Below are 1,153,433 nucleotides of genomic sequence, written 5' to 3'. Positions count from 1 at the left end.
AATGTTTGCCCTGACTTCTCAAGACAGACTGAAGGGTTCCTTTTCCTATGCTTCTACAGTTTGTGGTCGAGTCCTCCATTATAATATTTATTTTAGCTTCCCAAACCTGTTCCTTCATCTGTCTGTACCTCCACAAGAATTAAGGTTCTCAGGGGACTCTACAACTTTCTGTCATTTCCATGCCAAGCAATGTCTGGCACATTGTCAAAACATGATCTATCAGTGGTTTTCAATCTTGATTGCACATTAGAATCACCTAGGGAGTATCCTTTTTAAAAATCTTGATGCCGAGGCACCTGGGTGGCTCAGTTGGTTAAGTGTCCAACTCTTGATTTCTGCTAATGTTATGATCTCAGGTTGTGAGATGGAGCCCCACGTCCAGCTCCGCACTCACTGGTTCTGGGATTTGGGCAAAAGTACTAAACCAGAGAGCAAAACATCCTAACAGTAACAACAAAGTTTCATCTGCATTTAGACCACAGAAAACTACAAGTATCACTTTCCTCTAATCTGAGCAAGAGGAGAGACATAGGAAGAGGTGCTGAGGGAGGAAGGCTGCTGTGCCTTCGTGGGATCAGGATGGCCGGTCTTTGTACCATGGCCTGGGTAGAGTTGCTGCCCAGCGTCTGGAGGAGGGGTATGGTCTGGTTCACAGAGCCCACTCTTTGGATACAGGATACAGCTGTAGAATGCAGGGCCACCGTTCACTTTCTTAAATCTGCCTGCATTTGTAGGGCTATAGTGTGTCTTAGCTTCTTTTTTGATTGGGATCAACTTAGAGGTTATGGTGATAAGTAGCAAGGATGGATTTAGCAAAACATCTTCTCTGAGTTCTGTTCATAGATTGTTTAGTTTGAAGAGAAGCCTAGACGGATCCTTTCCCTTTTTTTTTTTTTTAAGATTTTATTTATTTGAGAGAGAGACAAGGTGAGACAGAGAGAGAGAGAGAGAGAGAGAGAGCACGAGCAAGGGGAGGAGCAGAGGGAGAAGCAGACTCCCTACTGAGCAGGGGGCCTGATATGGGGCTTGATCCCAGTACCCAGGAATCTTGACCTGAGCTGAAGGCAGACGCTTAGCCATCTGAGCCACCCAGGTGCCCCAAATCTTTTTGTTTTTATGTATCATGAAATAGTGGCCCTCAAAAAGGCAGCCAACATCTGGAGGTGACCTGGTACGTTTGTGGCAGTATTCTGGGTGCCGAAGTGCTAGACCAGGCTGTCTCAACACCACTAACATTTTTCCCAGGCAGGAAGTGATCCCACTGGGGGGTCACACGCCCCTTGTGATGCCATGGCACGTACACAGGTGGTGAATGGCCACACGCCCTGTCACTCAGTGACCTGTGTAAGGAAGGAAGACATCCGCTGAGACTCTATAGGTTCCTTCCCCGGGGCAGGGATTCACTTAACAATAACCCCTTCTCCGCTTTCAAGTTTACATCTTTAAGAATATAACCTTCAATGGGGGACCATCTTAGAGCTTAAAAAAGAGTCAAACTGAGGCCTCAGGCCACTGGTGAGAGCACGTGTGAGGCCTTCCCTTCCACAGTTGTGGACTATGTGTGCCCTGGTCTGTGGATGGAGGAGCAAACAAAATGAATAACAAAGCTGTGAAATCTTAACCTCAAGTATTTAAGGATTCCTACAAGCTGGGCCAGATAATCTACAGCAGAATGAAGGTCTACACACTTGTACTGAACAAACTTATTTTTCTCTGTAATTAAGAAACATGTAGAGGATGCCTATGACTGTACCTACAACAGATCAGACGTGCATAATGGTAGCTACTCCCAGTATTTTACAATTAATCAGTTGCCTTCTGACGACTGACAAGAGTGGCAGTGAACTGGTTTCTCTAATAAGGTGCAACTTGGCAATATAATGACTCGTAGGCCTTCACAGAATCCAGAAAATCGGGGGTGGGGGGGACAACTGAATGACTGGACATCAATAAAGGAAAACTGTAGTAAAGGGCTTTGCCAGAAGGTGTATACAAAGTACTTAAAGTTCCAAGACAAAAGGTCAACTAGACTCCCTCAGGGATCAAAAATTCAAGGATGGACCTGGGACCACATCAAAGACAATAGTTTTTTCTAGAGCTCTGAGTTGAACATGTTGGTTGAACAGTTTTATTTTTCCTCTAGAACCTTAGGTAATCGTGGTTGCATTTTTTTCATATTACCTTTTTAACTGATCAGAACTAGACAAATCAACAATTTTTTCTCCCCCTGTGCTTGTTACCTTTCTCAAAGGTTTTGAATGCTTTATGAGTAAAAGGATATGTTGCCCCAAATCAAATACGCAGGCAAAAACTGAAATGAACTTTACCATGCACCTGGCCAACTAAAAAGAGTGCAATTCCCCACCCCATCCCCCGAGGACATGTTCCACATTTTGTTCACATTTTAAGACTTACTTTAATCTCAAAACCACATATCCTACACCTATTTCCTTTGTGTTGATTTCACATAAATGCATGGTTTGTCAAATGAAGACAGTAAACCATTATTTACCCTGTTTCCTGTAACACAAAGGAATGGCTTTTAACAGAAATTCATCAATCTCCCCACATTTTTTTCTTATAGAATATAGGCATCAAAACAATCCTGAACATATTTATGCTGCTAGTAGTCAGCACTCATACTGCTTCAAACATTCACAACTTGTGACAATATTCATTGTACCTGCTACTTTAGACAATTTCAACTGAAGCTCTTTCACGAAGCCAGATGGATAAAGCATGCCTGCTTTTCCTTCTTGAGATTTTTTTTTTTTTTTTTTTTTTTTACTTTTCAGAAATACACGTGCTTTCATAGCATCTGACTCTTTTCCCCAGGCTTTCATCTTGTAAACCTGAATTCTATTTTGAGTGCTCCGTGTTTACGCTTAAGTGACAGTGCCTTAACACGAGGAAAGAGAATTGTGCTGCATTTTTCCTCCTGTAACCTGGAAACATAATAGTGTATAGATATTAAGTATATTCTTACAATGTCCAGGTCATGTTTACCAGATGGAATAATCTTACTTAACGTGTGGGTATTTTGCGTTGTGATATTTAATCAAGACATTAACATGAGCAGAAGATTGTTGATTTAAGACAAGTGCGAGATCCACTAAAATTAGTTGTTCTATGTTTGTCTTTCTGGTGGCTGTAGAAACTCGTATTTCCTTTGGACATCACTTGATGTCTTAGCTCTTGAAGTACAACTTTAATGCTACACAAATTTTGCCATTTTGCTAACACTGGCATGCTCTGTGCCTCCACTGGAATTATTAATTCCATTCGTATTAATTTTGGTTACAAACCTAATGGAGGAGTTCTGGGTATTTAGGTCCACATTCTACTTTCAGGCTATGTATTCTGTTTTCATAATTTGTCTGTGGAGACCGCCATCTTCTCCTGCACCCTGACGCCAAGATGGCAATTTTTAAAAAATAATTTGAACCAAGAACCTTGATTACTGTAACTAACGTTAAAAAATGGCTGGATTCCAAGGGTGGAAACGAACTAGAAAGTGCTTTTATATATTCAGAATATTTTCATAATAATGGTTTTGAAGGAAATGATGCATATGTATGGGTCTTCGTTAAAGCACACAAAAGCTACAAAGGGCTAGAAAATCATGAGAGGTCACCGCATGAGTGAGATACTTTTTTAACAGAGATAAAGAAGCTGACAGTCAGTCTCTTCTGTTGTTATATGTATAGCAACTTAGCTGATTATATGGGATAGTAAGGACAAGCAGGGCAGTTAGAGAAACTGTAATCATTGGGGCCTTTCTTACCAGGATTTACACTAAATTGTCAAGAAGAAAAAGCCTGTTTTTTGTACCTACATCTGTTCACATTCTGAATTCAGGTTTCAGTGATATGAACTATGAAGAATAAAGAGGTGAATAAGAACCAGTCCCAGATCTTAAGTTGTTTACAGTTTACAAGGAAAGATAAAGCATGATTATGCCATCAATATATCCTGCGACTAGCGTACTTAGAAAATAAGGTTACATTTCTTTTAAACGTCTAATAACTGCCTTGCATTCGTTAACCTCCGTGGCAGTGTTAGGCTTTGAGTAAATGATAAAGCATTTGTGATGCAGTTATTATCTGCTTATCTGATATTGTAACTGGCCATATATGACTAGGTTTTCTCAGATGTGATGAATTGACTTTAAAGGTCTAGCCCTTTCCTTCTAATATATTACAGTGTTTATTCTTCTTGAGTAAAGCAATGGTAGTGAAATATTTAAGGGAAAGTTTCTTAATTTAAAAAGAATCAGATTCGGGTGCCTGGGTGGCTCAGTTGGTTAAGGTCTGCCTTCGGCTCAGGTCATGACCCTGTGGTCCTAGGATTGAGCCCCACATTGGATTCCCAGCTCAGTGGAGAGCCTGCTTTTCCCTCTCTCTCTGCCTCTCCCCCACAACTCGTGTTCTCACTCACTCTGCTCTCTCTCTCTCTCAAATAAATAAATAAATAATCTTTAAAAAGAGTCAGACCAAGATATGGAAACAACCTAAATGCCCACCAATGGATAAATGGATAAACAAGATGTGGTATCTATACATGATGGAATATTACTCAGCCATGAGAAAGGAGGATACCTTGCCATTTGTGACAACATGGATAGACACTGAGCCCATTATGCTAAATGAGGTAAGTCAGACAGAGAAAAACAAATACTGTATGATATCCCTTATACGTGGAATCTAAAAAACTCAAACTTGTAAAAAACAGAGTAAAATGGTAGTTGCCCTGGGGATAGGGGTGGGGGGATATGACTGATGTTGTTTAAGTGTACAAACATGGAATGCAGAGTAAATAAGCTTCATAGATCTGATGCACACTATCATGAACATAGACAACAATATTGTACTAGAATTATATAATATGATAAATATCACTACAACAGAATCCTATTACAATATATAAATGTATCAAAGTAACACATATACCTTAAATTCAGTGTTACACGTCAAACATATTCAATAAAAATATAAAGAATCAGAAGTTACTCACATGCAGCTGAAAAACAGAGAAAACGAGCTCTCACTGTGACATCTCTTCAAGAAAACCTGACAAGACAAAAGCTATTTATTATCTTTTCATTGTCTGAAAATATAATTTCAATTATATTAAAAGATTATCTTTTACATTTTAGAACTTTTCCAAGCATTGCTCCTTTCCAAATGTTCTAACATTTTCCCGTGTTATGGTTAATACTTTATTCTACTTAAGGCAGCTTATTTGTGAACAGTCTATGTGATCTTAATTGAATTTTGAACCTAATTTTATTTATTATTTTTTTAAAGACTTTATTTCTTTGAGACAGAGAGAGAGCACACAAGCGGGTGGGGGGGGGAGCAGCGGGAGAGGAAGCAGCAGACTCCCAAATGAGCCAAAGGCCGTTGCTTAACCAAATGAGCCACCGAGGTGCCCCTTGAATCTAGTTTTAAAAAAACCAAAGGGTTAGGTGATGATATAAAACTCCATGTCTTTTGACTGCCCTTTTAGAATTTCATTAACATAAGCAAGACGAAACAAACTATAAATAAGCAGGGAAAAAACAGTTTAAATGGGGGAAACACTAAGGAAGTTATTTTTACCTAGACAAACCTGAATATGCAACTATGAAAAAATGCAGCTAATCCTTTGTCTTTTAGCTTTTTATTCTGTTGATTCTATTTTCAAACTCTACATCGTTTGCAGTGATTTCAACAAAGTATTTCTTTTTGCCAGCTTTACTGCGATGCAATTGGCATACAGCATTGTGTAAGTTTAGGGTAGACAATGTATTGATTTGATACTTGTATATTGCAAAGTGATTACTACCATGGCATCAGCTAGCACCTCCATCATGTCGCATAATTCCTATTTTGTTTTTTGTGGTAAGAACATTTAAGATTTATTCTCTTAGCAACTTTCAAGTACATAATACAGGATTATTAGCTACAAAATATTTCTTAAGAGGTATTATGACATAAAGCAACCTCCAACTTCTAATCTTACACTGTTCATTATTTATCATAAAGTGCCATGCAAATTGGTATTCTTATAATCATGAATACAGAAATGGGGTATTTACTAATATTGAATTTTCAATGACAAGGTTTTCTGCAGTAAGCAAAACATTCATTTGTTTTTCAACACATTCAAATCAACTACAACATAATTGGATGTTAATAATCTAGTACAAAATATGCATATGGTGGTTAATTTCCTACTCTTCAAAGGTTAGATTGCCACAGGGAAATAATAAAAATTAGCTTTAATAAAGCAAACTTTAAATGGAAAGTTACACAAGTAAATAAATCACTGAATTAACTGTAGTGCTTAGTTTAGCATTTTAACTATTACAGGTAGGTAATAAATATTTGCTAAATTGAAAAGAGTACTATCACTTTAAAGAAAATATTTTATTCTGAGTCATTTTATTAAGCCCTTTGATGAATTCAATATGAACTTGATATAATTGGCAAGGTCCAGAAATAATTTTTTAATAGAATCTAAATAAATAAGGTCAAGTCTAAGGATACCTGAAGAATCACTAAACTGAAAGTAAATAAATTTAAAAAATTTCTTTAAAGTAGTCTCAACCCAGCGTGGTGCCTGAACTCACAACCCCAAGGTCAAGAGTCGCATGTTCTACCGACTGGGCCAGCCAGATGCCCCTGAAAGTAAATAAATTTCAGAGCTCCCAAGAACTATCTAATCTCCAAGAACTTGAAGAATTTTAGAAGAAGGAGGAATTCACCACCAACAAATATTAGCGCTTGATTTGTAGGGGAGGGTTTGCAAATGGTTGAACACTACCATGATTTTAGATACCGGCATTTTCTTGGATCAGATTTATTATATGTAAGTTATCTCAAATGTTTCTTAAGTATACATTGTTAAACAGAGAGATCATCTGCTGTCAGTGTGTTTGATTTTAATATTTAATATATCCCCTCAAATTTACATTTATCTTAATTTACTATTAATTTGGGTTATTTGGAAAAAACTAACTCTCAGCACTGTATGTTTTTCCCTTTCAATCAGCGCCGTGTATAAATTTGGCAAGTAGCTGATTCTTAGACATGCTTGGTAGCACACCTACCTTCCCACTGTAATGATGGGTTATAAGAGGAGTACACCGGATTCCTGGCTACAACTTCTCATTCTTAACATGAGGGCAGAAAATCCTGCTTCTCTCCTGTGAGTTTATACACTGTCATTAATGACAAAAAGGCAAAAAGACTGTCCATTTCTATCCTTTATCCCCATTACATCCTCTTTGCCTTGATTTACACCAGGAATACTGCCGTGGGGCTGTCCGGGTAAATGAAAGGATGTCCTCTCTTTTGAGCGCCATTTGGATGACAATACAGAGTCTGACTCTGACTGAGTAACTGGCCCAGAGGGCAAATGCATGGCTTAACGCCGGCAGCAACGAAGATATCTGAATTGTACTACTATGTTATTTTAAAAACAGAATAAATTGTACCTGAGCGGAAGGAAACTGCAGCAAAAAGCTCCTTAAAAAAAAAACCCAAAAAATAAAATTGTAACAGATTCATTCAAGTAACCATTGTTCTTTTGGGGAAAAAGACAAGTTTGAGGTTAATGTGACATTATCTGTGAAATACTGAAAAATCTGTTGGCCTTGAAAGGGATATCAACATGCTGCCAGCTTTGGGTTACCTTAGTAACTAATAGACTAAGGCCTTGCGAGTATTTAGTGACCAAGGAAAGTGGAAAGCCATTTAGATGTTCTAAGGGAACCTGAATTTTTTTTTCATTGCATTAAACTGGTTTGTGTTCTTTCCTTTTCTCATTTCTGAGCTTTCAGAACAGGTAAATGAAAACGGTCTGAAATTAATTTAGTTGGAGAGTAAGAACAAAATTGGGATAAGGAAAACCAAGGCAAATCATTGTGCTTCAGATACAAATGGTAGTTTGTATGAAATCCTGACCTTATATTAGCATTAAAATCAAGACTAAGTAAGACAGAAGAGGTACCATGAAATGCTTGAGGTCATTCTTGGTTACACCTTTGGATTTAAATAAATTCTTTCACTTAAAGAAGATGGGAACATTTTTCAGTGATATCTTGGCATATTTGGATACTTCAAATGTCATTTTAGTGATTATCTTGTATTAATCATTAGGCTGAATAGAACATTTAGAATTGTGAGTGACTGGGAATTTATCCAGTCCAATCCCTCCTTTTGCCAGCCAGGCAATAGGAAGGCTCAGAAGGTTCCCGAGCTAGTGACGGAGTGAGCAAATGTAAGCAAGCTCACTGCTCTGTGACTGTTGCTTCTCCTTCTGCCTTGCTGCCTTTCCAACACCATCAGAAAGCATATCAGAGCTGGTCATTGACTTACGCCTATCAGGGGACTGACATTTTTCTTTTTTTTGTCTCATTATTGCTCTCCTAGCACAGCCCCAGCAAAACAAAGGAGAAGCTAGCCTTAAAAAAAAAAAACAGCTTAGAGAAATATAATGTAAATACCATAAAATTCATTCAAGTGTACAGTTAACAGTTTTTACTCTATCTACAGAGTCGAGCAATCATCACTACAATCTAATTTTAGAATATTTCCATTTTTCTCTAAGGAATCCCTATACTATCAAGTCATGTCCCTTTCCCATCCTCCACCCCAACGAAACACTAATGTATTTTCTATTTATACAGATTTGCCTATTCTGGACTTTTCATATAAATAGTATCATACAGTATGTGGTCTTCTCTGTTTTTTACTTTTTTTAAAAGTAGGCTCCAGGCCCAGTGTGGAGCCCAACATGGGGCTCAAACACATGACCCTGAGATCAAGACCTGAGCTGGGATCAAGAGGCAGACGTTTAACAGACTGAGCCACCCAAGTGCCCCAATATGTGATTTTTTTTTTTTAGATAGAGTGCAAGCAGGGTGGGGGGGACATGGGGTGGGGAAGGGGCAGAGGGAGAGACTCTTAAGCAGGCTCCATGCCCAGGGCAGAGCCCCACGCGGGGCTTGATCCCACGACCCTGAGATCATGGCCTGAGCTGAAACCAAGAGTCTGCTATTTAACTGACTGAGCCACACAGGCACCCTAGTATATGGTCTTTTCTGATAGTCTTCTTTCACTTTGCATGTTGTAGCAGGCAGCAGTACTTCTTCATTCCTTTCTACTGTTAAATAATAGTTCATTGTATGGATAGAACACAATTTACTCATCAGTTGATGGACCTTTGGGCTGTTTCTCCTTTTTGCTGTGAATAATAGTGCTATGAACATGCACATACTAGTTTTCGTGTGGACAGGTTTTCATTTGTCTTGCATAGATTCCTACTGGTGGGGTTGGTGTGGGCCTGCCAGACTGTTTAGCAACATGGCTGCAACATTTTACATGTCCACCAGCAATACAGGAGGGCTCGGATTTCTTTACATCCTCTTTTGATTATAGCTCTCCCAGCAGATACGAAGTGAAGTCTCATTGTGTTTTTGATTTGCATCTTCCTGATGATTAAAAACGTTGAGCAGGATTTCGACTACTTACTGGCCAGCTATCTATCTTTTTGGAGTACCATCTATTCAGACACTGCACATTTTTTTACTGGGTTACTGGTCTTGTTATTGAATTTTTTTAGAGTTCTTTAAATCTTTTGAGTACAAGTCCCTTTTAGTCATATGATTTGCAAATATTGTTTCCCAGTTTGTAGGTTGTCTTTTCATTCTCTTGATGGTGTCTTCCAAGGTGCAAAAAAAATTTATGCAGGGGATTACAGACCTTTAATTGAATAGACTGATCCTGGTAATCAATTTCCAAGGAAATATTGTATATTGGTTATATATTGCTGCTTAACAAATGATCTCAAACTTGGCAGTTTAAAGCAGCACAAATTTATTGTCTCATAGTTTCCACAGGTCTGGAGTTTGGCACATTTTAGCTGGGGTCCTCTGCTCAGGGTCTCAAAAGGCTGAAACCAGGATGTCGGCCAGCTATGTCCATACATGGAAGCCTGACCAGGGAAAGTTTCCCTTTGAAGCATCCCCAGGTTGTTGGAAAAACCTATTTCCTGAAGAATATAGGACTGAGATCTCTGTTTTCTTGTTTTCTGTCAGCTGGGGACGGCTCTTAGCTCCTACAGGCCTCTCAGGTTCTTATCATGCTGCCTCCTCCACAGACCTCTTCACGACATGACTATTAGCCCTGTCAAGGGCAGACTTACAATCTCTCTCACCCTTTAAATCTCTAGGACTTCAGGAAGGGCCAAATATCCCTTGTAAGGACTCACCTGATTAGGCCAGGCCCACCAGGGATACTCTCCCTTTTCATTAATTTGAAGTTAACCAAACCATGGGAGTTCAGTCTCCCAACTAGGGGACTATCCTATTGTATTTACAGATTCCACCCACACCCAAGAATTATAAAGAGGTATACATCAACGGGTGGGAACCTTGGAGGCCATTTTAGGGTTCTGCCTACCACATCTTGAAAAGGTAACTTTTCTACTTCATTTCTATATGGACAGATTTATATGGGGGGCAGCTTAGCTAGTTCATTTGTGATTTTCATTTCTATTTAGAGATTAAAAATAACACAGAGTTTTTGTACCTAAATTATATTTGCCTGATTTTTCATTTTTGAAGAAAGGTTAAGAGTGAACAAGTAAATGAAAGACTTTCAAATCAACCATGTTTCAAATAATTATACCATAATGAAAACTACCAGGGCTAAGGGGATTGAAAGAGTAGTTTTCTCATGAAATGTCTTTATTGGAAAATCCATTTTAAAGGTAAAATACTTTTCATTTTCAAATATTTCTGTTAAAATCAAACTTCTCTCACTCCCTCAACCCCTTTCTCATGCCCACTAAGCAAGGAAGGAACAGCAAAGTCTACTTATATGGTGTCAGAATAAATAGTTAAGAGAAAAGTATTAGTGGAAATGATAATTTTGGATAATGACTATTTCTATCATTGCTGCTTCGACAGTACATTACGTTCACTTCTATGCTCTGGGGCTTTGAACAACTGTAGAAGATCCCAATAACTGAATCATCATGGCAAACTAAAAATCCCTTTGCTATTTCTTGCTTAAAGCAGTCTGATTGATAACACTATCGTGTGAGTGAAATTTGCTAAGAGAGTAGAACTTCAATATTTTCTTTGAAATGAAAACATAAATCTGCAAGGCATGGAGGAGCTACTTAAAGAGATGGGGGGTAATCCTTTCATGATATTTACATCTATCAAATCACCACGACATGCACTTTAAATACTTTCCAATTTTGTTGGTCAGTTATATTTCAATAAAGCCAAAATTTAATAAAATGCGAATTGGGGGGGGGTGCCTGGGTGGCTCGGTTGGTTAAGCATCTGCCTTCAGCTCAGGTCATGATCCTGGAGTCCCAAGACAGAGCCCCGCATTGGGCTCCCTGCTCAGCGGGGAGTCTGCTTCTCCCTCTACCCCTCACCCTGCTCATGTACTCTCTCTCTCACTCTCTCTCTCTCTCAAATAAATACATAAAATCTTAAAAAAAAAAGTGATTTGGGCCACGGTCTGCATACAGGAGTAGGAGTTACAGCTTGATTCAGGGAAGAATTCAATCCTGACTGGTGGATGGGTGGGGTCGTCCTGCCATCAAAGTGTCTGGGAAGGAACTCAGCGTGTACCAACTGCTGTGGCACAGACATATGTGAGTGCTTCTAATGAGCATGTGGCATGACCAACTGAGTCGTCTATTTGTAGGAGTTGCTAGAAACTTCTTGAAAGAGACTTTATTTGAAGATGCTTGTCTCGGTGCTTTTTCCAGATTCAGGACCTAAGGCAGGGATTCAAATTCAAGGAGCTTACTTGGGAGGCACAGATAATGCTGGTAGAAGAGCGGGGTCATGAGAAAGGGTGCAGAAGGTAGCCAATATCTTAAGCCAAGTATAACAGGGAGTACCTGAAGCAGAATTCCTCTGGCAAATAGTACACAGCACATCCCCAGAGCTGCTCGAGCAGTGTGAGAGCTTGGAAGTGTATACACCCCTCTGGAGAATCAAGGGTCGAGGGCTGCTCCCAGGAGGTGTTCATTCCTCAGCACTGGGCAGCTGCTTGGGCACAGGGATATGGATTTGGGTAGCTGGAAGTCTACAGCAACACCCATCAAGTTCCAGGGACACCAAGAGATGGGCCACCAGTATCTGCTACAGGCTGAGTCTAGTCCTATGCCCTCCGAAAGAAGGGAAACATTCTGCCTTTTGCTTGAATCCACTTCTCCACTCACCGGGACACTTAGGTAAATGCTGAAATGAAAGAACACTCTAAGAAAAAGCTGATAAAGCTATTTCATTAAACTCAAAACCTATGGACCGGGAATAACGCTGCTGCAGAACCGAACTCAGCAGAGGGGAAGGAGCCCCGCGCTCTTCTCCACCCAGAAGATCGCATTCCTGGCAAAGCTTTGGGGTAGCCTGCGAGTGAACTTGCTCTTGAGCCCAGTACTCTCTTGGGTTTTCCTAAACACCCTGGAAAAGTGGGTCAGGGCTAGAAAATCCATTATTATTGTCAAGGCAACCACATTTCCAGAGACTAGGGAGGCCTGGAAAGATGATGTAGGCCATGAAATTCACAGCAGCCTCACTCCTCACCTAGATCTCTCCCACATTCATTGTGCTCTGTTTATCACCTTTCATCTCCTGTGGATTGGATCAGAAATAATTAAGAAGCAACTCTCAAGTTGTACTGTAAGATCTGTGATCAGAAACCATCCAAGAGTAAAGAAACCGTCTGTCTGAACACGTACGGACTCATCGAGTTGCCTTTTCAAAACACAAAGTCCTGGGTTTAACCATGCTCCATTTTTTTGTTTCTTTGGAGTTTTTGGCTTCACGGGGCTCAACTGGAGAGAACCAGGCAGGTCTCAGTCTTGTTGTCTGTTTGTCTGCAACAGTCTATCGGGTTGTACTTAATGTACTAATAAATAGGCCGTCTCCCTGTGTACTTACTCCCACCTTGGAGAAGTTCTTTTTCAACTGGTCCTTTGTCCTTTATTCCCACATTTTCCATTATCAGAGGCTTTCAATCAGATCACAGCTTTTCTACCGCAATGTCCCTCACGACAGGCTCTGCCACTCAAGGCCCTTGATGATGCTCATGTCCTTGGCATTTACTGTCTAGCTTCCATAGATTCTGAGAGTCATCTTTTCTAGCGGGGCCACTGTGGAGAACACCCCAGGTGACTAGCGTTCTGAAGATCAGTGCCTGCTACTCTCAGCTGGGTGACGAGAACCCAAACTTCCAGGAGCTCAGACTCCACTGCTGTCTTTAGGGTGGGGGTAGACTGCAAAAGGAAAAACCCTGCTTGTTTATCCACGATGACGCCACTGTGGAAATTAGATTCACGTTATTCTTCAGCCTTGCAGGCTCCATGTCACTGGATTTTCACCGAGGCAAGTTTTCATCTTTCCCTTTTACAGATTAGGCAATGAGGCCAAGAGAGGTGAGACAGGGACCCCAGTGTGCCCATCTAGGAAGTAGCAGAGCTCAGCTGAGAAACAGAGACTGAGACCAGAGTACACATTCTCTGCACTGCTGCACCCCATCTCTCCCAGACCAAGAGCTAGCCATCGCTTTAAAAAGTTTGTTTTTTTCCCCTTGAAACAAGTGTATACAGTGTACTGTGAAGCATTTTACTGTTTCTGAGTTGGATATATTACGAACTTAAGAAAATAATGCAAAAACTATTCAGAACTAATTTTAGGGAGAAATATATAAAAAAATGACCTGTATAAGAGATAAAGGAAAGAAACGAGGTGATACAAAACCCGAATAAATATTTTTACCTCTCTGAGTAGGAAACAGATTCAATAAGCAGCCACAACCATGAGTTTTTGGATCTGAGACATTGCTGGTCAATTGCAATTGAAAGTCAGATCATTTGTTGATGATACCCTTCAGCCCACAAGAAAGATTACATTGACAATGACTGCTTTTGGGACACAGAGTAAAATTAACTTCTAGGTTATCCCCGTCAAGGACCATTAAGTCCTGAACTATGAGGGACACTGTGAACAAGTCATATTTTAACCTCCCATGAGCACGCGGCCGGCAGGTTTCGCCCCCTCTCCTTCCTTCAACAAATCTGACCTTCAGTGAAATTTATGTGAAAATGAAAAGGGAAAGGAAAGCTGTGGCCCTGCCAAATTCTGACGATGTTACTCATTTTAATTACTGGTATTTGGAAATTAAATGGCCTAGGGCTTGTCCGGCAATTTGTTTCTGGAAAAAAATGATTTAAGCAAGCCACAGAGTCCCAGCATCTTTTTACAGCAGGTGTTGAACAAGGCGTTCATTTTTCTTTTTACAGAGTGTCCTTGTAAGCATAATAACAATTAGGAAGCAAGGCCTTCACATGGAAACCTCAGGCTCGTTCTGACATTCTTCCTCCGGCTACTTCATTGCCTATAGTTCTCTCCGCCAGCTTTGCAAATGCCCACACTTGAAAATTCCCTTTAAATAACATTCCACTTTGAAGACTTTTTTTTTCTTTCTTGTAGAAGTAAAGATTTTAAAGGATAATATGAAGAGGACTTTAAAGTTAATTCAACTGCTTTTCTTGTCTTCCAGTTCTATTCTTTAGCTTTGGCTTTAGTTACAATGCCATTAATAGAATAAATTAAGGCAGTTTTTAAAAGAAAAGGAGATGCTATAAATGAAGTTGGATTTGAATATAAGTTTCCAGCTATTGAAGTTGGCTATCAGCTCATAGTTTCATGAGCTGGCCTAGACTTAAAAATCTGGTTTTTTAACAACTCGGAAAGCTGTATGTGAAACCACCCCCCCAAACACAAATTGGTTTTAGGTCCTTTTTTTTTTAACCTTTCAATCAATTTTTCTCATTCACTCTAAAAAGGTGCTCAATCAAACTGAAAATACTGGGTTTGTCGCTGTCCTGTTTGCTTTAAGATCCACTAATAAACAACTGTGTATTTCTGAAATTAAACATGAACATGAGCTAAAACAGAATCTCATCTTTTAATACCAGCATATATTTGCTCACAGAAATTCCCCAGGTAACATGAAAATACTTTACTTTTGTGCACACAGTGTATATGGCACAGTGGAACTATTAGATATTATACTCTAACTCATGTTATGTAGTCTAATATAAAATTATGATGACTGGTGGTAGCTGATGAGAACCAGCCAGGAAAAAGTATTAAAATAATATTGCATCCAATCAGATGATAAGAAACTAGCTGAACTAAAATGGAAAAGAAACTCAACATAAAACTCTAAGAGGGGGCTCCTATGTTCTGGCATTGACTTTTCTGACCACAAACTGAAATTATGGTGCCATGCCTTAGATCCTATAGTTTTATCTCTGCAACTCTAAAAAGGAGAAACAATAATTAAAATCAAAACCAGAATAATATTACTTTGTGTTAAGTTCAGGGTTACCTTTTGCCAGTTCAGTTATCATCTCTGTAGGTTTTCTTTTTAAGACACGTAACACATTTAAAAGCAGCTGATGTATTGGAGAATCTGACATGTAAAATGATTTGATTTAAAATGGTTAATCAACATCAGACTTGTGACTTTGACCTGAAAGTTATAAGAGAATCTTAAAGTTGATAACAGTATTTAAATGTGTAAGTGGTCCTGATTTACTTTATTAATGTTTCTGCTCTATTATATTCACAAGAGTTGCTTCAGTGAAGAAGATCATGTCGTGCTGGGAGCCTTGTGAAGAACTGTAAGAATCAGATATATTAAATTGGTAGATGTAAATTGAAATTCTTAAGGAAACTTAAGTAAATTTGAGGTTAATTGTTTACGAGAATTTAACCTGCTAAATGTGAGCTAATGAACAGCAATCAAAGAGTAAGTGTAAGTGATTATTTATAATTTTAGAAATATAAGCAGTATGAGATTAGCAATTGAACTTAAATACTTGGGAAAATCTGGGTTTTAAATTTTTTAACTTTACCAAAATATTTGTTAAATATGTAGCAAAAATTTTCTTCTGGGAACAAAAAAATAACACCCTTAGATATTTAAAAAACTCAAGTAAGATTGCTTGTTTGATGAGCACTGATTTTATATGCATAACTGTATTGCAAGTTTTATTAAGGACACGGGCTATAATCTAAACTTTTTCAGCTCTCTCTCCTATTACTCTCAGTACCTACCACATAGGTACATAAGAGCTGTTTTGTGTATATGTTGAGACTTGAAATTGGTCAAATAATCAAATGACAATTGTCATTTTTTGTAGTGTATGATAGAGAAAATCAGTTCAGTTGAAGAGCTGTATTTACTGAAAAGCAGATGTGAGGTGAAATTAAGATCACTGAAACCTTCCATGTAGGAGTCTCATAAAAAAAGACATACATGGGATGGCGAAAAACTCTGAAGTTGATTCTTCCTCCTCACCATTCTGAGATTGAGTAATAAGAAACAGATAAAATTGAGAGAGAAGAGGGGATGCAAGATGGAAGAGAGAAACAAATATTATTGCCTTTGACAGAAAGTTGGAGTCAATATTCTCCAAAGTTTTAAGTCATACATATCTTAATGCCAAGGAGGAAGGTGGGACAGCAGCATTTTAAAGTAGAGACACTGAAAAGTTAAGCAATGGCCGAAGGTCACCAGTTAGTAGGGCACAGCCCTGGGACTCAACGCTGGGTAGCCTACCCTTAGCCATCTCAAGATGTCATTGATAAAGAATTTACTTTGGAACAAATGGCAGGCAGCAGTAAGCTCTCTGAAGAGAAGTGAAGCCGGTGAAAGCCTAGAGAGAATCACAGAATGGGGACGAGGGAAAAAACATGTGTAGATACGTTGGTCTTGGAAGCCCTCTCTGAGGAGATGACTCAAGATCTGAAAGAAGTAAAGGAGAGGGCCATGTGGAGATCAGGAAGGACACGTCCTGGTAGATGGAGCTGCCAGGGCAGGGTCCCTTGAGGGAGCAGGCAGACTGTCAGGCATTACAAGGCAGCCAGGGCAGAGAAGGGAAAGTGAAGAGCTAAGGAGGAGGAAACAGTCTCAGAGCTGGCTAGGGACCAAGTCACCCTGAACCTATAGTACGTAATACAGATTTTACGTCAAAAGAGTGATGGCATTTGTAGCTATTAGTTCGTGACTGTGTATTTTAAGGAAAGGGTAGGACATTTATTACCCAGTCTTTAAATATCTGGAGAAGAATCCAACAGGAAACTTCGTGGGGTCAATGCCATGTGAAGACAGGGTGTTGTGTATTAGGAGCTGAGGCAGCAGAGCTGGGGCCCTTTGGGGAATTTGAACAAATTATATTTACTGAGAAAATTAAAGTCAATGATAGAAAACTGTCAATTTATAAATACAATTGATGATTGCTTTGTATAGTAAAGTGCATTTTATCATAAATAACTGAAAGTGACAGAGCAATTAGGAAGAATTACTCAAAGGTTGGTTTCAACAAAAGTTACTCATCTGTAAGTAATAAAGTACTATTAAAATTGCTTTCTTCACTACTGTTAACCAAAATTATCTTCAAAATTTCATTTGCCTGCTATCTGTTATTATTCTTTCTCTGGGTTTCTAGGCTCCGCTCTCTGACAAAAGTCTAGATTTCTGTCTCTCCAACCTTAACATGTAGAATTCTCTTTCCAGTGGTTCTCAATAGTGAGATATTTCTCTTCCCAATGGCCATTTGTCACCATGACTATGGGTAGGGTCATTACAGGGCAAGAGCCCGACTGCTAAATATCCTGCCCTCTGAGGGACAGTCCCCCTCAATGAATTGTTCTTCCCCCAATGACAATATTACCCTGGTTGAAAGCAATGCACATATTTGGGATTCTTTTTAATTTACTAAGGAATATGGATTTTTCTCACCTAACGAATTCCTAGAGATGAAGATTTCCTGCCCAACATTTTAATAATTTTAATAATTTCCCCACAGTCCATTTTAAGTGGCCTCACATCAGTAGCTTCTTTTAGTTCTCTATCTTATCGGTAAGAAAACAGAGTGGTTTTTCTAGACCAGATTATAGGGATAATATTATTGGAAATATTTGACCTCATTGAACAGCCATTTTTATGTCTGCATGTATTATACAGCTCCATACAGAAAGGGAAATCCATTCTACATTAAAAGGTCAAGTAAATATTCACAATGTGGTTTCATTACAGGCAATAGGTTTTCATCAAAAATGAAGGATTCAGGCACATGGGTGAATACATATGTGTGGCCATTTGTTTTCTAATGGCTGGAGTTCTGTGCTTTCTGTCTGATTGATTAGTAGTCAGAACAGATTGGCAGGTAAGAAATGGATGATTAGACAAATTCTATATAGGAATTAATATTCAACATCCTCCAGCATCTAACCATTAACATAATTAGCCAACATGGCTCCCCCAGGTTTTACAACTTATAGGGCCATAATGGGTACCATTTTCACTTATTAACATGCAGAAGAATAACTCATGGGCATATTTTCTTGACCTTGATTCTTTTTTTCTTTCCCAAGTTGCCAATGGCAGACAAAGTAATTTATAGAGAGACATTTCATGCCAAGGAAAGTAGCAAGGCTGAACTGCAGCTATGTTCCCATTTGGTATATGAGATTTGTTTGGGGTTTTAGATTTTAGGAAGCACTTTCACCCACATTGCCTTCATTGCTTCTCACTACAGCCCTGTAAGCTAGGCAGGGCAAATATCATTGCTACTAGACAGTGTTTCGAGGAGGTGATATATAACTAATATACTATCAGGTTAAGCGATTTTGCAGAGGTCACCTGGCTGGTAAGGGTGAGCTCAAAAGAAAGTGTTTTGATTCCAAATTTATTCCCTCTGTACTTTTTAATTCCATTATTGAAAGAAAGAAAACAGGAGGTCCTGACCCTGTATTTGGATACAATGTGGATGAGATTTTATGCACCCAAGTCTAGAGATTACTGGTAGTTCCCCAAGTGTGTGAAAAATATTTAAATAGACTTTCTCACTTTTTTGGACCTTTTAAGACCTTTATCTCTGTCTTAAATAAAAATCAAAGCCCATTTGGACCTATTTCAGAAAATACAAAGGACCCTTTTAAGTTCTGTGATCTGAAGAGATTTAAAAATTAAAAGCCATACAAAGAATTAATGATTTCAGAGGGGGGTGACAAATTAAACTAAAAGGCTGGTAATAGTCCACAGAAGGTTTCTTTGGATGAAAAAGGAAGGTCTGCAGGAAAGATGGCCTTATAGTCAGCCTGGCTCAGCCAATTCATTAAACACCACAGAAACAAAGAATTTATGTTATCTTTTCCCAATTGATAATGACTGTCTTTTTTTTTTCCTTTTTTCCTATTTTTCAGCTGGACTTGGCAACCTAGAAATCCTAGTAAACCTACCATTTATAAATATATGGTTTGACTAAAGTTATTAGTTACAGACACTCCATTTCAGAAAACCAAGCTTGATTTCTTTAGTTAAGGGTATTATATAAATGTGTCCCTTTAAAATGAGTATTAGTTTTTTAAGTGTGGGACTCAATTTATAAAAAGAAAATAAAACTTAAGTTTTAAAGAAATATATAAAAAGAGTATACCTTCATATCTGAGGAATGAAGACACAGCAAAAAGACAAGGACAGGTTTAATTTTAAGAATGAGCAACTTACAATGATGTTTAATTTTTCTGAACATTAAAACATGGGTTTTATTAGCAATAAAATCTCAGAAGAGGGCATTACCCAGGGAAATTATTGACCATGTGAAGTTAATGGACCTCTCCCTTGCCTTGGGCTATGAAACCTTTTAGCTAGTCGTCCATCAATCTTGGAAAATGCCTATACCAGGATCATTAATGCGCAAGAAAGTTGAGAAAAGGGTGATGTAGGAAGAAAAAAGATACAAAAAGGATACAAACTTTGCATCTAAAGAATCATCAGTAGGAACATTTATAGAAATGGGCTACCAAGCTAGTATGGGGGAATTCTTTGTCCCACTCTCTCCATACACACACATGTACACACACATGTATGTATATATGTATATGTATAACTTTCTTCTTTTATACCCTTGATATACATATATGTCACTTAGGTACTTACTTACCAAGCTAGTATGGTGATATTCTCTCTGTCTCTCTCTCTCTCTCTCCACACACACACACACACACACACACACACACGTACATGTATATATATACATATATATGACTTTCTTCTTTGATATCTTTGAGACCTATACCAATTAAGAGGCAAAGAACAATAACTTCTGAATGTCACTTTCCCAAAATTCAAATGAAATCATTTAGACTCAGTTAGTCCTACAAAATGTTTTGACACTTGGCCGGGCAGGGAGAAGGGAGGGAGGGAGGGGTTTAAGGCAGAGGTGAAAGACCTGGGAGAGAAATACAGTGCTCCATAAGGAAAGAAGCAGCAAGCTGCGGCGAATGCGCTAGCCAGCGCTGGATTAGAGTGGTCTTGCCACCTGTATGGTGTTTAGACAGCATGATGTGACATTAGCAACTAAAGAGGTTACATTTTCCTGGGTCTAAATGATCTGTGTTTGTTTTTCATAAAGGATTAAGTATTTCACTTCACAGACCATTTTAGAAGCATAAAAATGCAGGACACACCAGCATTTTCAAAGTATTCATTCAGGTCAGCCTGAAAACTCCAAATGGTGTTCAGAATACTTCCTAAAGTAATTTGTTGTTTCCCATGTTTTACATTTACTATTTTATGTTGACTGGAAAAAACCAAACCTAATAAGAATTACTGTTATTACATAACAAAACTAAAATGCAGACTGACTGATAGCTAAAGTTCAATTACAGTCTTTGAACAAATCCTTTTTATTCTCATTGAGAAAAGGCCAAAAAAGGAGAGGCTCATTTAAAGCAAAATAACAGTTAAACAGCCAGCATTTATTATCATTTACAATGGGCTTATGACTATGCCAAGAAATACCAAAGGCATATAAAACATGGTCTTGCCCTCGGGCAGCTCACATTATGTTTTGGTAGGGATGATTAATGTTCACAAAATAATGATGACAGCATGCTAATACTGGGAATTTTTAGAAAGTGAAAGGAGGGGAGCCTGGGTGGTTCAATCAATTGAGTGGCTGGCTCTTGATGTCGGCTCAGGTCATGATCTCAGGGTCCCGGGATTAAGCCCCGCATTGGGCTCTGCACTGAGCCCAGGAGTCTGCTTGTCCCTCTCCCTCTGCTCCTCCCCCTGCATGCTCTCTCTCTTTCTCTAAAAGGGGTAAGTAAAATCTTAAAAAAAAAAAAGTGAAAGGAGAGGGAAGTCAATGAAGACAGAGGAGCTGGGGCTTGTGTTGCCCTGGAAGATGGGTAGTATTTGAATCTCTAAAGGGAAGAGAATGGGCACTCCAATAAAGGACCAGGACGAACAAAAGTACAAGTGTGCTGTATTTGTGGAGATCGTGTGGACACCAGAATGACCACGGCTAATGGTATGTGTAGTAAAACAAGGAGGAATAATGTTAGAAAGGTAAATTGAGGCAATAGGACTCAGCTGAAGTCACACCTAGACTCTGCCAAATACAGGTTGGTTGTGATTATTTTCAAGTCATCGCCCACTCCGAGCCTCAGTTTCCCTGTCTGGAAAATGACATGTTTGCCAGGGATTATATATAAATATGTGAGCATGTTAGCACAATAATGATGATTACAGAAAACTGGTATTAGAGCAGAAGAACTGAGACTCTAGGGGATAAGACATGTTGAACAAGAAAGTAGCATAATTACAATAGCCTCTAAGAAAAACTACTCCTTTTTTATTTTATTTTTTTAATGACTCTATTAATGACAGTCAAGGCAAACTGACTGGCTGAAGACCAGACTCAAGAAAGCTAGCCATGCAACTACTGTAGAAGTCTCAGGCTGACATAGTGAATTGTAGATTATGGCAAAAGCAAAGGAATGGCGAAGAAGGGTTGGACTCTAAGTTCTAGAATATTTGCCATCATTTTGGATTTCTTCATTATGGATGCTTTAATACCACAAGATACCTACCTTGTGCAAAGAGTGTATGCCTGAAACATAATATTGTATGTTCATTATACTTCAGTAAAAATAAAGACTATACTTAAAAAGAGATGGATAGGTACCCTCTCTGGTGCTATAAACTGATGATACTATTTTATTCTTAAATTGTCAATAATAATTCAAATTAAATAAGTGTATTTCATTGGGTCTGTATATATGATATAGGTACTAACTTGCACAGAACACAGGGAAGATAATATTTTCCAATCTCAGAGTACACATGCACCCTCCCCCACCACACACAGTATATAATAGTATTGACAGTTCCAAAGCCTAGTAGTAAATATGAAATGCAGAATTCTCACTCAGATGGGAAACAACTAATACTGTGCTATAAAACATATTAGTATTAGCCGTGGATAATTTTCCTTTGTTTTTGTGGAACCAACAGCTGAAATCATTTCACTAATTATCAATGGTCAACCAGTAAATCAATTACTGCCCAATGAAATAACAGAATGTGGCGATCATCTGCCTTCTTGGACGTACACAATTGTGAAGAATGCTGAAAGCAACATCCAATTTTATACTGAATAATGAAATCGCTTTAGATGTATAAAAACAACTAGCTACACTGGAGAATATTTATGTTATAATTCCCCTTTAGCACTCCCAATTTAGGTCACTAGTAGTAAAGTGCAATGGATAATTATGGTACATTTTGGGATTCTGAGTCTTAGAAAAACATTAGACTTGGAAACCTAAGACTTATGTTCAAGTCCTTCCTCCACCATTTATTGGCTCTGTGACTGCTCTCTACATTTGAGAGTTTTGTGTTTGCCACAAAGCAAGTATTATTATGTTTAAAAGCTCTGTGTCTACTTCATGAAGATTATCCATACACATGAAATATCCTCATTTTCCTTATTCTAAGCTTATAGGTATTTCCTGCCAAAGCAGATTCCATAGATGAATGGGGTAGGAATAACCTCAAGGAGGAATACAGTGGTCTTTTAAGAAATTTGCTTCGGTGACTATCACCAGTGACCCACAGCCCTTTTTAGATAAAGCATCTCAGAATAGACATTTTTCCAAAGAAGACATACAAACGGCCGAAAAATAAATGAAAAGGTTCTTAACACCACTAGTCGTCAGGGAAATGCAAATCAAAACCACAAAGAGATATGACGTCACCCATGTTAGGATGACCACCACCAAAAAGACAAGAAATAACAAGTGCTGGTGAGGGGGGAGAGAAAAGGGAACCTTGTGCACTTTTGGTGGGAATGCAAACTGGTGCAACCACTATGGAAAACAGTATGGAGTTTCCTCAAAAAATTAAAAATGGAAATACCATGTGATACAGCAGTTTCACCTCTGGGTCTATGACCAAAGGAAATAAAATCAGTATCTCAAAGAGGTATCTGCATTTCCATGCTCAGTGCAGCATTATTCACAATAGCCAAGATATGAAAACAACCTAAGTGAATGGATAAAGTAAAAATGTGGTGTATATATACAATGGAATATTTTTCAGCCATGAGAAAGAAGGAAATTCTGCCATTTGTGACAACATGGACAGACCTGCAGGACATTATGTTAAGTGATGTAGGACAAATACTGTATGATCTCACTCATATGTGGAATCTAAAAAAAAAAATCAAACTCAACAGAAGCAGAGTGTGGAATGGTGGTTGCCAGGGGCTGGCAGCAGAGTGGAAGAAATGGGGAGCTGTTGCTCAATGGGTAGAAACTTTTAGTTGTAAGATGTGTAAGTTCTGAGAATGTAATGTATGGCATGATGACCATAGTTAATACTGTCTTGTATACCTGAAATGTCCTGGAAGTAGATCTCAAGTGTTCTCACCACACACAAAAGTGGTAAGTATGTGGGGTGATGGATGTGTTTATCACCTTGATTGTAAAGAGCTTGGGAAGATGGTGGAGCAGGAGGACACTGAGCTCACCCCATCCCAATTTATAACCAGATATCATCTACACCCAAGTCAGTAACCAGGAGAGCGATCAGAAGACTGGCAGAACAAACTCCACAACTAAATATAGAGAAGAAGCTACATCTGGAAGGTTGGGAAGGTCAGAAAGGCGGAGGGAGGTTGCCTCCAGGAGTGAGGGAGCTGTATGCACAGAGAGGGCAGAGAAACAGGCCCTCACTCTAGGGAATTCACACCGGGAAGACTAATCCCCAGAACATTTGGCTTTAAAAACCAGAGGGGATGAATTCCATGAATTTGTAAAATCAGTGGGACTTGGAACCTGGAGCTTTAAAAGTCAGCTCACTCAGCACTGGGCCAGCCAGGAAGGCAAGGGATAGCTGGGTTGCCACCCTTAAAGACACAGCAGCCTGAATGGAGAGGCAACATACAAATGGCAGTTTACACAAGACATGGGACAAACAGGAGACAGATCTGTTCATACTGATTTCAGAACGTGTTGGAGGACTTCTTTGAAAACGAGGGAGCTGGCAGGCACCATTTTCCTCTCCCACCCCCAGCATAAACACAGAGCCACCTGTGGGAGGGGCTGCAAAGACATTTGCTACCTAACCCTCTGGCAGTGTGCCATGCCACAAGTTCTCCTGAGGACCCATCTGCTCCAAAACTGCTGGCCTTAGCCCTGGGCTCAGGGCAAATTTTCTTAAAGCCCCATGCGTGCTCCACTCAGCCACCATGAGCCCTGAGCCCCCACCCCTATGCTGTGCCCGGCCACCAGGGGCACAGCTGCCACCATGTGCTGTGCACAGCTGTGCATCCCTGGCCACCATCACGTGCTGGTTCCCGCCACACCCAGCCATCACCTGTGCTGTGTCCAGCCATGTGCCCCAGCTGCTCTGGGGCACAGCCCCAGCCACCACCATACTTTGTGGGATCTGACACAGGACTAGTGGCCCAGTGCACATTTGGTAACACCCCGACCCACTCCCAAGTTCCCTGGCAGGCATGCCCCCTCAGAGCTGACCTGCCTGGGTCCCACTAACACCACAGAGAGCAAGGATAGCCCACAACAGGCAGAGAGTCAGTAGACACAACTCTAATGAAAGGAAAAGTGACTCAGATACAACAGTAGAGCATAAGCAGCACACACAGGAGTCTCTCCTGAGGTGCCAGTTTCCAGTGAACGGGGGACACTGCACTGCAGGGCACTCTAGGAGCTCTTCATAAACTCACTACTTTCAAGAGCAGAAGACACAGCTGACTCTCTTAACACAGAAGCAGACGTAGAGAGGCAGACAAAATGAGGAGACAGAGAAATTTACTCCAAATGAAAGACCAGGACAAGGTTATGACCAGAAAACTAAGCAAAACAGATATAAGTAACATGCCTGACAAAGAATTTAAAGCAATAATCATAAGGATACACATTACCTTGAGAAAAGAGTGGAACCTTTAACAAAGAGGTAAGGAACAACATAGCAGAGATAACGGGCACAATAAATGAAATGAGCAACACACTTGATGGAATGAACAGCAGGATGGAAGAAGCAGAGGAAGGAATTAATGACCTCGAAGACAGAGTAATGGAAAGCAATTAAGCTGAACAGAAGAGAGAAAAAAGAATTATGGAAAACAAGAATAGACTTAGGGAACTCAGTGACTACATTAAACATAGTAGGAGTCCCAGAAGAAGATTAGAAAGAAAAGGGGGCAGAAAATTTATTGAAGAAATAATAACTGAAAACTTCCCTAATCTGGGAAAGGAAACAGACAACCCAATCCAGGAGGCACTGAGAACTCCCGTCAAAATCAACAAAAGCAGACCCACACCAAGATATTATAATTAAATTTGTAAAATATAGTGATGAATAAAAAATCTTAAAAGCATCAAGACAAAAGAAGTCATTAACTTACAAGGGAAGACCCATAAGGCTACCAAAAGATTTTTCAACAGAAACTTGGCAAGCCAGAAGAGAGTGGCATGATATATTCAATGTGCTGAATGGGAAAAATCTGCAGCCAAGAATACTCTATCCAGCAAGGCTATCATTCAGAATGGAAGGAGAGATACTTTCCCAGACATACAAAAACTAAAGGAATTTGTGACCACTAAGCCAGCAGGAAATATTAAAGGGGACTCTGAGGGGAATGGAGAGACCAAAAGTGACAGTATAAAGATAGGAAACACAAAAGTAGTAAAATGAGTACTTCTGTGAAAAACCAGTGAAGAACTCACAAAATGAAAGAATGTAAAATATATAACATATACCTAAAATGTGGGGAGGAGAGGAGGAAAGAATGGGTTCAAACTTAAATGAACATCAACTTAATATAGACAGCTATATGCAGAAAAGGTTATATACAAGCTGAATGGCAACCATATATGAAAAACCACTAATAAATATGCAGAGAAGAAAGAGAAAGAAATCTACAGAACTCTAGCAAACCATGAAAGAGACTCACTTTAGACCTAAAGACACCTGCAGATTCAAAGTGAGGGTATGGAGAAACATATATCATTCGAGTGAATGTCAAAAGAGAGCTGGAGTAGCAATACTTAATATCAGACAAAATAGACCTGAAAACAAAGACTGTAACAAGAGACAAAGACACTATATCATACTAAAGAGAACAATCCAGCAGTAAGATATAACAATTTTAAATATTTATGCATTTGACATGGGGGCACTCAAATACAGAAAACAATTAATGACAAGCATAAAGGAACTAATCAATAATAATACAATAGTAATAGGGGACTTTAACACCTGACTTACATCAATGGACAGATCATCTAAACAGATAATCAACATGAAACAATGGCTTTGAATGACACACTGGACCAGATGGACGTAACAGATATACTCAGAACATTCCATCCTAGAACAGCAGAATACACATTCTTTTCAAGTGCACAAAAAACATTCTTCAGAACAGATCATGTATCAGCCCACAAAAACAGCCTCAACAAATTCAAGATCAAAGTCATACCATGTAACTTTTCTTTTTTTATTATTATTATGTTATGTTAGTCACCATACGGTATTTTTTTGTGACCACAACATTATGAAACCTGAAGTCAACCACAACAAAAAGTCTAGAAAGATCACAAACACATGGAGGTTAAATAACATGCTACCAAACAACAAATGGGTCAACCAGGAAATCAAAGAAGAAATTTAAAAAGTACATAGAAACAAATGAAAATGAATACACAACAGTCCAAAACCTCCGGGATGCAGCAAAAGCAGTTCTAAGAGTGAGGTTTATAGCAATACAGGCCTACCTCAAGAAGCAAGGAAAATCTCATATTAGCAACTTAACTTTGCTAAAAAGAACAACAAACAACACCTAAAACCATCAGAAGGAAGGAAATAATAACGATGAGAACACAAATAAATGATACAGAAATTTTAAAAAACAATAGAATAGATTAATGAAACCAAGAGCAGTTTTTCTTTTTTCTTCTTTTTAAATATTTATTTATTCATGGGGCACCAGGGTGGCTCAGTTGGTTAAGTGTCTTCCTTTGGCACAGGTCATGATCCCAGAGTCCTGGGATCGAGCCCCACATGGGGCTCCCTGCTCAGCAGGGAGCCTGCTTCTCCCTCTGCCACTCCCCCTACTTGTGCTGTCTTGCTCTCTGTCAAATAAATACATAAAATCTTTTTAAAAATTAGGGGGGAAAAAGATTTACTTATTTATTTATTTGAGAGAGAGAGAGAGACAGACAGACAGAGAGCATGAGTGCAAGTCAGGGGGCAGAGGGAGAGAGAGAATCCTCAAGAAGACTCCCCACTGAGTGCAGAGCCCAACACAGGGCTCGATCCCAGGACCGTGAGATCATGACATGAGCAGTAATCAACAGTTGGATGCTCAACCGAAAGAGCCACCCAGGCACCAGTTCTTTGAAAAAAATGAAATTCATAAACTTTAAGCCAGACTTTTCAAGAAAAAAAGAGAAAGGACTCAAATAAATGAATTAACTACAGAAATACAAATAATTATGAGAGAATATTATGAAAAACCATGTGCCAGCAAATTGGACAACCTAGAAGAAATAGATAAATTTTTAACATTAATTACCAAAACTGAAACAGGAATAGAAAATTTGAACAAGCTGATAACCAGCAAAGAAATTGAACCCTTAATTAAACAAAACAAAACAAAACAAAACAAAACAAAACTCCCATCAAACAGAAGTCCAGAGCCAGAAGGCTTCACAGGCAAATTATACCAAACATTTAAAGAAGAGTTAACACCTATTCTCCTCAAACTATTCCAAAAAATAGGAGAGAAAGGAAAACTTCCAGATTCATTCTATGAGGCCAACATTACCCTGATGCCAAAACCAGATAAAGACACCACAAAAAAAGAGAACTGTAGGCCAAAATCCCTGAAGAACATGGATACAAAAATCCTCAAGAAAACACTAGCAAACCAAATTCAAGAATACATTAAAAAAACCATTCACCACAATCAACTGGGACTTGCTCCTAGGATGCAATTGTGTTTCAATACTCACAAATCTATCAGCGTGGTACATCACACCCATAAGAGAAAGAATAAGAACCATACGATCGTTTCAGTAGACAAAGAAAAAGAATTTGACAAAGTACAACATCCATTCATGATAAAACAGCTCAACAAGGTAGGTTTAGAAGGAACATACTTCAGCATGATAAAGGGAAGGGCACAGAGTATATCAAACTCATAAGTTATTTAAAATAAAGTCTGGTGATGGGTAGTAAGGAGGGCATGTATTGCATGGTGCACTGGGTGCTATACGCAACTAATGAATCATCGAACTTTATATCAAAAACCAGGGATGTACTGTATGGTGACTAACATAATATAATTAAAAAATATTATTAAATAAAAAAAATAAAATAAAAAATAAAGTCTTCTTTTATTAACAGGAATTCCTAACCTGCTATCTTTTTCCTTTAGTCTTTTAAACATTTCCTTTTATTTTATTTAGCTGCAATTCTCATTTTACCAGTTCTTACTTTTTTCAGACTAATTGTGGCATCACATATTACTTATATAATTCATAATTCCTACCAGTGTCTTCGAACTGCATTTAAAACATGGATGTCCAGCTTTATCTGATCTTTAGTTTAGACACAAACACAGACACAAAACAACAGTGACAAAAGAGCAAACTTTCCATCACAGCAGTTTGTCCATTGGCCATGAGCGAATGTAAAGGCAGGACTACAGATAAAATTGTCCCCCTCCTATAAGAGTTGCCCGACTTGTGAGAAAATACCACGAAAGTCACATTAGAATAGGTGTGAGTTCAAAATTTATCTCATTAAAGGGAAGACACTGCAGTCTGATGCCTTGACTGGCTCATTTATAAAGAGTGTGACTGAGTGAGAGAGAGAGGAATCCTGTCACACTTGTCTCCTATATTACACATTGCCATTCTGTCAAGTTGAATCTAATATAAATGAATCACATTAATCAGAAAATGTGAATTTTTACATGACAAGCTAAAGGGGCATGCCATTTCCAATTAGAATAGTGATCTAAAATTAGCTACTGACACAAGCAAGTATACATGGTCAATTTGCCTGCCTGAAACTGAAAATTAAATAAGACATACTGGATAATAGATAGCCCTAGAGGGGACATGCAGCTGTAATTCACTCATGTTGCTCAGCTGATGTCACAAGCTACTGAAGGATACTCAATCTTGTGCTCATTTTGAGATGGCTGGATTTAACTCAAGAAAATACTTGGATCAATTGTCCATTGATTTGGTTATTGAATACTAGGGGTTGGCGAGCACAAGAGAGGATATTCGCTATTGTTCCAAAAGAGAAGTAAATTGAGATGGCAAAGGAGAATGGCATGTTGGAAGATTAGTATCTCATTATTGATATGTATCAGTACTTTTGAAATGGAGAAACCTGCCTTCATACAAACACACTTAAGCTTTCCATCCATTACTTAGCTGAATTTCACACGTAAATAACATACCCTTCACCCTTTTCACAAGTCATTGCCAGTCTTGATGAAAACAATGTACATAAATGGGTTTGAAGAATTAGAAGTGTTTTTCCTGCTGCTACTAGCATTATTGTTACTTTGCAATGTAACTAAGATTCATTTTTGTAAAGTTTGCTTTGTAAATTGTGTATATTTCTATCTTCTATACATCTGGTCAGGCAAGTTCTTCATCAGATTTTTTTAAGTGGCACACATTCTCTCTTTCATGTTATTATCTCACACATACACATAGAAATACTTTATAAAAGAAATTGAGGTAGTTGAGCACATTTGCCATAAAGTGAATGTATTGCAAATTTATTTTGTTTTCCAATTGACCCCTACTCTTTTGAGGTAAGCCTACTGGATCACAAGTGCAATAAAGCACAGTAAGAAAGCATCAAGTCAGAAAATGGGCAACAGGTTTGAACTATTGCTTCACACAAAGGAGATACCCAGCAGGCAATAAGCATATATAAATATTCTCAACATTACTACTCAGAGAAATGTAAATTAAAACCTCAGTGAGATACTATTGAACACCTACCTAAAATTAAAGACACTAACAACACCCAGCACTGGTGAAGGTACAGAACTGGAACTCTCACACATTGCTGCCAGGAATGTAAAATGATACGAGTACTTTGGAAAAATGCTGGTCAGTATCTACTGGAGCTAAGCATAATGCTGACCCTATAACCTAGCCATCACCCAAAAGAATGAGTGCAGAAGTCAGGTACAAGAATGTTCTTACCAGTTTTTTAAAGATTTATTTATTTGGGGGGGGGGAGGGGCAGACTTAAGAAGTCTTAAGCAGGCTCTACGCTGAACATGGAGCCCCACATGGGGCTCAATCTCACCACCCTAAGATCATGACCTGAGCTGAAACCAAGAGTTGGATGCTTAACTGAGTCACCCAGGTGCCCCCGAGCAGCTTTATAATAGTTGCAAACTAAAACCAACTCAAAAGCCCATCAACAGTACAATGAATAAACAAATTATGGTACAGTCAGTGGAATATTACTCTGCTATAAAAAAGAATCAGCTACTGCTACACTCAACAATGTGGCTTTCTGTCATAGATGTCATGAAAAGCCAAAAAGTTCTGTCACAAAAGACTAGATTCCATTTATGTGAGCTCCATTAATAGTATATGATTCCACTTACATGAATTTCGATAATGGGCAAACAAAATGTATTGTGATTGATGAGTGAAGAGCGGTTCCCTCTGGCTGTATGGGATAAGTGGCAAGGTCGTGAGGGAACCCTCTGGGGCATTGGAGATGTTCTCTATCTTGATCTGAGTGCTAGTTACCCTGGTATGTATGTGCACACGCACACAAGTTCATAGAGTTGTAGATTCAAGATTTGTGTACTTGACTGTATGTATCATACACCTCAATACAACTTTTTAAATGAATGAACAAATCCTTAAAACCATGTAAAGAAGAAAGTCCTTTTTTGACAAAGTGCCAATATTAACAAATAACTGAAATTATGAGCAGTATCACTGAGCCACACTTAAAAATGTCAAAGGAATACTGAAAATAATAAGGTAGCATAGTTTTTAAAATTCTGCCAGTGTGACTGTTCCATCGAGGCATGTATTTTCCCACAAAAGCTTCATCTATTAAAACAGACTTGCCAACTGCTTTTTAAAAAATATTTTTACTTTTTTATTTGAAAGAGAGAGCGAGCGCATGCACAAGCAGGGGAAGGGGCAGAGGGAGAGGGAGAAGCAGACTCCCTATGGAGCATGGAGCCCCATGCAGGGCTCCATCCCAGGACCCTGAGATCAAGACCTGAGCAGAAGGCAGAGGCTTAACCAAGTGAGCCACCCAGGAACCCCTTGCCAACTGCTTTGATGTCCTTCAAATATTTCAGTTCCCATTCAACATCATTTAAAAAATATCTTCCTGTATATTATATTGATGAGTATACTGATTTCTCTCCAAACATATTTTCATGTGTGTGCACGCTGTACTCGCTTAAACCTATGTGACTACTTTCAGAATTGGTCAATGGACAAAGAGAGGTATAAACAGATCTACAAGGTGGAGAATTCTCTTGGTACTCAGGGGCCTGATCCAATTAGGGCACAGAGTTATGTAACAACTAGTCAATGCTTAATGCTCAATAAGGATGATTAATTTGTAGATGGTGTTGTTTGCCTCCATATATATTGTTGTATCACAAAAAAATCAAAATAATGCATACTGAGCTTTCCAAAGTATAGGCCATTCCTTGAGTTTTATAATAAAATGTGTGGTCAAGAGATTAACTCTGGCTCTGATAGCACCAGGCACTGAATGTCAGGACAAAATAAAGGCAAGAGTCCTTCCAAATACTGATTGTTTACGGGCAGGTTCCTTATTTCACTCAGTCCATTCATTCATTACGTTTAGAATTCTGTTAAGGAATTTCTCCAAAGAAGGGATTCCTATGCTTTATATAACTTACTCATTTTCATTACCAGCATATGAAGGTCCCACTGTCCAGTCTCTAAATGTTTTAAAATTTGGTCACACACAAAATTTTAAGTCTAAGGCTGCACACCTTGAAAGTAGCAGAGGCTCTTCAAATTGTGGGTAACTGGTGTTTTTGAGGTCCAGAATGAGGAGGGATGAGACATGGAAAATCAGGGGATACATTTAATTAGGAAGGGAGGGAAAGAAAGGGACAAGAGAGTCATGTTCTAGTGATAATGCCACAAGAGTGGCTAATCATAAAAATAAAACTGTAGCTTTTCTACTCACCTATGATGCCATTGAAGGAGCTAAGACATATCTTCCAGAAGTGCCAAGGAGGTAAGACATATCTTAACTTCATTGTAAGACAAGAACCTGAAACACAAGGAAAATAAGGGTTCACCCAAATTGAACACATCAATGGAGTCCCCAAAAATCCTGAATTCTTCACCTCTACACGCTGCTCATTTGATACCGTGGGGAGATCCACTTTTGGTTGCAGGTAGAATTAAGACTTGAAATGTATTTTAAAATATGCGACACATTCCCGTTTCAAAATTTTAATGATTTAAAGGATCTCTTTAAAATGTTCTCTTCTGGGGCGCCTGGGTGGCTCAGTCGTTAAGCGTCTGCCTTCGGCTCAGGGTGTGATCCTGGCGTTCTGGGATCGAGCCCTACATCAGGCTCCTCTGCTGGGAGCCTGCTTCTTCCTCTCCCACTCCCCCTGCTTGTGTTCCCCCTCTCGCTGGCTGTCTCTCTCTCTGTCAAATAAATAAATAAATAAATAAATAAATAAATAAATAAATCTTTAAAAAGAAAAATGTTCTTTTCTATCTCTGTCCCTTAGCCAAGCTGTTCACTTTCCTAGAAGCATTCAGTGTTACCAGTTTCTTGGGGATACTTCCAGAAATATTTAATACTTAAGAGAAACCACACAAATGCTCACACATGTGTGCACAGACAGATTTTCAACTTTTTACACAAATGGTAGCATACCACACATATGAATCTGTACCCTGGGTGTTTGCTTTCATGTGAGTATATGATGGATACCATTTCCTATCAGCAGCAGAGAAAGCTTTTATACACGCTATTTGCATGCCACCAGTAGGATCCATCTTTCCACTTTTAGGAGAACCATGCAGTGAACTGAACACACGTAGAAATTGGGTTTATAGACATTATGGCTCCATCACCTACAGACTAGCTTTGACAATTGGGCAAGGTGCCTCAATCTCTGAACTTCACATATTCACTCAACGATGCTTGTAAGGTCTTCCTACAGAGGCTGTTGGGGGCAATTGGAAGAGTTTGGCAGTGGGAGTCAGGCAGCCTGGTTAACGGACTATTTCTATGATCTTGGGCAGTTATTTGATCTCTCCCAGCCTCAGTTTTGCCTGCTCACTGATAACCACAAAGAGCAAAGTTCACTGATCTTCAGAGTACGGCATGAATTACCAAAAAGGAAGCCCATTCACAAAGTGATCACGCATGTCAAGTGCTACAACGTGACCCGAGACCCAGAAGTCACCCCTTTGGGCCCCTTCCTAGTTAATTTTTCCTCTACAAAGGTAACATGACTCTGACCTGTAATATCATAATGTTATCTGGCCAGTTTTTGCATTCCTCATAAATGGAATTAAGAGGTATGTATTTTTTGTTGTCTGGCTTCTTTTGCTCAGCGTTTGGTTTGAGATTCATCTCTGTTGTTGAAATAGCAGTTCACTATTGTCATTGCTGGATTCTAAGTATTGGCCACTATTTATGTATTCATTTTACATCATGAACAAATGTTGATGCACTTTTGCATTGCTCCTAGGTTTTGTCTTTTATTATAATGTGGATCCAGACATTCTAGTGCATGTTTGCATTTCTGTGTGGTTTAAACCCGTGAGTAGAATTGCTGGGTCACAGGGAAGTTTATGTTCAGAATTCTCAGGAACTGATGCGAACTCTACCAAGTGGTCTCCAAGTTTCAGTCAGGGTTTACAGTTGCAAGCACCAGAAACCAACTCTGGCAGATTTAAGAAAAAAGGAATTTACTGAAAGACCATTTAGTAGGTCATAAAATCACCGGGAGGATTTGAGAAATAGGCTCAGGAAAGGCGAGGAGCAAGGGGGGCCCCACAGGCTGGACCACAGCCAATGCCACACCACGGTACCAGCGTCAGGAGAACTGCGTTTCAGTCATGCTGTATTCCAGATCTCAGAGCTGGCATCGTCAGTATCGAACTCTTGCCACTAATACTGCATTCCTCCGGCTCTTACAGCCAGGAAAAAAAAAATCCCTCTGTCCCAGCTTCTTTGCCTCCCTAGTCACTGATTCAAAGTCTGGTGTGTGCACAGCTGACGGGTCAGGCCCGGGCCGCACGTCCAGGCCATAGATACAAGGCTGCTCGGAAAAGCGATACATCACGTAGGCACTTTCCTAACAGAGGAATAGACGAGCATTCAGATATTGGGCATAAAAAATCTGTTTCCAAGATTGACTGTTTCTTCCCAAGTGAAATAACTGGGGGGAAAAACACATACGGATCTCCTTCTACAAGGAAATAAAACAAAACAACCTAAGTCGAGCTCTTCAAAAATCAGAGTTCTCCCCTCAACTACATATTCAGTCAATGTGACAGGCCTGTTAGTTCTAAACACAAATCGGAGGTTCCTCAATTTAAAAAGATTTCACAGCTTTTAGAAAGTAGAAATACAGTAATCAAACATACCAGAGTTTTTTTGTAATGAAGAAAAAAATGCTGTCTTCTTCCATATTTTATCATGGTTTTTGAATATGTGCATACGAGGCCTTCCTCATACCTTGTTAGGGCACAAACTGCCTCGGAGGCCCCTTGTTCTGGTCCCAAAACCATCTGGTCCAAATTTAGGCATCTAAGGCCCCCCTGTGTTCCTTGGTTAACTTCTGAACAATAAGCCCGTTTTATTCTCTTACATCTTTACCCTCTTAATACTCTATGTTTTCTTTTCCTGATTCCTCTAACTACTGGCCCCATTCAACTGTGGATCCTGTTGAAAACTTTCATCCGGTGTTAACAAACTCCTATCCATCTTAAGTTTCGAGGGCAGAAAGCTCTCTGTCTTCTTGCCTTAACTGACCTTAACTTGCCTTAACTAGCTCCTTCCTCAGTACCCCTCTTCCTTCCCTTTAGTCCGTTTCATAGAAGCTGAGGTCTCCCAGTCAGCGAGCCATGAACCCAATAGGCGAAGTGGCATTTATCAGTGTTGCTTCTGGACAGGGTTTCACCATCCTCTCGTGAGATCGCATTCTCCTGGCAGATTCGCCATAGTTACTATCCCAAGCTCTGTCCCTCCTCATGGTGGCCAATCTGCTGGCTGCCTGGTTACCCGTCCCCTCACCAAAAAAGGCCAGCTCCCAGTCTGCCGCTCCTGCAGTCATTCTAGATTTTAACATTCATGGAGATACCTTATCCAACTTAATGGCCCTGTCATTCCTTTCACTCCCTATTCAAAAACTCACACCCTAACCCTTGTCATGCCTTACACACTGCCCCACTTCAGCGTCCCTCTTGCTGCTCAAAAACTTCCTATTTTTCTTTTTCTCACCACTTGATTCCCACCTGGTAGCTTCACTCTGTTAAAGGACTCTAAAAAATTCACGTGTGACGGTTCCACACACATGTGTCGTGTCCCAATTTGGTTAGCCTCCCAGTACAAGCTCATTGTCATTTTACTTGGTCTTGACCATCTCTCTTTTCCATTCCCCTCAACTGACGGGCCCGGAACTTAAAAACTTACCCCAAGTCCTTCCTCCAAACAACTGCTGATTTCATTCTCAGCAGATGACCTTGCCTTTACATCAGTGAAAAAATTGAGGTCATCGGGGAGGTCTCGCTCAATTTCTCTGTAAACATATCTATATTCATTGGTTTTTCCTTTCTTTGCTTCACTCCACAAGTCTGTATTGTCCCTTCCCAGTTCAAGGCCAAGCCACACTGGTGGTCCAACTCAATCTCCTGTACCTGCCCTGACCTTGCTCTGTCAGTCATCTCTTTCTCAAACTCTTTATTGGATCCTCCCCTCGGTCTATAAACACCTGAAGACCTTTTCATTGACAAAGGCCCTTACACCTGCATCCTATTCCACCACCATCTCGCTGCACTCTGTTCCTCCACTTCAGATCTTTCGAAAGCACAGAAAAACTGCCTTGGGCTTTCGCTTCCATTTTCCTCCCTGAGCTCTGAACCTGGCCTTCTTCCTTCCTCTCCTCAAAGTGTTTTCCCTAAGATCCATAATGACCTCATTGCGAAATCTAATATACATTTTCCAGCCTTACGTAACCAGACTTCACTGTCTTTGACACTGCTAATTGCGTTCTCCTTTCAAAGTGTAATCTTTTCTTTCCTGATTACAAAATAAGCACTTGCTGTTCATTACCGCCTGAGGCCATTCACTCAGACTGCTCTAACAGAATACTATGGCCTGGGGAGCTTAAAACAACAGAACTTGATTGCTTACTGCTCTGGAGACTGGAGTTCGGGACGCAGGTGTCAGCATGGTCAGTGAAGGCCCTCTTCCAGCCTGCAGCCTTCTCATTGGATCCTCACGTAGCAGAAGGGGGAGGGGGCTCTTGGAAGCCTCTTTTCTAAAGCACGGATCCCATGCGCGAGGGCTCCACCCTAAGGACGGAGGCACGTCCCAGAGGCTCCACCTTCTAATACCGTCATCTCTGGGGGTTAGAATTTAGGTAATGAATTTTGGAGGGACACCACGTTCAGACCATAGCAATTAGATGATATTTGGAAAATAAAGGAAAATACAAACAAGAAAATTAACTTCACTTGTAATAACACTAAACGGTGATAACCATTATTAACATTTTGACGTTATACACATAGACCTTGATAAATACTTACAAGCTTCTTCAAAAAATATTTAAAGATACGGGGACATATTCACGATATCCATCTATCTGCAATGAGTTTGAGTACCTGGTTTCTTTTCCTTTTTGTCTTAAAACTTTCTACTCCATTTCCATTATAATACCTTCTGCTCTGTTTCTATATTGATACCCTCTTATAGTTCTTCCATTTCTCTGGGTTTTTTGTCCCCCTTTTGGGAGTTTATCTCTCTGTAGCTACCCCTTACAGCTGATGCTTCCCATACTTTTATCCTTAGCCCACTATCCCTCTCACTCTCTTATTCCCTAGGATTCTTTCTTCGACTCCAATACTTTGAACTACTCCCACTGGCCTGAAGATTCCTAGATGCAAGACACCAGACCACGCCTCCCTCCTGAATTTTAGACTCAGTGTGTAGAACCCTCTGTGGGGCGTCTCCTTTTTGTTATCCTACAAATAACCAAAACCTCAACCTGTCAAAAAGTGAGTTGATAGTACAACTAGCCAAGCTGTCACCCAACTTAAAACCTGAGAGACATATTTGCCTCTTCCTTCTTGGTCAACCACCCTCCCCAACACAGCACCACTCCCCATCAGAGGGAAAGAAGACTCTCAGTTCAATTGCTACCTACCTGAGTAGAGAACCCATTCAAGATGAGAATATCCCCAAATTTCTGACTCTTTTTCTTGTTTGAGAGACAAACATTTAGTATATTTTCTTATTGGTAGAAGTTAGGGCCAAAAGCAGGCATAAAACTTTTATTTCTGACTTTCAGCCTAGAGTAAATACACTTTCGCTCAGAATTTATGTTCTAACCTATGTGTGTAAACTTAAAAAAATCAGTGAGCCAAGCAAGGATGTTCAAAATATGAAATAATATTAATTATATTAAATAATATAAGCTGGAAAGCATATTTTAAGACACCCAGTTGAGCACCATCATTTTTCTTAACAATCTGGGGGCCAGGAATGCTGCATGGCTTACTCTAAGATGCGTGGTTAGTTCGGAGCAGATATCACTAAGATCCAATTCTTATAACTCTTGTTCCAGTGTTCATCTCAATATATAAATATTTCCAAATGTTCTTAACCTTGGTCCTCTGAGAAACTGTACAAAAAGATACTCATGCACAAGTAACTTCTGAAAAATCCTGCATATCATACTTTTCAGAGAATTATAACCAGGGCTACATTATGATATTCAGGCCTCTAGACACTTGCCTGTGTGGTCTGCTTCCTCCATAAAAAACTATGAAAATATGTTTTATGACTACCTTGGTATAAAGATTAATATAATCCGGCTGGATTATTATATATTCATTATTATATTTTCATTTTTTCTTCTTATTTTAAAAGAAATGAAAATATTTTTGTGCCTTCCTAAAAGTATTATGGGCCCTGGCACCGTGCCAACTGGATAAATCAGTCCTATTCACAAGGCACGGGAAAGACTCACAGAAGACCTACAAAGAGAAAACTTATTTACTTTTGTTTTACCTAGCAATTCCAAAATTTGTGCTCACAGGGTCCTATGAACATCTCAAAGCTTACCAGTGTTCTATAAAACACAGTTTGGATAAAATGTTCTCTGCTCTTAAACTGCAATGATAATCACTTTGCAGAAAGGTAGATAGCAACGCAAAATCAAGTTACTCTGATTTGGCCATGGTTGAGATCTCTGAATTAGCTGTAAAATACCCATAAAAGCCTCTTCGAGATGTTTTATAGAGCAAGCAAGCATATCAAATTCTCACATGTAGTTCCCATTAACATATGGGATAGTTGACAATTATATTTCATTAACACATCTTTCTAGTACATGGGAATGGTAATACACCATTAACTCGTGCTTTTGCTTCTTAAACTAATCAAATAAAATTAGGATGTCTATAAAACTAGATTCCCAACTCATTTTCAGAAGATAGATGATAAAAATTTCATGAATTAGAAATCAGCCAGTATTCACTGCATGTGGTGACTCCTTTAAAGAGTGGCCACATCCTCTGTGCCTTTATGGTTCTTTTGACACATCAATATGGAACAATCAGCTAGTATTTTGTGTCTTTAATAACTGTTGATATTACTTTTAAGCCTAAGGGTTTCTTAGGAGTATCACCAGAGAAAGTTGGGGCATTATCTGAGATCTGGAAGAAGAGCCACTCCTGAGAATCTATCCCGCCATCTGCAGAGCCACACTTAGCCTTGACATACGTGACTCAAGTGGTCAGGTTCAATACAACAACATTCACTGAGTGCCTTCGATGTTCTAGGAACTAGGTACAAGCGAGATACAGTCCCTGTGGGTAAAGAGCTCAAGCCTACTACGGAAACAGCAAATTTTAATATCATGTGGTGAGAGGGATGCACAGGATATTACAGAAGCACAGGGGGGGCAGCAAAGGGAGATGCTGGGTAGGCACCCAGCCTGGCCTGGGTAAAAAGGAAAATGAAAAAGGTGAGCTGGTGAACAGGCTTATTGAAGGGTAGGGGAAGAGCAAAGGACAGGAAACAATTCCTAAAGGAAGCAGTGTGTGAAAAATGGGATGCACTCTGTTTCAGTTTCCTAACATAAATATCAATACAGTAGAATAATCTGGAACACGCAGGCAGCAAAGTTTCATGTTACATTTAGCAAAAAATTTCAAACTGTAGACATAAGAGAGACCAAGAGCTGTTATGTGAGAGGTGATCTGATTGTTTTTATAGCAAGGAAAGCATTTCAATAAGTGGTATGAAGTCTGAAAATCAGTTATAAACTTACATTGATCAAATCTCTTCCAGATCGATACTTTTATAGACATGTTATGATATATTGGCAGGTGATGAGTCAGGATAGGACAGGCTTATGCCACAGTAACAAACAAATAAAAATTTCAGTGCTTTAACACAAAATGTATTTTTCACTCACAAAGTCTGCTGTGAACCCAGAGATGCTCCACAGTAAACACCGCCATCAGATGACCAAAGATACAGACTGCTTGGGTCTTCCATATCCATCGGCTCAGCAGGAGACCTCCTCTGGAGCTGCTGCGGCAAAGGAAGAAACAACTGGAAGGTCAAACATGGACTCTGAAATACTTTGGTCTGGAAGTGACATCCAATATTTCGGCTGACAATCCACTGACCAGAACTAATGACGTGGCCCTCCCAAGGTGTAATACTCCTCTATATCCGGGAAGAGAGCAAGACTGGATATGGGGGAATCGCGGATGTCCCTATCACACCAGTCTTTAGATAGGAATGCCTTTTTGCATGCCCAGAATCTAAGTTTCTGCATCAATAATAGATGATTGGTACTCTTTCCGAGAAATTAAAAAAAAAAAAAGAGTAGGAGTGTTTGTTTTCTAAATGTATTTTCAAGCAGTTATTAAACTGATAATATAGGATTTTAAGCTTCAAATCTATGACAGCTTTTAGGAAGTAACTACATTATCATTAGAAAGCTAAGGTCAATAGCCACTATGAATACTTAAACTTACATTTCTAGAATAATAAAATACTTAGTACTTTCTAAGGTGATCTAGCTTTCTCAAAGTGGAGCACCCTCATCAAGACTAGCCAGGGTGCTTGCTGAGAATGAAGACTTCTAGCCCCACCTACAGAATGAGACTTTCTGGAAGGAGGAAACTACCCACCCTCCTGGGGATTATTAAGCACATTGATACTTGAAAACCACCCACCTAGAGGAAACAGAGGTCAAAGCTGGACGAAAGGAATTAATAGGCTTTCTTGAAACCCAGCTGTGGAGTGGAGCTTGCCTTGAGGCTTGCCTGATCGAAGGCAGGAGAAAGATCTGATTTGACTCATGTTAGTCCTGCTTAAGAGAAACTGCGACAAACAGAACCCTCCTGGGAGCACCCCAGCCATCTATTCAGCAGGAGATCCCTATCATGCTACTAGAAATTGGACCTAGTTTGAGCACAGAGCTGATTCAAGAATCATGCATTTGACTCTGATGTTTTTATTTTCACCTCTTGTCTTTTCTGGGTACCTTCATCCCCTAGGTGATCTCATCCAGTCTTACTGCTTAAAATGCTGACTACATGCTAAGTCCTTGCACATATTTCTCTCTAGACCGAACCTCTTTTCTAATTCCAGACTATTCCCTGTTCAACATCTGCATTCAGATGTCTAAAGAGGCTTCTCAAAGTTAACATGTTGAAAACTGATCCCCTGATATTCTTCCCAGAAATGTGCTCCTCCCACGCCGACTCTCCCATTTCACGTTATGGCAACTTCATTCTTTGTTGGTCCAGGCCAAAGTCCTTGGAGTCATACATGATTTCCCTTTCTGCCACATATCCTATCCAATCACCCAATGGATCCTCTCAGCTTTGCTTTCAAAATATACCCAGGATTTCATCGCTTCCCACTCACCCCCACTGTTACTACTCTAGTTGGAGTGCCCAGCATCTCTTATCTGGCTTATGGCAGTGGCCACATAAATGGTGTGTCTCATTCTATCTCCTCAAGTTCCTCTTAGTTTGCTCTCTCATCGTGGCAGCCAACATGACCCTGTTAACATATTACAGCACATCATGGCCACTCCTGTGCCCAAGTTCTCCAAGAGGCTCCCACATCACTCTCAGGAAAGATCAAAGTTCTAACAATGGTCTGCAGGGCCTTGTATGATCTGACCCCCCCTTTTCTGACTTAATTTCCTTCTACACTTTCCCTTATTCATTCATTTCAGACACATTGTACTTTTAAATTTCCTGTCACACATTGGTCCTGGTATCTCCTTTGTACCTGTTATTTCACCTGCCCAGATGATTTCCCCCAGATATCTGCAGGTCATCCATCAGGTCTTTGTTCAAAGAGCATCCTCTCCACGAGGATATAGTACTAAGTGCTAAGGAGAATGAGAGGGGATATAAGGTGCTGGATAGGGTGGAGGGTGATCTCCTGCAGCTAAAATGTCACCCCCCTCCCAGTCTGGCACCTTATACCCCCTCTTATTCTCCGTAGCCCTAACACACTGTGTATTTTTATTTATATCTTGTTTATTATCTGCCTTCTACACCAGTTTATAAAGGTTCATGAAAGCAAGCTTTATTTTTCCAGTTTCGTACATTGATGTATCTCAGCATCTAGAACAGTGTCTAGCACATAGTCATTCAATAAATATTTCTTGAAAGAATGAATGAATATTTGTCCGCTAATGATACCAGCCTTTGGTACGTACAATTCTGATACCCATATATTATTGGAGTTTTGTGACCTGCTGTTTGTCTCAGCTTCCTATAGATCTTAAACTGAAACTTCCACTAAAAATGGCTAAGCTGTCAAGAATAACAGGCAAGTGACAGGAAGGGGACATGATGCCCAGAGCTTTGGCCCTCAACAGTAGAAAATTCCAAGAAAACAAGACAGAGTGAGAGGAGGGACAAAACTTTATGCAAATACGGAGGTATTTGCTGTGATAGGTGGCTTCTGAAATGGCTTCCAGTGATCCCTGCTTCCCTGTACTCAAGAGAAATCTCCTTCTCTTCAATTTGTGCTGGCCCTAGTGACTCAATTCCAACAAATAGGATACTGCAAAAGTCGTGGTATGTCATATCCAAGAGGTGGCTACTAAATGATTTTGTTTCTGTGTGGCTTAGGGTCTCTTGCTCTCTCTCACTTTCTCACTCTGCCAAAGCAAGATTCCAAGTGTTGAGTGGCTGTATGGGAAGGCCCACACGGCAAGGAACTGAAGAAAGCCTCTGCCCACAGCCCGTCTGATTCAGCCTTCCGTCAGACCTCCTGTGAGAAGCTGAATCCTTCCAACAGCCACAGTGAGTTCAAAAGCATACACTTCCCTTTGGGAGCTGTGAGACGATTTCTGCCCCGACCAACTCCTTGACTGCAGCCTGAGAGACCCTGAGCCCAGAGGACTTGGTTATACCATTCCTAGTTTCCTGACCCACAGAAATTATGAGGTAATTAATATTTACTGTTTTCAGCCACTAAGTTTTGGGGATAATTTGTTACTCAGCCATAAGTAATGAATACACTAATCATAGGGTAAAATATATAATTACATACAAGGGTATCTTTTTAAGGGAATATGAATTATTGGTGACAAATGAGGGGTAATTTTGAGCGAGGACCTATGTTCATCGTGGCATTTATCAAAATGGTTATAGTTATTCATTCATTCCACAAATATTTCATTAAGAACTATTTCAGGGACAGGCAGAACTCAAGATGGAAAAGGTCTCCACTTTAATTGAGTTAATAATCGAGTTTAGGGTGAAAATAATGGGGACAAACAGCAAGTCCACCAATAAATGTTTAATAATTTCAGAAAAAAAAGAAAAAGGGGTTATGCTATATAGACAGACTGGCCATAGGCATGGGGCACCTCTTTTGAAAGCTCCTTGGGATTTGTGACCCCTAAGTTCAATTCTGACTGATGAGAAACATCCAGCAATGGGAAAATCTGTAGGCAGAACACTGCAGGCAGAAGGAATGGCAAATGCTGATCTGCGAATAAGAATAGTATGTAGACAGGGGTTGGATCATGTAGTGTGTTTGGGTTTTATTCTAAAGGTAGTAGAAAGCCCTTAGAGAGTTTTGCTAGAGAGTAGAACATTTCATTTAAATGTTTAAATGGTCATTATGGCTTCTGTATAAAAAATGAGTTGTGGTAGATGGAAGGTTAGGGAAAAGTTTGGAGACAATCTGGGGTTAGTCCACTCCACAAGGCTTACCCATAACCCAGGTACTTTCAGTGGCAGTGTAGCACTGAGCTGCCATGTTCTTGCATGAGGGAAGATTGTTAGACTGTGGCAGACCCCCGAGTGGGTCTTACTCCCTTGTCAGTATAAGCTGAATGACTGGCAGATTGGTTTGTGTATGGTGGAGGGGATTCGGGGAAATCAAAAGACATCATATTTGCAGTCAACTCATTTGTTCTTAAAACAGGGTCAAGTTTACTTCTTCTCTTACTCAAAAGAACATTTAAAGATAGACTAAACTTGGTGTTTTGTGCAAGGAACAATTCCTCATTGCTCAAGAAGAAAATGCAACTTTGATGTTTTTAAAACAGCTGTTAGCATTTTTTTGGTGTGTTCATAAGTAAGATTTTTATGACCTTGAAGACTAGCTTCACAGCACTATAAACCAATTAAATGCTAAGCATAGTGTCTCTTAACCTTGGTAATAAGTATTCCACATAGAAATTACTCTTCAACTCCCTTTATGCTAATTAGGACTCCAAGTAAAAAACAAATTACAAGAAGAGATATACTCTGTTTTTTTGGCCTTATCAACTGCCATGAAGAAGAAAATGATGAAATGTATCATGGGATGGGAAAGTTGAAATGCTTACAGCTGTTACTTTAACAAACCGCTAGCTTAACGCTGACTCATAGTCCATAGGGCTATGGAACACTGGGACCACAAAGACGTGATGAAGGAAGTGGGTACAAACTTTCCCAATCACCATAGGTTCTAGTATGAGAAAAACAATAAAAGTCTGGTAACATGACTTCATGGCAAGTTTAGCATTCAAGTGGCGCCATTACTCTAAGTGTACCTTTGTCTGAATGTGTGTACGAGGAGGGATGGTGTATTAGTTTCCCAAGGCTGCTCAAACAAATTACCACAAACTTGGTGGTTAAAGCAACAGAAATTGATTCATAGTAGTAGAGGTCCAAAGTCAGAAATCAAAGTGTCAACAAGGTTGGCTCCTTCTGGAGGCTCTGAAGGAGAGTCTGTTCCAGGTCTCTCTCATAGTTACTGGTGGTACTGACAATCCTTGGTGTTCTCCACCTTCTAGAAACATCACTCCCATCTCTGCCTCTGTCTACACATGGCTTTCTTCCCAATGTCTCTCTAAGTCTCAGATCTCTCTCTCCTGTTCAAATAAAGGCAACCACTGACTAGATTTAGATCTGGCTCTACCTCCAGGATGGCCTCATTTTGAGATCCTTAATTATATCTGCAAAGACTCTATTTCCAGTTAAGGTCACACTCACAGGTACTGCAGACTAGGGCAGATACATCTTTTGGGGGATATAATGCAATCCACTACAAATTGCATATAAAAATGGTTTGAGTTTGAGAAGCATGATATGGACTCATAATTTTTTTGGAATTGACAAACTAACCTTTTATAAAAAGATAAGTTAATTTTCAAGTCAGAAAACTCAGAAAAGAAATACAAAGACAAAATAAAATGTGGGATTTAATTTTTAAAAATTATTTCTTGTTAAAAATAGAACTGGGGGAGATAATGCTAAGTGAAATAAGTCAAGCAGAGAAAGACAATTATCATATGGTTCCTCTCATCTATGGAACATAAGAACTAGGAAGATTGTAGAAGAAAGGGATAAAGAAAGGGGGGGTAATCAGAAGGGGGAATGAAGCATGAGAGACTATGGACTCTGAGAAACAAACTGATGGCTTCAGAGGGGAAGGAGGGTGGGGGAATGGGATAGGCTGGTGATGGGTAGTAAGGAGGGCACATATTGCATGGTGCACTGGGTGTTATACGCAACTAATGAATCATCAAACTTTACATCAAAAACCAGGGATGTACTGTATAGTGACTAACATAATATAATAAAAAATATTATTACAAAAAAAATAGAACTACTCTATGATTCAGCAATTGCACTAGTAGGTATTTACCCAAAGGATACAAAAATACAGATTTGAAGGGATACATGCACCCCAATGTGTATAGCGGCATTATCAACAATATCCAAACAATAGCCAAACCATGGAGAGAGCCCAAATGTCCATCAACTGATGAATGGATAAAGTAGATGTGATATCTATAATAGAATATTACTCAGCCATCAAAAAGAATGAAATCTTGCCTTTTGCAACAATGTGGATGGAGCTACAGCATATTATGCTAAGTGAGAGAAGTCAGAGAAAGACAAATACCATATGTTCTCACTCATATGTGGGATTTAAGAAAGAAAACAGATGAACATAGGGGAAGGGGGAAAAGAAATAAAAAAGGAAAGAGGAAAACAAGCCATCAGAGATTCTTAACAATAGAGAACAAACTGAGTGTTGAGGGAGGGAAGTGGGGGATGGGCTAGATGGGTGATAGGTATTAAGGAGGGCACTTGTTATGATGAGCACTGGGTGTTGTATGTAAGTGATGAATCACTGAATTCTACTCCAGGAACCATTATTGCACTGTATGTTAACTACCTAAAATTTAAATTAGAAAAATGTTATTTCTGAGCCCAACAGAAAACAAGCCATTTTTACTTGACCACTAAAAGAACCATTTTAAGGTTAATTTTTACAATAAATTATAACATGCATAACAAAAGTCCATAATTTGTAAATGTACTGCTTGATGGATTTTCGCAAAGTGAACACATCCACATAAATACCATCCATATCAAGAAATTGAATATTCTTAGCACCCCAACATCATTCTTGTGACTCTAGTTACTACCTGCATCCCTGAGGGTAACCACAATCCTGACTTCTAACAGTCTATAGAATATTTCTTCTTGTCCTTTGATTCTATACAAATTAGTCATAGTATATCGCTCTTTTGGGTCTGGCTTCTTTTATTCAGTATCATAATTCATGTGTTGCACATGGGCAACGTGTTCTCACTGCTGTATAGTATTTTACTGTGTGAATTTGTTAATCTCTTCTACTGTTGATAGGTATTTGAATTACTTTCAGATATAGCTAATATGAATAGTGCTGCTATAGTCATTCTCATTTGTGTCTGTGGTACATATATGTTCACATTTCTCTGGGGTGTATACGTGCAGGTGGAGTTGGATCATAGGGTATGTCTATGTTCAGTTTGAATAGATATTGCTAAACTGTTCTCCAAAGCAGTTGTACCAATTAATGCTCTCACCAGCATTGTTTGAGAGTTCTAGTTACTTTATATCCTTTATGGCACTTGGTATTGTTAGGCTTTTTAATTTTAGCCATTCTAGTAGGAAGCTCAAGAAAATTTTGATATGATTTGAAGCAGTTGATGAATTGTAAGAAATGAGTCTAGAATTTACTCTAAATATAGGAACATTCCCTTTTAAGAGGTCCAGGGTTGATGGCATTCATGGGAAAGTAAATACTAGTTGACACGAGTAAATAATATTTTCATCATTATAATAATGTTTTTGGTGTTTATCCTTGATAATCTTTGTATAAGCATGAAATACTTAAATTTGACTGCGGATTGGAAAGAAAACTTTAGGAGCCTTGTCAATGTGAAATAAAGGGAAAGGGATGACAGGTGAGATGTGGAAGGAAGAGACAGAAAAAAGGGGATCTCTTCACCTCACATGGTGGACAGTAGAGAGGTAACAGTTAAAAGTTGATAGGATGTGGGGTGCCTGGGTGGCTCAGTCAGTTAAGCAACTATCTGCCTTTGGTTCAGGTGGTGATCTCAGGGTCCTGGGATCGAGCCCTGCAGGGAGTCTGCTTCTCCCTCTCCCTTTGCTCCTCCCCCCCTCATGCTCTCTCTCTCTCTCTCTCTCTCTCCTCTCTCAAATGAATAAATAAAATCTTTTTAAAAAGTTGATAGGATGTGAAAGAGTTTCATATGCATTATTTAAAGCTATAGAAGTGATAGAAAATACTATAATTTAGATAAATTAGAAGATATGAGGAAGGTGGAGTTTTATGTATATTATTTAAAGTTATAAAAGCAATCAATAGGAAATCCTAGAGTTAGCATAATTAAGAAAAAATAGAAGTAAGAGGTAAGGAATTGGGGTTAATTTTTTTTAATTTACGTTTTTCATATATGGTAGTAAACAGACGTAATTTAAAGTTGATAAAGCAAGAAGTTGATGCATAAGCATGTTAAGCTATTTGCAGTTACTAAGATAAATTCCCAAAGAACTAAAAAAGGCTAAAGAGGTGGTCCCTGGAGAATGCCCGTGAAGGTGTGACTGGCTAGGCCTAGAGATGGTTGCTTTTCATTATAATCTTTTCTGTAGTAACTATTTGCCATGTGTATGTAGTCCTTTGATATAAAAGAGTGAAGTTTTAAAAGTATCAATTATTGGGGAAACGATCAACTGTAGAGCTCTTGCTGTGAGTGATTTCAGCTCCTACTTTGAAGGGAGGGAAAAAGAAAGGAAAGAAGTATAAGTGAGCATGAAGATGCATTATGGGATCCTCCAGGAATTGGGACACCAGAAAAGAAAATTGGGGAAGATAAGAAAAAAAGGATTGCTGTCAGGTTGAAAATAAACAGAAAATAAGAATTTTATTTACCCAGATTGTTTCCTTCAGAATTCTATCTGGTTTGAAATAGGTCATGGTTTGAGAACTTCGACAGGTGACACACCCAGAAATTCTTGTGGAGTATGTTGGCTTCCCAATTTCTCATCTTTCTAGGTCAATTCATGGTTTGCTCTGTTTCTAGATAAATCTCACTGTGAATCTGATCTTATCACTCCCTGCTCGAAATCTCCAATGACTCCTATTCAATTAAGTATTAAATCCTCACCTTGGTATTCTGAATAATATGGCTCCAATACACAGATTGACAATGATTATGGTACTGCTAAGTACTAAGGTGGAAATGTGAACCAAGGCAGTGCTATTGTTGAGGTCTGTGCTCTTTTATTCTACACTGTAACAACTCAGGTGAAACTCACATGTGCACATAGAGACACATATAAGAACGGTCACTTCAGCATCGCCTGTAAGAGTAAAAACCCAGAAGCAACCTAGATGTCCATTAAGAGGAGAACGGACTAGCAAAGTGGGTAAGATCACAGAATACCCAGAATCAGGAATAGTTAAAACACATGAACCAGATCTGCATGTTTCAACATGAATAAATCACCAAAGCAAGATGTTGATTGAGAATAGCAACCTGTAGAAAGTTCCATACGATATGATTCTGTTTATGTAATATCTAATAGCATGCATTTGTTATTTAAAAAAAGAACAAAATAATATAAGGAAAAATACAGATTAAAATCTGGATGATGGTTATGTCTATGGAGAGAAAAGAATTGAGAAGTGTGCAAACAAGGTATCAACTCTTATTACACTGTACTTCTTTAAAAGAAAAGACCCAGAAAACAATGGAGCAAACAATGAACAAGGGTAAATGGTAATGATAGTATTCTCTGTCTTCTCTGTATGTTTAAAATATGACATAAAACAAATACCCAGATAGAAAAAATATTCTAACTTTGCATCTCAGGGTGAAGAGATTATGCATGACTTTGTTCTTCTTTTTGCTTATTTTTCTTAATTTTCAAGAATAAACATTTTTTATTTCTGGTATTTAGTCAAACATATCAAGAGCTTAGATGCCCTTCCATCTTCACAACAAGAAAAATGCTTGTAAGCAAACTAAAACTCTACAACTCTTCCTAGATCCATTAGAGGATTGAGGTTACAGGGCCAACCGTTGCCCTGGAAACCAGAAACACACAGGATACAGAGAATCACAATTTACCCTAAACAGAAGCTGCTCCAGGAGCTTGGTAGGTTGCAAGTGTTCCTACTGAAAGACTATCTAATGGCTAGAGACTGACTGTGGGCTAGCTTGAGAGATAAAGTGCCTGCGGTGCAATCGAATAGGGACCTCCATGATTTTTTGAGTATTACCTCGAGGAGCCTGATAGGTTCTCAGGGTGAAGACTAGAGAAGAATCCCCTTTTGTTACAGGTGGTGGTCAGGGTGTGGGAATAATTACTTTAAATTGAACCCAGAGCATTCTATTCTCATTAATAACAGCCTGCCCTCAAGGGAAACTATTTTACCAGAGCCTAACCCACTTAGACTTTACCACAGCCTACCTGGTCTAGGGGAAGGGAGATACCCAATTTCAGGTCCCTCTAGGCTTCCTGTCTCACCTAATGAGAGAGAGAAGGCTAAGAAGCACTTTTGAAGGTCATAGGCTCACGGACGACTGAACCCTAATCATAACATTATAGAATGTCTAGCCCCCCCCCCATTTTAACACCACATCAATTTGGCCCCTGTATAATAACAGGGGCTTACAGCTCAAAGAACTACAAGCCTTGCACCCACTTGAAGAAGGAATCTCTAGGAAAGTCCAAAGATAATGGTGGTGGGGGGGAACAAAACCCAGAACACTAGATGATATTTTAGTCCCTGACTGCACAGCTATAGCAAACAGTAAATGGCCTAACTCCTAGCCAGATACACATGAAAGCTCACACTAAAGGCATATTTATCTCAGTTTCTTTTACTCAACACATCATGTCTACCTTTCACTAAAAAATTACGAGCCTGCTAAAAAGCAAAATCAAGATCTGCATAGCACAGCAAGCCTCAGAAACAGATTCATGGTAAGAATTTTCCAAAATTAAGGACAGACACCGAACCACAGATCCAGAAAGCTCAAAGAACATGAAGCAGAAAAAAATACCAAAAATCTACACCTACACACATGTGTTGGTTTCTTAGGACTGCCATAACGAAGTACCACAAACGGGGTGGCTCGAAACAGTTATTTTCTCACAGTTCTGGGGACTAGAAGTTTGAAATGAAGGTGTCAGCAAGGCCATGCTCTCTCTGAAATCCGTAGGAGAACCATTCCTTGCCTCTTCCTGGCTTCTGGTGGTTTGTTGGCCATCTTTGACATTCCTTGGCCTGCAGCTATGCAACTCCAATACGTGCCTTCATAATCACATGGCCTTCTACTTGTGTGTCTCTGTGTCTTCACAGTTGTCTTCTTATAAGGACACCAGTCATGGTGGGGTGGTGCCTCAGCCTACTCCAGTATGACCTCATCATAACTAATTACATCTGCTATGACCCTATTTCCAAATAAGGTCACATTCTGAGGTTCTGGGAGTTAGGATTTCAACATATCTTTTTCTGGGGCAGGGGGATAAAATTCAACTCTTAATTGTATATTATAGTTGAACTGCAAAAATCAAAGACAAGGAGAAAACTTTGACCAGTCAGAGGGGAGATGAAAGGACCACCTTACATACATAGGAACAAGAATTAGAATTATACCAGGCTTTTATTCAGAAACCATGCAAGCAAGAAGAGAGTGGAGTGAAATATTTACAGTTTTGAAAGAAAGAAACAAACAAACCAATCTCAAGTTTGGTACTCTGCAAAATTATCCTTCAGAAGTGAAGAAGTGAAGACTTTCTCAGACAAATAAAAACTGAGGGAATTTGTCACCAGGAAACCTTCCTTGCACGAAATGTTAAAAGAAATTATTCATAGAGAAGGAAAATCATATAGGTCAGAAACAGATCTATATACAGAAAGGAATATATGAAGGCAAAATAAAATCTTCTATTTTTCTTAGTCTAATTTATATAACAGTTAACAGTGTGTTCAAAATAATAATAGCAACAATGTATTTGGTGACTATAGCTTATGCATAATTGAATGAACAACAGCAGTGTAATAAGGGACAGGATATAGACATTGAGTAGACTCTGTTATAAGGTATCCCCACTATCCATGAAGTGATATAGTGTTATTTGAAAGTGATTAGTTGTAAATGTATACTGTAAACTCTAGGGCAACCATAAAAAAATTATAAAGATGTACAGTAACATGCTAAGAGAAGAGAGAAATGGAATCATATAAAATACTCAACTAAAACCCAAGAATGCAGGGGGAAAAAGGAGGAACACACACACACACACACACACACACACACACAGAGAAACAAAAAAACAAGGACAATAACAAACAGATAAAATATGGTAGATATTATACTAACTATATCAAAAATCACTTTAAATGTCAGTGATCTAAATATACCAGTTAAAACACAGAGACTGTCAGAATGGATTAGAAAAGCAAGGCCCAACTAGATGCTGTCTCCAAGAAACCCACTACAAATATAAAGACACAGATAGATTAAAAGCAAAGGGATGGAGAAAGATGTACAATGCCAACACTAATCAAAAGAAATCTGGAGTAGCTACATTAATTCCAAACAAAGCAGACTTCAGAGCAAGAATATTTATCAGAGATAAACAGGGGCATTATGTAACTGTAAAGGGGTCAATTCTTCATACTTATGTACCTAACAACAGAGCATCAAAATACTTGAGGCGAAAACTGATCAGACTGCAAGGAACAATTAACAAATTCATAATTATAGTTACAAACTTCGACACTCCTCTATCAGTAACCGACAGATCCAGCAGATTGAAAATTAGTAAGGATATAATTGAACTGAACAGCACCTTCAATCAACTGAATTTTATTGACATTTATAGAACACTTGACCGAACAACAGCAGAATACCTGTCCTCAAGCTCACTTGGAAACTTCACCAAGATATATCACCCTCTTGGCCATAAAAGAAGCTTAACAAATTTTAAAAGATAGAAATCTTTTCAATCTGCTGCTTTTGAACTAGATCCTGGGGTGAGCGAGTCTGTGTATGAGCCCTTTGTCAGTGGAGTATCGGTTTTCTATAGCCTTTTGGGTTTCCTGCTCATAGGCCCCATTGGTTTTCAAAGCCAGATATCTTGGGGGCTCTTTTCTTTGGGGCAGGCCCCAGTGATTGAGGTGCCTAATGTGGGGCTCAAACTCCTCATTCCTGAGGGACATGCTCCATATTTGTAAGATCCCTCCCACTCGTGGGTCATCACGCCAGGGTTGGGGTTTGTGGCAAGACTGTGTCTCTGTCCCTCCTTCCTGTCTCAATGTGTCCTTTTCATCCTTCATTGTGGAGGAGCTGTTCAGCTAATTTTCAGGTCTTCTTCAGAGAGAGTTGTTGTATATATAGCTGTAGATCTGGTGTGCCCGTGTGAGGAAGTGAGTTCAGCATCTCCCTGTGCCACCATCTTGAACTACCACTCCAGCCTCATTTATCTAATCGTGGATGTCATTATTGCCAAAGTTAGCTTTTCTAGTAACATAGACCTAAAATTGTTTAAGATAACTTAAAACTGGAACAAAATAGTAATATTATTTGCCACAAGATGGTAGAACTGGAAAGGACTGTAGAGTTCTCTCATGCCAATCCCTCAATTTATACATATATACATTCATTCAACAAAACTGTAACGCCTCCCGTGTATCGAGCACTGCTGTAGATGCTCAAGATAAAGTCAGGAACACAATAAAGCAAAACTGCTGCTCTCATGGGGTTTATATTAAAAATAAGGGAGTGAACATATACTAAACGAAGAAATAAAATAAATAGCATGGCAGATGGTGACAAGTAATCTAGAGAGCCAGGGAAGAAAAGGTTTCTAAGTAGGTGTTCTGGGAAGTCCTCATGGAAAAGTCTTTAGTAAAAATTTGAAGGATGTAAGAGAGTGAGCCATGTAGATTGGGGGAAAAGCATTTTAGGGAGAAAGAATTCAATACCAAAGAAGTTAAATAATTCTATTGAGGTCAAAGAGTGTTGAGGCTAGGGGCGCCTGGGTGGCACAGTGGTTAAGCGTCTGCCTTCGGCTCAGGGCGTGATCCCGGCATTATGGGATCAAGCCCCACATCAGGCTCCTCTGCTGGGAGCCTGCTTCTTTCTCTCCCACTCCCCCTGCTTGTGTTCCCTCTCTCGCTGGCTGTCTCTATCTCTGTCAAATAAATAAATAAAATCTTAAAAAAAAAAAAGAGTGTTGAGGCTAGAATCCGGATATCCTAAATCCTGGTTTGATTTTCTTCTATGGTATTGATGCCAAATTAGCTATCATCACACAACCATGTATTTTATTACTTAGCTCATATTTATGTATCCCCATCTGCAGAGCATACTATAGATGCTTTGGCAAAGGAAGGAGAACTTTCCTCTTTTTATGAATTTTCACATATAGATTCTGATATAATCTCTATGGTGGCCCATTGAGGTAGCTATAATTATCACTTACAGACAATAAAATGGGCTCCATTAGGTTAACTAGCCTGCCCAAAAAGCCGATAGCTGTTAAAGATACAATTAGGGTTTAAACCCAGTTGACTCACCCCCTCAAATCACATGGTTTCCATCATATCACAGTGCTTAAATTGAATTGTAAGTTCTCTGTGTATTTTATTTTTGTTGTTCTTGTTTGTCTCATACCAGAAAAAAGAGAATAATTGCAAGTAATTTCATATTCACATCTCTTGTAAAATCTAACTAAATCCATCAGTTATTCATTGATTTATATAAACAAATGGAATTTAGAATCAGTAAATTCAGCATTAAAAATTCAATGCAGAATTCTAAAAGGTAGCTCAGTCTGGTTCATCCTGGGTACTTCCTTCTTCCTAGCTTCTTTTCTGTTTTTGGTTATTTAATTTAAATTGTATTATTAATTTGTGAATTGATAATACATTCACATTGTTCAAAATTCACAAGTTCCAAAATGGCATGTGATTAACTACTTCCCTGCCATTTTGCTCTCCAACCATCCAGTTCTTCTCTTCAGAGGAAATATTTCATTTCTCCCAATTTGTCATATTTCCTTCCAGTGACATATTATGCAAACACAACCAGCTTCTAGAATGTAACTGGAATTCAAAGATGAGATCAGAGTGAGGTCAAGAGAAACTGGGTGTGACTAATATTCCTGTCAACCCACTAAACAAAGTCACCCAAAGAAAAATAAATTCATATTTCATCTAATTTGGGACTTCTCTGTTCTCCTACATTCTACATGCTACCCTCAGACTAATCTTCCTAAAGTGAATCTCCAATATTGTCAACAACCACTCAGTCTTCCAATGATCTCCCACTTGTGCACTCTGTAGAATCTAGACATCTCAGTTTGGAATTCATTGCCCTATCTATATTACTTATCTATCTGTAGATTTTTTTTTCTCTTTTACTCTACCTTCTCGTAGCTAAAGTTTTATTGGCGTTTAACATGAGTTAGTATTACAATACCTAAAGGATTCCAGATTTTTAACACAATCAATTGACTTTTTCACCTTAGAGACCATCTAGGGGATGAAAATCCTCCCCCTTGCTAACAAATCAGTTGTTGAAATTCTGGGAACTGGATTGACCGATGGCACTGGCTTACCTAGGATGGAAGGGTTTTCCAGGATGTGGGACCATCTTTGTTAAAACCAGGAAACTCCCAAGCAAGCCAGAACGAGTTGGCCAAGCTATTGGGGACATGGGTGCTGTTCCAGGGTTTTCCATGACACTGGGAGAACATCATGAACTCTTCTTTTTCCCGTTCTTAGATAGTGGAGACAAGTAGAGACACTGCAGTTGTAGAGTAGAGAGTTATGGGCTTGGAGGAGATGACATCACCATGCTTTCTGCATGAAAGGATATGGGGGCTTTGCTGTCATGAATGGTGTTCTTACTCCTGAACTGATCCCCAAGGATCAGCTGCTTTTCCAAAACTTTCTTTCTCTTTGGCATTAAGTGATGTGAATACTGTGTTATCCTCTATCACGCTCCCTGGAGTCAGAGTTGGGCAAACAGTGTAGGTGTGAATAACAGGTTATAGTGGATGCTGGGCCCCACACATATTGCTTTCACTGGACTGCTGGACCCATTCCCCAGCTACTCTGCAAATGGCCCATAGCTGCCCCCTTCTCTGTAGAATTGTCCTCACTGCTCTTTGCCTAAGGGGGGCTGCCTCACTCAGGAAGTTACATATCCTTCTCCCCCAGGGACAGCCACTGGCCAACGACTGCCTGACAAAGGTTAAAGAAATTGGCTTTCTTGCCTCAAGATGGAACCAACCGGTTCATCCCTCAGAGTTCCCCATAGACCAGGCTGAAACAATTCCCCAGCTGAGACTACTTGCTTTCTTAGCTTTCTTCCCTAGCCTTATCCTGCTCCCCTCACTTCCTTTTGCCTAAAAATACTCCCTCAATATGTCACTTGATAGGGTGATCAAATCAGTCTGATGTGCCCAGGATTTTCCCAGTTTCAGCACTGAAAGTCCCACATTTCAGGCAATCCCTTGGTTCAGGGTGAAGAGGGACAGGTGGTCACTATGTCTCAGGCTCTGACTCTAAGGAATCTGAAAGAAGACATCATCTTACATCAACGTATAAGCTAGGATCGTGTGTGTGCTGTAACCTCCTAGACAGTGGGATTGCTGCTTTGGTGTAAAGACCTGGACGGGATCCCAGTAGTCTATTCGTACTCTTTGGTGAGTTGGAAAAAGGCATCCCCCACCACCCGGTCTGAAACAATCCCACTGGCATCTGGCTTAGTAAACTGTAGTTGCCTTTTTGTGGAAAAGAGGCCCCTTTCCCCTTGGGGAATATAACTCCATGGTAAAGTATGGCTTGGCAAGAGAAGTATCTGCTGGATTTCTGGGCTTGGTGCCTTTGTGTAACACATGCGCTGACTGGCCGGCCATATACGCAGCCCTGGAGTAAAGTAAGGAGGATGGCCCTGACCCATGTTCCATTTTCTCTACATCTTCCCTCCCCCTGCCAAGTAAATGATATCAGGGTGGCACAGATATGCAAGAATATTAAACTTTGCATCAACTCAACTCTCCATAAAAGGTAAAAGAGAGATGCAGGCAATTCAGTAAGTCAGGAGAAAGCTAGTCTAGGAAAGTCAAGGTAACAGCCTGCTTTCTATAGATTAAAGCATGGATTATATTCCGGACTTTTCCAGGGAAGCTCCAAACTTATAAACTCTCTGTGCACCATCTTCTAGAAAGGAATGTAGTTAGAACCACTTCTTTGGCAAATGATTACTCTGATTTGAATTGCTACCATCACTTGGAAGGGAGGCTTTTAAAAACCATAATGAACTTGAATACATTTGACATGAAATTGATACACAGAGCTACAGTCAATCTCAAACAATGTTTGGTTAGTGAGGAGAAATAAGAGATGTACCAAGTACCAAGCAACCCTAACCCAGTTAGGTCTATAGATCACCCCTGGACTGGAATCAGTGAAAGAACCATTTCACTGTCACATAACTACCTGTCTCAATAAATCTTTCCCTTCTCCACAGATTACAGCATAGGGCTCTAAATTATGGGGGCGAAAAGTGAATTTTTTTCTTATAGTTTTTGGTATGCCGCCTATAGGAATAGAACGAACGAACAAACAAAAGACATCCTTTAACGTAACAGAATGTTTAGTGACCTAGGAGTGAATGAGGCCATGGGAGGAGTGAACTTTGCTTATTTCCAGTTGAGCTTTACAGAAAGAGTTAGTCTCTGCCAACTGTCTTTCAAAAGCTTTGTGTTAAAACCACATCCAATGATACTATAACTGGGTCATTACCCACACACTGCCAGGCCAGTGTTTCAAAGAGGCCTGATACAATCTCATGGATAGTTAAAGTTGGAACTCCTCGCCTGACATCTCAAAAATCCATAGTGTCTGACAGGAGTTACTGAACTTGTGGAGGTGGAGGGAAGAGGCCTGACTTGAGTAATCACTGTCCTCTGTGTCCAGAAACAGTGGAAAAATTAGACCTGTTGGAGAAATCTACACAAACTACAAAGGGAGGGTGTTCTTGGCCCCTGAACTTGGCAAACAGGGCACGGGAAGTCATAGGAAGTGCAGATCCTGCTTACACAATATCCAGGTGAATACTGGAACAGAGCATTTCTCCCTATCTCTTGAGGCTTTAATATTCCAAAATCTCAGCCAGGAAAATAAGTGACAGGGAAAAGCTGAAAGCCAAGCAGAGCTGGAGTCCTTTTCACTTCTGACCTTGCTTTCTTATTCCCAAAGAGAGTTACTCATCCTTGCTGTCCCCTTCCCTAGAAGAGGACCCTGTCCCTTTCACTGAGACTTTCCACTTCAGAAATGTCTTCCAGAGTGATTTTGCTTGAGGTCACTTTTTGATGAGAATGTACAAGCTGAGGCTGACTGTCATCTCAATCCCACTGCCTCGAGGAGCAGAGAACACTCACTCGCTTGCCTCCCCACACCACCCCATTGCTTGTCCCAGGAGCAGTGCCTCTTCCCAGCAGGCCAGTCATACTGTGGTCTACTTCAGCCAGCCAGATATACCCAATCCACGGCGCCCTCATTCAGGCCATAGCACCAGCTACGGCAGAGGCAAGGATCTCCAACGCTCAGTCTGCCATAGTTCCAAGGATTCTAAATCTGCTTCTGGGCTCCTAGAGGATAGGGCCTGAAACCAGAAACGTGCTTCTGCTTTTATAGGTTATCATTGTTTTTTTAAATTCTGAAGTTCTTTCACAGAGAAAGGCCTACAGCTATAATGTCCCAGGGCTTCTGAAGTCAAAACATCTGGATATGAATCCTCGCTCTGTCACTTTGGGCAATTCTACAATTTCTTTGCACTTCAGCTTCTTCAAATGTAAAATGGAATAGCTCATGTAAAATGCTTACCAATATGGCTGACTTGCAGCAAGTGCCTCAGGCATATTTCCCAAGAAGATCTTAATCATCATCTTTTATTGGCCAAGTTCTACTGATCCTTTTTAAAGAAGCTCAGGCAAAGCATCTCTGATGTCCCTAGTATGGTTAGTTCTTTTCCTGCCATGTCCATATTGCATTATGTGCTTAATTAATTAAGCACATATTTAAATATTGTATTTATTTATTTGAGAGAAAATGAGAGAAAGAGAGAGAGAGGAGGGGGAGGAGCAGAGGGAGAGGGAGAGATTCTGAAGCAGACTCTGCACTGAGTGCAAAAGCCGCCACGGAGCTTGATCTCACAACCCTGAGATCACAACCTGTGCCAAAACTCAGAGTTGGATGCTTAACCAACTGAGGCACCCAGGTGTCCCTAATTAAGCACATATTTATTGAGTACCTTCCTTGTGCCAGACACAAACTAGGCACTAGGAAGAGAGCAGTCAACAAATAGGCCTTTTCTCTGTTCTCACAGAGCATATGGTCTAACAGGGGAGGCCACAATTAAATAACGAATTATAACGATATATTTAATTACAATTATAAGTTACTGTGTAAGAAGAAGGAAAGGAACCTGATATACAGCAGAAGGGCAGGGCCAGATTCCCTTGGGTATTATGTTTATGCTGACATAGAACAGAACGTGGAGAGCATTCCAGGTGAGAGAACACCTTGCTATGGCAGGAAGCATGGCCCACATTTGAGAAATGGACAGGGTAATGGGCCATGAAGAGAGATCAGTGTGAGATGGCAGTAGTCAGGTAGATGGAGGCCAGAAAATTCAAGGATAGTGGAATTGCTAAGGATTCTCTTTTCCCCTATGGAAAATAGGATGTCATCAAAGGGCATTCAATTAAGAGAATACATAATCATATTTCTATTTTTAAAATGTCATTCCAGTTGCACTATGGGTAATGGGTAAAAGATGGATTGGAATATATATGGTGCAGCTAGTTTGGTAGAATTCGCTATGTGCTTAGAATAAAACAGAGGCCAAGACAGAGAGGACTGAGAGGATTGGGGACATACTGAGAAGGTAAAATTGACAGGACTCCATGGTTGAGACGAGATAAGGAACGAGGAAAAGGAGGGTGTCAGGAATGGCTCACGAACTTGGGGCTTGCACAACTGTGGAGGGGGGATGGTGGTAGCACTTTGTGTGTTGAGAACGGCAGAGGAGAAGCAGGTTTGGTGAGGGCCAATTCCAAGTGCACTATTGGACATGGTGACTTTGAGATGTTGGTGATACATCCAATTGAGATGTCAGATAAGCAGTGAGTATATCTCCATGGATCTCAGAGGAAGTGTTCTGGGGTAGGGACAATACACTGAAAGCTGTCAACATACAGATGATAAAGCCACAGACAGGACTGTCTGGGAGAAGGCATGGAAAGAAGAGAGAGAATTGCTTGAGGAATCATAAGACAGAGTTGTAAGTTTCTACTAACCTTCCTCTCCTCCTCACCAGAATGCAAGTTCCCTGAGGGCATGAATTTTGTCTTTTATTTTCATACCCTTTGGGATTGGCTTATCTTACACACGTGGAGGCCAATGATTTTCAGATTCCCATTAGAACACTCCCACATAGTTTCTCTGAGCACATTTTATGCAACTGTCATAAAAATATCTTTCATCTTTTTCAACTACCCAGTGATTCCTAAAAACCTCTTCAAATAGGAAAGAGAAAGATATTTCCAAAGCTGAAAAATTAATCTGAGAACCCCTTGGTGACAGGCATGCTCCTTCATTCCTCTGTATTAGTTAAGGTAAATAAGCCCAGCTTCTGAAACATATAAACCTGGAAAATTCTCGCGTAACACAACAAAAAATTCTTTTTTTTCTCCCTTTCCACTCCAGTGAGGGTTGATGAGAGGAAGAGGTGGCTGTGTTCCATTCAAGGACCAAAGCTCTTTCCATGTTATAGGTAGGCTTTCCCTGACGTCTTCAGAGTCCTCTACATTTAGCTTACAGATGGAGAAAGAGAAAGGATCATGAGTGGTAGGTTTCTATGGGTCAGTCCTGGAAGAGTCACCCAGTCTGTTGCCTCACATTCCATCGACCATCACTCAGACACACGTTCACACCTACCTACAATGGAGATAGGAAGAAGTGGGTCTAGCTGTGTACTCAGGTGCCAGATATTCTCTTAGGCACTTGGGACTGTCTACTGAACATAGTAGATGTGCTTCCTGCTCTCATGGTGTCTAGTGGGAAATCAGACAAATCATCAGAAAATTTAAAATACAGTTTGGGGAAAGTCTAATGGTTTTGGGGAGTAGTTAAGAGGAGCAATTAACCAAAAACTGATAGGTCTTAGTGCTTAGCACTTCATCTGGTATTCAGTGGGCACCCCACAAATGTTTGGGGGAATGAGAAAAATGTTTTTGTTAAGACTGCTTAAACATTTCTCCTCACAGAATTTACAGTCTCCTCATGCAAGCCACTTAACCTCAGCCCCATATATTGAAATGTTGCCTGCTAGAAAAGACAGACTTAACTATTTTTCAGTTTTTGACATCATAAACATCTTTTTCATTAACAATCTCAGACAACTAAAAAGAAAGGCATAATCAAAATTGCATCAAAGTTCTAAATTTTATCATACAGGAAAGATAGCACCAATTTTTAAAACATTAAGGAAGGAAATGAAAAATTATTTTCAATCAAGTTATCACTTTTTATAACACTCTCCAGCCTTTTTATGTTTTATGTCCTCAAATGATTGAGAAGCTCCCAAAGGTACCTCTCTAAAACAGTCCTCTATGTACACAGGATGTATAACCAGGGAATGTATGGCATGGAGGATAATGATTTTTGTTGTGTATCAGTAATGACGGGGATAGGAGGCTGTGAAGTCCACCGCCCAAACACCCAGCTTCTGGAATTGAATGGCCTGACCTTGATTTGTGAAGCCACTGCCAGCTACATGCTTGATCCTAAAAGAATTAAAGGAGATAATGCGAGCAAAGTGTCAGTGCCCTGTCCAGCGTGCAGTAAACACGTGTTAATGTTGGATACCATCATTATTATTAGCCACGTGACTTGGGAAGAAAGTAAGCGGGACAATTTTGACCACTAGGTGATTTCACCTATGATAAGAGCATCAAATCTTGAAGGCTAATTTTGATTTCCAGGCATGTTAGGATCCTTTGAGAAGCCACAGATTGTGCCGTAATAAAACAACAGGCATTGTGTAAAGCAAGCCCAGATAATTCATAATCTAAGCAATTACTACTTTCCACCTGTCTTTTTATTTTCATTTCCAGCTAAGTGCTGTTTTCTTTCCATGCCAGGATCTGAATAAACACTTAAATTAAAATAAATGAAAGAGAAATTCTCGGGGCAGAAACCATGTCCGTGATTAATGCAGGTTTGTGCTCACGCTTTAACATAGGTGAAGACATCTCTGCAAGCCAGGATTGATGGCTGCAAGGAACAGAAGATGCACGTCAACTGTACACACTTCCCAAATGATCAGCTTTCCATGACCTTCATATAAAACCCAAAGGTGTTTATCGGCCTTGTGCATGAGCCCATCACAAGCTGAGGCCGCTGCCTTTCCTCACAGTACCAGTGAAAGGTTTTAGATTAGGAAGCACATGAGGTTAAATTGCTTCATTATTTACTCATTGGGGGAAAAATCAATTTCTGGAATATAATCCTATTGACCTGACTGGCACCGACCAGGAGCATAAGTAATCACAACCCTAAAATAAATATTCATTCATACTCAAAAAGACACCTATACTCACCATTCTCCTTTATGCATTAAGGGGATCAAATAACCATGCAAGCCAGACTCAAGGCTAATGCGCCTCTTTTTTGAATATGTCACTAAAACGGGATGGTGAAAATTCTGCTTATTTGGTTTTGACCTTGTAAAATTTGCACGTTATATGATCAAGGCTGTGTCTTGATACTGAATACTGAAATGTTAATACTGAAATGATTATGTTGCCACCCAAGAGTGAAACAGGCAAACACCACTGGAACAAAAAAGTAACACGACGTCCAGCGGGGAACAAATTAGGGTGCAGTCGAGAATGCACGAGAAATGGGAACCCTCTCTCCAGAGCCAGGCTTCATCATGACCCAATCCTACTTTCTTTCTTAGAGAAATTTGAAGATACTTTGCCTTCCAGGTTTGTCCTTTAGCAAGGATGTCCTAAGCTTCCATCATGTTGAATTTAGCCTTGCAAGGATTTTTAATTAACAGCGATGATCCACAAGCCATGATTTATATGCAAGAAAGATGCCCTATTTTATCTTCTTTCCCCAGGCTATGATATATGGATGCTTCTAATAAGCCAAAGATAAAAGTGGTTTGGACCAAAAAGCACCTATTTTCTCAAAGATGCACATTAAGACTGCAGCTGTCAGCACGGGGATAAAGTAGAGCCCAGGTGACAGAAAATACAAAGGAAGTAGAAAATGATCAAGGTTTAATTTATGTTTTTATGACTAGATCCTAATTTTTTTCTGGGCACACTTAATTTTTACTCCAAGTAAAGCACTCACTATATTTAAAAACTATAGTTCGGCGAGGGGTTATATGATGTATTTCTAAAGTTATGTGACTATTTTATTACTTTTATAGGACTATTTTAAGGGAAGACTCCTAAATTTAAGCATTCAAGTTCAGGCTGCTGATGAGGACACCCACTTATTGCAGTGGTGCTGCTGTAGGCAAAAATATGTTAGCCCCTCTCTTCTGGTATAACTCTCAGTGGCATATTCTTTTGAGTATACTCAGCACTGGAAAATCCCAATTTGTAGATGGATTAAGAATCTGTAGTCCTACAGCTCTGCTCTAAATTAGCTGGTTGGCCTTGTGCTGTCACTTCATCTCTCTGGGTCACGGTTTACTTATAAACATGAAGGTGTGATTGGGCTACATTATTGCCAAGGACCTTTTCAACTATAAAATTATACAATTTTGTGACTTGACATCTGGAAATGGCTAGAAACCAGTGTTGAAACTGGGAGGAATTTTATGTTTAGGAAGAGGAATTCTTATGATGTCATTTATTCATTCAACAAATATTTCTTTAGTGCCTACTGTGTGCCAGGCACTCTCCTTAGTGCTGGAGATAACGTCAGTAAACAGAAGAAAGAACTCTATGTTTGTGGAAGTTAAATTGTAGATGGGGAAGATAGATAACAGACAGTGAATGTAAGAAATAAATCAATTACATAGCACTATAATATATTACAGGGTAAGTGCAGTGGGAAAAAAAAGTAGAGTGAGGGATGGAGCCTGGGGAGTACAATGGTTGGGGGGGGGCTGTGCAGGGGTGGGCAGGTGGTGGCACTGAATAGAGATAACCTCATTAAGAAGGTGAGGCTTATACGAAGACTTGAAGGAGACGAGGGAATTAACCAAGTGATGTCTTATGGAAGAATGGCTCAGGCAACATACACAGCCAAAGCAAAGGCCCTGAGGTAGGATCATGTGTGTCATGTTTGAAAAAGAACAGAGATGCCAGGGTGGCTGGAGCTGACTGAACCCAGAGTGAGTGGTAGGACAGGAGGAAAGAGAGGAAGAAGGATGATTGTGGAGGGCATGGTGGGCCATTAGAGGGATTTTGGCGTTTATTCCAAGTGAGGTGGGAGCCATCACAATGCTTTGAATGCAGGAGTGTTATGGTCTTGATATACATTTATAGAGGATCACCTTGGTTGCTATGTTGAGAATATTTATAAGACAACAAAAGTAGAAGCAATGAGACCGTGCCATTTTTGCTTAAGTATTTTGTAAAATAGGTACAATGCTGATACCAAAAGGACTGCAACAATATTTTGTGGAAAGCATGCTGGACAAAGTAAATAATTTCAAGTATTATCTAAGCTTATAAATTTTGATGAGTTTGTAATAAAATCAGTTGCAATAGATCTCCAGATTCTGTATTTCTGGTATTCTAAGATATTCTGCTTAGGTCGATGCTAAAACTTCTAGAAGTGAGAATAATGATCACTGTTTAAAACTATTAATAGGTATATAGTCAATACCTCAAGCTCATAGCATTTTGAGGGATAGGTGGGTACAGATTCATGACAGAAAGATAATTGTTCTTTGTATTCTCATGTCTCTGAGCAACTGTAGAGTACCTTCTCCAATTCTTTAAACTGTTTCCTATTGTGTCATCTTGTCCTTTTTATTACTATAAACTGCCTTTCTCCAGACTTGTTCAATAAGCATTAAGCCCACTACCATTCATTTCTGCCCCAGGAGGAAATTAGTAAGACCTGTGCATTATTTATTAAAGCTATGGTTCTAGCTTTAACAAACAATGTGCAATTGTTGCCCTATTTGTGCTTATAAGAGCATAACCTTGAACTCACAATTGCTCATTGACTATCACAAGTTTAGCTGCGACAAGCTTGCCTGAAAAATATTCAGCACGTTCTTTTTTATCAGCATTGTCCAATAGAACTTTCTACAATGATGGTAATATTTTTTATCTGTGCTGTCCAACATTGTAGGATCAGGCAAAAACGGCCACTGAGAACTTGAAATGTGGCTCATATAACTGAGGAACTGAGTTTTTAATTGCCTTTAATTTTATTAAATTAACTATAATAAGTAGCCTCACATGGCTAATGGCTACTGTACCGGACAGCACGGTTAAAATCCTTTTTCTGTATTGTGTCAGGCTAAGCACGAGACATTCCTGCCCCGTGTTGTTTAAGTATCTCTTAGAAATGCTTCTCTTGAATGTTCTTTGATATTATGTCACAGTCACTCAATAAGGAAACTTAAAAGAAGCAGCCCTATGAAATCCACTGCTATATTCACTGAAAGGAGATTGTTGAGGGCATTAATAATCGTGTAACATAGCACCCTATTTCTCTGGCCTCAATACTAGGAAACGGTATGGCTGTTATAAAAAAAACATGTCGGTATGATGTAATTTACTGTTATATCTTCGCCTTTGCTGCAGGTAGATGTAGAGCCAAATGGGTTGTCTATCTCCTGCTAGAACATACTACACAGAGCCTCTTGGGCTATGTTCCATGTGCTTATTTTACTCTTAACCTCTTTGTCTTATTTTTTTCTGCCATTACACACCTTTTGCTGATTTGCTTGCTTATTTTCAATGTTATTTGGTGGTATTATATTCATTTTTGTATTCCACAAACAAGCATAATAAAATAAAATTCAAACCCTGCCTTTTTTGGGGGGAGAACACACTCAATTCTTTCTTCCAGGTACTGACTTCCCAAGAACTCATTCTGATCATTATTTTTGCTTGTCTCTGACTTATATACAAATTCTCCCTATTTCCTCTCATTTGTTGACCTCTTAGTCATCCTCTGCCACTCAAAACATCTTAGAGAAGAAAGTGAGAATAAAAAAAAAATTTTTGTACATACTTTAAGTTAGGTTACAGTTTATTCATTTCAATATCATGCTTGCTATGTTACTAAGAATTTTGATATTATAAGAGTTTCATATAAATTGACATTTATGAAGACTTTGAGTTATACTAGAGAAGTTAGCATGCCCCCCTCCCCAGGATTGAGATCATGGCTGTTTGTTTTAGAAAAGGAACCATTTCAGAAAATGTGTAAGACTGGTTTAAAAAACTATGCACATCTATGAGTCTGTGACTTACTGATCATTAATTAGTTAACTGTCATTTGCCTGTCCTGGGTTGAGTTTATTTCAAGATTCCTCTGTTTCTTAAAAAACACATCTCTACTTGGCTTTGTCTTCAGAGCCAAACTGAAAACAACTTGATAAAGTTTATTATGTGGTTTCTGTCAGGGTGCCTGGGTGGTTCAGTCTGTTAAGCACCTGCCTTCAGCTCAGGTCATGATCTCAGGCTCCCCTGATCGAGCCCCGTGTCGAGTCTGCTTCTCCCTCTCCCTCTGTGATCTCTCTTGCTCTCTCTCAAATAAATAAATAAAATCCTTTAAAAAAATAAATGTATGCTTTCTGTTACCAGAGTTCCTGATGGCTCGCAAAAGTTTGAATCAGTTATTCTATTCCTGGGCTTTATGAAACTACTCTTTATCACTTGGAAAAATATCTAATTTATAAGAGACGATTACGCTAATTTACAAGAGATTGAGTCAGTGCTGGGCAAGGGAGAGACAGTGCTTGCTGTTCTGGTGGAATTCTTGCTCGAGTCCCAGTTGGGCAGTTTTGGCAATGTTTTGTCATTACCCACCAGTCAATCAAGAGGTAGGTAATCTTGAGTGGAAGGGGAAAGAAATCAGGCTTTTAAATACAAAAATCATAATGTCTAATATCATACAGTAGAGTTGGTATATTTGGGCAGGTAACACAGCCTTGCGTTGATGGGAAGGTGACCGTCTTTTCACCCCAGCCACAGAAACACTTTGCATTATATTTACTGAGGGAACATAAAATAGGAGACATTTCAATCTTCACAATTGCATGCACTAGATGTAAATTACTACTCAAGTACATAACTTGGAAGTCAATTTTTCTAACATCAAAAAATTGGGAACAAATGGTAATCAAATGGTAATCTAAATTTTTCATGCTGGAAAACCAATGTTTTTTAAAAATGAGTTCGGTATCTAGTGATTTATTTTACATTTATTTGCAACAGATCCTTTTGTTATAGGAAGTCTATAATTTTACCTAAAAAATGTACAAGTTACAGTCCTTTTCCTCACATCACAAGGACAAAATTCAACTGAACAGCTAACTCTTAAATAATTAAAGAGGAAAGTAGGTCAATGCCACGTATTAAATGACTAGCTCTGAAGATAGCTATATCAGCCACTGTGATTTTAGAGATGCCTCTCAAAGATGTAAAGTTATTAAGCTATCTTTGGAGCTAGTCTTTTGCTTCATTTAAATGTATGGAATTGACCTCAAAGATTATCCTCATATTGAATTAAATATTAACTTGGTTCTGCTTCATCATTTAATACACGACATTTATATTTCAAGATAGAAAATAACTTTTATTGATTTTAAAACTCTAATTACAATAGAGCTCCTTAACAATGTGTCCTTGGAACATGGTAATTATCCCGACACTCTTATCCACTGTGAACTATGTTACATTTGGACCCACTTTAAAAATCATCCATGTGAAGTCATGCCCCTCCTTATTCCACCCCTTATGAAAGAGGAGTAGCATAAAAGAGTTAGTCTCCACATTCTCACCTCCTACTCTCAGACTTTTATTCCCTCTACTCTGAACAGGTTTTTATTAAAGTCACCAGTAACCAACCTCCTCAATACCAAGTCCTATGATCAATTTTCAGTCCCTACCTTACTTGACCTCTTGCAACATTTGACACACTTGAGGATACTCTTCCTTGAAACTCTTCCTTCACTTGGGCTTCCAAATTTTCCCCGGGGGCTTGCTCCTTGCCAATTTCATTTGAAAACCTACTCTCATCTTCCTGACCTCTAAATAATAGTGCCTAAGAGCACAGTCTCTGTCCCTCTTCTTTACCCACACCTTATCCCTAGGAGATCTCGTCCAGTCCTGTGACTTTTAAAGACTATCTAGATGGTGACTACCCCCAAATTTATATATTCTGCCCTGATAGCTTTCCTGAACACCAGATTCATATACGCAACCCCCTGCTTGATATTTCCACTTGGATTAAGAAATATAACTTTTAATTCCCCTCCCAAATCTACCGCTTCCTCAGTGTTTCCTACACGTTATTATGCAGTAATTCTATTTGCCCATCTGTTTACACTTAAAACTTAGGGGTCATCTTTAATTCTTCCCTTTTCTTTCCACCTTTCTTCCGGTCTATTATCAAGCCCTATTGTTTTTTTTTTCCTTCAAAATACATTCTCACTCTGAGCACTTCTTATTTCTGTCACTGCATTGAGATCAGACTTTTACAGTGCTTAGCACAACACTTTGAAAACCATCTCTTCTCTTAGACTCCTTATCTAATCCATCAGCAAATCCTGCCAAGCTGACTTCAGACTATATCATGAATCTCACTGCTTCTCATAAGTCACAGTTACCACCCTACCCTAGGTCATCCTCCTCTCCAGCCGAGGATATGGCCATAACCTCCTAACTGCCCCCCCCCCGCCCCCCTTTCACACTTGCTCCCCTACAGTGCAGAGTGATATTTCAAAAACATAAGCCAGAAGAATCACTTCCCTATTTAGAATTCTTCCTTGGTTTTCCAATATACCCAACTTAAAATCTAAAGTCCCCACCATGACTTGCAAAGCTCTACATGACCTGGGCACAGTCTCCTTCTCTGAGTGTTTATCTTACGACCCTCTCTGTCTCTCTGAGTCACACTGACCTTTTTACCACTTGGTAAACACACAGATCTGATCCTGCCTCAAATGTTGCACAAATCCTATAGCAATACTGCACATTACCACTGATATTCACATGGTTCACTTTCTCCTTTCACTTAGGCCTGAAATGTTAACTCCTCAGAGAGGTCCTCCTGGCTCAACTTACCTCAGAACTCAATGATCAGTTTCACCCAAAAGGATGCCCTGATGTAATCAGACCAACTGCATGAAGGCAGCTGATTCAGGCCACAGCCACCTGATGGGAGGCCAGATAGCCTGACAGCTGAAGCTCAAGCTTTCCATTCGGTTATCACGGGTTCAGCCCTTAGCATAACCATCCTACAATCGCATAACTGTGGACCTCAGCTTGCTCATCTGTAAGTGAGGAACAAGATTAGCAAGGGACACCATTGTTGCAAAAGAGCTGATAAAGGGACTGACCAAATAATTGATCACCCAAACTGGGACACTTTAAGGGAGAAAGGGGAGACTTTTTATTTTATCTGTGCTGTATTTTTGAAATTATCATAAAGTAAAATGAGCTTTTTTCATTGGTGTAAAATTTTAACATGAGAAAATTCTGCGATTTTTAACATATGCATAAATGCATGTTAGCAGCACCATAATCAGTATAGGGAACATCTCAATAAACTCCCTGTGCTATGTCTTTATAGCTACATTGTCCCACACACCTACCCCCTGGCAGTACCTGATCTGTTCTTCATCACTATAACTTTGTTTTTTTGGAATGTCATATAAATGGAATCATACAGTACGTAACCTTGATATTGGCTTTCTATATTCAGCATATTTCCCTTGAGATCCATCCAAGTTTTTTGTTTATCAATAGCTAGTTCTTTTATTACTGAGTAGTATTCCATTGAATGACTGACTATACCACAGTGTGTTTTTCCATTCACCCACTGAAGGACATTTAGATTCTTTCCGGTGTTTGGCAATTATGAATCAAGCTGTTTTAAACAGTCATGTGCAGGTTTTTGTGTGAACATGAGTTTTCATTTCTTTAGGGCAGGAGTTAGCAAACTACGGATAGCACTCATGTCAAATCTGGTTTATGACCAGTGTTTATAAATCATGTTCCATTGGAATACAGCCACACTCCTTCATTTACATCTCACCTCTGGCTGCTTTTGCATTATTACAACAGAACTGAATAGCTGTGACAGAGACCACATGACTTGCAACGGCCAAAATAATGATGATTCAGGTTTTTACAGAAATAGATTGCCAATTTTTGCCCTGGGGTAAATACCCAGGAGTGGTATAACTCGGTCATATGGTAAGTGTTTAACTTTTTGAGAAACTGTCAAACCATTTTACAGAGTGGCTGTACCGTTTTGTATTCTCACCGGTAGTGTGAGAGTTCCAGTTGCTTTACATCTTCATCAACACTTGATAGCGTTAGTATTTTTTATTTCAGCCATTCTAATGGTTACGTAGTGTTATCTCATCGAGACGATCGTTTGCATTTCTCTAATGACTAATGACTAATGACATTGAACATCTTTTCAAAGAAAAATTTTTTGCTACCCTTACATTCTCTTGGGTAAAATGTCTGCTCAAGGCCTTTGCCCATTTTGTAATTTGATTGTCGGTTTTCTTATTGCCGAGTTTTGAGAATTCTTTATATATTCTGGATATGTACCCTTTGTCAGATGTAAGATTTGAGAATATGTTCTCCCAGTCTATAACTTGACTTGTTTTTTCTCTTAACGGTGTCTTTCACAGAGCAAAACACTTTTTAATTTTGATAAACTTCAATTTTTCAATTTGTTCTTTTGCAAACTGTATTTTTGGTGTCATGTCTAAGAACTCTTCACCTAAACTTATGTCACAAAGATGTTCTCCTATGTTTTCTTCTAAAGGTTTTACAATTTGATATTTATATTTAAATCTATGATCCATTAAAAAACTGTATTTGAGTATATGTGACACAGAGCAGGACATTAGTTTCAGGCGTACAACACAGTGATTCACCAACTCTACACGTTATGATCTGCTCACCACAAGAGTAGCTCCCTTCTGTCACCACACAACACTATTAAAATATCATTGAATGTATTTCCAATGCTTTGCCTTTTATTTCCCATGACTTCTTCATTCCGTAACTGGATGCGTGTGTCTCCTACTCCCCTTCACCCGTTTTGCCCAATCCTTCTTCCCCCTCCCCTTTGGCAACCACCAGCTTCTCTGTATTTATATGTCTGATTCTGCATTTTGTTTGTTTATTCATTTGTTTTTTTAGCTTCCATGTAAGAATGAAATCTAGGATCTCTTTTGAAATAAGCCTTGTAGGAAGTGTGAGGTAGGTTAAAGTAAACTTTTTTGCATGTTGATGATGAATTGTTCCAAAATCATTCATTGAAAAGACTATCTTTACTCCATTGTATTCTTTTTACACTTTTGTCAAAACTAAACAGCCATTATTTGTCTTTTTCTGGACTAATAGTCTATTGCTCTATATGTCTATCTACCCTCCAATACCACACTGTCTTATTTATTGTAGCTATATAGTAAGCTTTAACATCAATTAGAATTATTCCTCCTACTTTCTTCTTCTTTTTTAAAGTTTTTATTTAAATTCCAGTTCATTAACATATAGTATTAGTTTCAGGTGTACAGTATAGTGATTCACACTTCCATACACCACCCAGTGTTCATCACAACAAGTGCCCTCCTTAATCCCCCATCACCTGTTTCACCCATCCCCCTGCCCACCTCCCCCTCTGATAACCATCTCTATAGTTAAGAGTCTGTTTCTTGTTTTGCCTCCCTCTCTCTTTTTTCTTCCCTTTGCTCTTTTCTTTTGTTCTTAAATTCCACATATGAGTAAAATCGTATTTATTCTTCTTTTTCAAAGTTGTTTTAGCTATTCTACTTCATTTTCCCTTCATACAAATTTTAGAATCAGTTTGCCTATTTTTACAAAAAAAAATACTGCTGGCTTTTTTTGTTAGTATTGTTTTAAAATGACTGAGCAATTTGGGGAAGATTAAGATCCCTAATTTGTTGTGTCTTCCAATCCAGGAACACACAGTATGTCTTTCCATGTATTTAGGTCTTTTTTTATTTCTTTCTCAGCTTCTTGTAGTTTTCAAGATATAGGTTATGTATAATCAAGATACAGATTATGTATAATTAAGATACAGATTGTGTTTTGTTATATATATTTAGTAGTTATAGGGCCATTCAAATTATATAGTTCACCTGGGGTGAGTTTTGATGATTTGTTGTTTTCAGGGAATTGGTGCACTTCATCTAAATTGTTCACAGAGTTGTTTATAATGTTCTCTTATCCTTTCCATGTCTGTGGGGTTTTTAGTGATAGCTTCTCTTTCATTTCAGATACTGGTAATTTCTATCTTCTCTCTCTGTTTCTCCTATATTCACAAATGCTGGTGTTCTTCCTTCATTCCTAATGTTCCAGCTTTCCCCCTTGGTATCACTTCCTTTCTATCTGAAGAACTTGCATCAGCAACTTTTTAAAGAATTTTCCTTCAACCAAGAATGTCTTTATTTTGCCTGTATTCTTGAAGGTTATTTTCTCTGAATAAAGAATTCTGAATTGACAGTTCTTTTCTTCCAGCATTTAAAAAACATTTCACCCCTATTTTTCTGGCCATCATGGTTTTTAATGAGAAACTGTCTTCTATTTATTTTTATTTTATGTTTTTTATATTCACTGAAGTATAATTAACATACAGTATTATGTTAGTTTCAAGTCTAAGTATAATTATCCAACAGTTGTATATATTACTCAGTGATCATCATCATAAGTGTACTCTTAATTCTCTTTATCTTTTTCACCCATCGCCCCACCTGCCTCCTCTCTGACAACCACATTTGTTCTCTGTATTTAGAGTGTTTTTTTTCTGTGTGTGTCTCTTTTTCTTTGTTCGTTTGTTTCTTAAATTTCATGTATGAGTGAAATCATATGGTACTTGTCTTTCTCTGTTTGACTTATTTCACTTAACATTAGACCTTCTAGGTCCATACATGTTGTTGCAAATGGCAACGTTTCATTTTTTTATGGCTGAATAGTAGTCCATTGTATAAATATGTGCATCTTCTTTATCCATTCATCTATGGATGGACATGGGCTGCTTCCATATCTTGGCTATTGTAAATCCTGCCGCAATAAACATAGGGATGCACATATCTTTTTGAATTTGTGTTTTTGTTTTAAGTAAATACCCAGTAGCAGAATTACTGGATCATACAATAATTCTATTTTCCGTTTTTTGAGGAACATCCATACTTTTTTTCCACAGTGGCTGCACTAATTAGCATTCGCGTCAACAGTGCATGAGGGCTCCTTTTTCTACACATCCTTGCTAAAACTTGTAATTTCTTATCTTTTTTATTCTAGTTATTCTGACATGTGTGAGGTGATACCTCATTATGGTTTTGATTTGCCCTTCCCTGGTAGAGAAATCCACTGTCATTTAAATAATTGTTCTATTATAGGCAATGCCTCATTTTTCTCTGGCTCCTTTCAAGATTTTCTTTGTCTTTAGTTTTGAGCTGTTTGATTTTTTATTATAATGTTTCTACACTTGAATTTTGGGGGTTTATCCTGTTTGGGATTTATTCAGTTTCTTAAATTTCTAGATCTTTTGTTGGACTGGGGAAGTTTTAAACTATTGTTTCTTCATGTATGTTTCAACACCATACTCTATTTTCTTTTAGAACTCCAATGACATGAATGTTAGACATTTTAGTGTAAACTCACAGGTCCATTTGGCTTCTTTTATTCTTTTAATCTTTTTTCCTATGCATTGTTCAGACTTGACAATTTCTATTAATATATCTTCAAGTTCACTAACTCATTCCTCTGTCTCTTCTATTCTGCTATTAAGTATATCAAGTGAGGTTTTTAAATTTCAGTTCTGTTTTTCAGTCCTAATATTTCCATTTGGTTCTTCTTTACATACTCTATTTCTTTGCAGATACTTTTAAGGTACATTTCAAGAGTGTTTGTGATTGGTCTTTCTAGCACTTTTCCTACAGCTCCTTTAAAGTCTGTCAGAAAATTCCATTATATGTATCATCTTGTTGGCACATGTTGAATGTCTTTTTCCATGTGAGTTGAGATTTCTAGGGTTTTTCAAATAGCTGAGTAATTTTGGATCGTTTCTTGGACATTTTGAATATCATATTATGAGAGTAGGTCTTGTTTAAATTCTATAAAGGATGTTGATTTTTTTTAGTAGGTGCTTGAATGCACAAGGAATTTTTTCCAGATTCACAATTTATTGTATAAATTGAGTATCACATGATGAGCTGACATTAGCTTCTCCAGCCATGAGAATTTAACAGATGAGGTACAGTTTAAAATTCGTTGATGTTGCTCTCACAGCTGGTGTTTTTTTTTCTGACCTTAACTTAAATTACAAGAACATCAAAGCAATGCCTCTGTATGTGTCCAATACGCAATTCATTCTGCCTGTGAGAGTATAGAGTTGAAATATTTTTTGATACCAGTGAAATGGAATTGGGCATCAGTTCTTGACCTGCCATGATTTAAATCTTGCAAAAGGCACCAATTCCGCCGGTTTGTGTCCTTCAATGTATGCAGCTACCCCTCCTGGGCTAGGATATTTTTGTGATAGCATGTACCTGACCTCATTTGATTCAGGCTGCAAGTTTCAACCTACCTTCTGTGGGCTGTGGTAACAAAGTCAGGGTGGTAGCAGATTATTTAGACCTATCCCTCAAGGGCACCATCCAGTGGTTAGTTTGGGACCTGGGTGGAGGTCTATCTGTTAGGTCAGTCCATAAAGCCTTTGGTACCTAACATCAAATCTATGTATGCCCAGGTGGAGGGTAAACCTAGGAGTTCAAAAACAACTTTCTCAGGTCTCTTTATCAAGTTCCTTCCTCTATGCTATGGCACTAGGACTTTTTGGTTCCTTTGGGCTCCAGAAAGGAGGCAGTTTTAATACTTATACCAGGAGAACAGGCATAAACTGGGACTATCTCAGCAAATTGAGTCATAGGGTTACTATATTAATAAAGAACAAGGGAATGGGAAGCAGCAATGCTACACTATGGCTAACAGGGAGAAAAGACTTCCAGGTGTAAAGCAGCTAAAATTTCTATTGCCTTAATAGTACAGGATCATGAATTACAGCCAAACATTTCTGGGACATGACTAAAATGTTCAGACCAACATGACATTCAGAAAGGGGAGGACAGTAATGGAGTAAAAAACATTGCTGAACCCCAGAGGAGAAAAATAACTAGAAAGGGGTACAAATAGATCAACAAAGGTTGGCTTTATCCTGACCCATTCAGAATTGGGGTAGATTTACCATGAAGATAATGAAACTTCAGTTTTAGGGCTCCTTGTGTTATAGGCCCCTCCCAAACCCTATTCCAATTTTTGTGCATGTAATTTTGTATTTCATGTCTTAAAGGGCCCCAACCCCACCCCATATTTTAAAGTTTTAGGTGTGACAAAACCTGGATCTCCCCTGACCTGGTAGCAGTTTCTCACTGACTAATGTACAGGGAAATATTCCACCTTCACACTCTTCCTCTCAAAACTTACCCTATTCTCAGCTCTAAATACAAATTATACATCCGGAGAATAAGATACATCGATGATTGCTGGTTCCTATCCAGAGTGAAAAGGCCACAATGATGGTCATTTAAGTTTATTCTAAAGCACAGACAATTTGTTGGTGTATAATTGTTTGTAGTAGTCTTTCATGATTCTTTGTATTTCTGTGATATGAGTTGTTAAGTCTCCTCCTTCATTTCTAATTCTATTTATTTGGGCCTTCTCTTTTTCTTGATGGGTCCTGCTAAAAACTTATTAATTTTGTTCATGTTTTCAAATAACTAGCTCTTAGTTTCATTAATCTTTTCTATTAATTTTTTGTCTCTATTTTATTTATTTATACTCAAATTTTTATTATTTCCTTCCTTCTACTAATTTTGGACTTTGTTTCTTTTTCTTTTTCTAGTTCCTTTAGGTGTAAGGTTAGATTGTTTATTTGAGATTTTTCTTGTTTCTTGCAGTAGGCCTGTATCAGTATGAACTTCTTAGAACTACTTTTGCTGTATCCCATAGATTTTGAAGAATTGTGTTTTCATTTTCATTTGTCTCAAGGTATTTTTTTACTTCCTCTTTGATTTCTTCATTGACAAGCAGCATGTTGTTTAGTCTCCATGTGTTTGTGTTTCCTCCAGCTTTTTCTTATAATTGATTTCTAGTTTTATATCATTGTGGTCAGAAAAGATGCTTGATATGATTTCAATCTTCTTTAATTTATTGAGATTTGTTTTTTGGCCTGACATGTGATCTATCCTAGAGAATGTACCACGTGCACCTAAGAGGAATGTGTATTTTGCTATTTCTGGACGGAATGTTCTGTATTTATCTATTAAGTCCATCTGGTCTACTGTGTTGTTCAAGGCCAATGTTTCCTTTTTCATTTTATGTCTGGATGATCTACCCATTGATGTAAGTGAAGTGTTAAAGTCCACTACTATTATTGTATTATTGTCAATTTCTCCCTTGCGTCTGTTAATATTTGCTTTATATATTTAGGTGCTCCTATGCTGGGTACATAAATATTTACAAGTGTTATCTCTTCTTGGTGAAATGATCCCTTTATCATTATGTAATGCCCTTGTCTCTTGTTACAACCTTGATCAACTATATGCCAAAAAATTGGACAAATTAGAAGAAATGCATAAATTCCTAGAAACATATGATTTTCCAAGACTGGATCAGGAAGAAATAGAAAACAGACTGATTACTAGTAATGATACTGAAGCATTAATCAAAAAGCTCCTAGCAAACAAAAATCCATGACCAGAAAGCTCTACACGTGAATTCTACCAAACATTTAAAAAAGAGTTAAAACCTAACCTTCTGCACCACTTTCAAAAAACTGAAGAGGAAAAAATGCTTTCAAGTTCATTCTGTGAGGCCAGCATTACCCTGATACCTAAACCAGACAGAGACATTATCAAAAAACAAAAACAAAATTACAGACCACTATCTCTGATAAAGATAGATACAAAAATCCTCAACAAAATATTAGTAAACTGAATTCAATAATACATTAGAAGGATCATATACCAAAAAAGAAGAAGAAGGAGGGGAGAGAGAAGAAGAAGGAGGGGAGAGAGAAGAAGAAGGAGGGGAGAGATAAGAAGAAGGAGGGGAGAGAGAAGAAGAAGGAGGGGGGGAGGAGGAGGAGGAGAATCATACACCATGATCAAGTGGATTAACTCCAGGGATGCAAGGGTGGTACAACATCCACAAGAGTATCAATGTGACCCACTAAATTAATAAAATGAAGAATAAAAATCATACAAACACCTCAATAAATGCAGAACAAACATTTGACAAAATTCAACATCAATTTATGATAAAAACTCAGAACAAAGTGGGTATAGAGAAAACATACCTTAACATAATAAAGGTCGTATGTGACAAGCCCTCGGCTAACATCATACTCAATGGTGACAGGCTGTAAGCTTGTTCTCTAAGATCAAAAATAAGACAAGGATGTCCACTCCCACCACCTTTGTCCAACATATGTAGCAATTAGGCAAGAAAAAGAAAAAAAGTTATCCAAATTGGAAAGGAAGAAGTAAAATTGTCACTATTCACAGATAACATGATACTATATTATGGAAACCCTTAAAGACTCCACCCCAAAACTCTTAGAACTAATGAATTCAGTAAAGATGCAGGATACAAAATCGAGATACAGAAAACTGTTGCATTTCTATACACTAATAATGAACTATCAGAAAGAAAAGTAAAGAAAACAATTCTATTTATAAATGCATCCAAAAAAGTACCTAGGAAGAAATTTAATCAAGGAAGTGAAAGACTTGTTTTCTGAAAGCTACAAGACTGATGAAAGAAACTGAAGATGACACAAGCAAATGAAAGGATATTCTATGCTCATGGATTGGACAACTTAATACTGTTAAAATGTCCATATTATGAAAAGCAATCTACAGATTCAATGCAATTCCAGTCAAAATACTAACAGCATTTTTCACAGAACTAGAAGAAATAATCCTAATATTTGTATGCAAGCACAAAAGACCCCAAATAGTCAAAGCAATCTTGAGAAAGAAGAACAAAACTGAAGGTACATGCTCCCAGATTTCAAACTGTACTATAAAGCTATAGTAATCAAAACATTATAGTACTGGCACAAAAATAGACACAAACATCAAGAGAACAGGATAGAGTCCAGAACTCATACTTACATGGTCCATTAGTCTATGACAAAAAAAGGTAAGAACACGCAATGAGGAAAAGACAGTCTCTTCAACTGATGATGTTGGAATAACTGGACAGCCACATGCCAAAGAATGAAATTGGACCACTTTCTTATGCCATACACAAAAATAAACTCAAAATGGATTATAGACCAAAATGTTAGATCTGAAACCATAAACATTCTAGAAGAGAGCGCAGACAGTAATTTCTCTGACATTAGCCATACCAACATTTTTCTACATATGAGGCAAGAGGAAAAAAAGCAAAAAATAACTATTGGGATTACATCAAACTAAAAAGCTTTTGCACAGTCAAGGAAACCACCAACAAAATAAAAAGGCAACATACTGAATAGGAAAAGATAATCTCAAATGATATATCCTATAAAGGGTAACCATCAAAAATATACAAAGAACTCATAAAACTCCACATAAAAAATAACACAATATCATTTAAAAAGGGGTAGAGGAAAAGGAACCCAAGACATGAACAGACATTTCTCCAAAGAAGACATACAGATGACCACTGACATATGAAAGGAGGCTCACCATCACTCATCAGTGAAATACAAATCAAAACCACAGTGAGTTATCACCTAGGGGCGCCTGGATGGCTCAGTCCGTTAAGTGTTTGCCTTCAGCTCAGATCATGATCCTGAGGTCCTGGGATTGGTCCCTGCGTTGCACTCCCTGCTCAGCTGGGAGTCTGCTTCTCCCTCTCCCTCTGCTGCTTCCCCTGCTTATGTTCTCTCTCTCTCAAATAAATAAATAAAATCTTAAAAAAAAAAACAATGAGCTATCACCTGTAATATATTGAAGGAGTGAATTCACTGAGTGTAGACTACAATTTTAACTCATTTTTGCAGTCAAGGTTAGGAGAAAGGGTAATATTGCTTTGAGGAAAATTTAAGACCAAAGAAGAGATTGTTTGTTCTTCGTCTGTTTGTTTTAAAGATGCAAGATACAAACAGCCTTTTAAAGATCTAAGTAATTGGAGGGAGACACAAATTAATGAAGTAAGCTCACTAAAAAAATTAACGAAAGTATGACTCCAAGGCACGAGGGCTGGGACTGGATGGGGGAAGGAGAGTAACATCTCCCAAACTGAAGCTGGAGGGAAGAGGCTCTGCTGACAGAGTTGTGGGATAAGTGGCTACATGTATTGAGGAAGCTGTGAAAGACCCTACCTTTTGGGTTCAGCATCTTGGGTGGTAGTGAGGGGAGCAGGTTAGAAGAGGTGGGGTCTGTCTTGTCAACTTGCTTCAATTTCTTGACAGCAAGTGTTCCACACAGTGTAATTTCACATTTCCAAAAAATCTAAACTAAAGCTTCATTCAGCTCTTCCAGAAAAGGAAAACATAATGGATTCTTATTACATAATAGAAAAAAATGATAAAAAAAATAATCAGGAGCAACAAACCTTACTTTAGCTGTGAACTTGGGAAGAACTGAGCTGTATTGAGCCTAGAGGCTTCCTGTGGCTCGGGATGGGACACGAGGCTGTGATGAACACCTTCAGGCTGGCAAGCTACCGACATCAGAAATGCCTGCCAACAAAGCTCTAACCTTAGAACTGAAGTTCAGAGATTGGTCAAGGCTGGCGAGGCTTGGCAAAAAGAGAGGATTTGGGTGCTGGGAATGTTATCAAGGCAGCAGGAAGCAGTTACCATAGCGGTTGAATTAGAAAGATAATTTTTTTTCAGGAAAAAGCAAAAACCCAGTTACTGGGACAAAGCCAGAATTAGAACTGATGACTGAATGCTGAATATTAAAGTAGAACTTATTAAATACTTTATGAATATAACCCAGTTATTCTCGAACATGGCTGTACCTTGGAATCATCCAGGGAGCTTTAAAAACCACTGAAGCCTGGATGTCACGCCTAGAGAGTCTGATTTAATTGGACTGGGGAGAGGCCTAGACATCAGGATTTTTACAAGCCTCCTCAGATAATTCTAATAGGTAGCAAAATTGAGAACCATGACTCAAACCAGAATCTGTCCCAGAGGTGGAAATGAGACTGGAGGGAATCAGAGAGGTCTTAATGTCCCTATAATTTTGAACTGACTGGACAAAAACTGATTTCATAATTTCTCTGCACCCCTCCCCCCAAGCTGTGTACTGTCTGGCTTGCGATGAATCTCCAAATGATTTAGGCTCAAAAAAAGTTAAGTTACCTACTTTTAATAGAACGTTTGTAACTTCCTATTACTTCCCAACCCCCTATCATACGACCTCACAAATGATCATTTAACACATTTTCTTGAAACATTACCTAGAACATTTCTTCTCTCCATTCCCGCCGTGACCCACTCTACCTACACCACAGATAATTCAAAACCTGAAGTATATCTATAGCTCCATAGCTGGTTGCCCTGCCTTCCGGTATTTAATCTCCAAGCAATTCTATATGCATCTTCCTGATACACCTGTCTTCATATTACTCAATTTCTCAGCTGGCCTCAAGAGTTCCATCAACTACTGAAAAATCCTCACCTTGGCTTACAAGGCTTTCATAGTAGACTCTTTTGATGTCCCTTCCCGTATACTCAGCTTGCCTGAGTTCACCTGAAACTGCACATGGAGACAGTTCCCAACCTGCCATCACATTTTCATCTTGAGCTTCTGTGTTTCTCCTTCTCTGTCTGAGGGATTTCCCCAGACCTGGGAGTTTGACTCGCTGCCTGTGGTAGCAACCTACAAGTGTGGTGGTGTCATAACCCGGATTTTTCAACTCTCAACCATAGGGAATGAGATTTCAAAGATAAATACCCCATCTTCCCCCTCTGCCAGTGGAGTAATTCTGCACTATGTTCCACATGGTTTACCAGGAAATTCCCCAAAGGGATCGGGCCCAAGTTGCCCACAGAGGTAACTTGCTCATCGATGAATGATTTTTTTGGAGGAGGGGGAGACACTTTTCTCCCTTTACCATCTCACTGCCTCATTTACTCTTCTTGAAAATAATTCCCAAATATAAACCACTTGCATTCACCCAAATCCTTTGCTCAGAAGCAACTCTGAGAAGAACCCAAATCAAAATTGCATTTCACTATAGCTGACCTAAGTTAACCTTAAAATTTCTCCACCCTAAACTGGAAAACTTGAAGTTCCCAGAGGATTTTCTCATCTCCATCTAGTATTCACCCCATTCCCTTCCTTAGGAAACCCTTGCTGCCCATTGAAAGAGTATCCCCTTCCTCAGTACCCAGCTCACATTCAGCCTCCATGAAATTATGTCCAGTGTTCCCACAACCAGAAAGATCTCTGAATTGCCTGAGCTCTCACAGCTCTTTGAACGTTCCTCTCTTATTGAACACACCCCTGGGAAACTGTCTAATCTCCTATACACACACACACACACACAAATCATACATGGAATCATAAAATAAATGTGCTGTTCAAACTATGGCTATAGGCTCAATTCACAACAAAGCTTTTCCCCACTGCTTAAATAAACAGGTTTGAAAAAAAAAAGGGTTTTCTTTTTTAAATAAAACAAAAGAAATACAAACTATTACCTAATGTTCTACAGATCAGGGACATAGCTTCTCAAAAGAGACAAAATAACAAAGGATACCATTATTACCAAAAGACTTTATTGTGTTCAGGAATACTTGATGTTCCCAAAATAAATACCAAGTCATAGGCTGAATAGAGTCATTGTAACTGTAATGGTTAATACGCTAACTAGTAAGGATGAATGCCATTATTATGATTCTACATTTTTATAGATATTTATGTATTTCATAAACTTTAGAAAGACTGGTGGAAAAACAAAACATGACTAAGAACATGATTTTAAGGCACTCAATAAAGGTTAGGCCATTATTTCTCTAAATCTACGTGGAAGCTCACTTTTTTTTAATTGAAAAAAAGAGCATGGTTTTGTCTCTCAAGATTGATTATCTCCTAGCCTTTCAGAAAGCATTAAAATGACATACACACTTCCAGGTACAGTTAAGATCAACATTTCTCTCTTTCTCGTCTCATAATATACTCCATCTTTTATGGAGTGCTCTCAAAGTTCTTTTCCAAATAGGATTCAACCCAACAAATATTTATTGAGAGTCATATATACAAGGCCTTGTGTTAAGCTGCAAGGGGGCACAAATGTGAATAAAACAAGATCCTTGCCCTCAAGCAGTTTGCAGATACCCTGGGCCAGTTTATTTATGACCCAGCTTTGCATGAAACTAGCTCCTCACTAGTGTGAAGGATTTAAAAAACCATAGCAGAGCTGCTGGAGGCCAAACTTGATTAACTCTCTTGTTTTATGTCCCCTAAGAGTCAATGATCAAGACAGAGAAAAGGAGATCCTAGAGACTTTGACTTCCTAGTCCATTTTTAAAAGAGACTTTAAATTTAACCAAAAGAATAGAAATTACTTTGTCATTGTGCTTTTGTACTAAAGATTACCCTTAAAGACATAATGTCATTTAAAACTAAACAAGCTTTTAATTATATATGACACTTAAGAGATGGCTAGAATATATACCCTGAAGGAGTGGAAATCTGTCTGAGACTGAAAAAAAACTGTCTTGGAATAAAATAGAGAAAAGCAGCTCTGTTGTTGCAAAATTAATAGGAAATACTAGTTCACTCAAGGCTACACAACTACCCTCCCCACTGATGTGGGAAACAAAGGCAGAAGAAAAATTATTAAATTTCCTTACTACCTACAGCCCACTGACAAGTCCTTAAAACAGGCAGAGTGACATTCCTCTAGGGACTCAACTCCCTCGATGTTGACACTCTGCTAAGGGCAACAGGTAATCTTAGCCCAACCCCCAGGACTCCGTAAGTCTACTTTAATATAAAAAATTCCTTTGGAAACTTCCTTTATCTCTACCCCCTCCCCCAAGATACATGTTGGCAATCATCCCCCAAGCATATGGCCCACTGATATATATCCAGAGGGTCTCATGACTCAGGTTTTATTCAACAGTAATAAATGATCCTTTCCCAACAAAATCTAGTCCCCTCAAGGTCCTGGAAACCTTGCTTCCAAAATTCCTTAGAGACTTATGCTATCCCTAACCCCCTCCCAACCTGGAAGTATATAATAGGCCACTCTTCATGACCCAGTGCAGCTCTTTCTGCCCAAGTGTTCTGTCCCCATGCTTAAATAAAACCACCTCTTTGCACCAAAGATGTCTCAAGAATTCTTTCTTGGCTGTCGGCTTCGAACCCTAACATCTTTCCTGCATCACCAACTTCAACCCTGTTTTGAGCATTTACTACCTTCTTACCAATGATGCTCCCTGCTCTTCCTAACTATTACTGGGGATACCGACTCGCTAAACTTCCCCTGAATCATGACAATTCAAGATCCGGAGTCAAGCCCTGATTCCCCTGATCCTGCCTCAGGAACACTAACTAGTTTGGAAATGCCCCCACTTTGCTAAGACCCTCCACAGACTCAACAGAAGTCTGAACCTTACAAAACATGCCTCCGTCATTCTTGTTGACAGCAGCAATCCACAGTCCCTCTGGGCTACACCCCTCCCACTTTGTAGATGCGATAAGTATGATTCTGTCAGATTATAGGCCTGTCTCTGGTAATCTTTGGCTCATTAGGCTTTACCAGCACACATGTACATACAGAATAACAAATATTTAAATAATAACACCAAAAACACACCTCAACATACTCTTCATAGTTGACCTGGGAGGTAAAATCCTTATTTATTTATTTTTTTTTATTAATAATGATTTTTTATTATATTATGTTAGTCACCATACAGTACATCCCCGGTTTTCGATGTAATCCTTTGATTTAGAATTACTTTTCACCAGATTGCCTGGGCACTGTTTGGAATTTGTCTCTTCACACTACTCCCTGCTTTTTCTGAGTTTATCCTCATCTGGAAAGCATCCTTAAGTTACCCTGTTCCCCCATGCCCTAAAACCATGAGCCATCTCTCTATATTCTTGAATTTCTTGAGTTTAAGTTAGTATTAATGTGAACTAGATTGTTGTAAATTAAGATGTTAATTGTAATCCCCAAGGCAATCATGAGAAAATAATTTAACAATATATTGAAAAGGAAGTAAGAAGGGAACCAAAAGAGTACTAGAAAAATCCTATTAAACACAGTAGAAGTCAGTAATGGATGAACTGAGGAACAAAAATGTATGAATATAGAAAAAGAAGCAGAATGGCTGAGGTAAATCCTTCTTTATCAGTGATTACATTAAACATAACTGGATTAATCTATTAGGATTAGTGGGTTACTAATCCATCAAGAAAAATGTAGCAATTATAAACAGACACATTCAATAACAGAGCTCTAATATATATTTGGCAAAAACTGACAGAATTGAAGGGGGAAACAGTTCAACAATAACAGCTGGAGACTTCAATACTCCACTTTTTTTTGTACCCTTGTAAGACTTTTGTTTTTATTTATTTTTTAATTTAAATTCAATTAACATATAGTATATTATGTTTCATAAGTAGAGTTTATACTGATTCATCAGTTACATTTAACACCCAGTACTCATTCCATCCAGTGCTCTTCTGAATGCCCATCACCCAGTTACCCCATCCCCCATCCCCCTCCCCTCCAGCAACCCTCAGTTTGTTTCCTAGAGTTAAGAGTCTTACTCCATTTTTTAAAAAGTAAAGAACAGAACAGCTAGACAGACTGAAGCTGCCTGGGCCCCTCTGGCCAATCAAGTCTTTTAAGCTTTAGCCAGCACCCTTAACCTGAGTGATTAAGTGACCTTTCTCTGTGTATCTATAGATCCTGCATTCTTCCCTAGAAAGAACACACTACTCTTGCACAACTCCAAGCACTAAGGAACCAGACCCCCTTGTACAGCCTCTGAGCACTGAGATAACGTCAGTAGCTGGCACCATCGAGTCTGCACATAATCAAAAAATGATAGAGACCACTGTACTTCCTTTATTAACTACCCTCAACTCTTTAAAAAACCACTGGGCCAGGTAGGAACCTTGGAGTTGGCTTTGGGACAAGAATTCATCTTCTCCTCAGGGGCCAGGCTCTTGAATCAAATTCATATTCCTTCCCAGTCAAAACTCAGCTCTTGAGTATTGGCCTTTGGAGCAATGGGCAAACTTGGGTAATCTCTACACCCAGCATGGGGCTCGAACTCACAACTCTGAGATCAAGAGTCACATGCAGGGGCACCTGGATGGCTCAGTCAGTTGAGCGTCTGCCTTTGGCTCAGGTCGTGATCCGGGGGTCCTGGGATGGAGGCCCGCCCCCCCCCCCCCCCCGCCCCGTCTGTCCAGCTTCCTGCTCAGCGGGGAGTCTGCTTCTCTCTCCCTTTGCCCCCCACCCCACCCATGTTCTCCTGCTCTCTCTCTCTCTCAGATCAGTAAATAAATAAATCTTAAAAAAAAAAAAAAGAGTCGCAAGCTCCACCAACCGAGCCAGCCAGCCACCCTGAAATGAATGGGTTTTAAAAATACACTGGTATAAGATTAAAATTCTGCTTTTTTCTCTGTTAAAAAACAAAGTTTTCTTGGATTGTTGGTCTGATCTTAATAAGAAATATGTAAACAAAGTTTTTTTTCCTTTTCTTTATCCACCCAGAAAACCAAAGCTTCTATATTTTATCTTTATCTTGATTATTTAAAGTTAAAACTTCTCAATATTAATGGAGCTAAATTTTGCTAACAACTATATAACTTCCTATAGAACCCCTTATTGTCACCTTGGTTATTTATAAATATTGAGTTGTGTAATGATCTGTAGTACCATTAAGGCATGTGCTTTAAAACCTTCTGAGATTCTTTTTAAAGATTTATTTATTTGAGAGAGAGAGAGAAAGAGAGCGAGAGCAAGAGAGCGAGAGTGAGCTTGCACGCTAGTGGGGGAGGGGCTGAGGCAGAAGGAGAGAGAGAATCTCCAGCAGACTCCCCACTCCCCTGAGCACAAAGCCTGACTTGGGGCCTGACCCCACAACCCTGAGATCATGACCTGAGCTGAAATCAAGAGTCAGATGCTCAACTGACTGAGCCACCCAGGCGCCCCAAAACCTTCTCAGATTTTTTAACAAAATTCCCAAGATTCAAATTCTGAATGAATGCCTCTTGACTAATTAGGCTTGTTTATTTGGTATGTTAAGTTACATGGGATGCATTGTCAAAGAAATGATAATAAGCCTTAGGCTGTGTTATATAGGAAAATGCCATAAGCATTCTAGAAAGTACATAAAATTCCTGAAGATTTAATATGTCTTGGTATAAGGTCATCACTTGATATTCTGATTATTGAAATGGTGTGTGTTACAAAAATAACTGGATTTCCTTGTCAACTGCACTATAATGAACTCTCATCAGATATCCAACCATGTCTATTTTTGAGTCTTTTGTCATCTATAGTTATTGTTCTTATCCTCTTGCAAAATGTGTTTCATCTTCAAGGAGATTCCTTAGAAGGACTTTTGACAAACACAGTTTTCTGATATCTTTAAGATAGTAAAACCAAGTGAAATAGCAATTTCCAGAACTAACGGGAAAGCTGCTTTCGAACAGAACCAGAGTGACATGGGACTAAATGAATTGAGAAAGAGGATTATAATTTTTATGACTCTTTTTTTAAAACACTGCTGGTTCTCTAATGTGCTCTTCCAGATTAAGTATGTTTTTTCTTAAGATATCTATGACTTACAGAAATATGACAAAATATTCCTTTGGGAACAAACAAACGTTCAACTTTTCTCTCGATCTGAACCCTACAGAGTTCAGAACCTCTCAATTGGGCATACTTTCTTTTGTGGTAATTACAGTTGTTTGCATAAGTTCAGTAAGAATCTGTTCTCCTTGTAATAGGACATCATTGGAAACATTGGTTATATTACCCAGGCTTTGACTGGAATGTCATATTTGAGAGAGACTCGCATAAACTCAGATACGACCACATAGCTTAAAGGAATTAAGGTTGACTTCATGAAGCTAATATAGCCTCTTGAAAATGCTGGCCTGAGTTCCCAGCAGCCCTACCAGGTGAGTGAAGAATGTCACTTCCTGGCAGGTGCAGGAACCTCAAGATATTTGGGGGACCTCAAAAAGAGGAACTCACTCAAATCTACAGGTATTGCAGGCAAGTCTGGTAGCAGGTATTTGGCTTGTCTTCTGGCCTTGAGAGGCTATTAAAGGTTCAGTCGAGAGATTCCTTATGAAAAGTTCCAGCAGAGCATGTTTCAAAGCATCTGTATGGTCAATCACTATTCTTGCTGAGCTTATGTAAATCCTAAGGCCAAATTTATTAAAGCTGGGTTTGTTTTTCAAATGAATTAGTCTCGATTTGGCTATCTTTGGAAATGAGGTTGAAAAATTATATTTCAATAACACACTGTGAGGATGTTCAATTCTAGTTCAGATTAATTGTTGAATGTTTGTTGTTTGCTGAAGCTAGACACCTTGAAATAAACCTCAGAGATATTGCCACAGTAGTTCATGTCTGGACATTCTGCATGCTTGTCTTCATTACTCTGTGGGGCTAATAGTAGGACCCCATGGGCATATGATTATTTGAACAGCTGAACAATAGCGTAGACACCATGACAACTGTGTAACTCAGCTATCTCCTTGACCAATTCTGTGTGGCTGGGATGACAAAACCATTCCTTAAAAGCCAGAACATACCCCACTCCATGGGATTAGCTATAGACTTGTGGAAATAGTAGATGGTCCCACTTTCCTGACAGAATATGCAATTATAAGAAACCACAAACAAACAAAACAATCTGGAGATACAGGCTTCCAGTTATGGAATAGGTAAATCACAGTAATAAAAGGTATGGCCAATGATATTATAATAGCAATGTATCAGGTCATTTTGATTGTATGACTGAGTGCTGCAAACAGACAAACCTAACCTTATCCAACTAGACCTTTAGTAAGAGACATGGTAGAGACATTGATATGACTTGAACATTCCAAAAGTTTTCAATAAAAATCTGAAAGTGAAAGAAAATTCGTTTTTCAGAGAAGATATACCCAAGGAAGTAACATGAGGCAAGATCCTGATAGATATTCAGTAATTGCCAAGAGAAGTAGCAAAAAATATCAAATGCTGTATTTTTCATTTAAGTTCTAATTAACATACACTGTAATATTAGCTTCAGGTGTACAATAGAGTGATTCAACACCTGCCTACAACACCCAGTGCTCATCACAAGTGTCCTCCTCAATCCCCATCATCTATTTCGCCCGTCCCCCACCCACCTTCCCTCTGGCAACCCTCAGTTTGTTCTCTATAGTTAAGAATCTGTTTCTTGGTTTGGTCCTCTCTCTCTTTCCCCCCCCCCCTTTGCTCATTTGTTTTGTTTCTTAAATTCTACATATGAGTGAAATCATGAGTGAAATGGACACATAGTTTGCTTCCACTTCTTGGCTGCACAGACCTTTTCATTTAGTGTTTTCCTTTTCTTTGAGTAAATACTCAGTAGAGGAATTACTGGATCATATGGCATTTCTAGTTTTAATTTTTTGAGGAAACTCCATACTGTTTTCCTTAGTGCCTGTACCAATTTACATTCCCGCCATCAGTGCAGAGGATTACTTTCTTTCCACACCCTTGCCAACACTTGGTATTTCTCAACTTTTTGATACACCATTCTGACAGATGTGAGGTGATAGCTCATTGTGGTTTTGATTTGCATTTCCCTGATGATAAGTGATGCTGAGCATCTTTTCATGTGTCGGTTGGCCCTCTATACGCTACAAAGCTAGAGTACTCAAAATAGTATAGCACTGGCACAAAATGACCTATAGATCAAAGCAACAGGATAGAATGCCCAGAGATAAACCCATGTCTATGTGGTCAAATAATCTACAACAGAGGAGACAAGAATATACAATGGGGAAGAGACAGTCTATTCAACAAATGGTGTTGGGAAAATTGGAGCGCTCCATGAAAAAGAATGCAACTGGACATACACAAATGTATGTGTATATGTGAGAACTAATGCCAAAAAACTCCTAAAAGAAAACACAAGCAGTAATCTCTTGGAAATCAGACTTATCAATGTATTTATGGATATGTCTCCTGAGGCAAGAGAAACAAAAGCAAAAATTGAGACTCTTGAGACTACACCAAAATAGAAAGTTTTTATACAGCAAAATTTTTCAACAAAACAACAACAAACAAACATCAACAAAACAAAAATACAACCTACTGAATAGGAAAGAATATTTGCAAATGATATATCTGATATGGGGTTAATATCCAAAACATATTAACAACTTATACAATTCAACACCAAAAACGTAAATAATTCAAGCGAAAAATGGGCACAGGACTTGAATAGATGCATTTCCAAAGGGAATATTTTCTTTTGAAAGTGATATTTAAGTCAGGCCCTGAAGGGTGACTGGGATTTACCAGAGGAAGGGAGAGCCTTTCAGGTGGAAGGAACAGGTGGACCAAAGCCCTGAGGTGAGAAATATCTTGGCATGGTCAAGGAACTGAAAAGAAACAAATATGGCTGGACAGAGTATGAGAGGTAACAAGTGGACAAGTTGATAATACCATCACAATTTTTGGAGATGTTGAGTTGAGAGAGAAAGAGAGAGAATGCAAGTGGAGGGGTGCAGAGGGAGAGAGAGACAATCTTAAGCAGGCTCCACGCTCAGCATGGAGGCCAACTCAGGGCATGATCTCATGACCCTGAGATCATGACCTGAAGCTGAAATCAAGAGTCGGACACTTAACTGGTGGAGCCAACCAAGGGCCCCTAATGCACATTTTCTGTATCTAAGTTGTAAGTGTGAATGTTTGTATTTCTTTAAAAAGAACCCTTGTTCCCCCTTTTCCTACATTTGCAGACATAAAAGAAAAGTTCATAGTGAATATCCTGGAACAGCCTGGTAGAACAGAATTACAGAATGGGCCATGTTTTCCACATTTTTATCAGTCAGACTCAGGAACACATTCTGTAGGCATGTGATTTTGGGGTGTGTGTGTGATTCTTTCTGTGCTTTATCTTAATACCAATATCATGATGCTTGAGGGTTTCTATTTGTTGGCAGTAGTCCCACATACATTTTGAAAGGCAATAAATCCAATCTGTGTAAAGTGGATTTCTGTCAGTTGGAGTACTCTACTATCACAATATTGTTTGACACAATTTAAAATTCTCATTAACTTCAGTGAGAATGTGTACTTAAGAAAGCAGCCAAATAGTGTCTTATGTTTAAATATAGCATTTGAACAATCAACAAAACTAAAAGGTGACCTATGGAATGGGAGAAGATATTTGCAAATGACATATCTGATAAAGTATTAGTATCCAAAATCTATAAAGAACGTATCAAACTCAACACCCCAAAACCCAATCATCCAATTAAAAAATGGGCAGAAGACATGAATAGACATCTTCCCAAAGAGATCCAGATGGCCAACAGACACATGAAAAGATGCTCAACATCACTCATCATCAGGGAAATACAAATCAAAACTACAATGAGACATCACTCACACCTCTCAGAATGGCTAAAATCAACAACACAAGAAACAACAGGTGTTGGCAAGGATGTGGAGAAAGGGGAACCCTCTTGCACCGTTGGTGGGAATGCAAACTAATGCAGCCACTCTGGAGAACAATTTGGAGGTTCCTCAAAAGGTTAAAAATAGAACTACCCTATGATTAAGCAATTGCACTACTAAATATTTACCCAAAGAACATAAAAATACTAATTCAGAGGGATACATGCACCCTGATGTTTATAGTAGCATTATCTACAATAGCCAAATTATGGAAATGGCCCAAATGTCTACTGTCTGATAGAATGGATAAAGAAGATGTGGTACATATATACAATGGAATATTACTCGGCCATCAAAAGAATGAGATCTTGTCATTTGTGACAACATAGATGAACTCAGAGGGTATTATGCTAAGTGAAAAAAGTCAGACCGAGAAAGACAAATACCATATGATTTCACTTATATATGGCATCTAAAATACAAAACAAATGAACAAACAAACAGAAACAGACTGACAAATACAGAGAACTGGTGGTTGCCAAGAGGGAGGGGAGATAGGTGAAACAGGTGAAGGATTAAGAAGTATAAAACTTCTAGTTATAGAATAAATAAATCCCAAAGACGAAAAGGACAGTACAGGGAATCAGTCACTGATAACGTAGTAACACTGTATGGTAACATGATGACTCCACTTACTGCAAGGAGCGCTGCGTCATGTACAGAACAGTGGAATCACTGCGTCGTACACCTGAAACTAATGGAACAGTGTATGTCTACTATACTTCCGTAAGAAAACATTTTTAAAAGAATTTCCTGAGATTCTTACACTCAATGAAAGAATCCACAGAAAGAGCTCATTAGCACAGTTCCTGGACCCTAACAGGTGTTCCATAAAAATCCACTGAATGAAGAGTGTCACTGTTCAAAAATGCAAAACAGGAAAACATGCAGGACACATTGATAAATTCACTTGTTGACAGAGTCTGAACTTTTCAGTCTCAGTGACTTCAGCAAAGATTTCAATATTTAGGTATAAAATGTATTTTAATGATCTTATTTGAGTTAATTGTTCATATTTGGGCAAAAAGCCTTTTTCTAATGTATCCTTGGAATGACTGTTACAGAGAATTGCATGTCATCAGTGCATGTTTCGAAAGCACATCACGCTATCTGTAGGAGTCCCATGGCATGTGTGGATGTGCATGGAACACTTGGAGCAGGAGTGAGAGAAGGTTACAGCTTAACTAAACACACCTGCGTTGCCACATATAGACTCTGGGGTGAATGTCTCCATGATATTGGTATGTTAAATATAAAAGGTCTATGTTTGACAGGAAAAATATCCCCCCCTTCTTTTTGGTACCACCTGTTAGGCAGAGTTTAACCTTCCCGAACCAAGTTTTTACTTGGGCAATATTGACAAAGAAAGAAAAAGTTTCTGAGCATACTTCATTGGTTTTTTAATTGCCTGGATAAAGGAAAAGAGAACCAGGACTTTAGTGTTCTTCTGCATTAACCAGGAGAATGCTACAGATCCTGATTATATAATCTGATGTTGTGACCCATCTAATCTACAAAACAGACTCTGGGTCTTAGCATTATGTTTACATTCCTTACATGAATGAGGAGGAGAAGCAATCTGACTTGCTTTGAAGTCTGTGGGGAAGTGGTTAGTGGTCATGTCAGGGATGAAAGTGGGAATTACATGTTTAATAGTGCAAGAGTCGTGAATGGGATTGAAATATGTATGGTTTGCCTGTAATGGGTGAAATTCTATATAAGAAATGTGTTCCTCCCTGATACCTCCTATAATAAAGACTAGTACTAACAAAGGATGATGGTGTTTCATGTGCCAGCTAAAATAGTGTTACCACTTGCCAACAGAGCAGACTTTTCAATTCACCTGGCCCTCTGGTTTTTATGATTTGGGGGTGAATATTGCAATGTCAGAAATTGGAGTTATTTCAAATTTTATGTTTAATGTAAGATTTTATTGATATTTTGACAGCTTAATATTTAAAATGAACACACAACAAGTTTGTGCAAAATGCAACATCACTGTGTGAGAAACAGAAAGAGTTCCTGAGGTGTAGGTGGCCCTGTGGTAGATGGTATGATTCACTGCCTCTTCTCACTGGAGAGGGGCTTACATACCCCTGTCTCATTGACATCAGTGATGCTCATTTACTGCTCATTCTTACGGCAAAATTTTATATCACAGCACTGCTGAAATTAGGAGTAACCATATGACTTGCTTAGGCCAATGAAATATGGGTAGAAGTGATGTGTGTCACTTCTAAGCAGAAAATTTATTTATAATCTCATGAATCACACTATCTCTTTTCCTTCGGTCACAAAACCAGACATGCTCCAGATGGAATTTGCTCTATCAGCCCAGGTCTTGGAGTTAAAATAGCATGAAACAGAGCCACAACCTACCCATGATATCGCAAGCAAGAAACACACCTTTGCTGTTTGTAGGCCATTGAGTTTTGGGGGGTTAACTGTTATACAGTATAACTTAGCCCGAATTGACTGAGAGAGATCCCAAGATCAAGGAGATGCTGCTTATAAAAGTGAATAAGACATGATTTGCTTCCTCAGGAACATCATTTTATATTAGGGAAAGAAATACATCAGAATAATTACAAAACAATACATCAAAAGCTAATAAAACATGTGGAAAATACTATGATTACACTGGAGATGGAGAGGCAAACCCTATATGAAAAGTTCTAGGAATAGTTCATGCAGGACCTCAGTGATTTTGAATTTGGAAGGCTATATGAGAGTTCCCTTTTTAAAAGGAGGACATTCTAGAAACAAATACCATCTTCAAAAGTATAGAGGTGTGAAAGAATAAATTTTTAAATGAGCAATGAGAAGCATGATGTGGATGGGGATGTATAATGTCCGTGTAATGTGGGGGGGAGAACAGTGATGAATCCAGAAATCTTATTAGATTATGAAGGGTCTTGTATACCATGCTAGGGAGGTAGCAAAGATACAGGCAAATCAGGATTCTGATTTTGTTTCTGCCACTAAATATTCTCCCCTTGAAAAAGAATATTAGTTTCTTTATCTGTAAAATGGGATTGATAACACCTACCTCACAGATTTGGTGTGAAGAACAAAAGAAGTATCTAATGCTCGATAAATCTTAGTTCCTTCCCATTATGGTAAGGAGGTGAGCTTTCATGTAATGATTGTGTTGGGTGTATATTTAAAGCAAAGGGTTGACGGGGTCAGAATCATACTTTAGAAAGATCACTCTGGAAGCATTTGAAAGATGAATGGGGTAGTGGGATGATGAGAGGCAGGGAGACCAGTTAGGAGCTCAGTGCTATAAAACAATCAATCAAGAGTATGTGAGGATCCGTTCTAAGGCAATGCTAAGACCTGACCTTTCCCCTTTTGTCCTATGAATTCCTTAGATGTCAGGTGTATGAGTACCATCAACAGGGCAGGGAAACCACTTGTGATTTTCTGGGGTCTCAGTTTTGCAAAGGTAAATTTGGTGCTGACCACACTCATTTATGTACTGAACCTTTCCTATTGAAGGCCCTGTATTCTGGTGCTTTCTAATGTCTAGCCTATGATGCCTCACCCCATGTTTCAAGTCCTATCACTTCTTTCCCATCCCCTCATCATTCTGCTCATCTGATAAACTCATCACCATTCATGTGAAAATGGGACAAAATATCTTCCATAATTACAGTTTCCATGTTTTCTTTCATCTGCTTTCTGATGACTTTATTATCTCAAAATATTACTCCTCCCCTACTTGTTATTATTACTGTTACTGTTATTTTTGCATAGTGAATATGATGTTGGGTTTTATTTTTAAGAGCAATGATTCTCAAACTTAGCTGTTCATTAGAATTCCCTGGCGAGTTTTTCAAACTCTCTATGCCCAGGTCACAGCCCATACAAATTAAATCAGAATCTCTGGGGGGTGGAATCCTGTCATCAGTAATTTTTCAAACTCCCAAGTTTTATACAAAAGAGCTGCCAAATTTGAGAGGCAGAGATTTATGGAGTGATTTTCAAGGTTTCATGTGCAAATTGGGGATCTTGCTCAAATGCAGATTCTGGTTCAGCAGGTCTAGGGCAAGGCCTGAAATTCTGCATTCCTGACAAGCTCCCAGATGACACTGATGCTGCTGGTCTGAAGACCACGCATTGTGTAGCCAGCACTTACTGAACCATTAATATCCCTGTTATAAAACCATCTGAGGATATTCTTTAAAGATGTTATTTAATTATTTATTTGAGAAAGAGTGAGCAAACACAAGCCAGGGAAAAGGCAGAGGGAAGGAGAAGCAGACCCCTGCTGAACAGGGAGCCCAAACTGGGGCTCGATCCCAGGACCCTGAGATCATGACCTGAGCCAAAGGCAGACGCTTAACCGACTGAGCCACCCAGGCGCCCTCATTTGAGGCCATTATAAAGAAAACATCATTATGATTACCCCAGAACAATTTTCTTCCTCCCTCTTGCAGCCAAGGCCACGTTTGGAATTCTGACTAAGCATGTGTCCACTGTTTAGCTGTCCCTTTTCCCTTACAAGTAATGGATGGAGTGTTAACCAAAAGTCAAATGTAGTGAAACACTGCATAATACGATTGACCCTTTTAAAAGGGCTCCATGGTCCTGATATGTGAAAGCTAGGCTGTGTTGACCCTTCATCAAAGAACTTTAAAAAGATACCAAACAAATCAATGTATAATTATAATTAATAATGTTACATTAACATTTAACATATGCCAAACAAGGTAAATCCATTTAGAACGGCTGCAGAGGGGCTTAATATTTAGAGGCCATTTAGAATGGCCTTTTCTGTCTGAAAAGGAGATTATAATGAGATTTAAGTTCATCTAGAAAATTAAAAGATGCCAGTAACACAAAAGTCACCTCTCTCATACCACATAACAGTTCTAAATAGAATGGAAATGTCAAATTCTATTTTTATGACATTACATTACAGTACTTCCAGTTTTGGTATATGTTAGCAGAATTGTTATGAAAGCTTAATTTCTTATGTGTGTGTGTCCTTTCTTATATGTGGAATGTCCAGCTCAAATGTTGCTGAGTGGTTATTGAATGAACGTTTAGGGTCTGGTCCTTAACGGCACCTTTTACTTCTACCCATTAGACTCCAGCTGGACAGGGGGTCACAGGAGTGGCACTGGACAGTTTCCCTTTTCCAGCCTATAAACCAAATTCCACCATCCCGAACCTTGTGGGCTCCAGACCATCTTTGGCTAAGTCCCACATGAAACAATTTCTAAGGAACACACATACACACAAGTACACACAGTCCTAACAGTTTCATGCCTAATAAGCTATTAATCAAGAGCCTAAAAAACTGGCTCAAGGCATTAGGTGGAACACATAACATTTATCTCTTTTCATAGAATCCTATTGAAATGACAACATAAATGATATAGATGAGATAGATCCATTAAAGCTTTGAGAAGAAAACAATCTATGGAACAGAGATTTGGATAGATTTTTGGAAGACGGAAGGAAGGTATAGCTATGAGAGATAAACCAGGGCAGAGGAAAACATGACCAGAAAACACAAGAGAAAGCTATGGAGGAGGTTGGCATTTTCCTCCTGGCAGAGAACAGGACCAGGCTGCTGAGTAGGGCAGGTGATTAAGGAGCTGATCATGTAGTAGCTTGCTCAGTCAACGGGAGAATGAAAAGAAATTCCAGACAGGCAGTCAGGTCCGGGAAACGTGGAGAATGACCAGTCCACATTATTCATCACTTGCCATGTTCCAGGCACTGCTCCTGGTGCATGGACAGAACAGTGAATGCCTCAGTCTCTACTCTCAAAGAATGTATATTCTCAGGAGAGGTGAACAGTAAACAAACAATCCAATAACTACATGTGTTTAATGATAAGGGCCAAGAAGAAGAGTAAAGCAGGTAACAAGGATAAAGAGTGGCAGAGCTGCTGTCTTAGAGTGAGAATTCAGGCAGGGAGGGCCTCTCTGAGGACATGACATTTGAGCAAAGCCTAACAGAAGTTAAAAGAATGAACCAAGTGTTTTTCTGAAGGAGGAAGTTGAACAATCCGAATTAGGGAGGCTGTAGGTTTGAACCCTGTCAAGGAAGCCTTGTAGGTAGAGTGCCATGGGTGACACATATGCAGTGGAGCAAGGGCCAGGGCCAGATCCTGTAAGATCTGAAAAGCAAGGGCCCCTACCACTAGACTTTTTAAAAGTGTGATGGAATGGTACACAATTTCACTCATCCTTAAGCATCAGTCTTTATTTGGACAACCAGCTATAGGCAGAGAATGAATGGAAGCAGGAGACCCATGAGGAGGTTAATTCTAAGAGTTGATGTGAGACAAGATGGTGGCTTGAGGCAGGGTGTAGTGATGACAGTGATGGCCAAGTGTTAAATCTGAGGTGGGTTGCAGGATATGAGTCAAGGATAACTCACCTTGAATAAGAGATCAGAAAGCTTCAAGAAACATGCCCCAGCAATGTAGCTTGAGTAGCCGTGTCCAGCCAGGCCTCAAGCCTCAACAGGAGGCCTGTGAGAAGGTTCTGGTTTTGCTTAAACCTCTTATAGACTGAAAAATCTTAAGAGCCCGTGGCTAATGTCAAAGAATTTAGAAATACTCAAAAGATTTTATATATGTGTACTTATATGTGAAATGAATGCTACAACCTCTACTTTTACAAAAAAAAGTTGTCCCTATCTGGTGAAATTTTGTTGTTATGCTGATAAATAGTGAGGTTTTTCCACCAGTCTGTCTATGAGAGAATGGCTGGTAATGACACTGACCAAAGGCTCAGTCAAGACAAATTATTATTCAACGATGAGTAAATGTTCCTGCCTGCTTCCCCACTCAAGCCTTACCTACCTAAAGAATGGAACATCCTGGGACAAAATGATAATATGGTTTTCAGAGATGAACAGCTCAGCAGAAGAGTGCTGAGACAGATGCTTTACCTCAGTCAGTTGCCGTGTTGGCTGGCATTGACCACAGGGCAGCGAGTTAAGGATGACAGGACATGAACTTCTCTTCAGCTATCTCTGATTCCCCGCCTTGTATGTTCTTGTCCATACCTCTGATCCAGATCCAAGCACAGGTGGGTGGACAGTTAGTTCCATGCAGGCTGTGGTTTTTCTCATGCTAACTGTGCTTTGCAACACCATAGACACCGGCAGAAACGTGGTGGCAACGTTTAACATGGGGGGGGGGGGGCTGGAAACTAATGGATAAATGATGCTGCCTCCTCCTTTGGGTAGGAGATTCTGGGAGGCCCTGGGACAGTCACTTCTGTTGTTCATAGCAGTGACTTCACTAATGCACCTTGACATTGGCCTTCCCTTGATTCTAGTTTCACTTTTCCTACACCCTCACCAGTAAATCACGTCCCCAAGACAAACACGGTCTTTGTCTGGTGCCTGCTCCAGAGAAATCAAGCTAAGGCAGCTTCTTTTTAGTAACTCAGCCACAACTGTCATGGCAAAAACATCAGTTTGGAAATAAAAGTTCTGATTTTCTTCATGACCAGCATTTGGCTCTGCTGCAAAGAAATTCGCCTACATCCATTCACAAATATTTTGTTCTTTGTATGTTTGTCATTGTAACCTCAGACAAAGCAGTTAGGTTTATGGCACTATGAATGTTAAATGCATTTAACTGCAAACTTGAACAACTTACCATCAACTGCAGGATCCCTTATTTCAAATGTATTTAATATGTACATGTACAGAGAATTTCCTCACACAAATTTGATTTAGTTGGGCACTATATCACTTATTGTGATGTAAGTGGGCAATAATTATACAGTCTGAGGTTTCTAACCTAAAGAAATTGTAATCTAACTGTAATAACACATTGTTGAGCTATTGCTAGTCATTTCCTACCTTCCACAACATTGTAAAGTAAACACAGATTATATATTTACTCTCATTTTTGAGATGATCAAACTAGTCATCAGAGTGGTTAAAATAGGGAGCTCGTATTTGGCAGAAGAGACCTACAGTATTTCCCCCAGAACTGCAAGACTGTTAAAACCCACGCAATCACAGCAAAGGAGAGCAGGTTGGGCAACCTGGTGAAGTTAAGAGAGCTGTGTTTGTGAAAGAAACTCTTCACTCACTGTTTCATTTAACAGGTATTTGCTGAGTACTTTTAATATGCCAGGCACTGCACAAGGCACTCTAGCCTGGTCTTGGGGTGGAACCTGCTAAGAGAAGTCAGGAAAGAGGGAAAAAGAAAGCAATTTCTTGGGAGGGCAATATTACAACAGTTCCAGACCTGATAGAGACAGGAGTATGTAATAAACTTACCATCACCATTAGGGGATGTAGCTATGTGGATGGGCCAGTGGAGCAATAATTCACAAACTGATCGGTCCAATCAATTTTAATGGCCTGTCAACCAAAGGGGCAATCATTTTTAAACCTGCCAGTCAACTGAACTTATTAATTAGATAATTTGATCAACATCCAGTATTTGAATAAATGCAAAATCGGGAGATGCAGTAAAATTAATTGATTCGCGGAACATTTTTTCCTCAAATGGAGTGGTCATTTGATGTGGAAAGTTGCTTTTAGAACATTCGACAATTATTTTGAGTATAAGTGTCATTACTCCACCTCGGCATCTAGGTGACCCCTAAAGTAGCAGATTACCTTCTTTGTAGCTCATCTGGAGGAAATAAATAATGATAACTTGATCTTCTTTAGGGGTTTCATGAGTCAGCACCTAAAGACAATTCCTTCTTCCACACACAGAGCTTTAAACATTCTGGGTCTTAGGAAGGAAAATAAGGAGGCTATCTCTTGGATTTTATCAGCCACTCTTCTTCTACAATAGTTTCCCAACATTTTCCTTGAAGAATAAGAAAAACGCTACTGTTCCTCCCTGCCACCTATTTACTGAAGGAACTGAATTCTGAGGCATTTCAGCTCTTTTAAGCCTGGTTTGAAAATTCCTATCAGGTTTCAGATCGTCACACCTTCCTAGGTCAAGAGCAGCTTGCTATGAAAAGGTCAGTTTTACAGTTTTACCCGGCTTTATCCCCACCTGTACTACACTCCTACATCCTTTAGTGAAAAGTGCATTACTTTGAAGTTGAAGGTTGCATTCAAGCAGGCAGGGCAGCTTTACTCCCACCCTGAGTTGAAACAGATAATGGATTCAACAGAGCAGGTGTCCAACTGACCAAGGTCACCGAACAATGACTCAGTGTAAATATCCAAATTGCGGTTGTGGACAAACTCGGCACATGACAGGTGCAGTTGATGAGTGTCCTTTTGTCTAGCTGTCACAGTGGTCTGAGGACACAGAACAAATCAAATGAAGACGCTCGTGCCTGCTTTAGAGGGTTATGTCTTCACTAATCCCGTAGAACCAGCAGGCTGGCATTACTTGGTGCAAATTTGTGCACTGGTGTGTTTGGATGATTTTGTTTCTCAGGAGCTATTTGTTCGGGGGGTGGGGATGGAAAGCAGAATGGTGAAGTCAGTTTTCTCCTAACATTTCTAAGGATGAATACTTGTGGAGGACAAGCAGACAATCTCTACTTAGAAACAGTCAATCCAAAGAACCTAGAAAGTCCTTCAGAGTTGCAAATAGAAGATCGCAACTTCAAGAAAAACATGAGGAAGAAAATCAGAAGACTCTGTTCCTGGGAAAGAACAGAAATTATAACCAATATGCTACAAGTTCATGGTTCTCAGCAGTGTACTGAAGCTTCAATTTGAGACAATGCCTGAAAGTCAAAGCCAAAGGCATCAAATACGTGCAAGGTGTGAATGATTAAAGTAACAAAAAGTGGGTTGAACTAGGATTTTTTAAAATATAGTTGATAAGATGAAGAGTTTTAGAAATACCCTTGAACTACAGAGGGCTAGCGTACATATATTAAAATAGTTTATAGCACTTTTTCTGGTTTCATAGATGAAAAGTCTAACGTAAGGTTAAATGCTCTGAAAGTAAATGAATATAATCTTAAATTGCTTTGTATTTTCAATGTAATGAAGAGGTCAGCAAACATTTCTCTCAAGAGCTATATTGAGAAAAAAAATAATAACCCTTGAATGACTAAGAACCCGGTGCACCTGTTAACATAGGTTTATAGAATCTTCCCCATTTCACGAGTGTGAAGGCTAAAGTTACGTGACTTGTTTTATCTTTAGAGTGCAAGAGCCCAGATTCAAAGCCTCTTTTGACTGTTAACTCAGTCCTCTTGCTACTTTCCCACAGTGGCTGTAACACTTTGAGTATCAAAAAAAGGCCTCCAAGAAAGCTCAGTTCTCCAGAGCTTGCTAATTTCTCCTCCCTCCAGGGTCAGTACAGCAATAATTGTGTGGGAACACTTGTCCTCTGTGCTGAAAGAACAAGCTATAGCCTTCTCCTCTTTTTCTAAAGGTACAGTTGGCCAACAAATATGTTTGAGCACCTACTGTATGCCAGACATTGTTCTAGTTGCTGGGACACAGAGTGACTGAGTCCTTGCCTTCTCGGGACTTCTATACTAGTAGGGGGATACAATTGACAAGCATCAAATAATGAAATCAATCAATCATATCAGATTCTGATAAAAGTTAGGAAGAAAATAATATAGGATGACATAATAAAAAGTAACTCTCTCTGGCAACTTAATGTGGGGACTGAGGTAGGCCAGGTTTTTTCAGCAAGGCTCATAGCATGGTTTCATTAAGCAGGAAGATCACTGAAATACCAATCACAATACCCCAAATAGTAGCTTGAATATGGGAAATGGCAAATGACGACATGGACAATGAGATAACATTTCCAAGATATATTATTGTTGTGGATGAGATTACCCACACCGTGCTTTGAGTCTGGGCCAAGACACGTGGAAATACAGAAGAAAAAGAGCTTCTGGGTGGAGATTGAGGGTGGGCTTCCCTAGGAGAGATGGAATAATGGCAGTGCTGGTCTAATATCACCTCCTAGCCCTAAAGTTATCCCACATGATATTAAAAGGTGGGGGAAATAATGGCTGATACATCCCTCACTTGACATGTACCAGGCAAACGTTTTACAGGAGTAACTCATGTATGAGGATTATCTCACAAACACTATTGTCCACACTTTACAAGTAAGGAAAGTGAGAAACAGGTGGCTTAAGGAACTGTCCTGTGAAAAGCTAAATGATGTCCCCCCAATGATGTCCATATTCTAATACTCAGAACCTGTGAATATATTATCTCACATGGTAAGAGACTTTGCAGACGGGGGCGCCTGGGTAGCGCAGTGGTTAAGTGTCTGCCTTCAGCTCAGGGCGTGATCCCAGCGTTCTGGGTTCAAGCCCCACATCAGGCTCCTCCACTAAGAGCCTGCTTCTTCCTCTCCCACTCCCCCTGCTTGTGTTCCCTCTCTCGCTGGCTGTCTCTATCTCTGTCACATAAATAAATAAAATCTTTAAAAAAAAAGAGAGAGACTTTGCAGATGTAATTTAACTACAGATTTTGAGATGGGGAGATGATTCTGGATTATATGGTTATGGCCAATGTAATTATAGGGTCCTTAAAAGAGTGGGAAAGAAGATGGAAACAGACGTAAGAGTGATGTGGCCAGGAGCCAAGGAACACAGGCAGCTTGTAGATGCTGGAAAAGGCAAGAAAAAAGATCCTCCCCTGGAGCTTCCAGAAGGAATGTCACCTTGATTTTAGCCCAGTGAAACTGATGTCAGACCGCTGGCCTCCAGAACTGTAACATAATAAATTTGTGTTGCCTTAAGCCACTACATTTGTGGTAATTTGTTACAGCACCAATAGGAAACCAATACATTGCCCAAGGCCACGGACTTACAAAGTGTCAGGGCCAGAATTAAAATTGAGGCAATCTGGTGCCAGTGCTGGAGATTTAACCTCTGTGTTGTAGGGACTCTCACACACAGAATAAAATGTCAGGTTGAATGCAAAGCAGTGTCTCCTAGGTATTCCTCTTATGCTCAAAATTTGAGACACCAGAGAAACTGCAAAAGGAGAATGATAATCTTAGACCAGCTGGTATACAATAGTCTTCACTCCTGGACCCGTGAAATCACTAAGCAAGCCTCCCATTTTAGAGATGAGGAAATTGAGGACTACAGCGTTGTGATTCTTGAAGTTAAGCAGCTGGTTGGTGAAACAGTTACACAAGGGGGGCAGGTGGTGATGTGGAAAGACCCAGTGATCTCATTGCCTATATAGAACTCAAAAAAGGAGGCTGTGTGGCAAGTGAGAATCAAAGGAGCCAGGCTTCCTGAAACCTGTGTTTCTCATTATTCAATTAGGAGGAATGGGAGAAGAAATGTTAATTATGCAACTACCCAAGGTAATACCTCTAGAAGAATCCAAAGTTCTCACTGCACCAACCTCTCAGCCCCTGTGATTATTATATCCCCAGATATTAGCCACTTTTACATCCTGGTTGCTCATGCTCTTTAATACATAAAGTGGGTGCTCATGAATATCAATTGAATTAAACAAAACGCTTATGACAGCATCCTTAAAACCCATGCTTTTCAAAATGTAAAGTGCATGCAAATCCCCTGGGGACTGCATTAAAATGCAGATTCTGAGTCAGAAGTTCTGGCTGGGGACCGAGATTGGGCATTTCTAGCAAGTTATCATGTAATGCTGATACCGCTGGTCCATGGTCTGTACTTTTAAAGTTCTCTGAAAATGAGACTTCCGTATCCATATGCAAAATATAAATCATAAAAAGTTTGATCACTTAATGAAAGTATCCAGAGATGGCACAAAGAGATTTCCCCCCTTTTGTCGCCCCCCCTGCCCTTCCAATAAAGGGAGTAAACTAGACGCCAGGTTTCAACGGAAAGAGTTGGAACACTGCCCCCAAATACCTGCTACCTGCTCTCTGCTCTGTCTTCCAGAGGCAGGAAAGGGTGTAACGAGAGGAAAGAAAGAAGTGTTCAGGAGCTCCCGTGCCTCCGTTCCTCCTTCATTCTCAGCCTTTAAGGAGCATCTGCCCCTTTGGACCCGCTGAGGTCAAGGGCGAACACACCGGAGCACAGCGCCGCGCTCCCCCCTCGGCGCCCTTGCCCTGGCGGAGACGGCCGACGCGCGTGCGTGAGCGCTTGGTATAAATAGATCCCAGGCGGCAGCCACCGGACAGAGCCGGGTTCCGGGCACCGCGGGCCATGGCGGGCGAGGACCACCAGTGGCAGGGCAGCATCCTCTACAACATGCTCATGAGCGCGAAACAGATGCACGCGGCCCCGGAGGCTCCCGAGGCGCGGCTGGGGGGCACATGCTGGGGCTGCTCGTGCGGCTCGGAGCCCCCGGTGGGCAGAGAGGGGCTGCCGGGTGGGCGGGCAGTGACGCTCCTGTACCGCTGCTGCTTTTGCGGCGAAGACCACCCGCGGCAGGGCAGCATCCTCTACAACATGCTCACAAGCGCAAAGCAGACGCACGCGGCCCCGGAGGCGCCCGAGGCGCGGCTGGGGGGCGCGTGCTGGGGCTGCTCCTGCGGCTCGGAGCCTCCGGTGAGCAGAGAGGGACTGCCTGCGGGGCGGACCACAGCGCTCCTGTACCGCTGCTGCTTTTGCGGTGAAGACCACCCTCGCCAAGGCAGCATCCTTTACAGCTTGCTCACGAGCGCAAAGCAGACGCACGTGGCGCCGGAAGCGCCCGAGGCGCGGCCTGGGGGCGTGTGGTGGGACCGCTCCTACAGCGCGCAGGGCCTGGGGGGCAGAGGGGAGCTGCCGGGCGGGCAGGCAGTGGCGCTCCTGTACCGCTGCTGCTTTTGCGGGGAGGACCACCCAGGCCAGGGCAGCATCCTCCACCACTTGCCCACCAGCGCAAAGCAGACGCACGGGGCTCCTGAGACGCAGCCCGCGGCCCCTTGGTGGGACCCCCAGTGCGGTGCGCAGCGGCCGGTGGCCCTCAAGAATCCACAGGTGGTCTGCGAGGCAGCCTCGGCCGGCCTGCTGAAGACGCTGCGCTTTGTCAAGTACTTACCCTGCTTCCAGGTGCTCCCTCTGGACCAGCAGCTGGTGCTGGTGCGCAACTGCTGGGCGCCGCTGCTCATGCTCGAGCTGGCCCAGGACCGCTTGAACTTTGAGACGGTAGAGACCTCGGAGCCCAGCCTGCTGCAGAGGATCCTCACCACCAGGCGGCGGGAGACCGCGGGCGACGAGCCGCCGCCTCTGTCCCCGCTGCAGCCGCCGTCGGCACCGCCGCCGGAGGCCGGGCATTTGCCTTCGGCCGCTGAAGTCCAAGCCATCAAGTGTTTCCTTGCCAAGTGCTGGAGCCTGGACATCAGTACCAAGGAGTACGCCTACCTCAAGGGGACCGTGCTCTTTAACCCGGGTAAGGGCGCGGCCTCGGGCGCAGGCTTTTCTCTGTTCAGAAAAAAAACCCTGGGCAGTGCCTAACGGAGGCGCAGACACGGAAGAGTTTTCGGTGGTCAGGGGAGTGTCAGGGCACCAGCAAAGAATCACGAGTAATTCCGCAGAGTTGGGGGAACTCCAGAACGCACTCCTTGTGGGTGGGCTGCTGCGAGACACTCAGCAGAGCGGGGGTGGTTGTTTGATGAGGTTTATTACTTCTGTCTCTATCTCTTTCTGCTACTAAGGAAAAGTTTTTGCCATCGAAGCACAGGGATGGTCCTTCTCCTCTAGTCTTTTAAATCCAGTAGTATCGCTATAGAAAGAAAAGTTTGTGTTCACTGCAAATTCTGCAACATGTCTTTCCGAAACCCAGTTCTGAAATTTACTAGAACCTTTCTGTTAGAGGAAATCTATTCAGGCTAGTAAGAAAGGAGACATTTGTTAAGGAGTCCTAGACCCCCCCCCCCCCGTCATGAAGGACACTGGACTTAGCCTTTCATGGGTCTGCCTCTGAATGATAATTTTTATGGTCCTAAGCAGCTGGACTATGTCATCCTCCAAGTGTCTGTATCAGGGTACCAAGGGGGCAGGGAAAAAACACTAGGGACTGCCAGCAGGAGCACTGTCTGTTAACAGTTTGCAGAGACCCTAGGGACCTCCTAATCAAGCCCCTCTGCCCTTCACCCTTACTCCACCCTGTGTGCAGATTAGGTAGCCTAGTTCCAGATTACTTTACTCCACAGAAATGGCCAGTGAGTCATGGGGCATGGGCCTCCTGGCCCCCGTGGAATGTCTGCTGCACCATACTTTCAGGTTGTCTTTTAGGTGCTGGACACTGCCCCACAGAGTCCAACCAAATCATTAGAGAACATCTCCATGGACCACCTAGCACCTTTTCTTGAGTTTGTCCCATTACGAGAGTCGTCTTTGACCACAATCCCTCCAAAAGGGTCACAAGCGGGCACGAAGTTTCCAGGCAGCTTGAGTTGTTTTTATAATGCTCCCTCCACACCTTTTTTTCCCCCTAACACCAGAAGTCTCGGGTTATGTCCCTGCCTGCTGCCTAACATTTTTTGAAAGGGTATAGAGCAATATTTAATAGGATAATATTTCATTCAGAACTCACATTTCAAGACCTAGAGCCTTCAGCTCATCCCAGAGATGATTGTAGGTCACCTTTTGCTTATATCATTGTTTTCCAAACTTGCCTGTGCATAGAAGGGGGGGACACTCCTTCGAAGTCTTACCAGGCTCCTCCCTGGAGGTTCTGATTTGGTAGCTCTGGTCCAGGGTCTGCAGATCTCCATTTGTATTAGTGCCCAAGGCAGTTCTTAAGATCATTTAGAAAACAATGTTTTCTTGCTCCTTCAGCCAGTGTTCTCAAACATCTCCCATGGGCCTTGTTCTGTTGGAATACAAAAGAAAGGCAGGGGCTCAGCTTCCAGAACTTTACATTCCACTAGTTTCTCTCTTTCCCTCCACCCTGCTTGGCATACTTTGGTCACACACATGCATCTCCCTTATTCTATCTGCTCCTCTGAATCCTCTCTCACTGTGAATTTAATTGGCTAAACTGAGTGTGTTTTAAACACAAATGCACCTGCTAGTGTGTGGCCTTTCTTTGATGTTTATCCTTTTGTTGTGTATCCTCTGATCTTTATGTGTAAATATATATATTTTTATTGTGGAGTCCATCTCTCTACATTTTCTCTTTCCCAAATTTACTTTATGGGCGTGTCTTTTGCGGGGGGGGGGAGGGCGGGGCGGGGGGTGGCATTGGAAAAGGAAGGTGTGCTATGAAAGCCAAAGAAAGGGACCAGTAGTTCACAAGATGACGTTTTAAGGAGCCATGAATCCAAACCTAGAGGAGCTTCAAATTCCTGGTGGATATTGATGCCAGCCTCCTCTTCCCCTCATCAATGGAATTCAAACAATAAAATGGGGTCTCAAGTCTGGATAATGAGTGTTCGGTAGTAGGGGGTTGTTAATGTGTGGAGCGGGGTAATCAGAAATGGAATATGGGGCACAGATGTGGCCTAATTTCAGTCTCCTTTTATCAGACCTATTTGCCTATGATAGGAATGACTTGCCTGTTACTATTTCTTAAAGAACGGAGGCTGGTCCTGCTACTCTGTTGGTCACCATGGTGTTTCTGAAATACTTTACTGCTGGATTCTGTAGGAAAGGGAAGGAAAACGATTGCCGTCATCACTGACATCCCTTAAACAGCACAGTAAATTGGTAATTATTTAAATACAAGTTAAAGAACTTTACAGTATTATTACTGTCATGCAGGATCAGAGAACTTTTAAAAGCAACCTCCTCTTACCACCATCTTTATAAAACGTACAGGCATATTATCTTTTCCACATTGTATTTCATTCACGTTTACCAGCGTTATCACATAATACTGCAAGAAGATCAAGCATTCCCTGTTTGAAAAGTTACTTTCGAACCATGTTGAAATTGATGATGTTTGCATGTTTACTTTTTAACGCCTGTAAGACAATGCTATCAAAGACCCCTTTCTTTAGTACTTTTAAAAGATGCTTTTACAATATTCATTAAAATCAGTTTTTTAAAAAATCTTCCCCAATACAGAAATCATGGTACAATGAGCTAAAGGGCCAGTGTTATCTCTTAAATTACTTATGGGACTCAAGACTAACATCAGCCTGTTGGCAAACAATTAGAATGAGACTCATGAGTCACTGTGGCTATGCAGTTGACCCCCGTCAGCTGGGTAATCATGGTATTAGTGGGAAATTCAAGGGAGGATGGTGAAATATTTGTCATCTGGCAAAACCTGTAGTCATTCTACAATGGCCTATTTCCCATAGGTAAAAGGTCAAGTGCTCACTTCTTGAAATAATCTTAATATCTTCCCATTTGTACAGTGAACTGGAGCCATAATTCATGAAATGATATTCTACTGTCACAGTGAATACATGTGCATGTGCTGGCTCAGGGCCAACAGTTCTTACATGTGAGGTTACAAACACTGACTATAAAATAACTAGATGATATTTCATTCTCAGAAGCACTGCTTTTGAAAACTTAGCACTGGTTTGGCATTTTCTCCTTGTTCTAGAAAGCCCTTTTAAGCAGGAAGCTTGAACTCTTGTTTAATGTGGGAAGGGGCAGAAATGGATATATGTAAATGAGCTAAGGATGCCAAGTGAGCTTTTCACAATAAAGAGACTCTTCTCCCTTTTTCTCCTCCAGACCTGCCAGGCCTTCAGTGTGTGAAGTACATTCAGGGACTTCAGTGGGGAACTCAGCAGATCCTCAGCGACCACATCAGGATGACACACAGGCGGTACCAAGCCAGATTCGCCGAACTGAATAGTGCCCTCTTCCTGCTGAGATTCATCAATGCCAATGTCATCGTGGAACTGTTCTTCAGGCCCATCATTGGTTCAGTCAGCATGGATGATATGATGCTGGAGATGCTCTGTGCGAAGTTATGAAGGCGTAGGGGTCACACAGGTGCAGTTTGCTATGTAAGAATAAGGAGCCAGAGGCAGAAGAGTGTAAAAAAAAAATGACCAATAAACTTTCTTATTTTTATATGCATATTTTTGTATTCAATTAAAGAAAAACTTTAGTTGTAGACAATTAGCAAATCCTCTGATCCACACTGTTTCACGGTGGAGAAACACATGTGCCAACAGGTAACACATCTCTGTACATCTCCAAGGAAAGAACAGACTACTGCTCTAATAAGCTATTATCATACCTTTAGTGACTCTCTCCACTGAACCAGCTAAAATCACATTTGTAATATCAAATTATAATAAATATTACAATGTTGACCATAAACTTGATGGTAAAAACATTTCGGAGTTTAAGCAAGGCTTCAAAAAATATCAAAAACCTAGCCAACATAAACAGAAATTAAGTTATCTTTGTAGGTGGCATCACGACATTTAATATTGTTGCATGCCAGGATTGGCGAGGGTTGACTCGGCTCTACCTTCACTCCCACTTCCATTGGCTGGGTGGAAGACTGTCCTTGGACCAACTGGAGTTAAGTGGCCATCTGTGATCATAGAAACACCTGAAAGTGAAGTCAGATTTTCCAGAAATTTAGTCTGAGACTTTATACAATAAATAAAGTTCAACAAGAAACTTATATTCTATAAAGGGGCACTGTAGTTGTAGAAAGCTCAACATTGTTATAAACCCCTAATAGTATCTCACCCTTAAGATACATATGTAACTATCACATTGAAGAAGCATCACATAAAATCATAAAGTGACTTATTGTTGACTCTTGCTGCCCCAGTACATGTAATCTGTAGAACCAGTTCTTCCTTTTCCCTGGATAAAGCTTAGGGCACTAAATGCTTATTTACTTATAGGTAATAAATTGCCCATTAGTGATTAATACATCTAAGCCCAGGGTACTAACCCAATGCAGGCAGTCTTAAACTTATGTGCAGACCCCTTTGGCAGCGTGGTGAATGTCTGGACATCTCAGAACCAGGCTTTCAGAATAATGCAGCAAATAAAATTCTAAGGATTACAAAGGAAATGAATTATGTCAAAATATAATAGTAAAAATGTCAAATTTTAAAAATAGTTTAAAATGTATAATGTATATGCTTCCTTATCAATACATTAAGTAACAAACTGGTGGCAGTTCTAATATCTACCTTCATTTCAAAGCAGTCATCAATATAATTGAAATTTCAAAATAATCTACAACATCTACAATATGATAAGAAAAGACATTTCCATTGGTGACTGTATTGGGAGACCCCAAGATCACCACCCCATTCAGATTTGCTAGAAGCTCTCGTGGGACACAGCATGCAGTTGTGTTCAGGGCTAAGACTTACTATACCGATGTGGTAAGGCTATACAGCCTGATCTTAAGGGGGATAGGCACAGGCAGCTTCTGGACAAATCCATGTGTCCATGCATCCTTGCACAGGCTGCTCTCTGCTCTCCCCCTCCCATGAGGGGTCACCCAGAGCACACTCTTCCTCAGCAATGAAAATTCAACAACATGTATGTGATATTTCTGCCCAGGGAGGCTCTTTGAGACTCAGAGTACAGGCTTTTTACTGGGGCTGTTCACATAGACACCTTTCACCTAGCACGTACCAAAATTCCAAATACACAGAAAGAAAGCAAATGCTCGGTATAAACCCCACTGTTTGCACATTCTAGGCCCAGTGAGTCACAGTTATGAGTTAGGGAAGGGCTGGGACACTCCCCAAACTAAGGTTCCCAGATGTCAGCCAAGGGTCAACCTTGCAAGGAGCCCGTTCTAAGGATAGCTGTCCCACTCTTGCTATGCTGACTCGTTTGCAGAACCCACTCCCTTGGCCCATGGCCAAGGTGTCTTTACAGAATTATCATCAGTAGGACTCCATACAACAGGCTGAGGCCAACCTACAGTATTGATCTCACACATGCCTTTGGGGGTTCTAGACTTAGCCAGTTAAAACACAGACCATGAGCCATAAAGCTCTTAGAAAGCCAGGTGGTTTTCTTCATAACTTCCTGTATGAACCTTTTGTTTTGTTTTGTTTTGTTTTTTGTTTTGTTTTGTTTTGTTTTGTTTTGTTTTGTTTTGTTTTTAACCTGGCCTGAGGGATCAGTTCAGGCCCAGCACAGCCTGGCGAGTAAGATGAAGCTGTCCCCACGCCTTCCAGGGCTGAGGCAGTGTCATGATGGTCAGGGCACACATCCAAGAAATACAGTCCCCGAGGGTACATGTGTCCCTGGAAACAAAGAGTTTACAAAGTTCAGGCACCCCGTGCAAGCCAGGCTGTACACGCTAACAGGGCCCCCAGTGTAGCTTCCCTGTGTGGTTCCTCCCACCCCAGGCTTCTCAGTGGTGCCTTTCAGAGGAAGTGCCTGAGGTGGTCAGTGCCGGAGAGGTCTGTCAGCACTAGTCCATGGCCTGCTGAGTGGGGAGGGACCGTGCAGGACCCCGCAGCTCAGTGTCACATGGTCACATGCAGCCTGGGCTTGGCGGTCCTGTGGAATGTGAAGCGCTCAGGGCAGCTGGCACAGGCAGCACGGTTTTCCTTCAGTAAGAGTGGAAAGCTTCTGGGAGCAGTTCTGGAAAACCAAGATCACTCATGCCCCACCTCCACCCCTGGGCCTCCCCATGGCCCAAGGTTTTGTTGTTGCAACATCAGTATGTCCCACTTAATAATCCTAGCTTTCCAATTTCTCCTATCATTTCTCTCCTTCTCTTTTTTTTTCCCCCAGACATCTTGTCTGGACAGGTTGTGTACGAGAGGGACACAAGCATTTTCACAGAATAACATTTTTATAGTACTTAACCAAAAAGACACATCATATTCAAGAACTGGCCAGGGCAAAGAAATGGTCAGGGTGAAATCCTGATTTTTCAGTATTTTCTAAAAATGGGTTTACATAACCCCTTCTCTCCCCAGACGTCTTGTCCTGATCATTTTTCTGGTGAGCAGCCTAGAAAAGATCAATCCGTTTCTGGAGACAGCTGCACTGAACGATCTCACGGCCTTACTAAGATGTGTACAGCAGGAGAAAGGTGATGGGGTGGAGTCGGGCTGTCTGTTTACTGCAAATCACAACTCATCTGGAAAGCAGAACACAGCCAACAGCAGTGACACATCCCGCCCCCCTAGGGGTTCCAGAGTGTGATCTGTCAGGAAGGGCAGAGGGTTATGCTCCCCCGGCAGCGTGCAGCTTTCAATGGGAATCACAGGTTAGGAACACAGGCTCCTCATCAGAAACCTAGAGCCCGGGGCGCCTGGGTGGCACAACGGTTAAAGCGTCTGCCTTCGGCTCAGGGCGTGATCCCGGCGTTCCAGGTTCGAGCCCCACGTCAGGCTCCTCCTCTATGAGCCTGCTTCTTCCTCTCCCACTCCCCCTGCTTGTGTTCCTTCTCTCACTGGCTGTCTCTATCTCTGTCAAATAAATAAATAAAAAATCTTAAAAAAAAAAAAAAAAAGAAACCTAGAGCCCTTCTGCAACGTCATTTCCTATGGTCTCATTCGAGAATAAGCCCTTTCCTTAGACAGCCACAAATGACCCAGCTGGTCTAGCCAGCATCTACCACATTCTCATAACTACGACCCCATAGAAGGGTGTCCTAAATTTCCAGCAGTCCCAGGGTCTGACTTCTGTTCCTGGAGCCTGTGACTGCTATCAGCTGAGCACAGCTCACGGCTGGCAGGGAAACAGCCCAGGGCAGGAAGTATCAGGTTTCAACTTGGAATCAGGTCCAGAAAAATAGCATCTGGGAAGTCAGGACATCAAAAATGCCACAGCTTTTCCTCAGCAGCAGCAGCAAAGCTGAGCCACTGTAGGGCCAGGCACCTGTGTTCCAAGTTCAAGTGACAAGCAAGGCTTTTCCACGCATTTATTACCTCGTCAGTCTTAGGGTCCAAATTGCCCCATGCAAAAATGTGCACACCAGGGGCCAGAAAATCATGAGCTCCCAGGGGTCTGAAATCTTATTTTCCAAGAACTCATTAGCAAAATTAAAAAATGCTTTCTAAAATCTCCAAAGTGTATCTTCATCTGGACATTGGCTCCTTTTCTCTTGAGACTCCAACAAGCAAAACCCTAGCAAAGATTCATCAATTATAGAGACCTGTTTCCAATATTATGAGTTTAAATTTCAATCCGCCCACCTGTGACGACAAGCAAGGGAGCTGTGTCCCATTTGCACTTTTTTTTTTTTGCAGCTTTCCCTAGTTGAGATGACCCCTCTAGCATTTATGAAATTGAAAGCATGTAATATTCTACATTATTTTTGTATCCTATATCCAGGTGCAATAGCCACAAAATGAAAACTGTGATTTAAAATTCCTTTTTTTTTTCCATTACAAGTTTAGGCAAACCCCTAGCAGTGAATTCCCCATTTCCAGGGCTCACATCACAGCTGCCAGGAGAACGAACCCAGCAGGACTGTGGGGCCTGGGATGACTGCAGTAGCAGCTAGGCTGAAAAAATGGCTAGGGTGGTTTTTTTCTCTTTCTTTTTCCCTCTGGTTTATCTAAAGCCTTGCTCCAGCCTTTTTTTCCTCCCACTTAGAGGAGAGAGTAGCCACAAACCAATGTTTATATTTGGGCCCTTTCTCCCCCTGCCCAGAGGAAGGAGAGAGACAAACAGATCACCGGGGCTATGGCGGCTTTTCCCTCACTGCATGGGCCATAGCCTGCGTGGCCCCAAATAGCTGGGGGTCCAGCCAGCCACCTCTCCCAGGAATGGATTCTTTTGCCATTGCATAGGTAAATTTGCCTCAGATCACAAACAGCCGCTCAGCTGCTGCTTCATACCTACTCCCACCTCTCGTCATTCCCTGCCCCCCCTTGCTCCCCAAAATAACACTGTGGCTGTATTTCAGTGAGTTACGTCAGTAAGTTCCACCATTGTGCTGGAAGTCCCCAAAACCACCCCACATTCAAATATTTCACTAGATGGTCTCACAGCACTTACCTGTATCTGTGATCACAGCTAAGATGATTTATGGTGATGCAGTGAAGATATACAGCCAGAACAGAAAGGAAAAAGACACAGGTGGAGTCTAGGGGAATCCTCCAGCAGGTTTCCTTATGATTGCTCCCTCCCCTGAGAGGTCATCCAGGGTGCACTCTTCCCCCTTCCCCCGCTCCCCGACACCAAACAAAAATTAGCAACAAGCATGCAATGTTTCTTCCCAGGGGAGCCCATGGGAAGACTCAGTGCCTAGGGTTTTTACTAGGAGCTGGTCACACAAGCACCATCTACCTAGCCCATACCAGAACTCCAGACTCCCAGCAGGAAAGCAGGTGCTCCCCATAAGCCACAATGTCAGCACAAACAATCTAGGCCCAGTGAACCACCCTTATCACTCAGCGCAGGGTGGGAAGACTCCTGAAATTGTAGTTCCCAGGTTTAGCCAGGGGTCAACCTTGCTGGCAGGCCTTTCTAAGGATAATGATCCCAGGCTTGCTATGTTAATTCGTTTCTGCACATACACTGCTAATACTTCTGTGTGGGGTTACATGCATTCATAATTAAAGGAGAGGCTACGTTTCAGTGAGAAAATAGCTATGTAACTATTTTTTCCCCTTCAAGTTCACCGAACCCCCAATTTCCATCCACTGGCTCCTTGAAGAGAGGGAAAGTCCACCGATGACTGATTCAGAACCAGTGAAAGTTGATGGCTCATTTTTTCCCAGTCTGAGACTTTGCAAAGTTAACTGCCTGCAGTGGTGAAGCAGGGGCTTCTAATATTCCCTCCACTTTGTAGTGTTAGTTGTACTCCCATATTTGCTGAGGACCACAGGGTTGGAAGACCTCAAGGAGGAAGAGGAAGAGGAAAGAGAAGAGTTCTTACCTGGCTGATGCCAATCTTCCAGTTTTCTATGGCTACAGCAGATGTTTCAAGTTGACTCTCCTGTGGGTATTTACAGAGATTATTTGGAAAACTTTCTCCATATTTCCCTCAATGCTGAGCTCTCGGATCCCTTTCCTACAGCTACTTCTGTATTCCTTCCAGTTTTGCTTCTCCTTCTTCAGTCCCCAGATAGCTAGATCTCTCTACAGCTCCTTCTACTAAGTCTTTCCACCCCACTAGGCAACTCTTTGGGACAGGACGTAAGATAAACCTACGGCAGCATGCCTGCCCTCCCTCCCTCCCTCCCCCTCCAGAAGGGAAACACTTTTTGCTTTGGCGAGCTTGGAGCGTGTGGCTGCTCAACCCAGTCACCTGTTCTGTCCTCTGCTCTTCTGTCTTCTCTGTAGCCCGTCTGTTGCCCTTAGATTTCCTGGTGAGAGTCAGACACTGATCCATGATGTTCCCAAACTTCAGTGGACACCGATTAGCTCTACAAGTCACCTCCTTAAAGTCTTTTGTTGACTTGAGTCACTCCACCTTTGGGGCTCCCTCAAATATTCCTTTCGCCGTCCCAATTTCCATACTTTGATATGGGCGAGGGAATAAGAATCAGGTAAACCTGACGCTTCCTGCATCGTGATTTTAAACCTCACTCAGCTTCTTGTTCTCTTTGTGCCTCCCCAGAAACTGGCACTAGAGCCTGCTTTTAACACCCAGCTACTAATGTGCATTCATTCATTCATGTTCTTTTCCTCAGCAGTTGAACCTATGATCAGCAGGTGAGTCCACTGAGGGTCTTTTCTTGGCATAAAGGATAATTTCAATCTTTGTCTCGACTGCATTAGATTTGACCTTCACCACCTTCGCTTTCGTTTTCTCCTTTTAAAATTCTTTTTCCTATAAAATTATAGGGGCAAAGTGCAAGAAACTATTTAAATGTTTCACAAACACTGCTATGGGTACAAAACCGGAGAAATGCGACCGTTGGCTGGCAGGCAGCACTGTCCTGAGAAAGCTCCAAACGTTCTCTCATCAGGTGATGGATGAAAGTCCATATTCAGCACAAGAAAAGCAGTTTTGGGGTTCCAGGGTATCCTTCACAGAGGTGCTGATACTACCTGTAAAGATTGGTTTGGTTTACAATATTCTGCTTGCAACTGCTAATACATCCGAGAGGTTCACACCGTAGACACAATTACTAAGTGACCTTTCCTTCCTTTTGAATAATACTGATCGCTAAGAAGAGGTGCACTGAATAAATGGGAGTTTGTCTCTACTGAGGGAGAAGAGAATTTTTGGATTGATCTTAGGGAATTTCCATCTGGATATAAGAGGTTGGTGGAATGATGGCGGGGGCAAGTGAGAGGGTCTGACAATAGGTAGAAGAAGGTCTTTGGATAGAAGCCATCAGCACTTAACTGTCTACTTAGAAATTATGCCCGGTGGCTGCAGTGACCCCACCCTTTTACTGCCCTCTTTTCCCATCATTGGCTGGTGGTGCCCCCATTTTGACTCAGTTTTGTATTGCGGTTAGGTAATGTATGATGAAACAGGGACATTGACATGAGGGGGAGTGACAGACTACTCTGAAGAGAAAAAAAATTCATATATATTTTCTCCAGAAAACAGAATGTAAAAGCAAGGAGAACCGAAGTAGGAAGGTAATAAATAGCAGAGGATGGGAGACAAAATAAGCAGGCAAAAGGGAAATCCGCAATATAACATGAATGTGAGATTCACCTAAAATAGTCTATAGTGTTATATTATTTGTTTCACTCCTACTATATGGATACAAATGACCGCTGTATATTTCAAATAAGAGAGCCAAAATGTATCGTACCAAGCTCTGCTCTGAGTACTTTGCAGGGAGTATATCTTTCAATCCTTAGAATAGCTCTAGAAGCTAACTACTATCCCAGGTAATTCAGGGCTCAGCAATTGGGTCTCTGCCCCGAACCCGGTCACTAGCGGGAGGCACGGCTGGAATGGGAAGGTCATCCTGGAGGGTGAGTGCATCTCACCGCCTATCACTAGAGCGTACTGCCTCCAGTTTGGCTTCAGAAGTGAAACACAGGGAAGTCTATCTGCCACACTTTGTGGAATACATCGAACACACCTTACTTTAAAATCCGGTTAACTAAGACTACTTACGGTTTTTGACTGTTGGCAAATCTGATGGTTCTTCTGTTGTTGTTATATAGTTCTAATGGACAGATTTTCTGAAACAGAAATTGGGACCCAAGGTTTGACAAAGAGAGTTTCGTGTTTATGTGAAAAATCTTATGAAGATATAAAATGCCCAATGCATTTAATTATATGTTTAACATATCACCTTCATTGAAAAGAAAAATAAAGTCACATGAAATATGGTCCATGCAGAAAATACCAAACATATGCTTCTGGAAAACATACTTTTCTCCTCTACAGCCACATCTTTTTGGTGCTCTCAGGTCCAGCCTTTACCCTTACTCATTTTGTCTCAATCCTTATTTAGCTAAGGACTTTGAAGCCATTTCATGCTTCAGTGCAGAAAGGTAATTAATGTTGGGATTTTGACATTTAAAAACACACGTAGAGGATTTAATAACGTTGATGTAATTACGATGCATTAAGTGGTTATTTTTTTCTTACCTCCACAAAGTAATTGTAATAGAGTGTGATGCTACTATTATCATTGCTCTTTAAATTATAAACAAGGGAATTGCCAATGTGGAAAATGTATCCTAATTCAAATTAGGCATAACATGTAGAATAGTAAAATACAGGGAACCTTGCTTCCCCCATTTCCTTTCTTTCCAATATAAAACAAAAATGATTACTTTTAATTAGCCCCAAACCCACTCATACATATATCTGGTTAAATACTGTGAATTGTTTATTTGGCGGTCTTATAGCAGACAACATTTAAATAGTGGATGAATGATAAAGCCTGTCTAATCAATCAGATGATTGGTTGCATCTGTGGGTTCCATGACTAACTTGACAATGGCATTTCTCATTCGCCATACCGAAACAAAAAAGACAACCAAAAAAACCCCACCAAAATGAAACTAAATCCTCTGGTTTATAGACAGACAGTTTCATTATTTAGTTTTATAATTGCTAACACAGTATTATGGGGTCTGTATGCAGACTACAGGTACTCGGGTATGAATTGGATCACTTTTAGAGGCAAGGCACATTCACTTACTGCCGCGCACACCACTCCCTGTGGTTGTGTGTGTGTGTGTGTGTGTGTGTGTGTGTATCCTATTTTCACTCATTTGGGTTATCTGCTGGGCTTCTAGGATCATGTGAGTTTATTACTCTTGACTGAGATAATGAAAGAAACCACCTAAATGTTATATCGGCCATTATATTAAAAAATAAAACCTAAGCATATGTGTGAATGCCCCAATTATTCATTTCCTCTCAGCCCCAAATCCTCCATTTTTTGCCTCGCTTTGTGATATCAGAGGCACGCCCTATAAACTTGCGTCTTTGCCAATGGTGCACTGTTGCTTTCAGCAACAGAGAAAGATGAAGGGACACTGCCAGGCAATAGCACAGAAGACATTTTCCTTCCAGGTACTGGTCCCTCTTCCTTATTACTCAGCACAGGAGCCTAGCAGCCCACCAGATCAGCACCAGCCAGCCACAACCTCAGTGTGCCACCAGCTGTGATCTGTGTCCTCCCACAAGTTTCTTCCATCCTGGAGGGTGCCTGTTCCTGCCCTCTTTGCAGAGGTCTGAACCTCAGTCTTAGTGGGGTTGGACGCTCCGCTAAGTTATTGTGCTTATTTTGTCAATTCTTCTCAGGCTAGATACTGTAGGTGTGTCAGAACTTGCTATCCCTAGACCCCTTGGAGTCTTCTTTTACCCCATTTAGTGTTCAACTCCTTTTTATTAATTATTAATTCTTTATGCTAATCTTCTCTGTGCAAATTACGATGATGTTTCTGTTTCCTCACTAGACCCCAACTGATAGAGTGAGCAACTGAGGTCTATAGAATTTTATTCTAGATAAAATGCACCAAAAATTCTTACAGACAAGGTTAACAAAGTGTTCCAGGAAATATAAGTTGAAGCATGGGGACACCTGGGTGGCTCAGTCGGTTAAGCATCTGCCTTCGGCTCAGGTCATGATCCCGGGGTCCTGGGATTGAGTCCCACATCGGGCTCCCTACTCAGCAGGAAATCTGCTTCTCCCTCTCCCTCTGCCTGCCACTCCCCCTGCTTGTGCTCTCTCTCTCTCTCTGTCAAATAAATAAATAAATAAAATCTTAAAAAAATAATTTGAAGCATGATCTATTGTATGCCAAGTTTTATTTCTATGTATGTAAATTAAAGTCTACTTCTTCGAATGTTATTTAGTATCAGTATACTTTAATGAATGCTAATGGCAATAGCTGTCTTATAAACAGGAAGCTGAAAATTCAAAGGGGTAAATGAACCCCAATGTTTATAGCAGCATTATCAACAATAGCCAAACTATGGGTAGAGCCCAAATGTCCATCGACTGATGAATGGATAAAGAAGTAGTGGTGTATATATGCTATGGAATATTACTCAGCCATCGAAAAGAATGAAATCTTGCCATTTGCAATGACATGGATGGAGCGAGAGTGCGTTATGCTCAACAAAATAAGTCAGTCAAAGAAAGACAAATACCATATGATCTCACTCATGTGTGGAATTTAAGAAAGAAAACAGATGAACATATGGGAAGGGGGAAAGAAAAAAAGGAGAGAGGGAAACAAGCCATCAGAAGCTCTAAACGATAGAGAACAAACTGAGAGTTGATGGAGGGAGGGCATGGGGGATGGACTAGATGAGTGATGGGGATTAAAGTGGGCACTTGTGATGAGCACTGGGTGTTGTATGTAAGTGATGAATCACTGAATTCTGCTCCAGAAACCATTATTGCACCGTAAGTTAACTAAGTAAAATTAAAAAGAAAAAAAAGCAGAAGCTGAAAACCAGGAACATGAATTTTCAGCCTAAGATATCTGAAGTTGTGTTAAGTAAGACTCTGAAGAAAAATCCATCTCCGGGACTACACATGCAGAGCATACCACATAGGTGGGGCCTTGCCCTCAGTGATCATTTTATCCACTTGCCAACAAAATGTCAGGAAATTACACTTAGATGCATTGAGTGTCCTTTTTTCTCAGAACATTTTTTTCTCTTTGTATTATATACAAAGAGAGGTGAGGATCTGCCAATCAATAATCATTTGGATTTCTGCATGCAATTCCATTCTCTGCTTGAGATCCTCCGAGTTATGCACCAGGCTTTGGTTTCTGATGCTGCTGTGTATTTGTTTTTCTGCTCTGGTTTCAACGCGTGCTGATGGCAAGTTAAATTATGAAAACCCTCAGTCTTTAATTCCATCAAGATGTGAATGTCGAAGAAAGGTAAAGATACAGAGGAAACTTGAGCCTGGCTCTACAGGAGAGTACTCCTATTCTTCTCCTTTGGGGAGGGTGTCTAGGTGTAAGTTGAACGTGTGATACAAGGATGCGTGCGAGACAGCCCCGTAAACTCATCTGCTGACAGTGCACATGAAGACTTGACTAGGAAATTTCCATTAAGAAGACCAGAGACATAAACACATTTTAACAACTAGTAAAACTCCTCTCCATATTAAAACAGCCAGGTATACTAATTATTTCCTCCCCCAAAATGGTAGGGGTTGTATATGTTCAGGCAAAGGTTTTCAGTCAGCAAGTAATTAAAGCAAGTAACTTCAGAGTTCATTCGATGCAAGTCATACATACACTACCGAACCTCTATAACGTGCAACCTCCTGTGCTCTGAAGAAGCTTAATGTTTGATGGGTGGGCAGATAGTGGGCACTGAAGTATTCCACAATTAATTGTTCACAGCTAAACCCTAACCCACAGCTACTGCATTTTGACTGTGGTTGAAATAGAAATCAACCCTTTCTCTCATATGTTCATTTTTCTTCCCTCTGCGGTGCACCTCCAGTTTGTATCAATGGTTTTACTCTAGCTCGAGGCAAGGTAAAGCAAGAAGTGGGATAATTCTGAAATGGTATAAAAAAAGAGTTTGACTCTTTGTTTGAAAATATTTAGATAATTGACTTGCAACCATGTTTGTTGCACCAGGAGATGCCCTTCATTAACTCTGAACTGGCAAATCTGTGACACACACCTTAGTGCGAGCCATTTAGACGGAATAACTTTGACCATGCTGCGTTGATGGCATTCATACCATGATCAGCTCCTTCTTCACAGAGGCCATTTAACACTTACTTTGCATATATGCCAGACATACATTAGTATACCCAAAGCTAGATTATTTGCCCAAATCTGAGAAGGCAAAATCCTATGAGAGACCTTTTACTGGTTAATATCTCTCTCCCTCAAAATACAGATTTGTACCATGTTAAGTGAAAGTTGTCTGTCTCCTGTAAGTACCCTGGACTGCCCCCACATTATTCCAGAGGTATTCATTTCATTTAACAGATTAAAATATAAATTAGAGGCCTGTAAGTACTTTTTAAGGGACTTTAGCAATGGCAGGGCATTAAGGTCTCTTATCCTGGAAATGTACAAGTCACCAATTCAGATCAGCAGAAAAAAGTCTGCCTTAACTTTGGGATACCTGAGCCCAATTTTTAAAAAATTAGTCAAGTCTCTATCTACTGAGCTAGCCAGGTGACTGTCCATCAGCAGATGAATGGATAAAGAACATACAGTATATACATACAATGGAATCTTACTCGGCCTTAAAAAAGAAGGAAATCCTGCCATTTGTGACAACGTGGATAAACCTGGAGGACCTTATGCTAAGTGAAATAAACCAGTCACAGGACAAATACTGGGTGGTTCTACTTATAGGACGTACCTAAAATATTCAAACTCATAGGAGCAGAGAGGAGAATAGTGGCTACCAGGAATTAGGGAGAGGAGGTAAGGAGTTGTTTAATTTGTATAAACATTCGGTTATGCAAGACGAATTCGTTCTGGAAGTCGGCTATATAGCACAGTGCCTACAGCCAAGAATACTGTATGGTGCACTTAAAAATGCATCAAGAGGGTATATCTTGTGCTAACTGATCTTACCACAAAAACAAAAACAGAACAACAACAACAAAAAACCCAAAAGGCCACAGGGAAACTTTTGGAGGTGATGGATTTGTCTCTTACCTTGATTTTGATGACGGTTTCACAGCTGCATGCACATGTCTGGACTCATCAAACTGTATGTGTTAGAAATGTGCAGTTTTGAAGGAGGAGAAAAGATGGCGGAGGAGTAGGGGACCCCTTTTTCAGCTGGTCCCCTGAGTCGAGCTGGATATCTACCAGACCATCCTGAACACCCACACAATCAGCCTGAGACACAGGAAGATACATCTGGATCTCTACAAATGAACATCTCCAGTGCTGAATATTGAGGTACGAAGTGGGGAGCCATGAATCCATGCACAGATATCAGAAGATAAACGGAAGGGGGAGGGAGCTGCCGTGCTCCGGCACCGGGAAGCAGTAGCCACTTGTACTGGGGAGCATGCCGGACTTGCTGACGGGCACCCGCAAGAGAGCGGACCGAGACCGTGAGCCTGGGAACACGCGTGGGAACAGACTGAAAACCGGAGCTCCGGAGTGCTCACTGGAACTGGACTGATACAGGGAGCTCGGGAGCGCATGCGTGACCAGACTGAAAACCGGCACTCCGGAGCATGCGCAAACCACACTGAAACAGGGAGCTCGGGAGCGCGTGCGGGAACCGGGGGCAGCTGGTGGTGTTAGAAGCACAGAGGACAGAGACGTGCCGGCCCTGGGAGGGAGGGCTGCGAGAGCAGCTGTGGGGCGCACAACCCGGGACGCTGTGGGGTTTTTAGCAGCACCAACAGAAACAGAGTTAAAGTGGCCAAGAGAGCTCAGTGGAGAGCAGACTGCGATCTCTCTGTTCTGAGACAGAGGCTGGGATATGGCCACTGCTGCTCTGACTCTTAGAAGAGGCACAGAAAACCAACAGGGAAAGCTGCCAGAGAACAAAAGCCCAGAAATACCGGCTCACATTGTGCCCAACCCCATCCCCCCTCGCAGGGGACAGGGCAACTCTGCCCAACCAGGGTTGCCTGAGTATCAGCGTGGCAGGCCCCTCCCCCAGAAGGCAGGCTGAGAAATCAAGAAGCCCACGTCCCTAAGGTCCCTATAAAACAAGTGCACACTGCCTGGGTCCTGGTCAATAATTTGGGCTCTGGGCATCCCCGCAACCTCTCCTCATCACAATGATGAGGAGGAAAAATCCCCCCCTGCAAAGAAAAGATAATGAGTCTGTGACCTCTGCCACAGAACTGATGGATATGGATATAACCAAATTGTCAGAAATGGAGTTCAAAGTAACAATGGTCAAGATGATGTGTAGGCTTGAAAAAAATATTAACGAAAATATTAACGAGAATATAGAATCTCTAAGGGCGGAAATGAGAGTGAATCTGGCAGAAATTAAAAATACTATGAGTCAAATGCAGTCTAAACTAGACGCTCTGATGGCCAGGGTAAATGAGGCAGAAGAACGAATTAGTGAATTGGAGGATAGGATGGTAGAAGAGAAAGTTAAAACAGAAACTTGGCTCAAAAAAAATCCAATCTCAAGAATGTAGATTACGGGAGATTACTGACTCAATGAAACGTTCCAATGTCAGAATCATCTGCATCCCTGAGGGGGTGGAGAAAGAGAGAGTTCTAGAAGAGATAGTTGAACAAATTGTAGTGGAGAACTTCCCTAATCTGGCAAAGGAAACAAGCATTCTGCTTCCAAGAAGCAGAGAGGACCCCTCCCAAAGTCAATGAGAACATACCTACACCATGTCACATCATAGTGCAATTTGCAAATATTAGATCCAAGGATACAGTATTGAAACCAGCCAGGGGGAAGAAAATCTTTACGTACAGAGGGGAAAATATCAGAATAACGTCAGACCTGTCTACAGAGACCTGGGCAGGCTAGGAAGGGTTGGCAGGGTATTTTCAAAGCTCTATCTGAGAAGAACATGCAGCCAAGGATCCTTTATCCAGCAAGGCTGTCATTCAGAATTGATGGAGAAATAAGGACCTTCCAGGATCAGCAGAAACTGAAGGAATTTGTAACCACCAAACCAGCCCTACGGGAAATATTAGGGGGGTTCTATAAAAGTAAAAAGGCCCCAAGAGTGATACAGAACAGAAATTTACAATCTATAGAAACAACGACTTCACAGGCAACATGACATCATTAAAATCATATCTCTCAATAATCACTCTCAATGTGAATTACCTAAATGCTCCCATAAAATGCCACAGGGTTGCAGATTGGATAAAAAGACATGACCCATTCATTTCCTGTCTACAAGAGACTCATTTTGAACCTAAAGATACATCCAGACTGAAAGTGAAGGGATGGAAAACCATTTTTCATGCCAATGGTCCTCAAAAGAAAGCTGGGGTAGCAATTCTCATATCAGACAGATTAGATTTTAAACTAAAGACTGTTTTTAGAGATACAGAAGGACACTATATTATTCTTAAAGGATGTATCCATCAAGTGGATATGACAATTATAAATATCTATGCCCCCAACAGGGGAGCAGCTAGATACACAAGCCAACTCTTCACCAGAATAAAGAGACATATAGATAATAATACGTTAATAGTAGGGGACCTCAACACTCCACTCTCAGCAATAGACAAATCACCTAAGCAGAAAATCAACAAAGAAACAAGAGCTTTGAATGACATACTGGACCAGATGGACCTCACAGATATATATAGAACACTACAGCCCAGAACAACAGAATACTCATTCTTTTCGAATGCACATGGAACTTTCTCCAGAATAGACCATATACTGGGTCACAAACCAGGTCTCAACCGATACCAAAAGACTGAGATTATTCCCTGCATATTCTCAGACCACAATGCTTTGAAATTGGAACTTAGTCACAAGGAAAAATTTGGAAGAAACTCAAACAGTTGGAAACTAAGAACCATCCTGCTCAAGAATGATTGGGTAAACCAGGAAATTAAAAATCAGTTTAAACAATTTCTGGAGACCAATGAGAATGAAAACACATTGGCACAAAACCTATGGGACACTGCAAAGGCGGTCCTAAGGGGAAAATACATAGCCATCCAAGCCTCACTCAAGAGAACAGAAAAATCTAAAATGCAGTTTTTGTATTCTCACCTCAAGATGCTGGAGCTGGAACAGAAGAACAGGCCTAACCCACGCAAAAGAAGGCAGGTGATCAAGATTAGAGCAGAGATCAACGAATTAGAAACCAGGAGCACAGTAGAGCAGATCAACAGAAATAGAAGCTGGTTCTTTGAAAGAAGAAATAAGATCGATAAACCACTGGCAAGACTTATTCAAAAGAATAGAGAAAGGACCCAAATTAATAAAATTATGAATGAAAAGGGAGAGGTCACAATCAACACCAATGAAATAGGAAGGATCATTCGAAACTTTTATCAACAGCTTTATGCCAATAAATTAAACAACCTGGAAGAAATGGTTGCCTTCCTGGAAACCTATAAACTACCAAGACTGAAACAGGAAGAAATTGATTATTTAAACAGACTGATTAATTATGAAGAGATTGAAGCAGTGATCAAAAACCTCCCCAAAAACAAGAGTCCAGGGCCTGACGGATTCCCTGGGGAATTCTACCAAACATTCAAAGAAGAAATAATACCTATTCTCCTGAAGCTGCTTCAAAAAATAGAAACAGAAGGTAAACTACCAAACTCATTCCATGAGGCCCATATTACCTTGATCCCCAAACCAGGCAAAGACCCCATCAAAAAGGAGAATTACAGACCAATTTCCCTGATGAATTCTCAACAAGATCCTAGGTAATAGGATCCGACAGTGCATTAAAAGGATTATCCATCAAGACCAAGTGGGATTCATCCCTGGGATGCAAGGGTGGTTCAACATTCGCAAATCGATCAGTGTGATAGATCATATAAACAAGAAAAGAGTCAAGAACCATAAGATCCTCTCAATTGATGCAGAAAAAGCATTTGACAAAATACAGCATCCTTTCCTGATTAAAACCCTTCAGGGTGTAGGGATAGAGGGTACATTCCTCAATTTCATAAAAACCATCTATGAAAAGCCTACAGCGAATATCATTCTCAATGGGGGAAAGCTGAAAGCCTTTCCCTTAAGATCAGGAACATGACAAGGATGCCCACTCTCGCCATTATTATTCAACATAGTACTAGAAGTCCTTGCAACAGCAATCAGACAACAAAAAGGGATAAAAGGTATCCAGATCGGCAAAGAAGAAGTCAAACTGTCTCTCTTCACAGATGACATGACACTCTATATAGAAAACCCAAAAGACTCCACCCCCAAACTACTAGAACTTATAGGCAATTCAGTAATGTGGTGGGATACAAAATCAATGCTCAGAAATCAGTTGCATTTCTATACACGAACAATGAGACTGAAGAAAGAGAAATTAGGGAATCCATTCCATTTACAATAGCACCAAAGATCATACATTATCTCGGAATTAACTTAACCAGAGACGTAAAGGATCTATATTCTAGAAACTACAAACCACTCTTGAAAGACATTGAAGAAGACACAAAAAGATGGAAAAATATTCCATGCTCATGGATTGGAAGAATTAACATAGTTAAAATGTCTATGCTACCCAGAACAATCTACACTTTCAATGCCATCCCAATCAAAATACCGATGACATTTTTCAAAGAACTGGAACAAATAGCCCTTAAATTTGTGTGGAACCAGAAAAGGCCCTGAATTGCCAAGGAATTGTTGAAAAGGAAAAACAAAGCTGGCGGCATCACGTTGCCAGATTTCAAGCTGTAGTACAAAGCTGTGATCACAAAGACAGCATGGGACTGGCACAAAAACAGACACATAGACCAATGGAATAGAATAGAGAACCCAGAAATGGACCCTCGGCTCTTTGGGCAACTAATATTTGATAAAGCAGGAAAAAACATCCAGTGGAAAAAAAGACAGTCTCTTCAATAAATGGTGCTGGGAAAATTGGACAGCTCTATGCAAAAGAATGAAACTTGACCACTCTCTCACACCATACACAAAGATAAACTCCAAATGGATGAAAGACCTCGATGTGAGACAGGAATCCATTAAAATCCTAGAGGAGAACATAGGCTGAAACCTCTTTGACATCAGCCACAGCAACTTTTTTCATGACGCATCTCCAAAGGCAAGGGAAACAAAAGAAAAAATGAACTTGTGGGACTTCGTCAAGATAAAAAGCTTCTGCACAGCCAAGGAAACAGTCAAAAAAACTAAGAGGCAGCCCACGGAATGAGAGAAGATATTTGCAAATGACACTACAGATAAAAGACTAGTATCCAAGATCTACAAAGAACTTCTCAAACTCAATACATGTGAAACAAAAAACCAAATCAAAAAATGGCAGAAGATATGAACAGACACTTTTCCAATGAAGACATACAAATGGCTAACAGACACATGGAAAAATGTTCAAAACCATTAGCCATCAGGGAAATTCAAATCAAAACCACACTGAGATACCACCTTATGCCAGTTAGAATGGCAAAAATTGACAAGGCAGGAAACAACAAATGTTGGAGAGGATGTGAAGAAAGGGGATCCCTCTTACACTGTTGGTGGGAATGCAAGTTGGTACAGCCACTTTGGAAAACAGTGTGGAGGTCCCTTAAAAAGTTAACAATTGAGCTACCCTATGATCCAGCAATTGTACTACTGGGTACTTACCCCAAAGATACAGACGTAGTGAAGAGAAGGGCCCTATGCACCCCAATGTTCATAGCAGCATTGTCCACAATAGCTTAATTGTGGAAGGAGCCGAGATGCCCTTCAATAGATGACTGGATTAAGAAGCTGTGGTCCATATATACAATGGAATATTACTCAGCCATCAGAAAGAACGATTACACAACACTTGCAGCAACCTGGACAGGTCTGGAGGAGATTATGCTAAGTGAAATAAGTCAAGCAAAGAAAGACAATTATCATATGGTTTCACTCATTTATGGAACATAAGAAATAGCAGGAAGATCAGTAGGAGAAGGAAGGGAAGAATGAAGGGGGGTAAACAGAAGGGGGAATGAACCATGAGAGACTGTGGACTCTGGAAAAAAAACTGAGGGCTTCGGAGGGGATGGGGGTGGGGGAATGGAATAGGCCGGTGATGGGTAGTAAGGAGGGCACGTATTACATGGTGCACTGGGTGTCATATGCAAATAATGAATCATGGAACATTGCATCAAAAACTAATTATATACTGTATGGTGACTAACATAATAAAAATTATTTTAAAAAAGTGAAAAAAGAGAAATGTACAGTTTTTTGTACATAAAAAAACAAAAAACAAGTCAAAACACAAGCCAACGAACATCTCCAACCATGTGCCATCTGTTGCAGTTGGGTTCATTCTAATATTTTAAAAGGTCTAACACTTTTCTAAAGAACCATGAGACTTGAGTCTTTTCTCAGGTTGTCTCCGTCTTCCCAATGTTCCATCTGAGAGTTCAAATTCTGGCCACTTTTCAAAGCCATTTCAAATAATCCTTTCTCCAGGAAACGATTTTATCTGTCAAACCAATATAATCTCTTCTCCTCCTCAGTACTTCCTATTTTTTTTTTAAGTTTTGTAACGTCAAAGAGTACCATAAGAGTGAAAAACCACCTTCCTCTGTAATGTTTTGTTTTGTTTTTATTAATGTATTGGGAAGATAGATTGCTCTGTTTTCATTAATGTGAGGGGGCAGGAAGATTGCTCGAATGATGCTTCCTAAAAGACAAATATAATTTTTCTGTTAAATCACTCCAGTGATGAGGCCCAAACTCACTTCAACATTGGAAAATTATAAATGGAAAGTGAAAATCCTCAAAGATTTATGTGCAAAATTACGCCCTGCCTCCAGCTATGCCTCCACACCTGTGTCAGGAACCCTTCCTTACTTAGAATGTGGACAGGTCCTCCTGCAATCCTCTCCCCTTCTGAATAGTGTCAGCTGCAGGGCACCTCAGTGGAAATCTCTTTGCAAGTCTTTTCAGAACTCAGAAAGCAGGCAGCAGCTGAAAGCGGATGGGGGTGGGGAAGCTTTCCTTGCCTTGCAGGCAGACAGGGAGGGCTGCTTCACAGGCTGCAACGCTGCGCTGTGGCTGGCACACAGAGGTTCCCTGATGTCCTCCTTCAAGTTCAAGATGACATTTGGGGAGGTGGGGGTGGTTTTCCTCCTCTCCAGGGCCCCTGCAATAACTCCTCTTAGCTTCCCATTGAAACTCAAGTGCCTGAGTGACGTTTTCCACCTCCCAGATCTACTTTATATCATTTTCTTTTCTCTAAGTATGAGGATTTAACATCAGGTAAGGGTTAAACTACCTAATGGAGAACAGAAGGAAACTTTCAGCCTGTTAGAACGTTGACACTGGGGAGGGGAGGAGGAATTAAGTAAATGACAAGTTACTAAAATTCCTTCTGTGAAAAAAAAAAGTTCTATATTTGCAGCAGTAATGTGTTGGGTTTGGCAGGCCAGCATCCATTTGCTTTTCCTCAAAGCGCTCGAGAATTACTTCTTCCTCATTGAATGCAGTCTGAGGCCTGTGAACATGGGCTCTGTCCTACTCCACCTAAGGGGTGGGCAAGTGACCCAATCCAAATCAGTGTAAATCTTGGCCAGAGAAATAAAGATTAACAATGGCTGGAATTTCATTCCTCGCTGGGGTGGGAGGTTGAGGGAGGGATTTTCTGACTGTCCCAGCTGCTGATTCCTGCTTGGCAGCTTGAAAGACAGACATCCTTGGTCCTGGCCCATATAAAAACCTAGCCCCTGATAGTGTTCCACATACACTCTGCTTAACTTCAGCAAAATGAGATTACTTGTATTGCTTAAAACCAAAGAACCTTCATTATTTAATGCTATAACTCAGAAAAATAAGCCATGGAAAGATTACTAATATCTTAAGGGTATTAGGCCCTTACTACCTGGTCGATGGTTTGCCCAACAATGTAACAAGAATAGCACCAAGTATTGCACTGGGTGTTATACACAACTAATGAATCATCGAGCCTTACATCGGAAACCGGGGATGTACTGTATGGTGACTAACATAATAAAAAATCATTAAAAAAAAAAAGAATAGCACCAAGTATATCAACATTAAGTATGTAAGGGGAGCCATATGATTTGGTACGCTTCACAGACAATTATGGGTAGCCTTTGAAAATATTTTGGACACTTCACAGAGAGCTGACAAACAGTGCTTTGGAATGGTTCTAAACCTCAGGCATCAACAAACTAAATGATGAAAGCATGAATTCCTCCTCTTCTTTTTTACATAAGATTGCTTGCAGTAATAAACACTGGTATAGTCGGAGATGTCAACCATACGCTGTCTGAACGGAAAGCCAGAACAATTTGTTCCCATGTAAAATTTATATCATTAGTTGGAGAATTTGTAGTCCTGTGGAAAGATAATTTCTTTTAAAACATTTATAGGTGATAAAAAAAATAAGCCAGCAATTTTGGACTGATTCACTTATTAATGTACTTTGTCATGCAGAAGTTTCAATGCCAGTGTGCTTTTCTATAAAGGGCTCAAGTGCTTTAGGACTGAAGTTTCTTTGCTGTTTCAGCAAAGGTAAAAACACCACCATCGCCACAATAAATAAACCATGTTGAGGGTATGGTGACATCACAACATAAGGCCATACACTGAAAATCAACTGTACCGAATGCTTTCTTTAAAGATTCCTGAGGGAAGGCACCCCTTTGGAGATCATCACGGCGTTGCCTGTGACTACAGTAAGTGCGACACCACTTTGTCCTGCACTATTAAAATAGATTGCTCTTTCATAGGTGAGCACCAGATTAAACAGTTTTCTCATGCTTCAGGCTTATGTTTGGCCAAAAAATGAAAAAGAGCTTTTATAAAACAATAGAACCAGATCCACGGAGGCGAGATGCTCCCACTGTCAGAGCTACTGGGACACAGACCATGAGAAAGATGCTACCTCCCAGGGCTAACGTAGCCAGAACTGTGTATGCATTGAAATTTTGGCAAGCGGACTTCTCAAAAGTCACATCTGTGGTTGACATGGCTCCGCTGTAGACTAGTAACTGATCCTTAAGGCAGATCTTAACTCAACCGAAGCTTGCTTTATTGTACTTTACTTTGGTTTATAACTCCATCTTGTGGTTTATTTTATTAGCTGGTAATCGGCTGGTAATTTGACTGCCATCCAAAGTTAGTTGATTAAACAATAATAGCTACCACCGTAGATAATGTGAAAGATTCTTAACAAACTTTACCAAATTTAACCCTGAAAGGTAGGCATTATTATCTCTGTTGCATGGACTTTTAAAAAGAAATCTGAGCTTTTGTTTTCCCAGACAGTATTGTGTTGATGGTGCCAACATTTGCCCCCCGCTTACCTAAAACTTTTGTTGCCAATCATATTTCCTCAAAATTAGACGTATTTAACAACATCAATATGATACCCATTATGTTTTGCTGTCCTGGGGTCTCTTTAACATGCCTTTCCAACTCTTTGTGGTTGGAGGACAGTCCTTCCTGTGTAACAGGTATGAACCTCAACCTAAAATTTAGAAGAAATATCCAGTTGTTTATTTCTTTAAATCGAATCAAAACTGACCCGAAGCATAAACCCACAGGGCCAGTGAGATATTCAACCCCAATCATTCTTCAGACTTCCCGTCTCCCAGTATTGGCCCCCAAGCCTGGGTCTAATGGTGATCTCTTAGCTGCTTGCAGTCTTAATGCCCCTCCCTGTTACTCCCTTGCCAAGTTTGAAACACAGAAATCTTCAGCAAGGCTGGAAACCATGTAGTTCAAGTCTGGCATCATCTGTGATCTTGCCAAATCCCTGTAAAATTGCTGCGAAAGAGTGTCCTGATCTTACATGCCAGCAAGACAACTCTGAAAGTCTGAAAAAGTCAAAAATAGATTCTGCACTCCAGCTACTCTCCAAATATCAGCAATTTCTCACTCCTTTTTATAGAGACAAGAAACGTCTTGGACCCCAGCAGGATTTGACAATTTCTATAGATCAGTGACTGCTGGGTGGTTTTCATTCTTCTCTGTTCTGAATGAAAGCTTTAATGGTATTTATCCTGTTCCTGATTTACCATTGCTTATCCAACGTATATCTTGAACCACAAAAGGAACATCTGGATCTTGTGGAGAAGAGTGCAGATCACCCGAGATCCTGGATATTCAGTTGTATTCAGGGACTGGATTGCACTTGGGTTATCTTGCTTGAGGAGGGGGGTTAATGTGTTCTGTATGTGGAAGAGGGAAATGGATATATAGTGAGAAGAATAAACACTGGAAGAGGCTGGCTCTCTGTTCTAAATTGAGGGCTTTTTCTTCCTGGACACACAGCTAGAATATACCACTGAGTGTAACTTCTCACTTTGTCGTTAGGTGTGGGCATATGATGGCATTCTCACCAACGAGATACAAGCAGAAGTGGTATGTGCCACTTCCAAGCTGTTGCCTCCATACCGTATCATTGATATCCTCTGTGCTTTTTCTTCTTCTTGATGCAGATGAGCACAGTTGTCTTGGAAGCCACTTTTGGAAGACAGAGATTATAATCAGTCCAGGATGCAGATATGTGCAACATGAGGATTCCGAGCAGTTTCAGATTAATCTCCATGTGTAGTAGGTAAGAATCTTATTCAACAAGATTAGATGTGTAAGAAATATTCACATGTTATCTGAGTTAAATAAAATTAAACCTGAATCCAAATCTAAGCTCCATCCCACCAGGCTGCTTTTATTAAGGCTTCTAGATAGTGTGTTCAGGTGGCAATTCTGCTTCCCAGGCACGTTTGTGACTCACCTGGTGAGTCTGAAAGCCCATGCGCATGAGACCCAGACTCCTCGAGCCTATCCCAAGCCACACCTCTAAGGCTGTCATGTGACTGTGGGACTGCCTCTGAATTATGTGTACATCCTTGCTCTCCACTTCTGTCCAATCCCAGCACTGATCTCAATTTTTCTCTCTCACCTTCCTTCCCTTCTTCAAAAGCCATGTCTGTCTCTCCTCTCATGAGTTGTGGGACAGGCAAAATGTCACTTAATGGCCAGGGACAGCCAATGACTTTAGCCATCCTATCTCTACATGTTCTGTAAAAATCCATATGGCGAATTACAAAACCTGACCAACTGTTCGAAATGAGGGAAGGGAAAAGTATGCAGGAAACATTACTATTTCAAAAGAACCGTCATGGTACATCTTTATCAAACACTCTGGATTGTTTCCTCAAGGTGTAGCTGGGCTAGTCTTCATAGGCACACTCCAGCTAATGCTCACTAAATGATCACATAAAACATTGACCTCTAATTTATAAATGTTTCTACTAGCCCAGGACTGATTGGTTCTGACTATCGACATGAATTGAATACACTTCTGTATATTAACTTGATCAAACAATTTATACGGGTTCTTGGATGTTTGTTTATTTGTCCGAAGGTTGACAAGTTTTAAGAAGTGTAATAGCGACTGGACTTTGTGTAAGAATTCTGTGAAGCCTAAAGAAAAATGTTAAATGACATATGAAAAGAGAAATCCAATAAACTATGAACTCGAAATCAACTCTGAAAATAGAGGTGGGCAAAGAGCGCTAAAGAAGAAAAAAGGCCACTAGGAATCAGAAAAAATAAGAGGGATGAGTCCAACAAATGCCAATAATCAATAGTCTATAATCCCTGTGGGTGAGCAGATGGTGACTATGTGACAGCTGTGAGCAGGGAAATGCAGAATCCTGGGGACGGGACTGACACACGAAGAGGAAACACTCAGAACCCTGTAAGGAAGGAAAAGGCCTCACCTCACTCCATCTCAGAGACACCTGCTCCGTAACGAAAGCTGCTGCCTGGGAGACATGAGAAACGCCAACTCCACAAAGAAGATAAACGATCGTATCGTTCAGCAATGGCACTTGTCTCAGTGGGTCCCTAGATCAAATCTCTGCCTGGAAATGGTTTCTCATTCTTTGAATGCTCAGTCGGAGAAATAAAGTGTGCTGCTGTTTCATTATTAATTCTTAAAACATGCTGAAATGCATGTTGACACAGAACACCTAGGTTTTCTTGTAAGTTAGTCTTCTATAACCCATCCCACCCTCATGCACTGATGAGATAAAGGAAACACTAAGAGAATAACACAGTACACTGTGCAGTTTGGCTAGAGTACAAGGTGTTATTTATTAATAATTTTTATTTAATTTTGATTAAATAATTAGTAATTGTTCGTTGTGCAAGAACTATCAAAGCAGTAGATATTGGAGTGGGATCTTCAGACATGAGAAGTGGGCCCACCAGGGATGGCTTTACAGGAAAAGGAGACCTTGGTGGGGGTCTGGAAGATTCAGCAGAATATAGGGCTATGGGAAGGAAAGGAGGACATACTAAGACCCCAGTGAGCATTCTGAGTGTGATTTGGATTTGGCATTCTACACACACCATTCATAAACTTGTAAATTGTTATTACTACTGGAAAGGAGGAGAGTTTTCTGGAGCATGCTGAGGGCCTCTTTTAATCCTCATGCAATTTAAGAATGTATCTGAGATACTACAACCATTATGTTTCCCTGGAACTCCTTATTTGGTGCATCTGCTTTTGGACAAAAACAAATATTAGCCAAGGTTTGATATTAAATTTATGTAGATTTTGATGCAATACTTGCTAAATATAAATACAATGTACTGTATCTCAATGTCTTCGAAGTAATGCATCAAGTATGTGAATCCTCGAGAGTGAAAAGTGGCAGCAAAAAAAAAAAAAAGTAATGCTGAAATCAGTACAAGAGGAAATGAAATGGCTATACTAATTTGGTAGAAACCTACAAAATGCAATAGCCCATAGAGACCATGTTTACCATTTTGATGCACTGGTAGAAACTGAGTGTGAGGCAAATATTCAGAAAGCAGACTTAGTTCAAAGTATTTTTTTCTCATATCCTAAATATTTTTCTCCAAGTTCTTATTTTAATTCACTAGTTAACATACAGTGTAATAGCAGTTTCAGGAGAATTCAGTGATTCATCAGTTGCATATAACACCCAGTGCTCATCACAACAAGTGCCCTCCTTAACGCCCATCACACATTTAGCCCATCCCCCCCACCTCCCCTCCAGCAACCCTCAATTTGTTCCCTAGAGTTAAGAGTTTCTTAGGTTTGCCTCTCTCAAGACACATATAATACCACTGTTTTGGAGACCTAATAATTATGAGATGAGGAAAATGAGTAGGTTTCCATGACTAAGGGCATATGATCAAAATTGTAGCATTGTACTTGGAAAATTACAAATACAATCTTAACTTTGAATAACATATAAGACCTATGACAATGACAACCAACCAAACTTATTTATACTAAAAAATATAACCAGAGTACACATAAAATAACTAAAGCATCTTAGAACTAATGGAGTGAAATATTTATGGCTTACGCCCTATCTCCATCCACCGTAGGATTGTTTTTGCTGTATCACTCACAGATGGCCAGCACCTTCTGCTTGAACAGGTGTAGTATCTCTCACTGTTCCTCTAGGAAGTCTGTTTTGTACAGCTGTAATTCATGGGAAGCTTTGCCTTCTGCTTAGCTAGAGTTTACCTCCCTGTGACTTATTTTTTGATCTAAGTTTTGCTCTCTGAAGCTTCAAAGGAATAGTTTAATTCAAATCAGTTCAATTAGTGAGTATCATAGAGTAGCTCTGTCAGGGACTGAGGTAGATGCTGGCATACAAAGACGAATAAGCCACATTTCTTTACCTCTCTACTCAGACTTGACAGCTATTCAAACTCCAGAAGACAAATTTTACATCCTCGAGTCTTCCCTCTAAATCAAAGATCTCCAGGTCTCTGAACCACATTAAGATACTTTACATTCCCAATCACTCAATTTCTACATTTGCATGATTAAATTACTAATCCAATTAAAATTTTAATATACCACTAAGATGGGGGCTTTTCCTGCTCTAATAATTTGCTTCTGAAAACACACCCTCTATATAGGATTCGCTGGGGAAGTGGGTACAAAAAAAGAGTCTAACGGTCCCTTAGCTGATCTCTTCCTACTCCCAGGATATAGAAGAAGTGAGAGAAGACAGTCAATGGGGCTCAGGCACCATAAATCTCAAATTGCAAAGAATATACACCCTGAAGTTCAGGGATGAGACACTTGGCTTTAGTAGTTTTTACCTAACATATTTTGAGACAAAAGCTAGCTTTTTCAAGTTAATACTTTTAAGAGACATTGAAACTTCTAAATAGGATAAAAAGCCAGGGCTTAACTCCAAAGAAAAAGTATACTTTTAATTATAACTGTCTTTAGAGTAAGTGGGTAAAATTAATTTCATCACTTCAAGATTTCTATGTGAACTTAATGCAACTGGTAGGATGGTATTCAGTTATTGAAGCACATTATTTCATTTCCGGGGTGGTTTGTATAATACTGCTTGTCATAACGGCATAGAGTTTTTGCAAATTGCTCCAGTATGTAGTTATTTTTCCCTCCTTTAGTATCAGATATACTTAAATGTAGAATAGAATGACCTCCAACCATCAATTACTTTACACTATCTTCTCTCCACAATTGAGTGCTTAATAGAGAGAAAAATCAAGAATAAACATATATTAACTTTCTAAAAGGGTTATTAAATGTAAAGTATAGCCAACATTTAAATATCTAACTTCACTAAGCTAATGTTGTTATAGGGAAAAATATCAGTTCGTTCATTGTAAAAATGATCATTTCTTAAGCCTCATTATGGTTATCACATTTATTTGTAATTTTTCTCCCTTCATACATTAACCCTACCATTGTGAAAGTAAATGTATTCTCCTAAAGGCCTCCTTCTTTTCTACATTCTTTTTCCTCTTTGAAATGGATGCAATAGAAGTATCTGTAATGGAATACATGGTTCCTTTCCCAGGAAGACGAAGGTTTAAATTAATATTTAAATTAAATTACATTCAATTTGACTCCATCTCATTTTATAACTTTATTACATTCCCTAAACCTGGCTACCTTCCCAATTCTGTGGGTTATCATCAACAGCCAGAAGGTGATACATTGGTTTCTTGATCCTTTATTTCTTGGGCCAAAGATAGAGAAACATAAAATTATATCCTAAATTTTTTTTAATATTTTTTATTATATTACGTTAGTCACCCTACAGTACATCCCTGGTTTTTGATGTAAAGTTCCATGATTCATTAGTTGCGTATAACACCCAGTGCACCATGCAATACGTGCCCTCCTTACTACCCATCACCAGCTTATCCCATTCCCCCACCCCCCTCCCCTCTGAAGCCCTCAGTTTGTTTATACAGTGTTTAAACCGAGTTAATCTTTTTTTAAATTTTTTTAAAGATTTTATTTATTTATTTGACAGAGAGACAGCCAGAGAGAGAGGGAACACAAGCAGGGGGAGTGGGAGAGGAAGAAGCAGGCTCACAGGGGAAGAGCCTGATGCGGGGCTCGATCCCATAACGCTGGGATCACGCCCTGAGCCGAAGGCAGACGCTTAACGACTGAGCCACCCAGGTGCCCCCGAGTTAATCTTCTCTTATTTGGTTTTATATAGAGAAGCTGCAAGAATTGGAGACAGCATAAGTGGGCACTATTATTTGCAAATGGTGGGCAGTGGCTGGTGGTGACCCATCCAGAGGGGCAGATCCCCCTGCATGGGATTGCCGATTCCCATATTGACTCAAAACTCTAATTCATGTTGCCATCAATAGCCATAGCATCGTGGTTGGCTCAAAGAATAATAAAAGTTGCTAAGAATTAAGTCCCCCTTTTATAATAAAATATGTTGAAGAGTGAGGTATTATTTGGGCACACATAATAGGGAAGAACATGTATTAAATGAGGGTAGAGTGTCAGTGTTAAGTGCTTGGCCTGAAATGGACAGGGTCCAAATCCTAGCCCTGCTACCTGTTAGATGTGTCACGTTCAGCAGTTCCCTGAAGCTCTGTAACCCTTACTTTTCTTTAATCATTAAAATGGAGTTACTAATTGTACTGCCAGGTAAGCCTATTGGGAGAATTAGAAGTGATAATACATGTCAAGGGCTTAGCATAGGGCCTGGTGCACAGGAAGTAGTCAACAAATATTTGCTATTATCATCATTTTTACAAAGAATCCATAGATCTATAGAGACTCTGCATTGAGGTTTACATGGAGTCTAAATTCTGATGTTTAATTTCCCCTAATGCGGTCCTAAGCTGTCTTTGTTTCCCATGTCATCTCTTACATCTTTTGTCTATGTGGCTTGCTAATCACTATCTCTGCATGTGTTGGTCCTCCATCTATTTTGATGAGAAGTCTTTATTTTATGTATATTTATTTTTAAAAGATTTATCCATCTATTTTAGACAGAGCAAGTGGAGAGAAGGAGAGAGAGAGAGAGAGAGAGAGAATCCTCAAGCAGACCCCCTCCAAGCACAGATCCCAACACAGAATCTGATCCCACGACTCACAAGATCACGACCTGAGCTGAAACCAAGAGTTGGACGTTCAACCAAGTGAGCCACTCAGGTGCCCCTCTGCCTATTTAAATACTGCAGGGTTCAGCTCAACCTTCACTTCTTCCACAGAGCTTTCCCTTAACATGGAATCATAGAATGTTAACAGAAACCCCAGGACTGAGGGATTTCCTGGGACATGGAACTTTCAGTGCTGAAACTGGGACAATCCCAGGCAAAATGAGACAAGTCAGTCACTCAAGAGCTAGACGAGATCCCGGAAATTATCTAGATCAACCTTCTCAATTTACTGATCTGGAAACAGAGCATCTAAGGAACTAAACAAAGTAAGTGAAATAGATAAGTGGTTTCCTGATAGAGCTGGAATTGGAATGTAGGCTTTCTGATTGCCCATGACTTCTAGTTTCCCCCAAACTGCTATGATAATGACTACACACACACACACACACACACACACACACACACACAGTTGAAGTACAATTAACATGCAGTGTTACATTAGTTTCAGGTGTACTGAATAGCCAAAGTAATTGTGAGAAAGAAAAACAAAATGAAGTTGGAGGTATCACAACTGCAGATTTCAAGATAAACTACAAAGCTATAGTAATCAAAACAATATGGTAATGACACAAAAACAGATGCATACATCAATGAAAGAGAATACAGAGCCTAGAAATAAACCTATACTAATACAGTTAGTTCATCTATGACAAATGAGACAAGAATATACAATGGGGAAAAGGCAGTCTCTTCCATAAATGGTGTTGGGAAGACTGGAGAGCTACATGCAAAAGAATGAAATTGGTCCACTCTCTCACAGCACACACAAAAATAAACTCAAAATGGATTATAGACCTAAATGCGAGACCTGAAACCATAAAAGTCCTAGAAGAAAAAATAGGTGGTAATTTCTTTGACATTAGCTGTAGAAATATTTTTCTAGATATGTCTTCTTAGGCAAGGGGAGCAAAAGCAAAATTAAACTATTGAGACTACACCAAACTAAAAAGCTTTTGCACGGTGAAGGAAACCATCAACAAAACAAAAAGACAAGCTACTGAATGGGAGAAGATCTCTGCAAATGATATATCAGATAGGGGGTTAATATCCAAAATATATAAATAACTTAACAGAGGCTAACACCCAAAAAACAAATAATCCAATTAAAAATGGGCACAGGACCTGAAGAGACATTTTTCCAAGGAAGACATCCAGGTGGCCAACAGACACATGAAAAGATGCTCAACATTACTCACCATCAGGGAAATGCAAATCAAAACCACAATGAGTTACCACCTCACATCTGTCAGAATGGCTAAAACCAAAACAAGAAACAAGTGATGGTGAAGATGTGGAGAGAAAGGTAGTCTTGTGCACTGTTGATGGGAATGCAAGCTGATGTGGCCACTGTGGAAAACAGTACAGGGGTTCCTCAGAAAATTAAAAATAGAATTAAATAGGATCTAATAATTATAGTATGTTTTAAAGGGAAGCATAAGAAAGCATAGAAACTTGCAAGTTAAAATGTCTTAGTTTGAATACAGGCCCTACTATTTACTAGTACGTAAATTTGGACAACTGATTAAACCTCTTTATTTTTATTTTATTTATTTTTTTAGAGAGGAAGCGGGGAGTGGCAGAGGGAGAGAGAGAATCTTAAGCAGGCTCCATGCCCATCATGGAGCCCAACATGGGGCTTGAACTCACAACCCTGAGATCATGACCCAAGCTGAAATCAAGAGTTGGATGCCAAACCAACCAAGCCATGCATTAAGCCTGATTAAACCTCTTTAAACCTCACTTTTCTCCAGTTTTCTCCAACTGTAAAATGGAATACTACTACTTGAAAAGTTCTTATGGAGATTAACTATAATTGTATATATTTCTATATTATATATCATAATGTTATGTAAAAGTATATGCATTTATATATTTACATAGAAAAGCATAAAATATAGAAAGTGATATATACATATTACTGATCACAGCTCTTGGAAATAGTAAGCAATTAATGCATATTTATTGTCGCTATTATCATTTCATCTACCGTTTCTTTTCATACTTTTTCATTCTTTCTTCCCTTTTAATGTCATGTATTTATATAGAACTTTATTCTTTCTAAAGCCTATCTGTATACATTTGATGTGAACCTCTGAGCAACACTTTGAAGCAAGCTGTTGCCTAGTGTTACGAATGAAAAAATAGGGTCCCAAGAAGTCAAGTAACTTTTCTAGATTCACTTGTAATCAGCATCAGGGCACAAATTAGAATCTTCTGATTCATACCTAAGTGACTTAATTTTACTCCCTCCCTATAGCCATGTGTATGACTTACGTTTTTGCCATGTGTATGACTTATGTTTCCACCCCTACTGGGGCAAGGGCCTTTGATGGCAGAACCATCCACTGAACATCATTGTGGCTGAGCGGGTCTTTGACTTTGACAGTATGTTCAGGGCTCTCAACCATAAAGTGCCAGAGTGATCTCTGCCCCACTTATCTGTGCAGAGAAATTATGAGGATGCATGGAAAATATAAACATGCATGTGTTTTTGTCATTTCTTTTTTTAAAGATTAAAAATATATATTTTTAGAGGGGGGAGGGGCAGAGAAGGAGGGAGGGAGAGGGATAAGTAGACTCCTTGCTGAGTGCGGAGCCTGACGTGGGACTCCACCTCAAGACCCTGAGATCATGACCTGAGCTGAAACCAAGAGTCAGACGCCCAACCAACTGAGCCACCTAAGCACCTCTATTTTTGTCATTTCTTAAATGCTACACAAATACAGGGCATCTCACCCATGACTGGCATTCAATTAATTCTTGCTGATTGAATGATGTGGTTTATAGCTAAGAATGGAGAAATGAGAGGGGAGTCAGATTATTTTTTATCTTTGTTTTGGTTTTAAGAAATAAATAACACCTGTTACCTTTCATCTATCCCCTTCTGAAATATTAAGTTCTAACCACAGAAAAATTCCCCCATGCCCCCAAATCTTACAAGATAAACATAAAGGAAACAAAAGAAGAAAACCTTCTCTTTTGTCACCAGACTCAAGCCCTTCACTCTGACATCAGTCATTTCACAAGTGTGGTGCACTGCCTTGGACAGTTGGGTGTGGTTTTATATGCACACATGTTATTTCTCAAGGTAAACTGGAAACTCTCTGAGGTTAGGGCAATGTTTTCTTTATTTCTGTCCTTCCTATTATCCACCATAGAGCCTTGCAATTCCTAAGGAACCAGTTTTATTATTGCTGTTGTTGTTGATTGTTTTCTACTTGCTAATTCCTCACAGGGAAATTGAACTAGACTCTGTATAGGTTTCAGTCTCAAACCCTAGAAATTTGCTTTCTGTCCCTTTGCCTCTCCTTTTGCCAAACGTCCCACACGGTCATGTGGTCTGGCATACCCATACTGTGCTCTAAGGGCAGTGCCATCTACCTCTGGCACCATGTCTGCTCTCCCACCTGGGAGAATGGCAAGAGTGGGGCTAGAGATCTATTTTAATTGTATCAGGGTAGGGCAAGAAGCCATTCAGATGCTTCCTGAATCTTGCCACACAGGCAGACACCTATTTTTCTCATGCCTAGGGCTAACTTTTCTTGTTAGGTGAAGCTTCTCAGTTTTAATAAGCAGTGGATGCTGTTTGCACTTATTTATCTCGAGAACTTCACCTGGACAGAAATGTGCTCATGTCACCTGTGAAGCTGATGATTTGTCCAATAATGTGTGCATCTAGTTTTCCACTCTGTCTGAGAAAAGTCACAGAGGATTTTTCAGCTGCAGCCTGGCTACGGGTGCCTGGCAACTCCCAGAGGCATCACTAATGAAAGAAAACTTGTGTTTATGTGCTTTTGGTAACCATATTCAAATCTAGCATTTCACATCTTGCAACCTCAAGTTCATTGCCAATGAAAAAATGAGAGCGGTAACTGTTATTCCTCCTTGAGACAGGGTTTCTTTTTTATGAGAGTCAGATACGATGATGTGTGACAAAGCCGTAGAGTAACACAGAACACATCCTCCACCTTGGATGACATATCAGATTAAACCTGAAAAGAATTTATTAAAATATTTCCCTCTCTAAAGTTGCCCTTCAATGCTTGGTCCAGGGGGGCATGAAGCAGAGTCAGATGGGAAAGATACAGTATTTCCAGTTTTGAAGATCTCTTGTCCACAAGATACAGCATCTGTCTGAATAATGGATTTCTGTACAATCCCAGGAGCAATCTTGCACATTATAGTCAGATCCACTTCATTACCCAGTTATTTTCTACCTTTGCAGGCTGTTAGTCAAATCACCCTGCTGCCTAGCAAGTTTCTGATTAATCTGGATTTCACTAATTACCCTACAGCCACATGGATCGGACTGAAGGGCTGTATGGTTTTTTGCTGTAAGTTTCAAATCAGTTTTCGTAAGTCTGTGGCATTGCTTCCCTGAAAATGAGTCTTTTTCTAGGAAGGACAACCAGGAATTGGATTTGAATTCTTCCCCATCTCATCTTTCTCTCAGGCAAACATTTTCCATCCAGGGAATCAGAGTTGTGTTAAAAAAAAAAAAAAAGAAGAAGTACTTGAAAAAAGTAAGAAATCAAGCTTGTGTTGCTGCTCCAGTGACATGACTGAGGAGAAATAAGTTGGAGGTAGATTAGCTCCACCAGAATAAAATAAATGCCCAGGGTCAAGCCCCAAACCCAGTTCCAAACCTACAAACCGCCGATGACTATCTTCCAAGAAGCAACACTGCCACCTGGCTGTGTAAGATCGAGAAACGACGCTGATGCTTTCTTTCCTTTTCTAACCAAATCCTTCAGACCTTCAATCTACTCCTGGATTTCAGGATTCTCTAAGTAGATTTCTGGAATTCTGAAGATTCCTATAGTATCCTCAACAATACAGAGCACTAGGGCACAAAATAAGAATGGGATAATCGGAAAATATCTCAAGGACCATCCAAACCACCATGAAAATTCATGCAAATGAAGCTCAAAATTGCATCATAAAAGTGGTGCTGTAATGCAGGTTGTAAAGCTTAAGGAAAAAAGAACTGGAAAGGATGCATGAAAGCAGATGCAGGGCGATTAGTAGTTAGAAGACAAATGAAGAAATCAAAGGTGGATGAGGGTGAGGAAGTTGAATGAAACTGAAGAGAATTTGGAAGGTTGTAGCTAATATTTAATGGTAGAATCAATGGGGCTTGATTCTTGGTTATAGTTTGGGAGGGTGATGAGGAAGAGAAACAATGCTTAGGTTTCTGACATTAGCAATGGGGTAAATACTAGGAACGTCTACTGAAATGAGACCTGAAGGCCCCTGGTTTCAGGAAGAGCCCATACGATCTTTTTGACATATTGGGCTTGAAGTGCCTGTAGTGTGTATGGTGGTGTATTACTCAGGGTTCTTGAAGAAACAGAACCAACAGGAGGGATATATATATAGTAGGGCAAGCCAGTAGAATGTATGTATTTCTGTTCCTGGCCAGTCAGAAATCCATAGGGCAAACTAGTAGGCTAGAAACTCAGATGTTACAGTCTTGAGTCTGAAATCTGCAGAGCAGGGCAGGCAGACTGGAAACTCAGAAAGGGTTTCTGTGTTGTACTCTCGAAGCTGGATTCATTTGGGAAGACACAGTCTTTGCACTTGGGGCCCTCAAGTGATTGGATGAGGCCCACCCACACTATAGATGGTAATCTGCTTCACTCAAAGCTTGTGGATTTAAATATTAGTCATATCTAAAAAATACCTTCACAGTGACATCTAGATTGATGTTTGACCAAACAACTGGACACCATAGTCTAGCCAAGTTGGCACATAAAATTAAGGGATAGGAATGATAGGGAGGAATCTAGACTTGGTAATCTGGTGCTGCCACTGCCTGGGACAAAGAATACAGGAGGAGGAGTTTTGGGAGAAAATAATGAGTTTATATTTTGCCACACTGAATTTGAGATAGCTATGAACCAATCATAGTTAGATCTGTGGTTAAGGCTTTGTGGGTAGGTCAGAATGTGGGATAATAGATACGGAAGTTAGCATCACATAGCTGGTAGTTAGAATTGCTAGAGTAAATGAAATTACCTGGGGTAGTTGTGGAGAGAAAGAATTGTGGACTGGAAATGGTAACTTGAGGAACACCAATGTATAAGGGGTGATGTAAAGAAGAAGTCCATTGAGGAGATGGAGGAAAAAAAGTCTGAGAGGTAGAAGAAGAACAGGACAGGGTAGTGTCTTGAAAGCTCTAGGAGAGAGAGTGCTATGCTCACCAAATCCAATTCCATATTTCTACTTAGGCACATGGAAAGCTCCATTTTTCAGACTCCCTTAAGCTAATCAAGGACATGTGACTAGTTTTAGCCAATGGAATAGGAAAGGAAGTAATAGGCTTCCCTGAATCAGAGAAAAGCCCCTTAGAGACTTTCTGGCCACTCTCCCCTGCCTCAGTGAGTAGGCAAGTCCCAGAACAAGCCCTAATATGCTTCCCTCACCCATATCCACTGAACATGTAGCATCCTCAAGAAATATACCTCGACTGTATCACACTGAGATTTCAGGATTAATTTGACCCTAGCCAATCATGACTAATACAAAAGCCAAAGCAGTAGCACATTAAGCAGAGAACAGTCACAACAGTATCATCTACACTGTTCCAAAGTTCCAGAAAAGAGAACTTGCTGTAGATTTCCAGATGTGGAATTAAGCCAATAAGTCCAAACACTTTAGGGGGTTTCAGTTACAACAGTCTGACAAGATCCTGCAATGTCTTTGGGGTTTAGCTAACAAATGTGTTTGTCAGATTAATAAAGCCAGTAGAGTTAACTTGAACTGGAAATTGACATCACAACACATATACACATTACAGTATATTATACTCATAGTTTGACTCGAAATCTTGAGATGATACAAATACTGATTGTCTTTGCCTGAGTTCTCCATTTGTCTTGCAAGAAGAGGACTATTAATATTTTTCCCTTAATGCAAGAGATCTCAATTTCTAAACAACTTTTATCCTATATATTTAGTTCTAAAGTTGATCGTTTAGAATTCTGGCTGCCCTTTCCTGACTGGAAAGAAATAACAAAGGATGATTAGTTTTCCAGGCTGGATCCTACAGTCTATTTAACCTACAATGTGGCTAGACAAGAAATACATATTATTTCAGGACATAAATACGACTGACATTATTTTTTTTAAAGATTTTATTTATTTATTTGACAGAGATAGAGACAGCCAGCGAGAGAGGGAACACAAGCAGGGGGAGTGGGAGAGGAAGAAGCAGGCTCATAGCGGAAGAGCCTGATATGGGGCTCGATCCCATAACGCCGGGAACACGCCCTGAGCGGAAGGCAGACGCTTAACCGCTGTGCCACCCAGGCGCCCCACGACTGACATTATTGATTCTAACCAAGGAGAAGCAAACTAAATGTAATTTTACATAAGGCACAATAGTAGAGTCAAGTAGGAAGCTGTGCCAGATATATGTGCATTTTATTTGAAAAAGGAGAATGCCAAATTCCAAAAGTGCATGGACGCATAATAGTGGTAGTCCAACTGACCCAAATGCACACATTTAGTCATAGATTCCAAATATTTGTATAAATAAAAATGAAACATCTTATGAGGGTAATAATTATAAAATGTTCCAGCTTGGAAAAATTCAGTTTAAAAATCACTTAAAATACAAAATATGCATGAAAACAAGGCTCTGAATATTAGCATTTCCAATGTGCTTCAGTCCTTCTTCCATATTACTCTCAAAATAGATAACCAGAACTTTCTCAGATTTATAAAAAACAAATTCAGAGGTATCCTTGGATACTAAACTCTTCTTAAGTCTTACTTAGTCCAAGATGTGGTAAAAGCCAAGTTCCTCAGTTCTTCTTAGCTATTTACTAATGACAGAAAATAAAATGTCTCTCTATTGAAGCACCTCATTTACCCTTTTTTTTTAAAAAAAGGTTTTATTTATTTGAGAGAGAGAGAGAGAGAGAGAATGGGGGGGGGGATAGGGAGGGGCGGAGGGAAAGGGAGAAGCAGACTTCCTGCTGAGCAGGGAGCCTGATGCGGGGCTCAATTGCAGGACCCTGGGATCATGACCCGAGCCGAAGGCAGATGCTTAACTGACTGAGCCACCCAGGCACCCTGCACCTCAGTTATCCTACACAAATGGGGAATGAAGTACCTGATAACCACAGCCAGTACTTAAACAGTATGTAACTATTTTTAATGACATTAATGAGAATACTCTTATAGTGTTTTAGGGACTCCAGATGTGAGATAATTCTCAGAGATTATATTTCTACATTTTGGTTTTTAAGTGTTAAGGTTATCTATAGGGTTCATATTCTCACTGTATTAAAGGTTAATTAACTCAACATAAAAAATGAAAACTCAGCAAAATGTTTTGATAATAAAATAATAGTTAATATATACATAATGCTCGTGAATTTGTGGGCTCTGTTCTGAATGCCTTATATTTAATCCTCAAAATAATCCTTGAAATAGTGAGGTGCTATTATCATCCCAATTTTACAGATGAGAAAAGATGCTCAGAGTGGTCAAGTAATTTATTCAAGATCACACAGCTAGTAAATGGTACAGCTGGGATTCGAACACCAACTGTCTAGCTCTAGAACCCCATGCTCCTGTGTACTGCATAATGCTTTTCTAGATGGTGTGAGATAAATATGCTCCATGAACTATGTAGAAAGCCATGAACTAGCAGGACTTTGATATAAATTTTCTCTTTGTTAATCTGCCATCTTGAGAGAGAACAGTCTATGAGTAATGCAATTTTTTTTGGTATTTTATAGGTGGAATTATTATGTCATTTAACTCTTGTTTTATAAATTATTTTTCCCATTTTAAATGTTTCCCTAACATCTATAATTGGAATTTCTCATGCCTTTTAAAGTTTTTCTAAACCTTTAAAATATTTTTAAGGACAATATGTGATACCTGTAGAAAAAAAGATTAAAAATTCAAATATGAATGATTTGTAACCACTGCTAATCCTTCACATACCTATTAGTAAACTTCTTGTGCCTAATGAACAGCCACAAAACTCAGCATCTTAACAGAGCAGCCACTTGTCCCCACGGATCTACAGGCTGCCTAACATGGTTCTGCTTCCTGCTGTCGGTTGCCAGGACCGGAGAGAGGGAGGCTGGGAGTTTTTCTAATGGTGATAGAGCAGTTTTAGAAAGTGAGGCAGGCCTTATATGAGCTGTCATGGAAAGATCCTGTATTTACTTCATTAAGTTGTAAGATCATTTACAGAACAATATACACATTGTTGCCTATGTATGCAAAAAAAACTCTATATTTTTACAGTACATCTGTGTATGAAAAAGCCTCAAATCAGCTTTAAAATGACACACACCAGTTCATTGTGGTTACTTTTGAAAATGGGTTGATTTGAATTTCCCTGATGGCTGATGATTTTGAACATTGACAAGGCAGGAAACAACAAATGTTGGAGAGGATGTGGAGAAAGGGGATCCCTCCTACATTGTTGGTGGGAATGCAAGTTGGTATAGCCACTTTGGAAAACAGTGTGGAGGTCCCTTAAAAAGTTAACAATTGAGCTACCCTATGATCCAGCAATTGCACTACTGGGTACTTACCCCAAAGATACAGACGTAGTGAAGAGAAGGGCCCTATGCACCCCAATGTTCATAGCAGCATTGTCCACAATAGCTAAATTGTGGAAGGAGCCGAGATGCCCTTCAACAGATGACTGGATTAAGAAGCTGTGGTCCATATATACAATGGAATATTACTCAGCCATCAAAAAGAACAATTTCTCAACATTTGCTGCAACATGGACGGGACTGGAGGAGATAATGCTAAGCAAAATAAGTCAAGCAGAGAAAGACAATTATCATATGGTTTCACTCACTTATGGAACATAAGAAGTAGGAAGATCAGTAGAAGAAAGGGAAGAAGAAAGGGGGGATAAACAGAAGAGGGAACAAACCACGAGAGACTATGGACTCTGGGAAACAAACTGAGGGCTTCAGAGGGGAGGGGGGTAGAGGATTGGGATAGGCCGGTGATGGGTATTAAGGAGGGCACATACTGCATGGTGCACTGGGTATTATACGCAAGTAATGAATTATGGAACTTTACATCAAAAACTAGGGATGTACTGTATGGTGACTAACATAATATAATAAAAAATTATTATAAATTAAAAAAAGAAAACGGGGTTGAAATTTGGAAGAATGCTATAATGGGGGGGGGGAGACTGTAATTGACCGGTGTTAGAACTTTGTATAATAAGACTATACACACTACTATTAGCTTTGTCTAATGACAAATGTTTAAAAGAGCCTAACAACAGAAAAAGCAGTTGCGTATTACTCAAAGTTACTACCACCTGGTGCAACAGAGAAAACCTGAAATCTGAATGGCTTAACACAAGAACTTTCTTACGTACATAAAACCTGATGGGGGTTGGCAGACTCACGCTGTCAGGTGACCCAGAGATCCAGGCTGTCTCCATCATGTGGTTCCACATCTCAACATAGGCTTCCCATGTTTGCCGCTGAATGGAAGAGAGAGCATGGAAGTGGCATACTGGCTGTCACGTGCCTTGGCCTGGAGGTGAAAAACATGCTTCTACTCATATATCAGTGGTAGGGGTTAGTCATACGACCCTTCCCAACTTTAAGTGGACTGGGGATGGAATCACTCCTACGTTGTAGGTGCTCAGTCAAGAGCAACTGTAGTAATTAGTTCTAACAACAACCTGTTTCCTTCTTGGAGGAGTTTCTGAGAAGGCTAAATTTACCCTGAAATTCATCAATTATTTTTCTACTGCATACAATGAAACAGAGTTTTCGAATATAAGACTATATCTAATTTTCAAAAGGACCCTGCAAATCTTAGCAGAGAAAGCTCACCCCTTGTCCCTCAACAGCACCTTTCTGCATGGTCATTTGCAATAACCTGTATAATCTCAGTAGGCTGAGAATTTTCTCCTACCTTTTGGCGCACAGTCAAAATTATGGCTACCCACCACCTGACTGAGCTCGCCTGAATACCTGAACAGGTGCCATTAAGCACACTGTAAAAACAGCATTTCCCTGGGGCAGATACAGACAAGATTCACTGGAAGAATGGGGAATTCTTTTTCCTTTTTATTGAAAGTCTGCATGTCTAAGGACTCCAAGATGGGCTTTTAGAAATTCAGCCTCAGTAGACATTTGGTTGCACAGTGATTTCCTCGGTCCTTCCTCATCTACCACTTAGGAGGGAGACTTTGGTCCTTGACCACTTAGTTAAGTTCACTCATCAGTGTGTGGATTCAGTGGCCACATTCAAGTAGGATACTCCATTAAAATCCTACTGCAAATATCAGGTCGTTTCCAAAGAAAGGCCTCTCCAGCCTCAGAGTTATAAACAAAGGCCCTGTAGATTCCATGCCAAATCAGTTTACCTACTAGCTGATTTGGCAAAATACATGCGCACGCGCGCGCGCGCACACACACACACACACACACACACACACACACACACACACAAACTTTGAGAGTGAGGTGGAAGCACCCGGGGGAGATGAGGTGTCTAAACCTCGCTGTCAGAAGGGTGCCTGGGTGGCTCAGTCGTTGAGTGTCTGCCTTCAGCTCAGGGCATGATCCCGGAGTTCTGGGATCGAGCCCACGTTGGGCTCTTCTGCTGGGAGCCTGCTTCTTCCTCTCCCACCCCCCCTGCTTGTGTTCCCTCTCTCGCTGGCTGTCTCTCTCTCTCTGTCAAATAAATAAATAAATAAATAATCTTTAAACAAACAAACAAACAAACCCTCACTGTCAGAATCAGTTGCGGTGGGGGGGGGGTCAGGGGGAGGGATGGGAGCTGCAAAGCTCTAAGTCAGGAGAGAGTAGGGGATATGGGCTGTCTGTTCCACCAGGAGCAGGTGCAGCCTCCAGAGGAGCACACAGAGGAGAGCTGGCCAGCAGGTCAGGTCCCAGTTTGGACAAAAATGCCCAGTGGGGAAGTCCCAGGGGAGGGAGCTGTCATGCAGGGAAGTGCTGGGACTGGAGACTGGACACAAGTGCTGAGACCAGAGCAGAGCCAGCTCTCAAGGGACCCTGGGGCGAGGGGCAGGAGGACCCTAGGAAAATGAACCCCATGAACAATCCCCAAATTGTGCTTTTCATTTGCACCTTCCTTCTTCAGACCTGCTTTTAGTACGTCGGCCACAGGGTCCTTCTTTCATTGCCTGAGAGCCATCATGGAATAGTGAAAAGAGAAAGTAATTAAGAGACTCGAGGTTGGCCTCAGGCCAGGAGGAGTGGAACAGCGTGGGCTCCAGAGGAATCAGACCAGACTCTACCCCTGGTTCTGTCACTTTACCAGCTATGCGAACTTGAGAATATTTCAAGTTCTTCATCTGCCAAGTGGGTTGGAGAAGTCCTGTCCTGTAGGACTGTTGGAACATATGTAATGTATACAAAGCACCTGGCACAGTGACCGGCAAATAGTGGGTTTTTAATAAATGGTAGTTATTATTATGCTTTTTTTCACACCAGAAGAAACTACCCTCATTTCTGGGAATTTTTTTTTTTTTTTTTTTGGGTCCAGGAGATGTCAGAGACTGCAGTGCTGTCTTCTTGAATGGCAACTATGCCACAGAGAAGACCCCTAAATGTCCTGCTTCAGAGAATTTATACGTCACTGCTCTCACATGCCCCCTTTTCTCATTGCTTTTTTTCAAACTTGTCTTACATGTTAGAGTTCATCACACCATCGTCCTTATGTAATAACTGCTCTTAAACTCTAAAAATCTACAAGCAGGGTCTTCCTTATCCTTAGCATCATCACCACTAACATACAACCTTCCAAAGACCAGATGCTCAATTAATGATAAGAATAAATGGGGCACAGAGCAAGGAATGTAATTTATTACTATTTAATTTTATCTGCATTCTTGAATAAGTTAAGGACATCCAGGTATATATCCTTGAATTTTACAAAGAGAAAGACAAAAATGAAGAGAACAAACCAAGATTTACCTACATTTTACTTTGTTTCTATTTTTAAACCACAGCTATATTTTTGCTAGTTCTTTCATATTTCCAAGAAAAATCCCCATTCTAAGCCATATTATCTTGTTCTGGAACCCAAAGAAGATGCAAGGATTTTCAAGTTTTATTACACAACACCAAAACTCTTACTCTTAAGAAAACCCCCATTCCAAAGCCATATTATCTTGTTCTGGAACTCAAAGAAGATATAAGGATTATCAAGCTTTATTACACAACAACAAAACTCTTACTCTTAAATCTGATAAACGACAATGTGTGATCCGTGTCATTTATAAACATGGATCCTGAATCTAAATAAACATTCTATTGAAAGGAACTACATTTGTAAGCTACCAGTGTAAAACAGGAAAACAAAGAAGATATGTTATGGCCTCTCCAACCCCACCTTAGCCTCTACTTAAAAGTTGGCAGCCCTCATCAACTACAAAGCAAAGAATCTGCCTCTGCCCTCTCTAGGGAGGAGACGAATGGCTGGACTTGGCCTGGGAACGCGCACCGGCCTTGGAAGTAGAGGCAGCCCCAGCTGCAGCTCGGGCTCGGGCTCGCTCTTCCTCATCTCGCAGAGCCTCTTCATAATGGAATGGGAAGGCACTGGGGACGGTATCATGAACCTTGGCCAAAAACTCCAGGACTCTCATCTTGCTGGTCTCAGCATGGGCTCTCGGGCCCCACAGGAACTCGTAGCGTGGAGGATCACTGTTGGCCACCTGGCGGTACTCCAGGTACTTTTCCTGAACCAAATCTTGGGTGATGAGCTTCCTGGGATCCCCGAAGACTAAATGCCTCCTTCCATCAGAGATGCCCAAGATATTCAGGAATTCCCAAATATCCTCCTCAGAGGCTCGGTTGCCGCTCAAGAAGATCACACTCAGGAGAGGCATGAGAAGCCCATTCTTAGGGAAGCCCCTGCCACTGCTCACGCTGCCATCACTGGTGAGGTCCAGGCTGCTGATGAGGATATAGGAGTGACCGCCTGGCTTGACTTCCTTCAATTCTAGGCCAAAGACCAGCTCCATGCACTCGGAGGCTCTCCTGAGGATCTCAGGGAAGTGCTCCCTGTACCTTTTGTTGACGATCTTCAGCATGTCTGCCCTCATAATGGGTGCCCTCATGGTATGCTTTTCTAGCAGGAACTGCATCAACATCCCCACCTTCCTGGTTAGAAGATCTTTGCGAGCACTCTCAGGGGAAGTTGAGGCCCGAGAGGAATTTTTACTTTTCTCAACTTGGCCCTTGGCACCTACATTAGATCTCCGGCGTGAAACACCTGCAGCAGGAGAGCTAGTGGCTGGGGATCCCTGAGGCTCCTGGGAAGTGCCAGCAGCAGGGGAACTCAGGGGAGTATCCCCAGAAACAGGAGAGTCGGGGGACTCTTCGACCTTTGCTGCAGTGGACTGAGTACCCACAAGGCCCTGGGGCTCACCTCGAGCCTGGTGGCGTTTCTCACGGGCACGGAGCTTACTCTTCTGGCCCCGAGGCATGACTGGGTCAGGGACATCAGGCACAAGAGTGGGCAGGAAGGCGGGAGATGCTGGCACCTGGAGAAGGGAAGATGAAAGTTTGAGCACCTCAGCAGGGAGAAACCACCTTGGCTTTTAAGAAGCCACCTTTGCAGGTTTCCATGAGGGCACCGCTCTAGGACCCAACAGCGCTCTTGCTCTTGGTCAGCCAGGCTCCTGAGAACTTAATGGAGGAAGTCAGAGATCCTAGCACTCCCAGGACTAACAGCAGGGGTGGCATCATGGGCCACTCTTTCTTTTCTTCTCTTTAAAGATTATTTATTTATTTATTTGAGAGAGAGAGAGTGAGTGAGAACACGAGTTGGGGGGGGGGGAGGCAGAAAGACAGGGAGAAGCGGACTACCTGCTGAGCAGGGAGCCTGATTAGGAACTTGATCCCAGGACCCTGAGATCATATCCTGAGTGGAAAGCAGACGCTTAACAGACTGAGCCACCCAGGTGCCCTCGGCTACTTATTCAATTGGGTATAGAGTGGTCTCCATTTCCTTACACAGGATCTTCAGCTTGACTCCAAATTCTTCCTTGGGCTCTGCCCTCTGCTGATCTGAGGCCATGACCCTTAGACAAAGATCCTCATATTTCTGGGACCCGAGTTGACAGCCAGACTGAGCTGACTGGGGCCTATGCCTGCTAACAGCAGGGGCCAGACCCTTCAACCCCACTGTTCTGGAAGCAGTGGCTCCCTGAGACCTCATTCAGGACTTTGACCTTGACTCCAGGTAGGATTTGGGATTCCTCCATCTACCTGAGTCTACAAGCCTTAAAGCAAAGGCCTCACCTCCCTGAGTAGCTAGAAGAGAAGTCACTGTGCTGCACATCTGGGTACCTCACCTGGGGACTCCCAGATAAGAGAGCCGGGTGCCGTTCTGTGCAGCTCCCTATTTTGAGGAGAGGGGCCCTTATGAGCACTGACGGTCCTACCTACACTGCTTTAAGGCCAAAACTCCTCCTCCGCGCATGGGGCTGCCTCCTTTAGATAAAGGCCTCTCTCCACTTGAATCACCCCCTAGGCAAAAACGAGGGGTTATCTCAGCCCGAATTACTCCAGGGCATTCGAGGGCCGCCAGCGGAAGTGGAGCGGCGCCCTTTAGACAAGGCCCTCGCCTCCCTGAGGCAGCCCAGGTGGCAACGAGCACGATGGGATTGCTCGGCACGCCAGGCTGCTGGGAACTCCCAGAGCCGGACCGAAGGGGCAGGTTCGGGCCAACTTCGTTTTGAGGGGGGGGGATAGTCTCTTCAGTTCCCACTCAGGGTCCTCACCTTGACTTTAGGCCAGTCCCGGGAAACCAGCCTCCTCCCGACAAACCGCCGCGCCCAGTGGTCGAGGTCCCGCCCAGAACGGAAGTCGGGTGAGCCGCATCCGGGGGCGGGGACACCGGGGTTTCCGAGGGCTGAAAGCAGGGGCGGGGCTCTGTGGGACCCCAGCGCTTGCAGCTCCTCCATCTGCCGGCCCAGGCCTGCCAGCCCCCAGGGGAATTTCTGGCCATCCCGCTGGGGTCTACTCCTTCCTGGGCCACAAGCCTGATAAGGGGAGGGGACTCTGTGAGCCTCCCCCTTTCAGGAGAGATTCACTTGCATTGAGGGTCCACACCTTGATTCTAGCTATGGCCAAAACTTCTCCCTCTGCAGAGCTGGGACCCATCCTGTTAGCTACGGCCATTCCTTCCCTGAGACTCACCAGGCAGAATGAGGGGACTCCTCAGAGCTCTTCTGGGTCCCTCAGGGCTCAGAATGGTACAGGATTCTATTTAGCCCGCTCTGTTTGGGGGGGGGGTCCACTTATAACACTCATGGTCTTCATGAATTCTTGTTAGGGCCCAGGTCCCTCCTTATGGAAAACTGAGGCAGCTTCCATTAAACAGAAGCCCTCACCTTCCTGAGACTTTCCAGGCTGAAATCAGCCTGATATCTCTGCCCTGGGCTTCCCAGGGATGACAGCAGAGCGGATGTTGTGGGGCCTCCTTTTATGCTGTGGGTGCTGCTCTTAGTCCACATTTGGGTCCTCACCTTGACAAATAACCAATCCTGTAACTTCACTCTGTGCTCATCTTACATGTAGGTCTTCCTTTCCTGAGAATTCCAAGTTGGAAGTGAGGGTGATCCTCGTCTGATCATGGCCCTTGGGTGCCTCCAAGAACAGACAGCAGGGATGACATGCTATAAGACCTCACTGTTCTGGCTGGGTCTTCCATCATTTCTCATTCATGGTCCTCACCATATCTTTCAGAGCCTGGGACTCCTTCTACTGAGCTAAGGTCACCATCCTTAGGTCTTTGGATGACCCCAATATGTTGGGATAGTTGTCTTCTCAGTACTCATTCATGGGGATCCTCATCTTGGCCTGTCTCTTGATTAAAGGCTTCCTGGGAAACAACATGTACCTGCAACCATTTGGCCAGATTCTCTACTGCAAATCTTGCAGAAAATAAGTCCATGTGCCAAGAGTGATGTAAGATTAGGAAAGCACAGCATACATCAGGGAGCCCAGGACAGGTGTTGTGGTGTCTGAGGAAAAAAAAAAAGCTGATATATTCCTCCTCTTCACCAGTCACACTTAGGTTAGCTCTAAAAGATTTACTTTTTACAGAGAAGGATGGAGCCAGATCATTTTTTGAACCCCTGATCTTTGGAGGATATCTGATTTTGCACATGTAGATGACCATATTGTCACTTTCTCTCCTTTATTCATATCTCTTATTTATTTTGGTATTTTTATTGTGCTGGCTATGTATTCCGATCCAGTGTTTTGGTCACAGAATCCTTCTTTTTATCGCTTGAGATACATTTTGAAGGTAGAAGAAAGTGAATTAAGTGATCCCTGGTCAGCTTCAGGCTGGGAGGAGTGGAAAACTGTGAGCTCTGGACAGATTCAGACCAAGGGTCTAGGCCTAGCGCTATCACTTATTAGCTCTGTGAACTGGGTGCATTAGCAAGTTCTGTGGGCCTCAGGCTCTGCATCTATGAAGTGGATTTGTTAAATCCTGTCTTGCAGGCCTGGTAGACCATGGTTAATGTACATAAAGCACCTGGAAAGATGCCTAGAATGCACTAAGACTTTACACAATGCCTGTAATTACTATGGTTATGATTATTTTGACCCCAGAGGATATCACCCATCTGGATGGAATAGTTGTTTTAATCTAGGAGATATCAGAGAGTATATGCCACTCTAGGACATGGAACACCAAATCAGTCCAAAGTGCTGCTTACAGAGACACTAATGTAAATTTCCTCCTAATAAATCATATTTCGAGCATGGGAGGGTTTTTTCTAGCTGAATGCAACTCAAATCCTCTAGAATTGGATTCAAAGACTAGTTCTTTCCGCTCAGCTGCCCTTTTACCCAAAGCACCCCTATCTTCATCAATTTCACCATCACCTAAAATCTATACCTCCCTTAGAGTTTGCAAAATTGCAAGCCAAATAAACAAAACAAAACAAAAACAGTAACATGGAATTTGAATGCTCTTTTAATAAAATGGGTTCTGACTCCCCAGCTTACAGGAAAGACTACCTGCCCAGAGACTTCTGAGTTTCCAACGTCAAAAGAGTACCGTCCTTATGTCTCAGAAACTCCCTGGAGATGGTTTGCGTAAAACACCTAGTTTGTGCTGTGTTCACCTGCACTGGGGACAGAAGCATGGGACATGTTCCATCCGTGCCATGGGTGGAGATCCTCTCTGATTTATTCACAATCCCAAAGTAACCATTAAAGGTAGTTTTCCATTCCAGACTTATATCTCTCAATCAGAGACCCACCACCTGGCTTCCACAGCCACTTTTAGCCCACCATACAGCTAACTTAAAATTACTTCCCATCATGGGCACCTGGGTGGCTCAGTTGGTTAAGCATCTGCCTTTGGCTCAGGTCATAATCCCAGCATCCTGGGATTGAGCCTCGCATCAGGCTCCTTGCTCAGCAGGGAGCCTACTTTTCCCTCTGCCTGCAGCTCCCCCTCCTTGTGCACTCTCTCTCTCTCTGTAACAAATAAATTAAAAAATTACTTTCCATTCCAGGGCTTTCAGCTGCCCAAAGGCTCAAGCTGCCTTACCTCAGGGCATTTTACACTAGAATTCCTCATCTGGAGGCCCCATCCCTCCTTTTTACCCCGTATTTTTACTAGTCCTTTCCATCTTAGGGAGTGTCTCCCTAAGTATCACCACATACTTTATATGAGAGCTGCTGTTAGACTCCACAGTTTCGTAAGCAGGGGGTGGGCCTATTTTTCTTATCATCTCCAGTACTAGCCAGGAGCCTTCCAAAAGCAGGTCCTAAATTAATATTTGGGCAATTAAAGAATATTAAATTAAACATTACCTAGTTCTGAATGACAAGAAATGATTCAAGGGTTTCAATTTGTTTTACAAAATACTAAAATTCTTATTTTTCAACTTGATAAACTCCAAGAAATGTATGACCCATGTCATTCATCAACTTGGATTCTGAAGCTAAGTAAACCTTTAATTGAAAGGGAAGAAGATATGGTCCATATATACAATGGAATAGTACTCAGCCATCAGAAAGGGTGATTATCCAACATTTGCAGCAACATGGACGGGACTGGAGGGGATTATGCTAAGTGAAATAAGTCAAGCAGAGAAAGACAATTATCATATGGTTTCACTTATTTGTGGAACATAAAGAATAGCATGTAGGACGTTAGGAGAAGGAAGGGAAAAATGAAGGGGGGGGAATCAGAGGGGGAGATGAACCATGAGAGCCTGTGGACTCAGGGAAACAAATTGAGGGTTTCAGAGGGGAGGAGGGTAGGGGGATGGGCTAGCCCAGTGATGGGTATTAAGGAGGGCACGTATTGCATGGAGCACTGGGTATTATATGCAAACAATGAATCACGGAACACAACATCAAAAACTAATGATGTACTGTACGGTGACATATCATAATAAAAAAAATTTTTTTAACTTAAAAAAATAAAAGCATTTCATATTTTATCCAAAATAAATAAATAAAATGGTAATGGGATAAATCCATTAAAAAAAAGGAAAGGCATTTAAAATAGGAAGAAAAAGATACACCTCTAATTTATACATTGTACAGAAATACAAGTATGTTACACATTGTGTTCCTTTGAACCCCACCTGGGCCCTCCACTAGTTAGCCGATTAACTGCCTTTGTTAACCACAAAGCGAAGAATGTGCCTCAGCCCTCTCTGGGGAAGAAAGGAGCAGCTGGACTGTGTAGGTGCACCGGCCTTGGTAGTAGAGGCAGCCCCAGCTGCGGCTCTGGCTTGGGCTCTCTCCTCATCTCGCAGAGCCTCTTCATAATGGCACGGGAAGGCCATGACCTTAGCAAAAGCTCTAGGACTCTCATCTTGCTGGTCTCAGCGTGGGCTCTTGGGCTCCACAGGAAGTCGTAGCGTGGAGGATCACTGTTGGCCACCTGGCGGTACTGCAGGTACCTTTCCTGTTCCAAGTCTTCCGTGATGAAATTCCTGGGTTCTCCAAAGATTAAATGCCTCATCTCAACACAGATTCCCAAACACGTTTAGGAATTCCCAGATGTCCTCCTCAGATGCAGTTGCCATTCAAGATCACACCCAGGAGAGGCATGAGAAGCTCATTCTTAGGAAATCCCCAGCCACTGCTCACACTGCCATCACTGGTGAAGCCTAGGCCACTGATGAGGGTATAGGAGTGACCAGCGGGCTTGACTTCCTTTAATTCTAGGCCAAAGACCAGCTCCATGCACTCAAAGTTCCTCCTGAGGATCTCAGGGAAGTGCTCCCTGTACCTTTTGTTGACGACCGTCAGCAGTGCTGCCTGTATAATGGCGCCCTCACTGCATGCTTCTCCAGCAGGAACTGTGCTGACACGCTCACCATCCTGGTTAGGGAATGTTTCAGTGAGCTCTCAGCGGAGGTTGGGGCTTCAGAGCAACTTGCACTTTCTCATCTTGGCTCCTGACACCTTGTTCAGACCAGATGCATGAAACAGCTGCAGAAGTAATGATCGTGGGTGGGGATCTCTGAGGCTCCTAGCAATGCCAACAATAAGGCAATCTGAGGGAGCATCCCTGAAACAGAGGAGGAGAGGGGGGACTCTTTGCTGCAGTGGCCTAAGCCCCCTCGAGATCTTGGGTCTTACCTCAGGCCTAGTGGCATTTCTTGTGTTGTTGAACTTACTCTTCTGAGACTGAGGAATGATGACTCCATGGTCATGAACAGCAGACCGGACAGTGGATGATGAGGTCACCTGGGGAAGGGACAATGAGATGGTGTGTGAACCTACAGCAGGGACATTCCACCTTTGCTTTAACCTCTGCAGGTTTTCTTGAGGACATTCTCTAGGAACCTACAAGGCTCTTGTTCTAGTCAGCCTGCTCTGAGAAGCTACTGGAGACAGAGTGAGTCATAGGCTACAGCTTGCCAGCTCTGTCCTTTACTGACTAGTGTGACAGCATGGCTGGCAGTGGGGCCATATGTGTTCTAAGGTGGCAAGGGATCCTCTATGTTTACCTTCAAAATTATAATAACTTTTGGCAAGGCTTCTAACCTTATCTCTCTGCTACACTAAAATTGATATCTTAAAGCTCCCTGGGACCTTAGCCCACCACCCTTACCAGGAGACACTCAGTGCTTGTAGCTCTCTGTGGGGACCTCTCTGTATTAGGCATGCTGGGTCTTAAGTATCCATTCAGGGTCCTCATTTGGACACCACACAGGGTTGTGGACTGCTGCCCCCCACACCTTCTGCTGACTGGTGACTGGACCCTCAGACTAAGGATCTCACCTCCTAGATCTGATATAAAAAGTGATGAAAGAAATACTTGATAAGCAAGACTTCATTAGAATTAAAGCTTCTTCCCTCCAAAAAATCACCAAGAAAATAAGAAGATCAGCCACAGACTGGGAGAAAATGTTTGCAAAGGACATATCTGATGAAGGCCATTGGCCAAAATAAACAAAGAACACTTAAAAGTCAACAAGAAGAAAACCAACAACCCAATCAAAAAATGGGCAAAATATATGAACAGACACCTCATCAAGGAGGATATATAGATGGCAAATAAGCATATGAAAAGATGCTAAGCATCATACATCACGAGAAAGTTGCAAATTAAAATAAAAATGAAATGCCACTGCATGCCTTTTAGAATGCCAAAATTCAAAGCACTGACAACAGCAAATACTGGTGAGGATATGGAGCAATAAGAACTCTCATTCATTGCTGGTGGGGATGCAAAATGGTACAGTCACTTTGCAAACACAGTTTGGCAATTTCTTATTACACTAAACATATTCTACACCATTGGCGGGAATATAAATTGGTATAGCCACTTGGAAAACAGTATGGAGGTTCCTCAAAAAATTAAAAATAGAACTACCATATGATTCAGCAAACCTACTTCTGGGTATATATCCAGAGGAATTGAAATCGGGATTTTGAAGATATATCTGCACTCTCATGTCCGTTGCAGTGTTATTCACAATAGCTAAGACATATAGCTAAGCAGCCTAAATGTCTATTGATGGACAGATGGATAAAGAAAGGGTGAAACATACATACAATGGAATATCATTCACCTTTAACAAGGAGGAAACCTTGCCAGTTGCAACAGTATAGAGGACATTATGCTAAGTGAAATAGAGCTGACAGAGAAGGGCGAATCATGATACCATTTATATGAGGAATCTAAAATAGACTCACAGCAGCAGAGAGTGGAATGGTGGTTGCCAGGGGCTAGGAGGAGGGGGAAATGGAGGGGTATTAATTAACGTTTACAAAGTTTCAGTTATACAAGACAAATCCTAGAGGTCTACTGGACAGCATAGAGCCTATAGTTAACAATACTGTATTGTATACTTAAAATTTTGCTAAAAAGATAGATCTTATAGGGAATGTACTTATAACACATAAATAAATAAGGCAGGAGGAAACTTCTGGAGGTGATGGATATTTTCATAACATAAACTGTGGTGACAGTTTCATGGGTGCATACTTATCTACAAACTCATCAATTTATGTACATCGACTATGTACAGCTTTTGGTCTGCCAATTGTACCTCAATAAAGTGGATTTAAAAAAAGCCTGACTAAACATACTATATGAGCTGGTGATGATGCTTCTTGGTATTTACCCGAATGAGTTGAAAACTTATATCCTCAAAAAACCTTCACATGGATGTTTCTAGCATCTTTATTCATAGCTGAACTTGAAAGCAACCAAGATGTCCTTCAGCAGGTACATGGATAAATAAACTATGACATCCCAACCTTGTTTTACTGTGCTTCACTTTACTGCACTTTGCACATATTGCATTTATTACAAATTGAAGGTTCGTGGCAGCCCGGCACCAAGAAAGTCTCTTGGTGCCATTTTTCCAAAACCATGTGCCCACTTTGTGTCTCTGTGTTACATTTTGGTAATTCTTACAATATTTCAAACTTTTGCGCTATTATTGTATTGGTTATGGTGATCCGTAACCAGTGATCTGTGATGTTACTATTGTAATTGTTTTGGGGCATCACAAATTGCACCCATATAAGATGGTGAGCTTAGCTGATAATGCTGTGTGTGTTCTGACTGCTCCACTGACCAGCTGTTCCCCAGCTCTTTCCCTCTTTTAGGCCTCCCTATTCCGAGACACAAAAATGTTGAAACGAGGCCACTTAATAACCCTGCAGTGGCCTCTAAGTGTTCAAGTGATAGGAAGAGTCCTACATCTCTCAGTTTAAATCAAAAGCTAGAAATGATTAAGCATACTGAGAAAGGCATGTCCAAAGCCGGGAAGGCCAAAAGCTAGGCCTCTTGCACCAAACAGTTATCCAGGTTGTGAATGCAAAGGAAGAGTTCTTGAAGGAAATTGAAAGTGCTCCTCCAGTGAACACATGGATGATAAGAAAGCAAAACAGCCTTCTTGCTGATACGGAGAAAGTATTAGTGGTCTGGATAGAAATGAAACCAGTTACAACATTCCCTTAAGCTGAAGTCTAATCCAGAGCAAGACCCTGACTCTCAATTCTATGAAGGCTGAGAGGCGAGGAAGCCACGTAAGAAAAGTTTGAAGCCAGCAGAGGCTGTTTCGTGAGGTTTAAGGGAAAAGTTCTTTCCACAACATCATCGTGTACAGTGAGGCAGCAAGTGCTGATGGAGAAGCTGCCACAAGGTATCCGGAAGATCCAGCTAGGATCATTAATGAAGGGGGCTGCACTAAACTACATTTTCAGTGTAGACAAACAGCCTTCTTTTGGAAGAAGATGCCATCTAGGGCTTTTGTAGCTAGATAAGAGAAGTCAATGCCTGGCTTCAAAGCTCCAAAGAACAGGCTGACTCTCTTGTGAGGGGCTAATGCAGCTGGTGGCTGGAGGTTGAAACCAGTGCTCATTTCCCATCCCCCAAATCCAGGGCCCTGAAGAATGATGCTAAATCTACTCTGCCTGTGGTCTATAGAAGGAGCAACGAAGCTTGTAGGACAGGACATCTGTTTACAACATGGTTTTCTGAATATTTTATTTTATTATTTTTTTAAAGATTTTATTTAATTTATTTGACGGATAGAGAGACAGCCAGCGAGAGAGGGAACACAAGCAGGGGGAGTGGGAGAGGAAGAAGCAGGCTCCCAGCGGAGGAGCCCGATGTGGGGCTCGATCCGAGAAGGCCAGGATCATGCCCTGAGCCGAAGGCAGACGCTTAACGACTGAGCCACCCAGGCGCCCCTTCTGAATGTTTTAAACCCACTCTTGAGACCTGCTCAGAAGAAAAGTTTCCTCTCAAACTATGACCACTCATTGACAGTGCGCCTGCTCGCCCAAGAGCTCTGATGCAGATGGACAATGAGGTGAGTGTTGTTTTCATGCCTGCTAACACAACATCCACTTGGCAGCCCATAAATCAAGGAGTCCTTTTGACTTCCAATTCTTATGGATTAAGAAATATATTTGGTAAGGCTATAGCTGCTATAGATAGTGATTTCTTGGATGGATCTGGGCAAAGTCGATTGAAAACCTTCTCGAAAGGATTCACCATTCTAAACGCCATGAAGAACATTCATGAGTCATAGGAATAGATCAAAATATCAGTATGAATACGAGCTTGAAAAAAGTTGATGCCAACCCTCGTTGGTGACTTTGAGGGATTCAGGCCTTCAGGAGAGGAAGTAATGGCAGATATGGCAGAGAGAGCAAGAGAACTAGACTTATGAGTGGAGCCTAAAGATGGGACTGCATCATTGCAATCTCACGATCAAACTTTAGTGGATCAGGAGTTTTTTCTAACGGATAGGCAAAAAAAAAAAAAAAAAAAAAAAAAAAAAGTAGTTCCTTGAGGAAAAACTACTCTTGGTGAAAATGCTTTAAAGGTAGCTGAAATGACAACCAAGGATTTAGAATATTACATAAACCCAGCTGATTAAGCAGCAGCAGAGTTTGAGAGGATTGACTCCAACTTGAAAGAAATTCTACTGTGGGTAAAAACTATCAAACAGCGTCACATGCCATAAAGAAATCATTTGTGTGAGGAAAAGTCAATCAATGAGGCAAACTGCAGTGTTCTCTTATTTTAAGGAATTGCCACACCACCCCAACCTTCAGCAACACGACCCTGATCAGTGGGCAGCCATCAACATCGAGGTAAGACCCTCCACCAGCAAAGAGATTATGATTCACTCAAAGCTCAGAGGATGACTAGCATTTTCTAGCAATAAAGTATTTTTTAATTAAGGTATGTATGGGGCTCAGACATTTAAGTGTCCGACTCTTGATCTGATCTCAGGGTTGTGAGATTGAGCCCCATGTCAGGCTCTGCACTGGGCATGGAGCCTGCCTGAGATTCTCTCTCTCCCTTTGCCCCTCCCCATTCTCTTCCTCTCTTAAAAAATTAAGGTATGTACATTGCTTTTTAGGCATAATACTATAACACACTTAATAGACTATAGTAGGGTATAAACAGAACTTTAATATGTACTGGAAACCAAAAAAAAAAAAAAAGAATTCCTCTGACTCACTTTATTGTGATATTCACTTTATTGCTGTGGTCTGAAACCAAACCCACAGTATGTCTGAGGTATGCCTGTATTGCTCAGTGCTAAAAAGAAATGAGCTAATCAAGCCATGGAAAGGCATGGAGGAACCCTAGATGCATATTACTAAGTGAAATAAGCCAATCTGAAAAGGCTACATACTGCATGAGTCCAACTCTCTGATATTCAGGAAAAGGCAAAACTACAGGAAAAGTAAAAAGATCGGTGGTTGCCAGGCGTTGGGGGAAGAGTGGGATGAACAGGCAGAGCATAGAGAATTTTAGGGCAGTGAAATTACTTTGCATACTGTGACAGCGGATACAAGTCATCAAAGGTTTGTCAAACCCAACAGAATGTAGCAACACCAAGAATCAACCTCATGTTAACTATGAGCTTTATGACGTGTGGATATAAGTTGAGAGACCGTAGCACACTGACCACTCTGCCAAAAGGTGCCGAAAGCGGGGAGGCTGTGTGTGTGTGTGACAGGGAAGAGGGTGGATGGGAACTCTCTGTACTTTCTGCTCAGTTTTGCTGTGAACCTAAAATTGCGCCAAAGCATGAAGTCAGTTTTTTTAAACAAGTGATGCTGGGGGCACTCAGCCTCATACCCTGCCCCTGGGGCTTTCAGTCTTGAGTGCAAGAGCAGGGCCAGACTGTTTTCCCATCTATTCAGGGACAGGTTGTGCCCTTGGTCCTCACTTGGTTTCCTTGATTTGACTCCTGGCAGGGCCTGAGGTTCCTCTCTTTCTTGGTCTGAGGACATTTCCCCAGAAAAAGGCTTATACCTCCCTGAGATCGAAAAGGAAGGGGTGAGGGTGGCCTTATTTGGCCACACCTGCCAAGGTCTCCCACAAGTGACAGCTGTGGCAGGCAGCCTGAGGCCCTATGATGGTGATCCCACTTAGGGTTCTAACTCAGTACCCTAAATCTGACTCATGTGAAGGCCCAAGACTCCTCTCTCTGCTGACCTGGGACCTCCCCACTTTTCTGTTACCACTGAGGAGGATATGAGGCCAGCCCTGCCTGACATTTATGCCTGGATCTCTCATAACAGTGTGAAGGATTCTGGGAGGCTCCACTGGTGTGGGTTAGCTGGTCCCTGAGTACTCACCTTCCTCCTGGCACACCTTAGAAATCCTACCTCTACTGACCCGAGTCAATCAACCTCAGACCAAGATCTTTCACCTTTTTGACTTGTTAAGTGGAATTCAGCTTCAGTCACATCCTTCTCTGAGAGCTGACAGAGGGTCAGGAGCCTATGGGCCACACAGTTCTGGGCGGCTGCTGTCTTCATGCCTCATTCAGAGTCCTCGCCTTTGTATGTCAGAGACTGTGAGTCCTCCCTCTAGTGACTGAGGCTGCCTTCTAAGACTCCCCTGTCCTTGAGAACCCCGAAGAATAAGTGAGGGGATGCTCAGACTGAGAAATTTGCCTGGCATGTTGCTCTTCCCAGTCCTACTATAGAGGGATCTTCATTATGGCTCCTGTTTCTTGATCAAAGGCTTCCTAGGAAAGGCTATGTCCCTGCAAACTCTTGACCATTTTCCCTAGGGCAAACCCTTCAGAGACTGGGTCCCCATCCCAGGAGTGATGTGAGATAGGAGAGCTGTAACACAAGGCAGAGACCCAGAACACATGTACCATCAAAGGAAAAAAAAATAATCCATTTCTTCTCTTTAGCAACCAGACTTAGCTTTTTCTGTAACTTCTGTTTGAGCAGATGTAACTTTCTTTATGGAAGGGCCTATCCAAAATGATTTTGTGAGTCCCTGATCTTTTGAGGTTATCTGACTGCGGATATATCACTGAATATTATCTCTTTCTTTCCTTTATTCACACTTCTCAATTATTTTGATATGGTAATCGCTCTGGTTATGTATTCTAATCCAGTGTCTTGGGCCCAGAGTCCTTTTTAGTACCTGAGACAATTTTTGTAGTAGTGAGAAGAAAGGGGAATTAAGGAACATGAAGTTGGCCTCAGGCTGGTAGAGCAGAAGAGTGTGGGCTTCAGACTGATTCAGGCCAGGGGTGTGGTTCCAAGCCTATCACTTAGCAGCTATGTGAAATTGGGCAGAACACCAAACCCTGTGAGGCTGTCTTTTCATCTGTGAAATGGGTTTGATGGGTTCTGTCCTGGGGACTGGTAGAATGTCCATAATGCACGTAGAAGCATGTGGCACATTGCCTGGCCTCTCCTGAGCTTCAAAGGATGCCAGTTCTTACTCTGATTAATTGGTCCCCTAGAGTTTCAACTCACTATAATGAAATTTAATTTTTAATCCAGGGGATGTCAGGAACTATTCAGTGCTCTAGAACAAAGAAAACTCCATCAGACAAAATGGTGCTTAGCAAGGAACACTAAGTTAGTATTTCCCCATTCAAGGATGTCATCCAATGTCAGCATAAGGTGGACTTCCTTAGTGGATGACACAAAGCTCCTAAAACATATTTCAAGGCCCCAAAACTTACGTTCCTCTCAGCTGCCCTTCTCTCTAAACCACTGTGACTTTCATTCAACCACCAACAAAAATCTAGACCTTGCCTGGAGTTTGCGAAATGACATACGAGATAACCGAATTTGAATGATGTTTTAGTGGAGTGGGCTCGGGCTCCCCCCCCCCCCAGGGCCAAGGGTGCCAGTCCAGCGGATTCTGGGCAGCCACTCCAAGAGAGTATACCCTTTTTTCTCAGAAGCTCTCTGGAGATGATGTAAATAAAACCTCAAATTTGCACACTGTGTTCACCTGCACCGGAACAAGAGCACAGGACACGTTCCATCTCTGCCCCGGGTGACTGCTCTCTGGTTTCCCCACCATCCCAAAGTAACTGATAAGGGCGGTTTGCCACTCTGGACTTAGTCTTTCAACTCTGAAGCCCACCATGTGAGGGTCTGGCTCCTGCTCCCTATGATCACAGCCTCCTGGAGCACCCCTCCCCCAGCCCCATGCAGCCAACTTAGAATTACCTCCCATTGAGGGACCTGCCGTCTCCGAAGGCCCAATGCTGCCTTGCTTCAGGGCACTGACACTTAACTGCTCTCATCTGGAACCACCTCTCTCCTGTTTTATCTCCTCTTTCCATGTGTCCTTTCGGTCTGTATATCGCCATTCTTCCTTATATGATAGATGTTTCTTGACTCTATAATTTTATGGTCAATGTCTCGGTCTTTTCCTCAGCTTTCCCAGTGCTAGCATGAAACCTTCTAAGAGCAGATGCTCAGGCAATGTTTGGGGAATAAATGAGCCTGTGAGCATGGGATCTAATTCAGTAAGGTTTAATTCTACATTCTTCAATTAGACAAGCACGTACTGTTATTCAGAATTTTATAAAACACAGAGCAAAAGCGATTAGGAAGCCAAATACCGACCATCTTATTTGTTACCTCTGTATCGATTCTATATATATTTTGCTGCTTTTTCATGTTTTTAAGGAAATGCATACACCAATGCCATGTTACGTTGTACCAGATTACCAAATAAGATGGAAATTTTCCCAATTTGTTTTTTTAAACAGCAACACTCTTAACTCTTAAACCCGATAAACAGTAAGTGAGACCAATGTAACTCATAAATTTAGATTATAATGCTAGGTAAGCCTTCATTTCGAAGTAACAACATTTGAAAAAGAGCAAAAAAATAAAAATGCTGATATATGTCCAAATTACCCATACAGAGCAGGAGCACAAAGGTATCATACACTGTGTTCCCTCAGTTACACCCCGCCCTCCACTGCTCGGAACATGGACTGCTCTCTTCAGCCACAATGTGAAGAATCCACCTCAACTTCATTGGGTGTGGGAGGTGCTGCTGGACACTCCTTGGAACATTCACTGGCCATGGCATCTGTCTCAGCTCGGAGTGTAAACGTGGCTTTGACTCGCTCTTCCTCATCTCGCAGAGCCTCGTCATACCAAGAGTGGAAGGCACTGGGGACTGTATGATTAATCTTGGCCCAAAACTCTAGCACTTTCATCTTGCTGGTCTCTGCGTGGGCTCTCGAGCCCCACAGGAACTCATAGCGTGCTGGATCACTGTTGGCCACCTGGCGGTACTCCAGGTACTTAAGCTTCACCAAATCTTGGGTGATGAGCTTCTTGGGTTCCCCAAATATGAAGTGCCTCTTCCCCGCATAGACTCTCATCTTATTCAGGAACTCCCAGATGTTCTCTTCGGTGGCACAGTTGCCCTTCATGAAGATCACACCCAGGAGATTCATCAGGAGACCGGTCTTGGGAAATCCTCTGCCACGGCTTACAGTCCCATTGTTGGGGAGGTCCATCTTGCTGACGAGGATATAGGAATGCTTGGTAGAATCGACTTCCTTCAAGTCAACACCAAAAACTACTTCCAAGCTGAAAGAGACTCTTCTGAGGATCTCAAGAAAGCGATTTTTATACTTCTTATTGACAATCTTCAGCATATCGGCTTTCGTGATGGGCTTTTTCCTTTTGTACATGTGTATCAGGAACTGCACCAAAATACCCGTTGTTTTGGTTAGAGGGTCTCCTCGAGACTGCACAATGGTGAGTGAGGCTTGGGAGGAACTTGGCTTTTTCTCAGTTTTGCAGTTGGCACCTTGGTATGATCTTGTGCAAGAAACACCTGCAGACTTGGTGGCTAGGGCTCTACATGACCTAGCAGCAGGCTTCCTGTGAGTCAGAACACCAAAGGGAGATGGGGCCAAAGAGGGGAATGTTTTCTCCTTGGCTGCAGTGGCCTGAGCACTCCTCTGATGCTGGATCCCACCTCGGGCTTGGTGGCGTTTCTCACAGGTGTAGAGCTTACTCTTCTGTCCCCGAGGCATGATGACTGTGATCAGGGACAGCAGGTAGGAGTGTGGGTAAGACAGCAGGTGATCTGGGCATGAGAGAAGAGAGGATGAGAGGGAGCACCTTCCACAGGGAGAGACCACCTTGGCTTTAACCAAGGCTGCCTCTGCAGATTTCCTTGAGGGCACGGCTCTAGGAAACCACCAGGCTCCTGTTATGATCAACCTGTACTCTGAGAATCCTGTGGAAATAATTAAAGTAAGCCTCAGGCTGCAGCCTGCCAGCCCTGCGTGGTGCTTACTGGGGCTGAGAGCAGCGGTGGCAGGTTTAGTCCTTGCGGAATCCTCTCTACTCTGGAGTATGCGGATCCTTTCAGTTCACATTCAGGACTATCATATCAACTTTTGGCAAGGCCTGGGCTCCCTCCTCTGTGCTGCTCTAAATTTACATCTCAAACTCAGGTCCTCATCTTCTTGGGACCCCTGAAGAGGAACTAAAGGGGGCACTGAGGCCCATTACTGCTGCCTTGGCCCACTACTGCCACCAACTGCTGACAGTTCTGTGGGACTCTCTGTTTAGAGTCATTGGAGTTCTCAGTCCTCATTCAGTGTCCTCACCTTGGCTCTGGGTAGGGCCTGGGACACCTTCCTCTGTTGATCTGATGTCTCTCCCTTCATACAAAGGCTCTCACCAACCTGATGCCATCAAAAATAAAGTAGGGTTCACACACCCCTGACTTCAGTGCCTGGGCTCCTTAGGGCTGCAGACAAGGGGGAGCTCTCTGTTGTCTCTATTTGGGGGTGAGTACCATCACCCTTCATTCAGGGTCCTCACTCTGACTCCTGTGAAGCCCTGGGTCTCCTCTCTCTGCAGAATTGAGGCCACTCAATTAATCCAACAGCCTCACCTCTCTGGGACTCTGCAGACAGAAATGAGGGGGGGTGCCTCAGTCTAAAAAATATTCAGGGTTTTCCCAAGGCTGAGAGAAGGGTCAGGATTTATGAGACACACTTTTTAGAGCTGATGCTCTTTTAGAGTTGATGCTCTCCTCACTCAGGTCTCTGACCTTAACTACAGGTAGGACTTAGGACTCCTGTCTCCAACACACTGGTAGGACTTAGGCCTCCTGCCTCAGAGCAAATCCCTCAATTCCAAGTCCCTAGAGGGGAAAATCAGGGTCCTCCACATAGGACTACTCCCACCTAGAGCCTCCAGAAATAAGTACAGGGATGCTGCTTTCCTTAACCGGGGAGAGGTCCCTCATTAGCACTCAGGGACCTCACCTTCACTGCAGACAGGGCCTAGGTCTCCTCCATCTGTAGGACCCAGGCTATTCCCTTAGACCAAGGCCCTCCCTACCTGAGACTTTCCAGGCAGAAAGTCTGATAGCTCTCCTGGGGCCTCCCGGGGCCAACAGCCGTAGTGAGACTTAGTGGGGCCCCGTGTTTTATGGATCCGGATGGTCCGTTCAGTGCCCACGCAAGGTTCTCACCTTGCCTCCAGACTAGTCCTAAGAATTCACTCTCGGGGGGCCAGAGACCTCACCCACAGACAAATGTCCTCACTTCCTGGAAACTGAATCGGAAGTAAGGATGAGTCATATCCGGCCACAACTGCCCAGGGTCTCTAAGGGCTGAAAGCAGGGGCAGGGTTCTGTGAGACCCCACTGTTCTGGAGTCGGTGGTCCCTAGGTCCTCACTCAGGGTCTTCGTTTTGGTATCTATCAGAGGCTGGGACTCCTCCCTCCAGTAAATTCAGTTCACCAAGCTCCAAACACAGCCTTCACTTCCAGGAGCTCCTGGGGAGTTGGCGGGGGGTGGTGGTTGTCAGCGCCTGCCAAATAAAACTATCCCCGCCTGGAGCCTCCCTGAACCAAATGCCTGGGTACTGCTTTCTGTCGCCATCTCTACTGGGAAAAGATCCCCTCTTTAGCACCAAGGACCCTCCCCCGGCTCTAGTTAGGGCCTATGTTTCCTTCATCTGCAGAATCAGGGCTACTCTCTTAGACCAAGGCCTTCCTCCCTAAGACTTCCCAGGCAGAACTCAGCCTAACAGCTGTGCCAGCACCTTCCACTGCCGACCCCAGGGGCAGTACTTTGTGGGGCCACCTTTGTTATAGGAGGGGGAGTGGTCCCTTCACTTCACATTCAGGTCCTCACCTTGACTTCAGAGAAGTCCAGGGAACCCACCCTCGGCGGAACAAACGCTACGCCCAGTGGTCGAAGTCCTGGTCTCCAAAGCGGAAGTTCAGGTGAATCATATCCGGCCATGGCTGCCGGGGGCTTATGAGGGCTGACAGCAAGGACGAAGCTCTGTGGGATCACAGTGTTCTGAATTTGGTGGTCTCTAGGTCCTCACTCAGGGTCCTTACCTATCAGGCTTTGATAGATACCAAGATGAGGACCCTGAGTGAAGACCTAGGGAGTACCAAATTCAGAAGACTGCGATCCCACGAACTTCGGACTCCTCCCCCTACTGAACCAAGTCAGCCAGTCCGCAAGGCAAGCCCTCACCTTCCCGAGTCCCTAGTGAGGAGTCACGGTGCACTGCTTCCAACTACCTTTGCCTGGGGCCCCAGAGGCTTGAAAAGAGGTACAGGACTCTGTAAGCCTCCCTCTTTTACGAAGAGATTCTATCATTAGCACTGAGGGTCCTCACCTTGACTCTGGTTATGGCCAAGACTTCCCCCTCGGCAGAAATGGGGCCCATCCTGTTAGACAAGACCCTTCCCTCCCTGAGACTCACCAGGCAGAAATGAAAAGGCTTCTCAGGCTTATAGCTCTGCCTGAAGCCTCCCACAGTTAAGAATGGGGTCAGGGGTTTGTAAAGCCCCGTCATTTATGGGTCTAGCAATGTCCTCTTTACTCACTCAGGCACCTGACCTTGCTCCTGGCTGGTCATGTGACTCCATCCTCCCTGACATGAGGTTACTCTGCTGAGATCAAGGGCCACTCCTTCCTGAGACCTCCCAGGTGGAAGAGTGAGTCACATTAGACCAGGGATGTTTGGGTCCTGAGAGGTGGACAACAGAGTCAAGTCTCTCTGGAAAACCATTGTTGTGGAGTCGATGGTCCCCACATTCATCACCCAGGAACCTCGACTTGATACCTACCCAAACCAGGATCTCCCTCTACTGAAGTGTGACCATTCTCCTTTGGCTAAGACTTAGACCTTGCTGAGAACTCTGAGGAGTAGAAGAGGGGATGCCCACTCTGATTTCCCTGCCTGGGCATTCTAGGCCTGAGAGCAGGTTTGGCAGGTCTCTGAATGAGCCCCTATCATTTGGGGTGGTTCTCTCTCCAGTCTTCATCCATGGGGGTCCTATCTCTCAGATTAAAGAATTCCTGGGAAACTCCACATCCACGCAAACTGAAGCAGCGTCCCTAATGCAAACCTTGCAGGTTCCTGTCCCTGACTTGATGTGAGATAGGAAAACTGCAACATATGACAGGGGACCCAAGAGAAAGGTGGGCTGTCAAAGAAAAATGATGCTGATCTATCCTTTTTTTTTTCAGTAGTCAGAGTGAGCCTCTTGAGTGATTTCTGTTTTAGATGATTTACTTCCTAAGAGGAAGGAGTCGTCCAGGATGGTTTTGTGATTCCCCAATCTTGAGGGTATCTGACACTGCATATATAGATCATCATATTGTCACTGAAGAGTATCTGTTTCTCCTCTTTGTTCATGCCTTTGATTTAGTGTGCTATTCTTTACTGCTTCGGCTATGTATTCCAATCCAGTTCTCTGCACACAGAATCCTTATCCTCCCCCCACCCCGCCCCCAAGGTACATTTTGGAGTATTAAGGAACACAAGGCTTGCTTTAGGCAGAGAAGAGTGGAATGATCATCGTGTTCTAGAGGAAGTCAGACCAGGAGTCTAGTCCCAGCCCTGTCACTTACTAGCCCTGTAAACTTGAGCATATTACCAAACTCCAAGACAAAGAAATCACCATCAACCAATGCTGTTTAGCGATGCCAATTATGTACTATATCCTCATTAGAGGATATAATATACAGTGTGTTTGTGGGAGAGAATTTCCCAGTTGGATACAACTTAAAGTTCTCAGAATTTTTGTCAATGACCAATATTTTCCCTAATTTTAGGCTGCCCTTCCATCTAAATCACCATTATTTTCATTCATTTAACCATTAGCAAAAATCTAGACCTTGCCAAATTACACGCAAGATAAAGTGACTGAGTGCTCTTTCGATAGAGTGGTCTATGGCTCCCCCAAACCAGGGAAAAGAGTGCCAGTCCAGTGGATTCTGGACACCCCACCTCAAAGAAGTATAACCCTTATTGCTCAGAAACTCCCTGGTGACTATGTACATAGAACATCTAGTCTGTGCACTGTGTTCAGATGCACTGGGCAAGAGCACAGACACCTACCACTCCTCCACCACGTGGAGATTTTCTCTGGTTTAGCCACAATCCCAAAGGACAAGCTTCCATTGTAGGCTTAGTTTTTCATCTCTGAGGCCCTCCATCTGAGGGTCTGGCCCCTGCTCACCACTCCCATAGCCTCTTCTAGCCCACCATGCAATCTCACTTGAAATTGCCCCTTGCTGAAGGGCATACAGCTTCCTAAAGCTCCATGCTGCCTTGCCCCAGGATTTTGGTACTTGACTGCTTTCAGTTCAGGTCTCCTCCCCTCTTCAAACCCCTCCCCCCTTTTTACTTGCTCCTTAGGTTACAGAGAATATATCACCATCTCTTTTTATATAATAGCAGCATCCCGACTCTAAAATTCAACGAGCAGGGGGCTAGTACTTGTTTTTGCGTTTTGAAGTTGTTGTTGTTTTTTAAATCATTCCCAGTGCTAGCCTGAAGCCTTCCAGAGAGCTCATTCCCACTTAAGGATTGGAAATAAATGAGAGTGAGCATGAGGTCTAACTCACCAACATTTCATTTCTCTTATACACCTGAATAATCTAAGCAAGTCCAGATATATAACTTCTTCTTTTATGGGAAGAAACACTAGAAAGAATTAGGCAAACCAAGAATTGACAATCTTTTCCTTACTTATACTTTCTTTTTTCTTCTCTTAATGATTAAATATTTATGAAGTGCCTACCGTATACTAGGCACTGTGCTAGGCTACAACCCCAAATAAGACAAAATATCTGCTTCTTTAAAAACTACTTTGTTGAGGCATGATTGACATACCAAAAGCAGTACACACTTAATGTATACACCTTGATGAGCTTGGAGATAAGTATACACCTGCGAACCATCACCACAATCAATGCCATAAACATACCCATTACCTCCAAAAGTTTTCTCCTGCCCTCTTTATTATTTTTCAGGAGTACAGTAACAATTAACATAATACCTACCCTCTCAGCAAATGCTTAAATATCCAGTATGACATTGTTATCTACAGATGCTATGCAGTATATTTCTAGGACTTACTCACCTTATAGAACTGAAACTCTGTATCCCTTGCCCAATACCTCTCCAATACCCCACCTCTCAGCACCTGGCAGCCACCATACTATTCTGCTTCTAGCAGTTTGACTATTTTAAATTCCTTACATAACATGTATTTGTCCTTTTGTGTCTGGCTTATTTCACTTAGCATAATGTCTTCCAGGTTCATCTCTGTTGTTGCAAATAGCAAGGTTTCCTTCTTTTTAAGGTTGAATAATACTCCATTGTGTATATATGGCATATTTTCTTTATACAGTCATCCAACAATGAACATTTAGGTTGCATCCACGTCTTGGCTATTGTGAACAGTGCTGCAATGAACATGGGGTGCAGGTATCTCTTCAAGATCCTAATTTCAATTCCTTTCGATATAGACCAAGAAATAGAATTGCTGGACCATATGATAGCTCTATTTTTAATTTTTGGAGGGACCCCCATACTGCTCTATAGTGGCTGCACCAATTTACATTCCCATCGAGAGTGTCACAGAGTTGTCTTGCCCAAATACTTGCACTTAATCAGCTTATTCTCTACTTGGGGAGAGAGCAAGACAACAAACTTTTTAATTGTTGTTATGCTAAGAACACTTAATGTGAGAACTACACTCTTAACAAAATTTTAAGTGCACAATAAAATACTGTTAAATATAGGCACAATGTTTTTTTTTGCTAAGCACACGGATTTTTCTTTAAAATTTTTTTAATTTAATTTAAAATGAATTAATTAACATAGAGTGTATTATTAGTTTCAGAGGTAGAGTTTAGTGATTCATCAGTTAGGCACAATGTTTTACATAGATCTCTAGAACCTATTCATCTTTCAGAACTGAAACTATACCTGTCCAACAACAACTTCTCATTTCTCCCTGACCCCCAACCCCTGGCCGCCACCATTCTACTCTGTGTTTCTATGTGTTTAACTATTTTGTATACTTTATATAAATGGAACCATGCAGTATTTATACTTATATGACTGGCTTATTTCATTTAAAATAATGTCACCCAGATTCATCCATGTTGTCCTATGTAAGAGGACTTCCTTTATTTTTAAAGCCAAATAATATTCCACTGTATGTATATACCACATTTTATTTATCCATTTATCTACTGATGGAGATTTGGGTTGTTTCCATATCTTGGCTATTGTGAGTAATGGTGTAATGAACGTAGGAGTGCTGATAACTCTTTAAGATACTGATTTTATTTCCTTTGGGTATATACTCAGAGGTGGGATCACTGAATCACGTGGTAGCTCTAATTTTAATTTTCTAAGGAACATCCAAACTGTTTCTTCATAATGGCTGTACCAATTTACATTCCCACCAATGGTGCATAAGGTTCCCTTTTCTCCACATTCTCACCAACACTTGTTATTTCTTGTCTTTTTGATAATAGCCATCCTACCTAACATGTTTGAGGTGATATCATTTGAGCTGATACCTTTTTTATTGTTTGTTTGCTATTGAGTTATAGTAGTTCCTTACATAATTTCGATATTAGTCCCTTAGATATATGGTTGGCTAATATTTCCTCTCACTCCACAGACTGCCTTTTTGTTGATTGTTTCCACTGCTGTACAGATGCCTTTTGGTTTGATGTAGTCCCACTTGTTTGTTTTTGCTTTTCTTGCCTGTGTTTCTGTTGTCATATTCAAAAAACCTCTGCCAAGACCAATGTCAAAGAGATTTTTCCCTGTTTTTTTCTTAGGAATTTTATGGTTTCGAGTCTCATTTTTAAGTCTTTAATCCATTTTTCATTAATCTTTGAGCATGACATAAGTAGCTTTCAATTTAATTCTTTTGCATGTGGATATTCAGTTTCCCAATAGCATTTAATTGAAGAGACTATCCTTTCAACCATTGTATATTCTTGGTGGCCTTGTTATTGATTACTTGACCATTTATGCATGGGTTTATTTCTGGGCTTTATTCTGTTCCATTGGTCTATGTGTCTGATTTTATACTAGCATAACACTGTTTTGTTTTTGTTTTTGTTTTGTTTTGAGAGAGAGAGAGGGAGTGTGTGTGTGTGTGTATGTGTGTGAGCAGGGAGTGGGGTACAGACAGAGGAAGAGGTAGAGAGAGCATCTGAAGCAGGCTCCATGCCCAGGGTGGAGCCCAATGAGGGGTTTGATCTCATGATTCTGAGATCATGACCTGAGCCATAATCAAGAGTCAGACGCCTAACTGACTGAGCCACTCTGTTTTCATTAATATAGTTTTGTAATACAGTTCAAACTCAAGAAGTATGATGCCTCCATCTTTGTTCCTTTTTCTCAACGTTACTTTGGTATTCAGGGCCTCTTGTGATTTCATATGAAATTCAGGGTTTTTTTTTTTTTACTGTGAAAAATTCCAGAATTATGATAGCTATTGCACTTAATCTGTAGATCACTCTGAGTAGCATGAATTTTTAAAAAAATATTCTTTCCATCAATGAACACAGGATATCTTTCATTTTATTTATGTATTTTTCAATTTCTTCCATCAATGTCTTATTGTTTTCAGTGTATAGATCTTTTACCTCCTTAGTTAAATTTATTCCTATTTTATTTTTTGACACTATTTTTTTTAAAGATTTTATTTATTCGACAGAGATAGAGACAGCCAGCGAGAGAGGGAACACAAGCAGGGGGAGTGGGAGAGGAAGAAGCAGGCTCATAGCGGAACAGGGAGCCCGATGCGGGGCTCAATCCCAGGACTCTGAGATCATGCCCTGAGCCGAAGGCAGACGCTTAATGACTGAGCCACCCAGGTGCCCCTTAATTTCTTTTTCAAATAGTTTGTTGTTAATATATAGAGACATAACTGATTTCTGTGTTTTGATTTTGTATCCTGCAACTGAATACACTGTTAGTTCTAACAGTATTTTGGGTACATGGCATCACCTCAATCTCTTCCACCACATAGAGAGAAGTCACATTCTCTCTCGGGGATCAGCTGTGCCAACTTGAGGGAGGGGCTGATGCCAGTGATGTCTAATTACTGTTCCTACCCATTTCAAGTATAGTTGATCTCAGTTTTATGCTCACATGTAGTATCACATTTTCTTAAATAGATTCTGGACCTTTCATAAACGTATTTGTTACTTACAGTTAACTCTGTGCTTCTGTGGGCAAATAAGGGCTGGAAATTCTTATTCAACCATCTCGCTGATACCAAAACCTTTTCTTTATTTCTTGATACCAACAATTCTACTACAGGGTTCCTTCACATTTGCAAGAAAACCCCTATTCATATGACATTTTATTTTGCTCTAGACCACAAAAAGGGATGCAAGGTGGGGCACCTGGGTGGCTCAGTTAAGCATCTGACCTTTGATTTCAGCTCAGGTCCAGATCTCAGGGTCCTGAGATTGAGCCCTGCCTTGGGCCCTGCGCTGGGTATGGAGCCTGCTTAAAGATTCTTTCACCCTTTCGCCCTACCCCCAAACCCCAGCTCATGGGCACTCTCTCTCTCTCAAAACAGAAAGAGAGAAAGAAAGAGATGCAAGGATTTTTAATTTGTTGTACAAGATGCCAGAACATTTATACTTATACTGATCAACAGTAATACATCTGTGATACACATTATTCATAAACACAGATACTGAAGTCATATAAACCTTCGATTTCAAGGAACAGTATTTTTTAAAGTACCAAAAAGAAACCCCAAAATAAAAACCGATAAATCTCCTACTTAACTCAAGTAAAGCAAGAACAAAAAGACATACAATGTGTTCCTTTCAGCCCCACCTAGATGCTTAACTACTTAGAATGCTGACCACTCTTTTTACAAGACGAAAAATCCCCCACCCCTGACTTCACTAGATGTGGGAGTTGCTACTGGTCTCGGCCCTGGCACATACCCTGGCCATGGCGGCAATGCCAGGCCTGGCTGCGACTCTGGCTTGGGTCTCAAAGCCTCTTTATACTTCATCACATGATGGAATTCAGGCCCTCCAAGGGCTGACAGCAGGAACTGGACTCTCTGGACCACCAGCATTCTGAGTGGGTGCTTCCTTCACTCTTTTTAAGGGAACTCACATTTATATCTGACAACTCCCTCTTCTGACCTGAGATTGCCTTCCTTAGACCAAAGCTCTCAAGACCCTGACAACTGTGATGAAAAAGCGAGGAGATTCTCAGCCTGACAGCTCTGCCTGGAGCCTTTTAGCTTTGAGAGAAGGCAGGGGCTGCTCTCTCTGTAACACCCAATATTCTGGGATGTTGCTTTTTCCTTTCCCCAGTTCTGGTTCATGGGTATTTTCCTAAAGGCTCTTGTCATTTCCGTTAAAGGCTTCTTGGGAAATGCCACATACCTGAAAATTCTTGAGCGGTTTCCCTACTCCGAAGCTTGCAGAGAAGGGGTCCTTGTCGTGGAGTGATATGAGATGGGAAATCCACAACAGCACAAATCAGGGAGCCCAGGTAAGTGGGCTGTAAGAGAAATAAAATGTGTTGGTCTATTCCTTCTCTTTCCCGGCCAGGCTTTAGGTCTCATGTAACCTCTATTACATTTACTTTTTATAAGGAAGTGGCTGAGTAAGATAATTTTTTTGAGTCCCTGATCTTTTAAGGTTATCTCAAATCACATATGTAGACAATCCTATAGCCTGCAAATATTATCTCTTTTTTCCCTTTATTCATACCTCACATTTATTTTAGTACTATTATTGCTCTGGCATATCATAATATATCTGGTATGGAGTAGTTGGTTGCCTCATTCCTCATACAGGATTCTTTCTTTAAAATATTTATTTACTTAGACAGAGTGTGTGTGTGTGAGTGGGGAGAGGGCAGAGGGAAAGAATCTTCAAGCTGACTGCCTGCTGAGCATTGAAGCCTGACACAGGGCTCAGTCCCACGACCCATGAGATCATGACCTGAGCCAAAACCAAGAGTCAGATGCTTAACTGACTGAGCCACCCAAGTGCCCCCTCATATAGGACTCTTACCTTCACATTGTCATGGCTGGGATTCCACTTCTAAATAGCCAGCATGTAAACCAAGGCCTTCATTTCCATGAAAGCCTCCAGGCAGAAGTCAGGGGGGCACTTGAGCCTGCCAACTCTTGCCTGTGCCTCCCAGGCTAATAGTAGGGAAGGTGTTAGGTATAGCCGTGTCAGCTGTGGGTTGGGTGATTCCCATATCCACACACGGTGTCTTCATTTGGACCCTGTGCCCTTCCTGGGACTCTACCCTCTCTGCTGATCTGAAGATAAGGCCTTCGGACAAAGGCCACACCTTCCCAGGACCTGAGTTGAAAGTCAGTGTTGGTCACAAGCAGCCAAGACTCTTCTGAACTCACAGAGCTGACAACTGGGACAGGATTTTTATGGGATCCTACTGTTCTGGCTGGGCCCTTTCATCGTCCTCATTCAGGTCTATCTTCATGATTTCTGAGAGACTGATACTCACTCCTTTCTCTAGTGACCTGAGAACTCTGCCCATAGGTGAAGGCTCTTATGCCAGTGAGAATAAGTGAGGGTATGCTCAGCCTGACAACGGTGTCTGAGACTGTCTGTGCTTAAGAACAGGTGGGACTGAAGTCCCTGGCATCCCCTATATTCTGCAGTGTGGGTCTCCCCAATCCTCCTCCATGGGGCCCTCGTCTTGGTTTCTATCTCTAGGACGAAAGGCTTCCTGGGAAATTCCACAGCTCTGCAACCCTGGAGCAGATTCTGCTTTGCAAACCTTGCAGAGAATGCATCTCTGTCCTGGGAGTGAGGGGAAGTGGGGAAGCTGTAGCACCAGGCAGGAGTCCCAGGCCATGTGGTGGGCTGTCTCGGGACAAAATACACTGATCCATCCCTTCCGTTCATCAGCCGGGTGCAGTCTCACGTAACTTCTATTCTGCACGATTTACTTTCTACAGGTAACGGATTGGGCTGATTTTGAGAGCCCCTGATCTTTTGAGGTTCTTTAACATTGCAGATATAGATGGTCCTACTGTCACCTAATCCTGTCATTTCTTTATTTACACCTCTCAATTATTTTGGTATTCTTTTTGCTCTGGCTGTATATTCCAATCCAGCAGTTTGGACACAAAGCCACTCTCTTTATCACCTAAGACAAATTTTGAAGTACTGAGAAAAAACTGAAATAAGAAACACAGGGTGTGTCTCAGGGTGGGAGGAGTAAAACAGTGTGGGCTCTATAATTACTTAGACCAGGAGTCGAGTCCCAGCCTTGTCATTTACTAGGCCTGTGAATTTTGGCACATGGCTGAACTCTAACTCTATGAGCCTCAGGCTCTTCTCTATGAAGTAAGTTTGATAAGCCCTATCTCGTAGGACCGGTGGAGTGTAGGTAACGTACAGAAAGCATCTGTTGCTGGGTCTGTCTTGTACTGTGACATTAGGGAATGGCAGTTATTACTATGATTATCTTGACCTCAGACATTACCATCTATGCAGCTGAGTTTTGTTTTGTTTTTACAACTAAGACATGTCAGAGAATATGCAGTGCTCTGGCCAAGAAAAACCTCCCAATCAGCCAAAATTCTGCTTAGGAATGAAAACTAAGTAATATGTTCTCTCCGCCCCCTCTTTACCATGCTTTTCACTCGTTCTTTATGAAGTACTCGCTCTTCCATAAGGACAGCTGCTCCTAGAATCTATAACTGCATGGGTAGCGGCTGGGTCTTCTCTGACTAAACATCCTCAGTTAAAGCATGAAGACTTCCCAAGAACAGATGCTCAGTGTGTGGAAAATAAGAGACACAAATAAAGAGGTCTGATTCACTATGATTTATATTCTCAAACATTCTTGACAAACAAACAAATTGAGGTATACATCTTTTAAATTTACAAAAAGACACACCAAGAATTAAACAATTTTTACTCTATTTATCCATCTATCCATCTACTTTGGTGGGTCCCAACTATCTTAGTATGGAACTCTATCACATTTCCAAGGATATGCCTGTCCTAAAGCCATGTTAGCTTGTTCTGGATCACAAAAGTGATTTAAGAATTTCCAATTTGTATTTCAAAAAAACAAAGAAAACTCTTACTCCTAAACCTGATAAACAGCAATAAATAAACGTGTGATCCATGTTATTCATAAACTTATACTCTAAATCTAAATAAACTTTCTGTTGAAAGGAACACTGCTTGAAAAATGTAAGGAAAAAAAACCAAATTATTTGTGCATATCAGGAACACTAGTTAACAGGCCTTTCCAAAGACAAAGCAAAGAATCTGCCTCTGCCCTCTCTAGGGAAGAGAGGAGCGGCTGGACTTGGCCCGGGAACGCGCACCGGCCTTGGAAGTAGAGGCAGCCCCAGCTGCAGCTCGGGCTCGGGCTCGCTCTTCCTCATTTCGCAGAGCCTCTTCATAATGGAATGGGAAGGCACTGGGGACGGTATCATGAACCTTGGCCAAAAACTCCAGGACTCTCATCTTGCTGGTCTCAGCATGGGCTCTCGGGCCCCACAGGAACTCGTAGCGTGGAGGATCACTGTTGGCCACCTGGCGGTACTCCAGGTACTTTTCCTGAACCAAATCTTGGGTGATGAGCTTCCTGGGCTCCCCGAAGACTAAATGCCTCCTTCCATCAGAGATGCCCAAGATATTCAGGAATTCCCAGATATCCTCCTCAGAGGCTCGGTTGCCGCTCAAGAAGATCACACTCAGGAGAGGCATGAGAAGCCCATTCTTAGAGAAGCCCCTGCCACTGCTCACGCTGCCATCACTGGTGAGGTCCAGGCCGCTGACGAGGATATAGGAGCGACCGCCTGGCTTGACTTCCTTCAATTCTAGGCCAAAGACCAGCTCCATGCACTCGGAGGCTCTCCTGAGGATCTCAGGGAAGTGCTCCCTGTACCTTTTGTTGACGATCTTCAGCATGTCTGCCCTCATAATGGGCTCCCTCAATTTATACTTATACAGCAGGAACTGCACCAACATCCCCACCTTCCTGGTTAGAGGATCTTTGCGAGCACTCTCAGGGGAAGTTGAGGCCCAAGAGGAATTTTTACTTTTCTCAACTTGGCCCTTGGCACCTACATTAGATCTCGGGCGCAAAACACCTGCGGCGGCACTGGTGGTGGCCAAGGCTTCCTGAGGCTCCTGGGAAGTGCCAGGAACAGGGGAGCTTGAGGGAGCATCCCCAAAAACAGGAGAGGAAGAAGGAGTGGTCTCTTCCTCCTCTGCCGTGGTGGCCTGAGCACTCGTAAGACCTTGGGTCTCACCTCTGTTTTGGCGGCGTTTCTCACGAGCACGGAGCTTACTCTTCTGACCACGAGGCATAATGGCTGTGATCAGGGATAGCAGGTAAGGGTGTGAGCCAGTGAACAGGTGACTTGGGCCCCTGCAGGAGGGAGAGTAAGATGGTTTTATCACCTTCAACAGGTGGATTCCACTTTGGCTTTATCAAAGGCCACCTCTGCAGGGTCCTTGAGGGTACTGTTCTAGGACCTCACAATGGCTCCTGTTCCCTTGGTCAGCCTGTCCCCTAAGAATCCCAGAGAGGAACCATGGAACCCTTAGAGTGTGTCTTATTTGCATGCTGCTAGCCTTGCCTTGCGTTTACTCAGGTGAGAGCACGTGTTTGCCGTGAGGCCCCTGTGTTCTGTCATGTTGGGGCCTCTCGGTTTATCTTTAGTATTATCATGTCAATTCTTGGCAAAGCTGGGGCACCTTCTCCTCTGCTACTTTGAAAGTGACACCTCAAAGCTCCCTGGGACCCAGGAGAAGGAACTGAAAGGGTGCCTCGCTCTACCTCCCTGCTAGGGAATACCCTGTGCTGAGAGCTCAGTAAGGTCCTCTCTGTTCCAAGTTCATTGGGATCCTCAGCCTTCCTTTAACATCCTCATCTTGGCTCCTTGAAAGGCTCGGCACCACTTCCGTTTGTTGACTGGTGGCTGCACCTTCAGACTAAGAATATCACTGCCTTTAGACCTGATATAAAGAAGTGAGGGGGATGCTCAACCTGACAGCCCTTCCCTGTTATTTCTTGGGCTGAAATCAAAGGGTTAAGATGGATGTTTGATGTTCCCTCTATTCAGGATTGGATCACCCCCTGATTCCCTGAGTCCCAATAGGAAAACATGAAGACAACCTTATCTGAAAAAACGTGGTCCCCTCAAGAGTAAAAGCTATTGCAGGCAGGTTGATATTCTATGGTAGGTTGTCCCCCACAGGATTCCAACTCAAGGTCTAAATCTGACTCACAATAGGGTCTAAGATTTCTTCCTCTGCTGACCTAGAACCGCTCCCCTCAGACCAAGACCTTCACTGTCCTGCTACCGTGGAGTGGGAACTGATGAACACTTCTGCCTGACATCTCCCTGTGAGGTCTCCCAGGGCTGGTAATAGGCAGGATTCTTTGGGGCCCCACTGATCGGGCATGTCCACAGTTCTCAAGGTTTTCACTATGACACCTGGCATAATCTCAAATCTTCCCTCTGCTGGGTTGAGGCTGCCCACTTTGACCTGGTCCCTCACCTCCCTGAGATGTCCTGGGAAGAAGTGAGTATGTAGCATCATGTCACCATGCCCAAGTTTCCCAGGCATGAAAACAGGGATAGGGCTTTATGCGGCCCCCTTCTTTATGGCAGGTGTCCTCCATCCTCACTGGGCATCATAACCTCCACTCCTGTTAGGGACTGGGTCCAATTTGCTGAAAGGAGCTTGCTCCATTAGACCAAGGCCCTCCCCTTCCTGACATCACCTCCAGAGAAAATGAGGGGGCACCTCAGCCTGCCAGCTGTGCCCAGGGCCTCCTTTGCTGAGTTTGGGAGTTGTCAGGTAGAGCCCTCAATTCCCTTAGTTGCTAGAGGGAAAAGCAGCTCTCGCAACATCCGTCTACCTTTCCTGAAGCCTCCTAGAGCAGAGTACGGGGGGGAGGGGGGGTGTTGCCAGTGTGGCCCCCCTCTGTTGGGTAAAGGCCTGCTCATAATACTCGGGGCCCTCATCATGAATCCAGTTAGGGCCTAGCTCCTCCACCCACAGAATCGGGCCTACTCCCGTAGACGAAGGCCTTCCCGGTGAGACTTTCTAGGCCAAATTTGGCCCGCCAGTCCTCTAGGACCTCCCAGAGCCAGACCAAAGGGGCAGATTCGGGCCACCTTCGTTATGGCGCGGTTTGGGGGGTTGTAGTCTCTTCAATTGCCACTCAGGGTCCTCACCTTGACGTTAGACCGGTCCTAGGAAACCGGCGGCCTCCGAACAAAAGCTGCACCCAGTTGTCGAGGTCCCGCCCAGAAAGGAAGTCGAGTGACCTGCATCCGGGGGCGGGGGCACCGGGGTTTCCGAGGGCTGAAAGCAGGGGCGGGGCTCTGTGGGACCCCAGCGCTTGCGGCTCCTCCCTCTGCCGGCCCAGGCCTGCCAGCTCCCAGGGGCCCCCAGCCTCCTGAGTCCCTAGAGGGGAATCTCTGGCCATGCCGCTCGGGGCTACTCCTACTGGGCCGCACAAGCCTGAATGCAGAAACAGGGCTCTGGGAGGCATTTTTTTTTTATAAGAAAGGGAGGTGGGTAAGAAGGGGGAGAGGGAGAGAGAGCATCCTAAGCAGGCACTGTTCCCAGGGCAGAGCCACATCTCACAACCCTGAGATCATGACCTGAGCTAAAATCAAGAGGCCTAGGCTTAAAGGATTGAGCTACCCAGGTGCCCCCTGGAAGGCCTTTTTTTTTTTTTAAGGGAATTGTAGGCTCATCAGCACTCAGGGTCCTCATCGTCAATTAAGGCCAGACTCCACCCTTGGCAGAACTGGGGCTGCCCCCTTCAGATCAAGGGCTTTTCCTCCCTGAGATCGCACAGGTGGAATCAGTGATAGCTCTTCTGTGGCCTCCCGGGGCTCAGAATAGGATGGGGCTTTGTTTGACTCCCTGTGCTGGTAGGGTGATCCCTATCGAACAGTCAGGGTTCTTATTATGACTCCTGTTAAGGCCTGGGTTTTCTCTCTTTGCACATGTGGGACACTCCAGGGAGACTGAGGGGGGTTCTTCCACCTCACAACTCTGTCCTGGGCATCCCAGGGCCAACAGCATTGGTGTGTGGGGGGGGAGATTTGTGTGGATCCTCTGTTCTGGGGTGAGGGATTCCCTCATTCTTATTCAGAGTTCTCACCCTGACATCTGACCAGTCTTGGGACTCCACTGTCTGCTGACCTGAGGCTGCCCCCATCAAATCAAAGTACACACCTTCTGGGACCGAATTGGAACTCAGAATGAGCCACATCCAGAGTAGTATGTCTGTTCTCCTATAGTAGAGGACCGGAGCCAGACTCTGTGGAACCCCACTGTTCTGACAGGGTTCTTCCATCATTCCTCATTTAGGGTCCTTCGTGTCTCACAGAGGCTGGGACTCCTTCTACTGACCTGAGATTGTCCTTCTTTGGCTGAAACTCTGAACTCCTCGAGAGGCCTCAAGAATAAGTGAGGGAGGGCATGCTTAGCCTGACAGCTCTGTCTGAGGTCAGTCTGAGCTCTGTCTCTGTCTCTAAGTATGAAAGCAGGTAGAAGCCTATGTGCGATCCCCTATATTCTGGGATATTTGTCACCCAAGGCCTCTAACATTAGGCTTTTTATCTTGGCTGCTGTCTCTTGGATTAAAGGCTTTCTGGGAAATGCCACATCCTTGCCAAGAGCTGAGCAGTTTCCCCTCTGCAAACCTCAGTCCGTGTCCTAGGAGTGATGTGAGATGGGGAAGCAAAGCACAAGGCAGGGGTCCCAGGAAGGTGATGGGCTGTTGGCGGGAAATGGGCTGATATTTTCCTTCTCTTCATCAGCCAGACTTAGTCTCATGTAAATTTTATTGTGATAGATTTATACTGTATGAGGAAGGCCTGTCCAGGATGACTTTGTGAGCCCCTCATCTTTCAAGGTTATCTGATATTTCATGTGTAGACGATCATACTGCCACCATGTTTCTTTTTTCATGCCTCTCATTTATTTTGGTATTCATACTGCTCTAGGAATGTATTCCAACCCAGTAGTAGGAGCATACAATCCTTCTTTTGATTGCCTGAGATACACTTTTAAGAAAAAAGGGGGAAATTGAATTAAAAGACATAAAGTGGGCCTCAGGCTAGGGGAACTGTAACAGTGTGGGCTCTAGGCTAGTCCAGACTAGCGGCTAGTCTCAACCTTGTCCCTTAACAGCTGTGCGAATTCAGACACATTATTAAACTTTGTGAGCATCAGGCTCTGCATCTGTGAAGTGGGTGTGATAAGCTCTGTCTTACAGGATGGTGGACCGTAGTTAATATGTGTTAAGTGCCTGGTATAATACCTGGCCTATTGACAATTCAACATGGCATTTATTAGTATGATTAATTTGAACCACGATGATAACACCCACCCTGCCGGAATTTTTTTTTTAATCCAGCAGCTGTGAGCAACTATGTAGCATTTTACAACAAAGAAAATCCAATTAGCCAAAATACTGATTAGCAAGGAAAACTAAGTAGTATTTCCCTATTACATGATACATCATTCAATACGATTATAAGGTACAGTTCCCCAGTTAGATGCAATACAAAGCTCCTAAAATTTCTGTCAAGGATCAACTTCCTGCCCTCACAAGGGCCTTTCCATCCAAACCACCCTTCTTTTCATTAATTTAACCTGCACTGAAAAACCTAGAATTCGCCTAGAATTTGCCAAACTACACACGGTAACTTAATTTGAATGCCCTTTTGATGGAGTGGCCTCTGACCACCCCAGCCAGGTACAAAGAGTACCTAGTGGCTTCTTAACATCTCACCTCAAGGGAGAATCACCTTTATTTCTCAGAAACTCTCTGGAGACAATGTGATTAAAACATCTAATTTGCACAGTGCATTCAGCTGCACCAGGACAAGACCACAGGGCATGTTCCATCTCAGCCCCAGGTGATTTCTCTCTGGTTTCCCCACCATCCCAAAATAACTTTAAGGGCAGTCTGCCATTCCAGGCCTCACTCGGGGCCCTCACCATGACTCTTGGCAGCTTCTCCCACACACACTCTACTTAACTGAGGCCGTCTCCCTTCACATCAAGGCCTTCACCTCTCTGAGAACCTTATGAGCAAGTCAGAGGACATCTCATATGACCATCCTTGTGTGGGTTCTCCTAGAGTTGACAGCAGGACCTCTCTCTCCTGGGGTGGTTTCCTCACCCCTCATTCTGATTCCTCACCTTGACTCCTAGCAGAGTATGCAGTTCCTCCCTCTGCCAAACTGGGATCACCTCCTTCAGACCAAGAATCTCGCCTCCCTGAGTCTCCTGAGGAGAAAATAAAACAAGACAAAGAAATACAGGACTTGTTTTGTTTGTTTGCTTTTATATACAGGATGCTTGGCAAACCTACTTGAGGGGGAAGTAAAGTGCTTCCACTTGAAATTCTGCCCGAACCTCCCAGATCTCACAGCAGGGGTGGGTCAGGGTTCTGAGGTCCCTCTCTTCTGGAGTTATATTATTCTCAGTTCACATGGGAGGTACTCTGCAAAATCATTGCACTCAGAGAAAAGCAAGTGTGAGGGCCTGCAAGGGACCTCCTGGGAGGGAGTGACAGCAATGAAGGGGGAACAGCAGATTGCACCTGCCAGTCTTACAAAGACTTTGTTACAGGGAATCAAATATACCTCCCAAATCAATCAGTGCTGCAGTGGTGTTTACAACAGCATTTCCAAAAACAGGGCCTGTGAGGTAATAGTAGGTGTTATTTAAAAAAGTTAAATCATTTTAGAGTAAGCTGGCTTAAACAAAGTTGAATAGGTTTCAGTTTCTGGTTTTGTTTTCACCACAAGACTTCCCAGAACCCTCAATATACCAGTATGTACTGAGAGACTCCAAGGGGGATAATAAAGCATAATGAGTTTTCTTAACATATTTGACCATGGAAAGCATGTCCTCCTGCCATTTTTTTCACACCGAATCTCAAGATTTCAACACAGAATATTTTGGAGATGCCATCTATGATGTTCCTTGGAGACCCTCGGCTTGTTTTCCTGAATGTTTTCGGTCAAAGTACAGTGGTCCTTGGATGAGACAAGAACATAGGCCAGGGAGATTTTCAAAATATCTGCTTTAGTGCCTATAAAGATGATATCTAAAGTGCAAGGACATCTCTTTTAGTAAGTGACACAAAATATTAGCTCTTCAGCTATTTTTCCAAAATTTCAACTCAGAGTTGACATTCACAACTTGCTTGAGATGCCTGATCACTGAGAGACAGTCTAAGGGTTGTGTTAAATATAGGTCACCCCTGAATTTCCCAGGGAGTGATACTGTATTAGGGCTACTCCAAGACGAGTGGATGCATATTTTCTCTGCCCCCAAACCTCCAAGGAGGGAAATAGGCTAGAGCCAGACAACTGTAAAGAACTTAATCAAAAAAGGTATAAGTACAGGGTACACGTTCAGCCTCAGTGGTGAATGGGAATGTCTGGAAAGCATACGCGAGAATCCCATCTGATGAAATGGCTTTACACAGTGTGAGTGGAATAGGAGTGTGGTAATGTGGAAGCTATGCAAGTGCCTAAAATTCATCCAAGTGGTACAGGATCCTGCATCTTTCAAAAGACCTAATTCTGGGCCCTTCTGGAGCTTGGGACTGAGGTTATTGATATTCTTTCTGCCACTCTGATAACGATCCGTTCAGAAACCAGAGCAAGCCGTGTTCCTGCAGAGGACAGACATAGACGCATCTGGGAAAAACAAAGGCACGGAATGGAGACGGGGGCTCAGAGCAGTGGCCCGGAGACGCCCGCAGAAGTCTAGATGGCTGCTGCCGAAAACACACCTCCACTTTCCTCTTCACATTTCAAATAAATTTTAAAACCAAAGCAATTTCCTGGGCAAAATTGGAACACAAACCCAGCCTTTATCTTGTGATTTGGACTTAATATACACAGGTAATTTAGAAGTGCACTGATTTGATCGAGTTACTTTCTGAAATGCTGTATTTCAAAGCATTTTCAAGTAAAAGAGACACGAGGTAGTGGCTCAAGAAAACTGGCATTTAAAAAACAGCATATGAGTAACATATTTAGAGCCATATTTATGGCTTCTCCCGGGTAATTTTAGTATTCATTAGTGCCTTCATCTTCCAGCAGAACAAAACTCATGAATGTCATTAATATATTTAGTCACGTACTAGTTAATTAATAAAGATGTGAAATAGAACCATTTCTGAAACCGGTGCCTTTGGCGTACACTTGAGCAACGCCTCTTCAATGGGATTTTAGTATTTCACCATTTCCCTCTATGATATGTGGGTAGGTGTATGATTTTAAAATATAAAATTCTTCATCAGGGAATTGGAGGAGAGCTTTGTGACTTTACGAAAAATCTTTTCAGTTGAAAATATCCTTTGAGCAGCCATCGATATTGAAAGACAACTTCAAGTTTTATAATCATGTGCTACCACATACCATTCTCTCATTGCAGAGCAAGAAAGCCAGGACAAAATAAAATCATCTTAATATTCAAGCGGGTTATCAGACTTTCAACGTGCCAGTCTTGTTTTAGAGAATCATTCTTATGTTTCTTCTAACTGGTTTGTACATTCTATTATAAAAGCCTACTCAAAAATTTTAATGTTTAATCTTTAAAATCATTATAGAGAGGTAGGAAAATAGGAAAAGCACAGGGAAAACAACTACAGCAATAATATGATCTCCACTACTCAGGGACATCTGCTGTTGTCAAACTATTTTTTTATTTGTTATTAGGCAATTTTGAAGGACTCTGAAAAAAGAATCTCTGCTTGGCATACACAAACCACCTAGTGAACAATGGCAGAATCCTACCACCTAGTTAGTTCTTTTCAGTTTGCAGATGGGTAAAGAAACTCAGCCCCAAGAAAAGAATACTGCTCTTTAAATTATTCTTCCTTACTTTTCTTCATCCAGTGAGTATATACTGCTTTGATTACTGCAGGGCTTTGCTTGAGCTGTTGACAATGATTTTTCTTTTAAAAAAGAACCCTACGGAGAAAATAGCTTAAACATTGCATAGGATATTCAGAGAACAAGAATAAAGGGAAAAAAAGATCCATCATTAGGATTTCAACTTGAGCCTTTGTCAGTGATTGATGGAGAACACCTAATATAGAATGTCATTTTTCTCCAAATGTTACTCCACTAAACATTCAATGACCAAGTGGCCTACATACCTTATATATATTTAGTGAGCTGGATTTGATGGGATATTTGGGACTGAAAGCTAGAGGTCTACATAAAGTGTCTGTGATCTAGAGAGATAGGGCCTTAGGTTCTGAATTATACCAAGTGTTTCCAAGTCCAAATGGGTGGAACTAGGACTTCTCTAGCTTTCAGTTCCTGACTGAAGATGACCTAGTTATGCTATCCAGAGAACAAAATGGACTCCCCACTAAGAGTAATCAAGACCATCTTTCTTTAATGACAAAAACCACTAAGTATTCGAAATCCAGAACAATATCAAACAACCAACAAAAGGTACAAAAGATATTACAATGTAAATTAAGAACTAAATGTGGCTGAACTTAAAAGAGCTCTGTTTAAATCAGAGGAGATCCTTGTGAAATTCCGAGTCCATTCACGTGTCTGGAGAACACAAGTGGATTTGTGTATGATAGGAGGGAATGAGATGGGAAATGAAAACCCTAGAATTGGAAAACATGACTCAGCCCTGGGGAAATGGTGGGTTCTTTCCAGCCTCACAGTACTAGCTGAGGGAAAGCAATGGGCAAAAGAACTTGTGAATCCTTAAAAAGCAGTGGGTTCCATTCCCCCTGGGGACTTTATGGAGAATACAGATTTCCAAGCCCACCCCAAACCCCGAATCAAGAGGAGCCTTGTAATCTAGATTTTAAAACAAGAAGCCTCAAGTGATTCTGATGAGGAGCCGAATTTGGAACCACAGTGTTACCCGCACTGATGGCTTGTTAGCACTTCATTAACAAGTGTTAAACTCTTGGAAAATAAGGCTTTCTCAGAAGATAAAAAAAAAAAAAGTGTTTTCCATTTAAATTCAAATATACAAATCGGAAGTCCACTGATACCCTGGAACTTCTATGAAAAGGTTTGGTGATCGTTTTTCAGCTGCTGAGTTTTCTCTTGGTAATGAATATTTTTAGCTGGCTGTGGACATTTATTCAAATACAGGCCTCAAACTGTCCAGATTGTGTCAGGATGAATAAAGTAAGAACAGCTCAAGATGTTACTTGAAACCTTGCTAAGGCACTATTAATATTTCAATTTTTTTTGGTAGGTAAGAATAAAAACAGAGTTTAGGTCACATATAATTTTCTTTTTTCCGTGCCTTTTAAACACTTCTCCGCATATTTGTTAACTTCTTTTCATTTCTATAGTCACAATTTTCTTGATTGCCTTACACTTGCAGTTGAAAGCAGCCTTACTTACAGTTTCAAGTCGTGTCTATAGGTTACGTGTAGAGGTTACATTTCAGCTGTTAATTAATCGTTCAATAGGCATTTTTCTTCTCTGCCAAATGAATTTCCAAGAGGAGGAGCACAGATTCTATTTTTTAAATGTAGTGGACTCTCAATAAGGACTTACTCAACAGATTTTTTAAAAACCACTGAATTTTCTTAATTGAAAAAAAAGTCTGTCTACCTGTGCTATTCAAATACAGGCGCCACCAGCCACACTTGGCTATTCAAATTCAAATCCAAAGGACTCAAAATTAAACAAAATGAACAATCTAGTTCTTTTGCTGCACTATGCACTATTTCAAGTGTTCAGCAGTCATATGTGGCTCCCACACTGGACACCACAGACACAACACATTTCTGCCAATGTAAAAAATTCTACTGGACAGTGGTGATCTATATAAATCCTTTCACCTTCCTTCCTTCTTTCCTCCCTCCCTCCCTCCCTTCCTCCAATTATTCACCATTTTTAAAAAAGATTTTATCTATTTGAGAGAGCGAGTGAGAGCAAGAGAGCATGAGCAGAGGAAGAGGGAGAAGCAGTCTCCCCACTGAGCAGGGAGGCCCATGTGGGGATCGATCCCAGAACCCTGGGATCTTGACCTGAGACGAAGGCAGACGCTTAACTGACTGAGCCACCCAGGCGCCCCTCACCATTCTTTTAATAAGTATATTTTAGACACCTTCTATTGGGCCAGACCATTTATATTAGAGCTCTACTGGTGTCAAGAGCATAATGATCCCTGCTCTTAAGGAGTCGATGGTATAGCTAATAAGCTATTTGGTGTGAACATAATGCAATGACTGCACAGCATATTTTTATTAGAAAAACTCATTCAATAAATGCTTTGAATATATGGAGAATTCATATATGTTAACTATTCTAATCTTTTCGATGAACTATCCAATTACATAAATCCTCAGTTTATAGATGACAGTACTAAGTTACAGAAAAGTTATGCCACACTGGTGAATATTCAGGATATCACCCTTAAAAAGGTTTTTGTTTATCCATAACACAGAGCACATGCAGTTAGGTTTTCTTGTTGTTGCTCTTGTTCATACAAACTTTCATCCAAACATTTATTAAGTTAACACGATGTTAAAATACATGAACGTATTTTTTAAAAAATCCAAGTCCTGTCACCAAGAAGTTCATAGAGTACTGGGGAAATAGAGGTTCAGATAATAACAACACAACATAATAAATGCTTCATTGCAATTAAGTGGAAGAACGAATGGAACCATGGAGGTATCTTAGACTGTTCTGAGAAGTTTCAATGAGAAGGTGGCACTTAATCTTGGAAACCACTATAAGAAGGCCCTTCTGAGAGAAAAGGAGAGCAAAGGTAGAAAGATAGGAAACACCCTGGCATATTCTGGAACACGCCATAAGTCAAAGATGGATCCTCTTTGCTGGTTACAACGAAGGAGAGGAGTCAGCTACCAAATCACTGACCCTCGTTTGCAGCTCCAGTGACTACTTCAGGTGTGCACCCCCCCCCAACATGGAAGCTATCCTGTATGGATGTATGGATTTATTTTAAGTTGAACAGAAAGTACAGAGAGTTTCCATATATCCCATCCCTGCAAAAGTTTCCTTTATTACTGACATCTTGCATTGATGTGCCACATTTATTACAACTGATGAATACCGATACTTTTCTTAAAATTTAAATTCAATTTAAATAACATATATTGTATTATTAGTTTCAGAGGTAGAATTTAGTGATTCATCAGTTGCATACAACACCCAGTGCTCATTCCATCAAGTGCCCTCCTTAATGTGCATCACCCAGTTACCCCACCCCCCACCCATCTCCCTTCCAGCAACCCTCAGTTTGTTTCCTAGAGTTAAGGGTCTCTTATGGTTTGTCTCCCTCCCTGTTTTTATCTTATTTTATTTTTCCTTCCCTTCCCCTATGTTCATCTGTTCCACATATGAGTGAGATCATATGGTATATGTCTTTCTCTGACTGACTTATTTCGTTTAACATAATACCCTCTAGTTCCATCCACACCATTGTAAATGGCAAGATTTCATTTTCTGATGACTGAGTAATATTTCATTGTATATATATACCACATCTGCTTTATCCGTTCATCTGTTGATGGACATCTGGGCTCCTTCATATTTTGGCTATTGTGGACATTGCTCCTATAAACATTGGTGTGCATATGCCCTTTGAAATGCCCTGGTTAGTACTTAGATGGGAGATAACATTCTTCTTAAGTAAAGTTCATAGTTTACATTAAGGAAATGTTCTGTGTTATAGTTTCATGGGGCTTGCCAAATGGAAAATGTCATATAGTCACAATTACAGTATTGGACAGCATAACTTCACTGCTCTAAAAAATCTCCTATGCTCCACCTATTCATCCCTCCCCTTTCCCTCAATCCCTGGCAACCACTGATTTTTGTTTTTTTACTGTTTCCATAGTTTTGCCTATTCCAAAATATCATATAGTTGGAATCATAGAGAATGTAGCCTTATTCAGATTGACTTCTTTGATGTAGCACTATGCATTTAAATTTCCTCTGTGTCTTTTCACGGCTTGGTACCCCATGTCTTGCTATCTCTGAATAATATTCCATTGTATGATTATATCACAATTTGTTTATCCATTCACCTATTGAAAGACATATTGATTGCTTCTAGATTTTGACAATTATAAATAAATCTGCTATAAACATCCCTGTTCAGGTTTTGGTGTGGACGTTAAGTGTTCAACTCATCTGAATAAACACCAAAGAGCACAAATGCTACATTGTATGGTAAGACTATGTTTAGTTTTATAAGAAACTTGCAACTTGTCTTCCAAAGTGGTCATACAATTTTGCATCACCACCAGCAGTGAATGAGAGTTCCTGTCGCTCCACATCCTCACCAGCATTTGGTGTTTCAGATTTTGTCCAAACTAATAGCTGGCCAATCGAATAGTGGCGATATCTCCTTGTTTTCATTTGCAATTCCTTAATGACATATATGTGGAGCATCTTTTCCTGTGTTTATTTGCCATTTGTATCTTCTTTGCTGAGGTATCTGCTCAGATCTTTTGCCAACATCTTCATTGGGTTGTTCATTTTGTTGTTGTTGAGGTTTAAAGGTTCTTTCCATATTTTGGATAACAACCCTTTATCAGATGAACAAAAACGGTTTTATTCCCTTCTTCCTAATCTGTATCAGTTTTCTTGTCTTGCCTTTTCTCGTGTTATCTTTACTGCATTAGATAGGTGTTCCAGTAAAATTTGGATAGGGAGTGGTGAGAAGGGATATCCTTGCCTTGTTCCCCATGAAAGCATCTAGTTTCCCACCATTAAGAAGGATATTAGTTGTAGTATTTTTGTAGATGTTCTTAATCAAGTTGACGAAACTTCCCCTCTATTCCTAGTTCACTGAGAGTTTATTATGAATAGTGTTGGATCCTGTCAGATGATTTTTCTGTGTCTATTGATATGATCATGTGATTATTTTCTTCTTTAGCCTGTCGATATAATGGGTTACATTAATTGATTTTCATAGCTTGAACTGCCCTTGCATACCTGAAATAAATCACATTTGGTTGTGGTATATAATCCTTTGCATACATTGTTGGATTTGATTTGCAAATATTTTGCTGAGAATTTTCATATCTATGGTCCTGAGATATGCTGGATGGTAGTTTTCCTTTCTTGTAATGTCTACCTATTTGGGTACGAGAGTAATACTGGCCTCAGAGAATGAGTTAGTAGGTATCTATTTTACTTCTACTTTTTGGAACAGACTATAGAGAATTGGTGTCATATGTTCCTTAGATTCTTAGTAAAAATGACTAATGAAACCATCTGGGCCTGGTGCTTTCTGCTTTAGAAGGTTAAGAATTACTGGTTTCAATTTCCTTAATAGTTATAGGCCCATTCACATTATTTCTCCCTGTGTGAGTTTTAGTAGATGCGTCTTTCAAAGAATTGGTCCATTTCATCTAAGTTATCAACTTTGTGGGCATGAAGTTACTCAAAATAGCCTTTTATTATCCTTTTAATATCTGTGGCATCAGTAGTGATAGCTCTTTTTTCATGTCTGAAATGATTAATTTGTGTCTTATCTTTTTTTCTTGGTCAGCCTGACTAGATGTTTTGATATTTCCAAAGTGCCAGCTTTTGTTTTCATTGACTTTTTGCTATTGATTTCCTTTTTTCAATTTCAATGATTTTTGCTCTTATTTTTATAATTTTTTTCTGCTTACATTTAATTTGCCCTTATTTTTCTAGTTTTCCTAAGGTGAAAGATACATTAGTGATTTTAGATCATTCTCCTTTTCTAATACATGCATTCAATGCTATAAATTTCCCTCTAACACTGGGTTTGTCACATCTCATTAATTTTGACAAGCTTTATTTTCATTTTCGTTTAGTCAAATACTTTAAATTTTTTTCTTGAGTTCTTTATGTGTTTAGAATTGTATTGTTTAATCTCTAAATATTTTGCAATTTCCCAGTTATCTATTATTGATTTCTATTTTAATTCCACTGTGGTCTGAGAGCATACTTTTATGGTGTCTATTCTTTCATACTTGTTAAAGTGTGTTTTATGGCCCAGAATGTGGTCTACCTTGGTGAATGTTTCATGTGCACTTGAGAAGAATGTATATTCTACCATTGTTGGACCAAATGTTCTATAAATGTCAATTAGATCCAGTTGATTGATGGTACTATTTAGTTCAACTATGTCCTTACTGATTTTCTGCCTGTTGGATCGGTCAACTACTGATAGGGGTTGAAGCCTTCAATTATAGTAGTGGATTTATCTATTTTTCCCTGCATTTTATCAGTTTCTGCCTCACGTATTTTGATGCTCTGTTATTAAGTACATACACATTAAAGATTGTTATGTTTTATTGGAAAATCAACCCTTTTATCATTACGTAATGCACCTCTTCATCAGTGGTAACTTTCCTTGCTATGGAGGCTACTTTGCCTCAAATTACTATAGCTACTCCTGCTTTCTTTTGATGAGTGCCTGCCAGGTGTATCTTTCTCCACCCCTTTAAATTCATCTGTCTTTATGTTTAATGTGGGGTTCTTGCATACAACATCTAGTTTGGCTTTGTTTTTATTCACTCTTAGAGTCTCCTTTATCTATTTATTGATTAAATATATTTTTAAAGATTTTATTTATTCATTTGAGAGAAAGACAGAGAGACAACAAGCAGGGGGAGAGGCAGAGGGAGAGGAAGAAGCAGACTCCTGCTGAACTGGGAGCCTGACGTGGGGCTGGATCCCAGGACCTGGAGATCATGACCTGAGCCAAAGGCAGATGCTCAACCATCTAAGCCATCCAGGTGCCCCTTAAAGTCTCTTTTAGTTAGTGTATTTAGACCATTCACATTGAAAATGATTATTGATATATTTGGATTAATATCTACTATATTTGTAACTGTTTTCTATTCATAGCCCTTTTTTGTTTGCTTCCATTTTTGTTTTCCACTCTTTTTCTTCCTTCTCTGGTTTTAACTGAACATTTTACATGATTGCATTTTCTCTCCTATCTTAACGTTATCTGTTATACCTAAAAAAATGTAAAACTTTTTAGTAGTTGCCCTCAAGTTTGACATATACATTTATAACTAATCCAAGTCCACATTCAAATAATATTATATGGCTTCACAGGTAGTGCATGTGCCTTATTAACAGAGTATTCCCAATTCCTTCTTCCATCTCTTATTACATAGCTGTCATTCATGTCACTTAGGCTCACTGAAAACACTGTTGCTAGTATTATCTGGAACAAATTATCTGTTAGATCAAAAATAAGAAAAATAAAAGACTTTATTTTACTTTTATTTATTCCTTCTCTAACATTCCTTCTTTCTTTGTATAGTTCCAAGTTTCTGACCCCCATTGTTTTCCTTCTCTCTGAAAAACTTCCAACATTTCTTGCAAGCAGGTCAACTGGTGACAAATTTCCTCAATTTTTGTTTGTCTGAGAAAGTCTTATTTCTCCTTCACTTTTGAAGGATTTTTGCTAGATATGGAATTCTAGGCTAGTGGTTTGTTTTTTTCAATACTCTAAATATTTCACTTCATTCTTTTTGTTTGCATGGTTTCTGAAGAGAAGTTCAATTTAATTCTTATCCTCGATCTTCTACAGGTAAGCATTTTTTTCACTGGCTTACTTTAGAATTCTCTCTCTCTCTTTATTTATTTATTTTTGAGTTTTCTACAGTTCGGATATGCCTAGATGTCGATTTTTCTGGTATTTATCCTGTTTCTGCTCTGAGCTTCATGGACCTGTGGTTTGGTGTCTGTGTTTAATTTTGGAAAATTATCAGCCATTAAAACTTCACATATTTCTTCTGTTTCTCTTTCCTCTACTTCTGATAGTGATATTACATATATGTTACACCTTTTATAATTGTCTTACGATTCTTGAATATCGTATTCAGTCCTTTTCATTCTTTTTTTCTCTTTGTATTTCAGTTTGGGAAGTTTCTATTGATATAACTTCAAGCTTATTGCTTCTTTCCTTGGCTGGGTACAGTCTACAAATAAATCCATGAAGGACATTTTTCATTTCTGTTGGTGTTTTTGATTTCTAGAATTTTCTTTTGACTCTTTCTTAGAGTTTCCATCCTTCTGCTTGCATTACCTATCTTTTCTTGCACGTTGTTCACTTTCTCATCAGAGACCTTAGCATGTTAATCATATTTATTTTAAACTCCCAGTCTGATAATTCCACAATTATTATGCAATGCTCTAACCTTGGCACGGAGCATTTATAGCCTGCTTTTCTCCACCTTATTATGTCTCTAAACAGTTGTGCCACATGTCAAGAGGTCCTAACTATGGACTGAAATGTGCCCCCCCGAAAATTCATGTCTTGAAGCCCTAATCCCCATGTGACTGTATTGGAGATAAATCCCCTAAGAGGGTAATTAAGGTCAAATGAGGTCATAAGGTGGAGCTCTCATCTGACAGAATTGGTGTCCTTATAAAAGAGGGAGAAACACCAGAGATCCCTTCCCCCACCCCCTTTCCCTTTCTTTTCAGTATATGAGGACTCGGGAATTCCTGAGATTCTCAGCATTATCTGAACCCTACTAGAACCTCAATCTTGGACTTTCCAGCCTCTAAAACTGTGAGAAAATAAATTTCTGTTATTTAAGCGACCCAATCTTTGGTATTTTGTTATGGCAGCCCTAGCAGACAACAACAGTACTTTGTTGAATAATGTGACTTGGTTAATGGAAAAGTTTGAGTTTGGTGCTATCTAAAGTGGCTGTAGTGTTTTCATTTACTGTCTTCTCTCCTACACTGTTGTATTTCCCTTTTCAGTACAGCAATATGATCTTATGAAGATTCCATAGCCTTGTGGCCACGTTTAGTTACTAAAATTTGGTTCAAGCTAAAGTATCGATTTCAAAATTGTTTTAAATCTCATCTTTTTCCCTTATCCTCAGATCAGGTTTGAGTAGAAGTCCTGACTGTGGGATTTGAGCTGGAAGGTGTGGGCAAGGTCTGGCTCTGAGACACCTCTTTCCTCTATATCTCTTTAAAGCTTAACCTCTCTGAGGTTATCCTTGTTTCTCTAATGTTGACAGCCTGAAGATGCAATCTCTGTGGCAGTGCCCAAATTACTGATCTTTTCATTGGATACACACGGATCTCCAAGAAGCCTCTCTACTATGTTGTTCCCTGACAGGACAGGTCCCCACGCAGCAGAACATCCTACAGCCTCTTGTTGATGAGGTGTCTCACCTAGTAGCCAGCCTCCTTGATTGGGCTATTAGCGAAAATGCTCTAGCCAGGTAATCTTGGCAGTGATCGATAGAAATTAATACATTTTTCCCATGTCAAAAGGAGGGAATTTGGACTGTTCTACTGCTTCCTTCTCTCTCCAGTCTCTGTGTGTTTAGCCTTATTCATACTTCTCAGATAAGCACACAGGTGAAATCCTAAACTGTGTTTAAGTTTTTAATTTATGTCAAAAGAGGAGGTCTTTAGGAATAAAATGGACTCCTTAGCACAAAGACAAACTAAGGACCTTGTGAATTCACGTTTGGAAATATTATCTTCTCCTCTAATTCTTGAATTGTTATTCAACTTCCATGGGATGAATCTTTTACTTCATTAATTCAACAAATATTTAGTGAGCACCCAAAGTATACAAGGCACATAAAGTTGTCCAGAATTCTCCCTGTCCTCAGATATTTAAGGAGAGCTAAAATAGATACATAAATATTTTTAATATCAAGGTAAAAGATGATAAGTGACATAAGAGAGTGTTCCGAGAATTCAAAAAGGAAGAAATAACTCTGTTTTTTCACTCACCCATGAAAGACTTAGAGAACGGGGCACTTGGGCTGGGTAGGATTTATATATCAGAGAAAGAAAAGATATTCTAGATTATAAAACAACAGCACAGAAATGGAAAAATTCTTGAAATTGTTGGGGAAAAGATATCTTTTTAAGGTATCCCTCCTTTGATGTTAATATTGGAAGTAGGAAGATATAGAGAAAAGAAGACAGGAAGGAGTAGTAAGAACTAATTAAGCAGTTGGGTTTTTCTACCTTTAAGAAGGTCTGTGTAGCACTTTGCACAAACTGGATACTGATAAATCTGGTAAACCCAATTATGCTTTAACTTCTCATTCTTTTCTACTTAATTAATAGACATTAGAGTAACAGGTCTTGTAAAGCAAATGTACATCTTTATAATTTTTTCTTAGTTGGTCATTCACTATGTATATCTAGCCACCATAAGAAATACAAAAGTTAAAACAATCTCACCCCAGCAGGAACTTAAAATTTACCTCCATTTCCCTGATTTGTTGTTTTTACCCAGATAAGAAAATAACTGATGCCTGAGAGCCTGATTTCATTATAGTTTATTATTCAACCCCAACCCCCAACACACTGTTACTGTTCTTTCCACTCCTATCATTAAGAAAATGTAGGAATGAACCATGAGAGACTAAACCGAGGGCTTCAGAGGGGAGGGGGTAGGAGGAATGGGATAGGCTGGTGATGGGTATAAAGGAGGGCATGTATTGCACGGTGCACTGGGTGTTACACGCAAGTAATGAATCATGGAACTTTACATCGAAAACTAGGGATGTACTGTATGGTGACTAACATAATATAATAAAAATAAATTAATTAATCAAAAAAAGAAAATGTAGGAATAACTTCTGACATAATGTTAACTTAAGCTACTACTGGTTACTACTGGAATAGAATGGCTGTATTTTGGCTTTTTATCACTGAGTGCCAAAATGAATTTTTGAATTTCTAATTGGCATATTCTTTCTCTGGGGTTTCCATGAATTTGCAGTGACTACTTTTATCAAGTATATATGTATTCCTTACACAGATTTTCCAAATGAACTGCCAATCAAACTGCTATTCCCATTTCAAAAATGAAGATAATGTAGGTATAAAAAACTAGGTAAAGCGAAGTTCCTTTATTACAGGGATTTTAATTTTAGCAAGATCTCTTAAATCAGCCGTTCCAGTATGATTCATCTAATCTTTTCTGCTGATTACCAGAGGCAAGGTGTATTTGAATGAATGTAAGGCAGAGAGGCTTGTTAGAACAGTCCATTGCTCCTCAACTGATCGTCACTACATCCTATTTAACAATATACATGCTACCTGTAGATGTCACTATACCCTTATAATTCTTCTCAGTGACCTACACTCCGCACCACACCCCCACAACTGTCAGTTACAGGAAGGAATATTTGAAGGAATGTTGAATTTCTGTTTTCTAAACAGAGAAACGAAAGGCAAGATTTCCCAGAATATAGAATATAAAATCGCAAATCAGACAGTAACACACAGACCAGAAGGAGTGCTTTCAAATGTAGATAAGTATATTTATCACCTATGTTTCATTAGTCAATTTGATAACCCTCCAGGTTAAAAAAAGATCCAACCAAGAATGTGGCTATTACCTCTCTTTTGTTGTATATTTATACATGATCTGTAAAATCTTAGCCTAAAATAAACAAAACACATTTCAACAACTGTTTTCTCATATTAGAGGAGTTGAATAAAATATATTTCTTGTTTTAAAAAAAAAGTGTGTGAAAATGATGCTTTCATGGATTAATATAAACAAATATGCCTGGTTTTAAGGATAGGTTTTTGCTTTGGCAGCCTTTTGCCTGAGAACTGGAATTGGCAAAAGCTCAAAAACGAGGCATGAGTGATTTGTTGTCCTCTCTCCACTCAATTGCGTGACACAGCAGTTAGCACGTAGGATTTGATGCTGTATAAAACATTCATGATAGTAGTATAGGAATTTCAGGCAAGCCAAGCGTTCAATGACAATTCCTGAAGTAGACCATGGATGTTGCTAGAGCAAGGAATCACTGGGCATGGGTGCTAAGGTTTTGACAGTTTTCCTTCTTGCACTGGGCTACCAAACACTCGGCCCAGTTTTTTGTACATTGCAGTCATGTCACTTTCATTAATTGGGACGTAGGGATTACTTTATCACAGTTTGTAGCATACCAAAGTGTTCCAGGCAGGAAGAGAAGGATACCCAGAACTGACTTAGGTGTCTTACGAGGCCTAGAAGGTCATACTTAGTCTAAGTAGAAAAGACAGACCTCCCCCAGGGAGAGAAACACAGCCAAAGTTGAAGCAGTAAATGATCTCAGCATTTCAAAGGCAAAGAGGGTTGGAGAAAAGGAGCTCCAGTTAATTAAACACAGCTTTTCAAGAAGGAAAGTGCACGTCCAGGTTATCCTCTGGTTGATGCTGATTGCCAAAGGGCAGGGCTCCCCCCAAACTCCAATGGATCAACAGAAGGATTATGGAGTCAGATCCTTCTACACAATAGGCCCCAAAGAGAGAAAAAAAATCAAGTAAGTCATGTAGCTGGAAGGACCATGAGTGGAAAAGTAAGAAAATAAAGATAAAAATAAAGTAAGGTGTGTAGGATGGAAGATTCTGAAATAAATCCTATCTCAGGGTATGGATTTGGGCAGCGTCGATAATGGAAAGGTTTAACTGAGGCATCCTGAAGCCAGGGGTAGCCACTGCCAATGCTCTTAAGGCCTAGCATTGTGGCTATTTGTAAATGTTCTTCATACTCCTTGTTAGACAGCGACTTATTAGGGGGCTAAAACAGAGTCTCATTCATCTTGGTCCCCCCCATAGCATTCAGAAAATCATCTGGCACCTAGTGGATTCTCAAAAATCATTTGTTTATTAAATAAACCAATGAAAATAGATGATATAGAGTGGGGAAAAAAAGGTTCTTGGGTGCTGCCAATGAAACAAAACGGGAGGTCAAAAAACAGTTCAAACGTCTGAATTTGGAGACTGGAAAAGTTGGTGCTACTGTTAGACCCTGGGACATAGAAGGAAGATTCAATTTGTAAACAAGAGATTCAATTCCTTGAGGATAAATGGAGATGGTCCGCATTTAATGCAGGAGTTTACAATAAGCGGGGCTTAAATCTGACTGGTTGGACATATAACACATTAGGAAAGGGGCTAGAAAGGCAGATTTGGAATTCCTTGGTGGAGAGAACTCATTTAAATTTTCAGAATGGGGGCACCTGGGTGGCTCAGTCGGTTAAGCATCTGCCTTTGGCTCAGGTCATGAACCCAGGGCCTAGGGAACAGTCCCGCATCAGGTTCCCTGCTCAGCGGGGAGTCTGCTTCTCCCTCTTGGTCTGCCTCTCTCCCCCCACCCCCGTTCATGCTCACTCTCTCCCCCTCTCTTTTTCTCTCTCAAAATAAATAAATAAATAAATAAATTTTTAAATAAAATTTCAGAATGGATGAACCCCCTGAGAGAATGTGTATAATGTATTACGTATATGAAGAAGGTCGAGAACTTAAGATTTTGGGATATCTGGAATTAACAGGTGGGAGAAGAAAGAGAAGTCAGAGCCTGCTGAAGACAGAATAGTGTTAGCTGAGAAAACAAAACTGTGGGGAAAAAAGGCAACCATGCTACAAAAATGAACATATAATAAAGGAATTTAGGTGGATGAATAAAAATAGCAAACAAACAAAAAAAACCACCTTTTACTATTTTTTTCCAAGAGGTCTTTAGTTGCCTAGGAGAACTGCCTTACTCTGACACAGTACATTTGTAAATTAGACTTCTGACTGTTCAGGTAGGAGTTGGGGGGGGCAGTGAGTGGGATACGTGGTGAGCATACAGAAACTACATATATGGGCAGAGTATGTAAAAGAAAATGTCTTAACAGATCAATTATGTAGGCTCAAGGTGTAGGAAATAATTTTTTTTCACTCCATGGTCCTTTGCCTTCTCCATGGATGGCTGAACTAGAACTAACGCTAGACAACACACGTGGAGAGATGAGAGAAAAAAGGAGGATACAGCACTGAAACATTCATCCATGATTTTTGTATTAAGAGAAAACAAGTATTTATTTAGTTTAAAAGTTTTTTTTTTTTTAAAGATTTTATTTATTAGACAGAGATAGAGACAGCCAGTGAGAGAGGGAACACAAGCAGGGGGAGTGGGAGAAGAAGAAGCAGGCTCATAGCAGAAGAGCCTGATGTGGGGCTCGATCCCAGAACGCCGGGATCACGCCCTGAGCCGAAGGCAGACGCTTAACCGCTGTGCCACCCAGGCGCCCCTAGTTTAAAAGTTTTTATACCTCGTTTTTTGGGGTGGAGGGTGTATGGGCTATTCTGAGTCTTTTGAAAGTTACATTTCCCCCAGAGGAAGAGGCACATTCACACTGAAAGTTATCTGAAATTACAAGAAGATCTACAAGTCTCTTCCAAGGATCCCAGGGTAGGAAACCCTCATTTAGCAAATAGCCTGCAAATTCATTGATTTGACTCTTAAAGGGGAAGAGCACAGTAGGAATCAGGAGTCCTGAGTCCCAGTTTCACTTCTCCCAGTTCAGCTGTGTCACCATGAAAAGATACTATCATCTCTTGGAAGACGATTTGCTTCTTTACAAAATAAGGACATGACTAAATTATCTCTTAGGTCCCTTTTAGTGAAACATGTTACATGTTAGGTTTCTACTCAAAAAGACAATAGAGAATATTATCAGTGAGCAATTCATCTCCATTTCCAGGATCATATTTCTTCTTGCAAAAAGCAGCAGGCCGCCTTACAGATTATAAAATACACATAGCAACATATGTTTAGTGGATACTTAAAAGACAGGTGTTAATTGTATTTCAAACCCCTGTGTGAATGCTAACTGTTCCTAAATAACTCTTAGTTTCAGTACAACTTTTGGGTCTTTTCTTATTGTTATTGTTACTCACTTTACTAACTTTGAATTCTCTTCTACATGAGATATCCTAGCAGCTTAGAATACTCTCATAGCAGGTCACTTTCACCAGGGGAATGACCAAATTTAACTTCTTAGGAACGTTAGACCGCTGTTACTTTTGAACATTTTGAAGTGAATTGAGGAAGTCAAACAAGCTTCTTCACAGCAAGCAAGGGCCTAGTAACAGAAAGAGTGGCAGGCTCCAATGGAGGTGCTCAAGACTACAGAGGAGAGAAGAGATGAAGGAAGCAGAAGTGGAAGGAGGCGGCGAGCACTGAGTAATGCACAGACTTGTTGAATACTGTGTTGTACGCCTGAAACTAATGTAACATTGTATGTCAACTACAGTCATCAAAATATTTTTTAGAAAATTTTTAAGAAGTGAAAGGAGAATGAGGAGAGGACAAGCTAGCTGAATTTCTACTCCATGTGCTATATCGTACCACATGAGTTTAGCAGGAGTGGCTTCTTAAGAATGAAGTCAAGGCAGGTAGGTCTCCAGCTGAGAGTACTGAACCTCCACACTTCGGGAACCCACATTCTGACTATACTGGAAGAAAAGGAAAGAAGAGTTATCTATCTGGTTGTTCTCAACCTAAGTGACCCCTTTAGAGTCATTAAGAAAAGTTTCAGGAAAGCATCTGTCTTCCAAACTAACACTTTTCTAGAACCTTGTGAAGAGGCATTTGGGGCAAATATAGTTTATGGAACTTAGCAGGATAGGATGATTATCTGTATAGCTAACCTCTGTGATGGGAATACTTAGGTTATTAGAGTTAATTCTAACATGCAGCCAGAATTTTTAGCCTCTATTTCAAAAAAGGGAAAAATATTTGAATACTTAACAGTCGACAGCAGAACACTCCTAATCCTAAACGCTCCTTAGGAAGCCCAGGAGCATCACGTAACAATGTATCCAACAATACTAAGGCATGAACTCAAACTGCGTAGAGAACCAGGAGAATTGCACCCCTGCACGCTCTGCTACTTGAATTCTAAACTTGCCATAATTGCTTGCAAAGAGCTGAGGCAGCAATCATATAACAGCACTGCGGGGACAGCAAATAACAACCTTCCAGATGATTTTTTAAAAACCAAACATAACCAAAATTGGATCCAACCAGTGTTTAAAAGCCCAAGTTCTTGATGCAGGAAATATTCCGTTCCTTCCAGTACATCTTACAAAATGCTTTGGAAGGTATATCTATTTTCTGACCCCAAAGACCTTTAATTTAACATGGTGGGTGTAGACAGGTTTGCCAAATTTGTGAAGTCAGGAGCTTAGCACAAGGAAACACAACTGGGGCCCACGACATGAGGTGATTCTCTCAACTGCACTTAGAGTTGCAGAATTTTAGCTGGACAGTATGTGATCCTTAGTAGTTTAAATATAAATATATATATAAAGGTCTCAAAGAAATTCTTCCCTCTCTGTTCATTGTTCAGTTTATTGATTAATTCAGTTAACAACCATGTACTGAGGAGCAACCGTATATGCCAAAAATTAAAATGGACACTTTGGATATAAAGACAGTTCGACAAAACCGCACATTCAAAAAGCTCACACTTGAGTCAAGGAGATAGATAAGTAAAGAAATACAGGATTATGTGAGGAATTCTAAGGCAGTCACAAGCAGAAAGAATCTGACTCGGGCTGGGTGGGCTGAGCTGAGTCAAGATCAATGATTAGTTTACTAATTGAACAGAGCATGATGCAAATTCAAGACAAAGTCACTGCAGAAGTTTGGTGGTTTTACTTCTCGCCCTTGCTTTGTTTATGGTAACTTCAGTATTGTATTAGAATTATTTCTTCTGTCTCTCTTCCCCACTAGATTATGATGCCTTAAAGGCAGTTCTGATTTCTTTATCATCTTTTATTCCCAGGGCCCACTTCGGTAGTAAGGGCTCAATAAATACTATAGAATAAATGGCCAACAAAGTAGAAAGAGATTATTATAACCGATGCTATAAATTATCTACCTACCTACCTACTACTTATCTATCTATGGAAACCTGTTTCTGACTAGACAGTCTTGGTTTTTCCTTTGAGCGTTTTTTAAATTATGCAACAAATTTCCATCATGGAACAGTTCTTTTCTTCCCATATACTATTAGGGAAGGTCTCTAATTTTATAAGAGAGAATGATGTATAATGGAAAAATTGTCACTGGATCCCGTGTAGTAGTATATGCCAAAACTCTTTTAAAAATGGATATATTTTATATGAAAATCATGAATTTCAAACACAATTTTTTCAATTCTGGGATGTTTTCTAACAATAGAAATATTCTATTTATAAGACAGATTCCAACTGTGAAACAGAAGGCATGGGTGGCAGATTTTGTTACGCTGAGATATTGATGACGCAACTGCATGCAGAATGGCAGGAGCATCAGAAAAGGAGACAGAGCTTTTAAAATGTCCATGAGAAAGGACAAAGGCAATTTCGCTTCCCTGAGTGGAACGGATATTGTGATTTAGGCGGAAGTCCTGGGCAGCGGGTCTTCTAATAAAAGGTGAGGCAAGTGGCCATCTAGGTGTATGTGGTTACTAGGGTCGAAAGAAGCCAGATTTACAACCCGGTGTCAGCTACTACAGATCAGAAGAGACAGTGGGTACCATAAAATCAGGCATCGAGGTTGGAAAGGGGCTGGAGTGCGGCAGGAGTCACTCCGCACCACCCTAAGGCCGTGGCGCTGGCTGGCAAGAAGCGTGGCCTGGAGCAGCTGCCCTGGCAGCAGCGGCAGCAGCGAAGTCGGCCATCAGAGGCTCGTGCAGGGTGTGGCAACAGTGTTCCCGGCTCGGACCAGAAGGCACTCCGGTTACTGCCATACGTTAGAATGCTATGTACTACAGAAAGGGACTTCGGAGGCCAACCTCCTTTGGTACTGAGCCAGGAACCAGGAAGCACTACGGCAGTGTAGGGGAGCGGGGAATAAAGTCGCTAAAATAGTAGGAGTTCCAGCAGCCCGTCACGGAGACACTGTGGAAGTCCTGGATGGCAGCGTCTCATGTCCGTCAATAATCGGCAAACCATGCCTTGGGGCTGTACGACCGTGTCTCTTTGCAAAGGAATGGCTTATTTGTAAATGGTGGCTACTGTTCCCTTACAGGCATTCAGCTCATAAACACTATCGACCCTGACGATATGACAAAAAAATAATAATTGTAGGAGTTCATTAAGGACTGTTGGTCAGACACGGTGGGTGCTACACCCAGATTCCTCACCCAGCCCTCGATTTGTGTGCCCCTATGGCCCATCTTCTGGGTGCTTTTGTTTTTAATGGCTTTCATTGATCTTCAAAGCACTGCCTGTAGAGAGCTGGAAGTTCCTGCGTGTTGACGCCACATGCCACCCCCTGAGCCAGTAACTGACTGACTGGTAGTATGAAAGCCCACCTTCCTCACCTTACAGAACGACTAAATTGGAGTTACGAAATATGCTCCAGAGCTCCCTGTAGGATCGGCCTGAGAGGGGGCCTTCACCTGACATCATACCTTTGTTTACCTTTGTTTGGCTTTGTCTGTTCTGGTCCCCCTATTGTCCCTCCCAGTTTCTCTCAGGAGCACTTCCTAAATAAATCAGTTGCACCTTAATCTTTATCTTAGGGTATGCATTCAGGAAACTTCCCTTAAGACCAATGACTTAGTCACTGGAGAGAGAGTTACTTGTACCTCTTTATGATGCTTTTTTCCCTTCCAAGAACTATTTATTTATTTTTAATTTTTAAATTTTTTTCATTAAAAAAATTCTTAGTTAACATTATGTTATATTAGTTTCAGGTGTACAATATAGTGATTCAGCACTTTCATACATCACCTGGTGCTCATCACAAGTGTACTCCTTAATCCTCATCACCTGTTTCACCCATCCCCTGTCCCCTCCCCTCTGGTAACCATCAGTTTGTTCTCTACAGTTAAGAGTCTGTTCCTTGATTTCTCTCTTTTTCCCTTTGTTCGTTTGTTTTGTTTCCTTAATTCTACATGAGTGAAATCATAGGGTATGTCTTTCTCTGACTTATTTCACTTAGCATAATACACTCTAGCTCCACCCATGTTGCTGCAAATGGCAAGATTTTGTTCTTTTTTATGGCTGAGTAATATTCCTGTGTGTGTGTGTGTGTGTGTGTGTGTGTATGTGTGTATCACTTCTTTGTGCATTCATCAGTTGATGGACACTTGGGTTGCTTCCATATCTTTTTTTTTCCTTCACAATTCTAACATAGAATTAGGAACAGAGTGTTATGGGCACAAGAAAAGGGCACCTAAATTTTCCTGAAGAATCACAGAAACATAGGAAAGGTGATGTTAAAGGTGAGTTTTAAAATTTACAAAGGAGTTTTCCAGATGAAATTGGAATGATATCTTGTCTTTAAACCTATCTGTTCATTAATGGTGAAAATGTTAACTAATATCTATCTGTAGGGTGTTATTAAATTCTTAGTGCTGTACCAATAGTATGTTTCTATCTTATTCTTTAAAATGAACATACAAGAGCACCTGCATGGCTCAGTCGGTTAAGGGTCTGCTATTAGCTCAGATGATGATTCCAGGGTCCTGGGATCAAGTCCCATGTTGGGCTCCCTGCTCAGAGGGGAGTCTGCTTCTCCCTCTCCCTTTGTCTCTGCCCCCTGCTTCTGTGTTTGCTCTCTCTCTCTCAAATAAATAATCTTAAAAAAACTATTTAGAAAAAATAAAATGAACATACGAGGCATGTACAATCTTGATGCCCTTTCACATGAGAAATTCCCAAATCCAAAAGGTCTCGTAATCTGCTCAAATCCTACAGCAAGTCACCAGCAGATTAGGGATTTGAACACAGGTATTTTGACTCTAGAACTCACTTGACTTTTGATCACTTTGCTATATTGCCTTCCTGGTAAACAACATTAAAATAAGAATTGTCTTCAATCTCATTTCCTCTACGGTGTCAAGGTTGTGTTTTTCTTTTTCTGGCTGATCCCTTTTAAACCCAGTCATGATGAAAATAATGTTTAATTCATGTATGCTTCACTGTGTTAATATTTAGAATGTTATGGAAAGAAAAAAGGAAAATAAAAATGTGTCTGACTTTTTGGGAGTCTGTTGTTTGTAACAGAAGTAGAAAGAAAGTGTCTTTAAATCTTTTAAAGGGAATCATATTGTAGGACAGGATCAATGGGAAAGACAGCTGTAAAGTTGGAAAGTGAAGCTCTCTGAACTTCGAAGGCCAGAGTTCCTACACTTAAATATGATCTAAGATGATACTGGAGGCAGAATACTGACAGATCAATACAAGTCTTAGAAGACATTATTATTATTATTATTATTATTATTATTATTGCCCTGAAATCTTATTCTTTTCCTGTCTTTCTCAATGATTATTTCATAGTAATACCAATTAATTCCTGTTTTAAAGCCAGTAAGCACTGATAAGTGAACAGTTTGGAACATCCTTTTTTATCTTAGTTCTCTATAACTGAGGAAGCTTGATATTTGACCTGTATTGATATTTATAGGTACCTCCATCACCCCTTCTTAATTATAAAGCCCAATTTGACCCCTAACCTCCATCGCCTTTTATCCCTTAATCCTGAGACATTTTTCTTTAGTTACCTGATACCATATTCTATTTTTTCTTTCTGTGTTTATATCTGTCTCCCCCCTCCCAAATGGAAGCTCAATGTGAAGAGGGAGTTTGTCTTGCTCATCATTATATCTCTAGCATCTTGAGAAATGACTCGTATATATTAGGTACTCAATAAATATTTGTTGAATCAAAGAATGGATGAATAATGACTGTGCCTGATGACAGTACAAAACACCTGGAAAGGAACTGCTATGCCTCTCTAAAATTTACTCTAAATCCTGAAAGCACTGTACAGTAATGGTGGATTGGGAAACATGAAGACATAATGGAGTAAAAGCTTTGCCATTTTTAACTCATTAAACTCCTAAAGTAAAATCTTGGCTTTGAAATTTATTAACTGTTTAGTCTTAAGGAGATATTTAATATTTCTGACCTAAATGTTCTCATCAGTAAATGGGAATAAGACTGCTTCATAACCTATATGTGTTACATAGTTGTCACTCATTCAATTTTTTTTCCCAATGCAGAGACAAAACTTTTTTTTTCAGAGACAAAACTTTTAGAAAAAAAGTTTACTTGTAAAGAATTCTGAAAAGTCTCCAGGGGGTTAGAAGGACAGATCTATCAAATTAAAAATACAACAGGCTTTTAGAGAAACAAAAAAAAAGATTCCATGGTTACCAAGGTTATAGTTTATTCATAGTAAAATAACATTTTTCTCATATGATTATCATATCTTTTAAAATTTTCACATACCTTAAGATACTGACATAAATCAAGGATCAAGTGTTTTGTTGTTTTTAATTTTTCTTTTTTTTTTTTTTTGTAAGAAATCAATAGCATATAGCAAAAGCTAAAGTTACTCAAATTCTGGGGACAATTAGTGGGGCATGACATGCATCTTACCCAAAATGGCAGCAAGGCAAGGTGCTGATTCTGCTTCCATAAGAATCAGAATAAGTTTACTTTGGATGCTTACTCTTAAAGCCTCTCTATGAAGGATGCAGTTCTACATAGAGTTGGTGTTGTTTCCTGCTTTGGCTATTAACCATTTGTTTATAGACAGGTATAAGCTATCAATTACAATGCCTTGGTATGGTCATGTAGTGATAGTCTGGAGCTTACAACAGGCCAAAACATGGCTGAAAAAGAGGACCTAGCATTGAATTAATGTCAAGAGATGTAGTGATGAAGAAAATTGCAGACAGAGATAGGTCGGCAGTATTTATCTTCAGTTAGTTCTGTGCTACTGGATTCTGAAATATGTACAGAAATGAAGAAAACTAAATAAAAATTGGTATTTAACTAGGAAATCATCATTTTTGTTTTTATAATTTAATTAAAGCTTGTTTTAAGAATATTTTTCTCGTGTATATGCAGAAAAGTGGTGACTAAGTTATACCTAACTAAATAGTAAGTCATCAAATGAAATAACCTCTATAAACACAGTTTGTAAATTTGAAAGTTCTACATATATGATAAAATTTTGATAGGCTTAAATATATTAACCTCATCCTGAAGGGATGAGGCTATGTAAGGTACATTAAATATTTGTTTTTGAAAACAAGAGATTCTTCTTATTACTTTGTTATATGAGCAAATATTTGGTACTTACATTGTACTGTCTGATGGTGTTAGACATCTTTTCCTATTCATTCATGTGTTCATTCATTCATTTGTTCATCATTCAATAAAAATCTGTGAGTCCCTATTACGTGTCAGGTATTGCATGAAGCATAAGAGATATATTACAAGTAAGATGTGGTCCAGGCCCTCCAGAAGCACATATTCTAGGGGCAGAGGCAGGCACTTTAAGAACTGACCAAAGTGAGATAAGTATTCTTAAAAGCTGTGGTGTATTGGTGTTTTATCAACCTAGCCAAGTTAAAACCGTATTTCCCAGAATTTCCTCCTCTGCACAGGTCCGGGTTAATGTGGATTACAAGAGATAATATGTGAGATTTAGAAGGCAGAACTAAAGCAGCTGCCATCTTTGTTTTACGCTTTAAAGGTCGGTGTAGAGCATGAGACTCTGTTGCAGCTCAAGTAAACTTCTGTGAGCTGCCAGGATTGGTGTGGGGCACCAGGTGGGACCAGAGCTCTTCTAGCTTTTCCTTCAACTTCTCTGGCTCTCAGGCCAGATGAATAGTTAGCTGCATGATGATGAGGACGAGCTTCTCCTGCAAGATACTCCCATTGTCAAAGGGGAACCTGGAGGTAGTGAGAGATCAACCTAGGTTCTGGTGAGTTCTCATTGGTTCAAGCTCAGTTTCACAGATGCCACTTTGTCCTTATTTCCCCAATATCCTCCCTTCTGACTGTTTCTCTACAGACTTCAGGCTCCAGACACAGAAATAACTGCTTTACACAGACTGTTTAACCTGCTCCCCCAACAATCATGGAAAGTCAAATCCCTTTATGAAATCCCATGTCAGTCTGTCTATCATCTATCTATACTTGAGTGTGGGGAGCTGGGAGGCAGAGATGTCACATCAGAAAGAGACAGGGGATGAGCTGGAACAAGAAGGAGGAGCCAAACTGTGAAGCACTCTACAGCAGAGAAATAGGGGAGATAGTGAGAAAACGATATAATCAGATCACATACGTATAAACTACTTAGTCAAATACAATAAACTTCTTGAGGAACATATAATTCTGTTTGCCTCCCTCATCACCCTTTACATTCAATAAAGTCCCAATAAATATTTTATGATGATGTAACTCCTTCCATTTACTTATTCAAATACCATCATCAAGGCTCCTGTTCAGTAAGAGCACTCCTAAAAGTAGAAAGTGGTATTTAGATCTATACAGCAATCTGTCCTTAATAAACAGATGCTTGAAATAACTTCAAATTTATAGGAAGTAGTACAGGGCTGTGGTTCCCAAACTGTGTGCCAAGGTGTCATGGGCACCACAGCAAATTTATGGGAACATCACAGCAAAGTTTAAATTTTTGAGGTAAAACTCAGTGACACCTGTGGGATACGGGGTAGATTACATTCCTTTTGATCATGTCATGTCTTTGCAAAGTTGGCATTCTGGTGGCTGTGATGAAAAGCAGATGCTCTGTAAAACTCAATGTGGAACAGGAAATGAGAGTGCCAGTGTCCAATCTGATTCCAAGGTTTGAGATGTACAGCACCCAACAGGTACATATATGCCGTTGGTAAATAACTGTGATTACTTAAAGTTATTACATGTGTAAGTATTACAAAGTATAAATATAGATACCATTTCAAACAGCTATTAAGCTGTTAACATATAAATACTTATTAAATTGTTTGGACGTAACTACTTAAAAAACAGTTTTATTAACTATTTGTTTTGGCCCAGGGAATCATGAAAGAATTACTGACAAACTAAGGGTTCCATGAACCAAGAAAATTTGAGCCCCTGTTAGAAAAGCTACAAAACTGCAAAATATATGTGGTATTTTGGGGCAAAGTTGGGGCAAACATTTCAAACTGATCCTTGTAGGATTCAACATTTGGTCTAAAGTTGCTATTGGATTCCATAATTGCAGCTTCCCAGAGGAGCATGAATATTTCTCTGCTTGCCTAGCTCTTGATAGTAACTCTAGCTGTGAGCCCCTTATGCCACATTTTCCTTGGAGCAGAAGCCATGTGGAGAAAGAATATAGAGGATTTCAACAATTCAATGCACCAAATTTTTACACTGGCAAAGTGAAGTGCTTTACTGAAAAACTGCAAGAAACTAAAGCAGCTGCTCCACTTTCCACCTGATGAAAGAGGAAATGATTAAGGTAGTTTCCACTCTTCGACATGGCCATATCCTACATTAACAAATCATTTTTACTTTTATAATCTTTTGCCGTCTTATAAGTATGAACCTTTTGTCCATCATGATTGGAATTGCAGATGTCTGTTCTTTTCTATAATGTTATTGGCTTCTAGGTGAATAATGATTCTCATTTGCATTAGTCTTGCTTCTGCTTGCATTTCTTGATTGTGTCCACTTGAAGAGGGTGGAGGGAAGCTGTTAATTTGTAATGATATCCTGCCACGTACCAGGCACTTTTCTAAGCATTTTATAAATATAGGTATTTAATCCTTATTGCAACACCACAGTGTGGGTTTTAATCCCTGTTTCGTGGATGAGGAAACTGAGTCACAGAAATTTTAGGGAATTTTACCAAGTTAACTTTTTTTTTTTTTAAGATTTTATTTATTTACTCGACAGAGAGAGAGACAGCCAGCGAGAGAGGGAACACAAGCAGGGGGAGTGGGAGAGGAAGAAGCAGGCTCATAGCGGAGGAGCCTGACGTGGGGCTCGATCCCATAACGCCGGGATCACGCCCTGAGCTGAAGGCAGACGCTTAACCGCTGTGCCACCCAGGCGCCCCTACCAAGTTAACTTATCTAGCAGATGATAGAACGAGAGTTTGATCTCACAGCTGACTGCTGCCTGGGCCACCTTCTTAAGTCTTGTGCTCAAGTGATTTCCTGCCATGCCAGAATTTGGTAATCATCTTAGGAAAGTCATGTTGTTTAAATCTCACAATATTCCAGAGGTTCAGAGGTGCAAAGTAATACCTCAAAAGCTCCAATGATAGCTAAATTGTGGAATCAAAGTTCTGTTTCCCAACTGTATGCTTTTTTGGCTATATCAATAGCCTCTGGAATGGGAAGAATTAAGTCAAATCACATGAAATTGCCAATATTTGATCATGTTTACACCAAAATTACAATCTCATGTGGTTCAACTTTCAACAACATAATCCAATGAAATCAGCAGAAAATATTAGAAATCCTATTAATACTTAATTTTACCTTAAAAAGCTTTACAAAGTTTTTATTTATTTATTTTTTTTAATTTATAATGAATGGTGCCTTCCCCACATGTCAAACTGTTCTGCCCAAGCAAAGTTGGGGAGGTCCTTGAGGGAAGAGTTGTAGTTCCAAATTTCAGAAGAATAGAGAGGGGCAATTACATTACTTGGTTTGCTTCCCACATACCGTCACTTTTAATGATGTATTCAACTTCCCACGGTACTGGATATTAACAGCATGATTAATTATTTAAACTATGACCTTTAAAAATAAAATGTTTGAAGTATTTTCTAATGAGATGGAGAATGACCATGAAAATTACTAACTCCTCTTCCATAAATATGGAGAGGTGAGGTTATTCAGATCACCCTCCCACTGAAAACAAACTATAGAAACCAAAGTGCTGTTAAGAGGATACAACATTATCACACAAAAATCACACAAAAATCGCCTTACCAACGTTTTTCTAGATATGTCTCCTTAGGCAAGGGAAAAAAAGCAAAAATATTGAGACTACACCAAAATAAAAAGTTTTCCACAGTGAAGGAAACCAGCCACAAACGAAAAGGTAACTGACTGAATGGGAGAAGATATTTGCAAATCTGATAAGGAATTAACATTCAAAATATGTAAAGAACTTACACAACTCAACACCAAAAAAACAAACAATCCCATTAAAAAATGGGCAAAGGACCTAATAGACATTTTTCTAAAGAAAACATACAGATGGCCAATAGATACATCAAAAGACACTCAACATCAGTAATCATCAGGCAAATGTAAATCAAAACCACAATGAGATATCACCTCACACCTGCCAGAAGGGCTAGTATCAAAAAGACAAGAAATAACAAGTGTTGGTGAGGATGTGGAGAAAAGGGAACTTTTATGCACTATTAGTGGGAATGTAAATGGTTGCAGCCACTGTGGAAAATAATATGGAAGTTCCTCAAAAAATTCAAAATAGAAATACTATACAAGCCAGTAATTCCACTACTGGGTATTTATCGAAAGAATACAAAAACACTAATTCAACAAAATATATGCACCCCTATGTTTATTGCAGCATTATTTAGATTAGCCAAGATATGGAAGCAGCCCAAGTGTCCACTGATTGATGAGTGGTTAAAGAAGATAGCACGCATGTGTGTATGTGTGCAATGGAATATTATGTAGCCATAAAAAAGAATGATATTTGTGACAACATGGATGGAGCTAGAGCTTAATGCTAAGTGAAATAAGTCAGAGAAAGACAAACACTGCTTGGTTTCACTTATATGTGGAATCTAAAAAACAAAACAAATGAACAAACAAAAGAGTAGAAATAAATCCTTAAATGCAGAGAACAAACTGATGACTGTCAGAGGTGAAGGGGAAGGGAAGATGAACAAAATGGGTGAAGGGGTGAAGAGGAGTGGGAGGCACCAGCAAAAAAAAAAAAATCTAAGGGGACATGGAAATCCAGAGAGACAAGCACAGCATTAAATTTTTTTTTGATCTAGACACTTATCAGTCTAGGCTAACCTGAGCTTTTCTTTTAATCACTAAATAGGGAAAAGAGGATAAAAACCACAAAATTTGGTGCCCACCTTAGTTGGGAATTATAATAGACATTCTCTCTATATTGAAATGAGACGATTATACTCAGGGTAAGAGTCAGCCTGTTCCCATCATACCAATCCCACAATGGTTGACCTTTTTAAAGTTTTTTCTTCTGCAGTATTTTAAGGACATAGATACACTATATTCTGGCTTGCACTGTTTTATGAACAATCAGCTATCATTATCTTTGTTCATCTGTACTTTCTTCTGTGGCTGCTTTAAGATTTTTCATTTCTAGTTTTGAATAATGTAACTATGATGTACCTTGGCATTTTAATAATTCTTATCTCTAGGGTTCATAGAGAATTTTGGATCTGTGGTGTTTAGTTCTTTATTTTAATCAAATTTGGAAAAATTTCGGTCATTAGTTTCTAAAATATTTCTCCCACCCACTTTCCCCTTCTTTGGGTAATCCAATTACACATATATTTGACGACTTGAAGTTGTCTATAGCTCACTGATGCTCTGTTAATTTTTATCAGTCTTTTTTCTCTCTGTGTTTAATTTTGAATAATTTCTATTGCTACATCTTCAAGATTATTAACCTTTACTTTTGCATTCAATGCCTAATCTGCTGTTCATTCCATTTACTGTATTCTTCACCTCAAAAGCTTTTTTTTTTTATCTAGAGATGTTCAATTTTGGCCTTTTAAAAATAAATTTCATTGTGGTTTTGATTTGCATTTCCCTGATGGTAAGTGATGGTGAGCATCTTTTCATGTGTCTGTTGGCCATCTGGATGTCTGCTTTGGGGAAACTGTCTTTTCATGTCTTCTGCCCATTTTTAAATTGGATTGTCTTTTTAGGTATTGAAGTTTTATAAGTTCTTTATATATCTTGGGTAATAACCCTTTATCAGGTATCACCTCACACCTGTCTTACCAGCTAAAATCAACAACACAAGAAAAAACAGGTATTGGTGAGGATGTGGAGAAAAAGGAACACTCAGGCACTGTTGGTAGGAATGCCAACTGGTGCAGCCCCTGTGGAAGACAGTATGGAGGTTCCTCAAAAGTTAAAAATAGAAATACCCTATGATCTAGTAACTCCACCACTGGGTATATACCTAAAGAATACAAAAGCACTAATTCAAAGGGATACTGCACCCTGATGTTTATAGCACCATTATCTACAATAGCCAAACTACAGAAACAACCCAAGCGTCCCACAATTGATGAATGGATAAATAAGATATGGTATAGAATATTATTCAGCTATAAAAAGGAAAGAAATCTTGCCATTTGCAATGACATGGACGGAGCTAGAGAGTGTAATGCTAAGTGAAATAAGTCAGTCAGAGAAAGGCAAATACCATATGATTTCACTCATATGTGGAATTTAAGAAACAAATGAACAAAGGGAAAAAGAGAGACAGAGAGACAGACAGACAAAGAAAAAGACTCTTAATTACAGATGGTTACCAGAGGGGAGGGGACTGAGGGGATGAGTGAACTAGGTGATGGGGATGAAGGAGGGCACTTGTTGGGATAAGCACCAGTGTTGTATGGAAGTGCTGAATCACTATATTGTACATCTGAAACTAATATAACAGTACAGGTTAACTAACTGGAATTAAAATAAAAACTTAAAAATATATATATATATATATTTGATTTCTCTCAACATGCTAGTGCTTTGCTCAACCTTCTAAAATAAACAGGATATAGTTATCCTAACCATTTTACTGTCCTCATCTGCTAATTCTATCATCAGAGTCATTTCTGCTTCTGTTTCTATCAGATAATTTTTCTCCTCATTATGAGTCATATTTTTCTGATTCTTTGCATTCCTAATAATTTTTTACTGAATACAGACTGTGTGATTTTATTTTCAAGCAAGCTGGAGATCTATAATATACATATTATAGATCCACCCCAAGAAGGTAACAAAATATATCTATATACATATACATATAGATATAAATATATATGCAATATATATTTCGTGTGTGTGTGTAAATATATATATATATATATATATTGTGTGTGTGTGTTGCGTGTATATATATATATATATATATATATATTATTCCTAGAAGTATTCTTCAGGTTTGCTTTTTCTGGGGCACAGTTAAATTATTTGAAACGAGTTTGACTCTCTTAAGGCTTGTTTTATAACTTTGCTAGATAGAACCAGACAAATATTTAGTCTGGAGCTAATATTTTTCCACTAATAAGGTAATAAGTTACCTTGACAACTCTACCTGATGCCCTGGGAATAATGACATTTTCTACTCTTTTGGTGGGCACATGAACTATTCCAAGCCCTGATGGTTCTTTCCCTGGCCTTTAGTAGTTCTTCGTACCAGTGTTCAGATGAAGAATGGAGGGGAAGCCTCGTAGACCTCTGGACCTCTCTATTTAGCAGTTATCTCCTCCTTGTTTCCCTGTCCTGCAAATTCTAGCCACCTTCACCTCCCCCTGATTTTTAACACCATCTCCTCAAAAGAAGAGAGGCCTTGTTTGGATTTTCCCTCCCTGCATTGTGGCCTTGAAATTCTCACCAGGCCGTGAGTTTGAACTACCTCATTTACTTCTCTTCTCTCAGAGATCACTGCTGTGCTGCCTGTTGTACAGTGTCTAAACAACTGTTGTTTCATATATTTTGTTCAGTAATTTAGTTGTTTAAGTTGGGAGGATAAATTTGCCATGAACAAAAGCTTGACTATGCTTACTGTATTTTTTAAAACCCCTCTAATTTTGAAAATATATATAATAATAGGAGGAGGAGTTAAGATGGCGGAGGAGTAGGGGACCCCTTTTTCAGCCGGTCCCCTGAGTCGAGCTGGATAGGTACCAGACCAGCCTAAATAACCATGGAATCAGCCTGAGACGCAGGATGATGCATCTGGATCTCTACAAATGAACATCTCCAGCGCTGAGTATTGAGGTACGAAGAGGGGAGCTGTAAACCGTGCACGGATATCGGAAGATAAACGGAAGGGGGAGGGAGCCGCCGCGTTTGGGCTCCGGGAAGCGGCAGCCACCTGCACGGGGCAGCGGGCGGACTCACAGAGGGCACCCGCGAGAGAGCGGACTGAGACCGGTGAGCCGTGAACGCGCCACCAGGCATCTCCCGGAACACCGGAATCCCGGTGTGCTCACGGGATCCAGACTGAGACCGGGAACTCCCGGAGCGCGCGCGGGGCGGCTGGCGGCTGGCGGGCTACCTGCACGGGGGAGCGGGCGGACTCGCGGTCGGCACCCGCGAAACAGCAGACTGAGACCCTGAACCGGGTGCGCGCGCCACCAGGCTTCTCCCGAAACTCGAAACTCCGGAATCGAGGTGTGCTCACCGGGCATAGACTGAGACCGGGAGACCCGGGAGCGCGCGGGGCGGCCGGAGGCAGCTGGCGGCTGGCGGCGTTAGAAACACAAAGGACAGAGACGCGCCGGCCCTGGAAGTGAGGGCAGGGACGCCGGGTTGGTGCGCACACCCCGGGACGCTGCAGGGTTGAGCAGCACCAACAGAAACAGAGTTAAAGTGGCCAGAACATCAGTGGAGAACGGGCCGCAATCCCTCTGTTCTGCGACAATGCAGCCTCTGCTGCTCTGACTCTCAGAAGAGGCACAGCAAACCGCCAGGGAAAGCCGCCAGAGAACAAAAGCCCGGAAATACCGGCTCAGGGAGTGCCCATCCCCATCCTCCCTCACAGGGGACACGGAGACTCTACCCAAACAGGGTTGCCTGAGTATCGGCGCGGCAGGCCCCTCCCCCAGAACACAGAAGGCAGGCTGAAAAATCAAGAAGCCCACAACCGGAGGCGCCTGGGTGGCACAGTCATTGAGCTCCTGTCTCCGGCTTAGGGCGTGATCCCAGCGTTCCGGAAAGGAGTCCCTCATCGGGCTCCTCCGCTGGGAGCCTGCTTCTTCCTCTCCCACTCCCCTGCTTCTGTTTCGTTCTTGCTGTCTGTCTCCCTCTCTCAGATAAGTAAATAAATAAAATCTTTAAAGAAGAAGCCCACATCTCTAAGATCCCTATAAAACAAGGGGCACGGCCTGGGACCCAGTCAATAATTTTGGGCTCTGGAAACCCCGCAACCTCTCTTCATCAGAATGACAAGAAGGAGAAGCCCCCCCCAGCAAAGAAAAGACAGTGAGTCAGTGGCCTCTGCCACAGAAGTAACGGATATGGATGTAACCAAATTATCAGAAATGGAATTCAGAGTAACAATGGTCAAGATAATGAGTAGACTTGAAAAAAGTATTCAGGAAAATATTACTGAGAATATACAATCCCTAAGGGCGGAAATGAGAGTGAATTTGACAGAAATTAAAAATTCTATGAGCCAAATGCAGGCAAAACTAGAGGCTCTGACGGCCAGGGTCACGGAAGCGGAGGAAAGGGTTAGTGAATTGGAGGATGGGTTAATAGAGGAAAAAATAAAAATAGAAGATGGTCTTAAAAAAATCCACGCCCACGAATGTTGGCTACGGGAGATTACTGACTCAACGAAACGATCCAATGTTAGAATCATCAGCATCCCCGAGGGGGTGGAGAAAAACAGAGGTCTAGAAGAGATATTTGAACAAATTGTAGCTGAAAACTTCCCTAATCTAGCAAGGGAAACAAAAATTCGTGTCCAAGAGGCAGAGAGGACCCCTCCCAAGCTCAACCATGACAGACCTACACCACGTCACGTCATAGTGCATTTCGCAAATATGAGATCCAAGGAAACAGTATTGAAAGCGGCCAGGGCAAAGAAATTTCTCACGTACCAAGGCAAAGGCATCAGAATTACATCAGACCTGTCTACACAGACCTGGAATGAGAGAAAGGGTTGGGGGAGCATTTTTAAAGCTCTTTCAGAGAAAAACATGCAGCCAAGGATCCTTTATCCAGCAAGGCTGTCATTCAGAATTGATGGAGAAATAAAGACATTTCAGAATCGACAGTCACTAGCCAATTTCGTAACCACAAAACCAGCCCTACAGGAGGTATTACGGGGGGTTCTATAAAAGTAAAAAGGCCCCAAGAGTGATACAAAACAGAAAGTCACAGCCAATACAAACAAAGACTTTACTGACAACATGGCAGAATTAAAAGCATATCTCTCAGTACTCAGCCTGAACATTAATGGTTTAAATTCTGGCTTCAAACGCCACAGGGTTGCAGATTGGATAAAAAGAAATGACCCATCCATTTGCTGTCTACAAGAGACTCATTTCGAACCCAAAGATGCATTCAGACTGAGAGTAAGGGGATGGAGTACCATCTTTCACGCAAATGGACCTCAAAAGAAAGCTGGGGTAGCAATTCTCATATCAGATAAATTGGATTTTAAACTACAGACTATAGTTAGAGATGCAGAAGGGCACTATATTATTCTTAAAGGAAGTATTCAACAAGTGGATATGACAATTATAAATATATATGCCCCCAACAGGGGAGCAGCAAGATACACAAGCCAACTCTTAACCAGAATAAAGAGACATATAGATAAAAATACATTAATAGTAGGGGACCTCAACACTCCACTCTCAGAAATAGACAGAACACCCTGGCAAAAACTAAGCAAAGAATCAAAGGCTTTGAATGCCATACTCGACGAGTTGGACCTCTTAGATATATATAGAACACTACACCCCAGAACTAAAGAATACTCATTCTATTCTAATGCCCATGGAACATTTTCAAGAATAGACCATGTTCTGGGACACAAAACAGGTCTCAGCCGATACCAAAAGATTGAAATTATCCCCTGCATATTCTCAGACCACAACGCTCTGAAATTGGAACTCAACCACAAGGAAAAATTTGGAAGAAACTCAAACACTTGGAGACTAAGAACCATCCTGCTCAGGAATGACTCGATAAACCAGGAAATCAAAAATCAAATTAAACAATTTATGGAGACCAATGAGAATGAAAATACAACAGTCCAAAACCTATGGGATACTGCAAAGGCAGTCCTAAGGGGGGAATACATAGCCATCCAAGCCTCACTCAAAAGAATAGAAAAATCTAAAATGCAGTTTTTATATTCTCACCTCAAGAAGCTGGAACAGCAACAGAGGGACAGGCCTAATCCACGCACAAGGAAGCAGTTGACCAAAATTAAAGCTGAAATCAATCAAGCAGAAACCAGAAGTACAGTAGAGCAGATCAACAGGACTAGAAGCTGGTTCTTGGAGAGAATCAATAAAATTGACAGACCACTGGCAAGACTTATCCAAAAGAAAAGAGAAAGGACCCAGATTATTAAAATTATGAATGAAAAAGGAGAGGTCACGACGAACACCATTGAAATTGGAAGGATTATTAGAAATTTTTATCAACAGCTATATGCCAATAAACTAAGCAATCTGGAAGAGATGGAATCCTTCCTGGAAACCTATAAACTACCAAGATTGAAAAAGGAAGAAATTGATTTCTTAAACAGGCCAATTAATTATGAAGAAATTGAGTCAGTGATAAACAACCTTCCAAATAACAAAACTCCAGGCCCGGACGGTTTTCCTGGGGAATTCTACCAAACATTCAAAGAAGAAATAATACCTATTCTCCTAAAGCTATTTCAAAAAATAGAAACAGAAGGAAAGCTACCAAACTCATTCTATGAGGCCAATATTACCTTGATCCCCAAACCAGGCAAAGACCCCCTCAAAAAGGAGAATTACAGACCGATTTCCCTAATGAATATGGACGCCAAAATCCTCAACAAGATACTTGCTAATAGAATCCAACAGTTCATTAAAAGGATTATCCACCACGATCAAGTGGGATTCATACCTGGGATGCAAGCGTGGTTCAATATTCGCAAATCAATCAGCGTGATACATCATATCAACAAGAAAAGACTCAAGAACCATATGATCCTCTCAATCGATGCCGAAAAAGCATTTGACAAAATACAGCATCCTTTCCTGATTAAAACCCTTCAGAGTGTAGGAATAGAAGGTACATTTCTCAATCTCATAAAAGCCATCTATGAAAAGCCTACTGCAAATATTATTCTCAATGGGGAAAAGCTGGAAGCCTTTCCCTTAAGATCAGGAACACGACAAGGATGCCCACTCTCGCCACTATTATTCAACATAGTACTAGAAGTCCTTGCAACAGCAATCAGACAACAAAAAGGGATCAAAGGTATTCAAATCGGCAAAGAAGAAGTCAAAATGTCTCTCTTCGCAGACGACATGATACTCTATATGGAAAACCCAAAAGAAGCCACTCCCAAACTATTAGAAGTTATAGAGCAATTCAGTAACGTGGCGGGATACAAAATCAATGCTCAGAAATCAGTTGCATTTCTGTACACGAATAACGAGAACGGAGAAAGAGAAATCAGGGAATCCATCCCATTTACAATAGCACCAAAAACCATACGTTACCTTGGAATTAACTTAACCAGAGACGTAAAGGACCTTTATTCTAGAAACTATAAATCACTCTTAAAAGACATTGAGGAAGACATAAAAAGATGGAAAGATATTCCATGCTCATGGATCGGAAGAATTAACATAGTTAAAATGTCCATGCTACCCAGAGCAATCTACACTTTCAATGCTATCCCGATCAAAATACCGAGAACGTTTTTCAAAGAACTGGAACAAATAGTCCTTAAATTTGTATGGAACCAGAAAAGACCCCGAATCTCCAAGGAAATGTTGAAAAGGAAAAACAAAGCTGGGGGCATCACAATGCCGGATTTCGAGCTGTACTACAAAGCTGTGATCACAAAGACAGCATGGTACTGGCACAAAAACAGACACATAGACCAATGGAACAGAATAGAGAGCCCAGAAATGGACCCTCAGCTCTTTGGGCAACTAATATTTGATAAAGCAGGAAAAAACATCCGGTGGGAAAAAGACAGTCTCTTCAATAAATGGTGCTGGGAAAATTGGACAGCTACATGCAAAAGAATGAAACTTGACCACTATCTCACACCATACACAAAAATAAACTCCAAATGGATGAAAGACCTCGATGTGAGACAGGAATCCATCAAAATTCTAGAGGAGAACATAGGCATCAACCTCTACGACATCAGCCAAAGCAACCTTTTTCATGACACATCCCCAAAGGCAAGAGAAACAAAAGATAAAATGAATTTATGGGACTTCATCAAGATTAAAAGTTTCTGCACATCCAAGGAAACAGTCAGAAAAACTAAGAGGCAGCCCACGGAATGGGAGAATATATTTGCAAATGACACTACAGATAAAGGACTGGTATCCAAGATCTACAAAGAACTTCTCAAACTCAATACACGAGAAACAAATAAACAAATCAAAAAATGGGCAGAAGATATGAACAGACACTTTACCAATGAAGACATACAAATGGCTAACAGACACATGAAAAAATGTTCAAAATCATTAGCCATCAAGGAAATTCAAATCAAAACCACACTGAGATACCACCTTACGCCAGTTAGAATGGCAAAAATAGACAAGGCAAGAAACAACAATTGTTGGAGAGGATGTGGAGAAAGGGGATCCCTCCTACATTGTTGGTGGGAATGCAAGTTGGTACAGCCACTCTGGAAAACCGTGTGGAGGTCCCTTAAAAAGTTAAAAATTGAGCTACCCTATGATCCAGCCATTGCACTACTGGGTGTTTACCCCAAAGATACAGACGTAGTGAAGAGAAGGGCCATATGCACCCCAATGTTCATAGCAGCAATGTCCACAATAGCTAAATCGTGGAAGGAGCCGAGATGCCCTGCAACAGATGACTGGATTAAGAAGTTGTGGTCCATATATACAATGGAATATTACTCAGCAATCAGAAAGAATGAGTTCTCAACATTTGCTACAACATGGACGGCACTGGAGGAGATAATGCTTAGTGAAATAAGTCAAGCAGAGAAAGACAACTATCATATGATTTCTCTCATCTATGGAACATAAGAACTAGAATGATCAGTAGGGGAAGAAAGGGATAAAGAAAGGGGGGGTAATCAGAAGGGGGAATGAAACATGAGAGACTATGGACTATGAGAAACAAACTGAGGGCTACAGAGGGGAGGGGGGTGGGAGAATGGGATAGACCGGTGATGGGTAGTAAGGAGGGCACATATTGCATGGTGCACGGGGTGTTATACACAACTAATGAATCATCGAGCCTTACATCGAAAACCGGGGATGTACTGTATGGTGACTAACATAATATAATAAAAAATCATTATTAATAAAAAAAAAGAAAATATATATAATAATAGACTTAAAAAAGAGCTAACAGATTTTAAAAAATAATCAAGTATAACTTCTAGAGAAGAAAAAGTATTATAACCAAGTTTAAGAGCTTTCTGAACAAGTTCATCGGTAGACATGATTGAGGAGAAAATTAGTAAATTGTAGAGAATTCAGAAGAAATTATATAGATACAGGATTCATTTGCAGGACATACTTTTCTATTTAGGTATAAAATATGAAAGAGAGGTTGAAAGGCATGCAAGGTTGTATGTGAAGGTTTAACATACATTTGATCACATTATCAAGAAGAGAATGAAGAGAATGTGTCAGGGGCAATATGTGAAAGATTTAAAGACAAAAAAAAATTCCAGGACAGAATAAAAACATCATTCCACAAACTTAGGAAGATTGATGAATTCCTCATAGGATAAATATTGGAATCCACCAATGGACACATTAGAGTAGAAATGCAGAACACTAAAAACAAAGGGAAAATAATACTAAGAGCAACATATAAAAAAGACCATCAAAGACCTAACAGAATGACTTCTATAAAGAAAACAAAAAAGACAGAGAAAGTAGAATGCTATTTTCAATGCGTTAAAAGAAATTACTGCTAACCCTGTATCCAGGAAAAACAACTTTAAGAATGAGATTAGGAGTTCCACGGTGGCTCAGCTGGTTGGGCATCTGACTTGATTTCAGCTCAGGTCATGATTTCAGGGTCATGAGATTTGGCCCTAAGTCAGGTTCTATGCTGAGTGCATATCTGCTTGAGATTCTCTCTCTCCCTCTGCCCCTTCCCCGCTCACACACACACACTCTCTCTCTAAATAAATAAATAAAATATAAGGGAAAAAAAAGAATGAGACTAAAAAAAAGACATTTTCAAACCAAAACAATGAAACAAATAAATAAGCATGGAAAGTTTACCAACACCAGATCCTAATTTTCTAGTTAAATTTTTAGAAAGTTACATCAAGGAGAAGGAACATAATCTCAGAACAGAAGTTTCAAGATACAAAATAATGAAACTTACAATAAAAAAGTGGTAAATGTGAGGGTAAATCAAAGTGAATGGTGACTAAATAAAGTCATAATAATTATGCAATTATCACATATGCAATTACAAATGAGGATAAAAATAAAGGTCAGTAATAATGTGTTATGAAGGGTGTTAGTGGAATTAAGGTGTTTAGATTACTCAAATTTTCCAGGAAGAAGATATAAATATTGATCAATTTTATAATTTGATGCATTTGGTATATCATTGTCATTTGCAGGGCAACAAATAACAGACCAGAAATACACTGGTAATTTTCAAGTGAGTCAATGAAAAAACAAGGAAAAGTAAGGATATTAATACACACCACCCCCCAAAAGAAGATAAGAGAGAAACAAATGAAAAAACGGGGAGAAAGTTATAAGGTACAAAATGCACAGGTGTATCCAATCCCACCTATCAAAAATTACATTAATTACATATATTAACTGTGCCACTAAAAAGGCAAAGATTGTTAGACTGGAAAAATAACAAAACCTAACTAAATACTGTCTTTAATAAATTATTTTAAAATATAAAGATACTGAAAGGTTAAAAATATTATAAAAGATAAATTAGCATGTAAACACCACATTTAAGAAAGTCTATGTGCCTGTCTTAATAATGCATTAAACAGACTTTTAGTGAAAAGGTTTTTTTCACTAACAAAGGGTCACATCATTACAATAAATGATGTAGTCATGACAAATTTATAAAAAGAATTTTGTATACATTTAATAATATAGGTTCAAAAATATATAGCAATAATTAACGAGGAAAAAACAAGCAAACATACAATCACAGTGAAAAAATGCAAAATACAATTGTCAAAAATTGGCAAAACAAGAAGCACTAAGAATGTAGAAGATTGCACTATGATAAACAAATTTTGCCTAATGGAAATATATAGCACTTGTACCCAATAGCTGCAGAACAGTCATTCTTTTCAAACACAAAGAAAATATTTTTAAAAAACTGACCACTTGTGTCATAGTTTTTTTTTCAAGCAATTTCAAAGATCTGACACCATACAGGACATGCACTTAAACACGAGCTCTTTAACAACAGTGACAACAACAACAATGAAACAAAAATACTCCCTTATGTTTGGCAGTTGACAAAAGGATTTCTAAATCCCCTAGCCCCCAAAAATAAAACATAATAGAATTTAGAAAATATTTTCAGGTAACAGTAATAAACAGCTTAAACCAAAACGGGTAAGATGGAGTTAAAGAATACACCTGGAAAGGTATAGTTTCAAATGTGTATATTATAAAAGAAGATAATTAACAAACAAGACATGTACCCAAAAAGTTAAAAAAAAAAAGGACAGCAAAATAAACTCAAAGAAAGCATAAAAAAAGAAAAATAGAAGAAAATGATGGAACAGAAAACACACATACAATATGGTATCAATGAAACTGAAGGTTGGTTTGACCAAGGAAATAAGAGATTAAGGCAAAAATAACCATACCTATCTAAAGCACACTTTACCCCTTCAAGATAAAAGTAAGATATTAACAAAAGTGAGACAGTAACTGCTTTTTGAGAAAAGAAAGGTGCTATAGAGAGATTATGTTGATAATGAATATTTTGAAAATATTCCAATATTCCTGTGACAATGTGGGGTTTTTTGCTCAAAATTATGTTACCTATAAAAACATACCTATGTTCATGCTTTAAAATTTTTCAAAAGAAGGACTACCCAAAAAATGGCAGAGTAGAAACATCCTAAGTTCATCTTGTCCAACAGACACATGTAGATAACAGCCCCATCAGTGCAACTAACCCAGAAGACTACCCATAAGGCTGGCAGAACAGAATTTTCACAGTTAATTATAGAGAAGAGGCCTCGTCAAAGAGGAGGAGCAGATACATGGCGAAAACCCCCCGTAAGACTAACCACAAACAGGAGGGACACCATAAGCATAGAGAAGGGAGGGGAGCAGACACCATACCAGGTACCTCAGACACAGAGGACCTGAATTGGGAAGACTAGTACCATATCATTGTACTGTGAAAACCAGTGGGGCTTCTCAACTTTTTATCACTGAGATACAGCACAGAAGCACCAGTTTGAAAAACACCTGTGGTATATGTGAAGGAGATTTACTTACTAATCTCAAGGCATGCAGTGGAAGGGCAGGGATCTTTAGGAGACTTCTCCAAGAACAAAAGAGCTGGCAGGTACCATTTCTCCCTATCCTCCCACCCTAAGCCTAGATGAGTGGACACCTGTGGAAACCAGCTCCAACACCCTCCACCTACCTTGCTAATACCATGCACCCTGCTCGAGTTCTCTTGCAGATCTGCCCCATACAACAAGATCTACTTAGGAGGATTCCATCTAAAGTGACTCCTGCCATATCACATCTTGCAGGCAGCCCTGGCAGGGACCAGCACCCTCCAAAGGGACTCCTGCCCTAAGGAGAGGGGAAGATAACCACACACACCAGTTTGACTGCAGCCCCAGCAGTTAGATGGGGGCACACATCTGATCTGACTGTTGGCCCTACCAACCAACAAAAACTTCTCAAGGGACAGCAACTGTGAGGGAGCCCCACAGTTCCAGGTACTGCAGCCTGGGCAAACTGCAGGCAGGCATCTGGTTTGACTGCAGGCCCCGCCTATCAATGACAGTCTCAGTGTACAATGCAATGAGAGTGCCCTACAATTCAATGCCATCATGGCCCCAGCAAACAGACATCTGACTGTTGACAATGCCCAACTACAAACCCATAGCAGCCCCTAAATGGCCCCCTAAGAGCACAGGGACAAAACCATGCCCACAAGAGGCAAAGTGGGCCACTGCAACCAATTGGACTGATGGCAGTGATGCTCAGCCAGTACAGTAGGGGGCACACAACCCACATTGGAGACAGCCCTGAAGTGGCTGGCTCTAATAAATAGGGGACATTGTGCTACAGGTCACCACAGGACCTCTTTTTTTTAAAGGTCACAACTTTGAAGATTAGGAGATGTAGCTGATTTTCCTAATACATAGAAAAAACACAGAGAGTTGGACAGAATGAGGAGACAGAATATGTCATAAAAGAAAGAATAGAACCACAGCAAAAGAACTAAAAGAAACAGAAATAAGCAATATGTCTGACAAAGAATTCAAAGTAATGATCATTAACATACTCACTGTATTTGACAAAAGAATGGAAGATCTCAGTGAGACCTTCAACAAAGAGAGAAAATGTAAAAAAGAACCAATCAGAGATGAATAACTCAATAACTAAAATTATAAATACAAAAGAGGGAATCAATAGCAGACTAGAGGAAGCAGAACAGACTAGTAAGCTCAAAGACTGAGTAATAGAAAACAATCAAGCTGAACAGCAAAAAGAGAAAAGAATAATAAAAAATGAGAATAGGTTAAGGGAGCTCAGCAATACCATCAAGTGTAATAACATTCACATTACAGGTTTCCCAGGAGAAGAAAGAAAAAGGGAGGCAGAACATTTATTTGAAGAAATATTAGGTGAAAACTTCCCTAATGTGGAGAATAAAACAGACATCCAGATCTAGGAGTCAGAGAATTCAAAACAAAATCAACACAAGGAGGTCCACACCAAGACACATAATAATTAAAATGGCAGAAAGTAGTGATAAAGAGAGAATTTTAAAGCACCAAGAGAAAAGGAAACAGTTACATACAAAGGAAACTCCATAAAGCTTTCAGGATTTTTCAGCAGAAACTTTGCAGGCCAGAAGAAAGTGGCATGATATGTTCAAAGTGCTGAAAGGAAAAAACCTGCAACCAAGAATATTCTATCCAGTAAGACTATCATCAGAATAGGAGAGATAACGATTTTCCTAGACAAATAGAAGTTAAAGGAATTCATCACAACTAAACCAGACTTACAAGAAACCTTAAGGAAAATTCTTTGATTAGAAAGACAAGGCCATAAACGAGAAATAAGAAAATAAGGAAGGTAAAATTTCACAGGTAAATACAAACATAGGAAGAGTAGATTAATCACTTATAAAGCCAGTACAGAAGTTAAAACATAAAAGTAGTAAAATCAATTATATCTATAAAAAGCAGTCAAGGGATTCACAAATATAAGAATATAAAGTATATACCTAAAACATGGAAGAAGGAGAGTCAAAATTTAGTGCTTTTAGAATGGGTTCAAACTTAAGTGACCATCAATTTAATATAGACTGCTATACGCATAAGGTATTATATATGAGACTAATAGTAACCACAAATCAAATACCTGTAATATCTATGCAAAAAACAAAGAGAAAAAATCCAAATGTATCACTAAAGAAAGCTATCAAACCACAAGTGAAGGGAACAAGATAAGAAAGGAACAGAAAAGAACTACAAAAACAGCCATAATATAAGTAACAAAATGGCAATAAGCACATAACTATCAATAATTACTTCGAAAGTAAGCAGATTAAATGTTCTAATCAAAAGACATAGGTTGAATGAGTAGATAAAAAAGCAAGATGCATCTATATGCTGCCTCAAAGAGACTCATTATGCTGCCTCAAAGAGACTCATTTCAGACCTAAAGACACATGCAGACTGAAAGTAAACGGACGGGAAAACACTTACTATAAAATAGAAGCAACAAGAAAGCTGCGGTAGAAATCAATACTTTATCAGACAAAACAGACTTTATTTTTTTTAAAGATTTTATTTATTAATTTGACATAGAGAGACAGCCAACGAGAGAGGGAACACAAGCAGGGGGAGTGGGAGAGGAAGAAGCAGGCTCCTAGCGGAGGAGCCTGATGTGGGGCTCGATCTCAGAATGCTGGGATCACGCCCTGAGCCGAAGGCAGACGCTTAACAACTGCGCCACCCAGGCGCCCCAAAACAGACTTTAAAACAAAGACTGTAACAAGAGACAAAGACACTATATAATCATAAGGGAACAAACCAACAAGAAGATATAACGATTGTAAATATTTATGCACCAAATAAGGAGCATCTAAATACATAAGGCAGCTATTAAGAGACGTAAAGGAAGAAATTGACAATAACACAATAATAGTAGGAACTTTAATGCCCTAATTATATCACAGAATAGATCATCCAGATAGAAAAATCAACAAGGAAACAGTGGCTTTGAATGACAGTGAACCAGATGGATGTAACAGATATATTCACAACATTCCATCCCAAAACAATAGAATACACATTCTTTTCAAGTGCACATGGAACATTCTCCAGAGTAGATCACATGTTAGGCCACAAAACAAGTCTCAATAAATTCAGAAAGACTGAAATTGTATCATGCAACTTTTCCAAACACAGTGGTACAAAAATAGAATTCAATCACAAGAAAAAAATCTGGAAAGAACACAAATACATGGAGACTACATAACATGCTACTAAACAACGAAAGGATCAACCAAGAAATCAAAGAGAAAATTTAAAAAATATATGGAAATATATAAAACTGAAAACACAATGGTCCAAAATCTTTGGGACTCAGCAAAAGCTGTTCTAAGAGGGAAGAGTATAGCAGTACAGCCCTACCTCAATAAATAAGTAAAAGTTCAAATAAACAAACTAACCTTACATCTAAAGGAGCTAGAAAAAAAAGAGAACAAAGTCCAAAGCCTATAGAAGGAAGGAAATCATAGAGATTAGAGCAGAAATACATGAAAGAGGAGCTGGTTCTTTGAAAAGAGCAACAAAATTGATAAACCTTTAGCCAGATTCATCAACAAAAAAAAGACATGACCCAAATAAATCAAATCAGAATGGAAGAGGGAGTGATAACAACACAGAAACACACAGGATTATAATATTATGAAATAATACATGCCAATGAATTGGACAACCTAGAAGAAATGAATAAATTCCTAGAAACCTATAACTCTCCAAAACTGAATCAGGAAGAAACAGAAAATCTGTACAGACATATTATTAGCAATGAAATTAAATCAGTAATAAAAAAAACACACAACAAACAGAAGTCCAGGACCAGATAACTTCACAGGTGAATTCTACCAAATAAAGAAGAATTAATACCTATCCTCCTCAAACTATTCAAAAAAATAGAAGAGGAAGGAAAACTTCCAAATTCATTGTATGAAGCCAACAATACCCTGATACCAGAGCCAGATAAAGACGCTACAAAAAAAGAAAACTATAAGTCAATGTCTCTGATGAACACAGATGCAAAAATTCTCAATGAAACACTAGGAAGCCAAATCCAACAATACATTAAAAAGACCATTCACCATGATCAAGTGTGATTTACTCTGGGGAAGAAAAGATGGTTCAATATTCAAAAATCAATCAACATGATACATCATATTAACAAGAGAAAGGATAATAACCGTATGATCATTTTTCAGTAGATGCAGGAAAAGCATTTGACGAAGTACAACAACCTTTCCTGATCAAACTCTCAACAAAGTACAGTTACAGGGAACATACCTCAATATAATAGAGGCCATATATGAAAAACTCACAGTGAAAATCATGCTTAATGGCAAAAAACATGAAAACTTTTCCTCTAAGATCAGCAAGGAGACAAGGATGTCCACTCTCACCACTTTCATTCAGCATAGTACAGCATATATCAAAACCATAGCAATCAGACAAGAAAAAAGAAAAAAAGGCATCCAAAGTGATAAGGAAGAGATAAAACTTCAACTATTTGCAGATGACCTGATACGATATATAGAAAACCCTAAAGACTCAAGCTAATAACTACTAGAATAAAGAAATTTAGTAAAGTCACAGTATACAAAATTAATACCCAGAAATGTGTTGCATTTCTATGTATTAATAATTAAGTAGCAGAGAAATTAAGAAAACAATCCTACTTATAATTGCACCAAGAAAATACCTAGGAATAAACTTTGCCAAGGAGGTGAAAGATCTGTACTCTGATTAAAAAAAAAAAAAACTGATGAAAGAAATGGAAAATGACACAAACAAATGGAAAGATAGTCCATGCTCATGGATTAGATAAACCAATATTGTTAATATGTCCATACTACCCAAAGCAATCTATAGGTTCAGTGCAATCCCTATCAAAATAGCAACATCATTTTCCACAGGGAACCACAAAAGGCCCCAAATAGCCAAAGCAAACTAGAAAAAGAAAAACAAAGCTGGAGGTTATCAAAATCTCAGATTTCGAAGCATACTGCAATGCTGTAGTAATGAAAAACAGTATGGTCCCATCCAAAAATAGACACATAGATCAATGCAACAGGACAGAGAGCTCAGAAATAAAACCATAATTTTATAGTGAACTAATCTATGACAAAACTGGCAAGAATATACAATGGGGAGGGGCGCCTGGGTGGCACAGCGGTTAAGCGTCTGCCTTCGGCTCAGGGCGTGATCCCGGCGTTATGGGATCGAGCCCCACATCAGGCTCCTCCACTATGAGCCTGCTTCTTCCTCTCCCACTTCCCCTGCTTGTGTTCCCTCTCTCGCTGGCTGTCTCTCTCTCTGTCGAATAAATAAAATCTTAAAAAAAAAAAAAGAATATACAATGGGGAAGAGTCTCTTCAACAAATGGTGTTGGGAAAACGACATATACATGCAAAAGAATGGAACTGGACCATTTTCTGACGCCATACGCACACAAAAAAACCTCTAAACATGTTAAAGACTTAAATGTGAGACCTGAAACAATAAAATTCCTAGAAGAAAATATAAGTAGTAATTAGTAGTAATTTTTTTAAAGATTTTAGTTATTCGCTTGAGAGAGTGATAGAGAGCAAGAGAGAGCACAGAAGGACAAGAAGAAACAGACTCCCCACTGAGAAGAGAGCCCGACACAGGGATGGATCCCAGGGCTCCAAATTCATGGCCTGGGCTGAAGACAGATGCTTAACCTACTGAGCCACCCAGGTGCCCCTATAAGACATAATTTTTTTGACACCAGCCATAGAAACATTTTTCTATATATGTCTCCTCCAGTAAGGGGAGAAAAATCAAAATTTAACTATTGGGGCTACTGTAAAATAAAAAACTTTTGCACAGTGAAGGAAACTATCAACAAAACAAAAAGACAACCTACCAAATGGGAGAAGATATTTGCAAATGATATACCTGATAAAGGGTTAATATCCAAAATATATAAAGAACTTATACAACTCAACACCAAAAAACCCATAAGAATAGAACAATCCAACTTAAAAAATGGGTGGAGGACCCAAATAGACATTTTTCCAAAGAAGATATATAGATGGCCAACAGACTCAGGAAAAGTTGCTCAGTATCATGAATCATCAGGGAAATGCAAATCAAATCCACAATGAGATAGTATCTTAAATCTGTCAGAATGGCTGAGATCAAAACACAAGAAATAAGTGTTGGCAAGGATGTAGAGAAGAATCAACCCTCATGCCCTGCTGGTGAGAATGCAAATTGGTGCAGCCACTGTGTAAAACAGTATGGAAGTTCCGCAAAAAATTAAAAAAAGAATTACCGTAAGATTCAGTACTGGCATTACTAGGTATTCACCTAAAGAAAACAAAAACACGAATTTGAAAAGATAACACCTCTACGTTTACTGCAGCATTGTTTGTAGTAGCCATGATATGGTAGCAACCCAAGTGTCCACCCATAGATGAATGGATAAAGGATACTGGTAATATATACAATGGAATATTAGCCATAAAAAAGAATGAAATATTGCTATTTACAACAACATGGATGGACTTAGAGGATATAATGCTGAGTGAAATAAGTCAGTCAGAGAAAGAGAAATACCATATGATTTCACTCATGTGGAATTTATGAAACAACACAAATGAACAAAGAAAAAAAAACCCCAAAAAAACAGACTCTTAAATACAGAGAACTGGAGGTTGCCAGAGAGGAGGTGGATGTAGGGTTGATGAAATAGGTAAAAGGGGTTAAGAGTACATTTAACTTGATGAGCACTGAGAAACGTATAGAAATGTTGAATCATTACACTGTATACCTGAAACTAATATAACACTATGTTAATTATACTTGAATACAAAAATGAAATTATAAAACATTTTTTTCAACAGAAACTTTGAACTTTTTGGTAGATAAAAGTATTATCATTAATAAGTGGAAATTAAGATCTTAATTTTATAAGCAAATCTAGGGACCTCATTCAGGTTTCAATAATTTTGTGAAATATATTTTTCTACTCACTAGATGGCAATGACATCTTCCCCTTCCTCTCCATTAAGACAACCAAAAATATCTACAGATATTGCCAGATGTCCAGTTGGGGGCAAAATCACCTCTGGCTGAAAATCATTGAGCAACAATAATGTTGATTTCAGTACTGTTTTTAAAAAGAGAAAAAATTAGAAATAATATAAACATTCCCAAATAGGTGTCGATTAACAAATTATTACAAATTCACAAGGTGGAATACTATTCAATCTTTTAAAAATTAGGTTATAGAAGAATATACAGTGTTCAGGAAGATCTTTCCCATATATTGTTAAAGGAAACTGTTACATTACAAAACATTATTTTTTATAATTTGTGTGTATGTACTAAAGAAAAATGGACAAATGTAAATGGTAGCTCTCTCTTTAGGTGGTGAAATCAGAACTCTTTGTTCTGCTTTGTTTATATTTTAAAATGTTCTGCAATAACAGTACGTTACTTTTAAATAAGAATACAAATAGATATACTTTGTTGTTGCCTTTTAAAACAATAATGTGAAAAATAATTTCCCAAAGATTTGAGACAGGAAGTGCTACTTTGAACTGAAAGAAAATGAAAACACTAATTAAAAAGATATATGCACCCCTATATTTATTGCAGCACTATTTACAATAGCCAAGATACAGAAGCAAGTCAAGTGTACATTGACAGATAAATGAATAAAGAAGATGTGGGGTGTGTATCTCTGTGTGTACACCCATACACAAACATATACATACAATGCAATATTACTCAGTCATGAAAAAGGATGAGCTCTTGCCATTTGCGACAATGTGGACAGACCTAGAGGGTATCATGGTAAGTGAAGTAAGTCATATGGAGAAAGACAAATACCATATGATTTCATTCATATGTGGAATCTAAAAAACAAATGAATAAACAAAGAAAAAGCAGAATCAGACCTGTAAATACAGAGAACAAACTGGTGGTTGCCAGAGGGGAGAGGGGTAGAGAGGTGGGCAAAACAGGCAAAGAGGAGTGGGAGATAACAGGCTTCTAGTTATGGAATGAATAAGTTACGGGGATGAAAGGTACAGCACAGGGAATATAGTCAAAGGTATTGTAATAGTGCTGTATGATGACAGATGATGGTATACTCGTGAGCACAGCATGATGTATAGATTTACTGAATCACTATATCGTACACCTGAAACTAATGTAATACTGTACGTCAACTATACTCAAATACAACAACAAAAAAGTTACTTTGTGGTAGGATTTCAATTTGCAGATCCAATCAAAACATGTTACCAAGATAGCTGCCCACATTGTCTAATCATAAACTGATCTTAATTGGAAATGATACTCTGGAAGGTATGGGCTGAATTTTTAATGAACCACATCAGGTCATGCAAGTTGTTTGTCTGTCTGTCTGTCTGCCTGCCTTCTTCCCTCCTTTTCTTCCTTTTAACAGCAAAGTGCTTAATATCTTCTTGTTTCTTTTAATTTTCTTCTTGTTTCTGAAGGGTGTAAAGCACAAAAGAATCTTACTCATTGGGATTTTGCTCTCCCAACAGCCAGAAGTGAAAAGGTTAGCAAAATGAGAACTTAAAAAATCATTAATAGGTCTATTTTACCTTGAACCTGAACACATGGGTAGAACAAGACCATATCTAACATGAGATGTGAATCATATAATATCCAAGCTAATGTTATTTACAGCAAACTTGCTTGTTTGAAATTCTATTTTTTCCCCTGCCTTTCAGACATTTTGCAGATTCATTCGTACATTTCCTTTTCTAAATTTTGCACCGAGATCGTAAGAGCAGAATCCATTATTCAACCTTGATTTTATTTAGCAATGACTGGATCTGTGTTTGTTTCAAATGCTCACAATCACTGCTAACTGCATTCTGAGAGTCCTGGTGGGTCTGACTATTTAATCATCTTGATTTCTCAGGCGATCATCTTCTTAGCCTTTATTTGCCATAACTTCCTCAAGCTTTGCTTGAGTAGCACCAATTCTAGCAGCCCCTCAAGATGACTATGGGCTATTCAATTACGAATTGAAAAATTGAGCCTGTTAGCATGAAATAAAGAGCAACAATTCCCTCACCTATACCTCCAAGGGAGGCCTCCACATAAACGCAATATATACTGCTTCTAAAATCATAGCGACCCCTAAAGACATTTAAATCAAATTGCACTAACATCTGGTTTCCCATAAATCAAAATTTAGATGCTATGTTTAAAGGAAGAATTTTAATGAAGGAAATAATTTTAAAAATTGAGGGCATCAACTGGAAGCACTCCCCTGATAACCTCACCGTACATTTATTCTCACGACGCATCTTTTCATCCCAGGAGATGCTAACCTATTTTGGATAACTTGTAAATCCCTTTCCTCTGGAGCACTGACACGATCACTCTCTTGATATTTAGCAAAAAGCTATAGATCTTGGATTGAACTAAAGTAGACTTACTTTACCTTCATCAGCAATGTGCTTAGTATGTTGCTGAAACATCATCAGTGTAAACAGTAACAAGCTTTCCCAGTATTCCAATGGGTCATTTCACAAAGTAAAATAAATTTTAAAAACAAACAATGCAATTTTTACTCACGATAGACTCAGACCATGCAGTTTGATTGTTACTGAAATTTACTGCAACAGACTCAACTTTATTTTCTGCCTACTTTTTGAAAACTGACGTATCTCTAAATGTCTATTCAAAAGTCAAACTCAGTGCTTAAATATTTTCTACATTTCACCTTCACCTGTGAGGAACAACCAGGAGAATCTATAGAACTAAAGCTACCTTGGTTGTTAATAAGCAGGAACTTGGACACTCTCCTTAGCACAGAGCATTTTGATAATGTCTTTGACAGTGGTGGCAAATTAAAGAACAGATGGGCACAGAGGACAAGAAGGGCCCTACTTTGACAGTGTTATTCCAGGCAGAGACATCTAATGAGTAACAAATAGAAAGGCACAGGACCGTTCTGAAGCTAACTCTTGCCCTAGTGTAAAACCACTTCACAAACATATTTGAAGCTTCTTCAACTTCTCGCTCTTTTTTTCCTCATCTTTGGTTCATTTCATTTTCATAGTAAAACAGAGCTGGGGAACTGAAGACAAAGATAACGAAGGGGAGGAAATGGCATCATAGGTTATAGTATTTATACTGTGCTCTTTGAACCCACTTCTCACAACCAGATGGCTTGTTAAACAGTGATTTCCAAAATTAATTGTGTAAATATCATCTGGGGATCTTGTTAAAATGTGTATTCTCATTATGTCTGGAGTGGGGCCTGAGATTCTGTATTCCTAATAAGCTCCCAAGTGCCGCTGCTGCTGCTGGCCTGGGGACCACCCCTCAAATAGCAAAGGTGTAAAAAACTTTAATCCATTAGACCCCAAATCCTATCTAATGTCAAACCATTCAAGAAGAGTCATGTCCCCCCACACTGAAAATAAAAGAACAAAATCATAGGCCAAATAAACCTCACATCAAGGCACACTTAACAGGTATGCTCTCTCATTTTATTCACAACACATTTAATCTTAATAAAAATTTCCAGAACTAGGGAATATTACCCCCACTTCCTGGGTGAGGGGGCTGAGGAATAAAAGTGTTAAGGAGCCTGTCCAAAGTCACATGCCTGGAAAGGGATGAGGCAAGATTTTGCACTGAGGTTTCGTTTCTTCTTGTCCAGCTCCTATGAATAGTATTTTATATGAATAAAAAGGCTTTCATACACATGAACACATTTGATCCTCATAATATATGCCTTGTGAGAAAAGTATGAATGACCTTATTATGCTCATTTTGTAGATGGGGAAAGTAAGGCTGGAAAGATTAAAGAGGATGGCAATGTCCCAGAGCTAATTAGCAACAGAGCTAGAGCTGTCGTTGACTACTTCTGATCCCCAGTCCTCTTCTCTTTTGTATCATTATCATGCTACTCGACAGTAATCAATTTGTAAACTAGAATAAAACAACAACAACAACTAGGAATGTGCTTCAGAAATTTCCAACAGAATTAGCATTATTTATAAACTAAGCCTATTAAAATAACTTTGAAAAAGAAAATACTGGTATGTAGGTTTCATTTCATTTTCAATGGTCTTAAAATGTAAATTCCTAATAATTGCTCAGTCTTACGTGACATCCTGGGTGGGAGGGTGGCAAGGGGGTACAGATCATACTCTGTTAGCCATAACAGTCTTTGTAATCACCTTATTTCATTTTCATACTTTATACTAAAATTTGAATTACTTTTCTTGATTTTAAAGGTCTATCTTGGGCAGACGGAAGTTAAATCCATTTCAAGGGAATCTCCTTCATTTTATTTAACAAAAACAGTATTCGTTTTGCTCTACAGATACTTAAATTCTGTATCTTCACCCTTTCTCTCAGCTGGCTCTTTTCTATCGGTATTTAAATGTAAGCATCTTCCTCCCATTGTAAAATAAAAGACTTTTCTTTTAACCCATGTGCTGTTACAGATACCACTCTATTTACCTCCTTTTCTCCAAAGACAAGTATGTTTAAAGATGTGTTTATATACATTATCTCCCCTTCTCTATGTTATTCCTCAACCTGCTATAGTTCGGATTCTGCCCTCCTAACTCCACTGAAATCACTATCCCTAAAGTCATCTATTTAGCCACATATTGGTTAATTCCATGGGCCCAACTGAATTTCCAGCAGCATTTGATGGGTTTATTACTCCTTTCCTTTGTGAAATGCACTCCTCCACTCCCAACTTCTGAAGCTAAAGGCTCTACTGAGTTTCTTCTAACTTCCATGCTTTTTTTCCTCAGCTTCTGCTGTATATAAATTTCTTTTCCAGTGTTCAGACCTCATTAATTTATTCAGTCCTCAGATACTTGTTGAGGCATACTCTGTTCTTTGAGTTATGCTAGGTGCTGGGGAAAACTGACTAAAAAACAACTGACATTCGGAATTCCACTTCAAGATGGCAACATAGGAAGACTCTGAACTCACCTCATCTGAGAACATACCAAATTACACCTATTAACGGAACAGTTGCTCCTGAAGAACTGAGGGCTGAGTGAACAACTACTAAACAACCAAAGATAGAACAGCAAGAGAAATGGAGACATAATAACAAAGGGAACCCCCACCCCTATGCTGCAAAAAGCAATGAGGAGGGATAATGCTGAGGGTCCACAAACAGATTCCCTGGACCATAGGCACAGAAAAAATGACGTGGTTTAAAAGAGCAACTAGCATATAAAAGAGACGACACTAGAACTCTGCCAAGCAGCAGAGGAGTTGTGGGAATGCTCTCCAGGTCAGAGAGGCTGGAGAATGACATGGTTTACATTTCCACCCCACCTTAAAAGCCTAGACTCGAGCAGGGTCTGGACACCATAACTGGCAAGTCTGGTGATCTCAGTGAGAGTACAACCTCAGCAAGAACAGAAGCCATTGGGACACAGAGAAAAAGCCACAGTTTACAAGGGGTGAGGGGCTGCAAGAACTTCTCTCCCCCCTCCACCTTAAAAGAGTAACTAGCATATATACCCACTCTAGCCAGCCAGCCAGCCAAAGTCAGCAATCACACAGTCTACATGGGGAACAACATACACAAAACCATTCCTTCAAGTTTAGGAGAAGTAGCCATTTCACCTAATCCACAGAAACAAACACAGAAAGACAAGCAAAATGGGGAGACAGAGGAATATGCTGCAAAAGAAAGAACAAGAAAAATCTCAGAAAAAAAGAATTAAATGAAACAAAAATAAGTGATATGCCTTATAGAGAATTTAAAATAATGACCATTAAGATACTCACTGGGCTAGAGAAAAGAGTGGAAGAACTCAGTAAGACCTTCAATAAATAGATAGAAAATATTAAAAAGAACCAATCAGAGTTGAAGAATACAAAAACTGAAATAAAAAAAAACACTAGAGGAAACTAACAGTAGATTAGAGGATACAGAAGAATGTATCAGCAATCTGGAAGATAAGGTAATGGAAATCACCCAAGCTGAAAAGCAAAAAGAGAAAAAAAATTATGAAAAAATGAGAATAGACGGGATATCCTGGACAATATCAAGCAAATATTTGCATTAAAGGGGTCTCAGAAGAGAGTAAAAGGTGTAGAAAATTTATTTGAAGAAATAATAATTGAAAACTTCCCTAACAAAGGGAAGGAAACAGACATCCAAGCCCAAGAAGTACAGACAATTCCAAACAAGATGAACCCAAAGAGGTCCACACCATGACATATAATAATTAAAATGTAAGAGGTTAAAGATGAAGAGAGAATTTTAAAAACAGCAAGAGAGAAACAAGAAGTTACCTATAATGGAAACTTACTAGGCCATCAGCTGATTTTTCAACAGAAGTGTTGCAGGCCAGAAGAGAGTGGAATGATATATTCAAAGTGCTGAAAGGAAAAAAACCTACAAGCAAAAATACTCTACTGGCAAGATTATCATTCAGATTTGAAAAAGAGATGAAGAGATTCCCAAGCAGAAGTTAAAGGAGTTTATCACCACTAAGCCAGTCTCACAAGAAATGTTAAAGGGATTTCTTTAAGTGGAAAAGAATGGCCATAATCAGACATAAGAAAATTATGAATAAAAAGATGTAAAATATGACAACATATACACAAAATGTGGAGAAGGGAGTAAAAACAGAAGAGAAGGGGAAAAACAAAGATTTCTTTTTTAGAATGTGTTTGAACTGAAATGGCCATCAAATTAATATAGATTGCTATTTACTTAGGATGTTATACATAAACCTCAGAGTAATCACAAACACAAAACCTAGGACAAATACACAAAAAATAAAGTGAAAGAAAGCCAAACATAACACTGCAGATACTCATCTATCACAAAGAATGAGATGAAGAGAAGAACGGGACAAAGGAGAACTACAAAAACAACTAGAAAACAAATTTTTAAAATGGAAATAAGTACATACCTATCAATAATTACTTTAAATATAAATGGCCTAAATGATCCAATCAAAAGACACAGTGTGGTGGAATGGATAAAAAAACAAAACCCATCTATACACTGCTTACAGGAGACTCACCTCAGACCTAAAGATCCGTACAGTCTGAAAGTAAAGGGATGGAAAAACATTCATTGTGCTTCCATGAAGCAAAAAAAAAAAATAGCCAGGGTAGCAATACTCTTATCAGACAAAAAAGACCTTAAAACAAAGACAGTAACAAGAGACAAGGAAGGGCACTGCATAATGATAAAGGAATCAATCCAACAAGATATAACAATTGTAAATATCCATGCATCCAACACTGGAGCACCTAAACACATAAAACAAATATTAATGGACAGAAAGAGAAATTGATAATAATATATAAATAGTAAGGAACTTTAACACTCGACTTACATTAGTGGATAGATCATTTGGACAGAAAATCAATAAGGACACCATGTCTTTGAATGACACATCGGACCAGATGGGCATAACAAAGATATACAGAACATTCCATCAAAAACCAACAGAATACACATTATTTTCAAGTACATATGGAACATTCCCCAGAATAGATCACATATTAGGCCATAAAACAAGCGTCAATAAATTTAAGATGACTGAAATACTGCCATGCATTTCTGATCACAATGATATAAAACTAGAAATAAATCACAAGAACACTGGAAAAACACAAAAACATAGGCGACTAAACAACATGAGACTAATCAACCAATGGGTCAAGGAAACAATCAAAGAAGAAGTTAGTGGCACCTGGGTGGCTCAGTCGGTTAAGCATCCAACTCTTTTTTTTTTTTTTGACAGAGATAGAGATAGCCAGCGAGAGAGGAAACACAAGCAGGGGGAGTGGGAGAGGAAGAAGCAGACTCATAGCGGAGGAGCCTGATGTGGGGCCCGATCCCATAACGCCGGGATCACGCCCTGAGCGGAAGGCAGACGCTTAACCGCTGTGTCACCCAGGCGCCCCAAGCATCCAACTCTTGATTTCAGCTTGGGTCATGATCTCAGGGTCATGAGATTGAGTCCTGTGTCAGGCTCTGCACTCAATGGCGAGTCTGCCTGAGATTCTCTCTCTCCCTCCCTCCCCTTCTGCACACCCTCCCAGCTCATGCGTCAGCTCGTTCTCAAATAAATAAAACTTTAATAAAGGAAGAAATTTAAAAATATATGTAGAAAAATGAAAATGAAAACACAACGGTCCAAAAGTCTTTGGAACAGAGTAAAAGCAATTCTAAGAGGGAAGTATATAATGATACAGGCCTACCTCAAGAAACAAGAAAAAAGTTCAACTAAACAATATAATCTTACATCTAAAGGAACTAGAAAAAGAAGAACGAAGCTCAAGGGGAGGAGAACAAAGGAAATAATAAAGATCAGAGCAGAAAAAAATGCCATAGAGACTTGAAAAAACAAGAGAAAAAAAATCAATGAACTCAACAGCTGGTCTTTTGAAAAGATAAAATTGACAAAGCTTTAGTCAGACTCACAGTGAAAAAAAAGAGAGCGAGAAAGGACCCAAATAAATAAAAACAAAAATGAGAGAGGATAAGTAACAACTGACACCATAGAAATACAAAGATTATAAGAGAATACTATGAAAAATTACACACCAACCAACTGGATAACCTAGAAGAGATGGTTAAATTCCTAGAAACATATAACTTCTCAAAACCGAATCTCTAGGAAGAAAGAGAAATTTGAACAGACTTATTACTAGTACAAAATCAAATCAGTAATCAAAAAACTACCAAAAAATAAAAACCCAAGAAGACCACATTGATTTACGGGTGAATTCTACCAAACATCCTCAAAATATTCCAAAAAGCAGAAGAGGAAGGAAAGTTTCCAAATACATTCTATGAGGCTAGCATTACCCTGATACTAAAAGTAGACAAAGACACCACAAATAAAGAAAACTACAGGCTAATATCTCTGATGAACAGAGATGCAAAAATCCTCAGCAAAATATCTGTAAAATAAATCCAACAATACATTAAAAAGATCATTCACCTCAATCAAGTGGGACTTATTCCTGGGATACAAAGATAATACAATATTTGCAAATCAATCATCATCGAAGACCACATCAACAAAATGAAGGGTAAAAATCATATATTTATCTCAATAGATGCAGAAAAATCATCTGGCAAAATTCAGCATGGATTCATGATAAAAACTCTCAATAGAGTAGGTTTAGAGGGAACATACTTCAACATAGTAAAGGATATATGAAAAAAACCCACAGCTAACATCATATTCAAAGGTGAAACACTGAGAGCTTTCTTCTAAGATCAGGAACAAGACAAGGATGTCCACTTTCACCACTTTTACTCAACATAGTATTGGAAGTCTTGGCAACAGCAATCAACACAAAGAAAATGGAGGTATCCATATTGGTAAAGAAGAAGTTTCTGGCATTATTTCCAGATGAAATAATACTATATATAGAAAATCCCAAAGATTCCAACAAAAAACTACTAGCAGTAATAAATGAATTCAGTAAAGTGACAGGATACAAAATTAATACCCAGAAACTGGTAGCATTTCTATATCCTAACAGTGAAGTTACAGAAATAAAAATATTAAAAATCAACACTATTTACAATTGCACCAAAAAGAACAAAATAACTAGGAATAACGAAAGAGGTGAAAGACCAGCCCTCCAAACCTATAAAATACTGATGAAAGAAATTGACGATGACACAAATGGAGAGATATTCCATGCTCATGAACTGGAAGAACAATATTGTTTAAATGTCCATACTACCCAAAGCAATACAGAGATTTAATGCAATCCCTATCAAAATATCAATAGCATTTTTCACAAAACTAGAGCAAATAATATTAAAATTTGTATGGAACCACAAAAGACCCCAGATAGCCAAAGCATTCCTGCGAAAGAACAAGGCTGGAAGTATCACAGTCCCTGATTTCAAGATATAACGGAAAGCTGTAGCAATAAAAACAATATGGTACTGGCACAAAAATGAGTCACATAGGTGAATGGAACAGAACAGAGACCCCAGAGATAAACCCACACTTTTAGGGCCAATTAAACTATGAGAAATGAGGCAAGAATATACAATGGGGAACAGACAGTCTTTTCAATAAATGATGCTGGGAAAACAGGACAGCTACATGTAAAAGAGATGAGGGGAGTGGGGGGTGGGCTAGCCTGGTGAAGGGTATTAAGGAGGGCACATATTGCATGGAATACTGGGTGTTATACACAAACAATGAATCATGGAACACTACATCAAAAACTAATGATGTACTGTATGGTGACTAACATATTTTTTTAAAAAGAATAAAACCAGACTATTTTCTAACACCATACACAAAAATAAACTCAAGTTGGATTAAAGTCCTAAATGTGAGACCTGAAACCATAAAAACCCTAGAAGAGAACACAAGCAATAATGTCTCTGACATCAGCCATAGAAACATTTTTCCAGATATATCTCTTATAGCAAGGGAAACATAAGCAAAAATAAACTATCAGGACTATAGCAAAATAAAAAATTTTTGCAGAGCAAAGGAAACCATAACAACCTACTAAAAGGGAGAAGATATTTGCAAATGTTACATTCAATAAGGGGTTAATATCCAAAATATATAAAGAACTTATATAACTTTACCCCCCCCCCAAAAAAATCCCATTAAAAAATGGGCAGAGGGGGGCGCCTGGGTGGCACAGCGGTTAAGGTTAAGCGTCTGCCTTCGGCTCAGGGCGTGATCCCGGCGTTACGGGATCGAGCCCCACATCAGGCTCCTCAGCTGGGAGCCTGCTTCTTCCTCTCCCACTCCCCCTGCTTGTGTTCCCTCTCTCGCTGGCTGTCTCTATCTCTGTCGAATAAAATAAAATAAAATCTTTAAAAAAAAAAAAGAAATCATAGCAAACATTTATAAAAGTATATTTAAAAAAAAAAATGGGCAGAGGACCTGAATAGACATTTGTCCAAAGAAGACATCCAGATGGCTAACAGACACATGAAAAGATGCTCACCATCACTCATCAGGGAAATGCATTTCAAAACCACAATGAGATATCATCTCATACCTGTTAGAATGGCTAAAATAAAAAACACAGGAAATAAAGAGTGTTGATGAAGATGTGGAAAAAAGGGAACTTCCGTGCAGTGTTGGTGGGAATGTAAATTGGTATGGCTACTATAAAAATAGTATGGAGGTTCCTTAAAAAATTCAAATTGGAGGCCCCAGTCACTGAGCCACCACCTCCCCCTTGAGTCCCCTTGCTTCCTGATGCTCCATTCCCCCCTACCCCCTGCCTTCTCCCACCACTGCCTTCCACAGGCAGTTTCCACTAAGGAAGAGGAATCATATTGTATGTCCGCTATCGAGAACCCCTAATCTTTTGACCCCTTTGCTGATGCAAGTAAGGGTGATATCTGCTTCCTGCTGGCACTGAGGATCATGTCCATATAAGAATTCAACAGAGAAATGGAAGGAACACCCTTACTACCATCCAAGGGATTGCTGATGATTATGATAAAAAGAAACCAGTGAAGAACATGTTTAAGAAGAAATTTGCCGGCATGGTACTGTAACTGAGCATCCAGAATATGGAGAAGTAAGTCAGCTACAGGGTAACCAGTGCAAGAACATATCCTAGTTCCTGGTAGAGACTGGACTGGCTAAGGAAGACCAGCTGAAGTTTCATGGGTTTTAAGTGCTTTTGGCTGAAGCTTAAGTGAGGATTACCTTGCAATGAATAGAATTTTCCTTCTTTTTTTTCTAAATTTTTTATTATGTTATTTATTCACCATACAGTACATTATTAGTTTCCGATATAATGTGCCATGATTCATTGATTGCGTATAACACCCAGTGCTCCATGCAGTACGTGCCCTCCTTAATACCCATCACTGGGCTAGCCCATCCCCTTTGAAACCCTCAGTTTGTTTCCCAGAGTCCATAGTCTGTCATGGTTCATTCCCCCTTCTGGTTGCCCCCCCTTCATTCTTCCCTTCCTTCTCCTACCGATCTTAGAATTTCCCTTCTGTCCCTTGTCACAAGTTTAAAAACCTCACAGCTTGTATAATGTAACCATTTGAGCTCTGCTTTTAACTTGTACTAGTTTAACTTCATGCAATAAACTGAAAAGAGCCAAAAACATTTAAAATAGAAATACCCTATGATCCAATAATTCCACTATTGGCTATTTACACAAAGAAAATGAAAACACTAACTGAAAAAGATATATGCACCCCTATGCATATTGCAGTGTTATTTACAACAGCCAAGACATGAAAACAGCCTAAGTGTTCATGAAGACATGAACGGATAAGGAAAATGTGATATACATACACACAACAGAATATTATACAATCATAAAAAGGATGACTTCATGCTAGTTGCAACAACATTAATGGACCTAGAGGGTATTATGCTAAGTGAAATAAGTAAGGCTGAGAAAGACAAATATCATATGATTCCATTTATGAAGAATAAACAAAACAAAAAGCAGAATCAGACCTATAAATGCAGAGAACAAGCTGCTGGTTGCCAGAGGACAAGAAAGTAGACGGTTGGACAAAATGGATGCAGGGAGAAGGTAATACAGGTTTCCAGTTATAGTAAGAGTAAGTCATGGGAATAAAAGGCAAAGCATAAGGGACAGTCAACGATATTGTAATAGTGATGTAACAGAACAGATGGTACCGACATATGTGGTGAACATAGCATAATGAATAAACTTGTAAAATCACTAAGTTGCAAACCTGAAACTAATGTGACATTGTATTTCAGCTCTATTCAAAATAAAAATTTTAAGTGTAAAAAAATCAATTGACGTCACAGAAATACAAAGGATCACAAGAGAATACTACAAAAAATTACATACCAACAAAATGGACAACCTAAAAGAAATGTAAATACCTAGTAGCATACAGCCTTCCAAAACAGATTCAGGAGGAAATAGAAAATGTGAAAAGACTAATATGAAACTGAACTGGTAATTTACAAAGTACCAAAAAATAAAAGTTTATGACCATATTGATTCACATGTGAATTGTACCAAACATTTTATTTATTTATATGACACACAGACACACATTTTATTTATTTATATGACACACAGAGAGAGAAAGAGAGGGAGAGGACAAGCAGGGGGAACAGCAGGCGGAGGGAGAGGGAGAAATAGGAAAACTTACAAATACATTCTATAAGGTTAGCCTTTCCCTGATACTGAAAGTAGACAAAGACACTACACACACACACACACATGCACAAACTACAGGCCAATATCCCTGATGAACACAGATGCAAAAATCCTCAACAAAATATTAGCAAGCCAAATTCAACAATACATTAAAGGATCATCCACCACAATCAAGTGGGATTTATTCTAGGGATGCAAGCATCGTCTAACATTTGCAAATCAATCGATATCATATACATATCAACAAAATCAAGGATAAAAATCATATAACCATCTCAATAGATGTAGAAAAAGAATCTGATAAAATTCAGTAACATTCATGATAAAAACTCTCAACAAAGTGGATTTAGAGGGAACATACATCAACATAGTAAAGGCCATATATAAAAGCCCACAGCTAACATCATACTCAATTTCTTCTAAGAAAAGGAACAGAGATGTTCACTCTTACCACTTTTATTTAACAGAGTACTGGAAGTGCTAGCCTAGCCATGGCAATCAGACAAGACAAAGAAATAAGAAAAATCTGTATTGGTAAAGAGGAAGTTAACTATTACAATTTGCAGACGACATGATACTATACAGAGAAAGCATTAAAAAAACCTATGAAAAAGCTTCTAGAAGTAATTACTGAATTCAATAATTGCAAAACACAAAATTAATACCAAGAAATCGACAGCATTTCTATTTCTACTGGTAATGAAATAGCAGAGAGAAATTAAGAAAACAGTTCCATTTACAAGTGCACCAAAAAGAATAAATTTAACCAAAAAGTTGAAAGACCTGTTCTCTAAAAACTATAAAACACTGATAAAAGGAATTAAAGATGACACAAAAAAGTGGAAAGAGAGTCCATGTTCATGAATTGCAAGAAACAGCATTGTTGAAATGTCCATAATACCAAAAGCAATACAGATATTTAATGCAATCCCTATCAAAACACCAACAGCATCTTTCACAAAACTAAAACAAATAATGCTAAAAGTTGTATGGAAGCACAAAGGACCCCAAGTAGCCAAAGAAATTTTGAGAAAGCAAAACAATGCTGTAAGTATCACAATCCCAGATTTCATGATATACTACAAAGCTATAGTAATCAAAGCACTACAGTACTGGCAGAAAAATGGACACACAGACCAAGGGAACAGAATAAAGAGCCCAGAAATAAATCCATATGTTTATGGTCAAGTAATCGACAACAATGGAGGGAAGAGTACACAATGGTGAAAAGGCAGTCTCTTCAACTAATGGTGTTGGGAAAACTGGACAAAAACTGCAAAAAAAACCCCAAAACTGGACCACTTTCTTACACCATACACAAAAATAAATCAAAATGGATTAAAGACCTCAATGTGAGATCTGAAACCATAAAATTACTATAAGAAAGCACAGGCAGGAATTTTTTGAGATCAGGTGTAGAAACATATTTCTAGATATGTCTCCTCTGCCAAGAGAAACAAAATGAAAAATTATTGGGACTGTACCAGGGTAAAAAGCTTTTGCAATGTGAAGGAAACTATCAACAAACAAAAAGGCAGCCTATTGAAGAGGAGAAGATAATTACAAACAATATATCTGATAAGGGGTTAATATCCAAAGTGTATAAAGAATGTATACAACATCAACACCAAAAAACCTCTCTAGAATCCAATTTAAAAAATGGGTAGAAGACCTGAATAGACGTTTTTCCAAAGATAACATACAGATGGCTAATGGACACATGAAAAGATGCTCACCATCACTAGACATTAGAGAAATGCAAATCCAAACCACAATGATATATCACTTCACACCTCAGAATAGCTAAAATCAAAAAGACAAGAAATAACAAGTGTTCATGAGAATGTGGAGAAAAAAACCCTTGTGTTCTGGTGGTGGGAATGTAAATTGGCATAGCCACTGTAGAAAACAGTACAGAGGTTCCTCAAAAAACTAAAAATACAAATACCATGTGATCCAGTAATTTCATTACTGGGTATTTACCCAGTGAAAATAAAAACACTAATTCAAAAAGATGTAGGCACCCTATGTTTACTGCAGTATTATTTACAATAGCCAAGACATGGATGCAACCTAAGTGTCCACAGATACACAAATAGATAAGGAAAATGTGGTATATATACTAATCAAGGATTACATAGCCACAAAAAAGGATGAGATCATACCAGTTGTGATGACATGGATGGACCTATAAGGTATTATGATACGTGAAATAAGTCTAAATGAGAAAGACAAATACCATATGATTTCATTCATATGTGAAATCTAAAGAAAAACAAATGAATAAACAAATAAACAAAAAGAATCAGGCCTATAAATACAGAGAACAAACTGATGGTTGCTAGAGGGGAAGGGTGGTGGGCAAAAATGGGTGAATGTGAGTGGGAGATGTGGGCTTCCAGCTATGGAATGAGTAAGTCACAGGAATAAAAGGACAGCATAAGGAATACAGTCAATGATTATAATAGCTTAGTAGGGTGACAGATGGTAGCTCCACTTGCAGTGAGCATAACATAAGGCAGAAATTTATCAAATCACTATGTTGTACACCTGAAACTAATATAATATTGTGTGTCAACTACATTCAAATAAAATTTTTTTTAAAATTCTGATTAAAAAATACACTGTTGCTACTCTCCTAGAACTTACATTCTTTTTTCTCTTATGACTGTTTCTTTTATTTTTTTAAATTTTTATTTTATTTTTTGATGTAAAGTTCGATGATTCATTAGTTGCGTATAACACCCAGTGCACCATGCAATACGTGCCCTCCTTACTACCCATCACCGGTCTATCCCATTCCCCCACCCCCCTCCCCTCTGAAGCCCGCAGTTTGTTTCTCAGAGTCCATAGTCTCTAACAGGAAATAGGCTCCTTGAGTCAGGAAGTCAGGAAAGGCTTCTCCAATGGGATGATGGCTTGACTAAAATCTTTAGTGAGTAGGTATTGATGAGGTGACAAGAGAAGGCAAGAATATTCTATGCATAGGGAATTCATGCAAAACGGCCTTGGGTGAGCAAGCGTCATAGGATTAGGCTCAAGAGGTTGGTAGAGACACATGTTAAGGACCTTGCTTTCTCCTATAGGAAGCAATGAAATGTTTTATGTGATAGAGGGACAAGATCGGATCTGCATTTCTATAAGATCTGAAAGGTCACTTTAGTATAATATAATGAAAAACTAGAGGATACATTAGAAGATCAGGGTAGATCATTAAGAGGCAATTGCAGTGGTTCAGGCTGTAGATGATGGTTGTTTCATACAGGCTGATAGCAGCAGACTGAGAAAACAAAGTATTCGATTTGATATAAGGAAAGAGGAAGAGAAATATTCAAAGATGGTTCATGGGATAAATTATTGTTGAATTATTTGTATGGCAATGGGTTCAGGGGTTCTACACAGCTTAGGAGACAAATCTTTGTGATGAAAAATGGAGACTATTTCCATTATCATGGGAAAAGACAAAGGACAGGTAAAAGAACTGGTAAACGTGTAAGTTCGGAGGCAGGAAGGTGGATGGATTTCCACCCAGTTAATTTTGTTCACCATGAAGAGAGAGATAAATTTAACTCCCGAGAATGAAGATGATCATGGTGAGGTGGTTAGTTTAGCAAAGTGAGAAAAGTTTGAAATGACAGCTGAATATCAGACTAGACAAACTTAGAAAAATTTCTGGCCAACGGGCTTCTGATTTCAAATCAAATTTGATTTCATCAAATAAAAAGCCTCTTGCATCATGCAGAAAACTATCACTCTCTCCATTCTTTTGGAAATTTCAACTAGATTTTAGAAGAAACACTGGGATAAATAGAAATAGGATAACATTTCTCTTTCTCTGCTATACTGAGTCTGGCACCTAGGAAAGAAAGGCATACATGTGCCAAACATGAAAATATTTATGCTGACTCAGTGCCATGGGGCCACATAAAAGGAAGTCACAAAATGTTTGCTTAAAATGAATTTTCCTAGAAGGGCAGATGAGCACTGGCAGAAGTAAGTAGATGAGATCTGGCAGAAACTCACAAATACCTCCTGAATAATGAAAGGTAAGGTTTGGAGGTGAGGGTGAGCTCTGGGAATGATTTTTGTTACTGAATTCAATAGCAGTAAAAACACTCGTAGTCAAATCCTGGAAGTCACCCAGTGAAAGCATCAAGGAGGGGACTAGAGGTGACCACATCAGTTATTTGGTACAATGGCAGGGATATTTGCTATAGAAAGCTTAGGGATCTCAGAAATCGTCACATATAGAGAAGAATCTAAACAGGGACAACATTCCTCACAACTCTCAATTTCTCCATCTCTCTGGCGCCCAAAGCTTTGAAATGTCTCTCATCTCATCTTCTAATGTGCTACCTGGGTTCCAACTGCATCTAAGGCAATACACTGTTCTCTGGGGGTCAAAGAGGTGGTGCAGGGAGTCTGCCTGAGGATTCTCTCTCTCCCTCTCCCTCTGCCCCTCCCCCCTCAGATGTACTTGCGTTCTCTCAAATAAATAAATACTAAAAGAAAGAAACATGAGGGGTGCCTGGGTGGCTCAGCGGTTAAGCGTCTGCCTTCGGTTCAGGGCGTGATCCCGGCGTTACCGGATCGAGCCCCACATCAGGCTCCTCCGCTATGAGCCTGCTTCTTCCTCTCCCACTCCCCCTGCCTGTGTTCCCTCTCTCGTTGGCTGTCTCTATCTCTGTCAAATAAATAAATAAATAAAATCCTAAAAAAAAAAAAGAAACATGAGATAGGATATAAGATAGGGTAAGAGAGAAGGAAGTAGAAATTAAAAGAATGTGTGCTCATGGTGTGAGATGCAAAACTAACCTAATACACATCCCATGTATACTAGATGTATCTAGAGAGGAACATCCAGATGTTAAAAATACTCTGCTCAGCCACAAGATCAGGGGAAATTCACCATTTGGGTCACTTTCTTTCTTGCCTCTACCCCTAACAAAGAGGCCTTGGGATCACTGTGGAAGTGACTCTGTTCAATTAGGCTGGTCTGTGAATGGGTCAGAAAATAATACAATAAATACTAGTTTAATTTGTCTGGTTAAATTAGGAGTGTCTGGATACAGGTGTTTTGTTTTGTTTTTTAGAGAGAGAGAGGGAGGGTGAGGGGGAAAGGGAGAGAGAGAATCTTAAAGAGGTTCCATGCCCAGTGTTTTCCCAGACTCTTAACTCTAGAGAATACACTGATGGTTACCAGAGGGGAGGCCAGGGGATGAGGGGTGAACTAGGTGATGGGAATAAAGGAGTGCATTGACATGTTGGTTTTCCTCTCTTTTTTTCCTATGTTTGTCTGTTTTGTTTCTTAAATTCCACATGAGTGAGATTATATGGTATATGTCTTTTCCTGACTGACTTATTTCGCTTAGCATAATACTCTCTAGCTCTATCTATGTTGTTGAAAATGGCAGGATTTCATTCTTTTTTATGGCTAAGTAATATTCCTCTGTGTGTGTGTGTGTGTGTGTGTGTAGACACACACACACACACACACACACACACACCACTTTTTTATCCATTCATCAGTCAATGGACACTTGGGCTTAGCATTATCTCCTCTAGTCCCATTCATGTTGCAGCAAATGTTGAGAAATCGTTCTTTTTGATGGCTGAGTAATATTCCATTGTGTATATACACCACCTCTTCTTTATCCATTCATCAGTTGATGGTCATTTGGGCTCTCTCCATAATTTGGTTATTGTTGATAATGATGCTATAAACATCGGGGTGCATGTACCTCTATGAATTATTATTTTTTGTATCCTTTGGGTAAATACTTGGTAATGAAATTACTGAATAATAGGGTAGTTTTGGCTGTGGTGGCTCAGGCTCTGCTCCAGGTGTCTTTTCATCCCAGGACCCCTTCTGAAGGATCAATCCCTATACAGAACATGTATTTCTCAGGGCACCTGGGTGGCTCAGTCGGTTAAACATCTGCCTTTGGCTCCGGTCATGATTCCAGGGTCCTGGGATCGTGCCCTGAGTCACAGTCCTGGGATCGAGCCCTGAGTCGGGCTCCCTGCTGGTCAGGGAGACTGCTTCTCCCTCTTCTTCTGCCTGCCTCTCCCCCTTCTTGTGTTCTCTCTCTCGCTGACAAAGAAGTAAAATCTTTTTTAAGAAAAGAACATATATTTCTCATTTCACAGGGAAAAAGACAAGAATGAAAAACACACAAAGGCTTTCTTTCTGTTTCTGCTCAGTTATAATGTATAACTAGCCCACTGTCATTATATTGGCCAAACCAAGACATGTATCCAAACCTTCCACCAATGGGGAAGGGACATACACTCTTCTTATGGGGCATTTCTGAAAATCTCAAGATAATGGGCAGGGATGTATAATTCTCTTATAAAAGGGGATAAATGTGAAATCAACCACCCATGACAAAATTAAATGCAAGAAAGCTTGAAAATCATAATGTATGAAACAAGAAGAGAAAGATCAAACTCTACTGAAAAATACTACACTGGATAAAAAAACACAACTATGCATTTTCTACAGAATTGCAGGGAAAACAGTAAAGTCAGAAAGATTAAAGGAATTGGTAAATCTCTGCCATACAAATGTTAGCCAGAATAAACCAGAGAGTCATACCGATTAGTCACTAGACAGAAAAACCAAATGATCAACTCACTAGATGTTCAAAAGACAGGCAATTAAACCCAATATCTGTTTTTAATAATAATTCTTTGTAAACTAGGAATAGAAAGATACTACCACAGCATGATAAAGTGTATATGTCCCAAACAAGGAGCTAACACCATATTAAATACTGAACAGAGAGGCAATCCCACAAACTTCAGGAATGCGGTAAGAATGCCTTCTAGCCCTATTGCATTGCAGTTTTCTTCTGGAGTATCTATCCAATGCTATACATTAAGGGGGAAAAATGAAGTGTAAACACTAGAAAGGTAGAGGAAAATCACTGGTTGAAGAAAATATCTACATAGAAATTTAAGAAAAGAAACTTGGAAAACCCTTAGACTAAAAATAAATTTTGGGGCACCTGGGTGGCTCAGTCAGTTAAGTGTCTGCCTTCGGCTCAGGTTACGATCCCAGGGTCCTGAGATCGAGTACTGTGTTGGGCTCGCTACTCCACAAGGAGTCTGCTTCTCCTTCCGCCCTTCCTCCCACTCATTCTCTCAATCTCTCTCTCTCATAAATAAATCAAATTAAAAAAATCTTAACAAAGCATCCGGTTACAAAATAATAATATAAAATTAATACTATTTCTATAAAATAATAATTAGTACAAATATAATAAAACAAGATCCTTTATTAATGACATTGAGTACATCCTGTGTCCACAGCCACCCTCAAAGCATAATTATCCATGCTTTATACTACACGCATTCATTTCCCAGCCATAGAAAATTGATCACAATTTGGCTTCTGACCCAGAAGTAGCTATGCAAAGGGCAACCAGGAGCCTGTGGCCTGCCTAAATAAGGTGATCTTTCTTTCTTATCTCTGAACTAATCAGATCCTCTTCATTGATAAGAACACACTTAGGGACATAACCACTGGAACATCTCAGAGGCTGAGACACAAAACAGAGAGAAGGGAATTAGTATGAGCCAAAAACAGCAGTGGCTTTGATCAGGAGAGGAGAAGCAGAGAAGGCAATGAGAGAGGAAGAGTAAGATTTAGGCAGAGAAGCCGAGGGGGAGGAGCTGAGTCACAGATGTAGTGCACCAGTAGAGTTGTTCTGTCATTCTCCCTAGCCTCTATTCTTGTTACATAAAGCCTGACTAGAAAAACTGTGAAAATGTAAAAATGGAAGTAAAAACAGAAGGCATTCTGAATGTAGAACTGTGTCTTACAACCTAATCATGCCAAACACAGATGCCATTTGCAATAGCAACACAAAATATTAAAAACCAAGTACAATATCTATCAATAAGAGACAAAGAAAAATTTAAATATTTTAAAGCAAAAAAAATATACAAATGGAGAATCACATATCAAAGCAAAAAATTCAATGTTTAATGATGTCAACTGGGCAAAAACCAATTTATGAATTTAAAATGCAATTTTTAAAAATCTAAATATAGTTGACATACAATGTTACATTATTTTCAGGTATACAACTTAGTAATTTGACAAGTTTACTCATTATGCTATGCTCACCATGAGTGTAGCTATGATCTGTCCTATTACATCACTATTACAGTATCAATGATTATATTCCTTATGTTCTGTTTTTTATTCCCATAAGTTACTCATTCCATAATGAGACTTGCTCCTTTTGCCCAACCACCCATTCTTCTCCCCTCTGGCAACCATTAGTTTGCTCTCTGTATTTATATTTCTGATTTTGCTTTTTGTTTATTTATTATTTTAGATTACACTTAGAGGTGGAATCATGTGGTATTTGTCTTTCTCAATCTGACTTATTTCATTTAGCATAATACCCCCTAGGTCCATTCATGTTGTCTCAAATGGCATGATCTCATCCTTTACATGGCTGTGTAATATTCCACTGTGTTTATATAACACATTTGTGTATTGATGAGACACATTGCTTCTATGTCTTGACTATTGTAAATAATGTTGCAATAAACATAGGGCTACATTTATCTTTTTCAGTTAGTGTTTTCATTTTCCCTGAGTAAATACCCAATAATGGAATTGTTGGATAATATGATATTTCTATTTTTTTAAGATTTATTTATTTATTTGGCAGACAGAGAGAGAGCACGCACACACAGGGAGGAGGGGCAGGGAGAGGAGCAGGCAGACTTCATGCTCAGTGAGGAGCATGATGTGGGGCTTGATCTTATGACCCTGAGATCATAACCTGAGCTGAAACCAAAAGTTGGCTGCCCAAACAACTGAGCAATTCAGACGCCCCTCTATTTTTAATATTTTGAGGAACTTAAACTGAAATACCAATGAGGTGTTTCGAAACTTGACAAAACTTTTTAAAATTCTGTCTGTAAAACCAAACAGATGAGCTATTTCCAGGAATATATGTTAAAAAAAAACCTCAGATACAAGACATATGTATGAGGAAATTAATCATGGTATACTTTATAATAGCAGAATCTGAAAACATCTAATGCATATAAATAGATTATGGTAGATCTATTAAATTGCAATCATTAAATGGCTACCAAAAATATTGTTACATTTGAATATGTTGATATATTTTAAATGAAAATTAAAGAGGTCTATATATTAAGCACACATTTATTAAAAAAAACTATCCACTTTAGTGAATAGATATCACGCTTAAATTTGTAGTCCAAAGCATCAAGACTAGTAATTAGATTGTAGGTATTTTTATTTTCTAATTTGCATATTTTGTATTTTCTAAAATGTCTCCAGTGAAAATGTATTTTTATAATAAAACAATAAATGCTATTATGTTATAAAAAGAATAAATCAGCAACAAGAGCCTGAAACAGAACAACGCAAATAGTACAGCCAAATAAGTGTTTGTAGAATGAATGAATGAATAGGTGGCCAAAATAATTAAAAAAAAAAAAAAAGACAGTTGTGTTGACAGACGACGTTCATTTACCAATAAAATAACATCTTTAAATAACAATAATTTATTGTTATTTGAATGAACGCAACAACAGTTAAGTGAAATAAAATAAAAAGCTCAGCAATAAACCCAAGTACATAAAATAATTTAGTATATGATACATGTAAAATTTGCAGTGAAAATATTCACCGAAGAAAGAGCCCACTATTCCATAAGTTGTTTTCAGACAAGTGGTTAAAATTTGGGGTGAGGGGATAAAAAAGAACTCTACATCCCATGTCATAAAGCATCTGAAAGAAATTCAGCAGGAAAAGACAGATAAAGAATATTTTTAACAGTTTTAAGTACCTTAACTCATACAGGTTTGATTTTTTTGGGAAAAAATACTTATGAAAATTGGTTATTGGTTTTAGGACATGAATAAACAACACGGTGGAAAAATACAGGTAGATAATAATTATATGTTATTAAATGTAACTAAACCAAAGGGACATAAATTGTAGCAGTGATACTTAATTTGTGTCTCTGAAAAGATTTTTTTTAATGTTTTTTAATTATATTATGTTAGTCACCATACAGTACATCCTGGTTTCCGATGTAAAGCTCGATGCTTCATTAGTTGCGTATAACACCCAGTGCACCATGCAACATGTGCCCTCCTCACTACCCATCACCAGTCCATCCCATTCCCCCACCCCTCTCCCCTCTGAAGCCCTCAGTTTATTTCTCAGAGCCCATAGTCTCTCATGCTTCATTCCCCCTTCTGATTACCCTCCCTTTCTTTATCCCTTTCTTCCCCTACCGGTCTTCCTAGTTCTTATGTTCCATAGATGAGAGGTATCATATGATAATTGTCTTTCTCTGCTTGACTTATTTCACTTAGCATTATCTACTGCAGTACCGTCCATGTTGCAGCAATTGTTGAGAACTCATTCTTTCTGATAGCTGAGTAATATTCCATTGTATATATGGACCACAACTTAATCCATTCATCTGTTGAAAGGCATCTCGGTTCTTTCCACGATTTGGCTATTGTGGACAATGCTGCTATGAACATTGGGGTGCATGGGGCCCTTCTCTTCACTACGTCTGTATCTTTGGGGTAAATACCCAGTAGTGCAATGGCTGGGTCATAGGGTAGCTCAACTTTTAACTTTTTAAGGGACCTCACACTGTTTTCCAGTGTGGCTGTACCAACTTGCATTCCCACCAACAATGTAGGAGGGATCCCCTTTCTCCACATCCTCTCCAGCAATTGTTGTTTCTTGCCTTGTCAATTTTTGCCATTCTAACTGGCATAAGGTGGTATCTTAGTGTGGTTTTGATTTGAATTTCCCTGATGGCTAAGGATGTTGAACATTTTTTCATGTGTCTGTTAGCCATTTGTATGTCATCATTGGAAAAGTGTCTGTTCATATCTTTGGCCCATTTTATGATTTGCTTATTTGTTTCTCGCGTATTGAGTTTGAGAAGTTCTTTGTAGATCTTGGATACCAGTCTTTTATCTGTAGCATCATTTGCAAATATATTCTCCCATTCCGTGGGCTGCCTCTTAGTTTTTTTGACTGTTTCCTTGGCTGTGCAGAAGCTTTTTATCTTGACGAAGTCCCACAAGTTCATTTTATCTTTCGTTTCTCTTGCCTTTGGAGATGTGTCATGAAAAAGGTTGCTTTGGCCGATGTCGTAGAGGTTGCTGCCTATCTTCTCTAGGATTTTGATGGATTCCTGTCTCACATCAAGGTCTTTCGTCCATTTGGAGTTTATCTTTGTGTATGGTGTGAGAGAGTGGTCAAGTTTCATTCTTTTGCATAGAGCTGTCCAATTTTCCCAGCACCATTTATTGAAGAGACTGTCTTTTTTCCACTGGATGTTTTTTCCTGCTTTATCAAAGATTAGTTGCCCAAAGAGCCGAGGGTCCATTTCTGGGTTCTCTATTCTGTTCCATTGGTCTGTGTCTGCTTTTGTGCCAGTACCATGCTGTCTTTGTGATCACAGCTTTGTAGTACAGCTCGAAATCCAGCATTGTGATGCCCCCAGCATTGTTTTTCCTTTTCAACAGTTCCTTGGCGATTCGGGGCCTTTTCTGGTTCCATACAAATTTAAGGACTATTTGTTCCAGTTCTTTGAAAAATGTCATCGGTATTTTGATTGGGATGGCATTGAAAGTGTAGATTGCTCTGGGTAGCATGGACATTTTAACTATGTTTATTCTTCCGATCCATGAGCATGGAATATCTTTCCATCTTTTTGTGTCTTCCTCAATGTCTTTCAAGAGTGATTTGTAGTTTCTAGAATATAGGTCCTTTATGTCTCTGGTTAAGTTAATTCCAAGGTAACGTATGGTTTTTGGTGCTATTGTAAATGGGATGGATTCCCTAATTTCTCTTTCTTCAGTCTCATTATTCGTGTATAGAAATGCAACTGATTTCTGGGCATTGATTTTGTATCCCTCCACATTACTGAATTGCTCTATGACTTCTAATAGTTTGGGAGTGGATTCTTTTGGGTTTTCCATATAGAGTATCATGTCATCTGTGAAGAGAGACAGTTTGACTTCTTCTTTGCCAATCTGGATACCTTTGATCCCTTTTTGTCATCTGATTGCTGTTGCAAGGACTTCTAGTACTATGTTGAATAATAGTGGCGAGAGTGGGCATCCTTGTCGTGTTCCTGATCTTAAGGGAAAGGCTTCCAGCTTTTCCCTGTTGAGAATGATATTTGCTGTAGGCTTTTCATAGATGGTTTTTATGAGATTGAGGAATGTACCCTCCATCCCTACACTCCGAAGGGTTTTAATCAGGAAAGGATGCTGTACTCTGTCAAATGCTTTTTCTGAAAAGATTTTTTAAAAGTAGTAATGTTATTATCTAGGGTGAATCATTTATGGGATTAAAACAGCTATACTTTCCTGAGAGGTGACTGGTCTGTGTGTATCAAAGCTTAAAGTGTGACCTAATGACTCAAGTTCTAGGATTTCTAAAGAATCAAACATTCAAACCAAGATTTATGTACAAGTGTGTTCATTATGGTGCTACTTATAATAGCAAAATACTGGAAACAGCCTGCATAATGAACATATGAATTGATTTAATAAATTATTTATATGATATGCACTACTTCAAGATCACATTTTAGAAGAGAATTAAATAAAGTAAAAAGTTTAGAATGGCTGAAGTCAAAAACACAAGAAATAACAAATGTTGGCAAGAAGATGTGGAGAAAAAAGAACCGTTGTGCACTGTTGGTAGGAATTCAATTTGATGCAGCCACGGCAGAAAACAGTATGGAGGTTCCTTGAAAATTTAAAAACAGAAGTACCATAGGATCCAGCAATACCACTACTGGGTACTTATCCAAAGAAAATGAAAACATTAATTCAAAAAGACACATGTTTATTGCAGCATTATTTACAATAGCCAAGATATGGAAGCAGCCCAAGTGTCCACTGATAGATGAATGGATAAAGGAAGATATGGTATACGATCTCACTCATAGGCGGAATTTAAGAAAGAAAACAGATGAACATATGGGAAGGGGGAAAGAAAAAAACTGAGAGGGAAACAAACCATAAGAGACTCTTAATGACAGAGAACAAACTGAGGGTTGATGGAGGGAGGTGGGTGGGGGATGGGCTAGATGGGTGACAGGTATTTAGGAGGGCACTTGTTGTGATGAGCACTGGGTGTTGTATGTAAATGATGAATCACTAAATTCTACTCCAGAAACTAATATTGTATGTTAAAGAACTAAAATTTAAATTAAAAAAAAAAAAGATATGATGGGGCGCCTAGGTGGCAGTCGGTTAAGCTACCAACTCTGTGTTTTGGCACAGGTCATGACCTCAGGGTCCTGAGACTGAGCCCAGTGTCGGGCTCCATGCTCAGTGTGTGGAGTCTGCCTAATACTCTCCCTCCCTCTGGGGTGCCTGAGTGGCTCAGTCAGTTAAGCGTCTGGCTCTTGATTTCAGCTCAGGTCATTATCTCAGGGTCCTGGGATCGAGCCCCAAGTAGGACTCTGCTTTGGGCAGGGAGTCTGCTTGGGGATTTCTCTCCCTCCGCCCCTCTCCCCACTTGTTTGTTCTCGCTCACTCTCCCTCCTTTCCCTCCCTCAAAAACTAAATAAATCTTTAAAAAAAAAAAAGACTCTCCCTCTGCCCCACCCCCACACATTCTCTGTCTCTAAAATAAATAAATCATCTGTATAAAAAAAGACATGGTATATCTTTATAATGGAATATTACTCAGGGATTTAAAAAAAAAAGAATGAAATCTTGCCATTTGCAGTACCATGGATAGCCCTAGAAGGTATTATTCTAAGTGAAATAAGTCAGACAGAGAAAGACAAATGTCATATGATTTCACTCATAAGCAGAATTTAAGAAACAAAAAATCAGAAGGGGGAATGAAGCATGAGAGACTATGGACTCTGAGAAACAAACTGAGGGCTTCAGAGGGGAGGGGGTGGGGGAATGGGATAGACTGGTGATGGGTAGTAAGGAGGACACGTATTGCATGGTGCACTGGGTATTATACTCAACTAATGAATCATCGAACTTTACATCAGAAACCAGGGATGTACTGTATGGTGACTAACATAATATAATAAAAAAACATTAAAAAAAAAGAAACAAAACAAATGAACAAAGAAAAAAGAGATAAACAAAAGACCAGACTCTTAAATATAGAGAACAAACTGGTGGTTGCCAGAAGGGAAGTGGGTGGAGAGATGGGTGAAACAGATAAAGTGAATTAAGAGTACACTTACAGGAATTAAGAGTACAATTAAGAGCACTGAAAACTATATAGAATGTTGAATCACTATATTGTCCTCCTAAAACTAATATAACACTGTGTTAATAGTAATTGAATTTTTTAAAAATTAAAAATTTTTAAAAATTAAAAAAAATAAATGGAGTAAAAAGTGTCAACAGTATACTATCAGGTATAATCTTTGGATTACAAAATAGTATCTACAATATGAACTCAATTCTGTAAGAAAAAAAATTGTGCTTGTTTGTACCTAAGAAAAATCCATGAAAAAACTGGATACCAAAATGTTAATGATTAGCTCTAGATGGCAGGGTTACAGGGGTTTTTATTTTCTCTTTCATTCAATTATATATCCCAAATTTTCTTCACATAATGTATTTACATTTATAACATGAACTACTTGGTATATTTCTTCAATTCAGAGAATTTCTACTGTGTTCACTTTTTCTAGAAACATTTGTATTTATAACACTTCTCTTACTTCCAACCCACCTTTTCCTTCATGCCCTACTTTATTTGGCTATGTTTCTTACAGATTCTATTATGGTACACTGGAGTCTACCTTCTTATCAGTTGTAAGCTGCTTAAAGGTAAAGACTGCAAATTCCATGTCTTACATTCCATCACTTCAAGTATAACCTGTACATACTTAGTAAATAAAGGATGAACATATGACGATGACAAAGTATAAGAACTACATAGATCATTCAGGCACCAAATAAACCAAACAAATGTTCTTCATGGCTAAAACGAGTCACTGTGAGGAAAACTGTATCATCCACGAATCCAGGAAGAATGTGTTATCCCTTCATTTATGTTCCCACAACACCTGGCATATTGTTTTATCAAGATTATCACATTAGTTTTGTGACTGACTTTCTCAAGACTGACTTCTCATCTATCTTATATATCCTCATATGTGCAGCATCTAGGGATGTTTGCCCCTCATAGGTGCTCGGTAAATGCTTTTGTTTTTAAGCCATTTTACTGAGGTTGATAAAAAGCTGTATATAGTTAATGTATGCAACTTGATGAGTTTGGACATACTATATACCCTTAAAACAGTTGCCACAGTCTATGCCATAAACGTATCTATCACCTGCAAAACTTTCCTCCTGCCCTATTATAGATAAGAACACTTCCCATAAAATCTACTCTGTCAGTAAGTGTTTAAGTATATACCACAGTATTGTTGACTATAGGCTCTACGCTGTACAGTAGATCTCTAGGACTTATTCATCTTGCTGAACTGAAACTCTGTACCCTTTGACTAATACGTCCCCATTATCCCCTTTCCCCAGCTCCTGGTAACCACCACTCTGCTCTCTGATACCATGAGTTTGACTATTTTAGATTCCTCATATAAGTGGACTCATGTAGAGTCTGGCTCATTTCACTTAGCTTAATGTCCTCCAGGTTGATCCATGTTGTTACAAACGGCAGGATTTCCTTCTTTTTACAGGCTGAGTAATATTCTATTGTATAAATGTACCACATTTTCCTTATTCATTCATCTGCTGATAGACAGGTAGGTTGCTTCCTTGTCTTGGTTGTTGTAAAGAGTGCTACAGTGAATATAGGGATGCAGGTATCTCTTTGAGATCCTAATTTCAATTTCTTTGGATATATACCCAAAACTAGGATTGCTGGATCGTACGGTAGGTTTTTTTTAATTTTTTTGAAAAGACTTTATTTATTTGACAGAGGGAGAGCGAGAGAGAGAGCACAAGCAGAGGGAGTGTTAGGCAGAGGGAGAAGCAGGCTCCTCGCCGAGCAAGAAGCCCGATACAGGACTCGATCTCAGAACCCTGGGATCATGACCTGAGCCAAAGGCAGATGCCTAACCGACTGAGCCACCCAAGTGTCCCTATTTTTAATTTTTTTGAGGAAACTCCACACTGTTTTCCATAGTAGCTGCACCAGTTGACATTCCCACCAACAGTGCACAAGTTTGTATTTTCATCCTTGCAAACACTTTTTTTTATGATAGTTACCCTAACGTGGGTGAGGTGATGTCTCACTGCAGTAAATGCTTTTTAAAAGAATGAACAGATTTAACCATGGAAAGAAAAATGTGGAAAATGGGAGTAGTGTTACAGCAAGGTGGAATTCAAGCCTTTAAGACTTGAATCTGTTCTCTTTTGACAAATGAGTCATGGGGCCTTATACAAGTCACAACAGCACTGACTGAGTATTAAGATGGACCCAGAACTTAGGGTTAGATTTTTCAATTTATTTTTTAAGTTTTTCTTACTGAGAGTGGAATTTTTCCCTAGTCTCGGGATCCAAACATTTCATCTATCCAACCTGTAACAAATGAAATTGATATTTGAGAAAGGGAACAGCAAAATGATCAGATATGTAGTTCTTAAATATTGAAGGAATGAGGCTGGAGGGGATGCAAATATATAGAGACTCGGTGAAGCTGCTCTGCGAGCTCATTGGCTCTTTAGGGAAGCAGCGCAGAAAGACAGTACATTCTTTCCAAAGATACAGAGAAACATGTTTTTCCAGTAACGGGCTAACTGAAAATAAAAGTGTTATCGTCAAATGTAACTTTCAGGACTATCCCCATATCAGAAAGAATCAACACTGTCTCAAGGTAAAATGCAAAGGGTAATAAGCTCTCACATTATGAAGTATTTTTCCCACCCCGTCATCCAAGTGAAATGTCAAGGATACATTGGCTGAAGTTCTCCACCATCCAGATGTCCTTGAAAACCTCATATGTAGCTGACTGCAGAGAGCCAACCAAAGCAAAGCAAACAATGACTGAAGTTCATGACATTATTGAAAGCGTCCTAAACTCGGTGATCTCTGTTTCAGTAAGATTTTCCTCCATCAAGACATATGTATTTCCAAAAATGATCTCTCTGAATCAAGAGAGGAAACAGGATCATTCTATATGCTCAGATCATAGGTGAGGATGTTCTAATTCTTTGAATCAATCTAGTCTTCTGCTTAGTTAGACCAAGTTCCTAGGATAACCTCTATTAAAATTACATGTTATATGTTAAACTTTAAAAATGGCATTCCAAGTTTTTTTGGCAGACGTCTTATAGGTGATAAGAAATAGATACTATTTGAAAATACCATTACTTTCTATAAAATAAAATGCAACTTCCCCTTTTTTAGAAGAGGGAATTGAATTTTTTTAAAGTGAAAATGAGGCAAAGAGAGGATTTCCATATATTCATATGTAAAAATATGTAAAAATATATAAATACAACTAAAGAATAGGATCTGCACATTGACCTTTGTTTACCTCTATCATCTTTTCTACTGCTGCTCTCTGTGTATACTCAGGTATATACCTGCAGTCATTCCTTGAGTACACTGTTTCATGACATTGTTTCTTTCTTGCTTTTTAAAAATATATTTCTTTTTTTTTTTTAAGATTTTATTTATTTATTTGACAGAGAGAGAGACAGCCAGCGAGAGAGGGAACACAAGCAGTGGGAGTGGGAGAGGAAGAAGCAGGCTCCCAGCGGAGGAGCCTGATGCGGGGCTCGATCCCAGGACTCTGGGATCATGCCCTGAGCAAAGGCAGACGCTTAACGACTGAGCCACCCAGGCGCCCCTAAAAATATATTTCTGAAACTAATAATAAACTGTATGTTAATTAATTGAATTTCAATAAAAAATAAATTTAAAAACATATTTATCCCTTTGAGTATGTATATTTATCTCTGTCTCCTAGAGTTTTTCTTCTCTTTTCCTACCGCCCATTTCTATCTTTCTCCCTTATTGGTCATAATATAAATCAGACAAATGATGGCCTATGGGCCAAATTCAGCCCACCTCTTGCTTTTGTAAATACAGTTTTATTGGAACACTGCTATTCCAAATTTGTTTATACACTGTCTATGTTTGCATTTGTACTACAAAGAGAGTTGAGGATTTGCGACAGATACTATACAATACAGCCCTCAAAACCTGAAATATTTACTTTCTAGTCCTTTACAGAACAAGTTGAACAACTCCTAATGTAAGTGATAAGTCTATCTTTCAAAGGCCTTTGTTGTTGGAGATGTAATGCAGGGCTGTGGGCATCAGAGAAGTTTCCAAAGAGAAGCTGCCTGCCAGCATTTTCTAAAAGGAAGAACTGTTTCCATATGGTAGAAGAGGTTGCCCTAAGCAATTCCTTGTTAAGTTCCTGGTCAGATACCTGAGAGTTGTGTTTGTTCTTATAAGAAGCATATTCCATCAACTAAATTGCATGTGGTGTGAGAGCTGGGATCTCTGTTGTTGTTTCCCTTCCATTCTCCCCTGTACCCAGTAGCCTAGCAGTAGTCCCATTGTTAGAATGAGACAGGAAGAGATCCTGCCTTATTTCCTGTACTTTTAAGGACCTGCTTTGGTCCTCTACCAACTCTGTCCCTACCTAGGGGTGAGAGGTTTACTTGGAACTCAGGTCTCCTCCAACTCATCCTAGAACATATTTCAGCTTCCAAGGTATGTGCAACTCTTTTTCTTGGTTCCATACATTTGAGGGGGGACACTCTACTGTTGTGTGCAGCCCTGGGTCTGAGAATTGGCTAAGGAGCAGCTGTTTGCAGAGGAGGTAGGCGGATGGAGGTTGGACATGTGGGTTGAGTGTTACAAGTGTCTATGTATGTGACCCCTATTGGAACAGAGCCAAGGTAAGGGGAGGAAAAGGGGGTCAGACTGGAGACCAGTCCTTTTTTTTTTTTTTTGCAACTATTATTTTTATTCTTTCTTCAAGTATAATTAACATACAGTGTTATATTAGTTTCAAGTGCACAATATGATTCAACAATTCTATACATTTCTTAGTGCTCATCTAGATCAATGTACTCTTTATCCCTGTATCTGTTTTACCCTTCCTCACACCCACCTCCGCTCTGGCAAACACGAGTTTGTTTTCTGTATTTAAGAGTCTGGTTTTTATTTGTATCTTTTTTTCTTTGTTGCTCATTTGTTTTGTTTCTTAAATTCCACATATGAGTGAAATCATATGAGACCAGCCCTTTCTTTACTGCTCAAGATAGGAGGACAGAACATATACTATTTCTCTGCTAACTTGATTTATAACCTTCTCTGGGACCCACAAATTTTAGATTTTGCGTGGCCTAGCAGACTGCCTTATGTAATAAAGGCAATAAAAATAAATTTGTCAATTGTTTTATAATTTGAAAACAATAGGAAGTTCTAAAGATATAATATTTTTTATGATTTTTCATAACTAAGGAGTTTTTTAGTTGCTGCAAAAATATTTGCTTATATATTACATAATTCACTTATTTAAATGTTAATATATAATAAATACATAATATGTTATAAATCTAGATAACTGAGTGCAACGATTACCAGACTTTAGTTTTCATTAAAATTAATGAAAGTACTAATTTAAAATGCTACTGGAAATAAGTCAAGGGTCTTAACACTTAGCTCAGATGCCTAAATACCAAAAAAATTATTTTTTCTGTTGCACAGCACGTGGCATTGGCTGAACTATTCTCCTATTTATGTATTATGTCTGTTGGCACTGGAACCACATGCTTACACCTATATTCAGTTGCTTCTCCAACTCAGCAGTGGCTCTAGTTGGATTCTTTTTTTTTTTCTCTGAAGGAGAGATAAAGGTGTTTGGAGGCTTTTCCTGGGAAAATATGAACCCAACATAGCTTCAGGTAGAAGCCCTATACCCAAAGGCCAACCAATATTCCCCCAGGATGCACATCCATAGCTGGGGTTCTCCCAGATTAAAGTCTGAGGGAAGTCTGAGGCCTTTCCCACATGTCCACCATGGCTGAGCAGCAATCAAGATCACTTGGCGCTTTAAGTTTTTTTTTTTAAATTGTCTCAGACGTAGGCCTGTGATCACTTTTGACAACATTTCACCTTTGGTAAATTAACTCCTCCAGAGCACATGGGGCTTTTCTCTTAAAGTCTGACATATGACCACTGGGGTACTGCGCATACACAGAACCCCAAAGTTCCACGAAGAGGTTATCTGATTTTGCTTCAAAGTGTAACTTCGGCACTTCAGCATGCTTGCAAAAAAGGAACATTTATAGAGAAAGCAATCTTCTTTATACTAATTTTCTGTGTGGTCATGTTACCCAGGTGGCTCAAAAGAGTTAATGCACCTCCCTAAGTATCCAACTTACTAGTAGCAAGTAACTGAGAAACTGAAGAGTAAAGAGCCTAACATCAGTTAAGTCAGAAAATTCTGCAGCAAATCATACATCCTTGCTTATGTAAGTCCTACGATTCCAATGAATCTTTATGTTCAGAGAATTTACAGCTTAGAGGATGAACAGACCGACTTACAACTTAGATATTTGGTTTTTAAGCATTATGTTTAATAGACGGAATTATTTAGTCCTGACAAAACAGAAGCATTAGATGACAAGATCTTTCAGATCTGGAATGATTCCCAAATAATGCCTCTTGTCCTACAATTGTACATAACAGTTATCATCTCAACTGTTGTTAATGTAGCATCGGCACTGCAAAAAAAAAACAAAAACAAAAACAAAACCCACCTCCTGGGGGTGCCTGGATGGCTAAGTCAGTTAAGTGTCTGACTCAATTTTGTCTCAGGGCATGATCTCAGGGTCATGGGATCAAGCCTGGTGTTGGGCTCCCCATTCAGCGAGGAGTCTGCTTGGGATTCTCTCTCCCTCTCCCTCTGCCCCTCCCCCCCATGATCTCTCTCACTCTCCCTAAAATAAATGGATAAATCTTAAAAAAAAAAAAAAAAACCTCCTGGGTTGTTCAAAGTGGGGCCACTGTCCTGACGTTTTGCTAATTTCATGGAAAACTTGTCTCACATTTAAATAGGAGCACCCTCATAAAGAAGCCCTGAAAGCACAGGAAAATAATAAAATTATAAAACTAATAAACTAATAAAAATGCATAAAAAGTAGTTCCTTGTGGGAAAGGGAGAAGTGGGACCAGGCTGAACACGGGACAAAGTGGGGAGGAATACATTTTGCTATCTCCTTCAAAAATATTTTTGGTTTTGGACTTGATTATATTATATATTCAAAAACAAAATTCAAAAATTAAGTAAGGAAAAGTAGATGATCCAGATGAAAACTAGGCAAAGGTCTTGGACAGATATTCTACAAACAAAAACAGATATCCAAATGGCTGATAAAGATAAAAAAGGGTACAGAACTCAATTCATCATTAGGGAAACACAAATTAAGACCACAATGAAGTGCCACATGTCAACTAGAGTAGTAAAAAAAAAAAAAGAAGAAAAGAAAAGAAAAGAAAAGAAAAGAACATGTTTGTGAGGACGTAGAGCAACTAGAATTCCCATACACTGTCGATGGGAGTGTGAAATGGTTCAATCATTTTATAAAACTGGCAGGATCTCCTAAAGTGAATATCTGCATACCCAATGTATTTGTGTGCCAAAGGCATGACTAGGATGGTCATAGAAGTACTTTCTATAATTGTTCCAAACTTTAGGAACCACACAAATATTAATCTAGCATTGTCAATAAACATTCATACAATGGAATGCCTTATGTTAATGATAATGCACACTCTAGAACTATGTACAGCAAAAGAGATTGATGAATCTTATAAATGAAATAATCTAGATATTGAGTATACTTGATTGATTTATGTAAACTGAAAAAAAAAAAACAAAAAAATAACCCATACTGCTAAAAGCAAGGACGGTACTTCCCACCTTGGTGGGAATGATGTGCATAATGGTTGCATGGCTGTGCTGAGCTGGTGAATATGCATCAAGTTTCCATGTGTGTGCTTTCTTATTCATAAATTGTGAAAAAACACAGCAGCACATTAGAACTGTGTGATCCAGGACGTAAAGAGTTACCTCGGCTTTAGCCGAGTGAATTTGTCAAAGCAATGCACAGTATTCCAAAGCTGTAGGACATACAGTTATAGAATGTGACAAATATTACTTTCTGTTTGGAGCATCAACTATAATTCAAGATCCAGTCAGAACTCAATGAACTGTGAGCGAGATTTCACAGGATTGTGGCAAAGTTGCTTCTAGAAACCCATAAGCATAAATCCACAGGTTTATTGCTCAATAAGTGCCTACTTCATCACACACTGAAATGATCCCTGTTAGGTTGGTTTTGAAAAGCAAACTTTAAAAAGGAGAAGGGGGGTGGAAACTCAGCTTGCCAAAATTGAGTCATCAACTGCTAAAAGGTCAGAACTTCGGAGCTGACGGTGCTAGTAAAGAGGAAGAGCTTATTGAGAAAGAAAACCGAAGCCCTAACCTTGATGAGTCTTGTCCTAGTATCCAAGACCACCTGAAGATGTCTGAATTATTGGTAGAGACACTGCAGCTCATGAACTATATGCCTGAGAGCTTTACTCATGCCTTAGCGTGCCCAGGAAGAAATAATGGCTTGTCTCCTCTTTATGTATCATGTTCAGCCAACCGCACCAAAAGCAAGAGGGAAGCTGGCAGGTTCACTGGGAAGACAGAGCATATGCTGTTCTCACTTTCATTGTTTTGATCATTGTATTTCCCAAAGAAGCAGTTGGGGCAGAAATGTTGATAAAATATGATTAAGTGGTCTGGGCTTTGCCAGGATTGGAAAACAATACCATGCAGTGCCCAATATGTTAGTCACTGGCCACATGTGCCTATTTTCATGTAAATAAAATACATAAATTCATATGCTCAGTAGTGCTAGCCATACATTGGTTACCAAACTGGTTATTTTCGATTATTAGATATTTTCATCTTGCAGAAAGTTCTACTTGACAACACTACCTTAGGCCAGAGGTCAGAAAACCAAGTCGCATGGGCTAAATCCAGCCAGGAGCGTTTGCAAATATTTCATTGGAACATTCATTTATGTATTGTCTCTGGTTGTTTCTGCACTAGAAAGGCAAAGTTGGGTAGTTGCAATGGAGACTTCTTGCCACAAAGCCTAAAATGTTTAGTATCTGGTCCCCTTCAGAAAACGTTTTTTGATCCCTGCTTTAGACTATTTCTGATCATGTCAGTTTACAGATTTTGCACAGAAATGCCCAAAGACTTCATAAAAATACTGGAGACATTCAATTTTTCCCCTCAAGAGACCACATTCACCATTCCTTCAGGCTCTAAATAAGAACTAGAAATGTGAATTAAGAGACCTATTTGGCTGCTTAGTTACAAGCAGGGACCAACTCCCTGGGGAAGAAATTCAGGTCCACCACTGAGCACCTAACTTGGTGCCTAACATTATACTTCGTGCTGACGGAAGAAGAAATAACACGAACCTGCCCTCAGTGGGCTTACGGTCGGTTAGGAAGAAAAGCAAATTAGTTGCTTGCTGTTTTCAGCCATATGTCAATCAAAGTGCTTAGAGATCTGCTACTCTATAAAGCACACACATTTATCAGTAAGGACCCAGAGATGGGGGCTTTCCTGCATACATGGTGCTGGGGTGCACACGGTAATGGCCATGGTGTCCCTTCCCCCTAGGCTGAAGCAAGTCCGAAGGTGGTGGGAATTTCAGCTAGGTTCCCAGGAAATAGATGCCAAGATGAGGATTTAAGTAGTTTATCTGCAAGGTGATTCTGGAAGTCACTGGAACAGGAGTGGGAAAATGAGGCAGGGAAAGGAAGGAAGCCAAGATAGACTGCAGTAATGAGCACATTATTGGTGTGGGTGACTGTGGCTGAATCCCACTGGGGATCTCTGGGAGTCAGTGTAGAGCTTATCTCAGAGTTTTCCTACCCAACAGGCAAGCAAGCAGGGTTGTTTATTTACCAACTCCCATCCCCAATGGTTGAGGACTTCTTCCCAATACATCAATTCCACACCATACCCACAACACATCACACACACATACATACCCCTCAGGCCTGTCCTGCACATGTGCTGAGCATGTTCACGCAGCTAGAGAAGCCCCCAAGTAGAGAGTCCAGGTGCTGGCAGCAAGAGAAGCCTGTGAGGTGCTCTATCTGCACTGAAGTGAATTGGAGTCTCTCAGGAAGTGACAGGAGGCTGCACCGACCCCTTCAATCTCTGAAGGCCCTGTCAGATTCCTGTGATTCCAGCTGCCTGGCCCTGAGACACTGTTGGCAGCAGCAGAAGAAAAAGTGGCTGTAAACTTCCTGCTGACCATATGTACCTTATTCATCACTCTGTGGCCAGGAGAATGCCAGGGAGGTGGTAGATGCTTAATATATATTTGTGAAATCAAAACGTGATTAGACCTTCACTGTTGATTTTCTCAAAACTCACTGAATTTACTTGTCAGAAACTACTTTTAAAGGGATGTAAATGCAGTAGATTGGCTTTTACTCCATAACTAGGCTATGCAAGATAAATCACATTACTGTGCTTTTTGAAGCTTAAATTCGATGTGATTCTCAGCTCCCATCCTGTTCATGATCCAAGCCTACATACATGTTCTCTTGAAGAGGTCCCATGGGCCCAGGAATTTTGCTGGCATCAGTACCCCAATTTGTCAGTTCCAGACTCTCTGAGTGACATAATTCTGCCTGCCCCCTCTGAGGTCTTCTTGGGATGTTATGGACACGCAGTGGGCAGGTCTTGATACTTATAGAACACAGACCCCAAATCACTGATTCCTTCCTAGTCCAGAGTAATTCCATTCCCTCTGAGTCAGCCTCTTACCTCTCAAGCCATCTCTCTACCTACACCTTTAAAACCCAAGCACATTTTTACCACAGATTCTGGCCAGAAAGGGGAACCGTGCTCAAAGAATATAAATAGCTTCAAGGCAAGGCTATGTTCTTGAAATGGACAAAGGAGATACACACACACACACACACACACACACACACACACACCCACACACACACACACACACACACACACCACAGTAGTATCTCAGTAAATTATCCTTGTTGCAGGTTGTGTTCTCCAGAATCACACCCCACGATGGACATTAGAGTACAAGATATTTACTAAGGATCAACTCATGAAGGGAAGGGAGAGGAAGCATGATTGAGAAGAAGGAGAAGTTGAACCGACATGCAGGTCATTCATAGCCTTGGCCAATCTGGTGCAGAGCTCTACAATGAGTATTGCTTATCAAGTTGAGGCTGAAATGCCTGAACCTGTATACTTCCGTTGTGCTCAGTCACTATGGCTGCCGTGCATGAGGCAGCTCTCAACAGCTGAGGCTGACCATGAAGGAGCTGACAGCTGGAGGCTGCCTGCTGAGCACACACCCCACAGCTAGGCAGCAAGGCTTCCCTTGAAGGGAGATCCATATGGCACCTTTCCGCGCCTATCACAATCTTGCTGCAGAAAGAGGAACAGTTCTGTTCTCTAAATATTTGACAAGCTAATAATGTATTTTAAGTATACAGTGCTTCATATATTAAAAGGTTTTCCACATAACAATATCCTGTTTTAATCCTTACACATAAAGCAAGTATTATTATCACCATTTTATAGATGAGAATTGCAAAACGAGAGATGGTCATTGGCTTGTGATCAAATGGCAAAAATGGGCCTCAAACTTTGCACTAGTCCTCTGGACTAAATCCTGTCTACCACCTGTTTTTTGTAAATAAAATTTTATTGGGTTTGTTTCTGGGCTTTCTATCCTGTTCCACTGGCCTATCAGTCTATTTTTGTGCCAGTACCATACGATTTTGATTACTATAGCTTTGTAGTGTATCTTGAAATCTGGGACTGTGGTATCTTCAGCTTTGTTCTTCTTTCTCAAGGTTGCTTTGGCAATTCAGAGTCTTTCATGGTTCCATACAAACTAGAATTATGTGTTCTAGTTCTGTAAAAAATACTATTGATATTTTGATAGGGACTGCACTGACAGAAGAGACAAGAATACACAATAGGGGAAAACACAGTTTCTTCAACTAATGGTGTTGGGAAAAGTGGACAGCTACATGCACGAGAGTGAAACTGGACCACATTCTTACACCATACACAAAAATAAACTTAAAATTGTTTAAAGACCTAACTATAACACCTGAAACCATAAAACTCCTAAAAGATAACACAGGCAGTAATTTTTTGACACTGGCCTTAGCAACAGTTTTCTGAATATGTCTTCCCAGGCAAGAGAAACAAAGGCAAAAACGAAGTATTAGGACTATACCAAAATAAAAAGCTTTTGCAGAGTGAAGGAAACCATCAACAAAATGAAAAAGCAACCTACTGAAGGAGAGAAGATATTTGCAAATGATTTATATCCAAAGGGAGATTAATAACCCAAATACATAAAGAACTTCTACAACTCAACACCAAAAAATACAAATAATCCAATTTAAAAAGGACAGAAGGCCTGAATAGACGTTCTTCCAAAGAAGACATACAGATGGCCAACTGACACATGAAAAGATGCTCAACATCACTAATCACTGGGGAAATGCAAATCAAAATCACAATGAGAAATCATTTCCTACCACCCAGATTGGCTATTATCAAAAAGATAAGAAATAACAAGTGTTGGCAAGGATGTGGAGAAAAAGGAACTCTTATGCACTATTGGTGAGAATGCAAGTTGGTTACAGCTACTGTGGAAAACAGCATGGAAGTTCCTCAAAAAATTAAAAATAGAAATATTGTATGATCGAGTAACGCCACTACTAGGTATTTACCAAAAGAAAACAAAAACACTAATTAAAAAGGATATATTCAACCCTAGGCTTATTGCAGCATTATTTACAAGCAACCCAAGTGTCCACTGATAAATGCATGAATGAATAAAGAAGATGTGGTGTACACACACACACACAGAGAGAGAGAGAGAAATAATACTCAGTGATGAAAAAGAATGAAATCTTATTTATGACAGCATGGATGGACCTGCTAAATGAAATAAATCAGAGAAAGACAAATACTGTATCATTTCCTTTATATGTAGAATCTAAAAAACAAAGCAAATGAACAAACAAAAACAGCAACAGGTTCATAAATACAAAGAACAAACTGGTGGCTGTAGGGTGAGGGAATGGGCAGAATGGTTGGAGGGGATTAAGAGGTACAAACTTTCATTTATAAATAAGACACAGAGATGAAAAGTACAGCATAGGGAATATGGTCAATAATATGGTGACAGATAATAACTATACTTATCATGGTAAACACTATATAATATGTAAATTGTCAAACTGCTATGTCATACCCCCACAACTAATATAACATTGTATATCAGCTGTACTTCAATAATAAAAAAAGATTTATTGGAACTCAGATTATTTATATGTTGTCTCTGACTACCTTCTTTCTATAATGCCAGAGTTGAGTAGTTTTAATGGAGACAGTCTGGCCCACAAAGCCTAATGTTTAATATCTGGTTGTTTACAGGTCATTGTTTCATCTTCCTACAGCATTCTATACAGTCCCTTATTTCACCCTAAAACACAGTAAATAGAGATCACAGTCCCAGACATCCCTAGTGGCCAGCAGGTGATGAATATGAGTCCAATGTAAGTGGACAAGCCTAAATTGTATGAGTGGCCAAGACTGTGGTCAACTGGAGAAAGCACTGCTTTAATGATGCTGCCTCTTAATAAAAGTTCTCAAGATATCCAATCACCAAGTGAGTCCTGCTTCCTGACAGCACCCAATCCGGAAGTGACCCTTGCCTCCTTAAACCCTCCTCAGAATCATCTGGCAGAAGTTCAAATATTCACATTTTCCCAATAGGTGTTCTTCCAAGCCACAGCAAGTTAAATAAACCTTAACTATACTTGCATTTCAGGTGTCTGTGGCTGGTGCATTTCAGCAAAAAATAAGGAAAGGCTTCATGAATTACCATTTGAGGCTGGTCTTGAAAAATGGATTATTTAGCCAGTGAGGATATATGGAAGAGGTGAGTATGGGTGGGGGGTGGGAAGCATAAGCAGACAAGAAGGCAGCAGAGGACAGGATTAATTAGGACAGTTTGTTAAGAATTCAGGCTACAAGTAGATAGAGTAACATGGAAAGCTAGAAAGGTGTAGTATGTATGTGGGGGGTTCATATTACAAAAGGTTTTGTCTACCAAATCAAGGATATTGACAAGCCATGGGGAACCCTGAACGTTTTTGAAAAGAGGAGTGAGGAGCTCAGAGCTATGCATTAGGCCATTAGGATTTCTTTGAATATCCCTGTGGGCAAATCCACAATGAAGTACTTTTGGAGATTGAAAAATTGGTTGGCCCTCTGGGAAGCAGCAGCAAGAGGGGAGACTTGGCTTAACTAAAAAAACTTTCACAAAAATCCAGCTGCTACTAATAATTGAATATTTCCTCTTTTGATTTGTGTTGTTTTGGTGAGCCCCAGAATAGCAGGTTGAAGTGTTTAATTGGTTTTCCTCTGTTCAATTTTATTAAGCTGTCCTGGGCTCTTGAGTCGGCAAACTTAGCATTTTTTTTAAGCTGAGCTTGCTTTCTCTAGAAGGTTTTCCTCCAGTTCATTCAGCTTAACTTCTCATATCTGATGCTGAACACTCACCAGCTGCTAGGCATGCAGGAAAAAAGAAAAAATGTCTCAGTAATGGTATCTGAAGTTTTCTATTTTGCCTCAGAATATGTGCAGCTCAAAGGAAAACAGTGTGAACAAGTTTCCCTCTGCTGTTGGACAATATGCCCAATAATTAACTTGTTGTGAATGCCTGAGGGTATCACCCTCTCCCACAGATGCAATAAGAGAAAAAACATAGGCAGGGGCTCAGGAGAACTAGTCAATATCATCTCTTTGCCACTGACCAGCTATGTGATCATGCGTGTAATGACTTTGATGATTGACACCCCAACATCCATTCCTTTTCAATGATTACTCCCAATCAAATGATTACTCCCAACCCTGGATGCATACAAGAATCACCTCCGCCACTTGCTAGTGCTTCACATACATTTCATGAGACATAGCCAGGGTGAAAGTTTCTGGTTTAAACAAATAATTGTTACCATCATTTGAATAATCATCTCATTGTTGGTGATTGACTCATGAGACCTAAAGGCAAAGGATAGCTAATTCTTATTGAGCGCTTACTGTATCAGCTAGCCTTTGCTCAATAATAAACCATCCTAAAACTTAGTGACTTTAATCTACAATTTATCACATGATTCTGTGGGTTGGTTGCCAGGTTCTTCAGGTCTGGGCTGACACTGCTGATCCATCCTGAGCTTACACAGGAGTCTGGAGTCAGCTGGAGGGATGAGTGGTGACTAACTGATCTAGGAGGGCCTCATTCATAGCCTGAGCTGTTGGCCAGGGCAACCGAAGCAATGTGTTTCTTCTCTCCAGCAGACTGCCCTGGGTTGCTAGTATGATAGCAATGTTCAAGAGCAACAAGGGGGAGTGTCTGGGTGGCTCAGTCGGTTAAACGTCCAACTCTTGATTTCAGCGCAGGTCATGATCTCAGGGTTGTGAGATCGAGCCCCGCATTGGGCTCCACACTCAGCACAGAGTCTGTTTGTCCCTCTCTCTCTGCTCTTCCCCATCCCCCTCTCAATAAATAAATAAATAAATAAATAAGTAAATAAATAAATAAATAAATAAATAAATAAATAAAAATCTTAAAGGAACAACAAGGAACGGCAAGCCCTAATATGCAAGTGCATTTCAAGACTCTGCTTGGGTCATGCTCAGTATCATTTCGTTGACCAAAGTAAGTTACACGGCTGAGTCCAGAGTACTAGGAGGCTTGAACAAATTGGTGGCTGCTATATTCACCACATGCCAGATAATGTTCTAAGCTCTCTACAGTAACACATTTGATCCTCTGCAAACTCAATGAGGCAGGCAAAATGTACTAATTCCATTTTGCAATTGAGGAAAACGAGACACAGAGAAGTTAAATAACTCGTCCAAGGAAGGTTACATAGTTACTAAGTGGCAGCATTATTATTTGAACCCAGTCAATCTGGTTCTAGATTTCACGTTCAGAATCATGACATATATATCTAAAGCGTATAAGGGAAACTATTCCTCACTGTTAAGAAGAGATACAGGAAGAAACACTTCCATTCTTTCCCTGGACACTGTAATATGTGGATGTGTGGCTGGTGCTGGAGCAGTCATCTTGCCAATAGCCAGAGCCAAGAAAATTGCCAAAAACCAGAGTTCTGATAACCTGTGGAAAAGACCACCCTGTTTTTTGTTATGTGAAATAATAAAACTCTTTATTGAAAAATCAGAGTGAGTTAAACTTCCCTGAGACCTGCAACTTAAAGGATTTTAATTTTCAACAGCTAAGTCACACACCTCTCCAGGCCTTGATTTCTTCATGTTTAAAATATAAGTCTTGAATTAGATGATTGCTGAAGTTGTTTCCACTACTAACATTTATAATTTTAATGACACAGTAGATAAGGAAAGCAATTTGGTTGTTGATTATGGCAGAGGGTCTATATACTAGCAAAAAGCTTAAACACTGGCAAATATTTAGCTTTGTTTTTGTGTTAGTTTTCTGTAGCTGCTGTGACAAATGACTGCAAACTTAGCAGCTTAAAACAACACAAATCTGCTATCTTTCAGTTCTTCAGTTTAGGAGTTCACCCCAGATCTCACTGGGCTAAGACAGAGGTGAGACAGGAACTGTGCTCTTCTTTGGAGCCTCTAAGGGAAAATCTGTTCCCTCGTCTTTTCCAACTTTAGAGACCATCAGCATTCTTTGTCTTGTGTCTCATTATTCCATTTTCAGAGTCAGCAAAGGCTGAGTTCTCACATCACATCTCTCGAACCCTCTGTCAACACATTTCTCTCTCATCACAGCCCACCAATTTTCTCTGCAGTTAAGAACTCACTTGATTAGACTAGGTTCACTGGAGAATCCAGAATAATCTTTCCATACCAAGTCTCCAACAAACCCTTAATTGCATATTCAAAGTCCCTTTTGCCATGTAGGGTAACATATTCAGTTTCTGGGGATTAGAATGTGGGCATCTTGTGGGCGGCTTTATGCTGCCTACCACAGTTTTCTCAGCAAATGTGCTTAAGCACTGAAGTACATACATACTGACTTTTTAAATTCTAAGAATATCCTATTTAAAAAATTCCTAACCATGGAAAGCACACAGAACATTATAAAATTATCTATCATCTACCATCCAGAGCTAAGAACAGTAGCATTTTAGCTAATATCCTTTAGCCTCTTTGAACATAATATTTTTGACAAAAATGGATTCGAAGTGTACATATCTTCACTATCTTTTCACTTACCACTAAATAATAAACTTGCGAAAACCTGTCTTAATTTTAACGGCTACATAGCATTCTATCAGATAAATAGAACTGATATGATCTGTTTAATGAATCCCTTCTTTTTGGACATTTACACTGCCGCTAAACGTTCACTCTTAACAGCAAACATTCTCGCACATACATTTGAACGTAAATAGTTCAGCACATTCTTTTTTTTCTTAATTTTTTATTGTGTTATGTTAGTCACCATACATTACATCCTTAGTTTTTGATGTAGTGTTCCATGATTCATTATTTGTATATAACACCCAGTGCACCATGCAATATGTGCCCTCCTTACTACCCATCACTGGCCTATCCCAATCCCCCCACCCCTCCCCTCTGAACTCCTCAGTTTGTTTCCCAGAGTCCATAGTCTCTCGTGGTTCATTCCCCCTTCTGTTTACCCCCCCCTTCATTCTTCCCTTCCTTCTACTGATCTCCCTGTTATTTCTTATGTTCCATAAATGAGTGAAACCATATGATAATTGTCTTTCTCTGCTTGACTTATTTCACTTAGCATAATCTCCTCCAGTCCCGTCCATGTTGCTGCAAATGTTGGGTAATCGTTCTTTTTGACGGTTGAGTAATATTCCATTGTATATATGGACCACATCTTCTTTATCCATTCAGCTGTTGAAGGGTATCTGGGCTCCTTCCACACTTTAGCTATTGTGGACAATGCTGCTATGAACATTGGGGTGCATATGGCCCTTCTCTTCACTACATCTGTACCTTTGGGGTAAATACCCAGTAGTGCAATTGCTGGGTCAGAGGGTAGCTCTATTTTTAACTTTTTGAGGGACCTCCATACTGTTTTCCAAAGTGGCTGTACCAACTTGCATTCCCACCAACAGTGTAAGAGGGATCCCCTTTCTCCACATCCTCTCCAACATTTGTTGTTTCTTTCCCTGTCAATTTTTGCCATTCTAACTGGTGTAAGGTGGTATCTCAATGTGGTTTTGATTTGAATTTCCCTGATGGCTAATGATCTTGAACATTTTTTCATGTGTCTGTTAGCCATTTGTATGTCTTCATTGGAAAAGTGTCTGTTCATATCTTCTGCCCATTTTTTTAGATTTGATTATTTGTTTCTCATGTATTGAGTTTCAGAAGTTCTCTATAGATCTTGGATACCAGCCCTTTATCTGTAGTGTCATTTGCAAATATCTTCTCCCATTCTGTGGGTTGCCTCTTTGTTTTGATGACTGTTTCCTTTGCTGTGCAGAAACTTTTTATCTTGATGAAGTCCCACAAGTTCATTTTATCTTTTGTTTATCTTGCCTTTGGAGATGTGTCATGAAAGAAGTTGCTGTGGCCGATGTCAAAGAGGTTACAGCCTATGTTCTCCTCTCTGATTTTGATAGATTCCTGTCTCACATCGAGGTCTTTCATCCATTTGGAGTATATCTTTGTGTATGGTGTGAGAGAGTGGTCAAGTTTCATTCTTTTGCATGTAGCTGCCAGTATTACCTTGATCCCCAAACCAGGCAAAGACCCCATCAAAAAGAAGAATTACAGACTGACATCCCTGATGAATATGGATGCCAAAATTCTCAACAAGATCCTAGCTAATAGGATCCAACAGTACATTAAAAGGATTATCCATCACGACCAAGTGGGATTCATCCCTGGGATGCAAGGTGGTTCAACATTCGCAAATCGATCAATGTGATAGATCACATCAACAAGAAAAGGGTCAAGAACCATATGATCCTTTCAATTGATGCAGAAAAAGGATTTGACAAAATACAGCATCCTTTCCTGATTAAAACCCTTCAGAGTGTAGGGATAGAGGGTACATTCCTCAATCTCATAAAAACCATTTATGAAAAGCCTACAGCGAATATCATTTTCAATGGGGAAACACTGAAAGCCTTTCCCTTAAGATCAGGAACACAACATGGATGCCCACTCTTGCCATTATTGTTCAACATAGTACTAGAAGTCCTTGCAACAGCAATCAGACAACAAAAAGGGATAAAAGGTATCCAAATAGGCAAAGAAGAAGTCAAACTGTCTCTCTTCACAGATGACATGATACTCTATATGGAAAACCCAAAAGAATCTACTCCCAAACTATTAGAAGTTATAGAGCAATTCAGTAATGTGGCGGGATACAAAATCAATACTAAGAAATCAGTTGCATTTCTATACACGAACAATGAGACTGAAGAAAGAGAAATTAGGGAATCGATTCCATTTACAATAGCATCGGCACATTCTTTAAGACCAGAATAATATAGTGATTGAAATCTTGGGGTTTAGAGTCAGATTTTCTAGAAATGGAATTTTATCCTGTTTAGGGGCTCTTACTCTCATGATTCTCAAAGTGGGATAACAGAATCACCCGGAGTACTGGTGAAAATGCCAGGCCTTGGGCACAACCTAGATTTACTTAGTCAAACCCTCTGTGAGGAAAGTAGAGACTTTGCATTTTTAAACAAACTCTCATAGTTGTGGCACACACTCAGGACTCTCTGGTGCCACTCCCAACTTTTCCTCTTCCTGAAATTTGTTGATATTTAAATGCCATAGCTCTTCCTTAAATACTGTACCCCCTATAATAACCTTCTGGTAGGAGAGAAAGGAAAAGCAAGGTGGAAAAGATGTGTACGAAAGATACGGGAGCCACTCTTTCTGTCCTGCCCCCAAAATTTGTCCAGTTTGTTGCTTAAAGCAAATTCTTCATAGCCTGTCATCCTAAATCAGAATGGATAGCCCTCAAGTTTTTCTAACAAATATTAAGAATGCGTGAATTAAAACTATGTATGTTGCTCATTCTGAAGGGTAATTAGATAGGAGCTAAATTTTATTGTGCATTTATGATGCACTAGGCCCTCTATAATATATATATATATTTTTTCTCATAATGGCCCTAAGTAGTAGCTATTCTCCCCATTCTGCAGATGAGAAGACAAAGGCATAGGGGGTTAAGGGTTAAACAACTTGCTCAAGGTCTCACCATTCATAAGCCATGATGCCAGATAAAAACACGAGATGTGAGTCCAGACTCCATGCTTTAAATCCATTCCTATCAGGTACCATTATAACTTTACTTCTGTATACACAATAATAAAATAATAAAATAAACAATAAGATTATAAATAACAAAAACAGTAAGACCTACCATTTATGGCATGCTCTCTCGGTGCTCATCACTGTATCCACTCATATTTCATTTGATCCTTGCAGTGAGTCTCTGAGGTACTATTTGTATTTTATCATTTAGGAAACCAAGCTCAGAGACATGTACTAATTTTCCTGGGCTGCACAGCCAAAAAGTGCCATAGCTAAAACTCAGCCTACATCTCCCTAACTCTAGAGCCCCAAGGTCTGAAAAGCCAGGGCAAGATGGTGGAGGAGTAGGGGACTCCATTTCAGCTGGTCCCCTGATTTAGCTGGATACCTACCAAACCATTCTGAACACCCACAAAATCAGCCTGAGATATAAGAATATATATCTGGATCTCTACAAGCAGAAATCTCCAGCGGTGTGGAGGTATAAAGGGCGGAGTGGTGATTCTGTGGGCAGATATTGGAAGATAACAGAAGGGGGAGGGAGCCACCATAAGCTGGCCCCTGCCAGTGATCTAACACCAGAGCGCAAATCGTCCTGCTCCAGGGACCCAGGATGACCTGCAGAGCGCTAGTGGTGAGCTGGAAAGGGCTTGATGACAGTGCTCAAACAGGACCCAGGAGCAGCGGGGATGCGTGTGCGAACCGGGACCACTCCTTGTTCTAAAAGCACAAGGGGCAGAGCCCAGCGGGGCTCTTGACTTGACCACTGAGACGGTCGCTGCGGTTTTAGAGGTGCTTAAACAAATGGACACTGTGTGTTCTGGAGGGTTCAGAGAAGAGCAGACTGTGATTTCTCTGCTCTGGGTCAGAGATCTGGGTGCGGACACTTTCCTTTGCTCAGAAAAGGTGCGGAAAGCCACCAGAGAACAAAAGCTCAAAAAATCGGTTTCCATGGAGCTGGCCTCCTGACAGGGGCAGGGCAACTCTGCCCAAGCAGGGTTGCCTGAGAAACAGTGCAGCAGGTCCCACCCCCAGAAGACAGGCTGGAAGAACAAGAGGACGACAACCCTAGGGTCCCCATAAAACTGTAAAACCCCAACACCAGGGGAAAATAGTATATTGAGCTCCAGGCATTGCCAACTTGTGTATGTTTCAGATACAACTTTTTTTTTTATTCTTTCTCATTTTTCTTCTGTTTTTTTTTTTACCTTTTCCTCATTTCAACCAAATGTTTAATATAACATATTTCATAGTAGCTTTTTAAATTGTACTTTTTCACACCTATTTTTTATGTAGATATAAGCTTCAGCATAGTCCTTTTTTCCCTATTCAATATTACCTTTATATATATACCAGTTTTATTTTCCCTGTAACTCTGGGAAGTAGTGTCCTCTAACAAACAGAACAAAATACACCCAGGAAGAACTGAAACACATTATCATGCCCACACTGAGAGATTATAGCCCCCCCTCCCCTAACCGCCCCGTTTTTTCTCTTTTTTACTTTTTTCTTTTTTTCTTTTTTAAAATTTTTATCTTTTCATTTTTAAAAATTTTTAATTTTATAAATTTTATTCTTGGGTTTCATTTTGGCTTTGCTTTTTCGGTGGTGGCTTCCGAGCACTGTGGATTTTCCCAGGGTGCATCTTGCCTGGATTGTGATCGAAATTTTGGACTCTGTACATTCCCTCAACCACCACTCAACCGAATGAATGGAAGGAGGAACTCCCAACAAAGAAACACAGACCTAACGGATATGGAGATAAACAAGATGTCAGAGATAGACTTCCGGGTAGCAATTATGAAGTCAATAGCTAGGCTTGAGAAAACCATTAGTGGCAATATAGAATCTCTAAGGGCAGAAATGAGAGCTAATCAGGCCAAACTTAAAAAATGTTATGAATGAGATGCAGTCTAAACTGGATACTTTAATAGCTAGGGTAAATGAGGCCGAAGAATGAATTAGTGATCTAAAACATAAGCTGATAGAAAGGAAGGAAGAGGAGGAAGCCTGGGACAAACAGCTTAAAGTCCATGAGAACAGACTTAGAGAGATTAACGATGCCATGAAACATTCCAATGTCAAAATTATTCGGATCCCTGAGGGGGTGGAGAGAGAGAGAGGGCTAGAAGGTATATTTGAGCAAATTGTAGCTGAGAACTTCCCTAATCTGGGAACAGAAACAAGCATTCATGTTCAAGAAGCAGAGAGGACCCCTCCCAAGATCAAGGAGAACAGATGAATACCCTGGCATAGAATACTAAAACTTGCAAATCTTAGAACCAAGGAAGCTATCCTGAGAGCAGCTGGGGGAAGAGATTTCTTACGTATGAGGGAGGAACATCAGAATAATGTCAGACCTGTCCACAGAGACCTGGAAAGCCAGAAAGGACTGGCAAGACATATTCAGGGTACTAAATGAGAAGAACATGCAGCCAAGAATACTTTATCCAGCAAGGCTGTCATTCAGAATGGATGGAGAGATAAAGAGCTTCCAGGACTTGTAGAAACTGAAAGAATATGTGACCACCAAGCCATCCCTGGAAGAAACACTAAGGGGGATTCTATAGAAGAAGAAAGACCCCAAAGTAATATAGACCAGAAATGTACAGAGACAATCCATAGAAACAGGGACTGTACAGACAATAGGATGGCAATAAATACATATCTTTCAGTAGTTACTCTCAACGTGAACGGCCTAAATGCTCCCATGAAATGGCACAGGGTTGCAGATTGAATACAAAGACAGGACCCATCCATATGCTACGTACAAGAGACTCATTTTGAACCTAAAGACACCTCTAGACTTAAAGTGAAGGCATGGAGAACCATTTTTCATTCTAATGGACCTCAAAAGAAAGCTGGGGTAGCAATTCTTATATCAGACAAATTAGAATTTAAACCTAAGACTGTATTAAGAGATCCAGAGGGACACTATATCATTCTTAAAGGGTCTATCCAACAAGAAAATCTAACAATTGTAAATATCTATACCCTCAACATGGGAACAGACAACTACATAAGCCAGGTGTTAACCAAAATAAAGAATTGGATCAACAATAATACATTAATAGTAAGAGATTTTAACACTCCACTCTCAGCATTGGACAGACCATCTAAACAGAAGATCAGTAAAGAAACGAGCTTTGAAAGACACATTGGACCAGATGGACTTCGTAGATATATACAGAGCATTCCACCCTAAAACAACAGAACACTCATTCTTCTTGAATGCACATGGAACTTTCTCCAAAATAGACCACATACTGGGTGACAAATCAGATCTCAGCCAATATCAAAAGATTGAGATTATTCCATTCATGTTATCAGACCACAATGCTTTGAAACTGGAACTCAAGAAAAAAAAATTAGAAGGAATTCCAACACTTGGAAGTTAAAGAGCATTCTGCTAAAGAATGACTGGGTCAACCAGGAAATTAAAGAAGAATTTAAACAATTCATGGAAACTAATGAGAATGAAAACACTTCAGTCCAAAACCTATGAGATACTGCAAAGGCAGTCCTAAGAGGGAAATACATAGCCACCCAAGCCTCTCTCAGAAAATCAGCAAAATCCCAAATGCACAAGCTAACCTTACACCTAAAGGAGCTGGAGAAAGAACAGCAAATAAAACCTAAATCCAGCAGGAGAAGAGAAATAATAAAGATTAGAGCAGAGATCAATGAAATAGAAACCAGAAAAATAGTAGAACAGATCAACAAAACTAGAAACTAGTTCTTTGAAAGAATCAAAAAGATAGAAAAACCACTGGCCAAACTTATCTAAAAGAAAAGAGAAAGGACTCAAATTAATAAAATCATGAATGAAAGGGGAGAGATCACAACTAACACCAAGGAAATAGAAACAATTATTAGAAATTATTACCAGCAACTATATGCCAACAAATTAAGCAACCTGGAAGAAATGGATGCCTTCCTGGAAAGTTATAAACTACCAAGACTGAAGCAGAAAGAAATATACAATCTGAATAGACCAATAACCAGTAACGAAATTGAAGCAGTAATCAAAAACCTCCCAAAAAACAAAAGTCCAGGGACAGATGGCTTCCCAGGGGAATTCTACCAAACATTAAAGAAGAAATACCTATGCTACTGAAGCTGTTTCAAAACATAGAAACAGAAGGAAAACTTCCAAACTCCTTCCATGAGGCCAGCATTACCCTGATCCCAAAACCAGGCAAAGACACCATCAAAAAGGAGAATTACAGACCAATATCCCTGATGAACATGATGCCAAAATATTCAACAAGATTCTAGCCAATAGGATCCAACAGTACATTATAAAAGGATTATTCATCACAACCCAGTGGGATTTATTCCTGGGTTGCAAGGATGGTTTACCATTAGCAAATCAATCAACATGATAGAGCACATTAATAAAAGAAAAGAACCATATGATCCTCTCAATTGATGCAGAAAAAGCATTTGACAAAATACAACATAAATTCCTGATTAAAACTCTTCAGAGTATAGGGATAGAGGGAACATTCCTCAATATCATAAAAACCATCTATGAAAAGCCCACAGCGAATATCATTATCAGTGGGGAAAAGCTAAGAGCTTTTCCCTTAAGGTCAGGAACACGACAGGGATGCCCACACTTTCCACTATTGTTCAACATAGGGCTACAAGTCCTCACCTCAGCAATCAGACAACAAAAAGAAATAAAAGGCATCCAAATTGGCAAAGAAGAAGTCAAAATCTCTCTTTTCGCAGATGACATGATGCTTTATGTGGAAAACCCAAAAGACTCCATCCGCAAATTACTAGAACTCATACAGCAATTCAGAAATGTGACAGGATACAAAACCAATATACAGAAATCAGTTGCTTTTCTATACACTAACAATGTAACTGTAGAAAGAGAAATTAGGGAATCGATTCCATTTACAATAGCAACAAAAACTGTAAGATACCTAGGAATAAACCTAACCAAAGAGGTAAAGGATCTATACTCTAGAAACTACAGAACACTTATGAAAGAAATTGAGAAAGACACAAAAAGATGGAAAAAAATTCCATGCTCATGGATCAGAAGGATAAACATTGTTAAAATGTCTATCTTGCCCAGAGCAATTTACACTTTCAATGCCATCCATATTAAAATACCATTGGCATTTTTCAAGGAGCTGGAACAAACAATCCCAAAATTTGTATGGAACCACAAAAGACCCCAAATTGCCAAGGGAATGATGAAAAAGAAAAACAAAGCTGGGGACATCACGTTGCCTGACTTCAAGCTATACTACAAAGCTGTGATCATGAAGACAGCATGGTATTGGCACAGAAACAGACACATAGACCAATGGAACAGAATAGAGACTCCAGAAATGGACCCTCAACTCTGTAGTCAACTAATCTTTGACAAATCAGGAAAAAAATACCAATGGAAAAAAGACAGTCTCTTCAATAAGTGGTGCTGGGAAAATTGGACAGCTACATATAGAAGAATGAAATTGGACCATTCCCTTACACCACACACAAACATAAACTCAAAATGGATGAAAGACCTCAATGTGAGACAGGAATCCATCAAAATCCTAGAGGCAAACATAGGCAGTAACCTCTTCGACATCAGCCGTAACAACTTCTTTCAAGACACACATCCAAAAGCAAGGGAAACAAAAGCGAAAATGAACTTTTGGGATTTCATCAAGATGAAAACTTCTGCACAGCAAAGGAAACAGTCAACAAAATAAAGAGGCAACCCACGGAATGGGAGAAGATATTCGCAAATAACATTACAGATAAAGGGCTGATATTCAAGATCTATAGAGAACTTCTCAAACACAACACTCAAAAACCAAATAACCCAGTCAAAAAACGGGCAGAAGACATGAACAGACACTTCTCCAAAGAAGACATACGAATGGCTAACAGACACATGAAAAAAATGCTCAATGTCACTAGCCATCAGGGAAAAATACAAATCAAAACCACAATGAGATACCACCCTGCACCAGTTAGAATGGCAAAAATTAATAAGGCAGGAAATGACAAATGTTGGTGAGGGTATGGATAAAGGGGAACACTCTTACACTGTTGGTGGGAATGCAAGCTGGTACAGCCACTCTGGAAAACAGTATGGAGGTTCCTCAAGATGTTAAAAATAGAGCTACTCTACAACCCAGCAATTGCACTACTAAGTGTTTACCCCAAAGATACAGATGTAGTGAAAAGAAGGGCCACATGCACCCCAATGTTCATAGCAGCAATGTCCACAGTAGCCAAACTGTGGAAGGAGCAGAGATGCCCTTCAACAGATGAATGGATAAAGAAGATGTGGTCCATATATACAATGGAACATTACTCAGCGATCAGAAAAGATGACTACCCACCATTTGCATCAACATGGATGGAACTGGAGGGGATTATACTAAATGAAGTAAGTCAAGCAGAGAAAGACAATTATATGGTTTCACTCATATGTGGAACATAAGCAATAGCATGGAGGACCATAAGGGAAGGGAGGGAAATCTGAAGGGGGAGAAATCAGAGAGGGAGAACAACCATGAGAGATTATGGACTCCAGGAAACAAACTGAGGGTTTCAGAGAGGAGGGGGTGGAGAGAGGGGGAACAGGGTGATGGGTATTAAGGTCATGTGCTGTGATGAGCACTGGGTGTTATACTTAACTATTGAATCACTGAACGCTACATCAAAAACTGATGATGTACTATACAGTGGCTAACTGAACATAATAAAAAAAAACCCCAAGGTCTGACATACTGCTTTATTCTGACATTAAAGAACATCTTACTAGATGAAAATGTCTTTGAGGAATTTGGTCTGTTAGACTACCATCAGTAAATATCCTCGTTTCACTTAATAGCATAGAGGGAATTAGCAAGAATAGCAGGCAGTTGTAATCCCAGAAGGAAAGGAAAAAAAAAAAACAGCTACAGGGGAGGAGGTGAGCTGAGATTTGCATAAACATTCGTGACACTGGCCTCTATACCCAAAGTCCTCACTTTGAAGATACTGCTGAACTCTGGCTCTCCAATTCAAAAAAGCCACTGCCCTCAAACTCTGAAGAAAGCTTTCATCCTTAAAATGTATTTTCTGACATCTCAGTCAAGGCCCTGAAAACCCAGCTGTTTCCCAAGATGAACATACCTTGTGAGTCAGCCCTGCCTGTGCCATGGCGAGCCTGGTGTACATAATCGAAGCCCTTTAAGTGAAGGTTCAGCCACAGAAATGAAGGGACAAGATTCTGGGACTCTTCCATTTATCGTGGGGAAAAATATGGTCCCAGGCACATTTTACTCTCCTCCTCAAAGCAAATGACAACTAAAAAATCAGGATAATTGAAAGATGCCTTATATAGTATATATACTATAGAGTATTATGAGACTTTACTAACTCATGTTTTTGAGTTAAAACATCTACAAGAAAGGCAAAACAAGAGCTGTGGCAAGAACTGAAGAAATGTTTTCAAAACAGAGCACTTTAAAAAGTTATGGTTAGGGGCGCCTGGGTGGCTCAGTCAGTTAAGTGCCTGCCTTCGGCTCAGGTCATGATCCCAGGGTCCTGGGATAGAGTCTTGCATTGGGTTCCCTGCTCAGCAGGGAGTCTGCTTCTCCCTCTGCCCCACCCCCTGCTCATGAAATAAATAAATAAAATCTTTTTTCAAAAAAGTCATGATTAAGGTAAAATGGAATTGAAAGGGGGAAGGGGATATAGCTTGTCATAAAGTAATAAAGTTAATAATTATCACAAAGTGTGCTAGCTTCTATGAGAGTAGACATCTTAGATAAGAACCCAAAGATGTCAGAGCAGAAACAGAGCTCTGGGGCCACCTAGAGGAGGTTCTTTGAAAGTCACACCTTCAGTTGAGTGTTCTGTTCAGTCTATTTTTCATATAGTTTTTTGAGCAACATGTAATTAGTTCAATGAAGCTGCTTAAACCAAAGTTTTCACAGAAATTCAGATTCTCCTACAGGTAAAATTTCCCTTGCTACTATGTTTAGAGGAAGAGTTTTCACAAAATCAGACAAACAGTGGCCATGTGGCTACTTGTGGTTTTGTGGTCTTCAATTAGGCCATCTCTGGGAAACCAAAGACCTCTGTGGTATTTGGTTTGTGTGATTTTAACCAAAACTGAATGATTCAGAATTTCCTCATAAACATCAGAACTTTGCAAGCCACCTTCTCCATTTTGCCAAGAAATGGAATATTCTATAGATCAGTGTTAAGCCAAATTTTTCCAACATGGATGTCATATTGAATAAGAAAGTTGGGCCTAAATGATCTCACAGACCATTTGATACTACAAAATAAAATTTTATAAGAATTACTGGAAAGTCTGGCATTGCCTGTGATAGAAATCCAGTGATTTGAAGTCTATTTTCAAAAATTTAATTATCTTTCCAAAGTAAAATATATGTTCTTTGACTTGCAATTGATACTATTACAGATAGAAGAGTATCTAAGGAAAAGAACATTGGGTTCTGGGGCCAGTTCTTACTTGATGTGGCAGATTTAAGCTATTACAGTTTATCTGACCTGGAACTGCACTTCCAATAATTCATTTCTCCAGGTTAGGGCTGGTCACAGGAGAAATTTACCTGAGATTTAGAAGGTGAAAGGTAAGCAGCAGCCCCTATGCTCTCAAGGGCACCACAGGCCCAATGCACTGCTGGTGCTAATACACATTACTGCCTGTCTGCTGACTCACCTTGTTGGTACCAGCAGCCACCTCAGCTCCTCTAGCTCCTGCCACACCTTAATCTTCAGTTCCTCCAAGTCTCAGACAAGGCACGTGTACAGCTTACAGCAATGTCTCTTTTTTCAGATCACCTGTATCATCAAAGTTGGAGGCAGCGGGAGATAAACAGGAGTTCCAGTTTGTCCAGCTGTTTATGAAGGTTCCAGTTTGTCTTCATGCCCGTCTACCTCAGGTCCAGCTTTACTTCCAGACTGCTGGTTCTGCTGATCTGCTGACTTCAGATTCACCACTGGACATGAAAGCAATGGCTTTACATAGACTTCCCCACTAGCTTTCACAGTTGTCCATGGTCTAATCCATATAATAAATCCCCCATTCCGTATCACTCAAAAGACTTCCGTCCCTTTGATCAAACCGTAAATGATACAGTTGATGTTACAGAGCCTCAATTACTTCAACTGCAAAGCAGAGCAAGGGTACTAGAAGATATTTAATTTCCTTTCTCTACTAAATAACACAAATTTTACCTCCTGTTAAGAGTTCCTCTGATAGGGGCGCCTGGGTGGCACAGCGGTTAAGCGTCTGCCTTCGGCTCAGGGCGTGATCCCGGCGTTCTGGGATCGAGCCCCACATCAGGCTCCTCCGCTATGAGCCTGCTTCTTCCTCTCCCACTCCCCCTGCTTGTGTTCCCTCTCTCGCTGGCTGTCTCTATCTCTGTCGAATAAATAAATTTAAAAAAAATCTTAAAAAAAAAAAAGGAGTTCCTCTGATAGGTGCAACAAAGGTGGAAGTCCTTCAAAACTTTACTAATTGAAGACAACACAAACAAATGAAAAGATATATCATGCTCATGGAATGGAAGAATTAACACTGCTAAAATATCTATACTACCCAAAGCATTCTACTGATTCAAAGCAATCCCCATCAAAATACCTATGGTATTTTTTCACAGAGCTAGAATAATCTTAAAATTTGTGTACAACCACAAAAGACCCTGAATAGCCAAAGCAATCTTGAGAAAGAAAAAGTCATATTTCACACTATATTATATTATACCATATATCATATCATATATCATATCAAGCTATACTAATCAAACCAGTATGGAACTGGCACAAAAACAAATCAATGGAAAAGACTTGAGAGCACAGATATAAACCCACACATACACGATTAATCCACAACAAAGCAGGCAACAATATACAATGGGGAAAAGATCATCTCTTCAATCAACGGTGCTGGGAAAACTGTACAGCTACATGTGAAAGAAGGAAGAAGGAAGGAAAGAAAGAAAGAAATTATGAAAGAAAGAAAGAAACTGCACCACTTTCTTACATCATACACAAAAATAAACTCAAAATGGATTAAAGACCTAAATGTGAGACCTGAAACCATAAAGTTTCTAAAAGAAAACAGGCAGTAATCTCTTGGACATTGGCCTCAGCAGCATTTCTCTGGATATATCTCCTCAGGCAAGGGAAACAAAAGCAAAATAAACCATTGGGACTACACCAAAATAAAAAGCTTTTGTACAATGAAGGAAACCATCAACAAAATGGAAAGGCAACCTACTGAATGGGAGAGGATATTTGCAAATGATATCTCTAATAAAGTGCTAATATCCAAAATATATAAAGAGCTTAACACAGTTCAACACCAAAAAAAAGAGAAAAACAAAAAAACAAACCCCAAATAATCCAATTTAAAAAATGGGTGGAGAACCTGAAAAGATTTTTTTTTCCAAAGACCACATACATATGGCAAACAGACATATGAAAAGATGCTAAACATCAGTCATCATAAGGGAAATGCAAACCAAAACTACCATGAGATATCACCTCAAACCTGTTAGGATAACTATTATCAAAAAGACAACAAATAACGAGTGCTCATGAGGATGTGGAAAAAAAGGAACACTTGTGCCCTGTTTGGTGAGAATGTCAATTGGTGTAACCACTAGGGAAAATAGTATGGCAGTTCCTCAAAAATTTAAAAAAAGAAATAACCATATGATCCAGTAATTCCGCTACTGAGTATTTATCCCAAGAAAATGAAAACACTAAATTGAAAAGATATATGAACCCTTATGTCTATTGCAGCATTATTTATAATAGCCAAGATATGGAAGCAACCTAAGTGTCTGTTAATAGATGAATGGATAAGATACATATTCATTGTGTGTATATACAATGGAGTATTACCCATAACAAAGAATGAGATCTTTATTTTTATTATTATATTATGTTAGTCACCACACAGTATATACTTAGTTTTTGATGTAGTGTTCCATGATTCACTGTTTGTGTATAACACCCAGTGCTCCTTGCAATATGTGCCCTCCTTACTACCCATCACGAGGCTAACCTATCCCCCTCCCCCCTCCCCTCTGAAAGGAGGGGGAAATAAACCATGAGAGACTATGGACTCCGGGAAACAAAGAACGAGATCTTGTCATTTGCAACAACATGAATGGACCTAGAGGGTATTATATAAAGTGAAATAAGTCATACAGAGAAAGACAAATACTACTTCATTTCACTTGTATGTGGAATGTGAAAAACAAAACAAATGAACAAACAAACAGACTCATAAACACAGAGAGCAAACTGGTAGTAGCCGGAGGTGAGGTGGGGGGGATGGGCAAAATAGGTGAAGGAGATTAAGAGGTGCAATCTTCCAGTTATAAATAACTAAGTCACAGAAATAAAAAGTAGAGCATAAGGAATATAATCAATAATATTATAATAGAGATTAAGGAGTGTATTTGTTGTGATGAGCACATCGTGATATATGAAAGTGCTGAATCACAATATTGTACAATTGAAACTAATATAACACTAAGTTAACTACACTGGAATTTAAAATTAAATTAATTCTAAAAAATCATATTGTAATAACACTGTATGGTAACAGATGGTGACCACATTTATTGTGGTGAACATTGAGGAATGTATAGAATTGTCAAATCACTATGTTGTATACCTGAAATAATATAACATTGTACGTCAACTACACTTCAATAACAAGAAAAGAACTTGTACAGCATACTTCGCTTGCAAAAAAAACTATCAAATGGTTATTGAATTTCTAATTATTATACATTAAGAATGATCATTAATTAGTTACTGTTCTTCTCATCATAGTAATAACTAACATTTATTGAGTATAGAACATATGGCAGACACTGCACTTTCAGACACAGGCTAACTTCACTTATCCTAACAATAACCCCACAAAGTGAGTTATTGCTCCATTTCACAGATGAGAAAAGTGAGGCTTAGAAGGGAGAAGCGAGTCAGTCAGTAAGTGGCAGAGCCCATACATGATAAAGAGCCCATGCTCTCATGCTATGTACAGAGAAAAACATGCCTGAAACTGTAGTCCCTGTCCTCATGAAAGTTTACCACGTAATGGGAAATACAATCAAATTACTGTAATTCAGTAATGTTATTCTATTATACTGGAATACACAGCAGCCCATAAAAATCAGACACTGGCGTCTAATGGTTGCAGCCGAACTGTGAAAGACAAAGTTGGATTTACTCAGGAGAAAAAGGAAGGAAGGATATTTCAGGCAGATAAAACTGCATGAACAAAGGCTTGCAGATAGGAAGCAGCTTGTCACATTATTTGAGGATGATCAGAGAGAAAGATGTGAGGGTGTAGGGGGAGAATGGGAGAGGCAAGGCCAGTGAAGGAAGAAGGGCCCCATTCCTGTATGCTAATCTAAGAAGTTGATACGTTATCATTATTCTATGGGGATTCAAGCATTTTTCAAAGGAGAGTGATATAGTCAGATATGCATTTTGTGAACCTCAAGATCTCTGGAAGCAGCTTAGAGGATAGTTTGGAGTTGGAGGAGACTGGATAGAGGAAAAACAGCAAATCAGGAGCAAGGAATAAGGAAATATGGATGTAGACTGTTCTAAATTGAGGGTCAGTGTCAGCCTGGAGACAATGAACTACAGCAGTCTTGACCCTTCTTAGTAGCTTGACCTTGGCTGCCATGTAGCCTGTAGCTGCTGGCTGAGCCTTCCTTGTCCTGGGACTGATAAGTGGAAGGTGGTAGGCATCTTTTGAGATTTCTCAAAAAAAAACTGCCAGTATCAAAACTAGTATGAGACATAATGACCTTGAATGTGGAGAAACGCTTGGTGCACTGGCAGTTTAGCCATGAGCATTTTCATTTCAAGCTTCCCCATAGAACATTAAGGATCTTAACTATGGAGAATCAATCCTTAAAATGAAAAGGCCGAGTACTGTAGTGGAAAAGTACTGGGGGAAAGTAGGTATGGCTCTGATTCATAAGTCCACCATTCACTAGAGAGTAACATTGGTCAAGATACTTAACCTCGCTGAGTCTCAACTTTCTAATCCACAGAAAGCTTAATAAATCATATCCTGTAGCATTACTGAAAGGATTAAATCAGCAACCACATACAAAACAGTGAGCTGCTTATCTCACACATTAGAAGCCATCAATAAGTATTAGTCCTCTTCCACCTATCCTTCCTTTTCCTCCCATTTCTATGGCCCCACCCATATGTGGCAAATGATGGTTATATGTCAATATCACACAAACATATGCTAGAAGGAACCTAACCTTATTGAATTCCAAATGTGTAATGATGGCACTAAGTATTTCACATTTATTATTTCAATTTTTAGAAGCATTTGTGGCTGTTCTGATTTTCATGAGAAATGAGAATACAAATGCCATATCACCTGAATAACCCCCCCCCATGCTTAGTCACATAAACACTGAAATTGTAGCAAGGTAAAAATCAGGACTTTTGGTCTAAACTAAAAATGACTTTGAATTTGAAGGTTAAAATTTCAGGATAATATATTGACATATGGAATCTATATTTTAGTTATAGGAATTATACTTAATCTTCTTTTCCTTTAAATATTCCTATAATGTTAAAATTATGAGCTAGTTTTATAAAGTTGTATTAAAAATGTTTAGCTCACTCTGCCCTTGATGTAACAAATCCAAAACCCTCTGGCCATATTGGTGGTCTCCAAGCTACTCAGGACTAAAATTGACAGCTGAACTCTGCTCAAAAGAGCAGTGGGGAGGTTAATGTTACTTTGCATTTTGCCTAATCACAGCATTTCTATTAGACTCATAATAATTGACCCTTGTGTGTGTATCCTCCACTTGGGATTCACTAAAGAATTAGTAGCTCATAAAATGGCACCTGCTCAATTGTCCCTTAACAACAAGTGTGATAAAAATTGCCCAAATTCATAAATGTGATTGGAAATGCTGCCATAATGATGATAATGGATCTCCTTAGGTCTATGGTATTTTATCTGTTTCCCTATGAGGTTTTTTTTTCATCTTCCTTTCATTTCCTTAACTGAAAATATTTCAAAAGTCTGATGTAAAGCCATAAAATGAAGCCATTTGGTACTAAGTCAATCTTCCCTCTTAACCCATTCTACAGTGACTAGGCATTTTAATTAGTGCAAATCTCTTTTGTCCATGAGTAATTTTAATGAGTGTTTTTGGCTGTGCTGTTCTATATGGCTTTAAGTTTGCATATGTTTATCCTAAACTTTGCTTTCATCCCTAACTGAAATCTGGTTGATTTTCAAATGAGAACAGGAGTATCTTGGGGTCATTTTGCTAAGGACTCAATGAGTTTGGGTTCCTCTGCTGAAGCAGAGGGAGTTGTTTATGTTCAACATACAATTAGTCACATAGCAAGTCCCAAATAACAGTAACACCACGAGCTTATCTTTTAAGTGGGTACTTATACTTTAGTTCATAATTTTTCTTCTAATTACAGCAAGGAGGAGACAGGTCAAAAGGCATGTGCACCCAAAGACACGGACAAGAATGTACATGGTAGCACTATTTGTAACAGCCCCCAAGTGGAAACTGCCCAATTGTCGTCAATGGTAAATGGATAAATATATCACAGTACATTCATGCAATGGAATACTAGCGAGCAGTGAGGATAAACAAATTGTAACTACTCACAAGTGCAAGAATAAATATTGCTAACAAAGTTAGGAGTAAGTGAAGCCTGACATGAAAAAATACGTACTGAAATTTTTTTTTCCTCATTTCCACAAAGTTCAAATTGAGAGAAACTAATTTATGGTGTTAGAAGTCATGACAGTGACTATACCAGGAAAGGTGATCATGGCTACATGGGCACAAGTGAGGCTTCTAGGTAGTATTCTGTATCTTGCTATGGAATACTGGTTACACAGATACATTCACTTTATGGACATTCACTGTGATATACAATTAGATTTGTCTACTTCTTTAAACATAATTTTCATCAATAAAAATTGAAAGCTGACAGTGCAGGAGTTGCTCATCCACTGGTTCACTTGTTTCTTGTTAATGTCACATATGAGAACGCCTAAGAAATTTCCAGCTGAGAAAAATGACTAATGAATATGGAAGCTGTCTGGGTTTGCATTCAGGTACCAGAAAACTCATCAACGAGAGTATAAAAGTGAGTTTAGTCATAAAAGTGAAAATTCCCCTGGCTCAATGAACCAACAATTACACACGAATTGCCAAGTTCATACTGCCCAAATCTGGTACCTCCCAGGGCTCTATGGTGGCAAATAAGCATGTTAGAAAGGAATAAACTGTTGTCAGTTGGGCAGGGACCTTTACACACATTCCTTCAAAGAGGTGTCTGCCATCTGGATAGAAGGTTTACAGCCTCATCACTGTGTGAATGTCTATTAAAAGGACATATGAACATGAGACAATGAGGAAGAATAAATACGAGAATCCTATACTCACCTCGCCAGAGTGTGAACCTCCCCAGCAAGTCCAGACCCTGCAGCCGTCCTCAGCCCATCAGGTAGAAGTCCTAATGAAGATGAGTCCTGAGCAGAATGCACATGGCAAGGAGTAGAGTAATGCTTGCTGCTCAAAGGATGTGCAGTTTCATATAAACTAGGATAATAATCACCCTGTTCTTAGATTATCTGTTAGAGGATTTTTCTCTATGTGGATTTAAAACAAAACACTTTAAACAGTGATTCTTAATTTAAAAATTAAATCCGAATCAGTTGATTCACTTGAAAGCTACAACTATACCTGTAGCTCCAAGGATGGAAAAAACAACAACAACAACAACAACAACAACAATTCAAGACCTTCATTTTACCGAAGTGTCCTCTAATTATTTACACACATTTCTCCCCACAGATTCCATGGGTGAAGTGAGACTCTGCATAAAATACCATGCCCTGCCAGTGAGACACTTTATCGGTATCTACACCTGTTACCTGCAGTGAGCTGGCTCGCCTATTATTCTTTCTGGTGCGGGAAAGGCTTTTGTAATACATGATACTGCCCGAGCTTATCACAGCCCCCTCATGATGCTGCCACAGACTCCTAAGTGGTCATTCCCCGACGATATTTCTCAAGAAATTTCTTCTGTTACTTCCAGACTTTTTGGTGCTTCAAGGAGAACTTGTATGCTCTCATCCCAGGTGTGCTATCATACTTTAAATTTCTTTTAATCATGTGGTCAACAGTGAAGGATACTGGGCAAAACATTATGGCAAGTTATACACTGTATCCTGTAAATACATCATTTATGTAAGTGTTTAAAGAGAAATGTAAAATGAAAACCCCCACTGCCATCTTCTTAAATGAAACTACTAATGCCATCGGGAACCACTCCAAAATAAGGTACAAGCAACCTTATAATGCACCTACTCAGCGAAGCATGTGGAAGGGGGTTGAAGACACTTAGCTTGATAAAAAGTTCCAAGTTCTTCATTTTCTTATAGCTTTCAAATATTTAGGGTTTCTCAATTGTTATCATATTTTTTCTTCCCCAAAACACAACTTCTTAAAAGCTACTTAAATGCACAGTACTTCACATATGGTAGAATCTCATTAAATATTGGGTGAATTAATGAATTGTTAAATGCAAAAACGGGATACAAAGATGGATGGATAGATGGATGGATCAATGGATGAACTACCTACACACTGATAATTAAGTTCTTTCTGCAGGATTCAATTCATTTTATACTATCTTCACAAGCATGCTTTTGTGATTTACAGTAACAGAAAAAGTCTGGAAGTTCATATCCTCTGACCAACATAACCCCATTTCCCTTTCCTCCAAACCCCTAGCAACCACCATTCTATTCTCTGCTTTTATAAATTCGACTATTTTAGATTCTATATATAATTGAGATCATGCAGTATTTGTGTCAAACTAACTTCACTTAGTATAATGTCTGCCATGTTCATCCATGTTGTTGCAAATGGCAGTATGTCCTTATTCTTAAAGGCTGAATAATATTCACGTGTGTGAAAATACAGTGTTATGTGTGTACTTTTTCTTTATCCATTCATCCACTGATATATATTTAGATTGTGTTGATGTCTTGACTATTATGAATAATGCTGCAATGAACATGGGAGTGCATATTTGAGATACCAATTTCAATTCCTTTGGATATATACATAGAAGTGGTGGCTGGCTCATACATTAGTTCTATTTTTAATTTTTTTTAAAACCTCCATATTGTTTTCTATAGTGGTTGCACCATTTTACATTCCCATCAATAGTTTACAAGGATTCCAATTTCTTGGTATCTTGGCCAAACCTTTTATCTCTTGCTTTTTGATAATAGCCACCCTAAAAGGTATGAGATGATATCTCATTGCACTCTTCATTTGCACTTCCCTTATGAGTAGTGATGTTGAACATTTGTTCATATATTTGTTGACCCTTTGAGCTCTTTTTAAAAAAACAATTATTTCTGAGGTCTAAAACCTCTTGAAACGACATGACTTCAGTTATGTTATCTATAACACTTACATTTTTAGGAAAAGGAATCTGCCTAGTATTCATTAGAACAATCTTGAACGAGTAAGCCAACCGTATCATCACTCATCTTAAAAACAGTTTTTAAAAGGAACGCATGCTTGCTGTTGTGTATCTTTTCTGGCTGTTAACACTTTTATGTAATTAAATCAGCCATCGAAAATGGGTACATCATATAAGTACAGGTTAGCAAGGCTAGAATGTGAGGATCGTGGAAACGAATACCAATACATCAGAATCCCATTTAGTTCGCCAAAATAAGCATTTCTTTCTCATGCCTGTGTTTAACTCAGTAGGATTGTCTTTTATTTTATAAATGTGGGGGGCTGTACCATTGATTCTGAGGAAGTGCTGTCATAAAGTTAGTTAAGAAGGATTTTGTGATTGGTGTTTTATCTCCAGATAAACAAGTCCATCTTCTGAAATGTCATATCTAATTGCTTTAGATTTTTCCCTTTGTTCTCTTGCTGCTTCACAAACATTTCTGTAGTTCTAAGAAAAATCAATTACAATAGGCCTCTAAGGTTTTCTGTTTTTGCTTTCACTAGGGAAAAGTTGATTATTTACGACTTCAGAAAGTAGGTTCAACATTGATCTTCAAACCTTAATATAGTTATTTGTATCAATAAAAAAGTAAATGCAAAGCAATTCCAGGAGCCATAGAATACTTTTGCCACAAGGAATTCTTTTACAAAGACGTGGAGGCCCAAGTATAGAAAGCATATGCGTGATAACAATTACTAGGGATGCTTAGTTCCAGTATATAATGCTTTCATTAAAAAACCCAATCCCTCAATGGCCATCCTTTAACTTCAACGTGCTAAGTAGGTTGGGAAATAAATGATATGTAATAAGGTAAGAAAGATGTTGGCTACCATTAGTGAGCAAACCAGAGTGAACGACTGACTACAATGAGACAAAAACCTGGCAAATAAAAGTAGTCATGTTTAATTCTGTTCTTTAAAAATTATCCAGTCTTTAAGAAAATTCGCAAGAAATGCAAATTCAGAGAACCCAGGGATTATATCAGTTCTTAATACTGTTCAGGTCCAGAGCTAGAAAGAATGCAGCACAGTGTTTATATCCATAGGGCCTTGATCAGTAAATTGATGATGCAGGAAGTAATTTCATATTATTTTCTTTGAGACGGCCTGCCAAACTGCAATTTCGAGCAATACATCTCCTGCCAGTTGAAAAAACAGACAGGTTTTTTGCTCTGATTGTAGTTTGTTTTTTTATTATGAGCTCCATTCTGCTGCTGTTCACCCATTATTAGTGTATGATGGGTACTATTACCTAGTTGATATGTGTGCACACATTTTCAGCAAGGACCAGCTCATAGATAGCAACCTGACACACCAGTTCGATCAGGGTACTATTTGTTGTTGGTCAATATCTGCAGGATAGGAGAAGAAAGAGCAGATGCATCCTGAGAGATATTAAGTACACTGCCTCATTATCTCATGTATTAAAATAGATATGATATAGATCATGCAAAGACCTTATCTGTAAGATATTTGGGGGTACAGGTATTAAACATATTAGGAGGAAATGTTTACTGATTGTTTATTGAATACAGTGTCTGCTGAGCACCTTCATAAATGCCAGTTGACTTAGTCCACACGTTAAACCTAAGAGGTAAATATTAACCTAATTTTTAAATGTTCTATGAGATAAAATAAAAATACACGTAAACAAATATATTTTAATTACACATCACTATGATTTTTCACAAAGTAAACACAGACCAAGAAGAGAATGTGTCCAGCACTACAGAGGCCACCCTCCTCACAAACCCTTCCCCTTCAAAGTCACCAATACCCTTACTTCCAACAGTGTACATTAGTTTTGCCAGTTTCAGTATTTTACGTTAATAGAATCATAGAATATGTACCCTTTGTTTCTCTTTACTCGACACCATGACTGCCAGATTCATCTATGTTATTGAGAGTAGCTGTAAACAGTTTGCCTCATTGCTATATAGTTTTCCATTGTATGAATATGCCATGATGCAGAGATAAGATTTCAATATAAATCTAATTATGAAATCCACTTCTCTACATATTATAAACTCTAACAATAGAAGAAATGTAAGAGGCATTAAGCATTTGCCAGTTGGAGTAGAATGCTCCCTACATGGCATTTTCTAAAGCCTCGTCCAGTTTTTGCCTTCTCTTTTAAATGTAGCAAGTAATGAATCAGTATGACAATTCATCAATAAAATAGACACAGAAAAATGGGTGGGTAGTGTTTAATTTTTAGGACAAATACTTTATATAACCTTATTTACACTAAAAATGAGGAACTGTTATACAAAGAGCTCTTGTACACACTTCAAACTCTGTGTTGATAGCAATGTGTTTATGTATATATACATGTATTTTTCAGGTAATATATCCCAATTACCACAATCCACTTCCAAGTCATATCTACCTACAGTAGCTAAATTAACTGTTTCCCCATTACTTGCACATGTAAAGCTCTTTATTGGCTGACTGATTAAACTGATAATAAAGCAATGAAAAGTGGCTGATGATTCCATTTAACAGTTGGCTGGATTTTCATCAAAATATTGTGGTGTGCCTACTATCTGCCAGGCACTTTAGTAGATGCAAATATGCCATGGCCAGTCATTTTGTTCCTTCGATCAACAACTTCAATTTGGTGGGTACGTGGAGGACCATATACTAATACAATGAAAGACATGATAGGAAAAAAACAAACAAACTGTGTCTGCCCTACACAAACTGAAAAGAACATGGAAGTTATATGTATATATATATGACAAAAAGGACAATATAAACTCAGTGTACTAAAAATACAGTGCTGTGAAATAGGGAGCCAAAGAGACTCAAATGAGACTGAGTTAATCAAAAGGAGGTCAAGAAGAAAACCCAATTTTGTGATAAATTATAAGAGCAAGCATTTTGAGAAGTCTGGCATATGCCCAACTTAGAGCTGAAAAGAGGTCATAAGCAGGAACTAGTGCCCTGCAAAGCCTTTCCCTTCCCCAGTTTCCCTAGTCTGCAGCAATTTTCCTTGCTCTTATTTCCTACAGCATGTGAATTCTGTACCACATAATTTTGTGCAGTTCTGCATTGCTTGCTAATTGTGTTGAATATCTTGATTCCTTAAAATAGATCATTATCTCCTTGAAGGCAGAAAACTTTCCACAGCATTCTTTGGTATTTTTCAATATCTCACACTATGCTGTGACTCATCTGTTTGAGTAACCAGAACTGTGATTTGGTCTTTAAGAGGCAGCTACTCTGGTTTTGCAGAGCAAAGGAAACCATCAACAAAATGAAAAGGCAACCTATTGAATGGGAGGAGGTATTTGCAAATGATATATCTGGTAACAGGTTTATATCCAAAATATATGAAGAACTTACATAAATCAACACAAAAAAAACCCCAAATAATCTGATTAAAGTGGGCAGAAGACTTGAACAAACTTCTCCTCCAAAGAAAACCTACAGATGGCCAACGGGCACATGAAAAGGTGCTCAATATCACTTATCATCAGGAAAATGCAAATAAAAGCCACAATGAGATATCACTGCACACCTGTCAGAATGGATAAAATCAAAAACACAAAAAATTACAAGTGTTGGCAAGGATGTAGAGAAAAAGGAACCCTTGTACACTGTTGGTAAGAACGCTAACTGGTGTAGCCACTGTGGAAAACAGTATAGAGAGGTTCCTCGAAAAAATTAAATACAGAACTACCCTATAATCCAGTAATTGTGCTATTGGGTATTTACCCAAAGAAAATAGAAACACTAATTCAAAAAGATATATGCATCCCTATGTTTACTGCAGCATTATTTACAATAGCCAAGATATAGAAGCAACTCAAGTGTCCACCCACCGATGAATAAATAAATATGTGGTGTGTATATATATATATATATATATATATATATTACATATTACATATAAATATGTGGCGTATATATATCTATATCTATATATATATCTAATGGAATATTACACAGCCATAAAAAGAGTGAGATCTTGCCATTTACAGCAACATGGATGGATCTAGAGGGCATAATGCTAGATGAAATAAGTCTGAGAAAGACAAATACCACAGAATTTCCCTCATATGTGAAATTTAAGAAACAAAACGAAGAATAAAAGAGACAAACAAAAAAAGAGACTCTTAAATATAGAGAATTGGTGGTTGCCAGAGGGGAGGTGGGGGGGGATGGGTGGACTAGGTGGAGGGGATTAAGAGTACACTTACAGTGATGAGCCCTGAATCATGTATAGAATTGTTGAATCACTATATTCTATACCTGAAATTAATATAAGACTGTGTGTTAATTATACTGGAATTAAAAAAATAAACGAAATAATAAAAAGAAATAGTTGTTTAAAAAAAAAGATGCAGCTTCTTTCCCAGAAATGTGCCTGCTGAAATTTTACTCTCTGTGATGTAAATGTGGAGATATACAAAAGGTCTTAATCTCAACCATGCTAAAATGATGTTAATGACCTAATTTAAAGTGTCTTTGGGGGGCCACTTAACAAGGAAGAGTAATGAATCTAACCTTAGATGCAATATTTTATCCCATGTGCTTGATCATGAATCATTAGAAAAATGCAAATCAAAACCACAATGAGATAGCACCTCACACCTGTCACAATGGCTAATATAAAAAAGATAAGAAAAACAAATGTTTATGAAGTTACACAGAAAGGAAAGCCTCATGCGCTCTTGGTGGAAATGTAAACTGGTGCACCCACTGTGGAAAACAGTATGGAGGTTCCTCAAAAAACTAAAAATAAAAGTACAATAGGATCCAGCAACTCCACTTCTGGGTATTTGCCCCAGGGGGGAAAAACACAAAAAAATAACCTAATCTAAGTATCTGTTGATAGATGAACAGCTAGAGAAGATGTATAGTCATTGTATATATACACAATGAAATATTACTCAGCCATAAAAAAGAATGAGATCTTGCCATTCATGACAACATGAATGGACCTAGAAGGTACTATGTGCTAAGGGAAATAAGTCAGACAAAGAAACACAAATATCACATGATATCACCTGTAGATGGAATCTTTTAACAAAACAAACAAACACAACAAAAAACAGAAACAGACCCTAAAATATAGAAAACTGATAGTTGCCAGAAGAGAGGGACTTTGGGGGATAGGTGAAGTAGGTGAAGGAGAGTAAGAGGTACAAACTTCCAGTTATAAAATAAATAAGTCAAGGGGATGAAAGGTACAGCATAGGAAAAATATAGTCAATAATATTATAATGACTTTATATGGTGACAGATGGTAACTACACTTATTATGAGCATTTCGTAACATCTAATTGTTGGAACAGTACATTATATACTTGAAACTAATACTTCAATTAAAAATCTTTTAAAATAGGGGTGCCTGGGTGGCTCAGTTGGTTAGTGTCTGACTCTTGGTTTCAGCTCAGGTCATGATCTCAGGGTTGTAAGATCAAGCCCTATGGTGGGCTCCCTGCTCATCAGGGAGCCTGCTTCCCCTATCCCTCTGCACCTCCTATGCTCATGCTCTCTCTCTTTCTCTCTAAGACAAATAAATAAATCTTTAAAAATTCTTAAAAAATAAAGCCATAGGTTAAGCTTTTCAAGAGAAGAGCATTGAAAATTGGGTCATGAGTTGAGTTTTAACTCTATCCCTCTCATGTGCATTTAGACCTTGAGCAAATTATTTAACTTTTCTAAGATTCAGGTTTTTAAATGGAAGAACGTAACTGCTGCTGTTATTGCTTTAGGATAATTATGAAAAACCACAAGAAATAATGTATTTGAAACTTTTTTGGAAATCTTAAACCACTATAAAAATACGAGGTTTTTAAAAAAGTTTGGTTTTGGTCTTTTTCCTGCCTTTAGACTTTTCCAGCCAGGCATAAATCTGTTAACAATATTCTATTTTTTAGAGGATACATTTATTTATAGGTTATAGGGAATCAACTTCCCATAGTGAGAAAGATGCATTAATTAACCCAAGTATAGAAATCATTCCAAATATTCTAGCCTTTTATTAGTAACCAGTCATTCTATATCTGTAATGTGGTTTTAAAATGTTACACTGAGAAAAAGTTGCATCTTTCTTCACTGCTTTTATTTCAGTTGTACACATCATTTTATACTTTTAACTTGTTTACCAAGAAAAAATGCAGCTTCACCATTTTAATGAAGTAGACAAAGCCAAGTGACCTTGATTTTTCAGTTGCTGCCAGTAGTCTCTAAAAGGTGACTTTGAAAAACATCAGTAGATCTGACTCTATTTAATGTATTATCCTTAATTGGTAATGACATTCTATAAAATAATTTTATGCTTCCATGTTTTCCTGTGATTCTCTGAAAATGAAAATAAGAAGTTTCAATTGCTGCTCACAAAAGGAGAGACAGAGTTTGGGGTTCTAATCCAGACGAGTTAATTGCATACTAAGTTAAAAACTAATACTCTTTGAAGGAACATAACAGAATCCAGAGTCTGCATATCCTATTAGTGGGGTACTAGACATGAAGAAACAGAAAAACATGACCCAAAATCAAGAAGGGAAAAGGCAGTCAACACAGTGAGCACAAGATCAAATATTGCACTTATCAGGGATTTTAATTGGCTCTCTTATTTAAAATCTGATTGAATAGGGGCACCTGTGTAGCTGAGTAGGTTAAGCGTCTGACTCGATTTGGGCTCAGGTCATGATCTCAGAATCATGACGTTGAGTTGTAAGTTGGGCTCTATGCTCAGCGGGGAGTCTGCTTGAGATTCTCTCTTTCCTCTCCCTCTGCCCCTCCATCCCACCCACTCTCTGTCTAAAATAAATAAATCTTAAAAAAATAAGTAAATAAATGAAATAAAATCTGATTCAGTAATTCATCAGAATCTCCAAGCATTTTTGTTGTTCTCTTGTTTCCCAGGCTCTTTCAGTCCATTATGCAGCTTCTTGGGAAAGCATTTTAGGTTCTCCTAAAAATATGTAATTTTTGACCATACAGTATTTCACTCTGAACTTGGTTTACATCCTTCTGGGATGCTTTTAAGATATTTTTGGTCTCAGCAACTTGGAACTGCAGGAATTTTGATGATTCTTTGACTAACTGTGTCTGTACTTGAAGGCAAGCCATCATCTCTCTATGAAAGCAAAGTTTAGAGAGCTTACACACATGTGAAAGTCCCCGAGTGAAGAGGTGAACTTGCTCATATTTTTATGAAGTGCTACCAGAGCTTGTAACTTCAGAGGACTAGCTTCCTCTGCAGGTGACCTGCAGGCTTCACAGGTTTGTGTAAACAGTTTAATCTTTAGAGTGAATTTATGATATTCTTCAACCCAGGCCGAAAAATCTCTTGGCTGCCTCTTTTTACTTCCTTAAAGTATCTTCTCTTTATCATAAAAACATTATGGCAGCATATACAAGAATCTCCTAGGAAAACCTAAAGATACAATGGAGCTTAACTCAAATATTTGGAAAACACCACGAAAGTACCATACAGTTGCTCCAGGACCAGCTAGAAAGACATTTTTATGGACATCAGCAGACCATCCACAGCCCCAAAGGGCACTGCAGTTCTGCCTTTGATTGCCAGTATACTGTGAGCCACATCTTACCACACGGAATCTTGTGGAATGTTCTGATTCTAAGCCAAATAGGTACCTGGCAAAGAGGACAGAGTATCAGAGGGGCTTGAGGAAAGGGGAAGCCAGCTAGATTCTGTAAAACAGTACTCATACTCTCTAATTTTGCTCTGTTTGCTGCACAAATAGAAAGTGATATTAGTTGTACAATGCATTTGGAGATGTGGAAAGGACTGATTATAGCCAGAGGAGGTCAGCCAATGAGCTCTGGCCAGACTCTAGGCTTCACCTGTCCTTACAACTAACCCGGGTCAAATCAGTCCCATACCAAAATGCCTTTGCTCACAAGTATGTCAGAGCATAACGGTGAGGCCCACTGCAGCAGAGGATTAGTGTGACCACATGACAGGGTGAGACTCATTCTCCTGATTTTTAGTCTCCTTCTGCAACATGGAAGACTGACCCTGCTTACCAAGGTCACGGGGATCATCTCCTTCACTAAAGGCTCCGTCCCCATTTGTCCTTGGTTAGTGCAGGGAGGCAGGGCAGAGTAATGGAGAAAACAGTAACTCGCCAAAAGTAGTAACTAAGAGACCTGGTTTTCAATTGTAAGAATTTAGATGTCAGTTGGAACTGGCAATATCTTAAAATTTCAAGGATTTTCTGTGGAGCCAGTCTGTCCCTGTTCAGTCCAATTGTCCTAAAGGGGATGACTCTTCTCTCATACTGATGCAGTAATCCAGGCCCCATGCCTCATGGGGCCCTGCTATCTGCAGCATGTTGGCAAGGTTGCCCTAGGGACAATCTCCAATCCACTGAGTCATCTTCAGGAGTGTGGCCCTCTTCTGAACAAGGAGATGGTCCTTCTTTCAGCTAAATTTGCCACCTATATTTCTTTAAACTACATTTCACTCTCTTAGTATCTCTCTGGCAAACTTAGACTCAGAGCCTCCTTGTCCAACACTCAGGACTACCATGGGTGACTCACCCTTAATGCTTTTACCATGAGGAAACAAAAGGTTTGTCAGCCAAATCCCATCTGGGGGTGTATTAGAGGGTACCAAGGTTTGGGCTGCATGTCCCCCCATGGATGTGGAGAATACAGGCCTCTGACCAGGAGAGGAGGCCAAATACCTGACGAAGTTGTATTTTTTCTCCTTTTAATATTTAGTTTTTTATTGAAAAAGGAAACTGTTATTTTAGAGTTTGTAACCTGTTTCAGAAGATAAAGAATTTAGTGACTGTGGGGATTTAAAAGAAAAAACAACAGAGAATGGAAAGGGTTTTAGACAGAACTCGTTAGGTTGCAAGTCACAGATACACAACTGGAAGCAGCTTAAGTCAAAATAAGGACCTGGGGTACAAACACTGGGGGGGGGGGGCACAGAATGGGAGAACTGCCAAGAGTCATGGCATCCCTTGGAACCTTGAGTCAAAGAACTTCTCAAACTCAATACACAAGAAACAAATAATCAAATCAAAAAATGGGCAGAAGATATGAACAGACACTTTTCCAATGAAGACATACAAATGGCTAACAGACACATGAAAAAATGTTCAAAAATCATTAGCCATCAGGGAAATTCAAATCAAAACCACATTGAGATACCACCTTACGCCAGTTAGAATGGCAAAAATGGACAAGGCAAGAAACAACAAATGTTAGAGAGGATGTGGAGAAAGGGGATCCCTCTTGCACTGCTGGTGGGAATGAAAGTTGGTACAGCCACTCTGGAAAACAGTGTGGAGGTCCCTTAAAAAGTTAAAAATTGAGCTACCCTATGATCCAGCCACTGCACTACTGGTTATTTACCCCAAAGATACAGATGTAGTGAAAAGAAGGGCCATATGCACCCCAGTGTTCACAGCAGCATTGTCCACAATAGCTAAATTGTGGAAGGAGCCGAGATGCCCTTCAACAGATGACTGGATTAAGTAGATGTGGTCCATATATACAATGACATCTTACTCAGCCATCAAAAAGAACGATTACCCAACATTTGCAGCAATACAGACGGGACTGGAGGAGATTATGCTAAGCAAAATAAGTCAAGCAGAGAAAGACAATTATCATATGGTTTCACTCATTTATGGAACATAAGAAATAACAGGGAGATCAGTAGGAGAAGGAAGGGAAGAATGAAGGGGGGGTAATCAGATGGGGGGTTGAACCATGAGAGACTGTGGACTCTGGGAAACAAACTGAGGGCTTCAGAGGGGAGGGGAGTAGAGGATTGGGATAGGTCGGTGATGGGTATTAAGGAGGGCACATACTGCATGGTGCACTGGGTGTTGTACGCAAATAATGAATCATGGAACATTACATCAAAAACTAAGGCTATACTGTACAGTGACTAACATAATAAAAAATTATTATTTAAAAAAAAAGAAGCGGGGACTCACCACTCCTAAAAGTCCCTCTATCTGTCTCTTGTTACTGTTTCTAAAAGAAAAAAAAGCCTCTGTGTATCTGTGGGCTGGCTCCACTTTTCGGGTTTCTCTATGTGGCAGGAACATGGCTGCCAACAACTCCAGTAGGCAAGGAATTTAAATCAGCTATTATAGCTACGGTAAAGGTCATAAAAAATGCATTTGTGGAGGTTCTCCTAAGGAGGCCACCACATCTATGGGAAGATGTCAAGCAGCTCCACAATTGCTTCTGTCTGCCTGAGTTACGCCTTATTTGAGAATCTGAGGCACTCATAGGACTGTACCACAGTAGAAGCTACAGAATTTACCAAAGGATTCTGCTGAAGCCACCAACATGTACACTTCTATTTCCTGGAAGGGGTTAGGCCAATGGAAATCTACAGTAGCTCCCCATGCAGTGACCTCTCAGCCAGAGTATGTCGACCTGGTAAGTCAGGAGCACGGGTTCTCTGGAACACAGAGGGACTCCTCAGGCCATCTTGGGGTCAGCGAGTGTGAGGTAACCTTGCCTCACATTTCTAGATTGCTTATCCCCGTATCTGCGGCAAGCCCGTGTGGTGATTCTGTGGTCATGGATAGAGAGACGCACATATACAAAGTCCAAAGGAGAACCAATGTGGCTCAGTGATAAGGCACTGGAATAAGGAGCCTGCCTGAGCAGATATTATTAATATGTCAACGAAAGCAGTTGCAGCCAGCCCATGGATTTGCTCTTGGAGATAAGAACAATTACTTCAGACTTAAAGCAGGTTACTGACCTGCCATGGCCTCCATACCACTGAATCGGGCATCTATCAGTCACCTGGTCAGATCTGGGTTCAATGCAAACCTGTTAAATTTTCAGTAAAGATTCAAAGAGTGTCTTTGATAACCTAGTGTTTAAGACAGTGCCTGGTGAATGGTAGACACTGAATGTCTGTGGAATGAGGAAACAAATACTCTAGGGAATGCTATGTCAGAGTGAAGACATAATAATGGTGACAGTAATGCTATTCATATTTACTGAGTGCTTACTCTGTGCCAAGCACTGAGCTAAACAATTGCATGAATTATCTCATTTAATTCTCCCAACACACCTATGAGCTAGCGTCTATTTTTGTCCCCATTTAACATGAGGAAAGTGAGGCAGAGAGAATTTAAAGAGATGTACAATACGTAAGTATGCCTACATCTGACAACTCGGTCAGCAAGAGTTGAATCAAAATCGAAGACATGCATTGTAATCACTGTGCCAAGAGTATGCAAGGACACACACTCAAGACGGGACTTCCCAGATAACCACTCCACTAGGTAACACTGGCATCCCCTCAAACTATGCGCAGTGACTGAAAATGAAACACCCATGAAGAAAATGCATGAACACACCAACATTCTCCCTCTCTCTCCCCTAAATGCTAAACCAGAGGACAAGTTAATATTACATAGCAGAGCTGAGAGCTACTGGGGGATGGGGTGCTAGTGAGATGCAAGGAACTTTTTTTTTTAATGCCAGTAGAAACTCCCATAAAGAATGCTTCTGAAGCAGAAATGAAATGACACGTTCCCACAAACGCATTGGCAAGAACATAAACCAAATGGCTGAGTCACACACTGCAAATTCCAGCTGCAGCTTTGATTCAAAAGGCAGCTTTCTGGTGGAAAAACCAACAAAATGTTGGGAAAATACAGGTCTTTTCTGTCACATCCAATGGCAACTTCAATCAGCAATAATGTCACAATTAGCCATGGAATTGAGTATAGAAGGTTAAATTGTCGCTGCGTGAGCACCCAAGGTCCTTATGGGCACATTTTATAAACAGAATGCAAACACTGAAAATGAGCTCAGTGACAGAGAAGAGAGAGGAGAGAACTGCAGTTGCTTATGTGACTTGAACAGTCTGCACTACCAAGAGAAGACAGAGGGTCGCACACCTGCACACAGAACTGACACAGGAAACTTCCTGAAGGAATACAAATACAACTTTGGTACACCTTTCTGCCTCTCATACAGGAAGGGCTTTGAAGGCCAGTGCAGTACAAATAGGAGGTAATCTTTATTCAAGTTTTCTCTGCTGTGGCTAGAGATTATCAGAACTTGTTCTCACACTAATTCCAGAGAATTCTGGTCTCCCTAATATAACAAAACTTCCTAGTTTCATAGGTTAGTCTAAATCAAGGGCCAACGAGTTTTTTCTGTAAAGGGCCAGAGAGTGAATATTGCAGGCTTTGTGGGACACATACTGTACATCTTGCATATTCTTTGCTTCTATTTTTTTATAATCCTTTAAAAATATTTTTAAAACATTCTTAGCCCAAGGACCATACAAAAACAGGCTGCTGGCTGGATCTAGCTCTTGGCCCATACATACTTTGCCATTCCTCTACAAAATCAATGAAAAAGTGGATATGTGGGTAAGAAATGTACAATGAGGTATGTACCTAATTTAATACACACACACTTTCACATGCATGCTAGGTACATGAAATTACATGAAATTCTTTCTCCCATTAGAAGATAAATTCTTCCTGGGCAGACACTTCACTACTATGTCTCAGAATTCTCCAAAACAGCAAGAAATGAATTCTGCACGCAGTGGATCTCAATAAATATGGACTGAAAGACTATTATAAAGAATACAGTCCACAATAGCTAAATTGTGGAAGAATGAAATAAGTCAAGCAGAGAAAGACAACTATCATATGGTTTCACTCATTTATGGAACATAAGAAATAGGAAGATCGATAGGAGAAGGAAGGGAAGAATGAAGGGGGGTAATCAGAAGGGGGAATGAACCATGGGAGACTGTGGACTATGGGAAACAAACTGAGGGCTTCAGAGGGGAGGGGGGGTGGGGAATTGGGATAGGCCGGTGATGAGTATTAAGGAGGGCACATATTGCATGGTGCACCGGGTGTTATACGCAAATAACGAATCATGGAACATTGCATCAAAAACCGGGGATGTACTGTATGGTGACTAATATAACAAAACATAAATTATTAAAAAAAAAAAAGAATATAGCCTATGTTAAAAGACCATGGCCAGGGAAAATCTCGGTTTTCCTTTTTCAATAGAAGAAATGACAATTTTTCTTTCTATTAAACACCTGGGAATATGTGACTTTTAATATACAAGTCTATATGTACCTGATAAAGCTATTATCATCAATGACATAAACACTATTCTTTTTCAACACAACTATTTTAATGTCATAAGTTATGGCTTTCAAAACACTTTCTATACATTATACCATATGAGTACTGACATCAGAAACTGTGCATTTTCAGAAATACTAATATTTTCATATTAAAAGAAAGAAAGCGAACAGATTTCCGAAACTCCAGATTTTCCTGATGCTAAAAATCAGCTAAAAAGACAGCTCAGAATCTACCCTTTATACATGAATCTACTATTTAGCACAACAAAGCAAAGAAATATTAAAATATGTTTCTTTTTTTCTACATCGGTATTGAGGTACTAATTTGATCAAGGAAAAGGACTGAAGATTTCAGAGGAGGAAATAGATATACAACCTAGAGTCTAACTTTCCGTTCTATGAATCATTATTTTTGGTCCTATGTTTTTTTTTTAAAGATTTTTATTTATTTATTTGACAGAGACAGCCAGCAAGAGAGGGAACACAAGCAGGAGGAGTGGGAGAGGAAGAAGCAGGCTCCTAGCGGAGGAGCCTGATGTGGGGCTCGATCCCAAAACGCCAGGATCACGCCCTGAGCCGAAGGCAGACGCTTAACGACTGCGCCACCCAGGTGCCTCTATTTTTGGTCCTATCTTGACTACAGAATCCAGTTGGGCTTTTCTGCCTCTGGGCTTAATTTATTTATTTATTATCAGTGCACTGAAGGGCCATGCATTCTCATCATGCATTTTTTAGAACTACTGCTGAGGCATTTTCACATTCGGTGCTATAATAAACATTTTATTATTGAACTCCAGTATGTTCTCCTTTCCTCTAAAGATACCTGAAGTTATGTATCACTAAGAATAAAAATACAGTCTTCTTGGTTCAGAAAGTTTTTATTTACCGTAGTTCAAAATGCCAGCATTCTGAGATACGCTATCATACACAATGTTGACAACGGAAGTCAATATGCACCATCTAGTGTGTGCTGCACAATTTCTTGTGCTATTATTCACAGTTGGGGCATGCAGTTATCATACACTTTCCTTCAAATCACCATCTCTTTCCATTTACGGCTTCAAAGGCAATTTTCAAGGTTGAGAAATGAAAGGGATGGGACACAGTGAAACAACAACTTTGTCCTATCATCATTGTCTCTTTATGCTGTTCTTGACCTTACTCTGGTACCCACTTCACCCATGCATCCTTTTACCCACTTCTACAGTTCAGAAACCCATCTGTATTTTTTTTTCCTTCCTTCCCTCGCCTAAGGTGTATAGGAATTATGTTTACAGTATGTACTTACAAGCCCTTCAACAAACTAGAAGCTCTCATTTGCTTCCAAAATTACATCTCCACACCTGTTCCATGGTTTCAAGGTCTTTCATAATTTGATGCTTCTTACTTGCTAACTTAATACATCTCTGTAAAGAAACTCAGTAAATCTTGGACAGCCCCTAGGTAAAGCTTATTTCCAGAGAGGAGTCTCACTATTAACTGCTGATAATGGATATACACTGAGTTCAGAAGCTATTAGCGGAATAAAAATAAATGAAAGTCTTTTCCCATGGAGTCACCCATTTAATACATACCAGGTATAGCTCAGATAAACATCTAGGAGGTCCTACTCTCTCCTGTCTCTCCTTTTTCCCTTTCTAAAGGTGGCCTCGATCAGGGCTTTGGGTCCATCCCAGGAGTTGTAGCTTCAGGTTCGTCAGAGCGAAACATCCATAAGTTCTACCATATTTTTTAAAGATTTATTTATCGATTTGAGAGAGGAGGAGGAACACGGCGGTGGGGGGGAGAGCAGAGGCAGAGGCAGTGAAAATTTCAAGCAGACTCTGTTGTGAGCATAGAGCCCAATGCAGGGCTCCATCTCACGACTGAGATCATGACGTGAGCTGAAACCAAGAGTCAGACATTGAACCAACTACGCTACCCAGGCGGCCCCTATCATATTTTTCTCACCATGATAGACAACTATCATAGCTTCATTTTAATGTGCTACTATGCTAACACAGTCGCTCTTTGTTTCTCTTTCTAGCTAGTAAAGGGTGAAGAAGATCTCACCACACTTATGCCAAAATGATCTTTCCGCTTTGTTGCTATCATCACCTAACTGACACTGAAAGACTCTGGGTTTACCTTTCATTCACCAACTTGGTTCCTGCATTTTTCTCTCCCAGAACCCTTCTTCTCCTGCACTTATTCCAGTCCTTTAGAGGCTTGCTGCATATCAGTCCCCATGGAACCTTCTGTTCCAATTATCTGTCATTGCCTAACAACTCATTCCAAACTTAGTGGCATCAGACAACATTTATCATGCCTGAGATCTTATGGGTCAGGAATTCGGGCAGGGACAAGTAGTTTTCATTCTACAATGACTGGGATCATAGCTAGGTGGTCTGAATGGCTAGAGACGCCAGCAATGGCTCATTTTAGGCCCTGTGTCTGAGGTCTCTGTTGGGGCTGTGGGCTGTGTTCCCTTATTCTGGTTCACATCACATCTGCTGGAGCTGGTATGTCTAAGATGGCTTCTTCATTCACATGTTTGCTGTCTGCACTGGGATGGCTGGAGTGCTGAGGCTAGTCAAACATCTGTCCATGCAGCCTTTTCATGGGGTTACTTGGACTCCTTCACAACACGGAAGTCTTGGGACACTCAGATGTCTTTCATGGTGGCTAGGTTCCCCCAGAGCATTAAAACAGTAGAAAGGCAAGCAAAGTAGTGGTAGAAAATATTTCCACTACATATAACGGACAAAAACTCTTATGTTGAATATATTTTAAAAGCCACTACAAATCATTAAGAAAAAGAGAGACAACGCAATAGAAAAATGAGTGAGATAATTGAATGGGTCCTTTACAAAACAGGATTACATAATAGCCAATAAAAATATAAAAGAAATTAAGACTCATTAATCATCAGGGAAATGCAATGGAAACATAATATGGTATCACTGGTCACCCACCAGAATGGCTAAAATGAAAAAGACTGGTATCACCAAGAGAAGATGAGGATGTCCAGAAGCTGGAACTCTCAAATACTGCTGGGGATAAATGGACCACAGGCACCACAGAAAACAGTCTGGCATTATCTACTAAAAGTGAGGATGTACCTTTGCACATCCTATGACCCAGCAATTCAACTCCTTGAAAATAAAAAAACTACAGCTACACACCCCAATGTGCATGACTCTCACAGACATAATGCTGAGCATGAAACAACTAATGCCATATAATTCCAGTGGAAAAAAATCCCTTCAAACTATGCTACAGTGTTTAGGAACTCATTAACAGACTGCAAAACTATGATGGAATACAAGGGAGTAATTACCATACAGGGCAGGATAATAGTTCTCTCTGGGAGAAAGCAAGCCAGCCATAGGGAACGAGAATGAGGGTGATTTCTGGGATCCAGCAATGTTCCATTTCTTGGACTAGGGAGGTGGTGACATGGATGTTTGTTTTGTGATCAGCCATTGGGCAGCATCCTCATTTTGTGCCCTTTTCAGTGAGTATGCTATACCCTATAACTAAGAAAGATTTAAAATAGAATGAAAAATTATTCTTATTTTTCTTATGTTGTTTTTGTCTTGATGTTGTGCTATTTTTCCCTCTTTATTTTTATTGGCTTATGAGTATGGTTACTCTCGTCACCTAATTGCAAGGGTCCCTGGAGGCAAGGAGGGAAGAGACAGCATTCACATACAGCTGGTTTTCACTGTGCCGTCACTCTCACCAGTTGCCATAAAGCCAGGTTGCATCCTGAAAATGTGTCTTGTTTCCACGATTCTCCATGTAGCCTTAACTGCCTGGTTTCTCCGAACTAACTGAATCTGGCAAGCAGCAGGGCCTGGGGAGGGGCGTGGGAGAGAATCCTGCCACCACCTAGACCTCCCTTATTGTGCGTTCTATTTTATATGAAAAAGTAGCTTTTGCCCCTCAGCATGTGTTCCTCACCCTCAGTAAGTATATTTTTCCTGCCTGTGATTTCTGAGAAGTGCACTATATACAGTTACACTCATATCGGAACATGCGTCTTACACAAAAAATAGACCTGGTGGTAGATTTCGTCTTAGTTGTTCCTAGCTGAGGTATGTGTAATCCTTATCACAAGTCCTTCCCTGACCACTGAAAATGTATTTTACGTTTTCATTTGGTTAATTCTGTCACAGAGAAAATTTTTAACCTACTTTGATAAATTTTCATCTAAGAAGAACACAATCCAACATCAACTAATTATGAGCATATTAACAGTCAACCAAACAGATATCCCGTTTTCCCTTGCTTCGTATTGGCTTGCAGGATTTCTTGTTGAAAAGAAGCTAAACTGAGACATGGAAGAATTACATTGAGAACATTCGGGGTTTTTTCTTTACAAAGAAAAACACATTCTTTAAATCCTGGTGACACTAAAATATCAGGTGCTAAAAAGGAGGAGTGATGAATATTAAGATCTTGCTCTGGTTGGAGGATTTCTGGTTGCACATTTTTGCCTATTTCATCTAATAGGCTTCTAGGTAGACCCTAAGACAGAAAGAAATTTCAATGTAAATACTAGACTTCTGGACCATACCATCCCTTCAATTAAAATACTCTAGGGTCTAATAAGAAGCTGTTAGAGATGACTATTTCTACAACCGGACATTTTTCACAACCAATGTCTTGTGGGCGAGCAGACACCTACATGCTGGTAGGAGCGCTGGTTTCTTTCACAGCAAAGCTGTGATGCTTCCACAAATGGTTTTAACCCAGAATTTCTTCTGAACTTGCCTGTTTGTAAAGATTTTAACCTCAGTTTCCTCATCTAAAAACCAAATAAAAAGAAAACCTATTTCCTGGACTGTTGAGAGCAACGTATCAATGCATGTATGCAATCTTTAACCATGGTGTCTCCACATAGTATGTGCTCAGTAAACATAACTCGTTATTTTGCCCGATACAGTTGTTACGACAAGTAATTGATTTGTTGTGATGATCAGGCCCACAGAACATAGTGACACTACGAAATGATGGCAACTTAACCTGACATGGGCTGCTGGGCTAGAGGAGGGTCAAGGACTTTGAAGCGACTGAGATTTTACCCTCCGTGTGAACTAACAGGACAGCCGGCTGCAGTTTTGCGCATGTTGGCAAAAGATAGGAGACTCCTGAATCAGAAACAAAGAACTCCGTCACAGCACAGCAGGCGGCATGAGCGTGATCTTTGTGTCAGGTCCCCCTGCTTCCTCCCAAGTCTCCTGAGGGCAATGTGGAGCAGGGCAGGTGGACGCTATGTTTGTAGTGGGCTTGTACCGCAGAGGCACCCTGGGCTTAGGAACTCCCAAGCTTTTAAAGACGGTAGTAAGGAGGGCACGTGTTGTGATGAGTACTGGGTGTTATACGCAACTAATAAATCGTTGAACAGTGCATCAAAAACTAATGATGAACTATATGTTGGCTAACTGAACATACATACATACATACATACATACATACATAAATAAATAAATAAACAAATAAATAAATAAATAAAAAAGATGGTTGAGAGCAAGCCTGCCCAAATTTTGCCCTGAAGAAGACCTTATCTTTACTATTCTTAACAGCCAGAGGGAGATACCATCTCTCTTGTCTGACACTGTTGGCTACACAAACACCCTTGAAAAGAGAGTCCAGAAGAAAGTCCACCAATGCCTTACTCACAAGATGTACAGAAACGTGAGAGAAACAGGAATTGTCCCCGAAATAGAGGAAAACAGAATGGCTTTGGGGAAGAAATAGGTAAGAAGGACAGATGATGAATAGTGTAGAATGAAGTTTTTTTCTTTTATATCCTTTTTAACTCTTTGATCCATAATATGCACACAGGAGAAAGTGCATGTATCAGAATTACACAATTTGATCAACTTTCAAAACTGAGTGCAACCATGTCAACTGCGCCCAGATCTACAAAAGGCTGATTTCCAGCTCCCAGAAGACTCCTTTGTGCTCTCCTCCTTCCAGTCACTACCTCACTTCCCAAGGGTAACCACTACTGAAGGGTAACCACTAGCCACAGATTGGATGTGTCTGTTTTTGAAATTAATTTCAATGGCACCATAAAACATATACTCTTTTGTGACTGGTTTCCTTCATGACTGGTTTCTTCTACTCAACATTATGGTGGTAAGATTTACCTGTACCGTCACATGTATTTTCCACGGTTTGTTATAATTGCCATGTGATACCGCATTACATGACAGTACTACATTTCTGTATTCTGCTGATGAGCACTTGGACAGGTCCTGGCTTTGGATTATAACAAATATTGCTACTCTGAACATTCTAGTACACGTCTTTTGGTGAATACATGTTTGCATTTCTGTTGGGTATATACCTACAAGGAAAAATTCTGGGCTTGAAAAGCAGTTTTGAGAGGGTTAAAACATGCTAATGCAAAGCTCTGCTTTAAAATAATAAGTTCTCTTGGTTCTTTATTATTTGCCTCCAAAGAGTACATCTGCAGCAGCTTGAAACAACATGCCACTCTACATCCATGATTAAAATAAAAGAGTTTGTAGAAGCCAGTCTAAATTAGACGTTCTCATCAGCCTACACATGAGGTCTTAATTAAAATACATTCACATTAAGACTCCATCACTTTAGGGTTGTTATTCACTTTTGCTGCAAAACAAGCAAGGAGGCATTTGCAGCATACATACCAAAAAGTAGAACAGACAAAACAAAAATGAAAGCTAATATGGAAAGAAAATACCTGTGACAGAAAGTTCCAGTCATGCTAGAAGAGAAGCTTAGGAAGAAATTGGTATGAATATATTCCATATACTTGGAATACTCAATTGCCTATGTAAGCAAATAAAATTGTGTGAAAAGAGTGAGTTTACTGGTTAGATTCACTGAGCCAAGAGAAAATAGCAGGTAAAAGCATTAATCCACAGAAGCAATTCCCCCCAAAAGAAGATTCTATCTGCCAAAATATTAAAAAAACAAGAAGTTCAAGAGTCATAGCCAAATCCAGCACTGTACAGAGACACAAAAGGCAGATGAGAAAGTCATAAAAGGTAGAAACCAGGCCAGGTCTCTAAGGAGAACTTTTCAAAAAAAAAAAAAAACCCACAAACTACACACATTACTTTATAGGACAAATGCAGGATACTAAAATTTGAGGCACAAAAGTATTGCCACTTGCAAAAGACACTGGAAAGTTCTAGAAAAACATTCTATAGTTATATCAGCTACGAGGAGACTCAAGTCTCCCTCCCTTCCCACCTCCGAAAAGGAGAGAAAACTGGTAAGTATTCATGAAATATCCAGAGCAAATGGATCATACTGATGGACTTGACCAGGGAATGCAAGGAATCTATCTATTTAGATATTTTCTTTTTTAAGTTTTAAAGACTCACTGCCTCACCACATTTTTGTTTCTCTTTTGAAAAGACAGGGGGAGGAAATTTTTTAAAAAATAGAAAAGAAATAATTTAAGCAGAATGAATTTCAATCACCATAGCCAGTGATGAGAAGGCTCTTCCAGATGGGGGAGGATCATTTAAGCTTATACATGGCTGCTGTGGAGGACAGAGGCAGCACACATGACCATTCCCTCTGCAACATGGGTACAATTACAGTAGTCCCCTGCTATCCATGGTGAACCCATTGTGGGTGCCTGAAACCGCAGATAGTACCAAACCCTGTATGTACTCGGTTTTTCCCTTCCCACGCATACCTATGACAAGGTTTAATTGATAAATTAGGCACAATATGAGATTAGCAACTAATAATAAAATAGAACAATTATAACATAATGTAATAAAAGTTATGTTAATGTGTTTCTTTCTCTCAAAATATCCTAATGTACTCTACTCACCTTTCTTATTCTTGTGATGTGAGATGATAAAATGCCGATGTGGTGGGATGAAGTGCGCCCAATGATGCAGGCATTGTGACATTAGGCTACTGATGACCTTCTGATGATTCATTAGAAGGAGGATCACTTGCTTCAGGACCCTGCTTGAGCCCAGGCACCTGAAAAATCAAGAAGAGAAACTCTGGATAAGTGGGAGACTACGGTACTGCATTAGGGAGCGGGGCATTCCTTAGTGCAGTCTCAATGAGAACTCTTAAAGAATCACAGACATTACTTTTTTCATTTTTATATAATTTATAATTACTAAAAATACTTTATGGGGCACCTGGGTGGCTCAGTGGGCTAAGCACCGACTCTTGATTTCAGCTCAAGTCATGATCTCAGGGCTGTGAGATGGAGCCCTGCATTGGGCTTCACATTGGGCATGGAGCCTTTTTAAGATTCCCTGTCTTCCTCTCTGCCCCTCCCCCACCAAATAATTTAAAAATAAAAGTACTTTAAAGTATGCTCTAAAGCAATGGTTTTCAAAGTGTGGTCCCCAGACCAGCAGTATTGGCATAACCTGGGAATTTGTTAGAAATGCAAATTACTGGTTGGGGCCCAGCAATCAGACTTTCAACAAGACCTCCAAGTGATTCTGATTCAGGCTAAAAGTTGAGACTCACTGATCTAAAGCATTTAAAGAATTCAGAAGAATGAGTAAAAACAAAAGTCTCCATTCATCAATAACTCCTTCTCCGGAAAGGAACTTGTTGCCTGATTTGGTGTACAACACAAAGCTTTTTCGAGACATTACAAATACCCACATTCAAAACAGGATGAGATACAAATATATTACAAATAGATATATTAACAGATCTTTTTTGGTCATGTCAGCCTAAAATCGTCAGAAGGCAATAATTAAGCAAAATATTTCTTTTGGGTCAAAAATTGCAATTTGGGGTACACAGAATTGGGCAACAACCCACTAAGAGTCCCACTTGGGAGCAAAGTTCAGGGGTTTTTGAAGATAAAAAGGGAATGTTCGCCTATGTTGGTTACAAAGAATTTTGATTGTGGCAGCAGAAAACTAATCTTGGCTAAACGAACTGGTTGCGAAGGCCATCACTAAACGAATGTCTCTTACTGTAGTAAGTTGCAGGTGTTTGTACAGAGTCCTTGGAGTATTTGCAGCTTGGCCCAGGTCAAAAGTTCGTGGATCCACCTGGTGAGGACGTACATAAGGCCCACCTCCATTTTAAAACCCATTGACCTAAGTGACCCCATTTCATTCCACCTTTCATGTTCTTGGTATCTCTGGTTGGCCCCACCTTTCCTTTCATTCTGCCAGATATACTGTCTCATAAAAGGTAAGATTCTTTAAGAAAAGCCTCAGGGGTTTTTTTCTTCAAATTTCAGAAGGCTAATTCTAGCATAAACTAAAGATGATAACTCAGAGCAAATCTTCTTTTGACTCAAGCAGAGATTAGACTGTCTAGGCTGAGGGCAGAGCAGAGCCACAGGGGAAGTGATAAAAGCTTATATGCTTGTGAGACATGAGAAAGGGTCCTGAGCCCTCCTCTCCCACCCCAGCCCTCCACCAAGCTACTGACTCAGAGGGAGTAGTGTGTAGAAGCCCCTGTTTTTTAGGTGAGGGTTAGGTGGGTTTGCAGGACTAAAGAGCTATCTCCATTCTTTGTCCATTCACTGGGCTTATGACAGTTTCATAGGATTCCCTGTGCCATTCTGTGGTACTGTGACAGAGTAGCCCATGGTCTTGAGTGGAGTACAGAAGCTGATTTCCCTAGAGTGGTATAGGATCTCAGAATATTCCCTGTATGTAAGACAGTGGCACAAACATGGGCGGATGCAAAGAGGAATCACTGTCAGGAAGGAGGCGGGATACACCAGGAACATGTAAAGCCCAGGGAAGGTGTGTGGTGATTTCATGTGGTAAGAACACCTGACATGTGATATATCCTCTGAAAAATAGGATCCAGCAATCCCACTTCTGGGTATTTATCCAAAAGAACTGATATCAGGATCTCAAAGAGATATCTGCACTCCCACGTTCATTGCAGCATTATTCACAATAGCCAACATATGCAAACAAACTAAATGTCCACTGACAGATGAATGGATAAAGAAACTGTGGTAAGTAGAATGAATATAGACAAAAACATTGTATTGTAATTATGTAATGTGATAAATATTGCAACAATGGCAATCATATTACAATATAAAATGTGTCAGAGGAACAAACTGTACACCTTAAATGTACACAGTGTTATAAGTCAAAGATATTCCAAAAAAAGAGAAGTCAATTCATTTAAAAATTAACAAATATTTTTGTGACACACCAAAATGACCTAATATCTCATTATGTTCATTATTGTGATTAATGAGTGGACAACTGTGGAATATTAAAGGCCTGGGAAAATGTGATATGAACATACAATAGAATATTACTCAGTCTTATAAAATATGGAAATTCTGCAATGTGTGACACCATGGATGATCCTTGAGGACATTATGGTAAGTGAAATAAGCCAGTCACAGAAGGACAAATACTACATAATTCCACTTATATGGGGTATCTAAAATAGTTAAATTCATAGACTCATAGAGTGGGAGGGTGGTTGCCAGGATCTGGGGGAAGGGGAAGTCGGAAGTAGAATATTTTTAAATCTGGTAAGATAAATTCTGCCCTCATTTTTTCCCCCAAATATCCTTTGGCCATGATGTTTTCAACTATTCAAACAAACACAAAATTCAGCTTCTCGTACATTATTAAATATCTTATTAAGATTTTTGTTTGGTATTGAATCCATGAATTAATTTCATATATTTTGGATGTTTGAAAATTATTTTTAATTGACATATAACATTATATTAGTTTCAGGTATACAACATAATGATTGACATTTGTATATATGGTGAAATGCTCACCACAATAAGTCTACTTAACATCCAACACCACACACAGTTACAATTTTTTCTTGTGATGAGAACTTTTAAGATCTACTCTTCAAGCAACTTTCAAATATACAATACGGAATTATTAGCTAGAGTCACCATGCTGAACATCACATTCCCAGGACTTATTTATAACTGGAAGTTTGTACCTTTTGACAACTTTTACCCATTTCTCCCACCCTCTACCCTCTACCTATGGCAACCACCAATCCGTTCTCTATACAATTTGATATATTTTTAATATTCACTCTTAAATCCATCATTACAGTATGACTGCTTAAGATTTATTTATTTGACAGAGAAAGAGAGATGGTGCCTGTGAGTGGGGGAGGGGCAGAGGGTGAGAGAGAGGGAGAGAAGCCGACTCCCTGCTGAGAGTAGAGTCTGATGCTCGATCTCAGGACCCTGAGATCATGACCTGAGCCTAAATCAAGAGTCAGACGCTTAACCAACTGAGCCACCCAGCTGCCCCAGTGTGACTCTTAGATTTTCTTTTAGGGTCTTCAGTATTCTTTCCTAAACTAGATCTTCCTTACATATTTCTTTTTAAGCATTTTCACAGGAGACTTTTTAAAAATCAGTTTTGTTGCTATTCTGAGTGGGGTATTCTTTTCAAAGCAATTTCTGTTGTTCATACAAGAAATATTTATTGATAGGTAGTATGGGTCCCTTGCATTTTAAGGTGGTTATTTCTGACGTATAGCAAAGCTTCAAGGATTTAGGTATTGTTACTGTGTATGCGGCTACCTTTATGAGTTTCCTAATTAGTTTTATAATTTTTGTGGTTGGTTCTCTTGGATTCATATTGTCTGTAAATTGTAATTTTTTTCTTTTCCTCTCTAATATTTTTTAGGTGTTCTTACATTTTAATGTCCTATTACATTGGCTAAGCTTTCCAGAACATTGTTGTACAGATAATGAAAATTCTTGTCTTGTTCCTACCAATAATGAGAATGTTGTCCAACTGTCCCTGTTAACTACTATACATTTCTGGAAGGTACTCTCAAGTTAAGAAATTTATATTATTAGGATTACAAAGTGTTTTTCTTAGGAAAAGTTTTTGAATTTTGTCAAATAATTTAGTGTCCAATAGAAGCAATATGATTTTCTCTCTATTCTGTTAATGTGATTAATTATATTAATATAGTTCTTAATATGAATTATCTTTGCATTCCTGGGATGACTCTTTATATCTTTTTTTTTAAGATTTATCTATTTATTTATTTCAGAGAGGGAGAGAGCACGAGAGAGAAAGAGAGAGAGCACGAGCAGGGTGAGGGACAGAAGGAGAAGCAGGCTCCCTGCTGAGCAGGGAGTCCAATGTGGGGGGCCGATCCCCAGACTCCAGGATCATGACCTGAGCTGAAGGCAGACACTTAACAGACTGAGCCACCCAGGTGCCCTGAATCTTTAAATCTAATATTCCTATTCTTTAGTATGCTAAAATTTTATTTAGGACTTCCACATTTATTTTCATGAGATTAGCTTATAAGGTTTTATAAGATTTGGATATCAGGGTTGTGCTAGCCTAATAGAATATATTGACAAGATTTTCATCATTTTTTTATGCTCTCAAAAATTTAAGTAGAAAAGAAACTTTGTTTTTGATGAGTTTTGTAGAACGGACCCATGAAACTAACTGGGCCTGTTATTTTTAGAAGGGTGGCTATTTGCATTATTTTCTTAATATTTCACAGTTATTTATCCATTCTATCTTTGTCTTCTTCAGTCAGGGTTGGTAATTTACATTTCTCTAGGAAATCACCCATTTTACCTGAAGGGAGCAGGAAGCTTAGCTGAGACTCCTCATGATTTCCAGTATAATTTCTGGGGCTAAAACACTTTCCAGTGTTTTAGTCTTGGAGGGAAGTGACTTTCATTTTCTTTCTTTCTCCACCTCACATTTTTCCTTGGTTGTTTTTTTTTTTTTGTTTTTTTGTTTGTTTGGGTTTTTATGGTTCAGAAGTTTGCCAGGTTCTGCTCTACTCCTTTCTCAAGTCACACCTCACTCTGTAGCAATTCTCTCCTCAACTGCTTGGGATTGCCTTTACTCTTCTTTTCCTCTACCAGTCATTGTTCCAGAAATTCCTCCACATTCAGACCACTTTTATCATTCCTTTTTTTTTTTAAACCAGCACTGGAAACCAGTGCTCCTCAAACTCTAAGGTGCATACAAGCACCTGAGGTCTTGTTAAAATGCAGATTTTGACTGAGAGGAGTGGGGGTGGACTTGAGATTCTGCATTTCTAACAACTCCCAAATGCTGCTGGTGGTCCTCAGACCACACTTTGAGGGGCTAGGCTGTAGACCACGCTGATTGAGGGAACTGGAAGAAGGCCTGGAGGTTGACTGGTGCAACTATCTCAATTAAGAATTGAACAAACAGGGGCACCTGGGTCGCTCAATTGCTTAAGTATCCACCTTTTGGTTTCAGTTCAGGTCGTGATCTGAGGGTCACGAGATTGAGCCCCGCATCCGGCTCCCCTGCTCAGCGCGAAGTCTGCTTGAGAATCTCTCTCTGCCCTTGCCCCCAACCTTCTCTCTCAAATAAATACATAAATCTTAAAAAAAAAAAAAGAATTGAACAGATTCATAGGGGATTAAAGCCACATCTCTTTAGTTGTGGTTAAGTCCGGGTCCTTACTTCATCTATCACATTGCTTCCTGGGCCGTCTTTTAGGTCCTTGTAAACAAAGTCAGTGAAATGACAGTATAGCCCATTCAGATATAAGGCCTTTTTTGTTCAACCATACAATATGTATCTCAACAAAGGGAACAGTTTCATTCAGCCTGCATCTCCAAAGAAAACAGCAAGTTTGGTCTTTGTGCTTCTGCAAAGTTGAGAGGTCAGCCCACAGCAGAAGAAAGCAGTCTAGCTGAAAAGACCAACACTACCGTCACTATCCTCCAGTCTCTGCCACCATTTTCAGGCTAAGTCATGCGGGCCCCTCCCCCCCAACAATCCCTGTCTGTTTCTGTGCCACGGTACAGTGCCTGCACCATCACGTGTCTGCACATGCTGCAGCGCCTACCAAAGAGTAGGGGCCAAATATTTGTTGAAAATTTAAGGGGTAATTTAAAAATGAAATTTTCCCTGTTGCCAAAAGGGAAAGAGACCTCTTTCCCCTCCCTCTTTGAGCATTTCCGTGAGAAACCTGAGAAACCGAGTTATTTGTGAATCCTTCCTCTAACTCTTTGGTATGTATTCAAGTCTTTGCAAAGGCTAGGTAAGCCCACGGTCAGTTTTGCAACTCAGGAATGTTTTTCTTAAGGGTCTGAGAACCATCTCTTTGAAATGTAAACATTAAGGAAAATAGTGCCCTTATTTTTCTGTCACCTTGGGAGTCTAGCCTAGTTGCCTTTCTTTGAGCTGTAAACTATTTGCTTCTCATAGAGATAAGAAAAAATTTTGTATTCTTTTGGATAGAATACATAGCAAGGGTGCTGTCAAGTCCTCTTACAAGAAGATAAGTTACCACTAATGTAGAGAATCTGTACCAAATGAATTTTAACTACTTGGCTTTATAAAAAGGGTGGGATGTCTTTCAGTCTTTCTATTTTTATCTGATTTCCCAGGATGTACATTGTAATCTGCTTTAATGCTTTTTCAGTAAATCTGTTTTCTTTCAATTCTACATTTTGTGAAGAGGATTTATGGGGTTGGCAGGATTTTAAATTTTCCACAAGAAAAAAAAAAAAGGAAGAAAACGAAGGAGGGGAAACAAAAATAAACCAGAATAGGAAGTCAGCAAAGAAAGAAGAAAGGGAAGAAGAAGGGGACATCTACATGGAAAAAAAAATTTTTTTAATCTAGACACAGACCTTATACCCTTTAGAAAAATAACTCAAAATGGATCACAGACCTAAATGTAAAATGCAAACTATAAAACTCCTAGAAGATAACATAGGAGAAAATGTAGGTACCTTGGTAGGTGATGATTTTTTAGATACAACACCAAAAGCATGATCCACGAAAGAAATAATTGATGAGCTGGACTTCATTAAAATTGAAAACTTCTACTCTGTGAAAGATAATGTCAAGAGAATAAGACAAGGCACAGACTGCGGAAAATAATTATAAAAGATACGTCTAAAAAAGGGCTGTTATTTGAAATATGAAAGAAGTCCTAAAACTCAACAATAAGAAAACAAACATCCCAAATTAATAAATGGTCAAAAGACCTGAACAGGCACCTCACCAAAGAAGATACACAAATGGAAAGTAAGCATATGGAAAGTTGTTCAACGTGATATGTCATTAGGGAAATGCAAATTAAAGCAAAGAGATAGTACTACGCACCTATTAGAATGACCAAAATCCAGAACACTGACAACACCAAATTCTGGTGAGAATGGAGACCATCAGGAACTCTCATTCACTGCAGGAAGGAATGTGAAATGGTGCATCCACTTTGGAAGACAGTTTGACAGTTTCTTGAAAGAGTAAACACACTTTTACCACATGATCCAGCAATCATTCTCCTCGGTATTTACCCAAATGAATGGAAAACATGTCTACACAAAAGCCTGCACATGACTGTTTACGGCAGCTTTATTTTTAACTGCTAAAACTTGGAAGGAACCAAGATGTCCTTCAGTAGGTGAATGAATAAATAAATTGCAGTACATCCAGACAATAGAATATTACTCCGTGCTAAAAAGAAATGAGCTCTGAAGCCATGTAAAGACAAGGAGAACCCTAAATGCATATTCCTAAGTGAAAGAAGCCAATTGGACAAGGCTACATACTATGTGATTCCAACTATGTAACATTCTAGAAAAAGGCAAAACTATGGAGACAGCAAAAATATTAGTGGTTACCAGAGATTGAGGAAGGGATGAACAGGCAAAGAGGATTCTTATGGTGGAGAAACTATTCTGTATGATACTGCAACAGTAGATACACGTCATTTCACATTTGTTAAAAATCCTAGAATGTACAACACCAAGGGGGAACCCTAGTGTAAACTATGAACTTCAGGTGATTGTGATGTGTCAGTGTAGGTTTGTAAATTGTAACTACTTTAATGTGTTGCAAAAGAATAATAATAAAGCTTTGTGCTTTTCCTTTTCTCTTTTCCTGATAACAAATAGGAATACAACAGCCTAATAGTCTATATGTATTATTGACCTTGATTTCTTTATTAAGAGATAGAGCATGTATGTTTCATGAGAATTTCACTAAAATGCTTTAAGAAGAAATGCATCATGAACTGAAATAACCTTCCACGTCAGGAATTATTTTGCTATTTGGAATACAAGTTCCATACGGAACTCTCTAATTTGAGGAGTTTGGGAGATAAGTAGAAAGAATAGCCCATAATCTCCATTTTTTTTTAGTAGTCAATTACCTAGTTGTAAGTAGAAATTTTTTTTTAAAGATTTTATTTATTTATTTGACAGAGATAGAGACAGCCAGTGAGAGAGGGAACACAAGCAGGGGGAGTGGGAGAGGAAGAAGCAGGGTCATAGCGGAGGAGCCTGACGTGGGACTTGATCCCAGAACGCCGGGATCACACCCTGAGCCAAAGGCAGACGCTTAACCACTGTGCCACCCAGGCACCCTTAGAAATATTTTTATTATTACACAAAGTGTTAAATTCTCAATCATGTCTTTAATGTTTTCTACAAATTTATGTTTCAGGGGTATAAAGGAAACTCTTCCCTTGCTCATAAAAGACAAATGGCCATCCATAATTATGCCTTCTCTTGAAAGTATAGGGAAGAAAACGCCTACTGTTCTCTCTATATCATACTTGGTCCTCTCCATTGGATCAGAAATCTGATTAGAGGGGCGCCTGGGTGGCTCAGTTGTTAAGCATCTGCCTTCGGCTCAGGGCGTGCTCCCAGCGTTCTGGGATCAAGCCCGCATCAGGCTCCTCTGCTGGGAGCCTGCTTCTTCCTCTCCCACTCCCCCTGCTTGTGTTCCCTCTCTCAGTGGCTGTCTGTCTCTCTGTCAAATAAATAAATAAAATCTTAAAAAAAAAAAAAAAGAAGAAGAAGAAATCTGATTAGAGAGATTTTGGATAAAGACCACAGCTCATATTTGGCCCTTCCTCTTGATCTCCCTAGAAGGTGCATGCTCGTAAGCAAAACACACTGTCCTCAAAGCCAAGGCGTATCCATTTGTCATTTTTTATTCCCATCCTTCGTGCCATGCAAGACATTTACAATTTAACTAGATATTTGTTTATTGCCTTTCCCTGCCCTTTAAGAATGCAGGCTCCCTGAAGGCAAAGATTGTGTCATTCTTATTGACTGTTTACCACAGACACTAGGAGAATTCTTTTTTCATACTACACAGACGTAGTACATTATCTGTTGGATGCTGAATATAATCCTCTTATCCTATGCTTAGTTAATCCACACTTTTGGCTATCCCTTAAATATTCTCTAGGTTTTCCCACTGTCATGTCTTTGTTACGCTATTTCTCCTTGTAAGGCTCTTGCCCTTTACTTCCCACCCTCAATCTCATTACTTTATTTCTGAAACCTTATTGATCCCTCCAGGTCTAGTTCCTTCTCAAATATCCTCAGTGATTCCCCTCCTGATAAACTCAACCAAATATGATCTACTCCTATAAACACTCGTAACATTTTTCTTCTATTTCTCTGAAGGACTTTATCATGTTTTGTCTTAAATTTTATTCAATCTCATGCATGTTTTCTCCCTTCCTTTGGATTACAATTTTTTAAAAGATTTTATTTATTTATTTGACACAGAGAGAGAGAACACAAGCAGGGGTAGTAGGAGAGGGAGAAGCAGGCTTCCTGCCGAGCAGGGAGCCCAATGCGGGGCTCAATCCCAGGACCCTGGGATCATGACCCAAGTTGAAGGCAGATGATTAACGACTGAGCCACCCACGTGCCCCTTGATTACAATTGTTCTGAGGATAAGGACTGTGTTTTAGTTATCTATCTCCAGAAACATCTGGAACCTAGTGGGTGCTTTATAAATATCTGCTGTGCTGGCATTGCCAGCATAACTCTATTATTTAAACTTATTGAATCCACGGAGTCAATAGCAAATATAACTGGATACTTAAATCATAATTTGATTTACTTACATTACTAAACAATTTGTATTGATTTTCACTAATTATGAGACTTGTGTATTTAATAATTTACAAAATGTGACTTCTAGCATGGTACATGTATGTTCAGTTTCCCAATTAAGGAAGTTGTCTAACAATTTTGTTATGACTACAGAGTGGCTGGGCCGTTACCCTAATTATAAGAATCTTTACATAGGCAGGTTTACTCTTCCACATTATTGAGAGTTATAGTTGATCTGTTATGTCTTTTTTTAATTTCAAAAACTTCTTAAAAAGATGTATTCTAATATTAAAATGTGAGAGAATTATGAAGGAAAAGACTTTCTTTTCTCATTTACGAGAACTTGGACTCTATAAGGCATCTGGTAAATATAAAAATGACACTTTCAAAAGCTATAAGAAGATGAAGATTCCTAATTGCCAAGGATTTTATTTTATTAAAACACATAGCACCAGATAACGTAAGGAGAGTCTTTATCCTGCTTAAAGCTGGGGACATTTGATTTACTGCTCCCTGTCAGGGGAGAAGCTGGCATCCTCCACTCACATAGGTATGTTTCACCAATACTGTAAAACTGCTCAAATGGGCTATGCTTGTCAAATCGTTCTGCAGTCTTATTGTTTGGTGATTTATGACAATTATAGCCAGTCATTCAATGTTAAGTCAATTTAAAATGCCAAAAATACAATGAATATTTGTGCACATGCCTTTCTACTTAGATATGGGGTACTTATTTCCACTGCGAACTATTCATCCAGAAAATGATCAAGATGATGTAATAATTTTACAATTATATTGTAAAATTTCAATTGCATTTAGGATCTGTGCAGTGTTTGGGGCTGCTCTTTCTGAGAACTAACATCCTACAATCTGGTAAAGCAGCATTCATCTAAGCTGCCTGCATGTTCTCTTACTCACCTTTTCCTACTTACAAATGGCGATCTATTTTCTCTTTTGAGGCTGGCACATATTTTATGCTCTATCTTCTGACCTTCATTAAAGGAAGTTTGTTTTCCGTATCACATAATGACATTTGTATACCCAGCTCCTAGTGTGCTGTGGGAGGATACTCTATTCAACAAAGCTTTGCTGTTCTCCGTTTTATCTTGCCATGTCAGGAAACATATGTCATATTAAAATTAAAATAATTCATAAAAGGTGGAGAGAGTTACTTAGTACAAAGGATTAGTTTGGGTGTAGGGGAACCACAAGAGATAGGGCAATAGCCTAAGCTTAGCAACAGTGGAGCTGTCACCACCACTAGGTCCTAAGAAACAAGGGAGAAGTTACTAAAAGCCAGAACAGGAGAAAGGTGTATAGAGTTGGGTACCTCAAGAAGATAATTTGAGGGACAGAGCCAATCCAGAGCAACACTGTAAGAAAAGATCTTGAGAAATAAATACCCTGTTTGCTCTCTCCTTCTTCCCTTCAGGCTCCCAAGCTCCCTATAGGTCAAATCCAATCAGAAGCCAGAAAGTGGATGAGCCCAGCTAATGTGATCTATAGGAGCACCACAGCAAGGAGTAGGGAAGAGAAAGGATGAGAGTATATCTAGAGAGGAAAACAGCAGAAATCCAATATGGCTCCTTACTACATGGGACACAGTAAACATCACATGTCCCTGACCTTTCAACCTTTCTTACAGGCAAAGCCTCAATGAGATGTATCCGTATAATAATGGGTAGGTGTGTACAATATTTTTCAAGACCTGGCCAACAACTTTTGTTGATGAACTGGCATAATTTTGTAGTGTTTAATTATTCCCATCTGTGCTCATTTGTTACTGGGTGCTACTTAACTACCTAAGAATTTCTGTTGAGGATTTTTCGTCTTTGAGTCCATAGCTTTGGAAAATTTTGGTTTTCACATTAATACTGGACTATCATTTTTTTCAAGTGGGGCTCAACTACATCTTGAATTCCAAGTCAAAGTCAAAAACAAAGTCTGGGAACTAAAATTTTTAACACCCTCAGTTTAGCATTTTCACCTATAATATCTCCTCTGTGTAAATTCATGCCCACAAAGCTGAATAGAACATTAGCACTCACTCTTGTGGATTGCTGGAGGAACATGATGAGACCCAGCAATCTGTGCAATATTCTTATATTTTTAACACCACTTTGTGCATGGAGCCTTTCAAGACCTGCTTTCCCTCATTCCCTGGCAATCTCCTTATAACCTTTTCCTTTTAGCCAAAAAATAGAAGGAAGTGCCAAGGTGATTAGCATGCCAGCGTCAGTCGAGGCTCTGCTGCCAAACACTTCTTCATTTGAATTAATGAAAACATTGTCAGCTGTGTCAGCAATGGAGTTCTCAGCACTGAGAGGACACAGCCCAAGAAGAAAGGTCAAAAGGCTGGAAGAAAATGGCCTAATACCACTTTTAAGGGTGTGTCACTGAAAAGCAACCTTCCTTAAGAAATGGACAGGGTTTGCTTCCTCATACCCTTCAGGTTCCTTGGGGATTGGAGGGGGGCAAAGTCTTTTCTGATCACTCTGTTATAATATTCTCCACAGACATGTGACATGCCCTCAAGCTATTTCACTCAAGTCAATGTGATTTACACTAATGGAGCATTTAATATGTGCCAGGCTCTGTGCTAGGTGCTAGTGGAAACAAGACGAATATCCCACTGCTAATAAGGAGCCTGATGCATAAATAGACAAACACAAATGACTGGTGCTTGTGGAGCTCAGAAGAGGGAAAATAGAGTCTTCACTGGAGACAGAGGAGTTGTTTCGGCTGGATACTGAGCAACGAATGAATATGGCATGATCCCACAGATGGAGAAGAGAGGAGAGGAACTTCCAAGCAGAAGGAATAACTACTACAAAGACTACAGTTACTAATAGAGTAAAGACAGAACAAACATCACAAACCCAGTAACTTCAGTAGGTAATGAATTACCATGAAAATATATTGATACAGAAACCATATATATAGCATATATATGGTATATATATATAGTATATATATATATAGTATATATATATATAGTATATATATATATACTATATATATATATAGTATATATATATATAGTATATATATATATAGTATATATATAGTGTGTATATATATATAGTATATATATATAGTGTGTATATATATATATATATACACCATTTTTTATAAAGTGTCAGTGTCTAGCACAGAGTCAGCACTTAATAAATGTTGATATAAATGAGTGGTCATTTAGCATCCTATAAAAAATGTTTTTATTTCTCTTAAGATTGAAGCACACCATAAATGTTTTTAATTTAAATTCAGTTAACTTTTTTTAAAGATTTTATTTATTTATTTGACAGAGACAGCCAGCAAGAGAGGGAACACAAGCAGGGGGAGCGGGAGAGGAAGAAGCAGGCTCCTAGCGGAGTAGCCTGATATGTGACTTGATCCCAGAGCACCGGGATCACGCCCTGAGCCGAAGGCAGACGCTTAATGACTGAGCCACACAGGCGCCCCATAAATTCAGTTAATTAACATAGAGTATATTATTAGTTTCAGAGGTAGAGTTCACAATTCATTGGTTGCATATAACACCCAGTGCTCATTATATCACGTGCCCAGCTTAATGCCCATCACCCAGTTACCCCATTCCCCCACCCATCTCCCAACAACCCTCAATTTCTTTCCCAGAGTTAAGAGTCTCTTATGGTTTTTCTCCCCCTCTGATTTCATCTTATTTTATTTTTCCCTCCCTTCCCCTATGATCCTCTGTTTTGTCTCTTAAATTCCACATATAAGTGAAATCATATGATATTTGTCTTTCTCTGAGTGACTTATTTTGCTTAGCATAATAGCCTCTAGCTCCAAACACATCATTGCAAATGGTTAAGATTTCATTGTTTTTGATGGCTGAGTAATATTCCATTGTGTATATATACCACAACTTCTTTATCCATTCATCAACTGATGAACACTTGGGCTCTTTCCATAGTTTGGCTATTGTGGACACTGCTGCTATAAATGTTGGGGTGTGGATGCCCCTTCGGGTCACTATGTTTGTATCCTTTGGGTAAATACCTAGTAGTGCAATTGCTGGGTTGTAGGGTAGCTCTATTTTCAACTTTTTGAGGAACCTCCATACGTTTTCCAAAGTGACTGTACCAGCTTCCATTCCCACCAGCAGTGTAAGATGGTTCCCCTTTCCCCGCATCCTTGCTAACATCTGTCATTTCCTGACTTATTAACTTTAGCCATTCTGACCGGTGTGAGGTGGTATCTCATTGTGGTTTTGATTTGTATTTCCCTGATGATGAATGATGTTGAGTATTTTTTCATGTGTCTGCTGGCCATTTAGATGTTTTGTATTTCCCTGATGATGAATGATGTTGAGTATTTTTTCATGTGTCTGCTGGCCATTTAGATGTCTTCTTTGGAGAAATGTCTGTGCATGTCTTTTGCCCATTTCTTAACTGGATTATTTGTTTTTGGGGTGGTTAGTTTGATAAGTTATTTATATATCTTGGATACTAGCCCTTTTTCTGATAAGACATTTGCAAATATCTTCTCCCACTCTATAGGTTGTCTTTTGGTTTTGCCGACTGTTTCCTCTGCTGGAAACACACCATAAATTCTGAAGTGACCAGTATACTTTGCAATCTTTACTGAGTTGGACTAAATAAGAAACATGATAATTTACTTGATAGTGAAAGAATACTGAAGAAATGTAAGTGAGGATTTTTGATGTGAGACTCTCACATCTTAAGTCTAAACATTTGGGATTAGGAAACATCAAGTAAACTTTACATCCCTATACATTTTATATTCAACCATCTCTTTCATATTAATCCACAAGTGTTCTATGGGGCCAGGCAGACCTTACTCTGGGACGACCCTGAGTTCTCTCTACTGTACCTGAGGCCGGCAAAGGGAGAAATTATGAGAGCCCCTTGGCAACTGTGCCTGAGCTGCACTGTCCTTGTCAGAGAGTGTGCTGCGTATTTGAAGAATATACCTGATATCTCTTGATATACACAAGCTTCCACCACGGAAACACTAGTCTGTGCACATACAGTGTTATATTAGGTGGCTCTGCTTCTTCCTCTTGGGAGAGATGTCTTTTGGAACCACAGATGCTGAAGCTTAAGAGAAAGGCTAAAATGCTTCTCCATCTGACACAAATCTACCTTCCTGGCTGACAGTGCCATCAATAAAACCTAAGACTCCGCTACAAAGGGAAAGAGGAGTGGCATATACAAAAAGAATATGCTATCAGCAATGCACTAAGAAAAGCAACAAGCTTGGTATGTTTTAGAGACTGAGTAATGAGAAGGCCACAGGAGCAAAATGAAAAGTGAACTGTTGGAAGAATGTTCAATAATGCATTTGCTCAGATCCACAGATTGGAAGCTCTCAAACACTATGGTGTGAATTAAAGATATGCCAAGCAAAGGAAATTAATTATTAACAAAGTCAAGGCAATACAGGAATCATAAGATTAGTGACTTCAATTTTAAAGTAAAAAATTACAAATAAACTATCTATAATGTAAGGAGAAGAAGTTGTAATTTCATAGCTCCTACAATGCCACCCCACTGAGCACCCAAATTCCTCCAAATTGTCCTCCCACTTTCCTTCAAAAATCAAAAAGACTTTGTTGTCATTGTTTCTAAATCATAAGTTTTTAACAGTAACTTTTATATTTCAAAGTCCAAGGAAAACTCTTTATGTGGACATACAGTAAACTCCCTTATAATCTGATAGCTTTAAAAAAAAGAACACAGAAGAACTCAGTTTATCATAGAAGCAATTCAGCAACATGATGTGGTTTGAACAAGAATTTTAGGAATTACAGCACAGGTTCTTTAGGCACTAAGGCATGGGAAATGTGTACTCCCAATGGGAACTGGAACCAAAAAGGAGGTACATCAACTGCTCAAGACTTTGCCTGAAGCAGAACAAGAAGAAATAACGATCTTGGCTTCCTCCGTTATATTATCTCCCAATCTCTTCTCTACGCTGCCCCTAACCAGAAGCCAGGAGGCAAGGGGTCCTGATGGGTGTAGTGTGCAGAACTAAGTTCCCTAGAATATAGATGAGAGGAGACAAAGAGCAAGGGTTGGATCTGAACAAACAAGCAAATGACTAGAGGAGGGAAACTATAGTTGTTTTAAAACATGTTCATAAATTCTTTGGCACTCTTGCTACAAAAAGTGGAATCTAATTCCCCTCTTCTTGAATATGGCTGGCCCTAATGACTTTCTTCTAAGGAACAGAATGTAGCAACAAAGTGACTACATGAATTCATAAAATATACAGCTTCCACCTTGTTCCTTCCACCTTGCTCCTCTCTCTCTCTCTCTCTCTTTCTCTCTCTCTCTCTCTCTCTCTCTCCATCTTTGGAATCCAAGTTCTTTGAGGTATAACCCAACAGAGTGAATTTAATACAGGGAAATAATTCCAAACTGTAGTTTGTTAAAGACCTGAAAAATTAAATACAGGTTAGACTGGGGATTAGCAACAGCCAAGCAGAGATGAATAAAGGACCCATATAGATATTCTGATCACAGCCCCAGGTGACACTCCAGCTAACAAATGAAGGAGTGGACCTTTAGATGATTCCAACCTCAGCTTTCAAGTCACCCCTGCTAATGCCACATGGAGCAGGAACATGCTGTCTCCACTGAGTTCCTGCCCAAATTGCAGGTCCATGAACAAAATAAATATTACCATTGTTTAAACCACTAAGTGTTGTGGTGGGCCATTCCACAGCAATAGATAACCCCAACAGGATCTGAGAACAAACAAGCCAATGACTCGCACAACATCATTCTCATTTTCTCATTTCTGCTTCAGCTAACATTTGAAGGTCTGAGTCAGAGCCAACCACACTCAAATTTTATGGCCATTTTAGATATTTATTGGCCAGTGTTACTGGCAGTAAAAACAATTTTTCAACTCATTAATTCTGATTATACTTCCAAAGGATGAATGATTGTTCATGGATTTATTTATTCCTCCATTTAGAAGCATTTCCATATGAAGTTGTTAACAGAGCTTGGTCTCCTCATATGAAATAAGACTCTGAAACTTTAATTATACACATGAAATTCAAGTTAATTTACAATTATTTACTATTAATCCAAAATGAAGGCCAATTCAATGACTAAAGGAATACTTATCTATCTGAAGGGTATTATTGTATAAAAGATTAATTCGATAATTTGATAATTGTGGCATTTATTTTGTATGCTACCCTTTTATGGTCATGGGGAAAGGCAGTGCAAAGGGAGATGGATGAGAGGGAGAAGAAATAGGGAACAGAGTGGAAGAACGAGGAGGAAGCAAAGAGCGAGGAAAAAGTGGAAAGTGAGAGCCAAGGAGAGAAGCATGGTAGTGAAGAGTAATTTGAAGACAGATCTACTTTCCCAAGCGTGCTGATTCAATGACCCTTTCACACAATGGAAATGTTTTGTCAATGAAAGAGAAGAAAACAAACATAATTGATACATTTCTCAGCGTGTTTTTGAAGACAAAAGATTCAGGGTGGTTTGCTGGAAAACAGAGCAGATGGAGGGAGGGGACCGGGATGTGCCACTAACAAGTCATGACAGTAAGATCACTGTCTTTGTGGCTTAATTTCTTCATGCATAAAATGCATGGATTATACCAGATGATTTCTAAAGTTTCTATGTTACAGCATAAAATTCTAAGACTATTATTTATTTCCTCTTGCCAGATTCTGATGCTATGTTTAATTCTAGAGCAAAAGAAATGTGAGACTGAGAAAAGTGATACATAACAGTTTGTCCCAGCCTCATAACTTGCCACACACCTCACTGTAAGGTCTAGAGTAGTAATTCTGACATTGTTTCTATTGCATTTGTTTTGGTAGGTATTCACATAAGAAGAGAAGGAAAGCTGTCTTCCATGTTTTTGTCCTGAATATTTAAAAAAAGAGAGAGAGAGAGAAATGAAGAACCTAATTAACCATGCCCTGCTTCCATCCTATAATATTCTCACATATTTACCTATGAATAAAAATTAGTAAAATTATCTCATACAGGTTGGAATTCTCTGAAAGGAGTTCCTTGTCTTGACACAGAGCTGCTGCACAGATGGAAGGAAACACCAAGAAGAAGTCTTATAATTTATCTTCATTCTTCTCCATTTCATCTATGGAGAACTGAATCATGTCCGGGCACCATTTTCTTCTAGTGTCCCACTGTTTCTGATAAGAAGTAATTTATCATTATCATCTTTCCCTTTTATGTATGGAGTCTACTTTCCTTCAGCTGATTTTAAGTTTTTCACATTATCTTTTGTTTTGAGCAGTTTGTCTGTGATATCTGTAACTATGGTTTTGTTTTCATTCATCTCGTTTGGGATTTACTGAACTTCTTGAAATTTGTATATTGGTATTTACTCTTCAACTTTGGAAAGTATGGAGCCATTCACTTTTAATATATTTTTCCTGCCCAGTCCTTTCTCTCATCTCCTTCTCAAGATCCAACTACATATATGTTAGTACACTTAATATTGTTCCGACTCACTGATGTTCTATTTTCTCATGATGGATGACTTTGGATCAGTTTTCTACTAAGAAGTGTCAAATTTGCTGTTCCTTTCCTCTACTGTGTCCAATCATTTTTTTCACTTCATATATTTTGTTTTTATAGTTCAAGGATTTTTCATTATGCTATTTTTAGAATTTTAAACTTTCTCTTGTATTCTCCCACCTCATCATCCTTTTTTTCTACCTTTTCTTGGAAATTATTTAACATTTTATGGTTATTTAAAGTATTTATCTGCTAACACCAAAATATTTGTCATCTGTGTGTCTGTTTCCATTAACTGTTGTTTTTCTATTTCCTAACTATGGATCACATTTTTCTACTTAATTTTTTATTGCATGCCAAACTTCACATATAAAAGAATATAGAAGACTGATTTATAATATTTTTCATGTTTCATGTAGTCTTTTTCCTAGAAAGGGGAACTCATCTCATCTAAAAGGCAGATAGGATCAAGGGCTTATAATTCAGATTCCACCAAGTATTGAGTTGAGCTAGGGTAGGATGCAACTTTGATTTGATTTTACCTCTAGCTTCAAAATAAAGAGATTTCTTTTTGTTTCAGCTCCACCCTCAAAGATTAATATCCTTGATATCATTAAGACCTGAGCTGCAGGGGGGCACTGGCTTGCAACTTTGATTTTTTTCTTGACCTTTAATTTTTTATTGACCTCCACGAGGTCCCTAATATCTGAACACCAAAACACTACACAAACTCTCTCTGCTTTCTGGTCTTATCTCCACTGCAAACTCTACTACATTCTCTGCTGCTTACTCAGCAAAATGCTTAGGGCATGAAATGGAAATTCTTATAAGACCAAGTGATTTATTTTTCCATTTGGGGCTCTTCCAAATTCCAATCCATCATGCTAGCCAACTGTGTCACTAAAGTTCAGACATATTTTCTTTGTCCTTCAAAGTGTCTCGTCTCTATCAGGCCTACTCCTCTGACCACTTACACTCTTCATGGACACTTGCTTCCAAGGATGGAAGTGTCTGTGGCTCTTCATTCATCAGTGAAGAGGTCACCCCTCCCTGGAATTTAGTTAAGATTTCTCAGCATCCACTGTTATTCAACAGACTTACAGGTGTGTACAAGTATGATTATTTTATTGCATCCACTTTGTAATAGTTTTTAACACGTGGTTGTTCACATCCTTCTACATTCTGAATAGGATTAGCATACCAAAATAAATGTTTGAACTTTTAGAAGAGGCTATAGGTTGAGGAAAAAAAAGCAGTTGCAGGCTTACAAAAATCTGAAAATATAGTGCTTTTTTAAAATAATAATTTTTTATTGTTATGTTAGTCACCATACAGTACATCCTTAGTTTTTGATGTAGTGTTCCATGATTAAAATATAGTGCTTTTGAGCATCAAAGTCAAAATACGTTCTGTAAGGGGTAAATTTAAAAAGAATGCATCATGATGACTTAAAGAACTACTATTCCTGACTTAAAATTTAGGATTCCAAATGACGTTGAGAAAGAGGAAAGTCAGAAGGGAAGCTAAAGAGTTTGACTCTAAGAGTGTCCCTAAATAAGGTCTAAGTCTGCTCTAACACAATCTTCTAGAATCCCAGATGGGATGATAAATTCTCTAGACTATATGGAAACCTGAATACCAAGGAGACTAATCCATAGTTCTCATGGAAAATTTCACAGATATTTGCCAAGGCCAGAAGAGGATTGCAGTCTTTGAGAAGAAATGGCAGTGAGCTGTATCTAGGCAGTTAGGACCTAAGACAGGCAACATGAGTCTCACACAGACCTTGTAAGTTACATTTTTTTAAAATTTTATGTTATGTTAGTCACCATACAGTACATCATTAGCTTTTGATGTAGTGTTCCATGATTCATTGTTTGCGTATAACACCCAGTGCCCCATGCAATACATGCCCTCCTTAATACCCATCACCGGGCTAACCCATCCCCCCAACCCCTCCCCTCTGAAAGCCTCAGTTTGTTTCCCGGAGTCCACAGTCTCTCATGGCTCATCTCCCCCCCTCTGATTCCCCCCTTCATTTTCCCCTTCCTTCTCCTAAGTCCTCCATGCTATTCCTTATGTTCCACATATAAGTGAAACCATATGATAACTGTCTTTCTCTGCTTGACTTATTTCGCTTAGCATAATCTCCTCCAGTTCCAACCATGTTGATGCAAATGGTGGGTAGTCATCCTTTCTGATGGCTGAGTGATATTCCATTGTATATATGGACCACATCTTTTTTTTATAATTTTTTTTATTATATTGTTAGTCACCATACAGTACATCCCTGGTTTTTGATGTAAAGTTTTGATGATTCATTAGTTGCATATAACACCCAGTGCACCATGCAATACGTGCCCTCCTTACTACCCATCACCAGCCTATCCCATTACCCCACCCCTCTCCCCTCTGAAGCCCTCAGTTTGTTTCTCACAGTCCATAGTCTCTCATGCTTCATTCCCCCTTCTGATTACCCCCCCTTTCTTTATCCCTTTCTTCTCCTACCGATCTTCCTAGTTCTTATGTTCCATAGATGAGAGAAACCATATGATAATTGTCTTTCTCTGCTTATTTCACTTAGCATTATCTCCTCCAGTGCCATCCATGTTGCTGCAAATGTTGGGTAATCGTTCTTTCTGATGGCTGAGTAATGTTCCATTGTATATATGGACCACATCTTCTTTATCCATTTGTCTGTTGAAGGGCATCTCGGCTCCTTCCACAGTTTGGCTATTGTGGACATTGCTGCTATGAACATTGGGGTGCATGTGGCCCTTCTTTTCACTACATCTGTATCTTTGGGGTAAATACCCAGTAGTGCAATTGCCGGGTCATAGGGTAGCTTTATTTTTAACTTTTTGAGGAACCTCCACACTGTTTTCCAAAGTGGCTGTACCAACTTGCATTCCCACCAACAGTATAAGAGGATTCCCCTTTCTCCATATCCTCTCCAACATTGGTTGTTTCTTGTCTTGTTGATTTTTGCCATTCTGACTGGTGTAAGGTGGTATCTCAATGTGGTTTTGATTTGAATTTCCCTGATGGCTAATGATGTTGAGCATTTTTTTCATGTGTCTGTTAGCCATTCAGATGTCTTCTCTGGAGAAGTGTCTGTTCATGTCTTCCACCATTTTCTGACTTGATTATTTGTTTTTTGGATGTTGAGTTTCAGAAGTTCTTTATAGATCTTGGACACCAGCCCTTTATCTGTAGTGTCATTTGCAAATATGTTCTCCCATTCCGTGGGTTGCCTCTTTGTTTTGTTGACTGCTTCCTTTGCTGTGCAGAAGCATTTTATCTTGATGAAGTCCCAAAAGTTCATTTTTGCTTTTGTTTCCCTTGCCTTTGGAGACGTGTCTTGAAAGAAGCTGCTGTGGCCGATGTTGAAGAGGTTACAGCCTATGTTCTCCTCTATGATTTTGATGGATTCCTGTCTTACACTGAGGTCTTTCATCCATTTTGGGTTTATCTTTGTGTGTGGTGTAAGAGAATGGTCAAGTTTCATTCTTTTGTATGTAGCTGTCCAATTTTCCCAGCACCATTTATTGAAGAGACTTTTTTCCATTGGATATTTTTTCCTGCTTTGTTGAAGATTAGTTGACCATAGAGTTGAGGGTCCATTTCTGGAGTCTCTATTCTGTTCCACTGATCTATGTGTCTGTGTTTGTGCCATTACCATGCTGTCTTGGTGATCATAGCTTTGTAATATAGCTTAAAGTCAGGCAATGTGAAGCCCCCAGCTTTGTTTCTCTTTTTCAACATTTCCTTGGCAATTTGGGGTCTTTTCTGGTTCCATACAAATTTTGAGATTGTTTGTTCCAGCACTTTGAAAAATGCCATTGGTATTTTGATCGGGATGGCGTTGTCTATGCTCTGGGCAGCACAGACATTTTAACAATGTTTATTCTTCCGATCCATGAGCATGGAATGTTTTTCCATCTTTTTGTGTCTTCTTCAATTTCTTTCATAAGTGTTCTGTAGTCTCTATAGAATATAGATCCTTTACCTCTTTTGTTAGGTTTATTCCAAGGTATCTTATGGTTTGGGTGCTATTGTAAATGGAATCGATTCCCTAATTTCTCTTTCTACAGTCACATTGTTAGTGTATGGGAAAGCAACTGATTTCTGTATATTGATTTTGTATCCTGCCACATTACTGAATTGCTGTAAGAGTTCTAGTATTTTGGGGGTGGAGCCTTTTGGGTTTTCCACATAAAGTATCATGTCATCTGTGAAGAGAGAGAGTTTAACTTCTTCTTTGCCAATTTGAATACCTTTTATTTCTTTTTGTTGTCTGACTGCTGTTGCTAGGACTTCTAGTACTATGTTGAACAACAGTGGCAAGAGTGGGCATCCTTGTCATGTTCCTGATCTTAAGGGAAAGGCTCTCAGCTTTTCCCCGCTGAGAAGTTACATTTTAAATACCAAGAGAACATTTGAAAATTGTGCATACTGTGAGATGGGTATGGAAATGGGAACAAGGAGATCACAGAATATATGAAGTTACGTATGTGAGAGACTGCTAGAGTTCATCAATCAATACTTGTGTGCTCCTTTACATTTCCCAGACTCTCTTGCAGTTAGTTTGGTCATGTGACTAGTTCTGGCAAGAGGATATGAGCTGAAGTGGTGACAATCACTTCAGGACCAGGTGACTTAGTGTTAGGTGTGCCTACCCACATTCTCCTTCTGGTAGGACTTTAAAGACTACATAGTAAAGCAGAAGAGGGAAGGGAAAAGGATTCTTCCATCACTATTTGAAAGAGAGCTTCCAAGCAGAGTCCAGGCCAGGAATAATCACAATAGACTTTACACAAGCAAAATATAAATTTCTATTCTTGTAGGCCACTGAGATTTCATGTTTTATTTATTAATGAAGCATAGCTTAGCCCAGTGTTAATCAAAATGTGGTCCATGCTAGTAAGTTCTAGTCTGCATATTGTTTGATATCTATGATGAAATTAAGTACAGAAATTGAAAGTTTTTAGAAATTTTACAGCAATTTGAAAGAGAAATTTTCTATCTGTTGGATTGAATAAAAAACAAATCTAGGCTTTCTTGCCTTTATTTTTTTAAATTTTCACTCTTTTGGTAATTTATCTGTATTGTATTTTCCAAAAGTACTGGTCTGTGACAGATTGAAAATAATAGAAACTGGTTCTTTACCACTGAGAGTTTGTTAAATACTGGCTATCCTACCCTAATACACCAAAGCAAAAACAAGACTATCTTAGAAGGATACAAAAATAAATTGAGGACTAAACATCAGAAATTTTGCTCTGAAGGAAGGACACTAGGTAGAGCCTTTGCAAATTAGATGCCTCCTACAGAGAGAGAGAGAGAAGGAAACTATGAAATAACTATTTTTAATCATGAAATAATTGTGTAGCCAGCATTTTTGAAAATTCTGTGTTCTGCTTTAAAAGAAAATAACTCTGTAAGATAGAAAATAAGTTCGGTCATAGATAAAACAAATAAAATGTCCACATCTCATCCCACCATTTGGCTTTAATATTGGAATTGTGGTAGAGACAGTGAGATATGACTTTCCTGAGGGGTATTTCTTCATTAATAAGTTATTCAAGCCTCTCTTTCTCTCCCTTCTCCCAAAAGGCACCTCTCATTGTTTGAGTGCAAGAAGGAGGACAATGATCTTCCCCTGTTCATTTTCATTACTGACGACTTCTTATGATAAGGCACTTACAACACTGTGAAATCTCCTGAGATTTTAAGCTGTGCATCCCCACCCACATTCCCTTATGATCAGGCAGTTATAACACTGTGATTTCTGAGGATTTAGATACCCATCCTCAGCTATCTTTATGAAAATACAGTTATAACACTGTGTAATCTTGTGAAACTTTAAGCTGCCCATCCTCACCTACCCTCAACGATGAGTGTGATTCATCAAGGAGGAGATTCTCGTTGTGTTAGACTGGTGGTGGTCACCCTGACGTCACCGCTTCCAGTCCCTTTTATGGCTGGAAATATATTTCTTTCACTCTACAGACCCAGGCTACAATATACTATTGAAAGGAACTCTTGTGAAATTTGGAAGGTGGAAATGAAACAGAAGTTATTATTGCTCAATACATTATCACAATCAGAGGAGCAGGTGTCTAGCTTCAGACTACTCTGCAAAATCCCACACTTTGTTGTAGAAGTTTGTTGGACTTCCCCAGGACTGGCAGCTTCTTCACCCACTCCAGGGCTTCAGACTGATGTTATAGTGACTCTTCGCTGATCCTTCAGCAGCATACTTCCAGACCTTCAGTCTCCCAATGGCTATCTTAAACCTCTTATTTCCTTAATTCTGAGACTTTATTTTATTCCAAAACCAAACTGATAGAGATACTCTCAAAATTTCTAAGCAATATCAGTAGAAGAGTGAAACTGGACCCTTTTGTTATACCACACATAAAAATAAACTCAAAATGCATTAAAGACCTAAATGTGAGATCTGAAACCATAAAATCCCTAGAAGGAAACACAGCCAGTAATCCCTTTGACACCAGTCATAAAAACATTTTTCTAGATATGCCTCCTTTGGCAAGGAAAACAAAATCAAAATTAAACTTTTGGGACTATACCAAAACAAAAACCTTTTGCAAAGCAAAGGAAACCATCAACAAAACAAAAGGACAACCTACCAAATGGGAGAAGACATTTGCAAATGATATATCAAATAAAAGGTTAATTAGCAAAACATATAAAGAACTTACACAACTCAACACCAAAAAAACAAACAATCCAATTTAAAAATGGGCAGAAGACATGAATAGACATTTCTCCAAAGAAGACATACAGATGGCCAAAAAACACATGAAAAGACACTCAACATCACTCATCATCAGGGAAATGCAAATCAAAACCACAATGAGATATCACCTCATACCTGTCAGAACGGGTAAAATCAACAACACAAGGAATAGCAAGTACTGGTGAGGATGTAGAAAAAAACAGTCATGCACTGTTGGTGGGATGCCAGCTGGTGCACCCACTATGGAAAACAGTATGGAAGTTCCTCAGAAAGTCAAAAACAGAACTACCATAAGACCCAGTAATTCCACTGGGTATTTACCTGAAGAAAATGAAAACACTAATTTAAAAAGATATATGTATCCCTATGCTTACTACAGCATTGTTTACAGTAGCCAAGATATGGAAGCAAGCCAAGCGTCCAACAATAGATGAATGAATGCTGAAGATATGTTATATATGTACAATGGAATGTTACTCTGCCATCAAAAAGAATGAAATCTTGCCTTGTACAATGATGTGGATGGAGCTAGAGTGTATTATGCTAAGTGAAATAAGCCAGTCAGAGAAACATAAACACCATATGATTTCACTTAAATGCAGAATTTAAGAAACAAAAGTAAGAAAAAGAGAAACAGGGGTGCCTGGGTGGCTCAGTCGTTAAGCGTCTATGTTCAGCTCAGGGCGTGATCCCAGCATTCTGGGATCGAGCCCCGCATTAGGCTCCTCTGCTGGGAGCCTGCTTCTTCCTCTCCCACTCCCACTGCTTGTGTTCCCTCTCTTGCTGGCTGTCTCTCTGTCAAATAAATAATAAATAAAATCTTTACAAAAAAAGAAAAAAGAAAAAGAAGAAGAGAAACAAAATGCCAGACTCTTAAATGTAGAGAAATGGTGTTTGCCAGAGGGGAAGTGAGTGGGAGGATGGGTGGACTAGGTGAATGAGCACTGAGCAATGTATGGAATTGGTGAACCATTATATTGTACATGTGAAACTAATATAACACTGTATGTTAACTATACTGGAATTTTAAAAAATTTTTTAAAATTCCAAGCATTATCAACCGTCATCTCTGTAGTTCTGAAAAAAATTATGTCAACCAACCTAAAGGATTTTGTTAAAAGTCCTTGCAAAAATGCATTCTGAACACTGTGTGTTCAGATATCACACAGATATCTTAATTATTAAGATATCACGAATGTATTCGGAGTTCCACCACAGATGTTACAATAGGTCAAAACACAAGTGAGGCACACGAAGGAGGCATCCTAACATCTCTCTCCCAAATGGGAACTTCTGTCAGATCAAGATCATCTGACAACAGATTACACAGTAGAGTTGAACCATATGGTATCACTGACATGTGACAATTTCGACCTACAGAATCAATAATGTCTTCTGGTTTAACATAAGGCTATGATAACCCCTTCATTCCAATGTTTTTGTTTTTGTTTGTGCAAAGTATACATTTTTTCCCATCTCTCTTCATAGAATCTGTATTGTATAAGCAGAGAGTATTTGCTAAGGGTATGCATGAAGTTATAACTCCCTGAATTCAGATGAGAAGTCTATATATTTGAACTCAAAGCAGCAGTGCCTATAAACATAGATGAGTGCGTTCCTGAAATATATATTAGGGCTCAAGAACTGATGATGCTAAGAAAAGCTATTCCTCAAAAACCGTTGGATTTCATCAGATGTCTTTGTCCTAGGTCAGGGTTTCTATACCTTGGCACCATGGACATCTTGGCCCACAACTTTCTTCTTGTGAATGGGGGGAGGCGGCGGGGGGTAAGGGTGGGGGGAGCTGTCCTCTGCGCCGTAGGATGTTGAGCAGCATCCAGGCTTCTACCCACTAGATGGCAGTAGCACCTCCCACTTGTGACAACCAGGATTCCCCAGACATTGCCAAATGTTCCCTGGGGGGCAAAGTCATTCCTGGTGGAGAACCACTTACTCAGATAAAACAGAAATATGATGTTGGCAAGAGTTTAAGGCCTCTTTGCTATCAGCTTGTATTTCAACCTTCTACCTGACATTTGATTTTCCCTCAAGATACAGTGAAATTCTCTCTCGACATCTCAGTAAGGAGACTGAATGGTATCAAACTGTGCAGGGTATGCCAAAGACACTAGTTTAAGTGCATTGGCTATTAAGAATCCAAGGCAAGGCCATGTTTAATTGCTGATGAGTAGCAATTTAGAGTGAGTTCACACTATATGCTGATGATGTGTGTTTATTCTTCTTTTAAATTAGTCTTCATCACCAGAAGATATTAGATTGGGTATTGATAAAATAGACTATACAACAAATGAGCATATAATCAACAAAACATCCCTTTTTTTCAAATTCACCTATTAACTATTTTCACCGTGATTCACTGAAGCATAATTTACAGTCATTCAAATCAAACAAAATGCCTAATATTGAATCACTGTGCTCCTAAAACAGAATAAACTTCAACTTCTTTTTTCTCTCTCCTCTCCTCCTAAACTTTGTCTTATTTTGGATGAATTTCAGACTCACGACACACAACACATAGCACAAACGAACAGGGAGAGTAATTACTGACCAAGCAAGCGGACAGCAACACAGTCCTAAACTGACCCTTGTATGTAGGGCAGTTCCCCAGGCCGGAGAAAGCAGGCTTCTGACAGGCCGGCTAATCCTCTCACTACAGCTATCTCAAAAATGAATACTACTACCATAGCAGAACACACTGTCAGTGGTTCTTCTGGAATGTACTTCAGTCTTTACATTTCACAAAGACCATATGTACTGTCCTTAAATAAATATAATCTGTATTCTAATATTTCTTAGACCTATGTCTTTCTAAAATACTATGAAAATACAAAACAACACGAAAATCTAGCAAATCCAAGAGTTCAGACTACTTTACCTAGAGGATATAATCCTTCTCATCAACTCATTGTCCTGATCACCCTGAAATCTGATCACTATTATACAATGCCATTATCATCATGAATTTGGCTCACCTGACTGGCTGATGAGGCTGAATGTCATTACACCGATCAACAAAAACAGTTTCCTTTATATGCAAGTAAATCTATGGAGGTTAGGCCTCCGTGGATTTGGCAATTTTGTTTCTTTAGGAATTCAGCCACAGGCATTTCCTTGACCTTTCTCTTGAACTTCAGTGCCATGATGCTGACTTCCCTCCACACTTGCCAAAACAAAAACAAAAACAAAAACAAAAAAACCACAAAACTTTCCTATGGAAATGTCTGGGTTGACAGGAACTTCAGGGAGATCATAGTCAACTAGAGAGTCTTTGCCATACTATGTATTATCCTAGTATAAGTAAACCTCTGAATCAATGATGAGAGAACAGTATTTCTAATTTACAGATGGAAAGAATAAGTAACTATTTGAGGTAAAAGATTTAGCAATAACAACAAATGTGCAAAAGCCCTATGAGATGGGGTAGAAGATACTATTATTCCTATTTTAACGATGAGAAAAATTAGTTTGTGAATGTTGTAAATATGAACACAATCACATAGCTAATGGGTAGGTGATGGAACTGGGGACATACACTTAGAAATTCTGGAAATGAGTCTAGTGCTATTTCCTCCATATTAAGCAGCATAAAAATGAATGGAGAAGTATGGTGCCACTGTAAAATAAATAAAGACTGTGTATAGCAATAAGTGTTCATACAACTCACTTACCACAAAAGAGAAAGAAATATAACCTGTTTGGATTTCCAAGGGGCAGTATCTGAAAGAAAACATCAATTATGCTTGTTTTTGTAGAGAAGAAAAAACTGCATTCATGTAAGTTTAATTCTTTAGAGTCTGACAGGGTATGAAGGTCATGAACAGACCAAGAAGTCAAAAACACAGTGATAAGTGAGTCATCAGGGGTGTACACACACACACACACACACACACACACACACACACACACATCATTTTCCTAGTCTGTAAGGCAAATAAAATATCAGAGAATATTTTACTTTGGAAAGAAAGACTGAGAATAAAAACAATTTCTAAATAAAGTTGTTGCTGCTCGCCTTTGGAACGTTCTAAAAATCTAAACTCCAATAAACCTATGAACCTTTAATACTGCCCTCCTCCATCAAAAGATGATGAAACCTACAGGAAATGGGGACACAAATAAGCACACACCCCTACGGCCCTCTGTGAAAATATAAAGTACCTGTTATTTGAACGGGATCTCTCTCAAAAACACTGAGATTCTTTCAAGAGCCAGACAAAACTGGTTTGTTGCTTTACTTGAGGTGTGAATGCACTCATTAATAAGCCTTAAAAGCACTAAAAATATGTTAACATAAGGCCTTATGCTATTATTCAATGACATATTCAGTTATCTGTGATCCTTGGTGATCCTTGCCCTACTCAGGAAGCTAGAAAATGGAGCATCTGTATCTCAAAAATTGGATGCTACAAAAGGAGCTGAGAAAATTTTTTGGTTAAGAGAATTCATGGCAGAAAGATTACATAATGGGGCAGAGCAAGGCTATCCATGCCAAGACTATAAAAGATACCCCAGATTAATGGGATTGCCAGCTCTCTGGAAAGTGTTGACTAAATAGTGTGGAACCCTCAGAGAGGTCAGACTTGAGTCTCACACTTCTACCGAGCACAGCCTCATAGTGAAAGTGGATAGTGAAGGGAAACCCTGATAGACTGCAGATCCGAGAATACGGGAACCTGGACTCCCTTTCCCAGGTTACTCAAGAGAGGCAGCAAGCCTAAAGAGATTTAGAAACATCTTCACTGGGTGTCTAAACAAATGGGACTCAGAGAGCCTTACCAAGTAACTACACCAGAGAGTGGAAAAGAACAAGAGTATCTCCCTGTATCCACAAATGGCAGAGAAAGAGCCAAACTGAAAGTGGGTTGTAGTTCGGAGTGTAACTTGGCTATGACTCCTGGGGACCAATGAACAGATGAGAACAAGGACAACTTGGAAGATGCCAACGTGCACAGATTACTCAGGCCAAAGTCCCTTTCCTGTGCCTTACTGGTATGTAATCTCCCTGTAATTAGATTGAACTCTGAAGGAAAAGCAAGGATGGGAAAAAAACTGAATGGATTAAGATTAATTTCCACTACCCACTAGAGACAAATAAATAGAAATAAGAAGGTATTTTACCTTTCTAGCACACCTGAATATGTGGATTCAGATTTTTACCTGCCACACCAGCTTTATCACAAAATTGATTAGTTGTGTGCAAACCGCAAAGCTGCAAAATAACAATCATCAGCGGCAAATACAGTCACATCCTTATTTCTAAGCCCAGAAAAAAGGTCTTCAGACTGACATCAAATTAGGGAAACTTTAGGGAAAAAGTCTTTAACAATAATTTCGAAAGTTAAGAATTTTACAGTTATTTGTGTGTATTAATAGTGCTGAAGTATGCATAATTATAACTTATAAAGTCTCCATCTCTAAAATTATGTTGTAGCATATCTTAAAGAAATGTACTATACTTGTTCGGTTTCTTAGTCACAGATCCAAATTTTCACAGAGAATGAGAATTTTGCAGTAGTTAATGTGAAAACAGACTTGCAGCTTCAGAAACAGGGTTATTATAAAACCTTTTGGCAGGTATGATTAACTGAGAGACTGATTTAGGTAAGCATTCATTCTAATTTGGAGTCGGATTTAGTATAGCCATATTCCAAACACTAAATTACTTCGCTGACCCCCAGTCCACATCTGCTTTCTTCATGACACATGGCCGTAAAACTCTGCTTCTTTCCATCAGAGTAATTATTTGGTGAAGGTCTGCACCCCATCCTAGGCTGTCATTCTGTTAAAGCAGAGGTTTTATCTGATTGTGCTCACCCTAATAACCCCAAGCCTAAATTAGTTAGTATTTGCTACATCACTTAATATGTTCATGAACTATTCATCTTACCAGTTTGCTTTTCAAATACAGACAGTCCCCAACTTAAACTTACGATTTTTCAGCTTCACGATGGTGCAAAAGCACATTCAGCAGAACCCGTGCTTTGATTTTTGAATTCTGATCTTTCCCCAGGCTCATGAGATACAATATGAATGATACTCTTGTGATGCTGAGCAGTGGTAGCGAGCAGCTCTCGGTCAGCCACCAATGACACGGGTAAACAACCAATCCACTTAGAACCATTCTGTACCCATACGACCATTCTGTTTTTCACTTTCAGTATAGTATTCAATAAACTGCATGAAATCGTCAACACTGCATTATAAAAGAGGCTTTGTGTTAGATGATTTTGCCCAAGTATAAGCTAATGGAAGTGTTCTGAGCACTTTTAAGGTAGGCTAGGCTAAGCTGTGATATTCGGTAGGTTAGGTGTACTAAATGCCTTTTCAAACTTATGATATTTTGAAATTACGAAGGGTCTATCAGGACACAACTCCATCACCAGTCGAGGAAGATCTGTATAGTAACTTGGCAAGAGATTATTCTACCTCCACTTCTTCCCCCATTTTGTGCTCTTTGGTTCCTATTGGGGGAATAGATGTAATGATAGCAAAGTAATTCCACAAACCTTTTGCTTTCTGACTCATTTCCTTTCCTTTGGGCTAAGAAGCCAGAACAATCAGAGTAAGAGGAATGTCTTGTGTCCCTGTCAATGCCAGTTCTAAGTCTCCGCAAGCGTTCTCAGCTCGGATTGCTCTTTCAGGTGTCTTATTAATATGGCCATTTGGTGAAGGCACCTATGATGGAGTTCTGAACTTTAACGGTCATCTCAAGGTTGTGGGGCAGGATACACACTCTACAGCTTGTCTTAGAAAAGGACAAGAGTTCCCTCAGGGTCCAGATCTGATATTAAAAATTACTCCTGTCTGGCTGGCTAATGAGGTAAGAACAAATCCATCCGTACTGATACACCATAACCTCTTTATGGTGGTATAGCTACAGAAATTGCTCCCAGAGTGAACTCCTTACGATAATGCAGTGAAAGAGGCTGTGACAGCACCTATGTAATGCTATGTGAGAAACACACGGCAATGCTCAGAAGAACCAAAGATGCGGTCATCTGATTTCCTAAATGTAGTAATAGCATGGAACTATCCGAGGGCCTGGATCAAGCTGGTCAGTTCAGGCATAAAACAAAGCAAAGCAAAACAAAAAAAACTCATTTGGCCACTTCGTTTTTCTTACTGAATTGCCTGAATGCACCAGAGGCACTGGTTATATGACAATGTATATTCTACAAGGTTTGCAATTGTATTCTAAGCTTTCTTTGTCCTTTTTCTTTTAATGGAGTTGTTCAAATGTTGACTGAAATGATCAAAATGACTAGGTATTATAGAAATGAAATGGACATACCTGTCCATATCAATTTCTATCTCATCCATTCAGTGATACATCTTTCTCTATGTGTATCTATGTATGATCTCCCCAGAAAAGATATGTGATTTAATTACTAGTCCCATGCCTTCCTTCCAATTACCTCCAGGCTGCTAAAGATTTCATCAGGGATTTTTATGATCCCTGTGTGGACCATTTAGGGCACAAGACTGTGGCCTTTTAAATAGCTCACTTCACTGCTCTCTAGCAACGTTAGGCCTGAGTAAGATGAAGCTTTGAAAAGCAGCTAGGCAACACCATCTTCATTCCAAGTGTTAATTTGGTATCTGCATAATTTAATCTCCTGCATTCTAAATACCAAACCGTGTTTCCAGAAGTTAATTGGTTTTCTTTCTTTTTTGTTTTTATTTTTTTTTAATTTAGATATATTAACAGATTTTCCTTGCATTTTAATTTTCTCAGTTTTGGCAAGGTCCACATTTCAATTATAATTATTTGGGTTCACCACGGGATTTATATATTTTAAAGATTACATTAATTAGCTCTCAAGCAAAAAATAAATTTTATTCCTCATCAAGAGTATTATCAGCAAGCATATCCAAATGACTTTCAGACAGTTTCAGGGCATTAGTAATTCAGAGAGCAGCCAAGACCATTGTGTGTTTTATTAAAAAGCCATTGCATTGGTGTTAATTTACTTAATTTGTAAGATCAAAGATGATTTAGACCTAAGTATACACATATACAGCCTTTTCCTCCCTCCCTTCTAACACACACACACACACACACACACACACACACACTCTCTCTCTCTCTCTCTCTCTGTCTCTCTCTCTCTTTTACTCAGGGGGTAACATTGGCCCTAGTGCTATAATGGCTATAAGCCATTATTTTGATACTAAGCAGTTATTGAGATAAAAATGGGATAACTATAACCTGCTACCATAAAAAAAAAACACTTTAACACTATACAAAGTCCTCCTGACCCAATTATTTGGGGCCTTCTGGAGTGTCTCAGGAATACTCACAGGCATCAATATGGCCCTCTCCATGACAACATAGGAATATATTTTTTCCCTGTGGTAACACCTGCTACTGAGACCTCCCAGAATGCCTTTCACTCCCTCAGCTGCAGCTGTTCGGACCATCCACCGCCCTCCTGCTGCAAACACTGACAGTCATGTCTTATTGCCCATGTTCTATGTTGCCTGTCACACATGATAATAATATACCCCTGGCCCTGGAGAAACACTGATGGCTGTGGATACCAGCAGTATTGAGGGGTAACCTCTCTGCTGGTGCAATAGGGATCCCTCCCAACCTCTACCTCTTTGTCATGCGCTATTACCAAGTAGTGCTCCCTGTGCTCCTGACGTCTGAAATTTCTGTGAGAAAATTACCCTTTCATACATTTTCAATAGAAGCCTCTCTCTGCTAGGGTTCAGATGTCTGTTCACAGGAAGCAATATACATTGTGCTCTAAGCAATACCAATACCATCTCTCTCTCTAATGGTAGGAACACCTATAGTGCAGGAAGCTTCTTTTCCAACTTTCTCTTTCCTTATGATCTGCCGTTTCCCATTAGGCATCCCAGGGTCTCATAGCGATATGCCTCTAAGGACTTGTGCCGTGAATAGCCCAGTGTCATTTCAGAATGGCAAAGCCAAGAGACCTAAGCTCAAAGTATAACCTGTTTTACAACAGAGAAGTTGTGTAATATGCAAACTATGTGTGTGTGCATACGTGTGTGTGCATGCGCGTGTTTATGCAACACATCAGTGTGAGAGATAGCTATAGTGTAGTACGGATTCTGGAGTCAGACCGCATGGACTCAAATCCTAGCTCCGTCACTTGCTAGCTCTGTGGTCCTACACAAGCCACTTAGCCTCATGGTTCTCAACTTTTAAAGTGTGAATAACAGCACCCTCCTCCCAGGGTTGTAATGAGATTAGACACGCTAATCCATGGAAAGTGCTTACAATAGTCCCTGGCACAGAATAAGCGCTACGTAAGTGTTGGCTATGATGATAGTAATGGCACTCTCTGAGTGGTGCAATTATCCATTCTGGTTCTCTAGGTGATGAGGATATAGCTGTGACTAAAGTAGATGATGACCTTGACCTACGGGGAGGGCATGACAATAAACAAATACACACACACACACACACACGCACACACACACATATATATAATCTCAGGAAGTAATAAATGCAGCAAAACAAAGGTGAAAAGAACCAAAGAAGAAAAAAGAACAATATGGGCTAAAGGGATAATTCTGAAGCTATACTCAGCAAGAGAAACATATTTTTAAGAGAAACAATTATTTTTGTTGCACATTATCATTTTTTAAAATTATATGAGCTTGAAAATATAGATAACACACAGCAAAAGTGTAGTTTTAGTTTCAGCAGGTCATCCCAGAAAACTACTGGTCTGGTAATCAAATCATTGTTTCGGTATATTTTAGATAGCTCAGAAAATAAACTCCATAGAAATGCTGATGGTGTTCTTCAAGTCTGGGATTTTCATATTTATTTGCTCTTTTACCTGTTTTCTTGAAAATGGTTTTGCTTCTATTGAAGATTCAAAGTACAGTGCTAAGACCAGAAAACACCTACTCACACACTTAAACACTGGGAACTGGGAGCACCCACGCCATATGGCGTACTGTCTCCCTTAGGGGTCAGAAAACGACAGCCCACAGGCCAAATCTTGTTCCCTGCTGGTTTTTCCTGCTTGTTTTTGTATCTAAAGTTTGGAACACAGCCATGCCCATCCATCCATACTCTCTGTGACTCCTTTTGCACTACCACAGAGTTGAGTAGTTCCAACAAAGATTGTATGGCGCAAAGCTATCTGGCTTTTTACAGACCTCTTGTCTACACTGGGATTTCTCACCCTGAGCACTCCTGACCTACTGGGCTAGATGATTCTTCCTTGTGAAGGTTGCCTTCTGCACTGCAGGGTGTTAAGCAGCATCCCTGGCTGATGCCCGTGACCACCTAGAAGTAGCACGACAGTCCCCACTCCCCTTGAAACAATTGAAAACATCTGCAAACTTTGCCAAAAGCCCCATGGGAGGCAAAACAGCCACAGGTGAGAACCACTGACATGACTTCACTATTCAATTGTCCACATTAGTCTAAATTTATTATTCTAGAAGACTCTTGCCCAGGCAAATAATTGTATCGTTCATTACAGGACTTCCCCAAAACACTAACAACTCTCCAGTAGAAAACATAAACAATTTGTACCCTCACTTTGCTGTGTCCCCAATCCTAAACTAATAAGCCATGATCCTTAATCATAATCAAGCTTCCACAATGAAAGACCGTCTTAAACCAAACTGAAAATTCTTAACAAAAACACAACCTTGCCCTTCTCCGAGACAAGAGCAAACACCGTCAAGGTGGTCATCTCCCTTAAAATAGTTAGCAGTACGCGTACGTCTGACTTATCAACAGGCCGTATGTCTGATATTTGGGGTGCCAGCATTCAATATTATATAATAAGCACTAAAATTTCAATGCTTTGTATATATAAAAAGGACTTCTCTTAAAATACTTGATTTCACGGGGCGCCTGGGTGGCTCAGCCGTTAAGCATCTGGCTTTGGCTCAGGGCGTGATCCCAGAGTCCTGGGATCGAGCCCCACATTGGGCTCCTCCACTGGGAGCCTGCTTCTTCCTCTCCCACTCCCCCTGCTTGTGTTCCCTCTCTCGCTGGCTGTCTCTCTGTCAAATAAATAAAAAAAAATCTTTTTAAAGATTTTATACTTGAGGCATCCTTTTCACTTACTAAACACTGTGCTGTGTCTAAACTATTTTTTACATTTTAGATTTGTAATTACCTCTGGTCTCACTGCTTTTAGAAGATCTAGAATGAATTTAGAAAAAATACAGATGCCATATTTCCAAATGGAGTATTTTAATGTTATTGGGATTTCCCCAACTAAGTATAATTAAACATATTATGGAGTAAGTTATCTGCATATTGAATTGGCATCCACCCTAACAAAGAGGGAATTGCTGAGATCTAGTCAGGAAAGTTGTCTTCCCCTAAAGTACACAAAAAGGCAAGGAATCCTTTCAGTAAAAAATGCAGTTTGACTGAATAAAAAAATAATGACTCGAACTGGACATACTGGGTTAAAATAAAGGGATTTTTCTTTTTTTTAAGATTTTATTTATTTATTTGACAGAGAGAGAGAGAGAGACAGCCAGCGAGAGAGGGAACACAAGCAGGGGGGAGTGGGAGAGGAAGAAGCAGGCTCCCAGCGGAGGAGCCTGATGTGGGGCTCGATCCCAGAATGCTGGGATCATGCCCTGAGCCGAAGGCAGACGCTTAACGACTGAGCCACCCAGGCGCCCCAAAATAAAGGGATTTTTCATCTACCTGAAGCCAAATAATCAGCATGTTTGTGTTTCTAAGCTTTCCATTGGCTGTTGTAGATGCAGCTTTATGAAAAGCATTCCTTGTTTTATTCACTGTTCAACCCTCAGAGTCAAGAAGTTTCTGGCACATAATAGGTGTTCAATAAATATTGGACAAATAAAATAATAAGGTAACTAATTTACTTTATATGTAAAAAGGAATATATGAAATCATATCTGAGAAGCTGTGTAAAGGGTACAGCTCTTATCTCAGTTTCAACTGTATTAACATCTAAAATCAGGCTCTCCATGAAGAAAGCCCGTGGTAATGGGATATTGTCTCAATTTCTTACTTTTTTTTCTTAGGCAGAAGGTGTCATACACTTCTGTAGAGCCATCTTAGGATGTAGTGAGTATTTTTTCCATGAATAGCTATTGAATTTTGTCAAGTGATTTTTCATATGGTATACATTTGAGTCTGTTAATATGAGAAAATACACTGGTTTTGAACGTTGAACCAACTGCATTCTTAGGATAAAGCCCACTTGGTCATGATGTAAAAAGCACTTTGTATGTTGTGTAAATTGATTTTCTAATATTGTATTAATAATTTTTTTGCATTTATGTGTGAATTCTTACATTGCAAGCAGTTTTCCTCTTCCTCTCCCAGTGACAGATAGCGTTTCAATAGTGTAACTTCCTCAACCTAATGAAGGGACTCTATAAACATATAGCTAACATCATACTTAATAGTAAATACTGAATTATTTTTCCCTACAATTTGAAAAAAGTCAAGAGCGTCTGTTCTCACCTCTTCGATTCAACATTAACTGGGTATTCTAGCCAGCACAATAAGGCAAAGAAAAAAAGAAGGGTACAGATTAGAAAGGAAAAAGTATAACTGCCTTTATTATCATATGTCATGAGTATCTCTGAAGAATATCCTTAGAAATCTACAAAAAAAGTGATTAGAGTGAGTTCACCAAAGTCACAGGATAAAAGGTCAATTTACAAAAATCAAATGTTTATTTATGAAAACCAAAGTTTTAAAATACTACTTTCATAACATCAAAAATATGAAACTCTTGGGGCACCTGGGTGGCTCAGTGGGTTGAGTGCCCAACTCTTGATTTCGGCTCAGGTCATTATCTCAGGATTTTGAGATGGAGTCCTGAGTCGGGCTCCGAGCTCAGTATAGAGTCTGCTTGAGATTCTCTCTCTCCCTCTGCCCCTCCCCCATGCTCCCACTCATGTGCACGTGCGCACTCTCACTCTCTCAAATAAAATCTAAAAAAAAACCTCTTAAGGATACAACTGTGTAAAATACATGAAAGATGCACATTGAAAATGAAGTACTGCCGACAGAAATTAAAGCAGACCTAAATAGATGGAGATACATACTGTATTCATGGATCAGAAAATTCATTACTGGCAAAGAGTCAGTTCTTTCCATCTGATCTCAAAATTCAGGGTAATCCTACCAAAATCATAATGGCATTTTTAGGGAAACTGACCGACAATTTGAAAATTTATATTGAAATGCATAAGACCTAGAACAGCCAAAACATTTTTGGGAAAGAAAACAAAATTTGAGTATGTATGCTACCTATAAAGCTATGCATCAAACAGAGTTGTACAGACATAAGGATAAACACATAGATCAGTGGAACAGAACAGATAGTACAGAAACATACTCTCACATAAATGGCCAGTTAATTTTCAGCAGAGGTACAAAAGTAATGCAACGGGGAAAGTAATTTTAAAAATTGTGCTTGCTACACTTAAAATGTATCACGGATCCACAAATAAGAGCTTAAACTATAAATCTTTTATAAGAAACATAGGAGACAATCTTTGTGACCTTGGGTTATCAAATATTCTTTAGACAAGACAAAGAAATATGAACTATAAAGGGAAAAATGATAACAGGATTTATCAGTTTTTTTTAATTCTGCACTTCAAAGGCAAGACACAGCCTGGGGGAAAATATTTGCAAACATATATCTGATAAATGTCTTGCATCCAGGATATATAAAGAATCCTTGAGCTCAATAATAAAAGACAATGCATTCAATAAAAAAATAAGCAAACTATTTGACCAAAACCTTCGGTAAATAAGACATCTGAATGGCCAATAGGCAAATGCAAGAATGCTCAACATACTTAATCAAAATGGAAATGGGAATTAAAAACACAGTGATGGGTATTAAGGAGGGCACTATTGCATGGAGCACTGGGTGTTATACGCAAACAATGAATCATGGAACACTACATCAAAAACTAAGGATGTACTGTATGGTGACTAACATAATAAAAAATTTTTAAAAAAACACAGTGAGGGGCGCCTGGGTGGCTCAGTCGTTAAGCATCTGCCTTCGGCTTAGGGCGTGATCCCAATGTTCTGGGATCGAGCCCCACATCAGGCTCCTTCACTGGGAGCCTACTTCTTCCTCTCCCACTCCCCCTGCTTGTGTTCCCTCTCTCGCTGGCTGTCTCTCTCTCTCTCTGTGTCAAATAAATAAATAAAATCTTTAAAAAACAAAACAAAAACAAAAAAAACACAGTGAGACACTACATATTTACTAGAATGGCTAAAATTGTTTTAAAGGAAATAAAAGAAAAAAAGCATGGATAACATGGAAAAATTGTAACACTGCTAATTGGAATGCAAAATGATTCAGTCACTATGATCATTTCCTATAAAGTTAAAAATATATTTATCCAAAGACTCAACAATCCTCTTCCTAGGTACTTACCCAAGAGAAATGGAAAAAAAAAATCTATGGGGGAATGTTCCTTGAAGTTTTATTAATGATAGAACAAAAAACTGGAAACAACACAAATTTCATCAATTGGTGACCTAAAAAGCACACTGTTTTAAATCCATACAACGCTACAGTACTCAATACTAAAAAGGAACAATCTATACTGATCCATGTAAGAACATGGGCAACTTTCACATCATTAAGCTAAGTAGAAAAAGCCAGCCACGTAAGACTACATTCTCTCTGATTCCATTTAAATGACCTTCTAATAAAGGAAAAAACACAAGGACAGAAAACATAGCTGTGGTTTCCAGAGAACTGGAGGTAAGAGGAGGCATAAGGAAACTTTGGGGGAATTATGAAAATGCTCTATGTTTTGACTGCAGTCATGACTATACAAGTATATACTTTAAAAGGGTAAATTTTATCATATAAAGTCATACTTCCATGAAAGTTGAAAAAATGTGACAGCACCCACTGTGGAGTACAGCCAGTTTAGTTCCACTTGACTTTGTGGGTACCGACAGTGAAATTATGAATTCCAGGATAAAGAGTTACTTTAAGAAATTTTTTTCTTTCCAAGTTACAAAGAACTCTTAGATAATACCACAAAATGTTACATTTTATACTGGAAGTGAATTTAGAGATTATCCGGGGTGAATGAATACCTCATTTTACAAGTAAGGAAACTAGGACCTAAAGAAGCTGAATGACTCGCCCAAGAAATGTCAAATCTAAAAGCTGGGGTAGACTGGCCCTCAAAATAATCCTACTAGATTTACCCCAGAGTCGATGTTAAAACTTTAATCTCACTAAGAAACAAAAAGACCACAAAAGGCCTTTGAAACAACGTACGAAAATATGACTACAATTCTGCAGCTTGGGGAGAGAAACAGTTGTATTTCCAAGAAAGGTGCCCTTAACAGGTCAGAGAAATTAAGAACTGGAACTTTTCTTATCTCTCATTGATATGTGTTCAAATGGCTGACTTGATCTGTCAATGCATTTTGCCTGATCATTATAATATTCTCATAATAACAAAATGGGGAAAGGTGAGGTCAATGGCTATTGCACTGTCCATCTTGATGGGTCAAGAGATTCCAAACTTTTAGATTCAAACCCTTTGAAGTCTACAAGGTGAACATCAGCAGATGTGAACAGAAGCTAAAATGATGCTAGCAGCTAAGAGACTATTTATTAATCTATGTCCTCCCCTCCCCCATTCTTACTCCTGCTCATTCTCCATTTTTACCACCTAGAACTATTCATGTTCCCAGGTATATCTTTCCCTTGCCAATAATAATTAACAGGTTTTGTACTGGTGTTTGCAATAGAACCCAACTAACCAGGGATTCAAACAATTGAGAAGGGTGATGGTTAATTTATGTGCCAACTTATCTAGTTCATGGCGACCAGTTGTTCAACAGTAGTCTAGATGTTGCTGTGAAGGTATTTTTTTATATGTGACTAGCATTTACAATGAGTAGACTTTAAATAAAGTAGATTGCCCTGCATAAAGTAGGTGTGGTCTCATCTAATCCATTAATGGCCTGAAGAGCTATGTTTCCCGAAGAAGAAATTCTGCCTCAAGAATGCAACATAGAGGGCGCCTGGGTAGCGCAGTCGTTAAAGCGTCTGCCTTCGGCTCAGGGCGTGATCCTGGCGATCCCGGATCGAGTCCCACATCAGGCTCTTCCGCTATGAGCCTGCTTCTTCCTCTCCCACTCCCCCTGCTGTGTTCCCTCTCTCGCTGGCTGTCTCTCTGTCACATAAATAAATAAAATCTTAAAAAAAAAAAAAAAAAAAAGAATGCAACATAGAAACCCTGCCTGAGTTTCCAGCTGTCCGCCTGCCCCGAAAATTTCAAACTTTTCATCCCCCACAAGCACGAGAGTCGATTCCTTAAAATAAATCTCAACCTGTGTCTTTCTCAAAATCTGCATCTCTGTATCTCTCTCTCTCTTTCTCTCTGCCTCAGTGTGTGTGTGTGTGTTCGTTCGAGTTCTCTGGAGAATAAAAACTAATACAGAGGGTTCTTATTTTCATAAAACAAGAAGTCCAGAAGTCATCATCATTCATGGCATCAGGCTCTCTAGCTTCTTCTAGCTTTCTACTCCTCTAATCTTACCTAGCAACTTTTGTCCTTATGATCATGGTTGCAAGGTAGTAATTCCACCATCGATATCATAACTCTGTTCCAGAAAAGAGAAAAAGTTTAAGACAGATGATGTAAGTCAGTTGAGTCAATCCTTTTAACGAAATTTCCCAGAGGCGCCATCCAGCAACTTTCACTTATATTTTATTAGCCTTTACTATGTCACATGGTTATCCTTAGCTGAACAGACATCTGGGAAATGTAGTTCTTTAGCTGGGCACATTGTCTGAACACAGTTGGGGTTCTATTCTGATAGAAAAGATGAGAATAGATATCAGATAAGCTACCAGCAGTGTCTGCTACATCTCCTTAGCTCTGTGGATTGGTCCTTGAACATACTCTGGTTCTTAGGTTCACAGATCTTAATTTTAGTACTGTGTTAGCTCCTCTTCCTCTTAGATACTGTTTTGGTTTTTCTCTGTTCAATGATTATTCATTTTCCGAAGTTCACCATCACATCTTCCCACTCCCTACATTCCCTCTATCCCACAACTCATCTCATAGAAGTGACCCTTTATTCAAAATGACTGGAAACATGGCAGGTAACTAGTATGTCATGGTTGATGGGTCTACTAGAAAACAGATGCTCTTTTAACAGTAAAGATTCAGGGTTGCAGCTAACAATAATAATTAACTTGGTTGGGAAACATATTTTCCAAAGACAGAGGATGTCTAACTTTAGAGGACATATGATTAGCTAGGAAATTCATTTCCCAAAAGACCAACATGATGAGTTAGCTCAAGTCTATTAAGTGCTTGAGATCACAAGAAATTAATACATAAGGCACAGCTGCTTATCTCTGGGTTATGGTACTACTGGGACTGATTCCTATCTGTCAGAAATAATCAATAATTAGGAAGTCAACACAAAACCAAACAAAGAAACTTTTAAAAACTGCCCTAAAGGGACATATGTAAGAGATGTAATTGACTATTTTTTTACTATAAATGAAAGCCCATGTGGCAGAAGATTGCTGTTAAATCTATTATGTAAATTCTCTATCCTCAATATTTTAGTATCCATCTTCTTCTCTGAATCTCATTGCCACTCCTTCAGACCAGAACCTTCCCTATGCCTACCAATAATCCTCATTTTGATCTTATTCTATCCTCCACTACTGTGGCGATCTTCCTAAGTGTGAATGTGATCATGTCACTCCAGTGCCTTAATTCTTCTATACGTCCCTTTGGCTTTCAAAAATAAAGTAAAATGCTTCAGCTTAATTTACAATGATGCTTGTGCTCTATCTCCTATCAGCCTCTCTAGGCTTATCTACTATTAACCCTACCTTTCTTGCTCTCTAAACATATAAAAATAATCTATTCATTTGCTCATTCACCGAATAGCTATAAATTGAACATATACCATGTGCCAACCATTGTACTGGGTACAGGGGATGCAACAATTATGATAGGCCTGGGCCCTGCCATCCTGGAAATTACGGACTAGTAAAGGATTCGGTCAAGTCAACAGAATGTTAGAAAACAGTCCTAAGGCAGACATGAGGCAGGAGGATAACCAAGAAAGTTGTATTAGCTACTTATTGTTAGATAACAAACCATCCCCAACAATAGGTTAAAACATTAGCTATCATTTAATACTATTATCTCCCATGGCTCTGAGTATGGACTGACCCAGCTAGCTGGTTCTTCAGAACTGCTCATCCACTTACAGTCATTTCAGTGCCTAAGGTTTCGTATCATCTCAAAGATGTCCCCACCCATATGTTTGGTTTGGGAAGTACTGAGTAGCTGGGAGCTGGAACAGCTAGAACTCCTCACGCATCTCACCCTGTGTGTTTGCTTCAGCATAGTACCTTCAGGGAGCCTGGACTTCTTACACGATGGCTCAGGACTTCAAAGGCACATTTTCACGACAGAAGTGGAGGGAGCTGCATCATCTTTTAGGACCTACCGTTGGAAGTCACAAAGTGTCATGTCCACCACACTTTATAACTGAGGCAGTTCTCCAAAGCCTGCCAAGGTTCAAGAGGAAGGGATATAGACTCTACCTTTTAATGGAAGAAAGGCAAGGTTCTGGAAAGCATGTGGGTCTGGAAACATTGTTACAGATATTTTGAAAAACACAATCTGCCACAGAAATCTTTCCAGAAGAAGCATCTTGTTTCTTCACACTCCTGTGCTTTCATAAATGCTGTTCACACTTTCTCAAATGTCTCCTTCCCTCTTACTGATTTAACTTACTAATACTCATTTGGTAAAACTTATCCCATTTCTTCTCCTTTGAGAACACTTCTTTGACCACTCCTCCTCATGTCATTAGATATCCAGTGTCACCTCCATGCTCCTCTCCATATCCTGTTTCTTTTATAGGCTGTACATGATCTTAGTCTTCTTTTCATAGTACATAGTGGTAGGGATTTCTTGACTCCCATCACTGAACCCAAACCTTCTGAAAGGCATAAATCTCTGCTCAATTTTCCATCCTCAGAAGCTGACGTGGTAATTGTTACATAGTAGGTACTTAAATGAATTAATATGAAGGCAAATCAGTTTGTCTATGAGAATCTATGGCTATGTAAAGAAACGTTTGTTATAAATTTTGCCCGAATTTTAGGTATTCTAGATAGGTAGTGGGAATAACAAATATAAAGGAAGGAAAGAAAGAAAGAGACAAAGGGAGGGAGGGGGAAAATGAAGGGAGGGAGGAATGAAAGAAGAAATCTAAGTTCTATGTCAAAATTAGATGTACTTATTCTAAGTTATGAATAGATCATTTTACATGGAATCTACAGCTAGAACAAATGGGCATGTATTGGTCAAGTGTTATCAATTTCTTAGCCAGAAGGAGAAGAAAACAAACTTTATTGAATCTTTACTGTATGTCTGGCAGTTTATGTACATTCACATCAAAGATATGAGTTGGTATTACTTCTGTTTTGCAGATGAGGAAACTAAGACTCAGAGATTCAAGTTATCAAGTTCTAAGACACAATAAACAATTAATGCTAATTATTATAGTCGTACTACCTGTAAAGGATGAAACCAGGATACAAACTCATAGCTGTCTGAGAGCAAAATTCATATTTTCTCCCATATTACGAAGTTTCCATAACCATTAATATCTAGTCTCAAATGAGGCTGGATCTTCATGGTGCCAAATGTCTACCTATTTGTAGGTGCCCTTAGAGAACTTGTAAATTCTTTGAGAAAATGTAACTTCCATAGAGGTACAGACCATAGACTCTATCTCTTCTCTTTTTGTTCATTTGTTTGTTTCTTACTCTTTCTCCTAGATTTTTAGGTGCTAGAGTGGAAGACAAAATGCCTGGGTGGAAATGCTGAGAAAGATTCTAGAACCTTCATTACAGATGAAGGACTCTGACAATTAGATGTGCAGTTCCACTATTTATCTAAAGTATTACCAGAGGCATTCTGGTTTAGTCTCACTGTTTTTCAACCATTTCTAATATCTCATACTTTTCAACTGGAATTGTAGTAATAACATATAAAGAACCATTATCTTGGTTTTACTGATTCCTTGAAGATAACACTACTAGGATAATTAAAGAACACTTCTACACAGAAAATGTTAGAGAATTTATCATTAGGATGCAGCTACCTTAGTGTATGTGAAATTCAATTACCATCTTCTCTCCAACTTCCACTCTTTCTAAATTCTGCAAGATGAGACCACAAAATGATTTGAGTGGAATGATTCATATTTTACAATGGTTATAATCAAAACACTAAATAACCAATCCAAGTTGATGTCTCTAAATCATTAACATTGCTTATTAACAATTTCTATATTTAGAAGAAAAATGTGGAAAAGGAAGTAACTTTTTAGTTTTGTTGCTCTTTGCTGGCTGATGCCTAAGGAATTAAATTTTTTCACCATATAAGTCAAATCTAACTAGCCACATATAGTTGATGCAAAAGATCATATGAATAATTCCTAAGATGAAAAATATGTTTTTATTATCATCTATTTAAGGTAATCTTTGTATTCATTTCCATACACTAACAAAGGTAATTGAAAGCAACTATATTAAACCTCTTTCATCCTGCCATCCTACCATCTTTTCTGGTGGAAAGATCATACTTAGTTGACATCCTCCCATAGGAATAAATTATTTCAAGACCAAGAGATGTCATAAACCCTGAACACATTCAGTGAACTTATTTGGGAAAGGACAACAAATTTATTCCAAAACTTTTGAGAGGATATGAGGCTTGACTTTCATAAATTAGAATCATACTTAATAGCCAGTTATGTAGAAGAATTTGGTGATCATCCATTGAGAACATGAAGGGTCCTCTTAACCACTCCCTACTTTTAAATTAAGTACAGATATTCCTGTTCTGAAATTTCCTAAATCATGAACTAGCCATTTTTAATTTTTTTTCTTTTTTATTGAAGTACATTTAACACACAGTGTCATATTAGTTTCAGGCGTACAATATAATGACTCAAAAATTCTATATATTACTCAGTGCTCATCAAGGTAAGTGTACTCTTAATCCCCTTTATGTCACCCATCCGTGGAATTAGCAATTCTTTTTTAAAGAGCACCAGTGTCATTTGTTTTTAAACAGTATGAAGAATTCAACCTGCCTCATGAATAAAGCAATTGCCTGAATTTCTTTCCTATTGTGAGTTTCTATTTCTTTATTTTTTCTTAAAGACAACCATGAAATCAATGTACTAATTACCTTTCCAATACCCTTGTCTCTGAATTTTGTTCCACAAATGTAGCTACATAAAAGACCAAAACAGCCAGTCAATGAACTGATTACTGTTGAATGCCACACTTCCTAGCTACTTGATCATAATTCAACGTCTATTAAAATGAAATGTTTTTCTGGTTGAAAACATGATTCTTGACTCCATAATTTCATATTTACTGCTATATTTACACATTAAGTTACCTTCAGGTAACTTTGCAATTATTTAAAAACGAGCAATATTATTGAGAAACACCAATTAAGCTGAGTGTATAGTAAAGACTTACTTGGATGCAGTCCCAGATAATGTCCTTGGCTAATGGGAAGAAGGAAAATGAAGCGTATTTCCAGTAAATATGATTCGGTCCTGTAAAGTTCCCTCAGCCAAAAAGACTCCCTGAATATATAGTAATCCAAAGCCAGTGTCAGTGTTCAAAATGCACAAAAAGGTGTATGAGTGAGCACGTGTGAGTGTATGTGTCTGTCGGAAAATGCACAGAAAATTAAATGTCAGGTAAGATAAAGAAATTCTTTTTGGGGGCCATAAACATCCAATTATCTATAGAAGCTAACGACTTTAAAAAACTAAGAAGTGTGGTTCTCACAACTAAACAAAAGTATCTGTTTTGTTAATAACATCAAACCTTCATTCAGTGTTCAAATCAGAAACTTTTTTTTAATGTTTTTTTATTATGTTAGTCACCATACAGTACATCCCTGGTTTCTGATGTAAAGTTCGATGATCATTAGTTGCGTATAACACCCAGTGCACCATGCAATACGTGCCCTCCTTACTACCCATCACCAGCCTATCCCAATCCTCCACCCCCCCCTCCCCTCTGAAGCCTCAGTTTGTTTCTCAGAAATCAGAAACTCTTACGATAGTTGCCATTGGGGAAGGGGCCATTATTTTCATTTAGATAATTTTTTTACTATTTAAACTTTTATACGAGATGCATATATTACTTTTCAACAAATTTTTAAATCTAATTTGAAAGTAATTCTACAACATTTTTTTTTAAGTAGGCTCCACACCCAGAGCAGAGCCCAACTTGGGGCTCGAACTCACAACTGTGAGATCAAGACTTGAGCCGAGATCAAGACGCTCAACTGACTGAGCCACCCAGGTGCCCCTAAAATTCAACATTTTTAAACATAATTTTAAGGTAATTTTTTTGTTATAATGACTACTCTTTTAAAAAGGAAGGCTTGGTGGATTCTAGGAAAAAATGATTAGATCTAAAGCCATCTCTGCAGGATGTGAAACTGGAATAGATATGCCAGTTGCTTCAGCTCCATGACCAGTTTACTCACTGAGGAAATTATGCATATACAAATTTCACATTTTAGGGTTTTCTGTGGCCCACAGAGCCAAAGTGGGATGATCTGGAATTTGTGAAGAATCAAGCAAGAAAGCTTTCTCAAAACATCTCCTCCAGTGCCTGTTTGGGTTAATCTATTTTAAAGTGCTTTCCAGGTTTTGAGTCTTCTAATAGGATGTAAATATGAAGGAGAAGTCTGCAGCTCAAACAGACCAGTGCCAAGGACAGATGCCCTAAGGAGCACCAACAAGGACAGAGAGACGCTGAAAGTGTAAAAGCAAGACAACTAAGACATCAGACTAAGTAGGCAAGTCTGCTGTGAACGGCCTTATTTCTCTTTACAGCAACATCTCCTCTTTGTACCCATGATCTCATCTTTCCTTTCTGTTTCAGAGGGAGATTTACCCCCTCCCGGCTCTTGAGAATTTATGATCCATGAATTCTTCCTTTCTGAAATCTATCTTGCCTTTTTCATCAACAACATGTGCATCAATGGTCACAGTGATTACCTTCCTTTTATCGAAGCCTTGGGCTCTGCCTACCCACACTGACTCTTGACCCGGCCATAGTTCTTGCTGTGTTCAATAACAGCAGATATAATGCACAGAAACTTGAAAAGGGCTTCATTATTGGGGTTTGCCCTCTCTTGCTGCGCTTAAGAAAGTCTGTGACCAAGCCCACTCTAATTTGCTAGATGACGACAGACACATGAGCGAAATATCCCCTCTGCCCTGCTGAAAGACATCCCACCATTAGACATCTGAGTAAGACCATGGACCATCAGCTGAGCATAAAATCATGAGTGAGCCCAGAAAACACTACATGCAAAGATGCGCCATCCAGCTGAACCCAAAGAATAAAGAAAGAATTTGTAGTTGTTAATAAATCTTTACTTAACTATATAACCATTCTAGCTATTTCTCTAATTATTTTCTTCCATTTATTGTCAAGTATTCTATTTGCTATCAAAAGTTCACGTATTACATGATAGTCACATAATAATATAAACATGTTATGTGATAGGGAGTGTGTTAAACAACAATGCAGAGAATAACAAGCAATACCAGACAAGGGACTACCTATATGGGATGATAAAAATGATAGGTAACATTTATTAAATGGTTTCTTTACCACTTATCATGCTAATCTTATATATTAGCTCATACATTATTATTGACCACATTTTACAGATAAGAAATGGAAGCCTGGAGAATTTTTAAATATTTGCTTAAAGTCACAGTAAGTGGTAGAATTCCACTTTCTCCAGAGCCTGTGCTCTAAGCCATTATACTTTATTCAAGGTCAGTTATCAAGAGACCCGGGATTTAGTCTTAATTCTGCCAGTAACTTCGGCATCAACAAGAAGGCAAGTCACCTTTCTTTACCTTAATTCATTACCCCTTTACCATGATCCAAAATCGTCTTTAACCTGACTCCAGTCCCTTGCTGTCTACACTTTGTTTAATGCCTTGTCCATCAGTATTTGTCCGTCTCTATGTGGAAACTGAACTCTTGAAGGTCACCACTGTCTTCCTTGCCAAATCAAACAGTATATCAAACTCATTCATTCTGAATTCTAGCTTGACTCAACTGGCCATTCCTTTATTTTTAATTAGTCCTTCCACTTTCCCAATTTTAAAAATTACTTTCATCACTTTTCTACTTCTCCAATTCTTTAGTTTTTAAGTGGAGCTATACATATATGCATTTAGGGGTGTCCATACCCTTCATCAATTCTCAAAGGGTCTGTAACCTAAAACAGGTTTCTCACTCACTCATTTACACTTATGGGACACATTCTATGTGCTAGGCCCTGTTCTGGGCACAGGCAGGAGCTCAATGATTAAAACAGATAAAATCTTTTACTTCAAGAAACTTAAGTCTACCTCGGGAGGCAGAAAATAAAAACATACATAATTATAGGCCATATTGTCTGATAGACAAAAATGCTATGAAGAAAAAATAAGGCCAATTGAGGGGATAGAAAAGGGACAGGATTAGTATTTTTACATAGGGTGGTCAGGCAGTCTTCCATGGTGAACCAGTATATGAACAGAAACCTGCATGAAATGACAAAGTAAGCCAAGGGCATATCCTGGCAATGAGGATTTCTGCAAGAGATGTTGGCAGTAATTGACTGACAAAGGAACGTGCTCTGTGCCTCCACATGACACCCGGGAGTCATTATGGTTGACCAGAGTGAATAACAGGTGAGTGTTGGGGAGTGAGATTAGAAGGGGCCACGTTAGGGGCCACGTTAGAGGCCACGTTAGGCAGTCCCGGTAGGTGCCATGGTTAGACCCTCAAGAGCACCCAGACAGTATCCCTTGCTCCTCTGAAATTCAGCACAGAAATCCTGCCAGCTTTTCAGCTGGATAGGATTGGGCTTTAGAGTATCACACACCTGGATAACTATTGTGACATCTCAGGTGAAATTACTGGTTCTAGTTGTAGAACACTGAGCAACCTACTTTACCTTTCTGAGTTCCAATTTTCTGATCTTTACAACTGGAATTCAATTACCTAGCTGATAGGATTGTTACAATGTTCTAAGTTAAGACAGCATACCAATGTACCCACCTTAGTGCTGGCATGAAGGGGGTGCTCGATCATTATCAGTTTTCATACCTTTTTCCATATCTCTTTGCTAACAGTATGTATACATCTTCTTGATTTCAACTACTACCTCTATGAATTCTTGGATGTCTCATGTTCTATCAGTCACTTTTCAATAATGTGTTTTCTTTGATCATTTTCCTATATCTACCTAGATGTTCCGATAACACTTGAAACTAAAAATCATTACCTTTCCACTAACACTGCAATCAAAATCTCAAATTTCTCCAGAGTAATGTAAGTGAATAAGAAGACATGAGCTGCTGGAAACTGCTCAGGGTTGGCTCTCTGGTAATGCTGTGCCCAGCCTTTCAGATCTTCCCCCTACATACCTGCACAGTACTCAGCCAAAGGTCCAAGAGAAGCCATAGGAAGTTTTCTAGAGCTCTTTCTCCATATAGCTTCCCCCTTTCTGATACTCTGCCCTGAAATTCTAGCTACCTCAGCCTCTCTAAACTCAACTCAAAGAAACCACCATGCTCAGCTTGCATTTTCCTTCCAGCATCGCATCCGAGAAAGGGGCTCCCGGCAGAAAGGTGAGACAATCTAGGGGTTCACTTCATTCATCTTTCTTCTCTTGGGGATCACTGTAATATACTGGGTTGTCCAGCATCTGAAAGCTGCTGTTTCATATATTTTATGCAGTTTTCTGGTTGTTTACAGCAGGAAGACAAGAAGGTCTCCAGTAACTTCACAAGACAGAAGCCCATTGCTATTAACTTAGTGGTAACCCACTATAGTACATATAGCAATCAAACATTTTACACATGGATTTCTTGCAGGGTTCTCAAAAGAAAAATTTTGTGTTTGGAGACAGGACCGCAGGGAGAGCAATTTATTCCAGCTTCTGACCACCTTTATAGAGACCATACATTGTATTCTGACAAATCTGCCTGCCTGACCCTTATGCCCATGTCTTGTTCATCCAGCACTGGGGTACGCGGAAGATGCCTACAAAGTATGCAAACGATAAGTCTCCACTTCTTTGTTCTCTCTTCTATTTTCTTCCTTTGGGCTTATGAGTACGTGTCTGCCATTATACAATGCTTTCCCACCTTTAGAAGCCCACGACATTTATGTTTTCCATCCATTTCATTGTATTTTGTAGTATTATGATTCAAGGATGGCTGGCTATCATTTTCTATTAAGTGGATAAAGCTTATTCAAGTCTTACCTATAATTTTGAAACGTAAGTTTGATTTTTTGAAATCCTGTCAAATTCTACTCACCCAACTCTACCTGTATGACTAAGAATGCAACTCCAGTAAAGGGACATTTTTCAGGCTTAGAAAAGCAAGCATGAATGTGAGGGCCCATGTTTTATATTCCTCATGTCAACCTGCCTGCATCTTTAGAATGAGTTTATTCCCTTCACATTGTTACATATAGTCCGGTGCTTGACAAATATGCTTCAAAAGCTTATTTCTCTTATTATTTTTCAGGTCTTAAATCAGGGTCTTGTGAAAAGGAAAAAAACGTGCCTACGATAGACTCAGGTGCTGATTTTCACGTTGTTCACAGAATGCTGGTAGTATTAGAGTCCTTTCAAAGAGCAGCCTGAGACACAGTCATCACGAACAATAGCTCTGAAGAGCCTCTCTACTGCTAATGCAATTGTTAAGTGTATTGTCTTGAAAATGAAAATTTACGATTTGCACAAAGTTCTCCAATCTGCACTCATGCCACTTTTGAATTGCATAAAATAACAGAAAAATGATAGCATGAGTCTTTCGTATGTGAAGTTGTTATTTTCCTTCCTGGAATGCAGTATGTGTGTCTTTTTATTCACACTGAAGTGCCTCATTCAAAACACAGAGGCAAGGGTATAATAATTCTCACCCAGGATGAGGTTTCATACAATTGAGTAATAGCTCTGCTTCTCAGCACGAAGTTAATTTATGTAATTTGTTACACTTTAAGATAAAACGATGTATGCACATATCTACCATACCCACACTCTTCTTAAAAACAAAATGTTACTCCTCGGCAGAACAATGTCCAATCACTTTAATTTCCCAGGGATACACATGCCAGCAGTGCAGCGCCATCAGCGCAGACCGTGGCCTCCTGCGGTGCAGGACGGAAAAGACAGAGCAATTGTGTCTTTTTTGTCCTCAGAAAGTCTCAGAGACTTTTAAAAAATTCCGGAGACATTTTACAGACGTAGGAGTTAAAGGAAAGAAATAAAGACAAACTCAAAGGCAAATAAGATCCTTAATGCTTTCACTTTTTAGTTTCTTTTTATAATCTGTAGATCTTGCAGATCAAAGGAAATGATTTCTTTTTGGTTTTGCTGAAATAATTCTCCATTGTTTCAGCACCTGAGCTACCCTATATTGTGTTTCCTCTTGAAATGGGGTATTTCAATAGAGTAAGTAAAGAACATATTTTGTTTTTAAAGTTAGTCATAAAACCCTGTTAAACAACGACCAGAGTGCACCTCACCCAGACAAGCATGATCCCCATTTCTCACAAGGCCTTGAAGACTAGAGAGAGATCCATTCAAAAGCTTCTTACAAATATTTAAGCAGCCAGTCTGTATTTTTTCATACTTGTATTTAGCATTATTTAAAAATTATCAATTTAGTATTTTTTTAAAAAGGAAACAATTTATCTCGTCTATTACTTCTTTCAAATATATGCCATCTTTACTATTTTGTTTTCTGTTCTGTTTCCTCTAATGTTCTGGAAAGATTAAAAACCAAGATATGACCCTACTCTCCAGCTTTAAAGACCCAAGAAAGCCAAACAACATGAACTTAATATTAATTGTTCCCAAAAGATTGCTTTTCTAAATATATCTTTACTATAAGAGTGAATTTTTAAAAACTTACCAGTGGGGTTTTGTCTCATGCCATTATTCATATGTTTACTTAGCCTATAAGAAATCTTGAATGTTATTTCCTCACAGATTGCTTCCTGCGCCCCTTTGATAACTCTATAAAAATGCTTATCATATTACATTATTGGTAATTGAGTGACTGATTGCTTTTCTGCTCAATGATGGACATCCTGAAGTTCAGGCCACTGTCTCACGATCACTGTAAACAGGTCCTAAATCACACCTTCTGCACAGTCAAGCATCTCCAAGTATGTGTTAAATAAATGAGTATTACCTAATCAAATCCATCCACAATTATTGCTGCCTTTTGATGCATTCCACCATCTATCCTAACACATGAAAGCAGCCCCATTCCTTCCCAGTCTTAGAAATTCTGTGATTCTTTTGAAGTTTCCTTTGAAAAGTTCTTGCTAACATTTTTCCTGTAAAGAGAGAAGTCAATGAGAAAATATGTCACCTTTCTGGAGCACTGAAAATAGTGAAGAATTTAATGATAGTTTTCACTTTCTTTAGCCTCATAGAGTAGCTTTCTATCATGGAGGAGGTAAGAGAGTATACAAGAGAGAAGCTATGCATCAGACCTGATATTTAAAAATCCTTTTCTGAGAAAGATGCATCATCGTTATCCATACCACAGGAGTATTAATCATATAACTTTGAGGAGCCACGAAGTCTATGTAATTATCTTGAAAGCCACTGCCTGCCACGGGGAAATACATTATCAAGGGAGTTATATTCAACTGGAAGTTAGGAGGCTATGATGATAATACTCATCCTCTCTCATACCTCCCATTTTCTTCACTCTCCATCTCTTGACTCCACAGTGGGAACCAGAAATGGTCCAAGTGGAAAGTAAGTTTTAAATAACAGTGGCAAAGAATTCACATGCTCTCAATCCTGTCTACCAAAAATGTGACTCACGGTTTCCAATTAACTTTTAGCCCTGTGTATTAGTCAGGGTTCTGCAGAGAATCAGAACCCATAGAAGGTATAGGATGTTAATAGATAAAGAAAGGGGGGAGAGGGGAGTGAGGGACTGACTGACTTGAAGGAACTGGATCATACCACTATGGGGGCTGACAATTCCCAAATCTGGAGGGTGAACCAGCAGGCTGGAGACCCAGGGAAGAGACAGGTTGTAGTTCAAATCAGAAGGCAATCTGCTGGCAGAATTACTTGTTGCTCAAGCTGGGTGAGACTTTTGTTCTATTTAAGCCTTCAGCCGACTGAATAAGACCCATGTACATTAGAGAAGGCAATCTGTTTTTCTCAAAATCCATCAATTTAAATGTCAATTTCAGGGGCGCCTGGGTGGCACAGCGGTTAAGCGTCTGCCTTCGGCTCAGGGCGTGATCCCGCCGTTGTGGGATCGAGCCCCACATGAGGCTCCTCCGCTATGAGCCTGCTTCTTCCTCTCCCACTCCCCCTGCTTGTGTTCCCTCTCTCGCTGGCTGTCTCTATCTCGGTCGAATAAATAAATAAATAAATCTTTAAAATAAATAAATAAATAAATAAATAAATAAATAAATAAATGCCAATTTCATCCAGAAAATACCTTCACAGAAACACACAAAATAATGTTTGACCAAATAGCTGGGCATGGCCCAGCGACGTTGACACATAGAATCAACCATCACACCACATACTATCTACTGGGCCTTGGGCCTCTTAAGTTCCCCACTTCAAGTATGCACGGAGCGGGGCATGCTGCAACCACAGGCCAAAGTGCAGCTGGTCGAAGCAGGGCAAAGGGAGGCCTGATGTGCGGGACTACGCTGCCCTGGCATTGTGCCTCTAGTCCTGTCGTTTATAGTTCTGTTCACTTTTTGTATTTACGAGCAAAAATGTCATGTTGGTTCAGAGTCTCCTACCTCTTCCCATCTCCAGTCAAAAAGAGAGAATAGTACAAAAAATATTGAAGGACAACAGTCGTTGGACTAAATCATCTCTAAGATTTCTCAAAACTCCAAAATTCTAGGAAAGCAAAGGAAAACATCGAGCCAGGGCAATCTGTCTCCAAAGTCTGGGTTTGGAGGTACTAGTTCTTGTGATGGTGCCTGGAGGGTGAACGCGTGTGTGGAGCTGGGCAGGCAGGCAGGGTTGGAAAAAAGGTAAGTAGAGAATAAAAAGATCAGCAGTTGCCAAAGGTTCAGGGGGCAGGATCGGGGGATGAACAGGTGAAGCACGGGGGATCTATGAGCAGTGAATCCGTTCTGTACGATACCGTAATGGCAGAAACGCGACACTATGCGTTTGTGAAAACCCGGGGTCCTATCCAATGCTAACAGTGAACTCTAATGTAAATAATGGACTTTAGTTAACATTGATTTATCAATATTGGTTCATCAATTGTAGTAAGTGTGCCACAATAATGCAAGATCCTAGTAACAGGGGAAACTGTGAGGAGAGGGAATATAGGTGAACTCTGAATTTTTGCTCATTTTTCTGTCAACCTGAAATTGCTCTAAAAACAGTCTATTAATTTTTTGAACAGTAGGAACAATTTAAATGATCTGAAACAAGAAAATAGTTAAAATATGTATAACTCTAAGATAAAATGTTTTGCAAAAAACAACCCAGCCCCAGCCTACACCTGGAGGAGCACACTCAGGAAAGAGAGGGAGACAGCATCTGGAACTAACTGTTCTGTGAGGAGATCCACTCACTTGGGACAGAAAAAGAATCTCGGCAAAGAGCTAATGAATGTGTTCTTAACAACAGTCTAATGAGAGATGGACCTGTGTCAGACCAGTGGCAACGGATGAGAAAGAAGTACACAGACTCCAAACACTGTGGAAGTCGAACGGCCCAGACTTGGTGAATAACTGGATGCAGGGGTGCTGAGAAAGAACGGTGTCCGGAACGACTGTGAAGTTCTTCCTCATCTCATTTTCTGAAGATGTTAGAAATCCGTTCTTTCTTTTTTTTTTTTTTAAAGATTTTATTTATTTATTTGACAGAGATAGAGACAGCCAGCGAGAGAGGGAACACAAGCAGGGGGAGTGGGAGAGGAAGAAGCAGGCTCCCAGTGGAGGAGCCTGATGTGGGGCTCGATCCCAGAATGCCAGGATCACGCCCTGAGCCGAAGGCAGACGCTTAACGACTGAGCCACCCAGGCGCCCTAGAAATCCATTCTTTTAACAGCCTAACTGTGACCTGCCTATGAAGCACTGATGTAGGAATTCCAAATATACTTACAGCATCTCATAAGCGTAGCCTGGACTAGAGAGAAAAATGTCATGGTCCTCTGGATACAGATGGCACTGAAAGACCATGAGGATAGATGAGAGTACCGACAGAAAGGGTGGAATGATGACAAGAGATATAATAAGCCATTACTGTGCTAGGCAAGCAGGAGCTAGTACAGGAAACTAGGAATGAATGATAGAAAAGGAAGGGAAAGACCCCGAAATTGTGGTGTCACAGAAGCTCAGAGTTTTCAGAGAAAGAGGTCAGCCATGCCACACGTCGCATGGAGGCCTGGTACGAGAGGTTGTGTAGTGGACTAAGTAGGAGTTCTGACTCCAGTATTTGGTGTCTTGGAATCATATACCAATTGTACTCCTTACTCTTTATGGGACCTTGAGAAAATAATTTGTCCTCACCATGCCTCAGATTCTACATGAGTAAATTTGATAAGAATATTACTTATTCCATTGGGTTTTTACAAGAATCAAATACAAGACCTAAATTGCATGGAATAGTACCTGGTAAACAGCACTCGACAAATATTAAAATGTATTTTTTTTTTATTTAGCAAGAGGGAGGGTATTAGTGACATAGTAAGGGCAGGGTTAGCTGAAGAGTAGAGGCAGGAAGTGGATCGGAGTGGATTAAAGATCAACTGCTCTGTTGATACAATTGTTCTGTTGGACAAACCCAGTGACAAAAAGATATGCATTACCACCAGAAACCACTATTCCACTGTATATGTCCATATATGTAATAACAATTTGCCCCCCACACTTATCACCCTATCGATCGATCATCATCCTTCCTTTTTCACTGGTTTTCTGAACTCCAAATTTAGAGGGTTCCTCCTTGTGTTGGGACAGTATAGGCCTTCTAAGAACTTCAATTCAGTGACCTTATGTCATCTGGGACCAAAGTACTACATAACCCTAAAACATAATGAATATTTTGCTTCTTAAACATCTGTCTTTCAATTCTTTATATAAACTGTAGGCCTCCTTTCAGGTCATCTATTTTCAAGGTTCTCAAAACTGCCCATCAGAATCACCTGGGGTTAAAAAAAAAATAGATTCTGGGGGCGCCTGGGTGGCACAGCGGTTAAGCATCTGCCTTCGGCTCAGGGCGTGATCCCAGCGTTCTGGGATCGAGCCCCACATCAGGCTCCTCTGCTATGAGCCTGCTTCTTCCTCTCCCACTCCCCCTGCTTGTGTTCCCTCTCTCGCTGGCTGTCTCTATCTCTGTCGAATAAATAAATAAAATCTTTAAAAAAAAAAACAGATTCTGAATCTCGGGCCTAGCAATCCAGAAATGTCAAGAGGTAGGACCCAGGAATCTGTAATATAAACGTTTCTTTGGCAAACTCAATGTACAGGCAAGTAAAGGAACCACTCATCTATTGTCTACGTGACACAAACACCTTCCATGACCCATTTTTTTCTTTTTTTCTTTTTTAACTTGGAGACTCCGAAGTTACCAAATGTCACTTTAACTGGCACCTTCACTTTAATATTTGACATTTCCAAGTCGCAAACATATTACATTCTGCAGAGATACCAGTTACTCCCAATCTCTGAACCTGTAACGGCAAACTGCAATACACAAGCTCTGGCTCTCAGCGGTCACGTGGCCGGGCATGCCCACTTAGCTACAAACCCTCTCGGCCACTGCATCTCTCCGCCAGATAGACGCGGCGTCTGTTTGGCGCAGGGTACTGCGCAGGTAGTGGCCACTGTGCCTTGGCAAGGTATGCAGCGTTCACAGTGACATGCATTTTACCTCCCTACCACCACCAACTCCTAGTTTTTGCAGTGGGCTTTGAATCAGCTATACCTGGCTCTTTCTCACCAGCGGCAAGGTGGTGGCGGAAGCTGGCAGTTGGCGGCGGAAGCTGGCAGTTGGCGGAAAACCAAAGTCGGAGCTGAGTTCACACTTTGAAATTGGCTTCCTGCTTTTCTTGATATAAGAAGGGAACTGCGGTCGGCTCCCTAGTCCAATTCTTGCTGCTCGGGATATCTTCTCCATGGATATTCTGACAGTTTGGGCATGATCCCCAGCATCACAAAATAACACTGGAAACAAGGGAACCAACCCATTTCTCCTCCTACTGTGACTGGCTTTGACTTTTATTTATGATTGAACATATACCACCACTGTCCCTTGCATCCTTACTTCTCGTAGCCTAGACCAGCTTTAAGTGCTCATTTTTTTCTGTCTTTGCACACTCTCCTCTTTCCCAGGCATGTTTTCCCTCTTAGCTACTGCTGTTTTGGTTCCAGTATTTGCTTGTAACTTGCACCTTCATATGTTCTTTTCAGCAGGGCTCAGCATCTGGAACTCGACCTTTTCAGTGTCCTTTCGCTAGAACAATATTCACACTTGCAACCTCATACACGACTCTAGAAAACATCTCAGGATGATCCAGGATCCATCAATTGTCTACAAGAAGGTAGCTTATGCACTGGGACAATTAAAACTACCATACGGCACCAGGCCTTAGGTCAAGTCAAAATTAATGATTTCCTTTCACCTCTCAGCCTCTGGGGAAAGGGGACCCTGAAACCACTGCTCTTGAAATGACTTATTTTCCGTCTTTGTTTTGAGACGGTTTTAAACTTCCAAGGGCTTGTCTTCACTCAAACACTAACCCTAGCTGCCCTGGTTTTAATTTGTACTTTCTGATGCCTCCTTTAAATTGTTCCAGATTGAGTTTGATTTTAAATGTCTTTTTGCTCCAAAATCTTCATTGTCAGGCTCAAGTTTCTGTATTCACCTAGCAAACTCTTTCACAGCGGAAACCATTCAGGTCCCCAGAGTAATTGGCACTACCTTTTACACGTGGTAGGTGCTCAGTTAATGTTTATGCAGGCATTCGCTCATTTACTTAGCAACTATTTATGGAGTTCCAATAAATGGCTAAGCACTGTTTTAGGTTTGGGGATTTCAACAGTGAATAAAACAAGGGGCCTACTCTGACAGAGCTTACACTGAAGGGGAAGGCACAGCAATGAACAAAGTAGTAAATATATGTATCAAATGTGTGTAAGAGTTACTGAGAAAAATGCAATGAGATAGTCAATTCCAGGGCCCAAGATTGGATGGGTCTTTTTTAAAGATTTTATTTGTTTGAGAGAGAGAGAGCACGAGCAGGGAGAGGGCCCAGGGGAGAGGGAGAAGCAGATTCCCCACTAGGCAGGGAGCCTGACAACAGGCTGATCCCAGGATCCTTAGATCATGACCTGAGCGAAAGGCAGACCCTTAACCCACTGAGCCACCCAGGTTCCCCAAGATTGGCTGTTTTAAACAGGCTGGTTGAGGGAATCCCTCACTAATGAAGTGCCGTTAGAGCAGAAACCTGAAGAAAGGCAGAGGACGAGGTGTACAAATTTCTGGGGAGGTGTCCCAGGTAGAGAGAAGAGTAAAGGCCAAGGTGCTAGTGAATGGACGGATGGATGGATGAATGGATTAAACAATGAATACTGAATAAGTGAAACCCGGGGGGACAGATCCTCAGGTGATCCCAATGTTCATACCCTGCATAATCTCCTTCCCTTGAGTAGGGTAGGCAAACCATGTTAACTTGCTAACAATATGGCAAAGGTGAGGGACGTCACTCCCTGATTACATTATTATATGTGTAATTATGCATATTAGAGAGCGAGAGAAAGAGAGTTGACCATTGAAGAATGGCAGGGTAAGGGGTGTGCCCCATGCAGTCAAAAAATCCCCTCCCACCTTTGACTCCCCCAGAACTGTAAATACTAATACCACCTGTAGACTAAAAGCCTTACCGGTAACATAAATGCTGATTAACACATATTTTATATGTCATATGTATTACATACTATATTCTCGCAAGGAAGGTAAGAAAAAACATAATTTTAAAAACCATAAGGAAGAGCAAATACATCGAGAGCACGGTAAAAACTGTGTACAGGCAATTAGCCTGCCGTCCCACTGACTTGCCCCTTGCTTCAACAGTACTTGCACGGAACACACCAGGGACTCCCCTTTATCCGGCCTCCCACCATTCCCCCCCCCCCCCCGGCAACCTCTTGTCCAGTCACAAGTTCCAGAACCATCTTCTCAGCCACCCTGTGCCTTCCAGAGAAGCCAACACCATTTTGTGAGCTTAGTCCCTTACTGCCAACCAACCATACGCTCCCAGGTTGGTCAGAATTATTTCCCCCACCCCGGCCGGTGGCCTCGTCAACCGCCTGGTCAACATGCAGCCGGGGGCCTCCCGCACCTACCTCTCTCCGGGCTTCCATTTCCCCCGCAGGAGGTGGCTCCAGAGGCGTGGGCCGCTTGCGGGCAGGCTGAGCAGAAGCACGAGGGCTCCCAGCGTCCCCAGAAGATGCAAAGCCGAGGGGGCGCGCCCTCTCCCAGGCCCCGCAGCAGCCGGCCCAAGACCAACAAGTAACACCCGCTACACCACCGGCGCCGCCAAGAAGTTACCGACGCCCCTGAACTGCGCCCTTTTGGACCTGCCCACGTGGGCCCCAGCGCCGCGACTTCCTGGGGAGACACTTCCTGGAGCAGCAGGTGCACGGCATCAGCAAGCTGAGGACCACTGACGCCCGTCGCAGGCTCGCCTACCCCCGGCTGGACTGGCAACTAGCTCTTCCCAAGGCTCACCCTCTAGACCCGCCAGCAGCCTCTCCCGCCCAGCAGCCCTTGAGGGGGCCCTCTGGCACCCCCTGGTGGCAGGGCTTCTGCGTGAGCCTCTCCCTGCAGCCACTACGCAGCTTTTTAACCACTCCGCGGTCTTTTTTTTTTTTTTTAAGGAAAAAAAATCCACATACAGGTGGATATCTATATATATCTCTCTCCATATATATATAGATATAAATATGTATGTGTGTACACATATATATACATGTACATGTACACATTATTATACATATATAATGTGGTAGTGGGAGACATATGTATATATGTCTGTACTGCTAGCATGCATTAGAGAGACTCTTCTGGCCTTGAAGAAGCAAGCTCCTGGGATGTGAACTGCCTGTGGAGAGAGCCGTGTGCCAGGGAAGTGGCGATGACCCGTAGGAGATGAGGGCCACAGCCCTCTAGCCACAAAGAACTGAATTGTGCCAACAACTATGTGAGCTAGGAAGAGGACCTCAAGCTCCAGATGAGAATACAGTCCGGCCAACACTATGACTGTAGCCTTGCAAGACTCTGACTAGGGGATCCGGTGAAGTTGTGCCCAGATTTCTGACTCACAGAAACGAAGGATATAGGAAATGTGTGCCGTTAAGCTACTAAGTGCTTAGTAAGTATTATATGCAGCATAAAAAACTAGGACAACTAATACAGCTGAGTTAAGTAACCAGTACACAATTTCATGTTACTAAATTATCTAACATCCTCTACCCCAAACTTAAGAGTAGTTAATGCATTGTATGGTTAGTTTTCTGTCGTCCTTCTTCCCCACACCTAGACCTGCCTAACCCTTCTGTCCAGGCTCAGTCTCAGCTCAATAGCTAGGACCACATTTTACCTTGTGAAGTATCCTAATTTTTTTTACTGCAAAACAAATTATCCCAAACCTTAGTGGTTTGAAAGAATAGTATATTATTAGTTCTCACGGTTCTGGGCTCAGCTAGGCAGTTCTCATGTGGTTGCAGTTATATAAATGGTGGCTGAAGCTGGAATCATCTAAAAGCTCGGGTAGGCTGGATATCCAACCCAACCCTCCCTAACTGGCAGTTGATTCTGGCTGTCAACAGGGAACTAGCTGGAGCTGTCAACTGGAGCACTTACATGTGACTTTTCCCGTGTGCCCCTAGGGTTCTCGTAGCACGGTGGATCTGTTCTGAGTTGGAGCACCCCAAGAGCACACATTCCGAGAGGCTATAAGTGGAAACTGCCAGGCCAGTTAAGGGCTGAGTCTTTAACTGGAACGTCACTTCTATACCATATACTCCTCATTGTGGGAGAGTGGCAAACTTACAGTACAGAAAGCCATGTGGAATAGGAGATAATACTGCAGCCAAATTTGCAAAATACTCTTCGGCCACTGTGATGATTGGGGAAATCAAGCTCATGTCTATGTTTATCATTGAGTTATAACTGAAATCAGAGAGTCTTGAAATCAGTTTATGGCTCTGTCCCTTACTAGCTATATGATTTTGATCCCTTAACTCCCTGGCGTTCAGTCTCCTTATCTGTTAAATCAGATAATAATGCCTACCTCACTAATACTATAATAATGGAAGGAAAAAGATGAAAAAAGCATGGCAGAATTCTTGGAACCTGGATATATCCATATATATGATAGCTATCATCATTATTATTAGTTGTTCTTATTTCGATCCTGGCTTATTGCTGATTCTCATAACTGGAACTCTTCTTTATTTTCAGGACACCTTGCACCCTTCGAATCTTAAATAAATTATGTTACAAGTCTCTGAACCAGTATCCTTCCCTATACCATAAACATCTAGGCATGGCTTTCTGCCTTGGTTATGCCTGTCCTATCTTTCCAAAGATTAAAATATCAGTCCAAACCCCAGCCAAGGGGTTAGAGTCCTATTTTCTACCAGTGGCCTTCCTGGATGGGCATCACCTACCTACTTCTGGAGAGTTCTGCCTGTGGCCTGTTCTGTAATTCCCAGCTGGAGTGTTTACTTTATCCATCAGGATGTCTTCAACAGGGTAGCGTTAGACCGTATGAATTCCACTGCCTAGCTTCAAGTTCGAGCTTGGTCTTAGAGTTGATACTTGTCCCATTCCTGTAAATCAACCCAGTTTTAAATCCTGAATTCATTTCCTTTGTCTCCTCCTGCTGGAGGTAGTAGGACAGCTTGGGTCAGGTACCAATGTGTGACCCTCCGGGATCTAATTCTTCATACATGGATGCTCCTTAGCCTCTCACTCAGCTCCCCTAAGCGTAATGTCTTCCATGCCCGTCCACTCCTTCCTGCTTGCAGACTTGCTCACTTCCTCACTCGCTCTCTCCCTCCCTCCCTTTCTCTCTGGTCCCCACCCTGACCTCGTACCACACCTTTTCTGCAGGAGCGCTAAGAATCCCTCTGTTCTTTCCCAGCCTTCACATCCACAATGACCGATCAGTTAGGTGGCCCAGAACGTCTACCCTTACACTTGCATCTAAAAACATCACTGTATCTCCTCTCATAGTCGTATGCAGAGGTCACGGGGCTTTGATTTCATCCTAATGGGATAAGCATAAAGCCAGAATCCATCCTCATTTAATGGCAGTTTAGTTCCAGGAAGACAGACACAGCCCTTGATCCACAATGATTTACCAAGAAGAGTGCTTTTCATTTCAGCATCTACAGGAAAAGACAATCCTCTAGCAAGTGTGGCAGGTTGATTTATTGCAAATTCGATGTGACGGGGTGACCTACAGAGCAACAGCATTGTGCTCATTGTGCTCGCGCTGCTGGAGATTCAACCGGAAAGAATGAAAAGTGCTTTTTACCCCATTAGGGGGCCGGTCGGGCTTTTACCTCCCTAAGGTCTGGGGTTCCCTCTCCTCCACTGGAGACTAATCAGCTTTTGGGTTTCAGGGCTCTGAAGGAGCTGTTTTCATGTGGGTGGCAAAAGAAGTCTATCTTAAAACAGACTTTTGTGTTGAGAAGGCTTAGAGGCCCACGGATGCAATTAAGCTCTATTGTCTCAAAAGCAGTCAGAACAAATCATTGTGCTTAAAAAGTTTTTTAAATCCAGCATTACATGTAACTCCATGAGAGGAACAGAAAAAACAGTGGAGTATTTTAGATACTGGTGAGTAGGGGTCGCAGGCAGCCAGAGTGCCTTTTCATACGGCAGGTGAGGGTCAGGACTAAGTAAGGGTAGAGCCTAACTGCAGCCCAGGGAGCTTGCAAGGTGGGCCACCTCCACGCTTAGCCAGGAGTGAATTCAGAAACACGCATCCTCGTAGGCTAGATCTTGCTCACCTGAGAAGGGATGTGGACCAGGTTCTCCAAGCCTGGAGAAAAATGGGCTTGTAAATGGGTTCGAGCTTTCTGCAGCTGCAAATCATGACAACGCGCAATAGCAGTGAGGATGTGAAGCCATGGCCTATCACGATGAGAATGAGAAATGTGGGAAACCGTCTTCTTGGGGCTCTTTGTGCCCCTCAGGGCTGGGAGACTGTGATCCCGACTCTATCATTTCACCCTTCTGTGTTGGCCCAGAAATGGAAATCCTAGAAACACACGTTCGGGATCCCCTTGCCAAGCAGTTCTCCCGCTTAGATGATGCCGCAGAAAGGGTCTTGTGTGAGGCTGGGAAAATGTAATAGAAGGAGAAGCCCTCATCTCTCCTCTAGAAGTCGTAGGCAAGGGCTGGGCTGAAGCGGGCAGGGCTTTGTCGACCACTGCGCATCTTCCAGGAATCTCCGGGGTGGCCCCTGTAGAGCCTCAGGCGATCGGCGGCAGTCCCTCTGATCCCTGCATTGTCTGCTTCCCTGATGTTGGCAGCACTGCAAAGATTGTGGGAGCCTCCTTTTCCCTGTATTAAATCCCTTCCAGCTAAAAATATCTACAATGATTTCCATGTTCCTGACTGAACTATGATTTAATAAAGGAGGTGAAGGGATGTTCCCCCAAGTGAGTGATATTGAAATTACAGGTGAGAATCGCAGTGAATCTTAGGCAACTTGGGGAAAATAATTAAATGTAGCATTATTCACGCTTCATATGCTTTGGAGTAATTCACATGTGTTGCATAATCAAAGTGATATTTGTAGGAAATTTATTAAGGGAACTGAAAGATACAGGTGATAGTCAACCATGCCAATCCTAACGTTAAACATCTTTAAAAATGTCCCCCTATTATGCAACGAACACCAATAACTGAGTTTTGTGCCCCAAGCGGAATTTCAGGGCTGCCGGAGGACAAGGAATGGCATAAACAACAACAACAAAATAAAACCAAGCATGCTATCATCTTAGTTGCAACCATGTAGTGATTTAAAGAGAGACTTTGTAGAGAATCGTTAGAGATGTAATTAGTCTTTGTAGCGACCAATCTTCAGGTTATTCATCTTTTGACCTATCATTTTTTCAGTCCTTTTCAGCTGAGATGGAATCCAGCCTAGCTCTCAGAATGCAAAGTGGATACTTTCAGAAACAATTGTTCCATTGTGTTTAAAATGAGTATTTCCTGTGATGGACCTTTGTAGCTTTCCTTATTAGATTTTGCCACGGCAGGGCAAATTGGAAAGTGTGGAGAAGTGGACTCAAGCAGGTTTTCTTTCTTTCAACCACAGGCAAAAATCCCAAGATGGTCTCGACTTGTTAAAAGAAGCAAATGTTTTAGTAAAGCTACTTAGTGGATTTGTGTTAAAAATTATGAATAATGTGAAAAAAAATCTGTAATGCATATCAGAACATATCCTGGTATAGAATTTTGTAGTGCAAAAATATACTATTAAAACTTATAAGTGAAAAAAAATGGCGTGGTCCACTAAAATCCTTCCAATTCTTCTCCTAAGAAAGACAAATGTTTTCTGGTATACCCCAGGCACCTGTGGGCTTTCAAGCTGTCGAATATAATCTAGCTGAAGTCAGCAAGAAGCGCTGTGGCTGCAGCTGCCCGGAGAGATTTTCCCAAGGGAAGCATGTCATCCCCACTGGAGGAAGTATCTGTCACGGTAGACTAGCTATTATGAATACTCTTTGTGAACTAAAAAATCAAGGAAAAACTGATCTTCCAAATTAGCCTTTTAGCCAGTAAAACACAATGACTTGACCTAACATGTTACCTGAGTATTTACTGTCTTTTGTCCAGTTCCTGAGTATCTGACACTGTACTGAATTCAACTCAATAAATATTTCCAGAATTAAATAGGTACATGAATGAAGGCGAATATCATCACCTTGATGGATATGTTGAGCTATGTTGGAAATACATGGAAGCATTTTAAACTTTAGACATTGAAGGAATTATAGATGTTTATCAGCATCACTAGGGAGACCATATAATGTATGGTCTCCAAAGTATTTTTTATGGTGGCAGATGTTAGGTCAGAAGGCAAGTCCGGACAACAGGTGTCAAACTGCTGCTGTTCCAGGCAAACCATTCCGCTCACCTTCACCAAGTCCCCTGCTAAAACGCCAAACGTGAAGATAAGAGAAAGCAAATTCACTTCTAACGTGATCTTATGTGTTAAAAGATAATTGACCTGGAATAGACCCTACAGCATGTATTATTTAGGTCAATCAGGAAGCAGACTTTGAAATGGAGTTAGGAGTGCCAGGGGTTTATGAGCAGGAGAAGAGGATAATGCCAGTGACTGATGAAGGAGGGAGGAAGGGCAGGAAAGCTTCCAAACTGCATTTTGGATCTGACGCCCCAGAAAAAAAAAGGAGAGGAAACAGAACTGGGCAAGATGGTGGTCACAATGCAGCTCTGACAAATTCTCAGCCAATCCAACAGGGGACTCTGGAGCAAAGTTTGTGCAGTAAGGAGAAATGGCAGGCTCTAGAGCCCCTGACTGTGGCCACCAGGAATTGCGTGCCTCAGATCAAAAGCTAAGGCAAATAGGAAAGCTGCACTGTCTGCAGCCGAACGCTGAGCAATGGCAAACATGGCCGGGCGCCTCCCATGGCTGCCTCCCAGCAGATCCAGCCCAGTCTTGGGCAAATGAAGACCCTGAAGTTCAAAGGGAACTTTAAGGCATATGCCAGGGACTAAAAGCTCAGTTTCTTGACTTTAGGGCTACTGAATCACCACAATGATACATATTCTTCACAGAAACTTTGGGGTAATAAGACTTCCTGAGACCCCAAAATATTAAAAGAATATTTGATCACACAGCAAGCTAGAGGCACAGTTGAGAGGCGGGCCTTGGTCTCCCTAACTTCAAAGCCCATCATTTTACCATGAAGCATGCAAGGTGGGAGGAAATCTGATTTGCGGGGAAAAAAAACCTTTCAAGAATAATGTCCAGCCCTTAAATCCAGTAAGATGCTGCTCATTTCTTCTTACTCTTTCAGTTCAGACTAGTCTAGGAGAGGAGTAGTAAAAACACTTTTTTGGGGGAACCTGGATGGCTCAGTTGGTTAAGCATCTGCCTTTGTCTCGGCTCAGGTCGTGATCCCAGGACCTTGGGATCATGCCCTGAGTAGGACTCCTGCTCAGTGGGGAGTCTGCTTCTCTCTCTCCCTCTGCCCCTCCCCCCAGCTTGTATCCTGGTGCATGCACTCTCTCTCTCAAATAAATAAATAAAATATTTAAAAAACAAAACAAAATTTAAAAAACCCACCTTTTGGATTGGCGGGGAGTAGAATTGTAAAGTGCTGGGATATAAATATCATTTCTCATACAAAATGGTCTCTACCCTAAAAGGGGGGATAATATCCATCCACTCAGTCTGCCTTGGAGTACTGTAAACTAAGGGTCTGGTTTTGGTGACTCGTCAAACACTCACACATCCACCAGTATGTGTTTTTTCGGAGTTGCTGGAATGTGGGCAGGATGATTTCCCGAGTCTAATTCGGCCTGGGTGAGGGAAGCAGTAGAGAATCTAAGAGCTGACTGTGATTCTCTCGTTCAACCTTGACAGAGCTCATAGTTTGCTCACCTGAGTGGATCACAAGGGACCATCAGTAACAAATATAGGGCAAGGGGTGCCTGCCTGGCTTAGGCATTAAGCAACTGCCTTCGGCTCAGGTCATGATCCTGGGGTCCTGGGATCGAGCCCCATGTCAGGCTCTTTGCTCTGTAGGGAGCCTGCTTCTCCCTCTCCCTCTGCCCCTGCTTGTGTTCCCTCTCTGTCTCTCTCTGTCAAATAAATGTTTAAAAATCTTTTAAAAATAAATAAACGTGGGGCAAGTAATCTATGTGTAAGGAAGATGTACACTCGTGTGTGCGCACACGTGTGTGTTTGTACAAAGTCTCTCACAGATTGGAAATAAGCTTCATCTTCAGTGCAAACTCCGACTTCTACTGACATAGTGACTTCCCAGGGCTCTGTACTGAGAACTCTTGAGGCCAGCTTCAGGTTTATCAGGAAACAGTGCTGCACTCGATTAGTCCTGTCTCCGTGGGGCTAGGAGGGGTGACAGCATGCCTGCCATGTATTAGCACCCGTTAGTGCTACAGTGATAAAAAGAACAGGGTCTTCAAAACTGGCACAGTTTATTTAAGGCAAATGTGCCTTCTTTCAAAATGTTTCTGTTAGTTTTAGTTTGGTTCAGGCTGAGTGGGTGTGGCTCTGAACACTGCTCTCAATTTAACCGGAAAAATTCACTTTTATTTATTCTAAGTCATGGACCCTGCTAAAAATTTCACTTGGAAATTTAAAGAGGGAATTCCATCACTTTGTGATGAAAATAGGAAGAAAAATTTTGGAGATGCCTGAACTAGAAGATCCTATGTGTCTTCTGGCTCTAAAGCATTAAAACATTCAGCAGTCTCTCTGTAAAGCTGAGACATGCCCCTGCATTTTCCACCTGACCCATTCAATATGAGAAACGAATTTTGGAATTTGAGGCAGTTGCAGAAGTATTACAGCGGGTAAAGAGCTGCTGACTCTCTCTCTGAGTGGGGTCAGGTCTGGAAGGAGAGAGAAAAGGATTGAAGGTGCATTGGGAGTAGGAGACCGTGCTGAACGTGGCTGCTGCTGCAGGAGCTCTGCGAGATAATAGAGCAAAGCGGCTGAACTGCACTACAACCCATTTCCTGCCCTTATTTTGCAGGTGCCGATGCCTGAATATTGAATTTGGGGAGTCTGAATAGAAGACATCTTATACCGATGTGATTTAACACAAAGGTTTGATATACAATTATAAAAAAAGCTGAGGTGACTGCTCTATTCATTTCTCAACGAAAAGCATCCCAGCATAGTGCCTGGCATACAGCAGGCAATAAATATTTCTAAGTGAATGAGAGAATAAAGGATGACCACATTCATTGTCAGCCAGTACATCTAAATAGAAATTGCATTCATTTTTTTACGGATCAGCTATTTCCCTTGAAATGGTGCTTTCGGTTTGGGAGCGATGAACACATTAGAAACGTAAAAACGGATTAGATTAGTTTCGATTAGATGAGATGAGATTAGGGGCAGAAAACGTAGGTTGGTGTTCCAAGTAAGAAATATGAGCGGGCTCATGTTTTTACTCCTACCTTCTTTTTGATTCCAATTATGGAGTTCGGACATGTGATATGCTGTGGCCGATGGGATGTTATCCGAGGCTTGCGAAAGCACGTGTGTGCCGTGTCTGCCCTCATCGTCCGGGTCTTCTGCCGTTACCCTGTGGACACGCTCAGGCTCATGAGCCGGGAGACAAAAGACATGGGTGTAGAGCTTTGCCTCTCCAGTCATTCTAGCAAAGGCTGTCCTAGATCAGCCACTGTCAGCCAACCCCTAGACATGTGAGGGAGCCGAGCCAAGATCCATAGAGCTGCCAAGCCAATCACCCCAGTTGTATCAGCCAGAAATGCTTGGTTTTACGAGCTACTAAGGTCCCTCGGTTGTCGGTTACACAGCACCGCTGCGGAAACACCTCGCTAACGCGTTCCAGCTTCAAGATCGCTACTTGTGATATCTTAAGCTAGCCTTTTACTTTTATGAGCCTTACTTTATCCAGCTGTAAAATAGACATAATATCTTCCCCTCTTGCCTCTTCACGTTTGGGTTGTGTAGATCAAATTAGAGAATGGGATAATATAAGTGGAAGTTCTTTTCAAAAAGGGAAAATGTGCTCTAAATTTCGTTTAGTATGGCTTATTTTATTACTTAGTGGCAGTCATGTAGTCCTACCTCCCTCTCCATCCAGGGATGATCAGAAGCTTCTCTTAATACCTTGTGCACGTTCAGGACATTTCCATCTCTCTTATCTGACAGGCGGCAAATTGCGTAAGTATACTCTTTTACCAGAAGCCAACCTCAGCTCTGGAGTTTTCCCAGCTTCTGAGAGTCAGTGATGCTTTACCATATATTGGAATTGTTGCCCAGATTAGACTGCAAATGGTGACCTGCTCATCAGGCATTAGGACTGCACTAATTCCACCTGGATCCATTTTGACCAGAAGTAGTTTTTTTTCATAAAGGGCCCCTTTTAATATTTTCGAATGTCAAAGAGTCACTAATCCCAATCAGAGCTCCTGATCCACATGAGAATATTCTATCCCTGAATTAATAAGATTTCATCACCAAATGAAGAATATTAATGTTTCCATTGCTCTTTCAAGCACTTTCCTGAATAAAGGTGCCATTTTAATTAGATTTTAAAAGAGTGAAATATATTAAAATATTTTTTAAAAACCTCAGGATCTCCATTACTACCTCCGCATAACTCCTTGGGAATTCAGAGTTTGGGATCCAGAGGCGTAGATGCAATTTTTCACAGTTCCCTTTTGGGATTACACAGGACCGTTCTTAGCATAAAACAAAATCACTGAATTTTAGACATACAGGGAATTTCAGACCTCACTCAGCACATAAAGAGACTAAGGTTCCAATTTGAGGAATGACATTGGAAAGTTCATACAATTAGTGAGAGAACTAGTCAGAATTGTAATTCTGGCCCTTTTTCTTTCTTTCCAGTGTTTAATGCCACTTTTAAGGGTGCTAGAGGTGGGCCTTGAGGCTCCTTCTAGTCTCTGTTAGCTGTTATCTGATATTCTGCCACTTTAGAAATTCATTTGCTAAATTCTCATGTCTAATTCCTGAAAAAATCAAAACAAAGACAAAATCAGTACAAGTCCACGAATGACTTACCACTTTCGACTCAGCCGTCATTCCGCTCCGGAATGAACAACAGCTCTGACGTCTGTAATTCTAAACAATCCTAATCTTCCAGATTTGATATTCTTTTCTTTAAATAGGCTTGTTCTCCTTCCCGATTTCCCATAAGCCCCCTTCTCCCCATCGCTCCAGCACCGCACCCGACAGCTTCTGTCCTCAGTTTGTGTTTCTGACTATGCATTTTCCTTTGAACACCCCACCCATTCCCTTGGCCCCTCACTCTCCCTTCCCTGGGAAATTCCTCCCGAACTTTCCCTCTTGGGCAAGTAGGTTCCCCGAATCCACCCCAGCATTCCCAGCCGCCTGCCCGATCTCCCGCAGCTGTTGCTGCGAACCCCTCCGGCTCACCTGATTTGCAAGCACCTAGTCACTCGTTCCGTTTCTGACAAAGAAATCTTCACTCCCCAGTGTCTCTGACTTGAGTTTTCTGTGTCAGCTTTTAACAGTTGCTCTTCTCCTGCCTTATACATCCGATCCGTTGAGAAATTCTTCTTTGGCCATTCTGAACCGCGTGATTATCCCTTCAAAACTAACTGGTAAAAAACTCACACCTAATTTTGCTCTCTCTGCTCTCTCCCTCCTGTACCTCATCTAAATCATTCCTTTCACATTAATCGTCTTTTTAAAGATTTTATTTATTTATGTTTGAGGGAGAGAGAGAGAGCACAAGCAGTTGGGAGGGGCAAAGGGAGAGGGAGAAGCAGACTCCCCGCTGAGGAGGGAGCGAGACACGGGGCTCCATCCCAGGAGGCTGGGATCTTGACCTGAGCCGAAGGCAGACGCTTAACCGATTGAGCCCCAGGTGCCCCTCTTTTCACATTAATCCTATGAAAGCCTTATGTCATTTAACAGAACCCCATCCCCCGTGGATGCTTACACTGAGGTCTTACCTGTCTCCGTGCGTGAGTAGGGGATGAATTAAGACCACGTATTTCGTGGCCCCCTACGTCTTCCGCTATTTTATTTACCACTGATTTCAAGCACCAACTCATTGCGTCCCGTCCCGTAGCCTCTTAGGGCAGCAAACTATGATTCGCAGATCCAGTCTAACCTGCCGCCTGTTTTTATATGGCCCATAGAGAGGTTTTCACCTTGCTGAATGGTTGAAAAAAATATCAGAAGAATATTTTGTGACGTGGTAAAAACGATGAGATGTTCAAATTTGGGCATTCACCAAATACGTTTGATGATACTATAGTCCTACTCATTTGTTCGGCTACTGTCTACGGCTGCTGCAGTGTTTTCTTTAGTGACACAGATTTTAATGGCCCCCAAAGCCCAAATATGTACTTTCCTGCCCTCTGCAGAAAATCGTGCCAACCCCTTGTATGCATGTCATTCTCTAAAAATGTACCTCCGTGGCTGTGTTCATGCCATTTATCCTTGTTAAGGAAAGGTATTCAAAACTTAGAAATAAGACCAAAGAACGCCTGCATGTCAGTTTGGTAGCATAATGAAGCCTTGCCTGGACAGGCCTACCCTAGGATTATTTAATTTCCTGGAGGATTTACCTTTGTTTGATTTACTCTTTATTACTGATCACAGCCCGGACTCTGAAGTTAATGTTAACATGAAAATTTCTATTTAGGAGGAAAGATTACTCCCAAAGATACTGTTTTGTTACCCTATAGGATATTAATTTTTCATCTATCAGCAAATTCATTTCAACGTTTCTTTGACTTGGTGTCTGTATAGATCTTTGTTTCTTAAACTCTCCATTGAATCACTTCTATCATCCTGTGGGTTCTGTCACTAATGAGTTAAATTTTTGACACGTGCTCATTCTATATTTGTCTGAGTGTCATGTTCTTAGCATTTTGAGTATTATACTCTGACTCACTCTTTGTAATTCCCTGTGCACATCTCAAGCATTGGCCTTCAAGTCTCATGTCAAATGGCACTTAATGTTGCTTTTGGTGATCACACTAGTTTAAACCAATCACTTACACAGCGTATATCTAGTTAATGGACAGATAATTTCTCTCATAGGTCCTACGATTCTTAAAGTCCGACAGTACCTTTTTTAAGACTGAATTTCAAAAAAAAAAAAAAAACCTTGCTCATTGTAAAAACTCCGTAAATTTAAGCTCATTGAATGAGCTTAAAATGCATTTAACATAGAGCTTGTTGTAAAAAAAAAAAAAAAGCCAAATTGTCATTCTTTATATTCGAAGGGAAAGAATAGAGAAAGTAGTGCAGGGCAACAATACAGAGCAATTTAAGTGTGTGCTTGGCATAAGTAGAAAATTAGATAAAAGAAGTGTCCCTAGGTTGCAGTGAATCAAGACAATGATAAATTGCCTGCATTTAGAGTATTCAGATTTCTCCTCTTACCTGTTAGCAAGACTCTTGTACATGATGGGGCAGGTCTCATCCATGTAAATATAATTACCAGCTACTTGTATACTGAACATTGATGAAGCAGATTCCCAATCTGCATAGAGCACTGAGGAATGAATTTGTTCTGTCCTCATTTTTCCTTTATTTCGAAGTCAATCACGGTGGAATGATTATTTTGTCGTAATTGACTTGTAAATAAAGGAGAATTAAGGCCCCATCAAATCTGTAACTTAAATATACTTAGTAGTTCAGATTTAGATCTAAGATATTCTAATATTGACTTGATACCTAATGTATCCTAAGTGGTGTTTTTGCATGTTTCTACATTTTTTTAACTGCACATATGGTTTTTGAAAAATGTGAAGGCATCAACAAACTTGCAGAGAAAAGAAATTACCCATCACCCTACCTCTAAAGCTGTTGTGTTAATCCTCGCTGACAGGCCAGCAGAGCAGGCGCTATCATCCTGATTTTGCTGATGATGAAACTGAGAATCCTAGAAGCTTCAGATTTCGTTCAGCTTGCGTTCTAATGATTTCAGGATTATGGTGCTAGAATCATGATATTTGAGAAATCACTGGAGCCAAATTCCAGCAAAGACAAGATATGTGACTTCAGCCAAGTTTGCTGTCGGAACCTCCATTCTCCTTACTCTGCAGCCCACTACCTCGTGGTATGCATCTTCCAAGAGGACCCACAATAAGCCCCATTTCCTGGTATTTACTCCCTGCGTAATCCCCTCCTTGTGGGTATGGGCTGGACATAATCACCAGCTTCTAATGAATAAAATACAGCAAAGGTAAAGGAATGTTACTTCCATGATCAGGTTATAGAGGACTCTGACTTCCTATTTTCTGGCAATTTCTGTTTCTCTCTTGCCGTCCAAGTGACCTCACTTTGATGAAGCCAACTGCAGTGTGGGAAAGACCTACATGGCAAGGAACTGAGGGAAACCTCCGTTCAATAGCCAGTGAGGAACTGAGGCACTCAGAACCAACTGTTAGGAGTCCAATACAGCCAACAACCATGTGATGGAGCTAGGAAACGGATTCTTCCTCAACTGTGCCTTCAGAGGAGATCCCAGACTTAGCAAACACCTTCACTGTAATTTTGCGACAGACCCGAAAGCACTAGAGCCTGCTACGCTTTTCCTAAGTACCACAGAAACTGAGAAGTAATAGAGGCATATTATTTGAAGCCTCTAAGTCTTGGGGTAATTTTTATGCTGTAAGAGATAGCTAATAGATCCTCCCCGTGCACAAACTTGGTATTTCCCTTCCTCTAAGCAATATAATTGGCATTCAGGCTCGTCTTGTTTGCGTGAGCTCTTTCATGAAACAATCTGATAGATTTATTTAAATCAAGGTGTTAATAACTGATAAAAGCCACCCTTACTGCAGCCAAGGCATTTGTATTTAATGGGGGGGGGGCTCCTGCATACTCATAGCCTAAGACCTAGGGGATGGTAGAGCTACAAAATGGAAAAATCCCAACACCTAGGATTACTTCTCGGCTGACCAGGAACACCTATAGCAATGAAATTCTAGTGAGTTAGGCCCCTGGATATTTTAAAATGTTGCAGCACCTAGCATTACATAATCCACCTAGATACGGGCTATGGGTCCTATCGATACATATAAATTTAATATTCACAAAACACTACAGGGGAAGTATCATCTCTTTTTTACAGATGAAAAAGCTGAACCTCAAATAGATTAAAACTAACTTGACAAAGGTCCATAAAAAAGTTGAGGAACTAGGATCAAAAATTATGTTTCCCTGATTATAAAGCTCATACTGTTCTCTTCATATCATGCCAGTTCTCATTTAAAATGTCAGAGAAAGAGAGGGAGGAGGGAAAAATATAATTAGGAGGAGATAGAATTGAATTAAAGAAAGGGAAGGTGGTTCTGTGTGTGAGGATACCAACTTAAAATGTGTATCTTCAGCAGTGGAGTGTCCTAGAAACCCTGGATCGGGGTTCAGTAGACTGTAGACTATTAAACAGACCTTATAATGAAGAGAAAGAGAGGTTACAAGTGAATGAGAATGAAGACCATCTTTTCAACCTAAAGGAATCCTTGTCCTAATTTACCTTTTAACCCATAGTAAATAAGCATACCCATTTCCTAATCTCATGACCTAACTTACACTTGGTGCATCATTTAATTAGTATCTATAGATTAATTTGCATTTGTTCATTTTCTTTTAAAAGTATTTCAAAATCTTAGTGAATTTCACTCTTTCTTGAATTGGGCAGTTTCCTCGGAATAACATACTGTGAGTGGATTATTCCCACAAGCCTCTACCTTCATTCTTTTATATTCATAATCCATATTTACTTTGAAAATCATCCCCAGAATGACATGACTGAGCCCAATTTCAAACAAAACTTTGTATTTGATCTGTGTGAACACAGATTTGGGCCACTCTCCTTAATAGGTGTCTCAATTTAACTGCAATTGTATTCCATTCGGAATCTCTCTGGGGCACACGTGGCATTTTGTTAAGACTTCTGGCAGCACAGGTGCTTATAGTTCAGTTGATAATACATACTTCTTGATGGAGGAGTTCAGAGGGACTCTATTTAATTGTACTTTCTGCTGCTTGCTGCTGTGTACAAAAGAGCCAAGTACAGAAGGTTCATCTTTTCCTCTCTGAGGTGTTGATTTGCATATTTAAACATTCTGTGCATGCTCTCCCAGTTGCAGCTCAGTGGCTAATGTTTAAGCATATATTTGCATTTGAAAAAAAAGTTGTGAAAAGAAGAAAATATACATTTGATCAAAGAAATGCTAATGAGAATTTAACAGAGCTTCAACTTCTCCATTCTTGCTCAAAGTGTTGGTGTGACCTCTTGGCTAGGGAACCATGTCTATGGTTTATTCCCAGTTCTGGGGACTTCGTGTGAGAAATAAAGGAATTCTAGGTGTTTCAGAATCTTTATTTATCTAGGGATTGATCCCTGGGGACTTTGCTGATGGAGGTTTAGCATTTGTACATTGCTAATGACTTAATCCTCAATATTAGGCCTCCCCTAGCTGTTCACTTTCTCCTCTAAACCAAATAAGTGAGGTTTGACTAAGATAGGAAAGAAACACTTATAGGAAGGGGGAGAAGGAAAAGAGGATTTTCTGCTTGTCTGTTTTGTTTTGTTTAAATTTGGTGGTAGTAATGAACATGCAAGATTAGACGGTGTTGGTTACATACTGAAGGCAGCAGTGAACTTCCTGCCTTTCAAAGGCCATCCATATGGTGGTTCCATGAGGTGGGGCCGTGCGCTGGGCTCTGAACAGAGGTTTCAACGCACACATCCAATCTTTCTCATTGATTCTGTGGCAGTCATTCTCCGAAGATGGCCTGTAAGAACCATGCCTTCTGGAATTCATGCCTGTGCGTGGTCCCCTCCCACAATCAATCACAATGTATCTGACTTGACTCACTTTAACCAACAGGTTGTACTGGAAGTCAGGCCAACCCTTAAGGCCTGGCTCCCTTCACTTTGGGACTTTTGGGAAATCTGAGCTGCCATGTAAGAATTCTAGTACCTAGGTAGAGAGTCCGTATGGAAAGACCTTGTGGAGCGGCCAAGTGGAACGCAGAGGCCCTGAACTGTACACATAAGGAAAGACAGAGGTTCAACCGTGCTAGCATTCTACTTTACCCTCTCTCTGACCACAGCTGCGTGAGAGACCCTATATGAGACCGGTAAAAGAGGTGCCCAGCTGATCCTTATTTTAAATCCCTGGCGTTCCGGGTGGTCTGTTATGCAGCAGGACAGAAGTAAACCAGTGCCTCTCTCCCAGGCCTCTTTCCCAGGTCTCTCCTTCTCAGTGCTTTCCTTGCAATCATGAGGAGGTGAGAGGTGAGAAACTATTCTGTTGGTTCTTGCCCCAGTTTGTAGGCATTACACATCCGTCTTCAGCCTTCTGCTGCCCTCCCCTCAAGAACTATATAGCTCTGATTAGCCCGCCGTTCTGATATAGCATACCGAGTCCATAAGCTGAGTGTATGTTTGTTGGGTTTGGTTTGGTTTTTCTTGTAGCTGACTTGGTGAAATTCTTAGAGTTTTGAGGAGAAATGCTCTTAAATGCAACCTCCTAAAGGTCTTCTTGGACATCAGTGATAAACTACCACTTAAACACGTTTTGGACAATACAAAAAGAGAATGAAAAGTAACCACAAATGTTTTCACTTATCATTAAGACAACCAGAATTTTAAAATCTAATACCTATCCTGCTTTATTTTTTATTTTTATTATTATTTTTTTTAGAGAGAGAGAGCGTGAGTGGGGAGGGGCAGAGGGAGAGGCAGAGAGAGAATCTTAAGCAGGCGCCATGCACAGTGCAGAGCCCAACACAGGGCTCGATCTCAGGACCCTGAGATCATGACCTGAGCTGAAACCAAGAGTAGGACGATTAACTGACTGAGCCATGCAGCACCCCCCTACACTGCTTTTAATAACACTAGCTATCCTTTATTTATCACCTACTATGTACCATGCGTTCTATTTATTACTTCTAACCCATATTCACAGTGACCCCGTCATGGGTCTTTTCTTTTTCTTCTGCAAACACACCATGCTCAGTGCTGCCTTATGGTCTTTGTATAAGCCTGTCTTTTGGACTGAATAGCAGTGAATGCCATTCTTTTCCTAGTTGACCCCTTCTCTTGATTCTGGGTTCAGCCGTAATTTCCTTTCTTCCAAGCAGCCTTCCATAGCCACTCTATGTAAATTGACCTCCGCACTAGGCACTTTCTATCACATCTGCCTAGTTTACACTGTCATTGCAGTATCCCCGTCTGAAATTCTCTCATCGACTTGGGGACTTGCCTTTTGTCTCACCTCTTACCAGAGAGTCAGACCCATGGGTCAAGAAGTTTGTCTGTCTGATTCTCTGGTATGTCCCCAGCAACCAGAACAATGCCTGGCATTAATAAAGGAAGGAAGGAAGGAAGGAAGGAAGGAAGGACTCTTACAACTTACATTCAGGGACGGTATTATTGTTTACTTTTTTTCCCCAGCTGTGGAATATGGGGTAAAAGAGCTCATGTAACATGCTCAACGTCTCTTTCCTTAAGGTAGATGACTTATGTGTTCTTCACCCTATACCCTGTTGTCCCCTCGAGGACTTCCATGTGGTCAAGTTAGCAGATAAACAACTCTGTCAAGCACAATCTTCAAAAGGGTCTAGAGAAAACCGACCAACATGAGCTGAGCAGAGGAACCAGGAACATTTCTCTGGGGCTTTTTCCCTACACATTTTAAGAAGTAAATGAGGGCTATAACGCTTATTTCGATCCTTAAACATCATTAGCTCAAATCAATATGTGTTCATGGTGTAATGAACTTATTTCACCAAAAATAAAATGTTACCCAAAAGTTGAAAATTAAGGACTCTGGGAAACAAACTGAGGGTTTCAGAGGGGAGGTGGGGTGCGGGAACGGGATAGGCTGGTGGTGGGTATTAAGGAGGGCACGTATTGCATGGTGCACTGGGTGTTGTACGCAACCAATGAATCATGGAACTTTACATCAAAAACTAGGGATGTACTGTATGGTGACTAACATAATATAATAAAAAAATATTATTAAAAAAAAAGAAAAGAAAATTAGGGTTACCTTCTGAAGCTGAAAGTAGACAGAGCTTAAGGAGATAAGCTGCCCAAAGCAGATATGTGCTGACACATGGCTGAGAAGTTCTGTTAACACCCATATTGCAGGCAGCAAGAATAAGGCACGGCCATATTGTCACATTCAAAGTCGTACAATTTAATAGGAGGGTGAGGGCCATCTGGGAGTCTGGAAAAAGGAAACATCAGTAACTGGAATTTGTCTCTGTCTTTCTAGTTTTGTGTAGGGGGAAAAAAACACCCAGAACAGAGACTTTGAACGGCAGCTGTATGTCAGTGGTGCGGCCAGATGCAGCATGACGCTTGGCATTAAGTTCTTTCTACTGACTCTCCTCTTTATGGGACTACATTTTGCAAACAAACTTCTAATTATGATTTGACTTTTCTACAAGGTGACAAAAACGTTCTGGGTCTCCTTGTCCACTGTAATTAATTGCCATTTGCTTGGAAGTCGGTGTCTTAAATGTTGGATTAGTGTGAGTCTATGTAAGAGACAATGATGGTTTTAGGTATGTCAATAGATCTACACCTAGACAACTCAAGATTGTACTTTCAGTCTCTGAACCATGGAGGCCCACCCAAGTGCTATCCCCATAGTCCTTCCCGAGCTGCCTCCCTGAATACATCAACATTATCACAGAAAGGTTCAATTCCATAACCACAGTACGGGCCTGGAACTATATCTGCATGACAACCTACCAGCACTAGAGCAGGGATGCTCAAACATCAGGGGGAGGAAAAAACCACGTAAGACCCAGGGTGGGGTGGGCTGGGGTGGGCTGTGGTGGAGGAGTCAAGGTTAACTTTTGTCTCCCTTTTCTTGACAGAGATTAAATAGAAAAAGAAGGAGGACTCTATATTGTTACTTTAGCCAAATTCTTACTTGAATCACAAGAAAAAACCTTACGTGTGCCAATATATTTGATTCAGCGTTGTCATATACAACAACTGAGGGAGCCGTAAGACATGAGGGCCGACTCTACAGATTCCTTTGTCATTGTTGCTCTTTGTCTTTTCCAAAGTAATGTCTGTAATACTGTTTTGAGCAATTGCATCCACCCATTTGTGATTTGAGCATTTCCCCTGGGTGTGACCTAATACAATAATAACCACAAACGTGTACACAGATCCTCAAAATAGAGAATAGCTGTGCGTCATGAAGAAGCAGCTATACTTACCAGGGGTATAGGGACCTCTGTGATAAACCAGAGGTTAGATTTTCATTTTAATGCTGTTGGCCTCTTGGAAGAAATACTTTACAAACTCTAACAGAATTCTGTATTAGCCCACCAGTTTCTCCAGACCCCATAGCACTTGCAGATATATCTTATGTCTAAAACTGTGATTCTTTCTTTGGTTCTCTTGTTACCTGTAAAGAAGGCTTATTTCAGTTTCTATGTTTTGTCTTACTTAGGAGGAGTTTATAGAACCTCCTTAAAACCGCTTATTGGATAATACTTAGAAAAGCATATATGAAAAATCACACATCTTATCTGGGCCTATTACCTTCTTAAATGATCTAGCCTCTCATTTTAATCTTCAAGAGACATTTTTAGCCTTGTAGATACTCCTTGGTCCTCTAACAAACTCACAATTGTATTTCTCGATTTCAAAGCAGAGTATCTAACTAAATATAGGCACATATAAGAAGATATATATTATCATATCTATATTAACAAGCACACCATTTTCATAAATATATTCTTTCTCATAAATCCTCTAACATTTTTAGCTCAAGACATGCATTCTATAAATAGAACTTTTGACAACTTCCAGAACTTTTGTCATATATTAGTTCTGATGTCGGAGATATTTTATAAGTATAGGGTGCTATTAACTTGTCTTACTCTTAATTTTTAGAAAATAAATATAATTTTCAGCTGAAGTATGAAGAATAAAAATTCTCCTAAAAACAAAACATTTTTAATATTTTTCTTATAAGGGATATATGTTCATACACTGAACGGCAAAACACAATTATAACTATTTCTAGCATTATACTCACAGAAATGGCTCTTCACTATCATTTTCAGGATCTACTGGCATTGATTAAAGAAGTTTGCATACTCAACTTATTCACATTGCTTTATTTTTGTTATTGTTGTTGGTATTATTCAGTTCACAAAAAAAAGTATTTCAAGTCATCATATCCTTGCATTTAACCAGCAAAAGAGTAATCTGGAAAGAAAACATTTACAAACTGGACACATACCCTGTTTATTTTCTCTGAAAATTGCACTCCATAAAGCAAGTCCATTTTTAAACCTTTCCCAATATTATACAAAAATATTCTTATGCAAGTAATAAATTTATCTTTAAACATCCAACTTTTTGAAATTTAAAGCAGTCACACCAAAAGTTATCATTGTTAATTTTTCATCTAAACATAGAACACTTTGTGCTTATACAAACTGCTGTTATCATGTGCTCATATACTCATTACATGGATCTGGCAAATATACTTTGCCATTATGCATTAAATTATGTAAAAAAGTATAATCAGTGCAGAACTTGCCTATTTTTAAACAATGTTCTTTAACCATCCTCATCTGTATTTATTTATATATATAATTTCTTTTTGGAAAAAATTTAAGGCAAGTGCAATCGAAATTACAAAATCACTATCTCTATTGCTAACATATGCAGCATTCATATTTAGTGAGTGATCTCCTTCCCTCTTAAAATGAAAGTACAAAACACTAAGTATGTTATACTTACTACAGTCGGTTATGTCACCTTACCTATAAGCCATAGTTAAGATCTTTAGAGATATCAGCATAAATGTATCCTTCTCTAATGCTACACCAGCAGGAATCTCTGCTACCCCGTCTTGTTATATCTTATCACATGTCCAGTTTTCTCATGAAGATACACAGCAAGTTATTCAAATGCCCATTTTGAAGATGACTGTGAATACGAGTTCACCTCATGGCGCGGAATACATTAGGTGCAGTACTCAGAAACCCGTCATTTGTAAATTTACTTAATTCTATTGTGTTTCTGTCTCACTTCAGTGATGGTATGGATTCTGTAAAGTAAGAGAAAACTGTTTATCTGTAATTGTATTTCTCATGTTAGGCTTTGCTGAAGACACATTATTTGCTAAGGACTTAATTTTAATGGAATCTGAAAAAAATAAGTTATTTCACAGCCCTGGAAAAATAAAATTGACTAAAAGATAGGAACCCCGTGGTAATAACTTTGATGCTTTCACAAGCTTTTCTTATGATAGTTGCTGAGTGCAAAACCTCCCCCGTTTTTTGTAAATAAATAATTCAGGGCTACCGCGTAATGGAAAAGTAGGAAATGGAAACAATCACAGAATTTTTCTGCAAAAAGCAAGAATGAGCTGACTCTTCCCTTTAAGATAAAATGCACGTCCTTCAAGAAAAGTTAGTTGAACAGAACCTGGGTGTTTATATTTAGCCTGTGCAAAAATAATTCGCTGGGTAATTTCCTGATGGAGGGCATTATCTTGGGAACTCATAGAGCTGTTTACTTAATGTGGTGCATATATTGATTAGGTTTGGTTAGTGTGCGTTTTTCATTAGAGTGTGCAGACATTAACATGCATGCACACATGTACATTAATTCAGCACACTAAATGCTTCATGTTTCCAAAGTTGACTGTTTTGAGCTGTTGTCCAGATTGCATTCTGAAAATAAATCAAGCTCACTTGCTATACTGTTTCTTTCAGTTTAGTGTAGAAATATATCGCACTCAGTAGAATTCTACCACTGAATATTATTTTTTGGATGTTCTAGTTTTATAAAACCATAAATGGTAAGAGGTCCTATAGTGGCTGCGGAAGTCATAGGCTATGGGTGAAAAAAGTTAAATGAATTCTCTAGAAACTCTCTGATGTGGCTACTCCATAAGTAATGTGTAAGAATATTTTCTCTTAACTAACAGGAGCCGTGTCCTTGACATAAGCACTTAGGATCAGTGACACGATTAGTTCATGAGAATCAGACATCATCAAATAGGACATTCTTAAGAAACAGAAGCTACAAACGTCATCACTGTTTGTCAGTCCTGGTATAACAAGGGGCATAATGGTCAATATCAGCTCAGTGAGATAAATATATGTGGCTGAAAATACGTTGTCAGTATAAATGGTTGAGGTGTGAAATTAAGGACCAACTGGTTTGTCATTGTCGTGTAGGTTGTCATTTTGCTGAAATAATGCAAGATGGTGTATTTAACTTACCATCTCACAAAGAATTAACAAAATTTATGGGCACTGCATGAATATAGTCTTAGACTTTACATTATTCAATAGAATAAGGTTCACCAAATAACATGATCATAAAAATTTCCCAGGGTTCAATTGTCTTGGAGGGTGAGCCAGTTATCTATGCTTTTAACAAATGCTACAAATGATTCTTATGCTAAAGGACGTTTGGAAAAGTCTTCATTAGAGCTCATTGATTAGAGTTCATATTTCAATGAACTCATTGTTAACACAAGGGGAAATAATTGTTCCTTAAGTCCAACTAATTTAACAAATTTGGTGTCGATATCTTTATTTTCACAATCAATATCTCTGGTATCCCTAATTTTGCTTTTTTCCTTCCTTAATAGAAACAGAAGTGACAAGAGGCATAAATTCTCTAAGAATTTTATTTTTTATTAACACTTAGCTATTTTTTAAATTAACACTTAACTATTAATTAGTCTACTTTTCTTCTATGATGGGGCATTTTTTGGAGCCGCGTATTTCATGAAAAAGTTGGACTCAATTTTTTTACTAGTTCTTTTTTTCCCCCTTCTTTTTGAGATATTCTCAAATGAAGTATAATTGTCTCTCTATATATATTTTATCTCAGGACATCTTCATTGTGAGTTCTGATGAACAAATTGAGAGAAATTGTTAAAAAAGGAAGACCCAGTTTATGGTGACATTCATCCACTGCAGACTTTAATCTTGTATTCCAAAGAGTGACAGCAGTTGTAATGACAGAAATAACAAATCCTACACCTGTGTTTCTCAAGGAGTTGTCTGTAGTTCTTCACATTAGAATCACCTGGGAAGCTTGTTAAATAAAGAGATTCTGGGCCCCACTCCAGCACTATCAGACTTAAATCTGAATATCCATTTTGAGCAAGCTTTCCAGGCAATTCTTCTGAAGTGTAAAATCTGAGACCCAGCAGTCTGGCTCCTCTAGTTTTCGACTCTGATTTTTTTAATAGAATCGCCTGGAAAGTTTGTTAAAAACAAAACAAAACAAAATAAAACAAAAACAAAAAACCCTAACTGACAACGCGGACAAACCCCTCACCGGTTTAATTTGAATCTCTGGAACTCTCTAAATCTTCCCAGGTGATTGTAATTGCACCCAGGTCTGAGAACTATGACAGCGGGCCCATTGGAAGAACGCTCTGAATGAACAATTTCACCTTTCGCCAAGCCTTTCTGTCGCAGTATCAAGCATACCAAAATCATAATTTCTATTCATACCTTATAATGTTTAGCAATCAATTTCACCTTTTACTTAGGAAAAGCATGCTGAGACCGTTTAAGAAAGGATGTTTATTCAGATGTCAGTTTTCCTTTCAAGTTCATAATCGTATAAACGGTTCTTTATTGCCCAGGACAATTAAAGAACTGAGATACTTCATCAATTAATTGAAACCAGCTATTGAGTGTCCTAATCTTACAGTTCTGACGGTCATTTTTGTAGGTTTTTGGCATATTCTTCTGCTGTTTTGGGGGATGTTTCACTGTTTATTATTTTTTTCCCCCAGAAGTTAGATATTTGACTATTTTAGCAGATTTTCCTAATCCAGTCATTCATGAAGCATCTTGATGACTTTTGCCATTTATCATCTTTCCTAGGTTATTAATTACATATGTTTTTATTTAAATCATGTAGTTATATATCATTCTGCCATATAAACAGAACTAAAAATAGTACCCATAAAGTCGTCTGATGTACTACATAAGTTTTTTAAAAATCCTAACACATGTTCAAATACATAACTATTCCAATAAAAACCTCTCTCTGTGTACCATCTAAAACCAATTGACATCTCACGGTGATAAAAATTCCTAATTTAAGCAAACATTGGCTAAACTCTTGGTCAGATTTAGATGTTCTCTATCTTCAGAACTTCACCCTGCCCTCCCCGCCCAACACACACATTAGTATCACCGGGCATTAAACATTGATTGATCAAGGACTTTGAATTACTCTTACAGGCCATAATACATACATGCTAAAATCCCATAGCAGTAAGTGGGTCACGAGTATTTTAATTCTCTGAATATTTGCCTCAATCTCTATTTTTCCTGTAAATGTAGATCTGATATCAATTAGGAATCTTCTAAAAATAAGTTAAGATGTTCCATGGGTATCAGTCTTTTAACCACTTGTCAATAGTATGGGTGAAATTGAAAATTCCTGAGAATTTAAATGCGTATGTGTAAGGTGCACAAATAATCCCAAATATTCTTCAACTACAGAGTTTTCTCTCCTGATACTTTTAATAATGGGTCAGGTCCTAGGATTCACAATTTGAAATACAATATGGGAATTATACACTGAGTCATAATCCATACAACATTTTACTTTTTCAGTAGAAGTTATTTTTCACATTGAAAAACCCTACTGAGGTAGAAATGACTTTTTGAAATTTTAAATATATTAATTAATTTGAAGTCCAACCTGAAATAACCTTACAGGGTTTTTATAAATATTACTTTCCATTTTCATAATGATTTATCTTGGCTTCATCTTTGATAAGTGTTTCTTAAAAGGCTGTCCCAAGATAGGACTTCTGCCTAAACAGCCCATTCATTCTAAGAGGCTTCTGGTTGTTACCTTGTTACGCTTGTGATGGAAAGATTTACCACCATTCCCCTCCCCCAAATAAATAAATTTTAGGTTTACTTATCTTTACCATAAAATGAAAAGTAAGGCCAAAAACATTTCTCTTCAGGAGTGACTGTGCACTATAAGCAGGTACAGACAAAGTAGAAAAATAAGATGATTCAAGATCTTGGTCACTTTAAAGTATTACCTGAGGGGACTTTTTTTTTAAGGTCGTTATGTGAGTAGTACCCTAAAAAGAAAAGAATAAAATACCTGGGGAGCAAGAAGTAAGGAAGAGAAACAGCAAAGAGGACTCACGTGCTATAATTCCTTTCCTTTCTGTTTCTCCAAGAATGTTATGAAATAGATGAAGGAAAGATGCAGAATTTAACCTAGAAGCAATCATTGATGTGATAATGACTTTTAAGTGATCAAGCTTGTGATCCAAACCTCTCCATAATCCAGGAATGAAGAACAGAAGAGGGATTGTAAGTGAGCTTGATTTTTTAGCAAGGTTTTCTTTTTGTTCAGCCAATCGGCCATTTCTTAAATCCCTTCTTCACAATCATAATAGGAATTAAGTCTAAGAATTATATGCTTATAGAGACATAAACAGAGAGGGAAAGAAAAGTTTAACAACAGTTATCAAATTAACGAAGGTACTTACATCTGTTCCAACAACACATTATTTAATTTATTTTCATCTATAATCAGGTAGAAACCAGAAGAAACATTTGTAGCTTAATAAATAATTTAATTTCTTGAATTTCTATGTAACATATAAATTTATTTTTACAGGATATATAGAGAGCATACTCATAGAGAGCAACAGACTTATGAAACGACTATAAAACACAAATTATAATTCAAGTTTAAAATTTCTCATTTTTACACTTGTATTTGTCTATTTTCCTATTGCTAGTCAAAGCAAAACCAAATATATAATTGTAAGTAGTCTAAGAAAAAAAAAGAGCGCCTCCATCACCTACGCGTGAGTTACATACGTTCTAGATTGTACAAAATCAAAGAGGGTTAGGCAAAACTAAAGGGAAACACTATGTAAAATGCACTTTTTACTGACTGTTGAACATATCTGAGAGTGTCTGAGTTTAAAATTTGACTTGAACACCAGCAGAGGAAAATGACTGAGTTCACTTTCCTACTCGGGTTCCCTCAAACTCTGAAAATGAAAAAGTTTTTACAATTCAATAGCAGATTATATGAACATATCTCCACTACTTTGGTGGAAAGAACACACTAAAAATTCTAGTTACCAGGAGCATATGTTGCAAGGAATTTGGACAGCTGTCCATGTATCCTAACATAAAGATGTCTTCATCCCAGGTGAGAATTAACCTAAAACACTCACATCTGATCTCCCCAAATTTAGTCTCTCATTGACTAGTAAGGATAGATCCAAATTACTTTGCCACATGTTCATGCACTATGTAATATGTCATTTTACATTAAATCTTTTTTTTTTTAATGACCAGCATGCCCTTTGAAACTTAAGGTTATCTGGACTATGAAGATTGAAATTTACACAACATCAATATTACACATAAGAGTCTCAAGTTCATGTGCAGTTCTTCAGTTTCTATTCATTTAGTAGTGGAGGGAACACAGTGTAATGATTTCGAGCGATTGCCTGTTTGTAAGAAAGAATACTTTTCAGGCTCGTGGACCCTGGGGGATGCATCAGTGAAGGTCGTGAGTGGTAGAAAAACAACGGTGCCTTACTTTACTAAATCTAATGAAACAGGAGTTTGTCAGTGGACTCAGAGTCTACTCAGAGGAATAGTTACTAAAGGGCAGGAGGAAAATTTTCTTTTTATATATCTTGCATGTCCGTAATAGAGAGATGTTTTGTATTCTGAGCCTGGAAGAAAGAAAGGATACCCGATGGAAGATGAGAACCTTCTTCTTAGTCTAGGCATTTTCTATAGATGTGACTGAAGTTGGATGATGAAGAGACATGGGATGAGGACAGGGATGCAGTCATCCTCCTCCTCCTCCTCTTTACTCAAACTCAGGCCTTATAGCTCCTTGTGATGGTATCTTAATTATTAACACAGCACAGACTTTCTCCTTGCTGCCGGTCATGAGTAAAAAAATAAAACTAAATAACCACTATCTCACTTCACTTGATTTTTTAAAATTCTTCCTATTGCTCCAAAATCATATCATAAATCCTGAAACTGGCAAAAGCACAATTGCCAGAAATCAAGTGTATACGCAATCCTAAATCTTGGCGCAAGGAAATGAAGTCTCTCGGGAAAAATATGTCAAGCGGTTGTTTCTTTTACTCCTGTACCAGATTTTTTCTTTAGTTTTGTGGTGGGAAACATGATTAAACCCAAATCATAAAGAAGTTTCACAAAACAAGGCATCATGCCAAGTCATACTTCACACTCTTCCAAAACTATCTTTTGAGTAAACTAAGCAATGAGTAAACTAGCTGAGTAGTAAGAGTTGACCCTCATTTCTCTGGGCCTGAATGACTTGCCATCATACCAAATTTCCCCTCACTATAACCAAGTCTCCCACAAAGTCCGGTCATGTCGGAAGAGGAATTGCCTCTGATTGTTAAAAGAGCGATACTTATTCCCTGAATTTTCATGAGTGACGGGTAAGGAATCGTAGGCCTAACAATGCTGGCAAGATATGTGCCTTTTGTGCATGTCAGTTTCTGAGAATATGACGTAAATCCCAACACCAATAGCTTTTCAGGCGATGGATGTCTTTGAGACTCACATCCAGGAAAACACAGTTTTGCACACATTCACAATTTGGTCTGGAATTTCAAGGACTTCATTATTTCCTTCAGTCCTTTTTACAGACTCAAAGTGTCCTTGAACCCAAGTTTAAGGTCCACTGTTAAGGATAATCAAACTTTGACCGTGAACTGCTTTCTTTGCTCGGAACAGTCAAGCGGGAAGGGTTCGGGATAAGGCGAGGAGTAGCTCTGCTTCCACTGACAAGCTCCTCCTCTTAGGGAAGTCAGATGCAACACCAGGTCTTTGTAATAACTGTATATATTGTGAAAGGATGTGTTCAGTGATGGGGAATATGTGCCTGTAGGTAGGATTTCTGACACATTTAGTAATATTTCACCTCTCTTGATCTACTACGACCATGATGGGACTAAGGACCAAGCACATTCCAATCAGAGACAGTGAGGGATTTTCCTCTTCCGTGCCCGTGCATTCTCTTACTCCTTTCATTCATGTCACTTGCACATCGATGGTCTCCTTTGAATCTCACTAAGCTTTCTTCTGAGACTAATGACACACTTAAACTAAATAGAGAAGAGAAAGAAATGAAGCACAAGATAAAAAAAAATACTTCTTGGAAAAAGGAGAACTAGGGTATCATTCCAGAACCATAGCATAATTTACAAATGTATGAATTCATGTTTTCCTAGAAATGGCGATCTTAATTTACATAAATGGTATCTGTCAAAGTTAATGACTATTCTAGGATAAACAAAACTCACTTGGAGTTTAGGGGTTGGCTCTGAGTTAATATTTGCTCGTTACAAAATGCTACATAGTCATGAAATAAGAAGCCAGTGTCTAGATATTTAAGATTAAACCGATAGGGTTCAAATACACAGGTTATGAAGAAAGTATTAAGCACAAAATGCTTGACGGCTTGAACAATCAGGTGTTCAGCTACAGAAATATAGCAGGTTCAGGTCTCTTAACTCATTGTGTTTGAGATTTATTTCACAGAATTGATCTAAAATCAGCTGGCTGCATGAGATACAAATTCCTTCTCTGCTCATTGGAAACCTAAGGAATGAATTACAAATTAAATAATCAAGGATTTGAGCACCAGTATACAGGGTAGGACGCTCATAAGCAGCAAGTAGAGGTTACATTAAAGAACCAGACGGACTTTGAATCCATAACGTGTCACTCGGAGCCCGAGCAGTAAATGATGAACAACAGGCCATGCCAAACATCACACATGTCCAAGTCCGGAAGCCCATTCTCTCCCTCAGCCTAACGTATTCACACTTCCAACTGTGTTTCTACAGCTATAATGTTCTCATCCCCCACAGCCCCCACCGAAAAAAGAGAAGGATGAAACCTAAGCACTAGGGAAAATACATTTTTTCTCTTTTTATTGTGAGTTCTAACATAACTTTTATTAAACATAGAGCACGTGAACACATGACAGTTGCCTGCATTTGTTCTCACATGGAGCGGATAGAGGAATACTTGGGAGGAATGTTTCGAAAGCCATAGATAGCTTCTTCTCCGTTTATTTCCTTTTTAAAAAAAATATGACAAAGCATTAGAGGAAAAAAAAGTTCTTAAGTTGTGAGAATATCAACTATTACCCATCAGTCCCTGAATCATGCTATTCAAAGTGCTTAAATCTACACTAGAAATAGAAAAAAAATGTACTCCCAATGTAGCTAAATTAACACCTATGGATATGCCTAAAATATGACTGTGGTCTGATTACTTCCTCTACACACTTCCACCGTGCACTTAAAAAAAATTTTTTTAAAAAACAATCCAAAGAAATAAACCAGGCCATTGCCATGTTTACACTTTTCTGAGCACAGGGGGAGTCTGGAATCCAGTCCAGTGAGGTTCACTGCCACTAGTCCCTGACAGGTGTCCATAGTACAAAGTAAACAATGGCCTTCTTGGATTCTGAAAATAACCCAATGTGCAAGCTGACAAAGTTTATGTGTCCTTGCGGCTTCAGTTCTGGTTTGTGGAAATGTGACACAGGTCCGGGGGGAGCGTGGGAATAAAGAACAGATTGTAGAGAAGGACCCCAGGTGACTTGTCAGGGAAATAAACATTTTTTAAGCAAATAAAAACCACTGCACATCCCAAGGCTCCTTTACCTTGTCACACAAATACTAAGACCTTTGCATTGTTGCAAATTTCTTATGCTTCTCTTGTACATTTGCAATACAATCTTACCCTCCCAAATGAACTCTTTTGAAGTTTACACTTGTGTGTGTGTGTGTGTGTGTGTGTGTGTGTGGCCAACTCACACCTTTAGCATTGTGACCCAAACTGTAGAATTGTTTTCTCATTATACGGTGGTAGGAATAAACTGAACATACAATAGTCACGACACGAGCCCACAGGCGATGACTGGCATGGAAGTTCCTACGAGGAATCACTACAGGAATGTATAAGTTCTATATCAGTGTTTTCATCACATTGATTTTTTTTTTAACTAAAAGCTACGTAGGTAATATTTCCCTTTAACAATTCCACCCTTTGCAAGTTCCTTGATGACTGATTTTGCATCATCTTCAACATGAATATGTATTAGCTGCTTATGCCATTGATTTCAAACATAACGCTAAATGGTAAGGGATGAATTTCCCGGAAGCATCAGCTTTCTGTTTCTGAAAGATAGAATTACACAGTTAACATAAAACGAATTATTTATACAGTAAAATTATTTTAAACACTTTCTCATCTAATTTAAAAACTATTTTGTGTAAATAATGTTTATTTTGAAAATAGTGATTTCTGTTGGTACTCATATGTTTGACCTCCTGAGTTCTTATATAAACACTTCGATATTAATAAGTGTTGCTTATGTTCACAAACTGAAACCGAACACTTGATTCTGAATGTAGCGTTGAAAATTAAATACAGTGAATTAACATTTAAATACAGGGGATCCCATAGTAAGTTTCACAGATTTGTTCTGACTCTTTAGAAAATAACATTTCGTATAATACAAGGTGACAAAACATATTTGATGACACATCCTGTCCTTCCCTTTGGTTTGGAAGCCTTCAATGTAAATTTCATTTCGACTTGTGTTGATTCACCCTCTTGAGTTAACTTGCCTGGCATTTGCACATAATCTCATTTGCAGAAAAATTATAGAGGGAAAAGAGGAAGTAGAATATTAAACAAAAACAGCCACAAACACATTCATGCCTTTCCAGGAAGTGATCAAATATAGAGTTTGATTTTTTTGTGTGTTTTTTTTTTGTGGTTTTTTTTTGTGTTTTTTTGTTTTTTGTTTCTTTTGTTTTGTTGTGTGTGTGTTTTATATATATATATATATTTATATAAGGGTACATCAACTCATTTAAAAAACAGAAACAACACTCTCTCCCCCATTTTCATGCCCTCGACCTTCTCTTCTTAGCATTCTGTAGTGGTCACTGTCAAGTGACTAGCACACTTCTGGGTCTGGAGTGTATTCTGACGAGCAGTGAATTAAATGTTAAGACAGTTAGACCCACCCCCACCCCTCCTCAGAGTTTACACATCATGCCGCCATTAGAAGGGTAGAGGTGGGGAATGAGGTGGGACAAGGAAGAGATTCAGGGCTCTGTTTGGCGGGGCCCTCCTACGAACAAGTGTTCTTCTCATCTTTTTTTCTCTCCCAAATGGCAATGCTGGCATTCATCGCACTGCTCTCTGAAGGCCCACGTGGCCCTGCTGATCCCAGGCAGAACCCAAGAGAGGATCCGGTGCTCCTTGTCCCATCGGATAGATTTGTCCAAGCACCCCAAGGAAATGTTAAAAGCAAAACAAAATCAAGAAAAGAAAATAAAACCCATTCTAAAACTAAACTAATGAAGCAAAAAAGGGTTTTCTATCTATACATAAGTCTCTTCTTTAAAAAAATGTAAATTTACAAATTCCAATGACATATAAAACAAAGTCAAAAAATGTAATGGTAGGAGACATGGTAAAACAGGAAGACACTGATGCTACAAAGAAATTGCCAAAAACATATGTACAAGACCCTGTTTTTCCTCGTGTTCTAGAGATTGTAATGCATGTTTTTAACAGCAGCAGTCGAGGATTTAGTTCCAGGCACTGGACTGCACACTCCACTCAAGCTCCCAGGGACGGGATGTCCCTTGCTTTTCTGTCACCAAATCACACTGGATATACTGGTCTCCCTCGGCAACAGCGGCAGGATGGCACTGTTTGTGTGGGCCTCGTCTGGATTCTGCTCCCTGCTCGATTTTGTCTGTGGCCGCTGCCCGTTGATGAGTGTCATAGGGATGTTACAATAGGTATGCTGATTTCCTATGGAGGTAAGAGGCAGGGTGCCGGTAGGAGGTACGTCATACTCGTAGCTTCGGTAGTAGTGTTTCTGACGCATTTGTGAATGGTACGTGTTGTGAAAGGTGGAACGGAGATCTGGATGGGCAGTGGCTAGAGCTGTGGAGGTGGCCGCGGCCATGGAGATGGCCGAGACAGTCTGCAGCTCCCCAAAAGGCCCCTGCTCACTAACATCTAAAGCCTGCTCGTGCGTAATGGGTTCTATCCTCTTAAAAGGCATTTCATATTGTAAACGTTTCCAGAACTTAGAGTTCAACTTGTTGCATTTTGGTCCGTGCCATTTAATAACCGTCAGGAGCTTGATGGTGTGCTTGAGGGCTTCCACCTCCTGGTAGTTCATAATGCCTCGGAGTTCACTGCATTCGATCAGTATCACTTTAATTTCTCCAGTGACCAGCATGTTTCGAAGTCTGGTCTCCAGCTCAAAGATGCTCCAGCCCCTTCTGACTACATAATTTGGGGTCATGACAATAATCAGTCTCTTGCTCTGATCTACACACCTCGCCACATCTTCAATGTATGCTACAAAAGAGAAAAGAGTTTATCAGAATGACTGGATCAAGCATCTGCTCCAGAAAGCCCCAGTAGCTTCTCTTTCCCACATCGCATGAGAATTGTTGCTTGCTGGGTCATACCTCAGAAGATGAAGACAGCCAATGACCACACCGAATAGAGTACAGGCTTTGCATTTTCTCAATGTTAGAAATATTTTTCCTAGGTACAAATCTCCCGTTTGTTTTGTCAAATGTCAAGACTCATAAAAGGAGATGCTTTACAGAATAATGGAACTAGCTTCTCAGGGGCGTCAAAAATTAAGTTTCGTATGAACACGTAACGACATTTCTTTCTTGAGACACCGATAGATGCCATTTTTGACGTAGAGAACCACAAGTTAAAATTCTGCCTAAAAATAATGGTGACACACAGACAGACAAAGAATAAGCACACTCTCAAATGAAAACACTAACTTACTTCCAGTTGGAATTAAATCTCTATCTGGTATGAACAACTTATATCCATAATGCTTTTCAAGCATGTCAGGTAGGATTTCAAGAGCAAAGCGTTCTTCTTCTCCAGTCTCTTGATTCCACTGGTCAGGATCCACTTTGGTGTATGATAAGTATGCATCATAATCTTTATTGTCTGTCAAAAAGATTACAGAGTAAAGCTGAAGTCACTGCTCTCCAAAGAAAACATTAGGACATGAAAACATTCAACTCTTTCCAAAAACATCTCTAAACGCCCTCCTTTGGGGAGACCAAAGAAAGAAGGCTTTACTAATTTTCGTTAAGAATTCAACGATGTCAAATATTCTGAAACTAATTTGGAGGTATAAAGGGTCACATTTTTATTTGTTGTTTTTGTTGTTGTGAAGACAGTAGTAAGAAAATTAACAAAAAAAGCAATGGAATGTTAACTTTCAACATTTTTGATGCCTAGGTCATGGAGAATCTTGACTGCTTATAAAAGGCACTTGATTGGATAGTATGCTCTGACTCTAAATAATTGTACATTCAGCTAATCTTGCCTGTGGCCATTTTACTCTGTTGAAAAAAAAAAAAGAAAACTGCATCTGGCTTGACCATGGAGGAATGATATTTTGATTGTGGGCACTGTACTGATTTTCTGTAGGAGAGAAAATAAAATCAAGCGTGGAATAATTACTTTTCTACTGGGAGCCAGTTCTTGGATTTGGGGACTTAGAATATTATTCCACTGAATTATTTTAGAAAACCATATTGTTTTGCTGGTCTCCATTTATGTCACACATAAAATACTGCCAAATATTTTTTATCATGTTTATCAGTTCAACCATGAGAATAAAAAATTACAAAATAAATGAATGAAGCTTTACCTAAAATCTGTTTCTGTCCTCATTCGTTTCCCCTCCTTATATGGAAACTCTTTAAATATTTAATGACTACTATCATGCATTATCTTTACCTTAATTTCTTTAACATTAAACATCCCCAATTTCCTATTTGTTGTTTCTAATGAAAATAAGTCATGTATCTTCTGGATAGTCTCTCATTCATCCATTGCCTTTTCAGAACGTGATACCAGGACTCATAATTCACCTCAAATCTAAATACTACCAATATACTGAGTTTACCAAATATCAATATCCTTAGCTCTCTTTTGTACTTCCCTGATGATTGTCAGTGTATAACTCAATTATCAGATCAAATTGGACTGAAACATCCCTAAATTTCAGAACAAAATGAGCTTTGTATTTGGCATGGAAAATTTAAAACTTTCGGGTTATAGAACACCAAAGATGGAGGGACATTCTTAACTGTTGCTCTGGGTGGCTTTGGGGCACTCCTTTTGACTTCGGGGACACTACAGCTCACTTTGGAGATCCATATGGGGGTGTTCATTTCAGTAGTTTGATAGTCCCGATCCATCTAGGACTTATTCTATAATTAAAACTTGTTAGGGCAAACTCAGAAAACTATTAACTGTATCTGAAGTTAACACAGGTATATATGAAACTAACAACTCAAAAAAAAAGGAAAAAAAATTCAAACTCAAGTCTAAAAAAAAAGAAACTAACGACTCTGCTATGGGATGTCTGAAAGAAAACCTTTAGGTATAAGGATTTAAAAAAAAAAATAAAACAGGTTTCAGCTTTAAAGAAAAAAAGGTTTAGAAAAATAGCAATCATCCCAAACATGCCATACTCTGATATTTGTTATTTTCCTTATTCTTCAACCAGGAAATAGTTGTACATATTATAAATAAAATTCAATTGTCACCAAAAACGATAATTAACTTTTGTTACAGCAGGTCAGGCACATATGCCAGCAGTCTATAGTGGTACCATTTTATTGATGTAAACACTTTAGCTGAGTAAGAAATTATAAAAAATAGTACATAATAAAGCTAGTATGTAATACCAGTTTGTATTTAATGAAAATGTCTATTCATTAGATATTCCCATGCCATATGTAGGAGATAGAAGACTTCCTTTACAATACCGGTCACTAGCTTCTAATCTAGTAGGAGACGAAGATAGGTCAACAGTTAATTTCTAGGGACAAACATGTTGTTAAGACTAGCACAGGGGTCATGGGCCAAAGGGAGGACTCTTTAAGCCAGACCGTGGATTGTAGAATGATTTCACGCATATACTATTTTCTTTCTTGGATGTTGTTTTCTCCCAGTTGGCTACAAAGTACTATAACATGTTGAAGTTTGCCCAGATCTGGGAAGTGTAATGCTAGATCCTCATTCTTAGCCCTTTGTCTTCTCTAAGCTTAAAAATATTTCAAAAGCAGATCAATATGAACACCAGTAAGAACAGAGCACACATGACTCAGAAGAGATGTAAACAACTGGTCCGCTGATACTGGTAAGTTCCACCTTGATATCACTATTGCTTACATGACACTGTCTGTTCCTCTGTCTCTTGCATGGACATCTCTTTTCCAACTCATCAATGCTGTTATTTCTCAAGATGTTTTCTGTGACCTGCTTCATTTGTCTCTCAGCCCACTTTCCCTTAAAAATCTCCTCTCCTCCCATGACATCAATAGTCACCTCTATGCAGTTAACTCCCTAATTTAGATGTGCAGTCCTGTCTTCCTTCTCATGAACTACCAACCATACCCCACTTTTACCTGTAACCTGGACCCTACATTTGGATGCTCGGGGTGCACCTCATATTCAACGTGCTCACAACATAAGCTTTCCAGCTCAAGCTCTGTACTTCACCTTTTATTTCATTTTAATAACATTACAATATTACTTCTTTAGTCTCCAAATGTCAGATATATGTTCCACTTATCCTTTTTAATTACTGATAATCTCATAGGCATTCACTGATAAAAGTCCTTTGGATTCTACTTCCATCCTGGGTCAGGCCCTATTCATTTCTTAGCTGTCATAATTCTATTTTAGTAGGTCTTCCTCTCTGTTTCTTTCTCCTTCTGGCTCATTCCACAGAGAGTTGTAAAATTTATCTTTCCAAATCTCACCACTGATGATGCTTATGGTATCTTGGAAAATAATTATGGTTGCTCACTGTCAAAAACCAGCAGCTAGATCTGTCACTGATTTCTTTACACTTTGAGTCAATTGAGGTGATCTCTTTTCCCATGTACGATATTCCTGTGCTCACATCTAATCTTTTTTCTTTGACTACAATATCCTTGACTCAGATATCTCACCAGGGCTTAGTAGATGATCAAACGGATCTGTTGATTAAATAAATGAATAATCTTTCATTTGCATATCACATGACTTATATTTTATAGCCAGTGTAGGGATTTTCTCAAGACCTGAGCTATTTTCTAGGAGAGATGGCTTTGGATACAGACACTCCATGCCGCCTGGACCCCTCAAGAAATTACTAGGACTTGTGGGGTCAGTGTTTATCAAGTTTCCTTTGGAAAAGTCTTGAACTGTAGTTTCTCATTGTGATTCAAGGGAAGACCTTAGAGTTCTTGTAAACTCCTCTAAAAAAGTGGTTTCAGACTTGAGCATCAATGACAACAATAATGAGGGCTTGCTAAAATATAGATTGCTGGGCCCTACCTCCATAGTGCTCCATTCAATAGCTCTAGAGTAAGTTTTTGAATTTGCATTTTTTAAAAGATTTATTTATTTAAGAGAGAGAGCGTGTGCACACGCACGAGTAGGAGGGCAGAGGGATAGGGAGACAGGTTCTTAAGCAGACTCCATGCTGAGCATGGAGCCCTACTGGGGGCTCAATCTTATGACCCCAAGATCATGACCCGAGCTGAAACCAAGAGTCAGACACTTAACCAACTGCACCACCCATGAGCCCTAAGAATTTGCATTTATAGCAAGGTCTCGGGTGATACTGCTGCTGGTCCGGGGACTACACTTTGAGGAACTCTGCTCTAGGACAGGGTAAAGGCATCCATAGGGCTCAAAGGCATCAAAGAACTGCAGGCAGCTGCTAGGTAATTAACCAGAGAACAACAAAACTAAACACTGCAACGTCAGATCCATGATAAGTGGTGCTGATACTTACAGGGGATGTACTCTAAACAAAAAAAGCTGAAAATCCACACTTTCATCAAAAAGGAAATAGATTCTTGCCTAGAATAATATATACATTGACTGTATTAAGCTTAAATGAAACTCAGGAATTGGTGCTAAGGCCTCAGTCAGTTTTCTATCTCTTTATGTCATCTGGACAGATTTATAGTAGTTAAGCTGACATCTCTTGGATAAAAAGGAGTTGCTCACATGCAGATTATCTTGACAGTAAATGTGGCTCAAAAGCCCCTTGCAAGCATCTGCAGCAGCATCTTCAAATCAATGGAACAGTTGATAGATATCGAATTCCTCTCTTTCCCCAGAGTCTATGTCAGAGCAGTAATGGTCTAGGCATTTATTAACTACCAGAAGGAAACTCCCGATTTAAAGGTTATCAGACTGCACACATCATGCCAGATACCATACTAAATTCAGCAATGTTCTCTGACTCAAAATCATATGGATTCTAAGGTTTCTTCTATTTTCCCAGTTACCAGACAAATATGAATCATGGATCATATCTCTTCAATTTTGTTTAATATCTGTAAGAACATATATTGATTTAGTATCTATAAGGACATATACTGATTTACTATCTTAACGTATGAGCTTTATATGACTGGAGAAACTTTGAAAAATTGACATTTTTATAACCATAGAAAAAACAAAACTATGCTAAGGTTTTTAAAGAATAGGTCTGTGATCTTATCGATTCAACTTAAGTTTATAAACAGCTTAAAAGTGGTTAATCATAACAGGGTAGTACGAGAGTATATTTCTTATTCTAAACTTTATTCTTTAAATTCTATTTTCTGTAATTTAAGCCCTCAACTATCATTCTCTTCACTGCAGAGATGGAAAACAGCTGGTGTACATGCTCTTTGCAATAGTTTGCACAAACTCAAATACAGTCATTGATTTACTCTTCCCATGACTTTCAAGCGATTCTGATTGCAATGTTTGACGAAAAATGAAAAAAGGGAATGATGTCAGCAAAATGGCCAAATAAGACATCTGTGCATAAATCCTCTCAGCCTTGGTCCATAGCACATCCTGCCCACCCAGGGTCCCATACAGTGACCAGGCAGAAGCTCTGCCAGGGAACTGGTTGGAGTTGTATCTGTCCACACACCTGGTAAAAGCCCACTGACTAAAGACCCAACTGTGGGCCATGAAACGGACAATTACACAAGCAATATCCGACTGAGCAAGGTATTAGAGGCCGGTCCATACACCCAGGTACCAGAGGAGATCCTTGCCCACCTGAGCCCCTGGCAATAAGCCTGCCAAACACGGACCTCGCTGCAGACCCAGAAATAGCCGCAAACGTGGCTCAAATCCAGAAAGACTGCAACTCTGGAGGTAATCCCATTGGCTTGGGGAACAGACAGGGGAAGGACTTTACCTGCTAAAATCATTCTGTAAAGACTACAAGAGGTGTTTGTTCCTTCAAATGCACAGACATCAATGCAAAGGTACATGAAGAATCAGGCAAACATGACAACACCCAGGGAAACTAATGACGTTCTAGTAACCAACCCCAAAGAAATGGAGATCTACAATTTGTCTGACAGAGAATTCAAAATAATCATCTTAAATAAACTATAGAAACTGAACTGTAGAAACCTTGCAGGCCAGGAGGGAATGGTATAAAACATTCAAAGTGATGAAAGAAAAAAATGTCAACTAAGAAAAGCAGTCCTTCAAAATTAAGGAGAGAGAAAGTCATTCCCAGACAAACAAAAGCTAAGGGAGTTCATCACCACTAGATGTGCCTTACAAGAAATGCTAAAGGAAGTTTTTCAGGTTAAAATGAAAGGACATTAAGTAAGAACATGAAAACATAAAAATATAAAACTCAATGGTAAAGGTAAATATACAGTCAAATTCAGAATATCCTAATACTGTAATGGTGGTATAAATCACTTCTATCTCTAGTATAAAAGTTCACAAAAATAATATTAAAAATAACTATAATTATTTGTGCTAGTTCTGTGAAAATAACTATTGGTATTTTGATAGGGATTGCATTAATTCTGTACGTTGCTTTGGGTAGTGTGGACATTTTAACAATATTTGTTCTTCCAGTCCATAGAGTATGGAATGTCTTTCCATTTGTTTCTGTTGTCTTTAACTTCTTTCATCAATCTTTTATAGTTTTCAGAGTACAGGTCTTTCACCTCCTTGGTTAAGTTTATTCCTAGGTATGTTAATATTTTTGGTGCAGTTGTCAATGGGACTGCTTTCTTAATTTCTCTTTCTGTGGCTTCATTACTGGTGTATAGAAATGCAATAGAAAAAGTATCCTAAAATTTGAATGGAACCACGAGAGACCACCAAATAACCAAAAGAATCTTGAAAAAGAAAAACAAAGCTGGAGGAGTCACAATTCCAGACTCCAAGTTATACTACAAACCTGGAGTAATCAAAACACTACAGTACTGACACAAAAATAGACACATAGATCAATGGAACAGGACAGAAAGCCCAGAAACAAACCCATTGTATGGTCAATCAATCTTTGACAAAATAGGCAAGAACATGCAATGGGAAACAGACAAGCTCTTCAACAAATGGTGCTGGAAAAACTGGACAGCTACACGCAAAAGAATGAAACTGGACAACTTTCTTACACCATACACAAAAATAAACTCAAAATGGATTAAAGACCTAAATGTGAAACCTGAAACCATAAAAATCCTGGATAGAGAGCACAGGCAGGAATTTGACTGATATCAGCTGTAGCAACATTTTTCTATATAGGTCTCCTGAGGCAAGGGAAATAAAGACAAAAATACACTATTGGAACTACACTAAAATAAACAGCTTCTGCACAGCAGAGGAAACAATCAACAAAACTCAAATACAACCTACAGAGTAGGAGAAGATATTTGCAAATGACATATCCAAGAGAAGGTTAGTATCCAAAATATATAAAGAACTTATACAGCTCAACACCCCAAAAACCAAATAATCCAATTAAAAAAGGGTAGAAGACACGAACAGACATTTCCCTGAAGAAGACATACAGATGGCCAACAGCACATGACAAGATGCATGGCATCACTCATCATCAGCGAAATGCAAATCAAAACCACAATGAGATATCACCTCACACCTGTTGGAATGGCTGAAATCAACAACGCAAGAAACAAGTGTTGGGGAAGAAGTCGAGGAAAAGGAACCTTCTTGCACTGTTGGTGGGAATGTGGAATGGTATAGCCACTGTGGAAAACAGTATGGAGGTTCCTCAAAAATTTATGAATAGAACTACCTTATGATCCAGTAATTGCACTACTGGGTATTTATCCAAAGAATACAGAAACACTAATTTGAAAGGATATATGCACCTCTGAGTTTACTGCAGCATTATTTACAATAATGAAATTATGGAAGCAGCCCAAGTGTTCATCGATATATGAATGGATAAAGAAGATGTGGTATGTATATACAATGGAATATTGTTTAGCCATAAAAAAAGAATGAAATCTTCTCATTTGCAACAACATGGATGGAGCTAGAGAATATAATGCTAAGTGAAATGAGTCAGTCAGGGAAAGACAAATACAATATGATTTCACACATATATGGAACTCAAGAAACAAAACGAATGAACAAAGGGAAAAGAAAAGAGAGAAAGGAAAGACAAACCAAGCAACAAGCTCTTAACTATAGAGAACAAATTGATGGTTACCAGGGGGAAGGTGAGTGGGGGGATGGGTGAACTAGGTGATAGGGATTAAAGAATACACTTATTATGATGAGCACTGAGTGATGTATAGAATTGTTGAACCAGGATACTGTACACCTGAAATTAATATAACACTGTATCTTAACTATACTGGAATTAAAATAAAAAACTTAGGGGAGCCTGGGTGGCTCAGTAGTTAAGTGTCTGCCTTCGGCCCAGGGCGTGATCCCGGGGTCCTGGGATCGAGTCCCACATCACGCTCCTCCGCTGGGAGCCTGCTTCTTCCTCTCCCACTCCCCCTGCTTGTGTTCCTTCTCTTGCTGGCTGCCTCTCTGTCAAATAAATAAATAAAATCTTAATTTAAAAAAAATAAATAAAATAAAAAACTTAATGAAAAAATAACTACAAGACAAACCATAAAACGGACTCATAACTATAGAAAACAAACAGATGGTTACCAGAGGGGAAGTGGATGGGGGGATGGGTGAAGGGGATTCAAAGTACACTTATCTTGATGAGCACTGAGCAATACATGGAACTGTTGAATCAGTATATTGTATGCCTGACGCTAATATAAAACTATATATTAACTTCACTGGAATAAATTAAACAAAAATAATAACTATAGCTACAGTAATTTCTTAATGGGTACATAATATAAAAAGATGTAAATTATGACAACAATTGCATAAATTGTGGGGGGAGGAAAGTAAAAGTGTAGACTTCTTTGTGCAATTGAGGGTAAGTTGTCATCAACTTAAAATAGTCTGTTATATCTATTCGATGTTTCATGTAAAACCTATAGTAGATACACAGAGGTTAAGGAGAAAGGAATGAAAGTATATGAGTTAAAAAAATCACAAAGGAGGACAGCAAGAGAGGAAGAAGGGGAAAAAGGAACAACAACAACAAAAAAAAACCAAACAGAAAATAACGAATGAAGTGACAATAGTTAAGTACTTACCTATCAATAATCACTTTAAACAAAAATGGACTAAATTCTCCAAACAACAAAGAGTGGCTGAATAGATCAAAAAGTAAGATTCAATAATAGGCTGCTTACAAGAGATTCACTTTATCTTTAAAGACACACATAGGATGATAGTGAAGGAATGGAAAAAGATATTCCTGCAGATGGCAACTAAAAGAAAACAGGAGTGGCTATATTTACATCAGATAAAATAGATTTGCAATGAAAATTGGTCACAAGGGACAAAGAAGGTCACTCCATACTATATTGTGATAAAGGGGTCAATTTATCAAGGGGGTATAAAAATGTAAGTCTATGTGTACCCAATATTAGAGTACCTAAATATGCAAATATTAACAGAACTGAGGGGAAAATAGACAGCAATACAATAATATTAGCAGGTTTCAATACCCCACTTTCAATACTGGATAGATCATTGAGATAAAAAATTAATAAGGAAACAGTAGAGTTAAAGAATACTATAGACCAAACGTACCTAACAGACATATACAGAATATCCAGGCAAAAGTAGCAAAACACACATTCTTAAGCATGAATGAACATTCTTTAGGACAGATCATACGTTGGGCCACAAAATCATTATTAAGTATGTTTTTCTGACCACAATGGTTTGGGAGAATATGGAAAAATTCACAAATATGTGGATATTACATGACACACTCTTGAACAACTGATGGGTCAAAGAAGAAAGCAAAAGGGGAATCAGAAAATATCTTGAGACAAATGAAAATGGAAACACAACACAACAAAAGTTGAGATGAAACAAAGCTGTTCTGAGAGGAAAATTTCTTTCTTTTTTTTTTAAAGATTTTATTTATTTATTTATGTGACAGAGAGACAGCCAGCGAGAGAGGGAACACAGCAGGGAGTGGGAGAGGAAGAAGCAGGCTCCCAGCAGAGGAGCCTGATGTGGGACTCAATCCCAGAACACCGGGATCACGCCCTGAGCCGAAGGCAGACGCCCAACGACTGCGCTACCCAGGCGCCCCCCCCCCAGAGGAAAATTTCTAATGATAAATGCCTGAATCTGAGAGAAGAGAAAGATCTCAAATAAATAATCTAACTTTATACTTCAAGGAATTGGAAAAAGAAAAACAATCTGAGCCCCAAGTTAATAGAAGACAGAAATAATAAAGAATAGAGTAGAAATAAATGAAATACAGAATACAGAGACAATAGAAAAAAATCAATGAAATGAAAAGTTGGGTTTTTAAAAAGATAAACAAAATTGACAATCTTTAGCTAGACTAACCAAGAAACAAAAAGAAAAACTAAACACAATTATAAATGAGAGAGGCACTGGAACCACAGAAATACAAAGGATAACCTAGAAGAAACAGATAAACTCCCAGAAACATACAATCTCCCAAGACTGAACTGTGAAGAAATAGAAAATCTGAACAGATCAATAACTAAGGAGATTAGAGCATTAATTAAAAAACTGTCAACAAAGACAAGCCTAGGACCAGATGGTTTCACTGGTGAATCCTACCAAATATTTAATTTTTTAAAATATTTTATTTATTCATTTGTCAGAGAGAGAGAGAAAGTGCACAAGCAGGGGGAAGGAGCGGCAGGCAGAGAGAGAGGGTGAAGCAGGCTCCCCGCTGAGCAGGGAGCCCGATGCGGGACTCAATCTCAGGATCCTGGGATCATGACCTGAGCTAATGGCAGATGCTTAACCAACTGAGCCACCCAGGTGTCCCATGAATTCTACCAAATATTTAAAGAAGAAATAATGCCAATCCCCAAATGCTTCCAAAATATTGGTGGAGGAAGCATTCCCAAACTCATTTTATGAGGACAGTATCACCTTGATACCAAAGCCAGATAAGAATGCTACAAGAAAAGAAAACTACAAGCCAATACTAATTTTTTTTCTAAAGATTTTATTTATTTATTTGACACAGAGAAAGAGCACAAGCAGGGGGAGCAACAGCTAGAGAGAAGGAGAAGCAGGCTCCCCGCTGAGCAGGGAGCCCGATGCGGGGCTCAATCCCAGGACCCTGGGATCGTGACCTGAGCCGAGGGTAGATGCTTAACCAACAGAGCCACCCAGGTGCGCCCCCCCAATACTTCTGACGAATATAGATAGAAAAATTCTCAACAAAATACTAGCTAACCAAATTAAACAGTACGTTAAAAGGATAATATAGCATGACTAAGTGAGATTTATCCCTGGGATGCAAGGTTAGATCAATTTATGCAAATCAATAAGTATGACATTCCACATTAATAGGATGATGGACACAAATCATATAATCTTGTAAATAGATTCAGAAAAAGAGTTTGACAAAAAATTTATAATTTCATTGTAAGAGCTTTCAGCAAATTGAGTATAGAAGAACCATACCTCAACACAATAAAGGCCATAAATTACAAACCCACAGCTAAGATCATACTCAATGAAAAGCTGAAGGATTTCATTCTAAATTCAAGAACAAGGTAAGGGTACCCACTCTCACCACTCCCATTCACCATAGTACTGGCAGTTCCAGCTAGAGCAATTAAGCAAAGAAGTAAAAGGTACTTAAGTAGGAAAGAAAGAAGTACAATTTTTTCTTTGCAGATGACATGATTTTACATATAATAAAACCTAAATGTTCCACCAAATATCTGAGCTGCTCAACAAACTCAATAAAGTTCCAGGATACAAAGCCAACATATAAAAATCTGTAGCATTTTTATACAATAACAACAAATCATCCGAAAAAAAAAGAAAATAATCCCATTTACAGTAGTATCAAAAATAATAAAATACTGAGGAATAAATTTAACCAAAGAGATGAAAGATCTATACACTGAAAACTATAAGACATTAATAAAAGAAACGGAAGACATAAATGAAAAGACATCTCATGTTCATGGATTAGAATAATTAATATTATTAAAATGTCCATACTACTCAAAACCACCTATAGATTCAATATAACCCCTATCAATCTTCCAAGGGCTTTTTTCAGAGATGTAGAAGGAACCATCCTAAAATTTATATGGAACTAAAAAAACCCTGATACTGAAATTAACAAGTCAGGAAACAACAGATGTTGGTGAGGATGCGGAGAAAGGGGAACCCTCTTACACCACTGGTGTGAACACAAACTGGTGCAGCCACTCTAGAAAACAATACGGAGGTTCCTTAAAAAGTTAAAAATAGAGCTACCCTCTGATCCAGCAACTGTACTACTAGGTATTTATCCAAAGGATACAAACATAGTGATGTGAAGGGGCACATGCACCCCAATGTTTATAGCAGCAATGTCCACAATAGCCAAACTATGGAAAGAGCCCAGATGTCCATTGGCAGATGAATGGATAAAGAAGAAGCCATCAAAAAGAATGACATCTTACCATTTGCAATGACATGGGTGGAACAAGAGGGTATTACGCTAAGTGAAATAAGTCAGTCAGAGAAAGACACGTATGATTTCACTCATATGCGGAATTTAAGAAATAAAACACATGAACATAGGAGAAGGGAGGGAAAATAAAATAAGACAAAAGCAGAGGGAGAGAGAAACCATTAAGAGACTCTTAACTATAGGAAACAAACTGAGGGTTGCTGGAGGGGAGATGGATGGGGGGATGTGGTAACTGGTTGATGGGCATTATGGAGGGTACTTGATGTAATGAGCGCTGGATGTCATATGCAACTGATGAATCACTAAACTCTACCTCTGAAACTAAAAAAAGGACCCTGAACAGCAGAAGTAATCTTGAGAGGAGCCCAGCTGGAGACATCATACTTCCTGATTGAAAACTACACTGCAAAGTTATAGTAAGAAAAACCAGTATGGTGGTAGCATAAAAACAGATACATAGAACATTAGAACAAAACTGAGCGTCCATAAATAGACCCATACATATACAGAAAACTAGTATCTGACAAGGGGGCCAAGAATAATAATTGGGGAAAGGATAATCTTTTTAATAAAAGGTGTTGGGAAAACTGTATGTCCACATGACAAAGAATAATGTTGGACCTGTCTTATACAATCCACAAATTTTTTTAAAGATTTTATTTATTTATTTGAGAGACAGCAAGCACAAACAGGGAGAGGGGCAGAAGGAGAGGGAGAAGCAGGACCTCCGCTGAGCCGAAGGCAGCTGCTTAACTGATTGAGCCACCCAGGAGACCCTACCATCCACAAATTGTAACTTGAAATGGATCTAAGACTTAAATGTAAGACCTGCAATCATAAAACTCCTACAATAAAACATAGGAAAAAGCTCTTTCACTCATATGCGGAATTTAAGAAATAAAACACATGAACATGGCCCTGGCAATGATTCTTTGGAGATGATAAAGGAAGGACAAGCAACAAAAGCAAAAATAAACAAGTGGGACTACTTCAAACAAAAAAACTTCTGCACAGCAAATGAAACAATCAAGAAAATGAAGAGGCAACCTATGGACTGGGAGAAAATATCTGCAAACCATGTATCAGATAAGGGAAGGGTTAATATTCAAAATATATAAGGAACTCATACAACTCAACATCAAAAAGATTAATAATCCAATAAAAAAATGGGCAGAAGACCCAAACAGACATTTTTCCAAAGACACACAAATGGCCAATAGGTACAAGAAAAAATGCTCAACATCACTAACTATCAGGGAAATGCAAATCAAAACCACAATGAGATCTCACCTCACACCTGTTAGGATAGCTATTATCGAAAAGGCAAGAGATAACAAGTGTTGGCAAGGATATAGAAAAAAAGGAACTCTTGTACCCTGCTGGTAAGGATGTAAATTGGTGCAGCTACTATGGAAAACAATACGAAGTTTCCTCAAAAAATTAGAAATAGAACTACCATATGATCCAACAATTACACTTCTGGGTATATGTCTTAAGGAAATGAAATCACTATCACAAAGCAATATCTGTACCCCAATGCTCATTGCAGCATTATTCACAATAGCTTAGACAAGGAAACAACCTAAGTGCCCATCAATGGACAAATGGATAAAGAAAACGTGGTCAATATATACAACAGAATACTATTCAGCTATAAAAACGAAGGGAATCTTGCCAGTTGCAACAACTTAGGCTTTAAAGGCATTATGCGAACTGAAATCAGTCAGACAAAGAAAGACAAATACTGTATGATTTCACTTACATGTGGAATAAAAACAGCTGAACTCAGAAACAGAATAGAATGGTGGTTGCTAGGAGCTGCGGAGTAGGGGAAAGAGAGTGATGTTGGTCAAGGGATATAAACTTCCAGCTATAAGATAGATAATTCTGGGGATATAGTATACAGAATGGTGACTATAGTTAACAATACTATATTTTATATACTCGAAAGTTGCTGAGAGATTAGGTCTTAAATGTTGCTACAAAAAAATAACAGTTATGTGAGATGATATGTTAACTAACACTGTAGCAATCATTTCACAATATACACATCCCTCTATATCTATATCTGTATCTATATCTATCATCTATATCTATATCTATATCTATATCTATATCTATATCTATATATCACGTTGTGTATCTTAAACTTACACAATTTCAATTAAAACTCAATAAATCTGGGGGAGGGGGAACAAGCAAAAAAACAGCAAGACCTATCAATCAGCTAGTTACTTTGTTACTTGAAGTCAACCAACTGGTCCAGTAGAATTTTCTCCTTCCATTGACTGAATTAACCACCATATTTTTATTTAAAAAATATATTTGAGGGGGGAAAAAGAAGTTTGGACTCTGGAGAGTTAGGAAATAAAACTCTGAATTTAAAATACTATTTAAGAAAACCTTGATGAGAGAAGGAAAATATGAAACTATCAGGAATGAAAAAGTAGTTTGGAAAAATGATAAATATTTTTCTCTTTGACATATGAGACAATATTAGTCAATGCTCCTTAGGAGGACTGAGAAGCCAAAGGAGTCATGGATTTTTTAGAATGATGAAACTTTTAAGAAAATGTAGATTGGAGGGGTGCCTGGGTGGCTCAGTTGGTTAAGCGTCTGACTCTTTGGTTAAGCGATCATGACTCAGGTCATGATCTCAGGGTCCTGATATTGAGCCCTGCCTCAGGCTCCGCTTGGGATTCTCTCTCTCTCTCCGATCTCTCTGCCCACCCCCACTCATGTGCTCGCATGCATGCAGGCTCTCTCTCTCTCAAATAAATAAATAAACAAATAAATAAATAAAATCTTGAAAAAAAAAGAAAATGTAGATTGGAGATTCCATTCTCAAGATGAAGGTGGTGGCTTTATTGAATCTGGGCTAGGAAAGAGAGTTATTGATAATATAAATGGCTTGAGATTGACAGTTGGGTCTTTGGGAACTTTTAGCCTTTAAACACCTACTGAACAGTTGTCAGATGTTATTGGCAGCTGTCCACTTAAAAAAAAAAATTGTTCTCAAATATTTTTAACTTTAGTATGTAAGACTGACTAGTGACAGAGGCCATCATTCAGCAAATGAATTACCAAATGAGGCTTGAGGAGGGCTCAGTGATGAATAATGTGTTTTATGCTAAAAGGTGATTTTTGGGGGTGCCTGGGTGGCTCAGTTGGTTAAGCATCTGACTCATGGTTTTGGCTCAGATCATGATCTCAGGGTCATGGGATCCAGCCCTTCAACCATCTCCGAGCTCAGTGAGGAGTCTGCTTGGGATTCTCTCCCTCTCCCTCCCCCTTTGCCCCCCCACCTGTTCTCTCTCTCTCTCTCTCTCCAAAATAAATAAATAAATAAATAAATAAATAAATAAAATCTTAAAATCATTTTAAAAGATGACTTTCTATGTTTGCATGTGGCATATTAGCACAGAAATATGTGATCATTAAAAATTAGCATTGATATAATTTGAATAAATAAGAGTTTTTTTAATTAAGCCACATTTCTTTCTCGTGTCTCAGATTTGCCTTCATATGTTTTCTTACATTCCCAAGATAGAAATTTTCAGTAAAAAAACTCTGTAGAAATGGATGATATATCATTGAATAAACAAGCATTAGTCATATAATCTTAATATTTTGATTCTGTGATTATCAAATATCGTGGTTTCAATAACTTTCACTTTTCATTTCAATCCTGCATGTCAACATCTGGCAATTGTATTCTAAAATAAAATAAAGCTGCTTGAGTTTTACACTTTGCAATTTTTGCAATATTGTTGTAGTTTACTTGTTTTGTTACTTGGTACTTTTCTGGACTATTTCAATCCATAGGGTCTCAAACACTGAAATGTGATACCAATTAACATATATATGTCATGATATAGTGAACTAAAAAAAGCCCCAGCAGCTGAGGTCAAATCTCAACTGGCATTAATTTTAATTTCACTCATTTGAGACTATGTTCCCGGGTCTATAAAATAGCACCTTCCTAAGGTAGATACCTAGCATGAAATGGGTCCCCACCATTTAGCAAAATGCCTGGCCCAAAGGAGGTCTTCAGTAGATATTAATTTCCTTCCCTTGCATCCTTGAGGGGCCAGTGAGTGGTGTAGATGTTAGAAATCTAAAGCGGGTAAGAGTTAGCAGGTGGCATATAGGTAGCAAAGGGTTGGAGATGAGAAGGCTTGTTTCCTACTCAACAGTTTATGACTTTGGGCAAATCGTATACCAAAAACAACCACAGGTCTCTCCTTCTGGAACCCAAAAACACATTCTAGATTGTTCATGTGTGTGCAAATTATCTAATCAGTTCCAACCAACCAACCAACCAACCGACCAACAAACCAAACAAAAACAAAAGCAAAAAACCCCTACAGGATTTCTAAATGATTTACAGAAGCACAGTTTCACTGATGGACATGAAGACAATGGTTCCTGTAACAATTAATAGTCAGTAACCCTGTGATTGAAGGAGAAAGAAAAATAAATGCTATGACCTAAGATGATGTAGAAACCAATGTCTCAAATGCATGAAATGGAACAGATGTTCACATTTTTCAAGGGTCAAGGGGTGGAGATTATAAAAGATTGCTCTAACTCATTTTGTCCCATACCTGTAATAACTTCTAAAGTGGAACTAGAAGAGCTCTATTTTTCATCTTTAAAATAGTGATTACAGTGTTCTTACAAGCTTGCCCTGCCACAATTATAAGCTTGCGTCTCATACCCCATAGTCAGGGGATAAAACCAAAACCGAAACAGTTTGCACTCTGAGAAAAACAAACATAAAGTAGCTTCACCTTGTCAAGCACTAGATCCTCCCCACAAAATGAAACCTCAAGTTTGTTCACATAAGTTACTTCCTAGTGAAAACTCTGGCACTACCTTACCGACATCCACCAACACGATAATCCTCATGTAGGAGAGCCGGTGTTTCCTATTTTCTCCTATTAGCGGGCTACCTATGACTTCACAACCTTGTTTTTCTTTATATATCTATTACATTTTTTATTTGCAGAGCCAGTTCCAAAATGGAGACAGTCTTTCAAAATTTTGAATAATTCTTTACTTCATGACTTGGTCTTCAAGCCTTCTTTTAATGGAAATTAAAAAGTGACAAAGGAATCTTGAAATCACAGTGCCCTACAAGTAGTAGGCATTCACTAGCGAGCACTCATTACTCAAAAGAAAAAGGACTATTTAAGGTGTGTCTTAAGTGCCATTTTTGTAAAGATGAAGGAGAAAATAACTGGACCTTGGGGTGATAGGGAAATCTTTAGAAGTCAGAGGAAAAATATGAACTGTGTATGAAAGAGAGAAGGAGAGGCAGGAAGAAAGGAAGGAAGGAAGAGAGGAAGGGAGGGAAAGAGAGAGGGAGGGATGCAGGAAGGAAGGAAGGAAGAAAGGGAGGAAGGAAAGAAGGAAGGAAGGAAGGAAGGGCTACCTTTATATAAGCTTTAAACAAAAGTGTAAGGGAAATCCCAGGCAGAGGCATGGAGAAGCGAAGGACTTGGATGGTGTCATGATAAGTGTATTTTCTTTGTACTTATTCCAGCACAGACATTGGTATACCGTGTTCGTGTAAGTTCTGCTCTAGAAACAGCAGGTTGCCTTTATCAGGATGGTCAGCTAGTATTTAATTAGAATAAGGCAACACCCCAGGGGCAGCCTCTATAAGCGCTTCAACTATCTCTGTTTCTGATCAAAAGTAGACGCTTTGTTAATTAGCACAATAAATGTTAGAAATCAAATTTGATTGCTAAAATTAGTGGCTTTTTACTAAATAAAATGGATCTTGGAAATGGACTCTCCATGGTAAAATCAGTGCTATGAAAGATAATCGGATTACTTAACATAATAGAGAGACACATCACACCCCTGTAAACATCTAGTGGGGCCATTGGCCTGCCCCTTTAGGGAAACTTTTCCAGACATGATTCCAAAACGGTCCTGTGTTCAGATGAAGAATATTCTTAGATGTCATTACATAATGCGCCTAATCCTGCCACGGGTATATTGTCACATTTGCCTCAGGGGAAACTTTCTTGTAAGTTTTTGGGAATACACACAGACACTCAGGCACAACACAGAATTGGAACGTCTTCCAGTTTACAGGATGGGTTCTACGTTTGTGTGTTAATAAGGTCATATGCAACACAATTTGTCCAAATTTTCTTTTAGTATGTAATGGAAACAAGGTGGTGAGAGAGTAGTTAACCTTCTCCTGCCCCTAACCATTACAATTACCTCATTTATCTAAAAAGATCTCAGAATTATGCATTACTACATTGTCTTGGGTCAGTTCTCAACAGTTTTGTTTTTCCAAGACCAGCATCGTCATTCTAACTGGAACTCTACATGGTCTGATTCCAAAGAGGTGGCAAGGCTAACAATCATAAGCTGGGTCACCCAGCAATGGCAGTTGTTTTCTGAGCTAAAAAGCCTGGACTTGCTCTGGCAGGCACCATACAGGCGGGCCCCTTTTTGTTTTTGTTTTTGCTAAGAATCACAGTAAATGTGTACTTAAAAAGAGAAGTCTGGCTGAGTGTGGAGGATAAAATGGAAGGGTAGAGAATGAAGACCAAGAAGGTAGTGTAGGAGGCCGGGACAAGGAGCGGCAATTAAGAGTGAGGCAACAGTCTATTTTCAAGAGGTACGATTACGCGGTAATAGAACAAGAGAACTGGGACAAAGACATTTAGATTCAGGAGCTATTCACGCGCTAATGCAATTGAAGATAGGGTGGTAAGTGTGGTCCAAAAAAGTGGGTATTGTAGAATGAGAGTGCTAAGACCTGGATCCAGACTAAACAATGAAATGTAAATGTATGTAGAGGGAGACAAGGAGTGAGGTGAACAAACCAAGAGAACAAAGCATCAATACGTTCTATCTTGGAAAAATAGAATCTTTCTGACACAGAACTGATATAGCCAGGGAAGGCCTATCCTGATGATGCAAAAGGAATTGCGTGGATGTGTTCCTGACACCAAATACTCCATCTCCCAGTCTGACACAATGGCTGAAATTCTTGGAATTTGGAGTTATTTGGACCTGGGCTTAAATTCTGTCTTTCTAGTTGTGTGATTCTCTGAGTACGAACCAAGCAGCCAACACAGCACTTGCTGTTAAATAAACAGTCAACAAATAGTCAATGAATCTATTATTATCATATCACTAGAGTAAGACATTGCTTCAAAATATTAACTAAACTTTCCCTATTCTTCTTCATACTCTTTGCCTTTCCTTACATCTAAGAGTATTTTATGTATTTCGCTTTTAGGGGAGCTAATGTGGTGGCCAAGAATCAAGAAGGCATCATTAGACTTTTGAATTCTGAATTATATTTTTTTAAGCCAAGTCAAGAATATGAAAAGCCTGGGGTCTCTTCTTAACAGTTATGTTTTCTTTGGAAGGAGAAAGGGCTGTGGGAGAGCTATGAAGAATGGGAATGTGATTATGTCAGAGAAATTTTCCACCAATGGAAGAGCAGATAATTATTCAACCATAACAGCATGTGTAGAAAGATCTAAGGGGATGTGACTAAGGTTTAGAGGCATGTAAGCTATCCAGAATCTTCTACTATTCGAACATGACAAAGAAAAACTGTACTGGGAATAGTAGTTGGAGGGGAATCATTCATCTCATTCAGAACACAGACTAAACATATTCCAAATAGGGTTAATAGATCAAGTGAGATGTTCAGGTAAGCTGCTTTTTCAAACATCTTCTACCGTGCTAACGGTACAAACAACATCAGATCTTAAGATTATACTGATCATATCAAATTTTTAAAAGGCACAAAACGGCAGGGACTGAGGGTTCAATAAAATAGATGCTTTGGATATAGACCTGTTTTCAAATCCCATCTTGGCCACTTATAGTAGTAATGCTCGGGTTATCCTCATCAGTACGTTATCTAAACTCTGGGAGCCTCAGTTGCCTTATCAGTAAAATGGAGATTATAATATTGATGTCAGAAGTTTTTGAGCCTTAGCAAGAATGATTCAAGAATGCCTAGCACTTTGCTTGGTATTCATTCAACAACAGCCCTGACATTAACAATTTTCTCATATCTCTTTGAAGGAGCAGCCAAAAAATCATACTCTGCACACGCAGGCAAGAAAGTTAGAAACAAGTGCAAATCAACACTTAAAAATGTCAAAGGCCCCAGACCTGCGGCACGGACTTCACCGTCATGGGGCAGGCAGAAGGTTACACAGCCTGGGTAAACTACTCTTCACAAGCCTGACAACCCACAACGCTACCTGTGGATTTAGTCCAGAGGATCCTGGAAAGGTGGGAACATGGCCGATCCCTTCATTTTCCTTTGTACCATTTAGTGCAAAAGTGACAGTCGTGGAAAAAAATGTATAAATATGATCCAGAATCGTTACCATCTGCACTGTGTGTGTGAGCGTGCAGACGCTTCTTCTACTGAGAACTTACCTTGTGTAAGGATCACTCTTGAAAAAACAACAACAACAACAACTCAAGTCCGCTAATGGGTGGTTTATGGACCTCCATTTTAAGGACCCCAAATTCCTCTTAGAGTGCACACATATTCACGACTGACCAGAGCAGGCAATTCCACGAAAACAACATTTACTCGTCCAATTCGAGGAAAGACAGTAGATGTATTATTATGAAAACAATGTGCTTGGGCACTGTATTATCTGTTGGTCCACACTTGGAATAAAAATTCGTCTGTCTAAATAGAGCTACACACAGGCTTGAAAAGACTGCTCTGAATTCTAAAATATTCAGCACAGTTTATTAGAGCTGGTCAGTCCAAGCAAGGGACAGATAGAGACTCACCTCAAACCTCGGGGCTAGGGAACGCAATTAAAAGAGGCCCTCCTCACAGAAAAGTTAAGCTGGCCTTTCAGTACTGATTACACGGAGAGAGAAAACCAACACTCTGACAGCGCTGCAATCAGCGTTTGTACTTGGTGTAGGACTCTAAAAAGGGTAGGTGTTGCTTTACAATTGTCAGAGGAAATTACCTATTGGCTCCAAAGCATCACACGTACAGTTCCGTGTAAAAGATGAATTTACAAACTGAGCATGGAAAGATGGTAAGAGCAGCTGCCAGTGGTGATGTAGGTAACTTTCCTTGCCCCTCAATAAAACAAGGCAGGAAACAAGGAAGAATATCCAGAGAGGACATTAAAAAGGGGAGCTCATCTTACCTCCATCCAGCTCCTCCGCCCCAAAATGATTCCTGTAGAAGAGCATGATTTCTATCTTGTAGCACTTGTAGATGGTCACCAAGCAGACAAGCAGCAGCAGGATTGCACCAAGCCCTCCAGCAAGTTCCACTGTATACATTAGCTCTACGGGAAAAAATCACGAAAGGGAATTAGACCATAGTCACATCCCAGATCACAAATTCAACTTGATTTCACAGTTTTCTGGGTGAGACCAGAGGTAGGTAATGGATTAACACAACCCCTTCCCTTTCTGCATGAGAATCTGACCTTTCTAGCTCTGTTTCCTTGGTAACCAGATAAGGTGGTTTGTGGTAACTGTGTTGCTAAGAGACATTGCTTATGGTAAAAATGGTAGATTGTGTTTGGACCGAGAGAATTATAAAATACCTGTTTGGAAACTATGATTCCGAGCTTGCCTGAGTACGGTAACTCCTATAAACGTATCCCTTCTGGGAACCCTGCAAACTAGGCTTGAGGATATGAAGCGTTTAAGGCAGGACAGCTTCTGAACTCACCAATGTGAATCTTGATCCTTCCTACCTGAGCTGTCACCTAGGGGATGGCGCTCGGGACAGTAAGGGTTCCAACAACACAGTTCCTGAAGGGCAGTGTGGACTGTTTCATAGAGTCTTGGGTGCCCCCCCCCCAGGAATGCAGCCTGCTGCCTCCTGCCAGGAGCAACGACTCCCATTCTCTACCTCTCTGATCAGTGACACCAGGGTGGCCAATCACAGTACTGGAGGCTGAATACTTGGGCTTAAAAAGTAGGCCCCCTAGTGGATGTCACACTAGACTAGGTTGATAGTATTTTCCTTTTGCTAAGCTACTTAGACATTTTTCATTTGTTTCCTCCCTTTATTAGGCAGGTTGCTACATTCTATCCAAAAGAGGAATTTTTCTGTCCACTCACTACATACATGCTCTCTTTTTTCTACTGAATATCCATATTACATTAAAAATTATCGGGCATTTCTGGGGATAAAACATTCACTTCTTTTTTCCTCCTTTAGAGCTCACAGACATTGTGACAAAATCAAGGCTACTGATTTTTAAACATTAAGCCAGAATGCAGAGATTAAAAAAAATTTTTTTTAGAGAGAGCAAGAGCACAAGTAAGGGGGTGAAGGGAGAGGGAGAGAGAGAATCTCAAGCTGACCCCGCGCTCAGTGTTGCGGGGCTCGACAGGCAGCTCTAGCTCATGACCCTGAGATCACGACCTGAGCCAAAGCCCCTCGCCCAACCGACTGTGCCATCCAGGTGCCCCAGAACGCAGATTTTGAGGTTCACTTTAAGTGCCTGTGCTTGCCTGCTGTCTTCTTGATCAACGTGGGCCAAATGTTATTGATGGGTAGCCATTGTTCACTACAGTTGACACTACCTTGAAAAGTGTTAGTTTCCTTAATTACCATTAAATATAAAAATTCCTGAAATTATGGCTCTAAAATAGTGGTATTTTTATGGTTTTCATTTACAATCCATCAATGGGTTATCTAATTTCATAGCATGGTTAATGTAGGCTTATACTGAAAACTTTAAAATAATCTATGGTTTTGCAGTAACAACTACTCTTGTGTTACAAGATCACTCCTGAGATCTCAAAAATGGGGTGAAATCATCACAGGTATGATGCAGTATCAGTGATAAGTAATTTGAAAAGCATGGACATCATTTCCTCACAAGAACACTTTGTGTTTGTGCATGTGTGTGTGTGTGTTTGCGTGTGATGTCACTTTTCCCGTGATAATTACAGAACAAAACTCAGCCGTATTTTCCATTGTCTAGTCGTTCATTTTTAATTCAACAGTTTTATCAAAAAACATATATAACTACTATTTAATCAAGTGTATTTTTATGCTCTTATTAAAATTAAATGGGAAATAGGAGAAAATCTTATTAAAAGTGCTTGGATTTTATGAATTTAAGAAAGAAAAATAAAATGAGTTATTAAATCTTTTAGAGTCTGAGTGAATTAATATGGAAAGTGAAATATTGAAAAGCACCTCCTGGAAATTTTTACGTTTTGTATTTATAAATATCAGACAGCATTAACTGTTGAATCTTGTGAGGGCCTACACAAGATAGTACTACAAAAGTTCCAGGAGTGAAAAACAAAAAGCTCCTCTAGATAATGTTTTCCCATTCCTATGTGAACAGAAAGGATAAGTGCGCAGATCATTCTGCAAAGTACGCTGGGCCTGGTTCTCTCGCTATAGGAGTTAACACTACCGCACAGAGAAAACTAACTTATGCTCACAGGCTAATTCATACACCAAAATCATCTGATTTAAATTATACTGGATATGATGGGAGAGGTAAACATTTGGACTACGGTTTCTTTTCAGATTCATTGTGTTTTCTAATTTAATGCATTGAACACTTGTAATTTATCACCCTAAAATTCCTTACATGAGGGAAGAATTGGGAAAAAAAAAGGACAACGCTTAATTTGTGCCCTCAAACTCTGCTAGTGGAAGAGCCCAATGGTACGACTCTATTAGACAATTTGGGGTAGTTTCTGATGAAGTTAACTGTGGATCTACCCTATGACTAGCAACTGCATCCCTAAGTATTTATACAAGGAAATAGAAGCAGATGTCCACAAGAAGACTTGTTTTGGAATGTTCAGAGTAGTCTTATTCATAGGAGCCACAACTGAAAATGACCCGAATGTTCATTAGCACGAGATATGACAGAATATACTCAGCAGGAAAAAGAATAAACTACTGATACAAGCAACATGCATGAATCTCACAAAATTACATCAGGTGAAGGAAGCCAAAAACAAAGTAATATCTTCTGTAGAATTCTGTCTACATGAAGTGTAAGAACAGGCCAAAATAAACCACAGTGATAGAAATCACAAGATGGATGTTTTGTGGATGAGTGATGGGAAAATTTATTGGAAAGGGGCAAGAGGAAACTTGCTGGGGTAAAAGACATATTCTATATTGTTTTTCAGGTATGGATATACAAGTATATATATTGTCAAAGCTCAACAAACTGAACACTTAGACCATCTATGCATTTTACCTTATCTTAATCACACTTCAAGTCTTTAAAACTTGGATTTAAAAAAAATAGCCACGACAAATTCTAACTCGAGGCTTGTGTGGGGAGAAGCTGTAAAGAAAGCTGGAGTCAGGACAGCTGGTCTACTGTAGATAACTGCACAGGCTGGAAATGGTTCTATGTTGGCTCCAAGCACAGCCCTGGATTCTGCAGACATGGCCCCAGGCCTGGACAAGCAGCACCCTTCCCAAGCCCGTATCTAGTGGAAGAGCTTTTGAAACAATCCAAAAGTGTGCCCGAGACATAATCCTATTAATGTAATAAGCAGAATTCTCATTTTCTTCAGATGGCATTTATAAGTCTGTTCTCTACAGACTTAAAAAAAACTTTTATTTATTTTTTAATAATATTTTTACTATATTATGTTAGTCACCATACTAAAAAAACAACTTTTAAGCACTTAATATGCCAAAGTTAGAGAAATATGATATGAAAGTAAGTCCTTATGTTTAGAGAAGTCATTGCCCAAATGTGATTTATCCCTATTGATAGAAGTCATGAGCCACTCAAATAATTATATACACTACCTCAAACACATTATACAGTAGGCCAATCAATGGTACTGTCTGAAATGTAATGAGAAAAAGACACCAGGGTTGATGTGGCTTAGCAATTAGAGAAATGGTCTAGTGTCACATGAATATATCCTTCAAGGTACAAACATATGGAAAGTTTTATATACCTAGAGTATGGGCAATAATCAAGAATAAGTCTTCTTGAGCCACAGGATAGTCATTTACTAATAAGACAGAGACGAAGACCGGGTCCAAAGAAACGGCATTTTCAAGGGGCTAATTTATCCTGAGATCCAGAGAGGATCTCAAACTTCCCCCAGATACTTCTGTAGAATTACATGCAGAAGCCTGGTATTCTTACAATGTTCTTGGAAGTCAGAGAAGAAACGTATCCTTCCCCACAGCCCACGCACCAGTGCCTCCTCCTCAGTTACTACATTATTTCTATGCAAGAGTAATTTACATGCCTTCACATTATAAATGTGCGAGGTTAAAACATTTCCCATTTAAGTTTTTCACATTGGTTTACAGACCATGTGTAAACTCTCCCAAAGAAAATGGCGTATTAGATTTAGTTTCCACATTCTTTTGCTCTAAGCTGGACGCATTCATTAATATGAGTGCTACCCATTATTGCTTATACATTGGGTCAGGACAAAATTACTAGGGGTTAAATTCTGTTACACTTTAAAGAAATGATTCAGGGCCCGCTGCTGTATTTTATCTTTACATTACAATGTGAAAGGTGTTGCCCCAGCAAATGTCATTTTCCCTTTGAAATGGGATCTGCTTTTCAGCTCAAGTTCAAGTTGCCTGGAGTGGCAGCATTTAAAAAATAAAAAGATTCCATTTCAGCACAATTCAACATCAGAAGACGGAAAGAGAAAGTGCAGACCTTTTAAAAATCTGGTTAGCCTTTGTGTTATTTGGTTAAAATGATAGACTCTACCCCCTTTAAGGGACTGAGACTGAATATTGAAAATTGTAAAGCAAAATCTCTCAGCAAAACCTAAGGGAAACTGGCATTTGGTTAAACACAACAAATGAACGAGTGCCAAATAGTTACATTTAAGGGCACCAGCAGTCATTTAGTTACTGGCAATTAACAATAGTCTTTGGAAAGCTCCAGTTTGGGCTAAGGGAAAACACATTGATTATTGCTGTGGTGGTAGACTGCTTTCGGAATAAATTGCTTCAATTTAAAACTAGATTTGCTACAAGCATTTTGAGCAATGACTACAATTTTTTCTTATCAAGACAGTTGGACCAAGCAACCCTTTAAAAGAAACAGCTAATTAAAATAAAGCACATGCCATCTCTTAGTATATTGCATTACATTGCAAATAATAAATGCGTTCGGTTTACACTAATCTTGCTGCATTACCTACTGTAGTTTGCGGTCCTATTTTTTTTACTGGCCTGTACCTGGTCTTGTTGTTGGCAAACTTCTTCTGAAGAGGTAAAGATGTTAACAAAGTAAATCGAAGTTTATGTGTATTTTTGAACTCTTCACTTGGAGTTTTCATTTTGTTTCTCGATATGTATTTCTATACACAATCTTGTTTCAACTAGAACTGAAGATTTCAGGTGGCTTTTTCTTATATGGTTCAGCCGAAAATTGCCTCATTCATTATATAAAGTCCTTTGAAATGCTCTGCCCTGATTTATATGCAGTAAAGTGCAACTTTGTGGGGAAAATGCATGATAGACAATCTAATGATCCCAGTTTATTCATTAGCCTCACCAAGTACATTTCCTCTTCTCTCATTGTGTTATAAAGAGCTAAACTTTATAAGGATTTATCCATCCACATAAATTCATATGCATATTTATTTCTCTGGAGCAGTATAACTTATTTGTTCCTGGCAGGAGGATAATTATGCTCAGCCTACAAAGATATTCAACCCAATTCTACAATACATCAATGCAATTTAGAAGCAGTTATAATTTTTTTTTTTTTTTGGTAACACATTAAGAAGCTGAATTGCTATTCACATAATAGCAAGAAAACGTTTTGGGAAGGTATAAACTAGTACGTAAAGACAGCAGTTTTGCTTTTGTAAAAGTGCTTTTTGGAACAAGGCAGGATACACAAAATAATAATATAATAATAGTAACAATAATAATAAAAAGGAAAATGAAAATGGTCTCTGAATGTAGCAGCTTGATTTGTGCAACCAAACATCTGGGCAAAAGATTACCTTTGAAGTGGTATATTTTGTCATTTTGGAAAGAGGCTTTCAGCAAAAGTATAGAATTAACTTTTACTTACTGCCAATCAAGAATGCAAATATGATCATTGGCTATGACCCATCATTGGGGCATAGTTAGCCTCGGCTCCCAGAAGCCGTAGGAACTGAAGAGTTACATGTTAACAAACTATTAAAAATTTTAAAATAAAATGAAAGACTAGAGGGAAAAAATGCATCATTCTTTCTACAGTTAGCTAGAGCCTACCCTTAAAACGTGCCTTACCTAAGAAGGATACTAACTTTGCTTTTTCCTATGAAGTGAAAGGAATCATAAGTGGTATGTATTAAAAGACAAGGTAAGAGGAACAATGGCAGTAATCGAAAAAACATGATTCCATGAATCCATATTAATGAACAAATACATTAAAAGGAAAGCTCTCCCTTAGCCAGAACAGAAAGATGCCACTTGGTAAAAATAGAAGAAATGATAGAATTAGAAATCACCACATTTCAGCCATCTTAATAATAATTGATTCAGGCAAGGATTATCAACAGATGCTAAAATTATTGGATGAAAGATCGATGAGGCAGGATATTCACACTGTTTTAAAGTACCTCCCCACTGATTATTTATTAACGATTGAGGGAAAAATGGACACCATTTCAAGGAAGTAACCGAAAATAACATCACCAGTAATGGGAGAAATCGACATCATGCGCCTCCTGATGTGATGCATTAACAAGGCAGTACTCCAGCCAGAAGCAGGTAAATATCAAAAAAATGAGGACATATATCAGGCAAACTCAAACTAAGAGACATCGTATAAAAAATAAAATCTGGTTTCTACTCCTGAGAAATGTCCAAGCCATTGCAGGGATCAAGGGCAGTTCCTCTGGCGTGAAGATAATTTTGAGTTAAAAGCAATCCACACCCAGCAGATGCAGGAAAAGCTCTTTGTCTCTCCAGGCAACTGCCTAAATTTACATTGGAAAGGAGAGCCTGTCCAGGAAGAGAGCTATTAACAGACGTTAACATCTTCACCTAAGAAATTGATTTGCTTAATAGGGCAACCTTTGTTTTCTAAACCCCTTTGTTTTCCAATCTTTGTTTCCCAAGCTCCTCCCCTTAGCAGCTCAGGAGGGTCAGATAAGCCTCCTGTTGCCTGACTGTGGATTCCTCCTACTGAATTTGATATTCTCCCATTAATCTGTCTCACGCTTAGTTACAAGGACCTTGATGCGCAGAGAAAATTTCTTCCCAACGCCGTGAAACACCAAGAAAGGCTGAGGAACCAACCCAGGTTAAAGGACACTAAGAAGACATGACAACTAAAAGCAATGTGTCATCCTGGATGGGAAATACACTCGAAGGGGTATTATTGAGACAATATTTAAAAAGCGAATATAGATGGTATATTAGATAATAGTATTCTACCATTTTCAATTTTCCTGAATTTGATAAATATACTCTGGTTACGTAAGAAAACATCCCTGTTTTCAGAAGATTCGCATCAAACAGTTTAGCCATGATATCTGCAATTTACTGTCACACATCAATAATATGCTATGTGCTTGATACCTGGTGTGGCTCTTTCTATTTAGCCACCCACATTAAGAGACGGAAGGCAAGTGTGGCAAAACGGTAATAACTGGTGAATCTAGCTGAAGAGGATATATGGAAATTTATTATACTACTCTTGCATTTTTTCTGTAATGTCACCAGATTTTTTTTCAAGATAAAAAGTTAAAAAATAAAGACAAGTCAAATGGTAAGATCATATTGATGAGGGAACAGAAGGCAAGCTGAGGACAAAGCAGAAACTGACACCCCACAACCCCCGCCCCCATGGGATGTCTGTGACATCCCTCAGGCACTCCTGGCTGCCCTAAAGGGAAAAGAAATAGTTAACCTACAGAGAACACAATCCTGCAAGACTTGAGTCTCCCTCAGTTTACAAGTGTTTTAGCAGTTTATAAGAACAAAACATTTCTATCAATAACCTAGCTTCCAGAAGGGAATGTAAATACAAGTAAATGTCCTTATAACCTCCAGGCCATAGACAGATACTTCCAGGGATCCAGGAAGCTCCCAACTATCTTCGTGTTCACGCCTTACTAGAGGGGTAAACAACCTTAACCTGACAATGGCAAGGCCTCCAGTATCCTGTGAGTCTTCTTTAACATACGAAAGTACTCTCTTGAAACCTCACTTTTTCCTCATCTCCCCCAACCCCATAGTATATAATCCGCCACCCCTCACAACCCGGTGCTGCAGCTCTTTCTGCCCACGGGTCCCGTCCCCGTGCTTTAATAAACCACCATTTTGCACCGAAGGCGTCTCAAGAATTCTTTCCTGGTCGTCGGCTCCAGACTCCACCCCATTGAACCTCACCGATATCCCACAACCTCATCAGTATTATTACAAGTGCTGTTGTAATTAGAGTGTGTTTTGTGTTTAGTTTTGACTTAAAATTTTATCATTTGCAGTCACTCTGATGTAATCTGTCTAAAACCTTCAGTGTAATCTTCCAAAAACATGCTGTCCTTCCCTTGGGATTTTCTTCAGTAATTGTTAGCCGATCTACAATGCTTATGGAAGAAAGTCCAAAACCCTTATGTCGGCATTCGCGGTCCTTCACTCCTTTAATTGAAGCAGCTAATTAACCTCCAGCCAGAATCATCCCTCCAATGTGAATTGAACTTGACATGTGTTTTCCCAATGCTAGACCAACGTAGAACTTCCCTTTTCATTTATCAAAACCCTACCAATACTGTGAGGCAAGGCTAAGACCCCCGCTTTCAATGAAGCTTTTCCAAAAGTGATTCATCTCCTCGGAAAGTGTATTTTCTATAGCTTTTTTGGTGACTTACTATATTGCATTATGTCATTTACTTTTGTTTATGGTTTTACATTATAGACAATTGTTTTACCTTAAGACCTTTGCTGTGTCTGTTCCCTCTGACTGGAATATTCCTCCCCCAGATTTCTGTATGCCTCCTTCTTTGCTTCTTTGTCTTTGCTCATATAATACCTTCTAAGTTTGGTCCACCGGGCGCTCATTACAAATCACAAACCTGTGGCTGCACTTTGCATCCATTTTTCTTTCTTTCTTTTTTTTTTGTTACTCCATTACTCATGATATAACATAGTATTTAATGCTTATTAATAAATTTATTATTGTTTATTATCTGTCTCTCACTGGAATTTAAATTCCATCAAGATTAAGTGTTTTTTTTTTTTTTTGGTCTACTTTGTCCATATTTTTTTAATTGATCTATCTCAGATGTCTTGGAAACTATCAGACACATAGTAGGTGCTCAGTGAAGAGCTGTCGAATAAATCAATGACTGGATGATCAAGAACAAACTCAATTTTCTAATAAAAAGTTACTGTTTTATGCATTCCCACTCTAAAATTCCAAGAATATCTCTGTAAGCCATCTTCCCCGCCAGCCAACGTGTCATAAGGTTCAAGCAACTAATGAAGTGTAACTATTGATATGCAGTCTGTTAATTTGGTAATAAAACATCATTCTATAGAAAAATGGCCAACTTAACCATACAAATAGAGAAATGTTCTCTCATTCATAAATTCAATGACCATATAGCCCAGTATAGACTTACAGATCTAGGAAACTTTGTACCAATCATATATTGTTTACAACTTTGATAATGCTATTCAGTTTTTTCTTTTCATTTGATGAAGGAGCAGAAAGCTAGCTGAAGACAAAGCATAAGCTGACACTCTGCAACCTCCCCCCGACCCGCCCAACTCCTGTGTGGGACGTGTGTCATATTCTTCCAGGAAGCTCCCAACTATCTTAACGTTATTGCTTTACTAGAGGGAAAAACAACTTTAACTTGACAATGGCAAGGCCTCTGGTATCTTGTAGGTCCTCTTTGGCATATGAAAGTTCTTCTGAAAACCTCTCTTTTTCCTTACCTCTCCCAATCCCATAATATATAATCAATTGCTCCTCACGGCCCTAGTGCAGCAGCTCTTTCTGCCCACGGGTCCTGCCCCTGTGCTTTAATAAAACCACCTTTTGCAACAAAGACATCTCAAGAATTCTTTCTTGGCCTTTGGCTCCATACCCCACCCCACCAAACCTCACCTATATTCCAAAAGCCACATCACATCCATCCATTCGTTCATTCGTTCATTCATTCATTCACTCTTTGTTTAGTAAGTGCCTTAAATGTACCGGCTGTAGTACTTTGAGTTCTAGCGATAAAATGATGATTAAAATAAGCTTCTTGCCTTAAAGGAGTTCATGTCTAGTTGCAGAGTCTGGCACATAAGTAGATTATTTAGTAACAGTAATGAAAGCTAATGTCTATTGTGCACTTAAGTTTCACTCTTAAGTGAAAGAAATGCTTTACTCTAAGTATCATGACCACAGATCAGGTGAGCAACTCACTCAGGGTGCTTGTGTTTCTATTGGGAGGTTTTAGGGTTAGGGATGGGACACTGTGGCCCGGCCCAGGACGGTGCCTGCAAAGATTTTTGGCAAGCAGTTTGGTGTGGAAGTATAAAGCAAATGTATGGTGTGATGGCTGGTGGTTGTCAACTAACTGTTCTGATTTCTCAGCTAGAACATGTTGTTTATCTTTTTTTTCTTTGCAAAGCAACTAGCTTGTACTTTGTCAATAAATATTCGTTTGAAGGGTTCGTGGTATCAATTAAACCAGGTTTCCCAAAATTAGGTCAGAAAAATAGGACAGCGATCCCCCCTCGTGCAAAACTGACATATTGTCGAAAAGCACAATGTGGCATCACTAACACAGACAGAGCTTTATTGCTGCAAACGTCTCCCCGTTGGACTATAAAAGCAGTGTTTGAAATCGGTCTATCTAAAGACCACAATGTGGGATGTACACAGAACAGTTACATATTTGTACACACATACAAACATACACAGTATTCAGATGGGGACTCCTTCATCTTAGGGCTCATAAGATTGATAATGATGAGGAGAAACCAGACAAAGAAGGAAGAGACTGCTATAATAAAGAGCAAAACGGGCCTCAGGTGACCAGCTTAGAAGACGGGGCTGCTGTTTATCAAGGTGTCAAATTTCATAGATGCCTAAAGAAAATCTCTTAGAAGAAAAAGTATTTGCTTTCCCTCTACTAGGAATTTCCTTCTCAACATGTCATACAAATAGACAGGCACAGATGGAATGTTACAAAACGTCTCTTGAGAGAAAATTGTCAGAGTGAAGGTGGCATTGCCATTTTACTCCTTTTTGTTAAGGGCTGCAGTGTTTATCCTGAAAGCAATCCTCCACCGGAGGATATACCGTCACGGTTAGAACAGTTTGGTCTTCCGCTGGGAATTCTCTGGATTGGCCGAAGAACCAGAACATCTGGACGACTTAGATAACCAAGAGAAGGAGCCATGTTTTCTACAGAAACACTGAACCCTTCTAAAGACATTATGATTTGTGGTATATTCAACTGTTGGAGATAGATTTATAAAATATTATACATATGTAAGAACTGATTGCATTGCAATACACAAAATGGGATGCTTTGATCAACTTCTGAATTTTATGTTATTTATTACAATTTTCTTCCTTTAGGGTTTTAATATATTTCCTAATTATTGAAAGCCTTAGAATAAGACGTGTTCGGCAAAGGCTGTTTCTCTCATGAGACAAGTTTCACTCAAAATCTTGGTGATTCCAGAGAGCTAGAGACTATTAAGGCAAAAACAATAATCAAACCATATGCTGGTTTATTTCCCTCAACGGAAGTAATAGAAAATTCCTTTTCTTATCTCTCTTGAATCTTTTTGATAGCGCTCTGTTTCCTGAAAACATAAGAATGCTAAGACAAATAGTGGTAAGTTTGCCTTCCTTTCTCATTTTGTAAAGAGAGAGTGTCAAGAATTGATTAACACTTGTTCACATTTTTTTCTTCTCCCATTAATATTCTCCAAAGAAATAGGCATGGTTTGGGAACTACTAGTAACAGAATCTAGCCTTCCTAGATTCCTCTGAAGGGAACAGTAAATAGCTGTTTAATCCGTGACAAAGTTGAGAATAAAGTGGGTGCTTGTACACTTTAGTGACTGTGTCGTTGGGATATAGGAAGGGCCTGTCCTCAGGAATGCATTCTCTTTTACCAAAATGACAATAATGTGGACCTGCTTCAAAAAGACCAAGGCATTATCTTACCGTCTTGCTCTACATATTGATTTTTGAGGTATGTGAAAACTAGCAATGGTTTAAGAAAATAATGTAGACATAAAGGTGTCCCCCCAAACATAAAGTTTTCTTACATAGACAGACATAAAATGGGAGCGAGAGGGTACATGGAAGCAAATAGGTTTTATTTTATTTTATTTTTTTTTGTAAGATTTTTTTTTATTTGTTTATTTGACAGAGAGAGACAGCCAGCGAGAGAGGAAACACAAGCAGGGGGAGTGGGAGAGGAAGAAGCAGGCTTCTAGCGGAGAAGCCTGATGTGGGGCTCGATCCCAGAACTCTGGGATCATGCCCTGAGCCGAAGGCAGATGCTTAACGACTGCACCACCCAGGCGCCCCGCAAATAGGTTTTAATATACTTTTAAAATGTGTAAATAACTTGATTTGATAGCAAAAAGATGAATGACAGGTTTCCTGGAAGCATTTTAAAATTTTTCAGTGGCTGTACCAAAATAGATTTATTTTTTCTCTTTTTATTTTCTGACTCTGAAACACGCTCAATGTGAAGACTTTGGAAATCACATAAGAATAATGAGAAAACATGAAAGGTCACATGGGATCACACCACCCTGAGATAACCACTACTACTACTTCAGTTAAAAAAATGTTTATGAGTCTCTTTCTGGTGTATTAGGTTTTTATGTAACTGAAACCTTTAAATGCTAATATTCCAAAGTAGCTTCTATTTTGCCTTTTACTCTAGACAGTTTAGAATGGAGTTGTCCAAGGTGGTTCATGATCTGTGTTCTAGTAAGAGTCTTCATGGTAAACTCTGTAGCCTAATTTTTATTCACATGCCTGTTTATTCAATATCATTTATAGATGCCTGGTTCAGCAAGGCAAGTCTGGCAGGAATTATTTAACAACACTATAGATCTTTTCTTTATATAAATAATATTTTGGGCAGCAGTTTACAAATATTCAGTCAAAAGTAGGTTAAAACACAGTCCCATATTAGAGAAGATACGGATTTGAGATTTCATTTATTCTAATTGCACTCTTCTAAAGAATAGAAAACTAAAACTGGTATGTGAGTAGTTAACAGTTGAAAATACATTTGAATACTACCAATTTTTGTGTGACTACTGAGTTGCCACCGACAGCAGTCTACACAAGAAGATGGCCAATATAGAATTTTATGGTGACACCTTGAATGTAGCCCATTAAGCTACTTTCTTTTAAAAAAAATTTTTTTTAAAGATTTTATTTATTCACTTGACAGAGAGAGAGAGAGAGAGAACACAAGTAGGCAGACCACGGGCAGAGGGAGAGGGAGAAGAAAACTCTCGCAGAGCAGGGAGCCCGATGTGGGACTTGATCCCAGGACCTGGGATCATGACCCGAGCTGAAGGCAGATGCTTAACGGACTGAGCCACTCAGGCGCCCCCATTAAGCTACTTTCAATACTGACATATTCAAACAATGTACACATGATTGGTTCATCTGGGAAGAATTAGAAATGAACTTCTAATCAGTAGAAGAGGAAAAGAACATACCATCCCAAAATATGCCACTTGCGCATGTGGATTATTTTGAGTTGAAGGCCATCAAGACCCAGCAGACTCAGGAAAAACTTCTACCCCTCCCTTAACTGTCTAAAAGAATTAAAATAGGGGGCCTAGCCCAGAAAGAAAGCTATTACCAGAGATAACTTTTTTCTTCACTTTTTAAAAAAGATTTTTCATTTATTTATTTTTGAGGGAGAGAGAGAAAGAGTTGACGTGGGGCTCGATCCCAGGACCTGAGATCATGACCTGAACAAAAGGCAGATGCTTAACTGACTGAGCCACCCAGGTGCCCTAAGAAGTAACTTTTCAACTGAAAGACTTAATAGGCATGGCATGGAAAACATCTGACTTCCAAGTATCTGCTCTTCTTCTCTCCCTGTGACTTGCCTGCCTCCCCTTTGAAGCCCCAGGCCCCTATGTCATTCCTCAGCTCAGGATGGCTTACAAGCCTCAACTGCCTGACTGCCTTTGGGTCTCATGTTTTTATGGGGCTCTTGTACACACAAGATTATTTTTCTCTTTCTAGTCCATTTTACATCAATTTAATTATTAGACCAGCCAAAAAATCTAGAAAGGAAGAGGGGAAAACTTTTCTGATATCCAAGCAGTTGTGAGTCATTACCCTGAAACTGTGGGATGATATGAGTTTTTAAGTCAAACTCACCTCACATGACATACTAGAATTAGCATTCAAAACTGATTTAAGTGAGACAATTGATGTGTCATTCTTTTAGGCTTTGGTAATAGCCTCTTCTATTTTAGTTTCCATGAATTTGGCAGCCATTACTGGTCAGTACTGGTCCGGACTGAAGTTGCATATCTTAAGGAATTGTAATTTCTACTTTGCAGTTACAGGAACTTCTCATCTAAAGATAGGACTCAACTTCAACACTTAAAACCATGACAACATCCCTAGGAAGAGCAACCACTTCACTTCACTCTCAAGATTTGCAAAATGAGGTATACAATGACTCAAAACTCAGAGAATCTATAAAATCTGACAAATGGGCTAATATATACCATCAGCCCTACCCAGGGTTTCATATGTTCTTACAGGATCCCTGCACAGGGGCTTAAGGGCAAGTAGTTTACAAACCATAAAAATGAAAAATAATGACATAAAGAGACCTGCTTTAGGTCGCATACAAGTGAAGAGTCAAAACCAAAACATTCTCAAGAAACAGTGTTTTTCATCACAGTTTACAATTTCTTTTCAGTAAATCCTCATTTATATATAATTTCAATTCATGGTAATGAATCTTGGGTGGTTTTAAAAATGATCTTTTTGTGCTTTCGTAAATATACCACTGGATTTTTTTTGTGTGAAGTAAAAATAAAATATATTTTAATAGAGTAGGGGCCAAGGGCAGGCTGCCCCAAGATGTGCCACCTTGGCACGAACATTATTTTGAGTTAAAAGCAATCCAAGCCCAGCAGATTCAGGAAAAGCTCTTTACCTCCTCCCAGCCGCCTGCTGGTACCAGAGATTTCTCTTTAAGAAACTTATCTGTATAAAAGGGCAACCTTTGTTTTCTAAACATCTCCTTTTACCTTCCTGCTAATGGCCTTCCTCCCCTTTGTATCCTCAGACCCCTATCCTTCTCTTTAGCACATATAAATGTCACGTTGCCTCACTGTCTTTGGAATTTCCAAGTCTGTGTGGATTCCCCATACATAGGCTATTAAATATTAAATTTGATTTTCTTCTATTAATCTGTCTTATGTCACTTTGATTCTTAGTCCAGCTAGAAGGATCTTGAAGGGTAGAGGAAATTCTTCCTCCCTAACAATAGCATTTAAATGTCCATTTTTAATTTAGAGAAAAAACTCTCCAGATACATTAATCTTCATAGAATACACACTAAAAATAGTGTATGTGCCCTAAAAGTAGAGACAAACAGCTAACATATTTCTTATAGATGGTAAATGCAGTCCTCAACACTAAAATCTAATATAAGTTTCCATGGTAATTTATTGGAAATCAACACATTTTTTCCTATTATATGACCTGAGAGAGTAGTTAGCATTTTTTATGTGTCATGTCTAATTTCTCACTTTACTGACCTGGTTGTCAAAGTTCGATATACAGGAACTGCTTATTAAAAGTTATACCTTTCATTTTATGACCCAGTTGTGCCATTTCTCAACTGAGTGCAGGAATTCACAGCCATAAAAAAGCGCAGCCGTCTCCCTCTTCCCAGCAATGTTGCTTTAATACCCCAGGATGGTGGTAGACATCCCTCTGGCAGCAGTGACTCAACTACTAAAGACACCTAGCCCAGTGTTTTGCCCATAGCTGGCACTCAATACATATTTGGTGAATGGGAAGGATTTGTTCCTTTTTCATATAGCAGCATTATATGAATCATCTTTAGGCAGCCTGCAGTGGAGTGAGATTTTGATCAGGATATGAAACGTCGTCAGTCAACAGGTTGTTCTGACCTAGAAATAATGAGAATATCAAGGTGGTTCTGAGAAGGAAGAGAGTGGTGTGTTGGTGGGTGGTGGCTGTGAATATGTTATCCCGATTGTGATCTCCGATCATATATGTGAAATTGTGCTATGCGTGCGCTAGATGATACTGTGGGCTTCTTGAGAATATCTTAAATGGAATGATTTTTTAAGCCGGCTGTTTGTGTGTACTGTAAAGATTTTCTAACACAAAGATCTGAGTTCCAGCATATTCCCTCTGCTCTGATCTTAGGTTTACTTGTGATTTATAACTTCTGTTAGCTGCTAGAGACAGATGCCTGTTTAAATGAATCGAACTTTTGAACATGTAGGTACTGTTTACCCAGCTTGCATTATTGAGTTTTGTCTTTGTCTGTTTTGCAGTCCTGTCACCGAACAATCGTATGTGGAGGTTCAATTCTTCTACTATGTCTGGCCTTCGTTACTACACATAATTGAGATTCAGCTGAATACAAGCGTTCAAACCAAGAAATTAGCGATATTAGTGATGCCCATCATATATCTTGTTCCTCTTTGGTAACTGCTATTTGCATAGACTGAACACTTATATAGCCTATTTGCACAGGCCGAAATACATGTATATATCCATATACATGTTCTTGAGACACATTCCTAAGTGGATTTCCTTTTTTTAAAAAGGGCTATATAAGAATTCTCTCCAACAGCGAGGGCCCTCCTGATTTAAGAGGTTAATTATTTAATACTCGAAGAGAGTGCCCTCTCAGACATTTCTCTGAGTAGCAAATGTGTTCTATAAAGCACAATTTCACTGAATACTTGAGGCAAGTAACCTCATTAAGAGTAGAGTGTGAGGGCAATGTACTAATGTTCAAATAGGTTCAAAGGTTTTGACCATGTAAGAAGAATGAGGCAATTAGTTGGATTTAATCCCAGTGACTGGCTATATTCCATTTTCATTTCTCTCTCATGGAAACAGCAAACTCAAGAGAGCTAGTTGCTCTTCACCTATTAGAAGCTACCAAGTTTATTAGAGGATCTATTGTCTAGGCAAAGACCTTGGTATGCCAACTTCAGTCCACAGACCAGCAGCATCAATATCAATAAGGCACTTGTTTGAAATCCAAACCTTGAGTCCCACCCTGGACTAATGAATTCCAATTGTAACAAACTCCCTAGGTGATCTGTTTGTACTGTAAAGACTGTGATTGTCAGCAAACCTTTTTGCTCAACTGTAGACCCTGAAAGTTAAAACCTAAAATAGACAAGACTGCTTGAGTCCTGCTCTAACTGAAGCCCATTGCTCTTATTTCTTTTTTTAAAGATTTATTTATTTATTTTAGAAAGAGAGAGAGAGAGCTGCACACCCATGTGAGCAGGGAGAGGGGCAGAGGGAAAGAAAGAATCCCAAGTAGACTCCACACAGAACAGGAAGCCTAATGCAGGACTTATCTCATGACCCTGAAATCATGACCTGAGAGGAAATCAAGAGTCGACACTCAACCAACTGAGCCACCCAGGCGCCCCAGCCCGTTGTTCTTATTATCACGCTTTCCTGAGGCACTGATGAAGGTGTTTTCCAATGATCAGAACATTGCAACCACCAGGCCAGAAAAGCCTTGATAGCAACAGGATGCAGAGAAGACCACAACCCATGATCATGGGCTGAACACATACGAACCTCCACCTCCACCTACGATCATGTGCTCTCTCCCTGCATTCTTGCATGCACCCCCCCCCCAAATTCTCCTGATAAAACTCTAGGTGTCCATCTTGCTAGTGGAGAGGTCATTTGTTTAGGCTTGAGCCTGTGACCTCCCCGATGGTCAGCACCTGAAATAAATTTCTCCCTTTCTTTTTTCCTAACCTTCATCTCTTGAGTTATTGGCTTCTCTTGTGATGAGTCTATCTGAGTTTGTTCCACAACAGTGTTGGGAAACTCAGCCAGGAGCTATGCTTTCAATTGGTCCATCCCCCTTGAGATTCCCCAGGATGGAGCAGGTGGCCTGGGTAGCGCCCTAGGGTCAGTGACTATGATAGATCAATTAGTAACACAATAACAATGAAAAATGATTGTGAAGCCCTGCTCTACAGTCTTCCAGTTGACTCTCCAAGAGTGGAAACAGAAGGAATCTAATTTTTGTGAATTTCAACAATGTAAGAAACACCCAACTGTTAGCTGGGATGCAACAGGAAGTTACTCAAATAAGAGAGCTAAAAGTTATCAGCAGAAGGGAGGAGAAGGGACAAAAGCAGGAAGGAATATGTTCTCTTTTGCAAGGAGACACCCAACTGGGTGTTTCAGTTCATAATGCCTTGCCAGGTGTGTCTCTCCTGATGGCCCCTTATGTGAGCCAGTCTGAGCCAGGCTGGAGCTGAGGACATGTGCAGAAGCCCCCCCTAAGCTGACCCGAAGTTAACTTTAGCTCATTATAATACTATGATCTCCCCCGTGGGCAGTTTTTTGCCATTTTTTGAACTTTGAACATATGCTATATGCACCATCATGTTGACATGCTAGGTGTGCAGAATTGAACCAAAAAGTGCCTATCCAGGCTTCCTGCCCCTGGCCCCTAATACACTGAACAAAACCTTTCTGTACTAACTCCACCAGGAGACAGTGCTTTGAGCGCTATCTCCTGTCTCCTTACTTGTAACAAGTAATAAAAAGTTGTTTGCATTAGACATTTCCTTGGGTTGTGTTCAATTTGATACACCCCAGGTGGCAAACCCCTTAATTATGGTAACACAACCACATCGGTTACAATCTTGGAGGGTTTTTAAGATGAAAATACCTGTCTTTCTGTCAGTAACCGGTGGCAATTTTGCCCGTTGGGGACATTTGGCAATATTTGGAAACATTTGTGGTTGTCAGAACTAGGGAAGGTACTACTGGCATCTAAATGGGTAAAGGCTGGGTGTGCTGTGAAGCATTCTACATTGCATATGACAGCCCCCACAACAAAGAATTGATGAAGGAGAGTTGGAAGGCAGGCAGGCAGGGACAGGGGACCCTGCCCTAAGAGGAAATCACCCTTCAAAGGATTTTACACCACCCAGGAAGGAGCCCTCCACCCTTTCCCATGTGATAGATAGGTGACAAAAACCTGATTGGATGACAGGTGCAGGGAGGGTTAATTTGATTAAAACAGCCCGTTAACAAGCCCATAAAGACCCCTAGACTTAGAAACTCCAGTGGCAACCCTCTTGAGTCCCGTCTCTCCTTGGGGAGCTTTGTACTATCACTTGGCTATGCTCAATAAACCTTGCTTTGCTGCCCACCGCTCTGGCTGGTCTACCTTTTCATTTTTCGAAGCGGCCTGACCAAGAACTACAGGCACCAACGAGGGAAAAAGGCCTGTAACGGAATTATCCAGTTCAAAATGTCAGTAGTGGCAAGATTAAGAAACCCTGCTGCAGACAAAGTTTATATTACTCAGAATACATTTAATTCATCATATTTACAAGGTGGGTTACGTATGTTGAGTAATATAACACAGAAGTACAAGTTAAAGATCTTTATCAAGAATTCAACATTTAGTTGGAAAACAAGTGAAAAATTCAATAAGACAAATAAAGGACTTCCAATGACTATGCCCACGTATACTTAAACATTAAGAGCTTTGGCCCACACAACTAGTTCAACATGAATGATGAAAGCTGAAGGTCTTCACATTCATGGTCCCAATACTGGCTTTGTCCAAGATCATCTCATTGATATTTATTAATTGAGAAATAAGCTAATCATCCTTAAACAGCGGTCCTTTTCTTTCCTAACAAACACTGCCTGCATAGTCTGGTTTACACTGAAGCAAACCAAAATCAGGAAAAACTGGGATCAACAGACTTTTGAAAAGACATTCCAGGGCTGAGGCAAAAATAAGTTGAATTTAACCTCACTTATATCATATATTTTATGTCTAAGGAAATAGCTCAAAAGGTTGGTTTTCATGCCTGTAATTTTGGTGGCAATCAAATAACCTTGTTGAAATGTCCATATCAAGAAACTCAAAGGTACAAAATTACTAGTATCGGACAATTCGTGCTCCTGGCGTAATAGCCACCAAGTGTATTTTTTGTTCTGGCGTTAGTTATCAAGAGAAAAAAAGGAAAGAATTGAGGTCAGCTGTTTAGATGGCTTACACAACTGAGGAGCTGAGAAGCAAGAAAAATGTTACAGGCTAGAAAAAATTTTGACTGCAAAATGTCAGATCTTATCCAAGGAGAGAATTTGTTAAACTTGATGGCTCTGATTTGGAGATGCTGTAGCAACATAACTAAAGTTGCACAGGCAATGAAGGGGGGCAGAATATACACCCCAAAACATGGGTTTTTTTGGCATATGGATTATTTTAGGCTGATTATTATTATTTTTAAAATGCGTTTATTTTTTAAATTTTTAAAAAAGATTTTATTTATTTACTTGAGAGAGAGAGCATGCGAGCACATGAGCGGGGAGGAGACGGGGGAGCAGGCTCCCGTGAGCAGGACCCTGGAATCATGACCTGAGCTGAAGGCAGATGCTTAACCAACTGAACTACCCAGGTGCCCCAGAGGCTGATTATTTTTAAGAAACTGCAGACACAGGAAAAATTTTGGAAACCAGGAAGTTACCCTTTTGTGAAAGATATTTACATTTATGAAGGAAACCTCCATTTGTAAGGGTGTCTCCCTTTCTTAACTTGGAAGAGCCCAGGACTCTAAATCTCTAAAAATTCTTATCAATGGAGAAAGCAACGACTTAAATCTGGGTAACAATCACTCCCCTGATTACTGTGTTTCTCCTGGAAATCCCCCATAACTGGCTCTCCCACCCCCAGCATCTTCTTTTGTCTGTAGCTGAAGATGGTATTTAGGTTGGTAGCTTAGGCCTTTCAGGCAGTTACACAGTTTTTCTGGATATCTCCCTTGCATACAGGAGGTATACAAGCTATTAAACTTGTTTTTTTCCCCTGTTAATCCAGTTTGTTATTACATGGAGGTCTCAGCTAAGAACCTAGAAGGGTAAAGGGAAAATTTTTTTTTCCTCCCCAGAGCAGTAACTCAACAAAAGTGACTCTTAAGTGAATTCCTATTCAGTTTTTAATGAGTCATTGTATTTCTAGGGAGATGCCACCACATAGAGAGGTAGGAGGTTTTGGTATCTGGGCGAAGTTTGGCATTTCCATATTTTGAAGTCAGTGATCAAAGATGTCAGATGTTGAGCCCTGAGAGAGGCTTAAACAGTTTTGTAATCTTACTGTATCTCTCAGTAAATAAATACCCTAGGTAAATACTAACAAGGATAGGGGCATATACTCCAAAAATGATTCATTACAAAAAGGGATAAGGAGTCCACCGGGTCTAAATTCAATAGGCTTTAAAACAATGCATCCTAAATGATGTACATGTTAATTACATTACTAAAGATATTCTGGGGACTAGGGAGTTTATTGAGCAAGTCTAATTTCTATTGATTACATTCTTTGGAGGGAGAAAGTGTGTGTGTGTGTGTGCAAGAAATAAAATGGGTTTGAGAGGGACTAGAGAAAACCTAGATGTTTATTATTATTAACTAGTGCTGGCCTCTGAAATAGATACTTTGCTAGTTCCCAAACTACTTCATGATGAATGGATTGCCATATTATTGTAATCAATATATCTAAACAGAACCATTCAGGACAGGATTGTTAATGAACATTCCCTTAATGTGACAGTTTCAAAGCTAAACATTCCCTAGAAGCACAATTCTATATTAGGAATCCTTAATATCAATGCAATTTAAAAAGTAGATGGTGGCATTTCAAATTATATTGGTTTTTATTTCCTGTTCATTTACTTTTATGAGTGCCAGACACATAGTAGGTACTTAATGATTATCGTTAAATGCATGAATAAATGAATGAAGCTCTCCTATGGGACAGCACGTTCAAACTAAAGTAAATCTATTATAAGGTACAATATGAAATCAATGGAGCTGGAGCTAAAGCTGGCCATTTTAATACAAGATAAATTAGACTTAAAAATGAGATTTGTGGGAGTTTTTAATAGAACACATTATTATCGCATCCTGAATTACCCAGAATATCACGTAGTTGGAGCAGAGAACTCATGTAATGGCTGCTAACGTTTACTGAGTGATAAACACATGTTGGACATTGCAATACATATTGACACTAATTTAGTTGATTTAATCTTCGTAGCTATTCCATATGGTAGGTACTATTATTATTCCCATTTTATAGAAGAGAAATTTGAGGGTCATAGAGATTAGGTGATTTGCCCAAGAGAGTTGGGCTGGACACTTGGTTCCCGGACCTGTTTTGAAAATATAAGCAGGACTACAGTTGGTATTACTTGTATTATTACGTTAGCTCCACGTTCTGTTTTGTTCCCTACTCAATTATGTTTTATGCACCTCTTAACCTCCTGCATGATCAGTTATTCACTTTGCCTTTTTTCTAAATCCCTACTCTTTGTAGAAACCTACTGGGGAATGGGTGGTAACATTCATTTTGAGGTATCTGATCATTAACAGGTCCCAAATAGTGCCTCGCTGTCCGGAAGAATGCTGTCCCTAGGCTCAACAGGGCAAGGCAGCTTTGGAAATGATCCTGGCCTTCTTGATGGGCTGTCCTTCTGATAATAACGTTTTCTTCGCTTCAAAATCGGTGTCTCAGACATTCGCTTCCTGCACATTGGCTGTACGGACTAGTTTAAATTTGGTAACAATAACACAGTCGGTACACAGAGAGTTGGGTTTTGAATACATAGCATTGCTACAGAGTCTATACCCTTAACCATTACGTTGCTTTGCTCCATAGAGTAAACATGTGCATACTGTGAGGCCATCCCGCATTAGAGTCTGGACAAAAAAACACAGTGAAGAAGAAATTTGGGACTGCCTGATGGGTGCCAGAGTGGTTAGGCCTGAGGCTAGGGCACACTGCTGCTGATCTGAAGACAATGGAAAACATAAAAAATGGAGGGAACAGGAAAGGTCAGGATTTTGGAGGGAAACTGAAGGTGAAGGTCAGTGTTGGACACATGTCAAGTCAGGCAGCAGCAATGAGAAACCTAAGCAAAAGCGTCTGGGTAAAAGATTCAGAGACTGAAATATGAAATTCAATCACATATGGGCAAGAGCAGAAACGAGAAATAACACGGAAGTGAATGTGCTAGCTCTGTGCCTTGGTTCTTTTCTAAGCAAGCTTGTCAGGTCAGGGACTAGAGTGAGCACTATAAAGCCCCATGGCCCTTGCCCGTTCATTCTTCACCACTCGTTCACTGTATAATCTAGTTCTCTGTAGAGTATGTGAAATAGATCTATGTTGCATATCTGACATGATCTTAACTGTCCAAGTACCTTCCCTGGCTGCAGAAATCAGCAATTTCGAATATTCTATAGAAACTTTTTCTTTTTTTTTTTTTTAAGTAATCTCCACACCCAACGTGGGGCTTCAAACCACAGCCCCAAGATCTTTGATTGAGAGTCACACGTTCCACCCACTGAGCCAGCCAGGCGCGCCTCATAGAAACTTTTTTCTGTGGTCAAATTTCCTAGGAAATTTTCAGCCAGTGTTTGCGGAAGTAAGATTTTTTTTTTAAGATAAAAGGCTGGTTCAGAATCTAGCCTAGCTCGATCCTAGCTGAATTATGTATTGTAGTATCGTCTCAGCATTAAGGAAGACTCATTTAATACACGTGAGCGCTATCTCAAAGAATCCATCAGAAGGGGAGCACGTTTCACCATCCCCAAAATATGCCATTTTGGCATATGGATTATTTTGAGCTAAAGGCAATCAAGTCACAGTCGACTCAAGAAAAACTTTTACCTCTTCCTTAACTACCTAAATGAATTTAGATGGGGGCCTGGCCCAGAAAGAAATCTATTACTTGAGATAACTTTGCATCTGAAAGTCCTGACTATATGGTAGAACAAACAACTAATTACAAAACATGGGCTCTTCTTACTGTCCTGTGAATGACCCGCCTCCCCTTTGAAGCCCCAGGCCCCTGTGCCATTCTTTAGCTCACGACAGCATATAGGCCTCAACTGCCTGACTTGTCCTTGAATCTCCTATCTCTGGGGCTCCCATATGTATGAAATTAAATTTGTTTTTCTCCTCTTAATCTGTCTTATGTCAATTTAATTATTAGACCAGCCGAAGAACCTAGAAAGTAAGAGAGGAAAGGTTTTCTACCCTTACACATACAACCCACTGGAGGGCTTGGACATCATTATTATGTCAACAATACTGAGCAAAAGGTAACAGTGGAGAAAAAAATGCTTAAGTAACTTGCACAAAGGTGTGTCCTGGCAAGTTTACCTGTCAGAAGAACTGATAATTGTGGTTCACAAGGTCTGTATGCATCAAATACTTTAACATAGGTCTTTGGGGAAATTTTTAAAACTGAAAGACTTTGAAGGCCTGTAAGATAAGTTAAGGGATTTATGAATAAATGGCAGAAAAATATGATTAATAGTGACATCTTCCAGTTCCTCCTCTGAGCTTTAGCCTTCTGACTGATAGAGCAATTTATCTGATAACTACATAATTGCTAGCATGACAATAATTTGACTCTTTCCGGAACGCTATGATCAAAGACCAAAACTGTAAGTCTACCATGCGCTGTGCCTTGACCTTCTCAACCTCGCAGGGCTGGGCAGCTTGCAGTTATGCCACCTGTTAACCAAAGTCCTTTCTTTTTCCCTAAGATGACTGGGGTAGACCATTCCCCATGATTATAAGCCTCTCAAGGGCAGGAGATTGCATGCCTTGTTGCTTTTGTGAGTTGACGACTCACTCATTTCCTGAAGCCTTCCGAGGAAAGCACACACTGACTTTAAAAGGGACTTTTGGAGTACATGACCTTGAAGGACACTTTTTGGGTTCTTAATGCTTTTATTTTACTAAAAACAAAATGCTCTCTCGTATAAATACTATTTGAAAACTGTTGTGGATTTAAGAATTAAAGACTGCTCCAACACTGGCCACAATTTTCTTCATGTTTAGGGAATCTGACAGTATTGGGAAAGTTTTTCAAACAATTTCTTTGATTCTTCAATCATTTATTTTTGTAGTACCAGAAGCTTCTGTAGCTATGGGCAACTTAACCTTAGGCCACACATGCTAAAAATAGCCTGGGGGTGTTTGACCCTTCCTGGCTATGTGCCTAACTGTAAGAACAGAGCTTTAAAGTTTATCCTCCTTAGATACCATTCATTTTCTTTCTTTTCTCTTTATGATGGTGTAGGAGCCAAGGGCAGCCCACCCCAAGACAGGCCACTTTGGCATGAAGATTATTCTGAGCCGAAGGCAACTGAGACCCTCTGGGCTCAAGAGAAACTTTTGCCCTTCTCTTAACCACAAAGAAGACTCAAAATTGAGGGTCTTTCCCAGAATAAGGGTTATTAGCAGAGATAAATTTTATCTGAGTGATCCATCTGTATGGCAGGGTAAACATCTAATTACCAAACATCTGTTCTTCTTCTTATCATCTTGTGAATTACATTCCTTTTCTCTAAAGTCCCAGACCCCTACCCCTTTCTCCTTAGTTCAGGATGACATATATGCCTCATTTGGCCTGTCTTTGGAATTTCCACGTCTGTGTGGATTCCCCACAGGGACACTATTAAATTTCATTTTCTCCTGTTAATCTGTCTCATGTCAATATGATTCTCAATTCAGCTAAAAGGACCCTTAAGGGGACAGGAATTCTTGCTCCCTGTCAAGCAATACTTAACTGTTACTCCTACCTTGTCCTAAAAAGAAATAAGTGCTGTCCAAGTGAATAGCTTTTTATATGTGCCCTATATTCAAGAGAGTGACCAGGATGGTGGAAGTACCATATCCACAGAAAGGAAGAAGGAATAAAAGAAACGAAACAAGTTGAATCTAGGGGAGTAAAGGCTCAGAAGGATCATGGTGATGGTCAACAAACATTTGATGGGATGTTTTTGGGAACAGAGATTAAAAGTGTAGAACTGGGGTCAAGGGGTAGACAGACAGTGAAATAGGGATGCTTTCTTTTTTTTATTCTAATAATATTTTTTTATTATATTATGTTAGTCACCATACAGTACATCCCTGGTTTTTGATGTAAAGTTCCATGATTCATTAGTTGCGTATAACACCCAGTGCACCATGCAATATGTGCCCTCCTTACTACCCATAGGGATGCTTTCTAACAGGTTTTTCCAGAGATAGAACTGGCTTCCTTGAGAGGGAATATGATCCAGTATAAGGTGATTGATCACTTAGGAACACTTAATGGAATGGTTCAATTACATAACATTTAAGTCGCTTCCAACCCTGGTAAGCTATCTCTGTCCTTTCATACGTATAATATTTCCATTCTCAATTCCTTCATTGACTATATGTGTTAAGCTACAGAAAGAAACAATCACTGCTACCTGTCCTTACTTTTCCCCTCTACTCATATCTCCCAAAGGTAGACCATTTTAATATCGTAGTCTCCTGACAACAGAGGTGTCTGTTTCAATAGCTTTCAGTAACATTATTCAAAGGAAATCTATTGCCCAATAAAGTGGGGGGGGGCAGTCTTCAATGTTCTCTTTCTTTTTCAACCTCAAAGCGTCCAGGATTAAACATGCACTTTGATATTAAAATCATTATAAATTTGCTGGGTAAGAGAACACCAAGTATACTTGTTCCCAAAGCTGGAAAGTTTTCACTTAGCATAATGTAGGAAAAAAAACATTTTTCTTTTGTAATGTACATGAAAAATTTCTGCAATGAAGGCACGGCTCCAAGTTCACAACTGTCTTGTTAGAAAAGAAAAAAACAAGCTCAACTGGAATCATTTGCCTCCCCACCCCAACAGCAAACCAAGACTTAATTACAGTTTTGACCTATCTCAGGAATGTGGCCTTTTAAAAGTCAATCTGAAATTTCCCCGATCAGCAGAAGCGAGTTCATCCGCATGATAAAAAACCCCCTGCTTTTCCCGGTCCTCCACCCCCCACCCCACAAAGAAAGTATCCAGGCTGGAACCAATTCTTTCTTTCTTTTGTTAATAACTTCTTGCCCCACCCTCTTTCCTATAAAAACCTTCCATTCATGAGTCATTTAATAAAGCCAATTCGATCTTCAAATTTCCTCATTCTAATTTTGTTTAATAGTCTCTAATTTGAAACAATTCAATATATATTTATACATATTTTAACCCTGTGCCTACCGTGTTGGGGCTGCTGTGGAATCAGATTTAGTGCAGGAGATCTTGTACTCAACCACAATCTATCTTCCTTGAATTATTACTAATGAAAAATAATTGAATGATAATTCATTAATGACTAATTAATGAATTACTGTTAATCACGGGAAGATATTACACAGGTAAAAGTGATCCAAGGCAGAGAAAACTGTCAAGAAGTACTGCAATGGGGAATCCCTCAGACGTAATTCTTGCACTAAAGGAAGAACCTTCAAATGAACACAATCTTTGACTTAAAATTTCCCGTTACTTTTGATTGGTTTGCCAATTTCCAACAATAATAAATAGCATTTAACTTCCTTTCTCTTGCCTACAGGCTCTGTGCCAAGCTATTCACATTTCTTTCTTCTTTCATCCTTAAAATACACTCAAGTGGCTACCATTGTTTCCCCATTGGCTAGTATCAGGAAACTGAAGCTTAGGAAAGTGAGATGCCACCCCCAAGGTTCTAGATTTGGGGTAAAGCCCAACAAGGGATCCATATTTGACTCTAGAGCCTGAGCTAGTCACACATCCACTCTGTTATCTGTTGCGATGGCCCTAATGCTATTTTGCTTATTTTATTTAGGATAAACTGATCTAGAAAAACACAATATTTTTTTGGTTCCCAATTCTTTCCCTCCCATTATAGGTTCAGGACTACTCAAGCTTAGAAGGTGACACTCACCCCTTTTGTGAAGGAGAACGCTGGCATGCCGACGTCCATTTCCATTTTCAACGTAACAGGAGTAATTTCCCAAGTCACCTTCTTCTACAGAGTCCACAATTAATGAGATGGAAACTTCCTGTTCCCCGAGATGCTCCTTGAGAATTCTAAAATATAAAGCAAAACGAAACAAAAAACCCCACACAAACATACACAGACGTGAAAAAGAAAAAAAAATTTAGATGAATTGGAATCTGAGGTGAAAATGCGTACAGCGTCTGTGCTTCAAATTTGGCTACGGATTGATGCTACCTTAATTAAATTATATCACGCCCTTTTCCTCTTCATTTCTAATGAGGAAGCTTGTTTTTGGATATGCTAATGAAGTTGCAGTGAATTATCTCTCTCAGCAGGACAATCACACTGTCATAATAAAGAGGTGAGAAAGACCTTGAAGAAAAGTTTACAAATGGCTTACCCTTTAAGAAATATGATACAGTAAAGGTGAGAGAAGAAATTCTAATGTCTTAGGCTGGGAGACTAATTTTATACAGCAGGTTAGTTTTTGTTTTTTTTTTTAAAGAAAAATAGAAAATTTCGGAGCTATTTTGACATTTCAGTTGAAAGCTCCAGCTTGGCTTTTTTTTTTTTTAAATGATATAAATCAATTGCCTATTTTAAAAGAAATATTTAATTATAAACCTGTGGACTAAATGTTCTGATGAAGTCTTTAATTCTGACATTAAAATGAATGGTAAACACTAACCTCACTGTCAAAGGTTTTCGTAATCTTTTAGAGCAAATGGAAAAACCTCGAAGCGAGGCTCCCGTTCCCTGCTTGCAATGTTTCCACCTCCACCCTCCCATCTATTTGGTAACTCATGTCTGCCCAATACTTCCTAATGCAGAATTCAAGAAATACACCTTTCTAGACCTTTTTTTCAGGATCCACAAAAAGAGAGAGGGGAAAAGTTAGGAAGTTTATTGTCCTCTCTTAACTTTAACATTTCAAAGTATATGGGTAAAAGATAATAGTGAAGTTATAAATATGAAAAATGGTATAGGAATGTTTTAGTACCTATTGGAGAACTGTCCATCTGGGCATTTCTGAACCCAACTGGAGTGCAATATTCTTGTGTATTTGTTGCCAGGAAGAAGATCCCAATAGAAATAACCTTATATGACAGTTTTATATGTTTTTATTTGGTATTGCAAAACTTTTTCACTTACACCTTTGATCAGGTTTTAAAATTCCTCACATTTAGGGAGAGGAACCTTCGCTTAAATGCTCATATATACCCAGAAGGTGTGACCTTTAGATAGGAGAATGTTTACGCATGATCAGCATTTTCAGTTATAACTTAATTATTATTTACATGCTTGCTTACTTATACTATGATTAAAGATGAGTATCTATGTCCAAGCATAAGTTTAGATATAACTGAATACCTCGATACTTACAAGTAAATGAGCAAATAAGTTTTTTCTAAAAGAGGTTTAAACATTATGCCTTCAAAACAGACGGTATTTTTTAATGGTTATTCTTTATCATTCCCACTATATTAATATTTAGACCTTAAAGTAGGACTAAAAAAGACATGAAAACATTTTGTGTATCCTTTATCATTCCTATCAAGTGCTTTATAGCCTACTTGATGGCTCAAATATGTAAAAACATATAAAAGGAAAAGACAGAGATTGTGTTTGGTTGAGTCCTAGTACCCTGCCAATATTTCCTCTTGAGAGCTCTTATAAACAAAAGGCACAATATCACATTTTCCATATTTGACAGTATTTTGGTCTGTCTCATACTCAGTTTATTCCTTAGTGAAAAACTTTTTTCTATTTCCCTTAAATTCTTTGCAAATGGCATTCATGTTTTGCAATTCCATAGTCAGTCTCTTAACACTGCTTTGCCTCTTGGCCATTTATACTATATTTTATATTTATATTATAATAGTACCCCCCCAGAACAAGAAAAAAACCTTTATTTTCCTTTAGCTCAGTTTCCATTCACTAACAGAGCAAATGTTAACTTGACTGTACAAGTTAAAAGAAAAAATTATTTTACCTAATGTCACTTTCCCAAACTCGATTTTCATCCAGATCTTCAATAAACTTCTCTCCTTTCATCCAGTAAATTAAAGGACTGACATCTCCACTGTACCCAAAGAAAGCTCTGCAGGTTAGATTAGCTGAGTCGCCTGCAGAGAGAAGTGATGGAAATGTGTTATAAAACTATTTGTACACTTGTCTTTTACGCAAACTGGCAGGTAACATTTTAATCACTTCATTGATTTAATGAAATATTTACCTAAAATATTTTTTCAGCTATTTTTAATCTTTGTCAAATTTATAGAATATGTGCTTTAGACACCTTGTTTAATGAAATGGGAGTTACTTATAAGATTTTGAAGAAGACTGGTCAGCTATTTTAGAGAAGGTTCTTCCGGTTACGCTTGCCTCATGTTTTTACATGATTAGATTTAGGTTATGAATTATCGGGAAGGATACCACAGAGGTGATGTGCCCTTCTCGAAGTATGATATCAGAGGGTACATAATATTAGTAATTGTAAGATTTCTCAGGGCAGGTAGAAGGTGTTTCTCAGTCCTGAATGCGGGAAATCGAAAGGAAACAAATCTTTGGATGGGAATGAAAAGGAACTGTAAATCCAGGAGCCCCTAAAAACGTTATTAAAACATTTTCAGTGTATATGGAATAATGTTCTAATTAAGGAAACCAACATATGCTCAGGTAGAAACGCACATTTTAAAAAACAAGTGAACAACTAATGAGAATAAATACTTGGGATTTTTATTAGACGTAAAATCAATGATGCTACTGTGGAGATTAGTTTCTTGCAACATGCTACTCAGGAGAGACCACCGTAATGATGAAGACAGATTGGTTTATTGCTTAATAAGGTGAGTGGAGTTCCCTGACTAAAAGGCCGAAGTGAATTTAATGCCTGCGAAAGTAAGGTTTATTTCTGGACAGGTTAGGCCATTTTGCAAACGCCTAGTTTCCCCAAGCTTTAGCTGGCATTAGAGAACTGAAATATTCCAGTACATACTAGTTTTAAGATCCTGGTACCTCCAAGTGGAGTCAGAAAATGGGCGATGAGATGGAGAGCCATAAGGGCCTATTCCAGTTTGGATTGGGGCAAGGAAACTCTTAGGGTATGTAGAGTGCCAAGGGCGAGCTGCCCCAAAATGGGCCACTTCAGCATACTGATTATTTTAAATAAAACTTACTTAAGAGACAGCCCATACGAGAAGGACATTCAGACCCTCCTCTGTCTCCATGAAAGCACGAAATGAATCTCCCATGTGAAAGGTACCCTCCCTGTACCAGAAACTAAAGAAGACACCGTTATCACCAGAGACAGGGAATTTAGAGCTGAGAAGGCTATAAAAACACTTGATACTTTTTACCAGTGTTGGACTGCAGCCCAAATCTGTTTAGAATTCCTTACTAACTGAAGCTCTCAGAGTTAAGTTTTCCTTGTCCTGTCAATTTCTCATAGATTTATTGCTTCTTTGTCTAAAAAGTATAAAAAACTGCCTGCCTCGGTCATTTCTTTAGGAATCAATTTCATTACTTGGCCTCCGTGAGCACATAATAAAACTTAAGGTTTTTTCTCCTGTAAATCTGCCTCATACCAATTCCTAGTCCAGCAGGAAGACTTTGAGTGGTAGAGGAAGTATTTTTCCTTCCCCTCAGGTACTATAAGAGGGGCTGAAAACAGCCCCAGTGACACCTTTGTTGGCATCCAAAGCAAGCAGATTTTCTCAATTTCATAAATTCTTGAGAAGATTCTAAAGGACCCTGACAACTAAATGACCTTAAAGTGCAAAGAAGGAGAGTCCTAAAGACTGGAAACCTAAAGACTGGAAAGCTATGAGTTAATAGTGAACATCTCCTGAAATTGTGCTTATGACCGACTGCATGAGTATACCTACTTGCGAATGACATATTTGATAAAGGGTTATACCCAAAATATATAAAGAACTTATAAAACCCCCAAAACAAATATTCCAATTTAAAAATGGGCAGAAGACATGAATAGACATTTTTACAAAGAAGACATACAAATGGCCAACAGACACATGAAAAGATGCTCGACATCACTCATCATCAAGGAAATGCCAATCACAACCACATTGGGATATCACCTCACACCTGTCAGAATGGCTAAAATTAACAACACAAGAAACAAGAGGTATTGGCGTGGATGTGGAGAAAGGGGAACCTTCTCTCCTGCTGGTGGAAATGCAAACTGATGCAGCCACTTTGGAAAACAGTATGGAGGTTGCTCAGAAAGTTAAAAATAGAAATAGCAGCAATTGCACCACTAGGTATTTACCAAAAGAATACAAAAGACTAATTCGAAGGGATACATGCACCCCAATGTTTCCATTGACTGATGAATGGATAAAGAACATGTCATATATATATATATATATATATATATATATATATATATATATATATAACAATATTACTCAGCTACAAAAGAATGACATTTTGCCATTTGCAATCATATGAATGGAGTTAGAGAGTATTATGCTAAGCAAAGTAAGTCAGTCAAACACAAATACCATATGATTTCACTCATATGTGGAATTTAAGAAAGGAAACAAGCAATCATGGGGGAAAAAAGAGAGAGGTAAACCAAGAAATAGACTTTTAACTCTAGAGAACTCTAGAGAACAAACTGATGGTTATCAGAGGGAAGGGAGTGGGGGGATGGGAGAAACAGGTGATAGGGATCAAGGAGTGCACCTGTGATGAGCACTGCGTGATGAATGGAGGTGCTGAATCACTATATTGTACACGTGAAACTAATATAACACTGTATGTTAACTAACTGGAATTCAAATAAAAACTTTAAAAAATGAATTCTATTCTCCAAGTTCTACAATAAGAACATTTTTATTGGATAAAATTAATATCATTATCTTAACTACATCCATTGTGTAAAAACAATTCATAAATAAATTCTTGCTCATCTAATATTTCTAAGATGGCATGATACAGCTTTCTCTTTTTATCTCTGTTTATGTCTGCACGTTCTCCAAGTAAGTGATCCCTCATGGATTTTGATCCTGTATACAATAGTCATCATTAGTGATGAGATAAGGAAAATCCAGAAAATGTCCACAAGCCCTTAAGAGGCAAAATGGAGCTCCAAGTAGGTTCCTTTATTATTAATTTTTGTATATAAATATTTTCTAAATATTTTAATATGCAATCTCCTGCTTCTTGGAGAATATTTGCATTACAAAATGGATAATTGAATGTCAATCTATTGACTGGAAATTAACTGTGGATTTCTTTTTTATTTTATTTTATTTTATTTTATTTTATTTTATTTTATTTTATTTATTTGATAGAGATAGAGACAGCCAGTGAGAGAGGGAACACAAGCAGGGGGAGTGGGAGAGGAAGAAGCAGGCTCCCAGCGGAGGAGCCTGATGTGGGGCTCGATCCCATACCGCCGGGATCACGCCCTGAGCCAAAGGCAGACGCCCAACCGCTGTGCCACCCAGACGCCCCTAACTGTGGATTTCTATGGGGAGTGTCAATCCAATGTTACAAAACAATTTTAAATCTAGTATTCTTTGCTTTTACTTTTTTATAAGAGGGCCAGCTTTTATGCAACTGAACTACCTGTTACATTGTCAAGGTAGTCATATATTCAATGATAAATCTCAAAATACTACCTGGTGTGACGATTAACATACGTACCAACTGAATCAACACATATTACAGAGTTTTAAATTTTTATATATCAATAATTTACATAATCTGTCTTTTAAGAGATCAAGTTTTAGTTTTTAGGTGGGAGTTAGTGACTGGAACTCATAAATAGAAACCTCCAGAAATTGTCTAATTTCCCATTGAAGTTTTACTAAATATGGGGGTTTATAAATAATGATCACGCCATTAGCAACTCAGCTTGATATTAGTTAGCAGAGAAGTAAATTGAATCTCTCTCATTGGGACCTGAATTTGTCTCTCTTGTCACAATCCCACCTTCCCAGATCAAGTGATTTTTCCGTTACCTAATTCTTCATGTCTCTCATTTGCAAGCTTTGTGCTGTCACACCTAGGAAATGGCTCCTGTGCCCATGTAAGAAATGATTTGCTTTCTCAATCATCTTTGCTCGCCTGATCTTTGACTATCTACCTTGCCTTGAGCTCCAGGACTGGAGGTATCCATAGTGTTATAGGGGCACCTAGGGGAACACTATCCAGACCTGGACTGGGCTTGCTGTGGGTCAAACAGTGGAATTCATGGAAGGAATAAAAAATGGTGGAAGGAAAAACAGGAAAGCACTCCAGGCTGAGAGGATGAATGAAAGAATGCCAAAGGAACTTTGGAGGAAATAAATAACTTCAGAGTGGCTGAAGCTCAAGTGTATGTGGGGATGGCGGTGGGGAGAGAATGAGGGAGAGAATAGAGCACTGACCAGACCAGAGCAGTGGCAGCCCTACCCTTCCATGTAGGGCATGTTGAAGAGTTGGGCCTTCCACTTAAAGGCAGGGCTAAGCTGGGCAAATGTTTCAAGTAGGAGACTGACATAATCACATCTGAATTCTAAGGAAATCACTCTTGCAAAACTGGGATTGGATCAGAGAGAAGAAAGAAGGATTTAGAACGTTACAATACTTTGGGATCACATAAGAAATAGTCACTGCAAAGCTTGGATTATTTCCACATAATTTCTTAAAAGGTCATATCAGTGACTAGAGATCACTACGCTCTTTATCAATATGATAGGAAACCTTTCACAGTGGAGATTAAATAGAAAGCCTGATAAGGTAGAAAACATATTTTTTATTTTTATGATTTACATGCATCAGAATGTGTGTAGGGGGGAAGAGAAAGAGAGAGAGATGGAGAGAGAGGAAAACAGAGAGAGAGAGAGAGAGAGAGAGAGGTAGATTGGGGAGTTGCCAGCTGCTTCTCGATGCAATCAGGATAGAAAGTCAACTTGAGCAAAGCTCTGTTCTGTGAAGAGATTTTGAGTGGTTTCTCTCAATTATACCTACTTCTGTGGTTGCACAAAAGGAGACCAGGCCCCTTCTTAAGCACAGCTATGCTAGCAGGAAAGGACAGCAGAAGCCCAGTGGAGTCAGTCCTGAGAGAAGTGCCAGGTAAAATCTGGCTCACACCTGAGACTACCGAAGTGCCTAAGTGTTGGGGAGAAAAGCTGTGTCCACCCAGTAAGTACTTTTCTTTTGAGAAATGATGGCTAATCATATGAGTGTCAGGGAACTGTGACTTTGGACCCCAAGTGTGTATTACCTGTGTTTAAAAGCAGGAATAAAGGACTATCATCCCTTCCCGTCAGTTCAAATAAGAACTGAGAGGTGATGGACATTCCTGGGGCAGGGTGAGACCTGGGGAGAGAGGATGCACTCAAGCAATAAGGGCAGATGGAAATTAATAAGGGCAGATAGGAAAAATAGGAAAACAGAATGGGGAGATTTTATTTAGGGAATCAGGCAGTTAGGAAACAGGAATTAAGAAATTCAAAATGATATGACTCTGTTTATACCTTGGGTTGCTGAAGCAGGACATGTCAGTTATATAATAGGCTTTTAGCATCTGAATTCTAGGAGCAGTCCATCCACGATTCATTTCACATTCTCATGCTTTTTAATGTTATATTCTTTGGTTTAAATTTTCCTCATTTCCATTTCTTCCAAAAGAATGACTTAGCTTTTCTAGAAATAGTCATTCTATCTTTTCTCCTCCCATAGCCCTTGGGACATATCTGTATTTTATCATAATATATTCCTTACAATATCTGGTTTGTTTGCATGCCTAACCCAGCAACTAGAGTATTTATTCCCCAGAGGCAAAAATTATATGTGTATTTACCTTTGTATATTACTAGGACCCATTACAGTGTCTTGAATGTGTTAGGAACTCAATAAATACTTTCAAATTAATAACCTGCTTAATATCTCTTGTACTTGCATTTCCCCTTGGTTCCTTTTATTTTCAAAGCTTCACTAATTGAAGGTTACATGTCTACAGCCTATCTCAACAGGCCAAGTCTGTCTTGTAAACTAGCCTTCAACATTGCAAATGCAGAGCCTCCTCATTCAGATGTTACTTCACTTGTGGGCTGGAGCCGGTTCATACCAGCTTGTAGGAGTCAGTTACCATAGTTTTCAGAAATTCTGTAAGCAGGTTGTTAAACACAGTCATTATTAAAAATCAAATTATAGAAACTTACAATGAACTATACTGTATTATTTTTTTAAAGATTTTATTTATTTATTTGAGAGAAAGAGAGAGAGAGAGAGAGCATGAGTAGGGGGAGGAGCAGAGGGAGAAGCAGACTCCCTGCAGAGCAGGGACCTGACTTGGCTCAATCCCAGGACACTGAGATCATGACCAGAGGTGAAGGCAGATGCTTAACTGACTGTGCCACCCAGGTGCCCTTTAATTACACCGCATTAAAAACAAAGGTATTAGACATTCAAAACTCTAAAATTCCTAATTATTTTGTTACATTATTTATCTAAAGTATCTGTATGGCAGAAATACTATACAATAGTTTGCCACTGCACATCTTTTCCCAACTGCACATTTTGTGAGATTATGTTGGTAGCTTGCTATCAGCCATGGTGGGAGTATTTACCCCATAATTGCCAAATGCTACAAATCAACCTATGATTTATTGTTTTGTTGTCTGTCTATACTTGAGACAACATGGAGAAAATGTTAATAATGTAGATTAAACTTCAAAGTGTTGTGTCTACAGCTGTTAGACTGGTAAAAGCACAAACACAAAAATTCCTCTAATATCCAAAACTATAATCTGATTCAGCAAAAAAAGTTGCTTACATCATTGATGAACAAATAAAGTTCTGACATATATCTCCAATGTCTCACTCTTATTTGCCAATGTAAATTAAAGTATCAAAACCACTTAGATGTCAGAATTACACTTGGAAAACCAATTGTTAAACATTTACCAGCACACCACTCTCTTAAAAACTGTTCTCTCAGAGTGTCTTGGTGGCTCATTGGTTAAGCATCTGACTCTTGGTTTCAGCTCAGGTCATGATCTCAGGGTCATGAGATCAAGCCCTGCATTGGGCTCCATTCTAGTACAGAGTCTGCTTAAGATTCTTTCCCTATCTGCTTGTTCTCTCTCTCTCTTAAGTAAATAAAATAAATAAATAAATAAAAATTAAAAAAAAACCTTTTCTCTCAAAGAAACTGCATGTATATCTTAATAGCTATATTGATATATAATTCACATATCAATTTATCCATGTAAATGGTTTTCACAGAACCAGCAGCACAGTCAACTCTAGGACATTTTTATCACTCCAAAAAGAAATCCTGAATCAATTAGTCGCTAGTCATTTCACCCCAATCGTCCCCAGCCTTTGACAACCACTAATCTACTTCTCTACAGATTTGCCTATTTTGGACATCTTGTCTAAATGGAATCACACAGTATGTAGCCTTTTGTGTCTGGCTTCTTTTGCTTAGCTTAATCTTTTCAAGGTTCGACCATGTTATAGCATATATCAATACTTCATTCTTCTTTGTGGCTAAATAATATTCCATTGTATGGATATACCATATTTTGTTTATCCATCCATCAGTTGATGGACATTTGAGTTCTCTGGCTGTAATGAATAATGATGCTTTGAACACTCCTGTACAAATTTTTTAAAAGATTTTATTCATTTATTTGACAGAGAGACAGCCAGTGAGAGAGGGAACACAAGCAGGGGGAGTGGGAGAGGAAGAAGCAGGCTCCCAGCGGAGGAGCCTGATGTGGGGCTCGATCCCAGAATGCCGGGATCACACCCTGAGCCGAAGGCAGACGCTTAACAACTGAGCCACCCAGGTGCCCCTCCTGTACAAATTTTTGTGTGGATGTAAATGATTTCATTTCTCTTGAATAGAATCTAGAAGTAGAGTTTATATCTAAAAGTGGAATTGTTGGGTCATAAGATAATTCTATGTTTAAATCTTTGAGGAATTGCCAATCTGGATTTCCAAAGTGGCTATACCATTGTACATTCTCACCAGTAATGTATGAAGGTTTCAATTTTCCCACATACTCACCAAAACTTGTTATCTGTCTTTTTGATTATAGCCTTTCTAGCAAGTATGCAGTATTATGTCTTGTGGTTCTTACCATTCATATTAAACCAAAACCACAGTAAATGAAAATTTTTTATTACATGTCATTATTTTATTAATAACCAATGTTGTTCAAAATTATGAAAACAATATCAGAATAAAAGGGCTTTTATTAGACCATAGAATGTGATTGTCGCCATCATACTGAAAATGCTTATTTCCCCACAGTTGTATTGTAGATCCTCTGATGGATTTACAATTTTAGTTGAGAATTTATATGAACAGAATAAATTACCAAAACCATACAGTCTTTAAGAAAAACTAAGAAGAGTTATTTCCAAATGTTTAAAAGTAGACTAATTTTAAACAAGAAGTTAATGTAAATGGGACCCACAGGATCATCTCCATTAAATTCAATAAAAGGATACCCATCAGCATCATTTTTAGATGATAATTTTTTTGTAGTTTTGCTAAAGCAATAAGACATGAAATAACAGTAAGATGCTTTAAAAGGATGATAAAAGTATTATTTGAAGATATTATAATTGCATACTTAACCAATTCTGAAGGAGTTATATTTTTACTTTCTTGGAAGAAAGAGTTCTTTCTTTCAAATGTCCAAATATAAGAAATATATAATAATCTCTCACCAGCAAAGTTTTAAAATTCGGCCTTTTGATATAACAGACTTTTGTATTTGTATTACAAAATGTAAACATCTGGGGCACCTGGGTGGCTCAGTCGTTAAGTGTCTGCCTTCGGCTCAGGGCGTGATCCCGGCGTTCTGGGATCGAGCCCCACATCAGGCTCCTCTGCTGGGAGCCTGCTTCTTCCTCTCCCACTCCCCCTGCTTGTGTTCCCTCTCTCGCTGGCTATCTCTCTCTCTCTGTCGAATAAATGAATAAAATCTTAAAAAAAACCCAAAATGTAAACATCTGTACAATTTGAGTTATTCTAGTTGCAGTTTGAGTTATTCTAAACAGAATCATAGAAAAAAATATGTCAATATCATGTCAAAAGAATGACTTATCATCCCTATAGAACAAATGGAGTGCATGTGGTAATGCTTAGTGAGCGGCGTAGCTATCCTCTTGATATATTTGGACAGAATTTCACATCCAGAAGAAAAAAGTACCCATAAGAAGAAACTCAAGAGCCAGAATATGCAAAATAAAAACAACAGAGAATGCAGGTTTAAAGAGCATTAATTCTAACATCATTAAAAGCTTGCCTATGAAATTTTAAAATGAATCACAGTCTGCCTAATATGAAGTTGTAGGATGATCTAACTCAGCATATTGGGACCCTTTGGCGATAAATAATTGAAGAAAGCAATTCAGGAGAAAAAAAGTTTTCATTATGGGGTGAATTTGGAAGTCTGACAAATCTGAGTCTTTTTTAAGTAGATGATTTGTAGGAAATTAATGTACTTTTATTTTAGCTCGTTAATGTGATTTTAAATTATTTTTTCTTTTATCTTATTCTCTAGGAGTCACTGATTTTTATCAGGCTTTTGTCAGGCTTAAGAAGAAAACCCTATGGTTAGCTATGGTGTATGATATCTAAAAATCAATATCATACATAATTTCCATTGTAATGAAATAGAAAATAATAAAAATCTGATTTACATGAGCATAAACAAATTAAAATGAGAAATGGCTGTGAATAAATGAACCATAAAACTGTATCAAGTCAGATTAAAGTTTTATGAAATATATATATACATAAAATTTGCAAATTCTTGGTTGGAAAAACTGAGTATTTTTGAAGTCCATTTTAGATTTAATGTTACTGCTAATAAAAATCTAATAAGTTGTAGAATTCAACAAAATGATTCTATATTCATTTAGAAGTGTAAGCAGATAGCCATTGTCAATAACTATCCTTAAAAGAAAGTATAATGATAATAGCAGGGGACAGCATGTGGATGGTCCAAACAAAGAGCAAATGTATTGATTTTTGTATATTCTTTTAAAAATAAAAATAAAAAGTTGTACATTTAAGGTGTACAACATGATGATTTTGTACACACACATGATAATGTATACCATAGTCTGGCTAATTAACATATAATCTCCTCACAGTTACTTTTCTATTTTTTTGGTGAGAGCACCTGAAATCTACTCTCTTAGCAAATGTGCAGCATTCAGTATAGTATTTTTAACTATAGTCGATCATACTGTACATTAGATCTCTAGACTTGTTGACTTTAAATAACAGCAACTTTGTACTCTTTGACCACCTCCCAACCCCTGCTAACTACTGCTCTACTCTCTCCTTTTATGTACATAGCTTTTTTAGATTCCACATATAAGTGAGATCATGCAGTTTTCTTCTTTCCGTATCTGGCTTATTTCACTCAGCGTAATGTTTTCCAGGCTGATCCATGTGGTTGCACATGGCAGGATCTCCTTTTTTAAGGCTGAATGAATTCTACTATATATATATATATATACTCTCACAATTACTTAATCCATTCATCCATCAGTGGGCACTTAGGTTTTTTCCACATCTTGGCTATTGTGAATGGCTAATAGGTATATGAAAAGTTACTCAACATCACTAATCATCAGAGAAATGCAAATAAAACTCCAATGAGATATTACCCCACAGCTTTTAGGATGGTTGATATATATATATATATATATATATATATATATATATATGTATATGTATATATATATACACACACATATAAAAGATAACAAATGTTGACAAGGATGGGGAGAAAAGGGAACCCTTTTATACTATTGGTGGGAATGTAAATTGGTACAGACATTATGGAAAAACAGTATGGAGTCTCCTTAAAAAATAAAAACCAGAATTATCATCCAGCAATCCTCTTCTGGGTATATTCCCAAAGGAAATGAAATCACTACCTGGAAGAGATATCTGTACTCCCATATTTATTGCAAAATGTACTTTAAAACAGCAATAAAAGTAACATGATTTTTGTCCCTGTGGCAGAGACAGCTCTTTGGAATGAACTGTAATGCTCAGAAATGGTACCAGACTTAATGATGGGCAAAGCATTATCAGAATTGAATTATGATCTGGAAACAAAAATTAATTTCATGATACAACAATCAGGGTTTATTAAATAGTTAAATATTATTATAAAACAAATCTAAAGGAGAAAATTTATTATTTTATAAATCTGTGGAGGAAAAATAATTTCTTAGAATTAGTCTAGAAATTACAATCAAGTTCAAGACTGACCTATTTGAATATATAATTAGTAAAATTTCAGTAGAATAGGAAATAACACAAAGCAAACTAAGACAACAGAATGATTATACATTTTTCTTTACTGTGTTTGTTATCTAATGTGTGACTGAGTATGTTTTCAATTAAAAACAAAAAGCAATATAGAACCTTCAACATAGTACCTACAAGGGTTATTAATAGATTAATATTTCAGATATTCAATTTGAAAATAATTACAGCAGATTTTGATAGAAACTAGAGGAAAGGTTATTAGTATTGCAACTCCTAATACTACCTTTAACCTTGTTAATTTTTGTAAATTTCCACTGTTTCATGCCAAGTTTTATGTTATACTCCCAGATCTTCTACAAAATCATTTCGCTTAGACAAATATGGCTTCAGATTTTACATTTTTTTCTTACTTTAGTTAAGCCAGTGAGTTTCAAACTTATTGCCAAAAATCTTACACTCCCCTCCCCCCCCCCCAGATTTTGACTCAGCAACTGTGGAGGGTTATAGGGATTTTCATTTTTAACAAGCACTCCCGGTGATTGCCTTGTGAGTGGTTACAGTTAACTGTCTGGAACAATTTCTTTTTACCTTGGACTTTGTTTAAAGTGGAACTGGGGCTCAAAAAAGCAACAAGATTGAAAAACATTTAGGCAGGGCCTTCAAACAGGAAGAAAGGACAGGGAGGCTAGGGAAGAAGAAAGACGGGTTCATCAAAACGACAGTGGTGGGTAGAGAGGTAGCTGGTGTAGTCAAGAAGTAGGAAGTACAGCTGGGTCCCTCATGATTGGATCCAAGGTACAGAAATACATGTTCTTTCCTAAGGAACGTAGGAAAAAATCTGTGTTTCAGTGGAAAACTACTCACTTATCTACTGTGCGCCTTTCTGAGTTATCAGATTCCAGCCTTTTACTGTCTTTAAGCAATTTTCCGACTCTGTAAATTGTTGGTACCTGATACACAAATTCTCTCATGGCGGGAAGTGGTTTAATTGACTTCATTTTCCCTCTGCTCTCCTAGCTCCTTCCCATCCCCAAATCAGGGAAAAATCAATTTTGTCTCTACTTGGAATTCATCTCAACATTCCTTTATTCTGCATAAATCTGCTGTTTTGACTTTACCTTTGAACTGGTCGTAACATCTGCCTGGCTTCTTCATATCATATGAACAAAATTTCTCTAACTTGTATGAAAGTCATGATTATATATATTTCTGAAAGTTATCTATCAACAGGAATACAATATATTGCTTATCACTGCCATTAAAATAATCGACACATGATATATATACATGATATATCTCTGACATTTGTCTGATTACTGAAGGATTTTATGAACATTCTCCTTACCCTTTTTTCCAATATAAGAATCAGCAATGTAAACTTATCTTTACTCTGTTTACGTTCAGACTATTTAACTTGTTATCAGTAGAAATTCCATCTTTTCCGTCTTTTGGTCTCTAATTTGCTGTAACATGAAATTTCTGATAACGCAATCCTAGCATATGATTCAGAGAGTCAAGGCCACAGCTCTTCCTTTTCCTCTTCCATTTAGATATTGAAAAAAACACCTTCAGTCTCATCTCTGATACCCAAGTGATAGCGCTAATACTATTTACTACACTTAACCAGAAATACAGGAAATTATCAGCAGAATTTCCCAAGTTACAGAGAAGAGAGAGACACATTAATTTAATTTTCCTCTCAATTTTGCTTCTTTGTTTTCCTTCAAATAATAACAGAAAAATTTAAGCTATGGCCTAGGGAGCCACACACATCAAATATATCAGTCAGCCAGGGCTGGAATCCGGAAGATAATGGTATTCTTGCTGTCTCAAGTTGATATCCATAAAAGCTACAGAAAAATGCACTAAATGCTTCTGCTGCCTTTTTGGTAGAAAGGTGCACTGTCAGCTCAATCTTACCAGGTTCAGAAGGAAGCATTCGAAAATTGATCATAAAAAACCATTTGCTATCTAAAATGAGAACAAAGCTTGTCATAGGGCAGGCTTTCAAGCAGGTCAGTGTGAAGGGGCCTTAGAGGAAAAATAATACATTTTCCCTTCAACCAGTGGATTTCAATAGGCAACAGGGACACTTGTTATTCAGGGCAACCTTCTAATTAGGTATTATTTGGCCATTTCTAATACTGCCGAGAACAGAGACTCTCTCTCCACTAGAGGACACTCTGTAACATTGAAAAATAAAAAACTCTCCTTTTTAATTAAAAGAAAATTCCTTCTCTAATTAAAAAGCATCAATATCCAGAGGTCTTACTCAGAATTAGGAAATGGTGAGCATTTTGTTCTTTTTTTTTTCTTTGCCATGTGTCAAACACCATTTATTTTCTCATTTAATCATGAACATCTCTTGATTCCAGGGAAATTAATATGTCCTGACTTAGTTGAGAGTGAACTGTTTAAAGTCTCCCATATTGACAGAAAATTCTGTGGAGAGGAATAAGAGATTCAGCCAATGGATTTCTCAAATTTTCCGGCAGGTACGTAGAACATAACCAGATATTCTTTTATATTTTATATCCATAAACTTGTGATCTGTGTGGGTTTTTGTTTGTTTTTGCTAGCCCAATGTTCCTTTTTCTGGTAAACAAAATCCCACCCTCTTCATCTGCGAGAACTGCTTTCCCAAGCCTCGGGCAATCATAGTAACCTATCCTCTTGGTTACAGTGATTAACATTAGTGTAGCCAGTGGTTGGCTACCGCAGTTGGTATGTGACCCAAATGCCACCAATTGGAATCCTTCCCTATTTCAATAGGAGGCACAAGACTATTCTTTTAAAAAATCGAGGTAAAACTGGTATATAGCATTATATGTTTCAGGTGTACATTATAATAGGACATCTGTATACACTACAAAGTGATCACCAACAAAAGTCAAGTTACCATCCACCACTGTGCAACGAATTCCCTTCATCCATTAAGCCCATCCCCAACCTTCTTCCCCTCTGATGACTGCCAATTTGTTTTCTGTCTCTATAAGTTTATGCACTATTTTCTTTGTTCATTTGCTTTGCTTTTTTAGATTTCACATATGAATGAAATGATACAATATTTACCTCTGTCCATCTCACTTAACTCACCTACCATAATACCCTCAAGGTCTATCCATGTTCTTGCAAATGGCAAGATTTCATTCATCGTTATAGCTGTTCAGTATTTTATTATATATATGTGTGTGTATATATACTTATTATATATAATAACCCCTTTATCCGTTCATCCATCAATGGACGCCCAGTTTTCTTAAATTTACTGAGAATTGTTTTGTGGTGACAGTGCACCTTTGTGATCTACATTGCAGAATGTTCCATATGCACTTGAGGAGAATGCATATTCTGCTGTCTTTGGATGGAATGTTACATCTATTAAGTCCATCTGATCTAATACATCCTAATTTAAAGCCAATGTTTCCCCATTGATTTTCTGTCTAGATCATCTACCCAATGATATGCCGCAAGTGGGGTGTTGAAGTCCCCTCCTATTATTGTATTGCTGTCTGTATCTGCCATTAGGTACATTAATATTTGTTTTAGATATTTTGGTGCTCCTACGTTGGGTGCACATATATTTATAAGGTGATGTTCTCTTGCTAGATTGATCTTCTTTATCATGAGCAATGACTTTCTTTGTATTTTAGTGATCTTTGTTTTAAAGTCTATTTTGTCTGATATGAGTGTATCTATAGCACTTCTTTTTTTGTTTCCAATTATCTGAAATAGATTTTTCCATCCCTTCCCTTTCAGTCCATGTGTGTCATTCTGAAGTGAGTTTCGTGTTGGCAGCATAGGGATGGGTCTTGTTTTTTAAATCCATTTAGCCACTACATGTCTTTTGATTGGAGAATTCAGTCCATTTATGTTTAAAGTCACTACTGATAGGTATGTACTTATTGCCAGTTGGTTAATTGTTTTCTGGTTGTTCTTATAGTTCCTCTCCATTCCTTTCTTCTCCCCTTCTCTCTCACCTTGTGGTGTGATAGCTTTCTTTAGTGTTACATTTCAATTCCTTTCTCATTTACTTTTGTGTTTTTACTATGAGGTTTTGCTTTGTGCTTACTGTGACATTTGCATATAACGTCCTATGTATATAATGATCAGTTTTAAGTTGATAGGAACTTAAAATTGAATACATTCCAAAATTTTACATTTTTAACTCTCTACTTCTTGCGTATTTTTTATTTTATGAATCCCTGAACTAATTATTGTAGTTTCAGTTACTTTTACTATTTTCGTCTTTCAACCCTCATACTCCCACTATCTCTACTATATATCTACTTTTTCCAGTGAGGGTGTTACATTTGTATTGTTTCTTGTTCTTAGTTTGTGCCATTTCTTTTTTAAAGAAGTCCCTTAAACATTTCTTGTAAGGCCAGTTTACTGGTGATGAAGTCCTTTAGATTTTGTTTATCTGGAAAACTCTTTTTTAAAAAATTAATTAATTAATTAATTAATTTGTAGAGAGAACACGAGTGAGAGGAGGAGCAGAGGCAGAGGAGAGAGAGAATATCAAGCAGACTTGACCCTGAGATCATGACCTGAGCTGAAATGAAGAGTCAGAGAGTTAACCAATGCTTAACGGCCACCCAGTTGCCTCTATCTGGAAAACTCTTAATCTCCCCTTCAATTCTGAATAATAACCTTGCTGGGTAGAGAATTCTTGGTTGAGAGTTTGGTTTTCTTGGTTTTCTTTCAGCACTTGAAATATTTCATGCCACTTTTTTCTGGCCTGCAAAGTTTCTGCTGAAAAACCCACTGATAGCCTTATGGGATTCCCTTTGTACATAACAATTTGTCCTCTTGTTGCTTTTAAAATTCTCTCTTTAACTTCAGCATTTTAATTATACTGTGCCGTGGTGTGGCTTCTTCGGTTCACATTTTTTGGAACTCTCTGGGCTTCCTGGACATGGATGTCTCTGTCTTTCCCCAGATGAGGGAAATCTTCAGCCATTATTTCCTCAAAGAAGTTTTCTGGCCCTTTCTCTTTTTTCCTTCAGTGACAGCTAAATGTGAATAATATTTTGCTTGATGTTGCTCCAACGGTCCCTTTAAGTTATTTTTACTTTTTTAAATACATATTTTATGTGACTTTTATTTTATTATTTATTTTTTAATTCTTTAAGATTTTATTTATTTCTTTGACAGGGAGAGAGAGCACAGCAGGGGGAGCAGCAGGCAAAGGGACAGGGAGAAGCAAGCTTGCCGAGCAGGGAGCCCGATGCGGGGCTTGATTTCAGGACCCTGGGATCACGACCTGAGCTGAAGGCAGATGCCCAACGATTGAGCCACCCAGGCGCCCCTCCATTTTTACTTTTTAAAATTCTTTTTTGTTTCTCCTGCTCTGCCTGAGTGAATTCCATTGTTTTGTCTTCCAGCTTGATGATCCATTTTTACGCTTTATCCAGACTACCGTTGAACCCTGCTAGTGTATTTTTCAATTCAGTTATTTGCATTCTTCAGTTCTGTAAATTCTATTTGGTACTTTATTACATTTTCTATCTCTGTTGAAGTTCTGACTGTGTTCATCCAGTCTCCTGAATTTGGTGAGCATTTTTATGACCATTACTTTGAACTCTTTATCAGGTAGGTTGCTTATCTCTGTTTCATTTAGGTCTTCTTCTTTAATTTTTTCTTGATCTTTCATTTGGATTATATTCCTCTGTCTCCTCATTTTGCCTGTGTCTATGTTTGTTTCTACGTATTATGCAAATCAGCTACCTCTGCCAGTCTTGAAGGAGTGGTCTTATGTAGGAGATCTCCCATGGCTCAGAAGTGCTATCTTCCCCGGCCACCATAGCCAGGTGCTCAAGGCGTGTCCTCTGTGTGAGCTGCATATGCCCACCTGCAGTGGTGAAGCCGTGGCTGTGGCACAGGGGTGAAAGGGACTCCTGCCCAGCCCAGCTGTGACACATGACTGTGATTCATGGATGGGCTGGGCCCTCAGTGGGGCATGCCCTTTGGTGCTAACAAGTCAGTGGGGAGAGTTCCAAAGTGACACCTGCTAGCACCAGCATTAACAAGCTAGAATGATATCAAAAAATGATGCCCAGGGATCCAAAATGACACTTGCCAGTGTCTCTGTCACTTGAGAGAATGCCATCAAGTTTCTTTCTTTCTGGTAGATATTTTAAGATTAATAATTGAGTCTTCTTCACATATGGTCTAGGTGCTTTTCAAGCTGGTGTTTTTGCCCAGGTCCCATGGCAGGTGCATCTGTGTGTGAGCCCTTTAAGAGCAGATTTCCCACTCCCTAATGTTCTATGATTTTCCTGAATGTAATCCCTATTGGTTTTCAAAGGCAGGTGTCTTGGGGGCTCATCTCTCTTGTGCGGGATCTAGAAGTTTGGGTGCCGATGTAGAGCACAGACCCCTTGCTTCTCAGGGAAAAAGTTCCATATTTTGGAGATCTCTCCTGATTGTAGATTGCTGTGCCTAGTGTTTTGTTTGTTTGTTTGTTTTTGTGAAACCCAGTCTTTGCTCTTCTTTTCTGTTTTGATGTTGCCCTTCATCCTTTGTTGTGGAAGCTCTGTTTATATATTTTCCAGTCTTTTTCAGAGGAAATTATTTCATATGTAGCTGTAAATTTGTTGTACCTATGGGAGAAGGTGAATTCAGCATTTTCCTATATCACCATCTTCCTATATCACCATCTTGAACCCTCCTCTCATGAGCATTTTGTTCTTAAATAAGATGTTGAATGGTAGGGGAATTTTAAGTTCATTTGCACCAGTAATCACACATATTAAAATTATTACATGGTCATGGTAAAGATAAATGTTTTGCCAGATTCTCCATTTAAGACAAACAGCAAAGCAGTTTACAGATCATATTTATCTTTTGTCATTGGTTACACTGAATGGCTCCTCTTCCAGGAAGATGTATTTAGAAATGAAGATTCTTCCCCTGACTGCTACTGCCACATACGCACGCATGTGTGTGCATGCGCGCGCGCGCACACACACACACACACACACACACACACAAATAAAGAAAGTTCCTTTGGAAACAACTCAAGACATTTTACCCAAGTAAGTATCAGGACCTCTGGTACATAATAGTTCCCAGTATCTACCCACAGAGAAATAAGAGATTTCTCTAGAGATTGCAAAAGAAAGGAAAGAAATGCAAGGGATAGATTATAACAAGCTCGTAGTTGAGAATGTTATTCTTGCAAGATGTAACAATGCTCAAATTTCAAGAGAAAAAATCACAGAAAAATAAGTCACTCACTTTTAAATTTGCTAACTATATTTCATCTGCAGTGTTAGGTTTCTTCATGAACATTTAATTTATACTATCTTACAATATATTTCTGTAGCTTTTAAGAACAAAGCAACTTATTTGGCTGGCAATAGATTGCAAGACGATCTAAGTAACCACAAACAGCTTGAAATTAATTAATATACATCCATAGTGACCATGTGAGTGAGTGCTCACAAAATGTTACCAATTGTTACTATTACTAGTATAACTATTATTATGGGACTTAAACTTTTCTATAAGTGATGACTTGCAGTTCTTGCATCCAGTTAGATCAAATTATGACTTTCAGGAACCTGAGGGCTACATACAGGGATTCAGATAAATAGATGAGGATATTTCCTAAACTAATAAGATGAACAGAGACAGTGGCAAAACCCCTCCAGAATGGAGAGAAAAATCTCATGTATTTGAAAGGAAAGGGTGTACAAATGGGAATATTATTACTGCATTGTGCTTTGATAGTTCAAGGATGCTTGTAAGGATTCAAACTGTAGCTCCTGATGGCTGCCTTCTATCTGCATAATACAAATGTTTATGGCATCTAGCACAATCAGTGGACACCAGGCTGAAGAAAGGAATTCATTAAGCATCAATTAACATCTGGTGCCCTCTGATGAACTCACCCCTGGGAAAGTGTTATGTTGCAACTGAGTGTTGAGAAGATAAGTATTAGATGAAAGGAGGACGCTGATGAGCGCTCAGTGGAAAATGTTCAACTGCCAGGAAATGGACGTGCTCAAAAAGATTATTCAGAAACTTCTGGTGATGATAAAGGACAGGAAGTAGGGCCATTTTTTGGATATTTCAAAAATTGAGTTAAATTATACATAATGTAAAATTTACCATCTTAGCCAATTTTAAGTATACAAGGAAGTAGGGCCATTTTTGCCCATCAGTGGAAGAGTGGATAGGAGAAGTGACTTGTGGTTTGCTTTCTGACAAAGACATCAGAACTGCTTATAATTTTGTGCATTTCTAAAATTGTTTTGAGTCATTCACTACGTAGACTTTCTTTTTTTCATAATGTAGACATTTTTAGGTTTTCATTGCAGAGCCCTTTATCAATCTCAAATGTTTGGGATTGCATCATGATTAGACAACTCTTTTATTTTGCTGCAGTAACTACAAAGTCACTATTCTAAATCCTTCAATGCTTCTTTTAACTCTTGTGGTGCTTTCCCATCCTTCTGGAGTCTCACAATTTTAAAGCAAATTATTCCATTTTCAGCCTCCACACGAACTTCTTTCAGCCATTAACAAACATAGAGAAAGTATTTATCTGTGGTCAGTGATCAGCAAATTCTTTAGACCTCAATATCACAAACAGTTGACATAAGAAAAAAGAAATGGGGGGTGGTGTAGATTAGGAATATGAAAAGCAGTACTGAGAGGGAAAGAAAAATGAGAGGAGGAGGAAAGAAAGGGGTATTAGTGGTGGTGGTGAAGGGTATTGAAATGTCCCCAACAGCTTATTCAAATGTGACTGCTACATATAGGTTGCTGTCGTCCTCCCGAACAGACCATGTCCTGACACTGCCTTCATTTTCTTTATGTGCTTAATCTGTTTTCTCAAAACCCTGGCTGATACCTATTAAGGTAGAGATCACTAAGTGCCTCCCAGTGTCTGTTATCCCTCTTCCTTTTAGTAATATAACCCCCATGGCTACCCAGTATACGTGACATTTCCACTCTTGCCTTGCAGGTAGATATGGCCATATGATTGAGATTGGGCTAATGAGATGTGGGAAGAAGTGATGTGTGCAGTTTTCTGGTTGTCTCCTTTATGATGAAGTCTCATGCCCTGGACTTTATTTTTCCCTTTCCTATACAGGCTGCGTCAGGCTCTGTGTTTAGTGGGGAGTCTGCTGGAGATTCTTTCCCTCTTCCTTCCCCTCACCCCCCCCATGTGTGTTCTCACTCTCTCTCAAAAAATAAATAAATGAGTCTTAAAAGAAGGGGGGGTTTGTTTTGCTATTTCTTATGTGGATTATGAAAGTTCCAATTCAGATTGCATTTTGCTCTATCTGTGAGTTTTAATGAGACACCCTCTCCCCAAGTGTCCTAACACCCAAGGTCTTTTTAAAAAAGATTGATTTATTTCTTTAATAAATAAAGTCTGATGCAGGGCTTGATCTCATGACCTTGAGATCAGGATCTGAGCCGAAATCGAGAGTCAGACGCTTAACCTACTAAGCCACCCAGGTGCCTCTCTAACAATGAAGGTCTTAAAGGGAAAATTTAGATATGCACAAAGCCTGCTTTTCTTACGTTTTAAAAATATAAACCATAATTTTTAGGTTTACGTGGCTTTCAAGGTTAATGAAATATTCTTTAGGCAGCTTCAGAAGCTTGTAAAACACAGCTAGTATAGGACATAATGATAGCTCACGCACGATGTTTATTATTTAAAATGTGAATGAACATTCAGTGAACTCACTGTTTTGTGTTTTCTTCATTCCTGCCTAGAAGGCGGTTTTGCTAGTCAGCATTATATTAAAAGTACTCAGTGTAACTGCTGGTGTTTTCATACAGTGGTTTGTTCAGCTTGTCTCCCTCCATAGTGGCTTAGTAATATGCTTCGGAAAGCTTCTAAGCTTAAAATACACTATGAAGCTTGTTTTTTCCGTCCACATTCCATAAAAGGAGAAATGATAGCATTTTGAGACACCACGGAGGCTGGAAAGGGGAGGGAATTTTCTGTGCTGAGGTGATCAAGAAGCTGCAGAAGTCGATAGCATTCATAGATATTTTGATACTTAAAAAAATTCACTGTTATTTTCATTTCTAGGCTATGACCACAGCTACTTCTTTCAGTTATTTTCATTCTTGAAAAAGACACGTTGTTTTTCTTTAGAATCTGGATCTTCCTTTGCAATCCGTTCTACTAGTGGCATCTTTAAAATCCCTGGAAAGTAACCCTGTTATTCAAACTTTCATCCTTCTTTCCTGATCATAGAACCTCACGTTCAGGAGACATTTCCCCCCCCATGTTTAGAAGTATTTTTATTGACTCTAAACCTGCAGTATCTTCAGAAGCTGTGACATTCTTCTTAATTTTTTCCCTTCTTTTGGGGTTCCCAATCTCACTTCCTATAATTTTATCCTCCCTCATGGTGTTATTTTTACTCTTGGCCCTTATACTAAACCAGTATCTTATGACAACTCGCACACACAACCCAATGATAGGCAGCCTGGTTACTCTTTTGTGAGCTATCGGGAGGTTTTTCACATGGCTTTTAATCACAAGTGCCTTATGGAAGGCTTATGAGACACTGATCTAGAAGGTTTATAACCCTTAAGACGTCTTTAATAAAAGAGATTGTAAAATAGCATCTGAGACTTGTCAGCATCTAATAGAGGTTATCACTTGAGAATATCTTTACAGCTTTCTTATCTAAAGAAGGTATATGATTTTCTGAAGTCTATTTTTGAGCACATCACTATTATAGTGTAATTTTAAAATTTATGTTCTAATATTAGCAACTCTCTATGTGGAAAGTTGTAGAAGTAAATTAAAATAACTGAGTCTTCTTGTCTATAGAAAAATGACCAGTTATATTGTTTCATAAAGATGAATGAATACTTTCTCTAACATATTTACAGAGTAATTTACATTATTGGTGTTCTATGTGTCATTATATTAATAAACTTGCTTTTTCCCTTAAAAGCTTGAATCTTGTGGGCAATGCTCTTTAGTACATCTAACCGACATAGATAAAATATTGAAAGAGGTAAAACTCTGGTGATTTTCACAAAGTCCAAGATAAAGGAAAGACTAAAGCCATTTGTTCGTATCTGGATGATGTTTCATAGCATTTTAACTCCTTGGTGCTGGCTGTTAGAATACCCTGCATTGAAAACTTGATGGCAAGTTTTGCTGACTGGATGTGCATTCTGAATCAAACACTATCTCAGATTAATGAAAATACTCATTGATCTGATTAAGTTAATTGATCCAATACTTTAATTTACCATGACCATGTGACCACATAGTAAAAGATTGTGATAACAAAAATTAAGACAAAATTAATAAAGTTATTAAACATAACCAGTTCTTATGAGCAGAAAATTGCGATTCTGAAACATTACTTAATTAGTACTTTTTTCTACCACTATTTAGTCAAATTTATGCTTTTTGACTTCTCATTTGAAATAGGAAAGAGACTCTTAAGATTCCATGGATAAAGCTTTAAAGCACTTTTTGACACGTCTTGGTTCTTTCTTTTTCTTTTTTTTTTAAGATTTTATTTTTTTATTTGAGAAGGAGAGAGAGATAAAAAAAGTGAGAGCACAACAGCAGGGTGAGGGAGAAGCAGACTCCCCCTTGAACAGGGAGCCCGATGCAGGGCTCGATCCCAGGACAACGGAGGGATCATGACCTGAGCTGAAGGCAGCCACCCCAGCCAACTGAGCCACCCAGGTGCCCCTTGGTTATTTCTTTCTTGTCTTCTTTATATCTGTCTTTATTTTTCTAACTTTATACAATGTGAAAATATTGCTTTTATAATTTAGGAAAAATAAATCATAGCATTTAAAATGTCACTATATATTCTACTTCATGGTAGCACCACAGATGATGCACCATGTTTCTCCACTACCTCTTTTCTCCAGCAGTCAACAGGCATAGAGGGCTCTTGGAGAAACAGCTCTCTCTCGGTTAAGATCAGCTCTGTGACTCTAAATATGCTGAGAAAAATATCATTGTATATACTATTGATTAGTGATACTCGTTGGAAAGATATTATTAACAAAATGTAAGTATTGGAAGAGACACTGTCCTCATCCATAGTTAGGTACTGTGTGGGTTTCCTCAACACAAATGAAAATTTTAAATCAGCTCTGTTGAATCTGTGCTTATTTTAATTTAATTTTTAATTTTTATTTATTTTTATTATTTTTTAAGGATGTTATTTTTTTATTTGACAGAGAGATAGAGAGCACAAGTAGGCAGAGCGGCAGACAGAGGGAGGGGGAGAAGCAGGCTCTCTGCTGAACAGGGAGACCAATGTGGGGTTTGATCCCAGGACCCTGAGATCATGACCTGAGCCTAAGGCAGACGCTTAACCAACTGAGCCGCCCAAGCGCCCCAAATCTGTGCTTATTTTTAAACAAGCTCTCATCAACATCTTTCTTTTCATCAACAACTTACTCCAAAAACAGGGGTTTGATACAGTATGAATGAAACCCTTCCACTTAGGAGTTTTTCATGACAATAAATAAGGTTATATCCTATAGCAATATGTGGTCTTTTTGGAGAGTCAGAGAAGAAGTGTGAACAGTATTCATGCTCTCTCCTTTATTTAAGTCAACACAGTCACTTCCATTTGTTCAACTACTCTTAAAGTTTTCAGAGAGATTTCTATTCTCACTGTAATAATTAAGACTATTCATCTTAGAAAAACATTGCCTGAAAAAAAAAAGGATATTTCCTTTTAATATTAGGAATGGCTGTTTGGGATGGGAGATAGTAGAGAGGCAAATCGAGTAAATCCATTATACCCTAATCCCCTTGTTTATCTGATTTGCATACATACATGTGAGTAATGCTCTTGGAACAGCTGTGAGGATAACCAAGCTGATTCCATAGTCCTGCCCTCTGATTTCTACATTATTTCCTTCATTATTCCCCAAGTGCCAGCGTGTTCATGAAGCACAATGATTACAGATACCCCTTACTCTAGCACCCACCAAGGCTTGCCATCTTTGAGAGTGCACAATGTGATAGCTTTATAATGTGCTGACTTAGCTAGGCGAACCTGCATTTCCCAGAATTCCATTTTCTCGTATGTGTCCTTCAGGGTAAGCTATAAGAGAGATTCTCTCATACTAGCAAAAGGATGGAAGGGAAGCAGCAGCCGTTTTGGGGTGTGCGTGTGTATGTGTGTGTATGTGTGCGCACGTGTGTGCGTGCACAAACATTCTCGCTGATATGCCAACTCACTTTGTTGACACGAAGTAGCAGTTGGGCCTGAAACTGCTCTTTTCTCCCCTGTATCTTCCTTCAGTGTCTCTGACTTCTGGGCCGGACATGTGTATATTTAGTTCTACGATAAAGGGCCTTGGCACATTCTTGTTGGTAAGGTCAGAGGCAGCAAGAACTGACATGTGTTTGTCTATTTAGTGGAGTTCAAGCCTGCTCATAATGTTCCCACTTGACTGCATGTCTTATAAACTAGTTCATGCTCAAGGGCTTCTATCCAGCTTATCATCTTCTCTTCCCAACAACGCACCAGTGAACTTTAGGCTTAGGCATTAAATGCAAAGATAGTCAAGTAGAGACTACTTAGCCCCCATAATTGTGTGAATGAATTCTCTGCAAATAAACAAACAAATAAATAAATAAATAAATTTACATTTATAAACATATATATGTATGTATATGTATTTTATGTTTGGCTCTTTCTTCCTTTAACCCTCTTCTCACAATATGGATACATGGATAGGTTCGTATATATCAAGGACTTTAATGTCTTTACCACCCACATTCTATTGATCTCCAAATCTAAGTCCTTCGCTTGGCCTTCTCTCCTGCATGGACGTCTCCACTTGGATCTCCCACAAGCATCTCCCACTCAACACGTCAGCAGTTTGACTTGACATCCGACTCTCAAAATTGCTCATCCTTCTGATTTCCTTATTTTGGCGAACATTACTTAACATGTAGTAGGCACTCAATAAATTCTTATTGGAAAGTTAATGAATAAATAACCGTGCTCAGGAAAGACATTTTGCCACTATTAGGTGCTGACAGTGAATAATAGCAGCCTAATTCACACAACTAGCTCTTATTCAAATTATGCAAAAGGGACAGTTCAATAAGAAAGCCTCATCCCAGTAATCTCTAATTTCCCTCCTCCAAATCTGTCTTAAATTTTTGGCATTCCAGGCTTTTGAAAGAACTAATGAAAGAGAAAGTTCTTGCCCTGCCATGAAAATATTTCTTTTTTTTACAAATTTTAAAGCCCCCTGAAATTCATTCATGTACCCAAGAATCTTGGGTTAAAGATCTGTGATCTGCTTAAAATATATTAGAAAATACTAATTATTTTATATATGAGTTATAATCTCAGAGGAAGGTGTTGGGGGATTCATGCTGCTTTTAGGTATCTTGTTTGTCCATTTGAATGAATAGAAATGAAAACCTACAGTTGTTTGTCAAAACAAACATGTGTGTCCTGCTGGGACCTTTGAAAAGAAATAACTGGAACACTGATGATTTATCCAATGACAATGCAGAAGTTAAAGGTTTAAAAAATAAGCCATTCTCTTTAAGATATTAAGATATCATTTGTGAGGCTTTATTATTATAATGTTTTCCTGGAATTTCATAAATCCATCTTAAAATTGTTTTTATGTGTTAAAAATGTGAAAACCACTTTTGTATTAAAATCACTGGTTATATCATCTAAATTTTCAACCATCCTTTCCCCGGGTAATGGACTTATTATAGACCTTTAGGAATATGACATAATTTTACAAACATTTGAATATTAACTGGTTCACTAGCTTGTGGGAAAGTCAAAAATGAATTTTTAGAGAATAGCCGCTCCCTCAAAACATCCTTATTCTGTAAACAAAATGCAGTTTCATAATAGAAGATAATATACAACAAAAGTAAACAATAGTCATAATAGAACATCAATGAGAAATTATCACAGTAGCTGAAAATACATACTTGGGACAAGAAATTTGACAATAAATTCACTGTGGTTATGCTTTCTCCCATATTCCAGAGTAGGTAAGGCCATTGGGATGGTATTTATAACCTCTTTCTTAAATGTGTCTGTCTGTCAACAAATTAACACCTAGGCTGATGCATTAATGAGCAATTAATTGGCTGGCAGAGGCATATGGATGGGGATTACAGAAGGGAATCCCTCTGGCTGTGTCTACTCATGGAAAGCAAGATGTGAAATGAGAATAGAAAAAAGGAATCTTTGGAAACTTGTCACCTCAAGATTGCAAAATCGATGTCCCTGGATACTTTAAGAACATACTATTTTCCCCAAATGATGTCTCCTCTTTGCATTCTTCAGCATAAACAATGGAACTTTCTTAAAAAATGTGTTGTACTAGTTTGTTTATATGTATATATATACAAAATAAATAAAATTATATATATGTTTATATATATATATACTTTTTAGTTTAAATATAAATAAATTTTAGATAAACTAGGGGAATAGTCAACCTATAACCTTAAACGAGTGACTGAAATCTTATAGGTCAAGGCAGTTTAAGGCAATGATGCACAGTGACTCCAGTTAACACTCTTTTCTATAAAAATGCACATTCAGATTCTCTGAAAACATAACAATGTGGGCCGAACAAAGCAGATCCCCTGGCTGATTTTGTGGTCTGCTCATCAATTTGTAATCCCTATTCTAAAGCATCAGGGTAGTGTTTGGAATCCTGGTCCCTAAGTCAGCTAAATCTATGTCCAAATAAAACTTAACCACATATTGTCTCCTTGACCTTAACCAAGTTATGTCACTTAACCTCTCTAATATTTTAACTTTTCATTTGAAAAACTGAGTGTAAGAATATTTAACTCCTGGGTTTATTATGAGGCTTAAATGTGTTAATAAGGTATATAAAGCACATAAGCACCTTGTAAATTAGCACAGAGAGTAATGGCTCAATAAGTAGGGGGTGTGGGTACTGGTAAAAATGATGATACACAGCCCTAACAAATCCAGTGCCCACTAGGTACCAAGATACAAAGATTAAACAGAACTAGTTTTCTGCTAACAAGAGTTCCCCCACTTGATTTTCACATTGCCATGTTTTCTTTCCACACACCCAACGTTTACAGGCTTTTTGATTTAATAGATCGTGCCATGTTTCCCTTCATTCTGTATTAGTCTCCATAAGGACTGAACTCAAGGTTAACTTATCCAAAGGATAAAAGAGCAAATGCTGTCTGCTGGACTGTTTTGATGAATTTCAGTATGAGACACACCCTCTCTTGCCACGCTCCATTCTCACTTGTTTTCCCATATCCAATCTCACTTGAAGTTGCTGTCTTACCTACCATTCCACGGCTGTCTTTTAGAACTTAGACTTGATCCAGCCTATCCAGAAAGCCTTTTTCAAACATTCCCATCAATTCTCCCATCATCTTCCCAAGTGGCCATACAAACCCTTGCTATATTCTCCAGATACTGTCTAAATTCAAACCATTTCTTCAGGTTCATTATGACTTCGCTTCTTTACCGGACTGTAAACTTATTTGTAAGCAAGGGTTGCATCTAAATACAAATTTATAAACTGCACACCCTCTTATTTTAGCTCCAAGGACTCTGGGGACATCATTAATAATAGTGTACAAGTTTCAGAGATTAAATCCATAAGGAAACATTAGATATTTTTCCTTGTCTCGCGAAGATTCACTACGGTCATTCACAAACAAGCAAACAAGATAACAAATAAACAACAACTATGAAATACTGTCCTATTTTCAGGAACTGCTCATAGTAACATATTCTTCTCAATACTGAAAAAAGTAATTGCATACCTATGTGAGAGCCTAAGGCAGATAAATCAGAACCCAAATCTAGGCAACTATGTTAAACCATATTTGAGTGGGAATAGAAAATGTGTTATGTAATCAAAGCCACAATATTATACTTAACACTTCTGGAATCTATGAGCAACTATGCCTATCAGCATAAAAATTCATACTTTGTCCTATGCACTATCTCCCAACATTGTGTGTCAAATATATGAGTATGGGGTATGTGTAAAATTATTTAACAATGGCTTTCTGTGTCTAGCAAGCCCTTTGAAATGGTATTAATAGTCATGCCTGATCAATGAAAAATCTCCCAAATCTTCCTTGACTACAGGTTAAAGTCTCTTAAGATCAATTACATTTGCACTGTACTCATCTCCTTTTTATTAAAAAAAATTGTTTCCTCCCATGTAAACTCTAAGACAACTACTGAAGATTTTCATAGGCATTGCAACTCACACTGTAAATCAAACCACCAAACTCAAATCTCTTAAGTGAAGATTTTCATTTTAATCTGGGTCTCTTACTCATTGCTAAAAGTATGTATAATCTTCTGAGTAGTTCTCAGGAACAGAAGCCCTCTTCCTAAAACCTACAAGAATATAACAATGTCCATCAGGGACATCACCAATACATCCCTCTGAATGAGACCTATCGGAGGAGGCTCACGGAGTCCTGAGCCTCAGAGCCTATAAGGAGGATTCTGGGCCCAAAAGCCATGTCTTGGACTTCGGGCTAACAAGCCTCTCAGTGGATACTAATGGTGACTCTTCCTCAGCGCCCGGTGATGGCCATTTGGGAAAGCAGGACACTCATCCTGAATCGAGAAAGTCTGGAAGCATAGGCCTTCAGGGAGCGGAGCAACAGAGGGAAATCTGGCCTAAAGCAAGGGTCCGACTGTTCCTCTGTTGGTGCTGGCAGCTTTTATACCGCTCTTAATGAGTTGGTTTGAATAGTTCACAAGGAGGAAACTGGGAGTTAAAGAAATAGAAGACAGGTTACGTAGGAAAAGGGTGGTTATGCGTGATGGAGTGTGGGGACCCCTCTGTCACGAAGAAGGGTGGTGCTCTAGTACACAGCGAACCCAGAGAAGGGATTTCAGACCTGTCGGTGTATCAGCAGATCCCGGAAATCAAGAATCTATTTGTGTTGCAAGCTTTTCTGATGACTTAAGTGCATAGCAGGTTCGGGTACCTGTGGGTTTTACCTGTTGCCACAGAAGGAAATGCAGGCCTTCAGAGGGAGTGTCAGGCCAGACCCCAGCTGGAACCTGGGCTCTCTTGAATGGCTCAGAGGAGTCATGAGGGTTTGAAGACCCGTATGCTTAGAGATTGCGTTCTAGGCACTAAAGGGTGGGCAGAATTTGGAGAAAAGTATGGGCTGGAATCCAAAGATGGCTAACACAAGTTATCATCTCCGTGACAGGCATTGTTAAATAGTACAGTATAATTTAGTGATCCGCATTTTGGAAAATAGGCATTCTCTTTGGATGCTCTTGAAATGCAGTTAGCATAATTAGGATCAAATCATCATCTTTTTCCTAGGGCAGAATGAATTTGATGGAAGTAGTAGGAACTCTTACCTCACTTTAATGGCAGTTAGGTGTTGGGTAGGCTCACCTTATTCCACAGTAAGCCTTGCCTTATTCAAAAAGGTCTGCGCTCTTCCTACCCCAATCACTGCTGCCTGGCTGCACACAGGAAACAGTGAGTGAGTAATTAGAAAGGAGGGGGAGTGGGCTGGGACTACATTTTGCAACCGCTGCTAATTTCTGCTATTTAGTTTCCATGGATGCTGCTGGTTTAAAGTTATGGCCTGGCTCCCAGTTACAAGTTTCCCAGCTGTGATTAGAGAAGCTGCTGCCCTCAACTCTCAGGTGGAAATGAGCTTAGCTGGTAACTGGAACAGACAGAGGCATGGTAGAAATGAAAGCAGAATTTAAACGTGACAAAGTTATTTGGAGCTTGAAGTTTTCTCCATCTTTAACAGTCTTACTCCTTAGTTATAGTAAAACTTCTTTAGAGACAGGTACCACCAGGTTGTGTTTATATGATACCTAAATATATGTATGTATACCATATGTATGTATATATGTATACACACACATATATATAAAATGAATGATATGTGAGATCAGATAGTCATGGTAAAAAAAACCCTCAAACACTTAAGAAAGGTATAAGATGAAAAATAAAAAGCTTCTATCTGCATTCCATGCTGTGGCTTCTCTCCTCCACAGGTAACCATAGAAACAGTTCTTTCTGTACATTTCTCAGCTAATATGCATATACAAACATATGCACAGGTACATGTAAATGTATATATAAATATGCACACACACAAAGCCTTACAAAGTATGAGTTAGATTACATCAGTACAAATAGCTCTACTTTGTCATTCCGATAGCTATAGAGTGTTGTAATGTGTGGATCCTTGCTTATTTCACCAATTCATACTCATGAACATTTTTATGTTTCATTTTGTATTTACTATGACAGAAAGGGCTGTACTAAACCTCTGTGAATAGATACCTTTACAGTAAAGTGTAAAAGATCATACTTTGAAATGGGTCATGGATAAAAATAGGAATTTCGAAGTGCAAATTTGACACCGGTGAAAACATGTAAGATAAATGAGAAGGAACAATCTGAAACGTTGAAAGGCTGTCACAGACATGAAACTTAATGCCCAAATGCTTCCAGTCGGGAATAAACAGCAGCAAATCTCAACTGTATAGGCTACCCTTAGTTTCTTATTTCAAATACAATTTTTAATTTGGTGATGTAAATGAGCCTACATTTATTTTAGCATCTGGCTCATAAAAAGGCATGAAGCTATGCTCCATGAAACCAGCCTTCTTCATTGGCATTTTAAAATCCATCATACACATTCAGAAAAAACCGAGCTTTTTTTTTTCTTTTTTACAATTTTAAGAAGAAAACTCTGGCTAGTGGACAAAAAAAAAGCAAACAAAAAGTTCATCTTGGAAGCAGAATTTTGGAAGGTGGTATTTCTTTTAAGAGAAAATTTGGTTGAAAACTTGGATTGTAAATATGCTAGAATCTGTTTTGAGCCAAAAGGAGGTTGGCAAGCTATAAAAAATATGCCTTTATTTACTGAGACTAACAAGGGACATCTTTTAAAGTGCTCAAAAACATTGTTGAGCAACCAGTTGTTAGGTTCAGGTTACTTCTATTATTTATCTTACAGTTTTATTAAAGCTTACATAAAGGACTGTATCAAACCTCTAGATGATTTGATGTCTGCCTTTGATTCTCAGTATTTAAAAAGTGAGCCCTTTGAAGACCTCTGAACAATTGTTTGATGGAAAATAGTTGCTGAGGAATTTTTCAAGAAAGCGTTTTTTAGTGAGTATGAAATTGATTGGAAAAGTAACCAGAAGGATATGTGCACTGAAGGGGTCACATCACAGAAGACAGAACTGAAGTATGGTAGCCTTCATTGGGGCTACTTTTCACCCCCAACTCCCCAGCTGCTGCATCATTCATGAAGGACACTGTCTCAAAGGGTTCACTTTTTTCATTTTTTTAGGGAGTTTAACAAAGTGGTGAAATCATAAATTTTGTAAACAACAGTGGTTGAAATCTCCATTCTTTAGACATGTATCAAAATGCAAAGACCTTAAAAACCTCTTTGTTGCATGTATATATGAAATGTAGTGCAGGGAAGAATTTTCCAACTCTATGCGGAATTGTTAGTTGTCTTCATGGAGACAAACAAGAAACAAACAAAAAAATATGACCCTGGCAGAGACCGGCTAGTCATTCACCAAATTTGTATTCCTTTCCTTCTAGGCAGACAGCCAAGTAACATTTCCAGCCTCCCTTGCAGTTACGTGTAGCCATATGACTGAGTTCTGGCCAATGGCGGGTGGGCAAAAATGATACATGAAATTTCCAGGCCTGACCTATTAATTCCGTTCCTCCTCCCTAAAAAACTCACTCATTTCCCTAACGTCCAGTCTGGATTTCAATACCCATGGTGACTTTGGCCATTTGTCGAACGTCACGGAGTCTCTATGTTCCTGGGTTTCTAAATGATTGCAAGGGACAGAACCCTCCACCAAAAATCTGTGCCAACAATGGACTTCATTTCAGGTGATCCAAAAAATAAACTTCTATTATATTAAGCTCTTAAGATTTTCTTTTTCCTGTACATTAGAAGAGCTGTCATTATCTTAACTGACACAGTGAGAAAGAGTAGAAACCCAGATGAATTTTTCCCCCCAAATTGAGCCCCTTATTGACAACTGTAAGGCAAAGTTATGAATATTTTTATTACTCATAATAAGATCACTATAGTAAAAAGAAATATTGAGTGTTGCATACAGAGTTCACAGGGATTATGAGGTGTTTGGGATTCTTACTTGATTGACAAATCCCAAATTATACCATTCGTTATAAATATAGAACTCTTCCAGTCATTTTTTTCTTAACGATAAAGCCCCTGTATTCTTCCCTGAGACAATAAGGAAGACTAACCTGAGTATCAGAGACCATTCATATCCATCACTGGACACAGGTGACCTGACCTCTTAAAGGAGGATGAACTTATAAAAACATCCACCAATAGCCTTAAAAATTTTGCTCTTTTCTACCTCTTGGCATCATATTGGGTATCTATGTTTAGAAGTCTCTCTGAGCTCAAAACAATTGCAAAACAAAACAATCCCTTGTTATTTGTACCCTCATACTTCTATAAATGTCTGTTGAATCAAAGTATCGTGACACCTCATCAGAGAATCCCTGAAATGTGTCAGCCCAATTTTGTTTTTAAATTAAGAGATTCAGTGTAACTGGATCTCACTCATTAACCAACGCAACAATAAGCTTCCAATGGTAGATTATTTTTAAAATAGTTTTAACACTGAAATAAGCATTAAGAAACTAAACTGGCTCCACTATTAGGTGTGCTGGTCTGGAAAGTTGAAGAGATACAGCCATTAAGTGTCGTTAGCACTATGTTATTATGCACATAGTTCAACTTATAATTTTTCATAACATTAAATGCTTTATGCAAAACAGTTGAATGATATTAAAATATATTTTGCTGAAAATTTACAATTTTCCTGTTCATATAATTTGAGGAGATAATCTGTTGTGATTTTACTCTAATAATTTTTGTTTTTATGAATGGGAGTTGTGAGACTTGATTAGGCTATTTTAGTAGCTAAAACATTAATAATTCCTTCCCTGTTTGTGCTAAAGCATTGCTAATAGATAAGTAAAATACAGATTATGGTATAGCAGCAATATTCATTGCAGAAAGGAAATTCCTATTCATTGATTAGGCTCAATTATACGCAGGGGATTCCACCTACTCTAATGAGAAATATGTTTTCATAACTTTGCTTAAGGCATCAACTAAAGATGTAAAATTAGAAATGCAAATCATCCAAAGAGCAAGTGTATAAAAATGAGGTTTCAGTAAGGGCTTCATACAAATTTTATTTCATGGTTTGTATTTTTCATGAAAGGCTCTGCAACACAATTACATGAGGGATTATAATTTTCAACTTAACTCTGGCTTCTAGGTCCTATTAGGTCTACTCCATACTGCATCTAACTCTTGCTTTGATTTCTACCTAAAATTGTTTTCTGGAGATGGTAACTATTTTTTTTTAAGACATCTTTTTTTTTAAAGATTTTATTTATTTATTTGACAGAGATAGAGACAGCCAGCGAGAGAGGGAACACAAGCAGGGGGAGTGGGAGAGGAAGAAGCAGGCTCATAGTGGAGGAGCCTGATGTGGGGCTCGATCCCATAACGCCGGGATCACGCCCTGAGCCAAAGGCAGACGCTTAACCGCTGTGCCACCCAGGCGCCCCTGGAGATGGTAACTATTGAAAAATTATAGTGAGTTGAGCGAGGAGTTGTACTCTAGATCTATTTTATTATTTTCTAGCACTTAACATATTCTATTATCATTAAGTTATTAGCACTGACTCCACCATCATCGTTCTTCAAGATTTTCAACGAGTTAATATAAAATTCTGAATCAGTATCAAAAAATAGCTTTAACTAAATTCATTAGAATTCAATGCCTAATGGAACCTTCTACTCCCCCCCCCCCAAAATTATTGCTGGTTTTCACCCTCTAATCACCTTCATTAAGAGAAACTGGATATGATGAAAACCTCTGGAGTGGAGAAAGCAGAACGTGAGGCAACACAAGCCCTCAGTGAAAGAGGTTCTATAAACCGGAGATTAAAAGGATTGCTGACTGCTTGCTTCCCGTCAGCATGCATAGGTAAATCAATTACAGGGTTTTAGGAAGAAATAACATCCCAAACTCCGAAGAAATATCTTCCCATGTTTTTGCTTTTGTCGCCAATGTACAAAATGTTTTTTGCTGTGAGCCACTCAGTTAAACCTGTAACTCAGCTTATCTCTTTTGGACATTTTATTACCTAAATCACGAGGATGCGGTTGCCTTACACGCTTAGTTTTCCACGCAAAAATTTTATTTAGAACTCTATGATAATGTAACTATTACTCTTTAAAACTTGCTTAACATTGAATGCAACTGATGAATCACTAAATTCTACATCTGAAACTAATGATACATACAGTATATGTTAATTACATTGAATTTAAATAAAAAACTTGCTTAATACAGAATGTCACCATCCATCCTTAATGATATAAAAATCAATCTTTTAAAATGCTAATAAGAATAATTTAAAACAAATATTACTTGTAAAAAATCATCTCCCCTAAATTAAAATGTTTAACAAATCATTTGGCATTATACTATCCATTGTGAATGCCTGACTTTTGATTGTTATATGTTACAAATTTTTTCAGTGGTTATGCATGCATTTAGCACTTTAGATATTTATTGAGTTACTTCTACGTGCCAGGCACTGCTCTTGGTGCTTGGGATATGTAAGAGAACAAAGCAAACCTTTCAGCTCCCATGGGACTTACATCCTTGTGCAGGATGATAGAGAATGGGCAAAAATGATACAGTATGTTCAAAGGTGATTAGATATATGGGAAAAGGAGAAAAAGTAGAAGCCAGGAACGCCAGCAGTTGGGTGAGTCTACGATTTTAAATAGGGGGTCAAAATAGGGCACACGGAAATGGTGATATTTGAGCAAAGGTTTGAAAGAGGCAGGGGTGTTAGCCAGGTAGATGTGTTATGGGGGAGTACTGCAGGCAGAGGAGCAGTTGAGTACAAAGTCCCAAGAAGAGAGAGTATGTGGTAATGTTAGGAGAACAGCAAGGAGGCCCAGGGGCTGGTGTGGAGTGAGGCAGTGAGATAGGGGCAGCCATGTGGTCATACAGGGGTTGGAGAACTCACCTGGGTAGGACTGTATAGGCCACTATAAGAGCTGCTGCTCACAATGGGAAATCTGGAGCTTTTGAACGGTTGAGTAGTGAGTGACAAGTTCCTCGCGCTACAGTAGTAACCGCAGAGGAAGAGAGAAGCAGTCAGATTATGAATCGTTTTAAAGTTAGAGCCATCAGAATTCCCCAACACGTCGGATGTGAAGAGTGAGAGGGAAAAAAGGTCAAGAACGATTCTGAAGTTTTTGGCCTGAGTAACTGAGGAAGGGAGCTACTATTCCTGAGGTAGAGGAGGCTGTGGGTGGAACAGATCTGTAGGGAAAGATCAGGACTTGGTTGTAAAGATGTGGGGCTTGGGGTGTCTATTCCAGTGGAGAGAGTAGGTGGTCAGATATGCGACTTTAGAGAAACGCCAGGGCTGTGTATATACACTTAGGAGCTGCTGGCATATAGATGGGATGAGAACATGCCTGGAAGGAGAGGAGAGAAGATCCGGGGCTTTGCAATGTTAAGGGGTAAGGAGGAATTGGAGTAATCAGCAAAGAGAAGTGAGAGAGAGCGACCAGAGAGGTAGGAGAGGGACCCGAATGTGAGGTATCGTGAAAGCCAGGGCAAAAGGAATATCACAGAAGGGGGTGAGTGCTATTCTCAGGCCATAGGAGACAAGGATGGTGCATGGCCATTAAAATGAAGAACATGGAGGTCACTGGAAATCACATATGACGTACGACATGCTACATGTTGTACATCATATATTCCACACAGAAAATAAACTAAAAGGGAATAAAAATAGACTTTATTTCTAATGACTAGAATAACTTTGAATTAGGCATTAAATTGGTAGAACACTACTCTTGTTGATCTCGAGATCAGGCATCATTTTTAATATCCTTGAGCCTTTCTGAGAAATGTGTTTCTACCAGATTTCTGTAATCAGATGAGTGGCTAACCATATTTCCAAAAAACAGGGGTGTCAGCTGAGGAAGGGAAGGGATGGTTATTGTCCAAGCTTTCAATCCCATAACCCATCTTGTTTATTTAAATAGAGTAATCTCATCAAAGTTGCAGAGTCCAACTGATTGAGTTCACAATGCAGTATTTAATTAGAAGATGTTAGTTAAGCTTCCTCAGTTCCATCCTGCATCCGAGAAATGTCTTCACGCACACAAGCCAGTTCTAGAGCTCAAGCATAAAACACGCATTTTGAGGCAGGTCATAGCCTGTGTTGCTCTATTATGGCAGAAGAATGACGCACATTTTGAATTCATAGAAGGCTATAGTAAGAGGCTGAAATTTCCTTTTCCCATTGACAAATGGTATTCAAAAAGCTGCTTTGGTCCAATCTGAAATAGAACAGTAGCCTTAAGGGAACCGGTTGTAAAGTTGTCGAACACCAGGAGTCCATAGGGCTCCTCCGTGGGTATATGGAGAGCAGAGGAGGCAGGGAACAAATGCAATCTTCAATGATGGCAGGACAGAAAGGGATTGAGAGCAAGTCCACTACAATGATTTTTATGCTTCTTCTAATGGCCAAATGTACTTCCCTCTCCCTGTTAAAAATGTAATAAAATTTTTCTCTCGGGTCTGGACTTTATATGTCAAGTTTCTGCCTGCAGCTAATTTTTATGAGTGAATTGCAAAGCCCTGAAAGCAAGCATTGCGGCTGAAAATGCTGACAGCTCCACAGCTAGAGGAGTGCTAATGATAAGAACACGAACATCAGGCTGTGCTCGGTAGCCAATGAATTCGCCTGTCCTAATAGCATGAACATTCTAAAACAAGGACCATAATCAGCTTCATTACATTAGGAAGACAAGGAACAGGAATGTAATGTTACAAGTTCAGCACATTAGGCTTCTACTGGGTGCGTATGTTTAGCAACATTTAGGAAGGAGATGACAGAGAAGAAATACTTTGAAACACGAATAAATATGGGGCCCTACCTTACTGAAAATTTCATCTAACTGGCTTTTGTTCCGATATTTCAGCATCGCCTGTCGATGTAGTTGATTTGAAAGTATTGCAAATTGTTTCACGATTGTTATTTCCCTCTCATCAGATAAGCAGATTCTGTTGCGGAATTCCTCACACACAAATATTCACACCATGGGATTTTCCTTCAGGATCTAGTGATTTCAGTTTCTGAGGGTAATGTGGGATGATAGTCCCATATGATTGTGACATATTCTTGAAGCATGGTATAAGTTTAAATTTATGTCACGGGATTAATATAATTTAATTTACATTAAAAGTAATGTTTAGAACTGTGCTAAGCATTCATGTAGATAGGTGGTTAGCAATCTAGAGTCAGCTTGCTGCTTATTTTTGTAACTAAGATTGTGTTGGAGCCATGCCCGTTCATTTACATATCGCCTAGGTCTGCTTTTGCACCACAAAGACAGACCTGAGTGATTGTGAAAGCCACTGTGTGATATGGGCTGGAGAGTATCACAGTCTGAGAAGAGGGGGAGCTCAGATGTGAGAAGAGCCAAAGGAAGGTGCAAGGGAACGCATGGAGAAGAAAGAAAGGAAGGTTATCTTCCACAGGAAAGTAGAGGAAATTAAAACGGAACTCATGCAAGTATCTGGTTTTGAATGGTTGTTAACATGCAGCTCTCAGCTCTGCCATTCACGATGGCCGTGTTTGTGACCATGATTCATACTGAAATGTTGAAATGTTAGTCACACAGTTTTAATAGTAGTTTCCAGTATAAAATTAGCCTTTTTATTAAGATAGTTTCCAAACAAGACAATAAAGGGTTTTTTTTGTGGTGTCTCATTTAAAAAGAGACATTTGGTGCTCTTTTATAATTCTTTTCAGTGACTTTAAAAATAGAATCAGGCACAGAATTTCCCATAAAATGGGAAATTTGACAGAAAAAAATGTTGATTGAAAGCTTCAATTCACGCATAAAACTGCTAAGTCAATTGATTTTACCAAGAAAGGAAATTTTTTATTCCAGTTAAAGTTTAACCTTTGACATAAAATGGAAACATGAAATATTTACATGTTGTCATCAAATGAACATAATTCATTCACCTCTCACTATCCACTTGAATATCTCATTTTATTATTCTTGTTTAGTTTGAGTGGCATATTGCACGTAGTTCTTCTAGAGATCACGTTTCATGGCCATTTCAAGGATTTCTTTTCAAATATCACAATGAAAAAACCCCCAACGACCTTGTGTTACATTATATGCAAAACACAGGAAGGAACCTATCTGGAGATAAAAGGGAAACATTAATTATACAGACTATTTAATTTTCTTTTGCTGAAACGCTACCATAGGAAAAGGCAGTTATATTCTGAAATGAAAGTGTAGAGCAAAAAGATACGGCTACAAAGGTATGCAATCGTTCACTTTTCTTCCACATGCACATCTGTGTGCATATGTGATATCATATCAAGCTTTCCTTTTTAAGGCATTAGAGGATGAGTTCAGGGAAGGAAGAGAAATAGGGAGAGTACCTGACTTTCCATCTGCTCTATTATAAGGAGTATGGGTAAAATATTGGTGAGTTGATGGAGTTTTACAAACTTCTTTGTAGTAATAATTTAATTCTCTAAACTTATTATAGGCATATCGACCATTCCAGCTTTGCAATTGAAAGGAATAAAGTGAGCTCTCTGAAGAGGCAAATTACACTACAAAATGAAACTAAGAATGGTGTACTAATCTCATGTGCAAAGAGAGGCTCTTAGGCACGAAACTATTAATTTTACACGTTTTTTTTTTTTTTTAACACTTATGGCACTTGTCATCCTGGATTCCAAGCTTGGCACAAAGGAATATAATAACACTCACCATACACAAATAGTGTTAATTTTGCCAGAAAAATACTGCACAAGAATAGTCATTAAAGATTTGGGTCTTTGTAGTAACTAAAAGCTGTAAAAGAATGAGCTAAACAAAAGAAGCAGCTTGATCATTTCTAAATAAAAAATAAACCTTAGTCTCTCATGTTTCATGAGAGACTATGGACTCTGAGAAACAAACTGAGGGCCTCAGAGGGGAGGGGGGTGGGGGGATGGGATAGACCGGTGATGGGTAGTAAGGAGGGCACGTATTGCATGGTGCACTGGGTGTTATACGGAACTAATGAAGCATTGAGCTTTACATCGGAAACCGGGGATGTACTGTATGGTGACTAACATAATATAATAAAAAATCATTAAAAAAACACCTACTTCAGAATACTTTAAAAAGGGAAATAGCTATATTCAAATAAATGTCTTCTCACTTTGAACTCCCTCCACGCAGATGATAACCATTTCAGAGAATACTCTTCCATGCATCTCTCTACGGTATAGATTCATACGGAATATTATGAGGGTTTTTTTTTTTATTTTTACAATTTTACTTTTTAAGTTCTCACACAGTGAAATGGACCTGTTTTCTTTTGGAGTACAGTCCTATATGTGTTAACACATACAAAGATACACGTAACCACCACCACCACCACAGTTAGCTTACAGAACAGTTCCCTTAACCCCCCAAACTCCCTTGTACTATTCTCTTGGAGTGTCATTCTTCCTCTTTTCCTCATTCCAGGCAACCTCTGTTCTGTTCTCATCACTAAAGTTTTAGTTTTTCCAGAATGTCATATAAATGGAATCAAATACTATGTGACCACTGGAGACTGGATTCTTTCACTCACTATAATCTTATAAAAAAATCTTTTTTAAAGATTTTACTTATTTATTTGAGAGAGAGAGAGACAGAGATAGCGACAGAGATAGGGAGACAGAGCATGAGTGGGGAGAAGAGGGAGAAGGACCTGGGATTATGACCCAAGCCAAAGGCAGATGCTTAACCAACGGAGCCACCCAGGCACCCCCGTATAATGTCTTGACATCCATCCAAGTTATTTTGTATATTAGTAGTTTATTCCTTTTTACTGTTGCATAGTATTCTATGGTATGGATGTACCACAGTTGATTTATCAAATCACTCAAGGAAGGTCATTTAGGCTGCTTTCAGTTTGGGGCTATTGTAAATAATGGTGCTATAAATATTTGTGTACAGGTTTTTGTGTGAACACAAGTTTTCACTTTTCTGTGGTAAATACTCCAGAGTGGGATTGGTGGGTCAAATGGTAAGTGTATATTTAACTGTATACGAGACACAATATGATATTTTAAATATTAAATCAAAGCACTGATAAAATACCGAAAGGACAATCAAAAGTTCTCTTCTGTAACTGATACATCTGAAAGCCATTTCTAGAAGTGAAATTCTCGAAACTGACAGTGAACAACATAGTTGCCTTTCACTCAGAGAGAAGAGAAAAATATTTCCCCTCATTATTTAGCTAATAAAAAGGATTATGATTGTAGGTAACACAAAACCATGGATGGTTATTTCAGAGTTTTCCTCATGGTTACGAAGATGTCTGGAATCTCTTATGTCCTCATTAGCAATGTGAAAAGCCAAAGAATGGACTGGTAAACAGAGAGTGAATTCAGACAATTGGTCCCATTTTTCTTCATGTCAATGCCTCAAATTCTAGTCTTGCGTCAACAGCAAAATGAGGTTACAAGTACAAAAAAAGTAATCTTCTTAAATGCATATAAACACAGTGGGGGAGAACCGAAGGGTAGATAGTTCCTAACAAAGAAAGTAAAGGGCAAGAAATCTAAGAAGGAGAGCTCCTTCAGTTGTGTCTGGAAGGCAAGAGAGGGTGAAAGCTGCTAGAGAAAGAGAGAGAAATGACTGTCCGGATTTGCTACTTAGTTTGAGCTTCAGGCCGTGTAGAGCCCATTATTAGATGGCATCCATGAGACACCTTGCTCTATACCTTCTATGAGCTAGCCCTCAGTCCCATATCCTCCTGCGGATATTACTCCCCAGGAAAGGTGTCGATGCCTATTACCGGGCTTGGCCAATGATGGTAATTCTGACAGAGAAATCGTAATGAGACGGCTAAGTATTTTTGGTTTGTTTGTTTTGTGAAAATTCACTAATAGCCCACAATGTGCTAGGCATTCTTCTAGGCACTGTGGCTTCACTGGTGATCAAACATAGACAAAAACGCCTGTCCTCTTGGATCCAACATTCCCATATAAGTCAAAGTGATTCAGTGCTAGGCACTTGTGCGTTTTCCATGGTGGTCTGTTCTAAGCCTTAAGCCAAAACTCAAAGGTATTGAAGTTTATTCACAAGTTATTAAAGACAGTTTTGCCATCTGTTTAAATAATTTCAAAAATCAGAGCGAACATTGACTCATATTAGACATTTATCACTGCAAGAATTCTCTCAATTAGCTTATGTCTTACTCACTTTATGGGTTAATGAATCAGAGTCCTGAGATAAGAATATGTATGTGTGTCAACAGGCAAACACCTGCTTGTTTACTTGTATCTAATGTCTTCTTCGTGATTATATAGTGATTATGTACTTTTTCTGGGTTAATGTAATAATGTAATAATTTTTTTCACTGGACTATTATTGAAAATGCACTGATGAAACAGATGCACTTCTGTGGTTCTTGTATTTTCTATTTCTAGTTTGATCATTCTACAGAACAGTTCGTCTTGATGCTAATTTGCTCATAATTTGTCATCTCTCCCAGGGATAAACAAGATGGGATGCTGACCCTTCAGGATGATGCTCACCAAGTGGTTCCATGCTGTTAGTGGTACAGCCGGGACTCATTTTTAGATCCTCAATTTAAAAAAGCATGTGTTAGAGTCAATCTCCACTCATTTCACCCAAATTAAGAATGCAAGGCAGACACAGGCCATACCTCCAGCACCTGTGCAGCCCCAATCAAGCAAAGAGAAATCTCAGGAGGAGAACAGATACACAGCTGTACCTGTGGCATTGATTTGCTGGCCTGCTCTGTTTCTGGAATATGACAACACCAACTAAGCAACAAACAAACAAAATCAAACCCCTGTCTATATTAAGTCAGAAAAGTATAGCGCTATGGATAGTACAGATGTTAGAAACCTTCCGGCATTATTTGAGAACAAAGCTGGTGCTCTCGTTGTTGAAATGATTAAAAATCTCCCTCTGTGGTGATTTGGAAAGGCATCTGAGGTGCATGGAGCAGGTTGCTTTGTGATTTGCAAAAGAGATGGGTGTGCAATTATTTACTGTGATAATCTGTGGACTGGGATCACTTTGAGCAATTAAACCCCATTTATTTTTAACAAGAAGTATGGGGATTTTTCTTCTTAGCCTAACTACATTGAAATAAGCTTCATTTTTTCTGATTAGCTACCCATTCCCTGTGCCAAATGTGTTGAGGTGTCCTGCTATTATTCTGCAAAATACTGGAAGGCAGAGATGGGCCTTATTTATTTCTGGGTCATTCTGTCTGGTACGCTGTGCTGTTCTTAGAAGGTGCTAAAACATATTCGGGCTGATCTGTTTAGTAGTTTGTTAGTGCAGGATTCTGATTCAGGAATCAGGAGTCAAAATATAAGGACCATTTATCATGAGTTGTCAGCCTACTCAGCTTCTCTGTGCTCTATGTCTCTTTTACCCTATTTTTTCTCCTTTACTGCGATTTTCCAGGCCTGTTCACTCCTCCCTCTCCTACTCTTTTCTCCTATAGTGGGGACTCTAGAAGACCACAACCCTATTTCTCCTCCTCAGAGAGTCTTATCTGTGAATCTTATTCCTTACATGCAATCTTCTTAGGTGCAGAGCACATCCTTCTTCATTTATGTGAAGAAGGACCCTTGGGAGCCATTAAGAGGACCCTCGGGAACCTCTAAGACCCTTGGGAACCTTTAAGAGGAGCTCCATCCTGAGGTCTGCACGTATTAGACTATCATTGTTGCTATTTGATAAAGCATATTGGTGTTCATTTCTTGAATTGTGCAGAAAACTACAAGTTTTGGCAAACACGCTCTATCTCCATATGACCCAGAGACATGGCCTAAAGAAACTTCAGACTGCCAAGAGATGTCCCTCCAAGGTTTAAAGTCTCCCTTTTTAGTAGTGGTGATAGCAAACAAGAAGAAATGTAAGTAATATGTGGGGGTCTACTCCATATCTACTATTGTGCTGGGAACAATACATGGGTCACTTCATCTTCACAAAACCCCCATGACATACATACATGTGTATATATATACATATATATATACACACACACACACACACACACACACATACATATACAGAGACATATATACATATATAGTCATTGATATTTTGACCAGCAAAGTCATGTATTTTGTCCAAGTCATATAGCTGCAGATCCAAAGGGGGCAGAGCAGGTCTGAACTGGAGTTGATCAGTGTCTGCTTCCTCTATCATTCCCTTCTTCTTCTTTTTTTTTTTTTTTTTTTAAAGATTTTATTTATTTATTTGACAGAGAGAGACAGCCAGTGAAAGAGGAAACACAAGCAGGGGGAGTGGGAGAGGAAGAAGAAGGCTCCCAGCGGAGGAGCCCGATGCGGGGCTCGATCCCAGGACTCTGGGATCACGCCCTGAGCCGAAGGCAGACGCTTAAGGACAGCGCCACCTAGGTGCCCCTCATTCCCCTCTTTCTTGAGCTAATAAAAGTGTCAGATTATACTCATATTCATTCTATCTGATCACAGTTCCTTCAGTGCTTTCACGACTATCCCTTCTGGCCCTTTTCCAGGGAGAAGGGATTTAGGGGGAGCTAAACAATGAAATGTACAGATTTGAGGTCATGAATGGAAATACAGGGATTTTTAGATGGCACATTGTGATTGCTTCTTGTAGACACCAAACTGGATTCCTAACGGCTGTGGGGGACAGTGGTTCTCCAGTTTTAGTGTGCATGTAAGTCACCAGGGCAGATTCCCTTTCCCGGCTTCATCCTCAGAGAATCTGGCTTGGTAAATCTATAGCATGCTAGGGAATGAATTTTGGTAACAAGCACCTCAGAGAAGCTGATAAGGAAGGTCCTCCGATCACTTGATACTTGTCGTGCTGTCTTAAAATTTGTGTGGTTTCCTTAAATGCATGCTTTTATGAGGGACTTCGTCCACATTTCTGAATTCATCAGCTTTCTGAATATTTAACCATTGTGAAATAATGTTTCTATCATAAATGGATTTCTAGAAATCACTGAGAAGAAAAACAAATGATAGAACTGATTCATATCACCAGGAGGCAGTATGTCCAAGGCATTCATACCATGCAAACAAGCATTTGACCAGGTAAGTTTTTTAAAAATTGGGAATTTAAGAACTGTGAGTATGTGTGTGTTAGGGAAGTAGGGGGTGGTGAGTATTTTAGCCATTACATCAACCGATGAAAACAAACAAAAAACCCTTGAAATTGTGTTCTCTTTAAGAGAATAAAAAAACTGAAAGGAATGTATTTTATCAGAAGAGCCAGTTATATTTAAAATTCACCACCTTATGTCAAAGATAAATGCTAAAGTGAGATTTTTGGAGGGTGGAAATTTGTATCCACAAGGTACTCATAGCACCTATCTCAGGATCTCTTTCACTGTTCATGTTGCTGGAACAGTCTTTATAAATGCCTTTGCCAAAGTATATCAATAGCATATTGTGAATGAAGCAAGAGAACCTACTGTTTAATAGAAGCTAGAGGTGAAATGTGTGATCATCAGTTTTCAATCTGAATCTATAAATGGCTGGCAAGCGATCATTCCTCTTATCCAAGTATCTTCATTTTAAAACTTCTGTTGGCACTGTGATTTCATAAAGATCTTACTTCAAGGATCCCAAGAATGATAATGCAGTTTGATGTGGTCTTGATAATGGAATAAATAAAGCATGAACTTTGGAAGAAAATTTGGAAATTCCACATTATTCATGTTAGGCAGCTGGAGAAAAGGGGTGGGATGGGGAAAGTCTTAGACTATATATACCATAAAGAATGATTTTCTTATTTCGAAGAAGAAATTTAAACCATCTTAAAACATACCCTTTTCCATAAAAAAAAAGAAACCACATCGATGAAGCACTTCGTTGCCTGTTGAAAATGGCAGACAGAGGGAAGGTCTACAGGTGGCCTAGGTGGAAGTGGAATTCCACCCGGCTAAGGATTTAGAATAGGGAATTGTCATCTAGGCAGTAGAAGACTAAGACAGGGATAACCAAGGGTTTACCAGCCAAGGGATAATTCTAAAGAATCCACTCAAATGAAGAAATCCAAAGGGGAATGTGAGTGTCAGGAATCCCCGAGATGGAGATGAGAGCAAACACATTCAACTGGGAGCAAATTAATGGGTGGAGGGAAATAGTGGTTCAGAGCAATGGCTTTTTAGAGCTGGAATGTGTGCCTTGCTTTTATGAGATGGTTGGGTCATAGCATACAGGAAGGTGGCCTTGACATAAAAGACTACCCTAACGTGAAGGGCAGACTGGACAGGCACTCTTGGGTAAGCTCTCTATATCTACATCTACCTATATCCATACTGACTTGTGAAAAGGAGATCTGTGTAACAGGAGAGGCAGCTATCCTGATTAATGCTAAATTGACAGGAAAACAATACAAGCTCTAGAAACATCACCACCACAGCCTACCAGGGATGGATTTTCAGGCAGACCACCTGAGGACCAAGTTGAACCACATCAGTGAAAAGACAGTACACACTCATTGGTAACCACATATGCTGAAGTAGAATCACCTGGTTTTTATCTACATACTACAAAAAAAAAAAAAGCCTATCTGAAGGGCATCCTGAAGGGTACTTTATGTCAGTTAGTGGCACAGATCAGGGGAGCTGCTAACGTTCATTCATATGGCTTGGGTTCCTTTTGCCTTCCTAGTCCCCCAGCCCATAACGGTTCACATCCCTTCTAGCAATACTGCATGATCAAAAGTAAACACGTGCACTTGTGGGGGTTTTGACCAAAGGGCTCTGGTGTTATCTGTCTTAATTAGTGAGAAAAAGAAAGGATGCAGAAATAAGTACACATCCTGCTCATGTTCCATATTGTTACTTTTGCATTCCTTCTCCCACTATTTACTTTAAATTAGAAACTCTATTCTCTGGCCAACACGAGATAGAACTAGAATTCTGATTTTGATAGTGACATCCATCTGAGATGAGTGTTTTGTGATTAAGGCCCTGAATCTATTCTGACTTGTTTGAAGGTCTGAAATAATGCCAGACTGTGCTCTGTTTAGGCACATAGGAGTCAATCCTAGGAAAGCAGCTCACAGAGGCAAAAAGGTGAGATTGTTAGCTGGATCTGACAATTAGTTAGTCAGAAAAAGAAATGGGAAAGATAATTTGTAGGCAAGACACGCTAGGTGCTTGCTGAGGACTGATAAACCAATACTTGTTACAAAGTTCCTTATATAATGCAGGATATCTATAGGTTTTGTGCTAAAAAGCTACCTGACATAGCATTTTTCTTGAGGAATGTTTTCTCTGATGAAGTTAAGGACGAGTAAAATGATGTCTTGGATAGCTGGGTCAAATGGATAACCCATGATCTGAGAAGAGGGTAGAAGACACTACTGATACTCATATACTGAGAAACCCAACTAATAGAGGATTCAGTGCATGGTATGTGTCCTTCTTCTATCCTTTTGTTGCCCAGCTAGGATGAAATTGGCAACGAAGAAAAAATGTCAACTTGAATAACTTAGAAAAAGGTCTAGATTTCGAATTATCACAAAATCAGATATCTATGGAAAGGACTACAGAAAATGACAGGAATCCCTTTTCTCTGGTTAATCATAAAGTTTCCTCTTCTAATGGCTAGGTGGGCTGAACTGGAATATGTGGGAATATGTGGCATTATCTAGCAAGGTGTGAGAGTCACTGTCACTTTAAGGCAAGACACCATTGCCACCACACAGGAAAAAATCTATAGTTCTATAGAATTAAGGATAGAGTATCACTGTCTACCTTGCCTCAGGGGATTTCCTTGTCATTCGGGTGGCTGTGTTGTGATCAAAATGGCTCTAGTTGATATTGAATATGAGACTCTCATCTGTTCTCACTGGTTCAGAAAACATCTTTGAGGAAAGCAGATCATGGCCCCCCAAAGATGCCCACCTCCTAACCCCCAATACTCGTGTTGCCTCACATGAGAAAGGGGACTTTGCAGATGTAGTGAAGGTCTTGGGCCTTGCGATGGGAGATGATCTCAGTGTGCTCTTTCTAATCACATGAGTCCTTAAAAAGCAGAGAGTCTTTTTCGCTGGGGTCAGAGAGAGATGCCATGATGGGAGAAGGGTTAGAGAAATGAGACCTAGCTGGCTTTGAAGATGGAGAAAGTGGGCCACCAGCCAAGGAATGTGGGCAACCTCCTGAAGCTGGAAAAGGCAAGGAAACTGAGTCTCCCCTAGAGTTTCTGGAAGGGAATTCAGCCCTGCTGATACTACCATTTTATCCTGGGTCACACTTCCGACCTACAGAACTAGAAGATGATAAATGTGTGTTGTTTTAAGCCACTAAGCTCGTGGTCATTTGTTACAGCAGCAAGAGGAATCTAATACAATCTGTGTGATGACAAATCTCCAGTCCATATTTCTAGTTTTCTGGTTGTAACTGCTCTTTTCTCACTTGCATCTTAATTAGAGAATATCAAGCTATAGATATGTCTTAGTAACTTCTCAATTAAAAAGGACAATATAACCACCCTGAAGGTGAGCTAAGAGTTCTCATGGTTCAGCACGGTAAACAGGACAGGTGGTGACAGGCAGAAAGTTGTCTCCTCTAATACGTGTCCTTACCCATGGGACAAAAAGGCAGGTTTTAAATTCAAAGAGCCCACTTTCAGTCCTCTCTGTTACGTATCTCCTGTGTTCTATGAGTTATAATATTTGTGAAACTCAGTTTTGTCACCTGCAAAAATCAGTAATATTTCTTTTCAGGATCTCCATTAAGATTAAATGAGATAGGGGCACCTGTGTGGCTCAGTACATTAAGAATCTGACTTTGGCTCAGGTCATGATCTCAGAGTCCTGGGATTGAGCCCCATATCAGGCTCCATACTCAGCAGGGAGTCTGCTTGTCTCTCTCCTTCTGCCCCCTCCCTCCCACCACTGCTCCAGCTCTCTCTCAAATAAATAAAAACAATATTTTTTAAATGACTGAATGAGACAACATATGCCGAGCACATAGCAGGGAATCCTGTACATGCCTTTTACACATAGTAGTTTGTAACTATTTTGAAACAATGGCATCTCTCTAGGATGAGGCAGACACTGGGGAAAATGGCTTGGAGACTGAGGCAGAATTGTACACATATGGACAGAAGGCAAGGTACAGCTTCTAAGAAGCACACTTATACAAAACCACAACTTGCTCCCAGGCTTGGCACTGATTAATGGGCAGAGTCCAAAGTGAGGTAGTGGGTTCTGACCAGGTGAGTGAGACAAAGTGCTGGAAAAATCCTTGCTATGATTCCTGGAGAACCAGGCAAGCAGAAGGTTGTCATTTAGAAGGAGCAATCCATCAAGTAGCACCGCCATCAGAACACAAGGAGGAGGGGCTCTGTCTGCAGAACATTATGAGGAATGCAAACCAGGATAAGCACAAGGGAGGTGGATGAGATTTCCAGTGAGGTGGAACACATGGAGCCCCCAGGAGCTGGGATCTGGGAGGCCTTGAGAGGGAGAGTAGACTTATCAGTTTAGCATCTGCATCCTCTGTTTCATAACTAACGTTAGGCTTTCCACTGAATGGGAGAAGCCACAGCAACCTAAGGTATCCTCAGTCAGGATCCCTTAGGTGGGGCCATCTCTGCTCCCCTGCTGGAGGGAGCTGAGAGACTCCAAAGCAGGAAAAATAATGCAGACACTGAAAGTAGTCATTTAAAAATTCTTTTCCTCCCTCTCATACTTTCCCTCTTATTCATCTGTCTCTCTGTCACTGGCAATAGTCAGATTCCTTGACTTTGAATGATGTTTTACACCCCTGTATCTTTTGCTCTCATTATCCAATCTATCACCAAGCCGTGTCCATTCATCATGACAAATATCTTCCACCAGTACATTTCCAGAATTGCTCCTGACTGGCCACCTTCTAAGGCAGATTCCCTGAGTAGCTGTCATTCACTCCTTTATGTCACCACTGTCTTTTATTCCCACAGTAGTTTTCTATCACATTTCCATAATCAAGTCAAAGAAGCCGTACTAATCTACTATGACCCTATTCACAGTGCTCCAACTCTTGCCAGCACTCTCAACTGTACTTAGGGTAGCCCATCCTCCATCCTAATTTTCCATTTCTGCCAATGCAGCTTCTTCAAGACGAGGCCAAGGAGACCCTCTTGTTCTACTCCCCACCCCCCCCAAATTCAACTAACTTAATGATTCTCAAATAGTTCATAGTAATTGACAGAGAAGGTAGAGTTCTCACCCCGGTTATCCAGAGAATAGCAGTTGCTGTTGTACCCCTCCTTGATGTCAAACACATTTTACAGTAGGGAGTGGACTCTAGCAAGAAGCTCATGTTACTACCCTGATTCTTGCTTGAGACAGTCCAGTTCTGTGTAAGAGTTCTGTGATGAGACTCGCAGCTTCTGCTAGAGATTCAAAGCTCCCAAGGCTTGACCCAGTGTTCCTTGTCTCACCCCAGCTTATGCGGTTGCATCTGGTGACTTCTATTTTGCTGTTTATGGACAGCATTAACCATCACCAGACCTTCTTCCAAGAAGCTTACGGGCAGTGCCTTCCCTTCTTGATGTCTCCCTACAATAAGAGGTGGGAATGTGGGGCCGTTGATGTGCAAATCTGCAGTAAGTATTTGACACTCCATAGCACTAAAACACCAGGGATATTTCTGGTGGCACATTAATCTCACAGTTATCAAATAATGTGCCTTGATATATTTGAAGTACGCTTTAGAATTTTGAAATGTATCTTAGTACTTAATATTGTTTTGTCACATTATAATTACTGCTTTAAAATTTTAGGTCATATAAACTCTTGGGTGCTGGTGCACAGACTAAGAAATTATCATTTCAAAAGATGGTTTTCAAAAACTTCCCTTCTCCTGTCCATCCTCTACTTAAAGTGGTGATCGTTTTATGCCTTCCAAATGAATTATGTATCTGCAGGTGAAAGTCTAAAGAGGAAATAAAGGGGACATGGTTTGGGAAATCTGAAATTCCAACAGGCTGAGTGGAAATCTAGCCCATATTTGACACTCCTGGGATGTTGGATGTTGAGAAAGATACCAAAAATGTATGCAGTCACATCCCCACAGTGTCTCCCTCGTGATTTTGTCCCATGAGGATTTAAAATTTCCAGTTAAGGATTCCTTTAGTTTGATGTTTTCAGAAAGTCATAGCAAGATATCAATATGTTTCCAGGAAATGTAAATCATTAATCATTTGCTATTATATCTATATACAATACACTTTGCAGTTGGTTCTCTGGCCCTGAATTAAACTCAAAAAAAATGAAAGTCAAAGGTGAGCTTTCTGTTGTCTGTTCATTGGATGGGTGATCTAGTCATTAATTCACAGAGTTAGCGGTTCAAACAACTAACCCCGTGTGTGTGCCAACTACGTGTCAGGCATTGTGCTAAGCATCAGATCAGGGGGCCCAGCCAGAGAGGATGATGTTTGGGATTTACTATTGCCAGTTTCTGCCCCCTGCACAGGGTTGTCCCCTGCATGCACCGAAGTATGAGAGGCCCTGATAAAAACAAAGAGATGCCAGAAGATCTTGGAGAACAAATTAGAGGTGGCAAATTTGACCAATTTCTGTTTTAAATTTTACAAGGTCTCTTGGGAATCATTCTGGGTGGAGAAATTATAAGATGCTTAAAGTGTGGGGAACTGGAGATTATATTGCCTTTTTAGGATCCAGCTTCCTCAAGATCAAATTAAATAACATGCAAATTAAACTCCCATGTGACACTGTCTTCAACTTGGGAGACTGCCTAGCTCATTCAAGTCAAAAGTGATAGGATTGTACTTTGAGGAACTCCACTAGAAAAGAAGAACAGTGGGTCACCAGGGATTTACTTTGTAGTAAATTCACTTCCTAATTGTCTGTCTATTCATGGCCAGCCACATGCTCCTCTGAATAATAATTCAAGACCAATTCACAGCATTTGTTGCAGCAGAGGTCATTCCACCAAATAAAGTTCAAAAATCTAATAAGCTGTCTTAGTCAGGTATTTGTTTCTCAAACAACACCTAAATTATAAAAACTCCATGTCTTAAATAGGCCTTAGTAGTGATTTAGAATTGCCTGAATGATTCTATTCAGGCGTTCGATTGTGATCTATAGCACTGTAGAGAGATGCTGGATACATATGGAATTGAAGGGAGGGTGCACTATTTTAAAAAGCTAAAATGCACCGTTTGTCTCTTCGGTGCTTAAAATTCCAAGAATTTTATTTCTAGAAAGTTCTTCGTACATAAATACGTTCTCCAAAAGTTTATTTTCATGTTTGTTATTTGGTATTAAAAATACAGTTTCCATTTAAAAACAAAAAGCACACAGAAGTCTGGGTTCCAAAGTCAAGAGGATAAGTTTAGTTGTATATTACCCATTATTAACTGAAATGGGTACACTTTCAAGAGTGTTATAATTTTCTTTTTTTGCCAATATATTTTACATTGTGAATATGGTAAATAAGGGCATTGGCCTTGTTTTTACACCATTCCAGGCTCCAACCTAAGGAAACTAGTAAGGTAACTTTAGAATATCCTAACAATATCAAACTTACAGGATTGCTGAGAGAATTTAAAGCAATAGTGAGTGTAAAACACTTAGCACATTGCATGATGAATAAGTAGTCAGTAATTGACAGTGGTGGCTGACATTATTTTTAACATCCACTATCACACACACTTTACCTTACCAATATCCTGAGAGTACAAACTATTGCAATGATTATAATAAGGCTCTTGCAAAAGCACTGGTCAGAGTTCAGACTTCTGTTGCAGAGGTATCAAGAAGTCTGGTCCCTTCCTTAAGTGATAGCTCATTCGTGAGAGCCTTTTATTAGTTGGAATTATTTCCTCAAGTTTGTCTACCAAACATGTGCACGAGTTAAGTGTTTATGAAAATGCATCAACAGGGCGCCTGGGTGGCTCAATTGGTTGAGCGTCTGCCTTTGGCTCAGGTCATGATCATAGGGTCCTGGGATCAAGTCCCATATTGGGCTCCTTGCTCAGTGGGGAACCTGCTTCTCTCTCTCCCTCCACCCCTCCCCTGCTTGTGCTTTCTCCCTCTCTCTCTCTCTCTCTCTCTCTCATAAATAAATAAAATCTTAAAAAAAAGAAAATACATCAACATTAGTGATAATATTGTCCATGGTAATCACAATAGAATAGAATACACCATTTGCTACATTCCTACTCTGTGTTAGATATTTTACAATGTACTTTACTTATGTTCTGCCTTGCTTTATCTTGCAGCACAGAAGACCTCATTCACTTCCTCCAAGTCTGCTCAAATGTCCATTTATCATAAAGGCTGTTTGATTCCTAATAAAATAGCATTCTTTTTTAAGATTTATTCATTTATTTTGAGAGAGAGAGAGAGAAAGAGCAACGGGAGGGGCAGGGGGAGAGAATCAGACGCCCCACTGAGTGCGGAGAACAACACTGGGCTCGATCTCATGACCCTGAGATCATAACATGAGCGGAAATCAAGATTTGGATGCTTAACCTACTGAGCCACCCAGGCGCCCCAAAATAGCATTCTTGTAATTCTCTCTTGCCCTTTTAACCTGACTTATTTTTTTCATAAAGCTCATAATCCCCAGATATTATACTGCATATTTGCTGGTGGTCTTTGCTGTCCTCTGTGACTAGGCTCAGGTCATGATCCCGGGGTCCTGGGATCGAGTCCCGCATTGGGCTCCCTGCTCGGTGGGAAGCCTGCTTTTCCCTCTCCCTTTGCTGCTCCCCCTGCTTGTGATCTCTCTCTCTCTTTCTTTAATATTTAATTAAATAAATATCTTTTAAAAAATACCTGCTATTTCTGTATATTCTAAGCCCATATAATTATGTGAAATTGAAACAAGAGTGCAAGAACAGAAATGACCCCAAAGCAAACAGAGACATCTACTGAACATTTATTTTGTATGTAACATTATACTGAGCATGAGATTTCTTAATTTCACTCAATATTGACATTATGTCCATACGAGTGTCTTGTTTTCAATAAAGCAAAATAAGAACAGACCAAAGGATATCTTTGAATTTGCCAGTATCATTCATGCACACAATTTTTTAGCTAAAACCCTCTTGCTCCAGAGCACTATTTTTTCTAGACAAAATACAATTTATACCACCACGTAAGGAAAATTGACTATTTATCCTAAGTTATTATTTCCCTAGGAAACTGCCACTAAGAATGTAAACATGAAATCATTACCTCTTTTCTGTTTGCTTGCTTCTTTGTGATTCTTGTGCTTCTGTTTTGCTCTGCATGGAATTTTCATGTAGGACTCAATAGAGACTCTATAGACCAGTTTACTAATGCTGTTTGTGACATAGGTTTCCTTTGTTCTAAAAGGTTGAAAATAACCACACAGCCTTTCTCCCATGTGTTTTTGAAGAGCACTGGTGGTATGAAATGCTTCACAAAGACTCAAGAATAGAAGGGGGGACAGAAGTAGTGTGGTGATCTGACCTAAGGTAATCTCATAACACACAGCTATTACGTCGTTTTCTGCAGATATCCATGGCTGCCACTGGCTAGATGTGGAGAAGGGTGAGTCTCTTCCTTTAGGAGCTTTGCTCCTTGATTGTAATTTGAGCCACCTAGGAGCAAAATCTTCTTTAGACGTTTATTAACAAGCAAGCACAAAACAGCCAGTCAACTCTATGAAGCCACAAATGTCTTTTAAAGTGATCCAACATCATTTTGCATGAAAACTTCACCCCAAAGCAAATATGATAATATTAGAGAAAGAATTCAACTAATTAGGCTGGTAGGAGCCAGGCAATCAAGAAGTCTCCAGAATTAGGAATCAAATTTGGAATGCTGTTTCTCACATTAAAGGACGAGGCTTGGGGCGCCTGGGTGGCGCAGTTGTTAAGCGTCTGCCTTCGGCTCAGGGCGTGATCCCAGTGTTCTGGGATCGAGCCCCACATCAGGCTTCTCTGCTAGGAGCCTGCTTCTTCCTCTCCCACTCCCCCTGCTTGTGTTCCCTCTCTCGCTCGCTGTCTCTCTCTCTGTCAAATAAATAAATAAAATCTTTAAAAAAATAAAAACAAAGGACAAGGCTTTACTGGATTTGTACACCCTGTTCATAGAAGGGGCTATCTCTACAATCCTTTAACCCGTACCCACATGGGAAAATCGCTAATTACACCAATGAAAACTCTCACATTCTGCTGTTAATGTTAATTAACAAGCCATTCTAACAGCAGTACGTGAGACAGTAGAAGCTCTAGGGTAGCTCTGAGGAAGGAGAGCTAACGTGCTCGTGGGGTCCAGCTTTGGAGATGAGTACTACGAGAGCAACTCACCATCTCTGTACTTTAGCTCACACTAATTAGTACTTAGAGCCTGTCACGTTGTTAACATTGAAGTACTTGAAAATAAATTATAGGCATTCCAACAGGTGGGCAGAGCAAATACATCTGGGGAGCAATGCGTACTTTATCCTTCTTGAAGATTCATAAAGCATACTAACATATAAAAGGTTCTGAGATATCACACAGTAAAGAAACTTGCTTAATTTTGTTCAACTCTAAGAACTCTGAAACTTATTTGATAATAGACAATACTTAAGCCTAGTGCTATTCAGAGTTTAAGGCAGTGCTTTTCAAAGTGTGGTCCTTAAGCCAACAGCACGGCATCCACTGTAAAACCATTAGAAATGTAAATTCTTCAGTCCCAGCCCAGATTTGCTGAATTAGAAGCTCTGTGTGTGAAGAACACATCAATCTGTGTTTTAACAAATTCTTCAGGTGATTCTCATGCATGCATACTAAACATGAGAACCAGCATTCTGAAGGATACAATTTAGGGACTTGACTATATCAGCTTTATCTACAGGAGTACCTTCTTCACTTAACCCAGCTAAACTTGTTTCTAATGGGAGATCCATTCTATAGCCCATGAAGGTCCTATCTGATTTGTAATCCAACTGTTAGTCCTTATAATCACATTCATGTTTCACCAGTCTTATTTTGGGGGGGCCATCGCCACATAAGTAGTGGGATTTGTAATTTGCTTCCAGCCTGCAGTCCAAGACAATAAGACAGGAAAAGAGGTCACAATCTAATTAACTTTCTAATTAAAGGAACATGGTCGCTTTCTAATTACACTTACAAAGAATAAAACTTAGCCCGTAATTAGAAAGTTACTCTGCTCTATTTAAAATTTGCACTGTGTCAGCTATTCCATCATCATTATTATTGCTTAACATTTATTCTGAAATGCACAATCTATTTTCAAAGTGTCTTGGAAGAGGTTTTATTTATCTCTCACATTGAAATTGCAAAATAGGTCAGTATTTCACAGGCTGAAACAATGAGATGCAGAAAGTTTACGGCATTCACACTATATATCATTAACAGAGTTGGGATTTGAGTTCATGGTCTTTGGTGACTACGTTTTTTTAAAAAAAGATTTTTTTATTTATTTGACAGAGAGAGAGGAAACACAAGCAGGGGGAGTGGGAGAGGGAGAAGCAGGCTTCCCACCCAGCAGGGAGCCCGATGCGGGGCTCCATCCCAGAACGCTGGAATCATGAGCCCAAGGCAGAGGCTTAACGACTGAGTCACCCAAGTGCCCCTGATGACTACATTTTTTACCCTCAGTTCCGTGGGTAACATTTCTTCTCTTACTATTTTTCTCTGGCTATTTATTTATTTATTTATTTATTTTAGGATGCCAAGACTGTTTTTAGTATCCATATGTAACCACAGCAAGCCCCTGGCTACACATCTGCCCTAGAAAGCACTCCGCTATTAGAATCAGTTCTCTGGAGAGGCTATCAGAATGCAATGCGTCCGTCACAGCACTCTGGCTTTCTCATTTTGATCTCACCAACCATGTGCGAACACACAGCCAATAATGAATGTCGACCAAAGGATATTGTTTCTAACATGCTCTGCTGTTTCTGCTTCATAAGAAACCATGTGGACTTCCAATAAGATGCAAAGACACTTTATGAAAGAAAAAACATAATAAAACGAAAATCAGGTTGCCTTTTTGTTTTACAACACAAAGTTGAAATTAAACATGTCATTATTGTTCATCAAAATATTGTTTCCCATTGCTGAAGAGAAGTGATGGGCCTGAGGGTCTCATGCATTACAAATCTCATGTGCTTTGGATAGCTAGTAAATCACTTGTGTTTTGCCTATAGTATTTTCTGTCGAGCTCAGCGTTTATTGCTTACAGCTGAATACAGTCACCTAAGTCATCCATCACATTTTTACAACCAACTGTAGCTTTCCTTCTTATACACCAAGGAACTGGCACATTTTCAGAATGAGAATAAGTGAGAGGTGCCTTTACACATTCACAAGTACCATGCAAGCAATAAACAATACATGGATTTTATAAGGGAGGAAAAATATAATACATTTACCGATATCAAGACCTAAGAGCTTTTGAAATCACTCACCCACATACCAACCTCACACCTGACTTTCCACATTATCATCTTCCCAAATGCTTAGATCATTTAATGTGTATTTCTGTGAGTGTATGTTTATTAGTGGGCCAAGACTGAACATTTTAGATGTAGGCCAGAAGAAGGAATCTCATATCAGGGATTAATAGCTAGGGAACCCCCCGCCCCCGCCCCCAGTATACTTCTTTAGCTTTAGTTAGTTCAAGATGCTATGGCAAATGGTAATTTTTAAAATTATAAAATCCAAACCTCTCTCTTTTCTTAAGATTTTACTTATTTATTTGAGAGAGAGAAAGCAGGAGCAGGAGGAGGGGCAGAGAGAGAGGGAGAAGCAGACTCCCCACGGAGCAGGGAGCCCAATGTGGGGCTCGATCCCATGAGCTGAGCTGAAGGCAGCCGCTTAACCGACTGAGCCAGCCACGTGACCCCCAAACCTCTCATTTTTAGTGGTAAAGATATGAGGCCCTCCTTGCTTATTTTGGCTGCTATATTCCTACCAATCTTACCAGGATCAGCTGGTTAGACATTAGCTGAAGGTGATATATATACGCGTCCTTTCAAATTCCTTGTTAAACTCTTCATTGGCACCTTGCTTCCAGATCTGTCAGGGCATGGGTTCACCACTGTGACAGCATATTAGAATTGCCGGGAGAGTTTATTAAAAGGCAAATGCTTGACTTCCATCTCCAGAGACTCAGATTTAATTTCTCTGGGTGAAGCTCAAGAACAGGGATTTTTAAAAAGTTCCCACAGATGATTTGAATATTGAGAACCTCTTCCTAGAATAAAGAAAAAGCAAAGGAAAATGGAAGAAAGTCCCTTAATTCTACAGTATTTCTTGTCCTTGTTTTTGCCTCATATCCTCAATATTTGAGTATAATACTCTTTTTTTACTCAGTTAGAGGAATAATTTTTTTTTTTACTCTTAAGGAAAAAAAAAAGAGTACTTTCCAGAGATCATTTCCATCCATTGCCACCTTAAAAAATAGAGCACTGGGTCCACAGTAACCCCTGAGATCTCTAGAAACCTTTAATAAAGTGTTCTTCTGAAAAAGCTCTAATCTTTTTTTGACTTTATTTTTTTAGAGCAGTTTTAGATTCACAGAAAAATTGAGAGGAAGGTACAGAGATTTCCCATGTACCTCTCATCCCCACACAAGAGCTTTAATCTTTTTTTTTTTTTTAAAGATTTTATTTATTTATTCGACAGAGATAGAGACAGCCAGCGAGAGAGGGAACACAAGCAGGGGGAGTGGGAGAGGAAGAAGCAGGCTCCCAGCAGAGGAGCCTGATGTGGGGCTCGATTCCAGAACGCTGGGATCACGCCCTGAGCCGAAGGCAGACGCTTAACCGCTGTGCCACCCAGGCGCCCCAAGAGCTTTAATCTTTAATCACAGTTCATTACTTGCTCCTCTTCCTACTCCTCTTCTTTATACTCCTTTTTCCTACAATATTTTTTGGACAGGAATTTAGAAAGGGTTTTCAAAAGAGATTTCCAAAAGCAAGTAAAAGAAAGAAGTGCAAAAATGAGGCTCAGATTTTCTGCAAGTCATGTCACAACTCTGTGACCGCTTTATACAACCCATAAAACATGCAGCTAGAGTATCATAGTTATTTACGTGTTTTATTTACACTAGCAAATTATAAACTCTTTTGGAATAAGAACAATGCATTATGCCTTGGGTTACTTTACACATCAGTCTTTCTAGTAGGTTCAAAAAACGGCGCCAATACTGAGATTGCCACATACCTTGTACCATTTCTCAGTCCTCATCTCTCACATACTCATACTCTTATTTTTGTTCATTTTTATTTGCTTTTATTTTTAATTTTTTTAGAGAGAGAGCTAGAGAGCGAGTGGGGTGAGGGGAGAAGTAGAAGGAGAGGGACAGAGAGAATCTTTAGCAGGCTCCACACCCAGCATGAAGCCCCACACAGGGCTTGATCTCACGATCCTGAGATCATGAGCTGAGCCCAAATCAAGAGTTGGATGCTTAAGCAACTAAGTCAGCCAGGCACCCCATTTTTACAAAAGGTCTTTTATTTAACTCCTAAAGCTATTAAAAGTGCACTAAATGGGGGCACCTGGGTGGCTCAGGGGTTAGGCATCTGCCTTCAGCTTGGGTCATGATCCTGGGGTCCTGGGATCGAGCCCCACATCGGGCTCCCTGCTCAGTAGGGAGCCTGCTTCTCCCTCTCCCACTCCCCCTGCTTGTGCGCATTCTCTCTCTCTGTCAAATATATAAATAAAATCTTTAAAAAAATTAGAAGTGCACTAAATGATAAAAAGAATTATACACCATGACCAAGCGGATTTATACCAGGTATGCAAAGCTGGTTCAATACTGAAAATCAACTGATGTAACCCATCACCTCAGTAGGCTAAAAAAATCTACATGATCACGTCATTAGATGCAGAAAAAGCACGTGACAAAATTTAACACTCATTTGTGATAAAAAAAAAAAACACTCAGTAGGCTAGGAATTAAAAGGAACTTCCTCAGTTTGATAAAGATCATCTACAAAGACCTACAGCTAACATTTCAGTTGATGGTACGAAACTCAAAGCTATCGTAGTAAGATCAGGAGAAGGAGAAGTATGTCTCCTGCTGCCACTGCTTTACAATGTGGTAGTGGAAGTCCTAGCTAATGCAGTAAGTCAAGAAAAGGAAATAAAAGATACACACATCTGGAAGAAAGAAATAGAACTGTCCCTGTTTACAGATGACATTATTATTTATGTAGAAAATCTGAAAGAATTGACCAAAACCCCTGGAACTAATAAGTAATTATAGCAAAGTTGCAGGATACAAGGCTAGTACATAGGAGCCAACTGCTCTCCTATATACCAGTACAAAGAAGTGGAATCTGAAATTTAACATTTATATCAGAACCCCCCCCAAATGAAATGCTCAGCCGGGATTCTGCTTCTCCCTCTACCCCTCTCCCCTGTTTCTGATCTCTCTCAGGCTCTGTCTCTCTCTCAAATAAATAAATAAAATCTTAAAAAAAGAAGCCTCTAGCTAAAAGGGAAAGAAAGGACAGGGTGGTGGGTTGGCCATGGGGAAGCAAGAGAAAGGGAGGGATAAGAAGTGAATTCCAAAGTTCTAACTTACGTGACTGTACGGTGTCACCAATTGAGAAAGAAAAATACCAGAGGAGGAGGAACAGTTGAGTCTGTGACCCAGTTGAGATGGCAGTAGAGAGTAAAATCTGAGCTAGACGGGGAGCTTAGAGAGCCATCAGAACATAGTTGGTGGTCAGAGCCATTCTGCAATGAGACTGCCCTGAGAGAATTGAAAATGAGAAGATAGGAGACCAAGCCTTGGGGAGCTCTAAGAGGTGAGTGGCCACTGCTTGGTTTGAGTAGCACAGGTGTACAGAGAACCAAGGCAGCTACTTCATGATAGTTTATAAAAGGAAAGAGCTTGGGGGAAGGGTAGAGAGTTGTAGTGTCAAATGCAGCAAAGGGGGTAATGTGAATAGGATGAAAAATATCTACTTGGGAGTGAGAACATTTCAGTTGAATTTTGACGGCTGAATTCAGACAGCTCCGGGTTGATGACCAAGTGTGATGTCATGTAGGAGTGGAACTAGGATGAGGCAAACAAGGCGATCTGGGAACAAAATTTAAGGAAGCACTCATTCTTATGGTCCTTCAAGTCCAGAGAGAGGAGGAGGCAGATATAAACCCATTAGCCAAATGCCCAGGCAATGTCCAAGCTCCAGGTCAAGCAGTTAACCCTAGGAAGGTCTGGAGGCACAAAGACTTTAGGGACAAATTCATAGTGGGGAGTGGCTGCTGCTCTAGGAAAAAATGTCCAAGGTCAAGGTTAGAAGGGAAGCAAATGAGTCACTGACTTAGGGCAGTAGATTCTAGATCAAGTCATCTTACATTACAGTGAACCGCATGAAATTTCTGACACTTGGCCATTTCGGATCTACAGAATGGCAATTTCATATATTTCAGTGTTATTCATATATTTCCACCAAGGCACGTGCAGTTCTGGGATCTGAATGGAGTCCAAATTGAAAAATAAGCGTTTGGAGGTCCTACCTGTGAATGTGAACATAGATAATCAAGCGACCCTTATCATGCGCAAAACACTTTCTGGCATATTTTGTGCTGTTTTTGTCCACAGGAGCCCAGTGGCATTTTTTTCTAAGTAGACTGTAAATTCTTCTAGTAGAAGGGTATTTCTGGCACTCCTAGATTCAAAGCTTTAAAAAGCCACATTTAGAGCACCAGTAGGTATACAATTGATTCTCGATAGACGGAAGATGAAGGAGGCATAAAAAGGTGTTCTCCCTACATGAAAGCTAGATTTTCCTTGAAAGAGAGCAACCATCTTCAGCATCTTTACATCAGTAATACTTTATTTTAGTAACGGCTTGAATACAATATGATAGCTAGATAGCTAGCCAGACAGATAAATAGAGAGGTGGATGGATAAATATGAGGATATAGACCCAGAGATTTGGCTTACTTTCACTATTTTTATTATGCATTTCCTTTCATGTTTTCAGTGGGTTTTAAACCTTTGAGGAAGTTTTTCCCTTGCGCCATTTGAAATCTGAAAGGTAGTTTAAATTTAGACATACTTATTTTATTAAAACTCATTGCTTTTCTTATCAGTGAACTCATGCCATGCAATTTTTGGGCAAAATTATTTCAAGTGAAGCTGAGAGGGGATCCGGATTCAAGTACTCAATTCATTTTCTCTTTGCATAAAAATATCTCATTGCAGAGACAGGTTTCTAATTTCCAGCTGTGGTTTTCAAGTCTTTTTTTTAATGATTTCTATGTTTGTATTGGGCCAGGCAAGCAACTTATATTAGTTCAAGTGGAGCTATTGGGATGCATTGGAAAATGCTGCTAAAAGAAGAATTATATCGAATAATAAATGCGATGTAATATATGTACATATATATGAATTTATTTGTGCTTTGTGATTATGTAATTCACAAATTCACGAATTATGCATCTTGATAAATGAAAGGATATCTCAGGCTGTCTCTAACCAATTTACAATCCCTTAGGCGCAGTGTAGAAAGAGAGAGGAATGTGAATCTTTTACCAATTTCCTGGATACCTAAATTCACCCTTAGATCCACAATTCCTTATTTGCAATTTGAAATTCCTAAAAGCTCTGAAAACTGAAAGCGTTTTGGTAATGTAAGTCATTTGGTGGCCAAACTTTCCTTGAAGCTGCTAAAAGGCAGCTTATAGTCTTTATTTATTGCTTAGTGTAAGGATTCATATGTTTTGCTGCAGACATTACTCTGATTATGGGGTATGCTCCTGAACTCTCTTGAGATGGTAGGTAATACATGGTATAGATACACCATATTATACTGCCACATTCTGAATAATAATTTTGAATTCAGAACCACACATCATGTCCGCGCCCCTCAGGAGGAGCTGATGGACTTCACCCTGTCTCCTTCCCTCTGCAAAGTGTTCTCAGGATATCTGAACAGTTACTAGAGGATCAAGGACTCTGGGCTTTATCTCAAGAGCCAAGTGAGAGGATTCAAGAGAGTAGCCTGGAGTGTGTTGACTAGTACTTTCTAAAATCAAATCCAGGGCACTTGAAAAAAGTATATATAATTGTTGTTATCGTTTTTCCAGCTTTATTGAGATACTACTGACATATAACATATGTAAAGTATACCATCTGATGATGTGATACACATATGTATTGTGAAGTGATCAGCACAATAAGGGTAGTTAATGCCTCCATCCCCTCACATAATTATCATCGTTTGTGGTGATAACTTTTAAGATCTCTCTTAAAAACTTTGAAGTATATTATACAGCATTGTTAATTATAGACACTATGACATTAGGTTTCCAGAACGTATTCACCTAATAGCCAGAAGTGTGCAGCCTCTGAACAACATCTCCCCACTTCTACCACCCAGGAGCCCCTGGAAACCATGATTCTACTCTCTGATTATATGAGGTCAGCCTTTCTGATTCCACATGTAAGTGAGAACACACAGTATTTGTTTTTCTCTATTTTATTTAGCATGATGCCTTCAAGGTCCATCATGTTGTCACAAAAGGCAGGATTTCCTTAATCTTTGTGGCTGGACCATATTCCATTGTGTGTGTATACCACATTTTCTTTATCCATTCATTTGCGCATGGACAGCTAGGTTGTTTTTCTGTCTTGGCTATTGTGAACAATGCCGCAACGAACATGGGGGTGCCGAGAATTCTTCGAGAGAGTGATTTCATTTCTTTCACATACATACCGGGAGAGAGGGTTGCTGGATCATCTTGTGGTTCTATTTTTAGTTTTCTGAGGAATCTCCATACTGTTTTCCACAGTGGCTGTTCCAATTTACATTCCTACCCACAGCACACAAGGGTTCCCTCTTTTTCCATAGCTTTGCCAACAGAATATAGTTTTTAAAAAAGGAAAGAGTAGTTTCTGAACCAGCACCAGAATTCTCAATCTGGTGTTCTGAAACCCTCAATGCATGTTAAAACATGTATGGAAATTGTGCCTGTTTTACCCACGAAGGTCTATGTACTCTTCTTGAAGAATGGCTACGCCACTTGCACCAAATTCCCCAACAAGTGACTCAGAAATGATTGAAAACTGCCTCAGGAGATAGTGGCAGGAAGAAAACAACATTGATGGTGGGTAATCGAGGGACCCAGGTACTGTCTAAGGCAGTTAAAATAAGAATAGCTACCGCTTTCCAAACAATTAAATGGGGCACACATTGTACTATGTGCTATGATCTTCCAGTTCATAAGGGGCCTACGTGAATAATATGGTGGCTGTGGAAATAATTTAATATCTTATCATTTGGGTATTCAAATGTGTGCCGAAAACAGAAATCTGGGCTCAGGAGATATGACCGCTTTAAGAGCTCATCTCCCGCCCTACCTTCATCCCCATACAGTTCCAGCATTAATTACCCTTGTGAACAGGGGCTTTAAAAACTTAAATCTTAGAACTCTGCCTTCTCTCTAATATCCTGGTATAAAAAAACCAATTCAAATCAGAAAGTTGGGTTGGCTTGTAGCCCCCGCATCATTCCACAGAGTCTTTAGTCAATTACAGATACTCTAAACACCCCTACAATAACTCTCAAATTCCCACGGAATAAGTGTGACTTGAGGAAGAAGGGAGTATATTTAAAGATTCCAGTAGCAGCCATGGGTGTTTTCCATGTCTCTACGTAGATGGATTTTTTTTTGGGTATATGCTTAGGCTATGAATATTTTTTGATGAGCTTTAATGACTTTTTAATGTTGCTAGTATAACATCGCAACAAACATCCCCTTATATACAATGTCTTCATATTAGTGTGCACATGCGTACATAGAGAGTGACCACTTTTTTTTATAGCGAGAACTTTTTGTGAAATGAGAAAGTGTGACAAAAATTACATAAGATCACAATAACCTATACGATCTGTGTAAGAAAACTGGTTTTCAAAAAAACGATTGGAGGAAGTACAGCAAAATGCAAGGGGTACTGTAACCCACCCTGGAGCACGAAGGGAACGTCTAGGTGTAAATCCATAAAATCTGGAGTTGTTCCAGCTATCAGATGAGGGTCTGGAAGGATCTTGGTTAAGCACTGCCACACTCTCTGAGTCCAAAAGAAAATGATCTTCAAATCCAGAGAGTGAGCAAGTGAGAGAGGGATCGAGAATAGACTAAAAAACACATGAATAACTGGCTTTGAGAGGTTAAGTTTTACTGTCTTTGAGTATTTCCTTAATATACGTAAAAATATAGATGGATTTTTTAAAAGAGGCATACAAACACCCACACCAAAGAAGGAGGTGCTATAAAGAAACGGGGCTTCTTATTTTGACTGATAGTTGCCATTTATTGCTCGATTACTCTGTGCCAGGGGCTGTGCTAGCACTTCACACGCAGCATTAATTTAATCACCACTGTAATACCAGGAAAGTATATTTCCACTGGATAAGTGAGAAAATTAATCTAATGGTACAGAAGTCACTCACCCAAAGCCAAGGTTAGTAAAAAGGAGAAGGTGGGGCTCAAAGGAGGCCATCTGATTTCAGAACCTGAGCAGCCTACAGTCTTGCCCCTGGGTGGCTTGCCAATTCTAATGACCAGGTGGCATAATATTGTTCCAATAGCTCTGTACTTTGAGCTGACCCAAGAATGAATTACGATAAAAAAAAAATGTCCTCTGAAACATTTATTCCTAAAGTGGCTCTTACCTCAACAATACCTTTCCTACTTCATCTCAGAAAGCCCTGTCTCCAGGGTTAAATTCACTCACGTCTGTTCACTCCATCTCCATGCCCGTCGGCACTTAGGTACTAGTATGTGCTATTCAAAGACAGCATAAAGTAAAAGCCAGAAGAAAGTCTTTGATAATGTCACATTCTTCTCCCTGTTGTAAGCTGCTCAAGCCACTGAAAGACTGAAGAGTGTGTGAATAGAATCCTTCTCCTGGAAGTAAGTGGAAGACTGCTGCCACTAACTATAGAAATGTTTCCGGGCAATTTCTGTGAAGCCAGAAAGTCATTTTTTATACCTCAAAAATTTGGAAGGAGGATGAGAGAAGATTCAAAAAAAGTCACGTTAGATATAGTGAGATTCCTTTCCAGTATTTACACGGGATGGGTGAAAAGTAAAAACGATCTTGTCATTTGGTTCGAAATATCTTCTTATTAACTATTGACTTCTCAGCAATTAAAGTACCAAAAACGATAGCACTTCTGAGTGAAATTAGATAATAGGAAAGGACATAAAACCAGGCACTCCGGAGCTAAACTGGACTGCCAAAAGTGCAGAAATTAAAAGTCGTACATTAATTTTGCATGTTTCCTTTTACTAAGAATGCACTGTCAGGAACGAATGGTTAACTGTGGACCAGCTACTGATGACCGATTATGATCCAGTTGCTCCAAACATATTTAATCACTAAATGTGACGCCTACAGCCTTTTAACTGTCCTGGCTTTTCAAATTTGAGCGTTACCCAGAAAAATAAAGCAAAATACAGCAGCTACCTTAATCAGTTGTGGTTACAACTAGGGACAGGGTTTTCGTGTGTGTTTTTCATTTGCTTCACTTGTTTGCTTGTTGTTAGGTCTTTTACATGTACTGCTTGCAGTCTTCAAACAGGGTCCAGCCACCGTTTCCTCTGAATGCTCCTGGGGCTGTTCTCACTGAAGCTTCCCAAGACCTCTTCAATGGTGCTGAGCAGACTCTTTCCCATCTCTCTTGGCAAAACCCCATGTGCCTTGGAGGTCCAAGGTCCAGCTCGAAAGCCACTTAATTCTTACACTCGGGCGTGTGATTGCCTCATTTTCTGGAATGGACTCTCTTATACGATTTCCTAATTCTCTACCATCCTTATTTGTACCATTTGTTCTTGTTGCTTGAACCTTTCTGTAAGCTTCTGTAGAGGACTGTCTTGCTCTTTTCTATTTCCTTTGGAGAGTTTTCTTTTCTCTTGAAGAACTCAGAAAGTAGTTGCAAAATTGATTGGGAAAAACTGTCACCTCTTGAAAATTACAGCTAATAAGCATTAGGCTGAAACTGACATGGTTATTCATCTGTTGAAATAGCTCATTATAAAAAATGACTTATCAAGGTGGCCGATGAGTTTAAGGTGCTTCCCAAATATCTTTACTGAATTCTCTAGTTTCTCTCTTAAAACCACAGGAGATTAAATGGCGTGAATGCAAAATAAACTCTGACCTAAATCTTTTTCCCAACGTTGGGGCCCTGCTGCCCCAAGACGAGGGTGGTGGTGTGAACGGAGAAGAGAGAAGAGCCCACAGAGGGGTAAGAACTGGCAGTGTCAGGTGCTGGACTCTCCGACTGTAAGACCCCCAAGAGCAGCGAGGAAGAAGTTGTTGGAGCAACCCAAGTTCAAAGGACTGCCCTTTAACATGCTTTCTTCTCTCTAATTCCTTGTATCAAGAATCCTTCTGATCTGCAATTTTGTCCTCCTCGATGAACTTATTCATTAAGAGGGAGTGCCCCGTTCAAATGATTGATGCCAGTTATCTTACCAGATTCATCTCCCATTTCATTTAATGAATCAGCATTCTGGTTTATAAATCAGTTTCTGGCAAGCTGGCTTGGCATTCATCACTTCTCCACAGCTTGGTCACCCCTAAGTGAGCAGATTCATTTACGTTTCAATGCTGTAAATCTGAGGAGTGGTCCCTGAACCTGTGAGAAAAATTTCAAGAGCAGCCCCTGTGTGTGTTTGAGTCGAGGCAGACTGCTCATGCTAAAATATTTCAAGAGCTTAACTGTGTTTTAGGAATAACACCCAATTCTGATTATCGCAGTCCATAATACCCAGTGGGCAGTCTATACATATTTGTTGAATTAAACTGAATCTTTTGCTAGCCACAAGCCGCAGCCAACAGTGGCTTCACATTATTATTATTATTTTTTTTTTACCAGAACTATGTGGGTGGGGTGGGACAAGAGAAAAGGAGACAGAGCTCACAAGAAAAGCAACGAGAAAAGGACCCACAATTCCCACAGGTAGATGCGCGTCAGAGGGTGACCTATGTGCAGGTCAAGGCACGACTCAGCTTGACTGGGTGGAGACAAGGTGGGGGAAACATGAGAGGTCTGGACGACAGAAAAGGCAAGAAATCTTGTGACTTCCTTAAACAGGAGACTATGGGGAGAGTAATAAATGATCTAAAGAAGGATTCTTAAGAGAATTTTGGTATGATACACTAATTAAAATGCTCCATAAAATCTCTTTTTAGGAGTCTACAATTTCTCATTGGCTTTCTAAAATTGGAATTATGGCCTTTTGTTTTTGTGGGTACATCAGGTGATCTTTAGGACTACTTGTCCAGGATGGCATACCAAAGGTACGCAGTCACCACTTGGATAAACAACTGAACTACTTGTGTATTTTCATCATGGCTGACTTAACTCACAGACTTAAGATACAAAGCGGCACAATAAATCAGACAGGGATCCTGATGGTTTTGAAAACACAACCAGAGAGATACAGAAATATGGCTCAAGATGATTTGAAAGGGAGAATTACTGAGAAATGACTTGGGGAGAGTGTTCAGGATTTTTCTTTAGGCAACCTTCCCACCTTTACCACAAGAAACTAATAAAAATATAGATTTGGTGGCCCATTTTCTTACTGACTTAAAGCAGGAGAGCATAGTGATGTGGACAGATACTGGGACTCAGATATAAAATTCCTAACCTCATCTCAAAGAGAAGGAAAAGAAGAGGAAAGCTGTGCTCTGGTTGTAAATAATTGGAAAATATTCAGGAAGGGCTACCCAGGATGGCACAGTATGCCGAATTTGGAGGGCCAGAAGTTCCAGATTAAGTTATTATGGGAGCAACAACTAGTTAAGTATTCCCAAACAATTTAAGACCTCATTGAATGAAGGAATGAGGGCTGTGTTCTTATTGCCCGCAAAGGCTGAAAAAGAGAAAGAGGCTACAGATCTGACTGCCAACTCTGTCGGGAAGCAGCTGGGCCTCAGCTGCTTGAAGCCAGAGGACCCCAAACCAGCACAGCCCCTGTGAGCAGTGATCGTGTACACCCTCTCTGGAAGCTACATGTATTCCCGCCCTGCCCCCCTCAGTGGCCACCCATCCCGGGCCACTGTACAGACTCCAGCAGGGGAGAAGATGGTCCACATCACCTTACTTGTGGCACTCTTATACCGTGAGGCCTTTTATCCATTAATCACATTTTCTTGTTCTTTGAAAAGAACTTTGAGGGGGCCTGATTAAACCCAAATGAGATTAGGCACAGACAGTTTCTTACGGCCTAGGTCCTAGAACTGATGGACGGAATTTTGAAGTACATGGCCATGCCTAATCTGGAAGCATCTCTCGAAGCCCGTGAAAGATCCAAAGGAGAAGGGCCACATAGCTTTGAATAACAAGTACTCCTGGATGTACAAATAAATATTGTGCCCCCCCGGGCAGATGACTATAAACCCTTAAGTAGGTAAACAGTGTGCAGAATACAATAATTTTACTCTCCTGAACTTTTATTTCTTTAAAGGGTGTGAGAGTTCTCATTGGAAGAGGAGGAGTAGAGAAGAAAAACTATATTCCCAAGGGACTATCCTCAGCAAGGGGGGCTGAGGGCAGGTGCTCTGAATGCCAGAGTGGAAGGTGTTAAAAGGGAAAGTAATGGAACAGTTTTCCTCTTGTTGGGAAAGAGAAAGAGAGAGATTAGCTACTCAAGAGTAAAAACTTTGGGGGAGATGAAGAGCAATCTACAGAGGAAACGGTGCAAAGTTTTCTGGGTAATACGCTGAGTAAACACTCCCCACCCCAATTCTGTCATGTTGACGAAATGTATTTTAACAATCTGCTTATTTTCCCAGTGGCCTCCCTTAAAATGCTAACTCCTTGTCCTCGCTTGCAAGGCTTGTCTGATCTGGCCCCTGGCTGCCTCTTCAATCTGATCCTGTACTCTCTCCCCACTTCACTTCTGTCCAGTCCAGTAACCCTCAAATTCTTCCATCTTGCCAACTCCTTCTGGCCTCAGGAGGCCCATACCCTTTTGTTCCCTCTGCCTGGAATGTTTATCTCTAAGACCCTTGGATGTCTCAGTTGTCCTCAACTCACATGTCACCACTTCAGCGAGATCTTCTCTCATCACTCTGTGTGGAAGTGTCCCCTTCACCTAACACTTTGTATTCAATATCCAGCTTTCTTTTCTTTGTAGCGTTTATCAAGACCTGAGAAAATATTTGTTTAACTGTATAGTCTGCCTATTCCATGGAACACAAACTTTGAGGGGACTGGTTTGTCTTGGTCACCAGGCCTCCTAGATCTCAGAGTTTCTGTCTCATACGACATCCCAGAAAACAGAGATTGTATAATCAAGGCAATCTTTCAAGTTTCTGGTATCAGAGACAGGCCTCAAGGAAGACTAGCAAGATTCGTTTACATTTTTTAAGGTTTAATTTAAGTCAAAACATGAGGGAGAATTTCAAATTGCATTTCTTCCTAAAAATAAAAGCTTTTCCAGCAGCTTACCTCATTTTTTTTTCTTGCACTTATCCCCATGAGGTTGATAAAAACAAGTTTCATTGTTTCTTATTTTTAAGACAGGAAAACTACAGATACATGATAAGTCAGTAGTGTAGTACAGACCAGAGCACAGCTCTCTTGACATTGGCCCAGTCTACATTCCATCCAAATTTCTATCAAACTTTATTGCTTCTCTTTGAAAAAATGGGGCTAAAGCATCAAAATCAAAATAATATTAAATATAAACAAAACAGAATGACCTAGTTGCTTTGGCCTTTTTGTAAAGTCTGTATCACCTACGTCTTATCTGTCACTCTTTGAAACCCTTGAGAGCACTAGGTCTGCACATGTCTCAAAAGGGTTATCCCTTTTGGAATGAAATAATGAAATACATTCTTGCTCTATTTTGGAAAAAGAAAAAAAAATCTCGAAATCACATATGAGGTGACTTGATGTATTTTCCCACATAGTGCATAGCAAGTTTAGCCATAGAAGATTAGGAAGGAATCAGTAGCATATATTAGTCCCAATGAAAATTCATGACAGAAAAAAATTAAACTGGAGATAACCCAAGAGGAGAAAAAAAATAGCCTACATAGATCTTATAACTTACCAGGCTGAGTCCACAATTTTCATTTACGAGTGCAATAACAGGTGCCCATTCTCCTACAACCTACCTCATAGAGGTGAATATTCTCCTGTAAGAGTCTCCATGGCTGTTAGTTGTCATCATCTGAAAATTTGTGACTTTTTAAGTTTCACATTTTTTTCAGTGAAACATACTTGTGATCACCCATGAAGGTCTGAATTCTTCCATTGAAGAATTGTGTCTACTGGGTAAGAACATGCATCTGCTCTTCTTTTCCACTATATTAGATTAATTAATTAATTAATACTATTAGTATATAATGTATTATTTGTTTCAGAGATACAGGTCTATGATTCATCAGTCTTTATTTATTTATTTTAAAGATTTTATTTTATTTATTTGACAGAGACAGCCAGTGAGAGAGGGAACACAAGCAGGGGGAGTGGGAGAGGAAGAAGCAGGCCCCAGTCTTATTTATTTATTTAAAAGATTTTATTTATTTATTTGACAGAGAGAGGGAGTGAGAGAGAGAGGTAGTGAGCAAGAGAAGCATAAGCAGAGGTAAGGGGGCAGAGGGAGAGGGAGAAACAGGCTCCCCGCTGAGCAAGGAGCCCAATGCAGGGCTCGATCCTATGACCCTGGGATCATGACCTGAGCCGAAGGCAGATGCTTAAGTGACTGAGCCACCCAGGTGTCCCTAGATTATTTTAAATACAAACATGCAGTATTTGAAAAGAATGAGCAGAATGGATCATGCTTGCACAATAAAAATCAAAATATGCGAATTTGGCAATAATTTTTCTAAAACATTTTATTTGTATATGAAATCATAAAATGAAAAAGCATGGGGGAAGAAATCAAAAAATGTCTGTAGATCATAAGACTCTCATTTCTTTGTATAGGATAAAGTCTTAACTATGTCAAAACAAAGATGAAGCAGATTTAGATATCAAATTATAAGTGGAAAGACTGATTTATATTTTCTTTCAAGGTATTTAACTTTTTTCAGTGACAGAATTTACAACTATGACTAATTCCTTCACATTCAAAATAAAGAACATAAGTAGTCTATGTAGTCTGTGTATGAATTCTATGTATGAACTTCTATATGAATAAATTATGCTTAGATCACCTGTAGGTATCTAGATATATGGTTTGGATCACATTGACGATATTTCAAAATGAAACATTTTCCACATTTTATACAGCCTAAAAGGACAATGTGGTTATATTGCCTATGTTCACACAGCTCCGTTTAAATTTGAGGAACCTGAATTACAGCGAGGCTAAGTGACCTGTGTGAAGTCAGTCATCACAGTAGTAATAAAGGCAGAACTAGAATCCTGGCCTTCTGATGCCAGCCCTGGCATTCTTTGTCACTGCGACCATGGTATGGTGGCCACCTCTCTGAGGATAATTTAGTGGGCTGTGGATATATTTCTAGATTACAATAGGCCTTATTAAAGCAGTGTTTTCTGTAAGCATATTTCAAACTTAATGAGTCCAGAAACTTGGATCATTCCTCTGCTTATGTTTATATTTCTAGATTATTGTGATCTACTCAAAGTATTACAGAGATTTCTATATTGGAATCAAATGAATTTAGCAGGTGCTTCCTTGAAAGAGGTGTGAAATGTTCTATTTTAACAGTTGAGATTCCCAAATCAAGATTCAGTTCACATTTGATGTTTAATTTCTCACAACTGAAATTTTCTTTTGTCATTTAGAAACATTTTAATTTGCATGTGAGATGAAAAACAAAACGAGGGAGTGTGGGAGAATGAGCAGAGATGAAATCTACATGCATCTTTTGTTCTTTTTCCTGCCCAGAGGGATGTAAGCTAAGATTCACTATATATATAATTATAAAAAGTATATACACACATACACGAAGAAGGATGGTTAGTTTTACTTTCATTGAAGGATGTACAATGTAAATATTTAAATTGTACATAGTAGAAGGAGAGATAAATATTAAATAAAGCATCTCCTAATAAATTTGCATTGGTTGTTTCTGTGCGTTACTGATTTCCTTGAGAGGATCCTACCACTTACATAGTCTCAAAGCCATTAAAATATTTTCTTTCATTTTCTAAGACTTGACCTTTATTTCTTAACATAAAGACATCTGCCTAGAAATATAACTTTCTATCCCACTACAATTTTCTTACTCCTAGCATAGTTCTAGCAACTATCAGCACACATACTGCCAAGTTTTTTTTTTTTTTAAAGATTTTATTTAATGGGGGTGGGAGGGGCAGAGAGTCTTAAGCAGACTCTGTGCTGAGCCTGGAGCCTGATGCAGGACTTGATCTCCCAACCCTGACATCACAATCTGAGCCGAAACCAAGAGTTGGACACTTAACCGACTGTACCACCCAGGCGCCCCTCTTGCAAGTTTTAATAAGCCACTCATTATTTTTTGAGTCTATTTCTTATGCCACCCCTTGATAATATTTTAGGGCTATCCATTGTCACAGATAGCAGGGACCAGCAGGGGAGATGAAACTTAAATTCACTCATTTTACTACTAGTTCACACCTTTTTTTTTTTTTTTAAAGATTTTATTTATTTATTTGACGGAGAGAGACAGCAAGAGAGGGAACACAAGCATGGGGCGTGGGAGAGGGAGAAGCAGGCTTCCCAGGACTGTGGGATCATGACCTGAGCCGAAGGCAGACGCTTAACGACTGAGCCACCCAGGCGCCCCACTACTAGTTCACTCCCTTGGAGAGCTTACTTGGCTTTTAGATTTGGGGCAGGATTCCCATTCCGCAGTCTGTGGCCTCTGTTCTCACTGATGGGCAGGGCAGGGTTATCTTGTGTGAGCATCAGAGTACATCAGTGATACTACTGATACCCAGAGCAGTGCCGCTCCAGAAGCTGAGCACACAGGTTTTATATACGCAGGCAAAGAAGGAAATAAATGCATGTGTGGTGGGAGTGGAGGGACCAATATATCTTCTTAGGTCAGGCCACAGCCGACATTACTTAGAAATTTGATAGTTACGTTACTGGAATATGCTGGAGCCTACTAGAATGTAACCCTGTTGTTTTGCGATTATAGTGAGTCATGTCACAATTACTTCCTTCTGGCAATTAAAAACTGTCATGCGCAAGAAAAAAGATTAAGTATTTAGTATAGAATTCTATATTTTATTAGGTCACAATTACACTAATGTACGGACAGAATTAAATCCAAAATCTTGGGACGCCTGGGTGGCTCAGTCAGTGAAGCATCTGCCTTTGGCTCGGGTCATGATCCCAGGGTCCTGGGATCGAGTCCTGCATCGGGCTCCTTGCTCAGTGGGGAGCCTGCTTCTCCCTCTGCCTGCTGCTCCCCCCTGCTTGTGCTCTCTGACAAATAAATAAAATAAAATAAAAAAAAACAAAATAAAATCCAAAATCTTTAGTATGGTCCTACCACATCTGGTCCATATGATAGTTGTGAAATCATATTCAAACACACTTCCTCCTTGCTTTCTGGGTTCCAGTCACACTGTCCCCCCCCTTCTGTTATTTGGATACTGGTGTCCATCATTTACTCTACACTCTCCTATATTGCTTTCCCTTCAACGGCTGCATGGCTTGCTTTCTCATTTCAAACAGGTCTCTGCTCAAACATCGCCTGTATTAGTTTCCTAACGCTGCTGTAACAAATTATCAAAAACTGGATGGCTCAACCAAACTGGCCTCTCTCACGATTTTGGAGGCCAGCAATCCAGAATCAAGCTATCAGCAGGGTTAGTTTCTTCTGGAGGCTCACAGGAAGAATCCCCTCTATGCCTCACTCCTGGCCTCTGGCTGTTGTTGGCAATCGTTGGTGCTCGTTGGCTTACAGATGCATCACTGCAGTCTTTGTCTGTCTTCACATGGTCTTCCTTGGTGTGTCCTCTCCTGCTCTGCATTTATAAGGATACTGATCATGGCATTTTGGGCCCACTCTAAATCCAGGATGACCCTGTCTCAAGATCCTTGACCTAATTACATCTGCAAAGAAGCTATTTCTATACAAGGTCACATTCACAAGAACCAGGAGTTTGGATTTGGACAGATTTTTGCGGTCACCATACAGTGTCAAAATAGTAATGCTCGTTGTACATATACTATCACACTTTCACATCTAACCCTGCATTATATTACTTTTCTTCATAGTACCAGTCAGAACGTGTAAAATATGAATATGAATTTATCTGTCTCTCCTTCTAGAATGTAATCTCCATGACAGTAAAGACTGCTATTCCTCAGCATCTAGAACATTACAAGGTATACAGTAGTTGCTCAGTAAATATTAACCAAATGGCCAAAATTTAAATACTACTGATTGGTATTAAATAATTTATAATAGGAATGCCTGGGTGGCTCAGTCGTTAAGTGTCTGCCTTCGGCTCAGGGTGTGATCCTAGAATCCTGGGATCGAGCCCCACATCAGGTTCCTCCGCTGGGAGCCTGCTTCTTCCTCTCCCACTCCCCCTGCTTGTGTTCCCTCTCTTGCTGGCTGTCTCTCTGTCACATAAATAAATAAAATCTTTAAAAAAATAAATAATTTATAATATTCATGATTGTATAAAATAAAGATATTGGGGTTGTGGTAGACAGAATAATGGCTCACCAAAGATGCCACATCCTAATCTCCAGAACCTATGACTATGTTACCTTACACTGCAAACAACTTTGTGGGTGTGATTAAATTGGGAATCTTGAGGTAGAGAGATAATCCTGGGTTATCTGGGTGGGCCCAATGTGGTCCACAAGGATATTCCTTAGAGGGAGGCAGTAGGGTCAGAGTCAGAAGAGGGAGGTGGGAGGGTCAGTGTCAAAGAAAGAGGTGTGACGATGTTAGAGAGAGGCAGAGGTTACAGAGAGGTAAAGAGAGAGTATGAGGAGATCTGAAGGTGCTTTGCTGCAGGCTTTGAGGATGGAGGAAGGGGTCACAAGTCAAGGAATGCAGGCAGCTTCCAGAAGCTGGAAAAGGCAGGGAAATGGATTCTCCCCTAGAGCCTCCAGAAAGGAGCAGTCTTGCCCACACCTTGGTTTTAAATCTGTAAATCCCATTTTGGACTTCCAACCTGCACAGCTCTAAGATAATAGATTTGTGTTGTTGTGAGCCACTAAGTTTGTGGTCACTTGTTACAGCGACAGTGGGACACCAATACAGGGGAGTGACGTGGTTTTTTCTTTCAGAGTCCTACTCTACCCTCAATAAAGAAGATAATACAAAAGAGAATCCTCTGTTTTTTATGCTGTTTTTTTTCAGTTTTGAAACTCACTTATACTGTCCTAATAGTACCAACACAGTGGAAGATCAGCAAAATGTGCCTATCTTCTGATGTATTTCCAACCTAAAGCAGAAATACATCTGTACAATATTCTATAAGAAGTGCATTTCTAGGGGCGCCGGGGTGGCTCAGTCGTTGAGCATCTACCTTCGGCTCAGGGCGTGATCCCGGGGTCCTGGGATCGAGCCCCACATCAGGCTCCTCCGCTGGGAGCCTGCTTCTTCCTCTCCCACTCCCCCTGCTTGTGTTCCCTCTCTTGCTGGCTGTCTCTATCTCTGTCAAATAAATAAATAAAATCTTAAAAAAAAAAAAGAAGTGGATTTCTACACCACTAAGGCCCACGCATGTTATAGTGGGAGTACACCCGAGCAGCTAAATCTCTCAAATTGAGGCCTAGTGCTTTGAGTACATTGCACCAATTGCATTAATAAGGCTAACATATTCCATCTTGTCTGTCAGTGAATGCACGGAACTCATAAATCAGTACAAGCCATAATATTTATTGAAATAGAGGTTGTCCTCAAGCCCTCAGTAGAGAATTATCAGCATTTCACAGCAGCTGAATTCAACAGTGAGCAGCTAATACATAGCAATCTGTAGTGAAATATTTATAAGCTTAACAGTTTTCATTTCTCTCCTAGTGAAATAGAGGGATGGTTCTGCTTTAGACTGTAGGATCTGATAGACACTGAAGCATGTCTTAATCTGTTTGGGAAAAAGAAAGAGCACAGTCCCACAGTTTATAGTTAATGCAGCAAGTACTAGTGCTAAAAAATGATGCCTTGTGTCCATCACTTTTATAAATGTACTATATTCTGAAATGTCATCTCATGGTACACACTCCCCCCAGGACAACATTAAACTCTCCATTATACTGTAACAGAGAACTTTGAACTATACAACTTCAAAAGTGTCATGGACAGAAACTGAAAATAAAACACTGAACCGAGACAAATGTCCAGATATTTCAGGCTAGAACTACATCTTTACATAAATGAAGTAGATAATTGATGCAAAATGTTTTGAATTAACACGATCACCGCTTTAATCCTCTTTAGAAGATGATGCCTGCTCAGGGATGCCAGAATCATCTCAGGGCCTCAGGAACGTAGATGTGACATCCTGAGTAGTTCCAGTAACATATGGGCTTTCGTATCTCACGGAATGGAATGTTTTGAATCATTTTTCATACTTCTGAGCCCTTTCTTGATATTTCCTCACCCTGAATTCATTTCTCTGACAACTCTATCTGGATAGACCCTGTTCACCTGTGCAGAGAAGAGTTAACCTACCAAGCCTAACACTGCTCTTCTTAGAAAGGTCTGATGACAGGGTTAGCTCTTAGCTGGCCTCTGGGAACTTAGATTTCAGGAGGGTTCCTATGATAAGAGTGGCTCTCTGGGCCTAAATGCCTTGCGCAAGCAATATGGTAATGCTGAACATCTGCTTTCCTTCTGGGAGTCTGGGATTTTGACTTGTGCTAGGCAGAAGGTGCTTATGTGACCAGCCCCCAGTAAAATCCCTCGCTGTGGAGTCTCTAAAGAAATTCTCTGGCAGACATTTCACATGTGCCATCACAACTCGTCACTGAAAGGATTAAGTGTATCCTGTGTCACTTGTCTGGGAGGGGATTCTTGGAACCTTGTGCCTTGTTTCATCTGGAATTCACCCCCTGCTCCTTCTCTCCTTGCTGATTTTGTTTTGTAGCCCCTCGCTATAATAAATCGTAGCCATGGGTACAACTCTATGCTGGGTCCTAGGAGTTCTTCTGGTAAATCATTGAGACTGGGTGTGGCCTTGGGGACCCCAGATACATCTCTCTGCATTCTCAGCTCCAACATCACCTTCTCTGTGAAGCCTCTTTCATTCCTCTCACCCCAGAAGACTCACTCTCTCGATTCTTTTAAGTAATCCAATTGGTACCACTTGTTGAGCTCTTACAGGAGGCAATACAGTGGCTGTGCATATGTTGGTTTCCTCTTGGGACAGGGGTCATGCTTTGTTCATCTCTATAGCACTATATTCTAGCATAGTGACGATGAACGAAAGAACTGCTCAGTAAATAGTACTTCAGTTGAACGGTCATCAGAAGCGCAACTTGTTATACCAGAATTGAATACAATCTATTCAAATACAGCCCAAAGCTTGAATTTTGGCATCCTTACAATTTTTAGCCTTTTAAAAAAATTTTTAAAAAGATTTTATTTATTTATTTATTTAAGAGAGAGAGCGAGATTGCAAGTACACAAGGTGGGGAGGGTGGTAGGGGCAGAGGGGGAGGGAAAGGGATAGAGGAATCTCAAGCAGACCTTGAGATCATGACCCGAGCTAAAACCAAGAGTCGGATGCTTAACATACTAAGCCACCCAGATGCCCCACGTTGTTAGCTTTTTTTAATAACTAAAGATAATATTTTTGCTTAAACAGTTATTTAGCATATACACAGACTTTAGACTATCAAGCAAAACATGACAATATAATAAAAATCATATTCTGTTCATACAAGTAGATTAAAATTTTGAATTTTACTCCCAGGATGGTCTTGGTCATGATTTATAATTAGCAAATAGGAGTAACTGCCAATTTATCTCCTCTATGCTTGAGCTTCTATGATGAGATGTATACACATTGTAAAGCATCATCTTTCTATATCCCTTAAATTGATTGTTTTTTTGAGAAAGACTGTCCTGGGATAGAGACAGTGATTAAACTTACCAAAAATAAAATTAATATAGTACACACCTCAAAAAGTCTTGTGCTGTTCATGTAGTATTTTAAGATATGATCTCAGGAAGTTGACAGTTTTATGTTTTAAGATTCTGCTTCTTTTTTTTTTTAAAGAATTTATTTATTTATTTTTTTAAAAGATTTTATTTATTTATTTGACAGAGAGAGACAGCCAGCGAGAGAGGGAACACAGCAGGGGGAGTGGGAGAGGAAGAAGCAGGCTCATAGTGGAGGAGCCTGATGTGGGGCTCGATCCCAGAACGCCGGGATCACGCCCTGAGCCGAAGGCAGATGCTTAACCGCTGTGCCACCCAGGCGCCCCAAGAATTTATTTGACAGAGAGAGAGAGAGAGAATGCACACAAGGAGGGGGAAGTGTAGAGGGACAGGAGAAAGCAGGCTCCCCGCTGATCAGAGAGCCCAATGCAGGGCTCAATCCCAGGACCCTGGGACCATGATCTGAGCTGAAGGCAGACACTTAACTGACTGAGCCACCCAGGCACCCTCAGACTCTGTTTCTTAATAAATGCTCACAAATCAATAATTGCCCTGTTAGTGTTTCTGTTGGTCCCCTTGAAAAGATTTTACAACTGATGTTCATTTTTCACAGTAGACTTTTCATCCATTGGAATTACTCAGGTTGGAGTAAGATATATAGATATGTCAACAAAGGTAGTTAACACCTGGAATCCTGTATCTGTGATTAATTTAACACAAAAATAAAATTATAATATTTTCATCTCAGTAAGCTCTAAGATGAGAGAGCCAATCACTTTGTTTTCCAGCAGACTGACTCACTAAAATAGATTGATCAAAATTTTAAAACAATGTTAGATTATCATTGAAATAATAAAAAAGAATATTTTGACATATGTACTATTGCATCTTAAAAAATAGTTTTGTCCCCTATTAACATATGATTCCAATAAAGTCTTCAAATTCTTTTCCTCCCCATCCTCAAAATAATCAGTATCAAAGGACTGTCAAGTATAACCATAGTAATTTGTTTCAGTACATGCGATCAAATAAATGTTCTTTATCTTTTTGGCTAAAAAGTCATCTAAGATCAGAGAGGTTCTAATAGTACCAAAAGACCCAAGAGATGTACATAGAAGATCTCTTTGCACATTATAATAAACTTGATATGCTCTGTACTATTCTAATGACCTATAAAACAATAGATGTATGATAAGTATATTTTGGTGAAATAAAATATGACAAGTACAGTGGTCTACTGTGATTTTTTAATGGATTTTCATTTATACGATCTTCAGGTCAAGGTACTTAAGTGTTATATTTACTGATCAGTTTTGAATTATGCAAACTGTATTTGAAAGCTGCAAGGAAACCAATAGAATGATCTGTTATCCTCAGATCAATGGGAAAAAGCATGGGTGCGCTTGAAAATTATGGAAGCTCATCTACTCTACTGTGTCGGTGGCTTAGTTCCAAATTAAAGATGTGAACATCCATGCATTAATATTGGAGTCAGATTTTAAAGACAATCAGGCCCAAGTTTCATTCAATTTAAGGGCTCTTTTGATTATTTGCTTATAATGTCAAGCTGACTTTATAATGCTTTAACTGCTTCAGTGGCCATGATCAATACTTCGAAAACTCTGAACCTTTATGACCTCTTCTAGCCTATGACCCTCAATGCAATGCATTGACTGCATTGGCCTAGTTTTGCCTCTGACTGATAGGCTGTAAGGAAACAAGAGGAACTGAATGAATGGCTCAATAAATGTTTAATTTTTATGGAAATACATTTATATACATGCATTCATTCATACACAATTTTAGGAATATACTGCTTTGCAGAAGTTTATCCTCCAAGTTAATGCATAGCTTCTGCAGAGATTGACATGAAATTGTTAATGAAGAAGGAGACACTAGCCTTGCCAGCTGAATACTGAACCATTCTAGAGGTCAATGGGATGATGTGTCACTAGCAGTTTGCTTTCCTATTTAAAATACCTGCTTTGTACAATCAATAAATGAGTCTATATAGACATCTAAAAGAGAAAAGGAGCCCATATTTATTAAGTGCCTTCCATATGGCACTAGCGGTTTACCCATTAATTTACATATATTAATGTGAATCCCTCCCAAACCCTATGAGATGATGCTGAAACTGGGACTGAGGGTTAAGAATCTAGCTCATAGTTTCTTATATGTATATGTGCTGAATTTTTATAGTAATGGCACCCAATTTGTTCACACCCCTCAGTAACTTCAGTTTTGGTAGTACTCTTCATTCCATCTCTGTGCCTGGTCATTAGGCCAATGTGACAATAGCAGAGACTTGAAAAGTGCTTTCATGTTTAGATTCACCCTCTCTTACTAATCTAGGGATCCCTGCAGCACCATCATTCAACAAAGTTCAGGTTAGCCTGCTAGACAATGGAAGATCACGTGACATAGAGACAAGCCATGCCAGCTGTAACCTCCCTAGACCACTCTACCCCACCCAATCTGGCAGTTCCTTGCGGATGCATATGTAAGCCCCAGCTGAGATCAGGTGAGCCTGGCCTAGACCAGAAAAACCACCTAAGTGAGCCCAGACCAAATTGCCTTCCTGCAGAATTATGAGCTAAATAAATAGTTACTATTCTAAGCCACTGTTCTGGGGGTTCTTTCTTACATGGTAAAAGCTAACTGATACAGGGTATTAGTAACTCTGGGGCCAGGCTCTCTACCTGTGCCTATGTGAATTCAAAGGCCGTGTTCATTTCCTAAGTTAAAAGAAAGAAGAGAAGAGAAATTAGTGTTGAGTTCTTGATTAAAGTACGTGAAATTATATAGAAGTTAGCCCACATCAGGTCAGGTCCTAGAGCAAGCAGCACAAATCAGAGTTAAAGTCACAGCAGTCTGTTCCATGTGATCTGAATCGCCAAAAAGATGTGAACAAATCCCAAATGCTTCTCTGTGCAAATGAACAATGGCAAAAATTTTATGATTCCAATCCAATGGGCTTATGATATAGGGACCCAAATTTATATGCACAAATATTTTCATTTCAGCTCCCAAGCATCTCTAAAAAATACTCTTGATACTTGACGAGAATCCAAGTTGGAAGAAATTAACAGCAGTCCCACTTTGTGTGTTTCCACCATGGTGAAGTCTTTCCATGCTGATCATGTCATTGCACAATGTGAATTATTCAGAATATAAATCTGCTTTCTTTTTTCGCCTAAGAGACAATAAATTTAACAATGGAGATGGATTTGAAGTATAAATCATCCTGGAGACTTCATGAATATTCAAATTAAATCAGGTCTGGTTTTGAACCTTACACTTCTGCTCAGAGTGTAAATCACTGTGTATGTTACATAAGACGTCACCCCAAACAGGCTTTAGGAATGCTTTTTCCCTTGGAAAATGCAATTAATTACAATTGTTTGCCCATAAGGATTTCAGTTTCAAATTGTTTATTTTCTGGTGTCACTGATGAGCTGACTGGGAAAATGAAACACTTCAGTTTAATTACCAGCCGCAATTACAGCTCGTGTAAAGGTACTTCATCTTATACTCTTTTTATAATTGTCTATTCTTATGATATAATATGCAGTTATATTTGCTGCCTTTCAAAACACTAACAGTGCCACTCAACTTCCAAGAAAAAATTAACACGAGATGACACTAATAGGATTTCAATTGGCTTGAAGATGTTTAAACACAATGGTATGTTGTTTCTCCCAAAGCCCTTCACTTTCTTGGACCTTCAATACGGAAGGATCAAAGAAATGAGGTAAGAAATAGGTAAGAAAGTTTAGTCAACCACTCTATCAAGGTTAGATTTTGTTTTAGGATAGAGATGATATAAAAGTAGAAAGAATGTCTAGTCCAGATGTTGGCAAATGGGAGTTCATATCCAGCTTTTCTCCCTCACCCACCGTGTAACTAAGGTCTTCTTAACTTCTCTGATTTTATTGCCCATTTGCTTAACCTTTCCAGTTGTACATACAACATGGAGTAATGTCGGTTGCTAACTAATAGGACTGTTGTGAGGAGGATTAAGTACAATTGTCGATGTTGACTGTCTGTCATAATTCCTGACACATAGCAGGGGCTCAACAAACTTGAGTACTTTACTCAAACCTTCGTCTTCATTGTAATTTTTACAGATGGGATGGCCTGATATGCTGATAACTCTGTGGGCTCTGGAGTCAGACTTTCTGTGTCCAAAGCCTGACCACGGTATTACCGTTTCAGAATCTTGGGCATGTCATTTAATCTCTCTGAGCCTCAGTTTCCTCACCTGTGACATGGAGTAATACTAGAATCTGCCTAACCAGGGTCATTTTAAGACCTCAACAACCTAATTCTTACAAAAATGCAGAACTAGGTGCCTGGCATAGTAAGTCCAAAAAAAATCAAGACAATGAATAGCAAAACATGGATATTTTTATTTTTAAAAGTAAGGGAAACCTTTCAAGAAGCCCCTTATTTCACCTGCAGTTATAGATTGGGGACTGAACTACTTTAATTCTAAAAACACAGGACACAAAATAAATTGCAAAATGTGGAAAAGGATTGTGCATTCTTGTATTTTACAAGTTTTGCTCTGAAATAATAGATATAGCTTCTGGATTTTGCTTCTGGCCTGTTATTTACCGGGTACTACAATGTTTTAGAATGTTTGGCCAAGGGGCTGTGAAACAAGCATGAAATCCATATTACTGTCAAAACAGATCTGTGTTGTATTATTATGTTTGCCACTTTGATATACAGCTCTGAGACATGGACTTTGTGCAGCTGTCATAATAGGAAATGTGAACAGCTTCATATACATTGTTGACACAAGATAACCCAGCATATAAAATGGGAAGATAAAATCCTAAACATACTGGTACATCAAAAATAAAATATGAGTGAAATTGTTCATCATAATGTCAACATGGTTTTACTTAACCAGTTATGTAGCATGAAGGGAGGATATTCACAATTGAAATCATTTCACATCGATAGGCTTGTAACTCAAGGAATATTATATAATGTTCTATTGATTGGTGCAGGGCTCTTCTGAAGTCCATCAGGTGAGGGTACATGGAATCTGGACTTGAGTAGAACCAAAAGTGATAACATTACGCTTTGTCTCCCTAGCTCTTAAAAGAACATCACCTAAAGAAGTATAAAGAAACTAATTCATGCTTGCTTCACAGCCTCTTGGTAGGGATAGGGGTGAGGGGCTATGCTATGATATTTCCAGAAGTGGATTTCCATTTAACAAATGTAAGCAGTTTTTGCGTCCACTGTGCTGTTGCACTCACTACTGGAGCCATCAAGGTACACTAAGCTATGTCTCCAGACATATAAGAACACAAAATCGTCAAGGTAGAAACAATATGTGGTTGATCAGCAATGCCCTTTAAAAGCAGAGTAAGAAATAAAAATGCAATTTTAAGCAAATTTTTGATGGTTACGGCAAGCTATCTTAGTAGTCAAATGACAAGATGATGATTTGCTTTTAGCACACAGAATTGCATATAGATATGAATTCAGAGAAACTTTTACGAAGTGTTCAAGCTTCATTTGTGACCCCGAAAGAAAGATTTTCCCATGGAATTTCTGCAAGCACAGAACATCTCTGTCTGTGCTTTATGGCGAAGGTGATGGCTAGAACGATAGTCTAGACTAAGCTACTTGTGCTGGGAGCCTAGGGAGGATACCACACCACGCGCTGTGAGGCAGGTGGAAGATTTCAGATTTAGGCAGAAGATATTCCTTAAAAGGGACATGACTGCTATATTCATATATGTGAGGGAATTTCATGGGGCAGAATTAGACTCAATCCCCATTGGCCAGTCCTATATGCTGCCCATCGCAGGCATCTCTAATAAGTCACAGCACTCTTTCCTGATGAGACTGATAACACCCTAGAACTGTTCCTAACACTCCAGCCAGCTATTACTAATCAGAATTTTCTCAAGAGATGAAACCTATTTGTCATCTCAGAAATATGTACAATTTCTGAGGGGAATTCCAGGTAGAATAAACTCAAGTGTCCTAGAGGCAGACTTTAGACCCATATAAATAAATTTCTAAGTTTTAAATGTGTTCAGAGTAGTATGTTTTCTGTAAATGTCTCTGGGAAGTATTCGGGGACACCCTGAGAAAGTGCTCTAGAAGGGATTCAGGTAAGAAGGTGTGGAACTGTAAGGGCACTTAGACGACTTGCAACTCCATGGCTGAGAACACAAGTGTGGGCCAAAATATACAGAACCTAAAAACGAAAGTAAAAGACGGAACCCATTGTAAATACGATTAAAATCTGACAACCACTTAAATACAATTAGCTTTCATTTCCTGCCTCTTTAAACGCAGTAAGAGAGAACATCTACCTACACCTCTCTGTCACCTGTCCATCCACCCATCCATCCATCCATCCATCCATCCATCCATCCATCCATCCATCCATCATCTATTACTGATATATATCTACCACATATATGTGTGTATATACACACACCTATAGAATCTGAAGATTATATTTTTATCTTACCATAAAAGGTAATTCTGGAAGAATTTGTGGGGTTGAAATATTTTAAACTATAACAGTATAACGGTTATTTTATATTTGAAGAGAATTTTAATAGACCAAATACCTTAAAGATACATTATTTTTCAGTATCTGTCCTTTAAACTAGTTAACAGGGCAATTGTGGGTATTTTTCTTTTTGTATCCTATTCCATCAGCAACCCTGACAACATTTATTAATCTTTGAGTTTCTCCCCTGCCATTTATTAATGAGTAACATCTTGTTCAGTGTCACAGGTTTGAGCAGCATGCGGCAAACATTTGTGAGATTTCTTTATCCCCGACAGTGAACATCAAAGCCAACAAATACTCATTACAGGAGGAGCAAGGGGAGGACTTTAAACAATGAATGGATCTAGGAGGAAACTCTATATAACAATGTGTGTGTGTGTGTGTGTGTGTGTGTGTGTGCGCGCGCGCGCCTACACTTGCATGCCAAAAAAATGACATGAGTTTTACTGAAGAAGTAAGGGAGGACAAAGCTTGTGGGGCATTGAGAAGTGAGTCTTGGCCCACTTGAGCTCATTTCTTTTTTACCAGTCAGTAAGTGGCAGGTGATATTTGCTACTCCTTTGATATGATTGTATGCTGCCTAACAAGTGATATTTTGTTTTATGCATGAAATGTTCAATTTCTTTTGTACTACAAAGTCAGGGATGTTCATAAAGATTTCTCTTTCCATCTCTTGTTCTTTCTGCCTCAAACTCCCTATAGACACCCCCAAATTTTGCTGGTGACTATTCCTTCTTTCTTCAAACTGAAAACAGAGCTTGTATTTGATGGTTTGGATGTGATGGGCAGGAAAAAATTATGTGGGAATTGTTTTTTTTTTATATAACGACGCCAGATATTTTGGAATGGAGAGATAATATAGGCACGTGTAAGGCAGCTCTAGCACGGCTTTAATTTCCTCCCCTGTGACCCTATCCTTCTCAATAGCACCGATTCGTGAAATCATTCACACCAAATGTACCCAGAATCTCAAGTATTTCTCAGTCCTTGAAAATAATCTAATAGAAATAGAAAGGTATTTCTTTTTGTGTCATGACTGGCTCCTCCTGCTACTTTAACATCATGTACAATGTTAGTTGTGACGTTGGTTCCTGGCAAAAATGTCATTGGTGGCCCTACAGGTTGACAACATTATGAAAAACTGTATGAACAATAACTCAAACTGTGAGCTACCATAAATTTAATCTGCTTCATATATTCACTATAACCAGAAATATATACAAGGTTATTACTAAACTCATGTGATAAAACTAGAGTATACACATATTGGGACCTAATGTCCCTGGAGGCTGATATGAAAAAGATCTTTTAAGTAACTAATGTTGGAGAGGGAGGGGAAAGGTGCCTGTTTTAGCACAGCTTCTGACAATATATATTTTTTCTCTCCTCCTTAGAACTAAAGGCTTTCCACTTTCATGACTTAAGTACGCTCTTTTAGATAAGTATAATACTTTTACTAACAAGGTAAATTTCCCTGTAACAAGATTAAAATATTTGGGTCATACCTTTATGTCAAAATGCTAGAATTAACTCTTTGAGGCTTAGTCTTAACAAAGTTCAAATTCCTTAGCATGTCATTGAATATGCCTCTTAATCTGATTCATGTCATTTTTCCCTTGTCATTTGTCATGTCATTTGTATGAAACTATAAGACATCTTCTAGACAAGCCATGCTTTCTTACAGCTCAAAGACTCGGCACATACTTTTGCTTCTTTCTGGGATTCCATGCCTATTTTGTCTGCTAGTCAGTTTCTTCTCTCTCCCTTTCTTTTCTTTTCTTTTTTTTCTTTTCTTTTCTTTTCTTTTCTTTTCTTTTCTTTTCTTTTCTTTAGTTCTTTCTTTCTTTCTTTCTTTCTTTCTTTCTTTCTTTCTTTCTTTCTTTCTTTCTTTCTTTCACTGGTCAGTTTCTAATCATGCTTTGAGACTCTTCTCTCCCAAATAATGTAAGTATTGCTTCCTGTAAGCAGAGTTCCATGGGAGACTTATTGCCTAGTGTTGGAAGGCAAGGACCATACCTTATTTACCTTTGTGTTACGAACACCTTGTTCTTCCCTTCCTTAGTCCATCATGGCATCTGGTTTGCTCACATGAGCCCTTGGCAGGGACACATACAAACACAAATAACCAAAAGCGTTTTTCCAACCAATAGATATTTGTGTTCCAAGCACTATGCATGGAGAATACAGTAGTGAAAAAGACAAACAGGGTCATTGGTCTCTAGGGATTCTGTCTCTAATTTTCCTCTTGATTTCTACTTTAGAACCATTATACTTTATTCTTCTTTGGCTCTCACGCCCATTTCCAAGACACATTTCATAAGTCCTGCTTCCCATTGTCTTTGCTTTGAGGATCCATTTGGGTAAAGCCAGCTCTTCTAGCCTTGTGGCCTGAAACTCTTTTAAACATGATTTTTTTTCTCTCTGCCACCATGGTCCTAGAGATACGGGCAAAATGTACTCCCAACTTCTGCCCTTTGGGACCTGTGCTGATTGGGTCAGCTGCATTCAGCTATCCCTTCAAAGAGTCTGCAAGATGGTAAATGGTAAGTCAATGTTTATTGAATGATGGGAAAATATGGAAATATATTCAAAGAAAAAATATTATTTGAAATATTAGTACAATTAGGATAAAGTGTTGAGTTTCATGGACATTTACATATGATCATCTAATGGAGCTATGATGAGCTTCATAATGACTCGGTGAAACTTTATCATTGTCATTTGTTCTCATTTATTGTTTAAATGTGCCAACTATTCTATTTTAGCTTAAGGCAGGAAAGACGATTATTTCTTTTTCTAATTCTGGCTCATGTATAAGAGGTTATGAAAGATATGCAAAGGTATAGGGACATTTAATCCCCAAAATTTATTCACTGATTTAACAAACCTTAAATTCAGAATAATTGAATTGAAATGTCAAATTCCAAATGAAATGTCAGAGGACTTCTGCAGTGAGCCTTCCCGTAGCAGATTATTTTCCACACATGAATCTCAAAAGAGAGCCAATTTAGCTTAAAAAGAACTTCACCTTTTAATGGGAGTTGAAGTTAAATGACTAAGCCTTTGTAATTTATATTGAGGGAAATAAAGTTTTTGAAAGTCCCTTTCACTAATTCTATGCAACGCGTTGGGAAACTGTAGCAAAGTGCATTATTCTCAGAATAAGGATTAGGCATGGTCAATAAAAATTCTCCCAGATTAGATAGATCCAAATACAATTTTTGGTACTTTCCAGCTCATTTTTTTCCATTTATATTTTTGGTAGTTTTATGGTTTTATTAACACAAATAGGACATGCACATAAGTGGTCCATTCACTTTCTTCGCTGCACAGGCTGGCATTGGGTTTGATGACTCTGACTATCAGCTGGGCTGCTCGTTCCACAATGGCTTTGGGCTTCTTGGAGGAGACATTGTGAGCAATCTCTGCACAGTAAGGTTTGCTGCACATCAACGGCACTTCGAGCTCCTTGACATTGTGGACTAGGAACTTCTGGAAGCCACTGGGTAGTGTGTGCTTTGTTATCTTGTCGCTCCTGTAACCAATGTTAGGCATCAAGATCTGGCTCTTAAATCTTCTGTGCACCCTACTGTCAATGCCTCTGGGTTTCATCCAGGGGTGCTTAATTTTGACATATCCATATGTCGTTTTAGTCAGTTCTAACTATGACTCTGATGAAACAGGACAAATACTACTAATTCCATTTTATAAATAATAGATAAATTAGTGACTTGCCAAATTAATGAAGCCCCAAATTGATGGACTTGAAATTTGAAGTCCCATGCCTTTACTACATTATCCATTCTTAATCTGTGATCGATGGTGCCTATGAATATTAAGTCTCTTCTAGACAAAAGGAAAATACCCAAAAGACTTCATCATCTTATACATCATTGTAACTTTTATTCAGGTAGCCTGTTTAGCACCTCCTGTGGTCAAGCACAGGGGTAGGCAGTAGGTTATGGAGATGAATAAATGGCCTTTCTCCCCAGGCCCTTATAGTCTAAGAGAACAAAATGTTTTTAATAATATGGATAGTGTTATCTAGTTAGATGAGAGAGTTTAAATTGAAACCTTGCACATCATGTGACATAAAATAGACTCATGGTAGTGCCATGGAGGGTAAACTGATACAGGCCAGAGAAATGAGAAAATACAGGCAGGTGTATTCTTTAAACCATTCTTTTCATCTTTTATAAATCTGACATAATATTTTTTAAATTAAAGAACAAATAAAAGAAACCCAACGGATATTTCTCTGAGAACAGAATAGCTAACATTTGGAACTCTGGGATTAATGACGGTATCACTTATTAAATGTTTTCATAAATAATAATGATAAACATAGCTTTTTCAGATGTAGCAAACCTTCAAGTATCACAGCATCCTCAAAGGCCCCATTCCCATGGTAAACCTTAAAGCCTGCGAAAGGTAGAAAAGCTATATTCAAATGAAGTAGGATGTGTTGAAGCTCCCGAGGTAGTAGACTTGGCATGTTGTGTTAGGTGGTCAAGGAATAACGATAAATGTAGTAAAGGCTTTATCAGGGGAAAGCTACCTCCATCCTATTTCAAAAACAAATTTGCCATAAAAGTCATCCGTGTTTTAATTCCAAAGAGTCTATATGGTACATTCTGTATAGAATTTTATAATAGGCAGATGACTATAAAGCAATTTAATTGTAGCAAACCTGGAAAGTGTCCATCAAGGCTATATATCCCCCATGGCAGAATCCTATGTGTCAAAAAGGCACCTCCAAACTAACATGTCCAAAAGTACATTCTCGATTTCCACTTCACATGCATGTGCAATCCTGATCCTCATTAGTCAGTTGCTCAGACCCAAACCTTCCAATCATCTGGAAAAGCTGTCTCCCTCATGCATCCCATCTGTCAGTAAATCCTGTTTGTCCCATCACCGAAATATGGTCAGAAACTATCAATATCTATCACGTCTACTTTAGTCCTGGGCACCATTATCTCCTCCCTGGATTGTTGCTTCTTCGTGGGTCTTCCAGCTTCTAATCTTGCCTCCCCAACTGTCTCTTCTGTAAATACCAGAGTGACTCTATTAATATGTGAACCAGTTCCTGTCTCTCTTCTTCTCAAATCCTTCAGTGTCTCCCTGTCTCACTCCGATAAACAAAGTACTTGACCAAGGCCTGCTCTAGGCCTAGGATCTTCCCCTTGGTTCCTTCTGATCTCGCCCCTGCTCTTCGGTCTCTTTGTCTCTCATTCCCTTTCCTCTTGTCACAGTATCCTCCTTGATGTTCTCACAGCCTCTGGGCCTTTCCATTTCTTGTAGCTAAGATCAGGGATGGGTCCAGGGTATATATGGCTGGAGGCTTATACAATTTAGGGGATCTGTTTTAGAAAAGAATATGATATTTTGTATACAAAATTCAATAGAGGGCCTCAGAAAGGTCCATATATATGAGGCACTAAACTTTTAGCTTCATCATCCTCATAATAAATCCACCTCCTATATGACACTATATGCCATGCACTGCTCTAAATGCTTTAATATATACTTTATTTTTTAAAGATTTCATTTATTTGAGAGAGAGAAAGAGAGAGAGAGAGCACACAGAGGGAGAGAGAGAGGGAGAAGCAGACTCCCTGCTAAGCAGAGAGCCTGATGTGGGGCTCGAACCCAGGACCCTGAGATCATGACCTGAGCTGAAGGCAGATGCTTACCTGATTGAGGCACTCAGGTGCCCCTAATATACTACCTAATTTAATTGTCATAGTAGTCCTTTGGGGGAGATGTTATTATCCTCATTCTATAGACTGGGAATCTGAGGCACAGAATGGTTAAGTAATTTGTCCTATGTCAAATAAGTAGAGGAGTGCCAGGTAAGTTTTGAACTCTGGCCTGACTCCATGCTTTTTACCACAAAGACTGTTTGATCTGCATTTCCTGCTATCTCATTGCCTCCAAAGCCTCTTCAGAGAGGCCTTCTCTGGCCACTTTACCCTTCCCTATTGTCCCCTCTCTAAGCTATGTACCCTCTCTTGTTTTTGTTCATAGCATATATCATTACCTGATACGTTAGATGCTGATTTATTTTCTACTGTCTATATTCTCCATTTGAATGTAAACTCTACTTTGTCTCTGTTGTTAAGAGATAGATTTGACAATGTCTAGAAGACTGCCTGGCACTTAGCAGCTTCTCAATAAAATTTTGTGGAATAAATTCTTCCTTTGTATTCAGTGTCTAAAGTACAGCTCAATGACTGAGTAGAAAAAATGAATTACGCACAGCAGACAACGTTTACTAGGAGTAAGCAGTACATTTTAGATCAGTGGTCTCAAAGTGTGGTCATGGACAGGCAGCATCAACACCTCCTGAGAGCTTGTTAGAAGGACAAAGGTAGCCAAGGAATCCACACTGGAGGAAAAAGGGCCTCTGGTCACCTGCCTTACTATGTTGCTAGTCCCCAGAAACACACTTCTTTATCACATTGTAGAACTTGGAAATATTTTCTGCCAACAAAACTGACAGCTGTAATTTTAGCTGAGAAAGCTCTTTCCAAAGTGAACTGAGCAAAGAGATCTAAAGACAGAATGTGATTATTTTTAGTGGATGGGAAAGGACTCCAGTATTTTTTTCTAATATGTTTTTATTTACCCCTTTATTGTATAGATCTCCACCTACTTCCTGCTAGCTTTAAAAAGACTGTCTATGTCCCGGTGATTGTGCTTGGCTCATTTTTCTATCTGTTTTTCTCCCCTCCAGTCTCTTACTTCCTCCTATTAAGAAGAACACAGCTGGTAATGTGGCCCCACCTTGTAGGAAAGATGAATTCTAAAACAGGATGGAAAATCACAGGTGATTCAAATATCCTTTCCAGGTCAGGCACTTAACCCTCTCATTTAATTTCCCCTTCACTGAGACACTTCCTTTTTTAAGATTGCAAACATAACCTGCACCTGCAATTACTTGTACAGAAATTAGTCTTGTGCTTCTCTCCATAGGAACAAAGAAGTATTCAAATGTTTAGCTGACTAAATGCCAGCCTTTGTAGACATGGTTTTGAATTGGATGGGAACCCAAGTGTAATTAAGTGCATAAGAGGTACTACCCTTGGAAGTGATCTGTCTTCGGAAATATCTCAGCACATAGTATAAATTAGGTCATTTAACTTACAGTACAACAGCTCAGGATGGACAGTGTAAAACTGCACTTCTCAACGTGGGATGAGGCTCTAGTTGGGCATGCCGTTTCTCTGACATGCAGGAAACATTTCCTGGCCATTCACACTGCTTGGCTTTATTCATTAATAGAATGAAGCAATTAATAGCACCTATTTAAAGTCAGGACCCTGACCTGTAACACAACTGAAGAGTGAGGGCTTAAGTTCCAGCCATTCAAAGTAGGATCCCTGGAACCCCTGCCTCAGAACCACTTAGTGGGGCTCATCAAAATGCAGAGTCTCAGGCTTCCCACACTATGGAATCGGAATCTCCAGGGAGTGTAGGAGCAGGAATACATATTTGAAAGAACCGTGTCTGGTGGTACTTATGCACCTTAAAGTCTAAGAACCAGCAGGAGGAATAAGGACAACGGGCGCCTGGGGAAGTGAGAAGGAGAAGGAAGGCTAGGTGCACACACGCACACCTCCTCAACAAAGTTTGCTGACATGAAAATTCGAGTGGAACTAGCTATCACAATGGAAGAAATATTGGCTGTACTTCAGACCCAATGTACTTCGGAGAAAAATGCAAACACACATAGGGAACTTAAATGACAGTGAATGAAATCAAGTTCCTTAATTTTTAAATCTCAAATTTTATGTTAAGGCTTTGGAGACACAATGTTTTTATCATTATTTGATATTAAATTCTACTGTGGAAATATGTTTTCTAGGAAGCTGGAATGTACTTTTAAGACTTAGACCTTGAAAAAAGTGATGATTTCAGAGAAAGTCTTATTTGCCTCTCCAATGTCAATTTTCACTCTTTCAGGCACTGGTGTGGGCTATGAAGCAAAAATAAGGTATACGGTTTCGGTTCCCCCAAAGTGAATATTCTAGCTTCCTTTAACAGAAATTGCGAAAGACAGTTTAAACTTTTTGCAGTAACTACCATCATTCTGAATATTATTTGCTAAAGTACGCTACCAGCGTCAGAATTTATTCAGGTGTTGCTGTGCCTACAAGAACAGCCTATACTTTTGGAGCTTGTTGTCACCTTCTGATGAGCTTTCTCCAACCCCATATGTTATAGAAATCAATACAATATGTTTCATTAAATTGTGTTTAAGAGTTTAAATAGACTCTGAGGGCCTAAGATGGTCTCCAGTGGAGACTAGCAGAAGTTCAGATTTACAACCGTATTCCAATGTTGTGCAGTGTTTAGGAAGCCTAATATCCTAAAGAAGTGAGGGACTGCTGCAAACTTGAAACTTCTTGAAATCTTGTATCACAGTCTGAAGCATTTTGGAGTAATAGTCTCGGACACAGGGACACAATTTGGCTACTCAGGCTATTACTACCTTCCACGTGAACATTAATCTCTCAGGGGATTTCCCCATTTTCACCTGCCATTGCGACTGCCCATCCTGTGTATTGCAGCCAGATTAATAGTTCATTGCTTATGCTCAGAGCCTCCAGTGACTCCCAAATAAAGTTCAAACTTCTCAGCCTGCATTCGAGAACATGCACAACCTTCCTGATTTTGTTTCCTTTACACAGAGACTATGTCTAGTCACGCTGGTCTATAGTTCATTCTTCAGATATGGATACTTTATTCTTTTCTGAGGCTGTGTCTTGGGCCACACCACCTCCTATCACCATACCCACCTATCAAATTCCTACCCACCTTTTAAAGTGGGCCCCCAAGTCATAATATCTGCCCCTCCATGAAACTTCCGGTTCCTTCCACCAGAAGTTCTTCTGAGCTCTACAGATATCAGAACTATTCTCCTGTAGTACAACATTGTCATTATCTGCATGTGTAATTCCCCAAAGTCAAGGGCCTTGTCTTCATTCTTTCAACAAATATTTACAGAACACCAATAGCTTTTAAAGCAATGTTTTAGACATTATGGAAGCTGCCAAGTTGAATAAAATCCAATCTTTGCCTTTCCACTGTCTGATACAATGACAAGCATGTCGTCGGTACCAAAAAAATATATGTGGAATACATACGTGAGTAGCCCATCTCACTTACGGTAACATAAATTCTGGTTTATAACATGATAAATTAAATTAATAGGAAACTCTATTCAGGAAGAAGACTTTACCAAATTAACTTTTAGAGTATCTGAATGCTACATATGCAGATATAAAAATGAAAACAAAATATTTGAAACTCAAAGACAAAAGAAATTTGAAAACTTTTAGTATACTGTATATAAAGCGCAGATACATATTGTTTTAATGTTAATAATTTCATGGTCTCCTTCTATGATTCACATCTGGTAAACCTCCATGGTCAATTAGTTTTTTATTAGTTCTTTAATATTAAAATATTCACATGCTTGCTACATGCAATACTTTTCTGCAAATATTTATCATGTGTTTTAATCTGAATTTTTAGAGGCATTTATAATTAAATGTATTTTTTGACAATCGTGCACATCATTTCAAATAAATTCACTGAGAAGTAGAACATTAGATTAAGTATCCAGATTGTTATTTTAAATGATGCCAAATATAAGACCAGTAAATATAAGAAAATTGAAATGCTAGAGTGTATTTTCTGGCTTCCAAGTGAGTGGTTATAAGCCAGGAGTTACGAGGTAACTAAGGTAAGTTTGTTTCACTTGGATATTTATATGTTGCACACACACATTGCTGGAAGATTGGATGGCATATTTATCAAGCACACAGAATAATTCAGATCGATGTCAACATACTCTCTCCAGAAAATGAAGTCCTGTTCAGAGCCATACTACCTCTCATTATAAGTCAAAAGAAAGTTGGAGCAGTAAGAATAAAATGCTTAAGGTATAGGATTATGTCTGCTCTAGTGTGGAAAAATGAGTGTCTTCAGATAACAAAACTTTCCCTTTTGAAAGATAAAGTCATTATTGCTGTGTGAAAAGAGTTACACACATTTAAAAGTCCAAACAGGTTTAGTCCTGGCCATTTGAATAGAAAGAGCCTGAATCGAGACTCTTAAATGCCAGGCTAATGACATGGGTTATGTCATGATAGAAATTTGTCATATATAAAGGGTATTTTGCAAGTGACCTGGGGAAAATAAACTAATGTTCAAAGTAAGGATGTAACTTTAAAATCCATTCTCTATGGTACTCGAGTCAGAGAAATGATTGGTTACTAATGGGGCAATATCAGGTTTGTCACATTATTATTTGCCTGCATGAGTAAGAATTAAGATTTTTTTTTTCAGTTTCTGGAAGGTCACCCATTCATCATTTTAACTGCTAAATGCTTAGATCTGCAGGTATTACTAGACTTTTTTAGTCCTCTCCCAAAATGTCTACATATTATAGCATCTTTCCACCGAAGACAAATAAAAGCTTTGTGGTCTTCTCATCAATGTGTCACAATTAAGTGACAGTATGGAGCTCTATAGGTTCACAGTTATATTTTAAAGGAAGGGATTGTCCAGTGCAGTCTAAAAATTCAAGAATTTCAGCAGAGAAAAGCAAATGAGTTGGCCGAGAATGATACTGGGGTATCAGGGGAAGATTAAATAAAAACGGATTCAAAGCATGAGTTGCAGAGTCATACTTAGGCTCAAGCCTTGGCTCTAATACTTAGTTGCCTCTCAGACCTTCGAAAATTACTGAAACTCTCATCCTCACCCTCTCTGTGGGTAAAATGGAACAAATAATAGTACTTATATTTTATTTTTTTTTTTTTAAGATTTTATTTATTTATTCGACAGAGATAGAGACAGCCAGTGAGAGAGGGAACACAAGTAGGGGGAGTGAGAGAGGAAGAAGCAGGCTCATAGCGGAGGAGCCTGATGTGGGGCTCGATCCCACAACGCCGGGATCACGCCCTGAGCCGAAGGCAGACCGAGTTGGCCGAGAATGATACTGGGGTATCAGGGGAAGATTAAATAAAAACGGATTCAAAGCATGAGTTGCAGAGTCATACTTAGGCTCAAGCCTTGGCTCTAATACTTAGTTGCCTCTCAGACCTTCGAAAATTACTGAAACTCTCATCCTCACCCTCTCTGTGGGTAAAATGGAACAAATAATAGTACTTATATTTTATTTTTTTTTTTTTAAGATTTTATTTATTTATTCGACAGAGATAGAGACAGCCAGTGAGAGAGGGAACACAAGTAGGGGGAGTGAGAGAGGAAGAAGCAGGCTCATAGCGGAGGAGCCTGATGTGGGGCTCGATCCCACAACGCCGGGATCACGCCCTGAGCCGAAGGCAGACGCTTAACCGCTGTGCCACCCAGGCGCCCCTAGTACTTATATTTTAAAACGAGTTAGAATGTATACACAAAAATAATGCCTATAGAATGCTTAGTACAGAGACTGAAATGCAGTAAATAATAGATTTTGTTATTGATATTAGCTATTTCCAGATAAAAAGGTTGAGATAGGAAAGGCATTTCCAAGAGTACCAGATTTTCCTTCTATTTTCTCCTGTACTTTCCAATCCTCCTTTACTTTTCTCTGTGCCCCAGGAGACGCTAGTTTGGGTAGGGCCAATGGAAGGCACTAGCAGAAGAGTGGGATAAAAATGAGGTCAAAAGATATTTATTCTCCCACCTCCCTCTGATTGGCTATGTCTTATAAAGGCAACAGGCCAAGTTGGGCAGACCCCTCTTACAGCTCCATCATGTTCTCCCTCCTGGTGGCCCTGTTGAGTTTGCCACCTACTTCCTATCTGAATACTCCCTAATACATGAGAATCTAAGTGTATATAGCTGGTACAGGAAGCCTTGTGTACCCTAGAGAAGCCCAGGTGTAAGCCAGGGGAAGTGAAGGTGTGTGTACAATCTGAAGTAAAGGCATAAAAGAAACTCTAGGTGGCCTGAAACATGAGGAATGGGTTTCAGACAGTTTGTAGCTGGTTTGCCAAAATAGCATCTGTGGCTCTGTCACCTCTTGTGCGGTTTCTTGCGTATACCATGGAGGCTACTTCCTCTGCTTAAAGGAATTTAGCTTAATAGAAGGTGTGTGTACAATCTGAAGTAAAGGCATAAAAGAAACTCTAGGTGGCCTGAAACATGAGGAATGGGTTTCAGACAGTTTGTAGCTGGTTTGCCAAAATAGCATCTGTGGCTCTGTCACCTCTTGTGCGGTTTCTTGCGTATACCATGGAGGCTACTTCCTCTGCTTAAAGGAATTTAGCTTAATAGAACGAAACAGCACCATCAGGCCACTTCTAAAGTCTACCCTGTTCTTCTAGGCTTCACCAGCAGTGTTGTAGAGCAACATTAATATAACCTCTGTGTACTTCTTGGAACTGGCTCAAAGCTAACTTGACGGTTTTAAACTTCAGGTCATGAAGCACATACACACACGTGTGCGCATGCATGCACATGTGCACACACACACTTTTTCCCCCACAAAAATGAGGGGAAAAGATCTGTAACGTCTTGTACTGTAATAGCAGTGTCAACTTTATACGGCTATCGGAGCAGTAAAACATGAGTGGGAACTTCCCATTAGGAAATCCCAAGGACCCCTATGCCGTACAATAACCAGATGTCCTAAAAGGACTAGAGAGATAGCACCAAGTACAGTTTGGAACTCAGGACACTTTCCATTTCCCAGAAGAAGGGTCCTTCTTCCCAATTCTTGGCCACCTAAACTGTCCTCACGGGGAAGCTAAAATCAGCACACTTACGATGACACAGGAGGAAACACTAGTTCCCAAGTTCTCTGGGACTTTATGAAAGATTCTAAGAGTTTGGCAGATGGGCCTCAGGGGCCACTCAGGAGGAATGGGTGAGCTAAGAGGACCAGTTTTTAAACATGTCAGCTTTGCTTCAGCCAAGAGCTCCGTACTTATCTGTGACTGCACTGGGCTTCCTTGTAAGCTCCTGTTTAAAGAAAGGATTACACTGCTAAAAACAGTAATATAGAAAAATTTCAAAGTCACTGTCTCCGGTTTTGCATACATCTATTAGAGGCAAATGTTTCAGTATATTACTGAATCCTAAACATTTCTTCTCTTTCTTATGACACACAACATTAATGGTTAGTCCTACTTAAAAGAATAAACTGCTCACGTACCATGTAGCAGCTTGTATTAATACTTTTCACCGTATGAATGGGTATGTATAAAAGCCCCTTCATTTTTGCCTAGATAGTCCTTATTTTCCTGTTTTACCTGAAGGCGATTAAATAATGATGAGGTATTTTGATAGAAACCAGACCCAAAATATAACAGAATCATATCTCTAACATAAATATTTTGGTAAAATATCTCACAGGGATCTCTGTCCCAACTTTGATTAAGATCACATTTGTGGGGGCGCCTGGGTGGCTCAGTCTTTAAGCGTCTGCCTTTGGCTCAGGGCGTGATCCCGGCGTTCTGGGATCGAGTCCCACATCGGGCTCCTCCTCTGGGAGCCTGCTTCTTCCTCTCCCACTCCCCCTGCTTGTGTTCCCTCTCTCACTGGCTGTCTCTCTGTCACATAAATAAAAATAAAATCTTTAAAAAAAAAAGATCACATTAGTGCTGGAGAACATTTTTTAAAGTTTTTTTTTTAAAGATTTTATTTATTTATTCGACAGAGACAGAGACAGCCAGTGAGAGAGGGAGGGAACACAAGCAGGGGGAGTGGGATAGGAAGAAGCAGGCTCATAGCGGAGGAGTCTGATGTGGGGCTCGATCCCATAATGCCGGGATCACGCCCTGAGCCGAAGGCAGATGCTTAACCGCTGTGCCACCCAGGTGCCCCCATTTTTTAAAGTTTTTTTTTTTTTTTTAAAGATTTTATTTATTTATTTGACAGAGATAGAGACAGCCAGCGAGAGAGGGAACACAAGCAGGGGGAGTGGGAGAGGAAGAAGCAGGCTCCTAGCAGAGGAGCCTGATGTGGGGCTCGATCCCATAACGCCAGGATCACGCCCTGAGCAGAAGGCAGACGCTTAACCGCTGTGCCACCCAGGCGCCCCTCATTTTTTAAAGTTTTAATTTTAATACCTTTTTAATTTTTAAAAATATTTTATTTATTTATTTGAGAGAGAGAGAGGGTGCAAGCAAGCTAGCAGGGGAGGGGCAGAGGGGAGAGAAAGGGAAAGAATCTCCCTTCTGAGTGTGCAGCCCAACATGGGACTCAGTGGCATGACCTTGAGATCAAGACCTGAGCCAAAATCAAGAGTGGTTGGCTTAACCAACTGAGCTGAGCCACCCAGGCGCTCCTTAATACCTTTTAAAATTTTATTTATTTCTCTATTTATTTATTTGAGAGAGAGTGCATGCATGAGTGGGAGGAGGGGAAGAGGGAGAGGGAGAAGCAGACTCCCCGCTGTGCAGGGAGCCCAACTCAAGCTCCATCCCAGGACCCTGGGATCATGACCTGAGCTGAAGTCAGATGCTTAACCTACTGAGCCACCCAGGCACCCCTCTTAATACCTTTTTTTAATTGAAGTATAGTTGACATACAATGTTACTGAATGCTTAATATTAGCAATAATTACATACTGACAACATAAGTGTCTTTTGAAAAATGATTGCTGGTTTTGTTTTTTAAAGGTAACGGAAACCCTTACATACGTCAATAGACTGCAGCAGAAACCCCAGCAGGAGTAGATGAGAGGCCAATGGAATAAAGCTGTGGTATTAAAGGGGTCGAGGAGTAATTCTAAACTAAAAATAGTGTATCCCCATAATGGTGTATTTTCAAGGCACTTCTTATTGGTAGAGAAGAAACTTCCCTCCAGCTAACCTCTTTTGTCATCTGGTTGCACGTAGTCAGAAGTTATATTTTCTAAGCAATCTGTTTTTTTTTTTAATCAAATAAGAAAGAACTGTTTCCCTACTTTTTGGCTGTTAGCAGTTCAAATATTATTGCTAAGCAAAGTATCCTTAATGTAAATTTTCACTTCTTTGCTGTAATACAACCCCATTCACGCACGTTAATATTTTCAGACCGATTTCAGGATCAGTTTACATAAGACATAATTAACTGTTCCTTGTTCAGTTAAGTTGCATTCAACGTTTTAATGAGAGTGACAGGTGGGCTCAAAACGGACTGCTGATCTGTGAAACTTGGAGTGCTTCAGGTGCTAGTTGTGTGCACAACATGTGATTTCTATAAATGCTGCTGTGCAGATTCAGCCACAGCTGTCTCTGCAGAAACAGCCAGAGTGTGATTCGTTGGTTTCCAGGGTTGATATCAGTTCAAATATTTATGATACAAACAAGCTGAGGAGTTTCTCTAATTTGGTCTTTGGGAAACAACCAAAGGCTAAGTGAAGTGGATAAAACATGAGTACATTTATATAATGAATTTCGGTATTCTACATATTTTCTTGTGTTGCCTTCGGCTACTACTGCGGCTTATGTTTTCTCACATAATCCAAAGTGTGGGGGTAGATCGTTCAGAGCTCAAATGATGCCATTGAGAGCCTAGTCTCCTTGCTCCACCGTCCTTGACAGGGGACTTTTATTTTCCTGGTCAAGGCAGATACTCAGCTTGCAAACATCATATCCAAATTTGACATTTATTCAGGAAAGGAAGCCTGCTCCAGTGACTTCTTCCTAAGTCTCATTGGCCAGAACTCTTCTCACGGCCAACCCAAGGTGCTACAGGGGCCATGAAATCAAGGACTTTACTTTCCAATCTCTATGGAACAAGAAAAAAGGGTTGGAAAGGATGTTTAGTGAACCAAACTATACTATCGGCTCACTAAGGAATTATATTAATTATTTTAGCCTCAGGCCAAAAGATGGACAATTTCCTTGTTTTCTTCTTTTTTTCCTCAGGCTATGTTTTAGAAACACATGTTGGTCATAGTGAGCTGGCCAGAGGGGCTCTCATTTCCCTCTGTATTTTTCAGCATCAAACTGTGACGATATAACCAGGTAGTAGACATTATTTGTTATCTACCCAGAATTCATTTGTCCACTTTTTTATACTACTCAAACCCCAATTGTGGTTGGATACCTCCCCAAATCCAAGTAGCCATAGGTCTCAGGGGAAACTGAACTCATCCCAATTTCAGGAAGAAACTGCTTCAAGAGTAATCTTGCCTAGGATTGGTTCTGGAACCAGCAAATGATCCCATTTTGACCTAAAGCGTAGTGGGAAGTCTGCCAGAGACTAAAGGAACATTTTCTTCCTTGCTCCTATGAGATAGCCATAGTGATGAGGGAAGAGAAGGCAAGCTGAGGACAGAGCAGAAGCTGAAACCCCCCCCCCCCATGGGATATATGTGACATTCCTCAAGCACTCCTGGCTGCCCTAAAGCTAAGGAAAGGTAAAACAAATAGTTGACTTACAGAGATCACAATCCTGCAAGACAGGAGTCTCCCTCACTTTACAAATGTCTTAGCAATCTACAAGAACAAAGCATTTCTATCAATAACCTAGCTTCTAGCTTCCAGAAGGAAATGTAGATACAATTAAATGTCCTTAAAATCTGCAGCCCATTGACAGATATTTGAAGCAAGCAGAGTATAATGTTCCTCCAGCAAGTTCCCAACTATCTTCATGTTAATGCCTTGCTAGAGGGAAAAACCTTCACTTGACAATGGCAAGGCCTCCAGTATCCTGTGAGTCTTCTTTAACGTATGAAAGTCCTTTCTCAACCTCCCTTTTCCTTACCTCCCCAACCCCACAGTACGTAATCAGCCACCCCTCACTACCGGTGCTGCAGCTCTTTCTGCCCAGGGGTCTTGTCCCCGTGCTTTAATAAACCACCATTTTGCACCAAAGATGTCTCAAGAATTCTTTCCTCGTCGTCAGCTCTGCACTCCACCCCACTGAACCTCACCTATATTCCAAAACCACATCAACAGGAAGAGATAGATTCTCTTTGTTCCCTGGGCAGTACTGGGTATAGATAGGATACATGGGACTGCTGCGGCTCTCTTGCTACTCTGCTGAGGATGAAGTCACACTCAGAATTATAGGGCAGAAAGAGAAAACACCTGGGCCCTTGATGACATTGCTGAATCCGCCTGCCATGAAGCGCATCCCATCTTTGAACTTCCAGTCAAGTCATTCTTTATTGTTTTAATCAGTTGGAGTCTGGATTTCTGTTCTTGTAGCGAAAAACATCTTAATTCTTATGAATCGGTTTGAGATGTTTGTTCTCAAATGTTCTGAGAAGTTTGGGTTTATGCTATTGCTGTTTGCTGCTTGTAATTCAAGTTAAAGGGGATTTCCCAGAGACATCATTGCAGAAAAACACTATATACATCAGTGCATTTAGCTCCAACTATGACCAAGAATAAGCTAAGAAATAACATTGTACTTCATGCTCCTTCCAGTTCTGGGTTTTGCCAACATGGGGAAATAAGCCACAGGTGCAATGCAGATCAATTGGGAAACATTTCTACAAAACTGGTGCACAAGCGGAAATTCACCAGCCACATTATAGTGGGGCAACTGACAGATAAGTTACGTGAAATGCATTGGAATCTCCAAGGCTAACAGGCTGTCAAAACATACCACCAAAGCAGCCAAAGGGACCTTTGCAACTGAACTGGATGTTAGGCTAATTGTGCAGCAAACAGAAAAAAAACCCCCCACAAAAAAACCTCCCTCCAAGTCAAAAGCTATTGTGCAAAGGCAAAGAGAAAGAAATAGACACATTATTACACTCCCACACTTCCCAAACTATACTTGTGGTGGCATGTAGGAATTGAAATGCTTGATCAGGGCTTTAATTTTCTCAAACTAAAATTTGCCTGTTCTGAGATTGTCTCTACATATTCTCTATCTCTATATATAGATAGATAGATAGATAGATAGATATAGAGACAGACAGAGAGATACATAGATATGGATAAATAGATATCTCTATTTATATATATGTTATCTCTATATATGTATATATATATATACATATATATATTTGTGTGTTGTGTCGATAGATGTCTATATAGAGAGAATATAACTTTGAGAGTTAAACCCCCCACATTATCATGGTAACAAGATGAACAAATGATATTACCATACAGGGTACCATGGAACTTTTACAAAAGATTCTTAATTGTTTCCTAAGATGCCTGCTTAGTGTTAGATACAGCAAAAAATCATGGAGAAGAAGCAAATGTCAGAAAGAGGAAAAAGGGGCAAATTAAATGCCATTTTAAAAAAGTGGTCAGTGTAAGAAAATGCATCACTAATAACTGGAATACAAATGAGGTGGTAAAATGCTAGAAAATAATAGCTCACAAAAACAGAGTTCTAAACAAATTGATTTTTTTTCCAAAACAATTGATTTTAAAGATTTTCTTATTTTGGTTTTAGGAATTACTTACTGTCCTATGTCAGAATCATGGCATTTCGTTAGTAGATGGCAGGGTAAAACAAAAAATGTGTTAGTAGGTATTCATTTAACATGTAAGGTATACTGTCCACTTTTAATTAATTTGAGGGAACTTTTCTAAGAGATTGAGAGTAAAAGCTATTGTCATTCCAACCCTCGTCTGAATTTTCACATGTTTTGATTACCTACAAAGAGGTGTGAAACACATATACCTATAAATAACGAGTTAATGCTAATGTGAATTTTCTTTTTTATTGAAACTTTCCCCGATCATGCAGTTCTTGAGTAAAACATTATGAGTCATTAACAATAGGGAACATGTTTTTCACACATTCAGTAGAAGGTAAGCATTAAGAAGGACTAATCGTAACAATGACACACAGAGAGCTAGGACTACAGAGGAATTTAAGTACATGAAATGGTTCATCTCTTTCTTATCCAAACTCCTGTCAGGTTTCAAGGTTAAAGCCATATTTATGTTTTCATTTTTTTTCCCTCCTTGTAATTGGTAAGGTTATATCTGTGAATATTATGCCACCTAATTTCAAAAAGTTCTAATAGGTTAAAAGGCAATTTATCATCAGCTTTAAAACGGGATGTTAACAGCTTTATAGTTAAATTAGGCAATGAAAAATGGGTAAAGGTTGTCTATGGAAAAAAAGTTTTTTATGACAAGGATAATTCAACTCACAAAGAAGAAGGTATAACCTAAAATGATTTAGATAATTCATCATGAAAGTGTGTCATTATATTAATTTAGAAAGAAAATCATTTTTTTATTTACCCATCTCTAATGTTTTCATCTCTCTGTTCAGACAGACTAGGGACCAGCAAAACATTAATGATGAACATGTCAGAAGTTGGAATATAACCTTGTCACATTCACCATAAGACTCTCAGCAGTTCTGAACAATTTTCTCGACGTGCTTGAAATCCTCTATGAGAGGATTCTTTTAAAAGCCTTCTCATTGAAAGATAAAAGAACAATTATTTGGGTAAGTTCCTTTTATTCATTTTCTAAAATATTTTTTTTCCGAGAGAAGTGATGCTTATTCATGGTAGAGAATTCAGAATATGAAGAAAAGCATAAAAAGAAAAGGAGAAATTACCCGCAATTCCATTCCCCAACATAACAATTGTTAATCTTTTGGTTTATCTTCTCTCTTTGAATCTTCATTTATGAAATTATTATAGTGTAAACAGCTTGATTTCATGCTATTTTATTTACTCAACATTATACCATGAAGCCCTCCTCAGATGATTGTGTCTTTATTATATTCCATCATGTCTATTTCAAAATCTATTTACCTAACCTCTACTGTTCAGTGTTTAAGCTGCTTCTAAACTTTTCTTCTTATCAACGACATTGTAATTCACAAGATTGTATGTAATCTTTTGTTCATCTGGGGACTTGCTTACAACAGATTCAGAAACATGAAATCCCTATGTCGAAGTCCTTTTTTTTTAACATAAAAAAAGTGAGAAAAGTACAACTAAAATGATCAGTGATTTTACCATATAGAGGACTGGCCATTAAGATTCTGGTATCTATGTATCCAACTTTTTAAAAACCACCTTAGTGAGGTATAATTAACATACAATAAACTGCATAAAACAAACAATTTGACAAGTTTTAATGTATGTATACACCTCTGTAACCAGTACCACAGTCAAGATAAGGAACATACGCAGGAGGCTCCATCTAACCCTGAGATCATGACCTGAGTCAAAAGCAAGGGTGGGACACCTAACCCACTGACCCACCTAGGTGCCCCGACGGATAGCCAAATTCCTAGAGGCAAGAATGGATTCAAAAGCCTGTGGAATAACATTTCACTGTGTTGAAAAGAATTCAGAACTAAATAACCATCAAAGTACCATTAATGAATGAAAGCAAAATATAAACATTTCAGATTGTGTTTGGCACCAAAAGACCCTCACTGAAGGAAACCATAAAGAATTACTCTTCAGGCAGAAACAAAATGAAGGCAGACGAATGCCAGAAGGTATGATGGGAGACAAAAACTGTTAACTACTTGGGTATATTCAACTAACAGATTGAATAATTCTTTATGAACGATGTCTATGTGGAAGGCCCTGCTTTAAGTGCTTGATGTACAGCACTGAACAATGCACCTTTTGTGAATTAAAAGAAAAAGACTAAAATACTGGGTAGCAATCAACATAAGTTGACAGGAACGGCAGAAATAAGTCTTCTAAGGTTCTTTGTTCTGAAGGAAAATAAAAATATAACTGAAAGTGAACCTTGATAAATTAAGCACATATATGGATTTTCTAGGGTATAACGAAAAGAATGGATATCAAGTATAAAACTTCTAAACTCCATCAATGTGAAAGAAGGAAAAAATCAGAGAACATGATGCATAAAAAAGTCAGGCAAACAGAAAGCACAAAATATGGTAGAGATGATTCCAAAACCACTTATTACAATTAAAAATGAACCAAAATCCTAGTTAATAAAAATTGCCTGACATGGGAAAATCAAATGAAACTAAATGTGTTCATAAAAGGCACACTTAAATTAAAAGTACATAAAATGGGATAAAAAATATTTACAAACAGCAAATACAAACAAAATAAAGTCAGCTTAACTATACTGATAATACATGAAATAGACTTTAAAGAACAGGTATTATTAGAGATAGAGAGGACCAACATATAATTTCACTTAACCAGGAAAATAGACCTAAGATAAATACTGAGACTATATAATTATGTATCTAAAAACATAGTGTGAAAATATATAAAGTAAAATTTGACAGATTGCGAAGAGAAATATACAAATAGAGCACCTTAGTGAATTCCTCCCAACCAGCTGATAGATAAAGCAGGCCAAAACAATAAAAAAGAAAAGAAAAGAAAAATCAGTACAATAGATAAAATTTGAGATATACAATGAACATGCTTGATCTAATGCACTGAATAATTTCACAATACAAAAGCTTTTCAAACACACATGGAGCATTAATGGAAATTAATAACATACTGGGCCTTACTGCAACTCCATAAATTTAAAAACATTAGCATCTTTTTATCTTAATATAATGTTGCTTTTATGTGTTATATTAATATTGTATATGAGATCTCATTTTTAAAAAAAATCCCAATCCAAAAAAGGGATGGCTCACTTACTGGAAAAGAGTACATTGCCATGCTGCATACTGTTAAGGTGTCTGAATTTCTCATTGAATGGTCATGGCATAACTATTGTTTATGATTTGGGTAGTTTACATTTTTTGCTACTATAAATATCACTGTCTCAAAGCTATCACATGAGGCTTTTTAATTTTTTTAATTTTTTAATTTAAAAAATTTTTTATTATGTTATATTAGTCCCCATACAGTACATCATTAGTTTTTGATGTAGTGTTCCATGATTCATTGTTTGTGTATAACACCCAGTGCTCCAAGCAGTTTGTGCCCTCCTTAATACCCATCACCAGCCTATCTCAATCCCTCACCCTCCTCCCCTCTGAAGCCCTCAGTTTGTTTCCCAGAGTAGACAGTCTCCCATGGTTCATTCCCCCTTCTGTTTATCCCCCCTTCATTCTTCCCTTCCTTCTACCGATCTCCCTGCTATTTCTTATGTTCCATAAATGATTCCATATGATAATTGTTTTTCTCTGCTTGACTTATTTACTTAGCATAATCTCCTCCAGTCCCGTCCATGTTGCTGCAAATGCTGGGTAATCATCATTTCTGATGGCTGAGTACTATTCCATTGTATATATGGACCACATCTTCTTTATTCATTCATCTGTTGAAGGGCATCTCGGCTCCTTCCACAGTTTAGCTATTGTGGAAAATGCTGCTATGAACATTGGGGTGCATATGGCCCTTCTCTTCACTACGTCTGTATCTTTGGGGTAAATATCCAGTAGTGCAATTGCTGGGTCATAGGGTAGCTCTATTTTTAACTTTTTGAGGGACCGCCACACTGTTTTCCAAAGAGGTTGTACCAACTTGCATTTCCACCAACAGTGTAAGAGGGATCCCCTTTCTCCACATCCTCCCCAACATTGGTTGTTTCTTGCCTTGTCCATTTTTGCCATTCTAACTGGCGTAAGGTGGTATCTCAATGTGGTTTTGATTTGAATTTCCCTGATGGCTAATGATTTTGAACATTTTTTCATATGTCTGTTAGCCATTTGTATGTCTTCATTGGAAAAGTGTCTATTCATATCTTCTGCCCATTTTTTGATTTGATTATTTGTTTCTCGTGTATTGAGTTTGAGAAGTTCTTTGTAGATCTTGGATACCAGCCTTTTATCTGTACCTTCATTTGCAAATATCTTCTCCCATTCTGTGAGTTGCCTCTTTGTTTTGATGACTGTTTCCTTTGCTGTGCAGAAACTTTTTATCTTGATGAAGTCCCAAAAGTTCATTTTTTCTTTTGTTTCTCTTGCCTTTGGAGACATGTCATGAAAGAAGTTGCTGTGGCCGATGTTGAAGAGGTTACAGCCTACATTCTCCTCTATGATTTTGATGGATTCCTGTCCGTGAGGCTTTTTTAAAAAAAAGATTTTATTTATTTGCCAGAGAAAGAGAGAGAGTGCGTGCACAAGCAGGGGGAGCGGCAGGCAGAGGGAGAAGCAGGCTCCCTGAGCAAGAAGCCTGATGTGGGAACGGATCCCAGGACCGTGGGATCATGACCTGAGCAGAAGGCAGACGCTTAACCAACCGAGCCTCCCAGCCATCCCTCAAAACTATCACATGAGTCTTTGTTAAGAGCCTAATTATTTTGAGGATATACTCCCAGAATTTGAATTGTTAGATCAATCTTATGCATTATTAGACCTAAAATTCCCCATAGCTATTGCTAACATGTCCTGTATAAAAGTTTTACTAATCTTATTCTGACCAGCAGGATATGAGGGTGTCTATTTTACAACATTTTTGACAAAAGTATCAGGAGAAAATTGTAATCTTATCATTTTAATTAGCATTTCTTTGATTACCAATTATTTGTGATGTTGAATATGTTTTCATATCTTAGCCATTTCACTTATTATTTCTTTAATAATTCAATCATGTGCTTTGCTGCTTTTTAAAAAATGGATTTAAAAAACAAATTTTATATTAGAAATTAAATCCCTTTGTGCCTGTGAAGGGATTTAACCCAGTTAGTCATTAACTTTATTATCTTCTGATAATTTTTGTTAAAAATGTTGTCCTTTATAATGTAGTCAAAATCATCTTTTCTTTTGTTAAGACCCAGTCTTTTTTAATTAAAATTCTTGGAAAATTGTTATCTATCTAGAGCTTTATTAAACAGTAACTTTTTCATGTGTCTTTTGTTTTCACTTAATATGAATTCTCTAAATCATTAAATAACACATATATATAAATCTGTCTATCAAACCATTTCCCAATTGGTCAATGATATATTTAAAAATGCTAAACACTAATCTTTTATATAGTAAGGTCAATTTCAAGGCCATGTGCCCCATCCAGGGACTTGTCTGTTCATCTTAACTGTAGTATAATTGACAAAAATTGTATAAGAGTGCCTGGGTGGCATAGTCGGCTAAGCATCTGACTCTTGGTTTTGTCTCAGGTCTGATCTCAGGGTGGTGAGATTAAGCCCTTCGTGGGGCTCTGCACTCAGCACAGAGTCTCCTTGGATTTCTCTCTCCCTCTCTCTCTGCCCCTCCCCACCATGCTCACGTGCACTCTCTCTCTCTGTCCCTTTCTTTCTCTCAAATAAATCTTAAAAAATCTGGATATATTTGAGGTGTACAATACAATGTTTTGATATACACTGTGAAATAATTACCACAACTAACCTGATTAACATATGCATTACTTCACATAGTTATTTTTTCTTGTGAGAATATTTAAGGTCTACTGTCTTAGTAAATTTCAAGTACCCAAAATGTATTCAACCTGCATAACTGAAACTTTGTTCTCTGAACTCCCTCCTCATTCCCTCCACTCCCCGCCCCTGCCAGCCAATGGCAACCACCACTTCTATGAATCTGACTTTTATTGATTCTGCATAGTGAGATCATGCAGCATTTGTCTGGATTATCTCACTTAGTATAATGTCTTCCAGATTATTCCATACTGTTGTAAATGGCAGGATTTCTTTCTTTATTAAACCTGAGTAATATTCCATTATATGTAATTTTCTTTATCCATTCATGCATTGATAGACACAGGTTGTTTCCATATCTTGGTTATTATGAATAACGCTGCAATGAACATAGGAATCTAGATATCTTTTCAATCTATAATTGATTATCTCACAATATTTTCTAATTTCACTTTTGATTTCTTGTAAATGACAAGGTTTCTAAAGATATATATATATATATATAACTTTATATTTTAGAAAAGTTTTAGATTCACAGCAGAATTAGGTAGAAAGTACAGTGATATATTATTTATAACTGACGAACCTACAATAACATTATAATCACTTACAGTCCACAGTTTACCTTTGGGTTGTCTATTGGTGTTGTACATTCAACGGGTTTGGACAAATGAATAATTACATATATCCATAATTACAGCATCATACAGAGTATTTTCACTGCCCTAAAAATCCTCTTCAGTCTGACGATTCATCCTGTCCCCATACTCAACCCCTGGCGACCACAGACCTTTTTACTGTCTCCATAATTTTCCCTCTTTCAGAATGTCAAATAGTTGGAATCATATGGTATGTAAACTTCTCAGCTTGATTTCTTCCACTTAGTAATATACATTTAAGGTTCCTCATGTCTTTTGATGTTTTAATAGCCAATTTCTTTTCAGGGCTGAATAACAGTCCATCATCTGGATGTACCACAGTTTATTCATCTACCTACGGAAGAAAATCTTGGTTGCTTCCAAGTTTTAGGAATTATGACTAAGGCTGTTATAAACATCCATGTGCAGGTTTTTGTGTGGACATTAGTTTTCAATTCTTTTGGTTAAATTCTCTAGGAATGTACTGCTGGATCATATGAATACTTCCAAACTATCATAAAAAATGGCTGCACAATTTTGCATACCTATCAGCAATGTATGAGAGCTCTGTTGCTCCACATCCTCATCAGCATTCGATGTGGTCAATGTTCCATATTTTGACCAATAGCTGTGTAGTGGTCCATCCGTTTACTTTTTATCTATATGTGTCTTTATAGTTAAAGTGGGTTTCTTGTATACTACATATAGTTGGGATTTTTTGTTTTTTGTTCTATTCTGAAAGTCTCTTCCTTTTTTTTTTTTGAAAGATTTTATTTGTTTGAGAGAGAGAGAAAGAGAGAGAGAGAGAGAGCAGGAGTGGGGTAGAGGGGTAGAGGGAGAGGGAGAAGCAGATTTCCTGCTGAGCAGGGAGTCGGATGTGGGGCTTGATTCCAGGACCCCGGGATCATAATCTGAGCCAACGGCAGATGCTTAACCAACTGAGCTACCCAGGTGCCCCTGAAAGTCTCTTCCTTTTAATTAGTGCATTTATACCATTGACATTCAAAGTTATTATTGATATAGCTGGACTAATAACTACCATATTTGTTACTGTTTTCTCTTTGTTGCCCTGTTTTTTGTTGCTATTTTTATCTTCTACTTTTTCCACTTTGAGTGGTTTAAAATGAGCATTTTATATGATTCCATTTTCTCTCCTTTTTAGCATATCAGTTATACTTCTTTTTTTACTTTATTTTTATTGAGATACAATTGACATATAAGATTATATTAGTTTCAGGTAAAGAACATGATGATTTGATATTTGTATATATTGCAAAATGATCACCACAATAAGTCTAGTTAACATCTGTCACCATACATAGTTATAAAATTTATTTTTCTTATATGAGAACTTTAAAGATTTACTCTTGGTAAATTTACAATATGCAATACAGTATTATTAATTATAGTCACCACACCGTACATTATGTTCCCATAACGTATTTATTTTATTTTTATTTTTATTTTATTTATTTGAGAGAGAGAGAATGAGAGGGAGAGAGCATGAGATGGGGGAGGGTCAGAGGGGGAAGCAGGCTCCCTGCTGAGCAGGGAGCCCGGTGTGAACTCTATCCTGGGACTCCAGGACCGTGACCTGAGTTGAAGGCAGTCGCTTAACCAACTGAGTCACCCAGGAGCCCCAATCCCATAACTTATTTATTTTACAAGTGGAGTTTGTATCTTTTGACTCCCTTCACCCATTTTGCCTACCTTCTACCCCCTGCCTCTGGCAACCATCAATCTGTTCCCTGTATCAATGAGCTTGTATGTTTGTTTTAATTCCACATATAAGTGAGATCATACCGTATTTGTCCATCTCTGTCTGACTTATTACACTTTTTACTTTTTCTAGTGCTTGCCTTTGAATGTCCAATATACATTTACAACTAAGCCAAGTCCACTTTCTAATAATGATACTATACTACTTTACAGGTAGCGTGAGTATCTTATAATAGCAAGATAATCCTTATTCCTCTTTCTCTTTCTTTGTATCATTGCTGAACATCTATTTGCGCATGCTGTCTTCTTTATTCATTAGAGTCCTTATCATATTAATCATAGTTGTTTTAAATTCCCAGTCTGATGATTTTAACATCTCTACCATGTCTGGTTCTAACGCTGTTCTGTCTCTTCAAATTCTATTTTTTGCCTTTCACTATGCCTTGTAATTTTTTCCTTAATGGCCAGACATGAGGTACCAGGTAAAAGGAATGGCTGTAAATAAGCCTTTAGTAATACAGTGTGAGGTATAGAGGGAGCAGCGAAGCATTCTATAGTCTTTTGATCAGGTTTCAGTCCTTCAGTGAGCCTATACCTCTTGGGAACTTCACAAGTATTTCTTGGTTTTTTACCCCTGGCCCCCTTAGGTGAGAGAGCATGGCTAGAGTGGGCTGGAGTTGGGTATTTCCCTTCTGCCATGTGGAAGGCTGAAGTTGACTGGAGTTATTTACTTCCCTCCTCCAGGTAGTTAGGCTCTGATGATACCCCAGTAGGTTAGAATTTGGTGAAATGACTTATCCTAAAGTTAGTTTGGAAAGCAAAAAGCTTTTCCTGCCAAATACCTGGGCTGATGGGACCACTTCTAGGATTGCAGCCAAGCAGGGTTAGAACCAGGTTTCATGGCTGTTAATTGGGTCTGCAGCTGGATTCATGGTGGTAGGCCTGTTACCAGGGGCATACTTGGGTATGGCTTTTGGTGGGTTATTGGGCATGCTTTTGTCAGGTCAATGGGCTAATGTGTGCGTGTATGTGTGTGTATGTGGGTGCCCATGCATATATTTTTGTGTAACTATTTTAATGGGAAGCCTGTAAAATTTATACCAGTCCCAACTCACCTGCTACAATGTGAACTTGGGAATTCTCTCTTGATAAAATGTTTTAACATATTCCCTTTGTCAAAGCAGAATGGTGATTGACATATTGCACAAATGGAAGTGCGTGTTTCACTGTGTAATAATGCAATGAATCTTAAATAATTTAATCTTTTCCCAAATCTTTCACTAAGTAATATTTTATCATTTGGAGAATGACAATATATAGAAAGTAGGAATATTCAAAACTGAAATCTACAAATAAAAGATCTATTTAACCAATATTCAGTTTACTACAATGGTTAAGGAAAATAATTAATTGCCAGAATCTTAATAAGTTAGTGAGACATAAAAAATTTCTATTTAATCTTTTACATCACAATTAATGTTTAGAAAGTCAGCATAAGAGAGTTATTCAAACAATAATACTATATATTTAAAAAAAAATTTTTTTTCGAGAAAAGAAAGAAATGCAATTCACACTGAAGTTTGGTCAAGCCCTGGTGAGGTTACCATTGATAAAAGCAGTTCATGCTGAGCTTGAGCTTCCTCTTCTGTGAACCCCTAATACATTTAATTATGACACACAAGTCGGCCCCTTGACCGACATGATCTTATTCTGTAGTTTACATGTTTGTAACTCTTCTCCTTCCCCACAAAACCCCCCAGAATGCACATTTAAAACCTTGAGAATATAAATCAGGCTTTTAATGCATTTAAATGCATTAAATAATGCATTCCCCTGAAGCCTCATCTCCGAGTTCTAAAAACCAGTGAGTTCAAAAACGAAACAAAACAGTGAGTCCAAGGTAGATTTCACACACCTTCTGCTGTTGGTTTCTAATTGTGCATTAAAATGTGTAATTATACAAATAAAAGTAGTATACTTTGGGGAAAATGTTATATAGGTTGTGACTGAAAAAACAGTGGAAATGAAAGTCAGGTTTTATTATTTTCTCATATATTTTAAGGAATAAAAAATCCTTCAAATCAAAGAGTCCTATAAACCAATTCATTTCTGGTGTGCATTTGTCCCAAAAGTAAAATAAAGCACATTAAAGTAGGAATTAAAAATACTTAGATTCAAGGCCAAGCTTTTCCATTTGATGGAGGTGACTGTAAAGTATTAGATTCTTTAGCTTCCTCTTGTCTTCATTCATCAGACCTTGACATTTAGAATAATACTTACTGCTGACTTGATCGTAAGCATAAACACAGACATGGGAACTTATATCATGTGTCTCTGTCTGTACTTTCTGGCTAGCCAGATAATACAGAAACACTTAAATTATTTCAAAAATTATCATTAAAATAAAAACAATAAATTCGTATACATGTATGTGTATATATATAGACATATATTATTTTTTCTGTAGATATCTCATAATTCCCTGAGAATACACCTACATACCAAGTTTAATACACAGTGACGTAGAGCAAATCTATTTAAAACGTGGCCCTGGGGCCCCTGGGTGGCTCAGCTGGTTTAGCGAACGACTCTTGATTTTGGCTCGGGTCATGATCTCAGGGTCGTAGGATCAAGCCCTGTGTCAGGCTCTGCACTCAGTGGGGTGTCTGCTTGAGATTCTCTCTTTCCCTCTCCCTCTGCCCCTCCCCCTGTTCACTCTCTCTTTCTAAAATAAATAACTAAATTTTTAAAAAAAATGTGGCCCAAAAAGCACAGCCAGTCTACAAATGTTTTTATTGTTGTTCAATATAACAAGTACATAAAGTGAGGGTAAATATTTAGTAACTGTTATAGCAATTTGATAATGTTATTTGAAGGAAACACGAAAAAAAAAGACCTGGCTTATATTTTCGTATGCTTTTGTTTTAGAAAATATTGTTTGCAGTTATTCATTTTTATGATATTTTACCAAAGTCTTAGTCCCCGAGGGACTGGAAATTAAAGCAAAACAGAATAAAACACCTGGTACTTAACCTCAGGTAGTTTCAGAAGCATTCATGTATTTTATTGCTGTTAATGTTACCATAATTTTAAAAGCTAAATTAAAAATTTTTTTCATTCTCATCTAAGAATCAAGCTGGGACATCATCAAGCTTGGTTTCTTAAGTCTCAGTTTCTTTATCACAAGTTTTCTCTGATGAGTTTATTAGAAGCTCATTACTAGACATTTCTGTGCCTATTTTCTTTCAATGAAGCATATATTAAGCAAGCTGTTCAAAGGAATGGGACATAAACTTGGCCAATGGTCCCCATTACATCAAACACAGACATATACATCCATACACAAAAGAACATGCACATTCTTGGGATATTCATTCATAAAATTCCCAAGTACTATTCATGACTATATAAATGTTTAATATTAAGATGTATTAAACATCATTAAATTCCCTTTTCAATAGTTGAATTATATACCAGAACTATGAATACTTTTCTAAACATCTCCTTGATGCATTTTAATTCTAAACAGTAATTTAAACATGTTATGACATAAAAACTTAAAAGATACAAAACTGAGTATACATCTTAAAACAGTAACTAGGAAATCCTTTGACTTCTCTCCAAAACCAGTGAACAACATCACCACTATCCTACTTATCATAACAGTCACTTACTAGACTATCTTTGATCAATCTTAGCTAAGGACTCTGCTGTTTTCGGCCAGCATCACACTCTCAACAGTTAAGCCATTTCATAAATGGAATACTGGCACTTAGTAACATTTTGCAAAGCTGATAAAACTTAGAAGGATTATTCGGAAGAACCTCACACTGACACACTGTCATTTCTAAATGTCAGGGACTTCAAGCTTAGCTCATAAAAATGAAGCTCATGCTTGGAGACAACACTGCCTTCTGAGATAAATCTCTTTTTAAGTCTTATGGTTGTGGGAGTTGTAGTCTCAACCCTGGTGAAATGACCTCCAAAAGCAGCAACTATTTTAAGGTCATGTGTACATTCCTGTAAGCAGATGGCACAGAAGGGCTTAACAGGTGTCCAGGCATAGCTTTACACTTGTGCTGGTTCTGCCCTAAAAAACATGTCCTCCAAACATCTGTCTCAAAAACACATGTAATGTATTAAAGGAAGATTTTCAGACCAAAGTTGTGTCAATATTTCCTATCCTGCCTTCTTTTTCAATAATCTGTACCTTTTAGATACATATAGTCTAGTTGGAAAGGAGATACAGTATTTTGTGTTAAAGAATCATGAAGAGATTAGAAAATACTTGGAAATGTTTGCCTTGCTTGAATCTAAGAATGAAGCTGTTTATGTGTGCTTCTCTAAGTTTTAAACTAATATTCAGAGATATTTTTTCCAAATAATCTTTTTTGAATTAAATTTTAAATTAAAGGTCAGAGTATCTTATGACATTTATGCATCACAAATATTTAGAAACAAAACTGTATCACTGATTTGGCAGGAGGAATTTCATTGCTGCTTTTGCATATATGTGTGACTTTTGTGTGTGTTTGTGTGTGTGTGTATGTGTGTGTGTGTACATGTATTTGGAGTATCAATCTCCTATAATAAGGAAAGAAAACAAAATTAAAGATGGGTAAATTTTGATGGAAGAAGTCACATGATAATTCCAGCTGAATAATTAAATCATGAGAATCTTGGAGAAACAGTCTATGTTCACACTGGCTGCTCCTGGACCTGGTATAAAGAGGGTACGATGAGGAATAGGAGCTCTGTGTTAGTACAGGTAGCATCTAGTTTAGGGAGTGGTTGAGAGGACACTTGGTCTTGTGACTCTACCAGGAAGTATTTGACCTAGACAGAGGTCATGGCCTAGCTGTTCAGAATGACCCTATAGTGAAGTGCTGATTGGGCCAGGAATCACGAACTACTGTTCAAGTTCAAAGCCGATATTTACGGAGTTTCTCCTAGCTTCTGATTGCTTTGGTGCTTTTGATAAAAATTCAGTAAGTGCCCTCTTTCTGCATATCAGTCCTTCTTGGTGCTTCGAGGACACTGGATGGAACTTAGGATATGATCTTCAAAACACTTATGTTCTGGTTATGAAGCTGAGATGTACAACAGCTCTAGGCAACCAACTTTGATAGAAAATGGTATGCATTGTGTACTTAGGTTCCTCTTCTAGAAGGTCAATTATTTTAAGAAATATCCCATGTGAGGCATTATTTTTCCTTATTTTTTAATTCTATTTAAGAATTCTTAAAGTGATCCTTGAATATCCCAGAAAACAATGCGCTTTAAAAAATATGTTTTCTCACAAACTAGCCTATACAGCATTGCCCAGGAGAAACTTCAATGATGATGGAAATGTTCTATATCTTCACTGTTTGATATAGTAACTACCAACCACATATGGCTACCAAGCATGGGAAATGCAGCTAGTGTGACTGAGGAATTAATATTATTTAATTTTGACTCTCGAAAATGTAAATTTAACTATCCACCTTTTCTAAATGTATTATGCTCCCAATCTAATTTCAAAATTAGAAAGTTTAGCCACTTGCAACACAATGCTCTGTATGTAGCATGTTTCCCATATTCTCTGTTTAGTGAATGGCTTCACTGGTTTAGCTAATCATAATAAGGCATCACAATGAATTAAGGGGACCTAACAAAAGTTCTTAGCATACAACAGTAGCAATCAGTTTTTATATGTAAAGAAAATACCACTAAGAACTAAATTTTATGAGAAGTTTCAAAAGAGCTAGTAATCAAATATAATTTTTAGTAAAGCTCTTATGGAGATTCAATTCAGAAAATTATAATGAAATGGCAGTTTTATATTTTATAAAACATGTATAAAATGCGAAAAACAAGTAGTAGCTCTGTTTTATTATTTTTCAACTAAATAATTCCAAATTAAGCAACTAAAACAGAGGGTTATCTATATCAAAAGGGATGGTTTCAATATTACCCAAATTAAGTTTTTTTGTGAAAATAAACACCTTTTCTGCTGTCATTGAAACTCGATCTTCCTTCTAACAACAACTAAGAAAAGCAAATACATAAACGACCGGAAGAGCCCCTACATAAATCTTTCTGAAAACAACTATAAGGGATCAATACAACAAGGGAAATGAGACTCTGGAGGCTTACAACAGTTTTGTCAAACAATTTCTGTGGCCTTATAAAGGGAAATCTGTTTTTAATCATTCTGAGTTTAATTAAGAAGTAAATAGTCATATTCTAAAGAAGCCTGCCTCTCCAGTCAACTTCGCTTTTTCAAAGGAGATGCCACACAGCATCCTAGTTATTCTCTATCTGATCAACCAGGTTGTGAGACTTCCTTTTTGCAGAGCATTGTCATTCTTAGCACGGTTAAATTAGGTTTTATGGTTTAAAATTGCCCTATTAACTTGGTGCTTCCTGCATTTTCATTAACTCAAAACATATTTGATATCATGATAAGCTCCCCTGAAATGAAACTTCCCTTCTGGAATAAGTCATTCTATTATGGTAGATGCTTACCACGGAACTTGGTTTTGAACATTATACTGCTTTAATGTGCTTCCCTATGAACTGATGCTTTGGAGGAGGCTATACAACACTAGCATTTATAACCATATGCTGTGTTTTAGGCCAAGTCATTTCCCCTCTCTCCTACTGTAAAATTGTGAAGTGAACAATTTTTGAATTCCACGCTTTATTTCCTTTTCAGGAGGAATCTCTACCAAGCACCTGGATATACCTGCAGTTACCCTGCTCCCACACTAGGGCAGTGGCTCCAAACTTCGGAGATTCATCAGCATCACCTAGGAGAACTTAGACAGAACAGAGCCCTGGTCCATGACACAACAACTAAATCAGAAACTCTAGCAGAGAGGGGTTCAGGCATGAGAAATTTTAAAAGCTCAGCCGGTGAATTTCAAGTGCAATCAAGATTGGACACCATTGCCCTAGCACAGTCTACTTATGTTTTAGCACAAAGCTTGATCAAACAGATTCAGTTTCGGATTCTACAACTCAGCAGTGGGCCCTGAGAATTTGCATCTCTAACAGGCTCCCAGGTGGTGCTGATGCTTCTAGTTCAGGAACCACACTTTGAGAGCCACTGTCCTAGGGCTCTGAGATTGAGTCAGTCCCTTTGAATTCTCTTTGGGGATGATGCAAATTGTCATAGGCCATCCTTGCTGTGGCTCCTCTTCCTCCTGTATTGATTTATCAAACAGAAGGATGCCATTTCTTCCTCCTGCATTGATTTATCAAACGGAAGGATGTCACTTCTTCTACCTCCTGCATTGATTTAGCAAACAGAAGGATGTTTCTCATTCGTAGAGGAATGAGAAACACTCAGATTGATTCTCTTGGCCCCTTGCTGGCTCCTTGGGCAATTTATATTTTCAGAGTTGGATTTAGCTAGGGTGATCTATTTTCTGGGAATCTCAGAACATGTCTGCCAACTCAGCATAATACCAAGGGCCTAAAACACATTGGAAAAGGTCACTTTGATTCTCCCCTCTTTAAAAGGACTTTGCCACGTAGGAGTCCTTATTCCTTTATTCAACAAATTGCACTTCTCTGTGCCCAGGCATATAGAGTAGAGCTGAAGAGAGGTGAGAAGCTCAATTTTATGGAATTTACATTATATTCAGAAGAGAGGGACAATAAGCAGCTAACGAAACAAAAAGAAGTATCTTTACCAAAATCTATATTAGAGGTTTTATGAATTCAAAAAAGGAATGCTCAAAATAATCATTCATTGATGAGATGAGGGGGCTCAAGATGTTCAGTTGGCCAGATAGATTTTCCAGGCCTTACCATGAATGAAGCATATGTGCTTAGCAAAGCCAGGAGATAAGTGCATTAGATCTAGGTCTAAACTCCCTTTGGTCTGTCCTCTATTCTATTCCATGGAAGATTCTGTTCTCTGATCTGAATAGAAATCTGGCTAATGTTCCTCAAAAGGAACCCATTTTGCAAGGAGACTTAGTGGAAGTTCCTATGGATTAAGAGTGGGAATTTAAATGCCTAAGCTTGATAACTGTTTTTTGTGCCTATATGCTACTAAATTTGGTACAATTGACAGAATTTGGTCTATTTGGTCTAAGACTTGTTTTAATTTTAGCATACCACCTGGTAGGTTGCCATGGATCATTCCACCTGTCTCTAACTGTAGAATTCTAAGTTTGCTCTAAGAAGCTGAAAACTGCTAAATGGCCAAACTGGCCTAGGTTAGTTTTTACACCAGAAGTTTAAAACATTTAAAGCATCTACTTGGAGAAATAACAGATTGAGTGAAGTATGCTTTTAAACTATTTTTTGAACACTTCATATTAAAAAGTTTTGATGATTTATTTTTACTCACCTTGCAAAAATAATACCTTCTTTCATTTTCATGTGACGTTTTGAATTCCATGTATAAATTGGATGAAGTTACTCCAATTCCACAAAAAAGGAAAACGAATACGAAAAAGCATTCAAAAAATGCTGTTCAAAAACGATATGACCTGAAGATATCACTCATAATGCACAGATGAATACACTAAAAATAAAGTCCTGGTGCTAAATTTATAATTACATCCGTAAAAGCAGAATGTTAATCCCTATTACTTCTTTACTTCAGTCATTTAAATACACAGGCATAGACAAACATCAGCCCTATCCTCCCCTACTGCTGGCTAATCCACAGATTGGTGAGGAGAATTTCAATAGGACACAGCAGGTCCTCCTGGAGCAATAGCTTCACACTATATGCATTTTGATGAGGACAGGATTTCATGCTATGGGAAAATATATAACCATTCTAGGGCACAGCCTCTGACCCCATGCTCCCCCAATGCTTTTTAATGAAGTGTTTTGTTGAAATGTTGAGGGTGTATTTTAATTCCAACATTGCATTTATTCATTCACTCACCAAATATTTATTGAGTGCCTCCTGAGAGTCAGAATCTGTGGATCATTCTTTTTGGTCATGACTATTGTAATAAATACAATAAGCAGTAAGTATATTAAGTGTAATAATGTAATAAGTATAATTGTGACCCTGATTGAGAATTTAAAACTATTAACAAAATACTAAGTCTTTTGTTAGTGCCACAGCAATTGTTAATTGTTACTGTGTTGCCAGGATCCCTACAATTGACCCCATGTTAACAAAGTAATCAGGGGAGTAGGTGAAAGGAAAGAAATTAAATTAAAAAGAGAACCACAAAGAATGAATTCTCTGAAAAGAGGCTGAGTTGAAGAAGGAAATAGATGATCTCCTGCTAACCTTCTCAACCTGCTATGGCTTTGTGCATTCTGGCTCAACCTAATATTGATAAATAAAATGGAATATAATGAAGAAAATCAGAACATGGGATGGCATATTGGACACCGTGTAAGAGAGAAGTACCTTCTGTTTCACTTTTCTTTGAGTCAGTGCCTCTGAATGGATAATGGTGGTGTAATTCCTCAGTGAAGGAGGCAATGTGCATGTGAGTGTGCACACACATTCATGTCTGTGAATATATGTGTAATGAAACATTATAAATATAAATGGAATGAAATATAATAAAAAGTGAATTCAAGGTATTGTTTTGTCCCATGTTATTGTATTTATAGAAACCATATTACCTTTTAATTAAATCAGCTCTCTCACATTTTCCATTACACATGAGAAGTGGAGAGGGTTAATTATGGGTAAAATTATTGAGTATAGAGTCACAAACCTGGAATTGTTTAGAGATCACCCAGCTCAATCTCTTAATTATTCACATAAAGGTCGCATAATGACTCCAAATTTACAGTTAGTGGCAGAGCCAGGAAAAAGACCGTAACACTCCATTACATTCCCACCTGCCTTATGAGCAGATCAAGATTTCTGAATGGTTCTCACCCTCTAGGTGGTTCTTTCCAACGCTATCTCAGCTTCCTGGTATTTTAATGTTCACCCTTTTTCCTTCTAAAAACATCCTTTTAGATCCTCAGAACTTAAAGAGCTGAATGAGTTTAGTATTAATCTCTCCAGAAGCATTTCTATCTTAACATGGGTCAAATGTAAACTAAAGAAATAAAACTCTAAACCTAAGATTTCAGGCATAAGGGAGGAGAAGGTAGAAGGAAGTGATTCACTGCTTTCCAAAACCCTTGATATCATAGTATATGATCACTCAGTTAGCTGGTCTCCTTATTTGAAAGGCAGTCCCAGCATGATTTATGTAACTCAAGACCTGTTGAACATTTTACCAAAATTAAATTCCACTGGTAGGAATAGTGTTTCTAATAAGCAGAGAAGCTTGAGAATATGGAGTCAGTTTTAGGGGAGGCAATTCATGTAGAGTGAGGTAACTTAGCAGTTATATCAGATGACAATGTATGAGAATCAATGCTTCCAAAAAATCATTGTTCAATACAGGCCCTGAATTTTGACACATTGATACACAATACATTCAGCACATCTCTAGGGAGCATGAACTATAATGCCAGATTCTGATCTAGGATCTTGGCTATTGCACTGAGTAAGATAAGGGTCTTCCTCTCTTTAAACTTATAAGGGGGTTGGGGAAGAGGGAGATATAGACAAAAAGAAGCAACCAAAGAAATTAACAAGTAATTTCGGATGGTGGATGAAATAACCACACAAGGATACACGATAGAGAACGCCTTGGAGCTGCTTGGGGCAGGATGGCTAGAGGCTTCTCTGGAGAGGTGATATCTGAACTTAGACCTGAGGGATGAGAAAGGAGGAACCATGAGGCCAAGAAGGTGTTTCGCGGCAAATGAAGAAACAGCAAAAGCCAAGGCTATAAGGTGGAAACGAGCGCGGTATGTGACTAGAAAGGGACATGACAGGAGACGAGATCAGAGAAGGAAGCAGGAGCCAGCTGATGGAGGGACTAGCTGGCCATGATAAGGAGCTGGCATTTGATTCCAGGAAGTCAGTGAGCACTTCTAAGTATGAGAGTGGTTCAATATGATTTACCGTTAAGAAGTGGCTTTCACTGCTGTGTGGAGAATGGATTATAGAGAGGCCAGGAAGGAAGGTTGAAATAGGATGACAAAAGACTATGGACAGGTACAGTTTCAGTTCTGAGATATAACCAATAGGACTTGATGGATAAGATGTCAGAGGTGAGAGAAAAGGAAAAATGGAGGATGGCACCAAGGTTGTTGGCTTTAAACATAACCACTATCTAAATTCTGGTTTGATGTTATTAGATACACATAATGGACAAATAGAACTTAAAAAGCTACATAAAATAATTTTACAAAACAAGTGATGTAGCTAGCCATTGCTAAAAAGCTATATCATTACATTATATTTTTAGTCATTTTGTTTTACCAGAGTTCTGACAATTTTCATATATTGTTAAATTTAGTCACAGGCAAGATGTATGATTAAACTATAAGGATTCAAGGCAATTTTTAGAAAGGATAATGGCATTAAGCACATATTTTACAGTTTGTAATAAGAACCATGGATGTTTGAGGCCTAGGCTTTAAATAAGGAGAATTAAAGAGACATTACAAGGAAATAAACCTTCCAAAAAAACAGGGAAAGGGATGAAATGTTTCCTGAATAGCACTAACTATACTGCTGTAATTCATGGTGAATCCTAGTGGTAAGTTTTCCAAAGAAGTCATATAAATTCACCAAAACATTAAAGAACAACTTTATTTCCTTTAAAGAAACAGAAAGGCACCAAATATATGGCAGTAATAAAATGTTTATGCTGATTGGATACTGCTTTAGCCTCATGAGCTATATACCAGATAGAAAAACACCAGACCGAGGGAAATTCATCAGGAGTATTAGACTTACAAATGTTAATTCAATGGCTGACAGATACAATCACTCTCCCCAAGTCACTAACTATCTGTCTTTTTATGATCAGAAAACCTTGCATAATGTTATTTTGGTCTTCAATACTGACTTTGATCTGAGAAGCTCAAATGCTTAATGGTATGTTTTCTTTTAGATTCTTACTAGGAGCTAGATAGCCAAACCCCAATCTCCAAGAACACCTTGAGATATTAAAAAAAATATCACGAAGGAAGATGGAAAATAAATGAAAGGGAATTTTTTTCAATAGTTTGCTGAAAGCCTAGACAAATTAGAAGAATCACTTATCTGATGTCAAATGCAAACTCTATTACTCTGGAGGAAATAAGTTGTTTCAAGTTGTTGAAAAAGAAGTTTGTTTCACATCAAACTATTGCCAGAAAGATACCAAAGAAATTCAATTATTCCAAAGTTACCAATCACCCAAAATGTGATTATCTTTTCCTTCTATTTTCCAGTGTAGCTTGAAATAAAAAGAGGGAATCTAAACATAGACTAAAGCTGTTATAAGGTAGTCAAGTCTAATAGACACTAGTATCATATGTAGATTTCTTAGTTGAAGGGGTTCAGGGTTCATAACTGCGCAGTTTGCCTATTGCCTAAAGGGATGATTGCCCTCAGTTCACTTTCTAACTCTTGTTGTTTTGGGGAATTTTGCTTAGTGATTTAGCTTTATGAAACTTTCCTTCAGCAATTTCCTATAAGCTTTAATAAAAGGGAAACTTTAAGGTGGATTAAACCTCATGGGAATATAATTTCTTCAAACCCAACACACACAGACACACACAAGATAATTTCTCCTTTGCATTTAATACCAGAAAGAGACATCAATTAGATCAAAACTCTTGTCAACAGAATCCCTTTAAAAACAAAGCATAACACCTTTATGTTCCAGATTCACTGCTCTAAGCACATGTATAAAAAGACATATGATATACCAATCAAAAGCTACAATAAACATATCCTGAACTGACTGATTACAAAATGAAATTACCTAAATTATTTTCTGTTTTGTTTTCTTTGTCATTGCAGGAACCAAAGGCAGGCTGCCCCAAGATGGGCCACTTTTGCAAGAACATTATTTTGAGTTAAAAGCAATCCAAACTCAGCATATTCTGGAAACGGTCTTTACCTCCCCCTCAACTGCCGGCCTGTACCAAAAGAGAGCTATTAAAAGAGATTCCTCTTTACCTAAGAAATTTATTTCCTTAACAGGGCAACCTTGTTTTCTAAACATCTCTCACCTTCCTGCTAATGGTCTTCCTCCCCTTTGTGTCCACAGACCTGTACACCCGCCCTTAACTCAGGAGGTCATATAAGCCTCATGTTGCCTGCCTGTTTTTGGAATTTCCTGTCTGTGTGGACTCCCCATAAGCATAAAACTAAATTTGATTTTCTCCTGTTAATCTGACCCCTGTCAATTTGATTCTTAGTCCAGCTAGAAGGATCTTGAAGGGCAGGGAAAATTCTTCCTCCCCAACACCATAAACATAGTCAGTTATAGCAAGTTGATGAACGAAAATTTAAAGACTGGTCCATTATTTTAAGTTAATTTAGAGATCCAAAATGTTAACATACTAAGCATGAATGTATCAGGAATTTCTGATAAAGATTTTGGCCTGACCATTTAAGAACTGATGTTTACAAAAGCTTCAATTCTGAATTTAAGGAGATTAGGAGATTGGATTAGAGTAGGGCTAAGGTTGTTTTATGACCCTGATGAATACTGAAGCCAGCATCCAGGCATCCATCTTGTCAGTCCAGATGAAAGAATGAACACTAGAGGTTTTACTAACCCCAGACATGGCTGGACAGGCCAAGCAACCTGTAGAAATGCAACGCCACTAGCTTACAAATAAAGACGTTTTTTCCTCAGATTCTACATCTCTTGAGATGGAAAAGACCTCTGGAGGACCAGACAAAGCAGCACCAGAGCACCTGCTAACATGACCTCATGGGCGTCCAATCAGTGATGTCCACCTTCTCAGGAGATGCTTGCCCCCAGTTCTGCCCTTAAAACCCTTACTTGCAAGCCATTGGGGGGTTTGGGACTTTTGAGCATTAGCTCCCCTTTCTCCTAGGTGGTGCCACACCAGTAAATAACCTTTCTTTCTTCACAGCAAAAGCTCATGTTTGCTTTTATTTGGCTTGCTGCTCATTAGGCGGATGACCTCTCATTTGGTTTGGCTAAATGTTGCTTTATTTTGTACATGCTCTCTTTTTTCCCCATAGAATGTTTCCCCTTCTAACATACTATGTAGTTTATTTTTTATTACATGTATTGTTTATTTTCTGTGTTCCCTCACTAGTATATCACATCTACAGAAATAGGAATCTACATCTATTTTGTTAACTGATGTAGCCCAAGTGCATACATGTAATAAAATATTACAGAGCAACAAATACTGGGAAAGCATTAATTATCTGTTTTAAATGAAGGTTTCATTAAAAATTGGTATCAATGCTTTGACAATCATGCCTTCTGACTAAATAGACCTTCAAAACAGTTTATAGTAGTCAATGTGACCCTTCGATAACTTGTATTATAAAACATAAAGATGCTGTCTTTGTAGACAATTCCAGCAAAATGCAGAAACAGAACTACATGTGATAACTAAAACGATTAACTTATACTGACAAACATAATAAAGACTTTGAGCATATGGAATAAAACCTGATTTTCTTATCCTAGCTCCAAATGTCACGAACACCTATGCAAGAAACGGATGCATTCTTCACTTCCATTTGTCTAGTACACTCAAGATCCTGTATTATGCTAAAGCTGTCTTCAGGTTTTGAGCATCCCATAACTCCTAATACACTTTGTTCCTTCTTAACTAAGTAATGACTACTTCTAAAATGAGTAAGGGAATAGCTTCCTCTAATCGGTATTAAAACAATAGTACATGGCTAATACAGAATTAAAAAAGCCTTCCAAGTTAACATTCTTAGTGACAAAAATTTCTATGTTGCTGCAAAATATGTTAGCTGTAATTCAGATTTGGGAAATTTAATTAACTGTGGGAAAGTTTAGTGTACTTTTAACTTTTATGGAATTCAGTATATGGGCATTATGCTAGGTATCTTGCTGTGCCCTTCCAGATTCACTCTCCACACTCTGAGTACCGGGTGATTGCCACCCCCACTCCCCACCTCCCCACGCCCCACACTGCCTATCCCCTCCCACTCCTTCAGGTTCAGGTTGGGTTTGGTGGGTGAAAATGTTCCCTAGCCACCAGAAGAGCAAAGGGCCCTCCTGTCAAGTTCCTGTGGGTTTGATGGATTCCCAACTCTTGTGTGGGGGCCTCTCCATAAAGCCATCCTAACTGCTTGTTTCCCTTGTTCCTTGTACTCTAGGGATAGTAATGACTCCCTAATGGTACTGGCCCTAGGGTCTGACACCATCCTTACTGTTCTTAACACACTTCTCACAGCTTTGTAAGTACTCTCTCTCACTTTCTCTTACCTGGTTTGGGAGTACCATCTCTTTCCTGCTGAACCTCTAGATACACATCTAGCTCTCACCTTTTCTCCTACCGCCTTACACACCTAGACTTCTCCATCTCTGTAAAGGGCATGGAGCTCAAGCAAAGACTGATGAATCACCTTGGTTTCTCCAATTCATTCATTCTCTCACCTCCTATTCCTTAGTGAGTCCCAACAGGTCTACCTCTAAAATATATTATGAAATTGTCCTCTCTTCGTTATCTCTGTTGCCCCCCCCCCCCAATTCAGGCTACTCTCATTTCCTCTCTGGGGTATTGCAATAAGCTCCTAACTGGTCTCCATGCTTTCTTTTTATGGCGATAGCCCTTTATGAGCTCATTCCCTACTTCTTGCTTTCCTCCTACTTGAACCCACATATTAATATAAACAAAAACATCTCTTAGAAACACAAATAGGTCACGTAACTCTAACTCAAAACTCCACAATGGCTTCCCTTTCATTGTGGTCAAAATGCAAACGCCTCACTGTGGCCTGCAAGACCCAACACAAACAGCCCTCTGCCTGGCTCTCTACACACATCACCCAGTCTGTCCACCTGTTAGACACACTGTCCTTCTTCTTGCTCCTCAAACAAATTGAGCTCTTTCTCACTTTGGGAACCTTGCTCCTACCTGATACACTCTTCTCCAGGGATTCTCCGGAAATGGATCTGTGCCAGCTTTCATGGCTGGGGTGCTCTTATTTCCCTTATAGTGCTAATCTGTGATCATTTTGTTTATTTGTTGCATATTTACAGTATGTCTGAGTCCACCAAAGTGGAAATTAGATGAGGCCAGAGACTTCATCTTTATCCCCAGTGCCTAGAAAGGTCTGGCTCATCATTCACACATCAATAACTGTTTGGTTCTTGACTGAATGAATGAATGCCTCATCATTCAATCCTGCTTCCACTTCCACAAGGGACCTCTAGTCCTAAGTGCACAATGTTCCCACTGTGCCTTTCTTTTCTAGCTCTGTGACCTGAATACTTCGATCATTTTAAAGCAATTCAAAATTAAAGATCTTCTCCATGCTCAGCTGTTGGGGTTGATGACATTTGTTCTAGGACATCCCCATTACCTCAGCAGATTCCCCCATGATCAGGAAGTCACTGAGCTAATTTCTATCACCACAGCTTAGTTTTCATATAAAGGCCCATGCACTCTTTCACGTCTGGCTTTTTTGCTCAGCATAATGTTTTGAGATTCATCCATATTCTCATGTGTATCAGTAGTTTGTTCCTCTTTATTGCTGAGCTGTTTTCCATTGCATGGTTGTATCACTATGTGTTTGTTCATTTGCCTGTTGATGGGCATTAAGTTTGTTTCCGGTTTGGGGACATTATAAATGAAAATTTATGAGTAAGTCTTTTGTGTTTTCATTTCTCTCGGGTAAATACTTAGGAGAAGAATGTGCAGTCATGGGCTTATAGATTATGTTTAGCTTTATGAGAAATTACTAAAATTTTCTAAGTTTTCTCTATTTTTCATTCCCAACAGCAATGTTTAAGTATTCCTCTTGTTCTACATCCTTACAGCACTTGGTATGATCAGTCTTTTAGATCTTAGCCATTCCAATGGGTGTGTATGGGTATCTCATTGTGGTTTTAATTTACATTTCCCTGATGACTAATGATGCTGAGTATCTTTTCATGTGCTTATTATCCAGTCTCGTATCTTCATTTGGGAAATATCTGTTTTTATAATGAAAATAATTTCATTGAAACTTTGCTGCAATTATCTGCAAAATGGCTGAACTCTCAAGTATACAGCATATTTATCAACAAATTTTAGCTTTGATGAACTGATTACTTGATTGAATTGAAATCTAGTAGCATTCATAGTATAATGTATTCTATTGCACATTTTATCCTGTTTATAGGCTTTTTTTCCAGTTTTTTGAGAAGAACAAAGGCAGTCTGACTAGCACAACCTATCAATATCCTCATATTGAACTATTTTCATTCTTTTAATTTAAAATTATAATCAAGATTAGAACATTTTATTCTCCCTAAGATACATGTAATTTGAAATTGGCACAGCAAGAGTTTGCCACAAATGCGAGAGGAGATAGAGATGGCTCATTTGCTTTTAAAATGGATACGATGAATATAGCACATGTAGGGAAAAATTAACTAACTGGAACAAAATGTCTTTCACAACCATCCTCTCAGCTGGAAACCCCACTATCACTTTTTTTTTAAGATAATAAGAAAGTCCATAAACTGAAAATGCCTCTATTTTTAATCACTTAAATCCTATTTTAATTCTGAATTTGAAAAAGTAGAACAGCTACTCATAATACTTCATACCCACATATATTCTTCAAAAGTACAATCTGATTTTTTTGCTCATCCTACAATGAATACACCCCTGGATTCATAGGTTTTTAACGCCCCCAAAATGGTATTGCACTTTGAATATAAGATATATGCCTGTGTCTGAGTAGCCAATGCAAGGTGGGTACGTATCATACTATACTCAGTATACTGCATTAGGGACATACATAATGGGAAGGGTAGTGGGGGACCAAAGAACTAAAAGAGCCCAAGGTATGTTTCTATTTCAAGGAGGGGTTTATCTAGTGAGATTAGACACTTGGAGTATTTATTCATGTAAAAGCAGAATTACAGAAAAACTAAAATCATGAACCAGGAAGACAGATGGTAACAATGTGATAAGAGAAAAAGAACCTATGTAAATAAAATCCAGTTTCTATGTTAGATGAAGTGGCTACATAGATTTTAACCAAATTTGGATGGTACATTTGGGATGGTATGACTTAAAATGCAACACGTGTGATATATGCACTTTGGGAGGGCCTCAGGCAGCACTTAAAAGAAATAGGCTGTTATCCTCCAGGGCAGCCGCAGACTTCAACTGTATTCTGTGCAGGATAAGTGTATAGTTAATGTGTGCACCAGGATGGCAACAGCTTAGAATTTTAAATCAAATATTGATTCATGATTCTTTTTTTTAAAAAGATTTATTTATTTATATTAGAGGGAGAGAGTGTGAGCAAGTGGGGGGTAGGGGCAGAGGTAGAGAGAGAATCCTGAAGAAGACTCCCCGCTGAGTGCGGAGGCTGCAGCAGGGCTCAATCCCAGGACCCTGAGATCATGACCTGAGCTGAAATCAACAGTTGGCCACTTAACCCACTGAGCCACCCAGGCATTGTTGGTTCATGATTCCTTAGAGTAACTCAGAAAAAGCAGGCCTAAATAAATGTGCATTTTTCTTGCATTAGGTCAAGGTTGGTGTTTTCATTTTAGCATTATTCCTAGCGTGCATGACAGCGTAAGGTCACTCACCTTTCAAGATATTACTTCCCATAACAACAACAACAACACTGAACACCAAATAATTTTTGGTTTAAATACCCAATTAATATTTGTGGGGAATAGAATCTTATGACAGAGTTTCTACATTTCTCAGGAACTGTTATTCATGCTGTGGAAAATACTTCCCTTCCTGGTGACCATGATTTCGGTTTGGGGATGAATTCTCTACTCTTTCTCAAGCTACATACCTCTAATTCATCTGGCCCTCTGAGAACTCTCCTAATGTCTATCATAAAAAGCTCCTGCTCTTTGAGAAGGAATAAAAAGCCTTTTCAGGGGCACCTGCGTGGCTCGGTTGGTTAAGCATCTGACTCTTGATTTTGGCCCAGGTCATGATCTTAGGGTCATGAGACTAGCCCGGCGCTGAGCTCTGTCCTGGGTATGGAGCCGGCCTAAGATTCTTTCTCTCCCTCTTCCCCTTGCCCACTGCTTGCAAGTGTGAGCTCTCTCTCTTCCTCTCTAAACAAAAACAAAACAAAAAAACCCCACCTTTTCAAATGTCACTATCAACCCATCTGTCTTCCACATCTTTCTTTACTATCCCCCATTTCCAATAGTCAGAAGATTTATAGATATAAAACTAACTTTCACATCTCCAGGTCTCTGCTTTTGCATTTCCCGTCCATAGAATGTCCTTTTCTCTTTCTGCTGCCAGATGAAACCATACTTATTTTCTAAGAATCAGCTCAATGATCACTTCTGTGGAATCTTCACAGATCATCTCAGGCAGAATTACTTCTGCCCAATTCTTTCATATAGTGTGTACCTGGCGGTACTATAGCCCTAGTCACATTCGATATTAATTAGTGCTATATTTTTATTCTGTATCCACCAGACTCTGCAATGGATAGAGGACTAGGGAACATATCCTGTTTATATCCCTAGCATGAATTAGAAAAGAGGAACTATGTACTTCTGGCACAGAGTAGATTCTCAAATGACTCTTCACTTAAACATACAATATGCACACATTTAAAACCACTAGGAGATACAAGATCTATGTCCATCTTCTTTTCTTTCTACTCTCCTACCTATAAGACATGAAACTTTATTTTTTTAAAGACTTTATTTATTTATTTGAGAGACTGCATGCATGCATGAGTGGGGGGGGGCGCAGAGGGAGAGGGAGAAGCAGACTCCCCGCTGAGCAGGGAGCCCCGACAGAGAGGGAAGAAGCAACACAGGTCTCGATCCCAGGATCCTCAGATCATGATCTGAGCGGAAGGCAGCCGCTTAACTGACTGGGCCACCCAGGTGCCCCCAAATATTTCATTTTAAAGTACATTTGACAAGGGGCATAATAACTTCAGAAGTTCAGGATTTTACACACAAAAATGTTACTACTGTTCAACTGTAATACTATGCTTCATCAGGAATTATGGGTCTTATTCAGGCATAAGGGAAAGAGAGGCCCACACAAATCTGATCTGGGGGCTACCCTTCCATTTCTTTTTTTTTTTTAATGATTTTTTATTATATTATGTTAGTCACCATACAGTACATCCCCGGTTTCCGATGTAAAGATCGATGATTCATTAGTTGCGTATAACACCCAGTGCACCATGCAATACGTGCCCTCTACCCTTCCATTTCTTGACACACGTTGATGTTCCCCTTTTTGCACCCGGGGCCCTCATCACTTTTCTGCAATGCCATCCTCTTTCCCAATGAAGAAGATGCCTATTTTTTATGGACTAAATTTGGCTCATACTCCGGACCAAAGCAAACAAATTAAACCAGTGACAACAAAATGAGAATTGTAAAGAAAATGTCTCAAAGAATTGTTATTCTCTTCCCTGTTGGAAACTTTATGCTTTTTTTAGAGTACTGTAGGCCACAGGCATAAATACCTAATAGCCAAAAGTTACTATGATTGTAGGCAAAGAACTAGAAAAGAGGTCTGTTTGGCCCTTTTAAAAACTTACAGGTACCAGAAAATTCCAGGCATGGCCAGAGCTTCATTATGATTCTTTAAAAAAATTCCTAGTAACCATTTCAATTTTTTGAGCATGCCATGGATTATTTAATTTACCCTTTGTTAAAATGCCAGCACCTGTTGTCAACTCTCAAAAGGAAATGCTGTTTGAGAATCTATAGCAATCAGTTCCTCACAGTCACTATGGAAACAAGATGGCACCACTGAAAATCGAGCATTCATGTAATAGTAAAATAATATTCTTTAATATTATTATGATTTATAATTCTAACATTTCATAATCTGTGATATGAAACTAACAGATGAGGAAGTATTTTGTAATCTGTGAGACAATGCTCAGGTGATAGTAAGAACAACAACAATAATATGGATGTTGTAGAATCTTAATGGTCTGAGCCTAATTAGCACAGCAATTATGTTACTTGATTTTCTCTTTATGCTCTCCACATCATAGTAACATGCTCTTACAACCTGTGTCAGGAGAAGCTTCCATTTGTTGCTCTTACAATGCTAATATGTGTCAGAGAAGTAAAAGACTGAGGGTAGAATGGAGGAGAAGGGCCAGTGAGTTCTTCTACTCCTCATGAAACTATTTTCTTCTTCCCACGAAAACCTAAGAAGTTCCAGTAAATCCCCACAGATACATGTGACCTCTGATTTGACGACATAATCTAATTAAATCTTTAGACCAACTAAATGTTTCAAGTATGATAAAACTTCCAGTGAATGTTAAGTAGTATGATAAAACCTCCAATGAATGTTAAGTGTCTAATTTATGCAGATTAGATCATTTCCTTTTTTCATTCTATTTTATACCACACTGAGGAAAAAAAAAATCATTCTCTTCTACCTATTTTTAAGAATTTGTGCACACGTGCACACACACATATACACACACACAGTAAAAGGAAGACGGTTTCTGATTAGATGTGAAAGACCAAAGAATAAATCAGATGAGAAACCTCTTCGACATTGGAGTTGAAGGGGTTTTGTGCAGAGGTTTAAAAATTTAAGAAAATTCAACTTAGCTAAAAATATATCCCTCATTATTAAAGTGGTAATATTGATTTTTGGAATTTCTCTTGCTTTCTTTTCCTAACTCTTTACATTTTTAGTCATAAAATTAAACTTAGGGAGGAAACACACTAGTTCACCAAAGTTGTTCATCATCCGATATTCAGTGATGTTCAATAAAAGACGTTCTCAATGTTTTCTGTATTATTTTCAAAGTTTAATAATCGTAAATTTAATAAATTTGCCCACAGGAAATAAAGATCACTATGAAACAGTTGCACTATTTCCTTTCATTTTGAATGACTTTAATGAAACACGAAGTGAAATTTCATTAAGTGAAATTAAGTATATTAAGTTCAGTAAATTTTTAATGTTTTCTATAAGCAATGCTACTATAATTTCAATAGCTAAGAGGGAACATGATCTATTTTAAAGAGCATGGATCTGGGAATAAAAAAGTCTGGGTCCCAGCTGGGTGCAGCATCAAAGTAGTTGTGTGATCTATGTAAGTCGTTGAATATCTTTGGGCTTCAGAGTTTCATTGTGTAAAAAATGAGGCAACAGATCATATCTGAGGTCCTATCCAAGGTACCACTATAAAGTTCTTACTTCAAGTATGTACCCCATTTGGCTATTTTCAGCAATCTAAGTTCTTCCAGAAAGTTGATAAATGCCCATCAATTTTATCATGTATAGCTTCAAAACATGACTGTTTTCAAAAGAATAAGCACTCGCATAATATCTTCTTACTCAAAGTGTGGTCCATGGACCAGCAGCATCAACATCACCTGGGGGCTTATTATAGATGCAGATTCTCAGGATCCACCCCATCTACTCAATATGAATTTGTATTTGAACAAGATTCCCATGTGATTCATATAAACATTCAAGTTTGGAAAGCAAGGCTTAATACTAGACTCCTTTCCCCAAATTATTCCTCCTATGCAATTTGAAAGTTTTTTTTTTAAAGATTTTTATTTATTTGAAAGAGAGAGAGACAGCCAACGAGAGATGGAACACAAGCAGGGGGAGTGGGAGAGGAAGAAGCAGGCTCCCAGCAGAGGAGCCCGATATGGGGCTCGATCCCAGGACTCCGGGATCACGCCCTGAGCCGAAGGCAGAAGCTTAAGAACTGAGCCACCCAGGCGCCCCCAATTTGAAAGTTTTAATATCATCCTACAGTCTATATCTTACTACGGCAGCTACATTTAGCATACTATACTTACTTTTACATTTTAAATATTTCTGGCCGAACCATATCTCAGTGTGTGGATTTCTGGCTCCTTTGCTATTAGCACTAAAGGTATGAAAGTGAAGAGGCTAAAAATCATATACAAGTGAATAGCATGGAATATTCCCATTGGCAGGTTTTCTGGCATTAAATAGGAGAATGGTGACTCCGGGTGGCAGAGGACTGTAGGAGAGACAAATAGCAGGATGAGGGAGGAAGAAAGAGAAGGGTGTTCATTCACTCAACAAAATATTTGTTGAGCACATACATATGATGGGGACTTGGGAAGACTGGAGGACACAGCCATGCCTGATCCCTGTCCTCATGGAGTTTGCATCCTAGCTGGGGAGACTCCGAATCTGAAACGTTACCTCAGAAATGCTCTCATTCAGGTAGAACACTTGACGTTTTTAAATCATGACCTCAGAGAGCACAGTCATCTTAAGAGAAATACAGGTTTTTTCCTGGCACTCCCTATTTCAGGTATTCTGGGACTGTGGTCTACATCTTAGTCTGGATGTGCAATGTTTGCTTCTCATGCTTTATAAAGAAGACAAAAATCTGGATTTTTTATGTTGGCAAAATATTGGTAACTAACTCCCATGTTTGCATATTTTCAAACTACAATGCAGATTAAGCAAAATATATATCTGAGCAACACGTACTTACTGGACATAGCTTATTAGACTCCGTAAAAAAAATCTTCTGTGATAGTGATACTAACATCTTTTTAAAAAAATACATATCTCATATTTATTTCATTCACGTAAAGCATAATAGTACAAATGAAAACCTTCTGCAGGATTACCTTATATAATTTCTCTCATAAACATTGAAAATGTACCAAAAATTGGAATAATGTACAGGATTTTCACAGAAGTCATCTTTAAAGTAAAAAAGATTAATATTAATAATACAATTTAGTGGTATCAATTTTATTGAATATCTGGGAGAATACTTTTTAGTAAAAACCTAACTTGCATTAGTATATATTTTAATGAAAACTTTTTACAATTATTCTAATTGCTATTTTTATCATGTTTCAAACCTTTGGAGTAAAAATGAGAAAAAGTTCAGGCTCTGCTAGTGATTTCCATTATCACTGATTTCTTATGGATTTACTATGCCAGTATGTTTGGATTTGAAGCCACTTAAAATAAAGGGATGAAATCAGTATTGTCCAATTTGACATCCACGTGGTTCAGAAATAATAAAAGGGCAATTTTCTCAACCAATCTTGTCTATTAATAAATATGAGTAACTATATTCAGTCAGCAAAAGTTACCCAATCTCACACCAGCATAGATGAACAAAGACAAACTAGAACACAAAGCTTCCCCCATTTAGATGAACATAAACAATTTTGCCCTTGCTTTCAAGGCACAGACCTTACACAGTAATTAGGTTTAAATATAGTTCTGTTGTTTTTAAACCACAGATGGCCGCCATCTTGTACACTTACATTTTTATAAAAATATTTTATTGTTGGATGAAAAGCCCCAAAGGATTTTCATTTGTTATTCTAGCTGCATGTCTTTTGATTTGCACAAAGGATTAGTTCAGGAAAAAAATAAGAGCTTGAATATGACGGGTGAAAACTTGGTAGTTCTCAATCCCCGGATACATGTGTGTGATTAGTTTCAGGGTTAGAAAGGGAGCCAACAACAGAGGTCAGGCAATTTATAGGCTCGGTATAAGTCTTAAGACTCAATTAGCAGTGGAGTAAAACAAGCATGACCAAGAGCAAATTTTGGGTTTCACTGGACCTCATCCTCTGTAAGTAATTAACCATTATCTATTAAATGAATGAATTATATTTCAATAACATCATGTCTGAAATCATAAAAGCTCAGTTTTTCTAGAGCAAGTCTTCAAAGAGCAAGCATTTAAAGACATTTGCTCTAACACTAGAGATCCAGCCATCAAGGAGCTTAAGTGTGGCTGCTAAAAATGTTCCTTTTTAAAAAACACGTGTGTTCGGTCCCATATGAAGTTTGAGTCTCCTTATCTGATGACATCTGTTAGATCATCATCAAAAGCCAATATGCTGAGGATACCCACGGTTGATCAAGAAGAGATTATAAACCATAAAATGGTCTCAATTACTTTCTCCAAGTACCCTTTAACTATCTTCTCTTTTCTAGCCCCCTTTCCTTAGTTCCAGGAAGTCGCTAAAAGTCTGGAATATAAACTTCCATTTCCAACTGTGGAAAATTACAAAAACAAGGTGTAAAAGTAAGGTGTTACTAGAATTTCAAATCTAGCTGGAGAGCAACTAAAGGACACATTACAACGTAAGGCAGAGTGAAGAAATGCTGAAGAGTGGGAGGGGCAAGTAAAAGTTATAGGATTAAGAGGAGGAAGGAAGATGGATTCCAAGTGTGCTGAGCAGAAAGCAAAGGATCTGGACAGAACTGTGACTGGTAATAGGCTGGAAATAACAAGGAGGTACATGTGGCCAGAATGTGAAGCCAGTAGCAGGAGATGAGGAAGGATGTGGATTACATCGAGAGAACGTACAGAAATGATGCTCTTTATTCTACAGGCAGGGCTATGTTATTAAATAGGTTCATGCTGAGAGTGTCATAATCAAGTAACACTGAAAGTCAATTCTGGTGGAAGTGAGATCTGGAGATAGGAAGAGAACTGTTGATCAAATGCATATGGTGATTAGAGTGAGGGGAAAGAGGGTGCAGGGGAGGCAGAGATGTTAGGATCCAAAGTTACTGTCAGAGTTTTTGGCTTTGTAAGTGGGAGGCTGCTGATTTCATCCCATGAGTCAGCAATGAGAAAAGAAAGAGTAGCTCTTAATTTGTATATATAAAGTACAACATCCACTCCTGTGCTTATTACTTGCAATTCCCTCTATTGGGAACACTGTTCCCTTCCCTCAGCACGTAAGTTAACTTCCACTCATCATGCAGATCCCAACTTAAACATTATGTCCTCAGAGAAGTCTTCTCTCAGGACTGAGACGATAATAGGTGCCCTTATCACAGGTTCTCATTTTACGCTCTACTTCTTTTTAGCACTTAACAGTATTTGCTTCTTTATTCTATGCCTGTTATCCCAGTAGACTGAAAGCTACAGTCAGGTCTTGTTCATCACGAATGCCCTTCGCCTAGGACACTGTATTCATACAAACTTGTTCATTAAACATTCAGCAAGTGAATGAATACCTGATAAGTGTCTTTGTCAAAGGGGTGAGCAATGACATATGACCTGGGTATGTTTCCCTTCTGCTTCTTACAGGTAACTATTTCCACCTCAAGCACATCAGCACACAAAAGCACACCACTTTCCCATCTTCCTCCTGTCCCTCTTTGCTTGTCTAATCATAATAGGAGATTTCTCTTCCCCAGTTAACTGACTTGTAAGCTCCCGAACAACCCCCATGATGAATAAATATAGGAATCATGAAAGTACCAACTAAGAAATGGAAAGCAAATTAGGATGTAATGACTCTCTCAAGCTCAAAGCCCTTGAAAATGCCCTAATTCTCTCTTTACCTTTCCCAGCAACGTCTTCATCTCCCTCCTGTCTTTCCCTAATTAGATCTGCTTTCCTTAAGCATCATGCTCAAGACATAAAATAAAAACCCTACTCAGTGATTTTGTTTAGGTTTCGATTACCCTTATTTTATGGCACTCTTTTCTTTTTTTCTAGTTCATTCATTTCGTTTTTTTTTTTTTTTTTTAGAGAGGGAGAGGGGGAGGGACAGGGGGAGAGGGAGAGAGAGAATCTCAAGCAGGCTCCATGGCCAGCACAGAGCCTGACACGGGGCTCCATCTCATGACCCTGAGATCATAGACCCGAGCCAAAATCAAGAGTCAGATACTTAACCAACTGAGCCACCCAGGTGCCCCTATTTCATTTTTAAAAATTTTATTTTATTGTGGTAAAACACTTAATTTGAGATCTACCTTGTTAAATTCTTGCGTACAATACAGTATTGTTGACTACTGGTTCACTGTTGTACAGCAGATCTCCAGAGCTTAATCATCTTGCATAAGTGAAACTTTATGCCCTTTGATTAGTGACTCCCCACTGTCCCCTCTCCACAGTTCCTGGCAAATAGCATTTCACTGTTTAAACAGCAGAAATTTGTTTTCTTACAGTTCTGGGGCCTGGAAGTCCAATATCAAGGTGTGGGTCAGGGTTGGTTTCTGGTGAGGAGCCCCCTCCTGGCTTGCAGATAGCTACCTTCTCTCTGTGTCCTCACATGGCCTTTCCTCTGTGTGTGTACATGGGAAGAGATCTCTGGTGTCTCTTCCTCTTCTTAAAGGATACCAGTTCTATCAGATGAGGGTCCCGCCCTTATGATCTTATTTAACTTGACCTCCTTAAAGGCCCTCTCTCTAAATGCAGTCACATTGGGGGTCTATTCTATTCTGTGATTGTATGAAGTTCACTATAGATATCTCATATGAGTAGAATCATGTAGTATTTCCTTGTCTTTCCATGACTGGCTATTATTTTCATGGCAAAGGCACATTGTTGTAGTGCAACAAGTATGCTTAAGCTGGAAATTTAACCATGAATTACAATACTGATTTTCAAACATCTTAAAATAATAGAAACAGGTTATTTCAAAGGAAAATGTTAATGAAGATCCAATTTAAAAACACATCAAAGTGTGAAGTCAGGCTGTTGACGACTACCACGGCCTCCATGTCTTCCAAACACAGACACCTCACTAGTACTTGGTGGGGAAGGTTGAACCACATTATTTCTGTAGGAGTGCATTTCTAGTTCAAAATACTGACACCGAAATTTATAATGAACCATTCTTTGCATATTGGGAAATTTTTACATATAAAGAATTATAGTGACTAAAACCTTATAAATTAAAATTGTATCTAGGAGAAAAGAATAAGCATTTTATACCTTAGCATGATGCTCATGTATTTTTTTACAATAATTTTTTATTATGTTATGTTAGTCACCATACAGTACATCCCTGGTTTCTGATGTAAAGTTCCATGACTCATTACTTGCGTATAACACCCAGTGCACCATGCAATACGTGCCCTCCTTACTACCCATCACCAGCCTATCCCATCCCCCCCGAAGCCCTCAGTTTGTTTCCCAGAGTCCATAGCTCATGTATATTTTTAACTGTTTATTATTGTTTAACATTGTTTATGAAAGAGATTTATTCAAGTCTTTCACTGTCAATCACTTCTTTTTTTTTCAAGGTTTATTGAGATCTAATGGACACAACGTTGTGTGCGTTTAAGTTGTATAACATGTTGACATGTTGATGTGATATACTTATGTCACAGTGTCTAATTATATACAAAGTTCACCAGGCTCCCTAAACTGTTCTTTGAGCACTGTATATGTTCTTGCTTCTGATGCTGTGAACATATGACAAATGGAAAATTTCCACTGTTAATGAAAAGTTATTTTATATGCACAGATCAGTCCCTAGTAGCCCTGTGAGCACAGTTCTTTCTTAGATCGAATTTCCTTTATAAAGCCCACTTTTTCTAAAAAGAATAGTATAGCAATTACTTACTTGACTAAGCCATTATTTTGTTTTTTATTTACAGAGACAGAAAGAAAGGGAGGAGGAAGGGACAGAGAGAGGGAGAGGCAAAGAAGCAGAGATGGAGGGAGAGAAGAAGGCAGAAGGGATGAAAGGAAGGAAGGTACTATTGAAGGACTCTCATAAACAGGGGGTTCTCATATATGAACACATATTACTAGACTGTTCTAAGTACCATATGTGTATAGACGTATGTGTATTGTGTTCCATATGTGTACACAGTATTGTTCATGGGTTATAAAATGACGAGACCACAAGTTTGTCCTCTTCTACCTCATCTACTTTATCATTTTAGCTCAGGCCTTGTAGGTTTATTTTTAATTATGTTATTTGTCCAGGCCCTAGCATAGGAAGACACATATATGTGCACAGGTGCATACGCACGTGTGCACACGCACATCCAGGCATTTATTAACCCAGATGAACTGCAAGGATGTCTATATCATCATTAGCCTTTAATACTTCATGAAGATTAGCTCTGATAGAAGTCAGGCCTGCATTGTTATTTTGCTACGGCCTGCAACTCTGAAAAAGCACTGATGTCCAAGGTAATGACAAGGATGAATTCAATGAGAGACAATTTAACAGGAACACATATGAGTCGAACTGTGCTGAATCAAAATATTAAATTTAAACTCTTTCTTATGTAGTTGGTTTCATAATTAAGTTATAAACTTTAATCTCTAAATCTAAATGCAATTATGCTAAAGCCACCACACAGTGACAGATAAAAGATCCTCACTACATAAACTCAAAGGCAAATCTCTAAAATACAGAAATTTGCGGGAGAAGCAATGGTAGTTCAGCACACCCAGTTCTTGAATAAGTAATGAAAGCCCATGGTACTGCTGGGAACGAAGAGAAACAAAGCGGTGAAAACAAGGTTGAAGAGTCTTTATCCATAGTGCCGTCTCTGGTTGCATATAGACAATCAACTCAGAAAGGAAACAATTACTTAGGGACAAACATTTGGGATGAAACTCATCGCATTAAGTAGCCTTGGAATATGTCATCACAATTCTGGTGAAGTTGTAGGTTAAGAGTTAATTATATATTTACTGGCATTTTCCTCCACTAGGATTACTTCAAATTCCAACATTCTGAGCTGGAAAAAAAAGTTTTACCCTTGTAATATTATCGACTCTCTTATTCACACAGTTTTTAATAACTAGAAATGGCATTAAATAGGTAGCAAGGGGTAAAGCTACTCTGCATTTATATTTTTGTTGCAGGATCCCTTATTTACTTTTTTAAAATAAGATTTGTTAATTTTTTTTTAGAGAGTGTGGGGCGGGGGAAGGGGCAGAGGGAAAGAATCTTCAAGCAGAGTCCCTGCTACTTTTTAAGATTTATTTATTTTATTTATTTTTCTTAGAGAGAGAGAGCGCACAGGCAGAGGGAGGGGTGGAGGGAGAGGGAGAGAAACTCAAGCAGACTCCATGCTCAGCACAAGCCCATGCAGGACTTGATCCCATGACCCTGAGATCACGACCTGAGCCAAAATCAAGAGTCAGACACCTAACCAACTGTGCCACCCAGGCACCCCACTGCAGGATCCTTTAACAGAATTGATGAGGAAATGATAATAACAATGACAGACAGGGAGTTCCAACAAATGGAGAAGAGTACTGCCTTCTCTCTATGACAGTGCTGGAAATGAATGTGAAAGGTGCTTACTTATCAGGGGTGAGAGCAAGAGGAGAGGAAACTAACTAGCCCTTGCTTTTACTGCCAACCCTTTCTTTGTACCCTTCACTCCAACGAACAATAGAAATTAACTTCTACCCATTGTCTTGTACAAAAAAATATTTAAAATCTGAACTTCAAATAAAACAAATAAACCAATACTGTTTGAATTTAGTATAAACCACAGTAATGAAGTTAAGGGCTTTCTTTCACATTGACTCTCACCATAGACCTTAGAACTTCAAATAAAAAGGCAGGAAGAAAGAAAGCCTGGCACATACAGAAACACAAAGAAAAGTCATAAGTGGTTTGTAAAGGTGATACAACAATTAACGTATAATGTAAATATGTATCCCCTTTATAAATGAAAACATACTGTCTCATCAGACTCTGTCACAGTGTAACTGTCTCATCATAATTACATAATCAAATTGGCAATGAGTTAATTGTACATTTTTCAAGGCAGGGTTGAAATTTCTTCTCAAGGACAGAGCAAAAGAGTACTTCCACATGGTCTGAGTCAGAAGTGGTGTGCTGCATTTTTCTGTTAAAGATAGAGTTAGAATTGATGGTAGAAGCAAACAGATAAATAGCACGGGTTAAAGTGGTTTGCTCTCTACTATTTATTCAAGCCATTACAGTTTCTTATGATTTTCCAAACATGAACCCAAACTCCTGAAGAGCAGGTGTGAAAAGAGACATTTGTTTTTATTTTTCTTACACTTTCCCTCCTGTAATGGGAATTCAAACAACAGAAAAGACCTACCAAATATCTTATCTACTACAAAGCCTTGACTGATTTCATGTGCAGATATGTTGTCAATGACGGGGTTTAGATCTACAAACATGAAGAATTACTTTTCCTCCCTGTTATTTAAGAAAACATCATTCAGTGCAACCTTTTTAATCTGAAATGATATAGCAACATTTTCCTTTGAAAAGCACGGGGCATTGTTGTTGGAAGGACAGAAAACTATATCTATGATACACAGTCATGCTCACCCACGTCCATCAAAGGTGGGCATATATTTTTTTTTTTTGGATACAATTTTATCTCTGAAAATTCACACACTCTCTTGCTTCAAATATTTCAATCTTAGAGGTGACACTCAGGGTAGCATAAAACCTTAGAAACCACAAGGTCATCATTTTTTTTTCAGAGAAAAGACATGGCAGCCATATACAGTAACAGCCTGAATAACATTCTCAGCAAACAATTATTTGTTTGAACTGTAGATGTTGAAATGGAATTCTCACTTCCACAGGGCACTTGATCCTGATTCTGTCCTGTGGAAATTCTCACTGAATGCCACTTTCTCACTAAACAAGATACAGGTCAATTGCTTGTTAGTGGATCAAAGTGCCCTTCAGATATTAAGATTATATCTGCAAATCTGAATTAGAAAGTTAGATATTAGAGACATTTAGTTCATTTTGCATATAAAATGTTATAGTATGTGAAGCTGCCATTTGTAACATAAATGCTTAAGATGGGGCGCCTGGGTGGCTCAGCCCGTTAAGCATCGGACTTCAGTTCAGCTCATGATCTCAGGGTCCTGGAACCGAGCCCTGGGTTGGGCTCCCGGTTCAGCAGGAAGTCAGCTTATCCTTCTCCCTCTGCACTCTCTCTCTCAAATAAAGAAATAAAATCATTTAAAAGAAATAAAGTTCCTAGTAAGATTTTTGTGGTAATAAGAAACCATGTAGGAGGACAGAGTAGTAAAGCACAGACTCTGAGGCGAGCCTGTCTAGATGTGAATTCTAGCTCTGTCACTTATTTTTTTATTTTATTTGAATTCTAGTGTAGTCAACATACAGTGTTATATTAGTTTCAGGTGTACAACAGAGTGACTTAACAGTTCCATACATCGCGCGGTGCTCATCAGGACAGGTGCATCCCTTACTTTCCTTCACCTCTTTCACCCATCCCCCCCACCGCCCCTCTGCTAACCATCAGTTTTGCTCTCTAGAGCTAAAAGTCTCTTTCTTGGTTTGCCTTTTATTCCCCCTTTGCTCAATTGCTTTGTTTCTTAAATTCCATATATGAGTGAGATCATATGGTATTTGTCTTTCTCTGACTGACTTATTTCGCTTAGCATAATACACTCTAGCTCCATCTATGACATTGCAAATGGTAAGGTTTCATTCTTTCTGATGCCTGAATAATATTCGTTGTATATACACACACCACATCTGCTTTATCCATTCATCTCTCAGTGGACACTTGGGCTGCTTCTATAGTTTGGCGATTGTAAATAATGAGGCAATAAACATAGGGGTGCATATATCCCTTCCAATTAGTGTTTTCATATTCTTTGGGTAAATACCCAGTAGTATAATTGCTGATGATAGGGTAATTCTGTTTTTAATTTTTTGAGGAACCTCCATATTATCTTCCACAGTATCTGCACCAGTTTGCATTCCCAGCAACAGTGCACAAGTCTTCCTTTTTTCCCACATCCTCACCCACACTTGCTCTTTCTTGAGTTTTTGATTTTTAGCTCTGTCACTTATTAACTCTGACACTTAATGAGCCTTCACTTCCTCATCTGCGCTATGTGGAGAACAACAGTACCTACCTCATAGGCTTATGTTAATCACGTAAAGAACTTACAACAGTGTCCAGCATATAGTGAGTGTTCAATAAATGTAACCTGCTACACAGTTTTATATTTGACAAAAGGTGTCTCCTATCAGGTTTCCTTACCTGGTACATACTTTAGGTTTCTCATGATATCATTTGTTCCTTACACTGAAAAACAAATTGGAGGGAACCATTTTGTTTGTTTTATTTTGATATGGGAATGGAGAAAGGCAGGGAGAAAGGGAAATTCACCAGATTTCAGTTTCGACCTCAGTATTGGACCAAAATCTGCTATTTGGTTTCATATTGGGCTTTGGAAGGCTGAATGGCCACAGGCCTCCATCATTTTTATTTCTGGAATCTGTCAAATTGTCCTTCACTAGTGATTGCAGAGCTGCCATGCAGTGTAATAATCTCAGTCATACAAAGAGGCATGCTATTGAGTTTTATTGCTAAATACTAAATATCCGCTTCCAAATATAGCCAAATATTATAGTTGTAACTTGAAGTAAAAATCTTTTTATGTACTTTGTATGTTTAAATGTTATCAGTCAGTCAAAATAGGACAGTACATTGATTGGGAAAGTAAAATGTGTAACCACTTTGAAAAACAGTTTTGCAGTTCCTCAAAAATATGACTCAGCAATGGCACTCACAGTGTATAAGAAAAGTGACGACGTGTGTCCACACCAAAAGGTGGACATGAATGCTCATAGCAGCATTACTTGGTGCAGCCGAAAAGAAAAAAACCGGAGCCTCTATCAATTACATAAAGGAAATGTGGGATAGCCATACAAGGGGGTATTATTCAGCGATCAAAAGTGATAAAGTACTGACACATGTTACCATATGGATAGATGAACCCTGAAAATATTATCTTGAATGAAAGAAGCCAAACACAAAAGGCTAAATACTGTATGATTCCATTTAGGATAAATGTCTATAGAGACAGAAAGCAGATTAGTGACTGCAGGAATGGGGGAATAGTGAGTGACTGCTAAAGTACAGTGGGTTTCTTTTCACCGAGCCGGCACACAGACCAGCAGAAGGCCATACTGGACACCGTACTACAATACATGGTGTGGGTCTGAGCAGCCGTGGTCCCGTGAAGTGGTCTATAAACAGAAACGTCTACTAAAATTCAAAATAACTACTGAATTCACAATGGAAGTGTGTATGAGATCTTGCTCATGTTGTCCTTCAGAGCAACCAGTGTTTATAAAGCACTTAAAGCAGTGCTTTCACCATACTAAGTGCTCTACACGCCAGTTAAATAACACAAATAAGTATACTCTAAAAAGAAAGTGTAAAAAAGGGAGGGAATGAAATACAATATCACTTATCTCTCTTGTCTAGGAGAAAACATAAAATTAACATGTGTCATGAGGTAAACATGATCACGAAGAAGAAGCAGATACAGGAATACAGAGCACATTTTAAATTCTACATATAGTTGATTTAAAAATCACCATTTCTCCGGTAAGGTCGTAAGCATGCACAATGGCCTGGCAGGCCTTGGACGCAGGTTTATGCATCTCAATGATCACCAACGTCAAGTGTGTGATCTATTAGTCAGTCAACACTAATGGCAGAGCTAAAAAGGGGAGGGCCCTCGGCTAACACTGTAGCCCTGAGCTGTGCACTGCATGCTACAAAGAGAACAGGGCTCCTTATATGTTCACTTTTGTTTGAAGAGGCAAAATAAAAAGTATTTCTGTGAGCAGTTTTAGTTTATATGCAGCAATTTTCTTTCAGCTTAAAATGCATTTGAAAAAGCTTATTAGACAGAAGATTCTGAAGTTACAATCACCGAATCGAAAGTAATTTTTCATTCCTAGGTTACTGAATTCTAAAAGATCATAAAACTTGTCATAATAATATAAAGAAATAAGTATAATTTATAAAGAGTTATAGTTAAACATTGTATACTATTTGGCTGGGGTCATGAAGTAGAAAAACAGAATTTTTAAAAATGGTGAATGGAAGCATGGAAGGCTTAATAAATATAATGGAGGCTTTTAAAATTTAGAACTATTAAACAGAATAAACTGAGCAGAAAGATCTGTCACATTTGTAATGATCTAATTCAAGCTGAAGCACCATGCAAAGATATGTTTCAAAAGCAGTGTTATTTGCCTCAATTCCCTTTTTAATTATTTCAATGTTGCGCCACAGTTTAAAAGATCAGACACCAAAAGTTTATGGGCATAGTTTTGATCAATGACAAATATGCATATTTATGAGCCATTATTACCTTACTGTCGTTGAAATTACATAAACACTTATGTAAATGATTATTACTACAGTTGATATTAAGTCCTGTCCATTTTGGACAAGTGGCAGTGCATTATCCTTATAAAAATCAATAATTATATAAATTTCAGATAATGACTTATTTCCTCTATCATTTAGTTAGCAATTAATGCTAAACTGTCTTGTAACATATGCTGCCTCTTTACTTCAAACTTTATTCAATTGTTATATTGATTTCCCCCATGTTTCCATTTCCTTTCACCATTTAGATCATAATTTCCTTTGGAATACTAATTACATTTCATACTTCTCTGCATACTAGAATACCTTACTTAACAGCATTATTAAAAGCTAAGAGAATAGCTTGCCACACAGAAATTGAAACACCTTCCAAATGAGTAGGAAGAAAGGTCCTATGGAATTATGGCTAAAAGAGAGACGGAGAGAGAGGAAGTTAGGGAGAGAGTGAGAGACACAGACAGAGACAGAGAGAGAAAGAGAGAGTGTAAAAGTTAGCAACTGATTCTGGGTGAAGGGCATATGGGTGTTCACTGTACTAGTCTTGCGACTTTTGGAGGCTTGAAATTTTCCAAAAACTGCTGGTGGAAACATGGGAATCTTTCAAAGCTCATGTTAAGTTTTTCACAAGGGATATCCTAGCTAGAGAAATCAATGGCAGAAGGCAATGGAAAGTGGAAAAGGGACATCTGAGGCGTAACAGAAAAAACACAACATTCAATTGATTCCAAATGTGGTATTTTAAAAATCACATATGAATATGCCTGCAATAAGCAAAATAAACTCGTACTGATCGTAGCTGCTCCCATGTGAAGTATCACAGGAACACACTGCGCATCCGCTATTAAACAGCGCTATCTCAGGGGCAGTGCATAGGCTAAGCCCATGCAGAAGGATGCCTTCGGATATTACTAAACACAAGAAAAACCCATTATGCTGAGCCTAAGCGATTTTCAGAATACTTCTATATTAGCCAAATGGGTATTAAACATGTAATTAAAAATGTATGATTATTATTACTTTGCATTCAAGTTTACTGTTGCTGTACTGAATATTTTAATAACTTCTTCCCCACAAATAGCACATGGAATATTATGGCAAGCAAATTCATTTTAATTAGTCGTGTTATAAATTATACCAGTGGCAATGCCCTAGTGGCCTGGTAGCTGGGAGAACACAGCCTCTACATTCACACGTAAATAACGGGGGATGACAATTAAGGAGCTATTGATAGAAAAGCGCAGAACCACAGCGAGTGACCTCACGGGGAAAAGCAACTGAAAGCTGAGTTGTACCTGTTTGAAAAGGAAAACCACTATGAAGCCAATGAAGAAAAGTCTTCTGTCGCTTGCTGTTCTAACCCACTTGAGAACAAAGAATATAACGAATGTAGCTCAGAACCCATTGCATGAAACAAAGGAAACACAAAGGATGATTTTTTTTCTCTTTGCTGTCACTCGAACGAAAGAGTGGAGACCTCGTTAATGGTAATGGCAGTTTTCACTGGGTTCTAGTTGATACGTGCAGTGAGCTTTTCAGCAGAAGCTCTTGTCCTACTATAGTATGTCAGTCTCCAGCAGGCTGGTGAGCTCTGTTCCCAGGCGTGAGCTGACGGCCAGGGAAAGCAAACCCGCTTATTCATGGCAGAAAGACCATAAAACAGACTCCCACAGGGTGATGGGCCTCTGAGTGCTAAATAAATGTGTGCTCTTACCATTGGGCCCAGCCCAGAGCAGGGGCCTACCTGCCAATGCACACTTGTGGGTTTTTTTTCCCCCCTAGGGAAAACCATGTGACTTGGACAAAGAAAATGCATTTTTAAAAATGTAGTCAAAATTATTAAAGAAAAAAACAAAAACCACAAATGTGGCTCTGGTGCTTCCAACCTCCCTTTTTTGCGTCCTCCAGCTGTAGCTCATGCTGAAACCGGGAGACCCTCCACCTTACTGCTCCTCCTGTAGAGGGGTCAACACAATGGTCTCCTGATGTCAACAACTCATATTAAGAAAAGTGGCACGTCACCAGAGTCACTGAATCTTAAGAATTTCCACCTTGCTGCATGCTGGAGATTCTCTTTCCTAGGAAAAGCCAGGCAGACAATGGCCCATGAGGGCCCTTCTTCCTCACAACCACTTGGGTACCCATTACTCTGAGGCCAAGATAAAGCTATTCTCTGCATAGCCAATTCTCTGCCCTAGCTACCTCCAAGTCTCATCTTTCACCAAATACAAAAATGCAAGGACCACCTGAAGATGTTAAACCCTTTTACATCTCTTGCACAGCACAGGCAGGCACAAGTTTCTCTGCAAAGTTTGGGAATGTCAGTGAGTACCCCCGAAACTTCAGATGTGAAAAAAAACATGCAAAGAATGTTTTGATACTACCAAATTTACATTTTAATTTGTTTTTTACTTCATTCACAACAGGCATTGAGGGCCTCTATATTTTAAAGCTATAATTTACATAATTCGATCATGTTAATTGCAATGATAGATGTGAGCAGGGAACGGGACTGTCTTACTGCTGAAAAAGAGGAAACTGCCATCCACCTCCGGAATGCAAACAGCCGGGGTTTTCCCCAGGGAACGCCATGCGCCCTTCCCTATAACTCCTGCCCTAAAGTAACCCGTAGCTTCATTATAATATTTCCCTGGTGCTTTTGACCGCCGCCCCTTTGCGGGGGATGGCTTCCATGACGGCTCCGACAAGGACCATGTAGGGCCAAGAACTCCCCCTCTTGCCTGGTAGGAGGAGACCCTTAGATGTTCGGAGGCACCCTCGGTCACAGACGACTCTAGCTATGACCCAGAAGCCATGCAAGTCCAAAAAAACAACGCAACCCTGACCCCCGGCGCAGTTGCCACCTCTGGGCCTGCCTGCTTTCCCGCCTTGAGAGTGTATTTTTGCTTTGACTACTATTAGGTGGTTGCTTAAGAGTTTGGCTCTAAATTCTTTCTTGGCTGAACTCAAGAACTGAGGCCAGGGAACAGGACTCGCGGCTAACAGTAGGACCAATCTGAGTTTTCTATTCCCTTTTCTTATGTACTGACTACGGACACATATTAAGAAATTTCTGTATTTCCAAACAGGGTTACTAGAAGGGAGGTGGGTGGGGGGATGGGTGAAACAGGTGATGGGGTTAAGAAGGGCACTTGTGATGAGCACTGGGTGAATCGCTACATTGTACACCTGAAACTAATATTACAGTATGTTAACTAACTGAAATTTAAAAACTTAAAAAAATAAATTTATGTATTTCCTTTGAGAATTCATGATATACATAGTAGTAAACTTATTTTTAGTATTTCTCCAGTTTCATTCCAATGCTTGTGTCAAGTTTATAGTATCTACTATTATATATTATTATTCTGAAGAAATGAAATTGGTGGCTTCTTTAACACGGCTTTTCTTTTCCACAATAAGGAATTTTCTTGATAACATGTACCGAGAGAGACTGAAATGTAGTACACGTTGATTTTTTGTTTATTTCTCTCTGGGCTGAATAGACTAGAAACTTACACTTATTATTGTCCTTTTAGTTCTCGTAACAATAGACAGAAGTCAGAAATCATAGGTGGTGTTAAAAAGAAAACCAAAATGGTTATCACTTAGGCCAAGGCCCCAGACCTGGGTTTGACACCTAATACTCTTACAGTTTCAACCTCCCCCCGAAATGTCTTAACAAGAGTCAGGAATTTTCCCATCACTCTTCGGCACATGGGCTATCTCCCTCCGACAAAGGAAGATGAGGTAATCTGCATGATAAAACCCCCTGCTCTTCAGCCTAAGGAAATGTGACTTTGCCCAGAACAAACCTTTTCTCGTCCCACCCTCCTTCCTATAAAAACCTTTCCCTGTACTTGCTAGATGGGATGCTGCCTGATTCATGAATTGTTTAATAAAGCCAATTAGATCTTCAAATTTACTCGGTTGAATTTTGTTTTTTAACAGTGGCAATTAAAATTTAACAGTGTCAACTCAAGCAACACTTAATGTTATAATTATAAATCACATGAATTTCTTATATATATAGATCACTGTTATTACGAGTGCCTTTAGTTTGATTACATTAGACTTTTCTGAGCTCAGTCATCTTTTATTTCAAGAAATATGAATACTACCACAATTAATTTCCAATTTTCTGCTTCTATTTCAATGAGAAAAAAATCACGGAAAAGATGGATTTGTGCAATAAAAATAAAATTCACAGGACTGTAGTCCTTAAAACAATATTTACATCTTTTATTTGCATAATTCATAATATTGTGCAAGAGATATTCAAGACTAATATAATCTTTGATGCCAAGAAAGGGTAAGAGGGACATTTGAAACCATCATAAAAAAGCTGAAAGGACAAAGATCACTGACCTTCAGTAAATAATTTATTTTATTAAAATGTTCTCTTATATTACCATGATGGACCAATTAAATCAGTTCAGAGAAAAGAGGCTTTTGCTATTCAAAGAATCTTTTTCTCATCACTTTGGGGTTTGGTCTTGAAGCTGAGCAATGACATACAGGTTATTTTCCTCAGTGAGATGCATTCCCTTGCGACAGTTTTTGACAAACAACATCAGGATAACTAGGTGTGCAGGAGTGACACTGAAGGATGATAACGTGTTCAGTGTAGCCTTCTGAGCAATTACCTGATCTCAATTAAATTGTGCTGGCACTGAATACCCAAAAAGGCAGGTCAGAAACTGACCTTCATTGTCCATCTTTATTTGGAAGTAAAACCCCTGCTCTCTCTGTTTCATAATTATCATCAAAGCAAAATTCGTATCAGTTACTAAGCTTCATACAAGCTTCAATTTCCTAGACAGTGAGAAAACCAGACAAAACTCTTCCTTTGCTTTGTTTACCACTGTATTACAATATAATACAATAACAATGGGTACTAATTTCCAAACTTAAATCATCTCCAACTTTAAGTATAGATTTCTCCTCTTTTTTTGGCCATTTGACACTTATTTTTAAAAATCATCTTTGATTTTCAATGACATATCTTCAAATATGCTTATGAATAGTATTTTTCTTTTGTGCAGATGAATCATCTCAATAGTTTGGCTTCTGAAGAATTCTTTTACTCAAATTCAAGGAGTAATTTTTCAAAAGAGATACATTTCATGGAAATGTTTTTGATAAGTTTTTCTTTCCTTTTATAAAATACCAAACTATTTGTCCTCGAAGACAGCTCATGACAATAGAAAGAGACTTTAGTTTGCTTTAAGGAGCAGGGTTAGCGTTTATAATATCATGGGAGCCTGGTTTCTCTTTTGTATCTTCACTGCACGCTGACTTGCATTTAAATGCATGCCTAAATTCTGAGTAATTGTTTTGACCATTTGAAAAGTCGTTGTTTTCAAAGCTCAGAGAGATTTGGGCAGATTTGGTCAATTTCAATTTGTTCCTCTAATTAATTATATATTTAGATTGCCCATTGATTTGCCATCAGCAGTGTATTTGCTAATCAAGTGGAAGAAAAACAGAAACAAGCCTTCATGAAAGCAATTTCTTTTGTGCTCAAATATTATAGACAGGGGAATGTTACTCTTTTTCTGCAGATTACATTTAGTGCCTGACAAACTTCCTAAGCGAAACTGCTTGATACCTACACCTGAGGATGTATTACTGTAATTTTGGGGGAAACAGTTATAATAAAAATAAATTTAGGTTGTTAGATATTGTGTTTACTACTGAACTAGAAGATTAGCAATCAGTGAAACAGATATGAGAAAATTACGTACATGAAATTAACTACATAAAATTGACAACTGGGGAAATAATAACTAACTTTGGGCTGGGAGCGGGTGGGATGGGCAATGAGACTTACATGGTACTGGGCCATGTTCTAAGGGTTTCACATGCATTAATCATTTTCTCCTCAGAATAAAATGTTCATTTGGCACCATCACTATGCCTGTTTCACAAATGGGACATAACTGGAGCACAAATAGGTTAAATTATTTACCCAGAGTTGCTCAGCTAACAAGTGGCTGCCTTGGCTTTCAAACCGGGCAGCCTGGTTCTACAGCTGGGTTTTTGATCAATACACAATAGTGCTGATAATTACTTCTTTTAGAGTCAATAAAAATGAAGCCAAATCGAGGCTGGCCTTACACACAGAGGCTTGTTTACATGGCCTTCTTTGGGGAAGGCTCGCAAGGGGCTCATCTCCTCAATTTTCTTTACCTTTCATCTGAAATTCTACCTTGAGAGAGAGGGACTTTAGGGAGGAAGTTGCCTAACACCAAGAGCCTCTGATTTGGTCAATGGGCACAGAGTTTCAGTTTGGGAAGTTGAAGACGGACGTGCTGATGGATGCACAACACTGTAAATGCACCTCATGCCACCAAAGTCTACATTTCAAATGGTTAAAATGGTAACTGTTACGTCTATTTTACCACACAGAACAGCCTCTGATTTCAGACTGAATTCTAATTGTAGACCCATTACTTACTAGCAACACATATATATAGGCGGCTTCCTCTCTCTCTGTGTTTTCTGTCAAGCGGGCAGAATGAAGGAACCTACACGCCAGGGTTGTTGTAAGGACTGAACAAGAAACACATGTATAGGTCATCATCATGCCTGAGGTCACTGGTTTACAAATGTTATTCTCACTCTCATTTTTTAAAAACTGTATTATTATCATTTTATTCTAAAGGAATCCACTTCTACGACTGTCATGATGCCCAGGCTGGGTTAACAGTAGTAAGTCCTGGAGGTAACTACACCTGACTCTGGACTTTTGGGTTATAAGCACTGTCTTCTCTCTCTACCTCACCTGGAAATGCGGACTCAGGAGGCTGCAATCCCTTTCTCCCTATTCCTGGAAGAGGTCAAAACCAACTATGTAGGAGGCTTTCTCAGAGGAGAAGACAACTTTGTCTTCCCGGAAGACAAACCCTCTACTTTGCTTTATGAGGCGGATAGCAACCCCAAACCACAGACAGGTTGGGACCTGCGCAGGCCTCAATTCACTCTGTCTTAAATGCAATGTGCCTCGAGCTCTATTTGGCACATAATAAGTGCTTTTGTGGAATAATGAATAATTCACTATGTATTATTTTTATATATTAGTTTACTTTAGTATGATCATAACACCTTGGTATACAAAGTCCCCCCCCCCCCCCGCTTTTCTGGACAAGTGAAGGAGGAATAGCAGGAGAATATTGAGCAAGGAAGGGCACTTGGAATGCATTTCTCTAACTGCCCTTACCTAAGACTGGCCAGGTGCCCAGTATTCCTCAAAATCTAACCGTGGAGGGACCTAAATCAGTGTTGTCTCAATTTCAGTGAAATCACCTGGACAGCTTGTTAACTATAGAGATTCTAGGACCCAACGACAGCTACTCTGCTCAGCTGGGGCCCCTGTTTCTGCACTCTTAAGAGTCAGAGGTGAGTTTAATGGAGTTCACTGGTAGCCTTTTACAGAATTAGACTTTTCACTTTGACTTAATTGTAGATTCACAAGCAGTTGTAAGAAATAATACAGAGGGATTCCATTCCATGTTCCCTTTACCTAGTTTCCCTCAATGATAACCTCTTGCAAAACCATACTGCGAGAACCTACCTGGGGTCCTGACAGTGGCATAATTCACCAATATGAAGCAGACTGCATTTTGACAAGTGCTCTGATAATCACTAATGCCCCGACTGTACATTAGAATCACCTGGAGAGTTTTATTAAACAGAAATGTCCCGGTCCCAGATCCAGACCAATTAAATCAGAATAACCGAGGGTGAGGCCTGAGCACCCCCAGCCACGCTGATTCTAATGCGCAGCCCAGGTAAGAGCCACTGCTGTACTGTGACACTCAGGACCTTCCTTCCTAGTTTCAGAGGAGACGCCAGGCCCGCAAGCTGCAAGTCATCCCAAGTGCTAAGGGCGAAGGCAGCCCAGTAAGTCTTTGTCAGAGAAATTAATGCTTTGCCCATTTTCAAGATGTAGCAAGTGTGGCTAACTGGAAATCTAGAAACAGAGGCATTTAAGCTGTTCCAGTGGTAAAAGAACTGGCCATTACCCCTAGGGAAATGATAGATTTCCCACCAAACACTATATAAAGACTATTGTGCTCAATATAAAGGGTCTAGCTATAATTTTGGCACAGACTCTTTTGTAATTACATACCAAGTATTCTACTGCTGGGTGGAAAATAACCCTTTTCGAAAATATTTAAATGTCATAATCAAAAAAATATTCCTCATTCCTTTTATATTTTGGAGAAAAAAGCTCTTCTGTTCATTGCGCTACATATATTTCAAGCTGTGCGCCTAATATGGTACCCAGCATTTGCAATAAAGAAAATCAAGATACACAGTTAAGAAAATACTATTCCTGCCATGATTTGTAGTTACTATATTGTTTTTCAAGTAGGAACTACTGCCGGTGTTTTTTCCCCTGCTTCCTTTCAGTATTTTGCAATGTCCCAATCGTATGTTACACACCAAGTAAATACAGTGGCAATGTTGGTCTAATTAGATAATTCTAGTGACCTCCAAAAAACCCAAATATGATGCAGTACAAGGCAGCTATGTGAGCCATTTGAGCATATGTTCTGTCAATTATAACCATTTCCAAAGTCAGTATTATCATTAACTGTGAAGGGCAGTATTAAATCTACGAAATGTCACAATTATTTTTTCAGGTTATATGTCAAATATTGAAGTCCCCAACAGCTTAAAAGACCTTACAACAACCACATATATTACCATTAAATTGCAGCACTGATTAAAATGATAATGACAACAATTACACCTTTAGTGTCTGAAAGTAATACGAAGCGAGCTAGGTGGTTTTCTGAAATGCCACATTCTCAAAATAAGTTACGACCCATTGAAGCCTAATTAACTCTTCATGACATTAGTGTCCAATGCAATTATATTTCTTTACTGTCCTTTAGGTTTATCTTTGGTCTCTAGGGTTTAGTTGTTAAAATAACTCAAAGATGGACACTTGGTGCCTATTCACCCCAGAGTACATTTCCATGGCACAGGTAATTCTCAGGCAGTTTAACCTTTGCATTAGCACCAGAGGAAAACACTGTTGCTTTGCTCTTTCAGTTAGTAACAGTAACTGCAGTCAATAAAATTGTAATAACTTTATATGGTGACAGATGATAACTAGACTCACTTTGGTGAGCATTTCCTAAAGTACATAAATGTCAAATTACTGTGTTATATACCTGAGACTAATATAATATTGTATGCCAACTCTACTTCAATAAAAAAATAAGTAACAATAACTACTTCACAACGATGTGACAGTTTGTTTTTCTGTACTCACATTAGGGACTATTTCACACGTGTGCAAATGAATGATAGATTTATATTTCTATTTTCAGTTTCTTTCCTTCCTTCCTCATTCTCTCCTTCCCTCCCTCTCCTTCCCTTCTCTTCCCTTTTTTTAAGCCATATTTTGCAATAGAATTTCCATATATTCCTTATAATATTTTAAATTGGAGGACAGGGAAGTCTTTGGTCAGTACTAACCTTAAACAACTTACATTCATTTGGAAATGTCTTAAGAACACAATTAATCCTACCAGAGAAAAAGAAAGAGTGATGCAGCTAAATTTAAATTCTCAGCAATTCCTTCATCCTTGGCGGGAAAGCGTACGTGATGAATAGCTAGATGTTTGAGAAAGTGATAGGCAAAGAAAAGAACTAACAATACATGATCCACTCTTTGGGATTCTCAGTTCCATTTCTTCCACCGCTTATTTTATTAATTAGATGACTGCATTGTTTTCTCATTCCCTTCTGCTATCTTCCATGGTTACTCATGTTGAGAAAAGAAAAAAAGCTATTTCTGACCCTCTTCTTCCTCCTAATATAAGAAAACTAAATTAAATGGAAAAGTTCATTATTAAAGAAACATTTCAGAAGCTCTAGCTTTACTCACAAATACTGATATTGAACAATTTGGCCGTTTGATGGGAGTTAGCATATTTAAAAATTATGAACATATATTTTTGTGTATATTTTTCTAATTGACTTTCCATTTAATAACTTTGGTGTTACCAGGAAAAAATATCTCTTTTCACTGATTTTATTGCTGTAATATTTTAAAGAGTTGAAAGAGTGGCTAGAAATGAATTTACTTAAAAAAACTATTTTTCTAAAACATGTATCATTTGAGTTACAAAATATAGGAAAATTACTTGATATTTCTCTTTAGGATTTGGTATAGCCTGTCTCAGCAGCCAGTCAAATGTTGCTCAGCCTTTGGGCCATCTGTTCTCATGACAGGACTTGCAATCTAGGAAATTGAATAGAAGAAGTTTCATGGAGGAACAGAATGGAAGGAAAGAAGTCCCAGATCTCTTAGTATTTCCCACCAGCGTATGAACCGCTTAACAAAGATTTGGTTGATACAATTATCATATGATTTCTCTCATCTATGGAACATAAGAACTAGGAAGATCGGTAGGGGAAGAAAGGGATAAAGAAAGGGGGGGTAATCAGAAGGGGGAATGAAACATGAGAGACTATGGACTCTGAGAAACAAACTGAGGGCTTCAGAGGGGAGGGGGTGGGGGAATGGGATAGACTGGTGATGGGTATTAAGGAGGGCACGTATTGCATGGTGCACTGGGTGTTATACGCAACTAATGAATCATCGAACTTTACATCAGAAACCGGGGATGTACTGTATGGTGACTAACATAATATAATAAAAAATCATTAAAAAAAATAATAAAATAAAATGCAAACTGAAAAAAAAATTAAAAAAAAAACCAACAAAGATTTGGTTGAGATTTCTGAGAAGAATAATTCTATTGCCATAGCTGGAGATGGCTGGAGTCAAATGAACCTGTAGCTTAAACTTCACCTTGACAATACAACCTTACAAGCTATGGAACTGCTTGTCTTTTAGCATTTTGCTTACACTTTAAAAAATATTAATTATTTTATATTAGTTATATATTAGTTTCCTAGGATTGCTTGTAACAAAGTACCACAAACTAGGTGGTTTAAAACAATAGAAATGTTTTGTCTCAGAGTTCTGGAGGCTAGATGTCCAAAATCAAGGTGTTGGTAGAGCCGTGCTCCCTCTGAAACCTCTAGGAGAGTCTTTCTCACCTCCTCCTAGCTTCTGGTGTCTTGTCAGCAATCCCTGGCATTTCTTGGCTTGCCCCTGCATAACTCCAATCTCTGCCTCCATCATCACATGGCATTTTCTCTGGGTGTCTCATCTTTTAAGGATAATAGTAATAATAGATTAAGGGCCCATCCTACTTGAGTGTAATCTCACCTTAACTAATTACATCTGCAATGACCCTATTTCCAAATAAGGTCACACTCTGAGGTACTGAGGACTAGGATTTCAATATACATTTTTGGAAGAAACAATTCAGCCCGTACAGGTTACAGGAGTGATAGATGCTTATTTAACACAATTCAAACAATACAGAAGTCCACAAAATAACAAATAAAGGTAACCACACTCACCCTTCCCCCAATTGCTGGAAATAATCATATTAAAAATCTAATAGGTATCCTTCCAAATTTTTCCTATATACCAACATATATATGAACTAAGTATATATACTTTAAAAAAAAGGTAATTAAGGCCCAACATACTTTCCCCCAAGTTGCTTTTTTCACTTAATTACATGCCATGGACATCTTTCCATATTAGGACTGTAGGAAATGATAATGACTGATACTCCAATATATGACAGATTTCTTTGAATTGCTTCCCCTGAGTCATTTTATTTTATATTTGCAGCAGCCCTATGATATAGGAATGATCACGATCCCCATTTTACAGACCACTTAGTCAATGCATAGAGAGGTTAAGTAACTTGCCCAAGGCCATGCAGATATTAAATAGCAGAGTTAGAATTCCACCCCACAGTCGGTTGCTAAAGCCTATGATCTCAACCACTATACTGAATTAGCAACATAGCATTTCATTTTATACTTGTCTCTCATTTGAAGAAGTTAAAAAATAATGGAGACAGACAAATCTGTCACTTTGCAATGTCACTCACAGAAGATTGCCTTTTGTATCCTAACTAAAGTGAACGCAATGCTCACATGTTAGACAGATTATTTGATGGTAAGTATCCCCAGGGGATACTATGTTTTCAGGCAATCTCATATACTTAATATTTGTAGTTTCATTTATTTTTTATACATATATTATTTCACATTTAATGAGCACTTTCTTTAGACTGACAACCTACCAGACACTGGAAAAATAAATTATCATTCAGCTCTCAAAGTCCTGGTACAGGAGAAAGCTATGAGAACAAATAATTGAAGAATAATGTTAGTGGTACAGTGGGAGTAAAAAGAAGACAGTAATCACCTTTGGGGTAGGTTGGTCAGGGAAATCTTCACCGAGGAACTAAAGTCTTGATAATTGGGCTGAGTCTCCACAAATTTGCATAGGTATTATCAGGTGGATGGGGATGGAGGAAATTGGGTCTGAAGGAGGCAGTAGGCAGCTTCTAAAACTGTAGCTCCTAATACTCCCTAGTCTTTGTATCTTTGTGCAATCTCCTCCCTTCATTGTGGGCTGAACCTAGTGACTGGTTTCTACCCAATGGAATATGGCAAAGGTGATAGAATGTCACTTCTGTGACTAGGTTACATAAGATTGGGACCCCCTTCCTATTGGCTTGGATAAAGCAGCTGCCATATTTCTGAAGGAGTGGCCTATAAGCAGGCCTACAAGGTAAGGAACTGAGGGAGGTCTCCCGACAACAGCTAGTTAGAATCTGAGCCTCAAGGAATTAAATTCTGCTACAACCACTAACTAAGCTTGGAAGTAGATCCTTCCCCACTTGACCCTCTTCAAATGAGACCCTAGTCCTGACTGACAGCTTGATTGCCGCTTTCAAGACATCCTGAAGCAGAGGACCCAGCCTGGCCTCATCTGGATTCCTAACCTACAGAAACTGTGAGATAATAAATGTCTGTTGTTTTAAACCACAAAATTTATTTATTTGTTTGTTTGTTTATTTATTTATTTATTTAAAAGATTTTATTTATTTATTTGACAGAGAGAGACAGCCAGCGAGAGAGGGAACACAAGCAGGGGGAGTGGGAGAGGAAGAAGCAGGCTTTTAGTGGAGGAGCCTGATGTGGGGCTTGAACCCAGAACACTGGGATCACGCCCTGAGCTGAAGGCAGACGCTTAACCACTGCGCTACCCAGGTGCCCCTAAACCACAAAATTTATGGTGACTTGTTGTGTAGCCATAGATAATGAATACAGTGAATTTTATAAGGAGAAAGAACTGTGTAAAACACACAACACACAGTGAAACACAAGTGTGAACCATGTTGCTCTATGCTTTGGTACTCTACTATAGTTGTTTAAACTTAGAGCACAAAGGTGTTCAGGCTAAGAGCTGAGCCTTGAAATGGAGACCAAGATCTGACCACAAAGGCTACTCATGCCATGCGAATGAGGTTGGACATCAGGCAGGGTGGTATTAATGAAGGCTAGAAATAACAAAACCGGTTAAGTGTTTTCAAAAACATACTGTGGAAGCCAGGATTAGAGACGTAAAAGAATGCAGGCAAGGAGTTTTTGGGATAGTGATGATAGACTGCTGATGGGAACACAGATCTGAGCGCTGGGGAAAAAGACCTAGAATACAATTGAGCAGTATTTAAGAGGTTGGCTTGCCAGATTTTAATGAATGAGAATGTGAGTGAGGACAAGATGGCCTAGGATGATTCCTGGGAATTTTGCCACATGACTGCATGAATTTTGGAGCCACATATTAGGAAAAGCCAGTTTGGGTGGAAGATAATGAGGTTACTTTATCCAGGTTGAGTATGAGTTATCAGTGGGAGATGTCTCATGGTCTGTTGATGTATAGGCCTGGAGGTCAAGAAAGAGATCTTTCCTGGAGAATGAATAGGGAGCAGCAAACACAGGTAAAGGCATAAAGTTTTCCAGGGTAGTAAGTAAAATGATAGCGAATGTTAAGACAAATCATGGGAATCAACAACATTTAACAGATGAGCAGATTACAAAGGACCAGGAAGGAGACTAAGAAGAAAAAGTTGGAGAATTAAGAAAGCATGAGAGGTAGGAAGCAAAACATTTAAAGAGGACAGTGGTCAACGCTGTTAAATGCTTTCAAGAAGCCAGAGGTGATGAGACCTGCACAGTGTCTGTTGACTTTCATGAGTTCAGTGAGTTTAGCTACCTTCTTATACATTTCCTTAAAGTTGCACAATTATTTCAGCATTGTCAGAAATTTTTCATGCCTTAGGATTGTGATAGGAGTGATCATTTTAAAGGATTCTTTCTACCCCTGGTCAAGGATATTATTATTAGGCATTGGTTCTGGTACCAATCATTGGGCCTAGAATAAATAGCATCATTCCATGCTGGGAAATGGCCTTATTCTTCTGATAGATTGACAAGTTTTTAATCAGCATTGCACCATGCAGAGCCGGAAATAATAATTTGATTTACATGTAATCTATAAGTGACATAAGATAACAAATAGTTCTCAGTGGGAGAGAAATATCGTAGTAGGCCTTTCGGTAGCTAAATATTATAGCTTGTCACACAAACGGCTATCCTTTTTTGAAATAATACTACAAAAGTTGATTTTAGTAAATTATATCCCAAACTGGTTATTTGAATAGAAAAGCAAGTCATTGAGATGGATTAAGGTCATTAAACACTGGGCGGATGCAAGCCTAGATCAGTTTCCCACATCTCTGTAGGGCATGCTAATTATTTTCAGATGACATAAACTCAACTACATGTTTATTAGGAATGATGGCAAATAAACAATGACGTGCGTGCCTCTGAGAAACACCTGCTTGAATGAGGTATTAATGGTGTCAAAATTATTCTATGTGTTCTTGACTGAGAATTAAAATAACTTTCATGATCCCCATGATTTTATTTACTAGTTATTTTTAATCATCCAGAATGTGTTAGGCAGATTAAGTCAATGTACCCAGAATTACCCAATTTTCAGTTAACCGTCCATCTACTTAACTATGTCACAAAGCACACATTTCAATTTTAGACAACGTAACCCTCTTTCTACAGGGTCTCATTTTATGAACCCCCAACCTTACAGGCACTGGATCCGTGTTGCTAAGGGAAAATATATTGGACCTGTTGATAGATTTGATTGTATACCTTAACTAATTTGTTTGAGGTCACTAGGTAAAGCTGTTTGATTTTCAGTTTCTTTACCTAGCACCAGATAAAAGATGGCACCAATGTTTCATATTTAGAGTGGCTAATTTTATTCAGTGTCCTCTGTATTATTGCTAACCCAACTGGTGGAGCAATTGCAATGAATGTAAACTATCTAGAGATGTAAAACAATCTCTAAAGTGTGAATGGACCATAAAGCCAAAGTTAGTCAGGGGAAGGTGGATTTAACATTCAAAGGAAACATAAACATTCTCTTTCCTTCAGATATTCCTGAAGGAATAAGCCCCAGCGAACAAGCATCTTATTTAGAGAAGCAGATTTAATGACTTCCCTCAGTTAACCTTCTAATATTTAGCAAGTTTTAATATCATAACATTTTTGATATCCAGTACCAGTAGTGCTTATTTACAATAAAAGCATACAAAAATATTTTAGATCTATGGAACAAGCTTACACACATACATTTAGACTTGACATTCCATATTTTTAAAGTTACATGATCAAAAATAAAATCACTTATTAGAAGGTTTAATCTTTATTTCAAAATATATATTATTTTTACATTATTTTGAAATATATTTTCATCCTCGGTTATTATGGTAAATTTCATTTCAGAGGGTGAATCCCTACCATATTGTGGAACATATTTATCGTTATAGTTTTTCCAATTTCTTTTTGCAAGAACATGAGAAATTGAGTAATGATAACCATCTATTTATTTTGGTGAGAGCATGGTAATTTATTAAATGCCTATCTCCTGAATAGACTGAAAAACTTTAGAAGGGATTATGCCTAATTTGATTGTGACAGTCTCAGCTGTTTCTGACCACACAGTAGGTTTTTAGTTAATATTTGTTGAACTATTAACTAGAATCTAGTTTTAAATTCTTGCGTGCCCTGACATAATCCACATATTTATCCTCTATTTCTTAAAAACACACACACAGAGATAACTATGATTTTTAGAATGAAGTGTGTGACTTTGCATATAGCAATAAGCAGAGATTAGAGTCAGTAGTTTGATTATTTTTCCTCTCAATGAACACAGGACTTTCTGCTGGTTCAAAGTCCTAGTTTGAGGACTGAATCTAAGCATACCTATGATGCTAGTGACCTATTCTGGACAGCTTTTCTTTTGCTTTTTCTTGCTGAGTCACATGTGATAAATGACATTCAAATATGCTTCAGTTTCTTTTTTAAAAATTTTTTTATTATGTTAGTCACCATACAGTACATCCTTAGTTTTTGATGTAGTGTTCCATGATTCATTGTTTGCGTATAACACCCAGTGCACCATGCAATATGTGCCCTCCTTACTACCCATCACTGGCCTATCCCATTCCCCCCTCCCCTCTAAAACCCTCAGTTTGTTTCCCAGAATCCATAGTCTCTCGTGGTTCATTTCCCCTTCTGTTTACCCCCCCTTCATTCTTCCCTTCCTTCTTCTACCGATCTCCCTGCTATTCCTTATGTTCTACAAATGAGTGAAACCGTATGATAGTTGTCTTTCTCTGTTTGACTTATTTCACTTATATGCTTCAGTTTCAAGGCCATAACTACCTAAGCTAGCCCATGGCTCTAATTCCATCTTTCTTCCTCATGAAAAATGACACATAATCAGACTGACAATGTCTTAGGGTAATGTAATTCTAGGAATAAATTTAAATAGATTCTGTTTGGTTAAAAAATAAATGGTTCACAAAAATGAACTTCAATTATTTGTAGCAAAAATATGTCACATGTCATTACAGATTTAGCTGTTATCAATACCTATTGAGAGAAAGACAACTGACCTAGTGAAATATGGTACAGTCTTTAAATAGTGCATAATGTATCCATTATGAGGCTCATAATCTTTTATCTCTTAGTGTGACCATCAATAATTATTTGTAATAACTGAGAAATGATGTGAATAATTTTTCTCAAAATCATATCCTAGCCATCCATATTTTAACTTAACACATAAAATTCAAATATCTTTTGAGACGCAACCTCTTACTATTACTACTTATTTTCAATTACTTGTTTCTTAAACATTTGGATACAAAGCCATAGCTTTGCTTTCTGGGAAAAAAATGAGGAACAGGACAGGTGATGCAAATATAAAACACCTTATCTCTAATATACTGACCATCTCCTTCATGATGTGTCATATTCTTAGGTTATCCAGCTTTTTTTTTTTTTCAGAGAAAGCGTATGTGAGGCAGGGGGCAGAGGGAGAGAGAGAAATCCCCAAGCAGACTCCCCACCAAGCACAGGGCTCAATGCGGGGCTCAATCCCAGGGCCCTGAGATTATGACCTGAGCTGAAATCAAGAGTCAGATGCCTAACCAACTGGGCCACCCAGATGCCCCCCCCTCCCCAGAGCTTTTCTTAAAATAGAAACATGGATAAGAGGTTCTTCACCTCGGATGGAAAGTGGCAACAACTTCTCTAAGATAAAGATAATTTTGAAAGGAAAATGACAAGTAAGGGAGGCTTTTTGTTGTTTCTTGCACTTTCCGAGAGAGGGTTGATTCAAACAGAGTGAGGGAATAGAGAATTGAGGGGCCATGAGGAAAGAGTGGAGTGAATGCTTCTTTTGAGAAGATTCTGGAAGTGCTCAGGCAAAGACACAGTTAACTGAAAACTAAACAAAGCCACCAGTGAAGGGTGGACACTAGAAAGCCCAAGAATCCAAAGTCAAGAAAAGAGGCCATACTATGGGGTATCAGGGAATGAGGATGAGAACAGAAGCCCAGAAGCTTTGGAGGCAGGAAGATTCCCCATACTACCATCTGCACGATATGGGGCTTAGATGGAGCACCTTCATGATCAATAAGCTTCAAGAGACTGGGACATGTTAAGTTTCTTGGCCATCATATGCAATTTTCAAACTGAATATCAGCTGATGGTGCTTTTTGTTCTTTCTAAACATTGTATTGGGTATTTTTAACAAAGAAGACCTGGCTATCTGAAAGCTGCAGAGTTTCAAGCCAAGCGATCCCTTCCAAGTGAGATTTTGTTGGTGTTGGTGTTGTTGTTGGTGTTGGTGGTGGTGGTGGTGTACTGTCCTGTTTCATTTGTTTTCCTTTATCAGAGGCATTTCCAACATGTACAATTACATGCAGTTATGTGTGATTTGGGGGCTTCAGTAAGAGCATTTGAATTTTAAAACGGATTGAAATTTTTAACATAGAAGTTACTTAATACCTCATATTTCACAGAGAGTATATATATATATAATGTGAAAGGGATACATTTAGTGCATTTATTATTCAAACAGCTTAAAAATGTTTAGATTAAAATGTCTTACGTCTCTATCATGTGGCTAATTGCCTCGATACCATAATGCACTTACAAAACGGTGACAAAAATTAAAGCCTATGATTCTCATTGATGGCTTAAATTGTACTTTGACCTGGCTTGGAAGGCAGTATGAACCTTAGAGTGAGTATAACAAGATCCTCTAAGTGTTCCCATACAATAAGCCCCAAATCTCTTTTCATGGCCTCCCAGGCCACTCCCGGTCAGGGCTCCTTCCAACTTTAACCTCATCGCCCCCCTCCCCCCCCCCCCAGCCCCAGCCTCCTCCATGTCCTCTAATCTAGCAACTCAGACTTCGGGCAACTTCCCAACTGTGTCTCACTTTTTTCATTTCTTCCTGATTTTGCTCATTGTATTTTCTTTTTTGAAATTTAAAATTCTCTTTATCTACTTTCTATAATGATAAAGCCATCATTAAATTTGGGCTTTGAACTCTAATACGAACTTGTCCTTGAACCTCTCCCAGATGACTCCAAAGGAAAACAGAGAGCTAGTGTGGTCCGGGGATCAAGAGCATTGGCTTTGGAACCATATTGCCTAAGTTCAAATCCTACCTCCACTGCCTATTAGCTCCATAGCCATGGGCAAGATGCATATAATATCCATTTCTTCTTAGTTCTGTTAATACATGTAAAGCACTTTAAGAGAGAATGTGGTCCACGGTAATTATTCAGTTAATAATATGCTGATATATTTATTACTTCCCAAAGAAAACTTAATGGCATCATCACCTATATTCCAATGTACTAATTGCAGAGCTCTATTATTGCACGTTTCATTAGATTCTAGTTGGATATGTTCATGTCTGGCCCTCTTGCTAGGTTTAAACTTAGGTGTGCATTCCCAGAAAGTTTTTGGTGCCTAGAATAATATGGTGATCAAATGTATTTACTGAATGATCTATTTATTATGCTAGTTGCCATGGATATCTTTTTAAGAAAAACAAAGGGTAAAGGATATCCTCATGAATGTTGGAGGCATGCTCTATTCAACAACTACTCTGGAATATGCCTGAAACTATGAGCAGTGAAACTAGTGGCATCTAGGGCCCATATACTATTTCAGTTGTTGTTTCTTGATATAAAAGAGTCCCAAGAGTGCATGGCAGTAAGGAAATTGGAAAGGTAGCAGAGGCAAGGTTTATCAGTGGTTAGTAATCATGTCTTGATATATTAAATTGTAAAATGTGACAGTAAAATATTCATGGAGTCTCTTAAGATTGGAAAAAGAAAAAAAGCTCTGTAGCACTATAGTCTGAAATGGCCTAATTTCCTTTGTAAAGCGCCACATTTGCCAAGGAAGTCAAATATGGAGATGAACGCTCATAATAAGATAACTAGCCACATTTGCTCTTTAAATGTCTTCTATATCATACAAAATGGCTTCAGAATTTAATTTACTATTTTTTTAAAGATTTTATTTATTTATTTGACAGAGATAGAGACAGCCAGCGAGAGAGGGAACACAAGCAGGGGGAGTGGGAGAGGAAGAAACAGGCTCCCAGCAGAGGAGCCTGATGTGGAGCTCGATCCCATAACGCCGGGATCACGCCCTGAGCGGAAGGCAGACGCTTAACCACTGTGCCACCCAGGCGCCCCTACTATTTTTTTTCTTAAAGACACTATTTCCACTTTTAAAAAGTGATTTAAAAGTGATCACGTTGTAGAACTGTTTAAGACATTATTGGGAAAACCAAAGTGTTCCTGTACTTTTTATCTATTCATTTTTTTCTTTTTCTTTTTGTTAAAGATTTTATTTATTTATTTCAGAGAGTGAGAGAGAGCAAGCGAGAGAGAGCACGAGTGGGGTGAGGGGCAGAGGGAGAAGCAGGCTCCCCGCTGAGCAGGGAGCTTGATGTGGGGCTCAATCCTGGAACCTTGGGATCATGACCTGAGCTGAAGGCAGACGCTTAACTGACTGAGTCACCCAGGTGCCCCTTTATCTATTCATTTCCACTTCCTAATAGATAACCTAAACTCCATGGGAGAAAGATGCTTAGTAAAAAACCTTTTATACAGAATTTGTGTTGAAATGAAGTCATTTCAGAGTGACTCCACTGTTACTTTGTGGAATCTTCCTAATGAGTTGGTACACTGCATAAGGGAGATAAATAATAAACAGCTCAGTGCGTTCAATGAGAACCCTCTAGGTACATAAATAAATATGCATTACTCATGCCTTCATGGACACGCCAATGGGCTAATGGTACTTTAAGTTTCATTGGCACAGTGTTTGGAATTTCCACTTAACTGGTATGAAACGTTATTACTATATAAAATGTTTGCATTAACCATAGCAACGTATTTATAATATCTGCTCTGTGTCTAATCAGACTGTCTCTGCTCCAAAAATCCATAGTGGAATAAGAGCAAAAAGCCCATGGCCATCCGAGTAGCCCAGTGGTGAGAGCATCAAACTGTTTGAGTCCCTTCACCCCCTTTCAACTCCAGAACAGCCACATAATTAAGGCCAACAATATGTGCTTGATTAGTCAGTGGCTTCCATCCTGAATCACCTCAATTAATTTCAGCCTTTGTAGTTATGGCTATTTCAACAATTATTTATTGAGGGCCTACTATGTTCCATGCAGTGTTAAGGTGCTTTGGCTATTATCAATGAACAAAAACAACCTGATGACTATTGCTGTTTACTTGAAAAAGAGTATCATGATTGGTAAATAATCAGCTTTCTCCTGTACTCTCTGCTATTAAATGTTCATGAAGAGGCATTCAATGTATTATCAAATATCCTATAAAACTTCGAAGAAGCTAGGAACATTTTTAGTAACCCATTAGCTTCTTTTCCTCACAGGTTTTAGATTCTTTTACAAGAAGGTGCTCCACGTGTGCAGAGAAAAATTCTTTTTACTGCAAAGAAATGATGACTCACCACAGAAGATTCATCAAATTATGCTTATTATCAAATTTCTAAGTTCTTTCTTACAATAAAATTATTTCTCTAAATGATATGTTTTGCTAATGTACGAATATTTCAAAGTTCTCTCTGCACTGAGCAAAAACTCCTTAAAATACATTATTATTATAATTTCTTAGAAAATTATTAGGATTTGAAGAATAGAAGCATTTTAACAGAATGTGATTTGGAAATTTACATACTGCTACTTAGTTCCACAAGTGCCAAAATATGCTACTGTTATTTTTTTTTTTTTTACCTAGGAAACTCACATTATAAAAAGAGGGAAAGTAAATCAAGAAAGATAAATCTGTCCTTTGACATTGAGCTAATGTCATATAAAATAACACACTAGGAAGTTTGATGTCCAAAAACAACATGTATCTTAAGAATCACAGTGTGTTCATAGAAGAAGTCATGGAGAATGTGATAGTTTTACGCCCTGAGAACTAAAGTAACTTGATGGGGACCCAACCCCACGGTGGCACGGCAAAGAGCAGGGACCTTTACATCCCATGCATACATTTTAAATAGGGTTTGTACTTCCCGGCTGCAACTTTTAAGTATGTCCCTGTAGTAACACTAGTGAAGACTGAAGCTATTTAAAAAACGCAGAAGATAAAGACAGTTCACTTGTGTCTCTGCTACTCCTTCTCACAGAGGCGCTACTATCCGACCAATAACATGCTTGCTCTCAGATGTCACCTGTGGAATCTCCCTTCTGACAATGATTTTGAGAGAATGAGATGTCTCTGAGCGAACAGAACTTGGAGAAATTAATTTAGTCTCAGCAGGTAGCCTTTTTGTTGTTTCATGATAGCACCCTCTCTATCATGAAGAGTTTTGTGCAGCTAAGAATACATTGCCAAATACGTACTCTCTGCTGTGAACGTTTTCCAAAAGAAATGGATTCGAGACCATTATCTGTTTGGTCTCCTTTATATGAATGGTGGAGTCATGATGTTCCCACGATGACGTTACAGAAATAGAATCACACCTCATGGTAATGCTAATGTGGTGATTTCTGGCTTCCTTTCCCTACGAGAGATTTCCCTAAGACCTTCTGATCTGTATTTTTACAGGCACGTTGGTTTCCGGTAGATAATTCCAAGTTGCATTTTATGTTTATTCTGTTGAATCTGTTTTCACCCTGTTGTCCTCATTTTCAATTTATTTCCACCATAAATTACTTCATTCAAGGAATAGTGCCAGATTTCAAAATTTAAGAAAAGTGAGTCATTTTTAAGCACTGTGCAGCAAAAATAGAGCACTGTGAACATGTGGAGGTAAAGCAGCTTTCATTATTATATAATTGAAATTATTTAGATGATTAAGTTCTGCTGAGTTTAAAAAAATCTGCATTGGTTAATTCAATCAGCCTGACCAGAAAAAGTGAAAAACTAAACAGCAAATCACACATACACCTTTTCTAGCTTCTTAGTTCAACATGATTTCATAGTGATAATTACCTAGGGAGTATAAATATGAATCAAGGACTATTTTCTAAATTCTGTAGTTACAACAAAGAAGATAATTAAGGTATTTGCTTTCCATGTGGACTAGAGTAAAAAAACAACTGTAAAAGGCTTAGAAGTATGGAGAGAGTAATGGTAGAGATTTGTATTCTAAGATGCTAGTTTCATATCCACTCACAGCTAACCTTGGTAGGTCTTTTTTTTTTTTTTTCCTGCATTGGGCACGAGCTATTTAAAAGGCTTTCAGACTTTTTTTTTTTTTTTTTTGCATCAGACTTAACAACGCTGTTCCAAGGAAAAAAAGAAACAATAGCATTCAAACAAAACATCACCCTGAGTTTGCACTAGAAAACGCATAAGGAGTGCTATTGCTTCCTCAAGCTAATACCCATACATTTTTTCTAATTAATGGAAGGGTATGCTCCAGTGCAGCTTATTGCAAACAAACTCAATTGTTGGAAAAAATCAATAACGCTGAACAGAAAAAAAGTATTGAGGAAGTGATAGGGCTGTTTGATGAGAGGATGTATGGAACGTCTGTGCTTGAAATGTTGTTCATTCACTCATGCATTTGCAGTAATGAGAAAAGCTCTGTTACCTTCCAGAAAAAGCACTGGCTCCATCCTCCTCAGTGAACTATTTGTATGTGTAGGCTTGCTGGCAATCTGTTTCAGTGGAAAATTAATGCTTACCTAATATAATAGCATAAAAGTCAAGCCAGGTATTGTAAACAACGTCAAAAACAGAAAGAGAGATCATCGCATCAACGGCTTTTTCTGAAGTAAATTACATGAGAAGCTAGCAGCATTAAGGTTGCCTTTAGTCTAATAATACTGATTAAGAAGCTTTTAATCATTAAGTTCTCAGTGGAAATAATAACTGTAGTACTCTTTTATGACCCCACATACATTTTATGCGTACGTATATACATATACATATATGTATATAAATATATATATTATATATACATGCTTTGTAATGTGTATGGGGTCATAGACGAGTACTGTAATTATATATATAATATTACATAATATATATATTGTATATAAATTTTAAACTAATATACACATATTTCTGCTAGTATAATACATTAGATTAACATAGAACATGTAAATACTTTTATTATCTTAAATATTGTTGTATTACACATGTATTATCCATATATGTCATATATAATAATTTGTAAAATGATCACGTATAAAGTGCCATTTTTTTCTATGCTTTCAGGTGAAGGGATAGTACGTGGAGAGGTTAGTTGATTTGATCAAGGCCACACAGCTAGGAAAGGGCAGGACTAAATTTGAGATTCTCTAAGACCTCTGTTCTTCCTCTATGCCATGACTACTTTTCCTGTCAAACCCCGCCCCCCTCAAATAAAATTAAAAGATGTAGGTTGATTTTATATATTAGTAACCCAGGCTAGGTATTTATATTTGAAGTGTGATGACGGAATGTTGAGTACCATTAATCATCAAAATACTAAAAATGTTGAAAAAAAGACTAAAAATGTTGGGATTTTGGTAAGATGGCTTCTGGTTGCTCTACTGAAACAATCTGTGTTGTTGGTTCAATGCATGACTTTGATTTTTTTCTATTCTGCTTTGTTTTCTGGAAAGCTGTTGCAACAACAGCCATTGTAAGGCATGTGTTTTGGTATTTAAGGGGTTTTTTGGAGTATGTAATCAGTCTTTTCTTCATCATATACCTTGTAACACAAAAGAGTTGGTTGTAGGAGTGCAAACTATGACCATAGCCAGGTTTTTCTTCAGATCCAAATAGAATCTAACTCTGACCTTATCTCCATCTACACCACAGTTTGGCCACCAATTCTATTAGCTAATATGTTCTTTGAGAGTCTAAAGGTAAATGACCTGAAAAAAAAAACTCAATACTTAATCACCTACATTCCTGTTTCATTTTCTCTCATCATTACAAATTCATTTACCTGAGTTTTCATTATGTCTTAGGTTTAAGAAACAACAGATAGAACTGTCAGAGGCACCATTTCGTCTCAGTACACACAGGCTTTTACTCTTCCCCAAGAAAGTTTACAGTTCTTATAGGAGGCTATCTTTCCTGCTAGCTTCCTAATAATACACAAGCACCAGAGTATGAACACAGGAATCTCTTTCGTTTTTCAGTCTCTCTGGGAAAGACTAAATGATTGCAGAATAATGGATGTGCAGTTTTGTAAGACGGCTGAAATGCAACAACACTGCTAGTTAAAAGCCTGTATGTGGTCAGCAAAGAGACATGGAGCTTTTCTCTTTGGGCCTCTGATCGCAGACAGTCCTGAGATGTGAGAACCTTCCAGAGTCACTCTCAGTTAAGAATCCCTCACTTGCAAGATTCATATGCCAGACTCTGGGTCTCTGTTTTACTTTTATAATGGCTGAAGGAAAAAAAAGCCCACTGAAATAAACCTGCCAATAATTGCTTAAAATGATGGACATGAGGCCAGCTGTGTGTTCACGCAGTCTGCTGGTTGGATTGAAAATGTTAGCTGGATCTCTCTCTAATTTCCAAATCAAAACTTTAAAAATGATCGTTGACCTGAACATAACTTGGAATTATATTTATTGAACATAAAATGGAATTATAATTTTAATTTAGGAAAACTACACAGACTCAAAAATAATACTCAAAGGGATATAAATGAGTTGTTTGAGATTGTCAAGCTTGATAAATTAAAACTGATATATAATCTATACTTTCTTATTTCAAGCAAAAGCTGCTCTAATAGTGATATAACACAGATATAAGAGGCCTTATGTTTAGAATATTTCTTTTTCTTTCTTTAGACTATTTCTGCATATTATTTTTTTTCCTTCCAAAGAGCCATAAAGTCCTTGGGTTAGAGGATTGACCTGTCATTATTCATTACCAACAACAGAAAATTCGGTGCTGTCAAGGTGCAAGTCACAAGTAAAGAATCGGAATGGAAATGAAAATAGCATGTGGGCAAGGAGTTTTGGTTCAGCTCCCATCATGTTGAAGAACAATGAAGATGCTGGAGTGAGAGCTGTGAGCTGTAAGACCTTTTACATGGTGGCCCATCTAGGTTTAATTTTGCACAACATGCACAATTTTGAGGATGTGAGGGGTATATGCAATGTTGATTGAGAGAGATCAATGCTGGAGTAGTTAGGAAGTTAGGGAGAAGGAGGAGAGAGAGGATAAGGAAGACTGGTCGAGTCACTACAGTGTAGTCTCAGCAAGGTGCCGAGGGGAGCACTGGCAATGGAAACAATACTACAAGCTCAGAATAATTTGTAGGACACAGGACATGAGAGAAGAGGGAAAACATGGCTAGAGCATGATGGAGGTCCAAACCTGAGTAACTAAGAGAATGACCAGATTGGAGACTGAAATAAGAAAATTCTGAAAGGACTTTAACTGAGGGGGAAATAAACAAGTTTGGTTTTAGGCAAGTGGAAATGGAGGGGCCAGTGGGGCATTTAGTTGGACATTTCCACCAGGAAACTAGAGGTGAGGTACTAAAGTTCTGGACAGTTGTCTGGGTCATAGAATCTGATTTAAGAGTAACTTTTACACAGGTAAAACATTAAATTCTGAGATTATATCAGATCCGCAAGTAGCAAGTACTTACTCTATGGCATTGGGCTTTTGATGTGTGAAGTGAACCGGGACTGGGGTGTGATTTGATGCATGGTGTGCGTAAACCGACTAAAAATATTTTGCTATTTAATTAATAAATATTTACAACTGGCTTGGAGCAAGGTGCTCTAAATTCAGAACATGTCATTTCTTAATCCCAGGATGCAGGATGGTTGGCACTTTCTGTAGCCATGACCACAGAGCTATGAGATATTTTAAAAGCAAGCACAACTGTGTTATTTTATCAATTAAATATTCACATAAATAAATACACTCTGTATCAATTTATTGCAACTCGTGAGTAACTGCATTTAAAGAAGTACCACATGTTGTGTGAGCGTTTCCATGGTGACTGCCGGTTAAAAGAGAGAGGACTTCGGCAGAGAGAATCAATCTTAAGGATTGTCATAGCCAAAGGGGAAAAATATTTAATGAAAAAAATACTGAAGAAACAATATATATAGCAACGTCGTTCTACCAAAAATTATGATTAGCAAAAACTTCTGAACATTTTCCGTTATGGATGATAATAAAATGGAGATAAATGCCAACATTCTAAATGTCCAATCTGTCTGTTATTCATTATTTGGGCAAAATTAATAACAGTAACATTATTGACCTAATAATCCATTCAGAAGGGACAGCATAATGTAGAAGAACTAAAAAGGAATTAGGAGCCAGATGTAGGACTGAGCCTGGCACTTTATTATGTGCCCCTTCAGCACATCAATTAACCTTTCAGAAATTTCCTTCCCTGGTCTATGAAGTGGGGAAATACCACCTAATTGAGTTTCTCTGATCTGTGAGGATGAAATGAGATAACATGGAAGAACCCCATCAATGTTTAGGTCAGCTCTCGTCGCTCTTGTTAGATTATCTGACCAAATCCTTTGCTCTGTGGTCCAATCTAACACATTACCCATAAAGCAAGTATGACTGTGATACGTCCTGGAAGAAACACCTGCAGCAACTTCTTCCAGGGCATCTTACCAGGCAGCAAGAGTTTCTCTTTCTGGGGCGCCTGGGTGGTTCAGTGGGTTAAGTGTCCGCCTTTGGCTCAGGTCATGATCCCAGGGTCCTGGGATCGAGCCCCGTGTGGGGCTGCCTGCTTTGTGGGTAGTCTGCTTCTTCCTCTGCCCCTTACCCCGCTCATGTTCTTTCTTTCTTTCTCTCTCTCTCTCTCAAAAAAAAATAAATGAATAAAATCTTAAAAATAGAAGAGTTTTGCTTTCTGTCCCAGCACAGAGACTATGCAACTTTTTGTGTGAGCCCTGTTCGAAAATCCCATGATTCTCTGCATTGGGAGCAAGAGCTGAAGGAAAGTATTCATAGTAATAAAGTCACATGGACTCACAAGAATGGCTTGTAGGGCCACTCTGCCCCCAAATCCTTTAGAAAGAGCTCAGGCTTTCCTGATGGCTTTAATCAGGCATTATGAGCCTTTCCCATGCTCCACCGAGCACCACAGAGGCTGCTGCAACGAGTAGGTTGCTAGTCCTGGGTCAGTGCATCTATTTAATGCAGATAAAAATCTTGTCTGGGAAGGTGAGCTTGGGGCGGGAGGAAAGAAAAAGGTTTTCTCTCCTCTGTGATCTGGAATTGATTCCCAAAGCAACTGGAAGAATGAAAAACATTAAACAAATGATGGGCCCATCAGAGAGCTTGCCTGGAAGTGCTAAAAATGAACAGAAAGTGGATCATACTCACTTTGAAATTGACATCTCTTAGCTTCTGTGATCTTAAAGGTAACACTCTGAAGGATGCTTCTGTATTACATTGGAACAAAAGTTATGGAAATATCCTAAACTATAAAATAATCAACTGCCATAGGACGAAGCACTTCGTAGCTGAAATCCTCCAGTCATTTCCTACAAAATGCATATTGTTACTTTTTTTTTTTTTAAAGAAGTCAATAAAGGAATAGCTGAATGTAAGATAACTGTGTCCAGAAGGGAGACTCACTGATTAGGAGATGGACTCATTAGAGGCCAGTTGCAATTAATTCCATTTTGTATAAAATTTGATCATTCAAGAGTTTAATGTTGAGGTGCATATGTTTCTGAGACGCTTCGCAGCTCTCAGTCATAGGAGAAGAGTTATTCTGCTGTAACCTTTGCAGCAGTTTATTTTCCAAGCATTGGAGACAAAGTAGATTTCAAACATTTTAAGGACTTCGCTGAGACCTTTATGGCCTCTTCTCTTTATCAAATATGTCATGGACCCTATTATAGGGTAGAAGTACTACACAAAAGTCAGTATAAGACTTTGGTTCCTGGCAATGCCAGATCTGGACAAACTCACAACTGTCCTGTGACCTATGCTGGGGCTCCTCCTACACCCTCTTTTGATGACCTTTTAAACTTTTTTCCATGTCCAACCTTTCCTTTGGTCTTTGCTGCCTCACTCCAAAAGTTCTGTCCTCTAGTGCGGTGGTGTACAATTGGATGACGCACCCTTATCCATAAAACAGATGTGAACACACGCCCTCAGAATATGTGTTTGTATTTATTTATAAAGTACAAACATGGACTATTGTACTAGGATATACAAACATTATAAAATATGTACTAAATGGAAAACTAAACAGCTAAGAGGAAATAAATACTCATGTAAAATGATTTCATTTTTGTTGTATTTATTTAAAATACAAAAAAAATTTTTTCTGCTCCAAATTTAAAGTTTTGGCCAAATCTTTAAAATAGGGAGACTATCCTGGATTATCCGAGTGGACCAAGGGTCCTTATAAGAGGAAGGATGCAAGAGACTCAGTGTCCGAGGGATGCAGCATGAGAAACACTCAACTAGCCATTGCTGGGTTTGAAGACAGGGGCTGTGAGTCAAGGAATGTGGGCTGCCTTCAGCTCCTTTCAGGAGCTGAAAAAGGCAAGGAAACCAGTCCTCGCCTAGACCCTACAGAAAGGAACACAGCCATGTCAATACCTTGATTTTAGCTTAGTGAGATCTATTCCAGACTTCTGATCTTCAGAACCATGAAATAATAAATTGGTATTGTTTTAAATCACTGAGTTTGGGGTAATTGTTATAGCAGCAATAGAAAAGTAATATGTATATCTTAGATAAAAATATTCGCTTGAGAAGAATGACTTAATTGTAAGGAATCTGGAACAAGAGAAAGTAAGGATGTGATCTTAAGGAGGCTCCTTGTGAAAGGTGTAAGATGGGTGCTTTCCCTCCAGGCCTCTGGGCGTCAAGAAGGTCATATTTATCATACAACCTTGGGTTTCCCCTTCTTCATTACAATATTCTCTAACCTGCCCTCTGATTTTTGATGGTGCAAGACTAAGGAAGAAGGAAACTAAAAAGGAGTGGTGGCTTGCCCCAATCTGGCCGAAACCACTGTTATTTGGAGTGCACCGAACACTAAACTGAAAGGAGATGTTTCCAAATGGTTAAGTCACCGAAGAGATACCTTATCGACAGAACTATGCATCTTTGAAAGAACTACAGTTATTGACTAGATTAGGAAGTAAATTTCCAGACACCATCTGCTGCGGATATTTTCCTCTTCTTTTACTGAAACTCAGCATGGTGGCATGGCGGCAAGGTGGGGAGCTAGAGCTAACTGAGCAGGTCAGTCTGTATAACACTCTCCTGGTGCCTGATCACTTTTGGAAACTACTGTAACACCATTACAACTTACCCAGAGGCAGCTCTGACCCACGAGTTTATGTACTTATACATGTGAATGCATGTATATACAACACACATCTATGTTAATGGTTAATTCACTTTTGGTTGTCCCTTTATTTAAATGACAATGTGTCCATGACTGTCTGAAGAAACTGTCAAATCCTTCTATACTTCCAGCCTGAAAAATAATGTGTAAGATTCTCCATTCTCCAGTTAACAATATCCTCTTCTTTCTTCCTGTGCCTACAACTTCTCCAAATAACACAGAGAATAACAGAATCAATAATAATTTCTTCAGACTATTTTATTTCTATTTTAATGTTTCAAATGACATTTCAGGCAATTGCCCTAGCAGTGACCTGGAAGACCTAAATGAATAAGCATTCTAGTGGTCAAACCTGTTTCAGCTTGCAAAGAAAGTAAGTCTGTACCTGCCTGTGCTCACTGGGATATCCATATTGTAGAATCTCATCATCTATTAAAGAGAATGAATATAATTAACTGTTGTACCGATGTAACTGTTTTGCCATTAAATTCAAATAAATCCCTGGTATGTATCAATGTTGGTGGTTCTGCTTAAAGAAATAATCCAGGACAGAGATAATACAATGGCTTCTTAATTCCCATTTGGTGTATGGCATTATTTATAGTATGGTATCAACTTTGAGAAAAGACTGTCAGACTTTAATATTCACGAATGGATTTGCTTAAAAAAGTGCATATGCCATGAAGGAATAATTGTGTTTTGTGGTGCCCCAATGGGATCTTATCCTATTTCATGGAGAGATTTTTAATTATATTTAATATGATCTGATTTGTGTTAAACAAAGCTGTAGGTTATTTGCTAAAAGTCAGTTGGAGACGAGTACAATGAAAAATATGACTGTGACTAGTCACATATAAATTTCTGAAGGTCAGAAGTCTGATTCAGAGAATGAGTCTAAATCTTGAACAGAACTCCAATTAGTTAAAGCAATTTATGGAATTGGATTAAATCTTTGGAGCTACTTTTCAGCTACTGTTCACCCAATAAATATATTGAGCAGCTACTTGAGTCAGGAATTGAGCCAGAAGTTGGGAATACCAAGGAAAACAAGAAGTAGCCCTTGTTTTTTTTTTTTTTAAGATTTATTTATTTATTTGAGAGAGAGAGAAAAAGAGTGAGTGTGAGCATGTGGGGGGAGGGGCAGAGGGAGAGAATCTCCAGCAGACTCCCCAATGAGCACTGAGTGTGGAGCCAGATGCAGGGCTCGATCCCACAACCCACGAGATCATGACCTGAGCTGAAACCAACAGTCAGTTGCCCAACTGACTGAGTCACCCATGTACCCTAGAAGTAGCCCTTGTTTTTAAAGAATTTGCAGTCAGGTAGGAGAAAAAAAAAGTCCAAGAAAAGAAAGAACTGACATGCAGTGATCTAAGTATTTTAACCGAGAGTCCTTCGAAGTGCTAGGAGAGCTCAGAGGGAAAACTATTATTTTTTCCAGGTGATGGAATCATAAATAAAGTAGCTGCTGGGTTTGAATTCCCTTCCCTCCCCTTCCGTTTCTTCCATCCCTGGCCACCTTGCTCCAGGAGAGAGTTCCACAAAATGATACATGAAAGGCAAGTTATCACACGTAAAAGAAAGCAAAGTTGGGCTCATAAAACATAACCAGGAATGTAGTTGGTAAAATTCATACTCTCGATTGCACTGGGCTATAAACTTGACCCTGAAAGTTCTGGCAACCATTGTGAAAGGGAAAACCTGGTTGATGTCACTACTCAGTATTGATAAGACAAATACAAACCCACTGTTTGGGAGAAGTAAAACTGCTCTGCGCCAGAGAGAGTCTCCCAGGTATACTGATCAAGAAGATGTGGCAGAAAGATAAGATAACATCCATAACAAGATTCTTGCACCAGGAGACGTAAGTCAGTTGGAACTTACAGGACAAGTAACAGTTTATCAGGTAGGAGCAAAAGAGATACACATTACACCAAAGAACTAACACGTACCATTTAGTCAAAGTCCATAGCATTTTTCAGTTAGTTTGGTAGAGTCATGCCATAGAAAGGGTAGACAGAAGGGAAATGCTATGAGCTGATGCTTGAGAGGAAGGCTGAGGTCACATTTTGAAGGAGCAGAAGCTACAAATGATGCTTGACCTTTACACCTCAAGCAAATTTTGAGGTTAGGACAGAAAACCAGTGAAGTTATGATGATCGGATTAACCATTTTACCCTACATTGCTTGGTTCTAGCTATCATAAGAGTTACAAGTGGGACAGGAGGGTGAGTGGAGAAAAAGTGATGACAATTAACAAAATCCTCTCATCTGTGACTTCCAAGAAACACTAACTCCTGATGTGTGTTTCCATCACACAGTAGCACTCCATTAGTGGGATTTGCTATTTAGACCCAACTAGGCCATTTCTTTCCCCTAATCCTTCTAAGTTTGCCAGTCATTTTTGAGGATAGTGAATATCCATTTTTTTGAAGAATATGCTACTCAAATTTAGAAGAGTAAGGAAAACAAAGTTTCCTGGTCTCAAGGGCCGGTACTAAACATACTTGTTTTTGTGGCCCGTTAGCTGCCTGAAGGAAGTAAATGAGCCTCTGCTGACCAGGAGCAAAGAAGAAAGAATTTCTGTCCCAGTTCTAGTGTTTCCAGGTTCTGCTTTGAGACCCTTTGAGGAGGTTCTTTTCTAGACATACCAAGGTTCCTTCCTCAGCCCTCGCTCTCTGGATGGGTTGCAGTTGCAGGAAAATCAAGCTCTGGTGTTCAGCTTCATGTTTCTCAAGCATGCTAAGGACTTGCAGAAGACAGGCTTCCTCTTCCTCCCCAGCGCCTACCTAGGCAATGAAATCCTACTTCTGCTGTCAGAGCACATGACCAGCTCCCTCACCTGAGACCCTACCTTCCAACTGCAACTTCTTTGCTTGAGAAAAGTAAATTTACTAGATTGAACTGGAAGGTCAAAGGCAGGGGTATTTCCCTTTCACTCTGCATGGTTTTTGCTTCCTGGGGGCTCTCTAAGTCTGCCACCGAGATACTGGGACCACAGCCGCGGTCTCTCAGACCCCGAGCAGGTGAAGAGTGGATCTCCACCTGAGATGTCCTTGACATAAGTCTTAACTATAAGATTTTGTCATAGATTCTGCAGAGGGTAACACTGTACTGAGGGCCTTCCACATTGGATGGGTCTTCTTATGACCTAGCATAGAGTGGGCAATACAGTCTGCTATTCGCCGGAGTTCTAATCTTCGCTGAGGAGGCAAATTTCCTCCATCAGCCATGCCTGGTCAGACTAAAGGGAGAATTAAATGATGGCCAGCAAATCCGATCTTATTCTCTTCCCTTTTATCTTTTAACCAAAAGGCATGCCAGTTGCCCTGGCAACATGGGCTCAACTTCTCAATAAGGTCAGAGGGCAGGAATGTACATGTTGGTAGCCACTGAAACAAGGACAAGGAAAGCTCTCTTGACCAAATGCAAACACCCTTTCAAGGAGATCTAGAAAATTAAAAATAGCTTTGCAGTGACAGAAGAATAATTCACAGGGGTGTGCAAGTGTGGGACAGAGTTAAGCATTCAGGCCATGTTGATAGACAAAAGCAGGAATTCTGATTGGAAATAGAGCACTGTGGAATGTCACTGAACTAAGAGGAATCAGAGGGTTAGGTTACAGCCTCACTGTGCCATTGCAGATCTCTGAGAGATGGCTTTATCTACCAGGGCCCCAATTTCCTAACAGGCAAGACGAGGCATTTAGATGAGGAAATCCCAAAGGCTCTGCTAAGTTGGTATGTAACAATTCTACCACTGGAAAGGCAGCAAATTCTCCCCTGGCATTTGTAGCAGAGCAACTATGACCACTGGACTTAAATACTTTCTTGGCCCAGAGGACTATTATTCTCTTTTAGAAAATGTTCTGTTACTACAGCACCTTTGCTCAAAGAAGAAGGGTAAACCCACAAAAGCTACACTTGATGTTTGCATCCTGTGTTAATGATCTAGAATTCAGGAATGTTCCAGGCAGTGACATGAGTTTTTGCAAGAGAGAGCCATCAATAGTTTTTATTTGACAAGGAAACCTGGGAGCAGTCACAAAACCAGGGGTTTTGTTTAAGAAACAGGAAGTCAGTCCTGTAGTTTTTGGGAGAGTAGGGGAAGACAAGGCAAGGAAGGCTACTTATGTGTTCAGCATCTAGGAGGTAAGGTTGGGGAGCGAAAGAAGTAGACAGCAAACACCAGATGTCTCTGAGGAAGGCTGACTAATGTGATGCCACTGTTCTGCTGGACTTTATCAGCATAGCAGCTCCCTGTGGATCTCGCTCCCAAAAGCCCCCTGAAGGAACCATGTCATTTTGACACATGTGATGGGCTTGGCCAAATGCGGATAAAGTTCAAAAGTATGACCGCCAGTTAGCTAAATCCCAGTGAAGCTTTGATTTTCCCTAAAGAGACCTCAAGTGCACAAACTCTCCATCTGAACAGTACTGTGATTATCCCTCCATAAATCAGTGTGGAACCTCAATTCTCAAGGCCCCCTCGATTTGTCTTCAAGTTGACCAGACTCTGAAACTTAACTCATAAAGGCAAAAGCAGCTCAAGGTCTCATTATGGCCCAAACAAAAACCCTGTCAGCTAAGAGGCAGAAGCCAGATATTGTTTACGAACTTCTGGGTGGAAAGGGGGCAGACCTAGGACAGGTCATAAGTGAGGTGTCTGGGAAGCAGTTCTGCTGGCCCGTGGAGCTTCGTGAATACATTTCTGCCACAGAAATGGAAACTAATACAAGCCAGTCACTGTGTTAGGAGCTGGGACAAATATTTAAAAAAATAAACATGAAATGTGTTACATTTTAGTAGGAGGAAAACATTAGAGTTTTGGAGTGGAGGGGAGGGAGAGGGAGGAGTAAAGTACGCAATGTAGTTGGAATGCTCCAGAATACATGGTCTCCTTTTTTTCTCCTGTCCCTTCTTTACATTAATTCTTCCTTGAATCTCTCCTCCATTTTTATTTGTAAATTCCCTCCTATTGAGGTGGGGACTTGACAAATGGGACTAAGTCAGGATCAGTGAGGTAAGAGCAAGGTGAGGAGAGGAGAAAGAATTCTCCCTCCCCATTGCCGTAAACATGCCACAGGTGTCTATTTGGACATCCTCGGACAATCCTTCTCAAAGGATACACTGGCAGAGGTAGGTGATAGGAAAATGACTAGGGAAAAAAGTGGAATGTTAAGCAACAGAACATAAGGTGGGTGGCATTCTGAGGGAGGAATGGGTGAGAGGTGGGCTTTATTGCACTGTGAATAAATTTGAGCACCAGACAGACCTAAATTCAAGTCCCAGATGTTCACTGATGAGCCGAGCAGCCTCCATTCCTACATAGAGAGTGGGAGTCTATGTCCCGTTTGGGTGATCTCTATGTTTCCACCCACAGAGAAAGAGAAATGACACTGCCAGTTTCTGAGCCCAGCATTTAATACACTGGCAGGTTCCATTTCTTGTCTTTTGGAACATGTCCTCTAGTATAGGGAATGGCAGTTACCACATAAGAGGTCTGATTATGCTGAGGCCACCACACTGGTAGGAGTAATAGCAGCCACACAGAGAGGCCACATGGAGTGGGATGCCTGACCAGCCCTGAGGTGTTCCAGCCGAGATACAGATAATGCCAGTGAGGACGTCTCCAAATGATTCCATCCCCTGCTCCTAACTGACAGTGGCCACAAGTGGGGACAATGCTGCTGAGCCCAGTCAAACCACAGAAATGTGTGTGATAATACAGCACTGTTTTTAGTCACTACATTTCAGGGATGTCTACTATACAAAAATGCATAACTGGAAAAGTGATCTTAAGCAGCATATTTCACCTCTCCTAGTCTTATTTCCTCACCTAGAAACTGGAGATCATAGCAATGCCCCCTTTGAGGGAAGGTGTGAGGCTTCAGTGAATCCAAGTGTGTCAAGAGCAGTCAGCACGAGAACTCACACAGCAGGCAGAAAAGCGTATATATATTACCTGCTTCAATATTCAGAATTTTCTGTTCCGAAATGAAGAATTGTTCATATTTTTGAAAAGTAACACCACACATATTACACAGGACCCTCCGTAGGGTCTGCAAAGGCCTGTGGCCAAATACACTGGTATTTCTGCTATGAGGCATACGAATAGTTACATCAAGAGAGGTAAAGACAAATAATTTGCAGTAGGTCAGCTAGGGTTCAGCCACCAAAACCATACAAGGAAGTCTGAATGGGTTACCACAAACACATCTGATTTTTCAGTCTTTTTTTTTTTGAGGTAAAATTCGTATGTGCTATTACATAAGTTTCAGGTGTACATTATAATTCGACATCTGTATGTGCTACAAAATGATCGCTACCAAATGTCTAGTTATTTTTGATTGTGTATATGGGATAGTAGACTTGTTTTTTTCTAAATGCACTCACCACATGCTCCTGCCTTCATTTATCTTTTTATTCCTGTAACAGTGATAAAGACTAACTTTTAATAGCAATTTATAAATAAAAAAATATCACCAATATATTCAGTTGTTGAGAGCACAATCTTGCTAATTGCTTGTAAAGATCCTTTGCGATAGTATTTGGCTCTGGCAGCTGAAATTCACAGCCAGCTCTTTGTTTTTTCAGATGAATGTGTGAGAGAGAAATTTAGCACCAAGGGAAAGGTAGGGCCGGTCAAAGGAAATGCTATTAAGCAAGACATACTGTCTGCAAGTCAAGATTCATCTGGCTTTTCTCTTCTGGAGAATCTGTCTCACATTTTAATGACCCTATGGCATCCCAAAGCAGGGTAGTATCCCAGGTAACCGGGAATAAGGCTTGCAAGATCATCAAATAGATGTGTTAGGGGACTCTGTCATAGTTAATTCACTTTTGCTAAATCCTCCAAGTGCTAATTTACCCAAAGGGCTTTTTCCCTCCACATTTAAATGAAACACAGTAGGAGGATTCCTCCTTTTCCATATTCTTCACAATTATGGCCATCTGAAGCATCTGGTATTGTCTATTTCATCCTCAGAATATGCTGAAGGTAACATTTCCCCCTGATGGAAAGCCCAACAGGAATTGCTATAGGGAGAAAGGAGTCAAACTTTTTAAAGCTTATTTTCTTCCCCAATGCGAGCAGAGCTAAATCCTTAAATACATTTTTTTTTCTGGAAGAAAGAGCAGACTCACACAAAACCTCATTATTATGAGACATTTTCTTTTGTCTGAAAGTAACCAGATATCTCATGGCCAAATTATAGAGCAGTGACAACAGTTATTCAGTTCTGAAAAACAGACTGCTGCGAGCACTGTGAACCCAAAGCCACCGAGAGTGCAGTCACTGTCAATGACAGCGTGTCTCCTTCCACAGCCAGCGCGGGTGCTCACTGCAGCCAAGGCATCGGCTCAGTTTAACCTCAAAACGTCAACCCACCTCTGAAGTAGTTCTTGTTGTTGTTTCCTCCCCCCCCTCCCCGCACACTCCCTTCTCAATGGAGATTTTTCTTTCTTTCTTATTTTAAGGAGAATATAAAAAAAATATTTAAAGCCTCTCCTGGTAAGTGTCTGAGATCAGTGTCTTGATCCCTTTCTTGTACTGTGTAAAGCACCACTTCTATCTTCAGCGCTACATAAAAATGACTAGAGAAAAAAGAGAAGAGACTGTGCTAGTCTTACTAGGTTCTTTGAGCTTTGGTCCACAATCACTATGAGAATTCCACAGACCAGAGGAATTGATTAAGGACAAATGCCAATTTTACATTATAAATTCAGAAGCTAGATCAAAAGTTATTTAAAGAACACTTCCGAAATGGATTACTACCCAAACACACTTCTCAATGATTTTTTTTTCCATTTGTGCTGTGGCTTCAATATTTTGTGCATTTACACCAATACCACGTGCGTGCTTAATGGTCACAAACTGGCCATCTGCGAGAATGCAGACATTTTCCCAATCATGAAGAGAGTACATATTGATTATTTCTATTTGTTCTAGGTATCTGGTGAGGTGCTAGAGGGTCACAAATGAGGGAGACATAATCTCTACTTTGGAATATTTCACAACCTACGCTAGCTGGAGTGGAACAAACTTTACTGTATAAATTTTGTGACACAGTCTAGTGTGTATAGATACAGATATGGATAAAGGTGGATATACACACTTGTGCACACGCACACACGCATGCACACGCACACATCAACAGGAACAATGAATTCTATCTGGATGCTGCCAAAGGGCTTGTTGTGGGCCTGCGGTGGCAGAACTTGTCAGCCCGGTGGAGAAGGCTGGGGTGGACCACTTGCCAGAAGGCTGCACAGAGGACATAGCAGAGGCATGAGGGGTTGGAGACATTCCAATCTAAGGGGAATCCAGGTGAACCAGAAAGCAATGCTGGACTCTAACTAATCCAATTAGCAGAATGACAATGTGTTCTGCCAGCTGAGAAGTTCATCAATGGCTAGAGTACAAGGGATATTGTCTCAGAAACTAAGGGACACAATGCCCAAGGGCACCAATTCATCCTTGCAACGGCGCAAGCTTGGGAAGCCTCCCCTTTGCCCCATATATCTGAGCAACATCCTATTCGCAACAGGCAAAGGTAGAGAAAGCCTAAATGAGAGACTGAGGCTTCTCACCTATGAGAAACAGTGCCCTAAATAATAAGCCTAAACCAGAATGAGAATTTAGTTTTCCTCTAGTATATAATGGATGAGGGCTCATAAAGGAGACCAAATCAGTTTATGATAAAATGAAGGAGCAACATTTTTTCAGCACTTCTTATACCATAGGAGTGAAATGTGTCTCCAGTACACACTACATAGTTATAGTATGTGTATGTATTTGTGTGTACATATATATGTAGCTTTTTTGCAATCGACTGTTAACCTCACTTTAAATATAATATTTTCATCAAAATTCTTTTCAAAATTTATTTCGGGGAAAATAGTTCTTGAGAATTTTGCTTCACTCTGAATAGGTCTGTATTCTTTAAAAATAAATAATATTCTTATGCTTTAAAACAAGTTGGCTATTAGCAGAGATAAAAATAGCAATATGTAACATCATGGCATTTTCCTATGTACCAGGTATTAGGACCAAACCTGTATACATTTATAATCTCATCTATCATCAAAACAACCATACTCAGTAGGCTCTCTAATTTTTCTGACAAGAAGTGGAGGCTTAAGGAATTAAAGAAATTGGTTTAATGGTGAAGTGTTAAGAAGCAATAGAACCAGGATTTGAACTGAGGTCGGACTCTACAGTCTGAATAATTAACTATTACATGGACTGCCTTACAACATGTTTATCTACATCTCTTTCTGTAAAACGGGTGGACAAGCATGTGAAGCACGTAGACAAGATATTCTTTTCCCCATCTGATACACTGATGAGGCAGAGGAAGGTTCAGTTTTACTCCCGGGAGTGTGCTAGTTTTGTACTTGTCAGTGTATTGCTTTGTAATGATTCTAAAGTCTGGGCATCTGGGTAAATTTGATCTCCCTTGATTTCATCTCCTGCAATTAGACTGGAAAGTCTAATTAGAGAGCTGGAAGAATAGCTTACAATTCATTTCTATTGATGTCTGGTGCACATGTAGCTTCAGAAATTTCCAGAGGGAGTGGTCAATGGCCCTCAGACATCTGTCAGAAGAAATTTTGAACAAGGGTACAATGAAAAGAATCAGGGAGCACAAGGAGTCGTGTTTGCTTTGTAACTCCTACCAATCCCAGGAAGGGTGTCATTCAAGTGTATTAATATTTTCATATTAATTAATTAATATGTAAAGACATAATACATTGCTATGTGACTCAGCCTAGAACATCAACATAATGAAAATGAAGCATATTTACTTCATTATTTCCCACTTGGTAGCTAATTTATCTGGAAAACATTAATTATCTCATTTCAAACCACTATGCTTTCTAAAAACTGATGGTCAGTCCTAGCATTAATCATACTGCTTTTCATTTTTGCTTTGTTCTATCAGCCACAGACGGGAGGTAAAATAAAGTATTTACAAAAATAAACGAAAAGTTATATGTAAAACTCTCAGGAATAACTGACTATCAAAGGAATTATTGTTTAAAAATCATTGAGAAAATAGAAGTGCACTAGTGTTCTACTTATAGCTACATTGAAAATGGCAAGATCCTCATTCCATCCAATTTGATGAATCATTTTAAAATAAATATGTCTATAAACCTATAGTTTACTTATATATAGGAATCGAAGTTAGGAACATGATTAGGAAAATTTCATTTTTAATAGTAACAAAGTTATGAATAGGAATAAACTTAATAAGAAATGTGCAAGATCTACATTTAGAAAATTAGAACAATTTACAGAGAGAAAATTTTTTTAAAGACTTGGAAAAATAGGGGTACCTGGCTAGCTCAGTCAGTATAGCATGTGACCCTTGATCTCGAGGTTATGAGTTTGAGCCCCACATTGGGAGTAGAGTTTACTTTAAAAAAAAAAAGACTTGAAAAAATAGAAAAATCATATGTTACAGATGGAAAATTAATATGGTAAAACTGCTGATTGTCCTAAATTAATCAAAATATTTCAGTGCAATCTCAACAAAAATCCCAGTGGTATTTTAAAACACTTGCAAAAATATTCTGGATTAATTAAATGTGCAAGTATAGCAAAAAAATTTGCTAGGCAGACTTCAAAATATAAATCAAGGCTATAATAATTAAAAGAACGATCCTGATATGCTGTTGAAGTAAGAACAGAGATGTCAAGCATAAGAGAAAATCTAGAAACAGGCCAAGCATATGTAAGAACTTATTACACACTACAGGTAGTATCTCACATCAATAGTGGGTTGAAAAACACGTGTGACTCATTTCGAAGAAATAAAAAGGATAGTCTGGTCACAAAAAATTCGGATATATGAAAGTTAATTTTAAAAGCACTGGAAGAAAATACTGAAAACGAACTTTCTAAACAGATGATTCAGAGGTAGAATTTACCTAAAAATATAGATTTTAATTAATTTTTAAAGTAAACTTAAGGCAAAAGGCAAATCAAGAAATGTTTGTAATGGGTTGCTGATATCATTGACATATAAAATATTCATACAAATCAGTAAGAAAAGAATAAGCATGCAAACATAAAAGTGGGCAAAAGATAGTAAAAGGCTATTTACAAATTAAATACAAATAAACATTAATGTAAATTAATCACTGGGGCACATGGGTGGCTCAGTCGGTTGAGCGCACCACTCTTGGTCTCAGCTCAGGTCATGATCTCAGGGTCCTGGGATCAAGTCCAGCATCAGGCTCCATGATGAGCGGGGAGTCTGCTTGTGGATTCTTTCTCTCCCTCTCCCTCTGCCCCTCCCTCAGCTCATGCGCACACACACTCTCTTTCGCTAAAATAAATAAACAAATCTTTAAAAAATATATGAATTAGGGGCGCCTGGGTGGCACAGCGGTTAAGCGTCTGCCTTCGGCTCAGGGCGTGATCCCGGCGTTATGGGATCGAGCCCCACATCAGGCTCCTCCACTATGAGCCTGCTTCTTCCTCTCCCACTCCCCCTGCTTGTGTTCCCTCTCTCGCTGGCTGTCTCTATCTCTGTCAAATAAATAAATAAAATCTTAAAAAAAATATATATATATATATGAATTAATCACTATAATGTATAAAAATTAAAACTTTTATCAGAAGGAAATGAAACGACTACCTTAAAAAGATACTTGCAACCACATGTTCACTGCAGCATTATTTACAATAGCGAAGACATGGGTGTAACCTAAGTGTCCACTGACAGATGAATAGATAATGAAAATGTGATTGATAGATATATAATTCAGTTATAAAAGGAAGGAACTCCTGCCATTTGCTACAACATGGATGAACCCTTAAAGGATTATGTTAACTGAAATAAGTCAGACAGAGAAAGACAAATACCATATGATCTTACTCATATGTGGAATCTGAAAAAAAAATATGAACTCATAGATAAAAGAGAACAGGTTGTTGGTTGCCAGAGAAGGAGAGTTGGGGTGGGTAGATGAAATGGATGAAGGTGATTCAATTTAAAAAAGACACATCTAAAATGGGAAAGACCACATGGGCTTTAAAAACGCAAAAAGAAGAAAGGAACACTCATCTTGAATAAAGAAAAGTTGGGTTTAGAACAGAGGCTAATTTTTAAAAATCTTGGATAAATATTCCAAGAATTCTAATTATGGACTTCTTTAAAGTATTTTTATTCCAAGGGTATTTTTAATTCCAAACTTTGACCTGTTTTTAAGCAAACTTTGTTTTGACATTCTTCACATCTCATATATTCTCATGGTAAAATTGCTCCTGATTATCTGTAATTGTACCGTAGAAGTGTGTATATTGCGATTTTGTTTGTAATCAACATTTTCTACTAAAGTATCTTTAGTGACTATCCTTGTGACTTAAGAGTGAAATGAGACATAGATTAGGGGTTAAACTGGCTTTATCTTTTAATTCACTGAAACTCCTTTAACATGAAGTTCTCATGTGGTGGTAGTGATGGTACTGGGGGTGGGGGTATTCATTGTTGCCATATGGCTTCCTTTAATTCTTTCTGACCTGTGAACATTTCTGGAAGCTTATAAGGTTTTTTGAATTTGTACTAAATGGTTTTGTGCTGTGAGTTGGCCAAGAAAACACTCAATGACAATTTAAAGAAAAGAGGACTCAACATATCATCAACAAGTATATTTAAAGGTCCCAAATGGTGCAGAGCCCTCTAGAGTCTATGCTATAGTTTGTCAGGATATAGGTGCCCAGTCTTGGGTGCTAGAGAGACAAGAGGGATGCATCTTCTTTTTTTAATTTTCCTCACTGAGCTTGTTGCTATGTAGGAATCACCTACATTCTGAACCTGGGTTGCTGTTGCCCCAAGAAGTCAATTATTTGACATGCTAATGGAAGGAGGAATTATGCAAGACTTTCAGGGCAATTGGGTCTTATCTCACATTCATCAATTGTGGCTGCCTTCTCCTTGTCTACTTGATAAGACTCATGTCTTTTTTTTTTAAGATTTTTATTTATTTATTTGACAGAGATAGAGACAGCCAGCGAGAGAGGGAACACAAGCAGGGGGAGCGGGAGAGGAAGAAGCAGGCTCATAGTGGAGGAGCCTGATGTGGGGCTCGATCCCGTAACGCCGGGATCACGCCCTGAGCCGAAGGCAGGCGCTTAACCACTGTGCCACCCAGGCGCCCCAAGACTCATGTCTTGATCTTGAACTCTCAGCTTCTAAGAATGTGCACTTAGGCTTCACCTGATCCATTACTCCAATCCAATATCTGGCTTCTTGGATGGACAAATTAATTACTTAATTCATTAATTTATTAAGCATTCATGATCCTGTTAAAACTGAAAGTTCATATAACTCTTTTGCTCAAAACCCTCTCATGGTTTCTAATCTTATTTAAAGACCAAGCAAAGCTTATTATTGAGCTTTCCAGAGCCACACATGATCTCTTCCCCACCCTGTTCTTTCTTTCAGACCTCATTTCCTATTATTCTTCCCCCTGTGTACTCTACTCCAGACCTAAAAACCATCCCTACTGTCTCTTGATCACAGAGCACATATTCCTACTTCCAGAGTTTTAACTTTATCTTCCTTCTTGTACTTTTCTTCTTCCAAATACCTGCAGACTACTTCTCTCATTTCCTTCAGTGGTTAATCAAATGTTATCTTCCCTATGAGGCTTTCCCTCACCCTGTCTAAAATGTCAACTCTGCCCCAAACACTCAAGTCTCCTTTTCTAGCCTAAGTTTTAAGACCGCAGTATTCCTTTGTATAGAATCTACAATATATTGTCTCCATCACTAAATTGGAAGCTCCCTAAAGGAAATAAGTTTGGTCGTTTTATTCACTATCCTATCCGCAACAAGTAAAATAATACCTGTCACATAGTGGGCAGTCGATGAACAGATTCAGGGTGAATGAATGAATTCATAGAGCACAACACACAAAAATGAACGTGACATGGAACCTGATTTTGGCGGGATCATAATCTAGTGCATTTGAAAAAGAGGTTTTAAAAAAGGTATATCCATGTGCCAAGTTCTAAAGTAGAGGTATGGACAAGCACTACAGTTAAATGGAAAGAGAAGACTCACCTAAGTCTACCTAGAGAGAAAGGAAGAGGCTTCATGGAGGAGGTGACACAGAGGCTGACCCCAGGCCTTGTGTTCTGTTTTCTTCCCCTGTTGGTGTTCACTGGTCCCCATATCTAGCCCTCTCTTAGTGAGGGTCAATTTCAGGGATGTCTCCCCTGGCCCTAGCCTCAGAAGGGCTGTAAGAAATAGGCGTGGCAAATTGGTAAGAACACTGACTTTGAAATCATCTGGGTTTGGTCTGGAAGCTCAAGTTCACAGAAGAAGCTTAGACAAACCCTAGACCCTGCCAGTTCTCTCTTTTCTTCACTGACCATCACATTTTTGCTTTCTTTCCCCAAAATACATTAGGTAAAATAAAAATTCTATTTGTGTTACCAACTTACAAAAACACAGACTTACTTCTGAGTAGCTGTGTCTTGTTAGCTGTTTTTCTGTTTACAAGCTGTTGAAAGTGTCCTTAAGTTGTTTGGGAAAATATCCTTATTTCACACAGTGTTTACTTCAAGAAAAGGTTAAGCCAACTTTGCCTCAAGGAGACAGAAAACAGAATAAAGTGAGATAAGATTCTAGGTGCTCTTTTTAACTTGATTCTGCTAGGTCTATAAAATGGTCTAATTCTATCCGCCTTCTTTACCTGAGCTGCCCTCAGTCTTCACAGGGGGAGAGCTGCACAAGGGATCCTGGGAGGTGCACAGGTCACACACCTCTCCTGGGGCCATAGATCTTTTCTCTGTTCATCTTCCAGAGAGAGAGGCAGAACTGGTCTGAGCATAGTAAGAGAACAACTCTTACCATTTTATGTTTCCCCTTTCCTCCCCTCACCAACTACTTCTGAGAGTTTAAAGGCTATGCTCCAAAACTCAAGAAGGAATTTGGAAATGTCTGCAAGAGTCTTCACTGCAGGCTTGTAAATTCTAGGTTTATTCAAACAATTTGGGTTAAAGAAGAGACACAACTTTTTAATAGGGTCTATGGAATCCTTTCTTTAGAACTTTGAGCTCTATTACTGACTAGTTATGAGACTCCGGGTAAGGACAGGAGAAAAGATGGCTACCTTGCTTGTTGGGAGGATTAGTGAGTAGGGCTGCCTATTACCATTCCTAGGAAAGTAAATCATAATTATGGAAGGCGGAACTTCATTTTACAAGCCTGTAATGTACCTTTTATCAAAGGTTTCATCTAAGATGCTAGTGGATCTACGAGGAAATGTTGGGGGGTAGGAAAACTGTATTCTCTGATGGCAGTCCTATTCCAGGTGGGCCTCTGCAATGTGTGCACTCATTCAAGTTTCATGGAACCCCGTGCCATTCTAACAGAGATAATCATAACCAAAAGATCTTACCAAGTATCTGGTCGAAGACAATGGTCAACAAAACTGATTTACTGGAAAAGTCACTTCTCTCTGACATGTTTTCCTTTTCCTTTTCAGAGACAGTAGAAGGCTAGAGATCTCACTTCTAGCAAATGCAGTTATTACTTCCAAACATTTACTAATTTAAAACTATATTGCAAATTATCTTTTAAAGACTATCACAGATATGATTTTCTGGAAGGCATGTTCCAAATCTATCCAAATTTCATTCATTTGGGGGTTTAACTCCTGTACTGGATGCTGTACATCTCCCTTTGCCCCAGTTAACTGCTGTTAATGGCGCTCAGCTGTCCTCAGTTCAAGAATCCCCTACATCCAAAGGACTGACTGATGGAACTGGGGCAAAGTGTACAAAGGGCCAGCCACCCTTGCCTCAAGGCGGGATTAACTCTGTGGTGCAATTCATTCTGCAGAGGTCCCCCTGGGATCAGACTGAAGTACATCTCCAACGGAGACCACATCCTTGCTTGGCTTTTCTCTCCTACCCTATCTTGCATCCATAACTTCTTTGCTCCTGAGATGCTCCCTCAATAAACAACATGTACCCAAATCCGTGTCAGACGCTCTGCTTCTGGCAAAGCCCACCCAACACAATGTCACCCAGTACACTAGTCTGTACCTTGCATTCATGTAAGGAGATGAGGAAGAATCCGAAGAAAAGAATGTAGACGTGGTGAACATAAAAAATGGTATGCAAGAAAATTGGAGAGTAAAATACCAAGACCAATGTTTCTCAAAAGTTCTGGTACTTGGTAAAGATACAAATTCTTATGTCTCATTCAGGCTCATTGAATCAGAATCTCCAAAGGAGGGGCCTGAGAAGCTAGAGGTTTAAAAGTACTCTAGGTTATTCTTTATCACCAGTAAATCTGGAAAACACTGAACTGTAACAGACTAGAGCAGGGGTCAGCAACCTCTTCCCATAAAGGGCTAGACAGTAAATATTTTAGGCTTTGTGGACCATCTGGTCTCTTTTGCACTGCCCGACTCTGCCACTGTGGTGCAAAAATAGCCATAGACAGCCATAAAAAACGAACATAGCTGTGTTCCAACGAAACCATATTTGCAAAAATGAGTGGTAGGCCGGATGTGGCTCAAGGGTTAGTGTGCCGACCCTTGGATTAGCACATAGGGGGCATAAAAGTAGTTTGTTGCTCTCCAATAACCTGGCTGCTGAAGTCTGGTGCTACTCTTTCTTTGGAAAACTGTTTACATAATGTTCATCCGGCAATAGACCGTCCGTGAAGTGGAGAAACATTTCCATTTTTCTAACCTCATTCTCAATCCTTGAATGTCACTGGCCTTGCCATGAGGTAATTTAAACACACATTTCAGAGCGGAGATAGTTTCTAGAGGCCAGGTCTGCTATTCTTTCATGCTGATTCATAATATTGCCAGAGGCCATTCCATCAGGACAGGTTTCAGCTAACGCAAGGAGAGATGCAGACCTATTTCATTCCTTTGTGTGTGTGTGTGTGTGTGTGTGTGTGTGTGTGTGTGCGTGCGCGCGCCTGGGCTGCATCTCTGGCACTAAATATGGAAAACGAAACTTGCGAATTTCTGTAACATTTACTCTGGATAGGTATGAGGTTACTCGAGTCTTCCTTCTGTTGTCTTAACATTGTGTAATTAACTTTATGAAGTCTTATTAATAGGCTGCCCTTTATTCATGAAGCCTTTATATTCCTCTTTACAGATCATATGCTGTTATTATCTCAATGGAAAATTCCAATGTTTGGCATAGATGTACTGCAGAATAAACAGTTTTACATTCAAATCAGTTCTCTTTAATTAGGTTTTTGAATTTTATCACCACACATTAGAACACACTGGGTAGAATTTTGTTCAATCCAGGTAAGTCACATTTATCTTTAGGTGACCCTGAGAACAGTATAAAACAAATGCTCAGCTCCGCAGCCAGACTATTTACTGTGAGGCTGTGACTTTGGCTACTTGGAATACATTTAATTCACATAAAAAATAATAGCGACAGCTTTCTCATTAAATTGACTTTAGCCTCTGAACTCTGGTCCCACATATGTTTATTCTAAAGATTGCTGCTTGTCGGCAGATTTGTTACCTGTTGCACTGCTCCTCAGAGTCATTTCAACAAGGTCTGGAACTCTTTCAGGTCTGTCTATAGGATATATTATCAGGAAATCTCAGATTTACCTTATATTTAGCACTTGTGATATTTGAGAAATTTGGTGCTTATGAATACACTCAATTAAAATTCCCATTGGGTAGAATAGGATGGATGGTTGTCTAGTAGAAGCCAGTATATATTACTGAGATGATCACAAGCACATGTCTCCAGGAACCAAGGTGTGTGTGTGTGTGTGTGTGTGTGTACGCTTCATGCTGGATCCTCAAACTTTTTCTCACGAGGTCCAACCTACTTTCTATGGTCCTGGGTTGAAATGGCTGAGGACTGTCTTTCCTTGAATCCATCGTCCCCTGTACTGGATGTTGTGGCTCACCACCCTGGTCTCTACTGTAGGACTGAGGCATCTACTTCCCCAGCAGCTGAGAGAACTGGCTAATGATACCATACATCTGAGTCTCTCTTTGAGCATTCCTCAGCTAAGGAGAGTTGCTTCTCCCAAAGTTACGCCCCCTTGGTGGGCAGTCTACATCTGGCAAATTCTGGACATCTCCAGAGCTCCCCATGGATTAGCCTGATGCCTCACCCAACCTCTCCATGTGCACAATTACAATTCCCTCACTTCCTCATTGGTGTGTCCAAGAATATGCCCCAATAAACCTTCTACCTAAAAATCTCTATCCACCCTGAGAAGCGGAGGTGACGAGACAAATAGCCTCCAAAGAAGCTCCTATTTAGACTGGATCAGTTACCCTCAAAGTTTGTTATCTAGACCAACAGCATCAGCATCATTGGGAACTTGTTCTAAATACAAATTCTCAGGCCCCATCACAGACCTACTCAATCAGAAACTCTAGGAGCTGAGCTCAGCCATCTGTGTTAACAAGTCTTCTATGTGATTCAGTACCAAGACACATTTGAGAAACACTGGCCTAAGGCAATTCTCCAGAGAAGAGTGGTGGTGGTGGTGATAGCTATGAGTTATAACTCAATACTCCCAGCAGACAGAGAATGGGTGCACTTGCAGGTTAAGAGCATCTAGGTGGGTACCAACGGCATCCACTCCCATTCACGATCAAGGAATTTTCTAACATAACAGCCAAAAACAAAAAAAATACATTCACATAAATCCTTTAGCTCACAAAGCAGGATGGCTCGACAAGTATGTGAATCAAATTGTGGTACTTCTAATACCTGTTTGGGTAGACAGGTAGTCAATGTCTGGGGAGATAGTGAGCCTGGAGATTATGGAAACACTTCCTAGAATTGTTTAAGGGAACAGAGGGCAAGACTGAGAATCAAGGCAGAGCTCTAGACCATTAATGAGTAAAGAGGAACCGTTCTGGTCACAAGTGGCATGGCAAGAATCTAACTATCAGACAGAAGTACATTGTAAGAAGAGGACAAGCAGAGGGGGATATGAACCCTGAGAGACTATGGACTCCAGGGAAATAAACTGAGGGTTTTAGAGGGGTGGGGGTGGGGGGATGGGCTAGCCCGGTGAAGGGTATTAAGGAGGGTACATATTGCATGGAGCACTGGGTGTTATACGCAAACAATGAATCATGGAACACTACATCAAAAACTAAGGATGTACTGTGTGGTGACTAACATATCATAATAAAAAAGTAAATAAAAAAGAAGAGGACAAGCAACAAGGTTGATTCAATGGCAAACTCTTCCATTTCCAGAGGCGGTGCTTCTATTTCCCTTGACCTAAAACAGAAATAATCCTTGAATAAGAAGCACCTGAACCTAAAATGGGTCTCTAACGAGTTTCAGCAATTAAGATTACAGAAAAACAAAATCAGAAAGCCCAGCAGATCATTACTGTATTCTTCCAAACCAATACATTAAAATATCTAGAATGTGCTAGAGCTGAGAGTCACAGCACACTCTGAGAAACATGCCTACATAAATGGATTATTCTCTCTTTGTTATGGGATTTACAAACTACTTTGCTGTAATTTAGGTCCAAAGTGATAAGCTGTTACAATATAATCATTTGCTATGTGGTTCCTATGAAAATGAGACTGACTTGGCTGTGATTTCTAACTCCCCAAACTTTCATCATCTCTTATAACTTGCCAAGCCCACTGAATAGAAGAGGAAGACAGGAGGTGAAGGAGCAATTTGTTAAAAGTGTGCAGCCCTGTCATTCTATTAGACAACAAAAGAAAAGAAAATATACACCTATGAAAATGAAAATGGTGGGAGAATACATTTAGTAACTGAGATGCAGATTCTGTCCTTAATGGAGTCCCTATCCCATATTAAGTCAAAAAATAGGCCTGTTCTCTAGCTGATTAATCAGCAGTGGCAGACATATAGCTGTTGCTATCTGGCACTCTACTGTCTCAGCATATATTTACTAACTGGCCTGTAATTACTTTTTTGGAACATTACCCAATACTCTTTTAGAGGAAGAAAGAATTCATTATCTGTGAAACAAAATATATAGGCCTTGTTGCTGGCAGACAACTACACCCAACTCTAACATTTGAAATGGTAGATGTAAAGTTAAAAGAAAAAAACTATCAATAATTTTTTTCAAAGCAAGAATTTCAACACTGGCTATTTTAAGTGCTCTCTGGGTTACACATTACATAAGTTAGCCAATAAATCATACTGCCACAACAAGCCATGGGATCTCTGCATCTTTTATTTCTACTGATGTGCAGTGACCATGAATTGCTTTTCCAAATCATATTTTAAGTCTACTTCACACCAGCAGTCTACAAGAGCAGTTCTCAAATTGAGCATGAGTTATAATCACCTGCGGGGCTTGTTAAACCACAGCTTGCTGGATCCCACCCCTAGAGTTTTTGATTTAGTAGGTCTGGAATGGGATACGGGAATGTGCATTTTGAAAAAGTTCCCAGGTGATGGGGCCCCTGGGTGGCTCAGTTGGTTAAGTGTCCAACTCTTGATTTTGGCTCAGGCATGATCTCAGGGTCGTGGGATCCAGCCCGGCGTCAGGCTCCCTGCTTGAGATTCTCTCTTTCTCTCTCCCCGTCCCTCCCCCTGCTCGTGCTCTCTCTCTCTTACAAAATAAATAAAATAAATCTTAAAAAATGTTCCTAGGTGATGCTTATGCTGCTGGGTCAGGTGCTACACTTTGGGACCCTTGCTCTGTCTTTTCCATTGTTTACTTTTCTTCAAACACCACTTCATCAGATCACTTTTCTTATTCCTCCTAAGAAAATCCTCTGCTCTAGGCAAATGCAACCACTGAATCCATCCTTAAACTTAATCAAAGTACTATCTTCGTGTCAGTATTTTCAGATTACTCACGCTACTTGGTGCAGAACTGGAAATTTAATATACAGTCAAAACTATGTAATATATATAATACTGTAATAAGTATCACAAGTTTATTATAGAATTTATACATGGTAAATGGCTATTAGAAACATTTTCTTTATGGATTAAAATGTAGAATCAAATACCATTAACGACCAGTGATTTCTAAAAAAATCTAAATCTAGCACATAGTAGATACTTAATACATATTTGTTAAATAAATGCCTGATGGAGTAATCGAGTTCAGGCTTCCACTCAAATCAGGAAGTTTGTCTACTAATTACAAGGGAGGCTTTATTATGTTTAGATAGTTTATTGGCTCAAAAAAAAATAACTTTGGTTGAATTGAAACTGCCCTTTAAAAGTGTGATGGTGCTGATTTACAGAGTAAGTTAAACTTAATCTGGTTCCATGTAATAGGCATTAAAATACTTGAACTCAGTTGTCCATGCCTTCCCCTTTCACTGTAATATCCTCTAGACCTCCAATCCATTCAGATCTTTTTCGTCAATCTAATTACCTACATGAGAATACAGTTTGATTTTTCAATATTCCTCTTAAAAACTGGTTCTCATAGGGGTGCCTGGGTGGCTCAGTCGGTTAAGCATCTGCCTTCAGCTCAGGGGTCTTGGGATCATGTCCCACATCGGGCTCCCTGCTCAAGCAGGGAGTCTGCTTCTCCCTCTCCCTCTGCCTGCCACTCCCCTTGCTTGTGTGCGTGCTCTCTCTCTCTTTCTCTCTCAAATAAATGAATAAAATCTTTAAAAAAATTGGTTCTCATATTTTAACATAGCATGCCAGTGCAGAATCCACAAATATTCTCTCCTTGATTGGAAATGTCTTCTATACATATGGACTAAATATCTATGAAATGTTTAAGTTGACAAAGCTCACTTATATATGGTCTCTCTCCATCAATTAGCTCCTAAAAACATTAATACATTTCACTCTGCATTTATATAAGAGTTATTGAAGCTGAGTGCACCATTTCATACTTAGACCTGATAAATGCCTCTTTTATTAGATTTAACTCCTTATTTTAATGTATTAAAATATTTTTGTATCTTGATACTATTCTCCAGCGTATAAGGTTTCTTGGCCTATTTAAAACGTATTTATTGTTAATAAAATCCTAAAATTTGTATGGAACCACTAAAGACCCAAAATAGCCAAGGCTATCTTGAAAAAAAAAAGAGAACAAAAGTGGAGGTATCACAATCCCAGATTTCAAGATATGTTACAAAGCTGTACTAATCAAAACAGTATGATACCGGCACAAACACAAACATCTATATCAATCGAACAGAATACACTGCCCAGAAATAAACCCATGATTATATGGTCAATTAATCTTTGACAAAGCAGGAAAGAATATCCAATGGGAAAGGACAGTCTCTTCAACAAATGGTGTTGGTAAAACTGGACAGCAACATGTAAGAGAATGAAACTGGACCACTTTCCTACACCATACACAAAAATCAACTCAAAATGGATTAGGATCTGAATGAGAGACCTGAAAGCATTAAGAATCCTAGAAGAGAGCACAGGCAGTAATCTCTTTGACATTGGTCGTGGCAACATTTTTCTAGATATGTCTCCTGAGGCAAGGGAAATAAAAGCAAAAATAAACCATTGGGATTACATCAAAATAAAAAGCTTCTGCATAGTGACAGAAACAATCAACAAACCTGAACAGCAAACTACAGAATGGGAGAAGATATTTGCAAATGATATATCCAATAAAGGGTTAGTATCCAAAATGTATAATGACCAACATTTTCCTGAGTATATTTCACAATGCTAATATTTACCAAAACTAATTTCTAAAAATAAGTTTGAGTCATCATGTAGTGTTAAGTCTTGCAAATTAGGAGGGACACATGATGTGTTATGATTTTAAAAAGTATAAAATTAATACAAATGAAGTCAAAGCTTAATGTCAGGATTTCATTATATTCGAATCTTTATACATTTATTTTATTTTTGCAAGATTGATAAAATAAGAAATGTAGCTTATTTCAAGTAACTTGAATATTTGAGTTTAATAAATTGGAATTAGGTATTTTATGCCTTAGGCTTTCAATAAGCATGCATTCAGTAACTCTGATGTTAAAACACATGAATAAATGAATCTCTGATGTTTGGACAACATTGCTAGATGATGGAAACACTGAGTTATATTAGACATGGTCCTTGCTCTCATGAAGGTGGAATTTGGGAAAAAGAAAGAGAAATGTAGATAAATCCATACAAGCCCCATGTCAGGCTCTAAACTCATTGGGGAGTCTGCTTGAGGATTCTCTTCCTCTGCCCCTCTTCCCATGCATGTGTGGGTGTGTGCTCTGTCTCTCTCAAAAAATAAATAAATCTTAAAAAATATTAATTTAAAAAAAACCCTGAACATATACAACTCAACCCCCCCAAAACCAAATAAACCAATTTAAAAATTGGTCTTGCCAGAAGACACAAACACATATTTCTCCAAAGAAGACATCCAGATGGCCAAAAGACACATGAAAAGATGCTTGACATCATTCATCATCAGGGAAATGCAAATTAAAACTACAACGAGATACCACCTCACACCTGTCAGAATGCCTAAAATAAAAAACACAAGAAACAGCAAATGTTGGCGAGGATACGGAGAAAGAGGAATGCTTGTGCACTGTTGGTGGGAATGCAAACTGTGGAAAACAGTATGGAGGTTCCTCAAAAAGTTAAAAACAGAATTACCAGAGGATCCAGTAATTCCACTAGTGGGTATTTACTCAAAGAATACGAAAACACTAATTTGAAAAGATACATGCACCCCTATGTTTTTCGCAGCATTATTTACAAGAGCCAAATTATGGAAGCAACCTGAGTGTCCATTCGTAGATGAATGGATAAACAATATGTGTTTTGTATATTATATGTATATATAAATATATTATAATTATAAATATAATTATATATTATTATATATATAGTGAAATATCACACAGCCATAAAAACTGAAATCTTGCTGTTTGCCACAATGTGGATTGATCTAGAGGGCATTATGCTAAGTGAAGTAACTCAGTCAGAGAAAGACAAATACCATATGATTTCACACATATATGGAATTTAAGAAAATACAAATGAACAAAGAAAAAAAAGATACAAACAAAAAACTGACTCTAAACTACAGAGAACAAACTGATGGTTACCAGAGAGGTGGGTAAGGGGATGGGTGAAATAGGTGAAGGGGATCAAGAGTACACTTATCATCATGAGCACTGAGAAATGTATAGAATTGTTGAATCATTACACTATATACCTGAAACTAATATAACACTGTATGTTAATTATACTAGAATTAAAAAATATGAAATATTAATTAATATGCTAACTTTATATGACTTCATTCCTTGGACTCTTGTATTTTCTTTATAAATTCTCTATTGAGAATTGTGTATATTTCTAAAATATACATACTTTTAAGTCATGCTCATTCATTCAAGTTAGTATTTTCTGATATCTTAGTTTTTGGATAATATATTGATAAAAATAGAAAGAATAAATGATTATATAGTTGATTTGGCAAGTCTAGGAATTACATGCCACTGAAATGATTAATTAAAAGGAGACAAAAGAAACTTTATATTCTACTTTACTTACTAACCCCCCCCCCAAAAAAAAACTTAAAAGAAAATTTGGGATCATTTTTCTCCTAAAAGAAGCAATAATAAAGAGTGCTTACAAATTCCATGTTTACTAGAAATTCTAGACTGAGATCCTCCAAAATATTGATCAGTACCAGGCCCCCAAAACTTATTGCATTTTATGTTTTTTCCTAAAAACAAAAATAATTATCTCAAAACTGATTCAGTGCTAGCAACATATGTGATATAATAAATACTTGATGAAATGAACTTTTATATTTCTCATTAATCAAAGACTGCATAGAATTAATAAAAAGTCACAGTTCACTGAACATCGCAGAAATCAGTAAACAGAACGATGACTTTATTTAGTGTTGAAGAATAGCAACTACTTTAAATAATTATAAGATCCAAACTTTTAGCCTAGGAGGAAAAGAGGATAATTAAATAGAATCTCAGAAGATCATGGCATATCACTAAGCATATAATATACCCATACTTTTGGTTAAAAATAATAAAACCCCAAACCTTCTGATTTATGTATTTGTTTCATAAGCATCATTTCATTTTATCTTCAAAATAGCCCTGAAATGTAAGCAAGAAAAATAATCATTTCAAATTTACAAATAAGGAAAGCTTGGACCTGATGAACTGAACAAAAAAGTTCTAAAATGTTTCCAAGCAAACAATCTTATTAAAAGATATACCTAAGGCTTAAATTTATATGTATGTATGTATGTATGTATGTATGTATGTATGTATAAATAAATAAATACACACACACACACACACACACACACACACAAATGGTAATGGATGGGAAGACTCAAAATTGTAAAGATGGGGATTCTCCAAATTATTCTTTTTTGGGGGGGTGGGGCAGAGGGAGAGAGAGAGGGTGGGGAGGAGGGAGAGAGAGAATCTTTTTTTTTTTTTTAAGATTTTATTTATTTATTCGACAGAGATAGAGGCAGCCAGCAAGAGAGGGAACACAAGCAGGGGGAGCGGGAGAGGAAGAAGCAGGCTCATAGCGGAGGAGCCTGTTGTGGGGCCCGATCCCGAAACACCGGGATCACGCCCTGAGCTGAAGGCAGATGCTTAACTGCTGTGCCACCCAGGCGCCCCAGAGAGAGAGAATCTTAAGTAGGCTCCACACGCAGTGCCAAGCCTGACACAGGGCTTGATCTCACAACCCTGAGATCATGACCTGAGCCAAAATCAAGAGTCAGAGGCTTAACCAACTGAGCCACCAAGGAAACCCATTTTCTAAATTATTCTATAAAATGGATTCAAATTAAATTTTTTTGACAGGAATTTTTCAAGAATTTGATAAACTGGTCTTAAAACTCACATTTAATTACAAAGGTCAAGAAATTAAGAAGACAAAGAGCAACTCTTTTGATATCTATCAGATATCAAGACCTGCTATAAACTTTTTACATGAAACTGTGGTAGTTAAGGTAGTAAGGTATACACACAACAACAGACAAATAGACCAATAATATAAAATAGATAAACAAGGATTGGATCCACAATTATATGGAAACTTATTAAGGGATAAAGGTGTCACAAAAAATAAGTAAAGAACACAAAAACTACTCAATAAAAGGCTCTGGGATGATTAACTATCTAAATAAAAAATACGAAAGTATATTTCTACCTTCACACTAAATATAAAAATAAATCTAACACTGAAAAGGCTCAGAGTGAAAGTTTTTTAAGTTTTAAAATGGATGTGAGTATATTTATGATTCTGAGAAATGCAAGTATTTCTTAAAGAAAACACATAAACAAAAAATATAAATTCGGTTACATTAACATTAATGGTAGCAAAAGCCATCAGAATCTAAGTGAAAAACAAATCCAAGAGGGGAATAATAATATATGCAACTCATATAACCAACAAAGGCTTGTCCAGGATATTAAAGCACAGGTGCTCATTATTATTACTCTCTAATCTTGTCATTCCTTACTCTTGCATCTTCTAAGATTGGTGCTTCTAATATTGATTTACAAACTCATAGTGTATTTATTAAAATGGTATCATTTAATATTTGAAGGGTGGAATACTTTGCTCATTGAGTTGTAATAACATTAAAGTGCAATTATAGTTATAAGAAGAGTTGGAGCAAAGCATTATTTTTAGACAATGCAATATATACTACAATAGAATTTAATATTTTTGAACAAAATTTCTGACATCTAATATCTCTTACAATACTTTGAGGAAAAGTAAGCCTGACTTAGTTCAACCTGGTTGAAATTTCTATACTTCTAAAGTAGGTTTTCTATTTATATCTTTAACATCTTAGTAGATTTTCCAATAGACAATATCAATATCTTATCCTTCAAGCACCAATTAATATATAATACATTTTATTAAAATGTAAGAAGACGGGCACCTGGGTGGCTGAGTTGGTTAGGCGACAGACACTTGATTTCAGAACAGGTCATGATCTCAGGGTCGTGAGATGGAACCCCCCATTGGGCTCTGCCCTGGGTGTGGAGCCTGCTTAAGATTGCTTTTCTCCCTCTCCCTCTGCCCCTCAATCCCCACCCTTGCTGCCCAACCCCTGCGCATGCACACGCACACGCACACGTGCGTGCATGTGTGCACTTTCTCACTCTAAAAAAAAGAAACTAAGAAGAAACTTTTAAGATAACTACAATTAAAATTAAAAAGACAAAACTTGGTATCACAAAAACTAGCAAGATTTTTTTAAAAGTCTGATATTTAGAATTATTTCTGGAGATATTTTTTTATGACAAAAATATTCACGACTTCTTCAAATTTAGGCTTCCACTTTCAAATTTGAAATATCCCAGAGGAAAGTATAGTAAATTTTGTTTCATGTTTTTGAAGCGAAAAATCCTCGATCCATAAGCAAATTATATGAGTTACATATTTCATGCCTCACTTAAAATCAAGCTAAAATAAATTAAAACTTAGCATTGAAATATATCTTTCATGTTCAAGACTCTGTGCTAAACATCATCAATCAGAACATATTTTTCACTAGGTCTTATCTAAATCAATACCCCATTTTGGGATCTAACTTCCAAAAGTGGAGGAAAAAATAGTAATTAAAATGTTTAATGCAGGGGTGCCTGGGTGGCTCAGTCAATTAAATATCTTCCTTTAGCTCAGGTCATGATCTCAGGGTCCTGGGATTAAGCCCCATATCGGGTTCTCTGCTCAGCAGGGAGTCTGTTTCTCCCTCTCACTCTCCCTCTCTGTTCTCCTTCTTTCTCTCTCTCAAATAAATAAAATCTTTAAAAATAAGTTCAATGCAGTGTACATATGTGAAATCCAGGAGAAAGTTCACAAATTACACTTATAATTTATACACTATTTTTTCAATACATTCCAATAATCTGGAAACCATGTCATGCCTTATTGACCTCTTCCGTATTCATTTAAAATAGGAAGATGTTAAGGTTTTTCCCCCCTCTTTCTTCTATTTATGTTGGAAATTAATTCATTACATATGGTCATTTTTAATTCATGTGGTAGCCCCCACACTGAATCATCTAAGTATTTAGTTTATCAATGCTGTATTATACCATGAATCTTGCTATTTATTCATGTGCTCTGTAAATATATTTTATGACTGCTTTCTCTTTTGTTGTAAGCATTTCAAACTTAGAGTAACTTCTGAATTCTTACCTTTTAAGGGCTATTTCTAGTAGGATAATTTATCTTCCTACTGACTGAAAAGTCAGAAGTTCCCATGATTCCATGCTCTTAGGAAATGGATGGTCATACAGTCACTTTCAGTTACAAGTATGGCCTCAGTGTGCAGTCTGAGATCACAGTCATCAATCATTCAATCTTAAGTCAAAGCTAAGAGCTCTCCTCCCATCCTTCTGGACATGCCTTATAGTGGGTGACCTATGTGACCAGCTTACCTGCCTTTCTGATCATATCCATACCCAGAAACAAAGAGGCAGGGAGGAATAAAGAGACATTAAGGACAGAACTATTCTCATTTGGCTGGTGACTGGCAAATGCGTAAAGATGAATTTTTGACTTCAGGGTATGTCTCTGCATTTATCATTGGTCCCCAGCTTGCACTAAGCTTTTGAGATGCTGAGAGGTCTTCTCTTTGTTTGGTCACCATTCCCTTAAACAAGCATCTCTTCCATTGGTCTCTGTTCCTTCATACCAACTCATCTCTTCCTGGGCAGGGCTTAAAACCTCTTTGAATATGCTTTCTCTTTCATATGGACCAAATCTGCTTCATGGAAAATACTCAGGCCTTCTTACCCACCCCACCCTCCTGCCCCACAGAGGTATCATTTTCTACTTCTTTGTTCTCTCTCCACTACTCTCCCTCTCTCTCTACCCCCCCACCCCCACACACCAGCATACATGCTTTAACTTTCACAGGTATGAATGAGGCCTACGTACACTGCTTCTCTCAACTTTAGGAAACTCACATTAACCTCTTTGAGTAGTCTCACTAAAGCTTCCACTTTTTAGAATTATGGTGAAGAAGGCAGCCCACTCACTCCACCAGAGGGAGATGAGACACCCCAGCAGCTCTCTAAAGAAATCTTGACCCCACCAAAAAAAGAAATCCTGACCCCACCAAAAAAAAAAAAATCTTGCCAAGATATGGAAGAAACCTAAGTGTCCATCCCCACGTCTAAAGAAGATGTGATATCTATCACATCATAAATATATATATATATATATATATATATATATATATATATATATATATTATATATATATATAATCCAGCCATAAAAAAGAATGAAATCTTGCCATTTGCAGCAACATGGATGAATCTAGAGGGTATAATGCTGAGTGAAATAAGTCATTCAGAGAAAGACAAATCCCATACGACTTCACTCATAAGAAACAAAGCAAATAAACATAAGGAAAAAAAGAGATAAACAACAAAAAACAGAGAACAAACTGATGGTTGCCAGAGGGGTGGTGGGTGGGGGGATGGGTGAAGGGCATTAATAGTACACTTATCATGATGAGCACTGAGTAATGTATAGAATTGTTGAATCACTATATTGTACATCTGAAACTAATACACCACTGTATGTTAATTATACTGGAATTTTTATTTTTTATTTTTATTGTTTTGTTTTGTTTTTATTTTTATTTATTTTTAAAATTATGTTATGTTAGTCACCATACAGTACATCATTAGTTTTTGATGTAGTGTTCCATGATTCATTGTTTGCATATAACAGCCAGTGCTCTATGCAATATGTGCCCCCCTTAATACCCATCACCAGGCTAACCCATTCCCCCACCCCCTCCTCTCTAAAACCCTCAGCTTGTTTCCCAGAGTCCATAGTCTCATGGTTTGTCTCCCCCTCTGATTTCCCCCTACTTCATTTTTCCCTTCCTTCTCCTAATGTCCTCCCTGCTATTCCTTATGTTCCACGAATAAGCGAAACCATATGATAATTGTCTTTCTCTGCCTGACTTATTTCACTTAGCATAATCTCTTCCAGTTCCACCCATGTTGATGCAAATGTTGGGTAATCATCCTTTCTGATGGCTGAGTAATATACCATTGTATATATGGACCACATCTTCTTTATCTATTCATCTGTTGAAGGGCATCTTATAAATATCTATGCCCCCAACATGGGAGCAGCCAACTACATAAGCCAACTGTTAACCAAAATAAAGAGACATATTGATAATAATACGTTAATAGTAGGGGGCCTCAACACTCCACTCTCAGTAATAGACAGATCATCTAAGCAGAAAATCAACAAAGAAACAAGAGCTTTGAATGACACACTGGACCAGATGGACCTCATACATATATATAGAACATTCCACCCTAAAATAACAGAATACTCACTCTTCTAGAATGCACATGGAACTTTCTCAAGAATAGACCACATACTGGGTCACGTATCAGGTCTTAACTGATACCAAAACATTGAGATTATTCCCTGCATATTCTCAGACCATAATGCTTTGAAACTGGAACTCAATCACAAGAAAAAATTTGGAAGAAATTCAAATACTTGGAAGATAAAGACCATCCTGTTTAAGAATGTTTGGGTCAACCAGAAAATCAAAGAGGAACTTGAACAATTTATGGAAACCAATGAGCATGAAAACACATCAGTCCAAAACCTATGGGACTCTGCAAAGGCAGTCCTAAGGGGGAAATACATAGCCATCCAAGCCTCACTTGAATAAATAGAGAAATCTAGAATACACAATCTATATTTACACCTTAAAGAATTGGAGATGGAATTTTAAAAAATAAATACAAATTTAAGAAATCTTGCCAGCCCCTCTCTGCCTCTCTACTCTAGGTTTTTTAATATTCTCAAAGTGGGTGAAGGTATCAAGAGTCACGCAAAGACTTTTGATGTACCACTTTGAACATTTCCTCTGGGTATTCTGTCTCACACTCAAACGGGTATCTGATAATTACCATATACTGGCATTTCAGGCAAAACTTCTATTTCCACATCCTATTAAATACTACTACTAATAGCAACAACAGTAACAACACTAACATTTCTTGAAATGTTACTTTGTGCCTGTCATGGTTCTTCCATCTTTACTTACATTAGCCTATTTTATCCTTTCAGCAATCCTACGAATTGAACATGAATGCTACCAACATTCTCAAGATGGATGAATTGAACCTCAGCAAGGTATTAAGACACATTGCCAGATTTTGAAACCAGGTATTCTGGCTCAGAGCCCATCTTCTCACCACCCTAATAATCTGTTTTTAGATAAACTGATGAATGGTTATTTTAAGTGGAAGATATAAAAATGACTTATTCTAACAGAGGATTGAATATGTTGGTGGAATAATTTTATCACATAAAATTTCAGTTCCCCTTTCTTTGGTTTTCTTCATAATCAATATTCCTGAAAGGTTTTTTGATTCAACACACTCCACAGAGTTTTTGATTGTATCAAAATGTCATACTCTTTAGAGATAAATTTACATTTAGGCAAATCATGAAACTTACCATTTTGTTAAAAGTTCAGCTGTTTTTTAGACTAACGTACAATGTCTTCTGATATGAATCTACAAACTAATTTTCTTTGATATTTTTAAGTGAACACTTTTCAAATGGTAATTTTATGTAGTCAAACAATAATTGCAGATGGCTCAATCCCTTGTAACTCCTGATGTGTCACAAAAAGAAAAACTGTCACCATAATCTTCCTTTACAAATATACTATGTGAGAAGTCATGTCATTTCTCTTTCAACATAAACTTCTTGCAAAGCTGTAATACTATTACACTGATGAGACTGAAAAAATAAATACAATTTTAGTAAAATACCTGTGAAAACTTCTTCAATGAAATAATGGTTAACAATTTTAAAGATTATTCGAAGATTGCAACACTCCATGGCTCTTTCATTTTTCACATCAATTGATCATATAATGAGACACAGGGAAAAAACCCAAGAGATAAATAATATCAAGAAAAGGTATTTAGTATACCAAGGACATTTTTCAAAGAACTGGAACAAATAGTCCTTAAATTTGTATGGAAACAGAAAAGGCCCCGAATCTCCAAGGAACTGTTGAAAAGGAAAAACAAAGCTGGGGGCATTACAATGCCAGATTTCGAGCTGTACTACAAAGCTGTGATCACAAAGACAGCATGGTACTGGCACAAAAACAGACACATAGACCAATGGAACAGAATAGAGAGCCCAGAAATGGACCCTCAGCTCTTTGGGCAACTAATATTTGATAAAGCAGGAAAAAACATCCAGTGGGAAAAAGACAGTCTCTTCAATAAATGGTGCTGGGAAAATTGGACAGTAACATGCAAAAGAATGAAACTTGACCACTATCTCACACCATACACAAAAATAAACTCCAAATGGATGAAAGACCTCGATGTGAGACAGGAATCCATCAAAATTCTAGAGGAGAACATAGGCAGCAACCTCTACGACATCGGCCAAAGCAACCTTTTTCATGATACATCCCCAAAGGCAAGAGAAACAAAAGATAAAATGAATTTATGGGACTTCATCAAGATTAAAAGTTTCTGCACAGCCAAGGAAACAGTCAGAAAAACTAAGAGGCAGCCCACGGAATGGGAGAATATATTTGCAAATGACACTACAGATAAAGGACTGGTATCCAAGATCTACAAAGAACTTCTCAAACTCAATACACGAGAAACAAATAAACAAATAAAAAAAATGGGCAGAAGATATGAACAGACACTTTTCCAATGAAGACATACAAATGGCTAACAGACACATGAAAAAATGTTCAAAATCATTAGCCATCAAGGAAATTCAAATCAAAACCACACTGAGATACCACCTTACGCTAGTTAGAATGGCAAAAATAGACAAGGCAAGAAACAACAATTGTTGGAGAGGATGTGGAGAAAGGGGATCCCTCCTACATTGTTGGTGGGAATGCAAGTTGGTACAGCCACTCTGGAAAACAGTGTGGAAGTCCCTTAAAAAGTTAAAAATTGAGCTACCCTATGATCCAGCCATTGCACTACTGGGTGTTTACCCCAAAGATACAGACGTAGTAAAGAGAAGGGCCATATGCACCCCAATGTTCATAGCAGCAATGTCCACAATAGCTAAATCGTGGAAGGAGCCGAGATGCCCTTCAACAGATGACTGGATTAAGAAGTTGTGGTCCATATATACAATGGAATATTACTCAGCTATCAGAAAGAACGAGTTCTCAACATTTGCTACAACATGGACGGCACTGGAGGAGATAATGCTAAGTGAAATAAGTCAAGCAGAGAAAGACAACTATCATATGATTTCTCTCATCTATGGAACATAAGAACAAGAATGATCAGTAGGGGAAGAAAGGGATAAAGAAAGGGGGGGTAATCAGAAGGGGGAATGAAACATGAGAGACTATGGACTATGAGAAACAAACTGAGGGCTACAGAGGGGAGGGGGGTGGGGGAATGGGATAGGCCGGTGATGGGTAGTAAGGAGGGCACGTATTGCATGGTGCACTGGGTGTTATACACAACTAATGAATCATCGAGCCTTACATAGGAAACCGGGGATGTACTGTATGGTGACTAACATAATATAATAAAAAATCATTATAAAAAAAAAAAAAGAAAAGGTATTTAGTATTTGCAAAAAGTAGTGAAGCAAATAGATTTTAATGTGAGAAGCTTTTGGAATGAAAAGTAAATCTATAATTTGAACCCCATTTGGGTAAAGAAATGACCTCTGATATAAAATACGTACTCAGTGTGTCACACACATGTACAAATACACAAAATGTTCTATAATTTCTGAATTAGTGTGAAACCAAGATTTTATGTTTTACATGATGTAATACTGCGATTTCTAATAAACACTAGTGACATCAACGTGCAAATTATGTGATGTGCATTTTATATCAAATAACAAAAAAGCAAATCAATCTTTGGTGTCAAAGTTACTAAATTTTTTGGCTTTATTTCATTCATTTCCTTTTTTATTCCCTTTGGGGGTTTCTTAGAGATAATCTGGTCCATGCTCTCTTTTTAAAGAAGAGAAAACAGTTTACCAGCTGGTCAACTGGATAACACAGAGAGAAACCAAGTAGGGACAAGAAGCTTGTTCCTTGATTCTTCCATCTTGAAAACTCTTTACCCCACCCACAGCCCCCAGTAGAAAGAAACAATGCAGCAAGTTGTGCCACCATCTTTCTATTTTAAAAATTTACCTTATGAAGAACAAGCCTGTCAGTATTCTTCTTTCATAAGGGGTGAAGTCATTCTTTCCTTTTGGGCCAGTTTGGATGTGGCCAATCACAAGGAATCTGTTGAAAGCTATTTTAAAAATCGCTAACATTTAGTCAACTTGAAAAGGTCAGACCAATCAAAACATGAGAAAAATGTCTTGATTAGGGAGTTAGTCACTTTTTACAGGGAACAGAAAGTTAAGACCTAATTTGCTGTGACAAGACTTATGAAGTAGAATTTCTGGCTGGGGTTTCTAAAGAATAGAGTCTTTGGAATAAAACCTTGAAAAATTTTCTGAAAAGAACTTCAGCAATCATTTTAATAATGTTTTTGAAGTCCAATAACTATCTCCCTGTGTGATTGTAAAAGCAAGGTCATTTGATAAATGACTGTTTTACAAGAAAGAAAAATATTTGAAAACGAAATGACTGTATAATAGAATCCAACATACTGGAAGATTATTTATATCCATACATGTTATATTCACGTGAGTTATGTAATAGTAATTACCATTAAGGCAACTATTTCAATGCTGACAAAAGCCAAGGCTGAGAATAACAAAGCCAAACAAAGGAAACCAAACTGTAAACCAATTCAGAAACCATTAAATCAAAATCAAATTATGCATGGTGCACTGGGTGTTATACGCAACCAATGAGTCATCGAACTTTACATCAAAAATCAGGGATGTACTGTATGGTGACTAACATAATATAATAAAAAATATTATTATTAAAAAAAAAACAAAAAACAAAAACAAAATCAAATTATGGCATGCAATCGGAAACCCTGGTTTTCTTTGGGGAGAACTGGGTAGCTGGGGCTGGGACATCAACTTTTCATTATATATATCCTTCCATAACTTTTGAATTACATTCCACCAAAAAATTACCTATTCAAAAAGATGAATTAAATTATGAAAACTAAAATAAAAATAAATTCTATCCTTAATAATAAGTTTGACTATTTTTATAGGGTCTACATGTACCTATAATATTTGCTTTAACTCTATATTCAAAAATTAAAGCTGTTGGCCTATTTCTGAAACTTATTTCAGTTACCAAGTTAGGAATGTTCATTGTATACAGGACTGCTGCTTGCATAGAGAAAGTAATAAAAATTAAAGAAAGAAGTTTAGAGTTAGACTACTAAGGTCAGGAACTTCCCACTTGTAAGTTCTTTCTTTCCTTCCTTCCTTCCTTCCTTCCTTCCTTCCTTCCTTCCTTCCTTCCTTCCTTCCTTCTTTCCTTCCTCCCTCCCTCCCTCCCTCCCTCCCTTCCTTCTTTTCTGGATCCATCCAACAATTTCTTATGGCATGCCAACTATATGCAGAGCACTGTGCTAGCTACTAGTGCATTGTGGGCAAAAAAGACTTAGAACTTTGCCATCTTGAAGTTTACTGGGAAGGACAGACATTTAACAAATAATTCCAGAATTACATGAAACTGTTGTTGCAGTAAAAAGGAACAAGGCACTAAGAGAGCGAATACACAGGATTCTGGGAGAATCTGGGAGAATTAGGGAAAATTCCTACAGGATGTGATATTTAAGCTTGGACCTGAATAATGAGTCAAAATTGGCCAAATGAAGGCATGGGAAAAGAACATTTCAGGAATAGGAAACAGCGAGTATGAAGGCTCTAATTGGGAGCAATCTGATGCATGGTGGGGTGCATGGAGATTAGTGAGGAAGGAAAAAACAGTGGCCAAACAAGAGATTGGGGAGAGGAAGGTTACAACAGACCTTAAGTTCTTTGTTAAGAATTTGGAATTTTATGGGGCGCCTGGGTGGTTCTGTCGGTTAAGCATCTGACTCTTTATTTCAGCTCAGGTCATGATCTCAGGGTCATCTGCTTGGAATTTTCTCTCTGCCCCTCCCCACCCCCCTCAAATTAATAAATAAATATTTTAAAGAAATGAATTTAGAATTTTATCCCAAGTTCAATGGAAAGTCATGGAAGGGATTTAAGAAGAATGATGTCTTGATCCATTTTACATGTTAGAAAGGTCATTGTGGTTGCTTTGGGCCAAATTCGAAGGGGCCAAGAGTAGATGTGGAAGAACAATTAGAAAGCAACTGGAATATTCCTAATGAGATGTTGACAGCCTGATGTGCTCAAGTCAGCTGTGAAGGAGAGGAGTGAGCAGGTTTGTGATCTACCGAGGAGATGTGGTCAACAGAACCTGGTGATTCATGAGACGTGAGGAGTCAGATGTGCATCCTGTTCCACTGGCTCCAGAACTGGAGCGGGGGAGTTTAAAAATCCTTTTAAAAAAAAAAAACCCAAACAAACAAACAAATAAATAAATACTTTCATTTGCATTTCTTATTTTGAAATTTTCTGGAGTATGTACAGAACATTTTTAAATTTATTCCAGATACTTACAGACACTAATTTCATTTTATTACACCAATTTCAGTTTTAGGTAATATACAATAGACACACACACACACACACACACAGACACACACACACACACACACACATTTTGCCCAGAGATGGCAATATGTAATTTAAAAACAGCAGATAGGTCTTGTGTTAGCTTAGGGCCATTTAAAAAAAATTAAATATTGGTATGCAGATATACAAACATTGTTCTTAATTCTTTCTTTTAATCATTTGCATAGTTTCGTGTAAGCCACTATACAAACTAAACAAAATTTAAACTTTTAGACTAAGTTTGTTTTAATAGAGAAACAACCACATGTGGGGACACCTGGGTGGCTCAGTCGGTTAAGCGTCTGCCTTAGGCTCAGGTCATGATCCCAGGGCCCTGGGATCGAGTTTCGCATCGGGCTCCCTGCTCAGTGGGGAGCCTGCTTCTCCCTCTGCCTCTGGTCCTTCTCCCTGCTCGTGCTCTCTCTCTCACTCTCTCTCAAATAAATAAATAAAATCTTAAAAAAAACCCCAAAACACATGGGCCCAGAAATAGCTGGGAGGCCTATACAGAACCGCTTACTCTTTACTTCTCAGAAAGGGTTGACACTTTACCATGGTGACCTGCTAGGATTTGACCAAGGAGAGATTATCTCCATAAAGGCCTTTCTTTTGGTGGCACAGTGATGAGTGGAAAGAGGTGGGTGGTTAAATACTTAGATTTCATATCACTATGTGACAGAGACCTATAAGAAAATTTGAGACAGCAAAAGCTTTGAAATATGGCTTCATTCATACTTCCCTATAAGTCTTTGGAAATCATTGCTATTTAGGTCTCTATAGTTGAGGCATCCATAATATAAAATAATTTAAATCATTTTTATGTCTTTGAGGTCATTTGTTCTTAATTATTCAAGTATAAGAAAAAAATTATAGCTAGACACAAGTAAACAGCAGGTATCCATGTGGGTATTATGACTCTCCTCTCCCTACCAACTAAAAAATCCCACTGTTATTATTCTGCTTACAAAAAAATTCAGAATCAGAGTGCTAGAAATAAAAACCATTATGTAGAAATGTTCCTCATGAGCTCTCCTATTGTTCCTTTCTCAAATCAAGCCCATACTGACCAATTGGGGCAAGCATCTATTTTAGAAAGAGTAACAGAGTTGTCATCTGAAGTCTTGGGTCTAGGCTTTTTTCCCTACTAGATATGTGACCTTGGACAAATCATAACCTTTCTTGTTATGCATTTTCACTGATAAAATTGGGTTTATGCCACCTGTCTGACTTATCTTACTGATTTGTTATGGATGGTATGTGAACACTTTTTAAACCATATGTTCCGGAGGTATTGTTTTAAATGGAAGACACAGCCATAGGCAGTTTGTTGTATGTGAAACATGGATTTGGGATTAGGAGTCCTGAGATACATCAAAAGTCAGCCACTTTTGAGTTGTGTGACCTTCATCACAGCACTTCAATTCTCCTCTTGTGTAAAGCTGAGCGGATCACAAAGATTTTTCTGGGGCAGTGTTTTCTCAACCTGAGTGGCGGGAGCTTTTTCAGGCTACAGGGGATATTTGGCAATGTCTGCAGGCATTTTTGGTTATTGAAACTGGGGAGTGCTACTGGCATCTATGGGTAGAGGCCATCAATGCTCCCAAGTATCCTAGAGTACACAGCCCCCACCTCCAGGATGAAGAATTATTTCAACCAAAATGTCAATAGTGCTGAGGTTGAGAAACCTTGTTCTGAGGCCTCTACTTGCTTTAAATTTTATTCATAGGGAAAGGCATTTAATAAATTACCCACCTGACTAGTATTTAAATTCACCAAAAGAGATGTTATTTATTTCTACTATGAAAAGAAACATTGCCGTCTAGTATTTCTGTCAGTTGTTGAATAACATGAGTCTTAGCATCAGATTGCTTGGGTTCAAGTCTCATTTTTACTAATAACTATGTGAACTTGGGAAACCTATCTATCTGTGCCTCAAGCTCCTCATCTATACAATATGATTGATAATATAGTTTGTGTTTTAAGTGAGATCACTCAGGAAAAGCTCTTACCATGGTGTCTGACACAAAGGAAATACTTAGTGTTAGTTATTGTTATAGTTAGACCTAAAGGTGAATTTTTATTTTATTTTTTTTTATTTTTTTTATTTTTTATTTTAAATGATTTTTTATTATATTATGTTAGTCACCATACAGTACATCCCCGGTTTCCGATGTAAGGCTCGATGATTCATTAGTTGTATATAACACCCAGTGCACCATGCAATACGTGCCCTCCTTACTACCCATCACCGGTCTATCCCATTCCCCCACCCCCCTCCCCTCTGAAGTCCTCAGTTTGTTTCTCATAGTCCATAGTCTCTCATGTTTCATTCCCCCTTCTGATTACCCCCCCTTTCTTTATCCCTTTCTTCCCCTACCGATCATCCTAGTTCTTATGTTCCATAGATGAGAGAAATCATATGATAGTTGTCTTTCTCTGCTTGACTTATTTCACTTAGCATTATCTCCTCCAGTGCCGTCCATGTTGTAGCAAATGTTGAGAACTCGTTCTTTCTGATAGCTGAGTAATATTCCATTTTATATATGGACCACAACTTCTTAATCCAGTCATCTGTTGAAGGGCATCTCGGCTCCTTCCACGATTTAGCTATTGTGGACATTGCTGCTATGAACATTGGGGTGCATATGGCCCTTCTCTTCACTACGTCTGTATCTTTGGGGTAAATACCCAGTAGTCCAATGGCTGGATCATAGGGTAGCTCAATTTTTAACTTTTTAAGGGACCTCCACACTGTTTTCCAGAGTGGCTGTACCAACTTGCATTCCCACCAACAATGTAGGAGGGATCCCTAAAGGTGAATTTTTATTAATTATATTCCAGGACGCTTCTTTATTGTAGCTACTCAGATTTATTGCCACTCACAAGCCTTTGCTGATATTTGTTTGTTTGTTTGTTTGAGGCATGTTTCTCTACTTGGAGAAATTATACTCATCCTTTCAGTCTCAAACCCAATACTGCCTCCCTGAAAGGGCTTTGGGCGGCCTCTCTGAGCAGACATGGTCTTCCCATCTATGGCATCCTCAAAGAAATTTACCCATAACATACCCTAAAGATCTCTATCCATATCCTTCACACTATATTATTATTCATATATACATATACACAGACATCCACCTCCCTGGCTGGAGTGACATACTCCCTGACTGACATCTCTATATACATAGCAGGCCCTCCATAAATGTGGACCTGGATCAATACTGGGGCATCTCTTGCTCTAGGAATAAAGGATAAAATTGAATGTGCAAGCTGAAATTAAATCCTTAGAGTTGAGAAATTGAAGAGGAAGAAAGTTTCATATTTGACAGGATAAGATTATGGCAAAAAAGCAGAATTCAGCAGGATCCATTTTTAGCTAGTTCCAGGACACACTTCCTCCAAGTGTATACACAGTGCCTGGGTTTTAAACAGATGATACAACAGATTCTGGTTTGATTCCACTGTCCATAATATGTATTAAAAATTTAGCAAGAAGAATCACTGCATATTATATCTGGTGTATGGATTTTCCTGAAATGAGGATAAATTATTCCACATGGTGGATTTTAGATATGACTAGTGCTGCTTAACAAATCTTACATGCCAGTAATAAGCTTAGTCTCATGGTGGAGAGTTAAGCTAAAAAGATATGAAAATGCTAAGCCAAATAAAAGTACCCTATCAATAATTCTGACCCACAAAGCATGGCTGACCTTCTCTACCAAATTAAAAAGAGAAAAGAAAGAAAGAAAGAAAGAAAGAAAGAAAGAAAGAAAGAAAAGATTGGTTTCAGTACTTCCATGTTACAGATGTTAAAAAGTGACCACTAATAGGATTTAGGTACATGAACATAACTATCCACAGACTAATTAAAAACGACTGTCACTCACATTGTTCAGAGCACATCAACAGTAGCAAACATTACTAGGTTCACTTTAATTTGGAGTTGTGTCAGATTAGCTAATAGAGAGGATCACAATTATTGCTCAAGTTCATAAATCCTCTATGAAGACTTGTTGACAGTTTATTTTTATGCCATCGTCTTATAAAATGTCAAGAGCCAATTTCCTAAAGTCACATGCTCATCATCAGGTAATGATGGTGCATTAAACACAGAAATACAGCTTTTTTTTCTTCTGAAAACACACAGAAATATAAAGGGAGTTTTAATTAGGTACAAACCCATAATGACAAAAGAAACGGGAGGGGACTGAAACAGCATTTTGAAAGCCAGACAGTTAATGAACAAGTAATAACTCACTTAGAAGACCTGAAAAAGCTGAACCCTAATCTAACAGACATGGATGCCCAGAAACAACACGATTACCGATATGGAACTTTCCAAAGGCTAAGGAATTGATCATGCTAGATATCTACAGAAGGAAGGATGAGAATGGGACAAAAATAAGAGAATTGTTCAAAAGTCTTTAAAAAAATCAATTAGATATCGATTCCCTTCTTCACTGTGGCAGAGACTAGAAGTTTATTCTCTGGAGAGGGTGAAAGGGAGACTCTGCACAGCTGAAGGCATATTTTTATGATGAATACAACATCTTTTCTCATTCATCTCTCAGAAGCCAACAGATAGGCAGATACTGGGGGATTCTCCTCTGTAAATGTGACCAGCACACAACAAAAGGCCCAATGATACTGACAGCAGGGGTTTCCCAGCTAGCCAACCAAACCATGAAGCCCATGATCAACAGGCTGTGAAGAGTTTCCAAGAACCTTTTGACCACCTTACACTTAATGATGAGCAGATAATGAAAGACAATCAAAAAAGTGAAGGAAGCCTTGGACACGCAAACGAATAGACAATAGGAACTTGTGAAGAATAAAGATTATGGAGGGAGAAAACCAACTTTCTAAAATAAAACAAAAGAACTCACTTAAATGCTCTGAGAGGAGATGTTAGTGCCTCTACGTGGCAAGAATTGGCTGCTATAGAAAAAGATGGATGTACGTAAAGAAGAAAAACACTAAATAATTAAAAAAATATGTATCTAAAAAGGAAAAAATCAATAAGAGGGTTGGAAGAGAAAGTTTAGGAAATCTCCCAGAAATTAAAGCATAAGAGAGAAAATTACTACATGGAATGGCTCAACTTTGATTAGTGTTTCCATACTCACAAACAACCGGTGGATGGAGATAAAGCCAAAATCACCATACAGGAGGATGCGCAGGAAGGACACACACAAATGTGTAGGAGGAGTGAGGATTTGAAAGAGCCCTTTATCTTTATCTATAATAACTGGAAGTCAGTACATTGAATCAATAAATTGATTTCAATAAAGTAATAGGAAAATGAAGTTGTGGTACAAGTATGTTATTAAAGACACGGGAGTAAATAACGAAAGTCAGCCATAACAGATGCAGGTGGTTGCCTCTGTTAAGTAGGATAATGCTGTGGGGCGTGGGGGGGGGGAGACAGGAAATGGTTCTCTTTTGTATAAGATGGCTTTCACAACATGTCTCCTAAGTGTATGCACATGTTAACTATGATGAAAGTAGTGGCATGTGCAATGTACACGAAATACACAAACACAGATATCAATGAGGACATTCCATTCCCAAATACAGGAGAAATGTTAATTGTGCATTTTAATTAGTTTCCACTGTCAAATGTTTTATCTTAGTGTGGAAAAAACAAAAGGTATTATGATTATAGTCTTTCCTGGAAGCAGGGAATGATCAGTAACAGTCTTGACATACTCTTAGATACAAAATTTGGGGAAATGGAGAGGATAATACAGTGAGCTTTTACAATAAATATAAAATTGAATGTGTTCAATTCAAGTGACTGCCCTTATTCTTTGAGAAACCTAAGTTTTGGATTTCAAATTGCTCTTCTAAAAAATTACAAATTACCTTGGTAGCAGATGGTCACTTCTTTATTATTTTTTTATAATATCATTTGGCAAACTAGATAAATTGACAACTTTATGATGGTCCACTTCGTTTGTTCATTCATTCATTCATTCATTCATTCATTCATTCATTCAAATAGTTCAACTGGTTCTTGAAATCTAAATGTTTTGGAACCAGTGTTCTAAATGGCATTCAAAATTGTCATTACTTTTACGGAAAAAAATCTGCTAACTCTTTACTTTCTAACTACAACAACCCAGGATAAAAACCCCATGCCTGCACACAAGTGCAGTTCCTCTTTGTTTCAAATCACATTGCATTATATGGCCATTTGTGTACCATTTTTGTGACTTGCTGATGACCAACACAGCAGGATGCAGTGCACTTAAATGAGCTGGAAAATGGAAGTCCCTCAAACGCCCAGAAATCAATATAACATGGAAAGATAGACAAAAGAAGAAGAAAACAATATAAAACCTAAAAGTAGTAAGCAGGTCACAGGAATTCAAATGTAAATAGACACAGTTCCAAATCAATACCAATCAATTATGTGTCTGTCTCCATTTCTTTTAGGAAAATTATTGAAATTATTTAAAAAAATGAGTCAATTAACTTTTCAAAAATTTCCCACCATATTCCATTTAAAATTTTGCCTAAATTATTCAGTTACTAAATATTGTAACAACATGCATATATCTTTCTTCCCTGAACAAAAGGAGAAGAAAATAAAGTAGTGAAAAGAAAAAGCACAATTCAAGGGGCCTCTCCTTGGATATGAATCTAATGAATCTGATAATATATATTTGTGGAAGACTTACTTTGAACAGATATAACTCAGTTGTGGAAATAATCAGCAGTTTTCTTAGTTATATCTTATAATTATGTTTTTAAATAATTAAAATAGATTAAAAAATACTTGGCAACCTGAAAGGTGTTGTGATTGTAGCAAAACTCTTAAAAATCCTTTTATAGGTTATAATAGTAAATATAAAATAGTTGCCATTCTACTTGGCAAAACAAGATAATCTCGGAAACACTGTAATTAAACTTCAGTCACTTGACAAGAACTTATTGAACACAATCTATCCGTTGGTTATTCAGAGATAAATGCAACACATCTGTCCTCAAGAGGAAAATAAGACTTTCAGAAGTTTGTGTAATTAATGATTATAATAATAATTTGAGACAAAGTGAAAAAAATAAGTTATCTCTCAGACCAATAATTGCCTGACTTCCTCTCAGGGAGGCTCTCTCAAATGCTTGTCTGGCCCAAACACCTCACCCAAGCTATGTTTACATTTCCAATTGTGAGAGAGTCCTGCCAAAATGTGCCACCACAGTCCTGTAACCGCAGTTTGATTCAACACATTTCCCCCAAATATTGCTCCTCTTTTTGGCTTTCTTACTATTACTGGCATCACGGTCTTCCCAGTCAGCCACAAGTAACACCTATTTTTTTTGACTCCTCTTTCTGTTAACTTTCCTTCCTAAAAGTTGACACATCAATAAGATTTATACCTCTGACCTCCTCTGAAAGATTACCCATCCCCCACATCTGACCTTTATGAGATTCTAATCTGTTACCTTTCACCTAGACAATCGTTTTCCGGATTAGGTCTCTCTGACTTCTGGTTTCTTTATTCTCTTACAGCCTACTATGAGACTACCTTACCATTTGGGCTCTCTTGTTTCTTTTTTTTCTTTCTTTTCTTCCTTCCTTTCTTTCTTTCTTTCTTTCTTTCTTTCTTTCTTTCTTTCTTTCTTTCTTTCTTTCTTTCTTTCTCTTTCTTTCTTTTTTTATTTTTATTTTTTATTTATTTATTTGACAGAGAGAGACAGCCAGCGAGAGAGGGAACACAAGCAGGGGGAGTAGGACGAGGGAGAAGCAGGCTCCTAGCGGAGAAGCCTGATGTGGGGCTTGATCCCAGAACGCCGGGATCATGCCCTGAACCGAAGGCAGACGTTTAGTGACTGCGCCACCCAGGCGCCCCTCTTTCTTTCTTTTTTTTAAAGATTTTATTCGTTTATTTGAGAGAGAGAGAGAGATTGAGAAAAGGAGTGGGAGGAGGGGCAGAGGGAGAAGCAGGCTCCCCGCGGAGCAGGGAGCCTGTTGAGGGACTCCATCCCAGGATCCTGGGATCATGACGTGAGCTGAAGGCAGATGCTCAACCAACTGAACCACCCAGGAGCCCTTTGCTTCCCTCTTTAAAAAAACCCTTAAACCTTCACTGGAGTGGTTTCACTTTAGTGAAAATGCATCTATATTATCGTTTTTCTGGCACTACTCTTTTCTAGCAAGCAGCTGATCTGCTTCAGTGGGTTTTATCCTGCCCAGCTTCCAAAGTCAACATAGGTTTTCTCACCTCTGTGTGTCTTTCTTAACACTTGTCTTTCAGCAATGCCTTTCTGCTTCATTTTGGTTGGCCTAAATCCTACCCCTTCACTAAGGTATAGCTCACAGAACACTTTCACAATGAGAACTTGATCCTGCTTTTCAAGTCAGCTCTTCATTAAACTCAGAGTACATTCTTCTCGATTTCACTTACATCTTTGCCTTACGCTATGTTGGACACAGGTGAAGCATTCAACGAATGCAAGAGTGAATGAATAGTTTCTTATTAGTACCTTGAAAAACTTTAATATTGTAACTCTGCTAATGAATCATAAGACCTAGGATGCTGAACAATGTAAGTGACTATCTCCATAGTTTTAAAAAGTTATGCCTATAATTGTTATCGCTAGATGCCAGGGTGTCTACAAATAGAGGAAGGCATATTATTCCTAACATTTTATCTGTGAAGACCAGGAGACCAGAAGAAGGTCTAGAAGACCATTTTTTATTAGTAGATAAAATCACCAATCCATTTATTAGTAGACATTCTTGCTATTACAGGTGGATCAACTCTTGCCAGATGGAAAAGAACAAATGTATATTGCCACATCCACCTCTGAAGAGTTAAGATTGAACTTTCTTTGCTCTCTCAGAACTAGCAGGACTATCATGTTTTTTCTTCTTGTAAAAGGGTTAAAGGAATGCTTCCCTCTGCTTCATTTATTGGGCACTTTAAAACTCCTGTGCTATAGACAACTTCTAATGATTTCTTCCCCAAATGGTAACCTCAAGGGCTACCTGGAAAAAGTATCTTTCAGGTAAAAAGAAAAGCCTACAAATCACAACACGCACACATGTGCACACACACATGCACACTGTGCATGCACACGCATGGGAGCAGGCCTGATAATTATTGAATGAGGGCTCTTGTTGACATGTCACTGTTTATTCACCTTGTGAACTTTTTTTCTCAGTATCACAGTTTTTGTGAACGTACTAGAACATGTGACAGATACAGTAGGGGGTTGAATGATAGCCCCTAAAAGATATGTCCTGTCTTAATCTCCAGAAGCTGTCAATGTTACTTTATTGGGGAAAAACAGGTTTTTGCAGATGCAATTAAATTCAGGCCCTTCATATGCAATCATCCGCAATTACCCACATGGGCCCTAAATTCTATGACAGGTGTCATATAAAAGAAAGGCAGAGGGAGATCTGAGACCGACAGAAGAGGGAAAAAAAAACAGAAAGGAGAGAAGGAGGGCAATGTTGACCATAGAGGCAGAGACTGGAGTGGCGTGGCCACAAGTCAGGGAATGCTGACAACCACCAGATGCCAAAGGAGGTACAGATCCTTCCCTAGAGTCTCCAGAGGTAGTGCAGTCCTTGATCTCAGACTGCCAGCTTCCAGAACTGTGAGACAGTATATTTTTGTTATTTTAAGACACCCAGTTTGTGGTAATTTGTTACAGCAGCAACAGGAAACAATAAAGATACCATGGTAAGTTTTTAGTAAGGTAAACAGCACAAACTGTTGCTAAATTTCTACTACACTTTGAGAAGTACCTTCTTTCTCCACTTGATCCCCCTCTTCATTCCCCAGTACATAGCTTCCACTTGGAAAGATATTCAGATCTCATTTGTACCCCCGGTGCCTGAGTTATAGAATCTTGCTTTCTTGACAACAGCAGCCTGATTGATGATATGACCCAGATGTGCCTGTGTCTGTTTGCTCCCTCGCTTGCACAGCAAAGAGCTCTGGGAAGTATAGAGATCATGATTATGGCTAAAAAAATATTAGATCCATCAGGTCAGAACAGATACAGACAGATATAAAGATATAGATATATAGGTGCGGATATATGACTGTAAGATTTCTGTTTGCAGACCTTTAAAGTCCCAGCAGTACAGAGAACAGTGATTCTCAGCCTCTATTCCAGATCTAATAAAGTAATATTTCAGGTATAAGGGGAGGCAGGGGAGCTGGGAAACTGGGTGAATGTGTTTTGTAAGTATTTATGATGTCCATTCCCAGTTAAAAATCATTGTCATAGACAGCTGGTGATGAAGATGTTCAAGCCACTGAGAGTCTCACTTTATTAGTCAGTGGCAAGACTGACCCAATGGCTTGTGTCGATATACCACAATGCCAAGGACCTCTTCATTTGGAGGAAGAAAAATTAAAAGTGAAAATGTCAATGTATAATATTAAAATCATTAAAATATGTGTGTTCTAAATTACTAAACTGAATGCAAAATGATCTTCTCTATTTAAGGATTGAATTGATCACTATTTCAATAACCTCTGAGAATCTTAGTCATAGCTCCCCATTGAGAAACTGTTCTCATAAGCCAAAATAAAGCCAATTTCCATCTTGTTCTCAATACTATGCCATTGTAAAGATACAATAAATAAATGCTTAGGTTCTTTTAGTTACTGCAGTTTAAAATAGAGTGTTCATGGGATGCCTGGGTGGTGAGGTTGGTTAAGTGTCTGACTCTTGGTTTCGGCTTGGGTCCTGGTCTCAGGGCATTGAGGTTGGCCCTGCTTCAAGTTCCACCTTCAGTGTGGAGTCCACTTGGGTTTCTCTCTCCCTCTGCCTCTCTTCCCCCATGTGCTCTCTCTCTCTAAAATAAGTATATAAATCTTAAAAAATTAAAAAAATAGAGTGTTCACTTAGTTACTATGCTACGTTCATTCTTATAATCATTTTCACAATTGGTCTAAGTTTTCTGACACTAGTGCTTATGTGGCCTTGACCTAGTAAATGTCAGCCCAAAGGAAAAACTGCAAATTACCTTATTCGGTTAATGAAGCATGTTACATTATAAAAGCATTTCTATTTCTATGAAAACCTCCAAGATCTTTAAAGTTAACATATGGTTTTACAAGCCACATGCAAGATACATCATAAATGTCACAAAAATACCTTAAGTCCAATTTAACTTCTGGGTTAACATTAATTTTGATTCAATTGTTACAGGTCTTCTAAATGGATAATTTACTAATGTCTACATAGTTTTTAACTTTAAATGTTCAAACAATCATTAGCTGGCTTTAAATTACTTATCTATATATAGTCAGATAATTATATTCAGAAAGAAAGTGTAAATCCTAAATTAACAAAAGCCAACTTTGTGTGCAGGGAATTAATAGTCACAGTAAATTGACAAATCAATTATTAGTTTCACTTTGTCTATTTTAAGAAGTGAAATGAGACCACTTGCTTTTTGCTTGCTATTTAAGAAAAGACTATAACTTGGGCTTTTTAAAGAGTGAGAAAATCTGATGAACTAGCCACTCTTCTATATGCTTTTCTCACATTAACTTCTGCAGCTCACGAGACATTCTGTTCATGAACGTTCTAAGTACTTTCATTTTCTTAAGTACTTTGAAAAGAAATTTCATGCTTGAAGATCAGTGGAAGAAGAAAAGTGTCTGTTAAAATGTATCTGAGAGAACAGAAGTACAAAAAAATGGGAATGAGAAAATAGGAGGCAAAGATGCACAGAAGCAGATCCAGAAGACAAGCAACTGAATAGGAAAAAACCCAACGAAACCTGAGAAACATTTCAAGGACAAGTTCATATTCAAGCATTATCACTAGATGTTCTATTTGATAAGACACAGGATCTGTTAAGAGTGGGATAAAATGGAAATGAAGTAGTCCATAAAGATGAGACCATTCTAAATATTACAGAAGGGTCATGGATTCAAGAAAACATTGCTCACAATTAGAATTTAACAAAGGAACAAAGAAGGAAAGAACAATCAATACACTATTGTATAGAAAATCCCAAGAAGCGCAGCACAAATCTGTCAAATGGAGGCACAATACAAACGTAACAGACTATTGAAAAGATGAAGTGAGACAACATATGAAAATGCCTTGCAAATATAAGACACTCCAAAAGCAAAAGAGAGATTATGATCATTAATCAAGGAAAGCTACACTTATAGGGCCTTGACTTTCTAGCTGTTTAAAATGCTCATTTGAATGAGAGTTGATGTTTAGTCATAGCTGAAGTTATAAACAAGGACACAAAGTCTTGGCCTCTTCTTGAGGAACAAGGGTCATCTCTGAGGTTAACCAAGACTGTAATATCAAGTCTTTGCAGACAGGCTTCTGTCTGTCTATCTACCTACCTACCTACTTACCTTCCTATCTGGATTTTAGCAGATTTTGTGCCTGGTAGACACTCAATAACAAAGCAGTAAGTGGAACGAGTGCACTCATTTCTCATTCTGCGCCCCTCAGATTATAAAGTCTATTTGACTAAACGTTAGAGATCTGCCTTAAACTCAAGGTGCCAGCTGACTCTCCAACCAAGACCAGTTTCCTGGCTGAACTGTGTAATGTAATTTTTTTTAAACCCCTATTTATTTCTCCAAATTCAACCTACTGCTCTGTGTTGACCTTCAATGGCCATCTGATTTTTCCTCCTCTGTCTGATCTGGAATTGATCTATTGCCAGGCCTCCCAGTTAGATCTTCATGGCTCAGCCAGACTCCTGGGCCCTTTTTATCTGTCTCCCTCATCCGTAAAGTAGGATCTTCAATCACAGCAGGAAATCAAATCAAAACTAACAGTTTTAGTGTGGTTTATTCTGTTGCCCTGTAGTATACAGCTATTGAAAAGGGTGAGTTATAAATGCTGGGTTTTATTTATGAGTATTAAACCTGAGTGAATGCCACATGATTGTTCATTCATTTATTTCTGTTTATCAGGTATTGACCTACACAATAGGGATGCGAAGATGAAAACATTGTACTCCATTCTTTAAAGGTCCAAGTGTAGTAAGGGAAATTGACACATGATGATATGTACACCAAATGAGAGAAATGCTCTAACAAAAGTGTGAGAAAGAGACTTGCTAGCACTTGAGAAGTGTTATTTAATTCTGTCTAGTAGGAGTGGAGTCAGAGAAGGCTTCATAAAGATGACATTGACATGCACCTTAAAATTTAAGTAAATAAGCACAGGTAATAGAAGCAGAAGCAGCAATTCCAGATAGCAGGCATTGCATGTGCAAAGGGTGGAGTCATGGAAGTCCATGGCATGGTGAAGAATGCCTGGCCCATGGTGTAAGCTTAGTAGGAGAGTAAATGAAATGATGAGGATAAAATGGAATCAGATTGTGAAGGGACTGGCCTTTATCCTCAAGTCAAGGGGCAAACATGATATTTTTAAGCAGTGAATCTATCATTATTCCAATTTTACAAAGATAATTTTCTTACCAAAATAATCTAAGAGTCTGAAAAACTGACTTTAATTTTTGGTCTAAAAATTCTTATGCCCATTATAGGATTTCTACTTACCATTGCTTCAACTCTTGACCCTGATGATTATACACAGAAATGAAGACTGCATTAAACTCATGAAAGCCACTGCATGTAAGCTCTAATTAATAAGGCAGGAATAATCACAGAGCCTATAGTGTATCCTTTTCTTGGTACATCTTTGCAAGTAAATTAGCTAACGTCCATTTTTTAAGTATGCAACCTTAGAAGCAAAGATACATCCAGGTAAAATTTGTAGAGAAAGGAGTAAGTAAAAATGTCTGCTGGGATATTTGATGGGCGTTTCTATTTTTGTTAACTTAGCAAGTCTGTGATAACAAAATAGGCATGATTACTTCTCTGTGGGGCCAGATTGCTAAAGAGAATTTGCCATTTGATTCTACCTTCATGATTCCTATATCACCTGACGGGGTGATTCTCCCTTTATAATGAACTGTGTTGCTTTAAACTCCTCAATTCCCTGATGATAGATCTTATTCTATTAGTTGTTCCAAACATGTTACAAATCACTCTGTAGCATGTTCTCATCTATAGCACGATAGAACAGATTCATATTCCATGATAGCCATTCTGAATCCAGATCTAATTGTAAACCTACATGATTTTTAGGGTGGCACCACAGTGAAACTGTATTTGGTGATATGAACACTGGATATACCAACTGAGGGACTAGAACTGAAGCCATTAGACTAAAACTACTTTCCAGACATGCTTTATTTGACCCATATAGTATACAAAAATGAATGTGGATTCCTTTAAGTAGGACATATGCTCCCCACTTTGCCACAGTCCCTACTGTTCTTTACTATATCACACCTGGCCTTACTCTACTCATTTATATTATATGAACTTCACTTTATAACCCAAGCTGTAACATTTCTATCTTTTCAGGAACCATACCTTTTCCCTGAAAATATCTTTAACCGCTCAGAAGCTGACCTTTGGTTTGGGGTTGACATTAGGTTCAAGGTTGAGAGATAACATAACACACAGAGACATGCGGAGGCGATTCAGGTGGAACTGAGAAGTACGCACTTCAGACACAGAAGGGATGTCAGTACTGGTTGAGAGGAGAGGCAAGGAAGAGTTTTCAGCTTAAGAGAGACTGTGCTCAAAGGCATCCGTCTGACTAACCCTGCTCCTACTAAGCTAATGAATAGACATAATAAGGATGACAGCTAAATTAATAGGATGTGGGTTAACCAGGGACTCTAAAGAAAACAAATACTGAATATGAAAACTTAGCCCCTGTAATAACTATTGCTTTGTCCTCTTCATCTGGTACAAGCCCCATCCCCCCCCCACGCCATTCATGTACCCCCACCAACACACAGGCTTCCTCGCCACAGGAGGAGACAGAGCATACAAGAGCTGCTGAGCCAATGCGGCTCCCTTCTGATGCCGTAGTAATCTGTTCGACATTTAGATCTGTAATCTGAACTAGGCCAATCAGAATTCCTCCTCAGAGAATCTCCAGCTCCCGCTAGAGTTCCAACTCCACTATTCGTCCTGGTTAGACCTGAGCAGAGCACTGCCCTCACCCTGTAAGCTTGTCCACCCCCTGCCATGCTCCACCTCTAAAAAGGTGATATGCAGAGAGAAGCAGAGAAGAACAGAAAATCTGAGTGTTTCCAGTCATCTTTGAGGCCAGCCCAGTTCCTGCCTTTTAAGTTGTCACTTGTGATCAGAGCACTGGTGATGAAATATCAGAACCAGTGAGTCCTTAAATGTAAGTTGTCTAGGCACAGGAAGCTGATCAAAAAAAAAAAATTCCTCAAATTAACTTTTGCTTGAAACAGCCATCTATTTGAGACAAAAAGAAACATTTTTGGATTATTTTCCCCATACATCGTTCATCTGCTTGTGTTAATTCTCTATTTTATTTCACGTACATATATAGCGACTAAAAGAGAATAAAGGCTGTCTACCCCAAATCTGTCAACAGTAGAATTCTCTCTTGATTTCACATTTCCTTCATATAGTAACTGATGTTCTCTGGGACACTTTACCTGCAGCTACTAGCTCATGTATTCATCTAATCAAAGATTCACTTATTTTATTTATCCCCCATTATATGAAAATGTTACTCCCACTCTCTAATTAGTCGTAAATCCTAATAAACAGCATTGGATTGGAAATATATTATTCATGAGAAATAGAGAAGGGCTTTTTTCCTCAAAAAATACTCCTTACAAATTACATTTATAGCTAAAAAAATCTTCATATAAATCCTTCTATAAATATAATATGTGACATATAATTCTGAAGCAAATATCCATACTACTTATTAATAGGCTACATGTAATAAGTAGACTGCATAATAGTCTAATTGCATCTCAAGTGATTTTAGCCAAAATTAAGTACATTATTCAGAAAGCATTTAAAAAATTTAATCGATGAATTAAAAGCCTTAAAGTTGCCAAGATAATTGACATTATCAAATCACAAATATACATTCATCAGAAACACTGAAATCTCTCTTTCAAGAAGAGAAAACAAAAACACTTACTGAACTTTCCCTAAGCTATTCCACATAATGGCTTCTTACTGAAGATTTGTAGTAATAATCTCAAATTTTCCTAAAACTCATCATATTGTAAGTATCCTATTTCCAGTGATTGCTTGATGTGACAGGATGCATTCAACTTAATTTTTCCAGAAAAGCAAAGCACTTTCCTTTGTTCTCTTCCTACTCAAAGAGCTGCCAAGTTTCCGTAAACACAATTCTTCAGCAAGCAAGTGTGAGATAGTGCCCTGCTTTTATTAAACTGGAAACAAAAATTCTCTGAGACTGAGAAAGCTTGTAGTCTGCCTATATGTTTGAGGAGACCATTACGAGGAAGTCGGAGGGGAGAAGGAATTACTGACTCTTCTGGAATCCTAAGGAGCTTGAAGTCTTTCTCTCATGCTTACTGTGGACCAGAAGTGGAAGTGGAAGGTATCTGCTGACTAGATCGTTGACCCAAGACTTACTTCAATACAACTGAATTTTGGATAGTAAAAATTCTGATAAGATTTTTCTTTGATTTTTAAAAAATTATTCAATTGGATAATAGACACTATAACTAGATTTTACAAACTTTAACTAGGAAATTTTTAAAAATCCTTACTGTTTCTGAGAATGTAACATTGGCCTTGCATGCAGTGAATTGGAAAAGAGGCCTCTTCACGAGAGTTTAATGTGAGGCCCAGGTTTTAAAGCCTTCTGGATATTCTATACATTGGGCTTATCTTCCTTGTTCTGGAGCATATCATTTAGGCACATCCTAAGAGGTGAATGTTTAGGCATTCAGAAAGTAATGAATCAAATTTCATTGTATATATTTTCATATTAAAAAGAAAAACCTTACTAAATACATATGAATACATTAAGAAGAAAATTAAATGATGAGCAGAATGATGTAACGCAAAGGGCCGTATAAATTTCGGAAGAATCAAAATACAAAATGCTCCCTTTAAACTTGGAAATTTACAAATTGAGGGCTCCAGAGGGGAGGGGGTGGGGGACTGGGCTAGGCCAGTGATGGGTATCAAGGAGGGCACGTATGGTATGGAGCACTGGGTGTTATACGCAAACAATGAATCATGGAACACTACATCAAAAACTAAGGATGTACTGTATGGTGACTAACATAACATAATAAAAAATTATTAAAAAAAACTTGGAAAAAAGAACTCTCATCACAATTACATATGTGGAAAAACAAATGACACCACCGAAAGTCATTCTATTAGGGTACATTTCAACCAAACCAAGGCAAAGAAGATAGTATAATGGCCTTCACAGTGTATCCCTTACACCAATAAACTGTCTTGTCATAATTGAACGTGAGGCATTCTGGTTCCTCAAGTATTCTACCCTACCACATTGATTTTCAAAGAATTAGATTAAAATAAAAATACTGTTGATTCTGAAGCCAGTGAATACAATTTAATATTTCCTCGGAGAAGGCACAAAGTCTCAATGGGGACATTGGTTTCTGTTGATAGACAAGGGAAAGCCAAGTGATGGGTGGCTGATCCTTTACCTGGATTAGTTAGAAATACCACTTGCAGTTTCACGTTGATGAACTTCATTTTAGGAAAATTTAGAAATTTGCACTACCATGGAGAAAAGTTATGCGGGCGATTACTCAATCACAAAAGTATTCTTAAATAAAATTATTTGCCACAGAGTTTCTTTAAATAGCATATTTCCCTTGTGCATATAAATCTTTCAATGATCATTAGCTGCTTAAGAGAGACTGGGGGACAGAGCCTCTTAAAACTGACATGTTAAGCCACTACTAATTAAAGATCAATCAAAAATGAAAGGAACACTTCTCTGAAGTTATGATGATTCAATTTACCCACAAATCTGTAGGAACATATTAAGTTGGTAGAGTAAGGTATGACTGGAATGCTAAGTGTTTTAACATTAAACCATAAAATACTGGCATCCTATTTTCATAATCATATTCAAGCAGAAGTAATTTTTCATGAAGAGTCTGCATATAATTTAGGAATGCTCAGTTATTTAGCCAAAATTCAAGAGGAAATTTATGGATGAACATCTCTCTTTATATTCAAATTTTAAATGATGTGGGTCTTTTTATAGTTTCTATTTTAATGAACATCAGTCATGTGGTACATAGTTTTATTCTGAAACCTCTTTCAATATTCTACACCATAATGTCTTTTGATAGGTTTATTTCTGATAAATTGGCATTTACTTTGCAAATTCAGAAGGAGTTCTCGTTAACATAGGATACTCACTGCATGTTTCTATGCTAGTAAACTTCAATCATTACAAATGACTCAGAAAGCTTTGTGATAACAGTGCTTGTCAGAGGAAAAGCAGTATTTTTCTGTAAAATGAATATGACTGTTGCCAAAAAACCTTCAGGAGGAACTTGACAGGCATAATGGTTTGATGCTGTTTTATAAAATTATTCTCATGTCCTTTGTCTTAAGAAATATTATATCTGAATTTCTTTGGTTTAGAAAAATAATATTTTTCAATCTTACTTTCTTCTTGATGGTCATTTACAAATGTGTGTGGCATAGTGTCCATTACACGGTCATTTTTTTAAAGAATGGGAATCATTTTCTTCTGTCAGAACTATGTACTTACTATATGCATTTGGGTAGACTTGTTGAAGAAGTAATCTAAAATCAATAATTTCTTTAAGATAAAATCTAATGTAAGTAGAAAAATTTAATGTGCGTATTATGTTCTTAGAGGAGAAGTATAAATTAATTTTCTAAAATATTATCCATCCTATAACGAAGCCCATGTCTGCTACCATAGTATGATACTCTAGTAAGAATATAAACATGATCAAATAATCACTGGCATTCAGAATGCATTTCAGGAACCTCCCATATACGGCATTCAATATATAGCATTAAAATAGCTCAACTACTAGCAGCAAGCACATATTGACTACTTAATATATAGCAGGTGATGTACTAATCTTTACATGCATTATCTCATTAAATACCCACATTAACTCCATAGAGGTAGGTCTATCATAGTGCCTTTTTTATTGATTAGGAAAATGAGGGCTGCTTGTTCAAGGTTATACTAGTTGTAAGTGGCAGAGCTGGATTGTCATCTAGGCCTCTGTGGCAGAATGACTTGAACTGGGAACCAGTGCCATATGCTTCCTTTTTATTATAACCAAAATAATTGAATAATAACAATAACAATACCAAGAAGGAGGAGGAGGAGGAGGAGGAGGAGGAGGAGGAGGAGGAGGAGGGGGAGGAGAAAACCATGATGATGAGAACAAATTTGCTTTTGCAAAATTTGTGATATAAAAACATATGGTTATTTTTGGTCTCTGTTTTCTCATCAGTTAAAGGAAAGATTTGATTTGGTAACTATTGAAGCATCTCTACTTTCTAAAGTTCCTAAATTTAGAGTTGTGAAGAGATACACATGTCTAGTTGCTTAGGTGGTCAACAACACATAAAATAGTACTCTTAGTGCTGTAACGAAAGAGTAATCTGTATGATTTGTGTCGGTGTCCAACAAACTACACCAGAACTAGATCCAAAGCTGGGAATTTCAATGGACTCTCTGCACTGGTTTTGTGACAACACCCTTGGACCTTTTCTTTCTTCCCATCTTTCTTCCTCCTTTTGACCCTTTTCCAATGTAAGAACAAGCAGGGGTACTTACATTGTCTCTCTTCCAGTTTTTAATGCATTTTAACAAGTGCTTCAACTGGCTTCCAGCTTTTCAGATATCTCTGGCCCATAGCTCTAACCTCCATCTCCATCTTTCTTTGGTTTTCAAGCCTGTCATAGCATCAGGCCTTTAGCATTTAACACTTAAAAAGGAAGTTTGACTTCTGCTTAGATAGCAATTTTTAACGCAAACGTTCAAGTTGCATTTTCACCCAGCCTGTTCCTCCTTTCTAGCACTAAAAAAAGACTTTGATTTTGAAATCTGTGAGATTTTATAAGTTGGGGCATATAATGATCTAATGATACTAATACTAGTTTCCATTTGTTGATTTCTCATTTGCTTTAGGATATGAAATATTAACTAGATACTAATATGAAAAATATTCCTCCTCAGGTTAGAATCATAATTTTTAAGGGGCTTTTGGTTTCAAAAGTAAGATATCAGACCACAACAGCTGTCAAGAGTTATTACTTTCATTTATCATGGCATGATAAATTTGGATTGAGTAGAACTGAATGCCATCAGTTTATATAATTATAATACCAGTCTTTATTTGCTTTTACATGCTCTAATTATGATGTCTATTTGTCCAGAAGCTCCAATTTATGTCTAACAAGCTTCATGCCAGGCAAGAGAGCTATGCTGATCTGCATATCTTTCTCAAGTGGGCAACAAGTACATCATTTTTCATCTAAAACTTGGACTTTGGATACAGGTGCTCTTATCCAGAGTAAAAGGGAAGTTTTTACAGTTTTTTATATGAGTTTGTCAGTGAAAATATGTCTTGTATTTTCCCTATGAGGCAGCAAAAATAAAGTCAACAATATTACATTTGCTCACGACAACCAGAAGAGTAATTGTGATGGAAAAACCCAGTCAATGTTGACTTCCCTACTTCTTGGAAAGCAAAGTCATATATGCATCACTTGCATGACTTAGTAACAATGTATTTTTTAGCATCAACAGTATTATATGCCACTTTCAGAATTAGGTATCAAATTCAACACCCAAATTGTTTTGTTTCTAGTATATTGCTATTAAGTACTTCCCTACCTGAAAAAGGAAACAAAGAACCTCCCCAATTTTAGTAAGATAGAGTAGTAACTATTCAGAAAAGGTATGTTTTGTTTCAAGCTATTAAAATATACACCTAGATAGCAAATGTTAGATAATAATTCTCAATGTGGTCTTCTTGGATTAAAAATTCAATTAGTATATTTGTAGTAAAACACATTCCGGGTCCAATATATTTATATGCACAGCTCCAGGACATATAAGGATCCCAGTTATGGAATGAATAACTTATGGGAATAAAAGATACAGCACAGGGAATAGAGTCAATGGTATTGTAATAGCATCGTATGGTGACAGACGATAGCTACACTTGTGGTGAGCACAGCATAATATATTGAGTTGATGAATTACTATGCTGTATACATGAAACTAATGTAATAGCATGTGTCAACTATCCTCAAGAAAAGCATGAAGTAGAATATGTATCAATAATTATTTAAGCAACATAGTAAATTAAATTTATAATTTACATAACAAGAAGTTTTCCTATAAGGATATCAATCAGGGTCTATTATATAATATATGAACATTTTCCCCTCAGTCTACTTGACATTTAAAATTCTGTGAGCTATAATATGGTATAACAGGGCACAGTGTGCTACTTAAGTTGTAGTGTGACACTTTATTTTAATTAGCCTGTAGCTAAATTGGATAAAGTTACATGTATCTGTGTCCCTTTACTTGGACAGATGTCTAAAAATTTGAGGTTTCAATATTGTCATCAACCACTTTCCTCTCCATGTTAACATTGGTAAATCCTTGTTACTTGCTCAGATATAGAAGTATTTGTTTTTTTAACAAACTTAACAAACATATTGAATACTAAAGAAAAATAAGAGCCCTACTGGGCAGTTTATTCAGTTCAGTCTCATTTTTTCCCTTACAGAAAATTTGGAGATGTGTGCCCTTTGTGGCATGTATACCTTGTCATCAATTAATATTTATTGGCATTTCCTGTGCCCAGGGTACATCACAAAGTTACTGTGAACTTTATTAAGAAACACAGAATCTAGAGAAAATACTCAGTTGAATATTAGGATAAGCAAGAGAAGAAAATAGAGACTGTAGACATTCAATTAGGTTCCCATATTTCATCAACCCCAGGCATTTACCTAAATGGACTAGATTTATTCGAAACCCTCCAAATGCGGCTAATTCTGAAAAAAGAGAGGTCACTTGTATGCAATGAGTAAAGAGTGAGAGAAAGAGGTAAGAGGGGAAAGGAAGAAGTAATTCTGATTTCAAAGGAAACTGACTTTTCCTTCAAAAGCACTATGTTACAAAGATGTATCATTTTATTAATCTTATCAAAGATTAAAAAGTTATTATACTCATTAGAACTCTACACACTAAAAACTGTTAGAACTAATAAATGAATTCAGTAAAGTTGCAGGATACAAAGTCAATACACAGAAATTTATTGCATTTATGTACACTAATTATTAACTATCAGAAGGGGAAATTAAGAACACAATCCCATTTACAATTGTATCAAAAAGAATAAAATACCTAGGAATAAATTTAACCAAGCAGGTGAAATACCTATATATTGAAAAATGTAAGACATTAATGAAATAAATTGAAGAGGACAAAAATAAATAAATAGATAAACCAAAAGGTATTCCATGCTCATGGATTAGAAGAATTAATATTATTAAAATCTGCAAACTACCCAAAACAATACACAGATTTAATGCAACCCCTATCAAAATTCCAAAGGCATTTTCCTAAAAGAGAAATAGAACAAACAATCCTAAAATTTGTATGGAAACACAGAAGACTACAAATAGCCAAAGGCATCTTGATAAAGAAGGACAAAGCTGGAGGCATCATGCTCCCTGATTTCAAACTATATTACAGAGTTATAGTAATTAAAAAGTATGTATTGGCATAAAAGCAGACAAACAGATCAATGGAAAAGAATAGAGAGGCTTGAAATGACCTCACACATATATTGTCAATTAATTTATGAAAAAAGAGCCAAGAATATGCAATGGGAAAAAGCCTCTTTAATAAATGGTGGTGGGAAAACTGGACAGTCACAAGCTAAAGAATGAAATTGGACTACTATCTTACACCATACACAAACATTAACTCTGAATGGATTAACAAATTGAAAGTAAGACTTGAAACCATAAAAGTTCTAAAGGAAAACATAGGCCATAGCTCCCTGACATTGGTTTTGACATGGAATTTTTGGATCTGACTTCAAAAGCAAAAGAAACAAAGGCAAAAATATAAAAGTGGGATAACATCAAACTTAAAAGCTTCTGCATGACAAAGGAAGCCACCAACAAAATAAAAAGGCCACCTAATGAATCAGAGAAAATAATTACAGATCGTGTATCTGTAATTCAGAATGTACAAATAACTCAAACAACTTAATAATAACAACAAAAACACCCCCAATCTGATTTTTTAAATGGACAGAAAATCTGAATAGACATATTTCAAAGAAGGCATACAAATGGCCAACAGGAACATAAAAGGATGCTAAATGTTATTAAGCATCAGGGAAATGCAAATCAAAACCACCCTGAGATATCACCTCACACCTGTCAGAATGGCTATCATCAAAAAGACAACAATTAATAAATGTTGGAGAGGATATAGAAAAAAGGAAACCTGTGTGTTGTTGGTGGGAACATAAATTGGTGCAACCACTGTGGAAAATAGCATGGCAGTCCCTCAAAAAATTAAAAAGAGAACTACCATATGATCCAGCAATTCTACTTCTGGGTATTTATTTGAAGATAATAAAAACACTAATTTGCAAAGATATATATATATCCCTATGTTCATTACAGCATTGTTTTCAATAGTCAAGATATGGAAACAACCCCAGTGTCCATCAGTGGATGAATGGGTAAAGAACATGTGGGGTGTGTGTGTGTGTGTGTGTGTGTGTGTGTGTGTGTACAGATATACATATAGATACAGATAGAGATATAGATATCTACAATGGGATACTACTCAGCTATAAAAAAGATTGAAATCTTGCAATTTGTGACAACCTGGATGGATCTTGAGGGTATTAAGCTAAGTGAAATAAATCAGACAGAGAAAAAGAAATACTATATATTCTCTCGGACATGTAGAATCTAAGAAAAAAATGAAATGAAAAACAAGTTCATAGATTCAGAGAATAGACTGGTGGTTACAAGAGGTAGGGGATGACAGAGTGGGAGAAATGGATGAACTTTTTTTTTTTTTTAGTTTAAGAAAGTTGAATTTAAACATTTTTAAAATTTATTATAGCCATTATATACTTCTGGTGAGAGTTTATACAACTTCTTTGGTAAGAATTCTGAAAATACAGCAAGAAAGCTTGATAAAATTATTTGTTTTTACCTAGTATTTTTCCTTTTAGGAATTGACCTGTTGAAATAATTATAAAGTCAAGGGAAAATGTATAAGTAAAGATCACTGCATCATTATTTATGATGATGAAATTTGGAAAAAAACAAATTTCCAGCAATATATATGAACTCATAGGACACTCACATGGATATCATGTAGCCATTAAATGGATATTTTCCAAGAACTTTTAATAGCAGATTATTTCCTGTAATTATCCAAAATTTCTACCATTAACCTGTACAATCATTTTTTAAGCAGAAAACCAAAATCTAAATACAGTGATACCTAGGCCTAGATGAGTAATTAAAGATAATTTTCAGTTAATTTTAAGTTGTAAAGTATAATGTATCTCACTAGGTCAACAGTAGGATGGATTTCTACTCTTTGAAAGTCTGTTAATGGTGAATATAACATCCTTTGTTCTGGAAGTTTCTGAAAATGGGTTCCTGGCCATAACAAGAAGGCCACATCGCTGACTGACACCCTCAGGGCTCAAGCTCAGCAAGATTACAGTGTCTGTCTTTTGATTCCCTTGACTACTGCAGCCTGAAATGACTAAGTCAGGCTCACCTCCTGAATTGACCTTCAGAATTGTACAGCATGATTTCTGGGATTTTACCCAAGAAAGTGCTGTCCAGATATTTGCTCATGTCTTCAAGTTACTTAAAAAAGACAAAGTTATTTTTTTCACATTGTTAAGTAACACGTTGATGCCACTTAAAATGGAAATGCTAGGCTGTAACCACATTAAAATTGATAAAAATTCAAACCCACCAATTTACATATTTTATATGAATTGAGTTACTATTTTATTTTCTGTCCTTGGTACTTTGCTTTTTTGTGCCTTTTCCTTTCTACACTGGAATAGTTTAAATGATTGCTATTAATCTTTCCAGTTTTGAGAAGATGAAGGAGCTAGAGGAAAAAGAAGTCACAAGGGATGTGGAAAGGGATAAGAGGCATGGCCAGCAAATGGCAGACAAAGGAGAATATAATGATAAGACCAATTCATGCATTTCATGATTTTATCTATGACATTCTTAATGAGTTTTATATATTTACAGACAAACTGGAGAACTGATGGATTTACAGTTACCAAGGTCAGATGGATGTGTGTATAACTTCGCAGGCTGTTCAAACTCAGCTTTGTGTAATTACTGGTCATTGTTCTTATACTGTAGCTCATGTGCTAGTTTTATTATCCTCTGATGTCAATCTTTAATTTAGGACAAAGCTGAGTCAGACACCTGAGCTCTTGTCCAATGAAACGCTCTTGGGAGATTCTCACTTTCTCATAAGAGTAGGTACCACTTAGAGGCTTTCCATCACTGGTCCTGGCCACCCTCCTGACTCCCACCCCACAAAACTTCATTCAGTCCCCCTTTCTTAGGATGCAACACATTTGACCCTGTTGAATTTGATAGCTTTTCAAGTCTGGAAAGGCAAAACTTAATTCCCAGGAGGTGCAAAATCAAAGTACATATTGTAGAAAACAAACATATTTTAGGCATCTGGAGTCTTTTTGTTTGGTCCTTAACATTATTTTGTATTTTCACTTACCCTTTGTGATCAGCTGTTCACCTACTCCAATACTATTGCAGTAACAACACTAATAGGGTAGTTTTTTCAAATCAACTATTGCTCCAAAAATTCAAGGATTAAGGTTAAATTTCTCTATCTAGTAAATGATTTATCCTATACACTGAGAATCAGAATCAGGAAATAATGAAACAAAAGTTGTTTAAAAGAATCCAAATCCCAGATTGCTGTCTCTAGTTTACTTGGCATTTAAAGAGAACTCATGTTTCTTTTGGTGGTGGTAATAAAGGAGTTATAGTACTTCTCAGAGCATTTTGCTAACACACATGCTCATCTTTGTTCAAATGAATCACAGGTGAAACCTCCAATTTGCATAAGAAATTTTCAAATTTTCAAATCGGTTTGATTACTCTTTATAATTTCCGTTCAAGAAAAAGTAATTTTTTTTAAAAAGAAAGCTTTACTAATTATTCCATTTTGTACAACACTTTAGTAGAATGTAGAGAACAATAGATAATATAAGAAAACCCAATGGGCAACCATCAATCATAGTATTCTTTTAATTATGTTGTCAAGTAAAGAGACACAATTAATTTCATTTTCACTATGTTCATTACTGATAACTGGTACCATAAACCACTTCTTCTTTCCTATGATATATATATATATATATATATATATTTGTATAACTCCTTAGAAATATGTTTTCCTAGGAATTATTAGAAGGTGTGTATGACTATGGTCACTTAGAATTTACATTTCAAAATTTCCTCAGAAAATAGCAATAAAATCTAATGTACTTTAATATACCATAACATGAGTAAAGAGCATGATGTGATTTTAATATATCTCTTTGTTTCATATACAGCATTGTTTTAATGATGCTTGTGGTCTTCTATCCCAAAATAATGACGATTAGAATACTACTTGCACGTATATGGCATCAATTCAAAGGCTTGGGTTTATCATCAAAGAAACATATTGATACCCTGACTTGTATAAATCTTGCATATGTTCATGCCTTAAAGTTAGTAAATATTTCCAATGCTAGAAATCTGCTGACTATAATAATTTCATAGGTTCTAAGACCATATCTTTTTGCACTATAAATTTGAATATGCTACTACTAAAGATGATCACATCTGTAATCATCATTTTGAAGATGATTTACAATTTTAATTCAAATTCTCACTCCCAAAACAATAATAACATCAGTAGCTTAAGGGATGGGCTATTAATTCCTTTTTAGTTGTATAAAGTATTTCTACTGTCAAATGGTGAGTGTGGGAAAGAATTCCTTAACAAACATGAATATATGGTTAAAATTATACTTAAAATTATACTGAATATAGGTATACCACATTTGGAAATTCCAGACTGAATTCTAAGATAACTATGTCAGAATTCTGATTTGTAGACAACTGGATATTTTTACCAAAGTGATTTTGTCCATATTCTTATGTCCCAAACCTGTTAGCTCTTTAACCAAAAGCCACTTGCTCACATTTTATTAAAAATAAAATAGCACAATGTCCTTTACATTCGATTAGATAAAAATGATTTTTAACTGTAATGATGATGACACTTATCTTAATGAATCTGTACCTTTTTTCCCAATTTTCAAAAATTGTGTTTTGATGTACTAATGATATAAGTCAAAGAGTTCCACATTGCCTGTTGTAAAACCAAATCAAGCCTTATAAAATGACAATATAACACCACCAATAAGACCTTCAGCCAATCTCATTTCTGAACAACCACATGAAAAACAGATGAGTCTTTATACTCATGTGCCCAGCTTGGTCCTAATGCATGCACCGTGAGGCATGGAATGGGCCATGTTTTCTGGGATTTTCTAATTTTGCTCCCTTTAAATACACACAGGTTTGGCTTAGAGGATGACGTCGGGTTACAATCTAGGCTTATTAACTGTCAGAATGTATTGAGAAAAGGGTATTAACCAGAATTACTCACCCAGCTGAGTCTCCTGAATTGTCAGTTTACTTTCCATAGGATACAAAAGCTTGGGTGGCTTATCAGTCAGAGGGGCTGAAAAACAAAAATAACAATACAGACTTCTAGTTATGCTGCATGAGCTGAATGATAGAACAGTTTATTTTCCCAGATATTTGTCATTCTCAGAGTAGTGTGTCGAAGCATTCTACCAAGTAATGACTTACATATCGCACGTAGTACCTTCAGGCGAGCTGAAAAGCTATAAGATTGTACACGAGTCAAATATAACACTTCCAAATTGACAGTCACATGAGACCGTTGAAGTCAGAATCAGGACCGGCCAGTCCTTAAGAACATACGACTGTGCTTCATCAAATATTTTCAATTTGCACCTTGTTTTCCATTTTAAAGGGTACCCTACATTTTCTCTGTGTTAATGAAACCTAAACATGATATCTGTACTGTGCGTTTCAATGATTTGGGGGACATAATGTTGTCTTAGTCTCCTTAATCCCTTTCCAAGTTTCCATAGGCTGGATCACACTGCCTCAAAACCCCTAACTTAATAATTAGGTTAAATATTTCTTACACACATAATCACTAAATGGGACAGCAGTGTGGCATTCAATTAATACAAGCGCAAGCTGCACACTCAAACATGCACACAAGTATTCACCAAGTTAATACTTTAAATGATACTGACCATTTACTCAAAACCCCTTATCACTGCCATCCACTACATTTTGTAGCATTTATTGCTAATTTGCATGAAATACTTCCTTTGATTTTTCAGCTTCCACAAATTTCTGCTCTGGGCTCCCATCAATTTATCAGTTATCAGCCTACAGATCTAAGACTTCACTATAATGCCCCTTGAAGATGAGTTTCCCATTGCAGACTTCATTCCTAGCTAAACGAGACTGTCTGGACTTTAGACAAATAGGCAGTTCTCCTTCATTAAGCCTCCCTCCCCACCCTCTCTGATTGAATCTCCCAGGTCCCTTGAAACCTGTCACGGCAACTTCCACGCTGTAACAAGGACAGAAATGATCAAATAAGGGTTGCTGAACTAAATGTTTTCATTTTGAGGGCTTTATTCCTTCCTTGCTAGGAGGCCATGCCAGTTTGGGTGATAACTGGGAGGCTGATCTACATAGCAGTGCCAGGACTTGGCCGCATGTCCTCATTGCCAGAGGATTCAACAATTCAATCTGCCTAGGCAGCTCACCTTCATCTCTCTTTAACAGAAAACATAGTCTGTGCAAATGAATCATGCACCCCCAATGCAGAAAAACAGGGACGAGTTTTAAGAGTTCTGGTTTTGGACACCAACCTCACATAGGATCAATAGCTTTCATTTGCAACTAATTGAATGCATTATTCATTTATCTTCGTTAGATTTAGCACAGGGATGGGAATGAAGGGGAAAGGAAAGTTGGGGTAATGGGGTGAGATAAATCACTGCGAAATTCTTCTTGAAGATTTGACATCTCTGATTAACGTTACTCTTATTTCTTGCCTACAGGGAGAGTAACAGATTTTTATTCTCCTACCAGCTAAATAAGTAGATTATTCTTTAAATGTTGGCAAAATAGTTCACCATTAATAGGTCAAAAAGCCACATTTCCTAGGCTCATATTCTCATATCATTTCAGTGAACTTCAAAAGCAACTATGGTATCAAAATAACCAGTAATATTCAGTAAATTAACTCAATTTATAAAATTTCATGATTATGTAGTTACAAGTAGACAACTCAACAGTTTGTTACAGAAAGCAGCTGAGAGAAATGTTCTCTGTTCAAACACATCCCACACTGATTTCTAGTAGGAGAACAAAACTGTAGAGAAAGATAATAAAATGCAAATGTAGCATATTATTTTAGGAATGTAAAATGGCTTTGTGGTTCTCCACCTCAACCCACCACCCACCCTGTGGCAAATGTTATATCTTTGAGACCTTTCGTATTACTCTCTATGTGATGATTCCGTATGCAGAGGAATCAAAGAATGTTGAAGCCAGAGAAAATTATATGCTTATTAAGTCCTTTGATTTTTAAATTGTGTTCCCTAAAGCCCTGTGATTTCCATAGTGCCCCTCTGGGCAGGTGAAGTGAAGATGGAGATAAAGGGTGGTCCACGTGGCTTGACTTGTACCACCCACCTCTCTCTGGACAAAAGGAGCTCTGCTTTTATTCATCATATATCAGTATTTCACCTAAGATTCTTTCCAAAAAAAATTCAATTCAACTCAACTGATATATATGGAACATTATAATGTGCTAGGCATTGTGACAGGGGTTGGGGATATCTCTGGTTTCTGCCCTTACACTTTATAATAATCAGAAGTTAAAAAAAATAATTAAAAATCAGGGCTGATTCAACTTCCTTGTTTTAGAGATGCAGGATCTGAGGTGCAAAAAGAACAATTGGCTTGCCAAAGGTAACAGAACAAACTGAAGCTAGAGCCTTTGCTAGAACTTTGTCTCCCAATTCTTTGTTACCTGCTCCTTGAAAATTCTGTCAAGCAAATACTATATAGCTTTGGGCAGGTTTCCCCTCAAGGTGCGAGCAATCTGTTAGGAGAGCAAAAACGTGCAACTAAGTAACCCTAACCTATAGCAGAGCACTCTCATTGTGCAGTCTGTCATGTGTATCATGTTTTTTTTGTATCATTTTTTTAGAAATTATTTTTATTTTATTTATTTGAGAGAGTGCAAGAGAGAGAGCAAATGAGCAAGAGAGTGACTGAGTGAGCGAACGAGTGAGCAGAGCTAGTGAGAGAGAACACGAGTGGGGAAGGGCAGAGGGAGCGGGAGAAGCAGACCCCCGCCCCCCGGCTGAGCAGGGAACCCGACTCAGGGCTCAATCCCAGGACCCTGAGATCATGATCTGAGCCGAAGGTAGACGCTTAACTGACTGAGCCACCCAGGTGCCCCTGTCACGTTTTGATATTATGCTCTGACACTATTTATCAGTTAGACGTGCTTCTAGTATGATTCACCTATCTTTGCTAAAAGTGAATGGAAACTTCCAGGGAGTACAAGAGCTGAACTATAGATCTGACACAATGGCAAAATGACTGTGAAAAGAAGTGACTGTTAGAGCAAAGATGTTAGCTCAGCTCCACAGTCATTTGAGGGGGACCAATTTTGCTGCTACAAATAAAGGACATATGCTCAATTATCCATTATTTGGGTGTTTTTGACACTTTACGGTGAATATTAGTTGAATCTAATCGACAGAAGAAAGAACTGGCAAGCATATGCAGGAATGTTAATATTCAAACAAAATGAACACACACACAAACACAAAACCTTCTTTATCTTCTTCATGGGCAAAGGTGGGACTGCAAGGAAATTCAAACAAATTGCTCACAATAAAAAAACCCCGAACTAATTAGCATCAGACCATGACTAGACCAACTGACATTTTATTGTCAAGAAAAAAACTTGCTAGGGCGCCTGAGTGGCTCAGCCGTTAAGCGTCTGCCTTTGGCTCAGGTCATGATCCTAGGGTCCTGGGATCGAGCCCTGCCTCGGGCTCCCTGCTTGGCGGGAAGCCAGCTTCTCCCTCTCACACTCCCCCTGCTTGTGTTCCCTCTCTCGCTGTCTCTCTCTGTCAAATAAATAAATAAAATCTTAAAAAAAAAAGAAAGAAAGAAAAAGAACAACTTGCCTTTTGGGACAGTCTCTTTCCTTCTCTTTCTCCTCTCTCTCTCTCTCTCTCTCTCTCTCTCTCTCACACACACACACACACACACACACACACACACACGCATGCACAAAGACACACTCACTAAACTGAAATCATTGAAAAACTAAAGAAAGTCTGACAGTAGTGACATGAAGCACAGGTTGATTTTAAATTCTAATCATACTTTATCTACCTCAAACCCCCCCCACAACAATTACAGTAGAAAAGTTTTTCTGCTAATTATGCATTACAATATTTCTATGCATCCACCACCAGAAGTATATTCAGGCTCTCGATTTATTCTACAGAATGCCCTACTGACAAAAGTAAAGCTGATACAGTTATTTAAAATAAAAACACACCTGTCTTACAGGTCTGTTCCAATTATTAAGATGCTCCAATTGACAAAAGTGTTCTGAAGAGTAGAAGGGGAATTTTAAGGACATTTGTTTTGCTTACCAGCTGCCAGTTAGAGAAACATCTAGAATTCAGCATATATGAAGCTTTGTATAGGATTGATTCTTTATCTATGTTAAGGTTCTCTACTTAATCATGAAAGGACACAGTCTCTCCCTTTTTCCCCCATTCCATGTACATTTGGGTTATCAAACACTGAAAAATAGGATCTTGACTTCCAAAAACAAAAGTAACAACAAACCAGGGGCATGAGGCCAGTATTCTTGAATGTTTCTAATGTTCTTACAGTGGAGAGAAATGTTAAGATATTTAGGATGAGCATACATTTTTCTGTTGGCCAACCATTCAACTAAAATTTAATTTTACTCCTTCAAATATTAATCCCTCAAATACTACTGAGAATACTCAATACTTCTTGGATTCCTATAATCATCCTAGGACAAAATTTGTACTTTCAAAATCATAGACAATTTTCAAAAGGTATTTTAATTGGTGGCTTCACTGTTTTGTTTCTTAGAAGCATTATGGTGGAGTAAGAAAAATAATACAGTTAGCTTTCAGGGAGATATGGGTCTAATAATTCCTGACTCTGCCTTGTTGATTTGGAAAGTTGGAGAAGTTATTTAAACTCTCTGAATCTCAGTCTACTTATACATAGAATGTGACATAAATAATTTTCCTTTATGGCTTGGTGTGAAGATTAAATAGGATAACAGATTAAGTGCCTGAATATAGCAGATGGAAAATAAATCTGCTCTAATAATACCCATCAAAGACTCGGACAATAGCATTTGACACTCTATATAGCCTAATAAGAAAAATATCATTCTTTGTAAAATAATGAACTGGATGCCTAGCTAAGGGTTCAAAAGGCATTGAGATCCTGAATTTAAGAATTATTAATATTTCCTATATTAGTTTCCCTAACAGGAGAACTGATCTGTCTTTAAGAACACAATTCAACAAAACCATTTTGAAGACTTTTAGATATGCAAACAATGTACTGAGATTGCAAAAAAACTCAAAGGTGAACAAAACACAGCTTTAACCCTCATAGAACTTACAACCTAGATAAATAATTATACTATAACTCTATTACTCAATTTCAAGAGCATGTATGAAGTACTTATCAATAGTAAGACTACATTAGAAAGAGATCAATGACATAAAATCATATACGTGTGAGATGAGACCATATATATGATGTACTGTGCTGAGTGCTACATTCACACATTAATTCTTTTTGACCCCACTTAAATCTACCGACTGAATCTGGTCACAAAACAATATTCACAGATTTATAGGGCTGATGACAAAACATGTTTTGTGGCAGTCCCACCAACATGCCCCATTTTATAATGATTTTTGTTTGTTTTGCTGTCTGCATATATATATATATTTTAACTTACAAGAGTTGACAAACAGCTGCCTATTTCCCTAGCCAGTCAAGATAATGTGGATTAACCATATAACTTCAATGACAGATTGGGATTTTAGTTCTGCTTTCTCTGGCCTGGAATTTTTTTTAAAAGATTTTATTTATTTATTTAGTCAGTCAGTCAGTCAGTCAGTGAATGAGGGGAGAGGCAGAGGGAGAGGGAGAGAAAGAGAATCTCAAGCAGACTCCACCCTGAGTATGGAACCTGACACAGGGCTCCATCTCACGACTCTGAGATCATGACCTAAGCTGAAATCAAGATTTCAGCTTATAATGCAAATAAAACAGACTGAGCCACACAGGCATCCCTGGCCTGGCATATTTTAACATTAGTTTCTAACAGTGGGGCATAGAGCTTGTGAGAGCTATGGCAAGTAGACATAATCCCATGTTCCTTGGGGGAAAGAAATGAGTGGACAGGAGAAAACATCAGCCATTTGGGAGAAAAGGGGTACTTTCTTTTTCATTTATCTCTAATGCACTGGGGCTGGCAAAATTTCTCCTTTCTGTTGGAAACAATTATGGTGGCTTACAACAGTCATGGAGCCTCAGAAGCTTCAAAGCGAGAGGAGTGGCAAAGCAACTGAGCAGAAAACTGCAGGGAGAGCAGTTTATGAGCAGACTAACACTATGTACAAGATAACCTTGATCTAAGAGTCATATCAAAGTAACAGAGCAAATACTTTCAAGGATGTAACTCTATCAAAATGCATGTATTCAGGAAAATCAAGAAATTCATTTGACTGGCTTTGATACTTAATATTTTATTCATATGGTTCGATCAATGTCGCTTATAATGCAAATAAAACAAATATGTTCAATCATTCATTCAACAAATATTTTTAAAACCTCTCCTCTTTGCCAGACACTTTCCTAGTTACTAGAGGATATAACAGTGAATCAGATGGACAAAACTCCTTGCTTTCAAGGAGCTTGCATTCCAGAGAGGGAGATGGAAAATATACACGTAAATGAATACGTGCATAATATAATATCAGGTGGTTATAAGTATTATAAAAAAATACAGCAGCTGAGGAGAAAGAGACTAACATAGGTGCTATTTTAGAGAGGAATGTAAGGGAAGTTTGCAATGAAGATCGTTTGAAACAGATTTGTGTGAAGGGAGGAAATCAGCCATGAAACGTCTTAAAGATATAACATAATTCCACAGGGGGGTGGTGGGTTGAGGAAGGTTGTGGCAGGCAGAGGGAAGAGCAACTGCAAAGGCCCTGAGATGGGACCGTGCCTGTCGTGTGTGAGGGATAACAACAGATCATTACAGCCATGTTGACATATGGAAAGAGTGGCAATGAGGTCAGGGATAGCCATGGGCCAGGCAGGGCCTTGTAGAACATGGAAAAGACGGGTTTTATTCTAAACATAGTGAGAATGGTCTGAAGAATTTTGGAGAGAGTCCATTCTTATTTTTATTTATATGTTACATATTTATATGCCAGAAGTATCACTGTGGCAGCTTGGTGTTCAAGTCCGAGAGAATGGTGTAGTGTGAATGCGGTAAGGCAGAGTGGAGGCAGGCAAACCAGTAAGAATGGCATTGAAGCAGTCCACAGACAGGTGATGCAACATTGGTTTTGGTGGTGGAAATGGTAGGATTTTTTCTTTTCAGTATCTATTTGGTAGGTAGAACGAACCAAATTTACTGATGGTCTTGATGTGGAATCCAGGGATCCCCGGTTACGGGCTTGAGCAAATACGTGAATGGTAATGCTATTTAAAGATATGGGGATCAGTTTCATGGGGGTAATAGGAATCAAGAGACAAGTTTTTATAAATCAATTCAGTCACCTCCCTTTACACACAGAGGCTAGAAAACTTTACTATTGATTGTCCATTTATTTATATTTTGAAAAATTAAGCCGCTGACTGATAACTCATCTTCTCTTTCTGCCCCCCCCAAGACTGAGGAGATGGTCTAAAAAAGTTTCATACTTCAGGTGAATGCCATATTAGCTTATCATGAGATAAACTCTGGCTAATCTCTATCCCCTTTTGCTTTAACATCATGCATAATATAAAAAAATGTATGGCCCCTAATTTTTTAAAAAGATTTTATTTATTTATTTGACAAAGAGAGAGACAGCCAGTGAGACAGGGAACACAAGCAGGGGGAGTAGGAGAGGAAGGAGCAGGCTCCCAGCAGAGGAGCCCGACGTGGGGCTCGATCCCGGAACGCCAGGATCAAGCCCTGAGCCGAAGGCAGATGCTTAATGACTGAGCCACCCAGGTGCCCCCCAAATTTGTTTTTGATTAATAGAAGCAGAGCCATGTTAGCCAAGATATTAAAAACAGTTCTCCAGTACTCCCTAGGTGCAATGATATGTGGAACATATTTAATTGGCAAATTTAATATTATCACATTTAATTTAGTTTTTCTTATTTAATATTCTTTAAATATATAGTACTATTATAAAATAGTATTATAAAGTACTATTCTAAAATAGTAGTGATGGAATTTATGTTTAATCGCTTTTCCAATCTCAACATAAACCTCCCAGGTAACACAAACAACGAAGAGATTATATTCATTGAATAATTGTTTTTAAAATAGAATCATTCAAGAATATCATAGAAAAAGTTAATTAACATGGAGCTAATATTAGGGCTCAGATTCTTTATTCATTTGCCACCTTCTGCAATGGTCTCGTAAGCCCCAGCTTACAGCGTGAGCAACACTGCTTGCCAAACCCAGACTCATGCAGACCTCAGATCTCATTCAGTCACTGACTGTACCCTCATTATGACCAAACAAGCTGAGAAAAATATGGAGGGCAAGCAAAAGAGAGCATGGGTAGATGGAATAAAGGTGGTTTAATATTTTTAAGAATTATTTTTAAAACAACTGCTGTGGTGGGTTTTGCATAAATGTTGTGGGGATGAATTCTAACTGATTGCATGACCGATTTCAACCATTTTAAATAAGTTTGGGTGTAGTCAAAGCTAAAGTGAAACACAACGGTAAGAAAACTGAAACAATACATAATTATCTAGAGGAATTATGATGAACACTAGAAAAAGGATGCTGTTTTATGTAATAGCTATAATCAGGGAGGTGAGCATGCCAACTACTCTTTTGACTTCTGCTGACAGGCAAGGAAAAAATTAACAGTCACCAATTAGCTTCTAGGGACAACAGTTGATTCCAAAAAATTGTCCTGTGAGGGAAAGCATCTCTTCAATAGCAATGAGAAAGTAAACAAAATTATCATAGCATATCATTTTTTTTCTTTTTCTATTAGTGAATAAAAGGTCTTTAAGAAATGAAAATTATAAATCCCAGGATACTTGGAAGTGCTTATTAAATGAAAATTGTAGAAAAGACAAAAGCCATCATGTTACTACTGAAAAGCAGAAAATTTTTAATTATCTGCTTGGCCTGGACTATCACAAAAAGACATTACATTTCCATAGAATAGTGTAATGCAATTTAATGACCTTCCAGATTATATTAGGTTGGTTTATTTATACTGTACTTCAATGCAGAATATATTTGCTGTTTCTTGGCTTTTTCTTGCACATTTACTCACTGGTATGGCTATCTGAAAGTGGTTCTCAACTGGGGTTGTCACAGCTGGTGGTGGTGGGATGTCTCTTGACAAGGGATGCTGCTTAACTTCCTCCAATGTACAGGGAAGATTCCCACAAGAATCATCCCATCCCAGATATCAAGAGTGCTAAGGTTGAGAAACTGTGCTATATGATAACCATATATTAAAAGTGATTTTATTACCTATATTTTAAGCCTGAATTGGACAAGAGATTTCAATTTTCTGGTAGACAAAAAAGCTATTAGAAACATGGGGGTTGATGAAACCGGAGGACACTGCAGTCTGGGCTACCGTAGAGCGGACCACAGACAAGAAGGAAGCCATGGGGGAGTAGGCAACTGCATGGACTAAGAACCCATTAAGGTCAGGTATGACAGGGTGCAGGGGAGAGACGAGAGGCCAACTGAGAAGAATTAAGACTCTATGTAAAGAAAGAATAACTTTATCTTCCTCCTTCTAAACTCTCATAGAAAGAATGACCACCAACAAGGCCTCTTGCCCCCACCTCAACAACTAAAAATTAAGAGGTTCTTCTCTAGGGATGCCTGGGGGGCTCAGTCAGTTGAGCATTTGACCCTTGGTTTCAACTCAGGTCATGATCTCAGGGTGGTGGGATCGAGCCCCACATCAGGCTCCATGCTCAGGAGGAAGTCTTCCGGAGATTCTCTCTCCCTCTGCACCCCCCACTCTCTCTCTCTCTCAAAATAAATAACTAAATCTTTTAAAAAAGAGGTTCTTCTCTAAAGACAAAGAATAAGCCGTTTAATGCAGATTAGCAAAGGCATTCCAGAACTGCAGAAATAATTCTAATGTAATGGAAAACATTTAGCTGTTGAAACATTAGAGAATTATTTCACAGCAAAAGCTTCCTGATACTATTTCAGTTAACATGGAAGTTGTCTGCAATCAATGAATACATGTTTACCAAAGGAAGGATCCTAAAAGTAATTTTTTTTTGTAAGTGGTAATAAGTATTCAAAGGAGCTAGCCAGGGATTAAGAACAAAGTAGCCCGGGGCGCCTGGGTGGCTCAGTTGTTAAGCGTCTGCCTTCGGCTCAGGGCGTGATCCCGGCGTTGTGGGATCGAGCCCCACGTCAGGCTCCTCCGCTATGAGCCTGCTTCTTCCTCTCCCACTCCCCCTGCTTGTGTTCCCTCTCTCGCTGGCTGTCTCTATCTCTGTCAAATAAATAAATAAAATCTTAAAAAAAAAAAAGCATTGTATCAAATAAGGTTCCTTCCAGAGGTACTCCTTACCCTCAATATTTAAAGACCTCTCTTTCTGGTCATGTGATCCTCTAATTATTCACATTCCTTTAAAAAAAAAAAAGAACAAAGTAGCCCATGTAGTAACTCCATTTATCATTAAAAGTTAACACAGCACGCTCTGTTTAATTTCAGTCACAAACTATTAAGTTGGCCTGTTGTTAGCTGGAACTCTCAGCATAAACTTAAGGCTTTTAAGACATAAGAACATAAATATAAGATTGAAAATAAGCATATATACAGAAAAAACAAATACACATTATATTTGGGGGGTGTGCAGTTACATTATTTCATTTGCCATCAGTCTGCTGCAATGAAAAGATCCAGAAATTTCTCTCAAAATGAACAGCCAGTGAGGATAGAAGCCACGATTTGAACCCACGCTGTCTGATTTTAATGGTCACATGATTTCCTTTTGTGTAGACTGCTTTCCAACATTTGTGATTTCTAATGTAGTTTCTACTAGACACCTTGTTTTCCTTGGAGTTTCTGATGATATGGAGCAGACTGGGGAAAAACATTACTTTGACAGTGTTTGGAAAGAGAGATGAAAATTTCTGTGTCAGTTTTATGGACCTTTTTAAGATTTAACTGTATTGGACAATAGGGAAGCTTTTACTGTAGAATTTGAGTAAGTCTAACACTGCTTTCTTAAGATTGGAAGGGAGGATTACATCTATCATTGGTTCTTATAAGCAGAACCCTTTACCGGTTACAGGACTTGATGATGACATACAATTTGAGGATCTCATGATGATAGTGGACCAAAAAAAAAAAAGAGCAAGCATTCTAAAAATCCCATTAAAACTGTTGCCAAAGAGAAAAATAAACCTTAATAAGCATGTTCTCCATTGAAATTCAAGGTTTATGAATATGAATATAATTTTTAAATTTTCGTAGCAATTGTATAACATATTAAGGGTGTCCTTTAGAGTGACATTTTATAACAGCCCAAACCCTATAAAAATAACATCATTTTTGCTTAAACTGTGTAAACATAAAGGAAACGATTCTACTATTACTACATTGCATTCTTCTAGATGAATTAAACTTCCATCAGTGCTCAGCTTCTTATGGGACAATAACTAGGTTTGTCAAATCTTGATATATTTAACTTTGGCACTTGCTTTAACATTCCCGGCATATGTCAACAATGAGGCTACACTAGGAGACAGCATAATTCCTTGGATAGTCCGTGAATCTAAGCTAACTTCTGTATATGTAGTTAGAATCCTGAAATTCCAATAAAATAGTAAGATAAATATTGTGTGTTAAATTACAGACTGCCTGTCATATTTAAGAGCATTACTGCTTAAAGAAATATACCTCCAAATAATTAGTCTCTCTCCCTCCTTCCCTTCTTGCTTTCTACCCTCTCCCTCCCATTTTCTTTTCCCTCCTCCCTTCTTCTTGCCTTCTCATCTCCCTCCCTCCTTTCATTTCATACTTCCTTCCTTCCTTCCCCAAAAATATATCTGGAAGGCAGACCAAAGAAAAAAGCATTTCATTTTCTCTATTCTGGGTAGAGTGAAAAAACAGAACCCTAAATTCCCATTCATTCATTCAACAAATGGAGCAGCTGTGACTTACTACATCATCACCATGTTTGCCTGTTTAGATTATTTGTTATCATCATCCAAGTAACGCTGTTGGGAATTATGGTTTTTGCAGAAGTCATTTTATAAAAACGATTATTTAACAAATAATAACCTCCTACCTAAACAGATTTTAAGCAGCTTCAACAATGTCTAAAAGCCTACTAAAAAGTTCCTATGGCGGTTTTCTATTGTTTCATAAAACGAAAGTCTATCGCAAGTCATTAAAAACGTGATTACTACTGAAAACAAAAAACAAGAAAGAAAAGCATGCCTATGAGCAATAGATCAGGCATTCTTTAAATAAAACTTGCTATTCAAATCTAATTATGCTGCGAATGCTATTATATTACTTTTGCTATCAGTGCATAGCCAAGAGTTACTTGGCAACAAACAGAGGTTAGTCATTTTAAGAATTTTCGTTTCAGCAAAGCCGGAACAAACTGCAAATTTGTTCTTGCACTGAACACCACTCGTATCCTCAAAAGAAAGGAAAGAAAAGAAAAAAAACAAAACAAAAGCCTGTTACAAACAGCAACATACACCAAATGTCGATAATTACTGAAGCTGAGTGATGGCTGCATGGAATTTCATTATGCTATTCTCTCTATTTTTGTGTCTGTTATGCTTGAAATTGTCCGAAATAAAAATGTTTTTTTTAATGTTTTGGATATGAAACCTTTAGGATTTCATAAATTTTTTGAGTGTTATACATAGCATGAGTATGTGCATACATCTACATATGTCCATACAGTGAAGTAGAAATTATAAATTTCGAGCCAAGTATATAACAAGAAATGAAATGAAATTGAATTGCATCTATGCCAGCTCAAAGCAATACCACAGCTCTCTTTGCTCAGCAAAATTTGTTTCTATTACATCTTCACATTTCTTTGTGTATAATAAATATAGGAAAGGCATTTTACTTTGGGGAAAAAAGCGAAGAACACTAACACAACTTATCAGTTATAAATTACCCTAAATCTTAGTAGCTTAAAAGAGTGGCCATTTACTATTTTTAAGGTTAAAAGACAGCTGGGAGTTTCAGCTGATCTGGCCCAAGCCAGAAAGATCTTTGCTGGTGCACCTGTGGTCAACTATAGGTTAAATATGTGGTTTGGCTCAGCTGGTCTGGGCTTGCTTACATTTCCTACACTTCAGCAAGCTAAGACTGTCATTTAGTAACCAATACAGGATCAGCGCAAGCGGGGAAATAACATGATCTGACGTGATTTTTCTTTATGCTCATTTAAAGTCTAGAACTAGCCTCAGGCTGTTCTGTATCAAGCCCAGTGATATTCTACCCTTTCCCAAGTTTACCGTTCTATTGGATTCTTGGAACATGTCTCCATTGAACCTTCTGGAATGCCACATCATTCTTTATATCCTAACTCACTTTCCATAACCACCAAAGATATCAATGCTTAGGTTAAACTTTCCTGACTCTTGTTGGGGCCCCAAAACACAACCTCGTTATCTCTGTCCAGCCTTTACGTGGCTGGGTCGTAACTTTTCCTTCTATACATCTCATTTCCCTTTGAGACTATAGACTTGCTAAGAATAGGGATTATGGTGATTTAAAACAAAATTTAACCTTCATGTCACTAATGTTTTTAGTATTTTCCATAACAAGTAGAACATAGTGAATGCTCAAAAAATTCTTTGAATGACTAGTCAAGGAAAGATTTCATTATATTTCATGTATTCTATTTTAAAAGACAGTAACTGTATGCTCCTTTTTCCTACAGATTTGCATTGAAAACTGTTCATTAAAAATACATTTTTGGTCAATGAGATAAGCTTCAGTTACTTTAAAAAACTTACCCATTTGGAAAATAGACTACATGAATCCAGAAAATAACTATTAATATCCTTTCAAAAATATTAAGTACCAGCTATTTGTATAGTTCTATGAGAACTATGTCATCCTTTAAGTGATTTATGACCATGAGTTAGTATATTCAGCTATGCTACTCATCTCTGGGGCGTAACTTTTAATTTTTTCATTTTTCTTTTTGTCTACTTATAATGTACAGCTGAAGATAATCACTCACTCAATCAGCAATATGTAAGAACTGCCAGCGACTGGCCTAGCATTTGGGCTGATGCCACAGGGCAAGGCCAAATAAGGACAAAACGAGATATCCACACGCAAGTAATTTACACTCCGGTCGAAAAGGCATGATGAATAATTCAAGAATGAATGAAAGATACTATTTAACAGTAAGGTGAACTACACAGTCCTGGCCACGGGTGATGTTGTAGTTCTAAGTTAAAGGATGGAAGAGGTAAGATATGAATCAGAGAGAGATTCAAGAGTGAGGAATATGTCATAGGTGCAGTAGATAACTGTACCTGGACCAGGCTGCCCATGAAGGACCAAGACTTTCCCCATCTACCATGCTTTCTCACATACTTGGCAAATAATTGGTTTTGTTGATATGAGGATAACCATAAGGTAGAAAGACGACAGTACAATGAAGACAAGACTTGGAAATCAAGAAGTCAAACAAGCAAGCCATAAAGCCACAAAGTATGTTCCAAGTGAGTACAGGGTTACCAGTTAACAGACTCCTTTAGTAGACTCCTTTAACAGACCTCTTTGTCTCCTTTATCTGCAATGGAAAAATCAAAAGCTTTAGGGTCAGGAAGTCTGAGTTGCAAACCTTGACCCTGCTTCATTACAGAATTGTTCTATGCAAACTGATTCACAAGTTTGAAACTCACTTTCCTCATCTGTAAAGTGGGTTATATCTATTTCTTGAAAAAAAAAAACAGATTTCTAGAGGCTTGTTGTGAAGTTTAAATGAAAATAAGGGTGTCTGGTATGCCTAGCACAAAAAATGCCCTCCATAAACGTTAGTGTGTACTAATACTAGTATTGGGGATTTAAATGCCTTCAGAGACAAAGCTAAACTATCCCTTAGAAGAAAGGAGGGGTGGGTCATTCCAAAAAGAGGGAATGACATGAATACAGAAAGCAAGCTGCACTCGATATAAGCAGAGAGGTTAATGAGGCAGTGCGTCATGAGGGATCAGAGTCATCTTGAGAACATTTTATTGAAAGAATTAACGAATGTAGGAATCATGAGGTGAGGGTCAGATACTATCACCTCCTAGGAATAATTTATTAATAAACACTAGGTTGACTGACCTGTTTCTTCTTGTTCTAAACTGGAATTAGGTTGTGAATTTTGATTCACAAATCTACATATTCCAGAATGCTCTTGCTTGGATGAAACAATGCTTCAAAGACAATGGCTGCACGCAATAGCGAATTCCATACTGATTAACCTAGCATTAGAAGCATCACTAAACACAGAGCACTGTGTTTAGTGCTCAACCACAATCAGTGATTGTCACATCATTTAAGATGGAGAGGTGGGTAGTAAACACCACATGATCTGTAGGACCCAAAGGCAAATTATTAGATTGCTTCAGGCCCCATTAGAAGAACAATGTAGATACCACAATTCACCTGAACTCAATAAAGTAAGGCCTGCAGGTGTGACTTTGAAGTCGCTTTCAGGCAAGAGCACTGTCGTTTGCACATTATCAAACAAAAAGAAGACAAGAGAGAAAGAGAACACCGCTAGAGTCAGCCAGCAAGTATCCAACTATGTTAGCCATATTAAAAGATGAGGTCTACTTTGATGCTTGTATTCTTAAGTTAGTGCTCTATTAAATTATTTGTGCCTGCTGGTCCCACTATGAGTTGCTAACACTTCAAATGAATATTTGTTGAGCCTGATAAACTGCTAAACTGTGCTTATTTTTCATCTTTGGTTCCTAATAGATTATATAGTTTAGAGTTTTTTATTTTTAAAGATTTTAAAAAATTCATTTATGAGAGAGAGAGAGAAAGAGGAGGAGGAGATGGAGGAGGGGAGGGGAGAGGAGGAGGTGGAGGAGGGGAAGGGGGAGGGCACTCTGGGGTAAACAATCTTGTGGTCAGAAGTCACTGGTAACTACACTTAACCGTGGTAAGGATTTTGTGATGCATGTAATTATTGAATCACTGTGTTGTACACCTAAAACTAATATAATAGTATATGTCAACGTATGTCAATAACAGAAAGAATTAATTGGTCTAGGGGCTCCAGCTGACCTTGAGAGCATAGAGGAGTTGTTATCTTAGCACACCTGCAATCTGTTTGGGGTACAGGAATGTGTCACTGTATATCTGATGGAAAGCTGTGCTTTAGTTGAGATCCAGTCTAATATCATGAGAAGTACAGTGGCTTGTCCTCTTGAAAAACTACTAATCAGGTGTGTATTTCTAATTAAAAACAGGTAACCATAATGTCAAAGATATTTGAGGAAGACTAAACCCCACACTAATAAGTATCATTGATTGTGTACCAAAGGTAAGGCCTTTGCTGGGTGTTAACGACAACACTGATCATGAATTTCATGGTTCCAGCTCCCCAGAGAACCAGCAAACTCACTTGGCAACATCAAAGAAACCTGTCCTCTCACTTCTGAACTCTAACTAAATCATAAAATGGAATTTCAGAAATGTTAGGAAAGGTTTTTTAAGACAAAAGAAGAATAAGATGTCTCTAAAACAAAAAGAGGAGGAAGAAAGTGAAAGGTGAATTGGTGGTGGTAGACACAGAGGATGAGGTAGACACTGCACTTATTTGACAAGAAAATAGCAAGTCTAGGAAATTCTTAGCACTAATGTATTTGTGAACTTTCAAGCTTCGCCTCCAGATATGGGAAATGTCTTTTCTTTATAATGATTTTCTAAAATTGCAAAATTCTTTGTTATCCAGGCACTATCGCTATGGCACTAAGTGCTAGTCCATCCAAGGAATGCAAGACCTTTTCTTCACATCCCCAGTTTCTAGAAGCATATGTTTCATGGCCTAGTCAAGTCAGAGATGGAGAAATGAGCTCTGTGAGGTCTTGGATTTTAATGGGCTTTTCTACCGAAGAGCGAAAGATACTATGAAGCTATTCTCATGCAAATTAGAAAGGAATCAGGTAGTTTAAGTGCCACATCAGAACTGGATAGGATAGATGTCGAAGACTCATGTTGGTGTGCCCTCTGCAGTCACTCACTGAAGACCTCAGCTCACCAGGCACTGTTTATAGGGCCAGAGGATTGGCAGTGAACAAAACAAAGTCTGCCTGTAGGGGAGAAAGACATTGTGGGATCACAGAGGCAAACAGGAAAACACAGCAAGGTAAGAGAACATTGAGAACAGAGCTCTATTGTATAAAGGCTGGTGAGGGGAGATCTTACTGATAAGGAGACGTCTTAATGGAAACCTAAAGGAAGTAAGGAAATAGGACACGCCAATACCTAGAAGAACATTCCAGGCAAAGAGAAGAGCAAGTTCAAAAACCCTTAGGTGGGACCAAGCTTGGAATACTTGAGGAGCAGTGAAGAGGCCACTATATACAGATGAATGAGTTGAGGAAATGAGCTAAGGAAAAAGGAGAAAGGTACGACGTTTGAGAAATATCAGAGAGCTAGAACACTTATGGCTTTGCACATCTGGTTTGGACCTTGGGTTTGAAAGTCACTGCTGATTTCTGAACAGAGAATAACATGATCTCATTTGTGTTCTGGTATTCACTTTTGCTGCTGTGGGAAAATACAGGAGGCAAGGGGAAGCAGGAAGATGGGGGAAGCAGGCTGGTGTGTTTAAAGGCAATTACAACAGTCCAATGAGATTTGGGGTTGGCTTGGATTGAGGCAGCAGTGACCGTGGCTGAGAAGTGTTCATGTACTAAATCTACTTTCAAGGTGGAGTCTTGTGATGTGGGACCCGAGCTGAAGGGAGGGGTCAAGGATGATTGCAAGGTTTTGGCCGGAGCAACAGCAAGCAGGGCGATGCCAATTACTGCTCAGGGAAGATGGTGGGTGGAGCAGTTGGAGGTGCACACAGGGGGACAGATCAGGAGTTTGGTTTTGTTCAATTTAAGTGTGAGATACCCTTTAGGCAACAAATCTGAGCTATTGGGTAGGCAGCGGATATATTGGTCTATGATTTAGGAATGACATCCAGACCAGAGCTCTAAATTTGGGAGTCATTAGCAACTCAGAGAGTATTTAAAACCATGGGCTAGATGAGAATATTGGGGAGCAAGGGCCCCACTCTGGGTCTGAACCTCTCTCCTTATGGATGTTGACAAACATACAAATCAGAGAAAGAGCAAGTGATTACTGCCCGGCTGTCACACAGCAATGCCAGGCAGCTGTGATGCCCCTGTGTGAATACCCAAAGTCACTGGTACTTAGCATTTTTTCAGAAACATTTCGAGAATCAATCTTTCTGACAGCCTTAGAAACGCACGGCAAGTACACATGAGTACAAATAATGCGCGTGCTGTCTGGTAACATGACGCCAACCTCCATGTCAGCTGTAGCCACGCCGATGCCTCTTCAGCTTCATTTCCCCTCATTGAACAGCTGCACGAGACATCCAGAGTGGGCTGAAAAGATGCGAGGGGCTGAGCAGATTTTCCAAAATCCTTCTGCTCCCTGAATGCCTAACAGTGTGCTCCTAAGAGCCTGCAGGATGCCCGCAACCTGTAATACAGCTCCTGCCTTAAAACCCTGGCCACCTCGGATGTATAGCTCATCCTTCGGGCATAAGATAACTGAATTGCGGCCAGATGAACTGTCTTTAAGGGTCAGCTCTGACAACATGAGTAGGTGACTGACCAGCCAGTTCCTGTGGTATAGTGGGGGGAAAGGGAACGGAATCAGCTTGCTTTTCTGCTCATCCAAAGGTGCATGTGCCGTGCCTCATGCTCCCAGGTCAGCAAGAGCTTCCCAAGGCTGTTCCTGCCCTTCTTAACTACAGAAGCATCAAAGCCACGCAGTATTGTGTATTTCAATGCAGGGATTTTTTTAAAAATGCTAATTATGATGAAAAGATCACTCTGCAAAGTCACTGCTATCATCAGCACATCTTTTGGGTGTACATGTGCGAGTACCTGAAAATCACTAGGCATACGTAATTGTGAGACACATCACGTAGTGCATAGAGTCTGGCAATCACAGGAATCAACCAGCTAAGAAAACCTTCTGTATACAAAGGCATGCCGGATAATGATGGAGGGAGCCAAATGCAGTGGGGCATGTCTGGTTCTATGTCTGAAACAGCAGTGAAAACTGGAAACAAAAGGAGAATCTCGAAGAAATTAAGAAAAGTATTCCTAAAAACCGTATCTCATTTTCAAGAATAAAGGCATCCTTTTAGTATAAGTGGCAGGCAAAGAAGTCATTTTAAAAGCCATCACCAAAACCTAAATTTAGCATTTTATGTATGTATGAGCACGGGCACTTGCCTTCACTTACTAACAGTTCTTTTGATAAAAGATAAACCAGCAGAGCACATTTAATAAATTCGCATTGGAGCCAAATGAATTCACATACGTACTTATACAGCCACCAGATTTATTTGCAAAAGTATTCATTTGCGAGTTGGGCATTGTTCAACTGAACAAACTCTGATAACTTTGGGAAAAAAAGCATATGTTTAATTTATGACAGTGGTAAAACTGAAACCATGAAACTTGAAATAAAAAAAAAATGCAAAGCAAATGCCATATTATATTTAAGCTTTGCTTAATAGCTCGACTCAAAATGAGCCACAGGTAACTGAAATTCTGCTGTGGACTCAGTAGATGTTCAAAAATTATTAATTGGTTTTGACAGGCAGAAGTTAACATTACTACAGTTACAAATAGGGCCGAAGTGACACAAAGGAGTAACGGAGAAAAACGCCGCATTTCATTCCACAGGGCAGAACTCAGCATTAGGACAAAGAACAGATACTTATGAGAGAGGAGAGAAACTGGAGCAGGCTTGCTTTGGTGATTAAAGTCTAGCGAATCTTCAACAGGCTAAGTAACACATAAACATAAACCAATCTATTTTCACTTTTATTAGAGATTCATTCCAGAACATGTCAATAGCATTTGGCATAAAACACAGGTCCATTAAGCAAAGAAAAGCTTAAAATCTTGAAAATTTAAAATGTTTCCAGTCACCTACTGAGAGGCAAGGGTTTCTATGTAAATTATTCTATGCTTCCTGTATTTCATTTAATAAAGTCTTATCAGGTGTCGCCTGTGTATCAAATATGTGGCCAAGTGTTGTGGAGGGGCTACAAAAAGGAACAAAGCACTATTCTTGCAGTCTGGAGTGACAGAGATAATGTTTGGCTAAAAGAGATCAAGGAAGGCTTTGTAGAAAAGGTATCATTTTGTTTTTATTTTGAGAAATAAATGTCACTAAAAAACCAAGGCAAGTACTTTTTAAATATGCTTATACCTCTCCTGATCCAGGTCTATCAACTTTAACCCTGTCATATTTGCTTCAAATTATTTTTAAAGCAATAAGACATGACTAATATAGCTTGATTCCCTTTAAACCATGACTAGAATTCCCTTTCCCAATTGCCAGAAGCAACTGCTATTATAATTTTGGGATGTATTTTTCTATTCCATTTTTATAACTGAACTTGTATCAATTAATGTTTTATAAATATAAATCCATAAATCTATATATCCCTGTGTATAACACTCTGGAATTTTCCATTCACACCTGAAGTTTATGTTCTGGATATCTACTGACATTGATATATAGAGAAATCCAGTTCATCTCTTTACCTTGCTATTTAGTATTCTGTGTTATACATTTTTTAGCTATGGAGTTCCCTTTGGACAGATTGTTCTTAATTTTTTGCTATTTAAACTATACACACATAGCACATATGGAGAAGAGGTTATCTAGAGTCTATACACAAAATGGGTCAAACACAGGGTGAGATTATAACCAGATGGCTTGGGATAATCCCAGTTTACACATTTGTTTTGGCATAAAATTTTTTTAAAGATTTCATTTATTTGAGAGAGAGAGAGAAAGAGATACTGAGAGAGAGAACATGAGCAGGGGCGAGAGGGGGAAGAAGGCTCACCACTGAGCCAGGAGCCCGATGCTGGGCTTGATCCCAGGACCCTGGGATCACGACCTGAGCTGAAATCAGACACTTACCAACTGAGCCACACAGGTGCCTCTGTTCTGGCATAAAATTTAATAGCACCCCCATTTCATGTTCAAAGGAGTCCCAAATTAAACAATAAATTATATATTCATCCTAATAATAAGGCATATAGTTTTTAAATTTTATGGTCTACTGCCAAATAGTTACCAAAAATAGTTGCACCAATTTATACTTCCACCACAAACTGAGGGTACAGTTTTTTCCCCTACATCTTTCCTAACATTTGATAAAAAAAACTTGATATTCTATTGTATTTTATATGTTATTGACTTGGAATTCTTTACAGTTTTTTATATATCATTTTTAAAAATCATGATATCTACTGGAAATATAATTTTCTACTCTGTCACTTACCTCCTAAACTTGCTTATGATTTATGTTTTTTGCTTTACAAGAGTTTAAAATTATAATGTGATCAGATTTTAGCTTCTATTTTATGGCTATATTTTGTGTTTGTTAAGAAAGCTTTCCTTAACCAAGGACATATAGATATTCTCCTATATTCTGGGGGAGATTATATCTTGAGTTGGGTCTTTTACGGAATAGTATATTAACAATGAGGATGGAGAAAGGGCATATCAGTTGTGGAAATAGAAAAGGCAGAAATACACAGCAGGTGTTCAGAGACCTTGAGGGGTTTGTTTTTCTGGGAGTGTTCCATTTCTATGTATACCATCTACATTTCCTATTGGCTTCCTTCACTGAACATTATTTTCTTCTATGTTTTCATTTTTCTCTTTTATTACTTATAAGCCATATATTTTTCTTTCCTTTCCCCTTTCTAATCAATGTGTACCCTGTTTTCTGGTTCTCAACAATTCTTTGTTGGCTTATTCATTTTGGTAAAAAACATGCTCTAGGACCTTCTTGTGAAAGGGTATATTATAAACATTTTATTGAGACCTTGTAGTTCTGAAAATTCTAAATATCCATTCTCACAGGTTGACTGATTGTCTGGATATAGAACTGTAGGTAGAAAGCAATCACTAATTCTTCCTCAAAAGTTTAAAGACATGACTTTGTTGACTTTTGGCTTCAAATGTTGCCCTTGAGAAGTCCGGCGCTATTCTGATTCCTGCGATGTTGTGTATACCCCTTTTGAAAAGTTTTGAGAATGTTTACCTTTGGTGCCCTAAAAAATTTCTGGCTGACATGCCTCAATATGAATCTTCTTGAACGCCTTTTGCTGGTCACCTGTTGAACCCTTTAAATATGGAGAATCAAGTTCATCAATTAAGGAAAACTTTCTTGCATTACTTGATAATTTCCTTTTCTCTATTTTTTCCTGCATTTTTTCCAGCTCTTTAAAATTCCAATTAGACCTCCTGTATTGATCCCCTTTTGAAAAAAATCTTCTCATCCCTTTGATAATTTGTTCTACGTTCTGGGAGATTTGTGCTATAATATTTTAATCTCTCAAGAGTTCTTATGAGTTCCCTGAATGTCCATTTTATAGCATCTTGGATGCTATAAATTGCTTCTTTAATGTATTTGAGAATATTCATTATATTTTTTGAACTTTTCATCTCCCTGAACAGTCTTTGTTTCATTATAGTCCTTTTTAGTCGAATGCTTCTTTTTTTAAAAAAATCTCTTTTACACTGTGAGCTTTCCAAGAATATCTTGTAACCCTTGGCTGACCAGTGCTATGTAAATACGAGGTATTGAAAAGCTGAATGAAAGCTCTGTGTGCATGGTGGGATGACTGAAAATTGGACACCAATATATGTAATTGGGGAAGTATTAGTCTTTTCATTTGGAGACAACTCTGACAAAGGCAGGTCTTTTCTCTTGGGCTGCAGTGTTTTCCCTAGAGAAGAATCTCCCAGTCTCCTGACTAGAGAAGCAGGCCAACTGCCAGTGTCCTCATAGATGAGCATAAAGGGGTGGTAGAAAGGAGTCTGCACTATTCAAAATATAGGCTATTTCTTAATTCCTCTTTTTCAGCACAGTGCCTCACCCCCTCCCTCAACAATTCCTCATGTCCACAAGTCCAGAGCCACTTTGATTCTTTTTTTGGTAATTATTGTTCATTTTCTTTCTGCTTAGGTATGGGATGATTGGTCAGCTGGATGCCCAGGGTGGGAGATGCTATCTGTGGCTTTGATTCCCTTTTATAGACTTTCAACCAAAGTTACTATTTTTCAGCCCCACTCCTTACCCTCATCTGGAAGTACTTGGTATCTCCAAATCCTGAGCCTGCTTGGAGTTGCTTCAATTTTAATTTCCTGTATCCTGCTAAATACTCACTTTCCATCTTCTAAAATCTTAAAAATATACCTTATGTTTCCTACTTTTGTCATATTTTCCTGTCTCTGTAATATTTTTATATTTATGTTATTATCATTTCTGGGGAGTTTGGGAAGGAACACTGGGGTAGATTGAATGGTACCCCGCCAAAACGTATGACCACCAGGAACCTATAAATGTGACCTTATTTGGAAAAAAAGATCTTTGTAGATGTAATTGAGTTAAAATCTCAATTACCCTGATGGGCCCTTAATTCAATAGCCAGTATCTCGTCAGAAACAAAGAGAAGAAATATAGAGGGAAAATCATGTGAAGAAGGAAGTAGAGGTTGGAGTGATGTGTCTATATGTCAAGGAATGGCAAGGATTGCCAACAGGCACCAGAAGCTAGGAGAGACACATGGAACAGATTCTCTCTTAGATTCCCTAAAAGAAAACAACTCCACTAACACCTTGATTTGAGACTTCTGGCTTTCTGTACTGTGAGAGAGTGAATTTCTGTTGTTTTAAGTCACCACCCAGTTTGTTGTAAGCTGTTACAGCAGCCCTAGGAAACTGATACAAGCACAATTGACTCAATTTGACTCAATTGACTCAATTGATTCAATTTGCCATATTTAACCTCAGAACTTTTTCAGAATTTCTCTTATTTAAGTATAATATATATATACATGCTTATATATATATATATATATATGTTAAGTACACAAATCACAAGTGTATATCTTGATGAATCATCACAAACTGAACATATCCATGTAACCAGCAACCTGATAGAGAAATATAACATTTTATCAACATCCCAGAAGTCTTCCTCATGGTCCCTTGCCATCATCACTTCTCTCCTTAGCAAAGGTAACCACTACCCTGATTTCTAGAAACATTGACTAATTTTGTTCTTTCTAAAATTTAGATAAATGAAATCATATGTTATGTACTATTTCGGTCTGGCGTCTTTCACCTAATATTATGTTTTGATATTCATTCATATAATTGTGTATAATGAAAGTTCATTCACTTTTACTGATGTAGATTATTTTATTAGGTGACCGTACCACAGTTTATTTATTCCTTCTACTGTTCATGGACCTTCAGGTACCTTTCAATTTGGGGCCACTACCAATAGTACTGCTATGAACATTCCTGTACACGTTTTGTAAATTTCTGTTGGATATATACCTAGGAGGGGAAAGGACAGGTTGTAGGTGTTCAGCATTAGTAGATACTAGCAGTTTTACAAATTTATTGCATTAATATACAATCCTATTATGACTACTGGGGTTATTCATAAAGGTTTATGTATCTTGCTGGTGCCATCATTAAGAATGGGTATCATATAGCAGCCAAATATCTGTGCACGGGATTGATCAACATGAAATCATTAGTGCCTTATATATCCATTCAATATTGCATCACTATAGAGGTTTGGGAAATGCTGAAAAATGACATGATTCCTTTCTATACCTGCAACTCTTACCCATATAAAACTCAGATTTAGTGGGCATGAGGCACCTCTTTGCCTGCACAGATGACAAAGCTAATATATAAGACATCATAGGCATAATCTAAAGAATGCTACTTCAAATCCAATGGACCTCATTATCCCCAGAGTAATAGCATTCTTATGATCCCATGAACATGAATAACTTTAAGTGTATGTTTTTTCAAGTGCCTACAAACCAAGAATACACACCTTTAGGGCATTGAATTCAATAAAATAGATTAGATATTTTATTAAAAATTACAACCAAAACTATATCTGCCTTATCTTTATGCTTCTGAAGGGCTTCATAAGCTTAAGGCACCATTTTGAAATGAAATGCAAGGATTAGGCAAAGTAAGGTAACACAGGGCTTGATTTTTCTGTCACATTAATTGATACCTGGAAGTTCACTTGACAGAGATTAGAATGTCTTGGGAAGATCGAGGTCAGTGTCTCTTACCCTTCACACTAACCTTTATTCCTTTCTGTATGTTTTAATTTTGTACTAAATATTACTTGAATAGGGTTTTATGATTGTGTGTGCGATTTAGTTAACGATAATCACACTGAACTATTTTAACTGAATGCCTGTGATATATGGCATGTCTTTTCAAATACGTATAAAATCATGGTGCAAACAAATTAGTAGTCACATGCATTAGCCCCAGGATAACTTACAATTACAAGATGTTCTTGTTTCGTTAAAGGTCACAATCTAATGCTTACATTTATTTGTATTATTCTTGTCACTATACAAATTCTTAGCATAGGAACACGTTTGATAGTTGGCCAACTATGATTAAACTATTTAAACCTACAATGTATAATTTCATGCACTCTTAACACTTTAAGAAATCAAAGTGTAAACTGAGTTACAAAAGACATAGAAAGGTTAAATATTTAAACCTGGTATCCATTTAAATAATATCTAGAGAAATGACTTTCTATGTACTGGTAAATTGTTCATTTCGAATAAGAGACCAATAGTTAGACACGTGTATTAGTGATTCTTAAGATTTCTGAGTAAAATAGCATAAATTTATGTAAGTTTCCCAAATGATATTATTTTGTTTGGACTTTTTTCATAAGATCAAGTCAGAAAACTAATGTTGTGAATCATGAAAGTAGGAAGGTTATTTATGGTATGCTTTTCCAATTCATACATTTAATATGACTTTAGACAATATAAACAAAATTTCAGAGATTGTTCAACTTACTAAGGGCAACAAACTTTTTAAACTTTATGACAGACTCCTCTTTGCATTCAAATACCATGTTATCAAAGAAACAGGTAGGCTCTCTAACAGATAATCATTCCATAGCTCTTAACTTCAGACATCACTTCAAGTAAAAAACAGTAAACTTGAATTATAGAAGAACAAGACAATTATATTAAATTCCTTCCCAATAAATTCAAATCACCTTTTATTCAGGTTTATTCAGGTTAATCCCCAATTAACCTGAATAATGAAGTTTTTCTGCACAACCACTCAGGTATGTTTAGATTTCTTTTAAGGAAAAAGGTAGAAAATCTCCTCAATACATTCAGTGTTGATGAATGCCAACAGGGTTGAATGTGTATCAGTTGAATATCCCAGGCCACCAGGAAAAGAAGAGCGGAAATGACTTTGCAATGGCCAGCAAACTAGGAAGGGATTTGATCTCCTTTTTTTTTAAATGTAATCAAAATTAGTAGTGGTTAGAGAACTAAAACAGAGAAATTTGATCTCAAAGAATTAAATAGGATAACGTAGAGGTTATCATGGAAAAATAGGAACTAAATGCATTTCTTTAGAAGGCTAACTGATAAGCTATGTAACATATGCCTACATACTTACTTTTCTAAACTAAATTTAAATAACACTTGTGTGCTGTAATTTTGAGTCCAGTTTTCTAAATGCAATACATTTCTGTATTTATAGTATTACTCTTTGGAATAATTTTGAGATTTCAGTATTTTTTGATAACAATGAAGAAGAATCATTGTAAAATCTCCCAAAATATAAAATTTGAAGTCCCTTCTACATTATTATGTTCGTATTTCACAAACCTTTTATATAACCTATAATAATTTTAGTATCGTTTGGTTGGTGAGTTTTTGTTAATTAAAAAAATACTTCTAAAGATAAAAGATGCATACTTCTCGATTTTACTACATTTAATATTTTTTGTGTCTCCAGTGTTGATCCTGTAGAATTTTTTGTTTTGCCATTGCCAAAGTAACTTCTTTCTTAGGAACTGTATTATGAAGGTAAAATTAGTAATTAAAATTTTGCCTCATTTCTATCAAGGAGTTATCTGATTCAAAACAGTTTGTTAAGATATAGGATGTTTCACTTGTTTTACTCAGAAATATGTGCTAGGTCCTGGAAATAACTTGTCTTTGTTCCTAAGGACTTCCCAAAGTGTAGCTTCTAGAGCCTTCTTAAAGGTATCAACTATTTAATAAAAAATGAAAAAGAGTTTCCTCAGTCCTGGTCTGTTTTCCTAAGCTTCTCTGTATAAGGTAAAATCAGTTATTTTACTAGGTCAACTTCAACCCAGAACACTTTCCTAGAAGAAAATCAATCTTAGACATCCAGTAATCCAAAAGTTCCCAGACTTATTTCCTTCTCTTTGTATCTCTCGTAGAATGTTAAACCATAATGAACACAGCTTTGAGAGTCTGAGATTAATACGGCAAGTATGTATTGAGCCCTTCTTTCTTAGGCACTTGATAATCAAGAATGGTAATAACAATATAATAACAACAAAAAGCAAAGTGAAAAGTGTCATAATGGAAGTATGGACACAATGCTCTGGGGGCACAGAGGAGGGTCTTAATAATTCTGTTTGGGTGTCACACCTATAAGTATATGCATGAATTCTCACATGTGTCCTAAAATCATTTTCCTTTCTCATCAATAAAGATGCATAGTGACTGGGGAATTCTTAACCTCCCACACCTAGCACTCCTTGGACTCTCCCTTGACCGTACCCTGAGGCTCACTTAAGATTTCTTATCAGGGGCAGACTATGCATCAGATTCTTGGTAGTGCTTCATCAGTAATGCCAGGGGTCATGACCGCCACCCATGTGCTCATCAGTGCTTAGGTTAACTCAAGAGAACACATTAGGAAGAAACTATTTTCCTCGTAGCCATTTTATGTGTTGTTCATCTATTATGCATGAATTGTTACAATTAGATTCAGTAAATTTTGACCTTTGCTCAAAGCTATCAATTATTAAGAGAAGTACTTAAACCTGGGTCTCTGAGCAAGTATCTTTTCTTTAACAACGACAACAACAAAAGCAACAAAAAATCCGTGCAAAGGAAGCATTCTGGCTCAGTTAAGAAAGGCAGCCTTATCAGTTTTACCTCAAGGGATGAGTCACAGTACTTAGTTCAAGTACCATTTTGTTCCCTGTAAAGACAACAGATAAGCAATGCCATGGCAACTAAAAGTATAGTTCCTTGTGTACACAGTTAAATAGTTCATGCATTAGTCGGAAACCTAGAGAAGTCACAAAGTAAAAACTGTTTTTCTCTTACATCCTGGTCACCCTTTGTTAGAATATTACTGAAATGTTACAGCAGCATTGGTTGCGGTTTAAGAACAGAGGGATGCTAGCCCAAGAGTACTTCGTGATGCTCCCCTATGTCTATCTTATTAAAGACGGTGTCTTTTCATTCTTGAGGGAAATGAACATTTCCATGGCTCTGGCTTCACATGCTTCTGTGGGATCCAACCTGAGTGAGATGGAGCTGAGAAGAGCTTGGGATAATGTGCTAGGACGCTACCCCAGTCACGCTGCTCTAAGTAGAATTCACTAATCTATTTACCAATCCATGGTGAAACCATGAATATGCCTGAGATGATTTTTTTTTTTGCCCTGACCACAAAGAGGGAGTTTACTGAACAAATTGACTGTGTAAATACCATTGTATACTATATGCCTTACTTGAATAATGTTAAGGAAATAGGGGTTTTAAATTATTTGAGAAATAAATCTGAAACACAAACAAAAAGGCTCTTCCTACATAAGAGCTAAATATAGCTATCAAAAACAGAAATGATGATTTTAGGCTATAAATAATAAATGGCTTTGTGGAAAAAAAAATCCTTCTGATTAGTACACCAGAATTTGTTGAATCAGCCATGAGGCCTTCATATGTGTCGCTTCCTGTACCTGTCTCCCTGGGCCTTTTCCTTCATACTATTTTCCAAAGCCTAATTTTTGTGATTATGTCATTAATATAGCTCTCCCCCAATAGACTAGGCACTCACATTTGCATTTGTTTATTGTTGCCTACCTAACACTGTTGCCTGGTTCATAGGAGTCACTTAAAAATTATTTTTACAAAAAAATATTATATATATAACTATAGACACACATACACACAAACCTGTGGTCTTCTTCGCTGGGTAGTATCTCTTGGGTAATTAATTCTGTTTAATAATTTAGCTCCATAAGAACATTTATGTAGGCATTACATTTAATTCTATATTTTATAGAATGTAGAGTATGAAAGACACTTCACAATTAGTTCTTTTGGCTCTAAGTTATGGAAACCTATCTGAACTAGTTTTAGCAAAAGGGAGTTTATGAAACACATAGTGGCTATGTCACACAACTCAAGGGCAGGGATTTGGCTGGGTGATGGCGTGAACTGGCAGCTGACCCCAACACTGGAGAGAAACCAGAAGTTGCTCTTCACATCTCAACTCTGCTTCTCTTGGTGTATTTGTTTCATTTCCCCCTGCACCACCCCCTATGGCTTTTCTATTTCTAAAACCACACGTCAAAAAATAGCTACTGTCAAGTGTTTGTTAGTTTGCATCATTTCCACTTAAGAGCTCAGGGTTTCCTGGGTGATTATTTCCCAGTTCCAACGCTAAAAACCCAGGAATGGACTCAGATTAGCTCCACCCTGGCCAGGAGCCAACCTCTGGCTTCACCTCTACAGATGAGCTGGGGTCACCTTGTAAAACTGTGGCTGCTTCCACTGCAACTGTTCAAAAGGAGGCGGCAGAAGGAAGAGCCAGTTCCCAGAGATGCAGGTGTGCTTGGAGGGCGAAACCCTGCAGAGGGGTTTATGAAGAATGGACCTGGTGATGTTTGCCTGCTTCTTGCATTGACACCCTTTCAGTGACCTCTTATTATGAGCTAATAAAATAGCAGGCATAGAAGACTTGGTTAGGGGGAAATAGTTGTATCTCAATACAAGTAATTTCTGCATCTCAGTGCGGAAGAATAATGGAGGCAATGGAAACGGAAATTTAGCATTTGGGAAGCAGCTGCATGACCCAATTCACTCTTCTCTATACTTTAAAACTATTTTTTCCTTATTCACAATAATATAATGAGATGGGATGTGAGAGGACTTTCTGATTATTCCCTTTATGACTATGTCGACTCTATGATAAATTGAAGATGGGAGTAGGGCTGGTGATATCCTGGGCACTTGGGCATAATATTCACTAATCTCTTTAAAATATGGCAATAAAGGCAGGTTGCCTTTTTACAAAGGGGTTAGAAAGGGGACATCTCACAAATTAGGAGTGGTATGGCCAGAAAAAGCTGCCCCTCGGTCCTTTCAAATCAGATATGAGGATAATCACAGAGATAATGATCTTGGCCTTGCAATGATAAGCAAGGCATCCTGTAATCATTCTATCACTGATTAACTTTCACTGGTATTGATCTTAAAAGACTTTTTTCATACAGAAACTAAAAGTGACTTTCAAAGAGAAAAAGATCTCTTGGAGAAGCGACATTCTCAATAAAAGAATTTAAAAAGAACTCTATAAACTAAGACATTGCTCCTATTGGTAAATGACATGACACTTACAGAAATATAGAATTACATAGTTTAAAGATACCTTACAGAAATCATGACCAACCCTTTATTTTTATGGACATGAAACCTAAAGTTCAATGATGAGATATTTGTCCAAGGCTCGAGGACATTCCAGAGAAAACAATATAAAAAATTACTGTCTAAATATGTTTAATAACAATTAGTCTAGTGACAAGAGCAAGTAAATTTACACCAATACATTTATAATCAAATATTTTTTCAGATTAATTTATGTTTTCTTTTAAAAATTATTGCTTTTAAAAGATACACATAGAAATACAGGAGATTTATACTAAAATTTTCCAATTCTTAACATTGGTCTAGATCAGTGTATTTTTAAGGCAGGGGTCAGCAATCTATGGCTTGTGCTTGTATTTGTAAGTGAAGTTTTATTGGAACATAGCCATGCCTGTTCTTTCATGCACCATCTATGTTTGTTTTTGTGCTACAAAGGCAAAGTTGAGTAGTTGTGACTCAAACTGTATACCCCCACAAGACTAAAATACACTAGACTAATTATCTGGTCCCTTCCAAAAGAATTTGTGGATCCCTGCCTTACAACATGTTTCCAAAGGGTCAGAGCCATCTTGTATCACTCACGTTTATTTCATAAATATTAATTAATGGACCTTAATTCTTCTAAAATTCTTCCATAATCAAATGTGATAGTGCATGTGACATGACTATAAGTATCTAGTAATAAAAATAGTCAAGCTTTTCTAGTCATAAACAAGATTCTAATTTCCTATACATTTTTAAATGCTGATTTACTCGTATTTCTCACAGAAGGAAAAAAAATCTGGTAGGCCTCAGATGAAACATGTAAACATGGGTTGCCACTGTAAATTATGGATGCCACCAGCAGTTACCAATGTCCTGATGGTCTTCAGGACTATAACTGCACATTTGAAACATTAACAAAAGTACTTTAGAAGTCACTTTCCCTAAAAAATGCTTTAGTTTATATCATAGCTCTAAAGGAACATAAAGCAAGGGTAAAGGCCTATATATCTATCTAGCTAAAAAACAATGGGATAAAATCCTTCATTAGTCAAAGGATACAGGTTTGGAAATTAATGACTTACACCCCAATCCATGAATATTCATCTTCATCTCCTACTATGAGGCAAGCTCCAGCTAATCATAGGGGCTACAAAAAGGATAAGACATTATCTCTGCTTTCGAAGCACTGACAATTTCTTATACTTCACATTTTCTAAAAACTTCTGAGACATTAACTAGCACGGTTCTTTTAGTTCACAGAAGCTGTAGCTCAGATGCAATGCATGTTGAATTCCTCTCTAATGAATTCATGTTTGTGGGATGCCAATATTTTCTAGCAAACCAGATGTTTGTTTTATCACAAAATTATTTCCTGGCACCAAAACACATAAAATCTTAACTTCTTAAAGAATTAAAAATATTGATAGCCCTATACTGGAGAATTTGGGATAATGTGGGAATCTGTTTTCGCTGAAACTTTACTGTCAAGAAACAAAAGGGCAGAAGAGTTGCTGTATTTTCAAATATGTCAAATGGCCCATCAAGGTCAAAGAAGACTGTTTGTGAAATTGATCCTATGTGTATAACATTGCACATAACCAACAAGAGAATGAACATCTTTAAAACCACAGGATGCTAGATAGGGATGAGATCTTACAAGTCATTTTACAGCGTAGGAGGAGTAAGTCAACTGACGTGAGGTCAGAGTCAATTTCATGGTATTTGGGGAAGGATGAAGGGTAATGTACTCCTTGGCTCCTGACTCAGATTCAATAATTTAAATTTAGACTTAATATCATTTACAACTGAATTTATGTAATCACTCAAAGAGCTATTGATAGAACTGAAAAAAAGGTATTCATGATCCTGATTTGGCATATCGTTATTTTTCCTTATATTCTAAAAAAAAAGGGGGTTTTGGGTTACCTAGGTGCTGAGGAGCCATGGGGGAAGTGACATGCTAAGGTGACATGGCCATGAAGGAACAGGGCTGGAAGTGAAGCCCCAGATCCAGATCCAATCTAGCACACTGTCCCTGCATTTACAGGCACTGGTCTTCAAACCCAAATGAAATCAGACTCTGGCTGAAGTAGGATATTATATCATGTATCTATACCCATCCATTCCTCCAGTACAATATACCATACACAGCAGGTGTGTGTTTTCTTCATTCACGTTATAACTGACATCCACAATAATTTGGAATGAGCCCAAGTTAAGAATAAATTAAACTCACAGAAACAGAGAGTAAAATGGTTGCCAGGGATTGGTGGGGGGGGGCGGGTAGGGGAAAAGGGGAGATGTTGGTCAAAAGGTACAAACTTTCAGTTATAAGAGGAATAAGGTCTGGGGATCTAATATTAAGCATGATGACTATAGTTAAAAATATTGTATTAAATACTTGAATGTTGCTAAGAGAGTAATCATAAATGTTCTCACTACACACACAAAACATTATAATAATGTGAAGTGCTGGATAGGTTAACTAAACCTTATTATGATATTCATTTTGCAAATCATCCCATTATATACCTTAAACTTACACAATGTTATATGTGAATTATATCTCAATAAAGTCAGGGGAAAATAATTAAAGAATAAAACAAATAAATTCAGAGGAAACATGAACTGCCAGAGGTAAATCATCCAAACCACAGAAATTTGATCCACAGGTGCAGTACTGAAAACTAAGAAATAGAAGAACACATTTAGCTCTGTGCTTTATATTACCCCAAGTGGAGAGCTATTATTACAAACTTAGGTCAACTTAGGCCTCAAATCCCACTTTTAATGCTATTCTTGCAGAGGAACCAACTATTAAAAACAAACCAAACCGGAAGAATACACTTCAATCATAAACATGGGCAGCAGGCCTGAGACCTTTCTTTTGTTTTTTTGGATAATTACTTTAATTTTCACTACCATATTGATAGTACAGACTTGGCCTCACTCTCAAATATAGAAAAATGAGGAAAAATACTCAATGCATTCATATATAAAATATAAACCCCAGTGGAAAATGGAAAATATTTATATAAGAGGGGTTCAAATGCTCCCCAAACATGAAAAATTTCAACCTCACTAATTAATAAAATGCAAATTAAAATAAAACAAGATTTCATTCACATTACTTTTTCATTGTACTTAGAATTGACAAGGATATGGAGAAATAGTAAGTCTTATACAGTGCTGTTGCATATATAAAGATTTTTTTTTATTTATTCATTTGAGAAAGGGAGGGAGAGCACAGAGGGAGAGTAAGAGGGAGAAGGAGACCCCCTGCTGAGCAGAGAGCCTGATGCGGGGCTGGATCCCAGGACCCTGGGATCATGACCTGAGCTGAAGGCAGACACTTAACCAACTGAGCCACCCAGGTGCCCCCTGTTGCTTATATAAATCAGAACTATTTTGGAGGGCAATTTGGAAATATATATGAAGTCAAAGATGTGCAAATTTTGTTGTTTCACATTTCTACTTTTAGTTATAGCCACTAGTGCAACACTTATTCTTGAGCAAAAAGATGCATGTACACGGATGTCCATTGCGGTACTAATCATCATGGCCACAATGATAACAACAAAATCTAAATTACTGGTCACAGTAGATTAATTAATAAAAAAATGAGGAATAGTCATTCAATGGGCTTCTATAGAGCACTTAAAATGGATAAACAAGGTACAAGAGGCAAACTTGGTTAATAACAAGATATAATGATGAACCAAAAAAAGAGACAAGTTGCAGAAAAATACATGAGCATAATACATTTATATAAACTTTAAAATATGCATAATTATGCTATACATTTTTATGGATACATCTATAAGAAGTGATAACTGTTAAACATGAATGAAAACAAACATCGAACTTAAAATAAGTTACTTCTGAAGCAAAAGTAGGAAAAGGGAAAAGAGAGCATGGAGGACTTGGAATTTATCTAATGTTTTCTTTTTATTTGAAGCAAATATGACAAAATGTTAACATCTTATAAGGTTGAATGAATGGTGGATACATAAATGTTCATAGTATATCAGTGCTTTACAAACTGTGGAATGATACCCAAATTGTGGGTGTGAAATCACTTTAAAAGGCTGTGGCTAATATTTTTAAAAAGAATAGAATAAAGTAGAACAAAACAGGAAATATCACTGTAAGCTGCAGTACATTTAAGCCATGTTTTGTGAATAGTTTGCTTTAGTTATTTGTATATTTATGTATGTGTGTGAATGTGATGTAAAATGTTTTTGCTTACTCTGAATTTTGGGTAAAAATGTTTCAAAGATACTACATTATATTATTCTGTACTATTTCTGTTTGAATATTTCATATTTTTAAGTCAAAAAGAAGATAATTGAAAATATAGGGAATCATTACATTGGTTTTTTCAGACAATTATAACTTTAAAATTACAGAAAGAGTTAGGTCTACGTAAACAGTTATGATGTTAAATATATTTCTCAAAATATCAGTATCTCAAACGGACCAGATGAGTCAATGAACATGGAATCTGAACTTAGTCTCTGAATTACAAGTTAATGCTTACTTCTCTGAGTCAAACTGCTCTTTACGACATCAAAGTTTTTTCTGAGCAAATCTAGTCCGAGTCAAACACATTTATGTTGCCATATTTGAATTAAGGCTTTACTGTATACTTTGTTTTTTAAATTAGCCATCATTTAGGTTTGTTGGAGATGTAATGAGAAATCCTGACATGATGAATAACTATCAGAAACTAGATTAACAGAATAAATGAAGAAGCAGACCACTGATTTTTAACCCTTATATTTAAATTTAAAAAATTTTGTTTCCTAGGTGTGGGTTTCAAAGCTTCCATAATGGCCAATATACCTGGCATCTGATATACACAAACTATTTAGTCCATATATGTATAATTTATACCACATATTATGTTCAGTTCTAATAAACTAAATGTAAGCTGGGGGGTGGGGAGGGGAGCTTATATATGATAGGTCCAAAATGAAGCCCTTTTCTTGTGGAAACCTTTCAGAAAATATACTTATGATTTCAAAAATATGTTTCGGTCTCTTTAATGCAGGAAGTAGTAACAAAAACAGCTCGCACACATTTCCATTTAAAATTTTATTAGTGCCATTGATACCAATTTTAAATTATTAAAATTGGAAGGTATTGAATGAAATCAAGAAAGCTACAAGCTATAGTGGCATTAATTAGCATATCCTTGGCATCTAAAGTTATCTATTTTAATAAGCTATGTAATGCATAGAAACACAATTTTGAAATGCTTCTGTAGTAACAAAATGTATTTGTAGCTGAATTTATGCCTTTGGCACTCAAAAAAAGATGCAGACAGGCCATAATTCATAGGGTCTATATCTCTTCCACCTTTGTTTATTTTGTTTGCTTTATTTATGTCTGCTGCTTTCAAAAAGGATTTTGAGGTCGATTATAATAAAAAACTTGAAATAGGCTTGTTAATGGAGGTAAATTGTCAAAAGTATCATAGGAAAGGGTAGAAGAAATTGTTATTGGGAGTGGTTAAAGAACATATAATTAGTAGAAATACTAGCTAAGAATAGTTAATTATATACTGAATTTAGCCTGTACTTCCTGGAAACCAAGACAAATTTTTAAAAATCGGGATGAGTTGTAGAGCTCTAATTGTACATTAGCTCGTGAGGATGGAGAAATTCAAGTTCTAAATCTAAGGGACACAGATTTTTAAAAATCATGAATTTTTCTTAAGGAACACTCAACGACATAACAAATGGCTTTTTGAGTATTTAACTGGATTTTAGAGAAGTCATTGAAACATTCTTCAGTTGATGATTTTGTGTGTCAGGCAGTGATAAAAGCGAACAGGGATTCTGTTTGCTGTAGCTCAATCTCTATACTACAGATCTGTAATGATTTCACCTGCAAAGTTTGGTGGCTATCTTGAGAAGAGAAATTATGTGAAACAACTGCAGTAGACAAAACGGCTAGATTTTATGAGAAGATGGACTTCAGATTAGAATATCTAATCACTTAATTACCTAATGTGGTAAACTGAATAACAGCCCTCAAAAATATCCAGGTCCTAATCCCTGTACCTTGTGAATCTCCCTTTACATGGCAAAAGGAACTTTGCAGATATGATGTATTAAGGGTTGGGAGATGGGGAGGTTATCCTGGGTTATCCAGGAACCTCTAAATTTAATCACAAGTCTCCTTTGAAGAGGGAAGCTAAGAGAGCTAGGACAACAGGGACAGAAGCCAAACTGCTATGCTGCTGTTTTTGAAGATGAAACAAAGGGTTATGGAATGCAAGAAATGCAGCTCTGGACTTGGAAAAAGCAAGAAATTGATTCTCCCTTAGAGCCTCCAGAGGAAGGACAGCCCTGTTACACTTTGACTTTGGTCCAGTGAAACTGATTCTGGACTTCCGACCTCCAGAACTGAAAGTGAATAAATGTGCATTATTTTAAGCCACCAAGTTTGTGGTAATTCATTACAGCAGTCACAAGAAACTAACCCACCTAAGACAACTGGGAAAAATATTGTCTTTACCAATAGTAAAATATTTTAAAGTATCATATGCTATAGGATACTTACCCAGTGCTATGGTCTTAATATTTGTGTCCACCCAGAATTTGTATGTTGAAATCTTAATGCCTAATATGACGGTAGTAGGAGACGGGATTTTGGGTGGTGATCAGGTCATGAGGGCAGAACCCTCATGAAGGAGATTAATGCCTTTATAAAAAAAGAGGCTCAAGAGAATTCCCCTATCCCTTCCACCAGGTGAGGACACAGCAAGAGGTCTGCAATGCAGAAGAGGGCCCTCATGCTGATGCCCTGATCTAGGACTTCCAGCCACCAGAACTGTGAGAAATAAATTTCTGCTGTTTATAATCAAACGAGTCTATGGTACTTTTAAACCCAGAATGCAAGAAAATCAATTGCTGATTGCTTGGGTCAGGAGGTAGGGGAGAGGAGTGGAAAACTTGCGGGATAATCAGCACTTTAAAAAATCTAAGGTTAAAATCCTAAAAGGATAATTTCAGGGATAGATATTAATTCTTTTGACTTTTCTTATTATATTTAGATAACATTTGCACTATTATTGTATTTCTGATAAAACTTTCAGTATTCTCTTGTAGTATTTTTCTGAAAATTAAGTAAATGGCTGATCCTGGAATATAAGACCCAATGGGAAAATAGGGACTCTTTTTGGGTTGAAAGAGTGGATCTCATTTGTAATTTGCATGATCTGTGCTTTGCAGTGCAGCTGAACCAATAGCGGGCAACACCATTCTTATGTGAAAGCTCATTTCCTTTCGTCAAACCTCAATGTTGGCAGTGGTAAAATAAGCAAGAAACACCAGTTCTTTAACTGAAAATACTATATTAGGGGGATCTAGGGGTGAAGTGGACAACCTGGAATATTCTTCCTTAAATTACTGATGCAAACAACTCTAGGAACTCTATAGAAATAAACTCACTAGTGCATAATCATGGAACATCCTGGCCTGTTTCTCAAGAGGCTGAAGCAGACTTGTCCAATTCAGACATGTGAGCTTTAGTTAAAAAAAAAAAATGATGGAGCCAGCAAGATGAATCCAGAAAGTCTGATGTATCAAGCCTCTAGTGAAAGTTTCTTTGGTGGCTGGCTTTGAAATGCAGGAATTCAAGTTGCCCAGTTGGGTTTCCTAGGTGGATTGACTTCTTGCTAAGGCATAATAACTAACAGCTTCTGACCTAAAGGAACTGCCCCGTTGACTGCTAGAGATTTCCATCTTTAGGGCCCTTGCTTCCTCTGTGTTCCTAGAGGACTCTGCATCTAGCCCTGCACATTTTTCATATTGTACTGAAATTACTCATTTATCTGTCTTCTCCACATGTATCTTGACTCATTTATTTTTATGCCTCTAGCACCCACATAGTGCCTAGTATTCAGCATAAACTGAATGTTTATGCTGTTTCCTCTATGAATGAATGGAAGGAAACTCTGAGTAATAGAATTTATAGAGTTAAGCAACCATTATCCAGAACCTTTAAATCCTAGGAATATTTAGGCTGATGGAGGATTTTACAATGCAAGGAACGGGTTCTCACCATCTGAACCCACTGATCAATCTTGGCATCACTAAAAGAGTGATAATCAAACACTAGAAAGTCACCGCTCCATGCAACTATCTACCCTATGACAGTTCTCCCACTTCATTAGGGTTGCTTGAACTGGCAGCTTTATGAGCACAGGCACTTGTTCTTACTCACTGTTGTATCAGGAGACTACAGAAAAGTTCCTGTTATATAGGTGATCAATGAATGGTTATCCAATGAATGAGTAATCTTAGAGGACAGAGTTGCAAAGGGAGAGACAGATGATAAAGAAATCAGAAAAGGAGCCCTTACAACAGTCTGGGTATAAGCGACAAAAGCAATGGGTCTCTTATCCTTTCAAGTAATTTTCCACCTAATACCTGGTTTGGACTTTGCCACCCTCAACAGAGCTCCCCAGCACTGTCTCCTTTGGGAAGCACACCCGTCAGGGGCTTTGGATTGGATTTTCCTACTGCATATCCACTTCCTTTGACAGGCTTCCCTGAAAAATCTCTCCTGGATGCTCTAGTTGTGCCCATTCATTCTATTCCCTCCAAGTCAGGGCTCTGATGGGCCTCTAGTAACCCTCAATTAGCATAACATAATACAATGCACCACTAACATTGCCAGCTATACTAGAGTTTAGAAATAAATGACATTTTTTTAAACCAGAAAATTTGAAGACTCTTTGTTCTTCTTGCCCATCTCATAAACTTCCAAAAGAACTATCTCTGAAAATTTATTTCTGACTTGCCTCCATCCCAGAGCAATGACGACACCCTGACCACTATGGCCTCACTTACAAAGATGAGTTCTCTCACTTGCTCTAGATCCACAGTGATTCTTTTGGAGGGACCACATTTCCCGTTCCTACTAGAACTGAATGTGTGGTCTGCAGCAGTTAATGATCTCTGCAAACTCCAGTGAGCATCACTTGCTGGAGAGGCCCCCTTAAGACCCATCCATTGAAGGCACACCACGCACAGCCCATGACCTAGCAGTGAGAACAAGTGCAGAGATAGGACATTGGAACAATATATTCCTATATGCCCACACCCCACCTCTACCTCAAGAACCTTCCCAGAACCTCCCTTTCCACACTTTCAGCCCCAAGAAGTGCTCTATGAGGAAGCAACAAAAGTAGATGCATATCATTTTTGTATGATTAAAATGCTATGCTACATAACACTATGTATATAATATTTATAATATTTATATTTATTCATTTGTTTTTTTCAACTTCATTAGAATTGGAAAACCTTTTGATTCATAAGATTGATAAGTGGTACATATTTTTGGAAATGGTGGTTGCTTAAGCCACATAGAGTAACTCCTTGGAAAAGTTATAATATCAAGCAAGGCCACACTACATTTTTTCCCACTCTGGCAGGAGAATTAAGTTTACACTGACATTGCTTTGCCTATTTTCTCCCTGTACAGATACTCACATTCAGAGCAGCTATATAATATGTGTTTTTTGTAAACTTATATATATTTTTAAAGATTTTATTTATTTATTTGACAGAGATAGAGACAGCCAGCAAGAGAGGGAACACAAGCAGGGGGAGTGGGAGAGGAAGAAGCAGGCTCATAGCGGAGGAGCCTGATGTGGGGCTCGATCCCACAACACCGGGATCACGCCCTGAGCCGAAGGCAGACGCTTAACTGCTGTGCTACCCAGGCGCCCCTGTAAACTTATATTTTTTTACCACTATATTTAACTATACATTTTTTTTACCACTCATTAAAAAAATTAACCATTAGTCTTAGTCTTTAGATATTTGGAGGTAGTGATTAACTCAGTCCACAGCACTTTTGTGTGTATGTGTTCATGTGTATGTGTAGACTTCAACGAGTACTTTGGAATTCTGAGAATTTTGAAAATGATATTATTGTGCAGAACATTCTTGAGAAAATATTTCGTTTGTTTTCTTTAAAAAAATTCCATTGACTTAAATAATAGACATAATCTATTCTGGTTTATTCTTGCTTAGAATAATTATTTTTGCTCTGCAGATATCATTCTTTGCTCAGGAGAATACCACGTATTTGTTCAGACAGCTTTCAAAGGAAAGAATGCATTTTTTTGTTCCTTTCCTAGTTGCACAGAAAACTTTACCATAAACTAATATTAACTTCACGTGTAAATAAAAGGAGGAGGTGAGTCTATTCTATGTTTGACTTTTTTTTTTTACTAAAGAAAGAAAATGTGACTCACTGTCTTTATCCCAGTTGATTAGTATTTCCTATTCAGAATCTGCAAAAGAATTCTGAGTTAAATAGTTTCCAGAATTTTATTCAGTTCTTTAAACTCTAAATACTATAAAACAAATCATTTTAGAGTAATGACTTTTTAGATAGTCAAAACTACTTTTCCAAAATCTTGAAATCTTTCATCCTTATTTCCACTTCATTGGGCCACAGAAGCATCAAAGGGAGCTGTCACATAGGGATTTGTGCATACCAGATTCTCAACTGGCTCACAGACGCTACCTTGAGAATCCGACAGTCGGCCTGAGAATCGGAAGTTTGAGCAAGTAAGGTAAGTAGACCATTGGCGCTGTATGTGTGAATTTGTCAGCTGGTGGAATTACTCCAGCTGAGTTAAATCTTTTACAAGAACCTTGGCCCTAATTTGTAGTATAGCAGAAGACAAATTAAGCGTTCAGTAACACACACAGTATTTTAAAAATCAATCTCTCCTGACTGTCCTGTCCTTCCACATCCAAACTTTCACTGACGCAAGCCCATTATCCCTTTCAGTTCTATCAGTTAAAGGAAACTTTTTGTTGTCATTGTTGAATTTATGCATCTTCATTGCCTTCCTTGGCAGATAGTTCATGGTAAGAATCTTGTTTTTCTTTTTGTGATTTTTTTTTTTTGGTTACATATAAGGATGTTATTACACAATTTGAAGAGGGAGAGAGAAGAGAGAATAGGTATTTGAAATTTTAAGACAATGCAAGGAACCAAACAGCTTTGCATAAGAAATGCTGAGAGACTGAAGTCCTCAGAGGAAGAGCAGCGAGGTCCAGTAGAACACTGTGGCCTGATCTAACCAATAGGGTAGTTACTAGCCACATGCGGCTTTCGAGTCCTTCAAATGTTGTACTGATTTTGAAGACTCAGTACAAAAAAAGATGATAAAATGGCTCATCAGTAAATTTTCATGATGATTACATGCTGAAATGACAATATTTTGGAACTACTTGGTTGGACAAAATATATTATTAAAATGAATTTCACCCATTTCTTTTTACTTTTATTTTAATGTGGCTACAAGTATATTTAAAATCATATATTCTGGCTGGCAGTATATTTCTATTTGATGGTGCTGATTTAGAAAATTTCCTACAGAGGGAATGAGTAACAAATTTTTTTTAAAGAATTTATTTATTTATTTGACACAGAGAGAGAGTGAGAGAGAGAGAGCGAGAGAGCGCACAAGCAGGGGGAGCGGCAGGCAGAGGAAGAGGGATGCTGAGCAGGCAGCCTGATGCAGGACTCAATCCCAGGACCCTGAGATCATGACCTGAGCTGAAGGCAGACGCTCAACTGACTGAGCCACCCAGGCGCTCCAAGTAACAGAAATTTTAAACCAATTAACTGGAGGTTTAAAATAGTCAAATTAACAGAGGTATTTGGTAAATTTAAAAGCCAGTAAACAAAGAATACCCATTCCCTGAGGGCAGGAACATAATGTGTCTTATTCATCTGTATATTCTCAGCACCTAGCACAGTTTCTGGCATACACTACGTTCTCTGTAAGTAAATGTATGAATAATGAACAATGAATCACTCAAACTAGAATTACAAAATAAGCAGAGAGGAAGTGTTAGGTTGTGTGTCACCAAACATTTTTAAACACTGTATTAAAGTCTCTTCAATAAACAATCCTGGGATACTGAAAAGCCACGTGCAAAAGTATGAAACTACCACTATCTTAAGCCATACACAAAAATAAACTCAAAATGGATTCAGGAGTTGAAGGTAGGACCTAAAGCCATAAAACTCCTAGAAGAAAACAGTAAGTCAGATAGAGAAGGACAAATAGTGTATGATTTCACTTATATGTATAATCTAAAAAAACAAACATATAAAATAAAACCAAACACACAAATACAGAAAACAGACTGGTGGTTGCCAGAGGGGAGGGGTGTTGGGGGTAAGCAAAATGGGTTAACGGGATCAAGACATACAAACTTTCAGTTATAAAATAAATAAGTCATCAGGATATAATGTACAAGCATGGGGACTACAGTCAAGAATACTGTATTGCAAACATGAAAGTTGCTAAGAAAGCAAAACCTGAAAGTTTTCATCACAAGAAAAAAATTTGTAACTTTGTATAGTGACAGATGGAAAAGAGATTTATTGTGATTATTTCACAATGTATACAAATGTCAAATCATTATGTTGTACCCCTGAAACTAATGTAATATGTGTTAATTATAGAAAGTTCTAATTATACTAAGGTCCCTAATATTTCTGATTCGAAAATAAATTCTTAAGTAAAAATTAAGGATCCCTATTGGTAAAGTGCACAACTGAATTCTGAACAAGTCTCAAACTTACTAGAGACTTTTTTTTAACACATACTACAGAAGGGAGATGGGTGGGAAAAGTGACAGAGTCTGGGATCTGCATTCTGGTTCCATTTTAGTGACATTTGCTGCTATATAACATAAGGACGGAACCAAGTATTGGCTAGGAGATGACTTAGAGAAATCCGACCAAAAGTAAAAAGTGCATATTCCCACGAAAGATAGTTATCACTTCTCCTGTGCCCTTTTATTGTAGTTCTAACTAACTTTTTACAGTTTTTATTTTTATTTTTTTTACAAAAAGGTCCTAAATCTGGCATCCATAGATGGGCTTCAGGGGCACATAAATACTCTAAAATTGTATGTATCTATGCAAATGTATGTTTTAGGGAAAGAATACCATGCCTGTCATCAGTATCTCAAAGGGGCCCATTGACTAAAACATACTACTTCGTCACTGCTCTGCTGCAACATTAAATAGGATTGGAGTGACAGTAAAATAATGACATCTTGCTCTGGTTTCAACATTACAGAGAGCTATCCTTTGCCTGGAAAGCACTGGATCCTTTTCTGTTTTTCACACGTTAACCAAGACGTTTGATTTCCTAGAACTTTTCTTAGAGACCTCGGATAGTACAGCTAGCATTTTAAAAATAAAATAGTAGAATAGTCTAATAAAGAAAAGGGGGGTAATTAGAAGGGGGAATGAAGCATGAGAGACTGTGGACTCTGAGAAACAAACTGAGGGCTTCAGAGGAGGGGGGTGGGGGAATGGGATGGACTGGTGATGGGTAGTGAGGAGGGCACGTGTTGCATGGTGCACTGGGTGTTACACGCAACTAATGAGTCATGGAACTTTACATCAGAAACCAGAGATGTACTGTATGGTGACTAACATAATATAATAAAAAATATTATTATAAAAAAAAGACAAACAGAATTTAACTCTTATAAAAATGTTTGAAATGCCAATGTATTGTTTACTGGAAATAAAGTATTAGGGGAAGTAATTCTGGCCATGACGAAAATTTTAAAAAGAGGTCCCAAACATCTTTTAAATTGTTCCTCTGCCCCCACCTCCAACCACCCTAACCAAATCAATGTCAGTATTCTTACTGGCATTCAGCTCCCTCGCTTTGTAAGGTCAGTTCCATTGCTGTCAGCTCTGAATATATTTAATACAGATACCTCATATGATTTGATACAAAGGAGGAATTAGATGCTTGCCCAGCATTTGCTCCCCTCTTTTCTGGTAACAGCTCCCCACGTCTGTTTTGGAGAATTTCCTCTTATTCACTACATAAAGTCTTAACGTGAAGTCAATCAAGTTCACTTCAGATTCACCCCCCATACACTTCAAGACAAGAGAAGACACGGCTCACGCTGTGGCGATCAGACTTTCTTCAAATTTAACTCCTACAGAGTGTAACAAAAAAAATGAAAAATGATGGGATTTCATTCATCCTGGTGGTCAGTCCCTGCGGAAACTGGAGATTCTTGGTACCTGGATCTTTAGAGCTGTTGCTCCGTATCTGAATTTTTCTTAAACCAGGTTCTTAGGCTTTTTCTTTGATTTACAATAAATTCAGTGGCAGACTGTGGATCTTTATAAAGTGGATATATAATCTGAGACTAGTAATTTACTCCACAAAAGTTACAAAAAACAAAGTTGAGTGTCTGTTCTCCATCAATTACTGAGAGCTCAAAATATTGTTCTGTCTCAGAAGACATGATTGTCTAATTTGTGATTTGTAAAACTAAAAAATAGTTAGTTGATTTAGACTAAATTGGCTAAGAGGAACACTGATGACTGGGAGGATCAAGGGCTGGGGTAGTCCAGAGAGGTACAAGACGGGACTTAACCCAAAACTCAGCAAAAGGGGAGATTTTGAGAAAATTGATAGGGAGGAAGAACAATTCAGGTGGGGGAACTGCTTGACCAATTACACGGAGGAAACTATCCTGTTAGCTACTAGGGCGAGTTTGTGTCTGAGAGAGTCAGGAATAATGTTGTAGCAACAGTCAGAAGAGGGCACTCAATGCCATGCTAAAATGTTTGGACTGGATCAGGAAGGCAACAGGATCCACGTAAGTACTTTAATGTGTAAAATAGCTTGACTCGGGGCAAGACTGGATCCAGGGTGGGCGGTTATAAGATTTCTATAATGCCCAAGATTTGAGGTAGAAAGAAGATGGAGCAGGATAATGGAGAAGAAAATGGAAATGGACTACCTGATGGGAGAAATCACACAAAGGGAGACTGTAAGATCTGATAAATGACTGAATTGATATGGAGAGAGAGGGTTAAATCAACCAAACCATGTTTCCAAGGGTATAAGCATAAATTATGGAAAAGCAATAACACTCTGAACTTGGTAGTCCAAGGAAGTAATTATAATGTATATGTACTTTCTTTTTTCTCTGTCCTTTTTGATGGGTAGAAGTGGGATTGCTGAAAGGCAGCTCACACTTAAACACTAATAATTAACTAATATACCATAGTGTATCAGTGATTCCTATTGCTGAATATTCATCTTACTTTGAGAAGTTGACTGAAGATTATTTTTCTTCCTTTCTTCCTTTTGAAACATCCTTTGATGGTGGCAATGGCTACTGTATATCACTAAAACTTAGTAAGAATATTTTTATAGGTACATGCATTTGGCTACAGCAATAGACTTCCCTGATTTGTGCTAATTCTGGGCCTAGCCCTCAAAAGGCCTGGCAACTTCTGCCTTGCCTTTTTGGAAGCCAACAGCCATGCTATAAAGAAGCTGTAGCTATCTATTGAAGAGGGAGGAAGAGACACCATGTAGGAAGAGGGGCATCTGAGGCCTTCTACCCCAGACCAGCCTCCAGGTTTTAAGAAGCTATATGACCCTAGAGTCCATACCAGTTGGAACAGAAAAACCACCCAGCCAATGCACAGAATTCTAAAATATTATAGATCTTCACTGTTTTAGGTACTGTATTTATGAAGCAATAGAAAACTGAAACAGAAAGGTTGAGCTTGAGTTGCCCACGAAACAGTCCGGCAGAGATCTCCAGCTGTTAGCGGCTATGTAGAGCTCATAGAAAAACTGAAGACACAGATTTTGAAGCTATTCACTCATCAATGGTGAAATTACGTTAAGAACATGTGTGGGAATATATATGACAAGAATATAAAATGAGATGAGGAAGGAGTCTAGGCTATAGTCATGACAAACTTTCACATGGAAAGAATAGTAAGACAAACAGGAGCCAGCAAAAGAGACAGAGAAAAGCCAGAAAAACAAAGTGTGGCTTCATTAAGGCCCAGAGAAGCAAGTGTCCCATGGAGAAACATGGACCCCTGTGATGGATGTTGCCAAGAAATATGATGACAGCATATAGTCTACAAACAGAATTAAAAAATCCCTCCAAGAAGCTTAACATTACTAACATCACCTGGAGAATTTATTTCTTCAGGGAAGACATATTTGATGTCATGTCATTAACCTATTCATGTCATCTTCCACCAAGTAAATGCTTATTCATATTTGATATTGAACACGATCATTTCAAGACAAAAAATGAACAAGCAGAGAGATTTACAGCTTCAATTTAATTGCAGGGGCATGGCTAATTGAAAGATTTTCTATATATTGTGAGGCTCATTGTGGTCCCTTTGCTCGTTCCCAAACTGATCTGTGGAGACTGGAAAATTGTAGCACTGGCTTATTTGATGTTTAATTATCATGACTTTCATGATAATTAAGAATAACTCAGGCCATAACAGTGTGTATGTTACATAGAAGGGAGAGTAGGTGGGGTATTTGATTCCTGAAGAGGATCATATTTTAATACCCCCTTCTTCTATTTGATAAAATTGGTCTCAGTAAAATCATGTACTTATCACTAAGAGTCATTATTTTCTGGATTTGTTACTTGGTTTCAAAACAATAAAAAAAGGAAATTACAATTTAAAAGATATTTTTCAAATTCAGTAACATACTTCATGTATAAGAGATGTACCCTTTCCCAACAAAAATATTATTCCCTGTAGGTCACCCTCTGCTTCACTGTTTTAAACACAAATAAAAACTCTAAGAGGTCACATACAATGTCAATATCGAAGTAATTCAAGTTCTATATATTCATCTTTACAATCACTGTGTCATCATTGTTTATATCAAATCGTCTGTTTAAATAAAGAAATACCAAGTACCACTGGGTTGGAGGCAGTAACTTTTTTCCAAAGTCAGCTCTGATGATTCCAAACTATTATGAATTTACTCCAGAAATAAATGCACTGTGGCTGAGACTGTATGTTGGGGATCTAATGTGTAAATGGAGGTCTTTGAGTTAACTGTTATGCAGAATTAATTGTTTATTCAAGGATAAGTTATATAACTGTGTTAATCTGAAGCTTACATAAATAGGCACATCAATTGTTTAGATATTAGACCGACAAAATATTTTGGGGGAAGAAGTATTTTATCACAAGCATTGTTTGGAATTGCTGATGGATGATGACAATAAAAAGCAAACCAAATTCTAGTCAGCTTTCTTAGTGTTTTTAAATTATTCTACAGACATTTCACCCCCTTATTGCCTGCTGGTTAGGAGAACTGCTCCCCATTACTTCACACTCTATGCATCACCGATATGAATTGAATTACCATTTTTTTCATTGTTAGCCTTGACCCTGAAATCCCATCTTGCTACATGAATGAAATTTGACAAGAAATTGAAAATTTTGTACGTGCATTTCTATGCATAATGCATGGTGGAAAAACTTCAAAACTCTTTTGCAATACTTTTCCTTAAATACCCCAAAAAGACAGATTGGGGGGATGGACTTCATGGAAAATTAAGAAGGGAAAGAAGTGACCATTTAGATGTCAGATGACTCAGGGAAATATGCAAAATGGAATTGGGTTATAGTTTATATATCATCTGTCCTCTAAATTCATTTATTTATTCATTTAACAAACTTTTTAAAAAAGATTATTTATTTATTTATTTGACAGAGACAGTCAGCCAGAGAGAGAGAGCACAAGCAGGGGAAGTGGGAGAGGAAGAAGCAGGCTCCTAGCGGAGGAGCCTGATGTGGGGCTCGATCCCAGAACGCCGGGATCACGCCCTGAGCCGAAGGCAGACGCTTAACGACTGCGCCACCCAGGCGCCCCTCATTTAACAAACTTTTAACTACCTTTTCCATACCTTCTCTGTAGTAGGTGCTGGGAAATAAAGAATATCTTGTCAATCAATATTCTACATAACTTTTCCCTTCAAACAACTTTTAATGCATTTTAAGATTTTTTGGATGAAAGTCTGTGTAACATACAAACTTCCCAGGCTGTATATAGAAAAGATAATTTAACTTTTCTCTTGATGTCTTAAAGTCATCACAATGAGCATCCATTTTTTGTATTTTGGTATAATTCTGTCTTCCAGCTCTTTGCCTTTTTAGCCTCACCTTCCTTTACAGGTAGCCATCAACTTTGACATTTCCTGCTGTCATCTGCTTATCTTTAATAGTCTCTTACCTGACATTAATCTTAATATTTCCTGGTTTGAAAGTTCTATGTGTGGGAAAACTAGACAAGCAAACTTATCTGTTATAAATTACAAGAAAAAGACAACTCCAATTCAACTACTTAAAAGGTAAGGGGACATTACTAACACACATTAACTATCAGTCCAGTCTGCCATCTTTGGCCTTATTCACCTGTTAGCTTGCCTCCCAGATGCAGGATGGCTACCACATTTCTGAGTATCATGTCCTTTGGACAACATACAAAAGGGTAAGAGTCCTTTCTCTCCCCTGTATGTACATGTTTTCCAAGACTTAATAATGTTTTGCACGGATGCATCCTTCCCAAAAAGTCTATGTCTCTCAACTTATTGGCCAGCTAGTAATGTGTACCCATTCCAAAATGAATCACAGACATGAGAAATGAGTCTGCCATGGTTGGCTTAGACCACATTGGCTGAGGTAGGGAGACGAGTCAGTTTGCTCTCACAGTAACTGGTCAATCAGAAGAAGGTGGATTCTGAATACACTAAAGGTTGTGTTAAGAAGAACAAAGCTGGGTAATATGGTAGGCAACCAGTGGCATCTTTTATAGGAAGCCTTGTGACTTTGAATGCTCAAAAGCCACTTTCCATTTTCATTCTCAGTTTGGGTTTATGGTCTGGAGTGTTTACATTGCTGGAATATTAAAAAAATGACTTAAATGCTATACATTTCTACTGCAATGGAAACTCTTACTTATTAATTTGTCACCACCACAAAGGGACAAGTGAGTATACAAAAGTAACAGTTTATTCCACTGACTTCTGAAAATGATGGACACAAGCCAATCTATTGGAATATAAGAAAAAGGTATTAGACATATTCTTTTTATTTTTATTCATTTTTATTTAAAAAATTTAAAGCCTTGGGGCGGCTGGGTGGCTCATCTGGTTAATTGTCTGACTCTTGATTTCAGCTCAGGTCGTGATCTCAGGGTGCTGAGATGGAGTCTCATGTCGGGCTCTGTGCTCAGTGGTGTCTGCTGGATATTCTTTCTCTCTCTCTCCATCTGACCCTCCCCCTCCTCTCTCTCTCTCTCTCTCTCTCTCTCATGAATAAATAAATCTTTCAAAAAAATTTAAAGCCTTAATAATGTCTCACATATAGTTTGACCTTGATCGTCACTCAGTCCATGTCAGATACTTATAAGACACTCACATCACATTAGCTACCCAGAGAGGAAAGTAGAGTCTGAAAGAGGGAAGGGGTTGACAGTGCCACCTTCAATCATTTGTATATTTTTAGAATATTTTTAGATAGTGTCCAGGTAAGGGGATTTATAGATTTCATTATTCTAAATAGTAAAATCTTTACAATACCCTGCAATGAAATGAAGAATGATCGTGAAACTCCCTTAGGCCCTATGGAAGCTTATTGGTTATTTCACGGCAAAGTACTTCAAAGAGTTGTCAAATTTACACATAAATTATGTATTTTTTTCTTTTAATGAAAAAAAAATGAGTATTCAAAACTCACCACCTTGTCTGTCAGTAATCTACTTCCTACAAGATATTTAATCATTGAGTGGCGTACAGTCTTTTCAAAGTAGAGGTTTCACTTGAAGAATGAGACTGTAACTTTGAAGAAATAAACTTTACTATAGAGAGAACATTTTGAAAATGGCATGTATGGAAACATTTCCCTTATTATGTGATTTTGTGCCAAAAATAATCAGTGTCATCTCTTAAAACTTCCATATATGCACGTATTAAAATTTGGAAACAGAACTCTTGAGCTCTAAACTTAATTCCCCTACAAAAGATTTCAAGGTTTTGTGGAAATCTAAAAATCAAAACAACTGATTAGATTCCAAGAATAATTGGTTGACTTCAGGGAAAATGGAAATTTACTAGTCAAATTTCAATAAAAAGATTAAAAAAAAGATTTATGTGTTGGAAAATGTGCTTGAAATACCTATCATGGTTTCTCAAGCCCAGCTAACAGTGCACTTACCAGCTAAAGACATTTATTTGGAATTTTTGACTCCCAAAGTTCCAAGCAAAATAAAGTCTCTATAAATAATAATTTAAACAGATCATTCCAATTATAATTTCATAAACAATCTTAAACAACTAATTAATTATGATATCTGAATTTGATTATAATCATTGTACTTAATTATCAGAAACATTAACAATCATTCTCATTCATTCACAAATGATGATTACATTACAAATGTGAAGTCAGACTAGTCCTTAAAAGTACTAAGCAGAGTCTCTTTTGATTTGATAGTTATGAGGCTCATCAATAGTAACATAACAAGTAAACCTAGTTATTTACATAACATCTCTTTCCATAAGGTAAAAGAACAAATCTTTGGACTTTTCAGGAACCCTCTGGGAAATCTTAGGTGCAGAAGATATTGTGAAAGTTTCATATTTTTATTCCGCTTTTTTTCAGTGAGAATTTGATTTGAAGAAGGCAAAAATCAAAGTTTGCAGGACATTTGAGCACTTCAGATGGGATCATGGGTACCTGAGAATGTATGTGAATGGCAGTGACTTGGCTACCTATTCAAGTGACAACAAGACAGACAGACAGACACACACACACACACATACATCCTTACTTAACACTTTCAGAAATGAAGAAAATTTGTTGTTTCTTTTATTTTAAGGAGCATAATCAAGGGCATGGCAAAGTCAGAACGCCAGTATAGAATGTCATTCTGGTGGGGTATAGAATCTCTGCTATGGGGCAAATTATCCTCTAAGGTGAAGAGCAAATTTTTACAACATCTTATTAAGAGCAGAAAAATAAGGAAATTTATTTTCACAGAGAGAAATCCAAATTCTAGGCGTGTGTGATTAAAATATTTCATCCTAAAGGAGCCATAGCTCTTTTTAAAAAAAATCTTGTGACTAAAGCCATCCAAACTGAACCAGGTTTGGTAAAATTTTAACACAAATTTATTCTCCTTTTCAGATTCTATTTCCACAAATTTTCTACAGATCTATCAATATGCTCAGTGTTGTCCTTCACCAAGCTCTTTCTTGTTCTGGAACAAAAGTCATTTTACTTCAAGACAGAAGCATTCTCTTTTTTTCCCTTAACTCGAACATGTCTTATTATCCAGAGACTCCTAGTAGTCTCCTATGAGTAGTCTCACAGTCATTTATTAATTATAATTTTTATGCAAAGTCACTTCTTCTTCACAAGGAAAACAAGACGGTGATAATTGTGAATAGTCTGTCATTTCTGCGGGACTAGCACAGCTCAGAATACACATACTCGAGCTTTGTACGGCAGCACGGTTCCCTCATACAATTCTGAACATGGCAGAGATGAACGTGCTCAATGACAAACCGAAAGATGTAGCTTTCTGTAGCATATAAGAGTAGGTAGCAAAAGTATATAAACTTAAAGTTATGCTAAACAGTATTCTATCTGACATATAAATGATCTAGGTATCCAAAGAATGTCCACAAATTAACTCAATATAGTATCTGTCCAAGAGTTATCTAAACACCTTGGAAATTCTCTTCAAGCTGACATATTCCTAAACATAATTATGGTGGAAATAAAACAATGTCAGGAAAATGATTCAGTTTGGCCAAAGATTTGTTTTTCATAAAGTTAAACAATACCTAGAAGTAACGCTAGTTTACCTGTACACTTTTAGGAAAAACACACCCAAGTACAAAAAAAAGTATTCTTGTATGACACTTGATACTATGATAACACCAACTAATCAGAGAAGATATAACTGCTTTTATTAAACATTAAAGATTAAACTTATTTGCCAACTATTTTACCTAAATTATATTAATTTGAATTCTTAAAATGGTTCTGGTTGGTTTTATGGAGAATATATGTTTTTTAAACCAGTACATTTAAAGGATCAGCAGTTCAACTTCCTTATTTTCAGGGAATTTTAGGAAAATCCAATTTATATAAGCAAGTATTTCAATACGCCAATCAAAGTTGGCTCCCCTAACTTACAGGACTTCATGGGCCAATAGATTAATATCACCTGGAAGTAAAAAAACATTATACATTTCCACAGTTAGAGGTGAAGATATTTCTGAACTACAGATACAGAGACATACAGGCACAGAAAAATAGAGCTTATAACTTCAATTCTACAATTTCAACAATGGGGCAAGAGTCAACACCAAAACGGAAAGACTGGCCCAAATGAAAGAGATCTTCTCTTCCCAGACAGTATGACATTCTCCATTGAGTTGGGCTCAAAAGTAGACATAAAGGCTAAGAAACAAGATTCTTTGTTGTCTCTTACTCAACAGAGATTAGATTTCTATAAACCATTAATCCATTTAGAGGAATCTCCAAATTGTCAGACCTTAAAATCAAGTTCCCAACCATTGCTGCCAACAATGGGTAATAACTTATTGGCTGTAAATGAACCAAAACGAAACAAAGACACAAAATTAGTAGAGAAGAAAATTAAAACTAGAAAAACAGAGTCAACAATGTTCTCTTGGTGCTTTGGATTCACCTAATGAGAGCCCAGAAAAGCACATCTGGGCTTCAACCTCATACGAAGTGCATTTCTCTGGCATGGAAGTTTACCTGGCTTTGTCAAATTAGTCTATTGGACATCTTTTTTGCAACTTCTAAACAGTTAAAAGATATTTTCCAAACAGGATAAAGTCAGGACACTCACACAGGTATGAAATGAACACCCATTAAAAGATTCTAATTCAACTCACTAGTGATTGGACAGGTATCATAACTGGTTCAAAAAAGAATTCAAAGAATATACACTGGAATGTTGATCAAGAGTACTGAAATGATTATGTAAATAGAGGCAAACCTGGTTTGACTACAACAGGAAAGGGATAATTTAACCGCTCCTGGACATTGAGCACGTCTACCAGGGACCTACAACTAACAAAGTGATGTAAATGGACTCAAAGAAAATAAGGCCAGAATCAGAGAACCTAGAGCATTGGCTTCTAGACAAGTAAAGTTTTCTACTGAAACTCATATTAATTTTCCTGTCATGTTAAAATCAAATAGAAATTTAGAGTTTCCTCACAAAGAGGGTCCAGTCATTGGGGTGACCGTGTTCCTACCTCAAATACTTACATGCCCAGGCCTGGTCATGTCTCAATGACACCAGTGACATCACTACATCTAGCAGTCACAAAGGCAGCTTCCCGTGGGCTGAAGAATGGGGTTAAGTGGGTGGGGATGAGCACTGGTATCTTTAGATGCCTAGGCCAAAAGGAAAATCAAGTAGCACCCATATAAGCAACATCTAAAAACACGATTCCTGGGAAAGTAACAATGGGAGCTCCTCTAGTCTTAGGAAGCTGACTTGCTTCCACTCTTCAAGAAGCAAGCTGCAGTTCCCTGGAAGCTGTGTGCATCACCTTCTAGAGGAAGAACACTATGTCCAGTATCCATGAGGGATAAGAAGGTATGTCCACTGTGGGGTACGTGAATTTACCGATTTCAGAGAGGAGCAGTTTCTAAAGGTGACGGTGTAGGGAGTGGCCCCAGTGGAAGGAGCTAGCTTGGGTGGCAAGGAGAGAAGACTTCCTCATTGGCTCTGAGGAACTTAAGACCTTGTGAGGCCAGGATGTTGGTGTGGGATCCTCTTGGCCTGTTGAAATCTCAGAATGATGATGGTAGTTGGGGTGGAGCTGAAGACCACAACTGAAGTGCCAAAGGCTTTATTTATGATGGGGAACATCTAAAGGTCAGAAGGGGATAGCAGTGAGTTGGGGGATGAGAAGGTGGCATAGCAGTTGACATGAACTTAATGGAACAGGGGCTTTTACAGGAAGACTGAGGAGGGATGAGGAAAACCACAAAGAGATGGACAAAAACAGGAATTATAGCCAAGTTAGGTTCATGTATTATTTATTTATTCTCTGCCTCATTCCAGAAAAGGATATGAGACAGGGATTATTGGCTAGTGTTCTGATTCTTCTTGTGGAATATACTGTTCTGCTTTCTCCAGAGACTCTGGTAAATTAAAAAGTAATAGTATATATAAGCCATTTTCTGGCCTAAGACATGCCATTCAAGCAGTTTTTAATTGTTATTAATTATTAATGAATGGACTTATTTATAAATGTACATCATTGCAAACATAATTATCAATCTCATTCCCAGATGAGACACCTAATCTATCTAAAAATCACATATTTGATAAAGCACCATAGAATTATCAACGGCTGAATATAGGTTTTTGAGAGGTGTAGTATATTCTATGTAAATTCTGTCTCAAGTGATGAACTCGAAAGAACATGTAATTCTTATAAACATTCTTACATGCTGTGTTATGTTAAAAGAAAAAAGGTGTCACTTGAAATGCTGTAGAAAATTAACCCCTCTGCTGTCAACAGCTGACATTTTCTCCTGTTCAAGGTCCCCTCCTGTTCAAGCTATGCTCAAGGTCCCCCCTCTGTCACCCCCTGACCTGTCATAGAGGGCTGCTCAGAGGTTGCCTAGCCAGTTGGGACAACGGACTCAAAGGAACTGAGTTCACCATCCCAGTTTATCACTTTATGGCCATGGACATTCATCTGCTTCCTCTGAGCAGCACTTTCCTCATGTGTGAAATGGGGATAGTAAGAGTTCCTCCATCTTTGGGTTTTCCCACAGATTAAATCAACATATGGCTATCACCAGCTGCAGAACACAGTGCCCGGCACAGAGTATGCCCGTAACAAATAGCTGCATGGCTCTCCCTCCCTGCAGATGCTTAGGTGTGCTTCCCAAGTGCCCCTGGGCCTGGATCTCCCATGATGGCTGGACCCTTGGGCCACTGGCTGTGAAACCACAGCCTGCTGAACCTTTGGAGAGACAGAAGAGTGCCACATGCCACACAGAGGAAGAAGCCAGAGGTACACCCAGGAACCAGACAGGCCTCAGCCTCGTTTCCTCTCTGTTCCCCTCTGCCTGGTGACTCACTCTCCCTCTGCCTCCCTCACCAACTGTGTAAGCAGAAGGACATGACTTGGCCTTCAGCTAATTCGCGGGAGTGTCCTAAGAGTGAAGGAAATACTACTGGGGTTGTACTTAGAGCTCAGTGGAATATGTGCTTGTATAAATCCAAGAAAACTTTCTTGCCACGTAATGCCCATTAAACCTTATATTTACAGTAACCTCACTGTCAAGATGTTCACCCTACCAATTTGAGATTTGTTATAGAGAGCCAGGATGCCCTCCCAGCCTTAGCCAAGCGCAGTTCTTACTCTTCTGTTCATTTGAGAAGCAAGCAGGCCTTTCCCCAGCAACTGCAGGTGAAGACTTACCTTTACCTAATCACAGGAGAGCAATATTATCACCTCTTTTCCCCACCCCTCCACTGACCCAAGGTAAAAGTATCTGTCTGCCTGGGCTAGAGGTTTCTCATATTTCAGTGTCCTCCAGCATACGGTGAATGCCTTTAGGGTGTGTAATGCCAGAAAAAGAATCATTACACTAAGACTTGACATGTTAGTTAAATAGATGTCTGATTTTTAAAAACTTTATTTTGGCTTATGGCTGTAATTGTTGTAACACAAAACATAGTCTCCTGGATAGTTCACAGGAAAGCACATCAGAGGAATTTTTTTTATATAATGATTTTTATATTATGTTAGTCACCATACAGTACATCCCGGTTTCCGATGTAAGGCTCGATGATTTATTAGTTGTGTATAACACCCAGTGCACCATGCAATACGTGCCCTCACTACCCATCACCGGTCTATCCCATTCCCCCACCCCCCTCCCCTCTGAGGCCCTCAGTTTGTTTCTCAGAGTCCATAGTCCACATCAGAGGAATTTATTAAAAGCAGGAGAAGGCATAATAGGTGGGTTAACCAAGTCAAGTTAGTAGGGATATATGGTCAGGTCATCAGACCCTACAGTCCATGCAGGAACCAAGAAATAATGGTCACTGTGACAACTATAGGAAGCCAGTCTTCCCAGGCTCCTTCAGACTATTCGATGTCCAAGGTGGAGTTTGGAGGTTGAGCCTTAATGACCTCACGTTGGCAAGCCCTCTGCAGTCATGGGGGCATGGGAGAATCGGGCGGAGAAATCTTCCTATTCCTTTAAGAATTATGCTTCAGGGGGCACCTGGGTAGCTTAGTCGGCTAAGCATCTGCCTTTGGCTCAGGTCATAATCCCAGAGTCCTGGGATTGAGCCCCACATCAGGCTCCTTGCTCAGCAGAGAGTCTGCTTCTCCCTCTCCTTCTGTCCCTCCCCCTGCTTGGGCTCTCTCTCTCTCTCTCTCAAATAAATAAATAAATAAAATCTTATAAGAAAAAGAATTACACTTTAGCTCTGCTTGTTGATTTCACAGGAAATGTGGAGGCCATGGCCAGCATAGCATGGGTGTAAATGCAGCACCCTGCCTAGTCTCCCTCCTACATGTGCACAGGAATCCTACACTCAGGGGAGGAAGACAGGCAGAGAGTGAGAATCACTGCCCTTGGGAAAGCATCAACCCACTCAAGTTAAGACCTTTTTGTGCATTTCTAAAAGGTGTGTAATTTCATTATATGTAATAGAGGCTTCATTGGATTTAGTGAGCTAGCCTCAAAGAACTTCATGCTGTTTCTCATATAAGCTCTAATAGTAACAGCTAGAGTTATTCTTCTTCCAATTTATTGAGTCTCCTAGGCCAGGTACTCTACTAGACATTTAATATATGTACTTTTCTTTCATCTTAAGAACTAACCCTTAATACTACAGTTGAGGAAACTGAATCAAAGAGATTAGGTAACTTTCCCAAGACCACACAGCTAGTAAGTCATAGTATATCCAGGCCTGTAACAGAGGACTGTCAGACTCTAAACATTCTCCTCTTTCAACCTCACTTTACTAACTTTTGTATTGCCATGCTGTATAACATTTTATACCAACAATCAGGACCAATGGTCTGAAACCAAAGAGAATATGTGAAAATAGGGTTTCCATGGAAAATATACTAAAGTAAAAGCTTCATGAAGTCAGGGGCATGGCTTGTTGGGATCCCTCCTCTGTCCCCAGCACTTGGAGCAGTGACTGACATAGAAGACATTGAATAACTTTGAGTACATTGAATGAATGAATGAATGAAAGGGTAAGTGAATCAACTTAAAGACTTACTGCAAACCAAGAAAGCACAATAAATCCAGAGAACTCTATATACTGTGTTAAGAAGAGAAGTACTATTTGATATAGAACCAATGGCTTGGGAAATGCAATCTATAAGGAGAACTATGAGAGAGCCAATTTACTAGACCTGTGCTTCTCAAACTTTAATGTTCTTCCAAATCACTTGAAGATCTTGTCATAATGCAGATTTTGATTCAGTATGGGTGGGGCATAGAATTCTGCATCCTTAGAAAGATCCATGCTGCGGATTCAAAGATCATCCTTTGAGTAGCAAGGATGGACTCTTCTGGATGGCATAAATTATTCTCAGGGCATTTCTCCCTTAGGATATGGAGCACAGGTACCCTGGCTTGTTCAGAACAACACTGAATGCAAATAACATAAACAATCAGACCTGATGTTATTGATTAACATATATAAGCACTCTACTGAATTATATGTTTTAATTCAGCTGGTGGCTGGTTTTATTTAAAGTAATCCACCAAACATCAGCAACTTTTGACCATCTGCCAGAGCTTCCCCCAGATGATCTCCAGGCCCTACTTTTAGGAAAAAGTCAGAGGACAAGCCTATATTTATCGCTCTACCAATTTTCTCCTTATTCTTCTATTGAATTTCTTCATATTCTCATCTTAGTCTGACCATCCCTCAGGACATGTTCTCTGCTGAGAAATCATATGCTCCAAAATTACATTCCCTCTTTTAAGCACACCGTCCCCATATTCCTAATGACAATGTGGTGATGATGATGGTGAACACCTCAAGTAGATTTTCGACTATTTCAATAGTTACCATACTTCACTCTAAGTTGCCTACGACTCAAGATTGTCATCCTCTCTCAGCACTACATCTCCCCACACTACATACAGATATGACCATGCTCCTAGTTGCCTGGTTCACTGGAATTTTGGTTCATTAAAAAAAAAAAAGCCTTAACTATTATATAATAAATTCATACGGACGGAGGCTTTATCTATTGTTGCTTACCATTGGCTCCCCAATGCCGAGCAGAGTGTCTGACATATAATATGTGCTCAGTAAATATTTACTGAATGAATAAATGAGTGCATATTAAAAGAGATCTATCTGCTTATGCTAGTAGGCCTTTAAGGCAGTATTTCTTAACTGAGTTTTAAGAGGTCATGAGAGAAATTTAAAAATATTTATTTTCATTTTGGAGATAATCCAAAAAGATTAACTACTATATAAGGAAGAATTTCTACAAGATATCAATGCTGGAGATGTATCTGTGTGTATGGTTGAATCAGAGCAAAATAGTAGCATTGGGAAGATAAAACAAAACAGAAATGTACAAGTGAAGTTTCTGCAGTAGTTCAAATACAGAAAAGCAGAGGGACAATGTTGTAACTTGGCCTTCAGTGTAGTACACGTTCAGGACTCAAGAATGCTGTTGCAATTGGCAGATTGTGAGCAGAAGATATTTTTGAGTAGAGGCCCATTGGTATCATCTACCCATTTGGAACATATGGCATCTTATATTGCCTTCGATATTGCCTTCCCAGTTTCTCCAGGGAAGGACAAGAGCAACAGGGGGAGCCAGTGGCTTCTTTTGGACCAGTTTACAAAATCGAAGGTTTTGCCAAATATCATTTTTCAGGAAGGAGGGAAAATTGGAACTGGGTCTAGATAGGACTCTTCCACATTCCTTTTATTACATTAGTTATGTGACTGGCACTCAAGATATAAGTTGCAATAACACAAGAAAGAACAACTGAGTAAACTCTTCTGCTCCTTCAGATTCAAATGGCACCTCTCGCCAGCACCAGCTCCACTTAAGACCTACCTCCATTTTAGTGCACGGCTAATTATATCTGCAGACTAAATTACATAGTTTCAAATTTCAGAGTATTATTCAGAAATGCCCCTCACATGTAACTTGGGGTTGGCCCAGTATCAATTTTAGGATAATAAAATGATGATCAGTTGTAATAAGCCCTGGGTGTTATATGCAACTGATGAATCACTAAATTCTACCTCTGAAACTAATAAAAAAAATGATGATCAGTTAATAAGTAAAAACTGAAAACTGATACTGACATATTTTCCTTCGCTAAGCAATTATGGGAGGATGTATACTTCCCTGGTTTTATACTAAAAATTCTGGAATCAGATCGATATAAATTCACTACTTGTTCCAAGAAATACTTCCTCTTGAACAAGAAAACTGTGAACCAAGCAAATACTTTATTCAACAAGACCAACACCTTACTCATTAATAATTGTATAAAGATCTTTATACTGTGTGTCTACTCATCCAAAACTATATGACATAAACTCAGTCCAATCCCAACCATCTCCCCGCTTCGCAAGACCCACTATAAAATGATCCAGCCTGGGCTCAAAATCCCTAAAACATCCTCTTTGATACACTACCAAGACTCCATCCAGATGGTGTTCTCACTTTACAACAATAGATCTAATAAATTTAGCTTTGCTCAATCAACAGGTTATTCTGGTTGTCTTTCGGGGGAATTGACAGTCAATAGCATTAAACAGCCAGAACTTCCCTAATCTCTATGACAGAGTATAAAGGAGCAAGAGATATATTTCCTGCCCTTAAGAACTTTATCCCCATGACAAAATATATAAGTGCTACAAGAATTCAAAGATAAGAAACATCAGTGTCAACTATAGGATTCCAGGGAAGGTTTCAGAAGGACATGCTCTTACCACTGAGATGCCTTCAAGGCTAGTTTAGGATTTAAAACACATTTTCAAAGCCTCCAAAATAATAGAGTCCAGGACACAACTGTGTCTCATTTTTCTCTCTGCAAACTCTGTTGGCATTTTGTCCCAGCAAGAGCCTGGGAGGTATGGAAGCAAGGTGGAAAAAAGCATAGTGAGTAGTCAGGAGAGCTGGATTTCATTTCCAGCTCTTCACTAACTCACAATCTAACCTCCGAGGAGCCACTTGACACATCTCAGTTGTACTTAATCTGACAAATGTGGGAGTTGGGATTACATAATCTCTAAAATCACTTTCAGTGTCAATGGTTTAGAATTCTGGTTCACATCCTTTATTTACATGAAAAATATTTGTAGATTCCTTTATAAATCAGCAAAATACAAAAACAATAAAGCAGTTTGAAAGTGTATATTGTGTCAGTATCTTTGCTCTGTTTGCATTTATAGACACATACTGTGTGATGTATACGACTCATATAAATGCTAAAAGAATATGTGATATAATGTATGTGCAGAAAGCTATACTACAGACCTGCTCTGCTTGCTCAGGGGAAGCCATCTCATTTAACCTATTTTGGACTATACTGAAATGGAAGATGTTTTATTTCCATAATACGAAGTTATTTCAGACTTAGATTAAGACGGAATGAGTCATATGTGAATTCCATAAATTGACAAAGAAGGCTCAAATTCACAAATAGAACGGAGAATTCAATACTAAAGGAAAATGGAATTGCTTGTCTAAGTCAATAAGGCATACTTGTATGTTGTTTCCTGTCCTCACATCCTTTATATTGAGATATCTAGTTGTCTGCATTCACACTGGCCAAGAGAAAAACGGTGATGTCAGGGCCATCCACCTAAAACACACGATGCTCAAAAAACTAGAATGAGTCTAAGGGGGAGAAGAGACACATGGCACTGACCTAGAGCTAGCCTATATCTTGGAGTCTAAATGCAGTTGTGCCCATTTCAGATGAGCTAATCCCCACAGGTCCACAGATGCTTGGATAAGAATTAGGGATTGCTATTTGAAGCCACTGAGTTTTCAGATGGTTTGGAGTAATGGGGAAGTGACTAAGTAACACATGAAGGAAAGACTCTAAGGCAATAAAAATATATAGTTCTTCTGCTTGAGCCAATAATGCAGACTATTTCCATCCTGCAGACCTAGCTCTCCATGTGGAAACATACATACAGGGCTAGTAAAATGTACCCAAGTTTGAGGCGGGGAGAGAGGAAAAAGTAATTTCTTTATTTAATTACTTAAAACCACATTTTAAGTAATGATGGTACATAACAGCAATAATAATAAATAAAAAAAGTACTGGTGTAAGTGGTATTGAATATTTCTAAGCTAATATTAAATGATTTCAATTCAGGAAAATATAGTATTTTAAAAGTACTTAAAGGAAGGTACATCAAAGTGAAAGAAAAAAGACTTTCTGGGGCAAAACACCACAAAGGAAAAAAAAAAGAGAGACCATCTTGCTTTGGCAAAACCACTGTGAATACGAAATCAGAGGAGGAAAACAACAACACCTACCTTTGTCCGATTTTACTTCGCAGTCTAGTGGCCTATATAAAATGGTTATATAAGAGCAAAGCAATTTAAAATTATATTCATGAGAGAAAATCTATAACAAAAAAGTCTACAAACTTTTGGAGAGGAAGAATTCTATATAGATTCAATACACAAATAAAGAAAATGGCTAAGTGCCACTGTATCTTTTTTATTTTCATAAGTTTCTCTCAGATTCTCTTAAGATGTTACATAGACTTTGGTCTCAGCCCATACTTATTTTGGTTTTGAAACTGAATAACCTGCTTTGGAGTTGAGATTGGAGGAACATCCTTTTGAACATATATTATTTATACATTTTTATTAGCATTCTGAAAGTTCATGAAGGAATCAACTGAGAAATAGAATATCTAACTGGTCATTTGAGTCCTTAATGAGTTTTAAAATATGCCCTACCCCTGGGAGAAAATGGTTATAGAATAAAAAGAAAAAAGCAATTTCAGAAAGGGAACACAGTCTAGGGTCTACTGTAAGAGAATACATAGCTAACACCCTGCGCTCCTTTGTCACCTTCTGGCTTTCCGATTACAGTGAATCAAAGTTCAATTCTTACAGTAACTGAGGTCTCAGCTTTAACTTAAATCCTCTGTCCCTCATACATGCCCAATCATTTGCCAAATCCTATCTCTGCTATGTCATTTATATGCCCCATGCCATCACCCTCACTCTGACCTCATTTCTTCTCATTGGCTCTATCACAACAGGCTACTGTGAAAGATGACAAAAAAATGGCCACAGTACTTGGCAGTAACTCCCATCAAAGGTGGAGGCCATTTCCCTATCCCTTGAATATGCACTAGCCATGTGATCTCCTTTGACCAAAAGAATGTGGTAGAAATGGTGTAGCATTGGTTCTGAGCCTTGACCTCAAGACCTTCCATTCTTCCACTCCTGGAAACTGCCACCGTCATGTAAACATGCCCAGGTTAATGTGTTAGATAATGACAGACACATGGCTCCGTCAAGCTATCACCCCAGCCACAGCCGGCCAACCCCAAAATAAAGAACTGTCTTGATGACCAACAGCTGACACAGGTGTATGAGAGAGCCCAGCAAACAACCACCTAGCAGACCACAGGCCAAACTGCCAACTCCACATATAATGAGGCAAAAGCAAAACAGTTGTTTTCAGTCACAAAATAGTTATGATTTGTTCTGAAGTAGTTTGCTACACAGCAAGCTCTAAACTGATATAGCTACTAATTCATCCACTCATATTAGCACATTACTTCCAATCTGTTGAAAGTATCACAGAACTGAGGGTCTAAGAATCTTAAAAAGCAAGAAATAGCAGGATATAAAGATAACAAGAAATTCTTAGGGGCTGAGAATGAAAACAAGGTGACAGAAAAATAAGGAAAATAGTTGAAAAGTACCAAGACCATTCTCAGAAACTTTTGATTTCCATCTCCCTAGCTCTTGCACGTTCTTCCTTTCCTCTCCCTAGAATAGAAACCAACTGTTCATTGAAAAAAGACAATGTATTGGTCCAGTATTTCTGAGCTGATCATCATTATTAGCACAAATGTGTAGAATATGTTCAGCATGTGTCCAACATAAGGCTAACTGCTTTGTGCCTATGACTTCACTCGATCGTCACAACGACCTTAAGAGATAGTGTAATTATCATCTTCATTTTACTAATAAGAAAATGGAAGCACAAAAAAGTCACTTGCTCCAGCTCGCACAGTAAAGGGCATAAAAGTGCTTTAACCCCAAGGGATCAGTCACTGCGGCCTGCCCTTTTCATCAACCTGCTTCCCTCCCTTCAACACTTGGTTGGAGCTCAGAAGCCACTATCTTTGGGTTTCACGTCTCACAGTCCTGACCATCCCCAATTTTTCTTTTCTGGCTCCTTAATGTAACTTTTTGCCCTCTACAGGCATCTGACATGCCTCATCCTTGTTTAGAATAGTGGTTCTGGGGGCCTTAAAGACACTAATGCCTGCATTCCACCCCCAGAGAATCCAATTTAACTGGTTTAAAGTATGGCCCAAACATCAGCATTTAAAAAACCTCCCCACATTCTTCTTCTTCTTCTTTTTTTAAAGATTTTATTTATTTGTTTATTAGACAGAGAGAGACAGCGAGAGAGGGAACACAAGCAGGGGGAGTGGGAGAGGAAGAAGCAGGCTCCTAGCAGAGGAGCCTGATGTGGGGCTCGATCCCAGAGCACCAGGACCACGCCCTGAGCCTAAGGTGGACGCTTAACACCTGAGCCACCCAGGCGCCCCTCCCCACATTATTCTAATGTATAGCCAAGGTTGAGAACAACTGGTGCAAAGGGATGAGAAATTACTCATTCCTCCCCGCCACTCTCTCACCTCTTCTGAAGAAGGGTACTTATAAGAAGTAGCTTCTAGATCAAAAATCAAATCAGGTCACAGTAGAACCAGCAACATTTGGAGGTAGAAAAGGAGGCCACCTCCCTGACATGATTTTATGATCCTGGCCAAAAATGTCTTTTCCTATGCCACAGTATCTGAAATTCTACCATGGGGAAGAGTTACAGCTTGTATCACTGTATTCTTCCACCATCATCTTTTAAAATACAAAATCCCCACAGTGAGGATAATCTTGCTCATGTAATTCTTACAGCTATGTCTGTTCATTTCCCAGATCACTCTTCTTAGGAGAGCAAGTTCAGATTGGGGTACTGAGGGAGTAGGAAGTTTTATTGTTAGAGAAAGAGTAACTCGCTTTTGGATCATGGGTCACTACTCTTGGGAGTTGTGGTCAAGCTAAGGAAGAGAGGAAAGAAATCTGAGGACTTTTGACAGTGTGTGTGAGAGAGAAGTGGATGACTGGAGCTAGCAGGCTGGGGTGAGGGGCAGTAAGATACGGACGACTGTGAAGCAGTGCTTTTACTTGAGGCTGGAGTCTGAAGACAGTATTTGTTCCTTTTTTTCCTTTTGCTTTTTTATTTATTTTTATTTTTTTATTATATTCAGTTAGCCACTGTATACTACATCATTAATTTTTGATGTAGTGTTCAATGATTCATTAGTTACGTATAACACCCAGTGCTCATCACAACACGTGCCCTCCATTTTGTTCACTCATTAATGAAATGTGCATAAAGTATCTGCAGTATAAAAAATACAATTGAAAATACAAAGATGTCAAAGATATATGCTCTCCAGGAATATAAAATCTTAAACAACTTTCAATAACATTGTGATAAAACAGAGAAAATAAGATTGAATCTCATTCAGTGTTCTTAAATTCAAGAGCCTACAATAAATGCATTACTTTGGGTGGACTGCACTACTGTCTAATAATCTTTTGTAATTTACAATAATTTTCTTTTTGACTGATAATTTTAAGTACTGAAATGGAAACTAAACCACTGAGAAACACTTCTCATTTTGAACTAAAGCAGGGCCCTAGAAGTGGAAGAATTTACTCAAGCCTTTTTTTTTTTGTAACCAACAAAGGCTTTATGAAATATAAATCAATATTGGAGACCAAAATTAAATTCAAATCTCCAGAAACTTAACCTAGACTAATGGAGGGCTTGACAACTTCAGCAGAACAAAGGGAATTTTTCTTTCATCTCAAGTATATATGAAACTAATTCTCCTAAAGAGAGTGAAAGTATTGATTTTCACTTGTTTGGTGAGACCTAATATAATCTCTGACCTAGCCAGAGTCACTATCTTACAGTCAAGGCAACAGTGACAATGGTTATGGCATGTTGAAAAAGAGACAAATGAACAGCTTGAAAAGAATTATCATATGGAAAAAAGACACTATATGTCTTAATAATCATAAGGATCATAAAGGACCAAGAACTTGAAAAAAGGTGGACAATTACAACAAACTGTTGAGAGGTTCCTGAAAATCTGAATGAACTGGAAAAGATTTCCCTTTCCAGTCTGTTGCCATTTCTGAAACTTCTAGTCACTTACTCCTTTGACAGTCTTCTGAAGAAATGAACATTTTAACTGCACTAAAAACTATGTAGAATGAGAGGAATGAACCATTGGAATTGTAAGGTCATATAGGGCTGGAATTAGAAATAATGTAGAGTGTCTTGTCTAGCTACGTACCCACACATTATAGGTAGGAGGAGTTGAATAAAGATTGCAGGGCCCCAACCTGAGCGATTCTGGTTTAATTGTTCTATGTTGGCACCTGGGAATCCTGTACCCCAGGTGATTCTGTTCAGAGTTATCTGAGGTCCACACTTGGAGAAACCCTTCTCTCTTCTTTGCATTTTATAAATGATGACATAGAGGGTAAGAATGAAAACTGCATATTTGGAGAGTAGAGAAAAACCTTTGTAATACCTTTCAGGGGTTCCTCTTAGATTTAACCAAATATACAGACTAGCAAGACTGTCACAGTTCACATTTGCCATGAGTCTACTCAGAACATATGATCAAGGGACAGAAGTCCCTTCCAAGAGAATTGGTGCAACAGTTCATGAAACAGCTTTGGGAACTATCCCCTCCCCAGGTGACACAGTTCAAGTTCAAGGAGACAGTTCCACATCAGGCGGCTGGGTAACTGACCTGAATTAGAACACATCTCACTCCTCACAGACACCAATATCACTTGAAACAACTCTACTGGCATAGTTTCCAAAGTCCTCCAAGGAATCTGCCCCATATCAAGAGTCCCTGTACACAAGTAAGCTGAAAGCTATGACTTTAGCTCATGGATTCATGGTTCTTCCAAGTCCAGATGCATTTTACCCATTAGGGGGCATTTTTACCTAGTAAAATAGTTGACATATAACCATTTTACCTGGTTTCTAGCATAGCAAAGTTAGCCATAAATCATTTTCTTCTGCAACATAGATTTTGTTAACACACCCACAATCATAAGTACAATTCCCAAAACGATATTTTGCACATGGATCTACCTAAAGGGCTATTGCTATATCATCTCACTTTTATAGAGAAATGCCAGGGATGGGAGAATGAAGTAGGTACAAAAAAGCACTTATTTTTTTTAACAGTAACTTTCACAAAACTCAGTGCAAGTCCCTATGTAGTCTAGAAGGTGCCTCAGGAGATTTAATTACCCTTTCCCTCATCTTTAGAGCTAGAAGTCTCACTGCACAAGAAAAAACAAGTTTTCAACTTGGGTAAGTCGATTTATTTCCTAGTTTCCTTTTCAAATTTTCCCTAAATTCACAACTCCATGTCATTCTGTTTTGTTTTAGTTTGGTGTTTTTGATGTGTTAATTTCAAGCACTAAAGAGGAGGTATTTACATATGCATACAGCTGGAATATCATTTGGCAAAAATCTAAAGACCATGTAAAATACTTCTTAGTAGTCTTCTCTAAATACTAATGAATAAAGTTTCAAATAGTTTTCACTTTCTGAAATGAGTCAGATAAAGATAACCAAGATCCATTACTCTAAGATTCTTCTGATACAGAAATGTGCACTGTAAATTTCTACGGGGGGATTAAACATGCAGCATTCTCTAAACTCTAAACTTCCAAGAGACCATGAAACCCTTTTTGAACAGAACACTCACTTGACATATAATGTGAAAAATACTAGAACAGGCATTTTCTTGCAGTGCCTCTAAACATTGAGTACTTTTGGAAAAGGGTTTGTTTCAATTTAATTGTGTGAATGTGCCAAGAATTTCTGAATTAAAAGAAGTGCCCGCAATCTTCACACAATACCAATTCTCTTACTGGGAACTTAAAGAAACTATAATGGCCAGGGCTATTCATTCTACATTAGTTATTTACATTAAGATGATCTCCATTAATCAGAAAAAAACTTTGAAGAGTATCTAATACAAACTATGCTGACTTCAACTTCCAATAAATAATGCTTTACTTCCTAGAACAGGTTTTAGGGTGAACGGCTATACATTTGCGCTGAACAATTATCATTTTCACTCATGATTGTAAGGACTGTAAGAAATTACAATAGTCTTGAGATGAAAAGCTACATATTGGACAAAAAATAAAATCTCTTGGTCTCAGAGTGGCTTAAGAATAAAAATAAAACAAAATCAGAAACACCAAAGACAAAATCAAAAAACTTTGTCACAATACAGCTCTTAACCCTGTGATATCCTGCTGTGAATTGAATATCTTTGCGATCAAAGAAAATAATTATCATTGACAGGGTTTTGTTTTTTTTTTTAATTTGCTTATAAGAGAAAGGCACTGTGAGGGGACTTAATGGGTCTTGCCAGATTTTACAATCAACAACACTACTTGGCACACAGTTGCTCAATAATTATTCATTGACCTAAACCAGGGAACAGAAAAACGCATCATTAAACTCTAAGACCTCCAGGGTCTCTTAATTCTGAGACAAGCTTTATAGAGAATCGTGGCATTGCAGGAAGAAGAGACAAACATGCTAACATTATGTGGCAGTGAAATATCCATACTTTCACTCCTTTCCTTTCCTTCACCTTTTCCCAGAAACTTCGAAGGCCACAAATCAGCTATTGAAATGCAACTGGGAGAGTCTACCTTGCAGTTATATATATGTCTCTCTGTACATTATATACTTCATATATGGGAGCGGAAGTATACAAGAGAATAAAAGAAGAGACAGTACCTAGAGATTGTAAAAATGAGATTGGAAAGGCACCTATTAGAAGAACAAGGAAAAGCGATCTAAGAGGAAGTAAACTACTATATTTTCCTTGATATCAAATGTTCTTGAGTCTCTTAATGTACTTAATTGATAAACAGACCTACTAGGAACTAATCTTATTTTGGCCGATTCTTCTCTTAGTAAAAGGACATTAGGGTTAAGCCTTCATATAATTCAATATAATTTGAGGATGCCTGTCTTACTGCAGTCTTCACATTCTAATTTTAGAATAGTTAGGGACTAACAACCAACATTACAAGGTAAAGAGCACACTCAACAGTAACTGTTTAGACAAATGATTTAAAATGTATCTTTTGGACAAAACATAAACAAGATACACAATCTTTCTTCATATATTTTCTTCTGCTTTCATTTATACAATTACAATAAAGCAATTCAATATGATTAGAAGCTCTTATCACAACTGTTTGTGGGCAAGGGATTCAGTGCAATGTAGTACAACTCATTGTCAGAGGCTTAATGAGTGGACTCCCCTTCTGGTACTCTGTGATACTCATATCTTTCTTTTTTTCAAGGCTGTGATCTTACACAGACTTATTATTAAACTAGCCCAGTATTTAGTAAATAAGGCAGAAATTTTACACAGCTTCATACCCAGTAATGTCCTCTTTGTAACTTGAGAGCTAGGATGAAAGAAACCACCTAAGGCTACAATATAAGTCTTAACAACTGTGTCCAAATTCTCAAAACCCCCTTACATTTAAGTAGTAATGTGTGGGCAGAGAAAATATGGGAAACTCATCAGTAGAATAAGTAATAGAGCTAAAGTTAAATTGTTATCTTTTTACCTTCAGATGTTTTAAGAAAGCAACTAATGTCCACTGATATTTAAAACAATAGGTTTTGTATGCATTGGAAATATTTTTGTTTTGTTTATCATGTAGATTAGTTACTGCTGTTCTAGAAGCAACCTTGGAATTAAGAAACATGAACATGTGTATATGTACACACAATACTTAGCTATTTTTGAGTAATAAAAATCCATTTGATAAGGAATTTTCCAATTATGTGTCTATGGACTCTTTCTTAAACATAAATCTCACAGTTCTAGATAACATACTTTTTAAGGGTCCAATCTAATCACTAATACATCTGTCTGATGAGGCAAATATTAGCCATTCTATTGTTTGATAGGATACTGACAATGTTATGTCCTCACTAAAGACTGAAAATGCCTTCACACATTTCCCTATGATGGATCATACTGAAACATTAGTTTAATGTCCTCACATATCTATAGTAACACACAGGTTTATCAGAATAACAGGTTCAAATTAGAAAGCTATGTTTGGTGGGGGTATTTCTAGCCCAGATCAGTAGTTTGACACTTTCCAGGGAATACATAAATTAGGCAAATGCTAATTTTCAAATTAGGACATATTTTCATTTATCCTATACTGATAGACATTTTAACATGACTATAAATTGTTACAAGGTAATTGTGGATTTTCTCTTTAGATAATCTGCTTTCTAATTATTGAATATAAAATGGAAAAAAAAGATGGCATCTCTCATGATTTTGGCATTGTATATATGGTCAGGACAAAATAACAAGAAAATTAATTGTCCCATATGTTCACACTGACCTAGCAGTGTAATGTTGAGGTCATATGATAAAGTGAGGAGAGTTAGGCTTTGAATTTAAAAAGTATTTTTTTCCATTTTGAACTTTATATGAATATGCTCAAAATGTCAGGCATTCCTTGTTTACAATCTGAAAATGAGACTTGATGTTAATACACCCTGAGTGGGTCATGTTCTAGCCATGTGGTCTTGGGCAAGTTCTCAAATGCTCTAAGACTGGAGTCAGGATCATATTATCAGAGGTGTGTGAACAGAATAGGTTACAATTATGAGAAAAATAGCTCAGTTATATTTTGTTTTCAATCAAACTGTGGTCAGAACATTTATATCATTATAAGAGATCATGTATCATTTTCATGGCTCCATCCCAAAGCCTGTAATGAAGAAAGCTTCAAAGGTTGGGATCACCTAACTAGAAAATACAAGGTAATTGACTACTAGAACATAGATGAATAAGGCAGATTTCTGGACTATCTAGTAAACAACTACCTTCAGTTTTGATGAAGAAGGGAGGACAGAAGTTGTATCAGAAGAGTTTTAAAGTGGCTGTCAATGCTCAGTGACAACAAAACCTATGGTGTGTAGTTTCTCAAAGTCAGTTACAAGTTGTCTCCACGGACATTCCCAAGGGCTACCACTTCTCTATCTTAAAAGTGATACAGGCCTGAATACATATTCTGTTTAAGACTTCCCTGACTCTCTTTTTTCTTTTTTTGTAAAATTGAAATCTTGTTTCTGAAGGGCCAGAAAACTGTCGGTCTTTATTATACTGTATCTAGTTAGGGCAACTCCTAGTCTTTTCTTTTCAAACCTATGAAATCGTCACAGTTGAAAATATTAGTGAGGCCTAGTCCTAAATGCTATTTGTCTTAATAATACATTCCATATTATATATAAGCCATGGTTCAAAATAAATAGGCCCAATGGAGAGTTCATTCGATCTCTGTAATTTAGTTTGAAATAGTATGGAGAGTTTACCTAGAAAATCACTATTTTAATGCTGCTGAAATAACAATAAATTACCTTACATTTATATAGAACTTTACAGTGTTCAAAGGAACATAAAATCCGTTATTTGTTCCTGGAAAAGCTCCTGAGTACACAACTGGTATACTCATACTCCTTGGTTCATGACATTTTAACATCACTGACCCATGCATGTCTCTCTTTTATTCCATTTCATACACTTATATCCATCTCTATTATCTATTAGATTAATAATTGGATAGAAAATCCATCATTCTTGATCTTCAAAATAAGTTTAATAGATCAGAAGTGCAAGATAATTATTATTACTGCAACATACAGTTGCTTAGTGCTCATGTACCATGTGCTGTATTTCCTTTAACGATTTGAAGCAGATCACCATGGAATTAGGGGCAATTACATTCCCCTTCAGTATGCACTTATATAAAAATGACAAATGTCAATGTAACCAGTTGCTGGTTCCGTGCACTACTTCCCCCCACAAGTCCTTCTGAAACCTCCACGACTCTCCCATCTTTAAAATAATGGGAGATGTCTGCCAAACGAAGCTTCAAATGAAAGACAATCTTGGTAACCTGTGCATGAACAGAGCAAGCTGTATACTTATCAAGATATCCAGCTTTTACTTTCAAGTTATGAAGGAAAAGTTATGTGTCACTTTTACATTGTTTTCTATGGCAGCCTGCATTAGGGCCAAAGACTGCCAATTACCGTGTACTGCCATGAACTGCATCAATGCATCAGTCAAATATTTGGCTTGTTCTTAACTTTTCACAGTTTAATCAAGGGTAAACTTTTCAAAGCAGAATATGAAGGTTTTCTTTACTTCACTTGTTTTCCAAAGGAAAAATACTGAAAATTTGATTCGCTGTTAAGCAGAAGTGTTATCTTTTTTGATAGAAGAGGAAGAAAAAAATGCATTGTTACTTGAATCCATTCTGGCCATTTGCTCTCTTTTATTGTTGCTTTAGAAGCCTCCCACCTCTTCAGTGAATTTATGGGCAGAAAATTCAATGTCACAGGCCTTCAATGTCAGAAAATATCTTTATTTTTCCTTCCTAGCAATAGCTTAGCTAGGCATAGAATTTGAGGTTGACTGATTTTTCCTTTCGTGCTTTCACGAAATCTGTTGTTTTCTGGCATCTATCCTTGCAGATGAGAAGCTTGCTGTCATTCTGTCTTTCCTTTTGTTTCTAGTACGTATTCTTTTTTTATTATTTTTTATTTTTAAAGAGTTTATTTATTTATTTAACAGAGATAGAGACAGCCAGCGAGAGAGGGAACACAAGCAGGGGGAGTGGGAGAGGAAGAAGCAGGCTCCCAGCGGAGGACCCTGATGTGGGGCTCGATCCTATAACGCCGGGATCACGCTCTGAACTGAAGGCAGACGCTTAACGACTGTGCCACCCAGGCACCCCTCTAGTATGTATTCTAACTTTTGTTTCCCGTAGCTCAGATGTTCTTATTGACCTAACATGTCTTAGTGTGGATTTACTTGTATTGTACCTATTGGACATTCAACGTGCACTTTTAATCAGTGGACTCATTTTTGGTTCTTGAAAATTCTCTGACATTATCACTTCAAATATTGATTCTTTATTCATTTCCTATGAAATGAATGATGTCGGAACTTTACAAGCTATGTTTCTTATCTGCTAATTATTCCTTTATATGTCTGTTTTGAATCTCTTTGTCCTTTTATTCCACTTTTGATATAAATTCCTCTGCTAATTTTCATGTATGTTCTGCGCTTTCTGAAGTTAATCTGTTGAGCTTTTTAAAAATATTTTTTCTGGTAAAATTATCCCCCAAACTATTTATAAATTTGCAAAGCACACAACATAAATAAATAACAAGCATCTACAGTGTCAGCTCCAAAATTAACCACTTTAGGTGATCTGGTGTACTCTTGAACACCTTTCCTCCACACACAGATACTTTACAAAGTGCTGAAAATATGAATATGGGTATGTTTTTTAACAAAAATAATTAGAAACATCACTCATAAAGTGAAAGTCCTCTTCAATCACCACCTCCATTGCTGATCCACTCCTCTATTATAGTGAGGTAAATACTATTAATAAGTAGCCATGCAAGTTCTCTAGCATTATTTTATGTGTTAATATACATAAACATTTCGTGTTACACTGATGATATCATTTACTCACTAATGTTTTTGAAATTTCCCCACATACTGAAACACATATTTAGTACATTTTATTTAATTTCAGTATACTATTTCATAATATGTTTTGCCATATTTTATTAATTTATTCCCCTGTCGATAGCTTTTATCTGTTTACTTTTGGTGTCAATTTTTCTCTATTATAAACAGCACTGAAAATAAACAATATCCTCGTGCATGTCTTTAATATGTATGTATAAGTATTTCTCTAAGGGAAATATCAAAAATCAAATTTCTGGGTGATGAGGTTTTATATTTAATCAATATGCATAAGTGTAGACATTTCATCAACCTTACAAGTATCAAACAGTATTTAAAATTTTACCGATCTGATCGGTACAAAGTAGTACATATATGTTGTTTAATTGGCATTCTCCTGATTACTAATGAAGCTGAGAAAATCTCTATATGCTTATTGGCTTCTTTGATTATCTGTTTCAATATTTTCACTATTTGTTTATTAGGTAGTTTCTTGTTAAGTAGAAAATATTTGCATATTCAGAATAGTGATCCTTTGTTATGTGTACTACAAAAATTTTCTTCAGTAATGAAATTTATTTTACATGGCCACTACTTTTGTTTTTTTGGTTATTTATAGGACCTCTTTTTGTTTTTTTTTTTTGTAATATTTTATTTATTTGAGAGAGAGTGCGCAAGAGAGAGCAGGGGGGTGGGGGAAGAGGGGAAGAGGGAGAGAGGGAGAAGCAGGATCCCCACTGAGCAGGGAGCCCCAGGCAGCGGCAGGGCTTGACCGCAGGACCCCGAAATCATGATCTGAGCTAAAGGCAGACACTAAACTAACTGAGCCACCCAGATGTCCCAGGACCTCCTTTTGTAATGGTTAGTCCCTTAGTAATTGTAATTACTTAGTAATTGTTCTTTTCGGGTAACAGCTATCTCTTTATCTCTTTGACAATCATAAATATAATTATTTTAGTAATTTCACCCCATTATTTTCAGTTCATTTGGAGTAATTTTATACCCTATGTTGATTTACTGTTTTCTTTTTAAATTTTTAATTTGTCATTTTTGATAAATGGAAGTAACTATTATTTTAGGAAATATGATCAAATGTTTTCATTTAGTCATGTTACAGACATCGGTCTTTCACTAAGTGTAAAGAGGATCAGGGTAACAAAGGAGACATGGTGGTGTGGCAAAGGTAGCAGATTTAGTGAATAAGATGTGATGATCCTACGTGTCTGCTTTGAAGAGGAAAGCAGGGGCCATGGGGCAAGAAATGCAGCTGGTTTCTAGAAGCTGGAAAAGGCAAGGAAACATTGTCTCCTGAAGACTCTAGAAGGGATGCAGGCCTGCCTGTACTTTGATTTAGCCCACTGAGACACCATGGTGGACTTCTGACTTATAGAACTGTGAGATACTTGATTTGTCTTAAGTCACTTAGTTGTGATAATATATCATTACAGAAACAACAGGAAACTAATAGAGTATCTTCCCAGTTACAGGTAGAGCCTGCCAATAGAAGCTTTCTTCAATCAGTCTCCACCTCACCCACTAGTTTGTACGGTAAGCCTACTTCCAGTTATATCCCTCATAAAGGGCAATGTTAGGCCTGTACACCCACAGGATATAAATTTCAGGATACATCTTCCTACTTCCAGACCTTGATCCCAGCCTGCTATGCCCTCAGATCTGCCTGCCACACTCTGCACATTTTGTTTCTGCTTTGCGTTTGGTCTGGAAATGTTTACTTTGTTGGGATATGTCTTTTATCTATTTTTATATTTTATCTATCATTGCTATTAGAACAACAATGATGACATTGACTTTTTGGTAGAGACAGTTTGGTAAAGTAATGCTTGAGGCTGCCCCACTATTCTAATAGCAATCAATGCACACGTTTATCATTTCACGTCCTTTCCTCTCCTGCTTTTATACTCCCCTCTATTCCTGGTTCTTCCTCTCACATACATAAAACCTTCCAAAGATAAGATTTTGATTTTCCCTCCACTTAGACTTTGGAATAAGGAAAATGCAGAGAGCGTGCAGAAGTGGCAACGTTTTGAACCAAGTACTCTCTAGAGTCTCCTCCCAATTCTGTGAATCTGTTTACTACTGTTGTTATTCCAGAGGGTATCTAGATGCAGGAGTGACTATAAAAAATGAAATTGGAAGGGAGGAATTTAATCCAAAAAGCTCCCATTTCAAAAATTTGTATAAATGTAATACATTTTTAAAAATACATCCAAGTGAAAAATTTGTTTAGCAGAAAATATGTCCTCATTGTTCAGGCCAAGCATTACAGGGAAATAGGACTTGTAGAACAGAATTATAAACCAAGTAATCAGAATATTAAAATACCGGTAATCTGATATATTGCAAATCTGGGTTAGTATAAGAATCCATGGATACCATTTTCTAATGTGTATTAAAACAGGGAGCAGGACTTACAGACCCTGGTGTACCCCTCAAATCCAGTATCATCTGTTGATATTTTTGAGGAGATAAATTACAACCATCAGAAATAAGATAAACTAGGGGCGCCTGGGTGGCTCAGTGGGTTGAACATCCAACTCTTGATAAGGGCACAGGTCATGATCTCAGGGTAGAGGGATGGAGCCCTTTGCTGGGCTCCAAGCTCAGGGAGGCGTCTAAATAAATCTAAAAAAAGAAATAAGATAAACCAACCCAAAGTACCTGAAATGAGCTACCTGCATTTTTAAACACATTACAGTTTTTTATTTTCTTCAATTTTGTAAAAAAAAAAAAAAGCACTGTTTTTAATAAGAAAAAAATTTAAAAACAAAAGAGATTACGAGTGCCATCTTGTGGATGGCACTTCCAATATGATGATCAAAATATTTGTTTCTCAAGGCCTTCGACAATGTCACCCAAACTACTTAGTCAACTATAAAGTAACATGTCATCTGAAGCTACCATTGTTACATTATCTGATTCCTAATGGCATTCAACTCCTACTCATTTGTTTGAAGCTATCATCAGGAAAATATATGGACTAGATATGGTTTTCACTTTCTGCTTTCAATTCCTTTCACTGAAATTCCACATCACTCATGTGTAAATTATCTTAACCAAACTTACCTAAACAGGTCAAACAAGGCACCTGCTGGACTATAAGATGTCTCCAGAAAAGCCTCATCAAGACTGTCATGGCAACAGCCTCATTCTGAGAGGCTCCTTTCAAATCTATGTTCTTTTATACATTCATTTTAGTTGAGCTTGTTTATTGTTACTGTTCTTTCCTTATTAAAAATTAGAATTCAGAAATTATGATTCTTATTTGCTCACTGGTGTGACCCCAGCCACTTGTACTCCACATGGTACAGAGGAGCAGTTGAATTAACATACATTGAATGAACAAATGAATGCTTCTTATCCAAAGTATGGAAGTGGCGATTGGACCCAGGACAGGCATTTGCCACAGGCCACCTCGCCTGGTCTGGTGCAAGAGCCCTGTCTGACAGGAACACTCTGTTGTGAACAGTTATTAATTGACCTTGGAAATCTTCTCTTGGACAGCCTGACAATGAGAGAAACGGAAGGGTCAACAAATAACAGAGGCGCAGAAAAGGGATGCTATAATCATTCAGTAAGCTAAAGCCACGAGCAAGAGCAAGCAGTAAGGTAGAGAGGAAAGCAGAGAAAATCTAGTTAGCAGTGGCGACGGTAGTAGAAGGAAAGCAAGCACGCTGCATTTACCGGAATCATAAAAGTCAGGGGATGCCACCCTCTGAGAGGAGATGACGCGAGAGCTCCAGATGTACTGTATGTGGCGCCCACGCCACTTTCCGCTCAGTCTCACCAGGAAGCTGCTAAAACGACTGCCTGTCACCCTCAGTTTCCCATGGTGCTTGAAAGCCAACCACCATCAATGCAATTGTGGCTCTGCTCTAGCTGGAAAGAGCCTCAAACACCTCATTTAATACTTAAAATAATAATGTTAACTCTGCCCTGGCTGTTTCCACTGTTAAGGTCATAAAAGACTGGGCCTACATTACTCATTCATTGGACTCGGAAGCCAAACACTTGATTTTTACTTTTTATTTTTTTGCTAGTCCTTGAGTCAGGTTCTGAGTCTTGCCACAGCATCTTCTTGTTTTTGTTTTTTTTTTAATTGCTATCATCAGAGCCTGAGAAGAACGTTTGCCTATTTTACATTTCAACTTTCTGACAGCAGTGTATATTTCTCTTACTCAACCTAGCAAACTGTTGCAATCACTGCTTATTTGCTACTTCCACTGTCCCCCGGGTCTTGAAATGCCCTTTCATTGTCACATACTCTTAAAATCACAAAGTGGAAATCAACACTTTCTGATCAGCTGAGTCACCTTTGAGTGTGCCATCAGTAAGCTCTAGGATATTTATTTTCCTGCTGTGCCCAAAAGACAAACTGTCTTTTTCTCATAGTTCTCACAGGTTAACTCAGATTAGTTTAAAATAGACAAACTCCTGATTAAGATTAATTTTTAAAGGAAAGCCAAATATTTAAGGAAAGTCAAGATCTTCCCATAAATTTAACAAATATAATTGTCCACTGCAATAAAGAAACCCCTGTCCAAGGTATAAGGCAAGACAAAATCTACATCATGATTTATAATAATCAAGGTATATGACCGCTACATCTCATCCTCCTTTTGAAATGCCCTTTGTTGCTCCTAGGACACTCGCATTAGATAAAGGATTGCCAGTTTCACTGCTATCAATCCATCAACAATGTCAACACTATAGGCGAGTATGCTGATAATGATTCCAAATGAAGTAGCCAGTTTGGAGCTGAAGCTTATGTGAGAAGTGATGAAAACAAACCAAGAGCCAAGAGCTTGGAGCTGAAGTTCTACTTCTTCCTATTCAGACATCTCATAAAAATAGCTTTCATTTAAGACGAACTCTCAAAAGCCAGTATTTAATCATTAATCTCAATTTAAGTTATACTTGAAAAACAATGTTGTGTGATGAGTGTGCTAACCGCAGTGACCAGTACTAGAATCGCATGATCTGGAGAGATGGAAATGATTGTCCTAAACTTCTTAACAGCTGCTGCCTGAAATCTGACTTGTAAGATACACACTATTTCTGGAAAACTAGGTATATCATCTCTAAAGAACTCTTTCTTAACATAGAATTTTTAAAAAGCCAGCTCTGAATAACAGCTTTGATTTAGCTCTATTATTGAAATTAGAGTGAGAAAAGAATTAACTTATTTAGAACTGGAATGACCCAAATATAAAAGTCTATGTAGGTTATTTAGAGAGCAGAGTTGTAATAAAAAACTATACACGAGAATATTAAATAATCACATGAAATTTATTATCTAATATCTACTATCTATCTGTATCTTTATACTTCATTTCTGTATCTCTATTTTGGGTTTATATAAGCAGTTTAATATTTCTGTAAATGTTTATCATGATGTCAGGTTTCTTAAGTTTTGCAAAAACTTAAATAACAGTAACAGCAAGGTCGTTCACTTCGGCATTATTATCTGGCCCATCTTGACTGTTACTTCATTTCACTTACCATATAGCACACTATAATTGATGTGACGGTCATGTCCTGTCTGTCATGTTCTATCTTTCCAATAGTACCAAGTACTTTGTCCGTGCCACTCCCAATAACGAATGCCCTTCCATCTGCTTTTCTGATTGTCATTAACTACAAAAGTGAGATTTATAGAGCAGCACAAACTTTGGGAGATTTGGTAACAGAAAGAATCTTGGGAGGAAACCAAATATACATAAAGAGGAGGCATTTTACCCCTTTAATTCTCAAATTAGCAGGTACAAATACTCTCTTGACAACATGTAAATGTAAATACTTATGTATGAGTAATAACTCTACTTTCTTGAAATTCACCTTTTGGTCTTTATTATCAAAATTTATGACCCATTAATGCTTATATATTAATACTGACCTAATTCTTCATACTATGTCATCAATTCACTGTGATCATCATTTTATTTTTCCCCTTGTTTCCAAGTGTAACACTTTCTGCTTCACATGACGGACTTGCGAAGCATTGCAAAATAGCCATCTTTTTGTGCCTCTCTTACCTGCCAGAGAACCCTCTACTATTTTCTCAGGAGCTTGGCATCCATGAATGATCTATGACTCCCTTCTACCAAACCCCTCCTTCAGAAAAAAACCCTCACACCTAACCTTTCACCTGGGGATTTAAGTAAACATAAGGAGGTCTCCCAGAGGTAGCTGAGCTGTAAACCATGCCATTAAAGAAGGTGAAAGCCTTGTTGCTTTCTCGAACACTCCACTCATTGGCTGCCATCATTCGATTGGTCTTCTGATAAAAGGAACAACTTTCCAAATATCTCAAAAATCAGACAGGCAGCAACTTTTTTGCCACCAAATTAGTTTGTATCAAGAAGGTCCACACATACAAAACACATCTCCTTTGGATTTTATTTGCCACTTACGGGAAAATTACTACCCATGTATTTATAATAAAGGGCTGAAAAGATTAGAAATTGTTTTCTAATTGATTTTGAATTTCTTGGTAACCTTGGGTCAGTGGCATTCAACTCTGTATCAAGAACCCCATTTAAAAACATGCCTCACTTTTCTCCAGACCAAATGAACTAGAAACGGGGGTTATGCTCAGGTATCTATCTTTACTAATTGAAAGCTCCACAAGCAATTGTGATGCACAAACTGAATTGAAAACCATTATCCTAAAGAATACTGAGTATATTTCCTCATGAAAAAAAATATTATTAATTAAGCCATTTTAAATATATACATATACGTATTATTAATTAAGCCATTAAAAAAACTAGCATACCCTTCACCAAGTAGTTCTCATACCATAGACTCATCACAACATATATTAAGTTTTGATATTAAACTATGAATCTTAAGAGTTTATCACGTACAATTAACCTACTTAAATGTGTAACTCTTGTTTTCTTGCCAACAGACACCATATAGAGATAAAGAGAAACTCAGCTGTGCTTTCCAGTCTGCCCCACATTACTATTCACAATGGAGGTAGAAGACCATGTCCTGGAGGGTATCGGGGAGAAGAGGCTTTTCATGTGGGTGACTAAGGCAGAAGGTGAACAAATTATGGAAATAAATACGGAGACTGGGCTCTGCTCGTCCTTTCTAAAAAAGCAAGGTCTTCTATAGAAAGCAGGCAGGCATTGGACTTATTTACCTTGTTTACTTAGTGCACATTCCTACAACAGTCGGTATGGCCAAGTTACATCCCTTCCTCCCCACCCACAACACACTCTTTATCCTCACTAAATACACTTCCTTAAGGAAAACCGAAATGTGACATACATATGGGTCATTCAATTGTTCAATTACTCATTGAATAATCGCATCAAATACCAATTATGCATCAGGCTTAATACCCAGGCTTAATACCAGACCTCTGAGGAATGCAGAAATAACTCATTATAGAGTCAATCTCATTATGTTCTCATGCCATTGTAGGCACTGAAAAAGACAAACATGCATACAGGTTAGGTTACAGGGTTCTAAGGACTATACTCAAGTTCGAACATTTGAGGTATCACAGAAGAGATGGCTAGCCATCTTCTCAAGATTCCAGGAGAACGTGGCAAGAATGGTACTGAGCATGCACACGAGTGGAGGCAAAACCTGAGTAATTGTCCTGCTCATTTTTTTAAACTTTGGGTGAAGAAAGAAAATTCTCTCTCTTGAAACAGGTGTACCAGTGAGACATGAGAAGCCTTATATTCAGGGTGCTTCAACCTTATAGTTTGTAACTACCTGAAAATGGTTTCTTCACAGCCCTCTTCCTTCACCTGGAGCCATACAAAAAGCATTATAGGCCAAATATAAACTGGGGTGGAAAATCTGGAATGATGCTACGTCTTCTGAAAGTACATTTAAAAATGCAGGCATATGGTTTCAGTGGCATTATTTCTAATCCAAATGCTTTATAACATGCATCATTTAGGATCAGATTCATGCCTGGCATGAATTAATGCAAAAAGCTGTTTCTGAATTATCCAAGTGTAACAGGTGGTCTGGCAGGCTCAATGATGGCATTTTCTCAGTCTCATTGCCAGAGGGGTGACCTCTGGGTGGACTTTCAAGCCCACCTGGACTCCCCAATATCTATAGCAGAAAGTTATCTCAACTGATATTTTAGAAAGCATTAAAAACCACTGACTGAGAAGAGAGAAAAACACTGGAAAACAACAGACAGTGAATAATTAACTACCATTGTGTATGTGTGTTTGTGTACATAAATATACACATGGTCTGCTCTCAGTGTAGTTTTATGATAAACGCAGAATCAGAATTTACATGATTGATTTTTGAGACAGCCTTTGAAGAAAGCCCAAGGCACCATTATGCATCAACTGTGTATCCGAGGACAAAGCTAATGCTGTCTAAAGGCTAAAACTTGTGGCCTTTAGGAGACTTAAAGAGATCCTAGGGTAGAACTTAAAACTGTAAAAGGAGTGGGTGAATAGGCATGCACTGCCTGAGAGAATATACTGCAAAGTATTATCTCAGGTGGGTTGAAGGACTGGCTAGTGGTCGGTCTGAAGTAATCTTTCTAATGAAGTCCTCGAAGGCTGATGTGTTTCCCTTGACTGAGAACAGATTCAATCACTGTGGAAATCAGCCAAAGAGGTATTAGAATTGACATCATATGAACAATGTTGAGAGGCCCTACCACTGATCTTAAACTGAAAAAACGTCATTTGTAGGTATATCACGTATTGTAATTTTGAGCCCTTTCACCCCAAAGTTTACAAGGGTAGTTGATGTATTTATTTTTGGTAACAGAGAGGGTCCCTTGCATAATAACGCTGTCTTTTCCACTCGGAATTGGATGGCCAGATTAATGGCACAGGTTCTGTTGTTTAAGAGCTCTGTTAATTTTACTGCATCCCACTCTACTCGTTAGTAGTTTAAAAGGGCACCCAAAAGCTCCAACATGTGAAGAGCTTATCACTCCCACCTTTAATAGAAAAAATAGAAGAAACTGAAAATCAACGACTTTTCTTGGACCCATCAGAGAACTGAGGTCAGAAAGCCTATTTCCACCATGAAATCTGGAGAGACAGTCAAATCCAGAGAGTCACACTGAGATCTGTTTACCTGCAAAGGAAGCTGCTGGAGCCATAACACTGATATGGTACACTCAAATGGTAATTTTGAAAAATTGCTGGAGGCTGTATGTGGACTAGCAGGAAAGTCAAATTCCTGGGAGCCACCACAGTTGACTGGATTTTACCTCTAGAAACCCCAGCCCACCTCTTCTCACAGTAAAGAGGAGGAAGTGAAGAGTATAAGACTGTGAAATCAGCCCACAGTGCTCTCTATAACAGAAGTTTTACTCCCAGGGACAGAAAGCTTCACCTGAGCCTTATTCCACCTGGGAGGAAGACGGCATTTTCCCAACTCCAGTCTGTCCCCCCACCCCTCAGCCTTCCTCTCTCAGGTGGGAAATAAGATGGGAAATAAAAATGCTAAGAACAGTTGTGAATGTTACATTCCAGGGACAGATGCCCACTAAAAAAGAGATTTAATCTAAGGTTATAGACCATTTTCCCTCTTCCACATTTTACCACAAAACCACAGGGCTCCAGGAGAATAACAGTGGATTACAGCTGAAAGAACTGAAAAGACCCAGAGTCTATCCGAGGAGTTCTTAGGAAAGGCCAAAGAAAACCGAGGAGATAAAAACAAGAACACTAGAAGAACCTGAGGCCCCCAGCACCTGAAACTAGAGCAAACATGAAATGTAGCCCAAGTCCCAGCCATATTAACATAAATCCTCACACTAATGGATTATTTACCTAAATTCTTATGACCCAGTACAAAATGTATGGCTTTCAGCAAAAATTACAATGCATGCCAAAAACCATATCAAACACAGTCTGAGGAGACAAAGCAAACATCAGAACCGAACTTAGATACAAACAGCTGGTGAAAGTACCAGAAGGGAAATTTAAAATATGATTAAGAAGTTAAGGGGTCTAATGGAAAAAGTATAAAACATTCAAGAACAGATGAGAAATCTAAGCAGAGAGATGGAAACTCTAAAAAATAATCAAAAGGGGCATCTGGGTGGCTTAGGCGGTTGAGCTGTGGACTCTTGATACAGGCTCAGGTCTTGATCTCAGGGTTTTAGGATTGAGGCTCCCCCCACTCCCCTTTCATGTTTCCTGGCATGTGCACTCTCTTTCCCTCAAATAAATAAGTACAATCTTTAAAAAAATAAAAAATAATCAAAGGAAATGCTCGAAATCAAAAACACTGTACAGAAATGAAGAATGCCTCTGATGGGCTCATCAGTAGACTTGATACAGGCATGGAAAATCAGCTGACTCTCAGTCAACAAAAACTTCCCAAACTGAAATGCAAAGAGAAAAAAGCATGGAAAAAAATTCAGTGACCTTAGTACACCAGGATTTTAAGTTTAAAATAGTTTGCTAAATGATTTCATTAGGCGATAAGTACAGATCTAGAGCATTTTCTAAAAGGACTATTAGAATATCAGTAAAAAGAGATTCATTACAACAAATTAATAAATCCTGGTCAGTAAACTAAACATTATTTGATCTTATAAAATTAGTGAAACTGTTGCACAACAATGTGCTTGTACTTAATATCACAAAACTGTACACTTAAAAGTGGTTAAAATGTTATTTGTCTTTAAACAGAGTAAAAAATGATCGAATTTAGTTTAAAAAAATAAGTAAAACCATAGTATGTGTAGTTGTCCCATTTAGTGGAATCATTACTAGAACATACATATCCATATACAGATAAATGTGTGTCTCTGGAAAAAGGCATTAAACCAAATTAGAAACTGCAGGAAAAAAATAAGGCCACTAAAATTAATATGTCCAGGGATTAATACACATTTATAGCAGTCCTTAGGATCCCTTTCATAGATTAATTTATAAAACTATATTTATTGGGCTTCTATTACGTGACAATCACTTTCCTAAGAGTTCATCATGTGAAATTCTAAAGAAAACACTTTTAAATTGCATTGTATATTTTTGGAAAGGCTTTTTTAAAAAAATTTCCTCTTTACCCTTCATATCCAATCCATCATCACATGACAAAATATATCTTAAATCTTCCCACTTCTCTTTTTTTCAAAGTATAATTAACATCCAATGTTACCTTAGCTTCAGGTTACAACATATTGATTGGACAATTCTGCACATTACTCAATGCTCAGAGAGGAGGTGGTTGGAGGGATGGGCAAAATAGATAAAGGGGATTAAGAGGTACCAACTTCCAGTTATAAAATAAATAAGTCCTAGTGATGAAAAGTACAGCATGGGGAATATAGTCAGTAATATTGTAATGACACCATATGGTGACAGATGGTGCCCACTTGTCTTTTTCTCCTTTCCTAACATCCAAATCTAAGTGATTATTTGCCTAGACCACTGAGATGGCTCCCGCTCACTACTGACCCACTTCCATCAATTCTACACTGCTATGAGAATTTTTAATTGGTGTTATTTAGTTAAGAGAAAATAACATCTAGAAAAGGAGAAAGTTATGAATTTTTTTAAAGAAATCTTTGTGCTTGTAAGTTAAAAAATTGAGAATATGTTTATCATTTTTAATAGGGCAGAGATCTGGAATACATACACTTCACTTGAATCGAGGAGAATTTTAAACATTAAATTACTGATGCTTTTATATATACTGAAATGTATTACACTAAAATAAGTTGCAAAATCATAACTTGGTATGTTGAGAAGAATTTTATATATCAAATTAGTTGCTAATAGTAAGCATTTTTAGACACTGAAATATATTACCTAAAAAATGCTGTAAAATTATAGCTTGGGATGAATGTTTTTAAAGTAAGAGAAATATCTTGAGGCTTGAAGGTTTCCAGAAGGAATTACTATATAACACATGATTCTGGATATAATGACATTAAAATTGTGAGCCTGAATATTTTAAAGACTTTTGATTAGCTAAAAAATGGAGTTATAATATTGTTTGCCTTACACAATACAGACAGCTAATATTACAAGATAAAACCAATTTTAAAAACTTTAAAGCACAAAAGTCAAGCCAAATATATTTGAAATTGTCTAAAAAGCATTCTTTCTGCATAGAAGGACACATGCATAACAAAAACAAGTTTTTCCATTGTTGCAGGATATAATTTGTTCTGCTTTCCTATTGTTAAAACTTTTCTAATCGAAAAGGATATTCCCATTTCTCTGTACAATATAGGCATAGAAAAACCTACAAATAAATAGCTTACTGGTTTTACTTTCCTGCCAAAAATTCCAATAGATGGTTTCCAGGGCTATAACAGTCTATTTATCTTAAAGAATTTTCATCTATGATGTGATTTATTGAAAATAAGAACTTTGAAATAACATTTTGGAAACCCCTTGAAGAATGAAGACAACCAGTTTACTGCCTTCAGTGTGCACTGACTTTATTTCTCATTGGACTTCCATTGCCACCTTATCTGAATCGTAATAATCTTTCCTATTCCTACTGAAATAAATCACACAAAAGTTCAGTTATATAATTTATCCCAAAGAATTCTATTTGATTTGCTTCAAAACAACAAGAGTGGATTTATTTTATATCCAGGGGATTATTATTGAGAACTTTAATGGGCAAAATGCAATCACTAAAATCAATACCTATTTATTTATTTAATTTTTAAAAGTAGGCTCCGTGCCCAGCATGGAGCCCAACGTGGGGCTCTAGCTCACAATGGTGAGATTAAGACCTGAGCTGAGATCCAAGAGTCGGATGCTTAACCAACTGAGCCACCCAGGTACCCCTAAAATCGATATGCATGAAATGGGTATGAAATGAGTAAAAACTTCATGTTGATAAATATAGTTCATAGAAGAAGGTTTCATTTTTCATTTTCTATTTTTAAATAATAATATATATTAGTTATAGAAATATTCACATTGTTAGCACAGCACACTGGGACAGTCATAAGGCATAAACTACATGTTAACTTTACGGGTAAATTCAATAGATGTCCTTCTAATCTATTTATTGAAGCTTTTCAGACCACTCACTGCAAACCCACCCTGGACCTTACATGGAAATGTGAGCCTGTGCAACTTCTACATGATCTCCAGATACAAAGAAAAAGACAACATTGAAAACCTGCCCAGTCAGAAAAAAGCTAAAACCAAATTATCAACACTAGTTTCACATACATTGAGTCTTCCTTGTCAGCCTAAAACCTGAGGCATCATAAGAGAGGTAAAACATGTAAAATGCTCTAACTGTTCTCTTCATTTGCATAAGCCAGGAACAAGTTAGGGTGAAAGGACAGGTGTTTCGTTTCAGATCTCATTTGCCAGAGCTGCAACACTAATGAACTAACGGTGTCGCTTGACTTGAAATGGAACAAGGATACCACTTGTACAGCCAAAGACTGTAGAAGGGAAAGGTGGGGGAAAAATCTTTATTAAGAAATAGAGAAGGAAATGAGCATGAATATGATTAGTGATAATGTTCTTTTTTTCTTTCAGTCCTGAAATTTTGCAGCATTTATTTTGAAATCTTGTTCAGAAGTTCACACACAATGACTGTGAATATGGAACTGATCTTGATTCTCCTGTATTTAAAGACAACTTATCTGTCATACTTTCTAGAGTTGAAAACAAATGTTCCCTACCCAAATTACTGACCACAATTCAAAATAATGACTATTGGGGTTTCACATCAGGCTCGCTTTGTCTCGTATACAGTCTCTTATTTAAGGAACTGATTCATTTAATGCCCTTTATTGAAATGCAGATTGTCTTTAAGATAGCAATATAATGGTGGTCTTAACAAAGAGAAGATAATGTTGAAGAATCTGGATTCTTCAGGTAGAAGATTAAAACCACAGATTCAAGAGGAATGTTTACTAGAGCATCTTTTATGGTACTATGAAACATTCAAATCTGTTACTCTGTGTAATTAAAGAACTGACTTTTGAATATTACTTTTAATTTCAGACTATAAGAAGAAATATTACCGAATAATTTGACATCACATAGTCATTTTCCAAGGTGAGTTCCATGGAACATTTAGTTTACAAGGTATTACTAGATGTTAGATGGAAAAGGTATCTTATAGTCTTATATGTTTAAGAAATAACACATATTTAATTTTTTGAGGAACCTGCATACTATTTTCCATAGTAACTGCACCATTTTACATTACTACCAACAGTGTACAAGAATTCCAATTTCTCCACATTTTCACCAACCCTTGGGATCTTTGCTTTTTCTCATAGCCATCCTTACAGGTGTGAGGTGGTATCTTATTGTGGTTTTGATTTGCATTTCTGTAATGATTAGTGATGTTTTCATATGCTTGTTGCCATTTGTTTGTCTTCTTTGAGGAAATGCCTATTCAGGTTGTTTTCCCTTTGTGTGTGTGTGTGTGTGTGTGTGTTTGTTTTTGTTTTGGGGCTACTGAGTTGTAGGACTTCCTAAAATATTTTGGATATCAACCCCTTGCCACATGTATGTTTTTCAAATATTTATTCCCTTTCCACAGGTTACTTTTTAATTCTGACTGTTTCTTTTGCTGTACAGAATCTTTTTAATTTGTTTTGTTTAGCTTGTTTAGTCCCACTGGTCTATTTTTGCTTTTATTGGTTATGCTTTTGGTATCATATCCAAGAAATCACTGCCAAGACCAATGTCATAAAGGTTCTACCCTATGTTTTCTTCTGGGAGTTTTATAGTATCAGGTCTTACATTTAAATCTTTAATCTTTTTTGAGTTGATTTTTATGTATGGTATAAGGTAAGGGTTCAACTTCATTCCTTTGCATGTAGATACTCAAGTTTCCCAAAACATTTATCCAAGAAACTATCCTTTCCCCATTATGTATTCTTGGCATTCCTGTCAAAGATCAGATGACCAAATGTTAATCGGTTTATCTCTGGACAATTCTGTTCCAGTGGTCTATATTTTTGTTGTTATGCCAGTACACTGTAACAGTATACTGTTTTAATGAGTGTAGTTTTATAACATATTTTAAAATCAGGAAATGTGATGATTTTACTTTGTTTTTCTTTCTTAAGATTGATGTGGCTTTTTAGGGTCAAATCCAGCAATTGCACTACTAGGTAATTTACCCAAAGGATACAAAAATATAGATTTGAAGGGGTACATGTACCCCGATGTTTATAGCAGCTTTATCAACAATACCCAAACTATGGAAAGAGCCCAAATGTCCATCCATCGACTATAGACTGATGAGTGGATAAGGTGTACACACACACACACACACACACACACACACACACACAAAATGGAATATTACTCAGCTGTCTAAAGGAATGAAATCTTGCCATTTGCAATGATGTGGATGGAGCTAGAGTGTATTATGTTCAGCGAAATAAATCAGAGAAAGACAGATATATGATTTCACTCATATGTGGAATTTAAGCAACAAATCAGATGAACATATGAGAAGGTGGAAAAAATAGAGGGAAACAAATCATAAGAGACTCTTAACAATAGAGAACAAACCAAGGGTTGCTGGAGGGAGGTGGGTGGGGGATGGGCCAGATGGGTGATGGGTTTTAAGGAGGGCACTTGTGATGAGCACTGGGTGTTATATGTAAGTGATTAATCACTAAATTTTACTCTTGAAAACAATATTACACTGTATTTTCACTAACTAGAATTTAAATAAAAATTTGAACAAGAAAAAAAAAATAAAATTAAGGAACCATAGAGCTAAGACATGTTGATATTTAAGTTACATAAAAACTAACCCACAAAAATTTGTTAGCATGTTAAAGGCTGAACAGACAGAATTATTTATCACAACTTTTAAATTTAAGAAGTGATTATGTAGTATTGAAATGGGTCATATTCAAATTTAGTACTTTTAATTGGGGTTTTTCAATTTTTGAAAGTGAAGAGGGAAAATGGTAAATTTTTGGCTTTTTGGCGTCAGGCACCAACTACTTAGCTGTCAGCCAAAAATATTGCATATCATGTGTCTAAAGCCCCAAGCCAATGAACACCATTCCTCCATTTCGACATCACTGAAATAGATGAAGGCAACCACATCAGGTAGAAACTCTCTGCCTATTTGGGTAGCTCAGTAATCACATCTGTTGGATCTGTAGGTAGATGGATGGTGTAAAATCAGTAAAATGTGGAAGTTAAGGTATTGCCCTTAAGCTCAGTTTCCAGAAGCAGAAGCAAGGATTGACAGGAATATGGGAGAGGAGAAGCTCAGACTCATGAAAACGGAAATGACATGTTCATTTTTTCTTTTAAGTGTTTCTGATAACTAAAGAGAACATAATATATCTTCAGTTCCTTTGAAGGTTAGAAGAGGTTACCTGAGAAAATAATGAATGACATGCAGTTGTGGAAATGAACTGATTATGGTTTCAGAGATGGGGCAAATGACAGGAGGGACTTCAAGCTGCACACATTTTGAAATGGAACAAGTACCCATGGCATGGGTGTCTTTGCTGGCTCTAAATAGAGACATTTACAAATGAATATATATATATATATATATATATATATTCACAAATATATATATTTATATATATATATATTCACAAATATATATATTTATATATATATATTCACAAATATATATATTTATATATAATTTTTTTTCTTGCAGAGAATGCAATATCACAAGCTTAAAGGGGAGACATATTTTTTCCCTTTTCAAAGTGTCTGAGCTCATTTGAATCAGACCATATAGATGTTGAGAGTTAACCCCAAATAAAACAAGAAAGAAGATGCCCCTGCCATTTCTATTTTCCCTTAGGAGTCCAAAAAAATACATGAGAAGGAATCTGGGGGTTGGTCAAGTAATAAAAACTGGTGTTGATACCTGAAAGTTAAAAATACAAAATTAGGGGTGCCTGGGTGGCTCAGTCGGTTAAGAGACTGGCTCTTGGTTTTGGTTCAGGTCATGATCTTAGGGTCTGGAGGTAAAGCCTCACATGGGGCTCTGTGCTCAGCAGGAGTCTGCTTCCCCTCTCCCTCTGCCCCTTCCCCCACTCTTGCACTCTTTCTCTCTCAAATAAATAAATCATTTAAAACATACAAAATTAAATCCTATTGATCTAGATACAGGGTTTCTCAACAGCAGAAGTACTGACGTGTGGGGCAGGATAGTTCTTTGTTGTCGGGGTCTGTCCTGTGCATTGTACGGTATACAGCAATCCTGGCCTCTACTCACTAGACAACAGTAGCAGTGCTCTCAGTTGTGACAATCCACAGACTCTCAACTCTAGGGAACAAACTGATGGTTACCAGAGGAGAGGGGTTGGGCGGTGGGCAAAATGAATGAAGGAAAGTGGGAGATAGAGTCTTCCAGTTATGGAGTGAAGAATTCATAGGAATAAAAGGTATAGCATAGGTAATATAGGCAACGGTATTGTAAGAACTTTGTATGGTGACAGCAGCTAACAATATGATGAGCATAGCACAATGTATAGTGTTGCTGAATCGCAGTGTTGTACACTTTAAACTAATGTAACATCGTGTGTCAACTATTCTCAAATTAAAAAAAAAATTAGGGGCTCCTGGGTGGTTCAGTCAGTTAAATGTCTGACTCTTGATTTTAGCTCAGGTCAGGATCTCAGGGTGTGAGACTGAGCCTCGCCTGCGGCTCTATGCTCAGCAGGGAGTCTGCTTGAGATTCTTTCCCTCTGCCCCTCCCCCAGCTTGCACGTGCTCTCTTTAAAATAAATAAATAAGTCTTTTAAAAATTTTAAAAAATTAAAAATTACAAAAATTTTCAGTTTATCAATTAAAAAATTAGTTACAAGAATGTTCACAGCAACTTGATTCATAAATATGAAAAAGAAACTACCCAAATGCTTAACACTAAAATAGATAAATAAATTGGAATATATTCATACAGTGAAGTACTACTCAGAAATGAAAAAACAAATGAACCATTTAACACACATAAACATGGACACATTTCACACACACGATATTATGTAAAAGAAACCAAAACAAAGAATAGTGTGTGATTTCATTTTTATAAAGTTCAAAGTATATATAATAGTAGAAGTCAAAAGCGGTTATTCTGATGGAAAGGACTGGTTATTGACCTGGATGGGAATGAGGGTGATTTCTAGGAAACAGAAAATGTTCTAACTCTTGATGTGGGTGATAGATGAATGGATGTGTACCTATGTACAAATTCATTGGGATATACATATAAGATTGGTGTTCTTTATACCTTGTAAGTTGTTAGTTAATAAAAAGTAAAAATATTTTTTTATTTTTAACATTTTTTAACTTTATTTTTAGTTTTCTTAACTACATACTTTATGCAGTGGATGATAAAAAAAAAGACTTAGGGAAACCCAGCATGTTATTATCATTTCTATTTATTATGACCATTTGTTGACCTGATTTAGATAGAGAGAGAGAGAGATAGATCCATCCATCCATCCATCCGATTAGTTTCCTAGGGCTGCCAAACAAAGTACTACAGACTGGGTAGCTTAAACAATGGAAATTATTTCTCACAGTTTTGGAGGTTAGAAGCCTGGGATCAAGGTGTCAGCAGGTTTGTTTTGTTCTGAAGGCACTCCTTGGCTTGCAAATGGCTGCTTTCTCCTTGTGTCTTCACATTGTCTTTTTTCTAGGTGAGAGCCCCTGGGATCTAGGTATCTTAACATCCTCTTCTTACAAAAATATCCGTCAGGTCAGATTAGGGCCCACCCATGGCTTCATTTTAACTTGATTACCTCTTTAAAGGCCCTATCTCTAAATACTGTCACATTCTGAGGTAGTGGAGGGGTTTAGGGTTTTCACATGTGACTTTACAGGGCAGGGTAGACACAATTCAGCTCATAACATACATATAATATCACCTCCACATTTGAAAACACTAGTAGGTCTAGCAAATGTGCTCCGATGCCAGGCACTGTTCTAGGCAGTTAAAACATAATGTTTTAATTTTAAGAATATCCCTGAAAAGTAATTACTATTATTAATACCCACTGCAGATAGGAAAAGAGATCCAGAGCAAAATGTGACTGTCCAGGAATACATGGCTTTTTGCTGGCTAAACTAAGACTCAGTCTCGGGTCTCTTTACGTTCAACAACTACTACATCATGCCATCTCTTCTACTATACACACACATACGCACACATAAATATAAATATAAATATAAATATAAATATAAATATAAATATGAAAGATGTGTGTTAGTATGTGAATCCTAAATAGCATACTTTTTTTTACAGCATTGGGCAACTTTTGACCATTTGCAAACTCAACTGATGTGAATAAACCAATACGGAGTGAGTGGTTACAAAAATACAGCAAGTTCAGTGTTTTGATTCTGTATTTTTCCATTAACTAAAACTAGGTGCCATAGCAACAGAGCTGGTTTAAACCAAATTCCCATGAAAGAAAACTGTTTGGCAGGAATAGATTTTTGAATCCTTCTGCATGTCCAGAGAGGAAACAAAGTGCTGGTTGACAAGCTAAAAACATAACATTAACCAACTCCCTGAACCCTCACTATAGGAGACATCCGGGCAAAAATATCTATGTGACTATAAAACTCGGAATTCTTTTGAATGCTGCTATCATATAGGCATATACAAGATGTGAACAAAGAATCAAATTTTGAAATCCTCTTTTAGCGTACATTTTGAATCCTAATATTAATTATTTTGACACTTCACTGCCCTTTGAGATCAGCACTAAGTTCTACAGATTCCTGCCCCAACTCTCTGGCATAAACTTCTCACATAGTTTTCCCTTTATTGTCCGACTGCTGTTTCCCCACTAGGTTATGGTAACTGTCTTTTCCCTGACTTCCCTAACTTAGGTCAGTATCCACAGATAAGTATGGAAGGGCTGTGGAATCACATGGCAGGGGCTTAAATTTTAATCCACTTAGGAAATAGGTACAGAGAAGCAATTATAGCCATTTTAGAGATGAGAAAATTGAGGAACTGAGAAAGTTAAATGACTATTGAATTTAATTATTAAAGACATCTTTTGCTTAAAAAAGATATTAAATGCCACTCTGATATGATTCAGGGAGCAACTCATATTCCATGCTGTAAGGTCATGTGTTTCAATTCTTCTGGTTGTACAGGGGAAGAGCTTTGATTAGGTTTAATCTCCAATATGTCCTATTTTTTCTTAACATCTTAGGACATCAGACAATCTAAAAAAGGAGGGTCACTTATTTTAACAGGAAAGGCTATCTTTTATGACCCAGTAAGTAATTTAACCTTTCACCCTCTATTCTTCCAACACATATTTTAAACACCTATTAAGTGCTAGGCATCATGTTCAGCATTGATAATATTATAGTGAAGAGAAGACAGTTGCTACGCATCATAACGGACCCACAGGCTCAGAAAAAAGAGAAATATATACTAAGATACCATAAGGGAAAAGTGCTAAAAAAAAAAAAAAAAGAAATGCACAGGTTACTATGGGCAAACAAAAAGAATCCATTGACCAACTAGAGGACATAGCTAGATCAAAGACAGATTGGCCTATGTTTGAAAACAGGAGCTCTGAACCCTGGCTCCCAGCCCATTCTCTTGAGTTATTATTTATTTATTTACTATAAGTCATTCCCACAAATATTTACAACAACACTAGTTTCCTTCTAAGTATGTTCTGGTTTGAGTCATTCAAACCAAAAGTGTTAAGATAATTCAGAGAAGCCTAGAAATGTTGCATAAGAGATGTGAGGTTTTGTTTTATTTGTTTATTGGTTTATTTTTTTTAAGATTTATTTATTTATTTGAGAAAGAGAGAGAGTGGAGGGGAGAGTCAGAGGGAGAGGGAGAGAGAGAACCTCAAGCAGATCCTGTGCTGAGCACGAAGCCAGATGCGGAGCTTGATCCCAGAACCCTGAGATCATGACCTGAGCCGAAATCAAGAGTTGAATGCTCAACCAACTGATCCACCCATACACCCCTGTCTATTTGTTTAACTGAAAACAGTTCCCCATCACAAGTCTGTCTTAATACGAAATAGTTAGAAACAAGTATTTATGAAACAGGTATCAAACATGCTCAACCCTGTGGTAGTACTGGATAAAGATTAGGACATATTATTGCACTCAGGGAATTTACAGTTCAGTTGTGGAGATAAAATTAGCTTGCAGGAAATAAAGAATGACTCAGTGCTAAGCTGTATGTTGCTCTCCATTCAGATTTAGAAAACAAGAAAGTTCTTGGTGGACTATATATTCTCAAGTATGGCCGGATAGAAAAAGGTGAGTAGAAATGGCATTCCTGGGATAGGAACCATGGGAGAAACACTATGAACTTCCTTGAATGTCAAATGAGTGTACATGAGGGATTACAACCCAACTGGCATGAAGTGTCCTGAGATGCTAGAAGCAAATAAGGTGAGCACTATGGGGCATCGAATACTACAGGAAATATGGAAGCCTGGTTATAGGAGGATAGCTAACGAGTCCCTAATTCAGGTAACTGTTAGGAATGAGAGGAGAAGTTGGATTAACCAAAAATAATTCTATAAACACATTCGTTTTATCTGAATACAATTTATCCCACAAGAACATTGGTCCAAACAGAAGGTTTTTTATCATATATTTTTGGATAATTGACTCAGAAGCAGTTGCTGCAAAGTGGGTGCCTATTGAAAGTGAAAAATTCATACTTAGCACTCCATGTCATAATGATGGACTGCATGATCTGCTAACAGTGAGCTGATGAGAAAATAAGAAGTGGAAGGAAGTGAAGCAGAGCAAGCTGGCCAGGCTGATGAAAGCAGATACCCCTGGTTAGAGTCTCACACCATTTGGACTAATTTCGCTGGTGGATAAAAACCATGTAGAATAGTTGATTTAAATTAGGCTTTCTGTCTATAATAAATTCTGGTTAGGAACCATCCAGATAGTTGTAGATTAGTGTTTTGTGCCTGGGTGTCTTAGATACTAATATTTTCTGATGCATGTTCTTATCCAAATCAGTAAGTATACTGTGGCTCAAAATTTTACCAGAGATCGTTATTTACTTCTGTCCATATCTAGTAAAATAAAATATACTCAATTTTCAGACCTTCTTTGAAGAGCAAAAGGAGTTCATAAAATCTGAAGAACATCGAAAAAGAAAGGCAGAGATTTGGGTTGAACCTCATCCACTGTGACCTATATCTTGCCAGTAAAGTATTCTTGTGTTTTTAATCTATATTCTTTTATGTTAGTTATATGGGTTAACTAAGATTTTTTACCAGAGTTATAGCCTTAAAGTAAGTTTTTTTTCCAATTAAAAAAGAGGGGCACCTCAGTGGCTCAGTTGTTCAAGCATCTGCCTTCGGCTCAGGTCATGATCCCAGGGTCCTGGGATCAAGTTCCATATCAGGCTCCCTGATCAACAGGGAGCATGCTTCTCCCTCTCCGTCTGCCTGCTGCTCCCCCTGCTTGTGCTCTCTCTCTCTCTCTCTTTCAAATAAATAAAATAAAAAAGAACAGGTAAAGATTATATACTTGGATGATAAGAATAGTGGTAATTTGGGAGGTTACTAAATTGTTTTGAATAAAGCTTTTTAAGGTTATATACACTGGACATTTTGCTCTTTTATAAGTCAAAGTCACTTCAATTGTGTGTTTTTTTAATGACCTTACATAAAGCTGTACTGATTTTCAAGTTAATTTTACTGAGTTTTTCTTAGAATGGCTTATTTTACAAAATAATTTATTTTCAATATCAAAAAGATCAAACAATATTAAAAACTAGACATAAAAATACTAGAAGCAAACATTAGGAAACTGTCATCCCAACTATCTCTCTAAAATATATATAGAGATAAAGATAGATACAATTTTATAAAATGGGATATTAAAGATGGGCATATATTTTGAGTGAAATAAAGTTAATGCAATTTTCTTTGCACAGAAATGAAAATAATATGCAGTTAGATAATTATTATTTTCTTAATGATCCATCTAGGTATTTTAGAAATTTAAAAAAATTAACATGAAACAGCATTAAGAGGTCAGCTTCACTATAATTATGCTGTAAAACAAACATTTCAATTTTAAGCCAGACTGATTTATTTCCTGTGTGAAAGATAAGAAAATAGCTTCTTGCCTCTCTTCTTGTTCCACTTTTATATTAACTCCCTTTTATGTTTTGTTCTACAAATATGACTCTTCCAGTCTTTATTTCCAATTCTATATTTATTTGTATTTAAATTACTGCACCAGTTCTTTTACCACCCATTCAATAATTCTGAATTTTTTGTTTTGGTTTGATCTTGATTAGCATTTATCATCAAATGGTCCTCCCACTCCCATAAAAATGAGTGTTAAGATCTTTTATGCTTGTCTTTCTATTATCTTATCTTCTAAATATATTGCTTCCTTACCTTGTTCCAAATTACAAAGGGCTAAATAAAATCACTTCCTCAGATATTTATCTTTTGAAGTCCTCCCTCCTTTTTTAATTGGTTCAGATAACTCCCCAGGAGGGCCTTCCAAATAGCCATAATCATGGAACTTCTCTTCACTGCTCTCCTCTTTTTTAGTTTACTCTCTACTTCTGATGGACAACATCCTTACATAACATTCTAAAAAGGGTGAAACATATTCTGTGTTTTTACATGTCTGAAAATGTGTCTTTATTCAGTACTCACACAGGTCAAGTTTGAAGACAATATATTTGGATTTGTTTTTAAATCTGCCCACATTTCTAGTCTATTTGGAAAACCTGAGAACAGCCTCATTATCTATGTGATTGAGGCAAAGTAATAATGCAGTTTTAGGGAAAAAAAATATACTGTACTACAAATGCCAGTTTCACAATGTGTATGCAATTACTTTTTTTTATTATGTTCAGTTAGCCACTGTATAGTACATCATTAGTTTTTGATGTAGTGTTCAATGACTCATTACTTACATACTTTTTAAATAAAGTTATTTGAAGGGTGTGTGTTATGTATCTCTTCTGCTTACCCCTAGTTCCTACCAATCTACCCAAACCTTTTCCTAAACTCTTAAATCAAATATATACACACATGCATATATTTAAAGCTCAGTCATTCAGTCTTTTCACACTTGAGAAATACTTCCTTTCTTTATCATTCTGAGAAACTCAGAAAAACATTTATTTCAAAATTGCTCAGGTCAAAACATGTTTAGAGATTCAAAACCAAAAAGTATTAATTTCTTCCTCTTTTTTTTTCAGTTTATATTTTAATTCCAGTATAGTTAACATACAGTGTCATATTAGTTTCAGGTGTACAATACAGTGATTCAACACTTACATACATCACCTGGTGTTCATCACAGGTGCACTCCTTAAACCCCATCATCTGTTTCACCTGGCCCCCCCCACCCACCTCCCCTTTGGTAACCATCAGTTTATCCCCTAGAGTTAACAGTCTGTTTCTTGGTTTATTGGATCGTGGCATATAGCCCTGCACTAGAAAGTAATAATTTGCTTCTGCAATGATATAACGGGAATTTATCCTGCAAAAGTTTTTTAAAAATATCCTGACCACTAACATTTTTCTTTTGTCATCATTTTATTAAAAATTACTGCATATAAATGCATCATATCTTTAGATTTTTCTGACAAGCTTTTTTTTATCTTTTCCCTTAACATCATGTAATGGTAAAAACTTTATTTTTTCCATTTCATTATGTTACTTCTTTTCTCCTTTAGCTTTCTACATTCCCTGAAAAATATAAATGGATCAATTTGGGATAGACATGCCAAGAATATATTTTTCATGTCCATATCTCTTTTGTAAAATCCAAGTTGATACCACTTCTGAATATTCCCTTTCTGAAATACTGATTATTTGTAAACCCTTAATGCTTCCTTGAAGTGATCTTCACTCTTATTTATTTTAATGCCTCTTTGTAGTACACCATAAACAGCAGATTTCTTTTATTTCTTTTTAAAAGTTTGCTCTCCTAAGTTCCCAAAAGTCAAGGACTGAATCTATTTAACCACCATTGTAAAGCCCTTAGCACAATGCATAATCAAAAAGGCTTTACTGCTTAGGTTAATGATAATGTTGTGCTCTTACATAATTATCAGAGCCGAAGAGGCTCTGGGAAGCCACTGAGTTAGTCATCCTACTCCAGAAGGACTGCACTATATTGAAACCAGCCCAGAAAAGTGGTTATGTACATTTAAAGTCTTCACAGAAAGCAAGTTCACAGATTTTTTCTGGGTAAATAGCCCATTCTTACATTTTCAAATCATGACAACCCATTCATTTCTAATGTAAATTTCTGCTAGTTGAAGAGAATTTTCTATTTTTCTTGTTTTTAGTTTGATGTAACTCTTCTTTCTCACATACCATATTCTATTTAAATATGTCATCAAGTTTCTCCTTCCTCCACACGTTTTGTGTCCCACGGAAGCCAACCGTGAGATGAGGATTTTTGTAGAAGTGATTCATAAAAAACAAGCAAACAAAAACTTTTAGGGAAAACCAGTAAGGGGGTGCGGAAAGCAGGACAGGAAAGAGTTTTATCAGTGGGAAATTTTCCAAAATTTCAGGGAAAATTCCCAAGCTTTGAGCTCTCCTGCCTGGGATGGGGAGAGATGGGCTCTAGTCATCTGAGGACAGTCCTCCAAAAACAATGGATTAATGAGTGTGAAAGCACAGAAAGTGGGCAGAGGATAGACAACAAAAATATCCAAAAGAGATCTGAGAAGATCTGGGCAGAGCTAAGCAAAACAACTGTTCTTAACCTTTGTAAATGTTTATGCTTTAGCTATTTTAAAGATAGTCTCTTTCCCCCTACTTTAACATGTGAAAAGGTAGACAATAATCTTGTCATCTGGGGATGTTTGCTCATCTGAGAGCTGAGAATAATAGCACCTAGTTAGTGGGGTTGTCATAGAAATTAAGGAGGTGAATATATGTCAAATATATGTAGAACAATGCCTGGTACAAATATATGAAGAGCTCAATATAGGTTATTATTATTGTTTTTGTTGTTGTCTTGTTGGTGCTGTGATTAATGTCATAAGTCAAGTAACTGGAGTGAAAGCCTTCACAGTTGTCTAGCACCAGGACTGTAGTGAGATTATCTCACATTTGCTCTACTTTCTATCTCTCAGGTCATATACACGATTTATTGCATATATGCCATTTTGCCAACTCTAGGGATAGAGCCATACTAAGGCCTTTTGTTGCAACTATTGTCATTTTAACTGAATGTTCAATATCACCACTTTTGTCATTTTAGACACTTAGCAGAGGCCTCATAAATCTGAGAAGAATAGAGTAAGTACAAACTATTTGGACATTCTAAAGAAAAATGATAGAGTAGTTATACAAATAGGCTAAAATACTATGAAACAATCACTTCACACCCACCAGAATGGACATAATAAAAAAGACAGACAAAAACTAGTGCTAGTGAAGATACAGAAAAGTAGAAACCCTCACACATGACTGGTAGGAACATAAAGTGGTGTAGTTACTTCGAAAAAGTCTGGCAATCCCTTAAAAGTTAAACCTAGTTACCATGTGACTCGGCAATTCCACTTCTAGGTATAAACCGAAGATGAAATGATAATATATGTCCACATAAAAATTGTGTACAAGCCTTCACAGCACTGTTATTTATGGCAAAAAGTAGAAAGAACTCAAATGCCTATTAACTGATGAATGGATAAATAAAATGTGATCTACCCATGCAATGGAATATCATTTGGAAATAAAAAGAAATGAAATACTGATACATGCTGCACATCACTGTGTGACTAATGAAAACATTATGTTAAGAAGCTAGTCACAAAAGACCATGGAGTGTATGACTCTATTTACACGAAACGTCCAACAGAGGCAAATCTACAGAGACAGAAAGTAAATTACTGTTTGTGGCTGGAAGGAAGGAAAAATGGGTAGTGACAGCTATTGGGTATGGGCTGCTTTTGTGTTAATGAAAATATTCTAAAATTAGGTTGTGATAATGTTTCCAGAACACTGTGAATATACTCAAGAATACTGAGTCGTGTATTCTGAGTGAATGGCATGGTGTGTGAATTATATTTCAGTAAAGCACTTTGAAACAATACATTTTAGAAAATATTAAAAGATGGGTTCTGACAAGTTTTGCCAGGTTTTGAATGGGTTGCAATTTATCTGTTGGCTGTTTATACAAGGTTAAGAAATCTTTGGGGGGTGGAAGGTGTCCAGTAGCGTGGCTTACTTTGAAGAAAGCTATTGGTATGCTGTGTTTCTGCAACACTGACAGTCCTCTCCTCTTCTCTGTCTACCACTTCTTGGGACTTGATGGGGTAGGGAAGAGGGGTGCTTCAACTTACTATGAGCTTAGTGAGAGAACATCCATGAGAGAGCACCTCTATTTGGAGAGCTTAGAATGTATCCCCTGGTGATTGAGGGCCATAGGAACCAGTATCTAATTCACTCTTAAAATTCAAGACCAAGTGTCTAGGGCTGGAGTTTTACTTTTCAATACTTGAGAAAATAGACCCAGCTTTGTGGGACAAGGAAGGATTCATGTATTTATTGTGGCACTGCTATCAACCTTGGGGAAGGATACGGGGTCCATTTCAAGAGAGGTTCTATCCAAGATGCCTGCCTGGAAGGTACAGAGATATCAGCTAAGGAGTGGAGTGAGATACCAAGGGTCTGAGGATTTGGTTGTTAGTGATGGAGGCACTGGCCACATAAATTTAACTCTAAGTGAGAGATACCTAGAATTGAGGGTTAAGTGAGTTTCTGAAAAATCAAGAAAAATAACCCAATAAGAATCAGGATTTGGAATCTGCTCAGAGGACACCAAAGCCAAGATAATTCTACCAGTCAAAAGAACTTTCTTTGTCCTTTCGTCTCTTCTCTTTCAAATATCAGCACCTTCACCCTCTCCACCTTCTCCAGTCTTGGAAGATATAGCAACGCTCTTGACAGTTGGAGAGGAGGAGGAAGAGAGCAAGATGGAGAGTTAAGGAGGAGAGCATTTGGGTCATTTTCACTCCAGTGTAAGCTTTCAGGCAGAAAGCAGTCCTGAGCTGAGGAAGGAAAGTTGTTCACATTGGAGAAGATTCAGGGTTTGATTATTTAGGGGCTTAAATTATAATTATCCATGTGTTATGGGTTGAATTATGTTCCCCCTCCCCCAAAGTTGAAGTTGAAGTCCTAACCTCCAAAACATAAAAATGTGGCCTTATTTGGAAAGCGGGTGTTGCCCTAATTAAGATGAGGACATGAATAGATATTTTCCCAAAGAGGACAGAGACGGCCAACAGACACACAAAAAGATGCTTGACATCACACATCATCGGGGAAACGCAAATCAAAACCACAATGAAGTATCACCTCACACCAGTGAGAATGGCTAAAATCAACAACACAAGAAACAACAAGTGTTGGCAAGGGTGTGGAAAGGAAGGCACTGTTAGTACGAATGCAAACTGGTGCAGCCACTTTGGAGAACAGTATGGGGGTTCCTCAAAAAGTTAAAAATTGAATTGCCATATGATCCAGTCATTCCACTACTGGATATTTGTCCCAAGAAAGTGAAAACACTAATTTGGAAAGATATATGCTTCCCTTTGTTTACTGCAGCATTATTTACAATAGCGAAGATATAGAGACAACCTAAGTGTCCATCGGTAGATGAACGGATAAAAAAGTTGTGGTACATACACACAATGGAATATTAGCAATAAAAATGAATGAGATCTTGCTATATGCAGCAACTTGGATGGATCTAGAAGATATAATGCCAAGTGAAATAAGTCCGTCAAAGAAAGAAAAAAAAAACCCATAGGATTTTACTCCTATGTGGGATTTAAGAAACAAAACAAATGAACAAAGAAAAAAAGAGAAAAACAAAAAAAACCCAGACTTTTAAATATAAAGACCCAGCAGTTGCCAGAGGGGTGGTGGGTGGGGGCATGGGTGAAATAGGTTAAGGGGATTAAGAGCACACTCATTGTAATGAGCAATCAGTAATGTATAGAACTGACTCATTAAACTGTACACTTAAAATTATATGACACTGTATACTGATTATACTTGAACTAAAAAAAGACCAAAGATGAGGTCATATTAAAGTGGGGTGGGCCCCGATCGAAAATGATTGGTGTCCTTATAAGATGACCATGTAAAGACACAAAGCCATGAGGAGAATGGAGGCAGAAATGCAGTGATACAGCTACAAGCCAAGGAGTGCCAAGGATTTCTGGCAACTGCCAGAACTTAGCAAGAGGCAAGGAAGGATCATCCTCTGGAATCTTCAGAGGAAACATGGCCCTGCCAATACTTTGATTTTGATTTTGGACTTCAAGCCTCTAGAACTGTGAGCAAATACATTTTTAAAAATATTTATGTATGTATGTATTTATATTATGTTCAATTAGCCAACATATAATTCTTGTAAGCCGCCTAGTTTGTTATGGCAGCCATAGGAAACCAGTATCAGACTGGTAAGCTGTGGGACTGGCCTGAGGTTTCATTCACGGGGCAGGGGGTGGGGGGCGAAGGACAAGCCATCACAATGGATTTGAATGGGGGGCAAAATAAGAAGAAATAGGTGGTTTTCTGCTTGTACCCAACTAAATCTAGCTCAAGAAATTAAGCAGTTAAACAGTGACTATTTCATCAATGTGTCTGAAGCATGCTGCATATGGCTAATCCAGTCCTCATAATGTTTATTTTTTCCCTTTATTTGCCACTCACAACTTGTGTTTTTGAAGGTGCTTGAGCTTCATTATTTGATTTCAATCTCTTTGACTTTCCTACGTATATTTCAATGTCACTTTCCTAAGTAACTGATTGTCATTTTCAAGAACAGATGGCAAAGAGGAGTCCCTGTAGTCCTGAGTCTCCAATGACTATAAAAAATTTGGGTTTGGTGGAGCCAAGGTACATATTAACCTAGCAGACTGGGGTGCATCTCATCGTTCAAGAGAAGAACAATCATCTCTCACAGACTGATTAGAAATGAAAAGTATTAATAACTGTAAGGGATGCAAAAATAATAAGTAAAACTAACCCTTACTGAGTATTTTCTAGTGACAAGTTTTCAGACACGTGATCTATTTAATTCTAAGGCAATCCTAGGAGAACACACTATTATTGTCCCTATTTTACAGATGAGAAAACCAAGGTTTTGAACAAATAACTCATCCAAGGTTGTTCAGCTAGGAAATGGAAGAAATAATAATTCACTTCAGCCTGCTCCTAGAGAGTTAAGGTGAAGACCTCCTTATGATTATGGCTGCAGGCACTTTGAACGCTGGCTGAAATACCAGGGAGACTGATTCGGCCGCTTTCTACTTCAGCAAGGCAGCAGATACCATAAGGCGCTCACCAGTAACTCCTTGGAATTCATCATTCTGTACACACACAGTCCTGTCTCTCAAATGTTGGCTCTTGCAAGTGGTTGTTTAAGGAACTTGGTGGGATACTGGAGAAGTCTGAAAGTGCCTAGAATGAATTCATATGCCTCAGAAGCCCTCAATCAATGTCTGTGAGTCAGTGTGCTGATACTTCAACACTCTCCCTCCTTGGACACTGCATTACAATGTTTCCCAGAGTTCCCCAGTGGAATTAAGGTCCAGTTTCCCTAGTGGTAACTTGGTTGACATTGCACCCTCTACTAGATGCCTTCCTCCCTGTCTAATTTCCCCACACCTATTATTTCCTGGTATCCCCTCCCAAATAATCTTCTTGTTCTTGAATCCTTGTCTCAGGATCTAGGGTCTGATTCTGGGGGAACCAGAACCAAAACCAAAACTCAATTTATGCACCAAATTCAATGGAATTCTGGACAGCAGTTAACCTACATATTTTTATTACAATTAAAATTGTTTAAGACTTTAAATGAGAGATATTAAGTATTCTTAAGTAATAGTTTGCCTAGTTTTCTCATAAAGTTGCCATGCTATGCTATGGTACACTCTGCCTGAATTCAACAAAACATCTAAGGTAGTGGCAATAAATATGTTCAGTTTACTGGATACAAATTTTAAGCAAGAATTAGGTAATAGCAGTGATAATATTATCAATTGCCATTTATTGGGAACTTAGTATGTACAGCTGGGCCCTGTGCTAAGATTTTTTTTTAAGATTTCTTTCTTTATTTTAGAGAGAGAAAGAGAGAGCATGAGCAGGGGGAGGACCAGAGGGAGAGGGAGAGAGACAGAGAAGCAGACTCCCCGCTGAGCGTGGAGCCCAACATGGGGCTTGATCCCACAATCCTGAGATCAAGACCTCCTGGGGTCAAGACCTGAGAGGAAATCAAGAGTTGGATGCTTAACCAACTGAACCACCCAGGCGCCCCCATGTTAAGATGTTTATTTTATTTTATTTTATTTTATTTTATTTTATTTTATTTTGTTAGTCACCATACAGTACATCATTAGTTTTTGATGCAGTGTTCCATGAGCTAAGATGTTTAAATGCAGTTCAGTTTTTATTTGTTTGGTTTTTGTTATATTAATTTTAAATTTTGAAATAATTTCCAAATTACAGAAAAGTTATAAGAATGGTAATTCATCAACAACTTAACCAGGAATCACCAATTTTTAACATTTTGCCACATTTGATTTGCCATTCTTCCTCCCTTTTCTTTCTCCATTCACACGCACACCCACACACACACACACACATGCACGTATGCACATATATTATTTTTTTCTGAACCATTTGAGAGTCGGTTGCATATCTTATCTTCCTTTACTCCTTATACTTCAGTGTGCATTCCCTAAGAACAAAATATTCTCTTATATAAGCACAATACAGTGATCGAAATCAGGTAATCTCATAATGGTATAATACTTTAATCTGTAGTTCATATTCTAATTGTGTTAATTCTTCAAATAGTGTTCTTTATAATAATATCTTTTTTCCATTACAGGACTCAATCTAGAATTATGCACTGCCTTTAGTTGTCATATCTCTTTAGTCTTTCTTAATCTGGGATAATTGTTCTTTGGTGTTTCATGACCTTTATTTATGTATGTATTTATTTAGAGAGAGAGCATAAGAGTGTGGGGGAGGGGAAAGGGGAGAGGGAGAGAGAGAATCTTAAGCAGGCTCCACGCTCAGCATGGAGGCTGACATGGGGCTCCATCTCACGACCCTGAGACCATGACCTGAGCTGAAATTAAGAGTCAGATGCTTAATCCACTGAGCCACCCAGGTGCCCCTACCATGTTAAAAAACTATAAACCAATTACATTATAAAATGCACCTCAATCTGAGTTTGTGTGATGTTTTCTTATGATGAAATTCAGGTTATGTGGCTTGGATGGGAATTATATGTAAGTGGTGTAATATACCCTTTTAAGCGGTGTTATATCTGTTTGAGGGTATTGCATCTGGAGGCAGAAGTTGTATGTATGACCCTTTTTGGTGTTATTAACCATGGTAGGCCCAAATCTAAGAAGACCCCCAAGATTTCCACCCCTAATGCATATACCCTGTACAATCCCCTCCCTATGAGTGGGGGTGAAACTGTGGATTTCACTCCTGTGATTGGGTTATGTTAAATGACAAAGATGAAGGGATTCTGTAGACATAAATAAGGTAGCAAATCAGTTGATTTTGAGTTATCAAAAGGGAGAGAGTATCATGAGCTGGACTTGACCTAAGCAGGTGAACACTTCAAAGGGCCTAGAGTGTTTCTGAGGTCAGAAATTCCAAGTGTGAGAGGGCTTATGGAGGGAGGGGGTCATGTGGTGAGGAACTGAGAGACAATCCAGTTATGCTGTGCCCGCATGTCTGAGCTACAGAAAGTGAGATAATAAACAGGTGTTTTTTTAAGCTGTTATATTTGTGCCAGTTTGTTACACAGCGATAGAAAACTAATTTGTTAATTTTGAATACCTGGATTTAGCGACATCCAGTTTCTTATTTCCTTTACTTTTCTACACAAAGTAGCATACCAGAGAGTTTGTCTTTCACTTAGAAATGACTTCTATAAGTGTACTGATATATTCTCATTATGTTATATTTGCCTACTACTTTATTATGTGCATGCACTATCGTTTATTCAACTAATATTCTAGGTTGGACAATTTCGGTAGATTCTAGTACTTTGCAGCTACAAATAATGTTGCAATGAAGAACTCTGTGCGTATTACATTTGCTTTGTGGAAGGCATATCTTCAGGCTAATTCCTAGAAATAAGACTGCTAGGGCAAAGCGTAATTGCGAATATATTTTTATTAGATAATGCCAACTTCCCCTCTGCTTTTGTGGATTATTTCACAATTTCAACAACAATGTATGAGAGTGACTGTTTCTCTACAGCTTCCTTCACAGAGCATACTGTTAAGCTTTTGGATTTTTGCCAATATGATGGGTGAGAACAGTACCCTAGTGTAATTTTATGTGTCTCTTACTGTTAATGAAAGTAATCTTTTCATATAATTAAGGATCAGTTTTATATTTTTGATAAATTGTTTATGTTTTTACCCTCTTTTATTTTTTTTAAAGATTTTTATTTATTCACTTGAGAGAGAGAGAGTGAGCACAAGCAGGGGGAGGGTCAGAGGGAGAAGTAGACTTCCTGCTGAGCTAGGAGCCCGACTCAGGGCTTGATCCCAGGACCCCAAGATCATGACCTGAGCTGAAGGCAGATGCTTATCTGACTGAGCCACCCAGGTGCCCCACATTTTTGCCCACTTCTAAATAGGACTTTTTTCCCCCCACTCAATATTTAAAAGTTTTTTGTATACTAGGAATATTAAACTTCTACCTATGATATATGTCACTATTCTTGTCCCAATTTTCATCTGTTTTTTAAAATTTTTCCTTGTCAAAGTTTTTGTGTGTGTATGTGTAGTCAAATTTATTACTTTTTATTTGTGGTATCTGAATTTTGAGTCCTAGATAGAAAGTCTTTCCCTATGCCCACATTACAAAGGAATTCACCAGTATTTTCTTCCATTACTTGTATAGTCTTATTTTGTACATTTAGTTTTCTGATACATTTAGGGTTTATTCCTATGTGTGGACTGAGGAGGAGATCTGATTTCCTCTTTATATCAACACTATTTACTATAAAAGTCACCTTTGCTACAGTGACTTCAGATGCCACCTTTATTATATACTACAATTTTATCTGTACTTGGGTCTATTTCTGAATTTTTTATTTTATTTCATTGGTCTGTCTCTTCAAGGCCATTGACACTCTGTTAATTACTGAGGCATTTTAGTATGTTTTAATATCTTGTAGGGCTAGTCATTCTCATAGCTTTTCCTTCTCAGTGTTTTCCCAGATATTTTGTACATCTACTCCTCCACATAAGCCTTTCGATTTGTCTAGCTCCATATAACAAAGTGTATTGTTATTTTTAGTGTGATCACATTAAATTTATAAATTAATTTAGGAAGAATTGACATGTTAATGATGTTGAGATGCCTTATCAAAGAGTAAGGCATGTATTTTTGTTCAAGTGTACTTGTTAGTGTCTTTCAGAAGGGTTTTATAGCTTTTTCTTACGGGTTTTACACATTTCTGTTACATTTATTCCTATTTTATCTTTTATGATGTTTTTGTCATAACATTTTCAAACTCCTTCTAACACATCCCCAACTCTTCTTTTTGGCTATTATTTTTTGCATATGATGGCTATCAATGTTTGCTTGTCAGTTTTATATATTGCCAACTTGAATTATTTTACCAACTGAGTTAGGAATACCACTTATTCTGAAGGGTTTTCCAGGTATACTATCATATCATCTGTAAAAAGAGGGAATTTTACTTTTTCTTTTCTAAATCTGATGCCTCTAATTGATTTATCTTGTCTAACTTCATTCCTGTCTTGTTCCTGACTTTGGCATCTATGGAGTACACATAAATTTTTTTTTTTTGATGTACTAATATGGTGAATTATATCAAAGGGTTTTCTAATATTAATCCTCTTCTTGCAAACCCACTTGGTCATAGTGAATTATTTTCATTATGTGGTATTAGAGTCTATTCAACTCTAATTTATTTTGAATTATTTCTAGATGCAATATATTTTAAACCTTCAACGATACGATGAAAACATGCCAACGGAAAGTCCAATGAACTCATAAACAATGAGGAAAATATATAGAATAACTAATTCAATTTCTCTAATTCCTTACCAGTGGTCCCACTCTTATCATTTGTTTTCTTTCACCTTGTTCTGAGAAGAGTCATTTAGTATTTCTCTCATTCATCAGATTCCTTTACATCCCGCACTTCTTTTATATCCATGTGTTATACACTGACACGCTCAACTTCCTTCCCTGCTCAGACTGCGGACTTCCACACATGTCTGCTGAAGATGATGTTGAGCTAGCCACATGATGGCATGGTGCCTTCACTCTCGTTCACCCTGCCTGTGAAAAATGGCCAGGCTCAGCCAAAGGGTCAAGGCTTTCTGTCTGGCCTAACAGTAAAATAAGCTACCAGCCTATGGTCCAAACAGAGCCTTATTTCAACTATTCCACACCATCTCCCTTGCCTACATCTTTCCCCCGCTCCAAGCCTTCTGGTGGAGTTTCCTGTTCCACCTTAATGCCCCAAGTTACTCAAACTTGCACAGTAGCAGGTGACTCTGAATGCACTAATATTTAGTTGAGCACTCTTCTGGGGCTTGGAGCTTGGGAGTGCAGTGATTTCTGGATTCTACAAGGCAAAAAGCTTATTAGTCTTCTCTAGTGAGCTACCATGTCCTTGCAATATGTTTTAAAGGTTGAGTACTTGGCTGACCATGACATGGCACTCTGCCTCTACTTCCCATGGCTCTTTGGACAGAATATGCTTTCCCTAGAACTTTGGGAATTTCTGATGAAAGCCCTCTACCCATCACCTTCTTTGGAAATACAAAAAATGATGCCATTTGAAATTTCTGAATTTTCAAATCTTCAGCTCAACTTTCTCAATAGTCTCAATGGTTGAAAGTCCTTATTCTTCTAAGAACTACTTTGAACTTTAGTAACAAAATTCACTGAGAATCAGATTCAGTAAGAGAGTAAGTGGTATATTGGGCAATACCACTTTTGGCCAAAAATTAGGTTTTAACCATAAAGAAATGAGTCTTTATTTTCTGTTTCATAAATTGGCTTGTGAAAGCATTTCTGAAGGGAGGACTTGTAGTGTTACTTGGGCTAATGAATTAATGGAATAAAGGAGTGGCTTCTTTGAGAGGACCCTACTGATTTGGATGCACACATTCTGCTTGATTCACTTATTTTAAAAATCTAAAAGCAATAATGTAATTTGTCAATTTACAGTAGTGGTCAAAAGTGAAACACTGTTGATATTATTCCTCTCAGACCTTAATGTTTCTGGGCTTATACTGGAAGCTTTATAAACGCACACAAAGCTAGTTATAATGGCAATGATACTCATCATAGAAAATACACAAATTGAAAAGCAGAAATCTGCTTTTAATGGCCACTTTAAAAGCTACATTAATATCTTCTCATTCAGTATTAAAGTGCTTCTTTACAGAGCTCTGGTGTAATGAATCAGAGTTTAAAGTCATGATTCTGGTGAGTTTAAATAGGATAAACATTTTAATATATATTTTTAAAGTTTGAAGATACTATAGCAGTCAACAGTGTGTGAAATTCCATTTGTTCATGTACCCTTCTTTTCATTTTTCTTTTACACCCTGTACAAAAATGACAGTTAATTAACAACCTAGCCCAAGAGAAGTGTTTCTAGTGATAATAAACAAAAGCTATTGTCAAAGAATCTAAAATTTACCATGACCAGAAAAAAGAAAATTATGGAGACAAATTACAGGGAAATCTTACAATTAAAATACTTAGGCTGACATTCAGATGTATGTGAAATTGTATATTATATATAATTTAAATCAAAGGTAAAAAATCCATAGTATATATATCTCTGGAAATTTAACAAACGTGTGTGTGTGTGTGTGTGTGTGTGCATGTGTGTGTATCTTGTTATGTAATAAAGAGTTCTTATAAAATAATGAGCTCCCACCTATTGCATGGTTTCATTAGCTCATGTAAATGTGACTCCGAAAAGTTTTAAGAAGATTCATAAGAATAGACATGTTAAGTACGCAAAACTGAAACATAATTAAATTAGAAAGCATATATTTAAAGCACTATCCTGCAACATATATTTGGAAACATTCAGAAAACTATACATCTTAATGACAACTTCCTCATCACAGTAAACTACAAGGTATTATTGTTAAGGTGTCTATACAACATCAGAAAGAAGGAGAACATTCTTTTGGATTTGTAGACTCATTTTTGTTTCCAACGGGATAAGAGGCAGAAAAGAAAGACACGATGCCTGGATGAAATAGCATACGAACAAACACTAAAAGAAATGGAGAAGAGTTAGGAAGCATTTTCCTCCCACGATGGACTTGAAATAACTTTACCAAAGTAACAAAGAATAACTGTTCTTTATAACGTGCACAGTTAGAAGAACCAAAGCAGCCAGTAAATTAAACTGTCATAGGGAATCAACCAGAATGTTAGAAATGCATGTACCCTAACTAATGGCTGAGAAAAAAAAATACATTCTGGGTAACCTAAAAATAAAGTACTGGTCAGATAATTGAAAACTCCCATTCAGACATGATTTCCTCTGTGGCACTTCAATCTTCCTCAGGTTTCATTTTCTACCTCATGTGCATGAGATAGTGTCATCTTAAAAGCAAGGATAATGGATGAAAGCTACATTCAATGTCTTTAAAAAAAAAAAAACAACACAGCACATCATTTAGGATGGTCTAATTTTTCTTAGTAATCAATATGTTTCATTTTATTTACCCTTCTATTATTTAAAAATTAATTTTATTTTCAAATTCAGTCTGAAATGACTTGTCCAATTTTGAAAATAATCTAAATTTAAATGCTTTTGGCTCAAGGTTGTTTACATCTTCCCAGATCTTTTCCAGATAAAATGCATGCTTAAGAAAGTGGATAGTGTTCCTGGAACCCGAAGAAATGTTGGAAGATATTTTTTTCATCTGATTTTACATTGAGAATGCAAAATCAATAGTAAAACATATGCTGAATTACCAAAACCCTGTCTCATTAAAAAAAAAAAAAAAACCAAGTGAACTTGGATTTTCAGGAGACTATGGTATATTCTCTATTGTTATTCAAAGAGAAGCACATTTTAGAGGACTTAAAGCTTAAATTATGATACCATAACAAAATATGAAGTCATAAATTCCCTTAAAAGTATAATAAGACTATAGCTTACGAAACAGTAATTAGAATGTGTCTGTAGAATTGGTTTAGAAACCCCAAGGTTATAACTGTATAAACATTAGAAAGGGCTGTTTTTAACAAGTGTGAATTAGGTATTCTTAATGAATAGCTAAAGATAACTTCCAATAGTAAAAAATGCATTATTTTTTCTGAACTAAAATGATCAGATTCTCAAAACTTTCTCAATACAAGGACCTGCAGCATCAACTAAAATTGTGACAGCTGCTCAATACATGTATGTGTGCCTGCATGGTTACAGATGAAAAGCTAAAACTTACTTGTTCATTTGGGTTATGGAAATCGTAAGGGCACTTAAAATGGAATTTACGCATTTACAATAAATTCCAGAAAGACAGTCCAGTAAGTATACGCTCTCAGGAAAATGGACAGTAAGAAATACAACAGCCTCTGATTCCCTTTCAGTACGATTGGTTCCTTTGAGGGAATTATAAATAGTGAACAGAGAACTGTTTAATTGAAAATGGACTCTTCATGGATATGTGTGATTAACTCCACTGGGCAATAAAAATTAACACTTAACATTGCCCTGTTTGTACAATGCTCTGCGGGTCTCAGGATATAGGGAGACAACAACTCTGCCTGTGACAGAGCATTAATTTGTCATGGTGTTGGATTGCCTATGGTGTGGACTGCGAGTCTAAATGAATGGTCAGATTAGTCTAAAGTCCACAAAGACAGATAAATGCCGTACATGCATAACAGAGCTGTGAGCAGACACTGGTGATATTAGCAAACTGTCAGCGTGGCCACCTCTTTCTTGCACAAGGAATAAAGACATATGTAACATATGAGACATCACAGAAAAAGTAAACTTGCAGGTAACTGGAAAGAAAGACAACAAAAGAAATCAGAATACAGTTAAAAAAATCTATCTTGAGAAGAGGGAAAAAAAGTACATTTTCCCCTCTTTTCTATTGCGAGGCTGTGAAGAGTACATTGCAGATTTAACACGTTATTGGGATGCAAAAATATGGCTTAGGACTTGATTAATTGGGTTGAACTCTTGGGGTCCTGGAAGTACCGAAGGTGACAAACCCCAGAAATGTCCTAGCCAGGATCACAGCATCATGCATCACAGCAAGACCAGGGCAGAGTGCAAGGGTGTCTGCCTTTTTTGCAAGTACAGCGACTGGAATGCATGAGAGGGGGCTTCCAACAACACGAGCCCTTGCAGTTTTACCTGCTGGACACAGGCTTATATGTGTTTTAAGGCACTTACATTTTCTGAGAACTTTTTGGTAAGAACAGGAGGACTGAGGCACTAATAAAGAAGTACAGGTGGCGGTGAGACTGCATACAATTAATAATTAGAGAACTAATTTAGGTATATGGACCACATCAGCATTAAAGAGAGGGAAAAAGTGAGGGTTTGTCCTAGTGCTTAAGAATGACTCTAGGGTTAAGCAGGGAGCTCTGCGTTCTACAAACATGGAAAATTTCAGTCATAATGCCTAGTCACTGAGGCTAAGCGCATGCAGAAATTCTGTTTTAAAATTTAAATTAAAACTATTTCATTGCATTTGTTTATGCTGGCATTGGATGAGGCGCTCAAGAAATATGGGAAATGTTTCCAAACAAATCTTTGTGTATTTTAACATATTGCAAGTACTGTGTTAGTTGATAACTCTTTCTTTCCGGTCACTTTTTAATGTGCGATTTGTATACTTTCTTATCAGTTTATTTTTAATATACATAGTTTCTACACCATGAAGTGCATTACCAGCCAGGAGAAGAACACAAAGCAGTTTCTATAGGGTAATGCACACGTAAAAGAAATCAAGGCATTGCCACCTTGCAGAGATCGTCCTTTCTCCCGTTTCATGGCAAAATCCTACTTATCAAGACCTAGATTAACTACCACAACCCAGTGACTCAAAGCAGACACTTTGCCAGCAAGAAAAAAAAAATGCATTTAAAGAAAGAAAAGATTCTAGAAGCAAACAAAAGAAATAAATAAAATTTCATGAACTTAAATAAGAATCAATAAAGATAACAATGAAAAAAACATTCTTTTGTTTAAGAACAGCTTCACACTAAAATTCTAGAAAACACTAACATGAAAGTAGACAGGGGAAGTGGTAAAAGTAAACTATGGCCTACATTTTTACAGAACAAGAGAGATTATTAATTTAACAGAATATTAGCTCATTACTTGTAGTCACTCTTAAAAATACCAATTTATATGTTTCTTAAAGATTCACAGAAAATCACTAAAAAATAGAAATAGAATTTAATAGTTTCAAATCTTGTAGGAAAAAAATAGAAAAAATTGAAGCAAAGAGAAAGCAAGAAACAGACAACATGGATACAGCTCAAAATCATAAATTTGAATGAAAAAGCAAGTTACATAATCATATGTATAAAATGATGTGATTTAGTAAATGTCAAATACCATATACACACACACGACACAGACTGAAACCACACACTCCAAATTCTTAAGAATTCTTGCTTCCAGAAAGGTAGAAAAAGGAATGTGATTGGTAACAGCAGTTGACAAAGAGCTTTTTATCTTTATCCTATTAAAAATGCATTTGCCTAATATAATAGTAACAGCAACTACTATTATTAGTGATCATTAAGGAAAGTTGCAATCATTCATTGCTCTGGCAAATATTTATTGACTATTTGCCAGGCACTACGGTACAAATTAGAACTATTCTGGATAGACCAATTAAGCACATTTTATATTGTCACTTCTCTCAGGTTAGCCAGAGATATGCACTTTGGTGCAGATAGTCTCTTTGGAAGGCAATCTCAAGAAATAAAGAATGTAAAAGGTGAAGCAGAGATGTAAGGAAAGCCAATAAATGATATTAACGAGTGGGTTATTGCTGTGAGCAACTGGAGCTCAGTCCTGCTGGGGACCTCTGAGAAACCATGTAGAAACATTCTTCATGATTGTCCCACTGGAGGATAGGGAATAATGTTCATCTTCCCACTTTCCTTCCCTTCTAATATTGAAAAACACAGATTTTTTCACTGTGGATACCAGATCACTGACTACATGGTTTTCTTTCCTCTAATAAGCCATAACACAAGTGATTCAGGAAGCATCGGGCCACATCCAGATGAGCATGGCACTCCAAAGCATATGGAAACCTGCCAAGTACTGACTTAAAGTCATCTGTCTACAGTGGGCCAACAAAGCAACTAAAAAGATGAACAGCCTACTCCGTTTTCCTGCCTAAAAGGATTTCTGACTTGCTCTGAGTAAATGCATAACCAGTTTGTGACTGGTGTGGATTGTTTTACCCCTGAAGCAGGAGAGCAGTGTGGCCTCTGGAGCTAGACAGATACTGTCTTGAGTCTCTGCTCCACCATTTGGCAGCTGAGTCAATTAGTTATATTCTCTGACCATGGATCTCCAATTATAAAATGAGAATAACAGATGAATGACAGAGGATTATTCTGGGAATGTTATAAGGGAAGAAATTTTGCATCTCCAGTGCTGTCTTGTCCCCTGAACTGTAGGCTCTCAAATGTAGTAGTTTACTCTATATCTCAACTGGGAAGTCAGCTTGACACCCTTGAGACTCAATGCACGTCACTTGAGGGCACCTCCATCCTTCAAGAAACTCAGGCAGTCATCCTCGCCTCCTTTCTCTCATAGCCCACATCTAAGACGTCGAAGAGTTTGCTTAGCTTTACTTTCAAAATTTATTTTGAATATGACCATTTCTCACCATCTCTTTCACTACACCCTTAGTCTGAGATGGAATGTATTTTGTAGGTTCCTAACTGGTCTCACTGCTTCCACCCTGGTCCTTCAATAGTCTATTGTCTATTCAGCAGTAAGAGTGATCTTTCAAAGCTATAAGTCAAAGCATGTCACTCCCCTGCTCAGAACTCTGGAATGGGTCCCCTTCTCCGTGAAACCCAAAGCACTTAATAATGGTCTCCAAGGCCCTATAAGGTCTGCTCCCCACCCAGTGCTTCTCAAATCTGATTTACTACTACTGTCCTTCTTGCTTATTCTACTCTATCCACACTGGCCTCCTTGTCAGGCATATTCCCATAATAAGGCCTCTGAACTGGCTGGTTTTATTTCCCTATCTAAGTATAAAGCTAAAATCTCTCATCTTCTTCCTATCTTTGCTCAATTATCGCCTCAATAAGGCTCACCTTAGTCATCATATCTAAAATTGTAGCCAGTCTCCCTCATATTATCTACTCTTGATACCCCTGCCACCACTTACTGTACAGTCTTTGTTACTCCAACTGTGTTCCCAAACTAGCAGCACTGGCAAAGGAACTTGCTAGACATGCACAATCTCACTCAAGACTTATGGTAACAATCTGCATTGTAACAGAATCCCCAGGTGATTCACATGCACACGAAAATCTGAGATGCAGAGCCATATGCTATTTTCTATACCGCTTATAAACGTTCATGTATCTTTAAGACAGTACTCTTACATTCTTTGCTTAAGTTCCACAGGATGAGGATTTTTGTCTCATTGTTTTGCCCACTGCTTTATCCCAATTCCTAGAACAGAACTTGGCACATAGGGAAATATTTGTGGAATGAATCACTGAATGCATGAATGAGGAATATCTGAGGTAATATGACCAGAACACGGCCTAATCTATATGGACTGCTTAACCCATGTGGTTCCTCTTTCTCTTCTCCCCGGACAAATCACAGTTCACAGTCAGGGCTTTCGCATTTTAACGAGTAAAATACTTTGCCAGAAACCAACCAGCAAAAGTTCATGAAAGACAGAATTTCTGTTTCATCGCTTTGAAAATATAGATGAACAATCTTCTAATCTTTTCCTCCCCACCAACTGCCCAATGATTACTAGATTTATTAAAAAAGAGACAAACACATTAGCACTAATGGAAGGAGCTTTAAAAAAGTAAAATTGGATCTGCACATAATTAGTAAAACAAATTGCACTGAATGTGTTATTTTATTTCATGGGACATTTAAGTTAGAATCGATTGTCCAAAGAATAAATCTTGAGCATGATAATGTCTCAAAAAATTAAAAATCCCATAGATTCTCTCATGTCACTGAATAAAATCAACATCTATCAAAGGATAAATTCAAAGACAAATAGATGAAGATTTGCAACTATCACCTCTTCTGCAAAGTAGAAGTGTTTTCAAGAATTGCCTAAAGTAGTAAAGTAAGGAAAAGGTAGCTTATGCATGATAAGGCAGCTAATTCAAATTTAAAATTAAGTTGAAACCTTAAAAAAAAAGCTTTGGTATATATCTATATCTTTGTGCATGTGTGTGTATACACAAGCACACATTTTACACATATGTGTATATCCTAATAATTTTTAGATAAGTAAATGTTAACATTCAAGATAAACATTATTCTGTTAAGTATTTTATTGATATAAAATTTAAGGCTACAAACCCCAGTAAAAGCAAAATTCAAAAAGATTTCCAAATTGCAAAGCAGAAAGAAAAAGTATAATAAATCTTATTAGATTGAAATTAAGAACTGCTTTTGATCATAGGTACCATAAGGAGACTAAAAAGATAAGCCAAAAACTGAGAGAAGATATTTGTAGTACATATTACTGGCAAAGACCTAGTAACCAGAATATGTAAATTACTCCTTTGAATCAGTAAATGTAAGACAAATAACAAAAGTAAAGTGGGTAGGCAAAGGTTAAGGGCTTGATTACAGATGTGGTTGAACATACCTATGGGTGTGTAAACTGGTATAACTCATATGGAGAACAATTTCATATTACCTAATATAATTCAAAATATGCACAGAGACCCAGTAGTTCAACTCCTCAGTATAGGTGTACCCTGGAGACACCTTTCCATATATACACCAGGAGACAAATATAGGAATAGTCACAGAAGCATTGCTAATAGCAAAAAAACTCAAAATAGCCCTATGTCCATCAACAATAAAATGGATAAATTAAATTCTAGTATATTCATGAAATTACATATTATACAATAGTACAAGCGAATAAATGCTGATACTGCCACCATTATGATACTATCTGAAGCAGAAGTGAAAAGATAAGTCCCAGAAGAATGAATATATTCAAATGAATACATTCATATAACAAATTTAGCAAAACTATATTTTTTAGTTAATATACAATATATGGTAAAACTATAAAGCAAAGGCGGAAAAAGTACCATACAACTTAGGACAGCAGTTGTTAGTTACATCTGAAGGGAGAATAGGAGATGAGGTCCAGGAGGCCATGCCTCAGTGGGTTTTATAAGGTGTGGTATCATACTGCTTTATTTTTGAAACTGGTGGCTGAGGCAAAGTTCATTTTTGTTTTTATTCTTTAAACCATCTCTATATGGTATATTTATTCTTCTGTATCTAGAACATAGTTAACATTTCTTTAGAAGTATAAATAGGTAAATGAAAGGCATTACAGTAAGTCAACATGAAAAATTTCCATAATTCATTAAATAATATTACTATGTTTTCTAGTAACCGTTCTTTTGTGCAAAGTAAATAGCTAAAAAAGTATTTTCCTACAGCCCAATTTAGACATAGAATGTTGGAGATCTGTGTTACTCTTTCTGCTATACCTACTGTGGAACTAATTGACATAAAAAACTGGAGTCAATTCATAAATCACTTGAAAACAGAAGGGCCAAGAGGGAATCAATCAGCCCTGCAATGTAAAATTAATTGATTTAATTATTCCTAAAACCGTCTTTGAGATAGATATTCAGTAGAAACTACTACTTCCTGAGTTTGTAATTCTAGGACTTCACTTGAATTGAGAGAATTTTCTCAGCTCTTCATAGAAAACATCCTTGACACCACTTAAGATATTTCTCTTTTTCTTTGTAGGCCATCACTGTGTCTGAGCATATGTTTATATTGCTAGCATTTCTTCATATCTTTATAGTAGAGCTTCATTCCCTCTACTTCTTGAAAACGTTAATTTAAATTCTATTCAGTAAACATCTGTACAGTTTGCTGAAGAAGTTCAAGTTCAGTAAGAGATGACTGAATGAGATATGTCAAATAGGTTCGTTCAGATTTGCCCTCTTGATTTTTACAAGGCCAGTGAAGGAGATTATAACTCAGTGAGCTAACTTTGCTCAAAAGCTCATTTCAAATAACCTAAGCAAATCCACTCAAAGTGTACTTAGGAACACAAGACAGGTATGTACAGGTAAACAGCAAGGCTTGATTTGTGTTCATGCGCGTGTGTGTTTTATAGTAACAAATACTGAAACAATGTTTCTCACCAGAACGACTAGAACAACAAAATTCTCCAGCTCTCTTGGGAATTCTAAAATTCACTAAAGAGATTTACATAAAAATTTAGTCCCAGACTTTATACATTTGTTTCATGAATCCAAAGAAAACACATGTGCACATTCTTTGCTCAATATATTTCTGCAGAAAGGTTTTTGAGAATGTTAAAACATAACTGCAAGAGTTTTAACCCCCCTTTCCCCTATGCAACAATCAGTCTGGAAATAAAAAAAATTCACATATACATTATACTTAGATTAATATTCACATATACATTATACTTAGATTAATTAAAAAATGTCTTAATAAAGATAAATGGGGAATGGAATTTTTAAAATGATTTAAGTTAAAAAGGGACATAGACTTCTGGAGCAAAGGGAATTGCATATCTTCTCTTGTCAAAATGAGTGTCCTAATTCTTTTCATCAAAAACAATCATCAGGATATCCAAAGTCACTGAATACTCTGCTTTTATTTGTGAGTGGTACAACATAAAACTTCTGCAGGAAAAGCTTTTAGATTATCATTCAACCCATAAAATCTACCAAGAGGAGAAAACATTTAGCCCAAATATATGCTACCCTAATTACTTAAATTTTATATGAAGCGTTCCTTGAGTAAAGTTAACATTATTTTTACAATAGTTATCATTAAATTTGCAATGGCAAGATATGACAGTATAGGAAAATATTTGTCAAAAATCATGAACATTCAAACAAAATTAATGAGCATATCCAAACAACAATTTTGTTGCTACTACTTAATTACTTGCACGTCTTCACCAAGAAAAAAATTGACTGAGAGTCCCTGTGGATCAGAATGAGTCAATGAGAATTTTAATCATTAGCAAAGTAACTGACACTGTCTATAGCTGCAATGAGGTTACAGTCCCTGCCACAATGGCATGGCGTTTGCATAAAGAAAGCAAAAGAGAGTACATTCTATGTTTCAAGAGAAATGCTGAACATCAAGGTCATGGCATTAAAGAAGCCCGGTTAAGTTTAACTGACTTGACTGATTTCATTGTAATTCTTTGGAATTATCAAATCAATTTTGATTTTTAAAAAATCAGTTACAGTGTGCTGTTACTAAACATCTGAATTAAGATAAATAAGGCTTCATTTAACAGTGAAACTGAGTGTTTGCATGCTTATTAAGTAAAAACATTTTAAAAATGAAAACTCAGAACATAATCTTGTTGTCAGTTAAATTGTGTTATATGAAGGTGTCTCATTTAACAAAGTCTGAAAAATGTGTGAAAAAAAGTTCAAAGTCATTTATTTTGATATACATAGTTTCTGGTATTCAGAAACATCTGGGACAGATATTGTATATTTAAGTAGACGGTTTCTAACCATCTAATTTTTATAATTTTCTGACATCAAATCAAATCTCTTAAACACTATACAGACATAGTTCCTACTATATAATGAAAGAATAGTCATTAACATTTTCTTTCTTATAATTGTGTTTGCTTAAAACTGTGCTACTGCTATGGACCAGTACAACCTTGAAAATCACCTGCCTTCTACAGAGATATAAAAATAAATACAGATATATTAAGTTTTAAGTCAAACCAAGTAAGATATGTAGCATTTTAAAGAAGTTTCCAGAAATTATGGAAGATTATATTCAATCTAAAGAAGTTTGGTCAACCTTAGCCACTGTTTTTATAAATCTTGATTCTTTTTAAAGAAAACTTAGCAAAAAATATATACTTACATTAGCTAAGGATATGAGTAAGTATTTGATCCTTTTAGTAAGGTAGCCTGTGTTTTACAAATGAACCAAGGAATAGATTCAACTATTTTAAAATAGCAACTTGTATGCTAAGGAATATTAGTCGTATTCAATTCTATTGTTATTTTAAAGTCCAAATCTAGGTTTTAACATGAGTTTTTAAACTCTCCAAGTTTCCAGCAGAATTCATTAAAAAAAAAATTATCTTGGCTAACCATTTCTTTCATTACAACAATGACCTAATTCTACAATTTTAAGTACAGAATAGATGATGGGGTGTTTTGAATGTATGTAAAACAAATACATTCTCCTTATACACAACCAGACTCAGAATTTCATGTTTAAAAAAAGCATTTTTTTGAAAAAAAACAAGCTTTTTACTTTCATCAATAGATTAAAATCAACTTAAAAATCCATCAATAGGACACTGATTAAGTAAATTCTTTGTGATAAGAAAGCATATATTTCAAAACTGACATTTTCTGCTAAAATTACATAGATTGGTAACTGTTACAGAATTAAGACAAGAGGGCAAAATTACTAGTCTAGAAATACAGACCATTAACACAAATGGACCATATCACTAGTGATTTAATGCCATTACTTATTTTATTATGTTAATGTTTTCACTTTTAGGTTATATTTTCATGAGTCATTAAGTCAGACAAACAATATGGGATTTATAATAGATGAAAATCATTCAAAGAGTATGGGACTGTTTTTAAAAGATATCATGAATGTTTGATTTTACTAAAGTTTACAAGACAGTGCTTATCTATATCCTGACAAAGTGTGGTTATTTTCTTGATCCATGAAGTGTGGAATCATTTACTCTTTCAAATATACAATGCTAAATACCTGATCACAGGGAGAGAATCAGTAACAAATGGTAAACTCTAAGGCTTATGTGATTATTTAATGACATTAATAGCACAAGCTTATATGATTGTCTGTAAATTTACTGGTTTACACATCTAAATGGTCTTTAAGATTTTCCCAAACAAAAAATCAAATAGCCTCAGCAACACACATCACCTAAGGAGTTTTAAAAAGTTTTAACATACAATACAGAAACTTTAGAGAGCTCTGATCATTTTATTTATTGAAAGTAATGTTTATCAGTAAATTGTTTTACATTATTTCTAATATTTAAAAAATATATTTTTTTTTCAGGGGGAAGAGGGCAGAGGGAGAGGGTGAGAGAGAATCTTAATCAGGTTCCACACTCAGTGTGGAGCCCGATGTGGGGCTCAGTCTTATGACCTTGATCATTACCCGAGCTGAAACCATAGAGTTGGTTGCTCAACTGAGTGAGCCACCCGGGCACCCCAGAGTATATTTTATTCTTGAATGAAGTTATAATATTTTTGCAAATTTTCCTTGGAGTCTTTTGCTCAGTTTCAGGAAGTGTAGTCAAGTAATTAACAAGCTAAATAGAATCAGAGAGAATACACATAATAAAGACAACTAACGATTTTAATATGCATGTGTTATGTACTCCCCAAAGTATCATATGATTACACTAAGCATGCTACATTTCTTTTTTTTTTTTTTAAAGATTTTATTTATTTATGTGACAGAGAGACAGCCAGTGAGAGAGGGAACACAGCAAGGGAGAGGGAGAGGAAGAAGCAGGCTCCCAGCCGAGGAGCCCGATGTGGGACTCGATCCCGCAATGCCGGGATCACGCCCTGAGCCGAAGGCAGACACTTAACGACTGCGCTACCCAGGTGCCCCGCATGCTACATTTCTATTATCAATCCATTTCTTTTGAATAAGGCATGTCATTTATTATAGTCCTATCATTAATCTCATCCTACCAAGTTTTATTTATGTGATAGGAACTAGGTAAATATATATTCCTATATACATGTAGTAGATAATAATATAGCATAAAAATACATAACATATAGTAATATAGTACAAGTATATAGTAATATAGTACAAGTATATAGTAATATAGTAAAATATTATAGGTTAGTGGATCGATTTTGAGAGAAAGAGAGAGCTCTAATGGCAGGTCTCCAGCCTTTCCCATATTCTATTAAATATTTTAAGTCAGTGATATGGATAAAATCATATAAGGAATAATTATGCAATTTACCAGTAATGTGAATCTGGATGGGTTACTGAATATGGGATGATGGAATCAAAATCCAAAATGATCCCCATGAGGGGAACTGTAGGCTTAATACAATAGCATAAATTTAACAAGAATAAAAAATATTCTACACTAGGATTCCCAAGCCACAAATGTTACAAAAACAGTTTGGGGTCAAAATAAGAATAAGAATAAAAATAAAAATAAGTAGTAGTAGCAGTAGCTGTGGTTGTAGCTGTAATAGTAACAGTAATAGTAATAGTAATAGTGAGAGCTGAATTTCAGTTTAATTGAGTATAAGCACAATTTCTGTCAGCAGGATGATGAAGTAATACAATATTGGCAAATGTGAACAAAGGTTGCCTTTCTAGAAAAAAGAACACTGTAGTAAGTGTAGACCACTGTGGATTATAAATGCCAGACTATACACGTGTATTCCCTGGGAGGCATATATACAAAACATGGTTCATACAGAGAAGAATGGGTAGGAGAGTGGAAGAACTCAAACACAGGTTGTATTTAAAAATTATTTTTTACCATGTACAACATGCCTATCATTGTGTTAGGCATTGGAGAATAGAGAACTATTCTTGCTATAAAGAAGTGTACAGTCTAGTGTCAAGGATGGGGAGACTAAAGAAGAAATGAGAATGGTTATACTGAGGCAGGTCTTACCGCAGCACAAGAACTTTCTACTTTCCAAAACTGTCCAAAGACTGTACCTCATTGGGAAGTAATGAGTTCCCCTTTGCCAGAGGTTTTCAAACATAATCTCCAGGGACACAGAACATTGGACTTGACTGTAATAGAAGGGATTCAAGAATCAGATGCCTGTTATCTTCAAGCCCTTTCAGATTTGATCTCTTATCTGAGTTCAGCGGAAGGAGAGATCAGACTAGAAGAAATTTCATATGATCTGGGCTTGTACGTGGAGAGGACTCAGGTATGTGGTGAAGATTCGAAGGAAGATATGAGGCTGACAGGGTCAGCAGAGGTCTGGGTGTGGGAATGAGTATTATACACTGGGATGAGAACGAGTAGCCCAGTAGGACTAGAAGATGTTTGTGTTGGAAAGCAATAGGGCGTAAGCATGTTATGCTGATTTGGGATCTAGAAAGAAGTTTCTTACAGTCTATGGACAACATCTTGTGCTCAACAAAGACTTAGCATAAGGAAAGTGAATGTTTGTAGGGAAGATGTCTTACTGGCTACATAAGACTTTGTAAAAAAGGCAACAAAAGCTGGGATGCTATTTGAGAACCTGTTCAGTCTAACTGGCAGTTTTTCTGGTATCTGAACAAAAGTGAAATAATAAAATTTTGAAACAAGACATGCAGAAATGATTTAAACTTCCAAGGTAAGTTAAAATAATGTGTTATTAGAACATGTGAAACTCTAGAACAAATTCCACCTTTCATGGGGTTTTTTGGTGATTGTGCCTCTGTTTTTGCTCTCTTTTTCTCTTTCCTTATCTTTTCCCAGAACTCTGTGAGGAGCCAATGTTCTCCACCTACTCTCTCCTATTTTTCAAAATAGATACATATTTCAGAGGTAGACGAAATTCTGAACATTCACAGAAAAACAAAATGTACCACAAACTCTATCAGTAATAATATAATAATAAATACTTCCTTCCCTGCTATTGTCTAATCTATGTGCTGTGTTGAAATGACTGCTTTACAAATTTCTGCCACTCATCCATTAATCCAATATGCATAAATCCAATAAATTAAATCCAATACTGTACAGACTACCTAATTCTGATAATGGTAGAAATCACACTGTTTTCTTCAGTTTAAACCGACAGTAATTACTAGAGTGATCCCATTGTCTTTTATAGTTTACTCTTGACATTTTATTTCAGTTTTATTAAATGATGATTGACTGTCACATTATTTCCAAGATTACTCTAATTTATAATGGACAGATCATTTTTCATGGCTCCAAAAAGAAAATTAATCTAACTAAATTAATGAAAATGCTGGCCAATCCCCACAATATTAATAAATTCATTCAAGTGTCCTAAATATTCCTTTACCATTTTTTACATGAATAGCTGTGTGGTGGCATTGGCAGTTTGTGCACGTGCACCTGCAGCGTTCCTTTCTTTACTAACTGAATGGCTGACTGCCAAATTTCCTGCTTAGCATCTGAGTTTTCCAACACAGGCTCTGAGGTTAGACAGATGTGGGTTCAAATCATTGCCCATCCCTTACTAGTTGTAGCAATTTTCTTTAACTTTCTCAGTTTCCTGAATCTGGGAAATTAGAACAATAAAAGTACCTGCATGTGATAATTAGTTTTATGCATCAGCATAGCTACACTATAGTCCCCAGTTTGTTAACCAAATACTAATGTCGGAGTTGCTGGAAAGGCTTTGTGTAGATGTGATTAAAGCCCAAAAAGAGGGGCGCCTGGGTGGCACAGCGGTTAAGCGTCTGCCTTCGGCTCAGGGCGTGATCCCGGCGTTATGGGATCAAGTCCCACGTCAGGCTCTTCCACTATGAGCCTGCTTCTTCCTCTCCCACTCCCCCTGCTTGTGTTCCCTCTCTCGCTGGCTGTCTCTATCTCTGTCAAATAAATAAATAAAATCTTAAAAAAAAATAAAAGCTAAAAGAAGTAAAATATAAACAATGGAGAGAGGAGGTTGATTGCAGAATAAAGAAAAGATTTATGCCATCAAACTTGTTATCTGTGGGAAAACGAGTCTCACAGTCTCTGAATCTTACAGCATTTCTAAGGAAATATATTCTCTCCAAGCATAACTCATGGGGTTTACACTGATCTTGGGCCAACTAATCTCCAAATGGTTCCTGGCCAAAGAAGCTAAACTTCAGAACAAATCAATGAAATTTATAAAATAAAGTAATTCTCAACATTTTTTTCTATAAAATTTTAAAGGTTATGAGTGATACCACTATTGGAACAGCCATGGCAAAAGCCTGCTTTTATATAAAATACCATATCTAGAAACTTTGGCTTAAAATTATCAGTAAGAAACCAACAACAAATTAGGTGGCTTATTGAACATATATTGTTACTATTGAGAATGAAAGCTTTTGAGCATGTCATACCCTTTGAGTCCTTCTATGAGTATTATACATATTGTTTTCTTAAGAATAAACAGGAAAAAATTATAATCCAACAGGAATAGCAGAAAGAAAAACTTTGTTGGTTTATTTAATTCAGGTTTTAAAATGAGCTATAAGCATACTTCGGAGATCTTGTAGGTTTCATTCCAGACCACTGCAATAAAATGACTACTGCAATAAAGTGAGTCAAATGAATTTTTTGTTTTCCTAGTACATTTAAAAGCTATGTCTACACTATACTGTAGCTTATTACATGTGCAATAGCATTGTGTCTAAAAACCAATGTACATAGCTTAATTAAAAATATCTTTTTGCTAAAAATGGTAACCGGTATATGAGCTTTCAGCAAATCATAATATTTTTGCTGGTGGTGGGTCTTGCCTCCATGTTGATGGCTGCTAACTGATCAGGATAGTGGTTGCTGAATGTTGGGGTGGCTAGTGGTAATTTCTTAAAATAAGACAACAATGAATTTTGCCACATTGATTTTCACAAATGGTTTCTCTGTATTTGTTACTGTTTGATACCATTTTATCCATAGAACTTCTTTCAGAATTGGAGTCAATCCTCTCAAATTCTGCCACTGCTTCATCAATTAAGTTTATGTAATAGTCTAACTACTTTGCTGTTATTTCAACAGTCTTCACAGCATTTTCCCGAGGAGTAGATTCAATCTCAAGAAACTACTTTCTTTGCTCATCCAAAAGAAGCAACTCCTCATCCATTCAAGTTTTATCAAAAGATTGCAGCCACTGAGTAATATCTTCCGGCTCCAGATCTAATTCTAGTTCTCTTGCTATTTCCACCCACATCTGCAGTTACTCCTCCACTGAAGTCCTGAAACCCTCAGAGTCATCCATGAGAGCTAGAATCAACTTTTTCCAAACTCCTGTCAATGTTGATAATTTTGACCTCTTCCTATGAATCATGAATGTTCTTAATGGCACCTAGACTGGCGAATCCTTTCCAAAAGGTTTTCAACCAACTTTGCCCAGATTCACCAGTGGAATCACCATCAAGGGCAGCTATAGCCTTACAAAATGTATTTCTTAGATAATATGACTTAAAAGTCAAAATTACTCCTTCGTCCATGGGCTGCAGAATGGATGTTTTGTTCACAGGCATGAAAACAACATTAATTTCATTGAGTGACCAGGTGCATTGTTGGTGAGCAGTAATATTTTCTTCTGAACAGTAGGTCTCAACAGCCAACTTAGGGTATTCAGTAAACCATGTAGTAAACAGATGTGCTGTCATCCAGGCTTTGTTACTCCATTTATAGAGCACAGGCAGATCTAGCATAATCCTTAAGGCTCCTAGGATTTTTGGAATGGGAAATGAGCAATGGCTTCAATTTAAAGTCACCAGCTGCATTAGCCCCCAACAAGAGAGTCAGTCTGTCCTTTGAACCTTTGAAGCCAGGCACTGACTTCTCTTCTCTAGCTATGAAAGTCCTGGATACCCTCTTTCAACAGAAGGTCGTTTCATCTACACTGAAAATGTAGTTTAGTATAGCCATCTTCAATGATTATCTTTGCTAGGTCTTCTGGATAACTTGCTGCAGCTTCTCCATCAGCACTGCTGCTTCACCTTGTACTTTGATGTCATGAGGAGAGCTTCTCTCCTTAAACCTCATGAACCAACCTCTGTGGCTTCAAACTTTTCTTCTGCAGCTTCCTCACCACTCTCAGCCTTCATAGAATTGAGAGTTAGGGCCTTGCTCTTGATGAGGCTTTGGCTTAAGGGGATGGTGTGGCTGGTTTGATCTTCTATCTAGACCACTGAAACTTTCTCCACACCAGCAAGAAGGCTGTTCTGCTTTCTTATAAATAGTGTGCTCACTGGATTAGCACTTTTAATTTCCTTCAAGAACTTTTCCTTAGCATTCACAACTTGGCTGTCTGGCATAAGAGGCTTACCTTTTGGCTGATTTCTGCTTTCGGCATGCCTTCTTCACTAAACTTAATCATTTATAGCTCATGATTTAAAGTGACAGTCAAGTGACTCTTTATTTCATTGGAACACTTAGAAGCCATTACACGGTTATTAATTGGCCTAATTTCAATACTGTTATGTCGCAGGGAATAGAGGGGCCTGAGGAGAGGGGAGAGAGACGGGGGAATTGCTGGTCGGTGGAGAGCAATAGGAACATCAAAGATCACTGATCACAGATTACCATAAAAATACAATAATAATGAAAAAGTTTGAATTAGTGTGGGAATTGGCAAAAAGTGACACAGAGACACAAAGTAAGTAAATGTTGGAAAAATAATGCCAATAGACATGCAGCATTTCTATAAACTTTCAATTTGTAAAAAGCACAGTAACTGTGAAGTACAATAATATGAGGTATGCCTCTACTTAGTTTGAGGAAGCAAACAGAGACCTGGCTCAACAAAGTTTGGGGGGATAGTTGCACTAGGATTGTAGAATTAATTATATTAAGGCTTCCATTGTTAAATGAGAATGACAAATGGACTTACCTACATATTTGCATTTGTGTTATATATTTGTTATTTGACCTATAGCCTAAAGCTGTGTGTCCTGCAATGAATTCCATGTGATATGCATGTAATAGCAGAAAAATTAGCAGTTCTAGGAGGGGATCCAAAATGAATAAAACATAAACATTACCCTCAATGAATTCACTAGGCTGAAATAGATGTTATGCTAAAACTTTCTGAATAATAATTTTTTAAAAAGTTGTGGAAACAAAGCCTTATTAAAACTTGTAATAGCCAAACTATGCCACCAACATTTCAATCTGTTAACTGTGAATCTATGACTGGATTGGCTTTAATTACTAAGCACAATTCTTTGATATAAATGCTGCATTTCTTGATTAAACATGTCATAAGACTGGCCAACACACAGACCATATTCAAATCCTCCCAGATTTGATTTGAGACTACTCTACTTATATAATTATGCATTATATAACAAATTTATAACATAAAATTCCATTAACAGTGACAATTTTAGAAACATGTTATTTTTGGGATCTTGGATATTATTTTTAGCAATTCTTATTTAGAATAACACTTTACAAAATAATAAAAATAATGCATTACTATTTTTGCAGTCCAAAGTTACTTGCTGTTTCAGTCAATAAAGAACCGTTGTAGTTTGATTCTAAGTTTTTGAATTCTTATTGAATTTGTCACTGATTCTCAACTGTTTAAATATCATGCATTTGATGTATATTCAAGAAGATTTTGTATTTTTTTCTTCTCAACATTTAATGATATTCTTAATGTCAAAATACATCACCTAAGTATATGCAGAGTAAAACTTATAAGATGGCTTTATGTGAGGAAGGAAGTACATAAACAGATAAGTAACAGAATGCTTATTCCAAAATTTATGGGACAGGAACTTATGGTGTTAATCAATACAAACAGTATAAGACAATGAATTCTTTCATAAAATATTCAATATTTGTTCAGTCAACCTGAGGAATATTCCACCTGGATTAAATTTTTAAATGACATAAACTAAAGGTGAAAGTAAGAAAAGAGAACAACAAAATCAAGGTTATATATAAAAAAAGAAATGGACAAAAAAATGAATGAAAACATTAAGAATGACAAAAGAAGGGGGTTAGGCTTAACTAATGGAATACAGAAAGAAATCAACAAAGATGAAAAGAAGAGAACAAGGAAGGAAAATAAGAGATAAATGGGAGGGCAGCAAAAGGAAATGAAGTAGAAATGAAGGCAGTGCTGGGGGATGGAACAGGCAGAGTCAATGTAGAGCCTTCACAGAAATTGTGCCCCCACCCAGAGTGCGGAAGGATTGAACTTGAGAGACAGACTGAAGGAGCCTCATCTCTCAAAGCAAAGGAGATGTGAACTGACAGAAAAATCATGACCGTCAAAGGGGAAATAATAGAGAACTCCATCTTTAATGATATAAGTGACCATTTCTTGATTGAACATGTCACTATGGTTAATGCCATTGGCAAGGGCAACCTTATTGCCTGCCAAGTAGCTAGTAAGAAAATTTCCAGTGACTTCTCACTAAACTGTTTTAGTCTTGAGGAAAGGCCCACATCAGAAGATTCTAGCAATTGTTAGCTCTATCCTTGGTAATTCAAATACTTTGCTCTGGCAACTATTAAATTATGGAAAAATCACCAAATTTAAGATGAACCCAATAGCACTCAAGATAGCATAAAAATAAAAGTGGTTTTAAAATACATTCCAACGAATGGCATACTATATCTGCTTAAATTATTACATTTTCCACAGAGTCTGTAAGGAATGATATGCAGTTTTTATTTGGAAAGAAATTAGTCAAACAGACTAATCTATTTTTCATATGGAAAATAACATAAGCAATTTGAAGAAAAACAAAAGGCTGCATAAATAGACACTGAAAATGAATTCAATTTATGAATAAATTAATAGCTATATCAATGTCAGAAAACTGACAATGCTGAAAAATAATATAGTGAAATATTTTTAACAAAATAATGGTGAAAAAAATCCCCTGAAAAATAATTAGTTGCTATGTAGCTGCTCCATGCAAGAAAATTAATTACTGTCAACACCTATTCTTCCTTCAAGCTTCTCATTAAGTTAGGAAGTAGCAACTCTTAATGAGCAAAATAAACTTAAATGGTGTTTTAAAGATGTTAGAAATTCTTGAATGATATGATATAGGCTAAACTAGAAATGTCTATGAATCTAGGAGTTAAAAAAATTAAACAGGACAAAAATAGACAAACAGGAAAAGGAAATATGAAATCCCAAAAAAGCTTTGTCAAATGTTAGTGTTATTCTATATTTGATCCAGTGTTAATCTATATTGATGATGCATGCCTAATCTGTTTCTTAGTATATTTTTCTTCGTGTTTTTCTATTCACTTGAGTGCTATTGCCAAAATTATAGAAATATGTTTTAGCCCAAAAAGAAAATTTTATAGAACGAGGCTGCCTCAAAAATTTGCCTAATTGTGATCTATAACAGTAAGATAGTAAAAGGTGTATAGAATAATTGATGATTAGGTATAAGATTACCTTTAAGAGTAACCTATGCAAGGGGTGCCTGGGTGGCTCAGTTGAGTGTCCGACTCTTGGTTTGGGCTCAGGTCATGATCTCATGGGTCATGGGATAGAGCTCTGCATCAGGCTCCATGATCAGCAGGGAGTCTGCTTGAAGAGTCTTTCCTTCTTTCCCTCCCCCCCACTCGCAAGCATGTTCTCTCTCAAACAAAATAAAATAAATCTTAAAAAAAAGTAACCTATGCAAGGGAAATTTTAAAAATCAAACACATGACAAATGAATATTGCGAATTAGAACTAAAATAAAATAAAGATATGATAAAAATTAAAGGTAGGGTTATTTTTTGAAACAAAAACACTGGAAGTTACATTAGTACTTCACTGGAACCTAGGTTCAGATAAAGATTGAGTTACAAAAAAAAAGCAGATAAAGACTACGTAGAAAAGTGAAAGACTTTATATTTGAGGAAGGGTGTTATTTAGCACACGGAGAACTCTTATAAATGGGAAATAGAGAAATACACTCATGTGGTAGGTAAGGTTGAGGCACAAGGGGCTCCAAGTGTGAGAAGCACAAATTATGAAACGTTGTGACAAAATGACTATTGTTAACAAGAAATGTTAAGGAAACATCCACTTTAAATGTTTTTTAATGCAAATATAAAATCCTACATTACAGTGATCAAAATACAGGATATTCTACAGCTCATCGGTTGTAAATAAGTCGGAGAGAGGTCTGCAAGATTTTTCTGAAAATTATGAAGAAACTGAATAATGAAACTATGAAATTTATGAACATGATAGATGATCAATCAGGATTATGCTGTTTTATGCCCTATAAGCCTGGGATATGGGAGGGTTTGCTGTTTAAAAGTAAAAATATTTTCCAAGTCTTATGAAAACCAGATTTCATTTTTAAATGTAACATTACTTGCACTTCCAGTCACTGAGAAGTTAGAAGAGTTGTTTTATGTCTTGTTTCACCCATTAGATAGTAAGCTTCCAGAGGATCAGGACTTTATACTAGTGCCTCCTCCTTTCCATGATCATATCAGTGAAAATTTCATTTGGCATTTTCTCATAAAAGTTTCAAGAATGAATTAATAAAAATGGAGAGATTTGCATTAAAATCAATGTGAGCTAAGTGTTAAACTATGTGATTTAATTTTGTCAAAATATGGAGATTTTAATTAGAAAAGTATACTTTTAGTTCAGCAAATTTTAATATTCTACATGGAGGAAGCTACCTTATATACAGATAAAAGGTAAATTAAGAAATTGTGAATGGACTTTTATTTATTTCAATAATAAATATATGAAGATTGTTATCCACAATAAATATAGTATATTAAAATATACCAGTCACAGCTGGGGTAAAACCAACCGCTAAGCTCACTGGATGCTCACCAATAAGAGGTCTTCTGATCTACTCGGTTAGGGACTGCAGAAAAAAGAAACTTAATTTATTATAGAAATCAGACCCGGAATCAAGAGCCAGGCTGTTCAGGCAGAAAAAGAGTGGGGGCGTGGGAGGGGGAGGGGAGAAGGAGACAGAGAAAGGGAAGGAGAGAGGGAGAAAGGAGATGGGGATTGAGTGCAATAGTGTATCTTTCAATTTAAATGATTTAACAAGGCAAGAGCTAGAATTCAAACCATGCTTGAATTTAGGCAATGATTAGTGATTTTGAGAACCTGGAACGGGGCTCTAAATCAGAACTAAGAACACAAGTCTGTAAACGTGACAAAAGTGGGGGAAAATAGGAAATAGTGGCCTGCCACGCTTTCTCTCTAATGCACTACAATCCCTATTTTGGGGTCAGTAAAAGAGAGCTGGACATGGATGATGGAGACAGCAACTGTGCCTGGCTTGGAGCCCTGGCCTGGGAAGGTGAATCAATGTAAAGTACCATTAGCCTAGATATGGGATTAGGAGATAGATACATGAGACTGATAAATCCTTCTGTCTTCTGTGCCCTCTTTTCTACTTTCTTTGTCCTATACTATGCTATGACTTGAATCTATATGCCTTCTGAAATAACAAAAAATTAGTTTTATCTGTGTGTGAGATTTCACCTCTTATTTTACCTAAATGTATACACAGCACCATTTAATATTCATCTACTACCAATGATAGTAAACTTTAATCATATTTTCAAACTGTTAGGAAATGTCAGGATCAAGTCACAAGGAAAAACCACTGAAACAGGATACAAAGAGAAATAGCAAGGCACTTGAAATTGACGTCATTATCAGATAGGTAGATTTAACATATGGGAACTTAGAATTGAAATTCAATGATTATAAAGTAAGAACAGTGTTTATGTTTTGTAGTGTACCATAGCCCCAGAAGCCTCAGAAGACCTGAATTTTTCTTCTAGAAACCTGAAATGTACTTTTATGAGTCTTTGAGCTCTTCTGAATTTTCACAGGTTAGAAAACATTTCATTAGTGAACTGAGACATAGGAAGTCGAGCAGTAAGACACAAGCAAAATTAAATGGAAATTGAGGCTTAATGAAGCATAGTCCAAATAAAGACAGTATAAAATAAGCATTTAAATGAAAGTTAATGAACAAAATGAAGATTGTTTTCCTAAGAATGAAAGAAGTAAAGCGAAGTTAAATTTTCTGCATTTAGTAAGTTTAGAGCCATATGGCTATCTTAAGCCCATCTACAGGGATTTCACTGAAGAGACACAATACAGATACTCTCCTTAAGGTACTAGTTAGATTAGATATTGAGAGGAACAGGTTTAGGAAACTCATTAAGTTTCCCTCGTATAGGAATCGTCACACATAACAGCATTAGAAAAAGCAGGTAAATCAATGTGCTTAATTTTAACAGTCCATCAACCAGCTTGGCACTGTCTCTGTGACAAAAAGCAAAGTACTAATGAGAAGTACTGATGAAACCTAATAACACACATTTCAAAACAGACTGCCTAAAACTTAAGAGAGTCCAACATTTTGCTGTATTTTGGAAAATTATTTTACCCTTTAAGTGCACACACGTACTCTGTGTCCTTAGGTTATTCAAGAAGCATCCACAGATATTTTTCCTCTGGGTGGATTATTAAAAAAAACAACTATATACATTTCATCCTGATCTATTTAACCAAACACACAAAGCATGTAAGGGAGGGGAAAAGATTAAATATTGAGAGATAGGGTAGAGATATTCCTTAAAGGTATAACTATAAGGGTATCACAGGTTAAAGAATGCCAGAATAGATCAATCATATGTACATTTTAATTATCTATCCAAGCAGTGCATGAATATTAAATATGAATTAATAAATTAACATTCATAATTCTATGAATATTTAATGATATAAATTTTGAAAAGCTCCCTAATTCATACCAGTGGTATCTTCAACATTAGTTAACAGGAGTTGCCTTAGAGATCGGGGCTTTTTACTCACCAGATAAAACGATCCTCTAGTAACTCTTAGGTCTAACTGGGAAATCTGGCTCAAAAGGGAGAATCCCCCAGTGAGCACAAGCAGAGCTCTTGGCCCTGAATTGATACAAATTTAACTGGACTCTCAGTCTTTCCCTACAAAATCAACAGAACTGGCTATTTCTTTAATGTTGAATTACAACACTGTTGATGCAAAAAGAAAAAAAATAGCTCTACCATCTGTTCTTATTAAAAATAATTAATGAGGAAACAACAGGAGAAAGCTGGGGCCAGAAATGAAGTTTGGCTCTGTTCAAGCTTTCTCCAATATTAATAAATGATGACTATGATGCTTGATTTCAAAAACATAACATCACGTATTACAAAGCACAACATGCCTACCCACAGGAAGCACTCAACTCATTAGACAGACTGAATGGTAACAGACCAGGTGGAGTAGGCACTACAATGGCCCTGCCAAAGATATCCACACATTTATACCTGGAACTTGTTCAGTTATCATCTTACGAAGTCAAATGGACTTTCCAGATGTGATTAAGGTTTGTAGACTTTAAGATGGGGACGTTATCCTGAAAATACAGGTGGGCCGAACCTAATCGCCTCAGTCCTTAAATATAGAGAAGTTTTCCTGGCTGCAAAGAGAAATGTGACAACGGAAAAAGGGTCAAGTGATATGTGAAGGACTCAACCGATCATTGCTGGCTTTGAAGATGGAAGAAAGGGCCATGAGCCGAGAAATGTGGGCAGCCTCTTGAGGATGGAAGAGGCAGGGAAACATTCTCCACTAGGGCCTCCCAAAAGAAAGGAAGTCCTACCAACACCCTGACTTTAGCCTACTGAGACTTCAGTTGGAATTCTGACCCACAGAACTGGAAGATAATCAATTTGTTTTGTTTAAGCCACTAAGTTTGTGGTAATATGTAATGGCAGCAATAAAAACCATTACACTTTTCAAAAGACTAGAGGCAGGTAAGTCATTTAGAAAATACGTCTGGAATAAAAGACACATGTAAATATTAGTTGTGAATAACACTTCATCAATTGTTAAAAGATAACTCAAAAGTAATGTGATCATTTCATCTAATATTCTTGTCTCCTGGTAGAATTCACATTAAAGTCAGAATGAGAACTCGGTTAAGAAAGTATGAACTAGACTCAGCATAACGGCACATCTGTCATTCCACACATACCTGACATTGGCTAATGCAGTTATGTAAGGTTAGAACTAGAAACAGGAAGGCTATTTACTATAGAAGTTTGGAATGTGAGGTTGAATACTCTATGGTTTTAGAGTGTCACTTGCAGAAAATTGTAAAGTTACTAGCCAACTAGACTTATTAAGATAATGGTCATGACCACAACTGAAGGATAAGATGATAAACAGGATACAGATTTATCTAGAATGCTCCCATGTGGTCATCATTGGTAGGAAATCCGATTTTTCATTGCAACCGAAACTCTTGAGTGGTTTTGCTTAGAGAAGGAATAATAAGTGATTACAATCTAAATTTATTTGTCATTCAACATCGTAAAAAAGGAATGTGCTATTATTCTAGCAATAGAAACAATGCAATTAAACACTGCAAGATGAGATGCAATTGTCTTATAATGAGAAATTAAGAAACTAAATGCAGACATTACCTGCGTAATTGTAGGCAAATGAGCACTGTATGTATAATATTTACTTGTTCTGTACAATGAGCCTCTCTTGTTGAATTATTTGCATTCATCAGCGAGGCATCATTTGAAGCTCATCAAATGCAAGGGCTTTCCTATTTTTCTAAAAAAATTATGGTGACATCTACTGAAGTGGAGGTTTGTCATTAAAGGCAGAGCTTTTAACATAGCTGTTGTAGAAATAAATCAGCTACTTCATGTTTCACTTATAAGAGGAATAACTTTTATCAAAATAGCTTCATCACAATTAATTCACCTTTGCCAAAGAGCAGTGTTCTATTTATAGCTTGTGATAGCACATTTGAATAGCAGACAATTTTGATATGCTTCTCTTCAATATGGGATGAGTTAGAATACTCAGTAAGTCATTTCAAATTGCTAAAGGCATTCAGATAAGCAGATATGTATACTGAAATTAGAATTTAATTAGAACACTAAGGTGAACATTCAAAAGTATATTTGAAAGCATTGTGTTTTTAATGTAATGGTTCTGACTTAATTTCTTCATTATAAAATGCTTGTTGCCCACAAGGAATCTAATGATGGAGCTATAACGATCATATATTTATTTATAAACAATGACAATAATGATGAGCACATAAAAATGATTGCAAATGGTGATAAACACATTTATTAACAATTATAGCTATAAAATATACATACATATGTTCATATATGTGTGTGGAGGTGTGTGTATGTATGTTTGTGTGTGTAAATATTTGCTATTTGTAGGAAGGACTCAAGGTCAAAAGAACTCCCTTTACTAAGCGAATGTTGATATGTGTAAAGTAATACAAGAAAAATGTTTGCAAAGAAAGAAAAAATAAAGAACAATGTCTTACTATTTTGCATTTTGAAATACAAAATCATATTACTTATATTATTCAAAGTATGTGTTGGCTACTTCCAATTTTTTCACATTAACCTTTTTAAGATTGTTTTTTAAATATTTAACTTTTACCTTAATGTATCTGTCATATATTCATTCACTTTTCGAAGAATTTTTATTTGAGGCCCTATTTAACATGCCTGGAACTGTTCTCGACATTTGGAGCACACCCACTGACAAATAAATGATAGAAGTGTTTTGCCCTCTTGAAGTTGGGAAAGCCAGAAAAACAATTAAACAGGAACAAGTCTCCCATACAGTATCAGAGACTAGTAAATGTGATACAGAGAATTAAATGAGGTGATCTTTGGACTTCTTTAACTTTGGAAGTCAGGGAGGGTCTCTCTAATGAAGTGACAGTTAAACTGATAACCGGATGACAATGACATCGAAGAGAATAGCATTATCCAGCCAAATAGACTACTGTTTGCTCTATAGATCTTTAAAGCAGTAACTTATATATGAGAAAACCAAACGCCTAGTGAAATCACCTCTTCCTCTTTTTAAAAAAAATTTTTAAAGTTTTAAAGATTTCATTTATTTGAGAGAGAGCAAGTGAGTGAGAGAGAAAGCATGAGCTGGGGGGAGAGACAGGGGGAGAGGGAGAAGCAGGCTCCCCACTGAGCAGGGAGCCCAACATGGAGCTCAATCTCAGAACCCCAGGACCATGACCCGAGCCGAAGGCAGACACTTAACCGACTGAGCCACCCAGGCGCCCCCGAAATCATCTCTTTCTAATGCATAGTTTAAAGTCTATTCTAGTAAATATCTCTACAACCACCATTTCACGTGCTCTTTTAACTATGAAATTTCAGTAGGAGACATAAGAATTAAAAAAATTATCAGAGGATTTTTAAACAATAGAAGATAAAGCCCTTCATAAATACAATTATAATGATGTAATTAAGGTGAATTATAAATTAAAACTGTACATTTTTGTAACAAATTACTCTTTAAGGAAAATAAAATGAATGCAGTACTTGTACATTGGGACAAAATAAAATAAACACCAAAGTTATAATTTTGTAAAATCACTAAAAGATGTGTTAATGGCTAATTTTTAAAAATTTATATAAGTCTAGATTTTTCCACTGCCCCCCTTTTCTTCCCGGCTAGCATGTTAGAGCAATCTAAGCAAACATCTGATGCAGTAAGAACCTTATTCATCCTTGTCTTGGATTTTGGCTTCTATGTATGTGCATCCAACGTAAGGCTGATGCTCTAATGTATAGAGCTGGCCTGTATGACTCCAGGAATAGACGCCTTTCTCTGAATTGTGTCGTACAGATGCAAGCCTAGGAAGGGACTTGGCTTCTATCTATACATCCTTGAGAATAAACTGGGAAGCCCTTGGGAATACTGAAAGTAAAAGAAAAAAATATATATATATAGTTTCAAAAAGAGAAGCCAGGAAACAATGGGTAAAGACACATAAGAGAAAGAAGATATCAGATAGATGAAAAGGTTTACACAACATTCAGTATCAGGTGTGTAGGCCGTGCTATAGCCAAGGGGTGGTGGGAGCTGAAATCCAGCTCATATCTCACTCCATGAGACCCATCTACCCAGAAGAAAGGTTTCCTTTTCCTAATGTGCACAAAAACATCCTTTATTCTTCCCCCCCACCAAGTTTCATTGGAATACAATTGACATAAAACATAGTGTAAGCTTTAATACACTCATTTAACACCACCATTGTGAAATGTTAACCACAATAAGATTAGTTAATAACTCTACCACCTCACATAACTGATATTTTGTGTATGTGGTAAGAAGAGTTAAGATATCTCTTAGCAACTTCTAAGTATATAATACAATACTGATAACTGTAATCACCACACTGTACATTATATCCTCAGAATGCATTCATTTTATATCTTGATGTTTGTACTTCTTGACCAACATCTCCCCATTTCCTCCAGTCCACAGCTCCTGGCTACCACCATTCTACTCTGTTTCTATGAGTTTGGCTTTTTTAGATTCCACATAAAAGTGACATCATACAGTATTGGTCTTTCTCTGTGTAACTTATTTTACTTAGCATAATATCCTCAAGGTCCATCTTTCTCATGGCCAAAAAATATTCCATCATATATATATGTACACACACACATACATTTCATATCTTACTCATTCATCCATAGATGGAATCTTAGGTTGTTTCTATATCTTGGCTATTATAAATAATGCTGCAATGAACATAGGAGTGCAGCTATCTCTTCAATTTATTATTGTCTCAAGATACTTTCTAATGTCACTTTTGATTTCTTTGACCTAATGGTTGTTCTGAGTGCGTTGTTTAATTTCCACATACTTGTGAATTTTCCAAATTTCGACCCTGTTATTGATTTCTAGTTTCACACCAGTGTGGTTGGAAAAGATACCTGGTGTGATTTCAATCTTAAATTTGCTAAGACTTGTTTTAGACCTATGATATGATCTATCCTATGTGTGCTTGAGAAGAATGTTTATTCTGCTCCTGTTGGATGGGATGATCTGTATATGTGTGTTTTTATGTCCACTTGGCTTAAGGTATAGTCCCGGTCCAATATTCCTTTATTGATTTTCAGTCTGGATGATCTATCCATTGTTGAAAGTGGGATATTGAAGTCCCCTGCTATTATTACATAGTTGTCTATTTGTCCCTTCAGATTTGTTTGTATTCTATTTTATTATTATTAGTTTTTATTTATTTGAGAGAGAGCAAGTAAGCACAAGCAGGGTGATGGGCAGAGGGTGAGGAAGCAGACTCCCTGCTGAGCAGGAAGCCCAGTGCAGGGATGGATCCCAAGACCCCGGGATCATGACCTGAGTTGAAGGCAGATGCGTAACTGAGCCACCAGGGTGCCATGATCTGTTTGTATTTTTATATATTTAGGTGCTCTGACATTCGGTTCAGATGTATTTATGATTGTTATAGCCTCTTGATGACTTGACCCCTTCGTCATCATATAATGACCTTCTTTGTCTCTCGTTACCATTTTTGGCTTGAAGTCTATTTTGTCTGATACAAATATAGCTACCCCTGTTCTCTTTTGGTTTATATTTACATGGAATATCTTTTTTCATCCTTTCACTTTGAGCCTATGTGTGTCCAAAAAGCTGAAGTTAATCTCTTGCAGGCAGCATATTTTTTATCTTTATTTTTTTTTTCATTCAGCCACTCAATGCTTTTTGATTGGAGAATTGAATTAATTTGCATTTAGAGTAATTGTTGACAGGCAGGGACTTACAATACCATCTTATGAGTTGTTTTTATTCTGTTTTGTACTTCCCTTGATCCTCTCTTCTCTTGCTGCCTCTGTGAAGTGGTGATTTTCTGTAGTAGTATGCTTGATTCCCTTCTCTTTATCTTTTGAGAATCTATTGTAGTTTTATAGTTACAATGAAGCTTATATAAAACATCTTATAAATATAAGTGTATTTTATACTGCTAACAACTACAATTACATATAAAAACTCTACCCTCTTACTTCCCTCCCTCTTTTATGTTTTTTAAAGATTTTATTTATTTATTTGACAGAAAGAGAGAGAGCACAAGCAGGGGGAGCATCAGGCAGAAGGAGAGGGAGAAGTAGGCTCCCTCCTGGGAGCCCAATGTGGGGCTCAATCCCAGGACCCTGGGATCATGACCTGAGCTGAAGGCAGATGCTTAACTGACTGAGCCACCCAGGCACCCCATCTTTTATGTTTTTGATGTCTTGGTTTAACTTTTTTATATTGTGTATTCCTTAAGAAATCATTATAGCTATAGTTATGTTTTTTTTAAAGATTTTATATTTATTTATTTGAGATAGAGAGAGCAGGAGCAGGGGAGCAGAATGAGATGGTGAAGCAGGCTCCCCACTGAAAAGGGAGCCCAATGTGGGGTTCAATCCCAGGATACTGGGATTATGACCTGAGCTGAAGGCAGATGCTGAACTGACTGAGCCACGCAGGCGCCCCTATAGTTATGTTTAATACTGTTGTCCTTTAACCTTTACACTAAAGTGGCTAACACACAGCCATATTACATTATTGAAATATTCTGAATTTGAGTATATATACTAATCTTTACCAATGTTACATATTGTCATGTTTTCATGTTATTAATTAGCATGCTTTCATTTCAACTTGAAGAAACATAATATAATAAAAAATCATTAAAAAAATAAAAAATAAAAACATGTTTTATGGGCAAAAAAAAAAGGAAAAAAAAAGAAAAAAAAAAAGAAACTCTTTCCCCATTTCTATAGGGCATGTGTGGTGGTGATGAACTCCCTTAGTTTTTTTTCCCCCTCTGGGAAAGTCTTTACCTTACTTTCATATCTGAAGGACAGTTTTTCTGGATAGAGTATTCTTGGTTGGCAGGTTTTTTTTTTTTCTTTCACCACTCTGAATACATCGTCTCACTCTCTCTTGGCCTGCAAGATTTCTGCTGAGAAATCCACTGATAGTCTGATGAGGGTTTCCAGATAAGTTACAAACTCCTTTCTCTTGCTGCTTTCAAGATTCTCTCTCTGATTTTTGACAGTTTATTATAATGTGTCTTAGAGAATATCTCTTTAAGTTGTGTCCATTTGGTGACCTATGAGTTTCATGAACTTGAATGGTCAAATCCATCTCCAGATTTGGGGATTCTTCAGCCATTATTTCTTTACATAAGCTTTCTGTCCTCCTTCTCCCTCTCTTTTCCCTTTTTAGCTCCAATAATTCATAAACTGTTTCTTTTGATGGCATCCTATAGATCATGTAGGCTTTCTTCACTCTTTCTCATTCTTTTTTCTTTGTTCTCCTCTGACTGGAGAACTTCGAATTTCCTGTCTTCAACTCGCAGATTATTTCTTCTGCTTGATCCATTCTGCCGTTGATGTTTATGATTGCACTTTTTATTTCACTCACTGTATTCTTCAGCTCCAGAATTTCTGGGTTTTTTTTTCACAATTTTTATCTGTTAAACTTCTCTTTTTATTCATGTATTGTTTTAGTTTTTGAATTTTCTTTTTGTGTTTTCCTGTAGCTCACTGTTTTATTCCTTAAAAAAGATGTAGTGAAGAGAAGGGCCATATGCACCCCAATGTTCACAGAAGAATTGTCCACAATAGCTAAACTATGGAAGGAGTTGCGATGCCCTTTAACAGATGAATGGATAAAGAAGATGTGGTCCATATATACAACGGAATAGTACTCAGCCATCAGAAATGATTACCCAACATTTGCAGCAACATGGACGGGACTGGAGGAGATTATACTAAGTGAAATAAGTCAAGCAGAGAAAGACAATTATATGGTTTCACTCATTTGTGGAACATAAGGAATAGCAGGGAGATCGGTAGGAGAAGGAAGGGAAGAATGAAGTGGGGGTAAATGGAAGGGGGAATGAACCACAAGAGACTATGGACTCTGGGAAACAAACTGAGGGTTTCAGAGGGGAGGAGGGTGGGGGATAGGCTAGCCCAGTGATGGGTATTAAGGAGGGCATGTATTGCATGGAGCACTGGGTGTTATATGCAAACAATGAATCATGGAACACTACATCAAAAACTAATGATGTACTATATAGTGACTAACATAATAAAAAATTAAAAAAAAAACTATTTTGAAGTCTTTATCAGGTAAGTCCAACACCTCCATGTCTTTGGGATCAAGTACTAGAAAATTACTGTGATTCTTTGGTTACGTAATGTTTCCTTCATTTTTCACAATCTTTGAAGTCCTGTATCACTGTTTTCCCATTTGAGGTAGCTGTCACCTCCTCCAGTGTTTACTAACTGCCTCTGGGAGAGAAAGATCTTCCATTAGCTAGTGATCCTGAGGCTTTCCCAGACTTTCTATGGATACATATGCTCCATGCTTCTTGCTCCCTGTGGCAGAATTCTTATGCTTACATGCCTTCTCTTGTTCCTAGAACACATCAGGCCAGGTGTTATCTCCTTTTTATCCCAAAGGTGGTGCTAAAGCTCAAGTCTGTGATCTCCCCTTGGCTGACAGGTTTGAGCTGGCTTTCTACATGTGTTCACTAGTTGTATGCCAAAGCTTCTTCATGCTGTTGCCATCTAGGAGTGCACACAGATTGCTGGACACAGGACGGAGTATGTGTGTAGGTGAGGCATTTGGAATTCTGGGGATGCCTGGTGGTCAGGTGGGGGGATTCATGAGTAAGGCATCCCTAGGGGCTCATGGGCAATCTTCTTGATGGAGTCCATGACCTGGTAGGATCCTAATCCCTTTAATGGCCCCAAAGAATCTTATCTGCTGCATTCCCACACTCTTCCTGCACCTCACCCCATGTTGTTCTTTAAAAAAAAATTAATTTATTCAAGTACAATTAAAATATAGTGTTATAATAGGTTCAGGTATATGATATTATGATTAAACAATTCTATATGTTACTCAGTGCTCATCATAAGTGTACTCTTAATCCTCTTCACCTATTTCACCCATCCCCCCCCACTTCCCCTATGACAACCATCAACTTATTCTCCACATTTAAGAGTCTTGTTTTCTCTCTTTTTGCCTTTGTTCATTTGCTTTGCTTCTTAAATTGCACATATGAGTGAAATCCTATGATATCTGTCTTTCTCTGACTGACTTATTCCACTCAGTGTTATACCCTCTGGGTCCATTCATGCTGCTGGAAATGGCAAGATCTCTTTCTTTTTCATGGCTGAGTACTATTCCATCGCGTGTGTGTGCTTGTGTGTGTGTGTGTGGTGTGTGTCTATGTGTGTGTGTGTGTGTGTGTGTGTGTGTGTGTGTGTACCTATCTATTTCGCATCTTCATCCATTCATCTATGGTCACTTGGGTTGCTTTCATACCTTGGCTACTGTAAATAAGGCTGCAACAAACATACGACTGCATATATCTTTTCAAATTAGTGTTTTTAATTTCTTGGGGCAAATACCAGCAGTAGAATTACTGGATTCTCTGGTAATTCTATTTTTAATTTTTTGATGTATCTTCATACTGTTTTCCACAGTGGCTGACCTGGCTTGCATTCTAACTGGTGCACAAGGTTTCCTTTTTCTCCACATCCCGACCAACACTTGTTGTTTCTTGTGTTGTTGATTTTCGCTATTCTGACAGGTCTATGGTTTTGATTTGCATTTCCCTGATATTTAGTGATATTGAGCATCTTCTCATATGTCTGTAGGCCATCTGTATGTCTTCTTTGGAAAAATGTTTATTCATGTCTTCTGCTCATTTTTAAAATCAGAATATTTGTCTTTCTGGTGTTGAGTTGTGTAAGTTCTTTATATATTTTGTATGCTAACCCCTTATTAGACACATCAATTATGAATATCTTCTCCCATTCAGTAATATTTTTGGTTTTGTTGATGGTTTCCTTCACTGTGCGAAGCTTTTTATTTTGGTATAGTCTCAATAATATAATTTTCCTTCTGTATCCCTTGCCAAAGGAGACATATCTAGAAAAAATTTTTCTATGAGATAATTTCAAAGAGATTACTGCCTGATATCTGATTTATAGGTGTTTGTGACATGAATGCTGACATTAGAACTCTAAAAAAAACAATAGCTTAGAGAAGTGAAGCTGGACACATGTACATAAAAACATGTTCTATTATATATAAGCAAAAAGGCAAAGGCACAGGACATATGGGTGCTACACAGAGAAGTCAATAAGGGTTACAAGAGTAAAATATATTCAGAGAAGATTCATGAGTATTAACGCAGGTATGGTTCATTAATCACAATGGCATCTGCAAAATAACAGGCCTGATTACTGTGTATGTTCTAGCCCTTTATTACTCTAACTGTGGTCCACAGACGAGCAGTCACCACATTACCTGGGAGCCAGTTGGAAATGCAGAACCTCAGCCCCCATTCCAGACTTACTGAATCAGAATTTGCAATTTAACAAGATCCTTAAAGGTTTCATGTACACATTAAAATTTGAGGAGCATAGCTTTGGAGATCCTGAACTATCAAAATAGATACCTCCTTTTTGTACAATTTCAAAGGATGTTTCTTTTCCATAGGCTGCCCCCCAGTGTATCTCCTTAGCACCTTTTCACCTGACCTCTTGAACAAATGAAAAGCTACACTCTCAATGATACCTGAAAACCTCTGGCTACATGTTCATTTTTTTTTTTTTAAAGATTTTATTTATTTATTTGACAGAGATAGATACAGCCAGCGAGAGAGGGAACACAAGCAGGGGGAGTGGGAGAGGAAGAAGCAGGCTCATAGTGGAAGAGCCTGATGTGGGGCTCGATCCCATAATGCTGGGATCATGCCCTGAGCCGAAGGCAGACGCTTAACCACTGTGCCACCCAGGTGCCCCTACATGTTCATTTTTATGTGTCAGAGAAGAGCTTCATCCAACCCCTAGATATACCTCAAATGTTCAAGAAAATGCAAATACCAGCCAATAAAATTGGGATCCTATATTTTTATAGCACCTAAGAATTCTCAAAGTAACTACTTCCACATTCACTTGTTCATCCCAACAATGATCCGAAGAGAATAGAGAGATTATTATTTTCCCTTTAATGTATTTTTTTTAGATGAGGAAATAGAATCAGAAACATTCTGTGTCATGCTGGAGCGCTCCAGTAGCAGTTAACAAGAGCAGACACTGACCAAAAGAATCACAGGGAATAAATTGGAAGGGTTAATTTAAAAAAGACTTTAGGGTAGAAAGCAGATTTACTGATATGTTTGTTCACTTGTTTATTGTATGTTTGTCTTTCTTCATATCAAGCAAGATCCAGGAGAAGAGACATATGTTTCTTTTATGCTCAGCTAGAAAAGTACCTGTTTCAAGGTAGGTATTTAATAAGTATTTTAAATAAGTGAATTAATGTAATATTCTCTGCTAAGACCCACAACAATATTAAAATGCTCATATTCTTTGTCATAAGAACAAATATAATTTATTTTTATTTTCATATCTATTAGTTATAGCTTCACAGTTGTAGTATGATGAGGGGAGCTTATTTCCTTCCTATAATTTTAACTTCTTTCTGTGTGGTACTGAATATACCACCATAATTCCAAAGAAACACATCTGCCTGGAAAAGAACATCTCAAAATTTATGGCTTTGGCCATAATGTGGTAGCACATGGAAATCACTGACATGATATTTTTCACACTGTCTACCTGCATACCATACTTTCTAGGATAGATGGTGAAATGAATCCATGTGGAAGAGCATACCTACTTCCGTAAGTTCACTTAAGCTTTTACCCATGATAATTCAGTTCAGTAACTCTCCACTGAGTTCAGGACTCTTTATATCATTTGTGAAATGAAATATCAGACTCTAAACATATGAGCTTCCAAAATATGTCAGTGGAGAACAAGAGGATTTCAATTACACTGGCTAAAATAGCTCTGAAAATGTCACTATATTTAGGAATATCGCGTTTTATCCCACTGGCATCTCCTCAATTATTCCATTTTCTTGTCTGATATATCAGAGGAAACAAGATATAATGAAGGATGTTCACTGAAGCTGAATGAGGGGAACTGACAATTTTAAGTTTGGCATCAGACAAAAGCTAGTATCCTCAGGATACTTTTTCTTTCTAATGTAAATAAGCACAGATACCTAATATTATTTGCTTAAGACATGGAGGATCCTACACTTTAAGACATAGCTATTATTTTAGTTTTATCAGAACTGATGGTTTAAAATGAGCATTTAAAAATGTATTGCCAAGAATCTCCATGTGCTGATAATTATTGTAACTGAGGGTTCATTATACTGTTTCATCTCTCTTCCTATGTTTGTAAACTCCCATAATAAAAGTTAAAATGCACCACGAGCAAAAACTGCAATTATATAAATGTCTGAAAACAGGGAACTATACTATAACCATATGATGAACTTCTATGCATCTTTAAAAAGGTAATACCACAAATATGCATTTACTGATGAGTAATGTTTCTTTCATATTCTTAAGTGACGGAAGTATGTTTCAAAATGCTATGTATCCTATGATTTGATTCTTCTTTTTAAATGTAATTAGTACATGTAAAAAACACTAATTTCATGAATAATATGTGCCAGACACATTCTAAGTTCTTGAAAAAGCTGAAATCTAGGTAAATACCTTCATAACAATCCTATTACTTGTAGATAGCAGTATCACACCCACATGTATAATAAGGCACAGAGGTTAAGAAATTTGGCCAGTGTCCCACAGCTAGTAAGGGGTGACTGGGGAGGGAATGCTGCGGCTTGAACTTGAAGAGTTTAGTTCCAGAGCCTAGCTCTTTAATTATTATGTGATCCTGCCTCTGCTAATTGCATAAACGTAATCACACATAGTTGCCTATATTGAAAAGAAAAATTTATATTCCATGTAAACAGTGGTTAATGATGAATGGAAGGAACATGGATGGTAATTTAAAACTAATTTTTGTTTATATTCATTTCCAATTTTCCAAATTGATTATGTATTACTTGTATAATAGGGAAAAATTAAAATGTTTTAAATATAGAAAATGAATGTTAAACAAGTTCTTGGTTAAATTTCTTTAAAAGGCAAAATGTACACATGTAAACAGATTTTCCCCTTCTTCCTTCTTCTCTTGGTAATCCCTGTGTCTCAGAAGTCTACTGCTTTCTTGAGTCAATCTGTCTGACAATATTAGAGGACATGATACAATAAGTATTTTTTCATTCAATTATCTATTGTCATATGAAAAACCACTCCAAGAATCACCATCTTAAAACATCTCATTTTATTTTGCTCATGATTTTGTGGGTGAGGAATGCAGGAAGGGCTCAGTTGGGTCATTAATATCTGATCTATGGTGTCAGCTAGAGCAGCCGGGGGTGGGGGTGAGTGTTCATTCCAAGGTGGCCTCTTCACATACTTCTGTTGCCTTGGTGCTCCTTGGCATTTTTCTCCACATGGTATCTCATCATGTGGGTGGGGTTTCTCACATCAGGGAATTTGTACTTCTTTTTTTTTAAAGATTTAATTTATTTACTTGAGAAAGCATGAGCAGGGGGGTGGGGGCAGAGGGATAAGGGGAAGCAGAGTCCCCACTGAGCAGGGACCCCAATGTGGGGTTCTATCCCAGGACCCCAAAATCATGACCTGAGTGGAAGGCAAATGCTTAACTGACTGAGCCACCCAGGCACCCTAGGAATTGTACTTCTTAAATGGTCATTGACTTCCAGGAAGCAGGAAACAGGTAGTAGGAAGCAGGACCGACCAGGTCAGTGAACTTCTATGCCTGGAAAGCACTGCTTCCTTTCCCACAAGAGGAATGAGATAGGGATGCAAGAACCTCTCTTTATAAACATCACATCTCCCCGCAACGGCCTCCAGATAGCTCTCAGTCTTCCTCTTGGTAATAGGCTGTGCAGGGTTATAGGGCCTAGTGCAGATTCTCCAGACCAGCACCTTCTTTTTGGCTAATCTGGCAATTGCTATTGGTTCTTTGACCTAAAAATGCCTTTAGTGCTTTGACTTTCAAATGTGGGTCTTTGCCAAAATTCTTGGAACAGGCTCTCTGTTACAAGGAATGTATGGATTGTGGGGCACCTGGATGGCTCTCAGTTAAGAGTCCGACTCTTGGTTTTGGTTCAGGTCATGATCTCAGGGTCCTGAGACCAAGCTCCACATTGGGCTCCCTGCTTTGCGCGAAGTCTGCTTGAGAGTCTTCCTCTCCCTCTCTCTGCCCCTCCCCCCACTCCTGCTCACTCTTTCTCTCCCTAAAATAAATAAATCTTTTTTTTTAAAAAGGAGTGTATGGATTTTCAGTACCTTGGAATATTGTATGTTGCTGCTTTTTTGAAGTGATTGAAGGTTTGTTGGCCTATGTGAGTGATTTTTGAAGAAAGTGTAGTGACTATATTTATCATACTGAAGCAATTAATGTAAAAAGCTTTAGTGTATGCATCCCATTTGTCAATATATCTTCTGTACTAAGCTCTAAAGGCTATTAATTGACAAATGGCTATCATTTTATCTAGTCACTAAAGATGTATTTACATTGGCCAAATGAAGCAGAGATGTTAAAAAAAAATTAGTTGATTCCTGAATATTTTAGTTTGTTATATATCAGCAAATATCTAACCATTCGACATCAACAAAACTTGAAGGCAGATCATGTATAAAATAGACTGAGTCACTATGTGTAATTTGTTTTAAGGACAGATATTATAAACATTTCCTTTTGCAACAAAGAAAATATAACTAAGAAAGCCACCGGAACAAGTGAACATCTTTTTAAAATTAAAAATGGTATTAAAAAAAAGAAAATGGTATTTTCATCAGTCATGAAATACTATGAAAGTATATTTAATAGCCAACTGTTATGTTAATAACATTAGCTATTATGTACTGCTTTAAAAAATCAAGAAATAAAAAAATTTAAAAAATAAAAAAATGAAGTAGTAAAATAGTAAGAGTCTATTAGAGGAAAGAAGAAAGAAGGGGGGAATATACATCAAACTGTTAATAGGTATTGCATGAAAATGAGATTGCAACTTACTTTAGAAGTTTTTTTCTTTGTGTTTACTATTATACATAAAATAGAGGTTACCTTTATCACAAACATTCCAGCCCTCCCCCACAAAGAATAAACAGTTCTGAAAAGGTTAAAGATTTAAATACATGTATTATTATGGTTGGAATTATAGCCATCAAAGGCAAAAGTGCCAACACAAATATATTAAGTGATATAATAAGATGAACTTAATCATTCTTTTCAAACAATTTTACTCCTTTTAATTAGAATGGGCATAGAAGGATATTAAAAGAAGAGTAGTAGACCAGACCAGATTGACATGTTCCTTTGATTAAAACTGATTTTACCTATCCAGATTCTATTTGTGGTATATTTATATTCCCATACAAAGGCATAATGCATACAGACAGACATGCTTCAATGAACTACATAGTAAACTGACTAGTTCATTACCCCCCAAGAGTACATAGTGGGACCAACAGTACCAAATGGAATTTCAAGGCCAGAAAGAAAGGGGACAGAAATGAAGCAACTGAATTTGGACAAGAAGAGGTCACCGAACATTTGTTAGTGATTCAGGGAGAGTGGGAGACCAGAGGAAGACTGAATTCTGTAAAGTTGTTGGCTCATAGCCAAACAAGAGGGAGGTAAGATGTGAGTCAGACAGAACCTATAGAACAAATGATAAAACTACTTTCAGAATGTAAAGAGAAACAGGACAGCCCTTAGTGTAGAGAGTTGGAATGAATGAACAATAGCAGGAAACTACAAGAGCCTAAAACTAGACATGAGGAAAATAAGTCGCAAAAGCAGAAGTGTTCAAAGAGCAGAGAAGCAAAAGGGGAGCCTATGGGGGAAATGACAGTACACATGTTATTTCTGCAGCTGACTTTTCTAAGCAAAAAAATACATCATAGGGATCTTTTTATAACAGTACACCGAGACCTGCTCTTCTTTTAAATATTGATGCATAATATTCTGTGCAACAAATGACCATTTATTCTTTAACTATTTATCTAGATTGTTACCTCCTGAAAACAACACTGAAATGAGTAACTTGGTGTCTCATCTTCCAGCCTTTGTGTACTTTGTTTTCTTAGGAACTTTGAAGCGAAATAATCCTCTGAGGAGGTTGTGAATATTTATTCTTAAATATTTTTCAAACATTTGTGATGCTGAATATTCTTTCGTTCATTTAGAAGATATTACTACATGGTAAGGGCAGACACTCAGAATACATTAAGTGAGGGGAAAAAACCTGCCCTCAGATCTCACTCATAGTCTGTAGACAGTCATAATAGCAAAAATATCTTAAGCTTTTCCACCATGCCAGACGCTAGGCTAAGCATGCTTCAAGCATTGCTTCATTTAGCCTTCATAAAACATTCTAGGAGATTAGTCCTATTTTTCCCATTTTGCAAACGAAGACATAGATTCAGTGAAAGTGCAGCTGAGCTATACCATGTAGGGACTGCATACTATGTATTAGTTAAAGCATAGGTAAAAAGTAAATGAGTCAATATATTTGAAGTACCTAGAACAATATATGGTACATAGTAGGCGCTATAGACATGAAAGCTACTATTATATTTATCAGTTGGTTTCTTCAGCAAGCGACTATGAATGCCTCCTATGTGGCAGGTACAGTGTTAAGTTTAGGGATGTGGCCCCTTCACCCCCTCCACCCCTGCCAGGGATGTGGTTTAATACAGCCCTTTACCTCTTGGAACTCAAAATGGACTGTAAAAATCAGTTAATTTAAGGCATCAAATGCTTTGAACAAAATGATCTTTCTAGGCTTGTTGTTTGCTATTTGATCTGGCATGATAATTCTAATTTATTAGTTCATTAATATAATTGAGTATTGACACATGGTACGAGATACTCTGCATGGTCCTATAGAGAACACGTGAACAAGAGTTACCTACAGCAAACTCATGGAACCACACAATAATAATATAACATAGAAAGTGTGTTAATAGAAGCATTCGTTTGTGATAGAAATACAGAGAAAAAATGCTTATGGTTATCTTACAAAAATGGGGTGATGCTATTCACAAATGTCCTTAGCAATCACTGTTAACTACTGCAATTTTGGACCTACACATTATTTTTGATTTTATTGTGAGCCAATATTTTCTTTTATGTGGTTTTCAACTTCATGGCTTTCTTGTCTCCTGTTATGTTCAAAAGCCTAATGATTGTGGAATCACAGAAATTGTGGATGCCTTGAGAAATCTTGTTAGATCTCTGACCTTCAGTCAGGTGGATAGCTAATCCATCCAGATCAGGTAACCACCTTAGTATCTGCTTTCATGTCTTACTCTATCTTGGTTGCTACATTATGCAAGACACAAATGCCATTAGGAGTCCTAAAGTGCTTTGATATTTGGTTATAGCAATCCTAAAATAATCACTCTTTAAATTTGTCCTTTAATTCTTTTTTATTACAATGAAACAAAAATATAGTCTTGCTATGTTTCCAAAAGAAAACTCTATAATATGTAGGCGTCCATATCAGATGTATACTGAGGGAAAAACTCAAAAGAAGCTATTTATATAAAACAACACTTCAGAATGTGCGATAAATTATTACAGGAAACATATAGCTAGTGGTAGGGACATAACACCTTCATGGCAGAAATAAACATTTTGTCTTTATGATCATGTTAATTGAAAGACCAAATCACGAATATACCCATATGTGGTAGGAACTCATATAAAACTTGTTCAAGAACACCCATTTTTAAATATTGTCAACATTTTAATAAAAATACATTATATGATACTTTATGATTTAGAGAGTTTCAGTTCAGAGAGAACATTAGTGATATTAAATTCATTGGTGCTTTGCTATCATATTTAAGCAGAAGGATTATAATAAAAGAAATCATTTTTCCATGCCTTATCTACAGGCTCACAGGGAAAAGGCAATGGAAGACCTAATTGCATTCACAATGAAGTGAGAGGAGAGTGGTGCAGAGGTGAAATTTTCATTAAAACAATTACTCATATTTTTATATGCTAATTCACACATAGATGCTAAAAAGCAGGAGTACCTCAAGTTACAAAATATATATCAACTGCATTGGAGTACTAATGAACATCTTGCATACTTGTCTCAAGTAGGCATGTGTTCAAAGAATTCATCTTGATGACAAATGAAGACCCAAATTAAATTTAAGGTATGATGTTTGCCAGACCTGCAGTGCAGTATGACAAGCAACTGGGTGAACAGGCATAAACAACTGTACATAAAACAACAGAAGCAACTCTTTCCTAAGTATCTATCCTGTGCCAAGTCTTGAGGAGGCAAAGGTGACAAAAGAAAGCTCTTTCTCATAAAGTGTGTAGAAGGTAAAGCACATCATTCCAGCAGGTGAAATATCACTGCTCGTACTCCTACAAATCTTCCTCAGCCCTTTCTCTTTCTACTGCTACTAGGTAACACTTAGCTGGTGCTTACCACCTGATAGACACAAGTGTGAACTCATTTACTCTTTACAATAACTCTGTAAGGTAAACCCTGTGAGTTCATTAGGCAATTTACTCCAGGTTGCACAGCTAGAATAGTGTACAAGTATACAAGCAGGAATTCCAACTGTTGCACTCTGGCTCGAGTTAGAAATTTCATATTCAATTGCAGTTTAGAAGAGTGAAATGTATATGTCTCTGAGAAAGTAAAAATGTACATACATATACATACATAGTAGCCATTTACCATGTGTTCAAGATTCCAAAGGATTAAAAAAATGGGCTTTTTACTCTTGGAAATCACCTTTAACATAACCATCAGTCCACATTATGAGTATCTAGCAAAGAAGAACCTTTTGGTCAACTTCTCTGTGTTTGGAATAGATCACCTGATGAAAAATTTGTCCTTTCTCAGATCTTCCCTCCAGCAAAGGATGCAGTCACGTGAAAAGATATCAAGGTGCATGCAATATTGTCAGAGGGAGTGAGTTATTAAAAAATTAGGGAAAAAGTTACTGTGTATAATGAATAGCAAGGATCTTGATTTGTCAAAATAATACTTTACTAATGCTTGGATTTAAGAAATATTGATTCAGTTCCTATTATCTGCTTAAAATGATCTGCAGTACAAAGGGTAAGACAAACCTTTCAGAATGAAATAGGCATTACTGGAGAAAAAGACATGCAATGAATAGATAATTACAAACCAAGATAAATGCTTTAGAGGTCACATTCTTTGATAGATTCATAATCCAACTGACCTGGCCTAGGGGATAAGAGAATTCTTCACTGAGAAAGTTGTCTTGACTTGAAATCTGAATGATGAACAGAAATAAGCCAGGCAAAATGACTTGAGGGTGAAGAAACCGGAATGAGGAGAGTTTGAGATCAAGGAGATACCTTTCAGAAAGTGTTCTAGAAAAGGGAAAATATTGTGGCCCATTTAAAAGAGGCCAGGGTACAGATGACAAGGAGAGTCCAAGAAAGCATGGAGTATATATGTGGCTGGAGAGGGTAGGCAGGAGACTGACCAGATATTATGGGTTGAATTGTGCACCCTTCCATGCATGTGTTGAAATCCTAACCCCCGATACCTCCAGATATGACCTTATTTGGAGATAAGATCATTGCACATGTGACTAGTTAAAATAAGGTCACACTGGAGTAGGGTAGGCCCCTAAACCAATAGACTGGTATCCTGATCAAAAGGGGGAAATCTGGACACAGAGATATACACAGAGGGAAGATGATGTGCAGAGATTCAGCAAGAAATTGACCTTCTGCAAGCCAAGGAAAGAGGCCTGGAACAGACCCTTCCCTTGCAGCCTTCAGAAAAAAAAAAATAAAACATAATAATAAAAAAAAATAATTAAAAAAAAAGTTCTTAAGAATCAACTAGGATGCTGGTTTAAAAACAAAAAAAGAAAAAAGAGAAAAGAAAAAAGAAGAAACAAAAAACCAACCCTACCAGCACCCTGATCTTAGACTTCTGGCCTCCAAAACCGTGAGCAAATAAATTGTTGTTTGAGCCACCCAGTGTATGGTACTTTCTTAGAGCAGCCCTAAGGAAACTAATATATCTGGCCAGCCTATAGATTTTGGCCTCTATATGTAAAACAGAGGGAAGGTGTGTGTGTGTGTGTGTGTGTGTGTGTGTGTGTGTGTCCATGTCCCCATCTCTTGGAGAGTTTTTAATATGGTCAGATCTGTGTTTTGAAAAGATGATTTCTCCCAAAGTATGGTAAGCAGTTTGGAGGACACCAAGGAGTCTAAGCAAGTCATGATAGGAGTCTGTTGTCCAGGGTGACAGAAATGAAAAAGAACTGAGGAATTGGAGCACTACTCAGGGAGAGAAGTATTAGAAATGGGAGATGGGACAGAAGAAAAATAGTGAACATTTAAAGTTCCTCTTTTGTGTCAGTCACAATTCTAAAAACTTTACTGTACTTAAACTCATGTAGTCATTCAACAACTCTGGGGAGTACTCATCTTACTGATGAAGTTACAGGCATATGAAGGTTGTGACTTCTAAATGCCCATACAGGTAGTATGTGTAGACCTTGAAGGTAAACCCAGACAGCCAGTCTTCAGAGTTGCTAACTACTCCCTTATAATCCTTCAGGAAAATTCGTTATTTTGTGCCTTGCCACGCTAGGTGAATAATGCAAGTCATTCACTAAGAAAATAAAAAACAAAAATGACTCCATATGCAGGGAAGATAATGAGTCTGGCCTTTACTAAAGGAACCTTTAAAACAGTCAAGTATGCCACCAAAAATATAGATGTATAACCTAGAAATCTAACTCAGAAACATAAATTTGTAGTGAAAAGTTCATAGATAATTACGGAAAGCACAGATGAAGGTCACATTGCCTAGGAAGAGACTTTTGGATGAGAGGTGGCCAAGGACTAAGTCTTGAGTAATTCCCACACTTAATGGCCAAGGACAAAAGGTGAGTTGCAAAGGAGAAGAGCCATGGGGAAAGAGGAAAAACCGTGAGAGTGTGGTGCCATGTATGTCCAGGGAAGAGGGGACACAGTCTACCATGTCAACTGTGCCTATGAGATGGGGAAAGCTGTTTTGAATAATGGTTTTGATTTGCTGGCACAGACATCACTGGTGACACGAGAGAGAGCATTTTTAGGTGAATGACTGGAACGGAATCAAATTGAAGTGGGCTGAGGAGTGAATAGGAAACGAGGAAATTAAGACAGTGCAGGAAGACAACTCTATCAAGACAGCTGGACACGCAGCATTATTCAAAATAGCACCCAAATGGAAACACTGTCAATTTCCATCAACTGATAAATGCATAAATGAAGTGTGGTCTATCTATACAACAGAATATTATTTGGCTATAAAAAGGAATGATGACTGTACGCATGCTATAACACGTATGGACTATGAAAACTTCATGATGGGTGAAAGAAGCCCAACACAAAGAGCCACATATTGCACGTTTTCACCTATATGAAATGCACAGAATAGGCAAATTCATAGGAAAAGAAAGATGAGTGGTTGCCAGGGGGCTGGGTAGGAGGGAGAATAGGAAATGACTGCTAATGGGTACAAGACTTCTTCTGGGAATGATCAAATATTCTGAAATTAGATAAGGTGGTATTTGCACAACTTTGTTAATATACTAAAAATCTGTGAATTGTACACTTTATAATGGTGGATTTTAAGGTATGTGAATTATATCTCGACTCTAAAAAATCTGTAAAAAATCTAGTATTTGGTTGTGAAGGAGATGAGACCTATCAGGTAGTGGTTGGAGAGGTATATGGAATGGAGATATCACTTCTTATGGTTCAAGAACTGTCGAAAAAGAGGTTACATGAGCCAGAACCATTTTTTCCATTTTTCTTTTTTTTCCATCAATGTATGATTTACCACCAACAGGGAGCTCTGGCAAGCCAGGAATAAAAAGCCTTTTACTAGGTATGAATGTAGAACTCAAAGCAGCACATGGAATCGGACCAATAAAAGATCCTGGAGACCTATGAGGGTAAGTAAGGGCCTTCTTCAGCAAGATGCTGGTGAAATAAGTGGCCACAGTTACGTGAGGTGTTCTCCCTCATATGACTAAACTAGCCAAGGGGGAGGGTCCTATACAGGTGTGTCTTCTCAAAGAGAGGGACTGCCAGGCAAACCTGTCATTGGGCAGATGGAGATTCATCAGAGCAGTATATTCTAGACACTTCAGTAAAACTCTGATGGTGGTGCCCTCTGAAAGGCAAAATAGGTATTAATTCCCATAAACTGAACAAAAATTGCCCCCACAGAGCTAAGGACGCAACAAATTTCTTGCAGTAAAAATTAGTTTTATATTCTTCGTTCTGTGGTCTCCATATCATTAGCTATATTACTGTTATTGAATGACGCCACCTCATAGCTTCACTGGATTAAAAGAAAGTCACATCACTGAAGGAACTGAGAGATGGCAGACATCTTCTGATTAATACTGAATGAATTAACCCTCTTCAATAAGGCAAGGATACCAGCAAGGGATTCTGCAAAGATCTCAAGAGAGTAGAGGGCACACAATATTTGGCCCCATAACAACTCCTGGTACTTCAATTACGTTACGTCAGGATTAGCACTGTATTTTCCAAGTGGAGTTCGGAAATTGTCATCCACTCAGAGATACACTGGTACTCCAGAGGCAATTGTGTTTAGGGTGGAGATGCTAGGAAAAGGAACACCTGGGGAATAGAAAGACAGCAATAAAATAAAACTTAAAAATTGATTTTTATGGAAGCTATACAAAGCTTCATTTTTTTTCTTATAACAGCAAATGAAATATTGTACAAAATATATTCAGCCCACAGCTACAATATACATGTACACAGTTGTCCTGGATTTCCTTAATATGGGGGCTGCACTGACCTGTTCAACTCAACTTCATCAGTGCCAACCAGTCCTCTGAGTTTACCCAGCAAAACCAAATTGATGATGCAGCATATTATATGGCCTATTAAACAAACAGATTTGCCATTTTGCTAAACTGCTAAGGTGTACCATCACACCATTAAGCAGAATATGAATATGAAATGCTTTACGTCTCCTAATAAACCAGGATCCTCCCACGAAGGACAGGAGTGGATTCAGGCAGACAGGAAGAGGAACTCTGGCACCAGACTAGAGAAAAGAGAGGACGCTTTTTCTCCTACTACAAGGGCATGGCTGAGATGTGCACAATGTTGATGACAGATGCTGTTATCTCTTCAGACAGACTTTTCTCTCCTTTTTTCACTTCCTCCCCCCACCTTTTTTTGGGAGGTGTCAATGCTACACGGCTTACAAAGATGCTGCTATCTAGAGGTACCTGGTAGCCAAGAGAAGTGGTTTTGTGCAAACATTTCTAGGAAACCCTGGTGGAAGCTTAGGAAAGTCCACTTAGGCTGAGCAGTTCATGTTAGGAAAATTACATGAGAGAAAAAGTTGTCTGAGATATTGGAACTTGGCTAAATTATTTCTGGACATGAGGGGAACCACAAATGTGCCCATCTTAATCAAATATTCTGGCTATGAAATAGCCTATTATTTATCTTGATTTTAGAAGTCACTGTGTGATTAATTGACTTTAGCTCAATAGACACCATATAGTGAATTCATACTATCTGTAAAGCAGACAAGACAAGACAAAATGAATTAAAGGTCACTGTGAGCCAAGACAGCAGAGTAAAGTTGAAGAATTACAGCTCTTAGGCCTACAAAGATTGTTTTCCCTAAAACGTACTGTAATCAGTGCTATACCTTTGTTGGTAGAATAAAGAAGGGTGAACTAATATTTGAGAATTATGTAAGTATCTCACCCAAACAACATTAATATAAATATTAATATACTCAGATAAGAGATTAGCTTGGATTTTTCCTTCAGTTCATATGTTTGCACATTCCCTCTCCCTGCTTTGAAGAAAAAAGGTAATCAACACTTTCTATTAGTTGCAAGTCTGCTTCTTCAAAAAGAAAATACTTCTGTCATAAGCACAAAATCCCATGTTTTCAATAGTTACCCAATACAAGAAGTTGAAATTTTGTAAAAATTAATCACATTAAAGTTAATGGATAAGTCAAAATAAAGACTGCAGAACTGACCAGTTGACAGTCTTTATGATGAGGTTTCAAACACTCTTCCTAGGACACTGTTCTCAAAATTATTTTTTGCGTATGAAATACTAAAGAGATAGACATTAAGAATTCTAGTCCAAGCTATCCAAGTATTTTGTTGTATAGATACAGATTTCTCCTCTTGCAAATTTGGTTTCTTCGTATGAACAATGAGAAGATTAAACTAGATAAAATCAAAGGTACCTTCCAGGTAATATTAGGTTCCTTGCAACATTTCTACCTAGAGTGTCCTTATGAAAATGCAAATCTTTGAGACAGCTGATAACTAACCTCATTGTCAGGAAGAGATTTAGTAGAAACTAGTTAATAGTCAGCCAGCCAAGTAGGCACAAAGGAAAGGAGATAGACAAGGGCAAACCTAGCAGTTTTGAAAAGTGAGAAAGTAAAAAACTAGTCAAAATGGTTTACTCCAAAAACTTTCTTAGGGTTAGGCAGTTTTTTGAATCAAGTACTGTAATTCTCCTTTATAAAAGATTTTTATCTGACAATAAAACAACACACATTTTTTATAAAAGTTTCATAATTTAAAAACAATCAAAACAGGGGGCGCCTGGGTGGCACAGCGGTTAAAGCGTCTGCCTTCAGCTCAGGGCGTGATCCCGGCGTTCTGGGATCGAGCCCCACATCAGGCTCCTCCTCTATGAGCCTGCTTCTTCCTCTCCCAGTTTCCCTGCTTGTGTTCCCTCTCTCGCTGGCTGTCTCTATCTCTGTCAAATAAATAAATAAAATCTTTAAAAAAAAAAAAAAAAAAAAAAAAAAAAAAAAACAATCAAAACAACATTACCTGCAATTTCTCTATCCAGATACAATAATGATGTTAACAATGACAATAAAAACCATGAGTATATCTGTACCAGGGGTTTTCTATGGGTTTTTTATTTTATTTTAAAATTTTTAATTTTTAATTTAATTATTTTTTATAAAGAGAGAAAGTGCAGGGGGGAGGGGCAGAGGGAGAGAGAGAATTCTAAGCAGGCTCCGTGCCCATTGTGGAGCCCAATGCGGGGCTCCATCTCATGATGCTGAAATCAGGACATGAGCCGAAATCAAGAATTGACACTTAAACAACTGTGCCACCCAGGATCCCCTCTGTGGGTTTTTAAAAATTAAGTCCACTTACCCCAACTCTTGGTTTCAGCTCAGGTTGTGATCTCATGGTCTTGAGATCGAGCCCCCCATCAGGCTCCAGGCTCAGTATGGAGTCTGCTTGAGATTATCTTTCCCTCTCCCACTGCCCCTCCCATTCATGTCTTCTCTCTCTCTCTCTCTCTCAAATAAATAAATCTTTAAAAAAATAAAGAATAAAAGCTCACTTACCTAAGAACCCTATGAGATATGCAGAATGATTATTGCTATTTTGTAGACAAAGAAAACTTTTAACATCTTTATGCAGATCCTATTTTCACGTAATATATTATAAAAATCTTGCCATGTTACAAAAGCATTCAACAGCTTATTTCCCCTTCCTCCCTATTATAAAAAGTCAAGAATTCCCTTTTAAATACTTAGAGAGAACTGATACCCTAACATGATTGTCCTAATTCATATGTCTTTGGGTAAATTCATGCAGTCAACCATTTTTCTTCCATTGGCTGAGACCCTGCTGAGGAGAGTATGAGCATTTTGACAGTGGCAAAGCATCTGACTTTTCTAAGCATAGGACACTTCCAGTAAGGCATGACTTGCCAGTGAAAGACCCTCACATGTAGGATTCATTATTTCATTCTAGTCTTTGTTAGTTCATTTTGAAATATCTACTGCACACTTACGTTATGGCCAGGTAGTATGACAGTGTCCCTGACCTCACAGAGTTTACAATCCAGTAGGGAAAGAGAAACCTGAAATTTAACAAGTAAGCATTATAACAGCAATGTTTAAGTTAGGATCCCGGACAGGGCAGGAAGTATAGGCAGAGATCAGATCTGGAAGGATCTTTTATTCAGATGAAATTTGAACTTTAACCATCATAAATGAAAAGCTATTAGGACCTTTCCATAAATTAATGAATTTGGAAATAACTAAATAAATATAAAAAATATGTTCTTTTAAATTTTTAGCTCTGGATCCAGCTCTCTTTAAGTTAGTTTTGTATCTGGAGACCATGCAGAGTAATGCAAATCCTACTACCAGTATCCTCAGAAGACCTGGATTGAAATTCTCTTTTTCTCTTGTTTTTTTTTTTTTAAAGATTTTATTTATTTGAGAGAGAGAGAGAGAGTGAGCAAGAGACAGCATGAGCGGGAAGAGGGGCAGAGGTTGAGGGAGAAGCAGGTTCCCTGCTGAGCGAGGAGCTTGACTCGGGGGCTCAATCCCAGGACCCCGAGATCATGACCTGAGCCGAAGGCAGACGCTTAATGACTGAGCCACCTGAGTCCCTGGAGGGCTTGTTAAACACAAATCGCTCAGCCCACCCCAGAGTTTGAGTCAGGAAATCTGGAGTGAGAGGTGAGAATTTGCATCTCTAAGTTCTCAGGTAATGCTGAGGCTGCTGGTCTGAGGACCACATTTTGAGTAATACTGCCCCCAGACGAGGCAATCTGAGTCGTAGCCTCTTTATTTATAGAATGGATGTCATAATAACTTCCCTGCATACTTCACAGCATGGTTGAAAAGAACAAATGAGAAAGTGTGCTTGGGAAATGTAAGCCCTTGCCAAACGTGAGATTATATATGCCAGCAAGCGCTGTGTGACTCTGAGGGAACTGCTGTCATTACAAATGGGACAGAGGAATCTCTAAGTTTAGCGCTGGCTGCTAACACTGTGAAGTTCTGCCAGTGACCTGAACTCCAGCATTAATCTTTTTCCACTTGTATAATTATATGGAAATATTTGAAAAACTATCTAGTAATAGCAACTGAAACCCACAAGGTTTGGTTTGTTTATTTGCTTTTAAGTCAGTTTCATCCCCTCACCTCCATCATTTTCTGTTGCCAACAGATTTAACCCTCATTGGGGAGGGAGGAGGCTTCAGTTCCTTCCTCTCTCCTAAATCTGTTCACGGCTTTTGCTTAATAATTAACAGTTAGGCTACAGATGAACCGAACTCAAACTAGCATTATGGGACAGAATGGTTAGTCTCTGGCAGTTAGGGGACAACAAGAGTATCTTGAAAGTGAATGGAACTCAATATGGTGATGCTTGACCTAATGCATTGTTTGGATCCAATTCTGTCTCTTGCCTAAAATCTACTATGTCTAGGGTTGCCAGATAAAATACAGATGCCCAATAAATTTGAATTCTAGTTTAAAAAAAGATTTTAAAATTAGAAGTATGTCACAAATACTGCATTAGACGTACTTCTACTAAAAAGTATTTCCCATTTACCTGAAATCTAAATTTATCCAGGCATAATATCCAGATATTTTTCTTTGCTGAATCTGGCAATCTAATCTGTGTCCTAATCTAAGTAATGTTGTGGTAAATGCAGCTGAGAAACATATGTATATAGAGAAGAACATTATGGTAAATCATATTAACCCAGGGAGCATTTTCTTTTTCTTTTCTTTTTTTTTTATTATATTGTGTTAGTCATCATACACCAGGGAGCATTTTCAAAAGTACCAAGAAGCAGGCCACACATGAACAAATAACCAGAATCTCTGCAAATGGAATCAAGTCACTGATAGTTTCAGAAGCCACACAGATGATTTGAAAAAGCGGTCAAGGGTGAGGACTATGGAATTAAAAGAAGAAACTTGTATCAGTGGTTCTTAGGTGTGGCTGCTCATAACAATAGCATGGTGACTATTAAAATTTCAGTTCCCAAGATGTAACCCACACCCACTAAATCATATTTCCTAGGGACGGGACCCAGCTAACAACTGGTTGTTAAAACTGTTCAGGTGATTTCAATGTATAGCCAAGGATGGAATCGTTACTTTATAGTTAGTCAACTTGGCATGTTCTCATGAGATACATTGAAGTGTCTAAGAGTGTTAGAAGAACATCATATACATTTAGAAATTATTGCATACAGTGCAATATAAAAATTTTTGATTTTCAAAATTAAAAAATATATTTGGTCACTTTCACATTCTAGTTTTTTTTTCACTTTTGTCAACAACAAAGCAGTGTAAAGAAGGTTGAGAAAGTATAAAACTTAGTAGTATTCTTGCCACTCTTATGTAGCAATCCCTGAGGCACTACCAGTAAAATAATGCTTACTACTAAAATAATCATTTATGTCTTGACTTCTCAGTGATACCTCACTGTGCAACTCAAGGGGGCACCATTTACATAGGATATCATGTGAATGGTATACTCCACAATTTTGATACTTGGTGACTGTGCATCTACTGTAATAATTAAGTTTATCTAAGGCAAAGACTATCATTTTGGCATTTTTAAGTATCAAGGTAGATCTGCTGAAAACGTGTCCATAATAGAAATTCAATCATTATTTGAACAGAGGCATGAAGAACTGAATATTCAAAACAAATATATAACTAATATCAACTTTAGAGAGTGATAGCAGTGTTACTACTAAAAATATATTACCTCAAAAAGTTGAAAATAGAGCTACCTTATGACCTAGCAGTTGCACTACTGGGTTTTTACCCCAAAAATACAAATGTAGTGATCTGAAGGGGTGCCTGCACCCCAATGTTTATAGCAGCAATGTCCACAATAGCCACACTATAGAAAGAGTCAGATATACATTGACAGATGAATGGATAAAGAAAATGTGGTGTGTGTGTGTGTGTGTGTGTGTGTGTGTGTGTACACACACATAAATAAAATGGAATATTATGCAGCCATCAAAAAATGAAATCTTGCCATTTGCAACGACATGGATGGAACTAGAGGGTATTATGCTAAGCAAAATAAGTCAATTAGAGAAAGATAATTATCATATGATCCCACTGATATGTGGAATTTAAGAAACAAGGCAGAGGATCATAGGGGAAGAGAGGAAAAAATGAAACAAGACAAAACCAGACAGGGAGACAAACCATAAGAAACTCTTAATCATAGGAAACAAACTAAGGGTTGTTGGAGGGTAGGGGGCTGGAGGGATGGTGTAACTGGGTGATGGACATTGGGGAGGGTATGTGTTATTATGAGCACTGGGTATTATATAAGACTGATGAATCACACAGACCTGTATCCCTGAAACAAAAATACATTATATCAACTGAATTTAAATAAAAAATAATTAAAAAGAAAAAAATGTATATTTTTGTTATTTTGAACATAATTATATAAAATAATGCAGAAAGAAAAAAACTATCTATTTTGTTAGAATGGTAAGATTGTGGATTACTCTCTCTAATTTCCAAATATTTTTAATACTAAAATAAAAATGACAATTGCTCCATTATATATATATATATATATATATATATATATATATAAAAGAAATTAGCAAAATTTTGTGGGATAAGGATGTGGGAAGGAAGTGTCTGGGTGGTTCTCACTTGGCACGTCTCATGGGATTGGAGTCAAACATCAGGTAGGGCTACAGTTATGTGAAGGCTAGAGTGGGCTGGATATTGAAGATGACCAACTCATGGGGCTGGAGGTTGATGCTGGCTGTTGGCTGGTGCTGTCAGCCAGAATGCTTACATGCGGCCTCCCTGACATGATGTTCTCAGGGTAGTTTTATGTATATTGACTGATTTCCCCCAAGGTAAGCATCCCAAGAGAACCAGATAGAAATGAAATGGGTAGTAAGGAGGGCACATACTGCATGGTGCACTGGGTGTTATACGCAGGTAATGAATCATGGAACTTTACATCAAAAACTAGGGATGTACTGTATGGTGACTAACATAATATAATAAAAAATTATTATAAAAAATAAATTAAAAAAGAAAAAGAAATGAAATGGGCTTTTCTAACCTGGCTTTAGAAGTTATACAGCACCACTTCAGCCTTATTCTATTGAATGCAGCAACCACAAAACTGCTCAAACTCCACATCTTGATGGCAGGTATGTCAAACATTTTAGGTGCCATAATTATAATTAACACTAATATTTAATTAAAGTCTTTCATTCAATTCAGTCAAAATTTCATCCAGAATGGGCAAATCAAGTTATTCTCAAACACATCCATTTTTAAAGCCCCAAGAAAGCCCACAAACAAAAAACCAAAACAAACAAACAAGTCTCCCGAACTGACCTATTTGAAACCTACAGATACTGCCAGTACTCCCATGTGTACTCAAGTAAGTAAAGCACAAATTGAGAAATGAAAAAGTTAAAATATCCTATCACTTTCCAAGGCATTTCTTTTTCTGGATTTCACCTATGTTTCACATGAAAGCTTCTCCTTTTTCCTGACTCGATATCATCCAATATTGTATACATTATGAAGACTCTTTGCTTTTCTCTCTTTGCACTGATAACGTGTTTCTTTTCACAAGGCATGTGCCATTCCTTTAGGAATTCTTTTGTGAATCTAAGCATTTGCCAAGAAATAATGTAGAAAATGAATGTTTATTTGATTTGCCTCTAAAATATTGATTTTTCTAAGCACAGGCCAAAGCTCTAGTTCAAGTTCTTAACATTACCAAAACGAAGCCCATTTCCAAAACACTACCTTAAGCCACATGGCTGAATATTTTATTTCATGCAGGTCATCTACGGTGGACTGAGATGCCAAACTTTAATATTAAATGTCAAACTCAGAAACCACCTTCTCTTTATACTCAAGGGGAAGACCTTTAATTTATCTGGGGACTGCTAGATCAATTGTTGCCCAAATACCAACACACACACATATACACATGGCTGTAGAGAAACTATTCATTTCCTCTGTTCTGGGGAACCTCCTGTGAGATGATTCAAGTCCATCTATCACATCGTTAAGGAAGAGTTTGCAGGCCAGACTAACTAGAAAAGAGAAACCGAAGAAAGGCCGTTAATACCCATCGTGACTGGTCTCCACCAGCTGGGTGTGCTTCAGCTGGTTTGGAACTGTCAACCCAAAGGGCAGTGATGGACCTTGCTAGAGACTGTGGCTCCCTGGAGGCCACAGGGGCAAGAAGGAATGATGGATGCTCACGGTGTATTCTACAAACAGGAGGAATAATTATGAAGTATTCATGCTGTCACAGACCACAGTGCCGGTCCCAGGAGCATCCTAAGATTAAAATCATAAGATTTTGGAATGAAAATAGGTTCAGTGAGAGTTCATGTCAGGTTCTCATTAAAATTTTTATAAGAGAGGAGGAAAAGCACATGGCTTTATCACAGAGCAATTATAACTTATAAGCTAGTGAGAATGCTGGTGACAAGCGGAATGAAAGAACTCCCCAAGCAGTATTTTATTTCACGGAGCTGGTTTTTCCTTCAAAACTGACTATGAATATAGTTTCACTATAAAAAGTTCCATTTTGTTGGCCATAAACAGAACCATACAATTTTGCAATATGCATGCCTACAAAAAGACATGTTTTACTTCTACGTACTAATTCTTTTATGTGTCTGTTTTCCATCTTAGATATTCAAAAAAATCCTTGTGATAAAATTTTATCAACAATTTCTTTTTTATAAAAAATCTTCTCAATTAAAATACATCACCCTATAACAATATTCTATAGATTTTTAAACAGCTTTTCTGAGGTATAATTTATATATGATAAAATTCACCCCTTTTATAAAAGTGTTTAGTAAATTTATACATTTGTGCAGCCATCACCACAGCCCAGTTTTAGAACCCTTCCATCACCCCAAAACCTACTTCATGCCCATGTGTAGCCATTCCTTGCCTCCTAACCCTGGCCCAAGGTACCCATTGACCTGGTCTCTATCTCTCTAGTTTTTACTTTCCTGGAAATTTCATATAAATGAAATTATACAATAGATAGTCCTTGTGAACAGATTCTTTGACTCAGCATAATGCCTTGGCGATTCACCTATGTTATTATATGTATCAGCAGTATATTCTTTTTTAATGGAGCAGCCTCCCATTATTTATATAATGGAATGGAATATATACACACACCATCTTTTATTTATCCATTTGCTGTTCGATGCAGCAAGTGTGTTACTAATCTGGTTTATTGCAGTCTTCATCTTTGATTCTTTTTTAACTCTTCTCTCTGTGGTAAGAGTCTCACTGATGTCTTCCATTCTTTTCCCAAGCCCAGTGAGCATCCTCATGATCATTGTTTAAATTCTGTTACTTCCATCTGTTTTCCTTAGATTTCAGGCCATGGTTTTATCCTGTTCTTTCATTTGGGATACATTCCTCTGTCTTCACATTTTGTCTAAGTCTCTGCTTTCTTCTCTGCGTTAGAAAAGCCCGCTGTGTCTCCTGCTCCTGAAGTAATGGCTTAGGAAGAAGAGGTCATGGAGTGCTCGGGCGGGCCTGGCGCTTCAGGGAGTGTCTCCCGTGAGTGCTGTGTATGCTCTGCTGTTGGGTAATGGCTGCTCTATCTCTCAGACCAGCAGCTGTTCTTACCCATTCACTTGCTGATAGTCATTTGGAGAGTTTCCAGTTTGGGGCTACTCTAAATGATTTTAATCTGAATATTTTAGTACAATTGTTTGTATAAACATGTTTTTATTTCTCTTGAGTAGGTATCTAGGTGTGGAGTTGCCGGGTTTTATAAGTATATGTTTCATAAAAAAAAAAAAAAAAACCCACAAAAACTGCAAAGGTATTTTCCAAAGTGGCTAAACCAATTTACATTGCACTGGCAATGTGTAAGGGTTTTAGTTTCTTTACCTCTTGGCCAATATTTAGAACTGTCATCCTTTCAGATTTTAGCCATTGTTGCAGGTACCATGAGGTATTTCTATGTGGTTTTAATTTGTATTTTCCTAGTGACTAACAATGTCAAACATTTTTTCATGTGTTTACTGGTCATTTGTATATCGTCTTTGGTGAAGGGTCTATTCTAACATTTTGTCTACTTTTTAAACAGGATTATCTTTTTATTATTGAGCTGTACACACTTTTTATGCTCTGGATAAAAGTCCTTTATCTGATAATATAATTTGCACATACTTTTTCCAAGTCTGTGGCTTAGTTTTTCATTGTCTTAAAGACATCTTTTTACAAAAATATCTAATCATTTATTTTAGAGAGAGAGAATGCATGAGCAGGGGGAGGGGAAAAGGGAGAGGTAGAGAGAGAATATCAAGCAGACTGTGCTGAGTAAGGGGTCTGACATGGGCTCAATCCCATGACCCTGAGATCATGACCTGAGCTGAAACCAAGAGTTGGACACTTAACAGACTGAGCCAGCCAGGCACCTCTCTTAATGCTATCTTTGAACAACAGTGTTTAATTTGATGAGATTTAATTTATTAATATTTTATTTTATTGTTCATGCTTCTGCTGTCATATTTAAGAAATTTTGGCCTGCCCTAAGATCACAGAGATCATCTCCTATTTTTCCTTCTAGACATTTCATAGTTTAAGCTCTTATCTGTAGTATTTTTATAAATATTTATTTATCACAAGAAGGGATGATAGTTCTAGCTGGTAGGAAAGCAGTTATTTATGTCTGGCAACTGTTTTGATGGCTTGGTGACTAGGCAGTATCAGCTGTAAACTATGCTGAATATAATTTCAAATCGTATATAGTCTTTTACAGACAAATCACACACTTGTATTAGTGTGTTTATATATATCTACATGTATGTTTATATATATGTTTACATACATATGTATAAATATGTGTCTGTGAATACCTAAATATCTGTAATTCTTACTCTACAATTTTAAAAACAAGTTAAAGAATGGCGTATCTCAGGATTCATGTCTGCAGTAAGGGAGCTGCTTATAGGAGGCTAGAATAAGCAGAAATGGGACATGGTATTTGTTTGATGTCGTGGGACATAATGGCTGAAAGGGGAATTTGCCCATCCACAGACAGACGGTTATGAATCAGTAGGAAGGGTCATTATAATATGAAAATCGCTAGTGAGAGTTGAAGGCAAGAGATATAAGGTCGAAAATGTAATAGGCTCCAAGTGAGAAGTTATGAACTAAAGTCAGGGGAACTGACTCCATTCCTTGAAAATCCCTAGAGGCAACTATTGTAGGAGAGCAAAGCCTGAAGCATTGGGCCTCAGGAATGTAAGCAGGGGTTTTGTCCCCAGGAAAGGATTTAGCAAAAAGACAGGATTCCTAACAGATGTTTCACTGAATAGTTTGCTGGAAGCCGGAATTAGGCAGACCCAGTTAAAGGGACTGCAGCATCGGGTGGGGACTAAGGCTTGGGAACAATTTAAGTTCCCAGTTGTTAATCATTAATATGTTACGCAATTCACTTTAACAACTCCTTACTTCCAAATTGTCTTGCCCCACCAAGTGGGGCCCTTGTTATCTACCTTCTGGGTTATTTATAATAGTCTTCTAATCTATCTCTTTGTTCACAGTCCTTCACTTCCCTCATGTATTCCACAGGCCATTTCTAGGTTGACTCTCTTCAGGTGCGGTTCCTATAAAACCCATCGGCAATATAAAATATTTAATAGCCTACCATCACTTACCAAATTAGGCTCAAATTCCTTACTCATCCTGGCACTGAAAACTCTCGAAAATGAGCAAACCTATACTCGTATCTCGTCTAAAGTTATTCCTCTACACAGAATACACAGAATCCACATTTCTGCCATAACAGTATGCTTGGTGTTCATAACAATTCTGCTTAAACTCTGCACATTCCTTCTACTCAAAATCACAATCTCAGCTCACCAAAATTCTCCCAGCCTTCAAGCATGCCTCAAATGCTATGCCTTCAACGAAACACTTTTCCATTTCCCTATGTTAAGAACACATTTTCCTCTTCTCAACTTTTATGTCGTCTACATCAGTGGTGGACAAATTATATGGCCCACGGGCCAAATCTGTCCTATTGTGTCTTATTAGAACACAGCCATTCTCATTCATTTATTTACTTACTATCTGTGGCTGCTTTCACACTAGGTTGAAATTGAGTAGTTGTGACAGAGACCACATGTCCCACAAAGCCAAAAACATTGACTATCTAGCCCTTTGCATAAAAAGTTTTCTGACCTCTAATCTAGATCATGCTGATTAGGGACAGGCACATTTTTACAACTAATCATCCTAATATTAAAATAAATATTAAATATTTAAATATTTAAAGTATGGATTTTTATAATTTCACTATCATATAATCACCAACTATTGTTCATTTTAGTGTTATTTGATGTGGTCCAAAGATCTATTTGACTACTGTGTGTGTGTGTGTATGTAATTTGACTACCCAAGGAGTACAACCCCTTTTGTACACATTCTTACATCAATTTGGCAGTGATCCATACTTCAGGATGTTGAATTAATTATTCAAACATGTTACCTAACTTATTGCAATAAAATATTTATGGTGTATGATTGAACTTTTTAGAACAGAGGCAGATAAAAGCCGGCATAAATTGCATAATAAAATTGTATTTTAATGGAATGGTTTCGGCTCAAGATTCCTCCATAAAAGTTTTTTAATGCAGTTTCAAATGTTATTAGAAAAATATTTTACCCTATGTAAATAATGATAAAAATGTGCATTACATAAATGTTTTCCCATTCCTTTTGTTAATCAAAAGGGATCAATAAAAGGTCAACAAAAATGCTTGGCATTCAAGTTCTGGAAACTCTGGGGTCCTCCATAAGAGATAAGCCCCTTTCCAATCTCTGCAGGTCATGATTGTCATGTCCTTGGTTATTGCTGCTATTGTATCCTCCGCATCTAGCATAGTTTGTAGCACTTAATAGAGGTTCAATACATACTTTTTAAATAAAAGATCAATTTATCTATTTTTCCACCCTGTGACTTTGGCAAATTCCTAGTGGAATACTTCCAAGTAAACAGAGCTCCTTTAACTAAATTCTTAGTCCATATCCAATTACATGCCACCCAAGTGAGAAGCATCAATTTAAGTTGACTAGCAAGTAGCCATGACCATTAGCACCTCCATTTCCCTGCATTCCTACCCCAGTGAATTTGCCCTGACTTGGGAAATGATTCTAATTTCAATACCATTTTTTCCTTCATTTCCTAAAGCTGGAACTTAAAACAAGATGTTGAACCACTTCAAAAATGTGCAACAAGACATCTTAACGAAATTCAAGTTAGAATAGAAGATGTTGTAAGGTGTTTTAACTCCAGGCTTACAAGAAAACATTTTCTTCTCCTTTGAGGGGTGATGTGGGCTTCTACACATAAAACATTTTATTTTCACAATTTAAAGAAGTTGTCAAAAAGCAAAGAAATACTTCAGTTGTTTGTTTTCTATTAATTTCCTCAAAGCAAGTTAACTCCAATTTTCAGTGTTCCAATGCCTTTAAAGGGGATAAATACATTTCATTTCATGTCTGATCCATAATTTTGAAAGGCTTGTTATCACCCAGTGAGTGAGTGGCATTAGTGTTTTCCTCTAGACAGGCCTATTCATCAGTGATGTGAATAATTTGAGAAGGAAAGAGCGATGACTAAGGATTTTCTTTAACTTTTTTTCTCTCATAATTTTCACATTTTTAATTAAATTAAAGGGAGAAATGCAAGTACTTTTAAATCGAAAATTAAACAAAGAACCCCACGGCAATGCACTAGAAATGTGTTTTTTTTTTCTTAATTAAAAAGACAAATGCCATGCAGTATGAAAATGTAAGGCCTCAAGTGTGAACGCACATATCTGTGATAGCACTTTGGATAACTACTTAATTAAATTAGTATTTTGTTATATTTTATTTGTATTAACCTTTCTCCAGATTTCTGGGATAGGAGCAATTCAAAATATGTTCCCCTAAAGACCATAGTACTTTTACATTTATTTTGATGCTCAAAAGTAATGCCTTTAAAGGAAAAAAAGTTCCTTTGCTTCTACACTTTCATATAATTAAAAATTAACACTCTGCTTCCTTTCCTTTTGAAAAAGTCATTGAAGTGTATATTATAATCTGAGTTTGAAAAAACTGTTCTCTTTCAAAACTTCAAGTAGCACTTAAAGTTTAAGAGACGCTTTTAGTCATTGAAGAGGTAACTGTTGGGATTCTGTTTGGGTTAAAACAAGAATCAAGAAAACTAACCAAAAGAGAAAAGTCTGTAAAGGATTTTTATTAAATAGATTTCAGAGACAAGAAATTGGTACAAAAAATTCATTAGCTGTGGTCAATATCTCTGGCAAATGTCATCTATATTTGGACTCTAGTTTTTCATTGAACAGAAGTAACTTTTCCGTGCATTCATTGTACTTCAGATATCAGGATCTCCCTCTTTACTGGCTTCCACTTCCACACCAGAAAGAAGCAAGTACCAATTGTCTGCTTTTGCCTTATGATGCTTTCAAGGCAAAACATGAAAGATGTTTGAGTGGGAGAGAGGGGAGCCTCACCTATTGTCACCTACTTGGTGATGGCATCTTTCATTGATTTTATGGTCATGTTTATCATAATGTTTCATTCCCTAGTGGTTTGGTATACTGAACAATTTTGCTACTTGATTCTCTCATCTTCTCTTATCCTTCAGATTTTTTTCCTACTGATTAGTGGCTACTTTTCTGGTTTCTCCTCCACTCTTGCCCTTTTGCTGGTATGAAGGTATTCATGTGTATGATTGCTGCTTATGTGATTAGCTTTAAAAGTCTCCCATCTTGCTTTGGCATGTGGTCCATACATGTCCCTCATTCAAAAACGCACACCTCATCTCCGACCAACAAGTCTATTTGTTGACCAATTTTGAGATTCAGCCAAGGATTGGTCAGTTCTCAAACTATCCCTTAGTCTGTTCCTCATATTACCAGCTCCAAGTCTAATCCAACTACCTTTCAAAGGGGGTAGAAATATTACAACATGAAGACTTTTCAGGGAGCACAAAGACATGGATAGATTTAAGGGAATTCATGTTTACATCTTCAGCTTTCAGATATATCTAAAATTGATCTGATGATGTGTCTGTGATCAGCCTCTCCTCTTTTCTAATCATCCTTCTCTGAATTAAAAAAAAGTCAATTAATATTTGACAAGGGAGCCAAGAATACTCAATGGGGAAAAGACAGTTTTTCAAATAAACTGTGATGAGAAAACTATATATTCACATACAAAAGAAAGAAATCAAACCCCTATATTATCGGCTGCTCACAAAAGTTAACCGGAAATGGAATAAAGACTTAAATGTGAGACCTGAAATCGTAGAGAAATAGCTCCTTGACCTTGGTCTTGGCAATGACTTTTTTTAAATGTGACAACAAAGGCACAAGCAAAAATAAACAAGTGGGACTACATCAAACTAAAAAGCTTTTTCACAGTAAAAGAAACAATAATCAGAACAATAAGGCAATCTACAGAATGAGATGAAATATTCAGAAACCATCTATTATATAAGGGGTTAATATTAAAAAATATAAGGGACTCATACAACACTATAGCAATATAAAACAAAATACCAACTAACCTGATTAAAAAATGGGCAGGGGACCTGAATATACATTTTTCAAAAAAGACATTAAAATTGCCAGTAGGAACATGAAAAGATGCTGAAAATCACTAATCATCAGGGAAATGCAAACCAAAACCACAATGAGTTATCATCTCACACCTGTTAGAATGGCCATTATAAAAAAGACAGATAACAAGTGTTGGTGAGGATGTAAAAAGAAAAGGGAACCCTTTGTACACTGCTGATGGGAGTGTAAATTGATATAGCCACTATGTAAACCAGTATGCAGATTCTTCAAAAAGTTAAAAATAGAACTACCATATGATCTAGTAATCCTACTTCTGGATGATATATATATGAAATGAAATCAGATCTCAAAAAGATATATACACCCCTATGTTTATGGAATCAGAATCATTATTCATAATAGCCAAATCATGGCACCAACCTCAGTGTCTATACATGGATGAATGGATAAAGAAATGTAGTATATATGTACAACGGGATGTTACCCATGAGAAAGAGGGAAATTCTGCCATTTGTGACAACATGGATGGACCCTGAGGGCATTATTCTAAGTGGAATAGGTCAAACAGAGAAACACAAACACTATATTACAGGACTTATATGTAGACTCTTTAAAAATTATGCTAAACTCATAGAAACAGTAAAATGGTGGCTGCCAGGGGCTAGGGTGTGGGGAAACTGGGACAATACTGATCAAAGGGTACGAATTTCCAGTTGTAAGATGAATTTAGGTCTAACGTACAGCATGGTGATCATAGTGAACAATACAGTATTTTAAATACTCCAAAGTTGCAAAGAGAATAAATCTTAAATGTTCTCACTACCCACATACAAAATCAATTATGTAAGGTGATGGGTGTGCTAAGTAACCTTATCAGAGTAAGCATTTCACATTATATATGTGTATCAAATCATCACATTGTATACCTTAAACTTACACAGTGTTTTATGTTAATTATATCTCAATAAAATGTTATATATTACTTATACCTCAATAAGGCTGTAATTTTTTCTCAAGTCATACCTCACTATGGCAAATCTTATTAAAACATATTGATCCAGGGGATAAGATCCTCTGGGGTACCAAACACAAGAATTATTAGGGAGTGCACTGGTCCTTTGAGATAGTCTATTGAGAGCATCTCCTAAAGAAAGATTAAAAAGGATAGACACTTATTTCATCTGAGGAACACACTCTGGGAAAGGCTCTGTCTTTATCTCAGATTACCTTATTTTAGGACATTTTCCATAAAACGAATGAGTTAAATATACAGCTTCAAAGTTTCATAAAGTATTTATTCATATCATGTATGATATAAAGGAGCTTATATTCTTTGCAACTGTTTAAATATATGACGAAATGTTTTATATTTCAAACCCAGGAGAGATGACATAGTTTTTCCAAATTCCTTTACAGTTATTTGAGGAAAACAATTTGAAGACTACCAGACCTTCTCAACCATAATTACACAATAGAATTACTTGAGTTGCTTTTTAAAAAATACAGACACCCAAGTACTACTGAGTAATCTCTGAAGGTAGGACGTGGGTCTGATAAGAAAATCTTCTAAAAGTTCGAGGTGATGCCCCCTTGCAGTCAGGGTTGAGAGCCACTGCACTGTGATCTGCTGAAGAGATCTTACAATCACTTCAGTCAACAATCCTCATATTTCTCCCTGTAAAATTCTGTGGCTGTAGAAATTGGTTATGATCATTTTCTTCGTAACTTCTCACTAACACTGAAACCAGATTATAAAACACGATAACCAAAAAAATCTAACTATTTATGCTTCTTGGGCTTTTCTTCCTAGTTAATGGCATCCTAGAGTATAATCATATACTCATATATAGTGTAAACAGAAAGTACATTTTATTTCACATAGAGGCATGTGAAGTAAAAGTACCATTTATCCTCCCTTTAAGTCATAGCTGGGGTGCCTGGGTGGCTCAGTCCATTGAGTGTTCGTCTCTTGATTTCTGGGAAGGAGTTCCTCATTGAGCTCCTCACTAAGTGCACTAAGCGGGGAGTCTGCTTGGGGTTCTCTTTCTTTTCCCTCTGCCTGTGCCCCCTCACTCTCTCTCTCAAATAAAAAAAAAACAATTTTTTAAAAAATAAAGTAATAGCTATAAAGACAGTATTAAGGGTTAACCATTCTTACGGCATTTATATTACACCGAGCTTCTCATTACGTGGGGGAAGAAACAAAGCTCCCTCTTGAAGGGACACACTCCACAGCTTTACAAGAGTGAATTCTCAGACCCGCTGTGGGGAGTGACACAGTAGCTCTTTATTTAAAATTGCTCCTTCCACTTACTTTGACAGGCACTTGTTGAGTACCTACCATGGCTTTGTCCTAAGGTTTTACTGGCAATACAAAGCTTAATTCTTCCAATGAGAAATACTTACTGAGCGTCTACTCTGGGCCTGGTACTGCTGTAGGAGGTTATGACACAGCTGAGAACGAAACAGATAATAATAATTCCTGTCCTCCTTGATCCAGAGAAGGCAATCCCCACCTTTAAGTATCTTAAAACAAAACACTAAGAAAGCTAGACTACCCATGAAAATAAAGTATGTCAGGTTTCATATTACTAGTAAAATTTCTGGAATTGATAAATTACAAAAATCTTCCCCCACTTTCATCTATCTAATTGTCTCCTAAATAATCAAATGAAAGACAGGCATACTCCCCGGTATTAGCTTTGTGGGGACTGCCATTCCAAAGAGACATTTTTCCCAATGTCTGGTTGCAATATATTTTGCACATGTGTGATAACTGACCTCACTGGAGCAGGCATGTTTTCCACATCAACAATTTACTGCCTAGACCTGAGGGAGAACCAGCTCTGGGAACTCTACACCTAAAACTAATACTATACTGTATATTAACTACCTGGAATTAATTAATTAATTAATTAATTTATTTATTTATTTTGGGGGAAAAAAGCATACAGAAAGAAAAAAATTTAAAAAAAGGCTCTAAAAATAATCAACTCTTGAAAATTAATCAAAAGCTTACAGAGAAATAATTGGATAAGAGAGGCAACTTTTTTTTCCAAGAAAGGCAACTTCTTAAGTGAAGTAAATTACACACATACCCTAAAATGTAATATTTAGAATAGTAAATATAACATTGCTTTATTTACAATGATTGCTTTACCATCTTAGAGATGAGGGAGTTTAAACACTTGAGATCAATTTGTTAACTTGTTTTCAAAACTCCCAAGTTATATTTAACTATTTGATATTTCTATTTTGTCATCTTGACTTTGACTAACTGCGTAACTTTTACCTGACAAGTGTTTCTTTTTCTTTCTTTTAAGTATTTTATTATTTATTTGAGAGAGAGAGAGAGAGAACAGGTGTGAGAGGGGGAGGGGGAAGAGCAGAGGGGAAGGGAGATGGACAGCAGACTCTATGCTGAGCAAGGAGCCCAACACCAGCTGATCCCAGGACCCCGAGCTCATGACCCTAGCCCAAATGAAGAGTCCAATGCCCAACACCCAACGGACTGAGCCACCCTGGTGCTCCTGTTTCTCTTAACAAACATTAACTCATATCTTGGTATGCATAAAAATCCTTAGAACAAAGCTGCATTCAAATCTGTATTCCATCCTTATTAAAATAAATTATAGAACTAATGGAAAATATCACATTTATTAAGTTTGTTTTCCTCTTCAATTTTAAATTTCTTTTCTTTTTTGTTTAAGCACCAAATACCATTTTGATCTGAGCAATGAAAAACAAAAATGGAAACTGACACTAATTTGGGCCAATGTTTTCACAAATACTTTTTTTAATGGCAATGTATTCCAGAATTGATGGAACAATATCTATAGAGAGCTGCATAAAAGCTCAGATATAGATAGAGATAGAGATAAATAGAGATAGAAAGAAACAGAAAGAACCAGTTAAAATTCCTAAAGAACAAAGACTCCTTAGAGATTAATTCATAGAACAATACCATTAGGTATCCCAGATCACTGTAAAATTAGAATTAAAATGTTTTTTAAAAAATCTACTACAGTTCCTTTTTTTCTTAACCTATCAGGCACAGGGAGATGGAGCCATTTTCCTTCTTGTATGTGGAAAAATTTCCCCTCTTTTTCCACTTGCTTCCTGTGAGCTTGACAGTTTCTTAACAATTATCAATGTCATTGTGACTCCGTAATATAAATACCACCCCCCACTACCTAATTTGCTATTGTACACAAATATTGGCAACTTAATCATGTACAGGAAGTGGTAAATAAATATCCTGCAATTATTTTTCCAGTTGATTTGACATCATTCAGGAGATATTTTATGAGAATTGTTCACAGATTCTATTTAAGGCACTGACAAGCATGAATATATTTAAGGTGGTTTTGAATATGAAGATGCCACTTCATTTTAATGACTTTCACTTGAATTAAACATTAATATAAAATAGTTTTAGAAAAGTGTAATATATAGAAATGTTCATTTTAAAAAGAAAGAGGTTGAATGATCTGAAACACATTTAGCTATTCGAGGTTTAAAGTTATACACACATCCATTTCTACTGCTTGCTTGTTGAAGCTATCCCTCTATATCTAATATATGAATGTATATTATTGTATTAGATCAAGAGTCAACAAACTATGGCCTTTGGGCAAAATCTAGCTCCTTCCTTATTCTTGTAAATAAAGATTTAATGGAACACAGCCATGTTCATTTGATGATGTATGATTGTCTGTGCTTGGTTTCATGCTACAACAGCAGAGATGAGTAGTTGTGACAGAGACCATCTGGCTTGCAAAGCCTAAAATATTTACTCTCTGGCCTTTTGTAGAAAAAGTTTGCCTACCACCACTCTATTAGACAGTTGAAAATATATGTGTGTGCATATGTGTGTTTCCCCTCCTGGTATCTTTTTAAAATCTATTCTATCCTGTCAGCACACTACAGCCATCTCAGCATTTATCAGATTGTACATTATTGAAAAATTTTACTCCAACATTAGCTAAATGTTCCTAATTGTTAACATATCTTCCCATTATGCTAAAATAGACTTAGATTTGTCAACTTAAGCCCTCATTAGAAAGCAAAAAATTGGGAAATTTTCCTTTTTACCTTGACACTTTCTAACCAGTTTGCATTTCCCAAGTCATTAAGTTTATGAGAGTAAAGTTGCTGATATTGTCAAGAAAGGAGAATTAGAAAAGCTAAAAGAATACCAGCTGTCAAGAGAATTCCCTTAATGTAGCTTTCTTCCCCTATTTTCTCCTTTCATTTTTTGTTACTTCTTTCCTCTTTTTTTTTTTTACTTGAGTCAATTAAATGTGTTCTTTTCAACAGTAAGAACACTGGTGCATAACTGAAGTGTTTTAGAAAAGAAGATTATTTTATTCCTCCTTATATTGTGTGTGTGTGTGTGTGTGTGTGTGTGTGTGTATGTATGTGTGCATAAATTACTCATTTAAACCACCCTTTCTTTATTGGTCAATATTACAAAATGTTTCTTCACTCTTAAGGGGGGATTCCGGGAAAAAAAAGGGATAGATTACTGGTAGCACTTTGCCTACGGAGCCCAATTTAGATTTAGCAAGATGTGTTTCACTATCCAGATTTACTATTAGAAGAGCTGTGGGAGTTTGCAAAACAACTACCTGGTGTGCGTGCTTAAAAGACTCAGATTGAAATTATCCCTTTAGTTACACCTCTAGAACGACACACCAATACCTTATAATAGTGAAAACGATAAAATACTATTATACCTATTTTTCTTTATGCTCTCTCCCTGTCTCTTACTGTCACTCTCAGATACAGTCACATTCCTACTTACACATTACTGCTACCCCAGTATCATTAAACTGCCAATACTCTACACTTTGAGCCAGAGGATAGGTTAAAAGGATCATTCACAAATTCTTGAAGTTTCCCAACCCCTCAACCACATAGCCAGTAATCTTCGGCAAGTAATTTATCCATCTCTGTTTATGTTTCCTTATCTACAAAATGAGAAGAATAGTACTTCTCACTAGATTTTTGTAAATATTAAGTAAGATAATACCTGTTGTTAGGGACTGAATGTTTGCCTTCCCAATTCATATGTTGAAGGCCCAACCCCCAATATGATGGTGTTTGGAGATGGGGCCTTTGGGAGATAATCAGGTTTAGATGAGGTCAGAAGAACTGGGCCCTTGTGATGGGATTAGTGACCTTACAAGAAAAGGAAGAGAAATCAAAACTCTCCCTCTCTATCATGTGAAGACACGGTGAGTAGGTGGCCCATCTGAAAGCCAGGAAGCAGATCCTATCCACGAACCAACTTTGCCAGCACCTTGGCCTTGCACTTCCCTGCCTCCCAGAACTGTGAGATATAAGTATTGTTTAAGCCACTCAATGGAATTTTTAAAATTTATATTTTTATTATTTTTATTTAGATATAATTTATATATAACATTGTGTGTTTAAGGTATACAATGTATTGATTTGATATAATTACATATTGCAATGTGATTACCACAGCTTTAGCTAATACTTCCATCATGTCACACAGTTATTATTTACTTTTTGGGATGAGAACTTTTAAGATCTTGTCTCTTAGCAATATAATACAGTATCATTAACCAGAACCACTATGCTATGCATTAGGTCTCCAGGACTTATTCACCTGATAGTTGGAAGTTTGGACCCTTTAACATTTCCCCAATTTCCTCACTCCTCAGCCCCCAGTAACCACTACTGTAGTATGTTTCTACAATTTCAGCTTTCTTAGATTTCACATATAAGTGTTATTATATAATATTTGTCTTTCTTTGGTTTATCTCACTAAGCATAATGCCCTCAAGGTCCATCCATGTAGTCACAAATGGCAGAATTTTCTTCTTTCACATGGCTGGATAGTGAATACATACCACAGCACCCTGTAAGAAGGGCTGTCATCAGGAAGACAAGAGATAAGTGTTGGTGAGAATGTGGGAAAAAAGATAAACTTTGTGCATTGTTGGTGAGAATGTAAATCGGTTCACCTACTATGAAAAACGGTATGGAAGTTCTTCAAAAAAAATTAGGAATAAAACTATCATATTATCTACTAATCCCACTTCTGGGTATATATCCAAAGGAAATAAAAACAGAATATCAAAACGGTATCTTTACTACTTATCTAGTGCAATATTATTCACAATAGTCAAGATATGGAAACAACCAGAGCATCTATCAATGGATAAAGAAGATGTGGTATACACACAGTATGGTATTTTGTTCTAGCAGTCTGAGCTAAGATACCAATAAATGACAAGTTCCAGACTTAATATAAATATATAGTACTTCTTGGCAAATGTTAGATGTTACTAATTTCTTCTGAGAAATGCAATACTTGAAAAAACATTTTTTGTATTTTTCAGCCATCCACTGCGTATTTTCCTTCTCTTTTGCCTTTACTTTCATAACTCTGCCTCTGTATTTTATTTGTCAAGGAGTCTTAGTAAATATTAGTGCATGTGTTTGGGTGTGTTGGGTGTGTGTGTGTATATATATAAATATATATACACATATATATATAAATATATATACATATATATATAAATATATATACATATATATACATATATATACACATATATATACATGTTTAAAATGATTTTGAATCTGATTTTTCACGTTTTTGACTGTTTCAATCAATAGATTGTATTGGCTGGTGATAAAGCTGAGTCTTTGCTATATTCAACCTCTGTAATATGGACACAGAATTTAGAAGTATTACTTTGTATCTAGAAATAAAGTCTAAAGCAATTTAGTATTAGAGAATAATTTTGCCTTAAATTTATTTATAGATTTGGGCAAGGAGAATGAGTACACATTTAAATAACACTGAATTTCATAGCATTAACAGTCTAATAGTATAGACTTTCTCACTTTTCCCCAACTGTAATTTCACTCTGTCACAATCTATTTCAAAGGAATCTTTCTGAATTAAATGGACAGGCAAAATCTCAGTGGCTCCCCATAACCAAGAGGATAAACTTTCAACCTCCCCCATGACCTGGTGTTACTCCAACTCTCCACTCAATCTCCAGAATTAACTTGTACGAATCTTGGCTCCAACCGAACATGTACATTTAAAAATGTACTGAAGCAACCTTGCTCATGCATTTTCCCCTGCCCAGGCCGCTTTGCTGTCCTTTCCATATATAAATCCAATGTTCATAGAAGTCCTACCAACGAAATGGAGTCTTCCCTGACTATTCAAGTATATGCTGGGTATTCCCTTTTATTAATGAATGGATTTCTTATGCCAACAATGGTTGCCCTTAGAATTCACTCATTTATTCTTCAAATGGGTGATAGGTGACTTTTGTATGCCAGAGACCCAATCTCTTACAGTGACATATAATATATACAATGTTTTCTACCACCAAGGAGTTGACAAATGAGTAAGTCAACAATTGTATTGCAGAGAGGTATCTCTTATAAAAGAATTGTGTTACTAGAGCTCAAAGGAAGAGCTTATTTTAGTCAAATTAATCTAAGATTAGATATTTTAAGTGAAATAATGTCATAAGAGCTCTTGCTAATAATTGCTATAATGAAGTCCATGAGATGATACACCAGCCTTTTGTTGAATCCTACAATAAAGCGAAACAAGCTCTGTGACTTAAACCATTGTTTGCTCGTTAATATCAATGCTTCAGATACCAAATCATTCTGGATAATCACAAAGATATATTCTTCTGAAAACTGCCTCTTGGACAATTACAATACACACAGAAACTATAAACTTTATATACACTGAGGAAGTAAATTATTTTGCTTCCATTTGGAAGGCAATAAACACTCTTTTTTTTTTTTTTTTAACACGAGGCTCACATAACTGTCTCAATATGAAACCGGGGAAGGCAGCCTTACAATGAAAACTAACTAACTGGAAATTTTGTTTTTATAGGCAAGATGAAGCATCTCTCTTTGGAGGAGTAAGAAGGTTTCCACATGCACTAGATAATCAAACCACATGTACATAAATGGGGACTCTAACTGGCAGTACAGTTTGATGTGACAGCAAAAATGTGTAAGTACAGGTAGATCATAGTTTTCAAGATAGAAGGGTTTTTTAAATGCTTAGTTGATTTTTATAACTTAGTAAACTGAGAGTCCACAATAAGAACAATTAAAGGGTGAATATTTATTCCAATTTTGATCATGTAGAATCTGTTTTAAAACGGTGTGCTGATGAATGTTTAACAGTTTTGCAGGAGAGAGGGGTGTGATTTGTAGCATTTGTCAAGCTCTTGTGAGATGGTACAAGTTGGCTCCATTGTATCACTGGTTTAAACGTTCTGAGACCATTTCAAAAGACACTTGGTATTCACTTTTGTGAAAATGGCAATACTATGAAAGTATAACCCGATTCTCCCAGAGCATATTCCCTGTATAACCACTTGTACGTTGCTAAATGATGATTAATATGTTCACTGCTATAGACTGCCAGGTGCATTGTTAACTCTAAAGAAGCATTCTTTCTAAGCGCTGTCTTACAGAAAGAAAACAGCTACCTGAGGTCAACTGATACATTGTTCTTTAGTCGCCATACTATATATGGTTTAATCAAGTCTTGGGAATTATCAGAACTAAAATTGTTTCTGAGTTTTAGATGATTAATAATATAGCACTTATTAATACTCTTTACCTCTTTTTTAAAAAGATTTTATTTATTTATTAGAGAGAGAGAGACAGCATGAGCGCGGGGGGGGGGGGGGGGCGGGGAGAGGGGGCCGGGGGAGAGGGAGAAACCAGCTCTCTGCTGAGCAGGGAGGCCGACAGGAGGCTCGATCCCAGGATCCCGAGATCATGACCTGAGCCAAAGGCAAACAGTTCACCGTTCACCAGCTGAGCCTCCCAGGCACCCCAGTACACTTTACCTTTTTTTTTTTTTTTTTTTTTTTTACTTTTTAAGCAGAATAATCTAAGTATTATCTGATATACCCTAATTTAGGAGTCAGAATATGTAACATGACTCACTAAAAACAAAGTATTAAAATGCCTGTCAACCTCTACGGCCATACCACCCTGAACGCGCCCGATCTCGTCTAAAATGCCTGTCAAAAGTTGTTTGCTAGCTGTGTTTCTAATCACAGATGTAATAAAATGAAGTACACACAAAATGAAGCCACACTTATGGAGGCTTTTAACAGCTCACAATTCTTCAACATTTAAGCCACACTGCTTTTTGTTTGTTTGGTTTTCAAGCTATGCCTTTGTTTTGAGGGATCAAAATCTCAAAGTGACGTTTCTAATTAAAAAGTTATACCAGAAAATAGATTTTGAGAACCATCTGATATTGTATTATAAATTTCAGACAATTTTACTGCTTTCAACAAAAGTAGTACTTAAGTGGCAGTTATTTCTAGATCAACCTCTCATTTGAAATAATTTTCTTAGTATTAGTGTACTGGAATTATTAAGATGTTTAAGTAGCTTCAAAATTGATTTTAGAATTAATAAATGATACTTGAAAAACAGCAACTTCATCATAGGAATTATGTCATAGTAAATGATTATTTTCCCTTTTTTAAATCAAAGGATCATTGTCCCATTTAACACAGAAATCTAAGCCTTCAGCCACTTGTTTTTTAGGGCCCATATGTCTGAACTAGGACAGAGAGCGAAGTGACTCACTCAGATGAACTTAAATAGCTATATTAAACACTTGAAACCACTGCAATAATTTTAAAGAGACTATAATGTAAATGCAGCCATAAAACGGATCAGGTAGAGGTCAATTATAGTCTACTTCATTGCAGGTTTTCTTTGATAACAGCTACCCGTATGATAAACCAACACATTTGTAGATGCAATTCCATTTTTAAAAACAAAGGCATTTATGTATAACGCATAAAACTTCTAACTCAGAAGCAGCAAAGGTCTGACCCTGTTTGTGAAAAGGGAGCTAATGGCTAAGCCAGCAGGGTTCCAAAAGAGATAATGGTGTCCTACTGGTAAGTAAAACTTAATGCAGCTCCAGAAAGTTAGCAATTGATTTTCTGCTCACTAGTGAGATCTTGTCTCTCCCCAAGAGTGAATCTAAGACAGTGGAGACTGGAGTGCTCACTTTATAAAAGTCTATTACACCTTTCAGAAGCAAGGTGTACCTTTTAGTGTGCAAAAAGAAGTATAACATCCTGTTGACCTCACGGTGAACTCTGTTTCATGGATGTGTCCAATTGTAACATTTATATCTCAAGAATATTCCAGAAAACAGAGGTTCACACGAGCAGGTATAACTGGATTGTCTATTTTTATACAGTGACATGTTAACTCCTGGGGATTTACTGTTTCACTCTTTACCCACTCTAAAAGCATGGAGTGGGCAGTACCAGTGCAAACTTCATGCTAAACCAATAAATGTGCTTTAGCTTCAACCTACGAGGGCAACTATAAAGAAAAGAAAGCTAGAATAAATTATCTTTTTTTGCCAGTACCAATTTCAAGTGTTAATTGTGATGGTGTTTTGTTGTTTTGTTTTTTCTCCTACGTGGGTTCTTTCGCCCCAGGAAGGGTAACACATCTTTAATTTGCCTGTACTACAGAATAGCATCAAGAAACATGATTTTCAGTCAGGGCTATCTAGTCTTAATTAGATTATAACCAAAGGATTGGCTGTAGATAGATTGTGCATTTTTACTTATATACTTCCCCCCAAACTATTTCATGACTTTTTTGAGATCATTATAATTAATAAAACAAACTGCATCAACAGAAATGAAGTATGGCTCCCTCTGACTTCACTATATTAACCATATTCTGGAGCTGCCCGTTCACAAACCTGACCGGGGCAATGTTTGCTCACATTCCCTTTTGTCTTTAAATGCTGTTCTACATGATCGCACCCCATTTTCCAAGGTGCATATGATGGATAAAAAGACCATAAATTCTTCCATCTCCGCATGCTATCCCTTTTCAGTGTGGTGCTACAACTTCTAACATGAGGTAAAATCTACATCTCCAAGTACAATCTACAACTCTACATTTGTATCTGGGCTTGGCCATATAACTTGTTTTGGTCAATGAGACATTAGCAAAAGTGACAAAAGGATAGACATGAAAAGTACCTTTGTACTGGGGCTTGCACTCTTTCGCTGCTTCTGGGATCCCTGCTGTCAATATATGAATTAGGACGGCTTAGCCCTCTTGGAAATGAGGGAGCACATAAGGAGAAAAGCTCAGTCACTCCAGCTGAGGCCCCAGACACAGCAACAAGCCCGGCTGACCTCCCTCAAAGCAGAGGCAAACTATCTTGGCCGAGCCCAGCCCAAATCAACAACCCCACAGAACTGTGAGCAAATGATTATCATATTTTGGGGGCTGGTTGTTATGTAGTAAAGACTGAATGATACGGTTAGTCTGGTTTAGTAAGGCTTAAGGACTTGATATAAGGGGATAGGAAACACATATGTGGCCTGACCCCCCTATCCCAAAACAAGTTGGATTCAGCGAAGTTCTCTTCTGGATTTGAACAGTCACAAGGGGGAGTTTTCAAGCTACGGTGAATAACAGAGCTGAAAGATGATCTATTTTGACTATGGTGGCCCACATGTGGCTACTTGTAAGGAGAGGAAAAGGTCTGAACAAGAGAGAAGAACACAAAATATATACAGAGAAATGAAAAAAAAAATCCTCCTGAGGATTGAGTAAGACAACTTGTGACCACTGAGACTGAAAGAGAGAGACAGAGATGAACATACAGACAGAGACCCTTAATTCCTAACAAATTTCCAGACCCCAGGTCCAACTTCGAAAGAGATACCCTACACATTGGTCCCTGTGCACACACTTCTGTATGATTCTCCTAAGGGTTCTTACTCTTTAAGTTGCCAAAAACAAAGCCCCACAGATGTTTGAGCACAGAAGGGTAGAGGTTGTTTTCTGTAATACACATAGTGAACTAAGTTAAATATTAATTATATAAGTGAAACATAACATGTAAAAATTTTTTTGAAAATGGGAATAGAGTGAAAAAATTAATGTCTTTTATTATTTTACTTATCAATATTAAGATCCATCACTGCATCTAAGTGTTATATCTCTTTGTTTAAAATGAAGTAGAGATAAAACTCTGAATAAATATAGTCAATATACTAACAGTTGAACATTACACTTTACCAAACAGGACTAATCTGTAGATTCATTAATGGTATTGAATAAGAGTCAATTTCCTGATTTTGATAATTGTACTAAGATTATGTAAATTGTTAAATTTTGGGGAAGGTGAATAAAAGGTACACAAGAACTCAAATGCCATTTTCAGAACTTTTCTCTAAGTTGAAAACTGTTTCAAAATAAAGATGTTAAAATATGTAAGATACTGGACTAAGAACATTTGTTTATCTTTCTTTCTCAATGAAATTTCACTGAAATAACAAAGACTGGATGAAGGAAAGAGTCCATTCTCACACTAAAATAAAATGATGGATGTCATCAGCTAACTGGAAGATTCGCAAATTTTGTGGGTAAAAGTAAGCAGGTGTGATCATTTGTCTGAGGAACCGGAGTGGAGAAAATTTCTACCCCAAACAGGAGCAGGAGGGTTCTGCTTTTCAGGAAAAGAGCTATTCTTCCCAACCTACCTCCGGAGACCCTCAAAAATAAGCAACAATGAGTTCTGAGACACAATTCATGAAGCAATAATCATGCCAATTCATTAAACAGGACTTCCCAAACATTTTTGCATCCCAACATATACAGATGATTACATTCATGTGGAATGGTAAAATGACACAAGGAGGTGTGCTTCAGGTAGATTTATCTTACGGAAGTTTGTATAACATATGCAGAGTGAAATTACCCACAGACAAGAAGAGTGTTCTGCATGGTAATACAATAACGTAGGCCAAGATTGCAGACAGATTTCATACTGTGCCAATGATACTGTACTGATTTTGACTTTCTGAGACACTACTCAATTTTGAAGTCATTTCGAGGAACATCAGGAGAGAATGTCAAGGTCAAATGAAATGTCTGCCAAGGACCATATGTCACGTGCATACCTTTTTTGGCTTAGGCATTAGGCAGTAAGTATTGGAATCAGCAGGTGGGAATCTGTTTATGAAGTAGTAAGAATTAGGACTATTAAGATAATTAATAATAAAATGTTAACACTCTGGAAACTAGTCACAGATGTCAATTTCTCTTTCTCATTTGGGTCTGATACCAAATGAGACTTGGAGTTAAAGGACAAGCAAGAATCAAAGATAACGGAGACTTTTGACATCCGTGGAAGAATTATCTAATGGCAAATCAAGGGATGATGAGTTCATTTTTGTTGTTTCATATGAAGAAAGGGGACAGTAGACAGAGGATGAGAAATAAAAGAGGGGAGATATTGGGGCCACATGGAGATGTTCCAGTGAACCCTTCTAGTAAGTAGCTGGGCATATGGGATTTGTTCTTTGGAAGAGAGGGCATTGAAGGAAATACAAGGTCATTGTTAAAGCTGTAAAATGAGATAATCATAGAGGAAAAAAGGAGAGGAGGCAAACGAACAGTGAAAGAAGATGAGAAAGGAGAGCCATGACACAGACATCACTAGATAAAAATATATGAACTGGAGCAACAGCACACACTCACATCCAGTGCTGACCTCCTTATATTTTGTTTATTGTTATATTTTAAAGAATCAGAAATCATTATGGAAGGGAAAATTAGAAGAAAAAATAGCAACATTAAGGTTTATTTAATACCAATATTTCAATGATGTCCCTCTCTTGCAACTGAAAAAATTCAAATAGCAATAAGCATGTTTCCTTCATTCCTTCATTTTCCAGTGAAATTTGTTCCTTTTTATTTGACAAATATTGGAAAGGCTCTAAATGAATTCTAATTCAGCCCTTTTATCTTGTTCTCATAATCGTGTTTCAAATGTCATTCACATGATTGCCCGCAAAAACAAACATTTTTTAAACATGATGCTTAATTTTGCTTGATCTTGACCTAAGAAAACTGATAATGAGGTGGCCCCTATCTTCTGGGTTAAAGGTTCTAATTGAAACCAATCTGACAAAGACTGATTGCAAACCATCAGTAGCTAGTTATGTGTTCAATTGTCTGTTAACTTGTTGGTGGTCCCAGATCAATGCTTGGAGAACAAGTGTCCATTTCATTAAAACTCCTACCTCAACTGCAACAAATTAGTATCCCAAATAGACTCTGAGAAACAATTTCCTTTATTCTTCACTGGTAGGAAAAGCTCTCTGTCACTCTGCAAGTATATGAAATAGGTGCTACATGCCTGTTCTGGATTTATATTAAGAATTCTGTCCCCAGAGTTTTCTTTGTTGTATTTTTAATGACAACTGTGTCTCTTCAAATAAAACTTAAATTGTGACCTGAAAAATCCTGGACATGTATTATCTTATAGGATTCTGTGATGATCAACTGAAAGATACCAAATAGTTCATAAATTTCTAATTCATAAAAACTTTTGAAGGTTTCCAAAAATAAATGGCAAGTGAAAATATTTTTTCTCTCTCTCTCTCACACACACACACACATCAAACTCATACAGATGAACTCTATTTTAAGTCATTGTAACTAGCTTAGCTGTGCAAGCTTACAAAGGATTCCATGCCCCCCAAAAATCCTCCCAACCGAATACCTACCTATAGTTCCAAACCAAAAGAATAAGAGAATATAGGCTGGATTTAAAAATACATTGCCTACAGCGAATATCACTGTCAATGGAGAAAAGGTGGAAGCCTTTCCCTTAAGATCAGGAACACAACATGGATGCCCACTCTCGCCATTATTGTTCAACATAGTATTAGAAGTCCTTGCAACAGCAATCAGACAACAAAAAGGGATAAAAGGTATCCAAATTGGCAAAGAAGAAGTCAAACTGTCTCTCTTCGCAGATGACATGATACTCTATATGGAAAACCTAAAAGACTCCACCCCCAAATTACTAAAACTTATAGAGCAACTCAGTAATGTGGCAGGATACAAAATCAATGCTCAGAAATCAGTTGCATTTCTATACACGAACAATGAGACTGAAGAAAGAAAAATTAGGGATTCCATTCCATTTATAATAGCACCAAAAATAATATGTTATCTCGGAATTAACTTAACCAGAGAGGTAAAGGATCTATATTATAGAAACTACAAATCACTCTTGAAAGACATTGAAGAAGTCACAAAAAGATGGAAAAATATTTCATGCTCATGGATCGGAAGAATAACCATAGTTAAAATGTCTATGCTACCCAGAGCAATCTACACTTTCAATGCCATCCCGATCAAAATACCAATGACATTTTTCAAAGAGGTGGAACAAACAGTCCTTAAATTTGTGTGGAACCAGAAAAGGCCCTGAATCGCCAAGGAATTGTTGAAAAGGAAAAACAAAGCTGGGGGCATCACGTCGCCAGATTTCAAGCTATACTGCAAAGCTGCGATCACAAAGACAGCATGGTACTGGCACAAAAATAGACACACAGACCAGTGGAACAGAACAGAGAACTCAGAAATGGACCCTCGGCTCTTTGGGCAACTAATCTTTGACAAAGCAGGAAAAAACATCCAGTGGAAAAAAGACAGTCTCTTCAATAAATGGTGCTGGGAAAATTGGACAGCTACATGCAAAAGAATGAAACTTAACCACTCTCTCACACCATACACAAAGATAAACTCCAAATGGATGAAAGACCTCGAGACAGGAATCCATCAGAATCCTAGAGGAGAACATATGCTGCAACCTCTTTGACATCGGCCACAACAACATCTTTCATGACACATCTCCAAAGGCAAGAGAAACAACAACAACAACAGAAATGAACTTGTGGGACTTCATCAAGATAAAAAGCTTCTGCACAGCCAAGGAAATAGTCAAAAAAAACTAAGAGGCAGCCCACGGAATGGGAGAAGATATTTGCAAATGACACTACAGATAAAAGACTGGTATCCAAGATCTACAAAGAACTTCTCAAACTCAATACACAAGAAACACATAATCAAATAAAAAATGGGCAGAAGATATGAACAGACACTTTTCCAATGAAGACATACAAATGTGGTCCATATATACAATGGAATATTACTCAGCCATCAGAAAGGATGACTACCCACCATTTGCATCGACATGGACGGGACTGGAGGAGATAATGCTAAGTGAAATAAGTCAAGCAGAGAAAGACAATTATCATATGGTTTCACTCATTTATGGAACATAAGAAATAGCAGGAAGATCAGTAGGAGAAGGAAGGGAAGAATGAAGGGGGGGTAAACAGAAGGGGGAATGAATCATGAGAGACTATGGACTCTGGGAAACAAACCGAGAGCTTCAGAGGGGAGGGGGGTGGGGGTTTGGCATAGGCCGGTGATGGGTATAAAGGAGGGCACATATTGCATGGTGCACGGGGTGTTATACGAAAATAATGAATCATGGAACACTACATCAAAAACTAAAGATATACTGTATGGTGACTAACAAAACATAATAAAAAATTATTTAAAAAAATACATTGCCTTTGAGGTAGTATGAAGTATATTCTGAAGTACTTTCTCATTAGTTTACTAAAGCTATTTCTTCAAATTCTCCAAAACATAATGTGTAAGACTTAATTGTATGTCAAGGGGAATGTTTCTTATAATTTATAAATCAAATAAAAATTCCCCACGTTTTCATGGGAAGGGTTTCATTTTTTTGACCCCTGTGTAAAGTAGTATTATAGATTCTGAAAGTAAGTCAGAAGTATTTTGGAGCACTGCTTCCAATTCTTTACTCCCACATTGTAATAGGATTATTCATCTGTGACTTATGCCCTACGATTTTGAGGTGCCTCCTACTGGAGAAGGGGGAGTACGTGTGTGTGTTTGTGTGTGTGTGTATTTTTTTTTAACACATTTGCTTTAGTCAGTGCTATGACTTCCTCTGGACAATGGAAGACGGATGGAAGTGACACTGTGCCTTTTACTAGCTGAACCTTTGAGAGGTATTCCACATTTCTGCCAACTGTCATGGAGCTTCCACCTTTTGCCATGCAAAGAATATGCTCTAGATAGCTATTGCTCCTTCAGCATGGATCTAAAAATTAATATATAAGGAATAGACTTGAAACTAACCCAAAACCTGGAATCCAGCATAACTCAGTAGAGCTCAGGCAAAAACAGACAATATAAGTTAAAAAACTGCCAAGCTGTAGACCTCTGACAATGAAATAAATGATTGCTGTGGCAAACTGTGCTTTTGGGTTGTTATGCAGCATTATCACTGTAGACTGCCTAGTCAAATTCCATGGCAGGGTGCCATTTTCAGCTACTTGCCTTTCCCTTGGAAATTTTAGCAGATGACAACAGATGACAGGAGTAAGGGTACTAGTACAGGAGGTCTGTGAAAGCCAACAAACCCTTACTAAGCACCAACTGTACATAGGGTTAGGTTTTTCAAGAACTAGAGATTCAAATCTACTGACTTGGTAGAACGCCATCAATCAATGGTATGTATTCATCATTTATAGAAGAATCCACACAAAACATCAGAAAACCTATTCTTTTTAAGTTCCCATGGGACATATACTCAGATTGACCATACCTTGAACCATAAAACAAACCTCAGCAAATTTAAAAGAAGTGAAATGATTTAAAGTGTGTTCTCTGACCACCGTGGAAACAAACTAAAAACAAGTAACAGAAAGATAAAGGAAAGTCTCCTAACATTTGGAAACTACACAATACAGTACTAAATAATCCATAGATCAAATAAGCAGTCTCAATGAGTATCAAGTATACATTGAACCAGATGGGAGGCAGGTGGGGGGATGGGTTAAATAGGTTATGGTAATTAAGGAGTGAAATTGTGATGAGCAGAGAGTGATGTATGGAAGTGTTGAATCACTATATTGTACACCTGAAATTAATATTACACTGTATGTTAACTAACTGAAATTTAAATAAAAAACTTAAAAAATGCATTGAACTAAGTAAAAATGAAAACAACTTAGAGAAATTTCTGGGATGAGGCCAAACCAGTGCTAAGAGGAAATCTGAAGGCACTAAATGCATTTGTTAGAAAAGAGAAGAAATCTCAAATCAGTAATATAAGTTCCTGCCTGAAGAATCTAGAAAAATACCAAAATGAACCTGAAGCCAGCTGAACAAAGAAAACAATAAAGACAAATGCAAATATCAATGAAACTGAAACAGAAAAGCAATTGAGAAAATCAATGTTCTATGGAAAGCTCAATAAAACTAGCAAACCTCTAGCAACACTGACAATGAAAAAGAAGACAGAAATTGTTAATATCAAGAATGAAACAATCACAATCACTACAAACCCTGCACACGTCAAAAAGATAATATATATATTAATTTGGCAACTTAAATGAAATGGACCAATTCTTCAAAAAAACAGAAAATGCCACAACTCATCCAATGTGAAACTGATTATTTGACTAGTACTGTAATTATTAAGGAAACTGAACTTTTAAATAAAACCCTTTAAAAAAAGAAATCTTCATGTCCAGATGATTTCACTAGGGAATTCTATCAAACATTTAAAAAAACATTAGCACCGATTCTATACAACTTCTTCCCCCAAATAGAAGAGGATGGAATACTTTTCATTCATTTTATAAAGCTAGCATTAATGTGATATCCCTTATCAAATATCCCCTATGAATATATACACAAAATATCTAATAAAATATTAGCAAATAGAATTTAGCAGTAAATAAAAATAATTATACCATGATACAATGGAGTTTATTTTCAAGACTGGTCCAATATTCAAAAATTAGTCAATGTAACCCACTATATTAACAAACTAATGAAAAAAATCACATGATCATATCACCTGTTGCAGAAAAATAATTTAACAAAACTCAACACTCATTCTTGACAAGAACTTTTAGGAAAATAAGAATAGAGAGGAGAATCTTCAACTTGATAATGAGCATCTACAAAAATCTGCAGCAAGTATTACACTTAATGGTGAAAGACTTAATGGACTGAATGATTTCCTTCTAAAATCTGGAACAAGGAAAGGATGTCCGCTCTCACCACTTTTATTCAACACAGTGCACAGATATGCGAAAGGAAGGAATAAAATTGTCCCTATCCACAGATAACATGATTGTGCTTTACTAATGGAAACTGGTGTATATTGGAAATGTGATCTCATTTTGCATTATTTTCATATAAATCAGTCTCAGTAGTAATGATTAGTAACTATGTATTGTTAAACTTAACTGAATAAATAACTAAATCTAGAATTATGAAACTTAAGATGCTATAATTTGGGGGTAGAGAGGCACCCCAGGATTTATAAAAAGGCCCACAGATAAAATAATGCCTGCTCATATAGTAAAGAATAAACAATTCTGATATTTGCTGTTACTTAAAAATTTTGTAGTTTCAGATACAAATTTTACTGTATTTATACATACCTTAAAATTTAACTGTGAAATGTTCTGCTTGCTGCTAGGAGAAATTTTTGCCCAAATTACACAGTACAAGTCACTATCATAAAAGTTATCAGGAATTGAGAGCCTTTACAGAGTAGTCTGTATATTTCCTTTGTTAACTCTCTTTAATTCATGATTTTGCCCTCGGTCACTCCAGGAAATTTTAATTTCACTTTCAAGGAGCTTAAGTCTTCGTTCACCAGAACTAAAATATTTTAGCCTTCCCTAGAAGATAGCTCTCCGTGTGGACTTTTCAAGCAGAAGAGGAGGTTCCTGCTCCTGTCCATCACCTTTTGGGTCTTGTCTCCACAGAAGTAAGTAAAGAGGGGGGTATGCAAATTCTTGTAAGATGTTTGGATTCTTTTACATTTTTTCCATCAGAAGTCCTCACAACTTTTGTCAATTACTAGTTTTCCCATAACTACTTCCTAGAATTGGGAATTAATTCCTTGAATTAAAATGCATACAAGTTCAATGTACATAGTAAAATAAAAGCTTTTCAAATGCCCCAGTATGAGAATTCCTAAGAAGATATTTGTAAGGGGGCACCTGGGTGGCTCAGCTGTTAAACATCTGCCTTTGGCTCAGGTCATGATCCCAGAGTCCTGGGATCGAGCCCCACATTGGGCTCCCTGCTCAGTGGGAAGCCTGCTTCCCCCTCTCACACTCATCTTACTTGTGGTTCCCTCTCTCACTGTCTCTCTCTGTCAAAAAAATAAATAAAATCTTCAAAAAAAAGATATTTGGAAGAGTCTCACTTTTATTATTAAAGCTAAATCACTTTGAACAACACTTTTGAAAAGAGATTAAAATCATTATAATAAAATCCAAATCAAAGAAATTATCTTTGTTTATCAATAAGGAAAATCTAAAACCTATATACTGCTAGTGTTATTTTCCTTCTCACACCTTCCCTCTATTGTTTTAATTAGTTTTATCTTTTTTATTCTCTTGCCTCCAAGGAAGCAAAATGTTTCATGAAGATATATTTATTTTAATGACTATCAGTCTAATAGAGTTAATGAAATTTCTAGATAAATTTAACCTACCCTGAAAGGATGGTTTATATACTAGTATTATGTAAATATATTTTTCAATGAAAAGCTGCTTTTTTCCTCCCACTAATGGAATTTCAGGTCAAGTAAGGTTATAAATAAGCATGATTTAGAGTGCCCCCTTTTCTGGGCACTATAAACAGTAGGCAGAAAAGCCAGAGTGGCCAGTCCATTAACATAGAAATCTATCAGCACAATTCTTTAAAGCTACTTTTGCAAATTCAGTAAAGACAGATTTTCAGGGGTTAAAATAATTAGCTGTAAAAGGTGACTTAGGTTAAAGCCTTGTACATACAATCATATCCTCAACTTTCAATCAGAAAGTCGTTTTTCTTTTATGAATATAATACAGAACAATCATCAAATCTTTGTAGTATGCCACAAGACAAAGAGCACGCATCAAGATGGTCATATAACTTTGACATTAGTGATTCCATTTATAAAACTACACATGCAAGCGATTAAAAAACATATTCACAAAATAAGAATGTGATACCACTTTACACTCACCAGGATGGCTACAATTTAAAAAAAGAGATAACACCAAGTTGGGGAGGATGTTGAAAAACTGAAGCCCTCACACACTGTAAACATGTGGTGTGCACTGTTTGAAGTAAAGTGGTACAACTGTGGAAAACAGTTCGGTACTTCCTCAAAAAGTTAAACAGTTACCTATGACTCAGCAGTTTCACTACTAGGTGTATACCTATATGAATTCAAAATACGTTCACACAAAAACTTGCACACAAATGTTCATAGAAACATTATTCATGATAGCTATATAGTAGAAACAACCTAAATGTACATCAGATGATGAAGAGATAAACAATACATATTACATTGTTGCAGTGGAATATTGTTTAGCCATAAAAGCAATGGAGTACTGCTACATGCTACAAGGATGAATCTTAAAAACATGCTAAATGAAAGAAGGCAGTCACAAAAAACCGCCTCTTGTACGATTCTATTTGAATAGGCAAATCCATACAGGCAGGAAGTAGATTAGTGGTTGACAGAAAATAGGAGTAGGGTGGAATTGGGAGGCATGGGGATTATTTTTAGAGTAATGGAAATGTTCTGGAATTAGACAATGATTAAGTTGCATGACATTGTGAATACAGAAGTCCCCCCACCCCAACTGCTTATCTGCGGTTTCATTTTTGGGGATCTCCATTACCCACGGTCTCAGTTATCCCTGGTTAAGTGCACTCTGGAAGCAGAAGATTTTCCTGACATATTGTCAGAGGGTCACTAGTAACCTAATGCTACATCTCAGTGCTTACATCAGTCACCTCACTTCAAATCACCATGTAGGCATTTCATCATCGCACATCATCACAAGATGAAGGGTGAGTACAGTATAATAAGATATTTTGAGATGATTCACATTCCTTTATTACAGTATATTGTTAATATAATCGTTCTTTTCTATTATTAGTTATTGTTGTTAGTCTTGTACTGTGCCTCACTTAAAAATTAAACTTTATCAAAAATATGTATTTACAGGAAAAAAATAACATATATGCGGTTTGGTACTATCCACACTTTAACACATCCACTGGGGGTACTGGAATGTATCCCCCATGGGTAAAAGGGGAACTACTGTACACTAAAATCCACTACATTATACACTTTAAACTAGTTAAAATAGTGAATTTTGGGTTATGTGATTCTGAGTAAAAGTCCAAATGCATTCATGGACCTAACATATAAATTAAAATAATAATGAGTACCTCTCAAATGGTCTCCCACCCACCATTTCTTGGCAACCACTAATAAATTTTCTATCTCCATGGATTTGCCTATTCTGGATATCTCATATAAATGGTATCATACAATAGCTGGTCTTTTGTGACTGGTTTCTTTCACTTAGCATGTTTTTAAGGTTTATCTATGGTGTAGCATGCAACAGTACTCCATTCCCTATAAAGTTTAATGAAATACTATCGAATTACATAGATAATTCTCAAAATAGAGTCATCAAAACCAAAGCACAACTACTGACTTTCATTTTTCTTTCCAGATATGGATTATCATATACAAAATATTGGGAAAACAACAGAATTTACATGAGCAGAGGATTAAGCTGTATCAGTAACAACTCTCATGAATAAATTTGGAGAAATGGGCAATAGTTGGCATTAAAAAATGTGCCCACTATGAAAACAGGTATTGCTTCACATGACCAGCCCCTAAAAATAATTGAAATGAGCCTAACTGGAACCACAGGAATGTGCATATTAATACAATATAGATAAAGATAAAGATTGAAAAAAAATCAAATATATCAGTTCAAAGTCTATAGAGAAAAAGTGATTAAGAAGTGAAGGCACTTGAGAAGTTTCTAAATTTCAGTATGAAAAAATCTATTAGAATGTTCGAGTTCTCCTTAAATATAAAAAAAATTACCTGTGATAATGAAAGATCTGCAATTACTTTAAATGCCATTTTTTATAAACACCTCTGTATAAAATCTCTTCATAACACATATGAATAATAAGCTCATATACATTAATGTACCTACAGCTGTCATAAACTTCGTTTATACGTAAGAGTAAATATAGAAGGAAGCAAAATCATTTGTGAAATGAAAGGGCACAGAGCCCTACAGAGTTTCCACAATCACCAGTGTAAAAATACATTAAATTATTACACATGATGATTATATTCTGGGCGATATGTTTAATAAGGAATGAAAAAGAGAAAAAAGAAAAAAAATGCCGAACGTTACAAGATCAGGGAAATCTCTTTTAAAATACAAACAGTCGGGGCGCCTGGGTGGCTCGGTTGGTTGAGCCTCAGACTCTTGGTTTCAACTCAGGTCACAATCGCACAGTCCTGAGACTGAGCCCTGCAGCAGGATCCGTGCTCAGTGGGGAGTCTGCTACTCTCCTTCTCCCTCTCCCTCTGCCCATCTCCTCACTATCTCTCTCCCACAAATAAATAAAAACATCTTAAAAAATACAAATAGCCAGTATTCTCACTGAAAAACTCAAATGAATTAGTTATTAATATAAAATTAAAAGAATATTGGGGGTTCACTTTGTCTTTTTAAGTTTTGCCAAGATTAAAAAAAATGGTAATACCTACGGTTGTAAATAGGTTTCCTCATGCAAAACACGAAGGAATATAAATTGGTAAAGACTTTTTGGAAGACAGTTTGGAAATGTTATTTGAAAAATTAAATGGACATGCCTTTTTATCCAGAAATTACACTTCGAGAAATTATTTCTAAAGATATCACGTCAGGCACTTCCGTGTTTTGTAGATAACAAGGTGAAAAGTAAGTAAACACGACACAAGAAAAGCATTCCATTGCTTACATCTTCTCCAAGGGCTATTTTAATTTTACAAAATAAAAGTATATATTTAAGTTTAAAACTGGCAAATGGATTTTTTTTCTTTTTTCTCTTTTTCATTTCTTATTAAACGTATCGCCCAGAATATAATCATCATGTGTAATAATTTAATGTATTTTTACAGTGGTGATTGTGGAAACTCTGTAGGCCTCTGTGCCCTTTCATTTCATAAACCTAAAACTGTGAGCTTAGAAAATTGGAAATTCAATTATTTACCTTACATGATAGGTAATTTTCATATGGTTACATATGGAGAGAAAGAAAGTCTGAATTTTTACAAATAGATGTTATAGATAGATGTGTTCCCCCACTCAAATAACAATTTGGGGTAATTTTTTTGGAAGGAAGAGCGGTAGAGCAATAGTTTAATATATAAGCAAGATAATATATTCTGTCTTTAAATATAAAGCTTTTATCTACTATTTCCTTATGATATATATATATATATAATGCAAATTCTACATATAATTCTAATCTCGTTTTCTGCACCCCTAATTTATTACGTGCAAATTAAAGGAATGTTGTAAATCTAGGATACATTATAAGGATAAGTTATCTTTATGCACTTTTAGAGTAGTTTGGTTGATTTAGACGTCCTGGTATCATGTCTATTTTTTTGCTACCCTTGTGTTTATATTTTTCTACATAAAATTGTCATATGCAATCTTCTACAAAAAAATCACATCAAATGTGCAAATATGATATAGCATGGTATTCATCACAGCATTATTTAAAATACAATATAGGAAAAGAAAGAGGTATGTCACAGGAAATTGAATAATTAATTAAATAAATTATGCTATATACTTGAAAAGGATGATGTCTATTTATATTAATATGGAAATATGTCCACATTATGTTATTAAAGAACACGAATGGATAAAAGAAAGCATATAAAAATATTGTTAGCAAGATATATGAAAGGATATTCGTCTAAATGCAAATAGGAGTCACCTCTGTGGTGTGGGATTTTAGGTGATTTTTATTTTGTGCTTTAATCCATTCATTTTCAGTGGGCACTATCACCCCATGAGTGCAGAAATTAGTTCCTGGGCGGCAAAAAAAATCTTGGCTATTATAATGGTTTATGGCATACCAAAAGCCACAGTATATAAACAGATATACCATATATTCATGGTCTTAAAATCTCGTGGGGGGTGGTAAAAATCTGAATCTTTCTAAAAAGGATGGGAAACACTTTGCTTTAAACTATGTGTTTAAATATTCTACGTGTACAGTTTTGCTTAATCACACACACACAGAGAACTATTTTCACTTTGAAAAACAGTCTTCTTTTATTTTGAGAAAAAATGGAAGGCTTATTACATTTTATGAATATTTCTACCATGAATTACAAAAGTAGGCAAAAAATGTAGTGTGGCTTAAAAAGTTAAGTCCTAGTAATTGCAGATAGATAAGGTATTTCTATGTCTTAGAATATTTATTAAAATCCTTTAAAAAATCTATTTACATTGATCCAGATTCCTTTCCTGTAAACTTGAGGTCTAAATAATGTCCTAGAAAAACTGTACCAGAGAATTAAACAGGCAAGGAAGAGTTTATGAAAGGCAATTGCATTAAGGGAGAGAGACAGAACTCAACTCCATCAAAACAAAAGGTGAGAGAGATTTTAAGCACTGAGATGAGCTAGTAGAAAAGTACTGGAGGAAGGGATTGGACACTGGGGGAAGGGATTGGTCGATGTAATTAGGCTATGTGTGTTTGCTAATTGACGCACTTATCAAAGTTAGACTCCTACTTCCCCATAGAGACTACAGAGAGGGTGCCTTAGCTTCCTTGATGACTACATATCAAACGGAAGGTCCCAAGTCTTAGAGAAAGACACCTCTGAGACTTAAAACTGGCAAGAGACTTGGAGATGATTTATACCTCAAAGGGGAAGGAACGAATTGACAATTTCAAGTTTTCTAAAGTTAACGCTCTAAGAACACGGAGATGAGGGACCTATAGTGATGAAGAAATCTGTCTGAAGTTAGCCAAGCTGAGGGAACATTAAGGCTGTCTTCGTCAATAAACATTCTGGAAAGTGCTTTCATTTATAAGGCCCCTAAGTTACCTTGTGGTTTACTAAAATTACTTTTTATTGTTATCCTACAGCTAAAATTAATGCAACACAACAGAGTGACTCCAAAAAGAGCAGTTAAGTGCTATCTATCTATCTATCTATCTATCTAACCTGAGGGGTAAAAAAACTGTAATTTTTAAAGAGTGACACAAGATATTGGTGAATTAAAATTGGAAGTAAAATACTTTAAACCTTAAAACAATAGCACATGCCCATTTAGGGGGACTCCATCTAATTCCCACAAGTGATGACTTATTGTGGTAGTTAGTATTGAGCCTAATGGTCCTTATTAGGAAGACTTAACTTTTCCTCTCTTTTCCTTATCCACCAAACCCCTTGCTAACCTTTTTGTTTTTTTAGAGAGGGAGAGAGAGTGCAGGGCAGGGTGGGGGCAGAGGGAGAGGGGGAGAGAATCTCAAGCAGAATCCACCCTGAGATCATGACCTGAGCTGAAATCAAAAGTCGGACACTTAACTGACTGAGCTACCCAGGTGCCCCAACAATTCTTTCTAATTAAGATAAGAGTAGCAAAAGGGGTATAACATTAGCAAAAGGAAGAAAACTGCCGAAAATGAGAGAGCGTTTAAGAGATTTTCTCCTATTTAATCATCAAATATGTAATTTATAATTTTATTAATGCTTTAGACATATGCTTACATGATGTGAAACAAAATATCAAAAGACCAGGAATGATATTTTCTTGATTGCAAGTAGATAACTCAATAGTTGTGTGCTGATTATTATGGGCTGGTATGTTCACTACTGAGAACCATGAGGAATGTGAAGTACCTTTTCTTATGTGTGCGCTGCAGCAAAATTAAATCTACTGGACAAAATAATCATTAGCATAACTTGAAGAATCTTGCAGTTCTATCTAGTTCTCAGCTCACTATAGCTATTTATTTGCAATATTCTATATGCTTTTTTATTAACATGGCCTTAAATTGAGAAAAGGAAAATGTGAATTTTGAAGTTACTGTGGTGAAGCGCATTCAAGTCAGACTTCACACACTGTAAAATCTGAATACTCAAATGCAAAATTGCTGAAAACAGCATCTCAAGGCTTCAGGACAGTTCATTATGGTAGGCTCTGCTGCCAATGTGATCTTGAAGGCCACAGAAAAAGTGCATCGTATTATATTTTAAGACTGCATCATAATTAAGTGCTACTGCTGTGTTTGTGGCTTCCAGAATAGTTAGTAACAGCACTCTGTCAGATAATTAGAAACATAGATCATGCAGATATTTCTTTTAATTTGCTAGAATTCACACCCTAGTATAATTGTTCTATTTTCTTTATATTTGGGGATGGCATTTTTAGTATGAAATTTATATGTCTAATATCTTGTTAGTGAACAAATCTACACATTTACCAAGAGTTTCTCTTCTGATCTCTTTCAAACCTTAGCTGCCAGGAAATGAAAATACAGAGTATATACATATACACATACATATATACATGAAATGCAAACATGGAAGGTGTGAATTAGATATATATACAAACACACATTTTACTTATCATGTAGATACAAACTACATCATATATATGTGTATGTGTATATATATACACACCTATATAATACATATATAGGTACATATATATACACACACACACACACACACACACACACACACACATATAATGTAAGAGGGACAGAGCACTCTGTAAGTCATACCATAAATTTTATATAGAAATCCAGACTAATTAACCTTCTTCCATATATTGTTCCTTTGAACATTAAACACACTTGAAGCCTAACAAAGATTTGTATATCCTAGTAGAAAAGTCAATCTATGGTTTCTTAAAACGACAGGTGTCTGAGGTTTCTGAGTATACATATTCTCCCCAGGACAATGTTTTCCTTGATTGTTTTTGTCTGCTTGGAAACATATCTACCCCTAATGGGGAAGAGCAGTGCCTGTACTCCTCAAAGGCTGTCCAGCTGGTAGGAGGATTTTTATTTCATAAAATGTTCTCATCACTTTCCTCCTTTGCTACAGTGACTGCTCTCTAACATTGCTTATTTTTCATATTTGAGACAAGGGCTGGGCATATGGGTGGTAAGGGGACTGCAGGGAGTTTGTGGTATTTTCACTATTCCATGTTCACAATATACCCAACTATAAATATTTGGAATAAAATGACTACATGAGTCTCTCCCCCAGGCCCTAGGTCAGTATGCATTTAAAGATACGGCTTAAAACACAGTCGAATCTTCACTTAGATGTTAAAAGATAAGTCTTTGTGTAAATAAATGACTGATATAAGGTTCATTTCCATTCCTGAGGAACATAAAGACAACAGTTTTGAGCATTACAACACTAAAATGGAGTCTAGGGATGTGTTCGGGATTCTTTGATACATAGTCTGATCGGGTCCAAGGAGGTTAGATTTGGAGAAACAAGAAAGTAACTCAACTGATATCTGAAGAAAAGAACAGAGGTTCATTTTTCTTCATCTCTTTTCCCTGGCTTCCTTTGCTTTTTATTTTCAGAAGTGCTATCATTGAAAATGCCTCCAGGGTGTAAAAGGAATAGAGGAAAAGGAAGGGATTGGGTAGAAATTCCAGATACCAGTGAACTTTGAGGCAAAGATACAGAAAGAACAGATGGAAATACCAAGATACAGAAGGAGGGAAGGAAGTTAACAAAGTTCTTCTCAAATGGTTATTTGTAAGCACTGCTTGTATTTTAAAATGAAAATGTTATATTGTCAAGATTCTATCGCTTTTGAAATTCATTCAGTGGCTGTGAATTCAGGGCCTGTTGTGTGTCAGGCTCTGAGGATCCTGTCCTCATGTCCAGAGAGGCACACAGACTCTATGTCCTTACTACTCAGTGTGTGCTTTGGGGACTGCAGCATTGGCATCACCCTGACTCAGAATTTGCATTTTCACAAGACCCCCTTTTCATTCTTATGCACACGAAACATCTGAGAAACACTAAATATATAACTATAAAATAGTGTGAAACAAACGTGCCTTGGACATCATGAGAACACAAAAACGGGAGCCACTTATTTTGAGGACTAAAGAAAGACTTCACCTGGAAGGTATACATTAGGCCTGAAGAACATACTGGAATTAATCAAGTGAACGTCTATGGTGAGGGTGGACAGTGATCTGGGCAGAAAGAATACTCCTTGGTATGTGATCAAGAAAGCTTAGTTTTGCTGGATGGTAAAGTAGAATATGGCAAACGGATGATGTTGGGCGGGGAGGGGTGTAAGGTGAGTGAGGTGTAATGATTGATTGGGTTCCCTAACTAAGGATTTGGGATTTTATCCTTTGAGTAATGTGGAGTGAATTACTGATGGTTTTTCGGCATCTGGTTTTTGCAATGTGGAGAGTAGTTTTGATCTTAGTACACAGGACCCAGTTTCTTCAGGCCTGGGGTTGTGTAAATTTATCTTAGTTATTTCTTTGTTTCAGAAATACAGAAGAAATCAGTATAGTCCTTAAAGAGTCTTACATTGTTTTTACTCATTTTGTGCACTAGAATGGAAATATTTTCTTTTCAACAAAGCAAAAATCAGTACCTGTTTGTGTGATCATTTTCCTAGTCTGTATGAACTGGAGAGAGGCTGCTATTTGCTCTTCTATGCTCAGCTTCAAGGCAGCAAGAGACAAAAGTCATAGCAACATAGAGGATATAGTGGAACTTCTAAATGAATTTAGTTTAATCTTTTAGATTTAAAATGTCTAATTCTCTGAGATCTGTTTCTTACAGAAGGAGATCAATAATAAAAATAGCCAAATCTGAGCATGAGAACACCTGCCAGGCTACCTGATGCATGATCTTCATCGTTCTGAGAAGTAAAAGTCATTTAAAACAATAAGAACTTTTGTCTGGGATTGTCAGTGCATGAGTGTGAGTGCATATGTGTATGCATGTGTATTTATAAAAGTGACAGTGGATAACTGGGGACTTGTTGATGGATGAATGAGATGGGAGGTTATGTGTGTGTATGACAGATTAATCAGTTATGAGCAGTGATGGAGAGGTTTCACTACGGACCTTTATAACTATGAAGATTTCTACACTTGAACTGAAATCAGAATAAAATAAAATAAAATAAAATAAAATAAAATAAAATAAAATAAAATAAAATAAAATAAAATAAAATATTTAAGATCATTTTCAATACAATTTTCACAATATCTTATGCAATCCCTGCTGCAAACCTTTAAACTCAGGCTGAATAATCTACAAACACATACTTCCCAGAGCATAAAGTTGTCACAAACTTCAAAGGCTATTGTTTTTTAAGATTTTATTTATTTATTTGACAGAGACACAGCCAGTGAGAGAGGGAACATAAGCAGGGGGAGTGGGAGAGGAGGAAGCAGGCTCCCAGCGGAGCAGGGGGCTCGATGTGGGGCTCGATGCCGGGCTCCACGCGATGTGGGGCTCGATCCCAGGACCCTGGGATCAGGCCCTGGGCCGAAGGCAGATGCTTAAGGACTGAGTCACCCAGGCGCCCCACTCCAAGGGCTATTTAAAGCCTGTGCTGAGGCAAGTGAGTGCTACTGCCAATACTCAGACACACCACAGCCTTCAATAACTTTTACTTCAATCTAGATTTGAATTTCTAGGAAAGAACCCTGTTTTTGTGACTTCGTCCTTTCCTTGTTATTTCTTTGTTGACCTGTTGGATCTCTGATCCCAGTTCACACCTATCAACATGTATTTTAGACAAGAAAACTCAGGCCCCCTCCGCTCAGGCTCCATGGAGTCCAGCTACCATAGGGAGCAAGTGAGTCAAGGCAGTGATAACATCTCCACCTTCCATACAAATGGGAAATATGAGGAACTTTTTCTTATATTTTAGTAATCCTGATTCTTCATATGAGGGCAATTATATGCAAATTCTTTACTTATTTTGTTATAAAAGATTATTTTTTAAGAGTAGTTTTAGGTTCACAGCAAAACTGAAGGGAAGGTACAGAGAATTCCCATATCTTCCTCCCCGCCCCACACGCACAGCCTCCCCATCATCAACATCCCCCACCAGAGTCGCACATTTGTTACAGTTGATGAATCTACACTGACACATCAAAATTACCCAAAGACCACAGTGTACCTTAGGGTTCACTCGGTATTATACATTCTTTGAGTTTGGACGAAAGTATGACATGGTATCATACAGAGTATATTCACTGCCCTAAAACTCCTTTGCTCTGTCTATTCATCTCTCATTTCCCCACCCTTAATCCTGGCAACCACTGTTTTTCTTTTTTTTCTGTCTCCATAGTTTGAACTTTTCCAAAATGTCATACAGATGGAATCGTACAGTATGCAGCCTTTTCAGACTGGCTTCTTTCACTTAATAATATGCATCTAAGTTTCCTCCATGTCTTTTTGTGGCTTGATAGCTCATTTCTTTTTAGAACTGAATGATATTCCATTGTCTGACTGTACCACAGTTTATTTACCCATTAATCTACTGAAGGATGTCTTGGTTGCTTCTTATTTTTGGCAATTATGAGTAAGATTGGTATAAGATCTGTGTGCAGGTTTTTATGCGGACAAAAGCTTTCAATTCCTCTGGGTAAATACCAAGAAGCACAATTGCTGGATCATATGATAAGAGAATGTTTAGTTTTGTAAAACCATCAATTGTCTTCCAAAGTGGATCCACCATTTTGCATTTGATCCTACCAGCAATCGATGAGAGTTCCAGTGCCTCCAGACCTTTGCCAGCATCTGGTGTTAGTGTTCCGGATTTTGGCCATTCTGATAAATATGTAGTGATATCTCACTGTCCCTTTTAATTTGCATTTCTCTGATGACTTTTATGTGGTACATCTTTTCAAATGCTTATTTGCCATCTGTACATCTTCTCTGATGAGGTATCTGCCAAAATCTTAGGCCCATTTTTAATCAGTTTTTTTGTTTTCTTATTGTTGAGTTTTAGGAGTTCTTCATATATTTCAGGTAACATTTCTTTATTAGATATGTCTTTTGCAAATATTTCCCCCTAGTTTTGTGACTTGTCCTCTTATTCTCTTGACATTATCCTTCTTAGAGGGGAATTTTTAATTTTAATGATATCTAGCTTATCAATTCTTTCTTTTCATGGATCATGACTTTGGTGTTTTAGTTGAAAGGTCATCACCAAATCCAAGGTCATCTAGATTTTCTCCAGTGTTATCTTCTAGGAGTTTTACAGTTTTGCATTTTATATGCTTGTGATACATTTTGAGTTAATTTGTGTGAAGGATTTAAGGTCTATGTCTAGATTCATCTTTGCCTGTGGATGTCTAGTTGTTCCAGTACCATCTGTTGGAAAGACTAACTTTACTCCATTGTTTGCTTTTGTTCCTTTGTCAAAGATCATTTGGCTTTATTTATCTGGGTATATTTCTGGTATTTCTATTCTGTTCCATTCTTCTATTTGTCTATTCTTTCACCAATAGCACAGTATATTGATTACTGTAGTTTATAGGAAGTACTGAAGTCCTGTAGTATCAGTCCTTTAGTTTTGTTCTTCTTCTTCAATATTCTGTTGGCTCTTTTAGTCCTGTTTTTTTTTTAAGTTTTCCAAAACCCAGTTGCCAAAGATGCCATCCTGTCCTCTTAGATCAAATACAAATTTTATTTTAGGAACTCAGAGAAGTTTAAAGATCGACACAAAAGAGTTTTCCCAATTGATGTTTTACAAAATTACATGTGAATTCAATTTTGAGTAAACTAATGTCCTAGTTCTCTGAAGTTTTATTTAGATTAAACTGACAGAAGAGTATGGTGGAACAAAGAATATATACACATATATAATCGATCCTACTGCTGGAGCACACAAAGTCATACTGAGATACTAAGTTTGGCTATTTGTTTTGAGTTTTTAAGAAAGAGAGCATAGTTTCATTGTCATCTCAATTGTTTTCTTCTATAACCACAACTAACATATAAAAATGATGGCTATGTAGGTCTTTTAAATACCTTACAAATATTAATTGATTTAATCTTCACAATGATCCTATGATGAAGATATGATTGCCTTCACTTTTCAGATTAAGAAACAAGGTCAAAGAGTAGTTAAATAATTTCCCCAAGGCCACATAGTTATTAGGTAGCAGAACTGTTATTGATTAGCCTTGAAAATGTGAGTGATTGATTCAGAGTGGAAAGGTTTAGGAGATTTTTTAAATCAAGGAGGTCTGGGTTCAAAATTGGGCTCAAGGATTAAAGTACAAACTCTTGGGCATAGTGATTAAATTCTGTTAATTTCAATTTGTTCATCCCTAAAGTAGAAACCATATCCCCCACTAATAAGTTCCTGGGAAGATGAAAAGAGGTAAGGATGTGAATGTTCTTACCATTGGTCCAGAGGCACAGAATAGACTCAAAAGAGGTTAACTGCTTTTATTATTACATTATATTTCCAATAAAATCTCTGTTGGTTGTAGCAATCAGCACTGCTACATAAACAATGCTCTCTAGATGAACTTAGTTCAATTATTTACATGTCAAATAGGTAACAATATTTGCAGTAAAATTTTCAACCATGTATTACATATACTCTGGCTCATCAGACTGAATGTACTGAAGCACAAGATAATCATTAGGAAGAACAATGGTGGTTGTGAACAATAGAAATAAATGCAAACGTAGAGCTGGTTAAGGGAAGGAGAGGTAAATGCCTGTTGAATTCAGCAATTGTCCTTAACTTTAGAAGGCTAAACTGTACTCGTGGGGATGGCTGAGTGCAACTCAGGGATGCTTTTAAGGACTAAAGTGGCAAGCATTTCCCACCTACCGCTCATACCTTAAGGCCTGCCATGATCTCATTTATGGCAGAATGAAACCTGAAAACCTGGGCCTATAAAGACGACAACATTAAGTTGACCCATTCCTACACAAGAGAAAGCACACAAAGCAGTGGGCCCCCCTTCCACCCTGACTGGCTGAGTTTTTTCGTTTTTATTCTCTGCATCCAGAACCTTCCCTGTTAACTGTCATTTTCTTTTGTTCAGTTCCATTGACTGCTGCTATTGCCAATGCACCACTGCCAAATTCAGATTTTCTAGTTTTCTATGTTCATCTTTCTTCCGTGTCCCACAACTTCTCTCATATGTGTTTGCTGAGTAGATTGTTTTTGGGAAGTAGAAAATCACTGTATGTCTCCTCTCCCTTGTTCCAGCAGTTTTAAGCCCCCCTCTCTCTCTGAGTTAAAGAAACAGTTTTAAGGAACGAAAAGAGGTTGGGCTAGCTACTGGGAGACATGGAGTTTATGACTTACAGCCCCAGTTGTACGTCTTACAACCACTGTGACAAAGTTACTTGCCCTCTGAGGAGTTCAAATTCCTTATCTATAAAACGGGAGGATTGTACCTGTGTCATTGGATGGTTGTGAGGATTATTTAAATGGGTTACATCTGTAAGGTACTTAGAACAGGGCCTGGCACTCAGAAAGCTACTATTATTATTTATTAGTATAATCCTTCTTCAAAATCTTCACATCCTGACTAAATGAAACTCCTCTCATGCACGTCTCATTCATTAGGGAGTCCTCACTGATTTTTTTATTCCCACACTCCTGACAATGTTGAACTTCACCCAAGTCCTATGATCCTAGAAAACAACAAAGTTTAAGAAACCCCCCCTCCTTTATTGTTCCAGGCAACAGCTTACTGTAAAAATCTACCCTCCCCCTTACGACTTAGATAAAACTCATGGATGTTCCTTTGTTTACCTATGACAAGGCCAGATGCAGACCCTCCAAATTCCGACCTTTACTTCATAAATGATAGCTAAACTGTTGTCCCCAGTCATCAGCCAGAACAAAATGCTTATTAGACATAATTTGGGGAAGATTCTCTTCTTCCAGGCCCCCAACTTTGACCTCCCCTCATCCCGAGCCAGCATACAGCCATTCCTTAATAGGTCTTCCACAGAATAGGCTGGCCTCAGGGTAGAACTTTCTCTGATGTGCTGTCCCATCATGCCGCTCCTGTTCACCATTTCCCCACGCCCTGTTCTTGCTAGCTTTGTTTTCTTCTCCCTATAAAAGAAAAACTCCTTTTGCCTAAATCCTGAGACCTTTGTACATCTTATACTCAGAATGGTCTCCCTATTGCAATAGCCCCTCTCTTTGCAATAATCCATCTAAAGAAAGTTCTTAAAAGTTTAGTTTAAAAATTTTTTTTGACATTTCCATGTCCAAATTCCTGCTCTCCTTGAAGGAGGATTTCAAATTCCATGTGCAGGAAACTTTCCATGACCATCCCAGAATTCCCACAACAATTTATGATCCATCTCTTTTATACTGAACTTTTTATTTTGTATCCTATTATGTGCATAATTTATTTCTTCTGCTTGATGATAACTGTCTCAGGAGATCTCTGCTTAATTCATTCTTTGATGTATCACAGTGCTTAGCACATTACACAAATAAGAACTTGGTTTTTATAAAGTGAAAGAAGAATGGACTTAGTGTATCTACAGAATCTATCTAATGGTAGATGGTAAAATGCAGTCAACAAACAGGGCACTCTAAGCTATTATGTCATCTATGATACAGTTGAAATCAGGTAAAATGTACAAAGTGTTAGGAATGATGCACACAGTAGGCATTCAATAAGTGCTAGTTTTCATCATCATCATCATCATCATCATCATCATCAGAATCCTCTTTTCTTTTCATCTGCATTAAAGAGATGTTCTCTTTATAGAGAACACCCAAATTACATAATTACTACAGCTGAAACTGACCAGGGAATATTAATTGCTTTTTTCTTTCTTTTATAATATTTTTTGAAATATAATTTCACTATGGTTTGTATCACACTAATGAAAACTGACTGTGGCAGTTCTGGTGTCAAACAACCCCTAGATACAAGGATAGATGTGTAGCTAACTTATTGCTGCTTTTTTCATTTTGTTGTTTTTCTATATGCCAGAGGGAAGAAACAAGCTTTTCTTGAGAGTCTATTACATGCTATGCCCTGTACTGGGTGCCTAAATATAATTCAACTCTCATCACTGTGAGAAGTTAACTTGCCCATGGTATCATTTTAGGAAAAAAAAAATCCAGGTTTAGATTAGTACCTGCACATTTAATAAGCATTTCTTGGAGGAATGGATAATGGTTTATTGGCTTTTAGAGATTCTGCTCTTTCAAGAAGAGCTTCACACTACTAAGACATATGCCATTCAGAAAACTTGCTAACATCAAAAGAGTGCTAACTTTTAAATATTTTATTGCATTAGAAATTTTTAGCCCTGGGGCGCCTGGGTGGCGCAGTCGTTAAGCGTCTGCCTTTGGCTCAGGGCGTGATCCTGGCGTTCTGGAATCGAGTCCCACATCAGGCTCCTCCACTGGGAGCCTGCTTCTTCCTCTCCCACGCCCCCTGCTTGTGTTCCCTCTCTCGCTGGCTGTCTCTCTCTGTCAAATAAATAAATAAAATCTTAAAAAAAAAAAAAGAAATTTTTAGCCCTGAAAGGAGCCACAGAGTTCCCTGGGATACAATTCAGAGTTAGGACATTTGCCTAACACAGGTTGGAAGAAGGACCATAACCTGAAGTCACCTAACTCTAATCCACACTCTTTCCACTATATGGCACTGCCTCACATAATTTATAAAATCCTTTCCTTATCATTTTCTGGATATTTGAGTTGTTTCGAGTATTGTACCATTACAGATAATACTGTGAAGAGACAGCTTAATAACAATTGCTTCCATCCCTCCCTCCCTTTATCTCTCTCTCTCTCTCCCTCTATGATCAATGCTTAGGAAGCACTCCCTCCTCAAGGAGATCAGGCATATTTTTCCTTTTCATGTTGTCTCCTCTCTTGCTGCCCCCTTTGTCATATTTATTTATTTATTTTTCTATAACTCTCTTCTTTTTTGGGGGGGTGTGTGTTTTCTGTTAGTATTGGTCTTCTAAGCTGTCTTGGTATTCTTTTTTTCACACTGTAGTACTTTGTGAGCATTCCTATTTTAAAATACTCTGCTACATATTTTATAAATGAATTGCCATACCCCAATGTTTATAGCAGCATTATCAACGATAGCTAAATTATAGAAATATCCAAATGTCCATCAACTCACGAATGGATCAAGAAGTTATGGTATATAATATACAACTGAATATTACTTAGCCACGAAAAAGAATGAAACCTTGCCACTTGCAATGACGTGGGTGGAGCTAGAGAGTATTACGCTAAGTGAAATAGGTCAGTCAGAAAAAGACAAATACTATATGATTTCACTTATATGTGGAATTTAAAAAACAAAGCATGAACATAGGGGAAAAAAAAAAGGCAAACCATAAAACAGACTCTTAACTATAGAGAACAAACTGAGGGTTGCCAGAGGGGAGGCAGGCGGATAGGCTAAATGGGTGATGGGTATTAAGGAGGGCACTTGTTATAATGAACACTGGATGTTGTATGGAAGTGACGAATCACTAAATACTACTTCTGAAATTAATATTACACTATATGTTAACTGGAATTTAAATAGAAACTTGAAATTTAAAAAAACAGAAAAAAATATAAACGTATCACCAGACTATACAAGCTTTTAAAAACACTTCAGTTGACCCTATATAAGGAAAATTATGTTGTGCTGACTTTAAAATAATATCATTTGAACTACTATGAAGAAATAACAACTATTATAGCTCATTAGGATTATTACACATTAATTTGAGAATAATGAATATACAAAGAATTTTAAACAAAATAGTTACATTTTAAATTATTTTATGCATAAGCTGAAAGCCCTAAAATAATTACTTATATAACAGGTTTATGATTAAGACTAAAATAACATTTAGCTGAGTTATTTACAATAGAATACATTCGTACAATACATACCCAATTTAGCTTTTGTTTATTCAACATTTCAAAAAGGGCTTATTAATCATCTTCTACCATGTGCTAAATAATGCAGAATTACTGATAAAACCAAAACAAATGAGATGAAGTCTTACCTCAAGTAAATTAGAAGCCATTGAAAAACAGAGTCAATAAATCCCAATAGCCAAATAAGCACAGAAAAAACAATGCCAGAAGCAATGTGACCTCTAGGGAAGAAGGGACTGTCCTGATCTAGAAGGAAAGCACTGAATGCGGACAGGTGGAGATGGGTTTTTGAGCTGTACCTTGAAAGACAGGTAGACTCTGAACAGGCAGAGATCTGGTATGTTTGCAAAGCAGATGGAAGAAAAAAAGTATAGGAAGAAGCATTCAGATGCGAAAGTGGGAGGTGTATAGCTTAGCAGTTTCCCTTTGAGGTCTTTCATGACTTGACAATAAACATCTCTTTTATTCAAATGACTTTGTATCAGCAAAATGTGCCTAACTGTGTTACTTAGGATAAGGCTAGCTGCTATAAAAATAAACCTCATGATTTCCCTGGTTTAACTTACAGGGTGGTCATTTCTCACTCCCAGAAGTATGCAATGAGTGTCCTTCTGGTCAGTAATCAGCTTTCCCCCATGATGTGATTTAGACAGCAGGGCTCCTTCCCTCCACTGGAGCCTAGGCATTCTCTGCCTCTAAGCAATTACTGGGCGAAGAATGGGAGAAAGAATACTCATTTCTTCACTACTTTGGCTCAGAAGTGACAGTTCCTCCTTTTCCTTGCATTCATTAGTGAGAACTAGTCATGTGGCTCTACCAGAAGCAATAGGGGCTAGAAGATACCCAGCTGACCCTTGAACAACACAGGTTTGAACTGGATATGTCTACTTACATACACAGTTTTTAAAGTAAAGTACTATAAATACACTTTTTCTTCCTTGTGATTTTCTTAATATTTTTTCCTCAAGCTTACTGTATTGTAAGAATACAGTATATAATACATATAACATACAAAATATGTGTTAACTGGCACTTGATATTACTGGTAAGGCTTTTGGTCAACAGTAGCCTGTTAGTAGTTAAGTTTCTGGAGAGTCAAAAGTTACCCGCAAATTTTTGACTGTACAGGAGGTCAACCTACTGAATGAAAGAAGATACTTGCAAATGATATATCTGATAAGGACTTAGTATTCAAAATATATAAAGAACTTACACAACTCAACACCAAGAATACAAATAATCCAGTTAAAAATGGGCAGAGGACCTGAATAGACATTTTACCAAAGAAGACATAAAAATGGCCAATAGATACATGATAAGATGCTCAATATCACCCATTCAGCAGAAATGCAAATCAAAACCACAATGAGCTACATCACCTCACACCTGTCAGAATAACTAAAATAAAAAACACACACACACACACAAAACCCGCAACAAAACAAGTAAGTGTTGGTGAGAATGTGGAAAAAGGGAAACCTCACACACATAAATTGGTGCAGTCACTGTTGAAAACAGTACGGAGGTTAATTATCTTAAAAATTTAAGAAGAGAATTGCCATATGACCCAGTAATTCCACTATTGGATATTTACCTAAACAAAACAAAAACACTAATTCAACACTAATTCTTTGACTATCGTAGCAGTATTTACAATGGCCAAGATATGGAAACAGTTCAAGTGCCCACCCATAGATGAATGGATAAAAAAGATGTAGTATACATACATGATGGAATAGTACTCATCCATAAACAGAATGAAATCCTGCTGTTTGCAACAATGTGGATGGACCTACAGGGTATAATACTAAATGAAATAAGAGAAAGACAAATACCAAGTGATTTAACTCATATGGAAGTTAAGAAACAAAACAAACAAAACAAGAGATGAACAAAAAAACCAAACTCATAAATATAGAGAGCAAATGGGCAGTTGCCAGAGGGGAGGTAGGTGGGGGATGGACAGAACAGATAAAGGGGATTAAGAGCACACTTATGATGATGAATAGTGAGTAATGCATAGAAATCTTGAATCACTATATTGTATACCTAAAACAAATATAACAAAGAAATACAATAAAAAAACCCCACACACATTACAGGTAAATTTGTGACTACACAGGAAGCCGGCACCCCTAATGCCTGCATTGTTAAACAGGTAACTATAGGTCCGGGCTGAGCAGCTGCTGCCCAGCAAGAGCTCCGTATTACACTAAGGAAAGAAGAGTCTACTCTGCCACACCCACCCACTAAAGAACTGTGTGGCAAAGTACAGAAACACATATATGAAAACATATCTGAGATTCCAATTAAGGGTACACTTGACATGTTGATACCACAGAGCTTCACCTATATTGATAACTATGACTCTAATAGCTGCAGTGAAGTGGAAGACTTAACCACTACTAGAGAGGAATTGCTGAAATACTCTGTCATTATCCTCTGGGACTCTGATTATGCACCAGAAGAAAGTAGCACAGATCAAAACCAAATTCTCAGGTTAAATTTGACTTTACCAATGCCTAGGAATTATTTGAATAAGAATAATGTCATTATAGATGTTTCTAAATTAAGCAAATGAACAAAAAACATGTCAATGTTAGGATTCTTATGAATTAGAAATGTAGGGTCCAAGTGGAACTTCTAAGGTAGGAAAATTCTGCCAAACAAATTTGTATTTTGGAATTTAACTGTATTTCACACATCAAAATAGTCTCTCTGGCTTTTATTTTATCTCTCTGGAAAATCACCTTTTCTTGACTTCTTTGTTATCCTTACAGCATTTTGTCCTTTGTACACCTCACATTCTACTCTATACCTTGTCCCTGAATAATCCATTCACTGTTATAAGTCAAGTGTCATCTGTGTGCAGATTAATCTCAAATTCTTAACATCTTCCAGGCCCATATATCTAATCATCTCCTGAAACCCTCCAATAGACAAAGCCAACATCATCAAACTTTAACTGCCACTTTCTGGGCACACAATCTAGTAGCCTACCAAAAATCCATTTGTTGACTCCTGCTTCTTGCCATCCTTACTATCTTGATGTTGTTTCCCCTACTCCAGGTCCTCATGTGCTTCATGGGAAGGCTGAGGGCCTTTTAAGTCACAGGGTTGATCACAAATGGTCAAAGCCAGTCAATTGATGGTGATCTTAGCTCCCTTTCTAGTGACTGGTTTATTCATGGGCAATTTTAAACAGTGGGATGGTGTCTGAAAGTCTGCTCTGGGAGCTTCTGGGAAAACTGTCCTTGCTCTTGTTTAGTGAATACAATATGGACCAATTCTTTTTTTGTTTGTAGACACAGGGGTCTTCACGTGATGCCATTTGATAAGCCAGCCTAAACGGTCAAGTCATTTGCTGAGAACAGCAGAGAGTAAAGACAAAAAAGAAAAGAAATGTCCTTGATAATGTCATTGTAGCTGCTGAATTACCCATCCTGGGCCTTTTCTACTTCTGGAATTCTTGTTAGGAATCATATTATGTGTCTCTGTTACTGAAGTCATTAGTTACTTGGACTAAAATAAACAAACAAAAAACAACTAATACACTCTTCAAACAGGCTCATCTTGAAATCCTTCAAAACTCAAATCCTCCAAACAAAAACTGGGCCCCCACTCCACGAACACTCACATGCAACTAATCGTCTCATTATTTTGTCCTACCACCTTTGTATATCTTAAATCTGTTACCTTTTCTTCAAACTCACTGTTTTTTTTTTAAGGTTTTATTTATTTATTCGACAGAGATAGAGACAGCCAGCGAGAGAGGGAACACAAGCAGGGGGAGTGGGAGAGGAAGAAGCAGGCTCATAGCGGAGGAGCCTGATGCGGGGCTCCATCCCACAACGCCGGGATCGAGCCGAAGGCAGATGCTTAACTGCTGTGCCACCCAGGCGCCCCTCAAACTCACTGTCTTATCTTTGTTTCAGCCTCTTGTTGTCTGCCGTCAAAAACAGTGCCACTTTAAGTATTTGGGGTAAAGAACATCTCTACTCTGCTATTTGCAATCTATACTTTGAATAGCACCCATGTGGAAAGTAGCTATAACTTCTTCACTTCATTTAAAATAATAAATGCAGACCTTACAACTATAGAGCACATTCATTTATATGTTGTAAGTAGCTTGCATAAGTATACAAGTGTTGCTCTGAATGTAATTCTATTTCTTACAAAATGTTTATCAAATGATTTTGTTGAATAAAAAAGCACATGAAAAGACAGGTCAACACTATTGAGTTTATTTAAATCATAGAGAAATTAGATTAATATAAAAGGATCTAATTATATACCCCAAGTGGAAAACATCATCAAAACTATTTCACTATATTTGTACTAAGCTATTTTGCTTTAATCTAATTTTAGCAATGTCATAGCCAACCAGTAAATAGTAAATAGCTTACTACCTCTTTGCTGCCCCATAACATATTGCTTTCATATTAATGGATATTTTTCACATCTCTGCTACTTCACTCCCTTCATGTTTGGTGCTACTGGTTTCATTATTCTGAAAGGGTTATATGATTAACTAGCTAAATAGCATCATAGCAACAATATCTAAGTAGAAACATTCTGTTTTCAGGTTATATTTTTAATCGGGGACTCATAAAAGTTGATGCATAGAAGAAACATGACATGTTCGTGACATTTAGAAGCCACGATTTCCCTTAAAAAGTTTAAAATGCATTTTTACTTTTTTTAAAAAAAAGGACATATGTTTCAGTGTCATTCTTTCATCCTTAATTTGACAGAGCAAACCTCAATTTTAAAAAAAGCTCAGCATTTGCTTTGTGATCATAAGTGATACATTGAAAACCAAACGTTTTAAATAAATATTAGAAATCACAAGACTTAGAAGGAAGGGCATTGAGATAGCAGCATTTGTATTCATGTTTCGAGTATGTGTCAAGGTTTAATGAATAAAGCAAATGTGCCCTTCAAAAGATGCCAGTGTGGAAACAGCATAATTTCCTAATGGAACATTAACAATAAGTGCTCATTAAAAGTTCCGAAATTTTCTGTTGACAACATAACATAGCAGTGACTACAGATAGTACTTCTATATTTAAAATAATGCCTCTTAAATGTTAATTTGTATTTTTTACTTCCCTAATAAACACATTGTACTGTATCATTTGAAACAAAGTCTATGATATTCATAATGAATCTTTGATACTGTTTATATTCCAATAAGTCCTGGTTGATATATTGGAGTAGAACCTTATGCTAAACCCAACAGATAATTAAGAAATATATAGTAAGATCTTCTAGTTAAGGCACAGAGTAAGCTCTCTCTTTGTATCTTACATAGAATTCATAAAATGTCTTTAATTTGCATATTCATGTTGAACTGTCCATTTATAATTCACTGGATTTTTTAGGTCTTCCAGATGGAACAACAGATGCTAACATAATGACTAAAAGCTTTGGTCAAGCATTTTAAGAAATGAAAACATTAATTCCTCTTATGCAAAAGCCACATATTTTGACATGAATAAAACCAACTCTATTTCCATGCAGTTTTTTCATAGGTAGTTTTTAAAAATCCTTCTAAATATGTTATTATACAAATGTCTGCATCAATTGCAAGTTACTTTGCAAGAGTTACCTCTTGATTTTATCAAGAAAGAGACTTCAAAATTACAGGAAAGACAAGTTAAAACCCTGGAATACTGTATACCTAGTGGACCTGTTCATAGTGCAAAAATAATAAAAGCTCTTCCAAATAGTTAAAACCTTTCCAAAATAAACATTCATCATTCAAAATCTTATTATGTAATTATGAAACTGTCACATCAAACCCTAATATTTTGATTTTCTCAACTACTTCCTGTTTTTTAAACTATAAAATATCTTTGAAAGATGTGAGTACTAAAATAATTAGCAATGAAAAATCACTGGAGTCTCCATGATCTTCCTCCAGCTTGTCTATGCCTAAACATACCTCAGAGGGGAATCTATCCTTTTTTTTATAATTCCTTTTTTAATTTAAATTTTTATTTTTTAAAAGATTTTATTTAAATTCAAGTTAGTTAACATATATTTTATTATTAGTTTCAGGGACAGAATTTAGCAATTCATTACTTGCATATAACACCCAGTGTTCATCACAACAAGTGTCTTCCTGAATGCCCATCACCCAGTTACCCCATACCCCACCCACCACCCCTCCAGCAACCCTCAGTTTGTTCCCTATAGTTAAGAGAGTTTAAAAGCCTTCAAAGAAGATAGCACCGGTGATCTCTCCCAGTATTGACCAATGAGTTTTCCAGGAACCACTGTCAAATGCTAAACTCAGAGAGCTATAAATGTCATCTCACTTGACCAGAAAAGAAGATGAGATGAGGAGAAAGTAAACATTCTGCCATGTATGCAGCAAACAATTAAAAAAAAAACCACCTAAATCATGATGAAACCTTTACTTGATGTATTTTTAGTGCAGTAACTTCTAGTTGCTCATCCATTATCCTGAATTTTCCCAATTCTTAACATCTGATTATATATATTTTTTAATCCAAAGAATATTAATATTATCAGTCCATTGAATCTTTCCTACTTCCTCCATCTCTAATCATTAGTGTGCTTTCTTCCACAGTCTCCACAAGATCTTACTGTCCTTCTTAATTTGGTGTCTAGGAAAGAAGAAACATAAACTAGGGGCTTCATTAAGAATAACACACAAAGTGAGTATGATAGGAAACTGGCCAGCAGAGTTCATTTTTTTCCCTCAGTTCTGTACACATTAAGCTAACAGAGTTCAGTTTATTAACAAAAACACCCATAGTGAAGTAGCAGCATGATCATACTGCTTTTGCAATAATTCAATTGTAGATACTATGTGTTATTGTTCATTTTAAAAAATAAGATAATAGGAATTTATTTAAGCTAATATTGGGATGATATAATATCATTAAGTCTAGGAGGAACCTACTGCTTACACAAATCAACTTGGTTTTATTTATACCAATAAATTTCTTGCCACTACATAAGCAACAATAAAATTAGGAACATAAGAGCTGCATATAAAATAGGTTGATAATTCTGTAAAAGAAAAATATACAAAAATATAAAATAAAAAATATAAAAAAATTATAAAATATATACGTACACTCATACATATAGGTATTGTCACACTGAAACATCTAATTAATTTGCTGAACCATTAGGAAATTTATCTTGCCCAATACCACATAAGTTATATTATTGACATTATGTACTAAGTTTAGTCTTCATATTTTAAAGAGTGTGCATAGAGCAAGGTACTAACTACAATTTTTTTGAGGGTTCAGCCATCTTTACTCATTAGTGCTCAGAGACTTAACTGCCGTCGAATATGTTGGAATCCTTCCTCAAGATCCTAGATCCTATTATATTTTAAGCTTAAAGATTTTGCTTTTAGATATGTAATCATCTATCCACATCATTCTAGATTTCATTTGCAATCTCTGATTTGATGAGACTGGGAGGATGGAGAACGCTGAGCAATAGGGGTGTCAGCTTGTCCTATGGAACTGTCCACACCAGAGCTTCTGTACGGAAACAGGTGTGATATTGAGTTCTCAGTCAATTTTGGTGATGTCAAAAATAAAAGCAGTTAATATAAAATGCCAACATAATGGCTTGAGTTTCATAAGTTTTATGGAAAATCAATGCCTGTCAAACTAGAGAGCCAACATGAAGTAGGAAGAGGATGCTCCTTAAAAAAATTCTTTGATATAATACAAAACCTTTAAAATGTACTCCAAACTATTAACAATGACGACCATTTATTTAAAATGGACATTCTGTGGTAAACTATACATGACATAAGGTTTATTTTATTGACCGTTGTAAGTGTACAATTTGGTTGGCATTTAGTACATTCACAGTGTTGTACAATCATCACCACTATCTATTTCCAGAACCTTTTCATCCTCCCAAGCTGAAACCCTGTAGCTGCTAACAACAATCCTCCATTACCCCTCCTCCAGCCCTTCTACTTTGTGTCTTCACGAATTTGCTTATTCTAAGTATCTCATATAAGTGGAAACATGCTCAAGTGGGTTTTTAAACATGACCCACAAAGAAGGAACCAGGTTTGTAAAAAAGAAGTGACATTAGTGAGTCAAAGTTATACACACACACACACACACACACACACATACACACACATATATATATAATCAGATCAAAAGCAAGACATGCATATATTCCTCATTTACACCCCTTACAGATACTGGACTGCACTTGTTAACAGATCATATAGATATAAGATTTTCTGAGATTTCTCCACACATATAAATCATTACTTAGTATTACTCAATGATTTGTATTGATGACAATCAATGTCATTTGAAAGACTGGGTTAAGATTATAAATACTAACATCCCATTAATTAAAACAAGCCAAGGTAAAGAGTCACAGATCAGACCAAACCATAAGAGTGGACACTTCCATTTGCACATTTCTTTATAGCCTGCTTTCACATGCCTGAGCTAATTTACTCCTTTCCATAGCACTGTGAACGGGTATTCACAGTCCCAACATTAAGACAACACTCAAGGAAGTCAGGTGAATTGGACAAGGTCTTTTAGCTCAGGTGTGGCATAGCTACCAATGGAAATACAATTAAGGCCTCCCCTTAGACTTTTCAAGAGTGAGATCACACTCACTTTCTAGAGCCACGCTGTCCAATAGAAATATAAGGCGAGCCACATATAAAATTAACAATTTTGTAGTGGCCACATTTTAAAAAGTGAAAATAGGTAAAATTAATTTAGTAATATATTTTATTTAACCAAATACTACAACTTCAATATGTAATCAGTATAAAAATTACAAATGACATATTTTGCATTATTTTGTCATACCAAGTCTTTGCAATCTGGCATGTATTTTATACTTACATCACATTTAAATCCAGTCTAGTCACATTTCAAGTGCTCAATAGGCACATGTTGCCAATGTCTACTGTTGTCAGCATGGTTCTGAGACATTTACTTGTTTCTCTAATTAACTAAACTAATCATTCTATCAGAGAATATTTATCGGTCAGCTCTTCCAGCCTCACAATTGAGTTTACTGAAAAAAGCATAAGAGAATTGGAAGCAGGAGAGTGCAAATAAAAGAATGGAACTTCATTAGAAACGATGATGATGATTTGTATTTAAAATTACAAATTCATGCCCACGAGGTACTTTGAATTTCATCCTTGGTAAAATGTAGATAATAATGCTTATAAATCTTTTTGCATAGTGACTGCCATATGGTCAGCACTCAAATAAAAAGTTGCTGTCTCTCTAACAATGAGGTAGGTATGAGTTGGGTTATTGGTGTGCAAGGAGAGAAGCAGTACAGATCTCATACCAGGGTCAGACATGAGGGATGACCGGGGACAGGAAGACTGCATCATTTCTCAGAGGCAGGCAGTCCGAAGGATTGCACTGGTAGGGTTATTGTAATGAAAACTTTCTAGTACACTTCAAATCCAATGTTGTCAAACGCAGCAAGAAATTAAGGCTAGCTCTTGCTGATAAACCATGTCAGGTAACAATACCAAAAAGCAGGTCATAGAATTCAATCAAATCAAAAACATAATAGATCTGGGGTAGGGAGTACTGCTGACCAAGTGCTCTTCTTAATATGTATGCTGTCACACGGCACCAAAAATGGCATCGTTCTTTTAGGATTTTTAAATAACACTCATCATTTTAGGCATAACTACTTTATAGCCTGTATCTATGGATTCTAGTACTTGACATTCTTAGGGGTGTAACATAGGCTTGTTTTTTCTTTTTCTTTTTGTTTTTGTTTTTAATGCCATCTTGACACAAGCTCATTTGAAGCCTTGGCTGGAGGCTAGTCGGTGGGCAAGGAAAAAATGGATTATTTTGAAATGCAATTTAGAAGAATATTCGGTACACAGAAGGCACTCGAAAAGTTTTAAGGGTGAATGAATTGAGGTTACGTGAATTAAGTGAGTGATTATAAATAAGAACTTAGAACAGATCCTGGCACACAGTAAATAGTATTAACTATTCTCATTACTAATGCTTATTATTGCTGATATTGATGGAAATCATCCAAAGGAATAATGCCTTGTTTTCCCTATGCGCAGAAATGGCACATCCCAAACTTGCTACTGATATATTCTGAAATACTCTATGACATTTTCTGCTTACGAGTAAAAACATCATGCTTTTTATTCAAAGTTATCATGCCTTGACATTAAACTTTTGCTTGATTAATACATTTTGGCAATTCATTCAATATATTGAGAGATTAAACAATAAAGGTAATTAGTGTCAGGAGAGTTATCATTAGAAAATACTTATAAGAGAGGTATTTTGCTCTAGGGACTGAATTCTAAATCAAGATTGGACAGCCAGAATGATTAAACTCAGTTTCACTATATTGATCAGCTTTATCTCTTTCAATTCAAAAGTTTGAGTTAATCGAAATGATTTTTGAGTTGCAAAACATGACAGATGTTTACTCATAAAACAGCTAAAACTATCTGTAACATGCTCCATTTTATCAAAAATAATATATGTGATGGTTGTTGTGGGTATTAGTTCTAGCACATCACTAAACACACAAAGTCAAGTACAGAATTTATCAATTCTTGTTATCAATTTCATCAATTCTTATTAGGTTATAGTCAGTAAAGCACATGAGTCTGAAGAATGTCAATAAAAATAGTATTTTAAAAGGGAAGATAAAAGATGCATATTTTTAAAGAAAAAAATAACCACTGAACCCACAGGCTAAGCTACAAATGCACCATTTAATTACATCAGTGGCAGAAGAATTAAAGGTCTCATAGTAAAGTGTGTTTCAGTTGAACTTAAATGATAAATCTTTCATAGTGATCACCAGAGCTAATATGAAAAATACAATGCTTTGCTATTAATTATCCAGCAGAGTAAATCATAAAATGAAGTTCAGGAAATTAAGTTTTATTCCTAAATTTGTCACCATGATCCTTTGTGATAAAGCCACTTGACCTTTCTTTGCTCAGCTTCCTCTTCCATAAAAAGAGGAGGAAGATATACTTTTTGAGAGCATATTTTCAACCTCTGGTTGATTGGAAAGTAGTTTAAATATATTGCTACATTAACTCTGCTAAAAGTGTTACACCAAGTATAAAAATGCTACTAAAACTCATCACCTTGTAGCAATCACTTCATTCTTTTTGCTTTTTTCAAGTCAGTCTTCTTTTCTTCACTTCTTCACTGTTCTTGCTGACTCCTGCATTTTATCGGTGAATTTTTTTCCTGATCTAACATTTTCACAATCCGTTTTCTTACCATTACTTCATTCTATGATCTAGCCCTAGAAATTAAATGGCTTTTCAAGTAGTCTGACTCATTTTAATTTTTTGATGGAAATACGGTGTTACTTTGTTTTCTATCTTTCTTTTAAAAATTAAATAAAAAATATTTTGCAAGAAGGAAAAATAAGTATTAACCAGAAGAAAGTGAATATCATACAATTTAACCAATACTTCTAGAAAAACCATGTAGTGTATATTCCTTCCTTAGATGTAACAAATCCAAAAATACTTATCATAACTTACATCTGTGTTTTTTTATCTAAATAGTGAGAATTGTAAAAAAAAAAAAAAAAAAGCCAAGCTGGTCTAATTTATTTTGGAATTACTAGGTCTCTTATGGACCACCTCTGGACACGACATTTTCCCCATACCCACAAATAATCTGGCAGCAGATTAATGTTAAAGCTATAGTGTGAGTATGAGTTTGAGTTTAGTGTAAGGAATCCTAGAATATGTCAGTGTGTATGAAAATGAATTTGAATATTTTCACATTTTTATTTAGCAGTATTGAAGTACAGAAAATTGTTATACTACCCACAACAGAATTTTATGAATATCACACCACATTTTACAATTTTTAAGAAACCATACTGTTCAGAAGTAGTGGACATCTCCTGTTTATATTCCTTGAACATTTTTTCACCTTTTGTCACCTCAACTTTCCTTTGGAATACTACTCCCCTCCTTCTCTCACTTCATTTAGTTGGGGACCCATTACCCAAAGCAGCCCAAACAATATCTAGTGAATTTAAAAATATACATACTCTGAATAAACAAATATAGTCCTAGGTAAAAGTCCTACATAAATGCCAACTATTATGCACAATGAAAAATGTGTGTGTGTGTGTGTGTGTGTGTGTGCTTATGCACAAGATGATTAATGGCAATATTACTTACATTAACAAAAAAATGAAAACCCCAAATGTCTATCAGTAAATTGTGAGATATTAATATAACAGAATACTATGCATAAAAGCAATAAATAAATGTCAGGTAAATGAAATAACATGGATGAATTTTCAAAAAAAAAAAACCTAAAGCATTTATTTTAATTCCAGTTAGTTAAAATACAGCATTATATTAGTTTCAGCTATACAATGTAGTAATTTAACAGTTTCACACATCACCCTGTGCTCATCATGACAAGTGTACTCCTTAATTCCTATAATCTATTTAGCCAATCCTCCTCCCAGCTCCCCTCTGGTAATCAGTTTGTTCTCTATAATTAAGAGTCTGGGATGTCTGGGTGGCTCAGTCAGTTAAGCACCTGCCTTGGGCTCAGGTCATGATCCTGGGGTCCTGGGATTGAGCCCCTCATTGGGCTCCCTGCTCAGCAGGGAGTCTGCTTCTCCCTCTCCCGCTCTCCCTGCTCATGCTTTCTCTCAAATCAATACAAATTTAAAAAAAAAAAAAAGAGTCTATTTCTTTCTTTGACTCTCTCTTCCTCCCCCACTATTTTCCCCTTTGCTTTTTTTTTTTTTTTTGCTTGTTTCTTAATTCCACATATGAGTGAAATCATATGGTATTTGTCGTTCTCTGACTAACTTATTTTGCTTAGCATTACACTCTCTAGCTCCACCCACGTCAATGAAAATGTCAGGATTTCATTCCTTTTTTATAGCTGAATAATACTCCATTGTATATAGGTACCACATTTTCTTTATCCATTCCTCAATTGATGAACACTTGGCCTGCTTCCATAATTGGACTATTATAAATAATGCTGCTATAAACATACGGGTGCATGTATCCCTTTGAATTTTTTTTCTTGTATTTTTTGGGTAAATACCCAGTAGTGGGACTGCACATGGATGAATTTTTAAAACAAAAGCTGGAGTTGAAAAAGCCAAACACAATAGAATATACAATGTATAGGTCCAAATTTCTAAGTTTCAAAAACAGGCAAAATTTTAGGCATATTGCTTAGGCATGAACTATTAACTAGTATAACTTAAAAGAAGAAAAAAACCAAATATCCTAAAAATCTCAATGGCAGTAACATAATCAGTGCCATGAAAGAAAGGGTGTATATTTAGAAGGCTATACAGAGGACTTCTGGGGATGCCTTTAAGGTTCAGTTTCTTCACCTACGTGGGTTCATTTGATAGCATGCTATCAAATAGCATGCACGTTTATATTTTGTGCACTTAGTTATGTTTCACTATTAAAAGAAAAAAGTGAAAAAGATGGGCTGGATTCTAGATTTTTTAGTAGGATAAAAAACTGTACATAAACACAAGTAAATGATATATTTAAAAAATAGAAATAGAAAAGAGGTGTGTAATGGAATGTTATAGAGTTTTACATAGGATCTTAAGCATATAATACTTCAAACAATAATTGAAATAAAAATAGACACATTTTCCAAAAAATAGAGGTATTTTCCAAAAAAGACCTATTCATTTTTATCTAGCAAAAGAAGCTAATATTATGGAATATGGAATCAAGAATAAAACAAATCTTAGACTGTATGACCTGTTAAGAGCTAATATGAAGCAATGTTAGTAGGAAAATTCAGTCCTTTATCTTTAAATCTTCCATATGTAAATAGCTTGGAAGCCACCACTCTCATTATTACAACAAGAAAAAGCTGGAAAAAAACTAGAAACCAAAAAACTCTTCTTGAAACTCTGAGGCAACTGAAGTTTCAGGCAAACAAACATCCCCAAATCTGGAAAAACAGGTGACACAAGAGAATCACAGGTGAGATCTGCTTACCTGGAGCAGCAGCCCCTGGAGCCATAAACTCCATCAGCAATCATCAGAACCAAAATCAGATATGACACAGATAATGGAATTCTCATACAGGGAATTTAAAATAACTATGTTTAATATGTTAAATGCTCCAATGGAAAAATAGATAACATGTGAAAACAGATGGGTAATATAAACAGAGAGATGGAAATTCGAAACAAGATTCAAAAGAAAATGCTAGGAATCAAAACACTGTTAACACAAATGAAGAATACTTTGATGGGCCCATCATTATACTGGACAGAGCGAAGGAAAGAATTAGCTTGAAAGCAGGTCAACAGAAGCTTCATAAACTGAAATATAAAAAGAAAAAAGAATGAAAAAAAATGGGACAGAATATCTAAGAATTATGGGATAATTCCAAAAGGCCTAATATATGTATCTTTGGAATACTGGAAAGAGAAAAATGAGAGAATGGACCAGAAGAAATATGTGAGATAATAATGGTCATGGATTTTCCAAAATTAAAGACAGACACCAAGCTAGAAATGCATGAAGCTAAAAAAAAAGACCAAGTAGGATAAATGCCAAAATTACTATACCTAAACCCATCAACTTAAACTGCAGGAAAAGTTTTTCTAAAAACATGTAAGTAAAAAGAGAATGGAGTGGAATATTTAAAGTAGTGGGGAAAAAGCAGCAATCTAGAATCCAAGCAAAATTATCCTTCAAAAGGGAAAGGAAATAAAGGCATTCTTTGACAAACAAAAATGAGAAAATTCACCAACACCACCAGACCTGCATTGCAGGAAATGTTAAAACAATTTACTCAGGCAGAAGGAAAATATACAGGTTAGAAACCTGGGTCTACATAAAGAAAATAAGAGTGTCAAAAGGAATACATGATAGTAAAATAAAATATTTTATCTTGCTATGAGTTGATCTATAACTATTTAAAACAATAATAATAATTTATTGAGTGATTCTAACATATGAAGAAGCGAAATAAACAACAACGTCATAAGGGATGAGAGGGAGGAACTGGGAATATTCTGTAATAAGATACCTGTACTACACACAAAGTTACAGAGTATTTTTTGAAGATGGTCTGAGATTAGTATTATTGGAATATCCAGGGCAACCACTAAAAATAATTTTTTTTAAAGTAAAACTGACATTAAGAAAGGAGAGATAAAATGAAACCATACAAAATATTCATTTAAAACCAGAGAAAGCAGAAAAGATAGGGGAAAAGAAACATAGAATAAGTTCAATAAATTGAAAACACTAACAAACAATGATATCTATTAATCCAACAATTTCCATAATCGTCTTAAATGTAAACAGTCCAAATACACCAGTTAAAACAAAGAGAATTTCAAAGTGGAAAATAAAAATCAAAATCCAACTGTACGTTGTCTATAAGAAACCTACTTTAAATATAAAGAACCAGTAAATTAAAATTGAAGAAATAAAGAGAAAAACCACGTAAATACTAATCAAAAGAAAGCTAGGTATATCTATTTCAGACAAAGCCAACTTCAGAACAGGGGAAATAATCATTGATAAAGAGGGACATTACATAGTGACAAACAGATCAATTCTCTAAGAAGACATGACAACCCTAAACACATACGCATCTAAGAACAGAGCATCAAAATTGTGAGGCAAACTTTTAGAATTGAAAGGATAAATAGACAAATTCATTACTTTGGTTGGGGAATTTAACACTTTACTTTCAGTATTTGAAATATCAACTAAGCAGAAAATCAGTAAGGATATAGTTGAGTTTAACAACACTACACGTAAACTTGATTTCACTGATATTTATAGAATATTCAATTCAACAATAGCAATATATGCATTCTGCTCAAGCGTTCATGGGACACTCACCAAGAGAAATCATATGCTGCATCATAAAATATACTTTAACAAATTTTTAAAAATAGAAATAAAATAAAATATGTGCTCAGATCACAATGGAAATAAACTAGAAATCGGTAAGAAAAATCGCTGAGAAAATCACCAAATGTTTAGAAATTGATACATTTCTAAATAACACATGGGTCAAAGAAGATTTCACAACAGAATTTAAAAATTATTTTGAACTAATGAAAAGGAAACTTGTAAAAAATTGTGGGATGCAGCAAAATAATGTTTAGAAGAAATTCATAGAATTAAGTCTATATATAAGAACTCAAAAAAGAAAAGAAGAGAACTCTGAAATAAAAATCTAAACCTATGCTCTGTGAAAGTCATTGTTAAGAAAATCAAGACAAGCTACAGACTGGAGGAAATATTTGCAAGACATATATCTAACAAAATACTTAAACCAAAAATATACAAAGAATTCTTAAAACTGAGTACTAAAAAAGCAAACATCCCAATAAAAAATGGTTAAAATATCTGAACAGACACTAGACCAAAGAAGATACATAAAAGGTCAAATAATCATATGAAAATGTTCAAAATCATTTATTATTAGGGAATTGGCGATTAAAACAATGGTGAGTACCACTACAGATCCACTGGAATGGTAAAATCCAAATGGCAAAGTTCACATTGGTAGAAAAATGTTGAACTGGAATTCTTAATTCATTGCTGATGGCAAGGCAAAATGGTATAGCTCCTTCAGAGGACAGTTCAGCAGCTCCTTACAAAGCTAAATATAATCTTTCCATACACTCCAAGAATTACATTCCTAGGTATTTGCTCAACTAATTTGAAAATACATGTCCACACAAAAACCTGCATGAAAATTATATAATAGGCTTTATTCATAATCTCCAAAACCTGGAAGCACCCAAGGTGCACTGTTCAGTAGATGAACGGACAAACCATGACACGGCCATAAATGAAAAACTACTGAGTGATAGAAAGAAATGGTGAACCCTGAAGGCATTAATTACCCCAAGTGAAATAAGTCATATAAACAAGGACAAATACTGCCTAACGCCACTTATATGAGGTACCTTGAAGGGTCAGATTCATAGTTACAGAAGATAGAGTGATGGTTGCCAGGGGTTGAGGGAAGGAAGAAATGGAGAGTTACTGTTTAATGGGTACAGAGTTTCAGATTGGAAAGATGAAAAAGTTCTAGAGATGGATGGTGGTGATGGTTACACAAAAATGTGAATGTATTTAATTCCACTAAAATGTACACTTAAATATGGCTAAGTGGTAAATTTTGATAGCTGTTTTTTACCACAAAAACTGAAAAGATCCTCTGAGTCCAACATGTAAAAACCCCAATTTGTTGCTCTCAGAACTCAGAAACTAGGTTTCTAATCTGCTCCAATCATTAACCTTTGTTTTTCTTGTGTTTCCGTGAAATGCCTCTTATTAACTGCCTAACTGCTTGCACCAAATAGACCTAACTTTGGTAGTTCACCTGCAACACCACCTCCTGAAATAAGACACAACTCTTTAACTGAACTACCCTAATCTCAGGACTAAGACTGGCTCATTAAGGTATGGAGCAACCTCCTCACTCAGCTTCTGGACTGTGAAACTTCTCGAGGAAGTTTCACAGGTGGGAATACATGGTACCAGAATGTGCCACCTCAAAATATGTCTCTTTGCTCTAAGGATTATTTTGAGAAACTGCACACATAGAAGCTGTGAAAACAAAGTAGGAGTTACCTTTCTGTATGGGAAACTTATATATATGGGAAATACGCATTTGTAAAGGTGTCTCTCTGTACCAAGAAGAGAAGGATGACTCTGAAAGTCCAGAAACTCTTGTCATTGGAGAAGGAAGGCATAGACTAAGACTTACCCATGTTAACCATTTTTCCTGGCAACCTCCTATGACTGCCCCCCATCCAATCTTTTGTCTTTAACTGAAGATGGTATTTAAGGGGATGGCTTGGGCCATCTCAGGGAGGTATTCAGTTTCTCTGGGTATCTTTCACATATACAGTAGGTAGTCATGGTAATAAATTTCTATTTGTTTTTCTCTTGTTAATCCGTCTTTTATTACAGGGAGTGTCAGCCAAAAACTCAGAGGGGTAGAGGGAAAATTATTTCTCTTCCTCTACAAACTTAATGTAAATTTTAAAAGACATCATTTAGGACGATGGAAGATCTCAGGATGGAATGCAGAATGTGATAAAACAACCAAACTATATCACAAATGTGTGACACAGCTTCATTGAAGTTAGTTGGTGGGGGGGGGGGAAGGTGCTGACCTAAGTAACTTTGCAAATGAATAGAGTCTGTAAGACTAAAGGCAAAATAAATTGTACATAAGCATTAGACTCTATTTGATAAAGTTGCTTCTCACAGGAGTACAGGTCAATAATTCTGATCTTACTATAAATCTATACTGGAAGTGAACGATTAAGTAAATGAATGAAAGATGGTGGGAAGCAGGTTTCTCACTATTAGGGAGGTTATTGATAAGCAAGGGGAAGAGGCTAGAATGACCCCTATGGTAATGGAGTAGAGTCAGAGGTATCTCAAATATGAATTCATGTTTAGTTTAATAAAGATACAGATGATTACATACAGTGGTATTTTTAGATGTGTAAATACCTGGATTAGTACACGCATATCTCCTTTCTGTGTCAACTGAGAGGTCTTAGAAGCAACTATACTCCGGTAGCAATAAGTACCTCTGATGCCCAGATCTTAGTTTCTAGCACCATTCTCCAATAAAAGCAACAAGGGCTCTTTGGAAGAAATAGCTGATTCTAGGACTTGAGCATGAAATACACGAGATAGTCCTGGAACACCTTGTAGGGTCCCAGAATAAGGAAGTGCTCACACACACACACACACACACACACACACACACACACGAGTAGGAGTATGTCAGAGGGACAAAGAAGTCCGCTAAAAGAGCTCCTAAAGGCCAAAGATAGAATAATTTGAGTCAGAAAATAAATAATGTGATGTTGGATTACAAACTGAAGTATAAAATAAATACCCAGGAGTCCATACTAATGTAGATAAATAATAAAATAAGTAGATAAATGTGGAAATAGAGAAAAATTCCAAATAATTTATGTAGATACTCAGCCTTCAGAGAGGTGAAAGCATAACTCCTTGCTCAAATGTGAACTGCAGATCATGGCTTCCTTCCAAAGACTGAAGTGTGGAAAAGAGGGGCAACGAGTAACATTGCAGCACCAAAAGCTGACAAACACAGTCTCAGGTGTTTAAAGGTCAGCCTCAGTGGCGGTAAGTCATGCTGAGAGAATGCTAAGTTGTGATTTGATCTCTATGATCTTCCAAGAACATATAACCTAAGTCTAATCATGAGAAAAATATCCAACAAATCACAGTTGAAGGACATTCTACAAAATATATGGCTAGTCTCCATGAAATTGTCAATATCATCTAAAACAAGTCAGAAACGGTCACAGCCCAAAGACGTGACAATTAAATGTAATGCGCTATCCTGGATGTGATCCTAGAACAACAACAAAAAAAGACCATTAGTTATAAAACTAAGGAAATCTGAATAAAATATGGACTGTAGTTGATAATTTATTGATATTGATTCATTAATGGTAATAAATGTGCCATACTAATGTTAGGTATTAATAACAGGGGAAACTGGATGTGGGGTATTATGGAATCTCTCTCTGCTGTCTTTGTAATTTTTTTGTAAATGTAAAACTGCTCTAAAATAAAATGCTTATTAAAAAGAAGACATTCCTTTGACTGTGAGTAGCTCGTATTCTCATGCTAGGACAGGAGTGTCAACAGTGACAATGCAATGTGGGCTTGGAGGGAGGATATTTGGAGAACAGTAAAAACTTCAGTGTGGCTGAGGCTTAGAGAAGAGGGTGGAGGCTACAGATGATGCTGAAACATCTTAAATTAAAAAAAATAATGTTGAAAGTATACCAACAGTGATGAGCAGGTTTATTATTTTTTAACAGTGATTTGTTTTCTGTTCATTCATTCATTTAAAAGATTTTATGTATTTATTTGAGAAAGGGAGGGAGAGAGAGAGAGAGGGAGAGTGCCCAATCAGTGGGGGGAGGGGCAGAGGGAGAGGAACAAGCAGACTCCCCCCTCAGTGGGGAGCCCAGAGTGGGGCCTTCCCAGGACCCTGGGATCATGACTTGAGCAGAAGTCAGACACTTAACCGACTGAGCCACCCAGGCACCCCATGATCTGTTTTCCCGAACCACTACAACACTTAAGTAGACACATATATTTTTAATAAGTGAAGTATCTCCCATAAAAGCTCACAATAATACCTATGCATTTAGTGTAAAAGTTACAATAACTTTATTTATCTAGATATTTCCCTTTCTCTTCACATATGGAATTCTTTCTTATTTTAAAGAAACACATTCTAACACACTTCAAAATGTTTATAATCGGCTAATGCAGATCCACTAAAATTAAATATCATACCTTGCATAATATTTATATTAAATACAATATGATCATGATATGCAGAAAATCAAGATACAAAACACTCGTTAATTATCATCCAGAGAACTTCCCACCTTCACTGCTTTAGTAAGATGTAATTTGGGTTCTAAGAGTCATTGTTTAAATTGGCCACAGGCCAAATTTAGAGTCACACTAAAGCAAGGTTATTAAAAAAAAAAATCTTCCCAATAGTCTTGTTACTACCTAAAATATATTCTAATAATACTATTTTTGATTACTGGTCATGAAGCTCTCCCATTCACCCACAATTTCATATATATATGAAACCTGGCTTTATAACTTATATGCCCAAATTGATGTCACAGGTAAGGCCACTTAAATTAGAGGTATTCAGGATAATCAGTTGAATGAAAACTTTCATTAAAACTTTCACCTATCTCCTCTTAGATAATAAAGAATAATTATTCCTTCTTTTCAAGTAAAGAAAAGGAGATATTTTTGAAGAAATGAAGTTAAAAAAACATAGTAGTCCTGGGTAGCATTTAGAAGAAACCAATTCTATTACTGGTTATAGAAAAGGGCTTCATTTAAGTCATTTTACCATTTGGGACCCAGTTTCTAGTCTCTGTGAGACTTTTTCATCACCTCTTACTAGATAGTGGTTTAGTATCTTAATGTTTCTAGAAAGGGAAGAAAAGTGCTTACCAAGGATTAGCTCTATATTCCAAAGAATAAAGACTAGAAGTATATTCTATATTTTTTACGGAATAGATTTTTCAGTATATTTTTAAATTCATTTGTCTGCATACCTACTCTTGGAAAATCTATTTCAGTATAGATTGAAAGCAAAAAATAAATAATAAAAACCTCAATATTTATTGTAAAGAAAGCCCAACTATAAATGGTTATATTTTTCACTGTTCCATGAGACGGGGAGGTAGAGTGATAAAGTTTTAAATCATACACAGACCTATTAAACACAGCAAAACTGAAAATCAAACTACTTATAAATCACACATATGTATACCATACATACATAATGCAAGACTGGATGCATATTTACTATTTAAATATATCATATATTGCAAGTGGCAATTATTTACTGGGGCTAATATTTATCAAAGGAATTACCAAAGAGCACCTGATTTATTTAACCAAATTTTCTTTAGATCAGAATAATTACTCTTTATCAAATGGATTTCTTAAAATTGATGTAGTTTTTAAGTCTATATATATCCTAATTTCAAAGTTTGAAAGAAAAGAGAATTATTATAAGACAAAGGTGACTACCACGAAACACACTTCATATACAGGAAAATTATATTAAGTGAATCAATGAACAAATGAAAATCTCTTTAAAGTATCTGATAACCTTTGTCAACTTATTTGTATATATTTCATATATATGATTGTGCAAAAAGTCACCAAGAAGAATTTCTGCAGTAAGATGAGAACATATCTCTAACTCCCTAATATCACTCTTTTTTTCTCCCTCCTTTTTCTCCTTTTGGAACCATTTTTAGAGATGCAAACTTTAAAATAAAAAAAGGTATGAAAATAATATAGTACATAACATAAAATGACCAAAATGTACATTTGGATAGAATTCTGTATTATATAAACTGATTTTATTCAGCTTACATTACCTCATTAGATCCTTGCAAAAAATCCTATGAACTCTACAAGGCAAATTTTATCATTGCCATTTTATACATGAAGAAACTGATATTGTGAAGGTTGTGGTGATTCCAATAGTCATGTGACTAGTGAGTTGGAGATTCATGATTATAGGTAGAGTTCTGAATCTTGTTCTCATGTTCTTCTACCTTAGCAACCAGAGACAGGAATGACACCATTCACTGCATCTCATGCAATTATTCAATTATTGCACCTGTAATTATGTTATTTTCAAGTTCATAAGAACATGTATGTCAGATTTACAGCGTGATAAATCAATAAAATAGCAATTTTTCTAGTTTGGAGCAAGACAGGAAGACAGAGGTAGATTTCATATATTCTATTTCAACACCTTAGAAAATGTTTCTAAAAGTGATACCATTACAAAATATAAGCATAATTTTCTGAAATTGTAAGCTCATTATTTCAAGTACTTTCAAAAGCTAACATTTCTATAATTCCCTAAGCATATTTTCTTTAACCTTTCAAATGCATTTCAGCACAAGATGATTTAAAAGCAAGGAGGAATAAATTTAACCTTATAGGAATCCACTCAGCATTTGGTTAAGTACTTCTTTCATTGCCTAGATTTGAAAAAAAATCAATATGCAGCACAAAAAGTAAACTTAAAATGGTAGTTTTGTTACTTGCAAATGAAATATTGAAGACTATGATTACCTGTAACAGTTAATTCAGTAGTTCTTCTCACAACAAAGCCTCCATATTTTAATTCGCAGGTATAATTTCCAATGTCATCTTCTCTGACTTCTCTTATAAGCAGTGTATCTCTTTTGAATACAATACTTGGCCTCCATATTTTTGTCCTACACTCCTATATGAAAAACACAGAATTTCCGTAGTAAGTGTAACAACTGAGAAACAGAGAAAATTGTTTTAAATAACAATTAAATTAAATTAAATTAAATTAAATTAAACAAATAATAATTGTTTTAAAGTTATATTTTAAAAGGCTAAAGAGTTTGGGATTAATTCTAAAAATGTTTATACCTTCTCCACACCTCCTGGAAATCAGGTACCTCAATTTGAAAAGAGTTGTTTTGTTGTTGTTGTTGTTGTTTTTGTTTTTGTTTTTTAAAGAGAGAGCAAGCATGCTTGCAGGTGCATGTGTGGGGGAGGGGCGGAGGGAAAGGGGGAGACAGAATCCTAAGGAGGCTTCACAGGAGGCTTAGCACTGGGCTTGATCTCAGGACCCTGAGATCATGACCCGAGCCCAAATGAAGAGTCAGATGCTTATCCGACTGAGCCACCCAGGCGCCCCTAGCAAGAGTCACTTTATTAACTTCTAATATTAGTGTCTCTAAATCAGATATATATTGATTTAGAAGTTATAAGAAAACAGACACTTGTTAAAATTACTTCTAACATCATTTTTAAAAGCAAATACTTCACATTTGATGGCTGTGAAATTATCCATCTTGATACCTGATACTGATAACATAAAATATAAGATATATTATTTTAGTGTAAAGTAGAAAAATTAATTCTGTAGCAGAAAATACTTCTATTTCAACATTTTGAATCTTTTAATACTGCATTTAGAAAAAAATTATATTTATAACATGTATGTTCTACAATTTGTGAAGGAAATGGCCAACATTTATATATAAGGTCTTTACAGTACCATAAATATCTATTTCCATTGTTGATGGGTCTATCAAATTATGGTCTCTAAATTAAGCTTTGGATTATAATGATGTTGGCTCAGGAGCTTTCTCTTTTTGCCAGAACAGAAGTCTATTTCCTTTAGCCAGATTTGAAATCAATGCCATGAGGATAAAATAGCTTTAAGCCCTTTGATACTGATCAGAGGTAGTATTATTTCTAAAAATATTTTTTGCCAAATCAAATTTTTGCAGACTATTATTTTGATTATGTAGTTCAATGTCTTCATACACATGGGAGAAAATTATCCAGTTATTTCAGACCAAAATATACATTTTATATCCTCATATTAGTTGCATAAAATGTCAAATTGTAAAAGTTATATACTGAATAAATGGAATATATATTGCCTTGACTGTGGAAAAATAATCTGGATTTTTGCAAGACTTTCAAGTTCCATATATACTGCATCTCTTCCCATTACTCCACTAGGGACAGTCTTTATAGCTTAAGGTCACGATGATTGGGATGATGGTGGAAACGTGACTAAAGGAGCAATGTGAGGCCAGCCATGTTAAATATTGAGTGTGTGTGTGTGTGCATGTTTGAATGTGCACATGTGTAGAAGAAAACATCTGTACTTAGAGGCCTTGGGTCAAACTCCCCTAATACCCCTCCCCTTTGAGGCAATCATCAGGGCTTGCTAAGAATCTGCATGTAGAAAGCAGGCAAACCAGTGAGAATCAGGGTGAGAAATACTCACACACTTAAAAAAAGGGGAAAATAAACCTCATCTGCGCACAAACAGAGATCAGAGGGGCTAATATTTGAGGGCTGTTTGACAGTGTCTAGGATAGAAATTCAACAAAAAAGTAGAAAAATATTTCAGCAGTTCCCTTGATGTTCTGAATCCTCCATTGCTTGTTATCAAGAATCAAAATTAAGTCTGACTCAGAGAAGGGCATTGCTAATTATGGAAAACCTCTTAAAAATTGTTAAACATTTGTTTCTTGTTTAATTTATCATAAGTTTTGAACTCATGACATACTGGTATTGGTGGATCTAGTTACTAAGAGGTCATGCTTCCCACATTTCTATTTCCAGAGAGTTGAACAAAGCAAATTTTACACTAGTACTCATTAAATCATGGATATAATATTCCAGACAAATGTTCATAGCACCTATACTGTATTTTCTTATGTACACTCAATAACAAAAATTTCTTTGATGGTATAAAGAAGCTGAAGGGTACATTCTCATCTTAAAATTCAGAGAAAGTCAATTACATGATAGGAAGGAGAAGGGTTGGATTATTCTCCTTAAGTCTACAGTTCCTTTTGGTTTTTGAAAAAAAGTTTATCTAGCACTATTTTTATGATGTTATGAATTTTCATCAGGTTTTTAAAAATAAATATGCTTTTATATGAAAAGGATTAGAATATACACAGAGATACTTCCATTAAATAGAACATTTCAATAAAGCTATTGTACCATTTTTTTCATAGAAGTGAATCAATCTTTTCCTTGTTTGGAAACATGAGGAGTATTTATATGAAGAGCTCTGAAATGAATCCTTAATGTATTTTAGTTCCTGGAATGATCAAAACAGATTACAATGGACTTGAAAGAACTGAATAAACTAGATATGAACATAAACACAACAGCTTATTGCAATGGATCACCAATACAAATACTGACTAGCATTTATCAAAGCTATTGGTTTGAAAACATAATGACCAGCACAACCTGCTACAGTATTTTAGGAGGGAAGAGATGAACTTCATCATACCCATATAACTTTTTTATCCAACTTTTCCAAGAATAAGATACACATTATTCTGTTTATAAGGAACAAAATCATTCACAGTACATACCTTATACCATAGGATTTCAGGTTCTCTGGTTGGTAGTAAAAAATCTTCTATGTCACGGCATGAAATTTCTTTGCTTTTGCTAAGTTCAGCTTTGTCAAAGTATTTCATCTTGGAATTGTAGCAGAGTCCAGTGTCATTTTCACCCACTGTCAGTGAGATGGATACTTTCATACAGTAAGTGGAGTTTCTGTAATGAAGCAGAAAAAAATAGGTGGTCTGGTGTGAACAAAAAGTAAGTACCGCCAGGCAATATGTTTACTTTACTACAAGAGACAGACACAGAGACAAACACAGAGAGAGAGAGAGAGAGAGAGAGAGAGACAGACAGACAGAAACAGAGAGAGAGAGAGAGGGAAGGAGAGGGAGAGAGAAAAGCAAAAACTCCACTGATTAATGTTATGATATCATGGCTTATTCAACAGGGCTCTCTCTTGTCACTCAGCTAAAAAATGCTTGGTTCTCTGAAAACATCCATGTAGTTTTCATTTGTTAGAAAAAAAGTTTCGTATTATATATGTGTGGTCTGAAAAAATGTTTAATAGGGGTTTCTGTATCTAGAAAAGTAGAAAAAATAAAGGAAGATTTAGGTCAGGAAGGACGTCAACCTTGGGTTTATGCTAAACTTGGCAAACTCAACAGAGGAGTAGAAAAATGTAACTGATCTATTAAGCATAATGGAAAGAAAAGAATAAGGCTGCTCAATCCTTACAGTATGGATTGTCTTGGTAAGTGGAGAGCTTATCAAGGGATCTGGCAAGAAAACAGTCTTGGATATAAATACTGCAGGTTCACTGTCTTTACAGACCTAAACTCATTTGGGTTGGGACCTGGAGTCCAGGTTGTCAGATACGAGAAATATTCTATTTTTTTTAAAGATTTTATTTATTTATTTGACAGAGAGAAAGACAGCCAGAGAGAGAGGGAACACAAGCAGGGGGAGTGGGAGAGGAAGAAGCAGGCTTCCAGCGGAGGAGCCCAATGTGGGGCTCGATCCCAGGACTCTGGGATCACGCCCTGAGCCAAAGGCAGACGCTTAACGACTGAGCCACCCAGGCATCCCAAGAGAAATATTCTAATGTATTATGTACGGACAACCCCACCCTGATATGTTCTACAGAATCAGTTCATTAAAACAGTGTCTCATTTTATGACTTGTTGGTTCCTAAATCAGACTTATAACTTGAAATACATGAGAATAAAAATCATGTTCAGAGATCTCTTTGAAAGAGTTGGACCAAAGGAAGTTTTCTTGTAAACTGCACTCTTTCTGTTTGCTTTTTATGTCTCTGGACATTCAATGAACACTGCTACGGGTCAGGCATGGTGACACAGGCAGTGAGAATAAAGAAAAGCATATAACATCAAATTCAAGGTTTCGTATAGAATGTCTTACTTGGTAAGTGCCCAATGCCTCATTTGTATACTTGGCCATTAAAGTCCTGGATTTGAGTTTTACTGCTTCCTAGTTCTGTAATTTTGGGCAACTCATTTAACCCTTTGGAACCTTAGGTGGGGGGTGTGACAACATGTGTCTGAGTATTAAATGGGATACTGAATTAATATCTGTTTGGCCTGTCACCAGTGATCAGTAATGTTGGCACTTCTCACTCCACACTGGTGTACAGAGATCATAGCCCCCAAGTCCTCCTTCTTATTCAGCCAAGATGCTTGACATTTAAGCAGCTCCTTGATTTAAATTCTTGCTTTTTAAAAAAATGCCTATATGACATGATGAGAATCGCCAGAAAATAATTAGGCTGGTTATGGTATAATAAAAAATAGAGTTGGTCTTAGCTCCTGGCACAGATTTCCTGAAACTCTTAGAACTCCCTGTGTGATAGGAGTGTCTTTTGTTATTCAAAGGGAGCCCCTTTTAATCACCCTTGAGTTTATGTTAAAGAGATGACTTGAGGTGAAGGCCCTAGCAAGCCTTGGGATGGGGCTGGTTACCAGAAAGACCAAGTGTGCAGAAGGTTGGAATTTTTTAACTCGACCCACTGACCTTCAGACAAGGAGGCAGGAATTTCAGGTTAAGCTCTACAAAAACCCAAGAATCAAAAAGATTTGATGAGTTTGGGTTGATGAACACATGGAGGTGCTAGGAGGGTGGCATGCCTGGAGATGGCATGGAAGTTCTGTGCCTCTTCCTCTACCCTTTGTCCCGTACATCTCTTCCATCTGACCATTCATTTCTATCCTTTGAAATATCCAGTAATAGTAAGTAAACTGTTTTCCTGAGTTTTGTAAGCCATTCTAGCAAATGATTGAATCCAAGGAGGGGGTTGTGAGAACCTCTTATTTATAGTCAGTCTGTCAGAAGCACAGGTGACAATCTGGACTTGCAACTGGTATCTGAATTGTGGGGCAGGGGGCAGTCTTGTGGGATTGAGTCCTTAACCTGCAGGGTGTGATGCTATCTCCAAGTAGACAGTGTCAGAATAGATTTGAACTGTAGCATATCTAGCTGCTGTAGCAAAATAGCTTGGTGTGGAAAAAAAAATCCCACATACCTGGTGTCAGAAGTACTGAGAATAGGGGAGAAAAATAGAATTTTCATTTATAGTTATTTATTCAGCTTTATATTGGGTAACAAAACTGCCACAAAATTATTATGTAGGCTTATTAAATGTAGATGTCTCTACCTTGATATAATAGCCTATAAGTAGATCTAAAATACTTTATTGGTGGGGGGGTGGCGCTCAGGTGGCTCAGTCAGTTAAGCGTCTGACTCTTGATTTCAGCTCAGGTCATGATCTCAGGGTCGTGAGATCCAGCCACATGTTGGGCTCCACACTGGGCACAGAACTTGCTTAAGATTCTCTCTCATTCTCTCCCTCTGCCCTGCTCCCTCCCCTATCTCTCCCTCCCCCTTAAAAATAAAATACTTCATAGGTGAAACCCTTCACCTTTAAACAAAGTCAATCGGTAACAAGGTCCTGAAAGAATATGTTCAGAGATTTTGTTAGAATGACAAAATATATTCCCTGCTCTCAGCTCCTCACAATCCAGGAGAAGTGATACACAAGTAAATAGCTGAATTTCAATGTAATAAGCACTACAAAGAGCTACTGTGCACTACCAAAGTAGTGTCAAAGAAAGAAGACTGTAAAAGTTGTGATACCTGGTTGAGTTAAGGAATGAGTAAGAATATGGCAATTTTAACAAAGGCTATTTCAGCGAACAGTATGCACAAAGGCTTGAAGACATGCAACAACTCAATGTGGTTGGAGGAACTGCCAACAATTTGGTGTGACTGGATTAGTTATAAAGGAACAGCAGGAAGTAAGGCTGGAGAGGTGTGCAGAAGAATGAAGGAGTGGCATGTAAGCCACAGCAGAATGTGGACTTTAGGCTGGGAAGTGAAGACATTTGGATTTTGGAAAAATTTTTCTGATCACAGTGAGAAAAATGAATTGGTGAGAACAGAGGACTAAATGGAGTGAGACAATAAGAAAGCAACATCATTCAATCAGGAGAAAAATGGCAGCTCCAAAGGAACTGACCATTGAGACAGAATGGAGGAATCATGTTCAAATTATATTTAAGATACAGAATCAATATGACAGGGAAGGAGCAAAGGAAATAGAGGTATCCAAGATGATGAAGAACTTCTCTCAGATGAGTATATGAAAAGTAGAGTCAATCTCTCAGCACAGAAAATACGGAAAAAGAAACAGCTTAGAGAGAAAAGAAAGTGTGCTAAATTTTAGCTTGAGCTTCACACCCAAGTAGAAAAAAATAGCCTCTTTGGGTTTGCCAGAAATATTGCTCATGCATTATTTATTAATTTTACTCCAGCACAGACTAGAGCATGCTCTTCATGGGTTCATTTTAAGATAATATTTTCAGAAAAAATAATTACCTAAGTTAAAGCAATTAATTACCCTAGGACACATTCCAATGTGTAGTAAGAAAATATGCACATTTTAGAATAATCCTGATATTTGTACACATTAGAATTCTTCAAGAACAGACTTTTCTAAGAAGTCAATCAGTGAATTCTAAATTTGTACACTCCACATTAATCTTTTAAACTCATGATTTTTAGGTTTTCCTTCTCCTCAAACTATTGATTGCTGTTGTTTGTTTTCCTATACCTTCTTTTATCAAATGCCAGACATGTTTTATACAGACAAGGTTAAGAGCAAGATCTCCAAAACCCAACCATAAGAGGTTCAGATTCCAGCTCGATCACTCATGACTTTTGAAAATTAGGAAAAGTTACTTGACTTCTCAGGCTTCCATTTCCTCATGTGTATAAGGAGAAAATCATACTAAGACCTCAGAGGTTGATTTGGGAGTCAAGCATGTTAAAACACAGAAAGAACTTAGGGCAGGGCCAGTCTTCTGGTGAGCACTCAGGAAGTGCTAGATCTTTTCATCAGTACAACATCCCCTCTCCCTATTTCTTTTAGATTTCCATTTTCCAGTCCAGCCACCCAGGGTTTGTTCAGAAGGCAGCTGAGACAGACAACATGACCATGATGATGCCTTTAGTTCTTTGGTGTTTAATTAGTGTCAGGCATAAGCATCGAGATGAATCCTTATGTTTTTTTTTACGGGATATCTGAGTGGGCTGAAGAAGAGTAAGTAAACTTGATGAAAAATACAGACTCCTTGCCCCAGTCATCCCCTTCTCCTCTTCTATAAATGATTTCCATAATGTGGATCCAGATGAGCACACTTTGGTATTTTTATTTTCCTGACGTTTATTCCTCAGCTCTGTGAGGTGACTGCTGATTTACAACTGTCTGGTAATGTCTGGAATTCCAGACTCCCCAGGATAACACTATTTCCACATTACTTTCAATGTTTTAATACTTGTTTACTGTTTCCGTTCATCAGGAGGTGATTTAAAAAGCTAAAAATAAAGCAGCATCCAATGAACACTATAGTCCTATTTGCTGAGAAGAGCTAACGGGAAGCAAGCAACTTGTGACACATTAATAAACATGTGATCCCCCTGAGGGTAATTACAGACTCTCAAAGTAAAGAGCACCATGCGCCATGATCAAATCGGCAGCACGAATGCTATGGCACTGTGGCTTTGTGCCATCAGGGAGACACCATGAAATGGGATAAACGGGGTAAGGCGAATGCTCCTATAGGACGGACAGTGAAAACCATCAGTGCGTATTTACTTGACTTCTATTGTTGAGAACAGATGGGCTGCAATCTAGGCAACAAGTTAAATCATGACTGCTGGTTTACATGTTAATAAAATGGCTAGAAAGACAGGATATACACATATGTGATGGAAACAGTTATTCTTAGCTGAGACTGAACACTGAATTGTCCTAATAACGATATTATTGTGGATTAAAAAAAGACCTAGTTCAACCACACTTCGATAATAAATAAAAAAAATACAACAATCAATCAATTTTTAAAAAGACCTAGGATTCTCTGGTAAAGGTGACCTGCAGTACACACCAAGGACACAGAATGTATGGTACAGACCAAAGTCATGCAGATTTCCTTTGTTTCACCTGCTGAGGTGACAGCAAAACAACCCAATGCCTAAACAAGTCAACAACTTATCCAAGTTCTACTATCTGTTTAGTGGCAAAAATGGGATTAGAACTCACATCTCCTAATTTCTAATTCTATATGCTACTGGAGAGTATTAGTGCTGGGTCAGCACACAAAAACCATATATATGTATATATTTAAGACTGTTTAAAACAAACTCTTAACCCCTGGTTTTATTTAATTTTATACCCCCAAAGAGATGTCTTCTGGAGAAAGGGAGAATGTGATCTAATGTGGATTTCTTTGAAGATTTAGGTCTTTAAACTTTCCCAAATTTAGTAAGGACTAAAAGGGAGGAAGGGACAGGTCTTAAAGAAATACCATGTTTTTTTTTCCAGCTTTTTCTACTATGTACTTTTTACAAACTCATACTTGAGAATGAGGTGGCTTGTGAAACGATTGCCTTAGAGTCCTGTCTTTAAAGGGAGGAAAACAACCATCTACCCTTAAACCAGTATAAAGATTGAGAACTAACAAATATATTTGAACATAATCAAGAAGCAAATATGTGACATACCTAAAATGAAAATAACTTTGGTAAGTACAGACTGTGGAAGTCAGTACAGGGCACTGAAGTGCTTCACAGGTTTCTTAGCAGTTTGCTACCTTGACATGGACAAGGGTTCTGAAATGGCATGCATGGGGGCTATCACAGACTTAAAAACTTCATCTTTTACAGGATGACCACATTGCACAACTGCAGATCGAGGTGCAGAAATGAGGGTGGTCCAGACAGGAGGTAAAAAAGAAAACGAGGTGTGAGAAGGGAAAGTTTGGGTATTACCTGATCAGCCGATAAAGTACGATAAAAACCACATGACACCACACCGAAGGGTAGCACAGTTACAACTACTCTGTAATCATACCTGCTATGCATGATACTGCGTAGTTCTGAACATCTCTCGCCTACTCCAACAGAATTACCAGTAGCATGATTGTTAAATAGATCCTTTAACAGCATCACTAAACCCTTGACCTGTCTGTTAATTCTCAGGTTCCTAGGGAAAATAATAACATTGCCATAGTAGTTGGAAATCTTTTCCCACATTATGAAGTGCTGAGAAAGACAAGGAATTTGATCAACGTTTTTAAAGGACTAAGTTGTTCTCTGCTTCTTTGTCTTTTGTGGCCTACTCTAACATTCATTGGTCATTTTTTAAGTCATACTCCTTTGCACAGAAATGTTTTGTAAAAATAAAAGCACACAGTATTTTGAAAGTGTTACAAATATTTGGGCATGGAAAGACAGCAGATCTGAAGTTTCCATTAGTACAGACCTGAGCAGAACTGAACTCTCTGGAAGGTGGTTCCTTGACCACAAATTTGCCCTTAGTGTCTAATCATTAGTGGTGAAAATAAAGTGTTAGGAATAAAAAAATGTAAGGGTTAGATTGTGGATGGAACATCTTACAGTTTGTTAAGCCTTAAATATGCTTTGATAGCTTATTTCTAATCTTAAAGCCTTCCAATTTTTTCTATCTTTAATTTTTTTCTCTCTGTGTTCATGGCGATGCCTGAAGCTACGCATGTGGCCCCTCTGTTATATCTTATCTTTCTTACACATATTATGCTTAGAGCTACTGACACTAAATGTGAAATTTGTTTGGATTAGGTTTTCTTTTGAGAAGAGCTCTGGAGGACCTATTGATTTAACTGTGCTTGAAATCAGCCCTTGTAAAAAGATTACAGGGAGACCACTGAGGAAGTGATAAGACTAAAAATGCCAGTTTATTGCCTTTTCATTTGAAATTCGGTTTTCCAAAAATTTAAGTGGTAAACTGAACTTCTACAGTCCTACTAACTATATATTCAAAATAATTATCTCTGTCTTTTTTGGTGGCAATTCATTAATATAATTTTGCCATCTCTGTTTTTTTGTTTTTTGTTTTTTTGCCTAAGATTCCTGAAGCATTAGAATTGAGAAGGTGTTGATATATGGAATTCTAGTCCAGTATTTCTCTGCCTGAGTTATTCTTGGGCATGAGGACTTTTGAACTTCACAACTACACCATACAGTCTCTTTCCTGACCTCTTCTTGAAGGAGGAGGAAAGGAGACAGACAAACAAAAATAAAAACATGTCCCTGAAGAAAACTGAGGCCCAGGACGTGGGTTCAAGGTCACATAAATTACAAATTATAAATTTCTTCAGGAAAGCCTATCCATCTTATCCCTTTATTTTCCTTGAAACAATCTCAATTTGTAATCATTTATTTCCACTTATTTTTGCTGCCTTCTCTGTTAATATGTATTCTTCTCATAGTATATAAAATAAGGGAGTTAGCTGCATGCTGTTTGGATTCTTGGAGGCCTTTTTTTTTTTTTTTATTTGACAGAGAGAGAGACAGCCAACGAGAGAGGGAACACAAGCAGGGGAGTGGGAGAGGAAGAAGCAGGTGCCCAGAAGGGAGCCTGATGCAAGGCTGGATCCCAGGACCCTGGGATCATGCCCTGAGCGGAAGGCAGACGCTTAACGACTGAGCCACCCAGGTGCCCCAAGAGGCCTATTTTTTTTTTAACAGGTAAACTGCATACAACATAAACTTAACCATTAACCATCTGAACATGTACAATTAAGTGTCATTCAGTACATTCATAATGCTGTGCAATCTCTATCTAGTTCTACAACATATTCATCATCCCAAAAAGAAACGTATAACTATTAGCAAGTGCGCCCTATTTTCCCATTCCCACAGCCCCTAGCAAACATCAATCTGCTTTCTGTCTTCATGGATTTGCTCATTAGGACTATTTCATATAAAAGGAATAATATAGTGTGTGGATTTTTTTGTGTGGCTGCCTTCTTTCACTTAGCATAATGTGTTCAAGGCTTACCCACATTGTAGTATGCATTTGTACTTCATTCCTTTTTGTGGCTAATAGCCCAGTGTATAGATATACCAATATAGTTCATTTGTACATGACCAGATGGACATTTGAGTTTATTTCTACATTCTGGCTACTGAAAATAATGCTGCTATGAACATTCATGTACAAGTATTCATTTGAATTCCTTCTTTCAATACTTTTGGGAATATACCTAGGGGTGGAAATGTTGGGTCATGTGGTTATTCTATGTTTAATTTTCTGAGAAATCAAGCACTTCTTTTTTTAACCTCTTAAGCTTTTTCTACCCTTCTGAATACCAGTTTCTACTGGTACAGGGTGACTAAGGCATTAGACAAATGTGTTCACTGACTATTGTGGTTAAAGACTTAAAAGGCCTAATGATTTTTTAAGTACCTAGTACAGTGCCAGGCATAGAGCAGGCACTCTCAATAAATATTTGTGAAATGAATGAAAAAATTATTCGTTAAGGTCTATATAGTTCTGATTACATTTCTTCTTTGCTCAATCCCTTTTTTTTAAAGATTTTATTTATTTATTTGACAGAGATAGAGACAGCCAGCGAGAGAGGGAACGCAAGCAGGGGGAGTGGGAGAGGAAGAAGCAGGCTCACAGTGGAGGAGCCTGATGTGGGGCTCGATCCCAGAACACCGGGATCACGCCCTGAGCCGAAGGCAGACGCCCAACCGCTGTGCCACCCAGGCGCCCCTGCTCAATCCCTTTAAACAACTCCCATCTACACCTCACCAAATGAGTTTTTATTCCCTTTTGTTTTATGCTTCTTTAAAGCAGCACACACTTCCTGATAGTGGATGTAGCAAGAAAATGTGTCTTCCAGGTCCAGCAAAAAATTAAAATAGAGCTATAAAGATTTCCTGGCATGGAATAGCTATCTGCAATCACCTGATTATCTCATTCTCTCACTGTGTATGCAACGAGACTTTCTTCTAACTGTAGTTGAATCTTCTTGATTTGAGAGATAAGAAAAAGGGAGAATTAATGTGTGAGCCACATTTGGGTCAGTTGTAAATCACTTTTTTTCCTTTCCAAGCATCACCCAGGCAGCTTTTTTCCATAGTGAGCATAATAGTGCTTATGCTATTAAATCTTACTCCCAGGCTGTTGTAGAGAAGAGGTGACAGAGGATCCAGATGTTGAGCTAATCCTACACCCTACCTCCTCATTTTACAATGAAAATTCCAGGAAAAGTTGTAACAGAGTAAAACAAAATCTATATTAATCTTTAAAGGAGACAGACAACTACCAGAGTTTGCTGAAATTGTACTCATTCACAAATACATTTTTCAGAGTTAGATTAATAACATATAAACATATGGAAACATGCTTTTTCCCCTGCTATATAGAAACCAAATGTGGACAATGTCAGGAAACAGACCTCATAATCAGTGGGGTTTCTTTTTTTCTGCTAATATTTCTTAAAATATTTTCCAGATGTCATAAGGGCATATGCTTTATTCACTTTTACTTTGCAGGTTAATATTTCTTGATAATAGCTTTGCTTTCCTTAACTTCAGAAGAAAAATACAATAAATAAAATTAACTGTGAAGATGGTAAATAATCTTAATTATTAAGGACATTTATATCATATTTCTAATTACATGTATAAGACAAAAACCAAATCTATTCCATAAAATTGATAAGGTGCATATCTTCAGACTCTAGAGACTGGTGTCATTTTAAATATACAATGCTTACCAAAATTCATGATCAGAGTTTCACGTAAAGAGCGTACTCTCTGAACTTAGCATATATAGAAACCAGCCTAATTTCTGCACACACAAAGGGAACAAAACAGCATGCCTGTATCCACAAAAACTCTTCTCACCCAAGAGACTTTGGAGGAAAAGTAAATGGAAGCCAGAAATGCTCCCAGAAAAGGAGACTGCAGCTACCACCCTTGACTCAAGATGTTCCTACCACCAGGTTGGTGCTCAAATGTGAAGATAACATGTGAGCTCTTACTTGCTTTTTCCACAACACTCTAATTTCACTTTTGAACTATTTCACTGACTTTTCTCCTGTAACAGTTCAAGATAATTTCTTTCTATGTAAACTCAATATATTTCTCCTAACCCTTCCCAGAGCAAAGGCATGCCATTTGATAAAAACAAAATAAAACCTTTAAGTCAAGCAGAGAAGACACAACCTAACCTAGGCATGAATGTATAACATCATTTTACTAAATGAGTCAACTATCGCTTTTCGAGCATTTAAAATTCATTAATTCAGTCAATACATATTTGTTGAGCAAAGACTAAGCATCTGGCCCAGCTGGGGATAAAGCAGCGAACAAGCAAAGTACTTGCTTTTATGGAGCTTATATTTTACTGAGAGGAAATGGTGGAGGGAGGGATATTGTACAAAAAGCTTTATACAATACCACTTCACAGACACTAGAATGGCTACTATAAAAAAATGGAAAACAACAAGTTTTGGCAAAGATGTGGAAAAAATGGAACCCTAGTGCACCACTAGGAGGAATATAAAATGGTGCAGCTGCGATGGAAAACCAGCTTGGCAGTTCCTCAAAAAGTTAAACACAGAGTACCATATGATCTAGCAGTTCCACTCCTAGATAGATACTTAAAAGAATTGAAAGCAAAGACTTAAAGAGATACTTCTGTATCAGTGTTCATAGTAGCATTACTTACAATGCCAAAACAGAGAAACAACTCAAAGTCTATCAAAATATGAATGCATAAACAAAATGTGGTATACGAACACAACAGAATATTATTTGGCCTTTAAAAAGAATGGCTTTTTGATACCTGATGCAACGTGGATGAACTTTGAAAACACTATGCTAAGTGAACTAAGTCAGACACAAAAGGAAGAACATTGTATAACTCCATTTACATACCTAGAATTGGCAAATTCAGAGACAAAAGTAAAAGAGAAGTTACCTGAACTGGGGGAAAGAGAGAAATGGGGAGTTGCTGTTTAATGGGTACAGAATTTGTTCGGAATGACAAAAAATTTCTGGAAATGGATAGTGGGGATGGTTGCACCACATTGTGAATGTACTAAATGCCACTAAAGCATATGATCAGACATGGTTAAAATGGTAAATTTTATGTTATGTATATTTTACCACAATAAACAACAATGAATTTTACACTTTAAATGCATGAATTATCTGGCATGTGAATTATACTCAGTAAAGGCATTATTTTTTTAAAAAGCTTTTATGCATTCTCTCATCTAATCTTCCTCTAATACCATATCTATGTTTCATCTCCTGTGTTTGTATCTCCAGCTCTGACCTCTCTCTGAACTCTAGATTTACGTATCCAGTTGCCTATTTATCATACCTATTTGAAATCTAAAAAGTTACTTGAGACCTAAGGTGCCCCACAAATAAATCTTTACTTTTATCCTCAAAGCTACTCCCCCTAGCCTCCCATATGGCACTGACTGCCACAACATTTACCCAGCGGCTCAAGCAAAATAGCTAGAATTTCTTTCAGACATTACAGGCTCACCCCAACAAAACTAGTATGAGGAGAGTGAAGAGGTATCAAAAACTCAATAATTAAGATAAATAATATTTCAATACAATGTTTAAAAATCAAATAAATACAGAAAATCTATGAGAACAATAAAGGTCTGTAATTTTACCACTCAGCTTTATATTTATCCTATTGATGATCACTAATTGATATTTTCTTGATTTTTATTCTGTATATAGGTATATATTTTGTCTTTCATACAGTGGAAGTGCCATGAGAGCAAGAGTTTTATTTGCCTTGTTCACCACTTTATCCCATAAATATGTCTACCATTTACCAGGCTCTCCTACTGGCTGACTTCAAAGTTAAATTTTTCCAAGAAAGGATCTGTCATTTCAGGTTCTGGAGTTGGTTATTCTACTTCCTCCCTCTCTTTTTCCCCCCCAGGCAGAAGGCTGGCTGTGGCTTCCTGCTGTTGCTGACCCCTGGAATGCCTCATGTTATGCCATTTCAGCTCTTCTACCATATTTATAACCCATTTTGCATATTAAATTTCCCCTATTGAAATACTTGGAATGAATTTGCTCTGACTAGATCCTGCTCAATACAGTAGTTTAGGCAACAAATAGCTGAGTGTTTTATCTACATTATACATAATTCCTAAAGTCTCCCATGAGGTAAAATAAAGAGGTACACAAATCATATAGTTATCTATTTGCAAATAGTACAAATAACACTGTATAAACATAGCACATTTGATAAATTAAGACACTTTTGCATTTTCCTATGATGAAAATCTTTTACTGATATTTTAAAACAAAAAAAAAAAGCAGAATTAAACAGTGAGTTAATGTAATTTAAAGGCAGAATTACAGGGCTCCTGAGTGGCTCAGTGAGTTAAGCATATGACTCTTGGTTTCAGCTAAGGTCAGGTGGGCTTCATGCTCAGTGGGCAGTCTGCTTGAAGATTCTCTCCCTCTCCCTCTGCCCCTCCTCCACTCCCATGTGCTCTCTCTCTCAAATAAATAAATAAGTGAATCTTAAAAAATGAAGTCAGAATTAGACATTTTTGGGGAGAGACTTTTTTATTCTATTTGACCAGCATATTTCACAGTTGGCTTCTTTTCAATCCATTTTATGTAATTTTAGTATCAATTCCAATGAACAGTAACTTTTAGATTTTTCTGACTAGAAAGAAGAGCCATTAATCTGAATCACCTACAATTCACTAAAAGAGCAAATAGTTTAAATGCCAGTAATCTGATAACTTTCCTCGGTAAAAAGAGGCTACTTTTAGAAAAAAAAAAAAAGGTCTAATAATTTACATTTCTTTATAAATATAAACATGATTATAATGTGACAATTACATTAAAATTTTTGTCAACAAAAATGTAGGAATAAACTCCTTTTCACTTTGACTGCCAGAATATAATGCCACAGAGCAATGTTAAAGGCTTGATTAAAAGTGTCAAAAACAAAACATAAGTGGGTCTAATCTTTACTCAAATATGATAAAGAATACAGGAAGAAGGAGGAGGAGAAGGAGAAGGAGGCACAACTGGACAGTTGCATGCACAGAACTCACTAACTGGCTGTGTGATTAGAGACAAGTAACTAGTCTTCCTTGAACTTCAGTTACCTGATCATAAAATTATAAGGATACTTAACTTCCTAGCCTGTGGGAGAAGCAAATAGCATCTAATGTAAAGAGACTTTGTAATGGACAAACAGCTACTTAACACGGATCACTGCTGTTACTATGATATACAGTCATGGCTTAACCCCTTAGATGATTGTCAACCTGACTACAACTCTTGAATCTTCTCACTTACGCCCAATGCTGTTTCACATACTCTTCGTTATTCATAATATTTTACCACTGGCTAAATATGGAATGTATATCAAGGTCACCACTTTTTAAAAGATTAATCTCCTTTCCAGCACCACATCATAAAGAGGTAAATCACACAGCCCTTTATATTTAATCTCTTTATCCTACTGTGAATATAGTCCTCCCCCATTTTTGTTCTCCAGATCCAACTTTTCATTTTCATAAAAAAGTTCAATATAAATAGAACACCCTTTCTGGGAGTTAAGTTCCATACATTTGAAATTCAGTTAAACTTGTCTTATATTATTGCCAGAAAGAGCTGCAGTTGCCATGAGGAATAAAGTGGAAGGCATCCCTAGATGCAGCAGGAAGGAGAAAAATAAATAAATAAAACAGCATGAATGAGGGCTTGCCCGTTATTAGCCTTGCTCTATTCTTGGTTTTTGATGGAAGAATCACCAATGGGACTCAAGAACTAGATGGTTAAATATTTGCGGATGTCAATAGCTACATGCATGGAACAGACATTTTGAAATTCAGTATTTTCAGAAGTATGGGTCATATGAAAAACACTTATCCCTAGCCAGAGGATTGGTGGGATAATTACACAAGAGACTTCGCAATAGTCAGCTGTCAAACCTACTTTGCTGTCAATACTATAAGGTTACTTCTCATGTTCTTCTCATATGAAACAACTGTTACAAAGAAATGAAAATGGCTTTATTGTATACATGAATTCTAGTTATAATATCTGCTTCTTCCTTAAGAGTCCATTATGGTAATAGCGAGACAGAGAAAACTCTTATGGAATGGAGGAGTTCAATCCCATTATATTCAGTCTTATCAGGATGCAGGGCCTTTCCAAATTGTTCTTCATATACACATGAACAATATCATAACAATTAACTGGACATCTTTTACTTGAGTGCTTTCTCGAAGCTACAATTTATGCAACAGCCCTGTAATCATTCCCACTCTCAAAACCCTTCTGTTCACTAGTCTATTAAATACAATTGTAACTGACTACCTTGGTGGCTAATTTGAAAAAGCTATTACATTGCTTCTGGCTCCTGGTTTTCTTTACTAATATGGATTTGTTTGGAATCCAAATTGTACAAAGTATTGCTGCCTAATTTGACTTAGTAGTTACTGATATCTTTATTTACCATTTATTATGTCTATAGTGTATAAAGCACATAACACGAATAAGTCATTAATCTGAATTGTGGCTTTGGGTATGTTAGTTTCTCATTTGTCAAATAAAAGTCTACATGAAGGCTTACATCCTTTTCTGAAATTCCAAAATAACATTATTGATAATATCATTATGCAGGTTATATGTACCTGACCCATTTAGTGCATTACTGAGTGATTTTACAGAGAGGTAGTCTTTGTGTGCACGTTTGTGTACTCTATGTCTACCTGTAACTTACCTCTTCCCTTTCACAGATACAAATCTTTTGGTGGTATTGTAAACTATTCTCATTTTCTCAACACAGGCTCCTCAATTTCTGTACTATGGTCTCAGTTTTCTCTCCATTATTTCTCAGAAAATGTTGTTACTAGTGTTACCAATAATCTCTTGGCTTTCAATCATTATCTGGCTTCAGCACAATATGACATTGAATACTATTTATGTACAGTCATCTTGAGATTTTATTAGAAGGCCTTTTCCTGGTTTTCCTTTTGTGCTTCTAGTCACTCAGTCCTTTTTGGTTAAATGCCAGAATTGCCCTACATTTTTGTCCTTGCTATTCATTTCCTCATGAGTGCTCTTATGTTGCAAAATGATACTCAGAATGAAGTACAGCTACCTCCACCGATGGATAACAGTTGTTATCCATCTAGAGTATGATAACAGCAGAAATGTTGCACTTTTAAAAAAATTGAAAAGTAAGTATATTTTTAATGAGTATATGCTAATAGTGGAAAATTCTTACCTATGAGCCCCAGCCACCCTAAAGCCAAATTTGGTGGCAAATGCTATTACCATGTTCTTTGTTATCCACAGGAATTGGTCCAATTAACACCCTCAGCAATGTTTAAGAGTTGTCTGTTTCCCCACACCAGTAGCTAACAAGATAAACTATAAAGTATTTTCATCTTTGGCAATGTAATAGGTAAAAATAGGACTTTTATTTTAGTCTTAACTTATAATTCTATTATTTGTGAAGTTGAACGTCTTTTCATATACTTAAGTGGTATTTGTATTCCTTCTTTTGTGAACTGTCATTTTAACCCCTTTATTCTTCCCTTTTAGGTTAATGATCTTATTTTTATTAATCTGTAGACATCTTCTGCGGCCAAATTCTGAGATGGGAAATACTGAGAAACAATTTGAGACCAGGTAGATTAGACCATCAGTTACTGAGGTATCAAAAGAAAGGAGCATAGAAAGAGCACACAGAGACACACAGAGGTGGTCAACTCTTCTTAGGAAGAGAGTGAGATACCTTTGAGAGGAAATGTTTCCTTTGAAGACTTAATGGTGAAGGCGGGAGGAGTGGGAAACCTGACTAAAAATAAAGGGCTCTAGTGAACCAAAATTGGGTCATAGAATCAGAAGAAACCATTTGTTAAAAACTACCACCACCACCAACAACAATAAAAATAATAAGATTCACATGTCATAATGACAGCAGAAGGTGGTACTGAAATATGAAATCAAGTAAGCCATGGGATCTCCCAACCCTACACACCTCAAAGTGTCTTCTATTGCTGATTCAGGGGGAAAAGCCAAAAAAGGAGAATCAGTTCAACAAATAACAGTTGTAAAACACATGTGCACACGTGCACATCCACACTCACACAAAGCAGAGGGAATTCTACCTTAACACAGCAACAGGAATTTTATACATAAACAAGTGATTGTGCAATTGGAAGAACACTACAAATCATAAAATTAAAAAAAAAAAACTCCAAATAGAATAGGACAAATCACATGAAGATATGAAACAAGAGCTAATCAAATTCAGGAGAGATAGGAAATGAATGACGACTAAATTATAAGGTGTTTGTGGTGGGGCCAGTGAAAGATGACCTCCTCTAATTCTCAGCACACTTGAATATAATGACTTATCACTCCTTTAATTATTATATGTTACGTGGCACCATAACTTAAAACAGGGAAGATGATACCATACTCTCCAGATGGGCCTTTAAAAGCTTGGAGCTTTCTCCATCTGGTAGCAGAAGAGGAAGTCTGAGACACTTGAAGCATGAAAAGGATTCAATAAACTATCACTAGTGTAGAGATGGAAGAAGCCACCTGACAAAGAAACAATATAAGCAACTTTTAGGAGCTAAGAGTGGTTCCTGGCTGACAATCAGAAAGAAAATGGAAACCTTAATCCTATAACCACTAAAGTCTAAATTTGGCCAACTACTTGAAGTGGATTCTTCCCCAGATCCTCCAGTTAAGAGCCTGGCCAGGCAACCTTGACTTCAGACTTGTGAGACACTAAGCTAAGCTTGTCCTGTGTTGTGACCACAGAACTGTGAGAAAACAAAAATGAGTGTTGGTTTTGGCCTATAAGTTTGTGGTAATTTGTAATGGCAGCAATATAAAATTAAAAGAGTTCCCAAGGAAAAACAGGTATAACCACATTTAACATAGGCTTATAAAGGAAAGAATAGAAAAGAAACAAGAAGTAATACAAAAAGGTTTAGAGAGAACATGATAGAAAAGACAAAAAAGATTATCCAACATACTTCAACTGAAATACCTGAAGGAAAAATAGCAAATCAAAGGAATAGAAGAATGTTTTAAAATTCTACTAAAGAAAACTTTGTTGAAATAAAAGCTCTGGATTTACATATTAAAAGAACTCATCACATGCTAGGAAAAAAGAGAAAGGATGTTCAAATCCAATAAATACTTTATCAAAACCATTATACTTTAAAAATAATGAAAGACCCCACATTGTCAAAGCGATTCTGAAAAAGAAAAGTGAAGATGGAGGTATCACAATTCCAGACTTCAAGTTATATTACAAAGATTTAGTATTCAAAACAGTATGATATTGGCACAAAAACAGACAAAAAGACAAATAGAATAGAAAACACAGAAAATTCAGAAATGAACCTACAACTATATGGTCAATTAATCTTTGACAAATCAAGAAAGAGTGTCCAATAGGAAGAAGATGGGTTCTTCAACAAATGATGTTGTAAAAACTGGAAAGCAACATGCAAAAGAATGAAACCGGACCACTTTCTTACACCAGACACAAAAATAAATCCAAAATGGATTAAAGACTTAAATGTTAGACCTGAAACCATCAAAATCCTAGAAGAGAACACAAGCAGTAACTATTTCGACATTGGCTGTAGCAACTTCTTTCTAGTATGTCTCCTGAGGCAAAGGAAACAAAAGCAAAAATAAACTATTGGGACTACACTAAAATAAGAAGCTTCTGCACAGTGACCAAAACAATCAGCACAACTAAAAGGCAATCCACTGAATGGGAGAAGATATTTGCAAGTGATATATCTGATAAAGGGTTAGTATCCAAAATACATAAAGAACTTATATAAATTGACACCCCAAAAAACAATTTAATTTCAAAATGGAAAGAAGTGAACATACATTTCTCCAAAGAAGATATCCAGATGGCCAACAGACACATGAAAAGATGCCCAACATCACTCATCATCAGGGAAGTGCAAATCCAGACCACAATGAGATATCACCTCACACCTGTCAGTATGGTAAAAATAAAAAACACAAGAAACAACAGGTGTCGACAGGGATGTGGAGAAAAAGGAACCCTCTTGTACTGTTGGTGGGAATGCAAATGGATGAGGTGCAGTCACGGTGAAAAACAGTACAGAGGTTCCCCCAGAAAGTTAAAAATAGAACTACCTTAAGATCAAAAAGATATATGCACCCCTATGTTTTTAGCAGCATTATTTACCATTGCCAAGCTACGGAAGGAGCCCGGGAGAGTCCACCAACTGATGAATGTTTAAAGAAGATGTCATGAATATATATATATATATGACCGAATATTATTCAGTCATAAAAAAGAATGAAATATTGCCATTTGTAATGACATGGAAGGAGCTAGAGAGTATAACGCTAAGTGAAATAAGTCAGTCAGAGAAAGACAAGTACCATACAATTTCACTTATAATTTAAGAAACAAAGCAAATGAGCAAGGGGAAGAAAAAGAGAGAGAAATAAGCCAAGAAACAGATTCTTAATTATAGAGGACAATTTGATGGTTATCTGAGGGGAGAGGAGTGAGGGGATGGGTTAAAAAGGTGATGGGGATTAAGGAGGGCACTTGTCATGACGGGCACTGGGTGATGTATGGAATCGTTGAATCATTATATTGTACATCTGAAACTAATATAACACTGTATATTAACTATACCTAAAATAAAGTAAAATAAAATAAAATGAAAAATAATACCCTCTGAACTTCCAGAGAAAAAGGCCAAGTCACTTACAAAAAAGAAAACACAAAGCACGACAATAGCGGAGTAACATTTTCAAGAATCTAAAGGACACAGTATGAGCCAAGATTTTATTACCAGCAAAGTTTTAAACATTAGAAAAAGAATCTCAGGAAATACTGTACACATAAATGCTTCCAGAAATAGAGAATGAAAATTTTACAGCATAAGGATGGAGAAGGATTTAGAGAAATTTTGGTAGTGAACATACTTAACTGATGATCTGGTACTAAATAAAGGTAGAATTAAGTATTACAGTTGTAAGAATAGCATGTAAATATTATTTTCTCTGATGAAGTAGAAATAACATAACTAAAAAATGCAAAGAGAAGAGAGGGATATAGAGTAATCTGATTCATTAACATATAGATGACAATTAAAATACTGTAAGTTGACACCATAGAAAAATCTAAGTAAGAAAAGAAGACGACTAAGGTGATTACATAAAGGTATCGGTATAAAGACAACTGGTGGAAACAACAAAATGGGCACAAAATATAAAATAGTATGGCAGAGCTGCAGGTTTTCTTATATTAAGGATATTGGTTTATTTTGAATTCTATTGCAAATATCTTCTGTCAGTTTGTCATTTACCATTTCATTTTATTTTGATTGACATGACGAGAGTTTTTTTTTTTTATTTCTCTGTAATAATTATATCAATCATTTTATACCCTCTGGACTTGGGGACTTTGAGAAAGACTTTTTCTACTCTGAATTATATATATTTTAAATTTTTTCAATATTTTCTTCTAGTAGTTTTATAGTTTCATCATTGACTTACTTATTTTTACAGGAATGTTAAGAAAGAAAAATGTTTTATTTTCACTTTCCTTTTTTACAAACAACACTGAGTGAAAACTTTATCTTTTCTCCACTGACATGTGATGCCTCACTTATTATATGTCAAACTCCTGTATATTTTGGGAATTATTTCTTAGAAATCCAACTGTTCAACTTAATTCTCTTGAAATTTATACACCAACACACTGTTTAGTATGATAAAATACCTGGTAAGGCAAATCTCTTGCCATTACTTATTTTTTAAGTTAAGTATTTTATTTTAATTCCAGCATAATTAACATAAAGTGTTATATTATCTTCTGGTGTACAATATAGATTCAACAATTCTATATATTACTCAGGGCTTATCATAAGTGTACTCTAATCCCCATCACCTGTTTCACTCATCCCCTGACCCATCTCCAAAACAACTTCTTCACCATTCTTGTGTATTTATTTTTCCATGACTGGTGCTAATGGGGCATCTTCATGAATTGTCAATTTTGCTTCAAAATAAGTAATTTAATGTTTTACATTTGTGAAAAAACCCATAAAATTTGCATGTAAGATACTGTGCAGGCACTTACCACCAAATTCCCTGTCAATGTTTCCAGATGCTCCTCTGCTTTTACGGTTAGTTTCATAAAAAGGTGGAAGGTGGTTAGGCTTTGCAGTCAGAGATTTGGATTTGCTCCATGCCTCAACTGCTTACCATTTTATAACCTTGAGCCTATTATTTCAATTGGTTGAATGTCAGTTTCTTCATTTGGAAAAAAAAAAGGGAGAGTAATAATGCCTGCTTTGTAAAGTTCCTGGAGCATTAGATACATTTTATTTTGAGTAGCTTTGAAATATGCTTGACTCTTGGTGGGAACTCTCTGGAAAATAATTTCAAATAGATAACATCCTCATCCATAGCTACAATCTAGATTTCTCTCCTAACTACAGAATCGCCATGACTTGAATCCTTTTGTCTGATAGCTTTCTATTCATCCTTTAAGAAAGCTAAACTATCACATCCTTTGGGAATAGTTTTTTCACTTCTCCATGTTTAGCACTTCTTTTTCTTTATCACTCTGCCCACAAGTCTATAAATTGTGGTGTATTCTATTTATCTGATTGTTTGCCTCACCAAGGAAACTGTTAACTCCTACATGGTAAGTCACTTGTCACTGATCCTATTGTCTCAATTCTAGCACATTACTTTCCTCATAATTCATTCTCAAAAGTAGCCGTTGGTTTAACATACATACACTTCCTACGGGGAAAAGGAGAGCACATAGGGCATATTTATATTTGTAATTTTTCTTTGCTCTTTGCTTTATGAGAACAAAGTGGGAGAAAGGATGACACTGAATCACTTTCTAGAAATGGTTTTTCTTATTGCCCCGTTAAACTGGATCGACTGGACACAGACGCCCGGCCCCACTTGGCAATAGGAAGTGCAGGCACCACAACAGGAAGTACAGACCACTGAAAACTATACCGCCAAGGAGGCAGAAGGTGCAGCCTGAGGCAGCACGCAAGCGCACGGAACACTGTGTAGTTTGACCCCTCCACGCACACTTCCGGCCTAACCAAGGACAACGACGCAAGGCGCAGTGAGGCAAGGCCCGGCACAGTGGCTGCAGCCTATACAGATACAGGTATTTTCGGAGACTTGCAAGAATTCTCTGTATTGCTTTCTTGCTGGCGGGTTTCTTGGTATCAGTTTTGAAGTTAAGCTGGTGGTTCCACTCCACTGTGGACTTGCGGCACTTGCAAGACTCCACGGTGACGTGAAGGGCGGGGTTTTTACCCCGCTCCGCTAGGCATTTGAATTTTCTCTTCTCTTTAGGGCCCCTTTTGTACCGCAATGCAACAGGCTGTAGAACGGGCTTTGGACCACGCGGACTACGTCATCGCAAGTGCCCAGCAGAGGCCTCCTAAAAGGAAACGCTCGTCGAGTGGGGAAGCATCTCTCTATGAAAAACTTTATGACATCTATGTGGAAGAATGTGGGAAAGAGCCCGAGGCTACGGAGGAACTAAGAAGCAATGTGAGCTTGCTAGAGAAGCTCCTTAGAAGAGAGTCGCTGCCGTGTTTAGTGGTCAACCTACACCCAGGAGCGGGGGGATATTCGCTGATGCTCGAGGGGAAACATGGAGCGTATTCAGAGACCATTCGGCTGCCTTATGAAGAAGGGGAATTGCTTGACTACCTGGATGCTGAAGAATTACCTCCTGCTCTGCTGGACCTCCTGGAAAAATCTCAGGTTAACTTCTTCCACTGTGGGTGTGTCATAGCACAGGTGCGGGACTACAGGCAGTGCAGTGGTGGGGATCCTCCCGGCTACCAGAGCAGGCATATTCTCCTGCGCCCTACGATGCAGACCTTAGCCTGCGACGTGCAGTCCATAACCAGCGATGGCCAGGAGTGGACCCAGGAAGACAAACTGTTGCTTGAGAGCCAACTGATCTTGGCTACCGCTGAACCCCTGTGTCTTGATCCTTCTGTAGCAGTAGCCTGCACTGCAAACAGGCTGCTCTACGACAAGCAGAAGATGAACACTCGCCCGATGAAAAGGAGCTTCAAGAGGTATTCTGCACCCTCTCTGAATCGGCAGCAGGAGCTGTCTCACTGTCCACCTCCTCCTGAGCTGAAAGTATTGACTTCTTGCAAAAAAAGCAAAGAAAGTGAAACAAGTGAGAATTCTAACTTCATAATTTCTAAAGCAGCAAATTATGTAGATATGTGGAAACAGAGACCCTGTGACTTGGCCGTACCTTCTGAAGTGGATGTGCAGAAATATGCTAAATGGGAGAACTTTGTCAAATATGATGACTCACAACCAAGAGTCTGGCCAGCCCATGAGGTAAAAGATGATTTTGTATTTGGATATGAAGATGTTGATGAGTCTCAGACAACAAAGCTGACCCTCATGCGGTCGCTTAATGATCCACTTATCTCTGGAAAAAGAAGGCGACGTAAAAAAGTCAGATATGAAAGACAGATGTCTCCTCTCCACCCCTCCACAGATGACCATTCAAATAGTGTCCTGCCTGGGTCAAAGACTGATGCTGGAGTGGCAGTCATTCAGTCAGAGGTCTTGGTCCAGAAGAAGGCCAGATGTCCGGGCACCACGTCACACAGTTCCAGTGACTCAGCCAGCCTCAGCCAGCTTCCTCCGGAGAAAGAAACTGAACAGCCTAAGATTAAGTCGGTTCAGTCTTCAGTCCTGGGGAAGGGAGTCAGACATCCATCTCCAACCATCAAACCTTCCTCAAGCTCAGAAAAGACTTCATTAGGTAACAGTTTTGCTCCATGGCAAAGAAGCAGCTTTCTTAAATCTCCATCTCCTGTTCTTGCTTCTAAGCCACCACATCTTTCTCAGAAACCCACTGTGGATGTGAATTCAGTTAGCATATTTCCTGCAGCCACCATGTCCACCACCAGCTCATCACAAAGAATCCTGGCCACTCAGGTCACGGCCAACTCCCAGAAATCCTCTGTGGAAGTGAATCGAGTTAGCACACTTCCTGCAGGCACTGTGTCCACCACGAGTTCATCACAAAGAATCCTGGCCACCCCGGTCATGACCAACTCCCAGAAATCCTCTGCAGAAGTGATTCTACTTAGCACACTTCCTCCAGCTACTGTGTCTACCACGAGCTCATATCAAAGAACCCTGGCCACCCCGGTCATGGCCAACTCCCAGAAATCCTCCGTGGAAGTGATTCAACTTAGCACACTTCCTGCAGCCGCCCTGTCCACTACAAGCTCATCACAAAGAACCCTGGCCACCCCAGTCATGGCCAACTCCCAGAAATCCTCTGCAGAAGTGATTCGAGTTAGCATGCTTCCTCCAGCCACCCTGTCAACTACCAGCTCATCACAAAGAACCCTGGCCACCCAGGTCACAACCAACTCCCAGAAACCCTCTGTGGAAGTGATTCGAGTTAGCATGCTTCCTCCAATCACTTTGTCCACTACCAGCTCCTTTCAAAGAACCCTAGCCACCCAGGTCATGGCCAAGTCCCAGAAACCCTCTGTGGAAATGAATCGGGCTAGCATCCTTCCTGCAGCCACTGTGTCCACTACCAACTCATTACAAAGAACCGTGGCTACCCCTGTCACGACCAACTCCCAGAAATCCTGTGCGGAAGTGATTCGACTTAGCATGCTTCCTCCAGCTGCTTTGTCCACTACCAGCTCGTCACAAAGAACCCCAGCCACCCAGGTCACAGCCAACTCCAAGAAATCCTCTGTGGAAGTGAATCGGGCTAGCATCCTTCCTGAAGCCACTGTGTCCACTACCAACTCATTACAAAAAACTCTGGCAACCCCAGTCATGACCAACTCCCAGAAACCCTCTATGGAAGTGATTCAAGTTAGAATGCTCCCTCCAGCTACTTTGTCCACTTTTAGCTCATCACAAAGAGCCCTGGCCGCCCCGGTCACGACAGACTCCCAGAAATCCTCTGTGGAAGTGAATCAAATTAGCCTGCTTCCTCCAGCCACTGTGTCCACTACCAGCACATCACAAAGAATCCTGGCCACCCAGCTCACAGCCAATTCCCAGAAATCCTCTGCAGAAGTGATTCGAGTTAACATGCTTCCTCCATCTGCTTTGTCCACTACCAGCTCATCACAAAGAACCCTGGCCACCCCGGTCATGGCCAACTCCCAGAAACCCTCTGTGGAAGTGAGTCAAATTAGCATGCTTCCTCCAGCCACTGTGTCCACTACCACCTCATCACAAAGAATCCTGGCCACCCCAGTCATGGCCAACTCCCAGAAATCCTCTGCGGAAGTGATTCAAGTTAGCATGCTTCCTCCAGCTACCCTCAATACCACCAGCTCATCACAAAGAACCCTGGCCAACCCGGTCATGGCCAACTCCCAGAAATCCTCTGCAGAAGTGATTCGAGTTAGCATGCTTCCTCCAGCCACCCTGTCAACTACCAGCTCATCACAAAGAACCCTGGCCGCCCCGGTCATGGCCAACTCCCAGAAATCCTCTGCGGAAGTGATACAAGTTAGCATGCTTCCTCCAGGCACCCTATCAACTACCACTTCATCACAAAGAACACTGGCCACCCCGGTCATGGCCAACTCCCAGAAATCCTCTGCAGAAGTGATTCAAGTTAGCATGCTTCCTCCAATCACTTTGTCCACTACCAGCTCATCACAAAGAACCTTGGCCACCCGGGTCATGGCCCCTTCCCAGAAATCCTCTGTAGAAGTGAATCGAGTTAACATGCTTCCTGCAGCCTCCCTCAATACCACCAGCTCATCACAGAGAAGCCTGACCATCCCAGTCATGGCCAACTCTGCTGGCCACAACATCATCAAAGTGGTGGGCCCTGGTCGTGGAGCCCAGGCGTTAGGGAGAGGTTCCAGTTCCAGGAAGGGCTCTACCTCTGGGACCACAGCTCCTACGGGAATTAAGCCCAGCAACCTGTCCTCAGGAGCTCGGCCACCAAATGCAGTGCCCATTGCACCGCAGACTCCTCAAATAGAAGTTCAATTTATTTTAAAAAATGCCTCCGGTATCAGTCCAGTAACTCTACTGGAGCTTCCACAAGGTTCACTCCTTTTGAACACCCAGCAGCAACCTCAGCAGCAGTGGCTCTATCAGTTGATTCCACAACCACAACTCCAACAACCCACAACTACAAGTCAACAGCCCCCAACTACTGGTCCTCAGGAGCCAGTGCCACCGGGTTCAAGTGCACAAGGTTCAACCAATCAAATAGCCTCATCTACTCAGCAAACCATTGTCCTTAACCTCCCTGGAGCAGAAAGTTTTCTGCAGCCTCAGAGAGTGGTGTTGGCTCCGCATGCCTCTACGGAGAGCCAGAGAAGACCCCAGCAGAGCCACCCTGGGCACCCACTGCAGCCAGCTCGGGCCTTGCAGCTGCAGGCCCAGCAGCAGATACAACAGTTGAGAATCTTGCAGGGCCCCGTGGCTGTGACGACGGTAGCCGCCCAGACAATTCGGCCACCTCCACTTAGTAAGCAGACAGCAAACCATTCAAAAGGTAAAATGAAGAGAGGCACATCAACTACTCGAAAATCCTAGGTCTTGCATTACTTCTCTTTTTAAAAAAAGAAAAAAACATTGAAGCAGAGGGTTTCTGAGTATCTTCTTCATCTTTGTCTTTAATGTCTCAGTATTTTACATTGCTAGGTATACAAACCATACAGAAGCACAACCCGGTAATTTTTATATATAAAAATAGGGAAATATTTTAATGAAAAAAAAAAGAAAGAATGAACTTTGATGTTAGCTACCATCAGGTCAATATCCCAGCTCTGCAATTTACTAGCTGTAAGCCTATTTCCTAACTTCACTGAGTCTCCATTTCCTTACCTGTAAAATATGGATAGGAATATTCACTTCTTAAGTTTATTGTCAAGGTTAATGTAAGATATATTAAATATTGAAATTTAAATTTGAATTAATGTTAATTAATATAAATACTAAATATTTGAAAGAAATAAACATAAGTATTTAAGCTTAAAAATAAAACTACAGTAAAAATATTAGTGCAAATTTGTTATATTACATAAAAACCAACCGTGGAATCTACAGCAAATAAGCCACAGGAACTTAATTATTCAAAAAAAGCCATACTAGACTTTTAAATGTATGTATATACACATACACACACAGACATCTTTTAGGCTTTCAAATTACAGAGACATAGGTACAGCTATAGACATATAGATACAGATACAGAGATTTTAATCCTCTATTAAATAAACAGTAGCCCTTTTACTCTACCTTGATGCCCCACATGGTGAATTCTCTCTCTGTCTGATAAAACTGGATGCATTAAGCACTTGTAATTCATTCTTCAGTAATTGAGGGATGATTTGGATATATGACTCAATATCATTTGCCAGACAATATTCTTCAAATGCATTATTCATGTGGTGCTTATTATTTTGCAAACATTTCATAATATACAAATGCACCTGCTGTCTGCCTCTTGCTCCTCTATTCTGTCTCAATTATTTTGTCCCCACCAGACAAGATAATAATCACAAGAGAGAAAAGGTTAAAGTTTCTTGACTTATAATGGTCAAGTAAATGAAAAATGATAAGTTTAGATGAACTGATGGAACAAATGACAACAGGGAATTATAGGGAAAATAATAAATAATTGTGATATGAAGATATCTTTAAAGGTAGCTGCTAATTAAAAATGATTACTGCAGCTCCTAAACAATATATTTTACAATAGCATTGTATGGTAAGAAACTATATGACTACATTAAAACCCCTTCCCCCTCAATTTAAGTAAATTCATAAATGTGCATAATACTTTTAAAATACTTATATGTAGGGGCACCTGAGTGGCTCAGTCGGTTTAGCGTCTGACTCTTGCTTACAGCTCAGATCATGATCTCAGGGTCCTGAGACTGAGCCCCGCCTTGGGCTTTGCACTCAGCAGGGAGAGAAGCATCCCCCTCCCCCTCAAATACATAAATCTTTAAAAAATAAATATAATAAAATACTTATATGTAACTGTAAAGATTTATATCACTCAAAATGTCACCTTCCTGAGTTTTTGGAAGTGAAGTTTGCTTGAAAAGAATGAGCTATTGAAAACATCATAAAATATATTTGTTAAATAGTTACTTTTGTTAAAAGACTTTATCATAATATTTGCTATTTCAGACATCTACTTGGATGATTGGTAAGCATGTTTCATTTTACATGTCCAAGTATGATGGCATTCATCATTTATTTCTCTGAGCCTGCCAGTGCCTTTACTGTTTGGTGTTAGAATAATTCACAAAGTAACTGAATTAATTACCAAGGAGTTTTAAATACTTAACAAAACAAAATCTATCTGCATACCCTCATCCGTAACGACTTCTACTCCAACTTGTGGGTTTTGAGGGATTCTTAGAGAAATTCTCAGACTTCCTTCTTTTCTTTAAATTTTATTTTATCTCAGTTCAATTAATTAACATATATTACTAGTTTCAGAAGTAGAGTCACACTTCTTAACAGCTGAACAACCAACCACCCAATGTAAGGTAACAGTATGAAAAAGTGGGTGGCAGAATGAGTCCTGACACTAGCAAACAGATTTCTGATAAAACATTTTCATCTGTGACATTTCATCATGTGTCATGGTGCATTCCCAAATACCCTTCCCTGCATGTGCATACTCTGTGGAGTCAAATTCAAACTATTTTGTTTGGTTATATAAGCCTGGGTTTGGCCTGTCTCTCTTCCCCATTTCCTACCATTTCCCCATTCACAGTTGTGACTTTGGCAGCACTTAAACTACTGGTGCTCCTGATGGGTTGGGTTGTTCCTCGCTTCCATGTTTTGGTGGAGACCCTTAACCAGGAACTCCTTTCTATTCTGTGCTCGTAGTGCAATGCTTAGCTTAAGTACCATCGCTCTGGAATCTGAGTCTATTTCTGTATCATTCCTTATTACAGCCCCCTTCAAACTATTTCACAAGATTATTTGTGGATCAAATAGAGTAGTAAATATAAAGAAAAATAAGAATTGAAAATGTACATTGATATAAGTATCCTTTTCAAATTTTTGGGTTTTTTTTTCAGAGACTGTATAACTTTGCATGAATTTTATAACATTAACATTTTTATTTAATTGGTTAAAAATTTGCTCTATATAATCATAAATATATGTAATACATACTTATATTCTCTATATTGAATGTCAAATTGTCTTTTTAAAACATCAAGAGTACTAAATGGGAACTATTACTGTAAAAATCGGATATATATATATATATATATAATAGTACTTTTATCAGTATTTAAATGTAATTTCTCTTTAAGCAGAAGTTAAAATCATACTTATATGTAAGAAACAAGAAAATTAAATACAGCTTTTTTTGTTCTCTTGGTTTTAAACCAAAAAAATATTCTTAAAGTTATGATCCACTCGGGTCATTCTGATGAACTAACAGAAAACTTTTCTTTTACAAAATTAAATTTTAAGGCCAAACTGACACTCTCCTTTTTATTTCAACTTACCCCATTTCTTGTGCATTTGTATTTCTTAAAGGTTTTGAATTCTGGCCATACACTTATCTTTCAAATAAAACAGTGTTTTCCTATCTCTGTTTAGCTGTTATTATAGCATGTGATAGTAGTCTGATGGAGTTTTATTAGATTGGGGTGCTATGTTTGGGATGACAGGAATTAAAAGCAGATATGGTAGAAAATGGGGAATTACTGTTCAATGAGAAATTTTTCAGCTTTACAAGATGAAAAAGTTCTACGGATTTGATATACAACAGTGTGAATATACCTAATACTACTGAACTGTATACATGAAAATGGGTAAGGTGGTAAATTGTATGTTGTGAGTTTTTAACCACAATTAAAATTTTTCTTTTTTTTTGTTTAATAATAATTTTTATTATGTTAGTCACCACACAGTACATCCTTAGTTTTTGATGTAGTGTTCCACGATTCATTATTTGCGTATAACACCCATTGCTGGGAGGGGGGTGGGGGATTGGGATAGGCCAGTGATGGGTATTAAGGAGGGCACACATTGCATGAACCACAATTAAAATTTTAAAACAATAACAACCAAACAGACATGGTGTACAAAATACTTCATTTTTAGGGGCCTTAGGAAAGCCTCACCTAGGCACTCATAGCACAGTAGTTAAGAGCACAACCCTTGGGAGCCTCACTGTGTAATATTAAAACCTGGCTCTGCCACTTGCTAGTTGTAGGGCTGTGGGTAAGTCACTTCACCTCTCTGTGCCTCAGTTTCTTCATCTGCAAAATGGAGATAGTGAATGGGAACTTTTTTTACACAGTTGTGATAAGGATTAAAGATAGTATTTGTAAGCTGCTTAGATATTCCATAAAATAAATTCTCCAGAATAACTGAAATGTAGGAGTTATTCTCACCAAATTTAAAGGAAATGTTCTAACAATATAGGCAATCTGGTAAACATGAAATAACTCTGGTAACAGGGACACCTGGAAGTGGTGCTCATTCTCTAATGCAAATAAATGAGCATGCATTATCGTTGATTTATAAAATGATGTGAAATCAGTTTTCTATTGTTGTGGACACAGAAAACAAATGGTAGTTCCTAATCTAAGCCCCAAATCAAACATCCCAAGGGAAACCCCTGATTTACAAAAGAAGTTGCCTTACACATGTCCCACTCCACACAGCCTACTTCACTGCAGGTGGCTGAAGGACTTTACATGTTTAATGACTGATAATTCCTGGAGGCAAAGAGGGAGAAGATCAATTAAAACCAGCAGTGTCCAACCATTCACCTAAAATGCATAACAGTGAGTAGGAGGGGGTCGCCCTACCTTGCATTCATTCAGTCATTTATTCACACACATTTATTGAGCACCTATTATAGGACAGCCTATGTCAAAGCCCTTAAGACACAAAAGTAAACGAAACATAATGTCTTTCAAAAGCTTACAGTCTAGTACATTAAGAACAAATAAATATTAACAAAGTAGAGAAAACTAGTTTGGCTTTCAAATCAAATTGTATTTATGAAGCACAATTTATGCATTAACCTCTTAATTTTTTATTATATTTCGAGACAGGCATTCAATGATAATATTAAGAAACACTGCAATTTAGGATTTAAAATGGAAATAGCAGCAGATATCCAGATGTAGTGTTGACATAATATCACTTTTTTATCATTTGTCCTCAACTCAGCTTAATAAGCTCTCTTGGCTCTCATCTTTCAATGTTTAATCCAAAGCAATTAAACTGATACGAAAATGCCATCTCCATTGCTTTAAGAATGACACTTAACACACAACTGGAATGTTTGTAGAACGATCAGCTCATTTTTATTTTTAAAATATGTGCTTTTCTTGCAATGTATGCTTGTAAATAAAATGTCCACGCACACAAATTTTATTTGATAAATGCCATGTGGATAATATTTGTCTTGTATACTGAACCCAAAGTTCATTCCCTGTGGTACTTCTTTAAAAGCCTGGTATTCTTTTGTTAGTCTCTATAGAAATAAATATTTTAGCTAATGAACTGCATTAGCAAAAAATATAAAATAAGCAGAAAATGAACAAAGTGTGTGCGTGTGTGCACATGAGCACATGTGTGTGTGTGTTTAAGATAGACTCTTTTAAGATTCAGTTTCAAATAAGGGATCAGAAGGTTATAGTGGAAATGCCAGACATATTTTATGAGAACAGATCCAATTAGTTAGGTTTGTAGAGTAGGTTGGTTGTATTAATGGTCCCAGTTCTTCACTCCTGCCTATATCCATACCCTTTGCCATGTAACCTCCATTCTGAGTCTCAGTCTACTATGTGACTTGCATGGGGCAATGGGATGTTCTAAGTCATGAAGCAGGGGCTTGAATCAGTACTTACACATCTCTTCTTCCTCTGTTACACCTCTGCTGTTGACATGAAAACATGCCTGAGCTATCTTCTGGAGGATGAAAGTCTCACAGAGCTAGATTCTAGCATTCCCAGTTATTCTATCTTAAGGCATCTGAAATCAGTCAACAAGTAGTTCACTTCTACAGAGGAGGTCAGCTGTAGCTGGCTACATTTAGGAGACCATGTACTTTCTGATCCTGAGCGTCATTTTTTAATCATCATAAGTTAGGAGAGCACATTATGTGGGATAGTACATATCAATGTCTGAAGATTTAATAGATTTTCCGTTAAGCATTAATGACATATATTCAATAACACCCTTAAACACTCAGAAGCTTTAGAAAGATACTCTATTAAAAAGAAAGACATATCAGGATTTGAGCATTTCTTCAAAAAGGAAATACTTTCCATGGTCTAGTAGCTGAAAAACCATTTAAAGGACAAATCAATATTAATAATAAATGTATATTTATCCCACACATTCACTCAATAAATATTTATTGAGAAGCTACTGTGTGCCAGTCATTTTTCAAAGTTATGGGAAACAAAAGAGATAAGCTTTTGGATTTTGATTGAAGTGCTTTGCTTGGCAAACTCAAATAAAAAAAATCCTTAATTCAACCAGATACTATAAACCCAACAACATGAAAATCATCACTAAAAAAATTATTTTGACAGAAATAAAAAGTTAGAAATATTAAATTTGTGTTTATACACAAAAACAAAACAAAAATATAAAAGATTGAAATATGTGAGCTATAATTAATATGGGCTTAATATTGTTTTAATTTTGACTCCTGTAATTAATTCCTGACTAATGCATCTGTGCCCCAAGACTTATATGGCTAAGAACCATTTAAGTGACTCTAAAAACTTACAGTTTTAGCATGATCGTAAGACAAAGAGTTGGCCAATTTATTAAACCCTGAATCATGGAAACCCCTGTCACTTGTTGGAAGTGTTTAAGGGGTTTGGAGCATGGGGCTAATGTGAAGTAGATGGGATTTAAATCCAACTTTCACCATTTTTAAGTTGCCTGACCTTGAGTCAGTTATTTAAACTCTAACTTATTATCATAAACATTTTTTAAAATTCCAGGGTTGTACTATAGTAAATATGGCTTTTTAATTTTCGAATTATTAAGAGTAGACATGGTTTTTTCCTTCTGATTCTATGGCTCCATTAAATCCTTTCTTATCTATAGCAAGAATCTAAAATGAAAAAAGCAAAAAGAATTCTAGCCACTTAGCATAAGTTTACCTCAATCATGTGATGTGATGAGCACGGGGTGTTATACACCACTGATAAATTATTGAACACTATACCGGAAACTAATGATGTACTATAAGCTGGTTAACTGAATTTAAATAAAAAAGAAAATAAGTAAAAATACTGTTTTTTCCCCTCAAAATGAAATATTTCATAAGATTCCTGGGCCAGAATCTAAGTAAAACCAGAACTCAAAGAATTAAGTGGAAAACTGAGGATATTTCCCTGAGGGCATTAACTGGACCTTGTGATCCCAGTTGCCATAGCCTAGGTTTAATGGTGGCACAGGACTGGAAGAGTGGGGATAGGGGACTCAGTTAAATATCACACTGGAGAGAGCCCACATCCAGTAAAGCTAAGGACTACACCCTCAATAAAATGATGAAACATACTAAATTTGACCTTCCCCAAATCCTTACACATCGTTAAGGTAGATTTACAGTATAAATTTATATTACTGAGTCCCTCACAAACCTCGAGCCATGAATTTCACTTAATTTATAGTGACCCCAGAGTATCACACGTTAGACACTTGACAAGGCAAATGTAAATCCTTTCTAGAAGTGTTCTCCTTCATCCTAAGCCTCAGAGAATCCACAAAAATAATATTCCAAGGAAAATGATCAGTTCATTGAAAAAAAAAAGCAACTAAGCACAAAAGGAAATAAGGGGCCTTGAGCAAAAAAAAAAAAAAAAAAAAACAAAAAAACAAGAGAAAGAACACAGAGCAGCTCTCTCTCTCTACTCTCTGTGGTGAAAATACAGATTTAGGATATCAACCAGCACTTTTAAAACAAAGAAATAAAAGACAAGCATAAACATGTATAGATATTTCTATACCTTCTACAAAAATTACCTAACCAACTCAAAATAAAGCAAATCTTCAAACCTCCAGAAAATGAAAAATATAAGGAGTGCACTTGTGATGAGCACCAGGTATTGTATGAAAGTGTTGAATCACTATATTGTACACTTGAAACTAATATAATGCTGTATGTTAATTAACTGGAATTTAAATAAAAATGTAAAAAAATTAAAACCTCAATGGATAGGTTTAATATCACATTAAGTACAGCTAATGAGAAAATAGCACTAAAACATACAGTGATGGGGAGAAGGGAAGTCACTAAAATAGGAAAGTGCCCACTATCTCTTGAACATCCTTTACTCAGGGTGAGCCAGGACACATGGGTAATGGAATACCCATTATAAATGGGATGGATCTTGAGGGTCACAGATGACAGTAGGTTAGCTTTCATAACAGCCAGATGTAAGGACACCAAGGCCACAGATTTCTAGACTGCATCCTTGGCACTGATCACCCTTAAAAATGAAGGTTTCACTGTTTATATAAAGGATAGGAAGAAGGTAGAGGAAATCAAAATCCACTTTCAGTAAAACAAAATAAAACAAAACCAAACCAGCAAACCCAGAATGCTGGCCATTAATGTTAGAAGCTTTTTATCAAGTATTTAATTATATAATTTTTTCAATGCCAAAGTGAATGCAAAGAGCATAAAAATGTGATGTTTTTGTACTGTAATCAGACTTCCAGAGAGAAATAATAACCAAGCATTTATGTACCAAACAAGGTACTAAGTGTTTTATACACATTATCTCAACCCTCACAATATTCTTGGAAGAAGAAATTAATATCCTCCTTTGATACCTAAGGAAACAGATTCAGAGAAAGAAATAAATTGTAAATAATAGAGCAGGATTTAAACTCAGGTCTTCTGGCTCAAGAGCCCAAGGTTTTAACACCAAAAATAGTGTGATTTTTTTAAAGTAAACTCTACACCCAGCGTGGAGCTCAAACTCATGATCCCCAGATCAGGAGTTGCAATCTCCACCCACTGAGCACTGAGCCAGTCAGGGGACCCTAAAAAAATAAATGTTATATGTTATATATGTTTTAGTGTTATATATCTATATCTATATCATCTATCTATCTATCTATCTATCTATAGTATGTATATATTTTATATGTGTATATATTTTAGTGATAGACACACACACACACACACACACACACACACACTCACACAGACATATGTAAGTAAATCCAGGTTAAAACATCAGTGTCATCTCATTTTAAAAGCACTTTTTATATCCATACCACTTCAATGAAGTTACCTCCAAATTCCTTCCCAGATCTTTTACAACTTACTATTAAACTGGAAGAATACTGCTAGGCAAAAGGACTCTACCCTAAATATAAGTTGTTTACTATTCTACATTGTGAACAATGTTCCTAAATGGAAATATAGAAGACAACCTGATAAATATGGCCAATTTGGGATCTAAGAGATCATGCAGTTTAATGGTCAACTGTAATATGGCAAAATGTAACATCAATGAAGAGAAGAGCCTCCATTTGGTTACACAGCCAGCTGCAAAAGATGAACAGCTGCCCCAACAGCGGCAGCATGTGACTATGAGCCATCTGAGGGACGCATCCAAACTGATTTTAGCTTAAAAAAAATCACAATATTTAGACCAAGAGAGGGGCTAGTCTTATTCTTCTCCATGTGTTAGACCAAAGGAGAGAGATGTGACTGGAAGCTATGTCAAAAGAATCACTGTGAGAACGAGAGATATTTAGCCTGTAAAAGAATATAGGAGCACAAGAAGTGGGAGATGTGACAGAGGAAGACATGCGTCCCTAGGGCATCTGTCCATAGGGAGACCCTAATGATTTCTTGTCAGGGGGGCTTTAAATTCAATTTTGCATGTTAGATTTATTGAGCTTAGAACTCCTTCACATTTTGTTTTCTGCGTCTTTATTTGTAGCTGGGAAACTCTAGCAAGGATCTGAGCCAAAGAAGGCATAAAGATGTTACATTGCTTCTGAGCTCCATTTACACTCCCAGCATTACTGGAAGAGTAGGCTAAACAGGGACATTATAACTCTCTTAAAATATCAGAAGAGCTTTTGTAAGAATGAAGAACTGCAATTGCTCCAGGGTAGGGTCCCAAGATACAGAACTTGGCTCAAAAGGAAGGAACTCTTGTGAGCTCAGAATAAAGAAGAAATTTCTAACTGAATGATGCAAACAGAAATGCCTACCTCAGGATGTCATGTACTTAAAGTTCAAATATAGGTTAGATAACCATGTGGCCAATAGGGAAAGAACACATAAAATGAGTTCACAAAACTAAACGAGCTAAAAAGTCCCCTCCCCCATCCTATGATTGTTTTAGACTAAAACTCCCAAACCTCTTTCACTTTCTTTTACTCTTCCTGGATCTTTCAGTCTCATTTTCAAGTATTGGTTTGAAACAATTGTCCTCTAAATTCTTCTAGTATCTTAAATCCATTCAGTAAAGACCAGAATATATCATCTGCCCAATTTCCTGTTTCTATTCTGATACCACATTATCTTAGTCTTCCAAGCAGGAAACCAGTCATTATGGGCCCCTCCCTTTCCTCCTTAATCAGTTGCTAAATCATGTGGATTCTGTTTTACAAAATGTTTCTCATACCCATCTCTTCCTTTCCAGTTCTTTCCCACTTTCCTAGTCCAAACCTTCAATATTTCTCACATAGGCCATTTGGTAATGAGCTGTTAACTATTACCCCTCCCTCTGATCTCACCTCCATTGTATTTATCTAATAGATGACAGCCAAATCAATTTTTCTCAAAAGTAGGCTGGATGACACATCTCCCTCTTCAAAATTCATTACCTCCTACAGAATTAAGTACAACCCCCTCACAATGGGATGTGATCTGAAAGCTACACTGAACTTTTCCTTTCTCTCTCCTACTGTGATCATAGGTGCGACAGCCTCCATTTCTGCCAAAGCTTTTGACTTTACATCCTCGGATTTTCAACCTATCTTAAGGTGACATTAAGCCCTTGCCTGGAGTGCCTCTGATTTTCACCTTTGTAGTCAAAACTCATTTCAACCCTTACCTACTCTAAGACATTTTTCACGTGTGATTTGAGTCATTTATAATCCTTCAGAGACCTTTATTTGTATTTTCTTTAGGCCACAATGTAGTCCACTTTGTATTATAAGTATGTGCATACTCAGAAGAATTCACCCTATTATACTTCAAAAGCCTAGAGCAAGAGTCACTGATGCTCTGTAACATCTGGCACAGTGTAAGTGTTCAATAAATAAACAAGGGACCAATTAGTACTGCCAATTTTCAGTATATACATTTCACTTTTTAAGTTGGTAGTCTCATAAAAATATGTCAAGTGTATAGTCCATACACAATCATCACCACCACTGGACAAACCTGCCAAGGTGCATTTCCTCCTGATAGTGAACAGTGAAGGTTTAATACATCCCAAGAAAAAGTACAAATCAATTCTCTGCTTAAAACTCCCTTCCTTGTGGGCATTATATTTTCGGCTTTACTTAACAAGTAAAATATATAGACACACATATCTTACGATGCTCAGGCACTGTTACAACTGCTTTACAAAATATAACTCATCTGATTTATCATGCAGTTTGATATGTAAACTCCTTCAACTCAGGGAAAATGCTCAAAGTATCTTTTATGATGCCTGCTTAGCCACATACCCTTTTAAGAGAAACTTCTCCCTTTTAAGCACAAACATAAGCCATATACTCTTTTAAGCACAAACTTAACCTCAGGTGAAGGCAATGAAGCATACTCCCAGCTCCTACCACTCCCCTCACCCACACAAACCTCTACAATGAGGACAAGTGAGTTGGAATAGTGATGAGCAAGAGGGCAGAATACCAAGTCCCCAAAGATGTCCACATCCTAATCTCCAGAACTTGTGAATAAATTACCTTACTTGGCAAAAGAGACATTACTAATGGAATGAAATTAAGGCTCAAGAGATGGTAAGATTAGCTGGGATTATTCATGTGGGCCCAACCCAATCACAAGGGACCTTATGAGGAAAAGAGGTAGGCATTACTTTAATACTGACTACACCTGTGTAAAGATCTTGACCCATGTTCAAAAAAAGAGAAAAAATGGGTCTATTCTTATTCTTTGGAGGTTTATTTATTTATTTTATTTGAGTATAATTGACACACAATGTTACATTAGTTTCAGGCACAAAACATAGTGGATGCTACATCCCTATGTTATGCTATGCTCACCACAAGTGTAGCTACCATCTGTCACCATACAGTGCTATTGCAATATCACTGACTATTCCCTATGTTGTACCTCTTATTCCCATGACATATTCCACAGTTGGAAGCCTGTACTCTCTCACTCATCTTCACCCATTTGCCCATCCCCCACACCCCTCCCTTCTGGCAATTATCAGTTTGTTCTGTCTTTATAGGTCTGATTCTGCTTTTTGTTTGTTTACTCTTTTGTTTTTCCGGATTCCACATATGAGAGAAATCATATGCTATTTGTCTTTCTGACTTATTTTACTTAGCATAATAGCGTGTAGGTCCATTCCTTCTTCTTTTAAAGTTCAAATCAAGAACTGAGATGGCCTTAATAAACAAGAAGGAATATATTTTGGTGATAACCCAAAGAGCCAGAAAGTAGCATTCCTATTTTAGAGGAAATATTAAAAAGCACAGGGAAAAGAAATATAAAACTCTTGCTAACTGCCCAAGTAACTGAGTTAATAATATTTCATTGTTGTTTGATTTGTAATATGACTTAATAATTCAAAGAAACTGTCATGCATTATGCATGTATACACACACATACATGTTCGTATATACACCAATTTCTATCATATACCATTCACAAAATAAATCCTAGATTGATGATACATCAAAATGCTTCTTTTAAAAAGCCATAAATGTACCTAACTACAGATTGTAACATTCGGGTCAGGAAGGCTGGAAGGCTTTCTAAATAACACCCCCTAATGGGGGGGAGGACCATGAAAGACCAGAATGAAACATTAAACATAAAATTTAAAAATGTTTTAACAACCTAAGCAAAGTAAAAACAAAAGACTCTAAGAAAATATCTGCAATGTATAAAATCTTTAAAACAATTAAAAAGAACAATTTATAAAATATTATCTATGAGTCAATGAGAAAATAAAACAATATAAAAATAGTCAAAGGTGACAAATAGGGGTCTCAAAAAGGAGAAAGGAAAAATAGCCAGTATGTCTATGAAAACCTAAATTCACTACAAATGAGAGAAACACATATTAAAATGACACATTGATAGCATTTTCTCTTTTCATTGCTTCTAAAAGATAGGGGGCCTATGAATTCTTACACCCTGCTGGTGGGAAAGTAAATTTGTACCGACATTTGGAGGGCAATTTCACAGTACCTATTAAAATTAATGATGCCCGTACGCTATGACTATCAGTTCCACTTCTTAGTATGTATCCCAAAGAAATACTTGCTTATGTGTACAGTGAGGCATAATCATGGATTAGAAGTGAAGCATTGTTTGTAATGGTGTAACATTTGGACAACCCTAAACATCTACCTATAGGGAAACAGCTTAATAAAGTTTTTGTGTCTTTTAATTGTGAAACATTCTTCATCAGTTAAAAAGAATGAGTTGAACCTGACATGGGGAAACCTCCAAGATGCATAAAAATAATCTGTAAAACAATTCATACAATTTCAGTAAAAAAATATCTGATTGCTTGTACTCTGGTCTTAAAATACAGTTACCCTTGGGGAAGTTAGAGAGTAGAGATGAGTAGTGGCCAAGAAAAACTACAGTGTTCCATGTGCATTTTATATAAAAAAATTACAACAACAATAGATTTATTTGTCTAATTTAAAATATATGAAGATTATAAATACTGCAAGAAAATGAAAGTGAAGCAAGGCCAATGTCTATGTAAACTAAGCAGCTAGATGAGTAAATAGATGAATGAGGCTTTTCAAATTTCCCTTTTCTGTGAACATAAATATATTTCATGTTTATGATGATACAATTTAATTCCATAGATGAAAATATGGGCTTGAGTATGGCAAAAAAAAGCCCCTAAAATGAATAATTAATTTTATTATTTTTTTAATTTCAAAGATATATGATCTTTTATTTCTATTCATTTTTACTCATTTCCATTGAATTACTTTTCTGGTTGAAATGAAATGATCATGTCAACCACAAAAGATTAAGTGAAATCCCAGATCAGTGAAACTTTTTGAGCAGATTTACAACTTGCATTTGGGAACAATGGAAAGCAATACATGTTACTGAATAATGAAAACATGGGCATAAAAATGGAATATTTTCATATGCATGGCAAAGCTTTGAAAATATCTCCACGCAAAGTGTGCTAATAAATGTCAATTTTCATTCTGTACTTGGCATCCTGTTCATTTGCATTAACACACTTTTGAAGTATCCTTAATACAGAATTTTCTCCCTTGTTCTACCTACACACCTACACCTGTGTGTGTGTGTGTGTGTGTGTGTGTGTGTGTTTCTCTAAATGTGGGGCAAGAATGAAAGCTTAATTTAAAAAAAAAAGTTTTTCACCGATGTTCGTTGGGAAAGTTTGGCCCTTAAAGGAATATTATACGCACACACAGATGCACATACATAGATGGATGCTCTGATGTAAAACAATACAAATCAATCTTTTCTCACAGAATATCACAAGGATGCCTAGTACCTGAGGGAGTGTTTTCTTCACTTGAAATTCATCATAGTAAGCTTTTCGCCCTATAGCTATCAGATAATAAAATTAGACATTTACTAAAATCAATGAGGTATTTTATTTCTTCAGTTTCTACTATGTGTTTGGTTTTATGGAATAATAGTAAGCATAAGTGTAGCAGGTAGTCCCAGTTTTAGAGGGGTTCTTTGGGAGTCAAAGAAAATATTCATCTTAACCCCAAGAAAAGGAAGATGCATGGGCTAGAACATCTGTACCATTTCTGTGCCCCAATCCTATTTATTCATGAGCCATTTGGTCTCCCCAATGGTAGCTTAGTTTCTCCCTGACAGACTGATTGGGAAAAAATATGGAAAATAAACAGAAGAAAGCAAAAAATTAACTGAAATCCCACCACAGAAGAAAGCTGCTATTAATAATATGGGTATTTTCTGTATTTTTCCAATGAGTTTGTTTTTTTTTCTTTCATCATCCAGAAAAAGTTAAAGCTATTTTAATTTTTGTAAAAGCTATTTATTTATTTATTTACGAGAGAGAGAGAGAGAGAGAGACCATATACCCCAAGGGCAAAGGGAGAGAGAATCTTAAGTAGACTCTATGCTGAACATGGAGCCCAATACTCACGACCTGAGCTGAAACCAAGGGTCGGATGCTCAACTGACTGAGCCACCCAGATGCCCCAAAGCTATTTTCATTTTAATTGATAAATGCAGGGGGAGAAATGAACAAGTATATTGTTTTGATTACCTAAATAGTTAACACTTGTTGGCAGACAGTTTAGGAATTGTCATCTCCATCACACACTAATAAGAAATACCTCCAGAGGTAATGATGCTGAGCTGTCTAAGGGACCTTTTTCCAGTATTCATCCATTTGCAAATCTTTTCCACAAAAAAATGGTTTCATTCTCTGTTAACATTGGGACCAATGACCAGTTACTGTGCCCTATTATCCTGCTTCTTTGATATTGTATAGTCCACTTGCTTTGTGCTTCTTTTAATGGTGTTTACTTGAACTTAGAGAAATGTATTATTACCATTATCATTTTAAGCTGCATGTTAGCATAATTAGACAATTCAGTTGATACTAACTTACATTTTAAGTCATGTTTACATTTTAAAAACTGATATATAATTGGAAAATACACTAAGTTACTCTTCATGTTGTGATGTACGTCTGCCTTTTTGAAAAAAATATCTTTCTCTGCTAATGTCTGTCCTTTGCTGTGACCAAGGCAAAGCTGCCGAAATGTATCACTAATAGCCAGATGCAAGGGTATTTGTTGAATGATTCATCCTCAAAAAAACTTACACTCTTGGGGTACCTGGGTAGCTCAGTCAGTGAAGTGACTGCCTTCAGCTCAGGTCATGATCCTGGAGTCCCAGGATCGAGCCCCACATTGAGCACCTCATGGGGCTCCCTGCTCAGTGGGGAGTCTGCTTCTCCCTCTCCCTCTGCCCCTGCTTCTTCTCTCACTTGTTCACTCTCTCTCTCAAATAAATAAAATCTTTTAAAAAAACTCACACTCTCGGGGCACCTGGGTGGCACAGCGGTTAAGCGTCTGCCTCTGGCTCAGGGCGTGATCCTGGCGTTATGGGATCGAGCCCCACATCAGGCTCCTCTGCTATGAGCCTGCTTCTTCCTCTCCCACTCCCCCTGCTTGTGTTCCCTCTCTCGCTGGCTGTCTCTATCTCTGTCAAATAAATAAATAAAATCTTAAAAAAAAAAAAAAACCTCACACTCTTGACCTTTCTCTTCTAATCACACCTATCTTCGTTTTATTCTGTTGTCTTACTACTGCACGGAATTAAAACTGGGGAAAATGTGACACATTTATTTTCTGTTCAGATATGCACTTGTTTATTTGTTTACTGTTTCCTGCACTAGAAACTAAGATAAATGGAGGCAAAAGCCATAGTTTTAAATTCACAATTTAATCTCTGATGCCTATCAGAGTCCAGAAACACAGTAGGTTCTCAATAGATGCATCTGAAAGAATGACTTATTTTGTTCCTCAGGTTTAAGCTCCTATCACTTTCCTGTGTCAAAAAGCTTACCCTAAAGCAACCATCAAAAAAAAAAAAAAAATCAGAGCAATTATGGTGCATCAGTACACATTTTTCCATTTCCTTTTACAACTTTTTGATGTTATTTTCACCCCTAACATTGTTCTCACTGTTCTCACAATTTTCATTTGAATATTAGCATGCTCCATGTTCCAGTTCTTATTCATGTAACTGAAAATTTTCTTCCTATCAAAATAACATTTTCCCTTTTGCCCCAACTCAGCTTTTCTTCTCAAAACCACCACTGGATTTTTACTTTCAGATTCCATTGTTTCATCTTTGCCTTCAACTATAGTCATCATTATGCCAAGCTCTCTTCACAGTTCTAACATTCAATCATTAGCTTGATTATACTCAAGCATATATCCTATTTTGTCTCCCACACATTCTATGCTTTTTATACATTAAATAAGTGTGCTAGGTAGTTTTCTATATTTGTACCAATTCACCATATATTTTTAACAAAAGATCAACAGATTAGATACTCCATAAATAATAGCACTTCCTTCTCTCCTAGTGGATGTGAGCACATACAAAGAGCCTCCTCACCTTTTAGTCAGGGCTACAGAGGTGCCATTGACATCTGGAGTCTATTTCCTGAAAGTGGGGGGCCACATATGAAGTCTCTATTAGTGTACTGATACCTAAGTCACCTCCATTTTCAGACATAACTTTCTAGCCATTTTCTGTCTGTCATATTAGGTGAAGAGAAACAGTCCTAAGCTAAGGATGACTGTGAAAACAATGATATAAGCAGACATTCTCTTACATTCTCTTATAGGTTAAGTTCAGAATTAAAATAAACTCATTGCTCAGGAAATTTCTCTACTTTTAACTGGATCTCTAATGCACAGTAGGATATGTATTGTAATGCCAATATTTTTAAGTATATTAGATGTTCACTTCTTTTTCCTGTAAAGAATCCCTGAGTACAGATTACTGATTTAGTATGGCAGCTGCATGGTGTCCTCAGGGACATCAGCTCCTTCCTGCTTTCTATTCTATTATCTTTGTGTTATGTTCCTTAGATCTAGAGCTCTCACTGTAGTGGCTCTGTTTCAGGAAGGAAGAAGGGAAAGGGCAAATTGCCAAAAGGGTGCTTGCCAGCTGAACCAGATCCCTGTAGGGAAATTTCCTAGAAACCCTATCCAGGAATTCCTAGACTTCAGTGGCCAGACCAGTGCCACATAACCACACCTAGGAACAAGGAAGGGAGGAAAATGTAGTTGTCTTTTAATCTGAGTGCATTTCTATCCTGATTAAAAGTAGGTTTGTGCCATAAAAAGGATACAGTAGCTAACTGAACATAATAAAAATAAAAGGAAGGTAGTACTGATAAATGCTAAAATGTGGATGAACCTCAAAAACATTATGGTAAGGGAAAGAAGCTAGACACAGAAAGTCACATATTGTATGAATCCATTTATATTAAATATCAAGAAGTAGTAAATCTAGAGAGACAGAGTCCAGATTGGTAGTTGTCAGGAGCTGGGGAGAAGGGAATTACGACATTTTCTTTTGGAAATGTTTGAAAATGTTTTGGAACTAGACAGAGGTGGTGGTTGCAAACATTGTGAACATCCTAAATGACACTGAATTTTTCACTTTAAAACAGTGAATTTTATGTTATATGAATTTCAGAAGTTTACCTCAAATAAATAAAATAAAATAAAATAAAGTAGGTTCCAGTTGGCAAGGAAGAAGGGAAAGAATAGTGGATAGGCAACCAGTAGTCTCTGCCACTGCAACCATATTTTCAGTTGGTAACTATCTATTTAGCACCTAATATGTGATAGACAGTGGGCAAAGCTACAGTGTTGAAAGTGATGGACACGTTCCTGATCCTACAGTGGGCTCAGAAAGATCTGATGAGAAAAACATTAAGAAATTCCAGTTGAGGATATTTTACAAAATACATTATCAGTACTACTCAAAAATGTCAAAGTCATTATCAAAAACAAGGAAAATATAATAAGCTGTCACAATCAAGAAGAGCCTGAGACATGATGATTAAATGTAATGTGGTATCCCAGATTGGCTCTTTGAACAGTAAAAGGATATTAGGGAAAAACTGAGGAAATCTAAGGAAAGTATTGACTTTAGTAGTAGTAGTAGTAGTAGTAATAGATCAGTGTTGGCTTAATGTGAAAATTTACCGTGGCAATGTAAGTAGTTAAAAAGTAGGAGAGACTGGATGTAAGGTGCACAGGAACTCTCTGAATTAACTTTTGTAATAATTCTTCATATCTGAAACAGCTATAAAAAGTTTATTTTTATAAATAGGGTATGTATGATATTTCTCCAAATTTTGCACCTCATTTGCATTCTTGAATTTCCTTTTCTGAATCCTGAAGTACTTTTGTCAAAGGGTAAGTTATAACTTAATAGTGTTGTGCAGTGACACAGTCTGAATCACTGTTGTACACATGAAACTAATTAATTTTGTGTCAACTATACTCATTTTAAAAAGGGTAAGTTATGATATATCTAATCTATCTATATATCTATCTATATCTATATCTATATCTATATCTGGATGTCTAATATGTACTAAATATTAGATTAGCTTCTTGACGTCATATCATTTAGTCTTCATCACAATCTTGTACGTTATCCCCAGTTAACAGTCAGGGAATGGAAACTCAGAAAAATTACATAACGTGGCTAACAACACACAGCCAAAACGGAAAGAAGTCAAAATGATCTGCTGCCTATATCTTTCCAGTATGCCGACCTGCCTCTCTTATAAAAGGCTTGCCCCATTTCTCTCAGAGGGCCATTACCACAGTGAGATGAGATATTTAAATATGTGTGTGTATGTGTGTGTGTGTGTCTATGTTTGCATTTGCCCAGTATATGTTTGGGAGAAGAGACCACGATTCTCACAGTCCATGTGGCTCAGGTGCTTGATCCTATCCCTGGATTTGGGGGAGGCATACAACCCCAAACTGACCAATCAGAGTACTACATCCCCTTGGCCTCTAGGGTTGGTTCAAGCACAGGCATATAATCAAAGTACGCAATCAAAGCCAGACCAAACAAAAACCTACACTTTCCTGAAACGGGGCATGAGGAACCAGGGATCATAATAAGCCTGAGGCTGTCAGGGCCGTTTTAGTCACTAGAAGGATACAGCCTGACTCAGAATGTAGCCGACGGAGACACACAGGAGAGAGAACAGTTAAGACATGGAGAAATGGAGAAAGGGACAGAGACAGGACAGAGAGGAGCAAGAGGGAGAGGAAGAGAGACGAAGTACTGATAACATTAACTGACCTCCTGCTTCAGCTGTATCTGTAGTGACAGTGATAGTCTGACCCTTGGAGTGGTCCGTTACTAAGGCAATATATTTCTTTTGGACTATTTTGAGTTATATTTCTGACACTAGTTCCTCAGGGAGTTATAATATAGAAAATGTGTGTGAAAAAGCAATATTTTAAATAATGACAAGCTTTTCTTGCAAGCAAATTGTTGTCTAAAATTAAAAGCAAATGTTTAACAACCTTGCCAAGCAAAGTTTTAAATAATATCTACTGAAACTTCCTGGAAATGTAAAGAATCAAAACCCATAATTTAACACTTTTAGACTAATTATTAAATATAGAATTCTGTGTTTAAATGTATTTGGCTCGTGTGTGTGTGTGTGTGTGTGTGTGTATATATATATATATATATATATATATATATATATATATATATATATAATAGTTAACTCAGCCAACAATTCATTTGTTCAATGAGTCATTTATTCAAACCTTAAGGACAGAAATTGTGCTAACCACTGAAGCTGAAATAAAATTAAGATTGTAGATATAGTCTCTCTGTCCTTAAGAACCTCAATCCAGAGAAAGTGGTATAGCAGTAAATGTTTACAAAACTAATTTTAGTATGAGGTATACTAATTATAATAATTAATATCTGTAAATTATTTTGTCAGACACCATTTAATTAAGCCCTTTGTGTATATCTTATTTAATTCTGAAAAAATCCTATAATATATATATATCGTTATCATAACGTGCATGTTTCACATGAGGACACTGAGGATACCTGAGGTTAAGTTACCTTCCCAAGGTCACACATAATGAGCATAAATTCAAGGGTCATGCCGCAATTGCAAGGCATCTCTTTTAGCCAGTACTATATTCCCTTACTGCTATTGATTTTCATTTAAAGTTGAGAATTCTAATCATTTTTCCTTTCTAAATAAGTTATTTTATAAATGCATGCTCTTTTATTTCTTTGGCAATGTTTTAGGTAAAATAATCCATAGCTTAAAATTTAAAATTGATAAGGCTTAACCAAATTTTAAACTTCAAAAACTATACTGGTCTATATTCTGGTAGAAATATTTAAAATGTATATAATTATTTAAACACATATATTTTTTAAACCTAGACAAGTCTTCTCACTTATGTTTTAAGGTAATGGAATAAATTTTCCAAAGCCATTTTATAATAAAAGCATATACTTGTACTTAGCATTTTACAATTTGAACTACCGATATTCTTGTGCATATCTTTCAAAACAAAACAAAATTATTCACATATAAAGCTGGAAAGCAGAATGATTTGGGTATATTAATTTTTGATACAGGTAATTGGCTCTGGCAGTCAGGTTTATAAAAAAAAGAGTCATACATGTAATTTACATACATTTTCACAAACAGACAAAAAGTCTGTAGCTATCCTGTGCTTTTGGAACTATTTACATACACATGTGTATCTTATTTTTATTTAAGTTTTTTATTTTAATTCCAGTTAGTTACCATACAGCATTATATTCGTTTCAGGTATATAATATATTAATTCAACACTTCCATACATCATCCTGTGCTCTTCATGACAAGTGCCCTCCCTAATCCCCAACACCTGTTTCATTCATTCCTCACCCCCTAACCATCAGTTTGTTCTCTGTAATTAAGAGTCTGTTTCTTGTTTTCTCTCTCTTATTTTTTTCCCTTACATGTTTGTTTCTTAAATTCCACATATGAGTGAAATCATATGGTATTTGTTTTTCCCTGATTGAATTATTTCACTTAGCATTATACTCTCTAGCTCCAGCCATGTCATTGCAAATAGCAAGATTTCATCCTTTTTTATGGCTGAATAATATTCCATGGCATATATATGCCACTTCTTCTTTATTCATTCATCAATCAATAGATACTTGGGTTGCTTCCATATCTTGTCTATTGTAAATAATGCTGCTATAAACATCAGGGTTGCATGTACCCCTTCAATTCTGTATTTTTGTATCCTTTGGGTAAATATCCAGTAGTGTGATTGCTGGATCATAAAGCAGTTCTATTTTTAACTTTCTGAGGAACCTCCATACTGCTCTCCACAGTGGCTACACCAGTTTGCATTCCCACCAACAGTGCACGATGTTCTTTTTTCTCCACATCCTCACCAACACCTGCTGTTTCTTGTGTTGTTGATTTTAGCCATTCTGACAGGTGTGAGGTGATATCTCATTGTGGTTTTGATTTGCATTTCCCTGATGATACGTAATGATGAGCATTTTTTCATGTGTCTATTGGCCATCTGGATGTCTTCTCTCGAGAAATATCTGTTTATGTTTTCTGCCCATTTTTAATTGGATTATTTACACATGTGTATCTTTAAACACAGCAGAATCAATAATACTTTAAAAATTATATATCCTATTGATTACCTGGCATTTTTAAAAAGCTAAATCACCAATAACACTTTAACAAGCTCAACATCTATAATTTAAATATACTTTCACAGAGAAGGAAAAAAATAAAAGAGAAAAATAGCTGTCACAAAATCCTTGTCCTTTGCTCTGTAAAAGGTGAAGGGAGCCAATGAGACCTGAGGCTTAGTCTACCAGTTTGGAGTAACACATAAAATCAAGCATTCTGTTTGGCTTATTTCCTCTGATAAGCTGTGGTCCTGGCAGATTTCAGACTCAGAACCTCCAGATCTATGAAAGAACAAATTTCTGTGTTTTAAGACAGTATGTTTGTGGTAATAGAGTAAAATTATGGTTCAATATACTTTGTGAAGTTACCTAATAGCTAAAGAGTCATAATTCATTCATCCAATATTAATTGAGTCCTGTTATAAGCCAGGTATATCCTTTAAGTCTATGCAGATATTTCTGTGATTTTGTGGTTGAAGAATTTTCAGCTGCATGTCCTGCTTGTAAAGACCTTAGAATGGTATCCTGAAAAATAACTTGTGGCATTTCATGCCATTTGGTTTAATTTTTTTCTTTTTTTATTCTACGAATTACTTACTCAGATCTTAATAACAATCATGGTAATAACAGTTAACATATTGTACACTGAACCACAAGTCAAGTATTGTGTTCATTTTTTTACACATATAATTTCTTATGATTATGATAAGAGCCCCATGAAGTAGGAACTATTATTATCCTCATTTTACAGAGGACAAAGTTAAGCCTTCAGGAAGTTAAATAACTTTCCTAAAGTCATAAATCTAATAATCTTGGTTTTCTGATGTCAAAGCCTGTACCACACTTAACCACCAAATAACCTCTTTCGACATTACATCTCAAAAATAACTCGAACATTTGTGTGGACAAAAAAAGAATATATATGAAGCAAGATGTTAAAATTGAAGTTGGAACTAGGCATCAAGTTACAACAGATGTGAAATACTAGCGTGAGTTACAAATCACTAAATAGAGATTTTCAAAGGAAATGGGTAAGCATCTGCTCCTTACTCTTGAATTCTGCTGACTTTCAGATTATAAATGGCTTATAAAAGCATAGAGGTAGGATTTTTGTGCAGATACTTCTTCAGAAAGAACTGCTGTCTGCCTCCTTAGGGAAGAATTGGGGGTTATGACCCATCATCTCCATCTTTATGGGCCTATTAAAAAATCTATGGAAGGTATTCTTTGAAGTGGGGAGAAATAAAGTAATAGAGTTCACCTCATACCTGACAGGGGCAAAGCAGCTGCCACAGGAGGATAGATGAGACTGTGTCCCATAACTTTGGGGGCAAATGATGTGTGAGTGTTTTTCTATCTACTGGTCTCTGTAAGAATTACCAGCCCAGAACAGTCCCATCTTAAGCCCACTGTTTCACTGTAATTATTAATCTTCCTATCTGGAGAAGCTTAAGATGGGGGAGGGACACAATATAATGCCAACTCAAGTTTAGAGCTTTGGAGGATACCTTGGACTAGATATTCTAGTTAATGAATTAATACTTATGAGTTAGAGTGGCCCTAGGGGTCCCTACTAATGAAACATGAGCAAAGAAAAGATCACATCCACTAAGTAAATCTTAAAGGATGGCATTTGAATGTGTCCCAAACAGTGATTGTTCAAAATCTTGATTATATAAACATTTTTAAAACAGTATCAAGATATAATTCATATAACATATCATTCAAGTGTAAAATTCAATGGTTCTTAGTATATGCATAGGATTGTGCAACCATCACCACAAAATAATTTTAAAACATCACATCTCTCTAAAAGAAAACCCATATGCACTAGCAGTCACTCTTCTAGCCCCCTTCCCACATTTTAGTAAAGAGTCCTTTATTCAGAAAATAACTAACAAATAGTATTACCCGGATAAAAGTTTCATTTAATAGATAAATTAGAAAACAAAAAGAAAATAGCCTTTCAAAGAAAACTGCTGAAGGTCAAAGAGTTAGTAAATTAAACTAGCTGAAAAGAATCAGACAGGGGCAAAAACTGGAAGTTAAAGGATATAGTAAGTACATATATTTCAAAGATCAAGTGCCAAAGTAATGATGATATTCATTTAAGAATTGGGAGGTGAACTGATCTCTGTCACTGGCAGTAAACAATATAAATCAACTGGCATTTATTTATTTGCCTTTTTCATTTCATAAAGTACAATGGGAGAGAGACCGTGAGAAGACGGCATCTACAGCAGGCATTCTCAATCCCCACTACACGTTAAGTTATTGAGGTGGCTTGTAAAAATACCAACATCTTAGTACCCAGGAGAATTAAATGTGATTTTCAGAGATTCTATTTTGGAGCCAGCATTCAACTACTGCTATATAATGTAGTAATTCTCATGAGGATCGTGGCTATGGAGACCTCTAGGGTTTGGGAGGGACGTGTAAAAGACAGCAAATTTAGATTATATACATTACCTTCCTCTTTTTCTGGAGAAAGATTGTATAAAATAATGGGAGTGTGTTGCCCACGTGGAAATATGGCAGCAGAAAAATATTGAAAACCACTGCTATATAGGAAAGAACATAAATTTCTCAAGCTCTGTGAAGCTGGTACAGATTCCAGCCCCAATATGACAATGGGAAGTCACATAAATTCTATAAGCCTTGAATTTTCAATTGGGCAATGGAAATAATAATAGCCCACTTATTTGCCAGGTCATTGTGAGGATAAGAAAAACTGTTTGCAAGGTTACTAGCACTAAGGTATAACAAATGGTGGCTACGTTTTTCTTTAAATAAGTCAGTGTACATAGTTAAAACATAAATTAAATAATTATCTCTTTTTCAGGCTTTTCACTTAATGAGACAGTGAGGTCTGACCCTTCAGAACAATGTATTCTCACTACTACTCATCAAGTATTAGTAAAAGTACATTTACAAGATAAACATAGACGTAAGTAGCAAAAGGTACCAGTGTACAATACATTATATAACTGTCTACACTGAGAGTGGAGTGGCTGCAAAGTACTTTGCCTCTATCTGTTACAAGTTCAAACTCAAAAAGAAACTTCCTGTTGGGACAAAAATTGACAGTCTCTGGCAAGGCATACCAATGAGCTAGAGAGATACTATCCTTAACTAGATCTAAGGTCATAAATATGCCTTTACATACAAACCAATTAATCGTCAATAAGAAAAGAAAATGCACAACACTTTGTTCAAAGACAAATGTCAGTGAATTGACAAAATGCCTTGAATGAAACCAGGTGTCACTTTCTCCTATCTTAACCTCCACAAAATAAAAGAGAAAGAACAGCTTTGGTGTTTCTATATAGCTACATATGTAAAGTTTTCAAAGAGATACTAATATTTTTACGTGAACATATGTAGACAATTAGGCACTTAAATGACCAGGAACATAACAATAGGAATGGTTCCTTGTGAAATATATCAACCCATTGAAATGGTGTCTGATTTTATATGGTATCTGATTTTTAAAATTTTCAACTAAGTAGAAAGAATATAGATGGCAAAATAAAATAATAAAGTTTAGAATTGAAAACAAGTATGAGAAAAGGACAGTAGCAGTTCTTGCCAATTAATTTTAAATACCTGGATAAGGAAGAATGTGGAATGCAAATGAATGAAAATGTGAAAAACTTCATCTATCCTCTGGAAGTATATTCCTGGGTGACTTTTGATAGTATTATTAAGTTAAAAGATGTTTATCTAGTGCCTACTATGTGACAGATCCTATGCTAAGTGTTTTGGGTCCAAACATGGTTAATAAATGCACACTCTTCACCCTGAAAGGATAATCTGGGTGACTGAGACATACATCATACTTAATTGTTCTTAACTGTCTATATCAAAATATTTCAGGGATATGCATAGTGGCCATATTGATAAGTTAATTTATTTATTTTGGTTTTTTTTTTTGTTTTTTGTTTTGTTTTGTTTTTATAATAATATTTTTTATTATATTATGTCAGTCACCACACAGTACATCCCTGGTTTTTGATGTAAAGTTCGATGATTCATTAGTTGCATATAAAACCCAGTGCACCATGCAATACATGCCCTCCTTACTACCCATCACCAGCCTAACCCATTCTCCCACCCCCCTAAATTTAAATATCTGTCAGAATGGGGGAATTGCTCATGCTAAATATGAAAGAGAGAGGAGAACCAAGAAATAATAAACAGATACTCCACACAGAGCTATATGTAAAAATGTTAAAAACCAATAGCAGCTACTTTAAAAAAAAAGTAATTAAATCTTTCCATAAATTAAAAAAATATATAGGATATCTGGGTTCTTCTTACTAGAAGATTTTACAAATTTAAAATATCACTGAATAATAACAATAATATGAAACTGCATATTATACGAACCACCTGTGTGTAAAGCAGTGATGTAGAATTGTTCATGTGATTATATAAGAATTTATGAGGAAATAAACTAATCTTATACTTCAAAGTGTATGACACTCTTCAAAATCCAAAAAATGACAGTATGTGTGTTGCATTCAGTTATGTGAAACTGTGTGTGCTGTTGTAGTAAGATCAGAAAACACAAGAAAAAATTTTTGACCCAGGGTGTGGTAATAATGAAAGAGAGGAGACAGAACAAGAGGAAATAGTTAGTTGGCAAAATGTGCAAGGCTTGGTGACTGAGGATGTACAGGACTAGAAGGACTCCCTTGTTTCTAATTGAAGTGGTCCTTAGAATGCCGTCCTAGAAACTGAGGGGGTGAGATTTAGTATGAGTTTGGGCATAGTGAATTTGGTGTGCCTATGGAACCACTATAGAGAAACATCAGATGGAGAAGTAGAGCCTGGAAGAAGGCCTGGGGCATTAAGAGGGTGTGCAGAGTGAGAGGAGGAAAGGACCAGGGACGGAAGCATGGCAGTATCTACAATCTACAAGGGGACTGTAGGAAGAGGAGCTCACAGAGAAATACTGCTAAAGGATTCACAGAAGAATGAGAACAGAGGATGCTGTCATAGGAGGCAAGTGTGTTGAAACTTTTTAAGACAGAGTAATCAACAGTGTTAGGTACAAAAGAAAGACCTGGTAAAGACCACTTAGCACATACTCACTAGATGTGCCAATATAAAAATTATCATTCATCAAAATAATAATAGTTTTTGCACAGTGATGGGTAGAGAATGGATTGCAGTGGATTTGGAAGAAATTAGGCCATGGAGACAGAGAACTGAGACTACTCCCTAGAGAAGTTGGGCTCAGAAAAGGAGAAGAGAAAAGAATTGGCAGTTCCGTGATACAGAAGAAAAAATGAAGATGATCACAGAATTGAAAGGAAGAGACAAGAATTAAGGATGCACGTGAAATAATCTCTCAAGTGGAAGATGAGACCCTCATCCCTTGAGACAGAAAAAAAGTATGAAGTTGGTTGTGTTCATGAATACATTTGTAATTAGGATATAGGGAAGGCATGAACATTCATCACCATACCATTCATAGTCTCAAATGTTTAACAACTTACGAGCAGGATACTGACTAAGGGGAGAGGAAGGAGAAGAAGGCTCAAAGAGGGGACTTGAGAAAAACAGTCAAGTTTTGGCATTGTCTTTCAGGTGAATAATAAAGACAGCTGAGCTCCAACAAGTAAAATACTGGTAAATAGCTCTCACCACTGTGTGAGATTATAATTAATAAACACATCAGGAGAAAGTAACTCCATGAACTCTGCTTCTGTTACTATTTTCTTCTGTTATAAAGACTCATTATTTAAATTTATTTTACTTTATAATGTTATTGGAAAATTAAAGTTTTTTTTTTCAAGTATGGATGTTATTATAAGATTTAAATTCCATAACAGTGAATATCATTCAGAAAACAATTTAAAGTTTGGAACATTAATAAGAAAACCTTATTTAACAGTAAATAATTAAAATTGACTTATATTGTTTATATTTCGATTTATACCTCTGCATACATTTATTCCTTGTAATTTGTAGGAACATATCTGTCCCATAATTCATATAAATATCCTTCCCATGACTTTCCAAGAAATGTGTACATAGAGCAGCTGCCTAGTAAAATGTAGAGTGGCATCCCATACAGGATTCTGGGTTATTAAATCAAGCCCAGATTTAGAGAATTATTGTATTTACTACTCTTTCTAAAAGTAGAAAAGTGATATAATCTAACCTTCAAGAAATCTTTTTGATGATTCTAAATTATATGTCCTAAATGAAAATATCACTGCATGACTCCACATAGACACACACACACACACACACACCACACACACATTGTATATACTTATATGCATGTTCATATTTTTCAAAAATATAAAAATTAGTCATTATAATGAATTACTCCTGCTTCTGTACCTGTGTTTACAAATATTCACCAATGTACTACACTGCAAGAGGCTCATTTATTTAAAGTGAAGGTATTATTTTAGCAACCGTAAACTGCTTCAAAGTGATATCAGCACTCTAGCAAGAGGTTAGCTCCTACTATAAGCCCTGTCCGGAAACAACATGGAATCGATCTCACAGGACCTCCATCGCACCTCCCAAACTACTTGTTAGAACACATTCTCTTCCTGTCTGTGGGCAAAATTCTCTGAATTCTCTTGCACATGTTGTGATGAGCACTGGGTGTTACACACAACTAATGAATTGCTGAACACTACATCAAAAACTAATGATGTACTATGTGATGGCTAACTGAAAATTAAGAAAAAAGAAGTACGCTGTATTTTGTGTCGGTGACAGCATGTATTGGTCATGATAAAGATTTTCTTTATCTTAGCCTTTACCATTCTTCTTAATTCTCTACTTCCTGAGTATAATCAAACCTTTTAGAAATTCTTGTCTTTCACATTAAGTTATTAAAAAAACCTTAGAACCTTGCTACTTTAAACTAATATTTGAGACAAGTCATTGTGCATAAGGCCAGTATCACTGCGTTTGTAGAGATCATGTAGTTTTAGTCATGAAAAACATATTCAACTCAATTTTTACAAAAATAGGAATTTGTCTAAAATTTTTCATGATGATAATGAGTTTCTGAACATAAAACATCATACCAATTTCCTCTTTCCATGTCTGTGAGGCCTTAAACATGCTCAAGTGTATTGTTTAATCTTACATTTAAGCAAAAAAATATCATCTTCTCTCTCATAATGTTATTTTGGATTAAATTTTGGTTAAGACTCTTTTATGTGATTTCCTACATAAACCAAAGTGATATTCATTGATTAAGGTCCTTATAATAGTCTTTTTTTTCCCCTAGAAATGTGTCTTTTTCCATTTGGACCTGAATATAATTAACACAAACAGCAGTGATCCTGAATATGTTTGCTGGTCTTATACACCCAGGAAAATCTGACAAAAGTTGTTTATTCTTTCCCCATAAAAATAATATATGCACATAAAATCTGAACCAATTTTAGGACATTTGGGAAAACTCTGAATTTCATATGGGTCCCTGAATACAGGTTCAAGGTCCTTAACACAGCTTCAGAACCCTTGTTTAAAGTAATCAAAGTAAATGCACTTATTTATTTTCTGTGTCAGTATGACGCTGTACTCAATACCAAAACACAAACAAACAAACCATGCCTAATTCCTTTTTTCTGTAGCCTTCCCCTCTGCCACACATTTCTTGTTGTCCGCAGTCCTGGGGCTGTATACACACATTTTTTTTAAAGATTTTATTTATTTATTTGAGACACAGAGAGAGAGAGAGAGAGAGACAGAGACAGAGAGAGCATAAGCAGGGGGAGGGACATAAGCAGAGGAGGGAGAAGCAGACTCCCCACTGAGCAGGGAGCCTGACAGGGGCCTAGATCTCAGGACCCTGAGATCATGACCTGAGCCAAAGGCAGATGCTTAAACCACTGAGCCACCCAGGCACCCTGGAAAGGGTACTTTTAAGAAAGCATTTGTTGACTAGTCCCTAGACAACTACATTAGAAAATTAATATTAATTGAGTTAAATAAAAAAATCTCATGAACTTCGTGAGACCTATTAAAATCAGTAATGAAATGAAGAATGTTTCCATTAAACTGCTTCTTCATCAGGAGCCAGAAAATGAGACAGCATCAAAATGGCATTCACATCAATTTCATAATGTGATGAATAGGAACCACTGAGCTATATGCTGAAGTCCTTATTTGTGGTTAAGTATTTTACTCATTATCAATAAGAAGCATGCTTGCTGAAAAAAATGAGAGTCAATGTTTATAAAACCAATATTTAAATTTATATAAATTGAAAAATATGAAGTATTTTATTATCACTTTAAAGTTCATACTCGTTCTTTTTCATTTGCCTTAAAGGATGACACACATTCTAAGAAGGGATTAATCTAAAAACAACTGAGTTATCAAAATAATCGCTGCTCTATAGTGATGAATATTTCCCTGAAAATATTTTTAAAAGTGGAAAGAATCTTGAACATGTTTTACTGGCTCTTTCAGAGTTTTATCTTTGCATATTTTGCCACCAAAATTAGAAAAAGTGAGCAGCATAACATTATCACTTATGGTATCACAGTTATTCCTGTCATATTATGATTAGCCCTGATTGAAATGACATTTCCAACATGTACCAAATTTGTGAAAATGGTAATTACATTCTGCATTTACATAAGGTTATTCTTTTAGCCTGCCAATTGGTTATACAAGTTTCATAGGCATCTTTCTCTGAAATAAAACAAACATTGAATTCTATGCATGCTTAGATCATTGTTCCTTTGAAATAATTCCCTTTCACTTTATGCCCACCAATAACTACTAGAGATAGGCAGATTTATACTAATAGAAACATGGAGAGAAAAGCCCATTAAACTCATGTGGAACAGTTTTAAATTAAAATGTTTTGTTTCTTTCTAAATAATGCCCAACATGCACGACTACTAGCTCTTGAATCCTATATAATGGTGTGCTTTCCCCTATCAGTGAAATGTCTACATGACTCAAATTTGTCAAGTAATCTTTTCCTGGTAATATTCAGCTAAGGGAAAAAACCTCTCCTGGAATATAATAGTCCACAGATTCAAAAGAAAACCTAAAACTCCTTGCACTAGTTATATGATGTTCCTATGCAAATTATGGATTAAAATTCAAATATTTATTTAACATTTTCTATGAATCAAGCACAGTGCTAAGTTACAAAGACTTAGTTTATCAATTCTTTTTTTAATAATAATTAAAACATAATATAACTTATGTTTACTGAAAACACAGATTATTGTTATTATCTGTTGAATTCCATTATTTATTAAACTGTTTTATACGGACCAATCTCCTTCTGCTCCACCTGAATTTTTATCTGGAATCACATTTTCTCCTCATATCTGGAATCCGGCATGGAAATCAATAGCTCCTAGCCTTTGTATATACTTTTCATTTAGCCTGGAATGATCTTCTGACCCTTGGGTGTCTCACCTCATCCTTCAAGGATCAGGTCAAACATCCACTTCACAAGGACAGGTTTTTCAGACATATCTAAATCTCCTGAGCTGCTGTGGGATTCCACTCCTACTTTTACTGGAGCACTATCCGTGTCACAGGGTAACATATCTAATAGTATAAAAGTTATCTGAGCGCATGGACCTTTCATCTCTGTGCCCCTAACACACAGCAAGGCACACATCATATAGTATTTTAGTGGATATTTTAGAATGAGTGACTAAAATGAATCGCTACATTAGGAATAGTTAATTTAAAAAAAAAAAGAAGATATTTTACGGCCACTGTACTTTTACTAAGTGACAGACATCTTACTAAGGGCTTTATACACATTATTTCACTCAGTTCTCAAAACCAAAAGAAAAAGGTACCACTGGTATCTCCATTTCACAACTTAGGAAACTCAAAGAGGTTGTCACCTAGATAGTTTAATTTTCAAGGCCCCCACACAGTATCAGTTTACTCTTCCAGGAAATCTTTTTCCAGAGATAATGCTGTAAAACTAGTAGACAGCTTCACTGGTGGCTTCAGGAAAATCCTGAAAATACATTTATCTGAACAATACAGTGATCAACCAGCTCTGTCTCAAGACACTGTTTTTTTATCTGAGGAATCCCCCCCCACCTTCTTTTGGACAATGGATTGTTCTACTGGATGAATCCTCTCACCTAACGACAACTTTTTACTCAACAAGACTTACTTCCAAGCAATGGACTTAACTGTGTCTCCCAATCCTTCTCTATTATATCTTGGAGTTAGTCTAATTCCAATCTGATCTCTGTATTCAAAGCATGCTTTAACCTACTTGAACCCAGAACCCCCCAAATCGTATATATATATATATATATATATATATATATATATATATATATATATATATATATATGTCTGTCCTCAACTTCTGTCTTCTGAGAATCTACTAAGACCCTGTAAAAGTGCTGGCCTTCTTTACTGCAAGTAACAAACTCAGCTTTGTTTGATCCATGTGTTATACTGGTGGTTTTTTTGGGAAGCTGACACTAATTAATGACACTCAGAGGAATGAATCCTTTACTAGATCTGGGTTTGTGATAACTACCCTATACTGTCTCTCTGTTAATAAAATAAACTTAGTTTGTAGAATTTCAATCATTCTTACAGTACCTGTTTCTTAAAAATATTTATAGAACTGTTTCCCAACACATTTTTTAGGATAAAAGAAGATCTACAAGATGGTTTTAACTATATATTGATATGTGAAAAAAGGAAAGTTTTGATATGGATAAACTTCATTCCTTAAAACTATAAAGTATGTAGGCGGAGGGCAGAGTGAGTGGAGTGGTGAGTTCTTAAGAACATTTCGAGGATATGTTTGCTGTTGTTGGTTTTTTTTGGTACATTTGCTATACTTTGTGTTGCTTCCCTAATCTGAAAGCATGCCACATTTTTAGGCTTTCTGGACAGAGAACCGTATCCTAAAATAACTGCTAACACGGACTGGGTGTTGACTGTGTGCTACACGCTGGCCTAGGATGTCTAGTTCTTAGGTTGGAGGAGTAAACTTGGAGGACATCTTACAGAGAATTTTAAACTAATGGCTATGGAATTTCTCTTGAAAGAAATTCAGACAATTCTTTAAGAGTTTAATATGGGGGGTGCTTAATGAGATTCACATTTTAAAACATCCCTTACATTGCTGAGAATGGATTACAAAAAACAAAAAAAAAAAAAGAGGATGCAGGGAAATCAGCTGGAAGTTTGTTGAAATTGGGAAAAGACAGACAACGTGAATGTGTTTGTAAGTACATGTGTATCTGTGTTTTACTGAGAACTAAATGAGAGAAGGCCTGTCCCTGTTCTCAGGTCAAAATTTTGAGGGTTATTTTGAAATCACTGTAAATTATATACAAAAATTTCAACTTCTTTGGTGTGTGTTGGACTGTGAAGGGGTTGGGTTAGCGGGACTGGTTGGGGTGGCAGAAAGGAAGTAGAAAATGTTTAGGGAAATGTTATCCTCAAACCGACCTATAAAAAGTGAACTAATCCCTTTGACTTAAGGGTATAAAAAAAACAACCCTCAGATCCTGTGGGGTCTCAGCCCGAATAGGACAGGTTAAGTGGCAAACTCTGGCAAGGGGAAATCAGAGAAATAAAAAATGAAATAGGGCCTTCTTTTTCACCAATTTCCTACTTGTCCTTCAGTCTCCTTCTGGAAAGTTTCTTATGACAAATCTTGATTACAGGTATATCTAATTTTATTATGCTTTATTGAACATCACAGATACTGCTTTTTTTCTTCTTTCCTTCTTTCTTTCTTTCTTTTTTTTTTAACAAATTGAATGTTTGTGGTAACCCCACACGTTTTTTCCACAGCATTTACTCACTTCACATCTCTGTGTCACATTTTGGTAATTCTTGCAATATTTCAAACTTTTTCATTATTATTATATTTGTTATGGTGACCTGTGATCAGTGATTATGACTCACTGGAAGCTCAGATAGTGGCTAGCATTTCTTAGCAACAAAGTATTTTAATTAATGTATGTACATTGGTTTTCTTAGACATAATGCTATTATACACTTCAGAGACTACAGCATAGCATATACACAACTTTTACATGCAATGGGAAACCAAAAAATTCATTTAACTCACTTCATTGCAATATCAGCTTTACTGCAGTAGTCTGGAAGTAAACCCGCAATATCTTTGAGGTATGCTTGCCCATACCTCTCTGTATTCCCATAGCCCTTTGTGTTTCTTCGAATTTACCAGATTGCATGTACTTCTTTCTTTATTAATCTGTCTCTTCCATCAGCAAGAGCTTAATGAATGAACAAGACTGTATCTCGACAGTGCCCAGTACATAGCCCAATAAATGTTAGTAGAGTGAATACATTAAAAGCAAATAAAACGGGGAATAATCTACCGCTTTATACTGTGGATTTCATAAGAAGCATGTCCTAATGCTTCACTCAGATGTAAAAGAAGGATTTTTTGTTTAACTGAATTTGGAAACTACAAGGTTAAGCAAAGGTTTTTTTAAAACAAAATATTTAAACGTTTTTTTCTTTATTCTGGAAGAACCTATCAAAAAAGACTGTTGTTCAGTATGGTAGCCATTAACAACATTTGGCTATCTAAATTAATTTATAGGAAACAAAAGTAAAAACTTGGTTATTCAATTATACTAGCAATATCTCAAATATTTAATAGCCACATGTGGCTGGCTATTGGCTACTGTATTGGATGGCACAGATACAGGATATTTCCTTCATTATACAAAGTTTTATCAGATAATGCTAACTGCATGGACCTAGAGATACTATTATTCCTGAAAACAATGTTTGGAAAGCCCTGTTCCTGCAATGTCTTTATTGTAGGAATTTTTAGGCTATGTACTGTAATACAAATCTGCCAAATTCTTTACTGTTTTGATTCACACTGATTACATTTAGACTGGAAATAAAGCAGGTAGATGCTTTTAAAATTTGATCTTCACTTATTGAATATCTATTAAGCACAAAAAGTTTTTATACTCAGAACTTGATAAAAATAATTATGAGATCAAAGTAGTAAAAGCAAAAATCTTTATGCAACGCCATCCACGAGCTAGTTTTAAAAACTATTATATACTGCTTTCATCTGTACTTTGCGTGATTTCTAATTGTGAAGAGTCTCTCTAGAAGGCAATTTGCCGTACTCCAATTTGTTGCTATCATTTGCATAGTCCTAGAAAGTTTGTGGGGAAAAATAGTAATTTAGGAAATGGAAATTAGATTTTTCAGTTGATTTTCTCAGACAATGAAAAAATAAACTTAGAGTAACATCAAAGAAAGGACTTTTATAAATTTAAATAAATAGGAATGCCTGGAAAGATTTAAACAGATCAAGATAAATATCTCTTTTGATAACACCAAAGTAAATGCTGCAAGCTTCATCTATGTCAGAGTCGGAATTCAAGTGAACTTTTGAATTTAAAAAGAAAATTTAGAAGAGGATTAGAAGTTACTTAAGAAGTAGCAATAAATTGTTTATTGTCTGATTCTTCTGACTCTCATTATTTTGTTATCACATATATTTATTATGATTTGAAATGTTTTTTTTTTTTTCCTGTGGTATAATTTCTCAACTGAATGCCCCTTAGGACAATGACATAAAATACTTAACATTATCATGCTTCTTATTCATTGTTCTCCATTATGTTAATGTCCACATTCCAAAGACAATTATTTCCATTGATTCTTCTCCTTACTCCATTAGCCTTCCCCATGCTGTCTCATTAGTCAGATTCCAGAAATGATTTTTTTGCCCTTTCTAAATTTGTGTTTTAATGTGTCTTTTTGTTGCTATTTGCTTTGTTTTGTTTTCTGTTTTCACTGTCTTTGATTTCTGCTTGTTCTATCAACTATTACAGGAGAAAAACAAGTCAAAATATAATTTTCAAAAATGTAAAATGTTAACTTCATACAAATATGCAGTGAACACATTTTTATGTTTAGAGGGAACCAGAAGGTTGACAAAGTTGTTTCTAAAAGAATACCAGAAATTGGTATGTAACATCAGTGATATTGACTAAGATGACCTTAGCATTTCCTTAGCTTGCCTAAAGTTTAGACAGGTTTCTTCCTGATTATAGCTTCCCACCTTCCTCTTAGAGCATTTACTTGAGGAAACTTGCAATTGTAAATTTCTTCTCTGCTCCTTTGAGATGTAAATCTTCTACAACCCAGTAATATCTTTCTCAAGCACTGGGAGCCATCCCTCTGAAATGTAATCATCAAGAAGGATAGTACCCCTGTATCCCAGTCTCTGCAGCGAGATGGGGTAGAAGTCTAACTGATATGCCCTGATGAGCAAACACAGATAGCCTAACACATTAAACAACCATCTCCTGAATGTCTCCTTTTTCACTGACTCACTCCAATACTTAAAAACTTCTCTGACTTTTGTTTCAACTGAGTTGAGTTCAATATCTCACCTCGTTTGCTTTAGCTATCAAGTCTTCTTGCCATTTTAAAGAAGTGTCCAGTGTAATATCTCTTTGACAAGAGAAAAAGTGGTGGAATAAAATTGCAAAGTTAGATATGAAACTGGCTAATGTCTTATAGGGCAATAAAACTACAACTTTAGGGTTTTCTTTTCTTCTGAAGAGAATTAATTTGTATACCACCCAGACAAAAATAATTTGCAACTTATCAGTTTGCTATAAGTTAACATTTCACTTTATGGAGTCTGAGATAATAACCCTCACAGTGGGTTTTGAAGTAACTTAATTAACACTCTTATGGTTCCAGAAACATCTTGCCAAATATTGGTCAAGAAGTTTTAGTGAATTTTATTCTTTTTTTTCCCTGAAGCTTGAAAGGTCATGGCTTTATTTCCTCTGGAAGTTTTCTAATACCAGGTGTCTAATCATTTACTTAGTTGTCTATTTTTATCAATTTCTTTATTTCATCAATTCTAACATGTGCATTTTGCTCACGTTTTACCATCTCCAAAACTGGAATGTGTTTTATAATTGCTGTGATAAGAAAGCACAGTGTCATAGTTTATTGATACAGATATCGATTGTGTCTCTTACAATATTTGGCATCTTACATTTAATGAAATAAGTGCCTGCAGAGAGAATTTATGAAGGTTGCTATCAAGGGAAAAAATGTACAAGTGATGACAAAGCTTTCCACTTATCAGAATAAACTTCTGTAATTGTGTGTCCAGTTATTTCAAGTCCACATGACTTAAAATTTACACTTTTACACTGCCTTTTTACACTGCATATAGTTCTTAGTTCCAAATCACACTTCCTGTAGGTTTTTTCCGAGCTGCTATGGCTTTTCATATCTCCTAGTTTGTTTCATTCATCTCCTTATTTCACCCAAATGTATTTAAATTCATTAACCTGTTTGTATGTATCACAATTATTTTAGTGGTGATAGTAAATGAAATACAGAAAGCTTCCAAAGAAAATAAAATCATGCCTTCCCAAATTTCAGAAAAAAAGAAATGAAAATAAAAAGGAAATAAGTTGCTTGAGCAGTATTTGACAAGGTGTTTCTGAAACCTTCAGATAGTTAATGGAATTACTTCAAAAGAACATTAGAAAAACATATGTAAAAGGTCATATGCCAAACTATATTTCAGAGAAGAGTTAACCCATGAAGAGGGTATAACAAAGTTGACAGTCTGAACAGCAGAGGTAGTAACGCAAAAAATGAAACAATGAAATTTTAAGAAACTTTAGGTAGTTCTGAGTGACTGATGTGGAAGATGAGTAGAGGAAAGTGGCTTCAGGGGACTCTGAAGTAGTAGCTACAGGAGAAAAGGTAAAGAGCCTTCATGCTTGAACAGAGTTTAGATGTTATTTTGTAAAGCTGTGAAATTACTGAAGGATCTTGAAACAGGGAGGAAAAAATTCAGACATATTTTACAACTATCAGTTTATAAGCAGTGAGGAGTACAAATGTCTAATAGCTGGATTAGAAGCAATTAAATGTGGGAATTAATGAGAGATTAGATTAAGGAGTAGTGATGGGCCCTGGGACCTGAAGTTCTGGTTCACCACCAACCTGGCATGAAAAACATATGGAGCCTATGGCCTTTGGGTCTGCCATTGCCTCAACCAAATGAGCCATCCTCCTCAAAGAGATGGGGAGACTGAAGTCATCATATGCCTGACAGCCCTAGTTTCATAAACTGATGCCAAAACTGTGAGATCCTTTCCACCAAAACACGCACACCTTCACTGCACTAGCATCTCCATAATGCTCTAGCATGCACTCATTTATTCACTCACTCATTCAGTCATATACAATACCCACACATACCCCATGTCTCAAACTCTTTCAATGTAACCCCTGCTATAATTATCCCCGTGGTCACATAAGTGCCCTAAATCCTCAACATCTCCTTCTCTTCCGAGCATTAATCGAATAAAACCTGGCTCTCCTCTGTGATTCTCATTTCTCCTGCAGCCATCTCAGGTGGTGCCCATTTATTTCCTCACAGTCTGCATTTTGCAGACAGAAGCTGGGATGACTTTTCTTGTTTTCTATTGTGGCTCCTAAATACTAACTCATCCACTCTCTTTTCCAAAATCCTGCTCTTTTCAAATGTATGCCAGTTGCTTCTATCATCTTTTGCCCTCTCTGCTCTCATTTTCCAGCTTCATTCAAATAAGGTTTTAGCATCTGCTTTAAAGATTTCCTCTTCACACCAAGTCAGTCTTGGTGCCTTCTAGATAAATGCGATGGCCCATCACAATACCATATATATTCATCAGGATAGGCTATATTACAAATTACAAAGCCCCAAATCTTAGCAGGTTTTCATAACAAAGGTTTATTTCTCACTCAAACTGCATCTGCCGTGGGTTGGTTGAGGGTTATGCTGTATCGCCTCACTCCAAGACTGAAATTTGATCAGTGAAATCATCAGACTCACAATGATTATAATTTCATGTAACACTATGCATCTTTCCTCTTTACCAACAGTTATAATTGTGATTTTACATGTATTTTTGTGGCTTTGATTGTGTTCCTTGATCTTTGCTACATAAAGCCTATGAGGGCAGAGGCTATGTTTGGTTTTTGTTTGTTTGTTTGTTAATTTTTATTTTTTACTATGTTATGTTAGTCACCATACAGTACATAATTAGTTTTTGATGTAGTGTTCCATGATTCATTATTTACATATAACACCCAGTGCTCCATGCAATACGTGCCCTCCTTAATACCCATCAGCGGCCTATCCCATTCCCCCACCCCCCTCCCCTCTGAAGCCCTCAGTTTGTTTCCCAGAGTCCGCAGTCTCTCGTGGTTCATTCCCCCTTCTGTTTACCCCCTCTTCACTATTCCCTTCCTTCTCCTACCGATCTCCCTGCTACTTCTTATGTTCCATAAATGAGTGAAACCATATAATAATTGTCTTTCTCTAATATTAGATTGTTAGGTGATTAGGCCAGTGTTAGGCACACAATAGGTATGCAATAAATATTTACTGAACTAAATAATGGATGGAGGGATGAATAAATGAATGGATGCTTAGATGGAAATGACATTAATTATAGACAGAGAGTGAGGAGAAGAAAGGAGAGGAGAGGAAGGTTTTAAGGAAAAAGTAATAAACACTGGCCACTGAGGTGCTCGTGGGAAATCCAAGAGTAGGTGACCTATAGTTATATGAAAGCTGGAGGGGAGAGTTGAGGGCATACATAAACATTTGTAAATTATCAGGATATAAGTAGCAGGTGATTTAAAAGCAATATATGCTTACAGATGACACTGTTGCAGTTAATGGCTCCCCTGTATCCATGCACGTAATGCCATGTCATTTTTAGTTCCTCCCAAAAAGAAGTGTTCTATTTTACTATCTCTTGAATCTGGGCTGGCTTTGCAACTTGCTTTGACCAACAGAATGTGATAAGAGAGACCGATTTTATCAAATGAGGCCTTATTAGACTTGCCTATATACAGATAACTCCCAAACATGTGGGACATTCCAGGAAAAATGAAGAGAACTTCCCACTGACCTACAGTTGACAGCAGATATATGAGAGAGCCCAGGCAATCCAGAGACTCATGATCAGTATCAAATGCTTACTGTTTTAACCCACTGGTTTTTGAAGTGACATGTTATAAACTATAGCTTACTGATACATAAAAGAGATAAATACTATAAAAACAACATTTAGAGAACCATTTAGATTTTTGTGACCTTAATTTTTTTAATTATGAAAATTTCAAACACATGCAAAATCAGAGAACACTACATTACTCCCACACACCATCATCCAGGTTCAACAATTATCATCATATTGCTGATTTAATTTCACCTCTATTCCTACCCATTGCCCAAGCACCACCAAAATTCTTTAGAAGGAAATTCCTGACATCTATCATCTCTTATTTCCAAGTAATTTTAAGTACGTATTTTAGAAAAGACGACTTGAACACTTTGAGAACAAAACCAACCCAATGCTCTGGTAGAAGCTTGCTGAAGTGATTAAAAGATATTTTCAAACAAATTCATTTAAATTATTTTTTATATAAGCTTGAATTTCAAAAGCCAGAAAGGAAAGAAAAAGCTGGAAAAGAAACATCTTCTTGAGAGATAAAGGGGCAGAGTTAGCCCTATGTATATTCATGAATGGATCACAATATCTTTCTTTGTAAAAAGAGAAAATAAGAATCAGAAAAAGAGCTCCTACTTAAGCAAAGAGAGGGAAGAACAGATCTAATGCTAACTGGATTCCCAGATGAGAGTCAAAGCATTCTTAGAAAAAAATCAAGAATAAAGGTTATTTATCATAAGGTAATTAACACATACATTAGGGGGAGTGGGGATATAACTCAACACCAAGTTCCAATAACCCGAGGATCTTCTCACAGTCAAGTGTCCCATAACCATGTGCCTGTGAAGGAGGAAGAAAGTTCTCAATAGCATTGACAAAGAAGAGGTTTACTGAGGGAGAAATAAAATTAGATTTTTAACTCTTTTAAGTATTTTTCTCAGAATATGTATGTAGTTATTAAGAGATTTAGTCCACTGAAATGTTTTAACAGACTTTGGAGGGTAAAGAAATAAATTGTGTATTAGGTATGTGCTAAGTACAGATATTTTAACAAACTACTACTGCTTAGTGGCAGTTGTCCAAACACAGTTATGGGAAAAATGAAAGGTCTTCAATTAGATTCACTCACTTATCAGTAATAAACAACTTGATAGGTCCTAGGCCAAATCATGTGATATGATTTGTATTTTAAAGTGAAAATTTTGTACCAGGCTTACTTACACTTTAGTTCATGTAATCTATACAAAGTTGCTTTGATATTTACTCCCACTTTTTTTCGTGAGAAGCTCTGAGAGATTAAGAATGTCACCCAAGCTTCACACTGGCAGAAATTTGAAGGTCTAAGACCTACTGCTTGTCATCTGGTTCTTAGCCAGTGTTTATACTGCTATAATATAATAATTGTTCATAGTAGATACAATTATAAAGAGGCTTCAATATTGGCTTTACATATATACTGACTCTTTTGGATGTTAAAAAAAAAACCTTATTCAATATCTTCGATATCTATCTACTCTTTTCTAAAGAAGATTTTATTTTTTATTTGAGAGAGGGAGAGAGCTGGTGCATGTGCACAAGCAGGGGGGAGGGACAGAGAGAGAGAAACAAGTTCCCTGCTGGGAGCCCAATGTGGGACTCAGTCCCAGGACCCCAGGATCATGACCTGAGCCAAAGACAGACACTTAACTGACCGAACCACTCAGGCGCCCAATTCCTATCTAGTCTTGAGGTTTGGTCCAAGATGGCAATGGAAGAAGACCCAGAACTCGCCCCCTCTATGGAACACACCAAATTACACCTATTTACAGAACAATCCCTCCTGAAGAAGAATCGAGGGCTAAGTAAACATCTTCTGCACAGCAAAAGATAAGAGAGAATGACAAAAGAGAAGAGCAAGAGCGATGGAGATGGGGTAACAAAGGGAACCCCCAACCCTGATGCTGTGAACTCCAGTGGAAAGGGAGTACTGAGGGACCAGGAACAGATTTGTCTATCTCTGAACACAGAGCAAAAAGCTGCAGTTTAATAGCAGCTACCATATAAAAGAGCCAACTCTAGAATTTGCCGAATGGTGGGGGTAGGTGCTGGCACGATTCTCAGGGAGCAGGGGCTGATAAGCAAGGTCTGTGTTCCCACTCTCTTTGAAAGCACAGATCAGTGCACAGTGCAGGTGCCCTAACTGGGCAACCACCTGAGTGAGCCCCAGGTCCTTAGGCCACACAGCCCCAGCTGATCCACTAAGGTGGATACAGTGTGGTGTACACTGGGACATCCCTGGTTAATGCTCACTACAGCCTCAGCCTTTGCACCAAGGTGACATAGGTGCAAAGGACCCTGGAACACTGCAGACCTATTCCACTCCAGCTTCACATGGCTTGCTAGAACACCCCAGTGCAGAACACCCCAAAACAACATGGCTGACATCTGCTTCAGAGGCAGCTACTCTGTCAGGGTGCCTCCTGCACAGAGTGTCCCAGGAACCTTTTACCTGTGCTTGCATCAGTTTTAGCCATCCCACCAGGGCATCCCCTGTGTATAGTGTCTGGAGCACTGCGACCTGCACCAGCCTTGGCTCCAGTCACCCAGCCAGGGCATTTCCTGCACTGAGCACCTTGGGATACCCTGGCTTGCACCCAAATCAGCTTCAGCTGTCCTGTCAGGTCACCCTCAGTGTGGAGAGCCCCAGGACAACCCCAGTTGGCACCCATTTCAGCTTTAGCTGTCCTGCCAAGGTGGCCTCAGGACACAGAACCCCAGGACAACCTGGCCTGATTCACTTCAGCTTCAGCTGTCTTGACAAGGTACCTGCAGTGTGGAAATCCCCAGGACCCCCAGTCCATAGCAGCCACAGTTCCAGCCAGGCATCAAAAGTCACTAAGCACACACAGTCTACATAGGGGATGACCATACACAAGACCAACCTTTCAAGTTTAGGAGAAGTAGCTGTTTCACCTGATCCATAGAAACAAACAAAGAAAGCCAAGAAAAATGGTGAGACAGAGGAATATATTCAAAAAGAAAGATCAAGACAAAACCTCAGAAAAAGGACTAGTTAAAAAAGATAAGAAATATTCCTGATAAAGAATTTAAAGTAATGAGGATGGGGCGCCTGGGTGGCTCAGTCAGTTAAGTGCCAGACTCTTGATTTTGGCTCAGGCCATGATCCCAGGGTCAGGAGATCGAGCCCCACATTGGGCTCCATGCTGAGTGTAGAGCCTGCTTGAGATTCTCTCTCTCCTCCATCTTCCCCTCCCTACTCACATGCGCTCACACGCTTGCTCTCGTGCATGCTCGCTCGCTCGCTCTCTCTCTATATATATAATGATGCTAAAGATGCTCACTGGGCTGCAAACAAGAGTAGAAGAACTCATCGAGACCGTCTATAAAAAGATAGAAAATATGAAAAATAACACACACTACACATTCTTTTCAAGTGCACATGGAATAGTCTCCAGAATACATCATATGCTGGGCCACAAAACAAGCCTCAATAAATTTAAAAAGAATTAAATCATACGATACATCTTTTCTGACTATAAACATAATGAAACTAGAAATCAATCACAAGAAAAAAAACTGGAAAAAACACAAATACATGGAGTCTAAACAACATGATACTAAAGAACAAATGGGTCAATGAAGCCATCAAAGAAGATATTTAAAAACATATGGAGACAAATGAAAATAAAACCACAATGATTCAAAATCTTTAGAACACAGTGAAACCAGTTCTAAGAGGGAAATATATACTGATACGGGTCTATCTTAAGAAACAAGAAATAGCACAATAGAACAAGCTAGCCTTAAAAAAAAAAAAGAACAAATAAAGCTCAAACTGAGTAGAAGGAAGGAATAATAAAGATCACAGCAGAAATAAATGACACAGAAACTAAAAAATGACAGAAAAAAATCAATGAAACCAAGAGCTGGTCCTTTGAAAAGATAAAATAGATAAACCCTTAGCCAGAAATATCAAGAAAAAAAGAGAAAGGACCCAAAATAAATAAAATCAGAAATGAGAGATAAGTGACATCACAGAAATGTAATGGATTGTAAGAGAATACTACAAAAAATTATATGACAACAAATTAGACACCTAGAAGAAATGGATAAATTCCTAGAAAAATACAATCTTCCAAAATCAAATCAGAAAGAAATAGAAAATCTGAACAGACTGATTACTAGTAATGAAATTGAATCGGTAATCAAAAAACTATCAAAAAATAAAAGTCCAGGCACAGATAACTTCACAGGTGAATTCTACCGAACACTTAAAGAAGGGTTGATATCTCTTTTCCTCAAACTATTCAAAATAATAGAAGATGAAGGAAAGCTTCCAAATACATTCTATGCAGCCAGCATTACCCTGATACCCAAACGAGACAAAGACCCCACAAAAGCAAAACAAAACAAAAATTACAGGCCAATATCCCTGATGAACACAGATAAAAAAATCCTCAACAAAATATTAGCAAACCCAATATAACAATACATTAAAAAGGCTAATTTGTCATGATCAAGTGGATTTATTCCCAGGATGCAATAATAGTTTAATATTCACAAATCAATCAACGCGATATATTACATCAATGAAACAATGGATAAAAATCGGGTTATCATCTCATTAGAAGCAGAAAAAGCATCTGACAAAATTCAACATCCATTCATGATGAAAATTCTCAATGAAGTGAGTTTAGAGGGAACGTATCTCAACATAATAAAACCCATGAGAAACACACAGTTAACGCCATATTGATGGTGAAAAACTGAATGCGTTTTTCCTAAGATAAGGAACAACGCAAGGATGTCCACTTTTACCACTTCTATTCAACATAGCATTAGAAGTCCTAACTGTAGCAATGAGATAAAAAAAAAAAAGAAAGAATAACAGGCATCCAATACTGGTAATGAAGAAGTTCAACTATCACAATATGCCGACGATATGATACTATACATAGAAAATCCTAAAGATTCCACCCAAAAAACTACTACAAATAATAAATGAATTCAGTAAAGTTGCAGAATGCAAAATTAATAGCCAGAAATAAGTAGCATTTATATACACTAAAAATGTAGCAAAAAGAAAAATTAATAAAACAACCCCATTTACTCTTGGACCAAAAACAATAAAACACTTGGGGAATAAATACATTTAACCAAAGAGGTGAAAGACCAGTACTCTGAAAACTATAAAACACTTATGAAAAAAACTGAAGATGACACAAATGGAAAGATATTCTATGCTCTTGGATTGAAAGAATTAATATTAACATGCCCATACTACCCAAAACAATCTACAGATTCAAGCAATTCCCTTGCTACAATTCCTCTCGAAATAACATTTTTCACAAAACTAGAACAAATAATACTAAAATTTATATGGAACTACAAAAGATCCCTAAAAGCCAAAGCAATCTTGAGGAAGAAAAACAAAGCTGGAGGTATCACAATTTCAGATTTCATGATATACTACAAAGCTGTAGTATCAAAACAGTATGTTACTGGCCAAAAAATAGACACATAGGTCAATAAAACAGGACAGCCCAGATGTAAACCCATGCTTATGTGATCAGTTAATCTATGATAAAGGAGGCAAGAATATAAAATGGGGGAAAGACAGTCTCTTCAACAAATAGTGCTGAAAAAATTGGACAGCTACTAGTAAAAAAAATGAAATTGGACCACTTTAAAACACCACACATGGAAAAAAAAAACCCCAAAATGGACTGAAGACCTAAATGTGAAACTGGAAACTATAAAAATCCTAGAAGAGAGCACAGGCAGTAATTTTCCTGACATCAGCAGTAGTATCACTTTTCTAGATATGGTTTCTAAGCAAGGGAAAAAAATAAAAAATAAACTACTGGGACTATCAAAATAAAAAGCCTTTGCACTGCAAAGGAAACCATCAACAAAACAAAAAGGCAACAAACTGAGTGGGAGAAGATATGTGCAAGTGACACATCTGACAAGTGGTTAATATCAAAATATAGAAAGAATTTATACAACTCAACACCACAAAAACAATCTGATTAAAAATGGGTAGAGGACCTGAAGAGACGTTTTTCCAAAGAAGACATACAGATGGCCAGCAGACACATGAAATGCTTAACATCAGTAATCATCAGGGAAATGCAAATCAAAACCACAATGAGAAATCACCTGACACCTGTCAGAATAACTAAAATCAAAAAGACAAGAAATAACAAGTGTTGGTGAGGATTTGGAGAAAAAGGATCCCTTGTGCATTGCTGGTAGGATTGTAAACTGGTGTAGACACTGTGGAAAGCAGTATGGAGGTTTCTCAGAAAATTTAAAATATAAATATCATAGCATCTAGTAATTTCACTTATGGGTTTTTACCCAAAGAAAATGAAAACGATAATTTGAAAAGATATATGCACCCTTATGTTTATTGCAGCATTATTTACAACAGCCAAGATATGGAAGCAATCCAAATGTCTATATGTCTATCAGTAGGTAAAGGGATAAAGAAGATATGGTGTACACACACACACACACACACACACACACACAGATATTATGCAGCCATAAAAATGGATGAGATTGTGCCATTTGTGACCACATGGATAGGCCTAGAGAGTGTTACACTAAGTGAAATAAGTTAGACTGAGAAAGACAATAACCATAGGATTTCATCATATGTGGAAATTAAGAAACAAAACAAATGAACAAAGAAAAAAAAGAGACAAACCAAGAAACAGATCCTTAACTACAGAGAACAAACTGATGGTTACCAGAGGGCAGGGGGCATGGGTGAAGTAGGTGATGGGGATTAACAGTACACTTATCATGATGAACACTGAGTAATGCACAGAATTGTTGAATGAATAAAGGAAATGTGATGTGTGTGTGTGTATATATGTATATATATAAAATATTAGCCATAAAAAGGATGATATCTTGCCATATGCAACAACACAGATGAACCTACAGAGTACTACGCTGACTGAAGTAAGTCAGACTGAGAAAGACAAATGCCATATGATTTCACTTATTCATGGAATGTAAAAAACAAATAAAAGGAATAAACAAACAAAAAGCAGAATCAGACCTATAAATATAGAGAACAAGTTGATGGTTGCTAGAAAGGTAGAAGGTAAGAGGATGGGCAAAATGGCTGAAGGAGAGTGGGAAATACAAGCTTCCAGTTATGGAATGAAGAAGTCATGGGAGTAAAAAGGAATAATACAGCAAATACAGTCAGTGATACTGTCATACTACTGTATGGTGACACATGGTAGCTACACTTGTGGTGAGCACAGCAAAATGTATAAACTTGTCAAATCACTATTTTCTACATCTGAATCTAATGTAACATCCTGTGTCAATTATACTCAAATACAAAATTTTTAAAAATATATCTAATCACTAGAAAGTCATCACTGATGATTCATTCCTAACATTGAATTCATAGTCAAATCCTATTAAAGTGATGACCTAGTAGCTCCCCTGGCCTTCTCTGGATTACCACAATCATGGCCTATGTCCAGACCCTCAATGTTTCCCATCTGGTTAGCTCTTGTAGCTGATGAAGCCAATACCCCACCCATATGGCTACCATATGAAGGCTGCTTCTCACAAACACTTGAAACCCTCTGTCTGAGGGCTTTTGTCTGGGCTTGGGACCAAGGTCAGTCTTCATGAAGGGCAAACCAGAAATGTTGGAGAGAGAATGTTTCTAGAAGAAGCCCTCAATAAGAGACAGATGTGGAATTAGGTGATAAATAACCCCGTTTCCTCTCCCCTTGGCTGTGAAAATGCTGAGTGTGTCTACATTTTCTCCCAGAGTTTTTCAGGGGACCTAATTTCCTGTTGCCTGCAGAAGTAACTGGCTTTATAATATACATTTTTTTGGCTTCCTTCTCATCCCCATATCACTTCACCATTTCTCTAATGTTTCTTCTTGAAGATCTACTTCTTGGGGAGTAAAATCTAAGACAACCCTGTAGTTCAGTGTTGCTCCAAACTCTCAGTCAACTTCCTCACACACTGCTGCCAAATGAGCTCCCTGAAACTCAAATCTGATTTTGTTATCTACCTACTTTAAGTCTTTCATTGGCTCCCTGTATTTTTCAGTATAAAGTGTTACCTCTTCAGTTTTGTGCCCCAGTCCACAAACTGATCCTTTCCTACTTCTATAGCTACATCTAAGAACAACCCAAGTTATGGACACTTTGCTATGGTCATAGAAAATCAGAAGGCATGTACAATGATTCCAGCCTTAGACTACCGCCCTACGTATGATCTCCCCCCTTTCATCTAGCTACGTTTTACTCCTGTGTCAACACTGAACACTTATATCTTAAAGAAGTCTTTCCTGATTTTTTTTCTTTCTGAATCACATGACTCATCTCTATATTCACTGTACTCGGTTCTTTCCTCTCTCATAACCTTTGTAACATCAGACATTAATTTTTGATTTAATTAATTTTCTCCTGCAAAAGACTGTAAGATTCTTCAGAACAGAGACTTTGGCTCTGATTCTTAGCCATCACCTGGCCGAGAAGAGCTCTCAAAAATAATTTATGAAATAACTATCTGGATGACTAAATACTCAGAACAAATTTCTCTATAGCATTTAGGCCATCCTGGATCACTGCCTCCATCTCCTAAGGAAAACCTAAAACACCTAGCACTTTTCACTCTGGCCACGTGTATCTGTTGTTCTTCCTCATGGTAACTTTTCCCAAATCACTGGGGCTGCCATTGAGCCACTTCCACTGTGTAAAACAGAATGTCCTTTCCATTGCTCTATCAAGAAAATTCCATCTCACACAGGTTCAATGCACCCTGTTCTGTGTATCCATCATGAATCTTCATGGTTGTAATAGCACTTTGTCACCAGATCTCTAACAGCATTTGCCATATAGTGATACAGATAATTGTTTATGAGTCTATCTTCCCTGGCTGACTATGGTGTCTTCAGGCCAATTGGTATCTTCTGCATTTTTCTTTCTATCCTCAGACAAAAATGTGTCTGATGCTTAGAGTTTGAGAATTCTTTGTTGAAAGTACAAATAAACAAAAGAGAATAGTCCAATTGAATTGCATATATTAAAGTATGTGTGTTGTATATATATGTATGTCGGTTTGTATATTGTCTAAATAACTTTAATGTTAAATACTGATAAACAATCTGAACATAGATAGCCTGATACTTGATGATCCGTTACTAACAATAAATCAAATTTTAAAGAAAATGATAGATATCCTATGGAAAATCATATTTTTATGTAAGCAACAGAGAAAAGATCTAGAGCAGTAGACATAAATCTCAACTAAAAGGAAAGTAATCTCAAAGATAGTGATTAAAACCTATAATGAAAAAATACATTGAGTCCTTTATCGTGTAAGGGCACCAACAAAAACTGTAATTCTTTTAAGATCAGAGGTCTAGTTACTTCTCAAAGCAAACAGGTCTATGGGCCTCAGACTGAAACAAAAGAGAATTCAGAGCTGCCAATTTTATAGCCTCGTTAAACCAGGGAAGCCACAAACAACCCTTGCTGATGAGGAAATTATGTCAATTACCAAAATTGTCAAGGGAAAGGTATGACAATATATAAAAATTTCATGGCTTGACTTTAACATCAGAAATTAATATTCATGATAAACATCAGAGTCAAGGACATAGAGCTGTGCACTCTAGAGTTAAAGGTCTTAAACTCTAATTTTAGAGTACTCATTAAGTACTGTTTAGACAAACAAAAATGTTATTTCCTCCAGGGGGGCCATTAGGGTAAAGAGAGAGCTGTCATATTTGCCTAATTAATGAAAACAATATTCGGTGATCAAAAAAGTTTGATATTTTCAAATTTTTACTTTGTAAACCAAAGCCTTTGAACAGACATCCATAGCAGCAATTTTCATTAGAAGTATAATTACTTGGAAATTCCAATTTAGGAACTAGAACAACATTTTCTTTCTTTTGTACAAGATGTCTACATGGGATTTCTACACCATGTCAACAAGGTTAACACACAGGCTGTTACTCTGCACACTATGGGTTTCCTTAATTAAGAACTTTTCAGAAGGTTGAATAATCTGCAGTACTCATTCATTTGAAGATCACAGCAGTTGAATCTGGAAGGCACCCCACTATGATTTCACTTCCTATGATTCCATTTGTAAATTAAATTTAGCTGAAAAGGTAGTCTTTGTAAAAACATTAACTATGGAATACATCTTTAACATATATTAGAAGGAAGATGTATCCTTTATAGTCAATCTTCTAATATTTTAGAAGGAGGGATATAACTTGTACTCTTTCACTTTCAATCTACTATGTGCTGGGTGCTATGTCAGATGATGGCTATCCTCTCTCAGAAAACTCTTAATACACTTATGATTTTATAAAGCACCTTGTTATCCTTCAATTTGTATGGGATAGAGCTCTCTTAAAAGGTTCACCAACACCTGAACATAAATTCTCAAACTTAATGTGGATAAAAAAAATCCTGGATGTGTGTTGAACTGTCAGATTCCTGGTCTTTGTTTCGCAAGAAATTCTGATTCAATAGGTATGTGGTGGGATTCAGAAATCTTTCTTTCTTTCTTTTTTTAACTAGCACAGCTAATGATTTTTAGAATCTAATTATATATCAGACCATGATTTGAATAACAGTGAGCAGCAGTTTTCAAGTTTGTTTGTTTTGGTCACAATTCTCTTAAAAGATATTGGAAAAACACCTGGAGTGTTTAGGGTTGACATTTATTATTTTGTAAATTCAAAGAATTTATTTGTTAATAAGAGAGAGAAAATATTAAATATTATAAGAAATGAAATAAGGTAATTGGAAAAAATGTTTCGTTGCGTGATTTAAGAAAATAGGCTTTAACAGTTTTGGGGGCGTGCGCACCAAACAGAAAAGAAAATAAGTAAAATTTATCACTGGGTTTTATCAAATGCATCTTGAAAATATGATAATTCTGGGATACCTGCGTGGCTTGGTCACTTAAGCGTCTGCCTTCGGCTCAGGTCACAATCCCAGGGTGCTGGGATCAAGTCCCACATTGGGCTCTCTGCTCAGTGGGGAGTCGGCTTCTCCCTCTACCCCTCCCCCTGCTCCTGCTCTCTCTCGCTATCTCTCTCTTAAATAAATAAATAACTAACTAAATAAATAAATAAAATATAATTCTATAAAACATTCCAACTACATTTATGTCTGCGTTGCTATTACATATTGTTTTAGCTGATCTGAATTAAGAATATACCAACTTGGATTAAGCTTCAAATTTACCAGAAATACTATAAGACAGGCAGGAGAGGAAGATCTCTGAATTTAAGAGGCCTGATTTTTCAAACTCATATTTCAGATTCTCTGTTTGGCACGTCAGTCCTTTTTACATTCTGGGGCAATACATCATAGTGCAATTTGTGAAGGGAGAAATGTGTACCTTTCTTCTGTAAAATGAGAAAAGTTCTATTGTGAGTTATCAGGCAATTTTAGTTACACATGGAAGAGTTACAAATGGAAGTTGAGTTTTGGGTGATGAATTCAGTTCAAACAAACTTTGTGGGACACGCCTTGGAAATTCGTTATGTAACCCCAGAAATACTTGGGATTTCAGTTGGAAGAGCACAGCCTTTGAAGGTTAGCCTATATACCAAGTGGGCTAGGTTGTCGTAGTAGGTGATTTCAAGTCACCCTGTTCTTTTCCTTCTTAAAAGCCAGGGCAAAACTAATGCTGTGTTAAAGTCTCTTTTCCAAAATAGACCTCCAACTCCAGAAGGAGCCTAGTCTGTCTTAATCCACTGTAGTAATCCTGATGGCTAGCCCAGTGACTGGTTTACCGTAGGTGCTTAAAATATTCTGGAAAATTCATTCAATTCACAGTGAATACAGTAACAAAAATTCCTAGTCAAATTAATCACAGCAACTTAGATACAATTAATTGTAAAACTTCTTCAGTAAAATAAATATTTTTGTTTTAATGAAAATTAATGGTTAGTTTACCATTTAGTAGATTGGTTTACAGAGTTAAGACCAAAAAGACAGCCTAAGCCTTAACATTTAGAATATATGGGGTAAAAATTTATTGTGAGATTATCGTAATCATTCTTCAAATACAGTAGCTGTCAAAAATGACTTGTGTAAAAACCCTACTTATTTGAAGCAAACAGAGGAAGGTCTGCTTGAAATCACGAAAAAATAAGTCAATTATAAAATTTTATTCAAGAGTAAATAGATATAACTATATATTTAAAGTATACAATATTATGTTTTGCTACATATGTACATTGTGGAATGATTACCAAGATCAAGATAATTTATATATCCATCACCTACTTATAAAATATTTTAAAGGTATATATTTTTATGAGTGTCAGTGGTTATGGAATCAGAGGATCTAGCTTGATTTTAGCATTCCTAAATATTAATTTTGTGGTTGAATAGTCTTTCCACATCTATGTTACATGATGCTAGGCTAAATAAGATCTGTATTTCCCAGAAATTGTCAAGAATGATGTGACATTACCATTTTCAAACAAAGGCTAAGATCCACATGTAGTTATTTAAAACTAAATAACATTAAAAATTCAGTTCTTCAGTGGCACTAGGACCATGGAGTGACCTTGTGAATAGAAGTCACAGGCTGAGAATGGCAGGATATAAAGCAATGTAGCGTGGGTCTTGCCAAACCCTGGAACTATCATACAAGTTCAGGAATGCCTATTTTATAACTACTTTACATGAGAGAATAAACTCTCTTACTTACGTCACTTTTCTATAATATGAAGTATAACTAATTTTGTGATATTGCCTTGAAATGTTTTTTTTTCTTTTTTTCAGCTTTAGGACAATATATTTTCCTGAAACTATTGGACCAGACTTCACATGTTACTCATTCGCTCTATAACCTTCTTTTACAGGACTGTCTTTTATGACCTTCATGGGAAAAAAATGGATAGCTCCAGATCTATAATTGTGAGATATAATGAAATCAGTTAAATGCTTATTCAATTACCTCTTTTAAGTTTTTGTTTTATAACCTCAGATTCTATATTGTGAAGCAGTTACTAAATGGAGACCTGCCTGAAAGCCAGAAACACTACTGTAAAACCTGAATAAATCTAGGCCACAGCAAACTGATGAGCAAAGTCATATTGATTCTTCACCTAAGATTGATGGTATATGAATAAAAGGAGTTTATATGTATCCTGATCATAGTAAACTAGTGGTATATTTATTTCTTAGGCACTGAGAAATTTTCTAGGAACCAGAATTAGATATATCTGAAAGATCAGGGATTTTGCCAGTCAATTCTTCAGAAATGTTGATGAGGTAATTCTGTAATTGGTTGTAAGTGTGACTTAGAAACTGAGCAGAAGCAGCTATTGAGGGCAGGATATATTTGTATATGTTAGGGATAGGTATGGTTGTACTGAGAATATTATTTCTTAATTCTTTCCAAAATTTTAAAGAAAGCAGGCTGCGGAAACAAAAACATAGAAGGTTGTTCAAGAATATGCATTACTCATTCAACAAATACTGATAGAGTGTTTAGCAGGTATAAAAAACAATAGGGGCGCCTGGGTGGCACAGCGGTTAAGCGTCTGCCTTCGGCTCAGGGCGTGATCCTGGCGTTCTGGGATCAAGCCCCACATCAGGCTCCTCCGCTGGGAGCCTGCTTCTTCCTCTCCCACTCCCCCTGCTTGTGTTCCCTCTCTCGCTGGCTGTCTCTCTCTCTGTCAAATAAATAAATAAATAAAAATCTTTAAAAAAAAAAAAAACAATAGGATACTGAGTCATTTCAGTATACGTGGCAAAAATGGCTCCTAATTGTCCGTCGATATGTGTTTCCTCTTCTTCCTCAGTGTGGCAGATGTTGTAGGCACCCTGCTCAGAATTTCTTCACTAGCTTTTGTATCCATCCCCCAGCTGCTGTGGGTGGTGACTGGTCAAGGCTCACACCTCTACCCTTTTCTCAATAATTACCTTACCATGACAAGAGCCACCTGGACTGAAATGACTGAGCAATTCAGGTCCTGGACCCTCACTTCAAGGCAGAATAAATTCTGTGTTAAAATTTATGTCCCATAGCTCCCTGTGGGATCAGGCTGAGGCTAAACTTATGAAAACACATCTGTGTCTGGCATTTTCCCCTGTAGATTTACTCCTGAGAGCACTGTCTCCATATATCACACTTGCACAAAAATCCTTATCTTGGGCTTTTCTTCCAGGGAAATGAATTTAAGGCCCTCAGTAATACACCTTCTGTATTGTTATCAGGTACATGGGTACTAATAATAAAAACTACATATCTGAGCCACCACTACAGTATGATGTAATTATGTGAACAAGTACTGCCCTGTGAAATATAAGTAACCTCTGGGATTTGTTCTTAAGGGTGGGAAGGATCATGCTCTTTGTTCCTTTCATTACATCTTGCTGCTTATAATAGCATGGATATGATGGCTAGAGGTTCATCTTAGAAAATAAGGATGAGCACCATACCCTAGGGAGAACAGTGAGGTTACAAAAGAAACCTGAGGCCTAGACAATTATACAGAGCCCACGTAAGGTCTGAACTTCAATTCAATCCTGTAAGTTAATGCTATTTTGAAGATTCTTGTTATATACAAAAACCTGTTGCCACCCATTTACACTGTTGGCACGAACGTAAAGTGGCCCAACTACTATGGAAAACAATATGGAGGCCCCTCCAAAAATTAAAAATAGATCTACCATATGACCTAGAAATTCCATTTCTTGGTATATACCCAAAGAAAATGAAAACAGGATATCTAAGAGATATCTGTATTCCCATGTTTACTGCAGCATTATTCACAAAAGCCAAGATATGTAAAAAACCCAAATGCCCATCAGTGGATGAATGGATAAAGAAGATGGGGGGGTATATACATACGATGGAATATTATACAGCCACAAAAAGGAGGATTTCCTGTCATTTATGATAACATGGATGCACCTTGAGCACATTATGTTAAATGAGATAAGATAGACAGTGAAAGACAGGTACTGTATGATATCACTTATATGTGTGTGAAATCTAAAAAAATCAAGCTCATAAAAAAAAAAAAACAGTAAAATGGTGATTACCAGGGGATGTGGTTGGGGGGATAAGACTGATATTGTTTAAGGGTACAAACTTGCAATGACTATTAAATAAGACATATAGATCTAATGCACAATGTATTGAATATAGACAACAATATTTTATTATAGTCATGTAAAATATGATATAGGTGCTAAATATCACAACAGTCATTTTATATACAATATATAAATGTTTCATGTTAACATGCTGTATACCATAAATTTACATGTTATATGTCAAATATAATCAGAACAAAACTTTTTTAGAAAAGAATTTTTAAAAGTAGCCCATCCTCTAACTGTGACAACTGATCAAAAGATTTTTTCTTGTTCAGATCTTAATGGCCATATATGCATTATATGAGATGCAAAGGTGAACAAAACATTTATTCTCTGCCTTTAAGAAGCTAATGGTCTACAGCACAAAAGTAGCAATTTGAAAAGCAACTGGACCATACCTGACTAAGATTCATTAGCTAATCTCAAAGTGTCTGTCAGAAGCCTAGGGGTCAGCTGGGACTTTCTCTGGGAATGGAGAGGATTGTAGGCACTATTCCTCCTCTCTCACCTCATCTTGCCAGTGCTGGAACTCGCAGGTGCTATTTATGTACTCCCCTCACTTTGGTGGAACCAGCCAACTTGCCCCATACCTGTGCTATCCTATGGCCCTGCTCTCCTGCAGCCCTACTGCAGCCCATATGATTAACCTTCCCCTCTACATTCCCACGGCCCCACTGCAGCCAGAAAGCTTCTCACTCACATTTCCTCCCACAATCCCACTTCAGTTGGTGTTACTGCCCTACCCCTGTGCTTGCCTGTGGTTCTGTTAAAGTCAGAGGGCTTGCCTTGGACCCAGGTTACCCATGGATGCAATGAAACCAGTGGGCTTGCCCCAGACCCAGGCTCCCCATGGCCTTGTTAAAGCCAGTGGCCATGTGAAGTCCACACAGGGGATGTCCCTTGAGTACCTGGCTCTGGTGATGAGGTAAGCCTATGTTTCTGGGCCCCCACAGAACTGAAACAATCAGAGAGACAATACATGGCAGGCTACTATCTCCAGGGCATGACAAGGAGAGCAGACTAAAATGCACCCCATCTTCATGTGGAAAAGGCCTTTCCACTTGCCCTGGAGCTTCAGCCTGAGAGGGAGGCATCAGGCTTCCCACACATCTAGAGGCTATGGAGGATCTTTCAGAGGCTATAAGCTGGTGGCGGGGACCATCATTGCAGTCTCTCCTGGCCTCATGACAATTTGACAAGACATCCCAAAAAGGAGCTTATACACTTATATGGAGCCCCATTTTTGCAATTGTTGCTCAGGGGATACCCCAAGATCTCCTGGTCTGAAGACCAGCTGGGATTATGATTGTGGCCCCACAGGAGTATATATATTTGCATAGCTTAAAAGATACTTCTGAAAGTCTGGCTTCCAATCAGCCTGAATCTAGGAGCTAAATAAGATTCTTCCCCTTGGATCACTGATGTCCTGGCACACCCTCAAGAATAAGGCATATCAAGAACAAATCAGGTGGTTTAAACAATCACAAAGGTATAAGAGACAACCAAGAACTAGCCAATGTTGAACAATAAGGTTCACCAACACAACAAAGCTACTCTGTCAAGACTGGAAAAGGTAGCTATTGCACCTAATACACAGAAACACACAGAAAGTCAAGCAAAATGAGAAAACAGACAAATAGGTCCCTAACGGAAGAACAAGAAAAAAACTCAGAAAAAGACCTTAATTATATGGAAATAAGTAATCTACTTGATAAAGAACTCGAAGCAATGGTCATAAAAATGCTTACCAAACATGGAAAAAGAATGAATAAACACAGTGAGAAGTTCAACAAAGAGAGAGAAAACATAAGAAAGTATAAAACAGAAGCCAAAGAACTGAAGAATACAATAACTGAGCTAAAAAATACACTAGAGGATTTCAACAGCAGACTGGATGAAGTAGAAGCATGGATCAGTGAGCCGAAAGATAACGCAATGGAAACCACCCAGATAGAACAGCAGAAAGAAAGAAAAAAGAATTTTAAAAAATATCCATAACTTAAGGGACCTCTAGAACAACATCAAGACGAATAATATTTGCATTATCAGAGTCCCAAAAGGAGAAGAGAATGAGAAAGGCGCAGAAAACTCATTTGAAGAAATAATGGCTGAAAATGTCCCCAATGCAGGGAAGGAAACAGACATTCAGGTCCATGAAGCCAAGAGAGTTCCAAAGAAGATGAACCCAAAGAGAACCACACCAAAACATATTATAATTAAAATATCAGAAGTTGGGGTGCCTGGGTAGCTCAGTCAGTTAAGTCTGCCTTCAGGTCAGGTCATGATCCCAGGGTCCTGGGATGGAGCCCCACGTTGGGCTCTCTGCTCAGCAGGGAGCCTGCTTCTCCCTCTCCGTCTGCCTGCCACTCCCCCTGCTTGTGCTCTCTCCCCTCTCTGTCAAATAAATAAATAAAATATTTTAAAAATATATCAAAATTTAAAATAAAAAGAGAATCTTAAAAGGATTTCTCAGCAGAAATTTTACAAGTCAGAAAAAAAGTGGTATGGCATACTCAAAGTTCTAAAAGAAAAAAAAAAAACAACATCCTACCAAGAATACTACCCAGCAAGATTATTATTCATATTTGAAGGAGAGATAAAGAGTTTTCCAGACAAGCAAAAGGTAAAAGAGTTTACAACCACTAAATTGGCCTTATAAGAAATATCAAAGGGACTTCTGTAAGCTGAAAAGAAATGACATGAATTAATAACAAGAAAACACAAGAAAGTAAAAATCTCACTGGAAAAGGTAAATACATAGTAGAGGTAATGGATTAATCACTTATGAAGCTACTAAGAAGGTAAAAGACAAAAGTGAAACTAAAACTACAATAATTAGTTAAGGGGTACATAAAATAAAAAGATGTCAAAAGTGACATAAAACAAGGGGAGGGAATAAAAATGTACTTTGGAATATGTTCAAATTTAAGTTGATATCAACCTAAAATAGACTGTTATATACCTAAGGTGATATACATGAAATTCACAGTAACCACAAAGCAAAAGCATACAGTAAATACACAAAGGAAAATGAAAAAGGAATCTAAACATAACAATAAAGAAAATCATCAAACCACAAAGGAAGAGGGAAAGAGAAGAAAGGAAGAAAGAACCTCAAATACAGCCAGAAAACAATGAACAAGATGGCAATAAATACATACCTATCAATAAATACATTTTTAAATTATTTTTTTTATTTCAGTGTAGTTTACAATGTTACTTTAGTTTCAGTTGTACAACACAGTGACTTAACAAGTTTATACACTATGCTATGTTCACTACAAGTGTAGCTACCATCTGTCACCATACAATGCTATTACAGTATCACTGACTATGTTTCTTATGCTGTGTTTTTTATTCCTATGACTTATTCCAGAACTGGAATCCTGTATCTCCCACTCCCTGTCCCTCATTTTGCCCATCAACGCATCTCCATACGCTCTGGCAACCATCTGTTTATTATCTGTATTTACAGGTCTGATTCAGCTTTAAATGTAAATGGACTAAATTCTCTAATAAAAAGACACAGAGTGGCTGAATGGATAAAAATCAAGACACATCTTTAAGCTGCCAACAAGGGACTCACTTCAAAGTAAGGATACACACAACACTGAGAGTGAAGGAATGGGAAAACATATTCCATTGAAATGGAAAAAAAAAGAAAGCTAGTGTAGCAATACTCACATCCAGCAAAACAGACTTTAAAACAGACTGTAATAAAAGACAAAAAGGGGCACTACATAATGAAAAAGGGGTCAATCCAGCAAAAAGATATAACATTTGTAAATATACATGCACCCAACATAGGAGCACTAAATATGTATAAAGCAAATATTAACAGACCCAAAGGGAGAAACCGATAGCAATATAATAGTAGTAGGGCATTTTAATTCTTCACTTATACCAATGAATAAATAATCCAGAGAATAAAATTAATAAGAAAATGTTGGTTTTAAATGACACATTAGACCAGATGGACTTAACAGATATATACAGAACACTCCATCCAAAAGTACCATGATACACATTCTTCTCAAGTGCACGTAGATCATTCTCCAGGATAGATCACCTATTAGGCCACAAAACAAGTCTCAAAAAATTCAACAAGATTGAAATCATGTCAAACATCTTTTCCAACTACAACGGTATAAAACTAGAAATCAATTAAAAGAAGAAAATTGGAAAAAACTACAAATACATGGAGATTAAGTAACATGTTACTGAATGACTTACTGGGGCATAGAAGAAATCAAAGGAGAAATAAAAATTCCTAGAGAAAAATGAAAACAGAAATATAACATGCCACAATCTGTGGGATACGGCACAATTGGTTATAAGAAGTAACTTCATAGCAATACAGACAACCTCAAGAAACAAGAGTAATCTCAAATAAACAACTTAACTTTACTCCTAAACATACTAGAAAAAGAACAAATGAAACCCAAAGTTAGTACAATGAAGGATATAATAAAGATCAAAGTGGAAATAAATGAAATGGAGACTAAAAAGAGAATTAAAAACATCAGTTAAACTAAGAGGTGGTTCTTTGAAAAGATAAACAAAATTGACAATTCTTTCAACTCACCAAGAAAAGAAAGAGGCTCAAATAAATTGGAAATGAAAGAGGAGTTGCAACTAATGTCACAGAAACACAAAGGATCATAAGAAATTACTATAATCATTTATACACCAACAAATTGGACAGTCAAGAAGAAATGGATAAATTCATAAAGATTTACAATGTTCCAAAACTAAATCATGAAGAAATGGAAAATCTGAACAGATAATTACTAGTAAGGAGTTGAATCAGTAATCAAAACCTCCCAACAAACAAAAGTCCAGGACCAGACCACTTCACTGGTGAATTCTACCAAACATTCAAGGACGATTTAACATCTATCCTCAAACTCTTCTGAAAAATTGAAGAGGAGGGAACATTTCCCAACTCATTTTGAGAGACCAGCATTGCCCTGATACCAAACCAGACAAGGACACAATAAAAATAGAAAATTATAGGCCAATATCCTTGATGAATGTACATGCAAAAATCCTCAACAAAACATTAACAAACCCAATTGAACAATGTATTTAAAAAGCATACAGGATGATCAAGTGAGATTTATTGTAGGGATACAAGGATGGTTCAACATCCTCAGATCAATCAATGTGATATACCACATTAACAAAATAAAGGATAAAAATATATGATCATCTCAATAGATGCAGAAAAAGTATATGACCAAACTCAACATCCATTTATTATAAAACTTCCATCAAAGTGGGTAAAGAGGACACATACCTCAACATAATAAACATCATATATGACAAAACCACAGCTAACATCATACTCAACTGTGAAAAGTTTAAAGCTTTTCCTCTAAGGTCAGGAATAAGACAAGGATGTCAACTCTAGCTACTGATATTCATCATAATATTGGGAGTCCTAATCAAAGGAATTAGCGAAAAAAAAAAAAAAAAGACATCCAAATTGGAAAGAAGTGAAACAGTCCTACTTGTAAATGACATGATACTATATATAGAAAACCCTAAAGAGTATACAAAAACAAAAAACAAAAAACAAAACTGTAAGAACTGATAAATGAATTCAATAAAGCAGCAGGTACAAAATCAATATACAGACATCCACTGCATTTCTGTACACTAAATACCAACTATCAGAAAGCAAAATCAAGGAAACAATCCCACTTACAAATGCATCAAAAATAATGGAATAAAAAGGAATAAATTTAACCCAAGGAGGTAAAAGACCTGTACATTGAAAACTAGAAGACACTGATGAGAGAAACTGAAGAAGACACAAATGGAAAGATATTCAGTGCTCATGGATTTGAGGTATCATCTCATACCTGTTAGAATGGCTATTATCAAAAAGACAAGAAATAATAAGTGTTGGCGAAGATATGGAGAAAAGGGAAGGCTCATGTACTGTTGGTGGGAATGTAAGTGGTGTAGCCACTAAATAATATGAAAGCTTCTCAAAAAACTAAAAGTAGAACTACCATATGATTCAGCAATTCCACTTCTGGGTATTTATCCAAAAAACCCCCCCACTAATTTGAAAAGACATATGGACCCCTAGGTTGACTGCAACATTATTCACCATGGCCAAGATAAAGAAACAACCAAAGTTGTAGATGAGTGTATCATATGATTCAGCAATTCCACTTCTGGGTATTTATCCAAAAAAAAAAAAAAAAAAAAAACAACCCACTAATTTGAAAAGACATATGGACCCCTAGGTTGACTGCAACATTATTCACCATGGCCAAGATAAAGAAACAACCAAAGTTGTAGATGAGTGGATAGAGTATGTTTTATCTATATAAAATGGGATAGTACTCAGCCATAAAAAAGAAGGTAATCTTACCATTTGTAACAACATGGATGGACCTTGAGGGTATTATGTTAAGTGAAATAAGTCAGACAGAAAAAGACAAATGCCATATGATTTCATTTATATGTGGAATCTAAGAAATAAACAAAGCAAAACTCATACATACAGAGAAGAGATTGATGGTTACCAGAGGGGAAAAGGTTAGAGAAGTGGTTGAAATGGGAATAAGGGGTCAACTGCTGACAATGGTAAGTAGACTTACTGTAGTGACCACTTTGTACTGTATACAAAGATGTAATAATTATGCTGTACACCTGAAATTAATATAGTATTATCAATTTTACTTCAATTTAAAAAAAAGAAGATAATTGTGTATAGGAAAATAAATCTGAGTAAATCATGGACTTCAGTTAAGTTTTTTAAAAAGACTAACAAGTAGACCAAGAGAGAACCTAGAAAGTACCCCAAACCTTTTCCTTTATTTATTCCAATGCATGTGGGGAAGCAGTGATGTTGTAATTATATTAATGGGTTTACTAGTGTAATTGCTTAAAATGAAGGCAATTTTATTTTCAAGACTCTGAGAATTTTTGATGAAAAACTTTAGGTTTATATCGTAAAAACATGAAGATGTGCCTCTTGCTATCTCTTTTCCTTTTATTTGTTTCCCATAACAACATCCAATTAGTCTCTTAACATCTGATCAAGCATCATCTATGATATAATTTTAATTTCCAAAAGTGATCTTGAATCTTTTTCTTTCCTTGTTATCCCTACCATTAATACTCTAACATGAGTTCCCGTCACTTGTAGCCTCAATTCTCGTAAAATCTCCTTGCCTGTTTTCCAAGAAGTCATACACTTGCTGCGAGATAATTCCAGAAAAATGCTTTTGGCTTTCCATTCCTGCTCAACACTTGCTTGCCATTTAAGTTTTAGCATCTGTTTCATATTCTTTACAGTCTCCTTCTCACCATCATATACAAAACCCCATTTTCCAACAAAATTTATCCACTCATTCTATCAGGAATAGATAATGCCTTTTTCTCTTTGTTAATAACAGCAGAAGTTTCTATTGTTGCCTTAACAATGTGCAGTTTATCTGGCATTTTCTAGAACAGGAGCCAGCACACTATGGCTGTAGGCCAAATCCATCCTATCACCTGTTTCTGCAAATAAAGTTTTATTGAAACACAGCAACACCCCTTTGTTTATGTATTGTCTGTGGCTCTGACTTGCTACAGCAGAGCTAAATAGTTGCAATGAAGACTATACGGCCAGCAAAGCCTACAATTTTTTTTATCATATGGCCCTTTACAGAAAAAGTGTATCAACCCCTTTTCTCGATCATTATTTAATTTCTCTTGTACTAGTCCTCATGAGACATTCCTAACAAAGAAAACTTTCTCCCTTATACTTTCCCTAGCCGTGTGTTTATTTTTCAAAGTATTGCTAAAATCACAGGCCCTCATGAGCTCTTCTAAGAACAATCAGTCCCTTTATTGTCTTTATGCACTGAGATTATTGTTCATGTCTTTTACTTGGGAACCATACACAAAATTAGACTTAGAAAAAACCCTGAATAATCTCGGCTTCATATTCAACTTCTTCTCTTATCCTAAAATTTGTTGATCAGTTGCTATCACTTTATTCGGTCTCTTCACTTTATCTCTACTTACTGCACCAACATTAGTAGTTAGCTTTTCTTTGGAAAATAGTTTTTACAAATAAATAAATAAATAATAATCACAGTAGAAAACCATAACCACCAATAAAGTCTTTCTGAAATATCAGTGACCTGAATGGCTGGCCCACACTGTTTGCAATTTTAAAATTTCCTCATGATAATTACCAATGATATTATATCATAGACTTTCAGTAATGTTTGTAAAATATGATAAATGCACATGTTATATCCATGACCAAAAAGGGCTCAAAGTGATCAATTTTAACTAAAATGGAAAAAAATAGAAAAAATACATAAGAACTCAAAGTTCAACTGTATATTCCTAATTACTTTACAAATATATCTTTTTTCACTGGCCTACTTATTCCATATTAATTTGATAATTTTTTGAGAAAATTTATAAGCCTCTATCTTCCCTGAAATGACACGGACACCATTGATTTCAAAGAGTTCTCAAAGCTTACTCTTTTACAGGACTGGGAAAGATAAGACAAAGCTTTTCTTAATCCAGTGATCTAAGGAACCACCCCATTATCACTCCAGGAGAAATTATTTCATCTTCTTAGTAAAAAAAAAAAAAAAATCTGTAAATTGAAAAGGCAATTCACATAGCTCTTGGCATTTACCTCCATAAATTGTGTTTGTTGTTTCTGAAAAGAAAGCACTCAGAAGGAGCAATCTGGCTAATCGTTGCCTCGTTCAAAAATAGTTTGATCCTTTAGGGTACACTTTCATGTTTGTCTTTTTTTTTAATTAATGACTTTTTATTATATTATTTTAGTCACCATACAGTATATCCCCGGTTTCCGATGTAAAGCTCGATGATTCATTAGTTGCGTATAACACCCAGTGCACCATGCAATATGTGCCCTCCTTACTACCCATCACGGGTCTATCCCATTCCCCCACCCCCCTCCCCTCTGAGGCCCTCAGTTTGCTTCTCATAGTCCATAGTCTCTCATGTTTCATTCCCCCTTCTGATTACCCCGCCTTCCTTTATCCCTTTCTTCCCCTACCGATCTTCCTAGTTCTTATGTTCCATAGATGAGAGAAATCATATGATAGTTGTCTTTCTCTGCTTGACTTATTTCACTTAGCATTATCTCCTCCAGTGTTGTCCATGTTGCAGCAAATGTTGAGAATTCGTTCTTTCTGATAGCTGAGTAATATTCCATTGTATATATGGACCCCAACTTCATAATCCAGTCATCTGTTGAAGGGCATCTCGGCTCCTTCCATGATTTAGCTATTGTGGACATTGCTGCTATGAACATTGGGGTGCATATGGCCCTTCTCTTTACTACGTCTGTATCTTTGGGGTAAACACCCAGTAGTGCAATGGCTGGATCACAGGGTAGCTCAATTTTTAACTTTTTAAGGGACCTCCACACTGTTTACCAGAGTGGCTGTACCAACTTACATTCCCACCAACAATGTAGGAGGGATCCCCTTTCTCCACATCCTCTCCAACAATTGTTGTTTCTTGCCTTGTCTATTTTTGCCATTCTAACTGGCGTAAGGTTACCACCTTACCTCAGTGTGGTTTAGATTTGAATTTCCCTGATGGCTAATGATTTTGAACATTTTTTCATGTGTCTGTTAGCCATTTGTATGTCTTCATTGGAAAAGTGTCTGTTCATATCTTCTGCCCATTTTATGATTTGTTTATTTGTTTCTCGTGTATTGAGTTTGAGAAGTTCTTTGTAGATCTTGGATACCAGTCCTTTATCTGTAGTGTCATTTGCAAATATTTTCTCCCATTCTGTGGGCTTCCTCTTAGTTTTTTTGACTGTTTCCTTGGCTGTGCAGAAGCTTTTTATCTTGATGAAGTCCCATAAGTTCATTTTATCTTTTGTTTCTCTTGCCTTTGGGGATGTGCCATGAAAAAGGTTGCTTTGGCCGATGTCATAAAGGTTGCTGCCTATGTTCTCCTCTAGAATATTGATGGATTCCTGTCTCACATCGAGGTCTTTCATCCATTTGGAGTTTATTTTTGTGTATGGTGTGAGAGAGTGGTCAAGTTTCATTCTTTGGCATGTAGCTGTCCAATTTTCCCAGCACCATTTTATTGAAGAGACTGTCTTTTTTCCACCGGATGTTTTTTCCTGCTTTATCAAAGATTAGTTGCCCAAAGAGCCGAGGGTCCATTTCTGGGTTCTCTATTCTGTTCCATTGGTCTATGTGTCCGTTTTTGTGCCAGTACCATGCTGTCTTTGTGATCACAGCTTTGTAGTACAGCTCGAAATCCGGCATTGTGATGCCCCCAGCTTTGTTTTTCCTTTTCAACAGTTCCTTGGAGATTCGGGGTCTTTTCTGGTTCCATACAAATTTAAGGACTATTTGTTCCAGTTCTTTGAAAAATGTCCTCGGTATTTTGATCGGGATGGCATTGAAAGTGTAGATTGCTCTGGGTAGCATGGACATTTTAACTATGTTAATTCTTCCAATCCATGAGCATGGAATATTTTTCCATCTTTTTATGTCTTTCTCAATGTCTTTCAAGAGTGATTTATAGTTTCTAGAATATAGGTCCTTTACGTCTCTGGTTAATTCCAAGGTAACGTATGGTTTTTGGTGCTATTGTAAATGGGATGGATTCCCTAATTTCTCTTTCTTCAGTCTCATTATTCGTGTATAGAAATGCAACTGATTTCTGAGTATTTATTTTGTATCCTGCCACGTTACTGAATTGCTCTATAACTTCTAATAGTTTGGGAGTGGCTTCTTTTGGGTTTTCCATATAGAGTATCATGTCATCTGCGAAGAGAGACATTTTGACTTCTTCTCTGCCGATTTGGATACCTTTGATCCCTTTTTGTTGTCTGATTGCTGTTGCAAGGACTTCTAGTACTATGTTGAATAATAGTGGCGAGAGTGGGCATCCTTGTCGTGTTCCTGATCTTAAGGGAAAGTCTTCCAGCTTTTCCCCATTGAGAATAATATTTGCTGTAGGCTTTTCATAGATGACTTTTATGAGATTGAGAAATGTACCCTCTATTCCTACACTCTGAAGGGTTTTAATCAGGAAAGGATGCTGTATTTTGTCAAATGCAAATGGATGGGTCATTTCTTTTTATCCAATCTGCAACCCTGTGTCATTTATGGGATGGTTCAAACCATTTACATTAAGACTGATTACTGAGAGATATGATTTTAATGATGCCATGTTGCCAGTAAAGTCTTTGTTTGTATTGGTTGTGACTTTCTTTTGTGTATCACTCTTGGGGCCTTTTTACCTTTATAGAACCCCCCTTAATATCTCCTGTAGGGCTGGTTTCGTGGTTACGAAATTGGTTAATGACTGGCGATTCTGAAATGTCTTTATTTCTCCATCAATTCTGAATGACAGCCTTGCTGGATAAAGGATACTTGGCTGCATGTTTTTCTCTGAAAGAGCTTTAAAAATGCTCCCCCAACCCTTTCCCTCATTCCAGGTCTGTGTAGACAGGGCTGACGTAATTCTGATGCCTTTGCCTTGGTACGTGAGAAATTTCTTTGCCCTGGCCGCTTTCAATACTGTATCCTTGGATCTAATATTTGCAAAATGCACTATGACGTGGCGTAGGTTTGTCGTGGTTGAGCTTGGGAGGGGTCCTCTCTGCCTCTTGGACATGAATTTTTTTTCCCTCGCTAGATTAGGGAAGTTTTCAGCTACAATTTGTTCAAATATCTCTTCTAGACCTCTGTTTTTCTCCACCCCCTCGGGGATGCCAATGATTCTGACATTGGATCGTTTCATTGAGTCAGTAATCTCCCGTAACCTACATTCGTGGGCGTGGATTTTTTAAAGACCAGCTTCTATTTTGGTTTTTTCCTCTATTAACCCATCCTCCAATTCACTAATACGTTCCTCTGCTTCGTTGACCCTGGCCGTCAGAGCCTCTAGTTTTGCCTGCATTTGGCTCATAGAATTTTTAATTTCTGTCAGATTCGCTCTCATTTCTGTCCTTAGGGATTCTATATTCTGAGTAACCTTTTCGTTAATAGTTTTTTCAATTCTACTCATCATTTTGACCATCGTTACTCTGAATTCCATTTCTGATACTTTGGTTACATCCATATCCATTATGTCTGTGGCAGAGGCCACAGACTCACTGTCTTTTCTTTGCTGGGGGGGGGGGCTTCTCCTTCTTGTCATTCTGATGAGGAGAGGTTGTGGGGTTGTCCAGAGCCCAAATTATTGACTGGGTCCCAGGCCATGCCCCTTGTTCTATAGGGATCTTAGGGATGTGGGCTTCTTCTTTAAAGATTTTATTTATTTACTTATGTGGCAGCCAACCAGAGAGAGAGGGAACAGAAGCAGGGGAGTGGGAGAGGAAGAAGCAGGCTCCCAGCGGAGGAGCCCGATGAGGGACTCCTTTCCGGAACGCCGGGATCATGCCCTAAGCCGAAGACAGGCGCTCAATGACTGCGCCACCCAGGCGCCCCGGTTGTGGGCTTCTTGATTTTTCAGCCTGCCTTCTGTGTTCTGGGGGAGGGGCCTTCTGCGCCGATACTCAGGCAACCCTGTTTGGGTAGAGTCTCCGTGTTCCCTGCGAGGGGGGATGGGGATGGGCACGCTGTGAGCCAGTGTTTCCAGGCTTTTGTTCTCTGGCGGCTTTCCCTGGCGGTCTGCTGTGCCTCTTCTGAGAGTCAGAGCAGCAGCGGCCGAATTTCAGCCTCTGTCACAGAACAGAGGGATCGCGGCCCGTTCTCCACTGATGTTCTGGCCACTTTAACTCTGTTACTGTTGGTGCTGCTCAACCCTGCAGCGTCAGGGATGTGCGCCCCACACCCGGCGTCCCAGCCCTCACTTCCAGGGCCGGCGCGTCTCTGTCCTTTGTGTTTCTAACGCCGCCAGCCGCCAGCCGCCCCCGCGCGCTCCGGAGCTCCCGGTCTCAGTCTGGATCCAGTGAGCGCACCGGGATTCCGGGGTTCCGCGAGATGCCTGGTGGCGCGCGCACCCGGCTCACAGTCTCAGTCCGCTGTTTTGCGGGTGCTGGTCCGCGAGTCCGCCTGCTCTCCCGTGCAAGTGGCTACCGCTTCCCGGCGCCTGAACGCGGCGGCTCCCTCCCCCTTCCGTTTATCTTCCGATATCTGTGCGCGGTTTCACGGCTCCCCGCTTCGTACCTCAATACTCAGCGCTGGAGATGTTCATTTGTAGAGATCCAGATGCGTCTTCCTGTGTCTCAGGCTGGTTCCGTGGTTGTTTAGGCTGGTCTGGTACCTATCCAGCTCGACTCGGGGGACCGGCTGAAAAAGGGGTCCCCTACTCCTCCGCCATCTTAACTCCTACACTTTCATGTCTTAAACATGCAAAAAAGGCTACACGTAGTACTGGTTCTATGTTGACCTACCACCTCAACACGATCTCTCTAAGCATTATTAGAATTATGTAACTGCAAAATCTCTTTGAAGCCTGTTATGTCAAGAAACACATGTTCCCACCAAAAGAGTAGAGAAAGCGTCTGATGTGCAGTCCTACAATTTCAATTTATCATCCATAAGAGATTCTTTACCTAGAATTGAAACCTTATTTTAAGGACTTTCAACTGTATGTGGATTTTTTAAAAGAACTAGCTTATGTAGGTTTAATTGCATTTTTTATAGCCTATAAATTACAGCTGATATTCTCAAGGGTATACTCTGGTTTCAATTAAGAGAGGTAGTTTAACAATTAGGAAAGCAAGATGGTAAAACTACTTTAGGTCCTTGGAACACATATACATATGATCATTAAAATTTCTTGGTAGGATATAAAACATTTATATGGACTTTGATTGCCCTGAAGAAATTACACAAATCTTTTGTGTAAATGTTTAGGACTTTCTAAAATGATGACATTATTTATCTTCTGATCAAGAATGACTTGATTTTTAAATAATAATCACATAAAATAAGAATTAAAATTATATTCTTTCATACATATTAAAATTAATGACTCAGATTATTTATACTATATTTATAGTAGTTGTTGTGGATCTTGCAGGCCTAACATATTATTACTTTCATCTGGTAAAAGGGAGGGTATATTATAGGGAGAGAATGAAATAAACTTTTTTGGAATACCAAAAATCATGGTGTAGGATAAGTGGTTCATAATGTGTGTTAATTTCAGATAAGAAATGTCACAAAAAAATAGAATTCTTTCTCTCATGGAAAACTGTGGAAATCAGGAAATGGGATAATTTTGGCTATAGCAGTATTTTCCACAAAGTATTCTAATAACACTAACCCCTAATTGTAATAACAGAAATTATTTCATTCAATAACATTTCCTGAGTGCCTTCTCTGTGACAAACACTATTTCAAATTGATTCTTAGGGGGAAAACATATCAGTGATAGTAAGTCTGGGATACAATGTATTCTCTATCATCAAAGGAAGGTAGTTGAAAAGGTCTAAGAGGCATACCCTATAACTAGCTAGGCAAAAGAGTGTCTACAAATCTTTGGTGCATTGTCTTCCAGCACTCTGAATAGAACACCAAAGTAGCAAGGCCTTTGTCTTAAAGATATTCATAGGTGTAGCTTCTGCTTAACATAGTGGATTACAATTTAATATGTAAAAAAGCTCACAGCATTTTAAGGAACCATACTAGCTTATACTAAAAGGGACCAATACGGTGTGCCTGGGTGGCTCAGTCAGTTAAGCATCCAACCTTTGATTTCCGCTCAAGTCATGATCTCAGGGTTGTGGGATGGAGCTCTGCATTGGGCTCTGTGTTAGAAATGGAGCCTGCTTGAGATTCTCTCTCTCCCTCTCCCTCTGTCCCCCCCCCCCACCAAAAAAAGGGAGACAGATACTACACCATATGTTAACTAATTTGAATTTAAATAAAATCTTGAAAGAAGAAAATAAAATAATAGAGACAAAGTTTAATTTGAAAGAGGTCTCTGGGCCCTTTACTCTGTATGAAAAAGAAGAGCATGAACCCAAGAGCCACAGAGAACCTCTCTCAATAAGCAGAACTGGGCCCTAATCAAGAAACTGGTGACATGGACCCAGGTAGATTTGAGAATTGCTATAGGCCAGTAACTGCTCTGTATCTCCCATTCCCCTGCCTCCATTTCAAATGGGACTATTTGGTTATTTTATCCCTGTGTGACCATTGTATGTTGGGTGTGTGAGGGTTAGATATCTATGTAACTCACAGAGCTTCAGATCAGGAGGAGCCACTCGAGTAGTTGCACTCAGGGAACTAAGCATGAAGAACCTCTTTCACACCAAAAATTGATTTAGATAATGACATCCTGGGCTTGTAGCCTAACCCTGATGCCATAACAAGACTCTGAGAGTCTTAGGAATGGGGTGAGTATACTTTGCTTATATAAAAGGGGCCAAAGGAGAAACTGCTAGACTGTTATTTTGGTGGTTCCACCAATGAAAGACATACCTCGTGGTATTCAAACACTTGTGAAGTCTCCTCCCACATAAGCTTTAGAGTTGGTGAGAGGGATATTAGTAAGCATGATGCAAGCAGATGCTTGATAAGTGGTTATACATTCTCAGTCACCAAATAAAAAGTCTAGCTATCCTGCTGGTGGGATAGCAGGACATACCATTTGAAGAGAGGGAGGCCCTGAATATTCATGCAGAGACAGGCTCAGCCAACCCTCCATTCTAGTTCATTCTAGCCTCAAGTGACTATGGGCAAAATCAGCAGAAGAACCATCCATCCAGCATGGTCCAGGCCACATTGCAGAATCGAGCATGAATAAAATGGTTGCTGTTTTAAGCCACTTAGTTTTGAAGTGTCCCCTGGCCCCCAATAGGTAACTGAAACAGTGGTCTCTGTAGTAATTGGGAAAGGTAAAAAAATGGTACACATACACTGCAACTTCTACAAAAAATAACTATATATTATTCAGATAGGCAGTAAAAAAGTGAAATTTCAGATGAATAACAAAGAGTGAAAGAGTAAAGAAAATTCATATTTTCATCTGTAAACAGCAAACAGGATGTTGAGAACATAGCACAAGGTGCCTATGGTAAAAAACACCCAAGATGAATCTGGAATGAAAGGTTGAAACTTGATTGTTAAGGATCATGTATGCCAAATAAAGTCTTTGGACTTTGTTTTGCTGGATGATAGGGCCTATCAAAGACTTTTAAGTAGAGAAATGAAATATCTCCATTGTAGACATACTGCAGCAGTGTGGAGTCGTAAGTAAAATAGGAAAAACCTAGGGGCAGGGAAACTTAAACCTCTTAAAACCTCACTGCATTCATTGAGAGAGTAGAAATTGCCGCGCATAAGAATAAATTCAAAAGACATTTCTAAGGTTGACTGGAGAGGTCTTGGTAAGCAAGGTGAGGAAGATGAAGAAAACAAGGATAAGTGATAACTTCCTAGCTAGAGCTACTGGAATGATGGTGATGCTACTTAATAAGAAAATAAAGAAGCACCTTGAACAGGAGGTAGGTTGGTTGAAGTAGATATTGAAATAAATTTGGGTACATTGCTGAATTCAATGTGTCTCATGGACAATCAGGAAGAGAGGACTGTTAGGAAACTGAAAGTATACTTCTACTGCTTGTGAAAATTTTTGGAATTACTTTTTGAGTCATCAATTAATAGGTTGTATGGGAAAATACTGAATAAATAAGATCAGGGCTATGATTCTCAAGCTGGTTAAATGACAGAATCATCTGATAGCTGGATTTCACTGATCTGGAGTAGTACACAGAAATCAATAGCCTTTAAAAGCTCCCCAATTAATTCCAATATGCAGCTGAAGTTCAGAATTACTAATGTAGAAGGATAAAGGGATAAAGTTGTAAACAAAATCCTGGTAAACCCTAGCATTCAAGAAAATTCAAAGGAAGAAGATCCTAAGGAAATTTACAGAGCTATCTATCAGAGAACTAAGAGTAGAAGTGATAAAGATCAGTGTTAAGAAAACCAAGGAAGACCCAGAGGATCTGGCAATTGAAAATCCACAGCCCTTGCAAGTGAAGTTTTAATACAGTAACAAAGAAGTCAAACTGTCTTTCATCATCTCCACTCTATTAAACCCTTCCAATGAGTTTTTAATTATTATAATTTTCAGTTCCACAATTTTCATTTTTCTTTTATATTTCTTTGCTGAAATTTTCAACTTTTTTCATCTGTTTCAAGAGATTTTAGTGACTTGTTGAAGTATTTTTATGATGGTTGCTTTAAATCCTTGTTGGATAATCCCATCATCTGATTCATCTCCGTGTTGGTATCTGTTTTCTTTTCTCATTCATTTTGTAATTTTCATGACACATGACCAGTGAGTGTTCATTATTATAGACTACACATTTTAGATACTATGAAAATTCGGATACTATTTAATCTTTTTGTTTATGTGGGCAATCCTGTTGAAATGTAAGATGAGGGCCGAGTACTTATGTATGTTCAGCTGCCTCCTAAGCACGGCTGACATCTTCCTGGTGATAGCGTGCTGTTGACCCACACAGCCTTGCTGCCTCCAGTCAGGGAGTAAGCTCACTTCCTGTTGAGTCCCACTGACACCAGGGAAGGGACAGTGGGAAAATCGATACCAACTAAGCCTACCTCCCACCGCCTTATTCTGCCTTCTTTAGGGTAGAAGCTTTGCTCCCCACTGACCCTCATTGATACCAGGAAAGAGGGATGAAGCCTAGCAGTGACCAGGCCTGCCTCACAGTGCCTCACAGAATCACACTGCTGCTGTGTGGGGGTGGAGGCTCAGGTTGCCACTGGACCCCAATGATACTACTCTAGCAGTGAAATGTAATTCTAGCCTAGTTCCACAGGGCAAAGGATAAAAGATCAGTCCCCCACTCAGGTGTGCTGACCCTACTCCAGCAGGGGGATCATATTACTGCTGCCTGCTTCTGCAGGCAGGGGATGGAAGATTAGCTCCTTGCTAGGCCCTGCCAACATCATCTGGTGGGGCAACTGGAACATTGTGGTCATGTCATTTCCTCAAGTCCTGAGGTCCCTAGACAATCCTTCTTTTCACCTTTCACAGACTTCCTATGTTTGTTTGCTGTGTTATTTCCAGCCTTTTTAGTTGTAAGATGGAAGCCTGGGAGGGAAGGGGCTACTCCATCTTGGTGGAAATTGACTGTATTCTACACTGTGATCACAGTACCTGTAACTAATGCACACTTATTTTCTCTTATGTAATCTACTTGTGGGTAAAGACAATTTTTTTTTCTTTGTAATCCTAGTATTAGCATATTAGTTCATGATCAATAGACGTGTGTTACAGAGACGACTAAATAAATGGATTTCTCTAAGTACCTTATGATAGATGCTTAATATGTACTTTCAAAGAGAAGAAAGAATTATTTAGTCTCTAAAGAGAACATTAAGACTTGGGCAAAGGAAAAAGATACTAGATAGAATGCATTACAGGTATGTCATTTGAAAAAATATGTTTTCATAAAGGAATTACACAAAAATCAATCACACTAACAGCACTAACAATGGACATGTTGAAAATGAAATTAAAAAGATACTATCACAAACACACCAAAGAAAATGAAATACTGAGGTATAAATTCAACAAAATGTGTACAGAACTTGTAGCTGGAAACTACAAAATGCTGATGAAGAAATCAAAGAAATCCTAAATAAATGGAGAGATCTGCTGGTTCACCGGTTGGGAAATTCAACATAGTAAAGATAACAATTTTCCTTCGAGTGATTTACAGGTTTAATGCAATTCCTATCAATATTCCTGTAAAGTTTTTTGTAGACACAGACAGTCTTATGCTAAAATTTATTTTAAAAGAAACAGGTCCTGCAATAGCTAAAACAATCTGGAAGAGAAGGATGAAGTGGGAGGAATCACTCTAACTGATACTTAGGCCTAGGATGTACCTACACTAACCAAGACACAGCAGTATTGGCACAGGGCTAGACACACAGACCAAAGGAGTAGAATAGATAATCCAAAAATAGAACCACACAAACATGCACAACTTATTCTGAATACATGTGCAAAAGCAAGTCCATGGAGGAAGCATAGCTTTTTCAACAAATGGTGCTGGAGCAACTGGACATCTACCCGAAAAGCTAACGAAAAGCTAAACCTTAACCTAAATAAACTTTACACTTTACACAAATATTAACTCAAAATGGATCACAAACAAATGTAAAACAATACAACTGTTGACAGAAAAGTTAATTAAAAAAAGAAACAAAACAAAATCTTCAGGATCTAGGGCTAAACAAAGAGTTCTTATACTTCACACCACAAGTATGATCTATAAATTAAAAAAATAATGAACTGAACTTCACTGCAAAAGATCTTAAGAGGATAAAAAGATAAACCACAGACTGACAGGAGATATTTGGAAACTCCATATCCAAAAAAGTACTATTATCTAGAATATATAAAGAATTCTCAAAACTTAACAGTAAGAACATGAATCATTCAATTAACATACAGCAAAAGACCTAACAGACATTTCACTTAAGAGGAAAGAGAGATGGCAAATCATCAGCACATGAAAAAGTGTTAAATACCTAGCCATTAGGAAAATGCAAGTTGAAATCACAGAGAGATATCCCGATATAGTGATGGTGACGATAAAAAATGATAATACCAAATGCTGCAAGGCTGTGAAGAAACTGGATCACTCATAGATTGCTCGTGGGCATGTAAAATGGTACAGCTACTCTGGAAAATAGTTTGGCAGTTTCTTATATGACTACACATGCAACTACCATACAAACCAAATGCATTCTTGTGCATTTTTCCCAGAAAAATGAAAACTTATATTCACAAAAACATGTACATGAATGTCCACGGAAGCTTTATTTTCAATAGCCAACAACTGGAGACAACCCAGATGCCTTTCAATGAGTGAATAAACACTGTGGTAACGTCCATGCCATAGGACACTCCTCAGCAATAAACAGCAAAAAATTATAGATACATGCAACAACTTGGAGAGATTTCCAAGGAATTACACTGAGTGAACATCAATTCCCGCAGATTATATAATGTATCATTTCATTTACCAACATTTTTTTAATTAAAAAAACAGACATGGAGAAAAGATTACTGGTTGTCAGGGGTTTGGGTTTGGATGGGGAGAAAGGCAGAAGGGACAACAAGAAGAATCATGGAGATGATGCCACTGTTCTGTATCTTGACTGTTTCAATGTCAAGACTCTGATAATGAGGTTGTATGAATTGTGAAAATGTTACCATTGAGGGAAACCAGGTAATGGATTCATAGGATCTCTTTATATATGACTTGCAACTATGAATCTACAATTACCTCAAAAATAAAAATCTTTCTTCCCTTTCTTTCTTTCTTTCTTTCTTTCTTTCTTTCTTTCTTTCTTTCTTTCTTTCTTTCATGTGCACTGGCTAGCTCTGTATATGAAACTTCTGATAGAGCATAACTAAAGGGGGGTAAAAATTGGGGGTCAAGACTACAAGAAAATTTTAGTTTCTTATAAGATAAACTTATTCCAAAGGAAAAGAAAGGAAATTGTTGTACAGCCCTCCTTTATTTACTTTTTCATGTAAAAATAAAACAAAAATGTTGGAAGGAGAAAACTGAGTAAAAACCCAGGTAGCATGCAGCAAATAATTATGTGGTATTATCGTATCCTGAATAGATACCAAGAGAAGGGAGTAGGAAAGCTCTTGTTTGTTATGTTGATAGTAATCTTAAGGTGTCCCCATTATTTATATCATTTAATTGTACATTTACAGATATAAATGCAAATTAGCTGTACATGGGAAGTCTTACTGTTAAAACTTTTCATTGATAAAGATCCAGAAATACTAGAATGAGTACAAGCTAACATTTTCAAACATCTAAAGTTCTTTGCAAGTGGATTATTTAAAAACTAATGGTGACAGTTTTGTGGTCTTACAGCTAACAATGTGCCAAAATGTCAGTAACTCAACTAATGGGCTCCCCTCATGCCAACACCAAGCAATGCTATTTTAACTGCCTGTTTTTAATGATTTTGAGTACTACTTTCCAAATTGAAAAAGGAAGCCATATTAACACTACTTTCAAATCAATTGGAATATTTTAAATCCATAACAAGACTATTTTTTTTCCTGCAATTTACTGCTCTCTCTAGAATAGTGCCTGACACATACAAAACTTTAAAGGGCACCTTTCATTAAAATGTAACCATATGAATATATGGCAAATGTCACTGTTTTTGCAACTTTTCAACCTTTCATTTATTACTTCGACTATAAATTCAGAGACATGTTAATGTAATTTCTCAGAGTATTGGGTCACGGTGTATATTTACACACATCAAAGACTTGCAACTTCAGTGCTTTAGATATTCAGATTACTAATGTGCATGCATCATTATTTTCTCATCAACAATAAATAATGAAATGAAGTGTTAGACTGTGGACGTCCAGCTCAATTCTAATCTCAGATAAATGAAGACACGCATTTGCCTATCTTGAAGAATCACCTCTACATGCATGAACAATCAGAAATAATGATTTTTTAAAAAAGAAACAGAGTGAAATTAAATCAAATCACTATTGTTTAAGCGAGGAAAGCCAGTCCAAAGAGTACTCTTTAACTGTACTAGTATGGCAATTATTTATCAATGTCGTTACAAAATCTCTACTTCTAGTAAGAGAGATGTTTGACCATAAAAGGACTGGAAGGTGGGCCACAAGGGCAAGAATAAGAGTTGCCAAAGGAATGATGCATTTGTCCTTTTGTAGTCCATCAGACATTGTTCCCAAGCACAACTCTGCTTTCATTTATATGTTCCAAAATTAATTTTAACCTGCATGCTGTTAGTGCTAACAACTGTTACGTGGTTAAGAGTTAAGTTTAACTCTTATGTGGCTCTGACAGATTTTAATGTCCTGAAGTACTTGTGGCCGTGGCTCAGCATAAAGTAACTCTTGCAGGGGAAAGTGAGGGGGAGGCATGATCCTCAAACAGTGCAGTGAGAGAGCTGCAGATCAGAGTTTCAGAAGTGAAAGTCAAATTTTGATTTGAAAAAGACACCGAGACCTCCTCCAAATTGAGAATCTATTGCATTAGATTTGGCTTAGTTTCTCTTAATAAACCAAAATGCAGAAAGACAAAGATTTAAACACACCTTCTATATGCCTGTACCCTGCTTTGCCAATGCTCTTATAATCTAATGACATCCGCAATCATTCATGCAGGGTGTGATTCACGATCCATGAAGGGCTAAATACTTAAACTGAGATTTTTTAACCGCTAATGTGTTACATGGATACTGTTTAAATGCAATATCATTAAGCCAACTACATGTCTCTTCTACAAACAAAAATGTATGGATGTGTGATGAGTTTCTTTGTGGATAAAGGCACAGCCTTTGCTATTAACTTTTCTTTGGCCCTGAGGGACCCAGGAAAATTTCTCTATTGACCCAGCATTTTTAGTTAACAAAATGATCTGGAACACAGCCTTCTTTTTCCCCTAATACGGCAACACTGCCTTTGTCTTCCAGCGCACATGCACACGTTTACCTAAATCATCTTTACAGATGTGTGTGAACCGGAGGTATCTGTGCTCTATTTGTCTGTGAAGGGCAATAACAAAATGTTACAACCCATTTAGCGATAAACCATGCATCCTTTCTGCAAGTCTTTGCTTACATTTTATTTGCAACATTTCACCTCCTCTATAAATTTTATTTCATAGTCTTTAGTAATTTCTGGCAACATAAGTAGATACCCAGATGGTATCTCTTTTCTCCATAAGCCAGAAATAATGTTTCAATATAAATTCCAATCCCATCTTTTTATGATTTAGGTTCTAAATTTTAGAAAGCAGCAACACACACAAATATTGAGACAAAACCTTTAGGTGAAAGGGATAGCAGCAAAATTTAAGAAAGGAGCATATGATTTAATTGATTCAGCAGTAAAAGAATTAAAAGAATACCTGATGACACAGGCGTAAAGACCACTGTCCTGAAGTAGTGTTGGCCGAAACCAAATGGAGTCTTCTTCCTTGCTCATTCTACTTCCATCAAAGGCTATTGGCTCTTCAAAGTCTCCAGGTCCAGAGCTTTTGTACCACATCAAACTGAGTCCTGCACTTTGGGCCAGGGAGTAATTTGCTCTGATATAACCATAAAAGAGTGCACATTTGATTCGAACAGGCTCTCCCACCAAAACTTGGTATTTCTTGATATCGACAGACCAATCAGTGCATCCATCAGCTATAGTGAACAAAAGAGAGAGAGAAAGGAAACATTAGAGAAAAAAGTGAAGCAATTAGTTCATTCATTTACTCATTCAACAAATATTTATTGGACATTTGTATTGAGCCACATTCTACTCTAGGCACAGATGATGCAGGAATGGATAAAACTCAAAAGGGCACTGAGAAGTAATTTACCCTGCTAAAAAACAATGTCTTCATCACTTAGTTTGGTTCTGCTGCTGTTTATTCTAGTTTATATCAGTGCAATTGATTGGTTATTGGTTTATTGCCTTTTACTCTAAATCTACTTTTTTGCTTGTTTTTTGAAAATGGATCTGGATCTTTGAAATATTTCTCTTTTGTTAGCTGGCATTACAGCTCTGTGAGTAGAGGGTTCTAGAGAGACACGGAAGAAGGAAAGGGTCTTTCTCCCTGATTCCAGCATGCTTCCTTGGAAGGTTCTTGCAGTGGGTGAAGCTTCTCCAGCACCTGACTCCTGCTTCTCCAGTATCCAGTTCTGCAGTGCACAGTAGCCAGCAGCTTGGAGATTTTTTAGCAGAGCTTCAGGCAAGGCACCTTCCTATGAAGAGCTTTCCCAGGCACTTCAAAAGGTGAATCTCTGTCAAGTTCCAGAAGGCAGATTTCCAACACATTCTGCCATTATGGCACCTCTGTGATGTCTACCATTCAGTAAACCACGTACTTTCCTAATAAGGTTTGGATCTCAGTCCTGGAGATGGAATGATGTGGGACGCTTTCCCTTGGATGCTCTCTCAGCTATAGGGTTTTGGACAATGAGAGTAATTCTTCTAGTCTTTAGGGCTCTCTTTTGCTATGGACCGAATGTTTATGTCCTAAAATTTACATGTTGAAGACTTAATCCCCAGTGTGATAGTATTTGGAGGTGGGGTCTTTGGAGATAAGTATGTTGAGATGAGGGTACTGAGGGCAAGGCCCTCATAAAGGGATTAGTGCTCTTATAAAGGACACCAGAGAGCTTCTCTCTCTCCCTCTGTTCCTCTCTCCCTTCTTCCCTCCCTCCTTTCCTCCATGGGGTGGGGCTCATAGAGAAGAGGCCATGTGGGCACACAGCAAGAAGGTAGCCATCTGTTAGCCAGAAAGAGGGCTCTCAGTAGAAATCAAATAAGCTAGCACCTTGGTCTTAGACATGTCAGCCTCCAGAACCATGAGAAATAAATTTCTGGGGGCGCCTGGGTGGCTCAGTCGTTAAGCATCTGCCTTCGGCTCAGGGCGTGATCTCGGCGTTCTGGGATCCTGCTTCTTACTCTCCCACTCCCCCTGCTTGTGTTCCCTCTCTCACTGGCTGTCTCTCTCTCTGTCAAATACATAAATAAAAAATCTTAAAAAAAATAAATTTCTGTGTGTAAGCCTTCCAGGCTATGGTGATTTGTTATGGCAGACTGAGAAGACTAATACACCCTTCTTTCTTACTAGCCAATCCTTATCACTCTAATGTCCTGTTATATTTAATAATTCTTTATATAAACCTTCCTTGTTCAAATTGGTGTGTGCTTTATCTCTCTGATTGGACACTCAATGACAAAACTAGAAATAAATATTTTATAGCCAAATAAGGCAAAAAGAAATACAACAGAAGTAGGTCAAGCTCTGGTAGTGGTTTCACAGAGAGAGACAGAGGTACATAGTCACTTTGCTCTGCTGGAAGCATCAATGAAGTTTGAAATAGAAACCATGGTGAAAAATGCAGCTGATGGGGTGGGGGCTGGTTGGATTTTCTGGGTGTCATGGAAGTTCCACCTTCCAAATGGCATCTCGACACCATTTTTTTTTATCACACACACACACACACACACACACACACACACCAGGCTCCCACAAAACAGATGCATCCCCATTATCATTATCATAGAGAAAAGGTGGATTTCTTGCTTAGAGGGGACAGTTGTCCAATAATTATGAAGATAATCAATTTCACAGAACTCACAATATATAAATACCAAACAAAAGGGCAAAAAGCAAGAAAAGAGAGACTCTAACAGCGATAGCATCTGAGTACTGCAAGAAGAATTTAACTTGCTACAGATTAAAAAGAGGGCAAACTAAAGGATCTAAGAATAGGATGAATAATGTAGGGTTCAAGAGAAGGAAAATAATCAAGATGAGAAGGAAGATGTGCCTTATTAGGGCAAGGAAGACACATGATCTATAGAATTATCTACACTTCTGATCTTAAAATAATATCTAACATCTAATGAGCACTTAACTATGGCTGAGTTTACAGATTTTCATTTACCCTTCACAAAAATATCTATTGAGGCTTTTGAACTAACTGTTCTCTCTACATGGAAATTTTCTCTTTTTCTCTTTTTAAAAAGATTTTACTTATTTAGTTTTTACTTTAGAGAGAAAGCGAGAGTGTTTGAACAGGGGAAGGGGCAGAATGAGAGGGAGAGAATCCCAAGCAGACTCTGTGCTGTACGTGGAGCCCGATGTAGGGCTCGATCTCATGACCCTGAGATCCCAACTTGAGCAGAAACCAAGAATCGGATGCTTAACAAACTGAGCCACCCAGGCACCCCAACATGGAATGTTTCTCACCAACTGTGTGGCTTTCTCCCTCCATTCCTCCAAATATCACCTCCTTGAAGAAGTATTTTGTAACCTCCTTGTCTGAAACACCAGCTTCTTATCCTGATCACTTATTCCAGATTCTGCTTCAATATTTTCATAGGACTTATTACTATCTGATGTTACATTATGTACCCACTTTCTGTTTGCTTTGACTCCCCAGTAGAATGTGAGCCCCTTGAGGGACTTTGTCCTTCTAACTCATTTCTTTAGCCTCAGTGCCTGGAACTATGCCTACTAACCAGCTCAACACACAGTTACTGAATGACTGACTGACTGACTGACTGAATGAATGAATGAATGAGTAAATAAGGTAACTAAATTTTACAACTGAAGAAACTGGACACCAATGCCAGGATTCCCACCGAGCCACGTCTGACCCTAGAATTCATTCTCCCTACCACCATGATATTTTGTTTCCTAATTATGGTATTTTCAATTGTAGAACATTCAATTTAGTTAATTTTAATTACCAAATTTTGGTACAAAATTCCTATCAAAGAGTTATATTTTGGTAATGTGTAGAGTAAATGTGCTAGAAGCTTGGCAGACATCAATGTCCAAGCTATTGCCATGATTCCTGTCAATGACTGCTGCAGAGCTGGCACACGCACTAAATGGAATGACAGAACTGTACACAGAGATGTCAAGGTTATATGAATATATGTGATATTTATCAACATTATTTTGTACATTTATCCCACTGCATGAAATAAATCCTAGGCAGGATTTTATTTTAAACAGTTATAATTCTGGTGATAAGCATGAAATCATCTTGTTTTACCACTATATGAATTATAATACAATTCTAGAATCAAGTTATTGTAACTGAGGCCATCTGTCACAGAAGACACCTCTGCCAGTGAAAAAGGCTGAAACACCTTCAAGGTAGCAGTATAAACAGGGAGATAAAATTATTTAATCTCCCAGAAGATTTGTAAGATAAAGCAAAATGCTTAAAGCAAAAACCAAAAATATTTAGTCAAGAAAATTCTAAAAAGTAACAAATTAGATCAAGAGAAAGAGGGAGAGTTGCACTGGGGAAAGTGATATTAATATATACTTTTAGCATATGCTTACTCAGAAAACAGTTGAAAGAAAACCATAAATATTCTGAAAATTAAAGTTATTCAGGGGCGCCTAGCTGGCTCTGTTAGTAGAGCATGCAACTTTTGATCTTGGGGTTGGGAGTTCGAGCCTCACGTTGAATGTGGAGATTATTTAAAAATAAAATCTCAAAAAAAAAAAGAAGTCTGGGATACCCGGCTGACTGTCAGTTGTGCATGCGACTCTTGATCTCAAGGTTGTGAGTACAAGCCCCATGTTAGGTGTAGAAAATACTTCAAAAAAAAAATCTTAAGAAGAAAAAATAAAGTTATTCAGTACTTAACTATCAATCAGGAAAAAAGTTTCTAACAGTTCAGAGTCATAAGACAAGGAAAAGGCAGAGGTAAATGAAGCAATGACAGCACCTTGGATTCAGAGACACCTTATGTTCATTTTAATATGGAAACAGATGAAGGATCTACAGCTTAGGAAGTTCTACTACCACTGAGCTTGATGTATGATGTTAAAAAATATACTATAAAATCAGTAAACATGTTTTAACACATTTTTGGGAAGGATATCAAATAATATTAAAGTAATTCAAGATATTTTCAAGTTACTTGGATAAACACACTTAAATGAATGATGAGCTTATGTCTTTTTTCAATATTTAAAGCATTTTATTTTTTTATTTTTTTTAATTTTTTTTAAGATTTTATTTATTTATTCGACAGAGATAGAGACAGCCAGCAAGAGAGGGAACACAAGCAGGGGGAGTGGGAGAGGAAGAAGCAGGCTCACAGCGGAGGAGCCTGACGTGGGGCTCAATCCCGTAACGCTGGGATCACGCCCTGAGCCGAAGGCAGACGCTTAACCGCTGTGCCACCCAGGCGCCCCTAAAGCATTTTAATAAATGAAATAAGAGTGTTACTTTTTTTCCTCTGTTAACATTTTTCCTCATTTACACACACACTCTCTCTCTTACTTTGTGTTTTTTTCCTAAACCATTTGAAAATAAGTTAGAGACATTGTGACATTTCATCCCCCAACACTTAAGTATGCATCTCCTTATGAACACATTTTTCTTATATAGCCACAAAGCATTTTTTTAAAATCTTGTGCAGCAGGACATCTCAAATCTTAAAAGAAAATGTGATAACTTAAAACCTAAGTCTTGATGACAAGAATCACTACTGATTATGTTCAGGTTTTCCTTACGTCAACACACAAGCTCTGCTCGTTTGGAAACAATTGTTCCAAAAATGTATTTCTAGACAATGTTAATTCCATTATGTAAGTCACCATTATTAGTATTGAAACTATCATCAGGTAATTGGGTAGGCCAGTAGCATTTAATCCGTTTTTCTGTCTTTCAGAATAAAACATCCTTCTATAAGCCTCTCCCAAAAGTTTACTATTAGTATTCTTCTTTTGATGAGAGGCTTCCATAGAAATACTCTAGCTCAGTGGCCCTCCTGCATTACATAATCCCTCATACTCCGTGGAATGTTATGAAGTCATACACTCAGAAAGGAGGGCAGGAGTAGGAAGCACCGTATTCATTCACTTTTGTTGCCACCCATAATGTTCTGGGAATTTATATGAAGGCAGTGATGGAATTAAGATTCAGAACAAATTCCTTTACCAAGGAGTTTGTACTGATGTACCACTTCATGAACAAAGAACACATAGACTGTATAATGTAAATATATTCAAATGAGATTAGGGAAAGGATTTTTAATTAAGTCACTATTACTAATATTTCCATGGTAACAAGCTTGAAGGCTGCATTCCTAAAAAAAAAAAAAAAGTGTAACCATGTGTTGAGCTTACACATAATACATTCTAATGTGAAATTTTAAGACTTTACTTATAAAAGGGCAAATTATTTTACTCTTAAAGTATCTACTTGGGTAGGTACATTGCAATAATTATAAAATGATAAAGACATCTATGATAATGTAACAGATCCCCAACGTGATCCCCTTTACTAAGCTAACATAGCCATTCTCCAGTCACTTTGAGTACTTCAGGCTAACAGCTCATAGTTGTCTCCTGTTAAAAACTACCTTTGATTGACAAGAGCCACCCTGTCGGGAAATGTACAACCCCTTTGGTGTGCCCACTGCCAATAACTGACTTATATGAGTGTACAAAGCCTGCTCCTTTGCATTAAGTAGGGACATCCTAATAGGGCAGTTTATGCACCAGAGCTCCTCTGTGTGTGGACCAGGCTAAGACTGCAGTTTACCTGTGACTTCTTCCCTCAGCTCTTTCCCCTTTCCTATTCTGCTTCCCTTTTCCTGAAGAGCACTCGATCAATTTTGCTCATCAAAAACTGTATTTGGGTTCTATTCTAGGAAAACTGATCTAACACGTTATATCTTCAAATAATGAGAACTACCTTCATCTTAGTTTCTGTCCTAGGGGCTGAAGATCAAGACAGGCAGAGCCCTTGTTTCCAAGGAGCTCACAGGCGAATAGGGAGACTGACAAATTAAAACACACTTTGGAAATGTATGATTAAGAAATACACAGGGCTGCTCAGGAACATGTTCCATGAAGAGAAAACATTTGAGATGCCTCTCAGTAGCTAAGAAGCTAGCCATACAAAGAGTAGCCAGACAGTTACTGACTTCGGAAGTAAACACAAAAGCAAAGACAAAGAAATAATAGGTACCAGAATTCTGCAGTCTTTGTGGTATAGAAACAAGTTTAAAGCAGAAAACAGCAAGAAATGAAGGCAAAGAAATGAGCAAAGACAAATAGTGGAGGTACTTTAATGAGATGTAAACAAATGTTTGGCTTCATTGTGAAGGCGATGGGGGAGATATTGAAGAATTTTAACCAGTGATGTGTTGGGGCCGGGCTGATAGTTTTAGATGTACCATGCTGGCTGTATTTTTAGGTAGAGATATAAGGTTTTAGCCAGGAGAGTGATGTTATTGAAGGGCTGAAGTTGGGCAGTGGTAGTAAAGAAGGAGAAATGGAGTAGATTTGAGAAAGATTTAGGAGGTAAAATTGGCAGGAGCAGGTGACTGACTGAATACAAGCAGTCAGGGAGAGGAATAATGCCAGTGCACTCGGCAACTCATATCTTTTGTCATAGACTGAAATATCTCTCCCAGTCAACAAAAAAACCTACATTGTTTTGTCAAGGGGTGGGATCTTTGAAATGCTTTTATAACTTCTTCATTTAATATTTTTAGGCAATAAAAATGTAATTAATTTTCTTTTAAAAAGACTCACAGACAGACCTAAAATGCACATACTGTCACATTGGCATCATTGTTTCTAGCCCTAGTGTGCTTGGAAAAACCTGAATATGAGACATGAATTTATTTAAGGCAAGTGTAGGCCATGCACATAAGCTATCACAGGCACCGAACAAAAAGGCTGAGGCTAGATTTTAATTAGGAAAATGCTGTACTTTATCTGCACCGGCTGCTATCTTTGCCAAATATGGACTTCATAAGTGAAAATTGTCAATGCTGGCAGAGATGCCCTCAAGTTATTGGCATCGATGACAGCAGAAAAAATACGATGCAAGCTAACCTTTATAGCATGCATTGGTTTACACAACAATTTGTCCTCGTGTCTCCTTTCTGGATTATGTTTTTCTGGGGTGGAATGTTTCCAGATTTTGGCCTTTAAAATATATGCACAGAGTAACAATTGTGGGAGAGCTCTTTTAAATACTTTGGAGAGGGGCGCCTGGGTGGCACAGTCGTTAAGCGTCTGCCTTTGGCTCAGGGCGTGATCCCAGCGTTCTGGGATCGGCCCACATCGGGCTCCCCCGCTGGGGGCCTGCTTCTTCTTCTCCCACTCCCCTGCTTGTGTTCCCTCTCTCGCTAGCTGTCTCTCTCTGTCAAATAAATAAATAAAATCTTAAAAAAAATACTTTGGAAAGATTTATGTGGGTGGTAAGAATTGATATTACTCAAGAGATTCTGCCAATGATCAGAAATCCAATTTCTAGAATATCCTTTGTCTAGCAAAGACTGAAGCCTGGAAGTTATCATGTATCTCCCTCTCAATGTGGGTCATTTTCAGGTGGGTGCAGATCTTAGACAGTTGTTACCAAATTTCTTCTGAGATGTGGTTCCCTCTTCATCAGGGGACAGCTAGTACCAAGGAAAATAAGATCCTGTTAGTGGACTTAATCCTCCATCATATCTTAGCCTCCAAATTCTGGCAGGTATTTCTGGTACCCGAAAACCCATGCACTGTATAGCATGTACTTGGTGAGGATTTAGCTTTTTTCAAGTATTTGTTTTCTAATGACTAAAAAGAAAAAAAGGGAAAGAAACTACAATTGAGTAAAAAGAGAATAACATTTCATTCATAATCTATCCTTTTGTTTACTCAGTTTCTTTTCCCAGTTGAGATGATATATAAAATTTTATATCATGATTTTTATTGAATATTTTATAATAATTGGATAATATTCCATAATAATGCTACATTATAATTTACTTAATTCTTCTGCTGTTAGTTGACTTTAAGTCTTTTCCCTAGGTTTGACTGTTCTAAGTAATTCTGGATAAAACAACTTTATATACAATGTTCCACAACTTTGCCCTCCAAAAAGGAAAAAAAAAAGTATTATTTCCTCAAAAAAGAATCCCAGAAGTACAATTACTGGATCAAATAATACATTTATAAGGTTTATACTAAATTTTAAATAGATTTTCAAAAACTCTCTCATAGCCTCCTTTTACAATAGCCATCTATATCAGAGCCTATTTCACTACAGAAGCTAAGATTTTATTAACTCTATGCACTGTTCTTTTAACTGAGTATCAGGTAGAGTTTACATACTTTTTGTCTCAAATTACAAAAACAGAGCATCAGTATAAATATGACTTATCTGATAAGTGAGTGGGAATATTGTCATGGCCACTGTTTATCACCCTAAATCTCTGACTGGATTCATCATACCTATTTTGCTCTATTTCAAAATCTTTTTATTCAACATTATAATTCAATCAACATTATAATTCAATAATTCAATTTTGGTATTGTCTTTTTAAAAAAGATTTATTTATTTATTTATTTATTTATTTATTTATTTATTTATTTATTTTGGAGAGAGGGAGGGAGAGACAGCATGAATGGAAGGGGCAGAGGGAGAGGGAAAGAGAGAATCTCAAGCAGACTCTGTGCTGAGCAGAGCCCAAAGCACGGCTCAATCTCACAACCCTGAGATCAAGACTCTAAGATAAGGACCTGAGCCGAAACCAAGAGATGGAAGCTTAACCAACTGCGCCAGCCAGGCGCCCCTTTGCTTGTCTTCTTCATGAAAGACTGTGTTAACAACACAAGCTTTTCCACTTCCTTTAGCTTCACTCTACAGGTAAGCTTCCAACAGTTGAGGAAACCAGTTGAGTCTGTACCTTCCATAAAGGCAAAATAAGGCAGTGAAGCTGCCTGAGGCGTGGTAAAGGGATATGTTGGCTGACTTGGGACCCCCTTTTGCTCAGCCATAGCAGTCCCTCAAACTCCTCATCCCTCTCTTCTTACCTATGACATCCCCTGGTCCATTACAAACCACAGCAGTATTTTGTATTTACCCTTTCATCACTGCTGCTGTTACCTTTTCCTTCAATGGATAACATCAGGAGTGACTCACCCCTCTTTGAAATGCTGTCTAGAATTACTGTCTGTGACCCAACAACAAGCAAATAATGACAATGACCCAGCAGTTGCCCATATCATCCAATAAGGGGAGAGAAGCCATCTCTGTGAACAACAACATGGGGTTTATATAAAGCATGCTTAAAATCAGTTTTCAATGTCGACAGCTGCTCAGAACTAACAGTTCATTTGCTATGGGGTCACCAGAAATGCTACAATTTTCCTGTGGCTCTAGAATCTAAAGCAACTAGGGAAAGCATTTTTATCCTTCTTGGAGAGGAACATCAAAGCCAAACCCAAACAGCACATCTTTGGGTTGGAATAGCAATCTGACCTTGGTCTTCGCTGCACATAAATTTTTCTTTGATGATCTAATATATCTGTATATTTTTCCTGTTGGATAAAAGAAATCCCTTGTCTGGGGCAAAAGAAAGTCAGGGTTTTATATTTTCAGAAAGAAAAGAAGGACAAATAGATTACTGGCCTCTAAAGGAGAGTCAGCAACACTAACTCTTGGTTCCCTCTCCTTGCATTCTCGCATAGGTTTGAGGAGTGTTGTGCTTCTGGCTAGCAGGGAACCCTCCATAACTCAAGGTAAATATTCACTGAACATCTCTGCTCATAAGTTCACTACTCTGTGATCAACAGGGACCCATAATGTCCCATGAATGCCTCTTGAACTAAAATAGTAGCCCTTCTTAACCAGTCATGCTCCCCAAAGGAAGCACAAGGATATATACATCTGCAAGTGTAATGCTGTTCGGTCCTATTGCTTCCATAAATCAATTCAATTTTATATTATTATGTCATGTTGCACCTCTTCCAGACTTTTGGACCTATTTCTGAGCTACCTCATCTGTATAGAGTCAGAAGGAAATCAAGCTTGAGTTCAGTGAGGCCTTGGGAAACTGACAGTTAACCTCTTTGTGCCTCAGGTAGCATCATTCATTCATTTATTCAGTACACACTGTAGGACAGAGAATACTCTAGGTACTGGGGGTAGAGCAGTGAACAAAACAGACTTCAAGCTCTCTCAGACAAGACAGACAAGAACCAAAGCAATATAATGTGTCCAGAAGCAAAAATAAAGCATATGAAGAGGCCAGATTGTCCATGGTGCTCTTAAGACAGTGGCAAGAGAAGGGCTCTTTGAGGAGCTAACATTTGAGCAGAGCGTCAGCTGGGCAAATGTGTGGGATATTAGGGTTCAAAATCAAGGTCCTGAGATGAGAATGCACTGGATATGTTTATGGGAGAGCGGGAAGGCTGGGATATCTGGAGGAAGGGAGTGGGAAAGAGAGTGGCCAGATCCTCCAGGGCCTTTCCTCATCTGGAAGAGACAAAGAGTCATCATCTTTTCCCAGACTCAAGGTAGAAAAGTAGGATGAGAGCTACTCAATATGCAGCACCACTTATTGTTTTTGTCACTGAAGGACCTCCTCTGCATATTTTCTTGTCTCCTCCTGGCAATGTCACTCTTCCATGGCTGGTGCCCCACACATTCTACATGGCCACACTGAAGTCTACCTTAAATCGTCGTCACCATGTACATTAAATATTACGTACTGCTTTACTTGCACTGCTATAAGAAGGTACCACAAACTGAGGAGCTTAACAGAAATGTATGCTTTCACATCTCTGAAGGCTACAAGTTATAAATGAAGGTGTCAGCAGGGGCAATCTGCTCCATGTCCTTCTCCTAGCTTCTGGTGACAGAGGGCAATCGTTAAGAGTTTCCTGGCACTCCCAACATTGCCTTCCGTCTTCACACAACATTCTCTCGGTGTCTGTGTTTCTCTTCTCTTCTTTTTAATGACACTAATGATACTGTATTTAGAAGTCACCCTTCTCCAGTATGACCTTATCTTAACTCATTACATCTGAAAAGACCCTATTTCCAAATAAGTTTGCATTTTAAGACTCCAGGAAGAGCATGAATTGAACAGGGACTCAGTACATATTTGAATTTAGGCTGATTAGTGGATCAGTGTTTCTGGATAATCAAACTGGCTGATAAAGAAAAGAGACACATGGACTCCACATAGAGATAGAAAACAAAACAATGAAGTTCTTCTGAACATAATTTAACCAGAAACGGCTCTGGGATCTATATGTGACTCATTCACCATGAAAAACAATTGTCATTCTCTGTATGGACATGTCTGTTAATGAAGATAGAGTTGGGAAATGTATGTAATGTATGGTGGTATATGATCTCTAGACAAACCAGATTGAAGTTCAAATCCCAGCCACATCAAGGTCAAGCAATTCAGTGAAGCTCTCAGGGCATTTCTGCATGTTGAAAAACTACCTTGTGGAGTTGTTCTAGTGTTTTAATAAAGGAAATCTCACTGCACCTTAGGCTTGTGCTCGTGCCTGCTGCATGCCCTGGAAGGAGTGAGGGATGGCAGACAGTGAGCAGTCAGGGCCCTGGAAAGCAATCACCTCTCAGTTAAATGGTCAGGAGAACAGATAGATGGTAAACTTGGACGGTGTGCAGTGTGTGACTCAACTGTACTATCTGGGTCAACAAGTGGACTAAGGGCTTGACAATCATCTAGGCCAATCTCCAGTAAAATGGTCAAACCTTGAATTGGCCCCCTAAGGCTTGTACAAACTCCTGAATCAGTTTACCTTGTGAATCTTCTGGCTTTGTCATTTTTTTAAGGCCCACACTTGCCTTTGGCTTGGTAGTAGTCTTCATAGGGGTTGTTTTTCCTTGCATACAGATATGCAATTTGATCAATTTTTTCCATGCCATTTTCTGACAGTTCATCTGAAAGCCCCAACTCTCTGTGTAGGATCATAGTATCCCTGCCTTGCATGGACGTAAATTCTGCTTAAGACTCATATGGTCTTTAAATCTTTTTCTTTTTTTCATGTTTAAAAATGATATGAGGAAGTGCCTAACATAGTACCTACAACACAGTGGATGTTCTTTGCAAAACTTACTTATTTAGAGAAAATTAACACTATGCATTTTCCCTTCCTTTTGCAACACTGCAAAGCAATAAAATTTTTTGACTCAGAACAATTTTATTCCATAAAAATGAACATAGTTCAGGACACAGCAAATCCTTGTTGATTCATTAAAAACAATGTATTCTGCTTTACATTCATTAGGCATACTATTACACTATTTACGTAGTTCATGTGTATCTCCACAAAATCCCTCTATTTGGATCACAAAATAGATGGGACTATGTGAATAGAGATAGGTCAAAAAGTATTGCCAGTTTCAGGAATTTTATACCTACGGGACAGTTTTTGGATGCTGGATTAAATAACAACATGATGAGCAACAAACCAAACATACGGTGAACAAATTCAATCTCTTTTCCAATTTAGTCTCACAGGGAAAGGCCTGTTGGACGGCAGGACACCCATGCTGCAAAATGATCCCTTAAAGAGAGTAACAAGGCTTAAGGTGCATATTTACTTTAACCTTGTTTTAGAAAATATGTCAGAACAGAATTCTGCTTTTAAAGATTGCAAGTTATAAAGGTCTTTAAAATTGAGAGCAATTCCAAATGGGCTATTATTTGCAGCAATGAACAAATGAAATAAACATGCATTAGCATTCAAATCATGTTTTGGGGTGATTTGCCATCAGTTACCAACCACCTACTACGTGCAACTCACTGTTCTACAACAAAGACTCCTGAGACTAGTGTTGACTTTGAAGAAACCATCCTTTAGTGAGGAAAGACATGTCAACAATTATATGTATCAAAAAACAGAATAGGGAAATTTCAACAGTAAAGATAGCACTGCTGAGGAAACCCAGAGCAAGAGGTTTGTTCTATCTCAAGCCTGAACTCTTTTCTATTTTTTCACATACACTAATGTAGCAGAAGTCTGACTGGGAAGATCAAAAAGAACTTAAAAAGAGATGCATTTGAATTATGCCTCAATTTAAAACTTGGTAATTGGAAAGAGAAAATTTCAACTCAATGGGATATCCCCGTTAGGGCAGTAAAGGGTAAGGTTCTGAAATGGTGTAATGGGGTAGAGAGGAGAAGAGTGTAACCTGGTGAAAATAAGATCAGAAAGTTGGGTTTGACAAGACAGCATGCCAAGAACCTTGAACTTAATCTACTAGCCTAGTAGTTTGCCAATTTTAGTGTGCATTAGAATCATGCAAAAGAGTTGTTAAAAGACAGATTGTTTGGCTCCACCATCAGAGCTCCAGATTCAGAAAATGTTGCTTAGGAACTAAGAATTTGCATTTCTAGAAAGTTCCCAGGTGATGCTTCGGAGATGAACCACTGCTCTAGTCAATGTAGACAGCAGGGAATATCTGTGAAGGAAGTGGTATTATCTGATCTACATTCTAGAAGATCTCTCTAGTGGCAATATCAAGGCTGGATTGAAAGGACTCAACTATGAGCAAAGAGACCACGTAGTTCATAAAATAGTAGAGGTGAAGAAAAGAACTGGGGAATTATATGAAAAAGAAATGTGGGGAAAATTGTAGAGGTAAAATCAACAGGTTGGAGAGATTAATCAGATGGGAGAGATGAAGAAGGAGTCAGGGATGGCTGCCATTTCAAACCAGGATTCCCAACAGGACTGTGACATCGTTAATGGAAATAAGGAGCAGAAGCAGGTTTGAGGTGGAAGTTGGCAAGTGTGGTTGGGGTAGACTTGTTTATTATCTTACAAAACATTTTGTTTTGTCTTTATTACAAGTGTTTACAGCAGAACACTATTGCTTGCATTGTCTGGTCAGTGCAACAAAAGTATGTCTACGTATCTTTCCCATACTGTGAGCTCTGTTGGGCATTCAAGTTCCCTAAACTCAGAGAAACATTCTAAAGAAATGGGAATGAAGCCTCTTGTGTGTTTTAATATGCATTTGCTTTCAAAGGAATAATATCGCACATTGTCTGTTTGATTAACTTAGTGCAAAAATTGTGGGGAAAATTACACAAAAGTACACAATTTGTATACTGCTCCTTCAAGTAAATTTGTAAGTGAGAATTTTTAAAAAGGTCAGAGCCTTTTTTTTTAGTGATGCTAAGTCTATTTTTATCACTGTAGAAGAGGTCTCAAGAAAATGCATAATAGGCTGTATACATACTAGCTTTACACACAACTATTTGGGTGTTCATCTACACTTATACATATAATCATGTATCTGTCATAATGGGAATCTATTGACACTACATTTTGTTCAGGGTATTACAAGTAAGTATCTGTGCACCTCCTTCAGGATCTGTGTTTCTCATTTTTGTCATGGGTGTAAAAGTAACAGTTCATTTCAATTATGTAGAACTCCTTCATTTACATAGTATTTTCATAAACACTATCAGACTTCTGCCTTTAAAAAGTGGTAATAAATTCAGAAAACAAGTCATGGGGAATATTTTGTATCTTTTCCTGCATATTTAAAGAGCCAAGAACAGTAGGAAAAATCAAGTATAGAAGGTTTCCTTAAACCTTAAACTCTACCTTAAAGGCTTTGTTGACAAGCTCAGGCATTCATTAAATAATCATGGCAAGGAGAAATCTATGTTTAGATAGTAGAAATTACACTGATTCAGACTTTGTTGTTTCTGTTTTTGTTTTCTCCTGCCTTTAAGAGGGGATAGCCTCTGAGTGTGAATATTTTGTATACACTTTTTGAGGGCTGATAAATTTGAGAGGATGCACTTACATGAAAAACTGTACTGGACAGTTGTTAATATGAATATCTACTAAATTCAAAGCAAATTTGCGGCAGTGTTACTTAGGAATTAAAATATTCTCAAGTGCTGGTTTCAGATTATCTTCATAGTCTGCTTATCAATACACATTAAACAAAAAACCAGAGGAATCTTCTGGCCTAGCAGTTGCTACCTCATGAAAACATTTATTGCAGTTAAGCTGTTCTTATTTACATAGAAGTTCAAGTTCTCAGAAAGTGACAGTTTCCTTCTTATATGGCTAACTAGTAAATACCTTTAAAGACGAACATATAACTTCTCATGATTCATCCAGCTCAATATCTTTTCTTTGGGTATTGTACCAAAAAGCCATAGCTAGGTTCCTTTGTATACCCCTCAAAGGTATAGAACCTAGAGTGTTGGTAGTCACGCCATGCCTCTTTCCTTTAATATGTTTCTTTTGTTTCCTCTAATATGTTTCAAACAGAAAATATTTGAATTTGGGGGGGTAATGATTTTACAGTATTTAGTCTGAGTGACATCTGCAAGGAGGCATTCACTGATTCATTACTTCAACAAAAATTTACAGGGTACCCTCTGGACCCTAGGCACTTTGAGGGACAGTGTAAAGCATCTGATAATCTTACCGCATATCACATTAAGCAGGGTTCCCTTCTATTCTTTTTTTTTAATTTTAATGTTTTTTTATTATATTATGTTAGTCACCATACAGTACATCCCTGGTTTCTGACGTAAAGTTCGATGATTCATTAGTTGCCCTTCTATTCTAAACTTACAGTTTACATTGTTCCAGTATATTGTTATGGGCAAGATGGGACATTGGTCTCAAACCTTACTTTATTTTTCAATCTGGTATTCATGAAAATTTTGAAGCTTAAAAAGGCAGTGCTGTAGATTCCTCTTAGTGATCATTCATTAAGGTGGGTTTTTTTTAATATTTCTTTTTCTATTGTTCTCTAGCATTCAGAGGCAAGTTCTTGTCTTTGTATTTGACAGTAAGGGCCACAATGGCCTATACGGAGACCCACCTGGGTACCATGAAATTATGAGAAATAAATATGAACTGTGAAATGTATAAAGCCTTTGCATTTTCTTTATTTCCATTAATGAGCCATGAAATAGTCAATCACATATTCTTTTATTCTATAAATTGGAAAATACTGAATAATTCAACAGCTTTGAAATTTCAGAACTTCATTCAATGGAGTAGCTGTAGTCCCTGATCTCAATTTTAATATGCTGCCAGTTATTGCAAGTCATAATAGCACAATACAGGGCCGAGATGAATATCACTCACTCAGTTGTTTCCTTGAATGGCTTCAGGGTATGAAGTAAACTATACTACATCACTGTCCTCATAATGAGATCGTTCTGCTGGATAAACAAGCTCCCCGCAGGCCCTACCTGCTGATAGGACCCAGTGAGCCAAATATTTAACACTTCGCAGAGGCTCCTCCTTGCCATTCTTCAATATCGCATGCATCATTTTCAAGAGAAAATTTGATGCAAAGAAGTAGAAAATTGAGCTACTGATTCCTGGGTTTGTTGCTACAACCTGGCTCAGGAAGAAAGCCTCAACTCAATTTCTGGGTCCTATGAGATAACAGAAGTTTGAAAGGTCCCAAAAAGATTGCGGAAATCTAAATTCTTGTTCTATCTGACCAATTTACACATGGAATTTGGTGAGACCACTCCACCCATGGAAACCACTGAAACAAAACATGGAGCTAATCAAGTGCTTATTCATTTGCCTGAAATATTCACTGAAGAAACTGACTCATGCAGAAAATAGAAACTTTTTTCTTCCAGTGTTTAAAAGATGACACCTATGGACTCTGGGAAACAAACTGAGGGCTTCAGAGGGGAGGGGGGTGGGGGAATGGGATAGGCTGGTGATGGATAGTAAGGAGGGCACGTATTGCATGGAGCACTGGGTGTTATACGCAAACAATGAATCATGGAACATTACATCAAAAACTAAGCATGTACTGTATGGTGACTAACATAACATAATATTAAAAAAAAAAAAAAAGATGACACCGTTGTTGTAAAAGCACTTCTTCCACCATGAGAATGATGTCTCTTGTAGGAGGAAAACAACACAGCTCAGAAATAGTACTGTGATAATTTTCATGTGCCATGATGTTAGAACACCAAGTTTGGTTGAGTTGTACGTATGTATGATTTTTATGTGTGTGTATATGTGTGGGTGCTGTTTTTATGTTCACTGTCATAATGTTAACAAACTTACGGTCTCATAGTTTTCTTTCATAAGCTTCCCAAGAGAATGGTGTCAAAAGCATGCTCTTTATCACGAGATCATGTATATTACTCTTGTAATGGAACTACAATACCATAAGCACTGTCATACAATCATGAACACAGTGCTATGACAGTGGTAACTTTTCCTAGGGTACTTAAAAAAAGTACTTCGTAAGGGCATGCAAGAGATGGGGCTTTGAGATTAATCATGAATTGAGTGATAGCAATTCTAAAAAGTGAAAAAAGGCAAGCTAACAGTGTGAGTAGTGTGAGTAGTGAAATGATGAGGTATATTTAGATAAGAAGTTTGGTTTAGATAGAGTTTGTAGTCCCAAGAGAGACAGTGATGGAGGAAGTGCTTGGTGAGAGAAGGCCATTTGTTTATTTATGTGCTCTCATGCACAGACGAGAATGACTGACTGGTGCAAAGATGGCCCCTGAGCCAAGGGCAGACAATTCCCAGGCAGGCAAATAACCCATGCCTTGGTTTCATGAAAAATATGAGTTGGCCTAATCAGAACCATCTTCTCTAAGCAGAAACAGGGGACTTCAGTAGATTTAGGCCAGTGAAGCTGTGATAAACATGTGTAATCCAAAGTTATAATGGGAAACCTACTATGAATAATTAGAGAAAGCTAGTCCAAAAGAATTAAGAGTGGAGATAATGCACAAAGACAAGCTTAGAAAAAAACAGAGAGACCAAGAGACCCATTGAAACCCAGAAACCAAAGAAGGTCCCTAGAACTTAATTTGTGATTTCTTTTTAGTTCTGAACCTAAATCCCATGCATCTTCTAACAAAACACTTTTTTTTGTTTAAGGCATAATAACAAAACACTTTTTAAAGTTCTGAACTTTGCACCTAAAAAAGACTCATTAAATATTTTCATATTGGGTTGTACCATAAGAAGTACGGTTTCATTTTCTGCATTATCCATTAATATTACACAGTATGAATTATTCTTTAAGTACAATTTATATTGTACTTATATTGTTAGTTGCTGCAAATATATGCACACTATGAGTGCATCACAATATTATTAGATATTTAATTTTAACTTTCATTTTAATATACAGTACCATGATCTGTGTCATCTTATACGCATTTTCTTTGAATTGCTGATTTTGCTTTAAGCTTGAATATCTAAAGAAGGATTACTGGGTCAAAGAGTATCATATGTTTTGCCAAATTGTTTCCATATAGTTTAAGCCAATTTATATTCCTGTATGCAGTGCATGAAAGTCCACCTCATACTATCTAGCTATATGAACTGTATTTCTACCCACTGCATTCTTCATTCAGGGCCCAATCTACTCCTTCCATACCTGCTTATAAATCCACAATGGTGGACCTGATAAGATTTTCTCCAGTGTAAGTGTTTTTGGACACTTTTCCTTCAGTTTCCAAGTATACAGCAATGACTTTGCATCTAAATAACATCTATGCTCCTCTTCAGTGATTTTTAAAACTATCATCCATTTATTAATCTTCGTATGCCCTAAATGCAGCATGTTTTTATTAATGGTGGTTGCTGAAGGGAGGAGGGTTTGCTTACTCATGTCCTGTCTTATCGTGTGCCTCACCTCAACCTGTCAGGGGACCTGGTGATCTCTTCTAATACAATTAACCTTTATTGTTAATGAAAACACTTTGATATCTATCATATTTCACTAGCATCCACTGATAAACAATTTTAAATCCATAAGCTTACATACTCACATAAGAATAGAAATACAAAAAACTATTCCATACTTTCTCTTTTCCTGAGCATTTTTATATCACAGATAAATCTAAAACCTAACCAAAAGTCAAATCTTAAAAAATAAGTCAATTCTATTTTACGAAAGGTGAATTAAAATTATCACCCTATAACAATGGCAAAGTATTTGGGAATTAATATAAAGATAGGTCTTTATTTTATTTATTTTTAAAGATATTATTTATTTATTTGAGAGAGACTGAGCATGAGTGGGGGGAGGGGGAGAGGGAGAAGCAGACTCCTCCCTGAGTGGGGAACCCAATGTGGGGCTCAATCCCAGGACCCCGAGATCATGAACTGAACTGAAGGCAGCTGCTTAACCGAATGAGCCACCCAGGCACACTTAAAGATAGGTTTTTATTTTATTTATTTTTTATTTAAAATAAATTAATATATTTATTAGCCAATGTATAGTACATCATTAGTTTTTGGTATAATGTTCAATGATTCATTAGTTGTGAATAAATTGTGAAACCCATATATACTTGCAAATGCTAAATACATCACTTATTATTTTGAATTTCACCACAGAAAATCTCTCTCTCTCCCTATATATATATATATATATATATATATATATATATATATATATATATATATACACACGCACACACACATACATATATGATATTTATCATATCTATCTTAAATATATCACCTATATCTATGTAAGATATATATAGACGGGGAGAGAGAGAAAGCGAGCAAACTCACACAATATTCCGTATCAAAATCAATGGCTTTCTTAAACAATTAACACTGAGAATAGAATCATGTGCCAAAACCAGATGAATGCATTTGCTATGTGGTTTCCTTCTCATGGCTTCTAGCCTTAGACCAGCCAAACATGCACAGAAAAAAAATGCAAATAAGTAAATCTATGTATTACCTTTCTCTCAACTTCAAGTCCCTAAGGTTGAAATCTGCTTTGTGCCAAGTTTAGCAGTGTCTTCATTCCTATTTTTTTCCTTAGAATTAACTTGAGAACTTTTACACTCCATCTACTTCTGTTGCTTATTGAGGGCAACTCAGAAAGACAGAACAATAGTGACCTGTTTTGTGCACCAGGGATTTGAGTTCATGGTATACTCAAACAGGCTCTGGCTTGTTCTGAAAGGAAGGGAGCAGTAATTCCCCAGCGTGACCTGATGGTTCTACTCCCAGAACCTTGTGTCTCTGCACAGTTGTTCTGATGAGGGACACATAGTGCACAAACACAAGTATTAAGTTCACTGAGTTTGGGATCAGTGGGTCCAAAGGAGGCCAGTCTGTGCCATAAAAAAGGATTGCAAGTCCTTGGCTCCCTCATGAGAAATTCACAACTTCAGAACTTTTAACTGTTTCAGTAATTCATGTCCACTAACAGTCTCTAATTAAGGCACTACTTTTTAACAGACAAATGGATAAAGAAGATGTCCATATATACAATGGAATACTACTCAGCCATCAGAAAGGATGATTAGCCAACATTTGCAGCAACATGGATGGAACTGGAGGAGATTACCCTAAGTGAAATAAGTCAAGCAGAGAAAGACAATTATCATACGGTTTCACTTATTTTTGGAACATAAGGAATAGCAGGGAGATTGTTAGGAGAAGGAAAGGAAAAATGAAGGGGGGAGAAAACAGAGGGGGAGAAGAACCACGAGAGACTATGGACTCTTGGAAACAAACTGAGAGTTTTAGAGGGGAGGGGGGTGGGGGATGGGTTAGCCTGGTGAAGGGTATTAAGGAGGGCATGTATTGCATGGAGCACTGGGTGTTATATGCAAACAATGAATCATGGAACTTTACATCAAAAACTAAGCATGTACTGTACAGTGACTAACGTATCATAATTTTAAAAAAAGGCACAACCTTTTAAATAAACTGACAATTAGTTATGTGAAGCATAAATAAGATAATTCTTTAATGGGCCGTTTTGTCCTTAAAGACATTAGACATTCTCTTCAGTACAAACAGTCACATATATTGTTTATGTTTATTTTACATTTACTGAAACACATACATTCTATTGTAATTTTGAATAGAATCTCTTATTAAGCTATATTTTAAACAAGCAAAAGTAATGGGGATAAACAGTATTTTTAAAGAAAACTACTAGGAACAATATCAATTTGATCTCTATGAAAACTTGCTATACATTTTCCAAAAAAAATAAAACATGCACATTCAAAACTTGGGTCCATGGGCACCTGGGTAGCTCAGTCGCTTAAGCGTCTGCCTTAGGCTCAGGTCAGGATCCCAGGGGCCTGGGATCAAGCCCTGAGTTGGGCCCCTGCTCAGTGGGGAGCCTGCTTGGCTTTCTTCCACTCCCTCTCCCTCTTCCCCTCCCCTGCTCATGCACGCACGCTCTCTCTCTCTCTCTAATAAATAAATAAATAAATAATCTTAAAATAACTTGGTTCTGCAATAGATTCTCTTTGTGTATGAAATGAATGCATTAAAATCCTTACTATATTTGCCTGGATATTTAATCTGGTTACAATGTACATCTAAATTGTTTTTTCTGATATATAATCATGATTGTATACTCTGTACATCTTTCATATTGTAGGAAGTCCTTAATACAGTTGTATTCTTCCTCCAGTGTTCTACTTTGCTAGCTGACCATTATAAGATGTAAAAAAACAATTGCTAAATTAAGTAATAGAAATTAAAAATATCAACAACCCCAAATAAATGCAACACATTGGGGTTAATCCAGCCAACTAGGAGTGACTGATTTTAAGGGAAGATACTCTTTGCATATCTACTGCTAATGGATATATCATATTTAAAAAAATACTGTACTGTTCATTTCCAACTGAAGAGCTCATATTTATAGACACATGTTAATTTGTGATTATTTAAACTTCTACGAAAAATTGAAAACTATGCAGCTTAGACTTCATTAAATACACAGTAAACAACAGGAAGGGACAGTTTGATAATAGAGAAAATCAATGAAACCAAAAGCTAGTTCTTTGAAAAGATTGATAAAATTGATAAAGCTCTAGCAAGGCTAATCAAGCAACAGAGATTGATAAAAAAATTGCTGTGTAATAATTATCTAGACTGGTTTGTATTTTATAAACAAGTACATGTATAGTAATTGAGGATCTAGTTCCTGAGAACAGAATATATTTGTCCAATGCTGAGGTCAATGTTCTAATACATAAATGCATTTATATTTAAATATATATATTTATATAAATAAATATGGTATGTATTCACACTCTTTCTTAGAGGTCTATTACAAAGTATCTACTAGAGCCAGAACAAAACAAGACACCCAAGTTTTCCTTGTCTCTTGGGCCCTTCCACATCCGAGAATGCTCACTTAGAGATGAAACTATAACCAATTTTAGTTTGCAACCCCAGATGGCTTCAGAACTCTTATAAAAGAACAGCTTCAACAAACTTCCCCCAGTGCTTCACTACCGAAAAGTCCATTAGTTACAAAAAATTCAGGTTCATGTTGTTACTAATGTACATATTACATAGACTGTGAAGAGAAAAGGCCACCCTCCTCCAAGAGGTTCTTAAAAGAAGCAAATTCTGATTCCTACTTCCATTAAAATCTCAGTAAGCTTAGGAGGAAAAAACATGCTTTTGAATATACATTTGAGGCCAATCTGTGTTGAGAATGTCAACACAAAATAGCGTAATACACTATAAACACAAAAACACCACGAGCAAAGGATAAAAAGTAAATTTTATCATTTTCATTAATGTGCATAAAGAAAGAGAACAAATGTGTATATGTGTGCCTAAAATAAACTTATCCCATATGTAATTAATTGCTTTAAAAGATTTTAGAAACCCTGAACAGTATATTTTCCTACTCCTCCCCAATTGGGAGGCTAGAATATATCAGAACAGTTTTAATTTGAAGATATAATAGTTAACTATTTTTAAAAAACCCAGCACATTGTCTGTTTTAGCTTGCTCTATGAGAGGTAAGGAGTTAACAAATAAGATTATAAACAAAAAGGAATTAATACTGGTGAGCCAATTCTAGGGTAATTTTAATAGAGACCAAGTACTTACTCCTTGGACTATCTCTTACTCCCTCTTCCTTCAGTGTTTTTTCTATCCCTAGCCTAATACTGATGGCTGGATATGATAAGGAAACTTAATGCCTTCTTACTTCAGGTGAAACTACAAACTTGACTTATGCCTGTAACATAAGCTTATGATTTGACTAGGGATTGTTTTATTTCAATTCTGTACTTTGCACATCATGCCTGGGTATGCTGAAGGACAGTCAGAATCAAAGCAGCAAAGTATTTTAGGAATAATCTAGTTTTGTGATCTGGATTCTTTCCTTATTAAGATGAGAGAATATCCTCACTATCCTCTCTGAGAATTGTTTTTTTTTTCCAAGTTTTTATTTAAATTCCAGTTAGTTAACAAACAGGGTACTATTAACTAAGAATTATGTTAAAGACAACTGAGACACAAACACTTCTGCTTCAATCTCTTCATAGTAACTGAGTATTGACTACTTTGTTCCTGCTGCTTTCCCAGTTTATGTTCCCTAAAATTATTTTATTTGGAGGAAAATAATAAAACTAATAGAATTAGTAACAAAAGTGTAATATTCTATCCTTCCTTTCTTATTTACTTCCTTCCACATGTAGAAAGAAAAAATATAATTTCTGCCCTCAAAGAGCTCACTCTTCAATGGGAGGGACAAACACAAAACAGATAACTGTAATACACGACAATTTGTCACTACTGGTGATTAGATATGAACAGAATATTTGGGGACCCCTGACAACAGGGGAAGGGTCAATGACCTCTCATTTGCCCTATGTTCCTGAGCATCTGGTAGAGAAAATAAGATCTCTAAATTTATGCTAAATTGCTCATCATCAAAGGATTATACTCAGAACCATTCAATCTTTTGGTAACTGGCATTTGATTTCATTTTCACTTAGACTTTATGTGGTTTAATTATTCTGAGAAAAAAGTAAATCTGGGTTATATTTCTGACTGCTCTAACTATTGAACCTGTTGGATACTGCATTGACCAGATTTTGAAACAGGTATTTCCACAATTAAAATATTAACGAGGAGAGAAGAAACATGGGTTTTCTAAAACTCATGCAGATGGAAAAAAGTTCCACCTCTAACAATCAATAAGGAAGCTAAAACCATGATGTTGATGATAATGGTGATTTTTCCTATTAGTAACTGAAAACAGAACGGCACTCCATGCAACAGAGATTGTGGTGAAAATGACACAATTTTATGCTGAGGAGGTAATTACCTACTTATTTATATTATAAAATATGTACATTTTTTTCACTCACTCAACAAATATTTAATGAATTCCCATTACGACAATAACAATGGTAACTACTATATTGAAAACCTGTACTGTGCCATACACTACATTAATGACTATATATGAATAATTTCATTTATTTCTTAGAAAATCCTCTACGTTAGGTCACATTATTATGCTCATCCTACACTTTCACCCAAGGATAGATGCTAATACATGTCAGAGGCAGGGCACAAACTCAGACAGTCTGAATCACTATAATTCAATGTACCAGGCAATATGTTTAGAATATAAGATAAATGGTGGTAAATAGAGCAGACATGGTAGTGACCTTCACGGAGTTATATCTAGCTGCTAAGAGAGATATTTATCAAAGTAAGCCAACAAACGCATATTTAATAATATTATATATTGGAAAAAGGGCACCAATGAAAGGAACAGTACTATGTAAGGTGAGAATAGCTAATTTATATTAGGGAGTAGGAGAAGGTGTCTCTAAAAATGGAACATTAAAACTGACAACTGAAGGGTAAGAAGAAACCAGACATGGACACTGCAGGAACAAGAGCCTTTCAAACAGATGAAACAGTATGTGTAACAAGTTTTGCTTGCTCTTCAGGTCTGGGTGTTATAGAGTCATAGTTAGAGAGGTGGGGAATATGTAGATTACATTAAGAAATGTGGATTTTGGGGGCTCCTGGGTGGCTCAGTCCGCTAAGTGTCTGCCTTTGGCTCAGGTCATGATCTCAGGGTCCTGGGATCAAGACCCGCATCAGGCTCCTTGCTCAGCAGGCAGCCAGCTTCTCCCACTCCCTCTGCCTGCTGCTCTCTCTCTCTGTCAAATAAATAAATAAATAAAATCCTTAAAAAAAAAGAAATGTGGATTTTATTCTTAGTGCAGTGGAAGTCACTGCAATGAGGTAAAAGAAACAAAACTTAATGGTAGATTAGAAGGGTAAGAAGCAGGCATATGGAAGAGGAAGAAAGCTGCAAGCCAGGCTTTTGAATTGTGCAACGGGGTGGATAATGGTACCATTTACTGAATTGAGCCGGTCTGAAGAAGAACATGTTTACAAGGAAGATCATGAATTTAGCTTAGGACATGAAACTGGTTGCAACTCTCCCAGAAAGTTAGAAAAAGAGCATTTGTAAAGAGGTTATAGGGTTATCTTTTGGCCTACAATTTAGCCTCAATAAATAATTCAAACACTAAAGATGCTATTTGTCCACAGATGATTGTAGTTAAAAAGCCAAAGCAATCTGAAAGGCAATGATGGCGAATCATGAAGGGACATATATTTACAGCTATTAAAACCAAAATTAGGAAGGCCCTTTTCAAGATGGAAAAAAGTTTACAGCACTTTAGTAGAAAAAAAGATTTATTTATTATAATATACATCATATTTATGCATGTATTTTAACTATTTATACACTTTTATTCCAACTATAAAAATCAGCCATATGCATGGGGTAAGAATAGGAGTTATAATACCACACATACATACATACATACATACAAACGTAAACTAGGATGCTATAATATTATGAGTGACATTTTACCTCTTTGATAAAATCTTTTAGTCCTGTGACTGTGTTTATGTGTGTTATAGTGCATGCACAGACATGTGTGTGCCCCCCCCCCCCCACAGACATCTTGCAGGGTATTCACTTTTGGGTGAGCACTATCCATTTAAGTACAATTTTTGTTTTTTCTCCAGGCTATAATTTTCCAGTGGCATTCTTAAGTCAAAGGGTAATTGTACTTTCAACCTGCAGACAGGCTGAAAAATCAAGGAGTCTTAATTCTTAATTTAATGTTTATGTCTTGGCACACAACAAAAGGATGAAAGATTAAACACTGCACAACTGGAATGGAAACCCTGTCACCCTCCCACTCAGTTTTCTTACTCCCACTCTGGTAAATGAGGTCAGGATGCTGGTCACTCACCCTTACCACCCATGCAACAGTCTGCCCAATTAGATTTTCATCCACAGCTCTTGAAACTGTATGTTCATTTTAAACCCTTGCTCTTCGTTTCTCTCTTTCCTCTACCATATTGTAAAATAAATTACCTCCGAATTTAAATCCCAGCTAGAATAAATTGGGACAAAGAAATGGGAAATATGAAAAGTCACTGTAATAATTACAAATGCCCACCAAAGTAATAGACTCCATGTCTCAGGAATTATGTCAGATGGAACTATTCATAAAAAGGATGGATGACGAACTCTCATGGTTAGATTAGACCCATGGTTCCCAGACTTTCGGAGTTTCAATAGTCATAAAATTAAAAACAAAATAATGGGAAGTTAGGCCAACCTAAGCTTGGCACCTTTACATGGCCTTCTGTTTTTAAACAAAACAAAATAAAGCAGCAATACAATCTCTATCTACTGTCCTTCTCAAATAAATAGCATGTTAACAGTAAAAGTCAATGTAAAACAATGTCAGAATAAAACCACAGGCCTTTAAATTTAGCTTTATGTTAAAAAATCACTATTATCTTTCTTTGCCTTATATTCCCCCCAAAAAAGTTTAAAAAAAAAACAGAAAAAAACAAAACAAAACAACTCTGTCAAGAGGCAGTAGCAGTCAGAAAGGTACAGGATATTTGAAAACCACTCCATGGATTTCAATAGGAGTTCTTTTGTCTCCAGTGATAGTAAGAACCCTATTAACTTAGATTTCTTGGGTGTTTACCATATGGAAGACACTGTTCAAATAATTTACATTCAATTAATCATCAAAACAACCATTGAAATGGAAAGGTAATTTAATACCCTCCATTTTGCAGATGAGGAAACTGGAGTTTCAAGGGTCACAGTGCAAGAAAGCAGAGTACCACAGACATAAACTGAGATAAGGCTACCTGACTCAAAAATGCATATTCTTAACTCCCAACCTGTGATTTTTTTTTATTTTTAATGTAAACGTAACTCCTGTGGAAAACAGGTGATTATATAAGATCTACTTTTCCCGTCATTTCTTTCAGTTTTTGCATAATGTCAATGATGATAATACCCTTAATAAGCTTAACATCTCTGTTTTTGTTTCCTATTGTCTGTGTTGCTGTTTTCACAGATCAATTAAAAAAAAATTCTCCAAATAGAATATCCCAAAATTAGTGGGGCAAAAGTTAATTAAAAAAAAAAAAAACTTCTTGGCAATACAGTTGCATTCAGTTTTGATTACAGCTTACTCAAAAACATGCATTTTGCCTCTGCACTTGTTAATCAATATTTTACTAGCCCTCTTCATTAGAATTCCTCTAATGGAAAATAAAACATTCAAAATGATCCATGATATCATGCGTAGCTTATGTTTCATACAAAGCTACAATTTACTATTTATTTCCCACAATAATACAATCTAAAGCAATTGACTATATTTTGACAATGGATCGCATAGGAATTTCCAGTAATAATACAATTTTGCAATTTGATTTCCTACTTATGAGTTTATCTGGCATCAATTACATCTAAAATCATGATTAATCTTAAAATATGCCTTTTTAAGATTTCTGAACTATGGATTTCTTCAAGCTAAAGGGAATAGCATTTGAAAACTTCAAACTCTTTCTGTTAAAATCTGTGCCAATATGAATATATACTAAATACTTAAATGTAGTTTTCACACCTAAGTTATAAATAACAGTAGCTTTAAGAAACACAACGTTTATTTTATAGTGTATCAATATTTTAATACTTTTTTTGCCCTAAATTTGACTATGAAATGAGAATATGGAAAATCTTAATGCATATTTTTTATTCAAATGAATCTATTTTCACTCAAAATTAAAATTTACTGATTACTGAGTATAGAAACAGTAGAAATAGCTTTTAACAATGAGCTCCCAAAGTGTGGTATCTTTTGGAAAATGAAACTTCAAACAGAATTCACTACTGTAAGGTGGATTCAAGCTGTACTTCTTGTTAGAAATAGAAGAGGCTTACACCATAAACCCCTTGAAGAGCTGCCAAATTAGGGTCATAGAAGTCTGAGCCTAGAGCTGATAGCAAAAGAAATCCAATTTGAGTCTGACAAAGAGAAGCTGAGGTCTGATACGTGTAGACGGTGAGGAGGGGAGAAGCAAATTACTTGGTATTCACCATCAATATGTTGGCAGTGGTGTCATAACATCAAGTAATTCCTTAGTTTTCATCCCTGCATTTATTAAGTCCCAGAGGAGAACTTAAAAGATGGCATTTGTACCATGACCAGCAGACTTAGTTCAATAAAAAATATGCCATTTGCAAATTCAACATACACTATTTATTATAATAGGAAGGAAACCCAAAGGGCACCTCTGGACGTGGGTCTACATATGTTTATTATTTTTTCTTAATATAGCCCATATATGCTAATAACTCTTTGTGGGGGAATGTTATTACAATGAGAGCACTTGACTACAAACAGGGCACGCAGATTTAGGAACAACTTAATTTCTTTTTTTTTTTTTTTTTTTTTTTTTTAAAGATTTTATTTATTTATTCGACAGAGATAGAGACAGCCAGCGAGAGAGGGAACACAAGCAGGGGGAGTGGGAGAGGAAGAAGCAGGCTCATAGTGGAAGAGCCTGATGTGGGGCTCGATCCCATAACACCGGGATCACGCCCTGAGCTGAAGGCAGACGCTTAACCGCTGTGCCACCCAGGCGCCCCGGAACAACTTAATTTCTAACAAGAAATAACTTTGGCTTTGTTATGTTTGATGACTTAAGTCAAGTAAAGCTTACAGTGATGCCTGATTACTAAAAATCAAGTATCAAGGGGCCGCCACGGATCCCGGCCTGAACAATATTGTATACAATGAATTAAAACATCAAGGATATTATTGGGATTTCAAACCAAAGGACCACATGGAGGAACATGAAGGTAACATTATCTTAATTTTTGGGGTAAAGTTTTAACCTTCTTTTCTTTTTGAACTGAAAATCCATTCAAGCTCTCCTTCTTTAGCCAAGAGCATTTATTGTTATTCAGTATCTTTTTAAAAACACAAATGTGGCACAAAGAAAATTCTTCTTAGGGCAACTACACGCTGGTTTATGGTCACTTGCTCTAAGTCCTGTGTACTTAGCATTACTAAAAGAGCATTTCCCCCCTAAATTTGCGCTTCTGTATAAAGCGTTATCAGTGGAAAGTGACATACGCCACAAGAACGATTCCAAAATTGACCCTCAAATGATCTGGGAAAACCCCAGTTCAAGGACTGAATTTAAATGCTGGGTTTAATAAAGGCTTTCACAAGTGCTGTCAAAGGAATTTCTGTTCTATTAAAACAACTGAAGGATACATTGCTTTCTGGAAATATTTCTGTCCTTCTCTATCACTATTAAGCATACTGCTCTCAAAATAAATTCCCCCGGGACTAATTTTCCTTATAAAAATTACAGCCAGAGAAGTTATAACAACATGTTATCATAAAATAAACCATGAAGCTCTCTGCAAAGGAATAGTAAGTCAGCATTCTAGCAGTGAAAAGTTGGCAGCAAAAAACGTATCCCCTGAGGAATTGTGTGAGAAATTTTGATGGGATTAAAACATGCCGCATGACATATGGTATATATTTTTAACACATATAATAGGAGAAATAAATTGGAAGAAGCATCTAAGCATTAATCCCCTAACTCCCACATCTTGTCCCATCCGTTAGGGGTTTATCTCTTTTCAGTTTGTCATGGTAATGTAAGCATGAAAGGATCTTTCCTACCTTCTGGAATTCAACTTTAGAAAGGGAGATAAAATGTCACTATTATTTATCTGCATCGTTTAAGATGCTGTTTTTGTACAGAACAGAGAGATGTAAATAGATAAATGCAGCAACCTCAACATCCAGGCTGTTGAGCTGAAATCAGTTTTACTAATATTTCCTATTGGTGCTAATATCTTTACATGCACCCAAATGATATAGTGCATCAGGGTACACTTTGCCAAAAAAAAAAACCCAAAAAACAAAAAAAACCCAAACAACAAGAAAACCCTGACTTCGGAATATGTTGGTGCTAACAATATATCTAGATAAATTGCAAAAACTTTCTGAAACACACTTTGCTTGCTCCTCTAAAAGGAGGGAAAATTTAAAAAATAAATATGCTTTGCTCTGTCTTTTCAAAGTATTTCTGTAAGTAGTTCCAATTTTAGTTTGTATGTTGCAAAAATGTTATGCTCTGTCTCTTCTGAATTTATTACTCTCCTATTTCATTCTATTAATAACTTATATTAGTGGGAGGAGGTAAGGCAACAGGATGATTCTCCCATATTTATCATTATGAGAACAACATGCACCATATATAAACCTTTGAACCTCTAAGTTCTCCTCACTGTAAAATTTAAAAAGTGCCCATCCCATAGAATTATTTTCAGGATTAAATGAATTGAGCCAAGCAAATGCTTAGCATAATATCCAGCAATATGGTAAGTTGCCAATAAATGTTAACTGTCTTCACCATCATCATCATCACCTCCACCAGCACCATCTATACAACAAGGTTTTGTAGAACTGAGCTTGATTCAAGAGAAGGTACTCCGGCCCAGTGTCCAACATATATCCGTGACCAAACTTTATCATGGTGCTACAATTCAGACATCAACTACACTGTACAGATGGAAAAACTAAGGCTTTAGAACGAAAGAGCTGGGGGTGTTTTAGTGAAATCAACTGAGCAATTGGCGTACCTTCCTTTCTGATGCTCAGTCCTATATGGGAGGCTCTGTCTTGCCTTTTATACTCACTCCTCGGCAGCTCAAAATAATATTTAGAAAAGTTGCAACAAAACTACTGTCCTTTTTAGTTAATTTACTTGCATCATTCTGCCCTTGATATAACAGTTGTTTGCTATTTACTTGTATGCAATTTTACTATAAGCAGCCAGAAATTATGTGTGAAAGGGGGAAATAATATATTATTTCATTACCTAATCAAACAATATATTTTTAAAGGAAGATTACGCTGGCCTGTAAAGTAAAATGTAGGACGTTTTTAAAGGAGAAGGGACCAAACAAATTGATGGTTGTTGGAGGGGAGGTGGGTGGGGGTTGGGTTAAATGTATAATGAATATTAAGAAGGGCACTTGTGATAAGCAATGGGTGTTGTACGTAAGTAATTAATCACTGAATTGTACCCCTGAAGCTAATATTATACTGTATGTTAACTAAATGGAATTTAAATAAAAACTTGAAACAACACGTGATATGATGATCACTGGGTGTTATACTGAACTAATGAATCATTGAACATTACATCAAAAACCAATGATGTACTATACCTTGGCTAATTGAATTGAAAAAAAACAACAAAAACGAATCCAATAAAATTTTTTTTTTACCTAATGACATAATCTCAGAGAGCATTACATTCTTGTCTTTAAAAACTTGAGACACATTTTACAAAATAAGTTTGAAGATAAAAGGGACTAAGAAATTATAATACTTTCAGTATTTTTCTCCATATGAAGATAAAAAAAATGGAAGCAGCCAAGTCAGACATAAATCAACAGATACACCTTTATTTTTAAGAACAATTCCCAGTTTCAGGCTTTTTCCTCAGACATGATATTTTAGATTAAAATATCAATTGCATCTTTCGTGGTTTCATAGCAGCATAATCTCTTGACTCCTGTCACTGTTGAGCTGCCAACATCAATTTTGTATTTATTTCAAGGTGACTTTGGAATATTTCATCTGTCTTATATATGATTATTCTGCTTCCATTCAAGTGTTTTTGACTGGTTCCCCCATCTCATCATACTAGTAGTCCACCATATAAATGCACACACCTTGAATTGGAAAATGTCTTTTTTCTATGAATATAATCTTCTAACCCTCCTAGAGTTTTAAAACATTTAAAACTTGCTGTCTCATGTTTGCTTGCTGTCTCCCTCCCTCCTTCCCTCCCTCCCTCCCTCCCTCCCTCTCTCCCTCACACACACACACACACACACACACACACACACTCACACACATGCGCAGAATCATTTCTACAGGTATATTCCATTTTGCAGTGTGTACGAGAAATGTTTCATACAAGATGTCACTTAGTAGAATATCACATCTATAAATATGTCACAAACATAAATGTTAGCTTAAAAATATTAAATTTTGAACGATGATGGCATTTGTTCTATTTACTTCTTTTTTTACTAAGAGAGGACCCCTGTATGTTTTCCCAGGAAATATATCCACTATAAGAAGCTATTCTCTGCGCAGATTCACTTGAATTTTTGGTGCTTTGGTTGTTGAATTTCTTTTCCTATGCTGTCTCTGCGCTCATGGTAAACTCTGCATAAATACTCATGGATTTATCTCCCTACTTCTGCCCTTCTATATCCAGCCTAAGCTCAATGATATTTTCCCATTGTAGGTGAGATTTTTATCAACTTCCCTTTCAAATCACCCACTAAATACACACCCAATTGCTTTATAACAATTCTAAATATGATTCTCAATGATACTATAGATTCAATAGGGTCTTCACACCCATATACTTTTTACCTAAATGCTTGCCACTTTTCAGGTCTCCCAAAGCATTTTCACCCCCACCCTAACCCCACCAAATCCACAGCTTCACTTTTTAGTCCCTTGTAAAGATTCTAGTTACACTCATCTAGATTTTCCCATCATCCCTTTCCTGGTCTCCTGACAGGACCCACCTATGATAATAGATATAAAATGAGAGACCCCAAATCTCTAATTTTACTGAACACTTTAATCACTTAACATCTTAGATTCCAGTACTCTGGAATAGTAGGGTCCAGTCAATCTTCTGTGTTCTCAGTTTCCATGTGTAAAATGGCAGTAATAATGATATCAATTTCATGGGGTTATAGTCCTGATTGAATGAGATTGTGCAAATTACTTGTATTGGTTCCTCCAATTAATAAGCACTTATGAGCTGCCATTATTATCTCCGTAATAGTAACTATTGCGGCTTCCTAATAGTTTCCATAGACTACTTATCTTTCATCATCACGCCCATAAATTCCTTTGCTTTAATCTGTCATTTGAGTTTTGTTATCCAAATCTTTATTCAGTATGTTTCTTTTACTACTGTATTACTTTAGACTATTTTTAATCTGCTCGCTTAAATCACTATCCATTTTTAAATACCCAGAATTAAAAAAAAAAATCTCTCTACTGTGTTATCTAACATGACTGGTTTTATCATAAGGGCAATATTTTCCTCTTACTCATCTCTTCATACAATTCACACCTTTCTGTATTTCGAATTGGGTTTACACACTTTTATTAACATTAGGTAGCTGTCTTAGATATGTTAGTTTACTTTCTTGTTGCTTCCTAGAGAGGAAAGCTCTCTTGGATGATGGATAATGAAGGACATTATTTAATTACTTAAATTATCATTTCAGACTAGAAAATATAGTTTATGTCTGGTGACTGCTGTGTATTTTCACAAGAAATAAGAAAGTATTTACCAAATCAATAAAAAACTGCATGAATCCCAATGTAAGAGTTTGCAAAATGACTTACAAAAGAGGAAATATAGAGATAATCAATACACTCACTGAAGTAAGTTTCTTCTTGGGAGATGAATAATTTAAAATGTGATTTCTGTTTAAAAAAACACTGGATTTTCCTACTTGAATATGAGGATTGAAATAAAAACATAGCCATGTGTACAAGGCCAGCCATGAAAATTTCAATACGGTAGTAGATAATTTAAAAATGACATAAGATTTTATAACTTGTAATCTTGTTCAAAACTGAATGAAATTACAGAGTCTCAAGTGTGGAAATTTGTTTAATTTAAAGAAAAAAAAGAAATGGGAGTCACAAATACAGAGAACAAAGCGGTGGTTACCAGAGGGGAAGGTGGGTAGGGGGAATGGGTGAAATAAGTAAAGGTAATTAAGAGGTACAATCTTCCAGTTATAAAATAAATAAGTCACCAGAATGAAAAGTGCAGCATAAAGAATATAATTAATAATACTGTACTCACTTTCTATGGTGATAGAATGATAACTACACTTGTAATGAGCACTGACTAAGGTATGGAAATGCTGAATCACTATGTTGTATACCTGAAACTAATATAATATTGTAGATGAATCATACTTCAATAACATTTTTTTTTGAATCGAAGAACCCAAACAATAAAAAATAAAAGGAAAGAAAAGAAGGCATGTTTGGCTGGACAAAGAAGACAAACAAGAGCAAAAATTATGTTGGAATTCTGTTTTAATTTTCCTAAATAATAGGTAGGCTTGACTGCTTATTTATCTGTCTATTTACTTACATACTTATTTATTTAGCCAGACCTATGAAACTGTGATTTGCCGTTACGCTCTGGCTGCTAGAAAGCTCAGAGAGAATTCTGGTGCTCACCTACAGAAACCATTTTCACATTCTTGTACACTATTCTTGCTTCTATCTTTGCTGCATGGCCCTGGTTTTCTGTTTTAACCACCATTTTGCATACATGTAGTTTAAAAGAATCCGTCCTCAAATAATTCCAGAATCACCAAAGACAGGCGTAGCTTGTTCCACTTCTGTGTGTCTGTCATATCCTCCAGCGTTTCCTCCCAAGTCACATCACTCTTTGCTATTCCTTAAACACAAGGCATGCTTTCAGCTCAGGCCTTTGCATTTGCTGCATCCTGCTGTAATCCTCTCCTCTCCATACAGCTAAAAGGCTGGCCCCTCCACTTCCTTTACTTGTTCTCAAAAGTCAACCTATCGGAGGGGTCATCCTTAACATCCCCTAATATAACATAAAATGTCTGTCCATGTAGATATATGTGGATATGGCCATAGACACGTTAGATGTAAAATAAATGTTTCTGTCCCATCTCCACATATACACTGTACTCGCATCTCTTATATATTACCTTTCTTCATACAATTATCACTACCTACTGTAAGTTCCACTAGAGTAAAGACTTTTGTGTTTGCTAGTTTCTTTGCTGTACTCTATTAGAAATGCCTTGAACACAGAAGACAGTCATTGAGTATTTGTTGAATGTAAGAATTACTAAATGGATAAATAAAAGACATGGAATATAAACACATGAATTGCATACATTGATTTATTATTGCAGAAGAAAACTATGTAAATTCAAAAATAGTGAATGCCTAGTGCTTTGTCTTTCAAGACACACATTAACATGAACCTAGTTGCAAAACAGAGGTTATAAAATCCAATTTAATTTTGTCTCCTTCTATTTTAGCTTAATTTAACTTCTTTCCCAATTTTACTTTCCTGAACTTTGAATCATTCCAGAAAAGAAATGATCCAAAATAAATGTTTCCTGGTTTAGAATTAGCATGGTTGTTGCGAAAAATAATGCATTTCTCACAAGTGAGATGGCACTGAATGGCTCAAACCAAGCCAAATGCCAGGTAAAATGAAGGGATTCTCATTATAAAGCTTGTTTTGTCTGATGGGGGATTTTGGAGTCCTGTGATTCTGTAATAACATTATCTGTTATAGGAGATTAGGCAAACGAGAGCCAATTAAACTGCTGGACAACAGCCAAGGTACCATTGCTGACACAAATAGGAGTTTACTTGAAAGTATCAAAGGAAGTCCCTGATCTTATCTGAACACCTTTCTTTTTACTTATGGAAAGCTTACTTTTAATGATGCAATGCAGAGAAATAAATCTTAATATTTCAGCTACCATGCAGCAAAAGGAATAAGAGAACAATCCGTAAGGCCCGAGGTGATGATGAAATGGCCTCTGGTATGTTATCTGAGGAGAAATCACTCTCTACTTTGGTTCCAAAAGTTACAAGGGAATGAGGAACCTCAAAAGAATAGCTTTTTCAGCACTCAGTGAACTAGCCCTCTGAAATCTTATACACAAGCCACAGTTGAGTGGTTTAAAGCTTTAATGCTTTTTTTCATTTTTCCAAAAGGTGAGAAGCACTGATCAATGCCTGTCCTACTCTCGTACAAGTTCACTGACTTGAAGATCACCAGGATGCTCAGCAAATATCTCTCATTATTTAGCTAAATTTTTTTGTTATTGCTCCTGTTTCTCAAGCACGGTGCCCTTTGTTGCTCCCTTTAGGACTTCTTTGTCCTTAAGTGGCACGGTGAATGCAAGTGGCAAGTGTAGTAATGAAACGCAATGAAAGAGAAAAATGAGATATTCTCATAAGTTATACGTTGAAGTACATTGAGGAGGAATTTGAATCAGCACTTCTTATGTACAGCTAGAGTCTACATATCTAAGTTATGTCACTTGTGCAGGATTTTCTAAATTATTGCATAAAATAATCACTTTAACACCTCAAGGCAAGAGATATCATATAAAATGATATGTAAAATTTCCTATACATTTTACACTACCAATTAAAAAAACATTTTGATGTAAATTGGGTAATAAACGGGAATTCCTTTATCTTTATTTCTTATGCCTTTTTCTTATTTCACTCTTTTGGCATTTGGCACCTCAACTTATACATACTTTTAAAAAATACTCAGCATTAATGAGGAAAATTAGGCCATCAGGGCTTTCTAATTATAACGAAAATGTTCTCTCATATTCATGTAAGATTTTGACTTGTTCTCCACTCTTTTCATACTCTGAAACCCATTTTTCACTGTTGTAATCTATAATTGCTATAGGAAATACATATTTTGATCTTCATTGTTCTGAATACAGAATGTGAGTCTGATTCATATATCACTTAATAATTGGAAAATGGTTAAATAACTGAGACGCTCATGTAAAAAAATTTTAAAAGGTAACACAGAGTGCTGTCAGTGTTAATGGAATGTAAACGAGATACTGTAATGGATTACTGCATTTCTGGGTCACAAAATCCTCTCCATAATCATTTAGGAATATTAATCAGGCAAAAACTATCAAATGATCTCAGTTTGATGTCAAAATAGCTGTGAAAATTCTTCCTCCCATTTTGTGTTCACTATTACCAGATGTCTAATACAGTAAAAGTCATTCTACCTCCATGCACACTTGTATTCCCAGATAGAATACATTCATAGAATCCATGCTTTTCTCTAATCCCATTATTTAAAAATTACTTTGTAGTATTCCATATAATAAGATATAAAATGTAAAAGTTATGAAAGTATCTAAACTGAGGTCTTCTGCCCACTGCTATCTCCCCAGCCCACTAGTACTTCCATCCTAAAGGCAAGCGCCTCAACGAATTTCAAATATAAATAGGCCAGAGATATTCTTTGATCATCACAGTGTGTCTGTCTTTGTGTGTGTACATGAGCACATTTCCCCTAAGCAGTAGCACACTATACCCATTTTTTATATCCTCCATTTTTTAATTTAACAATTTTCAAGATCTTTTTACACTAGCACATACGGAAGTGTCTCTTTCCTCTTCACTGCTGGATGGTGTCCACTGTGTGGATGAATTTTAATTTTCGTGACTACTCCTTTACTGGTGAATAGTTAATTAATTTCCAATCTTATGCAATTCAAGAAACAATGACTGTAGACAAATACACGCATATGACACATAGCATGGATGGGTGTATCTGCAAGATAAATTCAAAAATCACTGAGTCATGGGGTGCCTGGGTGGCTCAGTCGTTAAGTGTCTGCTTTCAGTTCAGGTCATGATCCCAGGATCCTGGGATCAGGGTCCCTGCTCAGCAGAAACCCTGATCCTCCCTCTCCCACTTCCCCTGCTTGTGTTCCCTCTCTTGCTGTCTTTCTGTCAAATAAATAAATAAAATCTTAAAAAAAATTTTTTTAGATTCAAAGAACATGTGCCATTTTTGTCTTGACAGATATTGCTGAGTTGCTCTGCATACAGGCTTTATCAAACTCTCATCAGCAATGTATGAGCACCTGATTCTCGACATCCTTGCCATTTGTTAACTCTCTTAACCTGATGGGGGAAATTTTTTGTTCAGATTTCTTTTATTACAAAGGAGGTGGAATATTTTCATATATTTATTTCAAAGCCAACTGACTTTCCTCTCGTATATGAATTGTTTATTCATATACTATGCCCATTTTTGTATTGAGTTGTTGGCCTTATTGATTTACAAGACCTTTTTATATGGTTTTTGCAATTGTCTGTGATAAGAGTTGCAGGAGACTTGCTATTTGTGTTTGTCTTTTTCTTTTGTTAATTTACAGCAAATTTAATGCATCCAGATGATGTGACCTCTTCAGACCCCACCCTTGTTCCTCTACCTCTCCTCAAAGTTATCTACAATATAAAAGTACCTTCCCCCATTAGGAAGAAAATGTTAAGAACCCTAACATGTTACAGTGACTGCTCAAAAGACCACATCTAAACACCCACGAGCTTACATGTCCTGTTTTCAATCTCTTCTTGTCTTTTCTGCTACCAAATAATCATTTTCATTTCCACGATGTCTAAATCAGACACCAAAGAAGACATTCTAAATTCCATAAAATCATTTATTTTATGTTTTCCCAAGGATTCCAGTTTTTAATATGTTTACCTTTCACCACTACTGACCCTGTTTTGTGTTTCTCTCTTGATTCTTTATTTCTGTGTGTTATTAGAGTATGTACTGCACTGTCCTTAATGTCTGTGTGACATGTCTCTGGGGCCAAGTGAGTACAGTATCCTTTGTGGAACAGTCCTTGAAATAATACGATCCTCATGACTTTTTCCCTTTTTTCACAATCTACCCAATGGGACTAAAATAAGTAAATTAATGAATATACCTATTTTGTTTTATAAGTCCCTTTTTCCCAATACCTAATATATTTATGGTATAGAATTTTGATGACTTTTAATTAGTCATATAAGATTTAAGAAAATTGTATGTTTTAGGCAATATGTACACATAGCTGAAAAACTTGCAAAGCTAATTTGTGTGTTCCATGTAGAATAGAATATATGAACCCAATTGAGGCATGATATATCACTGGTTCTTGATTTGCTATTTCCTTTTTGACCTAAAATTTTTTTTCCACATCTTTGAGATAGGGGTCCATTTCTGTGTTTCACTTTATTTGAAAAAAATAGCTTGTCAAATTAATTTAAGCATATGCCTACTACTGAGCAAGACAGTAAGTATATATGTACACATATATGCACACACGCTACTCTCTTCCCTGCCTGAGGCCCAACTTTCAGAACTCTCAAACTCTGAGAACAGCTCTAGACTTCAAAACAACTGTTGTTAGAGATGGAAGGGCTGCAATCCCTTCCTCCTTCGGAAGAATGAAGTATCCCCTGTGGATCCAAGCAATAAACCAACAACATAGAAGAGAGAACCATAAAAATAGTACCACCATGCTGTGATTATTTGATTTCCCACTTGAAAGGAAGTGTATTCTCTGATGGGTTGATAATCTATACATAAACCAGCTTTTTACGGAAAGTTTGGAGTAGCAACAGAAAGCAGAAGAAAAAGGACAGAAAATAGAGGAAAGAGGCACAAATTCCATGGCAGTTACTCAGGCCAGCCACATGGCTGTTTTAAGAATCCCCTAATCAGCTGCCCAAGGAGCATGGTGGTGATGAGAGATAGGTCAGCTATCAGGGGTAGGTGGGAAAAGGGAAGAGTCACCTGTACCTCATCACTTTGCCCCCTGGAGGCATAAGACATTCCTACTCTACATGGAAATAGAGTTTGGGTGTTTCTAAGTGTGAGTGCTGCGGTGGAGGCAAATTAACCCCTTGCATTTGGTTCAATTGTCCCTGAGGCATTAATTGCTAAAGGCATTTGCTCAAGGCCACATTCCCAAAAAAAGAGAAGATATATTAACAGTTCTCATCCTTTACTTGTACCTACACTAAAGCACCAGCAGATCACAATAACTAACATGTAAAATTACCATGAAGAATCACTAAGAGAGAAAAGGAAACTTACATTTGAGATATTCTCAAGGAATATCTTTGATGAAGTATATCTTTGAAGAATTCTACTGGGGATAAAATGTATTTGAAGGTGTTCTTGTTATAGTATCTGAGGATTGCCAAGTTTGATTCATCTGTTAAAGATGGAAGTTCCAGTGATTAGAGGAACCTTAGTAACTGGAATACTCAGGTGACTCATTCACCATGGAGTGTGGGATAGTGAAATTTGATTGCACACATGTAAGTGAATAGAGATATATGTTCCGCAATATGTAAAAAGTGAATGCAAATGTACTTCAAATGCAAAACTAATAATTTTTGCACATGTTTATTTGCTGACTGCTAAAATTTGTCTTCAGAAATTTTATGCCAGTCTTGATTTAGGGATGGAAGATGAGAAGCTTAATTTTTAAAAGGCATAAAATAAAACATTTAAATCGTTTCTGAGGTGAGCTGAATGCTCCAGATAGAGCAATTCTCCCATCAAAATGTGTTAACATCTAAAGAAAGTCTTTTCAATGAATTTGAGAATGCTAAGAACCCATGTCTTTTCTTTTTCTAAATAGTGACTTTGTTCAAGTGCTATCAGACTCAAGTTCTGAGGATCTTAAAGGGTCTTTATAAAATTGCTTTCTAATTTACTTCGCTTTCTGTGTCAAAGATTCACCAGACATATCCCTGAGATGTCATATTTCAGTGCAGTCACTCCTGCGTTGGTTTCTATGGCAGCCAATTGCAAAAATTTTAAAGCAGCTATCAACTTTCTATTCCAGTGTTGACTGCAAGCATCAGTGTCAGGAAGACTGTATTTGTCTTGACAAGTCTCCATCTGAATATAATACATATACAGTTATACCCCTAACTTGTAAGTCAGCATAATACCAAAAACAAACAGAAACAGGGGTACACATGGAGATGCACAATGTTGATGTGTATGTGTGAGGAGGAGAGGGGAGAACTGGGAGAGAGGAGAGAGGGATTCTGTTTCATAATTCAAATGTAGAGGTGCAATCCTTCTCTTTCTCAGAGTGTCACTCGATAGGTATAAAAAGCTGAAACCACATCATTATTTGGTGAAAGGAGAGAGATTCAGTCCAGTTCCTAAATGAGTGTCTGAATCAAAGGAGACTAGATCTCAGGAGTAGATCTTCAAAGGCAGACAAGAGAAAGAATATTGGAATAAAGGGAAATAAAGGAGAAGAGCAGCAGGAAAGGGAAAAAAAGGTTATCGTTCCTTTTTAAATTAAAATCATATATTTAGAATATTAATTACATATCTTTATTTCTATTCATTCCATCACTCAGATTCCTAAAATATTTTGTAATACTCTGGTCCTCAATTTAATTGGTGGGGAGAGCAGAAACAAAGGGTGGGAATGAATTCTACAATTTCTTCTCAGTGGCATGAATGGGGAGGTGATGACCCCCAGGAACCCATAAGATGTGGGCAAAAAGGGGCCACGAAGGCTTCTGGCCAAGCATTCAGAAGTAACATCCCCTCAGCTGGGTCTCCACAGGAACACTGCATGCTCTTTTTTTACGACTGGGTTATTAGATTCAGAGCAGAGTAGTAGATACAAAATGTGATTTTCACTCACATAGATCTGGATTTAAGTACCAACTCTGCTGTTTCCTTTGTGATTGTGGATAAGTTGCTTACGTATCCAAGCCTCACTTTCATCATCAATAAAATTAAGACATATGACTTGCCTTAAGGGGCTGATAGGAAAATTACATGAGAAAATAAATGCAAGGCACCCAGTGCAAAGGCTGGCCCATATTAAATATGTAATAAATGAGAACTGTTGTAATTAATGCTATTCATTATACTTTGAATTATACTATTTTATCACACATGCTATCATTTTGAATTATATTATCCTGGCAGCCCCTAGAATACTTGTAAAGTCCTATACATATCATAAATGCTCAATTGCTACATGTGAGTGGCTGAATCTCAGTTTGATAGAAAAGGCATATCCATAACATTTAAGATCCAAGTAATAAACTGGTTTTTGTCATATGATTGTAATAATAGAAGAATCCAGGTCCAACCTGGTAGTTTAATTTTTCTTAAAGCATTTAAGTTCAGAGGAACTATAGCGTAAGTGACAACTTAGGGTTTGGAACTAAACCGTCCGGGTTCATATCCCATCTTTACTATTTATGAAAAGTATGAACTGGAGCACAGGCCCGCCTACCTATAAAACAGTAGTAGAAATAGAGCTATCTCATAAGATTGTCGAGGTGATTAAATGAGTTGATAAAATTAAATGAATAAAGCACCTAGAAGAGTGCTTAGCAGTTACGAAGCAACACTGAAGTATTACCTCATTAAGATTAGTGATTGATATTGAATATTATCCATAGTTAAGCAAAAAGACCCCTCCACTTTAATAGCATTTGTAATCATATGTAATTTAAGTATGAAAGACTGAACACAGCTAATGTGGGAAAGAGTAGATCCAGTCTTGATCCTGACTCTCATCGGCTTCATGATGTTGAGTGAATCATGAAGCATCTCTGCATGTTCTCATCAGTTAAATGAGGACATAGGATAGATTTTGTTTGTGGTCCATCCAATCTCTACTATGGTAACGTTCTGATTTTTACTGCATCTTGTAGTATCATTTATCTTCCCCTGGGACTGCAGCTTCTATTCTATAAAAGAAGGCAGTCAGAAACAAACAAACAAAAACTTATACAGAGAATTTCACTTTGCTATCAAGTTTCTAGTATCAACTCTATTCCATTCACAGTAAGGTAGAACTATAGTAAGACATTCTGATGCTATTTCTTTTCAAGACTCCTTTGCATTTACCATTGCCACTGGAATTGAAATCAGAAAAGAGTAAAGTAGTGAGGAAATGTGTGATAGAGCCCTGTTCAGCTCTCAGCATTTCCGTGAATTCTCTAATACTCATAGTTGCAAGGTCTTTGTCCTATCACATTTACCTACCGCATTTCTTTTCTTTTTTTTTTTTAAGATTTTATTTATTTATTTGACAGAGAGACAGCCAGCGAGAGAGGGAACACAGGAAGAGGGAGTGGGAGAGGAAGAAGCAGGCTCTCAGTGGAGGAGCCTGATGTGGGGCTCGATCCCAGAATTCCGGGATCACACCCTGAACCGAAGGCAGACGCTTAACGACTGAACCACCCAGGCGCCCCTACCTACCGCATTTCTTATTTTGAGCCCAACCCGCTTACTTCCATGAGCCACCACAGATGATATGAAGCATACAGTAGCCATAAAAAACTGAGATTGTAACACAACAACACAGAAGCTTTGAATGATAGAAGACTTCAGCGTTAATTCCATCTAAACTCATTTTTAAAATGAGGGAAATGAGGCAAAAAGATGTCCTTAAACTTGTTCAGAAGGATACATATAATTAGAGATAGAGCCAGGACTATAAACTAAGTCTTTTTTAGCCTCATCCACCATTTTTACCACTGTATCATGGTTCCGTCATGTAAAGAAGTGATTCGTTTAGCCCAAAGGAAGTTCCCTAAATCAACTTCTTATCTCAATCAATAGCATTTGTAATCATATGTAATTTAAGTATCAATGTCATTATACAGTATGTTTGTCTTAAGAATATGGACCTTATGGCTCTACTATTCCTACTTCCATAGGAACTTATCACAACTTTTAACTCCCAAAATGCAAAACATTCCTGCACTGCACTCCAAGTTTCATGGGTACTCAGTTCCTGCAACAAGGACAAGTACATTCTTGATGTAAGTGAGAGCTTGCTCCAAACCCCTATTTAGAAATTTAGAATTGGGCCTGAAAAATAGTGCACCACTTGCCAGAATACAAAAAATAGATATATTTTTTTTCATTTATGGAATATAGTGTCATGGAGACATTAGCAATAGTTAATGACTCACAGGAGAAAGTTTGGAGATGTTGGCAATTTTCTGACTTTGGTCTTTTTTAGAATCTAGAGTTACATTCTGGAATTTGCTTTATATATTAGTGTCACGGAGCATTACTTTTAGTTGAGGAACATTCCATTATCTTGCACTTAAATTTTGTAAGTTATATATGTTTATTTTTACAAACAATTTCTACTGCTCCAATTGATTCAAAGTGTGCACTGTATCTTTGGGTTGATTTCCTTTCATTCTATTAGTAAAAATCTAGTGCCAAACTAAAAAACTAGAAAACATTTAATCTATGCTACTGATGTTTGTTTTTAAGGGCAGATTTCAGTTTTATATATATATATACACATACCCACATACTACTAGGTGATAGGTGGAATAATGGCCATGAATATATTGGATTACACAACAAAGGGGAATTAACACTGCAGATGGAATTAATATTGCTAATCAACTGATATTAAAATAGGGAGAGTAACCCTGAATTATCCAGGTGGGTCCAATATAATCATATGGGTCCTTAAAAGTGGAAGAGGGAGGCAGAAGAATAGAATCAGAAAGGGTGATATGCCTGGTAAGGAATGATCAGAAAGATGAAATATTATTGGCTTTCAAGACAGTGAAAGAGGGGCATAAGCCATGGAATGTGGACAGCCTCCAGAGGTTGGAAAAGGCAAGGAGATGGATTCTTCCTTAGAGCCTCCAGAAAGGAGTGCAGTTCTGACAATCTGATCAGTAAGACCTGCATCAGATTTCGAATTCCACAAGTATAAGACCATAAAACGGTGTTTAAAGCCACTAAGTTCTGATCATTTGTTTCACACTATTCAATTTTAAAAAATTACCACTGAAAACTAGAAATGGAATGTAGTGTGATATTCAAGTTCCTTTTGTTAAGAGATGGTTTTAATTTTAAAAAGGAATGTAACCTAGTTATAAAAATTCTTTATCACATAAGAAAGCAGGACTAATGACAAGGAAAATAATTACTCCACCTTCCACAAAAGAGATTAGATTATACTAATATACAGTTTTCACATACACCATGAAGAAAAATGTTTTGCTATTAAACTTGCCATTTTTCCTAGGTTTAAAGGCATATATGCTATATAAATCTCATTTTTAAAAGCTGTCATCTTTCAGAATGAAAGCTTTGTAAAATAGAAATATGAAAAAGATAGTTTAAATTAAAAATTCTTAAGTCTTCTTTAAATCACTGTACAGTACTAATTCAATAGATATTAAGAGGTCATTGATAAGGAAAAGAGGGGATTATGATTTTCTTTTTTTGTTTTGAAAATGAAGTCCTAGCTCATATCCTCATAGAACTCAACTGTTTGAAGGCAGCCCCAGCTGCCCCTGACTTCCCTGACATTTTGTTCTCTGGATTACACATGCTTACTTCCACCCTCTAGAGTTGATGATGTACCTGCTGACACTTGTAGTCTATTGATCAGTACAGGTGACTGTAGGTCCATGATGAACAATTATGAGTCATTGAAGATATCAATAAAATGATGTTTCTACCCTCCCAAACCTAGTGGATGACCAAACTGGGTCTCAGTGATCTATAGTGTCTACAAAGAAATCAAGACTAGTTAAGAGCAAAGAAACCATGCAAGAGGAGGTTGTCATGAAGGACAAGAGGGCAACTCTCAGATTGACATGTGCTTGAATAAAGAGTAAAGCAACGACAGGCTTAAGAAATGGTATGTGGAAAGAAATTTCATAATTGTGAGACCGAGGGCAAGCAATGTCAAACAATGACAAAAATGTGTCAATATGGCTGACTCTAGGTAACTGGCCTGTGGGGCCAAAATGATAATTATCAATAGGTGGTGTGGAAAGAACAAATAGAAACTCTGAAGAACGGGATTAAAGATGTTGAAAACATAGTGTTATTTAAAACTATCAAACAAAATCATCTGTTCTAATTTCTTGAACACCCGCTGCATGGTATAACAATTCCAGGTGATATTTAGATAGCCAGATAATCCGTTTCTCCTACATATGAGGAAACATTAGCAGAGAGGAAAGAAAGGCCACTTATAAACTCTGTAATCATCATTCAGCTTGAGAATCACAGAAGCAGGTGTGTAGGTCTTTCTCTAATACTCACGAGCAATGGGGATCTACTGTACTAAGAAAACACAGCTTGCTGCCAAATCCGGTGCACTGTGCTTTTGCACTCTTTCCCATTTTCAGCAATAAGGAGGGCTCCACATCATAGCTATTGAGTTCATTCAGCTGTTTTCATATCATTTCCCCCACAGTCTCCCCGTAAATTTCTATTGTGCCAACATGCGGAGATTGATTACATTCTTTTTCAGTCTGTCTCTGAAACTTGCAATCAAATTATTCTATGCAATTAAAAATTCATGAATATTTTCCTCATTAAAAATACCTCTCCACATACCCCTCCTACCTCCATACTCTTGTCATCTCCCATCCCACCCCTTCAGAGGTTCTCTTCTGCTGGTTTAGAATATAATCCACTTAATGTGTATCCTCTATTGCAGCAGCGTGACACATTGCCAGTACCACACATTTGTTTCACAATAATCAACGATCACAAAACATGAAATCAGAGGTGATTTTAATAAAGACAGGTTATTGTGCAAAATAGTAGTATTCTAGCCCCTTAGTATGCAAACACTAAAGGCCCTGAAAAAGTACATATCACAGTTTCTAGAAATTCTATATAGAAAATATTTTCAATTCAAACTCATGTAATAAGCATTACACTAATAAAATAACTTATTTTATATTTTCTGAGGATGTGCCATGTGCAAAGCATGGAGCGAGGCATCCTGTTTTATAATTGCATACAAATTGGGGTCCCACTTTGACGTATCAAGGTATACTCAGATCAAGGCTTCTGGCATTTTATACCTAAGAACACTAACTATGCTTGCTGCAGTTTAATGACTGGGTGCTGAATCTAATTAATGCTCTTTTCCCATTAGCAGAGCCTAGGGTGCCTATAAACCTAAGTTCGGTGCAAGAGGAATGTGTACTTCTACAAGAATGACAGGACTCTATCTGGTAGGGCTACTGGTGGTTTATTAAATAAGCAGCAATTCTAAATTAGGTTATGCTGGTTTTGACAGTTTCTGCAAACTGACATTTTCATTTGCTCAGTTTCTTGGAACAACCCATCATGCAGATATATTACTTGTTGAAACCTCATAAAAACTCTGTTTTTCTCTGGGCTGTGAGCATGAATTTCTAATGAACTTGGCTCTAGGTGAAAGGCAAGTTCTCACCCATCACTGTAAGGGATGGTTTTATTTTACTGAATACCAATTTAGCAATATCAATGCAATACAGATGTCCTTATTTCTAATGTTGGCTATATAAGGTATTGCTGGTGTGTCCCTGAAATGGGAAAAAAATTAAGAAACAAAAGGAAAAGGATAAAAAAACCCTAAGGGGGCTTGATACTTGCTGCTCACACCTACAGTTTGTCTTTTCGGTGCAAGTCCGTGATGACTAGCACAAAATATAGCCCTTTTAGGCTAACCAGAATAGAGCTCACTCATCTTGTTAAAGATCTCACAGCATGGTCAATACCTCCAATCCAATATACAGTGGGACTCCGGTAATATTTATCATGTCCTTGCTCAATAAAGTCATAGGAAAGTCATTTACTTTTAAGTCCACAAATTGAAGTAGTGTTTGAATACGTGGAAAGAGGGACTATATCCATAAATGTAGTTTTTTTTCAGTCAGACCTTCTGATTATTTTTCCATGAGGTAGTGTTAGCAGATTTCCATACAGAAGCATGTTTATTAGAATACAGTGACCCAAAGAGTTGAAAAATCAGGAAGTTCTCAGTCAACTGTTATTGCTACAGAATGGCAGACAAATGATCTGACCAATATTTCCACTGATGTCTGGTTGTTTGGTGCCTCTTAAACACATCAATAAAACACAGAAATCTTGCTGCTCAACATTATGTTCAATGAAGCACTGGGGATAATTCACCAATTAACTTAAACAGAATCTGATGGAAAAGCAGCTGGCTAAAGCGTAGATTCAGCTATACCTCTGAGAAGAAAGAGTATCAGTTTCAGTACCAACATTAGTTCATTAAAACCATAGGCTGCCTAGCACATGTACCTGCTTATGCTTTGGGATAATTTACCTAAGCAACTGATGTAAGAATCACTATATTTGCCTTTTTTATGAATTGCATCTATGATCTATTCAATGGCCAGAAATGGAACTCATTTGACAGGATATCATAAGTGGCTTTCTTATTGGTTTTCCTATATCAGTTTTTCAGACATTATCTGTTTATTGTAACCACTGAAACATTTACATGTATATGAAAATGACACTTGAATAGGGCTTGTTATATATGTAACAACCCTGGAAGATGTTTATATATTTACTCTTCTTTTTTCCAAGAATGAATTTAAGGTAACTTACCTAAATAGAGAAAAAAAGGTAAGTGAGAAATGGTAAGGGAAAAAAAGGAAATACATGGAGAGAGACATAGAGACAAAGGTCTCAACTAAAGTGAGTACAGAGTTTTTTTTTTTTTCAACTAGCAACTAATTGAAAGAGGAAAACCTGGTCATATGAAAACAGCAACAATGCATGGATTGTCCAAGGGCAACACAACTATTTCTAATATGAAGAGAAAAAGTTTTCTGTGGGTCTTTAAAATGTTATGAAGAACATCCATTATAGCATTCTTAATAGTAAATGACTTTGCTGACCAATTTGTAGCTGTTGTTCTCAAATATGACTGCCTTGTGTAGAAATGGAGTCAAGACAAATTCTTGTGCTATGTGTTACAATTAGCCCCATTCCACAGATAGCCAAACTGAGGCTGTGACAAAACTTGCCATATAGCCCATTCAGAAACTAAAACTGAACCAGTATTCATGCATTTTACTCTCCATCATGCTACAGATGCAAGAAACACAGGAGTGCCTGCTTCATGGCTGGAGGACAAGAGGGAAATGTAGATAGCAGAGGGCCTTAAAGGCTATAAATACGTCCAACATTTACTGAGCTATTGCATAGGCCAGACACTGTGAAAATACATTAAATGCACTACCTTGGGGCGCCTGGGTGGCACAGTGGTTAAGCGCCTGCCTTCGGCTCAGGGCGTGATCCCGGCGTTATGGGATCGAGCCCCACATCAGGCTCTTCTGCTATGAGCCTGCTTCTTCCTCTCCCACTCCCCCTGCTTGTGTTCCCTCTCTCGCTGGCTGTCTCTATCTCTGCCAAATAAATAAATAAAATCTTAAAAAAAAATAAAAAATAAATGCACTACCTTATTTAATCTTCAAGCCAGTCTCGAGTTTTAGTAATTATTATTTATCATGTTTCCTAAATGAGAAAACTGGGGTTTAGGTTACACAACTTCTAAGAGGTCAGAAAATAGGGAGTATTAGAGCTGGAATTTGAACCCAAGGTCTTTAACTCTAGAATCCACATACTTTATTAAGCATTTCATTATGCAGCCTTCTTATGTCAGAAGGATATTTCTCTGTATGTACAGGGGACCAGCAAAGGTTTTGGGGTGGGTAAAGGTGGATAGATCACATTCAGTCATTCTGTCCATCAGTCAATATTTGTAACCTGCATACAAAATGCTAGCATTCTTGGGGCGCCTGGGTGGCACAGCGGTTAAGCGTCTGCCTTCGGCTCAGGGCGTGATCCCGGCGATCTGGGATCGAGCCCCACATCACGCTCCTCCGCTGTGAGCCTGCTTCTTCTTCTCCCACTCCCCCTGCTTGTGTTCCCTCTCTCGCTGGCTGTCTCTATCTCTGTCAAATAAATAAATAAAATCTTAAAAAAAATGCTAGCATTCTTGTAACATATTCTTCTAAGAAACATACAGTGTGCTAGTATTCTTCTAGAGATACAGCACTGAACAAGACAAATCCCCTACCTCACTGAACTTACATTTTAGTCTCTTTTTAAGGAAGGTGACTCTGGATGTAGTATGCAGGGTTCTGTGGGGATGGATGACATAAGAGTTTTGTTTGAAAGTTACTGCACTGATCCAAAGCACAAGCTAATGAGGATCTGAATCAGTTATTTATTAATAGTAAATAACCAAAAATTTTGTGGCTTAAAACAATGTACATTTTATTAACTCACAGTTTCTGTGGGTCAGGAGTCCAGGTATAGTTCAACTGGGTGCCCTGCTCTGAGTCTCACAAGGCCACATCAAGGTGTTAGCTGGGCAGCATTCTTTTATGGAGCTTGGGTCCTCTTCCAAGCTCAGATGGTTGTTGGCAGCATTTAGTTCCCTGTCTATCAACAAGGCGGCATTCTCAGCTCCTAGAGACCACTTGAAGTTCCTTGATACAAGGCCATCTCACAACACGGCTGCTTACTTAATGAAGGAGAACTTAATTTCCAGCAACGGAATCTCTCTCTTGAGGAAGGGCCCAATCCCTATTTTAGAGATGTTCTCCTGGTTAAGTGAGGCCCACCCGAGATAATCTGCATTTTGATTAGTTCAAAATTCACTGATTTGGAACCTTAATTCTATATGCAAAATCCCCTTCATTTTTGCCCATATAATGGGACTGAGTCAGGGAAGTGGTATCCATCATAGTCAGTCTCTCCCACACTCAGGAGAGGGGATGACAGAGGGCAGGAATCCTGGGGTTCCTCTCAGAGCCTCCTGACTTCCACAGGATCTGACCTCATCATGCCCATTTTGCAGTATATCCAGAATGAATGATGCCAGGTAGATTTTAGAAGTAGAGATAAGAGGAAGAAAGGGGGAAGGAGAATTAGAAAGAAGGACAATTAAAGAGGACTGGAATCTTTTCTTCTTGTGAGGACTATAAAAACCTTTAAGTGAAATACATAACTAAAGAGCTGTAGTGCAAAGGTAACTATTCCATGCGGGGCATGTTGAGGTGCTGTAATGATATGAGGAGGGGATGTCCGACAGGCATCTGGATCCTGATGGGGAAAGGGTAAAAAGGAGCACTATGGGAGAAGACCTGTGAGTTACTTGAATAGCAGAACCAGCTATAAACGGATGACATCTCATGATTTTGACTACAGCCGAAGGAGAAATGACCCAGCCTAAGAAATTGATGCATTGTAAGCTATGATCAGATATTTTCAATTTAATTTAAAATGTTAAGGAGGGCACATGTTGTGATGAGCACTGTGTGTTATACGTAACTAATGAATCATTGAACGCTACATCAAAAACTAATGAGGTACTATACATACAGTGGCTAACCGAACATAATAAAAAATAAATAAATAAATTGTTAAACTTTGAAAATACATTTAAATTAAAATGTGAGCTTAGAAAAATGAATGTCTTGGGTATCATGCTCTCCTATAAACTTGTTGTTTTCTATGAGTAAAAGACAAACACTGTCATTCAAATGTCTAATTCATCCTTACTGCATTATAAAGGTAATATGCACAAAATCAGGAGGATGTTTGAGGGATGAATATCTCACAGCTGTAAGTGATCTGGGAAGTAGCATGACATATACTTTTGACACTGCCCTAATCACTCCAATGAATTTGTTATGGACTGTTAAAAACTTCAAAGTATATAAAAATGGTAATGTTTCTTAGACTGTGAATCCTTCACACTTTGTCTGCATTCTCTAATTACATAAACTATTTCTAAGTCCTCAAATCCCTCTTACATTCAAATCCAAAGAACATTTAGTAGGAATTTAAAATATATGCTTTAATTACTTGCATAATTTTATGTCTTTAAAAGAGTATTTTTTTATGGAAAAATTATGTCTTATTTATCTCTGTATCCATGTTTCATAGAAGAAGAAATACATAAAACATAAACTATTAATTATAAAATGATGAGAAATTATTTTTGAAACAAAACAGGCAAAAGCAGAAAATATAAAAACCCATTAAAACTTAATTATGTAATATAAATATAAAATCAAACATATAAACATATATATTTAATGTATAGATCTATACTTAACGGCATATATATTTAAATCTGTATTCTAATAAAACCCCTAAGGCAAGGACAGACCAGGATGCAACAGGTCTGTCTGCTTATCCACTAGATGGCTCCCTTACAATTCCAACGTGTAATCTTGCTATTCTAAGGAAAATTCAAAATGCACTTAAAATATGCTATGCCCACTCTTAACATTTGCTTCTAACACCATCCACAGCAGCACTACTGAACCAAAGAAAGAGAAACTCAAGCCATCTTTTGGTAAAAGACAGGAATTATGTTTTGTACACCTTCACTATCAAACAGCTGGACAATGACTACTGAGTATATGGTATTTCTAAACATGATATCAGTAGATACACCTGGGGGAGACACTTCGGGTGCCTATTTACAATGTGGACTTCAGGTATCTCTGTTGTATCTACTGGTTCAGAATCACCTGGGGTGAGGGGGAACCAGTACTCTGTATCATTAACAACTTTATGCACAAAGTTTGAGAATGACAGTATAAAAATATATTTTATAAGGCAAATTTGGTTTGACTGTGTGTGGACTACATGTGCTGATTTAAAATGCTTGCCTAATTCAATCAATACTTTAAGGATAGAAAAACAACCACCAAAAGATGTGCTAAGAGATTAGAATCACACAATCTTGGAGCTGTAAAGGACTTTAGGAATCACCAAATCCATTGGCTCTTAACCTTGGCTGCACATTAGAATAAACTGGGGAGCTTTTAAAATCTGCCAATGCCTTAGTCTCTCCTCTAGATATTGCTTTTTTAATTAGCCTAGGATGGGGGCTAGTTACTGGTATATTTCAGAAAGTTCCTCCAATGATTTTTAATGTGCAACCAGGGTTGAGAACCGCTAAACCAGAAAAAAAAATCTCATTTTATATATAAAGAACTATGTTCACAAATAAGTTAAGCATCTTGCCATAAAATATGCAAGCTGTTGCCTAAGTTATGACTAGAATTCAGGTCCTCTGACTTCTAGGCCACTCCTCCCTCCACAATTCCTATTTATTCAGAAATGAGTGGAATCTTCTGTGTCCCTAAAAAATGCTCCAAGTATGATAACAGTACTTTCAGAAAGAAAATATATTCCAATATTTTTTAAAGATATTGCATATCACACTATAAAATACAGGTTGCTACATCATCCTTTCTTAGCAATGTTTGGGGAGAAAATTTAAAGCAAAGCCTTAGCAGTTCAGATCAGATAATAGACATGTGATCTGCTCATCACAAGGCAGTTGTCAATGTCTCTTGATATTGAGTGAGAGAAATGGAAGAGAGGCATCCACTGGGCCTATGTGAAACAAAGACTGAAAAGAAGGCAGACCGTGCCTAATATCAATTAAGAGGACATCCAGGGGAAGTTATTATCCTTTAACTGAAACAGATGCAAATTCATTATAACATTAGAGAAACCACCTATGGAAACAACCTCAAAAACTGAAGGGAAGAGATGCAAGAGCAGCTGATACACACCACAAGGCTTTGTTGTAAATAAAATCAATTCTATGGTTTCACTTGGCCCTTAATTTGCCAAAATGTTCAAACTAAAACCAATATACAAGCTTCAGCAAACTCAGCGGGGTGGGTACTTTTTGTCGGAACTGGTTGCAAACTGCCGAGCAATATGGGATAAAAGCATTTCCACGGCTACACTCTCACCCACAGAGAAGATGTTCCTCATTTTGAAGGTCAGGCCATACATCACTGGCCCAATGTCAGGAAACATGCATCGCCTCCGCCTACACTGTGCTAGGTCAGTTAGAAAATAAACAAAAGCAACCGCACAGAGCAGCTACCCCCTCAACCGCTCCATCCTCCCTTTCAACGATTCCATCTGCAAAGTTAAAGCCAAAGGGAAGAAACCAAGCAGCAAAATTCAGGTCTTTTGCTTAAGACACCAGTATTTCTAATGTCTCCCAGCAGATACTATTTTTTTTTCTGATAAATACAGGCCAGACTGAACTGGTAATACTGGCTTATTTACAGTAGAGCTCTTAAAAAATGTCGCTGGGACTTTAGAAGCCTTAGCCTATATGTATTTCAGTCTGCCCTTGTGCTAGAGGCTTTCAGATTCCTTCTGCTACCAAAGGTTTCATGTATCAGTCATCAGGCTGATAGGGCCATCAGCCATGATAACCCAGAAAATTCTAACTTCCGACTCCAGTCACCAACATTGCCTGTGAAGGATCACTGATAAATTACAATTAAATCTCGTGGTTAAAGAATGGCCTTGCCTACTGGTCAGTCAGTTCTTGTTAACAATTTAGTATGAATCTGTTCACCAGATGAGCTTGTAGCCACATTTAACAGACGTAGAAAAAAACAGTGGCAGGCCTGGAGATTCAGAAAAGAATGGCATGTGGTTTTTCAGGTTTCCAACCATGTAAAGGATTGTAGGAAGGCGTGGGGGTGAAGTCAGCTGACAAAAAGCCCTGGATGGCTAACAGACATCAACGTACATATTTTAAAAAAGCCGTAATTACAGAGCACATAGAGGGACCATATGAAAGGGAGTGGGCTTGGAAGAAGGTTTAGATATTGTGGGGAGAAGACAGCCTGGGAATGCTGAAGTTACATTATCTAATTAAGAGTGCTAATTTTTCCACAGGATTCAAAATAAACTTTCAAACAATGTTAACCTGTGATATACTCCAAAGCTCCTAATACCTCCGTATAACATGGTCAGTTCCAAATGCTTTCACATATATTTTCTCATTTTTAATAGTCAGCTTCATCCCATTTCCTCAATACAGATTCACAGTATATAAACATGCTTTGAAATCCATAGATGAGGCTGTCTTCATTTGAAATGAAGGTCTACCCTCTCAAAGACATTGCAGCCAGTAACTTCATAACAAATCAATCTCGCAAAGTCTAAATAGGTGAGTTACATGTCCATTATAAATTTTTTCTGATGGGTTGAGTCATTTAGCACGAAGGCAAAAAGGCTTGGAGCAACAATACAACATCATATTCAATGCCATGTCAGCCAGTGGCCATGGACGCTCAATGAAGAGCGGTATGCTGTGACTGATCACTCACCACACAGTTTGCAAGTACTGACGATGTAGTAAGCCAAGTCAGGAAAGAAAGGGCGTTTGGACTGCCTTTCTTCCACTAATATAAAATACCCCAGATCACTCCGTTTAATATATATTCTGAGAACACAGGCAGAAGTGGCTAATTTTTAAAAGAATTTCTATAATTCAGAACAGCTGTTCCTATGCTGAGAATTTATGTTGGCACTACAGGCAGGGCATGGACTTTCAAGACAGCAAGCAGTGTGAAGGGAAGCAATCTGAATGAGGAACAGACCTGGGTTATCCAGAGGAGAATGACTTAGCTACTTTCTCGCTACATCTGCATCGCAAAAACACAGGCAGCCAAAGCCAGACCATGGAAAATGCTACAGAACAAACAACGCAGCTTCTTCAATAAAGTGCTTTTTTAAGAAAGATAGAGGGTGTAATGGTTACTTTCATGGGTCAGCTGGGTGACAGGATGCCCGGACTGCTGGTAAAACATTATTTCTGGGTGTGTTTGTGAGGGTGTTTCTGGAAGTGATTATCATTTGAATCAGTAGACAGAATTAGGAAGATGTGCCCCCACCAATGTGGGAGGGATGATGGGTGAGGGTAAGGGCATCATCTAATCCACTGAGGGGCCAAATAGAACAAAAAGGCAGAGAAAGAACACATACCTCCTCTCTTGTTGAGCTGGGAGATCCAGCTTTTCCTGTCCTCAAACATTGGAGATCCTGGTTCTAGAGTCTTTAGATTCCCTCAGGCCTTCAGATTCTGACCGAATTATACCACTGGCTTTCCTGGTTCTCCAGCTTACCCACAGTAGATTGGGGGACATCCTGGACCCCCTAACTTCACAAGCCCATTCCTATAATAAATCTCCTCTTAGATATATCTATGCATATCCTATTGGTTCTGTTTCTTTGGACAACTCTAATATAAAAGGGACACACAAGAAATAAAAGAGACTCAACAGATTTTTACAAATGCATACAAGCCCAAACTACAGTGTTTAGTGATACATTATTTGGGTGACAAAACTATGAAGAAAAGTAAGGATGCAATTCTAAAGTCACTACTGTTTACGTTTATACATACATGTGGGGAGACACGTGGGTTTCTGCAGTGCCTTACAAGGGTCTATATCTTGACTTCGAAAATATTAATGGTGCTTGCCTTAATTAGTAATAAATGGGATTCATTAACTATAGATTTGTTTATATAAATACTTGCAATATTTGTGTTACCTATAAAAATAAACCATTTTTTAAAAACGAAATTGAACATAATAATTAGAAAATTAAAATAAAAATTTAAAAAAATGAAAGCTCTGGAGTCAGACCACCTGGTTTAAGCCAAAACACACTGGCACTTACTACTTATGAGGCCAAAGTCATAATTTGGCCTCAGTTTTCTTATTTGTAAAATGTGGCTGTTGATGATCCAAATGGTACCCATTTAACAGGGTAATCATGAAGATAAATAACTGTAAGGGTTCTAGGCTACTATATGGCAGACAGAAAATGCTTTGTAGGTGTTAGCGGTTATTAGAGAAAATGATTCTGTCCGGGAAACAAGCACAAGTAGCAAACAGATTAGGGAGGAAGTGACGCAAAGTGCTGCAAATGTGTGAAGGTCTTAGCAATGTTGTGCACCACATGTTCTCTCTTATTAAATTTTCCACGTACATTATGCATCCCAGAAAGTGATGTTTGATATATGAAAAAGAAAATCGATAATTTTACAATGAAAATCAATGGAAAATGGAATTCACTTGATTATCATTTTGCATCCAAAATCACTGGAGCTCATCCATTTTACTAACCAAGGCAAACTAAAGAGGTAGCTATTTATTAAAAAAAAAAAAAAGAGGAGGCTGCCAAATTAAATGTCTTAGTCTGACTGAACGTCTCATAAGTGCAAATTAAAATGTTAGGGATTTTTTATTTGAATCCTCAAACTCGGATTAAGCTTTGAGTGGATTAAAAACTCCATTCATGTAAAGCAAGTCTGGAAAAAAAGTCATATTTGGAACATTTTAGCTTTTTTTGAAAAGAAGGCAAAGCTTTCTTAATCCTATTAATTCATTGATTTGTTTTCTTTAGTTTTAATTAATTGTGTTTTTTGACCTCTGGAATGGGTTATCATTATATACTTTTACTTCTAGCAATTGAAAGTTTGTTTTTTGAGGGCATTTCAGACCTCACTATTTTCTATGGAAAATATGTTAATGAACTGCAACTTTGAATGTTAATTATTCTAATAAGAATACTTTAAACTTACCACATCACTTTGAATAGAAAAGCCCATGTCCATGCAGGTGACTCAAATGTCTTAAAAGTCCTTTGACTCACATTTTTTAAAAAAATCTTCCATTCTCATGCAACTAGGAAAATTAGTTTATAATAACGTCCTTTGGAGTATTTCGTTTTAAAAATACCCCACAGTCTTTTGTTATTTTATCTCTAATGATTTTCTACAGTTTTGGTATATCCACTTTAGTTTAGGAGATTATTTAAGCAGTGACTTTATCAGGTAATAACTATTTGTAGAATTGAATTGTACTTTTGCACTGTCACTGACAAAAACTGACTACAGTTTTTTCTATCTGTTAAAAACGGATGATGTGACCTATTTGCTAGGGGCTTAGAGAAAATAACTAAAACAAAATATAACACTGGAACTTCATTATGATACTATTTTACTTATACTGAAATGAGGTAGACGTCAGATGTGTCCTAGACCCTGGGACCTGACTTACTACAAATTTCATGTCATGGTAAGAGACTCTCAGGCATTTTTGGTAGGCCAGCTACATAGACAATGGTACTGACCATTTCAAATCCACACTTCTACAGACACTCTAGAAGCCAATAATAATAATAATAATAATAATAAGTTCACCTATGTCATCAGTACTGAATATTTCCTGTTTATCAATGCAATAAATAGTGTCTACCTGAGCTACTCAGTGTGGTTTGCAGACCAGCAGCACTGACACCATCTTAGAGCTTATTAGAAACGCAGACTGATCAAGGCTGCTTTAATGTCGCCCCCAACTTGACTAAACTTTAGAGCCTTCTTCCTAACTACAGGCTCCTGACTTCCCTTTTCTTAGGGAATTTACTTTAGAAAACTTGGAACTGTAAATTCTTTCTCTGCCCCTTTGAGATGCAAATCTTTCCAAATCTAGGAATGTCTTTCTCAAGGACCTGGGAGCCTTCCCTTTGAAATGTAATCATCAAAAAAGATAGTGCCCCTGTCTTCTAGTCTCTGTGAGAGGACAGGAGTCTAACTTTGATACGGGACTAAAGGCCTAATCACATCAGCTGCTCTCCCTCCCTCTGTGTCCTCCAGTACTCTTCCATTAACTTACTCCAGCATTTGCAAATCCTCCCACTTCTTGTTTCGGTGAAGTTGGGTTCAACCTCTCTCCCCTGTCACAACAGTTTTGAATGAAGTCTTCTTTGCCTATCTAACTGGTTTTGGTGGATTTTTTTTCTAAGACTCTCAGTGCCACCACCCTTCTCCACCCCCATCCAAAAGTTCATTTTAACAAGGTCGCCAGGCATTTCCAGTGTCCGATGATGGTCGAGAAGTTCTCTAAGCCTTAACACTGATCACTCCTCCCTGGTACTTAATGGAGGCACCAATACAAATAAAACCAACATGGACATATCAAATAAGCACCACCTGGTTCAACAACATTATAGTAAAAGCCATTTATATTTCAATTACCTGATTCTTTTGTTCTGTCTTCAACCAAGGGTTCTTTTTGGAGTATATTCTGAAACAGTCTGGGTTCTAGTTCTGTTACTTGCTTTCAATTAAAAAAAAAATAAGTGAATGCTTCAAAGAAGGTATGTATGAAACAACCCATCACATCATTAAGGAAGAGCTCTGCACCAAGGGTGCACAACAGCTCTGTGACCCTGAATCTACACGATGCTAGGCAGTCAATTGTGTGTACTGATGTTTCCTTTATTCATTGAGCAAATATTGGCTGAGAGCCTCTTAGGTACCAAGCACTATTCCAGAGGTGTGGGATCAGGGAGCAAAACAGTCATAATACCTTGCCTTCACCGTTCTTACAGTCCTTTACCTTCACAAGAACCCACTGAGGCAGATACAGTATCACACTTTTACCAGGGAGACTGCTAAGACACATAAAATTTGCGCAGACATAAGATTTGTATTAAGGCTTGCAACCTCAAAATGAATGCTTCTTTTATGTGTGCGTTTGGGTGGCACATTCTTTCATATACCCTGAATAGTGGCAAAACTGAACCCATGCAGGTGACTTCTCTATCGGAAATATGTCTTGTACTAGGTGCAGATGGTAAGTAAGAGAACTATACTAAAATGTTAAGGGACTGTTAAGACAACAGTGCTGCTTTGCTTGTGCTTGTACTGACATCTATTTGGTGAATATGTATACATGTACAGCTTTTATAATGTATATTTTATAGTTTGGATAGATAAAGAAGTACGGTACCTGTATATGTATTTGTGTGTTTGAATGTATATTACTCTTTTGGCATAATGACCATAATATATGTAATATATCACCCCTTGCTTTAGGGATTTGCGGTTTTCAAGATAAATGTTCCTCCTACATGACTTCAGCCATGTCTTATTTATGAGACCTTCACAAGATAGATAAAAATGGACTGCCAGGATGGTTCATTCTCCTGAGCATTACTAGTCCTAGTCGAGTAGGTTTTGCCTTTATTTCATTTCTCTTTGGAAGATTTGTTTGGCTAGTTTAATCATAAAACTACAGTTAGCCAACTTAATTTCTGTTAACTATGTCACTGCATGATTATGCAAGAAAAAATTCTGGTAAGATTGGATAAATCCGCGACCTTATTTTCTACAACTGAAATAGATCACTTTACATTCACCTTTGTTAATTGGTGATCCTCAACCCAAGTTGCACAGCACAATTAGATAATGGACCTTATTTAAACAGCAATACTAATGCCTACGCATCAACCCACACCAAGCAGTGCGTGGAAACCTGGCAGTGGGGACTAATGTGGGTTTATTTTAAAAGTTCCCTAAGTCATTCTATGTGCAGCCTGGGTTGAGAAACCCTGATTTTAAACACTCATCTTAACCTTTATTTTTCCTACAAAGGATTTTAACTCATGGGTTTTTAAAAACAAACCTGAGGACACCCAAGTATTAGTTATATTATGTTAGATTTTTTTCCTCTGTCAATATTTGCACAGCTGTTTAATACTCAGATGAGCTACCACATATTTCTACTACAATTAAACTGTGATCTGACATTTACAATTTTCACATAGCCACAAACAGTTCCCAGACTCCCTACTGCAACCAAGAGTAGCACTCTCATTACCATAATGAAGCTATATTTTAAAGGTTCTATATCCAAAAGGATTCAGCATTGTTCAAACTTTTAATCAGATTATTCAATTTCTCTGCTGTATTCAATTTGAATCATGCCTATCAACCATTAGAAAACAAAGTAAAGATAAGAGTCTCCAAAAATTTACTAACATTTTGTGCCATTTTTAAAGCTATTTAGATGTGTTGGACATGAAAATATCTTTCACTTCAGGCAGGAATTTAATTGCAGAGAATTATGTCAAATTCCAATGGCGTAACATGAACAGCAAAATATATTAAATGACAAAAATAAAATAAAATTACTATTTTTAAGATCCAATAGTGTTTAAGTTTCAACCTCGTGGGCAGTTTGTAAGATGAGTTTTGAACATACTTTTTAATTAACTTAGTCGTCAATTTACACAGGATTAAAACCATCAACAAATTAACTATAGTCTTTTTTAAAAGTATTTTGTTTCAAAGTATCTTCACACATAATTAAAGCAGAAAAAGAAACTACCAAGAATCAAAATAATCCTTTCTTTTTAATCTTCCATTGAACTATCTCGGTTCTCCATTTACGCTGTTACTGTTGAACTGAACAAAGTGAGTTTTTAATAAAAAAAAATAAAAAAATAAAAATAAAATGAGGTCCTCTTATTAAGGTGGGTGTAAAGCAGGGGACTTCGTTTTATTTATTTATTTTTTATTTTATTTTATCTCTAGAACCTTAGTGGCATATGAGAGAAAGCAATTTACTGTATTAAAAAACCCTTCAAGTTTTGAAGCTAAAACAATGATGGGCCATAAAGGATTAGAGAAATGAAAGAACTCTTAACACAACTGCATCTTAGCAATGAATAACAGTCCAGGAGATCTCATCTCCCTATCATCTCGGTCACTACTGTCAACTTTCACTTCTCCCACAGGCCTCCTACACTGTCACTTTTCCTCCCTTTCTAAAGATTACCTTGCATCCAACTTCACTGAATTAATGGTGGCCTTCAGGCTCCCAACTTTGTCCATCCAATGCCCACAGGTAACAGTAAGTAGTGGTATGCTGCTGAATCAAAGGATATTTCTAGAAGAGTAGCAGGAAGTAAGGCTTGGAGTGACTGACTGAAGCCAGATCACAAAAGGTCTCATGCTAAGAAAAGAAAATGAATTTGAACTTTGTTTTGAAGACAAGATGAGCTAGTAAAAGCTCTTATGCAGACAAGCACTCTGATCAGATTTCAGATTTTAGAAAGACTGCCCAGGCAGTTAAGAAAGGACAGAACTCAAAATTTAATTCGAGTGAGACCTCTACCTTGTCCACCAATCAAAAGTACTGAGGACAATCCCAGGACCCTGTGATGAATTTTAGCACAACCATTACCACACTCTACCATTATAATGTCATCCTCTGCTTCTGTTAGTAATGCTCTCCCTTGCTAAATCACAGTCTCTTTAGGTGGCAGACCCTTGTCTTTTCTATTGTTTTAAATATTTTATTTATTTATTTTAGACAGAGAGAGGGCATGCACGAGAAATGAGGGGAGGAACAGAGGGTAGAGGGGCAAGCAGACTCTGTGCCGAGCACAAAGCCTGACATGGGGGCCAATCCCATGACCCTGAGACCATGACTGGAGCTGAAATCCAGAGTTGTCTGCTTAACCGACTGAGCCACCCAGGTGCCCCTGTCTTTTCTATTTTTATCTCCAGGACATGGCACATTGTAGGTGTTTGAAAATATTTGCAGAATATTCATATGTTCTATGTGTAAATAAATAAAACAGGGATTTAAATAATGTTTACTTGCATAGGGGAATAAATGCTTTATCTAGATTTAAATCTTGGGTCTCTCAATAGCTAGTTGGGAGACTTCGGCCATTTCATTCATTTCCCAGTTTTCTTATCTATTAATCAAGGGGTATGAACTAAATTATTTCTAATGTATGTTCTGACTCTGATAGGCTATAGAACTTAGTTTCCACTGAAAATGTATCATGTAACAGGCCACTACAAATTGTCACAGGTTGACTCAAAGACTGCATTTCATATAATCAACTGTCATCCATGTCCATTTTAATAGGTTCAAAATGATTTCATGTCTACTCAGAAACATTACAAGTATGTGAGGTGACATACAGATGGAATGTCAAATCAATATTTCTTCCATATGAAATCCCAGACTGCTAAAATATGCACTTTTGTCATTAAATGATTTATTTTTAAGTGACTGAAGTGAAGGAATGTTAAAATTTTATAGTTTGATGCCATTAGCATGACTACTAATGCTAAATCGTATTTTCCTTAACATTCTTTAATATTCTTTGCCTTATTTGACATCAACACTGTTTCCTGAATAAAGATGAATAAACCAAGTTTAAAAAGTGAATACAGAGTTGTACATAATTGTTTTCTTTAAATAATGAAAACTTTTTGTCTGAACTATTTTTGTAACGATCTTCACTTTAGGTAGTAGTCAACATGTTAGGTTTATGTTTCTGGGTTTTTAATACCTAAGACCATAAACATACTGAATATAGCAGCAGGACTTAATTGCTTAAATCCTGTTGCATAGTAACCCCCAAATAATTTTTTAAGTATCTCCCAGCAAGATTTAATATAAAGAAGGGTTTTACTTTGTCATGCTTGGATATGCCTTACTCAGAAGATGAGAAAAAATAGCTATTTTTAAAAAATATTTTAAGCTTCCATGTTTTTCCAAAGACTAGTAAAATAAGCTAGCATAATCTTTTATAAATGGTAACAAAGACAATGCACTACTTAAGCCAAACAATATAAAATAAAAATTATAGCCAGATGTATCCAGGTTAATATTCACATAAAATTTGCAATACCAAAAAGATTTTATTGGACAATAGTTCCATGTACAATCCAGCATGATCTTGCATTATAAAGGCAACTGCATATTTATTGCACTTTCTCATGGTGCTCAGTTGGTAGAAGAGACAAATGAGATTCGTTTATATACAAAGAAAAGCAAACATAATATTTTGACTTTGCTTTAAAGATTTTAACTATAAAGTTATTGAAAAGCAAGTAATATTAATCATGCAAAATTTCAAAGCTGCATGTAAGATATAAGGCAACACAAATTAATTTTTAAAAATCTCAGAGTTGTTTTGTTTGTTTGGCTTCCTTTGATTTTTGCTTCACTGGGCTTCAAATCTATTTTACATTCCATTAACTGGCTAGTGCATAGTGTGTGTGTGTGTGTGTGTGTGTGTGTGTGTGTGTGTGTGTGTGAATAATGAGTAAGTTCTGGGTATATACAATTTGTGTTTTCTAAGTTCAAGAGTTCAGTCAATAATTTCAATTCTCATGCAATTTCAGAGAGTAGCTCTTCAATATTTTCTTCTCTAACTTAGGTATAATTTTTCACTGAAAAGAAATCATATGAAAGTCAGATCATTTAAGACTAACACCTGGCATTTACCAGGCATTTTACAAGGTACTTTACCTAGAGTATCGTGTTTTAGCTTCACAAGAGTAAAATAAGCTAATAAAAAAGTACTAAACAATGTAAATAAGTAGCAAAATGGGGACTTAAACCACTGTTGGCATAAAGCACATGATCCTTCTGCTATAACACACTGCCTACTGAGCACTGAACACACTATCTGGCAAATATTTGGTGTTTAATAATGGCTTGTTTAATCAGAATCTGCAAGGCATTTGCTAGGGACATGTGGTAGTGATTTTTAACCTGTGAGTTATATCTATTAGTGGGTCATGAAATCAACTGATTTGGTCCTGACCAGCATCTTCTCAAAATGGACTAAATGAAACACCACCATAGTGCATCACAGGTTTACTGGGAAGGGCAGTGTTCATGGGCAACACCCATTTATAAAGTCCTTGTTCAGTGTGCCAAATCGCAATGCATCACCATCCCCTGTGTAGGCAATTAATTAGGTGAAAGTGACCAAAGCTTGACTAACATGGGACTGCTTGTTCCTCAGGGGAAGGGATTATCTTGTTTGCTACAAAGGTGCTGGGCCCTTGGCCCTGGTTTCCTCAACAGTGGTGTAATCCAATATGTGTGTAGGCCCTTTGGCCAATTGTGTCACATCATTGCAGTTGGGGCAGAAGAACTGCTGCTACCATGCTTATGCTCCTGCTATTTGCTGTACTTTGAGTATTAAACAGTCATGCTCTAACATGCTGAATCACACTGTTCACTTTCAGTACCTACAGAATCGTAACAAGCCAACCTCATGTTTGCTTAGCCCTCTCCTTTGGAGTCATGTTACATATTCCCATCCTCTTGAGGTTGGTGTTCTTCCCTAACAAGATAGTAAGAATAAGCGGTGTCTCACGCAACTTATGTTTGTGTTGCAGATGTTGTGTAAGAATGTGCGAGCTAAGCACTGCACAACTCCAGGGGGGGCACCGTTTATATATGTAGCAGTCCAGTAAATGTGTAGAGATATTTAAAAAAAAGAATGAAAAAGACTGCTTTAGGAAATACAAAGAAGAAAGTACAACATACTCGTAGAGAGAATTCATGTTTAAGGAGGAAGTGATCCTCTATAGCTGAGCTCAGGTGAGAATGTGGGATTTAATCCATCCTTGAAGAGGACAGAAGGGACCAGGAGATAGCATTTAGTGTGGTCCAGGTAGGGAATGGACAAGATCAATCTCCAAAAACTTTCAAAAGATTATATAAAAAAATACAACAGTTTACAAAACATAAGTAAAAAACAAAATAGCAAGAACAAAAAAGTTTGAAGCCAGGAAACAAAAATGGCAATATAAAAAATAAAATGCTGGTCACACACACACACACACACACACACACAAGCTAGTCACCATCTCTATGGTTTTTCTGATTTAATTTTGCTCCTCTATATCAGAATGTTTTCCTCATATTGAGAGGAAGCAACCTCATGGAATCCTGGTTAAACTACTCAGTTGCCTTTTTCTTATCACTTTCCCTAGATTTTGAAAGATCAATAAGAATATCATGCCCTTATACCAAATCCCAAACATTGTTTTTCTTCACCTAGCTGTCCTATTTATAATGTTCTGCATCTCTGTGTTCTATGGGATGAGACCATTTTTTAAAAAGTTATATCCATGATCTCATCTTTCTCCTCTATGTTTTATCATCAAAATGACTCATGATTCAGAACTTATTCACCTAATGGTATTTCATTGCTTGATTACACAATTATATACCTATACATTATTTACCATACAATTTATTTCTAACCTATTTACATACACAATTTATGTTTATACATTTCTATATACATACATATGGAATATAAATAATAAATAAGAATCCTTCTTTGGAAAATTGTGATAGTCTTCAGCATTAACATACATATTTTTATTATGATATGTTAGTCACCATACAGTACTTCATTAGTTTTTGATGTAGTGTTCCATGATTCATTGTTTGCATATAACACCCAGTGCTCCATGCAAGACGTGTACATTTTTAATGATACATACAGTAATATATAGTTTAAAAAGTTAGTTTACTGCTTAAATTGCAACTTATTGCTATTGAATATATTTTGTGAGGCCTGCTTTAGAAAAATTTTATGGTCCATTCTGCTAATGGAGTTACAGGATATCCATTTGTACAATGACTAAATGGATAGACATAATTTACTCAATTATTTGAGTTAATTATTCAAAATATATTGTTTAAAAAATTTTTAGAATGGACCACAGTTTAGAAAAACAATACTTTTTACACTTGAAAGCTAATTTTGGTTTATAAGTGACATCATATCGAATTTTCTGTCTTTATGTCTTCCTTTATACTTTTTATGTTATTGTGGAATGATCTTTATTTGTCTTGGAGATATCAATGAGCCTTTTAATACCTGTGATACAAATGATCTACGTATAGAATTATGGATCCAATAAAAGGTACTTTGAGTAGAGAGGGAATTCAGAGACCATTTTTAATTTTTGTTATGAAAAAATTAAAATATACATAAAGGCAGAGAGAATTGTATAAGAAACTCCATGTGCCTATCACCCCACATCAGTCATCATCAATATTTTGCCAATTGTGTTTGATTTATTCCTTTTAACTTGTTTTTTTCCTAGAGTATTTTAAAGGAAATCCCAGATCTCATATTAGTTCATCTCTAAATACTTCATTTTACATCCCAAAGAGATATGCTCCTTAAAAATTTATCAAAATATAATTATTATATGTAATGATATTAATAACAATTTTATAACAATTAAGTATCAAGCCATGGTCAAATACACTCCATGTTTCATTTTTTTCTCATTTTTTGATTTCTGAATCTTGGTCCACACGAGATGCTCACATTTGCATTGGCTGACCTGTAGAGACCATTTTACTTAGTCCCCTCAATCTGTGCAACTTCAGATGCAAGGAAAGTAATTCATTTACTTGATGTCACTGAGTTTTTCCACTTCGTGTATTCATACCATAAATATTTGCTCAGCATCTAATAAATACTGTTCTAGGTATTTGGGAATTATCTATAAACAAAAATGATAATGATTTCTGCACTTACGGAGCTCTATTTGTGTTGGTGAATGTAATATAAACATTAAAAGAAATCAAGTGCAGTGTGTATGTGAGGATGATAAATGATACAGACCAAAGAAAATTACAGTGGGGCTGGGTAAGTGCTGTGGTGGGATGGAGAAGAGGGATTAAATTGGCTTCACTGAGAAGGAAATGATCAAGCAAAGATTTAAGATGAAGCAGTTCATTTTGGGATATGTGGAAGGAGAGCTTCCAGAGGAGAGAGAACAAGCAGTGTCAATGCCTCAGTACAAGCACGTAACTACCTGTGGAAGATTTCTGTCTCAAGTGGTTTGAATGCAGATGAGAATAACAGATGAGGTAAGAGCTCTAGCTTGCTCTTAGTGAAATAGGAGCCATTGCAAGGTTGGGCACCAAACTATGACACTTTATAGTCTTTGCTTTACGAGAAATGCCCTGGCTACTGTATGAAGACTAATAGTGTGACACATGGATAGGGAGCACTGATTTTTGGGTAACATGGGAGGTCAATGCATTAGCTGGGACAAGAGATAATAACAGCAATGAAGATGAGTAATTAGGTGATTAGAAATAATCTAATTCTGGATATATCTCAATGTTCGAGCTGATTAGAGTTGGGATGGAAAAGAGGACAGAAGTCAGGATAACTCCAAAGCATTCAGCCTGAGCAAGCATAGCGTTAAGTTCTTACCTATGAAGAATGAGTTATCACTTTCTTTAGGTTTGAGATGTTGAGTAAGAAGTTGGATATCCAAGTCTGAAATTAACTGAAAGGGTTTGGGCTACAGCTGTAAATTTGGGGGGTCATCAGTATATGGATGTTTCATTTAAGGTCATTAGAATTTTTTGAGACTACAGAAGTGGCAGCATAGAGAAGAACAGAAAGGCCTAAGGCACAAAGGATGAAGCCCAAGCATGCCAATATATAGAGATCAGGGAAACCAGAGAGGCAGTAACAACACCCACCGCTACTGTAATTATGCATTTCTTCTAAAATTTCATATTAAAATTCTCAATGTTTGCTTTATGAGATCAAGCCCTAAATAGATTAGGTATTCATCTCCACTTTGCACACTTCCTGCCTGTGAATCATCATTTTGCTCCTGAGTTTAGCATCATACAGGCTTTATGTCTTCTGGTTACACATTTTTTCTTACTGCCTTGGCCTTTTTTCAGGTGCTTTCCAATGTTTTTGCATCAAGGATAGAACCCTTCTAATCCCTCAAGTCTTCATGTGGTATAGGAAATTTAAAAGCCACTCTTCTTGAGGCATCCTGATGGTGGGGTCAGCTTATGTCTTACTTCATCCCTATTGTTCACAAAATTATTAAGAGGGTAAAAAATGTCCTGGAATTTATAATAAATTTTAAGGTCATATTTTTATGCACACTCATGGCCAAGTGTAAGCAACAGCACCAGCAAATAGAATGCTGCTGATTCTTTGGAACACAGAAAGGTTTATGTCAATAACATCGAATGGATAATTTGGGAAGACTGAGACTTTAAACAATTTATTGTGGTTTTGCTCAGTTTTTGTCTTCACCTCAGCTCTGTACCTATTCCCATCCCAAAAGAGCTACTAAAATTAGTTACAAAGATTTAAAAGACATTGAAGAATATGACATTCATTCATTAAGGATTTATGTGTCTGTGTGTATGTGTGTTTGGCAAGGCTTCAAAAATAGAAAAGCTGTTATAGATGGAATACAACTAATCTATTGCTCTCAGTTTATATTCTTCACCAATATAAACAGGCAAACAAGGAAAACAAGACCACAGATGGCATGATAGCAGAGTGTGCACACACAAGTGCAAGACTGAGATGTGGCAAAGCATTCAATGAATATCTGGTTTCCATAAAGAGCTGAAAAAAAAACCAGTTTCTATTTAGAGTCAAAGAATAGAAGAGTTTTTAAAAATTAGTCAGCTGATATTTACTGAGTTTCTGCTATTTAGCCAGAACTACTGTAAAGAACAAAGGAAGCACAGCTCTGACGCCATGCCTGAAATTAAATTTTATCATCTGGCCTTGTAGAAAAGACAATCCCAACAACACAGTGAGTGGACCAGTCAGTCACTCATCAACATTATACGGTTTGTGATAACATAACTAAATACATGCTTTTCTGCAAATGTCTGAAGTTAGATCAATGTCACTTATTCAAGGAAGGAATGATTCAAGAGTAAAGTAAGTGAACAGATCAAATAGCAAAAAGCACATTTTTAAAAAGCTTTTATTTAAATTCCAGTTAACATATAGTGTAACATTAGTTTCAGGTGTACAGTATAGTAATTCAACACTTCCACACATCACGTGGTGCTCATCATAAGTGCACTCCTTAGTCCCCACACCTATTTAACTCATCCCCTCACCCACCTTCCCTCTGGTAACCATCAGTGTGTTCTCCATAGTTTCTTGGTTCACCTCTCTCTCTCCTCTCTCTCTCTGTCTCTCTCTTACCCCTTTGCTCATTTGGTTTGTTTCTTAAAGTTCACATGAGTGAAATCATACAGTATTTGTCTTTCTCTGACTAACTTATTTCAGAAAAGAACAAAAGCATATTTAAATGATACACTTTGAATATCTCTCAAGAGATACCTAAAACATTATCAGATCACTGGGAAGATCTCGTACTATAAGAGTCAGACCTCTGAGCACAGAGTGACAACAAATACTATAAGAAGAGCATCACCATTTCTATCATACTAACTTCCCAAACTGCAGCAGTAATTCCTCATGATCCATGACATTCATAATAAACAAATTTAGAAGCATTCTCTTTATTTTTACCATTTTAATTCTTAGTCACAAAACAAATAATGTGTAAAATTAAATCATATATTTAGTTGGATGGAATAAAGGAAACATACCAGAGATAAAATCACACTGAAGTTTAACAAGCCTAATTTGGATTTGATGGATAACACAGCTTAACTCTAAAACATTTACTAAACACCAGCTGTACCTAACAAGACAACCAATTAACTGGAACCACTTTGAATGTTGGTTGATTTTCACCTAACATGGTTAAAGTATAATCACTGCCAGTATTAAAATTACTAGGATTTCAAATCTGGGCCATTTAAAAAGTATGAGGCATGTTCCCTTCCTTTAGTACAACTGGGTAGACAAGGCAAGAATACATGAAATATTAAAAGAACCACATAGATATGGTGACATAGGAGCCTTGGTGCCCTGCTGGAGGTAGTGTAGACAGCAGCAGCAATCTGCCTAGCCATCTGTTACCACTTAGTCGAATTAAGTATATACATACCCTCTGACACAGCAATTCTACAATTGGCATTTATCCCAGAGAAATTGTCACACAGGTCCATAAGACATATATACCAGGGTATTTGTTACAGTGTGATTTGTAATGGTGGGAGTTGGAAGGAACCAGATATCTGTCAATGAGAAAGACACAGATAAAAGGTGCTGGATATACAACCCTGGCCCTCACTGCAGATATGTACAGATGTACCATGCCTGTGTGAGAGCACTTAGCCAACGGGTTGCCTGGCGAAGAAAGGGAGAGCCAGGATAAATTAGCTTTTCTTTACTCTTACAAAGTTTCAGTATATAAACACCAGAAAGTTAGAAGGCATAGAGGAGATGTACACCTAGCAACATGGGAAGAGTCTAACAAATAAGAGTGCTTAGTGAAAAAAGAGAAGAAAAATGAAATATTAACAACATGTATTTTACAGAAATGATAATTCACAAATGGAAAACAATTCACATTTTGAAAGAACACCATTACAATAAAAAGACCTTAAACAACAATGGTTGTACTGAGCAGAAGAGAGAAAACACAACGTGGGCATGGAGATAAAAGGGAATATATATGCACAGTCAGATAGACACTGAAGAGACTAACAGAGAGTAGATGTCATGGATAGTATGGTTGCCTCAACTCACGGCATCTTGGATCAAAGCAATGACAAAAATTGCAACAGCATTCCAACAACATGGTATCTGGGAAAGAGTCCTGATTAGAAGGCAAGAGGAACAGGCTATACTGCTAGTTTCGTTTCTTCCTCCTTGTTAAATAATTTAATATTTCAGAACCTCAATGTTCTCACGTGTAAAATGGTAATGATGAGGACTACTTTGTTCTAAAGCAGGAAGTGGGCCAGAAAATATTTGGGTGTCTAATGGGAGATGACTACTATAGACATTTCACTTCACCTCTAGACCCCTTCTCTTACTTAGAATTTTTAATGTATTCTTCCCATAATCTGAGAAGTACTAATGGAGAAAGATTAGCCAAGACTTTTAAATCTCTAACTAATAGAAAGGGATTCTAAAAGTCAATGGGTTCTTGCTCTTTGTACTCAGTACTGTTTCCTAAGGCTCTGCTACTCACTGGCAGATTGATTTTAGGTTTTTACTTTAAGGCTTTGGATTGACTGAGTCTGATGGAAGGCTTTCCACCAGTTCTGAGAGAGTTACTCCAACAGGAATTTGGAAACCTATCCGTTATCCTGTTTACTTTGTTCACCACTGATATACCAGAATCCAAGCACAAGATTTCTAACCTGAATCTTATTTTCATGATTCTGCTCATATACTGTCTAATCCTGCAACACATATCTCTACGACTTATATTAGATATATATTTACTTTGTATCAGATGTAAACCAATATCAAGCTTAACAGTCCACCGAAAGGCAAGGAAATATCTCCCTTGCATTTCCAAAGGGGAAAAAAGTGATTTTAAATCAGAAGAAAATAGCCGGCTAGATCAATATTTATAAATACGTATATATTTATAACATACAAGTTTTGTATCTTAATCTGTTTTAACTGTTTTTAAAAATTGTATTGTTCATGTGTTGACAGGAAGTCTTGCTTTAATATGAACATCTCATTTGTAACATAAAATGTTATAGTTTACTACATGATTTGTCAGTCGATGTAAGGTATATATGTACATGGATACAAGGGTTCTCTTAAGAAGCCAGACTAGAAATCATAAAAAAGAAAGACATGAGGATAACATATTAATCCATTGAAATATTCAGTGGCATTTCTCGACACAGCATTAGCCAAAAGTAATGGAACACCACATAGTACAAGAAAATTTTTAAAAAATGATCATTGCTCTTTCTACTTTAAATTGAGTTAGAAAGCAGACAGACATGGTCAAAGTTTAGATTTGTGATTAGGAGCATAGTTTTCAAACAGTTTGGACCTTATATGACCCATTCATTTTGCCTTCATGATCCAGGATATGGGAAAATGAAAAGCAAGCTTGTTCTTTTTTGCAGATAACTTCAACCGCAATTATTTGTATTTTATTCCTGGTAACTTGAAAACAATCTCTGTGCTTCTAAATTTATTCCAGGAAGTGGTTTATGCCATCTCCTGCTTCTTGGATTTTAGAAAATACAGACTACATTAAAACTTCCACTTTCAAAACAAAATTTAAAATTTAGCTATATACCATTCCCACTTTCAAAACTGAAAACAAGCAGAATTGCATAAAAACACATTTCTGGTCCATGGGGTGAAAGGTGGGGAACATAAGGAATTTTCTCAGTTTAGATATTATCTGAATTTAGGAAAATATTTTAGATAAAGTAGTCTCTGATTCACCTAATTATGTACCTATTAGATTAAACGCATACAGGCCAACTGGAATAAAGTTTATAGGACCTTATGGCTTGTAATTTGTGTACTAACTTACCATTACTTTCACCTTATTTTTTCTAATCAAGACTCCTGTCAATTTTCACATCTATTTTTTAAAATCTTTTTACCCCATATATCTTTGGAGGAATAGATCTATTTGTTTGGTAATAAAATAGGGTACAACTAAATACTTACGTATGTACATCCTATTGTTTTCTTCAGGGAGAAAGTATACTTTATTTACCTCACAAGACTTTTGTAACAATATAAGGAGATAATTCATGTAAAAATCTGCCCAGTTATATTTTACTCAGAGGAAACAACATAATTACTGTCATTATTATTTCTCTAGAAAGGAAATAAAATCATTACAGTTGGGTATTAAACGCAAATCTAACATCACTTGATAAAAAGTTTAGAAATTGTATGCAATCAAGCTGCTCTGACCCCAAGACTAACATTGTCAAAATTGTCTGTCTTTTTAAACTCTGTTCAATAATAATTTAAAATAAACATTAGTCCATATGTAGGTTATAAATTCTCAAAAGTCTACTCTCTCGGGTAATTTAACCATATGCTTTGACACTGTTCTTGTTAGCAAAAAAATAAATATAACCCTGGAGGTCGACACAGGTCTTGAGAGGATATTAGGTAGAAATATCAATCACAGAAAATATTCCCAAACATATGCTTTTTCAAGGCGATCATGACAGAAATTAGAACAAAAGAGAGCTGCACCTGCTCTTCAAAAAAAATTTTTTTTCGTATTTAACTGACATATGTTTTACTTTTAAATATGACACATTTTCAAGTAATTATCCTTTACATAGAGGAAGTAACAAAGGAAGGAAGATGGGCTAGGATCAGCAAATATACAGAGCAAACGATAGAGGAAATAAAAATTTGAAATCTCTCATTGCCACCAGTTTTAAATAAGTTAATGATATGAATCAGGTAACTTCTATCTCTACTTATAGTTATTCAATACTAGTAATATATGATAAAATTTATAGAAACTAACATTTATTGATTTCTTGCCAGGTACTATGCTAGACACTTGTATTATTTAATCTTTACAGTAACATTATAGAATAGCTATTATTTTATTTATTTATTATGTTCAGTTAGCCAGCATAGAGTACATCATTAGTTTTTGATGTAGTGTTCAACAATTCATTAGTTGCGTATAACACCCAGTGCTCATCAATAGCTATTATTTATTACAATGCCAATATTACAGATGAGGAAACTGGCACTTTGTTTACTCAGCTTCACAAGACACACAGCCAATAAGAGGTGGAGTCAGTTTTTGAAACTACGTAGTTGGAGTGTAGAATCCAATGTGTCTATCATGCAAAATGAAGTTAACACTGCTATAAATAACACTAATATATATATGGCCAGACTTGCATTGTAATTGCATACATTTGGGGAGAACCTCAGAGACTATAACCAAATACTTTGGTGTAAATTCAAACCTTGTATCTTTCATTTAGGTGTTTAAATTGCAACTATAAGTTTGAAAAAGTAAAACATTTACCAAATTTATATTTGCAGATATAAGCCATTGCTTGTGGACAACTGTCCCCAAATCAGGGGAAGGGATGACAAGGATTCAACTTGACCAACTTAAGTCAATCTCTTAAGAGCAATCTTTTCAATTAGACCTTAACTTCAGCCTATAAAAACTGCAAATTTCAGCACAAAGAATTTTATCCACCACCCTCCCATACTAAGAGATTCTAACAAGTATTAGTATCATTTCAAAGAGCTCAAGGCTACAACCCTAGAATGAAAACCCCATTCCCTTAAGTTCCTCTCTGAGAAAGCTCAATGCTGCCAGAAGAATCTACTCTTGGTTCCAACCAATACTTGACTATAGGTCCCCAATCTCCCTGTTCTTAGAGCATTTACTTTAGCAAACCTGCAATTGTAAATCCTTTCTTTGTCTCCTTAAGATATATATTCTACAACCCAAGAAACGTCCTTCAAGGACCTCTGAGCCACTTCTTGGAAATGTAATCATGAAGAAAGTCAGGGCCCTTTCTCCCAGGCCCCGAGGGAGGGTGGGAACCTAACTTTCATAAAGGACAATTAGCAAAAACAGGTGGCCTAAACACACAGACTAATCCTCCCTCTCCCAATTCCTATAGTACTGCTCCTTCAGCATACCCCTACATTTAGAAAGCCTCCATTCTTTTGTTTCAGTGGAGTTCAGTTCCATTCTATACTGAAGTCTCTCTCTCTCTCTCTCCTACTGCATTAGGAGAAATCTATCATTTTGCTAGTTTTAACAAGTGTCCAGTGCATTTTTTTAACAGGGGTGAGGGAATTTAAACAATCACATTTAAATCTAGAAACTTCGTGAATGACTATAACTAAAGTCAAAATAGTTTACTGCAAATTGAACTGCCTATAAATATTTCCAATAAAGAAAGAAAAGTATAATCTTCACAATACTTCCATGTCATTCAATATGCAGGATTTTTTTTCAGTCTTTTACTGGAATAGAGGTTTGTCTGGAAGGAATTCTTCATGTTATGACTTCTGAAGAATACAAATTCTTATAAATAGTTATTACAAACTGCCTTAAGATAAAGAATGGGCATGATGTCATATTCTTACCAGAATAAGTGTTACAATGACTGTAAAAATTGCCAGAGTTCTCCAAAATGCACTGAACTACTATAGTGAAAATTACAGTTATTGAAATAAATGTTATTTTAGAAATAAAAAAATATTTGTAACTCCAAAATGGGCAAATAAAAACATAAAACTAATGAACAAAAATTTATTTTAAAAATTACTAAGTCTAAAATGTGGTTAATTATGTTTATAAAATAGTTAATAAGATATGAAGTTGGTAAATAACATAATATTCTATACTGTGATATGACAGAGGATTCAAGATACAATTAGAGACTCTAGCAATTGAAAACTGTCAGATAGAAAGGGCAATGATCTTTATTTTCCCGTATTTTTCTTGCTCCTAATCAAATATCACACACCATAAGGTAGGTAAAGGAATGAACAACTGGAACAAATAGTCCTTAAATTTGTATGGAACCAGAAAAGGCCCCGAACCGCCAAGGAACTGTTGAAAAGGAAAAATAAAGCTCGGGGCATCACAATGCCAGATTTCGAGCTGTACTACAAAGCTGTGATCACAAAGACAGCATGGTACTGGCACAAAAACAGACACATAGATCAATGGAACAGAATAGAGAACCCAGAAATGGACCCTCGGCTCTTTGGGCAACTAATCTTTGATAAAGCAGGAAAAAACATCCGGTGGAAAAAAGACAGTCTCTTCAATAAATGGTGCTGGGAAAATTGGACAGCTACATGCCAAAGAATGAAACTTGACCACTCTCTCACACCATACACAAACATAAACTCCAAATGGATGAAAGACCTCAATGTGAGACAGGAATCCAACAAAATCACAGAGGAGAACATAGGCAGCAACCTCTTTGACATCGGCCACAGCAACTTCTTTCATGACACGTCTCCAAAGGCAAGAGAAACAAAAGATAAAATGAACTTGTGGGACTTCATCAAGATAAAAAGCTTCTGCACAGCCAAGGAAACAGTCAAAAAAACTAAGAGGCAGCCCACGGAATGGGAGAATATATTTGCAAATGACACTACAGATAAAAGACTGGTATCCAAGATCTACAAAGAACTTCTCAAACTCAATACACGAGAAAGAAATAATCAAATCAAAAAATGGGCAGAAGATATGAACAGACACTTTTCCAATGAAGACATACAAATGGCTAACAGACACATGAAAAAATGTTCAAAATCATTAGCCATCAGGGAAATTCAAATCAAAACCACACTAACTTACACCAGTTAGAATGGCAAAAATGGACAAGGCAAGAAACAACAATTGTTGGAGAGGATGTGGAGAAAGGGGATCCCTCCTACATTGTTGGTGGGAATGCAAGTTGGTACAGCCACTCTGGAAAACAGTATGGAGATCCCTTAAAAAGTTAAAAATTGAGCTACCCTATGACCCAGGCATTGCACTACTGGGTATTTACCCCAAAAATACAGACGTAGTAAAGAGAAGGGCCATATGCACCCCAACGTTCATAGCAGCATTGTCCACAATAGCTAAATCGTGGACGGAACTGAGATGCCCTTCAACAGATGACTGGATTAAGAAGTTGTGGTCCATATATACAATGGAATATTACTCAGCTATCAGAAAGAACGAGTTCTCAACAATTGCTGCAACATGGACAGCACTGGTGGAGATAATGCTAAGTGAAATAAGTCAAGCAGAGAAAGACAATCATATGATTTCTCTCATCTATGGAACATAAGAACTAGGAAGATCGGTAGGGGAAGAAAGGGATAAAGAAAGGGGGGGTAATCAGAAGGGGGAATGAAGCATGAGAGACTATGGACTATGAGAAACAAACTGAGGGCTTCAGAGGGGAGGGGGATGGGGGAATGGGATAGGCTGGTGATGGATAGTAAGGAGGGCACGTATTGCATGGTGCACTGGGTGTTATACGCAACTAATGAATCATCGAACTTTACATCAAAAACCAGGGATGTACTGTATGGTGACTAACATAATAAAAATATTATTATGAAAAAAAAAAAAGTGGGGTCCTGCCCGAATGACAGAACCACCTTCTCTCGCATTGAAAGTTTTAGCCATGCAGGGCCTCGGAATGGCTGTGACAAGGAACGCAATGGCAAAGATAACATCCAGGCATGGGAAAGCATTTTTCTTTATTATAATATAGAGTTGCTTCTTCAATTGTCAGATTTTGTTTTTTCTGAACAAGCATTTTGCTCAGTCCTATATCTAAACACACAACTTAAGGCTTAGAACATTATTTCTTTAATCCGTGGACTTAGAAATTTACATTAATGTAGCAAAGAAGTTTTACGCATATTCTGAGTAAAAAGCAGTTGCTTAATGCATATGGAGTAAAACAAGGATTAACTGCATTTGTTTCAACATAGTTTCGAAAGTAAAACGTAAAACATATAATAATTGAATTTTATGACAGTCTTTTGAGATTCAGAAATCGTTTTCCCTCAATCCAGACTGAACTTACTTCTGGTTCCTTTCATATCATCCTTCCTTGTCACTGCATAGATGAGAAAGATCAGGATTACTGTTTATCATCTGGAGTATACTTTATTCTTTGAGGTAACTGGTAATTTCCTATTTTTACTAATGTCAAAAAGTGATTTAACTGTATGAGAAAATACTCAAAAATAGAGAGTATTTTACAAAAAATAAGATTATAATAACATTATGTACAGAAAACCATCCATCACTTTGGCGTATTTTCCTCTGATATTCTTTAATGCACTTTTAGGTATTTGTAGTCAAATTACTTGTGCAATTTTATACCTTAATCTTCCTGTTACTGTATGACAAACATTTTCCAATGTTGTTATTCGATCTTCACAACAATATCTGTTAACTGCTAACAGTAATGGGTATTTATTAGATATTCATGAATAACAGCCAAATGAACAACTATAATTTAATTATTCAGTTATATAACAAGGCTGTGAAGGCCCCTCTAAGTCTTCTCTCATGTAAGCAAAAAATGTTCTACTCTCTCCATACAGTCCTCATGGACGTGATTCAGTTTCCCATTTTCCTAAGGCTTTTTCCCTGAATGCAGCCTACATTTCACATTTCTTTTAAAGTATAAGCACAAGAATAGAACGCGATTATCCTGGAGTGATAAAATAGTATAAAACAGAATAGTACCATAATTGCCCTTAGTCAATTTCAATGGTTATTAAAGTTTAATTTGCATAAGAACTGCCTAGGGAGGTTTTTTAAATGGAGATTTCTGGGCCCCTACCTTACAGATTCTGTTTCAGGGAATCACTTGTTGGATCCTGGAATGCACACTTAAAAACTGTCCAGGTGATTTTGATGCCATTGGTCATACTTCCAAAACAATGACCCAGGTAATATATTTATACTAAAGTAGCAAACAATTGCCATTGCCTTTTAAACAGTCACATCAAACAGTTGACTTACACTGAGCTTACTGGTGCATAAAACCCTAAATTTTTTTGGCTGGATCCAGCTGCATCTTCCTCATTCTTCACTTGTGCAGTTCACTATTGCGGCCCAAGTACAGAACTCTGTGCATCCTTATTGATTTTATTCTTGTTATATAGGTACTCCCTTCTAATCTGAGAGTATTTTATAAATCTTCAGTCTGCTACTTTACTTCTGATAATCCATAAATTTGATAACCATGCCTTCCACGTTTACCCAAGTCACAGGCCAAAATGTACCATGACAGCCAAAAGAAAAGGTGAAAGCATAATCATGACTATGTTTTACAAGCCATCATTCCATCTAGACTAGTTTTAACTCAGAGGAATATACTGTCATCTCTTGGATGTTATTATTTACTTCTAGAAACACTAAAATACAAGCAGTACTCCTGTGATGTGTTTGGATTTAATGCACCTAGTAAAATTTTCTGGACATATAATAATTTGGCCTCTATGAATATTTATTTAAAGATCTGTATTTTAACTTTTAAAAGTTCTGCTTTATACTCTCTGAGACAACAGACCAAATATATTGTCTGTGATGTTTCAGTTCTAAAATCTTTGAATTCTTGACCATTAAAAATTAAAATATTAACACTCATAATATCATTTGATTATAAGTTTCACTCATCTAATTTGTTTTAAATAGAAGAAATCTATAAAATAACCATTTATGTCAGGTTGATCTTATAAATCAATGGACTTGCATAATTAATATTTCATGGGGAAAAAGCAATGTAACCTCAAATCATCTCCCACCATGAGCTACTCAATAAATTGTGAAGCTCTCTTCCCAAGGATTTAATGATGGAATTTTTTTCTTGTTTCAACACTGATTTTTTTCATTATTCCTTCTCCACTTCTGGGCTTGCTTACCTGGAACCCCCTTGTATTTTACAGAACCCAGGATTTCCTGATCCCAGTATTCTGTCCTTGGTCCTTTCATCATATATGTTCTGTATGTTCAAGTTTTAACCAATTAATACAGCTTGATTATCCCCAAATCTATAACTACACTTGAGATTTAACTCCTCAACCCAAATCCTTACATTCAGTTTCCTACTGAATTATTATCCTGATTCTCCTACTTCCAGTAACCAACGGTAACAAAAGCCAACTAGTAAACCATTTTAATAACCTACAAATTAGCCTTAATTCCTCTCTTTCTCCCTATTCCTTACATCCAACCAATCACTGAGCATGCTGAATCTGCCTCCAGCTTTGTTGAATTTAGCTCATCTTCTCCATTTTTGACCTGCAATATTTAAGGACTTTTTTATCAGCCCCCGTCTCCAATTTCAGCTTCTTCCATTATGCCATCTCCAGAGTAATTACAGTGGGTATAAACTTAAGCTTGCAAAAGTCGTAACTTTCCATTTATTTATTTTTTTAGATTTTATCTATTTATTTGAGAGAGAGAGAGACAGCCAGCGAGAGAGGGAACACAAGCAGGGGAGTGGGAGAGGAAGAAGCAGGCTCCCAGCAGAGCAGGGAGCCCGATGCGGGGCTCGATCCCAGAATGCCGAGAGCACGCCCTGAGCCGAAGGCAGACGCTTAATGACTGAGCCACCCAGGCGCCCCTCCATTTATTTTTCTACAACTAAATCAATATTCACTGGGCATCTGAACTTGAGATACTGTCTCACCTCCCCCAGGCTTGCATCTACATTCCAATGGATTTAAATGATGTCAAAGCAGAGTATGTTTACTTATTAAAAAATCATCTATCCATGCTGGAATCTCATGAGACATTCTCATTGTCTTCTGTTCTGAGGCTCTTGGATCTTTGTAACTTCCTTTGAGTCCTCCTTATCCTCCTCTTCCTCTTCAGGTGTCTTGACAACTAAGACTACTCTGTATCACTCTCAGGCATATAGGAATGAAGAATGATTATAAGCAGGTAGATCAAAAAAACGCTGTCTTTCCTCTAAAATTTTTTTACTGAAATGTCTCTCTAAAGAATTATGAAAACTCACTGCCAACACTTAGTTAATATTATAATTTACTGATGGTCCAAATTGCCATTTTTAAAATTAGAATGTCATTCACATGCCATGTGATACAGGAAATACTTCAAAGATCAGCAGTCCTCCTCAGAATGGTTGCTAAGAAAAGAAAACTCACAGGCATAGTTGGAGAGGGTAGAGATTTTAGTGGGCCATGTGTACCACTGGGTAGTGATGCATTCAACAAAATCAGTCTTGATTTTCATTATATAGTGGGCTAACAATGCGGTTCAGAGCTGGGCAGCATGAAGTTCCACATACTAATTTATTTTTGCCCAGAAAGCCTGAGATCAATCCACAAACACAAACTAGACATGTAAAAATCTATGTAAAAAATTTCTAGTTCATTTTTTTTTCTAAATCAAGCCCTGGTTGCAATAAGACATTTGCTTCTTTGGAAATGATTTCTACATTTTTAAATAGAAAGCAAGAATGATAACTTTTGGGCAATCTTCAGACTTGACCTAATATGTATTTTTTTTCTAGCTTTATTTAACAAAATAAAAGTAAATAACTCAGTTAAGTAAAACTCACTTTGAAGAACTACAGTTTCCTAAAATTATAAATTTAGCCTTGCTGTTTAGACTGTAACCTAAAGGACCAAAAAGACTGAAGGGATACAATTTAAGAGAACTGATATGGCTCTAACCTGTAAGAATCCTAAAATTATATCTAAAGGAAAAAAGACGAAGTTGGGTTTGATCAAGACTAGCACTGTTATATTAGAGCATGTTCCATGATTAGGAAAATATTCCTTTCCACAAACCATGAATTGGTGTTTTAAAATATATAAACTCAGTGACCCCAGGAAAAGAATATGGCCAGACTTAAGCAATTAGTCATGGCTCAGCCAAGTAAGTGTGAAGTTCCCTACCATTCTGGTTAAAATGGTAGAGGAAGACTGCACTGCTAATCAGAAGGATGAGTCTGATGCCATGTCATAAGGACAAAGCAATCATGGTAGGTTAAGGAGAAGCCTTCATCTAGTAATTTTGAAGAGATTATTATGTCCTTCAACTTCCCCCACTGTCAGGCCCATAAATCAGTATCATCCATATGGAGAAGACAGCATAAAAGAATTTATTTTTCATTAGTCTAGATGATGTTACTTGTATGCATTGTCTATCATCCAAGGCAGTTTTAAGTAGGGAAGCCACATAGAAAAATGTCATCACTTTACAAGGATGTGGATTTACCTGAATTTATATTTAAGTTAGATCTCCAAAGGATGTACTACTATATTATTATATTACTGAGCTAGCACAAGTGATTTGTAGTAGTTGTTTATTACTAAGGAGAAACATTCTCTAGGGTAGCTCAGTCAAAATGCCCAGGCTTATTAGTTTTAAGTACTCCCACCTTACTTGACCCTTAGTATTTTTCAAAGTGAAAAACAGGTCTGTAACCTCTAATTTATATATAAAAAATCTTACAGGATGGGCATTTAAGTACTTTTCAAGTACAGAATATCTACTGATCTAGAAATTTCTTGAGGTAATCATGACAGTGGCGTGGGATTAATCTGGACATTGTGGAAGCTTCATGTTATTTTGATGATGGTGCAGCATTGAAAAGTTTTATTAAAGCAAACTTGAGGGATGCCTGGTGGCTCATTCAGTTAAGCATCTGCCTTCAGCTCCGGTCCTGGTCCCAGGGTCCTGGGATTGAGCCCCTCGTCGGGCTCCTTGCTCAGTGGGGAGCCTGCTTCTCCCTCTCCCACTCCCCCTGCTTGTGTATACGCACTCTCTCTGTCAAATAAATAAATAAAATCTTTTAAAAAATAAAGCAAACTTGGTTAGCCATATTATTCTGTAGGAAATTCAATAATCTGTTGAACTGTTTTAAAGTATAAATTTATAGAGGAATCTGGATGTTCAGGGATTCAGAGTTAGAAATTAGTTAGATAAATGAGAAAGCATTTGACAATATTGGTGTCCTTACTATATTGCAGAGATAAAAGTATTTAACCCAAGTCAGCCTTGGGGTTATACTGCCACAATTCTCCCAACTCAATGCCTAAAATAAAAGCCATTTTCTTTGGGAAACTTTCCTGGGTCTCTGGAAGTAGATGTCACTGATTCGTCTGTGGTCCACCATAGCTCTTCATCAGTGCCTAACTCATGGCATTGATGACATTTTATCTTCTACTATAATCACTTGTATACATGTCTTATCTCTACTTCAACAGTCTGGGGTTAAGGTCAGAACCTAGGTCTGAATCTTAACTGTACCTCTGTCCTAACCAGCAACACCTAAAAATCATACCTTGTAGGTTGTGGATGCTAAATAGATACTTGTAGAAAGCATATATGGACAGGACTCTTGGAGAATAAAGTTGACTATTGTGCTAGAACTATTTAAAAAGACACTGAGAGCATTCTTACTGGCCTGGAAGGGCTCTAGATTTGGAATCAGGAGACCAGAACTAAGATTCGTCTTTGCTACTTGTTGATTACATGGTTTGGGGCAAGTTAACTACAAACCAGCTTTCTTGCATATGAACTCAGGTGACGGTATGACCTGCTCTCCAACCTTGATAGGTCCATTTCTATAGGCAAATGGGACTAAAAACATCACTGATACTGCATTCAAATGATATGTAAGAAAAATTTCCTCTGGTAAAAAAAGAAAAAGACATACAAAGACTCTACCCTGAAAACCCTCTAAATACCGAATATTATGCTAATACTACAATTCTAAGCTCTAGTATTAAATAAGATTACTATAATTTGTATCTAAGTAATTCCTCTTCATTATTAAATACTAAGGCCTTTTAAGCAATTTTTATAGATCAAATATTTTCGTTTGAGATATTTTTATTTGAAATATATGTATTTGTTTTTCTAGCACCCCGAAAAGAAAGCAAGGACTTAAGGGTATTTTTTTCCTGCTAAATGCTATACCACCAGCATCTGTAACAGTGTCTAGCACAGGATAGGTACACATAAAATATCTGTAAATGAATTAATAAATTTGGATCTCAAGGTCCTGTTTGCTTTAGTTAGCCCTTAAATATAATACTGATCTTTCAATCAGTGTAGAAATTCTCTTGTGTTAATGATTAAAAAAATTGAAGTCCATAAAAACAGAAACACTAGCTTTTCTTAACAATGACATGAATATAAATGATGTTCTTCATGAAGAAATGAAATAGGGATATGGCCAGATTCACTTTATTTTTAATAATCATAATTTTTTTCCAATTTGTATATGGTAATATTTCTCTTTCACAATGTGATTCATAGTATTCCAGACCAGTCGTTTTAAAAACTGATCCTTAATGTTTTACCTACTATTCTAGGTCATTATTTAATTTTAGCAATCCTTTTGTGGAGTATGTCAAGATCTCTTAAGGGAAATAAAAACTATGACTTTGGTTAAGTACAGGAAACTCTAAAATATTCAAAATTTTATATTTTTTAAACTTTTTTTATTCTTAAATAATTATAGATTAACAGGAACTTACAAAAATAATACAAAGAGTTCCCTTGTAAACTTCAACCCATTTCCTCTAAAGGTAAAATCTAATACACTTCTACTATAATAACAAAACCAAAACTGACAATAGTATAATCTACAAACTTTATTTACAGTTGGCCAGTTTCTATATGAACTCATTTGTGTGTGTGTGTGTGTAATTCTATATACTCTCATTACATGTATGCTTTCATGTAATCACTATCACAATCAAGATATAGTCTGTGTATGTATTCCATCATCACAAAGGAACTCCCTCATTCTAAACATACATAATTGGACCCCCTCCAACCTGCCCTTATTTTTTTCACACACTATATTTATAGAAGAATTCCCATATTTTAATTGGCTTGTCTTTCCACAATGGAACACTTTTTCCTAAATTCATGATATATGCCTGGAAAAATCTGGTATTTTTTTTCCTAAAAGGCTGTTGATTTTGTTTTTCTGCTGAAATTTTAAATGAAAACGTTATTATATGCTCTATTTTCCGTTACAGTCTCTATCGAGGAATATGACTTTATAAAGAAAAATGTTTTTTAGAAGATGGCAATATGGGAGTTCTGAGAAATCGTGTTATAACACCACATATAATAGGGGACTTTAACACCCCACTTACATCAATGGATAGATCATCCAGACAGAAAATCAATAAGGACACAGTGTCTTTGAATGACACATTAGACCAGGTGGACTTAACAGATATATACTAAACATTCACCCCCAAACAGCAGAATACACATTCTTTTCAAATACACATGGGATATTCTCCAGGATAGATCACATTATAGGCTATTAAAACAAGTCTCAATAAATTCAAGAACCCTGAAATTATATCAAGTATATCTTCTTGACCACAAAGGTATAAAACTAAAAATCATGATAAGAAAAAAAAAATTGAAAGAATTACAAACACGCAGATGCTAAATAACATGTTACTAAACAAGTAATGGGTCAATGAAGAAATCATAAAGGAAATTAAAAAATACATGAAGACAAATGAAAATGGAAACACTACAGTTCAAAATCTTTGGAACACGGCAAAAGCAGTTCTAAGAGGAAAGTTCATAGTGATGCAGGCCTAACTCAAGAAACAAAAGTTTCAAATAAGCAATCTAGCCTTACGCCTAAAGGAACTAACAAAGAAAGAACAAGCAAAGCCCAAAGTTAGTAGAAAAAAGGAAATAATAAATATCAGGGTAGAAATAAATGAAATAGAGATGACATACAATAGAAAAGATCAATGAGATGAAGGTAAATCTTTAGCTAGATGAATCAAGAAAGAAGAGATGACTCAAATAAAAATCAGAAATGAAAAAGTAGTTAAAACTGACATCACAGAAATGTAAAAAATTAGAAGATATTACTACAAAAAACTATATGCCAACAAATTGGACAACCTAGAAGAAATAGAGAAATTCTTAGAAATGTACCAACTTTCAAGACAGAATCAGGAAGAAATAAAAAAAAAAAGCTAAACAGAGCAATTACTAGTAATGAAATTGAACCAGTAATCAAAAAAATCTCTCAAAAGACAAAAGTTCAGGAACAAATAGCTTCACAGGTGAATGTTACCAAATAATTAAAAAAAGAATTAACACCTATCCTTCTCAAACTATTCCCAAAAATAAGAGTAAGGAATGCTTCCAAATTCATTCTATGAGCCCAGAATTACCCTGATAACAAAACCAGACAAAGACTACAAAAAAGAAAATTACAAGTCAATATCTTTGATGAACATAGATGCAAAAATCTTCAACAAAATATCAGCAAGTCAAATTCAAGAATACATTAAAGGGATCACTGAATCCAATCAAGTGGGATTCTTTTGTAAATGATAAATCCAGTAAGGGGTTAACATCCAAAATATATAAAGAACTCATACAAGTCAACACCCCCCCAAAAAAAATCTAATTTAAAAAATCGGCAGAGGACCTGAAGAGACTTTTTTCTGAAGACATGCAGATGACAAACAAACACAAAAAAAAAGATGTTCAATATCACTGATTAATAGGGAAATCCACATTGCTGTAAATGGAAAATGGAATATTCTAAAGAGAAACATTCTAAAGAGAAAGTGTTTTTAACCATTAAAAAATATGTCAATGCCATTGACAACTAGAAAAAGCTACTACAAAATTCAAAATAAAAAATACTATTGATGACAGTCATATAGCAAGGATTATATCAAAGTGAGTTGAAAACCAAAAAAAAAAAAATCAAGAAAAAGCTATCTTCAGTCATTCAACCTTCCTTATAATTGCATTTTATACAATGAATATTCATAAGGATGGTATCTCATACAAATTCTATCAGACAAATGCAGATTATTTAACCAAAAATAATAGTAATCTTCTCTGGCTACTGTGTAGGTATTTCTTGAATTAGGTATTTCACTTTAAAAATAGCTATTGTTCATATTACAGGCATTTAACATGTTAAACGTGTCTATGTAACTTTCAGTACAAATGCTTTTCCTAATCATTTTACTTATGAGAAAAATATAGATAAATAATAAGTTCTAACCATAATATACTCATCCACACATGGCATATACCCAGTGGTTTTATGACACTGATCAAGGAAAATAGATTTCTACATACATTTTTTATTCTTGTCTGTCTTAATAAAATGGATTTACAGTAAGTATCAACAAAGTTTTAGTAAAATCACATTTTATGTGGAATATATCATTAATGGAAGCATAGGAAAATACCTTTTTTGTTTACTACATTTGGTTATTATTTCAAGTCAAAAACATTAATCTTAATATCTAATATTGAGAATATAATCATTCCTCAATTGATATATTTTCAATTAGTTTTCTAGCTTATAGTTCTTTTAAGTACAATACAATAGAAAGGACAGTAACTAGTTAGTTGTAATAAAAATTTCAGAGTCTAGGTAAATGCTTGTCCACTGGAAAATCACTCCATCTAGTAAATGAGTTCATTGGAAAGAAATTTTTGGTACACTAGAATGCATCTTAGGGAAGCCAAATGCCTTGTTTCAGTTAAGTATGAGTCCTTTTCAAGAGATAACATAGAAACACTAAAAAACTGCATGATGAGATTTAAAATTTAAGTTTCAGTTGAAGAATAAGACACTTTCATCTACAAAGTCACTTAACTACTCACATATGAGGGTATAAAGGGGTAAGGAGTAGAAAGAAAGAGGTTTTGGAATCAATTTTCTGGCTACCTTGGAGAAATGCCTCCTGTGGAGTGATGAAAAATGTTTCCTTCTTTACCCTGAGTTAAGAGAAAACCTTCACCCATCAGTCTGTGGAGAAAAAGATAATACAATGCTTTCTGATTGACAGCTGAGTAGACTGGCTTGCTGGAGACTTACAGAGTTAAGCAAAGGAGAATCTGCTCTTGCACTATATTGGACCCACATTTTACTGGAACATCAATGGAACAGGAGGGGTGAGCCATGTATGATACCAAGCTGGTATAGTCCCATCTAAGATCCTGACCAAGAGGAAGCTCTGGGAGAGACACAGACCTCAGCAAAAAAATGGAGAAAGCCTACAGAATGCCTATAGGCTGAGGGAGGAGATGCAGCAAGCTAAAATGGAGCTAATTTGACCAGTGAAGGAAATCACAGGTGAAAGGCTTCACTATAGGACAGGTAGGTGCTGTCTCTGAAGGAATCAGGGAACCACCGCCAAAATACCAGTTAATTCAACTCCCTTTACCTACTGCTTCCCTTACTTCTTTTCCCTCCCTGCATTCTAATCATGAAGAATCTAAAACCAAGTTAGCATGATATACAAAAATGTATAAAAGTGCATGGCAGAGAAATAAAAAAGAAACCAAACCACAACTTCCAGCTTACCAGTGGGCCACACTGGAGGATGGGAGAGAAAGAGAGAACAAAGACACCACTTTAAAATAAGCTTAGAGTTTTGATTACTATTGGACATATTAACTACTGAGAGGAAGACTTTTTATCTTCTGAAAATGATCCAAAGCATCACAAGATATGCAGTAAATTTTATGGAGAACCTGGGGAACAACAGCCCAATACTCTCAAAATTAAAGTAAGGTTGATTCGTGGTTGCATTATACAAATAGTGCTTATTTATTTAATTTTTGTAATGATTAAATCATTACCTTAATAGTTAATGTATACCATAATTAGCTATATAGGTAAGCAAGGAAGCCAAGTACATTTAACCTTCTTCAAACAGTGCAAACACAAATACATATTATATAGTTAATGGAGGCAGAGCTTATCAAATTTAAGTGTGGTTGAGTCCAATAGCCATGCCCTTCACATGACTGCACATTGGAAAATACAGATACCTATCTTATATTTTCCATTGTCCTCATTCTTATGAAAGAAGTTTTGTAAAGAAGTTCATAAGAAGGTAGACTTATTTGACAAAAAACACAGACCATCTAAACTCAACTAATCCTAAAAAGGACCAAAGTGGAAAAAAACTTCATAACTTCTCCCTTGTGGCTCACAGTTGTATATCAAACCCATCACAGTGGTAACATTTCCCAAGCGATAAGGACTCATGTTTCAGGGGAAAAAGTGCTTTAATAAGCCGTTTCACTCATTTATGGAACATAAGAAATAGCAGTGAGATCAGTAGAAGAAGGAAGGGAAGAATGAAGGGGGGTAAACAGAAGGGGGAATGAACCATGAGAGACTGTGGACTCTGGGAAACAAACTGAGGGCTTCAGAGGGGAGGGGGCTGGGGGATTGGGCTAGGCCGGTGATTGGTATTAAGGAGGGCACATATTGCATGGAGCACTGGGTTTATAAGCAAGTAATAAATCATGGAACACTACATCAAAAACTAAGGATGTACTGTATGGTGACTAACATAACATAATAAAAAATTATTATTAAAAAAAAAGAAGCCTGACCTGAAATACGGTTTCAAAGAATGTATTTTTAACCCTGTTATAGTACTAAATAGCTTTTTCATTTTTTTAATTAATTTCAGAGGCAGAATTTAGTGATTCATCAGTTGCATCTAACACAGTGCTCATTACTCTTTCAATTTTCAGGAAAATTTTTATTTTGCTTCACCCTTCTCACACAATCCTATTCATTTCAGTTTTGTTCTAGATTTCTAAAGGTTTCTGTTTCACTCCGATAATTTTAGCATTTCAGTCTGAAAAACTATAGATAATTAATTACTCTGTCCCTCCAGATTGACTTAAGTTATTAAAGAAAACAGGATTCAAAATTTTTAATGTGCACTAGGGAAAAAAATCACATTGGTGGTAATTATTGGTAATTAAATGCTTTTAAAATTAGGAAGATAAATATAGTACTATCCTGCCAGTCAGATTCCTCAGAGTCACAAAGGAAAAGACATACAGAGATGGCTTAAAGGAATGGAAGTTTATTGTAAAGACACAAAGGAAATTCCACGGGAGAAGAATGATTCCAACCACAAGCATTGAGGCTATATGCAAACACTGCAAACTCATGGGAAAGCTACTCTATTTTCAACAAGAGCTAGATGACCCATCTCTTATTTAGCAATTACTTCGCATTTACAAAGAAGAGAGTCTGTATGAAAACTCCATTTAATTGGTTCGATTTAGCACTACACCTAGAGGGCAGTTTAGACCACCTTTTTGGAAATATGCTCAGTACATATATGGTTTTCTTCCAATTTTAGGCTGGTCAATATGAGTGTGCCTTTACTGCACAGCTAGAGTTGCCCCTAAGGAAGCAAACTGGCATTGAAGCTAAAAAGTATGCGGAGAGGGAAATCAGGGGTGGGATGGGTTGGGCCATGTTACCAAGAATACATCTATGCAAATAAAAGGTGCTGGGTGACAATTTCCACAGGTCTCTCATATTTCTGTAAGTCTTGCAAGCACAGGCACTTTGTCTCAGACTATCTTTTTAAAGATGTTTGTATATCAAATAGCCTTGGAAAATAAAGACAGTGTCTCCCTCCAGAGCAACGGGCATCCATGCTTACTGTCCCGAATAAAAGATTTGGTTTCCCTAAACACTCAGTTCTTCTCCTATAATGCAACTCACTGTGCAAACAGGTGTCATCTGAGTGTCTTTAGGCTGCACTGACGGAAATGGGGTTTGGAGAACTGCTATTGCCTGGAGTAAGAAGGCCCTTAGTCTCTGACCTCACAGTCTGTGCCTTCTGCCAGGAATCATGAAGCTGTGGTAGTTCATTTTGTTAGCTTGCAAATCTCAGCCTGGTCACAATTTGTCACAATTCTTAGAAGAAGACTGTGAAGATTAGTAAATGTTTTTAGAGAATGTTCAGATACTATTCAATTTATAAGCCAAGCACTCTGTTAGAGCCTGTAGTTTATAATATGGGAAGGGCTACAGGTTTTGTTGCCATAAAGAAAAGTTTCAATTCTAAATCTATCATTTATTCATTGTCTCAACGTCCTTACCTATGATACAGATATTTTCTTAAAAATACCCCTGGCAGTGCAGATCATGTACACAAATACCTAATATGGTATTTGTCATATACAGACATAATAAAACAAAGCACAATAAAACAAGGTATGTCTGTATGCCTCGAAGACATTGTACTTTTCGCAAACTGAAGGTCTGTGATGACCCTGTGTCAGGGAAGTCTATCAGGGCCATTTTTCCAACAACATTTGCTTTGTATTTCTGTGTCACATTTTGGTAATTCTCACAATATTTAAAACTTTTTCATTATTATTACATTTGTTATGGTGATACATGATTATGACTCACCGAAAGCTCATGTTATAATTAACATTTTTAGCAATAAAGTATTTTTTAATTAAGGCATGTACACTGTTCTCTTACACATAACACTACTGTACACCTATTTGACTATAGCTAGTGTAAACATAACTTTTACATGTACTAGGAAGCCAAAAAATTCATGTGACATACTTTATTGTGACATTTACACTATTACAGTGGTCTGGAACTGAACCTACAATATATGAGGTATCCAGTACCCTTCAAACAATAAGTAACTATTAAATTATCATTATTAGTAGTAACAGGAACATATATTAAAGATATGACATTAGATCTTATTAGTATGTATCAGTTTGAAGGTGATTTTTCTTTTTCAGATAACTATGGTAACATAATGCCACAACTATGGAAATAGTACTACAAACACGATTGTCTTTCCTCCTCCTTTTCTTTTTTTATATTCTCTTTCTTCCCTTTCTATTAGGACACTCCTGTAAAATGGTGTCCTTTTTTTTTCTTTTTTTTTGGTCCAGGGTTTCCGAACCTAAGATGACCCCTTAATATTTTTACTATTATAGAGTTCCTAGTCTTTGTCACAGGCTGAACTAAATGATTGTACTCACAGTATCAAACTGTTTTCTGGCATCCTACTATTTGATTTCTGCAAAACCAATGATAGTGGCCAGGCATTCTGTCCCCATCCGTCACAGTGAAGCCTTTTAAGGCCAATTACATCATTTTTTATTCCAGTATTTTTTTTTAGGTGCTTTCAACTCTGCTGCATGTACCTAGCTATTTAAACAATGGATACAATAATCATTCATTTTTATGGCATCATTGTATTTGTATGTGCCATAAATTTTTGCAAATGAAAACAAAAATTTCCACAGGTCAAGTTGAAAATAAATTTTAAAGCTTTATTGCCAAGTGTTATGGAAAAGCCTATTGACAGTGAGTTTTTAAAGAGGTGTCGGTGGCAAAAATACTAAAACTAACAGCAGAGTGACCATTTGGACTAAAACTAAAAACTATTTATTTTATTAAGTACTCCCACTCTCCCTCTTCTTATTCACATCACACTCTTTGCCTGGGATACCTCTTTAATGCCTTTGTCAAAATTAGACCCAGTCTTAAAAACTTAAATGGAGCCTTTTCTTGACATTATTACCTTGATATCTGAGCCCAACTGGTGAATGAATGTCATTTCTCCTTTCTTAACACACTTGTCATACATTTTACCTTCTTAGGCAATTAATCATATTCTTCCTTTAACCAGCTGTAGATTTTTTTTTATATCTCCCTTTGTTACTTTGCAAATCACCTTGATATCACCAAGATTTGTAGTTTAATTATGCTTTATGACTTAAAGTACCAAGGAATCAGCACCATTCATGGAATGACTCCTAAGTGAAGAGTATTATATTATAAACAAAAAAGCAATAAGGATCCAGAACTAATAATGATACTTATAAGTAGTCTTTACTGAAAAGTTTACTTTGAACCAGGCATTGTGCTAAATGCACGTCTGCATTTTCTTTTTTTTAAAAGATTTTATTTATATACTTGTCAGAGACAGAGAGAGCAAGCATAAGCAAGGGGAAGCAGCAGGCAGAGGGAGAAGCAGGCTCTCCACTGAGCAGGGAGCCCAGTGTGGGACTCGATCCCTGGGTCCTGGGATTATGACCTGAGCTAAATGCAGACGCTCAACTGACTGAGCCACCCAGGTGTTCCAATGCATTTTCATTTTATACTTACAACCCTCAGATATTACCAATATTATTATTCCCATTTTAAAGTTAAAGTTAGGGAAGCTTAACATAGATAAATAACTCCCCCCCAAGGTCATATAGCAAGCTAGAGATAAAGCCAGGTTAAGAGCCCATGCCATTAAGTTCTGTAAGAAATGAAAATATAAGAATAGACATCATTAGAAATGTACCACCATGATTATTTAAGAAGAAAGCTCTAAGAAATGTTTCCACTCCATTAAATATTCTGTAATTAAATGAATGATAAATGCAAAATGTTACTCAGTGAGTCACTTGACAAAAAGCTGTTCTTATTGCCTTGGCACCTAAAAACATAATTTTAAAATCACAAATTACACATGATCATTTTAAAAGTCTCATTAAAAGTGGTAAAAATGGCAGTTTCTTCACACTGTACAATTAACCCAAAGAGCACTTAATTAGACCTTCATGGAATAATAAAAACCATCATGGCTTTAAGAACAATACAATACATCTTATATAGACAAAATTTTCTTCTATGACAAGTCCAGTGTAGTAACAGGAAGTAATCTACGTAATTCATTTTGACATGAAAATATTACTTTATTTGCATTCTCACAAAGTGCTCATCAAGAAACTTGGGGAAAAAAAAGAATGGCATTCACAGTCCCTCTGAAGACTACATAACTTAAATAGCTCAATGTCATTCTACAAGGGCATGTTAAGTAGTGCCCTGCAGAAAATAAACCTTGGCTTAATAATAATTTAAATATCACTTCATACAGCTTAAATCAAAGTATGAGATTCATCAGATGTCATCATATGGATTCAGATGAGCCTTGGTTAATTTAATCCATTCATCAAATCTTTATTAGGCACTACTACTGCTCTCTGGGAACCCAAGACTAGTAAAATACCATTCCTGTCATTTAGGAATGCAGGGTGTATAAATGGGAAGTACAAGTGCAAACAAGTCAGGATGATGACATATATTTTATAATAGAAACATGTACTGGCTGAAATGGGTGCCTAAAGAACATGGACAGCTAAAACTAGAGGGTTAACAATAAAGTTTAAGTGAGTGAAAGTCCTAAAAACAACCTGAGTATTGAAAACAGGAAAAAATAGTTTTTTTAGAGAATGGGTGTGTAAAGAAAGGAAAAGGGCATCTCAGGCAGGAAAAACTTAAGCAAAGAGATGGATGCATTAAAAAAAAATAGTTCCCATGTTATTAGAATAACAGATTGGATCATAGGGTGTAGAAAGGGATAAAAGTATGATGAGAGAGATGGCTGGAAAGATAATCCAGAACTAGATCATGGAATGATTTGTCAATGAAATGATCATGCTTGCACTTTATTTCATTGAAATTTTGGAGGCCATGAGGGGATGCTTAGGCAAAGGAAAAAAAGAATCAGATTTAGAGTTGGGAAAAAAAATATTCTGGTAATCCAGAGTGGGAAGGATAGACTGGAGGTATAAAAATGTAAAGAATGGAGAGACATGCTAGAAGTCTCTACTGATCCAGATGGGAGATAATCAGAGTAAACTGAGGTAGCAGCTCTAGGGATTTAGAAGACAGGAAAGACCAGGGCAGTATATCTCCACAATGGGCATTTTAGAAATATTTCATTTCTTTTTTGTTGTCATGTTGATTGGAAGACAATAATAAGATTTAGTGGATGGAACATGTATTAATTAGACTTGTATTGCTGCTGTAACAAATAATCATAAACTGAGTGGCTTAAAACACAAATTACTTATCTCATAATTCTGCAGATCAGAACTCTTAAGTAGGTAGGCAGGGCAGCATTCCTTTGAAGGGTCTAGGGGAAAGTCCTTATCTTCACCCTTTCCACCTTCTAGAGGCTGCCCACATTCTCTGCCTCATGGCCCTGCATCTCTCTGACCTGTCCCACCATCACATCTTCTCTGACTCTGACCCTTTTGCTTCCCTCTTGTAAGAAACTTTGTGATTACTCTGGCCACACTCTGATAATCCAGGATAATCTCCACCTCGCAAAATCATTAATTTAATCATATCTGCAAAGTCTCTTATGCCATATGTGGTAATATATTCACAGGTTCTGGGGATCAGGACATTAACATCTTTGGGGGGTCCATAACTGTGCCTAGCACAGGGCACACATGTCAAAAATTTTTAATATGTAGGCCACTGCCAAATGACAAAGCACTGTCTTACAACCTGCATGACACTGGAATGCTTCTTCAGACATTTACAAAAGTGAAAAAAAAAGTTTAAAATTACACGAACTAGAACCTAATTCCATTTAATATTAGCAGGTAAAATTCCTTCTTAAAGTTTAATATATATTGATTTTTTTCTTACAGTTCAACTATGTGAAATTCAAAGGAACATTTTTCTTTGTTTTCCTTGCAATTTTCCAAAAGCTTTTTCGCCACTTTAGAAAATAACATCACTTTGGTACTGCTCCTTCTGGACTGGAGTTACCAGTGCTACATACCAGTCCGCAAATCAACTAACATGAAACCTTCAGTTTTAGACATTACATAGTAGAAAATTTCAGGGGTAGGTCTAAGCTTAATGATGAGACATAAGAGCAGGTACCAGATTCAGTTTCTCCATCTCTGGGCTTGGCTGAGCCCTGCTCTCCTTCATCAGTGACTTCATTCTCATATTCTAGGAATGGCAGCAGCTCTAGCTTCACAACACCTCAGTTTCAAATCCAGCTGGATTTAATATTACTCAAAAAAAAAAAAAAAGCAGGGAGGTAAACTTCACTGATAGTAGCTGGAGGATTTAAAGCACATGTTCATCTCTAAACTAATCAGTGATGTTCAGAAAATGACTGTATTGAGTACCTTAGGCCAGTGTTAGGTGGTCCATGTCATAGCTAGGATCTAGCCACACCTGATACAAAGAAATCACAATCAGGGGTATTAGTGGATTTCCAGAGGAAAATATGGGTACTATCACAGGAGGTGCTGGATGCTGGAATGGCCAATGTCCACTGCAGGGATTAAAAACTCAAAATCTATCATTTCATATGCTGGGGATTTTAGATTTCAAAAGTGACTTAGAGCTAATTTATTAAAAATGATGAAGAGCTTTGATAAACTATAAAAATGAAAGCAAACTATCTTTAGCTGCACCTGCCTTACAATATGAGAACTTTAAAAGGAGCGCTTTGTCAAAATCTCAAAAAGGGATAGAGTTGAATGATCAGTTATATAAATATAATTGCCATTCTTTATTTTATGCAATCAATCCACTAGAATATAAATGTTACAAGGGCAGATTTTTTTTTAAAAAGTTTACTTCACTGTTGAATCCCCCAAGAAGAGTGTGTGATGCATAGTAGGCATTCTGTAAATATTTCTTGATTGAATGAGTCAATAAATACTTCAACCTAATTCTCTGTAAAATTTGCCCCATCAGTGAATGTCAGCCGAAATGACCAAGGTGTTCAAAATACAAATAAAGTGCTTTCAAAATGAAGAGTTAGGGGCTTAACATCTACATGTATTTTCAACAGTATTACTATTCAAGTATCAGGCCCTGGCCACTACACGACCTCTTCTTCATAAGGCCATTATTTTCAGAAGCATTAGACATAACTGGCTTTCCTAATACATAGAAGAAGGCAGAAACTTTGACAAAACACCAAGATGAAGGAATTTATCCAAAATTAAAGAACAAAATAAGGCCACAGCCAGAGATCTAAGCAAAACATATATAACATGCCGGATGGAGAATTTAAAGCAAAAACCAAAAGGATACTCACTGAGCTTGAGAAAAGAATAGAAAATATCAGGGAGACCCTTACCACAGATATAAAAGAGTTAAAAGAGAATCAAACAGAGATGAAGAATACAATAAATGAGATTGGAAACACACTTGATGCAATGAACAGCAGGCTGGAAGAAGCAGAGGAATGAATTAATGACATAAAAGACAAAACAATGTAAAATAATGAAGCAAAACAAAAGATAGAGAAGAATTATGGAACATGAGAAAAGACTTAGGGAACCCAATGACTCCATCAAAAATGATAACATCAGTATTATAGCAGTCCCAGAAGAAGAAGAGAGAGAAAGAGGGGCAGAAAACTTATCTGAGGAAATAATAGTGGAAAACTTCCCTAATCTGGGGAAGGAAACAGACATCCAGATCCAGGAGGCACAGAGAACTCCCATCAAAATCAACAAAAGCAGGCCAGCCCCAACACACACTGTAGTAAAATTGGCAAAATACAGTGAAAAAGAGAAAAATCTTAAACAGCACAACAAAAGAAGTCCTTAACTTATAAGGGAAGACCCCTAAGGCCAGCTGCAGATTTCTCAACAAAAACTTGGTAAGCCATGGGGGAATGACATGATGTATTCAAACTGCTGAATGGTAAAAATATGCAGCCAAGAATACTCTATCCAGCAAAGCTATCATTCAGAATAGGAGTGATAAAGAGTTTCCCGGAAGAAGTTTGTGGCCACTAAACCAGCCCTGCAAGAAATATTAATGGGGACTCTTGGAGTGGAAAGGGAAACCAAAAGTGACAAAGAGAAGAAAGGATCAGAGAAAATCTCCAGAAAAAACAAAACAAGTAAAAAAAATGGCACTAAATATACATCAATAATTACTTTGAATGCAAATGGACTAAATGCTCTAGTCAGAAGACCAAGGCTGTCAGAAAGGATAAAAAAACAAGACCCATCCATATGCTGCTTACAAGAGACTCATTTTAGACCTCAAGACACCTACAGATTGAAAGTAAGGGGATGGAGAAACATTTATCACATAACTGGATAACAAAAGAAAGCCAGAGTAGCAATACTTGCATCAGACATTTAAAACAAAGACTGTAACAAGAGATAAAGAAGGGCACTATATCACAATAAAGGGTACAATACAACAAGAAGATCTAACATAAATATTTATGACCCCAACATGGGCGTACCCAAATATACAAAACAATAGCAAACATAAATGAATTAATTGATAATAATACAGTAATAGTAGGGGATTTTAACACCCCACTTAATATCAATGGACAGATGATCTAAATAGAAAATAAGCAAGGAAACAATGGTTTTGAATGACACACTGGACCAGATGGATTTAAAAGATATATTCAGAACATCCCATCCTAAAACAGCAAAGAAACTGAAGCTGTAATCAAATAATTCCCAACAAACAGAGGTCCAGGGCCAGATGGCTTCACAGGCAAATTCTATCAAACATTTAAAGAAGAGTTAATTCCTATTTTTCTCAAACTATTCCAAAAAAAAAAGGAGGGAAAACCTTCAAATTCTTTCCAGCATTACCCTGATACCACACCTAGACAAAGACAACACTAAAAACAAGAACTACATGCCAATATCCTTGATGAACATGGATGCAAAAATTCTCAATAAAATACTAGCAAACTGAATCCAATAGTACATTAGAAGAATCATTCACCATGGTCAAGTGGGATTTATTCCTGGGTAGCAAGGGTAGTTCAATATTTGCAAATCAATTAACATGATATACCACATTCATGAAAGAAAAGAACCACATGATCATGTCAATAATGCAGAAAAAGCATTTGACAAAGTACAATATGCATTCATGATAAAAACCCACAACAAAGTAGCTTTAGAGGGAACATACCTCAACACAATAAAGGACATATATGAAAAACCCACAGGTATTATCATCATCAATGAGAAAAACTGAGAACTTTTCATCAATGGTCAGGAACAAGACAAGGATGTCTACTCTCACCACTGTTATTTAACATAGTATTAGATGTCCTAGACACAGCAATCAGACAACAAAAAGAAATAAAAGGTATCCAAATCAGCAAGGAAGAAGTCACACTTTCATTATTTCCAGATGACATGATACTCTATGTAGAAAACCTGCAAGACTCCACCAAAAAACTACTAGAACTGATAAACAAATTCAGTAAAGTCACAGGATACAAATCAATGTACAGAAATCTGTTCCATTTCTATATACCAATAATAAAGCAGCAGAAAGAGAAGTTAAGGAATCAATCTCATTCACAATTGCACCCAAAACCATAAGATACTTAGGAATTAACCTAACCAAAGAGGTGAAAGACCTGAACTCTGAAAACTATAAACCACTGATGAAAGAAATTGAAGATGACACAAAGAAATGGAAAAACATTCCATATTCATGGATTGGAAGAACAAATATTGTTAAAATATCCATACTACCCAAAGCAATCTACACATTTGATGCAATCCCTATCAGAATACTGCCAGCATTTTTCACAGAGCTAGAATAAACAATCCTAAAATTTGTATGGAACCACAAAAGATCCCCACTGACCAAAGTAACCTTGAAAAAGAATAGCAAAGCTGGAGGAATCGTGATTCTGAGTTCAAGTTATATTACAAAGCTGTAAAGATCAAAACTGGCACAAAAACAGACACATAGATCAATAGAAGACAGTAGAAAACCAAGAAACGAACCCACAATACCTGGTCAATTAATCCTCAATAAAGCAAGAAAGAATATCCAATGGGGGACAGAGTTTCTTCAACAAATGGTGTGGGAAAACTGGACAGCCACATGCAGAAGAATTAAAGTAGACCACTTTCTTAATACCGTACAAAAAACAAAGTCAAAATGGATGAAAGACAGGATGTCTTTCCTGTGACACAGGAAACCATCAAAATCCTAGAGATGAACATAGGCAGTAACCTCTTTGACAATGGCCATAGTAATTTCTTTCTAGATATGTCTCCTGAGGCAAGGGAAACAAAAGCAAAAATGAACTACTGAGACTCCATCAAAAGAAAAAGCTTCTTCACAGTGAAGGAACTGATCAACAAAACTAAAAGGCAACCTATGGAATGGGAGAAAATATTTTCAAATGACATATCTGATGAAGGGTTAGTATCCAAAATATATAAAGAACTTATAAAAGTTAACATCAAAATCAATAAAAAATGAATAATCCAATTAATAAACAGGCAGAAGAGATGAACAGACATTTTTCCAAAGAAGTCAACCAGATGGCCAACAAATACATGAAAAGATCCTCAACATCACTGAACATGAGGGAAATACAAATCAAAACTACAACGAGATATCATCTCATACCTGCCATAATGGCTAAAATCAACAACACAAGAAACAACAGGTGTTGACAAGGGTGTGGAGAAAAAGGAACCCTCTGGTACTGTTGATGGGAATGCACACTAGTACAGCCACGGTGAAAAACAGTACGGAGGTTCCTCAAAATGTTAAAACTATAACTACCATAAAATCCAGTAATCACACTATGGGGTCCCACCCAAAATACAAAAACACGAATTCAAAGGGATACGTGCACCCCAGTGTTTACAGCAGCATTATCAACAACTATGGAAACACCCCAAATGTGCATTGACTGATGAATGTAATGAATGGGTAAAGAAGAGGCATGTGTGTATATGTATATATATAATGGAATATTACCCAGCCATAAAAAGAATGAAACGTTGCCATTTGCAATGATACAAATGGAACAAGAGAGTATTATGCTAAGTGAAATAAGTCAGAGAAAGAGAAATACCATATGATTTCACTCATATGTGGTATTTAAGAAACAAAACAAAAGAACAAAGAAAAAGAGAGAAGCAAACCAAGAAACAGACTCTTAGTTATAGAGAACAAACTGATGGTTACCACAGGGGAGATGGGTGAAAGGTGGGTAAAACAGGTGATGGGGATTAAGGAGGGCACTTGTGATGAGCAGCAGGTAATGTACGGAAGTGTTGATCACTATATTGTACAACTGAAACTAATATTACATTGTATGTTAACAACTAAAGTTTAAATAAAAACTTGGGAAAAAAGACGTTAATTAACCTCCTTCAGTTCACATATTTCCAAGTGACAAAGCCAGGATTTGAATGTAGATCTGTTTCCAGATTCCATGTACTTAATCACCTTGTAACCCTTTCTACAAAATTTTAAAGTGGAAATATATATAATACAGAGGGTTTATTTTTTATTTTACTTTTTTAAAGATTTATTTATTTGAGAGAAAGAGCCCGCTTGTGCATGAGTGGGGGGAGGGGCAGAGGGAGAGAATCTCAGGCAGACTCCCTGCTGAGCCCGATTTGGGGCTCGATCCCACAACCCATGAGATCATGACCTGAGCTGAAACCAAGAGTTGGATACCCAACTGACTGAGCCGCCCAGGTGCCCCCACAGGTTTTTTTTTTTAAGTAATATTTATCCAAAGAAGTAAAAACAATGAAAACATGGATGCATTTTCCATGTGTCAAACCTCCCTTTCTTTGCTTCATAAAAACAAATACACACACACACACACACACACACACTCATATATATATACACACTTGAGTGTGTGTGTGCCCATGCACAACTACTTATATACAAGCACATAAATACAGGTATCTAAAACTCTATCATAACATTTAAACTCCAAGCAATATGGCAAAGTACAAGAAAGAAAATATATTTGTACTGGGTAAGGTGGTTCAACTAAGAGCACAAGATTTGGAAACAAGGACAAACGGCCTAACTGAGGTCCCACTGCTCCCTTAAAAGTGAAAATAACATTCTCTTTTTCTTGAAAAAGAGGGAATAAATAATACTTAAATCTTACCTTTCTCAAAGAGATGCAAGAGGATTAAAAATATTTAAAAATAAGCCTTAGATATATCTACAGATTTTCAGAGGTGTTTCATAGAAAACACTACCCTTTGTTGCTCGATGTATTTCCTTTTTAAAAGACAGCAGTACTTAATGCACTGACAACCATGGTTATATTTGAAGTTCCCTATTGTAACACGGACTATTGAATTGAAATTTTTAACAAAGTGCTTCGAATGCTAGGATTAGTAAAATCCTGAAAAAGAGTGAGAGTTAAAAGTGAGAGAGAGAGAGAGAGAGAGAGAGAGAGAGGAGGAGGAGAATGGGAAAGTGGGAGAAAGGGGGAGAGGGGATTGTTTTGTTGTTGTTAACTTGATCAAAGTCTAAAGGAGAGTTTTTTTTTTTTTTTCCACTACCTTCAAGGATGAAAACCTGTCCAGCATCACTTGTGTTCCTGAGTGGATTACACCATCCACTGATTCTCAAACTACAGTACCCAGATCAGTAGCAGCAGCCTAACCTAGGAACCTGTTAGAAACAGAAAATTTCTGGACCCCACACCGACCTACCGAAACGGAAACTCTTTTAGTTTCTAGCAAGCCCTCTAGTGATTCTGGTGCACGCTAAAATTTGAGAACCAGTCTTCTAGTCAGCAATGAGGTAGAAACATCATTCTTCTTTTACACAGTCTATTAAGGACCCATTACTGAAAACTAAAAAGAGAATTCCATCCATCTTTTGAGGTTGTTAAAAAGGGGGGGGAGTCACAACAGATCCTATTCAAATCCAGCATGCATTCAATAGTAACACTGATTACCAAAGTCTTACTTAGAGTTCCTTCTGTGATTCACTCTCCTGCTTTCCTTTTCTAAGAATCCTTGTGACTGTATTAGACCCTCTTAGATAATCCAATGTAATCTCTTGATCTCATATCTTTAATGTGTCACATCTGCAAACTTTCTTTGGCCATGTTAAGTTAACACAGTTCAAGTTCTGGAGACTTGAACATCTCTGAGGGGATCATTCATTATTCTGACTACCTCCTAAACTATCCTAGAACATGCAAAACATAGAGATGATTTTTAAAATAATATTAATTCATTTACAGGATACAATACTTTTATTTCAAATGTTACATTTTATGCAGATGTATTCATATCTGCATGTAAACAGTGACTACTGTATTATAAGAAAAACAAATATATTTCATATGAAATTAGCCACTTCCATTAAGGAGCCTCCATGAAGGAGCCTTCCATTAAGGAGGGCACTTGTGTTGAGGATTGAGTGCTGCATGTAAGTGATGAATCACTACATTCTATTCCTCAAACCAGTATTTACACTATATGTTAACTACAATTTAAATAAAAATCTGAAGAAGAAAAAAAGAAATAGAACAGAAGCATTTTGTGAAATTTTTGCAGTAAATAAAATAAGCTTATTCCATTGGAGAGAGTACTAGAATGTTGGGAGAAGTAGAATGTAACTATAGTGAAGATAATTTGTTAAGAGTATTTCTTGCAATTCTGAATGTACTGAAATGATCAGATAATTCAATAAATCTTCAAAATGAGTCAGTAAAAGAAGTGATTTAAAGGAAAACAACTTTGTTCTTTCTGATCAAAGAAAAAGGCACTCTTAGCCCCATAGTCAGCAATGCACACAACATGGAATGTTCTCTAATTGGCTGAACTGGTTCTCTTTTTTTCTTCTCCAATGAAGCAGAATTCAGCTCAGTTGAGGGTACAGTCCTCTCTCTTTTCAGGAGAGGGGAAATACATACTACTCAGCATAGCCCCAGTTTCTCTGGTGTCAGCCTTCAATTTAATTGTGAAGACGCTGAAAAGCCTGAGTCAGAGACTACTAAGACTATTCTACCCAAACCACAAGAAGAAAATACTGAGTCTTTCTGGAGTCCCGAAATGGAATGCTTTTTGGTCTTCATCAACACCATCTGAATCACTGTCCAACCTCTTTCTGCTTGTCAGTGATACAAATTTGAAGGCATACATTGGTCAAGCACATTAATGACTTTGATAGAGGGAGAAAAACATAGGAAAGCGTGCACATTCCTCATAGAGCAAGGCTGCTTGCCACAAACAGAATTGTAGTGTCTTGGTTTGCAAGCCCAGACATCTGATTTAAGTATAGATACTTTACCCAGTTAAACTACCAGAGAAGAAAAAAACAAAAGCATTCCTCTTTCAATAATTACCATAAAAGTGCAAGATTTTTCCTTCTAAATAAATTAAAGGTAAGAATTCATAATAAATACATTGAAAAGACAGTTAAGGAATCAATCCCTTTGAAGCTGCTTTTTTCTGCAGGTATCACATTTGCTTATGATACACTAGTGGTTCCCAAAGTATGGTCCTTGGACCAGCAGCATCAGGATCACCTAGGAATTAGTTCGAAAAACAGTATCAGACTGTACCTATCAGACCTCCTGAATCAGAAACTCCAGGTGTGGGGCCCAGCAAGTTGTGTATATGGAGCCCTCCAGGTAAATCTGATGCAGTCTAAAGTCTTAGAACTACTAAAATAGTAAAGAACACATTATATAAGGCAATCTACTATTTCAAGAAAAATTTTTACATGTTCCCATCTCTACCTGGAATATATACAGGAATCTTATTAAAAGAAGCTGCTCAGATGTAGTTTCCAAATTCTAGCGACTATCATTTTTCTATTTCTCTCTGTGCATGGGAAACTCCAGGGGGCAATATGTGGCATTTTCAATTACTGAATTGCATTTTACTTTTACTTGTAGCTACTAAGCTCAAGAAATAATAAACTGATTAAGCTCAGCCCACTCATAAGTCATTTGGCAGGGTTTCCAAAGTACCTGGATATATATTTTATATGACATACTGGGCTTAGCAATAAGGCAGGGGAAAAAACAAACAAACCTCAATTCAAAACATAAGTAGTGACTTGTCACTACGACCAAAGGATCACCGTCATTTAAAAAAAAAAAATCCTAGAGCATTGAAAGCACAACATGGAAAACCATATTAATTTTGAATATGAGGTCTTTACTTGGTACATAAGCTGAGATTCCTGGATTTTTTTTTTTTTTTTTTGCCTCCATACACTTAGTATAGAACTTTGTCTACTGAATTTAATAAATCCACCATGACTTATATAAATCAACAATTATGCATTTTTAAAAGAGAGGTTTTCCCTGTACTTTACCAGAACAAACATCCAATAGTCTATATCATTAAACCATTTACTATATATCTACTTCTGAAGCTTAAATGATAGTAAAATATTAAATAAAACCATCAACTACTTGTCACCTCTCCATGTGAAGATGGTTATTATCTTACTATAGCTCAGAAGCTTTCATTTGATATGTGCCATAACTTAACCATGTCTTCATAAAGAAGACAATTAAATCTAAATATATCACAAGCATTTTAAAATAAAGTTTTATTATATTTCATTATCCTTTTTGATATGCTCTCCCCCATGGCTCTGAGTCACATCACAAGTTACTGGCTGCTGTCAAGCATGCCAAAACCATTTAGTAAACACAATATATGTCATTATAGCTCCAAATCTGCAGTATATCTCTCAACCAATTTACTCTCATAGCTTGAAAATGATAATTGAAGTAGCCTCAGCTTCCAGGCTACTTCAGCAAACTTATAAGAATAGGGTGGCCTTGTAATCCCCATTAGCAATGATAAAGGAAGTGCAATCAGATCAATCAAATATCAAACAGTCAATCAAGAAAAGACTTCACTTA

General features: G+C 37.9%; 6 protein-coding genes, 2 non-coding genes and 2 pseudogenes across 8 annotated transcripts; 5 read left to right on the top strand and 5 right to left on the bottom strand.

The window, feature by feature from the left end:
• The first annotated feature begins 103,607 nt into the window (after positions 1-103,607).
• NR0B1 (nuclear receptor subfamily 0 group B member 1) lies at positions 103,608-108,376 on the top strand. The gene is made up of 2 exons (XM_026513242.4): positions 103,608-104,785; positions 108,031-108,376. The coding sequence occupies exons 1-2, from the start codon at positions 103,615-103,617 to the stop codon at positions 108,273-108,275; spliced, it is 1,416 nt and encodes a 471-aa protein (XP_026369027.1). The 5' UTR covers positions 103,608-103,614; the 3' UTR covers positions 108,276-108,376.
• Positions 108,377-151,160: 42,784 nt separating this feature from the next.
• On the bottom strand, positions 151,161-152,189 carry LOC113265806 (melanoma-associated antigen B1-like). Its single transcript, XM_026513254.1, has one exon. The coding sequence runs from the start codon at positions 152,187-152,189 to the stop codon at positions 151,161-151,163; it is 1,029 nt and encodes a 342-aa protein (XP_026369039.1).
• A 5,201-nt stretch (positions 152,190-157,390) lies between these two features.
• Positions 157,391-158,863, bottom strand: LOC113265805 (melanoma-associated antigen B4-like; annotated as a pseudogene).
• Positions 158,864-166,964: 8,101 nt separating this feature from the next.
• MAGEB3 (MAGE family member B3) lies at positions 166,965-168,014 on the bottom strand. The gene has a single exon (XM_026513253.1). It carries the CDS (start codon positions 168,012-168,014, stop codon positions 166,965-166,967), a length of 1,050 nt encoding a protein of 349 aa, XP_026369038.1.
• A 12,591-nt stretch (positions 168,015-180,605) lies between these two features.
• Positions 180,606-181,640, bottom strand: LOC113265802 (melanoma-associated antigen B4-like). Its single transcript, XM_026513252.1, has one exon. The coding sequence runs from the start codon at positions 181,638-181,640 to the stop codon at positions 180,606-180,608; it is 1,035 nt and encodes a 344-aa protein (XP_026369037.1).
• Positions 181,641-246,609: 64,969 nt separating this feature from the next.
• On the top strand, positions 246,610-246,952 carry LOC113265743 (eukaryotic translation initiation factor 1-like; annotated as a pseudogene).
• Positions 246,953-414,074: 167,122 nt separating this feature from the next.
• On the bottom strand, positions 414,075-1,060,789 carry IL1RAPL1 (interleukin 1 receptor accessory protein like 1). The gene is made up of 11 exons (XM_048213783.2): positions 1,060,645-1,060,789; positions 1,054,536-1,054,592; positions 1,048,407-1,048,686; positions 944,474-944,660; positions 941,655-941,808; positions 707,534-707,608; positions 466,606-466,738; positions 464,556-464,701; positions 436,725-436,868; positions 415,461-415,631; positions 414,075-415,010 (listed from the first exon to the last, which is right to left on the bottom strand). Exons 1-11 carry the CDS (start codon positions 1,060,787-1,060,789, stop codon positions 414,292-414,294), a joined length of 2,211 nt encoding a protein of 736 aa, XP_048069740.1. The 3' UTR covers positions 414,075-414,291.
• Positions 910,854-910,933, top strand: LOC113266023 (small nucleolar RNA U2-19). Its single transcript, XR_003320226.1, has one exon. It is a non-coding gene; the product is annotated as a small nucleolar RNA U2-19 (small nucleolar RNA).
• On the top strand, positions 911,107-911,176 carry LOC113266022 (small nucleolar RNA U2-30). Its single transcript, XR_003320225.1, has one exon. It is a non-coding gene; the product is annotated as a small nucleolar RNA U2-30 (small nucleolar RNA).
• On the top strand, positions 966,252-970,460 carry LOC113266003 (transcription factor SPT20 homolog). Its single transcript, XM_044389438.1, has 2 exons — positions 966,252-967,778; positions 969,606-970,460. The coding sequence occupies exons 1-2, from the start codon at positions 966,252-966,254 to the stop codon at positions 970,458-970,460; spliced, it is 2,382 nt and encodes a 793-aa protein (XP_044245373.1).
• Positions 1,060,790-1,153,433: the final 92,644 nt, after the last annotated feature.

The sequence above is a fragment of the Ursus arctos genome, chromosome X (assembly GCF_023065955.2).
Source record: "Ursus arctos isolate Adak ecotype North America chromosome X, UrsArc2.0, whole genome shotgun sequence".
Taxonomy (NCBI): domain Eukaryota; kingdom Metazoa; phylum Chordata; class Mammalia; order Carnivora; family Ursidae; genus Ursus; species Ursus arctos.
This window is presented reverse-complemented; position numbering and strand designations above follow the sequence as displayed.

Coding starts and splice junctions, on each gene's coding strand:
- NR0B1 (XM_026513242.4), top strand. CDS start 103,615: ATGGCGGGCGAGGACCACCAGTGGCAGGGCAGCATCCTCTACAACATG. Junction 104,786..108,030: donor GACCGTGCTCTTTAACCCGG/GTAAGGGCGCGG, acceptor TTTCTCCTCCAG/ACCTGCCAGGCCTTCAGTGT.
- LOC113265806 (XM_026513254.1), bottom strand. CDS start 152,189: ATGCCTCGGGGCCAGAAGAGTAAGCTCCGTGCCCGTGAGAAACGCCAC.
- MAGEB3 (XM_026513253.1), bottom strand. CDS start 168,014: ATGCCTCGGGGACAGAAGAGTAAGCTCTACACCTGTGAGAAACGCCAC.
- LOC113265802 (XM_026513252.1), bottom strand. CDS start 181,640: ATGCCTCGTGGTCAGAAGAGTAAGCTCCGTGCTCGTGAGAAACGCCGC.
- LOC113266003 (XM_044389438.1), top strand. CDS start 966,252: ATGCAACAGGCTGTAGAACGGGCTTTGGACCACGCGGACTACGTCATC. Junction 967,779..969,605: donor ATCTTTCTCAGAAACCCACT/GTGGATGTGAAT, acceptor GCCCCTTCCCAG/AAATCCTCTGTAGAAGTGAA.
- IL1RAPL1 (XM_048213783.2), bottom strand. CDS start 1,060,789: ATGCAAGGCAGGGATACTATGATCCTACACAGAGAGTTGGGGCTTTCA. Junction 944,661..1,048,406: donor CTTTACGCCTGTGTCATCAG/GTATTCTTTTAA, acceptor GCTTCATTACAG/AAACTCCACTTACTGTATGA. Junction 941,809..944,473: donor CTGAAATCCTATGGTATAAG/GTATGTACTGTG, acceptor TTTTTCATATAG/GAGTGTAGGACAAAAATATG.